A 971,672-nucleotide genomic window follows, 5' to 3' on the forward strand; every position below is an offset into this window, starting at 1 on the left:
GTTCTCATGTGCTTGGACAAGTTATTTCACTCGTGAAGACAACACCCACTCCTTCACGTACACACCCTGAGCTGCACACACCCGTCTTTGCCAATAATTAGTTATTTACATACACCTTGAGAATTTGGAGCAGATGAAAAGCATCCCCGGCCTACAGAAGCCAGGCCTGCCGCAGATAAAAGCTGTTGCACAACAAGGGTTTGCAGCAGCTCAGGTGTGGAACCCCACCTGGGCCCCACAGGGCTGGGGGAGGGAGGGGGGCTCCAGTCCAGCCAGCAGCTGTAAGAAATAAAAGCCTGTGTGCTTATTTTCCTCTGGCTTGAGATGGAGAAAGCTCTGAACCAAACACTGGCACTACCTTAAAAGACAAGGACAGACGACTGTGAGTTTAAAAAAAACCAAACATGTTGGATTTTATTATTTTTAGACCATTAAAAAAAAAGGGATTTAAAAAACACCATCTGATAGACCCACTGCTCTGCAAATACACATCAGTTCACTGAAACATTATGTGTTCCCTCAGTTGTTAAGTCAAGAAGTGGCCCGTGGCTGTGGCCACAATTCAATGTATTTATTTGTGGGGTTTTGCTTCTATAGGGCAAATTATGGCCTTTTCAGTACATTTGTAGAGTCTCAGAGGTTCTGAAAGCTCATGACAAGCAAAACTACTATTTTTTACCATTTGTGCCATATCAGTGACTGTCTGCTCAGAGAACATGTGCGTGTCTAAACGCCCTCCTGCTCTGTTCTGTGCCAGGTCTCTGGCTGAGGCCACACCAGGGTATCTTGGTAGCAAATAAAAGAAGTTAATTGGGAAAGCAAAGGCTTGTTGAAAAGAATTCTGCACCACAGAAAAAAAATCCCTCATGATGTGTCATTTCCTGCAAGACTACACTGAGCCCTTTGGAACTGGATCTCCTGACATGCCACACACAGACCATGAACAAGTTTCCACCACAGCAGAGCAGCTACTCTAGAAAAACAAGTTACACCAAAAACCCCCAAAATCCCAGACTTTCAGACTCACTCTGGAGCTGCTCCTGAGGACTGAGAGCTTTCTTTAAAAGCATGGACTGGGGAGGCTGCAGCAGAAATTGCCCTTGTTGACAGGCAGCGCAGTAGCTGTGGGACACAGGAGACTTTTGGAGTTGTTAGGGAAGGAGAGGCTCCAGGGGACACCCTGGGGAGACATAAAGTCTTTGCTCCATAGTAAGAAGAGGTCTGAATCCTTCAGCCACATTCCAGCCTCTCCAGAAAGCCAGTGCCCCTGCCAGGAGCAGGTCCCTCATGCAGTCAGGCCAGGACTGCAGCACAGGTTACACACCTGTGCCACAAAGGGGCAGGAAGGGCCTTTGGGGAAAAGTGCCAGAGTGTCCATGGCACCAGAAGAAAGGGAAAAGGCCCTGATTTCTCATCTAGAAACCAAAACCAGTGGTTTCTAGTCTTTCTAGGGAAGAAATACAAGTGATATAAGCACCCCTCCAGACTGTAACAGCTGTGTTTAGACACATGAGGTTCCTTTTCTGCCTGCTGCAGGACACCCTGTACCTCTCCAGGCCCCTTCACCTTGCTACGCTGATAACCTGGCGTGTCACTAAGCCCTGGCATCCTCTGGAGACAAGTGACAGAGGCAGGGAAGGTACAACAGGCGCAGAGCACGCTCTGAAATCAAACAGTACTTCATTACAGAGACACAGGAACTGAGTCAGTGATTATTCTTTCTTCTCGCCCTCCTCAGCGATGGGGTCTGCGGGCGGCTCCTCCACGGTGGCGCTGTTGCTCTCTGAGCCGGTGTTGCTGTCGCTGGTTCCCTCCTCAGCTGTGCTGTCCACCCCTTCCTGCCCACTCTCCTTGTCCTCTGGGGTGGAGGTTCCTTCTTCACCGTTCTGCTGGTTGTCTGTGCTCTCTTCTGGGTGAGGCTCTTCTGGAAAAATGTATTTCTAAGTGTCATTTACATGTCAATATTTATTTAGATTGTGCAATTAGGACTTAGGAAGAAACAGAAGCTATAACAAATCCGAGTATTCCATAGCAGTCACCTAGAACATGCAGGGACAGGCACAACTCAGGGATCTTTCACTGCTGAGGACATATATGGTCCTGCCACAGCATCCTGACCTCAGAATTCCAGCCATAAGAAAGCCATGCTCCTTGTTAAAGCAGAAGCACTGGAATTCAAACTCCTTGGCCCCTCTTTCCTTATGCTCCTGCTGTTGCAGCAGTGACTCACTGATGCACTAGTCATTGGGACTCCTGAATCCAGCAGCATTTCTTATTGCCACTGTCCAGAGCATAAAGCAGCTGGAAAATTTGCCTGAGAGCTGCATAGGAAGCATTGCTGTTGCATCATCCTGGCTGGACACTGACACTGGGACAAGGAAACACTCCCAGCTGCTCCCAGTTAAGCAGTCTAACTCAGGTTTACTATTTTTTCCCCTGGGTACATCACACACAAAGCATGACATGGGGCTCTGTGGGATCTTATCTTCTCCTCTTTTAAAAACGAGTAATTTAATGAGAAGCAAGTAAATGCCTGTGTTCACCAAGATGCAGTGAACTGCTCTCCTCAGAGACCCTCTAATGCTGATCCTTGGAGAATTCTGCAATGTTCAGATGCAGTTACCTGTCTCCATTGGAGTGCTCTCCTCTTCTTTCTTCTCCTCCCCCTTGCTGGCTGCCTGCTCCTCCTCAGCTGCCAGGCTGTTCTGACTGCGCTCAGCTTGCTCAGCTGCTTCCTTTTCCCTTTCCTCCTGTCTCTTGCGAGCCTGTTCCTCAGCTTGAGCAATTTCAGCTGCAATTTTTTCCATATCCACTTCCACCTTCAAACTGCATAACTAGCAATTAAAAACAAAGCAAAACAAAGGAAAACTTTAGCTCTTTTACTACTGCAGTTACCCTGAGAAATAAATAATCAGTAAACCCCAGTGATGACTTCATTATTTCTACACACTGCACTTTGATTTTACAAAGTTTATACTGGAAGTAACTAGGGAGGGAGATACAGGCATATTGAGAAAAAAAAGGGGAGAGGGAATAAATAAACAACCTAAAACTTGTTATTTGAGTGCAGCCAAGGAGAGCAGTGTGCCCTCCACAGTGGCTTCAGGCCACCTTCCTCCAGCTGCTCTGAGTGAATTCACCCAGCCCAGCCTGGAGGCACTTCTAAACTGTACTGGCCCTAAAAGTCACTAAAGGAGCAGGAAATCATCCTGTGCTTCTTACCACCCACACCAGGGCACTGCCCCAGCAGCTGGGCAATTGCTCAGAACTGAACAGAGAACTGAAGCACTTGTACCACTGTGGAACCAGCAGCTTCCTCAGAGTAAGTGAGAAAAATGAGCTGTACCCTTTTAAGCTCGTTGTTGAAAGAGTCTGTGCTTTCCAAAAACTTCCTCTTCTTTTCCTGGTGACGCTCCTCAATTTGCAGCAGCTCAGCTTCGAGCTTACGCTGGAAGGGAAACAAACAGCAAGAACCTCACTGTGCAGTCACCTAAAAACTGGGCAACAGTACAGCTAAGCATACAAATTTTCATATGGGTTTATTTTTAAATACTGGTCTAATATGTAAACATCCTTCTGCCTGCCTCTGATACCCACTAGCTCAGAAGTTCATACTGAAAAGCAGGAACAGTATGTGGGTCTGTGCAGCAGCTCAAGCATATTGTAAATGAAGCATTGTGTATCTGAGGTGAAGCTTCCAGCATCAAATTTGCACATTTTCTTTCCTATTCTGCACCCCCAGATCTGTGTATACACATCCCACAGGTCTGTATATACACTAAGCTCATAGGTATAGACACACTCTCCACATCAATTGCAGTCTCTAACACAGAAAGAGCACAATTCACAGGAAAGATGGACAACCACCCCCTCCACCCTCTAAATCTTCTGTAATTAAAAAAACTCCAACAAATCTCTGCCTAATTCTGGTCTTGCTTCACCCCTACACACACTGACCATGCTGAAAGGGTTCTTCTGGTAACACGACGTGTTTGGAAAACACAGGCATGTGCTCAAAGCTGGGTCAAACATGCAGGTGTGACTTTACCATATATTTTGTATAAATTTAACTTTCAGTGAAAAATGTTAGAACAGGGGCAAATTACTTCAAAAAAAGAATCATTACAAACAAGATGAGTTGTCAGGTACCCAAAATCACAACACTACCAGTACTTATTAACCAGCAGACTTTAAAAACTGCATACAGGGGGTTGTGTGTAATAATGAAGAACTATGGAATTAACACTTAAGACAAAACACAAAGAACAAAACAGCACAGAAGGTGAAGTCTCATGTTCTGCAGCTCCCACGAAATGCCAGGGATTAGCACCTGGAGCACACAGAACATTGACACCCAGCAAGAACAGTCATGTAGGCGATCCAATGATCCAAAGAATTGGAGTCCAGCCCAACCCCACCACATTTTAGCTGCATCTACATCCTTTCTTTTTACCTGATGAACCATCAAGGACTGAACCTGGCGTTTCAGGACTTGCATTCTGGCTGTGGTGACCACGGAGCGGACGTCGGGCACCACGCTCTCGCTCAGGATCTCGCTGATGAGCCGGTGGTTCCTCTGGAAGCGAGCCGTGGCCGTGTGCTTCATGGAGAACCCATCGTCGTAATCTGCAACAGCAGTTGGAGGGGTAACTGCTTTGATCCCACAAAATGAGAGCTGAGTCTGACGTACCCACGTTATCCACTCTGTACCCACATTACCACTCACAAAAACCAAAATACGAGCCCTAACAGCAGTAGTTGTCGTGTCACAAAGTTCACAGTAACACACACAGAGCACAAGGTAATTTCAAAATGAGACAAAGTGTGGCCAGGGCAGCATTCACCTGGCATAGCTCTAACAGCTGATTTCACATGCATTTCCCACAGCTGAAATTGGGACTGACCTAGTTATTCACTCTGTTGCTTTCCACACTTCCACAGTAGGAGGGACTATTAATACACCAAATAAAAGACCCATTCCTGATTAATCATGTTTCCAGAACAAAATGCCACCAGGATAGTGACTCCTCTATAAATAACCTTTGTAGCACAGATCAAAACCACTTATTTTTTAAAATACTGAGGACTGAAAGCATGAAGCAGTGAGACACATTTACTCATCACTTAAAATTCACAGTCATGTATTAAAAGAATTTGATTATTTATTAGTAAGTGCATTTCTCTAAAGAGAAACCAGTTAATCAACAAGTATGAATTATCTCCCAGAACAATGCCATGTAGAAAAGTCCAGAGCTCTAATTTTGTTTTACATTAAGTATTCCTACTGGAGATAACTATCCCAGCTATTCACAGAAATCTTAAGAAGATGAAGACCATGCCAGGAGATACTACCGAAGAAGAGAACCAGTTAAATGAAAGTTTATTTCCAAGTGTATATTGTACCTCATTTAGGTATCTGATTAAACAAAGCAAAAAAAGAGGTAATGGCTGGTTCTGTCCAAGCCTACTTTGCACTGGTAGCACAGAACAGAATCTCAAGTCCCCAGGTTCCAGTTATTTCGGCATGAAACATATTTACATAAATGTTGCAATTACCTCACACGGGGGAAAGTGCTGTTTGCTATGAGATTTATCTCAGGGGTGTGCTTTCACAAGGGGGAAGGAAAAAAAAGGGTGTAACTGAGCACATTTTTCACCCTCAGGTTCCAACAAGTATTTGGTGATGCATTTAAAAGCAGCCATGAGGTGTGTGAGGCTGACTTTTCCCACTGGGTGGGGTGCATTTCCTTGCAGTCAAATAAACGTTCAGAATTTTCTCATCAACTTGTCAGCAGCAAGGGCACCTCACTCGCCAAACAATCTCAAATGACAGTTGTTGAACACATTCAAAGTTCAGGTGCTCTTAATCACACCAGAACTCTGCCTGTCAGATTTATGTGCTTCTGGTAATAAAGCACAACATTCCATCCAAGCCGGATTAAATCAGGCATCTAAGCCTTTGCTAAAGCATGTGCTAAAGCCATTATGGAGCAGTAAGCAGACTGATCTGGTTTGAACTATTGAGCATTACTTCACACTTAATTAAGAAGGGTTGGAATAACTTTTGCCACGGGTGCCACCTTACTTTTGGGAACAAAGTCAGCTACACGGCATAAAAAGCGGTAATGAAAATTGGCATGAAAGCACCAAAGCAGAAACGAAGCCACGTGAAGCGCTGCAGAAAGTGCACCCAGGTGGTTTTCTGTATCTCCACGGCCTGTCCTGCCATGAGTGTCCCACTGGGCGTGCACACCAGCTCCTTACCATCGGGATCCTCTGCGGGCTGGATGCTCATGTAGGGCTCCCCCTTCTCCATGCGCGACTGCCGCTGCCGGCTCTCCTCTTCCAGCGCCGCCTCGGCGCGGCTCTTGGCGTTGATGTAGGCCAGGTAGGCAGGGGAGTTGTGGTAGGCCTTCATGGACTCGTTGTACTCGATCTGCAAGGTGACCAACACGGTTTGATTGCACCACTGGGTGATTCCCACCCGGCCACAACTGCGCTCTGTGTAACGCACAGCGCGGTTACACAGACAAAGCTGAAGCTGCATCGTCTGGCTGAGACACAATTGATCAGATTCTCTCAGTCTTTCTTTTTTACAAATTAGAACTTCTATAATAATTTGTGTTTTAAAAACACAGCTGGTTCTTAGGTCCTTTTAGTTTTATGATAGCTTTGTTTTCTGAGATTTCAAATTCAAACACCTCAGAACATTTAAGATGAAGTTCTGGTAAGATGAAATTAGCAAACACAAAATATTCTCAGTAATTCTCTGGAGTTCTAACTAAATCTGTGGTTCTGATTTCTTCTCTTTCCTTATGCCAGTATGTAATGAACCACTTTCCAAAATCATTTATCTGTCCACTCTTTGACCCATCCCTGCTCTGGGATGGCACAGAAAGCTGCAGCCAGACTCCTGTCTCCTCCTGGCAGCAGGACAGCAGCACTATTTTCACTTTCTTTGAAATACCTTTTCTCTTTGAATTGCTTTCTTTAATCTCATTTTTAAGATTTTGTACAGTGATTTGAGATACTTCTAATCAAAAAATGGATATCATCTATGATATTGATAAAGGTACCTAAAACGCTTGTAAATGATCAGGACCAGGATCCTTCTGCCTTGGCACAACAGAAACCAGCTGGCCCCTGCCCCAAGGAGCTTACAATCTAAACATCATTACCAAGGTAAAAATAGAATTCCTGGATTATTTTTTTTCTCAGCTAAGAGCACTGAGTTTTGCAGTACTTCTCTATTGCCTTGGAATACAACCAGCTGAGATTTGACCAGGTAGCCAGAGCCTCAGGTGCCTGCCAGGTGTCAGCACAATTCATCAGCTGGACAATTCTCCCTTTGTACCTGAGAATCACAAGAACAGTCTTGTACAGGTGCTCAACACTTACCAACCTAGACACGAGGCAGCTGTCATCTCTTCTCATTAAGATCAATAAAACCAAAACAAAAGCACAAGAAAACCCTAGAAGTGGTAGCATTTTCTATTAAGAAACAAAACATTAATGCCACAGCGTGGAGTTCCATCAGGAAAACCAAACCCCACGTGACTGGAAGTCTCTTAGGAACATGTTCATGACAACAGCAGTAGTTGCAGAGCACCAGTTTTGAAAGAGGATTTTGGTGTTGAGACAATCTTTTCAATACTGATGTTGTACAATCAAATCCATTCATTACACAGTTAAAATCGACACTCAATTATAAATACTTCATTTTGAATTAGGTCTAAAAACTGACCAGTCACAGTTGATGCACAGTTATTTAAAAAAATCTAAGAGACGTGTCAGGACAAACTTCCATTTAAGTTACATACAGGGCTCTCGTGAATGCCTCAAACACCCCTGCATGGGGAAGATGAATTTTTCTTCTCAGACCAGTTCCTAGAAGAATCAGCTGTAATAAACATCCCAGATTTCTTCCATTTACCTTTTCAGCTTCATATTCATTCAAATACTCTTGCTTCTCTTCATCAGTGAGATCTCGCCACATTCCTCCAATAATCTTGCCAATTTCCCATAACTTCAAATCAGGATTGGACGCCTTCACTTGGTCCCAGACCTTAACAGAAACAGCTGGAGCTTTACTAATGATATCTAAATACTTCCAAATTAAACATTTTATATTGTCATCTCAGTGTTCTTTCTGGAATCACCATGAAAAACAGGATAAAGCTAGGAATGAGTCTGGCTAAGCTATCTGGATTATTTTCTGGGGCAGGAAGTCAGTAGGAAGCCAGCTACTGAACCAGGCAATTGCTGAGTGGCTTTGGTCTCATGGGAATATTGCCTTTAACCCTCTCAATTCTCTTCTTAAATGAACATCGCTGCATCTCGGGGAAAAAAATGCTACTGAGTAAACACATCCAGCAGTAGATTATGACAAAGAGACTGAGCTTTTCAGATCAGAATGTAACATTTCACAATATTTCAGTCTTGCTGATCAATCTGAGTTCCAACAAGTTCTGACTCCACCAAAAAGGTTCCTAACTTTATAGGGCAAAAAAAGGAGAGCTGCCAGTGTAATTTCTTGCTGCGCCACTTGACTTTTTTTTTTTTTTTTTTTTGTGTGTGTGTTGATGTTTTTTGGCCTAAGACAGATATGCTGGTAAAGATACTTTACCAGAAGTGGAAGAAATTCCTTCTGGCTCACCTGCTTCAGCCAGGCTGCCATGCCCTCCCCATGCCCCATCAGATTCCAGACTCCACAAGAGTCTCTCTCCTACTTTCTGTCAAACAGTTCACAGAATAGCGAAGCAAACGTTGCCACGGGCTAGGGTGGTGAAGGAGAACATGCAAAGTCCACTCATTGCTACTCTTCAGTCCAGCTACAGCACTGCACCAAGCCCAGAAAACGCAAGGAATACTTCCTTTATATAAAAAAGTTCTGTCAGTAAGTCACAGGAACTTCTGAATGTGGCGGGGTGGATCCTTGTCAGCAGACAGTGGTAGGAATTAGCATTTTAGCAATTTTCCCCCCAGAAATTGGCAACTGTGTGACCAGACTACTGCTGCCTTTGTTCTGCAGGGCAGACTCTGTACTTTACATCCCCTTAAGAGAGCGCAGGCTGTTAGGAGTCAACGTTTAGAAGCTGAAACTAAGATCATAGCAATTAATTGTTAGCACAAACGAACACTGACTTTATTACTGATGGACACTGTAATACCCACCTTCCGGCTGTACCTCATGTAGGGCATCAGGGGCTTGTCTGGGGGTTTGGGGGGCTTTGGAATGGTAATACCAGAGGAAGCCTATAAAAGAACCGGATAAATCCATTCGTTAATGGGATCGCTGAACAGTTTCTACACGCACTCGTTTTGGAAAACACTTGTGCATTCACACACCCCCACCAAGAGAAGCAAACATCACCAGAAAAATTACCCAGTCTGTAAGTGAACAAGCACTAGCTAGAGTTGGTCCTCAGAGGAATAATTTCCAATGTAAGTTTGTCCTTTTCTCTGGAAGTTTACAGAGAAGTAACTAGATAAATCCTCAAAAGGGCTCCATGTTCTCAAAACTGAACTACATAGCTTAGGAACTGACAAGGAAACACTAATCCCATCAGGTTGTCTTTTCTCACTTCTGATGACTAATTTATTTTATCTGTTTTGACAAATTTAATGTGGCTATTGTACAGGTTTAAAAAGATATGAAGAAAGCTTAAAAACATTAATTTAGAGACATTATCAAATAATTTTAGTAATTATTTTTCTGTAAAATTTGTCAGTGGTAATGTGGAGCCAGTTAACAGACTCTTTATGAAAAGAAAACAATTCTATGCAGCTAAAAGGTAAATATGTGCTCTACTTGCAGCCAAGCTCTAATGAATTGTCCCAATTAGCCTGGAACATGCTCCTGTGCTCTGTCTTCCTTTGGCTTTAGGCTGCCAGACACAGTGCTGGCACCACACAAAAGGCTACTGAGCTTTAATGCTGCTGCTGGAAAGCTGCTGGGTCTCCCTTCATCCTTTCAACCCACAGAACATCTGACAGGGCTTGCTCCTAAAGCAGTGCAATGACATCACAGCCCCTGTCAACTGCAGGGCCTGAAACCCTCCTTTCTTCCAGCACTTCCACATGCTAGGAGTTCTATTAAATGGGAGTATTTACATGAAAATATAAAGCAGGTTCAAGATCTTTCAGGGCTGTGGCCTGTAGATCAATACTTGGGTTTAGCCCAGAAGGCTCACGTTCAATACTGTTTTCCTCCTGATAGTTTCTTTTTTTTTTTTTCTTTGTTTGCTGAATTTATGGAGCTCTATGAACAATGCATACAGAACTGTGTATAATAATGTGCATGAGGTATATGCATTACCAAAATGTATACATAGATACACATACAGATGGGTTGGAAAAACATTAACGGAAACTGTTTAATGCTTTTAAATTAAGAGGGGTTTAAAGACACCATCCATATACTGGGATATGCATGGCAGAGCAGGCTGTGTATGCTTGTGACATACAGAAACAATGGAAGTTCTCAGACAAAACCTGACTTAGTCTTGTATAAAGAAAGTATCCATTTGAACAGTCAATTCCAGCTTGTAGGGGAAGATCCTTGCTGTAAAGGGCTTTAACAAACTGGATGAACTTCATTTGAAAGAAGGTTTATATGAGAGGCATAAAAAAGACTACACTTTCAAAAAGCACCATGAATTTGGTCCTTGAGAAATCTTTGTATCACCTTCCAAACTGATCAGAAGTTTTGAGGTACAAAGTTCTACATGGAAAAACCTTAAAGTTGTAAGATATTTAAGAAAGTATCAGGGATTTACTCTGTTTCTGTTGTGTTAACAGTGTTATATTTCCACTGTCTATTTTTGTTTCCTAACTGCATACAATGCTAGGACTTGATTCATGTTTGAAAGAAGCTGTCACCTCCCTCATCACTTGTCTCCATCTCACTTTGTTTACTCCATGAAAAATGAATGTAACATCCATTTCCCACACACTGACACATATACGAGCTGAAGGGATTCTATTTTATTATCAACATCACACTTTTGTTGAAAAAATAATGACTGAACTTGGGACTGTGCAGTAATTACCAGACTAAGACTAGAAAGAAAAATAAAGGGCTGTACCTCTTGCATGGCTCAACAGGATGATGCAACGACTATCAACGATCTCCAGCTTGCAAAATGTTCTTCCTTCTTTTTGTACCAATGAACCTTAGCAAAAAGAGCAGTTCCCTCCCTCCAAAAATTCATACCCAGCTACAGAAGCTTTTCCTATGCATGCAGTGGTCACTGAAGACCAAAGTCTGTCTTTTTGGATGTCTGCATCATATACCATTACCAGTTTTCCCTGTTGAGTAAAAACCCATTCTCCTGCAAAAGGTTTCAGAGTGAAGGGGAAGGGGGGGAAGGTGAGGAATAAGAATCAGAAGTTGGTTTTGGTTTTTTTATAAAGAAGTGGCAGCAGCCAAGACTCCGAAGAACCTAACCCTAAAGCCATTTCTGGTCAGCTCCTGGTGTCTGCTGGAGGATGTAATAGTTGATTCTCCTACCGTGACCCGGCTGTTGGTGCCCGGGTTCCCTCCCAGCCTGTAGTTGTTGTAGGCCAGATGGCTGTATGGATTGTATCCCACAAACCCTGGGGTGCTGGGCATTTGCTGATGGAAACAAATGAGACAAAAACACGAATGAGAAATGAGCTCAAACGAGGAGAACACAGAAATGAAAATGAACTGCAATATGGCATGCAAAAGCAACCAGAATTCAAACAAGCAATGAGGTGTAGCAGTTGGTGTCTTCCCAACACACACAACTTACTCCAGTATAAACCTAGTAAGGAAACAGGACTTTTAAGCAAATGTGTCACTACAAATTTCTGTCTGAAAATTGGTGATTTTATTTCTGTTAACTGTGTAACTCATTTAAACAAGTACTCTGTAAATTCAGGTCATGGCTAATAGTTTTCCAACATATGCCACCAAGGAATTCAGAAGACTCTTGTCTCCCAAGGGTGAAAGTTGGGCAACACAGCACCCAGCGATGGGGCAGAAATCCCCAGTACCCACATTTACTACACCAATGAAAATCCCTGTCTGCTTTTCTTCCCAGAATTCTGCCTTCCCAACAAATAGAGCAGGGGAGGAAATCTCTCAAAGCACCATTTGTGCTCCACTGCCAGTGGCTGAAGATAATTCCCAGAGACATCCCTCTATTATAAGGCAGGCTGTAGATTGCAGAGCTGAGGAACTCTACATCTGCAGTAAGACCTGTAAGTTAAAAACTTTAAACCAGTCTGAACAGATCACCAAATCCAAGATAATTCAGAAGTTAATCAATACATCTTCATTCATTCATGAAAGTGGACTGATTTGTTCTCACCTCAGTCACGCAGAAAAAAAAAAATCTTGTTTCTTTGCATTCCCTTCTCACTTAGCAATGGACATTCAAGTTTCATCAGGTTACCTGTATTCCCCATCTCAAATAAATTTCTTTTTTCCATTATCCCCCCCTTTCCCAGTCAGATTTTGTTGGAAAAAAAGATCAACTACTTAATGGGAATTGTGATTAAGTCCTGACTGTGGTGGTTCTATGGTTCCATGAGAATTCACAAGAGCCTGGAGTGTTTCTGGACATTTAAATATCATTCCCACAGTGTCCCACTCTCCAGCAGCCCTAATAAACATTCCAAGAAGCCTTTCAGGGATTCACTGACTGGACTTGTTCCAGATTACAGTTATACAAATTTGACAAGTAGGTTCAGGACTCTAAGAACCAAAGTATGACACGTACAAACACTGAACAGAAGTGTTTTAGGAGCTGACTAAAGTAACTAGGAAAGTTTCAAGTCAATGCAGACACACTGCAGGAGTTTATTTCTAAATACACAAGTGCAGAGGAAAATTATCCATTAACAGTCAGTCTTCAGCAGAGATTTTATTGCCAAGCTTTTTAACTCAGTCCCAGCAGCTGATGTGCTCATCTGTATGCCTTGGCTCATGACATACACATTCACTACTTCATAAGGCACTGGTTTAGTACATTTTTTTGTATTACCATAACAACGGGCTTTGTATTTGCTGAACTACACCTCTTCAATAAAACCAGGTGACAATTGTAATCTCCGTCTGCTTAATTCTTTATTTCTGCAAGACAGGATTTAAATGTTACCAGGAACTACCTTGCATCACAAGGAGAATTTTTATTTCGGATACAGTACTGCAGTTTTGAGAATTACTGGGATTTTGTTGACTGCAGCACCTGGAACTGGCTGTGGAAGAACAAGCAAGGTTATTTGGCTACTTTGTGACTTGCATTAACAGAGCCCAGACCATCCCGTGAAGGACTGTATAAAATATAATACAAAATAAAAGATGCTTGTAAAACAGGCAATGCATGGCACTGGTTGCAGTCTGGCATGTGCTTCATGTATCCTTCTGAAGGACTGTACCACATCAATATGAACCATTAAACATCTGTATCCATGCTATATCCCAAAGGAATCACATGTGTATGCACAGCTCTCGATGCAGGAATCCAGGGGTCAGAGTGGATCCATCATGTTCCTTCTAACAGATCTATTTTGCTGTGTGCAAAAGGAAAACTCTGAGCAAACTATGAAAATCAAGTTTTATTTATGTAAACTTATAAAAACATAGCTTGTATTTATGTATTATATATTTATCAAGCCTCTTCCTGTAAAGTATGGCACAAAAAATTGGAAGGATCACATTCCTTTTAACTCCCATACTGCAGAGATCAAGGACACACTACTGGGTAAGTCTTCCAATTCACTTTGGTAAAATGAATTCACTATAGCATCTTTGCTCAATCTTCTGTACGAAGGATTTGTCCTAAAACCCAAACTATCCATAAATGTGACCAAAGATGTGTATTTACTTTCAAACAGCTCCTGCCCACAGCACACTGGTACTGCAGCACCTTTGTTCATCCAGGAATGTCACTGGGCAGGATTCAAAGCTCCTGTTCATGTTTTCCTCAGTGTCAGGGCATGCCACTTTACTAGAAAGTAAAATATTTCCCAAGCCCTAGACTCCAAAATACCAGTGATTTCAAGGAATGCAAAACTGGCATCAGGAGAGTTTCATTATTCTGACCCAATATAACAGGAAGTTTCATAATCCTGCATTCCACTCAAATGCAAGAAAAAAGAGCAGCTCAGTGCAACTGTAACGTGGAAAAATGCACTGTCTGCCGTGATTTGGGCACAGGCTGAGCAGGACATTTAAAAATCAAATGTATCAGTTGATTCTTAACTATTCCAGTACTGCTGCAACCCACTGTGAGTCATTTGAGACAAGTGACTGCTCACAGAAAATTCAGTGTCTGCGAGATCCAGCCTTAAAGGCAAAATAGTTTATTCAGCTTTTCTTTCCCAAACTTCCCCAAAAAGAATTATATTAATTTTAACAACTCATATGACATTAATATTGTGTTTCCCATATAGGAAGGTGATGCAACTCCGTAATTACTGTTCTGGGAAGTTCTAAAGGCTCTGTGTTAATGAGAAAAATCACTATACTTACGGTTGCAGGAGCTGGGGTGGGAGGTGGGGCATAGGATGGCCTTTCTGTTAAGATAGAAATGTAAGCAAATTTTTTTTTTCTTGAAAATCTGAATGAATTCTTAAGGCATCTGCTATGGCCAATATTTTAAAATGATTTTACAAAAACAAGAGACCTCTACTCTGAAAGACTTTGAGTTTTGCCACTGAACAGCAAAAAGCAACACTAGAAAAGAAAGAAAGAAAAATTGAAATCCCCCCATTACTCTTGTCCCAGGCTTTTATTCAAGCACAAGACTGAAGAATATAAAATTCATTTATATGCACACAAACTACATGGAGGGAAAGCAAAAATGCAGTCCAACAGGATTCAGAAGCTGTGATATCTGGATTTCCTACAAAAACAATATGCCAGGAATCAGCCACAGCAGGATTTAAGGCCAAGAGTTTAGTCACTACACTTGCTAATTTCTTTTAATGCCAAGAATAATGGCATCATCTCACAAAAAACAGATTCTGTGGAACCAGATCTGTAAAACATCTAAGTTAAAGAAAGAAAAATCTTTAAAAAAAACTTACTTGACATTTTGATAGTCAAATTTTCAGCCACCTGACATTATATTTGTACTTCTGCAAGACAAAAGAAGATCGTGCTATTAAGTGTTGTGCCTTTCCCCCCACCAGATGTTGAAGCTTCGATTGTTAATGATACTAATGATTATCAAAGTTTGTCAATTCTGGAACACAGACAAAAGCATTTTCAGAAACCAAGGCGTTATCTCTTTGAAAAATTAATGGATTTTCCAAGGAATCTGGCCTTAAATAGCTGTGCAAGAGCACACAGGTTTAGGTCACGTTCATATGAAAGGGTCTAAATAAATATATTTTATCCTGTAAGGAATAAAAAGAACATATCCCATTATTTTACACGCATTGTTTCAGAAATCTGATACTAATACATAAATGACCAAATGATGTACTTCCCTTACAAGGTACATAAAACAACCACCGAGCCCCGCAGCTGCGGTCTGACAGGCAAGGCTTAACCTTTTAGCACCGAACCCGGCAGCGCGTCACACAGCGCTGTAACAAAGTGTTTTTTTTCGGCGTTTTTCTTCAAATCACGCCACGGCAGCTGCAACCTCCTTCAGAATCCCCACTAACGCCGTGCTCCGGGCTCGCACACGGGGCTGGCCCGGGGAGATCGAGCGGAGCCTGAGCGGGCCCAAGGCGGCCACCGGGGGTTCCCTCGGCCCCACCGCTCCCTCCCCGGGACCGAGGGCCCTCCCGAGCCCCGCAGCGCTGCCGGAGAGGGGCCGGGGCCGTCCCGAGCCCCCCGGTCAGCCCCACCAGGCCCCCCGCACTCACCCGCTCGGCACGGCCGCGCTCCCTTTGTTCCCACGGGCCGGGGCGGCGGCAACGGCGCCTGCGCACTCCGTTCCGCACTTTCGACACGCCGGCCCCGGCCCGCCGGTGACTCCCTACTCACGATGGGGGGGGGGTGTGTTCGGCTGCCCCGCGCCCCACCGAGGAGCCAGGGCAGTTCCTGCACTCTCCGGGACGGCGGCGATTCCAGGGGCCGTGGCGAATCTGCGGGATGCAACCCGAGCGCCGCGCGAAGGGCGGCCCCGCCCGCCATTAGCGGCACGGAGGCGCTGCCTCACGGGGTGTCCCAGTGGCTCCCGCGGCGCCTCAGACCCGCAGTGCCCAATACCCCGCTCGTCCTTTTCCCCCGCGCCGGGAACCCCGGTCACGGTGCCTCGAGTGCTGGCTGCCGGTGGCGAATCTGCGGCGCAGAACGGGCGCGCAGGGAGGGCCTGCGGATGCTTCGTGCCCGCTGCGCTTTAGCGCCTTTCCACCCTCACGGGCTGCGCGCGGCCCCTCAGGGGCGTTTGGCGCCTTTTTCCCCTCACGGGTAGTGGGCGGTCCCTGAAGCGCCCCGATCCCCGGGCTGCTGTGAGGCCACGGAAAACGCTGCGGGGTCGTGTCCGAGCCCGAATAATATCCCATAAAAAGCAGCGATGGAGTCAGGTGAACCGTCCGTCAGTGCTGCGGGGTCCTGTTCTATGCAGAGTGTGGTGCCGAAAGGGCTGTTTGGGATGGCAGCGCTTCCAGAGGTGATTGAGTGGAGCAGGATGAGCTCTGAGGGCAGCGGGAAGGTGCCGGTGTGTGGGAGAATGTCAGAGGAAGGGGATGGCGTTAGAGACGGCTGTGAAGGCAGCGAGATGGACCCCGGGTAATAAATATGATAATATATGATAATTGTTAACTGAATCCGCCTGACCATCTCAAAACACTCTGCTGCTGAATCAGACAGGATTATAAATTACCCAGTAGTCTGGGAGCAGTGGAATTGTCCACAATTCCTTGCAGAAATCAGCAAAGTTATCACACATAGGTAAAACCCTCACAAATATCAAACAAGGTGAAGGGTGTGGCTCTGAGGGTGTGAGGAGGATGGAGAGTTCCAGACCTCAGTATTCAGCTTTAAGAGCCTTTTACACTGCAGATTATCAAGATGACTGAATTAAATATCAAAACTTTGTCAGTGAAACTTGAAATAGAAAGTTTCATGTTGAGTGTTTTACGTTGAAATTGAATGTTTGGCATTGAAATGCTCTCCCGTGGCCAATAGGATGTATTTCTAGAAATTCATGAGGGAGAATATGAGTGGATCTGAAGGAAAGCCAAGGGGAATGTACCTGCCTAATCCAAAAGGATGGTAGAAGGTGAAAAGAGGAAAAAGTAACTTAACATGGGTTGCTGCAAGTTGGGTCCATTTTTCTTAATGCCTGCAGTTCCACTGGCTCAGTTTGTTTTCATGCTTAAATACACTTGTTTTTATGAACAAATAAAGAGTCAAGAGCTCTGCCCTCATCTGCTTAGATTCTGCTGACTGTACCCACAATGGACATTTGTTGCCATGCAGCAGAATAATCTGTGACTTCAATTTGATATTAAAGCAAGAGCTGAAGAGATTCCTCAGCCAGCAAAATACATCACACTAGTTCACCAGCTTCACTGGGGCAGGAAAAGGTAAAGAAAAGGTGAGAAAATGCTTCTAAGAGGTGAAAAATAACCTGGTTTCCCCCCTGCTTTTGACTAGGCTCCTCTACTTTCATACATTCACTTCTAGTTTATTAATAACATGGTTTTGTTGATAGTGTAAATTGCATTTAATGTTAAATTAAAAATTGAAATTTTAAAATATTTATTAATTGTTTTTAAATTTAACTTTAATTTTAAAATTTGAATTATTTCAAAGGTTGTTTTTTTTTTTTTTAAACGGAATTGTTTATTGTGGTGTTCAAGTACATTTATGGAAACTCACATTCCATGCTAATAGTTCTAAATCATTATGTGTTTTCAAAGCCATCAGTGTATTTCCTGCTTTGTTTTATTCCCCTTTTTTGCTCTTTGCCTTAATTCCATCTTGTGATAGTGAAAGATTTCGCCAGCGTAGACTTTTTAATACCCTGTACAACATATGAGTAGTTTTACTGATTTAATGGAATTGTTTATACTGCACCATGCTCACCAGGGGGGATGTAAAAACTAATTCTTACCCAACTGTTTTAATTACCAGCAGTTTCATAAGCTTTGGAATGAGGACAGACATTCACTGGGAAGTAGATTGAGACAATAAAACTCGTTTTTACATCAGCCGTTTGCAGGTGCTGGTTGGCAGAGGCTCAGCTGGTCTGGATTTAATTAGAACCACAGAAATGAAGCATTCTCTGCCACAGTATTAAGCTTCAGTGTTAATTTTTTTTTTTAATTCAGCTTTAAAGTGACCTAAAAATGAGGGTGAGATGTTATTATTTTGATGCCCATGTGGAGTTCACGCTGACACTTGTGGAATTTCACTGCTACGTGAACAAAAGAGAGTTCTTTACATTTTGAGAGATGAAATTTGTGAATAATGCAAAAATAGATACTTACTGAAAGAGGTGAAAATCTGAGTTAAAACCAGAATGCCCACTTGAACCAGGCCTAGAGTAGGAGAAGCTACTGAAGTCAGTCTCAGGAAGTCACACGTGAAGCAAATAGCCAGGGTGACTGGATTTACCAGGACAAAAGAGTAAGTTTTGTAGCAGAAAGACACTCACATGTTATGGTAAAGATTCTGAGGGAATTTGTGTCTTTCTAATTGCAGAGAGGATCTTAGAGAACACTTGTTACAGTGCTACAGATTTTCCTATCTGTAACTTTTTTGCATTTTTCTTTTACTCCTTTCCACTTAAGGAGAAGACATTGACACACACACAAAATATGCATGGACAAACTCCATTTTAATACTTTTTTATTGTAGTACTATAATTTACTTTGGTAAATTCATATCCCTGTTTAAAGTGCCTTAAAGCAATTAAAACTTAGTTTAAATTCAAGTATTGTAAAATGTACAGAGTCTAAGCACAAAAAAAAAAGCTGCATAGTGAAAATACTGGAGCAGGCTGATACATTCAGGATGCCAAGTACTCAAGTGGTAACAACAGCAGCTCATGATTCAGGTTAAGGATAATTAGCAAGTTTGATACAGTACAGACAGGACAGGGCAATATCAATGCATTGTTCTTACCATGAACAAAGGATGGAAGCATAAATTAACTCTGAAAGAATCTGCAGTATCAGTTTTGTACACATGCCATAAGTAATAAGGCAGATACTGACACTGAAATCAATCCTGTACATGCTGCTGTAATCCAGCAAACCCGTGTGTGGATTCTCCAGACTCTGAGCCCCAGCAATCCTGGGTTCCAGTGGGGCCTGTGGCATCCATCCTCTTCAGAATCCTCACAAACAATCATTGTCAGCTTCATACAGTCTTGCTTGAGTCTTTGTTTGAAATTTGTCCTGTAAGGTTTTAGAGAAGGATGGCTGTTCCTCTGTGTACCGGTGCAGGGTTTCTCTTGGGGTTTGTGTTTGCCCACAGCTACTTTGGGTAGGAGTGGGGGGTTCTTGAGGGGTCTGCTTGAATTGTACACTGAATTTGTAGCCCTTACATCGCCCAGTTAATTTGAAGTAGTAACAGTTGTACCCTGGTGTAACAGTGACTTGTCACATGGACTAGGTCAACAGCATCACTTACCTGTAGTGTTTGTCAGAAGAGGAATTTGTTGAAGATATTTTAATGCACATTGTTATTATAAACAAAATGAATGGAATACCAGCATTCAAGTGGTTGTTTGGCTCCTCCCTTTTGAACAATTAGAGAGTAATTTCATTTGCCTCGGCTAAGAGACTTGTAGTACAAGGGTGAGTTTGGACACATAAGAAAATTGTTGATTTTTCAGGGGAAATTACTGCTTCAAAATCAGTTGAACAATATGGCTAAAGTGTTACTGCATTGTAACAATGCTTTTAAAATGGATGTGTATGGATGTAAAGACATTTTTGCTCAGTTGTTGCCTGAAAAAAAGGAATTTAAAAATACTAGCCACTTTTAAAAGAAAACTTTGTTAATAGTTCATGTATTTTAAGAGTATTTTCATATGTAATTTTTGCTGTTAGAAAGAATTATTTTAAAATATATTGATGACAGCTGTGATATAAATTATTGCAAGGATTCACCAGTCATTATATGAATGGAATATTGAATAGTTAAGAGAAGCAAATAGGCATTTCTCATTTTTGGAAAGAGAAAAGAAGTTCTCTTTTACAAAGGTAGAATATGTCAAACTATAAAGTTCTAGTTTAATTTTTGTAATATTTGGTGAAATTCTACAAAACAACAACAATGAGAATATGAAAGGGCTGCACCCAGAGTATAAAACCAGTAGAAGCTGGGTTTCTTGGAATTGGAACCCCCTTTCTTTTAAAGGACTTAAATGGTTTTCTTGTATTGATCCAAGTGCTGGGTGAGATGTTGTGGTTGTAGCAGACAGCAGCCGTGGGAGTCCATCCCCTGCTCATTTCCAGAGCCCCTTGTGGATGCACTTTGAGGGAATTGCCTGAGGTTAAGGTTTGATGGAGGGGATGCTGCAGGATCTCCTCATCACCAGCCTGACTTCGATGTCGGGGAGGCTTTTCTGTTTTGTGTGCAAACACCCTTCCTCTGTGGCTGCCAGGTGGAGATCGAAGCGCAAGGAAACGGACTTTTTCCTTAAGCGAGGGTTGTCCTTAAAGAAAGAACCTTCCCATTCCTTAATCACTTCATCCACTTTTTCTGTCCTGAAACAATAAAGAAAATGTATTTATGATTTTTTTAGGCTATACTGGTTACCTATCTTCAGAACTGCTTTTGAAACAGAGAGAGAAATGGCATCATCAAGAGTCGAGTTAATTTATATGGGACTGAGATAGCAGTGGTGTCTTTTTTTTCCAGGTTCATTCTCCAGAGAAGCTAAATAAAGGGTGAGGGTTCATTATGTTCTTGTTTTTGTACTTTTAGGTAGACATGGCTACAAAACCACTGCTCCAAATACTTTAGGCAGTTTGTTTCCAAGGAGAAAGTTTGGAATCCAAGCTCCAAAATTTTGCAAGAAACCTCAGTACTGTAGTGGGCAGGACAGAATTCCTGCATCTGAAAACCTTCAGACTAGGGAGGAGAAAATCTAGTTTAGACTCAAACCTCAGAATGTGGAGCTATATTACATTAAAGAGAAAAAAGGGCAAAAGTAAGATAGGGAGAATTGAAAAGCCAGCTGATCCAGGAATATTGAGGCACCCAAATCCTGTTGATTCAATTCTCTGTGTGTGTGTGTGTCAGAATTCAGATCTGAAAGTCAGGCTCTGGGGCCTCACCAGCTGAGTACACTGCACCCAGCAGAGTAGCTCTGTGCAGATCTGAGTGTGTGATGAACAAAGCTCCTGCCCAAAAATAAACGTCACCTATGGAGTGTGTCTGCTGGACCTTATGATGACATTAATTTTTTTCAGCAGCTGATTATGGTTCAGTGCTAGGAATAGCCCACTAGAGTGTGTTTAAAGGTAACATTAAATTACTGTACAAAAAAAGCTTAAAGAGCAGGAGGGAAAAAAAAAATTGAGGCAATCCAATACTATTAAAGTAATTTCAGTGAATAACACATCCTCACAGACTTTCACATGCCTGCTTGGGAGCCAGGCTCTCCCTCCCCTGTTTGGGGAAACGTAGGAGTTTCCAAGGAGCAAGTTGGAGCAGCTGAGCCTGAATTTATGTGCATAAATATGCCCCAGAGGGACTTCCCAAATGTGGTCTGGGCTCTTTGCTTTCAACCTTAGCGAGATGAATTATTCATAGTTTCATTCTTAACAGAAATAGAAATTACAAATCAGAAGCACCAGCATGGTATTGTTTGCTTATGAAGCTAATACTAATAAAAAGAACTTTTAAATGTAATGTATTGTTAAACCCTGCCATTCAGTGCACCTTCAGGAGCTCTCACTGTGCTTCTGAAGCTCCTGGGCTATGTGGGCACGACCTAACAGATACCAAATAACGGAAAATTCAAAGCTGCTGAGACGTAACCTCCACCCTTTCCTTCCAATTGTTATTTTGTGAAATTCCTGTTTATCTTACTGTACAGTGCCATGAGCTTCAGCACTTTCCTTCATGATGTTTCCATCTAGGATTGCTTGTTTTGTCATCAGTTCCACCTTCTTTGGTTTGTGCTTCTTTACATCCTCTGTAAAAGAATATGCAGGTGTACAGTGAGCAAGGGCAGTACACAGGACCTGGAGGTATTTCCCATACATTGGAAAAGGTCCTTTTTTAATATTCAGGAATTTGTCAGTAGTTGTGAACACTTAAGGCCAGAATCCCTTAAGGAGAAGGTGCCTGAAACTCACCTGAAGGCAGCATAAAGGTGATCTTGCTAGTGCTGGGTTTTTTGTCATCCTTCTGGGCAGGTATTGAGCAACGGAACCTGCAAAAAAAAAAAAAAAAAAGATTACAGGCATCTAGTACTATTGAATTACTTTAATTCCTAACTTGTCATATGAACAGCTGTGAGAAATTTAAAAGTGTGAGAATCACAAGAAGTTCTGTTTGATCATGGTAACTATTTGCTGGGATTTCTTGTTCTGAGCCCAGAACTGGAGGAAGTGTCTGACAATATCTGTGCAGTTTCCTGCAGGGGTCTGTGCTGGTCTGAGACAGGGACTCCCTGGCCAGCACTTCATGTGTGTGGACTGGCCCCATGTGCTGTGACACCTGAGGGGACACAGGATCCCAGGGACCCTCACTGAGGGAGGCTGCAGTGCCTGAGCTGCTCTCTGCACTGTGTGTGAGACACTGAGCACCAGAAACTCTCCACTCAGTGAAGCTACCTTATAATGAAACCTTTTCTAAGACTTTATACTGTAATTTTTTAATGTTTAGTTCATGTATTTTACAATTCTGATTATGTGAGACCTTCAGAAACGGAAGACAAATGTGAGATCTTTTTCTCTCAGCAGCGAGTACCTGCTCTCCTCTTGCTCCAGCAGACTGCGATATGTCGCTATCTCCTCCTCCAGCTTCATCCTCGTGTTCAGGAGAATTTCATGCTCTCGAAGCTGTTTCTCAATTCCTCTTCTCACTTCCAACAACTCTTTCTCCAAGCATTCAATCTCACCTTCCAAATTTTGTAGCTGCATGTGGTACTGCTGCTCCGTGGCCCGCAGTGAACGTTCCAAACCCTTTTCCTGTGAAATTTAAGTCATATTTTAAGATTTGGAAAGTTTGTGTGCAAAGATGTTACAGACACACATGGTTTCATTAACAAACTGTATTTTTACATAAGTTCTTGTAAGATTATTCTTTAAGAACAGGAGTCAAAGTATTTCAAGGTAATACTTTGGCTGAGAAGTTTTCTAGTAAAATCTGTGGTTATTTAAAATCAGATGAAAGTGTAGCCATGTCTTGCACAGCAACCCACTGCCTTGAGTTTACAGATCTCTGATTTTACAGTTAAACAATGTCCAGCTCAGTGCTGTATGAAGTGTCTGTGTGCTCTTGGAGCTTTTCTGTACTGCTGAATTGAGCAAAAAGCTGACATTTTATTACAAATGAATTGATAAATCTGGTCCACACATTAAAAAAAGGTCATAAACATGCTGTGAATTGGTAAGGCAGAATGACCAGGAGCTTGGTGAGGGATTATCATGCAAATATATGCTTGAGAGCTGTGAAAACAGAACACCACACGTGTCTGGAGAGGCAGATCCTGCTCCAGAACACGCGCTGGGTCAGTGTGTGTGAGCAAGGGCTCTGTGAGGAGCTGGAGCCCCCCAGATGAGGGATTTCTGCAGTATGGTGGCTGTGACTGTCACAGAAATCAACTGTGGGATAGTTTCCATCAAGGACAAGACTTCTGTTTTCCATGAGATTTCAGGTTTCATTTCTGACTCTTACCACAGCATGGAGAGACTCGATTTCCACCTGCATGTGGTGCCACTGCCGTCGGGCTTCACACAGTTCTGCTCTGGCTGCCTTTAGTGCTTCTGCATCTTTGTCCATTCTTTTACTTGTACCTTCTTCTAACTACAGGGGACATACAAAAGACAGCAATATCAAAAATATTCAAATAACGATAATAAATTGGCACGTAGTCTGGTTGGAATTTTTGTTAGAGTTGTATAAATGTGTGAAAGCTCACAGTGAGGAGTTAATATTTTCTGTACTGTGTAGAGGGAAAGTCCTTATCCCACTGTGTTCGATGGGAAGTGGTTGGCCACATCTCTATCCCTGGCACCTTTGTCCTAGAGGAATTCTCATACAAATTACCCAATTGTATTGAGACCTTACTCACTTCCTGGCTTAGAGGAAGTGCAGATGGTTCAAGCTTCCAATTTTGAATAAGGTGCTTTGATTTTAATGTGTGTTTGATTTCAGGGTTTTGGGTTTTTTTCCTTTTATCCTGTTAAAGGTAGCTTTTTAAAACCACTCCTGATCATGTGTGAGGTCATTTTAGATTGAGACTTCTCTTTATTTTCGATAGTATGTTCCTGCAGGTAACTTCCAGAATGATTGCTTGGCTTACAGAAGTTATTTTTCTTTTTTGATTCTGAGTTTCCCTGCAAGTGGTGAAGATGCCCTAAGCCTTTGAAACAGCACTTGCTCTTTTGCATATTTTACTGCTTTATGCAGGTTCTTATGATGACATTGACTTTAAGAAAATAATCTCTTTAATTCAAGTCTTATGAACTAAGGAAAATAAGGCTTTTGTTGCCCTGTACCTACTGGCCTATTGCAACTTTACCAGATGGTCATTTTGGTGAAAATCTAGGTTTGTCTCATCCACAAGTGAGCCCTCAATGTTCTTTGCTTCCCCTTTCATGCCTGGGTACTGCAGAATTTATGTGACACGACCAAACCAATGTGCATTGGCTGCTTTGTGCCAACCCAAAGATAAACTTGGCTTCCCTGTGGGGTGTGCAGCTGCCGTGTGTCTGGCACTGTGCTGGATCAGCCAGGCTGCAGCAGCGCCTGGCCTGTCCTTAAAACAAACCTCTGGGATTCCTGCAATACCTGCTACAAGGTGACAGAATACCTGATTCCCCCCTGAATCTCTTGACATTTGGTGGCTCAAAATTGTTTTGCCATTTGATTTCAGCTGGGTTTAGAGCTGTTTGTATGTAAATCCCTAACAGCAGCATTGTGTGTTGGTAACATTTAATCGAGCTGTATGACAGAACGACTGATATTTGCTGAAAAGCAAAACATAGTTTTTACTGTGAGCAATAGAAAATAGTTCCTGCAAAGGAACAGTGTACTTTACTAGAGGGCTAAAAATGGCAAAGATTGCTGTATATAAAAGGATTCTCTTCAGGATTCTTTTTTCCTCTGAGATAAGTACATGGAGCTAGAGGTTACCCTGTTACAGCCTATGTCATCATCCCTTAAATCCCAGCAATAGCCCGGCTGCAGGGACAGAAAAGCATCCTGATGAATTACACAGCATTCGTTCAGTATGAATCCATACCCCTGACAAAATCTATTTCCGATTCTTCTAGTTCACATCTTACTGCGGTAAAATCCACGTCCCTTCCCCGAAAATCTGCTGCATTGAATGAATTACTGTACCTCATAGAGGCTGCGGGAGGAACTGTACGGCCAGGGAATGGCTCCGTACTCTGCAAGGTGTGTGGCTGTGAGGAGGCATTACCTGCGTCCTTGCTGAGCTGACGGTCTTTATCTGATTTCGGGTGATGAGCGATTCATACTTTGCCCTGATCTCTCGGCGGAGCCGAGCCGGCTCCATCCTCCTCCTCCTCCTCCTCCCATCCTCCCCGGCTCCCGGCTCCGCTGCCGGCGGCGCGGGGCTGCGGCCGCGGGGCCGTTAAAGCGGCAGCGGCCCAATTTGGGGAGCGCGGGCGGCTCAGAGCCTGGCAGCCCGTCCTGGCACAAAGGATAGCACTGAAATAACTATTCCTAAATCATGCGCCGAAATTATTATATCAAAGTCTTAATGGTTTTTGTGACGCTGTAACTGTAGGGTTTTATAACTTCAGAAATGTGAGGGTAAGAGAGAGAAAGCGAAGCATAAAGGTGCAGCTGCCCAGCATGAGGTGCTCTGGCAAGAGGACATGGAAAGACAGAGCTTTCCAGCAGCATAGCTGGGTTGCTGGCAGTGTCACTGGCAGGTGTCTCCACCATTGTTAGGGATGTCACAGCATTTTCATCCCTGAAGACATTTGAGACTCAGTGAGATGAAGCCTCGAGTGTCTGACCTGACCCACTGCTGAGGAGTGCCCCATTTCAGAAATGAGCTGGGCTCCGGGGCATCCTCTTTTATGGGCAAAAACACAACAAGGAGGGAGAGCAACCAGCACTTCTGGTGGTGAGTAGTGCTGGTTCAACATTTGGGAAGGCCTTTGGCTCCTCTTCTGCAGAGGACAAAGTTCTGGTGAATGTACACTTCAGACACATCACTGCTGTCAGGAGAAGGGTCTGGGTTGTCTCTGATGGTGTTTCAGAACCTGTGCCAGGTGTTGGTGTGCTCAATGCACACAACACACGAAGTATGTGGGGTTCTTCTCCCTTTCCTGACAGCTCCCAGGCAGGTCCAGCACAGGTTGTCTGGTGTGCTGTGCTTCTTCATTTCCTGCTCACTGGAGCACTGTGTGATCCCAATGATCTTGTCTGCTAAGAGTGGCTCCTACCTACTTCCTTTTACCTCTTGTTCATTTAATTTTTTTTTCAGTAGTGCACAATACCAGATATGCAGTAAAAAAATTTCCAATTTCAATAGAAATTTAAAATTTAGCAAAGAGAGAAATGTGTTTTTGGCTCTAAATGAGAATATACAATAAAACAGGCAGTAAACTTTCATAAGACACACATCTTTTTAGAAGTCAAAGTATTGTACCACTTAAAAGTCTCCTGCTGTAAAAAGGCTTCCCTGTTCTTGGCTGTGTCTGTTGGCACATGTGAAAGGATCCTGTGTTTGGATTTTCTTTTCCTTAGCTGACTGTCTTCCAGTTATTATCCACTCTCTTTTCTAAAAGTGTCTTAATTATCCTTATTCTGTGTAGTTCTAAACCCAAAATATTGTCAGTGTTTGTCATTGATGGGATGAGAACAGTTACATAAGAAAACATTAGGAATCCATCAGACAAACACAAGGTATTGCACTTGGGATGGTATAATCTAATGCTTTCTATCTTTTTTTTCAGGTGTAAAGGGAACACCTGGCTATGAGATTCATGAAGGCTAAAGGTAGGCAGGTGTAAGCAATTGCATTTTTCCTAGGACTTGTGGAACTTGGAATTCTAGCTGCTTTCAATGTTCATATTTTATTGCTGGCTCACCACACAGCTGCAGGGGGTCATGGAGAACAAAAGGACACTAATACATTAAAGCTTGTAGAGTACTTTTTATTTGGGATGAAAACTGAAAAATGAGATTAGAACAGCAAAATTATTTTATCTATTGGTTACTAAAGATTATAGAAAGGCAAATCTGATTAAATGGGTGCTTCATATTTCTGGTTATTGAACAGAGATTTGATGATATTTTTAAAGAACACCATGGAAATCATACAGGTAAGGCTGATAGAGTGAAGCAGGAAATGTATGTCTGCAAGGAATGAAAGTGCCAACTTCGTCTTATCTAAAAGATTCTGAGTACAAAGCCAAATGTTTTATCACTTCATACAAAAGAATAAAGTTATTTATCCATTTTGGCTTGGAGCAAGTGGATCCTTTGCCACATCAGATTGTGCCTCATATCTTCTCTTCAACTTCCTTAACGTGGGATGCAACAACTTTTCCATCTACCACTTCTTCGACAATTGTCTTGATCTTTCTAGTTTTGGTTGGATCTAAACATCATGAACAAAACAAAGAATATTTATCAATGTATTAAAAATGATAAACCAAAGCAGCACATGACCAGGTACCCCCTTTTCCTTCCCAACTGGCTTAATGAACTCTCTGATGTAGTTAAACAGGATAACATGTATTATTTGATTTGTAAGAATGACTTTAGAAACAAAATTTTATTCAATCAAGTTCTACCTACCTTGAGAAGAGTCCAGTGATTGTGTTTGAGATTTGGACCCTGTCAGGGATGAGCTTTCAAGTGTAACTGCCTGTCCAGTGCCCCTAAAAGGGAATCAGAGACATCACTATTGCAGGATGTGTGATAGGATCAGGATAAATTCCCTTTTCATGGTGACATTGATAGGTTATTTAAGTAGTGAGCAGAATGGCTCACTCTCCTCAGTCACGGTAATATTTCAGATCCCTGTATGTGCCTTTTTGTCACTTGGAGAATGTTCCACTTATTTCACCTCTTTTTTTCCTGGAAAGGATTTTGCTACAGAAAATAAACGCAAGGAGATATTTTGTGTCAACCAGTTCCTTACACAAACTCTCCATCCAGCAGGCGCCGGTAGGTTTCAATCTCCATTTCCAGACGAGTCTTGATGTCTAGGAGCTGCTGGTACTCCGCGTTCTGGCGCTCCATGTCAGCCCTGACCTGGAAAAGCTGGGACTCCAGGTTCCCAATCTGCATTTGGATTTGTGACAGCTGAGCGCAGTAACCACCTTCCGTTTCTGCTAAAGTGTCTTCCAGGGACTTTTTCTGTGTAAAGATATTAAATAATCTCTGGGTAAGGAAAAAAATCTCTTAACAAAACCAACTGAAGTACTTTAAGGGAGTGAGCACAGCTGCATTACTCAGAGGGTTTTATTTTCTTTTTGAAAACAGTGGTTTGAAAACTTTCCCTTGTCACTTCCCTAAATGTGATGTAAAAACTCATCGGCTTTGTGACATGCTCTTTGCAATCCAGTTAGATATATTACTGCTATTTAGAAACTAAAAGAATATAGGATTTAATTGGAAAGAAATGCAAATCCTCAATTCTATGGAATAGGATTAGGTCTAAAAAGACTTTTGAAGTTGCCGAATTGGCTCTGAGCAGTCAGCAGCTTCCCAGAACGTACCATGGCAAGCTGAGACTGCAGCTCTATTTCCAAGCTCTGGAGAGTCCTTTTCAAATCTGTGATCTCGCTCTTTCCTGACTGGAGCTGCTCAGTGTGAGTGGAGATTTCCCTTTTCAGCTCCCCGCTCTGAAATGACAAGGAAGAATGGGGTGTAATTTTACTGTTCCAAGTATTGAATTGATTTTCCCATGCATTTCACTGAGTTTGCTCTCTCTGGTTGTTACTTTTTCATTGAACCACGCTTCGGCCTCTTTACGGTTTTGCTCGGCAATGACTTCGTATTGTCCTCTCATATCATTCAGAAGCTTGGTCAGATCAGTCCCTGGGGCAGCGTCCATCTCCACACTGACTTGGCCAAATTCACTGCTTTGGATGCCCTGAAGCTCCTGGAGACATTGAAAATAAAGAGAAGGTTCTGTTAATAAAAGACAAAATAGTTATACCAAAATATATGTAAAGAAATAGATATGGTACAAATTCTGTTTCAACAAGGATCTGTAAATTGTTTGTCGTACTCTTTCAGCAAACTCAAAAATTAACAGCAAACAGAACCTATAATGAAACCCAGGAACTCCCCCTGGCTTAAATAAGGGAGTAATTTGATGTTTCACAATTTCATGTATCTTGTTTTGAATTCACAAAGGAAAAAAATTACCTCTTCATGATTCTTCTTGAGATAAGCCAGTTCTTCATTCAGGCTTTCAATCTGCATCTCCAGATCTGCCCTGGTCATGGTCAGCTCATCCAGGACTCTGCGCAGACCATTGATGTCAGCCTCCACACTCTGCCGAAGAGCCACTTCATTCTCATATCTATGCATAAAGGGATTAATTATTATTTTTCACATGGCCAGTGAGGTCAAATGCAGACTATTAATGTGGTTTATTTTAGCTTTAATTTGAAAACTTAATACACATAATTATTATAATACTGCTTAATAATTATACTACAAGTATTCTACAAGGAAAGAGATTTTTAGTACAAAAGAATTTTTTCCTTAAGGAGTTTTTATAACATTAAGATATCCTTACTTCAGTCTGAAGTCATCAGCAGCCAGTCTGGCATTATCAACCTGCAGAATGATCCTCGCGTTGTCGATGGTTGCATTGATGATCTAGAATACAAACAGTGTTCAGAGAATGATGTTACAGCCCAAAGGCTTCATGGCTTTGTAATGGCTTTAAACTTTGTGTTCTACAAGGGTTTGTAGAATTGCATTCCATCGCTGCCTTCTCCTTTATTCAGATTAGACAAATCACTGTGTGACACAGCTACAGAACTGCTTTAAGGTACAGGAAAAATTCACCACATGTCACCAGTGCAAGGTGACAGAGGTCACTGCAAATGTCAGTACCAAGGGATAAAATGTGCTCTTGGTTTCTGAAAGAAATTTGCTGCTTTCATTAATACTATTAAGTATTTAATTAATACTATCGAGTTACAACTATAAAGATACATTAAATACATTGCTTTGCTACCTTGTTTCGAAGATCTTCAATGAGAGGATAGAATTTACTGTAGTCATTCCCAGATCCAGGGGTGCCAGTGCCAGGGCCATTTTTCTCATACCATTCACGGATTTTGCGCTCCAGCTCGGTGTTGGCATCCTCCAGAGACCTCACTTTGTCCAGATACGCAGCCAGACGGTCGTTGAGGTTCTGCATAGTCTCTTTTTTTGAGCCAGAAAGAATGCCACCATCTCCGGCACCAGCAGGGCTAAACCCACCTCCAAAACCAGTCCCTAAGCCACCACCAAAGCCACTTCCAAAAGCAGCACCTGAACTGCTGCCAAAACCACTTCCCGAGCCTCCCCCAAACCCACTGCCTAAGCCACTTCCATAGCTACCACCCAAACCACCTCCAAAGCTTCCCCCAAAGCCACTGCTTAAGCTGCTCCCAAGTCCTGCACCTGAACTGCCCCCAAAGCCCCCACCAAAGCCAGAGCTTGAACCCAACAGAGAAGCTGCACCAAAGCCTCCACCAGACCCCCCACCAAAGCCAAGCCCACTGCCACCAAAGCCTCCTCCACCACTGGAACTGGACATCCTCAGAGATCCCCCTCCAATTCCGCTCCGAGAGGAGAACTGGCGGGGCCCGCCGCTCGTGCGCACGGAAAGGGCCATGGTGCTCGAGGTGCCTGGATCTGCCCCGTGGAGGATACAGCAGAGAGCAGGGCAGAGCAGGAGCAGGGTCAGCTTTATAGGGACAGCAGTGGGTGTTTCAGGAGGAGTCCCCACCTCCTGGGGAGAGCTTTCACTCTCTGTCTCCCTCCTCTTTCGGGGGGATGTCAGTTTAGTATGTTCTGACCAACCGAAATGATATGTGCCAACCAAAATTGCCAATGGGAGTGGAAATCTGGTGCCCTCCAGGGATTTGTATGAGGGGAAATGGGTGGAGTGGAGCTGAGACATCATGATTGTGTTCTGCCACGTGCAATGGAGCATAAAAAGTTCTTTTCGCATTTAAATCCCTCCTAAATAATTGTTTTGTCATTGCAGATGCAGTGCTTCCTGCATTTGGGGCTGTTCTTACAGGAGTTTGCTAAGTCAGCAGAGTGATCCCTTTGATCCCTGCTTCTCAGCCTGTGTGGCAGGAATGTCTTTCTTTTCATAATGCTCTTCAGCCAGGAGCCTTTGCTGGATTAGTGCTCCTGGATGCTTAAGAAGTAAGAAAAGTGACCATCAGGTGTCCAAGGGCACATGGATGTTCAGTGAGCTGCAGGGTGATCATTAATATGAAAATATAAATATAGCAAATAGGATTTGGAATTGGGTTTATGCCCTAACCCTTTCATCACTGAAGTACCTCAGAGTGATATGCTTATAGTCTATAGCATATAGAGTTTGTACTTTGGAGCTGGGAACTGACCATTCTCTCTGCTAAATAGTTTGTTGTTATCTCAAAATAAGAAATCTGATTTCTGTATTTGGTGCTTTCTGTAATACAAATCTGAAGATCAAATGTGGCGCTTCTGGGTGCAGGTTTGGGCATGGGAACCCTCCCAAGGCAGTATATTTTTCTTTTGAAGTCATTTTGATAAATGTAAAATCGTTTTTCCTTTGTCCTGGCTTAATTATATCATTGGATTTGTCAACTGAAATGTGTTAATTTTTGATTTATCTGCACTCAGGAGCATGGGGTGCTTTTGGGGCAGAAAAGAGCGGAAGATCAAAGGTGTAAGTGAAGCATTTGTGTGGAAATGAGCTGATAGCCTGGTCTCAGTGACTGGGGGCAGTGAAAGCAGAGGATTAGTTCTTTGGCAGCTGCTTATGTACAGTGCATAGCTCTGAACAGGTGAGGTTTCATAGGGAAGAGCTTTGTGTGTTTATGTTCTCAAGAGGAAAATGTAAACTCCTGGGACTGAGAATCCAGGTGTGGCACAGGGGCCTCCCATGGGACACAGAACATTATTGGCACAGAAGGGTTTGAGAGAGAGGGAGATAATTTCAAATATATTTTTATCCATAAAATATCTTGGCTTGCCATAGTCCCTGGTGACATAATCATTCACAGAATGTGAAAAATATCAAACAGGCTTCTTCAATTTATTTTTTCATGTTAATATATTATGAAAAGCAAATTCACACTTCTTATGTATTTGAAAATCAGTTTTAATGAAGTGAAGCTGCTTTGTGTTTGAGTGGGAGTTCACATTCAGAAGAGGTGTGCTGAACTGATGCCTTAATGCATTTTAAATACCTAATACTTCCATTTTTATCTGTGTTGGAAGCAATTATACATTCATACCAGGCTGATTTGATTTTTTTCCATCAAGGTACTTAGTCACTATAGAAGTAAACCTAAAGTCTTCTATGTTGTGACTTACAGATTTTTATTAATGCTCCCCCACAAAACAACAACAACAACAACAGATTTGAGATTTTGGCATTTTTTAATCCTTCTGGGGTTTAGGGTGAATTATAGATCAGATTCTTTATAACCCTTTTCATTTTGGCATCAGCACCACGGAATTCAGAGGCATCTTTTCTGCTGGTGTCATTTACATCTTCTCTTCAACCTCTCTGACCTCAGAGGATACAATCTTGCCATCAACCACCTCCTCAACTATTGTCTTGATCTTCTTAAACTTACTTGATTCTGTTAAGGAAATTGAAAAGAGAAGTAATTTAATGCAATGTACACTGACAGTAATATTGCTGCTACATCAGGAAATATCAAAAAGCATCTTCAGTCTCCAGGTCCTTGAGGTAAACTTTTTGCAGTGTATGAGGTGTGGTTCTCTTTTGGATACTGAGTATGTTGTCCATAGACTGCAGTTACTCTCTAGCACTCTTGATAGTTTTGCTTCAGTTTAGGACAGACTTGTAGACCTAAAACCTTGGAGTAGACTTACACCAAACTGGAAATTTTGCTATGAAACTGGATATGTCACTTGGATGTCTCAGTCTCCCTGTGCAGCTGGCAGGGAGAAGCAGATGCTTCTGCAGTTCTCCAGAGGGGAATTCAGTAATTCTCTGTTGTTCTCTTGGGTCTCTGAGGACTCACAGAATGACAGAATGGGTAAAGTGAGTCTGTGATTTTATACTAGGCACCTGAATTTAATGTATAAACCCAGGTTTATCTGTCCTCACAGGGTAACCAAACAGTTGATTGCTTTCTTGATGTGAGATTCCACTGGCTGATTATTTGCTCTGAAGCTGTTATTTTACATCAGGCTACTTCATTCCATAACATTTCAACAGGCCACCATCAAAACAGAAAGAAGTTGGTGGGACATACCTTTTTCAGTCACCTCTACTGTTGGCATCTCTTCTAAATACCTGTTCAAATTGTAAATTAGAAAATGTAAATATATGGCAACTCATGTATTGAACATCCTTGTGCATTTTCTATGTGTTTGATCAGGACACCTAATCCCCTTTCATCAAGACATTGAATCAGAAGATAACTCAGTAAAACAAGTTCTCTCAGTTGCAGTGAAACTTGCTAAGCATAAGCTGTAGGTACAGTTAATCTGCAGACTGATCTCTGCAATGCCAGGACTTCAGGTCACGCAGGTACACCCTATCTAGTTCCTGAGCCAGAACAGCTGAACAGGTAGAATCTGGGAGGAAGTTCCACTTTCTGCTTAACCCACACAGACAAGTTGATCAAAAACTGCATTACAGGTGTTCCTGGCATGTGAACATCTACCCAACTCCCCAGCTCACAGTGACAGTCTGTAGGCTGGGAGAGCCACCTCAGAATTCCTCAGCAGCTTCAGTAGCCCAGCCTGAATGGCAGCCTGCTCTCATTCTCTGGCCAAGAACTGGACAATGGGCTTCCCCACCCCAAAACAGTTGGAGAGAGGCAGATTTGACACAAAACACAAACCAACACACAAAGCCATGTGTGTGCTCACCCAGTCTCCTCTCCCTCCAGCAGCCTGCGGTACGTGGCGATCTCCATCTCCAAGCGAGTCTTGACATCCAGCAGGATGCTGTACTCAGTGTTCTGAGCCTCCATGTCAGCTCGGACCTGCCTCAGCTGAGCCTCCAGACTGGAAATTGCTCCCTGTATCTGGTCAAGCTGGTGACTGTACCGTGCTTCCGTTTCAGCCAGAGAGGCTTCCAGGGTCTGTTTCTATCGTGCGTGGCAAGAACAGTGACATATTATTCAGAGGATACATTTTTCAAAATAACATTTTGATTGTAAAGCCCCTCATTCCTCTATTTATCTTTTTATCCTCTATTTATTACACCTCTGTGTTACTCTCTGCTATTCACAGTCCTTATTTTGCTTTTTTGTTATTTACCATGGTCAGCAGGGACTGTAATTCCAGCTCCAGGTTCTGGCAGACCTGTCTTCGTTCTGTGATCTCTTTCCTTTGGACCTCCAGCCTCTCAACATTGAGGGCAACTTCCTGGTTCAGTTCTGCTGTCTGGAATGGAGAATGGAGGGACTGTGAACTGCAGCCAGGCACGACTGAGATTCTTGCTGGTGTTTAAGCAGTTGACTTTACCTGCTTTTCAAAATGTTCTTTGGCTTCTTGGCGGTTCTTTTCTGCCATTTCTTCATATTGCTTTCTCATGTTTTCCATAATAGCTGCGAGGTCAATGCCGGGAGCAGCATCCACCGCCACGCTGACAGAGCCACTCGCCTCTTTGCGCAGCCTGTCACGGTCCTGCAGCAACGGGAGCTGGGTTAGCACCAGCTGCAGGGAGCTGCCGCTCCTGGCCATGGGACACAAACTCAACATCTACACACATAGCACTAATCCTCAATAGTACCTTGGGGCAAGACGACTTAATCACCTTGTAAATACTGTTTAGTGCACCTCATCTTAGAACAGTTCACCTACTTGATAGCAATAAATGTTATTTCATAGATAAATGTATCATAAAACAATTTCCTCAGAACCGGATCTGTGGAATGAGGGCAGAAGTCATGGCTCCTATTTGTGTACTTTTTGGGATAGCAATTCCTGAACCATACGTTTTTCTTAGAGAAAACCTTTACTCCTTCATTCCTGGAATGGAGGAGTGTTCAGCCTTTGATCCCTGATAGCTTGAATGTCCCTTAGGGTCACACATGGTTATGCTGCTTCCAGGAAAGATAGAAATGCTTCCTAGTGAGGTTGTTTGCCACTCAAAACCCCTCTCCCTGGCAGTGGTCAGCTGTTCTCACCTCCTCATGGTTCTTCCTAAGGAAAACAAGTTCCTCAGTTATGTTCTCAATCTGGGACTCCAGGTCAGCTTGGGTCAGGGTCAGGTCGTCACGGACACGGAGCAGTCCAGTGATGTCGCTCTCCACACTCTGCCTGAGCAGGTGTTCATTCTCAAACCTGTACAATACAGTGCCTTTTGTCATCATTGGAATGCAACAGTTTGGAGTAAATGTTAGAATCAGTAACTACTGCAGTCATTGTGAAATTTTCATTAAAGTTGGAAAATGTTCACTTCTTGGCACCGATTCCAGTAAGTGGAAGCTTTCCTAAATAAGAGGAGCATGAAAGAGAATTGATATAAAATCGTGGGACTTACTTCAGCCTAAAGTCATCAGCAGCCAGCTTGGCATTGTCGATCTGCAGGACAAGTCTGGAGTTTTCCATCTGAGCAGCAGAAATCTAAAGGGAATGGCAGACAAGCAATGAAACTTTGCACAGAAATTCACACTTGATCCTTTCCTGGGAATGAATAGTATGAGTGGGCTTCATCCTCCTTCACTTCAGCTGTCTGTTGGTCGGCTGGCTTTAAGCTAAGTTCCATCTGAAGTGCATGAAGGGAATTAGGGATGTCCAAAAGACAAATTGTCCTGCCATAAAATAAGTGTATCAAATAGTTAGGATGAACTGTTCTCTGAAGGGATCTGCTTTTAAATGTTAGGAAGTAGAACTGATAAAAAATAAAAAAGAAAGGACTGAAGGAAGTTCTGGAAACATGATTTGACAAACCTGTCAGTTGATTGTTGGGAATATTTCATTGTTTCCAGTGGTAATTTACTATTTTAAGTAGTGGTCTTTAATTTTTTTCTGAGTGTTTGCCCTTCTTTTCTAATAAACCCCTTTGAAATAGACTGTTGCTAAACTATATTTAAATATGTAGATTACCACTTTTCTCTAATTAAAGCCACCTATGGCAAATATAGGACTAGTTAGAGTCACAGATTTTTCAGGTATGAGATTACTCACAACTGCAGGCATATATCTGGTATTACAAATGATTGAAAATCTGTCACTAGTAGCTTATCAAAAATGAAGTTTTTCTTCCCAGCCAGGCCAATTACAATTTGGAAAAGTACATTTTCTACAACAGATTGTTCTCTATCTCACTGATAACTGCAATTCTTATGTTTATGGAGGGCTCTATGATCTCTTACCTTATTTCGGAGTTCATCAATTGTTTTGAAGTAGGAGCTGTAGTCCTGCCCTACACTTACGGTGTTCTTTTCATACCATTCCCTGATCTGCCTCTCAAGCAGGGAGTTTGACTTCTCCAGTGAGCGCACCCTCTCCAGGTAGGCAGCCAAGCGATCGTTCAGGTTCTGCATCGTGGATTTCTCGTTGCCAGCGAGCAGCACATCGCTCCCAGTGATGCTGAGCTGGAGGCCCCCTCCGAGGCCTTGGCCAGAGCTGGTGCTGGTTGATATGCGGGTGCCATAGCCCCCAGCCCCTCCATAGACACTGGGTGCCTGGATCTTCTGGATGGACATTTTCCTGGAGGTCAGACTGCTGACACTGGGTGCAGAGGACTGGACACGGCTGCTCGTACTCCACTGGGTGCTGCGGGTGGAGAATGCCATTTCTGCTCTTTGTCTTCTGGGCTGAAGCAGGGAAATCAGCACAGATAGAGACGCCAGTGAGGAGCTGAGTGTGCACTGTGCACCTTTATACCTTTGTACAGGTCCAGGAGGAAGCACAGTGGCTGGAAACCCCACCTATGTTGACGCAGAGTGTCGCTGGTATCGGCACAAAGAGCACACAGGATATTGCCCCCCCTCCCCATAATTTGAAGGGGTTCTCGTCTGTTCGTCTGTGTTTGAGGAACACTCCCTGGGTAGTTTGCTTGCTTTGTTATTTTGTATAACAGATAAACAAAAAATGATCTGTTGAATCATTTATAACCATGTACCTGCAGTCAAACCTCTCTGTAGCCCTTTAGAACAAATGAGTAGGTTCTTAGCCCCCTCCCTGTGCAGCTCATGAATTTAAAATGAAAGTTGCCTATATGTGACAAGAGACTTAAAATATTTATATTTCTCTTGAGTAAGCAATAACTTGGGCCTCAGGACAGTCTAGAACAGTGTATAAATAATTAGAAAGGAGGCAGCTGTACTACCATGTGAATTCATTTCATAGTAAGCACAAACCAACATCTGCACTGCCAGTGAAGAGGCTGTTGCCATCAGCTTGGATTGAATATGCATTCATCTGGTATTAGAAAATCCTTGCAAGTGGAATTTGAGCTTTCAGTACATCTGAGATTGAGTGGAAAGGGTATTTCTTTGTCTTTAAGTAAGAAAGGAGGAGTGAGAATATTGGAAACCTTCACAGCCCTCTGTGTTTCACATGTGAGATGCTGAGATCCATAGAGTGGCAGGAAGCGTTGAGTTCCAGCTTCCAGCAGAACAAGCCTCCAGCCCTCCAGTGTGGCTGAAGTTGAAGCAAAACAAGTTTCCCTCCTTGTGGCCTCATCAGAGACCACCAGCTAACAAGTGCCATACTGGGGAGATCTGTCCCCAGCCCAATGGTCATTAACAGAAACCAGCTGCCTTTCCAAGGCATGAAGAGACTCAACCATCCTACTGCTGATCATGTGGAGAAGGCTCCTGGGCTGACTGTGCTGTACACTTGATACAGAAAGTGCACGGAGAATTTGTAAAGCGAAGGAAGAACCTGATTGCTGAGGGGCTGTCAGTGCTGCAGGAGAGTGGGTGGCAGGTGTGTGTTGGGACAGTGTGGAGGTGCAGCTCCTGGGGCATTGCACTGACACTGCTTCTGTGTGTTACTGGTGTTGTCAGGTAGAACAATGAGCAGTACATACTGCAGCTGCTGTATGTACTGATCTCCCAGCTTGGGGCAAGGAAATTGGTGAGGCATGGAGCTTTGGAGGCATTGAACTGTGTATTGGAGGCACCTTCAGCTTTCTGAGAGCACCCAACCCAGAATAGTTGGGTACTAGGGATTACCTAAGATATTAAGGAATCAGTACTGCCAAGTTTTTAAGTTACTGTGCTAGGGATTATTCTAACTGGTCTTGGCTCAAGGCAGAGAGTTAAACTCTTCTACTTGGCTGTTCTGGAAACACAGCTTCCAAACCAAAGCCATCAGTGTGCAGGACAGGATTTTTCTTTCTAAGAGGATGCTGTGGAGTGTCTTTGGACCTTGAACTTCTTTGGGTGTAGCTTGTAATAAAAAAGCCTTTATGAGATGTAAAACCAAAGTACCCTGGCCATGACATTTGGTGTGTCATTACAGAGACTCAGCTCAGGGTGGGTTGTCTTTTGTCCAATGAAATTATTCAGGCTGAGTAAGAATTGCTCATTTTAGGAGCAGAGTCTACACCTTTAGACTTTAAGAGGAGTACAGTCCTGCTGGTCTTACATCCCTTGGCTCTGTATCTCACTGCCTAGATCTCTGCAGAATTGTGTGGCAGTCTGTTTAAGAGCAAACATTCTGCTTTGTCTTCTCAGTATTAAAATTAGTTTTCATGTTAACCTGGGTGATATTTTTTCTAAACATCATTTGCGGGTTCTATTTTTTTTTTATTGAGTGAGCAAATGAAAAAAGAAGTCAGTGATTTGAATTAAGGTGAGCATCAGGCTTAGGTCAGACATTTGCCTTGTGTTATGGCTCTGCTGCTTTTGTTCAAGCTGAACCTCCAGCAATTATTTTCCTCTAGACTGCTCAGCAGAAGCATCCAAGATGTGTGCAAGAGGAAGCAAGGAGCAATGGCATCATGCAAACCTGATGTGAAAAGACACAAGGCTGAATTTTCTTAGTGTTCTTTTTATTCTCATCCCTCATTTGTTTGCTGACAATTTCTCTGGTCTTATCATTTTATATATGCTTCTGTTCTCCCCAAAAAGCTAGAAAATTTGCAAGAATACTTCCTAAGATCAGGATAGATTCACATCAGAGGTGGGGTTTGCTCCTGGTTTTGGTTCAGTACACTTTTTTCCATGTGACATATCTTGACTGGTTGTATCAATCAGTGGAAACTGCCAGAAGGAGCCCTGAAGCTGCAGCCATGGCAGTGAGGGGAGGGTGAGCTGGGCTAGAGGGCAAGGGGCTCCTCAAGGCACCAGCTGGGAGTGGCCTCAGTGTCCTCCACCTCTTGACTAAGCCCAGGAATTATCTGCAAGAACATGGGCTGCCTCTTTTTTTTTTTTAATTTTTTTTTTTTTTATTGCTTGTAAGAGTAAGTTACCTAAATAGATGTTGGGCAACCTAAAAATCCATTGTCCAGTACTGCAGTTTTGGTCAGCATTGAAGAAGTGCCGTAACAGTTTGCTGGTGCTTAGCTCAGCAGAGCAGTTTCAGCTCCAGGCTCAGCTGTGGGAGCTGTAGAGGACAGTCTGGGGGTTCACAGGTAGCACTTCCCTTCAGTGACATGCTTGCTCAGAGTGGATTGCCTACAGACACAATAAAACATTTATAGCCACACTAATGATTTGTTTGATTTCATGAAGAAATGTCACCTGTGTGACAGAAGTTTAATGTGCATTAGAGGGCCATGGAGATAAGTTCTGCAGGGCTCTGATAATGTGGATGCCATTCCATCTGACTCACCTGTGCCAACCAGCCATGGGCAACCAGTCTGGAGAGTTCAAGGAAAAAAGACACACCCAGCTGTGGGTCTGAGTTTTTGCTGCCTTTAGGTGGAACAGATGCTTTTCTTTTGGCTGACATAGACACTGAAATAAGACAAAGTCTTCTAGTGCAATCTGTAGAGATGATCCATTCTAGGAGTGAAATCCAACACCCTTTTGTTGGTCCCTGTTGGTCCCTGTGTTTGGGGTTAGTATTATAAGAGTTTGATTCTGAAAGATCTGCACTACAGTCCTGAAAGGACATTGCTGTGCAAAGTGCATTTCAAGAGAGATGCATTCCATTTTCAGTGTTCCAGCCTTATCCCAGTATTCACTATTTCTGGGTCTGAGATATTCCCCTCCTTCTTTTCTTAATTACCTTTGCATCTCCTGTTAATGCCAATGCCTGTGAAGCCTGCTCTCTCCAAAGAGCAAAGCAAGGTATTTTGTGCTTTGCTGAATGGGATTAGGAGAGAGAAAGTTCTGGATGATGTCACCAACTCAGCTGGATTCACCTAAGCCCTGAGCATTTGCAGCTCAAGATCTTACACTGTCTGCCTCACGTATTTTTTCCCCTCATTTCCCTCTCCTTTTTATCTTTTGTCCAATGAAAATATCTCAATCATCAAACCACTGCATCTTATTTCTTTCTGCTTGGAGCTTTGACCAGAGGGGTAAGTTAAAACATTACATATTTATGGTACTTAGAGGGCTGTTCCAGCTCCTGGAGTGGTGCAGGAGGCAGTGTGTGGGTTCCATCCCTCCCCAGCCACAGGTGGAAAATGAAAGTCAGGAGCTGCCTTTCCTGTCTCAGCTGCTCTCCTCGAACAGAATCAGATCTCAGTGCCAACAAAAACAGCTCCAGGCCACACATACGAACCTTCTCTTTTTTCTTCCCCAAAAGTGCCATTAAGATCAGCTCCAACACAGGACTGCTGGCAGATCTCTCTCCGTTGGAAAAACCCCGTGCAACTGAAGTGTCAAGGGAATGAGAAAACCAGTGAACTGGAGAGAATTTCAGCCTACTGACTCTCTCAGTTCCATAATGCTGGAGTAGTTCAGTACCCATGCAAAATGTTGAATATTTCTGTGATTCAGGATGCAAATACGATTTTCACAGCCCTGTGCAAATATAGGTGCACACGGATTGTACACTGCAAAATATACATACAAATACACTATACTGCATATCTGTGTAGACATTTTTGCTAACTTAAAATTCTTATGGTTCTGGGGATCTTACTTCTGTCACACCTGGAGCCCCCAAATCAGAAGGAAAACTCAATTTTTTCCCCAGGGTAAAATTGCACCCGTAATGCCAGGGAGGTGCCTGGGCAGAGGCACAGCTGCAGCTTCTTGTTTGGGGACTGCTCTGGAATATCCTTTCAGTGCATCCCAGCAACACCACAGCATCCCCAATCCCGGGGTTTGTACAACCAGGAGCAAGCTATGGGCTGCTTGGAACACAAAATACCCTCCCAGCATCAAGATCTGTGTCAGGAAAGCAGATACCAACAAACCAAAATAAATCAGGCCGAAAATCCCTCTCCATACTCCCCTGGAGGAAGTCTGGCACTGTTCGTAACGTTCCTTGCACAAATACTGCAGCAGAAATTCCCAGGGAGTTGTTCCCCAGCCGCGGGAGCTCGGAGGAGCGGCAGGAGCAGGGACAGGCACCGGGCTCCGTGCGGATCTGCCTGGTTGTCACTAGAGGCCACCACCGGCCTTCGGAACGGAGCTGCCTCCAGCCCTCCCCGTGCTGAGCACCGCGGGAGAATCCGTGCGGAACTTGAACGAGAGAATAAAATTTACGGATTACATAAGGAGATTTCTCATATTATCCACTTTCCTGGCCCTATATCCACAGGAAATTTAGTGGCGGGCGTCGTTCTTGTGGCCAAACGTTTAGGGGAATATTTTTTTTCAGAGCCACCAGACATAATTATGGAGTTCAGTGCTGTGTGTGGAGTGGGTTTGGAAGCAGTGGCAAGAAGAATGGACTATCTTTCTAAATTCTGACATGGGAGTCTTTGAGGACAGGGAGTGTTCATTATCCTTTTGAGTTACACCCTTTTTTATGACTGATGCTTGAGTATCTCAATTTTTAAGCAGTGATAGGCCGTAGACATTAAAGAAAAGGTTTCTTTGGTTGTGTTTTTAAGGTTTTTGTTCTCTACAGTATCGCAGGATACATTCTCAGAATGTCTTGAAACTGTCTCTTGTGAGATTAACCTGGAAGCAGAGCCTGGGTGCTGGAATGGCTTTCAAAAATTACCTTTTTTTCATTAATAGGACATAGGAATGTGTTCTCTTTCCTGCACAGGTAACTTTATGATTACAATTTCTGTCTGCTTGCAGCAACATTACAGATTTCCTGCTTTGAAATTGTTCTGGCAAGAGTCACTCCCAGTTTTTTGTTTGATGAATTTGATCTTTTATTTTCTCCTACGTTGTTTCGGAGGTGCAGAGCTGAGCCAAAGCTGGTACTTCTCTAAAGGCAGCACACGTTTAACATCTGTTCTAAGGAAGAGCTGTAGTTTGTAGCTACTTCAGCCTGTTTGTTTCTCCATTTCCCTGCCTGCTCCAGCTAATTATGCCTCTTAATTGAAACACATTTTTCCAAATTATATTCCTCATTTTTGTTGCTTTCTATAGAGCCTAATTACAGCCCGTCACATTGACTCTTGGACTTGTCCTTAGGACATTGGAAAGCCAAAAAATTTACCCCCGAAGTCTATATAGTTATTGAAAGTGTCTTTACCACAGCTGGTGTTATGATTTTATGCCTTTAAGCTTCTGATGCATATTCAGACATTCAAAAAGCAAATTAACATGTCCAGAAGAAGCAGCCCTGCACCTGCCTCACCATTAGATCATGTCTCACACTGGGAGCTCCTGCCATAGGGACATTCCACATGTCCAACATTGGCACTTCTATTTCATGGAATATTTTTGCAGACAATTGGTTTGTGGCAGTCCTAGGCCAGGGACTCAAGTAGGTCATTTCCGTATAGCCACACAATTAGGGATATCATAAAAGTACAGCTTGAGAAGAATAAACATTTTTACACAGAGAAGAATGGTGAGGAAACAAGAGACAGTAAAACTTGGGATTTCACCAAGCCAAACGTTCAGGTAGAGTCAATAATTAACATGCTTTTGTGGGTTAATGCAGGACATGGGGGGACAGGGGGTGCAGCCTCTCCAGCATTATTCTTTCCTTACTTCCCTGTTTATAGATTCGTCCTTTTTCTAAATGATTCATACACAGGAACAGGCATCTCCTAGCAAAACTTTAGAACCTTTATAGGTCAGGGTGTGGACATTGTGAAATGTTTTACCGGCTCTTCTACCTATTCTCTCTGCTTCAATAATCCATAGAACCCGTGAGTTTAGCAGTGCTACAAAGGCGAGATTTCTTTTCTTCTCTTTCTGAAATGACTTTGTTAATTTTGCATCCGTGTTAACCAGGAAGGCAGAAAGCAAAAATTTTCATTGTACAGATGTGGCTGTTGATAAATAAGGCTGAACCCCAGCAGTGTGGGGCCAGCTCCCCAAAAGAATGTGTGATTAATAGCACAAACCATGACTGCATTACCTCATCGCACACTTCTTCCAGGGGATCAACACTTCACTTACCAAAGCTGCCTATTGTAATACACCTTAATAAGTTTTAACATTTCTACAAGTGAAATGAGCTGTGACTCATGCCCAGGCTGGAGTGCAGTCAAGGCTCTTGGAAATCATGCTGAGGATTATTCCGTGCAGGACTGCCTTAAATGGCAGGTGAAACTGCAAGGAGCCAGCTGTGAACGCTGATGGTTTCAGCCTCCTTTTATAGGCTGAGTTCCTGTATCTTGTTGGTTTGCAGAAGTATTGTTGCATCATTCACCTCGACTGAGAAATGCTGTTCTCTCCTGCTCATGTTTCTTTGCTATCCTTTTCCATTTATGGGAAATAGAATTTATTCACTTGGAGAGTGTTGTTTTTAATAATACTTCATATTTTTCAAATTGCACTTTCTTTGTGCCTGGGTCTGTCACTTTCTTGGTGTAGAAATGGCACTTCTTTGTGTATGGGATACTGAAGGAGAACAAATACAAGCTGGCAGAGTTCAATCAGTTTCAATACAATGAATTAACAAGGTCCTTTTTCAAGCCATACATCATCACAGTCCTGAATATTTCCTTCCCTTCAAGCCACTGCTCTGAAATCAGAAGCAGCACTACCTGTGCTCTTAAAGTCTCCCAAATACTACAAAGCTGCCAGAGCTGCCAGCACAGGGTTCTGTGCAGGACTCATTTCAGTCAGGCTGTTGGCACAGGTACATTGAAGAACATCATCAGAGTTTGTGCAGGGTCCTGACCAGCCATAAACACTTGGAATGAATGAAGGGCATTATCTCTTCCGAGCCATCAGACACTGACAGGATTGCTGTGAGTGGGGAATGGCTCTTCAGGAAGTTGTATTATCTAATAGCTGGGCTAAGTAGAAGCTGTGAAGTGATGGATTCTAATTTAGTGGCTCTCAGTGACTTTCTTTGCAGCCTTGAGCAAGCTGTGTCATCTCTTTTTCCAATTTCTCAGGCAATAAAATGGGAATGATAATGCTGCCCCCATTTATTATCTCCCTGACTTCATCTCTCAGCGTGGTGTGAGAATGTGATGTTAACAGTGCATGCAAGTGGTAAATATTAGCATCATTATTTATTATTTAGGGTGCAGACCCACCCTAAATACATTTAGGAATGCATAGCTTATCTACCAGAGCACAAATTCAGAGGTAATGAGTAACCACCAGATGCAGGGCACACGTCTGGTGACACAGTGTCACAAGCTGTTCAACAGAAAGGAGATCTGCAGTTCTACAGAGCATTCTGAAGCTGTGGAAGATTCTCAGAAATCAGCAATTTTTTCCAGAAACAAACAGAATGTGGTGTAATGCCTATTTGTATGTTTACAGACTAATGGGTTTACTCAACACTTAGTAAAGGACACTTGAATGGCTGTGTTGGAGCCATCAGTGCACGATGGTGTTAAAACCAGAGTGAGCTGTGAGGATGGTGCTGTGAGCTGTACTGCTCTGACCTGTACAGAGTGCAGCAGCACAGGTGTGAGAGAAGGTTAAAATCATCCGAGTGGTGGAGTGGTGTGGGAATTCTGCTGCCTCTCAGCAGAGGAGAACAGGAATTCTGCTGCCTCTTCTCCAACACCTCTCAGACCACAGCTGAGTGTGACACAGGGCATGGGGAGCACATCTCACCTTTGCATGAGGGGACACCAGGGCAGAGGAAAGCCAGAGCATTCCTAAGAAATGTGAAATAAAGACAGGCATGTTCCATAAGGCACTTCAATTATTTGCTTTTCCTTCTTCTTTCTTTCTTTCTTGTAGTTCAGCACAATAACCCAGCACAAAGCACATGCTTTCCTTTGATGTAGAACTAAGGGGCTACTTAGAAGTTTTTATAATTATTTGTGTCACAGCGATGTGGCCCTGCTATGTAAATCTGATAAATGAACATATCTTTAAATAACACAGACAATTGTTCAAGAAGACCTGGGCACATTTTGTCCAGATGCTGCAAACACCAGGTCTGGTTTGTTAGATCTGGTAAGCCATAAGGAAGGACACTCTTAATTAGGCAGGAGTTACTAATCCTGTATTACAAGTTTTACCCAGTTTAAAGAAACCATTAGGTAATCCATCCAATGCTTTGGGGATCTCTTTGTGCAACAAGGGTGGAGAGTTGGGGTGCGGGGGGCAAAGGGGGATCAGGATCTGGTTGGAACATGCCAGCAGAACATCGTACCACAGAAGTAGACTTTGTTCAGTTTAATCTGCTTTTCCTTTGAGATTTCCCCTTTCCTTTGTGAGCTCTGTTTCAAAGGAAGGCAGGTAACAGGAGCCCTTTTGTGAGAGTCCATGACGGGACATGATGACAATGTCGCTGATGAATGCGAGACTGCCCTGGACACGCAGACTTTGGAATGCAAATCCCTGACACACTCATTATGTTCCATTTGGTCTCTCTTCCTTCTGCCTTACACTCTTCCTCATTTAAACATCCTAATGGTATTTCTCTTTTCCTTGCCCAGATTTTGTCTTTGTATAGCTCTGTTGCTGTCAGGGTCTGCTGCTGACCTGGGCATTGGGCTGAGCTGAGAAAGGGAGGAAGCCTGAGTTTGGCTAAGGCCAAGAGCTCTCCCTGATGATAACATGCACTTTAAACACCAGACTGGCCTGACTGCAGAACCCTTCCACAGAGACAGTGAACATTAATTTGAGACCAAATAACTGAAATGGTTTTTTGAATTACCTGGGTCATCGAGAATGAATGAGTGTCTGGAAAAGTACCTATAAGGCTCTGAGGGAAAGTGTGTAAAGGCAGTGCTAGAAAATTTCTCTCAAATTGAAGAATAAGGAAATGTTTCTGGGGGACTCTTTTTAGTAAAGTGACTTTGCAACCCTCCTACTCATAATGCTGTTTCAAATGGTGACATCATAAGTTGTGTATAGGGAAGCTGAGTAGTTTTGCTCATGTAAATGTCACCTGTAACTTGTGTCTCCTCTTTTCTTTTTTGTGTTCTTCCTGTATTGTCCCTCCTGAAACAATGAGGCTTTGGCTGTCCTGAGCCATGTCAGTGACACTGCCACAGTGGGCTGGACATGTGTAAGGGAAAACAAAATCAGATATTCCAAGGTTCAGAACAAATAATGCATAAAAATTTATTGGCTGCAGTGAGGTATATGATGAGAGGCATAAGACCAGGAAAAAAGTTGAGAGATTATTCCCCTTAAATTACAGCTAATTTGCAGAGCGATAACTGAATCCCAGATGGATATTCCTGCCCTGGGGAGATGTGCACAATACATCTGCCACTAGCTCAGCCAGTCACTTTAATTCAACAGCTTTTTTCCAGCATTTTGGTGACTAAAAGCTCCTTAAACTACCAAAGTCAGCTTTACCCAGTTCTGTGTGGCACTTTGCAGTGTTAGGCTGCAGATCATTTGAGAAGCATGTTCACTACAGGACCCCAGTTTGACACAGGGGACCAGCCCCACAGCACAGTGTTCCAGAGGGTCTGTGGGAGCTGGGAAAGCTGCTGGTGGGCAGAGCTTTCCTTCAGGCTTGTGGGGGGAGCTCGTTGATGGTGGAGGACACCACCTCCCCGTTCACGCTGTCGTGGACAATCGCTTTGAGCTTTCGGTTGCTCAGCCCAGAGTGTTCTGAAAGAAAGGAGAGTTGAATTAGCCAAGGAGCAATGCTGAGACAAGGTGATGCAGGGGAAGCCTTATTTACAGTCATTTGCCTGCTGCCTCCTCAACAAAGTTTTCTCTACATGTTTTCCTTAAAGTCAATATTTGTTACTGCTCTGTGTGAAATGTGCTGCCAGAAAGTCACCCTGGGTCTGGTCCAGGTCAGGGCAAATGAATAACACAGGGAGAGCCCAGCCAATGCAAATCCAGCAGATTATCCTGGATGTCTGCAGGTCATTGCCCATGCCAGCATACAAGTTTCCAGACATGCAGATTTTCGGTTTGCTCTCAAGCCCTAATGCTGTTTTAGTCACCCAGCGGAGTCTCCTTGCCATATCCCAGGAAAGCTTTAGTCTGGAGCCTGAGCTGTGGCCACTGTGTGACTGACAGGGCTGGGGCTCAGGCAGCCCATGGGCAAGCACAGCCCAGTGGGCTCTGCAGTGAGCCCTTCACAGCAGCCAGGAACTGCTGAGAGGCTTCTCAAAGGCCTGCTATGCACACCTTCCACACTTCACTCAGGTGTGGTTAAAATTACTCTGAGTAAAATTTGATTGGAAATGACAGTAATTAAGAGTCACTACAGAGAACAAAGTAAGGAACTTTTACCTTTAGTTTCAGATTTTCTTGCTGTCCTGTGAAGATAATGAAATAGAAAATAATGTTACAGTAATTTCAAAAAGTTATTTGTCCCCTTCTCACTGTTTCTAAGGAGACCTAATCCCACTATAAGATAAAATTTTTTAAAAAGATGGAAAAAGAATTATGCTTCTATACCATGGGAGCTTTCCCTTTGGTAGATACTCTCACTGGAAACATCCCTGGGCACATTCACTACTGCTCCCAGGGACAAGTGCATTGGTTCTTGTGTTATTTGGAGTTGCTTAGGTTAATTCCAGTTTGGTTTCTGACAAATACCCTCACACTTGGGGCCCCTCTGTCCTGCCTGTCTGAGAGTCGCAGTTCTAAAGTCTGCTGATCTGCCTTTTTTGACTTCATACAAATCAGATGAGAGAATAAAAATGAGGCCAGCATTCTCCTATGCTGAGATGGCCATGCTGTGGGAGTGGAGAATTTTATTCTTTCTTAAATAAAAAGTTATATTAATTTAGGTAATCCAAATTACATGGGTACCAGTGTCTCTGTACTCTAAGTAGCTCCGGCTTTTTATTACGATCCGTCACATTAAAATACCAACCCTTGATGTAGTATGGGACTCACAAGCTTTGATTAAGCATAAACAAACAAACAAATAAATAATCCAAATATGAGGACTCTTCATCTGTTCCAGTCGGGGCAGCTCTGCCTTACCCGTCAGCATTCCCTTCTAGCAGCAGGCGGTATGTGGAAATTTCCTTTTCCAGGCGTGTTTTGATCCCAAGAAGAACTTTATATTGGTTATTTTGCTGCTTCATGTCGTGACGAACCTGGCTCAGCTCCTCCTCACACCTGGAGATGATCTGCTGCATGTTTTGAAGTGCAGCAGCATAATAATTCCGAGTGTCAGCCAAGGTGTCTTCCAGCATGTGTTTCTGATGGGGCAGATAATACCAAGACCATGATTATTATTTATGTGGTAGATACAACACAGAAATACCAGCAAATTTGGTCTCTAGCTAGAAGATTGCAAAATTAAGGCTGTGGTAATTTAAACACTTATGCATTTGCATAACTATTCTTGTGAAGGTAGCAGAACCACAAAGCTGTGCCGTGTGTGCATGAAAGGCAAAACTGAGTCATTTATCCCTGCCATATCCGTTCTGCTCAAAGCTCTGCTCCTGACACTGCTGTCTGTCCTGTCCATTCTGCATGAACTGTCCAGAATTGCTCCAAAGTCTCCAGGTCTCTGGGATGAGAGCTTTAACCTGTGTAAGGCTATGTAATATTTGTGAAAGCTCCCCACCAATATTTTTAACACTTTGTGTAATTCATGCCTGATAACAGGGTTTGTAAATATTAACTTTGCATTCTTTGTGTTACTGTCTGTCTTCTGGACACATTTTCTTTCTAGACCTGGAGTCAGCTATCCCTTCTTCTTCTCCTCATGTTTTGTTGTAAGAAGAGACATACATTTTTCACTTCCTGATGAGGGTTGCTGAATCTATTTTGCATATTTTGGCAAAGCCGAGCATGATCTGAATTCCACTTTCCCTCATACTTTAACAACTGCAACATAGTTATGCTAGGCTGTGGATTTAAATGGAGAATAGGTCCATGACAACTTCTGAGAACACATGGAGTGAGTGAGCAGCCCAAGATGTCTGCAGCAGATACCTTACTAATCTGTGCCTGCAGCTCGATGTCCAGGGATTGCAGAGTTCTCCTTAGCTCCTTGATCTCATTCTCGTTGCGCTGGATCTGCTCGGGATTAGGGGTTGCTGCCAGGGACATTGCTGCACTCTGTGGAGCAGAAGCAAGAGAAAAGCTCAGACTCTGGTCAGGCAGGTGCAGCCACAGGGGGCTTGGAAATGAGCAGGGACTAGCTGTTACCTGTTCTTTGTACCAGTTGTCCAGGCTTTGACGATTCTTTTCAATTATGGCCTCATAATCTTCTCTTATTTCTGCCAGAATCTTGCCTAAGTCTGCAGGAGGGGCTGCGTTTACTTTTACATTGACTTTGAAGTCTTGTGAGGAGCGATTGGCTTCCATATCCTGTTCATGTGTCAGAGGGAACAAGCAAACTCGTTGATGGAAATAGAAAGTTTTCAGAGGGGCACAAATTCCCAGAGACGTTTAGGGGGTAATTGTTATATATACATTAAGTTAACATTATTTGAAAAAGTTTTTTGAAAAATTTATATATTGATAATACTCTGATGTGACTTAAACCAGTGACATAGTTGCTTCTGTGGCAGAATTCAATAAAAAACATGCAAGAAGATCTTTTCTTAGAATGTTTCTGGAAGAAATGGACTCAATGAAGAAGCACTGGCATTTTTTATTTATTTATCCATTAGAAACCTAAAACCTTGATGAAAATCTAACAGTAATTTCATCTTTCTTACCCTTTATGTTAATATTTATGGAACTATAACTAAGTTTACAGGAGAGTAATGTAAAAGTTCTATGTAATTGTTAAAGGAATAATTGGATTAAAGCATATAATTACTGTGTAAACAACATAATTATAGGACCAGTTGGGCAGGTAGGGTAACATTCCTTTCAGTGTAGCACAACCTTCTGTGCCTGGTACCATTTTCAGAGCGCCCAGGCAAAGAAGCGTTTTGGGGTATGACATCATGGAATGCAGATCAGCTGGACACAGGGATGGCTCTGCTGGTCCCCTGTGTCCAAGAACTCTCCTGGGCTGGAAGGGGATCAGCCAAAGGCAGCTGCACCCACCACTGTGCACCCCCTGTGTTTTAATCTCTGCTTTAAAACCCACAGATACTGAGCAGGATGTTTGGTCCGGTGTTGGGTAATAACTGCAAACAACACCAGATCAAGCGAAACCAGCGTGTTTCAAGCATGGAATTATAAATGTGGGAATAACAGAGAGCACTGAGTATAGCTTTGGAGAATTCAGAGTAGTGTGGCTTTTGAGAATTATCTAATTACTGTGTTTAGGATTATGCAAGAATGAGTAATTTTGCCTGACTTCACCAACCATTCTTTTTAATTTTGATCCTTCAAGAATTTGAGATCTGTTTTGCTCAGGTCAGCCTGTTCTAGGTGACCCTGCTTGAGTTTAGAGGGGTGGAAAGGGGCCCTAAAGAGATCCCTTCCAACCCTCAACCCCTCCATGCTTCTGTGAGTATGGGAAATGATATATTCAGAACTGAGGAAAAAGTCTGTGATGACTAAAACCTGACAGCACTCTGTGTATTTATATCTAAGTCTTTCTGAGAACATTTCTGTCCAATATGTCAGTTATTATTAGCTGTGTGTGACAGATGGGTGGGAGAGACTCCAGCAATCTGTTCTTTCTGAAACCCCAGTGTAATTGGTAAAGCAGACACAGGCTTTTTGCTTCACCTGACTCTCATTGGTGCCTCAGAAACAGGATCAGGTCCTGAATCATCAATCCCACTTACAGATTGTGGGTCTTACTCAGTTAATTACACAGTAGTAAAGATTTGTGCAATAGGATTTTACCAAGTGGAACTTTTTCTACCTCCTCATGGTCTTTCCTCCTGAGGATGTGCTCTTCCCTCAAGCCTTCAATTTCCATTTCCAGATCTGTGGTAATAATGGTCATGCCGTCGAGCTCCTTCCGCAGGTTCTCCACATCCAGCTGCACCCCCTGCCTGCGACACTTCTCGGCTTCGTATCTTTGTGAGGAAAGAGAGGACACAACGTGCGTGTTGAGAACTGCCCGACTCTTGTATAGGGAGAAATAGACTTGCTCAGTCCATGTAGGGAACCAAAGAAACCAATTCTGTTTCTAAGATATGTTATTTAAATATTTTTGGATATTATTAACAATAAATATTTATTAGTTTGGTATTCCACTTTCCTCGCTCTCTCGTAACTTCTCCTCTATGGTAGGAAATAAAATTCTTTTCTTTTCACTTCCATTTTTGCATGTTAACATTCACCCAGTTGTGGGAGCTTTGAGAATACAATTCTCTGAAAACACTATCAGCAAGCACTGATTGCTTTAGTTTTTCCAAAATGGTAACGTCTGAGTCCTTCAGAAAAACAAGAAAAATGTGATGGAAGCCAGTTACTAACATTCCTCTCTGACCTCTTGCAGTGTCTGTAGTGAGCCAAAGGAAGGGAGATGCTGCTGTGTCTTCCCTTGGGCATGGGAAGCAATTTCACACCTCAGCATCTCTCCCTTTACTCTGTGTTTTGTGGGCTCTGTTGGTGCTTCTCCATTCACCCAATGAACTCAGTCTGAGTCCCATCCCTCAAAGTAGTTCCACTGGTTCCTTTTGTGACACCACTGACTGATAATGAAAGGCTGGCAGTGCTCAGGGTATTTGAGTTTGTCACAATATTACCAAAAGCTGAGATATTTTTTATAGCTGATCACCAACTGCTAGAAATAAGAAAAATCTTCCTGATTCCTAAGAAGTCTTACTTACAGAAGTGTCAAATCCTTTCCTGTGGAAAGACCTGCCTGAAAGTGTTCTGTACAAACATTTTGTCTTTTTAGTTGATCTGAGAACTCTCTCTCAATGTACTGAAAATCAGACTGTGCTGGGAGCCAGTGATGCACCAGCTCAGTTACTCAACTCACGGGACTCCAAAGCAGAAGCCACACGAGGACAGGTGTTCCCTGCAGAGCTGGACAGAAGAGGTGATAAGTCCAGGAAATAGATTTGGGCTGGACTGGGAAGTGCAGTGCTTAGAGGGGATAATTTGTAATCCCAGATGACAGTTTTAAGTGCCTTTTGTCACAAGTATCAAGTGCCTGCTGTCAAACCTGCTCGTCAGGACCTGCACTAAGTATCATAAACAGGGTGACTCAAGGTTCTTCAGCAATCATTTGTGGGTTTTACATGCTTTTGGGTTTTTTCCCCCTGTTCTACATTGTTTCTATTCATCCAGTATCAACAGAAAACCTCAGTAAAATAGCTTCCCTATTGGATTAGCAAGAAGTAGTAATGTTTAGTTTAATCCTCTTTCAAATCTAATGAGGAAACCAAAGAAGAGCTTACTTGAGCCTGAAGTCTTCAGTTGCCATGTTAGCGTTATCAATTTGTAAAAGGATGCTGGCATTGGTGATCTTGCTATCCTCAATCTGGAAAACAGAGAATCCAACAGGAGGGTTGGGGTTGCCATGGGATGACAGTAAATAATCTGTGCTGGTTTAGCCTCTTTGCTGCTCAAAGGAAGCATCTAAATAGTGGAATTCCCATGCTAAGGAGACCATAGGAATAAAAGCATTTCAGTTTCCTTATTCACCTAGGTGTTTTGCAATTTTTCTCTGTAATCTTACTTTACTCTTTTTCTTACTTATTTTGAGGGAATGAACCAGGAGGCATCATCTTATTCCTTCCCAGGTAGAGGATATGAATTTCATTGCACAAACTGCATGGTCTATTACAGAGTAACAGTCACTGCCTTCCTCTGGTTTTGAGACCGGATTCTGCTCCTGTTCAGCATTGCTGACAAAGCTGCCTTGGGCATCTTTAGGGCAAATTTCAGTAAGAACCATTAAGCTGTGTCTGAGTACAATCAAAATACTGGAGTTAATGTTATGCTGAAAAGTAGCTGGTGCATGAACACCCTGCTGAGCTGGTGATGGTGGCAGCCACTCACTGGCAGGACCCACAACTCACCACAGGCTTCAGCCTGGAGTTGCATGCACAATACCACTGGCATCTGGTTGGTGTGCTCCATTAAGTTGTGCACCTATAGCTGCCCTGAATCGACCAGCAGCATGCAGTGATTGATTCAGGTGTCTGATTTTGCTTTGGGATTTGAAAATTGCCCTAAAAGGTGCAGGATGAAGCATGATCTCATTTCTTTGATGCACTCAGCACTCACTGGAAAGGCTCATGTGTCCCTGATAACATGGAATAGCTTTTAACTATAGATCTGAATGTGAAAAGTTCAGTATTCTGTGCCAAATCTTTGAAAGAACTCCAGCAGGAACTCACACATAATTATCAGGAAATCATAAATGCAGGGCATTGTGTCCTTTTCTAACAGAGAGGAAAGAGAAGTGTGGTTGCCATCCCACCAATTACCTTCCCTCAGCATCCACAGAGCAAACCAAGGGGCGCTGTGGCCGTACAGAAGTCATTTACAGAGCTCTCAACACCTTGGAGTAAATTTCCCACACCTCAATGAATCACAAAGAAACGAGGAAATGACAAAATTCTCCTTAAGTGTCAAAGGTTCACCTCTCTCGTGAAGAAGAAGCTGCTGTGGAATGTTCAACTAATCTGCTCACAGACTGCATTGCTGCGCAATTATCGCACCTCGCGTACGGCCCTGGGACACCACCAGGGCCAGCTCAAGAACTATAACAATGCCCTGCATGCGTGGCTGCCTGGAATTTGGTGACAAAGAAGAGGCAGTTCTTGAATCCAGCCTTGAAAACAACATGAGTTCTTCAGCTTTGTGCTGTGTACAGAATTGCTGTGTGACTGTGCAATCTGAGCACTGGTCAGTGCTTTGCCCACTTCTGTGTGGCCCCAGTGCCTCTGCAGCCAGCAGGAGATCTCACATGTACCAATTATCTCTTAGCAGTCACATGGAATTCCTTACTGCATCCATCAGGAACATTTGCAGACTCTAGTACCAGTCTGCAAACTGTCAGCTTCATTAAGAACTCTCACATTATTATTGTATAGGAAATACACTCCAATTCCTTCTCAAAATGGATTTCCCAAGAAGGATTCCTGCACTGACTTTACCTCTCATGTCTCCTGTCCTTTGTCCCATCTCCTGAACTGCTCTGTAGATCACTTTGCTTGTTTAGCAGCACAAGGTGTTTGAATGAGACAGTTACTTGAAGAACAGGTGCTATTTCATTGTGTATCTGGGCTAGGATGGAGCCTGGCTGGAGCAAGGCTTTTCCCAAAACTTGTTGCTCCATCAGGCATTAATCCTGAATTCAGGTATCCAGGAGAGTGTGGTTAAAATTGTAGAACCCAAATGATTATATGCCTCCAAGTTCAGACAGGCAGCATATCATAGACATTCTGGATTATTGGATATAGTACCCTAAATTTAGTCTAAATTTTATTTTAGGTGCTAAATTGGTTTCACCCTTTAAATTAACATTTAATTAATTTAATTATGGTTAATAATTAGATGCTATATTTTCACTCGTTTTACTGGCAGACTTGCTGCTAATTGCAATATTTTATAGAGAAAGTAAAAATTCTGGGTTCAATCTCTGAATTGTCACCTGTAAATGATCCTTTCCTGGCCTTTCATTCCACATCCAGGACAGCCACCAACCTCAGGTGTCTGTGGCCAGGGACAGCTGTTTAAGGGGTGACTGTTAAAAATAAATGGTTTGGGTACAACCTACTCAAAAGTGAGGGCTTCACCCCAATCAACATCATGGTTTTACGCTTACTGTCTTCTTAAATCTTTCTGATTCACTAATTCCAAATCAACCTGAACACATATATGTTCTTGATGAACAAGTTTTTATTTCTCTTTCTGTTAAAAAGGAAAGTGCCCAAGTGCCAGCTCTGGGGATGGTGACTTTTCTTTATCCTTAAAACAGAAATGGGTGATGACAGTTCTGGCTCTCCATACACAGGCTGTGGTCCGAGCACCTCACCTACTGCCTGGAGGCAACACTTTTAGCTGTGAGCATGGAGTTTGATTAAGTCCTTGGCCCCAGTCAGCAAAGATGTGAATTAATACAATTTCCAAGCCTTTTTTAAAAGAATTTCTCAGGATCTTGAGAATGCCAAGTAATTGTGTTATAAAAAGTGGAGGGCAAACGACAACATTGCTTTTAGAAGAGCTTTGGGTTTTGCCCCATATGGGTATGTAAAGTTAATTACACTGATTAGTCACACAGATGGTTACAGTGCTAAGGATGTTCATTATGAATACAGATTAATATTATGCTTAAATTTGAAGACACGTGAGTTTGGGAGATTGAAAGAGTTACTGTTGAACATTAATATTAACTACTGGCAGGAACCAGAAATTCTCCTTTTAATTATAGTGAAAACATCCACAAGGAATTTGTCACTGCTATTTTCTTAATTACAATGAAGTATTTTTCCATCTGATTACATAAGCTCATTGGTCCCAAAACTCCTGTAGTTTCATTGTCTGCTACCGCAGGAATCAAAGAGTTGGAATGCCCCAGTCTGTCTGGAGACAGCAGCAGGAGAGGGGCAGGCTCTGCACTCCTCCTGCTTTGTAATTTGCTCAAGACCTGTGCAGTCAAAAAGACCAAGTTCTGCCAGCAGCAGTTACTCAAACCCCAGTTTCAGTACAGAAAGGAACACTTGGCAGCACAGCCAGTCTCTGCAGAATCCCCCTCGACCCCTTCCAGCCTTTCTTGTGCCCATTTTCCTCCTTGTGAACACAAAGAATGTTTATGCCCAGGTCCTGGAACTGCCTTCCTGAGGATTTCTAACATTTCAAAGGTTTTATTTAACTTGGTTAAAGGAAAGCCATCAGCATAAAGGAGAACCCCGATTCCTTAGAAGAGCACAGAATGACACAGTCCCAGCTCTGACTTACCTGTCTTTGCATGTCAGTGACGTTTTGCTCGTACTGGTTGAAGTCATGCCTCTTTCCATGAGACTTTGTCCTGTGCCACTCTAGGATGCAGCTCTCCAGCTGAGCGTTGGCTGCTTCTAATGCACGGACCTTGTCCAGGTAGGCAGCCAAGCGCTCATTCAGGTTCTGCATTGTCTGTTTCTCATTCCCACCCAGGAAGATGCTTTCCCCATAGTGCTCGCCGAAGCCTCCCCAGGATGCCCCTCCTGCAGCCAGCCAGAAGGGTCTGGCAGAGGAGAAGGAGGGATGTGTGCTGCTGGCACCACCATCTGCACTTGATGCTCTGTAAGAAGTTCCTTGCTGGGCCAAACCACACCCTGTACTACCCCTCAGGGACCCAGAAAAAAACTGGAAAGGGCCTTGGCTGGTGCTCATGCTTAGCTCTGTGTGAATCGAACCCCAGGTTTGGCTGCCTAGCACTGAGCAGCCTCTTCGCCTTCCCTGAGCAGCTTTATGCCTTTTCCTGTGGGAGTTTCCCTTCGATGAATGACTACAGCAACAAGATTGTGTCATCATGAAACGTGCTTCCTCTTGGTCAATTCTGAAGCATTTATGAGCCTGCACGCTGTTGTTGTTTGGAATCAGCTACATACCGGGTTGCTTTCCTTTCGCTTGTTTGGGTTTTTTTTTCTTTTTCTTTTCATATGATAATAGTGAGGTGTGGCCAAAATCCGTAGGTGTGGAACAGGATCAGCTCTGCCTCAGACTTCTCTCTAACCCTGTAGTTAGTATGTTATGTTTTCCTGCTCATGAAGAGAACAAATGGGAAGCTGGGGCAGGGATGGGGCTATGTGGATACTTTCTGTGGCAATTCTCAGGCTGTAGAATTAGCAGCCCTTGGATCCTCAAGTGCAGTGTGTCCTATCAGCTGTCAAACAGCTTAGTGACCAAACAGCTTCAACCTGTGGGAGATGTGAGGCTTTCATGAAGTCATCCAGCTTCTAAACCGAAAAAACCTCCAGTCCAGAGTCAGTAATGCCCAGCTGTTCCCTTCAGCTGCCCATTTCCAGGGAAAATACATGAGAATTAGATACTTAATACTGATTTTCTCATGATTTGAGGTGCAGTCCTGTTTCAGAGGTCTTGTCTCAATAGGCAGCAGTGCAAAGGTTTCTTGCTGTTCCCAGCATTAATACTATTAAGATATTTATCTTAGCTTTAGAACATATTTACACATGAGTTTATAACAGCACTCAAAAGATTCAAATGATTATTTAAAGCTACCAGCCCTAAAAACTGACCTGGCAATCATGCAGGAATAATCTTTCTCAAAAGTTTCAGTAACTTTCTGCTAAACTGTATCATCCAACAGGGAAAGGTGCAGTGTGGCTGTTGCAGATTGTCCTACGGCTCATGCTGGTCAGGGGCACAGATTGGGGAGTGGTCCTGTGGCAGCTGCTGGGTGTAGTGGGTTTGCCTTGTCTTGTTCTAGTCCGTGACTGAGGGATGAGATCGGGGAGGAAGATTTGGGAAGAGGCATGAAGCTGAGTGGGCACAGGCTCTCACAGAAATGCTGCAGCTATTTCCTTACCTAGGTGAAGGCTAAACCCCTTCCCCAGGGTCTGCCCTGCCCTGCTGCTCATCCTGACTGCTGAGGTCAGGGAGACCGCATGGAGCAGAGTTAAACTGTCCTGGGACAAACAGGAGGGGATGTGTTTTTCCCTGCTTGTTTCACTTGGAAGGCTGCAGCAATAAGGAATTGTTGCACTCCAGCTTCCCTGGTACCTCCGGCCTCATTCCTGTCGGAGCAGGATTCGGGCTCCTCCTTGTGGCTCGGGCTTGGCTCTGCTCAGCACCTGCTCCTTTCCTTTTCCCCAACCCCCTGTACATTGAGCACACGCTCCTCTTCCTCAGACACTTCCTTCTGTAGAAATCCTGTCATTTCTAGCTATTCGGGGAAAGAATTCCCTGAAGATCTGGTTTTCCAGTGAGCACAAGGTTTGGCTCTCCCCAGATACTCTGGTTACAGCCACATAGCTGCAGTCTGGGATCAGCCTGGCTGCTTGGGAGGGGAATGAGCTTGAAGCATCAGACAAAAACTGAGGCCCTAACTTGAAATAAACCTCACATTTAAATAGCACTGACCACATCCTGCAGCTCTCACCCGAGATCAATTTCAGATTGAATTTTCAGTTTAGCAAGCTGATGTCTGTGACCTATCACACCGAGATGGAATTACACAGGGATGTACAGAATAGAATGTGAAATAAAATGAATTCTCTGTTTCACCAGAAATTACTCCATGGCATTCCCACCCTCCCTGGCAGTGAGGCTGGCAATGTGGGAGACCACAGAGCCTCAGTCCGGAGAATATAATGGAATTAGCACATCATGAAAACCAGATTTGTATTTTCTCTTGCAATTAATCCAAAGTACAGGTGATCTGGGACTGGGAAGTGCTTCCCCTGAGGCTCAGCCTTTCCAAACTGGAAAAGATGCCACACAGTTTTGATCCACACTTGCTGAGGATCGATGAAACAGACCAAACAACTTACTTCAAAATCTGACATGACTCTTTGTCAGGCTGCAGTGTTGAATTTGGGTTTAGTCACCTCTTTAATCCAGAACAGAGAATGGAAGTGACACCCGGAGTAAGGAAATAAACTTGTCAGCAGGTGGCACCCTTGGATGGGGACTGCTCTGCTCCCTGGGAGACGGTGCTGCTCTGCAGTCCTGGCTTGCTTCACCTGGGAATTGTGGGTGTTTTACTGAATTGGAGCATGGGAAGCAAACTGAGCTGAATTTCGAGGCTCCAGGTTAAATACAGGCAGAATATTTTGACAAGTATATTGTACAGGTCAATGTTCTGCAACAATCACTGATTGATTCAACTCCTCCATCTGGAATACAAATGGTTGGAGAGCTGCCTGAGGCTGTAGGAATTCCCTCTCTTGCTGTGTGAGTGATACAAGCAATAGTCACCTCGGTTTTGGATCAGGAAAAAACATCATTTATACCCTTTGGTTTTCCTCTCTAGTGGATTGTGATGTGACTTTGCTGCAGTTTGCCAGAATCTCTTCTGAACTCCTTCCAGTGGGAATGCCAGCAGGATGTGCATTTCTTACCAGCAGCACCCATGATCTCATGGCCTAACTGGTGATGCCAGCACTGTATATTTCTTTTTCTTAAATGTCAGAAAATAGAAGACACAAAAATAATGTCTCTAAGGAGCTTGGAAGGAAAATAAAATATGTAATTCTAGAAATTACATCATTTTTGCAGGTACTGTAATGTGGATTGAATGTCCAGTGATGGGGCTAAGGATGCCTTTTTCAAACATGTTTATGTGAGCAAAGTACAGCACTTAGGTAACTGCTTTGTGTGCTTCTGGGGTTCACCAGGCTCTTAAAGTTTTATCAGCATCTCTTCAGTTCCACTGGTGGGGGATTTGTAGCTGGGAGAAGGTGGTGTGGCTAAAACCACAGGCACAGCAGTGACATGGGTGGAGGATGTTCTTTCTGATGGATGAAAACCAAAACAGTTGCAGCAAACTCTGAGCAATTTGTTTCACCTGGACTGTGCCTGCTGCTTCCTTAGGAGCTGAGGGAATTTGCCTTGGTGCTGCAGGCAGTGCAGGAACACAAATGTATGCAGTTTTTTCAGAGATGCGTTTTATTTGTGCATAAATTGTAGCCCTAATGTGCCCTTGGAATTGAGAACAAAGATCTTAAGGATTTTTTATGCTATCTTCTCTGTTTTTAACTGACACCAGCTCCAGATGGCTGGCAGAATCTAGTGACACTTTATCTGTCTGTTCGTCACCATCTTTATTATTATTTTTAAGTTTATTATTGTTATTGCTGTTGTTATTCCCCGAGTATCCCCTGGCTGGCTTCCAGCAGCCCATGCTGGGAGGGCCTGTGGGCTGTGTGTGGCACAATGGCTTCAAAAAACACCATTAGACTGGATTCATTTGCAGAAGCAGAACAGAAACTTTATTGTTAGGACACAATAGGGCACCAGCAGAAAACAGGCTTTGGTATCTCTGACCCAGTGAGCCAATGCTCGTGTACAAAGGCAGAGCAAATCTAAGGAAAGACATTCTTGGATACATTCTTGTGCTTTGGGGAAGTGAAAGGTTCTTTATCTCAGCATTAGCCAGTGTGAGGCTGCACTGGGTCCACGTGGAGATTTGGTATTTCTTTACGGGTATCTCCTGTCACGGGTAGAAATGGGTTTTCCATCATCATCTGTGCCAGAGCGACGTCTTGCACCGCTCCCAAATGCTGTTGTAGGGGGAATAAAAAAATTAAATAGGGAACAAAAAAGCCACTAAGGCACTGCCAACACCCTGAGGAGCTGAACCATGAGGTTGTGTTTGTTTGTTTCCTCACAAGATCTTTCACATATCAAAGGCAGAACTGCCTTTACATCTTATTTACTTTCCCTCCTGGTCCTCATCCAGAAAACCTTAGGAGTGCATGTCAGATATGGATTTGGAAGCATCTTGAATGTTATGTGAATCAGCAGAGGAATGAATCTTTGGGAGATCTGAGTATTTTAGAATCCCATGAGCAGTTCATGGAATCATTTTGGAAATCTACTGGTTTCAAAAATGCACATAAAATAAAGTATTATATTTTTGTCTCTACATGATACAGAACATGCTCATTGTAGGGAGAATGGAATCTGTGGGTAGTAAGAAGAAATCCCAGGCTAAAAGGTTTATTTAATCCTATCTTGCCTGTTCATTTCAGCCCCTCATTAAATGAAAATGTTTCTTACCGTCCTTGGGGTTCAGTCCTGACAACCTGTAGAAAAGAAATATTTGATTAATGACCATTTCTGACCTTGTCCCCTGAAACCATTGAACCATTTAGGAATTGGTGTGGATAGCCAGGATTTAACAGAGCTGCTCTCAATGGCTGGTTCTGAGGTGTGTTGTTACTGGAGGTGGTGTTAAGGTGCTTTCAGCTTTGAAATCCACCCCTATGTACTTGAAAGGGAATGGGAACAGTGGTCAGACCAGTTCCTTGTCCTGAGGTGTCTCCTTATACTGCTCCTGTCCTCAAAATGCCTCTTCTAGAAACTATGTAAGGAGCCGATTCCTCCTCAGAAATCAAAAGTAATTCCATGTATAGATAGATATGAGAAATGAACATGAAAATGCAGATTTTACTGAAGTAAGCTGGAGTCTGTTCCAGGCTCTTTTCTTGCTGGGGATACTGGTGTGTGAGGATGAGTATTTATTTTCACCTCTGTGCCCAAATTGAGACAACCAAGAGCTAAAGAAATACTGGGAGCAGGTTTTTATAGGTTGTCTCAGCCTGAAGGCTCTAATTCCAGTGCAACCAGAGGATTAAGTGAGACATATCTATGGGGCCTGGTGCCTTCTGTAATTCATCATGATCAAAACGGTGGCATTTATATTTTCAAATCCTCCACACCACCGATGTGCAGACTGAGCTTGAGTTCTGGCAGTACCAGGGACTTTGCCAGGGCTCCAAAGGCTGCGTGTGCAGGGAGCGTGACCAAGCACTCCAGAGTCAGCCTGGCAGCCCCAGCTCCGGCTGCACAGCGCGTGTTGTTACCCTTATCTGCTCATCAGGACCGGGACAGAGTGACATACTGTGCGTCCTGGCCCTCCAGCAGATGGCGGTACGTGGCGATCTCCTGTTCCAGGCGACTCTTGATGTCCATGAGCATTTTGTACTCCTGGTTCTGGCGCTCCATGTCGCAGCGCAGCTCGCTCAGCTGCTCCTCCACGCTGGTGATGAGCGCCTGGATCTGAGCCAGCTGCGCGCAGTATCGGCCTTCCGTGTCCCGCAGGTTGGCCTCCAGCCCGGCTTTCTAAAGTGCAGCAATGGCAGAACAGGTTAGAAGGAAGTTTGTCCCACGGAGGGGCAGTCGAGGAGAGGGAGGAAGGGGACAGTGTGAGGCAGTGCCTCCTGGTGTCAGGGCAGCTCCGTACCATGCTGAGCTGCGACTGGAGCTCGATCTCCAGGCTCTGCAGGTTGCGGCGCAGTTCCGTGATCTCTGACTTGCTGGTCTGTATCTGCTGGGTGTGGGTGGCAACTTCACGGTTCAGCTCCTCAGTCTGAAAGGAAAAATAATGTAAAATCTCATATAAATGTATTAAAAAATCAATCATTTTAAGAAAGGGAGGTAGGGACCTGCCAGGGCAGTAATGCTGAGGCAGTGCACTGCTGTGCTGTTTATTGGTGTGACCATACCTGAGTGAAGAACCAGGCCTCAGCATCCTTGCGGTTCTTCTCAGCCAGAGCTTCATACTGCTCCCTCATCTCAGCAAGAACTCTGGTCAGGTCAATGCCAGGAGCTGCATCCATCTCCACATTGACTGTTCCACTCAGCTGGTTCGAGTACTCTTTCATTTCCTGCATGGGCAGCAGACAGAGGGCACAAAAAGATCAGGCTCTCTCCTCTCACACTGCTCCTGCCCCCAGCAATCCCTGCTGTGGTAAACAGTACCTGTGCTATCAAGTACCACAGATGGAACACACATAAAACATTTATCACATTTTCTTTCTCATTGCAACAGCTTCTCTGTCTCTGTGTACTCACACAGGACACACGTATCTACATGTAATTTACATGTATGTTTCATTTACAAGAGAGAAATTCCAAAGGGGAGTGATCTCCCTGCATTTCCAGGACTCTCACCTCTTCATGGTTCTTCTTCAGATAAGCCAGCTCCTCTTTCAGTGTCTCAATCTGCATCTCCAGGTCAGCTCTGGACAGGGTCAGCTCGTCCAGGACCCGGCGCAGGCCGTTGATGTCGGACTCCACGCTCTGGCGCAGGAACAGCTCGTTCTCATACCTGCAGTTCAGAAAAGAAACAAGCACTGGAACATGTCCGAGTTTGTATTCAGTAGAGCTATAAAATGATCACATATGGGAGGAACAGTGGACTGTAGATGAAAACAGATTTAGAAGTGTGAAAGCAATAAAGACATTTTTTCCCAATATCCAGCTATGGCATAAGGAAGCACAGACAATGCCGTATGATGTTGTTCCTGAGGAGGACATAACATTTCACCTTGCAGAACCTAATACTGATTATCAGCATCATTAGAAACATTGTCACATAGGACAGAAGTTTTGCAGTGTCCTCCCAGATTTGCGTAGGAAAGCACAGGTGGGGCAGGGCTGCCTGGGATACAGGAGAGAAAATAGAAACCTGCAGGTGCATTGCTGCAGGGAAGGCAGCTGCACATGGACCTTTACCATCTGATGTACTGAGAGCTGGAAAAACCCCAGCTTACTCTAAATTTCACACTCCAGCAGAGAAATGTTGAAGCCCCACAGCAATCTTTTCCTGCCACTTTCCTTCTAAGTGAAAATCCCACCTATTCCTGCCTTCTTTCCCCTGTGATTCAGGCTACTAAGAATATTTGAGTATCACAAAAAAATGAAGACATGGGCTGTAACTGATCATGCAAACAGCTCAGTGATCTGAATGCTGTGTTCTGTCAGGCTTATACTCTGAATTGGTCCTTCATCAATGGATTCTGCTTGCCAGGATGTTTTGTATCTGAAGTTACTAAAGAAAAAACTGCTTTGAGAGAGTGAAGACAAGTAGAGTGAAGACAAATGAGCTCCAGGTGAACTTACTTCAGTCTGAAGTCATCAGCAGCCAGTCTGGCATTGTCAATCTCCAAAATGACCCGGGAATTATCAATGGTAGCAGCAAGGATCTGCAATTAAGAAACATGGAGAAAAGTTGCTGTGAATAATGGTAAAATATCTGGTCCACATTCCATGAGCAAACCAGAGGGCTGTGATACTCTGTGCAACACAGATTAGAACCATAACAGGGAAATGTGTTTGTACAACACCTGATCTTATCTGTAGCCAGGTGAATTATCTTTCCAGCCTTTGAGGCCTACCTGTCACATTCTTTACTATTTGATTCCTGAAAAAATGTATTGATAATTCTAAACACATTTTGCTAACTTTTACTGTAATCATTTTAATTTCAACAAACATCACATTGTCAGGATAAGATATTTGGTGTTTAAATTGAGAAGAGGCTACTCTATTCTGCTAGAATGCTCAGGACCTCAATGTATCTACTTCTTTTGTAATTATTTTAAAGACATGGAACATGCAGTTCCATAATTCTCTTACCTTCTGATAACTCATCTACATATGAATGTCATACCTTGTCTCGGAGATCTTCAATTATCTTGTAATAGTTGCTATAGTCACGGGCAGGGCTGGTGGGAGCTTGTTTCTGATACCAGTCTCGAATTTTCACTTCTAAATCAGAATTGGCCTCTTCCAGGGCTCGTACTTTGTCCAGGTACGAAGCCAGCCGGTCATTCAGGTTCTGCATGGTTATCTTCTCATTGCCAGACAGGAGGCCATCGCCGCCACCAAAGCCACCACCAAGGTCAAATCCTCCACCAAAGCCAGCGCCGCCTCCAAAGCCGGAGCCCCCTCCAAAACCACAGGCTGCCCCCCCTCCAAAGCCTCCTCCATAGCCTCCCCCAAAGCCGTAGCCTCCTCCTGAAGAGGAGACGTACCTGGCTGAGGAGATGGAGACGCCGCGGCCGCCGGAGCCGCCGTGGATGCTCGGGGCCCGGCAGGCGCCCCCAGCACGCACCGAGGACAGGCGGCAGCTGCTGCCCCCAGCACCACCAAAGCCACCCCCGTAGGTGGAGGAAGAGCTCATGTAGGAAGTGGCCATGGCTGAAGAAAGAGAAAGAGCAAAGGTCAGTTCTGCAGCCTTGCAAGAGAAGACAGCTTGTGCCTTCGCTGCCCTGGTGCCTCTTTTATATCCTCATGATTGGGTGTTGGGAGACAAACCCCACTGCAGCCCTCCCTCCAAAATTCCTCCTCCCTAGAGGTGAGGCCAACTGTGATGACATTCCTGACAAGCAGTGCTGGCAGCACATCGCAGGGGCTTGGGCTTGGGGTTTCTTTTTTTAATTAAACAAAAGGCATGAATCAGATGATGTTTTTTCTTCAGGCTATAGTTCTGAAACTTGGAGTTTACTTCTCTGACATTTAAGAATGGAAAAACAAAGTGAGTTCAGCCCCACCCACTTGCCTATTTACAATGCTCACCATGGCTACCTTCAGAAAATCAACTTTTTCTTAAAATGAGGCTTAAGCAAAATTCTCCTTTCATTGAAAAATGTACAATCGTCTCTTCATCTCACTGTTATTCCTTCTTTTCTATCTGCATCTTTTTCCCTTTAAAATTTCGGAATTGAATTAGAAATGTTCTTATTCTTGATTTTTTCTTGGAACTAATATTTGGATTTTGGAGTCTGAATTTTTATTACAAAAAGCATCTATTCAAGGCACTGTGTGAGGAACAATCATCATCCATCAGTGTGCAAGGGAGAGTGGAAACAGTAAATTTATTAATTACTTTGAAATAAACTAGAAAGGTAACACAGATTGAAACAACTCAGTTAAAAGAGTAAATGTGGGAGGACTAAGATCCTGTTACTTTGGAAAATGTAAAGAGAAAGGGTTTAAGATAACACAGTTCTGATAGCAATACCTGTGTTTAATGCCAGTGTGCACGAGGAAATGGAATAGCATTGAAAATAAGGCTTGAGAAACACTCAGAAGAGGCACTTTAACCCTTCCTTTAAAGCAGGAGTCTGAAACAGAAATACATTACTGAGCTAATGAATTGCCAGTGAAATTCAGGAATTCAGTCCTGCAGCCCTGCAGGGAAGGCAGATTTGGGCAGAGTGGGAGGAAGCAGGAGCTGCCCCTGTGCCCTGCTGGGGTCAGGCTGTGGGCAGTGTGGAGTTTGCAGGGCACCCAGTTCTCTGCACAGCACAGAGACCTCAAATAAAGCTTAAAGAAAAAATGTATACCTTTGCTAAAAACATCATAAGAAGAGCATTGTTTTTAGCAGTTGCAGTACAGAAACTGAGCTTAGAACTCAGGATGGGGATTTTGGATAAGCCAAGGCTCACAGGAGTTGTTGGAATAAACCAAGGGAGTTTCTGACATTTCCAGCTGAGATGTTAATGCAGGCACAGGGAATACACAGCATTTTCACTCGGAGATGCACACTTAGGAGGGAAGAAATGGCAGAGTCCACCTGTGATGTGCCCCCACAGGCTGGCTCAGGGCACGGCCACTCGTTCCAGGCTGAGCAGAGCACAGGGGTGGGTGTTCACTGCTCTGGAAACATGTTTCAAACTGAACCTGGCCCGTTGCCACAGCCCTTCAGTTTTGCTGCTGGGCAGATTAATGGTCTGTGTACCTTGCCAGATCCCTGTGTCTCCAAGGGTTGGTGGCTCATGAAACAAGTTCAGTCAAGCCCTCCTGAAGATAAAAAATTGTCCTTAAGACTCCTATAATCAATGCCCTGAAGTGTGTGCACTGCCAGGGGCTGTTGAACCGAGAGAGCCCACAATAAGCAAATCATATTCTATTAAAAAGACCCAAGCAACAAAACACTGCCAAATTTAGTAGGAAACTTTGGGGACTTTTCATTGAGTCTTCTTTCACTCAGGTGTGATAACTCCTTTGGAAGGTCAATGGTGAAACACACTTTGCTGCTTTCTAACATGCCCCAGGTGTCATGCTGGATCAGTATCAGATGAATGCTTACAAAAACCAGGTAGCAGATAAAAGCTGTTCCCTTCTGTTGAATATTTGCCATTGGGAAACAAATCAAGCAGTCAGTACAGATCATGCCCCATAACATAATTTAGGCAACAATTTCTACAGCATTTTCTCCTTACAGGCTGTACAGGGAAATAGAAGCCAATCACTTGCTGAAATTAAAAAAAAAGAATAAAAAAAAAGAAAGGCTCTTTCAAGCTTATGCCCTTATTCTGGTCTCACTACCTTTGCTCAGAGATTCCTTATCCAATGTCTTGACACATGGACTCATCCTTTGCCCAGTCTCAGAATTGTACCTGTGGTACCTGAACTCCTTGGTTTGTCATCTTCCACAGGGATTTCCTGGAAGACATTCCCTGACATGTCTGTGCTGCACAAACTCTTTTGTTGCCTCTGCTGTGGGATTAACGGGGCTGACACACTCCAGCCCCTCCTCTCAGGACAGCAAGTTCCAGTCAAGCAGCAGCTTGTTTGTCATCTCAGTGATCACTCTATGAGTGATAAAACCATCACTCAGAGGAGACATGACATGCCTTCAGAAAACACTTTTTTTCCCTCAACTAGATGCTAAAATTATAGTGCCTGAGTGATTTATATCTAACATTTTACCAGAAATCCTTCACTGCCTTAGAGATAGAGGAAAAAAATTAATAGAATTATAAAATAAAATTAGAACTAAGCCATAGAAACAAGAATTTAGGATTTTTATAGCTTGCATTCTTGGAGCATGAGAATTTCTTGTCAGACTTGCACATTTGCAGCTGGACAATACCAGAAATCTGCAACAGTGAGCTCCCACCCTGACTGGTTTTGTCACAAGAAATTGCTCTCAGGGAATGGGACTTGTTAAGATTAAAAAACAAACCTGAAGCTGTTTGTTCTTTCATATAGGGAGGTTTCCAGGTCTCGGTGTTGTAGGGAATAAGTTTGGTACAAGCCATGTATTAATGTGTCTGCACTCAGCATCTGCCTGTACTGAATGCACGAGTTCTGCTTCTCCTGGCTCTTCCAGAAGTGAACCCCACAAAAATGGGTGAGCTCCTGAAGGATCCCTGGACCCCATGTGCCTCTTGGGCCATTGTTCCCTTTGATTCTGCCCATCTTTCCCCCTCTTCTCCCCATCTTGTCCCTTTCTCTGTGTCTTTTTGATTGTTCTTCTCTCCTGTCACCGTTTTCCTGTGTCAAAGTGAAGCCACTGCTAAATGCCACCATGCTTCATTCCAGAGGCTGAGCTGGGATTGTCGGTGTCAGTAGTGACAGGTGATGTTGACAGGTCACCTGAGTCACTGCTCAACCAAACCCAAGCGCCAGCACCTTTGGATTGAGGAGGATTGCCCCACCTTGAGAGAGGAGGTCCAGAGCTTGGGTGCTCTGAGCCATGCGTACACTCCATTAATCTGCTGTGAACAAGGGATCATGGACGTTCCTCAGGACCAAGGAGAGAAGTACTGAAAGATTTTATGATGTCTCCCTGAATTACAGACTGCAAACTGATCCACTCTGGGGGAGAGCAGTGTTGGGGTACTTTCAGTCTGGGTATATCCCTGTTTTCAATCCCCCCAGCTGTGGAGCAAACTGTGCCTCTGGTAACAGCAGGAGCTGGGAAGGGGCTGGTTGGGCTGGAGCCGTGGTTTGCTTTTAGCACAATCCCTGAAGTTTCCTTGGCTGTCAGTTTGGTAGCAAATAAAATCAGTGATTTCTGGGTGTTGGAACTAAAAGTGATTCCACTTGGAATTTCAGCTAGGATAATATCCTTTCAATGGCATGGGAAGTAAGTAGGCTGAAATTGGTGCTAATGCTTTGTAAGCCCTGTGTGAACAGAGAATGTAAGTGAAGAATTCTCCCAACTGCAGCTCACCCCATGTGCTCCTGCAGGAATTATCTACGAGCCAATATTTTACTTTGTATTTTACTCTATGAAACATCTCCCAGCTCCTGCTGCTCTCCAGAACCACTTCCCATGCCACTGCCCCTGCTCTGCAGAGTGCACAGCATCACAGTGAGAAACCCAGGTCACTCTTGTGTCCCCCTGCAAGGGCTGGGGATGCCACTGCCTCTGTATTCCAAGCTTCTGCCAGCAAGAGGAGCCAGCAGAATCAGGATGGAGCCCGAGCTCCCCGCACTGTGAGCACTCTCAGGGAGGCTGGCTGGCTAATTCCTGCCTGAGTAAAGCCAAACTCCAGTGAAATATCACAATAACTCCAAAGAAGCAAAGATTGCAAGAATATCATCTTTATTTGAGTAGATGCAGCAATTCAATACATGCAAAACCTAGAAATAATTGCAAAGCTGACCCAATATGCATCTTAATCATCGCTAAGTGAATGAATCTGCCTAAACTTTGTGTGGCCAAGAACCTTCTGTGCTTCAAGAGTCATTTCCAGCAGTTCAGAGTAATTTCTCCATCTCAATCCACATGTGTTGTCTGCTTTTTCTCAGTTTGCAGATGACCTTTGAAAGACCTTCAGTGCTTGTCTCTTTTGTCTGCAGTAACATGGAGAGAAAGAACAGCAATAATTTAAGCCCAGCTCACACAGACCACTCTGTGGTGGACGCTGAGCTTGGCTGGGGCCTCATCTGTCATTCCCTTCTCTCAGAATTTTCCTCTCCATCACCTGGATTTGACTCATCCCTTTTATGACACTGCTGACCTCTAACAGCTCAAGGCAGGTTTTACTGGCATGTTCCTGCAATTCCCCCGAGCTGGCCAAGCTTCAATTCCCGTGTCCTTTTATCTGGGGAAATGATTAAGTGTTTTGTACTTTGCTTCAGCAGAGTCTGAGATGTTTTTCTGATATCTGACATATTTTAATTGCTGAAATTTGTTCCAATCTAACCAGAGACATAATTTTTTTTTCTGACAAATTATGTAGACCCCAGTCTCTAGAACAGACACAACTACCAGTTATGTGGCTTTAGAAAATAAAACTTCTTCTGAAAGAGAAGGAATTCTTACCGGCAGTTCCCGAAAGGGAGCCAAACATCCTGTGGAACAAAGAGAACAATTGGAAGGAGAGTTAATACATCAAATTCTGCATGAGATGAGAATTGATGAAAGCAAATTATCTATCAGGTACATTTTGTGCAGTCAGGAAAGAGATGCTCATCTCCCTGCCCTCCTTCTCAGCAAAGGACAGGGAATTGTGGTAGGAAATACATTTTTAAACTGCACTGGGAAAAGACATTATGGAAAAGAAGTAACAGAGCAAACCAAAACCTTTCAACCCCTGCCTCATTTTTTTCCTCCTTGAGGCTGTGTGAGATGAGATTGAGCTGTGCTGCCATGTGGGAGTCACTCAGTGACTGCCTTCACTTCTCTTCCCAGTATTTCCTCCCACACTGATTCCTATTGGGTAAGAGTTCTCTACCTCGTAATAGGGAGTTTATGGGAATTTGGTATTAATTTTTATATTTTGTAAAACATTATTAACTGCACTTTTCCTGACTGTGATGCAGCTGATCACTTCAACTGTTAGTTGCAATAATCTACTGTGCTGCTTGTCAGTTCTCCTTCCTGTTTAGAAACTATTTGGGGTCTCACTTCATGTAAATGAAAACTGTAACAGTTCTAGCTCCAGCAAAATTAGTTTGTTAAAAACTGTAGAACCCCAGGAGTACTGTGTTAACCAAGGTGCTGTGGCAAATGAGCACCATGACATGACATGGTCAGACTGAGCAAAAGGTTCTTACTGGGACTCCTGGCCTTCCAGGAGCTGTCGGTACGTAGCGATCTCTTGCTCCAGCCGAGTCTTGATATCCATGAGGATCTTGTACTCGGTGTTCTGGCGCTCCATGTCAGCTCTGAGCTCAGCCAGCTGTGCCTCGATGCTGCCAACCAGCCCCTGGATCTGTGCCAGCTGTGCCCCATAACGCGCTTCTGTGTCGGCCAAGGTGCCCTCCAGCGCCGCTTTCTGTCAGGGCAAACCACAGGCGGGAGAGGTTGCTGCAGTGCAGGACTTGGTGTGGGGAGGGAAATATGGGCCCTTTTCAGTGGGGGGTTGTCAGGCAGTGCCAGTTCTGACCTACCATGCTGAGCTGGGACTGCAGCTCGATCTCCAGCCCCTGCAGGGTGCGTCTCAGGTCAGTGACCTCAGACTTGCTGCTCTGCAGTTGTTCGGTGTTAACGGCGACCTCACGGTTCAGCTCTTCAGTCTGAGACAGGGAAAACACTAGGTGAGAAATGTGGGGGGCATAAAGCTGTCACAGCATTTTTCTGTGTGTTTTAATAGTTGTTTCTTTCATGGATTATTTTCGTTGGTGTTTGTACAATATGGAGGGGTTTTACCTTGCTGTGGAACCAGGCCTCAGCATCCTTCCTGTTCTTCTCAGCCATCTGTTCATACTGGTCCCTCATATCTGCCAGGATCTTGGACAGGTCAATGCCTGGAGCAGAGTCCAGCTCAACGCTGACTTGACCGGCTACTTGTCCTCTCAGGGCACTCAGCTCCTGTGGGGAATGGCAGAAGAGACAATAGAGGGCACAATTGTAAACTGAAAACACTATGAACCTTCTGTCCTTTCTTCAAGGGCTAAGGCTTGAGATACTGGCGGGAGGGATCCCAGTCTACACAGGAATCTTTCCCTCACTGAGCCCAAGGCAATCCTGAGGGACTCCACATCTCCACAGGCTGTTTTTCTAGTGCCACTTTCAAACGTGTTTCTTGGGGTTTACCTCCTCGTGGTTTTTCTTTAGGTAGGCCAGTTCCTCCTTTAATCCCTCAATCTGCAGCTCCAGGTCGGCTCTGGACAGGGTCAGCTCATCCAGGACCCGGCGCAGGCCGTTGATGTCGGCCTCCACGCCCATGCGCAGACCTTGCTCAGTCTCAAACCTTAAAAAAGCAAAGCAAACCCATCCAGGTTCACTGATCACCCAGCCCACAAGAACACAGTATGAATGTATCTGGGTTTGTAGGATTTATGGTGTAGCAAATGTCATCAAGCATTAAACCTTTCTCCACATATTCCACATTATGCAAAATTTTTAGTTGTGCTTTTAGCAAAGACATGAAGGTTGAACTGCATGCACAGGATCAAACCAATATTCATATAGGGGTTTTAGGGGCATTCCATTCCAGTTTCACTGCCCTTTGGCTCAACAAGGATTTTTGCCTACTCATGAAATCTTTTCCCTCTCAGAAATTACTCACTTGGTTTTGAAGTCATCAGCAGCCAGCCTGGCATTGTCAATCTGCAGCACAATCCTGGCGTTATCAATGGTGGCATCAAGGATCTGCAAACAATGAGAGCTCATTACTGAGGCTGAAACAACTGTTATCAGCTTCCCTGCTGTGCAGATAAGAGTGAAGAGTCTATTTCACCTGTAGCTACAGCAAATAGAGATGTAGGGAAGGATCCATGATCTACAGCAAACACGTCACACAGATTTATCACATACTTCTGCTAGGATTCTGTTTTGGACATATCCTCATGTCCAGTGTATGAAGTGAAAGCCAATTTAGGTAGAAGTTCCACAGTGAGACAAAACTACATGCTGGCTGAGGGGGAGAGGACTTTGAGAGACCATCTTTGATCACATTTTTATTTCCTAGAATACCAGGATGGTGTTTATTGATTATTTTAATGCATCATGAAAGCCTCTGAAGGAAATTTTATTGAAAGGAATCTCTGTTCAGTTTTACCTGGAAAGCATGTCTTCTATGCCTGCCGCTTCAAAACCTCAAAAGTTCATCCACAAGCCAGCTGTATGGTTTCCCACCCCTAACTAAGGAGAGCAAAACAAAGGAGGGAAGGGAATACTAACAGGAGGAAATCCCATTGCCAGTTCTGCCATCAGCAGAGCTCAGATTTTAAATCAGGAGTGAATGTGGATGGGTTGAAGAAAGGAGAAGCAACCTGCATGGGAGCGGTCATGAACTCCAGGCTGAACTCAGAAAACTAAACCTCAAGTTTTCTTTCTTTTATTTACATAGTTAATCAGCTACTCCCTGTGTTATGCAGGGTGTGTATCACCTCAGCAATCTGTTATCAGGTACCCATAGGCTCTTGGGGCAAATCCTGCATTTATATATGGGATTGATTACTTCATGTCTGCAGTTTCCTTTTTTCCTATGCCAGATCTTTCAGCTCACTTAATTCCAAGGTTGAGTATGGGAAATGTGAAAAGTAAATTACTCTGAACCCGTTTTTATTTTCATTGTTAAAGCAGTGTGTCTGGGCCTCTGAGGGTTTTCAAGCTCTATGGCAGGTGAGAGGTTGCAGAGACAGGCAGGTAGCTATCACAGCTTGGCTCTCATTATATATCAGTTTCTATATGGTCATACATACATTAACTGGTTATATGTGTGTGCATGACCAGCATGTGTATAAACATATGCTTTGTTAAAAGCCAACATTATCAGACTTCAGTACTTGGGCATCCCCCACTGACTGGTTTGTACCTCCTCTTGGCTAGCATTTCAAAAAGTAGATAATTCCATATTGACATTGATTTTAACCCCCCACCCAGTCCTTGCATTTACATCTCACCTCCCTCTCCCTCCCATGACCTGCAATGCTTTCTAGGGGTTCCCTAAGGGTATTTTTGGCTTTTCATGCTTCCTTTGTAAGTGGAAATCTAAGATGACTTTTGATAAATATTAACACCTACCTTGTCTCGGAGGTCCTCAATAGTCTTGAAATAAGGACTGTAGTCCCGAGCTGGGCTTGGTCCTTGTTTTTGGTACCAGTTTCGGATTTTGGCTTCGAGGTCAGAGTTTGCCTCCTCGAGCGCTCGCACTTTCTCCAGGTAGGAGGCCAGGCGATCGTTCAGGCTTTGCATGGTCGCCTTTTCATTTCCCGACAGGAGCCCATCACCCCCATAGCTAAAGCTGCTGCTGAAGCTCCCTCCGCCATAGCCACCCCCCAGGCTGCTTCCCAGGCCAGAGGAGACAAACCTGGCTGAGGACACGGACACACCTCTGCCACCAGATCCCCCGTGGATGCTGGGGGCCCTGAAGCTGCCACCGAAGCGGAGGGAGGAGGCGCCGGGTCCCCCCACCACGGAGGAGCTGGTTTGCCTGAAGCTGTAACTGGCCATGGGGAGGAAGAGCAAGGACCCGACCTAAGCTGCACCTCAGCGATTCGCGATCCCGAAGCAGGAGAGTGCCCCGCTCCCCCACCGCACCGCTTTTATGCCGGTGACAATGGGAGTTGTCTGCAGAATGTGTTATCTGAGACCCATGGAATTTATCAGCCCTAAGCCTTCTGCCAACACGGCGGTTCCCCTTATTGGTCAGTGGCTGTGGAGTGGGCTGTTTCCTCCCCCAGTACCTCCACACGCGGGAGGGATCCCCTCCCCCGGACCTCTGCAGCTTGAAGCTAAAGGTGGGATTTGGAGGAGGCGTCTCCCTCCCGAGGGGAGCGTTCCTAAACCTGGTTAGAGTTTACCTACGAGGGAACAAAGGGCTTAGGAGCGCACCCACTGCGGCCAACGCCGCGGTCAGAGCGGAGTCACACAAAGCCTTGTTTTAACAGAGTGATTCAGCCTGATAACAGAGCTTGTAAGGAGCCCAAATGGTGAACAATGTGTGTGGACCTTCACGTTCCCACCCCTCTGTTTCCCTCATTCCCCTTGAGACAATTTCTTCTTTCAGAAAGGAAGTTTTCGCTCTTTCTGTCTTTACTCTTGGTTCCGTTTGGGCTAACAGAGGATGTGCTGTGTCTGAGAGTGGTTTTCTGCAGACACAAGTATCCTCCTGAAGCAGCCATGGCTGTACTTGTAGCAGAGAAAAGCAGTGACATCCCCGAGTACCTGGGGAGTGAGCAGAAACAAGTGTCTGATTACACACTGAGTCCTTTGATTGCTACTGAAAGAGAGAAGCAAAGAGAAGAAACAGAATCACTCAGTCTTCTGGTCTTTGAGAGTTATGAAAATGTTATTTCTAAAATTTTCAGGTCCTCTATTATCCAAAATGGATTTTCAAAAACTTTTGTTACTTCCTTCCTCCAAAACACTTCTGAGGAGTTCCACAGAATTTGGAGGGAATGAGAAAGAAAGAGAATGGAAGGAAAGCTCTGGCCTGGCAGCACTTGCAGCTCTTGGGAGCAGCCAGGCCTTTCTATACCCATGAAAAATGCTCCTCCAGGTGTTCCAGGCTACGCAATGAGCTGCACTCCCTGTGTACAGAGGTGTCAAACTGCAGGGCAAATTCAGGGAGGGAAAGAGCAAACAGCAAATGGGAGGCCAGCCAAGGCACCTGTATCACCAGGTAATGAGGAGGCCGTATCAGGAGGAATTCTGCAGTGACTCAGGTGTGGAATATATCACTGGATACACACAGGATGTGTACCACACTTCAGCCCCAGGACACCACAGCAGAGCTCTTTGCTCTCTGTGCAGATTTTGCCTCCCACAGCTCTCCATCCTGCACTGCAATGCTGTGCAGCCTTTCCTCAGAGGCCCAGGGATGCTCCTGCTGCCAGAGACACACCAGTTCCTTCTGGAGACCTGAATGTCCTGTTCAGCCCTGGGTGGGACAAACCTGCCCAGCCAGTAACTGCTCCAAGGGCTGGGAGCAGATGAAATATTGGTGTCAGGAGGTGACTGAGAGAAAACAACTGGGAAACAGTTATTTTTTTGTTAAATATTAAAGTCCATAATTAGAGTGTAAAGAGCACCAGTGCATGTGCTTTTCTTCACTGAACAGAAAAGCAAGAAGCTGAAAGGAGAATAAGTGTTCTTTTTGAGATCTATGACCTGGAGCAAGGAGAGATGAACATTTGTCCCTCCAGGTATTCCTTCAGCATTCCCTGGACTCCCATATCAGGACCTCAATGCAGTGTATTTTTGGGTTTTGCAAAATGAAAAGCTCATCTGTGATGCTGCCTAATATTTTATGATCCAGCTCATGAAAATTGCCATCTGGATGGCTTCTGGATGCCCTCTGCAATATCTTGAGTAAAAGCAGCAATCCCCATATATTGCACTGGCAGAATATTGATCAGGTACTGCAGGCAGGTTGGGTTTGCATGAGCTCACAGGGAAGAATCTCCCAAAGAATGAGCTGCAATTCTTAGTGGCAATTTGGAAGTAGAGCTGAAGCGTCAGTAAGAAGAAAGGATTGGGACACACAGTCAAATGGATTAATCTGATTTATAACACCAAATACAGCATAAGCCTCTAGTACTAAATCAGTCCCTCACACAGCATTTTTGCTAAAACTTAATTCTAAATCTTTTGACTTTCAATTTCTGTTTCACCTTAACGGGTGCAGTGTTTGTTTTGGTAAGAGCTCCCTTAGGGTGAGAATGTGTATTTAAATGCTTGGAAAAGCCTTCAGTACAGCAAGCTGAAGAAGGTGCTGTTAGCATTCAGTGTAAGTATCTTCTTCTGCCAGTACTATAAACATAATTTATGGTATGGTCAGCTTTTTCCCAATAAGGAATGGTCAGCACAGGGAATTTCCCTTATCTGCACCTTATCAGAGGGGAAGGGAGACACATTTTTTCAAGCAGAGTCATCCAGACACACCCAAGCTCCTGGCTAAGACCTGGTTCTGCCTTACCTTTTATCTTCTCTGCCTTGCCAGTAACTGCTGCTTTATAAAAGCGTTCCTGTTGTTTCAGGGTAGCTTTATTAATTGTCCTGTAAACCCTTTTTTCTTGCCTTGAGGACACTGGTATATCCTTCTCTCTTTTCACATTCTGCTGAATTTGCTTCCAGGGATAGATAATGAATTACACTTTAATGAACTTACTGAACATTTTAACCAACTTTGTTGGTGCCTGCAGTTCCATGGATACATCTATGAATGAATGAGCAAAGCCAATTTATTATTCTGGATTTATCTTTTCAATTTTTAACTGTTTGTCCCTTCTGGTAATTTTTCATTTCTGCCTTTGCTTCCATCAATGAAAATATGCTGCTTTTTCACATGCACATTTTGAGTCTCCATCTCTTCTCTTGCTCACATGAACTTTTTCCACCCTCCCCACTGATCATGTCACAGGCCCTCTTAAGATCACAGCTTGGGATGTTTTTCTCCCCTTTTAAAGATCAGAGGCATGAAGTATTTGCAGCTTTTTAATTCAAGCACAAAATTTTCTATTTTTTCTTTTAAACTTCCTTGTAGGAACAACCAGGGACAACAAGCTCTGATCTGCAGCTGGTACCAAGGTAACTGCAGTTGGTTTACCCAAGATACAATTCTTGGCTGTCTGACTTTTACAGCCCATCATAAATCTTTTTTTTTTTTTTTTAATGCTCAAAACCTGGCATTGCTATGTATTCTGTGAATGTGCCAATAGATTGTGAGACAAGAATGCTGCTGTGCTGAAGGGGCAGGTCCCAGCACATGCACACACAGCTGTGAGTGGCTTGAGAAGAGGGTTGGGAAGAGCAGAGCAACACTGGGAATTTGCTGAAAATGATTATTTTTGTGAAGTAGAGGGATTGTAGTGAAGGGAATGCATAATTTCTGCACTGAAGAGGTGAGAAACAAGGTTGTGTAAGGGTTCTGTGTTAACAGAAATTGGGAGAGTAAGACACAGGACATTTCTGTCAGGGCTCTGGTTTGTTCATGGCAGGACAGAAATGATGGATCAATGATTTGAGCTGACCTGGAATGATTCCTGCCCAAGCTGCTGCAGTGCTATTGGGGCACAGAATTTAACGTCTCAATGACTGCCATTTATAGAACATTTAAACAGATTGGTATGAGGAAAATAAATAGAAGATTCTCCTGAAGAGCTCAAGCACTTTAACTGGGAGCAGTGTAAATATTTCACAAATCCTTGAAACTGGCTGTGGTGTGGAAATGCTTCATTATTGTCCCTGTTTCCCTAGAAACATAACTAACTTTAAACTCCTGACTCCTCCATCATTCCAGAACTCTAATGATAAAGCAAATCATGGAGTGAAGTACCTGAGACAGGAAAATAAACCAAATTTTCTTATCGTGTGATTAAAGATTGTGTGGGAAGGAAGGCTCAGTTGGGGCACCAAGCCCTGGGGAGTGCAAGTCAGCTCACTGATGTGCTTTCACACTTCCTTTAACCTGTTATCTGGCTGGTAAATCTCAGCAAGGTATGATTGGGCTGGAAACTATTATTTGAGAGTCAAACACCCAACTGACAGGAGGATGTGTTCCAAAAGTCAGGTTTCTGCAGGCAGCAGCAAAGGCAGCGCAGGGGCCTCTGCCAGAGCCCAAGGGACTGAAGCTGTCCCAGGCTGGGGAGCTGAGGCTGTTGGACTCCTGCCATGGCCTCTGGTGCTGCACTCAGGGAGGAGCCCTGGGGCCATCCATAGGGATCTTCCCATACACCACATGGAAAATTCCTGCTCAAAAATAAATCCTAGACCTGGGAGGGACACAGAGTAGGATGGGGCTCATAGCCCAGAGCTGAGCTGTTTTATTCTGTTCCCATCAGTAAAGCATTTGTGTATCTATTATTTATATCTCTGTGCTCATATATTTACATGCATATACTTGTATTTATAGACTTATATATTATTATTTCTCTTGTTAATTTTGTAAGAATATATTCTGATCACAGAAGTAAGCCATAGCTTCCAGTAAAGGCAGAGATTTGACTGTGCAAGCCTTAAACATTAGTTTAAACATTAGTTCTGGGTCTAATTAGAAAACAAGGAGCTCTCTTAGTACCCTCCTGGTGGATCCTTGGTTTAATTAGAAAACAAGGAGCTCTCTTAGTACCCTCCTGGTGGATCCTTGGTTTAATTAGAAAACAAGGAGCTCTCTTAGTACCCTCCTGGTGGATCCTTGGTTTAATTAGAAAACAAGGAGCTCTCTTAGTACCCTCCTGGTGGATCCTTGTATTTGGGCTTTCCTGATCCTACTGGTGGTTTCATGCTCAGTTTTTCTTGACAGGAATTCTCAGAGCCTGAAGATCTCTGGCTGGGCTCAGTGAGAAAATCCAACTGTAGCTCTCTCTATGAGGACAAGTCCTGCAGCCTCTGCTTTGTGGAGCTGCTGCCAGGGAGGTGCTTTTAACACTTGGTCCTCATGGCAGCTCTCAGCCCATGGAAACCCCTTTGGAGCCCTGCTCCTGCCTGCCCTGGCTGGTCACACAGCTTTATGGGAACAAAAGGGGATTTCTCAGTACTTTTGACAGTTTATGCTTCTTTATAAAGGACTGTGTTACTCATGTTTGTGTGTACCAGGAAAGTCCCTTCCTGGGCAGTCCTGGCTGCCACCTTAACTAAGAGCCCTGGTTTTCCACCAGACTCTGACTCCCATATTCAGCTTTAAGTCTTCCTTTAATTAAAAACTGGGGTTTGTGGCAACTGCCTTTTGTTTTGGGCAGCCCACCGCCAGCAAAGCAAGTGACCAAAGTGCTTTCTGAGTGCTTTTTCATGCTTTCCTAATGGATTCAGCTTATTCAATAACTGAGAAAAATCTGGTGACATGATTTCTAACAGCATTTCCGACAGAAAGGAGTTGTTGGAATTTATTTAAAATCTTTCTGTGTGTATGAGTGCTGTGAACTTTTGGGTACAGCTGTGATTTTCAATAGTCTGACATCAGGCTGTGGGAAAGCACTGGACTAAGATTGGGAATGTTGTCAGAAAATGCTGATTGCTGAGGCTGTGGTAGCTTTGATGCCAGCCCTGCATGGGTTGGGAATGCAGGTGTGTGCAGGGAAAGGTGTTCCCTGGAGCCAGGCTTGGCAGAGCCACGGAGCGTGGGCTCCCAGCTGCTCCATTAGGAGTAATTGCAGCGTGCAGAAACCTCTCTTTAGGCACTGCTAAAACAGCTCTGAGAGTCAGCTCCAGTTGCATTTTTGGGGTTCCCCGTGGCAGGAAGGAAATGATGACTCTGACTCCATGTTTTAAAAGGCTAATTTATTATTTTATGATATTTTATTATATAAAAGAATACTATACTAAAGAATAGAGAAAAGGGTACTTGCAGAAGGCTTACAAGAATGATAATGAGAACTCGTGACTCCTTCCAGAGTCCAGCCTGACCATGATTGGTCATTAAGTCAAAACAATTCATATGTTGGATAAACAATCTCCAACTCCAACACAGGAGAAGCAAATCAGATAATTATTTTATTTTTTCTCTGAGGCTTCTCAGCTTCCTAGGAGAAGAATCTTGGGCAAAGAGGATTTTTTCAGAAAATATGACAGTGACAAGCTGTGCTGTGCCTGAGACTACGTGTTTGCTGTCACTTGTCCTTTATCATGGAATCATGGAATGCTTTGGGTGGGAAGGGACCTCAGAGCTCATCCAGTCCCACCCTCTGCCACAGGCAGGGGCACCTTCCACTAGAACAGGTTGATGCAGGCCATGAACACCTCCAGGGATACAGCAGCCACAATGTGGAAACACTTAAAGAAATTCCAAGGTTTGTTTGGATTAGCACTCCAAAGTGTTATATGTGATGTGCAACCTAACAGAAATTGTTAAGAAAGGATTTTCCTGCATGAATTCTCATACTTATTTAACTTGGCTGCTGCTATTTTTCATGGTTATGGTGGGCTGGTAAATGTCAGAAATATCACAGGAGCAGCTTCCTTTGCTCCTGCTGTTTGTTACAGGCACAGTGAGTCAGAGTTTCTTTTCTCATTCCTTGAGTCGGTGGTGGGCCGAGAGGGAACTCTGCCTTGTCACCTCTGTGGTTCCATTTCCTTGTAGCCAGGAGTGCCAGAGCCTGGCAGGACTGTGCACAAAGGCACCAGGAGTAGCAGTGGGCAGCTGTACCTGTCCATACCTGACAGCTGCCCCAGCAAATGGAAGCATTGCTGTGGGTCTCAATTCTGTGTGTCAGAATCCTGATCCGGAATGAAGCCCCTTGGAGAACCCAGTCCACTCAGTTCTGGTTCTTTTCTTGAATTTCTGCCCATACAGCCATTTCACCCTTTGATCTTCACGAAACCTCCTGAAAATGTTGGATTTTCCACCTGGAGATGATTCATTCCCAGAATTGAGTCACCAACCCTGGGATTTGGGGCCTGGGAAGCGGCAGCGGCACAGAGCGCCCCCTGCAGGCCTGGCTGTTAAGCACAGCCACCGAATCCAAGGGGTGAAATCAAAATAAAACCGTGCCGATTTTCCTCTTAATGAATCTGTGCTTTCCTTGTACGAACCGTGTCCCAGGCCTGAGGCTTTAATTTAATTTTGGGAGTGTTTTCGAGCAGTTTGTGTCACAAAACCTACTTGTTGTTTCCTTAACTGCCGTCAGAGGATGCCAGGTAGGCGACCCAAATGGACGGACACTCTGTCACCCACAGATAAATCCTGTCCCTGGTACGGGGCTGTGGGACACGCCACTGGAGCAGGATAAGGCTCAATAACAGCATTCCCTCATGCTGCCACTGCAAACGTGTCCCACCTCAAAGAGAGCAGAAGGGAAGCAGGAGACTCAGGAATGTTCCCAACAGGCAGCCTAGAGCACAAATGGCTCCTTTCTGGGATTACAGACATTCTTCCTAGTTAAACTGTGCCTAAAAACGTATTTGATCCCAAAGTCCATTATAGCTGGCTAGTGCTGGGGGGGGTTTGGGATAGTCAGCATTGGTTGATAAGAGAGAGGAGTAAAAGGGATCATAAGGCAGAAGAATTTCTGTTACTTGTGCAGAGCAGAAGAGTCCTGTTGTGACTCCAAGGAGTGGCAGATCTGCTTTGACATTACAAACCTTTGTTTCCCATGGAAATATTTTCTCTGACTCATCCCTTTCCTGCTGTGCTGAGAATTCAGCCTGGATTGTAACATGGAACAGTTTGATGTATTTTAAAATAATACCTTGTTGTCCAAAATGATGATGTTTTACCTGTCCTGACTCTTTACAAACCGAAGTGTAAGTGTAAAGCTGCGTGACAGAATAAGAAATGTCGATGATTTAGGAGGTGTTCAGGGAACAATGGAGCCTCTGAGACCCACCCAGGGTCTGGGGCAGGGCGGCAGTGGAGTCACTCCCTGCTATGTGGCTGACCCTGTTCAGCAGCTTCCTTAGCCCTGCAAATCAAACACTGAAATGCAGATTTCTCTGTTTGAAATGACTGAGATATTTCACCCGTTTTATTCCTCTGTTGAGCCCAAATAAGCTGAGTGTGGAACACGAAGTGGGGCAGGTTTAGTGACAAAGCTTGAACCTTGCCTGCACCGTGCCGTTCTCCACCCAGAGTTCCACCCAGCACAGATCTGGGAATGACCCTATGGGATATAGGAACACACTCCTCCATCTGGAACTTCCAGATAAAAGACTTGAGCTCAGATTTTCCAACATGTCAGGAGGAATAATCCCAACAACTAAATGTTGGGTTAGTAGAACTTTCATACTCCTCACTCATTTCCTGATCTAACCCTTTGCTTAATTGATAAAGATTAGACAGAGCTCTCACCCAGAAGCTGGGAAAGGGCTGCCTGAATAGGACTTCTTGTTCTTGTTCAGTGACTAAGGAAAAGTGGTTTTGATTTGACAAAATTTTCATGAAATTTTGAGGTTAATTAATCCTGATTTTTCACTTCAGCTGCTGAATTGGCAAATCAACTACTTGCACACCCCTTGCAACATATTCTATGAAGGGGTTCCCTCACCCCTTTCTGTTCCCCATAGGTGTCACCCTTGAGTTTAATGTGGATGTGTTTCTTCATCTCCAGGATTTTATCCAGTCATCATATGATTTAGAATTCACGTATTTCTTTGGAGCCATATTACACAATTCATGCAACCTTAATTCCTTTGTGTGCCTGACTTGTTACACCTAAGTGTAAATAGAATATTAATATACCAAATAGACTGCTGGACACAGAGTTTTCTTTGCATTGCAGAAAGATAAAGCTTTATTCAAGGAATTGTTGTTCAGTAGAGAACCAAGTGCACTGCAGAAACCTGTGTGTGAGCACACTGATCACAATGCTGGACAGGATCTGAAGGGAGGGGTAGATAGTTTTAGGAAAAGCCTAGTAATTATGAAATTTGATTTAATGAATAGCATTTGGAGAGCAGTCTGTGCATGGCGTAGGTCACACCACGCTGAGGGCCGGCTGCTCCCACGGCACCGACTGGATCAGGGAAGCCCAACAGGTCACTGGTATCTTAACACACTCTTGACTGTCCTGTGGAAAGAAAGAAGAAACCATTGCTCTGATAGGGAAACCAAGAGTCTCTCTGCAGCACTGACATTTCAGATCCATCCACCATTTACATATTCATTTGTTAGCAAAAGCATGGGAAAGGAGCTTAGCCTGTCTCTGGAATTGGAGCCAAACCACTTTGAAATGAAGAGCTTTGATTGTGAATGGTTTAATCCCTGCTGCAATTGCAGATGTGGAAACCATAGCACAAGGTTGGTATTAACAGGAAAAGGGATGAAACACAAAATGTGGAAGCCATAAGTTTGGATGCTCTTTGGAAGATGTTTCTTACCTGCCTTGTCACTAGATTGACCATGACAGTAAGAACTAGAAGAGTGGGAGGACATACCTCCTCCTTGGAGAGCTCCTTGACATGATCTGTAAAAGGAAAGGAGTTTTAATTAAGGGAGCAATAAATACATACTGACATCATGTGCAGTGAATGTAACAACTCAGCTTTTCCTGGATCTTGCAAATGTATTTTTATATATATATTTTCATTTCATTCAATTCAGCTGTATTTTCCTAGAAAATTGTAAAAGCAGAGACAGCAAGAGACTGCTGCAGTAAAATTCTTGTACTCTCACAGTCCAACTGTGCTTATTTGTCTGCTGAAAGAAGGAACTTCATTACAATTTGGTTTGGCACAGTGATTCCTCTCATGGAATTCACTCTGTGCAAACAGGTCAAGAGGAACTGATTAACTCAAAACCTGGCAGTAACAATCTGCTCTGTGTTTCCCTTGATGTTTGATCTGATGATGAGGTTTTTGATAGACGCATTTCAATGCCGATGCTGTGAATAAAAGTTGCTGAACTTAGATTTCAGCTAGAGACAAGTAAAATATTCTACTCTATCTTCTGTAAGTGCCAAGAGAGAAAAGCTTGTGATAAAATTGGTGCCCTTATTTGCGAACAGAGAACATACACAAGATCCTGCTGCCCCTCCTGCAGCAGCGACCGGTACTGCTGGATCTCCTGCTCCAGGCGCATCTTGATGCCCAGGAGCATCTTGTACTCCTGGCTCTGACCCTCGATCTCACAGCGGATGCTGCCCAGCTCCTCCTCCACGGAGCAGACCTGCGCCTGGATTTGTTGGAGCATGCGGCCGTAGCGAGACTCGGTTTCTGCCAGGGAGTTTTCCAGAGAGCTTTTCTGGAAAGGCAAACACAGGAGGTGAGGAGCAGAGTTCTACAGCTGCCTGCCCGTGCCAGGGAGGGAAGGGCCTGCAGATGCTGCCCGCGTACCGTGCTGAGCTGTGCCTGCAGTTCGATCTCCAGGTTCTGCATCTCGCGCCTCAGCTCGCTCAGCTGGTGGCTGCTGGTCTGGATGTCCTGGCTGCTGGAAGTGACCTGCTGATTGACTTCTTGGATCTGCAGAGTCAAACCCCAGAGACACTTGCTGAGCCACAAGGGAGCAGATTTGCTGAATGAGAGCTCACACCTGCAGGGAGCCTCTCCCTTTCAGTCAGTCCCGGTACCAGGGTGTCTGGGCTGTGCCACCAAAGGAGACTCCACTCTGGACATTGCTACATACCTTGACTTCATACCACTGCTCCACTTCCTTGCGGTTCCTTGCAATGATCTGCTCATATTCATCTCTCAGATCATTCAGGATCTTTGTCAAGTCTTGTCCAGGGGCAGCATTGACCTCCACGCTCACATCGCCACCAGTTTGGGACTGGAGCTGCCTCATTTCCTGCAGGGAGTGCAAAGAGAGAGACAAGAGCACACACAGGTCATTTGTTGTGCTAGGGCAAAGCACTACAAAGGGACAAAGGAACAACAATCTCATGGCATAAGGTGAAAATCACTTGATATGTGATGGTGAGGGCCATGAAGAATCAATGGATTGTGTCTTTGGCTGTGCTGTTTATCATTGGATCGTACCTCCTCATGGTTTCTCTTGAGAGCAGTCAGCTCATCCCTCAAGGACTCCAGCTCACATTCCAGGGAAGACCGAGTGCTAGTGAGACCATCCAGGATGTTTCTCAGGCCATTGATGTCAGCCTCCACGGTCTGACGGATGACCAGCTCATTCTCATACCTGTACCAAAGGAAAGCAAAGTATTGCACACTCATTTCATTTCGATGTGTAGGCTTGGTCACACCACTTTAGACAGGGCTTCATCCACCTGCATTCATGAGTCTCATAAAATTTGTGACACAAAAGAGGCAAGGTTCACGGGGAGGTACTCACTTCATTCTGAAGTCATCAGCAGTCATCTTGCTGTTGTCAATGTCCAGAATCATCCTGTTGTTGTCCACAGTGGCAGAAATAATCTGCAAAAGGGGAAGGTGGACAGTTGTCTTTCTGTGTTCTAGATTTCCAGAATCTAGAACAGGTAGAACACTCTACCAAAGAACACTTTGATAAAAACTAAGTGAAAAGCAGAAAAAGACACAAAGCTCTGGTAGAGTGTTAATGATTGTTTTATAGAGTAGTGCAGGGGCCTCAGAAAGTTCCTCAGTTGCCATGCCATACAGACTGGTGTGTGCAAGGTTTTGGCTTCCCAAAGATTTTGATGAAAGAGTATATTGATGGGGGGAAAGAACAGAAGAACATTTATTTTGGGAGATGGCCAAGCCCCCATGGGGTTCTGCACTCTGGGTGTAGGAGGCAGCGTGGGCTTTGCCCGATGCTGTAAGTGATCTCATTGTGAAAACAGTTGATTGTAAGGGAAGAACTCAGTTCTTCACCTATCTGCAGGAGGGTGAAGGGACAAAGGGAGCTCAGATCCTTCCATCCAGGTGCTTTGGCTTTGCACTCCCATCCAGCTGATGTGGCTGGGAGCAGAGGGAAGCACTGCAAACCACACATGGCTGGTTTGGAGGCACCTGCACAACGTGGGATGTTCATGGCATGAGCCCACGTGTCTGTGGCTGCTGAAGCTGCTGGTGCCTCGGGCTGTGCCCTGCTGCCTGTGGGCTGCTCTGAGGGTTTGCTCAGCCAGGGGATGGATGGGAGGTGCAGATCAGCAGGTTTGTGCCTGAGGTACCACCAGCACGGCCATCCTACAGGTGGTAGAGCCCAGTGCTGGGGATGGAGGGAGGAGGAAGAAGCAAAGAGGAGGGAGGAAGGCCTTAGAGGAGAGAGGAGGATGTGGGAGATGGACCCACGTACATTGGGATGATCTCACCTGATTCTGGAGTTGTTCGATGGTCTGGTAGTAGGAGCTGTAGTCCTTGGAAACGCTGGGAGCTTGTTTCCTGTACCACTCGCGGATGTGGTGCTCAAGCTGAGCGTTCTCTTCCTCCAGCATGCGCACCTTGTCCAGGTAAGAGGCCAGGCGGTCGTTGAGGTTCTGCATGGTGACCTTCTCATTGCCGCCGAGCAGCAGGTCCCCCCCGGGGCCGCAGCTCCCCGCAAAGCCCCCGCCGAAGCCCCCGCCGAAGCCCCCGGCCATGCTGCCCATGCTGAGGCCGCCGCCGTAGCTGCCCCCGCCGATGACGGAGGAGGCGTAGCGCCGGCAGGACACGGAGGAGCTGCGGCCGCTGCTGCCCCCGCAGGCACCGCCACCTCCTCCTCCGCTCCTGTACGAGGTGCTGGACGTTCTCTTGATGCTGCAGCTCATGGTGAAAGGAGCAGATGTTCAGCTCCAGGTGCAAAGCTGTGCACAGCGAGATTCAGGAAATCAAAGTGCAGCGGGCTGTCCTTGCTGGTGGCTCTTTATACCTGCCCAGGTGGGTGTCACCTGCCAGGCAGTCCAGCTTCCCATGGGGTTTGCCAGCCATAGTGCTCATGCAGAAAGTGATGTGCTAAGGGGAATTTCTTTTGGGGCTTGGGACAGCCCTCCCCCCAGGTACTGGGTTTGCATGCTGATTCACCCCAAGCCTGCACTGCAATTTCGGGTGGGTGGCTGTGAGTTAGATTTTGTTGGAGATAGCTCGTTGCTGGCTACTTAGTGAGTGAGACTCATTTTAATAGTTGTTCTTTGTTCTTTGGAGTAATTTTCTTTTGTCCTCAAAACAGGTGGTGAAAGCACCACCTAATCACTCTGCTTTAATTTCAGATTTGGAGAAGTATGAACTCAAACACCCTTCGTGTGAGGCTGGTTCAAATTCACCTCAGAACTGCCACTTCTGGAAAGAGAATCTCTTAAGAAGTTCTGTTTTAGGTCAGGATCTAGAGTTCAGGTTTTTTTTCCCTAGAAAAGAAAGCTCACAGAGGGCACTGTCTCTCAGAGTACTTAGTGGTAAATCACAGTGGAATGAGCTTAACAGCAGCTGTGTTATTTCTGTTCTCACCAAACTCTGGTGGTATCAGTTACAGGAAATTCTCCTGTCTCATGCTCTGGTATGCATGCAGTAATGCCATTTTAAAGTTGTGAGTTTTTAAACATTTTTGTGCATATTTCCAATCACTCAGAGGTTATCTTAAACTGAAATATGTACATGAAGTCTCTATGGCTGCATTGGCTGTATCCTGGGAAAGAAGAGGACTTGGCTTGGCCAGTTAGAGGCTGAGATTGTTATCAGCTGGTTCTTGAGGAAGGAGGAACCAGGGCTCTTTGAAATACAGAACATCCTATTGTCCATGTAGGAAAGGGCACAGTCTGGATTTGAGTGTGTTTAGGCTAGAAACTAAGGGGAAATTTTTAACTTTGAGAGGCGGAAGGGTCTTGAAGAGTTTCCATTGCAGGAGCTGTGGATGGAAGAGAGAGTTTCAAATCTGATCTAGTCAATTGATGTTGGGGGTTTTATCCTTGTATAACAGAGTCAGCTGTGATGACCTTCTAGATCCCCCTTACCTTCAGTCTTTTGTCCCTTTGTGCTGCACCACTGCACCATGTTGGTAAGGGGGCAGATTGTGGTAAGCCCTTCTTTGGAAAGGAAATTTTGCCTTTAAATAACTTTTGGAAAATGTAAATTTTAGGCCTGAATGAAAAGGGGTCTCATTATGTGAGGGTTGAACTTTGATGGAAATCCGTCTCTACTTGGAAGTTATAATTTACTCATTTTTTTGTTGTCGGTTTCTCCATTTATGCTGTTACTTACACACACCCTGCAGTTGTGGCTCAAGCAGGATTTTTTTTTTCTTAGCCACAGTGATTATTAGATCCATAAAGTTACTAATGTGTTATGGCTGACTGAAGGATCATGGAAAACCATTCACCCTCTTTCTTGACACACCACCACCCCCATATCACAGAGCCTTTGATCTACATAATTATGATTGTTGTTTTATTGGTAGCTCTCTAATTATCCACACGTCAGAACCAGGTGCTTTGCATATGTTATTGAGACTGAGTCATCTTTATTAAAAAATAAAAATTATTTTCTCACAGGGTGTGATTCCTTAGTCATATTTTCCTCATTAGATTGTTGAAATGCACTTTTATTCTCCCCTATGAGAAGTTTATTGCTGATTGGTGTTAGTGCCAGAGGTGTTGATTTTATATCTCCTTCTCAGCATTGTTGCATCACAAAACCCGGCCCAACAATTTCTGACATTTCCCAATGCTGTAATTTCATACTGTCACCAGGTACCTTTTCTCTGTCTCTCTGTTCCTCTCCTCTTTTTTGAATAGGTGCTCTAACCATCCTTACTGCCATAACTGCATCCCAAACATTTAATCTCTAGACTGTTCTGTAATTTGGGGGTATTTCCTTGTCTCCATGTGCATTTCTGGCCACTGTCCTGTGGCTCTTGGCCTGAGTTGGCTGTTGTGAGTGAGTTTGGACCTGCTGATTTACCTCACAAGCCAGGAGAGCCAATACTGTTCAGGAGCCAAAAGAGCCAAGACTGTTCAGGAGCCATTACCTTTCACGATGGACAAGCAGGTCAGACGTGTTCTACTGTAGATGTTGAGACTCCTCAGCCATTCAAAGGCACTGTAAGAGCTTTGAAATCACATTTTCCTCTGGCAGACCTTTTGCTCATAGTATGCCCCATGGACCTCTGCACGTCAGAAGTTTGTTTGAAGTAGGAGTGCTGTGAACCCTTTCCCAGTGCTGTTTACTCCCTGGTGAAGTTGGATGTTCCAAATTGGCAGAGGAACCAAAAGCAGCCTGTGGTTTCCACAGAGACTGTGATGCCATTACTGGATGTATGTCTTCAGTCAAACTACAGGGAGAGAACAATCCTAGATACAATTACTGGTAATTAATTGTTTTACAGTAAATGAGTCAAACGTGGTCTTGGTAAGAAGAGCGCAACTCCCAAGAGTTTCATCAGGAACTCTGTTTGTGCATTCCTCATCCATTGTCCTGCAGCATCACTCAACCTGAGCATTTGCTCAGTTCATTCAGAGCTATAGGATTTCATTTCACTCAACCTGAGCATTTGCTCAGTTCATCCAGAGCTATAGGATTTCCACAACCCCTCATTCTGGGCTCATCTTCCTCTTATGTCACTCCATGCAGTGGGCTCATAAACTTGTGTATGTATAGACCTACAGAAAATCCTATTAAGTGTGAGCTATTTTAATTCCACGGCTGATCTAAATCATTACTCATAGTCCTTCCTACCACTGAAAAAGGACAAATTTAGAGATGCTTCCCAAGGGAAATTAAGCTGTTCCAGCAGAAGGATCCTTTCCTGTTCCAATTTCTCTCTTCCTGCTTCCATGTGCTCCTGTTTATTGATGATGGCAACTAATTGAATTCTAAATTCCTCAGTTATAGACATTTTCTGTAGTTTAAGGTTCAATAATCTGGCTTTAAAAGATGTCTCCTTCAGCTGCTTTGGGTACAGTAAACACAGCTGAGACCTGAGTGAGCTCTGGCAGCCTCTAGAGACAAAAGTCATGTTTGCATTTGCTTTACATCATTTTCTATACAGTTAAAATCTGAAATGAGCTTTTTATTAATTGTAGACAGGCTTTTATTCACACAAATTCCTGATGCTGGACTGATAAAAGTCATTTTTTCAACAGAAGTAGAAAATGTATACTTTCTGGGCACACTGCAGGCTGCAGTCAGGGTGCTGTGCTGGCAGAGGCATGTGGTTACTGAGAGAAGACCTAAACAAAATCAAACTCTTCTATGTTGGTTGTGATGAGAAAATGTTTCATTGCATTACCCTAACAGATCTATCCTTTGGTGTGAAATGAAATGGGAAATACCAGAAACCAGGTTTAATCAGTGGGAAGGGACAAACAGGCACCTGTAAGTGATACATGGTTGATTTCATGTATCTGGCGCACAACAGTCAGGGACTGAAAGGGGCTTCACTGTGATCTTGAGAAAGCAAAATACATCTAAAGGAGCTGCCCTAATTTAGTATTGCTGTCTCATCTCTAATTTTGTTGCATATTTTATGTTCTTAAGCAGTAAAATATAGAAAATACCTTCAGTGAAAGGAATGTGTCTCATTTCTCTTAAGGCAGAGTATCAGCCAGCTCTGTGTACTAACAGAAATTGGGTTCTTGGTATTAGATCAGTATTTAAATAGAAATTTCTATCATAAACACTGGAATGTTTTTGGTGCATGACACTGAAGGGAACAGATCCATTGTCTTGCTGTGTGTTTCTCCCAACAGAAGTCAGCAATACGTCATTCTCTGTGCAACAGAAGGTGTAGAAATACTTGTGAGGAAGCCCCTTCATACTGGAAGAACCTCTCCTGAGTCACACCTTCCCTCTCACAGTACTCTGGCTGTGATGAGATCAATGGACTCAGATAACTCACAGTAGTACCATTGGGCACAGTTTAGTAAATTAACAGTTAATCTCCTGATAGTTACCCATCATTTGTATTTTCTTTCTCCTTTCACTCACATAATTCATTCTCTTTAGTACAAGTGGCAAGGCAAGGGGCCAGAAAGCAACCCCTTAGTGACCATTAAGAAACAAAATTGTAAATGTTTTTTAACATCTCAGGAAGGAGAAAAATTGTGGCAAGAACTGACAACTAGATTTCTCTTTGCAGCCTTATACCTCTTGCTTGTGAAGAGAGAGTTCTGCCAGCCTCACCCAGCAGTTCCCCTCGGCAGAGGCTGGCTGTTGTCTCACCCCACGCAGCCATGGTCACAATTCCTGATATTTCCTTTCACTCAGTGGTTCTATCCCAGCACTGTGTCCATTTTCCTAGTTCAGAATGGACTGTTGTGAGATCATGTACCAGGTACAACTCCACAGCCTGTATTTACTGGATGATCTGGATAAGTACCCCCACGAGGTTGGTTACATTTATTTTCTCAGACATGTTGTGATTTGAATTGCAGACATAAAGATTTATTAAAGCAGAGTTACCAGCAGAGTGTGAACCCTTTAACAAAGAATGAGTTGCCAAAGACAAGTTGAGTAAGCCAAGCATTGCAGGGAGAAGGAGGGGGTGCTGGGGCAGGTGACCAGGCTCTTCCAAACCCTTCCCTCGGCCGAGCTGCAGAAACTCTCGGGTGTCTCTCGCCGCCCATGGTCGGAGCATTGCAGCCGGGCGGTGCCAGGGTCTCTCCTGCTGCTCTAGCACACTCTTGACTGCCCTGTGTGAGCACAGAGCAAATCACTGCCTTCAGGGGAAGTCTGAGCATTCCTGCTGAGTGGAATTCTTACGCCTGACAGTGTTAGCAGCAGAGGTGCAGAGGCTCCATGCCCAGCAGCACCCTGGGTGCTTTGTCAGAACTGTATTTTTTTATTATTCCAGTAAGTATTTCCCATCCCATAAAGTTTATAAACTGTATTTTATATTTAGGCAGAGGGAAGAGCAGCACTTGCTGTATTTCAACCCCTGATTCTGCTGCAGCAGAGTAATGAGGTTTCTCACTCCCAGGCTAATGGACCTCGGAATCTTTCCCACCCAAACTACAAACCTTTTTCTGACCAAATACATTGTAGCTATTGGGGCAGATGTAACCCACTAATAATGACCTGCTTACAAAGTATTGACTTACCTGACATTTCTCCACACTGGGAATGAGAGAAGGAAGCAGAATATGACTGGGAGGATTTTCCACCTCCTTGGAAAGCTCCTTGGGAAGTACTGTTAAAAAAAAAAAAGCCAACAGAGAATTAATCAAAACCTACTAACATTGGATATTCAATTGAAAGATACGTTGATGTAGCTTCAGAGACAAAAAGTCTCTATTGGCAAATAAGTACATGAGGATTTCTTTTGACTCCCTTGCTATAATATGAAATACATACACAAGATCCTGCTGCCCCTCATTCAGCAGTGCCCGGTACTGCTGGATCTCCTGCTCCAGGCGGGTTTTTATCCCCAGGAGCATCTTGTACTCCTGGCTCTGAGCCTCCATCTCACAGCGGATGCTGGCCAGCTCCTCCTCCACGGAGTTGACCTGCACCTGGATTTGTTGCATCAAGAATCCGTAGCGAGACTCGGTTTCTGCCAGGGAGTTTTCCAGAGAGCTTTTCTGGAAAGGCAAACACAGGAGGTGAGGAGCAGAGTTCTACAGCTGCCTGCCCGTGCCAGGGAGGGAAGGGCCTGCAGATGCTGCCCGCGTACCGTGCTGAGCTGTGCCTGCAGTTCGATCTCCAGGTTCTGCATCTCGCGCCTCAGCTCGCTCAGCTGGTGGCTGCTGGTCTGGATGTCCTGGCTGCTGGAAGTGACCTGCTGATTGACTTCTTGGATCTGCAGAGTCAAACCCCAGAGACACTTGCTGAGCCACAAGGGAGCAGATTTGCTGAATGAGAGCTCACACCTGCAGGGAGCCTCTCCCTTTCAGTCAGTCCCGGTACCAGGGTGTCTGGGCTGTGCCACCAAAGGAGACTCCACTCTGGACATTGCTACATACCTTGACTTCATACCACTGCTCCACCTCCCTGCGGTTCTTCTCAATGATCTGCTCATATTCATCTCTCAGGTCATTCAGGATCTTTGTCAAGTCTTGTCCAGGGGCAGCATTGACCTCCACGCTCACGTCGCCACCAGTTTGGGACTGGAGCTGCCTCATTTCCTGCAGGGAGTGCAGAGAGAGAGACAAGAGCACACACAGGTCAATTGTTCTGCTAGGGCAAAGCACTACAAGATACAAAGGATTGACAATCCCATGACATAAGGCAAAATGGACTTGATATGTGATGGTGGGGGCCATGAAGAATCAATGGATTGTGTCTTTGGCTGTGCTATTTATCATTGGATCGTACCTCCTCATGGTTTCTCTTGAGAGCAATCAGCTCATCCTTCAAGGACTCCAGCTCAGATTCCAGGGAAGATCTAACCAGAGTCAGGTCATCCATGAGATTTCTCAGGCCATTGATGTCAGCCTCCACGGTCTGACGGATGACCAGCTCATTCTCATACCTGTGTCACACACAGAGACAGAGGAATGGGGAAATGAAATACTGACAGTCAATAGCACATATCTTTCTAAGATCAGTATTCCAGTAAAACAGGATGACTCAGTAATACCACCCAGGGCAGTCGTCCCTTGTCTTCCTAGATGATGATAAGAGGGATTTGACAGACAGGCAAGGTTCACAGGGAGCTACTCACTTCATTCTGAAGTCTTCAGCAGTCATCTTGCTGTTATCAATGTCCAGAAGCATTCTGTTATTGTCCACAGTGGCAGAAATAATCTGCAAAAGGGGAAGGTGGAGAGGAGTCTTTCTGTGTTCTCTGTTTCCAGGACAAGCAGAAAGAAGGCTCTAAGTTTTGGTAGGGTATTAATGAGTGTCTTAAAATTATTTCTTGCAGTAGTGCAGGGGGCATATGGAAGGGTAACGATCCAGATTTACTTTTCAGTGAAGCTTGTACTACCACAGACCATCCTGCCAAATCCATGCTCTTCCTTTTCTCATGAATCCCAAAGAGTTTGCAGCGCTTTCTATATACAGTGCTTCTTCACAGTATCTGTTTAATCTGTTTTTTTGGTACTGTGTGACCTGATGTAATGGAGGACCTCAGTCCTGTCTGCAGGAGGGTGAAGGGACAAAGAGAGCTCAGACTCTACTTTGGCTTTGCACTCCATTCAGCTGATGTGGCTGGGAGCAGAGGGAAGCACTGCAAACCACACATGGCTGGTTTGGAGGCACCTGCACAATGTGGGATGTTCATGGCATGAGCCAGCGTGTCTGTGGCTGCTGGAGCTGCTGGTGCCTCGGGCTGTGCCCTGCTGCCTGTGGGCTGCTCTGAGGGTTTGCTCAGCCAGGGGATGGATGGGAGGTGCAGCTCAACAGGTTTGTGCCTGAGGTACCACCAGCACGGCCATCCTACAGATGGTAGAGCCAGTGTTGAGGACAGAGAGAGGAGGAAGAAGCAAAGAGGAAGGAGGAAGGCCTTAGAGGAGAGAGGAGCATGTGGGAGATGGAGCCAGGATGATCCTACCTGATTCTGGAGTTGTTCGATGGTCTGGTAGTAGGAGCTGTAGTCCTTGGAAACGCTGGGAGCTTGTTTCCTGTACCACTCGCGGATGTGGTGCTCAAGCTGAGCGTTCTCTTCCTCCAGCATGCGCACCTTGTCCAGGTAAGAGGCCAGGCGGTCGTTGAGGTTCTGCATGGTGACCTTCTCATTGCCGCCGAGCAGCAGGTCCCCCCCGGGGCCGCAGCTCCCCGCAAAGCCCCCGCCGAAGCCCCCGCCGAAGCCCCCGGCCATGCTGCCCATGCTGAGGCCGCCGCCGTAGCTGCCCCCGCCGATGACGGAGGAGGCGTAGCGCCGGCAGGACACGGAGGAGCTGCGGCCGCTGCTGCCCCCGCAGGCACCGCCACCTCCTCCTCCGCTCCTGTACGAGGTGCTGGACGTTCTCTTGATGCTGCAGCTCATGGTGAAAGGAGCAGATGTTCAGCTCCAGGTGCGAAGCTGTGCACAGCGAGGTTTAGGAAATCAAAGTGCAGCGGGCTGTCCTTGCTGGTGGCTCTTTATACCTGCCCAGGTGGGTGTCACCTGCCAGGCAGTCCAGCTTCCCATGGGGCTTGCCAGCCATAGTGCTCATGCCAAAAATGATGTGCTAAGAGGAATTTTGTCTGAGGTAAGTAAAAGGCATTACCATTCAGTGCAAATATGTCTTAGTTGATTCACATCGAGCTGCACTATAATTTAATGTGGGTGGCTCCTTGTTGGATACTTTGTTGAACAATGTCATACGTCTGAGTTTCTGTTAATCTGGCAATATCGCGCTGGTAACGGCAGCTAATGAAGCTTCTGCTTCATTGTCTGTGGTCATTACTTTTTATGCTTTGAAACTCAGTAGCTCAGTTTTAGTCTTCCACCTGAGATCACAGACATGATTCATAACACCAGCAGCCTCCAAGGGACTCTTCATTCATTGATTTATTTCAAATTTCATCAGCTTTATAGGGATCTACTTTAATGCACCGAAATTAGAATTTTGAAGACTGCATTCCCATGTCTGTTACAGAAGAAGACTTCAAATTTTTCACTCTGTGTTGAATAAGATCCTGCTGGCATTCAGCTTTCTTTGAACATACAGCATGTGGATCACAGTCTTTTTTCTTCTTGAAGAAAACTCTGTGTAACAGCCACGAAAGTAACATTGTGCAAGGAAAAAGATATTAAATCTTTTCCTCTCAAAGAGCTCCTAATTTTATTGTAATGGTTTTAAATGGACTCAGAGGAAATTGAGAGAAGAAATATTTTACTTAGCATATTTTCACACTGTATTTAAATAGTAATTTCTCAGAATACGTCCTTGAATTATATAATACAATGAAAAAATAAGTTTGATTAAAACAGCCAAAGATTAGATCTGAGAAAATATCATCATTACCTGAGCTCATTACAGTGAAGGGTGTTTTGCAACCACGACAGAATACCTTGCACCACCCAACAGAGAGTCAGAAATCCTTGTGTACTTTTTTCCACTGCCCATGCAATAGGGAATGGCAGTGAGCTGCTTTTTCCATCTTTACTAATCAGGCTTCTGTGAAACTGAAAAAAACCTTGAAGAGAAACAAATTTTCAGATTTCCAGCTGTGCATTAAATATCAGCATTGCAGTTCTACAGAAGAGTCACTGGGCTGTTCAAAGGAAGCACAAGGAGCTGGTGGGACCTGCTGTGAATTGCCACATCAAAATCAGCTTATCCACAGAGAAGGAGGATGGATTCAACCTAGAGGTGTTTCAGGAAGAGGTTCCATATTACAGAAGAAGAAATAAGCCCACTCCTCTCTCTGGCTGCAGCTGTGCAGGTTTGTTCACCCTTGGTAGCTCTGTTACCCCGAGGTGCTGCCACCGTCACTGAGGGGCCCTGCCCTGGCTGGCACCGGGGCTGTCCTGGGCTGGCACTGCCTCCATTGAGCATGAGGGGAGCTTCTGGCAGCTTTCACCAGATTTCTTCTCAGAAATCCCCCTGTATCCCCTGCTACCCAAACCTTGCCACACAAACCCAAAACTGTGCCTTATGGATGTAAAATGATCTTGGAAATCCTTCCCTCCACCGGGGTCTCTCAGTAGCTGCTGTCTGCATTCTGTTTTAACCCCTTCTGGACTTCACTGGATGGTGTGTAGCACTTAGTGCCTGTGGGGCAGCAAAGTAATGAGGAGTTAGGGAAATAAATACTCTTCCAAGGTTAGTTTAGAGCGTGGACAGGCATCAGTGGAGGTCCCTGTCCCTCTCCCTGCACCTGTAGGAGGTGACAATGCAATTCCCTCCCTTAGAGGGCTCTGGAATACCCACAATTCTTAATCCTCAGACCATCTATCATGAACACCATGGCTCTTTATGGCTGGTGTGTGTAGTCCAAGTTTCTAAACCAAAGAAAGAGAAAAAAACATTACTAGAATCTCACTGTTCCTGTTGTGTGTCCTTGGCAGCATTTATGCAGCACAAACTCTGTTAACAAGCCTGCAAAGGCTCGTTCCTGCCAGCACAATGCCAGCACACTTTGGCTTGGTGTAAGTCAAGAGTTTCTGTTTCCCTGAATGGTTTCCAAGTGCTGAGATGGCAGTGTGACGTGTATTTCTGGAAATCAGTTTTGTGTCTGTTCTCTCAATCCATACTTACGTGCATCTGTTGTGTTACTCAGCAGTGCTGCTCCTCTTCTGTGGAACTCACATTTTGTTTCACTCTCAGCTCAACCCCAGAGGCCTCTCCTTTGTGTGCAGCCCTGCACCTGCAGCTCAGCCTGCAAGGTTGTGTGCAGGTGAGATGCACCCTCCCCTTGGGCAGCCTCACTGGAATTTTGGCCCCTCAGTTGCTGGGATACACTGATAGCTGTATACAGAGGTGAATATTCCAGGCCCTTTTACATGTACTAAATTTCTCAGAGGTCAAAGGCAATTGCTGTCAATATTAACATTTTATGGAAATGAACTTTGTGAAGTTCCTGTAAATTATATTTCCCTTTCACTTCCTATCATTTCAAAACAAGATCCCTTATGTGTGCATTTCCAGGTTAAACCAAGGAGCACCCATCAAGGTTTTGTGAATTGAAACATTGGTTTCATTTTACAACCACATCTCTGTAATCATTTGTGTTCCTTTGTGGACACTCATGTGCTACCAGCACCATTAGAGTCATTGAGCACTGAGGTTCTGCAGCCCCTTTCAGGTTGATATTCATCTGCTGTGTCTCAGAACTCAGCTCCCGGAATATCTGACACGTTATTAGAAAACAAAGGCGCAACCCAAGAAGATTCTGATCTGCCCCTACTGCTCAGAAATTGTGTTTTAACTCTAAATTTTGTTATCAGCTACTGGAGTGTATAATCAGCCTCTCTACCTGGAGGTGTGTCTTGGCATGACTTTGTGTTTTCTAAGTGTTTACACCTGCAGAAGGAAAGAAAAACCCCATACAGGATTCTGGTTGCATAGACAGAAATTAAATTTTATTAGAGACATTTCCCTGATTCAGAGCAACCTGAGTACCAAACAGGTTGGATCTGTAAAGCAGCAGTTTGAGTGCCAAGGACCAAAGCTGCAGAGCTTTGTGGGCAGAAGCAGCACAGAGCATGCAGGGCAGGGGGAGAGGTGGCATCTGCACCTCCCAGGAACTGTTCAGAACGTCATCTTTCCTTGGGAGCATGGGGAATGCAGCGGATTTGGGTCAGTTTCTTTTTGAAAGGTCTTGTGCTGGAGGATCCTTGATGTAAATTCTTAGTCAAAAGATTTTCTTCCATATCCTGTTTAGAGACAAAACAAGTATGAACTTCATCAGTCCTGGCACTGAATGTCCAAGATACCAGCATCCCCCAGACATTAGGATTATGTGGGAGTGGCCATAAGCATTCCAAAAGCAAAAAGGAAAACTCCAGCATGGCACAAAGGCTGCAGGATTTATGAGATTCTGCAAAGAATGAGACAGATGGGAAAAAACAGCTGAGGTTAAACTACAAGATCAGCTGATATCACCTACAAAGTGCAATAGAAATGGACTGTGTGCTCTGGAAGTGGAGTTTTGCACACAAAGAGGAAAGAATTGTTAGTAACAATAAATCTAATACTTCCCAGAAATTTTAGTTTACCCTCAGTACTGTTTGCCTCTGGAAGAGTATGTTGGTATAAATTAGTGCATAAATTAGTCAGGATGTGACTGAGAGAACACTATGCCCATACCAGAGTTCTCACCTTGGCTTTCGCCGCCACTCCTGCAGGACTGGGACTGGGAAGATGAAGAGTAGGAGTGGGAACTGCTGATGCCTCCTGAGGTTCTTCCTCCTCCTCCTCCTCCAATGCATCCACCGCCGCTTCCACCTCCCATTCCTCCACTTCCTCCTCCCATTCCTCCACTTCCTCCTCCCATTCCTCCTCCACCACTTCCTCCTCCCATTCCTCCTCCACAACTTCCTCCTCCTATTCCTCCTCCCATTCCGCTGCCACCACCTCCATATCCACCACTCATGCCACCACCTCCTCCTCTTCCTCCTCCAGAATAGCCACCACCTCCAATTCTACCACCTCCCATGCCTCCTCCCATGCCTCCTCCCATGCCTCCTGCTGGGATTCTGCAAAGAGAGAAAAAGAAGGGGAAAAAAAATTAATCAACAGCACTTTGCCATCCAAAAGCCATTGAGTACATCTGCTGCCCAGGAGCCAGCACCTCTCTGGGCTATGCTACTGGTTAGAGCCCAGCACTGCACAGCAAAACAACTGAAGCAGTGCCAAAAATTATCCCCTCTGTCAACTTCAACTTGAAAAGCAAGAGCTTTTGCTTTTCCCACATTCTGCCTAGGGATTCCTTGCAATATTTAGCACATATATCAATGTATGGCTCAAAATCAGAATGAAGAGACTGAAACTTCTGCTGCTGTTTCAGGCACCATTTCCAAGAATAAGCTGGAACACTGCATAAGTGAGGCTGAAGTAGCTTGAACTTCCAGAAATTTTTATAAAGGTTTGGAAAACTTTGGTTGGTTTGGGTTAGGTTTTGTTTTGCTTACAGTCTTTTCCTGCCTTTTCAGTTCATGGCTTTTCTGGAACCATGTAGGAAAGACATTTTTGTGCTGTTCTTGTGAGCCAGTGAAGGCTTCCTGAAGATAAGGAAAGCCCCATATGTCTCTCAAGGAAGGTACCAAAGCCATCACCATGACAATATGAAGAAAGAGAAAAAGTTACAAGATATGGACTTTAGTTGGCTCACAGAGTGATGTGGCTTCTTTTCACCTATTGAGAGTTTTGTTTCTTTTTCATTACCAATGGGCAGGGTATGTGTTTGTTAGGCAAATGTAAATATTCTGTAAAACTATAAAGGCAACATGTTGCCTTATTTACATTTGCTTAACAAACAGAACCAGGCTCTCTTACATGAGTTTCCTTGTCCAGCCCCAAACTGGTAGTTCAGAATTAATGTCATGGACATATTTTAAGAAAAATTCTTTTGCTAGGATCTTTTTCTCCTGAGAAGCTGAGAGGCCTCAAAAATGAAATGTAAACAATGATTATCTGCTGCTATGGAATGCAACAGGTGCATCTTTGATTGGTCTCATGTGGTTGTTTTTAATTAATGGCCAATCACAGTCCAGCTGTCTTGGACTCTCTTGTCAGCCACAAGATTTTATTGTCATTCCATTCCTTTCCTTGCTAGCCTTCTGATGAAATCCTTTCTTCTATTCTTTTAGTATAGTCTTAGTATATAATTTTCTTTTAATATAATATATATCATAAAATAATAAATCAGCCTTCTGAAACATGGAGTCAAGATTCTCATCTCTTCCCTTGTTGGGGTTGCCTGCAATTTCTGCATTAATTTTTCTTCATTTGAGTTACATTCTGAACAGAATGAACTATCTCACACCTGGGAGGCCATTGGCCAAGACAGCTGCATCAGCCTCATTTCAGCACAAAATCTGCTTTGCAGATGCCCCCTGTTACATTTCCTGACCAGCAGTTGGGTGTTCTATCAGTACGTACACAAGATCCTGCTGTCCCTCCTCCAGCAGTGCCCTGTACTGCTGGATCTCCTGCTCCAGGCGGGTCTTGATGCCCAGGAGCATCTTGTACTCCTCGTTCTGGCTCTCCATCTCACAGCGGATGCTGGCCAGCTCCTCCTCCAGGGGCCCGATCATGCCCTGGATCTGCTGCAGCTGCATGTTGTAACGACGTTCTGTGTCATCCAGGTTGGACTGCAGAGAGTCTATCTGCAAAGGGAAAACAAAATGCAGGGGTTATGGGAATGGGGTGGTTTTAATTTATTTATGTGGGTAAACAGATCTTCACAAATCCTCAGACAAAAGGGTATCATTGAAGGTAAGTAATCCAATATCCCATTCTCCTTGGGTGGATTACTTGCTGGCTGTAGCTCTTCTTCTCACATACAGACTGTGTCACAGGTAAAGCAAATGCCTTTCCTTACCATGCTGATCTGTGACTGCAGCTCAATTTCCAGACTCTGATATTCACGCCTCAGCTCAGAGATCTGCTGGTTGCTTGATTGTATCTCCTGGCCACTGGAGTGGACTTGCTGATTAACTTCTTCCATCTGAAAAATTGACATCCAAAATTGAGGCCTTTTTTATAATTAGAAAACATTGTGGGGTTATCATAAAAACATCAGGAAATCAATTAATAATAATAAAGATTCCATGCAGACTGTTTATTTCCCACAAGCCACTCTGCCAACACCCTGGTAATTCACTGGCTGCTGGAACACAGAGGCTCCACTTGTTTTACCACATAACTGATGTTCCAGGACTGACCTGTTGTAAGAAACTGCCTAAAGTAATTGAAAGTTATTGTCCCTTAAATAACACATGATAAGTTGCCTTTTACCAGCTGTAAATAGGTCCAGTACTTTGTGAAGGATTTAATTACCAAAGCCTGCCTGTGCTTTACCTTGGTTTCATACCAGCTCTCCACCTCCTTCCTGTTGTTCTCAATGAGCCTCTCGTACTCGCAGCGCATTTCATTCAATTTTTCCATTAAGTTAATGCCAGGAGTAGCATTGACCTCCACATTGACATCTCCACCAGTCTGGCCTTGCAGTCCTCTCATTTCCTGGAAAAAAATCACAAAAACCCCATGAGGTTCTCAAAGGGTGAAGGTAAGGAGGGATGGCATCAGTTCAAATAAAGGGAAGGAAAAGGACATGGATCCTCGCACAGCTCCTGAATCCAGCAAAAGGGCTTTGCCTGCCCTTGCCATGGAACAATTCTTACATTCCCAAGGCTCTGGTGCTCACAGCCAGGCACTGCATGCATGGTAACCCTGGCACTGCCTCCACAGGGTTGTAAGGAATTCTATGCAGTGTACACTTTGTGGGAATCTTTTCTTCTCAGTGGGAAATCTCATTGAAGAGAGTAAAATGCTTTCTTTTGACTCCTCCATATAGTCTATCCAATTTTCCTTCCATGAGTTCAGCAAGCAAACTGTAGTTTGTACTGAAAGCCATTCATGCCCCTGGTTTCATGTGTTGACCTGGTCTCTCATGACACCAGCTGTGGGCAGCTATGCTCTCTGCACACTCCTCAACATCAAAGCTGGCTTGTGTCAAGTTGGGTGATCAAAACCAGTGGCCAAAACCTGGTTGTTGCTGGTGGAAAAAGCAAGGGGAAATTCATTGAGTTGCCTTTAATTATTGAAGTGTGAAGAAACTTACCTCTTCATGGTTCTTCTTCAGGAAGATCAGTTCCTCCTTCAGGGACTCAAACTGTGTCTCCAAGTCAGATCTGGACAGAGTCAGTTGATCCAAAAGTGGGCGTAATCCATTGATATCACTTGCCACACTCTGGTGGAGGGTGTATTCAGTCTCATACCTGAATGACAGACAAGAAAGAGAGTAAAAGCGCTGCCAGACCTCTTTGTTTGGTATCTCAGTTATGGACAGTTCCCATCTTACATCTCTGGTCAATTCCTAGAAGAAAGGATCCCATTCCCTTTCTATCTCCAATAGCTGTGTTTGATTTCAGTCCAGTTTCTCTCTGTGAGATTTATACCATGAGGATTGTGCTTATAAATCTACATACAAGGATGGAGAAACTTAGAATGGAGTCCCTTAAATGTGTCTCTTCAAGAACTTGTCTGGAGAAGAATAATAAGGAAAACCCAAAGCAATCCTTCTCAGAATGCTTTTCCCAACAATTCTCTATCCTGTGATTGTAGCCAAAAGTCTCCAGCTTCTACAAAGATTAATTGACAATGCAAACTCATGGAGATAAAGGGAGGCAAAGTGGATGGAACCAGAAAGGGAGTGACTCACTTCAGTCTGAAGTCATCCACAGTCATTCTGGTGTTGTCCATGTCAAGAAGCATCCTGTTAAGGTCCACATTGGCACCAACAATCTGAAATGGAGAGGGCAGGTGTTATTCAGTCGGTTGTCTTTTCAGTCTGATGTCAGAGACAAGAAACACCTGTACACAAACACCTTGCAGAAGGGATTTATGGCAACGTCAAGCCTTCAAGCCTGACTAGAGCTGCAGGAGCTATTGAGAGAGATGAGTTTGTTGCTTCCAGATTAAAAAAAGTGCCCTTACTGTTAAATATCCATTAAAAATACCTTGTTGGAAAGAATAACTAAATTAACTCCTCATATTCAATAAAGCAAAAACAAACAAAAAACCCCAACCCAACCAACAAAAAACAGCGAGACAGCAGAATTTCCATTACTTTTGAGAACAGCCATGTTCACACAAGAGATACATGACTGTTAAATGGCTGAGTGCTGGAATGAGACTAACTGCATATGCTGGCTCTCCTGTATATTCATAAAAACATCCAATTAATATGGCAATAATAGCACGACACAAGCAAGGCTGAAGTCTGCTGTTAAGAGTGAAGAACGAACGAGCAGCAGCCCAGCACTGAAGGGAGCATGGCACGGGAGATGTGATGGGGCACTGGTGCTGATCTGCCACTGCACCCAGCAATGCTCCCTGCACCAAATACACGTGTGGTAGAACACACAGACAGCAGCTGGTCCCCACACCACTCTGCTTCCTGACTAAAGCCCAGGAAGGGGAATATCACCCCCAACGGGGGCCTTGTGCTGCATGAGGAAAGCGCTGTTCCAATAAGAACCTGTTCTAAGTTAATCAAAGTACATCATACCTGGTTTTGCAGCTCTTCAATTGTCCTGTAATATTGGCTGTAATCCTTGCTCTGAGAGGGAGCTTGGCTTTTGTACCACTCCCTGATCAGCTGCTCAAGTTGGGAGTTTTCCTCCTCCAAGCGTCGCACTTTATCCATGTAGGACGCCAGGCGATCGTTGAGGTTCTGCATGGTCAGCTTCTCATTTGTGGAGAGCAAGCCAGAATCCTCCCCAAAGCCCATGCCACCAAAACTGCCTCCTCCATAGCTGCCACCACCACCAAAGCCACCACTACCCCCAAAGCCACTAAATCCACCTCCACTGTATCCACCACCTCCATAACCACCTCCCATTCCCCCAAAACCACCCCCTCCTGATCCAAGTCCTCCTCCCATGCTTCCACAGCTCATTCCTCCTCCATAACTACCACCACTCATTCTCCCCCCATAGCTACTGCGGCTGATCCTGCCACAGCTGCCGCTGCTAAAGCCCCCCCCATAGCTGCTCCTGGAGCCTCCTCCACCAAAGCTTCTCCCAGAAAAGCCCCCGCTGCCTCCAGAAGAGGTGTATTTTCTTGAGGACATCGAGGAGTATCCACCAGACCTACCCCCTCCACCACCTCCACCACTGCATCTTCCACCACCACCACCACCTCCTCCTCCTCCACTGCTAATTCTGATGGTACTGCTCGAAGATTTGGTGCCACAGCTCATGGTGACAGCAGGCAAGAGTAAAACCGCAACCCCAAATTTAGCCGCAGAACCTGATAAGCTTCAGGACTGCAAATGTTCATCCCCAGCTCTCTGTATTTATACATTTGACACTGGGTGTCACCATCAGGGTGTTTCCTTCTCCCAGGGCATTTACCAAACTTCTTGTTTGTGCCAAGAATAATTTGCTGAACAGTATTTTTGTGCAGCTATCTCAGGCGATCCAGCCCACAGCTGGGCTTCTGAGGCTTGGTTAAGGTTGAACATCTCACTTCTTTTGGGTGACATTCTTTTCATTTAATGGTTTCTGGAATAGGTACTTCCTCTGCTAAGGTTCTGTAGCTGCTATTGCTAAAGATCGTTGTTTGTTCTCTTTTGTTCTTTCCAACTTTGTGCATTTCAGATTTTCTACACAGCTGATGTTCCATTTCTCACCATACGTGGTAGTGCAAGAGTTTTATTAATAGGATTGTGTGACTTGTCTGTGAAGATTGTACTCGTGTATCCTGCCAGCACTTAGAGAACATCTTATTTAATATGAACAGGCTATTTCAAACAATGCACAGGGATTCTTGTTTAAAAATCAAAATCCCTCCTTTGTGAAGAAAGCGCTAGGGCAGCTCACAACCAGCCAAGTCCTGGAATTCAAAAAGAAAAATAATACTGAACTCTTTTCATCAAAGCACTGTTGATCTAAAATGAATGAAGATCAAGGAGGTGTTAATTGTATTATAAAGTCAATTGTATCCCAATTAGAAGCTGTTTTATTTCAGACAATGATTTAAAAACTAGTGTGTGGGAAGACTTTTTATCATTTAATATAAAGCAGCTCACTCTCTATTGTTAATGTGTCATATATTGTAGGTGATAAAGTAATTATATCTACTGTTCTTAAAGCAAAGACCCTTGAGATTAAAATAGCATCCTGAGAGAAAAGCTGAAAGACTTTTTACACAAACCAGTAGAAATCAGACTGTTGAGACCACAAAAGAAACAACCCCACACTTCATTGTTGCCCAGAAGCTGACCCTGTATGGAAGGATTTCCATCCTCACTAGGTAGGTTGGATGCCAAAGCTGAGTGTCTGCAGGCAGATGTGCAAATAACAGCACAACACCAGCATTTGTGTCTTGCCACAGATGGACCCAAACTGTCCCCAGTTTGCCCAGGAGAACGTGCACAGTTTCCCAGTGACAGTTCTGTTCTGTCTGAAAGGTCTTCATCGCCTGCCCTCCTCTCTGTGGGGTCATGGAGACTTTAATGACCCTAGGGAGTTATGAAATGTAACAATCTCCCTAAACCTCGGGTGCAGGAGCAGAGGGCTCTCCCAAGGAACTGCCATTTGTGCTCTGCTCTCCTTCTCCCAGCCATGACCTCTTGGAGATCACAATGCAGCACAGTCCAGCAAAGGCTGCCTTGGTGGGATGTTGATTGTAAATTCAGGATTGTTTAACATTTCCTGACCACATCCTTTGTCCTGCCATGTCTGTGCCAGCATTGCTCTATTGCTGCTTATGCAATTGCTTTCAAAACCTCCTGATTTTATCTTGCTATTTGATCTCTCAATGGCTGAAGGATGATGAAAGATTCCGAGCACATTGGTGATGGAATAATTTCTCCTGATTCTCAGCTGTAGGCTGGTAGTGACACCTCAGCAGCATAAACAGTTTCTGGGCTTTAGCACAGTCTGTTATTGGTGCAGAAAGAGGGAGTTTGCTACAGGCAAAATGGTTTTTCTTTTTTTGTGCTCTTTTGCCTCTGGGTCTGGGTAATGCTGCTTTGCTCAGTGGGACCCTTTGTCACAAACTCTGCTGTGGTGAGTAAAATTGACTATCATGGTCAAATTCCCATCAGTGATTCCAGGGATATTCCTTAGACATGCTTTTCACAGCCAAGATAGAAGATCTGTGGGTTTGTTAGTGATAGCGAATGCCAAATTCCCCATAATGTTTAAAGAAGGAGTAAAAAAATTGCCAAAATTATATCTTAATCTGTTTATTTATCTTCTGACAACCCACATTATTTCCTATTTTATTTATTGGTATCTTTTTCCATATATAACTATTCACAGCAGGGATTTGTACATACAGAAAAGTTCTTCTGATAAGGGCAAGTTATATTTCAGGCTTGGAAAATACTTTAAAAAATAACAACAATGAAAGGAAATAAATACTCAAACCACTAAGGGTAGAGAACTTCCACTCACCTTGAGATTTCATTTTAGCTTTGTGTCGTTACCACTCTTTGTATATAAATCACAGATTTTGAGTATAGATCTAAGGTAACTTAGAATATAGGATGTTCCTGTTTTGTCTTTAGCATTGCTGCTATTTCATTTTTGTTTGTAGTTCCACCTTGGTGGGGAACACCTCGGTTTACAGGAACCCTGCTGGCCATGAGGCTGGGCTATATTCCTGTGTATTCTGGAGCTGAGAACTGTCCTTGGCATGTTTGGTTTCTGTCACAGTCACTGTGTGTCTCTCTGGAGCAGGACACTGAAGTGCCTGAAAAATACAGGTGAACTATGAATACTTCATCCTCCTGTAAAGTTGCACACACTGAATTCCCTCCTGGCTGTTTTAATTTTTTTTTTTTTATTTGACTGTGCAAATACTTGTAAAGCAAAGAAGATCTGTTCTGTGGACAGAGTGAATTTTTCATTTCTGAGCTCATTAGAAGAGCCTTTAAAGATTTTTGTTCTCTGATGCTTTTCACTAATATATTATATGGATGATGTAAATTTATGGAGTTATCCAAAATTGAACCATCAGGTTTAGGACCATCTCTCATCTCTTTCCCCTGTGTGATGCACAGTGGAATGTTCTGAGTGTGCAGCCTCTGCTCAGGCTCAGCCCAGCCATGTTCCTTCACTCTCACTCTGTTATTGTTCTCCTTTTAATCAGGTCTCTGTGATCCACATCAAAGTGACTTCCAATCACCAGAGTGATGACAAACCCTGGGAGCAGCCCATGCTGCAGAGCTGGGACTCTCCAGCCCAGGCTGGAGCTGCTGCGTTCCAAACAGACCTGGAGAAAATGTGTTCTCCCTTTTATACCTGTGTGCTGAGAAATGGAAACATTTCCCCTTAATTCAATGTCATTCTTCTGCCTCAGGCAACTACCAGAGTTTCTTTTCATCTATTTAATGACCTCTTCCCATCATTCTTACCAGAAATTTTTATAAGAAGAGAGGGTCTGTTTTCACCTCAGAGACGGCGCTCACTCCTCATTCCTGCTTCAGCTCAGAATGTTCTAGTGAAATCACTAGATTGTCATTTCTGAAGAAATTTAAATTAGACCCAGCAAAGCAAACAAGAACCCCTAAGGCAGCAGTGGGCTTGTTTGTGAAGTTTAAAACTTCCAGCACTCTCCCAGCACATCCTTTTGTGCAGGATAACCTGGACCCTCCATGCAAGGAGGCTGATGGGAAGAACGGCTGTTCCTCAGATCCTAAAATTGCACATGTGGGCTTTGCCATGTAGCTCTGAGAGCTGTGGGTCAGGGGGTGTGTGCCCCACAGCTGGGGACACTTTGCAGGCTGCTAATTCCCTCCTGTCAGCTCTCAGTGTTTCTAGCAGTTTCTGAGCCACAGTCAGCGTGGTCCCACTGTCGTTTCCCCAGTCCCCTACAGGGTGAAGGCAATTAGACTGGAATAATTCCTTTTGCTGGTACCAAAACAGAACAGCTGGAGGGCATGGTCAGAACACCTGCTGAGGTTCCTGCCTCTCTCTGAGGTTCAGGTACCTCAGTCCATTTGGGCTGTGCAGCCTCAGAGCCCCTCAGAGCTGTGGGCACCCACACCTGGCTGGCTCTGCTCAGTGCAGGGTCCTGTGAGATGGCACATGGAGGGTGGCACTGCTGTGGCACTTTCTGCTCATGCTGGGTGGGGAAGGAGCTCATCCATGGCATCTGCTGTCCTTGCAGCATAGCAAGGGAGGAAGGTCCTGCTGGGCTGAGCTCTGCAGAGGATTTACACACTCAGGGACAGCCCAGGTGGGCTCTGCCTTCCCCCACAGCCCTGTGACACGATGCACATGCTGTACTCATTCTGCAGCCCATGAAGATGGCCTGGGGAGCTTTTGGCAACTAACAGGGCTGACAGTGAATGCTCAACAAAAGAGACATCAGCACAATATACACACAGGCAATTTGGAAATGACATCTGTGCTTTCAAATGGACACATGGATTGCTTGGGAGCTCTGAAGCCAAACACAGGAGTGTGTGCACATTGCTTTTTGCCTGAGGTTGCTCTGAAGATCTTGTCCCAACACGTACCACAATTATCTTCTCAGAGCACTAATAGGAGCACCAGATAAGTATCCGAATTGCAACACTTTGTGCTCATAAAATTAAAGCTTATTATGCTGATTAATGACTAATGAGATGCATGCAAATAAAAAGTGCAAAGTTCTCCTCACTCCTCAGTATTGCTGCTGCCCCACTTTGAGCCTGCCCTAAGCTTTGACACCTGACACTACAATGTTTGTATTTTTTACTCCTGCTTTGCAATGGTTTGAGTTTTCTAGCTCTGTTCCTCCATGTAAACCTGTTTTCTCAGTAAGCAAGTGCCAGTGATAACCCAGGTGCAGATTTTGTAATCCAAAATGTAAAAAGGAAAGAATCTTAAAATTGGCTTTTTCTTCTGGGGTCTGGTAAGAAACCATCTCATTTTAGTCTCCTTTTTTGTCTGTAATTAGTGCTAAAGCCATGATTAAGTAGGGAGTTTTGTCAGTTTATTGGTGGTTTGTATTTATTTTGTCACATACCATAGCATGCAATAAACCATATTATGAAGCTGATTTACACTGTCGAAGATGCAAACTCATTAAATGCAAAAACATTATAAAAACATCTTGTTAAGAAAGCCACAGATTTTAGATAAGGAAAAGACAGTACAATCAATGCTGAGTAGCAAAAGTAGTAGTAGTAGTACTGTATTATTTATCCTTATGGCTCAGAAATTGTTACTGATTATAACATATCAAAGTAAGCATTTAAATCAGCAGCAGAAGTGCACTGAGTATTGCAACATGCTGCACCCTGGTACGTGTCTGTGCTCAGCACTGGGCTCTCAGCCCCTGAGCTGCTTCACTGCCCTTCCCACGCTCCAAATCCCAGTTTCTGCTTTGCTCCCCCAGGGGTCAGTTCAGGAGAATTTCTTCTGCAGGGGTAAATGCAGAGGTGCCTGATAACCAGCAGTAAAATACTGAAAGTAAGTTCTGTTTTTGGAAAGAAGGACAGGAGCAAGAGGTGTCAGTGGTACCACAGTGGCAGAGAGCAGTGAAGTCCAGCATGGACAGGCTGCTCCTCTGAGTAAATCATATCCAAGCACCCCAACAGCCTCCTGGGTGTCACTGTGAAGCCAGAGAACTGTAAATCACCATGGGACAGCCAGGAAGCAGGCCCTGAGCAGCAACATTTTTGAGGTTAACTTGGCAGGCTCCTAGGGGAGGTATGAGAAGCAGGGCTCCTGGATTGGGAATATTCCTTAATTTGGGTTGTAAATTGAGTACCCTGAACAGACAGGTCTGAGAAGCAGCTGTCACCACCTGCCAGAGGTGGAAAACAAGCAGAGCAATTGGACAAAGTAGGCTCAGGGGACAGGCAGCAAAACAGAGACAAGTGTGATGTGATGCTGCAAGGAGTTAGAAATGAAGAAGGTGATTTTGCAACAGCTGGGAGTTGAGGGTATCCTGACAAACAATCCCCACCATCACTGTGGTGTCAGGCCAGGTGCATCAGCACATGCTTGTGTGTACAGGAGTCCTTCATGCAGGGTTCCTCCAGCCCCCAGAGGGACACTGGTCAGGAAAAAAAAAATCAGATTTTTTTTTTGTTTTCCAATAGTAATTCATGGCTGAGAGCCCAGCATAAGGCAATGCTGTGAATCACTGGCACAGATCTGCCTGGAACTCAGGAGTTTGGGATTCCTGTTCCCACGGTCTCCCACTCAGTCTGGGTTTCCCAACATTCTCCCATGAGTGATGCCTTCCTCAGAGGGAAAAAACAAACCTCATGGTTGTAAAACGGAGAGAGAAAGACTCGTAGAGTGATGGATCTGTTTGGGCTTAAGCAGGTGAGGTGAGGTGTGCAGGAGAAAGGATGTATCTGTGAGCAGGTGTTGTGTAAAATACAACATAATATACAAATATCCATAGTATACTAATAACCCTCTGGGTTATTTTCAAGTGAAATTCCCAACAGAGCTCATATTTTCAAGAGGTTTTATAGGGAATAATCAGTTCCTTAAACCCACCCTCTTGTCCCTGATAGAAGTCAACAGCAGAAGGGTTTTGACTGAGTTTTCCCTCAACAGAGCATTGTTCCTGGCAGTGCAGACTGCAAAGTTTTGCCCAGTGAGTCTGAAGTGGTGAATATGTCACTGAAAACTTTGGGTCTTATGGATAATCTGATACATCATTGTGTATTCCACAGGTAGAACTTGATCTTTATAACTGATTCAAACAAAAATCTCTGCTAAAGAAACTTGGACTGGACACAGATTTCTGGTTGCATCAGAGAGAAGCAAAGATTTATTAGCATTTATTCCACAGGAGCACCAATCACAGTAGAGATTAACTCAGGTAACAGTGATTTGGAGCAGAAACAGAGATGGAAGAAGCAGACAGGACATGCAGAGAGCTCTGAAGAGCCCCTGGAGTGAGCAGAGTGGAGTAAGTTGGACAAGTGTTCACTCCTGCTCGTGGCAGGGGATGTTCAGCCTTGCTCAGTAGAGTCTTGCTTGGTCCAAAGGCCTCACTGGGAGGTTGTGCAGTGGAAGATGCTGGTCTTGCTCATCACTCCTCAACCTTTCTAAAACTCCCTGTTGAAAGATGGAGGGAAGCAAGATTTTTTTTTTAAGAATTCAGCATTTTTAAACTTATGTTAATTTTTAAGTATCACCCTTGCAGTCCTCGGTGCACCAGGGTTGTTCCCAGCCTTCTGGAAAGGTCCAGATAGTGCCAGACCTGAGTTTGTACAGTGTGTGTGCAGATTTAGCAATTAACTACCTGGATCTGCTTCTGTTCTGAGCCATGGCAGTGCAAACCACTTAAATTTAGTGTGGCTGCAGCACTACAAACCAAATACAGGTGAACTTAGAACCTGCATTTGTGTGTGTATGGATATTTACAGTAGATTTGTAGAAATTAAAGAGAGATGGCACATAATATCCTTTAATCTTGCCTACCAAGCATTAATATATGTTGGAGTGTTGCAGGGCAGAGGGGATGTTTGATCACAGGAATAAATTTTTGTGGAGGAGTTTGCAAAGCCTATGTAGGAATTTTTTTAAAACTACAGCTCATCTACACCAAATTTTACCAAATAATCTTCCTCATGACACAAAATCCTCCTGAAATCACTGCTTGTTTTCAGCATCAGAAGTGTCAGTGCAGTGTTCCTGCTGTTTGCACTGATGGCTTCAGGCCCTTTGGGTGAGAGCCAGCTCTCATGTCATGACTGACTGTCAGTCTGCAATGGAAACTGTGTCTGGCACAGAGCCTGACTGAACCTGGTCATTATAAGGAGTAAATGCAAACCTCAAACAGGACCATTTTCCATCTTTTCATAGAAAATCAAAAGTGGAATTGTATCTTTCTAAAAATTACATCTTTCTGCTCATTTTCACCACTTTCAGGCTTTTGTCTGAGGTGCTGCCTGGACCTGGACCCTTACCCCGTCTCATCTGTTTTATGGCTTCAGACACTTCCTCCATGGTTGCTCCTCTCTCCAATGTTTTATTTCCTTCCAGGCAGAGCTTCATGTTTTCAACACTTCCTGGAACCAGAGCCAGGAAGTCAGATATGGATCAGACCCTTTGGTCATTCTCCATCTTTTGCTGCTTCAGTATTTTGCAGCCAATGCCCCTTATATTTGAAATGTCTGGAGTATTCCAATTATGCTACCCTGCTTTAAACAACCTCTGCTTAATGCCAGTCACATTTCTAACTTCTTACTTTCCTAGTTCCTTGCATACTTTGGATTTGGCACTATTTTCCCTTTTCCCCCTCCATTTCCTCTTTTCACCCATCCTCTGACACAACTCTTCATGCCATCCTTCGTGCTGCTCATGTTGATTTGTCACTGTCTAAGAACAAATGTCAGAGTGGCCTTAAAACAAGACTGGGAAAAAAACAGCAAAAATATTTCCAGGAAGGAAGTTGTTCTATCCTTTCCTGCTATTCAGAGAGAATTGTGGATTGCAGGATGTGTTTTTAAATTCCATTTTTACCTGGGCTTTCACAAGAGTCGCCAGGCTGGGACTGGGAAGATGAAGAGCGGGAGAGGCAGGATTTACCCCCTCCTCCTCCTCCACTGCCACCTCCTCCACCTGAAGTTTTACCACAGGTTCCACCTCCTGAACTTCCTCCTCTACTCCCTCCTCCTCCGCTTTCAGAAGAGGAAGATCTTCCATAGGATCCTCCTGTTTTTCCTCCACTGCTTCCTCCACCTGAGGACCAACAGCTTCTTCCTCCACTACTTCCTCCGTGACCTCCTCCTCCTGAAGATCCACTACTTCCTCCATGACCTCCTCCTCCTGAAGATCCACCACCAGCTCCTCCCTGTGAAGTGCTGTAAGGAGGAAGGGGTGTGTTATTTCTTTCTTACCTTTCATTTTCCCAAATAATGGCATCTCCTGATGTGCCATCACCTTCTGATGGTACTCAGGGGAAGAAATGGCAAATTACAATTCTAAACACTTTTGTACAAGTACAGCTTTGCATGCTGCCAGCTAAGATTTAGATTCCATGTGAATTCTTGTGCTTGCAGTAAATATGTTGATGATTAATCCCTTGCACCAGTTCCTACTACAAACATTACTGCTGTCCTCTTTCCCTGATGGCATTGATAGAAAGTTAATTAATTGATGTCTGTACCTAATGCCCTGCTGCCCCTCCTGCAGCAGTGCCCTGTACTGCTGGATCTCCTGCTCCAGGCGGGTCTTGATGCCCAGGAGCATCTTGTACTCCTCGTTCTGGCTCTCCATCTCACAGCGGATGCTGGCCAGCTCCTCCTCCAGGGGCCCGATCATGCCCTGGATCTGCTGCAGCTGCATGTTGTAACGACGTTCTGTGTCATCCAGGTTGGACTGCAGAGAGTCTATCTGCAAAGGGAAAACAAAATGCAGTGCTTATGGCAATGGGGCAGGATTAGATCATTCTCATGCCCAACATGAGAAAAGTCCCACATGGTGTCATATAGAATTTGCAGGCAAGCCCAGCGAGGGGAGAGAAATGATGCATCTGACTCCATCTTATCAGAAGGCTAATTAATTATTATATTTATTACATTTATTATATTATTCTACACTATATTTTATAATATATCATAGAATAATATAATAGATATAATAATATAATATGTCTGTTATATTTTATAATATAATATTTAGTATATTATTATCCGTTCTATTACATTACATCTAAGCTGAATCTGCCAAGCACTCACTCTGCACACACTGCACAGAAAACTCGTGGCTGTCAGTGACAGTCCTGACACACACACACACACACCTGGCCCTGACAGGCCAAGGAAACAAATCACCATCACTGTGGGTAAACAATCTCCACATTGCATTCTACTTTTGCACAAACACAGGCACAGCAAATGATAAGAATTGTTTCTCCTTTCTCTGACGTTCAGAGAATATGAAACCCAGAAATATTCCTGGGGAGAATTGTGCCTTGCTTTTCTCTGTGAAGAGAAATGTGGCTACAGTGTCAGATGTGGCAAGGATGCTCACTGGCTGTCACAGCTGACATCCTGGCATTCCAGCACTCCTGAGTTCTTTGCTTACCAGGGGATGAGGAGCGGTTGTTACCTACCTGACTGATCTGCGACTGCAGCTCAATTTCCAGGCTCTGAAATTCACGTCTCAGCACAGAGATCTGTTGGTTGCTTGATTCTATTTCCTGGCTACTTGAGTGGACTTGTTGACTCACTTCTTCCATCTGAAAAATGAATGTAGGGAATTGCAGCTTCTGAGTTTTACTTACAATGCCAACATGGCAGTTTATCATGGCACCATCTGTAACACAACAATTTGCAGAAGGGCCACTGGTAGAATGAGGCTGTTAAACTTGCTTGTGTGGCTCTGTCAGAGCAATTTGACCAAAGGGACTCTACTGTTATTTTGTAAAACCAATGGATGTTCTGTCATTCCTTTACAGGAAGTTCTTACAAAAGCTGTCACCATTTACCTTGCTTTCATACCACTTCTCAACCTCTGCACGGTTTTTCTGAATTATAGCTTCATATTCTTGCCTCATCTCATTCAGTTTTTTCAGCAGATCCTCTCCTGGAGCAGTGTTTATCTGCACATTCACATCCCCATTGGACTGGGATTGCAGCAGTTTCATTTCCTGCAGAGAAAACCCAGGCCCAAGGACAATGAACACAAATGGAGCCTTTCAACAACATATATATATATATATATATATATAAAACCAGTAATTCCTACCTAACAATTCATAATTGTTCACTTTGTAGTGAGGGTACAATGTGTTTGGAATCTTTTGTCCCCCCACTAAAACAGCTGTGGGTGCCTGGGAGCAGGAACTCCCATATATATATATATGTATGTATATATGTATATGCATATATTTTATATATATATTTTCAGGGTTTGTGTTGCAGTTATTTAGCCTTGACTTTCCTGTCCTTGCTTGTTGAGGGGGCTGAGCTCAGGGCCACTCTGCAGCAGCCTGGCTGTGCCCCTTGGTCAGTGTTGGATGTCAGCTTCCCACATCTCCAGCGTGCATTTCAAGGAGCAGGCTCTTACCTCCTCGTGGTTCTTCTTGAGGTCGATGATCTCCTCCTTCAGAGACTCAAACTGCATTTCCAGGTCGGACTTGGCCAGGGTCAGGTTGTCCAGCAGGGGCCTCAGGCTGTTGAGGTCGCCCTCCACGTTCTGCCGGAGCCCGCTCTCCATCTCGTACCTGTGCCAGGGACAGGCACGGAGGTCAGCCCTGCTCCTGGCCCCTCAGCCCTCCTCCTAACTGACATTGTTTATGGAAAATTCACCTATTCCAGAGTCAGTGGCTGCTTTTGTGTCTGTACTTTGGAGCTTGTAGCATCTCTCAGCCATCAGAATTAGGATCATCAGCCAATACTTAACATTTAATTTATAATACTACTTAATAATGTGAGGTTATTATTCTTTATACTAAATAAATACAAAGTTTAATATTAATATCAAACTTTAGTATTAAAATGTGTTCTGTGGTCTCTTTCATCCTCTCTTCTTACTGCAACTTTTTGCAGATTCCATCTATCTGTTTAACCTGACTTTCAGTGATAGAATATCCCAATTTTTATTTTCTTAAAAATAAAACTTTTTGTAAGCTTTGGCTCTGCAGCCATAGGCAAAGACCACTCTAGGAATACTGAAAAATTTGAAGTTTCACAAATTATTTCAGTTGTGCTGCCATGGAAGCAGGAGAAAGCCAAGTCCCTGTGGATCGATATTTGTTTACGGAATGAATCTATGAAACTAAGTTCAGGAAAGCAGGAGGAAGGAAGTCAATGCCTGTAAAAGAGCAATATATATTTACTTTATTCTAAAGTCTTCTGCAGTCATCTTTGTGTTATCCAGGTCCAAAAGCACCTTGTGGGTTTCCACAGCTGCAGCCACAATCTAGAAGAGACACAAAATGTTAGGAAAACATTTCCTGTGAATCTCTCAGTCTGTCAGTGCTTCAACTTCTCTGGCAAAGAACATCCTACCTGCTTTTGAAGTTCTTCAATTTTTTCATAATAGTGGCTGTAGTCCTTTGGGCCAATAGGACCTTGCTTCTGGTACCACTCCCTGATTAACTGTTCAAGGTGAGCATTTTCCTTTTCCAAGTTCCTGACTGTCTCCATGTAGGAAGCCAGGCGTTCATTAAGGCTCTGCATGGTCAGCTTCTCATCGTAGGAGAGAATTCCCACATTCCCTCCCTGAAAGCCACCACTGCCAAAGCTGCCCCCACTGAAAGCAGCCCCACCTCCAGCAAAGCCCCCAAAGCCACTCCCAGACCTGAAGCCCGTTCCCATGCTGCTGTGGCCCATTCCCCCTCCATAGCAGGCACCCCCCAGTCTCCCTGCACAGCTGCTGCTGCTCATTCCTCCTCCATAGCTACTGCGCCTGCCATAGCCACTTCCTCCACCACAGCTGCTCCTGGAGCTTCCTCCACCAGAAAACCTGCCACCACCACTGGTGCTGGAGGTGACTGTCCTCGAGGAGGCCGAGGAATGACAGCTGCCCCCTCCGCCCCCTCCACCGCTGCTCCCCCGCAGGCAGCTCTTCAGGGGCTGCTTGGAGCCACAGCTCATTGTGGCAGCAGCAAAAAAACTCAGGTGAAAAGTCAAAGCTGGTCCTACAGTTGTTCTGGAATCATAGCTCCAAGTTCCAGCCAGCCTCCTCTGCATTTATACCTGAGACAGTGGGTGTCACCGTGGAAGGGAGTACCCGCTTTCCATGTGTGGTTGCAAGCCTTAATTTGCCAAAAGGAGATGCTTGGCAGTGACAGGAAGCTTAACCCTTCCTCTAAGTGTTTGTGACCATTTGTTTATTACCACAAAACATGTAATTTCTGTTGGGTGGCTCTGAATTAGGGAGATCTCTGTTGGGATCTAGTGCACGGGCTGACAGTCACCCGAAACAAACTCATCCCACTCACCTCGTCCTGGTCACAGCCCTCTCAGCACAACAGGACACTGCCACAGTACAGGACAGCAAGGAATGTTCCCATCTCTCTTCTAATCCTCAGATATTTGTCAAGGAATTCTGGCTGATTTTTTAATAGCTAACTGAGATTTTCATAGGTTTATCATTATCCTATGCTTGTATGCTCCTTATTTGCAATCCTTTATTACCTTTGGAAAGCCGACTGCAGGATGCACGTTGTAGGTACACAGAACCACTGTGACTTATTTGTAATACCTCATAAAAACTCAGTGAATAATGGCAAATATCACATGGCAGCAATTATTTCAATCCCACCTCTATAATTGTGTTTTATAAATAACAAATTAATTATGAAAAATGGTATCATAACAACTGCAGAACTGCTCTGTGTCAGGCTAAGGGAAGGAAGTGTGGCAAGTTGTTGCAGGGAAAAACCCTTCCTTGGACCAAGTGCAGGTACAGGATGGTTGAGAGACCTGGGAAAGCTTTGAGGCTTGGGGCTGGTCTCTCCTGACATGGCTGGGAGTGTCATTGGTCATGTTCCTGAAGGGGATTCAGAATTTTATCAGGATGTTTTCCCTATGCAGCACAAATACAATACTTGGAGGAGAAAGGTAAAATTCCTGGTTTGGGCATTAAGTCAATAAATGACATCAAAACAGCATTTTTTCCTTCAGATTTAGTTTCTATTCACAGACATAGCATGATCAAAAGTAGGAAATATTTACTGTCTTCATTTTCTTCTTTTAAGATTGTATCTTTGCCCCATGCAGTGGACAGTTCAGCTGTACATCTGCCCTGTGAGCTCTCACAGCAACCCTGAGCCTCAGACATTTCTCCCCTGGATACCTCTCACCCCTCTCCTCCTGCCCAGGTACCTGATCCTTAGCAAATCCCAGTCTGTTACCTTGTAGGTGGAACTGTGATACACAATTTCCTCTATTGATTTGGGGTATTACTGTTTTCTCACTCAGCCTTTGTGGTGGTGCTTGTTGCTAATTAAGTTTTGTTTGTTACAGCGACTGTTTATGGAAACAGCTTTTGATAGAGGCCCCTCCCAGCACACCCTGGCCCACGCAGAGGACATGCCTGACATTCCACCTGCTGCTCCACTTCATCTCTGAAACATCTGAGGGAGCAAGGCCTCCCTGCACTGTAGGAATTTCAATGGTTCACCTCAACACTCAGTGGAGTCTGGGAGATCATTTTCTCCACTGAGAAATCCTTTTCTCCCAAAGGGAATGAAATTCTCTTGTGTACTTCCAGCTGCTTTGGCTCAAGAAGCACCTGGGTTATGTTCCATGTAACTGATACAGAGACATAGGAACAAATCAAAGTTGTTCTGTATAATTCTGCAGAAAGGGTTTGTTTGTTGGTTTGGGTTTTTTTTTTACCTCTATTACTTTACCTTTATTACATCTTCTGTATCAGTCATTCCTTTAAGGAAAACCAACCTTCCTGTCTTCCCTTAACAGAAATTTTTGGATGGTTTGAGTATCAGTGAGGATGCTTGTGTGCAATTTCATAGCTTCATTTTTAATACATGATAGGAAGATTTCTTGCCATTTTCCCCCTAGAACTTGTGCAGGCAACGTGCTTCAAGAGTGAAACTCAGCTCCTTAAAGCTGAAGAAGCCTGACAGATCCATCATGTCTGGAAATCCTGGCCAGGATCAGAGATAGAAGTTACAGTTCCTGAAAGGAATGTTTTATTTCAGAGCTGCTGGAAGCTGGTTTATGAGCTGGTAATTTTCTCTGCAGTTCTGTCTCAGAGTATTGTCTAGGCCCTTGCAACACACTGAGCTTCCTGGTGATCTTAGATAACGTTTCCAGCAAAATCCAGAAATGCTGCTGAAATGCAGCTGGAGGGTTGGGAAACCTTCATATAAAAATGATTGCAATAAACTTCAGGAACTTGAAGGATCCCCAGCAGTACCTGTGAAATGGGAGAGTGAAATGTTACAGAATCTGGGGCTGGTGCTGCTCACTGCAGCAGAGCCAAAAACTGGGATGGGGGGTTGGGGGATGTGGAGGAGGAGGAGGAGGAGGAGGAGGAGGCAGGTGGCTCCATAGTTATTTCAATGAGGCCTCTCCCTTTGCCTGTGATGAAACAGTTACAAGCTCTGCCCAAAGAAGAGGATGGACTATTTAAGCCTGAGTGGCTCACCCAGCACCGGCAGCAATTCTCCCGGGATGGGCAGGAATTCACTGAGCACCTCAGTGGCCGGGTTCCTCTGTGCTCTGCACAGCCCAGATTGGCTGAAGCAGAGGCTGCAGGAGAATTTTTTCCTTTGGCAGTGTGGCAGCAGGAAGGGGCTGGGGCTGTGGGTGAGCACTCCCCAGCTCCTCTCAGCCCCCAGGACCACCTTCCCCAGCTCCACACCCTCCCCACACTGTTGTATTTGGGAGAAACCACCCGGGCTGCTGAGCACATTTGTGGGGTCACAACTGGACTGTTGTCCCCCTTTCTGGTGCTTCACTGAGATCCTTTTCCACGCTTCCTGCTTCTGGTCAGGTCTTGTTGGCAAATTCAATTCTTCTATGCTGCTACACAGAGAAAAACTATGAAATATTTACCTGGGGAATATGACTCATTCTCATAATTATATGTTATAAAATAATTCCCATTATATGATCATCAGGCAGTTTTATTATCACCAGGTAATCCCATAGGATTTCTCCACAGCAGAAAAGAAAGCCAGGCTGTGCAGTGTGACTGTGTTGGAGGATGCACATCATTCTTGTTTGTACTCTGCTCTTCATTCCAGTGAGCTCCAGCTGCCTGACACTTAGCATTAAGCTGTTCTCTTCCCCATTAAAATTTAAATGATGAGAATCTTTTTCTTATCCTGACTTATAAAAACTAGATGTTTGAAAATGGAAAAATCTGATTTAGATCAGTTGTAATGCATTAGAGCTCATTCACATTTATTGTTTCATTAGTGAATTAACTGAGAGTTCTAAGCAAAAAGTAATTCCTACCCAACAATTCATAATTGTTCACTCTGTAGTGAGGGTACAATGTGTTTGGAATCTTTTGTCCCTCCACTAACACAGCTGTGGGTGCCTGGCAAGCAGTTCCATCCAGAAATATTTGAGGCTGAAAATGCTCAGTTCCAGCAATTTCCCGTGAAAAGTGTGATTTTCTATAAATGTGTTTTTATAATTAGAAATAATTTTGTCAAAAGATGGTGCCTCATTCTTCTCCAGGCGTGGGGCTCCTAACCAGTGTGCTTGGGTTTGTTCCCACAACCCAAAACACACAGTATTGCTTTAGATCTCAGTGATATTCTGTGAAAGTTATCTGCAAGTGATGGCCTTGGCAGTGCTGGGTGAAGGGCTGGACTCGAGGATCTTAGAGGGATTTTCCAACCTAAATAATTCTGTGATTCCCTTATGCCAAAAACTATTTAGGCTCTTTTTAAGCGAAGGGTTTTAAAATATCTGTTTTGAAGTGAGAAAGTCCCCGCCTCTCCAGAACTATTCTGCAAGACAGGGTGTAATCTTGGTGTCCACCCACACCCCGAGGTGTGTGGTCACAGGGAATATCCCTGGAATCTGTCCTGTTGTGTCCAATGGCCCCAGTGCAGGACGTTCAGCCACTGCTCAGTTAAAGCTGGGCTTGGCATGGACAGCTGACCTGCTGCCCTCTGGGAAGGGCAGTGGGGAGAGTCCAGTGCTGCAAACATCCCTCCTTTAGGAAAAGCATCATTCCTGCCCACATTCTGCCTGATCTGTTACTCATTCACTATTGCAGAGCCGAGCAGTGATGAAATATTAAAGAGCACCTTCAAAAGCTCCACCACCCAACAGAGCGATGGTGGTTGTGATAGGAGCAGTAATTAGGTGAGTCAGAGCTGGAAGAGACTTTCAGAGCACGAACCCTTTGGTTTGGAGCTGCTTCATTGTGGGTCCAAACAGCCCCTGGCCCAGCTCTCTCTCTAGAGTCTCAGCTGCAAGACCCTCAATTAGAAAAGGGTCATTACAGCACATTTACAACCCCTGAGGAGATCCTGGCTTTCACTGTGCTCCCACCTAACGACACAATGCAAAATACCGCGGTGCAGTTTGGAAAACAAACAGGTATTAGCAAACTGGTGAGCGAGTTTCAGTCTGCGCCCATCCCGCACACCCCCACACGGGAGAACACCTGGGATGTGCGGGAGGCAGGGGGACACCTGCGCCATCCCTGCAGTCACGCACAAAACCGGGTCACAGCAGCCTCGCTGAGAGTGTCACCATGAAATTCCGGCGGGGCTGGAGCCGGATGCCAGGGCTGGCAGCGCGTTCCGTGTTTGGGGCACTGGGGTGTCCCCAGCACGTCCCGCAGCCACCGCTTCACCCGCTGGGATGGACCAGCCGAGCCCTCAGCGCTGCCTCTGCCGCGGGCAGCTCGGTGGGAGCCGAGTGCCCTCTAGGGAGCACCTGCAGAGCGGGTCATTCATCCTGCATCTCCAAAAAATCCAAATATCCCGTGTGCTGACACGTACAATTGTCGGGATCTCTCGGCATGGTGGCACAGAGGGAGCGCTGCCCACCCGGGGGGCTGGACAGGGCTGAAATTGCTGCAGATGGTGGATCAATGCATTTTTATATCATTTTAATCACATATTATTGTACTTCTGTTGGATAGGCTAACAGCGACTGCTTCCACTTGGCCACAGTCGGGATTAGCTCTCGTTTAACTTAGCGTCTCTGGGCCCCTTAGGAAAGCGTAAACTCGGCTTTAAGCAGTCTCAGACCTTGCTCTCAGGTTACACAGTGTTTGCGCACCGGGGGCAGAGCAGGGACCGGACAGGCTGGGGACACCGACGGGTCAGTGTTTCCTTGGGATCTGCCAGCTGGGAACAGCTGACACCTGATGGGGAGAGCTGGGAAGTGCCGGGATTTCCCAGGCATTTTCTCAATTTCCTTGTTTTTCGGCACAAGAAGCATTTGCAGTCAGTCAGGATTACTAATTATTCCAGTTTATTTTAATTTTTTATGTGAATTTCAATACAGAAATAGAGTGTTAATGGCAAACCTCTGCTTCAGACTCGGTCCAAACTGGTCAGTTTTTGGATTGGCCAGTTTTGCCCTGTATTCCCAGGCATGCTCAGTGTCTCTGTGGAAAACAAATAAAATAAAACCAGCCCAGTATAGGTATTTTAAATTTCTCTTTCCTCTGGGAAAAACAACCAAACCCAACCCAGTGTAAATATTTCCACAGGTTCTTCAGTTTGGTATTTCATTCTGTGGTACAAGAGGGGCAGTGCCGATCGAGCAGAAGGTGAAAAGTCAGATGCCAGATTCCCAGGATTTTAGTTTCGATGAGCATCTGCCTCTCGTTCACGGAGGATCTGATTCACGCTGTTCTGTTGGGAGGAGCGAGCAGCAGCTCCGGGGCGTTGTTCAAGGGAGAAATTCGAGTTTGGGAAGAGCAGGGGGAGACCCTGGCCCGCCCCCCGAAGGTGCAGCGCTGCCGGCAGGATCCCCGGTTCCTCCCCTGTCGGGATGAGCATCTCTGGTCGGGAGCGCCTCCCGGCCGCCAGGGATCACTCTTGTCCCTTCTCCGCTTCCTCACTGCCAAATTTCCGCCCTCCCTCTGCCGCTTCTCCGCTCCCGGCTTATTGCAGCGCAGGAAGCGGCCAGAGCAGACGCAGAAATGCTCTTTGGCACGCGTGTGGCACAGTCAGGAGCGGGACTTGGGGAAATGAATTTGCCTTTATGTTTCGAATGTTTTTTAATTCCTCAACAAAGGAGTCCAAAATATTCCATACGTGTTTAGGTGTCAGAAATCTTTGTACCGTGTCACACAAGGTACAAAACCAGCTTATGGCTTCCAGGCTATTAGCTCTTTCTGTCCTGTGGGTGTCTCTGCACAGCTGTGGATGTCCAACCACCCCTTGGCTGTCTGAAGGGCAGAGGAGCAGAGGACATCTGCTGCCCTGCTGGCAGGGGCACTGTCCGGGCAGGGCCTCCTCCCTGGGCAGTGTTGGACACGGAGGAGGTGGGGCTGCTCTGCCGAGGGGCAGCCCCTGCTCGGACATGCTCACACTGCACGAGTCTGGGGACAGGCAGGGCCAGGAGACACCTGCTGAGATGTGTGTGACAGACACTGTGCTCCCCAGCACCAGCACATCTCCCTGTTGAACACCTGACACATCTGGAGAGCAGCTGGAGATGTGCACCAGAGATGGCTGCTCAGGTGGTACCAGTGTGTGGATTCACACCTGCCTGAGCCTTGGAAATTTCTGCCACTGTTCTTTCTCTGACTCCTCCTGTGCCACCCAGGAATGGGCAACATCTGCCTCAAGCTGTGACAACAGGAAGGAGCTGGACAGATCAGCAAGGCCACTCTCTCCTGCTGGCAAAGCAGCTTTGTTCCCAGTGCAGGATGATCCTGACCAGTTTAGGTGCCCCTTGCTCATGGATCAGCAGCTGGTGTTCAAAAGGAACTCAGTTTCAGACACAGGTTCTTGATTGCATTAGGCAGAAGCAAAGTTTTATTAGAAACATTTTTCACCAGCAGGTACATAAGTGACCTGACTAACTCAGGTAACTTCTAGAGGTTACAGCATTGCAGAACAGAAGAGCAGAACAGAGGAGGTGGCTCCTGACACCCCCTTTAGCTACGGGGCCAAGCATCACTGAGTTACTTCTACTTTCTCTGCACAGAGGGTGCAGTGAACAGGGACTGTTCTCTGGTTGTCTCTGGGTTTCCCTGTCACCTTCCAGTCCGTTTCTCCTTAATCACAAATTCTCCTGCAGGTCACTGGAGAGAAAACACAGCAGTGTTATTGGATTGGAACACAAGTAAAATCCTTCACATAACAGATACCAGATCCTGGTGGTGCCCTTGTTTCTGGAACGTACTGCTAAGCTGCTGCAGCTGGCAGCATCCCAGGAAGCTCCAGAAATTCCCTAAATAATTTGCTTTAATGGGAATTTTCACTTGTAAAATTATAGGTTTACTCTTCTTTTCACTCTTTCCAGACTCTTTTGCTAAGCTTTAGCTGTTGTCTTCTTCACTTCTTCCAAATTTTCCCATCATGCTTTATCTCCCTGGCCTTCTCTTCTGCATTCTACTGCTCCTTTTTGTCTCCTCTTTGCTTCCTCTATCCCATGTTCAGCCCAAGCTCTCTAAACCCATTTCTCAGTGACACCACCACTGTATCAGATCCCCCCTGTAGCACAGTGACTCTGAGAGGATGCCAATGACACATCCTAGGAATGTGCTGTCTCCTGGCCTCAGTGCATGAGGAAATGAACAAAGCCAGTTTTCCTTTTGGGAAAATGCAGCCCTTACCTTGTATGTCTCCAGTCTTGCAGGGTGGGACCTGGGCCTGGCAGTGGGCAGCTGAAGTTGTTGTGTAGGTGTGGCTCGTCCTAATGACCCCTCCACCAGTTCCCATTCCTCCTCCGTGACTAGTGGGGTAAATTTGGTGAGAGAAATAGGGAATTTTAGAACTTTACATGTCACTGCTGACTGACTTCCTAACGCAAAGTCTCAAACTATGGCCTTTATAGGCATACCGGTATTTTACATTACATTTTCTTTCACTTTCAGAGTTGCTTTACGTTTGTGCTCCCCCTTGGCATGGACAGTTCTCACCCATTTCACTATAAAAAAGGGACGGTCACCAATGCTGACATAATGCCAGGGGTGACAGTGTTGTCACCAGCAGTTAACAGATTTGGTGTTCTACTTTGCAGATCCCAAGGACTGACATTTAGTTCTGATTGGAATGTTCATCACAAGGAAGGTATTAATGAGGCAACTTTTTAATCTCAGAGAAAGCCTGGACTGAAGATCAGGCTGTATTCCCAATCTGTAATGCAGATCCCTGACATTTTCATTTATTCTCTAGTGGATCTGGAGAGGTACTTACATGAGGTCCTGCTGTCCTCCTTCCAACAAGCACCGGTAGGTCTGGATCTCCTGCTCCAGGCGGCACTTGACGTCCAGTAAGGTCTTGTACTCTTGGTTCTGGCACTCTATTTCTGCTCTTATTTCAGCCAACTGCTGCTCCACACACGTGATCTGGTTCTGTAGCTCACTGAGGAGAGAGTTGTACTGGCACTCCGTTTCAGCCAGAGATGATTCCAAGTTATTTCTCTGATAAGATAAGCAAAAAAACAACAATCATTTTAGTGTAACCCTCCAGTCAAAAAAATGAATAAGCCATTCTCCACCATTGTGCTGGTTGGTGGGTCTGGCTGCTCATGCTGAGAAACCCAGCAGTGACCAGTTGGAGCTGTGAGTCAGCTCATCACCCACCTGGCTGAGCTGAGCCTGGAGATCGATTTCCAGGGTTTGCAGTTGGCGTCTCAGTTCAGTCACTTGGTTGTTGCACGTCTCCACCTCCTGACCACTCGTAATAACCTCCCGATTCACCTCCTCAATCTGAAATCACCAACCCAGGATAAAGAGCTTTAGGCATATCTGAGTAAGCTGGATTTGCTTTTACAGGAACAGAACACAGAGAGTGTTCAGCAAAAGGACACAGGAAGCAGGGCAGGTTCTCTGTGCACAGGGTGTTCCCTACAGCTCCACTGCTTGTTCTTTTTACAAATCCCATTAACCTCGTGGCTATTAAATCCCTTTAATCCAAATGTGGAATATCTCTGCTCCAACAACAGACCACAAGGCCTTGTGGCAAATGCTGCTGTTCCAGATGGGACATAACAAACTGGTCAGACAGGCCTGTGGCTCCTGTGGAGCACAGGGTATAATGAGTGCTGCTCTTGGGCTTCACTGGGAAGGAAGAACTGCTTATTGTCTCCATGTCTGGTCTCTGAAAGGCTCCTGGGCCTGGAGCTGTGTGTGTCAGTCTGGTTTGCAGCACAAGTTTGGTTTGTTGCTTACCTTGCACTCATACCAATCCTCGACTTCCTTGCGGTTGCGCGCTATCAGTGTCTCATACTGGCATCTCAAATCCTCCAGGATTTGCCTGAGATCTGGTCCCGGGCAGGCATTGACCTCCACACTCACATCTCCAGTTGATTGTTTCCTCAGGCAACTCATCTCCTGGAAATAAATCCCAGATCAGATCATACTGGTTTTTGGAAGGCAGCACAGAAGAGCAAAGCTCAGTGGCCAAGAACTGCCCTCCCTGTGAGACCTTCCTCCCTGCTGTGGCTGTGAAAGGCACTGGAGGATGGTGTAAGTGTTTTCCCAAGGAATCTGTTGGCTAATGTGTTTCTTCATCAACTGGAATAAGCAGCTCTGTGGTGCTCCCAGTCTGAGCACAGCCCCAGGAGCAGCACTGCCCCTGCCAGAGCTCCCTTCCCTTCTGAAGCAGAGTGCTCTGAGCCCCAGAAGGTTTGGTGGGAAAGCTGTGGCCTGAAAGTGGATAATTTAAATTAAAAAAAAAAAAAGCTTTCTGCCAGGGCCGTGATGCAGGGCTGGGCAGGACCTACCTCCTCATGGTTCTTCTTCAGGCAGCAGAGCTCCTCCCGCAGCGACTCCAGCTGTGCCTCCAGGTCAGACCTGCACAGCGTCAGCTGGTCCAGCACCTGGCGCAGCCCGTTGATGTCGGCCTCCACGCTCTGGCGCAGCGCCAGCTCCGTCTCATACCTGGGTTGTGACATAAAGCACAGATTCAGGATGGGGATATCCCACGTGGCTTCTGTTTGTGCCAGGATCTCCTTCCCCAGCTCCATGCTTTCACCTGCATTTTGCTGGATTTCTGCATGCCTTGGATTTCTGCACCACTTCATGTCTCTTACATGAAAGCTTTTCTTCCTCATGGTTTTTTTTTTTCCCTGCTCCTGCTCACTGTATATTTGGTGTCACTTACTCAGCTGCATTTCTGCTTTGTTGATCCCATCTGTGCTGGTCTGGGGTGAAAAGGAGCCACTCCCTGAGCTGCCTGTCCCCAGCCTCACCACAAATGCCGCCGTTGCTAAATGTTTTACCCAAGAACACTAATTAAGGGAGGGCTGGTGACCAGGAGCAAAATGCCTTTCATCATCCTGCCCTACCGAAGTGGCGTGGGGAGACGTGTCTGGAGCCTCTGTAATTAGTGCTGTGAGCCTCCCAGGGAGGTGGAAAGGAGCAGGGGGGAGGCAGCAGGTTCATAGAGGGGCACTCACTTCACACGGAAGTCATCAGCAGCCATCCTGCTGTTATCAATGTCCAGGATGATCTTGTTGTTATCAATGGTTGCGCAGACAATCTGGAAAACAGCAAACCATGAGAGATGTCTCCTCTCTCCTGTTTTACTCTATAGGTTTTTCTGCCTTGCAATTAGGTAGGAACTCTTCACATTTCCCTTTTTCTGTTACCTTCTTACATAAGTAACCTTGTCCCTTAAGCATAGAAGTTGAAGGAGGTGGCTTTGCCTCCTTTACTCGCAGAAGAAAGGAGATCAACCACATAGAGCTGGGAATTAAAGAGTTGTGGGATGGGACTTCCCAGTTTCAAGATCTGAAGGCAAGTTCCAAAGATTCTTCACAAAATAAACCTAAAGAACCTTCCTTAAGATTGTAAATCTCAACTGACATTCAAGCTGGCATGTTCTGGGCTTCAGACTTATGGACCTTCAGGGAACATGAACGGAAGGTGTCTTTAAGCCTTAGGATCAGCCATAACTTTCATTGTGGACTTATTAATAATATCAGGCTGTTTGTGTCACTGTGACAATCAGTTTCAATTCTCAGCTTTTCTCACCTAGAGATTTATAACATTTCATTTGATAAAGCATCCAGAGTGTATGTTTTTGATTATCCCATAGTTTGCTCTGCTCTTCCTGTGGGGCAGACACCACTACATTTCCTCAGAGTACATTTGTAATATTACATTTACAATTATATAGTCACATACAATGTACCAAAGCATCCTTTTCCTCTTTCAGAGCATTCTCCCACCCATACCACCTTGCAGCACCCACACTCAGCAATGCCATAGGGGAATTTGCCAAAATTTCTGTTTGCAAAGACATTCATAAGCACCAGAGTTCCCTCCAACAACTGCAGTAAGTTCTAAACACAAACTCAGGAATAAGCTTTCAAAAGGGGAGGAACAACCCGAGGAGGGATTACCTGGTTCTGAAGATCTTCAATCTCTTTGTAGTAGCAGCTGTAGTCGCGGGGCTCGCAGGAGAGGCCCTGTGTTGCATACCACTCTCTGATCCTGCACTCCAGCTCAGCATTCTCCTTCTCCAAGCACTTCACCTTGTCCAGATAGGAAGCCAGGCGATCATTGAGGTTTTGCATGGTGACTTTCTCATCGCAGGATGAAAGCAAGCAGTCGCCACCAAGACCCCCAACAACCACACCACCTCCGAGGCCAAAGCCGAGGCCATTGCCATAGCAGTTGCCACCTCCATAGCTCCCACCAGCCAAGCTCCCAACACTCAGTCCCCCTCCATAATTCACTCCGCCGCAGTAGCTCCTTCCAGAAAAACCTCTGCCACTGCCTATGCCAAAGGAAGAAATCCGTGCTCCACCACCACCACCACCAATGATGCAGCTGCCACCGCTGCTCCTGCCTTTGCTAGACACAGTAATGGTCTCCTTAATGTTGCAACTCATGGCGACAGCGGTGGGAAATGCAAGCAGAAGCCCAAAGCAAGATGCACAGCTTGATACGAAATCAGACTGCGAGCTGGCCCTGGCCGCCCATCCCTATTTATACCTTCCACAGTGGGTGTCACCTCTGCTTCTTCTTCCCATAAGGCTGGCTACTCCAGCCATTGGTGCCAAGAATAATTTCTCAAAGGGAAGTTTCCTTTCAAGAAGCCTGGTAGACAAGGAAGATACTTTACATGTCTCTTGCTAATTTCAAAAATACATTAGCAATAATGTTTTATGAATCATCAGCTTTTTGTTTATGATGCAAACTTACAGCGTTAAGCCAGGAAAAACACTGTCCTAAATTACACACCAGGAAGAAATCATTAAAGGTTATTGCATCAAAGAGGTCTTTATCTCTCATTAATTTATTTTATTTTGAGTTGAATAAGCAGTTTTCATGCAAGGTGCTGAGGTTGGAATATGTAAGATGAAAAAGAAAGAAGAAATACTAAGTTTGCTTTTCGAGTGATGTATGAAGAATGATGTAAGAACTATGGAAAGATCAGAGACATAGAGATTAACCTTTAAATCTCTCCACTGCCAAGATGACAAATCTGTAACACTCTGCTGTGAGACAAGTGAGACCAAGGAGGGATCTCGTAATGGGCACGGATGAAAGGTTCTTCATACATGATTGTGGCTCTCCAGTAATCCACAAAGGATTTGTTTCATTATGTAGAGTGTGTAAAGGAAGGTAAAAGTGCTTTAACTATTTCCTGTTGTTCAGTGAAAGATAATTTCTGCACTTCTCCTCATTATGGATTGTAATTGTTGCTGGGAAAGGGTGGGTTTGAAACACTGGATGGGAGTGGAAATATCCTGTGGCCAATTTCTCTGTCAATACATGCTGAATTTTAATCAGAGCTTTGGGATTGCTGTCCTGGGACATATAAAGACAGAATTGCTGATAGAACTGCAGAGCAGTCACTGCCCTGTGCAGTTCTACCTGGGCTGGAGAAGCTGGATTTGGTACAAACTAGAGGCTCTCTATCAGTAATATTTCCAAATCTTAATTAAGCAAAGAAAATAAAAAGTAAGAATCCTTTCACACTCTTGTAATCAAAATTCAGGCTAAGCCTCTTTTCATGAGATGTTTTGCGGAAGTTCCAGAGCACTGGTCTTCTCCCTAGGGAGCCCCTTTCCAGTGGCCATGGAGCAAGGGACAGGCATTCCATGGCTTTCTGAACCCAACTCTTCCTTGTAAGAAATTCTCCAAATCTCCTTCACCAGGGAAAAGTGAGTTCAAACTCTTGCTGAAATCCTTACTCAGTGTCAGGATTGTAGATTGGAATAGCTATTGTTATGGCAGGTAAACGATCTCTTTACTTAAGGACTGACTTTCCCCAGTATTCATGGATTTACCCATCACTTTATTGCTCTTATTCTTATTTCTGTTAAAAAGATGTCTCTCCTTTTCTTTGCCTCCTTGGATGTTCCTTACCCATGCCATGAAAGGCAGAAGCATTCCAGTGATCTCTCCAGCATGCTGGGGACAGGTGTGGAGAGGCTTCCCAAAGTGATTTACTCCAAGCTGGCCGAGCTGCAGCTGGACCCAACACAGTGCCTGCATGTCAGCCTGCCCTGCCTGACACACTGGGCCTCCCTCTGGCCCAAAACACACAGAAATAAAGCTCAGAATAGGTAAAAGCTCAAATAAAGTTATTGTGTATAGGAAAGAATCACCAGATTTCATTCCTAGGACTGGAGAAGATAATTGGGAGTCAGGGTGTGGTGGCAGGAGCAAACCGAAACTGCTGAAAGCTGCGTCGCTGGAAGCTTCGCCTGCTCTGCGGATGATTCCTCAGGAATTTCCCAACAGCTGCGTGCAGCCAGCATCTCCTGAGTGAGCACACATTCCTTCCCCAGCCCCGCAGTTATCACCTGGACACATCAGTGTAGCTCAGGCAGAAACACGGGATGACTTGTGCTCCGTGGGAGGGGAGGGTGTCTGCAGGCTGGGGACGCTCCTGCTCCTCCGAGACACTCGGTCACCTCTGCCCCTCACAGCTCTGTGTGCCTGCAGCAACCCCCTGTGCCCAGAGCCTCTCCTGCACACACTTCCCTCTGTCTTGTTATTTTTCCTGTTTGTCTCCAGGAAATGAGGGCACTAGATAAACCAAGACAAAACTAAGTAATTGTTCTGAGACCTTAAAAAATTAAATTAAGCTTTCCCTCATGTTTTCATTCAGTTATTTGAACTCATGAGCTTCCTGGGTCTGTCTCATCAGCACAAAGAAATAGGAAAATCTTATGGAAATGTAGCTTCCAACGTTTGCAGCTCCATAATTTGCAGCTCTTTAATAAATGAAGTGTTTCCAGGGTGTTTTGTGCTGGGGAACTGTTAATCACAACCTGCCTCTCCTGAGCCTCCTTCCAGACTCACCCCAACTTGTAGGTCCACAAACAACATCAGAGCGTCCCAGGAACTGAGGCTGTACCCCCCAGGGGCTTTCCAGAGGCATATTCATAATTTCTGGATCATTAGAGTCTCTTTCTGGCCGTGTCATTATTTCTCTTTCACCTCTCAGGAATTCAGGACAGCTCCTTTATGAAAGTGCATGCTTTGGACCTGCTGGATGTGGTGGAAAGGGTGGGAAGGTCTTTGATATGAGCCCAAGGAATCTGGAGGAGCAGCTAGATGTCAGTAGCAGTTCGCAAGAGGAGGAACCAGGCCACAGCTGGTGGGAATCAGCTGGGGCTGCCAGGAGAGACTTGGAAGCTTTTACATACCACAGGTAGCCAGGAGTTTCCAGAAGACTGGAAACTGGAAGAGTCTCAATGCAGTGTCTTTATTTGTAGAAACAAGAGTGTGAGGACTCAGATTGGGAAGGATTGAGGCCAAAAAGTGCAGCAGTGGGTTATGTCACTGTCTGTCTTTGCACTGAACAAGGCAGGAGGGGACAATGGGAATGGAAAGGGAAAGATTTGCTTTTCAACTTCTCAGCCAGAGCTCTGACAACAACCGGGATATCCACTGGAGTCCAACACAAGGAAATTTGCCATTATAGGCACAATTGTATCTCTTTTGATCTCTTGTGGAGCACTGGCCATACATGTCTACTGAAAGAATTCTGCATCAAGTCTGGGACTTCATGCAGGGCTGGAACTGAACTTTAAATAATGCTTAATTTATTTTGGTTTAAAAACTTCCACCTTTGGCCACTCCTCTGAGTCATTGCAGGTGTTCCAGCGCTGCATTATCTTGTCTTGCCCATGGATACTATCAGTGTCTGGTAGATGAAATAAAGAATATCACTGAAACATCTCTCTGTGGCCTCTCACAACAGGAGAAGGGCACCTTTCACCTGCTCCCTGAGACATTAGTGGTTGAACTTCTTCAGGCACTTGCTCCCATGTTAAGTCTATTTCTGTTTCATCAGAGAAATTGGTGTCTTTATGAAAGAACTGGCAGTAGAAAAGTGTGCCACACTATACTGTATGTCCAGTCCTGAAGTGGTTTTGTCTTTGTACCTGTTCTCCTCCTGTCCTGAGTCTGGCTGTTCCAAAACTCCAGCCTTTGATGGAAAAGGAATAACCAGGAGTTTTGCTTTACTGGGTCATCTCACAGGTGAATGTGACTCTGTAACAGCCACACCACTACCAAAACCACCACTGCTTGGCTTTCTGGACCAACAATTTAATCCTCAAAACACCCTTGTAACACTTTGAACTGCCAGTTCTCCAAACCCAGAGTGACTCTGCCAGCTCACTGTGGCCCACGGCTGCTCTGGCAGGTCAGGGCCAGGACAAAACCAGCTCAGCACCAGCTGTTGGTCAAGGCCAGGGAGGGACTGACCTGCCTGGTCTGTGACAGTTGGGTGGCTCTGGGTGTCCAAAGGCCCTACCTGGCTTTTTTCTCAATTCTGTTCTCTGATAAGCTGCACTTTTTCAGTTCCCACCCTGCCCTCTGCAGCTTCCCAGACAAGGTGTGTTTAACACAGAGATGATCTTTCAAACACTCTTGATGTTCAGGTTGAAACTCTTGGCAATCAGAGAATGACCAGTAAATGACTCAGTCACTATGTGAAAAGAGAGGAGATAAACCCTTTGCCTGCAGTCTTTTCCCAGTGTGAAGATTCCCATAGAATGAAAGGGATAGGTTTGAACATAAGCCATGTCAGCAGAAATTGAATCAGTTGTGGAGACCAAGATTTCATCCTCAACAGTCCCCAGGCTGGGAGATGGAGCATGAGAGTGCTCAGCCCAGATCTGTCAGCACTAGACTGGGACCAAGGCAAACTGTCTCTGGATGTTCCATCACTGACTTTCAAAATTCTTCTAAAACTGTGTTTCAGCCCAATGCTGTGTGGGAAGGACACAGGCCTCTGCCTGACATGCCTGTCTATGGGGGTCAGGGCAGATGTCACACAGGAATGGGCAACATCTGCCTCAAGCTGTGACAACAGGGAGGACAAGCTGGACAAGACCTGCCAGGTCAGCAAGGCCACTCTCTCCTGCTGGCAAGGCAGCTTTGTTCCCAGTGCAGGATGATCCTGACCAGTTTAGGTGCCCCTTGCTCATGGATCAGCAGCTGGTGTTCAAAAGGAACTCAGTTTCAGACACAGGTTCTTGATTGCATTAGGCAGAAGCAAAGTTTTATTAGAGACATTTTTCAGCAGCAGGTACATAAGTGATCATAGCCCTGGCTGACTACAGCAATAGTCTTGGTGCTGGGCCACACACAGCAATACAGACTGAAAAGCAAATAGCAAAATAAAGCAGAATGTGGCTCAATGCTCTGCTCATCCCTCTGACACATTGCTTAGCATGACTGAGCAACAGACAAGCACGCTCCGTGCTCTTTGCAGACACATGCACTAAATATTCTCTCTCTTCATCTGTAGCTCTGCTTCAGGCTTCTCTTGTTGGATATTCTTGTTTCTCTGCTTAATCACAAATCCTTCGGCAAGGCACTGGAGAGATCAAAGGAAACATTACTGTGTTTATAGCAAAAATAGATTCTTTCCCACACTGTCATTCTCTACACGTGATCATTTCACAAGCCAATTCAATTAGAATTTCAGATAAATACTGCCCCTTCCTGGGAAGATCTGATGGCTCCTGCCAGCCTGGCAGATGGATCTGTCACTGGCTGCAGCAGAGGCTGCATCAAAATGCCAAAAAGTGGAAGCTGCAGACACTGCTCGAGCAGTGATCTGGATGAGGGAATGGCACTGGGGGTCCGTGCTAGAGCAATGCTCCTGCTCACGTCATTCTCCTGGCCCATCTGTCACTATATTTCCTTCTTTCCTTTTCAGTTTGGCTGGAAGTTTTGCTTTGAATAAGGGCTAGTAGTTATCTGCCAGTATTCCCATGATTCCTGCCCTTTTTTTTTGCCCACATGATTTGTGAGTACCTTTCTTTCTCCTCCTCCTTCCTTTATCCCACGTTTCACGTCAGTCCTTTCTCCAAGTTCTCCATGGCTTGCCTGCCTGCTGGCTCTGTCCCTCTCCCTTCTATCCCTCTTCCCTCTGGCAATTCTCATGCATCCCAGCAGAGTCCCAGCTCCCAAAAGCTCTCCACTCAGCCACTCCTCTGTGGCTCCTGTCCCGTATTCCCCAGGGGCCCCACAATAAAACTTTCAAGTAGCACCTGTAAGCTACATGGGAAAGATCTTTCTTCCAGCCCATCAGTGTTGGATAGAGCAGAGAAGACTGGAAAGGTTTAGAGTGGAACAGTTCTTACCTTGGATCTCCGCAGCTGCACAGGATGGGATCTGGGCAGACGAAGTGTAAGTGTGGCTTGTCCTAATGATGCCTCCTCCTCCTATCCCACTGCTTCTTGCAACTCCTCCTCCTAGACTTGAAGACTGACCAATTCCTCCTTGCTGACTGAGGAGACAGGAAAATAACATTTTAGTGACAAAAATAATAGATAAGCTAGAGTTACAGATTATCAGCGCCCCTGCTGCTCTCAGTCTGCTTCCATTTTCAGCAGAAAAATGTTGCAATTCTCTTTGTGGCACCAACAGCACAGGAGAGGAAGCAGTTCACCACCATGACACCAGGCAGGCCAAATAGGTCAGTAAGGGAGAATGAGCTCAGCAGGTCCTTCACTTTGCTCTTATGTAGAAATAACCAGGACACAGGAATTTTATTGTATTTTTTTTGGTGTGTCTCGGGCCCACTTACATAAGGTCCTGCTGGCCGCCCTCCAGCAGGCAGCGGTACGTGTGGATCTCCTGCTCCAGGCGGCACTTGACGTCCAGCAGGATCTTGTACTCTTGGTTCTGGCACTCCATCTCTGCCCGCAGGTCAGCCAGCTGCTGCTCCACGCAGGTGATCTGGCTCTGCAGCTCAGCAAGGTGGTTGTTGTAGCGACACTCTGTCTCCGCCAGCGAGGACTCCAGATTGTCCCTCTGAGGAGTGACATGGGACATAAGACAAATACAGGCAGGAGAAACACTGCATTTAGCTATGACTTCTGTGAGATGGATGAGGTTTGCACCAGCTCATCACCCACCTGGCTGAGCTGAGCCTGGAGATCGATTTCCAGGGCTTGCAATTGGCGTCTCAGTTCAGTCACTTGGTTGTTGCACGTCTCCACCTCCTGACCACTCGTAATAACCTCCCGATTCACCTCCTCAATCTGAAATCACCAATCCAGGATAAAGAGCTTCAGGCAACATGCAGTAAAAGTTGGATCAAGTATTAAGGAAAGAGCAAAGAAGTTAGCAAAGACATGAAATGAGAAAGGTTTGGGTGAAAACTCTCCTGCTAATGGTAGTGTAAACCCGGCTGGTCATTCTTCTTGTTCTTCTAATAATGCTGCTTCCAGCTCTTCTCACCACTTACTGCTTTGTAGAGAATTCATACCTCAAGTCCCACCAACATGCAGTGCTTCCTTCAGCCCATGACAAGGACACAGGGTGGCAGTGCCTCCCTTATGTCACTTGGTCAGTGTCAACAAATACTAAATGTTCTTACAGTCTTTTGTGTGGCTTTTACATGCAACAAATCCCTGTGGGATGATTGCTTGGGAGTTAGCCATGGAAAGTCAGAGCTGTGGGAATTATTTACTCACCTTGCACTCGTACCAATCCTCAACTTCTTTGCGGTTGCGTTCAATCAGCGTCTCATACTGGCACCTCATCTCCTCCAGGATCTTCCTCAGGTCTGGGCCAGGGCAGGCATTGACCTCCACGCTCACATCTCCAGTTGATTGCTTCCTCAGACAGCACATTTCCTGCAAACATCATCCAGATCAAGTCAGGTTTAAAACAAAAGAAAGAACTGAGGGAGCCAAGTTCAGAGCCCTGCAGAGCCCCTCTCTGATGGACCTTCACAGCTCCCGGGTCACACAATGGTCTCCATCACCCCGGGGTGATGGATCCCACAGGAGGGAATGCTTTGCACAGGAGAGGGCGGGACCTACCTCCTCATGGTTCTTCTTCAGGCAGCAGAGCTCCTCCCGCAGCGACTCCAGCTGTGCCTCCAGGTCAGACCTGCACAGCGTCAGCTGGTCCAGCACCTGGCGCAGCCCGTTGATGTCGGCCTCCACGCTCTGGCGCAGCGCCAGCTCCGTCTCGTACCTGCGAGGGAGGAGGCAAGAAAGAAAGAGCACTCAGTGTCTGACACCACCTGCATTTCTGAGCTCTGACAGGAAAAACCAAGACTTTCCCCTCTGAAAGACAGCACATGCTGGAACAGCAGCTTGGCTGAACCCTCACTGCTCCCAGTCTGCAGATCCCTTCTGCTTCCTTTAATCTCCACTCTAAACCGGCTTGGCATCCCAAACTCCTCCTCCTCCTGGAACTGCCTCTAATTAGACAATGGATGAGAGAATTCTTCTGCACAGCCTTCAGCCTGTCCTGGGTCACAGGAGAGCACCTCAGAGCCCTGAGGGTGGTGACAGAGGAGGGGACAGCCCCAGGTACTCACTTCACTCGGAAGTCATCGGCTGTCATCCTGCTGTTATCGATGTTCAGAATGATCTTGTTGTTGTCTATGGTTGCACAGACAATCTGGAAAAAGAACATTGGTTCCTGATCTCAGCTCCATGTCCTTGGGCTCAAGGCACCCATTGCCTGGAGCAACCACACACCCTCTTTCTCCCCCTCTTTTTTTAAAATCCTGGATATTATGGATGGGGACCTGAGGAGTGCAGCACTCACAGGGATATTCAGGGAAGGGCAGTGAAATCATTAAAATTATAAAATTCATGGTTCAGGTGCAGAGAGTCCAGAAGGTGTAATTAATGTCCAGCACCTGCTACAATCCACCTCAGCCAATTAAATCTAAATCTTATGAGATTTAAAGTTTTATTTCAAGAATTAATGATGAGCCTATCTTCTTCAGTCTCTTTCCTGGATTCTTTTCTCTTTACTCTTTGTCCCTTGACATCTTAAATCTTTGCCAAACACTTTGCAAAGATTTTGAATTTTAAATTGCCCATTCTAAATGTGTTATGGCCGTGTTCTCTTTTTTCTTAGTTTTAATTAGATGTCCTATATTTCCCACTTCTACATGAAAGAGTAAACTAATTAGGAAAAGGAAATAAAGTTTAACTGAAATTCTGCAATACTATGACAATAACATAAATTCAGGCAAATTAATGTGATCCATTATTTATTTATCTTTTAGTTCTCTTCTTCCCATATATCTATTTCACCACCTTGGCACAAACTAAATTCAAAAAGACTACTGAGCCCATCCAGATGCATTCCATGAAGTAACATTTTCCCCTTCAATATGTCTGATGAACAACAGCAACAGAGACAGCCCAAACTCTCCAGTTTTATCTCTGAGCTCTGGACTTTCCACAGGCAGAAGTTGTAACAGCTGTTTGCAAAAGACATTTTACAGCAATGATTTTGTTACTCCTGATAATGGACCGAGTTATGAACCAGCACCAGAGAGAGCCTTGCAAGGGAGAAAGCAGCTGGGAGGGGATGTTACCTGGTTCTGAAGATCTTCTATTTCTTTATAATAGCAGCTGTAGTCTCGTGGCTCACAAAAAGGGCCCTGCTTGGCATACCACTCCCTGATCCTGCACTCCAGGTCAGCATTCTCTTGTTCCAGGCACCTCACCTTGTCCAGGTAAGAAGCCAGGCGATCATTCAGATTTTGCATGGTGACCTTCTCGTCACCAGAAAGAAGAATGCCATCACCAGCAAAACCACCTCCACCAAGACCCATCCCCATGCCACCTCCCATGCCACTGCCAAAGCGAGCACTGCCACCACTGAACCCCATGCCTGGGCATCCTCCGAGGACAGCGGCTCCTAAGCCACCGCCATAGTTTCCACCGACCAAGCTGCCGGTGCTCAGTCCTCCTCCATAATTCACACCACCGCAGTAGCTTCTCCCAGAAAAGCCTCGGCCACCGCCTATCCCGCAGGTGGTGTATCTTCCAGAGGAGACCGAGGAGATGCGCGCTGCGCCACCACCGCCACCACCGATCACACAGCTGCCACCGCTGGTCCTGCCCCTGAGAGAGCCAGTTGTCTGCTTAATACTACAGCTCATGGCGAGGCCCAGCTGCAGCGCCAACCCACAGCCCAAAGCAAGATGCAGAGCGTGATACTGAGTCTGACTGCAGGCTGGCGGCTGCTGCAGGTCTCCATTTATACCTTCCAAAGGGGGTGTCACCTGTGGGGTGTTTCTTCTTCCCACGGGGCTGGCTAGTCTGGCTGTTTATGCCAAGATTAAATAGCCCATAGGCAGTTTCCCTCTAGAAATCCCAGTTCACAAGGAAGATACTTTACATGTCAGCAGCTTATTCCAAAAAGTAAAATAGTGTTTTATGAGTCATCAGCTTTTTGTATGATGCAAACTTTGCAACAAGTCAAAGAAAAAGTTGCCCTAGATTATGTACAAAGAAGAACCATTGGTATTTATAACATCAAAGTGCCTTTTATCTTTTATTAATTTGTATTTATTCTTAGTCCAATAACCATTTTTATATCACATGCTATGGTAGAGCTTGTGAAACAAAAAATGGAAAACTCATAGAATTTCTCATTTCTGAAAAGTGTGAACAGTTGTGACTGTAGTAGAGAACAGACCATGAACACTGTGGTGTGGATGTTGGTCACCTGGCACAGCTCTAATACCTGCTCTATTGTGAGGTTTCCAAAATCACTGAGGTAAATCCCCCATGGATTTAGTTCCCTATTTATGGCTTAAATGCCTTTAGTTATGCAAACACAAGAAGTCAAGTTGCTCGCACTGTGAAGCTCAGACCTGCTCAGTGTCCCTGTGCATGAGTGACACACGGGTTGATGTCAACTGCATGAAGGACCTTGCTGAAGTTATTTTTCAACTGCTTTAATTGCTGTCCATGCTTTCTCCGTTTGTGGTGACGATAGATAAAGACAGAGATGACAGGAAAGGGAGTATCCACGGGTGATATATCCAGATCCCTGGATACGAAGATTGCCATGATGAAGATTTTGCTGCACACCAAATAAGAAGGAGAAAAGCTTTCTGCATTTCTTATGGAGTTTTTCTGAGCAGTAGCAGGTATCAGCACAGCCTGGCTGATCAGAGGAGCACAACCTCCCAACCAGGCAGGCAATAGCCAAGGGAGAATTCAGAGAACTGGCTCCACCAGTGCCAGTGTCCTTCTCCAGCCGCCACTGTAATGAGAGGATATTCCACTCTCCGGGGGACGACAGCTTCTATTCCCTACAGCGTGGAATTTCCACTCAACTCTTACTCACAAAGCAGCCTTTGACTGGTGGATGTCCATATGTACAGGAGCAATTGTGATAGATCCCTGTTGGCAGTGAGGGTGACACTACAGGAGCTCTGAGAGCAGCGTCACCTCTGGGAGGAAGAGCAGAGAAAACCAACGCTTGTACCCTCAGCTGCTTTTACTCATGAGAAGTTGGTGACTGCTGTCACCATGGTAGGAGAGTGTCCCCAAGCACATTTAGATAGGATCGTCTTCACACCAGCATGAGTTAAAGCTTTCCACTCTCCAGTGGGATAATTTATTTCTTTACTTAGATCAAAAATGATAAAAAGCCGCCTACCCAAGGCTGGCGGCATCCAGGAATATTCATTATTCATATGGTGCAGGGAAATAACTTGCTTAAGGACGGAGCTGAAGTCTGTCAGAGCTTGGATTCCTCCCTGAGACTGCAGTGCCTGAAATACAAGTCCATCCTCCCCCAAGACACAGCCCCTGTGCTCCCCACACAGCCTAGACTCATAGTCGGGAAAATCATGAACAAAAAGGAGGAGAGGGAGCAAATCTGGCTTTCATCCGTCATTTTGAGGAATATAATTGAAGACAGGGTGTGGCTGTTGGAGCCAAGAGAAATTAATATAATGCTTGCTTGGAGCTTCGCTTCTGCTGGGGAGGTTTTCAGGAGTTACCCAAGAGCAACCTGCAGAGACGGGGCTGGGGGTGCCTTTCCTTCCCTTGCAGGGTGTTGGGTTCAGGAGGAGACACTGCACATGTTGGGCATTTCTCTACAGGTGGGCATGGAGCACCCACCCCTGCTTCCTTCAGCAGCTCTCTGATGGGGGGAAGGAACAGGTCTTGCTCCACAAAACAAACAGCAGCAGCACTGCACAACCTTTCACTCATGTCCTGGTGGAATGGTCCACAGACTCTCAAATCCCAGTTTACCAGCGAAGATTAGACATAACCATACAATTCTTCTCAGGAACTCATACTTGGGATGCAGTTGCATTCTTTGGAGATTTTATGGGCTCCTTCCAATTACACTGAGGCATGGAACATGTATTTGATACAGCAAATGCCCCCAGAAGCTGGTCCCTGGCTAACCTAGTTGTATTTTAAACACAAACTGTGGTGTTGTCTCTGTCCTCATGGCCATGTCAGGGCTCCAGGGCTCGGCACCAAGACAGGCACAGGCTGTGTTCCCTCAGTTCTGGCTTTTCCCCCCACTAAACTGATTTCTTTACCTCCACTTTTGTTATTACTCTATTCCTGTAGCCTTGGGACGCAGCCTTGGGGCAGAACACAGGGAAGGGACTGTGTGTGTCTAAGACATAAACAGGTCCCTAAAGGATTTACCAGCTCAGTGTAGGACTGGAGGAAACAACTGGTTTCAGGTGCAGGAAGCCACAAGAGGCCCTTGGCCAGGACAACCAGCAGTGGTCATACACAACGTCAGTTCCAGTGCTGCTGAGACTTGTGGGCTTGATGGATGGGAAGAGAGAGTGAAAGAGGGGATAAAGGTGAGTATTGGTGCCCAGGCATGGAGAGGCAGGAGGATGCCACATTCCCAAGGGGTGCTGTGGGCAGGACAGTCTGGTCCTGTGGCTGTCCCTGTGCCCAGCCCGGCTCCACACGCTCACCTTGCTTTGCTTATCAAAGCTGATAATGTTTTCTTGTGTCAACTACAAGAAAGGTGTGTCTGGTTCAACAGAACTTTGCTTTCATAAGCATTGCCTCAGTGATGTTTGTGCAACCACACTGGAATATGATTTTATCTTGTCACTTGTAATTACCATTGATAATTTGCATAATGGCCATTAGGCATCACTTATTAAACTCTTTGATGTGATACTGAGCTGGCTCCAGGCCCCATACTCCCATCTTTCAAATGCAGACCACGACTTTTCCCTGGCTAGTGACTCATTGGTTTATACCACCATGTTTAGCCAAATCCTGTAAGGCAACTGAAATAATTACCACAGTGGGTTTGGTAACAGCACAGGCTTAAATACACCTTGGAGACCGACTCTGTTCCAGCTTCTTTCTTGCTGAGTGTTCACATCTGCACACTCTGAGCATTTGCAGTGCTGAAGGAAAAGTTCAGCAGGACATGGAGGTGGACACAACCAGGTTTCTTCCTACCAAAGTTCAGTCTCCCCTGATTCGCTTGGTGAAGAGTTTTAGATCCTTCCAGAACCTGCCAGGTGCTGACAGTGCAGTCAGGCCTCCAGCAGGTGCATCTCTAGTGGCACTGCAGGTTATCACAGCAGAGGACAGACTGGAGAATTTCTTAGGACATATGGGAATAGTGATGGGTGATGAAACTGCAGCAATTCCACTCTGCATGGAGAGCTGAGCACAGTGCAGGACAGGAGGGAAACCAAGGCTTCAGCCTGTGGTCTCTGCTGCAGAGGCACAGGATCAGGTCACAGCCTGACAACCTGGAGTTTCCAGGTGCTTCCTGCACTCAGACATTGTCCAGTGGTGCAACAGAGCCAGGCAGGCAAAGGTGAAGGGCAGCCAGAACTCCCCAGACTGTCTTCTTTTATCTTCATTTCATACTTGTGCTAAAAACTCTCTTAATTTCAATACACTTCCATTATGTGGCTCATACTGGCAGTTTAGGTTATATTATTGTACTGAACTGAGAAATCTCCTGTTGAGTTACAGCAGCAGTTTGCTCATCTCTTGTAATTCTTTACAAATGTTACATAGCAAATAAATGAAAATCTAAACCCCACAAATAGTTACTGTGGGTGTAGGTCTGTACCTGTCTGCATGCTGTATGAAACAGACTTTTGTAGAGAAATTACAGTTTATGCATCACCAGAATATGGCCTGCTTTTCCAAGTGCACTGTGCCTGTAATCAGAGATAATTGTCTGTGCCATGCAGTCTGGAACTCGTGGCTGATTTCCAGCATTAGTAATTTACAAAACTATTTGTTTTCTTCCCATTTCTTCACTGATCCCTTAAACCTCTGGTGTGTTAATTCCTCAGGGGTTTTTCCTGATGGTGGTGTAATTCCCATGTTCCAGCTCTCTTACAACACAGACACATCTGCTGGAGCTGACACTGTACATTTCATTGTCTGCTCACCAGCCCCAGTGCTGCTATCACCCCTGCCTCTCCCAGGGGCATCCCCCCTTGCTCTTTGTATCCTTGGGGTCCTCTTTCTGCCCTGCACCTTCAGCCCAAGTCTCTCTGTCTTGGAGTTCTTGTTTGTTCTTGCTTTGCAAGATTTGCATGTTACAGGAGGACAGAAGGAGCTCAGATGAGCTGCACAACCCGTGAGCTGCTGTGCAGTGCAGGTCCCAGGTCACTCCTGTTCTGCTATTCCATGCACTGTGTCCTCCCCATTTCATTTATTTTCCTTCCCCTGTCTCTTCCTGTGCTGTCTCCACAGCTGTCACCATTTCCTATCACTGTCCAGCTTATAAACACTGGGCAGGGAAGGCAGAGCTGTGTTTCTGCACAGATGCAATGCAGTGACCTCAGAGGTGCTGTGTCAGCAGTGAGGTGGGTTAAATCACCCCAAAATGCTCAGCATAATTAGTGCTGCAGGAATGGGAGATGCAGAACTGAGCAGGGAAAGTAACACAGAGCTTGTCCAGGAGCTCATTAGAGCAATTACTGCACAGGGCTAACAAGTGTCCTGGACAGAGCCCAGGAAGAGGCCATTCCAGAGCTGTCTGAGCTGTTTCTCTCTTTAGAAACAGGCACTAATTCAGACTCATTGTATCCCCCAAAGCCTTCTTGTTAGAAACCTCCCTGTCTAAGGTCAGTCATCAAACCCCATCCAACATTTCATGAGAGAAAGGCTGCCAGAGCCCCACCGTGAGGAGCAAGGGTTGTGCCACCACTCCCAGCCCATCCAACCATGGCTTGGACACTGCTGCCAGCGAGGAGGGACAGGCTGGGTCCTGAGCCTGGGCTTGCACACACAGCAAAATGCAGTCGTGTTCCTAAATGTGTTTGCCATTCCTTTCTCTGGGCTAATAAAACGCCAGCAGCTTTTTTTTCTGTCTGTTTATTGTGTCTCACTTTTAAAAAAATTCTCTCCCACATATTAATTTGTCTCACCCTTTTATCTTCCTACATGTTGCCAGCTGGTTCTTCCTGTTTGCCTTTTTTACAAATCCATTTAGAGGTTCTTTATTTAGTGTTTTCTCTGGGAATTGTTTTCCTCCACCAGGAAAGTGTGGGGAGTCCAGCAGAGCCTGGCTTTCAAAATTCCTGCTTTGGTATTATTTGAGAAAACTTGTTGTTCTTGATTTTATCCTTTTAGTGTGCATCTGTAATAACTCAAAGGTGTTGTGTATTACATTATACTGTGTGATATTGTGTATTATATTATATTATATTATATTATATTATATTATATTATATTAGCATATGTCTGCTTAAGTGAAGACTCTCTTTTCTTTGCGAGGTCTCTCTCAGTAGCAGACTGTCAGTCACACAGCCCTGAGACTCCCTCCCTGCCCTCTGCCCAGCCTCCCTGGGTGTTTCTTTCCTCACCACCTTCTGCTTCATGTCTTGGCTCCTGCTTCCTCCTCTGGTAGCAAATATCCCTTTCCACAACATTGTCTGGTCTTTCTCCTCCACCCTCCATCCCCATCCTCAGCCTGAGTTCAGCTGGAGCACTGATGGCTTGTTTTCCTTTTTCCCTGTAGTGATTGCTGTGTGGTTGGAAACTGAAGGTGGATTTATAATATATTTTTTAAATACTTGTATATTGATTTACTTGTAGAAGTTATTTCTCAGGTTCAAGGCTGTATCAGCAGGAGCAAAGTTTTATTGAAGACAAGCCTTGGTCTCTGTTAGAGAATGGCCACAACCCAGGGGAGCCAGGAGGTGCTGTCCTGCAGAGTCCCTTTGACTGCTGCTGGAGCACAACTGAGAGCTCCCAGGTTATTTTTGCCTTGATTTTCCAAAAGACTTTTTCTTCAAAGAGCTCCTCAGGGGATGTGCAGTGGGGCTGGCAGGGACTCTCTGGTCTGCAGTGACCTGAAGGAGAATGAGAAGAATAATTTTTTCAGCATCCTGTGCCTTTCTCTTATACCCCTTTGCTTTTGTACTGACTTTTCTCTTTCCCTCTGCTCCCAGCTTTGCTAAATTTTATCCTTGTTGAAAGACTTGTGACTGATTCCCCTGCCAGTTCCTCCTTCCCATGTTGTGCTGAAAGCCTTGTTTAAACACACATTTACTGCTGGGCACCCCCCAGTGTCAAACACAATTTCTGTGCAGAGGTTTACAAATAAATATCCCATAGCTGCATCCCTTATCACTGCTTCCCACCACAGCCCAGTTAATCCCAGTTCCCTACCACCAACAGTCACAGCTGTGATCCCAAGTGTCTGACTCCAGCCCAGCCTCTCTCCAGGGAAAACCCTCTCCAGGCTCTCTTCATCACCCAGAAAAGCCTGGAAACCTCTCATCCTCCTGGTACCCAGCACTAAAGAAGCACTTCATGGTCCCACTTGCCTGGAGACCCCCTCACCTGACGGACCCTGGGCCGTGCAGGGCTCAGGGCAGGCAGGGCTGGCACAGGCTGCCTTTCAGCCCCGTGCTTCTCCCAGCTGCTGTGGCACCAACTCCTCTTCCTGCCGACCCTCTGTGGAAAAAGACACCTCTGAACACCCAGACCTCAGCACTGCCACCCTGGAGATCTCCCCCTGCCCTCCTCAGTGCTTTAGCTCTGTCTCTTCAGTCACAGTTCCCCCTCCCAGCCCTGAGGTCAGCTGCAGCCACCTCTGTCCCCCCTGTCTTTTGGCAGATGTTGCTTTTCCATCTGGCCCTCAGGATTACCCTGGACAAGCACTAACAGTGCCACTTCAGCCCTTGCAATAGGCATTTTGGAACAAAAACTGACTTTTCTTGTAAATAATTTAGGACTGGAGAGTCCAGAGGAGCCCACATCAGGGCACCACCATTCCAAAGGCTCCTCTCCCAACAAAACAAAGGCAGTAGGTGGGTGCTCAGGGCAGTTTTGTGTGTGTGCAGCCATGTCTGGAATTAACAGCCTGGCTGTTTCAAAACCTCAGTCAATGGAAGGCAGGGCAGAGCCAACTGCTTTGCATACAAATTAAACATCCAAAACTTTAATTAAACTTGTGCGAAACTGAAAATATTTAGATAATTCATCGTTTCAGTTAATTTAGCGGCTAGTCCCTAATCCTGTCTCATTCTGGCAAGCCAATAAAACTCAGTTACATGACTCTTGTCCAGCTCCTGGTGAAGCTGCCCTTAAAGAGCTGCTGAACTGTGCCAGGGGCTGGGGCAGCTCTGAGGGCTCTCCCAGCCCATTCCCTGGCCCAGGAATGGTCTTTGGTGTGCTCCCTGGACATTTATCAGAGCCAAATCCTCAGATGCCTCCTGGTTTTTGTAATCAGCCCTGTCTGAAAACAGGTCAGCACTGGTTCCTCACCACAGTGTTGCTTTTCCTACCAGGATCACGAATTTTCATATCCCTGTAAGGCAAAGCACAGAGATTTTAGGGTGCCCAGCCCTGTTTGCATACATGATGTCGTGCTGGCCGCCCTCCAGCAGGCAGTGGTAGGTCTGGATCTCCTGCTCCAAGCGACACTTGACATCCAGAAGGGTCTTGTACTCCTGGTTCTGGCACTCCATTTCCGCTCGGATCTCAGCCAGCCGCTGCTCCACGCAGGAGATCTGGTTCTGCAGCTCAGCCAGGCATTTGTTGTAGCGACATTCGGTCTCCGTCAAAGAGGATTCCAGGTTTTCTTTCTGAGGATAGAACCAACACACAGGTACCTGGTTTGGACACAGGTACAGCCCTGCTCACGAGAGCTGGAGCTGTGCATCCTTGTGGCATCACCTACCATAGTGAGCTGGGCTTGTACATTGATTTCCAGGGCCTGCAGCTGACGTCTCAGCTCAGTCACCTGCTTGTTGCTCGACTCAATCTCCTGGCTGCTTGTGACAACCTCCAGATTCACCTCCTCCACCTGCAAGGTCAGAAAGAACAGCCCTTTCCTCACCTCCCCACTGCATCTCGTGGTGTCCAGGACCTCCCCACACCCCGCAGTGCCCCGAGCACATCCAAGGCTGACACCCTGTTTATTCCATTCTGACCCAGTGACACCGTGTGGTGGCCCCTTTGCCATGGATGGAACACAGAAATCGGGAAGTACTGTTAGATCTGAGCACATCTGTGACACTTGTTGTTATTAGGACACCTCTTAATCCCTCATTTTTCCCTTTCCCCCTTGGGGCAGAGCTGGCTGCAGCTCTGAGGACGCGAGGTACCTTGCAGGCGTACCACTGCTCCGTCTCTTTGCGGTTGCGCTCCATCAGCGTCTCGTACTGGCACCTCAGATCCTCCAGGATCTTCCTCAGGTCTGGGCCAGGACAGGCATTGACCTCCACACTCACATCCCCAGTGGCCTGTTTCCTCAGACAGCTCATTTCCTGCAGGAAGTATGTGGCTGTGTCAGTAATATCCATCCACCTTTGGGGAGATTTTCCTTCTTCTCAGTTCCCTGAGAGAGCTGACCTCCTCGTGGTTGGTCTTTAGGCAGCACATCTCCTCTGTCAGAGCCTCACACTGCAGCTGCAGGTCGGTCTTGCAGCTGGCCAGCTGGTCCAGGACGGGCCGGAGGTTGCAAATGTCAGCATCCACATTCTGCCGGAGACCACACTCGGTCTCATACCTTAAACCAAGGTCAGCATGTCAGCAAAGCAGGGCAAGGCCTTCCGTTGAGGTTGGGGGAAAAAAATGAGGATCAAGTTCTTTCCCTTCAGACATGCAGTGCTATCAATATTGCCAGTGGTATCAGAGATCTGTTTTACTATGCAGTGTGACAGGCAGAGGGTTGGGATGGCCCCATCACCACCCTTCACCTGCCCTTCCATGGGCCAGCAGGGGACTATACTCACTTCACTCTGAAGTCATCAGCAGTCATCCTGTTGTTATCAATGTTCAGAAGGATTTTATTAGTCTCCATGGCTGCACACAGGATCTGGAATATAAATCATATGAGGAATATGTGGGTTTGCAGCTTCCTCTGCCTCCAGAAGACCCTGGAGGAAACAGCTTCCTGGGGTATTTTATAGTAATTCCATATATTGGGGTTATTAATCAGTTATGTGGCATCACAGCAGGGAAACCCATGTGCCAGCTGGGTGGACCCAGCCTTGCTGAAGCATCAGTGCTCAGTAAATGCAGAATCCCCCTCCCATAGACCATCATTTCATATAAACCATTGCTCCAGAGTCATTGCCTCTCCCCTTTGACAGAGCTCTGTGCACATATGAAAGCAAAGCCCAAAGAAATAGCAGGATTTTCTTGGCAAACAAGGGTTTACCTGGTTCTGAAGGTCTTCAATTTCCTTGTGGTAGCAGCTGTAGTCCCGTGGCTCGCAGATGGGCCCCACCTTGGCATACCACTCCCTGATCTTGCACTCCAGGTCGGCGTTGTCCCCCTCCAGGAGCCGCACCTTGTCCAGGTACGAGGCCAAGCGGTCGTTGAGGTTCTGCATGGTCGCCTTCTCGTTGTTAGCAAACAGGATCCCATCCCCACAGCCAGCCCCAGCCCTGGGGAAGCCACCTCGAGTGCAGACTCCTCCTGTGCTGAATCCCAGGGCAGAACAAGCCCTCTGGGTGGCTCCGAAGCTCCCACCAGCCGCACTGCCGGCGCTCAGCTGCTTCCCGAGCAATCCCTCGCTGACGCTGCCGCCGGAGAAGCCGCCGACCACTGCACCCAAGTCATAGGTAGCGTGTCTGCCCGAGGAGGCAGAGGAGACCCTCCTGGCAGTGCCAGCTGCGTTGCTGCCTGTGCTGCCCCTGCCCTGGGTGCAGGTAGTGACGACCTGCCTGACAGTGCAGCTCATGGTGTGGGTGCAGAGCCAACAGAGCCCAAGGCAAGCGCTCAGGTGGCTGCAGGATCCAACTGTGATACCTCTGTCCCCTGGTCCTCTATTTATACCAGTCCCTGTGGATCGTGCCACTGGAGAAGGGCTGTTTATTCTTCCTCCTTGTGACCTGGCTAGGAGGTGTTTTCTCTTTTTTCAGCCGGAAATAATTCCCCAAAGGCGTTTGTCTCCAGAAATCCCACAACAGAAAGATGCTTTGGTTAACAGAAGCGTGTTTCAAAACTACATCAAAAATGTTACTTCCTGAATCATCAGGTCTGACTTGTGATGACAACTCAACAACAGTGACACAAAAACCCGACGATACCCAAGAGTGCCCGGGGAATGAAGCACCACAGCAATTATCCATCCCCGGCGTGGGCGAGTCTACCCGGAAAGTGAAAGCTGTGGGAAAGGCATCCTATCTGACAGAGCCTGTTCGACCCCTTTGTGACCACAAACGAGGGTGTCCCCTCACTCAGCTGGCCTCAGTCCTGGGATCAGGGCCAGGAGACCACCCTGGGCCTGCAGTGAGGGTCTGTTCAACTCCACTTTTGGTGGAGTGAGCTCCTGGTCTGGGTCTTCAGACTTTAAATGCTCCAGGAGAGCACAGAGGAATATTGCACTGGAATGTACCAGGGCTGGTTTATCCCTTCTCTTTATTCTACATCCATCAAAACATCCCCTTGAAGAGGTCTGGGTTGTTTTGCTGCTTTCAAGGGTAGACAAAATAGCCAAGTATTTATCCAAAATATGAAAGGATATTTCCTGGACACCAAACATGCAGTCCACTGAATATTCCCTGCCACACAGGATGTTTCATTAGATTTCTGAAACAGTAATGTGGAGAATTTCAGGAAATGCATGACCCTACAGAAGTCTGATCCAGTTCCAACCAGCACATGAAAACTCTCCAATACAATCTAGGTGTTAAATTTAGAAAGGACAATAGAAAAGATCTTTTAAAAAGTTTATTAAACTAATTTTTTAGTTCTGGAACGCTAAATTGAGGAAGAAGGGAAATAATTAAAATGTTTTGTCATCTGAATCTTTCATTTTATTAATAACATTAATATAGCAATGCTAATATTGGCTGGCTCTCACCCACGTGTGGTTCAGCTTTGGGTTTGGCATCCAGGTCACCTGGACACGTGGCATAAAGAATGTGTCAGGTGCAGCCTGGCTCACAAATATTGCTTCTGCCATTTGGGCAAGTTCATTAAGCTCAGTTTTATCTTGACACTGCAAATCCAGCACTCCTGAACTCTGGGGTGGTTCTGTGGGTGCCCATCCTTTGTTAGAGCCATCATCAGGAAGGGAAGCCTGGGTGCTCTGGTGCCACAGTGATGGCCAGACCCTGCCTGGAGCCAGGGATCAGGGTCAGGCAGGGCTGCCCACCTGCAGCCTGGTCACAACTGGTCTTTTTTCAACCAAAGAATTATAAAATGACTGCTGAGTAAACATTTAATTTCATTTAATCAAGATTTATATAGTTCTTCATTTTTCAAGGCCAGGTTGGATGGAGCAACCTGGTCCAGAAGGAGGTGTCCCTGAGATGGTCTCTGAGGTCCCTCCCTACCCAAACAATCCTGTGGCTGTGGGATTTCTTCAATATGGAAAACACCCACAATGAGTAGAGGGTTTTTTCAGTTACTGCAAACTAAGCAGAGATGTCCACGTTCTTATCTTTTTCTCTTCTTTCTTTTCTCTTCTTTCTTTTCTTTCTTTCTTTCTTTCTTTCTTTCTTTCTTTCTTTCTTTCTTTCTTTCTTTCTTTCTTTCTTTCTTTCTTTCTTTCTTTCTTTCTTTCTTTCTTTCTTTCTTTCTTTCTTTCTTTCTTTCTTTCTTTCTTTCTTTCTTTTCTTTTCTTTTCTTTTCTTTTCTTTTCTTTTTTTCTTCTCCCTCTCTACCTCTCTTCCTATCTCTCTTTCTCTCTTTCTTTCTCTCTTTTTTTCTCTCTCTCTTTCACTCTTTCCTTCAGGCTTTACCAAAGGTGATTAGAATTCCTACAGCTTTTGTAAAGGAGAACAGTAATTTATTATTATTTTCTTGGAATTGTGCGTTCTCTTCATGCCAGCTTTATTCCTTTCCAAAATTCCAAATTTTCTTTAAAACCAGCTCTTGCTTTTCGATGAGAACAAACCTCAAGCCCTGCCAGCAGTCACAGCCCTCATTTTATTAAAGCCATTTTCACTTTGTGATGAGGAGATCTGCTAATGATGGCATCTCCATGCCTAATGGAAGGCTCCTGCCAGAATTAGCTTTGATTGACTTCCTGGCTGGAGTCTGCAGACGGAAATCTGCTCCCCACATCCCTGCAGGCAGCCAGGGGCAATGCTCTGATGAGCTGTCCTGGGCTGACCTGGGAGCCCCTCGCAGGCAGTGCTGCACCCCAGGGGAGGAAGAGGAGCAGAGGAATGACAGGGCAGCAGAGGAATGACGGCTCATGAGGATCTCCCGTGGGCATTTCAGGAACAGCAGCACAGGTCTGACCAGGAAAAATTACTACTTCAAGTAACAAATGAGCAGAAGAGCCTCCCCCAGGCAAAGGTGTTGCTCTCACGTAATGAGCTTGGTAAAAAACAGAAAGGAAGGGATCATATTGCAGGTTTCCATCGGCGTCCTGGGCTGTGTGACAGAGTGGGCTGGTGGCAGAGGATGGACATGCTGGAGTTATTCCCAAGAGTCCTCTACAGCAGAATTTTCAGACTCAACAGGGCAATGGAAACGGGAAAGATTAGATTTCCCTGCAGGGAAATCCTTTGGGAGTCTCAGGATATCTTTTAAGGCTTAAGACTGTTTCTTAGGCTAATGCAGATGAAGTTTAATGTGCCCCCAAGAAGGAGATCCAGCATTTCATGTCACTACAAACACCTGAATCATCTGGTGTTTTCACATCCAAGAGGACTTCCTTGGGGACTCTGACCTGGACACAGCACCAAACCCCAAATCCCTGCTGGTGCCCAGGCACAGGAGGGCCGGGGGAGGAGCTGGAGCCAGGCACTGCCAGCACCCACCAGCCTGGCCAGGGAGAGGCTCATCCAGAGGCATCCCGAGCTCCTCTCTCTCATTGTCAGCTGAATTTCCATGTTAACCTATGGAAAATCCTGGTGTTCTCTATTTACAAAGTATTTGCTTATCTGGCTGGTGATGTACCTGTCATGCCACTTTCTGTCAGCCTTTTATTGGCTGTACTGGGGCTGATCTCCATCTTGCTGGTGACACCAGGTGCTCCAGGCTCTGATCCCAGCTTTGCAAGTCACTCCAGGCAAATCATTCAGCTCCTCCAAGTCTCAATTTCATGCTTTGTAGGATGGAAACAACAATAACAACTATCCTCCTCCTTGAGGGCATTGTAAAAACAACTGTCTGAGGAGCACATGGGGCTTTAGAGATTGGAAAGATGGCATTTAATTCAGCATTATTCATTGTCAGTGCTCTTGCTGTTTTATATTACTCTTGACACAGGCACATCCCATTGATTTCTCTCTATGTCTCCATCATGAAATACCTTTAAAGGATGTTCTCAGTTTCCATTTTTTGTTTTGTTGTCCATAAGGTTTCACCATCATTCACTGAGCTCTTGCCTCTGTAATTCCCAACTGAATCCTAAAAAGACTTTTCTTCTTGTACTTGCAGCTTGCAGCAAATCTGTAAAATGCTTTCCAAAACCAGTGTTTGTCCATCTCTTGGAGAGACAATTTGTCCCTGTTTCACAGACACAAATGTGTGTAGCAAAGGGTAAATAACAAGAAGTAAGTTACCTTATAGTTCTGTGGTACTTTCCTTCTTCAGGGCACTATAATGTCACACAGAGATCATTTGTGCTGAGCTTGGACTTTGCTCTTGCCTGTGATAACAGGGTTACACTGAGCTGTATGCAGGATTAAAGCCTTTTTCATTGATGCAAATATATGCTGATGAATATCCCCTGATAAGGTCCTTGCAGGGGAACTGAATCCACTGATTACAAACCAGGCTCTTCCATCAGCTCTCCCAGCTCTCCTCAGGATTTCATCTCTGGCTTCTCCTGCTGACTGATGGAAATATCTCAGATCCCAGAGGTGACTGAGTGTTCTGCTGGATCAATCTCTCCCCTGTGCCCTTTTGGCTGCAGAAGGGGCCACGTCTCTCTGTGCTGCCAGCACAGAAATTATTCTTGGACTGACGTCTTCTTTTAGCCTCCTACTTCTATTTAATCAGTTATATTTGTGGTTTGCAGAAAGCTTTTCTGTGTTCATACACTTGGGGCATTCTGCAGATGGTTCAAAACTTAAAAAGCCATTTACAGCTAAAGTATAACAACACTCTTCTGATGCCAAAAAAAAAAAAAAAAAAAAAAAAAAAAGCAGCACATTAGCAGTTTGCTCAGAATTTCCAGCCTGCAGCTTTGCCTGCTGCCAGGGAGTCTGAGACGACTTGAGGCTCAGGTACATTTTTCCTTGATCTGGTGTTCATTTTTGAGATAGCTCTGGTTTGTTTGGCCTGGAAGACTTTCCCCAAAGAAGGTTTGTCATTCCAGCAAAGGGAGAAGCACAATACAGTCCATGAACTCTGCACTCTGCTGTGTCTCGTTTCCTGCCCTTTTCTGTAATTGCTGAATGATGATACACAATGATAAAATCTCACACTCCCTTCTCTGGAAAGACCTGGCAGGTTCCCCACTTCTTCGATCTCCTTTCCTCTCCTTTGCCTGTCCTGTCATGCCCAGTGTGACATCATCAGCTCTTCCCAAACCTGCTGGGGCCAGGGAGCACCCTGGGGACTGTAATGCTGCGGGGAGACTCAGGGAGGATGAATGAACCATTGATCACCCAAAGGATGAGCAAGCTGAGCCTCAGCTGCAGGAGCCTCTTGCCCATTGTTATAAGGGAAGCTGACTTAATGCCAGCTGTTCCCTCTCACTTTGGTCTGAGCCCAGATCTGTGTCCTTGAGGTGTGGGATGGACATAAGCTCAGGCATAGGGCTCCCAGCTACCACAGACTAGAAAGCATGAAGTTGGATCAAAGTGATTCCATCAGGTTTTTGGCTCTAAAACAATTTCCTCTCCTCTCTGGCCCTCCCTTGGTCGCTCTCCAGCAGGCGAGTGGGCACAGGCACAGCCAGAACCTGCTGCTGCCCAGCTGAGTCACTAATCCTGAACAGCAGCTCAGCCTCAGGCATCATTTCTACCTCTCAGGTAGTTTCAGGAAGGGTTTTAGCAGTGATCTGTTACACACGACAGTGATAGAAATTATTGCTACTCATCCCTGTGCAGATTAAGCAATGGTTACTTTAGTTCCTCAAGTGCAGCCCTGGGGCAGCATGAATAGCCCTGTAAAAGTTTTTGTGCCTGACAGTGTGATTTAAAGACAGTCAAAAGAGACAGCAGGCCTGTAGGGATGAGGTTTGCCAACCAGCTGGATGCTGGGCTCATGGCTCAGAGAGAGCACCTGACAGCAGCAGCCTTGCTGAAGCCATCTAAGTTCAGCTTACAGGAGAAAGTGACTTTTTATGATCCTAAGAGTTTGAGAACTGAGCTTGTTTTTGTTGACTTTAATTACCAGGTGTGTGGGACAATGACCTCAAACCTCATCATTCCATAACTGCCTTCATTTTCTATCACACAGTTTATGTCTTAGCCAGTCCCATGTATTTACAAGCACCAAGTTCATTAGAAAAAAGCTGTCCCAGGCAGAGCCCCCGTCCCTCCAGGTGGAACCCATGTCCCTCCATTCCCCTCCTCTCACTGGCTTCTTATGGTTTCTCAGGACTTTCCCTGTGAACACAGAACCCAGAGGCTTTGAGGGATTGCATGTCAGTGATCAGACAAGACAAGTCTGCAGCTGCACGAGCGAGAAGAAAAAGCTTTATTAAATGTGTCCAGAGACACCTGCATGGAATGAGGGCAACACATGAGGAAGAGCAGGTGAAGGGAGCACACATGGCCTCAGGCACTTCTTGGCTCAGTCTGATGCTCTCCTGAGCCAGGGGCTGTCCTAGCGAGTGGTGAGTGCCACCTGCTCCCGGGAGGACACCACCTTCCCGTCCTGCACCTCCTCCACGATCGTGCGCACCTGGCGGGACGATGTCACGACTGCAAAGGAAAGGGCGACCATTATTCACGGCAGGAAGGAGAGAAATTTCTTAAAACATTTTCAGATAGTGCACATTCTTCAAGAGCTGGTGGGAATTCCACAAGGGAGTGGAAAATGCTGCTTTAAACAGGCCTGCTTTGACTGGGAAGGGGAAAGAACCAGGCTGAGCGGAAAGGTGGGTTCTTACCATCTCTGCCAGAGTGTGAGGACATGGCCGAGGAGTACTGGGAGGAGATGCTACAAGGGAAGCACAAAACCAAAGAGATGTTAGGGACAAACTCTGTTGTTGCTGCTACACAGGCTCTGTGTTCAGGCAGGAGAAAAACAGAGAAGGCTCATGGAGATAAAAGTGTTGCTCCACTTGGCCGCTCCTGAGGGACAGAGGAACCACAGCAACACCCCACTACAGCCAGACACCAGGGACAGAGCACTGGGCATCCACAGCTGATGTGAACAGAGAAACCAGCCTTGAAAGCTCTGACTGGGCTGACACCCTGGGCACTTTGTGTCAGTGACCCTCCCAGCCGCCCTCCCAGCGGAGCCCCTCACGCACTGGGCATCCTCTCCCTCCAGCAGCCGGCGGTACGTGGCGATCTCCTGCTCCAGGCGGCACTTGACGTCCAGCAGGACCCTGTACTCGTGGTTCTGGCGCTCCATGTCGCAGCGCAGCTCGGCCAGCTGCTCCTCCACGCCCGTGATCAGCATCTGCAGCTGGGCCAGCTGGGTGCCGTAGCGCGCCTCCGTGTCGGCCAGGGTGCCCTCCAGCGCCGCTTTCTGCGGGACGGGCACGGGCTCAGGGGGCGGCCAGGGTGGGCACAGCCCTGCATCCCCCTCCCTGCATGCCCAGCCCTGGTACCGTGCTGAGCTGCGACTGCAGGTCGATCTCCAGGCTCTGGATCGTGCGCCGCAGCTCCGTGATCTCCGTCTTGCCGCTCTGCAGCTGCTCCGTGTTGATGGCCACCTCCCGGTTCAGCTCTTCTGTCTGCACAGAGGCAAAGCCCTCAGAGCCCTGGCAGCAGCCCCTGCCCCAGCCCTGTGCTCACTGCTCAGCTCCAGCTCCTCACCTTGCTGAAGAACCACTGCTCGGCGTCCCTGCGGTTCTTCTCCGCCAGGCTCTCGTACTGCTCCCGCATCTCCGCCAGGATCTTGGTGAGGTCGATGCCAGGAGCAGCGTCCATCTCCACGCTGATCTCCCCACCCACCTGCCCACGCAGGGCAGTCATTTCCTGACACAAAAAAGACACAGCACACGTCAGAGGGACATGGCATCTTCTCATGGTGAGAAATTTCTTCTTTGCACCCAGCACAGGAACCCCACAGACCTCCTGGAGGTCCTGCCTGAAGGGATTATTTCTCTCCCCTTTCCTGGTCAAGTGTCTCCTGACAGCCCTAATTCCAGAAACTCCCGTGCGTTTGGCCTGACTGTTTCCCTGGTGCACAAGGAATGTTTGTAGGTCCTAATTTGAGCCCTACTCCATGCTCACCTCCTCATGGTTCTTCTTCAGATAAGCCAGCTCCTCCTTCAGGTTCTCGATCTGCATCTCCAGGTCGGCTCTGGACAGGGTCAGCTCATCCAGGACCCGGCGCAGGCCGTTGATGTCAGCCTCAACACTCATGCGCAGAGCCTGCTCCGACTCAAACCTGGGGACAACACACACAGCTGCATATACCCACCTGATGGAGCATTTTTCTTGTCTTTTCCTTCCCCAACTCAGTGTATTTTTGCCAAGAATCTTTAATTCAATGTGTGTACACAGCTCTCACAGTGCAGAAACAGCAGCGCTGTGCCCAGGAAGAGATGAACTATTCCCAAATGTCCCACTCCAGCGGAAAAACCCCAGGTGCAGATAAAAAACACCTTGAACAGCCAGGATTTCCCCCCTTTTTCACAAAAGCTCTTGGAGATGTTGGACTCACTTGGTTCGGAAGTCGTCTGCTGCCAGCCTGGCATTGTCGATCTGCAGGACGATGTTGGCATTTTCAACAGTTGCAGAAAGAATCTGATGGGAGATAAGTCAAAGAGTTAAAAAGTCATTTCAAACACTGAGTGATCCCATCCAGAGAAGGACTGGAGCAGCACTGGGCCATGGACTTCCATGTGGGCTCTGCAAAGAAGGAGATGGAGTGCTCGTTTCCATCTCCCATCAGCACGGGCTCAGTCCCCTGGGAACACTGCCATGGGCATGTCACCCTGCCCAGGTGCTCACACCATGCTGAGCCCTGGCTGCACTCCAGGCTTTGGGAATGGGAGCAGCCCAGCTAAGAAGGAAAAAAGGGTTGAGGAAGGAAGGAGTGCCTTGTGCCTACCTCATTTGGCTTTCATAATTACACCTGAGGTGCAAGTATTTGCGCTGACATTATGAAAATGGTTGGCCATTTAGTGAGCAGGAATTTCTGTAGCCACGAGCTAATGAAGAGCTGTAAATTCTCCTGCTTCAGGGGATATCCAAGGAATAATCCAGGAATATTGATGTGGCCATTTCCCAGCTGGCAGGGGAGAGGGAGGGAAGGATCTGCCTTCCCGTGGATCAGGAGCAGAAGGTTTCTTTGAAACCCAGCACTTCATCACTCAAATCCACAGACAGCTCCTGCCTCCAGATGTTTCTGTGCTCCATCAGAGTACACTGACATGCTGGAATCTGCAGAGGAGCTTCCTGCATCAAGGCAAGCCCTTTCCCCCAGGGTGAAGCCCAAGAAATTTTAGGAATGTGAGTTCCCTCCAGGGGCTGACCCTGCCCCATTTCCCAGGAATTTATTCTTACAGACCAGGTATGACATTGCCCAACCGCCCACACCTCATTCCCTCAGTGAGCCTGAGCTCACTCAGGATGAGTGATAAGGGCAGAGGGGGGCAAGCAATGGCAGGCCAGGGAGGGATGGGCAAATTCTGATGTTTTGGCTGAAGGAGTTTTGTTTAAAATCATCCAGGGAGCTGCTAAGTATAGAGAAATTACCTTGGCCATGACTTCATCTGCTGCATTTTACAGCAGGGCACACACCTGATTTCAGCACCTACCACAGCCCAGTGAGTTCCAATCCTGGACTGGACTCTGTGTCGGCAACTCCCAAAGAACAAGATCCCATGGGGCAGTTTCTTTCTATTTTAACTTCTACCTTTACCCTCCTCAAAGGATATGGGGAAAAATCTGATTTGTAGGATATTTGTGAGAATGACTATTCATCTCCATCTGCATATCACTCAGCAGTGAACAGGGCCAGGAGATAACAAGTCCCTGCCTGCTAAGAACGCCATCAGGAGCCTAACAGGGAGCAGCTATGGGGCACAAGCAGTAAGAAGGAAGGCAGGAGGTGACAGTGTGGCAGCAAGTACCATCAGGTAACCTGAATCTATCTGCCTCCTTTCCTGCCCCATCTTTCTCCCTACACCAGAACAGTCAACAGGAAGCCCATTCTGGTGCCTGGTGATCTGCTGTTCATAGTGACTGTTATTGCAAAGCTCTGCTTTTCATTTCACACGAATTACCCGCTATTTGATAAACCTCTCCCCTCCAGCTGTAACATGAAAAAGGTCATCTCTTCACAAGTGACTTTGGTGAAGATGTCCCGTTAATGCCAGCATCCTACCTTGTTCCTGAGCTCCTCGATAGTCCTGTAGTAGGGGCTGTAGTCACGGTCAGGACCAGGTCCCTGCTTCTTGTACCACTCCCTGATCTTCACCTCCAGGTCGGTGTTGGCCTCCTCCAGGGCTCGCACCTTGTCCAGGTAGGCGGCCAGGCGGTCGTTGAGGTTCTGCATGGTCTCCTTCTCCCCCGCCGGCAGGATGCCATCACCGCCTCCAAAGCCTCCAAATCCTCCTCCAAAGGCGGCCCCAAAGCCGGCCCCATAGCTGCCCCCAAAGCCCCCGCCCAGGGCCCCTCCTGCGCTGCTGCAGTAGCTGCCCCCAAAGCCGCTGCCGAGCCCCGAGACCACGCGGGAGGAGACGGAGTAGCTGCCGGAGCCCCCGTGCACGCTGGGGGCCCGGTACCCTCCTCCCCCGACACGCACGGAGGAGACCCTGCTGGAGCCTCCCCCCAGGCCCCCGAAGCCCTTGAGGGAGGTGGAGGACGAGTATTGCCTGACAGTGGTGCTCATGCTGGAGGCTGGAGGTGCAGGGAGAGGCGGCTCGGCAGCGCAGCAGCAGCAGCAGCAGCAGCGAGTGCTCGCTCCCCTGCCTCGGGGCTCTTTATAGCCCGGCCAGGAGGCGTTGCCACACTTTTTTTTTTCCTTCTTTTTTTTTCTTTTTTTTTTTTTCCCTTGCATTCCCGACGATTTTCATCACTCATAAAGCCTGAGCCAACTTCCAGAATCGTCATTTTTGCCTTTGTTCTATTCATGCTTTTTGTCATATTGCACTTGAAGCTTTTTCTCTTACAAAGAGCATCTTTATGCTTCTTCCGTTTCCAAGTAAATTGTCAGGTGTGATTAAAAGGAGGAGGCTCCTTGCTCAGGGCTATGATTTAATTCCTTCTGCACTGTGAGCTTTGAAACAGAGCGGTGCAGGATTTGAGGGAATAGCTCAGCATCTCTTTTACTGTGGCTTTTTGCCCCAGCTACAGTTTCCTGTCCCTGCTTGGGCTGCACACACACACCTGCAGGGACAGCAGCCGTGTTGTGAGACCCTGAATGCACCTCCAAAGCCCCTGAGTACAATGGTGCTGGAAGGAACTTGGCTGCCAATCCTGGAAATACAAGTCCGCTCTTTTATCCGCAGGGAGAGGGATGAGCAGTCATGAAAAAGCAATGAAAAGGGAATTTGTGCTCCAGGGCTCTCTGGAGTCTTCACTTCAGAGACCACCCAAGAGTGGGGGACTGTGGAAAGGTGATAGGATGGGTTGTCTTCTTTGTGAATTTAGCAAACCATCCCAAAAGGACAGGGTATGGAGGCTAGCTAGAAATTATGAGATGTCCACGGAAAATGTGGAATAGCAGAAAGTAGATGAAGGACGTAAGGAAAAAGCTTCTGGTGTGTAAGCCCTGTGAGCAGGAGCACAAAGCTGACAGGAGCACAGCTCAGCAGCTGATGCCAGTGATGTTTTTCTGTCAGTTGTGAGCAGGCAGGACAGCTTCACTGTGAATTTGGAGCTTATGGCTCCCATCTGAACGGAGCTTCAGGAGAGACAGAGATCATCTCTGGCAAGCAAAAAAGGCTCCAGAACCGAGCACAGTGGTGTGGCCAGGCCCTGCTGACCCACAGCACAGGCAGAACCCACCAATCTGAGTGTGCCTGGCTCATCCTGCAGGGTGTGGAAGGGAAGGGATTGCTCATGTGTGCACACGGTGGATTGTTGGGCTGTCTCTGCAGACAGGCCCCAACAGCCCCTTCCCAACAGCCAAGTTCTTCCTTAGATCATTTGCCAAAGGAGGGGAGAAAAGGGAATGGAAGGAAGAACAAAGGTACATTGCTGAGGAGCTCAAAGGGCACAACTCCCTCCCCTCCATCTGCAGAAAGCTGGAGACAGTACAGGAGTGGGATGTGTCCTTGGAATATCAGGATTGGCTGCTATGGAGAAGTGGTTCCCTATCTCCACTGGTGGATGGAGACAAGTCCGTGCAGCTCGGAGAGCTGGAGGATCGGAGCCTCTGCTGGCTCTGGCTGTGTCTGTCCCCTGGATGTGTTCCTGTCGTGTGAGCGCCGGGCACAGCGCCAGGGGACGCCCACTCGCTGCTCGTCCTGCCCAGGTGCGGATGGAAAAGGTGCAGCAGCAGGCGGGGGCGGCCGGGACGTGGCGCTGCCAGGAATGTGCTTCGTCCCCATCTTCGTTTCCTCACCTCTGCCCGGGCAATGCCGCGGTTTGTCCTCTCTGATTGCAGCGGTGATGTGGGGAAAGGGCGATGTCAGAGACAAAACCGGTGCGGAGCCCCTGTGTGAGTCCAAACGCTCAGCCTTGTCCTGAGCAAAGCCCCTCAGAGTGGCACAGTGTCACACTGTCACCTGTGTCACACAGGTGATTCACGGTTCTTCCTCTGTGGGGAATTGCCTTTTCTTTCATCTTTTGTTTGCCATTGATCTGCTATGCCATAAAAACACACGTTGCCCAGAATATCTGTGATACTTTGGTAATGCCACAGGGCAGCAATTAAAATCATGAGCATTAATTAAGAGTTAAAACTACATTAACCACTCAAGGACGTTATTTCCATGACCTCCCATTGAACACAACCACAAGGACTGCATGTTGTTTCTACCACAGCCTTTGAAGTAAAAGGCTGAGTATGAAACCAGATCCTGCCTCTCTTCTTGAGCACGTGCACACTGTGAGCCCATTTTTAATATTATTCAAAATCAGAATTCCAGTCCTACGGCATAACAGGAGCTTCATGGTAGCACAATGGTGTTCAAACATACAATTGGTCTTACTTTGGGAGAAAATGGAGGTGAAGTTCTGGCTCCAAAATTACATATCAGCAGATGCAGATACTACCTGGACAAAACCATTTCCCTCTTTTTATATGTTTATAAAGTTTGCCCTGGAATGCAATTATCATCAAAAAGTTCCCTAAAATGAGCTGGAAACCATGCCTTACTGTCTGTTTCTAAAGTGGTCTTTTCTGTCAGAGGAATTCAGTGTTGCCTGAGAAGTCAAACCATCTTTCTAGACTAAATTCCCACTTTCTGAAACCTGCCTCAAGCTGCTGCTGCCTGTCAGCATGAGCCACCCCTGCAGCTCCCTCCTCCATGGGGTTTCCTAAGGTCAGGACTAATTATTAATGCTCAAGGCAGGAGAAAATTGACATCTGTTTTCCACACCTCCCTCACACTGTGCAGGAGTAATTAAAGCAGGGGATTTCATTAGCAAAGTGTTATTTGTTGTTTCTATAGGAACACAGGTGTGCCAAGACATTTACAGGAGGAAAATATAAAGCAAGGGTGAATTCCAGCGAGGCACCTCAGCATCCCTGCACTGGGTGTTGCAACAGCCAGAGGGGCACAGGCATGGCAGGGGACTCAGAGGAGCTGCAAGATGTGTTGGTGGTCCCTGCACCACCCATGGGGACAACAGGGTCCCTAAGAGGTGACCTGGAATGGGGTGTGGCTGTGCAACCTGTGTCTGTCCCGACCCTTCTCAGGTATCTGATCTTGAGTGATTCAACCCTGTCTTTACCCAGTGCTGGGACATGAATTCCCCCAGGGAGAGTCCCTGGGCTGCTCTGGGCTCCCTCCTCAGGGCTGTGGGTGTGGAGGGAGCACAGTCTGCAGGACCATGGAGGTGCTGGGGCTGGAAGTGCCTCAGAGTGGGAGGGTTGGGAATTGTGCTGCTGCTGACCTGTGGATCAGCCAAGGATGTGCAGCAGCCTTTATCCTAACCCACTGATGAGCTCACTGATATCAGCATTAAACTTCAAACCAAAGCTGTGTCTCCTCTGGCCAGTGGATGCTGGGGATGCTTGGGGCAGCCAATGCCCCACAAGGGTCACGGGGGTCTGCTCCAAGGGGACAGAATCCCAGAATCCCAGAATAATGAGGTTGGAAGAGACCTCTAAGATCATCGAGTCCAACCTGTGCCCTAACACCCCAGCTAGACTATAGCACCAAGGGCCATGTCCAGTCTTTTTTTAAACACATCCAGAGATAGTGATTCTACCACCTCCCTGGGAAGAGCATTCCAGTACTTTATTATTCTTTCAGGGAAATTTTTTTTCCTAATATCCAACCTATATCTTCCCTGATGTAGCTTGAGACAGGGGGGTCACAGCCCAGGCAGTGGGCAGAGCTGCAGGGCAGGGGGTTGAGGGCCTCAGAACCATGGAGCCCTGCCAACCTGGCTGCAGAGCAGATGATGCACTGCAGGCTTCATTCCAATGTTTGGGGGAAAATAAAGAATTCTCTCTTATCTCCTCCTACATTCCAGACAGATTTCTGTAGAAGGGTTTTAAAGCTGTGTGGCCAGCTCTGCTCTCACTCTCATTCAGTTGCTCTGCTCTGATTCATTTCATTGAGTTAGAAGTTGGATTTACAAAGTAATAAATGTGTCAGAATGCAGCCAAGAATGTGTCTGGACTGGCTTTCCAGGAACGCTGGGCTGGCTGACTGCAGTGGGAACTGCTGTGTCAGGAGCAGTCACCGGCAGCCGGAGAGTGCCACAAGAACTCCCAGAAGAATTTTAATCCTTTTTCTTGCACAGACCATACCCTCCTCTTCCCATCACTGTTTTCTTCACCCTTCAGTGGCGCCCTTGGAAGCAGGAACCAAACTGAGCTGAGTTTGCCTGTCTGGAGGGACAGCAGCCCTCTGACAGATCCCTGTCCTGCCTGCAGCTTCAGACTGTTTCACCCCAAAGTCTGGGATCCAGAATGAGGAGCAGCTGCTGGGGCAGAGCTGGGGCGTGGCATTTGCAGGGTCCTGTCTGCATCACTTGGGCTTTGTTCACTTGCTTGGCCTCTCTGGGTTAAAGCCTCAGCCCTGCTGTTGCTGGGCATTGCAGTGGGGGAGCAGTGCTTTGTCCAATCTGTGAAACACAGGGATTCTCACAGGCTTCACCTCCCACCACCTGTGGGATCAGCTCCTTTCTAGACTCCCCCCACACCCTCTCCCCTGAAGCTGCCAGGTCTCAGGAGTTACAGAGGTGTGGGTGTGCAGGCCCCACCACCAGGGTACCAGGGATGGAGAAAGCTGCTCCTTCCAGGGAGGAGCTTTGTCCCACAGATGCAGGGGTGGGAGAGCCCAAGAGCATTGAGACCAGATCTTGGTTTGCAGGACTGCAAAGAGAAGCTTTATTTGATTCCTGTGTGTGGCACAGAGCTGAGAGAAGGGTGAGAGAGGGCGAGGAGGGGGGTGATAGTGGGAGAAGGTGCTTTTGATGATCCATATGGCAAGAACACATCAGCTGGGATCTGCTTTGCTGTGCTGGGCAAGGTTTGCAGCAAAACAGGCAGTGCCTCAGTGGGCAGCCTGGGTGATCTGCTCCCGGGAGGAGATCACCTTCCCATCCTGGACCTCCTCGAAGATGGTGCGGATCTGGCGGGTGGTTACTGGTCCTGCAATGTGGACAGAAGAAGCTGTTACTTCCAGGGCAGCAAGGAGAAAGTCTCTTAAAGATCTTAGAGATTTGTTACTACAGACATCACATCAGAAACCCAATAAAGCACCACATTCCCACTGCTAAATTGTACGGATTCAGTCTGTTCAGATAATTTCTGACACATGTTTTGGTATATAGTAATATTTGTTATATAATAAATTTGTTGTAACGTAAAATTTTATATACAAGTTCAAATTTTGGAAATATAATCAGATAGTAACTTTAGTAGAAAAGTAAAAGGAGTCTGTGCTAAGAAGTGGGTGAGAGTATGAGACCTGTGTATGATCAGAGCTTCAGCCAAGACCTGTCCTTACCTTCTTTCACAGGCTGCGAGACGTAGTGGGAAGACATGCTATGGGAGGAGAACAAGGAAAAGGAGGTGAGAAACACGAAAAAGGTGAGTAATGTCCAAGATGAGATCATTATTTAAACCTTGCCTTAATACTATGTACCAATACATGATTCAAATGCTTCTGGAAACTGCCAGTGTCCCAACTGAAGGAAGTAACTGTTAAGGATGGGTGTGTGACACAGGAATTCAGACACCAGTGCAGCACCTGCTCCCTGCCCGGGATCACACAGACATGGAAGGATGGCAGCTGGAACCCAGGGATGCTGCAGGGCTGTTACAACCACTGGGCTGTTGTGGACTGGTGGGACTGAAAAGAGAGCCCCTGTTGCGTGCAATGGGTCAGGGAATGGGCTGAGAGAACCCTCCAGGGGATGCAGGTGGTTCATTTTCTATTTCCTTTGCTATGACCCATCTCCTCCCAGCACCCTCTGTCACTGTCATATTTACTGAAAAATCCCTTCGCCAGCACTTCTTCTCCTGGGAAGCTGATAAACCTCAGAAAAGAAATCCTGGCGAAGGGATTTTTCAGAAAACATGACAGTGACAGCCCTCCCAGCGGAGCCCCTCACGCACTGGGCGTCCTCTCCCTCCAGCAGCCGGCGGTACGTGGCGATCTCCTGCTCCAGGCGGCACTTGACGTCCAGCAGGACCCTGTACTCGTGGTTCTGGCGCTCCATGTCGCAGCGCAGCTCGGCCAGCTGCTCCTCCACGCCCGTGATCAGCATCTGCAGCTGGGCCAGCTGGGTGCCGTAGCGCGCCTCCGTGTCGGCCAGGGTGCCCTCCAGCGCCGCTTTCTGCGGGACGGGCACGGGCTCAGGGGGCGGCCAGGGTGGGCACAGCCCTGCATCCCCCTCCCTGCATGCCCAGCCCTGGTACCGTGCTGAGCTGCGACTGCAGGTCGATCTCCAGGCTCTGGATCGTGCGCCGCAGCTCCGTGATCTCCGTCTTGCCGCTCTGCAGCTGCTCCGTGTTGATGGCCACCTCCCGGTTCAGCTCTTCTGTCTGCACAGAGGCAAAGCCCTCAGAGCCCTGGCTTTCCTCCTATGACTAGCCACCCTCCTAACAGGACTGTGAAACCAACCGTCCACCTCACTAGGCCACCTCCTGCAGAAGGCACCCCTACTCCACTAATCCCAGCCCTAATGGAAACAACAAGCCTACTTAGCACTGGCTGTATGCCTAACAGCCAACCTCACAGCAGGCCACCTTCTCATCCAGCTCATCTCTACAGCCACAACAGCCCTATTTTCCACAATACCAGCAGTTTCGCTTCTAACTCTACTAATTCTCTTCTCACTAACCATCCTAGAGGTAGCAGTAGCGATAATCCAAGCCTATGTCTTCGTGCTCCTACTGAGCCTTTACCTACAAGAAAATATCTAACTCTCAATGGCACACCAAGCACATTCTTATCACATAGTAGACCCTAGCCCCTGACCCATCCTAGGAGCAGCCACTGCTCTCCTAACCACCTCAGGACTAACAATGTGATTCCACTACAACTCCCCTCGACTCCTATTCTAGGCCTACTCTCCACTATTCTCGTCATGTTCCAATGATGACGCAACATTGTAGGAGAAAGCACATTCCAAGGCCACCACACTCCCTCTGTACAGCAGCCCCAGCCCCAGCCCTGTGCTCACTGCTCAGCTCCAGCTCCTCACCTTGCTGAAGAACCACTGCTCGGCGTCCCTGCGGTTCTTCTCCGCCAGGCTCTCGTACTGCTCCCGCATCTCCGCCAGGATCTTGGTGAGGTCGATGCCAGGAGCAGCGTCCATCTCCACGCTGATCTCCCCACCCACCTGCCCACGCAGGGCAGTCATTTCCTGACACAAAAAGAGACAGCACATCATCATGCAAGTCAAGAAAGAGCATTTAAAATGTTCCTCTTCAGAAAGAGCTCTTCAGGAAAGTGAGCATTTAGAGGCTGATCAAAAGGGAGCAAACTGGGGTATTTGCTCCATGACCACAAATAAAATAATTCAAATTCTTGTGAAGTCCCTGCTGGAGTTAATTCTCCAGAGAATAAAGCAGTGCCTGTAGGGTGGTTCATTTCTCAGGGAACAGACCTTCCCAGCCAGAAGCTGCAAGGGTTGTTAATAAACCTCCAACAGGTGGTTATTACTGGATGGGCATTACTGATGTGGCAAATGGTGAATGGGATTTCCACAGGCTCCAGGGAGGATGTGCTGCTGTCCAGAGTATATCCCCTCTGCTGCCTCACCAGCACTTCTCACCTCCTGCCCAGCAGTTCACAACTCAGCATAACCTTAAAGGCTGGACCAGAACTCAAATTTCAGTGCCCGGGGTGGCCTTTTTAGAGCCTGACTCTGTGCTCACCTCCTCATGGTTCTTCTTCAGATAAGCCAGCTCCTCCTTCAGGTTCTCGATCTGCATTTCCAGGTCGGCTCTGGACAGGGTCAGCTCATCCAGGACCCGGCGCAGGCCGTTGATGTCGGCCTCAACACTCATGCGCAGAGCCTGCTCCGACTCAAACCTGGGGGCACAAACACACTCAGCAAAGCTGCACCAGCCCCTGGCTTTGCTGTCTGCTGCCTCCACACTGCTGTTGGCATCGTGGCAATACTACATGGCCCCATCGACAATTTTCCTAGGGGAAGTTCTGAGCAAAGTGGGTGGAAACTGATAAAAAAGTGTCCACCTGAGTCTGTAACATCACCCTGCTCCTTACACCAGGCCTCGGTACTGGCCCTGGGCTCTGCTGAGGTGCACACACACATTAAAGGCACAGTGAGGCACAGGGCAAGGTCTCTGTACCAGACATAAATCAGCAACAGGAATGAAATAGTGGGTTTGATGGAAGCAACGTAATCCCTGTGTGCCTGTAAGACTGAGAGAACCATCTGCTTTGGAAATTGCACCCTCATTTTGAAGGCTTTGCTTCCACATTGCCTTTCTGGGGTGTGGATGGGATTTTCTCCTCATTTCATCAAACTTCCCTGCACACTTTATTCCATTTTTTCCAGGAAATGTGTCTTACTTAGTCCTGAAGTCATCTGCTGTCAGCCTGGCATTGTCAATCTGCAGCAGGAGGTTGGAATTGTCAACTGTGGCCGCCAACACCTGGGCAGTGAAAGATAAAAGAGCGTCAGGAATTCCTCCTGGCTGAGTGTTGGGACAGGAACAAGATTTTTGGGGAAGTTTGGCATTTCCTTAGCAGAAGTCTGGAATCAGGACAAGTGAGATACAGCTGAGACTGACTGCTGGTTAATCATGACCTCCCTTTCCAAAAATCCACCAGTAAGTGTTTCAAAAGGCAGAGTGAGGCCACATAAGATGGGTGAGATCTGACGGTGGCCTTTGTTCCTATCCTCCAGGGTAGGTGCTGTTTGTGGAAAGGTCAGAGGGACCAGTGGGGTGTCTGTGCTTGTTACACTTTATTCTGGGATGGATTTAATTGGTTGGCAGCAGAAACGGAGCAAAAGGCAGTGAGCAGGTGCCTACAGATTCTGATTTTCATATTCCCAAAGCAGGAGCAAATAACCCACACTGGGAGGAGAACTCTGTTGAGGAGAGGGGGCGAAAATGAGCTCCCTGCATCCTTTGCCAGCACTCCTGCAGATCCAGCTGTCCACAGCTTCTGGAATCCCTGGGGGCAATTCATACATGGGAAGTAACAGAGAACAACGTAAAGTGGAGCATTTCCTCCAAAATGGTATGCTGGGACTCCAATCAAACAGAGAGGAATCCCCCCTGAGCTGCCTGGGCTGGGCACTTTGTACCAATTCCAGCTCTGGGGCAGTAATTGCCAAAAGAGGCAAAAACCTCGTTATTGGTCAGTTCCATCATTTTATCATCTGACTCTCCTCCACAGGAGGAGCTGAAACAAGTCTGCAAAGTCTTTGCCTGAATGTTTCCAAATATGACATCAGTGTTTCATAGTTTGCCCACAGCTGCAAATCTCCCTGCACCTTAATTTTAAACTCCCAAGGACTCACAAGATCAGTGCAGACTTGTCTGTTTTCTTCATTTTTGTCTTACATCCTCTTAGATCTGTTCCGGCCAGTGAAAGCAGCCACTTGTCCCACTCAGGAGGATGTAACCAAAAGCTGACATTGAGACATCTCTAATTTCCAGCCAGGCACTCTACACATGCCACTGGGACGCTTTTTACGACATAATTAGTAATGACTGATTACAGGAGTAACAGTCATTGTCTCTGCTTCCTCTCTGACACACTGTGATAATCCCAGCATCCTACCTTGTTCCTGAGCTCCTAGATAGTCCTGTAGTAAGAAGGAAGGCAGGAGGTGACAGTGTGGCAGCAAGTACCATCAGGTAACCTGAATCTATCTGCCTCCTTTCCTGCCCCATCTTTCTCCCTACACCAGAACAGTCAACAGGAAGCCCATTCTGGTGCCTGGTGATCTGCTGTTCATAGTGACTGTTATTGCAAAGCTCTGCTTTTCATTTCACACGAATTACCCTGCTATTTGATAAACCTCTCCCCTCCAGCTGTAACATGAAAAAGGTCATCTCTTCACAAGTGACTTTGGTGAAGATGTCCCGTTAATGCCAGCATCCTACCTTGTTCCTGAGCTCCTCGATAGTCCTGTAGTAGGGGCTGTAGTCACGGTCAGGACCAGGTCCCTGCTTCTTGTACCACTCCCTGATCTTCACCTCCAGGTCGGTGTTGGCCTCCTCCAGGGCTCGCACCTTGTCCAGGTAGGCGGCCAGGCGGTCGTTGAGGTTCTGCATGGTCTCCTTCTCCCCCGCCGGCAGGATGCCATCACCGCCTCCAAAGCCTCCAAATCCTCCTCCAAAGGCGGCCCCAAAGCCGGCCCCATAGCTGCCCCCAAAGCCCCCGCCCAGGGCCCCTCCTGCGCTGCTGCAGTAGCTGCCCCCAAAGCCGCTGCCGAGCCCCGAGACCACGCGGGAGGAGACGGAGTAGCTGCCGGAGCCCCCGTGCACGCTGGGGGCCCGGTACCCTCCTCCCCCGACACGCACGGAGGAGACCCTGCTGGAGCCTCCCCCCAGGCCCCCGAAGCCCTTGAGGGAGGTGGAGGACGAGTATTGCCTGACAGTGGTGCTCATGCTGGAGGCTGGAGGTGCAGGGAGAGGCGGCTCGGCAGCGCAGCAGCAGCAGCAGCAGCGAGTGCTCGCTCCCCTGCCTCGGGGCTCTTTATAGCCCGGCCAGGAGGCGTTGCCGGCGCCTTTCGACACCCCTGACAGCCAAAGCCAAATTCCAGAATCATCATTTTCCTCTCCTTGATTTCACATCTTTTGTCACATCCACCGGGCAACACTGTGGCTCACATGGGACTTTCTTCCTCTTTGATTCCCAGCACCTGGCGTGGTGCAGGTCCCTGCTCGGGGCTATGTTTTGGCATTCCCAGTGTCCATTCCTGCTCCACCCTCTGCTTCCTCATGAAGTAACACAAGTGAATCCTCTGTTATCCGCCAGGTCACCTGCAAGTATCATTGCAAACACCTACAAATCTGTTTATTTGGTTTTTTAAGGAGTCTAAAGCCAAGGAAAGCTTTTTTAAAGCCAAATGCACACAAGAGCTCTGTGCATCCATGATCTTTACATGGGCCAAGCCAAAGCTTGGAAACTTTGAATGGAAACTTTCCTGTCAGGACCTTTATTGCAGGACAAGCACAGACCTGGCAGGATTTGTGTACTGATAGAGGATTTGGCAGAAATCTTATAGCTCAAAAAGAGAATAAACTCCAGCAATTTCTGCTTATATACCAGCCTGGGCTGAATCTCCCTACAGAGACTGGAAAGTCCCTACAGTGGTGGGTTTTCAGTCAGTTTAAAGGGTGGATGAGTAATGTTTCCCAGCAGTACCTGCTTTGCTCCACCACCTTTCCCAAATCCCACAGAAACTGCCTGTAACTTCTAAAAAATGTAGAAGGTAAAAAACCCTGTGCTCTCTCAACACCGAGGCAGGGTTTAATGCTTAAACATTCTAAATCAGAGGAGAGGGACTGAAACTCTACCAGACACCCACAGCCAGGGCAGGTTCCTCGCAATTCCTGATGGGAAGAGAAGGATCAATCCTCATCAATGGGAAGAGCAGGATAAATCCTTATCAGTAGGAAGAGTGTGATCAATCCTTATCAGTGTTTGTGCTCTAGGCTTTTCCCTACAGATTTGCAGCTGAAGACAGTGATGCCAATGGTAGCAGGAGCAGCATCACCTCTATCAAAAGTGGTGATGGGCAAAGCCCAACACATCCAGCACTGGGGGTGAGGACCCTGCACACACCAAGGTTTGACCACTCTGGCACAGAGGAGAGGGACAGTGCTGGCCACACCTGCCCCAGGCTACTGAAGGACTGAGCAGAATGATTACAATAACATAGCTGGACAGGTATTGGTGTGGAAAAAAAGCAGCAAAGAAGCAGGAAATGTGGGACTGCTCTGTTTTATTCTTTCTTGGGGAAAAAGCCCTTTGCTGATGTGATGCCAGCTCTTGTTGTGTGCAGTGGAAAATCGCACACCCAGCCCGGCCTGCCTGGCTCCAGCCATGGCATTCTCAATAAAAGAAGTTATTTTAGCTTTTCTCAGAGGTGCCTGTGAGGTAGTGAAGGAGTTATAGGGATTAGGAACCCTTTTGTGTTCTCACTCATGTTGTGAGCTCCTTCCTTCCCAGCCCCCTCCGGCTGTTTTCACATCATAATGCACTAACTGATTTTGGAGGTGCTCAGATGTTCCCAGAGCCTCACCCTCAGTAATTCATAGTGCCTCCTTTCTTTCATGTTCCCCGAAGGACACAGTAACAACAAGGCTTTATCTGCCTCCTGTTACATCTCAGGACTTCACAGCAGTCACGCTCCCTTTAGCAGCTGTGGGGTGACTTTCTGGGCAGCCACCAAGCCACAAGAGAGAGACTCTGGATCCTCTCACTCAAAGGCTCTGCTCTCTGGGCAGCACTGCCTCACACCCATGGGCTTCAGATTTGGAATTTTGACTCCCCAAGCTGCAAAAACGGAGAGGTTGGAATGCCCACGTTCCCTCGGAGAGCTGGGGAAGGAGGGGGACCTGGGCACAACCCAGCACTGGCAAAGAGCAGAGTGAGCAGAGGACAGTGCTCAACTCCCAGCACCATCCTGGTGCAACCTGGCAGGGCCAAGCTCAGCTGTTCCTGGCCCGTTTCCCTCTGCACTGGGGGGTACAGGATTACCCAACACCCATCGTGTGAGAGCTGTGCTCCAGAGCCATCCTGGGCCACCCCTGCTCCCAGCTCTTCCAGATGTGCTCACTTTGCTCATGTTTGCTCCAGCAAACACCCCCCTGCTCCAGGCAATTCCCTCCTTGGCCCTGAGCCTCCCACATGGGCTAAAAGCTCTGCTGTGAGGTCTGACCCCCCTCAGGTCACCCTCACATTTTAGGGCAAGTTCCAACTCAGCTTGGAGGTGACAACTGCCCTAACACGAGGCAAAGCCCTTCCACAGCCCACAGGAAGGGGACACCTGGCCTTTTTACAGCTTCTCTTGTATATTATCACAATCTCAGCCCAGGTTTCAGTTCTTTTATCACATGTGGGAGATGTCACACAGACAATCTGGAAATTGTCCTGCAATATCAGCTTTTCCCTGGTCTTTTCTGACCAATGCTCTTGCTGGGCAGCTGCTGCCCTGGCTCCTGACTGAGCTCCTGGAACAACAATCCCACACTATTCTGACTGACATCAGGAACCTCCAGCACAGAGCTCCCCTGTGCTGCCTGTTGACATCAGAGTACAGAGGAGCAGTTCTGCCTCAGCTATTTCATATTACCCAAAGAATTCAATCTCCCAGGCTTTTCTGAAGCACTCACCCACAACAAATTCCCTTGAGATAAAAGAAAAAAAGAAGATCATAATGCTCAGGAGATGGTATCAGAGTCTGTTCCAGCAAGAAGCACGCTGGAGATGCAATCTGTGCCTCGTGTGCTGCAGCAGGAGGAAAGGACTGAAATCCTTGGTGTGCATTGGAGGGGAGGTGACATTTCCTGCTGGGGTGACCACGATGCACACACGCAGTGCCCAGAGTGGGCAGGGCTGCAGTGGAACGGCCACGGTCAGTGTGTTGCATTTACCTCAAACAATAACAGCTAATTGTGCTTTTCATGTCATGAATAAGAGCTAATTAGGAGTCATTGCTTTTTCCCTGTGGGCCAGCTTCTCCGAGCTGTGGAATTGCCTTCCACAGCAATTCCCAGCTCAGCTGGAGCTCACTGAGGGTTGCAGACCTGGGAAAGGAGCACTCCTGAGTGTGAGAAACGGCAGGCACATGCTCTACCCTTGCTGATGGGTTTGCTCTGTAAGTCTCAACAACAGAAAATAGGGAACAAATATATCAAGGTGTGGAGTGACACACGATGTCTTTGTTTCTATCTCAGCTGTCGATTCTTTACCATCTGCCAGGACGTGTCCTGACGGCCCCCCCACATTATCTGGAAAAAGCCTTCCCAGCTCCTATTACCATGAAAGGAAACAGTGCCTGTGCAATGGAAACTCCCTCTGGGCTGCCCGGGGCACTTTGCCATCAGCCAGCCTGCCCAGCCTCGGCTGCCCGGGCTGCAGGGTGGGGGTGATGCCACCCCCTTTAATCCCCTCCTTCCACACCAAGAGACTGAGAGATGGACAGCACAGCCCGGCCCGGCGGCTGCAGAGGGGGAGAGGAGGCAGAGGAGGCAGTGGGGAGAAGGAAAGGACCAGGAGTGACTCTGGATTGTCCCTCTGCAGGCTCCAAACTGGAGCAGTGCAGTCAGATATTGCTGTGCCACTGTCCTCCAGCTGCCCCAATGGCAGCCCCATATCAGGGCCACTCTGGGCTACTGATGAGCTCCTCTCCTCTCCTCTCCTCTCCTCTCCTCTCCTCTCCTCTCCTCTCCTCTCCTCTCCTCTCCTCTCCTCTCCTCTCCTCTCCTCTCCTCTCCTCTCCTCTCCTCTCCTCTCCTCTCCTCTCCTCTCCTCTCCTCTCCTCTCCTCTCCTCTCCTCTCCTCTCCTCTCCTCATGTGGAACAGGGTGATGTTCCTGCATTTGGCCCAGGTCCTGAGTGGTTTGCAGAGCATCAGGTGAGGTCCCAGCCCTGTGTCATTGATGCTTCATGAGCCACCTCCCCCAGTGAGGCCCATGTTGGGGCACAGAGCTGCTTCCCAGCAGAGCCCACTCTGCCTGTTTGGCACAGGGTGTGCCAAGGAGATCCCTCCCAGAATGATTCCCAGGGAATCAGCACTGCTGACACAGCCACTCCACAGCTCTGCTGCTCATCCAAGGCAGCGTGGGGTTCTCTCTGCTGCATTCAGGGATCATGGGCCCCTCTGGCACGGGATGGTTTTTCCACACTTGTTGAAGCTCTTCCCCCCAGTCCCACTGCCCTCATGGGCACCCAGGCACTGTGACAGCCCCACTGTGACACTGTGGCACTGTGACAGCCCCAGGCACTGCCAGCCCAGCCCAGGCTGGGCACAGCCTCTCTGCTGGCACCTCTAAGCCAGGAGGGACTGAACAAAGTGTGATCTCCAGTCTCCAAGGGCTGGCTCAGCCCTCTGCCTCTGCCTGGGGATGAGGGACTCACTCCAGGAAGCTCAGGGCTGAGCACTTTGGCTCCCTGTGGGCTGTCTCTGGTGACATCCTCACCCACACAGTGACAGTGTGCAGAGCCAAGACCACATCTGGGCATTCCCTTGAGCCCAAGGCTCAAGCTGCTCTGATGCTGGGTGGAACCGAGGCTCTTCTGTGAATCTCCCCAAGCTGCAGAGGTGTGACCAGAGCAAGAAGGACAGATGAACACACCTCAGGGCTTGTTTTACTCAGACAGAGGAATATTTTTATGTCTGAAAAGAGCCAAAGTCTCAAGACACCGGGAGTTGCTTGAGCTCCATCTCCATAACAAACTCCAACCTCTGGAGTTTCCCATGTTGGCTTTTCAGCATCTGTCTTCCAGGCAGCAGCAGCTCTTGCATTTTCTCATGTCTCATTCTCCAGTGTGGCAATACAATCACACCCTGTCTGCTCATTCTTCTCCCCTCACTGGGCATGGCAGGGAGCCACATGAACATTCTGCTGACTGTGGGCAACAAACAGCAGCTCCCACACTCATCCTGCACCCACACCACCCTCAGGGCAAGGTCTTCACCAGATGGGAATCCCAGCTTGGGACACCCGTGACGTTGGTGGTGGGTGAGGCAGGAACCAGCACTGGCCTGGGGACACTTGTGCTCACAGAAGGGAATCGTGATTTAAACCCCACTCTGGGGTGAGGCCAGTCATGCCAAAGGACCCCAGGGGGATGTGACAAACCTGCTGGTGGTGACAGGGACTCCACCAGCCCTGTGACTCCTCCACAGGAGCCTCTGCTGGCATTAAGTGCCCTCCTGCATCCAGACCTTGTCCTGGCTCCATGCAGACCCTTCCCAGCAGCACAGCCCTGATGACCAGGAGGACGGGCAGGAGCAATGGGAACTGCCCCACAGACTCTGATTTCCAGCCCCCACAGACTGTGATTTCCAGCCCCACAGACTGGGATTTCCAGCCCCTACAGACTCTGATTTCCAGCCCTCACAGACTGTGATTTCCAGCCCCTACAGACTGGGATTTCCAGCCCCCACAGACTGTGATTTCCAGCCCCTACAGACTGGGATTTCCAGCCCCCACAGACTAGGATTTCCAGCCCCACAGACTCTGATTTCCAGCCCCCATAGACTCTGATTTCCAGCCCCACAGACTGGGATTTCCAGCCCCACAGACTGTGATTTCCAGCCCCCACAGACTCTGATTTCCAGCCCTCACAGACTGTGATTTCCAGCCCCCACAGACTCTGATTTCCAGCCCCACAGACTCTGATTTCCAGCCCCCACAGACAGTGATTTCCAGCCCCTACAGACTCTGATTTCCAGCCCCTACAGACTCTGATTTCCAGCCCCTACAGACTCTGATTTCCAGCCCCCACAGATTGTGATTTCCAGCTGCCCCAGGGAAGCCCCTCTTCTCCCTGGGACCCCAGCTCTGGTCTCAGTCCCCTCTGGCAGAGGGCTGTGGCCTGGCCCCTCAGGTAGGATGTGCTGTGTGCTCTGGATCCCTCTTGCCCTCTCTCTCCCCTGCTCCTTGAGGGCTGATGGTTGTGGCAGGTGTTTCCTGTGGGGCTGCAGCAGGGCCTTGTCACCTTGTGCACTTGAGAGGACAACGGGGCACCAGAGCTGCTGGGAGAGGAAGGGGCTGCCCAGCCTTGTGCTCAGGGGATGCACCCCAGAGCAGTCCCTGTAACCAGGCTGTGCTGTCACTTCCCACACGATGGTAATGACTTGGCTGCTCACTAATCTGTACTTGGCAGGGAGTTTTATATGAAGTCATTAACAAGACTGAAACAGTCAGTGCCTACCAGAGGCCCCCTGGAAATAAACCTGCCCCATCCCTCCCTGGCTCCCCACAAGGACCTGAGCCCCCACCCCCAGCCCTGCTAAAGCCCCTCTCGGGACCCCATCCCTGCTCCCTCGCCATGCCCAGGCACTCCTGGCCAAGGAACGCTGCTGCTCCACCCTGGAGCTCTGATGACACTAATGATTTTCTGAACACGAGTTGGGAGTGCAGAGCCAAGGCCCATCAGGCTGGCAGGAGGTGATGGCTTGCCTGGGCCTGGCACACGCTGGTCCCGCTCTCGCCCGGAGCGCGGCGGATTCTCTGATACGTAACAGTAATTAATGCTGCACTCATTAAGAGATTTGCCTCTGTTATTATTCTGTTCATCCAAACCCCTGGCTCAGCCCAGTTCTGCAGGACCAGCGGGTGCTTGGGATAAACTCTGTACCCTGCATGGATGTGGTTCTGCACCTCCAGGGCTGGGCCGAGACTCTTGGGCAGAACCAAATGCTGGGAGCCCTGGTGGTGCCAATGGTCCCACAGGTCCCTGTGCCCCACTGATCCCAGTGGTGCCAATGGTCCCACTGGTCCCTGTGCCCCACTGATCCCAGTGGTGACAATGGTCCCACTGGTACCTGTGCCCCACTGATCCCAGTGGTGACAATGGTTCCAGAAGTTCCCATGCCCCAGCGTCCTGGTGGTCCTGTTGTCCTGATGGTTCTGGTGGTACCTATGGTCCCAGTGGTTCCCATGCCCTGCTGGCTCAGTAGTCCCGGTGTCCCGGTGGTGCTGGCGGTCCCAATGTCCCAATGATGCTGGTGCCCCCACCCCGGAGGAGCCACGGGTGTGATCAGATTGCAGCCGGGCATCTGGGCTGGGGAACGGTGCTGGGATCCCGCTCTGGGCTGTGAGTCGGGGCAGAGGGACCCGGTGGGACCCCTGGGGAGCGGGGAGATCCAAGGGGACCCGGTGAGACCGGGGGACCAGTGGGGCCGGGAGGATCCGAGGGTCCCGGAGGTACCCAGTGGAACAAGGCTGGGATCGGGGGTACCCCGTGGGGCCGGGAGGATCCGGGGGTGCCGGTGGGAGCGGGCGGGACAGCAGCAAACAGCGCCCGGTAGCGCCGGGCCGTGCCCGGGGGCGCGATCGCTGCGCACGGGCGCCCCCTGCTGGCAACGGCGGGGACCGGCACGGGGCGGAGCGCGGCGGGAACGGGGACGGGAACGGGGATAGGGGACGGGAACGGGAACGGGAACGGGGGTAGGGACGGGGATAGGAGACGGGAACGGGACGGGAACGGGGACGGGAACGGGGACGGGGACGGGGACAGGAACGGGGCAGTTCTGGGGTGCTCAGGGGGTACCAAGGTGTGCGGGGGTGTGCGGGGGGTACTGGGGTGTGCACAGGTGCCCTGTGGGCAGCCGGTCCCTGCCTGCATCCTGCCCGCGCTGCCCCCGCGCCCCGGCCGTTCCCCCCTCAGCCCCCGGTGCCGGTGCCGCAGAGCCGGGGCGGGCGCTAAGCCAGCACCTGAGTATGGCCGGGCAGAGCCGGGCGGAGAGGGAAGGAGAAGAGCGTGAGCAGGTGTGTGAGGTGTGTGAGGCGTGTGTGAGGTGTGTGAGCTGTGTGAGCTGTGTGTGAGGTGTGTGAGGTGTGTGAGGTCTGTGTAAGGTGTGTGTGAGGTGTGTGTGAGGTGTGTGAGGTGTGTGAGCTGTGTGAGCTGTGTGTGAGGTGTGTGAGGTGTGTGAGGTGTGTGTGAGGTGTGTAAGGTGTGTGTGAGGTGTGTGAGGTGTGTGTGAGGTGTGTGAGGTGTGTGAGCTGTGTGAGCTGTGTGTGAGGTGTGTGAGGTGTGTGAGGTGTGTGTGAGGGGTGTGAGGTGTGTGAGGTGTGTGAGGTGTGTGAGCTGTGTGAGCTGTGTGTGAGGTGTGTGAGCTGTGTGTGAGGTGTGTGAGGTGTGTGAGGTGTGTGTGAGGGGTGTGAGGTGTGTGTGAGGTGTGTGAGGTGTGTGAGGTGTGTGTGAGGGGTGTGAGGTGTGTGAGGTGTGTAAGGTGTGTGAGGTGTGTGAGGTGAGCACGGTCGTGCAGTTCTGACGTGCACTGGAGGCTGCTCTGCACACACGGGCTATGGGGAGAGCCCCTCTGGCACCGGGCACTGCCAGGGAACAATGGCCTTGGCAGTGTGGACTCTGCTCTGCCTCAGCCCCGGGCCTGTGACCGACCCCAGGTGCCCAGCACAGGGGTGAGAGCCCAGGCTGAGGGAACTGTGCAGGGCTCCTTCCCGAGTGATTCCCCTGGGGATGCCCCGAGCAGGCTCACCCCGAGCCCCTGGCCCTGAGCTGCCACTGAGCACTGCTCCTGCTCCTGCTCCTGCTCCTGCTCCTGCTCCTGCTCCTGCTCCAGCAGCACAGGCTCCCCTGAGATGGTTCAGACCCTGTCAGTCCTGTACAATGGCCCCTCAGTTTTGATAGCCCCATGAGCCAGGACCCTCCAGAATCCACTGGCCCACAGCTGCCAGGAATATGTGCACTGGCCCAGTGACAATGTCCCAGGGATGATGCCAGTGGAATTGGTCAGGGTGAGGGACATCCTGAGGGGGCACAGCCCAGACCAGCAGTGCTCTGCATGCTCAGACCCCTCACAGAGCCAGGGAGGCACCTTTCTCCTGGGACTGGGACTCTGCTGGGGTGAAGGCCAGGCTGTGTCTCGGGGGGAGAGCAGTGTCTGGCCCTTCAGTCACCCCATGGCATGTCCAGGCTGGTGAACACGGGGTCCCACACCTGCATGAGCCCCCACCCAGCGCCTCGCTGGTCCCTGTGAGTCACGGGATGCATTCCTGGGGCAGGAGGGGACATGTGAGCTGCAGGGACAGGCCGGCTGCGTCATCCCCTCGCTCCCATGCCCGGGGCCGGGGCGGCCCAGCTCCAAGCTGAAACTTGTCTGACAGTAATTACAGGGGAGATGAGGACTTCAGAGGATTTACATTCCTGTTGGGCCACGCCTGGGAAAGAACTTTCACCATCAGCCAGTTCCTGAGAAATAACTTTCCATCTGCGTGGCCCAGCCACAGCCCTGCCCAGGGAGCCCAGTGGGACTGGGGGGCTCCTGCCAGCCCCATTTCGGCTTTGTCTCTCTGCAGAGAGCCCCAAACCCTCTCCTGCTGTCCCCGAGCTCCTGCAGGACAGGGTGCTGGTGCCTTCTTTCCCAGTGTGGGGTCAGTGCAGCTCAGTGCCCAGCATGGCTGGGGTCTGTCCACCCTCCCCTGGGGGTCAGAGTGGATGGTTGTGGTGACTGGAGGCTGGGGGTAGAAGGGAGTTCACCAGTGTCCCCAAGAGATTGGAGCCACATGGGTGGCCAGTCAGGCCCTTCAGTTGGAGCCTTGTCACCCTTCACCTTTGCTTTGGCTAAGGACAGCTCCCCAGTGACTGCCTGGGACCCAGGGCTTTGACCCAGGGCATTGTGAGGAATTGGGGACTCAGGGGACGCATGAAACTCACTGGGTGAGGGGCCATATCTGCTCAGGGCATTTCTGTCACCCCCAGCCAACACACAGCCTTCCCAAATTACAGGGCTGGACCCACTGAGCCCCTTGGACACATTCTGCTCATCCCAGATGTTTAACCAGCTGGGAAAGACCTGAGATCCCCCATTCCTGAGCCTCTCCGTGTTACCCATGAACATGGAGAGACACAGGCAGCCAGTTCCTGAGCCAGCTGTGCCACAGCCTCCTCCTCCAGCCACTGCTGCTTCCCACCCTGTGCTGGTGACCCCCTGTGGGATCCTGGGGGGCTGGAACTGCTCTCCTGGCCCTGGCCCTGGCCCAGCTGTGCTGCAGCAGCTGTGGCAGGGCTGTGACCACTGCAGCCCTGTGCCCGGTGCTGTGGCTCACTGGCAGCACCAGGGACACGGGTGAGCCCAGCCAGGCCCGTGTGGCACAGGGCACAGTGTGGCACTGCCATGCTTCGTGTCCTGGGCCTGGGAGTCCCATGGCCAGGGCTGCCCCACATCCACACCGTGGGTCCCTGCCTGTGTCCCCTCCCCGTGTGTCCCTTGCACTGCTGACAGGGCACTGCCACACCAGCCCTGTGGAGGTTCAGAGCATTGTCTTTGCAGGGTCCCGGGGCTCTCAGTGCAGCCCAGCCAGGCAAGAGGGGCCACTTCAGCCTCCAGCACATCCCAGGAGCTGCTGGGAACTGGCGGCGTCAGCACCGCACCGAGTCCAAAGTGTTTTGCAAGCAGAAGGGCCGCGGGTGGTTTCCTTATTTGGCACACCTGGCTGGGGCACACCTGGCTGGGGCACACCTGGCTGCGGGCACCGCCTGGCAGCGCCAGCGAGGGCGGCGGCGCTGACGCGGGGATGGGAACGCGGGCAGGACCCGCCTCGCTAATCACAGCCCAGCGCTGGGCGTGGGGACAAGCCGCGGCAGGGACGCGGCCCCGGCAGCCAAAACAACGCCGGGGACACAAAACAACGCCTGGAGCTCAGCCAGCACCCCCAGCCCGGGGGTCTCCTGCTCTGGGGCCGCTGGGCAGCCCCTGGTCCCTGTGCTGGGTTCCTGACAGGCTCAGGGAGAGCCCCTGAGCAGGGGAGGCTGTGCTGGGGAGTTTATTCCTGCTCCTGGGTCAGGAGTGAAGGAAAAAAGGGAAATGCAACCAGAATCTGCCCTGGAGCAGGGGGACAGCTGGGGAGTCAGGCAGTGCCCACTTCTGATCTCAGCCCTACAGGGTTTGAGCAGCTGGCCCAGCCTGGCTGTAGGGTTGGGAGGTCCAGGGCCAATATTAGCCCTGGCACCCCAATCCTGGCCTTCCCTGTGCCCCCAGAATCCACTGGATCTGCCAGCCCTTCCTGCCCCACACCGGTCCAGCCGCTGTGGCTCTGCCTCTGGCACAAGCACAGAGCACAAGCACAGCAGAACCTGGAGCAGGCTGAAAGGCTCCATCTTGACCTGGTTTTCCCAGGAAGCTCCATGCCAGGGAGTGAGTGCAGTGGCTGCCAGGAAGGCCAGGAACACAGCAGCAGAGCAGTGCTGTTGCATGGAAATGCCTCTGCTTAGGGGTCCCTGCCATCTCATAACCAAAAGAAGGGGCTGTCACCGAATGATTTTACAGCTGCAGCCCCAAGGCAGTGCCTGCTGAGGTCTCCCTGTCCCCCTGCCAGGCTGGCACTTGCTGGTTACAGAGATAAGGTGACCAGGCAGCTCTGGGATAAACTCACTGCTCCTGCACCTTCAGGGTGCCAGGGGAGCCCCAGGAGTGTGCACAGGCACGGGGGGCCAGGCAGCTGCACAGCATGGCAGCAAACAGAGCTGTGTCTGCTGAGCACCCCAGGGACTGATGTCCCCTCGAGTGTCCCCTGCCACTGCAACCTGCGCCCTTCCCGAGCCAGCCTGTCCCAGTGCCAGTCTGGGCTTTGGGAATGAGGCCACTGGGACCCCAGAGTGTGGCCATCCCACCCCCCTGCTCCCAGCTCCACTGCACCTGGCAAGGGAGTGCCAGGGTGTTTTGTAAGAGGCAAATCCCTGCGGTGCCAGCATCGTGCTGGGACGGGCAGCAGGGCTGGGCTGGGGCTGGCAGCGAGGCAAGGAGCGCAGTGTTTGGCCCTGGGGGGGTCGGTGTAGGCGGGGATGGGATGAGTGTGCCTGCCCCGGGGCAGGGAAGGGGCCGGGCTGCGGCGGGAGCTGCGTGGGGATGGCTGAGCTCACACCCCGCACGGGTTTTGCCTCGTAAGTGAAATCCGACCTGGAGCGAGGCAGGTGCTGACCAAGGTGTTTGGCCTGACCTGCCCCTCTCTCTGCTCGAGTCAGCAGAGTGGGGCCAGCTCTGCCCTGTGCTCATCATTCCTGCTGCTGTTACCCCAAAACCCTCCTGGCCAGAGCTGGGTTCAGCCTGGTGTCCATCCTGGTGTCCATCCCCTGTCCCACCAGGGCAGGATCAAACACCTGAGCTGTTTGGCAGCCAGGCTGGTTCCTCCCTTGAGGGGCTCAGGGGCAGTGAACAGTGCCAGGGAGGGCAGGGGCTGCTGCTCTCATGGCCTCACAGCCCCCAGGCATGGAGAGCTGCTCACAAAGGTTTGTCCCCTCTGCCCTGTGCCAGCACAGGGGACTCTGCTGTGGTCCCCACTGTGCCAAGCAGTGTTGGCAGCACGGGGTGGGTGTCAGGGCACCTGGGAGGAGGGAGGAGGGTCACCCAGTGCTTCCCAGTGCATGCAGGTTGTTCCCATTGCTGGGCACCCACCAAGGCAGGAGAGGGCCCAGTGCACCCATTCTGTGTCCAAAGACGTTGTCAGTGCTGGTGCTGGTGCTGGTGATGAGCTGGCACACAGCAGGAGCCCAGCTCAGGAGGGCCCTGCCTGGCACACAAGATTCCAGAAAAGTTTCATCCCAGGGTCTCTCCATGGCCCAAATTCTCTCCCTGGCATGGAGCAGAGAATTCCCTCCAGAATGGAGGGGACCTGCCTGGCTCAGGCAGAGTGGAAGGGCAAGAGGAAAGCAGGGGGCAGCAGGGCAGGACAGCCCTGCCCAGATGGATCATGGAATCATGGAATCCCAGAGGGGTTTTGGTTGGAAGGGAAGCTCATCCACTTCCAGCCCTTGCCATGGGCAGGGACACCTTCCTCTAGGTGAGGTTGCTCTAAGGGCCTATTCAACCTGGCCTTGAACAATTCCAGGGATGGGGCATTGGGAATGGGTGGAGCAGGGCTGGAGCTGTGCAGGGCAGCAGTGGGAGATCAGTTCTGTCTCCACTGGACCCCATGTCCCAGTCTGCTCCTTGGCTGTGCTGGCCAGTGAGGGAGCTGTGGGAGCTGAGCCTGGTACCTCTGCCCCTTTCTGTGTCCCACGGCCCAGGTGTGACAAACTGCAGCAGAGCAGGAGGTGCCTGGCGTGTGCAAACAGGCTGTGTGGGGCTGCCAGCAGAGCTGCTGTGCAGGGATGATCCCTGCTCCCAGCACAGCCCCGTGCCAGGGCTCTGAGTCAGCCCTGGCTGTGCCTGGTGCCTACAGCTCCTGAAACCATCAGGAGAGGGAATGAAAATCCTGTCCTGGCTGTGCCTGTCCCTCTCCCAGCTGCTCAAGCTGCCCTCAATGCCTGATCTGGGCCCTTCCACTGCAGAAAACCCTCTGGACCTGTCACTAGGCAGGGGCCAGTGATCCCAGCAGTTCTGAGGGTGTCTGATTGAGAGCAGAGCTGCTGCCCTGAGTTGCTCTCGCCCTCCCTGTTCCCATTTCAGGTTTGCTCCAGGCTGATGCCAAGGCCCCAGCTGAGGGCTGGGGCTTTCAGACCCCAATGACCCCCACAAGGTGGAAGTTTATTTGATACATTCCTGGCATGTGAGCACGGGGTGATGTCTGCACAGGGCATCGACCCTGGCCAGGGGGATCCCCATGGGCGGAGGAGAGAGCTCCTGGGAACAACCCAGGAACAGGCAGGGGCTGCAGCAGGGGGAAACCTGTGCTGGTGTTCACAGGGGTCTGAGGATGAGGGAAGAAACGAGGATCTGACTCCATGTTTCAGAAGGCTTGATTTATTATTTTATCATATATATTATATTAAAACTATACTAAAAGAATAGAAGAAAGGACTTCATCAGAAGGCTGGCTAAGAATAGAATAGGAAGGAATGATAACAAAGGCTTGTGGCTCAGACAGAGAGTCTGAGCCAGCTGGACTGTGATTGACCATTAATTAGAAACAACCACATGAGACCAATCCCAGATGCACCTGTTGCATTCCACAGCAGCAGATAACCATTGGTTACATTTTGTTCCTGAGGCCTCTCAGCTTCTCAGGAGAAAAAATCCTAAGGAAAGGATTTTTCAGAAAATGTGTCTGTGACAGAAACCCATGGCATCTCCAAGATCCTGGAGAACCTCCCTGGGAGAATTCCCAGCGCCGGCCTGGAGGGACCGAGCTGAGCCGGCGGGAGGGCTGAGCCCTGCCCGCTCACCTGGCCCAGGTGTGCTCCTGCTCACCCGCACCAGCAGCACGGGAGGCTCGGCCTGTGCTTGGAGCTCTCCTGGCACCTCGCGGAGAGCAGCGGTGTCACAGCAGGCAGGGAGGGAGGGAGGGAGGCACGGGGCCCTGCCAGGGGAAGCGGGAGCCGAGCAGGGCGAGGGAGGGTGAATAAATTCCCTTAAACGCAGTGGTTGTTACACACTCGGGGCCACGTCGGTGCCTGGACTGGGTTGGCAGGAATCAGGATGTGCCCACGGCCGGCCCTTGCTGTTCCTCTGGGTGTGTCACACCACATCCAGTGCCTCCATCCCGAGCATCCCACACTGAGCATCCCGCGGGTCCCGCCTGTGGGGCGGAACAGCCAATTCAACACCCCGGGGTCTGCAAATCTGGGCTGGGGATGACAGGAAGAGCTGTGTAAAGAAAGGGAATGTAGGACTTGATCAGGGAATCCCTGCACTGCCTCTGGCCCCGTGACAGCCGGGCTCATCCTGCTGCTCTTTCCAGGAGCAGCTTAATCACCAGGGCTGACGCTGCCCGCACTGATTAATGGGATCAAACACCCGTCAAACATCCAGCTCATCCCGAATCCCCGTGCTGCAGTCACACAGAGGCTGCAGGAAGGATGTTGGAGGAGAAAAGCTGGTTTCTAGGAATGTCCCAACCCGGAGGGCATTGCTGAGCTGCGGGAGAAGCAGCAAAGCCCAATGCCAGCGTGATTCCTTCCATTCTGCTGCACTCCCCAGCTGGGCTGGGGGTGGCACCAAGAGCCCCCCACATCAGAGCACAGGGTGAAAAGGCCCTGCAGGACCCAGCAGGGAGAGATTCCTGCAGTAAGCACAGGCTGGTCACCCACCAAGAGCCCCAGGAGCCCCAGGGCTGCTGCTGCAGGACCCCCACACAGCCTTGAGCTGCATCTCCCTGGGTCTGCACACACACAGGGGCACCGGGGAGCTTGAGACCCCCAGGACTGGCAGGGCCACCACTTCTGGCAGGACCCTGCCTATAGGAATGTGCTCCTTGTTGATGGAGTGCCAAAACTATCCTTTATCCCTTTAAAAAGGAAATAAGTCCAAAAGTTTCTCTTCTCAATTAGGTGAAAAGACATCTCATAGGAGCTGGGGGACTTCGCCTCAAACTTAAGGATACCCAATTGGACAGGAGCCAAAAAGTCCTGCCTGGGCAATTTACTAGAAAAAGAAAAGAACAAAGAAACTAATGGCTTTTGTGAGGTGTTTTACCAGGGGCAGGAGGGCCTCTTGCATCTGGATTGGTTTTCCTCTATAAAGTGTTTAGTTATTTAGTTTAGTTATTTTGCCTTTTATTAAAACCTTTTTGTTTCCAACACTACCACAGAAGCCTCCCTGCTGATTTTATGCCTTCTAAGGTAGCTGAGCTATCTTGGGTGTGAAATAGATCTGCAAAAGCTTATGAGACCTGGCTCAAAGAGGCCCATATTTCACCTGCCCTCACCATCAGGACGTTTCCTTGCTGCCAAGGAGCACAATGGTCCCCAGGAGCACCCCAGATTCCTTCAGTGGGCAGGGAACAGCACCGTGTCACAGCACACAGGTGTCACAGCACACAGGTGGCTCTGGGCTCCCTCTGCTCCTCCTGCTGCCCCTGAGCAGCCTCTGGCAGCTCCCCTGGCACAGCCCCGGCCCCAGCACAGACAGGCTGGGCTGTCTGCCAGCGCTGGGTACCAGGAGAAGGCGGCAGCTCGGAGCTCCTGGCGAGCTGCTCCTGCAGGAGACCGGCATTGCCACCTCGTGGGGAGCCGGGAGCGGCACCAGGTCGGGAGCAGCAGGGAAAGATGGGCAGGAGGGTGCAGGCGCTCAGCCCAAGCCACTCATGACTGCAGGTGCCAGCTCTGAATCCTGCTCACAGCAACAATCGGATGTTAACACTTCCCTGACCTCAGCAGTGGTGGGTTTGACACACACTCGTCTCTTCTGGGGCCCAGGGGTGAGGACACAGTCAGGATGTGTCGTGTGGATGTGCAAATCAGAAGTGACACTGATAAATTGACTCTCTGGGGTATCCTGGCTCAGCAGCAGGGCCAGTCTGCCCCGAGCTGACCTCAGACTGATGGCTCTGCTCGAGTGTTTGGTGTTGAAAATGAAGAGCAACTCCTTGGACTTGGAAATGCCTCCAGCAGAAAGATGGAGTGCAAACCTCTAATTGCTTCTCCTGTCTGGCTACTCCACCGTGTGGCTGCTGGAGACAGCTCCTTCACTGGGAGAGGAGGAAAATCTGATCAGAAAAAGAGGAGAGAGAAGAACCATCTGCTTGTTCATGTCGGTCATGGAGCAAATTCATATTCTTAGGAAAATTTCAGCCAGTTCTCCAGCTGATGTGTCACAAACAGAAGAGACAGATGCTTCAGGAACACCAGAGAGACACAAATACAGCAACGCAAACAATTCCCTCTGCCCGGTGCAAGAGAAATCATTTGCCTTTATCTCAAATAAACCCCCAAGGATGATGCAACACCCTCGTGGTGTGTGCCAGAGCTGCAGATGGCAGCACAGCCAGCTGCCAATAACCTGTCAAACCCACAGAGATGGCTCCAGAGCAGGGCAGGAGCACCCACACAGGGAGCTGGGGCTGCAGGGGATCCAAAGGGAGCTCCAGACACAGATCCCCAGGGTGATGCTCCACGAGCAGCTCTGACCCACTCCCAGAGGACAGCTCAGGCTCTGGCTGGATTTTTGCCTTTTGACTCCATTAATTGTCAGGGATTTGCTGTTCCTGGTTTCTGGAGTCTCAGGGGGTATTTTTGTGCCTGGATTTAGGATGTGGCGTTGCTGTGGCAGCAGTGCCCGTGCTGGCTGAGCCATGGCAGGGACACACCCTCCAGTTTGGGGTTTATCCACTGGGAGAGCCATGGAAGGATGTATTTAACAGTTCATTCCCAACGCTGCAAGCCAGGCTGCAGGCCCTAAAATCAGGAGTGAGGAACAGGATTAAAGCCATGGAAGGGCCATGTTTAGCAGCTCAGTCCCAACTCTGTGAGCCAGGCTGCAGGCCCTAAAATCAGGAGTCAGGAACAGGATTAAAGCTGAGATCAGCAGCTCCCCCTGACCCCGATTTCCCAAACTTTGGGCTCACTGCCCTCCTGACTCCCAAGAACAGGAGCTGCCCCTTCCCGAGCACCGTGACTGGGATGTGACTGGGTTTACTGGGATGTGACTGGGGTTACTGGGATGTGCTGACCCAGCCAGGCCTTTGGGACCCCCAGGAGCCAGGGTGGGATGGGTCAGTGCTCAGCACAGGCAGCAAAAGGAGCTGAGCTCACCCTGCCCAGGCTGAGCTCTGCCAAGGCCTGCCAGGCTGAGCTGGGCTGCACTAAGTGCCAGGGCATTGATTTCACTCGTTTAAAGAGAAAAACTTTCCTTTCCTGTTGGATTCTGGCCTGCTCCAGAGCTGGGGGAGCATCTCCCTGACCCTGCTCTCTGTCAGCACCTCCCTTGTGCTGCAGGTGTGGTGCCAGCAGGGGACAGCTGGTGACAAACCCATTTGGGGGCCCCAGTCAGTGTTTCTGGATCTGGATTGAAGGCACTTGAGACAGTGCTTCATGTTCAGGCTCAAGTATTTATTATTTCTTATCAGTAAAACAATCTCACCACTGTGAGTTCAGCAGCTTTTCGTTAGAAGGCACAAAATGGCCAACAATCTCTGGTTACAAGGTCTTATAAAGCTAAACTATCCAATTAAGAACTGACACCTTGATTATTTTTCCTTTTAACCCAATAACTGATCCCAATGTGGACTTTTCTGCCCAATTACAAAATGCCACCCAAACCCCTGAAGAAGAAACCCAGGATGACACCCTGTGCCCTCCATCTTGCACACTAAAAATCCCAAAACCTCAATTTCTCACCAAGTGATACACCTACACTGCTCTCTATAATCTGTTTCACACTTTTGTGGATTCCAGTCTATCTCAAAGTCTGGGAAACTTTCTCCATGAATGAGGGTCAAAGTCAGTGCTCCCCTGGGGGCCAGGCACCCCAGAGCAGACAGAGAAATATTCCCTAGGATCCCAAAATTGGAGCACAGGGTGGTGACCAAGCTGTGCCAGGCTCAGCAAGGCCAAGCCTGGCCAGGGCACAGGATCACTGTGTGAAAAACGCCAACCACTTGTTTTTAGAATTTTTAAAATTTAATAGTAATAAGATGGTTATAAAAATAGGAATATAATTAGAGTAGTAAAAATTTGGACAAATAGGATTTAGGACAATATGAGACAATAGACTTATGACAATCCAGGTACCTTTTCTGGGCAAAATAAGCCCGAAAAAGAACCTACGTTAACAGAGGATTAACCCTTAAAAGCAACAGCCTGTTGCATATTCATACACCTCATCCATGATGCATAAATTCCATTCAAACAAAAGATTCTGTCTGGTCAGTGTCAACTTCTTCCTCTGAATCCTAAAGTGTCATGGCTGAGCAAGGTGGGACGAAGCTCATTTCTTCTGATAATGGAGCAATAAATTCTTTTTCTCTGAAAGATTTAGGTGTCCTGTGGCTGCTATCTCAGTGTGAGTCCTCTCTCAAAAAATGTATCTTACATAGCATAGTTCCTATTTTAACATCATGTTATAACCTAAAATATTTAACACCCTACTTAAGAAAATTAATACGGCATCACTTTCGAACATAACACATCTAATATTAGTATTTGCCAAAAGCCAATCATAAAATACGCATTTTTCACACGGAAGTTCGGGGGTGCCAGTGAGGTCTTGGGGGGCATAACAGGGGTGTTTGGCAGAGGGTTTGAGGATCCCAATAAAATTTGCGAGGGCTGGAGGGGATTTGGGGCACCCCGTGAGGGTTTCGGGGCGCACCGCATCCTTTGGAGGGGAGGCCCGAGGGGACCTGGAGGTGTTTGATCGCTCCTGGGGAGAGTTCTGTGGTTCATGGGGGTATTTTTTGGCTCTCGGGGAGGATTTTGGTGGTCCCGGATGGATTTTGGGGCTCCCGGGGGTCTCGGGGCCGGCGGAGCCGATCCTGAGGGGGATCGGGGGGTCCCGGGGGTCCCGGCCCGGCCCAGGATCGCACTGCGCACGCGCCGCCCCGCGCGCTGCCGGGCCCTCCTCCAGCGCATGCGCCCCGCTCCCCCCGCGCCAGCCAGGGCGCGGCCGCGTTCGCCCGATGCGTCCTGACGCCCCCGAGCGGCCACCAATCACAGGCCTCGTTGGCCGTGCGTGATGACGCCACGCAGGGGCGGTATATAAGCGGTCGGCGGCAGTCCCGCCCCCCTGACACTGCCTCGAGCCGCCGCCGCGAGAGCATCCTCCGCCCAGAGCCGCTCCCGCCGCCAGAGCCGCCCCCGCTGCCGCCGCCGCCGCCTCCGCCGAGGGAAGGGAAGCGTATCGTATGTCCGCTATCCAGAACCTCCAGCCCTTCGGTGAGGCCCTTTGTGCGGTAGGGCCGGGGGAGCGCGCGGGCCCCGCCCCGGCCCCGCCCCGTGGCGCAGTTGCTATTCCGGGCCCCGTTGCGTCAGCCGCGGGGGGGGGGGGGAGACGGGGGGCGGGACCCAAACCTGACGGGCGGGCGCGGCGTCCAATGGGGTGGGGGCGTGGGTGGGATCTATGCGTGACTGGCAGGCGTGCGGGGGCGGGGCCGAGGGATGACGGGCAGGCGCGGTGGCCAATGGGGCGGGATGTGTGCATGATGGGCGGGTGCGGCGGCCAATTGGGCCTTGTTGGGGCGGGGCCTGACGGCGTTCCCCGCAGACCCCTTTGCGGATGCAAGTAAGGGTGATGACCTGCTCCCGGCCGGCACTGAGGACTACATCCATATAAGGATCCAGCAGCGAAACGGCAGGAAGACCCTCACCACAGTCCAGGGCATCGCGGATGACTACGATAAAAAGAAACTGGTGAAGGCCTTCAAGAAGGTGGGGCCTAAGGGGCTCGGGGGTGGGGCAGCGGCCACGCCCAGCAGGGATGTTTGTGGTGTTAATGAGGTTTTTGTGTCTCTGCTGCAGAAATTTGCCTGCAATGGTACTGTAATTGAGCACCCCGAGTATGGAGAAGTGATTCAGTTGCAGGGTGACCAGCGCAAGAACATCTGCCAGTTCCTTGTGGAGGTAGGACAGCTTCTGTAGGATTGTGCCCCCTGTTGATGGAGTGACAAAACTATCCTTTGTCGCCTTAAAAAGGAAATAAGCCCAGAAGTTTCTTGCCTTAATTAGGTGAAAAGACACCTCATAGGACTTTATGGGCTTTACCTCAAACTTAAGGATAGCTAATTCGACAGGAGCCAAAAAGCCCCACCTGAGCAATTTACTAGAAAAAGAAGAGAACAAAGAAACTGACAAACTAATGGCTTTTGTGAGGTGTTTTACCAGGAGAGAGAACCTCTTGCACCTGGCTTGGTTTTTCTCTGTAAAGGGTTTTGTTATTTTGCCTTTTATTGAAACCTTTTTGTTTCCAACACTACCGCCGAAGCCATCCTGCTGATTTTATGCCTTCGAGGGTAGCTGAGCTATCTTGGGTGTGAAATAGATCTCCAAGAGCTTATGAGACCTTTCACTACCTAAAATCAGCACAGATTTGATAAATGCACACAGATCCCTGGGTGTGGGCAGTGTTTGGATGCACAGAGGCATCACCCCACACACTGTGAATTTGTTTTCTCTCTTGCAGATTGGACTGGCTAAAGACGACCAGCTGAAAGTCCACGGGTTTTAAGTGCCTGTGGGCCACTGGAGCTTTATGCAAGAAGATATCCTTACCATGAAATTCCCACCTGTCCCTTGTCATAAGTTTAAAACCAGCCGGTTTGTGTAATGTAACGATCTTGGGTCCACTGTTGAGTCTGGACTGTTGTAATTGGTGATGTAATAAACTGACACGAGCCCATGCTATCTCGTCTGGCTGTCCCTCATTTCCCAGAGCTAACCCAAGTGCTGGGAACCACCCAGCCTGAAGCCACAAGTTCCAGCTGTTCCCAGCTAAGCCCCCAGGACTCAGCCTGTCCTGATGGCTCCTCAGTCCAGCTGTGCTCCCATCCTGGCCTGCCTGGTGCCACCTGCTCCCTCTGGGCAGTGCTGGCTCCTGGAGGCAGAGGAGTGACACAAGAGTGACCTGGAGGCACCATGGCTGCAGCTCAGGTGCTGGTACCTGCGAGCCCTGAGGTGCCAGGTGCTGTCCCATGGGTTAAACTCGTGACAAGGACTAACATCTGGAGCATCCCTGGAGCTGCAGAGCCTGCTGCTGCTGCTGCCTCACACCCTGTGCAGTTACATGGCTTTGGTATCATTTCTAATGTTTTATTGTAATGTATTTAAAATTATTTAAATAAAATTGGTTTTCAAAAGCCCGTGTGTGGTGGTTCCATCCCTCCCAGGGGCTGAAGCACCTTCTCCTCTTGCCAGCAGTGGTGCCCTGGTGGGATTCCCTGCCCTGGGGGGCCTGGGGGTTGCCCCCCACTGCAGGAGGAGGGAGTTCCCTTGGTGCTATGTGTGCTGCTCCTGCTGGGAGCTGAGGGAAAGCCGAGGGGTGGGTGGGTGCTGAGTCATTCCCTCCTTGTGTTCCTGGCAGTCCCGTGGGCAGGGTCACTTCTGCTTCCCAGAAACTGCTCTGAGGAGGAGGAGGAGGCGCTGCCACCCGGGTCAGGCTCTGCCAAAGGTCAGGGGCTGAGTGCTCTCTTTGTTTTGTGAGCTCGAGCTCAACAGGCAAGAATGAACTCTCAGAGGCACTGGCTGAGGGCAGTGATGGTTCTGGGGGCTGGCAGGTGCCTCTGCCACTGGAGCAGTGTGAAATGCACTGAAATGCTGATTTTCAAACCTGGGTTTCTCTGCCATTGCCCCCAGCCCATCTGTCCTGCAGCAGGGAGGGCTGGGGTGTCCTGGGGTGCTGCTCCCACCCTGGTCACTGCTGATGCTCCTGCAGCCCCCCAGAGCAGGCCCTGGCTCTTCATCCACTGCCCCAATGCCCCCATGTCCCATGTGTGCTCAGAGCACCGAGGTCACTGCTGCTTTCCTGGGAGACTTTGCTCTTGGAAACGGAATTGCTGCAATTATGTAAAGCAGCTGTGAGTGCACTGAGGGTGACCTCCAGCCCTGCCCATGCCTTGGAGTGACCTCCAACCCTGCTCATCCTTGCAGTGACCTGCTCTGCCCATCCCTTGGTGCCCTCCAGCCCTGCCTGTACCTCACAGTGACCTCCAACCCTGCTCATCCTTGCAGTGACCTGCTCTGCCCATCCCTTGGTGCCCTCCAGCCCTGCCCATGCCTTGGAGTGACCTCCAGCCCTGCTCATTCCTTGCAGTGACCTGCTCTGCCCATGCCTTGGTGCCCTCCAGCCCTGCCCATGCCTCGGGGAGCAGGTGCTGGCAGATTGGTGACCAGCCCTGCACATCAAGAGCAGTGCTGACAGCACCAAGGCCAGCATCCACACCAGGGTGTGCTTTTGTGCCCACAACCTGAACCAGCCCAATCTCTGCTCTGCTGCTGCTGTGCCAAGAATTCCCGTGCCCTTCGTGTGTCTGGGCATGTCCAGCCTGGATTTCTCCCCGCTGGACTTGCCAGGCTGCCAACAGATTTGGCCACTGCCAGGACAGCTAGCCCCAGGGGCAAGGGGAGCTTGGTCCATCCTCAGCTCAGCCTTGGCGAAGGGTCCAGCCCTGATGCCCACAGGCCTGGTAACAAACCTGCGTCAGGGTGATGCCAAGCCCGTGAGTCACCGTGTCCCCATCACCCTGACGGCTCATTGGGTCCAGATTGAGCCATTAAAAGGCAGAAATTGGAAAACAATTTGTTTGTTCCTTGTGCAAGGTGCTCGGTGGAGCGAGCGATCAATGGCTGAGGGGTGCTGGGTGCTGCTGCCTCCTGCCATCCAAAGCCCATTTGTTTTTGGGGTGTTTGAGGAGCTGACACAGCTCCTTGGGGACAGGGGATAGTGATGTGCCCCAGCCCAGGATGTCTCTCACAGGGTTTATTGAAGGAGGGAGACAAATGGGCTCTGCAAATACCTGGATGGGAGCTCAATAGAGGCAGCAGGAACCGTCAATATCCAGTGGGGGTGGGTGGGGACAGACAGGATCTTCAGGGGGCTCTGACAGTAAGTGGGGCCCACAGCACCCCAAAGCTTCTCAGGGTGCAGGGAGAGGTCCAGAGCTGCAGAATGGGCTGCTCTGGGGCCTGTGTCCTGCTGAGGGGCCTCACAGACACAGCCCCCCAACCCCAGAGGCACAGAGCCCTTGGCAGCCCTGGCACAACACGTTATAAACATGTGCACACACCTGGGTGTCAGGGTACATCCATGTGTGTGTGTGTACAGACACAGACACACATGTGTGAGAATACACATATGTACACACACATACTTCTGTATATACATATATACACGTGCATGTGTGTTTATACAGGTATTTGCATATATATTGCTATTTATAGACAGATATGTATGCATGTATGTATGTATATACATGTATGTATAAATGTGTACAGATTTAGATATATGTGTACAAATATTAATATATATTCATATATGTATATATTTATATATATACATATATTTATATATTTATATATAAATATATGTATATATTTATATATAAATATATAAATACACATATATACATATATATACATATATATACATATATATATATACACATATACATATATATACATATACATAAATACATACATATATATATACATACATATATATATATACACACACACACACACACACACACACACACACACACACACATATATATATATATATATATATATATATATATATACACACACACATAATCCCAGAATCATTTAGGTTAGGGACTCCAAAAATCATGGAGTCCAACATGTGTGTGTGGATATATTTATATATTGTGAATACTTGTGTATACACATGTATGTAGAAATGCACATATAAACATATGCATATATGCGTGTATTTATGTAAGCAATCATATATATACATATATCTGTGTTTCCATACATACATATACATGCATATATATATATACATATAAATACATATATATATATATAAATATAATATAAAAATAAATAAAATATATCTATATATATATTTAATACATATTATGTATGTATATATATATCTCCTGTCTGCCTGTGTGGGTCTGCCTGTCTGGCTGTATGTCTGTGTGTCTGTCTGTGTGTCTGTGAGCATACACAGATGCCCGAGGGCCCCTCCGGGGTGGGTGGATGTGAGTGGAGCCGCCCTGGGGTGTGGCAGCCCCGGCAGTGCCTTTAAAAGCAGGGCTGAGCTGGGGTGATCCTGGCGAGAGACACCCACTGAGACCCACCAGGACACCCCCAGGACACCCCCAGGACACCCTGCTGAGCCTCAGAACCCACAGGTGAGTCTCACAGGGCTCTGGCACTGGCTGCAGGTGACTTGGGGAGAGAGAGAGATGGGGAAAGCCTGAGGAGCAGATGGGAGGGACAAAGCAACTCAGAGTCCCACTGAGAGGAACAGAGGGGATCTGGGGCCCGGCCATGCCCGGGGGAGGAGAAGCTCCCCAGCTGTTTGGGTTCAAGGAGGAGCTGGATGATGCTCTTAGCCATGGGTTTTAGTTTCCAGCATCCTTGCAAGGAGCCACGAGTGGGACTTGATCCTTATGGATCCCTCTGCCTTCACTCTGATTCCAGGGGAATTGGGAACCAGCCAGGAGAGAGGGATGGAAAAGGCCTGGGGAGAAGCTGAAGGGATGGAGGGGACTTGGGGACACAAAGGGAGGGACAGAGGGGACTGTGAACTGTCCATGGGCTGGGGCTGAGCCTGGCTCAGCTCAGGGGCTGCAGCTGCCCCATTTCCCCCCCTGTTCAGTGTCCCCACAGCCATGAAGGTGTCCCTGTGCCTCATCCTCGCCCTCGCAGTGGCCCCCAGCCTGTGCCGGCCCCCAGCTGCCTTGGGGGACCCCCAGGAGCCCCCCCTCAGCCTGGCCCGCCGGGACTGGCCCCAGCACCTGTCCCAGGAGCAGCAGCACCTCCTGTCCCAGTTCCTGCCCCACGTCCTCACAGGTACTGGGAGCTATGGGGGGGTGGGCACAGCCTGGCCCCCGTGGGGACGGGAAATTCCAGCAATTTCCAGCAATTTCCAGCAATTTCCAGCTCTAACTGCTGCCTTTGCCCTGGCAGAGCTGAACAAGCACAAGGCCTTTGTGCATGAGGACGAGGGGCTGGAGGCTCTGCACGACCACTTCTACCCTGATTGGATGGACTTTGGCCGCCGCAGCGCTGAGGATGAGGATGGGGCTGTGTAGCTGCTGGGCTGGGCTGGGCACTGCCGCACTCAGGGCCTGCCCTTCCCCTCAATAAAACTCTGGCACCACGGCCTCTGCACTCCTGGATGTGCTGGGGAGAGCCTGGGAAGGTGGGCAGGGGGGATTTACCCCCAGCCCCAGAGGGGATTTACCCCAACCCCAGAGGGCAGAAGGGATTTGCCCCCAGCCCCAGGGGGGATTTACCCCCAACCCCAGAGGGCAGAGGGGATTTACCCCCAGCCCCAGAGGGCAGAGGGGATTTACCCCCAGCCCCAGGGGGGATTTACCTCCAGCCCCAGGAGGGATTTGCCCCCAGCCCCAGAGGACAGAAGGGATTTGCCCCCAGCCCCAGAGGGGATTTACCCCAACCCCAGAGGGCAGAGGGGATTTGCCCCCAGTTCCAGGGGGCAGAGGGGATTTACCCCCAGCCCCAAAGGGGATTTGCCCCCACTTCCAGAGGGCAGAAGGGATTTACCCCCAGCCCCAGAGGGGATTTACCCCCAACCCCAGAGGGCAGAAGGGATTTGCCCCCAGCCCCAGAGGGGTGCAAGGGGCAGAGACTGAACTGGGCACAGCAGCACACACAGCACACAGCAGCTGCTCTGTGAATTCACATTTATTTGCCAGGGGTTTGGGCACAGCTTGGAGGGAGGGACACAGCTGGGGGGAGCAACAGAAGCACCCCCAGAACCATCCCAAGCTGTGGGTGCTGCTACTATTGCTACTCAGGGAGCAGGAAAGAGCTAAACCACCATTCCCTTTAAAGGCCAGTCCAGCCCAGGTGCTGGCCAGGGGCCCAGCCCAGGGTGCAGGGGTGTCCCCCTGGCCCCAGTGGGCTGCCCCAGGACACACCTGAGCCCAGACTGAGTGTTCTCCATCCCTGCAGCATCTGGACAGCCCCAAACGGGCCGAGCTGCCCCTCGCTCCGCAGACAGGCTCAGCAGAAGCAGGAACAGTTTTTATTGCCAGAAATTGGCTCCTGTGAAGGGTCCACACTCCCCCAGCAGGGACAGGGTCAGCCAGCACCCCCTGTACCCCCCATACATGGGGAGCAGTGCCAGGTTCTGTCCTTGATGGTGCCAGGAGCGCTGATGGACCTGGGGCAGCAGCAGGAGCTGAGGCTGAAGCTTGTCCTGTCTCCATTTCCCCATGCATGGGTGAGGAAGAGGATGTGTCTCACCCTGAGCCTGGGGGCTCTGCAGCAGTGTCACTTCTGGGTGCCCCAGGCCCCTCTGGGCCCTGGCTGGGCACAGGAGCTCTCCCCTCTGGCCACCACCTTGTCCAGCCCCAGGCGCTGCAGCTTCTCCACCAGGTTCCAGCTGAAGGCGCTGCTCCTGCCTGGGGGTCCCTGCTGGCCCCTGGCCACGGGGGGCTCACAATGCTGGGGGTCCTGGCAGTGCAGTGAGGGGGCCCACCACGATCCAGTCCCTGGTGCCAGGTGGGAATCTCGGCCCAGCAGGAGCCTGAGGAGTCTCCTGGGGGTGCCGGGGGGTCCAGGGCCCAGCGCCAGCGTGGGGGGAGTCAGTTCTGGTGGGGGGCTGCAGAGGCTCAGCCCCTCAAAGGGCCCACAAGAAGGCACGACGGCATGATACAGACTGGAGGGGAAGAGAGAGCAGAAGGGGGGATCAGCTGGGGCCCTGTGCTGGAGGATGCTGCTGAGGGGGCCAGGCAGGACCCCCTGTCCTTCCCCTAAAGAGCCCTGGGCTGTAGGAGACCCCAAAGCTCCCAGAGGGGTGCTGGGGGCTGCTCCTCGGCAGCCAGGACACACTGGGACACAGGCACTGCTCCAGCAGCAATTTCCAGACACCAGGGTTTTGTCTAACAGCGAACTCCAGCTTCAAACCAACCCCCAACGAGCCGTAGGGGGGCTCATTAGGGCTAATCACCGGTGCTCATTAATGAGGGGACAGCCCAGTAGCCGGCTGCGAAAAGTTCTTGGCTGCTGCCCAAGTGTGGAGGGAGGAAAAAAGCTGTGTCTGTTCCCCAGAGTGCCAGGAGCATTCACTGCTCCCCTGGGCAAGCCCAGCCGAGGAAGGCTGTCCGTCCGTCCATCCATCCACCCATCCATCCACCCATCCATCCACAGCCCAGCAGCCACATTTGGGGAGATTTCTGGTGCTGGCACCTCTCAGAGCATCAGGGGCTGCCACTTCCTCGAGCTGCAGGGAGCCAGGCACAGGGGAGGAGGAAGAGGAGGAGGAGGAAGAGGAGGAGGAGGGCGCTCGGCGGGGCCGGGGCAGGCAGCGGGGGCCCCGCGCCTTACCTGGGAGTCACCGTGGTGATCGCAGAGGTGGGGTGGAGGATGTGGCAGGTGGTGATGGTGAAGGTAGACGGGGTCTGGGGGAGGTTGTTAACAGAGAGGAACACTGGAAGGGACAGGAGACAAGGGGTCAGGAGGAGGGCACGGCGGAGGGCGGGCGGGGCAGCCAAAGCTGGGCTGGAAGCTCCTTGCACGGGGCACAGATTCAGCAGCAACTGCGTCTGGTGCCTGCTCAGAGGGGGCAGCCAGCACAGGGGGGACCACGAGAGGCCAGAGCGGCCCCTTGCAGGCAGCCGGGGGGCAGCAGGGGCTCGCCAGGGCCATGGCCACGGCTCGTCCCGCCGGGGCAGCTGCCCGAGAATCGCCCTTGCACAGCTGCAGGCGGAGCATCCCCCTGGGGACCGGGGGGTGGCAGGGAAAGGCTGCTGCAAGAGGAGAAAGCACGGGGGGAGGCGAGAGCCAGCCGAGACAGGAGGGCAGGGACACCCCGGGGGCTGCGGCCCCTCCGTCCCCTCGCCCCCCGCTCACCCCTGGGGCGCTCCTTGGCTTTGGCGGGTGTTGAGGTAGGGAGCAGCTGGAAGGAGCTGGCGTCCACATCATCCTCCTCCAGGTCATTGAGGCTGTAGACCTCCTCCAGGTCGATGTCCAGCTGCCTGAAGTCTTTGGTGAGCACCCCGGGCCGGGGCACCAGGATCCCACCCAGGTTGGGCTGTGCCAGCTGCTGCCAGTGGTGGAGCGTCACAGAGCCTGGGAGGGGGGACACAGCCGGAGGGAACTCAGGAGGGGCTGTTGGAGCCTCAGAGCACCTGCAGCTCCTCACCCCCTCTGCCCCTCACCTTCCAGCGGCTTCACAATCTGCAGTTTGTCGGGGAAGTAGGTGAGGGAGCCCAGGGAGAAGCCGGAGCCAGCGGTGAGCTCCGAGCCCCCGGAGTAGCTTGTCCCGGTGGAGACGACGCTGCCCTCGGGGGTGAGGAAGCCGCTGGAGCTCTCCCCATCTCTCAGCCTCCAGAGCTTGCGTTCCCGCTCTGCCTCGAAGAAGGAGCGCTCCGAGAGCCGCTGCACCGCCGCCTCCAGGTCCCGCCGGCCCGGGGCTGCCCGGGGCTCCCCGCTGGCCCCATCGGCCCTGCCGGGGGCACAGCGTTAGGGCTGCACTCCTGCCCTGCACCTCAGGCTGTGCTGGGAACCCCCAGATCCTGCCCTCCCTGCCCCAGGCTGCTTCCAGCATCCCAGCCCCTGTGCAGGAGGAGCCGCTGCCTCACCCGGCCCCGTCCCCCCCCCAGCCCAGCACTCACTGAGCATCCTCCGAGCCGGAGAAGTTGGTTTGGGGGGTGCTGGCCCCTCCAGAGTGGGCAGTGGACAGCTGCTTGGAGCCCGGGACATGGTGGGGAGACTCAGAGCAGGACTTGGCTTTGGCTGCCTGGTTCACGGCCTTCACCGTCTCAAAGACGCGCTGGCAGCTCCTGCGGGCAGGAAGGAGCTCGGGGTGAGCCGGAGCCGGTCCCATGGCACAGCGCGAGTGGCCAATGACAGCACTCACTTGTAGTCTGAGGAGGAGCTGTCCGTCCTCTTCCTCATCATCCCCTTGATCTCAGCCGCCAGCGAGTCCTGGGGATGGGATAGACAGTGTCGGTACCGGGGGGGGGCAGTGCCGGTACCGGGGGCACAGCAGGGACCCCTCCCGTGCCGCCCGCTCCCCGCTCACCACGGGCAGCAGGCTGGCAGCGCTGTAGCGGCTGACGGTGCTGTTGGGCAGGCTGCGGCTCCGCAGGCTCTTCACCTCCTCCCGCGCCTCCTGCAGCATCCCGCCGCACTCCGCGTACTTCTCCTGCAGATCCCGCAGCTGCGGGGACACCGGCACAGCTGGAGCACGGCCCCGGGGCAGGATCCCCGGCCAGGGGGGCACCCAGGGCTCCCCCCGGGCTCACCTCCATCCGCAGCTGCTGCTGCACCTCCTTGGCCGCCGTCAGGTGCTGCTGGAGCTCCTCCACCTCGGAGCCGTACTGCGGGCAGGAGCGGCGGGGTCAGGGCGCTGTGCCCGCACCCCCCCGTCCCCCCGGCACGGGCAGGGGACCCTCACCGTGCGACATTTCTGCTGCAGGTCCGCCACCTGCGCCAGCAGCTGGCTGATCTCCTCCTGCTGCCGCGCCGCGTCCTCCGCCCTGTGCGCCAGCTCCTCCGACAGGTGAACGACCTGCTGGCTGGCTTCGGCTGCGGGAGGGCCGGGCTCTGTCACCGCCGGGCGCCACCCCCGGCCCCAGCCCAGCCACCTGGGCAGAGCCCCGAGCCCTACTTACAAAACTGCTCCACGCAGTCAATCATCAGCTGCTGCTCCTGCTGCTCGTACTGACAGGTCTCAGTGGCGATGCTGGTGGCCTGGGGGAGAGGGTTGGAGGGGCTGAGAGGGACAGGCGGGACCTCCCGTCTCCCTGAGGGGGCAGCTGGGTGTCCCCAGAGAGAGCAGGGCAGAGGCGGGCACTGAGGGGCATCCTGCAGCCGGCTGTGCTCACCTCCATGCGCAGCTTCTGGTTCTCCTCCTCCAGGCTCCTGAGTTTCTGCTGCAGGGTGTCGTACTGGAAGTACTGCTGCAAGGACAGCGAGGACTCGTGCCTGCGCAGCCTGGGGACAGCAGGGATGGCCTGAGCAGTGCAGGCAGCGTGGGGCTACCCACTCTGACCCCTGCCCGCTCCCCCAGCCCCCGGGCATCCGCAGCCACCGAGCTCTGTGGGGTTGGGCCCACGGCCACCAGGGGAGGGAAGGGATGTGGCCGCTGCTACCCCAGGGACGGTGATGGCCCCTGCCCAGCCCACAGGAGCAGCTGTGCCCCAGGGGAGTGGCAGGACAGGGAGTCGCACTCACGGTGTGGAGGTGGTGGTGGTGGGCTCGCTCTCCTCCGTGGTGGTGGTGTAGAAGTGGAGGAGGTCATCCCGCATGGACACCTCGTGGCGCAGCTGCGCAATCTGGAGAGGCAGAAGCGCTTCAGGACACGGCCTAAAGGGACCACAGCAGCCCCCGGGGGGCACACAGGGGGCCAAAGCCCAGACCTGTGCCCAGGAGCTGTTACCTCCTCTTTGGCCAATTCCAGCTGCTCCTCCAGGAGCTCATTGCGCTCAGTCAGGCTCCGGTTCTGCTTCAGCAGGGACTGCCCGATGCGTGCTGCCAACTCCAGGTCCCGCTCTTTCTGCAGGGGGCAGCTCTGCCTCAGCTGGGACTCATCCCTTCCCCACTCCTCACCCAGCCCTGTGTCCCCAGGGTGCCACCAGCCCTCACACGGGTGGGATCTCCAACGTACCTCATCCAGCAGGTTGGTGACAGCATCGATATCGTGGTAGGTCTTCGTGATCCTGGCCACCCGCTCAGCACACAGGACTGGGGGGAGAGGGCCACAGGGTGAACCCCCACACTGTGGGAGCACTGACCCAGGGGCTCAGCCCTGTCCCCCCCCAGGCTGGTCTCCAAAAAGGACCTTTTGTCTGCTCACACAGTGCCAGGCAAGGATCCCCACAGCTGGACAGCATCAGGGGAAACGGGGGGCTCACACCTCGCCCCCAACCCTGCTCACAGCCTTGGGGTGGCAAGAAAAATGCTGGGTCCCCTTGCTGACCCCACAGCACAGGCACAGTGCCAGCCCCACTGCAGGACTCACGGACAGGAAGGGGGAACAAGGAAGGGCAGCAGCAGAGACGGGATCGGAGGTGACATCTCCAGCAGAAAGCAGGCTGGAGCTCCAGTATAAATAGCTGTGGGTGGCACCGTGCCGAGCCGGGCTCACAGGCGGCGTCCCCTCCAATCTGTCCCCAGCCCCCTCCCCCAGATCCCCCCTGCCCTAGTTTAGTTTCCCTCTGGGGGAGGGGACGCTGCAGCCCGCACCCACCCGGTGCCCCCGCAGCTGCAGGACCGGGCAGCTGCCACCGGGCCAGGCCGGGCCCCCGCCACGGCTCTGCTCCCCCGCTGCTCCCCGGGTCTGGCGGGGAGAGGAGGTGCCGGCCCCGAGACTCGGTGCCCCCGCTGCGGATCCTGCCAGGAGCGCCGGGCACGCACCCAGGCGGCGGCGCTGGAGCCGGGAGCGGAGCCCCGAGCCCTGCCCGCACCCCAGAGCCTCCCACAGCCCGGGAGCCGCCTGTACCCCACCCCCTGCACTCCCCATGCCCTTTCTGACGCTCTGCTGCCCCGAGGGTGCGTGCCTCAGTTTCCCTTGGGCCCCCAGTCAGAGGCACCCCCCAGTCGTGCAGACCAAGTGGGTTAACGGGGAAGCTCAGCCACACAAATCCCATTAGGCGTCCCCAGCTGGGGTTGTGTAATGGTGAGCGTGTTGTCATGGCAATGCCCCCACTCGCCACCCCGGTCCCGTCCGGCCCTCACTGCCCCGGGCGCTGCCCACGCCCCAGAGGGCACGGACCCCAAACAAGGCCATGGGGACAAGGGCCGGCCCCATCCCCAGCCTCACTCCCCTCTCTACACCCCGACAGGAGCCGCTCTCCGCGGGGGTCCCCAACTGCACCTCATCAGGCCCCTGAGCCATTAATTGGAAGTAATTAGAGCATGAGCATCGTTACGGTTGGAGCGAGCGGCTGGCCCTGGCAGACGGGGGCTGCAGCGCTGGCGAAGATGTAAACATCCATCCAGGGCCCGATCCGGGGGTGCGGGGGGAGCACCCCGTTCCCACGGCAGGAGGGGCTCCCTTTCCCACGGGCACACCTGGCAGGGCCCCTGCCCTGCCCCCGCCACTCCCGCCGTGGGGACAGCTTTCCTTGGGGTCGGGGTGACCCTGGGGGTCCCCAAGGGACCGGGCGGCGGCAACCCCGGGCCAGAGTGCGGCGAGGGAGACGGGGACTGAGGGAAGACACGGGTGGGGAGCGCACGGCACATCCCGAGGGACATCCTGAGGGAAGACCCCGGCCCCGACCGCTCCGGACCAGCCCTGGCCCCAGGGAGACCCCGGCCCCCGCCGCTCCAGACCAGCCCCGGGGGGAGCCCAGCCCTGCTGCAGCGGCATCTCCATCCCCATCCTCATCCTCATCCTCACCCCCATCCTCATCGCCATCCCCGGGGCAGGACCACCCGCGCCGCCCTCACCTTCCTCCAGCTCCCGGGCGATGGGGTCCGCGCCGCCGCCGCGCTCCGCGTTCCCGTTCAACTCATCGTAGGCGGCGGGGCTGCTCCAGATCTCCATGGCGCCGAGCCCACCGCTGTGCCCAGCCCGCCGTGCCCACCCAGCCGTGCCCAGCCCAGCCCAGCCCCGCCGCGCCGAGCGGAGCCGCTGCGGCCGCTCCCGCCCCTATTTATAGGATCGCCCGGTCCCCGCGCACCTGCCCGGCGCATCCCCCGGCGGCGGGGCCGGGGCTGGGGCCGGGACGGGGGCGGAGCCGGACGGGAGCAGAACGGGGGCGATGCGGGGGTCGGGGGTGCTCATTTCCACCGTTTTCCCCGGCCCACACCAGGGCCACGATTCCCACCAGGCAGCCTAGGACTGGGCTCCTTGTTGAGGAACCCACCAGGACAATCCTGCTCAGCCCTGCGGGCTGGTGGAGGTGTCCCACCTCTTGTCCCAGCGAGCCCGGGCACACAGGGTGGTGATGACTACTGAGGGACACTGAGCAGCAGCTCTGCAGTGTTGATGCTGTGGGTCATGCACAGACAGCAGCTTTTGCCCCTTGGGAAGGACAGGGAGAGATTTTGCGCCCTTCACACAAAGCCATGGGATCCCCATAAGGGTCTGGGTACATTTTCCTGACCAGCCCTGCTCTGCCACCCCAGGGCTGGACCCCCGCATCATCACCCACGTCACAAACCCTGCACCCGCAGTGCCCACTGCAGTGCTGGGACCTGCTAGGTCCCTGATCAGGAAAGGGGCTTTTCCATCCCACTCCAGCCTCCCCATTCACCACCCCTGGCTCCAAGCATGGCCTGGCATGAGCCTGGCCCCCTCTGTGCCCCACACTCCCTGCCTGGCACCCTCTCACTCCCACAACCACGCTGGTGCAGAAGCAGCACAGAGGCAGGAAAGGTGAATAAATCATGGTGTGCTGAATTATGGAGGAGCTGGCAGGCACGTAGCACAGGCCGTGGGTGTGATGCTGGCAATGCCAACGTGCTCTGTCCTCATCACCTGCCCCAATACCCACCCTTGTGAGCACCCAGATAATCAGTGAAGGGATGCAGCAGCTGGAGCTGCCCCTCACTATCGCACACCTTTGCCTGCCTGACTCCTACCCATTGGGATCCTGACCCCAACTAAATCCTGCCATAACCCCAGTCCCCTCTGGAGTGAGGACTGGAGCAGATGCCCTCAGTCCCAGCCTCTCCCTCCTCCTGGAGCTGGATTTTCCCTTGGTAAGGCCTGGCATGACACAGCCACCGACTGGGCACCCACCCTCCAGGGACCCCAAGGACTCAAGCACACGTCTCAGCATGGACAGGCAGGAGCTGCTTCTTCCTAATCCCCTGCCCCAGGATTTGCTGCTCTGGGCAGGTTCCCTGTGCCTGCACAAGCAGATTACAGGGGGCTATTTCTGATGGCAGCTTAAAGGTTTGACGCCATGGGCCCCCTCCAGCACATGCCAGCAGCACTGGAGGCCTGGCTGGCTGTGACCTGCAGGAGTGTGGCACTGAGAGCCACCGGCCCCATGGAGCAGGGCTGGGGTGCTGGGGTGCTGTGCTGCTGCATGCTCCCCACCCCACGGCACAGAGACAGAATTTGGGGCTCAATCCCTCGTACTGCCACTGCAGGGGGCCGTGCTGATGGTCACCTTCTGAACAGAGAGGGGAGCAGCCACAAGGGGAAGGCTGCAAGCACAGGCAAGGCATGGTGAGGGTGATGCTCAGCCTGGAGTGAGCAGGTGGGTGGAGGCCTCGGCCCCATCTGTCTCCCAGTGCCCCACATCCATCCCCCAGCCCCTTGCTCTAATCCTGCCCCAGCCACACGCAGGCCAGAGGCACAAACAAAGCAGAGATAATCTGTCTGTGCCCCCTGCTGAACCCCGACCTTGCCCAGGGATGGGCCAGGTCACAGAGCCATGGGCACTGCCCCTGCCTGGCCATGGGGGCTGCAGGGACCTCCCCCTGGGGTCCCCACAGCTCTGGGGGCTCTGCTGGCACCAGGGACCTCCCCCTGGGGTCCCCACAGCTCTGGGGGCTCTGCTGGCACCAGGGATCTCCCTCTGGGATCCCCACAGCTCTGGGGGCTCTGCTGGCACCAGGGATGGATCCCCACAGCTCTGGGGGCTCTGCTGGCACCAGGGATGGATCCCCACAGCTCTGGGGGCTCTGCTGGCACCAGGGATGGATCCCCACAGCTCTGGGGGCTCTGCTGGCAGCAGGGCCCCTGAGCCCTGCTCCAGGCTGGCACGTCTGGGGGAGCAGCAGCCCTGGCATTCCCCTGGCATTCCCTGGCACACCTTGCCAAGCCCACCAGTGTCCCAGCACAGCACAGGGCAGCAGGGACGTGCAGGGGGTCCCGGCAAATGCTGGGGGGTCTCTCCCAGCATCCGGCTTGGCTCAGCAGCAGCTGCTCTCAGAATTAGCCCGGGATGTTCTGGGTGAGGAAATCCAGCCCGTCAATCCCATTAGCGGTGATTAGCGCTGTCCTGGCCGTGCCCACCGCCCGAGCCAGCCCCGCTGCCCAGGGGCACTCACGGAAATACTGCAGGGTCTCCTCGATCTGCTGGGGGGTCAGGGGGGCTACGGGCTGCGGGGGGGCGCTGGGGGCTCGCAGCCAGTCCCCGTGGTCGTAGCCGAACACGGTGTCAGCCCGCAGCGTGTAGCGGGGCAGCTGCTCGCCCAGCAGGCTGATGATCTCCACCTCGGGGACATCCTCGCCGCACAGCTCTGGGGACAGGGGGACACGGCGTCAGCCCAGGGTGGGGGGCGTATGCGGGGAGGGGGCTGTGCAGGGGGGAACATCCTGTACCCCTCAGCCCCCGCTGTCCCCCGGGGGTTTGGGGCTGGTGTAGGGATTGGGGGGTCCCCCGCAGGGTGGCACTCAGGGACCCTTCCCCAGCTGTGCCCTGCTCCCCTCCATCGCCCCGCTGCCCGCGGGCGGGGTCCTGCTGCCATCTCCTGGCCACGCTCTGCGCTGGGGACAGCGGGCCTGGCGTGCAGCGCGGGGTGAAGGATGCCGGGACAGTGGCTCATCTCCGCACAGAGCGGTGACAGGCTGGAGGAACAGCCCAAAGCAGACCCAGCTCCTCACCTCCCTCACCCTGGGGGCCCGCTGGCACCCTCAGCTGTACCCACCAGTGATGGTCGCGGCATCGCGGCGTGTGCCCAGCTGGGACACCGGGCCGGGGTGGGGACAGGCGGTGACAGCTGAGCCTGGGCTGGGCTGGACGTGGCAGGCGGGTGGGCTCTGGCTGGGGAGGGTCTCTCGTGGGACCGGGGTGTCCAGTTTGGCTGGTGTTGCGTGGGGGCCTGGCTGCCATGGGGAGAGGCACCAGAGTCCCTTCTCCGGCCCCTGCCTGGGGGGAAGGAGCTGTTCAGGTGATGCTCGAGGGTTCCAGGGACACATCCTGAACCCCCATAGGACAAACACCTTCCTGGAGGCAGCATCTGCCAGCCCGGTGGCACAGCCAGGGCTCAGGTGTCCCTGCTCCCTGCCGATGGCACAGGAGAGCTGTGGGAACGGAATCCAGCTCAGCTCCACCCCTGAATACGGGGCAGGTTTGGCAGAGGCAAGGGGTCAGCGTACCTGCTCTGCGGTGGCTGCTACGGGACGCGGGGGCTCAGCACCAAAGCAGCGCCAGGACCGGGCAGGACAGGATAAGACAGGACAGGACAGGAGCCCTGGCCCCACAGGGTCCCTGCCGGGTCGCTGCCTGCGGAGCGAGCAGGGAGGAGCTGTCGAGTTGCCCGGCACTGGGCAGACACGGCAGTAGTGCCAGAGAGAGCCTTGGGGAGCTCCACCTCGAAGAGCAAAGTCCAGCGAGTGAACCTCCAGCCTGTCGGCACCAGGATGCAGAGCAGGGAGCTGCCGTGCCGGGCAGGGCAGGGCTGGGCAGCATCTGCCTCATGCCAACCATAAACATCATGAGACGGGCCATAAATCCGGCATATCCCTGCTCTCTGGCCACCTCCAATGGCTCTGGGTCGGGCTGCAGCCACTGCTGGCACTGCTGCCCCTCGGCCCTGCAGGGCAGGAGCTCCCTGCCGCATCCCCAGCCCTGCTCCCACCTCCACCATTGTGGGGCTGCGGCACAAGCAGCCCCTCGTTCCCAGGTCATGCCAGAGCACGGCTGCCCTCTATCCCGGCAGATGCTCAGGGTCGCTGCCACATGCACAGCACCCAGACCAGGCCACCCTGCTCCCCCCTGGCACACAGGGACAGCGCAAAGCAGCACTCAGACCCCAAATCACACCCACAGCCTTCCCCAGTCCTGTGCCCCCTGGCACTGCGACCACCAGACCTGGGGTTCGCCCAGAAAGCAGCTCCTCAGCCCCAAACCCTGCGACCCTCCTGTCCCCAGGGAGGGAGCGGGACCCACCGTGCGGAGGTGCCGCGCTGCCGCTGGCTCCGGGGAGCGAGCGCGGCCGGTGAGTCAGCTCAGCCGGGGCTGCCAGAGCCCTGCGTCTGCTTTTGGCCCAGCTCCTGCACGTACATTCACTCTCCCCGGGGGAAGCCTTGTTCAGACACGTGCGGTGCAGCTCCCATCGCCCGCTGCTCCCAGAGCCCCCCGTCCCCACTGACCCCGGACCCCACTGTCCGCCCTCCGCCAGCGTTTGATGAGCCGGGACCTGCCCCGGGAGCTGGGCCAGGGCAGAACGGTGGTCCCGGGCACCGATGGGACACGGGCCAGGAGGAGCAAGGTCCTGGCTCAGGCCGGCCCAGGTACCTGTGCAGACTCGCTCCCTGCCCTGCCCGATGCCGTCCTGCACCTCCTGCCCGGGCACCTCCCGAGGAGCGCCGTGAGAAGGGGAGAGATGAGGCAATTTCTCCCAGGGCTGCGGCAGCCGCCCTCAAATTCTCCGGGGAACGGAGGGGACGGGCTGGGCACGGCCCGGGGCTCGCCCGCGGGAGCTGCCCGGGGATTTGGGGTGCCCGGAGGCAGCCGGGGGGGACGCGGGACACCGTGAGAACCGGAGGCACAGCGCACCCGGTGGCAGCGGAGGTGGAGTGGGACACGGCGGGAGGCCGGGTGCACCAGGAGTGCGGGAGATGCCGGGTTCGGGTGCACGGATTCCGAGGAGGGCGATCCCTACACGCGCTGGGCGCTGCTCCCGGCGCCGCGGTGGCTGCGGAGCCACCGGACCTCGCTCCCGGCCCCGCCGACAGTGAAAGCCGCTCCCCGGCAGGTGCGGAGAGCAGCCGAGGATGCCGGGACCCGCAGTCCATCCCTCCCTGAGGACCCCGCAAGCAGCTCCGGTTGCTCTGGTCCAGGTGTCCTCTGGCTCCAGTTCCCCCCCACAATCCCGCACACGCCCCTGGCGGCTCTGCGCAGAGGGACTGGGGATCTCGGGATGTGCATCCCTGCCCATGGCTCCGGGAGGGCTGCAGGACCCGACCCCTCCTAGGACAGATGTTCTGGGGCATCTCCAGTCCTGCTGGCACTTTGGGGCAGCCAGCTCTGACAGCAGGAACATCCCTGTGACCCGCAGCAGGGCTCCACGAGGGGGATCCAGGCTCAGCACAGCCAAACCCCCATCCCAGGCACACAGGGCTGGAGCCAAGGCCTGTCACCGATTGTCTCCTGCTCTGGCAGCAGCTGCAGCAGGCCAGGGGCTGTCTGGCCCCATCCCATGAGCCACCCCAGCCCCATGGCCCTCGGGAAGTGCGCTGGGTTCTGCCGGGGCTGCCCGGAAAGCAGCTGTTGTTTTGCTCACTGCAGGTCCTGGCACGGGCTGTGGCAGGAAGCAGCTCCATTTCCCTGAGCACTGGGGTTGGCTGTGGCCACAGGCAGGCAGGATGTTCCCCCCAGTCCCCCTTTCCAGGCCAGCTCCTGCTGCTTTGTCCCCGCTTGCTCCTGTCCTGAGCACGGCACATGAACCTCGGTGTCCTGCCGTGCTCTGTGGCAACCTGGGCCCACATCCAGGCAAAGCAGGTGCCAAGCATGGGAACGAGCTCCCCAGGATCACTCTGGCCCACGGAGGGACTCACCAGAGGGCGAGGGCTGTGCCTTCCCCTGGCTGCCCCAAGGGACCGTCCCCAGCCGACAGAAGAACAGGCTCAGGGCAGCACGGGGCTGCAGGGGTTATTTTATTCTTTGCTTTGGTCTATACAAAAACAACTTACAGAAATAATAAAATCTTCCATTCCTGACCCACACTCCAGTAGCTGTCCATCCCTTTCCAGCTGGAGTGTTAAACCGCCATCAGATCTAAAGCCTCTTTTAAAAAATGCGTTAGATAAGGGAGGAGGGGACGGAAACACACCACTCACCAAAGAGAAGGGAAGGGGTTAAAATGTGCAACAAAGATCAGTACAAGGACACAGTTCCTAATGCTGGAGTCACTCCTCTATGGGGACTGGCAGGACAGGGACACAAAGTCAGCTCCCAGTGGCTGATAGGAAAGAATTAAACCTCAGACACCCCGAAGGTCCTGGGACACGGACCCTTTGCTTTCAGCAAACTGGATTGGCCTGATTCAGTTGGGGTTCGCAGGAAGCAAAGGGTTTTTCCATGTCAGATTCCTCTCCTAGAACACTAACACGCAGAACAAATCGTGGGGAAGTTAGAAAGCACAAACTTAAAGACGGCAAAAGCCGTTGGCACCATATTAAAAATAAAAAAGAAATATATATTCATAGAAAAGACTATTTTGCCAATGAAAGATCACTAACGGTGCAAGGTTTGTGTTTTAAAGCTTCAGAAACAGTATCTTGGATGCTGGATGTGGCAGTAGGTGCTCGAAGCAGTCCCAGGAGGAAGGACCTTCTCCACAGACCCACAGCGAAGAAAACAAATCGAAAAATAAAACCTCTCGTGGGAATGGAAAAGTTTTGTCTTCTCAGGCACTTCTGTCTCCCAAGTCCTTCTCGCGAATGCTCAGCTCTGGGGCCACCCTCTTCTGCATGGAGAGAACACCTGCAGGGGCAGAGAACTCCAGTCACCCACCCAGGGGGGATCTGGGAGGACACCAGAGCATGGGACCCCCTGGGCCCACAGGTGATGGGGACATTGACAGCGCCAGGGACCCCGTGGTGGCACCAGGGACCCCCCAGCAGGGCAGGTGCCACCAGGCAGCCCTGCCACAGGTCCCAGGGGTGCTGGCAGGTACCTGGTGTGGGGCTGCGGGTGGGTTAGGCGAGCATGTGGTCAGCGAAGGGCGCTCGGACGCCGTCGCTGTAGGCATCCATGGGGTAGTCCCCGTCCATGTCCATGTGCATGTCCATGGGGTCCAGGGGGATGTCACCCGAGTACATGGGGCGGTAACCAGGGTCCAGCTCTGCAGGGAAAGAATGTGGCAGCCTCAGCTCCCATCAGATCTCAGCCACCTCCTTGTCCCCCCCGCCCAGGGCAGCATGTGACACGTGGTGATGTAAAAGGGCCCCGCTGTCCCCTAGCCCAAGGGCACGAGCTGTGTGTGCTCCCTCTATGGGGACTGACAGGACAGGGACACAAAGTCAGCTCCCAGTGGCTGATAGGAAAGAATTAAACCTCAGACACCCTGAAGGTCCTGGGACACAGATCCTTTGCTTTCAGCAAACTGGATTGGCCTGATTCAGTTGGGGTTTGCAGGAAGTAAAGGGTTTTTCCATGTCAGATTCCTCTCCTAGAACACTAACACGCAGAACAAATCTTGGGGAAGTTAGAAAGCACAAACTTTCTAAGCTGAGCATCCCACTCAATCCCCAGCAGACGGGGCTGGCACTTGACTGACAGCCACCTGAGAGAGGTTTTAAAACCAGCCTGGCTTAGTGACAGGAGGCAGCTGCACCCCAGAACCCAGCCCATGCAGACCCTGCAAGGAGGGCTGTGCCATACTCACCATCTGAGTAGGGCTCGTTGATGGGGATCATGCTCTGAGCCTAGGGAAGAAGATGGCACAGTTGAAGGGATTGATGTTCCATGCTCAGGGGCCATGACCCAGGAGCTGAGGCCACAGCCCATCTGCCTCCCACCTCCACTGTCTGGCAGCCCCTCCTGTCTGAGCTCTGGTTGGAGGTGCTGCCAACAGCTTTTGGAAGCAGCACGGGGCCATCCCCAGGGAAAAGATCTGGTTGGGATGCTCACCGCTTCCCAGGCTGCGGGGTCATGCTTGAAGAGGGAGTTGGTGAGCTCCACGGAGACGCGTTTCCTGTAGTCAGGGTTCTTGTCCTCCGAGATGCGGAAGAGCACAGCGGCCGCGTAGGTGGCTGTGGGGACGGCCAGAGCCTCAGCTCCTGCTGCCACGCAGCACCAGCACCAGGAGAGTCCCCTGCACAGTCCCCAGCACTCACCTGTGCCCTCATTCCTGGAGTGCAGCAGCTCCATCAGGGGAGCTGAGGCCCCCTCAGCATCGATGGCATCTGCTGCCTCCTTGTCCTGGGCCAGCTCGCAGAGCACGCCGGCTGCCACGCGCTGGATGTTCTCCACCGGCGAGTACAGGAGCTGTCAGGAGAGATCAGCACCCGTGTGAAGCAGCCTGCAAGGAGCCCCTGTGCTCTGGGCACGTCCTGATGCGTGGGGCCAGCAGCCCAGGGTGCAGCTGGCCGTGTCCCCCTGTGTCCCCAAAGCCCTGACCTGCACGAAGAGAGGGATGGTGTTGAGGCGGAAGATCTCCATGCGGTTCATGGGGTCCCGGGCCAGGATGTGCAGTGCCCCCGTGCAACCCTCCACAATCTCTTCCATCTTCACTCCATCCTGCCAGGGAACAAAAGCTCAGACAGAGCCCTCACATCGGGGCACGGCCACCTGAAGTGTGGGCACAGGGCACCCCCAGGTTTTTAAGGTGACAAAATATTTTAAACAGTTTCATCCCATTTCATTTGTGAATTAGTTTTCAGTCTTGGACTGCAGGAGGAGATATGTTCAGTGCTGCAGGCTAGTGACAGCATCTAAACACCTCTTGTGCATTTGAAAAATCTGTAAGTCAGAGGAGGGCTGGGTTTTGGGGTGCCAGGCTGTGCTGGGAGCAGGGCAAAGGGGTAGGGGTAGGTGCTCACTGTGTAGGGCTGTTGTGTGCCAGCAGCTGCATGTCTCTGGGCGTCCTGGTGAGCCTTGACCAGCAGCTGGACCAGGCGGGGGATGACAGCAGCCTCCTGCAGCGGGGCGTGGTTGGCCGGACACAGGGCCAGGTTGCGGATCAGGCCTATGGTAGCCTGGGGGAGAGGAGGAGGAGGAGGAAGGAGCCATTTGTCCCAACTGTGCATCAGAACAGCGTGTGTTCCCCCAGAGACCCACTGGCTGCACCCCTCCCTTTGTGTCCCACGCCATCCCCTCTGTGGTGCAGGCTGACTCAGCCTCCCCCTGCCCTGGATCCACCCTCTCCCCAAGCTGAGCTCCAACTCCCATTAGCAGCAGGCACGAGCCCCTTCCTCCATCAGGACATGACCCACCAGGAGCAGGGCTGTGGCAGCAGCAGCAGCCACCATCACTCTGTGCACAGCACCAGCTGCTGCCCCCCTCAGCATCCCATCCCAGCACAGAACAGCAGCCAGGAGCCCTCTCCAGCCCGGGCACCGGCCTCCTCCTGCCCCCCAACACCCCTCTGGCCCCTCACCTTCACCAGTGGCCACTGGTTGGGCTGGTTGAGGAGCTTGACAATGGCGGGGATGCCGTAGTTGAGGCGCACTGAGTTCTGGGCCATCTCAGCCTCGGGGTGCCGGCTGGTGAGGTGCCTCAGGGCGCACACGGCCGGCTCGGTGATGTCCTCCTTGTCACCCGCCCGCAGGATGGTGTGGATCAGGGCCTCCACCCCGTTGGACTGCGTCACCAGGGTCTTGTTCTTGCTGTTGTTGCAGGTCAGGTTGGAGAGGGTGCCGGTGGCACAGGTCAGCACATTCACATCATCAGAGCTCAGCTGGTTCACCAGGATCTTGAGGACGCCGTCCAGGCCCTCCTGCAGGGGTGGGGATGGGAGGTGGGAGCAGCACACACACAGTCAGACCCAGTTCCAGCCCCACATCCAGCCCCACAGCAGGCAGTGATGGGGGGGGGGGGGGCACAGTGTTCCTGACTCCCACACAGCTCCTTTTCCATCCCCCCATGGATCCTTTTCAATCCCCCAGATCCTTCATGGTGAGCCCCAGCCACTCTAACGCGTGCAGTTTCACTCAGAGTTTAATGTCTCCTGCTGGGATCACCCTTCTGATGCCCCTGTCAGCACTCCCCACGTGTGATGGAGTGACCCCAGTCCTGGCCGTGCTGACCAGCAGCCAGCAGCAGGTCAGGAAAGAGTTAAAGAGCCATGACCACATCCTCCTTCAACCCTTCAGTCATCAGAGCCAGGGATGGTTCCATGACAGCCAAAATAGTTTCCAGGCTGCATCAGAGCTAATCCACATGGAGCGGCCCCAGCAGATGGGAAAACTCATCAGGAGGCAGCAAAGGGCTGGGAGAGCAGACCCAGAGCAGGGCTGGAGTCACCTCTGCACAGGCTGTGGGCACAACAGCCTTGGCAGCAGCTCTGCCAGCAGCTCCCCCAGGAGCTGGGCAGGCAGCCAGCCCAGGACAGGCTGATGGGGCTCCTGAGCCAAAGCAAACTCTGGTGGCACTGCTGAGTGACCGTGGTGGCCTTGGCCCAACGCTGGGGACATGCAGGAGTGCTGGCAGCCAGCTGGCACGGGCAAGTGAGCAGCACTGGGATGCAGGGCAAGCCCTGCTGCTGGGTAACTTGGGCACAGCAGGGCAGCCCCTCACCCTGCCAGGCACATGGAACAGGGAGCACAAGGCTTTGGACTCAGCCTGGCACGAGCCACCCAGCACCTGGCAGGGACATGGCTCCAAAATGTGGCACTGAGGCACAGCCAGGGGTCCTGCAGCCTCACCTGCTTGGTTGCCACGTCAGAAAGGTTCCTCAGGGTCCACAGGCAGTTCTGGACCAGCCTGGGGCTGGAGCTGGTCAGGTGCTTGCCCAGTGCCTGCATGCCACCTGCAGGGAAGGGGACAGTCCTGTGAGCACCCCTGGCCATCCCAGCAGGACAAGGAGCAGCAGGGCTGGGTGGGCTGGGCATTGGCTGATGCTCCTGCACACAGAGCAGCCTCGTGGCTCAGCAGAGGCCAAATCTGGTGTGTGAAGAGCTCTTGGACAGCCAGGATGGATCCTGCCCACACAGGAACATGCCTAGGTAGCCTTCAGAGCAGGAATCCAGGCCAGCACAGGCTCCACTTGCCCCTGCAGACCTCTGTCCGTCCCACAGCCATGCAGGAGGACACATCTCAGCCACATCACCCTGCCACCACCATTCACCCTCCTCCTGTGGCTGTGCCCCAGCCTCTCTTACCAGCCTCAACGATGGCAGGTTTGTTGCTGGGGCACACCGACAGCACCTTGAGCACGCGGCTCGTGGTCCAGAGCAGCTTCTCGTAGTTGTAGCTGCGCATGATCTGCACCAGGGCCTGGGGTCCCCCGTTGGCCAAAATAATCAGCTGCAAGACACAACCCCAGAATGGTTTGGGTTGGAAGGCACCTTAAAGTTCCAGTTCCATCCTCCACCGCAGGCAGCAGGACATTCCACCACGTGAGGTGGCTCCAAGCTCTGCTCAACCTGATCCTGAACACTTCCAGGGATGGAGCATCAAGAAGGGAGGGTTGGGGTGTGGGACCCCCTCTCCAGATCCCCCAGCTCATGCCAGGACACAAGCCAGGCAGGAGCTCCAGCCCCTTGGCATACAGGAATGCTCCAGTCACATCACCAGGGATGCACGAGATGCTGGGGTCTCCACCACTGCCTCCTGTACATCCTTGAGGTGCAAAGTGGGGCAACCACCCCCCTCCTCCTTCCCCACATCTCTGTCAGACTGGGATCCCCAGCCCACCTTGCTCTCCTGGTTCCCATAGGCCAGAAGCTGGAGGCAGTCGGTGGTGATGGCCAGGAACTTGGGGTTGTTCTTGTTCAGCAGGGGAACCATCTTCTGCAGCCCGTCAGCCAAACGCACGGCCATCTTGGCCCCCTCCTGGTACAGCAGCAGGTTGTGCAGGGTGGTGATGGCGTAGAAGAGAACAGACTCCACGGGTGAGCTGTGGGAGGGCAGCACACTCCACGTCAGGGCAGGAGCAACACCACACTCACAGCAGGCTGCAGTAGAGCCCCCAGGGCTGCCCCGAGCCCAGCACCCACCAGCACCCCAGGGAATGGACGCCTCAGAGCCTGAGCCCCATCTCTGTGGCCAGTGTGGGTGAGGTAGCTGCTCCTCCTCCTGCCTCCATGCAGGCTCCACACACAGCAAACCCCAGAGGTTTTCACAGGTTCACACTCTCCCATTGCTTTGGCGAGCAGGAGGACCCACACTGAGGGCAGCATGAGCCCTCCCTTCCTCTGCCTCCATCCCAGGAGGAGCTGCCAGGCTCTGCCATCCCCACCACTGTAGCTGGCACAGGGTCTGCAAGGGCCCCCTGGCGTGCAGAAGCCTAAGATAGGAAATGCCAAGTCATGGTGAATGGGCTAGAAGCCCTTCTTCCACCTTTTGGAACTCCTGCTTATCTCTCTGTAACCCTATAGGTCACTTTCCTTTAACGCCTGCCATTGGACAATTTCTGATACCCCTGTACTCTACATAAAGAGCTGTTTTAGCTTGGTTCTAGTAGAAGAGCTGTCACTGGGACCCTCCACAGAAGAATCAATAAAGACATCGCTGTGGAACCCCACACAGCCTTCTCCTCTCTCTCCCTGCATCTGCCTGCCTGGGCACCTAGCAAGGTGAAGGGCAGAAATCACAAAGAGCTGATAATCACTAAAGGGCTGATCTCACTTAAGCTTGCTAAGGTTGCCTGCAGCTAAGAACTGCTTGGGATCTCGGGCAGTCTGTCCCAATCAGAACTGCACTATCCAGGACGCCCCAAACCCCACAAAAGGCTATACACCCCCGTGTACCTCAGCATCCTGACGAGGGCTGGGATGCCACCAGACTTGAAGATGGAGAGCAGGCCCTCGCGGTGGTGGGAGAGGTTGTGCAGGATGCTGGTGGTGCAGCGGGCGGTGTCCAGGTCGCTGGTGCTCTGCATGGTGCGCACCACGGCCGCCACGATCTGCGGCGACTGCATCAGCGCGCGGCGCGACGCCTCCTTCTTGGACAGCTGGTTCACAATCATGGCTGCCTTGCTGACAACCACCTGGAGGGACAGTGTTGAGGTGTGATGTCGTGGTTTGCCTCAGATAGCCCGGGTTTCTCCCTGAAGATTCCTTCCCCAGGTGTGTCAGTCACCTCTCCTTTCCCCTCCCGGCACTGTCTGTCAGTCCTGGCATTCCAGAAGGCATCGAGTGATTGGCAGAATTCAAAGGATGCCCTCTACCCCTGGGGGGACATTGGGCCATCCAGGTGTCATTTGTCCCTTGAGATTTCCCCCTCCTATACCTGGTCAGTGGCTCCCTACCCCTTCCCTGCCCCTCTCCCCGGGGTTCAAAGGAGCAGCAACCACAGGCTCAGGGAGTTCTGTTGGAGCTGGTGCTGGATTCAGAGGTCTGTGGGCCAGAATAAAGCTTTGGATCCAAACCCTCCATCAGAACCAACTCCTTTCCTTCACCGTCGCCTTAAAGCTTCTCTGCCAGAGGGAAACCTGAGCTCCTGCATGTCTGGGTAAACAATTCTCCAAATCACTTGTCTCCAAGCACCCAGCTGCAGCATCCAGCCAGCCAAAGGTGTCTCTGAGGTGAGATCACCACAGCTGCCGCCTTTTGGTCAAGCAGCAAGGGCCAGACAAGCTCAGGCACGTCCCATCCAGCTATATTGGTAATTATTCCAATAGGAGAGGAGCCAGTGTGTGGGAAGGGGTCCCACAGCAAGGACAGGGTGTGAGGTGACGTGGCTGGGCAGGGTGGGCTCAGTCCTGGTGCAGGGCAGAGGCAAGCAGGAGTTTGGCCAAGAGGAAGGAGACAGACAAGGCCACAGAGCCCCACAGGGACAGGAGCCCATCAATGTCACAGACATATTTTATGAAAAATCCTTTTGCCAGGATCTTTTCTCCTGAGAAGCTGAGAAGCTTCAGCTTCTCCATGTTTTCTGCTTTGGAATGTAATTTGGAGAACTGTTTACCCAGCATGTGAAATTGTTCTTACTTGATGACCAATGACAGCCACCTCGACAGTGTTGAGGCTGTGAGCAGTCACAAGATTTTATCATCATTCCATTCTTTTCCTTGCTAGCCTTCTGATGAAATCCTTTCTTCTGTTCTTTAGTATTGTTTTAATCTATCATTTTCTTTTAATGTAATATATATCATAAAATAATAAATCAGCCTTCTGAAACATGCAGTCAAGTTTCTCATCTCTTCCCTTGTCCTGGGACCCCTGTGAACACCACCACACATCAGTGCAGCAGCTGAAGAGACAAACACAGCAAACAGAGCTCCTTACCGGGTCCTCATCGTTGAGCAGCTTGGTGAGCTCTGGGATGGCACGTGTGGCCAGCTCAGCATCATCCTGGTAGTTGATAAGGTGCACGATGGCTGACTTCAGCATCTGGGAGGGCTCTGCCAGGCGCTGCACGTTGGTCTGCTGCCCCTCCAGCTGGGTGGTGATGAGGAGCGAGCGGTCCTCCACCGTCTCGGGGTACATGGCAGCCCGGACACGCTGGGCACGGGTCATGGCCAGCTGAGCCTCCATGTCCGCTGCAGGGGGGGACAGGGAGGCAGCGTGAGGCTCTGTCCAAGGAGCACTCCCAGCCCTGCTTCCCAAACCCAACGAGATGAGCAAGAGCTTAGCGCAGAGACACCGGCCACGTCAGCAGTCCCCGCGCGCTCTGCGCAGAGCTGGAGCTTCAAAGCGTAAACAGATCCGGCAGCACAGAGATAAGACAACACTCAATTAGGCAGCATGATGGGGCAGTTGTCACACAAGGCCCATTAATTAAAAAATTAAGGATATTTGCAACTTGGGACTAGCTGGCACTGGAAAAAAGGAGAACACTGAGGCCTTGCCCATCGAGGATGCTGAGGTGTGATATTGCAGCTGCCACCCCTGGTCCCCACCTCTGCACCACAAGGACTGCACAGGGTCCTGTAGGGAGTTCTGATCCCCATGGGAGCCGTCAATAAACCTACTGCTGACAGGGAACTGCAGAGGCAAGCAGAGCAAACCAGCCCCTTTTGAGGGGATAGAGCTGGAGGAAGCATCTCCTTCACCCCAGGCTGCAGCTCCACATCGTCCTCGCCTCAGCGGGAGAAGCCGTGGCAGTGCCCACAGTGTTATGGCACAGACTGGCAGCTCTGGCAGCCACACTGGGACAGGTTTCCCAGCAGGCAGACAGGCAGTAGAGCAGGTGGCAGATCCGTGGGATGGGATCAGCTGTTCCCATCTCGAGCCAACCCGCTGGCACGCTCGGGTGTGCGCGCAGCTCAGCTCCAGCGCGGGCTGACCGCGCGCCACCCCCGCGCCACAGCCTCTCGGCGCTGGGGAGGAGGACAGGAGGAAGCATATTTTAGGCAGCAACAACTCCCAGGGTGTGGAAGCCAGCATGGAGGAGTACCCAGAAGCAGCATGGCTGCGGGGGAGGAAGAGGAAGGCAGGAGCTGAGCAGCTGAGCCTGCAGATGTGCCGGGCCTCACAGCCCCTTACCTTGCGCTTGGCTCTGGCTCTGGCTCCCTCCCTGGCAGTAACTCGTGGTGGTTGTCTTCTTGATGGTGTACTGCTTCCCATACACCTCATCATCGTCCCCCAGGCACTTGCTGCTGACCGAGGGCACCTGCGTGTTGACGCCGGAGTGGATTCCGGAGTCGTAGGTGTAGGTCTGCTGCCACTCCGTCACCTTGATCGGCTGCTCCATCATGTTCATCACCTCCATGGCTGCTCTGCAGGGTGGGCAGGGCAGATGTTACACCTCCAGGTAGCCTCAGGACCCTCCTGCCCCTCTCCTGGCCCCGAATGGCACGGCAGGCCCCGCACAGCAGCCGGCCCGGCGCAGAGGGAGCCGATCCCTATCTGCCCTCCTCCCCCACTGGAGATGAAAGGCGGCACCGCGATGACGAACCCAAAGCTCAGCACTTTGCTGCTCGTGTTCAGACATGAACGGCGGCTGCGTCTCACAGAGCTGTGTCTCACCACTGCCACGGCCAAGGTGTGGGCAGGCTCTGCCCAGCACAGTGAGACACCACAAGCTCCAGGGTCCCATGAGCTTTTTCAAGACCCTTTCCAGAGACACAACCTGCTCAGAGCTGGGGGCATGCCAGGAGCTCCAAGCTCCATATGGCTGGAGTTCCAAGCATAAAATGAACTTTTTTAGAAGCTTCCTGGGACACTCCTAAAGCACCTAAAAATAAGCAGGCAAAGACACTGGCTCAGCTCTCCTATAGGCGCCCACGGCGTGGTCCGGGGCTGGGCACTCCCCACTCAGTGCCAGGACAGGGCAGCCCGGCACATCCCAACACTCAGGACAAACCAGCCAAGGTTGCTGGGAGCAGGGCTGGGATTTCCTTGTCTTTAATTTGGAGATACAGGAGGAGGGAGGATGGCTCATGGATTAATGCCTGAGCTCACTCAGGGCTGTGAGTCACCAGCCCTGCATCCAGGCCCCCGGCACGACCAGGAGGGAAGGAGGCAGGCGGGGAGGGAAGGTTGGAGGCAGGCAGGGAAGGAGGGATGGAGGCAGCACCCGCCCAGCCCTCCGCTGACCCATCACCCAGCATTCCTATCCCTTCCCGGGCGCGCAGGAGTGGAATGAGTCAGAGTTTCAGAGGCGATAAGCAGCGAAGGGAGCAGCAGCAGCAGCACCCATTCCAAACACCCTAATTACCACCTGCACCGGCCCCGATTCCTGCGCCGGGCTGGACCGGGGCGGCCGCGCATCCCTGGCTCCGCTCCAGCCGCCAGCACCGCGCGGGACCCGCAGGGACCGGCCGGGCTGGGGCGGCAGCCTCGGGCTCCAGAACCCTCCTGGGGGAGCGAGAACACGGAGCTGAGCCCCCCGCCAGGCCGGAGGCTGAGTCAGGGCGTCGGGTGGTGGCCGAGGACGCGGCTCGGCGGGGCACGGCGCGCTCGGGCTTGGCGCGGCTCGCCCCGGCTGTTTCCCAAGGAGCACCCGCCAGCTGCAAGGGAGGAACCCCGAGCCCTCTGCACGGGGAGGAACCCCGAGCCCTCTGCAAGGGAGGAACCCCGAGCCCTCTGCACGGGGAGGAACCCCGAGCCCTCTGCACGGGGAGGAACCCCGAGCCCTCTGCAAGGGAGGAACCCCGAGCCCTCTGCACGGGGAGGAACCCCGAGCCCTCTGCACGGGAGGAACCCCGAGCCCTCTGCAGGGGAGGAACCCCGAGCCCTCTGCACGGGGAGGAACCCCGAGCCCTCTGCACGGGGAGGAACCCCGAGCTCTCATCCTTCAGATGGGAAACAGAGCCCCCCACGCGTGTCCCCCCGGTAGGAGCATCCCACAACGCCCAGCCCCGGTCCCACCGCCTGCCCGGAGCCACAGCAGGGCGCTGCTCCTGCCAATGCGATATTTTTTGAGCTGTCAAGCAGCACAGGCAGACTGAGAGCGGCTATAATGGGCTGTGGTGGTCAGGAAACGGAGGAGCCGCTAATGGAGGGCGGTGGAGGCAGAGCCGGGGTGTCTGAGCAGTGGGGCAGGACAGTGTGTGACACACGGTGCCAGGGGCCAGAGGAGACACAGCTCCGCTCCCCACCCCGCGTGGCAGCAGGGATGGGCCGTGAGAGCCCCGGAGCGGAGCTGGGAGTGCCGCGGAGCCGCACACCCGCACCTGCGTTGGTATTTGGGAGGGCGGGTCCTTCGGCTGGGTCATCCTGGCCACGGTGGCAGTCTGTAAACCGTGTTGGGAAACTCAAGAGAAGCCACAGTCGTGCCTTATGAAGTGTGGAGGTGATAGGCAAGAGGGGGCTCTGTGGCACTGGCAGGGCACAGCACCGTGGTGCTGGGTGAGCTGGCACCCATCCCACCTGCACAGCAAGGCCACAACACCCCAGGCCAGCACTGGAAAGCTGCCCTGGACAAGGTGGGCAGGGGGAGAGCAGAGCTGAGGGCAGCACAGACCACAGCAGCTGACAGATCTGGAAAGGGCTGATGCTGCTGCACCACTGTTGAACAGTGACATCCACTCCACAATTTAGAGGCATCAGACAGGCACTTAATTTTCCAAACCTCCAGGAGCTGGGCTCAGACACCGTACAGAGCCCTGCATTATGCATGAGCCACCCCTTCTGTCTGCACCACAGCACCCAGGGACATCAAAAGCCAGCACAGCTCCTCGAGCTCTGACACGAGCTGCCCCAGACGAGCTCCAAGCAGGAGAGCAGGACCAGGAGCCCCACAGAAGAGACACAGGCAGCTGTCCTTCCCCTGGGCATCCCCCTAACAGCATTTGCTCATGGCCGCAGGGGCCAGCGAGGCCAGCAGCACCCGAGGTGACAGGGCCAGTGGAGCAAATGCCAGACACTCCTACTGTGAGCAGTGACATTTTCTGAGCCCTGTGTCAAGCGTGCCCTGCTCATCACTCCGTGAGGGGCAGACACTGACACAGCTTCTCCCCCATCCTCCACAGCCTGCCTCTGTCCTCAGGTGTCCTCTCTCCTCAGCAGGATCAGGAGAGCTGGTTACCCTGGGTTCAGGAGCCATTTCCTGGCAGTGTTTCTAGGGAAGTGCTGTACAGGAAAGGACCCTCATGCAGGAGGGAGAAGCAGGGTGTTATTTGGGGCACATGTGACAATACCCACACTGAAGGGTCAGCCACGAGCAAGGGGCATGTCTGGGTGGGCTGGAGCCACATCAGGCCTGTGGGCAGGATGATTGCTGCTGAGCCCAGCCCATAGCTCCCCCACCAAACTGGTGGAGTGGAAGGGGAGAACAGTGAGGGCAGAACGAACCCACCAGGCCTCACCTGAGCCCCACTCCACACAAACCTAGACCCCAGGGAAACAGGGCTTGCTCCTGGGAACGGTGAGAAATCCCTCAGGAATCAGTGAGGCAGCTGTGGGGGACTGTTCAGAGGCGCCAGCAGGTTTGGGGAGAACCCCCAGGCTGCTCCTGCACCACAAGGAAGGGGCCCAGACACCCGAGGGGCTTCAGCCATGGGATGCAGGACAGGCAGGGCCTTCAGCCACTCAAGCAGGGCACTGCCAGGAAGAGGTTAATCCCTCTCCCACCACTTCCCTCAGCCAGGAAGGCAGAGGAAGCTCCCGCAGGCAGTCGGGCACCGGCCAGCAGCTCATCCGCCCCCGGAGCCATTTGATCATCGTCCAAGCAGCACAGCCCCCCGGGACACTGTCTGCAGAGGAAGTCTCTGGCAAACATGCAGCCCCAGGCCTGACCAGCCCTTCTCACCAGCTGCTGTGAAGCCTTCAGCCTCAGCAGGCAGGACACAGCCGGCAGACAGGGCTGAGCTGCCCAGAACAGCAGCAGGAATGCAGTGAGTGCTGCTTCATGCAGAAATATCCACTGCTCGGGGGCTTCTCGGGGAGCAGCAGCCCCTGGGGCGAGCAGCCGTGATCCCCAGTGTGGGGTCACCCCAAGGCGAGCAGGTGGGGGCCACAGGGCACCCTCAGGAGCCCCAGGGTCTCAGGGCAGGGGTGTGAGGGGCAGCCTGAGCTCACCACATGCAGGTCCAGCCCGTCCTCAGCTCAGCATGGAGCAGTGTGGGTGCCAGCAGGGGGGATGCCAGAGCCCCCCAGTGCTGGGGGGGGGGGCCCTCATGCAGCCCCAGCATGTGAGGGGCTGAGCTCGGTGGTGGGAGTGTGTGAGTGGCTGCAATTACAGTGGCCAAGGCTTTTAAGGGAAGGGAAGAGGCAGTTAAGGCAATTCAATAAATGCAGCACAAGAAAAGACTCTATTTTAGAAGCACTTACACTACACACAAGCCATCTCCGGTCCCCCCCTCCCTGGAGCAGCCAGGGATTAGCAACTGCCCTGGGCAGCCACAGCACAAGGTCTTCCCACAGACAAGGACACCCAGAGCCCTGGGAGAGCTGCACCTTGAAGTCCCCCAACACCCTGCCCCTGCCCCAAGGTGCTCTGAAGTGACACCAAAGGGCTGATGAAGCTGAGGCAGCCGCTAACGAAGGCCCCGCAGCCGTGGCACAAAAGCTTCAGTGGTTTTGAAGAGGATCCTCAGGAACACACAGCAGGAGCAGGCAGAGAAAGGAGCTTGTCAAGACCTCACCAGCATCAATAGGAAGCGTTGGAGTCAGATCCCAGCACCAGGAGCCCTTTCAATGGGGCTTTACAGGGAAGATGAGTGGAAGAATTCAAAGGGGAACGAGAGCAGCTTGAAGTTTAATGAGGAGGAGACAGCGGCGGGGGATCAGCCTCTCGTTAGAGCAGGCAAAACCACTGGCCTGGCCTTGCACACAAAGGAGCCCATGGCCTTTGTGCATGGATGTACCCTGGTCCAGAATGGCTCCCAGCTGCCCCACCAGCTCTGGGCACTCAGGGCATTCAGTGGGGTGTGGGAGCTTCAGATCCAGGCTCCAAACCTTTTCTATATTTCAGCTACCGTGATTTTGTTATATTTGAGCTGCTGAATGCCTCATGCAAAGCTCCAGCTCCTCTTGCTGGGGGTGCTGCATCCCCCTGAGCACCAGACCAGGCTCTGGCAGCAGAGCAGCTCCAGAAGGTGGTAACTGTGCCATGACCTGCAGTGCTCAGCTGATGCTCTCCATCAACCCAGAGCGTGTCCCCGAAATGCCTCGCCTGCACCTGAATTAACAGCTCCTGACAGCTCCAGCACATGCCAGGCCCAGGCTGTGATGTTTTGGCACTTCACATCACAAACCAACACAGTATTATCCATCAAGTGCTCTCCCGCTGCAAGCGCGCGCACAGCACTGAGCATGACACCCACACCCGGCTCCTGTGCAGGGGCAGGGCCCACAGCAGGACCCTCAGCCCAGGGAAGGCTTTCCCAGGGACATCCACCTGCCCAAGACCCACTGTGGGGTCCCTGGCAGCGCATCCCCCTCCCCACATCACTGGTTGTTGGCACAGACACCTCCCCCTGCAGGGACACCAGGATCAGGGGGACCCACATGGGCTCATCTCCTCCTCATACTTTGCTGATCTCATTAGAATCAGGTCTGGGAAAGATGGGAATTTGCCACTTGTCCATGGAAAGGAGAACTGGCATGGTGAGATTAATCGCAATTACTCCATCTGGATAAAAAAAACCCAAAAACCATTATTTTGTTTCAATGAGCACAAAGAACAAGTTGTTCTTTAAGAACACTGTAATTGCAGGCTCTGGACCTTGCTGGCTGCTCCCAGCTCCAGCCACGGTGCCCAGGACACAGGGAACGCCACCTGACCCTGCCAGAGGAGCTGGGGCAGTGAGGAGGGGCACAGAGGTGCTGAGCCCCGGCTTAATTTCTCCATCCAGTTGCATTACAGCTGCAAAGTTCAGACGCTTCACAAGAAATTATCACCCACAGCCGTCAGCACCCGGCCTGTCGGAGCAAGTTAATGATTTGTCACCAGGGCTCTGCCCGCGCGTCACCGCGATTACAGCAGCTCTGCCAGCAGCCAAAGGTCTCTCCCCACACACAGAGGAACGCTTTTCATCCAGCCCCCTACCCCAAAAAGCCACACGGGACCCCAGTGCACCCACCCCACGGGGTCTGTGCCCCAGCAGCAGGGCAGCCCCCCCCGGAGGGCGCTGCCACCGTCACCCCCTGCCAGGTCAGCTCAGCCAAGCGTGGGATATTGGGAAAACACCGAGCATTCCGTCTCCACCCCGCCAGAAGCTCCTGGTCTGGGAAGGAGGCCCGAGGAGTGGCTGGGAACAGGCAGCGCAGATGTCGCGGGCTGCCCGACAAGCCCCGGCAGCCGCGGTTCGAGGCTCCTGCCCCGTTCCCAAAGCGATTCCCGAGCTCAGAGTCCAAGGCGCGCCAGGATGCCTCCAGGGCCGCCAGCAGCCGCCGCAGAACCCATCGGGGATGGTGGATTTAGAAGGGTATTTCAAACCTCTGCTTAAATGGAAACATCTTCACCTCCCCCCCCGCCCCCAACCCGCGCAGCCATCGACAAACCGGGTGTGGCTGCAAAGCCAGCCCTGTTTAAGCACAGGCACGATGCTGAGGTCAAGTTTTAAGCTTTTTTGGAGAGGGAGTACCTGCACCTTCCCACGCCCTTGTCCACATCTTTGTCAAGTCTGTCCACGAGCAAAGAGGGGTAAAATCAACCCTCCCAGAGCAGAGAATGCGATTCAAGGCAGCGATGGCAGCTCCCGAGCTGCCATCCCCAGCCGTGTCCATTCACACAGACCCACCTGGGACGCCCCATGGGGCTGACACTGACACCTACCCCCAGCTCTGGGTGCCCACACACGCTGTCTAGGTGGGGAAGCACCACCTGGACCCGGAGTTAGGCTCCTACTGCTGTAACAGGCACGACATTTCTTTTTAACTTCTGTTAATTAGAAGCCAGTCTAATTTAAACCTTCAAAACCAGCACAAGCGTCGGTACAGATGCTGCAATTAAAGTTCTGCAAGTTCTCTGCGCAGAGAGAGGCTTTGCTCCCCCAGCCTGCGGAGCGGGGCCAAGGGCAGCTCCGCTCCCAGGCTCTGCCATCTGCGAGCGGCAGCGCGCCCGGCAAAAGCGCCGTCTTAAATCTCGGAGATCTGGAAGTGTGATAAAAAGCCAAATCCCACCGAGCGCTCCCACACCAAACCACAGCCTTGAAGGGAAGCCGTCCTCCCCAGGAACGGGCTGGGCTGCAGGAGCCGTGCAGCTGTACCGCAGTGCCTGCCCGGCTGAGTGAGGCTTTCAGGTGGGGGAAACAAAGGGGTGGGTTAATAGGATTAGGGCAGCGCCGAATGATAACACTGAAATGCGGCACCAGGACCAGAGGGGACATCCCCCAAGGCCCCCCTGGCTACAGCCCGGCCACGATTCACCCGCGCTACCCCAGGCACGGAGCACAAACTACTCGCACACCCAGCCCCAGGAGACCCCTCCCAGCAGCCCGGCTCGTCCCCCCAGCCCCTCCCGGGGATGAACGCGCTTCCTGGAGCCGGCAAGGACACGGCACATCGCCCAGACAATAGACTGGAACGCCATTGTCTGAGAGAGGGCCCCGCACGGCCGCCCCACCTTTCCCCAGCGCCCTGAGCCCTGGGGACCCGCGGCTGTCCCTGCCCCTGCACGGCAGCCACGGTGCAAGGAGGGAGAACAGCCCTGAGCCACCGCTGCCAGGAGCTCTGCGCGTCCCCGTCCTGATGGCCAACTTGTTTAAGCCAAATTAGCAGTAAAATGGGTTTTTCATTACACTTCATGGAAATCCTCCAAAACAATGAGCGATAACAGGCTTCAGATGTGCAAACGCAGTTCCAGTGGGTGCCCTGCACCCTTTCCAGCCAGCTCCGACACCGACAAGGACACAGAAATGGACCCCTATAATTTTCTCATCCCTGTTTCCGGCTGGACCGGACACTCCGAGAGCGGAGCCCGGAGCAGCCCCCGCGGACACTGCACCTGCCCTGGATGCGGCTGACAGCCCGGAGCAAACGCCCCCGGCACCGCTCCAGCCCCATCCCCGCGGCAGCTGGCGGGGAGACGCTGCGCCCCCGGCTCCCCCCAGCCGATGGCAGACGGACACCGGAGCCGCGAGCTGCTCGGGGCTGGCACCAGCGCCAAACCCAGCACGACGTGGGCTGGAGCAGGAGGTGAGGGGGGGGGGACCGTGTCACGGGGCTGTGTCCCCAGCCCCCACCACCCTTCTGCTATGGGGAAGCTGACAAGGGAACATGAAACCAGGCATGGGACTCACCCAGGCACCCCAACAGCGTTATGGGGAAGCCGGGGGTGCAGGGACTTCCAGCCTGGCCGGAGAGGGTGCAGGCTGATGGTCTCACACCCCGGCAGGCACAATGGTGGCGCAGGTCACCCTGTCCCGTCCCCTCCTGAGCGCTCACGCTCCTCTCCCAGCACACGTTGCTCGTATGACAGCCCACGTTTGCCTTCTCCGGGCAACTCCCAGCAACATTTCAGCATTATCCTTTCATCTGCGCTGTAAACCTGATTAATTAAGCTAATCACTCAGCTAACGCAATTAGAGCGCTCTCTCCTCTCCAAACATCAGACAAACAGCCAAGTTTCGCTCCCCCCGCCGTTTCCCGGTGCGGATGTCCGCTGTCCCGGGCTCAGCCGGGACCCTCCGTGCTCTCTGTGCCCAGCACCCCTCACCCGCGGGGGGCTGTCGGGGTGATGCCAGGACCCCCCTGGACCCTCTCAGCCCCCAGACCTCACATGCCAGGCAGTGGGCGAAGGATATGCCCGGTCCCACAGGTAAGGACGGCGATGTCGAGGCGATCCGAGGCGGCCTCAAGAGCAGCATGTGGTGTCGCCAGGTGTGGCTGCGGGCACGGAGCAGCCCGGTTTGCGTAAGAGCCCCACAGCACCGGGAGAAAGCCATGCCAGGGCCTCGCCCGCCCAGCGGCAGCTCCGGGCGCGGCCGGGGACAGAGTCAGCGCCTCGCACCGGAGCGCGGAGCCGCGACTCGGCACCGGGAAGGGGCCGGGACAGCCCGGCTGCCCATGGGGAAAGCCCCGGGGATCCGCCCAGCCTGTGCCGCGCAGCACCGGCCGAGCTCCCGGGCAGCACACGGGGAGCCCTGCCCCAGACGGCGGCAGCGGGGCCGAGCCGGGACTCCCGGTGCCGCCCGGCCCGGACACTCCCCGGGTCCTCCCCGCCCCGAGCGCGGCCGCTCCCCAGCGCCGCGCGGCGGAGTCCGGTGCAGCCCAGCCCGGAACAACCGATAGCCACAGCCCCAGCCCCGGCCCCGTCCCGGCCGCCGCAACTCCGCTCACCGGACCGCTCCCCGCCAGACCCCCGCCAGCCCGGTCCTCCGGACCCTCCCCGCTCACCGGAGCGATCCCTGCCCGGTTCCGCCGGCCTGTTGCCGCTCACCGCCGGTCCCCCACGCCCGATGCTCGCTGACTCGGCTCCACTCACCGCCGCTCCCGTGCCCCGCCCCGCTCACCGTCGCTCCCCGTGCCCGGTACGCCAGTCCCGCTCGCCGCCGCCACCCGTTCCCGGTACCGGGGCCCCACTCACAGTCCCTCCCCGCCCGTTCCCGGTGTCCCAGCCCCGCTCACCGTCGCTCTCCGCCGCCCGCCCGCTCCTGCCCGAACAAAAGGCGAGCAGCGCCCCGCGCCCCGCCCCGCCCACCACAGGCCACGCCCTCGAGCCGCCCCTTCGCTATTGGCTGCCTCGCACGCCCATCAACGCCAGGCCCCGCCAGGCCCCGCCCCCGCCGGACGTGTTTATCCGCTCCCCATTGGCGGGGGCGCGGGCGCCCCGCCCCCTGCCCGCATATGATTGGACAGCGGGGCGGGGTGGGCGGGGCGCGGCTGTGGCAGAGCAAGGGCGCGACCACGCGGGGACCACCTGGGTGACGTCAGTGGGCGCGGCCAGGTGGGGCCGGGACCCGCCCCTGGGCAGGGCCGGGGGCTCGGGGGGACCCCTGAGGCCGTGCAGGGACCCCCGGGGCCATGCGGGGACCCCCGGGCCGAGCGGGGACCCCCCGAGGCAGGAGCGCGGGGGCGGCTGGAAGCGGCACTCGGGAAGGGCTCGGGGCTGCTGGCGCTCCGTCAACCCGGTCCCCGCCGGACCGGTCCAGCCGGGTGCTGCCGTCGCGTCCCGGGCGAAGCCGCCGTCACCCAGTGCCCGAGTCATCCATTGGATACGTCCAGCCCACCTCAGGACCCCCCCCCCCAGGTGTGGGGAGCAGGAGGATTGTGCCCCGGTGAGGATGAGGAGGGAGCATCCTGCACCCCCCGCTCCCTGTACGGTTCCCTGGTGCGTCTGGCAGCGAGCGCTGCCAGGCGGGGATTCGATTCTCAGCTCCGAAGGGAGGTGAGAGACAGCGCTTCCACCGCCCCTGCAAGGAAAATGGAATTCATGGCTGTGCGCTGAGCGGGAGAGCCGGAGCGCAGCGAGAGAGAGCTCTCGGCACAAGGAAATGGGCACACGGCACGACACGGCAGGGCACGGCAGGGCAGGGCACAGCGCAGCTCAGGCCTCAGCCAGAAATCTCATTCGTGCTCCCCTCTTGGTCAAGGTCGAGGGTGTCAGGGAAGCGCCACGGTGTGACCCAGCTTCCTGCAGCCGTGCCCCTGCATCCCCTGCATGCCACTTCCATGTCCCCAATCAGTCACTGTGCATCCCATCTCTGCACCCCTGGCACTGCCCCGCAGCTCCACGCTGTGTCCTGGGGGACAGGACGGTGGCCATGGGGGACAGGACGGTGGCCATGCTCAGGTCACCGCCACTGCCTGGCTCACGCCGCCGCTCCCAGAGCTGCTGCTCCTGCCTGGCACTGCCAGGAGTGATGGATGCACATCCAGCGGCTGCAGGTGGGAGCAGGACAGGGACCCCGGGCACCCCACGGCTGCGAGGGGCTTTGCCTGGTGCCCGTAGATCAGCAGGAGGGAGGAGCTGGGGCTGAGCAGGGGACACGGTGCCCAGGAGTGTGTCAGAGCAGGGCGGAGGCCCCAGTGCCACCCTCGCCCAGCTGTCGGGAAGATCCGCAGGTCTTTGTCCCCCGGGCTGCGGGGCCAGCGCTGGGCTGCGCTCCCCGCTCATCCTCTGCTTGGGCCGCCGGCCACACCCCAGCCGGGTGGCGCTCCCCTCCCGAGGTGGCTGTGACCCATCGGTGACAAACGCAGCTCCTCCCAGGTGACAGGACAGCCCCGTCCCGGCGCAGGGTGCAGCGGGTGCCCCCTCCCAGCGCTGCCTCCCCCAGCCCTGAGCTTTGCCCACAGGTCTGGGGGCTCAGCCCCTGCCCCCTACCCTGCAGAGCTGGAAAAGCCTCGGTGAGCAGGGGTTCCAGGCAGGGCAGGGTGGGGTGCTGGCAGCCTCTTGCCACCCTCTTCCTTCCATTCCCATCCCTTCCCTCCCCCGGGGCCAACGCTGTGATTCAGCCTCTCAGTTTCAGTCCTCGTAGCCAATTTCCACGCGGAGCAGGAGGGAACACGGCAGGGAGGAGTGAGCAGCCACACACTGCCCTGTGCCTCGTGCCCAGGACTGGCACAGGTTTGTGGGCACCAACAGAGAACCCCAGCGGGCCCCAAAACGCAGGAGGTCACCCCACCCTGCCACCCCCACCTCCATGGGGGGATGCAGGCTGCACCCTCTGATCCAGGAGCATCCCCAAGGAGCAATGTCACAGTGCTGCACCCCAAAACAACCATCAGCTCATGGATATCACACCCCAAAACAACCATCAGCTCATGGATATCACACCCCAAAGACCCACATGGGGTAGGACATGCTTCCCTCCAGCCCCCTGCAGCTCCCCTCCTGCCTCACCTGACAGCCTCAATGGGGGAGTCATGGATCCCTTTTGGGGTCCCCCTCATGGAACCCAGAGCCTCACAGGAGCTGTCATGGCCTCCATGGGTCCCCACAAGTTCCCCCAGGTCATCTGTGGGGACATCCAGGCCTGAACTCATCCCTTCCTCTCCCACAGCAGAGCCTCTCCTACCGTGAGCTCCTGGATCCCATGGTGGCAGCACATGGAAGGTGGAGGCAGCCTTGAAAAGACCAGTCTGGATTTTATTAAAAGTTCAGCACCAGTAAATATATAAAAAGAGCAACTGTGCAAGAGGGGAAATCTTAAATTAACGGAGCTTAAGGCTAGAGAGGGCTGGTGTGGCAAAAATTCAAGGCACGGGCAGGGCATGGGCACCTCAGCCTCACCCCGTGGTGACACAGGGAGGTGACACACCAGGAGCCCCCTGTAGCACCAGGCTGGGGAGTCCAAGGGGAGCTGGCAGATTGCCTGGGAGGCTGGAGGAACAGGAGCAGGAGCCTCAGGAAGGGGCAGGAGCAGCTCCAGCAGCATCGTGCACTGCTCCCAGAGTAGGGGCAGCCTCCCAAGCCCATCAGGACAACATTGGGGTCGATCCTGGTGCATCATCCACAGATCCTGGGGAGTAGCTGAGGGGACACAGAAATCCCCAGTGCTGTGGGGCATCACTGCTGGTCAGGGCTCCTGGGGCACTGGGGACAGGGGTGGCCCAGGCTCCTGGGCAGGCAGGGACGTTCAGGGCTGCTGGTGTTCCACTGATGGGAATTGGGCTGTGCCAGCAGACATCCCGGTGGCAAAGGCAGCCCTGCTGCAGGATGCTGGGCAGGATTGGCCCCTCCCCATGAGTCTGAGTTTCTACCGGTGGCTGGGAGGAGCCCGAAGCCTGATGTCCCCAAGATGGCATCGCAGAGCCACCACCATCCAGCTCAGTCGGTGCTGGCTCCCCCTTCACCTGGCTCATCATAGGATCTCTGCAAACAAGGAGAGTTTGGTGGCACCAGGGGTGTGGGCAGCAGCCCCCCTGCCCTATAGCATGACCCCCAGACCTTGGTCATCTTTGTCTCCTTTGGTCTTGGGTTCCTGCCACCACTCTGAGAAGAATCCCTCCTCGTAGTCACCTTCACCCTCAAACTCGCCATCAGAGGGCAGGTCCAGCACCTCCAGCCCCTCAGCACCATCCACCTCCATCTGCAGCACAGGAGGAGGCAGAGGAGCTCAGCAGCCTCACCTGCAGTCGGCTCCAGGGCTGTTTGGGGGGGTCACACCCCCACACACACCACCCTGCACCCCACATCAGGTACCTCATCATCATCATCCTGCAGGTACTGCCGGGCGAACTCCAGCATCTCTTCTGAGCGGCCGTCTGGTTGTGGTACCTCACGGCTTCCTGGGCACCCAGGGGGAGAGGGGCTGGGTCAGACCCTCCCTGGGCAGTGCAGGCCCACAGGATGGGGGGCTGGGGGGGTCCTCACCGGCCGTGGCTCGAAGTCTTCCTCACGGAGGCGCCAGCGCTCGCGGTGGAAGCGGTAATAGACCAGGTTCTGCTGCATCACCGTGTCCCCCGGGTCGAAGAGCATGTAGCTGGAGACGCTGCGCACAGCGTCCTGCACGTCGTTCACTGCGGGGAGCAGAGCCAGCTGACACGGGGTGACACCCCTGACAGGGCACACAGCACCCCAGGGTGCCCCCAGGGCACGCACAGCCCCCCGCTCCCCGCCGCACTCACGCTTGTAGTAAGCGAATTGTAGGTAGTGGTACATGGTGGCCACGAATTTCTCCACGAAGTAGCCGCCCACGTTGGGGGTGAGCTCGGTCTCGCAGTCCACCTTGCACTGCAGCACGCTCACAAAGTGGTCTGGGGGGGGAGATGTTGAGTGTTGCAGCCCTGATCACCACCCCAAATCTGCCATCCCCCAGCCCTCCACTACCTGCGATGGCAGGGTAGAAATCCTTGAACTCCTGGAGCTCGTAGGCGCCCTCACAGCCGGCCAGACAGTCCTCATAGGCCTTGTAGTACTCGGCCAGAGCCTGCTCCATGTCGGCTGCGCTGCTCCGGAAATCCCCACCGTTGTACAGCTTCACTGCCCGCACAAATACCGGCTGCAAGCACCCCGGCTCAGTGAGGGAGAGCTGCTCCCCTCGGGGTTTGGCAGCACCAGGTGGGCTTTGAGCCCTGGGGAGCCCCTGTCCTGCCCCAGCCCCATCCCCTCCTCACCTCATAGGGCCGAGCTTCCAGGTCGACCAGGTATTCATCCACATCCAGCATGGTCCTGTAGTAGTTCAGGTACCTCAAGGTCATCTCATGCTTGGGGTTTTTCTGCAGGAAGGTGTGGGCAGCAGACACGGCTTTCTCGATCTTGTTTGACTGTGGAGGGAGGTGCAGAGACCTGCTGCAGGGCAGCCTGAAGCCACAGCGCAGCCAAGGGGGCCTCAGCACCCAGCCAGACCCCTGGGCTACAGGACAGAGGGATGATCCTTGTGGGGAACAGCCCTGAACCCACAGTGCACAATCATCCACTGGCTGTGATGGACAGACAGGGTCTAGGAGCATGGACATTGCAGGTAACTCCAGCCACACCAACCTCCTGGCTGTGCCCGTGGTGGCCACAGGGGCAGCTCAGCCTCTCATGGGCTCCCATATCCAGCCAGGAGTGATCCACGTGGTGTGAGGAGGATCCACGTGGTGTGAGGAGGATCCACATGCTGTGGGTTTGACCCACACATCAGCTCCTCTCCAGCACTGCCATCAGACCTGGCTGCTGCCCCTGCTGCTTTATGGGCTCTCGGGTTGCAGCTTCAGGGGAGTGAGCAGGGAGGGAAGGTGGTTTGAATGACCCATCCATGAAATGGGTTTGGGCCAGAGCAGCAAGAGGAAAAGGCATTAAGGACGAAGCCAGGCAGTCCCTCACCACTGCCAGGTGAGTGGGGCTGCAGTGCTGAGTGCTAAAACAGCACCAGCAGTGGAAGGTGCCAGGGACCAGACCCTGACCAGGGACTGTCCCCTGCCAGAGCCACTCTGGCCAGCACATGGCCACCCGAGGGGGGTGCCTTATGAAACCTCCTTCCCCAAAACCTCCTCCACGTTTGCACTGTGAAGCTGAGCAAGTCCTTCTTTCTTACAAAGCATCCAGACACGTGTCCCACCACAACCACAGAGGCACTGCACCCTCCAGCTCAGGCCCCTCAGGCTGGGGCAGCCCCTGTGTGCTCTCTGCCTGTCCAGGGAGACCTTGGGCCACCAGGGCGACACAAGGTGGGACAGAGGGACACAACCACAGGGGCCCCCCAGTCGTGCTGCCTGATGTGTCCCAGATGATGCTGACGTGCCACGGCTCAGGGACAGTATGGAGGAGCTGGTGGGGGATGCCAGATGGGGAGGGAAGGAAAGGGGAGGCACCTGACAGCAGGGTGCAGGATGGAGTGGGGCACAGATAGACGGGAGTGGGGTTCAGGGTGGGCAGATCGGAGCCTGACAGTGTAGGATGGGGAGCACAGGATGGGCATGCAGAATGGAGGTGTCAAAGAGGAGGTGACACAGATGAGACCCGGGAAGGGGTGTGCCCAGTCAGGGGGCAGGATGGAATGGAAAGATCGGTGGTGCAGGATGGAGGAGCAGGACCGTCCCACCCCTTCCCCCTTCCATTTGCACCGCCTCACCTTGAAGAGCGCGTAGTGCAGGTACTGGTAGGGCTGGCGGCGCTGGAAGTCGCGCAGGGTCTGCGCCGGCGGGTAGCGCAGCTGGAACACGGGCAGCTCCCGCTTGCAGGCTCGCAGGCAGCCGGCTCGGAGCAGCAGCCGCCCGAAGAGCCGCAGCTCCCGCTCCCACTCCCGCTCCCCGGCGGGCCCGTCCCCGGCGGGAGGGGGCTCCCCGGCGCAGCGGCGGTGGCAATGCGCCTCGCTGTCCCGCAGCAGCCTGTGGAGCCGCAGGCTGGCCTCCAGCCCCTGAGCGCTCTCCGCCCACTGCGCGTCCGCGTACTGCTCCAGCGCCCGCTCGTAGGCGCTCTGCAGCGGCTCCAGCGCGGCCGCGGGGAAGCCGCGCACGCTGTACTGCTCGTACTGCGCCGCGCACAGCCCCGCCGCCAGCGCCGCCAGCAGCGCCCGCGCTACCGGCACCGCTACCGGCACCGCGCCGCCCATCGCCGCTGCCGCGCACTTCCCGCGCACTGCCCCGCTCACAGCTCCGCGCACCGCCCCGCGCACTGCCCCGCTCACAGCTCCGCGCACCGGCCCGCGCACTGCCCGCGCACCGCCCCGCGCACTGCCCGCGCACCGCCCCGCTCACAGCTCCGCGCACTACCCGCGTACAGCCTGCGCACTGCCCGCGCACCGTCCCGCGCACCGCCCCGCGCACAGCCCCGCGCACAGCCCCGCGCACTGCCCCGCGCACTGCCCGCGCACTGCCCGCGCACCGCCCCGCGCACTGCCCGCGCACTGCCCCGCGCACCGCCCCGCGTACTGCCCGCACACAGCCCCGCGCACCGCCCGGCGCACCGCCCCGCGCACCGCCCCGCGCACTGCCCCGCGTACTACCCGCGCACAGCCCCGCCACAGCCCCGCGTACAGCTCCGCGCACCGGCCCGCGCAGCGCTCCACGCCGGGCCCCGCGCAGGGGGCGGGCAGCGGGGATGGGCGGTGCGTGGCGGGCGCGCAGGGTCTTAGTGCGGCTCCGCCGGCCCCGCGGGGGATGCGCGGGGGATGCGCAGAGCGAGGTTCCTCAGCAGCACCGTGCGCGGGCGCATTCTCCAGGCCGGCGGTGGCCGGAGGTGTCCCCGCCGCTGGCCCGTGCCAAGCCCGAGGCCACACGCCCTGTGCCGTGCCAGATCCCGGCCCCAGAGCTGTCCCGTGCCAGGCCTCGGCACGGCCGCAGTGGCCCCGGCCCAAACCCAGCGCTTTGTCGCTGGCTGGACGGTGGCACTGAGGGATGTCACTGCGCGGGGCAGCAGCCAGGACAATGCTGAGGTTGCTCCCTGCGGAGCGGAGGGTGCGGCTGTGGTGCCACCACCCCTGTCAGCACTCCCTGGGCACAGTGAGGCCGTGTCCCAGCGCCATCGGGGGAGCCACGTGTCCCCCCAGGCTGCTCCGAGCCGTGCTGACGGTGCTGGCCCCGGTGTGGGGTGTGCTGGGGGGCTGCAAACCCCCCCGGGGCTGAGCTAGGGGAGCTGACGGTTCTTGGCTGGAGCTGTTTCTCTCACTGGTAGCACTGAGCCTCAGAGGAGCTGGGCTGGGATTTGGGTTTGGGTGCACAGCCTGTTGCATTTCCCACCTGGCACTCAGCAAAGGTTCTTGCCGCAGGAACTGTTTCTTGCCGATGGATTTGGGGGAGCAGGGATGTGTGGGCAATGCCTTTGTGAGAGTTTGAGGCTGTGTTTATCTGGGAAGGACTGCTGGGAGAATTTCACATTCTTGAGTGAAGGCTCTGCCAGCAGCAGACTCGTTATTAAAACACTTAATTCCTTTTATTTACTCTCCCGAGCTGCTGGGACTGAGCAGCAGCATCTTGGGCCGGGTGCAATGAGCTGGCAGGGGCAGAAGGAAGAAGAGGAGGAGGAGGAGGCAGAGCAGCGCTAGGACCTGGGGCAGGGCAGGGCCGGGCTGGGCCTGCAGCCGCACGGAGGAGGAACTGCCCAAGGAGAAAAAAAAAAGAGAGAGAGAGAGTAAATAATGAAATAATGAGAGGGAGGAGGAAAAAATAGGAGAGTAAAAAAAAGAGGAAAAGGGGGAAAGGAGGGAAGAAGAGAAATAAATAAAGGAGGGGGGGAAAACGAAGAGGAAAAACAAAAGAGGGGAAGAGAATAACCCCTGCCGCCGTGGATCGCTCCGTGCCGCGGTGTCAGCTCCCGGCGCGGCGGGGGGAGCGCGGCGGGGCCCGGACACGTCTACAGAAATTCCAGGCGGGCCGGGCTGGGCGGGCGGAGGGGAAGAGAAGGCAAAGGGGCGTCCCGGGCAGGAAAGGGGCGTCCTGAACCCCCCTCCTTCCTCCTTCCCTTCCGCCGCCTCAGCCCCAGCGCCATGGCCATGGCCCCGGGCAGCCGCTGCTGCCTCCTCCTCCTCCTCCTCCTCCTCCTGGGCGTCTTGGGGGCCCCGGCGCTGGGCGACCCCGGCCCCTTGGAAGACGTGGTGATAGACAGATACTATATTCCCAAAATCTGCCTGCGGGAGGCGCAGATGGGGGATTTCATTCGCTACCACTACAATGGGACCTTTAAAGATGGCAAAAAGTTTGACTCCAGGTATCGCCCGCGGCTCCGTGGCGGCTGCATGCGGGGGGCAGCTGCGGCGGGACCCTGCATGCCTCCCCCAGCCCCCAGCCCGCGATCCGGGGCGGGCAGGCAGCCTGGAGACCCCGCATGCCTTCCCCAGCCCCAGGACAGAGACAACGCCCGGCTTGGAGCCGAGGAGGGGTTTCGGTGGGCGCTGGGGTAGCTCAGGAGCCTGCACACGCGTCAGCCTGAAGCGAACCCCCAGCCCAGGCTGCAGCCCCCCAGACAGGTCCCACAGGAGCTCCCAGCCCTTTGGGGAGCCTGCACCCCCTCAGTCCACAGAGCTGTGGGATAGCCTGTGCTAATTTGGCCCTAATTGGCACGCTGTGCACGCAGGAACACGTATGTGCATGTGCTGCACAGGCAGGGAAATGCTTGAAGCACTTTGAGACGTGGCAGCAGCAAAACCCTTCATTATACCAGAGGCTTTGCTCTGCTGGCCTCAGAGCTCCTTGGCCCCCTGCTCCGCTCATGCTGGCTGGGAATCGGGGTTGGGGCAGCCCCTGGTTTGCAGCACCATGTGCAGGAAGGAGCACTGGGGACACAGGAATAACTGGAGCCACATAGCAATCAAAGTTTCCCAGGCAGGTGTTGTTTTGGAGCTCTGGAAAGCAAAGGGGGTTCACAGTTTAACGTGTCTTATCTTTCTTGTGAGCGTCAATGGGGGAGAAATTAACTGCAGTGGGAGCCTCACTGCTAAAAGAATTCTCTGTCAAGAGGACATCTGCTGCCCCAGTAGTTTCTTGGAGTATTTTAGGGTTTAAAAATAAAAACAAATTTGCAGTTTAAAAATGAGGCCGGGACGTCATCTTTCCTCATCACTGTGTAAAGCTCCAATGTGCCAGGTACAAAATGATTTGGAAGCAGCAGGAAGCCCCAGAGCTGCCAGCCTCCAGCCCAGCTGAGTGGGTGAGATCTGGGGAGGGTCTGGATGGCTTCTGGGGCTGAAATCCTGACCAGCTGCCCTCCAGCAGCATGAGATTGAGCCCTCCAGCATCCGCATTTTTGACCTATGGGCTCTGCCTGCAACACAGGGACTCACAGGCTGTGATGTGAGACCTGCACTGGCAGCTCTGGGAGCTTCATCCCTTTTCTCAGCTCTGATGGCTCTGTCCCTTTGCCCCAGCTACGACAGAGGGGCCACAGTGGCCGGTGTGGTGGGCGTTGGGCGGCTGATCACGGGCATGGACCGGGGGCTGCAGGGCATGTGCATCAACGAGCGGCGTCACCTCATCGTGCCACCCCACCTGGGCTACGGCAGCATCGGCGTGGGTAAGGGGCCCTGGCACGGGGGGCTCGGGGAGAAAAGCCCCCAGGGGCAGGGACAGGGCTCCAGGGGTCCCCTGGAAGATGTGGCCTAAGGGTGGCTCCATGGCCAGGGCGAGGGGTGCTGAAGTGGGGCTTCCCTGGTGTGGTGTTTCCCATGGCAGGAAGGAAATGATGGATCGGACTCCATGTTCTTAGAAGGTCAATTTATTATGATATGATATGATATGATATGATGTGATATATGATATGATATATATTATATCATATTAGACCATATATTACACAATTTATATATTATATACATTACATTACATTATCATTATATTACATTATACTATAACATTACATTATACTATACTACATTACATTATATTACATTATACTATATTACACTATGCTAAATAATAGAGAAAGGATACTGACAGAAGGCTTAACAAGATATTAATTAAAAACTCCTGACTCCTCAGAGTCCCAACACAGCTTGACTGTGATTGGTCATTAAGTCAAAACAATTCACATGTTGGATAAAAAAATCTTCAAACCACATTCCAAAGCAGCAAAACGCAGGAGAAGCAAATGGGATAATATTGTTTTCATTTTCTCTGAGGCTTCTCAGCTTCCCAGGAGAAGAAATCCTGGTGAAGGGATTTTTCCAGAAAACGTGACAGTGACAGCCTGGGAATGGGGGGTCCTGCCCCCAGCTGGGCTGTGCTGGGTCTCCAGCAGTGGGTTCAGGGGGCAGAGCCCATGGCTGGCCTGGGCTCGGTGTTGGCCCCACTGAAGGTGCTCTGTCCTTGCTGCTGCCCCTTTAGCGGGGCTGATCCCCCCAGATGCCACGCTGTACTTCGATGTGGTCATGCTGGACATCTGGAACAAGAATGACAAGCTGCAGATCACCACCCTGTCCAAACCCCAGCGCTGCAACCGCACGGTGGAGAACTCAGACTTTGTGCGGTACCACTACAACGGCACTCTGCTGGATGGGACCCCCTTCGACTCCAGGTAGGGCCACTGGGATGCCCCCTGGCCTCAGGGCACCTGGGATGCACCCTCTGCCTCCACACTGGGCCACTTGGGTGGCTGGGACACAGGGACACCAGCCTGGGCACACAGTGGGAGCAGCCTCACCCTGTCCTGCTCCCTAGCAGGGCTGGTGCAGCTCCATGACCCCCCAAACCAGCCTCTGGCACAGCCCTGCTCTGCCTGGGGCTGCTGGTGTGGCCCCAGAGCCATCCTCATCCTCATTATCCACCACCAGCTACAGCAAGGGCAGCACCTATGACACCTACGTGGGCACAGGGTGGCTGATCAAGGGCATGGACCAGGGGCTGCTGGGGATGTGCGCTGGGGAGAAGAGGAGCATCATCATCCCCCCGTTCCTGGCCTATGGGGAGAAGGGCTACGGTGAGCCAGGCAGCACCCCTTGCTGCCAGCCCATTCCTTGCCAGCTCTGAGCAGAGCCCCCTGGTGTAGGACCCTCCTTCATGCTGAGCTCTTTCCTCTCCCAGGGACGGTGATCCCACCGCAGGCGTCGCTGGTGTTCAGCGTGCTGCTGGTGGATTTCCACAATCCCAAGGATGGTGTCTCCCTGGAGCACCTGGAGGTGCCAGAGACCTGCAAGCGCCGGGCTGTGACCGGGGACTTTGTCCGCTACCACTACAACGGGACACTCATGGATGGGACCCTCTTTGACTCCAGGTGTGGGATGGGACACTCATGGATGGGACAATCTTTGACTCCAGGTGTGGGATGGGACACTCATGGATGAGACCCTCTTGACTCCAGGTGTGGGATGGGACACTCATGGATGGGACCCTCTTTGACTCCAGGTGTGGGATGGGACACTCATGGATGGGACAATCTTTGACTCCAGGTGTGGGATGGGACACTCATGGATGAGACCCTCTTTGACTCCAGGTGTGGGAGGAAGTGGCCGTGTAGGGAGAGACCCTGATGTCCTCTCCTGGCTGCAGAGAAAGGCTGGAGAGGGGATGTTGGAACCCAGGAAATTCCTCTGGCTGCCCTGGAGGACTCGAGACCCTGCCCAGGGGGGCTCAGAGACCTTGGCACAGAGACCAAGACCCCTGTGCCTTTGATTTAGCCCTTGGAAAAAACAATTACCAACCTTATATGAAGAATTACAAGCCACGAAAGTTTAAGTAGAACGATAGTGAATTCATCACTGGGTGAAAAATAGATTTTTGAGGGTTTTTAGAATGAAGGTTCAGGGGGCAAGATGGAGGAATCTGGGCGTGTCCAGCCTTTCTCCTTCTTCTTGGCCTCCATCTTCTGCTGTGATGGTGGCACTTTTGGATTGGTTTAGAGTAGACGCTCACTGTCTACCATTGGTGATAGGTATTGGGAAGTAATTGTAAATATTGCACACGTAGTTTTTAGTATAAAAGGATAACACTGCCCCAAGGACAGGCAGAGTGCCTCCGACTCTCCTGCTGAGCCAACCTCAGCAAGGGGACAATGGGCATGAAATAGGCTAAAAAACCCAATATCTGTTTGTTTCGTCTCTTGGAGCAAGGTTTGTTTCCTGGGCAAGCAGGAGAGGCTGGGTTGGGGTGTAGGGCTGGGGGCATTGATGGATCGATGGTGCTGGGGGTTCTCTCGCTGCAGTTACTCCCGCAATCAGACCTACAACACCTACATTGGGAAGGGCTACATCATCCCTGGCATGGATCAGGGGCTGCAGGGCGTCTGCGTGGGAGAGCACCGGCGAGTGGTCATCCCCCCACACCTGGCTTACGGGGAGAACGGTGCAGGTAAACGTGCACAGCGCTCTGAGGGACACCTGTGGGCTCTGAGGTGCTCTGGGGGCACAACAAGGCGTGTGGTGGTGCTCACAGGGGTCCCAGGATGAGGGAAGAGATGAGAATCTTGACTCCATGTTTCAGAAGGATGATATATTATTTTATGATAGATACTGTATTAAAAGAAAATGATGTATTAAAACTATACGAAAAGAATAGAAGAAAGGATTTCATCAGAAGGCTTGCAAGGAATAGAAAGGAATGGTAACAAAATCTTGTGACTGACCAGAGAGCCTGATACAGCTGGACTGGGATTGGCCATTAATTAAAAACAACCACATGAGACCAATCACAGATGCACCTATTTCATTCCACAGCAGCAGATAATTATTGTTTACATTTCGTTTCTGAGGCCTCTCAGCTTCTCAGGAGAAAAAATCCTAACAAAAGGATTTTTCATAAAATATGTCTGTGACAAAGGGGTGTGGGAAGAGGCAGGGAGAGGCTTCACCAGCCCTGCAGCGCTCTCCTCATCCTCCTCTTCCAGGGGATAAAATTCCCGGCTCAGCCGTGCTCATCTTTGATGTGCACATCATCGACTTCCACAACCCCGCGGACCCGGTGGAGATCGAGACCGTGTTCCGGCCCGAGGGCTGCAATGTCACCAGCCGCCACCGCGACTTCGTGCGCTACCACTACAACTGCTCCCTGCTGGATGGCACCCGGCTTTTCTCCTCGTGAGTGCCCCCAGAGCATCCCCGTCCTTGCTGGGGACAAATCCTGGCTGGCACTGGGCTGGGGGTGACAGGCACCAGGACCTGGGACGGGCAGATTGGCCACAGGGCAGCAGGAGGGTTCAAGGGACACAGAGGGATGGACAGCAGGAGGGTTCAAGGGACACAGAGGGATGGACAGCAGGAGGGTTCCAGGGACACAGAGGGATGGACAGCAGGAGGGACACAGAGGGATGGACAGCAGGAAGGTTCAAGGGACACAGAGGGATGGACAGCAGGAGGGACACAGAGGGATGGACAGCAGGAGGGTTCAAGGGACACAGAGGGATGGACAGCAGGAGGGTTCCAGGGACACAGAGGGATGGACAGCAGGAGGGTTCAAGGGACACAGAGGGATGGATGTGGCTCCATGGAGGGGGTGGAACTTCACGGCACGCCAGGATGGAGGATGTGGGATTCTGGGGTGGAAGGGGGTTGGGGTTTCAGGGCTGCCCCACTTTTCTCACCTGTTTCCCCTGTGCCTCCTGCAGCCATGACTACGAGAAGCCCCAGGAGGTGACTCTGGGGGCCAACAAGGTGATTGAGGGGCTCAACAGTGGCCTGCTGGACATGTGTGCAGGGGAGAGAAGGGTGCTCATCGTGCCCCCACACCTGGGCCACGGGGAGAGTGGAGGTAGGGGAATGTGACTGTGTCCACAGGGGTCTGAGGATGAGGGGAGAGATGAGGATCTGACTCCATGTTTCAGAAGGCTTGATTTATTACTTTATGATATATATTATATTAAAACTGTGCTAAAAGAATAGAAGAAAGGATTTCATCAGAAGGCTGGCTAAGAATAGGAAAAGAAAGAATGATAACAAAGGTTTGTGGCTCGGACTCTCTGTCTGAGCCAGCTGGGCTGTGATTGGCCATTAATTAGAAACAACTAACATGGGCTAATCAAAGACCCACCTGTTGCATTCCACAGCAGCAGATAACCATGGGTTACATTTTGTTCCGAGGCCTCTCAGCTTCTCAGGAGGGAAAATCCTAAGGAAAGGGTTTTTCATAAAAGATGTCTGTGACGGGGGAGCGTCAGCTGATGTGGGCAAAGCAAACTGAGTTGTTCAGCCTTGCTGGGCTGGGCTCCACCACCCCTCACCGTGCCAGGGCTGTGGGGCTCAGGGCTTTGCCTCTGCTGTGTTTCCAGCCCGGGGGGTGCCTGGCAGCGCCGTGCTGCGCTTCGAGGTGGAGCTGATCTCCATGGAGGAGGGGGTTCCTGAGGGCTACCTCTTCATCTGGCATGGGGAGCCACCAGCCAACCTGTACGAGCAGATGGACCTCAACAAGGACGGGGGGATCCCTGCTGAAGAGGTGATTGGGTGCCGGAGGAAATGGGGGCACAGGGGACCCCACCCTGGGCAGCAGCACTTGCAGGGCACTTGGGAGCCTGCAGAGCTCTGCAGGAAGATCACCCCAGTAAAAAGCATTGCTGCTGGGTGTGGGCAGCGTCCCCAAGGGCAGCCTCTGCTCCCTGTCCTTGGCATGGGCTGTGCTCTCCCTGCCCTGCCTGGTGCTGGCTGTGCAGAGCCAAGCAGCGTCTGTTCCCTCTCCCCTCTGCAGTTCTCCACCTTCATCAAGACCCAGGTGGCAGAGGGGAAAGGCCGCCTGATGCCCAGCTCTGACCCAGAGAAAGTCATTGCTGACATGTTCCAGAACCAGGACCGCAACCAGGACGGGAAGATCACACCCGAGGAGCTGAAGCTCAAGTCGGATGAGGACCAGGAGAAGATTCATGAGGAGCTCTGAGGGGCAGTCCCTGCTGTTCTGGAGACAGGACTCATCCTTGCCATGTCATGGCTGCTCTCCCACCCTGGGACCTGCTCCTGCCCCCCCCCAGTCCTGCAGGCGGTTGGGTTTTCATTTTCACCTCTTATTAACTGAGGGTATTTTGATGTGTTCTCCTGAGCAGGAAAACTCAGCCCCCAGCTACTAAATCCAGACAAGAAGCTGTCCCCTCCCTAAGCCCCTTCACCCTCCACCAGTGACTGCAGGTCCAACTCCAGCCCCTCACCTGGCTGTGCTGCAGGGGGGGGTCCCCCTCACTTCCACCCCTTTTTTGTAGTTTAGGGTTGGGGATTGGGTTTTTTATATACACACTTAAAGTTCTTTAGAGAGAAGGAAGAGAAGGCTTTTGTCCCCTTCCCTGCTCTGCCCCTGCTGCCATCCTCCCTGGGACAAGAGGCTGAAGAGGGCTCAGGTTCCCAGGGTGAACTCTGCAGGCATCTGCTGTCCCCAAAATCTGGAACTGCGGGACCTGGCAAACCCCTCATCAGCTGGGAGAAGGGCACAGACCCTCATTCCCCAGCCCTCAGGGAGCAGCACTGTCCCCCTTCACACCCTCCCCACCTCCCAGCCCCCAGTGACTGAGACAGATCAGAGCTGTTTAATTTCCATGCCTAAATGCAGGTCACAGTGCTCAGGTCCCTCTGCTGGACCAGCACAGCTCTCAAAACCTCTGCAGTCTGTCCTGGACAGGGACAGAAGGAATGCAGGAGCACAGCAGTGCAGAGTGAACCCCTCAAACAGGGACTCTGCCTTGCACCAAATAAATCATTCCTCCAGGTTTCCAAGGAGTTTGACTGTGTTTGGTTTCTTTGCCATGAAAAATTCCCATGTGTTGGGGTACAGGCACAGGGCCCAGCTTCACCCAGGGGGATCCCAGGCTCCAACATCCACTGGCTCTGGCAGGAGAAACCAAAATTCCCACCTGGGGTCCTCCACCAAAGCCAACAGGGCTTTGCTCCAGCACCCAGTGAGGGCTGAGGGGCTCTGGTGGGATGGGGATGGGGAGCAGCTGCCAGTGCCAGCCAAGGGAACAGAGCAGCTCCAGCCCCTCAGTGCTGGCTACAAACCACTCGTGACCCAGCTTTAGCCAATTGTGTTTTTATTCCAAAACAGAACAAATCTGCTCTTCCCAAAGTCCCACATAACCAGAGGTTATACAGTAATAAAATGGTCTTTTTCCTATTGCTGCTCTGAGAGCCCAGGATCAACCCAGAAATTTATTACACGAACATGGTCAGGTAAAACATTGTTTAAAACTCAAAATTCTGCCGTTGGCCTCTCCCTCCTTGGAATGGAATTCTGCCATTCCCACCCCTCCTCTCCTGATCCCTGGCACACAAACTCACTCCTGGCTTTGGGCAGCAGCAGCAGCCGAGCTCTGGGGCCTTCAGGGACGGCTGGAAAAGGTTTCATTTCCACAGTAAGAGCTGTACTGGTGCTAGAAGGACGGGTGAGCTGAGACACGAGGCCAGAGAGCTGCTGGTGTGCGTGGGGAATGTGGGGCTGGGTGATGTGATGGCCACACCAGCCCAGGGGCCACCAGAGTCAGCCCCAGAGCTTTGAAGCCCAGAGAAAACAGGACAAGAGAGAGACTTGTTTTCTTAGCCAGGAGCACAGTGACACATCTGAGCTGGGTCTGTCCTCAGCCCATGGTAAATTATCTCCATTCCACCCTCATGAGGGGGGAATGAACAGCACAGAACATCTCTGTCTGAAACATGGAATGGTTTGAGGTGGCCTCAGGAGGTGGCAGGGGTGAATTCCCAGTGGGGTGAAGCCTGAGCAGGACAGAGTCAGTCTGGGTGGGGAACTGCAGAGCCAGGCAGAGCTGGGGTAAAGGGAGAGGAGAAGCTTCCTCCACCTCACCTCTCCTGCTCCAGGGCTGGCTGGGGGCTTCAGTGAGGCCAGGATGGAGCCCAGCCAGCAGCAGCAGCCCCCTCCAGCTGTGTCCTGGGCAGGACATTCCCTGCCCAGTGCCTGCTGTGTGGCTGGAGCTGGGACAGTGTCCCCAGCTCATGTCTCAGCCAGGAGGTACCGCAGGATCCCGTTCACCACGTCCATGGTCTCATCACTCTCCAGCACAATGTCATAGGAGTCCAGGTACTTCTTCCTCCTCTCTTCCACCTGCCAGAACAACCAGCAGCTGAGGGTCAGGATGACCAAAAAGGGGTCAATAATTACCCTGAGCATTTCCCAGACACAGCAGGAGCTCAGCAGACACCCCCAGGTCCCTCTGCACACCCCACAGGAGCTCATACAAATCTCTCACATACCCAAATCACTGGGGCAGCCTCCTGCCCCTCCCTGCTGGCACCTAGGGAAGGCTGCTAGGGAAGCACTAAACTGCTCCTCTCACCCACCTTGTCATTGAGAAAGCCAATCTTGAGGATGTTCTCCACGCTGGGAACACCATCTGCCATGGTCAGGTCACCCATGGAGTCCCCCAGCAGGATGATGCTCGTCCTGGTGCTCAGCTGCTGGAAGTACCCTGTGCCCTGCAGCACGGAGTTGTTCTTGTTGTAGGTGTGGATGAGGGGCCCCTTGAAGTGTGTGAGGACTCCCTGAGCACAGGGGACAGACAGACAGACAGCTCTTAACCCCATGGTGCCACTGTTAATCACATCCCAGTCCTCAGCCCCAGCCCCACACTGTCACTGTCACATTTTCTGGAAAAATCCCTTCACCAGGATTTCTTCTCCTGGGAAGCTGAGAAGCCTCAGAGAAAAAGGAAAACAATATTATCTCATTTGTTTCTCCTGTGTTTTGCTGCTCTGGAATGTAGTTTGAAGATGGTTTATCCAACATGAGAATTGTTTTAACTTAATGACCAATCACAGTCAGGCTGTGTCAGACTCTGAAAAAAGAGTCATGAGTTTTTAATTAATATCTTGTTAAGCCTTCTGTCAGTATCCTTTCTCTATTGTTTAGTATAGATGTAGATATAGATTTCTCTGTATTTTTTAGTATAGCATAATATAATAAAATATGATATGATATAATGTAATATATGATATGATATGATATGATATGATATGATATGATATAATATAATATAATATAATATAATAAATATAATATAATAAATATAATATAATATAATATAATATAATATAATATAATATAATATAATATAATATAATATAATATAATATAATATAATATAATATAATATAATATAATATAATATAATATAATATAATATAATATAAATTAGCCCTCTAAGAATATTGGCTCCCTAAGAATATTGGACTCAGATTCATCATTTCCCCCTCCAACAGGGGACCCAGAAAATACCACACCACCCCACTCTGCTCATCCACTCAGCACACAGGTGCAAGGCAAGAACTCACCTCATCACTGAAGGCCATGTAGTTGGACACCACGTTGACATTGGGGTAGAAGACGTTGGCCTGACGGATGATCTCCTCCAGGATGTCCCCAACCCCAGCAGAGAAGATGAACAGGGGGATGTTGTTCTTATGCAGCTGATCAAAGAACTCCTTGAAGCCATCCCTAGAGCAGCATTGCACAGGGCTGTGTTACCAGCTCACAGTGGTGCCCTGTGCTGGCAGCAGGCTCAGCCCAGCTCCTGCTCCTGCCCAGCACTGCCCAAACAGAATCACACAGGGAAGCTCTGCAGGCAGCACGAGCGCTCTGTGGCACCAGCACAGGCATGGCCTTCCCTGTGCAGAGCCCCAGAGCTCTGGGGGCTGCAGCTGGGTGGGTGCTTGTGGGAGCATGCAGCACTCCAGCCTTTTGCCTGGCACCCCCTGGGCACAGCAGGGGCACAGGGCACAGCCTGCCCACACACACCCACGGGAGTGGGAGATGTGAACAGGTCAGACTGCTTGGGAGGACGATCAGAACAACCTCTGGCTGCCCCAGTCTGCCAGGGCACAATTCCATGTAGAAGCAGAACTTGGCTCATGAAAAGCCATCTCCTCCCTGAGGCTGGCAGCAACCTGGCTGCAGAGCCCAGCTCCCTTAGGGCCACAGCTGCCAGATCAGCTTTAGCAATGAGTTCTAGCACAACATTTTTGTGCTGTGGGTGAGATCTGCTGCTGAGCCAAGGGCCTGCATAAGGCTTGGCAGCTCCAGTGCAAAGAACACAGCTCTGCTGGAAGCAGGGAGCTGCACCCTGCCCTGCAAATGGGGAGCTGTGCCCAGCACCAGCCCCTCAGCTGCCCCTTGCCAAGGCCCAAGAGAGGGGCAGTGGTTTCAGAGCAGGAAGGGAGCAGCCTGCAGCCAAGGAGTGAGCTCAGGCTGTGTCTTGTGCTCTGACTTCGTCACAACTCAGTCCCAGGGAGTGAGCAAGGGAGGCTGGCACATGGCTGGAGAGCAGTGAGCAAAGCACTGGCTACAAGGGCAGGAGAGAAGGGCTGTGGGCAGCCAAGGTGTCCAAGATGCCCACATCCCCCAGCCCAAATCTCAGCATCACATCCCCATGTGCCCACACCTCAGCACCACATCCCCATGTGCCCACATCACAGCACCACATCCCCAGCCTGTACCATCACATCCCTGTGCCCACACCTCAGCACCACATCCCCAGCCTGTACCTGAGCATTGCTTCTGACTCTCTGACAATCTGGGCTATGTCACTTTTGTGGATCTTCTGCTGCACCAGCAGCTCATGGGCTTTGGTCCACCTGTGTTTGATGTGGGAAAGGCAGCAGTGACAGAGCTGCCAGGCAGAGGCCCTCAGCAGTCACAAACAACAATTAAACCTTGTGGGATCGCTGCCAAGGCCAGGGATGGCTCAAGCCCCATGTCCTGTAGTCCTCAGGGACAAGGGGTTGTCAGGACAAGGTTGAGATCACCACAAACAGCACTCACCACTCCACCATGAGGGGACGTTTCTCTTCCAGGGTCCGGTTGGGATCTATTTCTATGGGATAGTAATAGTGGAGCAGATCCTTCAGCTGGAGTGTCACACAGAGGGAAAAGAACAAAGTGAACATCAGGTCTAAAGAAACTAAACAAAACTAGCATTTCTGAAGTTCTCCAGAGCATTGCTCTTCCTAAACACAACCAAAACCTTGTCACTGAGCATACCTGGAACTCTCAGAAGCCTGGCTGGCCCTCACCTCACCCCAAATGCTGCAGGTACAAACAACCCTCCCCTTCTTCCTCTTATCAAACTGAAACACTCACAGCTGCACATGCAAATTCCAGTTCCCTTTTTAACTTCTCTGTTACAGTTGGCTGCAATGCAGCCTGGACACTTTCTCACTCCATCATGGCAGCCACCACAGGTGGGAGAGCTGCCACAGCAGCCACTGTGACCTCCCAGTGACAGGTACAACAGCCACCAAGCCTTACACACAGCACCCACCTTCTTCTTGCCATCCTCGCTGATAACACGGCTGGTATCAAGGATATCTGCAAAGAAAACAAAATGATGCAGCACAGAATCATAAACAGAATTTCTACAGCAACTCCCTTATGTCTCAGTGCTGGCTCTTCCCAGCACAAGCTGTGGTGACACCGTGACCTGAGCACAGGCTCGTTGTGGGGTGCCAAGGCAGTGGCTCCCACTCTGAGCCCCTGGCCCCTACCCTGAGCCCCTGGCAGCAGCCTTGGTGCCCATGGGCAGTGGATGAAGGCACCAGCCCAGGAGCGGGCTCCTGGCTCCTGCAGTGAGGCCCAGACCTGTGTTGGGGAGGACAGGATGGGGTGGCCAGGCTTGGCAGAGGAGGGCACAGGGGATGATGACAGGAGCCACATCAAATACAGACATAGAAACCAAACAGAACCAGCAGCAATAAAAACAACGGCTTCCACTCACTGTGAGATGTGGGGCAGCGCCTGCCATTGCAACCAAACCTGCTCAGCGTCATGTCAAAGTCAGAAATGACCTGGAAGAGGGGAGAAAACCAAATCCCTGCGTGACCCAGCGCATTCTGCACTGATCAGAGCGAGCCCAAGGTGCTGCCACCCGTGAGAATCCAGCACCACCAATGTCCCGTGGGCACCCTCCCAAAGCCCGCAGCTCTTATCGGCACCGAGGAGCGGCTTCACCCGCCTGGGCGGAGCAGGGGGCTGGGGACTGGCGCACGGTTCATGTTTCACAACCGGGAGCCAAAAGCTCCGTCCGGGGGGAGCCACCAGCCCCGAACTCCCTCTCCTCTGGGGCTTCTCCTTCTCCAGCCGCAGGCGCTGCCCCGCGAGGCTCGGAGAAGCCGGGCCGGGACCGGGGGACGAGGAAAGGGCGGCAAAGGACAGAGCAGGGGCGATGCCCAATGGGGCCAGGGGATGAGGAAAGGGCGGCAGAGCAAAGGACAGAGCAGGGACGATGCCCAGCGGGGCCAGGGGATGAGGAAAGGGCGGCAGAGCAAAGGACAGAGCAGGGGCGATGCACAGCGGGGCCAGGGGATGAGGAAAGGACGGCTGAGCAAAGGACAGAGCAGGGGCAATGCCCAGGGGGCCGGAGGATGAGGAAAGGGCGGCTGAGCAAAGGACAGAGCAGGGGCGATGCCCAGCGGGGCCAGGGGATGAGGAAGGGGCGGCTGAGGACAGGACAGAGCAGGGGCGATGGATGCCCAGCGGGGCCGGTACCTGCAGTTTGGCCACCCCCTGCTCCCGGAGAGCCTGGATGATCTCCCGCACTCGCTCGGGCTGCCGGATCCGGACCGTGGCTTTCCCCAGCTCGGGCACCTGCGGGCAGAGACCCCGCTCGGTGCCGCCCCGGGCTCCCCCCGGCTCCGGGGGCACCGAGCCCCGGCGGGTCCCGCTGGCCCGGCCCGCAGCCCCGCTCTCACCATCTCCGCTCGCTCCGCTCGCTCCGGGCCGCGCAGCCGCGGGGCGGGACCGGAACGGGGCCCGGCACCGGAACGGGGCCCAGCGGCGGCGGGCGGGGCTCCGGCCGCGTTCCGGCCGCGTTCCGTGGTTGCTGCGGCCGCAGAAGCGGAGAATCCTCCCGTGCTCCGCCCCGCTGCGGCTCCGAGCGGCGGTTGCGTTTCCCTCGCGACGAGCCGGGAAGGCGAGATATGTTAAAAATAGATCTATTTTTTAATAATAATAATAAAAAAAATAAAAGAAAAGTCGCCGTTCGTGCCCGCAGGGTTCCCGGCACTGAACCGCTCCACACACATTGAGAGCGCTGAGTCACAGAACGCTGGGGGGGAGAAACCCTCTAAGAACCATTCCCCAGCATTGCCAAAGCCACCAGTAACTCATGTCCCTAAATGACACATCCACAAGACTTTTAAACCCCTCCAGGGATGAGGATCCACCACTACTGCCCTCGGCAGGGCTAAGCAGGGCTAAACAGGCCATTCGGGGGAAAAAAAATCCCAACATTTCCAATATATAACCTAAACCTCCCCTGGCACAACAAAGCAGTGACAAAGCAGCAGGGACAGTGTGTGTGACAGCACCGACATGAGCTGGACTGTACCTCAGCTTCCTCCTGGGTGGCACAAGGCACTTCAGCAGTGGTTCATGCCCACATTTGGGGGCAGTGGAATATTCCTGAAGGGCTGCCAGGGGATCGAGCACATGGCTGGCTCTGCTCCACCAGGACAGTGCAGGTGCAGGAGCCAGCATGACCCGGGATGTAGGGAAGCAAGGCCTGGGGGCAACCACAGAATGCTGGGCCTGGGTCACCCCTGCATCTGTGATGTCATTATGGGGCACAGTCCAGAATCAGCAAGGGGGTTCAGTGCTGGATGTTTGGGGACAACACCAGAGTGCTCCACACACCTCAGCAAGGTCCACTGCCTCTGGCTCCAACGTGCGGGGTAGCTTGGCACCTAGCAAAAATTCATCCTCCACCATGGAGAGGAAGATGAGCGATAGGAGTTGCAGCATCTCCAATGAACTCCGTCTGGAAGGGAGATTCTGTGATGTGATCATCAGTGTAGATGGGGTGGAATTCAAGGCTCACAAGCTCATCCTCTCTTGCTGCAGTATCTACTTCAGGTCAGTCCTTGAAACACAAGGGGACGGGGACAAACAGTCTGCTCTGACTGAGGTCACCCCACCCCAGCACTTCCCCAGGACTTCCACCTGCCCTGAACCTCTCACCAGGTGATTTCCCATAGTCCTCACACCTCCCTGAACACCAGGATTAATGCACACATCAGTGGCTCTTGGCAGTGGTGTCAGCGGAGCCCCAGACACAGTGCAGGGCTGGAGCCTGGCCCAGCTGCCACGGGGCAGCTTTGCCTTCCCCACACCCTGTGACTCTCTGGGGTCCAAGGCCAAGTGTTGGTGCTGCACCTGGGTTGGGGAAACCCCACCCCAGTGTCAGTCTGGGCTGGGGGGTGAAGGATGGAGAGCAGCTGTGGGGAGAAGGACTTGGGGTGCTGGTGGGTGAGAGGCTGAACACGGCCTGGCTGTGTGCACTGGCTCCCAAAAACCCCCCATTGTCCTGGGCTCACCCCCACAGCATGGGCAGCAGGCAGTGGGGGGATTCTGCCCCTCTGCTCCCCTCAGGTGAAACCCCCTGCCCTGCTGCCTGCAGCTCTGGTATGCTCCAGAGGCTGTGTCTCCTTTTTCAAACAACCAGCAAGTGAAACATTAATCAATAAACCTCGGGGCCTCCCAGAATGGCTCCTACCAGTGCCAAAACTGGTGCCCTGGGGGCAGGGGGAGCACAGGGGATTCAGGGGCAGGGTTTAACACAGCAACACCATGTTTTCAGGACTCTGTTTACCAACTGGGACAGCGCAGGCAAGATGGTCTATCAAATCCCTGGCATTTCAGCTGAAATGATGGGTCTCATCATCAATTACGCCTACACCGGGACAGTAGCGATCACAGAGGACAACGTTGAGAGTTTGCTGGCTGCAGCAGATCAGTTCAATGTCATGGGCATCGTCAGCCTGTGCTGTGAGTTCCTCAGTTCCAGGCTGTGCTTTGAGAATTGCATTGGCATTTGCAGACTCACTGACTATTACCACTGCCCCGACCTGCGCGCAGCTGCCTGCGTGTACATCCTGCATCACTTCGAGGAGGTGTCCCAGGTGTCCGAGGAGTTCCTGGACCTCTCTGCCGAGGAGCTGGCACACATCATTGAGAAGGATGAGCTTAACGTGCGGCGAGAAGAAGCCGTGTTTGAGGCTGTGCTGAGGTGGATCGCTCATGACCCGCAGAACAGGAGGCAGCACATCGCCTGCTTGCTCAGCAAGGTGGGTGCAGCGCAGCTTTGGAGCTGTCCCCAAAGGCTACCAAGGGTGAAACCATCAGTGTCTGTTGGAATAATTACCAATATAGCTGGACAGGATGTGCCTGAGCTTGTCTGACCCTTGCTGCTGAACCAAATAGTGGCACTGTGGTGTTTCCCCCCACAGACACTTTTGGCCGGCTGAGTGTGTGGTGTTTCCCCCCACAGACACTTTTGGCCGGCTGGGTGTGTGGTGTTTCACCCCACAGACACTTTTGGCCGGCTGGGTGTGTGGTGTTTCACCCCACAGACACTTTTGGCTGGCTGGGTGTGTGGTGTTTCACCCCACAGACACTTTTGGCCGGCTGGGTGTGTGGTGTTTCACCCCACAGACACTTTTGGCTGGCTGGATGCTGCAGTTGGGCACATGGGGACAAGTCCAGGCCTGCAGGAGCTCTGGTGGTGCTGGGATGGAGCTTCCCCCCATAACAGGGGCTGCTCCTTGGGGTTACCTCTGGCAGAGAAGCTTTCAGGCCATGGTGAAGGAAAGGAGTCGGTTCTGATGGAGGGTTTGGATCCAGAGCTTTATTCTGGCCCTCAGGCCTCTGAATCCAGCACCAGCTCCAACAGAACTCCCTGAGCCCGTGGTTGCTGCTCCTTTGAACCCCGGGGAGAGGGGCAGGGAAGGGGTAGGGAGCCACCAACCAGGTACAGGGGGAAGTCTCAAGGGACAAATGACACCTGGATGGCCCAATATCCCCCCAGGGGTAGAGGGCATCTTTTGAATTCTGCCAATCACTCGAGGCCCTTCTGGAATGCCAGGACTGACAGACAGTGCTCAGCAGGGGTCAGGGTGTGGAAGGGATTGATTGACACACCTGGAAGGAATCTTCAGGGAGAAACCCGGGGTATCTGGGGCAAACGAAAAAATCACACCGCAACAAGTATCAGCACTCCAACCTCCTCCTTGCCTGTTTCAGGTTCGACTGGCACTCCTACAATCCGACTACTTCATGAACAACGTCAAAGCTCACGAGTACGTGAAAGACAACACCAACTGCAAAGATCTCATCATCAGTGCCCTGTCCGAAATCTACGACCTGAACTCCTACGGCCAGAGTTCCTCAGTCAACGCCAACCCCCTCACCCGGCCGCGCCTGCCCTACGCCATCCTCTTTGCCATCGGGGGCTGGAGCGGCGGCGGCGCCACCAGTGCCATCGAGACCTACGACGGCCGCACTGACAAGTGGCTGAACATCCCCTGGGAGCAGGAGAGCCCTGTTGCCTATCATGGCTCGGCTTATTTGAAAGGCCACGTCTACGTGATCGGTGGATTCGATGGCACGGATTATTTCAACATCGTCAAACGCTTCGATCCGCTCCAGAAGACGTGGCAGCAGGTAGCGCCCATGCACTCACGGCGCTGCTACGTCAGCGTCACCGTTGTGGACAACTTCATCTATGCCATGGGAGGCTTTGATGGGTACATGAGGCTCAACACAGCGGAGCGGTATGACCCAGACACCAACCAGTGGACCCTGATCACCCCCATGCACGAGCAGAGGAGCGACGCCAGCGCAACCACGCTGAATGGAAAGGTAAAGTAACCCTAGCTAAGAGAAGTTGGGGTTGCAGCATGAAGAAAGTTCACATAAACCTTCACTAAATTTGTAACACTAAAATTCCTAACAGTTCACTAAATCCTGGAGCTGCAGATATAAAGCAGCCTGCCTGGTGTGGCAGTAACCAGGAGTACAAAAACTCTTCCAGAGCTGCTGCCAGCCTGGTGTCCAACAGCCCTTTTCCTGGCTGTAGGTGCAATACCAGGTCTGTCTGCTTCATGCAGCTTGGAAAACCAAGAGTAGAAATCTTGCTGGCATCAACTCTTTGCACTGCTGCTACTTTGAATCCAGGATGACAAGACCATTCCCACTCTAAAACAGAACACCCCAAAAATCCTGCTACACCATTCATGTTTCCTTACCAAGGGTCTAACCACCCCACTCACACTTTCCCACCTCTCCTGTCCCCAGGTGTACATCTGTGGTGGGTTTGATGGTGATCAGTGCCTCAGCTCAGCTGAAGTGTTCAACCCCACCACAAACCAGTGGTCCCAGATCGCCCCAATGAGCAGCAGGAGAAGTGGAGTTGGGGTGATGGCGTATGGGAACCAGGTGTACGCGGTAAGGGCCAACACCACCCAGCACTGCAGTCCTTTGGGTGGCTGCAGCTCCCACACCTCCAGGGTGGCCATGTGCTTCTGTGAGGTTTAGGGAAGTCAGAGCCAGAATGGTTGATGCTCTTCCTGAGAATGTTATCACTCATCACACGCTTTTCAGTATAAAAAGGGTGTTTGGCAATGTTTAAGCAGCTGCAGCAAAGAACATAATTTCTGCCGCTGCCAACAGCATCAGCAGCACAGAGCAGGGACTTGGGCTTGCTCATCCATTGTTTATCCTCTCCATGGACTGCATCCAGCCTCTGGAGAAATGTCAAAATTGACAGTTGCATAAAGTGCTTTGGAAAGCTCCTCGGAGAGCAGGGAGCAATAAGCAAGAGCCATGCTCGGAGATCTGGTGCTCTCTGCCACACTCAGACTGCAGCCAGGGAGGCAGGAGCAGTTCCCATCTCACTGTGCCTGCCAGGACCTGCCTGAGGAAAGGCCCCTTTCCAAGCTCTGTTCCTTTGGCATTGACAGGTCGGAGGGTTTGACGGGAACAGCCGGCTGCAGAGCGTGGAAGCGTACAACCCCATCGCCAACGCCTGGCACGCCGTGCCCTCCATGCTAAACCCACGCAGCAACTTTGGCATTGAGGTGATGGACGGCCTCTTGTTCGTGGTGGGGGGCTTCAATGGGTTCAGCACCACCGTGGCCACCGAGTGCTACGAGGAGGACACCAACGAGTGGTACGATGCCCACAGCATGGGCATCACCCGCAGCGCCGTCAGCTGCTGCGTGGTGCCAGGACTCTCCAATGTCATGGAATACATCGCCAGGCAACACTACTACCAGCACAGCTCCTCCATGGACATCTTGTTCACCAGCTCAACTCGGAGCTCGCCGTTGTAAATAGTTCCCCTTAGCTAGGAGTGTTGTGATCAGCCATCACTGGATGCTTGTGTAAATAGTTCTGCGTATCTAATAAAAGTCTTCTGAGCATCCCACCACTGGATGGCTGTGTAAATAGTTCTCTTTTAGGTAATAAAGTCCCCATGGCAGCAAGGGAGAATGTTCTCTTGTTCTAAAATAGAAACAATTGTAACAGGCCACAAGGATCATTAGGAGTTCAAATTTTCACTCAACAGCACTACCCAATGTGAGTATCAGCCACACCCTATAGATCAACTTAAAAAAATCAAAGCACAACAGAATGCTAGAGAAATAAAAGGTTTATTTTCATTAATTCACCTCTTACAATAAACTTTAGTACAGTGTATTTAAGGTCAAGAACAGGACAGCAGGATCTGTTTCAAAGGGCCTATGACACACACATTTTTACCTCACAGGTAAGGACAAGAGTGCTGCTCCCCAGGAAACTGCTGTCCCTCTGTTAATATGCCAGGAGAGCAGAGCTGCTGCAACCCACAGTGACATGGACCCACGAGGAGAATCTGACTATTAATGGTCATCAAACAGCTCGTTAGTTCCACACTCTACATTCATATTAGTAACAGGGTTAGATCCTCAAGAGCACCTGTTTTATCAGATTTCACCCAGGACTGTCAAAGGGGAGATGGCTTGTACCCCAGCCTAAGGTGGACAGAGCTGAAAATAAATCCAAACCACAGACCACTTTCTTTACACTTGCTTTTCAAAGCCCATTGGATGTTACAACATCCTGTTACAAGGCTGTATTTAGAACATAAAAAGTTCTAATTCCTTGGGACTGGGATTGTTTTCAGCCACCAGGGTATTTCACAACACAAAAGATGAGCCAAGAGTTTGGATTTTAATATTTACTGTAATGGAGAAAAATGTCATTGCAATAGTCAAGCAGAATGCTGGGTACAGTTGTTCACAGCACATGTAACATGTTTGCTTCATCTCTGGAATGGACTCCCACTGTGTGCAAGGGAGTCATTAAAAACACAACCCCTGGCTACTAATGGAGTATCCAGGTAGTTATAAAACATTATGTACACATATGGCCCCTGGGAGTTACTAAAGTGACCACTACCACCTGGCAGGTGGCAAAGAAAAGCAGAAAGCCAGGACATGTCACGTGTTTGGTGGCAGGTATCAGGACAGGTGTAGAGGTGTGATTGTCCTAAGGAGGGGGAAAACTCCCCCAAAGTCCTTTTCCCTCAGTGAGGCAGCAGTCAGCCTTCTCACCCTTACTGAACACACACTGGGACCCTGCTGACAGCTGAGCAGCCTCCAGAAACACACGTGAGGAATTCCCAGGCTTTTGTTTATGGGATCATTTGATAAACACCCAGCAAGATATGGTGGTTCAAGGGCACAAGGAAACTGTTATGGACTCACAGGCTTGTGGGCTAAACTGCAGCCAGAGCCATGAATGCAATTCTCCCACCAGCTCATGTGATGCAATGGACTATTTGACCTATCAGTCACAAACCACACCAGTGCCACTGGTCCCCTGGGATTCAAGGCTAAATAACCCCAACTGCTTAAAACTATCCCAGAACTGGCAGAGCAAACAGTGAGAGCAGCCTGTGCTGCTGCCAGACCCCACCCCAAGCACACAGAGGGACAGCAAGGCACACACAGCATGCAGCTGGCACACAAGGGTTACCTGTCCAGGAGTGGGGCTGGGCTCACACTGGCTCCCAGGGGAGTGCTTTGAGTAAATGCCACAGCTTGTCCATCAGCCCAAAGTCCTCCTGGGAAGTGCAATATCAATTTTGCTTAGAAAAAGCAAGACTGCATGGTTTGTTCTTGCCTCTTTGTAGCACAGTGCCACGCATTAAATATTCAGCTCCTATTCCAACTGAAAGAACCATCTTGGTGTTTCTCCCTACAGACTGTCTGTATTTGAGGATAGACTACAAGAGAGCTTGGAGAGAGCTGTGGTGGTGACCTACCACTCTCCAACTGCCTGTTTAATCCTGCCAGCTGGTTCAGCAGGGTGGAGGACATGAACTCCTCTTAAGTATCTTAAAATCAGCTCCCACAAACTGCTGTTACATTGATGGATTCAGCACCAGAGGCATTTGCACTTTATCACAAAATTCTGCCCCTACTCCAGCCAGACCTGCAAGAGTCCATGGATCAACCCCCAGCTTACAAGCCTGCAGCAGCTGTTTGGGAACAGTCACCTGCAAACATCACCTTAAACTCACCTATTTCCTCCTGCATGAAGCCAGCAGTGCGACTTCACCTGCCCCAACAACCAAACAGGCAAAAAAATAAAACATGGTTACCACAGAGGAGTAAACCAAGACAAACTATTCAGAATTTCAAGTTTGGTAGTCTTCTTTAACTGAGGCTGGAGACTCTCTCACAAACAGACAAGTTGCTGATATCAAAGTGGCCCACGAACCACAAAGTGGAGCATTAAGGGACGTACACATCAGAGAAACCTTTGCACACTGAGTGGTGGAAAGACTTACCCCAAGTTTCAGATATGATCTGGGTTGCCTGTTGAACTGGAAAAGGAGAATGAGCAGCTCAGGAAGCAAAACAATTAAAACCAAAACAAACCCCAAATTGGTTTAAAGTTCTTTGCAAAGAACTCACCCATAGCAAAACCACCAGCAAATCATCAATGAACCAAGAACAGTAACAGATTTTCCAGAAAGGTTTGTCTACACAAATTTTGTAATACCCAGGTTACTCCTCCCATTCCCTTCCCTAAGATCCTGAGTTAAGACTGCATGGAAAAACCTGGAACATTCAAAAGAAGGGAAGGATGGGGAGAAAAGGAGGTAGGAAGTATGCACTGAAACTGTTGGTAAATGAAAGGGTCCTGGAGCTTCTTGGACTGGGGAGAAGGAGTGCTCAGTGGGACAGAGAGGCAGGGATACTCCAAAGGGACTGTCCCACATTCTGCTCCCTGGGAGTGCAGCAGGAAGCAATCCAGAGCCCACCAGGGCATTTGCAAGTACAGCCACCTCAAAATGCCAAAAGGTGTTTAAAGGAGCTTAAATCTCAGCCCACAGCAAGTGGGGAAATTCAGATACCTGGAGACTCTGAAAGCCCAGCTCTCCCCCCTGCATGAGCACAGCTGGGAGCCCCTTGGGACAGCACAGGAGGGCAAAGGCTTCTGATTGTCAGAGAGAGGCTGGGAACAGCAGGGGCTCTTTCATCACTTTTCACTAGAATGAAAACGTGCAACATTTGAGGAAAGACCTACGAGTAGCTCGGGTTTCACTGTATTCCCATGAAATAATCCCACTCTCACTGATCCACTCTGACAGAACTGAACAACCAGTGTGGGTGGGTGGCTCATGGCCAGGTGTCACTCCTTTGCTCAGGCTGCTGACCCAAGTTTTTGAGTCAGAGACAGACTCAAACCTGCAATACACCTGAAAAAAAAAAAAATCCACTGCCTCAAGCTCTCTTTTAGCAAGTGTTTTGTGTCCAACCAATCATCCCTTTATAAACAAACTCTGCAGCCTCTCTACAACACACAAATACAAAATATTTAATACACATAGAAACATCCTGAAGTAATTTCATAAAGAAAGATTGTGCTTTTGTTTCATACAGAGCTATTGCACTTGCCTCCAGCTTGGGAAAGCCAAGTACACCAACACCAATCCTGTGAAGTTTAGTCACTGAGGAGAGAATCAAAGGAATGTCAAGAGATAAGTGCAAATGAAACAGGTGCTTTCAAGCACACACAAATGTAACCACTAAATTATTAAGAGGGAGATCTTTGATTTTCCAAGTAGAACTGTTAGAGACTAACTCTACAGAAATCCTTGGAACCAAAGATCTGAGGAAAGAAGTAACAGGCTTAATGCTCCCAGAGACATTTCACAGCCCGATACAGGCTACAGCTTCTCCCTGGGCATCATTAAGGAATACTGTTGGATTCATGGAGTGTCTCAATTCCCACCCACCCTCAACTTCTGAGCTTCTGAATTTTCAGTACACAACAGATGCTGGTTTTCTGCATCAAATCAAATCCACACCCTCATGTCTTATAAAGACACATCAAGCCTAACAAATGGGTTTATTTCCTAGGCTCATCAGGAGTGATACTGCAGACACTAGCACTCGATCTGGGAGCGCGGCACCCTCCGTAAGCTCAGGGAGTATCGGTGGATCTCCTGCATCTGCCTTTCCTGCATCTGCCTGATTCTATCTTTTTGCCACATGAGGTTTTGTGGCATGGGGTACCTCTGTGTTCCCTGCAGGCACCTGAAGGGGATTCTCACGTGGCAGGCAGTGGCTCTGCAGCGGGGCTGTGGCATTGGGGGCAGGAGCATCCAGCGCTTGCGCTCGGCGCAGTAGCGATAGGCCTCCTTCCTGTACTGCTTGTCAATGTCATCGCTGTTCTTCCAGCCCCCAATGATAAACACGTCATCTTTGTAGTAACAAATAGCTGCTCCTTCGATGCTCAGGACCTCGGGGGGCAAGGATTCCAGGATTTCATCCGAGGCCCTGCTGGAGATCTTTCCCTTGGCCTCCTCGTTGTCTATGGGGTAACTCTTGGGGCAGCACGATGCCGTGTGGTAGAAGTTGGTGCTGGCAACAGACATCTGGAAGGAGCAGTAGTTGTCGATGAGGGGCAGGGATTCCACGTCCTGCCACTGCCTGGTTTCAGTATCGTATCTGATAATAACAGCCCTGAGCCCATCCTCGCTGTCACTGTCAACCGGGGTGCGGGCGGCCACGTACACGTACCGGTCCTCCACGGAGACAGCCTTGACATCCCGCAGGATCTTTGGTGCCGACTCCAGGTTCAGCCATTTGTCCTGCTCAGGATTATAAATGGCCACATCTTTAAAGCCTGGACTGAAATTGCCGTGCCCACCAATACTGTACAAGTTGCCTTTCACTTCAGTAAGGCCAAAGGAATGCTTCCTGGTGATGAGGTTTGAAACCTGCTCCCAAATATTTCTGTTTGGATTGTACCTTTCCACAGTCTTGGCAAACCCTGGTTCCATGGAGCCGGCCACATACACGTAGGACTCTGTCACGGCCACAGCGTGCCCATCCAGGTGGTTGTGGATGTGAGGCAGGTTGACCCACCTGTCCTCATCGATGAAGTAGCCCACGCACTCGCTCAGGTAGTCGCCGCCCTCGGACACGCCGCCGATGACCATGATGACGTCCATGTTCTGGCCGAAGCGCGGCAGCAGCGCGGCGGGGCAGGCCGAGTGCTGCAGGTTCCCCGACTGCAGGTTCTCGGAGCGCAGGGCATGGCTCTCCACGGCCTCGGACACCAGCTTCACACAGGCCTCGCTGCTCGACACCAGCCGCTCAGATTTCACGTGGCGAGTCAGGTATGTGGGTTTCATCTGAGACAATCGTAGCAGCTTAAAGAGATCTTCAAAGTACCTCTCTCTTTCCTCAGGGTTTTTCTGAACCCACTTCAAAACAGTCTCAAAGAGGATTTCTTCAGAGTCCACCGTGATCTCCGAGTCTGAGAGCCAGTCCCGAACAAGGTGAAATGGCAAAGTGTAGAACTCCTCATCTTGGATGACTTTGTGGAAGTTTCTCCTGATCATATCCTGCGCTTTGAGGGCCAGCTGATTCAGGGAATACATGTGGGCCAAGCTGTGAACCGCCACACAGTTGGAAAGGTTCAGCTTCTTCTTCAGAAACTCTCCACAGAAATCCTTCAACCGGGTCAGCAGAAACCTGAAGGACAAAGAAAGGAGTTACACATCCCTGGGGGTGTTCCAGGCCGGGTGGGATGGGGCTCGGAGCAACCTGGGATAGTGGAACGTGTCCCTGCCCATGGCAGGGGGTGGAACGAGATGAACTTTTAAGGTCCCTTCCAACCCAAACCAGTGTGCGATCCTCTGCTGCAGTGACCCGGTCCCTGCCAGCCCCCGCCAGGGTCGCACTTACCTGTCCGCCATCTCCAGCACCTCATGGACGTTGCCGGGGCTCACGCGGATGGTGCCGGTGTACATGAAGCCGATAACGGCCTCCACCGTGTCGGGGTCGGGGCCTGCCCTCCGAGCTCCACTTCTGCAGCTCCACGCGACCCGAGCGCGACTCCGCGAACCCCCCCGAGAGCAGCGGCGTGAAGTATTCGGTGGCGGCGGCCAGGACGGACCGGTGCGCCCGGTACTCGCGGGCCATGCCCGCGCCGCCGAAAGCCAGCGTGATGTCGCAGTACAGGCCGTGGCGGCGCTGCTCGTTCTGCCGCCAGGCCAGGTCGGAGCAGTGCGCCGGGCACCCGAACTCCTCCGCCTCAGCCTCCCCGTCCGCCGCGCTTCCCCGCGGGGCTCCGCGCTCCACCTCGGCCGCCGGCGGGCCAGGACCGGGGCCGGGACCGGGGCCAGGACCGGGGCTGGGACCGGGCTGCGGCTGCGGACAGGCCGCGGCCGCCGCCATCTTGTCGGACATGGCGGGTGGGGCGCGGCACCGCCCCCTGGCGGAGAGAGCGTGCGCTGCCGGGCAATGGCGGCGGCGCCGGGAGGGGAGCGGCGGCCAGCGCAGCGCCCGGGGGCCGCCGAGAGCCCGCGTACCCTCGGCGCGGCACCCCACGAGAGCCAGTCTCCCCTTAACTCGAGACCCCCCTACATCCCCATGCCCTCAGCCCTGGGGCTCCCGGGACACCGCGTCCCCTTACCCCGGACCCCTCAGGACTTTTCCGTATCCTCCATCCCCTCAGCCCGGAGAGTCCCACCCGGCTCTCCATCCCCTCAGCCCGGAGAGTCCCACCCGGCTCTCCATCCCCTCAGCCCGGAGAGTCCCACCCGGCTCTCCATCCCCTCAGCCCGGAGAGTCCCCCCTGGCTCTCCATCCCCTCAGCCCGGAGAGTCCCCCCTGGCTCTCCATCCCCTCAGCCCGGAGAGTCCCCCCTGGCTCTCCATCCCCTCAGCCCGGAGAGTCCCCCCCGGCTCTCCATCCCCTCAGCCCGGAGAGTCCCACCCGGCTCTCCATCCCCTCAGCCCGGAGAGTCCCACCCGGCTCTCCATCCCCTCAGCCCGGAGAGTCCCACCCGGCTCTCCATCCCCTCAGCCCGGAGAGTCCCCCCTGGCTCTCCATCCCCTCAGCCCGGAGAGTCCCCCCTGGCTCTCCATCCCCTCAGCCCGGAGAGTCCCCCCTGGCTCTCCATCCCCTCAGCCCGGAGAGTCCCCCCCGGCTCTCCATCCCCTCAGCCCGGAGCCCCCGGGACCCCTCGGGTGCCACGGACCAGAGCCAGGCCCTTTCCACTCGGAGCCTCAGGGAATCTTCATCATTTTTTTCTTCCCCGTGCCCTCCCCGCACCTGGGCAATTAGGAATTCTCTCAGGCCATGGTCCATTGGGTTTTTAATTACAGCGCAGTGAGGTGTATAGGTGGTTATTTCATGTTTGGTATACACAGAGCACAGTTCCCTAACTCTTGTATAATGCTATCATAACTAGCTTGTGTCTTTCTGTTTATTCTCTAGTTAACTAAAGTTTTATCTTTTCGACCTACAGTGAAACAGGCAAGGTGAAGTCTATATGCAGTTTGATTTTTATTTCTCCCCTTTAAAAGCACCTGAAACAGAGGCTGAGGAGTAACTGCTTTGAAGGCTGTTAGGCTACATCCCCTTAGACACTGTTTAGGGACAACTCACAGAAGTCACACATGGAAAAAGAATAAATTAGTAATGTGTATTTATTTGCGTTTGGTTACAGTACACAGACAAGGAGGACACTGAAATTATTACTGAGATATTTTTGCAGCTGCAGATTACATGAGTGACAGTGCACAGAGCAGCAGTCAGAGGAAAGGAGAGGTCGTTTGCATAAATACAGACACTGGAGTACAGGGATTTCACAGTTTTCACAGCAGTATGTTACAACTTTACACTTTAAATTACTACACCAGCTCGAGTAACATTGGTTATACTTTAGCAGTGGTCCCAGGATTCAGGTACAATCAGACCAAGGATAAGAACATGGTAAACAAATTGAAAAACAACAGATGACAAAAAAAAAAAAAAATCCAGAGTGATGGCTTATTGGAATGACAGGCACGTTCCCCTCATGGGAAAGGTACAGCTTGTTACCAGAGTTCAGTAAGGCATACCTATGAGCCAAACTCTACCCCCCAAACCCTAAATAATCACTTCTGGAAACAAAATGAAATGAGAATAGAAAAAAATAAAAGTGTGAGAGATGGTATTAAATACAGCAGGTAACAGAGGGAATAGCACAAGTTTTGGTTTTATTAGAGTAAGTTTCTATCCTTATAAAACAGTCGCTTTGCACAGTTTGACCAGGCAGCTCGATGCCTCTGTCCCAATAATCATCTTTACACATCACAGTCCCACTGCGGCTGTCCCCTGGCCAGGTTTCTGTCCTGGTGCACCCCAAGGCACCAGCAGCTTCTCACATGGTCATGTGCTCTGGTAGGACGTAGGATATGTCATCCCAAGGGTGACGGTACAGACCCTGCTTCAATCTCTTCTGGTCCAGGTAGTGCCCTGAAAGGAGAGTGGTTTAGGTTACAAAATCCCCATCCCTCCTTTAGTCTTTGCCTTGAGTTGGATTTCTGAATCCCCTTGGGTTTCAGGTTTTTCTGGTGTTCCTGAGGCAGGGCAGCCCCAGGAGGAGGGAAGGAGCAGGGAGGATGTGGTAAACTCACCAATGAATCCCATACTCCTGCCCAGCACAAAGATGCCATTGAGAGCTCCTATATCAATATATTCATCTGCTTCTTCCCTGCAAAACAAAGGAAAAGGATTCCTTAAACAGATGATTACCAGGAGCCATTCAATCTCAGATGGGCTTCTGCTCTAGTGCCAGGAGCCACACAAATTCCCTGGGCAGATTTCTGCCCCCAAAAGCCAAGCCAGGCTGTTTCCTTGCCATGTCATGGAATTCTGTCCCTCAGGAGCTGGCAGTGCAGCTTCATAGGACCATGAAGCAAGAACAGCTTCCCCTCACTCACCGTGTGAAGGAGCCACAATTCCTGAGCACATCAACAAAGGCCACTCCAATAAAGCCATCTACATTCAGGATAAGGTTTGGTTTCTGCAGGAAATAAAACACATGCAATAAAGATGTCAACAGTGCAAATGGTGTTCACCTGGCACCTTCCACTGGTGATTTGAAGGCTGCCTGTAGCTGGGGACACACCAGCCCAGCAGCTTGAGCAAGGGCTACACTTAATGGAAATGCTGGAAAATCAACTCAAAACCCTCCAGGGTCACCTCCCAGAGGTTCCTAGCAGCCAGCAGCCTGGGATTTACACCCAGCAGTGCCACTGTGGCCACACAGATGATGGTTGGGCTTGTTCAGCATTTTCCTGGTAGCCAAATGCCTTCAGCCTTTTTCAAACTGCAGCTTCAACTCCACCCCAGACACAATCCCCAGCAATAATTTATGGAGCACTGCACTGAAAATACAGCTGAGGCCCAGGCACTTTCCCTGCCATGAGAACCAGAGTGCCCAGAGCATTCAGTGCTGGTGCCCTTCACCTTGGAAGTTGTGATTTTTTCTACTTCGAGCGCGTAGTCCAGCAGCGGAGTGGCAGGGAAGTGCTGCTTCACGTAGTCCTTGAGAATCTGAACTCTCATGTCAGGGTTGTTTATCTGCAAGTTCAGAGCACATTACAGTCAGTGATGTTGCCTCTCACTGATACTCTTTGTAGATTTGGGAGAATTTGGTCAATAGCTGCCTCTGAAACTTGCTGATTTTCTTTTCTTTGTTTTTACTCTTCCCCCACCTGTCCCTAAAACTCCCTCCAGTTTGTCCTAATGCAGTTTTCTTACTGATTTCACTCTGTGTCCAATGCCCATGATCAGCTTCCCTTCTTTCTTCATCTTATTCACAAATTCCATGGGGATAATCCCACTGTCAAAAGCTTTGCTGAACATCTTGGCTGCAGCATCAAGTGCTCCCCCAAACCGGTCACCCTGGGTGCAGAACAAAGGCAATTACATCAAAGGACTCCACAATTAAGATACAAACCCAAGATTATCTCCCCCATCCACCCTCCTGGTCTCTGGAATTCATGACATTAGAGTTGGGCAGGCACCTGAGAGAAAACATTTGCTTATCTCTCACATGAATGCCAATTTGGAGCCAGTGCATTTCTACTAGAAACATTGTGGGGGAAAAAGAAATTCAGTGTCTGTTTTAGCAAATCTTGTCAGATTTCAGGCACCAGAGTCAACACTGACAGCAATTTGGCTGCAACAAAATATTTCTAGACTCAAAGGAGTCAAACTAGTCCAACTTATTGGAAAAATGAATCAGATTTGAAATACAGAGCACCAAACTGTTAGAGCTGAAATTCAAAGTGTGAGTGGACAGACACCATCTGTGACTCTGCAGCCAATCCAAAAATAAATAGTAATAAAACCTAGAAGAGTAATGAGTAACAAAGCTAAACCTTGTGAATATCAGGTACTCACAATTGTAAGAAGGCCTGAAGTGAGGCTTGAAACCAGATCTTTGCCAGCCCTGGCACAGACAATGGTGTTGTGGGCTCCAGACACGGCTGGCCCGTGGTCTGCTGTCACCATCAGGCACATCTCAATGAACTGGCAGGCGTACCTGGGTAACCTGGGCACAGACACCACATCAGTCAGGGACACAACACAAATGCAAATGTTTGTAAAGTCCCCAGCCCCTCCAGAGTTGAGGTGACACAAGTAGTCACAGAGTGTGAATCAGGCCTAGAATACAGAAGTTTCCTCAGTGCACCACAAGACTTGTGGAAAACTTTATCCTGAGATTAAAACACACTGTATGCAACTCAAAATGCTGATATAGTGTCATGGAGGAAATATAGAGATGGCATTCCAGTGAATCTACCTTCACAAAGGAATCCTGGAGTTACTTTTTTAGCTTAAAAGTCCATTAATAAACAAGAAAAACTCCAAAGAATTTGCAAGAACCACCTCACCTCCTCTGAAACCAGAGCAGGCCTAGAACCCCTCCAATTCCCATCTCCTCTTTGAAGACCTCAGTGATGGGCATCCCAGCATAGATCAGCTCCTGGCCTCGCTCGTCACAGATGCTGGTCATGAAGGAAGCAGGTTTGCGGATCAGCCCCAGCTCCTGGAATTGCAGGGCAAAGACAGGATGTTAAACACCCCACTCCAGCAGAGAGGGGCAGCACAAGGCAGAGTGAGCAAACAGCAACACCTCAGGCTTCCCCTTTAGAGCAGCTTCCACAGCCCAAAGATCAGCACAGCTCACAAGTAACGCTACAAAGCACAAGGTATAACCTCAGCACGGCATGCAGAATCACAGCCAATGCCCTGTCTGATTCCAAGAAACCCAAAAGCTGCTAAACCAGCACAGCTCACCCTTGCCCAGGAGTAATCCATCGGCACAGTGGGAGGAGGCACTTCCTCAGCTGGTTCAATCACTCTTTTGGCCACAAGATCCTGGTACACAGACCTAGGGAGAGAATCCATTCAGTAACTTGGGTCCTTCCAAGAGAGGTGATCTAACCTAGGCCTTAAAACCCCACAATAAGTAGAATCTGCTTTCCTTAAGCAGAAATATATTCCCTATCAGGCCAGAATCAGTGTCCTGACAGCTTTTGTCCACTGCTGAAGGTGCCCTGTGAGTGTGACTTACTGAATGACCTCTCCCAGCTCATCAAAGCTCCGGGGAACAAACACTCCAGCTTCCTTTAAGGCTTTGTTCTTTGCTACAGCAGTTTCAGAGGCCTGGTTGGCACAAGCTCCTGCATGGCCAAACTGCACCTACAAACAGGAAAAGAGAGCACCAAGGAATAGAGATTGTTACCTGCAGAGAGTGCAACAGAACAGAGCCCTGACTGGGAACACCAGTGGCTGCACATCTGTCTCCTCTGGGCTGCCAAAACTCCTGGTTGCAGTCAGAGCCAACAGGGATGTTCTGAACTGCAATCTCCCCAGGCTCATTCACTTTCTGCCTCCCTAAACTGCCCCACTTCAGAGCTGCTTAACATAGATCTTTGCCATCCAGAAACAGGCAGCTATTGGAATTTGTTGCCTTCCCTGGCATCTTTGGGGTCCCTTCACAAGTAAGCAGAATCCCCATGAAATTTCTAGTGACAGAACTAGAGAAGCACAAGATATCTTTAACTTTATAAGTTATATTTAGGAACTTTTGCATATTAGAGTTACTACTGCCAGTTCTGGAAGGTTTAGGTACAATGAGTGAAGTTGTGTTTTATTTCCCGTTGTGGATATACTCCTATTTTATGCATTTGCCCCCATGTTTACACATACCTCTGAGGAGAACATGGTGGCACAGGTACCAATGCACCAGCACACCACTGGCTTGGTGATCCGGCCCTCTTTAATACCCCTGCAGATCTTGTACTCTTCTGTGCCTCCAATCTGCAGGGAGAGAGAGATGGTTCCAAGCTGCACTTTTGATAAAACCAGCTCCAAAATATACAAAGATGCATTGCTGCAAGCTTTTCTCCTTTTTCACAGAATAATGGCCAAAGTGTCAGAACAAAACCTCCTGATTTTTCTTTTTCTTTTATTTATTTTAAATAGGGAAGACTATGCTTGCCTGTGGAATACATTCAATTTTTTTTTGATCAAAGCAGCAAGAAATAAAATTTGGAATATTCAAGAACAGTAGAAGCTGCTATTTAAAATCCTTACAACCAGGTCAGATGCTCCCAAGACAAAAGCCACACACAGGTATTTCTCAGAGAGTTAAGTGATCTCACTCACCTCTCCCAGAACTACAATCATCTTCACTCCTGGAGTATCCTGATAACGCAAGACATGATCCATAAAAGTCGAACCAGGATATCTGTGTGCAATTAGGAGAAATGATAGAAATTTATTTCATATACTTTTCTGAAAGAAAAACTAACACCCAACCCGCTCTTCTGCTGCAGTCTGAATCGCGAACAGCAACACTCTTCCTTCTCCAAATTACCAACAATTCCTCTGCTGACCAACTTGAAAACCAGTGCCTGCTGAAGGTGCCAGCTCATACCTGTCTCCTCCAATGGCCACCCCTTCGTAGACCCCGTCAGTGGTGCGGGAGATGATGTTGTTGAGCTCGTTGGACATCCCTCCAGAGCGGGACACGTAGGCCACGCTGCCAGGGCGGTACAGCTTCGATGCCAAGATGTTATCCAGCATGCCTCCTGTGTTGCCTATTTTAAAGCAACCTGGCTTGATCCCACCAACCTGTAAGAGAAAGGTGTAAAGCCCTTGGAAATTGTGAAACTCAGGAACATTTGTGTAAGGCAGCATTTCCATAGAGAAAGGAGGATGGCAAAGACTTAAAGGTGAGAGACTAGCATGCACTTCCTGTGAGTAAAGACAAAGTGGATTGTAGGATGCACTTCATCCATTACAGAAAGCTGATCTGAAGGTTAAGAAAGACAGGAGAAGGTGGCCATCAGTACTTACAGTGGCAGGCCCGATGATGGTGACTCCCTTTTTATCAGCTGTCTTGATCAGTTTGCGTGTCAGGGCCTCCGGAATGCCCTCGGCAATAATGGCAATGGTGCGGATCTGCCAATGGTGGGAGAAAGAAAATCATTGATACCCCACAGAGCTGCCCCTGGTCAGGCCCCTGGGAGGTCACTCTGTGCATTCTCATCCAGGAAGGCCCCAATGCATGAATCTGCAGGCTGCCATGATCTTCACAACAGGCTCAATGCTCTGCTCAAGGGATTTTCTCCCCCTTGCACATCAGAGCAGCACTGAAGTCGTTACTGCTAACCAAGAAGCACCAAGATGCTCTTAAACAAATTGCAAGTCCAGCATTAGGATTTGCCAGGGATCCCCAGCATCCTCTTTACATTCTGTAAAGGGTTAGAATTGGGGGTTATCTGCTAACTCAGAAAACCAAGACAATTTGCTAATGCCACCATGGTTTAAGAAACACCAGTACCCTGCTGACAGGGTCATCCTTCTTCATTTGGGCTTCTTCTGGATCCTGCACTCACCTGAGGATAATTCATGGTTTCAACAGTGCTGTCATAGGCAGAGCGCAGGGATGCAAAGTTGATGAGAACATCCACCTCTGGGTGCTTCCTCATGGCATCTGACATGTTCTTGTAGACTGGGATCAGGATTTCCTTGTGGCCCCAGTAGAACTTCTGCCTGTGGTCACCACTGTGGGAGAGAAGATGGGAAAGCCCTGACCTGAAGGCTGCTGGAAAGGCAAAGGGACACAGTGCATGCAGACAGAGGAGTTTACAAACCCCATATTCTCAGTCCCTGAGACTGACTGAGACACTCACGAGCACGTGAGCGTGTCTGGGGAGGGACCATATGACAGCAGAAGGTTCTTCAGAGAATAGGACAGAGCAGCATATGGAAGGAGACGGGCTAATGGGGACAGAGGCATCCAGCAAGATGAGTAAGCTCTCCCACAGTGAAGTTACCAGAGCCTTAACTCTACTCCAAGCTGGAAGACAGAATGAGGCACAGAAAGAGTAATGAATGAGAGGCGTGCAAAGCTGTGTCACTGGGCTGGGGCTAACGCTGGACTGAGGGAACAGCAAACCAGTATCTGTGGTGAACAGCCAGGACAGCCATGGGAGGGCCAGTCAGCTTCCCAGTCCTGCTACAGGGGGATTCTGTGTCATGGACATATTTTATGAAAAATCCTTTTGCTAGGATCTTTTCTCCTGAGAAGCTGAGAGGTCTCAGAAATGAAATGGAAACAATAATTATCTGCTGCTGTGGAATGCAACAGGTGCATCTTTGATTGGTCTCATGTGGTTGTTTTTAATTAATGGCCAATCACAGTCCGGCTGTCTCAGACTCTCTGGTCAGTCACAAGATTTTATCATCATTCCATTCCTTTCAAGTCTTCTGATGAAATCCTTTCTTCTATTCTTTTAGTATAGTTTTAATATATCATTTTCTTTTAATATAATATGTATCATAAAATAATAAATCAGCCTTCTGAAACATGGAGTCAAGATTCTCATCTCTACCCTTGTCCTGGGACCCCTGCAAATTCAACAATTCTGCCCATCCCACAGGCACTGGAGGGGCAGCACCTGGGAAGGTTTCACTGTTGGTATTTGTACACAGTAGATGCTCTGACTGGAAGTGCAGTGAAGCCTGACTGAGCAGTTATTTGAGTGTGTGGATTCTGGCTGTGCTCCCATACCAATACATTCGTGGCAGAACATTCCAGGTTTTGCCAGCCTGGCTCCCTCCAAAAGGTCAAGCAGAATCAGATAATTACAGGTAGCCTCTAACTCCAATCCCTATTGCTTTTTCCTCTTTAATCAAGTGCAGCACTGCCAGAGGCTGCCACTCACATATGGACATGGCTGTGCCTGCACTCAGCACCCTGAGGTTTGCACTTGCTGAGAAGTTATTACAGAGCTGCAATTACCATCAGAGCTGCAGAATAGCAGTACAAGGGCGTAATTGTCAAGAGGAGAAATTCTCTGCAGGACAGAGGCTGATTAGACACCAGCTCTCCAGGATGTCTGTAAATACCACAGGAATGAACCAAAGCTCCTGCCTGGCTCTGGGCTCCCACATCACTCTTCTGGAAGCAACAGCTGCTGTTTCCCTTGTCCCTGCCTGCCCTGTCCCACAGGGAGACCCCCACACTGAGAAGGAACAGTAAAACAGCTCATGCACACCCAATAGCCCTTCTCATGCATGTAGGGATGGGTAAAAGAGGGTGAACACCACAAGGGAACTGCCTATCCCACCAAAGGATCCACAGGCTTCCTGCCTGCTAGGAAATCCCTGCTGCTATTGGAAAGAGTATGAAAAAGATTTTATTTTTTTTAAATTTTGTTTGGCTTTGGTTTGTCAGCAGAGCTGCTATGATTCAGGATAATATTTGGAGGGGTAATTCCTGCTGCTGCAGGCACAAATCAAGGTGTCTTGGACAAGCACACAGCCAACAGCAGGTGAGAGGAAGAAGCCTTACACAGCCTGCCTGCCTTTGCTGAGCCAGGGGGCTGGAAAGAAAGCCCAGGCAGCCAAACCTTGTCACTGTCACATTTTCTGAAAAATCCCTACACCAGAATTTCTTCTCCTGGGAAGATGAGAAGCCTCAGAGAAAAAAACCAATATTATCTCATTTGCTTCTCCCTGTTTTGCTGCTTTGGAATTGTTTACCAACAGGTGCATGTTTGATTGGTTACATGTGAATTGTTTTTACTTAATGACCAATCACCATCAGCTGTGTCAGACTGAGGAGTCAGTCACAAGTTTTTCATTATGATTCTTGTTAAGCCTCTGGCTGTATCCTTCCTCTATTCTTTAGTATAGTTTAGTATAGCAGTCTCTAATTTAATAACATAAAATAATAAATTAGCCTTCTAAGAACACGGAGTCAGATTCACTCATCTCTCACCTCATCCTGGGGACCCTGCAGATACCACAGACATCCACAGACATCTTTTAGAAAGTGGAACTTCAATTCTGTGGTGAACACTAAGCTGTTTCAACAGCACAGCCCAAAATCAATGGTTGAAGAAAGCAGCCTACAATGCCAACCCAGGGGTGGAAGGGAGCAGAGGAGAAGGTGTTCCAGCAGGGATGGAGACCAGGGCAGAGCCCCACTAAAGAACCACAGAGACTGAGAGAGGAGGAAGGTCACAGAAGAGCTGGAGGGAAATGGAAACGTGACACAGTCACAGGCACTTACGTGAAGGGATAAACCATGGCAGCCACTGAAGGCTCATCCCTGGAGCAAATATAATCAAAGTCCAGCATTCCTTGGACAGCCCTGGTCTGCATCCCCCACACAATGGCCTTGGTGTGACGGCTGAACAGGGTTGTGGCTTTACCTGCTCAGAAAGAGGCGGAAAAAAAAATAAAATCAATCTGTCACCATCATATTTTCTGAAAAATCTCTCTGCCTAAGATTTTCTCCTGGGAAGCTGAGAAACCTCAGAGAAAAATGAAAATAATAATTATCTGATTTGTTTCTCCTGTGTTTTGCTGCTTTGGAATGTGGTTTGAAGATTGTTTATCCAACAGGTAGGTGTTTCATTGATTTCATGTGAATTGTTTTTACTTAATAACCAAGCATGGTCAAGCTGTGTCAAACTAAAGAGAGAGCCACAAGCTTTTTATTAGTATCTTTTAGCCTTCTGTCTGTATCCTTTCTCTATTCTTTAGTATAGTTTAGTATAGTATTCCTTAATATAACATAAATCATAAAATAACAAATTAGCCTTCTAAGAACATAGAGTCAAATTCATCTTTCCCCCCTTCGATGGGGGTCCCTGAAAATACCACACCAATCCAACTTCAAACTCGAGCAAGACACAAACTGCAACTTTGCCAAATGCCTGCTGAAAGGCTCCTGGATGGGTGTATGCCCCCACCTCCAAACTGAACTGCGGTTTGCAGGATGGAGCAGCCACACTGTGCAAATTAAGAAACTGTAGATGGATTCTGAACACAACAGCCAGGTTTTGGGGTTCACTAAATGGGCAAGTGAATCACAGGAGGGAGCTGGTATAGGACAGAAGTAAAAACTGCCTCTGCCTCTTCTCTCATGAGCCTTGCATATTTCTCCCAGTTTTCTTATGCAAAGCTGAAGAGAACTTGGAATTTCATGTATTTATTTGCATGTAGCCCAGTCTGGGTGAACCATGAGAGGCTGGTCAGGGCACCATAGCAGAATAATGGAAAACTTAAAAAACATAAAGGGCAGCAAATGGGGGAACAAAGAAAATAAAGGAGCTCAACATACTTGGGTTTTCTTTTCTGTTTTTTTTTTTTTTTTAATTATCATAATCCAACACAAATTTCATGGCTCCAATAATTTATATCAGAGTTCAGATTCAATGCCACATGACTTGTTATTAGGAAACTGAAAATTCTGTTTATCTTGCAGGTGCTGCAAGGGGGTACCATGAGTGTTCCCAGGAACACCACAATGCAGACCCAGAGAGGCAATGATGTTTGTCCGAGAGCAACAATCCAAGAATTCCCCTTCTGCTGTCCCTCCTCATGATAAGGGAGGTAACTTGAAGCTCTACTTTGCCTCCAGTTCAGCAGTTTATTCTCACACAGCACAGAGCCCAATAGAGTTTTAAAGTCCCTACAAAATAACTTCACTGAGCACAAGCTTTAATGGTTTGCTGGACTGTTAAGGCAACATTTAGTTAATTTGTGACTTTTCTGTACTTTCCAAACCTGATAACCAGCATCCCCTGCACTACTTTGTTTCCCTTTGAAATAAGATACCAGTTACTGGTCACTCCTCCTTTTGGAAAGCAAAGGGAACAAAGCTTTTCACCAAGTGCCTCAGGCTGATCTTCTCTGTGGTGGTTGTGCGGGGGAAGGGAAGAAAAAACGAAGTTTGTTTGAGACCTGGCCCTCTCTCCCCCAGAAATAGGAAGTATTTGTGCAGAGGCACTTGGAAAAAAACAGATGAGAAGTCCACATGGTGACAGGTAAAAATGCTGGGCAGGAGGAAAGGACCAGACAACACAGCAAACTTTTGGAGAGATAAAACATCAACAAAACTAAGAACTAAAAAAAGTCAGCTGCCAGCCAGGCCAGGCACATTCAGCAGGTCACACAGGTCCTACCTGAACCAGGTCTCGAGGCTGGGATTGAATCTGTTGGAGAGAGAATCACTCATGCAGAGCAATGACAGAGCTGACTGCTGCCAGCCCACTGGCCAGGCAGCCAGGCAGGTGCTGCAGCACTCCTCCTCTCCTCTCCACAGGGCTTTTGGGTTTGCTCTTGTTAAAAACCAAGAGACTGGAGCCCTCTCACTGGATTTCCTCTTGTTGTGCTGTTCCTGAACATCCCAGATCAGGGCAACTCTGACCTGCTGTGTGTATGAGCTCATGGCACAACTGCTAAACCACTTAACTAAACTCCAGACAAAGACAGGCAGGTACCACAAAACTGCTTCCCTTTACATCCAGGGAAAAAAGCATTTGTCTCATGCCCATCCTGCCTTTGGGAACAGCAGAGCAGTGCCAGCAGCACTCCCAGGGCTGGACTTACCAAGAGGTGCTGTTGGTTTTGCCTTCTTAGCTGGAGCAATGCCATCTGGTTTGGACTCAGAGAAGGAGGCAGTTCTGCTCGGGGCTGGAGTCTGAAAGATTCAGAAGCCAAGTCAGTGAGGGACAGTGCTCCAGGTATGGCCTGGAACACAGAGGAGGAGGTGGCCTCGCTATGGCTACACTGATCTACTACAAATAAAACCAAAAAAATGAGTTTTCAGTCAAGCAAGAGAAAACTGAATGACCCAGTAGGTTCAACAGTCACACTGCCAGCTTTGAGAGGCCACATTTTGTGCATGAGTGAGACTGGGGTGGCCTCTCCTGATAAACCACACCAGCAGAGCCATGATTGTTTTCCTAAACCATCCTACAAGTACACTAGTGGCCAAAATGCCTTTCCAGCCTGCCTTTGGGAGGCTCCTGACCCTGTCCCCATGGGGAAGGAGCTCACCAAGGGGCTGCTGCTGGTGTTGAGGAGGATGTTGAGAGGCCACATTCTGTACATGAGTGAGACTGGGGTGGCCTCTAAACCGCCCCAGTAGAGCCATGTTTGTTTTCCTAAACCATCCTACAAGTAAACCAGTGGCCAAAATGCCTTTCCAGCCTGCCTTTGGGAGGCTCCTGACGCTGTCCCCAAGGGGAGGAGCTCACCGAGGGGCTGCCACTGGCGTTGAGCAGGAAGTTGGCAGTGTGGGCTGCAGCTGGAGGCTGGTTGGGGATGGGCCGGTGGCCCAGGGCCATGCCCACGATGGCTGTCATGTGGGTCTCCGTGCCAAACACGTGGATGGGGATCCCCGTGGTCTTCCCTGTGGAAGTACACAAGAGCAGTCAGCATCCTCAGGGGAAAGCTCTTTTCTCCTTGAAGAAGTGTTGAGAGTTTTTGCAGGACAACATGTGCAACATATGCACAATCCAGCCTCACAGAAACTGAGTAAAGTCACAGTGCCCCTGAAGGACACCAAAGGAGAAGAACACGCTCAGAAGCAGACAAGAAAATCACACTGACACATGAAGAAGAGAGACTAACTAAAATTAACTAAAATATTAAAATGCGTGTGTAGAAAGATTTAACCAATCATGTATTAGCTTGAGGTGTGAACAAGAGAACAGTATAAATACAGCTTGCTTTTTGCAATAAATTGGCTTCACTTGATCAGATTGATCATGGTGTGATGTCCCATTACTGATCCTCTGCAAGAAAGCTGTGCAAACCCAGGGCACTGGGAATATTTCTCTGTCTGCTCTGGGGTGCCCTGGCCCCCAGGGGAGCACTGACTTTGACCCTCATTCATGGAGAAAGTTTCCCAGACTTCAAGATAGACTGGAATCCACAAAAGTGTGAAACAGATTATAGAGAGCAGTGTAGGTGTATCACTTGGTGACAAATTGAGGTTTTGGGATTTTTAGTGTGCTGTGGATGGAAGCAAGATGGAGGGCACAGGGTGTCATCCTGGGTTTCTTCTTCAGGGGTTTGGGTGGCATTTTGTAATTGGGCAGAAAAGTCCACATTGGGATCAGTTATTGGGTTAAAAGGGAAAATAATCTAGGTGTCAGTTCTTAATTGGATAGTTTAGCTTTAAAAGACCTTGGAACAAGAGATTGTTGACCATTTTGTGCCTTCTGACGAAAAGCTGCTGAACTCACAGTAGTGAGACTGTTTTACTGATAAGAAATAATAAACACTTGAGTCTGAACACGAAGCACTGTCTCAAGTGCCTTCAATCCAGACCCAGAGAAACTGAACTGAAACCCCCACAGAAAGCCAGTGGAACAAACAAGATCCAAGAATAAACTTAAGGACGAGCTTGGTCCTTACCAACTTCTCCCATGACACGTAAACCTTCCTGGTAGTTGGGGCCTCCTCTTCGTACAAAGATCCTCACCTCATGCTCCTTCAGAGGGCCTTGGTAATCCTTAATTGCTCTCACAATGCCCTAAAAGAAACACACAGGACTGGTGACCAGGCAGCCACACTTACCCTGTCCCATCATCTCAGAAACTCCTGGAAGAGATGGACTATGAGCCTCAGCCAAGTGTGGAATTGGGAAGAAGGGCTGGAGGATGACAACTGTGTGTTTGCTGATGTTTGAGACTGGTCACTTACTTTAAAGGTGGCTGCTACATTGGTGAAGTTTGCAATGCTGCCTCCAATAATCAGGATCTTCCCTGAGGGAAGAAACACAGGTAAGTAAAGCCATTCCAAGAGCAGAGTACTCCTAGATCAGGAAGCAATTAAGGACATAAAGTCAAACAAAGTTGCAGAGTAACCAGCTGCATTTAGTAGAAAAAAAACCCCTAAAGCAGTTGAGTTTAGTAGAGCCTGGAAGATAAGAGCTTTGTACCAAGCAAGAATGTCTGATAAGGATCTCTCAGGCCCCATGAAAAACCACAAGTCCTCTCTTTGAAGCAAGAGCTGACAGAAATCCGACCCCTGATTTGTTCAGAAGGCAGAAGTACACTGAAAGCTCTGCCAGGGAAGGCTAAGCATAGTAACAGCCCAGATTTCCCCAGGTTTTTCTGCCAGACAGGTTCACAGCTTTGGAATTGCAGCATCTCCCTTACCTTCTGGGTGCTTCTCTCGGGTCATGAGGGAGAGGATGGTTTTAGCATAGTCGTAGGTCTGCTGCTCACTCGGGGCTCCTGAGTACTCCCCATAGTTTGCCAGCTCATTGACACCCCCCAGGTCACAAATGGTGTCACTAACAATAAAAAAAAAGGTAGTTATTTAAGAGATTAGTTATAATTGGAGTCACTGTAAAGTTCCTGAAGTATTCCATATTCCTGGGGAAGTGGGACTCTTAACAGAGGGACAGTGCTGTCTGCTGAAAACAAAGCTGCTCTCATCTTGGTGCCAGTTACAATTAATCTTGTCATGCTCCCCAGATGCCAACTCAGTGAGCACCACAACAATCACATTACCCTCAACAGCCTCCAGCCAGCTTGTTTCTTTGTCAGTCAGAAAGGAACTGTATCTCTGTAAGAAAACATATCTAACCCTAACCCTTGCAAAATTAAATTCCACAGCCGACACTATGTGAAAAATCTGCACAGCATCTTCATTCTGAACAGATCCCAAACAGTCACAGCACAGAAAAAAAATGGCTTTAGGAGAGCTACTTTCTGCAGCAATTATGTTCTCCCAGCACTTGAAATGCTCCCCCCTCTGGAAATTTGCTTCCTTTACCTGTACACCACTGAGGCACCACCACCAGCCACCATGGTCCAGATCCTGCCTTTGGGGTTCAGGATGGTAAGCTTCAGGCTGGCCCCACTCTTGGCATCCAGGTCAGCAATGTAGGCTTCCTGCAGAGAGAGCAGCACAACCTCAGCTTCCTCCTGCATCCCCCTTCTCCATCCCAAGGGCTCACAGTGCTGGGTGCATTTGGACACACAGACAACCACACCTCAGGGACAGCAGAGCTACAAACGCAGCATTTGTCAGGGACAGAGCCCCAGCTCCATCCCTCCACCACACAACAGGCACAAAAATCTGAACACAACTGTAAAGTCTGTTCTGGCCTCGTCCAAGACTGAGATCTGAGGAAATCTAAAAATCATCTCACCCATGGTGACCACTCTGGCTGTGCTGGAGCCAGGAACACAATCACTGAGAGCTGTAATTTGGCTCAACGTGGTGCCCCTGCAGCCCAGCGTGCCAGGCTGCTGAGCAGCACTTCATCAGAGTTCATTAACATTCCCAGCAAAGACTCTGCCATAACAACCTTCCCAGGGACTCAGAGAGGGATGATTCAGAGACAAAATCTGAACTAATCCTTTTAAGAACAAACTGAGTTGAGTGTTGGCATCCAGCAAGCTACATGGAAAGGAACAGCTAAATGGATTTCCTGGCCACAGTACAAAAACCTTCCAACTGAAGCATAATTATAATCATTAAAATGAAAAAGTCAGGACAGAAGTCATTTTGGAGACAGAAGAACAGACCCCTGAAATAAGTAACAGAATAATTAAGGAGAGAGCTCTACTTCCAACAGCCTCTGAAGCTGCTGAGACCTGTCTGGAGCAGTGCTTGTGCATCCAGCAGTACAGACCCAGGGAATTTGGGGAGGGAACAGGCACTGCTAGCTTTATAATAAAGTGCTCATTGTAAATTGTCCTCACTTCTTGGAAAAATAGGTGTATTAACATCTTATGACTTGTAAGTTCCAGAAATGGGGATTATTTTCTCTGGGTTCACCCTTGGATGCAGCAAGGGCACACAGCTGCTGCTCTGCTCTCAGAACTGTCCCTGAAACACCGAGGAAATGTCAGCTCCCAGTAACCACTGCTCCAAGAGAAAAACAGTGATGCTGAGGGGAGCAACGTGGGCAGGAAGCACAAAAGGAAGCTCTGCACAGGCACAGAGCTCTGGCTCACAGCTGATGGAAGTTAAATATCAGCCTCCATTAAAAAAAGTCAATTCTGAATTAAAGAACTGACCAAACAGAGCTGGGAAGCAACTGCAGTTCAGAGTGTGGTTCTGAGCAGCCCTAGGACTGCAGCTACCCATGCACAGGTTATCATGGACAGCACAGCCAAGGGGCTTGAGACACAGCAACAACACCACTGGAAACAGCAATGCCATGGAGGTGGCAATCACAAATCCTCTGAACAGAGAGAGACATAGAGACGTAGCTCCCTCCCAGGATTTTCCTGGGAAGCTGTGAGAAAGCTCACAGAAAGAATTCAAACAATTGTTATCTCAACCTCTGCACCTGGCAGGCAATCTCTGTTTGTCAGAGATGTTTACAAGAAGGAGTTGTCCCTTCTTGACCAATAGGTGAGAGAAGATTCCTAAAGGCCAATCAGGTCTTAGGTCCACCACAGTTTCTATAAGAACTGTGGATTTCTAATAATAAAGTGCCTTTTCATGATGGAGTCTCTGTATCACCTTTGTCTGTCCCTGATGCCCCTTTGGTGATACATGGGCATACAAGCAATGGTAAATCCAGGACACAGTGAAGGAATTCAGCTGTCACTTGCCTCAGGGTAAGCTTCCCTGCCAAAAGGAGGGGGGAACTCCACATCCCCCCACTTCACTTTGCAGATGTAGTCAGCCGTGGCGTCGATCTTCGCAGCCAGATCAAGGATGTAAACACCATCCTTGGTGACCACTGCAGGGAAAACATCACAGTCAGCTCTGGGTTGTACAGAGACACATTACAGATCTACTCCAACAGCTGGTACCACACAGGCATCACTGCAAAACTGGGAGGCTGCTGTTTCCCCTGGCACTGGGCAGTACTGACCAGCCCCAGCAAGTTCCCTGGGGAATTAACCAGTAACTGTGGCCATGGTCCAGGCTCTGTCTCTGTCAGGGGATATTTTGTTCTGAAGTGCAATTTTTATATTCTTCAGTTCTGCCTTGACATTCTCTTCAAGGGAATTTTTCATTTCCTCATTTTTAATTCACTGAATGAACAGCTCAAAGACAGATCACTGCCACTTCCATACTCTGCACGTGGCACCTGCTGCTGTTGTGGATTACAGAACCAAAGGAAGGGATCAAGAACACATTTTAGTAGTTCAGAACAGAAAGTTCTGCTTCCAAAAATATTCATTACCTAATGGATTGATCTCCAGGTATGTAAAATACAGATCTTCATAAAGGTTGAACAGGCCACAGATGAAGCTGGCCAAGATGCTGTAAAAAAAAAAAAAAAAATTAACACAAGTTAATGAAAGCAGCCAAATCTAAGTACAGCCTGCTCTGTTCATTGGTATGAGTGGCAATCTACAAATCTACTTGGCATCAATTTCTTTCATTCTCATTCATCTTCTCTGGATGGAGCCTGGGTGATGGATGACTCAAGGGAAGGAAGACCTTGATGACTCATCTTAATTACCCTCCACCAAACTCTGCTGAGGACACAGTTGCTCACAACTCTCAGAGCTGTGCAGTCTGATTTATCTCCCTACAAGACAGAAGCACATCTTTGCCTCTCTGCTGACACCCATCTTTGTCAGATCTGAGCTTCCTTAGCTGTGATGGGGAGGAGGCTGCAGTGAACTGGTGGAGTGACAGGCTCCTTCACCCTTCAGTACTGCACTATGTCAGCAAGGATTAAACTGTGTTTGGAAAAATCATGACTCACATTAGGCTAACTAGGTATGGGCATCTAATTGAGGGAGATGCAGAAGCCTTGAGATCTGCAGATCAGCCTGCAGAGGAAGAATAGGAGAGTAACTTTGGAGATCAGGCCAGAGCAAGAGAAAGGGATATTCTGAATTAGCAGTCAGAGCCACATCTCATCAGCAGTTCACTAAACAAAAGAAACTTCTATGCTGGCACAAAGGATCAGAATTCAGCACATGTCTCCAGTCTCAGGTTGAGACCTAAGCAGGCTGACAAGTGCTGCTGCCAAGTAAAGGCTCAGCACTAGGAAACCTTATTTTTGGGTTTTACAGGCAGCTGAGATAAGGTCAGAGAGCTTGGATTCAGGATGCATGGCATATCTGGAGACCAGCAAGAGGGCAGGAGAGTGAGCTGCAGGGTTAAGAAAAACAGAAGGATGTGGCACTGAGATAAAAGAGAGCAGCTGCTGCACGGCTGCTCCTACCCAGAACTGCATCTCTACTTACTCCTTCTTGTCAGCTGGTGCATGCTGCAGGAGATGCTTCTTCACATCTGATTCACTGAGCTTCTCATCCACTGCCACGAGCAGCTTCTGAGCCTTGGCATCCACATCTCCCACATCCACACCCCCTTCGTGGTGGAAGAGCACATAGTCCCCCTCACGGGCAGCATAGATGCACACATAGAACTCTTCCTCCTGTGCCACACAGCAGGGACAAGCATTTAGCAGTGACACCCAGAGGCTTTTGTGCCAATGTTGGGATTGATTCACTGAGCCCAAAGTCAAGCTTCCCAAGTGTAGCCCCACATTTCCCTTCACAGAGAAAAGCAAGGCACAATTCTCCCCAAGAATATTTCTGGGTCTGACATTCTCTGAACCTTCAGAGAAAGGAGAAACAATTCTTATCATTTGCTGTGCCTGTGTTTGTGCCAAAGTAGAATGCAATGTGGAGACTGTTTACTCACAGTGATGGTGATTTGTTTCCTTGGCCTGTCAGGGCCAGGTGTGTGTGTGTGTGTCAGGACTGTCACTGACAGCCACGAGATTCAGTGCAGGGTGTGCAGGTTCAGTTTAGATGTAATGTAACATAGTATAATATAGAATAAAGTAATTAATTAGCCTTCTGATATCAATGGAGTCCTCCTCATCATTCCTCCTTTGTCAGGGCCTCTCAGAGCAGCTACACCCAAGGAGCAGCAGTGCTGGAGTGGCCCTGACACTGAGAAGGACTTGCCAGTCATTTTTATTTGGATCAGGAAAATGAAACAGTAACATTATCTCATAATTAACAAAGAGATCTGTGCGCAGAAGTGTCTGGCAGACCCTTCTTCTGTTATAATTGCAGTTTTATTTGTTTTGTAGTGGCCTTGCTATGATGTACTGTCTTAGAAGTTTTCACTGCATTGGCAAACTGATTAAAATGATAAGGAATATGAAGGTGTATGAATTTATTTTCTACTTAAAATTTCAGTGTGGAAATACAGAAGATGTTTTTGCCCGGGGTGTGCAGCAACACTGTCAGCTCAACAGCACACTGCCAAGCTTCTGCTTTCTCCACTGTACCAATCCAGCTAAGCATGAAGCCCAAAGAGATTTAAAAGCCTCCTTTAATGGTGTACTAACCTGTTTGTGAGGGACAAAGGGTTCAATCAGGAAGTTCTTCAGGATTCCCTTGGCATTAGCAATCTGGGGACAGAAAACAAGATAAACAGCCATAACCACTTGTCCAGCACATTTGTGACAGCATAAGGAAAGCTTTGAGAATTAATCAGCACTGCTCTAAAATTGATCCCTCTCCACTGTGCCTGGTGGGTAACCACTGCTCCCTGTCCAGCACACATTCAGGATATCTGGTTACAGGAGATGGTCACCTTTCCCATTCCTAACAGGACAGAGGGATATCAGAATTACACCAGGACAGCTGCTCTCCTCTCCTGTCCTGTCCCAGAGCCAGCTCAGCACAGTGAGGCACAAGGCCTTGAGAGGCTCTTGAAGTAGTGGAAAATTCAGAAGTGAGGAATTCCTGAGCTAGTGGCAGGAGCAGAGGCCTCAGAGTAGTGTTCACCCTGAAATGGTATCAGGGAACACAGAAGAGCAAGAAAATCCTTTAGCCTCTTCCTGTGAGTCCAGGAACTGTTCTGTGCAGGCACTTTGTTGTTATCCAAACCCAAGAGACACTGGGGGACACTCCCTGCTTCTGAGGACACCAGGAGTCCCAAGTCTGTGGCCCAGACCTTGCTTTTGATATGGCTGTTGTTGTGCTAAAGGAGTAATTTCCACACCCATGGTTTTCCCAACGGGGAGCACTCACAGAGCTGCTCCTGTTGTTTCCCAATTCCTGCTGCACCAGCTCAGAGCCAGAGCCAAATCAATCCCAGCAGGGCCAAAGGCATAAATTCCTTCAGGCAGCACAACTCCATCAGCTCCCAACACACAGCAGCAGGCACGGCAGGCACTTCATTATCATTAGCACTGCACTGTCATTCCCAGGAAAATAAATATTATATGGCAGCACTGAGTTAAAATAAGGGCCTGAAGTAACACTCAATCATCAGCCAAAACACATGAGCTGGCTGCAGGACAGGATTTTATAGCTTTTTCTCCTGTCCTGGGAACAAAAATGAAGCCACTTCTGTGGCTCACTCACCGTGGTTTCCTGGCCCAGGCGCTGCTTGAGCCAAGCCTTGACCTGATCCAGGGTGAGGTTAATCCCAACCAGTCCCAGCTTCCCACGTCTCTTAATGAGCTGATCTGGCTTCACCACCAAACGCTGCAGAGGTTGGGCAAGAGAGTTAAAGGAAGAAGCATTAGAAAGTGACTTTGGTCCAGGGTTCTCTGCAAATAGTGAAGTAAAAACTTAAATCAGCTCTGCACAGCACCCATCCTTGTAAAATTCCCTTAATCTTGGCAAATCCAGCTGCTGGTACAATATGCCTGCAAAGTTTGGGTTTTCTTATGCTGTACTTTCTGCAAATAGTTAAGTAAAAATTTAAATCAGTTCTGCACAGCACCCATCCTTGTAAAATTCCTTTAATCTTGGCAATATCTGGTACAATATGCCTGCAAAGTTTGGGTTTTCTTATGCTGTACTTTGAGAAAAGCTGCCTTGTTTCTACTTAGCTGTAAGACATCAGAGGCTGAGGGTGACAGCTTGTTCTTTTTTTTGATGAAAAGCCCAATAAAAGTCATGTCAGACACAGACAGTTGCTCACAAAAATTAGAAAAAAAGCTCCTGCTAGAGCCAGGGTCATGCACATTTCAGCCAACTGACTGTGGCTTTGTATAAGATACTCATGGATAGCTGCTCCTGGGTTACACACATCTCTAGCTTGCAAATATCCTTTTAAAGAACCAAACTAGAACTGGCTGTCATTCTCCTGCACCACTGATATGTCTTGGAACTTCAGCAACTTAAGAGTCAGGACACACTGTGCTGCAGTAAAGGACACTGAGCATGGTCCTGCTGCTGGCCCTGAAGTCCTTTCCAGCCTTACAGAACCTGCCTTAAAGGCCCAAAAACAACCTTGCTCCCTTCTGGCTTCCTGCAAGGCTTTCAGAAGCACTGCTGATCTCCTCCTGCAGTTCATTCAGGCACTTGAGCATGGAACATCTAATTAGTGCAGGGCTTTTATCAGTCAGTCAGTCAAGGACTATGAGACATTCGTGTTCTCCAGCCAATGACTTAATTATATTAACCACTGGAAAGGAGCCAGCTTGGACAGCTTAATAAAAAAGAGCTCTGGCTATGTTTTCTCTACAGAAAGTGTGAGGATATGAGATACAGAGATAAATGATTTTGCACTGGAAAATTTAAAAAAGGAAGTTTTCCCTGACATTTTGCTTGGATGCAAGAAAACTAAGCAGTGTCCTAACTTGACATGGGGAGAGTACTCCCTCATTTCAGAGAGCAAAGCTTTGAGAATAGGGACTGACACCTCTGAATCAACCTCCTTTACCTTCTGTGCAGTTATGAGCAACTGCTTCACAGCTATCTCTGCTCCTGTGTTTCAGTCTTAAAGGAGTAATCAGCCCCCCATGAGGTGATACTGAGCCTTGAAGCAAGATTTGTTTCTTCATCAGGCTTGGGAGCGACTGCAGCAGAGCAGCAGCAGTGGCTGGTTATAGGAATGTGCCCCTTGCTGATGGAGTGACAAAACTATCCTTTATCCCCTTAAAAAGGAAATAAGCCCAGAAGTTTCTCTTCTCAATTAGATGAAAAGGCATTTTATAGGACTTGGAGGACTTCACCTCAAACTTAAGGATAGCTAATTGGACAGGAGCCAAAAAGCCCCACCTGAGCAATTCAGTAGAAAAAGAAGAGAACAAAGAAACTAATGGCTTTTGTGAGGTGTTTTACCAGGAGAGAGAACCTCTTGCACCTGGATTGGTTCTTATCTGTAAAGAGTTTGTTATTTTGCCTTTTACTAAAACCTTTTTTGTTTCCAACACTACCACAGAAGCCATCCTGCTGATGTTATGCCTTCTAAGGTAGCTGAGCTATCCTGGGTGTGAAATAGATCTCCAAAAGCTTATCAGACCTGGCTCAAAGAAAATCATATTCCAAGTGGTCCTTCAGGAAGGGTCTGGAGCAGTGCTCAGGTGCTGCAGGAGGGCAGATCCTGCTGTCCCTGCCCTTACCTCGCTCAGGAGCCAGGGGTGGTCCTGGGTGAGCCGTGCCCAGTCTGTGGCTGCTGTGACCCGGGCATACTTGAAGCGGTTCTGGATGGCAGAGGACGTGCAGATGTACTTGTACAAGAACTCCTTCCCTGTCTGCTCAGAGATGGCTTTGGCTGACATGGCTACTTAGTCTGGATGGGGAAAAAAAAACCCAAAAATCCATCAGGAATAGAGCCCTGCATCACTCAGCTCAACACAAACACAAGGCAAACCGAAGTCTCCCCATTACATGCAAGATCATAAAACTCCCCTGATAAGCAAGAACTACTCACTTTGCTTAAAACTCTTCCCCTGCCATGCACACTATTTTCACCCAGCCCTGTCTGCAGGGAAAGGCAGAGTCCCTGCAGCTTGTCCCAGGCACCACCAAGCCTTTCCCAAAGCCAGAGCCTGGAGCATCCCCTCCCATCCAGGGCAGTGCCCAGCTCTCCCCAGTGTCACAGCACCCCAGGATTGCTCCTAGTGTAACCCACCCACCCCTTTCCCTGGTGCATTTCCAGGGAGGGATCCCCTCCCTCCTACTCACTTCTCTAAGGCACCCACATTCCCAGCCAAGCCTGACTGTGGGCATGTCAGCAATCCCCATCCCTTTTCCAAAAGGAAAAGGAAACACTGCCAGGATTACCAAAACTAGAACAGGTTTACATCACTGTTTTTTCTTGTTTCAGAACCAGGTTTCTTGGAAAGAGCTCAACACTAACAGAATAAGATGCTCAAGACAACAATAAAGATTAAGTTTCAACAGCTTGTTTTAGTTTTGGGGTTGTTTTTTTTTTTTTTTAAGAAAAATTCCAAATTCAGTCCCTTTCCTATGGATGGTTTTCTTCTCTTTTCGAGTATATTCCAAACTGATGTAAGCAAATAATTTCTGGCCTCAAGAGTGCAACTATTCTTTTTGATAAGGTGTCAGAAATCCATTTATTTTTAGCTGCCATAAACACTTATTTAAAAGAATACCTCATCCCAGTGACCCTGTCTGATGTGTCACACATCAGAACTGAGTGCTGTGACCAGCCAGCAGGTTTGGTGTGTCTGGGGGGTCAGACTGCTGACAGGGAGGCTCAAGCAGCAGCTCCTGCTGCATTTTGAGTGACTGGGGTCATGTCAGTGTTCCTCAAGCACTGCCAGTGTTGTTCTAGACAGTATCTTATCATTTTTATTTTATCTAGAGCCTTCGTTCCCTCATCAGTATCCCAATTTATTAAAAGTTCACCTAAAGGACTACTAGGAGGTATTTTCTTAAGAACTTCCTTCCCTTTTCTCTTCCCTCAAGACAAAAGCACCCTTGGGATGGATTCTGGGAGAGCTGCAAAGCAGAGGGGCACCAAGACAAAAAAAAGAGGAATTCAGATTCCATCTAAACACCTGGACAGCCAAATACTAGAACTGCTCATTAAAGACTACCTGTCCTCAAAAAACACATACCCCACTGCAAACCCACAGAGGGAAACCGTTAACAAATTTCAATTATTTCTTGTGCTGCCCTCTGGGTAATAACCATTAGTAATCAGCTGGGCTTTTCATCCTATAAGCAAACACAGAATAGGCAGCGATTAACTAGGCATAATTAGAAATAAAGAACTCTTCTCCCTAGAGTAGAAAGGAGGAGGTGGGTCCATCCCAACTCCTACTCCATGGTAGGAGGCAGGCTGCATTCCCTGAGCTTCCAAAACCAAACAGGTCAGGCTGAGTAAGTGCTACTACTGAAAGCTGATAACTGTGCTTAATTTAAGGACCAGCAGTCAACCTTGCCACTGCCATCTTTTCAAATGCAACTCCAGGGTTAAAAATCAACAAAGGCAAAAGACAAAGAACCGCAGGCCCACTTTTTCAAAGAGTTCTGATGTAAAACCTGAACGGGATTGCAGCACAGCTTCCAATTTAATCCCATTTCAAAACAGGATCGGGCAACGCTCCTGCAGCACTCCATCTTTCATCAGACTCAACCCCCACTCCTGCCACGAGAAAAATTGTCCCAGTTGAAACAGCCCCTGTTAGTTTAATAGCCCCGAGGTGGTCTGACAAGAGAGGAGCTCTTGTGAGCAGCCAGAGGACACCAAACCCCAAACCAACTCCCAGGCACACACAGACAGCTCCCACAGCACTGCCCAGCCTACAGCTGCACACACACACCCCTCATCTGTACTGCAGAGCCCAAAACTTCCCACTGGAATTTAAGCAGAGCTATTTCTGAGAGCAAAACCCGCTCCCACAATATCTGCAGCCACCATTTGTTCTGCCTGAGAGGGAGCTGCAATGTTCCTGCTTGAAACTCCTTTGAAATCCATCAATTCCACAATTTGCTCAGGGCCTGTCCCAGAGAAACAGTGTCACATCTCACTGCAGCAGAAGCAGATGGGTAAAAGAAAATGGCAAACATATTTCTTTAAGAAATTCTTAGTATTTGTCATTTCTCCGGGGTGTCACAGAGCCTCTAAACAGCACTGCAGAATTTCAGCCCACAATGACAAATTAAACCACTCAGGCTGATGCTGGGTATGCCAATGAATACCCTGCAATTGCAGGACACTGGAGCCAGGCTGTTCCTCAGGTCTTATTAAGAGCAGTCCTATAAAAAAGCCTTAGTGGGAACAAGTGAAATGCATGGGATTCCTTAAACTTGAGCCATTCCCCTCCCAGAACCATTTCTGGTGTTTTTTATGTTGCTCCATTCTGCTGCTCCCCTGCTTTCCCTCACAACTTCCTCATCTCATTTTTGCAGTAATACTACTGGGGTAAAGAAAGGAAAGTACAGAATTCTTACAATAGCAGTAGAATAATAACATCCTTGTGTCATGGCAACAGAACAGCAGGAATGAGGCTGCTCCGACCTTATCTGCCTGAGTTTCACATTTCCTAAATATTAGCAAGTCTTTAATCACACCCCTCACTCAGTTTTTCCACTGTTCTAACGCTGCCTTTCTCGTGGGACAGAGAGCACAAAGCAATTGCTTCAGTCTGCTGAACTGTTAAGCTAAGAGAGATCAGCAGGAAAAATAATCCATAGGGCATCAGCAATTCCTGGCTGTGTGTGCTTGTGCAGGTCCATCAGAGCAGGTTCATTAACTCACTGCATCTGTTCTGCTAACACCAAACAGAACAGGGCACAGGCTCGTGTCACTACACAGGAACTGAGTCTCTCCAGTTCCCCAGGAATGAGACAGGTTCAAACTCTCACCTGTCAGAATTAATCTTATTTTCAGTCATGTTCAGCACCTGCAGTGATGGGGAGCGCAGAGGCTGCACCTCTGGAGGTAAACTCATGGATAAATATCCTTTTCTCTGCCCAAAACACAAGCTGTGGGATAACAACGTTCTCTTCCACTGCTCTGTTCAGCATTCATCAGCCAAGACTGAGCTGCAGTTTTCTCAGCATTTCAAGCCCCAGACCTTGCACCCACCACACACAAGGGCAGATTCATGTCAGCAGGACAAGTGCCACAGATTTCCATGAATTATTGTGTTCATTTAGTGAGGCTCCAACACCAACAGCTTCCCTGCAACACCTTGGAGACCCTTCTCTCATCACCCATACACACTGATTCAAAAAGAGCTGAATTCCAGCCTTTGCTAGCAAGTAAGAGACATGGATTAGATCATATTTTCAGGAGCTCAGCAACACTTATTCCCTCAAAACATCACCTGTCAAATACATACAAATAAGTTGATGCTTGAGGAGAGTTTCCTGAGTGTATTGACAGAAAAATCAGCGGGATGGTGGCAAGGCAGGCAAGAGTCCTCGAGCTGGCTGTTGTGTTTGCTGTGACACAACTGATATATCTGCCCCAATATACCAGCAACCAGCTGAAGGGTGCACCCAAAAAATCCAAAGGAAACACAGATGGAGAAACAGGGAGGCATTCCTGACACAGAACTCAGGGGGAGTCTCCCTGACTCCCAGGAGATCAGTGATGTGGCACTGCTCAGTGCGACACAGTCTGCTCTGCGAGGGGAGAAAAAGCATTACAGACATTGATTTAGTTTGTTTTTCTTCTAACCAGAAGAGGTGTAACTCAGCTTCACCAATCTGTGTTCACACATGGAATTCTCTGAGATCTGGATGGGTACTGAGCTCAGTTGTACCAGAACAACACTTCAGGCCAGGAGGAAAGGACTCCCTCTGCAGTGAGGGCTCGACGCCCACTCTCCCAAGAACTGTGTCAACAAACCCACACCATAAAGCAGCCTCTCCCCTCCGTTCTGGGTAATTTATTAACACAGTTCAAGCCAAGCCAGTATTTTCAGCCCGTGGCAGCGTGAAAAGTTACATCAGCTCCCACCTGGCAGACCCGTGTGTTTCATCAGAGGATGGTGAGGGCTCAGCTGCAGCCAACGTGAGGTCATGGTCCCCCAGCTGGGGTTGGGAAATGCTGTGTGGGGTGATGCAAACAGGTGCTGCATGCCCAGCTCTGGGGGAGGCTCCTGCACACACAGAACCTCTGAGAGAACACGGCAGCCAGGCAGGAGCAGGGACCATGGACTGGTTACATGGGGCTAACAGAGACCTGGTGGGCACCCAGTGCCACAGGGGGGGAATTTGGGAATCCTGCCATTAAAGAACATCTTATTCTGCAGCCTTAGGGCTCCTTAACAAGCTTATTCCTTAAATTACCTGCACAGTGTAGAGCAATAAAGGGCTCCCTAGCCACCGTGGCTGGGCAGGACTTTCTAACTGTGGCTGTCCTTGCTTGGGAACCACTTCAGGCAGTGCTGGAATAGCCCTGAGACCTGGAGAGAGCTGCAGAGTCTCACATGCAGGACACCCAGCGGGGTCTGGGTAGCAGCACTGGAAACCACACTTCACAAACTCTGTCAGAGGGGGCTGGTGGGGATCTCATCAAACAAGCCCCGTGATGAGTGCACTCTGAAGTATGGAATTCATACACCCAGCCGTGACCAGCTACCCAGCAGGGAATCTGGGGGCTCTGCAGCCCCAGCATTTCCAGAGCTGATTTCCAGAGCTCCAAACCCACTTAGGGATCAGAAAGAGCACAGACACCTACAAACGGGACAGCCAGGGCGCAGCTCAGCTTTCAGCCTGCAGACAACAAACTGATCAACAGAGAGAGAAGGGAGAGTCGCAGAGCAGGATGAGAATTTCGAAAGCAGCAAGACAAACAGGAGGTGTTTGCAAGCAGCAAACAGGACAGCTGGAACACAGCCGGCTGTCCTGGGGAGGGAGCGACACAAGGGCTGTGCACACACCGCCGCCCGTACGGCAACAGCGCGATCCCCACGCGAGGCTGCTCCTAAAAGAGTACTTTTAATTTCTGACTCCAGCATTTATAGATTTCCAAAAGCGACGGTGGATTGGAAGGTGACAGTGCCACCCCTCCAATGACACCGAAGGGATTTTCCTCATGGCAGGGGAGGAAAGCGCTCTGGCCAAGGTCCTCTTGGACCGGAGTGGGGGGAAATGCACAAAGCCAGACCCTTTCCCAGCCCCGTGCTAATCTCCGCGCTGTCACCACCGCACACCGGCCATGCCCCGGAGCCGCCCCGGCCACCGCGCCCCGAGCGGGGCATCAGCACGGCTGATGGAGCCCCCACAAGGTCAGGGCCAGCACCGCACACCCTCCACTCGAGCGAGCCCGCGGCGCTCCCTCAGCTTGCGGGCCGCTCCCGGTGCTCGCCCGCCCGTACCGCCAGCCACGGGGGCCGCGGCCGGCCAGAACCAGCGCGGCTCCCGCCTCCTCAGACGCGTGGGCGCCGCCGGCGGAGGGGCCACGCCACGTGCCAGGCGGAGCCCGGCGCCGCAGCCACCCCAGCACTCACCTGGGCCCCGCTCGGCCGCTCCCGCCCCGCTCCGCTGCCGCTCCGGCCCCGCTCGCGCCGCCGCCGCCGCCTTTTGTTCGCGGAGCGCGGCCTCCCCGGCCCATCGGGCTACGGCCGCCGCCGCCGCCCATTGGCCGCCGCCGCTACCACGTGCGCGTTGCCTGAGCGCCCGCCGCGCACCCATTGGCCGCCGCCGGTGGGGTGCGGCCGCGCGGCCTTGTGGGAGTCGTAGTTCCGCGCCATCGCCCCGCCCTCGGCGGAGCCCGCGGCCGTGACCCCCCACGCCAGACCCGCCGCCGCTGACGTAACCGGCGGTGCTGACGTCAGCAGGCCCACCGCCCAGCGGTACCGGCGGCGACAACGGGGCTCCCTCGCCAGCGCCGGGACTGCGGCTGCGGGCGGTGCCCGGTGGTACCCACGGGGGAGTGGCGGCACTGCCAGAGCCGGGTCACCGGTGCCTCCCGAAGCACCGGGAGCGCTGCTCCGTTTCCTCGCAGCCTTTCAGAACGCTACGGTTCTCACGCTTCCTGGGACCCCCCACCCCAAATCGCTTTTCCCCGGGGCTCCCGGCCCGTGACTAACGCTGAGGAATGGCGCTGAGGGAGCACCGGGAGCTGAGGGAGCACCGGGCGCGGGGGACGGGCGGCCTTGTCCCGGTGTGGAGGCAATGTCACCGGGCTGGGCACAGACCTGCGGCAGCCCCTCACGAACACAGGGCTACTGCCCGCCCCGCTGGGGACGGCGTTTTACATGCAGTGGGGGAAAATCTCCCGGTAAAACAGCCACGGAGCGCTTAATCTGCCTGAAATGGCCCGCCCGGTTCCCCGGGGACGGGGTGTGTCAGCCCGGCCGCCCACTCCGGAGCTCGGCAGTGAGTGTCTCCCCACCGTGGCGTGACCCCCACCCCGCCTCCCGCCCCAGTGGCGGGCGGCCGGCGGTGCTGGGCCGGGGCCAAACCCCGGGCAGCGCCGAGCGGCGTGCGGAGCCGGGCAGTGCCTCGTGGTGCCATTAAATGTCCCGGTGCCGAGCGGGACAGATGCCCTCCTCCTCCTCCCGCCCTTACTCTGAGTCACTTGGCAGGAACAAAGTGTTTCAAGCACAGATCTTGGCGGAGAGTCTGAACCGGCGCCAAAATAAAGTCAGGACCGGAGTACTGATGGGAGTGAGCGAGCAGCGTTTGCCGTTCGGCATTTATTTGGCCAGGATTACACCCTCAGCGGCGAAACCGGTACCGAATAACCGGCTGTAGGGAGGCGGTGGCTGCCCTCGCGTTGCCTCTGCGGGACACACGGGCCATTCCCCGCCGGGGCAGAGGAACCGGCTCTGCCCGGTGTTCCGTGGCACCGCGGCTGAACGGAGCGGCGGCGCTCCCACCCCTCCCGGCCGCGGAGGGCTCCGGGAACGCGGGTGGAAGAACGGAACCCCACGGGCGCGGAGCCGGGCCGGGTCACAGGCACAGCGAGCGAGCGCCGGGACACCGGCACCGCACGTGGGCCCTGGGCGGGCGCGTTCGTCACTTCCGGGGCGGGGCAGATCACCGGAAGTGGGCGTTACCCGGTAACCGTTGCTTAGCAACGGCGCCGCGGCGCAGCCATGGCGGACGACGACCTCATGCCCGTCGTCTCCTTCGGGAGCCTGATGAGCGAGGGGATAACCCTGAGCCGGCGCGGCCAGCACGACAAGGCTCTGGGCTGCTTCAATGACGTGAGGGCGCCGCGCTCCGAGGGCACTGAGATGCCCACGGGCGGGAGGGGCCTCGGGCGGGGCCGCCCCGGCGGATTCGGTTCGGTTCAGGCGGGGGAAGAGGCAGCGGCAAGAGGGGGGGACACGGAGAGACGTGTCCCCAGGAGGTGGTGAACCAGACGGGGCAGTTCAGGGACAGGGCAGAGCCTGCAACAGCTGTGAAAAACGAGAAAAGACTCTTCAGTAAAATCCTTGTAGTTTTATCTGTCGTATAGGACACGCAGCTTTTTGATGGTAAAAAGGGAACTTTTAATTTCTGACTCCAACATTTATAGATTTCCAAAAGTGACAGTGGATTGGAGGGTGAGAGTGCCACCTCTCCACTGGACAAACCAACAGCTCATCAAATTTCTCTTTTTCTATAAAAGAATGCAAAACAATAAGTTATTTACATAAAATGTGTGAGAAAGTTCCTTACAAGAATGTAAACGTCAGAAGGCTTAGAAAAATTTAAAAAATCAGGGCCTCATTTATCCTCAACCATCATCAAGATCCACGTGGGAGCTGTGGCATCAAATAATACCTGCATTTGTGTATTTGTGGTGTTGAGCCAGCACAGGTGACATGTCCAGCACAGGTGACATGTCCCTGTCTGTGGTTCCAGGCACTGAAGCTGAGAGCAGGAGACAAGCACTGCCTCATCACCCGTTCCAAGTGTTTTCTGAAACTTGGGGACACAGAAAACTCCTTGAAAGATGCTGAAGCCTCGCTCCAAATTGACAATACATTCTATGAGGTAACCAGCTGAAAGGGTAGGAGGAGGGGGTGGCCAAGGATCTGTGAGACCCTGCAGGGTCTGAGGCAGAGCTGTGAGGAAACTCCAAACCAATTCTGCTGCTCTCAGAGCTGTTGAGGTGCTCAGGCACCTCCAGGTGTGGGGTTTAATGTGTGCAAGCTGTGGCAATGTTCCTCACTTGGGGCTCACCAAGTTTGCAGGCAACCCCAACAAGGGAAGAGATGAGGATCTTGACTCCATGTTTCAGAAGGCTGATTTATTATTTTATGATATATATTATATTGAAAGATAATTATATATTAAAACTATACTAAAAGAATAGAAGAAATTATTTCATCAGAAGGCTTGAAATGAAAAAGAATGGAATGATAATAAAATCTTGTGACTGACCAGACAGTCCGAGACAGCTGGACTGTGATTGGCCATTAATTAAAAACAACCACATGAGACCAATCCCAGCTGCACCTGTTGCATTCCACAGCAGCAGATAATTATTGTTTCCATTTCATTTCTGAGGCCTCTCAGCTTCTCAGGAGAAAAGATCCTAGCAAAAGGATTTTTCATAAAATATGTCTGTGACAGCAAGCTGTTACAGCCCTGGGGTCTCACTCAGGAGTTACTTGAGATCCATCAAAATTTTGCCTCATTTTATCAATTTCTTCCCCCAAATGTTGTTTTAGGGGCTTTACCAGAAAGCAGAGACCCTGTATGCCATGGGGGACTTTGAGTTTGCTCTGGTGTTTTACCACCGAGGCCGAAGGCTCCGCCCTGACCTGCACAAGTTCCAGCTGGGCATCCACAAGGCTGAGGAGGCCATTATCAACTGCATTGGGAGTAAGGAGTGCCACTTTCTGCCCCCCATGAGCCTGGACAACGCTGTTCAGGGCACAGCTGGTGACAAATCAGCTCTGCAAGTGACCCAAGAGCCCCACAGCAGACCCTCTCTACTTCTGGGTTCTTGTTCTCTGTGGCAGATAAATCCAGAAGCACCACAAAGGCCCAACCCTGCTCCTTTTTTCTTCTTTCTTTCTCCTCTGTATGCTGCTCACACACAGTGCCTGATCCCTTTAGTTCTGTAGGTAAATCCTGACACTCCAGTCTCCAAAATCATAATGGAAACTTTCCAGACAATACAGAGCAGAGCAGCTCATCTAATCCATGACCTGCCTGTGGCCTCCCAGTGCATGAAGGGAGCTGACAAGGAAGTTGGAGACACCCTGGAGTGCCAGGACAAGGGGGAATGGATTCCCACTGCCAGAGGGCAGGGTTGGATGGGATATTGGGAAGAATTTCTTCCCTGTGAGGGTGGTGAGGCCCTGGCACAGGGTGCCCAGAGAAGCTGTGGCTGTCCTACCCCTGGAAGTGTCCAAGGCCAGGTTGGATGGGGCTTGGAACAGCCTGGGGTAGTGGAAGATGTCCATGCCCATGGGAGATCCAATTCCAGGGGATAGGATAGAACAGCATGAGCTTCAAAGTCTCTTCCAATGTAAACCATTCTGGGATTCCATGATTTCATTCAAACCATTCTGGGATTCCATGATTTCATTCAAACCATTCTGGGATCCCATGATTCTATGATCTACCTGCAGCACTAAAGGCAGAATCCATTTTGAGACCTTTATCCCTTTTATTCAAAGCTTGGAATGCAATGTGCCATGCTACCTCAGACTGGCCTCCTGAAATCCTGACTCTCCTCCAGTTTTCATTGCAAAAGAGCAGTGAAACTGTTGACTCTTGTAACGAGCTCTGCTTTCACCATTCTTGGCTCAGATCAGCTCTTGGAGAGACAGAAAAGGCCAAGGACCTCGTGGGTTTTAAAACAAACAGAAAACTCATCCCTTTTCACTTAGATTTTCTCTCAGCCCTGCCAGCAGGCGTGGACAGGACGTGTCCCAGTGTGGGGCACAGACCTCACCTGGGGCTGCCACCTCTGCCACGTGAGTGGAACACGTGTGAGGGCTCCTCTGGGGCTGCCAAACCTGTGGGGTTGGTTGGAGCCCGTCCCTGCCCAGCTCTGGCACACCCCACTCACACCCCACACACATTCCCAGGTAGGCCAGGGCCTCCCTCTCCCAAAATTTCAAAACTTCAGCCCCTCCCCCTGTTAAACAGTGGCACCAGAGCCTGCAGCACTTTCAGATGGGATAGTTATTAAAAAAAACCAAAAAACCAAAACAACAGGGAAGGTTTCCAGATCTGGCTTGCTTTCCTCCATTCCTGCTGCTTCCTGAGCTTAGCACAATGCTCAGATATCATCACAGCTCCAGCTGAAATCTTCCCAGCTCAATGTCCTGAGCCAGAGCTCTGACCACCTTTAGACCTCCTGGGCTGCAGGCACAAAAATGAATTTAAAAAATAGAAAACTGATATTTAACTAAACATAACTAAACTAATATAACCAAATTTATTTTCAATCAGTCAATAGCTGTGAGGTGCAGGGAAACACGTGGATGTTTGAACAGTTGGGAAATGCACACACCTAAACAGGGCACATCCCCAAGCTGCCTCCCTGGCTCTGCCTCACCTGGGTGGGTGGGAACACCTGCCCCTGTGACCTGCCTGTGTTTGTGCTGCTGGTCTGGGACCCAGGGCAGCTGAAGGGAATCCTGCAGCAGCCTCAGCAGCTCTGTCCTTCCCTCAGACCAAACAAAGAGCTGTTCCTTCCCAGGGTGCAGACAGATGGGGTAAACACAATGGGCCTTTGCCCTAATCAGTGCACAAACCTTTAAAACACCTTTCCTTCCATTTCATGCTCCAGCTGTGATCCCCCAGAAGAAGCTGCACCCTTCTCCTTCAGTTTGCATGCAGGATGCACCCTGTCTGTAGGAGTACTGCAACAGGAGCCCCCTGGTGCTGTGTGAATGAAAATCCCAGGAGGAGCTGGTAGCATTCCCTGCACCCAGAACACACCAACACCCCCTATCCCATGGCAAAAGATGAGAAAAGTGCTTGAAACTGAATGTTTTGTGCTTTGCACCTTTATGGGCATTTTACTCCCAACTCACAAATTTACTCAACTCAATTTGTGAGTATTTGTCTCACAAATACTTGGTGGGAATTTTTACTTGGTAAATTTCTCACCAGGTGATACACCTACACTGCTCTCTATAATCTGTTTCACACTTTTGTGGATTCCAGTCTATCCTGAAGTCTGGGAAACTTTCTCCATGGATGAGGGTCAGAGTCAGAGCTCCCCTGCATGGCTGCTGTGCAGCACTAACCCAGACTCCTCTGTGTTTGCAGATCCATCCTCAGTGAAGCTGGAGAGCAAGGAGGAGCTGTGCTTTGTGAGCAGGCAGGCAGAGGTACAGCACAGGGCTCTTGCTGGAGAAGCTTCTGGAGTTGTTGTGATGCTGAAATTGGCACCAGAGGAGTGACAGTCCCTGCAGGGATGTGGCTGTGGGAGCAGTGGGCCTGCTGAAGGGCCTCTGGAGCATTGAAACACACTGGCCTGTCATGGTTTGTCACCAGCTTCTAATGCAGGTCTGGCTCAATTCACCCAGAATTTAAAGGGGAAGGCAGAAGGGCAGGAAGAGCCACCATGCAAGAACAAAACCTGGAATTTCTCCTTCACCCCCATGTCTGGGGGTGTTGCCAGCCACCCATCTAATGAGTAACAGCCCAGAGGTCAAAAAGGGCACAGTGAGCTCCAATATTGACTTTGGGTTTACCTGATGTTTAAGGGTCACAGTTTTGATAATGGACACTTTCTTTATTGCTTCACTTTTGGGTGCTCCATTGCAGAAGTGTCTTGTTCCTCTGAGAAGCCAGAACTAGTTCTTACCCTTTCTGTAACACCCTTGTGGTCCCCCAGGGAGCACAATTGGCTGCAGAATTTTAGTTGCTCATGGCCAAAGCATCTGGTGAGACACTGGCTTTTTGCTTTTATTTAAAAAATAAGTTTCTTATATGGAGTATAAACAGAATTCTGCTCATTCCAGTGTTCCCCACTGATGTCCCTCAACTCCTTTTGTTTTTCTCTAGCTGCAGAGCAAAAAGGACAACCAGAAACAGCAGAACAAACCAAAGGACCAAAAGGATCAAAAACACACCAAGAAGCAGAGTCCAAAAACAGAGCAACAGCTTCTGGGACGGCTTTATGCTGACAAGGCATATCTGGAGAAGTTGCTCAAGGATGAAGGTGTTGCTCCTTCTCAGCACATTCTATTTTTCTTTCATCCCTTTTTTATTCTTCTTTATTTATTTTCTTATTTTAAATCCCTGGGACTCTTAGTTAACTATTCCAGAGCTCGCAGTGGTGAGGACACAGGCAGGTGTCTGCTCATGGGACTGTGACTCCTCTGTGGGTTTGTTATAAATGCTGTCAAGGTCAAAATGCAGGAATTGGAGAAGTATCTTATTTTAGAAAAAGGCACAAAGTTGTTGCTCCTTTAGTCATATTTCTAGGGAACTTTTCACCCAGAAATAGAGAAGTGATTAAGGTTTGCTTTGCTCACAGGATTTTTACAGGGTTGCCAGCACTAATTACACATGTGGGCGGTCTGGTTTGCAGGCAGGTAAAAGCCCTCTCACTTTCCATCTGCCAGCCTGATCCACAGCCCTGTTTAAAGTGCCCTGTCCATACAGATGTGCCATACAGATGTTCTGTCCCAGAGCACAGGTGCTCAGCACAGCTGGCCCCACTTACTGGGCTCCTTCTTGGCTCTGATCAGCAGAGAAGGCAGCAGACACGAGGCTGGAACACCAGCTCAGCTCACTGAACCACAGGGGTAGCAGAGTTTTATTGTATTTGTGGGGTGCCCTGAAGAAGGAAGGAATAATGAATCTGACTCTATGTTCTCAGAAGGCTAATTTATCATTATATGATATGATATGATATTATGCTATACTAAAGAATACAGAAAGGACACTTACACAGTGCTAGAAAGATAATAATGAAAACTCACGACTCTTTCCAGAGTCTTGGCACTGATTGGCCAACGAGTGAAAACTCACACCAGAATCCAATGAATCAATCACCTGTGGGTAAACAATCTCCAAACACATTCCAGATGGCAAAACACAGTAGAAACAAATGAGATAATAATAGTTTCCCTTTTTCTCTGGGGCTTCCCAGGAGAAAAGTCCTGGGTGAAGGGGTTTTTCAGAAAATGTGAATGCCACAGAGTTTATTTTTAGCTCCCCCATCACCTCAGCTCTGAGGAGCGCAGGACACTTTCATGTCCAGGACTGTCTGTGTCAGAACAGAAAAACGTTCCCAATCAATTCCCCACTGAGCTGCAGCTCAGGTCTGTTGATTCTCACCTCAGTTCTACCTTAACTTATTCCCAGACTTGATGCAGAGCAGCACAAGGCAGGGGGCCAAAGTCATGGACCTGGTTTTGGATGGCATCTCCTACCTGAACCAGCGGCGGGACTTCTGGCAGCAGCAGAAGCCGATTTACGCGCGGGAGTACGAGCGCAAGGCCCTGCGGCAGAGCCGCGCACGGGACAAGAAACAGAAACCGTCTGACATTGCCAGATCCATCGCCAAGGAGATGGAGGACATCGAGCTGAGTAGGTTCCTGGCTCTGGGGAACTCTATTCCTGAGCTTTGAGGTCTCAGTTCCTGAGTGTCACAGAATCCCAGGATGGTTGGGGTTGGAAGGGACCTTGAAGTTCATCCTGTTCCACTGCCCCTACCATGGGCAGGGACATCTTCCACTATCCCAGGTGGCTCCAAGCCCCATCCAGCCTGGTCTGGAACACCTCCAGGCTTGGGGAATTCACAAGGCAGGGGGTCAAAGTCATGGACCTGGTTTTGGGTGGCATCTCCCACCTGAACCAGCAGCAGGACTTCTGGCAGCAGCAGAAGCCGATTTATGAGCACAGGGTCCTGCAGCTGGGCTGGGCACAGGACAAGAAACAGAAACCATCCAATATTCCCAGAGCCATTGCAAAGGAGATGGAGGATATTGAGCTGAGTAGGTTCCTGGCTGTGGGGAGCTCTTTTCCTGAGCTTTGAGGGTTAACCACTTCACCAGGTCTCACTTCCTGAATATCACAAAATCCTAAGATGGTTTGGGTTGGAAGGGTGTGGTATTTTCTGGGGTCCCCCATGGCAGGAGGGAATGAATCTGACTCCATGTTCTTAAAGGCTAATTTATTATCTTATGATATTATAATAAAGAGCACTATAGTAAAACTATAGTAAAGAATAAGAAAGGATACTTACAGAAGGCTACAAAGAATGATAATGAATCTTGTGACTCTTTCTCCAGAGTCTGACACAGCTTGGACTGTGATTGGTGATTGAATTAAAACAATTCACATGAAACTAATCAAACAACCACCTGTTGGATACACAATCTCCAAACCACATTCTAAAGCAACAAAACACAGGAGAAGCAAATGAGATAATGTTGTTTTCCCTTTTATCTGAGGCCTCTCAGCTGCCCAGGAGAAGAATCCTGGGCAAAGAGGATTTTTCAGGAAATATGATGACAGAAGGACCTTGAAGTTCATCCCACCCCCCCTACCTTGGCAGGGACACCTTCCACTATCCCAGGCTGCTCCAAGCCTCATCCAACCTGGCCTGGGACACCTCCAGGGATGGGGAATTCACAACTTCTCAATGTCTCTGTGTCACACCCCAGTGTCCAACTCTGCTCCCTGTCCCCAGTGCTGGCCAGAGGTTCTGCTGAGCAAAGCTGCAGGAAAGCTGAACGGCTGCTGAAAAAGATACAAGCCTGGTCAGAGAATGAAGTTCCCAACAAGTATGAACTGATTGGGAACCTCCACAACTGCATTGGGAATGCCCAGTTGGCAATGGGACAGATGGAGGCAGCTTTGCACAGCCATAAGATGGATCTGGAATGTGCCAGGGAGCAGTAAGTTCTTGGAAGTTCAGGTGGGTGGAGAAAGGGGAAAATACCTCTGTGGGGGTGTTTTAGCATTAGGTAAAGTAATCCTCACCTGGGGGGTTTAACAGGGTTACACATTCAGCTCTGCACAAGTATTAGGGTGTGTGGTGAATTTTTATCTTCACTGTTTCAAAATAAGGAACCTGAATCAGATTTTTAAGGACCCACAGCATAGGGCACATCAAAACCTCTTCTGTAGCAAAGCAAAAGAACACAAGTCCCAGTCTCAGCACTTTAATCTTGAGCAGGTACTTTTTTCTCAGGAAGATCAGCGTTGAAATTGCTTCAGTTTTCTGCTACATTTTGTCTTAAACTTCTTTTCATAGAAACCATTAAGCATAGCTTGAAATAAAGGTCTCTTCCAGGTGCACTTACCTTTCTGCACCAGACACATCCCACAGCTCTTCCTGCTGAACCACAGTGGAGCAAAATGTAGTCTAAGATATAGCAAAAATTTGCAATACATAGCAGAAATCATGGGACAGTGGCTTGAAGTGATTTGGGACTTACATTTGGCAGTAGTGCACTGAGCTTTTAAAATATCACAGAGTGGTTATTTCTCATTTTCAAAAATCCTTTTGGAAATGAATGTTGGTTTAGGAAAATGCTGCCTCTCTCCTGGTGGTCGCAGTCCCCGAGCAGGCCGGGTAAAGGCAGGAATTAGCAGGAGAAGGGGAAGAGATGCCGGCTTTGGGACCTCGCTGAGCCCGAGGCGCCGGGAAGGACGGGCAGAGACGGGCGGGCTGCACCCTCTGGCGGCTGCAGCTGGAGATGCCGCTAATGACTCCTTAATTACTCGAGTTAATTACCCCGTGACGGGGGTTTGAGTCCTTGCGGTCCCTTCCCATCTAAACCGCTCTGTGACTCCATGACTCCCATGGCATTTATCTGCTCCTCGCACAGGCTTTTCTATCTCTGAACTAAGGGTAGGCAAAGAAGCATCTCACTGCTTCTGAAGATGAGAAGGAGGATAATTAAAAAAAAAATAAAATTAAAGCTCACAGGGCTTTATTACAGAAGGAACTGCGTGTAGCATGGAGCAAAGCTCAGTCCGAGCACAGGGTCAGGGCTGGTGTCAGGAGCCTGCAGATACTGCAGACACATTTTTGTGTCTTTGCTTTGAAAGACAGAAATCATCCATGAGTTGTTCCCACAAAGGGAAACAGAAGCAATGAAAAGTGGAAAGACTTTCCCAAGGGCTGTCAGATTTGCACCAAAATTAATAATAATCAAAGGCACAGCTAAGCCATTTCCCCTGTGTCTCATGGGGTCAGCTGCCAGAGCTGTAGATAAAATCAAAAATCAACCTTGATTTCATAACTTTCAGCCTGACTGGGCCTTTTACTTCCTAACAATTCTCTGAGGGCATGGGGAGCACCAAGGGGACCCTGAAGAAAGGCAGAGTGGGTGAGGAACAGGATGATATCAGTGCCACAATCCCTTTGTCTCCCTGTCCCAGCACTCTGCCGGATGCCGAGTCCCGGGCCCTGGACAACATTGGCCACGTGTACGCCCGAATTGGAAAGTTCCAGCAGGCCATCAACACGTAAGTACAGCCCAGCAGCAAAGGCATCAGGGGCTGGGGTGACCCAGGTCGTGGTTTTTCACTTGTGTGTTCTCACTGCAGCCAGGCCTGGGGAAATTTTCACACCCGAGCCCTTCGCTATCAAATCAGTGTTTGAGTTGTAACTGAACTCGGTGAGGGTTGGTAAAGGTTTCTCTGTCTTACTCTGCTTGAAGCTGGGAGGAGAAGATTCCACTGGCCCAATCCAGCCTGGAGAAGGCCTGGCTGTTCCATGAAATTGGGCGGTGCTACCTCGAGCTGGATAATGCTGAAGTAGCCCAAGATTATGGAGAGCAGTCCCTGCAGTCAGCAGATGAAGAGGGAGATGTGGAGTGGCAGCTCCATGCCACCGTGCTGGTGGCACAGGCACAAGGTAAAGATGTGGGCACAGGTTTTGCTCTCAGGGAAAAGCTGGTGTGAAAACTCTCCAGGATTTAACAGCCAAAGCAACTGCTCACATCAGGACTGGCTTGATTACTTCTTGCTGTTCTCCTGATCCTGGGCTAAACCAGCTGATATCCTTGTCTGTTCCAGTGAAATTGAAAGATTACCAGTCTGCAATCCTGAATTTTGAAAGGGCTCTGGAGAAGGCAAGGCTTGTGCCCAGTGAAGCTGCTCAAAATGGCATCATTGTGGTAAGGGAGATGGAGGAGGAGCTCTGGGCAGCCTCTGGGAGAAGCTGTTATCCCAGCTGGGATATTCCAGCTGGTAATGCCATAGAAATGCAGTCTTATAGTGGGAAAGGATTTGGTAATGATAGCAAAAGGATTTGGTAATGATAGCAAAAGGATTTGGTAATGATAGCAAAAGAAAACAGGAAAATGTTGGGTATGTAGCTGCATTTCTGGGGCTTTTATCAAGAACTTCATCCCTTTCAGGCCTTGGATAATGTGAGCAAAAGCTTCATTGCAGAGCTGAACAAAGGCCACAAAGATGGGACGATTCCCTCACATGAAGGTACTTGATGTTCGTGCCCTCTGCACCCAGAAATGGGAAAAACCCCACTCTCCTGTTCTGCACATCAGCAGCACCTCATAATTCCCACAGCACCCATTTCCTTGCAAGTATTGAATTAAAATCTTGGTGGGAGTCTGGGATTGCTTCAGCTGCACTCCCAGGTCGGGCCGTGCCCAGCTCCCTGAGTGTCCCCTGCAGGCTGGCCCGGTGTCACCGACACCCCGGCCCTGTCCCAACCCTGCTGGGGTTCGGGGAGGGTCCTGGCAGGGCCCTGCTCCCCTCAGGCACTGCAGCCCAGCACCTGCATCCCCGGACCTGAGGGCACTGAGACATTCCTGGGGAGGGTAAGGGAGCCCGGGGGCCCTTCCTGTGCCCAACTGCTCTAGGACTTGGCTTAAGTTTCCTTTTCCCTTCCCAGATCGCCTTTTCAGTAGTGAAAGCATAAAAACCACCGCTGAGAATGTGGAAGAGGAAGAGGAGAAAGGGAATCCAGATGAAAAGCCCTAAGAGGAAGCCAGAAACGATACGTAAGCAGAAGAAAAGGTTAAAGGAGGCAAACGGACAAGGAAATAAAGGAGAGCCGTGGGGAAAAGTGAGCCTAGGCGGGAAATTGAAATAAATATTGAGCAAGCGTCGTACCCAGCACTGCAGTGGTGTGTCCCTAGCAGGGAAGGAGCTGGTCCGAGCCGCCGCCGTTCTCGGAGCGCTGCCTCCCCCCGGCCCGGGACTGTCCCGGCAGCATCCCCGGCACCGGGCGGGGCGCTGAGCCCCGGGGCCCCCCCGCTGCCCCGGGGGAGGGCTCGGCCCGGCCCTCGGGGGCGGGCGAGTCCCGGGGCTATGAAAGGAGCGGCGGCGGCGCCCGCCCCAGAGCCGCTTCCCCGCCGCGCCGCTCCGCACCGGCGGCCGCCCCGGAGCCGCTGCCCTCACCATGGTAAGCGGGACCAGCGGGATGGGGACAGGCATCGGGACAGGCATCGGGACAGGCATCGGGATTGGCATCGGGATTGGCATCGGCATCGGAGCTGCAGCTCCGCCCGGCGAAGGTTCCGATTCCCGGGAGGGCGGAAGCGCCGGCGGCGTTGCCGACACGAGGGCGCAGGGCCGGGGGGGAGCGGAGGCAGCCGGGCCCCGAGAACGGCCCCGGGGCCCGTGGCTCCCTCTCGGGGGTCCCGGACGCTCTGGGGGCTGCCGGGGCACGGGCAGCACGGGGCCGGCAGCGCTGGCTCCCTCCATGGTGGGGAGCAGGAGACAAGCGGGAGCTTTGTGGGGGCGGCTCAATGGGAGATTGTCCGGCGGGACCCCGCTCCCCCGGGCTCTGCGGAGCCTTTGTCCACCCGGCCCGGCCCGTGAAGGCGCCCGTTGTCCCCGAGCCGGCGGCGAACAATGGCCCGGGGGGGCCGCGATTGTTCCTTTGTTCACGGGGCTGAAAAGCGCCTCAGTCCCCTCGGCAGCTGCCGCGACAGAACAGCGGCCCCGGTCCCCGCCCGCGGCACAGCCCGGTGCGGTGCGGGGACAGCCCGGTGCGGTGCGGGGACAGCCCGGCCCTGCGAGCCCTGGCAAGCGGGGCACCTGTGCTGCGCTCCAGGTAACTCTCCGGCTTCCTCCGGTGTGAGCACTTTGAGCCCCGAGTGTGCGGGGAAAGCAGCACCGGGGTCTCCGGGGAGCCCGCAGGTCCCTGCTGCTCTCAGGGGCTCCTTTGTCCCTCAGGCTGCGGCTGAGCCCAGGGCAGGCAGTGCCCGTGGGAAATGTGGGGTCCTGCTTCTGCTCCCAGGGCATTTGGAACCAAAACTCATCTGCACCTTCTGGAATAAAGAGATGGGCAAATCAACACCTGAAAAGTGGTGTTTTTTTTTTGAAAACTGCGAACTGGAAACACATTTTTCTGGCCCTGGCAGAGCAGTTACGTTTTATGTAAAACTTCTCAATTTTTGCATCAAAGGCAAAACGTCTTGGGCATCACTCCCACGGTCCAGTGGATCCCAGGCTGGGCTGGCCCACAGGCAGCCGGGTCATTTATTGACCCAACAAACAATGTCTGCCTCGGTGATGCTATTGAGGACTCGCACAGCTGAAGAAATCCCACTTTTCCTGTCAGTCCTGTGTTTTCCCGGGCTCTACTGGGAATTAATCTGGGATTCTGCTAACCGGAGCTGCTGGCAGGAGGGGAGGACAGCCGTGCCAGCTCCCAGCAGCATCTCCTGCTCACTGCTGCCAACCGCGAGTGTTTCGTTTCCTCCAGCACTCGAGGTTTCACTTTCGAGTTCTGCCTTGCAGCTGCTGGGAGGGGTTTGGCTTTCCTGGGAGCCGTCTCAGTTGCTTTCCCCAAGAGGAGCCCAAATTCCCTCCTGTGAGGTGCTCAGCTGCTGACCCTCAGTGCAGCTCAGAGGGAGGCAGCAGCATCCTTGTGGGCTGCTCTAGGGCACAGCCTGGGAATAGAGTTTGTGATTCGGGTGAAGGGACAGGAGCGTGGCAGATCTCAACCTGCTGGGCCTTTCAGTTCCCCTTGGGCTCCTCCATGGGTCGCTGCCCTCACATCCGGCAGCCGCAGGTGTGTTTGTTCAAGTGCTCAGACTAAATGTGCCCCACAAGGAGCTCTGGGGCTTTGTGGCAGCTCCTGGTGCCTGAGAAGCCCCTTCCCAGTGGGGCAGGACTGCAGCTGCTGAGGCCAGAGCGGGGAGCAGGGCTGAACCTTCAGCCCTTGGGTGGGATGCAGTGGATTTCTGCTGTGTGACCAGCCAGAGCAGCTGTGGGAGAAGGAGTCAGCTGAGCAGGGCACCCAAGTGAGGCCATGTGGGGGAGATGCTCCCTGTGCCCATCCTTTCCACTAAAGGTCCAGCAGGACCACATTGTCTCTGGGGTTCCTGCCCTGCAAAGTGTTTTCTCCTTCCATTTCAGAACAGAGGCTTTTCCAAGAAGAGTCACCCTTTCCTGCCTAAAATATTTAGAAAAATGTCTACTCAATCAGCAAAAGAGAGACCTGAGAGTTTGCATTTCCCATTCCTGGACGATGAAGACACCATCTCCACACTGAAAGAATCCAAAACCTTTTTCATCCTCCGGGGCCTGCCTGGCAGCGGGAAGTCCACCCTGGCCCAGGCCATCCACGATCGCTACAAAGACGCCTGCAAGGTCATCTCTGTTGATCACTATAAAATCACACCGTTAATCAGAAGCTCCATTCCTGAAGAGTACTCCAAGGTGGATGAGGATCTAGTTGACTATTGCAAACGGGAGATCAGCGTCATTGTTTTGGATGACACTCACCACGAGCGGGAGCGGCTGGAGCAGCTCTTTGACATTGCTGACAAGTATCGCTACAAAGTCATCTTTGCCGAGCCCAAAACCCCCTGGCGCTTGGATTGTCCCCAGCTAAAGGACAAGAATCAGTGGAAACTGTCTGTGGAAGAGCTGAAGAAGATGAAGCCAAGCTTAGAGAAGGAATTCCTCCCCATGTATTTTGGGTGGTTTTTGAGCAAAAGAAGTTCGGAGATTCTGAGGAAGGCTGGCCAGGCATTCTTGGATGAGCTTGGGAGTCTCAAAGCCTTCAAAAAGGAGAGTAAATACTGTATGTATTGATGTTCTCTTACACATTCTTACCTGTTGATGAGTCTGATTAGCTTCTAAAGTCAATTTCTAACACTGCCAACAAGAAAAGCTTTTTAAAGCTGCTAACCTGGTCTTCATAGTTGACAAAGTTGCTTTTAAAGTAAAAATAAATTAAAGAGCTTTTCCTAAGTCTGTTTAGGTCTGGCCCCACAGGGCACTGAGCTCAGGTGGCAGCAGCAGGACATGGGATCCTGGGTGTCCCCTGGTTCCAAGGTGTTGGGTGGGAAAAAGGCAAAGAGAGAGAAATGGGAAAGGCTGGACTGAACAATCCCATCCCTTAGGGGACTCTCACATCTCATCAGGTTTGAGATGAGCCACGATGATGCACGGGAGCTTCTGTTCTCTGGCTCCATCTGCAGTGAGCCTGGGAGGAGGGAGGGGTCTGGTTTCCCACCCTGCAGTCAGAGATGAGATGTCAAGGCTGGAGTAGGGAAGGGAGAGATGGGACCAGGGCTCGTGGGTTGACATCAGGGGCATCATTTTGTGGCAGTGACATTGTTTATCTGTATCTGCAGTTCCTTCTGCTATCGAAGATCCCAAAATAAAAATAGATCTCACCAGCTACTTTGTGAAGAGGCCACCTGGGGTCCTGCACTGCACCACGAAATACACTGAGTTTGGAAAAGCAGCTGGAGCTGAGGAATATGCGCAGCAGGAAGTGAGTGTTGGGGTCCCACCTCCTCCCCGCACCCCTGTGTCCCCTCCCTCCCCTTTGGGGTGTCCATGAGCCTGGGAGAGGGTTGGGGATGGGCTTTGCTCTGACCCAAGAGGCCAAACATAGGGACAGGAACTACATCCATGTGGCCTGTGCAGAGAAAACTCCAAAGTGTGGACGTGGTGATTTTGTTTCCTATTTCCAAACAAAATACTCCCACTTTCCCCGATCACACATGACTTCCAGCATCATCTCTGACAGCTTGAGCTGAATGATGATGAATTGAGGTAGTCAGATCCCCAGATTGATTATTTCAGAGCACATAAGCCCAGGTTAAATATTGGAAAGACATTACCAGCTCCAGATCCACAGAGCTGGCACATCAGGCACTCACCTTCTCCTTGCTCTGGATATTTTGCCCATGTCCCAACAGGAGCTGCCACGAGCAGCCCCAGTGAATCCCCACCCAGAGGCACCAACCCTGTCCCCTGTGTGTGTCCCTCTCTCCAGGCTGTGAAGGCTTCCTACGGCAAAGGCTTCACCCTCTCCATCTCCGCACTGTTCATCACCACAAAGACTGTCGGGGCTCGCATCGAGCTGAGCGAGCAGCAGCTGCTGCTGTGGCCAGGGGATGCTGACAAGATCCTGCCCACGGACAACCTCCCCCGGGGCAGCCGTGCCCACATCACCCTGGGCTGCGCCAACGGCGTCGAAGCCGTCCAGACGGGGCTCGACCTGCTGGAGTTTGTCAAGCTGGAAAAGGCAGGGAACAAAGGGGAGCAAGTGGGGGAAATTGGAGGAGGGAAACTGCTGTATTTTGATAATGGGATGTGGATGCTTGTGCTGTTGAAAAAGATTGATGTGAGGGCGATATTCTCGGGGTACTATGGGAAGGGAAAGCTCGTGCCAACGCAGAGCACCAACAAACGGGGCGCTGCCTTTAGCTCCTGCACCATCATCTAGGAGCACGGGCAGGGCAGCTCCTCGGTTTGTTTTTAAAAGGCAAGTAACTTCTGTAACCTTAAAAGTGTAAAGAGAAATAATTTCTACCTTTACTAAAGTCAACCCTCCTGCCCACCCCAGCGCGAAGCCTCTGGGGAGTTATCGGCCTCAGAAAAGGAAGAAAACAAGCAACTCCTGACTGCAACTGTAATGTGAGTTTTGGAGGGAACCTGCTGGGGTGTCCTGCTTGTTTTCTTCCTTGGAGAAAGATCAACTCTGGGGCTTTTATTGCTTCCCTCTGAACCACAATCGTTCGATCTTTACCTGTTGGCACTGACCAAAGCCTGGCAGTCGCTGGTCTGAAGCCAAGGGAACTGCAGGATGTCCCTCCCCTCCCACAGCCAGGGACTGACATTAACCATTCTGGCAGCTGAGTACAGGGTCAGAACTAGCGAGACCCAGGCGTGGCTCACTCCTGTCAGGAGTCCTGTCCTTACCAAGGGTTTGGCCCCTAAGGACAGAACTTGCTGAGGGCAGCAGGTCCTGGCAGCCCTAATCACAGCTGCCCCCAGTGGGCTCCATCCCAGCTGCTGTCCCTCACAGCAGCGATGCTCTGGGGACAGCCAGGAGGAGGGCACTGTGCCAGGTGATGCCTTAAAGACACCAACTTTGGGAAAATCAAGTGAAACACCAGGACAGGGAGCCAGTTCCTGCAAAGCAGCTCCAGCCACTTCCCTCCACCTGGGCTGGACCAAGCACCATCCCGTGTCCTGTAGGGAACAATCCTGCCTTGGCAGGGAGTGGAAGAGATGAACTAACATCTTTTCCATCTTATTTGATAGAAACTAAAATCATGTCTGAAGTACACGACTGGACTTCATGCAAGATTTTACTCCCTTCCTCTAATGCACTTGAATGTTAAGAGTTAGGCTGGAGTAACCCCGTAGTGTAGGAAGTGGAGGCACTGTAACCTTGTAACTCATGTCTGCTCGAACCTAAACCCCAGCTGGAAGTTACTGACCCAGCACTTGTGTCATTAAATCTGTTTTATTGAAACTTGGGTTTGTGCTCTGCCAGGCCCTGGCCCAGCAGGGCGGTGGCTCCTGGGCATTGTTTAACACAAAGCTCCACCAACAGCCCCAGGGCAGGTCCCAGCTCGACCTCCTGCTCTGGCTCAGGCTCTGGGGAGCAGCAGAGTGACATTAACCCAACTAACACTGTAAATACTGACTGTGTTTGAGGCCTGGGCTGGGGCTGGGCACAGCTCACCCCTGAGTCCAATGTTGCTGGGGCAAGGAGCGTTTCTCTCTGACTGTTGAGGCCAAAAGCAGGGAGAGCTTTGGTGCTTTTCTGCTACCAAAGACTGCCATGAAAGCAAAATAGTTCCTGCTGATCAGATGCAAAGGATAAGAATAAATTCTCATTATACCATAAAATAGTGAGCTATAAACCCACCCAGAGCAGCTGTGACCCTTCTTGGAGAAATCCCTCCAACCTTCCACACTGGCAGCAGCTGACAGAACCTCAAGGGTTTGTTCCACCAAAGCTCTACAAGGGATTTGCCAGCACCTGCTCAGGGGCTGGCTGAGCCCACACCCCCAGTGCCCAGATCACTCCAGCACCAGAATACACAGCTGGAACATCTCCTTCACCTGCCTGTTCAAGAACAACAGTGACATTGTCGTCGTTTGAGTTTTTATTAGTTTGTACATCATATACAGTTTATAATAAAGTAAAACCGATTGCATATGGGTCTGCTCAGGCTGATTTCCCATACAAACACGGCATCAGGAGTTCTGCTAAGGAAGTAAACAACAAATATTCACATTTTTTACCATTCACATCCTAGAAAGGTCCAAGAGGGACAGCTGGTACCGATGCGGAGCCCGGCTGGGAGAGGATGAGGAGTTTGGCAAAGCAATGGGACAGCAATTGCTCCATGCAATTCCCCTTTCCTCCCAGGGAAAGGTTGAGCTATGTACACTGAGGTAAACATTCCCAATTCCAGTTCAGATAAACACGGCAGCGCAGGGACGAGCTCCTCTCCGAGTGGCTTCGCATCGGTGCCTGGATTTGTCCTGACTGTTCCACAGCTGTGACCCACGTGCACTGTGGGGCTCTGTGAGCCCCCTGGCCCCTGGGATGCTGCCTCACACCACACTCTGTTCACAGGAGCCATCAGGGGACACTGGGGACAGGGCTGGGGTGGCAGCAGGGCTGGGCAGTCCCTCTGGGCTCCCCATGGATGCTCCAGCAACAGAGCAGAGCTGTCCCTCCAAGCTCAGATCTGGGTGAGGGAAAATGCCCAGCACTGCTCCGAGAAGGGATAACCCCATCCATGATGCTGGGAGTGGGCCAGGAAGGCCAAAGAGTTTCACATCAGCTCTCACAGTCATGCAGGGACCCAGAATGGCCCCACAGAGCCAAGGGCAGGGACAGCCAGCAGCTATTGCCACCCACCCCTGCCACAGCCCTGCCACAGCTGCCCAGGGACCAGCACTGCTCCAGGGTGCAGCACACGGTTGTCCTGTTCCCTAGGGAAGAGGAGGGGAAAGGACAAGGCACGAATTTAAACAGGATGGAAACCATCCATTAGAAATAAGAGAATATCTGGAGTTATTACTGAAACTGAGGAGGTCATTTGGAAATGGCAAAGCAGCACATGGCCCAGCCCTGGGGCTGTTGGATGGCTGCAGGTCCAGGGCCAGTGTGGCTGGACAGGGACTGGCCCCAGCCTCCATCTCAGACACACCACAAAGTGTCCACTCTGTATCTCAGCAGATGCAGAGTGGAGGGGCCATTCTATTCCATGGATAATACTCTTGTACCTGAACAATTTGTCCCTCTCCCATTTTCCAACTCGCATTTCTGCATTTACAACAGCCAGCAGCACTGGGGATCCTGCTCACTGAACACTCCCAGGATCAAAACCAAATCAGGTACATTCCTGTGCAGCCAAAGCAATGAGGGAGCTTAAGAGGGTGGCCAGAACCTCCTGAATGGACTTCACAGCTTTCCAACCCAAACTATTCCATGATTCTCTGAGCATGGCCGGACAAAACCACATCCAAGGCAAAGCCTAACAGCCACACAATTGCTGATCTCCCTGCCAAAGCTGCAGTCCTACAGCAGAGCCCTCACATGCCAGCTCTGCCCACAGCCACACTCACACACTTCTCTTCACAACTTTCCCAGAGAAGCTCTCGAGCTGTTCAGAGCATCCACTCCCAACTCAGCTGCTGGAAAAGAGCCCCTGACACACCAGCCTGGTCTGGCTCTCAGCCACAGCAGCTCTGCTCTTTCCAGGCCTTTCTTGAGAGCAGCAGCTCTCACAGCACCAGCCATTCCCCCTTGGAGAGCCCAGGCTGAGAGTCACACCAAAGTGTCCATGCCACCACCTCCTGCACCTCTGTGTGCTCTCTGTCCTTCTGGGACAGCACCACTTGAGGATGCTCATTTGTGGTTTCTGTGGCAAATCCCTGGGGCTGGTGGCTCTGTGGGGTGGTGGCATCCGGACCTGTGGGTAGCTGGGGCACTGGCACTCAGCTTCCCTGCAGCTACACCCAAGCACAACCCATGGACAATGTGCTGGAACCGCCACGTGTGGAGGCAACACTCCAAGCAATGCACAGCTGAGCCCAGTTTTTGGAAAATGCAGAGTTTTGTCTCCCCAGGCCGTGCTGGGACACGGTGGGGTCACAGTGCCACTGGACACTGCTGCTGCCCTGAGGTGCCAGGTGCCACCAAGCCCTGCTCTGTGCCAGGGGACAGGGACTGCACAGGGCCTGGGGCACTCTGGCCTAGTGGAAGGTGTCCCTGCCCATGGCAGGGGTTGGACTTGACAGCCTTTAAAGGCCTTCAAGCCCAATCCCTTCCATGGTTCTGTGCATTTGCCTTCACCTTGATTCACGTAACAACGTGCTGTAGAAAGTCTTGGCACTCACCATATGAATATTTAACTACACTAAATCATGCATTCATGTACAGGTTATAAATAGCTGCTGTATACATTTTCTCTCCCAGAAGCAGAGCCATTCCACTCCTGTGCTCCAAGGAATGGGCTCAGGCAGCTTGGAGAGAAGGAAGGGAGGAAGGAAACTGCTCACACGTCCCTGGGGCAGGGGAAAATGAGAATAAACTCACTGACAGACACAGAACATGGCTCTGCTCAGCAATGAGAGACTGAGAACAGCCCAAACTGTACAGTGACATCGACACACACACACACAGGACCAGATGTCATGGAACCAAAATGCCACTAAACTCTTGTAAACTCAGATTACAGTGCCAGGAAAGCTGGGGAAGGAAGCATCAGTGTGCATAGACCAGTATTTCAGTTCCCCACGTTTTCACCATTTCAGAGCCTGAAAAGTGCCAGGACCCAGCTGCTCTTGGTGCACCTGGGTGAGTCCATCCCTCACATGGGTGTGAAGGACTTGAACAAACGTGGGAGAGTCAGGTTTGGAAAGTATTACTCAGCACTGGTTCACTTAGAAAGCTGAGTTTCAAACGAGTTGTAAAATATTCTATTCTGCAGTGCTAAAATTTAAGCCCTTAAATTTTCCCTCTATTTAAGCAGATTGTCAAGAATCCTGACCAAACACCACAGCAGGACCTCGACACCATGGAACTCACAGTCCCTGTCCTGCTGGAGGGCACACCCAGCCCTGGGGAGGGAGGGAGGAAGACAAAGAGGTGCCATTGCCAGTGATCACCTGCTGCAGGGAGCTCCCTGCAGGGTTTGTTCTGCTGTGGGAAAGCAAAGAGTCACTGGGAGGTTCTCTCAGCACAGCCCAGCCTGCACAAACACCCATCCTGTGAGCAAACTCCATCTCCAACAGCCCCACACTGGCAGGGTCAGCCCAGGACCCCCAGCCACAGCCCCTGTGCCCCTCAGGACCCCCAGCCACAGCCCCTGAGCCCCTCTCTGAGCACCAGCCCAGGACCCCCAGCCACAGCCCCTCTGCTCCCCAACATCCCAGGCTGAGCACAAGGGAAGCTCCAGAATCCAGCAGAGAGGAGCTCACACAGGCACCTGGACCATGCTGTGCAGAAAAGGGGGGCAATTCCAGAAGGCAGAGTTCTCTCCCAGCTGAGACTTTGCTGTAAAATCACCTTTTAGGTGAAAATCAAACTGCTAACAGGCACAGCTCCAGGCCAGAAGCTCATCCATCCCTCCAGCTCCTGTCCTGACACTGCACAAGAGAAAAGCACAGGCTGCCAGCTCAGAGCTGGACTTTGCATTTTCTTGCTGCTTTGGAGGAGTAAATCACTGCCAGAGGAAAACCACACAACCAGGTTAACTAAACACTGCACATCCCAAAGCACCCACCATCCCTGCCTGGAATTCACCTGGCATTGAAAGACTCACCCATGTCATGGATCAGTAACAGGAAATCACACATCAAGCTCAACAAAAATCAAGTTTAGCACAAATATAAAATATTCAAGTGGATTAATTTAAAAAAGTACAGTGAAGGAATTCAGCCCAGAGCAAATTCAATATTCCCTTAAACAGGACAATCTTGGGAACACAAAGCCCTTAATTCCAGCTGCATCACAGGGAATTCTCACATGAGCTGCTCTTTGAACTCGAAGCAGCATTTCTCTGATACAGAATTGTAAGCTCACATGTTATCACAGAAGTTTAATGCCCAAGTGGGCCTTGTTGGGAGAACCATGGGAAAAAAAATAAACAAACAAATAAAAAGAGCCAAGAAGCCAGGCTTGCAGGTGAAATGGGATTGTACAAAACTGGATTGAGCCTTGGCAGTATTTCCAAAAGATTAAGATAACTTACAAGTTACTCCAAACCCTGGACATGCTGCTTTGGAAGCAACCAGAAACAAACCAGGAATTCTTTCTCCCTCACACATGTGGAGATTCTGGGAAGATTCCAGCAAATCCTCTGTGTTGAGGGGCAGAAGCAGCTGAAAGCACGGGCCAGCATGGAGGGACCAAAAGATTCAAAGCTTTATTTTTTTTTTCAGTTTTTTTTTTTAATAAAGTTAACAGTAAAACAAAATTCACAAGCCTTCCCCTCCCGAGCTGGTTTCCTCTTCACACACACAACACACAAACAGAGGCTCCAACCCAGAAATGAAACTGCTCTAAAGGACAACGAGACGTGATGGAGGAGGAGTCTGGGGCTGTCCATACTCGAGGTTAAAAGAAGCAGATCAGGTATGTGTGGTTTGATTTGTGTTTGTTTTGCTTCTTAGCCAAACTGGAAAAAGAAATTTCCAGGCCCAGAAGCTGAAAAAGAAAACGGAAAATAATCAGGACTTTTCAAAATCCCAATTGGTTTAGTGCACACCTAAGCAGCACGTGGATGGGCCAAGGCCACACACAGCTCCAGAATGAGGAGTCCCCATGTTTGTGGCTTTGGAATCCAGAAGAACCAGAAGCAGCTGCCACTGTGCAGGCAGAACTTGGAAAGAGATCTGTGCACCAGCCAAATGCTCTCCTCAAGCAGCACATCCACTGGGAGCCCCAGCTGCCCTGCCAGGGGCTCTGTGTACTCACAGTTCCAGGCTGGGAGGAGGAGAACATCTCACCTACCTTCAAAGCTGAAGCCCCCTGGCCCGCTGAAGAAGGCCTTGAAGATGTTATTTGGATCAAATTCTACAGGGAAGAGAAGGAATTCATGAGTTGCAGCCAATAACCATCACATTCCCACAGTTCAGGAGCTGTCAGCTCACTGAGGCTCCAGAGTGTCTCAGAAGGGGACTCAGGGCTGCTCCCCAGGGCCATGAAGGGACCACAAACAGGTAAAGCAGAGAGAACCTGCACAGGGCAGCCTAGGGATCTGGAGAAGCAGCATTTAGGGCCTCACAATGACACTATTTACCATATTCTGTGACAGATTTCTGCCCACCAGCTGAGCCAACACCCACCAGTGTCCCAGGCTGCTCCCAGCTAGAACCACCCAGCTCATCCCAACTTTTTGTCAGGGACTAAACCAAGCCAATTCATGGAACCATTCCCAACAGCAGGCTTGCTCTAGGGGTAAGGCAGACCCTAAAGGGTTAAAGGCTGCCGTGGCAGGGTGTTGTAAAGAGCACTGACCTCCCATGTTTAATCCATCCTCTTCCAAGTCCTGCCCACTGTCATAGCGAGCCTTCTTCTTGGGATCTGACAGGATGGTAAAGGCTTCACCAACCTCCTTAAATTTCTTCTCTTCTTCCTTCTGTACCTCTGCACTTGCTCCACTGTGTCTGTCTGGGGATGCACAAACAAGCAGGAAAAAGCTTTTCATTTTCAGTGCAAATGGACAATGTTAAAGGCTCCCAATGTTAATGTTTCATTTTCAGTTAAAGGCTCCCAATGTTAATGTTTCATTTTCAGTTAAAGGCTCCCAATGTTAATGTTTCATTTTCAGTTAAAGGCTCCCAATGTTAATGTTTCATTTTCAGTTAAAGCTCCCAATGTTAATGCTTCATTTTTAGTGCAAATGGATAATGTTAAACACTCCCAAGCTCCTGCTCCAGATCTGTGGGGTCAGAGTTGCCATTTCCCAGGAATTCCCTCTTCCACACACATTTGTGCCTCAGTGCTGGCTGCACAGGGCACACAGGGCTGCAGGGGTACCTGGATGGTGCATTAGTGCTCTTTTCCTGTAAGCTTTCTTGATCTCATCTTCAGAGGCATTTTTGTTCACCCCCAGGATTTTGTAGTAGTCTTTCCTTTTGCTCTTCTTCAGTTCCACCTGTGCATTCTTTAGGAGCTGCTTGTGTTCTGGAAAGGAGCACAACACCAGAGGGGAGGAGTTACTCCATCCCTTGCACTTCAGGCCACTCAAAAAGCAAGGGGACAGTCAAGACAAGAACCAAAACCAGACATTCTGAACCCAGACACAAGGTGAATTATCACCTCAGCATTCAGAGCTGGGAGAGAAACCAGAGCAGAGGTTTCCAGTGCTTCTGAGGACTTCTCCAAATTGTCCTGCTGGGGTATTAGGCTGCAAATCACAGCATATTGTGGGGGGAAAAAAGGAACAACAAAAACAATGTCAATTCAGAGAAATTTGTGCACACACACAGAGTGCTTCTGTGCTCACCTTTTGTTTTCTCTGTCTGATAAACCTTCTCATAGTCTCTTACAGCATCTTCATATTGCTCTGTGTCCATGTAACTGTGGAAAGAAACACAGGTGGCCAAGGCGTCCTTCAGAGGAACATCAGAAGGGGCTCAGTACAGGCTGTCTGGGTGGATGTGGGTTAAGAGAAATGCTCTGGACTGCAGCAGGTCAGACCTCAGAGGAGCCCTGGCACTTGTGGGAAAGCCTGCACAGGAACCTGCACTCTGTGCTCCAAGGGGACACTGAAAACTCCTTTGGCAGCAAAAGTTCTGCTTTAACAGCCTGGTAATTCCAATATGCAGCTGCAGGAACTGATCCCAGGCAGCCTGAGCTACAGGAAGCTGGTGCACAGTCAGAGCTGGCACAGAGCTTCACAGAGGCAGTGCTGGTCAGGAGTGACAATCCTGGCACCTCTGAGGGACACAAGTCTGTCTGTCACCCCTCAGCCTTACTCACTGTAGCTTAGAAATTACAGAGATGGGAGGCTGGAAAAGATTGATCTTGCAGGTCTTTTTCAATCTCTTTTCCAACTACTGTAAATTTGCAATTGCAGACAATGGAGAGAGAGGGGCTCTGTGGGACAGAACACCCATAAACAATCAGTCTATAAACACAGTGAGCTGAATCAAGTCTTAGAACAAATCCTCCCTAAATCCTGTTCAGATCAGACATGAGGAAGGATTTCTTCACTGAAAGGGTGATCAGGATTGAAACTGGTTGCCCAGGGGGGTGGTGGAGCCACCATGGGAACATCACCCATTCCAGGAGATGTTCATGGAACAACTGGATGTGGTACTCAGTGCTCTGCTCTACTTGACAGGATGGAAATTGGTCAAAGGTTGGTGCCTTTGCACCAGGCAGTGATGAGGGAGGGAGAAGGGATTGATCCAGCAGAACCAAACTAAGGATTGAGTTTAACAAACCCCAGATCCTGGTGATTTTACAGCCCCATCTCCACCACTTATCCTGCAGGCAAGACAAAGATTTTGGAGGTCTTTTCCAACCCAAATGATGCTATAAATACACCATCAAGAGGCAGTGGCAGATCCAGGCAGGCAGGAGAGGCCAGAGAGAGCCACCCCCATCTCCTCAGAACCATAAGGAAGAGGAATAAACTCAGGGCCTCACTCCTTCTATTCAGTCAAGCTCCAGATTTGTGATGCTGCCCCTCAGAGCTGCCAGGAGGACAGTGCTGTCCCCACAGGTGCCCAGTGCCAAGGTGCACTCACCACTGTGCCCTCCTCAGGTAGGCTTTGACGTAGGTGTCATCCAGCTTGACCGCGTTCGTGCAGTCGTCGATCGCCTCCTCGAGCTTCCTAAGCTACAACAGCAGACACAAGAGTGAACCCCACACACAGAACAAGCTCTGCACCATGCCCCCAGGCTAAGGAAAGGTGTGAGGAATCTGGGAAAATCTCACTGCTTTCTGTGTCTCCATCTGGGTTTTTTTTTTCCCAGTTTCTCACAAACACAGAGCTTTTGTTCACTGGGGAAAAAAAACCCATCAGAGGCTTGGCCAGTGACATGACAGAGCTGTGTGGTGTTTCTGTGTAAGAAATGCACTCAAAAGCAAGGACCTGTCTGATAACAATTCCATTTCTCTGTCCAAACTAATTCCTGGGCAGGAAGATAAACCTAAAAATATTTAAAAGAAGTCTTTTAGAAAAAGCGTTGTTTGTTTTCAGACACAAACATGTAAGACATGCATTCTGTGGCCTCCAGCTCATCCCACTTCCCAGGTTTTGGGAACAGCCTGTGTCTCTTGACCAAGTGGGGGTGTCTGGGGAAGCAGCATCAACATTGGGACAGCTGAGGAAGAAAAGTGCCCAGAGGACACAGGGTGGGAATTGGGAGCACTGCCACATGACTGGCTGTTTCCCTGGACAGTGCAGGACTAAAATTCAACAGCAAAGTGTCATGGGGCTTTAAATTAGGTCTTTTTTAAATTAGGTCTCTTTTCTTTTTTTTTTTTTTTTTTAATAACAATAAGCAAGACATGATTTACAAAAAGAATAGGAAAATAAATCTGTTCATTCCTGGGAAGGAAACAGAGACAGGGGTGCTTTTTGCTGACTAAGATAAGGCTGAAGCACGTCCCTCCTCTCCCTCCCACTCCATGCAGCCCAAGTATTTGAGTTTTGTTTCTGCAGGAGTTGTTTCTGCTGGCTGTTGGGAACTGCTCCAAGTGTTGTGCAAGCACAAAGCCCTGAAACACTGCCCATGGCCTCAGAGATGCAGCTGCCCAGCAGCCAGGAGAGCCTGTGCTTTCCAGAATAACTCAGCTGTGGTTTATCCCTGCCATGGTGAGGGATTTGGAAACAGACACCATCCACACAACACCCCTTACCTTGGAATTAACCGTCCCCCTGTTGCAGTAGAGTTTGGCATTTGTTTTGATATTATTTGGGTCTATTCCTAGTGCCTCTGTGTACAGTTCATATGCTAGTTTGTAGTTGCCTTTCTTGAATGCTTTATTCCCATCTTCCTTCTTCGCTTTAAGTGCTTTGGCATTCTGAAAGGAAACACACCTGGGTAAGGACACTAGGTCAGGGGGCCAAGCACCTTGTTCTGCCAGAACAACACAACAGTTGGAGGATACAAATCACAGCCCTGCAGCTGAAATGATCTCACTTTGCCTTTCCCCCAAGAGAAGCACTAAGGAACAGCCAGTGCCAGTTCCAGGCATCCTCCATAGGACAAAGGCTGCCTGATTTTAAGGAGAGAACATGACAGTGCAGTAAATTTATGGATTAAAATAAAAGGACCAGGAGTTCACTTTCTGCGAGCATATGAACAGATTTAAAGTCAGTGGAAGAGCGACACCAGGAAATGAGGAACACGAAGGAAGAGCGTTAAATGAAAGTCAGGGCAGTGGCCTGGATATTGGACCTGAAAGTCAGGAGTTCCTCTAAAACCAAGGTATCAGGTTTTATTGCTCCTCTGTCTGACCAGGGAACAAAGAAGAGTGAAGGGGAGGATGCTTCCACCTATCACAATCTGCTAAGAAACAGTTTTTAGGAGCTTGGCTTTATCTGAGGCAGCAGCTGGTTGTCTTTGGATGGGTTGGACACACAGCCTGCTCCTGGAGATCTGGGAAAGCCAATTGTGGTATTTGCTGGGTCCTCAGGATGAAGGAGGAGTTGAGAATCTGACTCCACGTTCTTAGTAGGCTAATTTATTATTTTATGATATTATATTAAAGAATGCTATACTAAACTATACTAAAGAATAGAGAGAGGATCCAGACAGAAGGTTTAACAAGATAGTAATGAAAAACTTGTGACTGCTTCCAGAGCCTGAAACAGCTGGGCTGTGATTGGTCATTAAGTCAAAACAATTCACATGAAACCAATCAAACCTGTTTACCTGTTGGTAAACAATCTCCAAACCACATTCCAAAGCAGCAAAACACAGGAGAAGCAATCAGATAATTATTGCTTTCATTCTTCTCTGAGGCTTCTCAGCTTCCCAGGAGAAGAAATCCTGGCAAAGGGATTTTTCCAGAAAATATGACAGTGACAGCCAATGATGAGGGAGGGAGAAGGGATCAATCCAGCAGAACCAAACTACATGTTGGGTTTAAAAAAACCTCAAATCCTGGTGATTTTACAGCCCCATCTCCAGCACTTACCCTGCAGGCAAGACAGGCCTTCTTGTGGATGATGGAGGGAAAAGTGACTGATCCAGCAGAACCAAATCATGCGTTGAGTTTAAAAAAAAACAGATCCTGGTGATTTTACAGACCCATTTCCAGCACTTAGCCTGTCTTGCCTGCTGGGTTTCTCATGGATGAGGGAGGGAGAAGGGATTGATCCAGCAGAACCAAACTATGCGTTGGGTTTAAAAAACCCAAACCCTGGTGATTTTACAGCCCCATTTTCACCACTTACCCTGCAGGCAAGACAGGCCTTCTCATGGTCAGGGGCCATCCTGAGGGCCTGCACAAAGAACTGCACGGCCTTCTCGATGCAGTCCTCGTAGTACAGGCACAGCCCGCGCACGTAGAGCGCGTCGGCGTTGGTGGAGTCCATCCTCAGGATGTCACTGCAACACAGAAATAAAGGACATCTGCCCTGCTCCTGCTGCCTCCTGACCCCCACAAGAACCTCCCTCCACTGAGAAAATATCTCCATGGGGTATTTTCTGGGTCCCCCCGTTGGAGGAGGAATGAAGGAATCTGACTCCATGTTCTTAGAAGGCGAATTTATTATTTTGTGTTACTATGGTCTATTAAAGAATGCTATACTAAAACTATACTAAAGAATAGAGAAAGGATACAGACAGAAGGCTTAAGAAGATACTAATGAAAAATCCATGACTCTCTCCAGAGCCCTGATTGGTCATTAAGTCAAAACAATTCACCTGTTGGATAAACAATGTCCAAACCACATTCCAAAGCAACAAAACACAGGAGAAGTAAATGAGATAATATTGTTTTCCTTTTTCTCTGAGGCTTCTCAGCTTCCCAGGAGAAGAATCCTGGGCAAAGAGGATTTTTCAGAAAATATGACAGTGACAGTACCCAGTTATTTTAACAAGTCTGTGGTACAGGTAAGGTAAAAGGACAGAAGCCTCCTCAAGCAGGATGGCTGGTTGTGAATGGGGTCTGGATGAAGCTTCCTAGGAAGATTCATGGGGATAAATTCACACACTGCCTCCTCATCACCTTTGTTGGACAATACCCTTTTCCTGACTCAGAGAGGCATTTTAAAAGTTTTATTTATTTTATTTTCAGTCTCCTGAGAAGGGTGAGACAACACAGATGTTATAATTCACACCACCACAATCAGAAGCCAACTATTTCCTAATTACAATACATTATACGTGTTTCTTGGCCTATCAGCTTTTGTCACACCATGCTGTAGATGCCATAAATCCAATCATCTAAAACTGCCCCTCATGGATCCTACTACAGTGCATCTTTCATAGTTCTATTTCTCCAAAGTATTTAGTCTTATTTGCAAGGCCATCTTTTGAAACTTTTTTCTAGCTCCATTTCTCTCTCACCAATATCTGTCTCAAAGTTTTGAGAGTTTCTCAGCATTTCTTGTCTCAAAGTTTCCATGTGGATGCAATGCTGTGTGGGCTTTCTGTCAAGCCCTAAAAGCTCTCTACAAATCCGTTTCCCATAACGTGCACTAAGTGTCACGGACATATTTTATGAAAAATCCTTTTGACAGGATTTTTCTCCTGAGAAGCCTCAGAGGAAAAGAAAAACAATAATTATCTGCTGCTGTGCAATGCAACAGGTGCATCTTTGATTGGTCTCATGTGGTTGTTTTTAATTAATGGCCAATCCCAGTCCAGCTGTCTCAGACTCTCTGGTCAGTCACAAGATTTTGTTATCATTCCATTCCTTTCAACCCTTCTGATGAAATCCTTTTCTTTTATTCTTTTGGTATAGTTTTAATATACCCCTTTCTTTTAATATAATACCTATCATAAAATAATAAATCAGCCTTCTGAAACATGGAGTCAAGATTCTCATCTCTTCCCTCGTCCCAGGACCCCTGCAAACACCACCACACACTAAGGAATATTTGTATTTTCTATTCCCTCACTTATTGCAGGCATGGAGCCAGGATTCCCCAGCAGGTGCCCCTCATCCCCAGCCCTCAGACACTCACCTGGCCACAGACTGTGCCTCGGGGTACCGGCCCAGCAGTGCCAAACACTCGGCCTTGAGGATTTTGAAGCGGTGACAGGCAGGAGCGAACTCCAAAGCACGATCCATGCAAAACACAACCTGGGGTGGGAGAAATCATAGCCCTGAGCACAACAAAGAGCCAAGGGCCTGGCTGAACTGCTGGCCCATGCTTGAGGCTTGTGTTTGATCAGGAAGGTGAGGGCAGACACCCATCTCCACTGCTTCTTCGAGTTTCCTAAGCTACAACATCACAGACAAGAGAGTGAACCCCACACAGAGAACAAATTCTGCACCATGACCTCAGGCTAATGAAAGGTGTGAAGAATCTGGGAAAACCTCACTGTTTTCTGTGTCTCCATCTAGGATGTTTTTTCCAATTATTAATGCTGGAGACACATTGCATTGGAAATTTTTCCTGATATGCTTTTCAAAGTGCATACCTTTTTGAAAGGTTGTGCTACTTTCCTGTTATGCTTTTTAAAGTGCATACCTTTTTCAAAGGTTGTGCTGTTTTCCTGATATGTTTTTCAAAGGTTTTGCTTTGTGTGCCAAGTTCTGAGGCACCTGCTGTGTTACTGTGACAGAGCACTACACAAGCCTCAAGGGACACCTGTAGGAAGTTCATCCCTTTAACCCTTCTAAACTGCAAGCCCCAAAGAAAGAACCAAGAAGGACAATCCTGCCCCTGTTTCCTGCAGTATAAAGCCACGTGGGAGGGACAGAAATTCAATAGACTGAGAGAGTTTGGACTGGACAAAACACAGAAAATACAGTGCAAGGACTGATCTTCCACTGGCCTGACAGCCATGGGCAGGGTGAGCTAATGGGTCTTTTCCATGCCTGCACTCTGGTGGGGACATCTGTGCAAGAACAGGGCATTGTTCCCCAAGGTTCATCTGCTCCTCGGCCCGTGACATCACGGCCCTGCTGTGGGAAGCACTGTGCTCCAGAGCCAAGGGCTCCTGGGTGAGACAGGAGCAGCTCTCCAGAAACAAAGATCAAGTTTCATGTCAGTGAAGTGGGACTGGGGAAGTGAGGGACAGATGCAGATGCCCAGGCAGGGCAATTCCTACACAGGAAATTCAGATTGATCACACATCCCATTTGCTCCTCAGAAACAGGTGATACAAAGCTGGGATTTACCCTTCCAAAATCTTGAGCTTAGCCTAAGAGTGACCTGAACAATGAGCTCAGTGTACCGGACAATCTCTTTCCTGGGATAAATCTGAGCCTTACATGCATCCACTGCACAGAAACAGTTGCATGAGAAGTGCCTGGTGCCTTTCAGATTTCATGCTGTCATTTCTTGTTCTATCAGGTCAGTACCAGCTGCATCCTGTTACAACCCTTGGGAAGAAAGATTTGGAAGCTGTAAGGAGAATGCCCCATGCAGATCTGCATTTCTCCTTGTATGACCCTTACTGGCACACAGCATGCCTTTTTTAAATTTTTTTTTTCTTTGAAAGAGTTGAGAAAGAAGAATCCTGGAGATGCATTTCAGGAGCAAAGTGTGATCAAATGCTGCTGCTGACAAAATCTGTCTCCAACAGCTCAATCATGACTCCACTCACCCTGCAAAGCAAACAGTGACAGAGGGTTGGCCAGAGCCAGTCACCTCCTCACTTGTCATTTGGTCAGTGCTCAGGGAGCACAAGCTCTGCCACTTCCAGAGCTGGCACAATTCACCAGCCAGCCCTGCTCCAACAGATGTGGCACAGCACCTCCCAAATACCCAGCCAGGAAACAGCCCCACACCTGCCTGGGCCATGTCAAACACAGCAGTTTTTAAATAAGACCACAGCAAACAAGTTCATCTCACCTTCCTGAAATCCCGTTTCTCAAAATCCACTTCAGCTATTTTTTCATACTCAAGCACAGTCGTGGCATTCTTCAGCTGAAAGACAGAACACATGAGTGCTGCAGGACAGTGTCTGCTCTGAAATGCCACCAAGCAGCATTTCAACACCCAATCCCTGAATGTCAGAGCCAAAACTACTGCAGACCATGGACCAATAATGCAGATGACATGAATGCTTTTGCCAGCATTAAGATCAGTTTGAAATAAAGTGACTGAACTGAGAGTCCAGGAAAATGTACCCTGTGAAAGAGACACAAGGCCAGCTGCCTTCCACCACTCTCCATTTCTCCTTTGGCCAGCTCAGCCTCCTGAGCATCTCCTGAGGACAATTCAATCTGAAGGTTCCCTTACCTCCTGCTGTGCCTGGGTATTTTTATGATCCAGTTCTAAAACTCGTTGAAAGCAGCGGCTGGCAGCCATGGCATTCCCTAGGGAAAGGTGGCACTTCCCTTCCCGGAGGTGGCCCTGGGAACACAGGGAAAAGGGATCTGCAAGAGCTGTAACAGGTGCAGAGAAGGGAGTGAAAGTGTTGCCTGAAGCTCTCCACGTACCCGTACAAAGCTGTCATCCAACCTGACTGACTGCTGAGCGTCCTCCAGCGCTTCTCGGAACCTCCCCAGCATCATGAGCGTGGCAGCTCTGTTCCCATAATAACTGGCATTATTGGGACATGTATCTGGAGAAAATGCAAGGCTCATGATCAGTGTAATGCAGCAGCTGCACAGTTTGTGGCACTTAAGAACATTGGCCCTGACTGGCATTATCGATCTGGTGACATTTCCCAAGGTAATTAAAGCAGGCAAGAGGTTTGCCTTCAGCATGTGCTGTCAGAAACCCCACTGGTGTGTTTGAAATCAGCAACCAGCTCCAGTTTTAGACATGGTGTTCAGTAAAGATTGATATTATCAGCTGTTCTCACCTATGGCTTTTGTGTAGTAGTTGAACGCTTCGTTGTAATCTTTCTTGGCATAGTATGCATTTCCCTGCTCCTTGAATGCTTCTGCTTCTCTGAAAGGAAGCAAAACACCACATTTTCAGAAGAACTGAGCACCAGACAGATTGTGACCATGACATGCATCTGACCCCCAAGCAGTATAACTGTTTAATTCTGTTCCAAATTGAAGCTGGTTCTCCTGAGATCTCCTCAGCACACACTGCCCAGCACACCCCATTTCCTGCTGGCTCCCAGCTACTCCACCTGGGATACTCAGGAATATTTCCTGGCCAAATTTTACAGGGATGCAACAGAAGCCTAAAGCCACCTTTGAGTCCCCTCAGAGTCCAGCAGAAGTCCATGATATGGAGTTCATCCAACAGGCCCCTCCTGCAAGGGGGCTGCACCTCAGAACAAAAGAGACAGTGCTGGCGCTTTCAGGAGTCCCACATACTTATAAACCAGAGCCAAGAACAATTTCCACATTCAAAAGACAGCTAAATCAAAGAGAAATATGGGTACAAGCCTGCAACAGAAGCCTGGCACTGCCTTGGCAACAGGTCTAGAAATAGTCCTCACACTCAAGAGCAAGCATTTGCAGAGACAGTTTGGGACATTTAAAAACACACAACATACGGTTTGAAGCAGCTTCCCTTAAACTCTCGAAAGCAAAGCTTCCCCTGAGGGAAAGCAAGGCCCTTCTCTTCCCTCATCTCCCTTCAGCCTTTCACCTGCACAGGGCAAGAGGGAGAGCACATCACAGTGATGGAAGAGCAAATGTGAGCAGTGCTCAGCAGGCTGACCTGGGAGAGAACAAAGGGAATTGTGTTGGAACAAGTTCCCATGTTTTCAGCCTTGCTCAGGCTGCCATTGGCCATTCCCACACAAGCACCTCATGCAGGGCTTGTTTTCACTGAGCCATCACAGATTTCCCAGCTGGCAGAACAATGGACACTGGGAGCTGGGAAATGTGCTCTTCACTTTCAGTTTTAAGTTTTGCTGTGTGCTGCACCCCAGCTGAGTCCAGCCACAGCCCTGTGGGAGTTAAACCCTGGAAGGAGATGAGATGGGTAAGAACTGGGGCAGAGCAAGGGGTAGCACACACCCACTGTCCCCCAAGGGCCTTGTCCTGGCTCCTGGGTCAGCTCCTCTCACTCCTGCTCCAGAAAATGATGAAGAGATGGGAAACTGCCATCCCTCCTCTGCCCCAGCCCCTCCCAGCATCACACCTGAGGCAGGTGCTGCAGCCTGGCTTTTCCTCAGGTACTGCCCAGCAGAGCCCCAGGAGCTCTGCACTCTCCCAGCTACGCTGATGTGCAACTATGCCTGTGGGATAGATCCATATCACAAGCATCAGGATGCAAACTTTGCATGATTAAAATGTTTCCAAACACAACCACCTGTTTTGAATATTACAGATCAAATATCTGAATGCAGTGGAAAAACTACTCAGCACTTGTGCACTTTTGGAACCCGGGCAGTAAAGAGTTTCACTGTTCTCTTGTTTCTGTAATCACAAATAGAAAAGAAAATCACAGATCCTATGAAAGCTCCTTCCCTCAGGTCTTTGTTGTACAGTCTAAAGAAACAGGTGAACAGTCTTAATGGCAGAACTCACCTGAGTAACCACCACAACCTGTCCAGCACACTGGGCTGAATCACAAGTTCTTTTACCCATTTTACCTGTCCTGTCATGAAGAATTACCATCTCATAGACACAGCCAAAGGCTGGCTGCCAGAGCACCCCATCTGCCACAAACTGCTGGGAAAATGGGAGAAAGAAAACATAACCCTGGCAAAACCAATTTTCAGAAAGCACCAGCACTTTGAGATGCCAGAGAAACACTCCCACACAGAGATTACTGTTTTCTACTCTTTTTTTATTGGTCTGTTTTCCTTTTAAGCAATTTAATACAGATCAATGTATCAACAAGTCACAGTGCCTGGGGTGACAGTGGCAGAAAGGAGAGCACAGGTATTTCTGCTGCTTACATGGCCTAAGGCTTAACCATGAAGCAAATCACCTCCAATGAAGATTGGGAAAGCAAATCACCTCCAATGAAGCCTGGGAAAGCAAATCACCTCCAATGAAGACTGGGAAAGCAAATCACCTCCAATGAAGACTGGGAAAGCAAATCACCTCCACAGCACGGAGGCAAAGGACCTGCTGGAGCTGTCAGGCTGGGCTCGAGCTCCAGCACCAGGACAGGAGCAGCTCTGCCCTGCTGTGCCCTGCTGACATCCAGAGCACACAGCCCTTGTTTACCATGGCTCTGGCTCCAACAAGGAGAACTGCAGCCCCTGATCTCACTGGGGATTGTTTCAACCCAACAGATGCTGTGGTCTGAATGAGCTCATTCTGCCTCCTGCGCTGCTGGGGCCTGCACTCCCCACTTGCTACTTTTGACACTGAAGAAGAATCGTGCTTTGCTGAAATACACCCCCAGCTGAATGGGTGTCTTTGTGACGGGGTTGGTGTCTTCACTGGGCTGCTCCATGCTGGACACAGAAACACAGAGGAGCTGCACCAAGGAGCTGGGTAAGAAGCTTGTCTTTCATCACTCACAGGCACAGGAGGGGCTGGTGGGAGTGACTCTTCCTGCAAGCAATGCAATAATTTTTTTTCTCTTTTATGGTATTTCTCAGCATCTCTAATACTTGAAGCACTTTGGTCCCAGTCACTCAGAGAACCTGCCACCATGGAATCATTTGGGTTGGAGAAAACCTCTGAGATCTTAGACACCGATCACCACCTTGTCAACCAGACCAGCGAGAGCACTGAGTGTCATGTCCAGCCATTCCTTGAACATGGGGACTCCAACTGCTCCCTGGGCAATGTCTGACAACCCTTTCTGAGCAGAAATTCCACCCTAATGTCCAAGCTGAACCTCTCCTGGCACAGCTGGAGACCAAGGAATTCAAGCAGCAGCTGCGCGCGCTGAGGCTCCCGCGCACACTCGAGCTGTGAGGATGGAGAGAGGAACGAGCACAAGGCTCCTTCTCCTCCCTGTGCCCTGTGAAAGCTCAGCCCCTGCTCGTTCCCAGCACAGCAGCTCTTGGAGAAGCCATCCTGCACACAGTGACACAATCCCACGCTTGCCTAACAACTCCTGCCTCCTCCTCAGAGCTTCCACACGCTGCCCCCGCGCGAGTGCCGATCGTGGCTTCCACCTCCCACTCCAGCTCCCCATGAGACTCCTGCAGACACCTGATTTTCTGTCATGGGAACCTTCAGGGATCTGTAAGCCAGCAGCTCTTGATCCAGGTGTGCTGGCACAGCCCCTGGGCAAGGCAATACCACCAGGGACAGAAATCCAACACCTAAGCAGGTGGCAGAGTCACCATCTCCCAGCTCTCCTGACCCTCACTCCCACTTCACTGCCTGCCTCCATTATGAAACTGTGCAAAACCCTAAAATAACCAGGATTTAAGGAAGTCTCCAAAATCCTGTCCCGACCCAGTAATCTTTCCTGTTATGCTCTGGCAATTTTGTGCAGCTCTTGCAGAGGCTTTTCCATCAATAGGATATCGTGCCTTTATCAGGCATTTTTGGGGGTGAAATCCCACCCAGATTCTCAGCTGTCAGATGTGACTCAGCCGCTGGGGTAAAATAAGTTGGGTGATCTCAATTCAGTTTACAGCAGGCAGATGTCTAGAGCTTAAAATTAGCCATCATGTTTGCCCCTGGACATACAATACTCTCCCCTCCCTTCTTTCAGGACTTGGAAGAGCAACAAAACACTCCCTGTGCCAGAAAGATACACAGCACTTCAGAGACCTGTCCTCAGGTGAGGTTTGACACTGAGAGAGGATTTAGGCATATATAGAAATAAAGGAATATATATTTACATATATAGGAATATATTACATATTACATATAAAGGAATATATATATTTACAACTTCCTCACGAGGGGCTGCAGAGGGGCAAGCACTGAGCTCTTTTCTCTGGTGACCCCAGGGAATGGCTGGAGCTGGGTGAGGGAGGGTTGGGTTGGATTTTAGGAAAAGATGTTTCCCCCAGAGGGTGTGTGGGCACTGGACAGGGCAGTGGTCACACACACTGCTGTGTGACAGGCTCTGTGCCCTGCTGGGCAGAGCAGAGCTGATTCCTGGCACATCAGCTCCCCCCAATGCACAGACATTGTGGCAGAGACTCACAGCCCCCAGCTCAGAAACCCAAGTGTGGACACACAAATCTCCACAAGGATGGGCCAAGGATTCACCCATGGAAAAGTAACAAAGGGCTGCCTTGAGCCTCTCAAGAGCAGAGCTGAACCTGAACCCACAAGGTGCTCAAACCCTCAGAAGGTTCCTCGTAACTGAGGGTAAACTCAGAAGGCCAAAAGAGCCACAAGAACCAAAATACGCCCCAAGAAATCCAAGGATTGACCCAAACCTTCCCTGCAGCCACGAGTGAGAAGAGCAGCCGAGCCCCAGCTTTAATTGTGCTGTTATGTAATTCCCAGAGCTCTGAATTAACCTAATTCCCAGCAATGGCCCCATCCTGCCTGGCAGGGCCACAGTGTAACTCCTGTGAAAACCCATGGAAGGGTCTAGAATCAGCCTGAGACTGCTTTTTTTTGAAGGAAGCTTTTTTTTTGAAATTCCTTTGGAATGAAGGAAGCCAATCAGTTTAAGAATTCCATGGGAAAACAACTACATGTACATTATGATTTATCTCAAAAAAGCACATTTCATGTTAAGGAAATAGGGTGAAACTGTAGGTATGGATCACCTTATCCTGGATAAATCAACTGCCTAACTTAGATATTCAAATACTCTGCAGATGCACAGGGAAGCAAATAATTACTTGAGTACCTTCTGCTGCTTCTGGTATGATCAGGAGATCATAAAATAATTCCAGATGAGTAAAATGGGCTGGTTTGTCACCTGGGAAGTCCAAGTGTCCATCTACAGGCAGAACAGGAATAGGAAAGTCATTTCCAGCTTATCCCAGAATGACCTGGTGCCCCTCAGATGATCCACCCCCTCCTGCCAGTGCTGCCCCAAAATTGGCCAGAAATTACATCTATTCTGGAGGAGCCTCACTGAGATGCACTGGAAAAGCCTCTTGGTGCTCACCACCACCTGCCAAGCTCCAGGTAACACCTGCAGACCAGTGACCCACAGCCTGGCCAGGCCCAGAAGCTCCAGGACCCTGTGGGTCGCTCCGTGCTCATCCCTTTGCTGTGGGAAATGTGGATGCCCCCACAGAGGCACCAACACATCCCAAGCCTGCAGCAGGGGCTCTGCAATTTCCTAGCAGTATTTTCCTGACAGCTGGAGGTTTTTTTAAGAAAACAAAGCTTCCATATGCTCCAGTGCTGAAGGAGAGGAGAAAGATCCAGCCTGGAGCATGCACGGGAGCGAGAACCCAGAGGTGCCAGGAAGATGACAAGGAAATTCTCCCTGGCAAAGCTCCAGAGGCCCAAGCTCACAAAGCAGCTGGGAGCAGGGAAAAACTGTTCCCATGGGTGAGAAACCTTTAAAATTAATGAAGAAACAAGTGAGTTTTTAGGGGTGGCCCAGTCCTGCTCATCAGCTGCTCAGCACTGGTGCACCAACGGATAAAATTAACACAATTACATCAACACTTTCTGCCAGGACCCCAACAATCCATGAGGCAGCAGCAGACAATAATTATCCTGTGACCACACTCCATTCCTGTGCCCTGGACGCCCTGGGAGCCCTTTGGCATGTCTGCAGCTGCTTCAGGGCATTAGTTACAGCCATTCTGAAATGCAGATCTCCCCTTTTGCTTGTTTTCTAACTTTCCAGTTTTATTAAGCCACAGGGAACAGAATTGTGCATTTGGACAAAGGTGAGTCCTTGAGCAAAGTATCCATATTCTGCCATACTGTGATCCCTAAATGGAAACAACAGAACCTGGAACCCTCGTTGCTGAGTTATCATAAGGATTCTGAAAAGGTTTTCATTTATTTTTGCTGATTTTTATGGATGTGAGGGCAGATACATCCTAAAGGCTGCACCAAATCAGTGTGTCCCACGTAGAGCTCACCCAGCTCTTACCTGGCCTGGGATGTTTCACAAACACCTGACACGTCCTGAGGCTGCAACTCCACTCCCCAGTACAGCAATTATTGCTCTGATTTTCACAAGAGCAACTGAGCTACCACAGTGAAACACAAAGGGCAGGGGTAGGGAAGAGGTCAATGCACAGAACTGCAAAGAAATCGGGGTGTGCAGGGCTGGCTCCCCCAGGGCAACACCAAGGAATCAGCTCCTGCCCATAAGGATCCATTTCAGCAAGGAAAGGTGCAACATTCCCAAAAGAACACGAAAAGGAAACCTTGTGAAAGCACCTAATGAAAGCAGTGCAGAGCACGGCCTCAGGAAGGAAGAAAGGAGCTGAAGGTCACTACCTGCAGACACCTGTGCCTTCAGCCAGGGTTTTACCTGTGAATTTCCACCATTTCAAACAGCACATTTTGCTTGCCCAAGGGCAGGAGTGCTGTGCTCCCACAGCCTGGGAGTGCTGTGCCCACACAGGCCTGTCCCAGCCCCACAGGCTGGGCGATGCCCGTGCTCTGCCAGCCCCAAGTGCCTCCTCAGCAGCTCCTCCTCTCCTGCTCAGCAGGATCTCCCCAGGGAGCTGCTCCTCGGGCCTCAATTCCACAGAATCCCTCGAGCCATCAACGGGAGCCTGAAACCACCATTCCTCAGAGGCCACTTTTGGTTTTGTTTCCTCTTCTTCATTCCACTGAATCATCTTCCAGAGCAAACACCTCAGCTCCTCCAGGAACAGTTCTTTCCTTCCAGGGGTATAACCCAGGCACCTGCCACTGTGGAAAACCAGCAGAGTTTCCAGGACAGAGATTCACAGCTCAGTCACTCCTGAGGTGAAAACGAGTGGGAAAGGTGGGGATCCCACCTCGCCCTGCCTCAGGTGACACTGGCAGCTCCTCAGGGCACGGCACGGACAAACCGGGAGCTCCGGGATGATGGAGCAGCGTTCTGCATCGTTCCCGTTATCCGCAGCAAGGCAGGACGGAGCGGAACCCACAGATTTCAAACGGAGCAGAGCCGGGGGAATGCGGTGATGGAGCAGCAAAGGGCTCAGGAGTTTGGAGCCTCCCCTTCCCACGAGTTTAATCCTTTCCCCCTGAGCGAGGGGGAGGACGCGCTCCCCGACACCGGTGCGGGCGTGTGGCCTCGGGACACGGGGTGTGAACCGCATTGCTGGCACACCCCGGTAACGGGTGGCTGCTCTAATCCCGGGAGCTCACCGGGACACACCGGCACCGCACCGCAAACCCGGCGGCGGCTCCCGGGCCCCGCCGCGTGCGGCCCGCGGCTGTCACGGCCCGCCGGGCCCCGCTGCGGAGCCCCGCCGCTCCCGGCCGGCCCTGCACACAGGGCTGTGCCCGCGGGGTCCGCTCGGGCCGGCACCGACCGCAGTCCCCGGGCGCGCTCCCGGCCCTGCCGAGCACCGCGGCCCCGGGCCCTGCGGCACTGCAGCCTGGCCGGGCCGCGGCCCGCCCACCGGCAGGGACAGGGGCCGCCCTTTCCCCGCCCGGGCCGCCGCTCTACCTGCGCGCCTCCTCGTCGCTGTCGGTCTCGCCGGGCCCGTCGGGCGCCGCCATGACCACATCGCACTCGGCCTCAGCCGCCGCCGCCGCCATCTTACCGCGCGGGGCTGGGCCGGACCGGGGCGGGGCGGGGCGGGGCGAGGGCCGGAACGGGCGGGATCTCCGCCGGTAGAGCGGGGCGGGGCTCGACCGGCAGGGGGCGCCGGCGGAGGAGCGAGGCGGCGGCATCGGGAGGGGCCGGTACCGGGAGGGAGGCGGAACTCCACCGGGGGTGGACGGGGCTTACACAGCCCGCGCCACTCCCGCCGCAGGGCAGCGCCGGGTCCCGCGGTCCGCCCGCCCACAGGGGGGCGCTGTGGTGCCGCCGGTTCGCCCCGCCGCCGCCGTTGAGGCTCGGCCGCGGCCGCCGCGGTGGGGCGGGATGGGCAAGAGCTGCAAGGTGGTGGTGTGCGGGCAGGCCTCGGTGGGGAAAACCTCCATCCTGGAGCAGCTGCTCTACGGGAACCATGTGGTCGGTGAGTGCGGCGGCTCCCCCGGGTGTAGCGGGCCCTGGGCAGTGCCGGTCCGGGGATCCCTTTGGGCTGTCCCTGGTCACCCCCCGGCCGCGCTGTGCCAGGGCCCCGGCAGCGTTCCCACGTGTCCCCTGCCCACCCCCGGCAGGTTCGGAGATGATCGAGACCCAGGAGGACATTTACGTGGGCTCCATCGAGACCGACCGCGGCGTGAGGGAGCAGGTGCGCTTCTACGACACGCGGGGGCTGCGGGACGGGCTGGAGCTGCCCAAGCACTGCTTCTCCTGCACCGACGGCTACGTGCTGGTCTACAGCACCGACAGCAAGGAGTCCTTCAAGCGTGTCGAGCTGCTCAAGAAGGAGATCGACAAGTCCAAGGACAAGAAGGAGGTGAGTCGCCCCGGGAGAGTGGGATCTGCTCCCCTTGGGCAGGTTGTCACCTTTGGTTTCTCCAGCCTGTCACAAGATTCTGATGGGTCCCTGATCTGGGAGACTCCCAGCAGTAACAGGCTGTCTTGTGGGATGCTCTCTGAGCATACAGGTGCTCAAAGGCTCCTTCTGCTTTGGGGCTGGTTTGGGACACACAGACCCTAGCAGGAGGAGAAGGGAGCGCTGAGATCATTGGGTTTCAAAAGGCCTTGACATGGAATCAGTGGCGGGCCAGGCCCACCACAGAGGGTCCCATGGCAGAGCCAGCCAGCCCTGCAGCTCCGTGCTTGGTCGTCAGGGGCCCTTCTCACCCTTTTGGAACAGGTCACCATTGTGGTTTTGGGCAACAAGTGTGACCTGCAGGAGCAGCGGCGGGTGGACCACGATGCAGCCCAGCACTGGGCCAAGGGCGAGAAGGTGAAGCTGTGGGAGGTGTCCGTGGCTGACCGGCGCACGCTGATCGAGCCCTTCATCTACCTGGCCAGCAAGATGACCCAGCCACAGAGCAAGTCTGCCTTTCCCCTGAGCCGCAAGAACAAGGGCAGTGGGTCCATGGATGGATGAGCCTGCTTCCCCTTCCCTTCCATTGCCACCTGCTCTTCCTCACCTTCCTGCTTCCCTTGCACGCTCCTCCTGCTGAGTCCTGCCTGGTGTCACAGAGCCTGTGGGAAGCAGGTGGCCAGGAGGAACAGTCATCCCAGGGCTAGGGATGGTCCTGGTGGATGAGAGAGGCAGTGGGACAGGAGCCACTCCTCTCCCTGCCCAGCCCCTGCAGCTGTCAGAGGTGCTACAGGAAGGTCAGGATTCACTCAATGACCCCCTCTGCTCTCGGGTGTAGGCTGGGAGAGTGGAACAGAGGCACAGCACAGGCTGGCTGGAGCGTGGGCATCAGCTCCACATCTGGAGGGAGCAACTCCCTCTTTTTCTATTTCCTGGCAACATGTGGGCAGGGCCTGTTTGCTGGCCCTGCCTCCAGCCAAGCAGCTCTCCTTGCCCTGCCCCAGCTGGCTCTGTGCTGCTCCCTGGCAGCTTGTCCCTTACCATGACAGTGTCCACTGCTCCTTTATGCACTGGAATATCCAGACATGCTGCCCCAGGGAATGCCTAGAGCAGGACACGTGCTGTTCCTGAGGGCAGGGTGCCTAAATGCACCATTCCAGCCCTCCTCTTCCTGAGTGCAGACTCAGCCATGAGCTTGGAACTGTACTTACCCTGCACAGCTCAGATGCTTTGGGCTGTGGCAGCTCTCACTGCCCACCTGCCACAATGCTGCCTCTTCTCAGAACCACCTTAAAACAAGGCACAGGTGTCCCAGCCCTACCTGGCAACACTTGGTCCCTTCAGGTAGTCTGGATGTAGGAAAAGAACTGATGAAAAGCCCCAGTGTGTTTATACTTGTTCCTTTTATTTACCGAGTAACACAATAAAGCGATGAGATTCGGTTATCAAAATATTTTCCTTTTTTTTTTTTTCCAACAGTTATAGTACATCAAAAAAATATACAATGAACATTACAGGAGGGTACTGGCCAAGTCCCTAGAGTCTGGATATTCCATTTTGGGTTTGTTTTTTTTTTTCTGGTGTTTTGAATCAAATTTCACATCACTCCAAGGTTATTTACAGAGGGGCACACGTTACCGAGCGCTATGGACTATCCCTACTCCTAGTACAGCATGTGCTAAGTCAAAGGCAGTAAATGCTTTGGAGAGCAGGAGGGGATTTGGGGGGATGCCATAACGGGGGTTTCTTATGCAGCTCGTTGCAGTATTACTGTCACTAGAAGGAATGGCTTTCACAGGGTTAAAGTGCCAAGAACAGGAGTGTGTCAGGACTCCACTGGTGAGGGGCAAGGAGCAGCCATGGCTCCAGCACAGGCTTTTTGGAACGATGGAGGGGAACAGGCCCACTGGTGCCACGTGGCTCTGCAAGCTGCAGCCCAGCTGCTCCAGGCTCCCCAAACTTCTGAGGGGCTGGGCACAGCACCAGGGGCTCATGGCACAGGAGGGGACCCACTGTCCTGCTGCGGTGGCTGGACTGGGGGTGACCCCAAGGGCCTGGGAAGGGCACAGTGACACGGGCAGGGGTGGCTGGGGACGTGCCAGCCATGGGCTGCTTGGCACTGGGGAACAGGGACAGCATCTCCTGTCCCCTGGGGCCCCACCAGCACAGGCTCCTGTCCCCTGGGATGTGGGGTCCCTCTGTGTCCCCTGGGCTGTGGGTCCATCTCCCTATCCCTGGCAAAGCCGTTTCTGCAGGGAGCCTTGCTTCCCTCATATATCCCACCACTGCTGCAAGACCTTTCCATTGTCTCCACACACAGCTGCTCACTCTTCTCATGGTGCTCTCTCCCACTCTCCTCCTTCCCTGGGGAGGGGGTGCTCTGAGCAGGTGAATTCACACCCAGGGGCTCCCTCACTCTCCTGTCTCCGTGGCAGGAGCGCAGTGGTGGCTCCACGGTTGGTGCTGCCCACGGACCCTGCAGGTGTGAGCTCCTTCCTGCAGCTTTCCTGCCCTTGCCAAGGCTCCAGCCCTGGGAAGCAGATATGTTTCAGCCATCTGAGTCACCCATCGGCCCCTTCCTGTTCACCTTCCCGTGCCAGGCCCCATCCTGAGCATCGGTGGAGCACGCTGGGCAAAATCCTTCTGAAATCCAGGCGCTGCTTGTGGCCAAGACGTCAGATATGTGTGCTTGTGCGTGTGGATTCCCAGGTGCACACACCAGCCTGCCTCTTCCCGAGGGCTGGGAGGGAATGGGAGTCACAGCAGAGGTCTGAGCCAGCACCCTGGGCTGGGGACAGGACAGAGCTCAGTGTCATGTTGGTTCTTCTGCTGCCACCACTGCTCCAGCTGCAGCACCAAAGGGAATCGCAGGCGGCCAGTGTGGCGGGTGAGCTGCCCCCTGGATTGCATAGATCAGGGTGGGGTGTTCCTCCAGAGAAAGGTCCATTTGGGATGCAACTGTCTCTATGTACAGCAGCGTGCTGGGCACCCAGAGCGCCGCGGTGACAGTCCCAGACAGGTCATGCTTGGGCTGTCTGAGCACAGTGAAATGCAGAGCTATGGCCTCAGGGTCCCTCCAGAGCCTGGCACTCTGCAGGCTATGGGTGCACCTGCCACCTGATTGTCCAGGCTGCTGAGGACACCTTTGATTTTGGGAATCATCAGTAACTTCCTGGAAGCTCCTAACTGGGACGGGATCGGAGGGCTGTGCACAGCAGGTGAGCAGCAGCGTTGCCTTTCACTGGAGAACTGAAAGTGCTTTAGGGACATTCACTCAGCCTCACAGCATCTCCCGGGAGGTAGGGGCAGGGCTGTCCCCACGCTGGGACAGAGACAAGGACGGGTGCCAAGCACAGGGTCACCTCCTTGGGGAGCCAGCACTGGCACTCCTGGCCTTGCTGGGCATGAGTGGGACCCAGCTTGGCCACATCGTGTGCTTCTGGGGCCAGGGCAGGGCCCGTGTGCTTTGGAGGGAGGAGGCACCGGCCCTGGGGTCAGCTATTGCTCTCGGAGTGAGGATATGGTCAGTGTGGCCGTGCCTGCCACCACAGGGGCTCTTTGGCTGGTGGGACATAGGGAATTGGGACAGGGGGCTGGTGGGTGGCACAGAAACCTCCTGCCAGCACAGGCAGGTGCGGGGCTGGCAAGGGCACAGCCAGCCCAGGCTGAGAGAGAAACTGCCAGCTTCCCACTTGTGCTGGGGTTGTTTCTCCCAGGAGGAGCTGGGCTGAGATTCCCCTCACACTTCCCTTCCCACTGGGCTGGCAGGGAGCAGAGGGATGCTCCTTCTCCCAGGGACCAGCCAGCTCCTCTCCTTCCAGTCCTGGAAACTGGGAGGGCGATGAAGAAGCAGCCAGCAGGCCAAGGACAGGCAGGCTGTGGCCATGAGATGGTCCTGCTGATTTGGACACTGTCCTCTTCCATGCACTGCCTGGGCTCATCTGCTGAGCAGGGGCCAGCACAGGCTGGGGGGGCGGTGGGGATGCACGGCGGGGCTGGCCAGGCTCTGTCAGGGCACCTCTCTCCAGTGGGAGCCCTCTCCAAGCAAAGGAGAAGCTGGGGTTGATGTCTACCACTACGTTTTCCCACCAGGCAGGAGAGCAGGTACGAGGAGCGCTGTCCCCAGCCCAGCCCGGTGCACAGAGCCTGGCCGGGTCAGCAGCTCTAGTAGGGTGCAAAGACGATGGGACCCGGCGTGGGGCGGACGTGAGCCGGCGGCGTTCGGAAAAGGGCTGGTCCGAGGATCGGCGCTTGGAACAGGGTGGTGGCAGCTGCCGGTCGCAGGGCGAGGGGTCCGGGCATGGCGCAGACGGCAGCGGCGGTGAGCGGGCTCGGCAGGAAACGGGTGGCCAGGGTTTTGGTGAGGTGCTTCTGCAAAGCCAGCTTGGACTGCAGGGAGGGAGGAGGAGACACCGTGAGATGGCAGGAGAGGTGGAGGAATCGCAAGTGAATGCTGCTGCCAAAGCACTCCCAAGTTATCCAGGAATAGACTCAAAACCCACCACCACAGCTCACCCTCCTGGAGGGGAGAAGCTGAGCTGTGGTGATGGAAACCAAGGTTTAAGAGAAGCAGCTCCCATAACTCACTGAAAGGATGGAGCGAGGATCTGTGAGCAAACGAAGCGCTGTGCAGGGAGACAGGTACCTTGAGAATACTCACTGCGAGGGCAGCATTCTTCTGCAGCTTGTTGTAGGGGCTGTACTTGGGCTTGGGTGGCTTCCCTGCCAGCCTGTCTTTGTGCCTCCGGCTGCTCATGTGCTGGGGAGGAAAACAGCAACATCACTGGGAGCCAGGACAGTCAGGGGTACTGTGCGGCTCAGGTCTGTGGGGACACCAGGTACCACACCCTGAGTCCCTCCACATCCACACCCAGTGCCCAGGCACTCCCAGGGCATTGTCACCTGCTTGAGCTGGGTCTCGGAGTTGACGTAGATCTCGCACACTTGGCAGTGGAAGGCCTTGTTCTGGATGTTGATGCTGCCCTTGTTCCCGATGCGCTTGGACTTGTGCCCTGCCCGGGAGAGCAGCTTGCCCCGGCCTCGCCGCAGCTGCGTGCCGTGACCTTCCAGCATCGACTTGTGCTTGGCGCCTGGCAGGAGGGGACACTCAGCTAACCCAGCCCCGTGCCAGTGCCACAGCAGCAGGAACATGGAACATCCAGCAGCAGGTGCCCTCCAACAGCACCAACCCGTGCCCAGCAGCACTTGCAGGCAGAGGGCACAGGGAGCCCGAACTTTTGCCATTGCTGCACAACCCCCTCCCAAACCCTGCCCAAGTGCACGTCGCAGGCAGAGCAGAGATGCTCATGTTCCCAGAGACCCCCCCTGCACGAGGCAGCTTTGGAGAAGCTGCTATTTCCAGCGTGTGCTGGAGCCTGTCGCCTGTCCCCGGGCGTTAGCACAGTCTGCAGCATCTGAGCCGTGCCCAAGGTCACAGCACAGCCAGGAATAGCTCAGCAGGGTCACAGCAGGTGGGGAAGGAGGAACCCAAGATCCCTGCACACCTGGGGACAGGGTGCTTCGTCCTGTCCCTGACGAGGGTGCATGGGGAGCAAGTAATTTAAGCCCCTGCTAATTCATTCTGTTTTTAAGGAGCTGTGTGACAGCCACAGAGCAGCGCCAGCCTGCAAACGTTTGTTTGTTTGATTGTTTGTTTGTTTGTTCTTTTTCCCCCAAATCAGCTCCTGAATTTGTAACTGGAGCTGACAAAAGCAAAAGGACACGTCTGCAGCTAAGCCACAGCAGTGTCCTGAGCCAACCCTGCCCACGGCAGCTGCTGCTGCCCCAGCAGGCAGTGGGGTGGGAGGAATTGCTCCCCAGTCTTTGAAAGGACCTTCTGTTTAAATTTGGGGTGCCCAGCTTAAGCATCCTCTAGAGAAAGGGGTGAGCCAGGAGCTGGAGCTGCAGGGCCCACAGACCCCACTGGGGACCCCTGTACCATGGCTGCCACCACCCTGGGGGACCCTCAGCAGCTCCCACAGCTGCCCACCCCAAGGGGCTGCCCCACACAGCCCAGGAGTCATTGCAGGCTGTGCAGCTCCACAGCTCATTGCATTCCCCGGGGTTTTCTCCATAGGGCCACAAGCCCAAACCACCAAGCTGCTTTGGGAAGTATCATTCCAGGTTTGGAAGAAACCCTGGCTAACAGCTTCAAGCTAAATGGAAAACAAAGTAGCCTAAATCACTTGATTAAATGTCCTTAATTGAGACATGATCAATAAGAGTGTTTGACCTGGTGAAAATTCACCCTAGAAGCTGCAGCCCAGGTAAAGCCCCATGACTTATCTGTGCAGGTAATTTTAATGAATGTTTTTTAATTACAGCAACACTCATTAATGCTTGCTACTTCATTACAAGGCTGCTTGGTTATGGGGCGTTGCTGGGCTTTGCTCAGAGCCCCAGTGAAGTGGCAGGGGCCCATCCCCCTGTCCCCCTGCCCCCCAAAAATGCCCTTACCGGTGTTGTGAGCCTCCAGCTGGGACAGGGAGTTGACGGTCACTTTGCAGGTGGGACAATACAGGTGCTGTTTGCTCTTTTTCCCCTCTTTCTCGCTCTCAGGGGCCGAGCTGACGCTGCTGCCTGACTCAGCTGCCTGTGCCTCAGCTGCCTGGGCGGATGAGGAGGCCACGCTGGTGGCATCTGAGGTGCCCTCTGACAGCTCGGAGGCTGGTGGGGAGCCCAGAGGGGCAACACTGCCTGGCAGCTCCACTGGTGATTCCTCAGTGCTGGGCACCAGCCCCAGGCTGCTGCCCTCACCCTCCGACTCCTGTGGGCTACTGGCATCAGCTGGTGGGAGGAGAAGGAGAGGGGGAAAGAGGAAAAGAGAAAGAAATGGGCAGAAAGAGAAAGTTCTCTGTGCTTGAACATGTTTTCTGGATTTCATAGAGCACCCCCATATTCCCCAGACCATCCCAGAGGTTTGCATGCATCCCCAGCTCCCTCCTGTTCCAGCTGTTATCTCCAGTGCATGCAAGCTGGGCTCAGCACCAAACCCTGGTGCTGCACAGCTCCCACCAGCCCCATCCCTGCATGTGGCAGAGCCCTGGGGCTGTGTGGGACAGGGCTCACTCCCAGAGACAGCAAATCACAGGGAAAACACCCCCTGTCCCCTGCAGGAGCCCAGGGGGCACCAACCACAGCCTCCCCAGCCCCACAGCCCCCTGTACCTGTGCTGCCCAGCTCCCCACTGCCCACAGGGCTGGGGGCCAGCTCGGCTGTGCTGTCCTGGCCAGGGGTCCCTGCTGCAGCCCCCAGCACCTTCTGCTTGTTCTTCATGGCCTCGATGGCCTTCAGCCTCCGCGCGTGCTTGTGGCCCTTGTAGTGGGCTTCAGCCTGGTTCTGGGGGGAGAGAGGGATGGCCGGGTCACTGCTGTGACAGACAGACAGACAGACACACAGACATGGGCAGGGCAGGGGCTCAGAGCCGGGAGTGGCCACTCAGGCAGGTTTCTAGTGCAGCCACCTCACCTGGTGGCACCCACGCCCAGGGTAGGACCCCAAAGAGGGGCTGGGAGTGGGGTGTAGCACAGAGGGGTGTTGGCACTGGGGTGTAGAACAGAGGGGTCTTGGGAGTGGGGTGTAGCAAAGAAGGGTTTTGTTTTGGCACTGAGGTGTAGCACAGAGGGGTTTTTTTGGCACTGGGGTGTAGAACAGAGGGTTTTTTTTTGGCAATGGGGTGTAGCACACAAGGGTTTTAGCAGTGGGGTGTAGCACACAAGGGTTTTAGCAGAGGGGTTTTAGCACAGGGGGTTTTAGCAGTGGGGTGTAGCACAGAGGGGTTTTTGGCAATGGGGTGTAGCATAGGCGGGGTTTGGCACTGGAGTGTAGCACAGAGGGGGTTTTTGGCAATGGGGTGTAGCACAGAGGTTTTTGGCAATGGGGTGTAGCACAGAGGGGTTTTTGGCACTGGGGTGTAGCTCGGGGGGATTTTTGGCACTGGGGTGTAGCACAGAGGGGTTTTTGGCACTGGGGTGTAGCACAGAGGGGTTTTTTGGCACTGGGGTGTAGCACAGAGGGGTTTTTGGCAATGGGGTGTAGCACAGAGGGGTTTTTGGCAATGGGGTGTAGCGCAGAGGGGTTTTTTGGCACTGGGGTGTAGCACAGAGGGGTTTTTGGCACTGGGGTGTAGCACAGAGGTTTTTGGCAATGGGGTGTAGCACAGAGGGGTTTTTTGGCAATGGGGTGTAGCACAGAGGTTTTTGGCACTGGGGTGTAGCACAGAGGGGTTTTTGGCACTGGGGTGTAGCACAGAGGGGTTTTTGACACTGGGGTGTAGCACAGAGGGGTTTTTGGCACTGGGGTGTAGCACAGAGGGGTTTTTGGCAATGGGGTGTAGCACAGAGGTTTTTGGCACTGGGGTGTAGCACAGAGTCATTCCCCTCCTCTCCCCAGCCCGCTCTGACACCAACATATTGAGGCCAAGGTATCACTCTCTAAGACATCAGCACGTTGCTTGCTTGGTGAGATAAGGACCCTGCTCTGATTAAATGCATCAAGACACTCCTAAAAGCAGCTGTCAGGCAAAATTTATGACTCCAGAAACCTACAATGAATTGTTGCTGTAAAAAAATGAAATAAAGGGTTTTTTTGGTGGGGAGGACACATCACCCAGTGTGTCCTAAGGGGTGTCCAACACATGGTTCATGTCCCCAGCTCCTCTCTCTCAGTGAGCACTGGATAATGAAGCGTGACTCTGATGGATTCGTGTCTGCACCAAACTGATAAAAATGGCCACAAAAATAATTCCCCTGAACACTGATGTCCTCCCAACAGGGACAATGCTGCATTGTCCCCCCAAAACAACCCCGTTTTGGCAATTTATGGAGTGGAACCCCAGTCTGAATGAGACACTGTACCCCTTAGTGGGACAGATTAATTTGCACAGCATTCCTGGGGGCCAGCTGAGGATTCCTGGGCTCAGCAGCGGGAACCATCCTACCCCATCCCTCCCCCTGTGGCTTCCCAAGGGCTGGGGCTGGTACGTGGGAAAGCAAAGGGCGAGTCCAAGCGTGGTGCCTCATTAGCAAAGACAATGAACTGCCCCTGGAAAACAGGGCTGGGTGCAGCCAAAGTAGGTCACAGCCTCCATGCTGGAACACCCACGGGCTGTGAGGGTCTGGGCCAGCCAGGGGAACCTGGAGGGACATGGGCAGAGCAGGAATGGGGGCACGGGGCGCTCGTGGGGAGCACATTGTGGGACTGACCCTCCTGGCACAACACCTCTGGGCTGCTGGGAAGCAATGAGCAATGAAGGAAGCAATGCTTTTCCTGAGCTGCTTGGCCGTGGAGTGAAATCAGGAAGCCCAGAACCTGGGATTTTTGCTGGCAGAGCAGCAGCAGCAGCCCCAGGCAGTGCAGATCCAACATGGCCAGGCTGGGATGGCTCCTCTGCAGGCAGGAGCAGCTCCAGCAGCCCAGAACTCCTGTGCTGCTGGGCACCAAAAGGACTGGCAGCTCTGGTGGATGACACTGAACATGGGGATGGATGAGACTGACCCAGGGATGGATGGGACTGACCCAGGACTGGATGAGAGTGACCCAGGGATGGATGAGATTGAGCCAGGGATGGGTGAGATTGAGCCAGGGATGGATGAGAGTGACCCAGGGATGGGTGAGAGTGACCCAGGGATGGGTGAGAGTGACCCAGGGATGGATAAGAGTGACCCAAGGGATTGATGAGACTGAACCACGGATGGATGAGACTGAGCCAGGGATTAATGAGAGTGACCCAGGGGATGGATGGGACTGACCCAGGGATGGGTGAGAGTGACCCAGGGATGGGTGAGAGTGACCCAGGGATGGATGAGAGTGACCCAGGGGATGGATGAGAGTGACCCAAGGGATTGATGAGAGAACCACGGATGGATGAGACTGAGCCAGGGATTAATGAGAGTGACCCAGGGGATGGATGAGAGTGACCCAGGGATGGGTGAGAGTGACCCAGGGGATGAATGGGACTGACCCAGGGCTGGATGAGAGTGACCCAGGGGATGGATGAGAGTGACCCATTTTTGATGACACCCCTGGCAGGGGCTGGCCCCGTGTCCCTCCTCACTCCCAGCCCCGTGTGTGGCCCCACTCACAGCAGAGTTGAAGCGCAGGTGGCAGATGTTGCAGGAGATGAATTGCTTCTTCTTGAGCGGGGCGGGCACGCCGAAGGTGTGGCTGATCACTGCCTTCTGCACCGGGTCCATCTGCAAGGGGAGGCAGGGAGGGCTGGCTGCTGTGTCCTCGTTGGAACCCAGGAAATCCCTCTGGCTGCCCTGGGGGACTCGAGCCCCTGCCCAAGGGGGCTCAGAGACCTTGGCACAGAGCCCAAGACCCCTGGGCCTCTGATTGTGACCCATGGAAAAACAATTACCAACCTTTATATGAAGAATTACAAGTCAAAAGAGTTTAAGTAGAATGATAGTGAATTGATCACAGGGTGAAAAATAGATTTTTTGGGGGTTTTTAGAATGGGGGTTCAGGGGGCAAAATGGAGGAATCTGGGCATGGCCAGTCTTTCTCCTTCTTCTTGGCCTCCATCTTCTGCTGTGATGTTGGCACTTCTGGATTGGTTTAAGGTAGAAGCTCACTGTCTAACATAGGTGATAGGTATTGGGAAGTTATGGTAAATAATGTACATGTAGTTTTTAGTATAAAAGATAACACCAGTGTGCCTCAACCCAACCAGACAGACAGACCTCAGTGGGTCAGAGAAAGAATTTTATAGATAAGAAGCAATAAACAACCTCGAGAACAAGAACAGAAGAGCTCTGACTCCTTCTTCAACGGCTGGGCTGGGAAAAGAGACTTTCTAACACATCTTGGGGTCACTGTGAGCAGCAGAGATTCTGGGGTGTCCTGATGGCTGCCCCAGTGTGGCACCATGATCTGGTGACCCCCAGGCCTGTCACACTCCCAAGGAGCCACTGCCAAGGCCACAGAGCTCACAGGGGGTGGCTGCAAGGAGCAGGGGATGCATCTGCTGAGGAGATGCAGCCATGGAGGCTCCCCTGCACAGGGCAAGGGGCTGTGTCAACACTGGCTCCTGTCCTGCTTAAACCAGGCCTGAATCCATCAAATCCAGCAGGTCTGAATGTTGGCTGGGGTCTGGGAGAAGGGATGAGACCCCATCTGCACCAGTGTGTGCCCAAGTCCCCTCTCCCCTCACAAAGACATTTGTGTCACAGATGACAAATTACCAGTTTTTGTTTGAACCTCCCTGGCTACCCTTGACCTCAACAGGAGCAGAAACCACCAAAACAAACATCTGGCCATTCATTCTCCATGTGCTCCTCAGCAGAGAGTTGGGATGTCCCCATGCAATGCCAAAGGCACGAGCAGGGCCGTGTGTGCCAGCCCACAGGGCTGCCAGGGCAGGAGGGACACCCAAGATACAGAGCCCACAAAAGCCCCTCTGGGCTGCCCCACTGCTGCCCAGATGTGCTTTCCACCCTCTCAAACCCAACAATGACAACTCAGTCACCAGGCTGGGCACACACAGAACCCCTCCAGTGCCCTGCCAGGAGTCTGTCTGTCCTCCAGCCTGCCCAGGGCTGTGGTGGGGCCAAGCCTGTGGCCAGTGCCAGCCCCCAGCCCTTCTGTCTCACCCCAGGGCTCGGCCTCATTCCACAGCCCAAGCACCAAACTGCTTCCAAAAGCCATAATTGTTTTTAACAAAATGCATTTATTAAGGAAGAAAACATAAGAATAACCTCTTTGTCTGAGCGTGGCTCCAATCTATAATGCAAGTATTGTTCCCTAGCCTGTGGCACAGGGAGATTATCTTATCTGAGTCCTGCTGTCAGGAGAGCCAGGGGTTTTCAGTGATCATATTTCTCTGCAAAGCTATTTCACTGCCCAGACAGGTGCATCAGTCTTCGAGGCACATGCCTGGACAACAGCACCATTATCAAGACCCCAAATTCCTTTCCAGGAGTGAGCAGAATGGTAAAAGCAGGTGATTAATGAAGTGCCTGTTTGCTATGAGATTTTACTCACTTATCTGGCATATAAATGAAGAGGCATTTGGGGTTCAGCAGAGACCTTGGGGGAAGCTACAGATGGCCAAGATGCTGCTCCATGCCTGACAACAAACATTGCAATGTGCTGCTGGCAGCACCCCCCTGCTGCTGGGATGCTGGGCCAGTGCTTCCAGAGAAACACCCAACTTTCCATTCAGAAAGGAAAAACTGCTCCAACCCTCCCAGCAGTTCCAGGTGGTTGTACCCACCAAGCCCTGGCAGCTCCCGTGGGCTCATCCACACCCTGGGCAGGGTGGGGATCAGAGGAGGGCGCAGAGGAAAGGGAGATGCTGGCACAAGGACACAAATGAGGCCAGGGACTGTCTCGGCCTCATCCCAAACCTGCCAGTGAAGCCAGGGGGACACATCTGAGCCTCAGCTGCACGGTGGTGGTGCTGAGCAGCCCCAGCACAGGGTCTCCTCATCTGTTACCTTGGTTTTTTAAGATTTTCTAAGCCTTCTGATGTTGACGTTCTTGTATTGAACTTTCTCACACACTTTCTGTAAATTACTCATTGTTTTGCATTCCTTTACAGAGGAGGAGAAAGTTGATGGGCTGTGGGTCTGTCCAGTGTCACTGGAGAGAGGTGGCACTGTCACCCTCCAATGCATTGTCACTCTTAGAGTCAGAAAATAAACTTCCCTTTTTCTTCACCTTGACAACAGCGGTGTGAGCTTGTGTTCTTTCATGTCCTATGGCAACACTCATCCTCCTGGGGTTATGCCAGGGTGATGGCACCAACCTGGATCTTTCCACCCTCTGTGCTTGTGCCAAGTCCACCCTGCTCCACGCCGTGGAGCACAGCAAGGAGCTGTGTCCACCAGAGCACCTGCACCTGCTCTGGGCAGGCACAGACTCACACTGGCAGGGGCTGGGCTGGCAGCACCCTCAGAGCTGCCTCCTCACCCCAGCCCCAGGGCATTGCTGGTGCCCACTGCTGCTCCTGCTGTCCCAAAGTGAGCACAAGCACTGTCCCAAGCTGCCCACCCCCACGGGAGCACACATGGTCCCAGGGGCTTTGCCAGAAGCCCAGCCCAGCTCCAGCCCACGCCGAGCACATCTGAGAGCCCTCGTGCTTCTCCCCAAAACCAGACACAAACATCCCTCTGTTCCTCCCTGCTGCATGCCCTCACAGCTCTCCCAGACATGAGAACCCCCCCAGCTTCTGTGGGGCTACCTACCAGCACCTGCAGCCAGGGATTGAGGCTCTTCCTGGCAGTTCCCAAAAGAATGGAGCCAGCAGCAGAGGTGGCTTTGGGCACAGCAGTCTTGGGGAATAAAGATCCCAGCTTTATAGTCAATTCCTATTGACTCACATTGCTTTATTTATCCCTGGATGTTCCTGCTGATATAAATAGCCAGCCCTGTGCTGTGGCCACTGAGGTCAGGGCAGGAATTCACAGGGATGCAGCATCCCCTCAGATCCTGTCTGCTGACTGAGTTTTACCAGGCACTGCTGGGTCCTGGGGATTTGCAACATCCCAAGCTGAGGGAATGAGGGAAGGGCCTTTGGAGCAAGGAAAGTGCTGTTAGGGGTTTTTTTCCCCCCTTGGTTGTTGCTCTAAGTGACAGGAGGCAGCTTGGAAGGGTTTTGTTGGCTCTGGAGTAAAACATCTGCTGGGTTCATGGGAGCCCTGTGACCTGCTCAGAGTGTTGTGCTGGGCAGTGCAAACATCTCCTGCTCTGCAGGGCATCACTGAGCCCTTACAGCACCACCAGCCATGCAGGGCATGACAGGGGAACCCCCAGATCCTGCTGCAGAGCAGCTCCAAGGTGGCAGCAACCTCAGCAAAGGGCAGACCCTGACTGCTCCTTCCATCCCTGTCCCCACACTGAGGCTCAAGCGGAGCCTGACCAGCCTGGCTCAGGCTGCAGGGATGCTCCAGCCCCTCATCCTGAGGGATGGAAGCTCTGCTCTGGCTCCTCCAGAGCAGCTCAGGCTGCAGGGATGCTCCAGCCCCTCATCCTGAGGGATGGAAGCTCTGCTCTGGCTCCTCCAGAGCAGCTCAGGCTGCAGGGATGCTCCAGCCCCTCATCCTGAGGGATGGAAGCTCTGCTCTGGCTCCTGCAGAGCAGCTCAGGATGCTCCAGCCCCTCATCCTGAGGGATGGAAGCCCTGCTCTGGCTCCTGCAGAGCAGCTCAGGATGCTCCAGCCCCTCATCCTGAGGGATGGAAGCTCTGCTCTGGCTCCTCCAGAGCAGCTCAGGATGCTCCAGCCCCTCATCCTGAGGGAAGGAAGCTCTGCTCTGGCTCCTGCAGAGCAGCTCAGGCTGCAGGGATGTCCCAGCCCCTCATCCTGAGGGATGGAAGCCCTGCTCTGGCTCCTCCAGAGCAGCTCAGGATGCTCCAGCCCCTCATCCTGAGGGATGGAAGCTCTGCTCTGCTCCTCAGAGCCACCAGCCTGGCACACCCTGCACCTCACCCAGCCTCTTTTGGCCACATCTCCAGCACAGACACACCCCAAAGGGCAGCTCCTGCCCCTGGACCATCAGCCAGCAGCACACACCGGGCTCAGGTCTGAGCTCAGAGTCCCCACATGGCTGGGAGAGCCTCCCCTGGCATCTCTGTGTATGTCTGCCCCATCCTCTGAGGCAGGAGCCCACATGGAGCACAGCAGCCATCAGCAAGTTCCAGATTCATTTTCCAAATTAGTGATTTTTTTAAAGCAACAGCCGTGGGTGAGGCAGCGGCAGGTGGGAGCCAAGAGGGGAGGACAGCAGGCGTTGGGTCAAGTTCACTCCTGACTCCAGAGACTAAAAAAAGAGTCCAGACAAAAAGCAGGAACTATAATGGCATCAAAACCCCTCCTGCCCTGTGTTCCAGCTCATTAGCCCGGGGAGAGGCTGGGCTGGGGCTTCAAAAGAGCTTAAAGGACTCAGAGCCTAAATCCCATTCAACAGCAACAGGAATCCTGTGCCTGATTTCTGGACTGTCTTTGAGGATCTCAGTGATAATTTGCACCTTCTGAGCACGTTTAAGCTCAAAGCCACTCACAAAAGGCCAGTGAGCAGGGAGGGGGCTCATTTCCAGGTTCATGAGAGAAAACAATGGGCACTGACTGAACCCCAGAACACCAGCATGCAGTGCCTCTGGGGCAGAGATGGGGAGCAGCCCCCGAGTTCTGCTTTACCCAGAGCAGAACCTGCTCCACAACAATTCTGGCAGCACCCAGGGCTTACAGAGACCCCCACGGGGCTGGGACCAGCCTGGAGGAGGGGAGCAGCACTGGGAGAAAACCATTCCACACCCGATTCTGGTGTATCTTTGGCCACATCCACGGCAGTTTAGCTGTCTAATGGAACATCTCTAAGGATGTATGGCATTGCCCACCCCAGAATCCTGGGTTGGTGGTCCAAGGTCAGGACTTGGAGCCCAAGTGGGAGGTGGGAGCAGCCCCCCAGCACTCTGACTCCCCCAACATTCACAGCCACATTCCTCATCTCTGTAGTACATTCTTTTCTTTTCCTTATTTAATTTTCAACTAATGAACTGCTCTCCAGAGCTACTTTATTACTATTGATTCCAGGGGCAAAATCCAATTGATCTTGGTTAAAATGAACCATGTTTTTAATTCTGGTACTGACAGGCTCTGGCTGGGCAGGAACCTCTCCGAGCTAAGGGCAAAGTGGGCATGTTGAACTGGCATCCAGCAGCCAGAGACCCCAGGAATTAAACCAGGAACTACCTGGTAGTGTTCAAGGAGTGGTGCCATGCAGAGAAGGGACTGCTCTAGGGGAGGAGGGATCCAGCAGCCAATGCCCATCCTCCCTGGGTGTCACAGACACATTTTATGAAAAATCCTTTTGTTAGGATTTTTTTCTCCTGGGAAGCTGAGAGGCGTCAGGAACAAAATGTAAACAATAATTAATCTGCTGCTGTGGAATGCAACAGGTGCATCATTGATTGGTCCATGTTGGTTGTTTTTAATTAATGGCCAATCCCAGTCCAGCTGTCTCGGACTCTCTGAGAGTCACGAGCTTTTGTTATCATTCCACTTCTTTCCTTGCCAGCCTTCTGATAAAATCCTTTCTTCTATTCTTTTAGTATGGTTTTAATATAATATATATATATCATAAAATAATAAATCAGCCTTCTGAAACATGGAGTCAGATCCTCATCTCTTCCTGGGACCCCTGCAAACACCACACCTGGGGACTCACCGTGTTGAAGTTGGGGAAGAGGTTGAGAGGTGATGTCCCGTTGAGCCTGAAGGTCAGGAAGTGCTTGATGTCCAAGGGAGGATGAAGAGGCCGGCCAGGGATGGGCAGTGATGCTAAGAGGGGGCTGCTGTGTCCGGAGGGACCTGGGCAGGCAGAGGGAGAGAGCAGCGTTAGCACCGTGATCCCTGCTGGCAGCAGGAGGACAGAGCACACCAGACATGGCACATGGGGACATCTGGACCCATCCAGGGAGACACCCCAGCCCAGGGTGGCCCTGGGCACCCCTTTGCCTCCCAAACTCCAAACTTTCAAACCTTCCAGGCTCCAAACCAGCACCCCAGTTCCAAACTGGATGCTGCCACCTCCGCATCCCAGCGTGGACACGTGCAGGAGTCCAAAGCCTCAAAAAGCGCCCAAACCTCCCCCAGGGAAGCAGCTCCTCCCCTGGGCTCCCCCAAACCAGCACCAACCAGGGCTCCTCACCACGGCTGGTGAGGATTTGGCTGCCAGCAGCAGCCACAGGGCTGGAGGCAGAGGCGCCCCCACTCCTGCGGCACAGCCGCCACTCCCCGTCCCCCGCAAACGAACCACGCGCTCCAGTGTGGGATTTAAAAATAGCCCAGAGTTATTAATAATGTTCTGTTTCAACAGAAAACACCCGTGGGATTGAGGGAAGGAGGGAAGGGAGGCCAAGCAGAGGTCTGTCTCCAGCCTGCTCTCCATCCCAGCATCACAGATGATGAGCAGGGAAGCGTCCCACAAGTGGCAGAGGGAGTCCCTGCCCAGCTCTGGGAGCAAGGAGGGGGGAAAGATAAAATAAAATAAATTAACTAATCAAATACAATAAATAAGAAATGGTTTCAGAGTGCTGTGAGCCAGAAGAGCCCATTCATATCCCACATGGCTTCACACCCCCTCCAACCCACCCACAGCCCCGTCCCTTTTCCTGCAGCAAGGACAAGGTCAGTGTTCCTCGTTCCTTTGGATTTTTTTGAGGTTTGGGTTCTTTTCCACCTCAAAGGCATCATGGATACCTTGACCCAGCAGAGCACAACCCCATCCCACCACCCTCCTGGGCCTGAGAATACCGTTGTGGGAGGCTGCCTGGCCAGCACCCACTCCCCCAGCAGAAACTCTCCACCAGCAGCGAGCCTGAGCCCTCCTCCAGCCCCCACACCCCAATTCCAGCTATGCAGAACAAGGCTCCTGCTGCTCCTCACTCTGCTCCGCACCCTCCCCACGCCAATCCCGGCTGCTGCAGGATCTGAGACACATCAGAAATTCAAAGTTCGAGAGGTTCCCTGGATTTGAGCAGCCAGTGCTCGTCGCCAGCCCCACGGGCACCAACGACCTCTTTCTGGGCGAGCGCACGCGGAGGCTCTGCCACGGCGCCGGAGCCATCCCCGAGCCAGGCCTGACTCCGGGGAGGAATTAGGGTTTGCTTCATCAGGCGTGCGCTGATCGAGTTAATTCCAGAGTCGCCCAGGAGGGAAATCTGCGAAACCGCTTAAAAATAAATAAATAACAGCACAGCAGCAGCGAGCAGCACTGGGTGAGGGGTGCATAATTAACCTTGTGAGGCGTGAAACAGCGTTTCTACATCAAATCATTTGAGGCGGATGGGCTGGAGCCAGAGGAGCTGCTCTGAGACCACCCAGCACACGCAGCCGGGGCCCCAAGCAAGAGCAGCAAAGGGATTTGGGGCTGGATCGTGAGGGGTGAAACTCATCACAGACAGGGTGGTTTGCACTGGCCTTAAAAACATAAAATATAGATATGCACTCACACACACACACACACACACACACACACACACACACACACATCAATAAAAATAAAAATGTAAATATAAATATATAAATAACTATATTCTTATTACATTTATTAAATTTTAATATTATAATATAAATATAAATAAATAAAAATAATAAAATATTATTATATATTGTCTATAATTATATAAAAATTCTATCTAATTTCATAAAATTATTTTTAAATAATTATTATGAGTTATAAAAATATAAATATATGCACATTTTTATATTCATATATTTAATATATTTTATATATAAATATATACATTTAAAATATACATATATAATATACATATGTATAATATACATAAAAACATATATATATATATAAATACATAGATACACACACATATATATAAAATATATATATATACATACATATTTATATAAAATATATATGTACATATATATACACATATATATATATATCTGGGAGGAACAAGAAGTGGGTGATCACCTTATCCCCAAAAATACTACAAGAAGGGATGCTGCAGCTCAGCTAATGCTTGTGCTGAAGGTTTCACTCCCTGGGGAGCAGCTCCTGCACTGGGCAGGCACAGGACGAGTGCTGAGGGGACACAGACTCCAGGATTGGCCACCACCTGCAGCAGCTGCTGCCCACCAATGGTACAGAGAAGACATGTCAGTGTCTCTGGCACATCCTTGAGCTCAAATTTGTGGATTAAAGACATTTCTTGATAAACCAGGCAGTTAGAAAGAGCTCAGAAACCCCTGTGAGACCCTGCAGATGGGCAGGTCTTTTCTCACTTGGCTTTGTCCCTGAAGCAGACAAGACCCTAAGGAGCAGGAAGAGGGCAGAGGCCACCCCAGTGAAGCTCCCCAGCATGTCACAACACCCTGCTGGGGCACCTGCAGGACACTCTCGGGGCACCTTTCCAAGGTTACAGGGCTATGGCATTGTGGGTGCTGCCTTACCTTTGCTGCAGGGCAGATTCCAGCAGCAGCTGAGGGCAGTATTTTTAGGTATTAATTAGACACTCAATTAAGGAGATTTGCTTTTGGGAGAGTGGCAGGGTCCCAGGTCTGTATAGAATGACACGACCTTAGGCAAGGTGACAGCAGCAGCAGGTGGGTGAACAGGCCCCCAGTGGTTCAGCTTTTTGTCACAGCCCCTGATCTGTCACCCTCCAGCTTTGGCAGAGGAGCCCCCACCTCCCCACCAATGCTGCTGCTCTGGCACTGAGGGCCCTCCTGGGACAGTGCATTATTCCAAGGGGCTGCTGCAAGGAGAGGAGCACAGGAACCACGTGTTCCTGCCACGAGCACCTGCTGCAGTTTGGGGGGGCTGTCTCTGTGTCCCCCCAGTTCCACAGGTGCCACCAGACCAAGAGGTGTCGAAGCCTCGATGTCCCTGATGTGGTGCTGTGTGTCCCCTGCCCTGGGCTCAGCCAGACACACTGGAGCCTGCACATTCTCCACCTGGAGCTCAACCCAGTCCCTGTCCCACAGACAGGTGACTTTTGTGGGGATCCCTTGGAATTTAAAGGAATTTTCAGCCCTACATTTAACCAAACTCACCCAAACCGTGTCTGGCTGTGCCCCCCAAGCCTGTCCCCCACCCCTTCACCCTGCACAGCCTCTGAACACACACCTGCAGCAGGTTTTTCTCCTGCTCTGTGTGAGGCAGAGCAGAGCAACTGTTGTGCTCTGTGTGAAGCTCCCAGAGCTGCCTGTGAAGGTGGCAGAGCCAGGGCTGCAGGTTCTCACGCCAACAGGAGCCTGCCAAGGACCCATCTCCACAGACGCCGCTGCCTCAGTGAGCATCTGGCGCAGAGTCTGCCCAGGCCAGATGGAGATGGAGCTGTTTATTCACACAGAGGCTCCCTCCCGCTTGGGAGATGTTCTCAGCAAATTTTGATGGTGCCTCTAAACCCTTACCCAGGGCTTTAAAGGTTTTGTCTCTGGCCAAGCATGTTTCCAGGAGGCTCCCCAGTGCCAAAGGCTGATGGCCAAAGAACAGCAACTCCCAGTCACAATGCAGGACCATGGTGGCAGCACCAGTGCAGCCCCAGCACCTCTGGGATCTGGACTGGCAACAAACAGATTGCACTGCACTGGGCTCCCAGAGCAAGCAGACCTGGGCTGTGGGGCAGCAGATCTGCTACATCCTCTCATTTCCAGCTTTTGGCAGCCCCAGCAGAGGACCTGGCACTCAGGATTTAACTGAGATAATGCTTCATGCTGCTGCACTGGGTTTATTGCTGATTAGAACCAGTCTGAAGTGAAGGAAACAGCCCTCCGAGTGAAAACCAGCAAAGCCCAGTCACACTGGAACACACCAGCAGCACCCCAGACCTATGGGCAGGAGGGTCTGAGCTCCAGGCTGCTGCAGGCACCAACAGCTCTGCCCACCTCGGGACAGAGAGTAACACTTCAGAGCAGAAATATGAGCTGAACACCTCCAGTTGGCCCCAAAAGCAGGTGTTGAAGGACTTTCTCCCAGACTGCAGGTTGCCAAGAGCTCAGGGTGCAAAGGGAACTCGGGGAGGTGAGGACGTGTTGGAAAGAACAAGAATTAGCTATTGATTGTTTTTGGACCCCTGCTCATAATTTATTCAGTCCTTGAAAAACAAAAAGTCCTTTTAGATATCTTTATACTTTAAACTTTAGGAAAATTAAGATAGACCTTTTTAATATAGATATTTATATATGTATATTTATATATATACACACATACACATATGTACACAATGATGCATTTAAAGTTAATATTTCCTCAGCCATTACAATATCATTCCTTAAATCTCTTGCTCTTGAAATGATCATGACTTGGTGCCTCTGCTAAAAATACCCTGTGCTGTGTGCAAGGAACACCAACACGACACCGCCAGGCATGTTGGGGTCGGCGCAGAGCTCGGAGGATGCGCTGCCTTTTCTGCATTCACTCTCCAGGGCTCCAGAATAACAAAAATCCCATGTTTTTGCAGAGAATTAAGCAAAAGCTGCTGGGTATCTCTGTGCAAAGGCAACGTGACATTTGAGCTCAGGAGCTTTGCCTGCCTCTCCCCAAAACAAAATGATGACAAACCCTTGGAAGAAACTCATCGCAATTCGGGATCTCGGGTGGCCTCAGGATTCTGAATTCTGGGTGATTCAAACAGAGGTTTGGGGCATAAGGACCCTGTTTTCTCTTCCCAGCACAGAGCAGGTCACCATCCACTGCAGCTGCCCAGCTCCAGCAGTGACCAGTGATGTGGAAAGGCGGCGTTGAGCTGGCCCTGGGGGCCGCCCGCAGGCTCCAAGGGCTCCGAACCAGCCACGCTCACTTCACCTGCGCCACGATGAACCCAGACTCCCTCATGCTCTCGTAGCACTCGATGGCCAAGGCAAAGTTGAACTCGCTGATGGCTGGCCCGTCGATGGCGATCTTCATGAGGTCAGAGAGCCCCTCGTCCCCGGCGAGGCGCGAGCGGCCGCGCTTCAGCAGCTCCCGGCCCCGGCGGATCTTCTCGGCAAGCACCGAGCCCAGCGGCAAGGCCAGGGCAATAGCTGCCAGGACAGCGAAGTCTGGGAAGAGCTCATGCATCTCAGAGCTGCTGTAGACCAGCTTGACACAGAGGTCCTTGAAGGAGAGCTGGCTGAGGCTGAAGACGATGCGCTTGAAGAGGGGAAAGTCGCTCAGAGCCCTCTCGCTCACCACCACCCGCGAGTACACCCGCAGCAGGAAATTCAGCTCGCTCACCCCATAGCTGCCAATGTCCTCCAGAGACTGTGGGTAGCACTTGGGGTTGAAAATAGCAGAGAAGGAGCTGATGGCCTCCAGGACGCTGCTGGGGAACCTGTCCAGCAGGTTGCCCCGTACCTTCTCCAGGTAGCTGTCCTTCAGGTGCTCAAAGTGTTTCAGGTGCACCTGGGAGCAGTTGGCCAGCTCAACACCCTTGTAGTAGAGGCGGCTCTCGCCCTCCCGGCTGTCCTGTGGGTGCTTGTTCATCTCTCTGAGGAACTCCTGGAGGTTCTGGCCACTGGTGCTCTGCTGGGCCTGCAGCGTGGTGGCTGTGGCTGAGACTATGGGCTTCAAGATGGAGAGGTCAAAATCCTCAATCTGGAAGAAACGACTGAGCTTCTGGAAGATGGGGAGGACATCCAGGAGGATCTTGGTGAAGGCCACAAACTGGAACTTCTTGAGCTCTTCGCAGAGGCCACGGGCCACAGGTGAGCACTCTGCCTGGCTCTCCAGCAGCAGCACCAGTGTGGGCCACGAGGAGTCAATGGCTTCTACAGCTGGGAAGATAGAGGTCCAGTGGATGGCTTTGGGGCTCCCAAGGTCTATCTCACAGAGGTCCAGGACCCTCCGCAGCTCCTGCAGGCTATCCCCTTCCCCCTGGAAGCTGGAGTAGAGCCTATACACAGCATCCACAGTGGTCTCATACTTCTGGAGGTACTCGATGGTGCTGATGCTCTCGGCCAGGAGCAGGGAGGTGCCGTGGGACAGGCAGTGCACCTCAGTGAGGAGCGGGCAGAGCGAGCTCAGCGCCGTCCCCACCCCGCTGAGCCGCTCGGCCACCAGCGAGGCACTGTCAGCGCTGAGCCAGGTGAGCTTCATGGTGGGGATGCCAAAGGAGCGCATCACCTCGCCCACCTTGCCTGCCACCGTGGAGGCCTCCCCTGCAGGCAGCTCAAAGCTGCCCAGGAAGGTGGTGGAGGTCTGCCCGTTGCAGGGGGAGACAGTGGTGGTGAACACGGCGAGGCTGCGGTGCTCCAGGACGTCCACTGTCTCATCCACCACCAGCCCAATGAACGGCGAGGCTTTGATCCTGTGCCTGTCCTCGTTGTGGAGGACTTTGGCAATGGCTGCCTGGGCCAGTTGAAGGAGGGGTGCAGGGAGGGAGAGAGAAACACAAATGAGATTCAGAGGCAGTGGGAGATGAGCAGCACTTGGCACAGAGTGAGCGGGTGGGCTCCCACCCACAGGCTCCTGCAGCGCAAGAGCCCCGAGCCACGGAAAAGCCCTTACACACAGAGGCTGGAAATCACTGTCTTTTTCCCTAACAAGCTTTCTCCTCCTGCTCCTCCTGTTTGGCAGCTCAAGCACCATGGGAAGCTGCTGAGAGCTTGGGGGTTCCTGTCCTGAGCTTGGGGTCAGAGCCCCACACATACAGCAGGACACAGCATCACCAGCAGCATCACTGATCCCTCAAGCCCCCAACATCCTATTCCCAAGCCCCCACCTATGCTGGCAGTGATACCAGGAACTCACCTGCCCCATTCAACTCCAGCAGTTCCACTTGACTGGCCCAGCAGGGGCAGGAGCAGCAGCAAAATGGCAACGTTTTTTCCATCTTTACTCATTTACTCACACTTCCCCCATTTCAGGCAAACTCCCCAGTTCGGAGGGAAAACTTCCTCTGTGTGTGCGAGTGCTGTAAGGATCACCACAGGCTGGGAAACCTAATTAGTGGGTTTAGTCTATCAGTAGCAAAATAAGGCTCTGCAGAGAGCTGAAAAGCCTGGCAAACAGCCAAGACTCACTAAAAATTTAATTTGATTTTAGCAGGCATGAAGCGTTGGTAAAATTCAGAAATCCCTCTTAAACTCTCCGGCTACTTGATCTTTCAGATCGCTCAGATTAGGGCAAAAAAAGGCAAAACCCACAGCACTCATGTGCTAATTGAACTCCTGAGACAATCAGCATTCATCCAGCAGAGCTCAGGGAGCTCGGTGGGCACAGGCACCGTCCCTGCCCTGCCAGGTGCAGCGACCACCCAGGTGCCAACCCCTAACCCCCCTTACACACCTGCATCTCCCTGACGCTGCCAGGGTGGTAGAACTCGCTGTGCTCCGACGCCAGCAGCGCCTGGCACAGGTTGAACTTCTGCAAGCTCAGCAGGGAGGAGCACCTCTCATCGGGGATCTCCTCCTTGGCCATCCAGTAGACCGTGGTGAGGACGGCCACCTTGGCCGGGTTCACCTCCACCTTGATGAGCGAGCGCAGCTCGGGGTGGGCACGGGGGGTGTCGAAGGCCAGCTGCTGGCGGTTGACGGCCAGCGCCTGGCGGTGGGCGCCCGAGGTGACGTGGCGCAGCAGCGCGTGCCGCTGGAAGTTGTCGGTGCCCACGGTGAAAGCGTTCTCCGCTTTGCCGTGCTTGTTCTTCACCAGGGCCTGCCGGCACTCTGCGCAAAACATGAGCTTCCTCTCATAGTCAAACTCGAGCCAGGTGAATTCTTCCTTCCAGTGCTCGTTGAAATAGCGTTTGCACTTTTTGTTGGAATTGGAAGTTTCCCCAGCTGGCTTTTTCCCCGGGGGCACCATGCTGCTGTGGCTGGGAAATCAGCTAGGGTTGAAGCGCACTGTGCCCCTCGAGGAGCAGCGCGCGCATTTAATTTAGTAAGAAGGTCTATTACCACTCTCCTGGTCCGACTGGAGACGAAAGAGACACAAGGGAAATGGGATTAGGGCCCTGCAAACCTCAGCTGGGGCTCGGCTGTGGTGGCACAAGCGACAGTGGCACGGTGACAGCAGCAGTGACAGCAGCCCCAGCACCACACGTGGGGATCCCATCAAGCTCCTCATCAGCACCAGCAGAAGCTCTTGGTGTCACTGGTGGGGCTGGCACACACACAAATGGTCCCATCAGCACAGGAACACCCACAGGCTTCCCCTCGGAGCAGCCTTCCCCACTGTGCTGGCACTGGGAAGGTGAGGAAGGCTCAGCGGGGATGAAACACCCAAAAAAGAGTGTTCAGCCCTAGAGGAGCAGCACCCACGGCTGGCAGTGAGTGCCAGGGCCCTGGAGCAGAAAAGGGTGACTGGGAGCTAGCTCAGACACACGTGCTGGTGCGCACACGTGTGCTCGCAGTCCTGCCTACCTTGTCCCTCTTCCAGGGAATTGCCAAAGCCCTGGCAGGTCCCTGGCAGCACAGCCATGCTCTGCACGCTCAGTGGCATCCCAGTGTCCCTCCCAGGAGGTGACACACTGGATCCTCTCCAGGCCAAGCTCCCAAGTATCTACTGAGCTAGAGGCTGCAAAGCACTTAAAGATGTAACCAAACCAGGATCTGAAGGGTTTAAGCATTCACTTGACCTCTTCCCTACACTTCAGCCTGCTCAGTCTGGACTCACATTTCTCCATGAACCAGACTGAAAATCCAAACTGAGCCTTGATAAAGGTGTTGGTGAAAGGAGGGGAAAGAACCCAGCGCTGCATGGGGAAAGGGGAGAACCAAAATGCAGAGGGGAAAAAGAAAGAATGTGGACACTGAGCAGCAAGAAATCTGGGGAATACCATCAGCCCACTGATGAGGAACTTGGGGTTTTTCTGAAGAACAAGCCCCCAAACTAGAGCCATTGCCATGGTGCTGTGGGAGCAGGGGGAAGGAACCTTCACAATTCAGGAGTTAGAACAACACCACAACACCCATCCCCATAGAGCCAGTGCCCTGGACAACGCTGGCAGGTGGCCCTGGAGTGACCTGGACCTCAGCCTGGCACAGCGACCGCATCCATCCCTGCATGGCCCCAGGGGGAGCATTCCTGCGCTCTTTCCCTGTCACTGACCCCATTCCCTGCAAGCCATCCCCAAACCCACCCCCCCCAGCACTTGCTCCAGCAGAAGCCGCTGCCTTGGAAAGAAAACAAAAAAGAGCAGCAATTATCGTGTGGGATGCAGGAGGCCGGGGCGGGGGCTGGGATGGAGCAGAGCTCCGTGGCACCTCTTCCCACAGCACCCAATTCCCGCAGCTCTGGCACCAGCCCAGCACCCCTCGCTGCTGCTGCTGCTGCTGCCCACGGGCAAGAGCAGCGCTGCGCATCCCGGGGGGCTCGGCAGCAGCTCGGCACGGGGGGCACACTCCGGTCCCCCAGCAGCTGCTTCTCCCCCCGGCGGGAAGTTTGGGCAGGATGAGGGTTTGGTTGTGAGAGGACGAGCTGATCCTTGTCCCCGGAGCATCATCCCGGGAGGGTGAGCGGAGCAGCCCCAGCGCCCAGCCCAGCCCTGCGTGCCCACCCCGCTCACCCGCCCCTCCATACGTACCATGGAAAAGCTGCCATAAGCTTTGGGCTGGGGGGGACTTGCAAACTTCCCAGATTTTAAATAGGAAAAAATAAAAATTTAAAACCATCTAATTAAAAACAAAAAATACGCACAAAACCAAAACAACAAATGAAAAAAAAAAAAAAAAAACAACAAACCCAGCCAAGCAACGCAAAATCCAAAAATAAAACAAAAAAAAAAAAAGCAGCGGGGCGCTGGGGAGGCGGCCCCGCAGCCCCCGCGGCCCCGAGCGCGGCGGCTGCGGGAACAAAGCCTGCGGCGGCCGCCCGCCTCACCGGAGCACGGGAGCCGCCATCTTGCAGCCAGCACCGTCTGCCTCACGGCTGCTCCCGGCAGCTCACGGCGGCAGTGGCCACTAGCGGTGACCGGCGTGGGCAAGGCCCCGCGGCCGTGGCCGGGACACGGGGACAGTGGACGTGGTGGTGGCCGGGCCATGGGGACACTGGACAAGGTGGCGGGGCCATGGGGACAGTGGACATAGTGGTGGCCGGGCCTCAGGGACAGGGGACATGGTGGTGGCCGGGCCTCAGGGACAGGGGACATGGTGGTGGCCAGGCCATGGGGACACTGGACGCAGTGGCCGGGCCATGGGGACACTGGATGTGGTCGTGGCTGGATCACGGGGACACTGGACGCAGTGGCCGGCCCACGGGGACAGTGGACCTGGTGGGGACAGCGGTGGGGACAGTGGTGGCCGCAGCAGCCCCTGGGGATGGGGAGCCCATGGAGCTGTGCTCTGTGCCTGCCCCATGCTCACCTGCCCGGAGCGCTTCCCCCCAGGTGCCCATCAGGTGGGCATCAAGGGGCTCCTAGCCTGGGTCTCAGCTGAGAGCTAGGCACATGCAGCAGGGTGAGCTGCAGGAGGGTTTGCAGCCAGCCAGGATGGGTGTTTTTGGGGTTTGGAAGTGTTCTGCAAGTTGTGGGCAGAGCAGCACCCAGCAGTGGACACGGAGGTTTGGTGGGATCCAAGTCCAAGCCCTTCAGGGAATGCCACGAGGTGTTCCTGCTTAGCTGCACTCCTGGTCCATAGCTGCAGGGCTGGGGCAGAAACACAGCCCCCTGCCCCAGGGCTCCCTAACGAGCAGAGGGGTTCCCTACGTCCCAAAAAGCTTTATTTTAGCAATAAATGGAGCCTCTTGACTACTTCCAGAAAGAGAATTTTGTGCCACCTTTGCACACCTCGGATCGGCAGGATCCAAGTCCAAGCCCTTTGGTCAATGCCACAAGGTGTTCCTGCTTACCTCCACCCCTGGTCCGTAGCTGCAGGGCTGGGGCAGAAACACAGCCCCCTGCCCCAGGGCTCCCTAACGAGCAGAGGGGTTCCTCACATCCCAAAAGCTTTCTTTTAGCAATAAATGCAGGTGAAATTTAGAGTCTCGACTACTTCCAGAAAGAGAATTTTGTGCCACATTTGCTTTCCCCAAACAAGGCTCCTGAGAACACTGAAATCCCAAGGGGCACCAGTGTTCCATGGGACTCCCGATGGGAACCTGGCTCCTGTTTTCCAGCACATATCCTGTGCCTGGGAGCTGAAGGATGCTCCCACCCAGATTCATCCTGCTCCTGGTGTGGAATTGGGCCATGAGGAGGGACATGGCCCACTGGAATTTGCCTGGATTAGGAGCTGATTGTACCTGGCTCCAGCTGGCTCTGCACCAGGGGGGTCTGGTGGCCCCCAGTTAATTCCCCTCTTGAGGCTCCTCCACATATCCCGGGGCAAGAGGCTCTTCCTGCTTTGGGGACATTCTTGCCGAAGTGTCAGCCCAGGGTTAATGAGAGCTGAAGGTGGTGAAACCAGAGCCGGCTCCTGGGGTGAAAACACACCCGATTTATTCTTGTGCTAATGCCCCGAGAAAAGAGGATTGAGCCTTTTTAATGAGGTTTTTAGGAGCCTGCAGCATCCCCTGGTCCCATTCCCAGCACCCAGAGCAGGACAGCAAAGGTCAGCGACCCCAAATTGGAAATGGTTGGAACCAACTCCATTTCCCACCTCCTCCACGGAGCCCCTGCAGTGAAATCCATGGGGACCAGCGGACTCCAGAGGAGAACACCCTTGTTCTGCCTGCCCCATGCAGGGGGCAAGGCTCGAACCACTGATCCCTTCTCCCCTGCAAACCCCTTCCTGCTGGAAGCCTTAATTTCACACGAATTTTGGGCGGCATTTGCAGGTTGTCCCTGACCCTCTGCCCTCACATAGCTGCCGATGTCAGACGTCCTTCCTAAAGGAACTGGAGTGGAGATACTCCTGTTTAGCTGCACACAGCAGCAGCAGCCTTGGCTGGAGCCAATTGTTGCTGTTTTTCCCGAGCTGGGCGGGCAGGTGCCCGGAGCACCAGCACATCCATCATCCCCACAGCTCGAGGGTGGCAGCAGCCATGAGCCACAGTTTCCATCTGAGTCCCAGTTTCCACTGGCATCCCACACCTCGGGCAGCCACAGCAGCTCCCACTGGGATGCTCCAGGCACCCCTTCCTGCACTCCAGCCCCACATCCATGGACGGGTTCCCCGAGGGTTTCTTATTCCATCTATAAGAAGCTGAACAGAAGAGACCAAACCCAGCCATATTACCCCCCTCCAAAAAAATGTTTAAATCCCCGAGTCCAAAGATATTTATGAGATTTTGTTTCCATCCCTGCTCTAAGCCAGTCAGGCTCGGGGAAATGACGCACGCTGCTCCCGCAGGGAAGCGGAGGTGCTGATGTTCCCAGAGCTGCTGACCCCAGGGAGCCCATCCCTGCTCCGCCAGGAAAGACCCAGCACCCTGCTCACCCTCTGCACCCAAATCCCCAGCCGTGCCAGCCCCCAGAACGAGCGGGGAGCGTGCAGGGGAGGGAGGACTCACGGGAGCTGCATCCCTCGCACCCACCCGCAGGTGGTGACAGCTCAGTTCGGTCCCTGCCGTGAGCGGCGGAGGGGGAAGGCTGCGAGGAGCCGCTGTCTCATGTGGGAGAGAGCACCCGGCACCGTGTCAGCTCAGCCAAATTAAAAATACTCCTGCAGCCCCCGGGCTGGTGCCTGGACGGGCGGATCTGGCAGGGACAGGGCATGCAGGATGTGCAGACGCTGGAAGGGATGTGGGGAGATGTTGCCATGCAGAAAAGGGGATGGGACACGCACTGGGGGACCCCAGTATTTCTCAGCTGTGTCCCAGCTCTCCTGCACAGCTCAGGGTACTCAGGGGGCTGTTCCTCCTCTTCAGCACCACTGTGGGCACAAAGACTGGCTCCAGCACACTCAGATCCTTGTGCAGGGGCTTGGATGGGCAGTGGGCTGTAAGTAGGGAACCATGGGGTGCTACTGGAGAAGAAGCCCCCCAGTTTGGTGACATGGTGCCCCCCACACACACCCCACAGGCACTGGCAGCTTGCAGGATGCAGCCTCGTGCCTCGTTCCCCTGCACAGCTTTGTCACAACCTTCAGCTGCGTGACTGCAGCTGGCAGGGAACAAGCCTTGAAATAAACTCAGATGACATTCCTGCAAACTCTGGACATGGCCACAACAGGATTACTGAGCTGGGCTGGGGAAGGGGGGGTGAACATGCTCATCTCTCCCCGCCGGCGACCCCAGCTCTGGGCTGAGGCTCCTCTGAGCAGCAGCTGAGAAGGGCAAAGCCCTTTTGTCAAGGAGCAGAAGCAGGGACAGGGTGATCTCGCTCCCTGGGCTTCCTCCAGTCCATGCACCTGGTCCTTGGGAGGCAGCTTGGCTGCATCTTTCTCCCCAGGAGCTACAGGGAACTTCACCCCACAGCACTGATATCAAAAACAGCTGCTGAGGAGCAAAACTGGCTCTCAGCCTTGCTCTATCAAGAGCATCTTCTCCTCCCTTGTCCACTGAGCCCAGCTCCCTTTGGATTTTAATTCCCAACGCTCCCCATTTGCCAGGTAATGATCCGAAAAAGCAGCATTTAGGGATGCCTCCCCCAGCAGAGATCCCAATCAGCTCAGTGTCCCCTGTGTCACAGCCAGCACTGCTGCCAGGCCATGGCAGCCCAGCCAAGACCCCACCAGCCTCTGCCACAGGGGCTCAGGAGGGATTTGGGCTCATCCTGAAGGGAGGTGGCAAACACTGAACCCTGATCCGGGCTCCACCGCCCAGCCCTCCCAGGGTCCTCCTGAGAGATGGAGAGCTCAGGAGTGCAGCAGAGCCCCCCATCAGTTCAGCCTTTATTCTGGGCACCGTTTAAATTGTAAAAATTGCAGCCAAGTCCAATTCATTACAGCTGAGGAACGGCTGACAGAAATGAAAAGGGAGAAAAGCTCCTCAGATTGATGCTTTCTCACCATTCCAGTGAAATAACCAATTTGGAACAAATTAGGGGCTCCCGTCTCCACCAGCCTTTTGAATTGCCTCCAAGCCAACGCACATTTTTCATAGTGCAGCATTTCTTCCATTAGCAGTGAAAATTAATGATTTCTATTATTGAAGCACCTGAAGGCAGGTGCCTCCCTCACACAGCTGGGGCTGGGCTGGCACTGAGCCCCCAGAGAGCCAGGAAGACCCACGAGAAGACAGCCAGGTTCAGAGAGGGTAAGTGACACAGGCCAGGGCCGCCTGGTAGGTCAGTGGCAGAGCCAGTGGCCATCCCTGCTGGGCTGTTCCCTCTCAGCAGTGCCATCCCAGACGTGCCAGAGCACACAGACCACCGTGGTGACACCCAAAATGCATGTGACAGTGGCACAGCTGTCCCCAAAGCCCCCCTGAGCAGTGAAACCACGTGGGCTTCAGCCAGTCCCAGCTTTGCTTGGGTAGGGGGAAAAGGGGAATTGCCCCAAGGGCACAACTCAGATTTCAGGAGGGCAAGTCCTGGGGCACCCAAAAGGGCTTTCAAATCCCAATCCTCTCACATATTTCCCCTCCCAAGTTTTAGAGAGACCAAAGCCCTTCACCTCCCCTCTGCTCCCAGGATTATTCCCTGAGCACAGCTCCCCAGCAGCTGAAGCACACAAACCCCCTGCAACCACAGCTGCCCCATGGCCAGGATGGTCCTGCCTAGGGTTTGGGAGGTGACACACACCTGTCCTTCTTTTTTAATTAGATTTTTATTTCCTACCTCTAGTATTTCATTGTAATTTCCGCCACTCCTACCCAGGCCATGCTAATATAATCACTCAGGAGGAGAGTGGGAGCAGCCAGCCCACTCCTTCCAACATCCCGCTCAGGAAAGGCAGAAAAAAAAAAAAGCAATCTGCTAAATCCCCAGCCCCTGCAGTCATTACAAGCTCAGGGACATCAGGTGGGTGCTGAAACAAACCATCAAAGCCTCAGTGCCACCAGCACCTGCCAGGAGCATCAGCACTGAGAAACTTCAAAAAAAAAAGTTCACATTTGCCCAAAATACTCGTTAGCAGTTCATTGCTGCAGCAAGGTGAGGCATAATTAAAAATGGACTAAAGAGATCTGTGAATTATATCCTCGGCTTGATGCTGGAGACACACTGATATTTTTTAGCCCACATCATCCTGGAGGTCAAGATTAGATGACAGCTTGGTCTAAAAATACTCTGAAGGGGAGGCTGAGGCTGTTGGAGGAGGTCAGAGCCCCCTGTGCCCCCCTCCCAGTGTTGCTCAGGGTTGAAACCAAGGGGCAGATGTGTCCCCCAGGACATTGCCTAGAGCAAGCCCCAGTAATAAAAACAACTGCTGCATTTACAGGGAAATCCACCCAAAACAGGCACGGGGAAAGCTCGGTCCCACCATCTGCCAAAGGAACCCCAAAGCCAAACCCAGCAGCTCAGTGGGGCCAGGCTCCCCACACTGTCACCCCCACAGGTCCTGAGGGGGCTGGAATCATCATGAAAGCACCAGATTCCTCCCCCTGGAGCAACATGGGGAGCATCAGTGAGCCCAAGACACTTCAAAATTGAAGCTTTAGTGGGTATTGAATATTTCCTCTGTATCTGAGGCCACAGAGTGAAAAGCAAGCTCTGGGGTTGGACTTTAGTTTGTCTTTCAAGCCTGCTTTGCCTGACAAGTACTCCAGATAAATATCCCGAGTAGCGTTACACGTTCCAGAGAGACAGGGAAAGAGATTTCAGAGAAAAGATTGTGTTTCAAACTATTAGAAAAAATCAAATTGATCCACGGAACTCGGCTGGGGCCAGCTTGATCCATGGGCACCTGACTGATGTGCCAGGCTAACAACATCCATGTTCCTGGCTTGGTTGCCCTTGGGCACCCACAAGGAAATGTTATCAGGGGAAAGAGAGTGCACAGCAGCCTACAGATGTGCACAGCACACACACACAGAGACAGAAGTGGCACTGCTGCCCACAGGGACATGCCAGCCCCATCCCTGCCAGCAGCCAGGGGCCACTCTCCCTCCCCAGCAGAGTTAACACTGATAATAACAAACCCACTAAAATTACCAGCCCCGAATCCACACAGAACCAAGAGCAGCGTCACATCCCGCTCGCTGCCGCTGCTCCAAGCCTGGCCACCCTCACAAGGACACTGCTGGTCACTCTCCCTCAGCCTCACATCACACAAAAAGCATTGAACCAACGTTTGTGTCGCAGGTGCAGCAGGAGCACGAGTTGGAGCCGACACCCAGACAAAGAGCAAGGGCAAAATCCAGCCCCGTCAGCACACAACCTTTTCCCTCCTCTTTTTGCAGCCCTGGGAAAAATCAATAAGATGCAGTGAGTCAAACTCAGCTTGAAGCCCGTAAGTAATTAGGATTAGCAGGCTGGGAGCCGAGGGAACAGGCTGCCTGTGTGCTGGGCGGGGAGGGACCATTTTGTGGGTGTAGGGTACAGCCTCAGCTGATGCAAATAACACGAGCAGCTCTTTAACGGGGTTTTCAGGCAGAACGGCAATAAGGAATGGGAACGACAGCGTTTGCTTAGAAACAGGAAAATCTCATGAGGATAATTTGGGGTGCCGAGCCGTGCTAGGAACAGGATGGAGACCCCACAGGTGAATCAGGAGTTGAGTTTGATGCCGAGCCCATTCCCAGCCCCTCACTCTGAGCCCGGACTCCTCGAGTACCGCTTATTCCCGGGGTTTCTACCCGGCAGTAAAAAACCCACCTCAATGTTTCACTATTTAGAGTTAACTTAGTGGCCAAAATCGCAAAGCGGAGAAGAGACCCCCCCCCCCCCCCCCCCCCCAGCCTGCGCAGAGCTACCAGCAAAATAAGAACCAATTCGGTGTTTTTGTGTCCATGAAGAACAGCTCGGACGCCGAAAAGTGCCCTTTCCTCCAGCTGAAGGAACCCGGCAGAAGACGGGAGCGCTCAAACCGGGGCCGTGCTGGGAGCAGCGGCCCCGGGACAGCGGCGAGGCGATGCCCGGTCCCCGTCCCCTCAAACCCCACCGACCCCCGGAGCTCCGCGGCTGCCCCGGTCCCGCCGCACCCCCGAGCAGCGGCCGGGGGATGAAGGAGCGATGGAGAGGAGAGAGATGGAAGGCGACGGGGAGAGAGAGAGAGAGAGATGAGGCTGCGGGAAAGTTGCGTTTCACCCACCTAGGAGCATTTTGTATGCGGCTGCGTCTCCTCCGCGCTGCTGGTGCCTCCCGCTCGCCGGGCAGAGCTGCGGGCAGGGCCGGGCGGGCGCAGCCCCGCTCCCGCCGCCCCTCGCCCCGCGTCCGGCCCCGCCTCGGCCCCGCAGCAGCGCGGGGGGAGAAACTACCGGGGATCGGCGTGCAAATGGGCGGGGGGACCGGGAACTCCCCCTCCCCGCACAGCCGCCCCCGAGCCGGGGCTGCCCGAACCCCAAAACTTGGGGCGAGGGGAGGGAACCTTGAGCGGCACCCCCGGGGCTCGCTCGAGAGCCCTCTCAGGTGACTGCTTTGGGGTGAAATGTCCTTGTGGGGTCGGGGAGGGGACGCTCAGCTGCAGCCGCTCACCCCACCCCCGGGAGAGGCTCGGCGGCAGCAGGGACCGGGTCCCTGCCGTGGGTCCCTGCCCGTTCAGCCCCAGCCCTGAGTGCTGGCAACACGATTGAGGTGCTCATCACAGCCCCCCATGATTGAGGTGCTTATCTCAGCCCCTTTATGACTGGGATGCTCATCTCAGCCCCCCCCACGATTGGGGTGCTCATCTCAGCCCCCCACGATTGGGGTGCTCATCTCAGCCCCTCACGATTGAGGTGCTCATCTCTGCTCCTCGTGATTGGGGTGCTCAGCCCCTCCATGATTGGGGTGCTCAACTCAGCCCCTCTATGATTGGGATGCTCATCTCAGCCCCCTCTATGATTGGGATGCTCATCTCAGCCCCCTCTATGACTGGGGTGCTCATCTCAGCCCCCCACGATTGGGGTTTTCACGCCTGCTGCCCTCCCCATCGGTTCCTCAGCAAGGGCTGTGGCAGTTTGGCTCCTCATGGCAGCACCTTCTCTGTGCTGATTTTTGGCTTCTTCTCAGGAGGTGAGGCTCATGACTTGCTTACATTGCTGCCCTTTAAACAGGGAAATGAAAAACCTGCTCGTGAAAAGGGGAAACAATCACCTCCCCTGCCTCCCTGAACGGGAGACAAGAACAAGGAAGGAATGAAAAATTTTTCTCCAGTCAAACAATACAAGGAGTTGGGCAGAAACCACTGGGCCATACAGAGTGAAAATGAACCTTTTAAACCATGAGATGCCTGAGTGTGCCCATGTGCCACTGCCAGACTGGGCACTTTTGGAGTAAATCACAGAATTTTGGTGCCCTGAAAAGCACTAAAGCCATCAGGGCCCCTCGGGTGCTGCTGCAGGGCCAGGGCACAGCATGGTTCTCTGTCCCAGACCTCAGCCTGGCTCGGCTGGCACCGGGCAGCCTGGCAGAGCCCCGGGCAGGGCGGGTGTTGTTGTCAGGGTCGTTAACAGCAGCAGTAAGTTTAGCCGGGGCACTCGCTAATCCGGGATTGACAGCTGGCCCCGCACGCCTGGCCCGGCCCCCTGCAGGCTATTTAAACCCCATATTAATTTGTTTAATGTCATCAGGGGTTTGGTGTTACTGCAAGGAGCTGGAAATGTAAGGACTGGGAGGAGCGGGGGGCTCCTCCATCCCAGAACGATGCTGTTCTCCTTTCCCCAGGGATAACCACAATCCACGGCATCCCCTGACCTCCAGCCCCTCTGGACCCATGTACAGCCCTGATCCCCACTCCATCCTCCGTTTGCCCTGACCAGCCCCTTCAGTTCTCCCCAGCAATTCCCTCAATAAATCCTCTCCCGGCTGTGGTTCGTGCTGCATTTATCCCAGCCAGCCCAGCAGGTCCTGGTCAGCATTGCCACGGAGCTGGAGTGACACGGAGGGCTGGAAGGGGGTGTGGGATGCAGCACTTTGTGGCCGAGCCTTTGAGGCCAGCTGGAGCTGGGGTTAATTGCAGGTGCTGATTACAGCCCTGGCCATTAACGCCTCCGGCCCTCCCAGCCCAGCCCAGCACATCACTGGAATTTCCCAGCTCGGCACTGTGGGTCTGTCCGGTGCATAACTTGCTATATTTGTCCATTTTTGTCCATAACTTGCTATATTTGTACCCCAGAGCTGGTGTAGGGCAGCAGCACAAACCCTCCCACAGGGTCCAGACCCACATCCCCCGTCCCAGGGAGCAAAGCCTGAGGCTGCAGATCCCCACAGCCTCCTCTGTGGGATGAAGCTGCTGAGGAATCTACCCCGAGGTGGCTGAGAAACGGTGCCCAGGGGGTCAAAAAGTTCCACAATCACACGGGAGGCCCTAAAAAACCCCAGAGCCAACACAGGTCAGATGCCAGAGCCCCTCGTGGTCACCACTTTCCACCACAGGTTGATCTCCACGTGTGGGGCACTGATGGCTGAGTACCCCACGAGTGTGGGGATGGAACCAGAGGGTTTCTTGTGAAATGGCCCCAGCCCCAGCTCTTCATCACACCCACCCCGGGAGAGGCAAATCCCAAACATGCATTAAGCCAGGCTTGCTTGGGCAGGTCTGCTCAAATCCTGCCTGTGGCTTAAAGCACGAGGGAGGGAGGGCAGGGAGAAGGGGAGGGTGCTCGGGCTCAGCTGTGCCACCAATGTCACCAATTCACAGGGTTCAGACTCCAGGACCACAACAGAGGGATTACTCTGAACCCTACTGAGGGCAGAGTTTAATTCTTTGCTGGCTGAGGGGTGTCCAGGACTGGCTTTTCCCAGCCTTAGACTCCAGAGACAGCAAAAAGAGACCAGAACTGGGCAATGAACACATCAATAAAGGAGGAGGGAGACAGGGATAAAAGCCCAGCCAGAACTGCTCCCTGCCCCATTCTGCTGAGCCTTCCAGAGCCTTTCTGGCTGACTTTGTTCACCAAGGGTTTAGGGTATAATTTGGGGGTGAAAGACGCCAGATAGGATCAGGACTGATCCACCTGGAGGATGTGTATCAGTTTTCTCCTGCTCTGTAACCCGAGCCCCCTCAGAAGCAGAAGGCTCGGGCTGAAGCAGCCGCCGGCGGTTCATCCCTGCCGGCCCAGGAAGGCAGGCACTGACCTTTCCTGCTCCTGAGTTTGCTCAGGATTAAAGTAACATTTTTTAAGGGCTGAATCCTCCTCCCCCGAGGGGCTTCCCACACAAAGAGAGTGAGGTTTGTGGCTCACAGTCCCCCATGACCCCCCTGGTAAACAGAGGCTTGCCAAACTGCTGAGTTCACACTGCCCACCCAGATAATTCTTATTAATCCCCATTTCTTTAATGAATCATTCCTACAGATTTCTGCTTTTATGTAGAGCAAACCTGGGAGCTTTGTGTCAGTGGAGGGGTCTGGCGACCCTGGGGGACACAGACCCCCAGCTCTGACCCCCAAGGATGAGCCAAGGTGGGCAGGGCTTTGGTGGTGGAATGATGCCTCCCACCTTCATCGTCCTTCCCAGGGAGATGGCTAATTACAAAGGCATCCAGGACACGTCTGTGAACAGGGTGGAGAAACTGGATGACCTAGAAATATTTAATTATCAAGAAAAGGGGTGGAAATTACACCTGGAAATAGTTTCAGAGAGAGAGAGAGTGTGTAAGATTTTCCATCTAATTGAGGAGAGCCCTCCTGGAAGGGACAGGGCAGAGGGTTCCACCTTGCCACCACACTTTGGTTGCCCCCCAGCCCAATGCAGATTTCCTGGGGGGCCACAGGGCCCATATGGAGTTTGGCATGGAACCAACTACCCAGAATCTTCTGGATGCCTAATTAGCCAGGAGTGATGCTGTCTCTGGTCTTGCCCATCAGGTTCCTGCTCAGCTTTGGCCCCTCAGGATCTGGGGGTGCCCAGGGAGCTCATCTGGGCAAACACTTCAGTGCCACAGCTCAGACCACACCGAGACACTCAGGCTGGCACAGCAACAGCCAGATAAATAAAACTGCTCCTTGTAAATCTGTGGCTGCAGAAATTACCAAAGGTGAGCTGGAGCAGTGTTGTGGGCAAGCTGTCCACAAGCAGTGATAACTCAGGGGCATGAAAAAGGAAGGGAACTGAATCTGAGGTGAGCAGGCAGTGCCTGCAGGCAGAGGCAGCCCAGCTCCAACAGCTCTGACAGCTCCAACAGCTCCAACAGCTCCAACAGATCCAACTCACGTGCTCCAAAAGCAGAGCTGGGGCAGCCCAGGGAGGCTGCAGGGAAAGGCCACAGCCCTTGTGCTGGAAGGACACACAGCTACCAACACCAATCCCTCATCCAGAGCTCTGCACCACTCTGCTCCCGGCATCACCAGCCCCAGAGAGCAGGGCCCTGGATCCCCCTGGACCTCCCAAATTCCCAGGCTGTGGACACAGCCACAAAAGCCAGAATCCCATTTTCTCCCTCTGCACTGGCACCACGGGGTTATGGAGAGAGAGCTCACTCTGAGGCAGAAGCATGACGAGGGGAGATCATCTCTTCAGAGAGAATTTTATATTGCTTACGACTTACTGTCTGGCAACATAAAACAGTTTAAGCAGCCGACCCTAAATCACAGTGACAGCTCTGCACTACCCACAACCCCCTCCCTCCTCCTGCCCTCCCCTCCCCATTCTCCCGGTTCCAAACGCTCCTCCCGTGCCCCCGGGCGGGCACACACACACACACAGACACAGCGGGCACGGAGAGGAGCCCCAGGCTGGATGCCGGAGGGGGATGAGCCGCGTTTCCATCGCTGAGAAGCCACTTCAGCCCTCCGCGGTCCCCCCCGCTCGGTGCCGGGGCTCTTTGGGGCCCCGCCGGAGCACGGGGCGGGCGCGGAGCTCTCGCACGCACAGCCCGGGCACGACCCGCTCCATGCAGCGCCTCTAATGCCCTGTGACAGCCGCGAGGGAGCGGGAGTGCGGGATGCAGCTGCGGGATGCAGCTGCGGGATGCAGCGGGATGCTCATGCTTGTCGTGGTTTGAGAGGAAGGGAGGGGTTTTTTTGGGATGCTGTGGTCGAAGGCTTGTTGCTGCTCAGGGCCCCAGTGGAAAGTGTTCTTCTTAGGGGTGACCAGGTGGAGAGGGCTCACGATCTGACTGTACCACTGGGACTGTGTCTCCGTGTACTCTGTGCAAAGGCTCAGATTGGGCAGGGCCCACTCGGTCAGTAGAGCCTCGGGTGTTCACTAACCAGGTGGCTTTTGCCAGATGCTGCTCCCAGCTTTTGAAAGATCCCCCACCTAATGCTTGCAATGTGGTTTTTAACTACCCTGGTAGCAATGTCTATATGATGCTTTTATATTTAAATGATGAATATCATATGGATATTTTCAATATCTATATTGAAATCTATCTATATTGAATATCGATATTTTCAATGTCTATTCAATGCTTTTATATTTGACTAAATGATGAATATCATATAGATATTTTCAATATCTATACGATGCTTTTATATTTGACTATATGATGAATAACATATAGATATTTTCAATATCTATACAATGCTTTTATATTTGACTAAATTATGAATATCATATAGATATTTTCAACATCTATATTGAAATCTATCTATATTGAATATCGATATTTTCAATATCTATACGATGCTTTTATATTTGACTATATGATGGATATCATATAGATATTTTCAATATCTATATTGAAATCTATCTATATGGAATATCGATATTTTCAATATCTATATGATGCTTTTATATTTGACTAAATGATGAATATCATAGAGATATTTTCAATCTCTATATGATGCTTTTATATTTGACTATATGATGAATATCATATAGATATTTTCAATATCTATACAATGCTTTTATATTTGACTATATAATGAATATAGTTTTATATTTGACTATATGATGCTTTTATCCCCCATCGTCTTGTTCTGTTTATGTGCTGAATAATAAGTTTTGCACCTTTAAGACAGTTTGGATTAATTCTGAAATAGTTTCAGAGAGAGAGAGTGTAAGATTTTCCATCTCAATGAGGAGGACCCTCCTGGAAGGGACAGGGCAGAGGGTTCCACCTTGCCACCACACTTTGGATTCGATGCCTGGGGTGGCCACAAGAGCATCCCCAGCACCAGACACCCTTCCAAGGGACATCACCCCATCCTGGGGACCTCACCCCCTGCTCAGAGCTGCTGATGGAGCTCTGGAAAAGGCCCCTTCAGGCTCAGAGCTCTCTCAGGACGGGGACCAGCAGGTACAAGTTGGGACACACTCACAATTTAGCTGCTGCTTTGACCATTTTTTTTCCCCCCTGCTTAAAAGAAATGCCAGGTTTCCTCTTCCAAATCTGCTGAGCTGATGCTACATGGGAAATTGTGAAATATTTGTGCTCCTTGTTGTTCTTAATCCACTTCTAATGAACGTCACGCGTGTGGCAGCCCTGAGCTGAGTGGCTGTGAAACACACACTGAGGCAACTTGACAGCAAACCCACTGCAAGAAAGTGACAGCAAAATCCACCATTAAAGAGGAATGGCTCACAACTGCAGGGCTTAAAAATAACACCAGGCAACTTCCTACTGATATTTTTGGAGAAAAATCTCCACTGCCAGCAGCACAGCACAGCCTCTGCCAGCACCACATCAGTGGCAGCCTGACACCCCCATGGCCCAGGCAGCCCCCACCAGCCCACAGAAAGATGATATTTGATTTATATTATCTAACCTTGATATGTTTTGGCTTAGTCTCTGTATTTCTCTATATTTCTTAAGCTGGAGCATCCACCTGAGCACCCAAACCCCTGACATGGGAGGCTCCCACCTCCTTGATGCCCCAGCAGCACAAGAAAAGCCCTGCAGCTTCTCTGTAAGAGTTTAAATTTAAAAGATCTTTTTAGAATGAGTGTGTCAAGGAAAAATATCCCTGAATTTCTGACCAGAACTGGGGTGCAGAGGCAGAGGTCAGTATCCTGGTGGGGAAGGCTGCACACCACAAAAACCTTCCAGCCAAAGCTGACCACTAATCAATTCATTTCCTATTTGAAGTAACTGACTCAATAAAATCAGAGATTAATTATGCCACAGTTATTAATCCACAGAATAGCTGGGCTTTTCAGAGGGACAGCGAGCTAATGGGGTATTTTCTGAGGATTTGGAAAGGGAGGAGTTTGCTCTGGATTCATGTGCAGGGTCTGGGCTCATGTGCAGCCTCTCACATGGCACCCACAGGTCCCTTCTCCCACAGAAACTGAGGGATTTTTTTGGTTAAAAAAAGATCATTTAGTGAAACAGGGCTTTTCTGCCAGTCCCCAGTGGCAGGGGTAAATCCCTCCCCTTCTCAGCCTTCCCAGCTCTGTCCCAGGAGCCCCAAGGGACATCCCTGCACCCCATCCCTGTGCCCCAACGGGAAGGGAGAAGCCTGGGAGTGAGCAGAGGGAAGGAAAATGTACAATTACCCAACTGAGCTTCTTCAAATTATTCCTGATCCCAGCCAACATCTTTAAGACATGAAAAAAAAAAAACCCCATTCTATTTCTCCCACTGAGATTCCAGGTTATTCAAATCTGATGTGAAAAGCTATTTTTGCTCATCTTTGCTCAAAGCTGAAGGGAGCAGCCGAGGCCAATGGAGCAGGAGGATTCCTTATGTTTGTCCTTCATAAATTCACAGAAGCTTCAAATCTGAGCCCTGGTGCTGCTCGGGCACGAGGTATTGATCAGCACCTGGCACTGATGCAGGGCTTGTCCCAGCCAAATGTTAAATCCCCTTTACGGATCAGCCATTGGGAAATTTGGGATGGTCCCAAACTTCCCAATGGCCGATCCATAAAGGGGATTTATGGATCCCCTTTGTGCTGTTTATGCTGGGCTGCCAGCGGACCTGGTGATGGACACTGAAGTGGCTCCCATGTCAGCCTGTCCCTGCCAAATTGGCCAAAAAAAAAAAAAGTCCCAAAAGAAGGAGAGCAGCAAATTCCTGCAGGAGGAAGCAAAAGAAGAACATTTCCTCTGGCATTGCTGGAGCAGGTCCTGGCAGCACCAAGGCTGGGAGCTCCATCAAGGGCAGATGTGAGAATGTCCCAGCCCCAAGCCAGCAGTGCCACGACTGCTGCAGCCTGATTAGTCCCAATTAGACCCTAATCCCACATGTTTGCAAACAATTTAAATCAATACCTCGGGATTATTGCAGACAAAGCCCAGCTGAACATGGCTGAAAAGGGCCTGGCACTGTTTGCTGGGTAATGAACAGCTGAAAGGCTGCCACAGCAGAGAGCAGAGCGGGCAGGAGGAGGGAAAGCAGCTGAGGATGAGGTGCCAGAGCACACAGAGCAGGGGATGGAGAAGGAGCATGGCCCAGGATCACGGAGCAGCAGCGTGGAGTGGGCTCACACCCCACCAGTGCCATGGCCAGAGCCAGCAGCCCCCTCCCTCTGCTGCCCTCCACCCCAGCTGCTGCTCTGGGTGGTTTGCAGGAGCTGTTTCTCAGCAGGCCCGGCCAAAGGCACAGCCATGGGCTCCTTGGTCAGCCTCAGTGCCCCAGGCACCTCCACCCAGCTCTGCAGGAGCCAGCCCAGGGCAGTGGGTTCCCTGCCAGCTGCCAAAACCAGGGAGCTGGGACCCCCTGTGAAAGCCAAGATAATCCCACTGCCAGCAGCTGCCAGCCCCCTCTGAGTCCCCTGGGGTCCCCATGTCCCCTGCCAGGGGCCCTGCTCAGTGATGCTGAAGCTGTCACAGCGATTTCCCTGCTCATCTCAAACCTCCCTGCTCCCAGACACGCATGGACAGACATTTCAGTGCATAATTGGGAAAACCAGGACCTCTCCCTTTGCAAGGAGCTGCTGTTCCAGGGCTGAGGGGGGGACAGCACCAGGCAGCCCCAGTGTGAGGCAGGGTGACAGCAGGGAGAGGGTCAGGGCACAGAATTCCATGGATTTTGGAGAGGAGGAAGAGCTTGGGACACAAACCAGCCCCAGGGCACAGCTGCCTCCAGGTGCCTCGGCCCTGCCTTGGCATTTGGGTTGGGGGAGCAGCTCATCAGCCTCCAAAGCCAAGAAAAATGGTTTGAGCTGGGGTTTGTATGAAGCCTCCTGGGCAGAGGAGATGCCTGAACAGAGTGTCCTTCCCACAGACCCTGGCCAAAGGGGTATGAGCTGCTGCTGTCAGCTCAGATTTGCCAGGGAATCCAGAGGCTGGTGCTCCAAAGGAGAGTGTTCCCACTGCCTTTGAGGGAGATGGGGGCTGGCAGAGCCCAGAGACAGCACTCTGGTAGCAGCACAAGCTGTTCTGTACATCCCATAACTTCTTTGAGACACTGGAAAGGACCTTTGGGGAGAGCAATGGATCAGGGTGTGAGCTTTGAAATGCTCCAGCTCAGCCTGTCCTGATGGGAGCCCCAGAGATGATCCAGGATGAGGGGGAGAGCACTAGATCAGGGTGTAAATTCTGAAATGCTCCAGCTCAGCCTGTGCTGATGGGAGCCTCAGAGATGATCCAGGATGAGGGGGAGAGCAAGAGATCAGGGTGTAAATTTTGAAATGCTCCAGCTCAGCCTGTCCTGATGGGCACCCCAGAGATGATCCAGGATGAGGGGGAGAGCACTAGATCAGGGTGTAAATTCTGAAATGCTCCAGCTCAGCCTGTGCTGATGGGAGCCTCAGAGATGATCCAGGATGAGGGGGAGAGCAAGAGATCAGGGTGTAAATTCTGAAATGCTCCAGCTCAGCCTGTCCTGATGGGAGCCTCAGAGATGATCCAGGATGGCAGCAATGGATCAGGGTGTAAACTCTGAAATGCTCCAGCTCAGCCTGTCCTGATGGGCGCCCCAGAGATGATCCAGGGTGAGGGGAAGCAGCAGCCCCCTCTGCCCATGCCCCTTTTGCAGCCCATTTTGGGGTGGCTCAGCTCCTCCTGCTCATTCAGCACCAGGCTGTGGTTTGGTTCCTGAGGACTCTGAGAGCAAACTGAGATCGCTTGGGCTCCCTGGGCAATCACAGGCAGTAATTAAATCACTCGTGACCCAGTTGGATTAGAACTGGCATCTGCGGCACGAAAACGTCTTTCATCTGTGACCACCCCGTATCCAATCACCACCTCACCATGATTCCACACGGGACAGCAAGGATCTGGGGTTTGTCTTGCAAAGTGAAAAGCCTAGCAAGCAATAATTTGTTTTTAAGTTGGGGGCTTTCTGCCACAGAGCTAAGGAATTGCAATGACACTGATTGGCATGTTTGCCAGTGCTGCTCCTCTGCAGCTTCACAGCCCGGGCAGGAAGAACAGATCCCAGGAGCCAGAGGGGAGCAGGGAGACTCAGTGGTGGCTGGAAGCTGCCTTGGATGTGGCTGTAGGTGCCAGCATGAGGCAGAGATTCCAGCCCAGAGGAACAGCCCATCTTTGTTGAACTCAATTACTTCATTTAATCCAAGCCTCCCCCAGTGCTGACACGCCACTGGGGACCCATTCCTGTCTGTGGGCTGTGCCAGGCTGAGCCCAGCTGCCCAAGAAGGGGTCACAGCTCCCAGAACTGCAGGCAGATGCATTTTCTCAGCACCCAAAGGTGCAGGTCTGGCCAGGGCTCCTAGAGGACTGTGATGAGGCAGGGCAGGGCATCCCCAGCACCCCATGGCCCTGCCAGCCCAACCAGGAGCTTGTCCTGCACTTGTCCTCATGACAAGTGGCAAAACCAGTGCAGGGGGGACACAGGAGTCACATCAGTCAGCTGCCAGCCACCTCAGGAGGCTGGGAAAGGCTCACGGTGACGACGCTGGAAGTGACATTTTTAACCAAAAGTGCAGGGAAAGGTCAGCTCCGGCAGGAACGGGAGGGACGGGGAGGCACGGGGAGCAGCTGCTGCCTGCAATTTCTCCACACAAGCAGATCAGAGCCCTGCACACTCAGGAATGGCTGTGCCATGCCTGGCAGAGCAGAGATTGTGGGACCAACAGCGTGGAGCCCCACACTGGCAGAGGTCAGGGACGGTGCAGGAGCACAAAGAGCAGACTGGCATGCCCCAGGATTCTTTGGCTCAGTAGGAAATGCATCCCTGGACAGCCTCCCATCAGGCCACAGGCAGATTGAGGGGAGAAGCTGGAAGCTGCAGGCTGGAATTTATGAGGCCCATCCCCATTAAAATAGCTGGCAATATTTCCATCTGTCAGTAATGCTGATGGAGAGACCTGCTCCTTTGCATATCCCAAACAAAACCAGCACCAGCCAGGGCAGGATTTGGCACACACATGACTATTGCCATGCTAGGAATTCATGGCTCCAGCCTGCCCAGTCTCTAGTCAGAGCAGGAGCAGGGAACCATGTAATCTTTTAGGTCCCTTCCATCCCAAGGCATTCTGTGATTTCTGTGCAATTCCCTTGGTTTGCTGCTAACGACAAAACCCTCACAGCCAAAGGCTCAGGCAGAGCAGGTCAGCCATGGTGACAGGGTGACATTTCTGGGCACATTTCCCTGCTTTTGTGCATAAAATCTGCAGCGGCCAGCTGGGCCCAGCCAGGTGAGTGCTGGCAGATGGCACAGAGGGCAAGTGAGTCCTTGCCCTTGCACATTGTCCTGCCCAGCAGCACAGCACCTGCACGTGGCAGCATCCCTGCACAGCCAACAGGTGAGGGGCCTCAGCACCAACATCTGAGCAGCATTTGGGATCAAACTCAGCGCAGATACAGGAGAAGTGCACAGCAGGAGCCTGGAGGGTCAGGTTGGCACCTGAGGGGCAGCATCCTGTAGTCCAACAACTGACGGCGTTGGGCACGCATGTCCCCACTGCACAAACCATCTACAGAGCTCAAGGAGACACCCACACACACAGAGCAGCACCAACCACATGGACAGACCCACGTGTGTCCGTCCCTCTGCTGGGCAGCTTGGCCTCTTGGGCCCCTAAACCACCTGACGACTGAAAGCCCTGCACTTGCAGCAAATGACAGACGCCAAGTGTGGGAACCCAGGACATCTGCCAGGGGGCTCAGAGACCCTGGTACAGAGCCCAAGATGCCCCTGTGGTTTTCATTATCACCCGTGGAGCAAATTACCAACCTTATATGAAGAGCAGCAAGCCACAACAGTTTAAGTAGAATAATAGTGAAGTTATCATGGGGTGGAAAAGTAGATTTGAGGGTTTTTGGTATGGGGGTTCAGGAGGAAAGATGGAGGGAACTGGGCATGTCCAGCCTTTCTCCTTCTGTTTCTTGGCCTCCATCTTCTGCTGTGATGCTGACACTTTTGGATTGGTTTAGAATAGAAGCTCACTGTCTAACACAGGTGATAGGTATTGGGAAGTAATTGTAAATATTGTACACGTAGTTTTTAGTATAAAAAGATAACACTGCCCCGGGGGCAGGCAGAGTGCCTGGAACTGTCCTGCTGGATGGACCTCGGCAGGGCAGGAGAAAATTTTATCATAGATAAGACGCAATAAACAACCTTGAGACCGAGAACTGAAGAATTCTGACTCCTTCTTCAAGCGCTCGGGCTGGGAAAAGAGACTTTTAACAATCTCAGGGTCGCAGCGACCCAGAAAGGCCCCGAGAGCCAAGGACCAAAACCAAGCACCTCCAAACTTTCCCTGAGCCCAACAGAGCAGCTGTGGCAGAGCAAGGGCAGCCTTTGGGCCACCTTGACCTGCTGGGTGGGCTCCTACCTTGGGCTGCTGGCATCTTCCCCTTGTTTAGCTGCTTGAGGCGCTTCTGGTGGGACTTGCCGTTGTAGTGGATCTGCGCCTGGGCAGCTGAGTTGAGCTGGATGTTGCAGACCTCGCAAAGAGTGAACGACTGCTGCTTCTTCTCCCTCTTCATGCGCTGCTCGGGCTGGCTGGGGGGGCAGCTGGGCTCCTCCACCAGCTGCACCGCGCCCTCGGGGCTGTGGGATGGGCTCAGGGGGCGCTTCATGCCTGCGGGAGGAAGGACAGACCCACTGTGAGGACAGAGGGACGGGAGCGGCTGCCAGCAGCTGGCACCATGTGGGGCACGAGTGGTTCCTACTGGGAGCACACTGGGGTCGTCTCTGGATCATACTGGGAGGGAGTGGGAGTGTCTGAGAATGGCTGGGAACACACCATGCACATCATCCCTCATACTGGGGGACTGGGAGCAGCTGGGAGCACATGGCATCATACTGGGACTGCCTGGGTTGATCCAGAGAAGCAACTGGAACCATGCTGGAGGCAACTGGAACCATCCTGGGAGAGACTGGAAGTAACTGGGATTACACTGGGACCATCCTGGGAGTGCTGGCATGTGACAAGGATCATACTGGAGCTTACTGGGCTCATACTGGTGTTGAAAGGGAACAACTGGGATCACACTTTGGGCTACTGGGAGCAACTGAGAGAAACTGGGATCATGCTGCAAGCAAACTGGAGGAACTGGGAATGACTGAAGGTAACTGAGATATACTGGATATGACTGACATCATACTGGGAGGGACTGGATTGACACTGGGAGTGTCTGAGAGTAGCTGGGAACGCACCCTGCACATCATCCCCCATACTGGGGAGACTGGGAGCAACTGGGAGCGAATGGCATCATACTGGGACTGACTGGGTTGATCTAGCTGGAGGCAACTGGTTCATACTGGCAGCAGTGTCCAGCCTTACTCCTTATTCTTGGCCTCCATCTTCTGCTGTGATGGTGGCACTTTTGGATTGGTTTAGAGTAGAAGCTCACTGTCTAACATGGGTGATAGGTATTGGGAAGTTATGGTAAATAATGTACACGGAGTTTTTAGTATAAAAAGATAAAAGATGGGCAGAGTGCCTCTGACTGTCTTGCTGAGAGGACCTCAGCTGGACAGGAGAAAAAATTTTATAGATGAGAAACAATGAACAACCTTGAGAATGAGAACTGAAGAGTTCTGACTCCTTCTTTGACTGCCGGGCTGGGAAAAGAGACTTTCTAACACATCTGGGGGTCACAGTGAGCAGCAGAGACCCCGAGAGAGCCCCAGACCCTCACAGCCACACCACAGAGAAGAGCAGCTCATGGAGAGCCTGGGGTCAGCTGGGGACAGCCCTCCAGCAGCCTTTGCCTTGCAGGGACCCGGGCTGGGCATGGCTGGGACACCCAGCAGGGCCTGGGAGGCGCGAAGGTCACCCGAGCCCTGGGATCCAGTTACGGCCCCGAGCTGGCAGCTGGGGCTGACAAACCCCCGAGGCACTGCAAGGGGCCAAGGCAGGGGCTGGGGAGTCTGGGGGTGCCCTGGCAGCACCCAAGGGTGCCCTGCAGGATGGCCCTGTAGCCTGGGCAGGGCTGCATGGAGCCCGTGCGGGACTCGGGGCAGCAGCGACCGCACCGGGGGCTCCGGCTCAGGCTGTGCAAACCCTGCTGGTGGCACTGGCTCCAACACTCAGCATCCCACAGGCTGCCAGGGTTTGGTTCTCAGGCTCTCAGTCATTATTATCTACAGCCCTAAACTTACCCTCCTCAACTTCTACCTATACGCTATAATAACTGCAACCGTTTTGCTCACCCTAAATACAATCAAAGTCCTAAAGCTATCGACCCTAATACCTGCGTGGACCAAAATCCCATCACTAAACACAATACTACTCCTAACCTGTCAGGACCCAGGGCATCCCTCTGGCTGTCCTGAGCAGCCAAGACCCCTGCCAGGGGGCTCAGAGACCCTGGCACAGAGCCCAAGATGCCCCTGTGGTTTTGATGATCACCCGTGGAGCAAATTACCAACTTTGTATGAAGATCAGCAAGCCACATTATTTTAAGTAGAATAATAGTGAAGTTATCGTGGGGTGGAAAAGTAGATTTTAGGGTTTTTGGTATGAAGGTTCAGGAAGAAAGATGGAGGGAACCAGGCGTGTCCAGCCTTTCTCCTTCTTCTTCTTCTTGGCCTCCATCTTCTGCTGTGATGTTGGCACTTTTGGATTGGTTTAGAGCAGAAGCTCACTGTCTAACACAGGTGATAGGTATTGGGAAGTAATTGTAAATATTGTACATGTAGTTTTTAGTATAAAGACATGACACTGCCCCAGGACAGGCAGAGTGCCTGGACTGTCTTGCTGAGCTGACCTCGGCAGGGCAGGAGAAAAATTTTTATAGATAAGCTACAATAAACAACCTTGAGACCGAGAAATAAAGATCCCTGACTGCTTCTTCAAGCGCCAGGCTGGGAAAAGAGACTTTCTAACACATCCTGGGGTCACTGTGAGCAGCAGAGACCCCGACACTGACCCTGCTCTCTCTTGCAGGACTCCCTCCCCTCACAGGATTCCTGCCCAAATGACTTCTCATTCAAGAACTGACTAAGCAAGACACAGCCCCAGCAGCCACACTTATCTCCCTCCTTTCCCTGCTTTTCTCCCTCCTTTCCTGTTCTTTTACCTGCACAACAATTACACTCCCCACACGCACCACAAACCACATCAAACAATGACACACTAACAAACCAGCCAGCATCCTAACTGACTGCCACCTCAACCACCATGTCCATCACCCTCCTCCCTATCTCCCCTATAGTCCTGACTGTGAAAAGTGCATATCGTATGGCTCTAGGCAGATATTTACCATATGGATTTTGATGTATCGATTAGTAGTGCTGTATTAACATTTTAATAATAAATGTAGTCTCGTAATTAAAAGGTAATGTTTGTAGTTAAAATAAGAACTATGTTAGTGGGATTTTTTAATAAAGGAATGAGGTACTCGTACCAGATAGCAGCCACAGGACACCTGAATCTTTCAGAGAAAAAGAATTTATTGCCCTGTCATCAGAAGAAACGAACTTCTTCCTGCCTCAAAGGCGCTGTTAGGATTAGAAGGAAGAAGTTGCTGATGACCAGACAGAATCCTGTGTTTGAATGCAATTTATGCATCGTGTATGAGGTGTATGAATATGCAACAGGCTGTTGTTTTGAAGGGTTAATCCTCTGTTAACGTGGGTCCTTTTTCGGGCTCGTGCTGCCCAGAAAAAGATACCTGGATGTCCGTAACTCTTTGTCTTTATTGTCTCATATTGTCCTAATTCAATTTGTCCAAATCATTATTACTCTAATTGCATTACTATTTTTATAACCATTTTATTACTATTAAACTTTTAAAATTTTAAAAACAAGCGATTGGCGTTTTTCACACTTTCCATCACCTAAGAAACTTAGGATTGCCTAAACCCGAGGCCTTCAAAGCCTTAAGAAGAGTTGAACGCTCTAAACTCGGTTCTCTGCAGCCCCGGCCGCAGCCCCGCGGTGGCGCCGCCGCTCCGCGCCCGGTCCCGGCGCCGCCACCGGGGACAGCGGGGACCGAAGGCGGTGACGCTGCCATTCACCCCCACACCCGGTGAGCACCCCTCTCCCCAGCGGGTGTCAGCCCCAGCCTGAGCCTTCCTGCAGTGTTGGGGAAGATGAAACAGGAAAGCCTTATATAAAATAGGATTGCCTGGCAAAAGATTTTCACAGTATGGAAACTATAAGTGAGATTGAAATGAAAGCAAGCTTTGAGATCCCTCAGTTACTGAACAACTGGAAAACAATGGCGTGGCCAGATTGAAGGTGATCTTTTTTTGATGGAACAACACCCTCTGCTTGCAGACAGGCCCAAGGGGCAGACCCTGCCAGCTTGGCAGAAGGGGCTCAAAGAGGAGTTTTTAGGGTTTAAAATGTAGCACAGGATGGTAATGTAATGATTCTTATAGGCTGTGTGTAAATGCTATAGGATTTGTATCTTGTACTAGATTGGTTAGTGAGAATTAGAATATTCAACACAGAAGAAGATTTATTGTATTGGAACAGGAACCTTGCTCTCTTACGCTCTTCCCCTCTTACTCCCTTACCCTCTCATCCTCTCTCCCCCTCTCTTCTCTCAGTCCTGCTCCGAGCTGTGCCTGGCAGCTCCCAGCAGGGCCCTGCACCCAGGCCCTTTGCAATAAACCCCAAATTCCTGACCTGGCTGCAGAGATCTCTGCTCTCCATCCGTCCCCACCGTCCCAGCCCCTGCACTCCTACACTGCAGCCTGGAGGTGGCCCCGGGTGTCCCCATCCATGGCTCAGCCCAAAGGAGCGGCGGGGGTGGGACGATCGGGACTGATGGAGAGCAGAGATCTCTGCAGCCAGGTCGTGGAATTTGGGGTTTATTGCAAAGGGTCAAGTGCAGGGCCCTGCTGGGAGCTGCCAGGCACAGCTCGGAGCAGGCCTGAGAGAAGAGAGGGGGAGAGGGAATGAGAGGGTGAGAGAGTAAAAGGGCAAGAGAGCAAAAGCATAAGAGAGTAAAAGCGGTAAGAACACGAAGTTCCTGTTACAATACAATAAATCTTCTTCTGTGTTGAATATTCTAATTCTCACTAACCAATCCAGTACAAGATACAAATCCTACAGCATTTACATACAGCCTATAAGAATCATTACATTACCACACTGTGTTACATTTTAAACCCTAAAAACTCCTCTTTGGGCCCCTTCTGCCAAGCTGGCAGGGTCTGCTCTGACCCCTGGACCTGTCTGCAAGCAGAGGGTGTTGTTCCATCAAAAGGGGATCACCTTCAGCTGGCCATGCCATTGTTTTCCAGTTGTTCAGTAACTGAGGGATCTCAAAGCTTGCTTTCATTTCAATCTCACTTGTAGTTTCCATACTGTGAAAATCTTTTGCCAGGCAATCCTATTGATAGGTCTTTCCTGTTTCATCTTCCCCAAAGGAGCGGGAGATGTTCCCCCCGGCTGCCAACAGAGCCTTTCCCAGGATAACCATTAACAGAACGACCGGAAAGCAGATCTGGGAGCCGATCAGCAGCAGGAATGTGAGCCGGGGCCTCGGGGACAGCCAGCCCAGGCAGGTCGCCGGCTGCCCTTGGCATCCTCCCCCTCCCCGGGTATTTTTAATGCAATTACATCCCAGGACGCAGAGCTAAAATTGGAACATTATGTGGACAAAGTATCCCCAAAGTCTCCCTCGTCTTTAGAACGGGCACTGCTGTTGCTCTGATTAGGCAGCAGCTCCTGTCCCGGCCCCCGGGGCAGCGTTTGAAGGTCTGTCCTAATTGCACACACACTTGTTGTCTCATTCACTTAATTTCTTCTGTGCCTGTTCTGCTTCTCGGGTGTCAGGGCCGCAGACGGGTGGCTGGGACAGGTCACAGGGACAGGTTGTGGCACGTGTGCAGGCTGGCAGTGCCCTGACTGATGCCTGCTTTGGGGCAGATTTCACTTTTTTAGCAAAGCATCGAGGAATTTTTGGCCGAGGGATGGGGGGGGGGTGTTGCCTTTCACAGGAGGGAAACTGAGGCAGGGTGAAGGTTGAGTGACACCCCCAGGGTGGCTCTGAGCTCACGGGGTCACCACATCCCAGCTCCACCACCCACCCCACCCCAGGAGCGATGAGGTTTTGTCTCCTCCATGCAGGAGGATCACAAGCAGTGGCAAATTTTGGGGCGATCTTCCCAAGGGTTCTCCTGGATGGGGCAGAGCTGCCACTCACCCACCCCTGCCCAGATGTGACCAGGCTGAGCAGCACCAATGGCACCTCCCCGGGCCCTGGGACACTGCACTCCTTGCTGCCCTTCCCTCAGAGCCAGGGCTCACAGGGGGTGTCCCTTTGGCTGCTGGTTTGTGGAAGGAGCCCCGTGCTGGGCCATCCTTCACTCAGCTCCTGAATGCAAAGCAAAATCCACGAACCACAACTTCAACACAGGCTGCAGCCACTGCAATGGCTCCATCCCACACGCTGTGCTGAAGCAGCACCCCACAGCACCCCACAGGATCCCATAGGATCCCACAGGATCCTACAGCATCCCACAGCACCCCACAGCATCCCATAGGATCCTAAAGCACCCCACAGCCTCCCATAGGATCCCACAGCATCCCACAGGATCATACAGGATCCCACAGCACCCCACAGCCTCCCATAGGATCCCACAGCATCCCACAGGATCCTACAGCATCCCACAGCACCCCACAGCATCACACAGGATCCTAAAGCACCCCACAGCCTCCCATAGTATCCCACAGCATCCTACAGCATCTCACAGCACCCCACAGCATCCCATAGGATCCCACAGGATCCCACAGCATCCCACAGTGTCCCAAAGGACCCCACGGCACCCCACAGCATCCACAGGATCCCACAGCTTCCACAGGATTCCACAGCACCCCACAGCACCCCACAGCATCCCAGAAAAGCCTCTGGCTGGGTATGAGGCACATCAGCAGGGCAGTGGGGTTCTGGCCAAGCTCCAAAATCCTGATGAGGGAGCAGCTTTGATGCAGGTCAGCTCCTTCCCCATTATTCCCATTCTCATTCCCATTATTTATATACCATTTCCTGTGTCCTGAATAACCTGGGGCAGACCCACAAAGGCACAGGGAGTGCTGTTATCCCAGCCTGGACAGAATTTCCCATGCACATCTGTGCAGGGATGTTCTCTGGGTGTCCCACCCCAGCAGGGACCCTCGTGCTCCCTCCTGCCATCAGCACCAGCTTGTGTCCCGTGGGATTTTTGTTTGGACTGAACTCAAGAGAGCCAGCACACATGGCCAGAACCTCCCCCCAGGCCAAACTGCCTTTGCCACAGAGCTGAGGGGACCTGACAAGAGCTTTTGGGGAGATCTCTCCATTCAGCAATCAGGGGAAACACCACCTGAACAGAAAGTGCGTGAACTTGGTAAGAGAGCAAGAAATCTGGAGGAAAAAAAAAACCTTATTTGTGTTCAATAGGTTACATCCTACCGAATGCACCTTCCTTGCCTCCCATTTACACAACAGTAAATAAAAGCAGCAGAAGTAAAATAAAGCGTTGGCATCAAAGTGGCCACCAAGAGCTGTGACAAAATTCCCTCAACCCCCCTGAGTAAGGACCAGCGCCATTGTCCCTGTCCACACCTGCAAGGACCCCCCGAGCTGCCACAGCCCCTCGAGCCCAGCTCCACTCACTGCATCCCATCACCAGCCCTGCGATCCTGCCCCTGCCATGCCCTGCCACACCTGGCTGTGCCCCCTCCAGAGCCAGCAGGGACCCCCAGACCCCCCCACCATCCTCACAGCGCCCCCACGGCCGGCACGGGCCATTCCCAGCCCACCCCACCCCTCCTAAAGGCAGCACCCGCTGCCCCAGCCTGGCACGGGAGGCTCCTACCTGTGCTGGTGAGGAGCCCTGCCCTTGGCACGGCCGTGCCCGCCCGGGTCTGCCCTTGTGCCACCTCGGGGCACCGCACCCCGTGCCTGGAGAGCTGCAGGCGCCTGGCTCGGGTTTCACCGAGCGCTTCAAACGCGCTTCGATCGCCACTAAATCAGCGCTCATCAGCAGCCTCCGGAGCAGAGCCGGGCACGTCCCGGTGCCCGAGGCTCTGCAGGGTCCCCAAGAGCCCCGAGCTTTGTCACGCGGGGCGGGGGGTGGCATGCCAGCTGGCAGGGGTGGCACCGGAGCGGCCACCTTGAGCCAAGAGCGGGCACTGGGTGCACCTGGCAGCAGCTCTCAGTGACAGGGGGCACGGGAATGGGGCTGGGGGCAGAGAATTCCCTTGTAACTTCATAAAGGGGCGCTGGGTGCTGTCACCTCACAGGGGACATGGGGAATGGGGCTGGGTGCTGAAAATTCCCTTGCAACTTCGTAAAGGGGCACTGGATGCACCTGGCAGCAGCTCTGTGACAGGGGAGATGGGGAATGGGGCTGGGCACAGAGAGTTCCCTGAGTAATTTCATAAAGGGGCACTGGGTGCTCACACCTGACAGGGGACATGGGGGAATGGGGCAGCTTTCCAGGCTGGGCACAGACAATTCCCTGTGTAATTTCATAAAGGGGCACTGGGTGCTCACACCTGACAGGGGACATGGGGGAATGGGGCTGCATTCCAGGCTGGGCACAGACAATTCCCTGTGTAATTTCATAAAGGGGCACCGGCTGCTGTCACCTCACAGGGGACATGGGGAATGGGGCTGGGTGCTGAAAATTCCCTTTTAACTTCGTAAAGGGGCACTGGGTGCTCACATCTGACAGCAGCTCTCAGTGCCAGGGGACTTGGGGGAATGGGGCAGCTTTCTGGGCTGGACACAGAGAATTCCCTTGTAACTTCATAAAGGGGCACTGGGTGCTCACACCTGACAGGGGACTTGGGGGAATGGGGCAGCTTTCTGGGCTGGACACAGAGAATTCCCTTGTAACTTCATAAAGGGGCACTGGGTGCTGCCACTTCACAGCAGCTCTCAGTGACAGGGGACAGGGGGAATGGGGCTGCATCGAAGGCTGGACACAGAGAATTCCCTGTGTAACTTCAAGAAGGGGCTCTGGGTGCTGGTGGAGGGATGGGAAGGGCACAGGGGGCTCTGCTCCAGGCACGGAGGTGGCCCAGGGGAGCTGCTGTAGCATCAGGAGAGGTTTCAGTGTGCTGGCCTGAGCAGACCCAGGCAGATTGCAGGTTTGGGAGGGCCTGGCCATGGCTGCAGCATTCCAGCATTTCATAACACTGCATCAAACCAGCTGCCCCCAAAGCCTGACATATGCTCTGCTAATGCCACAGCCAGGCACATTTTAGGATCAGTCCATAAACCATCAGAGCAAGGATTAGTGGGAGCTGTCTCTCCTCAAGGGCTCTGCAGGCTGGCTCCTGGCACGGGGACACGCACAGGGCTCAGACCACCCCCAGCCCTCAGTTCTGACCCCCCCAAATGCCCAGTTCTTACCCTCAGATGCTCGTGGGGCTCCCCTCAGCCCCGTTGCCACAGGCTGAAGGGCACTGGGACATCCTGCGGGCTCCGGGGAGGGCAGGGAGCATCCCGCGGTGCCGCTGTCCTCTCCTTTGCACATCAAGATCATTAACGCCGCATTCAGGGCTGCCTGTCCCCTGAATCAGCAGATCCAGCCCCGCTCAGGACAGCTGAGACCCGGCTGAAGGAGACACCGTGGAGGGAGCAGAGCTGCTCCTCTGCCTGTCTGCTCTAGGAAGCAAAACCTGGGCAGTGCCACCTGCTCCCAGCCCAGCAGGGAAAGCAGCAGAGCAGGGAGAGAGACATTCCATCCCAGGGTTTGGCTCTAGGTGTGAGCACAGAGAGGAAGAGGAAGGACTGAGCTCCATGGTTCACCCCCCCCTCACTGGCCAAACGTCCCCAGGATCTCTGTTGGATGAGGAGAACCTGACAAGATCACAGCATCCTTCAGGATTCTTGTGGTCAGCACAAAGGTTAGGGCAGAGCCAGGTCTTACAGAGCCACTGTGTGATATGATAAAATAAAATAAAATAAAATAAAATAAAATAAAATAAAATAAAATAAAATAAAATAAAATAAAATAAAATAATATAGTATAATATAATATATAAAATAAAATTATATATAATAAAATAATATAATATATAAAATAAAATAAAATAAAATAAAATAAAATAAAATATAAAAGAAAAGAAAAGAAAAGAAATTAAAATAAATAAAATAAAATGAAATAAAATAAAAGAAATAAAATAAAATAAAATAAAAATTAAAATAAAATAAAATAAAATATAAAAGAAAAGAAAAGAAATAAAATAAAATAAAATAAAAATAAAATAAAATAAAATAAATAAAATTAAAACAAGTAAAATAAAATAAAAATAAAAATAAAAAATTAAAATAAAATTAAAAAATTAAAATAAAATAAAAAATATAAAAGAAAAGAAAAGAAATAAAATTAAAATAAAATAAAATAAAATAAAATAAATATAAATAAATAAAGCACAAAGAACCAGGTGATGCCCAGGGAGACTCTGAGCCCTGGCAGCACCTCGTGCTTCCCTCGCTGTTTGCTGAAGCTGCCACAGGGAAATTCTCAGAAAATGTGATTTTCCACAAGTGCAGGATCCAGAATGAGACCCAGGCCAGCTCCTGGGGACCTCCACCCCCGCTGCAGGCATCGACAGCTGTGTCACCAGTGGTGACACTGGAGGCACAACACCACAAGCATTGGCAAAGCACCACGGGATGGCAGCGCCAATCTCCTTCCCCCACCCACGTGTTCCCCTGGCAAAGGTGAGGAGCCACCACGAGCACTTACAGTGATGAGCAGGGTCCCAGCAGAGGTGGGGAAGTTTTCCCTCCCAGCTCCCCTCACTCCCACATCTGCATCAGGAGCTTTTCAGGGCAGAAATTGGCTTTTAAGTGAATTTGTGGAGAGCTGCTGGCTAACAGGAGACCTCCAGCCTAAGCTGGAGCTCTCAAAGGCTCCTCTATTACAAGGCAAATTAAATATTTGATAGTGCTAAGCAAGTGACATTTGCAGTCTGGTCACGCCAGGGGTATCAGATAGAGACATTTGCAATGGGATCTGTTTAAATCCATGTAGTGCTTTGGATCTGTCCATCAAAACAAGCCCAGAGCTTTATTAAAATCAATGTTATCAAACACCCTGCTGGGGGAGGCTCTGGAGCCCACGTGGTGGGGCTGGGGGGCAGCTGAGCCCTGCTGAGCTGAGAGGCTGCAGCACAGAGAAGCTGTGGAAGAGAATTTCCTTTAAAATTCAAGAGTAGCAAGAGACTTATCCCTACCTGCAGCAGAAAGAAGGGAAAGCATTGACCCAGCCCCATCTGGAACCTGTTTTCAATCAGATCTCTTCTATGTGAGAGTTTTCTGACACTTGACACCAGATCAGACCCACTCCCATCCCAGACCCACCAGAAACTTCCATGAAGCTGCTCAGTGTGACAAATGCCTGATTGCCTTCCCTGCCTCAGCAGGGAAACACACCTTGTCCAGGTGCAACAAACACTATTTCCATCACCTTCCCTAAAAACAAAAAAAAGGGCTTGGGAACACAAAAGGCTGAAAAGAACTTTCAGCATCTGTCACAGGAGATGTGACAGAGTGACACAAAGCGACACCACAGCGTCCGCTTGTTGACCGTGGGCGCCCTTCACGGGCGGATTTGGGGAAGATTTCCTCACCAGCACATGGCTCAGTCCCATCAGCTGTGGCGGCAGGGGAGGCTCCTGAGCACCAGGGCTGCTCTGGCTCTGCCCTTGGGGACCCCCCAGCTCCAGGAACACCCCAAAGTGGCGGAGGGGCCACCCCAGTGCCAGCCCCCTGTCCCCCAGCTCCATGGCACTCCCAAACCTCCCAGCTGCTGGGAAAAGTTTGCAAAAAAAGCATCTGGAGCTGAAAGGCAGGTGACAAGTAAAAAGAACACCCCAATTTATTGTTTTCTCAGAATTTAGAGTGGGAGGAAGGAAAATGGGACGACCCATGATTTTTTAATGCCTGCAGTTGGCAGCTCCATATTTAATGTGACAGCATCCCTTTAAGAAAAATATGTTCATACACAAGAAAGAAAATAAATTGGCAAAGCAATTTGCTTTCAAGCTAGGCTGACAGTTCCCCACTGCAACGTTTTGCTGCTGCCTTGGGTGAGCTGCAGTGGCCAGCACTCCATGCTGGGCAGGGATCACCTCAGAGGTTAAGGATGGGTGAGAAGCCCATCTGGGAGCAGTCATTTATCCCAGAGATGGTGCAAAGAGAGGAATAACTCATTGTGTGTGAGGTGACAAGGAGACTGTGCTGTCATGTTAGCACACTGACAACTCCCCAGCACAAACAGAGATGCTTGTTACCCACACGATCAAAGGGGCTTCTGCATTTGGGGTAGGAAGGGAGGGAAAAAAGACAGGGAGAAAGGAAAAGAAGAGCTAAATCAAAGCCTTGTTACCGTTTCTTATGAAAGAAACTCGTGAGAAATGCTCTTTGCAGAGCAATTAGTCCCCAGGATCTGAGGAGGAGCCCAGCAGGACCCAGTGCTGCTGCCCTGGGGCTGGGGGGGACAGCAGGAGGGACCTGTCCCACAGGGGACAGCACCATGGCACCATCATTAAGAGAGGCATCAGAACCCGGGTTAAAACCATCCCTGGCCTCTGCATTCCCCTCACTGAGGGTTGGGGGTCCCCAGGATGATGCTGCACACCCAGCTCCTGCGGTCCCTGCTGACAGCCAAGCCCCTAAAGCCCTGAGCTTGGTGATGGTGGTGCCAAAAAACCCCTGAGCCCCCCCAGGTGGTGCTGGGGGGGTCCCCAAGAGTGATGGGGGTGCAAGATCCGTGCTGCAGGAGCATTGGCCTCCAGCCTCAGTCACACCTTGGAACCCTGACTTGTCTGTGAGCACCAGGATGCCAGAGCTGACAGGCAGGGAAATGAAATGGGACAGATGATAATGAATTGCCCACATCCCTCAGCGACTCCTGGATGTGCAGTAATGAAGTTATACACTGCTCACTGGCTAGAGGACAGAAGAAGAGCTTCAGAGCTCGGGTTTAATCAGTTCAGTGACAAGCATGGCCTGGATTCATTCCCTCCTCTCACCATGGTTTGGTTTCTCCATCCTTCTCCCAGCTCCTGGCAGCCCCAGGAGCCCCAGCCCTGCTCCTGCAGCACTGGGGTGAAGCTGCCCGGCTGCTGCAGTGTGAGAACCCTGGGCTGTGCTGGAGGTCACCAGAGTCAGGAGAGAAGCACGTGTGTCCAATTAGACTGGGAAACCTCTGCTCCCAGAAGGGCAGAGGGCAGCCAGCCCTGGCTGGCAGTGAGGTGGCAGCTGGAGGATTTATTAAGGTTATTTAACGAGCTCGGGTGGGTCAGAGCTCCTGTTTGAAAGGGATTCCAAAATGGACTCATGATGTTGGGAAGGATGAAAGTTTGACAGGAAAGTCTCACAGATTTGTGTGCTTAGCAGAAAGATTTTTAAATCTGATGAAGGAATAGAGATGGAAGCAAGTTTTGACATAAAATAAAAGAATTGCTGAGCCAGTCTCACTGGATAACCAAGGAGGCAAAGGGTGTGTTAGTTAGAAGGGGTTTTTATGACTTAAAACAAAGGATAAACCCACCCAAAACAAGAAGATGTTTTTACCAAGCAGAAAGAGAGCACAGGCAAACAAGTCAGCAAAGTTGCAAGTAGAAAAAAGGTCTCAGAATTTTCCACTGCAAGAAAACTGAAAAACAACTTCTGGCTTAAACTGTAATGTACTGACTGTTAGTGATTGGAGAACAGTAACAGGAATATGGTAATTACAGCAGTTATGATAGGCTATAGATAAAAGTTAAGGTATAGATTGGTTCTGCTGTATGAAGATGTTCAGCAAAGAAAAGTATATAATGCATTTGTAACCAAAAGAAAAGTAAAGAATGCAATGTAACTAAAAGAAAAGTATATAAGGCATTGTAACCTAAACCAAGGGTCTCCAGGCCTGCCTGCAGCTGGAGCTCACAGCTGTATCTGCATCCTCCAAAAATTGGAGAGATCCCAGGGGAATTACCCATGCATGGCCTCTCCCTTTATTCGAATAAAGTAAAAGGACTCCTCTGTCTCCTTTTCGGACATAAACCTCTGATGTTTGTGGGTTAATTTTCCTAACAAAAGGGAGGGTAATACATTATAGGGAAATCTTTGGTATCAGGCATATTGGGAATGTTTTACCTCTCAAGTACCTCAGCTAATGGGGAAAGAGAGTGAAATGTGGGAAATTGGGATAAAAAGGAGCCTGCACCCTCCAAAAATTTGAGAGATCCCAAGGCAATGCCCCATGGCCTCTCTCTTTATTCAAATAAAGTAAAAGGACTCCTCTGCCTCCTTTTTAGACAGAAACCTCTGATATTTGTGGGTTAATTTTCCTAACAAAAGGGAGGGTTATGCATTAGAGGGAAATCTTTGGTGCCAGGTGTATTGGGAAGTCTGTACTTCTCAAGTACCTCAGCCAATGGGCAAAGAGAGAAGGAAAATTGGGATAAAAAGGAGGCTGCATTCTCCAAAAATTTGAGAGATCCTGGGGGAATAGCCCATGGCCTCTCCCTTTATTTGAATACAGCAAAAGGACTCCCCTGTCTCCTTTTCGGACACCAAGCCCGGTGTTTGTGGGTGAGTTCTCCCGACACAGGCGGGGATGAGGCAGCCGGGGCAGAGGGGCCGCTGACAGCTCCGTCTGCAGCCCGGCCGTGCCAGGGTCCGAGCGTGTCCGTGCCGGGCACAGCTCCAAGGCACGGCCCTGGAGCCGCCTCGGGGCCGCACCGGGATGCCAAGGGGAAGCCCCGCAGCCTCCAGCCCCTTGCCAGGGCTCCCGGTTCCCCGGCTCCCCGCGGGACAGCGGCGGGAGGCTCCGCGCCGCCGGAGCCGGCGAGAGGCGGAGGCGGTGCTGTTATGAAAACATGCGAGGGCTGTGTCTGAAAACATTGTGAGGAGCCAGCTCCATAAATAGGCCCTTTATGGCTCTTCCCTGAGCTCAGACAGGCTCTTTCACACACGCTTGGCTCCGGCACGGCGGGTTAAAACAGCGCGGGGATGGGTGGGGGACACTGGGCAGCAGAGGGGAAACTGAGGCACAGAGCCCCCTCCGAGGGGGCTGAGCAGGGGGGGGGGACCGTCCCAGTGTCCCTCGGTGGGCCCGTGGGAGGACAGAAGCCAGGACAGTGACACGGGACACTGCAGCTGTCCCCTGCCACCACCTCCGCACGCGGCCGCGATTAATCAGCGCATTCATCAGGGAGCTGGCATTAATTGAGCAGCTCCTGCGGCCGTGGATGGGCGGGGTGGTGTCAGGAGCTGGGAGTGCAGCAGGAGCTCGTCGCTGCTCTCAGCCACGTCCACTGAAGGCGGTGACAATTCGGTTTGTGCCCCCTCAGCGAGCGTCCCCCGGTGTGGGAGCGCTGGTGACTAAAGCAGCGGGTGAACAATCAGTGACTCAGCGCATAATTTTGCTCATTTCGTGCCTTTTTTTAGCGCGGGGAGGACAGAGCTCACCCAGCAAACTCTCGCCAGGCACCGCCACCGCTCCCTCACCAGGCACCCACCTGGGGCTGGGCACCTTCCTGCAGGCAACATCTGCTTGATGTGCTCTTGCCGCGGAAAACAGGGAGGAGAAGCTGGAAAACACTGCCAAGGGCTTTGGCTTGCTCTTATTTCTCCTTTTTACTGTGTCCTTTCTGACCTGGGAGAAGGCAAGGGGAGCTGGGGAGCCCCGGTGGCCCCGGTGGCACCAGGAGCCTGAGCAGGCCCAGCAGCCCCGGCAGTCTCGGATGTAAACCCTCTCCCTAGCCTAACTCAAACCATCCCCCATGACTAACTGCCCTCTCTTAATCAACCTCATCACAGCCCTCTCCTATCTGAATTGCAGCAGCCTTCCCCATGCTAGTAGAGTGCAAAATCCTCAGCTACATACAAGGCCGAAAGGGCCCAAACATTATTGGCCCTTTCGGGCTCCTACAACCTCTAGCAGATGGAGTAAAACTATTTATCAAGGAGCCTATTCGACCGTCAACATCCTTCCCAATCTTATTCATTGCAACCCCAATACCAGCCTTGCTTCTAGCAATCTCAATCTGAACCCCACTGCCCCTTCCATTCTCCTTAGCAGACCTCAACCTAGGCCTACTCTTCCTATTGGCCATGTCGAGCTTAGCAGGGCACTCCATCCTATGATCAGGCTGAGCTTCCAATTCAAAATATGCCCGGGAGCCTGGGCAGCCCCGGCAGCCCCAGCAGCACCGGGAGCCCCGGCTGAGCAGCTCCCACCGCCCTGGCACTGTCCTGGCAGCTGCCCTGATCAAGAGCAAAGCACTGAGCTCTTGTTGTGGCTGTAACCGATGTCTGCAAACACCAGGTGCTGGTTGGAATTCAGGAGCTCTTGGAGCTGGAATTGTGCTGAGCACCCGGCGCTGCCAGAGGAGCCTCTGCCCGGAGCCACCTGCCTCAGCCTGAGCACCAATGGCTGCATCCTGCAGGCTGGGGATGTGCCAGCAGTTTCCTCTCATCCTTACAGACAGGGCAGCCACAGAATGACAGGCTACGAGTGCAGAAACCTGAGTTGTGAGAGCAGTTCCAGCCCTGTGTCAGCGGGTCCACACCTCCAGGTGATCCATGCAGGAATGCAGAATGAGGCCAATGTCCTTGGCACTGCCACCAGACCTGGACGGATCCCCCTCACCCAGGGAAGCCACCTTCTTTCATGACAAAGAAGCATAAGTGGTCTGTGTGGTTGGCTTGAAACCAACACATGGGGGTTCCACTCCTTCCCTTCTTGGACTTGGACGAAGGCGGGTTCTGTCCCGCCTGCCCTAGGGTGATGTTATGATGCTTGAATCCTCATCCGTGTGTTCTGTTCATGCTGGATATCATGTCCTGTGCCTTCAAGACTGGCTCTGAAGAGTGAAAGTTTTGTTTTGGTTTCTTATCAGCCGCTCCCCCACGGCTGGCGGGACACACAGACAGGGCAGTGCACGGTGCTGCTTTTGCTTTTTGCTTGGCTTTTCACTTTGCTCTTGCTCTTGCTTCTGCTTTGCTCCTGCTTTGCTCTTGCTTTTTGCTCCTGCTCATTAGTTAGTTTAGCCAAGCAGCCCAAATTTTTCCCTGGACTGTTTCTCCTTTCCCTTTTTTGGACCAACCTGAACCTGCTCCGGACTGGGACCTGGGAACACCAAGAGTTTGCACCTTGTGGCTGCAGCAGCTGCCCCAGCACAGGAGGGACTGAGAACAGAGCAACCACCCCCAGGAGAGACTTTCTGAATTTGTCATCTTTGTCAGAGCGGTGACAGAGTGGTGTCACCTGGTATTGTTCATTCTGTGTGCTGGGGGTGCTGTGCCTGGTAAATAAACAGGTGCTTTCCACTTCTCTCCAAGGAATCCTTCCCAACCCGGTTGTGGGAAGGGGCAGTGTGGGTTTGCTTTCTGGAGAGGGCCCCTTTGGAGGTTTTCTCCCAAATTTGCCCTAAACCAGGACATCCCCCCATGCCATCCCTTGTGCAGGATCTGTGCGATCACACAATGACCAACGCCACCAGGGCCAGCCACTCCCATCTCCCACGGACACCTGCAAAATGTCACCAAAAAGTGCCACCAAACTCTCTCATGGGGGCAGAGCAGCACTGCCCCAAAGCAGCTTCAGGGATGTCCGCGGAGGACAGCGAATTGTCACCTCCTTAAAGCAGCTTTGTCTTTGCTTTCTCTTTAATGATTTCCCAGCTGCTTCCCCATTTCAGCCGATAATGGGACTTCACTCCCTATCTGGGTCTGAGAGGCGCTTGCCTTGTTCAGGCTGGAGAAAATCAATTCCCCTCTCACTCAAGTCTTTGCAAGAGAGATGAACTGAAGATCGTGCCTGCCTGAGCAAAATATTTATTCAGTCTGGGAACAGATTTACTTTTGAACCTTCTATAAATACAGCTGAGGGCCCCCATTTAATCCCTTACCAGAAGACCTAATTTTATTTGGTTTATGTTTTCAAGAATTCTCCCTCTTCCAACGCCTTGCCAGCAGGTGAAGAGAGGCAGGAATTTTGGCACCCAGCTTGGCAGTGGGCAGTGCCTGATCCCACTGCAGGAGGGGGTTTGGGGGTGACAGGGTCAGCAGGGTCTGGGTTCTGCAGGATTTCCTGCTCTCTGTTACTGATTTACACCCATCACAGCCCTGCTGGAGCCAGGGCAGGCAGGGAGAGGCCAAATCCTCCACAGAGGCTCCTTGTGACCCTGCCTGCCCTGCCCATCCCTGTGCTGGGGGCAGCAGGGCCATGCACAACCCTCTGCAGCCCCTCAAGACCTGAGACCACCTTCCACAGGCCTAGTAAGGACCCTGCCTGGTACCTCAGCATCTCATCACCCTGACCCTCCAAGGATTCTGCATCATCTGCCACCCCAGAGCCAGCTGGGGCCGCACAGAGGTTGGGTTCCCGTCCCTGGAGGGAGAAGGAAAAGCTCCTTGGGGGTGGGTGGGCAGTGGGCAGCTGCTCCCAGGGCTCTCAGGGCATCCTGCTGAATGCCAGCATCTCTGCCACGCACCACTGTGCTCTTGCCAGAGGGTTTGCCCAAGTCCCTAGGAGGAGAAATGTTCCCAAGGGCAAACTGAAAAGTTTTCCCAGCAGATGCCAAGAGCCAGCAGGTTCTGGAGACGATTTTGTGCCACCAGAACTCACCTTGGCACTTCCCTGGGAGGGTCCAGAGCGCCCATGCCTGTGGGAGCAGCACTGGCACTGCAGCAGGTGCAGGTGGCTGCCAGGTGTCTCTAAATCCCTTTGCCTCATCTCTGCATTGGTCTGTGCCCATCCTGCCCAGGGTTCTGGCGCTGCTTTATGCCTTCCATGGTCATGGGGCACATGAGTCCCCATCTCCCTCCACATCTGGCCAGGAAAGTGAGATCCTGGCTCAGGTGTGAGCCCTGCAGTGCCAGTCCCAGGTCCCTTCCTGGCCAGGAGTGAGACCCAGCATGGACAGACCCCAGCCTGGACAAGGGAATTGCTGTTTTCCCAGCTGGCATTGCCCAGCCCTTGGGAGACTCCTCCAAAGGCACAGCGTGCTCTGCACCACGACTGGCTCACTTCTTTGACACACTTATTGAATTGTTATTACACCTGCTGGCTAATTACCTCCTCTGGAAACCAGGGGGAGCAGAAATTTGACATTGACCTGTGCAAGCCTGCAGCACTACAGATGCTGGGCAGGTCTGGGGGGCTTGGGAGAAATTGGGGACGGGGAATATGGCTCTGTGGGAGTGTTCCCCCCTTCCCACCAGTCCAGCTGCCCCATTTCCCAGTCAGATGGGGAGCGGGGAGCCCAGGATTGATGGTGAACCCCCTGCATCCCACGCCTGGGGTGCCAGCACTGCCCTTGCTGAGCACAGATTAATCTGGGAGAGCTTTAATCCTCTAAAACCCTTTCGTAACAGCCCTCAAAAATAAGCCTGGAGAGTTCCTAATACTTCTTGAAAATTTGGAGATGGGATATTTATAGGCTCTGGCTTTGGATGAGAGGAAGCACACCCAGCTCTGGCTGGGAGGGCTCTGAGGTGGAGGAACCTGCCCCGGGGGGAGCCCCTGCCCCAGCCCAGCAGGGCTCTGTGCCACTCCCAGTCTCCTGCTGGCTCCAGAACAAGCTTCCCTTGTTTGGGATTTTTATGATTTTATTTTTTTTTCCCCCTTACAAGCGTTTGAGGCTCCTCAGAAGAGCACAGACCGGCTCTGTGCCTCCGGCCCTTCAAAGGAACGCGGAGCAGCAGCGCTTCCGACCAACACAAACAGCACTGACGCCCCCTGGGCACCTGGCTGAGGAAACCCAAGGGCGGCAAAACCACACAAACTGACAGAGAAAGTTCAGAAAAAAAAAACCCCAAAATGTGGCAGAAGTTACCCACATCCACAAAAAAACAGGAGGTTTGGGTCGTTCCCTGCTGGTTTCCAGCAGCGGTGGCCACTGGCATCTCTGCCACATTGTCCTGGTCCTGGCAGGGACATCCAGGGCAGCAGCACAAGAGCCAAGTGGCAAGAGGGAAATCATCGTTTGCACATCTCCCCTGCTTCAACAGATGAAGGGAAAAATATCCTCCATAAAAATCTCTTAGCCCTTTGCCACGTGGTTTCACAAAGATGTCCCCAGGGCAGAATTCTCCCAGCTCCAAGGCAGCAGAGCTCTCAGAGAACCGGGGGTGTAGGAAAATGAGAACCCCCCCGTGAGCTTAAACAGGCAAAACCCACCCCTCATCCAACAGCTCCTGCTGCAGAGCAAGAGGCAGTGGCCAGATGTCAGGAGCAGAAATGCTCAAACTGATCCCCAGCAGAGCCCCCAGCTCATCCCCTGACCAGGAGTGAGCAGAGCAGGCACAGAGCTGCCAGCATCGCACCCCTGGGCCAGGGGAATCCAAAACTTCACCCAAAGAAGCATCAAGGATGCCCAGCTCCCCCAGCAGCCCGAGCCCAGCCCCTGCTGCCTGAGCAAGGTCCAGCAGCTGGGGCAGCTCCTGACTCCAGGCAGACCCAGGCACAGATCAGGGCTTCACCTCAAAATGTTTCCTTTGCAATTTCCCAGTGATCTTTCTTATCAACTAATTAAAAGATTTCCATAATTAGGCCAGGGAAAATCACGACTCAGGAACGCTCCCATTTCAAAGCAGCACAGATCTGTTCTGTATCAAGGGCTGGGAGCTCTCACCAGAGCCAGGTTCCCCCAGAAGCCTCCCCCATGACCAGGACTCCTCCTGAGCCCACCCCTGCAGGGCCCCAAGCCCACCACCAGCCCCTCTGCCAGGATTCATCCTGGGGAATGAATTTTGCATTGTTTACAATGAACGAATTTACACTGTTTACATTGCAGGGGGAAAAGTGGTGGGGTTTATATAAAAAAAAAAAAAACCAACCAAAAAAAACAATAAAGGGCCCTCTGACAGCCAGGGATTCTCTGTGCCTTCAGCCCCTGTGAAGTCAGGAGTGCTTGGGGAACACCACACAAACATGCAGAGCAAAATTCCCCCTGTGCCCACAGCCTGGAGCCATGGCCAGGGCATCCTGATGCCTCTGAAATGCCAACACCCGCACCAGGGAAGCTCCCATGGGAGCTGGGGCATCCCCTGCTCACAGAGCAGCTCCTGGCTCCTCAATCTGCAGGTTCCCTCTGGCATGTAAATTGTATTTCTAAGAGAATTTGAGCAGTTTTTACAGCTGGGGCACCCCCAGCTCACAGAATGGCTCATGGCTCCTCAATCTGCAGGTTCCCTCTGGCATGTAAATTGTATTTCTAAGAGAAATGGAGCAGTTTTTACAGCTGGGGCATCTCCTGCTCACAGAGCAGCTCATGGCTCCTCAATCTGCAGGTTCCCTTTGATGACTGGCAAGTAAATTGTTGTATTTCTAAGAGAAATGGAGCAGTTGTTAGGTGGCAGCTGCAGCCTGGGTTTCCTTGAGAGCACAGACATAATTCCTGACAGGGGCTTTCTGACACAGAAATTATGGAGCTATTTTGGAGGCAATCTCAGAACATCATACTAAGAAACAGCCTTTGTACATCACAATATCGTTGCTAAATTGACAAATAGACCCTCATGGGTTTCATTATTCTGCTCTGGGAGCACATTTTTGCATTTTTATCATCCCTAGAAATGATTAAAGAGCTGCAGAACTGAGGGCTCTGGCTTTGGAACACTCAAACTCCAGTCCTGATTGAGCTGAGGAGAAGCAGTTGGAAGGGCTGCAGGGCTTGGAAAGGAAAATTTTGCCCTTTTAATGTGTAAGTCTGGCATTTTTGGAGACTGTCTGGTGCTTCCACAGCAGGTTTGCTTTTAGCCCTGGAAATTCACCAACGTAAAAGGATGTGACATATCCAGTGCTGGGTTGGGAACATCCCTGCAAAGGTTCAGTCAATAGCAAACCTGTGCTGTGCACTCCTAGAAACACATTGATCTCCCCAGGAACATTAGATAAAAGCCAAACAAGAGGAAGATCCCCAGAAATACAACAAATAAGAGCCCAAAGACCAGGGTTCCTTTAGGAGCTGTCTGAGGGGGCTGGGGCAACGCTCAAGGAGTGTTTGGGGAATTTTGGAAATGCTGTAGATGGCCACAGCCAGGTGGGCCACAGCATCACTCCAGGCTCTGCACATCCCTGGCAGCCCATGGGGATGAATAGGAGGCAGAATGAGCTCTGTCCATGTCCCTGTCCTTGTCCCCAAGTGGCACTTTGTCCTGGGATAGCTGGGAATGGCAGGCAGAGCATGAACCCCCATAAACAGAGCAGAGAACAACAGGCAGGTGGGGAGGGATGGGATGGGATGGGATGGGATGGGATGGGATGGGATGGGATGGGATGGGATGGGATGGGGTGGGGTGGGATGGGATGGCATGGCATGGCATGGCATGGCATGGCATGGCATGGCATGGCATGGCATGGCGTGGCTGCCCTGAGCCCACTCCAGCAGGATGGAACCTCCTCACCTGAGCAGCCAGACCCCAGCCCTCACCCACCATGGCCAGGACATGCAGCCCCTCCACAGCCCAGCACTGAGGTCCAAGCCCTGAGGCCAGTGAGCCACCAGCTCCCAGAAACGTTTATCCCTTCTGGGACTATTAAACCAGCCTCCCAAATTCTCCATGCAGAGGCTGCTGCTCTGTCAGGTTTTAGCAGCACTTGGGCAGTGAGAGAGAGCAGCTGCTCTGGAGCCCCAGGCAAAGAGGAGCTCAGGGATGGGAGCTCAGGGATGGGAATTCAGGGATGGGAGCTCAGGGATGGGAGCTCAGGGATGGGAGTTCAGCAATGCCAGCTCTGGGATGCCAGCTCTGGGATGGGAATTCAGGGGTGCAAGATCAGGGATGTTCGGGAATGGGAGCTCAGGGATGGGGGCCCAGGGATGCTCAGGGATGAGAGCTCAGGAATGCTCAGGGATGCTCAGGGATGCTCAGGGGTGCCAGCCCAGGCATGCTCAGGGATGGGAGCTCGGGGATACTCAGGAATGCCAGCTCAGGGATGCCAGCCCAGGGATGCTCAGGAATGCTCAGGGATGCTCAGGAATGGGAGCCCAGGGATGCTCAGGGATGCCAGCTCAGGGATGTGAGCTCAGGGATGGGAGCTCAGGGATGCTCAGGGATGCCAGCTCAGGGATGTGAGCTCAGGGATGTGAGCTCAGGGATGCTCAGGGATGCTCAGGAATGCCAGCTCAGGGATGGGAGCTCAGGGATGCTCAGGGATGTGAGCTCAGGGATGTGAGCTCAGGGATGCCAGCTCAGGGATGCCAGCTCAGGGATGCTGGTGTACAAGGCTCACAGCAGGAAGGCACAGCCTGGCGTGACGTCACAGCCCTGCTAACGCAGATCCTGCTCTGTGCATTCACAGGCAGAGCCACATCCAGGGTCACAGCAGCCTTTTCCCGACGCACGTGGCAGATTACAGAGCAAGCACAGAATCCACAGCACACGGGATCCTCACCCTGCCCTGAACTCTGCATAGGGCACGAGAGTTTCTGGCTGGCAGAATCACACTGGCAGCTACCAAGGGACCAACACAGCTCCTCCATCCCCACCAAGCCCTTCCACCCAAGTGACAAACATTCAGCAAAGCCACTGGGCTGGATGCCCCATTGGAAAACACCTGCAGTCACTTACAAAAAAGTCATTGGTGGTGGATTTGGATGGTGGTGGCTGAAGAAACTCCCAGCCAGGCTGGCAGCCGGGACAGAGCCTCATTTATCTGCAGGCTGCCACACACACTGCCCATTGGTGCTATTTTCAGGCCCTGTGCCCCACATGCAGACACAAACACCTCCACTCCCCACTCAGACATCCCAGGTGAGCAGGGGGTGAAGCCAAAGTGCTGAGAAGGGCAGGGCCAGCTCCTGCCTCACATTTTCACCCAAAATTCATCCCTGTAGGGCACAAGTGCTGCCATACCTCGTGGGACCCACAGACACATCCAGCCCTCGCAGGGGCAGCTCCAGCAGCAAGGTGCCAGTGCACGCTGCTGAATCAACCTGGCAATGCCAGGCTCTCGACCCCTCACCCTTCACACAGAATCATCTCCTCTGTTTAAGCAGCACATTCAAGTTTTGCTCTGCAAGCCAATCTTGTGCCAAGCTGTTGTTTTCCCACCCGCCCATCCAGCAGGACCGGCGCTGCCAAGGGCAGGCACGGGCACGTCCCTGCGCCGGCATCCGCGGGCTTTGCCCTGGGGCAGAGCAAGCGCCAGCCCTGCCCACCCCGATGCAAACTCTTTAAAAGCTCCCAGCATAACTCACTGCTGCTCCGAGTTAGCGAAGTCTGTTGGAAAAGGCCGGGGGAGAGCGGTCAATCCGCTTCTGCCTCCACATTCCTGGAGCAGGGCACCGCGCTGCTCCCGCCCGGAGACACAGCCAACAGAAAGAGCTTTTGTACAGCCCTCTGAAGGTCCTTTCCGTGAGAGCCAAGAGTCCCCGTGGAGGCAGCCAGAGCCTCGGCTCCGTTCCCAGCGCAGCTCTCGCAGTCCGGATCCCAGCAGGGACGCAGCTCCGGGCTGCGCTGCGCACGGTGACAGCACAGCCGGGCCCGGAGGGGCCCAAGCACGGCTCCACCGCCCCCTGCCCCACCTGGGCCGCACCCCCGACACCTCCTGGGCCAACGCTGCCCATGCCCAGGCGCTGCGGCAGAGCCCGGTCCCGCACGTACCCGTGGGGGTCGCACTGTGCGCACCCCACGGTGCCGGGGGTACGGGACCAGCCGGGGTTACCGGGTCCCGCTCGGAGAGGGAACCTCGCTAAAGTTCCGCTCAAGAACTTCCCCTCCCTCCTGACCCCTCCGGGCCGGGGTCCCGCCGCCCCCGCCGCCCCTGCCCCTGTCCCGTTGGGATGGAGCGCGGGGAGCGGGGCGAACACCCGGCCCCGATCCCGAATCCCGGGGCCTTTCCAGCGCATCCCCCGCCACCTCCCGCAACTTTCCTAAGCCTGCAACTGCCCGTGCCCACAGCCCGGCCCCGCGGCCGCCGCTACCTGCCCAGCCGCCCGGCTCCGCCGCCGTCTGCAGCATCCTCCCGCCGGCTCCTCGCTCCCGGCCGTGCAAGCGCGCTCTCGGAGGAGGAGGAGGAGGAGGAAGAGGAGGAGGAGGAGGAGGAAAGGAGGGGGGGATGAAGGCAGCGCGCGCGCCGCCGCGGTCCAACCCCCCCTCGGCGCCGCACGGAGTGGGAGGGGGAACGGCAGCGGCGCATCCCGGTGCTGCATCCCGGGGCTGCATCCTGCAGCTGCATCCCGGGGCTGCATCCCGGAGCTGCATCCCGCAGCTGCATCCCGGGGCTGCATCCTGCAGCTACATCCCGGTGCTACATCCCGGTGCTACATCCCGGTGCTGCATCCCTGGGCTACATCCCACAGCTGTAGTCCCGGTGCTAAATCCCAGCGCTGCATCCCCGTGCAGCATCCCGGGGCTGCATCCTGCAGCTCCATCCCGGTGCTACATCCCGGGGCTGCATCTCGCAGCTGCATCCCAGTTCCGCATCCCGCAGCGGCGCCAGCGCCTCGGGGCCATCCTCCCGTCGCGCACCCCTCGGTCACGGCTGCCCTGAGCTGGGATGGTGGCACTGAAGGTGGAGGAGCTGCCCAGGCTCTTTCCGGGGGGTTTGAGGGGTCGCTGAGCTGTGTGGCTTGGGGCGCATAGGGGGGGGTGACACCGCGGGGCTGTGGGGAGGACACCCGAATTTCTCAGGGTCCTGGGATGCTGTGCGTGACCAGCGCCCCGGAGAATGAGGGGTCAGGTCTCAGACCCACACCCTGAGTGGCACAGACAGCCCGGCTCTGCAGGGAGGTGACAGCCCCAGGGAGGTGACAGCCCCAGGGAGGTGACATGCAGTTCTTTGCCGATGGCAGAGCCCCTGCTCCGACCCATGTCCAGCGGGCAGGGACAGAACCACGGCCATGCCCGGCTGCTCCAGGATGGAGAGGCAGAGCCAAGGGGCGGGATGTAGGGAGGGGACGGCAGGGAGACGCTCCTGGCTCCTCTGTCATCGCAGCTGGGGCTCGAGGTGCCGCCAGGCAAAGGCGCCTCTGCCGCCGCGCTCAGCCTTGTGCTAAGATCAACAATTTTAAGTGCAAAAGTCTGAGCTGGGCTGTCGCTGTCATCGTTGTTAATATTTTAGCAGCTCCCAGAACCTTTCAGCGGGGCCACACAGTGCTGACACAGGAGAGGAGATAGAAAAGCCTCCTGCTGCCCGCCCCGAGGAATTCGCTGTCTAGACACGTTATATAATCACATTTTGCCCTCCTCCAGGACACTTTGCAGAGGTGCTCAAAGCACTTCCCAAAAACTGCTAATTGAGCTTTGGGAGGGAGCTGCTCTGGCCAAGAGCCCTGTGCTCTGGAGCAGGCACGCAGGGGCTCCTGCCTCCCGGAGCAGTTGCCTGCTCCCTGCTTTTCCACAAAAACACAGAACTGGTGCCAGGAGGCAGAGGTGGGATTGGTCCCTCTGCTGCCGCTGGCAGAGGCTGGAGGATGCAGAAACTGGGGCAGAGCTGCTCCAAACCCCCTCCATGCCTGCAGGATGCTCCAGGACCTGCCAGGGAGGAGGATGCCAGGAGCGAGGAGTCCCAGTCTGAGCTGCCTCTGGGTCTGGAGGTGCTGGAACTCGAGCAGGTGGCCCAGCAGCAGCAGATCCCTCCTGTCCACACCGGGAGTGCCTTTCCCCGCTGCTGGCAGAGCCAGGTCCCCAGGAGGCACCACTGAGCCTCAGCCTGGCTCACCATAAATCACCTCGGGTTTCCAGAGCCCTTTTGCCAAAGCTCAGTGCATTTGTTGGCTGTGCCGTCTGATTTTCACAGTGTAGGATGGGGTTTTTTCCGTCCCTATAAATAATTACAGGCGCTCTAATGGATCTCAAACTTTACTGTACCCTGGCTGTCAGGAGCCTGATGATGATGGTGTAGCCTTCCTCTCCAAGGAGCTGAGGCAGGGCTGGGTCTTCTCCACACTTTTTTCATTTACTTTAACCCTTCCAGCCTCATCCTGATGTAGGAATGTACCCTCTGTTGGCAGAGTGACTAAATGATCTTTTGTCTCGCTTTTATTTGAGCTGCAAATTAGAAATTCAATACGCAAAATTTGAGAAGAAACAGCTTAATACTCCCCTCCCATGGGGATCATAAAGTGCAGAGATGACCCACAGCTCCCAGAATTTCAGCACTGGGGATGCATGGATGCATTTCTTCCCCTCCATGTGAACTCTGGCTTCTCCCTTCCAAGGGCAGCCCTTCGTCCCTGTTTGTGCCAAGACCACGGTCACCCTCAGACATTTTGGGTTGCTGCAGATATCTCCAAAGCTGAAGACAAAACTCTAAATGAAGAGAAGGTCGTCTCCAGCTGCAGCACCCTGAAGTGCCACGGGACAGAGCAGCAGAGGGCACAGCACACCCAGCCCCTCCATCACATTGGAGCTGCTCATAAAATTTCTCCCAACCCCATTTTCAGTTCTGTACAGCAATTTTTGAGCATTTGAAAAGGCAGAAATGAGCCTCTGGGGAAACAGGATTGGGTGCTGCCAGGAAGGAGGGAGCTGTGAGGGAATGGGCACTGCCAGGAAGGAATGGGCACTCTCAGGGCAATGTTTCCTCTTTCTTCTTCTTTCTGGAGCTCAGCAGCTCTGCTTTCAGTAAACAGGGATTTTGACAACCAGAGCAATGTTCTTCATCCTTTGGCAGCTCTGACCTGCCCCCAGACAGGGAGGTGCTGGCACTGCCAGGGACACTGGGGTGGCAGCTCTCCAGTGACACAGGTGATGGTAGGGGTGACAAGCTGTCCCAGCCACGATCCCATTGAGACATTGCCAATCCCAAATGTGGAACCAGAGCAGCCCAGGGGAGGAGGATCCCTCCTGCAGCACCCACTGGGTTCTGTCAGAACCCAGGGCATTGCTCTGGCTGCCCTGGATGGCTCAGAGACCTTGGCACGGAGTCAAAACCACCTTTTGTGCCTTTGATTTTAACCCATGGAAACATTTACCAACTTTGTGTGAGGATTTACAAGCCACAAGAGTTTGAGTAGAGCGATAGTTAATTTGTCACAGGGTGAAAAAGTAGAATTTGGGGGATTTAGAATGGGGGCCCAAGAGGCAAGATGGAGGAATCTGGGCCTGTCCTGTCCTCCTTCTCCTCCTTCTTGTCCTCCATCTTCTGGGTGATGGTGACACTTCTGGATTGGTTTAAAGACAGACTGTCTAACATAGGTGATAGGTATTGGAAAGTTATTGTAAATAAAGCCAACACCACCCCAAGGGCAGACACTGTGCCATGAACTGACCTGCCAGACAGACCTCAGCGGGTCAGAGACAGAATGTCACAGATAAGAGAAAATAAACAACCTTGAGAACCAGAACAGAAGAGTCTTGGCTTCTTCTTCGGTTGTGGGGCTGGGAAAAAAAGAGATTTTCTAATACCTTGGGAGCCATTTCAACCACAAAAAACCTGAGAGGGTCCCACACCAGCAGCTGCCTGCAGTGCCCATCTCTGTGCCATCCCCTGGCAGGGCCAGCACAGGCAGAACTCAGATTTCTGGGCACAGCAGGCCATGGGAGACAGGTGGGCAGAGGAAGGGCCGTGCTCAGGGGCCAAGCCAGCCAAGGAAGGTCTGTGTGGGGTGATCAGACCCAGCAGCACTTTCCAGGAAGCCTCTCTGGCTCCTCAGCCAAGCTGCTCCAGCAGCTGCCGTGGCCATTCAGCAGCTGTTGAGCTGTAATTGCTCATTGAGTCATAATTTATTTTTTTTCCCCCACTGAAAGCAGCACTGTCAGGGAATTAAAATCTTTTCAAAAGCCCATAAAGATTTCATAAACGTTTCAGAGCCAGAGCAAGGGAGGGGTTTAGCACCTTCACAGCCAGGATGCAGGGAAGGCAATGAGCAGAGCAGCAGGGGAACCCTGGACAGCTGTAACTGGTTAAAGGAACAACAGCACTGGGCAGCAGCAGCAGCAGCCCATGGGGAGCTGAGCGAGCCCAGGTGGGCTCCAGGTGGTTCAGTTCACCTTGATTGCCATGGCACATGTTGGCATGGCCTGTGGGGGACGGGGGTGTGACAGCACAGCAGCTCCAGACGCCGGGAGAGCACAACGCTGACACGGGCAGTGCAGCTGCAGCTCTTGGCTCTCACCTGCTTCTCATCAGCTCAGGCAGCAGCGACCCAGCTCTGGCCAGGTGGGAAGTTCAACCTCAAACCAGTGTGGGTGAGGGGCACTGACCCCACAAACACCCTTGGTTGAATTCAGACGAGCCTGAGGTGTCCTCAAAAGCAACGATTTGCACTCAGGAGCTGCTGTAAACATGGAATGAGGTTTTCCAGCGCTGCAGCCCTTCCCACATGTGCAGGTGTTTGCAGGTGACAGAGGAGCTGTGTTCCCAGAGCAGCCCCTGCACCAGCCTGGGCACCTGCTATTTTTAGTGTGAGCTGCCTTTGATGGTCTCTGTGAGCTCTGTAAGATATCTGGGCCAGGCACATGCAGCTCCCACAGCCCCATCTGCCACAAGATGCTTCTCAAGGCAGGAATTGGGGATGCTGGATCAACCCAGACAGGACCCATGTGCCTTGAGGGATTGAATGGGGAGAATCTGTGCCCTGAGAGCCTGACAGAGCTGGGTTGTGGTTTGCAGCCCAGGATCTGAACAGCCATATCACAGGGAAAGGATAACCCTAAAACTAATCGTGATCCTAATCCGAAACCTAACCCTAACACTGACCCTAACCATAACATTAACCCCAAGGCTACCTCCAAAACCTAACCCTAACCCTAATCCTTACCCTAATCCTAACCCTAACCCTGACCATAAACCTCACCCTAAACCTAAACCTAACCCTAACCCTGATCTTAACCCTAACCCTGACACTGACACTAACCATAACAGGAACCCCAATGCTACCTCCAAAACCTAACCCTAACCCTAACTATAAATTTTACCCTAACCCTAATCCCTACCCTAATCCTCACCCTAACACTAACCCTGGCCCTAAAACTCAACCTAAACCTAAACCTAACCCTGAATTTAACCCAAATCCTAACACTGACCCTAACCATAACACTAACCCCAATGCTACCTCCTAACCCTAAACCTAACACTAAATTTAACCCTAACCTTAGCCCTAATCCCTACCCTAATCCTAACCCTAACCCTGACCCTAAACCTCACCCTAACCCTGACCCTGATCTTAACCCTACTCCTAACACTGACCCTAACCATAACCTTAACCCCAAAGCTACCTCCAAAACCTAACCCTAACTCTAAATTTAACTCTAAGCCTAACCCTCAACTTCACCCTAATCCTTACCTTAACCCTTAACCTGGCCCTAAACCTCACCCTAACCCTAAACCTAACCCTGAATTTAACCCAAATCCTAACACTGACCGTACCATAACACTAACCCCAAGGATACCTCCTAACCCTAAACCTAAATTTAACCCTAAGCTTAACCCTCCCCCTGACCCTAACCCTAATCCTCACCCTAACCCCACCCCATGGGCACCACAGCCCCATTCTCTAACTGGGGTGCACAAACAAGAGCACAAAGGGGTCAGAGCTGAGCTGGGCCCCCATTTGGGCACCCATGGGTGCAGGAACTCCCCCACAGCTGCAGGAGTGAAAGAGGGACCCCAGCACTGCCCCTGGGACCCGCTGGCCCCAGCACTGGGCATTGCTTTGAGAGGCACCAATAATTCCCTGTCAGGGGAGAGGCCGCTGTTATTTTGTGGCCCTTGTTATTTCCTTCCTATTGTAACTTTTAATTAAAATCTACAGAAGGCTGATAACTGCTCCCTCTGCATAATTGCAAGGAGTAAATCTTGTTATATAGGAAAGTGTTTTTTTTAATTTTTCATGGATTTATTTTTAAGGGAGAGCAACACTTTGGTGGGATCTGTGAGCCCCAGTGACATTATCAAAGAGGAACAAAGATGGGTTTATTACCTGTTCCCCATAAAACTGTTATTTTAGGGGAGTTTTGTGCTTCCTCCTAATGAGATGAATTGCACCAGCTTCATTTGCTGTAGGAGGAAAATTAAAATGAAACTGATAAGAGCCCAGCCTCTAGCTCCTGACTTACCTCCCAATTATAAATGAAAGCTCACAGGCATTCCAGAGATGGGGCTTGATGTCTACATTAATTATAAATAAATTATCTACACTTAATGTTTAAATGAAATTTCAGATAAAGCTTTATATTTAGAAAAAGTGTTGCATCAGTGCATAAATATTTATGCAAGGAGTCTGGGTGAGCTGCTGCTGCTTCAGCAGAGCTGGAGCAGGGAGCCCTGCCTGGCTGTTGGGAGGGGGTGGCACTGAGCCCACCAGGAGGGGAACAGTCCTGGGACAGTTTAGGACAGTCCTAAAGCTGGGTTTTGCTTTCCTGGGGTTTGCAGAGGGGAGGTGATGGGACACTGGGCACGTGTCAGCCTGATGTTCTCAGAGCAGCAGCCCGCAGCCAGGGAGGACAGTGACAGTGACAATTCTCCATGCTCTCATCTTTCTCCACCCTCAGGACCTCGTGGCAATGTCCCACAGGACCCCCGAGGTGGTGCCAGGGCTGGGGTGAGCCTTTAATGCAGCCAGAGTGGAGGAGGAGAAATCTGACAGGCCCAGCTGAAATGTGTGTGGGAAAACAGTAAAGGAGGACAAATAAAATGGATTGAAATTGTTCAGCCCCAGTCACTCTGTGAAGGAGTCCAGGTGAGCTCCAGGCAGAATCCAGCATCCTGAGGTGGGATATCAGCCCTGGGACACAGAGAGCTGCCTGTGCCCACACTCCTGGCCAGCCCTGGGGTCTGCTTCATGCCATCAGAATCTGGGATGCAGCAACTTTCCAGGGCCAGAAATGCGTTTGTCTGATTTCTTTCTGATGCCTGAAACAGAGCACCCCTGTCAGGGAGAACATCCCTGTCAGGAAAACCATCCCTGTCAGAAAGAACATCCCTGTCAGGAAGAACATCCCTGTCAGAAAGAACACCCCTGTCAGGAAGAACATCCCTGTCAGGAAAACCATCCCTGTCAGGAAGAACATCCCTGTCAGAAAGAACATCCCTGTCAGGGAGAACATCCTGGCCAGGGCAGAGCATCCCAGCCAAGGAGAACATCCCAGGGGAGATGTTCCATTTCCCAAGGAAAATATCCCAGGCAGGGAGAACATCCTGGGCAGGGAGAACATCCCAGGCAGGGAGAACATCCCAGGCAGGGAGAAGATCCCAGCCAGGTGCACACAAGAGCCACCAGCGAGGGCTGAGCAGGCAGAGCCAGGCTCAGCTGGCCCAGGAATTTTAGCAGGGTCACCTTTGGTATCAGAGCACTGCACAGTCCTTTCTCTGCAATGGGAGCAGTATCTCATTTCTTCCTCAATTAGCTCCTGATTATCAGTGTCCCAGGGCCCCTTTCCAGTCTCTGTTTAATGCACCATTAATAATTCATTTCTCAGATAGCAGGAACGCAGCGCGAGGTTGGGGCTTTGTGACTAATAAGCACCAGAGCAACTCTCTCATCTCCAAGGGACAAATGAAGGCAACAAAAATAAAGTGGAAGAATCAAAGATAATCTGTTTTGTGGCCTTTAATCAAACACTGCATAAAGGGTTTGATTACTCAGGTGAAGAACACACTCACACACTGGGCTCCCACTCCTCAGCAGCATCATCCCCATCCCACCACCTTCCTGGCACAGAGGGAAATTGAGGCACCTCGAGTCAAAACCAGGGCTGCCCTCCTCCTAGGGTTAGAAATTGAGATACAAACTAGACCTTTCCTCAAGCTGGAAAATCCCAGGAGCAGATTTCCCGTTGCCCAGCAGAGCTGAGGAGTTGCACGCAGGCTGGCAGCTGCACATTAAGTGTGACGGGTTTCTGACAGATCCAATTATAAAGCCAAGCCTCAGCAGAATTGCAGCCCTAAGATTTAGTGCATGAAATTCTGTTTGGGGGATTTTTTGGATATTGAAGCTCGTGCCAGGGGTCCCTGCAGGCCCCAGACTGTGTCTGGGTCTCACCCCACCGTGCTGTGTCCCCTCCCTGCCACATCCTGCCAGTGCCCAGCCCAAATTGTCACCTAAAAATGGCAAGGAGGAGAGTGGCCACCCCAGGCAGTGCTGAGGAAGGGGGGATCTGCAGCCCCCCTGCCCCACAGAGACGTGCCCTGGCCCAGGGACTGTCCCTGCCCCTGCAGGGGTCACACACGGGCTAGGAGCTGTAAATCATTTGATTCCCAGGAGCTGAGGATGTGCCCAGGCCTTTCCACACAGCCCTAGGATGGTATTTTTAGCCCTTTCCTAGAAAAACAAGGTGGGCATGTGTAATGGTCTTGTTCTCAGCTGACCAGGGACTTGGCTGCCCTGGGAATGTTCCTCAGAGGAAAGCAGCCAAGAAACCTCCAGGGACCGAAGGATCTGGGCCAGTGAGGACACGGGGATGTGAGTCCAGCTGCTCCCACAGTGCTTTGGTCTGAAGAGAGGTCAAGTCTCTTTGCCAGGCATGGGGCTGTTGTGCTCCAGCCAGTGCTGCATGAGCAGTTCCATCAAAACCCCAGGATTAAGGGGTTTGTTTTACTTTTTCTAAGTGGCTGAGAGCACAGGGTTGTGCCCTGCTGCTGCCAGGGGGCCCTGGGATCACAGGTGGGCACGAAGCTTGGGATGAAAGCTGGCAGCCTGCAGCACTGCTGCCATCAGATCAGAGCAGCATCACCATTCCCTGGCTCAGGAACCCAGGAGCTGTTGGGAAAACAGATTTTGCTTTTACATCTGCGAGGCTGTTCCATCCCCTGCCATCCACAGCTGAGCCCAGGCTGGCAGGAGCAGCCACAAGAGCAGTGCCAGGGGGCTCAGTGACTGTGGGGGGCTGGAGCCTCCCCAGTCCTGCCTTTGGTACCAGCCAGTGAAGGGCTGCAGCCCCTTCCCCAGGCTGGGATTGCCCCTTTGCACTGGCACCTCATGGTTGGGCTGATCCACACTGGGCACGGGATGCAGTGGGCACCAGAGTGCCAAGGAGCAGGGAGACCTCCCCAATTCCCCTGGGAAGGGCAACCCCTGCTCTGGCCATCCCCACCCTGGTGCTCCTGCCCGGCTGTGCCACTGGCTGGGCTGGCAGCACACACCACATGCCAGGGAGCTGTTTGAACCCAAGCAGAATAAACCTGCACTGGTTGTATTTCCTGCCTCCCACTCGGGGGCACGAGGGAAATTGTTTGATGCTAATCCCCTTGTTTAATCCAGCAGCATCCTGAGATGCCAACAGGCAGGATTAACTCCTGCAGCAGGACAGGGACACCCTGCACGCTTCACAGGCTCCCAGGCAGAGACAAAATGGGGAGAGGGCTTCTGGGTTGTGTTGTGATCTCAGGGTTTTCCTCAGAACCTCAGGTCCCCTCCCCTGGGCCAGGAGCATGGGGCAGGATGGAGCCACCCTCAGGGCAGGACCCCCACCTTTATTTATCTCTTTGATAAAGGTGTGCCTGGGGTCCTGCTTTGGCTGCTCTGTGCCCTCCTTGCTGCAGACCTGCCCTGGATTTCAAATTTCAATTTGCCTGACTTTATCTTTCAGCCCCAGTTCTCATCATCCCTCTCTGTGAGCCAAGTTAAAGAGCCCTTTAATACCCAGCAGTTTTCTCCCCAGGAAGACACTTGCATGCTGGAATCGAGTCACATCTCAGGCTCCTTCCTGATAACAGCCTGAGCACTAAATCCCACTAAACTCCACCCTGGGGAAAGGGCTGACCTGAGGCACGGCCAGGTGGAGGAGCCAGAGGTTTTCCAGCTGGTGCCTCGAGAGGGGAATCAGAGCTTTCTGACGCACTGCTGACAAATGAAATGAGCTGTGAAAAAGAAATTGCTGCGTTGCCGTGACTCTGTGAGCACAGCCAGGGGCACGGGGGGTGCTGGGGCAGGAGGCCACAGGAGCTCCTGGGGCTGTGCCCATCCTGGCAGCCCGTGGGCAAGGGGCAAAGCCCTTCAGGGTGCTTGTGCCAGCAGAACTTGCTGCAGCAGCTGTTTGCCTGCGGTGCCCCTCTCTGCTTACAGATAATGGCTGGGACAGCAGTGGAGCTGAGATAAGCAAAGGTGCTTCGAGCCACAGACTTCTCCCAGCCTGGGGATTGGGCCACGGGCTCTGAAGGATGCCAGTCCTGAAGGATGCTGGCTCAGGAGGATGCCAGCCCTGAAGGACACAGAGCAAGGTCACAGCAGTGATCACTGCAGCTCAGCTGCTCCCTGCTGCCAGGCCCAAGGTGACCGAGCCCCTGGGAAGGAGAAATCAAATGCAGATGATGTTAAAGCAGGGATGCAGAGGGAAGAATAAGCAGAGGATGGATACAAACCCACCTCCAAAGCCCAGAGAGACTCACAGTGCTGTCCTGGTCCCACATTCCATAACATCAGCTGCACCCCCTCAAAAAGGGGCAAGTTTTGTTACAGAAATTCTGGTTTGGGGCTGTCCCAAAAGGACAGACAGATCTGCCAGGGTTGTGGGCACCCACTGGGCTAACTCACAACCTGAATTCTCCAAGCACAAATCAGGGCAATTTGAGCTGAGCAAAACGCTCTGGGGTCCCTGTGGGAGGGATCCTGCCTAGGGAGCAGGAGGAGAGGCCATCCCAGCCCACAAGGAGCTACAAATAACTCAAATGGCCTCATTACCCAGTTTCTGATGCACGGGAGCTTGCTTTCCCCGGGGCCATGTCCACCTGGGAGCAGGGCTATGTGTGCCTGGCGCCGCGGGAGCCTCTGCTCCCCTGCTCACGTCCTTGTCCTCCTGCAGCTCCCCCTGACCCTGCCGAGCATCCGCAGGGGGGTCCCCGGGCCAGCAGCAGCACGTGTGGCAGGGACACGCCTGGAGCCGCAGGTGCGAGCGCTGCAGCCCCTGTACCGGCCGGGGCATCCCCCGGGCCCCGAGGGATCATCTCCCAGTTCCCCGAGCATCCGCCGGTTCCCCGGGAATTCCCCGGTACTTGCTGGATCATCTCCCGGTTCCCCGGGCATGCTTTGATCCCCCCAGATCGTTTCCAGGTTCCCCGAACATCCCCCGGTCCCTCCGGATCATTTCCCGGTTCCCTAACATCTCCCGGTTCCCCGGGCATCCCCCGGTCCCCTCCGATCGTTGCCGGTTCCCCGGGCATCCCCCGGTCCCCTCCGATCGTTCCCCGGTTCCCCGGGCATTCCCCAGCCCGGCGCGGGGCTCCCTCTAGCGGCTGACGGCGGGACAGCACTGCCGGTCCGGGGCTCGGTACCGAATCCCCCGGTACCGAATGAATCCCTCGGTACCGAATGAATCCCTCGGTACCGAATCCCCAGGTACCGAATCCCCAGGTACAGAATCCCTCGGAACCGGATCCGCCGGTACCGAATCTCTCAGTACCGAATGAATCTCCTGGTACCGAATGAATCCCTTGGTACCCAATCCCTTGGTACCGAATGAATCCCCTGGTACCCAATCCCTCGGTACCGAATCCCTCAGTACTGAATGAATCCCCCGGTACCCAATCCCTCGGTACCGAATCCCTCAGTACTGAATGAATCCCCCTGTACCCAATCCCTCGGTACCGAATCCCCCAGTACTGAATGAATTCCCCCGGTGCCCAATCCCTCGGTACTGAATCCCTCAGTAGTGAATTAATCCCTCGGTACCCAATCCCTCGGTACCGAATCCCTCAGTACTGAATGAATCCCCCAGTACACAATCCCCCGGTACCGAATCCCTCAGAACTGAATGAATCCCCCGGTACCCAATTCCTCGGTACCCAATCTCCCGCACGCCCATTCCTGCGCCCGATCCCGGTCCCAGTTCCTGCCACAGCCCCGCGGCTCCCCCGCAGCTCGGACGCTCCCCAGGCCGCTCCCAGGTGAGACCGAGGGGACGCGGGGAGCCCCCCGGGACCCCTGGGGCTGCCCCAGAGGGGTTCAGGCTCGTTCTGCACCTCGGGAAGGGTCGGTCTCGGGTGGGTGGGTGAGATGGGTCGCTCAGGGCACTGTCTGTGGCTGGGGTAGGGCTGGGGCAGCCTCACAGCCTCTGTCCCCTGGAGACCCCTGTTCTGCTGGCACAGGGTACAGTGGGTTGTGGCTCTGGGGCAATTTTCCCCCCTCAAAGCCTCCTGTACCCAACCAGCTCTTGCCACGAGTGATGCAGCCACTCTTCCCCTTCAGTCTAGCATGTGTGTTTTAATGGGAAGCCATCAAGTTCATAAATCAGAGTGTCCTGGACCCACAGAAATGATGGTTCTCCTGGCAGGGTTGTGGAGGAGAAGGCAGCAGCACGGGGAGCAAGGTTTGGGTGGTTTTCAGTGCCAGCATCTCATCCTTTCTACATGGGTGCAGCAAAGCTCCTTCAGCAGCCATGGGCTCCAGGCGGGACAGGCTGCTGAGGCTCAGATCAGCAAGGAAAAGAGGAGTGAGCCATGGCTCTCTGTCCAAGGGTTGAGGAAGCCTCCCCTTTTCATGCAGTACCTTGAAAGCACCCTGGGAATGGTCCTCTTCCGAACAGAGCCCGTGCTACAAGGACAGGCCGTAGGTGCCAGAGCAGTACTCCACGTAGTCAAAGGCCTCGATGGGGAATGTCACAGCCCCCCACTTCTTGTACCTCCTCTTCTCTGCTGGTGTCTCCACCACGAAGCTTTTGATGCAGAGGACAGGCAGCTTCACCTGGCGGTACAGCATCTCCATGCCCCAGTCCTGTGTGGGCAGGGAGGGGACAGTCACCCGAGGCACACACGGCGTCCCCAGGCTGCAGGGCCACAGGGAGGGGACAGTTCCTTGCTCCCAAGGCGTGTCCCTCCACAGGAGACAGCCTGTGTCCATGTCCCACAGCACACACGTGGCACAGCTCACAAGGCTCAGCCCTTCCTGTCCCTCCAGCTGTGCCTGGGCTGCAGACACTGGGGAATTGTGGTGCTCACCTGGCTGCAGTCGTTGCAGGAAATGCGGCAGCCGGGCTCCCAGTCCTTGAAAGTCCTCGGGAACTGTATTTTCCCAGAGGAAACTCTGTAATATGACCTGGAAGGAAGGGGCCATCAGGGTTGGGGTGAAACACTACACACCCAGCCGGCCAAAAGTGTCTCTGGGGTGAAACACCACACATCCAGCCGGCCAAAAGTGTCTCTGGGGTGAAACACCACAGTGCTGCTATTTGGCACAGCAGCAAGGGCCAGACTAGCTCAGGCACGTCCTGATGGCTATATTGGTAATATTCCAATAACTCCCCTTACCCCTCTGCCTGCCCCTGAGCCCCCTACCCGAATTTGGGGTTGACATTGACGTGGTGCATGCCCTCCACGGTGCGGATGTCGCTGCCCCGGCACACGGGCCTGCTGCAGTTGATGCAGTACAGCTGAACAGCAGACGCCTGGTGCAGCTGCCTCCGCTCGCTGATCCTGGACTGCTTCAGCAGCCAGCTGGCCACAGCCACCCTCTGCAGCTCCTGGATCTGGGGGGGACAGGGGGGTGTCACCAGAATGTGCTTTGAGCTGTTTGATTTTCCAGCATCAGTCTCATTACATGGTTATGACAATGGGAAGGAAGATGCCAGCAGCTCACATCCCAGGCAGCAGACACAGAACTTAATGTTACAACTTACTTCGTAAGTTTTTTGACCAATCACACAAAGCAAAAGCACATTGACAGTAGTTCTATCCAACCACTATAAGCACACGTACCTTTGGTTAAAAGAATGCTTGCCTATTTCAAATACAATACCTGCTTGTAGGCCTTAAAACACAATGCACAGAGCTCCATTATTAAGCTTCAAACTTCCTAATATCTTGCTAGATAAACTTTTCTGTAGCTTAGAGAGTTATTCTAGACAAGCGTTAATACACAGACCATTTTTCTATTTGTCTTTGCTTTTCTACTTTCTAAATAATTTTTCTGCAGACCAATCTCACGGCTGCTGCTTAGCTCTAATCACAGTTCTGCTGTCTCTGAGGCCTGCCTTTTGCAGCTTTCCCAAAACCCTCTGATTTTGTGGATTCCCACAGCGGGGGACAGGGGTCAGCAAAGGACAGATGGGAGACACAGCAAGATCCACGGATACCGAGGGAGGCATTATCAGCACAGACCAGGAGGGCAGGGCAGGATGGGCACACGCTGGTGAGGCCCCTCACACAACCCCACCCCAGGATCTGGGGAATCTGCATCTCTGCTTCTCTGAGACAGAGCAAGCAGCAAGAGCTGCCTGGCCCTGCCAGACCCACGGCAGCACCCAGCACCCACCTTTTGGAAGTACTCCTGCTCAGGCATGGCTTGCACTGCCTGAATCGCCCTCTTCATGAGCTCCACCAGCTCCTCATTGAGCAGCTCTCGGGTCACCTCTCTGGTGTTGGCTTTGGCAAGGACAGAGTAGACGCTGTTCTCAGCACGGGCACGGCCCCGGGCCTGCAGGGCAAGGTTCAAATGTTGCAGTCAACAGATGAGGGACACAGCCAACCCTTCTGTGCCACCCTGTGAGGACGGAGCCACCTCCACCCTCCTCTGCGCCTTGCCAAGGAGATGGGCTCATCCCCAAGGAGCTGCCTGCAGGGAATGCAAGAGCCACCATGTCCCACCCCTGCGCCTTTGGGGGATCCTGGCAGAGCCAGAGGGAGCCTGGGCAGCACCTGCATCATGGCAATCTCGTTGGTCATCAGCCCATAGCGGACCACGATGTTGCACTCGGGGATGTCCAGGCCCTCCTCAGCCACACTGGTGGAGAAGAGCAGGTTGAGAGCTCCCTGACGGAACTGCTTGATCACATCCTGCTGCTCATTCTGGGTAGACAGAGGGGCGATGCTTCAGCAGCTGTGTAGGGCTCTGAGACCCCCAAAATCTGCAAAGCGGGGTCGGTGCAGCTCCTGCCCACCCTCCCTGCACTCACCTGCGTCATGTGCCTGGTCTGGTTGCTGTAGCCGGCGCCGGTGAGGACGGCGGCCCTGATGTGCTGCCCACGGAGCGTGGCCGTGCTCTGCAGCCAGCTCAGCAGGCTGTGGGCACTCTGCCTTGTCTTGGTGAACACAATGCCACGAGAAGTGCCCAGGGGCTGAAAGTGCTCACGCAGGATCCCCTCCAGCTTGGCCAGCCTGGGGTTCTCATAGCGGTGATCCCCAGCAAGCGCCTGCAGGCTGGCCCTGTTCTCTGCACAGGTGACAGGAGTGTCAGAGACACCCCAAATGCAGCCAGCATCAACACCCTCCAGGCCCCTCAGTTACCCTCAAATGTGGTGCTGAGGAACTGTTCGGTGGGGTCCTTCTCATCCCTCTCAGAGCTGTAGAACTGCTGGAGGCACTGGAAGGCGTCCACCATCCTCACGGTGTCGTTGATCAGCAGAGCGTCATTGTACTTGCGCAGGTGCAGGGCGCACACCCGCGTCTTGCGACAAAACATCTCGGTAGCTGCCAGGGCAGGGGACACGGCAGTCACAGCCTGTCCCCATGGCCCAGCCCTGCCACACCCTCCCTGGCACAGCCTCACCTCTCTTCTCCAGCTCCACAATGCGCTGCTCGTAAACCTGCGTGCCAAAGTCCCGTGGGAAATCCGGCTTCTCCATGAACTGCTGGATCTGCACCATCACCTTCTTCAGCTGATCGCCAAAGGGGTCCTGGCAGCAGAGAGGGGCTCAGGGACATGGGAATTGTGGCTGCTTGCATGGCCCAGACAGTTGTGGGATCCCCCAGCACCAAAGCTCTGGGTCAAATGATTTTTCACACTTTCAGATGAAGGTGCCTCACACAGCAGGGCTTGGGGGGGTCTCATCTTCCACCCAGTGAGCAGCCCCATGCCTCTGAGCAGCCATCCCTCACCTGTGATCTCTCCTGGCACAGGTCATACTGCTTCTTGGGTTGGGGGACGTGGCTCTGCAGGTGCTGCAACTCGTCCGGCACCAAAGTGATCTTCTCAGTGTCCAGGTTGGCACAGATCTGAGAAGCAAAAGACCCTGCTTCCACCCTGAGCCCAGCTGCCCAGGACAATGCTACTCACCCAGTGAGTTTGGGGATGACTCCTCCAAGCTCCCAGCACCCACACACCTGGGCATCAACCCCCGTGCCAAGGAACACCCTGCTGAACGCCAGGGGAAGCCGTGCTGAAACAGCACAGGGGGCACAGGACGCACCTGCAGGATGTGCTCTACGGCCCCCTCAAAGGATGTTGCCCCCCCAGTGCCAGGGGATGCCGTCAGCCCCAGGACCTGTGGCAGGTCCTGCTCCCCACGGAGCTTGCGCTGGAGGTATCTCAGCATGATCTTGTTGTAGACAGCGTCCTTGTGGGTGTGGTGGCACTCATCTATCACCAGCAGTGAGAAATCTGGGGGAAGGGAGCAAGGTGTGACGGTTGGGGCTCAGCCACAGCTGTGGGGCCAGCAGTATTTGTAGTCTGGTGCCCACCTGTCAGCTCCACGTGCACGTCCTCCTCCGTGCTCACCAGGGCATTCTGCAGGATCTGCGCTGTGCAGATGACAACGTCGCTCTTCTTCACCAGGTCGGCGAAGAAGGTTTTGTGGCTGGTGTCCCCACTGATGGACGCCACCTTGAAGGTGTCCTGCAGCACGTGGAACTCCTTCTCGGTGTGCTGGTCCACCAGGTGCACCTGCGCCCACAGGACCACACTCAGCACCGGCCAGGACCGCCAGCGGTGGCTGTCGCGATCCCGGGGCAGGGCAGCACCTTGTTGACAAGCACGGCCACCTTGCCGTCCCTGCGGCTCTCCAGGTGCTGCCGGCAGACGTGCACGGCCACGCGCGTTTTCCCGGCCCCCGTGGGCAGCCAGACGATGCTGTTGCGGCCGCTCAGGGCCGGGGCCGCCGCCTCCCGCTGGTACCCCCGGAGCTCCATTCCCCGCAGTTCCACTCCCCGCTCTCCGCGTCCCGGAGCCGCCGCAGCCGCCGGGAAACGAAACTGGAGGCGGCGCTGAGAGCGGCGGGCGGAGCACGGGGAAGGAACAGCAAGGGGGGGCCACGCTGGCCGAGCTGGGGAAAACCGAGCCGAGCCAAGCCGAGCCGAGCCGCCCGCCTCGGGGATCTCCCGGGAGCCCCGGCTCCCAACTGGAAGCGAAACCAAAAGCGAGTGGAGCTCCCACAGAACCTCCCCGCACCCAGATCGCCCCTGTGCCTCCACCTACACCCCAACTAAACTCTGCACCCCAATTCTGCCCAGTGGGCCCCAGCCCATCCACAGGGATCTTCACACTCTCCCCATCCCGAGCTGTGTCTCTTCCCCTCCCCAACACCCTCCAAAATATCCCAGGTTTCCCCCCCCCCCCCCCCCGCCCACCACGCTGGGGTGAGCCCCAAGGATGGATCTGGGGCTGCACAAGGACATTTATTAAAAAAAACAAACGAACAAACAAACCAACGAAAACACCAGTCAAGTGAAATGGGGGAGTGGAGGGCAAGGAAAGGGGTGGGGAGCAAGGAGGGGACAAGGAGCAGAGCAGGGAGCAGAGGCCAGCACAGCACCGGGCAGCCACGCTCCCTGGCACTCAGAGGGGCAGGACTGGGGCTGGCAGCCCCCACTGCCCAGCTGGCAGGGAGGAGGGACAGGCAGGGAAGGCAGACCTGCCCCGGCAGGGGAGGGAAGGGCTGACAGAGGCAGCAGGAGCTGGGTGAGCAGGGCAGAGCCCCCTGCCCAGCAGGACCCCGGCCCAGGAGCAGCACCGCGGGCAGAGCAGGGCTGAGCCCGCCTACATTCAGTGTGAGGGGCAGGGGCTGCCTGCGTGTGGACGGAGCAGAGACCAAAGCACTTGTGTGCCCCTGCCCTGTCACAGGGAGTCAGGGCAGAAGGCACGATCCCAGGTAAAGGGGATGCACAGGGCTCAGGGGGCTCCCCCTCCCCAGGCAGAGGCAGGAGCTCAGTGCTGTCCCTGTCCTGGGCAGATCCTGATGAGGCAGCACCAGCCTCACCCCCATTCCCTAGGAGAGGCAGCCAGAGCACCTCAGGAATAAAAGCACCAGCCCCCCAGCCCCTGTGGCTCCCCAGGAAGGAAAGCCCAGCTCCCCAGGCTGCTCAGCAGCACCAATCCCTCCAGCAGCTCCTACCAACACAAAGAGTGGGGCTGGATCCCACAGGAGCCCTGCCCCTCCCACAGGAAGGCCGATGGCCACAGCAGATCCAGACCAGCCCCCTCTACTTGTCGATGAGCCCCCCCTCCTTGAGCTTGAAGTAGAAGAACTTCTCGAGGGTGTTGGCACACTTGCAGTAGTCGCTGTCGGGCGGGTTGTACTCGCGGCAGTTGGTGATGATGCGCTGCAGGTCGGCGATGAACAGCTTCTTGGTCACATAGTAGCGGTTCTTCAGCCTCTCCGTCATGGTCTTCAGGTCTGCAGGTGGTACAGATCAGGATCCCTCCCCCAGACACTGAGCTGGACATCAGCCACGGGTCTTAACTCATCCCTCTCATTCTGGACTATCCCGAGGCTCCCACCGCCCCAAACCTGAGTCCCCAGCACAGACCCCACGATTATTGTGGGGTTCTCAGCCCCCTCTGCTGCAATCCTGTCCTGGGGTGCTGGACACACCAACCTACCAATGGGGAAGCGGATGATTTCATAGTAGTCTGGTGCCTCTGACTTCTTCACCGGCTCCATGAAAGGCCATGCACTGGGGTGGGTCTGGGGAGAAGTGGGGGGCAGTTGGAGCAATGAACACACAACCCTTGTCTGCTCCAGCACCCAGGGGTCCTGCTCCTCCCCACACCTGGGTCACCCCAGCAGTCCCCAAGGGCAAAGCCCTGTACAGCCCATCCCAAGGGAGGCAGCTCTGAGGGCTGTCAGGGAGACAGGCACCCCAGAGTTGAGGGTCCTTTCCTGCCCACACCTTGATCTGGGCCAGGAGGTTCTTCAGCATGTTGTAGAGCTGGTCTGGGTCCTTCAGCTCCTTCCTGCAGGACAAAGCCAGTGCCCATCAGCCTCTCTCCACTCCAGGGCCAGGAAAACACCAAGACTGAGGCACAGCCCGAGCTGAGCCCCCAGCCCTGCTGCTGCAGAAGGGCAGCAGCAGCACCCCACGCAGCACTCACCCCTTCTCCTTCCCCAGTGGTTTCCATCCTGTTTCTCCTGGAATAAAGTGTCAGTGTCACCATGTCTGCTCTGCAGCCATGGGGAGGAAGGACAGAGCCCCCCCTGCCAGGACTCACGGATGCCAGGGACGCTCTCGATGGGGATTTGCCTCACACCCTCCTTGAAGCAGGTCAGGCCTGGGTAGACCTTGCGGATCTGAGCCTGTTTCCTCTCAATCAGCTTCTTGATGATCTGCATGGAACAGGGGTTGGAAGGGAGCAGGTGAGTGGGGGCTGCAGGATGCTCCAAGGACCCCACAAACCCACTGTGCAGGGCCAGAGACAACCCCAGTCAATATCAATGCCACCACTGCCCCCTCGCTGCCCTGCAAGTCTGCACTCAGGGTCAGCACAGCCCCACACCTCTCCTCTGCCTTCAGGGGGTGGCTGGCAGTCACCTACCCTTGTGCCCACCCCTGGGCCATACCTCCTTCTGCTTCTTGATGATGTGAGAAAGCTCAGTGTAGGGGATGCGGGGGTTCAGCTCACACTCCATCAGGGTCGCCCCCTCGTAGTCCTTGATGTATCCCAGGTAGCGGCTCTTGGGGACCTTGATGTCCTTGGAGAAGCCCTTGGGGAGAGGGGCAGGTGGGAAGGGGTAGGTGGAAGGGGGTAGGTGAGCAGCAGAGCTGGGAGCAGCTCCCAGGGGAAGGAGCCCACCTGCTTTTTGAAGTAGCCAATGGCGTACTCGTCTGCATAGGTGAGGAAGTAGAGGATGTTGTGCTTGATGTGGTACTCCTTCAGGTGGTTCATCAGGTGTGTCCCATAGCCCTTGGGGAAGTACCATGAGACGGAGATCCCTCTCAGGCAGCCCCAGCTGGGATAAACAACCCCCTCCCACCCATGGAAAGGGCAGCTGGAAGATGACCAGGAGAGGAGCAACTACCACAGCTTGGGGCTGTCCAGTGCTGAGCAGGTTTGGCTGCCCAAGGGGCTACAAAGAGACCATCCTGCCCACACCAAACTTTGGGGGGGGGGACACCTGTGTGCCCACCTCCCTTCTCTCACCTTCACTTGCTCATTGGAGGTGACAGCACAGAAGACAATCTCCGTGAAGCCTTGGGTAGGGAACATACGGAAGCAGATGCCCCCAATCACTCGTCCATCCTTGATCAGTGCCAGGGTCTTGTGCTTCCTGCGGGCAGCACGGCCGAGGGTGAGGGGAGCCCCCCACACCGGCCCCCATGCACCCCCCAGCCACGCACGGGTCAAAGACGAGGCGAGTGATGTACTCCTTGGGCATGCGGGGCAGCTGGTGGGAGAAGACATTCTGCAGCCCCACCAGCCACATCAGGATCTTCTTGTTGGATTTCTGGGAGAGGGAGTTGCCGATGACGTGGAACTCGATGATGCCGCGCCGCTCCTCCAGCCGCGCCGTCTCGTCCCGCGCCGCGTTGGCCGACAGCAGGCTGGTCTGGGGGCACAGAGTGGGGGTCACTGGCACTGCACACCCTCTTTGGGGGAGCCCACCCCACCCTGGCACGCTGGGGAAGCAGCTCTGTAGTAATTCAGCCTCCTGGAGGGTGCAGGTTTGCCCCTGAGCAGGCTGCATGGGCCGGATAGCTCAGTCCTCTTATGGGAACAGACTGCCCAAAACCCAAGCAGCTCTCAGCTGCTGGCAACCTTAGCAAGCTTAAGGGATATCAGCTCTTATAGTGATTATCAGCTCTTTGTGATTCCAGCTCTTAGCCTGCAAGGTGCCACAGGCAGGCAGACTCAGGGCAAGAGAGGAGAAGGCCATTCTGGCATTCTGCAGTGATGTCTGCGAAGAGTTCAGTGACAGCTCTTCTCCAGAACTGGGCTTAACCAGCCCATTATACAGGGAATAGGGGGATCAGAAATTGGCCAATAGCACGGGTTAAGGAGAAGTGACCTATGGGGTTACAGAGAGATAAGCTGGGGTCCAAAAGGCAGAAGAAAGGGCTTCCAGCCATTCACTGTGACCTGGCATTTCCTATCTTTAGGCCTCTGCTCTCCATGGGGCCCTGGCAGGCCCTGTGCCTGCTACACTGTAGGCCATGGAGGCACCCCAACATCCCCAGGCCATACCTCGGGGCCCAGCATGGCAGCAGGGTCCGTGATGGTCAGCATGACCTCGTTCACCAGCTCCATGGGGATGTCTCCCATGACACGGATCCGCTTGGCATCCTCCAGGGTCAGGCTCTCGGGGAGCTTCCTCTTCTCTCCTGGCATGGGAGCAGAGCGGCACATGCAGTGCTGGGAAGGACCATGGACAGTTCCAGCTTTCTGGAGTGGGCTCAGGTGACCTTACCTGGCAGGGGCTCTGGGGTGCTGGTGTCCAGGCTGGTGGCTGAGCTGCTGCTGCTGAGCTTCTTGCTGAAGAGAGGAGTGGTGGGCACAGCAACAGTGCTGACTGCAGCTGCAAGAAACCCACGGTGCCCATGACTGAAAATGCCTTGTGAAGATGCTCAGCCACACTTTGACCCTTTATCCCTCAGCCCCCAAATAGAGGGAGGGGAAAATCTTGAATTATCCTGAACTACCTGGGCGAGACACCAGCTGGGCACCCTCTGCAGCTGGCACTGTGAAATCAGCCTCCCAGATTGGAGAGTTCTCACCGTAGATCTCCTCCTCCAGCATGGAGAGGAACCTGGCAGGGGAGTGGCACATCAGCATGCCAAAGGAGGAGTGCCCTCCAGCAGCCATCTCCACACTGGGCACCTACTTGGGGAAGTGGGTGAGGATCAGTGTCCGCTTCTCTGGCACCAGCTTGTCCTTCTCCACGCGGAATTTCTCCAGCAGCTGCCGGCGCGTCACCGTGAAGATGGACTTGAGGAGGCTGCGCCCAAACACGTGCGTGGTCTCATAGCGGGGCAGGCTGTCACAGCTCTGTGGCACATGGCAGTAGCACAGCCACCTGTGGGACACAAAGGGGCTCTGGAGACAGGGCTGGAACCATGTTGGAACCCAGGAAATTCCTCTGGCTGCCCTGGAGGACTCAAGCCCCTGCCCAGGGGGCTCAGAGACCTTGGCACAGAGCCCAAGACCCCTGTAGCTCTGATTTAGCCCTTGGTAAAAACAATTACCAACCTTCTATGAGGATTTACAGGCCACGAAAGTTTAAGTAGAATGATAGTGAATTCATCACAGGGTGAAAAATAGATTTTGGGGTTTTTAGAATGGGGGTTCAGGGGGCAAGATGGAGGAATCTGGGCATGTCCAGCCTTTCTCCTTCTTCTTCTTGGCCTCCATCTTCTGCTGTGATGCTGGCACTTTTGGATTGGTTTAGAGTAGAAGCTCACTGTCTAACATAGGTGATAGGTATTGGAAAGTAATTGTAAATACTGTACTCGTAGTTCTTAGTAGAAAAAGATAACACTGCCCCAAGGACAGGCAAAGTGCCTCTGACTGTCTTGCTGAGTGGACCTCGGCAGGTCAGGAGAAAGAATTTTATAGATAAGATACAATAATCAACCTTGAGACCGAGAAATGAAGAGTTCTAACTCCTTCTTTGACTGCCAGGCTGGGAAAAGAGACTTTTTAACACATCTCGGGGTCACTTTGACCAGCTAGAGAGAACCAGAGACCCCAGAGCAACCATACCCCTCCTGGGACAATATTGCTGGGAGCAGGCTGGATGAGGGCACTGCTGACATTTAGAAGCATTGGCACCATTAGGTGCCTGCTCTCCTAGTGACTGACAGCCTGGGAGAGCCCAGGGTGGCTGGCTCAGAGGCCCCCTGCCCTCCTCACCTGGTGTAGTTGACCTTGTAGGTGGCCACGTCGTCATTCTGGGAGCGCTGACGGAACTGGGACGGCGTCTCCAGCTTCCAGTAGTTGAGGCACAGCAGGAACATCTTGGAGAGCTCATACATGGTCTGGCGCTCCTTGGGTGGCAAATGGCTGAATTTGTACTGCACGAAATTCAGGACTCCCTGGGGAGAGGAGGGCACAGTGGGAGGGTGCCAGGAGCTGAATTTGTACTGCACGAAATTCAGGACTCCCTGGGGAGAGGGGGGCACAGTGGGAGGGTGCCAGGAACTGCTCTGGGCTCTTCCATGCTGCCTCCCAGAGGGTGAGGGGACCGTGCAAGAGCAGCAGAACGCAGGACAAGCCATCAGGGCAGTGCACCAGCCTGACAGCAGCCTCACCTGCTCAATGTTTGGTTTCTCAAAGGGAGGGCTCCCCAGGGACCCCTCGACCACAGGCTGGCTCATCTGCAGGATGCACTTCCGCAGCAGCTACAAAGACACCAAGAGACATGAACTGGATATTCCAGGAATGGTGGAGGTGGCTGAATGCTGCCATGGGGCTGCTCCAATTTCTACAGCCAGGAAGGCACCGGTGCTGCCCTTGGAGCACACCCATTCATCCCATAGAACTGCCCCCCATGGGAATTCCAGGCCAGGAGAGCAGTCACTCCAGAAGAGAGTCAGCATTCCAAGTCTCTGGGCTGTGGGATGGTTCACAGCTTCAGCACCAGCTCCAACAGAGCACAAACAGCGGGACAGCAACCCCCACAATGACCAGAAACTCTGCACAAGTCCCCCCAGGAGTGGGGCACTGTGACCTGCCCAGCCCCAGACTCACCTTGAACAGGTAGAAATACACCTGCTTGGTGTCTGTGTCCTCCTCCTTGTGCACTGACATGAAGAGGTTCTCCACATCCACCACCATGCCCAGCAGACGGTTGATCTCCTCCTCTGAGACGTTCTCCAGGTGGGACACGTGGTCAGCTGTGCCAGGGAGAAAGCCAAGGGATCAGCACCACAAAGAGAAAGCCAAGGGATCAGCACCACAGTATAGGAATGTGCTTCTTGTTGATGGAGTGACAAAACTATCTTTTGTCTTCTTAAAAAGGAAATAAGCTTAGAAGTGCTTCTCTTCAATCAAGTGAAAAGACACCTTATAGGATTTGGGGGACTCTATATCAAATTTAAGGAGAGCTAATTGGACAGGAGCCAAAACGTTTTGCTTGGGCAATTTACTAGAAAAAGAAGAGAACAAAGAAACTAATTGCTTTTGTGAAGTGTTTCACTAAGGGCAGGAGAGCTTTTTGCACTTAGTTTTTCTCTGTAAAGAGTTTTGTTATTTTGCCTTTTATTAAAACCTTTTTGTTTCCAACACTGCAACAGAAGCCATCCTGCTGATTTTATGCCTTCTAAGGTAGCTGAGCTATCTTGGGTGTGAAAAAGACCTCCAAAAGCTTATGAGACCTGGCTCAAAGAAGCTCCTATTTCACCACAGTGAGAACGAGGGATCAGCACCACAGTGAGAACAAGGGATCAGCACCCCTGGCCCTGTCCAGGGGGTGCCACAGGAGTTACCCAGAGCATGGCCACAGCTCCGGCAGGGTTCGCTCAGGTTGGTCACTGGCTGCTGCAGGTCCATTCGAGGGGCTGTGGGGGGGTTGGGGTTCTTCCAGCCATTGCACTTGCAGGCATCGTTGGCCTGGGAAGAGGAGAGGGACAGCAGTGGTTGTTGCAGTGGCTGCCACCTTCTGTGGCCAAAGATTTCCCTAGCTCCCATCTACCCCTTTTCACCCTGCCCAGCTTTTCTCAGCCCCCACCACCCCAATACTCCCCCGTGCAGCCCCAGGACTCGGCAGCCCCTGCTCAGTGACATCCCTACACCTCCCTTGGGTAACTCAGCACCCTCTTCCAGCACCCCTGCCCACCCCCGTCCTGCACCCCATGTACATCCCAATCCCGCATCTTTTGTCCATTTATTCCTTCCACTCACCCTCCTGCATCCCTAAATCCCCTCCCACACCCATACCCGTCCTTGCCACCCCCTCCTGCATCCCCCACTCGGGTCAGCATCCTCATCCTTCATCCCCCACCCATGCACAGCACTGAACCCCCACTCCCGCATCCCCTGCACCCCCACCATGCCCGTCCTTGCATCCCCCTACTCGTGCACAGCCTCGAACCCCCCCCTCCTGCCCTCCGTGCCCTCCCGGTGCCGCCGTCCCCACCTTACAAGCCGAGAACACCCCCAGCTTCTCCAGCTTCTTCCCGCGGGGGAACCCCCGCACCTGCGCCTTGCGCTGGCTCGCCCGCTGCTGCTGGCTCAGCCCGGGCCGTGCCGGGTCGCTGGATCCCGCTCCTCCAGCCGTTCCCCCGCTCGCCCCCGCTGTGGCCGCCGTTGCTGTGGCCGGGCCCGGCGGGGGCCGCCCGGGCTGCGCGGCCTCCGGCTCCGCCATGCCGGGCCCGGCGTGCGCCCCGCGCGCACTGCGCCTGCGCGCCGGCAGCGCAGGGAACGCCGGGAGTTGTAGTTCGCGGCGGCGGCCGCGGGGGAGGCGGCGCCGCTGCTCCCGGGACGGCGCTCCCGGGGCCGGTTCGCGTCACCCGCTGCCCCAAACGGGAGCAGAGCTCCCACTCGGCACTGTGGCTGGCGTGAACCGCCCAGAGAGGATGGAGGCCCGGTCATGACGACCCACCGCGACAGCCCCTCACGGGACGATGCCGAGCCGTCGGTGCCCGGCGGAGCGCTCGCACCACTCCGGTAGCCGGTAGCGCTCCGCTGCCTCCCGCAAATATGGAGCGTGGCCACGCCCTGTTCTCCAAACGCGGTGTGTGACCCGCCCTCCGCCTGCTCGCAGCCGGCTTGGGCGGCCGGTGCGGAGCGTGGCCGCGCCTCCTGCCCGGTACCGGCGAACCGGCTCCGCCAGCAGGGCCGTTTATGAGAGACCGCGCCCCTTTCCCCGCGGGGGAAGCGGATTAGCGGCGGGCTGGTGGGCGGAGCTGCGGGAACAACCTGGAATGTGCCAGCACTGCCGGCGGGGCAGGCACGGGATTGTTCCAGCAGCATCCCGAAGATGGGAATCACCGGTCCCAATGCTGCCCAGGGGGATGCTCAGGACCTGCCGGGGATTCTCGGTGCTGCTCATGGCCTGGAGACCCTCGCACATCCTCCTTTGCCAGGGCAGAGCTGGGCAGAGGTGCCAGGGCCGTGCCCGGTGCCAGCACAGCCCCGTTCCCCTGGCAGAGGTGCCAGGGCCATGCCCGGTGCCAGCACAGCCCCGTTCCCCTGGCAGAGGTGCCAGGGCCGTGCCCGGTGCCAGCACAGCCCCGTTCCCCTGGCAGAGGTGCCAGGGCCGTGCCCGGTGCCAGCACAGCCCCGTTCCCCTGGCAGAGGTGCCAGGGCCATGCCCGGTGCCAGCACAGCCCCGTTCCCCTGGCAGAGGTGCCAGGGCCGTGCCCGGTGCCAGCACAGCCCCCGTTCCCCACCCTGCCATCGTGCTGCGTGGGAACCGGCAGGAGCACTGCAAAGCACAGGGCTGGGCAAGACCAGAAACACTGAAACCACGCAAATAAAAGTTAGGAATATTTATTACATATCAAAAAAAGCCACATGTTTCGGGCAGACACCACGCCCCGGGCCATGGCGCGGTCCCGCTCTGCGGCCAGCAGCTGCCCCCGTTGTCGCCAGGCTCAGCCTGGTCCCCGTCGCTCCTCTTCACGCCTTGGCCCGCTCGGCTCCCTCCTCAGCGCTGCCAGCTTGCTGTGCCACCGCCGGCCCCATCTGGATGGGCACATTCCTCTCAGGAGCAGCTGGCAGTGCCAGCTTGGGGGCCTCGATGCGGAGCTGCCCGTCCTTGGACAGGGAGCAGGTCAGCGCCTCTGCGTCCACCTCCTCGGGCACGTCCCACTCCCGCTTCAGCACCTCGTACTTGTAGGAGAAGGAGCCCTTCTCGTCCGTGCTCTGCGTCTCCTTCTGCCCCACCAGCACCACCTTCCTGCCCACCACCTTCACCGACAGCTGCTCGGGGGCAAAGTCCTTCACGTCCTGGCACACAGAGAAGCCGTCCCCGGAGCTCTGGGGCAGCGCTGCGCTGGTGCTGGAGGCGATGCCGAGCCGGCCGGGGCTGCTCCCGCTACTCAGGTACTGCTCCACGCTGCTCATGAACTCCCGAGCCCTCTCCATCTCCAGCCGCATCTCCCGCTCCAGCTCGGCGAAAAGGGTGCCTGGATGTGGCCAGAGGGTGCGGACGGGTCCCAGCCACGGGAACAGCGAGCTGGACATGGGCGGCATAAAGTGCAGGCGGCAAAGCATCTCTGCTCCGAGCGAGGAGTGCTCCTGGCTGTGCTGCTGCTGCTGCTGCTGCTGCTCGGTGGAGTGGCTGGAGCCGTGCTGGGCTGGGGAAGGGGAGCAGCGGGTTTTATTCTCCCCTGCCCAGGGGTGTGTCCCTTCCAGAATGCTCTCTCCCCCCACGCAGCCTCCTGGAGCCATCGCCTATTTTTGAGAGGCTGATTATCCACCAGCCAAAATAGCAGCGCCTGTTTCTGGGGACAGGTCACATGCCACAAATAGGGAGCCGCAGTCACCGCCGTGAGCTCAGGTTTCTGCAGAGCCATCGTGATGCAGCAGGGCCCGTGGGGCCATGGCCGGGGGGCTACAGAGCCCTTCCCTGGCCCCCCTGCCAGGGACTAGGTGGAGGAAGGCTCCACTGTGCCAGGAGCTCATCACTCCTGCCAGTACAGGAACTAATCCCACCCCTGTACATGTCCCACGGCTTCTGCTGCCAGGCACCTCCTTCACTTTCTGGGACCCCTCTCCCTGCTGGGCACCCCCATGCTGTCCTGACCCCTCAGCACCTCACTGTGCACCCCACCTGGGCATGGGGCTGACCCCTAAACACCCCACTGTACACCCCACCTGGGCATGGGGACAGGGGCTGACCCCTAAACACCCAACTGCACACCCCACCTGGCATGGGGACAGGGGCTGACCCCTAAACACCCAACTGCACACCCCACCTGGCATGGGGACAGGGGCTGACCCCTAAACACCCAACTGCACACCCCACCTGGCATGGGGACAGGGGCTGACCCCTAAACACCCAACTGCACACCCCACCTGGCATGGGGACAGGGGCTGACCCCTCAGCACCCAACTGCACACCCCACCTGGCATGGGGACACGGGCTGACTTCTGGTCTCACCTGAGGGGACCCACCTGGGCACAGATGGGGGAAATGGAACACAGGGGAGGGTGGGGGGAGGCAGGGAGGAGACGAGCCCAGACGCACACCGTGCCTGGGAAATGCAAAGGGCACAGATTTTTGGCAAGGGTGGCTCAGGCATCCCGCTCGGAGGCTGAGGTGATGCTGCTAATTATAAGCCAGGAGAGCAAAGCTGTAAGAGTCAGGGCGAAGGTATGCCGGGCACGACGTCAGCCCTGCCTCTCCTCACGGATGAGTAACAAGAATGAGCTGGAACGGGCTGGAAAGAGCTGAGCTTTTCTCCCGAGGCTGACGTAATGTGCGGGACAATGCCACGCCTCCAGGGAATCGGGTATAAAAACCTCCGGCGGCAGCAGCGAGGCAGAACGCTTCCAGATCACTGGAAAGAGAACAGCAGCAGCAGCAGCAGCAGCAGCAGCAGCAGCAGCAGCAGCAGCAGCGATGCTTTGCCGGATGCACCTCGCACCCTTCGCCTCCAGCTCCCTGGCCAGCCGGCTGGGCACAGTGAGGACCCTGTGGCCACACGCAGAGACCATCTTCACCGAACTGCAGCAGGAGATGGAGAAAGCTCGGGAGTTCATGAGCAGCTTCGAGCAGCTCCTGAGCAACCACGGAGCCATGGCCATGGAGCACAGCCCGAGCAGCAGCATGAGCCTGAGCCAGAGCTCCGGGGACGGCTTCTCTGTGTGCCAGGACGTGAAGAACTTCGCTCCCGAGGAGCTGTCGGTGAAGGTGGTGGGCAGGAAGGTGGTGCTGGTGGGGCAGAAGGAGACGCAGAGCACGGACGAGAAGGGCTCCTTCTCCTACAAGTACGAGGTGCTGAAGCGGGAGTGGGACGTGCCCGAGGAGGTGGACGCAGAGGCGCTGACCTGCTCCCTGTCCAAGGACGGGCAGCTCCGCATCGAGGCCCCCAAGCTGGCACTGCCAGCTGCTCCTGAGAGGAGTGTGCCCATCCAGGTCAGCCCTGCTGCCCCACAGACCGGACCAGCTTCTGAGAACGGAGCCACCAAAGCCCAGGTGTGAGAGGATGGGACCCGATGGCCACGGCAGGACCGGAGCAGACAGGAGCAAGTCTCGGGTTTAAGCCCAGACAAGCTTCATCAGCAATGATGCCATTTTTTTCACTAAACTGGAATGTTTTTGTAACCAATAAAAATACTTTTGCATTGAATCTTCTTTTGTGTTCTCTGGGCGTTGATTAATGGGGAGGCTGCACCCTGCTCTTGGTGCCAGAGGAATGGGACGCACAGGGAGGGAAGAATCTCTCTTGCTTCTCAGGGCAGCACCAAATGGGGTCAGACAGCAGACCCAGAGGGTCTGTGAGGAAGGGGAGAGGATCTGGGAGGAAGGGCAGTCCCACTCACCTGTACAGGAGCAGCAGGGGTGCCTCACCCCTTCCTCACGCTGCTGCCAGCATCATCTCCAGCTCCACAACCCCAGCCAATACCCATCCCCACACAACAGGGAGGGAACCACACCGGGCTGCCTGCCTGGGTGTGGTGTGAGACTGCTGTAGCCACACTTTCCCCTTCCCAGCTTGGCAAGGGGCTGCTGGAGTCCACCCTGAGCTCCCAGGAGCAGGGAGGGAGAAGCCCAACCCCGGGTGCGGCGCGTAACCACCACAAACACCCTGCTCAGGCCCGGGCAGGCAGCAGCTGTATGGGCAGGCAGCAGGTATGCAGGCAGGAACGCCTGTTTGTGCTAAAGCACCCTGAGATCACACACACCAGGAACAGCAGCAGGTCCCCAGCCTCATTACTGAGCCCCTGAGCACCTGTTGCAAGCAGCAACACCCTCCTTAGGGTATCACAGGTGCCTTCACAGAGACTCCAAGTCTAGGAGGAAAGCAGGGAGAGGAGCCAGCAGATGGCAACAGCACTGCACACAGTGTCCACTGAATGGTTCTGAGTGGCATCGGGGAAGCTCCTTTCCAAACTGGTCCAGCTCTGGCTGCCTGGGGAAACCAGCAGCATCAGCCCACCCCACACAGCGAGCACTGGGTGGTCCCACAGAGATCCTGAGCACCTCCAGCAGCTAAGCAGGGCAGGCACAAACAGCACCACACAAAGGAGCCCACACCCCACAGGCAGCCCAGGCTCCAGCATGATCCCAGGCACTCCATCACCAAATCACTTCAGACCCTTCCTGCTTCCAGGATTTTAAGGAAATCCAGCATGAGGAAGAGGCACTGAGACCTTGGATAGCAGATGAAGGGCACACAAGCCAAAGCTGTTCACACAACTCTACTCACAGGCTCTATGACCCAGCCCCTCAGCTGAGGAGGGCAGTGGGTTCCAAATGCAGCACATCTCCATCCTCAGCCTCTCCTGAGCACAAATGGTGCTGCTGGCAGCACAGCTGGTAGGGATGGAGCTGCAAGGGGCTGCTCCTTCTTCCACACTGACTCCAGGTCCCAGGGTGTTGGGGTCTCATAGTCCTTGCAGCAGTGACAGGAGAGCAGCATCTTCTGAGGCCATTGTGCTCCAGGGACAGGCATTGTGTTCATGCATTCTGGAGCACCATCCCAAGCCTGTCCCACTGCAGAGCAGAGCTCCTCCACACACTGTTCCCCCACCCCTTCCCATCTTGCATTGTAGAGTTTCCCCAGAAGTATCAAGCAAGGAATAATTCCCACAATTTCCCTCAAGCTTCCTTGAGCACACTGGAGCCAAGTGAACAGCAGCAGCATCACTGGAGCAGCCACACAGCCCAAGCTCAGGAGCCCCATTTCTCCCTCCTCAGGAAGGAAGGAAGGGCCCCATTTCCCTACCAAGATGTGGGACATACCAGGAGAAGCCCAGCACAGCTCAGCTTCCACCAAGAACTGTTGTGCTCAGGTCCAGTCCCTGCTGCATTAAGAAACATGAACATTGTTGTTATGATAGGTTTATAAAAATTTTGTTTTAATCACACAAAACTGAAGTTTGTGATGAAGACTAAGTCAACAGTTCCTCTTAAATACCAGGATGCATAAGACACTGCATTAGGCACTAGGCAGCAGCCAACATCAGTTAGAGTCTGGCAACAGAAGCCATTTAATACCTCCCTTCATTCTTTGTGGAATTACAGGCTTTTGCAATACATGTCATTCCCACCAACAGGTTACCCAAGGTTTCCCCCACCCCACCTCTGTACATCAGTAAACCTTGTGTATTCCCACCAGAGCAGGGTTAACAATATTAGTGGCATCACAACCATCAAGAAAAGGACAAATTTCTATACAAGATTTTTTTGCAAAAGTTGCAACAGGATTAGTGCATTACGACAGAACCGAGAGAAAAGAAGAGTTGGCATGCTGGAGTCCAACACAAAGAAAGACAACAGGCAGCTCGTTGGATGTACTATATTGACAAGATACTGATTGGTTACATGGAGAAACATACAATACAAAATACAGAAGAAACCAGTTTTTGCTTCCCTCTGCCCCACCCCAAATACTCATCATTGATTTGGTCAATAAGTGGCCCAAGAGCCGGAGTTTGTCTCTAATGCTACAGTTTAGTGGTTGTTCTGGGCACATCGTACGGGATCAGCCTCAGCTCTTACAGACAGGGAACTTTAAACACGTGTCCCAATATCCCTTTGTTTCCCATAGTGAACTACAGTGCTGTGGGACCTGGCTGCTGCTGGCCTCACCTGCGGGACGGCCACGCTGGCTGGGCAGACACCAGCTCCTGCATCCACCACCACCAGGAAGAGGGAAGAGCAGAAGTTCATATATTAAAAAAGTGACTTAAGACTTAGAATTGAATTAGTATTTGTACAGAAAGGTGCAGGTGGAAGAACTCCCTCCAGCCTATGATCAGAAAGGGATGGAGAATCACGGCGGCGCCAGCAGCAGCCGCCCTACGGTAAGTGCGATCGTTAGCGTGGGTTCCAGTCACTGCTCCAAGGGCTCGTGGGCTGCAGCAGCTGCTCAGTTGCTGCAGCACTGGCTTCTGCTGGGCTGGCTGCTCTCCTGAAGGTCCACCACCCGATTCCTGCCCGGGCCACCAGGAGCGTTCTGGGGTTCGTTTTTTGGCAGTTTCTTGGCTAGGAAGGAACGGGATTGTTAGCAGGGTTGTCCAGAGAGGCCAGCTGTCACAGACACTTGTTATGAAAAATCCTTTTGTTAGATTTTTTTCTCCTGAGAAACTGAGAGGCCTCAGAAACAAAATGTAAACAATAATTATCTGCTGCTGTGGAATGCAACAGGTGCATCTGTGATTGCTCTCATGTGGTTGTTTTTAATTAATGGCCAATCACAGTCCGGCTGTCTCGGACTGTCTGGTCAGTCACAAGATTTTATAATCATTCCATTCCTTTCAAGCCTTCTGATGAAATAATTTCTTCTATTCTTTTAGTATAGTTTTAGTATATCATTTACTTTTAATATAATGTATATTATAAAATAATAAATCAGCCTTCTGAAACATGGAGTCAAGATTCTCATCTCTACCCTTGTCCTGGGACCCCTGCGAACACCACCACACCCAACTTCCTCACACTGTGCATCCCAGGCTGGGTGCAGCCCGCTCCAGCCTGAGCCCTCACTGCCAACAGTTTGGGACAGCACAAACATGCAGTTTGCCACCCCTTCCTCAGCTCTGGCTGCATCAGAGCTGCTCCCACCTCCATCACCACTCCAGACTCAGGGAACCTTTGCAAGGCCAAGGCTCCACACACTCAGGGAATGACCCATCACACCAGCACGGCAAACTGCCCCAGTAAGAGCCAGCAGCCCTGGCTGACACAGGACCCTCCTGGGCTGCAGTGCTGGCACTCAGAGCTGCCCCAGCCCCACACACAGGCCGTACCTATTGCCATGAAGATTTCATTCACATTCATCGCTGTCTTCGCTGACGTTTCCATGAACAGCAAGCTGTTGTCATCTGCATATGTCTGTGCATCCTACAAACAATCACATCAGAGTGCTAAAAGCAGCCTGGCAGGAGGCCTGAGCAGACTTTATGCACTTCACTTGTCAACACACCAACTGCTGGAGAAACACTGTGTCCCACCCTGGGCCAGAAATTCCCTCCCTTGTCCCTGCTCCCACCTGGCCTGGACAACCCAGGGACATGCTCCAGCAGCAGCCAGTGTCCCACAGCTGGGCTGGGGCACAGCCTGACTGAGCCACACAGCACCTGGGAGTTGGCTCAGCTGGCAGTGTGCCCCCCATTGCAAGGGCACCACGAGCAATCCTGTGCAAGGGCTGGGTAAGAACCTCTCCTGAGCGCTTGCCTCAGATGAGGTAAGAGCTGTGAAGAGCAGAGAACAAGCTGGGAGTGATTCCTCATGTGTCTCATACCCAGAAGATGCTGTTTCATACCCTGCAGACATCCCCATATGAGTAAGGCAGCAAAGGAGGATGAGGACAGAAGCTTGTGCTCTGTGGGCCTCCTCCTCCTCCACATTCACAAGGACTTTCACCAGCCAGGGCCACATGTGTTATTACAGAAACAAGGGCACAGACCCTGCTCAGTGGCATCCTGCAGTCCTCAGCACAAAACTTCACTTTCATTCTCCCTCAAATCACATTTTCCATAGCTGCCACCTCCCTCACTTAAGCAAATATATCCATTCCTGACCTGCTAGGGTAACAACTTCTCTGGATTCTTACTCACCTGGAAGTCCACAGCTCTCTTGTTAGCAAGGTCTGCCTTGTTTCCTGCTAGTGCAATTACAATATTGGGGCTAGCCTGCCTCTGCAGCTCTTTCACCCAGTTCTTGGCTCGTACAAATGTGTCCTGGAAGCAAACAGGAGGCAGCAGTCAGGAAGGGCAGCCATGTAGGAATCCAGAGGGCAGATATGATTAGAACAAGGCTTTCCTGTGAGAGGAGTCCTGCCTCTGCAGCACTTGGCAGCAGGATCCTTTACCAGCTCCCAGCCTTGGCCGGAGCTGAGGAAGAGGCCGTGAGCAGTTTTCAAGAACTTGGCAGCCCCAGCCAGGTACCTGCAGGGCTCTGACCAGGACACAGCCCCAGGGAGCAGCCCCTGGCACAGGGAGAAACCCCTGGCAGCCCCCCAGCCCTGCCCAGACTCACTGTGTTGGTGATGTCGTAGACCACGATGGCAGCCTGGGCCCCCCGGTAGTACATGGGGGCCAGGCTGTGGTATCGCTCCTGCCCCGCCGTGTCCCAGATCTCAAACTTCACCGTTGTGTCATCCAGACACACTGTCTGTGTGAGGAAGGCAGCTGCAAGAGAAGGGGGTTTGCCTCAGCTCCAGCAGGGCCCCTCAGAGCAGCTCTGCTGCCACATGGGAGCGAGCTGAGCCCTGGACAGGCCGGTGCCACTCGTTGTGGCAGCTGCAGCTCTGCTGTGTCACAACCCAGAACTGTCACACAGTGACAGGAAGGTGGCTCAGAGGGCCCAGGCAGCAGCCAGCCCCTGGAGCATCCACAGTGCCAGACCCTCCCAGCAGCCCTGACAGGGATCACACAGCCTGTGGCACCACCAAGATCAGACCCGGGGAGCACCAACAACAGCACCAAACTCAGCCCGCTTACACCACACAGCCCAGTTTAGTAACTGGTTGCTGTCCCAGTGAGTCTAACACCACATGTTACACCCAGCACAGAGGCACAGACACAGACTGAGGCAGAGCACAGCCCTCCACAGAGACATTAGGCCCTGCTTGCCAGGAAACCACACTTTGAGCTGTGCTTGCTCCCTGCACAGGTGACAGAGAAACAACTCAAGCCTTTTCTCAGGACGCCCCCCAGTTTTGCTGCTCAGAGATCCATGTGCCAACCAGCCTTTGGTTGATTGGTGACACCTTGCTAATGATTACAAGCTAATAAACTACTGGACCTGAAAGCACTGTGAAAGCAGTTAACAGAATCAGGCTAGAAACAGCCCCAAAATCCCAGGTCATGGTCTGAAAAGATAATTAAGGGCCATAAACCAAGCTAAAGGCCTCAGTACCAATTAGAAGCTGGAGCTGAGGCACTGGAAACAAAGCCTCAGAGGCAAAGTGTGGGGTTGCCATAGCGTTATTCTCTGCTGTGCTGATCATTACACCAACAAACAAATTGTGAACCAAGAGTTAAAGCATTAACTGTTGGACTCTATTTATAGCAAAAATCCAAACTAAAATAGCCAGTCTTGTTTCTGACACCCCAGACTGCCCCAGCAAGGTCAGCACCTCCTGGAGCTGGCACTCACCTCCAATTGTGCTCTCCTGGTACTCGTGGAACTGCCCCTTGACGAAGCGCAGGACCAGGCTGGACTTCCCCACCGCTGACTCTCCCAGGAGAACAAGTTTGAACTGGCAGATTTTGTTCCCAGCAGCTGGTCCATTCGGTCGGGCAGCTCCACCTCGACCTGCCATCGTGGTGGTCTAAGTGCAGGAGTGCCTGGAGTTAAGGATGCTGCAGGTTCTCCACCTGTAGGCAGGTTGCAACTGGAAGAGGAGGTCAGGGTTAGTGACAGGCTCAAGGGACCAGCTGTACCAGTTCTAGAGGGTTGGTTTGATCTGCAGCCACCATCAGCACACACTGGTGGTGGTTCCTTCCCCACAGAGCAGTTCCTGCCAGGCAGCAGCCCCTGCAGCAGGATCTCAGCCTGCAGAGCCTCCCTGGAAAAGAGGTAATGGTGATACAAGCTCTCCTCCCCACCAGTGGGCCCTCCAGCACTTCCACCCTGTGTGGATGCTGCACACACCTTGCTGGGGTGAGGCAGGTAAGGAGCACCCAGCACACAATGGGTGTTACTAGAGCTTTGTCTACTCAAACAGCAATTACTCAGTTCACAGAGGTACCTGAGCCTGACCTTTAGCTCCCTCCTCCTTTCCTGAGTTCACAAGGAAGCAACTTCAGACTATGAATGCTGTGCAGAGCCATCCCAGTGCCACAGAGGCAGGAGGCAGCTCTGCAGGTCACGAGGCACTTGGACAAAAGGAATTTCCAGAGCTGTCTGTTTGTCCTGAGGCACTTACACCACAACATTCTGCACCTCCCAGAGGGCCCAAGGATGGCCCTGGAGCCAGGCAGGTGGGCTGCTACAGGGGGGGGCACCTGACAGCAGCTGCTCTCTGGGCACAGGCTGTGCCCTCAGGGGCTGACAGCAGCTCCCCCTCCCATTCCTGCAGCACACCAGGAATTCCCACACCCGCCCCAGTGCCTCTGCACCCTTATCCCACAGCGTTCCAGGTCACCAGGCTACTGCTCCTCACATGGACTGCTCAAAGCCAGCATGGACAGACAGCATCCTCTGGGATCAGCACTGCCAAACACTCCCCAGCACCAACCTCCAGAGTGTTGCAGAGCACAAAACCATGGCAGGAACAGCAGGACAAGCTGATCTACATCCAGAGTTTCCCACAAGTGAATCCCAAGGCCTCCCTAAGCACTGAGCTCTGCTGCCTGCAGAGAACAGGAATGCTTTCCAAGTACACAGTTACAGATTTAGGCACATTTCCTGTAGCCTTCACAACTCCCACTTCCCTGTGGATGATAAATGCTACAGCTCACTGCATCTGCTGTGGATCACCACTTTCCCTTCTACTCTCCTAAATCAGGCTGTTTGTTGAAAGAAAATGCCCCAAAAGCCAATTTCTCCTCATCCTGAAAGTACTCCCAAAGAAACTCTGCACATCCTGCATTTTCTCAGCAATTAGATACCCATGAATGAGAAGTTTCAAACAGGTCAAACTGGAGCAAACTGTGAACAAAGCTCAAGCCTCCTCAGCACAGAGAAGAGTTTCAAACAGCTGCTTTCCAGGGCAAGGCCTGTCCAGCTGTGACTGCTTGAGGTTACTTTAACTATGCCTCAAGTTTAAACAATCCCACAGCTTGACAGGGAACCTGCAGCCATTTCAGAGCTACTCTGCAGCCTGTGAGTGCCAGCAGCTGGAGAAGCCAGCAGCTTACACAACACAAAGCACTTGAGCATACACTGACCTAGAGACATCTCACCTCAAATTGCTCTGAGCAGGAGGCTGTCACACACCAGCTGTTAAACTGGTACCAGTCACCAGACCTGGCAGGTAGGACAGAAACAGGGGAGTAAAACTTCTGAGTGCTGTGGGGTGTTTTAGGAGCCAGAGCTGTGAAGCCATTGCTCTGAGTCCCAGTGTAGGGTTAAGCAGTGAAGATATTGCAATTCAGAGCTGGGTCCTTGCAAGCAGCACAGTCAGGACTCCTCTTCTGAGGAAGGGCAAACGCTGTTTGACAGGATGAGAAAGTTTGGTATCAAACATACCAACAACTGGCTTTGCTGGACAGTGGGGCTGCAGCAGGGCTTGCTCTGGCCAGGAGCAGCTTGGTCACCACCAGCTTCAGGAGGCTCAGCAGCAGCTCAGCCTGAAGAGGCTTCCACCTTTTAGAGTTTCCCCTCTAACAGAGCTTGCAAGGGAACAGCTTTGGTTTAACCAGTGCCACAGTGGCAGGAGGCAGCTCTGCAGGTCATGAGGCACTTGGACAAAAGGAATTTCTAGAGCTGTCTGTATTTATAACTCCCTGGGCAGTCTATCAGCTCCACTGCTGCTCCAGAGCAACACCGTGCACAAACACTGTGTGAAATCACAGTGAGCCTGAGTTACGGCCTCCCGAAATGTGATAGTGGTCATTCCCAGAGCAAAGCAAGGAAATGAGCTTGTTGACATCCTCAAGTCTTAGCCTGACCTATATTTCACAGAACTTGATGCATTTTGCCATCTGCTTGTTCTACAGGAGCTCCAACAGAATGAGGTGAGCACATCTGTGTTGAGCTCACTGTGGACAGCCACTGGGCAGTGCAGGCAGAGCAGCAGAGCTGCTCCAGTTATGGAGAACCAGATGATCATCTAAGGGTGGTCTGATGCTTGGATACAAGATTACACAAGATTATATGGCTTCATGTTCACATGAGAAGTTGCCAGATCTTTCAGATGTTTGAAGTGGAATTTAGAGACCCTAACTGGTGGCCTTGGGCTAAGGACACAGCCAAGACCTGGACAACCAGCTGATGGTCACAGGAGGAAGCAAATAACCCAAGAAAGTGCCACCAGTGCTGCAGACAGCAAGCATGCTCCCTGGCAGGACAGGAACTTTCTGCCAACGTGTCTGAGGATTCCAGTCAGGCAGAACTCAGCTCTGCAGAGGCAGCAGGCAGATCTTGATGCATTTTGCCATTTGCTTGTGCTACAGAATGAGGTGAGCACATCTGTGTTGAGCTCACTGTGGACAGCCACTGGGCAGTGCAGGCAGAGCAGCAGAGCTGCTCCAGTTGTGGAGAACCAGGTCATCATCTAAGGGTGGTCTGATGCTTATATGGCCTCATGTTCACATGAGAAGTTGCCAGATCTTTCAGGTGTTTGAGTGGAATTTAGAGACCCTAGCTGGTCACTGGAGGCTGCTGCACTCCCTGCCTGCCCAAGTGCAAGAGCATTCTCCATGAGCTCCGTAACCCTCAGCCAAGACCTGGAGGAGCAGCTGATGGTCACAGGAGGAAGCCAATTGCCACCAATGCTGCAGACAGCAAGCACACTCCCTGGCAGGACAGGAACTTTCTGCCAACGTGTCTGAGGATTCCAGAGAACTCAGCTCTGCAGAGGCAGCTGAAGTGCACAGCCTGAAGCTGTGCTGGATCAGCCCACACCCACCATGGACACTGACCTGAGGAACAGGGACTGCTTCCTGCTGCGTGAAGCCATTTCTCTGTGCTCATCCTCCCACCTCTCCCAGCAGAGGATTGGGCACTCACCCTCCCTGCTCCCCACGAGAACCCTGACACTGGAGCCACGGGTCAGGCAGACCAAAATAACCACAGCAGCACCACACAGACAAGGGAAAGCAGCTGAAACCCCAGCTTGTCATGCTAATTCAAGCTGTCAAGGCCGTGAAAAGGAAGGGGTACTCATGTAATCAAGACTTACAGGCATTAATTTCCCTCCTAGTTTCTTTTAACTAGTGAAACCCAGCAGCTGGGAGATCACAACTGCATTTCAAGCCATGAAAAGGCTCTTGCTGTTTGTTTACCTGCCCTACCCACCTCCTGCTCACTGAAGCACACACAGGAGCTCTGCATCCCACAGCACAGCACTGATTTTTTTATTGTGAACTCTTAGCATAGTTTCTTGTTTGCTTTGAGATCAAAGCCAAGTAGCAATTCCTGATGCTGTCCCACAAGTGAGAGCTCCAGGTCTATCACTTCTGCAGTTTGTGCTCCTCCAAGCCCTCCTCTGCCTGCCAGGGTTTGCTGGAGGGGGCTGTACACAGCCAGGAATATTAAATTCAAGAATCTGAGTGCCCTAAATGAGAAAGCACATGCCAGGGCTGCTGCACTCCCTGCCTGCCCAAGTGCAAGAGCATTCTCCATGAGCTCCATAACTGGAATAGCACCAGAGCTCATTTCAAACAAACCCACCCAGGACAAGGACACAAATCTCCACATGGGAATTACTGTCAGATCCCCATGTTAACCCCTGCAGGAAGCTGCTCACTTAAGGTGTCAGAAGTTAGAGAATCTGATATTTTTGCCCTGTGTTCACCCAGTAGCAAAAACTACTCTGAAAGCTGAGGATATTTAGAAACCCAATCCTGAAGACTCTGGTTACCCAAACTGCTGCTGCTCTCAGCTATGCAAGGAGTTGCTTCACTGGAGATTTGCTGGCTCAGAACCAAAATACTCAAGACAAAAGCCCCAGTGAAGTATTTATCTCGTTAAATAGCTGACAGTGTTACATGAATTCCTTGGCAAAGGAAGCCCTGAAGTTACCCAGTGGTTTTGCTTCACCTCACACTGCACAGGGAACTGGCCCAGGGCTGCAGATCAGCTTCAGGACATGGAGTCAGGAGAATCTGCACAAGCAGGACCAGCAGAAAGAAAGTGTGGGTCCCACCAGAGCCACACACAGACCACACTAGCCTAGGCTAGCACAGCAGCATGGAATATCAACCTAATATTCCAACTCATCAATATGATTAATCAGAACAAACCTCCTGAGCCTGACTGCAGGAGGGTCCAGGCTGCAGAGAAAGGAGGAACAGACCCAGCTGTTACAGAGGAGAAGAACCAGGAAACATTTAACCTACAGAGCTCAGTCCCATCAGTCCCAGATCCAACCAGGCTCAGGCTTTACCTGCTGGCCCCACTCCAAGAGTGCATGAGTTTCAATACTCCACATTTCCACAGAAAATACTCTGCTTTTCCACAGAAAATACTCCCTGCCCTTCCACAGACGATCCTCTCTGCCCTTCCACCTTCTCCCTCTCCAAAGAAGGAGCCCTCAGAGCCCTGACCAGCAAGGACACAGTCTGGAGCTCAGGAATGCTCTGAACTGGGCCACTCTCCCCTTCAGCTGGCAGGAGCTGCACGACAGCCCTGAAGTGCAGATTCACAGACCCAAATCAGCTCAGGCAGCACTTTGAGCAGCACTCCCATGGCTGTGACTAACTTATGACAGTGTAACAACTTCTCTGTGCAGTCCCACGTCCGAGACTCACAGAGACTTGGACACGCTCACTCTAATTTAGAGGTAAATAGGATTTCAACTCCAAAGCTGAGCTATTCATCCAGCTACAAACCTGAACTGGTACCATCTCCTTCCCATGCTGTTGATACACACATCTGTTTCCTGACATTTGCACATCCACGGCCTCTGGAGCAGCCCCAGCAGCCAGCCAGCTGTTTTCCAAAGCAGCTTTTCCAAAACAACTCCATCCCCTGAGATTTCAAGGCCACCACCCTGCTGTGACAATCCCTCCAGCACAGACTTCTGAGGAAGAGTTTTACATCACCTCCATCTCCCATCAGCTGCCCACTGGGTCCCTCACCCACTTCCAGTTTTCCTTTGCACAGGATCAGCTCCTGGATGCAGCCTGGACGGACTCAAATGCAACAAAAGCATCAAGGTTTTAATTCTTCAGCAAAAGTTGTTTAACTCCTGTTCAGATGCCCTCAAGAGACACGGCTTCACTTGGAGCAGACACTCAGCATGCCCTGGATAGCACCCACTATTCAGTCAGCAAGAAGGCAACATCAGCAATGCAAAGCAGCAAACTGCCACCTGCACTGCAAAGAATCTGTGACCTTCAGAATATCTTTCCCAGACTGCACAAAGATCTCCTGCCTCAAGCAGCTCCTTATTTGGAGTGCTACCAAACCAAAGCAAACATGAAAAGCAGTGTTTTCTTATCTGTTTATGCAGAGTTGCTCCAGCAGCTCATTCCTGTGCTCCAAGGGAGGACAGCATCCCCCCCAGAGCTCAGATGAATTTTGTACCTCCCCAGTACTGTCACATCCAGGAAGGGTTCCTGTTTCTGGCCACTGTCTAAGTGTTTTCAGAGTAATTCTGACAACTTCTCAGGACTTGCATAAGAGGCTGCAAACTTCATACCCCAAGGGAAGAAAACAGCTGACTCCAACATTTCTACATTCTATCCTCTTTTAAGTCTGCTGACAGGAATACTCTGGGCTACACCCACTTCATTAGAAGCGTTCCCATTTCATTTCCTGTGTCTGAAAGCGCTTGGATTCCTTCCCCCTCCCTCCTCAGGGAGATGCCATGGCCACCATGCACAACTGTGCAGCAGCTGAAGAACTCTGGATGCAGAGCTGGTGGCTGGCAGGGCCCAGAGGAACCCTGGAGCTGATGATCCCTGTTGAGATGCAGAAGGGCTTTGCTGGGATGGAGATAATCCCACATCTCAGCACAACAACTTGGCCAAGCACACACACACATCACCAAACAGTTCCTTTACACACTGCCCAGCTGTCCAATTGGCTGGGAAATCTAAAAATTGGTGAAATCTCAAAACCACTACACCAACACATCACTGGTTTCACAGGAAAGCAAAATAATCTACCAATGCCAAACTAGACAAATGGTTTATCTCACTAGATTCATACCCACATGCCAAGCCAGCCTTTCCCTCCTGCTCTCCAGTAACTCAAACCCTTCCAGGAGTCCATCTCACCTTGCCTGGCTTGTTCCATCACCTGGAGAGGCATCAGCACCCCTTAAAGAGCCTACAGAGACCCCTCACTGCCTGCACAACCTGCAATCAAATGTCAGCTAAATCAGCCAGAGCATCTTAGCAGAGAAGGCCACCCCAGCAGCAGATTCTTAGTCTGAAGGTATTGACTGTTGCAGCAAACTGTTGTGACTCATGAGGGGTCTGAGGTGATTTCAACACTGAGACCCAGCTATGACCCCAAACGTTCCTGTCCTTGAGCTCCCAGATCCAGCCAGGCTCGTGCTTTACCTGCTTGCCTCACTCCAGGAATGCACCTACAGCTACAATCCTGAATTCTTAGCCCTTTTCAGACACAGTTCTTTCACCTCATTACCCTAGGTGAGCTGGAAAGAAATATAAAATACTTTCAGAGTCAAGGCAGAGTGGACATCAGTGGGTATTTGCAGGAAGCACCCTCAGACTCCATGGCAAGTCAAGACAATGGACTGAGTTGGCTTTTTTGGCCCCAGCCAAGGCTCAGAGGTGGCTCAGGAGCCCCAGCAGAGCACAGGCCCAGTGTGAGGCTGTAAACAGGGCAGCTCAAGTGTGCTGACCCTCCACACAAAAAGCTAAGAATAGCAGATGCAAGTTGTTCCACAGCAGACTTAAAATAGTCCCTCGCCATGTTCTCCTCCCCAGCCTCCCTGCAGGACTGAAAACAGCCAAGGTCAGAGCTCCAGCAGCCACATCCCAGCTAAAGCCCAGCTGGGCTGGGGTCAGAGCTGGGCTGGGCTCCCTGCAGCTCCCAGCCCCAGGAGCTCTGAGCATCACCAGGAACAAGGTCTGAGCAGTTTCCCCAGGATTTAGCAGGGCAAACCTGTTGCTCACACTCCTGGTGCAATCCCAGCAGGATGCAGCTCACACAGCAGGGTCTGTCCTGCTGTGACAGAGCTCCAAGCACAGCCTTGCTGGAGATCCCCTTACAGATAAGGCACAAAATGTCCTGTGGGCCTTTCAGGGCCCTCCAGCCCCATGGGTTTCCCTTTAGAAGGGCCCTGGAGGTGCACAGGGCTGTGCTGGGACCAGCAGTGACCCAGGACAGGCTCCCTGGAGAATCTGCATAAACCAAATCACCTCCTTCACTTCAGCAGCACCAAAATGTCCCTCCAGCCCCATGGGTTTCCCTTCAGAAGGGCCCTGGAGGGGCACAGGGCTGGGTTTGGCACCAGAAGTGACCCAGGACAGGCTCCCTGGAGCATTTGCACAAACCAAGCCACCTCCCTCGCCTCAGTTCATGGAACCCAGCTGGGCCTCCTGGAGCTTCTATCCCCCCCTCAGGGGCTGAGGAGCTATAAAATACAATCCCACCATAAAACCCCGTCTGTGCCGGCACCACACCTTCCCCAACCCCATCCAACTCCCACTCAGCCACGGCTGTGACAGGCGGGAACCGGGACACAACCCCCCGGTACCGGCTGCCGGTGCTCGGTCCCGCTGTGCCGGGAGCCGCTCCTGCTCACGGGAGGAGCCCGACCCGAGCACCCACAGCGCCGCCGGGACGCCTGCCCCGAGCCGGGCACGGTGCCCCGGGCTCCCCGGGCTCCCGTTCCCGCTCAGCACAGCCCGGTACCGCCAGGCCGGAGCCGCCGCTGCCCCGCCTCGCACCGCACGCAGGGCCCCGCTAGGCCGGCGCACGGCGAGGGTTCCCGGCTGCCCTGAGCCCCCGCCCAGCCGGCGGCGCCGCCCGTCCGCTCCAGCCCCGGCACAGCCCCACCCGGTACGGCGGCGCCACCGAGCCCCCGCTCCGCTCCCGCCACGGGGCCCCCCCAAGCGGCGGGGCCCGGCTGCCGTCCTCCGCCGGGGGAGATCCCGGGGAAGGCGTCCGCACTCTCGGGCCGGGCTCGGTCGCCTCGGGGCGAAAGGCGCGGGCGCGGCCGCACTCACCGCCCGCAGCGCCGCTCCCGCCGGTGCGTCTCGCAGGCCCCGGCCCTCACTTCCGCCTTTGCCCGTTCCGCTTCCGGGACCGGCCACCCCTTCCGCCCTCCGCTCGCCGCCCACAGGCAGGCGCAGCTGTCAATCACTCGCTCCCGCCCCGCCCTTTGGGTGCGCTATGCATGACGTCATGGCGCTCCGCGGGGGCTGCTGGGAGTTGTAGTCCGGAGGTGTCCCGGTGAGACCGGCCCCGTGGGGGGAATCGGGGGGGCCCGGACAGGGTGGGGCGGAGGCGGACGGAGACTGAGCGGAGCCGGGGCTGGAAAAATAGAGCCTTTATTTCTCGGTGCTGCGGGGAGCGTGGGAGAGGCGGGGCGGAACAACACGAACTACAGCCGCGAGGGGCGGCAGCGGCCGCGACCCCCGGGCAAACCGGAGACCCCACCGGAGACCCGTACACTGCCCCGCCACGTCCCACAGCCCGACCCGGGGCTACATAAAAGGCCCGGAGGGCCAAGAGTATAAAACCGTATCAAAATCCTTGCGTGTGTCCGGAACGCGGCGTCCCGGGGGGCTCCGGGGGCACGGACCCCCGGCAGAGTAACCCGGAGCGGAGAGCCCCGGTGATCCCCGGGCAGAGTCACCCGGAGCGGAGAGCCCCGGTGATCCCCGGGAGCACGGATCCCCGGGGAGGCTCCCGCCGGTGCCCGCAGGGGTCAGTGCGAGCTGGTGGAACCGGAGCGCGGCTGCGGACGGGCGCGACACCAAGCGCCGGCCGAGCAACCGGGGAAGGAGCGGGCGGAGCGCGGCGGCAGCGGCGGCGGCGGCTGCGAGTCCGAGCCCCGGCGGGGGTCGGGGCCGTCCCCTCGCGGCGGGCGCGGCCCCTCGGCGCCCAGCCCGGGGTGCAGGGCGGCGGCGTGGGCAGAGCGGCTGCGGACCGGGCAGCGCTTGGCCCGGGGGCTGCCGGTGGGCGAGCTGAGCGAGCTGGGCGGCACCGGCGGCGAGGCGGGCACCGGGACGGCGGCGGGCAGGCGGCAGGGACAGGCAGGCGGGTGCGGGGTGCCCAGGTGAGCCTTGAGCAGCTCCATCATGCTCTGCAGCTGCCGGCTGAGGTGAGAAACCTCCTGGTTGAGGTGGTTGATCTGCAAGAGGACACACGGCAGTGAGCAGCGGCCGATGCCCGCGGGGTTTTTGGGGACATGCACCCACCTGTGGTCCCCAGCACACCTCCTGGTTGAGCCTGCTGATGTTCTGCTTTATCTGCTCTGCCTCCATCACCAGGGCTGGGCCGCCGGGGTCAGTCCCTGCTGGGGAGGATGCAGACAGAGGTGGGATGCCGTGCCAACCCCTAGGGCTGGCACTTTGGCCTTGCCCAGCAGGGAAGCTCAGCCTGATCATAGGAAGTGTCAGAACTCAGTGCATTCCTCTGGGTGTCCAGAGTTGCCAGGACCCCACGAGAGACCCTGGCACGCAGCCCAGAACACCTGGGGATTTGATTTTGACCCCTGGAGTGTGTTACCAACTTTGTATGAGGACCTGAAAGTCACACAGGTTTGAATGGTGTAATAACAAGATGATCACAGGGTGAAGATGTAGATTTTGGGATTTTTTGGTATGGGGGTTATGGGGACAAGATGGAGGAACTTGGGCGTGTCCAGCCTTTCTTCTTCTTCTTCTTGTTCTCCGTTTTCTGCAGTGATGTTGGCACTTTGGCACTGGTTTAGAGTAGAAGTGCACTGTCTGGCATGGGTGATAGGTATTGGGAATTAAGTGTAGATATGTTGTACATGGTTTGTGGTGCAGAGGGACAGCACCGCCTCGGGGCAGTCAGAGTGCCTGTGGCTGCCCTGCTGAGCAGATCTCAGCTGGGCAGAAAGAAAATTTTATAGATAAGAATTGATAAACAAGCTCAAGACTGAAAACTGAAGAATCCAGACTCGTTCTTCAGCTGCGTGGGCCGAAGCAGAGACATCCTGCACATCCTGGGGCAGCAATTAACAACAGCAACCCGAGAAGGATGGAGTGCCCTGCTAAGCTCGACATGGCCAATAGGAAGAGTAGGCCTAGGTTGAGGTCTGCTAAGGAGAATGGAAGGAGCAGTGGGGTTCAGATTGAGATTGCTAGAAGCAAGGCAGGTATTGGGGTTGCGATAAATAAGATTGGGGAGGATGTTGACGGTCAAATAGGCTCTTTGATAAATAGTTTTACTCCATCTGCTAGAGGTTGTAGGAGCCCGAAAGGGCCAATAATGTTTGGGCCCTTTCGGCCTTGTATGTAGCTGAGGATTTTGCGCTCTACTAGCGTGAGGAAGGCTGCTGCAATTCAGATTGGAAGGGCATAGGAGAGGGCTGTGATGAGGTTGATTAAGAGAGGGCAGTTAGTCATGGGGGATGGTTTGAGTTAAGCTAGGGAGAGGGTTTGAGGCTCTGAGTTAAATGAACCTACTACACTCCTGGCAGTACCTGAGCTGGGGGAGTCCCTTGCCGCACTCAGTGGCTCCATGCTGAAGCAGAAGGTTTGTGACTCCGAAGTGCCTCCGTTGTCTTCAATGCCATCCACGACCCTGGAGCAGGAGGGGGTGAGGGCTGCCCCGTGTCACCCCCTCTGTGCCAGCACCTGGGCAGCCTGGCTGGCAGGGATGACCCACCCGCGCATCCGCGCCTACCTGGGGCTGAGGTCGGGCGGGCCGTACGAGTGCAGGGAGGGGATGAGCAGCTTGGCCGGCCTCCTGCCCACACCGCCACCCCTCTCCAGCAGCCGGCTGTCCCTCCGGCACTGCGGAGAGGGGCTGCGGCTGCCGCGGGCCGGGGAGGGGCAGCTGTGCCGCAGGGCTGAGACCTGGCACAGCTCATCGCCCAGGAGGCTGCTCAGGGAACCGCGCCGCACCGAGCTGCTCAGAGCCGGCAGCAGCAGCTTGCGGCGGGAGCTGCTGGCAGGGGACTGCTGGAAGACCTCGTCGGGCTCCTCCTCATCCTCCACGATGGAGGGAAGGGGCTTCTCCGGGGCAGCGCCGCTCTCCGGACGAGGCTGCAGGAGGGGAGGAGGTCAGGACTTGTTGCATTGTGATTTCAGGGTCCCTCCCCTGATAATTCCCTGCCAGGTGTGTCAGCCACCTCTCCTTTCCCCTCCCAGCACTGTCTGGCAGTCCTGGCATTCCAGAAGGCATCAAGTGATTGGCAGAATTCAAAAGATGACCTCTACCCCTGGGGACATTGGGCCATCCAGGTGTCATTTGTCCCTTGGGATCTCCCCTCCTGTACCTGGTTGGTGGCTCCCTACCCCTTCCCTGCCCCTCTCCCCCAGGTTAAAAGGAACGGCAACCACGGGCTCAGGGAGTTCTGTTGGAGCTGTTGCTGGATTCAGAGGCCAGAATAAAGCTCTGGATCCAAACCCTCCATCAGAACCGACTCCTTTCCTTCACCATCACCTTAAAGCTTCTCCACAGAGGGAAACCTGAGGAGCAGACCCTGTTATGGGGGGAAGCTCCATCCCACCACCACCAGAGCTCCTGCAGGCCTGGACTTGTCCCCAGTGCCCAACTGCAGCACCCAGCCAGGCAAAAGTGTCTGTGGGGTGAAACACCACACAGCCAAAAGTGTCTGTGGGGTGAAACACCACACACCCAACCAGCCAAAAGTGTCTGTGGGGTGAAACACCACACACCCAGCCGGCCAAAAGTGTCTGTGGGGGGAAACACCACAGTGCCACTATTTGGTTCAGCAGCAAGGCCAGACAAGCTCAGGCACATCCCGATGGCTATATTGGCAATATTCCAATAAGGACTGGTCCCAGCCACAGCCACCCTTGCCCCATCCTCCCCCACAGCCTCGGCGAGGGACGAACCTGTGGCGCCTGTGGCAGCCTCGGGGACCGGGAGTAGCGGCAGAGCCCCTGCGGGGAGAGCAGACGGTGACGGCTGAGCAGCAGGAGAGAGCCCCTGCACGGCCCCTGCATGGCCCCTGCACGGCCCCTGCACAGGCCCTGCACAGCTCCTGCACAGCCCCTGCACAGGCCCTGCACGGCCCCTGCACGGCCCTCCCACACCACCACAGGGGGAAACTGGGTACCAGGGAGATGCTCCAGAGGAGCTCCAAGCCTCTCTCAGCAGAGCTGGGGGAGGTAAAGTGCAGCAGAGCCATTTCTGCAGCAGAACATCCCCCCTGGAGCCATCAGCATGACTAAACCCAGCTGCATGCTTCACTCCAGGGGGCTTTGCCTTGGCTATCTGTCCAGTTCTCTCCAACCCCATTTCCAGGCCTTCCATCTACCTCATCCTCCTGCACGGCAAAGGCTCTCTCTGCCAATTCCCTGGGTCGCACAGAGCCAGGACAGGACATACCTGCGTGCCAGGGTGGCAGAGCTGCAGCCCCTTCCCCAACCTTGCACCCTGAGTGCACAGACTGCCCTTCCACGGCCGTGCCCAGCCCCAGGGCCGCGAGCACAGCAAGGGGCTGAGCAGGGGGACACGCACCCACCTCCATCTCGCTGCCCTCGCGCAGGTTGAAGGTCAGGTCCTGGTGGATGTCAGCTGTGAACTTGCTGGCGTACTCGGGGTAGAGCTGCAGCACCTCACAGAGCCCCCGCAGGCCGATGTGCTGAAGGTCGCAGTAGGTCAGAGCCTTCACATCCGCGTTGGTCTTGATCACCTGGTCCGTTCTGCACAGGTCAGCTCCAATCAAATCCCCTTTGCCTGCAGGAGGGGCTGGGCTCAGTGACACGAGCCCCTCACTGACACAGACATCTTTTATGAAAAATCCTTTCCTTAGGATTTTTCCTCCTGAGAAGCTGAGAGGCCTCAGGAACAAAATGTAACCAATGGTTATCTGCTGCTGTGGAATGCAACAGGTGCATCTGGGATTGGTCTCATGTGCTTGTTTCTAATTAATGGCCAGTCACAGTCAGCTGGCTCAGACTCTCTGTCCGAGCCACAAGCCTTTGTTATCATTCTTTCTTTTTCTATTCTTAGCTAGCCTTCTGATGAAATCCTTTCATCTATTCTTTTAGTATAGTTTTAATATAATATATATAATAAAATAATAAATCAAGCCTTCTGAAACATGGAGTCAGATCCTCATCTCTTCCCTCATCCTCAGACCCCTGTGAACACACACGGTCACACCCTCACCCCTCACCCTGGGGTAGAACCCACGCCACCTGCCCTCACCCAGGATGGCCAGCACCACGTTGTCCTTCAGCACCTCCAGGGAGCCGGAGCAGACGAAGTAGTTGGCCTGCAAGGCATCGCCCTGGCGCAGCAGGTACTCCCCCGGGGCACAGAAGGAGGTTTTGATGTGCAGGGACAGGGAGCGGAGGCAGCCCCGGCTGGCAGTCTCGAAGATGGGCAGCTGCAGGATGTCCTTGTTGAGGTGCATGGCCACGTCGGCACGCAGCTCGTCGGGGAAATCGTGGAGCAGCTGGGGACAGAGGAGCCGGGGTGTCACTCTGGTTTTTTAAAATTTTCTAAGCTTTCTGATGTTGACATTCTTACAGCAAGCTTTCTCACACACTTTCTGTAAATAACTCGTTGTTTTGCATTCCTTTATAGAAGAAGAAAAAGTTAATAGATTGTTAGTTTGTCCAGTATCATTGGAGAGGTGGCACTGTCACCCTCCAATCAACTGTCACTCTTGGAAAACTATAAATGTTAGAGTCAGAAAATAAACTTCCCTTTTTCTTCACCTTGAGAACAGCGGCGTGCGCTTGTGTTCTTTCATGTCCTGTAGCGACACCGGGGCTGTGGGCACGAGGGGCAGGCAGCAGCTTTCCTGCAGCCCCAAGGACAGGTTCCCCTCCAGAGTGGGGAATTTTGCTGCTGAGCTGCCCCAGCATCTCAGCAGAGGTGGGCACTGTGGTAATCAGCTGTTTCTGCTCCATATGCCTGTCCTGCTCCCCGTGCTGGCAGCAATTTGCCCCAGAGCTGGTCCCTCCAGCACCACTCTGAGCTGGCCCTGGCAGTGCAGCAGGCTCCAAGCTTGCTATGGCCCCATGGAAGGCCGAGGCTTAACGATAGGAATTTCTGAGTTATGATGAAATAGCAAAATAAGCTCCTGTCTTCTGCCTTTCGGACCCCAGCTTGTCTCTGCAACCCCACAGGTCACTTTCCCCTAACCCCTACTATTGGACAAGTTTGGATCCCTTTATACCCTATAAAAAGGGGCTGTTTTAGCCCATTCGGCAGAAGAAGAGCTGTCACTGGAACCCTTCACAGACTCCTCAATAAAACCATCACTGTGGAACCCCAGGACGTTTTCTTCTCCTCTTTCACATCTGCTTCCCAACTAGCCTGCAAGGCGCCTTAGCAAGCAAAGAGCTGGAATCCTAAGAGAGCTGATAATCACTAAAGAGCTGATATCCTTTGGGCTTGCTAAGGTAGCCAATGGCTACGAGCGGCCTGGGTACTCGGACACTCTGTCCCCAGGAAGGATTGAGTTATCTGGCCCGTGCTGCCTGCTCAGGAGCAAGATCAGCCCAGCAGGCAGTCGGGTTTATGCCAGCCCCACTGCTCCCCGGATAGGCGCAGGTTGGGGCTGGAGGGGGCTGGCCAAGCCCCACCAACACCTCCTACCTCATTAGCATCAATGCCGTTGTTCACCGACCAGGTGGTCTGGAAGTACTCCAGCATCCTCTGCTTGAGCTGCTGGGGCAGGTGGTGGACACGGATGAAGTCCTTGAGGTCTTTCATGCGGGTGTGGTAGAGCGAGCGGCGCGAGTACATGCGCTGGATGATGGCCGTGACATTGCCGAACACCACGGCGTGCATCAGCGCTGGGGGCAGGAGGGAGGGCAGCCTGATTGCTCCTCACATTTCTCCTCACAGAGAAAAGCAAGGCACAAAATTCCTCCCGAGAATATTATTCTGGGTTTCACATTCTCTGAACATCAGAGAAAGGAGAAACAATTCTTATCGTTTGCTGTGTTGCCTGTGTTTGTGCCAAAGTAGAATGCAATATGGAGATTGTTTACCCACAGTGATGGGGTGTGTGTGTGTGTGTGTGTGTGTGTCAGGACTGTTACTGACATTCATGAGTTTTGTGTGCAGTTGTGTGCAGAGTTGAGTGCTTGGCAGGTTCAGTTTAGATGTAATGTAACATAGTGTAATATAGTATAGAATAATATAATATAATAAAGTAATTCATTAGCCTTCTGATATCCATGGAGTCAGATGCATCGTTCCCCCCCTCCCCTCGAGGGAATATAGTGTAATACATATAATAATTATAGTAATTATAATAGTAATAACATAGTGTAATATAGTGTAACATAGTGTAATATAGTAATAATATAGTGCAATATAGTAATAGTGTAATATAGTACAGTAATATAGTATAGAATAATATAGTATAATAAAGTAATTCATTAGCCTTCTGATATCCATGGAGTCAGATGCATCATTGCCTCCATCCTCTCAAAGGAATATAGTGTAATATAGTAATAATATAGTGTAATATAGTAATAGTGTAATATCGTATAGAATAATATAGTATAATAAAGAAATTAATTAGCCTTCTGATATCCATGGAGTCAGATGCATCATTCTCTCCCCTCCTTGGGGGTGTCTGCAAAACTATACAGGGCAGCTGTGGGCACAGCATGGTGGGGGGACTGCTCCCCAAACCCAGCCCAGGGCTGTCTCTCAGGTCTCTCTCACAATCCCACCACCTCCCCCAGCGCCCTGCCAGGGACACAACCCTCTGGCAGCCCCAGGTGAGCGCCCTGCCCAGCCCCGCTGCCCGCCTCACCCCCAATGAGCATGGTGCAGATGGAGAAGATCTTCTCGGTGTCGGTGTTGGCACAAACATTCCCAAAGCCCACGCTGGTCAGGCTGCTGAGGGTGAAGTAGAGGGAGGCGATGTAGGCGCTGCGGATGGAGGGGCCCCCCAGCGAATTGTTGATGTAGGGAGCCTCCAGCCTCTTGCCCAGCTCGTGCAGCCAGCCTGCCAAGCACAGCCCGGGGTTAGCACTGCAGGAGCCAGCTGAGAGCGCTGCACCCCTGGCTCTGCTGCCCCACAGCACAGGGAGGATCCCAGTGCCCCGAGCTGCCCCCAGCCCTCACTCACCGATGTCCCAGGTGCGGGGGTCGTTGCTCTCCAGCTCCTGGCGACCAATGACGTACCAGATGCAGGCCATCCAGTGGGCCAGCAGGGCAAACATGGACATGAGCAGGGTCAGCACCATGGCGCTGTACTGCGAGTAGCGGTCCAGCTTCTGCAGCAGCCGCAGCAGCCGCAGCAGCCGCACCGTCTTCAGCAGGTGAACCAGCGAGGTCTGGGGGGCAGGCAGGGAGGGGAACCTGGGGTAGCTGCAGGCAGGGATGAAAAGGGACCCCAACACCACCCCTAGGGCAGGAACCCTTTGTGAACCCCACAGCTGCCAGGAGGGTGATGGGGAGCATGGCAAGGCAGAGGCAGCTCATCCCAACCAGCCTTGCAGCCCCATGCCCAACACCCAGCAGGCAGCCAGGGTCGTGTGTTGCGGTGTGATGTCGTGGTTTGCCTCAGATAGCCCGGGTTTATCCCTGAAGATTCCTTCCCCAGGTGTGTCAGCCACCTCTCCTTTCCCCTCCCAGCACTGTCTGGCAGTCCTGGCATTCCAGAAGGCATCGAGTGATTGGCAGAATTCAAAGGATGCCCTCTACCCCTGGGGGGACATCGGGCCATCCAGGTGTCATTTGTCCCTTGAGATTTCCCCCTCCCATACCTGGTCGGTGGCTCCCTACCCCTTCCCTGCCCCTCTCCCCGGGGTTCAAAGGAACAGCAACCACAGGGTCAGGGAGTTCTGTTGGAGCTGGTGCTGGATTCAGAGGCCTGTGGGCCAGAATAAAGCTCTGGATCCAAACCCTCCATTAGAACCGACTCCTTTCCTTCACCGTCGCCTTAAAGCTTCTCCGCCAGAGGTAAACCTGAGCTCCTGCATGTCTGGGTGAACAATTCTCCAAATCACTTGTCCCTATGTGCCCAGCTGCAGCATCCAGCCAGCCAAAGGTGTCTCTGGGGTGAGATCACCACAGTTTCCACCTTTTGGTCAAGCAGCAAGGGCCAGACAAGCTCAGGCACGTCCCATCCAACTATATTGGTAATTATTCCGATAGTCGTGGCGTGTCAGGGCACCAAGTACCCCCAGGAGATGTGGGTGCTGGAGAGGGGCAGGGAGGTGGGCAGCAGCTTTGCTGTCGAGGGCTGTGTTTGTGCCAGCAGCACTCACCACGGTCACGTTGAAGATGTAGAGCAGATCAAAGGGCAGAGCAGCAATCAGATCCACAAAGAACCAGGTGGCCACGTAGTGGATGCAGATGGAGCGAGGGTCGTACACAACCTGGCCCGACTGGCTGACGTATGTTGTCCGGAAGTTGAGGATGATATCTGCCCCACGAGAGCAGGACCAGCCCTCACCACCCCTCCTGTGGCTGGCAGAGCTAAGCCAGTGTCCACAGCCAGCACTGGTGTCACTTCTGGTGTGCCCCGGGCCAACAGCAGGGGCACAGCAATCCCATCTCCCCTCTTGTTCCAGATTGCAAGGCAAGATGTGTTCTATTACCAGCTGTATGGCAGCTGTCTTTTGTCAAAATTGTCTTTTGGGCAGTTTTCCTTATTTCTCTCTGAGTGACCACAATCACTCCTCCCTCCTGGGGAGACATCTGCTGATAACAGCTATGGAATGTCCCTGCATGGCTGATAAGAACTACAGCATCCCACTGGGAGATGTGAGCCCAGAGGGAGGAGCCAGGCATTCCTACCTGGATATAATCTGGAGATTCTGGAACACCAGCCAAGCATTCCTGCCTGGATATAATCTGGAGATTCTGGAACACCAGCCAAGCATTCCTGCCTGGATATAATCTGGAGATTCTGGAACACCAGCACAGCTTCTGCACTGGATTTCCCAGAGGAGCAGCAGCTGCCTCTGCCACTGGATCTTCAGAGGAAGAGACTGCACCTTTCTCCAGGATCCCTGCTCCAGCAGAACCAGCCCTGACACTGCAGGAGGGCTGCAGCCACAATTCCAATGGTTCTGCTGCCAACACCCTGACCCACAGGGTGTCAGGTTGGGTTCTGACTCTGTCAGTGTTGTTTTAGTTTACTGCATTGTTTATTTCATCCTTTTATTTTCTTCCCTATTAAAGAACTGTTATTCCTGCTCCCATATTTTTTTGCCTGAGAGCCCCCCTAATTTAAAATTTATAGCAATTCGGAGGGGGGGGGAATTCATTTTCAAAAAAAAAAAAATTTCTCCATTTCAGGGCAGGCTCCTGCCTTCCTTATCAGACTCCTGTCTTTCCAAACCAAGACACCTCTCCATCACCCCTGATCCCTGCCCCACATGTCCTGTACCCTGGATCAGTGCTCAGACCTACCCAGGATGAAGAGCATCTCCACGGCGATGTCGCTGACGATGGTGCTGCGGGCAGCTGACAGGCTGTCCTCCGTGCCCGTGAAGCAGACATTGTAGGGGACAGTGATAGCCACGTAGAAGGTGGCCAGCAGGATCAGCCAGTCCCAGAGAGCCTTGAAGATGCTGTAGTGGAGCAGGATGAAGCGGGATTTCTGCACCGAGGCCACCTTGTACTCGGGGATGGACGGCTTGTTCTCAAACACGTTCTGCAGGGGCGAACGTGGGGTGGGACAGGGGTCATCCCACACAAGGGATGAAGGCCACCACAGCCACCCCTTCCCCTGAGTCCTGCCAGCCAGCTGGCACCCCCTGATGCCAGGGTGATGACCCCCTTTTCCTGCACTGTGGGATGGGCACAGAACCCCTGATTGCAGCACATCAATTAATGCAATGTCATTGCTATTAACAGTGATCCCCTGGCAATGCCAGCTGCTGCCTGGAACCATCTCAGGTGCAGAGATGGTTTCAGGCACATGGAATTCACATGCTGGGGCAGAGGAGGGGAGAGGTGACGGCAGTGCCAGGGCCATCCCACCCAAATCCCCAAAATTCAAGGCTGGTGCACTGCTACCCTTTGCCTGCTCATCAGCTCTGGGACCCAGCAGCTCTGAGACCCCCTCTCTGGCCCCACAACTGCAGGTGGTGCCCTGTACTGGGCACAGCAGCTGTGCAGAGGGGCTGGCACAGGACTGTACTCCACCTGGCAGCTCCACAGCTCTGGCACCCTGGTAACAGCACTCCCTAGAGCCAGTGTGGCTGCGCTCAGAGCCAGCACTGGGGTTTCCTGACAGTGAATATATGAGGAGAGGCACAGCTCTGCCAGAGCTGCCAGCTCTGCTGTCTCAACAAGCAGCTCTGGGCACCCACTGGGTTCTCCTGCTGCCAACCAAACACAAGTGCAGCCTGGGTACAGCGTGGCTGCCAGAGCTGGGGGGAATTTCAGTACTTGGCAGGCCAGGCAGAGACGTGCATGGGAACAGCATCCCAGTGAGGCTCTGCTCTCAGGAGAGCTGCTGCACTGCCAGCTCACCACATCCCCAGCACAGGAGGAACTGAGGGTCCCCCAGGTCCTTACACGGTTGATTTTCATCTCTCCACGGTCCCTCCGGACAAACTGGCTGCTGAGCTGGTGCAGCATGGTCCGGCCCTGCCTCCGTGCAGCCCTCAGGTGAGAGCTCCCAGGCTTCTTGCTCCTCTGCTTCTCACTCCTCTGCTTCTCTGCAGTGGACAAGGCATGCTGAGTTAGTGCTGTTCCCCACCAGGGAACAGGGAGCCCCTTTGCCCCGTGCCCACTGCTCACACTGCTCCCATTCTACAGCCACAGCTCACCCTCCTTCTTGTCACCAGGGCAGCTCCTGCCTCGGCTCTCTGTGATGTCCTTGAAGGAGAAGAGGAAGAGCACCACCTCCCCCTTTTCATTCTTGATGGGCATGATGTCCAGCAGGCACCAGAAGGCAGCTCCTGGGTGCAGGAGAGAGTTGGTGAGGGCAGGGCAGCTCCCTCACTGCTCAGCAGCTTCCCCCAGGCCATGTGGTCCAGGTTGCAAGGCAAGATGTGTTCTATTACCAGCTGTATGGCAGCTGTTTTTTGTCAAGTGGGCAGTTTGCCTTATCTCTCTCTGTGAGTGATCACAATCACTCCTCCCTCGGGAGGGGCCATCTGCTGATAACAGCTATTGAATGTCCCTGCATGGCTGATAAGAACTGCAGCATCCCATTGGGAGATGTGAGCCCAGAGGGAGGAGCCAAGCATTCCTACCCGGATATAATCTGGAGATTCTGGAACACCAGCACAGCTTCTGCACTGGATTTCCCAGAGGAGCAGCAGCTGCCTCTTGCCCTGGATCTTCAGAGGAAGAGACTGCACCTTTCTCCAGGATCCCTGCTCCAGCAGAACCAGCCCTGGCACTGCAGGAGGTCTGCAGCCACAATTCCAATGGTTCTGCTGCCAACACCCTGACCCACAGGGTGTCAGGCTATGTTCTGACTCTGTCAGTGTTGTTTTAGTTTACTGCATTGTTTATTTCATCCTTTTATTTTCTTCCCTATTAAAGAACTGTTATTTCCTGCTCCCATATATTTTGCCTGAGAGCCCCTTAATTTAAAATTTATAGCAATTCAGAGGGGTGGGGAGGGTTCACATTCTCCATTTCAGGGCAGGTTCCTGCCTTCCTTATCAGACTCCTGTCTTTCCAAACCGAGACACCACGAGACCACGACGGGGCCAAATCCCAGCTGGAGCTGTGGCCAGTACCCAGCCCCACGTGCCACTCACCACTTTTTTTGTAGAAGCAGACCTCAGTCTGGTACTCCTGCCTGCTGTCCAGGGCCTTCTCAATGCCCTGCAGGGCGGGCTCGCTGGTGTCAGCCCCGCAGAGGAAGCGGCAGCTGCAGTTCTTCTGCATGACCTCGGTGCGCGCGAAGCCGGTGAGGTCGCAGAAGCCATCGGAGCAGTACACGATGGGGAAGCCACAGCGGCCCTGAGCATTTGCCAGGATGAAGTTGCTGTCTGAAAGGAGACACAGCTGCCCCCGAGGCCTTGGGGCCACCTCAGGGGGCACAAACAGCAGCCCAGCACTCACAGCCCTGCTCTGGGAGGTGAAACCAGAGCTCCATGTGGCTGCTGGTTGTCCCTAGATGCTCCCAGAGCTTGTTCGCCCCCTGTCCAGCCCAGGCAGGACCCCAGCCCCGTGTAGTGGAAGGGGAAGGAGGCTGGATCTGTCTCCTGGCCCCCATCGCCCACACGAGGCAGCTCACGCCTCCCCCTCACCATCTGCCACTCTGCCAGGGCTCAGGGAGCTTAGTGGGAGCAGCAGCTCCCAGCTGGGCGTGCCCAGCCCAGGGGTGCCCAGCTGTGGTGCTGAGATCCCCAGAGGTGTGGGGTGCTGAGAAACCAGCTGAGAGGGTGGGAGAAAAACCATCAAGGGCCAGCACCCAGGTGCCATCAGCCAGGGATGAACTGCAGCATCCTCATCCTCTCAGCAGCACAGAGACTCCCCAGCATCACCCAGCCCAGTGGTGGGAGGTGGCACCAGCCACAGCAGAGTGCTGCCAGCCCTGTGCCCTGCCCAGTCACAGAGGAGCTGTTCTGCCCCCCAGCCCTGCCCCACAGTGGGACAGAGGGGCTCATGTTAGCAGGGTGCCAAGGAAGAGGCTGTGCAGCTGGCACAGACTGTGGTGGAACCACGGGCAAAACAGGGTATTCCCAGCCCCAAATTGGTCTCTGGTTCTGCCCAGCACAGAACCCTTGTATCACACAGCCAGGATCAGGTGGATGTGCTCTGCCCCTCTCACAGAAGAAATGAGCCCACAGTGATGCCAGCACCCGCACACCATGGGCAGAATGGTGCCAGGGCCAGGCAAAGGCAGCAAGAGGCTGTGGGAGGGAGGGGAGGCAACCCCAGGCAGCTCTGGCTGATGGAGGTGCCGTGGGGCCACCACAGCACAGCTCAGCCCAGGATTAGCTCGGAGAAGCAAAAATAGCCTGAAGCTGTGACTAAGGCCAGATTTTGGCTCTGGGAAGCCGGGATTATGGTGATATCCAGGATGTGTTATTAGAACAGAAAACAAGGGTTTGCATTTGGGAGTGGCTGGCTGAGCTGGAGGATGCGGCCCTGGCAGGCTGGCAGACCCCAGCCACGGTAGGCACTGTGCCTGGTTGGGTGCCCCGGGGCCCAGAGCTGCAGCTGCCTGGGACAGGCAGGGTTAACTCCCCACGGAGTATCACTGCCCTAAACCCCTCTCCATGGCAGATAAAGCCGATAAGAGGCACATCAAACCCGCAAAGCCCCGCACTGTTTAAAAGTGCCCGGCAGATGTGGTTGGGCAGCCTTGGAAAGGGGACTGCCAGGGCACTGGAGGCAATGTCAGGCTCTCTGGGGCAAATTCCCAAGGTTTTGGTCCTGGTGTTGCAGGCAGTTTCCCTTGGAGAGCATGATCCATGAGCTCTGCCCCTCTGGAGGGACAGTGGGATCACCACCATGAGGCACATGTGGCTCTGCCCTGTCACCTCCAGGCACAGCTCAGACTGGGGAAGAGAGATTTCTCACACGTTGCAGCCCAAGGGTAACATCCCAAATTTCAGCTTCCCTGGGTAAATGACCCCCTGTGCCACCAGGGCTGCCCCGTGTCACTTCAGGCTCGGAGGCATCTCAGCATGGCAGCAAACACATGCTCAGAGTGCTCCAAGTGCCTCGATAGTGTCCTGCGAGGTGGCTGCAGGCTCCCAGTGCCATCTCCATACCAATCATGCTCAGCAAGAGAGGAGATGCTCAGCCATGCAGGCAGCTGGCCTGGGACACACCTGCTGCAGGTGTTTTAGAGGGGAAGCTGAGATCAGTCACGAACACGGCCCATCCCTGGGTGGCTTCATGGTGCCAGCAGTGCTGGTGGCATGTGGTACCTGGGTATCACCCATCCCACCTTCAATCCATCCCGGCTTCAATCCATCCCAGCTTCAATCCATCCCGGCTTCAATCCATCCCAGCTTCAATCCATCCCAGCTTCAATCCATCCCGGCCCGGCACACGGACACCGAGAGCAGCTCAGCGCCCGGGGACACCGGCACCACCCGGGCACGGGACAGGGGCCTGGGGATCCCGGCTCAGCCCGGGTCTGTTGAGACCGACCGTGCCCTCTCCGGTGCTCCCGCAGGCACCGGGATCTGTCCCTGGTGCTGAGCGCGGCTGCGGCGACACCGAGCGGCACCGGCAGCGGGGGCGGCCCGGGACACGGGCACGGGGAGTACCGAAGCACCGAGCCCAATACGGGGCGGTCCCGTTACAGCGCGTGGGTGGCCGTGGCACACCGGATCAGCGGGGCCGGGCGATCCCCGTCCCGTTCGCCGTCTCCTACCGAGCACCGGCTTCCCACACCCGGTTTCCCCCCACGGCCCCGCCCCGGTCCCGTCCCAGCCCTACGTGTGCCATCGAAGCGGGTGGCGATGGTGTCCAGGAAGGTGTTCTGCGGCGCCAGCAGCCCCTTCATCACCGGCATCGTCCCGCCCCACCGGCCGGGCTGCCTCCGCCGCCCCCGGCCCCTCCGCAGCACCGCGGGCTGATCCCGGCCCGCCCGGGGCTCCCGCCCCGCCCCCGCCCCGCCCCGGCACCGGGAGGGGCCTCGGCACCGTCGAGCACCCGCGGGCACGGCGGGCTGGCCTGGGGGGGCTCGGGAGCCGCCGCACCGGGAGGCCCCGGGAGCTGCCCGGCCACGGGAGCCGCTCACCCCCGGTCCTGTCGGGCTCACGGGGGCTGCAGAAGGAGCGGGAGGCGCCGCACCTCGGTTAAACTCTGTCCTGGTACCGCACACTGGCACACACCAGGGCAGCGCCGCGGATAACGCTCTCCATGAGCCCAGCCCCAGCCCCGCGGGGGAGGGAACTCGCTCCGGCACCGATCTGCCCCCGCACCGAGCTCTCCCCACACCGAGCTGCCCCCGCACCGAGCTGCCCTCACACCGAGCTGCCCTCGCACCGATCTGCCCCCGCACCGAGCTGCCCTCACACCGAGCTGCCCTCACACCGAGCTGCCCTCACACCGAGCTGCCCCCGCACCGAGCTGTCCCCGCACCGAGCTGTCCTCACACCGAGCTGCCCTCACACCGAGCTGCCCTCACACCGAGCTGTCCCCGCACCGAGCTGTCCCCGCACCGAGCTGTCCCCGCACCGAGCTGCCCCCGCACCGAGCTCTCCTCACACCGAGCTGTCCCCGCACCGAGCTGTCCCCGCCCGACCCCTCCCCAGAGACACAGCAGAGCCGGCTGACATCAGGCTACCATTTATTGTAAAAGGCCGCGGTGCCCGCGGTGCCCTGAGCAGGCTGGGCCAGGGCCAGGGCATCGAGGAGGTATCTAAAAGTGCTATTTACACCGAGCTCCGGCTGGGCGTCCCCGCAGTCCGTCCTGCCAGGGATCCCCTCTGTGTGTCCCGCTGCCCCCATCCCGTTCAGTAAAAGCTCTTTGCAGCTCCCTGGCTGGTGCTCAGGTCCTTCCCTGAGTGTCCCTGGCACTCCCTGGGGCTGTCAGGGCTGGTGGCAGCGCCCCGCGGCACCGCTGTCGGCTGCGCGACCGTGCCCGCAGGGCAGCCCAACACATCGGGGCAGGCGGTGCCCGAGTGCTGCCCGCGCTTGCCCATGGTGAGGATGCCCGCAGCGTGGTTGCCGGAGCCGTGGAGCAGGCGGTAGAGCCGGCTCTGGAAAGCCAGGGGGACGCTCTTCCTCTTGCCCAGCGTGAGGATGCCGGCGGCGTGGTTGCCCATGCCGTGCAGGAGGTCGTAGACACGGCAGGAGCAGGTTTTCTGCCGGCAGCAGTGGGGCAGGTTCTGCCGGGCAGCGGCCAGGGAGCAGAGCAGGAGCAGCAGCAGGAGGCAGGCAGCTCGCTGGGGCTGCCAGAGAACGGGCAGCGTTAGGGCAGGGCAGTGGCAAGGCAGGGATGGGGACTGCCCAGCCGAGGACTGTCCCCTCTCTGTGGTGTTCAACTCCCCCCTGCCCTCCTGACTCAGCCCCGCACCCGAGGTGCACCTGGAGCCTCACCCTTCACTGCCCTGCACCTCACCTGTGTCCCAGCCAGATGTGGGTGTGCTCACTGCATCCCTGCCCTGCACCTCACCTGTGTCCCAGCCAGATGTGGGTGTGCTCACTGCATCCCTGCCCTGCACCTCACCTGTGTCCTCACCTTTCACTGCCCTGCTCCAGCACACAAACTCCCTCCTCTCGCTGCCCAGTGCTACAGGACAAGCACTGAAAGCACCCATGCTGCAGGAATTGCATGCCCAGCTCCCCTCCCAAGTATTCCCCTCATCAGTCAGGGATTCCCAGGGATTTGCTGCACTCTTGGAGCTTCCCAAGAAACCAGCCAGGCCCTCCCACAACCCCAGCCCAACATTCTAACCTCCCACCCATCACTGATCTCTCATCCCCAGGGGCTGCAGCACCCCAGCCCCACCTTGGTGTTGGGCACCTCCATCCTTGCTGGGGTCTTCATGTGGCCGAGCAGCTCTGGGGCATGTCCCATCGGGCAGCCAGCAGCACAGCACCCTACACTGCCACTGCCACTTTATAGGGCCCGGCACAATGGGGCTGCCAAAAATACCTGGGCCAGCGGGAGCAGCGGTGTCTGGGAGACGTGGTAGCCCGGAGACCATCCAGGCCTTTCCCCTCATTTGCAGCTCCCCATTGTGAGGGTGCTCACTGCAAGGGGTGCTTGGCACTAATGAGGCCATAATTGCCCACGGGCCGCGCTGCTGGGCTGGCACAAAGGGGCTGAAGGTCAGAGCTGGCCGCTGCTCAGAGCCCCATTAGGCTAATTAACCCCCTGAACAAAGGGTTAGGCTAATTAACCCCCTGAACAAAGGGGTGCCAGCAGCTACACAGCTCCCTGACTGACGTGAGGAGCCATGGGGAGCTGTCACCCTGTGCTCGGCTGGTGCCAGGCAGGGATAGTGCCCCAGGGTCCTGTGCCAGTGCCAGGCAGGGATAGTGCCACCAGGGTCCTGTGCCAGTGCCAGGGAAGGATAGTGCCACCAGGGTCCTGTACCCAGTGCCAGGCAGGGATAGTGCCACCAGGGTCCTGTACCCAGTGCCACCAGGGTCCTGTACCCGATGCCAGGCAGGGATAATGCCACCCTCCATCCCTTTTGTGCTGTGCTGCATCCCATCGTGGTGCTGTGCCTGGAACAGAGGGAGCCACAGGGCACCAGGGAGGCTCTTGCACTCTTTATGACACTCCACAGCCCCATTCTGACCCCAGAGCCCCTCCAGCCTTTGCTTGTGCTGAACTCCCCTGCCCTGGGGATGAACCCAAACATTTCCCTGATGCCAGAAGCCACATCTACTGTTCAGGGACATCCTGGGCCCTACATCTGCTGCACCAGAGAGCCTCCCAGTCCCTCTGCATACTGGGGACCCCAGGAATGCTGTGGAGGTGACAGGAGCAGCCAGGATCCTTCTGCCAGCCAAGTTTTCCCCAGGGCCAGTGGAGTGTTGGCCAAACCTGCAGCCCTGGGGAGGGTGGGCAGGAGCCCAGAGCTGGGGCTGCTTTTCCAAGTGGCACAGCAGGCTGTGGGTACATGCACACGGGTACTGGGGTACCAGCATCCCCACTGGCCCCTCAGCAGAGATCTGGCTCCAGAAGCAGATGGAGGGGACGGATGAGTCCTCTGGGAGCTTTGGCAGGGCAAGAGGGAGCAGAGACATCTCTCCCCAAGCTCTCCACTGAATTCTGGAGCAAGCCCCTCAGCAGGGCAGAGCACCCGGCCTCACAGACACTGCCCGGGCAGGCTGGGGCTCCCTGCCCCCGGCCCCTGCGGCCAGGGCTGCTCAGTCCGGGCCCCGAGCCCCAGACCGGGGTCAGCAGGACGCTGTGTCGCCACCTCCGTCTGTCTCAGGGATCGGCTCCAGCGGGGCTTGCAGCCGGGAGGGCTCGGGCGAGGCTGATCCGTTCCTGCCGATGCCGCAGGACTGTCCCGCGTTGTGGATCTGCCACAGGTTGTCCAGAGCCTCCGCCTTGGCGTGCTTGAGGAGATCAGCCTGGCCCTGGGGCAGGAGATAGCGGGGCTGTGTTGGGGTGGAGGCAGGAGGGTGATGAAGGGAAGGGAAGGGAAGGGAAGGGAAGGGAAGGGAAGGGAAGGGAAGGGAAGGGAAGGGAAGGGAAGGGAAGGGAAGGGAAGGGAAGGGAAGGGAAGGGAAGGGAAGGGAAGGGAAGGGAAGGGAAGGGAAGGGAAGGGAAGGGAAGGGAAGGGAAGGGAAGGGAAGGGAAGGGCTGTCCGCGCAGCCCTCGCCTCTCACCTTGAGGACAGTGATGTTCCAGGCGAAGCTCTCCAGCGCCTTCTGCAGCTTGCGGCCCCGCAGCCCTTCCTTGGTCTCGATGCGGTGCAGCTCCTTGTGGAAATCCATCCCTGATTGACGGCAGAGGTGCTCAGGGCGTGCAGGGACATTGGCACGGGGACAACCTCCACCCACAGCCAACAGGACCAAGCCAGAGGGATGCCCTTTGCCCACCATGGCATTGCAGGCTGGGTGGGCTCCCCACTGCCCCAGCAGCCTCAAGAATCCTCCATGCCTCAAATGATGGGACCCCCCCACATCCCAGCACCACGGTCAGCTGCACCCTGGGGCCCTTCTGGACCCAGACACCACGGGGTCTGGAAGGGCAGTGAAGACCCTGGGCAGAGGCACAACCCCTGCCCTCCATGGCTCATCTGGGGGGGATTCAGAGCCCCCCATGGCTGTGCCCCACCCCCTGGGTGGGTGCTATATTTACCCCTGGTGACGCAGCAGCGGCTCGGGGCCCACGCCAGGGCTCCCACGCAGCTCCCTCGCCCCGGTGCTGCCAATCAGCCCGCCCACAGCCCTGCAGCTCCCCGGGGCCCAGCTCCTGTCAGCCGGGTACCAGCACCACAGCAGCTCGTCCCCAGCACGGCCAGGGTGAAAGCAGGCACCACCAGGGCACAGGGCTGGGGGCTGCAGCTGCCAAATTGCTGCCTGCCACCACCCCGAGGGGCTGCACAGCCCAGAGTGCCTCTGCTCCTGCAATGCAGGAGGGCACAGCACCAATCTGTGTCCTGCAGCTTGTGCCCCACTGCTCCACTCCCCCAGGGCTGGCAGCAGTGGCAGAGCTGAGCCAAGAGTTTGGGGAGATTTCCGTCTGCAGCGTGGGCAGGGAACAAACACGGCTGCTGGCAGCAGGGCTGGCATGGCAGGGACAGCAGAGCAGGGCTCTCTTCTTCTTCCCAAGCCTCTCCAGCTCCTGACACTCTCCCAGCCCCACAGGGAGCCCACAGAAGCCCCTGGAGCTGGGGGCACTGTTCCTGTGGGGTCCCAGCCAACAGTGGGGCCAGAGGTCCCAGGCAGCTGCCAAAGTGGGGGCACCTGCAGGGAGGACCAGGGCAGGCAGCAGCAGCACCTGCCTGTGTGGGTTCTGCCATGTGTTTGGGAAGTCTTAACACTCAGTTGCCATTTCTGCTGTCAGCCCCAGCCTGTTATTTCTGGCACTAATTATGTTCTGGCGTTTGACAGCTAATGACTCTTCCCCGCTTCCTCATCAGCCTCCCCCACTCTGCTTGCTCCCTACCACACAGCTCTGCAGCCCACCCACCCACAGCCTGCCCCAGTGCAGGAAGCCCTGAGCTCCCCAGGATGTGCCAGAGCTGTGGTGGAGCTGGGGCTGCTCTCCAGGACCCACCTGCCTGCTGTGCCTGGATGAGCTTCCCGTACACGGCGTCGGCAGACTCGATCAGGGTCCTGCTGGTCTGGATCATCTAGGGAGAGGGGCAACGTGAGCAGCTGGGCAGCCCTGGCCCTGTGTCCCCTGGCCAGGTGGAAGGGGACACAGGGCAAGCAGGGGCTGCCCCCTGAACCAGCACAGTGCCCGGGGTCTGGCCCTTCCCTCCTCACCCCACACGGGTATGGTGTGACCAGCACGTGGCCAATGGCCAGGTTCCCTTCAACACAAAAGAAGGAAGCAGCTCTGGCTGTGGCTATTAATGGGATTTCTCCCACCTGGTGGGATCAGGGCAAGGCACAGGCAGTGCAGGCAGAGGGTAGGGGCTGCAGTGTCCCAGGGTCAGACCGATCAGGGCAAGCCTGTGCCATGGCAAGATTCCTCCCCGGGCAGCCCCCATGCAGCTCCCTGCCCCAGGATGGGTACAGGGAGTTCAGGGTTCCCCATCCTTGGACCTTCTGACCCATCCCACAAAACCTGCCTGGGTTCATCCCATAAAACCTACTCAGGTTCATCCCATAAAACCTGCACCAGCCGTGGGTGCTGGTGCCAGCGCCAGTGATGCCAGGGAGCCTCCCCAAGGAGCCAGGCGCTGGCAGGGTGGCACTTACCGTCTCGTAGGCAGTGAGGACCTTGCGCAGCAGGTCGGGGATGGGCCCCTGGGCCTCCATGGGTGGGTACTGCTCTGCCAGGTTCAGGGTGACACTGGGCGCGCTGTCACTGTGCAGCAGCCACGTGGACACCGTCAGGATGCACTGCTTCATGTTGGCAGCGGGTGTCAGCCCACACAGCTCCTTGAAGGACACCAACGCATTCTGCAGAGACCAGTGTCCAGTGTCAGGAGTTCAGCTGGGAGGACCCCCCAGGAACACCCCCATTTCCCACAGCTCTCTGCTCCAGGTAAGGCTCCTCACTCACATCCCCCAGGAAAAGGGGGACAGCCCCATCCTCCCCTGAAGAAACCAGGTCCCCTGTTGCCCCTGCAGGGTCCTACCTGCACATTCTCCCGCAGGTCCGTGGCCTCCCGCAGTGGCTGGGTGGCCGTCCTGAAGACTTCATCGATGGCTTTGATGCCAGTGGCCTTGGTGGAGGTGTACTCCCTCACCCGGCGGCCCCGGCGCCCCGCCAGCCCCCGGCGGTGCCCCTTGCCCCCGCCACGGCGGTCGGTGATGGCCACGTGCACAAAGAGGGTGGCGTGGGGCAGGGGCTCCCCGGCCAGCGACTGGAGGGGGACGTGGCGGTAGCCAGGCTGCAGGCACTCGAAGGGGATGGTGTACTGGGCAATGAACTCGTCCCCGATGTAGTCGTCGTCCAGCACGACGAAGCGCAGCACGGCCAGCTCCGGCAGGTTGATCTGGAACTCCAGGCTCTCATCGAAGATGGGGTTGTCCCCGCTCTGCAGGGCGGTCTTGGTGCGGTGCTCGGCGCAGTCAGCCGGGATGCCGTGGATTTCAGCACACACGTAGGGCTCCACCACCTCCCCCTTGGCCCCCGAGCCCTTGGGCTTGGGGAGATTCTGCCCACTGATGACCTTGAGGTGTAGGAGCTGGGCAGGCACGCCGGGCAGGGAGTCCTTGGCGTTGGCACTGAAGTAGGAGACCTCCTCCCGCATGATGGCCGGGCGGAGGACGTAGCCACAGGCGCCGTTCTGCCGGAACCAGCCCGCATTCAGGTCCATCATGAGCCCTGGGGTCTGGTAGTTCATGGCCACCATCTGGCAGCCGCACTTCCAGAAGTCCTGGGGGTTCATGTTGCTGGCGTCGATGCGCATGGGGCTGGGGTAGACGCGGGACAGGAAGCGCTTGTTGTAGCTGACCAGCTCGGCCGGACACTCGTTGGCGAAGCGTCCCGCCTCCACCTCGCTGAAGGAGCACATCTCCCAATAGCGCTGCCCACGCCTGGAGCTCTCAAAGTCCTGGAAGGGCACAGCCTGGCAGAGGCTCACCAGCTCCGAGAGCTCACGGCTGAGGCGCACCCGCCTCAGGCCGCCTCCCTCCGGTGCCTCCCGGTCCTCCTGGCCCAATCTCCGCGCCAGCTCCCAGCCTTCCTCCTCGTCCGACACCTCCCCCTCGCTGTCCTCGCAGGTGGGCGGCAGCTTCTTGCCCTTGATGAGGATGCGGCCCTTGAGCTCCTCCGGGGAGGGCAGGTACGAGGCCACGGGGTTGGGGGGCTCCAGGTACAGCTTCTCCCCGAGGGTCTTGCGCAGGCACTGGGCAGCGAGCCGCTGCTGGGGGGCTGAGCAGCGCACCACCAGGCACAGGATGAGGGGGTAGGCGGAGGCAGTGAAGGCGTGCTGGTCGATCAGCCCCACCACGGCACGGAAGGGCACGCAGGAGGCAGCCGAGGGGCTGGTGTAGACCACGGGCTCACCCTCGGGGCCATCCCACAGCACCAGCTCAATGCTGCGGCAGCCCAAGCCCAGGGCACTGATGTAGCCACTGATGTCTGAGCGGCCCCAGAAGTTGTCCTCCAGCAGGCAGGCGCTGTGGGCAGAGCTAATGTAGTAGTGGGAGAGGGGCTGAGCCATGTCCTGGCAGACCTTGCGGTGCTGGGGGTCGAAGATGGAGCAGTCAGCAGAGAGCAGGTAACGCGTGAAGCCATCGATGGCCAGGTAGCCCTTCTCCCGGCCCTCCTTGGAGGGCTCGTACTTGCTGACGATCTCCAAGCACTTCTCCTCTGTCACCCCCTCCATGCCCTGCTCCACCTCCAGGAACATCAGCAGGTCCTTCACACCCAGGTATTCCTTGTTGCTGGAGAACTGGACCAGCAGGAAAAAGATCTCAGGGCGGGTGCAGAGCTCGCAGTACGCCTCCACAAAGAGGTCACAGGCCACCTCCGTGCCAGGACGATCGCTGGCCTTCTGCAGCTCCTTGAACTTCAGCTCGATGGTGGACGTCTTCATGCCAGGGTTGAGTGCTTTGATCAGCTGCACAGGCCCGGGACACGGGGATGCGGCCAGACTTCTCCAGGTCAGCCAGGTCGAAGACAGAGGAGATCCAGGATGTCCGGAGGCTGGGGTGGCCAGTCCCAGGTGCCTCAGGGCTGTGCTTCCCATAGGACACCAGATAGCGCAGCCCCATCACCCAGGCACTCACCACATCTGCCGAGCTGGCCACCAGGTCCAGGGACTCGTAGTTGTCCCCGTAGATGATGGAGAAGGCGCACTCGTCGGGGAACTGGTCAGAGAGCCCATTGCTGCGCAGGACTGGCGTCTTCTTGCCCACCCTCACCTCTTTGACCGATTTGATCTCAATCTTGGCCTTCTCTGAGTCCTTCTTGGAGGGCTCCCAGCGCACGGAGCGCATGTCGGCGTCCAGCACGAAGAAGCGGCTGTACATGCGGGAGTTGGAGCGCACCTTCTTCAGCTCGCAGCCCTCCAGCATCAGGGAGATGCAGGCAGCTGTGCTGTTGATCTTGCGGTCATTGGGCATGGAGCTGAAGGACACTGTCTTCTTCTTGTGTGGGGGCCGCTGCCGAGAGCCATCCTGCCAGGGTGGGAAAGGGGCAGAGCCATCAGTCAGGGACAGCCAGGCAGCAGCACACGCCCCAGCAGCTCCTGGCATCCTCCTGCCCCATGGTCCCCCCACCCCAGCACTGCCCCAGCACCACGCTGAGCCCAGTCCACTCCAGCCCGCCCCTCTTCTGGGGGCTGGGAGCCAGCTCCAGCCCTGGCTTCCCTCACAGCTCATTGCCTGGCTTATTTTAACTCTGCTTTCCTTCCTTCCTTCCTGCTCCTGGCCCTGAGCTGGATCCTTCCCCGCTGCTTGCTCACCCTCACAGGCACAGCCAACCAGCACAGCCCCTGTCTCCTTGGCCTGGGGAGCAGAGGAAAACAGACAACCCAGAGTGTGATGCACCAGCAGAGCTGCTCCTAGGGAGCCCAAGAGAAACCCCCCACTCTTCTGTGAGGAGCGGGGCAGGACAGCCCCTGCCAGTGCCACGTCCTGGGGACAACCACGGCCGTGTCCCACAGAGCACAGGGTCACCATGGCATGGGCTGTTTGCTGCCAGCACCTCGTGCCCACACTCTGCCCTGCCTCACCACAGGGAGGGGGGACCCAGCTGCCACGGGGCTGGCAGGGGATAAGGGGGAACAGCAGGGCCAGGAGTGTATTATGGGATGGATTTCATTAAGTAGCACAGTAGGAGGAGATTTAATCCACTTCTTCAAGATTATGGTGAGTCACCTCTAATCTGGTGGTGTCTCTGTCACAGGCAGGTCCTGCTCAGCCGCCCAGGTTGGAGGTGAGGGGCTGCTCCCCTCCAGTGCTCTGAGAGCTTCCACAGCTCCCACACAGGGCAAGCACATCCCATGTCTGGTCCTGTAGGCTTGGGATCTGCCCCACGGGGTCAGGCAGTCACAGCCAAGGGCATGTGGATAAGTCACACAAATGGATGTACAGTTTCCCCAGGGAATGGGGAATCCTCCAAGGACACCCGGGACACAAAGGCCCAGGGAAGGAGGAACCAGCACCAGCCCTCAGCCCCTTATTAGAGCCAGGCACATCCTCCTACCCTGGAGCTCGGATGTGGTGGCTGTTCGCATCCTCTCGCCTGCCAGATTGCTCCAGGGAGCTGGCCGAGCTCCAGGACTCTGCCTCGGTGCCAGCCATCCCGGGTCGGCAGGCGCTCAGCGGCAGGTCCCGCCATCGGCCAGCCCTGCGGGGAAGGACTGGACGCCCGATGCTTCCTGCACGCTGCAATCTGAGCGCCCCGCCGAGAGGCAGCCGCAGCCCCTCCGATGGGCACCGAGGGCCGCCCCTCGCGGACCCCCGCCCCTCGCGGACCCCCGCCCCTCGCGGACCCGCTCCCCGCCCGGCGCACCCACCCCGCGCCGCTCCGCACCGGGCCCCACAGCTGAAAACAGGAAATCCATCCGGAAAGGAAACACGGGCGGGGGGCCTGCCTGCACCCAGCGGCACGGACCTGCTCCAGCTGTGCCCGCTGCAGGCAGCCACACACACCCCAGCCGTCTCCCGAGCGCCCTGGCTCGGGGTGAAAGCCCAAACGCCCCCCCCTGCAGACCCCCGCCCTACCAGGCTCAGGTAGGGGATGTGGTGCCCGCTGCAGCACTTTGGGGTGCAGATGTGCGGCAAGACCCGAGAGCGCCCTGCAGGTTCTGCTTCTCCCCCTGCACGGGCAAGCAGCGAGCAGGGGATGCGAGGAGTTTCCCGTCTGCAGCTGCCCTACGCTCCTCAGGGCAGCCTGGGGGATGGCAGGGAACAGTCTCTGCTCCCTGGCAGCCCCTTCCAGGCTGTTCCAGGGGATCTTCAAGCCGGGGCACAGCCCACAAGTGCTGGCGAGGCGCAGCAGGAGCAGCGCAGGCAGGTGATGGGTAAGGTAGCAGTGGAGCAGGAAGGACACAGCACCCATGGCCATGACAGCCTGGAACACCCCCAGACAGAGGGCAGAGCTCCAGCCAGAGCAGGGATCCTGCTCGCGGTGCCACCGAGCTGGCAGGGAGTAGGCAGGGCTCAAAGTACAGACGACAGCACCGATGCCAACCACGATGCCAGTGGTGAGCGTGGGCTCGCACGGAGGGCACGTTCCAGCCCAGCTGCCTGTCCTGCCCAGCTCTGCAGCATGTGTTAAGCACCTCTTCAGCCAATTATCTCCTGCATTAGTGCCCTGGTGAGTGCTGATGCCCTAATCTCAGCCTCCACGTGACAGCCACGCTTACCGGCCACACATCCCCATCTCAAAGCACGGGATGGAGAGGAGCCCATCAGTTGTCCCTCCCTCCCCTTTATCCCCCGGTCCGGCCTTGGTGTGATTCACCTGCAGCTGAATTCCCCAGGTCCCGGGTGTCCCCGCCACCCCTATCCGAGTGTGGGCAGCGTGGGCAGGGGTGCAGGCAGGCAGCAGCCCCGGAGCTGAGGCAGTGGGAGACCAGGCACAGCCAGGGCTTTTCCACCGTCGTTTGTTCCCTGCCAAGAAGAGAGCGACTGACACATCCACCCCCCGCGGCACCAGCTGCCACTCCCGGCGAGGGGCCATGGAGTCAGATCCCGGCAGAGGCACCACAGAGCTCCCGGGGCTGGCACACGATGGGAAGGGGGCTCAGGGGACAGAACAGCACAATGCTGGGGAAGGGACACATCCTGCAGATTCAATGCCCTCTCCAGCATCCTCCCTGCCCGCAGGACCACCAGCCCCCTCTGCTTTCAGGCTGAGAAGAAAGAAGGGAGCAGGTCCTCTAGCCAGGGCACAGGGACACTGCAGGGGCCAGCTCTGAGCCCCGCTGCCCCAGGCCCTCCTGTGAGTCGCACTTTCAGATTCACTCCTCCAGCCTTTTCTGGAAATCCCAAAAAACAACAGAGCCGGCAGCTCTTTCCACATGTGCCTCGCTGCCTCTCAGGCCCCGGATGGACTTGGAGGTGCACAAGGCATCAGCACAAGCTGGGGACACTGCTCGGGTCAGACCTCCCCCCGGGCCAGCCCTGACCCTGGGCCACCCGACCTTCACGTGAGGCCGCATCCCGCGGTGATGCAGGTGGTGACAGCGATGTGCCCGGCCTGGCAGCAAGCGAGAGGTTCAGCACCCCCAGCCCGCCGTGCCCACGGATGGTCCCTGGGCAGGGAAGGATGCTGCTCCGTCCCGGGAGGGGCAGGAGACGCTGGCAATGTCCCCGAGGAAGGCGGGCACAGACGGAGCATTGGCAGCAGCCTCTGGCTGCACGGGAGCACCGGCAGAGCTCCGTGCCCGCCCCGCGTGGGCACAGCCCGGCCGCCCCCGCAACAGTTTGCAGCGAGAGCCCGGGCAGAACTCGGGGTCCTGACACTGCTGCCCAGAAAATTGGATCCCAGGGACGGAACAGTGGGGCTGGGGCACCACGGAAACAGCCCCCTCACGGGGTATTAATAGCACCGGAGCAATCCCAGCTTAAAATAGGCTGCCGGGAGCAGGGAGGCGAGTCCCGGGCGGACGTGACCTATTGTGTCAGCGAGTACCGCTGGCATCAGCACAATCAGGGGCGTTCATTTAGGAAAGCACACGTGTGATCCGCTGCCCACCCAGGTGGGAGACCCCCGAGACCCTCGCTGGAGCCCGGCGCCAGCACGGCCCGGCAGCACCAGCGCCGGGTGTTGGGAGCAGACTGCAAGATGGTCAGGCCAGGCCCGAGGCTCAGCGTTTGTCAGGAGAGCCCGGGAGAGCAGAAGCTGCTCGAGGGGCTGGAGCGGGCATCTCCTCACGGGAACCCAGGGGTGTCCTGAGCGGGAGCGGGTGATGCTGCAGCGTGGCCGTGGCACTTGACAGCGCGACCCACGGACACTCCACACAGCCGGGCCGGGCCAGACCGTGCCCTTGGGGACCCTGGGTCCGGGCAGGGCGCAGGGACGCTGTGTCAGTCCCGGTGTGACCAGCACCGCGGGCAGGTGGCGACCCTCGGTCGCCCGGGGATGCGGCTGCTCTGCAGCTCCTCGGAGCCGCTGCACGGGCACCGGGGGAGCGAGGAGCGGCGGGCAGAGCGGGTGCGGGGGGACGCGGGGCTCGGCGCGGGGCACGGCTCGGCACCCCCGCGCTGCGCAGGTGCCGGGCCCGGGGCGTGGGGGGGGCCGGCCCGGTGCGGTGCCGGTGCGGGGCTCTCACCTTCATGATGCTGGCCCGGGGCGCGGCGGGCGCGGGGCTCCGCTCCGCCGAGTCCTCGCGGCTGCTGCTGCCCGAGCCCGAGCCGGGGCTGCCGCCGCCGCCGCCGCCGCCGCCGCCGCCGCCGCGGGGCCCGTTGGGCAGCGGCGCGGCGGGGCGGGGCGAGCCCGGCGGCGGAGCGCCCCGGGGCCCCTCCGCCATCCCCCGCGGCCTCAGGGCAGCGGCCGCCGCGGGGCCCCGGGGCGCCCGGAGCCTGCGCCCGCCGCCGCCGCCGCTGCGGGCTCAGTGGCGGAGCGGGCGGGAGGCGGCGCGGCCGGGAGGAGGGGACGGGCCGGGCCGGGGGCGGGGACGCGGCGGGGATGGGGACGAGGACGGGGACGGTGCGGCCCCCTCGCCCCGGGATGCGGCGGCGGGGCGCGCTGACGGGCACCGAGCACCGGCATCTTCCACCGCCGGGGCATCCCCGGCCTCCGCCCAGCACCGCAGCGCCCGGGCCCGGCAGCCGCCCCATCCCGGTGGGACCCCGGCCGACCCTGCAGCCGGGCACGTAAAACCAGCCTGGCACCCTTCAGCCGGGCACCCGCACCCTCCAGCCTTGGTAGCGGCAGCACAAATGAGCCTGCACCCCAAACAAGCTGCTCCCTGCAGCCGGGCACTCAAATCGACCTTGCAGCCTGGCATCCAGAGCCAGCCGAGCACTCAGCAGCCTGGCCCTGCCCAGCGGGTCCCACCCCAGGAACCTCCCCTCCCACCGGGGTGGTACCCAGGCATGGCAGGGCAAGCAGAGCCGCCCAGCGCAGCCCCGGCCCCGCACGGCTCTGCCACGCAGGGAGCTGGAGGCTTTTGTTGTGGCGTGCTCCCAGCCCAAGGCAAAGCCTCGCCCCGACCTGGAGCAGAAATTTTGCTCCAGGTTTTTCCAGCAGGCCTCAGCCAGGTTCATCCCTGGTGGGGGATGCTTTGCTTTGTGTGAGCCTTGCTTGAGACATCATCTCCTGCCCACCAGCAGCTGCTGTGGCACAGCAGGTGCCCCACACGCCCTCACCAGCCCTGGAAATAACCCTTAATGAGCAGGAGGGGAAATGACCAATCCCTCCCGATGGTACACATGTGCCTCAAAGGCACAAAGAGCCTGGTGCCCCCAGAGGGCTCAGCTGGTTAAATATTCATGGCTGCCCCTTCCCCAGGACCCCTGAGAACAGCAGCAACTCCTCAGCCCCTAGAGCAGTCAGATTGCTAGAGCAATCTCTTTAATGAAGATTAAAAATAATAGTCTAAAAAAATCAATCCCAGAGTGCAGTCCTTTATTTATTTCAAAAAGATAATCCTCCTTTATTTTGCATTTGGTTTTCAAAACATTAAAAGCAGCCCTCACCGGAGCTTACTTTTAAACCAGTGGACATGCACTGAAGCCCAGCTGGGGCTGCTCTGTGACACCTGCCACCAGCAGCCCCCTGAGCCCTGCCTGCAGTGTCCCTGCCAGGGGACAAAATGCCCCAGGGCCCCAGTGCTCAGTGATGAGGCATGGCTCTTCTGCTCCTGCTCCTGCAGGCTTCCACAGAGCCCTCTGCCTCAGCCATGGGCTGTGGTGCACAGTGGTCCCTTAGGAAAGGAATACACTCTGCTGTGGCTGCAGGTGCTGCCGAGGCACCGAGTGAGGGGGTCCTGCAGCTGCCCCCTGAGGCTCCCAAGCTCCTGCTCCACCTCCACAGCAGCACTGAGTGGTGCCAGCTGCTGCCACGGATCATGGTCAAGCTCACTGTCTCCATTTGCTCCACTCAGCCAAACCCTTGGGGATGAGCACCCTTGTCCCCACGCCCTCCCACCCCAGGGACACGGCCCCTCCTCAGAGGGTGCATGCCAGGGAGGAAGAGCTGTGGGGCCCCAAGGCTGCCCTAGGAGATGACTGCTCCCTGGATGAGCTGCAGCAGCTGCTCCTCACGCAGGACCCTGGGCATGGGCATGGGAGAGCCCAGGGCTTCCCGCAGCCGGGTGAAGCTCCTGGGCCTCACCAGGTGCAGGCGCAGGGGCCCAATGCTGCCCTTGAAGCGGAAGGATTTGTAGATGGGGAAATCCTCCTGGAGACACTGGTCCAGCTGCAAAGAGAGGGCAGCTGCCTGTGCTGGTCCCACTCTGCCACACCAGCATCCTTCAGCCCCAGAGCAGAGCCCGTGTCCTGCTCACCTTGTAGCGCTGCACCTCTGAAAGGTCCCGCAGGCCCTGCAGCTCCAGGAACACCTCGTAGTGAGGGGCACAGGGCCCTGAAGAGTCACCTGGAGCAGAACCATGAGTAGGTTAAAGCTCCCAGCTTCCTGTGCTGCAGGAACAGGAGGGCTGCAGACCCCCGTGCAGTGTCAGCTACACTTTTAGGAGGACTTGGACAGCTCAGGGGAACTCACCCAGCAGGCTGCTCTCCACACAGACATAGTCAATCAGGCGAGCACCCGGCCACAGGCTCAGGGTGCGGCACAGGCTCTGGCAGAACTGCTCCTCAGGGATGCTCTCACCTCGCACGCTCAGTGTCTGGCTCTCCCTGAGGTGCAGGGACACAGGGTGGGTCACTGGCAGCCTCCTGTCAAACCCTGCATGTAACCCAGCTCCCTGAGGTGAGGGACAGGCATTGGGGTGTCCTCACCTGCGCACAGGTTCCACCACAGGACACTGCTTGTGGAAGCCGGTCACCTTCAGCACCTCCCCAGTACGGCACCTGCAGGGCAGGGGGGTGTGAGGGGGACATGGGTGCATGGGGCTGGGGCAGGCAGCCCCCAGGGCTACACAGCAGGGAGAGGCACCTGTACTCTCCTGGCTGGGCTGTCACAACCAGCCCGTACTCACGGCCCTCCCAGAGCTCATCCAGCAGCACCGTCCGTGGCTCCTTGCTGGCCAGGCAGGGCAGGAACTCGCAGAAAGCCCAATCAGGGCATAGCACAAATCGGGGCACTGGCTCTGCTGGCCACAGGTTCACACCAAGCAGGGCTGGGCAGAGGCAGCATGTGGCAATGTGAGCTCCCCAGACCCCCCCATCCTTGCCTCACCCCTCTGCAAGGGGCAGAATTTTGCTGGTGCCAGGACTGAGGTGTTTTCAGGCTGCAGGAAGGGAATGCAGCACAGAGATGCTCCAGCATGTGCTGGTGCAGGGAGATCTGTGCTGCCATGTGGCAGCAGCTCCCTTTGGGCACCCTGGGGACACAGCCAGCGTGGGGGACACTCACCTCCTGCTGCCTGGTAGAAGGGGCAGTAGAAGGGCAGCCCCCGGCAGTCGGCCTGGCGGAGGGAGTCGCAGTAGAGCCGCTCTGTGCCACGCATCGTCCTCACCACCACCACCTCCAGCCGCGGCCACAGCCGCAACGCGATGCCCTCAAAGCCACGGGCACACTGATCACGGATCTCGGCCGCCCGGGCAACAGCAGGGCTCAGCAGTGCCTGCAGCTGCTCCCGCAGCTCCTCGGGCAGCCCGGGCTGCGGGCTCAGCCTGCCCAGCTCCAGCTCCTGGGCCAGCCGGGGCCATTCAGTGCGCAGGGTCAGCAGCGCGTCGTGCAGCTCGGCTGCCAGCCCGGCCTCCAGCACGTGCAGGGCACGCTGCCGCAGGGCAAAGAGCAGCTGCAGCCGCAGCGCTGCGGCCCGAGAGGGCAGCACGGCCGCCGCGGCCGGGGTGCAGTACAGGGTGGGCAGCGGCCACCCCGCCGGGGCGCGGGGACAGCCGGGGCTCCAGTGCAGCACGGCCGTGCCCCGGCGGGTCAGAGCCCGTGGAAAAGCGGCGCCGAGAGCATCCAGGTAGAGCAGGGAGCCCTGCGGGGGAGGGTGGGTCAGGAGGGCAGACCCTGCGGGATCCGCGCCCACCCCGCCCGCCGCTCCCCGTACCTGCAGCCGGGGGTCGGTGTCCCAGCAGCCGGGGAGCAGAGCCCAGAGAGGCAGCGGGGGAGGCGGAACGCCCGGCGCTTCGTCCCGACAGGGCTGCCCCAGGGGATGCTGCTCCTGGAACTCCTCCCAGCCTGCAGGGAGAGGCACAAACTCAGAAGGGAGGCACAAACTCAGAAGAGGGACCACGGGACCGACCCCTTCCCGCGCCGCTTCCCGCAGCCCCGCGCTCACCGCCGGCCGTGCCGGTGCCGGTGCCCAGCAGGCGCCGCAGCCGCCGCTCCTGCCTCAGCCGCACGTCGCTGTCCAGAGCCTCCAGCCGCCGCCGGTACCGATCCCCGGCGCGGCGCAGCGCGGCACGGACTAAGCGGTGCCGTAGCGCGGGGACAGCCATGGCCACAGCCACGGCCACGGCCACGGCCACCAGCGCCACCAGCATCGCGGAATGCGGACACCGCCCCGGGCAGGGAGCCGGCCCCGGACCCTCCTCACCCACGCCGGCTATTCCGCCTCCGGCAGAAATGACGGAGATTTATCGCGCCCGGCGCCGCCCCCCCTCCCCGCTCCTGTTTTATTTTCATTTTCACCTTTACACAGCACACCCCGGGCCCCCAGCTCGGCGGGGAATTCAACCGCAACTGAACCCCCAGTACCAGCGCCCTCTACCCCTCCATCAAGAGCAAGCTTTCTTTGGAAAAACAAGAGCTGTTGATCCGGTTTACTTTGCTTTTTGCCCCAACCCCAGCCCAGCCCCTGCTCCTCAGGGCAGCCCTCCCGCCCGGACAGAGCCTCCCGGATCCGCCCAGCTTGTGCCAAGGGAGGCCCGACGACCCTGCCCTCGGAGACAGGAACCCTGAACACCGGGCCCAGCCCCAGCATTCACCTGGTGCACCCGAGATGAGGAGCTCTCCAGAGGGACCCGCCTCTGTCCCAAGACACACGTTGCACCCAGAGCTTTTGTGTTACAAAAATATTCCGTGCTTTATTTACTCTGTGATAGAAAAATAACATGGCCAGGACCCCAGAGTTTCCCGCCCAGGCGAGGGGAGAAGCAGCGGGCAGAGGGCTCCGCTCTCCCAAACCCCCTGCCCACCCGACTGCCCTCGCTGGGTGCCCTCACACCCTGCCACCCTCGCGCTGCACCGCCTCCAGAGGGGACATCGAGGCCGGGAGCCGGAGGAGCTCCTGCATCCTTGGGGGCAGAGGAGAGGATGAGGTGCAGGGACCCTGCCACTGTGGAGCAGAGCACCGGCACAGGCTGGGGGAGCCCTGGCAGAACCCCTCCTCTGCCCTCTGCCCTCACGCAGCCCTGGGAACGGAGCCGCGGGGGAGAACAAGAAGGCGACATGTACATTCTTAGTGACGACTGCGAAAGCAAACCTGAGGCCGGGCTGGGGGCCCCCAGCAGCCCCACAGGGGGGTCAGGGGCTGCAGGGCCAGTGCTGGCAGAAGCGGAAAGCCGAAGCTGGGCCTCTTAAAAGGAACATACAGAAAAACCATGCGACAAATCCGCTGCCGTTTATACAAGGGCATAAACACCAAAGAGCTGGACGCCAGCCTGTGTTTCGGGGCAGCACAGAGCAAATCCTGGGGGCAGGGCAGGGCCCACCCGCTGTCCCCTGGCACAGAGACACGAACACAGCACAGTCCCCGCAGCGCCAGGGCCAGGGGCAAGGGAGCAGGCGCCTGCCTGTCACGACTGGGCGTGGGGGATCCACTGACTGTCCACGGGGCGCCGCAGCAGCTCCTCCACGTGCCTCGCCACATCCATCGTGTCTTCCAGGTCAAAATCACCCTCAGGGTCCAGCACAGGGTCGGGGCTGCGGGAGGCAGGTGGTGAGGAGAGGAGCAGCTGCAGCAGTACAGGGGTAGGGGTGTGATACTCACTTCTGGGTGTACATGTTGTAATGAGGCTGGGAGCAGACGGCAGGCGAGGGGGCCTGGTCCATGTAGGTGGCCCCTCCAGGGGCAGAATCTCCTGATGCATTGACAAACCTGTGGGGATGGGTCTCATGAGCACTGGGTGCCCTGTGGGTGAAGTCACCAAGGTGTCTCACAAGCAGCACCAATGTGGCCATTGATGGTGGCCATGAGCTCCTCAGTGCCCTGGGCTGCCACTCAACCCAGCCAATTCAATGCTGGGAACCCATGGCAACCACTGCCCAGGATCTCCCTTTGGGGTCACACTTACTCTGGCACCACTTGCTTGATCTGTGGCTTCACGTATCCATCCACAGCTTTAGCTAGAGAGAAGGAAGCAGCACTGAGGCTCCAAACTCCAGCACATGCCACGACCCCAGGCAGTGCTGGGGGCTCACACGTGGCCAGATGCAGAACCTCTGTGGGGCCAGTGTGGCCCCGGGGCAGGGGGAGGCTGAGAACACCAGCTCCATCCTGGCTGGATGCACAAAAGAGGGGACACATGTGGGGTGAAGGGACAGCGCTACCTGGCGTGGACTCACAGAGAACCGGCGTGTAGTACTTGGAGAACACCTCGTCCTTGGGCCGGTCGGGGAACACGTAGTTGAGGTAACTGAGATCCCCGAGGCGGTCAGCCAAGGAGCGGATGGAGAAGTCCCTGGTGGTGAAAGGCATCAGGTTCCAGAACATCCTCTCAGCTGCAAGACAAGCGTGAGGATCATGGTGAATCCCGGAGTTTGCAGCAGCTCCTGGCTGTGCTCTGGAGATGGGGCTGCGAGGTCACATCAAGTAGCAAACAGCATGTCCCACACTGCACCCCTCCCCAGAAACAGCTGAGGATAAAGCACAGGTCGCCAGAAAATGGGATAAGATAGGAAACACAGAAAAGCCAAGGCAGGTCTGGCCTCATCCTGACATGTTCCCCAGCCATGGGGCTTTCTGGTGCTTCTCAGTTATGCAGTCCTCCAAAGGACACTCTTGTGAACAGCAACAGACTCCTGCATGGGGTCAGGCCACCCCTGGCAACCCCTGCACTGGGGAGCATCACCAACTAACTGGATTTTGTAGAGTCCACATCATTCCCCAAGGCTGGGTTGGAGGGTTCAGCCTGGTCCCTCCTCCCTGCTGCTACCAGCATTAGGGCTTGACACAGCCACAGCTGCAGTGAGCGAGGGCAGCACCGCTCCCCATGGCACAGCCAAGACATTCTGGGGGCTCTGGTGCTCGCCTCTTTCCTGAGGATAACTCCAGCCTGCCTGCTGTGGCAGTGCCAGTGCCCCAAGGGCAGGAGGTGGCCTGGCTGGAGCCACTCAATCCAGGGATGCCAGTGCCTGGCACACACTCACAGGAGTCGAACTTCCAGGCAATGGTGATGCCACCGATCTCCGAGTCGCTGAAGCGCAGGAGGAAGGTCCCGTCGGGCTTGTTGATGAGCAGGTCGTGTGCCTGCTGCTTGTTGACGAAGCCCAGGATGGCCCTAGGCAGAGTAGGGCGTCAGGGCTTGGGGCTCGGGCCAGGCTGCACAGGGCAGGGCGGCTCTTACCCGTCATTCCAGTGTGGCTTCAAATGCTTCTTCAGCACCTCCATGACCCCGTCAAACCACTGCCAGAAGGTGTAATTCCTCCCAGGCAGGTTTTCCTGTTGAAATCTCCAGATAATGAGCACTCCTGTCAGCAGCCTCTGAGCCTCTGTTACACAGCACAGACATTGGGTGCAGCAGCAGAGACTCAGGAACAGCAGGTGGGTACACCCCATCCAGCCCCACAAACATGAGCACTGGGGGGGCTCTGGGCAGAACCCAGGCCACTTACCCGGTTGAACTGGGACCAGGACACTGTGGTGCTGCTGTAGTCCTCCAGGTGGGAGCTGGTGCTGTTGAAGAGCTTTTGTGCCAGGAACACCAGGTTCTCCTTGGTCAGCCCACGGCTGCTCTGCACCTCTGCCTTGAACTTCATGTTGAGCGCCTCACAGAGCTGTGGCCACTGCACCTTGTCGGGCACAGCGAAGGGAACACGGCCCTGGGGGCAGAGAGCATGGTCAGCACCAGCTCTGCCTGATATCCCACCAGGAGGCTGAGCCCTACTCCCACACCAGGCAGATGGGGCCTGTCGTGCCCCCATGGCACTGGCACTCACAGGCTCAGCAAAGGCGTTGTCCCAAAGCACGGTGGCCGTGGCATTGTTGTCCTGGCTCCCATGCACAATCACCACCACAGGCAGGGACAGCGTCTGCCGAGAGGAAGGAGACCGGAATGGGCTGTGGGGCACCAAGGGAGCATCACCCACGGGCACCCATGTGGCCCCAGCCCAGCCCCAGTCCCGTGGGCACAGTGCCCATGGCTTGCCTAGGGCCTGCAGAAGGGACAGAGTGGCTTTACCTTCACCTGGAAGACCAGCTCATTCCCACCGACACTGAACTGCGACTCGAAGAGGATGGTGAATTTCTCCTCTGTCACTGACTCTGCCCCGCGGCGATCCGAGCGCTTGATCCGCTTCAGGGACTGCAGGGACACCAGGGGTGAGCATGGAGGAACAGATGGGGACACAGGGGGACACAAGGGGACAGGACGGGGAACAGAGGCACTCACCATGTTGCGGAAGTGGGCGCTGAGTGTCCCAGTGGCCTGGTGATACTCCATCACACAGCAGTTGTTGAGGATCTCCCCGCTGCTCTCACTGCCACAGGAATGCACACAGAGTCAGGGCACACTAGGACTGGGAGCTGTGCAAAGTTCAGCCCTTCCCTTGCTCCCCACTGCCTTGGCAGCCCCAGTCACACACGCCCAGCCCCTGGCATTACTTGCGGGTGCTCTCGTTCTTCAGCAGGGCCTTGGCTTGCTGCTCGCTGATGATGGTGGCCTTCACTTGGGGGGGGTTCATGTGCACATTCAGCTTCCCGCCCACCAGGAGCCTCACAGTGGCTGCAAACTTGGTCTGTGTTTTCAGCACTTGGGGGGGCTGCTTCTCGATGATGAAGGTGCTGGGGGGGGCAAGGGAATCAGGGGGGCTGGGAAGGGGGGCAGGGCCAACCTGGCCCCCCACCCAGCTGGGCCCAACCTGTACCTGGTGACCAGGGCAGAGATGATGTCAGTGATGGTTCCATTCAGCTCTGACAGCATCTCCTCCACTGGGCCTGGGATTGGCAGCTGCTGGCACAGGTGCTCGGCACGGCGGATCTGCTGCCGGTTCTGCCAGATAATCTCTGCCAGCTTCTCACACCTGGGGGGAGCAGGGCTCAGCACCCACTGGGCTCAGCACCCCGTCCCATCCCATCCCACCCCACCAGGCACTCACCACGTCTGCAGCACATCCAAGGTGCCTTCAGGTGGGCCCCCATTCCCCGCCAGCTGCTGCCGACGCTTCCACTGGATCAGCTCATCATCCAGGATGGTTGTTTGCTGCTTGCGCAGCAGCTGCAGCGTCTTCTGGTGCTTCTCAGCCAGGTCCTGCGAGGTGGGACAACATCAGGGCTGCAGGGACAGTGTCACAGGGCATCATGGGGACAGCATCATGGGGCACCAGGTAGCATCACTCACCACACGGTACTGCTGTAGTGTCTGGGCCTCACGGTGCAGCCAGGCCTCCAGTGATGCCTTCTTCTGCTGCAGCGTCGTCTCCCGTGACATGCGCTCCTGGGGGCCCAGCTGGGAGAGCTGGGAGAACTGGGCTGGGGGACAGGGCATGGTGTTAGGGCTGGCCCTGCCAGCACCCCAGGCCCATGCCCCTCGGCCCCCCACCCACCTTGGAGTCGCATGTTCTCCTGGTACTGGATGATGAAGTATTCCTGTGTCTGCTGCAGCTTTTTGAGCTCATTCTCTGAGTCCTGAGTAATGAGCCGCAGCTCCTCGAAGGTCTGGTTGATCTGCAGGTGCTTCTGGGACATGGCGTCCACCAGGGAGCCAGATGGGGAAGGGCTCTGGATGGGGCACAGGGTGCGCTCAGCACAGTGAGGGGACCCTCCCCATTCCCTGCCTCAGAGCTGCTCCCATCATCATGAGAAGAGCCCCTGAGCATCCCCCCAGCCTCTCTCTCTCCTCACCCCTCCCAGCCCGCACTCACATTGTTTGCCTCCCGCACCAGCCGCTGCTCGTGGTAGAGGATGTGCCGGATGCAGCGCACCAGCTCCATGGGGCATCGGTCATACGTGTTCTGTGGGGAGAGCACTGCCTGAGCCAGGCACAGGGCAGGGACCCCCCTGGCCCTGCACCCCTGCCCACAGCCCCCCACTCGCCTGCAGCTGCGTGGCGTAGTGCCCCAGCTTGATCTTCAGCAGGAAGCCGTCCTCACCCACTTGGTGGTCTGCCTTCTTCTGCAGCTCCTGGATCAGCCCCTCCAGAAGCTGGGTCGCCTTCACATTTTCCTGGGGGTTGTCAAGGTCGATGGAGTCCCTGTGTGTAGATCAGAGAAGTGTGAGGGCACCTGTACACCGGGGCAGCTGCAGCACCCCTGGGGAAGGGCACACCCTGACCTACCATGCCTGACTCTCGATCCACTGCGACAGGTAATGCCGCACCTCGATGGGGAAGTGCTGCCCATAGAGCGCCTGCATCTGCCGCAGGGCTTCACCCTGGAGCTGCTGGGCCTGGATCCACACCGCCATGGTTCAGCACCTGTGGGGAGACACGCTGTCAAGGCAGCAGTGGGAGACAGACAGGCACTGTGCTACAAGGGGTCTGGCCCTGGCTGTCCCCACACCCTCTGCAGGAGTGCCCGAGTCCCTGGTGCTGCCAGCGCTGTCTCCAGCCACGGAAAGAAAGGGCATGCGGGGGCAGTGGACCCTGGCTCTGAGTCACCCCCTCTTTTCTAGGAACAGCCCTGGGGGTGCCCAGGGCCAGGGACGTGCCTCTGCATGGCCTCTCCACATGGTTCTCATTTCCCCTCACTGCACCACGGGATCGCAGCCATCGCTGGCCACGCGAATGAGGAAACAGGCCAGGGGGAGGAAGGGCTGCCCAGAAATCCAGGGTGACGCAGAGCAGAGGCCCCCCCTGCATTCACCCCGCTCCTGCCCACACCCTGGCAGCGCCAGCAGGCAGGAGCAGCCCCAGCCCCATGAGCCCACGTGGCACCACAGTCCCTGACGAGTCCCTTGTGTGCCCCAAGTCCTGGTGGAGACACACAGACCTTCCCAAAGCAGCTTAGGGGCGGCTCTGGCTCCATGCAGGGATTCCAAACACTACACAGCCTTGGTTCCCCCAGGGGCAGGCAGGGATGAGGTGGTGGTGACAGCACCTCTACTAAAATCCAGTGTGTGCCCCAGGTCACCTGTGGCTAGAGGGGGCTGGAGAAACAGCCTCCAGGTGACTGTGTGAGGGTGATGTGACAGCGAGTGACACAGGAGGGTCTGGGGGGCTCAAGGTCCCCCCTGAGTGAGGAGGCAGCAGTACAGTAAACAGCATTTAGATACACTCACACTCTATCCACCTGGGATTTGGCACCACACAGAGGGGCCAGGCAGGGGCACAAGAAGGCCTTGGACGTGTCCCAAGGCTGGGTGACTGGGCCAGAACCTGATCACTGCACTGGCTGGTGACAAGCAGAGGGGCTGAGCCAGCAGGGGCTGTGCTTCCCCCTCTCTCCAAAGCATTTTGTTCAGCCTCAGAAACACCCAGTGGCCCACAGAGCCCCAAAAGAGCTGGTGCTGCCATACAGTGAGGGGGCACATGCTGGGGGACAGTGGCAGCAGGTCCGAGTGGAGCAGCCACAGCCAGAGCCCCCGAGCCACGCACACCCGCCCCTGAAGAGGAAGAGGAACAATAACCCAGAGCTGGCTAAAAATGAATTTTTCCTCTATAAAAAGGGAGGAACGTTTCCACATTCACAGAAATCACCAAGCTGGAAATGCTGCTGGCAAGGAGGGGCCTGGGGAGGCAGAAGAAGGCCAGCAAGGAGGAAAGGGAAGGTGGGATGGCTGACAGCAGGACATGCTGCTGTTGGAAATTGTGGACGTTTGATAAGGGGCAGAGCCAAGAACAGCCATGCCAGTGCCACTGCACCACAAAGTGACCGAAGTCCTCAGTACTGTGGGGACATCTGCACGGACACAGAGCAAACAGACACTGCCCTGCCTGTTGATAAAATGGTGATCTCTTCCCATCTCACAGTGACAAAACACTTCCTACTCTACTCTAGCATGTTGTTAAGCAACGAGTCTCTGGCTGCTCTGTGGTGAGCTGGCAGGCACTGCATTTGGCCAGTGCCAGCCTGGGAGCGGGAGCACCAGCACCACAGCTGCCTCTACAAGGGGCTGTGCAGAGGCTGACAGTGGCAGAGCTCACCTGGTGTGTGCCCCAAAACAGCATTTGCACCAGGCTTGAGCACAACCTCCACAGACACTGTCAGTGCAGCAGGACATGCAGTTTCTCCTGGGGGAAATTTGTCTCATTTTTGTCTCACCTGGGGATAAACCAAACCTCCCCATGGGCTGCAGGGTACCCTGACCACCCCAGCACAAGCAACCAATGCCACCTGCCACGGGCAGACTTTTGGCCCTGAGACTCAGCACAGCTGGGGCAGCAACTCTGTTTCAGCACAAGCTGCAGCACCATGGTCCCACCGTGGTCCTTTTCCAGGCAGCCCTGCCTCCTCCATCACCTTCCAGCATCACCCTCCTCGGTGGCACCACCAGCTGCCCAAGGGACAGATCCACCCCCATGTCCAGGGACATTCACCCACCCCAGTGCCACCTCCAGCCCCAGCAGGGCCACTGCAGCTTCAAGCACTGCCATGGGTCAGCCACGCACGGCAGCCACCGGCCCCATGCACACTCCAACAACTGCAAGAGGCAGATAATTGTAGTGGTTTAGGCTACTTTGCATTTACTCGCTGGCAGCGAGCTGGAACCCACCCGTCACTGCAGCTCGGTTAACCAGCAGCACTCGACAAGCCACAGCGACGTGCTCATCAGACTCATTGCCTGTGAAGGGGCACAGGCAGCAGCTTCTCAGGGTAGGACCAGTGCTGAGGAGAGACCCCAGACCTGTGGGGAGGGACCCCAGCAACACAGGGACCGAGCAGAGAGAGGGACATGCCAGCAGACATAATTTCTGCCTCTTACAGCCTCACTGCCCACTGCTGATGGGGAAGCACTGCCAAACCCAATGCAAAACAGGAGAAACCCACCCAGAAAGAGCACTCAGAAGGCCAGAGGCAGCAGCGAGGAGAGGAGAAGACGGGAAAAGTGGCAGCTCTGCTGGGGCTGGGGGCAACCAGGGGACTGACATGATCACACCGGGAAAGGGTTGCAGGCACAGTGGCAGTAGGCGCCAGCAAGTCCCAAGCTGCAGGAAAGCCAGAGCATATCCGTGGGCACACAAAAGGAGGGAAATGCCTCACAGGATGAGCACGACAGCAGCAGCTTCCCACATGCCACAGGCACGGCAAAACCCAAACACAAGCAAGCAGCTACCCCGGAGCACGCTCTGCACGGGATGCTCACTGCAATCTGCCGCGGGACGCTCCTGCACAGAGCCAGCCCAAAGACCTCCTCATGAGCAGGACACCCCTGTCCTGGCGCTGGCACAGCCCCCGACAGCAGCCTCTTGCCCAGAGCCATGCCCTGAAGGGCCAGACAGGGGCCAAGGGCTAGGCAAAGTCCTGGGGAGACCACTGCGCTCTGGCTGTACCCTCCACCGCCCCACTCCCTCGACCCACGCAGTCCCTCGGCTCCCGCACTGCCCTTGGCCCGGCGCTCCGGCAGCCCGGGGGTCTCCGGAGCGGTGTCTTCGCGGGGCTGGGCTCCGGCGGCAGCGGCCCTGCCCCGCTGCGCCTCCCGCCGCAGTAAACACGGACACGTGGTTTCTCGGCACCTCCGGGAACCCGCGATCGCTTCCAGGTCAGAGCCGGCCCCGCTTGTGGCCGCAGGGCCGGACCCTGCACCCTGCGCTGCCGCGGCCGAGGGGCTCCGGTGCTGCCGCAGCCAGCGCTGCCGCTGCCCCCGGCAGGCCCGGCGGGAAGCTGTCCCGCAGCCCTCCAAGCTGGGCGGCTCCAAGCAAGATCCCTCCAGGGCAAGATCCGGCCCCCAGACGGGCCCCGAGCGCGGTGGAGGTGACAGTCGGGAGCGGCCGCCAGGCAGAGCGGAGGGCTGCGGTTACCCACACACACACACACACAGAGCCACCCCTCCGCCCTCAGCGGCCCCCTGGCCGCTCCAGCTCCCCCAGGGCCCCGCTGGAGCCCGGTGTGGATGCCCGGTCCTACAGCCGCAGTCAGACCCCGCTGGAGCCGGTGCGGAGTGCCCGGTGCTACAACCGCACTCACCGCCCTCAGACCCCGCTGGAGCCCGGTGTGGCGTGCCCGCTCCTGCAGCCGCCCTCAGGCCCCGCTGTGCCCCCCGTGCCGCTCTGGCGTCCGGCCCCAGGACAGCCGGGCTACGGCTCGGGGCGGGCACAGCCGGGCTCCCGGGCGGTCGTTTCGCTGGCTGCGCACTACAGGAAGGAGCAGAGAGCAGCTATTTCCTTCCAAAATGTCAGGTGCCTGCGCGGGACAGCCTGCCCCCGAGTGCTGGCAGCCACCCGGCACACTGCCCCTCACACCGCCGCGGGGCCAGAGCAGGCACAGCCGCTGTCCTGTCCTCGGCCCGCGCTGAGCCCCTGTGGCTGGCTGAGAGCCAGGGATGGGACCCCAGGGAGCCGTGCAGGAGTTCGGCATGGGGGGAGATGGAACCCCCTGACCTGCACCCCCCGGCTTCACTCACATCCCCCAGCCCACGGCCCTGGAGCCGAGCCTGCAGCGGGAGCACCCGGGTGATGGCGAGCAGCCCCCAGCCCTGCTCAGAGCTGTGGTGCCAGCACGTTGTGGAGCTAGAACAGCGGGCCAAGGGCTGCTCGCGTGTTTTCCACCGGCCTGTGGTTTCCAGCTCTGGCTGGGAGGCGGCAGTGCCCACCGGCACGGGAGCGAGCTCCTTCTAGAAGCTCCGTGCTTTGATGGGGTTTGTTTGTCTCCCACAGAAAGTGGCAGCAACCGATGGCTTCGCCCCGGTGAGGAGACAGCCGAACCATTCAGCCCACACTGGAAACATCTGTACCATGACACTCATGAAAGAGGCATGGCTGGCTCTGGTAATCCAACATGCCCCCTTAAGAGCAGAGGTGACAGGCCCCACAGCAGCAGAGTAGGTAGGCAGAGGTGGAAATACTAGTACCAATACTAGTACCAAGACTGTCCAGGTGTCCCAGCAACTCTGAGAGCCAAAAGCAGAGAATTCACACCATGAATTCATGACTAATGCTGCCCAGAGGGGACACCAGCCCCACACAGGCAGAGATGCCCCAGCTGGGGACTGGTGCCAGGGGTAACACTGCTGGGGGCTGCCAACAGCTCATCTCATGCCACAGGCCAGGCTCTTTGCCTGCCAGCACTTGCCACCCTTGGGAAAGGTTTCCCTCCTCACTTCAGATTTCTTCCAATCAGAGAGGCCCAGAAACCTGCGTCAAACCAAAACCACCAAAATACCCAGCAAAATCCCTTGAATCCAACCGCTGGAACCTCAAGAAAAACCTCAGTGCACCAAGAGCCACTGTGAGGCAGCCACAGCCAGATACAAGCACTGCCCAGGCACCAGTGGGATTCCCTCAGACACTGAGCATGCAGCAGGACCAGCACTGGTGGGCAGGACACATGGTGCAGCCACATCAGCAGAGCCCAGTGCCCAACCAGCCCCATGGGCACAAGTCCAGTGTGGTTCCTGCAGGACATCCACCGTGGGGAGCCCAGTCCCTGCCAGCACTGGTGCTGCCCCCACCATAAACCCCCAGACAGGATTAGAGAGGCTGGGCAGAGCTTTAATTACTCCTGGCTCCCTGGGGCCAAGCAGCTGAATTAACTAGCTTTGGGGCTGGCACAGCAGGGAGTTGCCAGCTCAGAGTTCTGGAGCTTCCCCTGCCTTGGTGGGGGAATCCCAGGGCAGGCACAAAGCCACTGACCACCTGCAGCATCCCAGACTCTGGCCTTGCCCGGGCAGGGATGTGCAGCTGCCCCGTGCCAGGACGCTCAAGGAAGGGATTTTCCCTCCATGCTAATAATGCCCAACCCCAAATCCCTGGAATGCCACGCTGAGGGCACAGCCCTGGGGTCCCACAGGTTCTGTGGCAGCCTCCTGCACCGAGGCCAAATCCATCCCAGCCCCTGGCTCGGTGCTAATCCCTGCTCAGACCTGTGCCAGCCCAGGAGGGAGAGGCCGGGCGAAGGACCTGAGGATTAAGCTCATTTCAGCATCGAATTAGTCCCGATTGGGGTCTGCAGACACAATTTCATTTTCTCTGCCATGCTCCAGTGAGCGCACACAATGGCACTAATCCACCCACAGCCAGACTGGATTTGCTGGGCAGGACCCAGGTGGGCTGGGGGAGATGTGGGCAGCACAGGCACCAACAGCACTGCTCTGGATGCATCCATCACCTCGGGTTGATGCCATGCTCCAGCTCTCCCTGGGGCTGGGGACATGGTACAGGAGCCTCCTCACCCCTGGCATGGCTGCTCTACAGGGCTAGCCCAGCTGGCACAGCACAGGTTTTTGGATGTGGGGTGAGCAGGGAGAGCCAGAGGGACACCAGAGCAGCTCCTGCATCCCCCCATTGCACTCCCAGAGTTCATCCCCAGCAGCTGCAGCAGCTCTGCATGCAGAGATGCTCTTGCACAAAGTCAGCAGAGCAGGATGGAGAGGAGTAAAGCCTTGCCTTTGGAAGAGGGGATACACATACATCCAGGGATGCTGGCAGGAGGGGGGACCAGTCAGACAGAATAAAACAACCAACACCAGTGGTTTGTGAAACAAAGTCCTCAGTCAAATCGAGAGAGGGGTGAAGCACAGCGTGCATCCATACACACACAAATACGTCCAGGTGGGTTTTGGCTTTCCTGGCCCTGGGATGGGCTTTCCAGCCCTTGAAGCAGCAGCAGAGCCCCTGCCCCTGAGCTGCACTATAAGCCTCACCACAGCATCTCCACAAGCAGGGCCAGAGAAGCTGCACCCCTGGGCCCACAGCCCAACAGCACCAGGGTCGTGTATTCACACCAGAGAGGACAAAGATCATTTTGCAGCGTTTCCAGCCTGTGCAGGAACTCAGAACTGCCAACAAGAGCAGCCTCTTCCTCTGCTAAAGGCTTTGCAGGGCTACTGAGTGATAGGGATGAGAGGCCAGACAGAATGAGCACCCAGCACATGGTGGGCAGGGCTGGGTCGCTGCTCTGGCTCTTTGAGGCAGTGCTCTCCAGCACCAGCCTTTTCCCCAGTTTCCTCTCCAGCAGAGCTGTGCTATAAACCAGCTCATAACACAAAGTTACACTGAAAGTGGAGATTGCAAAACTCACCAGTGACTGTTTGAACCGGGAATGGGCTGTGACTGTGCTGTGGTTCAGCTGTGTGGTTCAGCTGTGGCTGTCCCAGCTCGGCGGCACATCATTCCTGATACAGCGGGAAGCAGGACCCAGCACTCATGGAAGCACTGAGTGCCTGCGTGCAGCCCTGTGCTCCTGGCCCCTCTGGTGCAGCCAGATGGGTGGATTCTGCTTTATCAGCAAGTCAGCTCAGCCCTATCGGCCAGGAAGCCGTGTTCACAGAGTGCCTCCCCCTCGACGTTTCCCAACGCGGCGGGAGCAGCGGCGTGCAGCAGCCTACCTTTTATCAGCCAGCAGATGTTGCTAGAACTGTTGCTGCATGTGAAATTCAGGCATGCCCAGCACCACTTGGATCCCTGCACCAGCCATGCGGTGCCAGGGTAAACACCCCCGCCCCCTTCCTCCCGGGATCAAAACACTTGGGGGTTGCAAAATAGACACCCCATGAAAGGAAAGGCATGCCACAGAAACATTACAGCTGTCGAGGCTACTTCTGCCGGAGCGTGCCGGACCCCGGAGCCAGCACAGCCTCCCAGGCATGGCTGCAGAGCTGAGTCCTGACCCGTGCTGGCAAGGTGGGGACTCTAATCCTGACCCTAACCTTAACCCTAGCCATGCCCTGGCTTCCCTGCAGTGGCCGCTTCCAGGGCAGCACTCACAGTGTGTGGGACACTGCAGCTGGGCAGGCAGAGGGATGCTGCCACCAGCACAGGTACCCAGGGGATGCCGATGGCAGGGAGGTCCCATTCACCCTGCCTGACATCCCACTGGCATCCCAGGGCTGTCATGAAGCCTGTTGAGTGTGACCCACCTCACAGTCATTCCTTGCAAACTAGAAAGTAATTTCCCAGCTGACGGGGCTGCTTCATTGTACTCAGCTCAAAGCAGTCGCCACTCACCGCCCACGACGTCGCAGAGTGCAGGGAGCAGGGATTTTTTGCAAGCAGGGTATCTGAGTTTTGCTATCACTCGAGAGAGAGCTGGGAAACCCCATGGCAAAGCCTTCACCGTCACTTTGGAGTCAGCACTTCCCCTGCAGCGAGAAGGGAAGGTCCCTCCAGAGTCTCTGTGTGCCCTGTGCTGAGCATCCCCAACTACAGCCCCCTGAATGGTGAGAGCATCCCTAACCCTGCCCCAAAGCATTGGCCTTGGCACAAGGCAGGTGCAGCAGACCCAGTGAGGTGGCTCTCGTGACAACTGTAGGGACCCAACACCCCCAAAGCAGGGCACTGTCAAAGTGCCACAAAACACAGAGTGGGTGACAGCCACCCATCACGCCCTGCTCCCAGCCCAGCTCTCCCATGTCCCTTCCAGCACACAGGCATTGGCACCTCTCAGCCCACACCAGAGCTCCTCCTCCTCCTCATGATGCACCCACAGCACAGCAGGGCACAGCACAGCAGGGCACAGCACAGCCCTCTCCAGCCCCGGGGATGAGCAGGAACAGTTCTAAAACCCAGAGAGACAGTCTCCTTCTTCACATCCTTGGAACCACATCAGGTCAGGCTGCAATCCTGATGGCTTCAGGAGCACAAGGACCTGGGCCAGGAGTCAGGACCTGGAGGGGAGAGCTCCCACCGTGGAGGACTGGATCCTGGTGCCCATGGCAGTGGTGAGGCTCTGCGGAGCACCTCATTGTGCCTGCACTAATTCCCCCCTCGCACGCCACTGCTGGAGCTCACACTGCTCTGGGCACAGGCACGAGCACTGCAGGGACCCGCAGGCAGCCAGCAATGACCCAGCCCACAGCCAGGAATGTCCTGCTCTAACCAAGGGCCCCGCACCCCAGGGACATCGTGTGCCATGCCCCTGCTATGGGCAAACCACGCGGAGCCACCCTGAGCCCAGCGCTGTCTCCCCTCCGCAAGGCGCCCCGGGCACTGCCACCAAACCGCTGCTGGTCACCGGCCCGGTGCCACGGGGTACCCAGCACGGAGAACTGAACGAGCCAACAGCCCCAGCCCATCGCTCCGAGCCGAGCACTGGAGCCCCGGAGCCGCTGGGCAGGAGCTGCCCGGGGCCGGCCTGGCACGGGCCCGGGGCTGGCCGGGCACGGAGCCCTGACAGATCCGTAACCCGCCGGACAGGTGGCCGCGGCTCCCGCGGGCTCCCCGGCACCGGCCGCGCCCGAGCTGGGTGAAAGGCCACCGGGCGCTGCGGTCCCCGCGGTGCCGCCGCTCCCGCCGGGAACGATCCCACCCGCCCCGCGTGTGCCACCGACAGCAGCGGGGCTCACACTCCCGCCGTCCCGGTTCGGTGTGCTGCCTGCGGCGGGACCCCCCCGGCACCGCACGGGACGCCTCGCGCTGTCCCGGATCCTCCCCTCGGCCCGGGACCGGGACTCGGAGCCGCCCTCCGCGGCCGCCGCTCCGCCGGGGCCCGCGTGCGAAAACCGGCCCGGCTCCGGCGGGCCAGGAGCGCCCCCGCCCCGGGATGCGCCGCGGCACCAGGACGGGCCCGGGACGTGCCCGCCGCCCCCTCGGAGCGGCCCCACTGTCGCCTCCGCCCGCCCAGGGGCCCGCGGGCCCAGCCGGGCTCCCGCCGAGCTCCGCGCCCGGCCCTGCTGCGCCCGCCCGGGGTTACGAAACACCCACAGCGCGGACCGGACCGGACCGGAACGCCCCGGCCCCGCCGCACCCCGCCCGGCCGTGCTGCGGAAGGCGGACGGGGTCCGGGCCCGCTCGGCTCGGCTCGGTCCGGTCCGGTTCGGTCCGGTGCGGTCCCGGCGGCGATGACGGCTCCGCGCTCTCGCCTTTGCCCACCTGCGGCCGCGGCGGCGGCTGCGGCTCCGCTGCTCCCGGCGGCTCCCGGCGGCTCCCGGCGCTCGGCTCCGCCGCCGCTCTGCCCCCGCCGCGCCCCGGCCCGGCCCGCGCGGCCCCGCCCCCCCCACGGCTCCGCCCCCGCCGGGCCCCGCCAGCACCGAGAACGGCACCGGCTAACGGGAGCGGTACCGGGCACTGGGCAACAGCACCAGGTAATAATGGCACTGAGTGACGGCACTGGGCACCGGGTAACAGTGCCGGTACCGGGCACGGGGCAATGGCATCAGGCAGTGGCACTGGGTGATGGTACCGGGCAGCAGCACAGGTTAACGCCACCAGCACGAGGTAATGGCACAGGGTGTCATAAGTGAGTAGTGACTCTAGCACTAGAATTCAAAACAACTTCAGGCTTCAACAGCAGCAGCTCTGGCAGGACACAAACCAGCACCAGAATTTGGCAGCAAGTACCAGGGGAGCCCAAAGCAGCACCAAGCCTTGGTTCTGGGAGCAGGAATGACCAAGTCAGTACCAGGTGGCCACAGACGTGGCTGCAGGGCTGCCTTGTGCTGACTCCGGGCCCTCTGTGTGAGGCAGCCCTGGCTGCTCTGTGCTCATTCCCACCACAGGCCCGGGCTGACACTTTGCAGCTACATGCACGGCCAAGATCCCCAGTGCTGCCACAGCCTCAGGATGCTGCCTGCATCCTCTTCTTCCAAGGTGCCACAACCCCTGCAAGCTGTGAGAAGACCCAAGGCACTGCCAGCTCCTCTGCAGTTGCTCGAATGGGGAAAGTTGACAGCGGCCATAAGAAAACCATCCTGAGGAGCTCTTGCACAGCTGGCAGGCACAGCAGACTCCTCGTGGCAGCACTGGCACCCCAGGGCAGGGGGTACCCCGGTGACGGGCAGCCCGGGGTGCGGCTGCCGTGCGGTGATGGGCAGAGGTGGCGGCAGGAAGCAATACTGGGTGTGCTCGTTCTGCCCCAGCGCTTGCACCCACCGCATGGGATCTCCTGGGCTTTCACTTTCGCTACCAGCTCGTCTTCTGTGGCCTGGAAAAACTCCGGAGGGAAATTCAGCAAACGCAGGTCCCTCTCCTGCTCTGGGCTGGTCGGAGCACAGGGTGACCCTTCCCAGGTGGGAATCCAGGGAGGAGGGACTCGTCTCTCCTTGTGCCAGCGCTGGAATGGGATCTCTCTCAGACAGCTGGTGCACCAGCAACTGCAAATCACTTGGCCACTGTGTCAGAGCACAGCCCCAAGTTCCCACCTCTCTACTGCTTTTGTGCTCTTGTGCTAAAGTCCTCCAGCTCCAGCTCGGGCTCCTCACTGCCTCATCCAGCTCCACACTTCCAAGAGATAAATATCTGTGGGCTGGGCAGGCACCAGCCCAGCACCTGCTCCATGCAAACACCAGCCACAAAACGCTGCTTTCCAACTTTGCCAGCCCCACTCCGTGCCTGGAGCAGCCTTGGTGAATGACTGAATGAGTGACTCCAGCCCCAACAGCCCCCAGCTCCCACCAAATGTTTTGCTGCCTGTGCTCACCAGCTTGGGAGAATCTCACGCACAAAGGCTGACACATCGCTGCTGAGCCACTGCCAGCAGAGCCCTGGCTGCACTTCCCAGTGCTCCTCTCCCTCCAGACCTCACAGAGAGGTGAGCTGGGACCCTGGCAAGCAGGGACAGGCAGCCAACATGAAGCCAGCAGCTCCCACACTGTCTGTATTCAACGAGACACAAGAAAAGGAGCGGAGAAGGCAGCGCAGGGCCCTGGTGCCTGCCCACCCTGCTTGGCTGGGACGCTCTTGCTCTGGTGAGTTGCATCATGGACATGCAGCTTTCACAATCCCTGGCCCACATAACCCATTGGAGCCGGCAGCCAGGCGGGCACTGGCTGCTCAGGCCAGAGAATCAAGGTCACACACAATGTCTGTGCCTGCTGGGGCTCTGTCTGGGCACCACAGATCCAGGGGTAGCTGGAGGATCCCAGGGACACAGCACTCCCTGTGCCAGAGACCTGCACAGCTACACATGCTTGGGAGAGCTGAGAGATGAACACAAAACACCCTCTCCTTTCCCTCCTTTCTCCCTCTCCTTTCTGCTACAAAAGGGGGAAAAAAGGAAAAATAAATTAGTGTTGGGAGAGAAAGTGGAGAGTGCTCCTTGCTGAGAGGGCAAGTGGAATCCAATAAAATCCAATCCAATCCAATCACAATTTGTTTTCGCCAGGTCCCAAGGAAAACTCCGAGCTGGCTGGTGGGGATGTTACCAGGAGAAATTCTTCCTTTCCAGAGGAAAAGAACAGAGGAACAGTGACTGCAGCAGTGACAGATGGAGAGGCTGCCCCTGGATCTGCCCTGGAACTGCCCCAGCTCCACCCCAGCGATGCCCCGAAGAGATCTTAGCTCTGCCCTGGCTCTCTTTGTGCCTCAGAGAGTCTCGGAAGCCTCTGGGAAGGTGAGCATGATCCGGGCTGAGCCGCAGCCGGACGCATGGGCACCTCGCATGAGCTCAGCAGGATGCCGAATGACGCCGCGCATTCCGGGGACGGAGCGAGCCTGGAGCTTCGTAATGGATTTCCGAGAAAATTGCCTCTGTGTTTGGAGCGGGAGAGCAAAGAGTGCAGGCGGAACGGCCTTTCTCTCTAAGTGGCATCTCAAGGGTCTTAATTATTTCTCTGGAGTGGAAACATTTATTTAGATGGCTCTGGAGAAGTCCTGACGCTTTTGGCCACTGCCCTCCGGGCACATCCTGTATGCGAGGCTCCTCTGCAATGCTCCCCGCTGCTCCCGGGATGTGCAGGGGGCTTGGGCAAAGCACAAACACCCAACCACGTCAACTGCGGGCAGGACACGGCCTCGGCTCCATCCCCTCCTGCTTACCGGGAACCAGGAGCTCTCATGGGGGAGCCCAGCCCCATCCCATCCCTGCTCTGCATCCCTTACGCTCCCAGATCTCAAAACAAAACCCCGTTGTGATAATGCAGCCCAGCTAATGTGAAACAGATGAATCCCCACATTAGTCACAGACTCACATTTTCCCACAAAGGTCCCACTGGAGAGCCAGTGTGGATGGGCCCTGCAGGGTTCCAGCCCTGCTGCTGGTGCAAGAGGCAGCCTGGGAAGAGCGAGGGGGACAGGGCAGCAGCACAGACCCTGCCAGAACCCGGCCACCCGTGGGCAGCACACGACTTGGAGCCGTGGGCAGGGCAAAGTGGGGGCACCAGAGATGTTTGTCACTGGCACAGGCTCAGCCTGGTGGTGCCCAGTGCCAGGAGGAGGGGATGATCTGCTCCAGCCAAAAAAAAAAAACCAAACGGAAATGACATTTTGTCCAAGGGGGAACTTCCACAGGAAACCTCTGCCTCCAGCCACTCGGATAGGGCTGGGAACAACCCAGCAAACACTTGGCCTCAGCAGCCAAGCAGTGCCATTGCTTGGGCAAAGACTCCATAGCTCCTCCTGCTAGGAAAAAACATCCAGTTTCTGTTACTGAAACACCCGGGAGAGTGAGAGCCCGACTGGGTCTGCAGAGGGCACCAGAACCCCCCATCAGCTCAGTGAGTATCTCTGCACCTGAGGGGGCACGGGGGGCACCCACAGCCCGGCTGGGACCAAGGGCACAATCCTCTCCTGCCCACCCCAGTGCCAGGGCTGGCCGGGGGCATCAGGAGCACAGCACCCGGGGTGCACTTGGCCTCCACCCCACACTGGTGCATCCCAGCATCCCTGCACACCCCCATGCATCCCTGTCCTCTCCCTGCATCCCTGCTCTGCCTTGCAGAGCTCAGGTTGCCACAGTAACCACTCAGTCCCAGCTGCTCCAGCCACCAACGTGCTGCCACAGGTCAGCCCAGTGCAGCGGCTGCACCAGGGCCAGGAACCTTCACCCCATGTCAGGGTGAGCAGAGCCCTCGGTGATGGTTCCACCACTGCACTGTGAGCCAGGATGGGGCATCTGTAGAGAAACAGGCAGGTTGTGTCCTCCTGGAATGGCTGGGAGGTGGTGTTTTTGGTGATCACACTGTGCTGGAGCTCTGGGTCTGACCTCTGCCACATGTGGCAGCGGAAGCCACCGCTGCCTGGCTCTGCTCTGCTGTGTATTTATCCGAGTGTGATGCAATATTTATTTGACTGTTGTGTTCTGAGCACTGGAAGCAGGCTTTGGGATGGCTCTTGGCTTGGCCAGCAGTGGCATGTGCTCTGCAGCTCAGCACGTGTTGCTGTGGGAAGATCCTACCCAGCACCTGGGAGGGCAGAGGGCACCCTCAGGCTGGTCCTGGGGATCTTTGCCTCCCACCCCTCACTGCAGCCCTGCTCATTCAGCTGCTTGATCCTGGAGCTGCAGATCAACTGTGGCCTCTCTAATCCCTGTCTGCTGCCTTATTCCCAAGGATTGTCAATACTGCACAGCTCAGACAGCCCAGGTACCAGTGGGACCCTGCCTGAGCCCCTGCTCTGGAGTGCCCCTGGCCCAGGGCTGCCCTGGCAGGTGGCTGCCCATCCCCACAGGGCTGCCCTGTGCCTGTCACGCATCCCAAGCGGATTATCTGCATTTGGAAACCCCTAATCCGTTTGCACGCTTGGCTCAGACACTGTCCCCACTCCTCCCCACTGTGCTGTGAGCCTGGGCAAGGAGCAAAGCCACCCTGTGACCTCCTTTTGGAGCCACAAACAACCTCCTGCCCCAGCACAGGCAGAAAGCAAGGGCTGCAGGGCTGACTGGGGCAGGAGGAGGGGGACAGGATGTTGGCAAGTGTCCCTTGCCCCCGTTGCTGCTGGTGCTGCAGGGGTTTCTCCAGCCCAGCACAGGGACTCCCCTGGGCACTTTCTCCTGCTGCCCATCAGGCTCCAGGAGCTCCCAGCCTGCTGCTCCCCAGAGCATTGGCAGCAGGAGCTCCAAGGTGGGAGCTGTGGCCCCTTGAGCCCATCACCCAGGGCTGGGGCAGGTCCCAACAGGGGCCAGGGAGGTAAGGAACCCCTGCTCTGCAGGAATAGAGAATGAGACACAATGTTCCTGGCACCACATGGTTGTGGCAACCCCAAGGGTTGCATATGGGTAAGAAAATTCCTTAGTCCTGGGTTCTCAACCCCATCCTGCAGCAGCCAGAGGGAGCTGGTACATGGCAGGGCCGGAGAAGGGCTGGGCCTCATTCCTTTGTGAGCTGCCCCCCACCTGCAGCACCCTGGGCTGCGCCACTGAGAGGGGAATGATCCAATACAGCTGCCTTGAGAGCAGGAATGGGTTTGTGAGGCCTGGGCAGAGCCCTGGTTTGGTTTGACAGTGAAATGCAGTGGGGCTGGTTCCCAAAGCAGGGACATGGTCAGCTCAGCCCTGAGCAGGATGCTCCAGGGCACACAGAGGGCAGAGAAGGCTCCAGTGCACCTCCAGTGCCTCAAATGATGCAGCACAGCCAGTTCCACATGACCTGCATGAACAATCCCCCTAATCCTGCTCTGACAGAGAAATAATCTCTCCCTCTTGGCCTCATCAGAGCACAAACCCTGGAATGATCCTGTTCGTGGTTCCTCTCCTCACATCCACGTGGTATTGCAGAGGGCTAGGGGTACAAATGCTGGGGTGGGCTCCACCAGGGCTGTGTGTGCAAAGCGTGTCACCGTCACCAGCCAGCGCTCCCAGCCTCACACACCCACCCAGCTGTGCCTTGCAGGGCCTGGCCCTCGCTGCCCCCAGCTCCAGCCCATCACCCCCCGGGGCAGAAGCAGCCACAGGGGCCCCTCTGCAGCCCCAGCCAGCCCGGGCCGAGAGCAGCCAGAGCAGGGCCCCAGCGCAGCCGTGTCCTCCCACGCTGGCACCGGCATTTCCTTTACACAACTGCAGGAGACCCGGGCGCGTCTCTGGGGCAGAGAAAGCAACCACGGGCTGGGGCAGGGCCGCTGGCCCCTGGCTGCCCTGGAAGGGCCCTGCAGCCCCGGGAAGGGGCAGCTGCCCACGCCTGCCAGGCAGGAGCCGGGGCCGCTCGCGCCGCGCAAACCGCAGCGGCGGCACCGGGGCCGGGCTGCGCCGAAGGAGGCCCCAGTTCCCGGAGCAGGGTCAGGTGGGTGCCGCAGGCAGGGCCCAGCTCACACCCCACAGCACGTCGCTTCAGGGCCTTTATTTCGGAGAAAGTTAAAGCCTGTAGATACAGCAATAAAATATACAAAAAAATAAAATTTTTTTACAGTATTGAATGCTGCCAGGGACTGCGGCCGGAGGCAGTGAGCGAGCAGAGGGGCAAAGGGCCCTCATCGCCCCTGAGCAGCCCCAGGGCCAGCCACGGACCCCCCTCCTGCTCCCACACAGCTTGGAGGGGCTTGCCCAGACCCCACAGCCACGGGGATCCTCCCCCCTGCCCTCTGGTTCCCTGCCCACCAGCTGTGATGCAACTCGGAGGGAGCAGCTCTCCCGCTGCCTCCCCCACCCCTCCACTGCTCACCCGTGTCTGCCCACTGCATGGAAAGGGCAGGAGGGCTCCCCCAGTTTCGTTAAATGCAGGACAAACCCCCAAAATTCAGGACATCGCCCTTCACAACACCCCTGTCACTGTCCTGCACTGCCCCACAGCAGGTTCCTCTCCTCCCATCCACTGCTCCCTTCAACTCTTGACCCTTCCCACCCTTAAATGTGAGGGGCCAACCTCCAACTGAAATGCCACATGAAGCCCCCAAGAAGCTGCAGACCCCATGCCTGGCCCCTCACAACTCACAAAGAAAGGGACAGGCCAGGAGCCCCACTGTCAGCCATGCTGGTTCCTCCAATTCCCCAGGGTCCAACTGCTCTAACTCAGCACAGTGCTGGAAGCAAGACTGTGCTCCCAGCACCAGCCTGGCCACAGGGAAGCCAAGGCAGCCCCTGTGGCTTCACCCAGCTCCCAGAATGGGCCACAGCTGCAGATGCTGTTCACACACAGGAGCCACTACTGGGTAGCAGCACTGCCCTACCCCAGGGACACCAGCCATCCCAAAAGGAGCCCAGGCTGCTGGCACTGGCCAGGTCACTGTGCCCAAAGCAGGAAGCTGAGGACAAGCACAAGCAGCTCCTGAACCTCTGGGCTCCCAGGCTGAGTCCAGCAGGGGCAGTGCTTGCTGAGTCCAGGGTGGGAGCACCTGGATACATCCACCTGCAGCTCTGAGCCCTGTCCTGGTCATCCTGGCCAAAACCAGGGCCAGGTGGGTGCAGAGAGGGGACTCACCCCAGCACCCTGCGAGCTCTAGGAGGTGCTGGGAGCAGCAGAGCAGGCCCTGCCACATGGCAAATCCCCTCTGCAATTCCAGATTTGTGGGTTTGGGTGCGGGCACAGTCAGGGCAGCAGCTTCCAGCAGCGGGACCAGGGCTGTGGAAGCGTTTGTAGGAACTGTGGCTGCAATCGGAGGCAAATAGGCACTTGAATGAGCAAAAATAATAGAAAACTGTTATGGAAGGAAATAGAAAAAGGTTCATCCCCCTCCCCCAGAGATGAGCTGTACCACCCCAGAGAGGGGCTGCGCTGTTGGGTGAGGTGAGACCTGACCCATGCAAGGACCCTGGCCCCCAGCAGTTCCCAAGGGCAGGCCTGGAGCAGCTGCAGCCGAGTGGGACAAATCCAGGGGAGGCTCTGGAGGTGGGAAGGCTGAGCTGCAGCCCCTCACATGGGCGAGGATGCACACTCTGGGGTCAGCTCCATGTCGAAGGTCAGCGACTCTGCGGGCAGACACAGGCAGGGTTACGGGGCCCTGGGTGTGGGGTGGCAGCCAGGGCCCCCTGGAGCCCCCCCAGACTCACCAAACTGCCCGCCCGCATTGCTCTCCGCGCCCTCGCTGCTGGTGCCGAACTGCATGAGCGAGTCCAGCGTGCGCGGGGACATGGGCAGGTCGATGGTGTTGCTGAAGGAGGTGCTGTCCAAAGGAGAAGAAGCACAGAAAGCTCCTCAGTCAGGGCCTGCCTGGCCAGAGCTCTCTAACAACCCCTCTACCCGCTGAGGGGCCCCCAGAGGTCTCCAGAGGAAAGGGGCCCCGGAGGGGAAGAACGGGGCTGTGGTTTGGGCAGCAGCCGGAGCCTGGCTCAGCCCCCACCGTCACCCCAGGCTGGGAACCCCACAGGAACCAAGCAAAGCTCAGACAGAGCTGGAAAGAAAGGAAGGAAACCTCTCCCTCAAGCACGGTTGAGCACACAAACACCCCCCAAGCAGTGACGGACACCTCCCAGGAACACTCACGGGGTGACACAGATGAACTTGGTCTTCAGGTATGGAGCAGCACCTGCAAGGAGGGAGAAGCTTCATCAGCAGCCACTCAAGGACAAATCCTTGTCTCTGCCCCCCAGAACACAGGCAGTGCCCACCCTCTGTCCCATGGCTGGTGCCACACTGTGGCTGTGCCCTCCAGGGAGGGCACAGGGTCCTGGTTGGCGACAGCCAGTGCTGCTCCCCAGAGCTTCCCTGTGACAAAGGAGCCACAGAAAGTCAACGACTACCTGAGTCCGTGGCTTCCGAGTGTTCCTGGCTCTCAGAGCGGCAGTACTTCCCAAATGCCTCCTCCTTGGGGATGTCTGGGTACAGGTACACCAGAGGGGACACCAGGATGTTGGTGGCATCCATGATTTTGTAGCCCATGATGATCTCAGCAAAGGACATGTTGTTCAGCTGCTGCTTGGTGTAAGGCTCCACTGACTGGATCTGTGTCTTCCCTGTGCAAGGAAGGAGAATTTTGGCACACAACAAAGGCAGGGCTGCCTTCAGACATCCCCAGAGCAGCAGGGACAAGATGGGCCTGGGGCTGTGTTTAGCCCTACCAGGCACACAGCAGACCACAGGGCAGGACTGCGACCTGGCTGTGTTCAGTGCCACAGAAAACTGTGCAGCACGTGGGCACAGACACCCAGAAGGCAAAGACCAGCTAAGGGCAGCCAGGCTCAGAAGTTAACCCACACAGACAGCTTGTTGGGACAAGGACAAACGCTTATCAGGGCACCCAAGCCCCCTCTGGAAGCTGGAATGTCAAGCCAGGCACCCAGGGTAGAGCTCGTACCACTGATGTCCTTCTCCACCCAGGTGAAGGTGATGCCCCCCTCCTTGCTGCTCTCACTGAAGCGCAGCAGAAAGGTCCCTGGGGGCTTGGTGCTCAGGATGGCTCGCTCCCGCTCCTTGCTGATGAAGCCCATGATGTACCTGGGCAGGAGGAAGCAAGAACAACAAATGGAGGTCAGGGCACAGGAGCAGCCTGTAAGTCATGCCAGCTCTGCTCAACAGCAGAAGTCAGCCTGGCCACTGACATTTTATGGATTCCCAGGTGAGTTTTCACTCTGAAACAGCAAAAAGTATCCCAGGACAGCACACCTGGCACATGGACAAGCACCCCACGCCATCAGGGTGGAACCTGTGGGACCCTTCCAAGGCCCAGCCTAACCTCAGGCTCTGGTCTGGCACTCACCCTTCGTTCCACAGTGCCAGGATGTACTTCTTCACCAAGTCAATGATGTTGTCCAGCCAGACCCAGAAAGAGAAGCCTTTGCCAGCCATGTTCTCCTGGGGAAAAGGCAGAGAGGCTGCTAGCACAGCTTGAAAGAAGGGAACAGCCAAGGGAACATGCTCATGGAAGAGAGGAAATGCTACCTTGCAGAACTTGGCCCAGGTGATCTGACAGCCAGAGTAATTCACACCTGGTCCTGGAAGAGAAAAAAGAACACAACCATTTATAAATAGAGCTGTCCTTCCAAAGAGACCATTTCCAGGGTTTGTGCCATTTGGGAGAAAACCAAGCACCTGAAAATTACTCAGGCCAAAAGCTCCTAGGCCAAAACACAGGACCTCACTTTTGGATGACATGTACAGGTGGGGAATCATGCCAGGGGACAAGAGGGATGGGCAGGACACCCTGGAGGCCAGCCCTCTCTTACCCAGCAGTTTCTCTGCCAGTGTGGTCAGCTGCTCGATGCTGAGCCCGCGCTTGGTGGTGGAGGAGAACTGCCAGCTCAGCACCTCTGCCACCTGGTCCCAGGTGCCAATGGGGGGCTTGGTGAAGAAGTTCACGTTCTGCACGAGGGAACACACAGCCCTGAGTGGGACATGGGACAGGAGCAGGGCCAGGTTCTGCCTCAGCCCCGCTCTCCAGCCTCAGTTTCCCTCTCACCCATCCTGACACCTGCCCTGCTGCCCTCCCACACCAGCCCTACCTTGGGGTTGTTGGTCAGCATGTTGTACCACAGGATGGATGCCCAGGCATTGGGCATCTGGCAGATGTTGGAGATGACCACCACAGGCAGCGAGTGGGTCTGCAAAGAGAAGATGTCACCATGGGTTGGGACAACTCCCAGGGCTCCACCCAGGCCTGTGGTGGTGAAGGCAGTGACCCAAGCCTCACCTCCAGGTCGATCTTCAGCCCCTGGTGATACACCTCTGTCTCAAAAGTGATGAGGTGCAGCTCCTCAGTGACTATCAGCGAGGCCTGGGGCAGAAAGGGACACCATGAGCACCACGAGACACCCAGCCTCACCCCGACACACGACCAGCAGACCCAGCACAGCTGCTGGGGCTGGCCTGGCAAGCTACCAACGTGCCAGTCAGTGCTGCTGGACCCCCTGCATCCCCTCCCAGCTCAGCTGCCCCTGTCAATGGCCAGGCCCCCTCCCAGGGCCCCTGACACTCACATCACAGTTGGCTCGGCCTCCATTGCCACAGCGCTGCTCCCTCAGGGTCTGCAGAGAGAGGGACAGGCTGCAGCAGCACCACAATGACACCTGGCTGTACAGGAGCAGCCCAGGAGCTCATAGTACCCACCAGGTGTTTGAACTCTGCTGAGAGGCTGCCATTGTTTGACTCCTCCATGTTCATGACCTTGGTGTTGGTCCCCAGGATGTTAAACTTGCGGGACCTGGCAAGAGGAAAGAGTCAGGCTGACAGGGCAGTCTTGGAGTGAATGTGTGGTAGCATGGTTGCCAGGAATAAAAGCAGAAACAAGAAATGAGGAAAAAGCAAACAGAGCACTTACCCCCGAAGTGCTGCAACGTCCCCAGAGTCCCTAGAAAAGGGGGAAGAGACACCAGGTCATGGCAGTGGCCCTCCCAGCCTGATGCAGACAAGCTGCTGTGTGGTGCCAGCTGCATCCCAGCACAAGTCCCATGAGCCCCACAGGCCTTCCCCCCACGTGGGGGTGAACCCTCAGGACTCAGCACCACCCTCCACCCTCCCCTTCAACTGGGGGCCACACTGGCCCTCGTTGTGGAGATCAAGCCCAATCCAGGGGCAGCAGGAATCAGTCCCATCCCAGTTACCCCACCCAGTGCCACTGGAAGGGAAGCACAGGACTCACTTGTCAATGCAGACTTTGATTTTCAGCTGATAGTTCAGCTCTGGAAACTTGACCAACAACCTGCAAGAGTCAGCAGACACAGAGCATGAACATGCTGTGTACAGAAAGTGCTCCTGTTCCACCTGGCACAGCCAGCAGCATGGAGCAGCTCCTCTGGCATCCCTGGGCACACCTTCACACAGCCCTGGGACCCGTCCCCAGAAGCAGGGAACTGCTGGCACTCCCCTGAGCATCCTGAGGAGCTCGTTTGGGCTGCTGACAGCCCATGCCAGGCTCTGAACACCCTCCACACCACTCTGGGCCAGAGGCTGCCATGGAGGCACAGCTGGCAAAGGGCAAGGAAGCTCCAGGCAGAGCCTGGTGTCAGAGCATGGCAGGGAACATGGCCCAGGCTGAGCAGCAGCTGGCCAGGGATGTGCTGATGCTTCCCACCCCCACAACAGGATTTACCAGAACCCAGCAGATCCCCAGCCAGCCCTGCACTGAGTCATGTGGGCAGCACTCCAGCCCTCTGGGATCATCCTTCTGGGATCTATCCTGCTGGTATCCATCCCTTCCCAGCACGGGGGCTGCATCTGCAGCAGCATCTCCAGAGAGTGACCCCGGGCTGCCCTCCCTGCTCAGCTCCCCTCCCTCACCTGTGGGGAGGCACCCACCTGACTTTGGTGGTGAACTGCACACCTGTCTTGATGACCAGGGGCCTGTCAGGGTGCATGGGCATGCAGGGCTGCCTCTCCACCACAAAAGCACTGCAGGAACAGCACAGAGACCACAGTCAGACCTCATTGCCCACCCTCCATCCACGGCCAAGCAGCTCCTGGCTGCCTTCAGCACCTTTTCATCAGGTTCCTGAACAGCTCCACAATGCGCTCCTCCAGCATGGGCCGGTGCTGGACGATTGGGTCACCCTTATAGGACACTTTTTGCTGCAGTTCTTCCAACTTCTTGATCTGCTGCCGGGTCTGTAGCTGTGATTCAGCAAGGGAGGTTATCCTAGGGGAGCATGGAGAACCAGCATTAGCTCTGGCTGCCAAGCCCACACTGTCCAGCCTGCAGAGCACTCCTCTTCCCATGCAAGAACACAATCTCCATGCCAAGCCAGTCAGGAACTGAGTGTGTCTGTGGCTCCAAGCCCAGAGCATTTTTCTAGGCCACGCATTACAAACAAAACCTGCACATGCCCAGGTGACTCCAGGGCCATAACCTTTGCAGCAGCCTCAGAATCCCCCAGGCACAGAGCTGGGGACAGTGTGACACCTTTCCAACACCATGCCCACCATCGTGGCTCAGTCTAAGCTGCAGGCTACATTGACATGTGCAAGCATCAGAAATGTCCATTTTGCAAGGACATTTCCAGAGAGCAAGAGCTCATTTCCACAGCAGGTGTCTGAGTGCCACTGCTCTGGGCACTGACACAGTCCCAGGCAGCTCTCACCAGTTCTCAAGCCTGTCCAGGCAGATATTGGGTGGGCCACCAATGCAGGCAATCTGCTGTCTCCTCTTCCAGTCTGCCAGTTCCTCATCTGCCAGCATCTTCTGCACATACTCCATGGCAGACAGCAGCCCAGCCAGCTCGCTCACTATGCCCTGCCAAGAGAGAAAGCAGAACCTTCAGCATGCTGTGACTTCCCCCACGGACCCACAAGTTTCACATTCACAGGCAAGGAAGAAGTCGCTCAGGGCTGTGCTTGCTGCACTGCTCCTGGTTCTGGCCATGCAGGAGCTACCAAATTCCAGCCCTGAAGAAGGGGGATCTGCACCCCAGAGGAACCTGGAGGGTCAGTTGCCCCTCTTACCCTGCGCATCTGGTCCAGTGCTGTCAGCATTTGCTCCAGCTGCTGCATCTTCTGCCGGGTCACTGACTGGTTGTTCCCATTCAGGTCCTGCATGTCTGTGCAGAGGTGAGAAGAAGCTTCAGCCACACTCCTCACACCTCCTCAAGTGCCACAACAACACAACACTTGCACAGCAAAGTGCGGGCACCCTACAGCCAAGCAGGAATCTGGCACAGCCTCCAAGCAGCTCCGTGGCTCTCCTGCACCCACAGAGGCCAATCCCTCCCCACCCCACTGCTGTGCTCACAGCAAAGCTCAGTTCAGCTCCCCCAAGGGCAGCATCCTTGGCAGAAACAGAAGACCAGGTTTATCCAATTGCCATGCAAATGCCCTGAGAATGAGCACATTCCCTCTAGGAGTGGAGGTTGGAACACCTCTCCAACAAGTTTCCTTGCAGGAACACACTGTGGTTTGCAGATGCTAATGAGCTGTCATTACCTCCTTGGCTTTTCAAAGTCTTGTAGTTAAAATCAAAGTCATCCTGGAGATTTTCCACCACTTTCATCTTCTGCTCCAGATCCTGGAAGGCAAGAAATGTGACTTCACTCACAGCACTCAAGAATTGTGGTGGGGAGAGCTGAAGGTGCCCAGGCAGACACATACCTGCACCCTCTTCCTGACATCCTGCAGGTGCTGCTCCAGCATCTGCTGCTTCTCTGTCACCACAGCTGCTGTTGGATGTGTTGCCTGTCCCCCTTGCTGCAGAGGGGACAAGAAGGGCATAAGGACAGGGCTGTAACCTGGGGATGCTCCCTTCCAGCCTGAGAAGGTTCTGCAGGGTCCTCAGCCCATCCTTAACACACACTGGCAGCTGGCTGCTCACTTCAGCATCAGCTCCAGAGAGCAGCAGAGGAGAGGAGAGATGGAGACACCCAGCCAGAACACCCAGGCTGTGTCCTGGCTGTCAGCAATCAGGATGGCCAGGACCAGGAGGCTCTGGGATACGTGGCCACTGACCTGGGCTGCAGTAGCAGCTGTCTGGAGGAGCCGGGACTCTTCCCAGAGGCAGCGAGCCACGATGCGGGCGATTTCCATTGGCTTCTCCAGGTATCTGCTCTGTAAAGGGTCAAACAGGGTCAGCAGGCACAAGGCAAGCCCTAGGATCCCCACATCAGGGCTGCGGATGCTGAGCTGTGCCAAGGAATCGCTCGGACCCTCACCAGCTCCCCCACTGTCGGAACTCAGGACATCCCTCTGGCTGTCCTGCATTGCCCAAACCCCTGCCAGGGGGCTCAGAGACCTTGGCACAGAGCCCAAGATACCTGTGACTTTGATTGTGACCCATGGAAAAAATTACCAACCTTATATGGGGATCTGCAAGCCACGAAAGTCTAAATAGAATAATAATTAGCTTGTCACGGGGTGAAAAATAGATTTTTTGGGGGTTTTTAGAATGGGGATTCAGGAGGCAAGAAGGAGGGATTATAATAATAATTAGTTTGTCACGAGGTGAAAAATAGATTTTTTGGGGTTTTTTAGAATGGGGATTCAGGAGGAATCTGGGTGTGTCCAGCTTTTTTCCTTCTCCTTCTTGGCCTCCATCTTCTGCTGTGATGGTGGCACTTTTGGATTGGTTTAAGGTAGAAGCTCACTGTCTAACATAGGTGATAGGTATTGGGAAGTTATGGTAAATAATGTACACGTAGTTTTTAGTATAAAAAGATAACACCAGAGTGCCTCTGTCTGACCTGCTGAACGGACCTCAGCAGGCCAGAGAAAGAATTTTATAGATAAGAAACAATAAACAATCTCGAGAAAGAGAATAGAAGATTCTGACTCCTTCTTCGACAGCCAAGCTGGGAAAAGAGACTTTCTAACACATCTTGGGGTCACTCTGAGCAGCAGAAACCCTGAGACCCCACCATGCTGGCAGCTCCCAGCTCACCTGCAGGAACTGCTTGATGCGGCGCAGGTTGTGCTGGTAGAGGACGTTGGACTCCTGCAGGAAGCGGCTGTACTGCTGGTCGATCTCCCCCAGCAGGTTGTGGAACACCAGCGTGGCGTGTGACTCCTTGCTGGCAGCATAGGCCCTGTGCAGGGGAGAGAGAGCCCTGAGTGCCTGGCACGGGGCAAGGGGCAAAGCAGGGGGGGCTCTGCTCACACCCAGCATCCCCCGTGCAACTTACAGAATCTCTGAATCGTTTAGGAAGGAAAAGAACTCTAAGATGGAGTCCAGCTGGTGACTAATCACCATCTGGTCAAGTAGACCAGGCAGATGGTGCACACCAGCACCTGATGTCTGTGAGCACGTCCCACATGCTCATGGACAGGATCCAGCCATCAGTGCTCTGTGTCAGCCCCCTTTACAACAGAGGTCAGTGTTAGCCCGCCCTGGATGGGAACATCCCCCTGCTTCTCCTGGCCCAGGGTCCAACACAGTGAACAAAGTCCCACTCCATTCCCTTGATGCCACATGAGCCCCAGAGAGAGACCAGTCCCATCACCAGGGGAGCAGGGGAAGTGACAGAGCTCCTCCAGCCCTCTTGAGTCCCTACAGGTGGGTGTTATGAGCAAAGTCCCCTCAGAGGCATTTGAAAAGTCCTTACCAGTCCTGGCTTTCAATCCAGGGGGCCAGGAACTGCCGGAGCTCCATGGGGAAGCTGTCGCTGTAGAGCTGGTGGAGCTGCTCCAGGTAGCGCGTGTCGAGCTGCTGCAGCTGGTTCCACTGCGCCATCCTGGCCAGCTCGGGAGACCTGAGGGGTGGAAACACAGCTGGCTCAGAGCTGGCTCCTGCCTCCCTCCTGCCAGGACCCGGCTGTGACCCTGAAAAGGGTTCTTCTCCCTAGCCAGAAACAGAGACAGCCAGGGCACGGTGCTCCAGGACAGCTGGCACAGGCAGGCTGGCCAGTGGCAACAGGTAGGAATGAGGATTTAATCTGGTCTCAAAAGCACCCCTGGTTGGTCCTTCTGGGAGGCAGGGAAGTGGCTGTGGAGCTTACAGTAAGTGTGGAAGGCGGAGACTGCCAGGAAGCTACAGAAACAGGGAAGGAGCAATTTTCAAGTTCACGACTTGTATCAATGGAAATCAAGCTGACACTAACGAGGGGACTCCAACTGTGCTGGCAAATGAAGGCACAGCTCTGCGTGACACCAGCAGTCACTTCCCTGCAGAAAGTGGTTTGCTTTTCCCAAAGGTCCCTGCACTGAGATGCAGCATCACTACGTGGCCTCCTCCCCCAAGGGACTCTTTCCCCATTTGTCTGGGTGTGAAAAAAAGAAAGTGGAAACATCCTCTGTGGATGTTTCTGAGACACCAGGAGGGGACAGACATTGGCACTGACACGGGGGTTAAGAGAGGTTTTTAGTACTTCACAGCACTGAACAGCCCCAAAGGCAGGAGCAGGACATTAACCTTGAACTACAACCCGCTGGTGCAATCCTCAGAGAAGTCCACATGAACCAAACCTGCTTTGAATGGAGCAACAAGTGAACAAGAAAGGAGAGAGCCAGCGGCCACAGATTCCTACAGCCCTGGAGCCAGACCTGGCTGATGTGACAGAGCCTCTGTGATGCTGCAGCCCAAGGGTTGGGCTGTGAACCGTGGCCCAGCACAGCAGAGCCCCCATTCCGCAGGGGGTTCAGCCCTTTGTGGCCAGTGCTCAGCTGCAGCAGCTCAGGCAATGCTCCCTCTGCCCCATGCAGCTGCGGGGGCCACTCCTGCTGCATGAGTGATGCTGCTGCTGGGGGGCAAACCCACCAAAAGCACAGGCCAGGGCTGAGTGGCACAGTGCCAGGGCTGCCCACCAGCCCCGCAGGGATTGCCCCGCCTGGAGGGTGAGCTCAGCACCCGCCTCCTATTGCGCCATGCCCCGGGGGCGGGGGTGCTGCACCAGCCCCTCCGGAAACAGCAGCAGCTGCTGCCCCAGCCCAGCTCCTGCCAGAGCTCTGCTACCAGCCCTGAGGAGGACAGGGCTGCAGCAGCACGGCACAGGAGGCAGCTGGGCAGCCCCTGCAGCGCCCGGTGCCAAGCGGCTCACAGGCGGACCTGCTGCAGAAACAGAACCAGGTGCCACATCCGGACCCATGGTCCAAGATGTTCCTCCTGAAAGGCACAATCTCGGCATTTCAGAGCGGTGCTGGAGCCCCAGTGTGAGAGCACCAAAGCTCCCAGGCTGCCACAGGGCAGCAGCACTTGGACGGGACTCAGCCACTTCCCACTGCCACAAACAGCTGCAGGGCAAGGCAGCTTGCAGCACTGAACTCCAGCTCCTCCTGGCATCCACCCAAGGCACTCTGACATTCCTGGAGGAAAAGGTCCCTAAGACATTCCTTAGAGCAGCAGCCACCACTCTCAAGGAAGCTCTGATCCTGGCAGCCCTGGAACCCCACACAGGAGCCTCTTCCTGGTCAGCCCCACCAAAGGGAAGCCACGGTTAAAAATCTGAGGGTTGAACCTTTCTGATTCTGCTGGGCTTGCCCATCTCTGTGGTTTGCCTCTCCTCCATCTCTGGAACAGAGCCAGAGAGCAGCCAGCATGGCCAGGACCAACACAGCATGATGCAAGCTCACAGGTAAACATGCTGTGCAGAGCTCAGAGCAGAGCTGCTAAAAGCAGATCAAGAGCTAAAGTTCATCTTCCTTTATCTTCCTGCAAGGGCAGAGCACAAGAGTCAGGCCCAGCTGCACAGTGTCACCCTCTGAGACAGCTCTGCACACTCCAACCACCCCACTTAAAATGGGGCTGCCATGGAAGCAACCCTGCAACTGCTTTCTGCCTGCCTTATCTCTGGGACACACCTGGCAACCCCCTGCACGTGTGCTCCTACAGCAAGAAATGAGCCCTAGGGCAAAGTGTATGGGGGAGTCACTGGAAAAAGCCTTAGAAGGACCCCAGGACTCCACATCCCCTGCAGTGACACAAGCAGGATGAAGCTCAGTCACTGACATCATTACACACGCCACATCATCAGGGTGCCATCCCAGGGTCCCGACAGATGCCATCAACATCACTTCACAGAGTCCCTGCAGCTGCAGCAAGCACCTTGCTGCCCCCTCTTCCACAGAACCATCAACAGCCCGATGGAAAACTGCTCGACACGGCAGCCAGGGGCTCTGGCAGCACTTTGGAAAGGCTGCTAGAAGAACTTGGCTCTGCTTCTCTGGAGCGATTTCAAAGCCAGCCTCGGAGGTGGAAAACAGCGATGCAGAGATTTGCAACAGGAGGAGGGAGATGGCTCTGGGCAACCTCACAGCCACAGCATGAGTTGTGATCACCCCACAGGCCTGCTGTTCCTCATTGCAGCTCTCCAAGGTCCATCCCAGCTGAAATCCCACTGCAGCAGCTGTGAGTGACACTGTCACCATCCACCCCAGGGCAGGGGACACGCAGGGCACCCCTCCTGTGCTCCAGCAGCTCCAACCGATTGAGCAGAATGAGGGAGTGACAGTGACAGGGATCACTGTCAGGGTGGGAGCGGGGTCTGCTCCCCGATGTGCGCCCAGGCAGGGCCGGTCCCAGCAGGTGTAAAGGCCAGCCCAGCCTCCCATCCCGTGTCCCTCGGACAGGATCGCGGGGGTGTCTGTCCCATGGCCCGAGGGACAGGAGCCAGCCAGACACGGGCAGCAGGAGCGGTGGGCAGCACTGCCAGCCCCGCAGAGCTCTCGGGGGGCTCCTTCTCCCGAGCTGCAGGACCCGGCTGCTGTCACACACACCCACGGGGGCTGTCACCGAGGCGAGCCCCGCTCCGGGCGGGAGGCCCCGAGCTGCAGGCGGCGTGTGACAGCCCTGAGCCCGCAGCCCCGCAGATCGCGCCGGCTCCTCCAGCCCCGCTGTGCCCGGGCCCCCTTTCCGCTCCCAGTCCTACCAGCCCCGTTCCGCACGGGACCCCCGAGGCCGTGCCAGCCCCGGCCGCACCGGGCGGGCCGCACCTCCCCCGGCCCTGCCGCTCCCGCCGCTTCTCGCTCTCCGAGAAGCCGGTTCGGGCTCTGTCCCCGTGTGCGGTGCCAGCCCGGAAGATCCGCCCGGGCCGCACAGACCGACCCCGCTCCGCACCGCGGCTCGGCCCTCCAGTGTCGGGGAGCCGGGACAGGCCCCCCCGCGCTACCGGCCCGCTCCCGCTCCCACCCCGGCCCGGCCCGGCCCCACACCGGCTCGGGGGACACCGGCTGCCGGCGGCGAGCAGCGCCCGCACACCCCCCCGCGCTCACCGGCGGTCCCGGCGGGCGGGGCGGCGGCTCCCGGTGACGGCGGCGATCGCGTCCGGCTTCGCCGAGGGACCGGACCTCCTGCGGCCCGGCTCCGCCCCGTCGTGACGTCATCATCTCAGCTGCCAATGGCTACTCGGTGCTCCGCGGCCCCGCCCCCCGTAGGTCTATGACAGCCAATCAGCGCGGTCGTTGTGTGGTGCGTCACGGCGCGCGGAGAGGGGGCTGCCCCCCCGGCTATTCCCGGATGGCACCGCCTCCCGCCGCAGGGCTTCGCTAGGCAGAGGCGGTGCAGGGGGCCGGGGGGGGGTGGCTGCCGGGAACAGCCGTGCGGGAAACCCAGCTGAGTTCCGGGCAGCGCCGTGACGTCACGCGGTCGCCGCCGCCGCCGCAGCCTCTTAAAGGGGCCGCGTCGCGCCGGGCGGGCCCGTGCGCCGTGCTGGTAGCAGCGCCCCCGCGTGGGGCTGAGGGGATCGGCCCTGTGGGGCTGAGGGCATCAATCCCATAGGACTGTGGGGATCGATCCTATAGAACTGTGGGGATCGGTCCCTGTGGGGCTGTGGGTATCAATCCCTGTGGGGCTGAGGGGATCGATACCATAGGGCTGTGGGGAGCATCACCGTGGGGCTGTGGGGATCGATCCTATAGGACTGGGGGGATCGATCCCTCTGGGGCTGTGGAGATCGATCCCAGTGGGGCTGTGGGGATCGATCCTATAGGACTGGGGGGATCGATCCCTCTGGGGCTGTGGAGATCGATCCCAGTGGGGCTGAGGGGATCGATCCTATAGAACTGTAGGGATCGGTCCCTGTGGGGCTGAGGGGATCGATCCTATAGGACTGTGGGGATCGATCCTATAGAACTGTGGAGATCGATCCCTGTGGGGCTGTGGGGATTGATCCTATAGGACTGTGGGGATCGATCCTATAGAACTGTGGGGATCGGTCCCTGTGGGGCTGAGGGGATCGATCCTATAGGACTGTGGACATGGATCCTATAGGACTATGGAGATCATCCCCGTAGGGCTGTGGGGATGGATCCCTGTGGGGTTCTGAGTGTCAGGCCCCACTGCAGGGCTGTGGGGATCAGCCCGTGTAGGACTGTGGGGATGGATCCCTGTGGGGCTCAGCATGTCAGCCCCCACAGCAGTGCTGTGGGGATCAGCCCCTCCCCAGCGCCCGGTGCCACGGACAGGCCTCACACTGGTGGTTTACAAAAGAGACTTTATTGCTGCGCTGCTGCCTGGGCACAGCCAGGGACAGGTGAGGATCACCCAGGGGCCTCTGCCGCCCTGGCCCTGCTGTCCCGGCCCTGCAGCTCAGAGAAAACCCGCGTGAAAAAACGGCCTGTGGGCCCGCAGGAGATTCTGTGAGGGCAGGTGAGCTGTGGGCTCACACGGGGCTGGGAAGCACCAGCAGCCAAGAGCCGGTGCCCGGTGCCTCCCCACACCGGGAGCCTCGGGGCCACCGGTGTCTCAGGGCTGCCTGCAGCCGGCACACGGAACCGACCGCTCCCACCTCCTGTGGGGAGGGAAGCTGTGGCAGGACCCCGAGGCTGGGACAGCACTGTTTGAAGGAAAATAATTCTTTAAAGGTAAAGCAAGTTTATATATTGGGTTATGTGAGCAGCAGCAGCAGCCTCGTGCTGGGGGAGCAGGATGGGGAATGCAAGGCTGGGGCTTGCAGCGGGGCTGAGTATGTAAGAGGCAAGCTGGGCTGAGCCAGGCAGAGCCCCCAAGGCACCGTGTGCTGCCTTCCTGCTGCCTCACTCAGGGCATGGAGTGAAGCTGCAGAAAGCAGGACACAGGGAGGAAAGCACAGGACGTGGGCATGGGCATGGGCATGAGCCTGAGCTGTGCCAGGACCCCTGCAGAAAGCAGACGCTCAGAAATGCTCAAGGTCCTGTGCTGGGCAGGTGTCAAGGCCTCTTTCTGATGGTCTAGAGGCTCACATGGCAGCAGTGCATCCCATATCCCTCTGGAAACAAGTCCCTAGCCATGGTGGCTGCTCCAGCATTGCTGCCTGGGTGTCCCCCTCTCCCAGGGCAGCAAGTGTGGGCCCCACTGCCTGCTGCCACCACCTCTGTGGGTGTGGAGGGAGCAGACCCAGCACCCCACCTCCATGCTGCTCCCTGCCCTGGGACTCCTCCTGGATCTCTGGCAGATCCCTGACCCATGTGAGAAGCCTGCAGCTTGCTCTGTTCCTGCCACAGCCCCGGGGCACAGCGGGGAGGAGCAGTGAGCCCCAGCTCTGTGACACCCCAGCTGCAGGGTGGCTTTGGGAAAAGGTCACCGAGTCCTTGGGAGGGCAGAGGAGCAGCCCCACCGGCCCCAGGCCAGCTCAGCTTTGCCATGTGCTGCCCAACAAGAGGATTTGCTCAGCTCTTCCCTCCTGTGCACCGGCTGCATCCCAGTTCCTCTGGTCCCCCGAAGGAGCAGCCGGGTTGGGTGCTGGGAGTCTTCTTGCCTGTGGAGTGGCTGCAGAGCCTGGCATAGGGGGCCAGGTGGTGTGGGCTGGTGGGCTATTGCAGGAAGCTTTCTTGACACCAGGTTTTTCTTATGGAGGACTCTTGAACTTTCAGCTGTACAGCTTCTTGGGATCAGCACTCTCCAGCTGGGTCAGGGCCCTGTCACTCAAAGCACATCTTCAGGTGTAGGGCAAGAAGGCTGCAGCAGGAATGGTCTCCGAGGGTGATTTAGTAGTGTAAGAAAAACAGTTCCGTGTTCCTAATGTTTATGTGCTAAAACTAAAATATAAAATATACCTTGTACAAAGCAGGCAGGGGATCGGCATCAGCTCTGCAGGGTAAGAAGGATGCGTTGTGTACACTTCCCTGGGGCTCCAGGGCAGGGAGAGCTCGAAATGTGAGTGATTTTGTGTTCAGCTGTCATCCACAACCCTTGTGCTCTGCAGCCTGTCCTACTCGCTGTCACTCTTGTCCACCAGTACCGCGTCAGTCTCCTCCGTGATCTCCAGCAGGGTGTGCATGTCAGGGCTCTCCCCACGCATCAGGTCTGAATTTTCTCCTTCCTCTCCACCAACCTCCACCAGCTCTGTGGCTTTCACCTCCACCTCACCCTCTCTGATTTTCTTGACATGGAAAGTGAAGGGTGGCACTTTGTAGACGGCTGTCTTGGATCTGGCATAGATGGTGTGATCAGGGGTGAAAGACTTCCTCAGTTTGTCCCGAGAGCTCTTCATCTTCTCTCTCCTTTCGTTAGTCACAATTTTAGTGCCCAGTTTGTTCATCCTCTTCTCCAGGTTGTGGCGGGTCTTCTCCAAGTTGTGGCGGGTCTTCTCCAGGTTTTCCTTGGTCTTTAGCTTAGTCTTTTCCATCTTCTCCTTTGAGAATGCCTTCTTAAAGTCATCCACCCTTTTCATGCCGCTCCTTTTGATGCGTTCTGCCCGTGACTCTTCGATAATCTCCTCAATCTCCACCTCCTCATCCGAGGAGAGCTGGACATGGTCCTCCTCCGCATGGTCCTCACCCACAGGGACCTCCTCACCCTCACCTTCCTTCTCCAGCTTTTCACCTTCCTTTAGGGACTTGCTGATGCTCAGTTTAGATGGGAGCTTCACTTCATCCTGCAAGACACAGAGCGGAGCCAGTGAGACACACAGACACCGGCAACCCCGGAGCCAGCCCGTCCTCCCTCCCACACATCGGCCTCCACCCAGCTAAACACACCCAGGTACCTCAGGCCTGGCCTCATCCTCCCTCACTGCAGCTGATAAAGTCATGGTGAGGAGGATCCGCTTAGGACTCTCCCGTACCAGGACTCAGGCACCAGCTCTGCTCACCCTAGGCTGGCTCCAAACTCATCTGTGATGCCAGAAGTATGGGAAAGGCAGCCCAGCACTGAAACTGGAGCCTTTTCCTTCTTCCTCTGTCTGTGTCACAGTCTTGTGCCCTCCAGTTTCATCTTTATCCTGGACCATGTCCAGGGACATGTGGACCACCAGGACTGTGGTCTTCAGGATTCCAGCCTGGCCAGGTCCAGCTGTGACCCCAGGCACAGCACAGGGCTGCAGAGGCACAGCCAGAGCTGAGAGTCTGGCTACAGCACCAGCATGCACACTCTGTCCTGGCCGTCCCCAGGCTGCACTCAGACTTTCCCAAGGCCTCAGGATCCAGATGTGGGGCTGGGAATCTCTTGGGATGCAGCAGGCTGCCCTGTTTTTCCTATTTCTCCACTGGGGAATAAGTTAGAGAATTTGCCCAAGTCCATATCTGGAGATAGTGGAGACAGTGGTCCCAACTCACACAGCCTGGTCTGCAAGGAGACACAGCTCTACTTGGATTCATTCAGCTTCTCCATGAGCCTGAGCCAGCCAAGTTCCTGATCCCAGTGGCAGAGGACAAGCATGTGCCTGGGAGAGGGGCACAGATCTGGAGTGGGATTGGTTTTCATCTGAGCAGCACATAGCATGCGTCCCTGCTGCAGTGATTCACCTCTCTGTTCCCAGGACAGGCTGGAAATAGCCCATCACTGTACAGAGCCTCACAGCTGCAGGGCTGCAGCTCACGCTCGGAAATTTATTGCCCAAGCAGTTCTAATCTACAGAGCTGGGTGGGAGAGGTGGGAGCTGCCAGGACCAGCCTGTCAGGAATCCAGCAGCAGCCAAAGGGCAATGTGTGGAACGGGCACTCAGCATGTGGAGCTGCTGGGCTGAGGTTTGGAGGAGAGCCTGGGCAGCAGGACAGCCTGGTGCCATTCTGAGCCCTGGGCAGGCAGCAGCAGAGCAGAGCAAGGATGGCATTCCAGCCCTGCACTGGAAATCAAGGGGCAGCCCCTGGTGTACCCCAAGTGCTTGAAGTGCGTGGCAAACGCTGGAACACCAGCAGTGATTTGCCTGCCCCTGGCTTGGGGACGTGGCCAGGGTGACTCTGCTGTGGCACCTCCCATGCTCTGCGTGTCACAGCAGCTGCACAAAGGAGCTGCACGGGTGCCAAGAGCCAGGACAGGGGGGTGGCCGTTCCCCCAGGCGTGAGGAGGGGTGTTCCTGGTGCTGTAGTGGGACAGAACATCCCGGTCCCTGCTCAGAGCCGGAAGGGACAGGGTGTGTGCACACCCTCACCCTGAGCACTGTCCCACCCCACGCCACTGCCCTGCCTCACCAAGGTCACTGCCATTCTGTGCCTCTGGCCTGAGCTCCTGGAGATGCCCTCCCTGCAGGCATGGGTGCTGTCCCCAGCCCTCTGTGCTGTCCCCAGCCCTGCCTTCCCTTCCACCCCTGGAGAAGTGACACAACTCATCAAATATGTGACTCCAGCACAGCTTCACCTGCGTGAAATCCAGATGCTCTCAGCTGCTTTCTCATTTTTTTCCCTAAGCACAGGTACTGGTCCTTGGGCCAGATGAAGTTCTGGAAGCACAAGGGCATCTGGAGAAACTTTTGTGAGCAGTGGAAAGCCAGCTCCGTGGAGCACTGGGCTCAGTGGGGGTGGCATAGGCTGCAGTGTCTGTGGTGAAAGCACAGAGCTTTCATTCTGGGTTTTCTTCAGAGCAGACAACTGTGCTGGGTGAAGCTCTTCACCCTCCAGATCACAGGTCAGGTCTCATACACTTTGTGGGGATTAAGGTGAAGTGGCCAACATGTGTTTTCTTCATTTGATGAGCCACTTCAGCAGAAAACAATACACACACTCTCCAGAGGGCCAGGTCAGTCCAGGGCAAACCCACATCAGGGGGAAGGCAGGGATCCTGTTCTCCACAACAACACCTGCCAGAGCAATCCCAGAAAATTCCAGGGACCCTGCCCAGCCAGCAGAACATCAGGAACTCCAGCCACTTCCTTCCCTCTGAGGCAACACAATGAGCCAGAACAAAGGCATCCCCCTCTTGCCTGGCACAGCTGTCCCTGGAAATGGGCCATATCCTGCAAACCCTGATCCTATCAGCCCCTTGTGAGCTCCAGAATATGTGTTTGCAGCAAGAAACACCACCTCAAACCTCCACGTCTGTCACATAAACAACAACCTTTCCTCACCTTTCCTTGTGCTACACCAGTATATCCAGCTCTTGACTGAATTTTCTGATGTGATGGGATGGGCTGGGCCAGCAATGCTCCCATCCAGCCTCAGCAGCATCCTGCAGCTTTTCCCTCACAGCCACCAAGACATGGCCAGCAGCAGTTTTGGGTACATGGCACAGTGGGAGCAACAACCCCTCTTGGGGTGCCTGCAGCCCTCCCAAACCCTGCACTTCACCTGCAGAGCAGCAGCTGCCCAGCTCTGTGATCCCACAGAGCACTCTCCCTTCTCCCACTCTGCCAGCCCTGAGGCTTTATTACTGCTCCGTCCCCACAGCCCAGCCCAGCCTGGCAGTGCTCACAGCTCTGTCAGGAGGCACTCATGGATCAGACCCAGAGGCACTGAGGGAGCACAGCCCTTCTCATACGTGGGGATCCCAGCCTCCCCCCTTGGGATTGTTTCCAAGAGCTTTTCTCCAGCTGTGTTTGGGAAACCCTTCATGTCCTGCTCCTGGTTTCTCTCTCTCCCCTAGGCATAATTCCTGCATTTCCCATCCTCAGCCCACCTCTTCCTCACTGATTGCTGGTCTGACCAGTAGATGACCAGCTGGGGACCACTGGAGGATTTTCAGCAGTGTGCTAAGGGACAGTCCCCAGAGTCCAAGCTCCCCTGCATTCAGGGAGCATTCCTGTGGGTTCAGGCACAGCACAGCTGGTGTGAGAACATCCACAGCTCTGGCACACCTTGATGGGGACCAGCCCGTTCTGCTGAGCATCCCTTGCATGTACCCACCCCCTGCACCCAGGCACTGCCCAAGAGCCACCAAGAGTCTCCTCCTCCCTGCCCAGGAGGTTTCTCCAGTAGGGAAGGGGAACTGCCTGGTGTGGGCAGGACATGCCTGCAGACACAGGCGTGCAGGATAATGGGACGTGACTGAAACAATCAAGAGCCATCCCAGGCCCATGGCTGGCTGCTGCACAAATCCCTGCTCTGTCCAAGCAAGGCACTATGCTCTCTGCACTTCATTTTACTCATGACTCATCCAGTTGAGCCACATTTTTAACACCAGGCATTCTATTTTTACTCAGAAAACACTGATCCTGAAGTGGGCGAGTCCAAAATCCTGGGTCTTGGCATCCCTGCCTGTTGGGGTGTTCAAAACCTGGCTCCCAATCAGCAGAGGCAAACCAGTTCTGTCCTCTCTGTTTGCATCCAACTGGCACAAGGATAGCAAGTAAACAACATTTTTCAGAAGATTTTGTTACCAGCAGCAGCAAACTCCGTGTACAGTGCAGAGCTGCACCCAGCAGCAGGACAGGGACATGGAGCCTGATTATCCCTGCAGCTCCCGGGATGAGCTGTGCTTTGGGAAGCTCCCTGGCACTGGGCCTGTCCATCTGCGGACTCTGTGGGCACCCAGAGGGGCCCCACAGCCAGCCCCAGGGGCAGCTGGCTGCCAGCTGCTCTGTGTCCTCCTACTTCAAACAACCCCGAGCTGTCGGATCCTCAGCAGTCTCTCCCCTGAGTGGGCTTTTATCTGACATTGTTTTCGAGTTCCCTGGCAGTGAGTCACCCGCGGCCCACGGCCATGGACACCAGCCTGGTTGCTACAACACACGTAAACACTTCCCCTGGCTGTATAAGAAGGCCAAGGAGACGCAGAGCTGAGCTGCATTCCCAGTCAGTGTGTAAGGAACTGAGTCCCAGCACTCCCAGCCGCTCTGCTCTCCAGTTGGAAGGTTTAATGGAAGGTCCTCACATGCACATGCAAATCACATCTGCAATTCATTTCACTCCTGTTATTTTTACACAACTGCAGCAGCGCAGAGAGTTTGGTTGATGTTTGCAGCAGTAACATGCAGAAAACGACCAGCTCACATTCCTGGGCTCCGCTATGACCAAATCAGGCTGATCTCAACACTTTGTGAGCTGGAGCCCCTCCTGCACCCACCCCGGGCAGCACGGCCTGGCCCTGGCCTTGGGGAGCCTGGGGGAGGATTAGGAGGAGCTTGGGCAGCAAGCAGCCCTCCAGGTCAGGTCAGACTGTGCCAGAGAACAAGTTCTGCTCCCGTTTCCATGATAACTGCTCTGCTGTGCCAGGCCTCAGAGGACGCTGCTTTGTGCTGACCTTCCAGCAGTGTCATGGGAAGGAGGATTCAGCTATTCCTGAGTAACAACAGCATGCATGAGAGGCACCCTGAACGTAGCAGGGCTCAGCAGCGTCCAGATATCCTGCACAGAGGGGGCTGTGCTTTCCTCTCCAGTGCCTTGGTGGAACGACCTTTTCTGTGGAGACTGAAATTGCTAGTTTGCTAGATCACAAAAAATAAAAGAGTCTTTTCTTAGATCTGACATTCTCCTTGAAAAGGAGGAGTTTTCCCTGGCAGCTTTGAGCAGAGACCAAAATTCCCAGACTTGGTTCACTCTCACCTGGCTCTTGGAATATTCCTGTGGCCATTCCCACTGGACAGTGCTGCAAACGCTGCTGGGTGACCCCCAAAGGGCAGCTGGAGCTTGGGGTGTTTTAGCCAGCAGCTGCACAATGACAGGAAGGCAACAGTGGCCTCTGTGGACTAAATGTTACATGAACAACAGTTAAAGTCACCACTCCAGCGTGTGCAGGACCTGACTCTGAGCAAGCAGCCCCAGGGACTGTGGCCAGACAGAAATGGGAGATGCTGCAGGGGCTGCCCAAAACATTGGAAGTTTATGTCACAGTTTGTGCTCTCTGCCTGTTTTACCTGTTTAAAACAACAACTTCAAACCATACCACAATCACAAACTAATGCTCACAAGAAGCCTGAGGAGGTTCCAGGGCTGCATTTCACAGGGAGAAATGGCAGCTCAAAGAACAGGTGGGATTTGCCCAGTCACAGCAGAGCCAGCTGCCCTTGGCCACTTGCCCTTTTTCATGCAAGCCACACAGCAGCTCCTCCTGAGGGAAAATCCCAGCTCCTCACACCCACGCTCATGCAGCAAGCACATTAGTCAGAGCAGGATCAGCCTTGGAGGTCTGAGAGCCCGAGGCAGCCTCAAGCAGGAGAGAAGCAAAGGCTCAGAATCAGCAGCTCCCAGAGCTTCAGAAGAGGTTCAGAGTGATCTTCAGGGGGTGCCGCTGACGAGGCCCTAAACTGCTGCCTCCTCCTGTGTCTTCTGCTGCCCTGGGCCTGTCTCCATGGGCTGGGCTCAGAGGGCAGTCCCTGGCGAAGACTCAAGGCATACCCGTGGCATCTTCTCGGGCTAAGATGAGGAAAACTGCATTTCAATGGCCAGGGAAAGGAAGCACAGTGGAAACACTTACCTGTTCCTTCCAGGAATCTGATTGAGAACAACAGTGATCCGGGTTAGCACGAGAACAGGCAGAGAGAAAAAGGCACAGGGGTCTGTTTTAGTCAAGGGAGAAGCCAGGAAGCAGAATTTGACAGAAAAGAGAGTCAGCAAAGATCTGTGAGATGGAAGAGTGCCTGTCTCTGATTCAGAAGGTCCCAGGAGACACAGGATCCCTTCTTGTGGGTTCAGGCACTGCCACAGGGCCAGACTCTGCTCACAATCACAGGGCTTCAGTGTCACCTGTTGGGGACATGTCTCCCTTTGCTGTGGTGTAGCTGAACTCAGAGTTTGTTTGTAAATGTAAGATCATGAAAAAAAGGGGTGGTGTGTCATGGACATATTTTATGAAAAATCCTTTTGTTAGGATTTTTTCTCCTGAGAAGCTGAGAAGCCACAGAAATTAAATGTAAACAATAATTATCTACTGCTGTGGAATGCAACAGGTGCATCTTTGATTGGTCTCATGTGGTTGTTTTTAATTAATGGCCAATCACAGTCCAGCTGTCTCGGACTCTGGTCAGTCACAAGATTTTATCATCATTCCATTCTTTTCCTTTCAAGCCTTCTAATGAAATCCTTTCTTCTCTTCTTTTAGTATAGTTATAATACATCATTTTCTTTTACTATAATATATATCATAAAATAATAAATCATCCTTCTGAAACACGGAGTCAAGATTCTCATCTCTTCCCTCATCCTGGGACCCCTGCGAACACCACCACAGTGGTGATTTGAAAGCCCTGTGTTTATTGACTGAAGTGCAGAGGCTGCAGAGATTGAAGCAGGCGGCTGCAGCTCCAGAACTCTATCCGCTGCTTTTGTCACGTACTGACCTTACCCTAAAGCAGCGCCAGATAATTCCCAGCAGCTCCCAGATCTCTGCACCCAGTGACACAGCAAAGTCAGGCATGGCCTTGACTCTTGGCTTCCAAGGGTTGGACAAAGTTTGTGTCCAATAGTGCCAAGAGGTTCATGAAAAGAGAAGCCTCAGGCCTTATAGATGAGATTTTGAGTCCTGCTGTAAGAAGTCACCGAGGAATACTGCTGAGATAAAAAGATCTAAAATATGAGGGGAGAAAGCAAATCAGGTTGGGATTAGGTAAATGTTAGAGGGATAAATAATTCAATCTCTAGTAGCATCTCCCTGCCTAGCAGAGTCCTCCTAGCCTCTGTAATTCTGGCTGTTGTGCAATCTGCCTGGCACTTCTTTCTATCATATCAGGCACATCCAGTTACCCTGTGTTCTGGAAGCTGTGTCTGAAAAGCTGGATCTGCCTCATGAGCTGTGAGAAACAGCCACTTGGGACAGGCACCAGAGCTGGTGCAAAGGAAGGGAGGGAGGCTGGGGAGAGGAGGAGGCTGTGCTTGGAAAAATGCTTTTGCCTTTAGTGAGTCAGAAGAGAGGGAGAGCTGTAGGAAACAGAGAAATAAATAGATTGAGAGTGAAAAGGAGCTTTTTTCCCCACTGACAGCATTAAGAAGTTTTGATGCCATTATCAGTCTGTTTGTACCACTGGCTTTGCTCTCAGATCTGCCTGAGCTGATTGATGACTCCGGAGCTGCTCCTGAGCAGCAAAGCAGCAAAGATGGGGTTTGTATTACAGATCCTTTGCAGACACTGACATTTGCATCCTCACATAAAGCTGAAGACTAAACATCCTGAGACTTTTTATTCTAAATATTTGATTTTCCTTTACTGATACTGCACATTTTGTTTCTGCTCTTTGTCTATCTCACAGCTGGACAGTGGACCCACAATTCTTCAGGTGCTCTGTAAGTTGTAGGAGATCTTGCAGAATCAAGAGGACAATCCCAAATGGGACAAAAGAGGGCTAAGCCTGTTGCTGAATAGTTTATAAGTCATTGCTGTGCCTTCTGGGTTGTGCACATGAGAGGCCTGAGGGAGGAATTGGTGATAAGGAGGGATATTACCTTGGGTTTGTTCTCATGATCACTACTCATCCAATCTAACCCTGTCCCAATGGCTGGGCAGCCTCTGGCCCTTTGCTCTGGGACAATTTGTGACTGCACAGCTCAGCCTGGAACTATAATGGTGAAAGGATTTTAGCAAAGCAAACAGTTCTGGCACCAACTGCTTATAAATAATAGCTGAGCAATGAAATATTAATGCAGTTGATACTAGATTGCAACAGAGAAATCCATGCTCCAGAGCTGTATGCTGGTAGACTGGTAATCTGCACTAAAAGAAGTCCTAAGAGTCAGAGCTATTAACATCCTGACTTTTTTTAAGGCTCAGTATCCTCTGAATTATTATCTTGAAACTCTTACAGTTCCATAATATGCAGAGAATATGCAAGATTTTTGTACATCAGGATGTTCATGTGCTGCAATGGAGGCAGCACTGACAGGAGCTGCTTTTGGCTGGATTTGCAGTGATAGTGAAACCTGCTTTTTATTTTAAAGTATTATCAGAAAATGAATACAGTGGCTGCTGCAATGCAAATCCCTTCCCAGTGGGAAGAGGGATGGATGTTCCAGCACAGAGAGCTCTCAGCCACGTGGAGCCAGCTGGTTTTGCAGGAAAAGCACCTGGGTACGTGGTGCTGTTCCTATCCCAGTGCTGTTCCCCCAAATTGCTTTGGAAATTCCTATTTATTTTTAATGCTGGAGCTGGGCAGGCAGCACTGAACTGCAGGCACGTCACCCAGCCAGGCTGTCCCTCAGGGCTGTGGATCTTCCTGGCTCTTGTCAATGCTCCACTGCCATTAAACTCATCATGAATGAGTTTCTGAATGATCAATTTGAAACAAAACCATAGCTCAGGGCAGCTGCCATTCTGTTTGGGCAGTGGAGAAAGGCTGTAGCCCGGGGGCAGTGGGTTTGTATGCCCTGGGGTCCCTGCCCTGTGCTGCTCCTCAGCTCCCTGAGCTCGTGTCTTTTTCCACATTCTTTTGAGGAGCACAGACCCAAAACTGAGGCAGCTCAGGTCTGAATCTGTCACATTAATGAGTGGGTTTGAAATCTCCCCCTCCTCCTCTCCATGCACAGTCTCCCATCCGTATAAGGCCCACGCCAGCACAAAGCCAGGCTGGGCTATTTATATTTCCCTGCCCAGCCCTACCCACCCAACACTGCATGGCTGGGATCCAGGTCCCACCCTGCTCTCCCAACAGCACAGCCCTTCCCACAGAAACTCACAGAGTTTCCCTGAAAACCCCATGAAGGGCAGATGAGCCCCAAGGGAGCATCCTGAGAGGACAGCGTGGGGAGCACACACACCCCTCAGACAAAGCTGCTCTTCCCAACAAAAACACTGCACATCCCCAGAGCTCAGCCCACACCAGCCTCAAAATAAAGGACCAGCACAATTTAGAAATTCAATACTCCTTGTGCGTGCCGAGTGCTGCGGGGGTTTGTCCAGCTGTAACAAAATCAGCCTCTGGCATTTGCAGGAATAAGTTTAATTGTCAAAAAAACAGTTTGGAGGAAAATGCCAAGCTTACATAAACTGCCACGTGCTGCTCTCCAGCTCTCACAAAGTCTGGTTTCAGAGCAGTAGCTGCTTGCACAGGACATCCATTATTTAACCATGAACTGCAGTAACCAGCCCCACGTTGAGGATCCTAAAACCAGGAGATTTGGGACGAAGTCACTTTAGTTTGTTTTTATTAGCAACCACTCTCACGGAATTTTTTGGTGTCCTGATTTCTCTGAAAGACAGGAGCCCGGGACAGAGGCACAAAGGAAGCTCTGAGCTCTGCTCTGAGGCTGCTGAGCAGTGCAGGCACTCACTGACATCAGACTTTTTAGGAAGGTAAATTCTGCACTGAATGTCTGTGTACACACTGGCCTGTCAAAGCTCTCACCTCTGCTTTGGCTCAGCAAGTTTTCAAAAGAGAAAGATGGGGCAATTTGGAGGGGTATGGATATTTTTGAGTATTATTCTAAAGAATTTCTTTAATTCCCTACATTAAGTCTATACAAAAAACTCTTAATTCAGAGAAATCAAACCAGCTCCAGGCAAAATCAGCTCAAAGAGAAAAACAAGTGAGAAAACACAAGCGTGGACAGGACTGAGAGTGATGCCTGTAAATGTTCTGCTCAATACCTCCCCTCAGCCGGGACATGGGAGTGATATCCAGCCCTGCACTTTCTCCCCCAAATTTTGAAACCACCCCAGCAGATGTGCTCAGGATCATGCCACAGGTCAGGCTTTCCCTGATAAAAATTTGGTTTTCATCTCCTCCTAATCTACAGCGAGAACAACACAATTCTCACAGGCAGTCTGACTTCCCTCCGGGGTGCAAAAGTTCTTATTTGCGCTCCTGAAATAATCCCTCCACAATGGCTGAAACCTCAGGACTCAATGCTGAGAGAATAATCAAACATCAAGAACCAGCAAAGAGCTCATTTATCTGTACCTCTTTTATTTCATCCAACTGCAGAACTGTGCAATATTGAACCCTATTAGAGCAGGACCCTTGCTCTGCTCGGATCTCTCACCCAAAAACAGCTACGCTGCTGTAAAAAATCACGGAATTTTTTTTACATCTCCGAGGATGAGTTTATCTCTTGCTCTCCAGAAGAAAAGACTAATAAATCTTTGAATTTGTTAGTCCATCACCCCCAGCTTGGGAAAGCAGCTTTCCCTGAGTCAGAGAGGAGCAATGATGTGCTCAGCACTGCAGAATTAATGACATGACCAGTAACATACCCAACAGACACTTTGGTAGGCGGGGGTCTGAGAAGTGAGACACCGAATTAGAGAGTTCTTTTGTAATTATTTGGTTTTAACTGCAGATACGGTTAGGGAAGCACAGTGAATTGCTCAGTTAACCCCAGGCTGGACCCCAGAGCTGGATGATTTCCCTCCAGGGCCGGGTCTGCTCCATTCCTGTGGAAGTGCCAGCACGTCCACGAGGGCACAAACAGATCCATTTCACATAGTGCAAGCCCTGGAGAACTCCTTACCTGTGCTCTGTGACATTCCAATCACACTAAATTCTGTGCTGGGAAATCCTCCCAAATCCCAAATCATTTCTTCCCCTAATACCTCCATGATTCCTCAAGCCCCTGGCACAGCCCCTGGCCAAAGGACTCTTTCCAAGGCTGCCCTGTCCTCACCACAGCAGCAGGGCCAGGCCCCAAGCTTTTAGAAAGCTTTTTCATATTAGAAAAGAAACTTTGCTCAAAATCAATAAGCCACAGCAAACCAACACAAACTACTCATGAAACACTAACCTGGAGATGTTTGGGATGCTTCCCAAGGACCTTGAACCTTGCCAACTTCCTACCTATTTCCGTAACTGACATGGAATGTTATGTTTAAACAATTCCCTCCACTCCTCTCATTTTGCAGTGGTCGTTGCTTCTGTTTTATTTTTCCACGGATAGACTGATTTACAAAGAGCTTGTAATAAATCCACACACACATATCTGGCTATAACTGGTTGTGTTTCCTGTATGATCTGAACAGGCTTTCAGCCCTTCAGTCATGATAAAACAACAAATGCTCAAGCTCTGAACCAAGAAATCCCACAGGTACGTGTCTGACCCCTGAGCCTGTCATGAGCCACTCGCCCTCAAACCCCACAGAAAGGACCATTCTCCCTTTTATTCTGCTTTTCTTCTCTCTCTTCCCATGATCAGCACTCGAAGCTTCTCCATTTGTTCCTAGCACTGGCTATTATTAACCCAGAGGCTTTCAGCTGTACCATTAACTGTTTCACTCACTTTTCTCCCCTGGCCCAACAGAAGAGTTTGCTCTAATGCAGAAAACTAACTCCAGGCAGGAAACCTGACAGAATCATGTTCCTGTCTCTCTCTCCTTGTTTAATGTTAAGTGAAAACTCCAGCACTTAGTGCAGGGGGTGAACATCAAGCAAACCAAAGTTGTTATTGGGACCCAACAGCAAGGAGGTTCAAGGCTTGCGGGATGCAGAAGAAGGAAGATGGGAATTGCACAAGCCCTCAGCAAAGGCCACCCCGAGCACTGCCAAGCTCAAGGGGCTGGGCTGGATTTTCTCTGACAGCTCTATCTGCCCTGGCTGGACAGATTAACCCTGAGGCTGGGGTTACTATCACTTGTTACCAGATGCATGTCACAAATTTGAAATATCATCGGTCTCCACGTAGACGTACACATGGTGTCTCTTGGTAGAAGGCACGTTGGCAGATGGATTTCCAACACCCCCTTCTAGATCCCAGAGCACTATTGCTCTTTGTTGAGCTAAGCAGTTAAATCAGGTTATTTTGACACTTCACTTGGCTCATTGCAGTGAGTTCTTAGGGCTGGGAACTCACGATTGATCCCTACTTGCATTAAAATTCCTGTTAAATGGGACAACTCTGTCAAACTTTGTCTTAGGACACACAGAACATGTTAAATCACAAATGAGGTGACGGGGGACGCGCCTCAGCTTGGACTGCCAGAAAATCTGGGGAGTTTGGGAGAACATGCAGCGTGACGGGACCCTCAGCAAAGAAAACACCCACTAACAGGACGTAAAGACATCATGAAACACTTTCCTTACCTGATAGATCATGACTTTGAAGTTCCTGCGTTTCAGGAGCTCCGCTTCGTTGGCCTCCAGCTTCTTGATCTGCCCGGCTTGCTTCTCCAGGTTCTGCCTGACGGTTTTCACGTTGACGCTCACCTTGCGCACCTTCTCCAGCATTTTGTTGACGGTGTTGCTGGTGGTGGTGTGTGCCTTGGTCAGCTTGGTCAGCTCTCCCTGGATGCTGGTCACTGCGCTATCCATCTCCTGCTGCCTCTCCTCCAGCTGTGTTTGGGTCAGCTGGATCTGATCCACGGCCCCGATGATCTTGTCCAGCAGGGTCAGCACCATCACGCCGTTGATCTGGTCGGGTTTGATGGGCTCCTCGGGCGCTTGCTCCTCCGAGGTCTCAGAAACGGTGGGTGGCTCGATGATTTGCAAGGTGGTGTCCTCCATGGTGGCTGTCACTGCGGGGAGAGAGCAGGGAAAGCTGAGCCCGAGCCTGGGCTAAACTCCGCGCTGGGAGAGCAGCCAGGAATGGGGAGCGCAGCGAGCGAGAGGCTGTGCTGAAATTCAAATGGCACAGCCCCGCACGGCCGGCCAGTGGAACTGCCCTGCAAAATTTTCCAGCCTTGCAGCAGGTCATTGGCTGACTCCACCTCGGCTATAGAAAAGGAGCCGCTGCCAAATGCCTGCTGACCCACCCTTTTGAAATGATTAAAATAGTTGGAGGGGAGACGAGGGCTCTGCATGCAAACACAAGCACGGCTCAGCCAGGAATGCAAAGCTCTGGAACTGCAGCCGCCCCTGCTTTACTCTCAGTCTAAAGGCACTGAAGTAACAGGAGGAAAAAACAAAATCCTTTAGTGAACGGCTCGGGAAGCTGCTGGGAAGAGAGTGGGAAGCAAGCAGCCCCATCTGGGCACAGCTGTGTGCACTGAAGGCTTTAAACAACTTTTTTAAGGTTTAAACAACTTTTTTAAGGTTTAAACAACTGCACATGCTGAAGTTCAGCTGGAAGCTCAGACCTTTTGCCAGTACTTACATTTGAGGTTTTTTCTCCAGAACTATGAGAGACTGAATTTCAGTATTTTAAAGAAATGCCACAATTTGAATTCAGCAGTTGCATCATGAAAAGTGGACAGGAATCTAAGATACAACAAGTCTGTAGCTTAGGAATGCCCCCTCCCATGTACCTGAATGTGCAGGAGGCACACATGGTACATGCAGGGTGCAACAGATCTCCAATCTGTGTGGAGATTTAACTTCTCTGAGTTAAAAATCTCTGCACAGATTTAACTCAGAGAAGGATAATTCCCTCCTGTGAGGCAGCTGGGCACTCCCCCTAAAGGAGCTCTCCCAGCTCTGCAATCCTCGAGCCCTCTGCAGGTCCTGTCACCAGACTTTAAATGCACGACCCTGCTTGTAAACAAAGCCCAAATTACTCGTGGATTTAGTGGTAAAAACCCTAAATTATTCAAAACAGAGAGACACACGGAAGGTGCCACCAGGCCTTGCAATAACCCAGCTGCAGGAATGTGGAGAAGGAAAAGTTCAGATCTTGGGAGTGACCCTGGGCCAGAGCCTTCTCTGGTTCTGGGGTTGGCTCAGCCAGAGGGAGCCAAGTGCCCATGGCCAGAGCTGCCACTTGGGAAGGCTGTGGGCACACTGGCAAGGTGGCAGCTTTGGCAAGGGGCATCACCCTCAGCACTCCTGCCAGACCAAGCCTGCTCTCAGCCTTTGCCACTGGGCTCCTCCCAGAAATGATCCAGCTGGGCAACCCCGACATCCCACAGAGGCAGAGGGACATTGTTCATTGACACTGCCCACAGCAGTCAGCACTTTCCCTGCAGTGTGCCTGCCCCGTGACTGCTCGCTGTGCCCACTGACCTGGGCCTGGTGGTGCTGGGATCACAGCATTGCACCCTGTGGCCCCACAGCACATGTGAAAAATGTGTATTTTATGATTGGCTTTTCGCAAATGTTAAAATGAATTATTATATGTGTTGTGTTAGAAAGTTGTGCTGTATTCATTCTCTTAAGTAGTGTGTTAAATATAGTTTTAGGTTATTACATAATGTTAAAATAGAAACTATGCTATGTAGGATACTTTTTTTTCTAAAGAAAGGACTTGCACTGAGATAGCAGCCACAGGACACCTGAATCTTCCAGAGAAAGAGAATTTATTGTTCCATTAGCAGAAAAAACTCACTTCTTCCTGCCTCACCCAGCTCTGAAGGCGCTGTCAGGATTCAGAGGAAGAAGCTGACACTGCCCAGACAGAATCCTGTGTTTGAATGGAATTTATGCACCATGTATGAGGTGTATGAATATGCAACAGGCTGTTGCTTTTAAGGGTCAATCCTCTGTTAACGTGGGTCCTTCTTTGGGCTTATTTTGCCCAGAAAGAGGTACCCGGACTGCCCATAACTCTTTTCTTTTATTGTCTCATATTGTCCTAAATCCAAATTGTCCAAATTTTTATCACTCTAATTATATTACTATTTTTATAACCATTTTATTGCTATCAAACTTTTAAAAGTCTAAAAACAAGTTGTGTTCTTCGCAGCGTGACGTCACGACGCCGCTCATGACGTCACGACGCCGCTCATGACGTCACGACGCCGCTCATGACGTCACCCACCGCGGCGCGCGGGGCCCGCCTCTATCATCAGCTCCGGGGCGGGGCCGCGCGCGGTCTCCAGGAGACGTGCGCGTGACGCGGGGACGGGAGCCGGCTCGGGTCAGGCGGCGGCGGCGGCGGCGGCGATAGCGACAGCGACAGCGGCAGCGGCGGCAGGTAATGGCGGGGAATGGGACGGGACGGGACGGGACGGGGCTGGATATGATGGGAACGAGATGGGATTGGATGGGGTGGAGACACCGGGCTGGGCTCCAGGTGCAGCCGGGCCGTGGCGCGGCGGCGGAGGCGGGAAGGCCTCGCTCCGTACGCCCGGCCCGGTTCTCACGGCTCCTCTCCGCAGAGGCCGCGGCGGGAGCGGCGCCGCCATGGGGGAGCTGTTCCGCAGCGAGGAGATGACCCTGGCGCAGCTGTTCCTGCAGTCCGAGGCCGCCTACTGCTGTGTCAGCGAGCTGGGCGAGCTGGGCAAGGTCCAGTTCCGCGACGTGAGTGTCCCCGGGGCGGTGGCGGCACCGGGAGCCCCGCGGGATCGGGACCGGGATCGGGACCGGGATCGGGACCGGTGGGGCGGGCGTTTGCTGAGTGCCGTGTCTCTCCCTGCAGCTGAACCCCGACGTGAACGTGTTCCACCGAAAATTCGTCAATGAGGTCCGGCGGTGCGAGGAGATGGACCGAAAGCTCCGTACGTTCCCGCTGGGGTGGATGTGGCTCTGACTCTGCAGCTTTTGGTTAAAAAAAGTAAAAATAAAAACCCGGTGAAAGCAGGCTGAAGCTGCAGGCAGCGTTTGGAACAGAGCAGAGGGGTGTTAAAAACGCCAATCACTCGTTTTTAAAATTTTAAAAGTTTAATTGTAATAAAATGGTTCTAAAAATAGCAATATAGCTAGAGTAATAAAAATTTGGACAATTTGGATAATATGAGACAATAAAAAAAAGAGTTATGGACAGTCCGGGTACCTATTTCTGGGCAAAATAAGCTCAAAAAAGGACCCACATTAACAGAGGATTAACCCTTAAAAGCAACAGCCTGTTGCATATTCATACACCTCATACATGGTGCATAAATTCCATTCAAACACAGGATTCTGTCTGGTCACTGTCAACTTCTTCCTCTGAATCCAAAAGTATCTTCCAGGCGGGAAGAAGTGAGTTTTTTCTGCTAATGGAGCAATAAATTCTCTTTATCTGAAAGATTCAGGTGTCCTGTGGCTGCTATCTCAGTGGGAGTACCTCATTCCTTTCTTTAAAAATTATCCCACATACACAGTTTCTATTTTAACATTATGTTATAACTTAAAACTATATTCAACACACTACTTAAGAGAATGAATACAGCATAACTTTCTAACACAACACATATGATATTCATTTTAACATTTGTGAAAAGCCAGTCATAAAATACACATTTTTCACAGGGGTGAGGGCACAGACAGGGCTCACTGCCTCCGGGGATTCACCTTCCCCTGGACAGATCATTCTGGCCAAAACACACCTTGGAATAGGAGAGGAAGGAATCAGCTGCTGCTGGGGCCAGGTGCAGTTTGGGGGAACTGTTGGACACAGAAATATCTGTAATTAACACTTTGAATGTTGTCTCTGCAGGGTTTGTGGAGAAGGAGATTAAAAAGGCAAATATTCCTATCATGGACACAGGTGAAAACCCAGAGGTGCCTTTTCCACGTGACATGATTGACCTGGAGGTAATGATGTGTTAAGACTTGATTCTGGATGGAAACAGGGGAAATTGTCTCTGTGGGTTGATGCTTGCAGGATTTAGTGGCAGGGGGACATTAACTCAGTCTCCAGCTGTCCCTGGCAGCCTCTCTGCCAGCTCACATTGTCCAAATACAGAACTGAGAGTCCTCAGTAGGAATTTTACCACTCAAATGAGCCAAAAACTGCTGGAACCACGTGGTTTATGGTGGTGGGTCATAAAGTTTATCACAGTTTTGTTGATTTGAAGAAGCTCTATCAATCCAGTCCATAAAAGTCTGGCTGAGTGTGAAAAGTCTGCACATGTGGCAGATGTGGATCTGTGCCACAGCAGGCTGGACATGCACCTGTAAATCCTGCAAAACCTGTAAAATGCAAAATGGGTGGGGATGTGAAGCATCTCACTTGCCTCTGTGTGCTGACAGACTGAACAGCACTTAATTATGGAATTAAGTCCTTTTTCTTTCTCCTTTTCACATCTTCCAGGCAAATTTTGAGAAAATTGAAAATGAGCTTAAAGAAATCAACACCAACCAGGAGGCTCTGAAGAGAAACTTCTTGGAGCTGACAGAATTAAAGTTTATACTGCGTAAAACTCAGCAGTTTTTTGATGAGGTCAGAATACCGCTGGGGTTTAACACTTGGGGAGCTGGTTCTTCTCATAGAAATTACCATTTTTATTCTCAAATATGTTTTAGTTGCTGTTTTGGACAGCAGGGTCATTTTATGCTTTGTTTGAGAAAGCTGCACAAGTTGTTTTCCATTTTTCATGCAGTACACAGAGCTACCCATGATTTACCTCCCACAATGCTGATTTGGGCTTGTTCTAGTTAAGCAATGGTTTGTCTAAGAATTGTGTAAAATAATTAAGATGTGAGTGCTTTTGAAAGCACATCAACAGCCCCAGAATTTGGTGCTACAATGAGTACTGTCCCCAGTGGGTCAGAGTTTCTTTGGTGCACGTGCAGAGGACTTAAAATGGAGCTGAATTTCTCTTCAGCCTTTAAAGTTTTATGTGGGGACTCATCAGGGTCACAATACAAAGTCCACTGAAGTAATAGATAAATTAATTAATTAATTGAGCCTTTGATCAAACCCTGAAGCTTTCAGAGGTCAGTTGTGGAGCAAAGCTGACATTTAAAGTCTTGGACATTTTGTCAAATACCATCTGGGCCAGGAACTGGCAACTTCCACTGGACCTGAGAGCAGCTTCTCCGATGTCATTCATGGCACTGACATAAATCCTGCTTGGGAGAAGACATAACCCTTCCTTGTAAAGCTGAAGTATCTCAGGAGTCTTGGCAGTTCTCTCAGAGAGCTCCTGTGTGTTTTTCAGGACATGTTTTTGCTGAATAGATGTCCTGTTTCCTCTAATCTCAGGATTTGATCAAAGAATTCTTAACGGAAATGGCTCCTGGTTTTTACAAGGGCTATTGTCAAGTGGAGCTGGACTCCTGCACACTTCAGGCCATTTATCTAACAGTTTGTTTTTTGTTGTTTTGGCACAAGATATTGCCTGTTCAGGCACCAAGGTTGGTGCTGTGCCAGTCATAGTCACTGCTGACACAGACAGTGCTGCTGGTGTGAGGGCTGCTGGGTTGTGGGGTTGGTTTCAGTACAAAAAACCCCTTTGTCTTCGAGTGTTGGATGTTCATTTACAAGTGTCCCTTGGACAAACAGGATTAACCTGATAATCCAGTACTTTGCTGTGTTAAAGCAGCACTGCCTATTCTGAGAACCATGTAAAACCAAGTGCTGAGCACTTCTATACCAAGAATGAATCCCAAACTGGTTTGGGGTGGGAAGGACCGTAAAGCTCACCCCCATCCACCCCCCTGCCATGGGCAGGGACACCTTCTACTAGATCAGGTTGCTCAAGCCCCATCCAACCTGGCCTTGTTCATTACTGTCCTCTCTGCCCACTGCTCTTCTTCATCTGTGGTGGGATCAAGCTAAATTTAAAGATCAAAATCAATTTTCTAAACAGTCCATGGCAGGTCACCCACAGCCTCACACAAAGCAGCCACAGAAAGCTTAGATATGACCTGCTTCTCTTTCTTAATATTTTTCTGTAGTGATAAAACAAAACACACCAAATAACACGTGCTGCTCTACATAAAAGCAAACAGAACAGCTCACAGGTGATGTTCAGTAAAATGTAAGTGTGGCCAGTTTAAACCTGCCTCAGCTTTCTGTGCTGGGGGGAGCCCGAGCAGCCCAGAGCTGCCTCTGCTCACCATCCCAGAGTGGCCAACTTCCTCCATGCTGCCCTTGCACAGCACTTTCAACACTTGAAGACTACAATAACTTGTAATTAAGACTGTGTTATTCATAGTAATGAGTTGCACAAGAAATGGCTGACTCTCCAATTCCTTCATGCCTGGCTTTTGCTCTCCAGACTTTGAACACGGTGGGAGGGAGGGTGGCAAAATGTGCCCTTGTTCTTCCTGTGACCATTCCAGCCCAAGCAGCCATTTCTTGTTCCAACACACCATGTTGATGATTATGCTCCTTTTCTCAGTCTTCTTGTCCTTGCTTATGAAGAGCCATATGAGCTGGAGATTTCTCTGAGAGCTTTGCCCAGAGTGTGAGCGTAAAAGAAGACTGGAAAAGTAACGGTTAATGGCATGCAGTCCCTTCTTCCTCCCTCTGACTCTTCTGCCATCTGCTTTTCTCTGTTTGCTTTGCATCTGTCACTTCTGTCTGGCTCTGGGTTAATAGATGGTGACATGAATCCTTTTTAGTTCTTGTGAACGTTGATTTTTGTCCTGTTTGTGACCTGGAAGGGGCTTGAATTGTATGGGTTTGCACTGGGCATCCAGAAATGTCACAGGGCAGGACTGCAATCGTCAGTGGAGAAAATGAACTTTTTTTGAGATTAAAGGTGCTGATCTGGATGCTGATCAGGGGATCAATAAGCAATTTAAAAATGTTTAATTACGAAAGCTCTTGTATTATGCTTCTTGATTGCTGTCATGGAAATGCTCGGGAGATTCCAAACCTGAACGACCTTATCTAGTAAAAACTACTCCACAATAACTGACATTTCACTCATTGCTGGCAAAAACTCATATTGAAAGTAGATTTCCCAGAATCCTGTTTTCCTGCACTGGAACTGGATAGTTCTTCCATTTCCACACAGTCTCAATTTTTTACTTCTATTAAATCCCCCAGCAGTGTTTTAGTTATCCTTCCTGCTGCAGATCTGCTGCTGCTGTGTCATTTCCTTTCTAGAATCATTGTGCTCATCAAATCAGAGTTGTTGAGAAATGAATTTCAGAAACATGGAGTTTGTAATGCAAATAATCCTTGCAAAAGAAGGTTTTCTTTTAGTTAAACAGTCTAATCCACATTTATTTTAAACTGTTTTGCTTTGTAATTCCACCCCCTCTAAGCAGGACTTGTCCTGAATAAAGGACATGTAGTCCAAATGGGCCAAGCTAATTTTAAACATATATAACGAATTCTCTCTCAGGTGTGGCAAATCCAAAGGTGTCACATTGACCTTCCTTTTTCATGAGTCATCTGCTAAAATGTGCTGCACATCACAAAAGATTATCACAAACAGTGTCTTGGTTACTGGAAATACAATACAAGCCTCTAACAATTGTAACTTACTGTTCTTCAACATCCTGAAATGGAGATGTCAAACAGTCACTCGGATGTTTGGTCTGTGTGTTTCATTTTCAGGTACCAAACTTTCTTATTTTAGTTGTGTTCTCTATGAACTGAATTTCCATTCAGTTTTTGATGTTGCAACAAGTCTCCTTTAAGCTGAAAGGATCAGGAATTCCTGTGTTGCATTTCCAAGCCGAGTGAAGGGCTCCCTCCCTCATGTAACATCCCAAGCTGCAGCAAGTGTGTGCACAAGCAGTTGAGCTGCTTTTGGTGTCAGCCTTGCAAAAACTCTCTTGTATATGGCAAACACTTTGATTTGACAAGCAGGTAAAGTGTTGGGGAGATTTTCACTCTGACACAACTATTGCCCAAATACAGAGACTGGGGCTAAGTCACTGCACTTGCCACAGGTTTTGCAAGGCTGTGTTCTGTGCGTGTGTGGGTGTGATGTGTCCTTGGGTCAAACTCTGCCTTCCAGTGTGATTTAACAAGTTCCCTACATGGCTTTGTGGAAAAGACCTCGTGCATTGCACAGAGGGTAGACTTTGGCCCTCTGGTTGTGCTCAGGAACTGTAATCTTTGGCATTTAATTTTATAAGCTGCAGAGGTAGAACTAAATGTGAGGTGGGGTTGAACAAGTGTGAAGATGGCACACAAGAGGATATGATTTGAGCATCTTTGACCTGAATTTCTGACACTTACAAGCCATATTCCTAAGAATTTTAGCCTGCAAATTGGTTGCAAAGAAGGACAGTGTAAAACTGCCCTGTTTTAGGGCCTTGCTGGCCAAGAGATTAGCCATGTTGCCAGCCTGCTCTGAGCAGTGTTTGTGTCTGATGGTGAACCGTAACGATAAATTAATTTAATATCTGGGGAAATACATGAGTCAAGTGTGTTTCTCTGGTTTGTGCCATTAAAAATGGTTCTTGGGAGCATCACTTGTGTTTAAAACTTGAATTATTTTTTTTTTGAATTCTGCCTTTCTTCAGACTTATATATCTACCAACCCCTTTGTTGCAACAATCCTCAAGCCTTTTTTGTATGGAAGCCCTGCTGAGCCATTCCATTTTCCCTCTTGTTTTTCTCCTTTCATTTGTGATTCTTGCTGTCTTTTCAGTCATCTTGTTCCTCTTTTTGCTGTCTTACGTTCGCTCTTCCTTTTCTTTCCTTTCTTCTTTTCTTTCTTTGTCTCCCACAACTATCTCCTGGCTCCTCATTCCCTGCATGCCACTAACTGGTTTCATTAGATATTAATTGATTTGTGAATTCAGGCTGAATTGCATCATCAGCAGATGGCGGATCCAGACCTGTTGGAGGAATCCTCTTCACTCCTGGAGCCGAGTGAGATGGGAAGAGGTGCCCCGCTCCGACTCGGGTAATTGCAGTTCAGGATTGCTGGATCAGGGATTATCAGCCTTTGGAAGCACCAATGCTTTGAGCACAGCTGTGGAAACTTTCCACACCAAGCAGATGAAAGCTGATCTAAAACTGGCTGTTGCTCTCTGCTCTTTTCCTGGGGAAAAGGAAATACTCACTTCCCAGTTCATGTTTGTGTTTCACAAGTTTCTCTCTGCAGTTAACAAACTGTTTCTCTCAAGTTTCTCTCTGCACCAAACAGTTAACCCAGTTTCTTCTGTGTAAGCCTATCTGTTTGTTTCCTCAGACTTTCTGAGACCTCAGAGCTTTGTTGAAAGTTGTAGCTACTGTGGGCACATAATGGTCTGAAATAACTGTATAGTTCTACATCCTCTTTATCAGCTGCTTCCAGGCTTCCTTGTACGTGTGGAATACTTTATCTGGACATGGGGTTTGGTCCAGTGAGGTCTGAGGCCAGGACATAGTCACTGCCAGCCATGGCTGTTGTAACCCTTGCAGCCAATGTACCAGGACTGTAGGGGAATGAAGGCTAGAAACTGGATATCTAAATATCTCCTATAAGCAGTGATTTATATATTTTTAAAAGCTTATTTCATTCTGTTAAAAAACAGAGCCCGTGCTGTAGTGCAGTTGTTTTGTTGTGTATTACCTCTGTGTGTTTAGAGGACCTTCCATTTTGCTTGATTCACAGAATTAACAGAATCACTAGGGTGGAAGAGACCTTCGAGGTTATCAAGTCCAACCCATTCCCTGACACCTCAACTGAACCTTGGCACCCAGTGCCACATCCAGGCTTTTCTTAAGTACATCCAGGGATGGTGACTCCACCACCTCCCCAGGCACAACATTCCAGAACTTGTTCACTCTTTCTGTAAAAAACTTCTTCCTAATATCCAACCTATATTTCCCTTGTCATAGCTTGAGACTGTGACCTCTCGTTCTGTCAGCTGCTGCCTGGAGAAAGAAACCAACCCCCACCTGACTACAGCTGCCCTTCAGGAAGTTGTAGAGAGTGATAAGCTCACCTCTCAGTCTCCTTTTCTCCAGGCTAAACACCCCCAGCTCCCTCACCTGTTCCTCACAGGGTTTGTGTTCCAAGCCCCTCACCAGCCTCGTTGCCCTCTGTTCTATTTGTGTTGCCCCCAGACGAAGGAAGGAATGATGAATCTGACTCCAGAAGGCTAATTTATTATATTATGATACTATATTATATTAAAGAATGCTATAAAAAGGATACTTACAGAAGGCTAACAAGATAATAATGAAAACTCGTGACTCTTTCCAGAGTCCTGACTCAGCTTGACCCTGATTGGCCAATAAGTCAAAGCAATTCACATGAAACCAATGAAACAATCACCTGTTGGTAAACAATCTCCAAACACACTCCAAATGAGCAAAACACAGGAGAAGCAAATCAGATAATTATTGTTTTCATTTTTCTCTGAGGTTTCTCAGCTTCCCAGGAGAAAAATCCTGGGCAAAGGCATTTTTCAGAAAATACGAATGCGACAGCCCTCCTCGAGAACTAACATTAAAACAGGATTATTATAGCTTTCATTGTGGTGCCAGCCCCCAGTTTCCAGCTGTGCTGGCTGTGGGGGGCTTCAGGTGCAGCCCCTCAGGCTGTGCTGTTCCCCTGCAGGTTCGTGGCTGGCGTGATCAACCGCGAGCGCATCCCCACCTTCGAGCGGATGCTGTGGCGCGTGTGCCGCGGCAACGTCTTCCTGCGCCAGGCCGAGATCGAGAACCCCCTGGAGGACCCCGTCACGGTGAGGGAGCTTGTTCTGGTTTAGGGTAAATTTGGGAGAAAACCTCCAAAAGGAGGCCCCACACGGCCCCTCCCCCCAACCAGCTAGCTCAGTTAGAGCATGAGACTCTTAATCTCAGGGTCATAGGTCTGAGCCCCACGTTGGGCGCCAAAATTTGTTTCATTTTAGGGCAAATTTGGGAGAAAACCTCCAAAAGGGGACCCATACGGCCCCTCCCTGCAACTGGCTAGCTCAGTTAGAGCATGAGACTCTTAATCTCAGGGTCGTAGGTCTGAGCCCTACGTTGGGCGCCAAAATTTGTCCTGTTTAGGGCAAATTTGGGAGAAAACCTCCAAAAAGGGGCCTCTCCAGAAAGAAAACCCACACAGCCCCTCCCTGCAACCGGCTAGCCCAGTTAGAGCATGAGACTCTTAATCTCAGCGTCATGGGTTCAAGCCGCACGTTGGGAGCCAAAATTTGTCCTGTTTTAGGGCAAATTTGGGAGAAAACCTTCAAAAGGGGGCCCCTCCAGAAAGAAAACCCACAGAGCCCCTCCCCTGCAACTGGCTAGCCCAGTTAGAGCATGAGACTCTTAATCTCAGGGTCGTGGGTTTCAGCTCAGTAACAGCCTCTCTTTCTCGTGTGAGGCTGATGTGTTCCCTTGTCCCCCCAGCCACTGGTAGCTGACCTGTGGAATCATCTGTCTGCTAGGACAGACTTTGTTCTTATTGTGCAGAACTTCCTTAAATTGAGGTTACACCTAATGTAATTATTCTTGAAACATTTTGTTAAAATTTCCTAAGTAAGGTAGAACAATAACTTGTCAACAAATGCAGGAAAGGGGCCCTGACTGCCCCCACAGACACAGCTGTGCAAGGAATGTGCCTCTGGTCTCCCTGGGAGCCACAGTGGTTAAAATCCACTTTTTTTATCTTCATTCACCCTTTTGGCTTGATTCTGTAGGTGAGCTGACTGCACTAAGTGCTGATAAAATCTTTGTTATTTTTGGAGATCTTACCAGGTTTTCCTATTTACTGGATTGTATAGAATCAATAATGGATAACCTGGGGCATTTTGCTTCAGTGAATACAAATACAGTGCAAGTATTCTGTACTGAAGCTGAGAAAATTGCCCTCCTTGTGACTGTTCAGTGTTAATCAGGAACATTTCTTAACCTGCTGTGCATATCTGAGCTCTGATGGACACACTCAGTGAAAGGAAAATTAGAATTCTGGTAATTAGCCAGTGCTAATTTCTACAATTCTTTCCTTTGTTCTAGGGGGATTACGTGCACAAGTCTGTATTTATCATCTTCTTCCAAGGTGACCAGCTGAAGAACAGAGTCAAGAAGATCTGTGAAGGGTATGAAAGTCTGTAATTGAGAGCTGGGCAGCTCTCAGTTATTTGAAACACACTGCCATGACTTTATATCGATATTTCTCAACTCCCTGTTTCACAGTGGCTGCAGGAGCAGATATTAAATGTGCCAGAAGTAACTGAAACACATTGTACAGTCACACTTGCCACTCCCCAGCCTGTAATGCTCAAAGTACACAACTGCTGTGCTAGGGAATGCAAAAAACCAAGGCAGTGCAGATTTCTGGGGCAGGCCTGATGGACATCAGTGGGATATTCTCACAGTGGAGACAACAAGGACTGCTTCTGTCAGCAGTTGCACTGGTGTGGCAGCATCCCCCCCTCAGCTGGGTGGCTGCCCAGCCTTGTGACAGTGCCTGGAGACACTGGCAGCACAGGGAGCAGAGGATTCTCTCCCACTTCTGTTTTCTTTAGCACTCAGCTTCTGCTTTGGCCTAAAGCACTTCTACTTTTCTGTTTTGACTTATTGGCCTGCTTTGATGTAGGGGCTGGAGCTCTGCTTGGCAGTCTCTGCTGATCAGAAACTTCTCTCAAGGTGCCTCTGGCTCACCCCTGAGTGATTGATTTTCTTTCCATCTCTGTCACTGAGGTGCTTCCCTGTCTTCCAGGTTCCGGGCCTCCCTCTACCCATGCCCAGAAACACCTCAGGAGAGGAAGGAAATGGCTTCTGGTGTCAACACCAGAATTGATGATCTTCAGATGGTAAAATAACTGGGGATAATGACCTTTCTTTGCTTGGTTGTTTTTTTTTTGGTTTTTTTTGTTTTTTTTTATAATGTGGTTGAAACTTATATTGAGAAACTTTGGATCCTGTTAAAACAGGAGGATTTTGCCCCTGTGACATGAGGGCTAAGCAATTTATTATAAACAAATAATTACAGAGAACTCCATACCAGGGAGAAAAGAGGAACTCATGTAGGGAGATCCCTACATGAGCATGTTGTGTAACTGCCTGCTTCAGCTGCAAGTACTTTGAAACCTTTAAACTTTTTTCAAGCTGAGATGCAACAATGTTAACATTAATTTAGCTCTTCCTTTTTCTGCCTGTCTTTATATTTTCACATTGTGCTGTCCTGAAGAGCTTCTGCTTTACAACTAATCTCTTGTGCAGCAGCCTGGGTGTTGGTAAAATGTTATTAGTACACCCAGATCTCGTGGGTGCCACCTCTGAAATACCTTGTGCTTGCTTCAAGGAAGAAAGGCAGTATGTGATAATGTAGAAAGATTTAAGGGATTTGAAACAAAAATGGAGAAAAGTTCAGAAGCTAAAAGGAAAAAGGGTTGAATGTGACCTACTTATTTGATACAGAAACTGTCTCAAGTAGGGAGTTGTGCAGTGTAGCTCAGAAGATATTTTAAGATATTTTAAAGACAGGAACTCAGAAGCAATGTAACTGCTGTAAACTGCATGTGCCTTCTGTCCTCACTTTCCCTGCAATCTAAGACTTTCCACTCTGGAAATCTGACTTGGCCTGAGTTTGATATGTTCCAGTTGGAAAACACCCTCAGTAGGAAACACTTTCTCCTGTTCCCTTCAGTAAACAAGTCTTTCAGGGTAATTAGTGTGTTTTTTCAAGGCAGCACACCCTTTACTTGCAGAACTCTTCTCTGCTCTTTTAACCTGGGTGGAGGTAAAACTGTTCCCTGTGATCTTGGCACAGTTAAGTGTTTGAAATAACCACTGACCTTGGAGCTGGAAGAGGAAAATAATCAGAAAGTGTCTCTGGAAAAAGCTGTTAAGTTTTTCAGCACAGCTAATTACTGTGAGGGCTAATGACTACATCACAGACTGCAGGCATGGGGTGGGGGAGCAGGCTGGTGGTTCATCCTCTGTGGGAAAGCTTCTCTTGCTGGTGCACCTTGATCTTTGGTCCATGATTTGGCCTCATCTTTCTCCTGCTTGTCTGAAAGGTGCTGAACCAAACTGAGGATCACCGGCAGAGAGTTTTGCAGGCAGCTGCTAAAAACATCCGCGTGTGGTTCATCAAAGTGAGGAAGATGAAGGCCATTTACCACACCCTGAACCTGTGCAACATCGATGTGACACAGAAGTGCTTGATTGCTGAAGTGTGGTGTCCTGTTGCTGACCTGGATTCCATCCAGTTTGCTCTCAGGAGAGGCACTGTGAGTAAAATGCTGTGCCTGTGGCAGCACCACATGGGTTCCTTGTTCGTTGCCTTTTCTGTGTTGTGAGCCTCTGAGCACCATCCCCTTGGGCTGCTGGAATCACAGAGGACAGCTTGTTTAGCATGCAGGAATGATGGCTTGGAGATAAAAGAAGTAACAAATATTGAGAGAAGCTTAAGGTTCAGGTGAAGGCTGGAATGGTGAGGATTTTACTGTGTGTGAGGCTTAATTACCCTGGCTGGGCTCTGTAGTCCTGGTGTCTGGATAGAGGAGCTCTCCAGGATGTTGGCAAACTCACCCTCTGTTCAAATAGTCAAGAGAGTTGAGTTTCTTGAAATCCTTCCACCTGCAAGATTTGTTTTCTTGTCTATCCTACACAATATTCACCTTTACTCCTGCTGCACAAGGTGGAGAGCAGTGGAATCCTGGCAGCCTTCCTGAGCTGCTGCAGTGTCTCATTGTGCAAGCACACTGCAAACACTCAAGCCTGCAGTTTTCCAAACAGGGACAGCTGTGTTGGACTTCATCCTCCAATGCTCTGAGGGTGGGTTTGCTGATCTTTCCTTTGTTTTTCTCTAACAGGAGCACAGCGGATCCACTGTCCCATCTATTTTAAACAGGATGCAGACCAATCAGACCCCACCCACATACAACAAAACGAACAAGTTTACTTCTGGCTTTCAAAACATTGTTGATGCTTATGGCATTGGGACATATCGGGAGATAAATCCAGGTAAATTCAGATGCAGGAAAGTCCAAGACTTCTGTCTCAATTTTTTTTAGTTGTGATGTTTATCTGTATTGCCTGTCCTGTGTGGAAATCTCTAATAGAGAATTCTAGTAGAGACTCATCAGCTTTCAGTAACAGAGGAGAAGCTGGGGAATTATATTTGCTAAATTGGGAATGTTGTCTTTTCCCTTACAGCACCCTATACCATCATCACCTTCCCATTCCTGTTTGCTGTGATGTTTGGGGATTTTGGCCATGGAATCCTGATGACTCTGATTGCTGTTTGGATGGTGGTGAGGGAGAGCAGGATTCTGTCCCAGAAGAGTGACAATGAGGTAAAGTGGCAGACTGTGCTGAGCTCTGCATTTCAAACAGAGTTGCAGCTTGGTTTACTCCCATCCTTTTCCCCTTGAGTTGACAATGCCCATTACTCCTCCTTTGGAATTTTTGAAGCACGTGGATAAGCTGGGAAGCCTGAAGAGCACACACACACACACTAAGTAGTGTAATTTCATAAAAGTATTGAGTTCCCTTGATTTTTCCTTTTGTATATTTATAAGAAATTATTAATTTCAGTTGTCTGAAGGAAATTATCAAGTATAGTAGGTAAGCTGGCATAAACAAATCACCCAAATTTAGCTGGATCGTAGTGGGGTTTAACCACTGCAAAACTTCCAGTTCCTGTATCTTTATGTCCCATCCCTGGCATTTTTCCTATTTGCTGCTCAAGGTTGGTTTTGTTGGCTCAACCAACTGAGCTGAACCAGAGTTAAGATACACTGGCAGGGCTGGACGAGACTGGCAGGGTCTGTGCTCCTGGTCCCAAACTCTTGCTGCCAGCTGGGAGTTGCATCAGGCAGTGCAAGTTTGTCCTCTCCAGCTGCTCCTGGGTCCCCTGTGGAGATCCATGCTGCCCCTTTATCCTCATTATCTGTGCTGCTCTGCTCCCTCTTGCACCCTTAATCCCTGCCAAGGGTAAACAGGGATTTTGGGCTCTTGGTCATGTGGCCAATGTTTGTCCCACAACAGACTGATTGCCCTGGTTTGGCTTTAGGAGTGACCTTCCCTTGTTGGTTCTCTGCTTGTTTTTTCTACCTCCGTCGGGATTGGCATTGAAGGCACTTGAGACAATAGTTCATGTTCAGACTCAGGTGTTTGTTGTTTCTTATCAATGTTGCAGTCTCACAACCCTGAGTTCTGCAGTCCTTCATTAGCAAGGCACAAAATGACCAACAATCTCTTGTTACAAGATCTTTTAAGACTAACTATCCAATTAAGAAATAGCACCTAGATTATTTTCCCTTTTAACCCAATAACTGATCACTCAAAGCCTGCAATGTGGACTTTTCTGTCCAATTACAAAATACCACCCAAACCCATGAAGAAGAAGGAAGAAGAAGGTAAAGAGGAACAACCTGTCTCCACCCTAAAACCTCCATCTTGCTTCATATTTATTTCTATATTCTAAATCACCAAACTCTTTTAAGTTTTCCACCCTGTGCTATCACACACTTCTAACCAGCTACACACCCATAATCCCAATGCTGTTAATCAATTTTGGAAGCCTTCTCTACAGCCTCAGGTCAAATGCAGTGTTCTCTTGTGGGTCAGTGTATTTCAGCACAGAAAATTTAAAATTCTCAGCATCCAGGGTTCCAGCATTCCCTGTTCTCATGGACTTTTTGTTCCTTTTTGGGTTTTTACACCAGATGTTCAACATGGTGTTCAGTGGTCGATACATCATCCTGCTGATGGGGCTGTTCTCCACCTACACAGGCCTCATCTACAATGACTGCTTCTCCAAATCCCTCAACATGTTTGGTTCCTCCTGGAGTGTCAGGCCCATGTTTAATAAAGCCAACTGGTCGTGAGTAAACCCTTGGTAACTTTGTAGACACAGTGTGTTGGTTTGGAAAGCCAGGTGTCGCTAAGGAAGGCAGGAGCCTCCCCTGAAATGGAGAATGTAAACCCCTTCCCTCCAAATTGCTATAAATTTTAAATTAAGGGGCTCTCAGGCAAAAAATATGGGAGCAGGAATAACAGTTCTTTAATAGGGAAGAAAATAAAAGGATGAAATAAACAATGCAGTAAACCAAAACAACACTGACAGAGTCAGAACCCAACCTGACACCCTGTGGGTCAGGCTGGTGGCAGCAGAACCATTGGAATTGTGGCTGCAGCCTCCTGCAGTGTCAGGGCTGGTTCTGCTGGAGCAGGGATCCTGGAGAAAGGTGCAGTCTCTTCCTCTGAAGATCCAGTGGCAGAGGCAGCTGCTGCTCCTCTGGGAAATCCAGTGCAGAAGCTGTGCTGGTGTTCCAGAATCTCCAGATTATAGCCAGGTAGGAATGCTTGGCTGGTGTTCCAGAATCTCCAGATTATATCCGGGTAGGAATGCTTGGCTGGTGTTCCAGAATCTCCAGATTATATCCGGGTAGGAATGCTTGGCTGGTGTTCCAGAATCTCCAGATTATATCCGGGTAGGAATGCTTGGCTGGTGTTCCAGAATCTCCAGATTATATCCGGGTAGGAATGCCTGGCTCCTCCCTCTGGGCTCACATCTCCCAGTGGGATGCTGTAGTTCTTATCAGCCATGCAGGGACATTCCATAGCTGTTATCAGCAGATGTCTCCCCCAGAGGGAGGATTGGGTGTGGAAGAGATAAGGAAATCTGCCCACTGAACAGAAGATAACTGCCATACAATGGCAAATAGAATAATACATCTTGCCTTGCAATCTGGGACACACACTGAGAAGCAGGTTGTCCTTCCCCATTGTCCTTCCAGCTCAGGAAAGCAAAAATTTCTGACATCTGTCTCAAGTAGATTTGGAAGAGGGGTGTAAATATGCCAAGATTCAAAACTGCTTTTTTTTTTTCCCAGAAAACTTAAAAAGATGCAGTTTCTCATCTATTTCCCCACAGACTTTTCAATATTACTGTCTCCTGCACCTGTCTTCCTTGTGACAGAGTAAAAAAAATCAAGAAACAGGGTTTTATTCATTTGGGAAAATCTCTAGAACCACCCAGGTTCTACAACCATGAAGTTCTCTCAATTTAAGCTATTCCTTGCTCTCACCAGGGAAGAGTGTTGTTAGTTTTTAGAGAAGGAGGGTGGTATTGCTGTGTTAATGTTTTATAATCTTGTTCCAAACAGAGATGCTTTGCTGGAGACCACCCCCCTGCTGCAGCTGGATCCTGCTATCCCAGGGGTGTTTGGTGGGCCCTACCCCTTTGGCATTGACCCAGTAAGAGCTCCTCCTTCCTCTGCAGCCTTTTGGGCAAAGTCCTGTGTGTCAGCAGAAAGAAAAGTACCTGTTCACTGTTCTGTGAAAGATCCTCCAGCCCAGCCATTCCCTTAGCAGGTCCATCAATGGTGGGAATACTCCAGAATTATAGAATTCCTACTGAGATGCCAAATTTGGGATAGAGACCCTTGTTTTGACGTCCATTAAAGGCTGCTTTCTCAGCCTTTCTAACCTGCAGTCCTTAAATCAAATCTGATTAGCCTTGAAAATCACTTTCTGAAGTTATTTTCTTACCTTGGGGAAAGTTGTTAATCCCTTTTTTCGGTCACCCTTGGAAATTCACATTTCCCAGTAATTCTGTCACTTTGTACCTGCCTGCCTCAACACCTCTGCTCTTAACTCTGCTTGTAATATATGACAAACCTTGTGTGGGTTCCACAAAGTGCAGGAAATCAGAGCTGTGTGTAATTGTTCCTTTAAATGGATAATCATATTCTCTCTATTAAGGATACAGCCTCTTTTCTCCTGCACCTTTGAGGTACCATGAAAACAGGTTTGATTCCTACTCAGTGGTGGGCTCAGTTACTGTCAGGCTGTTCTCAGCTGAAAACTTGTCTGCTCATTTCCCCAAAATAGGACAAACACATTTTTAAAAACCTGCTTTTTCAGCCTCACACTTCCTGACTGGTTCATACTGTTTAGCTTAAAGGGAGTGTTTTCCTTCTCCTGTTTTCCTTCCCCTGGTATCTGACTAGGTGTTGTTTTTCCACAGATCTGGAATATTGCCAGCAATAAGCTGGCTTTCCTCAATTCCTTTAAGATGAAGATGTCTGTGATTCTTGGCATTTTCCAGATGCTCTTTGGTGTGGCACTGAGTCTCCTCAACCACATGTAAGTGCTTTGCTCTGGTTTTCTCATGGCTTTGGGTGTTGTGTGGTTTGGGATACCTCCTGATGGAAGGTGCAGCTGTCTCTGGTTGTGTGGAATTGTGCCTGCCAGGCAGTTCCTGTGCTCCAGGCCCAGCTGTTGTTGAGCTGCTGAGCCCCTCCACTCTCTTCAAACTCTTATTAAAAGCTTTTGCCCTAATTCTAACCAAATCTAATATAAACTTTCTTTTTTTTTTTCTTCCCTGTAGCTATTTTAAGAAGCCACTGAACATATACCTTGGATTTATCCCAGAAATGATTTTCATGTCCTCCCTCTTTGGATACCTTGTTATTCTCATCTTTTACAAGTGGACAGCCTATGATGCTCACACATCCAAGGAAGCACCCAGCCTCTTAATACACTTTATTAACATGTTTCTGTTCTCCTATGAAGACACCAGTAATAAGATGCTTTATAGTGGGCAGGTGAGTGCTCTTGCTAGGACAGAATCAGAGATGCTTCGTGCTACTGGAGTGTTTCATTGACCTTGTCATAATTTGGGAAATCAAGCATGAAACATCTTTCCACTTTGACAGAGCATTTCTGAAGGCTGACACTATGTAATGTTGAAGAAGGAAGGAATAATCCCTATACCAGGAAATTTTATTTGTCTGACCATAAGTCAGCTGTGGCTTTCGAACACGTGGATCCTGATTAATTGTGGAAAGCAATTAGGAATCTTGTCCCATGTCTGCAATGTGATTCCTCTCAGCCTAGCTCAGACACCAACTCTATTTCCTCCCAGCAGTATCAGACATCTGCCAAATTCTCATTTTCTGCAGGATCTTTCAGATTTTTCCCCAGCCTAACGCAGTCTCAGCAGTAAATGCTGTGCTGAGTCAGAGGTGGCAGCTGCAGGCATTAAGTGTTTGATTGCTGTTCCCAGAAGAGAGGGAGGTGGAGGAGCATCCCCATGCTGGGAATTCAGTCATTCTTGCTGGGTTCTGTGTGTGTTTGAGCAGGGGCTGCAGCTGAATCACCCGAGATTTGTGTTTTTTGCAGAAAGGGCTCCAGTGCTTCCTCGTGGTGGTGGCCTTGCTGTGTGTGCCATGGATGCTGGTGGCCAAACCCCTGGTCCTTCGCCAGCAGTATCTAAGGAGAAAACACTTGGTGGGTGATTCCCTTTTATATTTTCCATATGAGAACTGTTTTTGGTTGAAAAGCTGTGTTCTCCATCCTGAGCTTGGATTCATGGGTTCACACTGCATTGAAACCTCTAAAGTGTTTTTGCATATTCCTGGGCATACCAGCAGGTGGGTGTTACAGAGACAGAGTGTTGCCTGCCTGCTTCCCAGATCTGGATCCAGCATCAAACCTGCTTTTAAAAACCCTTTATGTTGGTAATGATCAGAACAGTGTCTCTGGCTTGGGCTTTGGTAGCTGGTTTAGGAACAGCCTCACTGGCTGCTGGATGCACTTCTGTGGCTGGCAGTGGGAAACAGAGATGGAATTGGCTGGCAGATTTCTCAGCTACCTTTGTTAAAGCAGCTTGGATGGTTAAAAAATAACAATTCGAAGAGACTTGGAGACTGATGTGAGAGGCTGTGTGCTGGGGTGCTCTGTAGGTTTCCAGCTGTTTCCAGCTGTGTGTGAGATGCAGGAACGTGGCACTGCAGAGAAGTGCGAGCGCTCCCTGCACGCTGCGAGGATGAGCAGCGAGTCAAAGATCAGCTCAGTTACAGACACTCCCTCTCCCTTCTCTGACCACCTTTCATCCTCCCATGTCCCCTCCATTCGTTTCCCTTTCTCTTTTTGTTTTCTTCCTCCTCCCCTCTCTTTTCTTGCATCCATCCACCCCCAGGAAGGGCAGCCCGAGGAGGCCCAGGGCAGCACGAACGCGCAGGCGCTCGAGGCAGCAGCGGCTGCAACAGTGAGTGCACTTCAAACTCGCCTGATGCATTGCAGATGGGAGTTGGCTTTGTGTCTGGTTCTTATCAAAGGAGCATGGAATGTATCTGAATTTCATAAGGGAATGGCAAGTGCACCTTTAGGGTGAAAAACCACTTTCTCTTGGAAAGAGCAAAGTTTAGCCAAATTGATACATTCTGGATGAACACCCAGGCTGGAGGATGGTAGTTGTGCGTGCACAGAGACACTTCCTTGCAGGAGTGCTGCTGAATCCAAGCTGCAGAGCAGCACAGGATTTCCTGCTACACATCCCCCCCATGTTAAAGTCCCTTTTTTTCTTCTGCTTATCTATTTGTTTAAGACAGATCAGGATTCTTCTCAGTGCAGCATTTCTGTTTGCATTACATGTCCCCAAACACACAGTGATGTGATGGCCTCCAGCAACTCCATGTCAGTAATCATTGGATTTGTGACACATCTGTCCTGTACACACTTTGACCTAAAATTATTATGGAATGGTTGTGCACAAAAAAAAACACTTCTTGTTGGCAGTTGTTTTGACTTACATGTTTCTAAGTTTACAGAGGGCTCTTTGCTGCCAAAGCTTTCTGCTGAGGATTGTGGGAGCCCCAGAACTTAGTCCTTTCCCCTATTTCAGCTACCTTTTAGGTCTTTCCCCTGTTTCAGCTACCTTTTAGTTCTGAATCTGCCTGGCTGCCTAGGAGGTGTGAATCTCACTGATTGTGTGAAGCACATCATGCTCTCCAGGTGCCAGCGGTGCTGGGAGGGACATGTCAGCTGCTTCTCTCATGACATTGTGGTCTCCTCACAGAAATGTCAGAAATTAAAATGGATCTTTTGTGCAGGATCCATCCAGCATATGAAATGCATCTCCATCAGGAAGCTGTGAGGGGAGGCCTTGGGTGAAGGGTGCTTAGAAGGATCAAGTAAACAATTGGAGCTGTTGGAGCTGTGTTTAGGTTGGCTGGGTTACAGGGAATGGATATGAGGCGAGTGTGAGGGAAAGGCTGCTCAAGTGCAAGTTCACACGGGCTAGAAATACATAAATAGAATATTGACAGCAGTCACCAGTGACTTGTGGTGTTTCAGAGATACTGAAAATCCTAATAAAGGCATTGTCTTAGTTGTTAATATGGAGGGGAGTTTAAATTTCTTTGTTTTCAGAGCATAGACGCCTACCTGATTTGTTTTTAGAAACCTGGCAGAATCTCTAATTCATACCTGGTGTTTTGAGCATATTTATAATTCAGCCTAAAATAGAAGCAGGCTTCTAAGGACAAAGGAGGTAGAAGCACTCAGAGAAGCTGTTCTGGTCTGTGCAAGCACCAGGTCATGGGACCTTCAGCCTCTTTTGTCTGCATGGGCATCCCTGGACTTCTGCAGTCCAGATGTGGCAAGTCAGGTCACATCCTGTGTCACAGGTGACCCAAGACAGTGCTGAAGCTGGTCACAGGGTTTATTTCAATGTGTGATGTTGTAGTTTGTCTCTCTTGGGGTCAGACTCGGGGTCAGGTGAGATCTGCTCCCACTTTCAGCATTTCAGCTCAGTCTGTGTGTTGTTCTTTCCCCTTTGGAGTCCTGGAGGTGCAGCTGAGGGTCAGATGCTGAATGTCAGAACAAATATCTCTAAAAGGACCTGCTTGCACAGCATAGAGTTTCCAAGCAGGGGAAGATCTGGTTTTCCATGCAGTGTTGGTGTGCCTGAGGCTGGTGGGAGTAAATGTGTGTGTGTGTTTGTGCTCAGCTCCATGACCTGCTCCAGTACCCAGCAGTGCTGTGTCCATGCTGGGCAGGATGTGGGGCCAGCAGATGTCCTCTGAGAGGTGTGCCTTTCATGTCCTCATGGTTGCAGTTACACTGTAGAAATGTACCAAGGATTCACTCAGACAGATTTTTTTTTATTATTATTTTTTCCCCAGCCCCAGCAGGAATCAGCACCTTTCCCATCCAAGCTGGGAAATAGAATTCTACCTGCCTTAATCTGGGCCTTAATATTTAATATTTAATATTTGATATTTAATATTTTTTTTCCTCTGTGAGCTGCTGCTGCACATGGAGTCATGAGAAACCTGCACTTTTGCACTAAAACCCAAACAACACTTTGCTCTTTCTTTTCTGCATGTGTCAGGGCACGCACAACTTTGGTGGGATCCGGGTGGGCAATGGCCCAACAGAGGAGGATGCTGAGATCATTCAACATGACCAGTTATCTACCCATTCTGAGGAGGGGGAAGAGGTAAGCACCTGAGCATCCTCGCTCTCAGGGCACTGCAGGCAGCAGGATGAGCTCACTGGGACTGGATTTATTGTTTCCAGGCTGTTTAAACAGCAGCATTCCCAGTGAAGTGTGTTCTAGCGGTTTTCTCACTCACTGTCTCTTGGTCACTGCCAGGACTCCAGGAAAAAAGCAGCATAATTTGTATATCCTGGGAGACGTGGCTCTGTTTGTCCCCAAGGTGTCACCATCTCGGGTGCACAGCACTACCAGGTGCCACATCTGCTTCTCCCATGCCAGTGGAAATTCAGGGGCTGTACTTCTGCAGCACTGAAATTTTGTTCATATATTCATTTTGGCTGCTGGGGGTAGCGTTCATTACTTCCCTTTCCTCTGGGAGAGGAGAAAACCAGTGGATCTCAGGTAGCTGGGGTTTGTTCTGATGTTTCCTGATGCCTCTGAAGGACTGCAGCAGATCCTGCCTCTGCAGTGCATGGGATGTGTTACTGCTTTCTGTGGCCTGCCTAGGAGGGAATTGCTGAATGTGTTCATGATTCATGTGATCAAAACACTGCACTAAATGTAAATTTGTGTTTTCAAGCCTACAGAGGACGAGGTGGTAAGAGCACAGCAGCTTTGCCTTCATGTGTACCTGGGCCATTTCCCATGGGTGTAAAACGTGCTGAATGGAATTTGTTATGTCACAGCATCTTGTTTTCCAAAAGATCTTGCTGTTTTCATGTTACAGGCCATTTTTAATTCATACACACATACATCCACAGACTTTTAATGACTTCATCTATACAGCTTGTCTGTCTGATCCCCTGTCTGCAGATTGTTCCCAGTTACCTGGGAAACTGTTCAGCTGGAGGTCTGAAACTGAAAAGTTTTCACTTCTGAGCCTCCAAAGAAGCTTTTTTTTATGTTGTGGCTTTCTTAATTCTGTGCTGCAGCAAACTGTTGAAAGAGATTTCTTCCCACAATCTGCCATGTTAAGGATGATGCTGGTTGACCCAGAGAGCAAATGCAGCACAACCAGTCCAGTTTCGTGTAGTTCAAGAAACTGAACTGGCCAGAGGCTCTGTGTAGAAGAGAAGCTCCATTCTGAGAAACTGCTCATTCATAAGCACTTGTAACAAGTATTTAAAAAGTGGGGGGTTAATACTGATGCAGGATTGAGTATAGTTTTCAGCACTAGCAGGTAACCAATTTTACTACCAAAAAAAAATACAAATGGCATGACATCAGACCAGGGCACTGCTGCTGAAAATTGTGCTGGGAGTGGTTTGCTCAGAGCTCTGGTGTGCACAGGCCTGTGTGGAGCAGGGGGAAGGGGAGGGGAATGGGGCTCCTGTTCTGGTGTCTCCCTGAACCTGGGGAAAATGTGGCAGCCCCCAAGGACTGTCCCACAGCAGCCCCAGTGCTCCCACTCCTGGCTCAGTGGTTGCTCTCCCTGGCAGTTGCATTCAGCTTTGAAAGGTCATTGTTTAAACATTTCCCACATTCCCTCCTGCCTCCTGTGTCCAGAGCTGGAACCCTTGGCTGGGGCAGCTTTTAGTGAAGAACTTCACAGCTCATGTTCTGTGGAGAAAGGATTAAGATTTTGACAGCTAATTTAACTGAATTGTTGGAAATATTTATTGCCTTGGATATACTAGAGGAGAATTAAGAGTATAAATAGCTTTGTGTGCATGCCTAGAGCATTAGTCACTGGATGTATTTAAAACATCATGTTCACTTAAATCTGAGCAGTTTCTGAAGCATGGATTAAATCCAAACTGCAGGGAATGCTTTCCCAAGCTGCAGGATAAGAAACTGCCCTACATTGCAGACATCCTTGTAAATTCTTTTATTATTGCAGAAAATTACCAAAGCACAGAGGCTTTGCCAGTGGATGGTACACAGATGTGACTTCTTCAGGGTAGCTTCATGCATTATTTTTGCTTTCAAAAAGGGCAGGTTCATGTCTTGCAGAATGCTCCTCCTGTAGCAGAGGCACACACAGCACAGCTTGGGGCACTGCCTCCCTCCTGCAGGGAGTGCACACCAGCACCACCTTCTGCTGAACAGTCTTTTCCTGGCTAAGCCCGTGGATGAATTTGGAATATCTGACTATAAGAAAACAATATTCACCTCACAGCATTTGTCATTCTGCAAAACCTGTCAAGACAAGTTTCGTTTTTCATTTGTGGCCCTGGCGCGCTAAACCAGGAGAAGACAGTGTCAGTGTGCAGTGTCACACACAGTGTCCCTGGTGACAGCAGCAGTCCCCCTGCCCCTGTCCCCACCCAGCCCATGCCCCCAGCTCCTCTCTCCTCTGTTCCTTTGCAGTTTGACTTTGGGGACACCGTGGTGTACCAGGCCATCCACACCATCGAGTACTGCCTGGGCTGCATCTCCAACACAGCCTCCTACCTGCGCCTCTGGGCCCTCAGCCTGGCCCATGCACGTGAGTGTCCCTCAGGGAGCTGGGCTGGCAGTCTGTCTGTCTGTCTGTCTGTCTGTCTGTCTGTCTGTCTGTCTGTCAGGCCTCCCAGGCCTCCCCTGCCACACTGCCGGGTGTGCATTTATTACTAATCAAAGGTGTCTCCCACGTTGGTGAGGGAGAGAGAATGATGCATCTGATTCCATGGATGTCAGAAGGCTAAATAATTACTTTATTATACTACTACTACTACTACTACTACTATTATTATTATTATTATTATTATTATTATTATTATTATATACATTTATTATTCTGTATTATGTACATTATATAAATTTCTAAACTGAACCTGCCAAGCACTCACTCTGCACACCCTGCACAGAATCTCGTGGCTGTCAGTGACAGTCCTCACACACACACACACCTGGCCCTGACAGGCAGGAAACAAATCACCATCACTGTGGGTTAATAATCTCCATACTGCATTCTACTTTAGCACAAACACAAGCACAGCAAATGAGATAAGAATATTCTTGGGAAGAATTGTGCCTTGCTTTTCTCTGTCAAGAGAAATGTAAGGCTACACACCTGTCCCTGATAAGCCAAGGAAATAAAACACCATCACTGTGAGTGAATAATCTCCATATTGCTGGCACGGCAAGTAAGATAAGAATTGTGTTTTCCCTTTCTCTGAGGTTCAGGGAATGTGAATCTCAGAAATCCTTGGGAAGAATTGTGCCTTGCTTTTCACTGTGAAGAGAAATGTGACAACATGCATTACCCAGGAGCAGTGAGCTCCACACACCAGGGTCTGCACCCACAGCTCTGCTGAATGGGAGGAATGGAGTTAAAATCACAGAATAAAGCAAAGAGCTGTGAGCAAGGACTCTGCCCTGCCCTGTGTAGCAGCTGGAGGCAATGTCCTGACACACTTGGCTGCAAAAGCTCTTGCCCCTGTTCAGTTTCCACCTCATTGTAGCAGGGCTTTGCTTGACTTTAGTTTTTATTTTAGCAGTGAACATCCCCTGTCCTGCTGACCTGATCCTCTCCCCTTTCTCTGCAGAGCTCTCAGAGGTGCTCTGGACCATGGTGATCCACATTGGCCTCAGTGTGAGGAGCCTGGGGGGAGGCTTGGGCCTCTTCTTCATCTTTGCAGCTTTTGCCACGCTGACAGTGGCCATTCTGCTGGTCATGGAGGGGCTCTCAGCCTTCCTGCACGCTCTGCGCTTGCACTGGTGAGTTACTGGCACATCCAGAAACCTGGGGAGCTCCTCATAGCAAGAAAACTGATGTCAGCTGTACTGTGCAGAAATGCCATCTTCCAGAAGGCAGAAAGTCTTAAAAAGGGTCAGAGATTTCAATTCTGTTTGTAGTAAAACACCTCTCCCAGTTGTTGTTTGGAGTTTTATAGCTCTGCTTAGAAATAAGCACTAAAAGATGAAAGCTTAGGGCCTAAAGCTTTGGGACCAGGGGCTGGGGAGGCTCTGCTGGTTGGAGCAGTGTGCTTTGTGGCTTGAAGCAGAACTTTCTTGTTCCATTTCTTGGTCTTTTCCCCTGTTTCCTGTGTTTGTTGTTGTTTGTGTGCAGTAGCCACTGACTGCAGGTTCCTCCTCGTGCTCCTGTTCATTGCTATAAAACCTTGCCCTGGACAGGAGTGGCTCTGCCTTCTGCCCTTGGGGATGGCTGCAAGTTTTTGCTGGTCTTGCTTCAAGAATCTGCTTTTGCAGGCCCTTTCCTGTCATCATTAAGCTCCTGTGTATGCAGCCAGCAAAGCAGAAGGAATTACTCTGCTCCCAAGTATGGAAAATATTCAAGAGTTTTCTCTAATCCATGTTTAAGAGCTCTCATTGTTCCAATTCAGATTCCCTCTTAGTGCACTGATGGGGTCAGAGGAGCAACTGGGAGTACGATTTTGTCAGCCTGAAATGCAGGAGAGTCTGTGCCTCCCTGGGGTTCAGGCTGCTGATTTCCTGGGGCAGGGGGGCTGTGAGAGCAAGGGGAAGCCTCTGAATATCACAAGAAATACTCTTGTCTTGCTTAAATGGGAAGCAAAATTTGGGAGCACTCTCTGAAAGTAACTCTGTAAATGCAAAAGGAAGCAAGTGCCTCTTAAAAAAAAAAATAAAATAAAATCAGCCTTTTTGCACTTTTCCCCTGCTTGTGGGGAAGGAAAGCTTTGGCCTTTTGCCCTCTGCCTTGGCAGCTGGTGAGGTGCAGGCTGGAGGCTCCTGGTCACCTCTCCAAGTGAGCCAAGCTGGGCGTGGGGTGAAGCCATCTTGTGCTGAGGGAGCTGGGGGGCACTCCTGGAAATGGCTGCTGGATGGTGCCTCTGTTTTTCCTGGCATCCAGCCTGAGCCCTGCAGAGCAGTCGCTCCAGAGCTCCTTGCTGGCTGCCCAGAGGTCCCTCATCCTGTCCCTGCTGCCACAGGGACAGCAGGAGCCCCCCAGACCCTGCTGGGCACTGAGAGCAGTCCAGGAGGAGCAGAGGGCAGCAGTGCTGTAACTCCACATCTGCTGGGTTTGCTCTGCAATTCCTTGAGGATTAGAGGATTTCCAGGCCATTTCTAAACAGCAGCAGGGGAACAGCTCTGAGCAGCTGCTCTAGACAGGCTCCATGGAGCAGAAAACACATTTTTGGGGAGGTTCCTGTCTTGTGTTAATCACAAACTGCACCTCCTGATATGGCTCAGACACCTGGAACCAGGTGTGAGCTGGAGATAATGGTTCATATTTCCCTAAAGGGCCTCTGAAAAACCATCTGTGGGTGTGAGTGAAATGGCAAACAGGCAAACCCAGGGCAGCAGCAGTGAGAGCAGGGATCACTCTGCCTGTGCAGGGCAGCTGTGGGACTGGAGTGCTTGACAAAGTCCTGTTTTCCCTAAACATTTGTTTCAAACCTTCAAGCCTTTTCATGCACAGGCTCTGAGAGAAAAATCTGTTCAGGCTCAGAGCCCAAAAAGCAAGTTGAAGGTTCTATTTCAGACTGCAAGTGATCTGCTGAAATGATTTTGAGGTTGCTGGGTGTTGGTTATCAGAGGGAGGCACCTGCAGGGGTTCCAAAGAGCACACTGTTCACATTCCTTTGTGCTCTTGAGCTGAAAACAGGCTGTTCCAATGGCAGGTGCTCCCTTTTTAGGAAGAGTGAAGGAAGAGTGGAGGTCAAATTCAGCTGTCCTGGGAGGACCAGATGGGAATTTCTGGCTGTGAGAGAACCGTCACCTATCAGGAATTTGAGGTGTGGGTGGTTCAGCCTTCCTGGAAAGGAGGAGGAATTGAGAATGTGTTTTACTGGTCAGGGAATTCACAGGTTGTTCCACATGCTGTGCCTGGCAGTCCCAAAATGAGGGAGGTTTATTTTGTGCTTTTTCAGCGTGCATTCTTGGAGCAGGTTGGGCTTTTCTGGGGTGGAGGCAGCCCTCTGGGTTGCTGCCAGGATTGCAGGGTGTGAATTTGGGCTGCACTGCAGCTCTGTGCATGTCTCAGCTGTCATGCTGTCAGCTTCTTTTGCTGTAACCCTTCTGAAGTACATCACCCTTCCGAAATATTCAACCTTTCCATTTATTGCTTTTCAGTGATGTAGTTCCACGTGAACATTCAGATTAAAGCAGTTTCTCCCTTTTTAAGCTACTCACCTGTTCTAATGTGAGCCAGAACAGACTGTGCCCAAAAGAAAAGGTTTGTAACTATTCAGGGAGCTGTTCCTGAGAGGTGTGGGTGCGTTGGAGCTGCATCCCACTCTCGGTCCAGTGGTGGAGTCCAGCTGCTCACCCACCTGCCAGGATTTGATTTTCCTTTGTAAATGCCCTGAGCCAGGAGTCACCTGCAGGATGGAATATCCCAGACACAGATATGGTACCTCTGCTTGTTTTGGGAAGGAGTAACTGCAGCAGCCTCTGCAAAGACACCCCAGTGAGTTCTGTCTGGCACCTTTGAGGTGTGCCTGGTTTACACCTGACCCCAGGCTCTGGCACCTTCAGGGACACAAACACAGAGTGGGAATTTGCAGTTGGACTGGGTGACAGTTGCCTTTTTTGTCTCCTGCTCATGGGACTGTGTGGTGGTGTTTGCAGGGGTCCCAGCATGAGGGAAGAGATGAGAATCTTGACTCCCATGTTTCAGAAGGATGATTTATTATTTTATGATATATATTATAGTAAAAGAAAATTATATACTAAAACTATACTAAAAGAATAGAAGAAAGGATTTCATCAGAAGGCTTGAAAGGAATGGAATGATAATAAAATCTTGTGACTGACCAGAGAGTCTGAGACAGCTGGACTGGGATTGGCCATTAATTAAAAACAACCACATGAGACCAATCAAAGATGCACCTGTTGCATTGCACAGCAGCAGATAATTATTGTTTCTCTTTTCCTCTGAGGTTTCTCAGCTTCTCAGGAGAAAAAATCCTAATGAAAGCATTTTTCATAAAATATGTCTGTGACAGGACTGGGGCTGCCTGGTTTTCCAGTGTCATTACCCTGACTCTGTGTGGTTGGAAAGCATGACAGCCTGACAAACACTGACATTATTAATGCAGAAAGCTGCAGAGAGGCTCTCCTGGAGCACTGGGGCTGCCAGGGGACTCCTGGGCTGTTTGCTGGTAATGCCAGTGTCTGTGAATCCTCTGCAGAGCTTGCACACACAGAGGGCTCAGCAGTAACTGGGGCACGATACAGGCAGTGAGCCTGGCAACAGCAGCGCTTCCTGCTGGGTTCTGGGTGTTCCTGGAGACGCAGAAAACCCCACTCCCCATCCGCACTGATTATTTAAATACACTTTTCTGGCTAGTTTTCTAACCTTAGAGCAGCCTCTCTCTCTCGGTGTCAGGCCTTCAGTTGTAGCCAGTTGTAATGGAATGTCCAAAGGGAGGGTTTGGATGCTGAGGCCAGCTGGAATTGTGAATCATCAGGGTTAACATGTCAGTCACAGTGAGCTTGGGTGACTCACAGATCTCAACCCTCTGCCTCTCATTTCCCTTTGCTTACAGAACAGTTACTTAGTCACAGGATACTTATGGAGATTATCAGGGTTCCTGAAAAACTGGAGCATGTTGGCAAGGAGCCCTTCCTCCCACATGGAAAATCCTGCTCATCCTGGGGATTCCTTGGCCTGGGAGGCAGCAGAAGATACAGGCTGAAGCTGGTTTTCCTGAGCATTTCCCTCTTGGTCTCTGTGGGGAAATCACTTTTTTGCTAGCTGAATCCAGCAGCTCTGGAGTTTGCCATGGTTCCCCATTTGGGGAAAAATAATTCCAGTTTGTCTTTTTTTTCTTAAAAAAAACCCCTTCTCCTGAACTGTGTTAAAGGCTCCCCAGTTTGCTGTCATTTTTCTGTCTGCAGGGACTTGGTGCAGTGGAAAGTGTCTGTGAAGCCTGGGCTTGTTTTTGCTGGGAATCAGGGGGATTAGCTTTCCCTGTCCCTGTTTGGCTGTGGCTGACTATTGGGCAGTTCTCTGGAATAATTCTTTTTTTACTGCAGTTCATTAGGGGCAGCAGCAAATGGGGCTGAGCTAACGCTGGGCTGGAGCCGGCGGGCACGTCCCAGTGTAAATGTGCTGCAGGGAATCAACAGAAATGCCTGTGGGGAGCCTGAGCTCAGTGTCACATGGCTGGGGCTTCATTGTGCTAATGCAAAAGGGAACTTCAGCAGCTGCTGTAGAAAATGCTGTCTCTGCTCCCCGTGCTTCCTGGGGCACTGCGGTCAAGGCCAGCCTTCTGCTCCTCATTTTTTTTTTGTCATTTGTGCCATTTTTTGTCCCTGAGGGTGGGATTGAAGTCTCTGGGCAGCTCCACACGTAGATGGGGGGGTTGTGCCAAAAGATACATTATGTTATAATACCTCTTTTTTTTCTCTTTAAAGCTTTTTTAATCAGTAATCCTACTTTTAATGGAGTAGGATTACTACTCCCTACTTCTAATTGTTCAATTTAGAGCTGCCTTCCTAATGAGTAATCACTCTTCTGTCTCTTGCAGGATTGAATTCCAGAACAAGTTCTACACTGGCACTGGGTTCAAGTTTCTCCCTTTCTCCTTTGACATCATCCGTGAGGGGAGGTTTGATGACTGAGGCCCCCCCACTCCAGCAGTGTTAAATGTTGTGTGTGTGAGACCCCAGCACCAAGGGTATGGCTGTCCCCTCCTCGTGTGTGTGTGTAGTGACAATAATTTATTGTGCAGCACCCCTGAGCGTTACCATGGCACCCCAAAGCCAAAAGCTTTGACGTTCAGGGGTAACAACACTGGATCACAGAAACTTTTGGTTCTTTAAGTTTACTCCCAAAGGTACCAAGTGCATGAGGTGTCTGTTTGGTGTGCAGTCGTGTGCTCCCTGTGTTGTGCTTTCCTTGGCAGCTGATCAGGGCAGAAAAGAAATGGCAGCTGTGCTGAGGGGACAAAAGAGCTCATGGAGAAAAGGTCCAAGGAGCAAAGAGTGAGGGCTGTTCCCCCTCTCATTGCTGGAGGCAGTGGTGAGGAGCCCTCATGCACTTGGGACTCAGCTGCCTGACGGTGGCCTGGGGCAGGATGGGGAGGGATGAGCCTTGGTGCAGACTGTCACTGGCCACTGGCAGTGACATTTCTTGGGCTTTTTGGTTTGAAACCAAAGCCCTCGAGGCACATCAGATAGTGCCTGTGTGTGCTTGGCATGGCTGGAGGCAGCTTTTGCTCAGGTGGGTGTACCAGTGACTCACATTGTCCTGTGCACTCTCTGGGAGCCCTTTCAGGGAGAGCAGTGGCCCCATCTTGCCAAAACAGCCCCATGGCAGGGGGGTCTCTGTGGTGTGTCCCTGCATTAGCTGTTGCTTTCTTTCCTGTCTGAGCTGTCAGTATTTCCTTGCACTCCTCGACTCGATGTAGCTGTAGCAGCAGTGGGTGTGTCAGTGCTGTGTGTGACTGTCGTGTTCCATTCCTGCAGTGGAGCTGGGTGTTCGTGTAAGAACAGATTAGAACAATAACAAGACTCATTAACCTGGAAGCAAGGAGGACATGTCTCAAGGTGCCAGGCTGCTTAAAATTAGGTGAGAAGGTTATGTGTACTGCAGTACTGTGCAGTGGGGCACAGGGAGCCTTGGTGCTGAACCTGGGCAGGCCCTGGGCACTGGGGGATGTGCTGGGCATTCACAGAGGTGTCTGCAGACTGAAGGGTCAAATCAAAGCGTGGCTGCAGGTGGAGCTTTGACACTGGTCCTGCTGTGTTCTGCTGCCTGGATGAAACACGTTGCTGTCACTGTATAAATTAAATGAACTCCACAACAAACACACTGTGGCCTGTTTTCTGCTGAGGGGCTCAGGGGCAGCCCCTCATCCCTGGCCTACCCTGAGCACAGAGCTGCTGGGGACAGCTGGGACCTCAGGCATTTCTGTCCAGGATCTGTCACCTCCCTGACCAGAACCACGGGGTGGGCAGGGCTGGTTTGTACAGCGAGACCAGCGTGACCCTGGGCTGTGATGCCTCTGTGCTTATCCTGAGCAAAGGCTGGGCCGGGGCCGTTTATCCTGGGGCCTCCTGCCCTCCCTGATAGACCCAAAAAAAGTTAAACAAGTTTTCTTGTTTAACCCGGGTGCTGTGGGTACCATTGCACAGGCAATACAGTGGGGGTAACACGCTCTGCGTGCCCGGGGCTGTGCCCTGCTCCTGCTTCCCCCGCTCCCCGAGGGCTGTGTTTGCTCAGCCCCTTCCTGCCGGACAGGGTATTTATTTATTTCCACGTGTGCAAGAGCAGCGGAAGGGAGGGTTCTGCAGGGGTTTGGCCATGGTGTGGCTCACTGTGTGTTTCCCATGTCCCGATCTCCCCGGGAGGGCGAGGAGCCGCACTGAGCTGCGGGCCCAGCCTCCCGCACCTCTTGGATGAGGAACCGGCTTCCTGCCGGTCCGGGGGATGCTTTTCCTGCAGCTGGAGGTACTAACGGGCCACGGGAACGTTCTCTGTCCCCTTTCACCATTCTCCCGTGCAATCACAACATTTCTGCCCGTTTCCATGGCTCTGGGCTCACAGCCCTGGAGCTGGCAGGACACCCCGGCCCGCCGTGGGGTGCACTGGGGGTGCTCGGGGAGCCCCGAATTCCCGTCCCTCCTCTGAGTTCCGTCCTGGAAGTGTCTGCGGATTCCCCCTGCGGCTGGGAGAGACCCGGGCAGCCCGAGCCCGTTCCCCGGCGGGGTTCGCCTGGGCGGCCACGGCCGGGACGCTCCCGGTGGGTTCTGCTGGCGTTGCCGGGACGCTCCCGGTCGCGGGGCACCGGCGCTGCCCGGTCTCGCAGCGCCCTCGGCCGGCCGGAGCCGGTCCCGGTCACTCCCGGAGCCCCGTGCTGATGGATGGGCGGGGCCGGCGGCGGGCGGGGCCGTACCGGGACAGGCGGGGCCGGCGCAGGGGCACGCAGCGGCGATGGCGGTGCGGCGGGGACCGGAACCGGGGCTGGGTCCGGGACCGGGGCTGGCGCTGCCGTTCCTGCTGCTGCTGGCGGCCACGGCGGGGCGAGCGGGGGACGCGCGGCAGGAAGAGGCGGTGCGGGCGCTGGCGCGGCGCCTGCTCGGCCCTCGGGCCGCCGCCGTGTCGCTCTCGGTGGACCCGGCGCTGGCGGCTGGCGGGCCTGACATCTACCGGCTGTGGTCGCCTCCAGGCACCGGGGTGGCCGTCGCCGTAGAGGGCTCCAGCGGCGTGGCGGCGGCCGCCGGTCTCTATCGCTACCTGCGAGATTTCTGCGGCTGCCACCTGTCGTGGTCCGGGGCGCAGCTCCGCCTGCCGGAGCCGCTGCCGCGGCTGCGGGCCGAGATCCGCGCCGCCGCCCCCGGCAGGTAACGGGGACGCGGGGCCGGGCGGCGCTCACGCCTCGTTAGCGCGGGACAAGGCGCTGTTATGTAACGGGGGGCCCGGGGGGCGCGGGGGGGCCCGGGCGCAGCCTCCGCCGCTCCCGCAGGTACCGGTACTACCAGAACGTCTGCGCCCAGAGCTACTCCTTCGCCTGGTGGGACTGGGCGCGATGGGAGCGGGAGATCGACTGGATGGCGCTGAGCGGCATCAACCTGGCACCGGCTTTCGCGGGGCAGGAGGCGGTCTGGCAGCGGGTGAGGACCGGGCCGAGGGGCGGCGGGGACCGGGAGGATGGCGATGGGGAGCCGTGGGACCGGCTGACCTCCGGTTAACCACCGGTGCAGGTTTACCGTAACCTGGGGCTGAACCAGTCGGAGATCGACAAATACTTCACGGGCCCCGCGTTCCTGGCCTGGAACAGGATGGGCAACCTCCGCCGCTGGGCCGGGCCGCTGCCGCCCGCCTGGCACTTCAAACAGCTCTACCTGCAGGTACCGGGGCCGCCCGGGGCAAACCCTGTCACCCCCGGGCCCTCCCGGCCGAGGGGAGCCCCCCGCTCCCCCCGAGCTGCAGCAGCGCCCGGGGTCCCCTGGTGGGAACGTGGGGGCTTCTCTCCTTCTGCTCCCTCCCTCCTTCTCTCTCCCAGTACCGCATCGTGGAGCGGATGCGCTCGCTGGGGATGACCACGGTGCTGCCGGCCTTCGCGGGCCATGTGCCGCAGGGGATCCTCCGGTAGGTGCGGCCCCTGCCCCGGGGGCTCAGCCCTGGGCCCTTCCCGGGCTCTGATCTCCTGCAGCACCTCCCTCTGCAGCTTCCCCAGTCTCCACACGGGCATGGTGGTCCTGTCCTGTTCTTCTCCTGATCCCCATCTCTGCCCTCTCCTGCAGGGTCTTCCCCCGTGTGAATGCCACTCGCCTGGGGCACTGGAGCCACTTTGACTGCACCTACTCGTGCACCTACCTTCTGGACCCAGAGGACCCCATGTTCCAGGTGATCGGGACGCTCTTCCTGAAGGAGCTGATCAAGGAGTTTGGCACAGACCACGTCTATAGTGCAGATACCTTCAACGAGATGACCCCCCTCTCCTCCGACCCTGCCTATCTCTCCAGAGTCAGCAATGCTGTTTTCAGGTCAATGACAGGAGGTGGGTCCGTGTGTGGTGCTGGCCTGGCCACAGCGGTCCAGGTGGGATAGCAGGAGCAGGGGGAGGTAGCTGTGGGCCCCATATAAGCGCAGAACCCATTGGTGCCAGATCCCCAAAACCCCCTTGAGAGGTGGTTAGTGGCCACAGGGCCTCATGAGACACCTGTGGAGAGGATTTCACTCAGTGCTCTTCTGTCCCCAGCTGACCCCAAGGCGCTGTGGCTGATGCAGGGCTGGCTCTTCCAGCACCAGCCTGACTTCTGGCAGCCAGCACAGGTGCGGGCCCTGCTGCATGGAGTGCCCCTTGGCAGGATGATTGTTCTCGACCTCTTTGCTGAGTCCAAGCCCGTCTACCAGTGGACAGAGTCCTTCTATGGCCAGCCCTTCATCTGGTGCATGTTGCACAACTTCGGGGGCAACCACGGCCTCTTTGGCACGGTGGAGGCCATCAACCACGGCCCCTTCGCAGCTCGGCGCTTCCCCAACTCCACCATGGTGGGCACGGGGCTGGTTCCCGAGGGCATCGAGCAGAACGACATGGTGTACGAGCTGATGAACGAGCTGGGCTGGCGGCAGGAGCCCCTGGACCTGCCCAGCTGGGTGACGCGCTACGCCGAGCGCCGCTACGGCACCCCAAATGCCGCCGCGGCCGGCGCCTGGCGCCTGCTCCTCCGCAGCGTCTACAACTGCACCGGCGTCTGCGTCAACCACAACCGCAGCCCCTTGGTGCGCCGGCCCTCGCTGCGCATGGACACCGAGCTCTGGTACAACGGCAGCGACGTCTACGAGGCCTGGCGCCTGCTGCTGAGCGCCGGTGCCCAGCTGGGCTCCAGCCCCACCTTCCTCTACGACCTGGTGGATGTGACCCGGCAGGCAGCGCAGCAGCTGGTCAGCGATTACTACCTGAGCATCCGCCAGGCCTTCCAGAGCCACGCGCTGCCCGAGCTGCTGACGGCCGGCGGCGTGCTGGTGTACGACCTGCTGCCGGAGCTGGACAGCCTCCTGTGCAGCCACAGCCTCTTCCTGCTCGGCCGCTGGCTGGAGAGTGCCCGTGCTGCGGGCACCAGCACCCGGGAGGCTGAGCAGTACGAGCTGAATGCCCGGAACCAGGTGACGCTCTGGGGGCCCAGCGGGAATATTCTGGATTATGCCAACAAGCAGCTGGGGGGGCTGGTGCTGGACTACTATGCTGTGCGCTGGAGCCTCTTCGTCTCTGTGCTGGTGGAGAGCCTCAACTCAGGCCGCCCCTTCCACCAGGACCAGTTCAACCAGGCTGTCTTCCAAGTGGAGAGAGGCTTCGTCTACAACAAGAAGCGTTACCCAGCTGTGCCAGTTGGGGACACGATGGAGATCTCCAGGAAGCTGTTTCTCAAATACTACCCCAGCGCCCTGCGGCGCAGCTTGGCTGGGCCTGCCTGACTTTGGGTTCTGCCTCCAGAGCCTCCCCCAGAGAGGGTGGACAGAGCCCCTGCACCCTCCCCCATCTGGGCTCCTGCCCTGATGGCTGTGTCCTGGAAGAGGGGCACGGTGGCCCTGGTGGCCCTCAGCCAGCCTGAATCCACCCCTTCCCCTGCATGGGCAGGATGTGCCCCAAGAGGGGCTGGCACATGGACAAGGGGCTGGCAGGTGGGTGGGGGCAGGCTGTGCCCCAGGGTCCCATCCCACACCATGCTCTGTGCTCAGCTCTGCCCAGCTGCCCTGAGCCTGTTCCCAGGAAACCTGGGCTGCCCCAGTGCAGCTGGAAGCTTGGTGGGACACTGCAGAGGGACAGGACAAATGTGTCCCTGCTGTGGGGCCTTGGCTGGCTAGCAGGGCCAGTGATGGGTGAGAAGCAGACGGGGAGGTGGCAGTGGGCAGGGGGACAGAGCAGCGTTGGACCCCAGTGCCTGTGGGGACATGGCACTGCATGTCCCTGCCCACATTTGGTGCCTTTTGTATCATAAAAGACTTTGCAGTGTTGCTGGACCTGCGCTCCCCAGGACGGAGTTTTTGAGGCCTTTTCCACAGCTGGGGCTTGGGCAGAGCCCAGCTATGGATGGAGCAAATACAGACTCTTTTCTCCCATGTGTGTCCAACTCCTTTGCTAGCACAGGACTGTGTGGAACATGGGGGCAGAGGAGCAGCTCAGCCCTGAGCCTGCCCAGCAGGAACAACACCCTGCCAGATGTGTCCTGGCAGCTGGGATGCCTGGCACAGCAAAGTACAGCTGGGGCTGCGGCTCCCCTCGCGCCCCAGAGCCTCCTCCAGCAGGGAGGTCCTGGCTCAGTGGAGTCTTTATCACAGCACCTGCACGGGATCAAGGCACAGGGAGCCCCAGGCATGCGCGGGGAGGTGGGTGGAGGGGATTGAGATAAGGCAGCAGACACAACACTGTGGTGTGAGGCGGGGGGACCCCTTTCCCAGCCCTCTTAAATGGGGTGGGCCAGCTGGGCAGCACTGCCAGGCATGGAGAGAACCACGGTGCTGATCACGGGCTGCTCCTCAGGCATCGGCCTGGGGCTGGCTGCACGCCTGGCAGCCGACGCCGCTCGCCGCTTCAAAGGTAAAGGGGTCGGCGCTGCCCGGGGCTCTGCCAGCCCCAGGTGGTCTCACCAAGGACAGGCAGAGCCTGGGGTGGGCTGGGGTGGGTGCAGCACTGCTGCCCTCATCCACGCTCTCTCCCCAGTTTATGCCACCATGCGTGACCTGGCCAAGGGTGAGCGGCTGCTGGAGCGCCTGGGGGGCTGCTGCCCCGACACGCTGGAGCTCCTGCAGCTCGATGTCACTGACCCCTGCTCGCTGGCAGCTGCTGCACAGCGAGTGCAGGGACAGCAGCTGGATGTGCTGGGTATGGCTCTTTCTAGTGGCCCCAGTGTCCCCGGGGTGGCTATGGGGACTTCTGTGGGGTCACAACCCCCCCCAGGGCACCAGGAGGAGAAAACAAATTATGGGAGGTGCAGGCAGTCCTAGGGCTGGGACAGGATGTGTTCAGCAGGACAGATGTGCAGTAGATGGATTTGGGGGTGCCAAAGGATCATCAGCAGGGAAAGACCCCTCCACATTTCTGCCTTCTCGGTGGTGTGTGGGGCTACAGTCACAGGCTGACTGCAGTGTGCCTGGCAGTCTGCAATGCAGGGGTGGGACTGATGGGACCGCTGGAGACCTGCTCCGAGCAGGCCATGAAAACTCTCTTCGATGTGAACGTCTTTGGGGCTGTCCGCACCATCCAGGCCTTCCTGCCTGCCATGAAGAGCCGCAGGGCCGGGCGGATCATTGTCTCCAGCAGCATCGGGGGGCTGCAAGGTGGGACCCCCAGCACCCTGCGGCACACGGAGCTCCCCGTGGGAACAGCTCCGGTGCTCAGGGTGTGGCTCTGCCCCCAGGGCTGCCCTTCAATGCTGTGTACTGTGCCAGCAAGTTTGCAGTGGAGGGGCTGTGCGAGAGTCTGGCCATCGTCCTGCGCCCCTTCAACATCCAGTGAGTGCCGGTGATGCCACGAGGGCTGGGTCCTGCCAGGGTGGGGGTACGGTGGCAGTTCATGCTCTGCCTCCCGCAGCCTGACGCTGGTGGAGTGCGGGCCCGTCCACACCAGCTTCCTGGCCAACCTGCAGCGCCCCGACCCTGAGGGCAGCGAGATGCGGGGCCTGGACGCCGAGACACAGGGGCTGTACCGCCGGTACCTGGGGCACTGTCAGAGCACCTTCCGTGACACGGCCCAGGAGGTGGAGGAGGTGCTGCCGGTCAGTCACGGCGGGGCGGGGGTGGCCGCGGGGCCGTGCCAGGGAGGGCTCTGACCCGTCTGCGGTGCCAGCTGTTCCTGGAGGCCATCGGCAGCCCCTGCCCTCCCCTCCGTTGCGCCAGCACCCAGCTCCTCGCCCCTCTCCGGCGCCTGCGGCTGAGCAGCCCCGACGGCTCCGCGTACGTCCGCGCCATGCACGACTTCGTGTTCGGCGGCACCGAGACCGGCGGGGACCAGCCCTGAGCGGAGCCACGCCAACACCGGAACCGCTGCCCTGCGAGCCCCCAGCCCGGGCCCGGGCCCGGTGCCGCCTGTCCCCAATAAAGCCCTTTGCAGCCGCACGGCCTCCGACTCCGTCCCCGTCTCTCCGCGGAGCTCCCGGGCTCGTTCCGCCCCGCGGGGCCGCACCGGGCCGGTCTCCTCCCCCCGCGGGCGGAGCCGGGCGCGCCTCCCGCCCGCGGCGGGGCTGCCCGGGAGGCGGAGCTGTTCCGGTGCCGTTGCCGGCCCCGTTCCGGTCGGCGGCGCTTCCGGCGGGGCGATGCCGCCCTTCGCCTCAGGGCTGCTGGTGCTGACGGCGCCGCTGCCCGCGCTGCCCCGGCGGGCGGCGGGGCTGGTGGCGGCGGCGGCGGGGCTGGTGGCGGGGCCGCTCTACGTGCATCTGCAGCCGGGGCTGCGGCTGGGCGGCCCCGCCGCCGGCCCCGCCGCTCCTCCCGCGGGCCCCGCGCTGCTGCGGGCTCTGGCCGCGCTCTACACGGCGGCGGCGGCGCGGCGGGGGCTGGACCTGCGCGTCCTGCTCGGGCCCGGCCGCCGCCTGGCACGGCAGCCCCGCGTCCTGCTGGCGGCCGCCGCCGAGGCGCCGGGGCCGCCGGAGCCGGTGCAGCTCGGGCTGCAGCGCCTGGCCGCGGCCGTGTACGGCTGCCCGCCCAGCCTGCCCGCGCTGCTGCTGGGCGAGGACACCGCGGGCGGCGACCCCGAGGGGGACCCCGAGCAGGATCCCGAGGCGGCGCTCCCCGAATTCTTGGACGTGGCTGTAGGCGGCACCTTCGACCGGCTGCACGGTGCTCACCGGCTCCTGCTCAGCGCCTGCTGCCTCCTGGCCCGGCGGCGGCTCCTGGCCGGGGTGGCGGACGGAGAGCTGCTCCGCCGTGAGTCCGGGGCGGCCGTGGCACTGCGCGGGCACCGGGGCTGAGCCCGGGGCTCCCCGGGGCAGGGCAGGGGTCTGGGGGCTCGGTAACCCGTGAAGTCCTGGCAGCCACGCACCCGAGGTAGCGCCATCCAGGCAGAGCATCAGCGGGGATCCAGTGGGGTCCCCGTGTCGTGCCCACAACCAGCAAAGCGTACAGGTGCAGCGAGGGCAAGGGAAGGGGGAGGCAGCGTTCAAAGTCCCATCTCTCGGTCTCTCTTTTCTCCCATCTCTCGGTCTTGCTTTTCCGTCACTGTTCTGCCTCTCCGCCCTCCTGGCGCCCGGCAGACAAGGTCCTGCCAGAGCTGATCGAGCCGTACGAGCTGCGGGCAGCGAAGCTGCGTGAGTTCTTGGAGGATGTGAAGCCCTCACTGTGCTACGACATCGTGCCTCTGGCCGACCCCTTCGGCCCCTCGGTCACAGACCCCGACCTGCAGTGCCTGGTGGTCAGCGAGGAGACCCACAGGGGAGGGGAGGCTGTGAACAAGAAGAGACTTGAAAACGTAATTCTCATGCTGGAGTTACCCCTGCCCACCCTCTCGCCCTGCCTGATACTGCCTGGGGGCAAATTCGGTCTTGATTCACCCCTCCCTCTGCTGCATACTCATGGCTGGGGCTCCCTTCTCTCATCAGGGGCTCCCCGAGCTGGCTCTGTACGAAATCCAATTGATGAAGGACCCCGAGCACAGTCAGAACGAGGAGGAGAAGATCAGCTCCTCCAGCCTCCGGCAGAGGCTGCTGGGGACACTGCTGCAGCCCCCACGGGTGAGGGGGGCCTGGGAGGAAGGGTGGGAGTCTCAGAGTCGAAGAGTTTGGAGAGGCTGCCTGCTGCTCTGCAGGCCAGGATCCTTCTCCAGCAAAGCCCAGTTCTCCATCTGCTGCCACGGCTTTCCTCTTTCCCTCAGCGAGACCCAGCCCTGCCGCTGCGCCCGTACGTGATTGGGCTGACGGGGGGCACTGGGAGTGGGAAAACCTCCATGGCCAAACTCCTGGGGCAGCTGGGCGCCTTCGTCATCGACGCTGACCAGCTGGGCCACGCCGTCTATGCCCCTGGTGGCCCGGCCTACCAGGCAGTGGTGGCAGCCTTTGGGGCAGGTAGGGTCACTGGAGGCTGCAGGGAGGAGGAAGAGGAGGGAGGGGTGTCCCAGTGTCCCAGAGAGCCCTGGGAGTGCCCCCCTCCCTCCCCACCATGGGTTTTGGGCTCCCCAAGTGTTGTGTGCCCCATGTCAGAGCTGCTGGTGGGGAATGATGAACCAGGCTGCTGTTTGTTTGCCTGGAAAAAGCTCTTCCCTGTCCTTTTCAGGAATCAGGTGAAGAGCTGCCAGGTTAGGTGTTTCTACGTGCTGTTGAGAGCCCTGTGCCAAAGCCCTTTCCCCAACCCAGGCTTGCCACAGGGATGGGAGTTGTCCCTCCCAAACCTGTTGTGCTTCTGCCTTGCAGAGATCCTGAACAAAGATGGAACCATTAACAGGAAAGTCCTTGGGGCCAAAGTGTTTGGAAACCAGGTAAAAGCAGCTTTATTGTAAATACTTAATGCTGTGAGTGTGGGCTGTTCTCTTGTGACAGGGGTTTTGAGTTTTCAGCCCTTTGAGATGGTGACACCTTCCTGGCTGTATTTTCTGGCAGTGGCATGGGGACAGGGTGGGGCAGATTGCATCTCTGCAGATGAATCAGCAGCTGGGCTGGATCCATTGCTCTTGCCCTGCAGCTGCTGCTGCCTCCCTGTTCCCATCCCTGTCCCCATTGCCATCCCCATCTCCTCTATACCGTGCTTTTCCTTAATCAGCTCAGAGGAACAGACCTGACAAACACAGCCAGGGGTCTCTGCCCCTTGTGCCCAGGGAGGCTCAGTGGCACCTGGCCTTTACAGGTGCTCAGCCTGTTGCCCTGCTGCTTCCCCAGCCAAGGTGGAGGCACACCAAGAGCCCCTTCAACATCCAGTGAGTGGATGAGATCTCAGTCTCTGCTGTGAGAGGTTCTTTGCTCCACAGCACAGCAAACTCCCCGTGCAGCAGGTCCCACAAAAGACATGTTCATCCAAGAGGCTCCCTGCATGAACATGTCTCTTGTGGGACCTGCTGCACGGGGAGCTTGCTGTGCTGTGGAGCAAAGCACCCCTCACAGCAGAGACTGAGAGCTCTGCTAATAGCATGGCCCTAATGGCAGAAAATAATAGGAAAAAGCACCCTGACCCTGGCAGCAGGAATGGGAGCCTCTGGCCAGGGTGAAAGCTTTCTTCCTGGTGCTCAGTCATGGGCTGGACCCACCTCCCCACCTTCAGTGGCTCCTTCCTGGGTGTCCCCTGACTGTTTACACCCCTCCCCTGGCTGGCTACAGAGGCCTTCTGAGGACCAGGGACTGCATCTCAAATCCTGCTGTGGTCCTTTCTAGGAGCAGCTGAAGAGGCTGACGGACATCGTGTGGCCCAAAATAGCCCAGATGGTGAAGGAGAGAGTCAGGAGGCTGAGGCTCAAGGTAATGAGGGCAGTGAAGCGTCAGGAAGGTGAGAGTGAGCCCAGGCACTGAGGAATGCCTTTTTTCCCCCAGGGAAAGCTGTGTGTGTGCTGGACGCTGCTGTGCTGCTGGAGGCCGGCTGGCAGGACATGGTCCACGAGGTGTGGACAGCCATCATCCCAGAGGAGGAGGTGAGCAATGCCGGGGCCCCTCACTTGCTGCTGGAGCTGCTCCCCAGCCTCTGCCAGGCTCCTGAGTGTCCCCTGTGTCCCTGGCAGGCCGTGAGGCGCATTGTGGCCAGGGATGGGCTGACCGAGGAGGCCGCTCGGCGCCGGCTGCAGAGCCAGATGAGCAACAGGCAGCGGGTGGAGCAGTCCCAGGTGGTGCTCTGCAGCCTCTGGGAGCCTGAGATCACCCGCCAGCAGGTGAGCTGGGGCTGCTGCAGCTCCAGGGCTGCTCTGGGGGGATGTGACAGCACCTGCAGGGCTCAGGGGATGTGACAGCACCTGCAGGGCTCAGGGGGTGCTCAGGGGGATGTGACAGCACCTGCAGGGCTCAGGGGATGTGACAGCACCTGCAGGGCTCAGGGGGTGCTCAGGGGGATGTGACAGCACCTGCAGGGCTCAGTGTGGGCTCAGGCCATGCCTGGGTGTGCTGTTCACCATCGAGGCTGCCACAACGGGTGGATTTGGGGATGAGAATTCAGAATTCAGCCGGGAGGGAAGAGCCGTGGGACTGTGCTGTGGCTCTCCTGCCCCTCACCTCCCGCGGGCTCTGAGGGCCGCTTGGTTCTGGTGCAGGTGCACAAGGCCTGGGACCTGCTGCAGCAGCGCCTCAGCCCCGAGCCCAGCCCGTGACGCCCCGTGAGGGCCCCGTGAGGGCCCCGTGATGCTCCGTGTCCAGCCACCAATGCCCACCGTGAGCCGGAGCAGCGTGGGACCGAGAGCACCGGCCCCGTCCAGCTCTGCCGAGGGTCCGGGGTGTCCTGCAGCCCCCGGTGAGGGGAGCCCCGCAGGGCTGAGCCCCGCTGGGTGACAGTAAAGAGGCTGCTCCTGCCCTGCGTGTCCGTGCGCCCGTCCCGTCCCCTCCCCACTCCCGTTCTGGCCCCGGGCCCGTCCCGTGTGGGACTCCCGGTGCCCACCGTGGGACTCCCGGTGCCCGGTGTGTCACTCCCAGTGGGTCACTCTCGGTGCCCGGTGGGTCACTGCCAGTACCCAGTGGGTCACTCCCGGTGCCCGCTGTGGGACTCCCGGTGCCCGGTGTGGGTCACTCCCGGTGGGTCACTGCCGGTACCCAGTGGGTCACTCCCGGTGCCCGATGGGTCACTCCCGGTGGGTCACTGCCGGTACCCAGTGGGTCACTCCCGGTGCCCGCTGTGGGTCACTCCCGGTGCCCGGTGGGTCACTCCCGGTGGATCACTCCCGGTGCCCGCTGTGGGTCACTCCCGGTTGGGTCACTCCCGGTGCCCGGTGTGGGTCACTCCCGGTGCCCGGTGTGGGTCACGCCCGTTACGTCACGGGCGCCCCCTGGCGGCGGCGCGCGCTCCCCGTCGGTCACATGACCGGGCGGGCGGAAGATGGCGGAGCCGCCGGGCGCCGCCGCTGCCGAGGACTCGTGGGGGAAGGTGGGGCCGGGATCGGGTCGGGCCGGTCCGCCGGGTGCCGCGGGGGCGCAGGGCGGCGCGCCGGGACGGGGCTCGTGGCGGCCGGGCAGGGTGAGCGCCGGGCCGGGGGTACGGGAGGCGGGGAGCGCGCACGAGTCGGTGCCGGGGCGAGGGGCGGTGGTGAAGGCCCCGGCGGGGCCGCAGCTCGGGGGTGGCGGGTTCTCCTCGGGCTGACCGAGCTCCTGAGAGCGGGGGGGCTCCGGGGCGCGGCCGCGGTGCTGCCCCAGCCCCGCTGACGTGTCTCCTCCGCCCTCCGGCCCCGCGCAGGTGGACGCAGCCTACGGCGACAATGGCCTGGACTCCGGTAGGTGCCCGGGCGGCGCCCGGCCCGCGCCAACCCCGTCCGTGGGTGGCAGCGGCTGCCCGGGGACGCCCCTCACGTCCCCGCGCCCGGTCACACCCCGAGCTGGGCACTGACCCCGGGACAATCTTAATTCCAGCTCTCTTCATGGAAAATGCCCGGAAAGGCAGCATAGTGTCCCGGGCCAACAGCATCGGCTCCACCAGTGCCTCTTCTGTCCCCAACACAGGTGGGGTTTGCTCTCCGTGACAACGCTGTTCTGCTCGCTGGGGAATCCGGCACATGCCGGGCTTCAGGTCTGCCCTGCACCGAGGGGGTGAGCGTGGCTGGGCAGGATTCCTGTCCTGACAAGGAGGAGGAAGGTGGTGGGAGCAGCATCAGGGTTCTGTGGTTTCCAGCAGGGTTTGGAGTCGAGAATCACTCTGGTTTTGTCACCTTCCCAAGGGAGCTGCCAGCATCTGCCTCCTGCCCAGCTCCCTGAGGAGACTGAAAGTATTGCCAGGGCTCCTTGGAAGGCTTTTCTGCCCGGCCTGCTGTAGTTGAATGGGGGCTATGCTGGGCCTGGCTGCAGCTGTATGGTCCCTTGAGCAGTCTTGTGCCCCTCATGGTCCTCTGTGTCCCACGCCCAGCCCCACTGTGTCCCCACAGATGATGAGGACAGTGACTGCGCCCAGGAGTCCCCAAAGGAGACCTACAAGGACCAGCGCCGCCGGGCACACACCCAGGCCGAGCAGAAACGCCGGGATGCCATCAAGGTGAGCGAAGGCACAAGGCAGCAGGCAGTGCTGCAGGGCTCTGCTCTCCCAGCACTTCTGTTCTGCTGCTGGAGCTGCCAGATCCCTGCTCTGTGTGTGCTGGGAGCTGCCCTGGCTCTGTGCTGTGGGAGCTGGGTGTGCTCCTGGCCTCACAGGATGGATGAGCCCACCACACGCCGTGGCTCTGCTTCCCTGCAGAAAGGCTACAATGACCTGCAGGCCATCGTCCCCACCTGTGAGCAGCAGGATTTCTCCATCAGCTCGCAGAAGCTGAGCAAGGCCATTGTGCTGCAGAAAAGTGAGTCCCAAGGGCAGGAGGGAAGGAGGTGCTGTCAACCCCCAAAGCTCCGCCCTAGAGGTGTGCAGGGCAAAGTTCAGCACCTTGGAACCTTCTGGTGTGATGAGGCTCTGGGGAGCCTGGGTGCTGCTCACCTGCACTCCAAGGGAACTGGGTCAGTGGGAGCTGATGGAGCCCTGGCTCAGGCACCTCCTGTGGGGATCTCATGTGTGCTCCCAAATCCTCACTCTGTGTTTTCGTGCTCAGCTATTGACTACATCCAGTTCCTGCACAAGGAGAAGAAAAAGCAGGAGGAGGAAGTTTCTACCCTCAGGAAAGACGTGATGGCCTTGAAGATCATGAAAGTGTAAGGGAAGAGCTGTTGGGGTCATGTCCTCTACTTGCTGTTGTTCCCTCACATCCTTGTGGGGTCCTGCAGTGGTTCTGCATCTGGAGACGGGCCTGGAGCTGGGAACCAGGAGCAGGAGTGGGTGTGGGAATTGAGAGCTGGGAACAGGAGTTGGTGTGGGAATTCAGAGCTGGGAGCAGGAACTGGGAGTGGCAGCTCAGAGTCAAGTGTGGAGACCTCACTGCTGACCTTGGTGTGCTGTGCTTGTTTCAGGAACTATGAGCAGATTGTGAAGGCTCATCAGAACAACCCGAACGAGGGGAAGAACCAGATCTCTGACGAGCTGAAGTTCAATGTTTTCCAAGGCATCATGGACTCCCTGTTCCAGTCCTTCAACGCCTCAGTCTCTGTAACGAGTTTTCAGGAGCTCTCAGCGTGTGTCTTCAGCTGGATTGAGGAGCACTGCAAGCCCCAGGTGAATGCAGAGGGGCTGGTGGCGTGGCTGAGGGGACAGAGACGGTGGCACAGGGGTGGCTGTGCCTCCACAGACCAGCTGACCGTGTCCTCTCTCTGCCACAGACGCTGCGGGACGTTGTCATCGGGGTCCTGCACAAGGTGAAGAGCCAGCTCTACTAAGCCTCCCGTGCCACTTCTGTGCCCGTGGGGATGGGGCACTTCTGCCAGAGGCCAGGGTGCCAGGCACCACCCTGGGCCCTCTCCCTTGTGGCTGTTTTTAAGGTTCTCTGAATTATTTATTGTATTCCTTCTGAAGCCCAACGGTGGCTGTGCAAACACTGCTGCTCCACTCGGTGCCACCAAATCTTTACAGGGACTGGGCAGGAGGGGAGGGAAAGGTGGGGGGCAGAGTCTCTGGCTCAGGCAGTGCCATGGGGTTGCCTGTGCCACTGACTCTCCTTGCAGAGCTGATCCCAGAGCAGCTCCACTCTGTGCCCTCAGGCCTGTGACAGCCCTGCTGTCCCCAAGGTGGGCAAATGTGACAAATGCATACTAAAAACAAAGGGTTTCTGGTATAGCGACAGGAATTGCTTTTCCCTGACCCTCTGGGCTGTGCCCTGCCCCTCTGAAGCAGCTGTTTTGAGTCAGCTGTTGCATTTTGGAGGAGCCTGGCAGTGCTGGCAGCAGGATGAGCCCATCAAGAGCTGGGAGCTGTGGCCCTGGCAGCACATGCTAGGGCCTTGATGAACCCCAAGTGTGCTGCAGCCCTGGGAAGGAACAGAGGAACACCTCTCCTTTTCAGAAACTGTGGCTGTATTGCACAGGAAAGTTTTGCAGCTGTAGCATAGCATGGCCATGTGCACTTACTGCTCCTCCTCAGAACTTTTATACACACACATATATGACCAGCCTCGATTGGATTTTTTTTATTGTAAATTCTGAAATGGTCCCAGAGTGCTGCCTGTGCCAGCTGTAGAAGCAGCTGCTATCAGGGACATGTTTGACCCTGTCCCACGCCCAGTTTGGGACACAGCTCTGCCCAGGTGAGGGCTGGGCACTGTCCAGAGTGAGGGGACCAGGGTGCTGCCAGCAGCAGGGTTTGTTCTCCATAACCATGTTTGTGCTCCTGCTCCAGGGGGACATCCAGGGAATGTTTATTTCAGGCAGTTTTTCCAGCACTGAGGAGGGAGCACTGCCTCCTGCCTTGGGAAGAAGACGTGGAATTTTACAGACCTCACACGTGAAAGTGATGTATTTTTCTATTGTGAAAAGTAATTAAATAAATTTCACTGAATGTTTTAATGATTTTTCTGATGCTGAGTTCCTGCAGCTGTGCCCTAGAGCTGGTGGGTTCCAGCAGCCCATTCCACCCCTGTGGCTCAGGTTTCCTGGCTCCTGCCCTCCCCACTCCTGAGGGCTTAAACCCTTCCCTGACACCCTCTGAAGAGACAAACGCCACAGGGATGTGCAGCTGAACCAAAATCCTGGTGTTTAATGCATCATATGCTCATGTGACCACTCAGGCACGCAGCAGGAAGCAGCAAGAACACGCACAGAGCTCTGCAGCCCAGACAGTCCCTCGCTGCCTTTCCTTACCACAACACCAGGGACACAGCACCAGTGCCCCCACGTGTCCCCCCCAGACAGGCAGCTCCGTGCACTGGGGGCAAGAAAAAACAATATTCCACTGCAAGGAGAGGGCCAGTGCCAAGTTACTGCTACCCACCACCCTTCCAACTGCAAAACATTTTAAAACAAACCCAAATAAATACACAGGACAAATCCCAGTCCTGCAAAAAGAGAAAAAGAACAACCCAACAGCCGAGTTTCAGAGGCAGCTCTGCAGCAGCTTCTCCACAGAACAAAGGCTGTCCCCAGCACCTCACGTGGTCGCTGGCAGCTCCACGCCGTGGTCCTCATCTGTCTCTATCCCGACCTCCTCCTGCACAGCACCGAGCAGATCAGAACAGGCTCAGGGTCTGGCTCGGCAGCCGTGGGCACAACCCAGCCCTGGTACTTACAAAGAATTGCTTCTTGCTCTTGGGATAGCCCTCCAGGATGGCATCCAGCAGCTCGGTGGCCTGGTGAGACAGGGCACGTGCGGGCTGTGGGCAGCACTCCCGATGGGGCCCTCACTGCCCACCCGCAGTACCATCCTCTTCCTCCGTACCATCCTCTTCCTCCGGCGCCACTCCCGGCGGTACAGCTGCTGCTCCCGGCACACCTGCAACAGCCCCGGGTCAGAGCTGCCCTGCAGGGCTCTCAGCAGCCCCGGGCAAGCAAAGCCTGTAAGGGAAGTGCTGGATCCTGGATCCACACTGGCCCCGGTTCGGACACAGCAGCTGTTCACCTTCTCTTTTTCCTCTGGCGTCACATGGTTGGTAGCAGATTTAATCCTCTCCAGTTTCTCCGTGTAACTGGCACAGTCCTTCCTCAGCGCCTCGATCTCCCTGGCAATCTCAGGGGTTGTCATGGAGCTGTTCAAGTCCTTCAGCTCTGGGAAGGTGGCACCGATCACCGCCCGGGCTGGCACCAGGGCACGGCTGGGGCTGCCGGGCCAGGCACACTCACTCACTCACCCGCCTCCATGTGCCGGCAGCTCTGCTGCAGCGCTTGCAGCTGGCCGGAGCGCTCGGCAATCTCCGCGTCCAGCCCGCGGAGCTCCGCATCGCTGGCGGCCGGGAGCTGCTCCTGCGGGGAGCGGCGGGTCAGGGCTGCGGGGCACCGGGGCCGGCGGGCGGCGGCGGAGGCCGGGGCTCACCTGGTCGGCGAAGTAGATCTTCTGCTTCCCGTAGACCTTCTCGCGAACGCGGCCCTGCTGCGCCAGCTGCTCCAGCGCCTTCACCACGGCCTGCGGGAGGCGGCGTCAGCCGGGCCCGGGCCCGCCCCGCCCCAGCCCGGCCCGGCCCCGCTCACCGCCTTGCCCAGCCCGTGCTCCCGCTGCAGGTTCCCGAAGGCATCCTGGGCGCTGTACGGCCGGTTCTGCTCCCGCAGGTACCGCAGCAGGACAGCGGCGGCGCCTCCTGCGGGACCAGCCCCGGTCACCGCGGCCCCCCGGGGCCTGCCCGCTGCTCCCCCGCCACTCCCGCACTCACCGCCGGCCGCGGCCTCCCGCCCTTTGCTCATCCCGCGCCTCCAGCCCCGCTCCGCTCCCGGTTGGCGCCGTTCACGCACTTCCGGCGCGCCGCCCGCTCCCCGCCAATCGCGGCGAGGGCGGGGCAGACCGCGATGGGCGGGGGAACGTGCCCCGCCCGGTACCGGCCCGCCCCGGCGGGAACGGGGCCCGCGCACAGCCCGCGGAGGGCTCAGCACTCACCGGCCGGAGCCGGCGCTCCCGCTCCCTCGCCCCCCGCCACCTCCGCACCGGACTCGGCCAGCGAAGGGGCTCCAGCCCGTACCCGTTACCGACCCAGCCCGAACAACCCGTTACCGAGCTCCCCTTCCCGGCCGAGGCCGCTCCCCCGCCCCCGACCTCAGCCCCGGCACGGCTGAACCAGTGGGATAAGCAGAATCAGAGACAGCAGCCGGTAACGGGGTCCCTGACGAGGTACGTTCTTGGCTGCACAAACGTGATCAGAACCGGGTCTGTATGGCTTAGGAAAAGTAACGGGGGCACTCGGTGGGCAGAGGGGGGCTGGCTCTCCCTGGAGGCTGCTGGTTTGTTCACAGGCACGAACCTCTTCAGTCACTGCTGGTCTGGGCTGCTGTCCCTGTGCGGTTCCCACTGCCGGGCTCTGCCTGCACAAGGCTGGAGGCAGCAAGGGCCCAGGGGACACACCAGGACCCTGTGAGCCCTGCTCCACCTCCTCCTTCCTCCAGGAAAACGTGCAGCCTCGGCCCTGCCCACGGGAACGCACTGGAGCAGCACAGGGGTTTCTAGCAAAGTGTTAGTTGGCTGTTAACAAAGGCTGTTAGTTCAGAAAAGCAACACAAGAGCAGGGGCCACACGTGGATGTTCTTGTAGGTGGTCTGATGGTCACAGCAGGTGTCTTATTGCCATTAAGCTCTTACAAAACAGCATCACGAGGAGCTGGAGCCGAGGGAGCAGCCAGTGCAAGGAAAACATTGTGGCTACTCAACATCCACAGTGGAGCAAGGGGCTTGGTTCCACCTGGAGTTGGATATTGCTAGGAGAGAAGACTTGGATTTGTGCACATATTAGGATTGGGGAACAGCTGTCTGAGACAGAACAGCATTGAGGCCCAGACACCACATCTGAGGGGCTCTGTCCTGTTCCCCTGGTTACACATCAGTGCCAGAACTCAGTGCACAATTGTTCCTGGCGATGCTGTCAGTCCCACTGGACTTGAGAGCTGCAAACACCAGATTTATTGTCTTAGAGAAAGTTTGGAGCAGGCAGCATCATGTCAAACAGTGCAGGGTGATTGTGGAGCTATCCCATCAACGCCTCTTCCCTACAGATTGCCAGTGTCCTTTATTTGAAGATCCAAGCGAGGCTACGGAGTCACAAGTCACAGTGGTGCACCCAGCCAGGAGTGGCTGTCACATCACCCAGACTCCCAGGAGAGAACTGTGCAAAGCTTTCCTTCTAGGATTCACTCCATGATGCAAAATAGAAAACCAGAGGGAAGTGACAGGATGGTTTACTGGCCCCGGGAGCCAGTGGGATCCAGCTGGTTCAGCTCGGACTGATCCAGCAGTTCAAAGTCATCCCCTTCAGCATCAGTGTCCAAGTCCAAACTGGCTGCTCTGAGGTGAGTCTTTGCCCCTCTCTGGGGATTGGTGCTGCGTGAGGGGCCTGCCTGGGAGCCTCCTGATAGTGCCAGCTGGATCATGCCCCTGGTGACAAAGCCAGCGATGTTGTTGGTGAGGTTCTGCACTGATGGCAGCGTGCCAAACTCCTCCTGCTCATACTGGAGCTGCAGATCCTCTGTCCCTTGGGGGCGGTACGCCAGGCTCGGGATCCCAATGCTGGTGTCATCCTCATCATCTATGCCCGTTGTTTCTGGGTTTATGGAAGGGAAGTCAGGCAGATCCCTGGCAAAAGATTCTTCTGGGTCACTGTGACCATCCAGGTCTGGAAGAGGAGAAAGTGCTTTAATTGCCAGGACTCACCAGCACCCACAGGCCCAGGCAGGAGCTGGGCCAGCAGCTCCCTTGGACAGACTGTTAGCAGCTCACAGATAATGCATTTTTCAATGTTTCCCTCCCCTCATCCCAAGTGCTCAGATCCCACTGACCTCCCAGCTCACTCACAAGGAACACTGGTGGCTGAAGCAGCCCCCTGTGAGAGGGGAGCACCAGCACCCAGAGCCAGACTGGCAGAGCCAGATCTGCCTGTGCAGAGCTGCTGCCCTCACTCAAGCACCACAGGAATGAAGGAGGAAGTTCAGTTCTGAACAAAACAGGCAGCTGTAGCTCATTTCCAGCAGCAAGGCTGACATCAAACAGCCAGACCTCAATGATGGGAGGTAACACATCCTCCCTCTAGCCTGTCACACTGGCGCCTGCTTAGCATTCCACACCTTCCAGAAGCTGCTCCCTCTCACCTTCTGATCCCTCTGTCAGGGGTGTCTGGCCCCTGGAAAGGTTGAACATCCCATTTTCAGTATAGGAAACCTCAGCATCTGAATGCTCAGAGTCAGAGATGGTCAGTTCCTTGGCGACCACAGAGTCATCCAGCTTTGAAATAGAAAATAAAATTGACAACATCAGCTCTAGAAAGGTTATCCCCATGCCTCAAGACAAAACAGATGATGGAGTGGCCCTCCAGCTAAAGCTGGACCCCATGGGAGACTGGTACCTGAGACTCATTCACATTTACTGCACAGGCTAGGAGACTGCAGCTGGCACAAGCAGCTCTGGACATTCTTTATTGGAATAGAGTGGGAAAGACCTATCTAAAAGGACAGTGTCCTCATCTGCTCTCCTATCACTCTCAGCTGTGCTGCCAGATGTGCTGCTCACATCTCAGCCAGATGCTGCATGTCCCCCCCAGTGAGGTTTGCTCTTTCCGGCTGATCTCTTCCCTCTCCCAGAAGCTCCATTACCTTGGGGCAGAATGCAGCCAGCTCCTCTTCACTGTCACTCCCATCATCCGTGGCTTCCTGACCCAGGGCCTGGCCATGCACTGTTAGAAACCACACACAAAGCTGTTACTGCTGCTGGGCAAGGCTCTGTGCAGGACCAGAAACCCCCAAACTGCACTTTACAGAGCAGAGCTCTGTTCCACAGCAGAGCCATGATCATTTGCAGGTTTTTTGCTGAAATGAACATGTTCAGAACTCCCTCGCACAGAGGGAGTTGTTTTTCCTCCTTTCCTTCCTTTTTCCAGAATAGAGAACACACAGTTCTGACAGCCAAGAACTGGAGCAGCTCAGTGCTGTGAAAAGCCCACAGCAGCTGCTTCCTAGGAGATGGCTGCAGAGGAGGAACTGCCTCTCTCTTCCCGAGGCAGTTCCAAGGATCTGCCATGCCAGACATGCAGCCCCTACCACCCACCAAGGCCAGAACCTCTGTTCACAGCCTATTCCAGGGATCAAAGATCCAGGTGTGAAACCTTGGGGGCAGAAAGGGCACAGGACTCTATTGGAATATTACCAATACTGCCAGATGGGACATGCCTGAGTTTGTCTGGCCCTTGGTGCTGAACCAAACAGCGGCACTGTGGTGTTTTCACCCCACAGACACTTTTGGGTGTGTGGTGTTTCACCCCACAGACACTTTTGGGTGTGTGGTGTTTCACCCCACAGACACTTTTGGGTGTGTGGTGTTTCACCCCACAGACACTTTTGGCTGCCTGGGTGCTGCAGCTGGGCACGTGGAGACAAGTCCAGGCCTGCAGGAGCTCTGGTGGTGCTGGGATGGAGCTTCCCCCCATAACAGGGGCTGTTCCTTGGGGTTACCTCTGGTGGAGAAGCTTTAAGGTGATGGTGAAGGAAAGGAGTCAGTTCTGATGGAGGGTTTGGATCCAGAGCTTTATTCTGGCCCTCAGGCCTCTGAATGCAGCACCAGCTCCAACAGAACTCCCTGAGCCCGTGGTTGCTGCTCCTTTTAACCCCGGGGAGAGGGGCAGGGAAGGGGTAGGGAGCCACCAACCAGGTACAAGGGACAAAGGACAGCTGGATGGCCCAGTGTCCCTCCAGGGGTAGAGGGCATCCTTTGAATCTGCCAATCATTCTGGAATGCCAGGACTGCCAGACAGTGCTGGGAGGGGAAAGGAGAGGTGACTGACACACCTGGCAGGGAATTATCAGGGGAGGGACCCGAGGCTCTGAGGTAAACCCTGAGATCCCAACCCAGCAGGACTCACGCTGCCTCTGGCGCTGCCTCGCTGTCACGTATCCCCGCACGCTGAAGTCCAGGCGCTGCAGCACGGGCTCCAGCCTGTGGTACACGCGCTGCCCCAGCCTGTGGTACACGGCCAGGGGCCACAGCAGCACCAGGAGCACTGCAGGAAGCAGGGATGTGGGTTAGAAGGGTGCTCAGGATGCTGCTGGAGCGGGTGCCATCACTGTAGCAGTGTGTTTCTTGTTGATGGACTGACAAAACTATTTTTGTCCTTTTAGAAAGGAAAGAAGCCTAGAAGTTTCTCTCCTCGATTAGGTGAAAAAAGCTACCTCATAGGTCATGGGGACTTCACCCCAAATGTAAGGATAACTAATTGGACAGAAGCCAAAAAGTCCTGCCTGGGCAATTGAGTAGAAAAAGAAGTGAACAAAGAAACTAATCACTTTTGTGAGGTGTATCACTAGGAGCAGGACTTCTGGCACCTGGCTCAGTTTTTCTCTGTTTGTTATTTTGCCTTTTATTAAATCTTTTTGTTTCCAACACTGCAATAGAAGCCATCCTGCTGATTTTTATGCCTCCAAGGGTAGCTGAGCTATCTTGAGTGTGTTATAGCCCTCCAAGAGCTTATTAGACCTGGCTCAAGGAGGCTACTATATCACATCACCTCTGCCAATTTAACAAAATGGAGAGGCCAACCTGTTAGTGCTCAGATCTGTAGTTACTAAGCACTCAAACATCTTCTCTCCAGACCAGAGTCCTGGTCAAGAAGCACCCCATTCTGGCAGAATGTATTGTTTTAAATTTTAAACCCATTCACACAAGCTTTCCTTTTGAGCCCCATTCCTTGGACATTTGGCACCCACTCATCTCCTTTCACATGTAAGTCTGTGTTGGCACAGAGATTTACTTACACAGCAGGTATGAGAGCAAGAGCCCAGGGATGTACCGGCCCAGGACAGCCAGGAAAGTGAACACTCCACACACTAGAAGGCAAAACTGAAGACATGAGAGACAGTGAGTTTCCAGGGTTAAGCAGTAGGTGCACTCACTTCTTGACCATGCCAGCCTCTGCAAATTCTGGGTCAGGTCATTGTTCCAAGGAGGGTGAAGCCTTCACAGTGTCCAACCCCCTGCTCCAATGTGGGCACAGGCACAGGGGTATCTGCCCTCAGAGCCACAGGCAGAAGAGGAGATTCCCAAAGCAGGGACACCAACAGCAAGGAAGAGGTCAAACTAGAGAGCTCTTCAAGGTGAAGAGCACAAGGACAATATCACTGTGCTACAGGTTTCTCTTTCCATAAACTCAAAAAAAGAAGAAGGAAAAAGCTTGACACATTCTCAAACTGTTAAAACCCAGTGAGGAGACAAATTTGACAGACGCTTGAAAAGCCAGAAACCTACAGAAGGAGCAGCCACGCTCTCACTTCAGTGGTGCAATCCACACACTGACATTCACTTTCTCCTCCCTCCTCCACAACCTGATTATTCTGCCTGGGTTTTCCATTCCTCCCCACCACATAACAGGCACGGTGCTGTGGAAGACCTCCCATGACAATCTCCCATCAGAAACGTGTTCAGCCAGTGCTGGATGCCAGCACAGGAGGATCCTCGTGGTCAGCAGAGGCTCCACACCAAACAGGTTATTTCTGAACTGCACATTCTTACCTTGCCAGGACTTTGCCTCTTGAAAACGAAGAGATTACTGAAGAAGTTGGTCCCAGTCACCCATCCCTCAGCCAAATGATGACAGAGCTCTGGCAGCCCGAGCAGCCGAGGGTGGACGTATCCCCAGCTGCAGGGAAGGCAGAATTTGGGAAGACATTGCTGCATCAGTGTCAGGGCTGAAGACCCTCGTTACAAATATTTGTCTTAAAGCTTCCTTCTGTTCCCACCCAGCACAGAGCTCCAGAGGTGAGGGCCACTTGCCCTCCAAGCAGTGCCCTGCCCAAAGCAGTTCATCTACAGCCCCTCTAGCAGCATCCCAGTGCTCCCACAGCAGCTGACGAGCAGGAATTTCAGTCAATGCACTGTCAAATTTCAGTTTCCATGCTGCTGGAGGGAGTGCACAGTGCAGAGGCAAATCAAGTGAATCCATTTACTTTTTCTGTGTTTATCTGGTCAACTGCAGCCTCCAAATGTTCAGCATGAGGTCTAGAAGCAGCCTTGCACCTCACTTCATGTACTCAGTTACTCTGGAGGCCTTGAACTGGTCAGTTTTGTTAGTGTTGCCTAACTGCTAATCAGGAGTACCTGAAGGTTAAAAAGAGCAATTCCTTTTGTGCTTGGGCCTCTTAAAAAAAAATAAATAAAGACAATTGTCCTGTGGCAGCAGGTCAGGTGATTTAATCAGGAACTGACATCCAGCACAGCCTGGCAGTGGGGCAGGAAGGTGTGCCCAGAGAGGCAGGTGTGAGCAGTGAGGCAACACCTCAGCATTTCTCAACCCATAATTAATGCTGCAGTCAGATCATAACTATGCAGAAACAACTGCTGGAACAAGCCTGTTAAATATTCCCTATCAAGTCTCAGAAGACTTCATTAATTCCCACAGAAATGCTGTTTTCCTACTACTGGAGACCCACACAAGAGGAATTGCTCTTAAGGCAGAACTTCTAACTTCAGGGGGCAGGGAATCAAGCAGGCATATCTGGAGGCTGGTATGAAGGCAAAGTATAATAAAATGGCTGGGGCAAGCCAAAAACTTCTCATGACCACCTGGCCGCACCTGGGTCTCCACCTGCCCTCTGCTGAGCAGCTCCCAGCTCCCTCCTCCCCCCTCCTCCTCCTCACCCAAAGGTGCCAACATCCCAAGCATGTGCAGGTAACAACACAGTATCACAGCAAAGTATCACAGCAGAGCAGTCAATTAGTTTCCTACCTCTCATTGTCTAATTCATCAGGTCTTGCCACTAAAATATTAAGAACAGACACTACATTAGTCGCAAGGAATTTGCCATGGGAATGCTTAGCTCTTGGGATTTAAGTAAAGCTTTAATAAGCTGGGGAACACCTGGAAAAGACATTAAGTGTAATTACAGGATGGAGAAGCATCACTCCATAACAAATCCTGAGTGTGTACGTGTGACAGCACAGGACTGCAGGAGTCTCCCTGGTGCTCCTTGGTGTTTGTTGGACTCTAGAGGCTCCCACCTCCCTCTCCCCCACTCCCTGCACACACCAGCTGGGCAGCAGGAACAGCCTGCAGACTGGAGGCATCAGGGATTTAAGTCCTTTAATACCTTCCCACCCAGGCTGGGACTTGAAAAGGATGTACCAGCCACCCTGAGAGATTAAATCAGAGCGATGAGGAAGCTGGACAGATACTGTCTCCTAACAAGGAGCCTGAGCCAAGCTTTGAAACAGAGGAAAGCTTTAATGTCTTCCCAGGAACTACAGGGAACATGGATTGAAGCAGAAAGCTGGGAGCTGGACTTGCTGGTTAGTCAGGGAACCAGCCCTGGGAACATGCAGACCCTCACACTGCTCCAAACTAACCTGTCCATGCAAAGCCAAGGGACCCTGAGCTGCTTGGATTGGGGGTGTTCATCAGTGTATTAATGTCACAAAGGAGGGAAACAACTGCTTTGGTTACTGAAAGCTGAAAAGTAACTTCATTACAGCCCTTCAGATGCCTCTTCTCCCAAAGACATCTCTGATCAACAGCAAGGCTGGGACTTGTCTTCATCCTAAACTGATTATGGATTCTGAGGGGGAATCCAGACGAGTTCCATATGCTTCTGTTTCTCACTCTGGTACTGAATGCTCACAAAGTGAATCACTGTCTCAAACCTGCACTAGGTCACGTACATCCTGTGGTTCAGGATTACAAGACAAATACCAGTGTCACAAGCACAAAAAGAACTTGTGTTTACACAGGTCAGAATATTCCAGCTCCAGAAAGAGCATGCCTGCAAGTACTCTTGCTGGCTTCTAGACCCTTAAAGCAAAAAATTGAGGTTTTGACAAGGTAACTACAGGCAGTGCAGAGCCTGTAGTTGTGGGGCTGGAAAGTGGGCTTGATTTGCTGCTATGAGCTCAAAATGCAACTTACCACCAATTTCTGGCCAGATTTTGTGCTTCCACTGGTCTAGACACACTACTACTATGAGGGTTACAGCAATCAGGAACAGCAAACGCAGGGAAGTCAGAGCAAAGAACCTGTGGGGAAAAAAACCAAAGAGTCGGTACTAGCCAGATGTTTATGAGACAAAAAGGGGTAACACAAACCGACCTCAAACCACTCACTCGGGGAAAATTCAGCACCTGCTACTCAGTCGCACACAGCGTGCCCCGGGGGCAGCTGCCGGGTGACTCCGGTTTGCTCGTGTCAGTTGTCCCGGGACAGCCCTGCTGTACAGCTCCTGTCCCGGGCAGGCTGCCCTCCCTCCCCTGCCACAGAGTCGGCTGAGTTTTCCCGGCTGGTTTGATGCTCTCAGGTACAAGGAGAGCACGGGGACGGGGCTGCAGCAGACCCAGCGCTCCCGGTCCCTCCTGTGCGGAACGGGGCACGGAGCAAACCCGCGGCCCCTTACCGACCGCTCCTCCCCGGGGGCAGCTCCCCCAAGCCCCCGACCCCCGGTGACGGGGCTTGGTGGGGCCGCTGCACCACCCGATCCCGATCCCGGTTTCAGCCGCGCCGCTCACCAGAACAGGCCGTGCACCGCCACCCAGCACAGCGCGCTGCGGCCCGGCCGCTCCCACACCAGCGCGGCCTGCACGGCGCCCAGCAGTGGCTCGTAGGGCCCGAGGCGGCAGCGCAGCGCCGCGCTCAGCGCCTGCACCCGCCGCTGCCGCTCGCCGGGCCCGGGCCCCACCGCCGTTGCCGCCGCCGCCATCGCTCCCTCACGGCGTCAACATCCGCCCGTCTGCCGCGCGCGCGCGCCCGCCTCAGGCATGGCGGCCCCCAGCAACCGACTGCGACGCCACTGTGCGCGCCGCCATCTTGACGCATGCGCCGGCCCGCGCCTCCTGCCGGGCCGCACGCGCGTTACCGGGGAGGCGCTGCCCCGGAAGCGAGCGGCGCGCACGCGCACTGCCGTTGGCGCCGGCGGGAGACGCGGCGGTACCGGAGTCGGGCGGGGCGCGGAGCGGAGCGGAGCCTCGGCCGCGATGCCGCGGGAGATCATCACCCTGCAGCTGGGCCAGTGCGGCAACCAGAGTGAGCGCGCCACGGCCGCGGCGGGCCCGGGGCAGCGCGCACCGGGCGGGGCCGGGATGCTGTGGTGGTGGGGGGGGGGGGGGGAGCAGTTAGCGGGGCCTGGCGGGACGGGGCGGGGCCTCACGCGGGTGGGGCGGGGCCTGCGGGACGGGGCGCTCCGGGCCTTGCCCCGCTACCGGCCTCGGTGCCCGGCCCATTTGACCGCGCCTCCCCGCAGTCGGGTTCGAGTTCTGGAAGCAGCTCTGCGCCGAGCACGGCATCAGCCCCGAGGGCATCGTGGAGGAGTTCGCCACCGAGGGCACCGACCGCAAGGACGTCTTCTTCTACCAGGTACCGGCAACCCCGGGCCGCGGAGCGTGAGCTGCTCTGCTCCGCGCGGGGCTCCGTGCCCCGGCAGGCTCCGCTCACTGTCCGTGCCCGTTCCACACCCCCGCGGGCACGAGCGGCTCTCAGCCCGGGCTCCCGCTCCCAGCCCGCTCCGGGCTCCCGCCCGCGCTCCCGCTCTGTCACTGGAGCGCTGTGGAGGCGGAGCAGAGGCACGAGGATGGGGCTGCCATAGATAGTGTCTTATATAAGCACCGGGAGTTCCTCCCCCTCGCCGGCTGGGAGAGCTCGGGGGCACAGAGATGCTGTACTGAGGACAGGCTGCACAGGAGCTGCCTCTCCCTCCTTCCTGTCGCTGTGTGGGGCTCACCTGCAGCCAGGGGGTGGCTCATGCACAGGAGCAGCCTCTCCCTCCTCCCTCTCGCCCTCACCTGCAGCCAGGGGTGGCTCATGCTCTGGGAAGGAGGTGAGCTGCAGCAGCATGGTGATCCTCTTGCTCCCGTTGTAGGCAGATGATGAGCACTACATCCCCCGGGCCGTGCTGCTGGACCTGGAGCCCCGAGTCATCCACTCCATCCTCAACTCCCCCTATGCCAACCTCTACAACCCAGAAAACATCTACCTGTCTGAGCATGGAGGGGGAGCTGGCAACAACTGGGCCAGTGGCTTCTCACAGGTACCACCAGCCCTAGTGCTGCTGGGTGAGACTCCTCAGCCCTGGGGGTTGTCCTGTGTCCCTGCACTGTGTGGCACCCTGGCACAGGACCACATTGCCACTCTGACTCAGCTTCACACTGAGCTTGAGCAGCTCTCATCCATGTTCTGTGTGGGAAAGGAGCAAAACCAGTGCTGATCTCTCTCTTGCAGGGAGAAAAGATCCATGAAGATATTTTTGACATAATAGACAGAGAGGCTGATGGGAGTGACAGCTTGGAAGTAAGTAAACAAGGGATTTGGATCTGGTGGCCCTGCCTGGTGTTTTCCCAGCTAGGTTGCTCTTTGTAAGGTTGAGCTCAGCACTCTGGTGGGCACAGACTTAGCTCAGTGAACTTCTGAGCACAGAACATGTAGAGAGGGATCTGGGGACAGGAGGTCTGTCCATCCCCACTCCAGCCTGCCCCAGAAGTTCTCTCACTGTTTGCTTGTGGGACATTTTTCTCTGTGCTGTCCATGTGAACCCATACCCTGTGTGCAGACAGACAGGGCTGCCAGGTGCTCGTGTCAGGCTGTGACATGGCAGCAGGGGAAGGGAGAACATCACTAAAACAAGCTGGCAGGAGATTCAAGTGCCTGTTGTGGGAGCTGAGCATGTGGGAGCTGCCCCGGAGCCAGGCACTGGGAGCTTGGCCTCATTCTAGAAGGAGGGAGGGATGTGAAGGACCCAGGAAAGAGCTGAGAACGTGCAGTTCCATTTCCTGTGACAGACTGAACCCTGGAGGTGACATTGGAGCTGTTCCAATGCTGGTCTGGGTGGGAGGAACCTGAGAGCAGCTGTTGCACTTTGTGGGGTGTGCAGAGATGTGGACCCCACTGTGTGGGCAGCAGTGGCCTGAGGAGCTGCAGCTGCTGCTGGGCTCTGGAGGAGCTGGGTCAGCCTCTGCTGCCTCCATGCTCTGAGAAGCTCTGGCCCTGTCTGACAGGTCTTTGCTGGAGGTAGCAGGGCTGACACATTGTCTGCCTACTCTGGGGCTGAGCTTTACCTTCAGCACCTGCCTGCTGCTTCCTTCCAGGGCTTTGTGCTTTGCCACTCCATTGCTGGTGGAACAGGCTCCGGGCTGGGCTCGTACCTCCTGGAGAGGCTGAATGACAGGTGAGCACAGCCCTGGACAGGTGAGCACAGCCCTGTCCCCTGCCCAGAGCGCAGAGCCTGGCCCAGCCCGGGCAGCCTGCCTGGAGCTGGAGAGCGCTGACTCAGAGGCACCACCCCCACCCAAACACTGCCTTGTGCAATCCCTGGCACGCTGCCTGCACAAGGCTGGCTCCTGATACGCCTGGGGACTTCAGAGGCTCTGGAACTGGACTTGATCTGTCCAAGCTCTGCCTTCCCTCAGCCGTTCTTATCAGGCAGCTGCCTGCGGACACCCTGACGGTGCAGGGGAGGGTGGGAGGCTCTGGCTGAAGGCTGTGAGCTGCCATCCTGGCCTGTTGCAGCTTGCATCCTCTTGAAAAGACTTGTGAGCAGCTGCTTAATCAGCCTGTGGATGGCTCAGCCTCCCTGTAGCTCCTCTGGCAGCCAGCTCCTGTGTGCTGCTGGGGTAGGCATTGCTGGGACACATTCTCTCCCTCCCTGGGAGCCACTCTGGCTGCAGCTTTGGTGACTCACCCTGTCCTGAGCCCTGGAGACTGCTAAGGCAGCTTGTGGGAGGGGAGAGAGCAGCTTGATGGTGTTAACCCTTGAGATGCTGCACTTCTCACCAGGTATCCCAAGAAACTGGTGGAGACCTACTCAGTGTTCCCAAACCAGGATGAGATGAGCGACGTTGTAGTCCAGCCCTACAACTCTCTGCTGACATTGAAGAGGCTGACCCAGAATGCTGACTGTGTGGTAAGAGGCCCGTGGTGCAGCCAGCCCTGAGGAGGTGGCCCTGTCCCCACAGCTCAGAATTGCAGCCCATCCTGGGGAGATGAGCAAGCTCCAGGTGCAGCAACAAGCACGCCCCAAACAGAAGGGCCAAGCAGATGTGGCCCCAGGGACCCTCACTGGTGCTCACCCCTGCAGAGCTGCCTGGCATTTCTGCCTTGGCTCCAGCAGATCTTGCCAAGGCAGTGAGGACTGGCTGTGCTTTCTCTGTAGCTGTGCTGCAGCCCCTCCTGAATGCAGCACCTGTGTCATTTGCAGCACCCACAGCATCCCCAGCCAGGCAGCACCTCCAGTCTGCCTTCAGTCACATCTCACCAGACACTGCTCATCCCTGCAGCTGCTCCCTGCATGTGGCAGTGCAGGAGCAGTTGCACTGGAGCTGCTACAGTGGGGCAGAGCTCTTGGGGAGAGCATGGGGAGCTCAGCCAGGAGGGAGGGAAGAGGCTCCATTGATGGTGTCAGTTACGTGCCATGCGTGAGTCAGCTTGTGGTTTCAAGTGTCTGCCACTTGTGCAGAGGGCTCCCGTGCTGGACCACCAGTGCCCTGGGATACATGGCCAGGGCTGGTCTTCCTCAGCTGCCTCAGGGGCCCTTCAGAGCCAGGTTTCTCTTGCAGGTGGTTCTGGACAACACAGCCTTGAATCGGATCGCGACAGACCGGCTGCACATCCAGAACCCGTCATTCTCACAGATCAACCAGCTGGTGAGAAGGGCTTTTCCCTCAGGAGAAGCAAGCACAGGGTTTCCCTGCTGTGTTCAGTTTAGTCTGAACCAGCTTCATGGGCTGGGCTCAGGGGTGGGCAGCCTGGAGCTGTGAGTGAGGGCCCTGTGCCCTTCCCTTGGCATGTCAGCATGACGCAGATTTTGACACGCTCTGTGACACTCTGCTGAGCCTGTCCTCTCCCCTAGGTGTCCACCATCATGTCTGCCAGCACCACCACGCTCAGGTATCCCGGGTACATGAACAACGACCTCATTGGGCTGATTGCCTCGCTGATCCCCACGCCCCGGCTGCACTTCCTCATGACGGGCTACACACCACTCACCACCGACCAGTCGGTAAGGCAGCCCCAGGCTCTCCTCCCCATCCCCAAGGGCACAGAAGCTGCCACACTCACCTTGCAGCATCTTGTGTCAGCCTCGTCTCTCTGTGAGCTGTCACTGCACGTCCCAGATCCCAGGCTCACGTCCCAAATCCCAACCCACGTGTGCTTCACACCACGTGACAGCCGCATGTGCAGTGAATCAGACCTGAGCAGGCAGCTGTGCTTGTGCCAGGCTACCTGCTGCATGCATCAGGGTCTGCACTGGCAAAAGCCACCCTTAGCAGTGATGAGAGCAAGGCCAGGAGAGTGCACTTGCCAGTCCTGCCACCCCTGTGGGCCATCAGCTTTGGCACTTTGGGTCCAAACACCAATGCTCATTGATAGTGGGCTGCAGGTGTCAGCCACTTCCTGAAGCTCAGGCTGTGTCTGAGAGTGAATTTGCCACCCCTCTGCACTTCAAGTGCTGCTTCTTGTGTTTGGCTGGTCCCTAACCAGTGCCCCCCAGCCCCCTGGTGCCAGTGGGGCAGTTCTGTTTTGGGAGGTGCTCACCTGCACTGACCCACCACAGCCTGGAAGGAACTAACAGCTGCTCTTCTCCTCTCCCTGTGTGCATTTCCTCAGGATGTTTCTCAGAGAAGCAAATCTGAAAAACTGCTGGCTCTGAAAAGGGTATCAGTGTGTGATCTGTCCTCCATGGGAGGAGTGTGGGCAGGGCTCAACCAGTGCAGGAGGGGGCTGCCACCTCAGCCAGCTGTCCCTGATGTGGGCAGGCTGGGTGCTGGCCCTGGCTGTGGCCCCCCTAGCCAGCAGCAGCTGGGCAAAGCCCCAACAGCACGCAGGGACAGGCTGCCCACGGCTCAGAGCTGGGCAAGGCAGGGAGAGCAGGCAGCTGGGGACAACCTCTTTGCTGTTGAACCCCCACTGCTCCCTGCCTGGCAGTGGGACGGGACCCATGTCTGACAGCAACAACATAAAACAGGTCCCCGTCCCTCTGTTCTCAGCTGAGCTTCACCCCCAGCCCCTGCTGTGCTGCAGGGTGGGAGCCAGACAGCCCCCCTGCTGGAGCCCCCACTGACACTTTGTTTCTTGGCCTGGCTGTGCCTGTTGTGCAGTGTTGGGATTTCCCTGTCTTGCCTGTGGCTTTGCATGTGACTCCATCCCCGGGGTGAGGGCATTTCTGTCCAGCTGCCCCCTGCTCCTGTGTGTGTGTGTGTACCAGGCAGCAGGAGGGCAGGGAGCAGCACACCTACTCCCTCTGACCCCTGGCTGGCCTGTGCAGGTGGCCAGTGTGAGGAAAACCACAGTCCTGGACGTGATGAGGAGGTTGCTGCAGCCTAAAAACGTGATGGTGTCCACAGGGCGAGACAGGCAGACCAACCACTGCTACATTGCCATCCTCAACATCATCCAGGGGGAGGTGGATCCTACACAGGTGAGTCCCCATTCAGGTGCTGATGGCCATGGTGTGGCACAGGGAAGAGCATGGTCAGTGTGCAGGGATCCTGGGGTGAGGCTAGGCAGTGCCTGAGAGCTGGCTTCAGGTTGCTCCTGTTTGGGCTTTGGCCTCATGGCAAGGCAGCAGTCATGCTGAAATGACTGAAATGACTCCCCATGGCTGTGAGGAGCAGCTCAGGCTGTTTGTCCCTCACCCTGCTGTCCCTTGCTGTTCTCATCCTTGCAGGTTCACAAGAGTCTGCAGCGGATCCGGGAGAGGAAGTTGGCCAACTTCATCCCCTGGGGCCCTGCCAGCATCCAGGTGGCTCTGTCCCGCAAGTCCCCTTACCTGCCATCTGCTCACCGTGTCAGTGGCCTCATGATGGCCAACCACACCAACATCTCCTCGGTGAGTGCCTTCCCTGCCACGCCAGGCCCTGCAGCCCCAGACCTTGTGGTGTCTGGGCATTGTCCATCTCTGTGTCCCTGGGCATTGTCCATCTCCCTGTCCCCGGGCATTGTCCATCCTCCTGTCCCTGGGCATTGTCCATCTCCGTATCCCAGGGCTTCATCCATCTTCTTCTCTTCATTCTGGGCCTGTCACAAAGCCAGGGACGGGGTTGGGTGGCTCCCAGCAGGGCTCAGATCAGGCCCAGTGTCCTCGCAAGTCCTGCTGGCTCCTCTGGGAAGGTTCCCTGGGGAGCTGTGGCCGCCCTGACCCGGTGCTGCTCCCCAGCTGTTCGAGCGGACGTGCCGGCAGTACGACAAGCTGCGCAAGCGAGAGGCTTTCCTGGAGCAGTTCCGCAAGGAGGACATCTTCAAGGACAACTTTGACGAGCTGGACAACTCCCGGGAGATCGTGCAGCAGCTGATCGATGAGTATCACGCAGCCACACGCCCCGACTACATCTCCTGGGGCACGCAGGAACAGTGAGTGCCCTGCCAGGGGACGGGAAGGTCCATGGCCACCCCCACGCACGCCGGCAGGGCTCGTCTCTGCCGTGCCCACGTTTGTCACCCCTCAGCGCTGCCTGGCGTGGCAGAGCCCTCGTGCCAGTGCTCCTCTGTGGAAAGCTCTCTGCGGGGAGCTGCAGCTCCTCAGCGGGGCACAGCCCCGGCCCCACCGTGTGCCCTGGCCCAGGACAGGACTGGGGCAGCTGCGCGCTCTGCTGGGAGGGAACCTCTGCCTGTGGGAGCAACACTTGCTGTGAGGAGGAGGAGGAGGAGAGTGACCCTGGGGCTGGGAACAGGCCTGGCCCCCTGAGTTTGGGTGCACACAACCCCCGTGGCCAAAGGCTCCGTGTGGCTGAGCTAGTCCTTGCCCTGGGCGGGAGCCTTGTTCCTCCTTGGCCAGATCAGGCCTGGGGCACGGGCTGTATCTATATTTTTGTAGGTTATTTTGCTTTAATAAAGGCTGTTCCTGCACTGATGCTGCCTGCATGACTCCAGATTGAACAGCCAGGCAGGGAAGCCGGGGGTTGGTGCCTGCTTTGTCTGGCCGGCCAGCCAGCTCCATTGCACAGGAGTACCATGGCCACTGCTCACTGACATGCCCTGGGGTGTGCAGGGCCAGCTCTGCCCCAGCTGGCAGTGCCATGGGGCCCAGGCAGCACTGGGCAACTGCTGCAGCAGAGCCAGAAATACTGGCAGGACCTGCCTGCACGGCTGACCAGGGCTGGCACTGGCACCGCCCTGCCTGCAGAGCACACAGCACCCACATGGATCTCCTGCAGGAGTGAGGCCCTTGCAGGGGTGGGCCACAAGGGGCTGGAGGTGCCCTCACCACTCAGGATCCAAGGCAGGGAACAGCAACACCAGGAAGGACATGGGTGGGAGGCCGGACAGTGTCAGGAGAAATGGACACAGCAGCGCTGGTCCTGACCTGTGGGAGTTGGGCTGTGGCCTGGGGACAAGGGGCAGTGCTGGCGCCATCCCAAACCTAGGCAGCCCAAGGTGAAAATTAGCATTTTCCTCTTACCCTTTGGGGCACAGAGCAGGTGACTAAAAATACAGCCACGGTGGCAGCATGGGCTCCCACGCCCTCTTTGGCAGCAGCCCCTGTGGCTGGGGCAGTTCCCCCCGCCGGGGCAGCCAGTGCCAGGGGCTGCCGGGGAGCTGGAGCTGCCTGTGCTCTTGGTGAAATGCCAAAGGTCGCCTGGCAATGACCAGAGGGACAGCAGTCCCTGCCCCCAAGGACACGCTGTGCTGCTCCTCCCCGCTGCCTGTTCCAGGCCCTGCTGCCCTGGCTGCCCCAGGGATCCGACTGTCCCAGCCTCCCGCTGTCAGCCCACGCTCCAGGACAGGAGGCCCAGCCTTTCCTTTGTGCATTTATTTAGAAAAACAACCAACCAACCCCCCCCCATCCCAAGACAGAACCAACAAACTCTACAGAGGGGCCGAGCCCCAGCCGTACCAGCTGCCACTCCACCATCCACCCCTGTGACATTAACCTGGCCACAGGGCCACCGCAGAGCCCAGCCACTCATGCAGGAGGAGCCCGTGGGTCCCCAGGGCAGCTTGGCCAAAAGCCGCCCGCAGCTTTCCAGAAGGGGTGGGTCCAGAGGACGGACAGACAGATGATGGCACAGCACTACTGCCTGGTACCCTCTGCTTGCCCAGGGCACGAGCAGGGTGGCCAGGCAACACAAGTGCTGGAGGCAAAGGCACCAGGGTATAGGGGACAGGGACAGGCCTGGGGGCAGTGTGGGGGACCACAGCAGGGTGGCCCCGCTGCCCACCAGGGAAAGTGCTGGGAGACGTGGGGCGCGCAGGCGTCTCAAAATAAATTAAGGGAATAGCCAGAAAGGCAATGGCAGTGGGGGAGCACGACCCCCTGGCCCCCTGCTCTCTGGAGCAGCTGGGGGCCAGCACAGAGCTGCCACTCGCTGCCAGGCTTGGCTGCCCTCCCACGCCGGCCATGGGAGCACCTGCGTGGCCACAGCAGCTGCTGGGTTAGCTGTGGGAGGAACCCACTGGTGGCCGGTGCTGCCAGGGTCCGGGAGCAGGGCAGAGCCCCTGGGGCAGCACAGTGGGCTCCAGACTGGGGGGACTGGTGGGAGGCTCCTGGGGCCGGGGCAGCCGCTGGGCACTCGCAGAGGCCAGGTACGTCTTGAGGAGCTGGGCGATCTCATCCACCTGCAGGGAGAGGGGGCACAGGGGGTCAGTCTGGGGCAGCCTTGGTGAGAGAGGAGGGTGGAGGCATGGCAGCCCCTTACCTGGGAGGTCTCAAAGAGCAGGTCTCGATCCTCCACGGAGAGGCGGAAGGTGCTGCTGTCAGAGGCACCAAAGGAGGAGATGCGGCCGTAGCAGAAGCTGTCCAAGGGTTCAGGCTCTCCCGGCTTGTAGAGCGAGACAGCCTTGGCCCCGATGCCCAGCCACAGACGCTGGGGCCCAGCGCCCACTGGGCTCTGCAAGGGAGAGGGCTGTCAGGCTTGCCCACAGCCAGGGCTGCCCCTGTACCACCCCCAGCCGGGGCCTCACCGCCTGCAGGTCGACATCGAAGAGCGTGGAGCCAAAGCCAGGCCACTCCCGCACCAAAGCCACGTAGGCAGCCATGGCCTCGGGCCGGCCCATGCCCTGCAGCAGCTTCCACTTCTCCACGATGGCAGCCATGGTGCTGGCCCCCTCCTCACGCAGCCGGCCCCGCAGGCGCTGGTCCCGCTCCGCCCGCTGCTTGGCCAGCGCCTGGCCCCAGAGCCCCCCGGCCAGCAGCCCCGCGCGCAGCCGGGCCCCGCGGCACTTGGCCGGGGGCCGGTGGGGCAGGGGCGGCAGGCGGGCGTGCAGCACGTGGGGAGGGAAGAGCTCCTCCAGGCGTGGGAAGGGCGCGTGGGTGGAGAAGTCGCTGTTGAGGCTCTGCAGGCGCAGGGCCGCCAGCGTCTGCAGCGTCTCCTCCGACGTGGGCACGTAGCCCCGCAGCACCATCTCGTGTGCCTGCCAGAGAGCAGGGTGAGCTGGCACGGCCACCGCGGCGTGGCCACCACGGCACAGCCACCCCAGCGTGCCACTCACCTGCTCAAAGAGGAGGGCAAACTCCAGGCTGTCCCGTGGGACGTTGTCCGTGTCCAGGAAGCCGTAGTGCTTGAAGCAGAGGCGGCATGGTGGGTCCTGCTCCCGGTCCTCTCCAGCCAGGCTGCAGCAGACAGGACGGCTCCATCAGCTTGTGGATGTGTCCCATACTCATCTGCCCCCTCCCACCCGTGGCCCCCCAGCCCCTCTCCTCCATAGGCAGCAGAACAGGACATTTACTTTTCAAACCTGGTGAGGACATCAGCCAGCAGTGTGGCACTGCCCACTGGCTGCTCCCGTCGCCGGGACTGCTCGTAGAGCGCAAAGAGGTTGGGGCTCTGGGACAGCCCCAGGCGTGACACAAGTTCCTGGGCCACCTGGGCGAGACAAAGGCAACCGATGGTGACCACGTGTTCCTGGCCACGGCACTCAGGCTGTAAAGGGACACAGACTGGTCATGGTGGGCAAAGGCAGACAGCTCCTGGCCCCTCTCCACCATGGCTCAGCTGGGAGAGACCTGCTCACCTGCTGTGGCACACTGCCCACCCAACCCTGTGCATCAAAATGTCCCCAGCCCCCTGCCTGGCACAGCCATAACCCCTCACCTCCTCGGCTGTGGTGTGGGAACTGATGGCCACACTGCAGGCAGGTGCCCCAGGGCAGTGCACTGTGCAGATCATCTCCTGCCGCTGCATCAGCACCAGGATCTCTCCAGAGAAGGCACACACTCCCTCCCCTTCGTCTTTCCCAACGCCTCTCGGATGAAACAGGCGTACTTGGCCATCTCCGAGGCAGGGAAACGGTTCTCTGTCCTGCAAGAAATGCCAGGAGGATCAGGGTGGCACTGATCTGAGGGGTGCCCAGCACCTGGCGAGCTCCCTGGTGCCAGCTAGCACCCCTGGCACTCACCTGTCCAGGTGGAAGCGCAGGAAGCGCAGGACAGGCGGGGAGGGCAGGAAGGTGCAGCTCATGCAGGTGAGGAGCTGCCAGTAGTGCAGGTCGCCCTGCCCGCCCGGCGCCGGCGGCTCCGTTGTCTGCTTCACCAGCTGGCAGTAAATCTCATCCACCAGCGGGGGCAGGTCCAGGCAGGTCTGCAGGACACCCTGCATCAGCGGCACCGGGTCCCGCTCTGACTCCAGCTGCTGCAGCGAGTTGAAGAGCTTCACAGCCTCGTCACGCAGCGTGGTGTAGCTGCGGGGGCCAGGGGCTGTGGGATGGGATGGGATAGGGGTTAAGAGCCCCGTGGTGTAGCTGCAGGGGTCAGGGGCTGTGGGATGGGATGGGATAGGGGTTAACAGCCCCGTGGTGCAGCTGTGGGGTCAGGGGCTGTGGGATGGGATGGGATGGGATAGGGGTTAACAGCCCCATGATCCTCCCCAGGACCCCCTGCCAGCAGCTGGGCACTGCCCTCACAGCCAGGGCCAGCCAGACCCCAGCCCAGTGCCCACCTGCCCCACAGAACATCCATCCCAGCCATCACTGCTGCCAGCCTAGAGTGTAGGACCCAGCTCTGTGCCCCCCATCTGCTGCTCACCACTTTGGTCCAGGCTGCCATAGGGGAAGGGCAGCAGGGGGGCGTAGAGGGGGCCACTGGTGTAGCGCAGGATGGGGTTGCAGCGATAGATCTGCTCCAGAACCTCGGGGCTGTCTCTGTGCTCCTGGAGAGCAAAGCAACAGCTGCAGAGGGGTAACCTGGCACAAACCCCCACCACCACCCTGCGGCATGTGAGGCCCCAAACACCCACCCCAGTGCACAAACCCCCATCACCACCCTGGGGCATGTGAGGCCCCAAACACCCACCCCAGTGCACAAACCCCCACCACCACCCTGGGGCATGTGAGGCCACAAACACCTACCCCAGTGCACAAACCCCCACCACCACCCTGAGGTATGTGAGGCCCCAAACACCCACCCCAGGGCGGCCTACAGCTGTGGGCATGGGCAGCCCGGTGCCTGGGCTCACCTCGACATCACGCATGAGCAGCTGGGTGGGTGTTTGGACAGGAGCTTTGCTGTCAATGACCTTCTGCACAGCACACACCCAGCGCACGGCCTCGTTGAGGTGCTCCGTGTACAGGCGGTAGCAGTGCTTCCTGCCAAACACCGTCACGCTCCAGTAGCCTGCAAGGCACAGACCCACTCACCCACTGCCCACCAGCACCCCAGCCAGGCTGGCTCAGCGCCCCAGGGCTCAGCACAGCCTCTCCTCTGGGCAAAATAGGCCCTCAGGGCTGGGAGGGTAACACAGGGTACAAGTTGTGCCGGGAAGATGAAGCCCGGCCAAGGGGCATGGGCACCTCACCCGTCTCCTTGTAGAGCTGCTTGTCTGGCCAGAGCACGGAGCAGAGGCTGGTGAGCACCAGGGAGCCCAGGCGCCTGGCCCCCTTCTCGTTGCTGCTGTAGTAGTCCAGGGAGTCGGGTGTCAGCACGAACCAGTACTTCCGAGGGCGGATCCAGGGCGTCTTCATGCAGCCCCGCATCTCCCGCTGCAGCCAGCCTGGGAAGGGGAACCCTCAGCCTCACTGACATCCACCCCACCGGCTTCTCAGCACGGGGAAGGGTCTGCACAGGTCTGAGCATCCCTCTGGGGTGGCACCAGCCACAGCTGGGGCGCGATCCCACCTTTCACGAGAGCATCAGGCTCGTCCTCCACTGGCCCTGGGCCCTTCTCCACGATGAGGCTGCGCATCTCCTCTGCAACAAGCAGGGACCTGAGGACAACATGGGGCTGAGCTCAGGCACCCACAGGGGGTCTCAGCCCCTGAGCAGGAGCTGGCCTCAGGCTGGATGAGCTGGGTCCCGAGGGGCTCTGGGCACCCCACAGCCCTGCGGTGGGAACAGAGTCATTGGGTGCAAATGACCCCGGCTAAAAATAAGCTGTTTGCAGTCTTGGCCCTGCCAAGGAATTCGGAAAATGAACAACCAGGAAGGAATGTTGGCAGCAGCGTCAGAACTGCGCGTACAGCGAGCGAGCAGGCCCCTGTGCCCCGGCACCCCGTCTTCCTCAGCACCAAGCACCCCAGGGCACAGCCTCTGCTGATGGACACAGCCTGGCAGAGCCTCCTGGCACAGCAAGAGTCATGCACAGCCCCATCAGCTAAGCCTGAGGCAGTCAGGCTCTCCAGCACGGCAGGGGGATGGAGACATGCCTGAGGATGCGCCAGGGATGGGGACAAGCACGGCAGTCCCGGCTCTGCCACTCCCTGCTCCACCTGACAGAGCAGCACAGCCTGGTGCTAGCTCAGTGAGCAGGACGGTGGAGCACACACCAGCACCAGGGCAACCTCCCACAACACGCCAGTCCCTCAGCTCCTGCAGCACCACACAAGGGACACAAGGCAGGGGAACACTCACCGCTCCGAGCCACTGCTGCTACGGGTGGGCTGGCTCAGGCTCACCTCCAGGGATCCCTGGGGAGGAAGGAGACATCTCAGCCCCACGGTCATCACCTGGCACCCCATGCAATGAGGGTGAGGCATGACTGTATGCCTCCTCCTCCTCCTCCTCATCATCAACCCAGCTCTGGGCCCAGAGAGACAGGCTCACACCCTGCTGCCATGGGGCAGAGGAGCCCTGGCAGCCACAAGGGCACGGCAAGAACCAGGGCTGCAGCTGGGGCACCCCGGGTGCGGGGGCAGCCGGCGGGCGCGCTGGCCGTGTGTCCTGAGCTGACCCAGCTGGCTGAATACCGTGCAGAATTGCACAAGGTCAGTGCTGAGTAATACGCTTACGGCACAAAGTCCCATTGTAATGGGGCCGCTGACTTCCTGCCCGCGGCGGTGGGACGCAGCACTGGGAAGTCCCTGGCCCTGCAGTGGGACAGGGTCAGTTCCTCCTCACGCAGCACAACTTGACATGGACAGTGGGGCTCACGTGACAGGCCTGGCACACATGCTGGGACACGAGGCAGAGCCCAGGCACAGGCAGGCACCGGGTCGGGCACGGCGCCCAGCGCAGTGGGGTGCGGGGACATGGAAGCACCGGCAGTGCCGTCCTGGGAGATGCACGGGAGCTCCTGCCAGCTGCAGCCCAACGGGGCAGCCAGAGGCTCGACAGGCCAGAGCACGCAACGCCAAGAAAAAGAGACAGATGCTAAAAATAGTGTCAGGGAGGGGGGAGCCGCCGCAGGTATGGCTGTGCTGTGGGGCAGGGCCAGGCGCCACTGACCTGTGGCATTAAGGGCACCTGTCACACAGTGCTGGTGCCCATGCACAGGGCCAGCAGCTCCAGACACTGTCCCACTTGGGGAGGGCCTCGCACGCTCCTCAGGGCTGCAGGCACGGAGGCAGTGCCTGGTTTCTCGCGGGCAGTCCAGAGGAGGCAGCGGTGGCAGCCGGCTCTTTCTCAGGGATATAAATAAACAGGAGAGGAGCTGCGGCGGCAGGGCCAGGGGAGCTGCTCCCACGCTCCCACCAAGGGGCGGCTGACACTGTGGCTTTCCAAGGACCCCCTGGCCACAGCAAAGGGCTCTCGGGAGAGCTGGCGTCACCAGTCGCCCACGCCAGCCCGGAGCCAGTGCAGCCCATGGGATGTGGGAAGCCCAAAGACGGTTCCTTACGCAGTTGTGCCCTTGGCACTGCCACCAGTCAGTCCCCAGAGGGCCCAGCTCCAGCCCTGTCACTGTCCCCACGGGCTGGCACTGCTGTGAAAGGAGACCTGCTGCTAAGGGACCGACGGAGCCAGGGCCGTGCTGCAGCTCCCGCAGCGGGCAGGGGAGAGGGGCCACAGCCAGCGGGACCGGGCAGTCACCAGCCCCTGCGTCCCCCGAGTCCGGGCTGGGATCCGGCCCCACGGGTCTCGGTGCAGGAGAGCGGCGGGACAGACCGGAGCCCCGGGAGCTGCCCCCGCACCCCGCGCTATCAGCCGTCGCACACGCAGCCCGGCCGGAGGAAGCACCGGTTTCCGCCGCTCCGTTTCCCTCCAGAGAGGAAGCAGCCGGAGAGGGAGATCCAGGCCCGCTCCCCGCGCCCGGCACGTGCTCCCGGGACAGCCCCGGTCCGCTCCGGCGGGGCCCCGCCGCGGGTCTGGCACGGTACCCGGCGGTCCCTGCCCTAAGGAGCGAGCAGCCCGGGCAGGAGCGCCCAGCGGGACGGTCGGTGCTGCCCCGCGGGCCCGGGACCTCCGCGCCCGCCCGGAGCTTCCCTGGGCTGCGGCTCTCCCGCACCCACCGGAGCGACCCACCCTGCACCCCGCACCCCGCACCCCGCATCCAGCGGGGCCGCCCCGGCGGCGCGTCCGCGCTCGTCCCGGTGGCCGCCCCAGCGCCGGTGCCGGCCCTACCTGGTCTCCCTGAGCGCGGAGCTCGAAGGACGCCTCCTCCTCCTCTTCGGCCTCGCCGTCCGCCTCCCGCTCCGCCTCGCCGTAGTCCCGCCGCAGCAGCGTGAAGCCCCGCCGACAGCACAGCAGCCACCACAGCCCGCCCGGGAACGGCATCGCCCCGCCGACACCAACGGGACGGCACCGGGACGCGACGGGACCGGCCCGCCCCGCGCACCGGCCGCCGGCCCCGCCGCCGCCCCGGGCGGGCCGGGCCGCGCGTCACCGGGCGCCGCCAATCGCCGCGCGCGGCCCGGGGCGGAGCTCCCGCCCGGGGCGGCGGGGCCGCCGGTGCGTCACGGAGGGGCGGGGCCAGCGCGGGGCCGGGCTGCGCTGGGGACGGTGCTCCCGGAGCCGCCGCCGGTAAGGGTGCACCGGGGACCCTCGGCACATCACGGGGGCACCGTCACTGAGCGCCGCCTGCTCCCGGTGTGGGCACCGGCACCGGGCACGGGCCCCTGCCCTGCCCCGCGGCGCCCGCATCGTGCGCTGCCCTGGCTCCGGCAGCACTGGCGCCTGTCCCAGCATGGCGACTCAGTCAAGTTTGTGCCAGCGGGCAGCACCGTGGGCTCTGTGCTCGGGCAGGAGGGCACCGTGGGGCAGGAGGGCACCGTGGGGCAGGAGGGCACCGTGGGCAGAACACCGTGGGGCAGGAGGACACCGTGGGGCAGGAGGGCACCGTGGGCAGAACACCGTGGGGCAGGAGGACACCGTGGGGCAGGAGGACACCGTGGGCAGGACACCGTGGGCAGGAGGACACCGTGGGCAGGAGGACACCATGGGCAAGACACCGTTGTGCAGGAGGGCACCGTGGGCAGAACACCGTGGTGCAGGAGGGACCGTGGTGCAGGAGGACACCATGGGCAGGAGGACACCATGGGCAGGACACCGTGGGCAGGAGGGCACCGTGGGCAGGAGGACACCGTGGGCAGGAGGACACCGTGGGCAGGAGGGCACCATGGGCAGGAGGGCACCGTGGGCAGGAGGACACCATGCCCAGGCAGGCCTGTCCTGCAGGCCCTCATAGCGACTTTCCACCAAGGAGCTGGTGGAAGGCCTTCGTGGTGGTGTCACACCCAGTGCCACAGCTGTGGGCTCAGCTCAGCCCCGAGCTCACCCAGTGGCAGAGGGTCTGTGGCACCCTCGAGCCATGGGTGCCATGGCAGTGTCGAGGCTCTGGTCCTGCTCCCCAGGCCCCAGGAGATCAGGCTCTGGCTGTGCTACAGCTGTTGGGTCAGAGCCGTCCCTGGGAGCCTGGCTGCTGGGATGAACAGGCAGGAAGCTCCGGCTGCCAGCTCCCCTCCCACGCAGCCTGCTCTGGATTGTGCCTGGGGCTGAGCCCCTGGTGTGGGGCCGGCTGTGCAGCCACGAGCATCCAGCAGAGCCCACCAGCCGTGGGGGCATCGGAGGGCTGGAGTGGGACCACCCCAGACCACAGGCTGGGTGGGCAGCAGGGGCAGCTGTGCTGTCTGGCCAAGAACTGCCCGAATCTGGCTCTTGATCCCCACCGAGGGCTGGGGGGGCACAGAGGCCCATCACCCCACCTCTGCGGCTGCTGAGTCAGCAGTAACCTGCTTCTGGCCCAGCAGTAGGTGAAGCTTCTGGAATGGCTTCTTCCTGTGGAAGCCTGGGCTAATCTCAAACAGAGCAGGGGGTGAGCAGGAAGTAGCCTGCAGCCCCGGCAGGACCGGGAGGTGCTTCTCTGCATGAAGCAGCTGCACCACAGCCAAGCCCAGTCCTGTTCCCTCACTGTGGAGCGTTTCCTTAGCCAGGCCGGGTGATGGGACACGGCCCCGGCGCTGCCGGCCCATGGCACCGTGTGCCAGCCCGTGGGACAAGTGTCGCTCGCCATGTCCTAGCCCGTGCTCCTGTGTTGGTCGCCACGTGTCCGGGCCGGGCCAGCCCCAGCGCAGCGCCCTGGTGCCGCAGAGCCTCCGGGCCGGGATGTGCCGTGGCCCAGGAGCTCGTGGGGGGAGTAAGGAGGGGAGACAAACCTCCCTCTGGCCCCGCTCTGGGGTGCAGGACCCAAGGAGGGATTTTCCGAGGATCTCTGCTGTCCCCTGTCTGGGGGCTCCGTGTCCCTCCAGCGGCGGGGACGAGCGGAGGGCGACAAGGAAGCGCGAGCTTCTGCTGCCTCCTGCAGGCATCGCCCGCCGGTGCCCGTGGCCACGGAGCCGCCCTCGGCCCCGCAAAACCCCCGCACCGAGACCGCGCTGGCCCACCGGGACTCGTTCGGGGTTTATTGTGAGAGTGGGAACCAGCTCGTTTGGGGTTTATTGTGAGAGTGGGAACCAGCTGCCTCCCTGGCACCCACCGAACCGGCTCACCGGAGCACGCAAGCATGGCACGGCCCGCGGCGCGGTGACACTGCAGGGTCTGTGCGGGGACCGCAGCCCCGCGGGTCGCCGGGCAGTGCGGGCACTCGCAGGGCGTGCAGGCGCCGCGGGGCTGCTCTCCCCTCTGCCCAGGCGTGTGCAGGCACCGTGCGGGCTGTCCCGGTGCTGCCCGTGTGCCGGTGCCCACGGCACGGGGCTGACCCCGGGGAGTGGCGGAGGGACCGAGCCCCGCGGCACCGGGCTCCTACATCACGTCCAAGTAGCTGGAGAGCGATGTCCGCCGGCGGGGACTGGGGCGGCCGGAGCAGCGCGGGCCGAGGGAGCCCACACAGTCGCTGGCGAGCAGCCGCAGCTCCCGGCGGAAGCGCTGGCCGAGGAAGGCGTAGAGCAGGGGGTTGAGGCAGCAGCGCAGGTACGCCAGCCCGCCGGTGACCAGCAGCGCCAGGTCCTTGCGGCGGCTCTGGGCGCAGTTCATCTCCCAGGGGAGCAGCTGCTCGGCCGCGTCCAGCAGCACCATCAGGCTGTGGGGCAGCTGCAGGGCCACAAACACGAGCACCAGGGCCAGCAGCACCCGCAGAGCCCGCTGGGGCTGGGCACCGCGGCTCGCCAGCAGCGTCCGTGCCACGGCTGCATAAGAGCTCGTCATCACCAGGCAGGGCACCGCGAAGCCCAGCACCACCTGCAGCAGGTTGGTGGCACCGCGGGCCGCCCGTGAGACCTCGCGGGGGAAGACGACACGGCAGAGGCGGAGGTCGTGGTGCTGCTCCGCCTGGCTGTAGATGAACTGGGGCAGTGCCAGCAGCGTGGCCACCCCCCAGGCCAGCCCCGCTGCCAGGCAGCCGAGCCGGCGAGCCCGGGGGCGCAGGCGGCAGGCGGCCGGCACCCGCACGATGGCCACGTAGCGATCCACGCTGATGAAGGTGAGGAAGAGGAAGCCGCTGTAGAAGTTGAGGGCGTAGAGACCCTGCAGCGCCTTGCAGGCGGCTGTGGCCGGGGACCAGCCCCGCAGCGTGTCGAGGATGGCCAAGGGCAGCGTCAGGAGCAGCAGGAGGTCGGACAGAGCCAGGTGCAGGAGGCAGACATCGGTGACGCTGCGTGCCTGGCGGTAGCGGGTGTGTGTGAGCAGCACCAGCCCGTTCCCCACTGTGCCCAGCAGCGAGAGCAGCAGGTACACGGCAGGCTGGAAGGTGCGGGCAAAGCCCTGCACTGCCTCCTTCTCACAGAGCTCAGGCAACGTGCTGGCCTCGCCTGAGTACCCGTCCTCCCAGAGGTAGAAGTCAGTGGTGGCCATCAGCTCTGTTGAGAAGGAGCTGGGAGTCACCTGTGCAGAGGGAGGCTCGGCAGGGGTGGCCCGGCCACGAGGTGCAGAGCCACACCTGGGACAGCCATCCTCCACCCAGCCTCACTCCTGGGAGCCCAGGACACACCCAGGGCAGCCCCTCTCGACCGAGCCTCGCCACAGGGAGCCCAGCCCGGGTGTGTCGCAGTCCCCAGCCCCTGGCTCTACCTGTGGGATTTGTTTCTATCTCACACCCACCCTGCAGCAGTTAATTTTGCAGGTTTCAGACATTGCAAGAGCGACCACAGAGGCTTCCTGAGTAGCTTCAGCAAAGCAGAGCTGGTGGAAGGACGTGACCCCAGCCACAGCATCCCCAGCACACCTTGTCCCACAAACCCACCCTGCACGTACAAGGGAGCTGCTCTGGGGCTCAGCACCCAGCCTATGGCCCTGGACAGTTGAGTCCTGGGGATCCACACCCTCATCCCCAGGTGCCCAAAGCCCTCATGCACCACCCTGGGGACCCCAGAGTGGGCACGGCCTTGCACTGCCTGGTCCTGTTCCCAGGTAGGGAGCTCCTGCCTCACACAGGGAGCACAGTGCTCCCACCTCCCAGCTGCTCACCCCTCTGGGGCAGCAGGACGGTGCTGCAGCCTGGTACAGCCTGGCACTGGCCAGTTGGGCCCCCAGTAACCTGGAGACCAGGATCTGACACTCTCTGACTCATCATAGCCTCGTAACAGCAATTGCACTCTGGCCCCTGTCAGTGAGCCCAGGCAGCTGGGTTTGGGCCTCTCAGCTGCTCTGGGGCCACAGCTGGGATCAGAACCCAGGGCAGGCTGACTCTCCAGCAGCTCCTCCAGACCCTTTCCTGCTCAGGGCCCCAGCGGCCTGGAGCACCAGGCACTGCCCTGATTCCCCAGGGTTTTGCCTTTCAGTCTAAACCCACAGGACTCACTAAAAAATTAAGAAAAGCCAGTGATTGGGGGGGGTCCTGCCTGGCTCCCAGCACACCCCTCACCCTGGAGCCCCCTTACCTGCTCTGTCATTGCACAGCAGAGCCTTTCTCCTGGCTGCTGGATCTGAAGCTGTTGGTGCCTCAGCTCTTTCTAACCTGTGGTTTGACCACGTGCAGCTCCTAAAACTGAAAAAAACAGAGCACATATCCAGCCCTGGGGTGGAGGGCAAGGCAGGTGTGACCCCCCCTGTGGCCCTATAATGAATCTTTTACTTGGTTCATCTTCTACATCTGCATGCTGGGGACAGAAATAGCAGCTCTGCTCAGTCTCTGTCATGTGGGTGTGCAGGACAAACCTGGGAGCACCCAGCCAGGGGAGCAGGGTCTGGCCGAGGGCATCCAGCACATGCAGGAAACCCCAGCCCACCCCAGGGCTGTTGTTGGCTTCTGCAGGACCAGAGAGAATGAACGGAGTGGGAGCTGCTGCTGTGGGCTGGCACTGAGCTGGGCACAGGCAGGCTGCTCCTCAGGCAGGATTGGCAGGGCCCTGTCTGGCCTAGGGTTGTTTTTTCCTGATGGCAAACGTGGTGGTTCCAGAAGCTGGGTGGCTGCTGGTGCAGAGCACTCGCCCAGGGCTCCCAGCCTGGTGCTGCATCCCCACAGTGCTGGGCAGGGCTGTTGCTGGTTGTTGACAACACAATTCCCAGCTCCTCATTAAAAAGCAGATTAGTTCCTGTGGGGCAGAGGCCCCATTTCCTCTCCTCGGGGGGGAGAAGATTGATCCCTAGCTTTGATGGGCTCCTGGCCATAATCCCTCAATCCCCCTTTCTCCCAGCTCCAGCTGTCTTTGCCATGGCTTATCTCCACCCTGCCCTCGGCCCTCCTGCTGCCTCCAGACAGGATCCTGGCTGCTCTCTGTGGGGCTGAGGAGCTGCTGCACCCTGGATGAAGAGCAGCCAGGACAGGTGCCCCCAGTATCCAGGGGGCCCCCAGGGCTCTTTGCTGGATGTTCTCTTCCCCCTCTCCTGCTCTTTCTGCAGTGCAGGGATGCCAACTGCAGCTCTCTGCCCTGTGCTGGCTCTGGGGGTGCCTTCCTGCACCCTGCATCTGGGGGGAAGGGGAGGGAGGAGGGTCCTGGGGCCAGTCTGTGGGTGCAGAGCAGGGATTCTACACATCCCTGTTGGGGCTGTCACAGATCTGGCCCAGCACAGGGTCAGGATGTGGGGCTGAGAGCAGACGGGGTGGCAGGATAAGGCCAGGGAGGCTGTGCCTCTCCTGGGATGGACCTGTGGGCACTGCCAGGTCTGGGGGCCAGGAGGGAAGGTGCCAACGCCCTCAGCTTACAGTTCCAGCTCCTGGTAGCAGAACTGGTGCACTGCCAGGTGTCCCACATCCCTGCCACACCTGGGGCTTTCTATTCTCTCTCTCTGCCCAGGCTCAGCCCCGGCTGCCCCAGCTGATTGCTGTGCTGCCCTGCCCGGGCAGCCAGCCTGGCACATTCTGCCAGGTCTGGAGCCACCGGTGCAGAGCTGGGCACAGCCTGGCCGTGCTCCTGCTCCTGCCTGGAGCCAGCCTGGAGCCAGCAGCTGCTGGGGCATCCCCGTCCCCCGGGACTGCTCCAGGCCCCTGGGACAGCAGGACTCCTGCTCCTCGGGGCTGTGGGGTATGTAGGACACGCAGGCACCAGCCCCCCCAAACCCCTCTGTGGGCGTCTGGGGGTGGTTGAGAGCAGATACGAACTAAATCCCTTCTTCTGCACCACTGGAGAGAGCGGCGACCCCGAGACCTGCAGGCCTTAATCCAGGGCTTGATTACAAACCCTCCACATCTGCTGCGGGGGGGCTGCGGGCACCGCTCCGACTCTCCCCGAGCGGCGGCTCGGACCGGGCACTGCCTGGGAACCGACCGGGGGTGCCCGGGGAGCTCCCGCACAGCCTCCCGGTGCCCCGGTACCGCACTCACAGAGCCCCGGTGCAGCCCGGGGCCGCTCGCCGTGCCGAGGAGTGGGGAAATCGAGCTCCCTCCCGGGCGGAGCATCTGCCGGGGGCGCGGCGGGGGTGGCCGGGGCTCTGCGCCGCGCCCGGCCCGGCCCGGTTCCCTCCCGCCCCGTGGGCGGAGCCGCCGGCCCCGCTCCGCCGCGCGGCTGCAGCACCGGGAGCGGCGGCGCCGAGGGCGCTCGGGGCGCGCAGCATGAGCGCCCGCCGCCTCTTCGGGCTCTTGCTCGCCGCCTGCGCCGGCTTCCTGCGCCCCGGTCCCGGCTGCCTCGCACGTAAGTGGGGCCGCAGTCCCGGCAGCGGCCGCTCCGCACTGCGGGACCGCGCCCGCCGCCCCGTCCGCGCATCCCCGAGCAGTCCCCGCATCCTCCGTTCCCTCGGGCGTCCCCTCTTCTTCCCCGGGCACCCCCCCCGCCCCCGGCATCCCTCGGGATCCTCCGCTGCCCCTGTTCGCATCGTTCCCAAGGTCACCGCCGGACGCGGCCGTCCGGGCTCTCCCGCCGACCGCGCCCCGCCCGGGGCGGCCCCGCCGCAGCCCCCCCGCCGGCCGCAGCCTCTGGGGACCCGGGACAACCGGGACGCCCCGAGGATGCGGGATGCCCCGGAATGCCCCGGGATGCCGAGGAGAGCGGGGACGCCCCGTGGGACCTGCGGGCTCTGCCAGCACCTCGGTCAGCGCCGCCGCCCGCCGGGCTGGCCCCGCCGCGGGGCTGCACCGGGCCCGACCCCGTACCGGGGCTGGGGGCAGCCGCTCGGGAACGGGAATCGGCGAGGCCCTGGTCGCACCGGGGAGCTCCCCGTGGCCTCCTGAGACGGTGCCCGGGGTCTCTCCTCCGGGGTCGGAGCGAAGGGGCATCGAGGCGGGGGTCGGTGGTACAGGGGAGGGCAGAGTCGGGGGGCGGTGGGCCGGGGGTTGATGCAGCACGGATCCTACAGAGAGAGCTGGGGATGCTCCTGAGCTCCCCGCGCTCCGTCCGACCCGGTAAGGGACCCTGAAAGAGGTTTGGGACCCCGGCCCCTCCGAAGGGTCTTCTGCCGGTGCTGCGAGGGTTCGCACGGGATCCCCCGGGATCCCACGCGGGATCGTTCCCCGCCGGGGCGGGGCAGAGCGGGGGTCCCGTCGCCCACGTCAGTGCGGAGGCGGCTGGTGCCGGCGCCGGGCCCGCAGAGGTGTGTCAGCTCCGCTGCAGTGGGAGGGGAGAGCAAAGCGGGCCCGCCGCTCCGCCGGCCCTCGGGAGCCCCGGAGCCCTCGGGGTCCCCAGGGCTGGGGAGCTCCCACAGGGACACTGCCCAGCTCAGCGCTGCCTGGCCGCCCCCAACTCCATTCTCCCCTCAGGACCCTGCTATGATGAGCTCGTTGCTCCCCTTTACTCCTACTCCATCGGTGCCTCCTCCAGATACAACATCTTCTACTCGGCCAGCTTCGCCCGTCTGCACAGTGAGTCTCCCCGCAGGGGAGGTGGGCAGGGGGTGTCCCTGGCCGGGTTTTGCCTCTCGCGGGGCTGAGGGGCCCGGTCAGGTGCTGTGGTGGTGCCGAGCAAGCAGCCGCAGGCGCTGAGCTGCTCCCCCCGCAGGCACCAGCGGCTGGTCCCCCGACCCCCGGGACAAGCAGCCCTGGCTCCAGATCGACCTGATGCAAAAGCACCGGATCAACGCAGTGGCCACGCAGGGAACCTTCAACACCTACGACTGGCTTACACGCTACATTGTGCTCTATGGAGACCACCCCACCAGCTGGAAACCCTTCTTCCAGCAGGGCAGCAACTGGGTAGGGGGGAGCCCGGGGTGGGAGGGGGCTCTCTGAGGTGGGTAGAGACCTCTGACTCAGAGCAAGGTGTTGACAGTGACCCTTCATCCCCAGACATTCTTTGGGAACGTGAACGAGAGCGGGGTGGTGCGGCACGACCTGCATTACCCCATCCTTGCACGGTACATTCGCATCATTCCCGTGGCCTGGAACCCGCGTGGGAAGATTGGGCTGCGCCTGGGCCTCTATGGCTGCCCCTACCGTGAGTACCTGGCCAGGGGCTCCAGCAGCCCTGCCTGGTGGGATCCTGGCTCTGGCAAACCTCTCTCAGAGGGGGTTGTGCCCAAACACTCTGCAGCCGTGGCAGCAGAAGGGTGTGTTCCCCATACCAGGGCACCTGCTGCTGCAGGCAGTGACATGGCTGGGGCTGCTCTGCTCTCCCCAGGGTCCCACGTGCTCTACTTTGATGGGGACGATGCCATCTCCTACCGTTTCCGAGCCAAGAGGGTCAGCACCTTCGAGGATGACATCTCCTTCAACTTCAAGACACTGGAGCAGGATGGGGTGCTGATGCACGGGGAGGGCTCCCAGGGTGACTACATCACAGTGGAGCTCAAACAGGCCCAGCTCCTCCTGCACATCAGCTTAGGTGAGCCAGGACCAGGGGCTGGGGGCGTGGGGTCAGGGGGCCACGAGCTGATGCTGGTCCTCCCCAGGCAGCAGCCCACTGCACGCCACTGAGGGCCACACCACGGTGGCCGTGGGCAGCCTCCTGGATGACCAGCACTGGCACTCCTTGCACATCGAGCGTTTGGGCCACTACGTCAACCTGACGCTGGACGGGGAGGTCAAGCGCTTCCGCTGCCGTGGCACCTTCGACCAGCTTGACCTCGAAACTGAGGTGGGTGCACTGGGCAGGGGCTGCCAGGATGTTGATGGTGTCCTCCAGAGAGGGGTTGACACCTTCCCTCTGCCTGCTAGGTGTTCTTTGGAGGGGTGATCGACCACGACAAGCAGCACCTCACGTACCGGCAGAACTTCCGGGGCTGCGTGGAGAACATCATGTTCAACGGGGTCAACGTCGCCGACCTGGCCCGGCACCGGCGGCCCAACATTCGCTTTGAGGTCCAGCCTGGGGGGTTGCCCCTTCTCTCCCTGCTGTGGGGAGACCCCTGGGCATCCTTAGCCCCACTGTGGGGTACCCCCTTCCCTGGGACTGGGCTCCCTGCCCACTGTGGGGTGATGTGGGGCCAGGCAGCGGCCGTGCTCAGCCAGGCGGTGCCGGATTGACCCTGCAAGGTTGTCCCTGGCCTGGGGCGCCCGCCTGGCTCTGCCAGGCATTGGGATCAATTGGGCACGATTGAGGCCAGCACTATGGGGATGAAAGGGGGACTTTCCCTTCCTCACCCCTCCCATGGTCACTCCTAGGGCAATGTGGGCCACTACTGCCAGGACCAGCTGACCAGCCCCATCACCTTTGCTGGCATCAACAACTACGTGCGGGTGCCAGGGATCCCACGGAGGAACCGCCTGGCCGTCAGCTTCCGCTTCCGCTCCTGGGACACCGTTGGCCTCCTGCTCTACACCGGCTTTTCTGACCGCCTGGGCTCCCTGGAGATGGTGCTCAGCGAGGGGCAGGTCAATGTCTCCATCGCCCAGCCTGGCAAGAAGAAGCTGGAGTTTGCTGCAGGTGGGCTGGGGGGTCAGGCTGGCAGTGGAGCATCCCCAAGCACCTTCCTCTCTGTTGTTATTATATTGCAAGAGTTCTATTGTCATTACATTGCAAGAGTTCCATATTGCTGGAGCTTCGTACCTCCTTGATGTTTCTCATAGGCAGCTCCTCTAGGCACTGACTTTTCCTTCTTCTCACAGTAGCCAACTGACTCCAGTTCCCCTCAACCAACCAATCCACTCTTTCATAACACTCTTCTTATTATCAGCTACAGCTGTGGCCTGTTAAAATCAGGCCTGCTCCTAATCTTTAATAATTAACCCAGCTGTAACTCTTTAGGGGGTAAGATTACTTTCTATACTACCTTTATTCACTTACATTCTATCCCCCTACACCTCTCTGCACAGGGCATCGCCTGAATGATGGCTTCTGGCACTCGGTGCACCTGGTGGCACGGGAGGGCTCAGCTGTGGTGACCATTGACGATGACGACGGTGCCGAGTTCCGGGTGGCGCACCCCTTCCAGCTACGCACTGGCAGCCAGTACTTCTTTGGAGGTGGGCAGCAGGGCAGGGTCTGGGGCAATGGGTGCCTCAGGGCTGCTCACCCCCATCTGTCTTGCAGGCTGCCCCAAGCCGGCCTCAGTCACGGGCTGCCGCTCAAACCAGACGGCTTTCCACGGCTGCCTGCAGATGCTGAACGTAGACATGCAGCCCGTGGACGTGGAGCTGCTGGCACTGCAACGGCTGGCACAGTACCACAACGTGTTCTTCAACGTCTGTGGGATCACAGACAGGTATTGATGGTGCTGCCTGGGAGTGGGGGACATTGTGGGGGCTGTGCTGGTGCTGTGACAGGAGCTCTCTGTGCCCTCAGGTGCACCCCCAACCTGTGTGAGCATGACAGCCGCTGTATCCAGTCCTGGGATGACTTCATGTGCATCTGCGACCTGACGGGGTACAAGGGGGAGACCTGCCACAAATGTGAGCCTGGAGCCTTGTGGGTCAGGGACAGTAGGGGCACCTGCAGCCCTTACTCCTGCCTGGTGCCTCCCTTGCACTGACCTCCTCTCCATTCTTTTCTTCCAGCCCTTTACAAGGAAACATGTGATGCTTACCGGGTCAGCGGGAAGACCTCGGGCAACTACACCATCGACCCAGATGGCAGTGGGCCATTGAAACCCTTCACAGTGTATTGTGACATCCGAGGTGGGGGTAGCAGGAGGGCAAAGGGGACCTCTGTCTGATGCCCTCGGAGCAGGGGTGTCCTAGGGGTCAAGTCCTAAAGCTCCCCTTTCACTGCAGAGGACCGAGCGTGGACCATCATCCGGCACAACCGTCACTACGCCACACGGGTGACGGGCTCCAGCGTGGACCAGCCCTACCTGGGGGCCGTGGAGTACTGGAACGCCTCCTGGGCTGAGGTCTCAGCCCTGGCCAACGCCTCTGAGTACTGCGAGCAGCGCATTGAGCTGCACTGCTACAACTCCCGCTGCTCAACACCCCCTGTGAGCGCCGGGAGAAGGGGGTCGGTGCTGCATGGCTGCACTGCAGGGCTGTGGGTCGGTGCTGCATGGCTGCACTGCAGGGCTGTGACACGGGACAGTGTCCTGACCCTCCTCCCTGCCTGCAGCTGGGCTGCCCTTCAGCTTCTGGATGGGTCGGAACGATGAGCGGCACTACTACTGGGGGGGCTCCCGCCCGGGCATCCAGCGCTGTGCCTGCGGGCTGGAAAAGAACTGTGCTGACCCCCAGTACTTCTGCAACTGTGATGCTGACCATGCAATTTGGTGAGTGGTGGCAGCTGTGGAACGGGAGCTGTGGGTGGGGACTGCAGTCATGGGGGGGGACTGCAGTCATGGCCGGGCACAGACTCTGGGGCACCCAGACGGGTGTAACAGGGCTGTGGGCTGGTGAAGGGACAGAAACACCTCATGGCCCCTCTGATGCACTCACATTTGCAGGAGGACAGACAAGGGTCTGCTGACCTTTGTGGACCACCTGCCTGTCACCCAGGTTGTGGTTGGAGACACCAACCGCACTGGCTCTGAAGCCCAGTTCGTGCTGGGGCCCCTACGGTGCTATGGAGACCGTAAGTGAGCGGCCCCACAGAACATCCCCTGCCTGCAGAGTGCCTACATGGAGGCGTCCCACATGGAGGGACCCTGCCCATCCCTCACTGCCCCTCCTGTTCCCCACAGGCAACACCTGGAACACCGTCTCCTTCAACAGGGGTGCAGCCTTGATCTTCCCCACCTTTCCAAGCCAACCACAGCCTTGACATTTCCTTCTACTTCAAGACCACTGCCGAGTCTGGAGTCTTCCTGGAGAACCCAGGCTACCGAAACTACATCCGCATTGAGCTCAACAGTACGGGGGGGCCAGAGGCTGCAGGGCTGTTGGGGGCAGAAGGGCTGGGGCATCTTCTCAGCACCGTGTCCTTGCAGCCACCAGGGACGTGGCGTTTATATTTGACATCGGGAATGGCGACGAGAACCTGACGGTGCGGTCGGTGGTACCCTGGAACGACGATGAGTGGCACCAGGTGAAGGCTGAGCTCAACGTCAAGCTGGCCCGGCTGCGGGTGGACAAACTGCCCTGGGTGGTGCGGCCATTCCCCCCACAGAGCTTCGTCCGCCTGGAATTTGACCGGCCCCTCTACGTCGGTGAGAGCCCCTGGCAACATCCCTGCACCCCCAGGTGCCCAGGTGCCACAGGGGCACTCAGTCTCGGCCCCGCTGCAGGCGCGGCAGAGCACAAGATGCGCCCGTTCCTGGGGTGCCTGCGGGCGCTGCGGATGAACGGGGTCACGCTCAACCTGGAGGGCAAAGCCAACGAGACGGAGGGCGTGAGGGTCAACTGCACCGGCTACTGCCAGGACCCGCCGGTGCCCTGCCAGAACAGCGGGCTCTGCGTGGAGCGCTACAGCCACTACACCTGCAACTGCAGCGTCTCCGCCTTCACCGGGCCCTTCTGCAACCACGGTGAGCGGCAGCGCTCCGCGGGGTGGGAGGGGCTGAGGAGCCGGCGCTCCTCTCTCTCACGCCGTGGGCTCCCCTGCAGATATCGGTGGGTACTTCGAGGAGGGCACCTGGGTGCGGTACAACATCCTGCCCATGTCGCTGTACGCCGCCCGTGAGTTTGCCAGCATTGTGAGCAGCCCCTGGCAGCCCCTGCCTGGCTACAACCTCACCAGCGAGGAGGTCAGCTTCAGCTTCAGCACCACCTCAGCACCTGCCGTGCTGCTCTACGTCAGCACCTTCGTCAAGGACTATATGGCTGTGCTCATCAAGGATGATGGTGAGGGCAAGGGCCCCTTCACTGTAGGTGCCACTTTCCGAGTCTATAGATGGGCTGGACGTGCCCACTGAGAGGTGCAGCCCTGCTGACAGCCCTGTGCTGCCCACAGGGAGCCTGCAGCTGCGCTACCAGCTGGGCACCAGTCCCTACGTCTTCACTCTCACCAACAAGCCAGTGACAGATGGGCGGCCCCACCGTGTCAATATCACCCGCCTGCACCGCACACTCTACACCCAGGTTTGCGCTGGGGCACCCTCCCAGTGGGGCCTGGGGGCTTCAGGTCAGGCTGGGAGAGGGCATGGGCAGGGTGGCTCTGTGGGCACTGATGCTGTGCACCTTCCTCCCAGGTGGACTATCTCCCCGTCATGGAGCAGCAGTTTTCCCTGTTTGTGGACAGCAAGCTGGACTCACCCAAAAACCTGTACCTGGGTCGTGTGATGGGTGAGCTGGGTCCTGCCCATGCTGGGGTCTCTGGGGTCTCCTCTGTACAGCATGGCCCTTGCCCTCTGAGAGGGATGAGTAATCTCCTTCTGTGGCCCCACAGAAACTGGCGTGATTGACCCCGAGATCCAGCGCTACAACACACCCGGCTTCTCAGGCTGCCTCTCAGGGGTGAAATTCAACACTCTCGTGCCCCTCAAAGCCATCTTCCACCCCACCAGTCCCCTGCGGCCCTACAGCATCCGGGGGGAATTGGTGGAGTCGAGCTGTGCCTCAATGCTCCCCCTCAGCACCATCCTTATCCCTCCTGAGATGGACCCCTGGTACATGGCCACAGGTGGGTGCTGTGGTGGGACCCTGGTGGGGATGGAGCCCTCATTAAGCACCAGCTGCAGAAGGGGAGCTCCAGCATGAGACCTTGCTGCAGCCTGGTCTCAGCTGCCTCTCTGTCTCTGCAGAGTTCCCCCACGTGCACGACGATGGCTGGATTGGGATCATCATTGGGTGTAAGTGAAGCCTCTGGCTGCTATTCCCCCCTGGAACGGCCCTGCGGCCCCTCCCCAGTCCCTCACTGCCGTCTCTTCCCCGCAGTCGTGATCTTCCTGCTCCTGCTGCTGTCAGGGCTGCTGGTGCTGCTCTACTTCTACCACCACCGCTACAAGGGCTCTTACCACACCAACGAGCCCAAGGCCATCCAGGATTACGGCGGTGCCGCCAAACCGCCGGCGGCACGCAAGGAACAGAACCTGCCCCAGATCCTGGAGGAGCCGAGAGGGGACTAACGGGGCCGGGGGTGGGACGGGCTCACAGCCCCGGGAGCTGCCCGGCAATGAGCGAGCGCCGCGGGACCAAAAGGCCGAGCACACCTGAACTGCCAACACCCGCCTTCAGACTGACCGCACCGGGGCGGACCGAGCGCCACCTCCTCCCCACGGCCGCCACCGCCCGGCCCCGCAGCGCGGCCACGACGCGCCGAGCCCCAGCCTCGCTCGCCCCGGATACACCGACAGCCCCCACGCCGGAGGCCTCCACAGCTGCCAAACCCTGCCCGGCCTCCGTCACTCTGCCGGGGAGCCCCAGGCCCGGTGCCCACCCTCCCTCTGGCCGGGGGCACCCCTCTGCTGCTGCCACCCGTGTAGCTGACCCGCTGCTTTGCTCGCTTCGCCAGCGCCACGCAGAGAGAGCCACGAGCGCCGGCCGCGCTGCCCAGCAATACTCCACACCGGCCGCGCATGCCGCCACCGCACCTTGCTGAGATGCTGCTTTCATAAATCAGGTACAGGTCCTTTCTACCATTTTTGTTGCTGGATAATTCTACTACACACTCTGGTTTTTTTTATTCTATCGGTTTGTATAAAAAACCAAACGGAAGCTCCCGCGGGAGTGAGGCCCCCGCGTGTCGTGGTACGTGGTCTGTAGTTTGCTACTTCTCTGTACGAAGTGCCAGTCCTGCCGATTACCTCCAGCCCAGGGAAAGCTCCTGTTCACTTGCTGTGTTTGTGGTAAGACAATGTTACAGATATGCATTTATCTACCCAAAGGCCTGGCTCCACTGGGCACTTTATTTTTAAAAAGTCTGTTCTTTTGAATGAGATGTGAAGATAATCAAATAAAGGCAGAATGATGGCATTTGACACTCCCCAGACTTCACCTTGGCAGCCTGGGCAGATCCTCCCCTCCCATCCCGGCTCAGCCTGCACCAAGGGAGGCACCACATTGGCAACAGCAATTCCTGGTCCCAGAGTGAGATGCAGGGTGCAGGGAGCCAGGGCTGGAGGCAGCTCAGCTGCTGCTGCACACACACATCGTGTCCTGCTCTCCCCACCACCACCTCTGCCCCCTTCCCACCCTGAGCCAGAGTGATTCAGGCAGCTGGCAGCACAGGGTCACTCTGTCCCCCCTGGACCCTGGGAGCCACGTTGGGGACAGCTGGGCAGAGCCCAGCAGGCTGGGGACAGTCTGGGGACAGGCTGGTGCCCAGGGTAACAGAGGCCAGGAGCAGGGAAGGATCTTTGCTACCACTTTATTATGACAAAGGCTACAAGCCATGTTATTTAAAGTGCATTATTATTACCATTATTCACCGTCAACAAACCACAGACACAAGCCTGGCATAGTGCAGATATGGCCAAAGTGGCAGAAGACGCTTAGGCAAGAGCAGGGCTGGCAGGAGCTGGGTGGATGGAGGTGGCAGGGAGCGAGGCTCAGGCAGGTGCTGGGATACAAGCACTGCTCCAGACAGACCTAAACACCTCCATGCTCCAGGGGCCCATCATGGACAATGGGAAGGACAGACAGACAGCCTGGCCTGCCGTGGCAGGGGCCTGGGAAAGTATGGTGAGGGCTGGGCCAGGGAGGGCTTGGCTCCCAGGCAAACCCAGCACCTCTGTGTGCTCCTGGACTAAACAGCTGGGAGCGGGCTGGGGGCCTGGAGCCAGGTCAGGGCTCAGTCAGGCTCCCCATGTCACCCTGGAAACCCAGCCCTGGGCAGTGGGAGCACAGCCCAGCACCCAGCACCAGGCCAGGCAGGAGGCTGGTGCCGTATGTGGCTCTCAGGGGACAGCCCCAACCTTCAGGTCAGCCCAGCCCCATCCAGCCTGCCCTGTCCCAGCCCTGGAGCAACATCCCAGCAAAGGTGCTGACAGATGCAGGACACCTGGGATGCCTGCAGTCCCTCCACCCCAAAATACAGGGCCCAGCCACAAGTTGAGGATTAGTTTAAAGTGCTTTTTTCTTTCCTTTTTGCATGGAGTGCAAGGCTAAATCTCACCCTGCCAGAGAATATTTCCCCTTTATTCCCAGGGCCAGGGGGTCACAAAGCCCAAGGAAGGTTTCTGAGAAACCCCCCTGGGTCACAACAGGCAGGGATTTTAACATCATCCTCTACCCAGCTCAGTGGCACCCCTACTCAAAGTATCATATTGCATAGTGCTGCTCTCCCATCCCCAGGCATCCCTTGGTGCCACTCCAGCCACAGCTGGGCAGTCCCCATTTCCCAGCCAGCTGGGGCAGAGGGGAGACCACCCTGGGACAGCCATGGCCCAGGGGCTGCTTACACTCCTGCCCCGAGTCCCTCTGGTGTCTGGATGGAAAGTAGCACTTGTGACACACACAGCAGCAGGAACAGCAGCAGTCATGTCAGCGTGAAGCAAACATGGCATTGCTTACAAGGTGCAGCAGCAAGGTGTGCCAGAACCACCCCGGAGCTTAGATGATGTCCGTCTCCCTCTCTATGCCGACATACTTCAGGGCATCTGCCTGGCTGTACCTGCAGGACAGAAATCATGGCTGCAGCAATGCTCCCCCCACAAACCTGCACAGAGGTGGGGTCAACCCTGCAGGCCAAGGTTGCTGCTGGCCCAGGTACCTGTAGTCAAAGAAGAGCTCCTCTCCTGCCTGGATGGCTCTCTTGGCGAAGATGCCAATGCGGTGGTCTCCGTTCACCATCACAACTGCAACCAGAGATGCAGCATCAGAGATGTGCAGCCCCAGCTTGGGCTGGAGCTCTCACAGCACCATGTCCTGCCTGGCCTGGTTGGGCAGGGGGACCTCACCTTTCGCATAGCAGTTGGGGTTCACTGAGTGGTTGGCAAAGCGGATTTTATTTCCTTTGCGAGTAGCGTCAACAACAAAATCTATTTAAAAAAAAGATAAGGAAACCATGGTGTAAGGCCAGGCCTGTCACCAGGCAAGAGGTGGGCTGACCATGCCCACCTGGCCTCTTCACCCCTGGAAACCTCAGGAAGTTACCATTGTTGAGGTTGAAGAGGAAGCTGGACATGTACTTGTCGTAGACCTTTCCTCGCCTGTCAGCCTCATCCTGCGAAATGAGCTGTAGAGGGAGATCACCTTGAGAGACTCAGCAGCTGAGGGCTGAGCCAGGTTCCAGGGCTCCCACCTGGAAACACCCTCCTGCTCTCCCTCCCACCTCAGGAGCTTGCCAGGGCTCCCAGGGATGGGGCAGGGCCAGAGCAGGGCTCTCAGGCAGCTGCACACACTCCTCCACAGTGGAGGGCCAGAGGTACTGAGACAGACAGCACAGGGCTCCATCTCCAGACCTGGTCAGAGCCCATGGGTGCAGCTGAGGGAAGGCAGGGAAGGCAGCTGACCCTGCAGCCAAAGGAAGCTCTCCCACCACACACAGCCCCCGTGTGCCTGGCCAGCAGCCCCAGCACAGCACTGACCTCCCCGCAGTACTCGGAGATGAACTCGTTCTTCTGCACTGCCTCCTTGATGAATGTCCCCCAGCCAGCCACGTCTGATGGGGCCAGCAACAAATGCTGGAACCAAAATGAAAGGAAATGGGGAGAGTTGGCAGCTACAGCACTTCACAAAACACAGGTCAGGGGGGCAGCAGGGAGCCAGTGTCCATCCAGCATCCCTTTGTTATGGTGACACAGCTCCCTCCAGACTTACACCCTTACATGGAGCTGCTCAGGACCTGACACACACTGATTTGTGATTTTCTCTGAATTTCCCTTTTTTTTAAATGCTCAATTCCTTGCTCTGACCAACAGAATTCAAGACTAAATCTTTCTCTAGAGCCAATTTATACACTCCTCTGCTCTCACCATTCCTCACTCCCATCTCCTGACTTTGACATCCACAATCCCTCCTGATTTTTCCATCTACAATCCCTACTCCAGAGTAAGTGCTGCAGAGGCCCAGAGCAGAGCAGCTTCTTTTCTAGACTCTGGCAGCTCCAGGAAAGCTGCTCCCCCACCCCACACACAGCAGCAGCAGCTGTGTGTCAGCTCTGCCCTGAGGCAGCCCCTGCCACGCTGCTGTCAATACCTTTTTGAGGCCTCGCTGGATGCTGCAGTTCTTGCAGGAGACCACCTTGCAGTCCCAGTGCTCTGAAGCCCCACAGGTAAGGCAGAGGTCAGGGTCACACTCCCTCACAGCCAGGTAGCAGGGGCACTGCTTGGTGTTGCACTGGGTCTTGCAGCGGCAGCCTGGGAAGCGGTTCTGACCTGCAGCAACACACACAGTGGGTTTGCACTGTGAGCTTTGGAACAGAACAGGGGCACCATGCAGGCTCTCTGCCCCAACTGCTCCTCCCCAGCCAGATCTTGAGCAGGGACAGAATAAAGTCTGGCTGTTTTCTCCACTGCAGAGCTGGGAATGGAAGCCCAGATAGGATAAACAAACATGGCAGAGCAGGGACCCAATGCCCAGCCTAGCTGCTGGAGGCTCATCCTGCTCACAGGGGACCAGCAGCAGCACCCACAGGATACAGACACAGGGATGAGCACTAGCAGGAGTGTCTCAGCTGCCAACAGCTGCATGGCAGCACAGAAGCATCTCCTTTTGGACCTTAGCTAACAGAACTGCTGTGGATGGACAGAGCAGCAAGTGCAGGAATAAAGTAGGCACCCAGCAAGCCCCAGCTCTGCACCCTCCCTGTGCTCTGTGCCAGGAGAGCTGGCTGTTTTCCTGCCCAATAGTCCTTGACCTCTTCTTACAGTCAGGGTTGCACTGGCAGAACTTCTCACAGAAATTCTGAGTCATGATGCAAGGGCAGGAGCTGTCACAGGGATGCTCAGGGTGGTCACAGGGCTGGTAGTTGTACACCTGGGTTGGTGAATTATCTAGAACAAAAAGAGAAATGCCAAGATTGGAAGCTGAATGTTGCAGGAACCTTTTCAAAGCAGCAAGTGCAGGGCACTGGAGCCAAGAAGGTGCAAGCTGCCCATCTGCCTGCACTGGGCAGGGAGCCTGGCAGCAGCCAGCTCCCACAGACACACACATGGCTGGGCTCACTGACCACAGCCCAGTCCACAGCAGGGCTGCACACTGCCCTCAGCCCCCCCTGGCTGCAGCAAACCCTGCTGCACATGCAGCTCCAGTGGGCACTGGGATGGCCATGATGCCCCTGGCACCCCAAGGAGCCTGGCCAGGGGCAGTCACTCCTCTCAGCAATGCCAACCTGCCAGGCTGGTGAGCAGGACACGGCCACCCTGCTGGAAAACTGAACCTTTGCAAACCTCCCATGACACAGCCACAGCCAACTCTACCTTTCTTCAGCTGGATCTTCCTGCAGTGTGCAGCCCACAGCCTGCAAAGGGAGCAGAGAAGGTTGAGAGGATGTGTAAGCCATCAGGGAGAGCAAGCCAGCACTGCTCAGCACCAGCAGCCAGCACAGCAGAGATGGGCCTGGCAGATTCATGCATTAATGATCAGCAGCCATCATAAAGTGGAGAGAGATGAGAGTGATGCAGCTGCAGCAGGAGCTCTTTAAGCCAAACACTAGAGCCAGAATAATATTGGACACACTGAGATCAACACACAAAGTGGGTTACAGGTCAGGGAGCTGAGGCAGAGGCTGCTCTTAGGGAAGTGGCACCAGGACTAGCAGCCTGTGCTGCCCTATCCTCGAGCTGAGCCTGGGGCTGCAGGGCCACTGAGCCCCCAGGCAGAGCAGCAGCCCTGGAGCTGGGCCAGGGCCAGCACCCAGCAGCAGCAGCCCATGTGACAGCAGGACGTGCACACAGATGGGAGCCAGATGGGGATTACCAGGAATGCGCTGGCACAAAAAGCAGAGGATCTGGTTGCATTTTAAGAACAAAACAAGCTTGTCCAACACTTGCCTGTGCTTCCTTTTCTTCTTCTGGGATGGATTCATTAACTCATTTGTTGGCAGTTTCGTTATAAGCGATTCCTTCACTGCAAACTGAAAGACCTACCAAAGAACACAAGCAAAAAGAAGAAACAAGTTCAGTGCACTGAAGTTGTTTTATCAAAAGCATAAGGAGAGTGTGAGTAGGCACAGCAAGGCTCACAGGCCTGGGCTGAGAGAGCAGCAGCTCTGCCCCATTTTCCTGCCTATGGCACACTGCCTCCTCCTGCCTGGAAAATGAATGCCTGCACACCTGGCTGTGACACTGCACACGGGAGGGAACCCACAATGCCAGCAACAAAGGGCTCACTCTGCCAACAGCAGCACTGTTGCAAAAGCGTTGATATGGCACCTTCCTGCAAAAGCGTTGATGTGGGGAGGTTTGTGGCAGAGAAATAAAATCAACAGGCAGTGGCTCTGGCCCTGGCCCCCCTCTTGCACCTGCATCACCTGCTCTGGGCACCCACCTGCTTGCAGGTCTTTGTCCCCAGCAGCCTGGCAATTGAGCAGAAGTTGTTGAAGTAGGTCCCATGGAAGACACGGAAGAGTGACTCCTCGGCTCCTGTCCACTCCACGGGCTCCTGCGGCGTCTCCACCGCAAACAGCTGGGAGGAGGCCGGGCTCAGCTTCTGCTTTGTGGGGGTTTGGCAGCGGGAGTTGGCCTCTGGCAGGAAAGGCACATGGTAAGCCAAGCACACCCTGGCCATCATGGTTCTGGGGGGCAGTGGTCACCCCCTAGTGCCCTGCATCCCTGCACTGCATTCCCAGCCACACACTCCTGCTTCAGGCCAGGCACAGTGCTCAGGAGCCAAGGGCTCGCTCTGGGCTTTGCAGGTCCCAGCAAAGCTCTTGCTTGGCCTGGCAACGTTCCTCCTTCCTGGGACAGGACAGTGAATCCCACAGCAGCAAGGGCAGGGCTGGTGGCTCTCATGTTTGCTGGGAACACTGACTGCTAACTCCAAATTCTCCAGCTGAGCCTGGGAGAACTCCAGCTGGGAGGAGCTGCCTGCCCTCACAGAGAGGAGTGGGGTGTCTCAGGACTGGCACCATACCCGAGGAGCTAGAGGCCCACTCGTTGCCCGTGTCTCGGTCGCTGTCGCCCTCCCTGGTCTCGGTGACAGCCGGGGTGCTGGAGCAGGACGCGCCCACCACGTGGTGCCGCCGGCGCCGACGCCCGGAGCACTTGGATCGGGGGTTGTGCAGGGCAGCAAACTCCTTGGCTCCTTCCTGCAAGCAGAGCAGAAGACAAGACAGGTGGCAAATGACCAGGGAATGCAGGAAGGCTTTTCCACAGACCCTGGGACAAGCCCTGTCCTGCCACCACCAAGAGCAGGTAGAAGAAGCTGGCCACATGTGGTCCCTTCAGCAAGTGCCAAACCAGCTGCTTGTGTTGCATGTTCCCACTCTGTTCCCTTTGGCATTGCTGCCCAGTCAGCAGAGGCTCCTTGGCCTGAACCCCCAGCCCACTCCTCTGGATCCTCCTGACTTCTCGCTCTGCTCCTTTTAGCAAGGGCTTAATTTCTCTGACACTGTACTGAGTCCAGAGAAATCATCTGTCATACAATTTCCCATCTGCCAGCACTGCAATTAATCTTTATTGGAGATCTGCTATAATATGCATCTGGTAAGGTCTGCATTTGCAGTCATGCTCCTCTGAATCCAACAAGGACCAGAACTAATTCTGAAAATATTATCCAAGTTGTGCAAAAGATCCACAGAGCTCTGCAGAGCACAGCTGGCCAGGGCACTTCTCTCATGGTTTCTAAGGTGACAGAGAAACATACCAGCCACAGGAAACAGTCTGCGCCGCAAGGATCTGGCTCAATCTTGGTCTCTCTATTCTTTCGTTTGTACACATTAGGAGTAGCATGAAAAGCTGAAAAAGTAACAGTTATCTTTACTATTAGCATTCTCCAAGGGTCTCCCCCCACTCTGCAAGGGACAGGAAGCAGGAGCCTGTGTGGCTGAGGGTTCCCCTGGCAGCAGGGCCTGAGGTGACCAGACCCACAGGGTAACCCTGCTCCAACCCACAACGGGCACTAGGCAGCTTGGGAAGGAGAGGCCAAAGGAGAAGGATCAGCTTTCACACTGAAACAAAAAGACCACGTCATATTAATATTATATCTTTTAATAAATAATTCACTGGAAAAAGTCCTGTGACTTCCCAAAGAAGCCCTTAAGACCTGGAGAACAGCAGCTAATCAGTATCCAAAAGGCTTTGGCAGGACCAACCGCAGGAACATGACTAAGACGAAGCTGTAAGTTCCAGTAAGGCAACAAAACACAGGGGGGCATGTCCAGACTTTGGCAGTGAAACATTCATGCCTTTCACTGAGGAGCTTCTGCAAAGCAAGAGCAAAGTCTGGTGGTGGCAGGACTACTGCACAAACTGCCGGGAGCTCGGAGGCGGCGTGCTGAGCGCGGAGAGGGGACGGCCGCGCGCGTCGGTCTGCCGTCCGTGGGAGCCAAGAGCGGAGCCGTCTGTACAAAAGGCTTCTGGGCACCCGTCAGCTCCTAAGGCCCCACTGCAAACGCACGAGGCACCACCCTCCAGAGACTCCAGCACGGACTAAGCAAGGCGTGCAGAGGAAAACTGAGGAGAAAGGGCTCTAGGGGAGCGTCCGGCTGAGGCGGCACTTACGATGCAGAAAGCAGTCGTACTTGAAGCAGCGGCGGCAGAAGAGGGTGTGGAAGGAGTGCAGGGACTGCTCCCGCTGCACCGACTTGGCGCACGGCCCGTCGATGTTGGGGGTGCACTGTGGAGGCAGCACGTTGGGGTCAGACACCTCCGTGAGCTCCCGGTACCTGGGCACAAACACAAACACCCAGGGATGTGCTTTCCCCAGCTGGGACAGCTTTACAGCACCATCAGGCCCGGGTCCTGGTACTGTTAGAATTCAGGACATCCCTCTGGCTGTCCTGCATTGCCCAAACCCCTGCCAGGGGGCTCAGAGACCTTGGCACAGAGCTCAAGACACCTGTGACTTTGATTATGACCCATGGAAAAAATTATATGAGGATCTACAAGCCACAAAAGTCTAAATAGAATAATGATTAGCTTGTCACAGGGTGAAAAATAGATTTTTTGGGTTTTTAGAATGGGGGTTCAGGAGGCAAGATGGAGGAATCTGGGCATGGCCAGTCTTTCTCCTTCTTCTTGGCCTCCATCTTCTGCTGTGATGTTGGCACTTTTGGATTGGTTTGAGTAGAAGATCACTGTCTGACATAGGTGATAGGTATTGGGAAGTTATGGTAAATAATGTACACAGAGTTTTTAATATAAAAAGATAACACCAGTGTGCCTCTGTCTGACCTGCTGAACGGACCTCGGCAGGCCAAAGAAAGAATTTTATAGATAAGAAACAATAAACAATCTTGAGAATGAGAATAGAAGAGTTCTGACTCCTTCTTTGACTGCTGGGCTGGGAAAAGAGACTTTCTACCACATCTGGGGGTCACTCTGAGCAGCAGAAGTCCTGAGAAGGTACCTCAAGACCAAACTGCAGCTTGTAACACTCAAAACACACTCTGCTCACAGAGCCTGCAGGCACTGAGCTTTGTGGCCCAGCCAGCCCACAGTGCTGGTCTCTGAAATAAAGATTTCAACTCTTGCTAAGAAAAGGAACAGACAACAGTGCAGGAATTTTCTACCTTTCTTTCATATCCTCTGGGAAGCCATACTCAGGAAACATGGAAGAAATAGCAGTGAATATCATGTCATTGGGGAACCTCTTCTTTGAACACTTCTTGTTACCTGCAAAGAGAGGAGACACAATTCTTCAGACAAGCTGATGTGGATGGGTCTTTCCTCCCTGCACAGAGCAATTCCAGAGATGCTCAGGATTGTGTTTTAAGACAGAAATGTAATCCCATGCACAACAGATAACCTTGTGATCTGCAGCCAGGCTGAGGTATTCCCAAAGCAGTGCTAGGCCACTTTCAGTGCAGCATGATGCACTGCTGAGAGCACCAACTTCTCTGAAGTGCTATTACTATTTGTTTCTGCCAAGGCAGAACTTGCAGACAATGCTTTTCTACATCCACAGAAGTGTTGGTGTTTGTGCTGCCCATATCACTACAGACCAAGGACAAAGACAAAATTACCCAGCAGCATTCAAAAGGTCATCGAGGACACGTGAAAATCCCACAAACCAGAGCTTCCTCTAGGCAACAAGAGCTCCAGGTGGCACAGGAGAGGGAAGAGGAACACTAATACATGGAAAGCAGGTCTGGAAGGGATTTGAAAATGTCCATCTCCCTGCCTCCCACAGAAACAGATCCACCCACACCTCCCTGACAGGTGTTTGCCAGACCAGCACTTGAAAACATCCCACAGCCACTCAGAAAACACCCAGCTCTGCTAATCTCACAGGAAGTGGGTTTCCAGATGACTCATCTAAATAACTTCTCACCACGCTTTCAGATGGTGATCTCTTCCCCTGTCCATAGCAGACAGTGAGAACAAATAATTTCCCTTCTGCTACAGAACTTGCCAAGCTGGAACTGCTCTTGGCACATTAACAAGCCAGGGATGGCAGCAGAGCAGTGCCCAGCGCTCAGGAGGGGCAGGACAGAAATGTGACCAACATAATCTTCACTTCTCTGGGGGCAAACCCACCTTCCACTGCAATTCGCTTTCTTTTCCTTGTCACTGGCAGCTCCTCCTTTCCGTCCTCCTGTTTCGCCTCAGAATCATTGTGTCCTTCCTCTTCCTCGTCCGAGTACTGATTCAGAGCATTCACTAGCTCCAGGAACACAGCGTCACTGATGAGGACTGACCCTGAAATCATTTCTGAAACACACAGAAGTGGCAGTGCCACCATCTTTCTCATTTCTCACCACAGCAAACCACAAGCCTACGTGCTCTGCTACCCACCAGAGCCCTTCTCTCAGTTTTTTTGGGGTAGGTGGGATTTTAGCACTAAAGTCAGTAGTGGTGCATCATTTTCAGCAATCTGGGGATAGGCCACACCAGTTTTTCCTGTCTTCCTCCCTGCTGGGTAATTTTATGATGGGGCAGGCAGCACTTTTCATTGATTAAACTCTTGGCTGAGGCAACAAGCAGAACAGGGTTGCTGAGCTACTCCCCCTCTAGCACATTTTCAGCATCCCAGAGGATGCCAGTGAATCCCTGCACACAGGAGAACTGGCTCCAGAGCACTCCAGGCATTAAAATGGAGTGAGGTACCCAAAGGCAGGAATGTGCCCTTGCAAAGGAGAATAGCAGGCACCATCCTGTTTCCCTGCTCGAGAGCTCCCACAGAAAAGCTGGTTGCTGCTGCCACCTTTTGACTTCTGAACTACTTGGATATTTGCAAGAGACTGAATCACAGACCCATAGGAAGGTTTGGGTTGGAAGGGATCTTAAAGCTCATCTTGTTCCACCCCTGCCATGGACAAGCCAGGTTGCTCCAAGCCCCATCCAGCCTGGCCTGGAGGGGACAGAGCTGGCTGCTCCCAGGTTACCTTCCTCTCCATGAACTTTGCCATCATAGTTATTAATAAGTTCTTCAATGAAAGTTTCATCTTCTTCCTTCACCTCGTCGCCCATGTAAGGGATATTGCATAGAACTGTTTCATCCTCCACCTGAAGAGAGATCAGACACAGCTCAGAAAAGCAGAGTTTGCTGACCCCAATGGGGCTGTGCTCTGGTCCCTCAGACCTGCCAACAACACACAGCAAAGCTTCAGATGTCTCATCACTGACACATCAGTGCTATCCCACTGTAACCCAGTCACAATCAAAAGGACCTGCCTAAGAAATAAATCTCTTTGTATAAAGGGAAATAAAAATCTTAGGGAAAAACACAAACAAACAAAACCCCCCCAAAAAAACATATTTACTCGTTGAATCCTGTGGAACAATGGTGACTCTGTCAAGAAGCCACATGCAATGAGACTACCTGGTGAGGTAGTGTGGACACAAGGCTGGCTGGGATTCTACAAAACAAGCAACTAAGGTAGCATTTTCCATCATCTCTCAAGCAGATGTTGCCTGAAACAAGTGGGATGAAGAGCTACTTCCCAACTGTGTAACAATCAGATGCTGACCTCACTGAGACCCCATGCTTCTCACGTACCATGAAATTCTGCTGAAGGGGGGACCAGGAGTACATAATGGGCACCAGTGCCACTGTGTTCAGGGTCCTCATGTACAGTGTCTGGCTTGAAAATCCCGGGAAAATGCTCTCAACAGTGCACTGGAAAACGAGTACAGAGAAGGTCAGTGAGGAACCACTCTGGGAGGCTGCCACAGCCTGAGGAAAACTGAATTCAGGACAAACACAGAAGCCCCACATGCACTCTGTGCACTCCATCACAGGAAAAAGCCTTGGGGGTACTTTTTATCCATTTCTGCATTGCAGAAGTGTGAGGCATGGACAACACAGACAAAAACTCATCCATATCCCCACAGCTCCCTGCAGAGTCCTGGCTGCAGTCCCCACTTGCTGATGCTGCCCCTTTTCCTCTGCACACCTGTTTCAGGAATGGGTGCCCACTGACTGGCTTCATCAGCTGCACTGGCTGCACTCGAAGCTTCTTCCAGTCTTCATTAAGGATCTGAGTCTTTTCATGAACCTTCGCAAAGTTGGCCACAAAGAGAGCCTGAAAGAGAGGGAGGAGTCTCAAAATTTAAGAAAACCCATTGAGAACTCCAACAGCACTGAAAAGGTTCAGCAAGGAGAAAAAACCAACTGGAAATGAACTCTCCTGCTGCAGTTACACCAGTGCTTGTTCAATGGCCTTGTGTGTGCAACAGCTGCTGCCCACACAGCTCAAGACAGAGCATGAGGAGAAGTGGCATCTCTTCCCATTGACCCAAGTCAAGCACAGCTTATCAATTCACCTCGCTGACACCCTCTGGTATCACTCAAGACACTCTGAGCTGAAATGAATTCTTTTTGGGGCATCTCAGCCCAGTCCTTGCTGTGGCTGTACCTTTGCTCCCATGTTTGCCTGGAACCTCTTGAGCTGCCGCAGACGCATGTACTCAGACTTGACTTTCCTTTTCCAGTACATGATACACTTGGATGTCGGAGGAGTGGTAATTTCCATTTTTCTGAAACAGTACAGAAAGAATAAACATTAAATAATAGCGAGCTCAACCCCGAAACAACTGATACTAGAAAAACGTCCCTGTGGACCGGAAAAACACTCTGTCCATCAAAGACTTAAACCAAGCAAAATTACGCCGCCGCTCTGCAGCGCTCCTGGCTGTGGAACACCCCCAGCCGAAGCGCACGGACAGGCCCGGGACAGCAGCGAGGGGCGGTGCTGACCAGAACCGCCCGTGCTGTGCCCCCGAGCCCCCGGGGCGAGCGGGGGTCCCCGGCCTCCCCCGGGACACGCCGCCGGGGAGCCGAAGCTCCACTCCAGCCGCCCTCCCTGCCGCTCCGGCCGGGCCCGAGCGCGTCCCAGCTCCGCCAACAAGACCCGGAGCGAGCCGAGGCCGGGCCGGGGGGGAGCGGGCCCGAGCCCCGCAACTCCCTGCCCCAGCGGGCCCGGCTGGTACCGCGGGGACCCGCAACCCCCCGGGAACGCCCGGGACCCCCGGCCCCGCCCGCACTCACTGCTCGGCCATCGCGACAGGGGGAGGCCGCGCGCCCCCGCCACACTGCGCGCGCGCCGGCCCGCCCCGGACCCGCCCCGGGCCCGCCTCAGGCACCGGACCGGCCCCGGACCCCCGCCCCGGGCCCGCCTCAGGCACCGGACCCGGCCCCGGACCCCGCCCCGGGCCCGCCTCAGGCACCGGGCCCGCCTCAGGCACCGGACCCGGCCCCGGATCCCGCCCCGAGCCCGCCTCAGGCTCCGTACCCCCGCCTCGGCCCGCCCCGGCCCGGTCTCTAACATCGCCAGGCCCCGCCCCCGGTCCTCACACCCCCCCCGGGCCCGCGCCCTCTCATCCACAGGCCCCCGCCCCTCTCATCCACAGGCCCCGCCCGCGCCGCCGCCGCCGCCGGCGGTGCCGGTGTCGGTGCCGGTGGGTCGGGGCGCATGGGCTGCCCCGGCGGAGCGGGCCCGTTCCAGCCTGGAGGACATCCCCTGTCGGCTGCGGGGAACGGGTTAAGCAGCGGCTCAGTGCCGTGCCCGCCCACTCCCGGTGTGCCTGGGCCCTCCCGGCCCCTATTGCGGGACCGGCCCGGTCCCGCGGGAAGCGTTGGTGGGACAGCGCCGTTCCCGCCCGGTTCCACAGCGCTCCGGGCCTCGGGACAGCCCTGCCCGGCGTGGCCACGCTCCCCGACGAGCCGTCCCGGTGATCCCGGGTCCTTTTGGCCCCACCCCTCCCTGTGGCGGCGCCGGGCAGGAAGCGGCTGCGGGCGGCCGCTTTCCTGCCCCGGGGGCCCCGGCGCTGGGGAGCGGCCGGAGCTGCCTGTGCCCCGGCGGGGGCCCCGTGCGCGGTGCGGAGTGCCGGCTGCCCCGGGGCTCCGGCAGGGTGACTGCGGGGTTCGGGCAGGGCCGGCCCGCCCGTATCTGGGAGCTCCGCCGAGCCCGGTGGGGCGGGGGCCCGACGTCCCCCGACTCTGCCGGGCATTGGCTCAGGAGCGGGCGGACAGCTCGGGAGCCGGGGTCCCGGATAGGTGCCCGGGGGAGCCCCAGCCCGGGCGCAGGGACCCCGCTGTCGGGAGGATGAGGATGCTCCCCGGGCTAGGGCTGCTCTGCTGCCCGCTCGTGTCTCTGCTCCCGCGGGTACGGCAGAGGCAGCTGGGGGTGCTGCACGGAGGCCCCAGTGCCACCACATGCACACTTGGAGCATCACAGGGATGTGTCCCCAGCCCTGCAGGCTGGCCTCATGCTGTCCCCTCCGCAGCACCCACAGCGAGCTCTCCAGTGGCACCCAGCTGCTCTCCTGCCCTGGCCTGGGGCCATCGACACCTTCTTTCTGCGGGTCCACGCTGAATTCTTCACCAGCTGCACAGAGGCCAGGCTCCCCAAGCTGGGCAGTTGGCCCCCAGTGTGGCTGTGGCTGCCTCGTGCCCCTCGCAGCTGCCCTCACACTCAACAGAGCCCAGAAAAAGGGTTCCAATCCCAGGGAGAAGCTGCCCATCTCCTGCTTGCCCCCAGGTCTTTGAGGGGCCAGCGACAGCCTCCTTCCCTCCCAGTCCTGGCAGCTAATGAGTGGGAGGACAGGACTGAGGGTGAGGGTGACAGGGCAGAGCAGGGATGGGGAGCTTGGGATTCCCTGGGCATGGAGGGGGTCCCGTGGTGCGAGGGGAGGCTGGGCACGGGGCTCCAGGTGCCTGCATCTGCCTGGGAGAACACCGGGGGGAGAAGAGCCCCACACAACTGACCCCGCACCCCAGGTGGGGGCTGGCAGGGAACGCCGGGGATGCCAGGCTGGGTGGGGAGCCCTTGGCAGGCAGCCACCGTCCTGTCCCTGCCCATCCCCTCCGGACGCCCCAGGAGGGGGGCGGGCGGCCGTCCCAGCCCTGGGGCCGCGCTGAGATCATTGGGTGTCTCCCTGGCAGAGGCTCCTGCCACCCGGCTGGAGGCTCCGCCGGCTCCACCAGAAACAGGGACCAGTGGCTCCAGCCCTGCAGGCACTGGAGAGCTGGGGATGACTTCCAGATGTGGCCACTCGCCCGCAGAGGGTGGCTGCTGCAGCCGGGGAAGCATCAGACAGCTCTGCCAGGACCTTTGCTGGGGAGCTGCGATCCGCAGCAGGGAGGGTCCCTCCGAGCTGCCCTGCCCTGCGCTCCGCTCCCTGCTCTGCAGGCTGATGTTAAAGGGCTGCGCTCTGCCCCGGCCAGGCGTGAAAGGTCCCGTGTAGGAATGTCGCAGACCCGCGGGCTAAAGTCACCCCCAGTGCGGGGGACACGGGCCCCTGGGCAGGAACTGCTCCAGGAAGGGGGGCTCTGGCAGAGTCAGGCAGGCGCCAGGCTGGACAGAGCAGGAGGAAGGCACTGGGGCCAAGGACTGGCAGGGTCGGCCAAGTGTCTGCCCTCTCCCCACCTCCTCGGCCTGGTGCCTGGGGGTGGATTGTGTCATCACCCTTCCCTCCTTGGCCATGGGCAGGAGCTGGGGCTGCCCCTATGGGGCAGGTGCTCGGGTGAAGCAGAAACTGCGGTTTTGGGGCCGTGGGTCCCCCTGCCGCCCCCATTGCCGGGCTGCAGCACCCGTCCGGGGACATTGTGCTTTCCCGTCCACTCCCCCCGCTGCTGGGCTGCCTGCCCTCCACGCAGGAGACGAGGGATTTCACAACCCAGCCCAGACAGGATTAAAGAGAAATACACAAGTAAACAAATCGCGGCCTCCTAACGCTGGACGTGCCGTTCAGGGAGCGGATCCTGCGGGCCGGTGGGTGAGGCGGGGGCGCCGTGGGTGCCGGGGTGCGGGAGCGATGCCCGCGGGGGCCAGCACCGCACGGGACAGCGCCGGGTCCCGCCGGGAGAGCGCCTTCAGAGCAGCACTGAGCAATCTCATTTTTCACACGTCTCCTGTAGTCAAACTGCCCCTGTCAGAGGAAAGGAGTTGCTTCCTGTTATTTCCATTGAAATCCTTGTCCCGCTCGTTAGCCGGCAGGCTTTGGCAGGATGGCACCGCGCACGCACATCAGCTCCGGCCGTCTCTCCCAGGGGCTCCTGCTGCTCTGCGGTAAGTGCGCGGGGCGCGGCCCCGGGGGCTCCGCGCCCCGAACCACCCCGCACGTGGCCGCCCTCCCACTCGTGGGGCCCGGGGCCAGGGTCTCGGCTCAGCCCGCCCCCATCGGCCCACCCCGAAACGGGACCAGCCTGTCAAGGCTGAGGTTAGATGGGGCAGGCATGGCCAGGGGGCACGGCAGGTGAGCACCAGGTGCTGTGGGCAGCTCCCACCACGATGTGGCAGGGCTGGGAGAGGAGCTGTAGCACCTCACATGGCCGGGCAGGGGGGCTGGATGGGGCCATCAGGGGCAGAAATCGGGACAGGGTGGGCTGCCCTTAGCACAGCCAGTGTACCAGCCCAGCAGCGCCCCATGGCCAGTGCCCAGCTGTGCCAGAGCTCCCCACAAGCTGCCCAAGGAGCGCACAGTCCGGCAGTTCAGCACGGAGCCAGCATCAGTGCCCCACAGCCGAGGGTGGAAGGTGGATGGGGCAGTTTCCCTGAGCCATGGGGCTCCCGTGGGCCAGGCCAGACGTGCCCCACGCCCTTGGCAGGCAGTGCTGGGTGTGGAGCTGATGGCAGGCGGAGGGGCTCTGCAGCAGCTCTGGGCTGGGGCCAGTGCTTCCTCTTCCTGCCCCAGCCCTGTCCGGCTGACACGCAGCACCACGCTGGCTCCCCGTGGCTGGGGGTCCCCGTTTGTCCCCATGCTGTGAGCATGGCCCAGGGTTTGTAGCCCCTAAACAGACCCTCTGAAGCTTTGGATAGCTGCCTGCAGCCTGGCTAGCCCCTGCCCATATGGGGGGCTGGACACCTCAGCCCCAGCATGTGCCAGGCTCTGGCTCCCTGTGCCCCACCTGCCGGCTCCAGTGCCAAAATGAGCCCTGTCAGCACCCTTACGCCCTGCCTCAGACCCTGTGTCCCCTCTCACCCGGTGTCCCTCCCTCTGCAGTGCTCCTGGGGCCTGGCCTTTGTCACACGGACGCCGTGACAACGAGCTTCAGCCAGGACACTGCGACAAGCCCACCCACGGCCACGTCCAACGGGACAGCCCAGTCCATGGGTGAGTGTTGGGGTTCAGCAAGGGCCAGGCAGCACTGTAGGACAAATGGTGCCCTGGCCAGAGCTGGCCCTGTGCCACAGAGTGATCCCTTCTTTCCCTTAACCATCCCAAAAATAAAGCCCGTGCCGCAAAGCTCTCCCTGCCACTGCCCACAGTGGGGGCAGCCAGCAGCAGCCTGCCCTCCCTCTGTGCCCCTGGCATTGCCCTGGGCTGCTGCAGGTCCATCCCTCCCTGTGCTGATGGCTCTGCCACCGGCCTGGGCAGGGCTCCAGGTGCCAGGTGTCACCTGGCAGCAGGGCCAGGCAGGGATGCACTGTGGGCAGAGGCATGCTCAGCCCCGTGCTCAGCCCCTTTCCTCACAGAGGGGAATTACACCGCCATCACACAGCACTGCTGGGATTACTTCGTCTACCTGATGAGGAATGTGCTGACATCGGAGCTGTGCGAGTGGAAAGTCATCAGCAGGTACGGGCCAGCAGGACTGTAAGAGTCTAAATGAGAGATGCAGGACTCCAGGTGGCTCTTCAAAATGCAGTTTACTGTATCCAAGATGTTACAGCAGTCCAGGGCAGGCCTGGAGACCCTTAGTTTAGGTTACAATGCATTTTATACTTTTCTTTTGCTTACAATGCATTATAGACTTTTCTTTGCTGAACATCTTCATACAGTAGAACCAATCTATACCTTAACTTTTATCTATAGACTATCATAACTACGAGAATTACCATATTCATGTCACTGTTCTCCAGTCACTTTAAGTTAGAAGTTAGTACATTACAGTTTAAGCTAGAAGTTGCTTTTCAGTTTTCTTGCAGTAGAAAATTCTGAGACCTTTTTTCTACTTGCAACATCAGCAGGCTTGTTTCCCTGTGCTATCTTTCTTCTTGGTAAAAATATCTTCTTGCTCTAAGTCTTAAAAACCCCTTGTAACTAACACACCCTTTGCCTCCTTGGTTATCCAGTAAGACTGGCTCAGCAATTCTTTTCTTCTCTATCAAAACTTGCTTCCATCTCTATTCCTTCATCAGACTCTACATTTAAAAATCTTTCTGCTAAGCATCTGTGAGACTCTCTTGTCAAACTTGCATCCTTCCCAACACAGCACCTTCCCCTCTAGAGCAGGGGGCAGGGGCTGGGCACTCCACCAGGGTACTGCTGGTGCCCGGCTGTGTGCCCCCGGTGTCCCATCCCCTGCCGGTGTCCCGCTGTCTCTCCTCCAGGCCCTACAGCGAGCTGCAGAACTGCCTGGAGGGGTGGGCAGAGCGACTCAACTACAGCTACCCCAACGCCCTGGCCGAGCAGTACATCTTCCAGAGCCACCACATCTACTTCCACAACTGCACCCTGGAGCACCCGGTGTACTTCGACCCGCCCGAAGATGTGCTCCTGGCCATGATCATCGCACCCATCTGCCTCATCCCCTTCCTTGTCACCCTGGTCATTTGGCGCAGCAAGGACGGCAAGGCGCAGGCTTAGAGCTGCCCGGCTGCGGGACCCCCGGACCGCCCGGCGGGCTCTCGGTGCCACCAACCCGCGCTGCGGAGGCGGCCGGTTCCTCCCGCGCCTTCCCCACCCCGCGGCCCGGTATTAAACGCTTCTCCCCCCACGCCTGGCGCTTGTTCTTCGGCCGCTCCATCCCTGCAGGGCCCGGCCCGGGCCAGCTCCCGCCGCCAGCGCCCTCCCGGCAGCTCCTTGCTGTAGGGAACGCTCGGGCGGGACACCGGGACCAGAACCGGCACCGAAACCGGGACGCGGTGCGGGAGGGGCGGGGCTATACAGGGGCGTGGCCACATCGAGAGGGCGTAGTCACATTGAGAGGGCGTGGTCTGACGAAGTGGGAGTGACTTCTGTGGGCGTGGTCTCGTGTGGAGGGCGGGGCCCCGCGCGGAGGGCGTGTCCCGCTGCCGGGCCGGAAGCGGGGCGGGGCGGAAAGCGGCAGCGGCGGTTCCGGTAGCGGCGGCGGCGGCGATGAGCTTCGTGTGGCCGTGGCAGTACAGCTTCCCGCCCTTCTTCACGTGAGCACGGCCGGGCTGGGGCTGGGGCTGGGGCTGGGGTTGGGGTTGGGGTTGGGGTTGGGGTTGGGGTTGGGGTTGGGGTTGGGGTTGGGGGAGGCGGGGCCGGGGCCGGGCGGGGAGCGCGGGCACCGGGAACTGGGGGTGCCGGTGCCCATCCGTGCTGACCGGGCCCCGCAGGCTGCAGCCGAACGGCGAGACGCGGCAGAAGCAGCTGTCGGCGTGGTGCGCGCTGGCGCTGGCCTACAGCCAGGAGCACCGGCTGCCCGCCATGACGGTGCGGGAGGCCCAGGACATCCCGCTCTTCGCCAACCACCGGCTCCAGCGTATCCTTTGTGCTCCCGGTGCTCCCGGTGCCTCCCCCAGCCCCTGCCCCCCGCCTCCGCCAACGCCTCCTTAACCCGCAACCAGGGAAGCTGCCGCTGGAATCCATCCAGGTGGTGCTGGAGGAGCTGCGCAAGAATGGTGCGTGCCCCGTCCGTCCGTCCGTCCGTCCGTCCGTCCCCTGTGCCCGACCCGCGCAGCCACCGGGCGGCTCCGTCCCGTGGGTGTGGGCTGTGCAGCGGGCAGGGTTAGCTGTGCAGGGAAGGGAGGGCTCGACAGAGAAATCACACATTGAATGTTGCTCTATAAACACAACAATATTGCTCTATTGCTCTATAAACACAACAATATTCAGTGCTAGGGCAGAGGTGGTCTGTGAGGCTGCCTCCGGGTGCAGTGTCTGGCACATGGCCCGAAATCTGCGTGTTTGGTCCTGTGAAAAAACACCAATCACTTGTTTTTAGGATTTTAAACGTTTAATAGTGATAAAGTGATTATAAAAATAGTAATATAATTAGAGTAATAATAATTTGGGCAATTTGGATTAGGACAATATGAGACAATAGAAACAAAGAGTTACGGGCAGTCCGGGTACCTTTTTCTGGGTAAAATAAGCCCAAAAAAGGACCCACGTTAATAGAGGATTAACCCTTAAAAACAATAACCTGTTGCATATTCATACACCTCATACATGATGCAGAAATTCCATTCAAACACAGGCTTCTGTCTGGTCAGTGTCAACTTCTTCCTCTGAATCCTAACGGTGCCTTCAAGGCAGGAAGAAGTTCATTTCTTCTGATAATGGAGCAATAAATTCTCTTTCTCTGAAAGATTCAGGTGTCCTGTGGCTGCTATCTCAGTGCGAGTCCCTTCTTAAAAAAAGTATCTACATAGCATCGTTTCTAGTTTAACTTTTTTTTATAACCTAAAACTATATTTAACACACTACTCAAGAGAATTAATACAGCATCACTTTCTAACACAACACATATAATATTAAATTTAATATTTGCAAAAAGCCAATCATAAAATACGCATTTTTCACAATCCTTACTTCTGGCTTCTCTGCCTCAATCCCTGTTCCCTGTTGCTTCTAGGGAACCTGGAATGGTTGGATAAGAACAAAACCAGCTTCCTGATCATGTGGAAGAGACCAGAAGAATGGGGAAAGCTCATCTATCAATGGGTGAGAGCACACCCAGGCCAGGCTGTGTCCATGAGGATGGGGGGTCCTGGCTGCCACTTGGGAGAGAGCACTGCTTGCACACTCAGTTTTGCACACTCCAGGAGGTGTGAGAGGTTTGGACAAGGATGTTCAGCCACGTGGATAAAATTTGCTGTTTTGCCCTTGTGTTTCCAGGTGTCCAAGAATGGCCTGACCAACTCTGTGTTCACGCTGTATGAGCTGGTCAGTGGAGATGATACAGAGAATGAAGGTAAAGCTGGGGCTCCTGTTCTGGAGCAGGTTTTCAGAGCACACTGGCTTGGAGCATGTAAACAGCTGATTGACAGATTGCACTTTTGTAGATTAAATATTCTGAAGTCTCAGCTGCAAACTCACCCTTTCCCACCATTGGCACATGCTGCTCCAAAGGCTTTTATCACTTTGCAGGGACATCCCCTCTGTAATTGCATTTTCCCTTCCTCACTGCTTAACATTTTTATCTCGTGTGCTGTGGGGTGTTTTGCTTTCAAGCCCAGCCCCAGCTCTGCCTTGCAGGCTGCTGTGGCTCGTCCCTGCTGACCTCCAGGCTCTGTTCCCCAAGCAGAGATGATGAGCCTGTCAGTGTGTCCATCCCTCTGGGTTTGCTGTCGAGTTATGGTGCTCTGAGAGCCCTCAGCATTGCTGCCCCCAGTCCCCTCACAAACCTGTTTGCTTCCCGTTGTTATTTTTGTTACTTTTCTATTTTTGTTTATGTTATTATTGTTATTTTTCCTTCCTGCTGATGGGGATCTTTGTCCTTCCCTAGAGTTTCATGGCTTGGATGAGGCCACGCTGCTCCGTGCCCTGCAGGCCCTGCAGCAGGAGCACAAGGCTGAGATTATCACGCTGGATGATGGCCGAGGAGTCAAATTCTTCTGACTGCAGCCTCCTCCCCTTCCCTGCTGCAGTCTGGGCTCTCCCTTGCCAAGCCTTCCTCTCTGGGCCTGGCCCTCAAACTGTGACTGCAAGTAGCTGCACCTCGGGATTTCTCGGGGCAAGATGAGTCTGAGAACCCTTCCAAAGACTTAGGAATATCCTGAGATCCTCTGTCTGTCTGTTCTCCCTGTTGATGTGTTCCAGAGGCTGAAGCTGCTCTAGGCAGTTCTGGGAGGGACCACCCAGAAGTGGAACTGGACTTGCTGCTGCTCCCTGTGCCTGTGATGGCCTCCAAGCAGCCCCAGCTGGGGTCAAGCTTGGCCTCAGAGGGTCCCCCCCCCCGGTCCCTGCCAGCCACACGTGCCTGGGTCCTGCAGTGCCAGGGGATGAGGCAGGAGCAGGGCACTGGCTGTGGAAGCCCTCAGTGGCAGAAGGAAATGCACTTGCTGCCAAGCAGGCTGGGGGAAGCCAGGGAACTCATTTCAGGTGATTAAAATGAGATGTATTTATAGAGCAGCCTGGCTGTTTTCATCTATCTTTATTTTTCCATCAGAGACAGAACAGAAAATCTGTACCAGATTTTTGCCCTTCAGCCATATTTCCTGTGTGCTCCAGGGAAATCCAGTGCTTCCAGGGTGGGAAACAGCACAAGAAGAAAGGAGAAGGGGACCCTTGCTGCCTTTCTCAGGACAACATTTACTTTAAATTTGCATGTGCAGCCTGCTGGAAGCCCCTGGGTTTGTGCAGAGCTGATGGGGTAAGCTCTGTACCACTGTGGCTGGGAGAGGGATGACTCAGCTTTAGGTGATAACAAAGTCAGAAATTGTGATAACAAAGTCAGAAATTGTGATAACTTGTCAGAAATTGTGATAACTTGTCAGAAACCATGGCCAGGTGCAGTTGCTGACCCTGTGAGCCCCGGGGATGGCTGTGCTGGGGCAGGGTCACCTTTCCCTGATCATTGTCTGTATGTCACTGGCAGAGGTTGGGGACAGTGCTGGAGTGACCTCAGGTCAGTCTGGGGGTCCAGCAGAGCAGGTGGCACTTGCACCCCACAGGCTGCCCCTGTCTGTCCTTCCCTGCCCTTGGGGACAGCCTGGCACTGGCTCCCCTGCTCCTGACAGCTGATGTCAGCATTGAGGAATTCTCAGTGGAGGTGAGGTTCTGGGGGCTGTGAAATGTGAAAATTTGCTCTGTAGCAGGAGCCTGTTGAGCTGGACCTGGTGGGATGTGCTGCCCTGGTGTGGGCACCTTGCTCTGGAGCCCAGGCTTCCTCTCTGTGCCAGGCTCAGCTGTGCAGGAGTTCCTGAGTGCCAGCACTTGTGAGCTGAGCAGAGGCACCAGCAGTGCTCACAATGGGCTGGTGTGGGTTCTTCCTGAGGACCATCAGCCCTGGGAGCTCTGTCATGGCCCTGCCACTGATGGTGCTGAGCAAACCCAGCAGCACAGGCTGTGCCATGGCATGTGCCATGTCCCCACAGCTGGCACAGGCTCTGCTTGATCAGGGATCATCCCTCTGTGTCTGCAGCCACCAAAGTCCCTGTGCAGGATTTTTATGCTCCCAGTCTGGCTTTGTTTCCATGTCCAAGATCTGCCTCTGCTTTCCTCCCCATGCCACCCTCTGTGGGCATTGCCCCTTCCCTCTGTGGTGGCCCTGCAGAGAGCAGGGTGCTGTGCCTGCAGGTGTCTGCATTTGATCCCAAACTGTTTGATCCCTTCAGCAGCCAGGCTGGAGTGTCTGTTCTCACTGCCTGTGTGCACAATCCCGACCTCCCAGCACTGTGTTCCAGGCTGGGAGTGCTCTGTGTAACCTGGCTGTCCTTGAGGGAGTCTGTGTTCTTAATTAAATTTGCTCCCTTCTTAGGAAATGGCTGATGTGACATTAGATAAGCCCAAAACCAGCTTTTCATTCCAAGCCACTCCTGGCAGCAATTCCCTTCTCTTTTTCAGCTTCCTATTTAGTTACTTACTCAGTCAGGGTGGGGGGAAGAGGAGGAGGAGGAGGAAGAGTACATCCCCTCTGCAGTGTGGACATTGTGTAAAATTCCTTTTCCACACCCTCTGGGCTGGTTACCAGCAGTGCCTGTGAGGAGCCTTTGGGACCAACTTCCCTGGGCTGGGATGTCCCTGCTGAGACTGAAATGTCCCTGCTGAGGCTGAGGTGTCCCTGCTGGGACTGAGGTGTCACTGCTGAGGCTGGGATGTCCCTGCTGAGGGTGAGGTGTCCCTGCTGAGTCCATGGTGTCACTGCTGAGGCCGAGATGTCCCTGCTGAGGCTGAAATGTCCCTGCTGAGGCTGAGGTGTCCCTGCTGAGGCTGAAATATCCCTGCTGAGGCCGAGATGTCCCTGTTGAGGCTGGGATGTCCCTGCTGAGGCCATGGGCTGAGTCCTGGGAGTGGCAGAGCTGGTGCTGCCACCCTGGAGGGAGCAGATGTCCCTCTGTGGAGGTGCTGCCCAGCCCAGCCACACAGCCCTGCTGCAGGAGGAGGCTCAGGGTGGTTTTGGGGGGGTGGGGGTGGCTGGTACAACCCCTTCCTCCAGCCTGTGGCCCCTCAGAGGCCTTTGCCATGTCTGGCTGTGGTGATTAGGGCTCTCTGGGCAGGGTGAGGCAGAGCTCAGAGGGGCTGGTGCCAAGATAAGGCTCTATCAGGCTGGGCACACTTGGATCCTGCTGGTGAAGGAGGAAAGATTCTGAGAAAGATTTTTCTTAATGCGGCTGCTTAGGAGCAAGAACTGTTTGAGTTTGATAACTTTATATGTCAGGATAAACGTGCAGGTGGGTCCCATCTGTGCCTCTGGGCTGAGGAAATCCTCTGCAGTGATCTGCCCAGGGTTCCAGCCACAGCTGAGGTTTGGGTGCCTCTCCTCCTCCCTGAACTCACATGAGAGACACAGAAGCTCCCATGGGTGTGGGGTGGTGAAGCCAGCAGTGAAACAAGCCCTGGGTGTCCCTGGAGCCCTCCTGGGACAGGCACCCTGTGCTGTGCATGCCCAGCTGTGCATCCCCTTCACCCAGACCCATCCTGGCCCCCCTGTGCTCCTGCCCCAAGCTCTGGGATCACACAGACAATTCCTGGCAGGGCTTGGTGGAGCCTGGAGCTGAGCAGGGCTTTGATTCATGATCTAATTCTGAGGAGAGTGATTACACAGGCCCCTGTACTCTTTCTGGCAGCCAAATGCAGGCAAGAAATGGGTTATGTTCCCTGATTGTGGCGGTTCCTCAAAGTGAAGCCTGGCACTGGCACCTGCAGCCCAGAAATGTCACCCTGATAAGGCTGAGGAGCTGCAGTGGGCTCCTGATTGTGGAACATGAGCCTACTGCTTTCAGGCCAAGCTGGCTGCAGATTGGTGTTCCTGACCAGGTCAGGAGAGGACCTGTTCCCCTGCCCGAGCTGCCACCTCCCTAAAAAGTTCTGCTGTGGAGTGGCATTTGGAGGGACCATTTAGGGAATTTCTCAGATCACTCACAAAGGGAGGTGTGGGAGGGCAGCACTTGGAGCAAACTTCACCCCTAATTTCCTCTCCTGTCTGCAGGGGCCTCATTGGACTGGAATACTCCCCTGCTCCTCTGGGATCTTCCAAGGCATCTTGTTTCACGATGGAAACCCTTGATAAGGAGACAGGAGCCTGCCAGGGACCAAGCTGAGATCCCTGCCTGGCTCTGTGTCTCCTGTTGGAGAGCTGGGGCTCCCTGCCAGCCTGGGCTGACTTCCTGGGCCTGGGCAGTGCATGGGACCCCTGTGTGGGGACAGCCACAGAGCCAGCCCAGAGGGCTCAGGCACCATGCTCCCCTTTCTGGCCATGCTGAGAAGGTTCTGGGCAAGGCTCACCTGAACAAAGAGCGTTGTTTAACAGGGCTGAATCAAACCATGTTGCATCCTACAGCCCAAAACCCACGGCAGGGCCAGTGCAAGCACTGTGCCTGGGGCACCTGGCAGAGGTGCTGGACATGGTGTTCAGCCAGTGCTGCTTGTTCAGCTGGGACCAAGCCCCTCACATGCTCCAAGGAGCGCAGGGCTGAGTGGGGATGTGGTTGCTGCTCCCTGCTCGCCAGCCAGAGCAGCTCTTTGCAGGGAGGCATCGCTCCAACTCCGGGCTGGGAAGGAGGTACCCGGCTCCTCGGGCAGGAGGAGGTGGCTCGGGTGGGGGTAGCAGAGCAGAGATCGGCCAGGAACATTTCATTAAATGCTTGTCCCTCCCTCTTGCCAGCGGGGATTTGTGGGGAGCAGCCGTGCGGGACGCGGTGCAGGTCAGCAGCTGCAGTCACCCTGCGGGTGCCAGCCTGGCGTTTAGGAGCCCACGACTGCCTTCCCTTGTCGATCCACTCCTTAATGTTTCCGGTATCGTTGAGTAGAAACAATCTGACCTCAGGGAAAAGAAATCAGCGGCGGCCTCAATTGCTTTGTGTTTTGTGTAAACAGCCTCACCGGCAGAACAACCTTCTCCTTCAGCCTGGACAGACAACACGCTCTTGTCCGGCTGCTGGCTCCCGCGGGGCTGACACACACCTTCGACTCTTCCTATTTGCCTGACCCTAATTTCAGGATTTCGGACCGTAGTGACCCCGAGCGGGATTCTCTGGGGCAGCGTGAGGGGGAACTCGCGTCCCGGCAGCGGGACCAGAGGCAGAAACTCCGAGGAAATGTTTCAAGCAGGGACGTTCCTGCTCCGGCTGCGTTCGTCACAGCAGCCCCGGAGCCCCACGGGGGCGGCGGCAGGGAAGGGGCTGTCCTGCGGGGAGGGGACAGCGAGGAGCCCCGGGACGCGGGTGGGAGCCGGGCGGTGTCCCCCGGCTGGGACGGGACATCCCGGCACACCGGGGTGACCGGGAGCGGTGCCGGGGCGCTCGTCCGCTGCTCGCAGCCCGGTTCCCCTGCCCGGTGCCCCTGCCCGGTGCGTGCCCCTGCCCGGTGCGGTGTCGGTGCGGTGCCCCTGCCCGGTGCGTGCCCCTGCCCGGTGGCGCAGCGCGGCCGGGGGGCGGCGGTCGCTCGGGGGCGGACCCGGGCGGGGCGGGGGCGGTGCCGCCGGGCCGGGCGGGGCGGTGCCGGTGCCGGGGCCGGTGTCCGGACCGGGTCTCGGCGGTCGCTCCCGGTTGCGGGCTGGCGGAGGCCACGGGTGCGGAGCTCGGGAGCGGCCGCTCCCGCCGGGCTGGAGCCGATGCTGGCGGCCGAGCCCGCCGCTACCGGAGCCATGTCCCATCCCGAGGCGGAGCGGGCGGACGGCGGCTCCGCGCCGCAGCCGGAGCCGGAGCCGGGTCCGGGGCTCACCGGGCGGGCCCCGCACCGTAACCGCAGCCGGCGGCCCTCGGGGCGCGATTCCCGACGGGCTTCCTCCCGCTTCAACCGGCGGAGCTCGGCCGAGCTGGAGCTGCTGGGGTACCCGGCACCGGACGGAGAGCGCGGGGCATCGCCGCCGCCGCCGGCCGCTGCGGGGCTCCGGGAACCGGAGGAGACGGAGAGCGAGGAGGTCGAGACGCGGGCGGTCGCCACCTCCCCCGACGGCCGCTTCCTCAAGTTCGACATCGAGATCGGCCGCGGCTCCTTCAAGACCGTCTACAAGGGGCTGGACACGGAGACCACCGTGGAGGTGGCGTGGTGCGAGCTGCAGGTACGGCCCCTGCCCGCGCCCACAGACCCCAGCCCCGGCCAAGGGGCTCCAGACAGGCGCTGGGACCCTCTGCCGTGCAGCTTCTCTGCTGTGTGCAGCTCTCCCCGGCCCTGACCTGCCTGGCTGCTGTGTGGGACTCGCGGGGCTCCCTCAATCTCCGCTTCTGCCGTCACTGTGGTGCCACAGCAGCGGGGCAGGGCTCGGTGCGGGCTCCCCTCGCTGCCCTGCGCTGTGCCCATCACTGCCAGTGCCTCGGTGCCTCATGGGTCCGCTGGCCCGGACCCAGAGTCCTGCTTAGTGCCGCCGCTCCTGGCCCTCCTGCTCAGCATCACGTGCTGTTTTCCATTTGCTTTCTTGCTGCCTGCACCGTGGAGCATGCCAGGGTGCCCACGTTCTTGATGCCAGCCCCTGCTCTGGCACTTTACAGGTGGATCTGGGGCTGAGCATCCCACTGTGTTTCTGATGCTCAGCAGCTCGCAGCTTTCCCTCCAGGAGCACAGCGAGGGCAGCAGTGCCCTCTCTGCGTGCCTGCCTGTGCTTGTGTTGGATCTGCCCCCCAAAGTTTGCACCCATAGCTCTTGGTGTGCCCTGGGGCAGGTGCCTGCAGCGAGCTGGGGCTGGCTGTCAGCTGGGAGCAGGGTACAACACGACCTTGGTGCTCTCTGCCTGCTCGACCTTGGCTGGAGTCGTGTACAGGGTCACCTGTGAGTGGCTCCTGTGGTGCTGCCAGGGGCCCTGTGCTGGAGGAAGCAGCTGGATCTGTGCTTCCAGGTCTCTGAGGAGCATCCCCAGCTCCTCTCTGCTGCCACACTCCTCCATCTCCTTGGCTGTCCTGCAGCCTGACAGCAGGATGCTGAGAGCAGTGGTGATAGCGTTGCCTCCACAATGCCTTTGCCCCCTCAAGTGCTTTTGATGGGCCTGATCTTGTCCATGGAGGTGCCCACAGAGATCTGTGGGGCTGCCTTTTCTCCTTGGAGCACCTTTTGGTGAAGTCCAAAGTCTCCCTCAGTTTCCTGACTCTGGGATGGCTGCTGTGGTGGGAAAGGTCCAAGTCCTTGTTGACACAGAAAAACGTGTCTTTCGAGTTTTGTTGTCTTGTTCCCAAAAGCTCAGTGCACTTGCAGGTAGCTGCCTGGGCTGGGTCCTTGGGGTGGCTGCAGCCCAGCAGAGCAAGAAGAGATCCTGAGAGACTGGTGGGTGGTTTCTAGAGGGGCTGCCTGTGGCCTCTTGGTGAGGAAGGTGAAGATTTGCCCCCCATCCCCATGGGTTGCACAATTGTTTCAGCTGTTGAGAGCTCAGTTCAGAGCCAGCTCAGTTCTCCTGCCCTCACAAAGCTCCACAGCTCCATCCAAATGCCCCTGAGCTCTCTTGAGTCCCTTCAGGTGGCAACCACTGACTGGAACAGGCTCTCCTTGGCGAGCCCAGGACCTTCCCTCCCTGGATGAGTCAGCTGTCCCCAGCCTTCGTGTCCCTCCCGGTGGGTCTCAGCCTCATGTCACAGCTGTGCCCCTCTGCCTGCCCTGGGGCCTGCAGGGCTGGCAGCAGGGCTTGTTCCTGCTCCTCCCTACCTGCAGGCACTGCTGGTGTCGTGGAGGGGCTGGGAGGGGATGAGCCTGCACCACTCAGGTGGAGGGGAGCAGGGAGCTGGGCAGCAAAATGCTCCCGTGTGCCAGCCCAGCAGGAACGTGCTGGCCCTGAGAGCCAGGCAGGAGTGGCAGAAGCACTCACTTGTCCCCTGGGGGTGGTTGTGGAGAGGGTCCCCTGCCAGGGACCCTCCTGTGAGCCCCCCATGTGGCTGGGGACACCTGATCCCTCTGGGGGTCACTGCCAGGGCCAGGTCCCTGCCCCTGCCCTGTCCCCTCCCCAGCCAGGGCTTGGCTCCATTCCACTGACTGCTTTTATCCAGTGTCTCTTGTACCCAAATCCTTGTCCCACAGGGGGCTGAGAGCACAGACACAGACATTTAGGCGTTTGTTGTTTTTTTTTTTTTTTTTCAGCAATCATGCAAAGAATTGGACACTGTGGCACAAATACGGGATTTGGAACCACAAATAAAAATGGTTGTGGTTCTGCCATTTTAAAAATAGCTTTGTCCTGTGCACTTCACAGTTCTCCTTCTATTGCCTTTCAATTCCAAATGAGTACTTAACCTCAGGCCTGACCTGTTCTGCACCAGAGAACCTGGTTCAGCTGCTGTGATGGATCCCAGTCCCAAACCCCAGCTCTCCCTACTGTCCTTGCCCTGACCTTCCCTCCTCAGAGCCTGCTGAAGCAGAGGTTGGTTTTGCCTGTCTTCTGTCTCCCTGAGACCCTCAGGGGACCTGCCCATCCCTGTCCCCTGTCCTGAAGGCAGCGTCTGTCTGTCCACAGCCCCACTGTTTGTGCTTTCCAGCTTTAGCCTGGCACTATTTCTGTCCGAGGTGCTGCGGGTGCTGGGGAAGGAGGAAGCAGAGAGGAAACCAGAGGCCCAGAGTGGGGTCTGGCTGTAAATACCTGACTGTGAGATTTTCCTGTGGAACCCCTTGGGGTTCCCCAAGCGGGCAGGAGCGTTCTGGGCAGCAGGCACTGCAGAGCCTCCCCTGGCTCTGGCACCCAGGTAACCTCAGCCAGCAGCCCCGGGGCTGCAGGGCACCTTGTGTGGGTGTGTGTGTGCTCACATGGCTGTGAGCACACAGCAGCTCCTGCTTGGCAGGGCAGACCCACGGGGAGGGCAGTGAGTGCTGGCACCCGGTGCTGACAGAGCTGGCTCCTCTGGGGGGGCTTGGGAGCCCCTGTGGCTGTGGACATGGCTGGAGGGACAGTGCTGAGCGCTGGCTCTGTGCCCCACCATTGCCCTGAGTGTCAGTGCAGAGCCAGGGACGGGGGAGCCCTGTGAGTGCTGCAGAGAGCACTGAGCACTGCCAGGCTGGGGACAGCCTCCTGCTGCAGGGACAGCAGCCATCCCCACCCTCCCTTCTCCTGCCACTGGCCTCAGCTCCTGGTGCTGGCTGTGCTGGGCTCCTCAGCAGCCAGCTCCTGGCTCACAGGAGGGGCTGGACCATTGCCACCATTGCCACCCAGCTCCTCGTGGTCCCCATGCCACCACCCCCAGCGTCCTCCTCCGCCCCGTGTGGGTGCTGTAAGGAGAGGACACGGTGTGCCCGTGCTGTGTGCCATGTCTGTGCTGGCAGCCCTGCCTGCCCTGCCCCTGCTGGTGCTCCTCCAGCCCAGGATGGGCTCTGGTGCCCACACTCAACGGGGAGAGTATCAGCACAGGGCTGGGAGCTGCTGCCACTTGGGTCATGTGGAAGGAACGATGCCAAGCGAGCCCAGCAGCCCTGGCACAGCCTGGGGCACAGCCTTGCCTCCCCCAGACCTTACTCCAGGCGCTCTGGGAGAGGTGGCCTTGTGCTGGAACTGGGCACAGCACAGTGAGGGCTGTGCTGGCACAGCTGCTCCAGCTGGGGTCTGCTCTGGCTGAGCTGGGACAGCCCAGGCCACCCATGACACCCCATTTCACAGCCTGTGCCAGCTTCCTCATGCCCTTGCAGGTTTGTGGGGTGCAGTGAAGCCTCTGGACACCTCCCAGTGGGTAGCAGAGAGCCAGAGGGGTGGTGGTGGCCGTGGCACTGGGCAGGGAAGCTGGTGTGGCCCTGCAGGGGTTCGGGTGCTGTTTTCCTCCTTCCCTATGAAAGGTCCCATTCATGCTGCTGCAGCAGGCTCAGGTTCTCCTCTGGGCTGAGCCTGTCCCTGAGCATGTATTAAATGTGGGGGGATTATGGAGCGGCTCCAGCCAAGCCTTGGGGCCGCCTGTGATGCAATGAAAATGTTACGAAAGCCGAGGGGATTGATGGATGGTGGCCACTGGCCAAGGGGCTGAGGCAGCTCTGGCAGCTCTGCTGGTGGGGCAGCTCCAGTTTCCTTGGCCTCTGAACGTGGGCTGGGCAGGGGTCCCAGCTTGGAGGCGCCCAGGCTGTGCAGCAGCTGAGCTCTGCAGGACCCCAGGCTGTGGTGGAGCTGTCGCTGCTCCTCCTGCCCAGGGCTGAGCACTCCCTCGGGGCTGGAGCTGCCTCCTGCAGCTCTGCCCAGCCAGCTCCCCTCTCCCTGCACCCCGGGGCTGCGTCCCTCCAGCATGAGGGGGCTGTCCCCTCCGCTGGCCTCTGCCCCAGCTGCAGTCAGCACCCTCGGCTTGTGTTTCCACTTTAATTAACTCGAGCAGGAGGAACATGGAAAAACCTGGGCTGGAGCCTCCCCCGCCTGCTTTCCCCAACAAAGGCCTCATTGAGGCTGGCCCAGCACCCGGCTGCACAGAGCCCAGGGCTGCCGGTGCCCCGGTGGGGGCAGAAGAGCCGTGGCCATCGTGTCTGCACAGGGCAGGATGGCAGCAGCCTCTGCAGAGTCCCCAAATGTCCCCTCCAGCTGCAGGACGGGGTTCCCTGTCCCCAGGCAGCGTGGTGGGCTCCAGCTGGGGGCTGAGTGAGCGGAGTGGGCTGGGTGGGCTCAGCACAGGCCAGTGGGGAACTGCTTGAGTTCCTCATTGTGCACCCGCCCAGAGGGGTGGGCTGGGGGGAGGCCAGTCCAGGGTGGTCCCAGCCACGTGTGTGTCACTGTGCTGGGGGACAGCAGCTCTGTGCTGAGGCCACAGAAGTCTCCTCTGCCTTGTGTGGGGACATGAGGGTCTTCTGTGGCCAGGGCGACCCCCTGTGCTCAGCAGGACCCCCCTCATGCCCCCGCTGGCTCCCACAGACACGGAAGCTGTCCAAGACGGAGCGGCAGCGGTTCAGCGAGGAGGTGGAGATGCTGAAGGGGCTGCAGCACCCCAACATCGTCCGCTTCTACGACTCCTGGAAGTCAACCATCAAAGGGCAGATCTGCATCGTGCTGGTCACAGAGCTCATGACGTCTGGCACCCTGAAAACGTGATTGGGGCGTGCAGGGGAGGGAGCAGGGTCTCTACTCTTTGTTGTGGGGTCATCTGAGTCTGGGTGGCGATGGGAGGAGGGTGGGCTGGAGCCAAGGCTGGGCCACAAGGCCGAGCCCCATAGGTCTGAGCCCTGTTGGTCCCTGGCAGGTATTTGAGGCCCTGTTGGTCCCTGGCAGGTATTTGAGGCCCTGTTGGTCCCTGGCAGGTATTTGAGGCCCTGTTGGTCCCTGGCAGGTATTTGAAGCGCTTTAAGGAGATGAAGCTGAAGGTGCTGCAGCGCTGGAGCCGGCAGATCCTCAAGGGTTTGCATTTCCTGCACACTCGCTCGCCCCCCATTATCCACCGTGACCTCAAGTGTGACAACATCTTCATCACCGGCCCCACGGGCTCCGTCAAGATTGGGGACCTGGGCCTGGCCACGCTCAAGAGAGCCTCCTTTGCCAAGAGTGTGATAGGTGGGGGCTCCTGGGGGCTGTGGGGGCTGCAGGGGTGGCCATGGCAGGGGTGCTGAGCTCCCCTGCTGCCCCCAGGCACCCCCGAGTTCATGGCTCCCGAGATGTACGAGGAGAAGTACGACGAGGCCGTGGATGTCTATGCCTTTGGGATGTGCATGCTGGAGATGGCCACCTCGGAGTACCCCTACTCTGAGTGCCAGAATGCTGCCCAGATCTACCGCAAGGTCACCTCGGTGAGGCCCGGCCCCAGCTGGGGGGTGCTGCCATGGTCAGCAGCCCATTCTGGGGGGACCACAGCCCAGGGTGGCCCCAGCCATGTGTGTGTGTGCCACTGTGCTGGGGACACAGAAGCCTCCTCTGCCTTGGGTCTTTTGTGGCCAGGGCACCCCCCTGTGCTCGGCAGGACCCTCTGTGTGCCCTCCTCACACCCTCACTGGCTCCCAGCTCCCCACTGGAGCTGCCAGGCCCTGCTGCTCACAAAATGTGTCACTGTGTGGGTTGTGTGAGTGGCCAAAGATAGTGAGGGGTTGCTCTGCCAGGCCATGGAGCTGTGGCTGCTGGTGGTGGTGGTGGTGGGGCATGGCTTGGCCAGACCCCACATCCCTGGCTCTGCACCAGTGTGTTAATGGGGTGGAACAGGAGCAGTCTGCTTTGGGCACTGCAGCTGCCCTGACCGGTCACAGCCAGCTCCTGCCAGCTCCTGCCTGTTGAGGTGGAAACTCTGAGCCCTGGGGCATCCTGGCCACATGCAGGCACACGTGGCCTGGCCACAGGGGCCACTGCAGAGCTCGTGTGGCCCTGGGCTGGTTGTCCCCTGGGCTCTGGGCTGGCACAGGAGGTGCTCACTGTCATTACCCCCAGGGCCTGAAGCCCAGCAGCTTCTACAAGGTGAAGGTGCCCGAGCTGAAGGAGATCATCGAGGGCTGCATCCGCATGGACAAGAACGAGAGGTGGGAGCAGAGCAGGGCCTGGGTGGCAGGGCAGGGTCCCCCTGGCCCCGAGCCCACGCTGAGCTGTGCCCTCTGCAGGTACACCATCCAGGACCTGCTGGAGCATTCCTTCTTCCAGGAGGACACAGGGGTGCACGTGGAGCTGGCTGAGGAGGACGATGGAGTCAAGTCTGGCCTCAAGCTCTGGCTGCGCATGGACGACACGAAGAAGCTGCACGGCAAATACAAGGACAACAATGCCATCGAGTTCCTCTTTGAGCTCTACAAGGACGTGGCAGAGGAGGTGGCTCAGGAGATGGTGGGTACAGGAAGGGGGAGCCCTGGGCACTGTGGGGTCCCTACACAAGTGACAATCTCCCTCCTGTGCAGGTGGTCCTGGGCTTTGTCTGTGAGGCTGACTACAAGCTGGTGGCCAAGGCGGTGCGGGACCGTGTGGTGGCCATCAAGCGCAAGAGGGAGAAGCTGAAGCGCGCCCAGGGCGCTCCATCACCTGCAGAGCCAGAGCAGCCGCCAGGCGTCCTGCGCCTCCTGGAGGAGCTCAAATCCCCGCTGCCGCCTGGTGGCCCCACGCCCGCCCCGGCCACCCCTGGCTCTGGGGACTCTGCCTTCAGCAGCACCTTCCCCCTGGAGCCTGAGGAGCCCGAAGCTGACCAGCACCAGCACTTCACCTACCGGCACACCAGCTACTCCTCAGCCACCTGTGCGTAGGCACCGAGAGGGCAACAGCCGGGTGGGCAGCAGGGCTGGGAGGTGGGTGGGGGGTCCATCAGCTTCTCCCACCCCACAGCCCTTCCCCAGCTACCCAGCCAGGAAAGGCACTGCCTTTGCTTCATGCCAGCTCTCCTCCACAGCCGACTGTGAGACTGATGGGTACCTGAGCTCCTCTGGCTTCCTGGACTCGCCAGACCTGGCCCATCGCAGCTTTGTGGCTGTGGACCCCACCAGCCCTACCCCCAGCCGGCCTGTGCGCTGCTTCCCCACGGTGAGCACGGCCCCACGGGGGCAGGGGGGCTCAGGGCAGCTGTGGCACCGGCTCAGGGCAGCTGTGGCACCGGCTCAGGGCAGCTGTGGCACTGGCTCACCCCAGCTGTGGCACCAGCTCACCTCAGCTGTGGCACCAGCTCACCCCAGCTGTGGCACCGGCTCAGCCCCTCCTCTCCCTGCAGAGCATCGCCGTGCAGCTGCCCACAGAGCATTTGCCCCCTGCCAGTGGCTTCTCCTCCTCGGTGGACAGGTGAGGCTGGGGGGGACTGGACAGGCAGGGTGGTGCTTGGGAATGGCCATGCTGATGCTCTGGAGCTGGGGATTCCTGCAGCTACACCTCAGATGTGGCATCGGGCATGAGTGATGGCTACGAGGGGCTGTCAGCCAGCGAGCAGAGCACCAAGCTGCCACCCAAGAGAGCCTCGGGGAAGCTGCTGCGGCGCCGAGCCCGCTCCAGGCTGCGCATCACCAACGTGAGTGCCACCAGAGCCAGGCTGGGGACAGGCAGGGGCCAGGTGGGTCATCCTGGTTATCCTGAGCCAGCCCTGCCACCCACAGATCTCCGACAAGAACGACCGAGTGGTGGAGTGCCAGCTGCAGACCTACAACAACAAGATGGTGACCTTCAAGTTCGACCTGGATGGGGACAACCCGGAGGAAATTGCAGCCGCCATGGTGAGAGCAGGGGGAGGGTGAAGGTGGGGTGTGCCTGGCTGGGCTGGGTGCTGACCGACCCCTCCACCCTCAGGTGCACAATGAGTTCATCCTCAAGTCAGAGAGGGAGAGTTTCATCAGCCGCATCCGGGACATCATCCACCGCGTGGAGACCCTGCTGCGCAAGGACGGCCGCGGTGGCACCGAGCTGCCCAAGGGCCCCGAGGCTGACAGTGCTCTGGGCAGCCCTGTGAGTGCCAGCCTGGCCCTGCCAGCGCTGGGGAAGCTGCTGCTGCTGCTGCTGCTGCTGCTGAGCATGGCTTGGGATGCTGCCTGGCCCCAGGGAGTCCGGGGTGGGGGGCTGGGGTGCAGGGTCCTCCTGTGGTCACTTGCCCGCTCCTGTGACAAGACAAAGTGTTCCCCAGCACAGAAGAGACTCCAGCTCCTGTCCCCACAGGTGGTGGGGCCAGGGTGGGGCCCAGTGGGGGCTTGGCACAGCCTGGCTGGGGCCTCTACCCCAGTGCTGGGCTCAGCTCACCCTTCTCACAGGTGGACCTGCAGCTGCAGGGGCTCTCTCGCTCCATCTCCTCCTCATCCTCGCTCAGTGGTACGTCTGTGCCCCTCTGCAGGCCCTTCCTGTCTCCCCCAGCCCCATGCAGGCCAAGTGATGGCCTCAGCCAAGCCCTGAGGGTCTCAAAGGACACATCCTGCCCTGGCTGAGGCTGGCTGTCACCCTGTGCCACAGACCTGAGCTGCACCAGCCCCAGCCTCTCTGTCCAGCCCCCTGTGCTGCCGCTGCTGAGCCGCTCCCCGTCAGAGACCAACCTGGCCAGTCCTGTGGAGCCTCCGGCAGCCCCAGTGCCACTGGGGTCCCCCTCAGGTACCAGTGCAGGCAGGGTGGGCTGTGGAGGCTGCCAGCTGCTCCCCTGGGCAGGGCTAGGAGGGGGCCCTTGGGGCTGCTCCTGATGCTCCTCTCCCTGCAGGCCCAGCACAGACCTGGCCCCTCGTCTCCATGGCTCCCTCCTGGCTCACGTCGTCACCAGCACTGACACGAACGCTGACTCCCCAGGGGACCCCAGCGGGGCCTGTCCCCCCAGCCCTGCCCCAAGCCCTCCTGTCCCCCCAGCCTGTCCCCACACCCCCTGTTCCCTGTGAGCCCGGCAGTCCCCTGAGCCCCACTGTGACCAGCACACCCTTGTCCCCCACTGCTCCCCTCTTGTCCCTGGCCAATGTCTTCTCCCTGGCAGTGATGACTGTGGCCCACACTGTCTCCTCCATTGCCAGCTCAGGTGGGCACCTGTACCCACCCCTGCTGCCACGGCCGCAGAGTCTTGCCCTGGGTGCCCCACGCTTTGTCTACCCTGACCCCACCAGCACAGACAAGCCAGTCCCACCCAGCAGTTGGACCCCAGAGTCAGTGGGAGCTGCTGTCCCCACTGCTGGGGTGCCCACATCCTCCCTTCCCTTGGCACCAGCCCCAGCGTGCCCCACGGGCAGCGAGGCCGTGGGGAGCCCTGTGCAGCTGCTGAGCACATCCACACCTGGGACTGCAGAGGGCAGCACGGTGAGTGTGGGCGCACAAGGGCAGCTCCAGGTGCAGCTCAGTGCCAGCAGGGCTGGGTGCTGGCTGCAGATGCTGCACTGGAGTGGGATGGAGCCTCTTGGCTTGTGGAGCCACCAGGATGCAGGGAGGGCTGAGAGGGTGGCAGATCCCAGGGCACAGAGGGGAGGACAGGAGATGTGGTGGGACCTGGGGTGGGGCTGCTGATGGTGCTCAGGTGCCCACAGGGGAGGACAGGAGATGTGGTGGGACGTGGGATGGGGCTGCTGATGGTGCTCAGGTGCCCACAGGTGCTGCCTGGTGCCCCCAAGCCCAGCCAGTCTCTGATCATCTCGGAGGCACCAGCCCCCAGCGTGCCCAAGGCGCAGCTCTCGCCCATCAATGAAGGTAAGGAGGGGCAGGGCTGAGGCCGTGCCAGGCACAGCAATGCCCCTGCCAGTGCCTGTGCCCACCAGCTGTCCCTGTCCCCAGCAGAAGCCAAGCCCCAGGTGCTGGGCCGGTTCCAGGTGGTGCCAGCCAAGGACCTGGCTGTGAGCTCCGCGGGGCTGGGCAGCAGTGACGGGGAGCAGCCCGGCACAGAGCCGGCAGCGAGCGCCTCCCCGCCTCCCGCGGTGCCCGACACGAGCCACAGCTCCAGCAGCGACTCGGACGTGGCACCAGAGGCACCCAAGGCTGAGGAGGTGCCGGCTGAGGGGGGCTCTGCGCCCGCTGCGCCAGCGGGGAGCGACCCCGGGGAGGGCCCTGGGGAAGAGAGCACAGAAAATGTGCCACAGGCCATGCTGAGCCAGGTGTGGCTGAGCTACTCCCGCAGCTTGTCCTACGTGAGCAGCGACGACACCGAGAGCGAGGACGAGGAGATCTGGGAGGAGCTGCAGAACCTGCGCCAGAAGTGAGCCGGGGCTGGGCTGCACCTGGGCGGCCACACGCGCTCCCAGCCAGCCCGGGGGGACCTCGCTGTCCCTTCCCCAGGCCCTGCTGCCAGCCCCTGTCCTCTCCTGTCCCCAGGCACCTGGCGGAGGTGCAGCTGCTGCAGAGCGCGCAGAAGAAGGAGATTGAGGAGCTGTACCTGCGCATGGGGAAGCAGCCACCACTGGGCATCGTCTCGCCCGCTGCCATGCTGTCAGGCCGCCAGCGCCGCCTCTCCAAGGGCAGCTTCAACCCCTCCCGCCGCAACAGCCTGCAGCGCCTGGAGCTGGCACCGCCCGCAGGTACCGGGCCCGCTCCCCACTGGGCAGGGAAGGGCAGGGCTCTGGGTGAGCGGCACAGCCCCGTGCCCCACCGGGCAGGGCTCTGGGTGAGCAGCACAGCCCCGTGCCCCACCGGGCAGGGCTCTGGGTGAGCGGCACAGCCCCGTGCCCCACCGGGCAGGGCTCCGGGTGAGCGGCACAGCCCCGTGCCCTCACCCGTGCCATCCTCGCAGGCATCATGCGCCGGAACTCGCTGAGCGGCAGCAGCACCGGCTCGCAGGAGCAGCGGCTCAACAAGGGCGTGACCTTCGCCGACGACCTCGGGCGCGTGGTAAGGGACAAGGGCGGGTCCCACGGGGATGCCATGGCGTTCCTGTGGCACTCGGTTCACGGCTGCTTCTCTCCCCAGTAGCCGGCTGGCCAGGAATGACTCCATGAACTACCTCATCCAAGTGCCTGCTGCCCCGGGGAGGCAGAGCCAGCCCTGCAGAGCCTGCGCTGCCCTCGGCTGTGGTGCAGGCCTGTCCCCAGGGCTCTGCCCGCTGTCCTCAGCCCCTCTGCGGGAGGACACGAGCGAGGTGTGTCCGTCCTTGGTGGCTGGAAGGAGCTGAGCCCACCTGAGGACCCCCAGCCCCGCGGCCACATTCAGCTCCCGGTGGCCCTGCCAGATCCGGGAGGAGTTTGATATGAACTGGCGTTGGAAAAGCGTTTTCATAAAGGTGGATTGAATACAAACTGGCTCTGCGTGTGTCTGTCGGGCAGGACGCGTGGCTGCTTGCCTCACTGTGTGAGGATAAACAGCAAAAAGCAGAAAAACCCCCCTCAGGCGGGCTCAGCCCAAGAGATCTGTGACAACGGGCGCTGGGCAGTCTCAAGTGAGAGAATTTATTGTGGGGAGTGGTGGCTCCCGGGTGCCCCGTCCCTCCCGCGGGCACCGCCCCGGGGCGGGCTCTGCCCGGCCTGCGGGGAGCTCCCGGGGCCTTCTCCTGGCCAAAGCAGAGCACGGGACAGGCCCGAACCGCTCAGGCGCATCTGCCTCGAGGCCCGTCTTGCCTGGCGCAGGCGGCAGCTCAGTCACGGGCCAGGCCGGGCCGGGCCGGGCGATCCCCGCTCAGCTTGCGGTGCCCTCGGCCCGCGCCCGGGCCCGCGCCCGCGCCGCCTCCGCCTCCTGCTCCAGCTCATCCAGGAACCGCTCCTGCGACACCGAGTAGAAGGTGTAACCGTCTGAGGAGGGAGTTAAGGAAAAGCAGCGGGAGCGGCCCCGGAGCCCCCCGGCCCCACCGTTCCGCGGCCCCGGAGGATACAGATGCCAAACGTCACCGCGCCGATGCCGAGCGCCAGCAGCACGTTGCGGCTGCGGAGCCGGCGCTGCAGGGCGCGCTGGCGCTGGGCGTACTCCACCTGCGCCATGAGGCGGCGCTGCTCGGGGCTGAGCCCCGGCTCCCGGGCCGGGTCGATGCGCCGCGCGATCGCCGCCTCACCCGGCTCCCTCGGCGCCGCCATCTTGCCCCGATGTCCCCGCGCGGAGATGTGACGTCACATCCGGCGGGTCTCGCTAGCCAATCGGAGAGCCCAAGCGGCGCGCGGCGTCGAGTGGGCGGTGCCGGTCGCGGCATCGGCGGGTGCTGACTGGCGGAGCGGGGTCCCCGTGATGGGAAACGCCCGGGGCCTGAACCGGGCCGGGGCCTGAACCGGGCCCTGTCCAAAGCCCGGTCCGACCCGGCCCGGTGCCGCCCCCGAGCGGCCGGGAGGAGGCGGCGGAGCCCCGTGCTGGTCTCTCCCCGTAGGGCCGGTGCAATCGCTGCCATAACGGCCTCGGACCTGCCCCGCTCCATGGGGACTCAGGTGCCCCTGGGAGGCCGGGGCCGTGACTCAGAGCCCGTGTTCAGTGGGGTTGCTCCTGAAATTATCGAGGACACCCTGATCCACTTGGCCAAGGAGAACGAGCAGTACCTGAGCGAGCTGCACGAGCAGGCTGGGTGTTTCAAAGAGACGCGGATCGTGGGTGAGGCTCAGCACAGCAGCTCCCGGGGCAGCTGTACACCGAGCTTCGGGAGCCTGCAATGAGTGCTTGCTGTGCTTTTTGCAGAATTTATATTCCTTTTGTCTGAAAAATGGCACTTGGACCAGTCCACACGGTACCAGGCAGTGGAGTTACTTGAACGGTAATGAGAGTCCTAAACACTCAGCACAATTCCCATCCCCTGATGGGGTTTTACTGCCCAGCCCTGTTTCACTCTGTCCCAAAACCACAGAGGATTAATGAGCTTTGTCTCCTCTTTCATTTAATCTGAATTATTACTTGTACATATACTCCTATATATACATACATACATATATATACACATACATAATATATAGATGTATATAAAAAATATATACATAATATATATATTAGATATAGACACATATATGTATATATAATATATATTATGTATGTATATATACACAGACAATATATATAATATGTACTATATATTATATACTGTATATTGTATACAATATATATTATATATTGTATACAATATACATTATATACAATATAATGTATATAGTATAGTATATAATATCTATTATAATGTATATAATAGATATATATCTATAAATATATATTATATATATTATTTATATAAAGATGTATAATATATATAATATTATATGTTGTATATATTATATATATACAATATATATTATATATACACGTATATATATACATACATGTATATATAATATATATAAAAATATATATCTATATACACATATATATGTATATATTATATATATGTGATATATACATGCATGTGGAATTGCCTTTGTTCCTTTTCCTCAGCAGCCAGAACCATTCTCTGAGCAATTGTGGCTTTTGTAGGTTCATGATCAAGCAGGTAGAGCAGATGTGTGATGACAGAGGGAGCACACAAGGCCAGAGGAGCAGCTGGAGCTCTGTCAGGGATCAGATCACCAACACCTTTGTCCTGAGACTCGTGTCCTGTGTTCAGCTTGCCAGCAAACTCTCTCTGCACTACAGTGTAAGCCAGCTCAGCCTGTCCTTGCTTTAGGACCATGGTTAAATCTGCAGTGTATCAATCTCTCTTAAAAATAGATTTCCTTTTTGGAAGTCAGTAGTGATAATGAGATGCCAAGGACACCACATTCCCTTTAGGGTAGGTGAATTGCTGCTCACCCAGTAACAATTTGCTGGGAAGTGTTCCCAGTTCTGGGGTGGGAGGGGGGAAAAAACAGGAAAATCTCAGCCCTGTGGTTGTCAAAAATTGTGTGCCCACACCTGCCTGGGGATGGTTTGTTGAGTTGAAACCTGTGGGGAAGGTCAGAGCTGGATTTCCCATGCCAGCTCAGACTGGTGCTCAGCAGGAGCAGAGAGGTGACAGCACTTTGTTCCTACCTTACTGCCTGGAAGACATTTTGTCTCTTTTTCTTCTTCAGAGAGTGACCAGTGACACAGCTTTAACATTTCTGCAATCCATAAAATACTCCTACACTAAACAGGAATTGCTGGAGTCAGAGCTTGCTGTTTTAAACACTCTGCACTTCCACATCAATGTGTCAACCCCCTTGGCCTATGTGGAATTGCTCCTGGAGGTTCTAGGTGAGAGTATCAGTCAGGGAGAATGGGAAGGAAGTTTTTTAGTAGGGTCATAGAGCTGTTGCTGCTCTGAAATGTCTCATATTACAGATTTTTTGCATGTGGAACTGTTCAGATTGTCCAGAGCTTCACTTTTTAGATGAGAACTTTGTCCTTTGTAGAATGTTGTTGGACAGCCAGCCATGACTCATTCAGTAAAATATTAAGAGTTTAAAGCCCTCAAATGTGGTGCCAGGCCACATTTTCTACAATCACTCACTATTTTCTTGGCCCAGTGTGGAAACCCAGGCCACCAGGGAATATTTCTCTGTCTGCTCTGGGGTGCCCTGACCCTCAGGGGAGCACTGACTTTGACCCTCACTCATGGAGAAAGTTTCCCAGACTTCAAGATAGACTGGAATCCACAAAAGTGTGAAACAGATTATAGAGAGCAGTGTAGGTGCATCACTTGGTGAGAAATTGAGGTTTTGGGATTTTTAGTGTGCTGTGGATGGAAGCAAGATGGAGGGCACAGGGTGTCATCCTGGGTTTCTTCTTCATGCTTCTTCTTCCTCCTTCTCCGTGGGTTTGGGTGGCATTTTATAATTGAGCAGAAAAGTCCACATTGGGAACAGTTATTGGGTTAAAAGGGAAAATAATCTAGGTGTCAGTTCTTAATTGGATAGTTTAGTTTTAAAAGACCTTGGAACCAGAGATTGTTGGCCATTTTGTGCCTTCTGATGAAAGACTGCAGAACTCACAGCAGTGAGACTGTTTTACTGATAAGAAATAATAAACACTTGAGTCTGAACATGAATTACTGTCTCAAGTGCCTTCAATCCAGACCCAGAGAAACCAAGACCTGGTACCACCACAGCCCAGTTCTGCCAGCCTGAATTTCAGAGTGAAATTACACTGAGGCTGAGGGACCCTGTGGCACTCAGAGACAGGGGCAGTTGTCCTCAGAATTCCCTCTCCCTTATGGTGCCTAAGACTCAATGTAGCGACCCAAAACGTGGCACTGATGGTGTGATCTCTGCCAGGATACAATGGCTGCTTGCTTCCTGCCAAACCCTTACACCAGCTGTGTGTGCAGCTGCTGGACCTCTGCTACCTGACCAGAGAGACCATCTATGACACCCTGCTGAAGATTGCCATTGAGAACTCCACACCAAGCAAACTGCAGATGTAAGACCTGACAAGGACTTAAAATAACCCTTTGAAATGAAAACCCTTGAAAAAGCTAATAAATAGCAGGATATGCTGCTAGGTATGCTATTTTGGGGCATAGCATATGCTGCTATTTATGCCATTTTGGGGCATTTCTCATTATGCCATTTAAAAAAATAATTTGTGGGGACATTCATCATTGTTTCTAAATACACCAGTTCAAAGCAGCATGCTTTTCCACACCTGCTTCAAGGGCAAGGAAAATGTTTCATTTGGTTAAAATCCAGTCACTGTCAGTTCCAGTGGTTTATTCAGGCTGGCCTAAATAAACCAACATGTCCTGGGCACTGGCAGCTGCAACAGCAGGTGCTTTTGAACTGTGAAGCAACGTTTTACACCTGAACACACTTTTCTTCCTTCAGAGCCAAGTTTTTAACAGTGAAGGAAGATTTCATGCTCCTGGCTGTTGGAGTCATCAGTACAGGTGTGTTCATCCTGAGCCCCGGGCGCTGGGAGCAGGTACAGTCACTGCTGAAGGCGTTGGCTCCACAGGAACACAGTGCCAAGGTGGTTTATCTGTGGTGGTTCCAGCACAGCAACTGGGGCTGCACTGGGAGGGGACACCTCTGTCTTTTAGCACAAAGTATTTTGTGGGTTTCTGTCAGGGCTGTGTGCTGGCACTGGTGTTTGATGTGTTGCTTTTTGAGTTAGGTTTTATGAGCTCTTAGAGAAACTCGTTACACTTAAGATAGTTTAGCTAGCAGGGTGGCTTTTGAGGTAGTGTTGGAAATAGAAAAAGGTTTAATAAAAGGCAAAATAACAAAACTCTTACAGAGAAAAACTGAGTTAGGGGGAAGAGGTTCTTGCTCCTGCTAAAACACCCCACAAAAGCAATTATTTCCTTTGTTCTCTTCCTTTCCTAGTGAATTACCTAGGCTGGCCCTGTTGGCCTCTGTCCAGTTGGACAGCCCCAGGTCTGAGGTGAGGTCCCAAAGGTTTTATGAGGTATCTTTTGTACCAAATTGGGAGAGAAACTTCTGGGCTTTTTGCCTTTTTAAGCAGACAAGGAATAATTTTGTCACTCCTTCAACAGGGGGCACATTCCTACAAGTGTCCTCACCTTTAGTGCTTCACAGGCAGAACAAAACCCCACAGGCAATGCCTCACTGGCAGGTAGAGCAGTTACTCTTGTCAGTCTGTAAACTCGTAGATTTAGGTGATCTTTTCTTTTTTTTCCAGGCTGTGGAGCATTTAAACTGCATCACTGGCATTACTCCCCAGAGCATCCTGGAGTTCTCCTACGCCGTGGTGAGGCGCATCGTTGGCAGCACCACCCCCAAGCAGCACCGTGGCACCAAATCTCCTCAGGACAGAATTCCTCTTCAGAAATAGAACCATCCTGTCCATCCAGTCACTGGCCCAGCAGCAGGAGCTGTCACACTGCTGACAACTGTGCCTGCTCTGTGTCACTGCCCAGCACAGCTCAGGGTTACCTGAATTCTGTCATGTGTTAATTAGCAAAGCTCGTCCTCCTGGGCATCACAGTCATGCTCTGGAAGGAGGCTCAACAGCACCACAGTGTTTAGAAATGCCCTAAAAGCTTTATTGTAAAAGCTGCATATTTAAGTTTTGAATCTAAGCTCCCTCTAATCAGAGATCCCTCAGAGTGGTTGTGTTTGAAAGGTGCTGCCATGGCTGGTGGGACCAGCTCTCACAAATGGGGCTGCTGTCTCCTCCTGCTGCTTTTATAAAACCCCTGTCCCAGCTGCCTGGCATTGTCCCCTCTGTGCCAGCACTGTGACTGTCACCACAGCAGTGCCCAGCCTGGCTGTCCCTGCCAATGCCAGGGGTCTGTGCTGTGCCAGGCACTGCTGGCTGGAAACACCTGGAATAATTGCATTGTTTCCTCAGCACTGCCCTTTGCAGGAACAGCCTGCAGGAGGGATTACAGTGCTGTAATGGTATCAAACCTTTTTAAGTGCAGTAGCACAAAGAAGTGCTGATATGACTTAGAAAATACTTTATTTTAAACTCTTTAATGACCAGGAAGAGTTCTGGCAGTTTTCCCACATTATTCCCTGTGTTTGTAATGTCCTGCTTTTTCAACCTTGCATTAGCTGTAACAGAGCAGCATCAAACTGATGCTCATTTGACAATGATTTATGTGCATGGCCATAAACCCCAAAGATAACAGTTTAGAATCCTTTTAATAGCTGGCTTTTATTCTGTTCAACTCAAGGATACAATTTTGCATATTGCTTTTCTACAAACTACTTGTAATAATGGCATTGTAAATAAAGTGTCTTGTGGATTTTTGGTATTGTAAACATTTTGTACTGGTTAATATTAAGAGACATCTTCATTTGCCTTTCTCCAACACAATGCAGACACTCCATGGCTGCCAGGCCAAGTTCAGATCACAGTTACTTGTTATAGAATTGGGATGAGACCCAGGCCAGGCCCCATTTCAGGTTAGTTAACATGAATTTTAGTGCTTTTGTCCACTGCTCTTCAGAGTTAAATTGTGTTTTAATTGAGTAAGAGCCACCACTGCCACCTGTGTCTTCGATCTTTCCTTTCTCCACGTCCATCCTGTATCACACACAAGCTTTAATTAGTGTATTCCCACTGCAAGCATTGAGCCTCAGAATGACACCAAGTGCTACATATTAAATCTGACAGTAACACTATCCTGTTTTTAAAGGGATTTGAGCAAGCCTCAGGACTCCACCCAAGGGGCTGGCTTGAAGTTTCAATGAAACTATCAAACACATCATAAAGAATTGCAGATGATTTCTGAAAAATCAGGGCTGAAACAATGCTAGGAAGAGCACACAGGGCTGAATTTGACAGTTTTGTGGCAACACTCACCTGTAAGGCAAACAAAACCGAGTTTCACCTTTCTCCACTTCCTCCTTGAACTGCTGCACACAGTCCAGGAATGCCACCATGGCGTGATCAAACTTATTGTCCCAGAAGAACCTCAAGCCTCCAGAGCAGTACAGGGGAAGCTCCTGGAAAAGAGATTTCTATCAGGAACAGCAAGCACTTGTTTTTGATAGGGTCACTGCAGCTTTTTAACCTCATGTGAGGCTTACATTTGTCATGGGATGCTGAGAAATGGCTTGTGGCACAGGGCAGGCGTGACTTGGTTTCGTGCAAGTGCCTACCACATGCAGGTGTATTTTCCTGACTTCTACCAACCCCAAATCATGCCATTTGCCTGCCAATCACCCCAAAGCATGCCTCTGCCTATTCAACAGTTCTGTCAGTTTTAACACTGCTGGCTGGCAGCACCGGTGGCTTCATGAAGGATGTGAGATGTCACCATGCTGGAGGAGCTGGGGCAGCCACAGCTTTCCTGGACTCCAAATCCACAGAGACCAAGCTTTGTTTCCTGCATCCCTAGTGTGACCAGGGCTCTGGCACTCAAGATCAATGTCCCATGGTTTGTATGGGATCCCTTACCTTGGATTTGTCTGTGAGGGACTCCAAATAGGAGTGGTTACCGTAGGGGACAAGGCGGTATCTGAAAAAAAGGAGACGGAATTCACAGGCACCTGAGTCTGCCTGCCTCCCTCTGGGTCATAAATGACCTGTGTGTGGTATTTGCAGGTACCTCTGGAACTTCAGGCCCATTTTGTTGGCCAGGGCATGCAGCAGCAGCACAGTCTGCCCCCAGGCAGCGTTGATCTCGTTCCACTCCACAGGAACGCTGGGGAGGCGGCCAAGCCTGAAGTTATTTATTGTGCCAAACTGCCCACTGTGCCTGTGATAAGAAGAATTATAAATAAATGTCCTAGGCTGGGAAAAGCTCATGGCCTGATAACCAAATAGGGGCTGTGTCCCAAGAGCACAGCACACACAGTGCCAGCCAAGCACAAGGTTTGGGGCTATTCTTAACAAGTGTATGTAAACACCAAACCCTTTCTTTTTTTTCATAAAAACACAACAAAACCCCCCAGCCAGCCCCTCCAAGCTGCCTGCTCTGTGAACTCTAATGCCAGTGTCACTGCTGGATGGCACAGGGTTCCCAAAGTGTTTCTGGGACTGGTGAAGGAGCCATTTCCCAGTCCCACAGCCTGGCACAATTCACTCAGCTGCCACTCCTGACAGGTGGCACTCATTGCTTTGCTGGGAGGTAACTGTGAGCTGGCTTGTACCTTTCCTATCAAATGCAGTGACTTAAAAACCTTCACACTGCAGATTCCAAGGAAATGGATATAATGTGCCAATGTCCACATTACCAGATGTGAAAGGTAGCATTGAACACGTTGGTTTTCTTTAGTTTATCCAGCTGCATCTGGGCATAGCGCATTTGGTTGTCCACACTTTTCAGCTCATCATCCAGCTCCAGCTGCTGCCTCTTGAACTCACAGTATTCCTTCTGGTACCTTTGAGCACAAACAAGACAAGAAGTGCTGAGTGCTGGCTTCTACCTCAGAGTGACAGCTCTGCAGGCCAGTTTGGTCTCACTTTCCTTCTGCACAGAGCGAGCCCCTGGCATTTGGGCACATTTACAGGTTTCTCATGTCACCATTTCCATGTTTCTCATTTATTTTTTGCCTCCAAGCCCTGCAACTCACTGAGCCTCCTCCTGCTCCAGCCGCTCAGCCTCTGCCCTGACTTTCTCAAAGTCCTCAGCCACAATCTTGCGGTTCTTCTCCACATCCTCCAGCTCCTGGATCAGCCGCTCTTCCTCCAGTGCCAGCTCCTTCAGCTCTGTCTGCAGCTTCTCTTTATCATCCTCATTCATCTGCTCCAGTATCTCCAGGCATCTCCTAGAGGAGAACAACAGGATTGCCAGAACAGGTATCCTGGCAAGTCCTGCACTGGCAGCCCCTGCAGCTCTTGTCAATCCTGAGCTCTCCATGAGACATAAACTTTAAGGAATTTAGAGATTTTAGAGGAGTTAAGATTTTAGTTAAAGATAAGCTTTATTTGAGTTAATTAAAATAAATGGGTAGGCCATGATGAAGTTAAGTGTTAGTAGTTAACTAATAATTCATTGCTTGTCAACACAATGTTTGGTTAGCTGGGTTTATAATGAAGAATACAGAAACTGATAAATGGCTTTTAGGAACATAAGACAATTGTGGTCTCCTCTGTTCTGAAACCAATTGAGGACGGGGTATGGGAGTTCTACCAAGGGTTCAATTGTCATATTTGCATTGAAAAGGCAGAAAGGTCAGAACGAGGAAGACTTCATTTACTTCCTCATTTTGGGACCCACGACCCATTCCAAGGAACAAACTCTGTATGCTTAATAGCTTTTGAACTAATTACCATATGAAGTGGGGAGTGGGATGTACCAAAGTTATGAATATGCATTTGTATTTTGGGTATTCAATATTTGTATAGATAAAAGGACTCTGTAATCACCTGTAAATTGTGGTGTGTATTTGGGAACTATCCCACAATAAACATACACTTTCTAACTCTAAACTGTTAAGAGAGTTTTTGTCCATCACAATTGGGTATCAGTACTAGATCAATATCCATATTTTTTAATAAATCATCCACACTGATTGTGCCTCAAGCCACAGCAGTTCTGTCATCTCTGCATCACTCACTTGTAGTTCTGGCACTCGTTCTCCGTGATGTTGAGCTGTGTGTCCAGCTGGTCCAGCAGAGTGTCTGTGCATTCCTCACACAGTGGGTGATCCACATCTGTCTGCCCAGACATGATGTCAAAGAGGTCGCCAGTGACCTGGAGGAAGGGCTCACATCAGTGCAAGTGAAACCACAGGCAGCCGCCTGCTGCTTCTCAGCAGCTTCAGTTAGCAGGAATCTTCTCTGCAGGCCAAATATTGATTAAAAGAATCTATCTCTGCTCAACTACTCACCAACCAAGCCTCTCTAAGGCTGGTAAATGCTATGGGAAACTTGGCAGTTTAGTTTTGCAGAGCATCAGGAAAAACTGAAGCTCTGTTCCAAAGGATCTGAGTTTGCCAGCTCATGACCCACTTGCCTTCAGTCTCCTGCTGAGGTTTTCCATGGTGCCACCATCCGAGGCCTCTCCGATCAGCGTGAAACTGTTGGCACTTTCTGTTGACATCATTCTTGGAAAGAACATTACTGACATGAGTGCTAAGTGCTGAGGGGAAGCAGCTCCAGCGCCAGACCACAATCTGGGGATGACTCAGGGAAAAAGGGAGAGCAGGAGGCTGGGGAAACCCGTGTTTTGGGGGCTCTGTCAAGTTTGCTGACCCACAGTGCCCCAAGGACTGTGCAGTTCTGTGTGAAAAGGAGCCCGAGGGCCACGGGGATCCCGCAGGGGAAGCTCTGGGGGCTCACACGAGCTATTCAGTGTGATCCAGCCGCATGGGGGGACATTTCTGAGGCGCTGCCGCAGCACAGGCTCAAGCTCGGAGGAGAGGACAGGCTCCCAGCTGGGCCGGGCCTGGCGGGACTGTGGCTGTACCTGGCAGGCGGGATGAACCTCCTGGACACGCCATCCTGCCGGTTCTCCACGAAAGCTTCCTGGAGACAAGGAAACACCATTACCGGCAGGCCCGGGGGAGCTGCTGCCGCCGAGCCCCGCCGCCGGACCCGCCGTACCTCCGTGAGGGCGCTCTCCTCTTCGTGCAGGTCCCCGGGCCTGGCCGGGGCGGCGCTCACCAGCGGGGCTGTGGGAGAGACGGCGTCAGCCAGGCCCGGGCCTAGGCCCGAGCCCCGGCCGCCCACCCAACCCCACGGCGCCCGGTACCGGTGAGCTCCTGGATGGTGAGGCGGTCGAGCACCTTGAAGGAGGTGTCGAGCTTGAGCGGCTGGCAGCAGCGCTGGCACACGAAGCTGACGTGCGCCGTGCCGCCGGTGCCACCCGCCCGCGCTGCCTCCATCGCGCCGCCCGCGCGCGCTCCGCCATCGCCGCGCGCCGGATGTGACGCAGGCGGGGGCGCGGTCCCGGCGCCGCCATTTTCGGTGTCCCCGCCCCGGGCGGCGCTGGAGCTGCCGGGAGCTGGCGGCGCGTGCGTGCGCGCGCGCGGTGGGGGCCGGTCACGCGGGCGGCGGGCGCGCGCGGCATTGGCGGGCTAGCGGCGTGAGGTCATTTCCGGTGTGGGCCCCGGGGAAGCGGAGCGGCCCCGAGACCGGACCCGCCATGGCCTCGCTGCTCAAGGTGGACCCGGAGGTGAAGCTCAAGGTGCGCCCGGCCCCGCCGCTCGCCCCGCCCCGCCTGGCCTCGCCCGGCCCCGCTCCGGCCCCGCTCGGCGGCCGCCTCCGCCCCGCCGGCCCGCACCGAGCTCTGCTGGCGCCGGCCCGGGGCGGGGCGGGCTTGGGGCCGCCCCACGGTGCCTCCCGGCCGTTCCAACCCGGCCGCCGAGCGCGGCCTGCCCGCCCCGACGGGACCCCGGTGTCTCCACCCCCGCCCGGCCCTGCAGCGCCGGGGGCGGGGATGCGGCCGGGGCTGGGCTGCGGCCGCCCCCGAGCTGGGCCCGTGTGCCCCGGGGGGCGGCCCGGAGGATCTGAGGATCTTCTCTCCCGGTTTCCAGCTCCCTGCAGCGCCCGGGGTCGGGGCGGGCGGACGGAGCCGCTCCGGGCAGCCCCCGCTCGCTGTTGGCGGGCTCCTCCCGGTCCCCCGGGAGAGCGGGAGCTGAGCCGGGAGGGTCATGCGGGGCTCAGCGCGGCCTCCCCGGCTGTTCAGAGCCACCCTGACGTGTCCCTGTTTCGTTCTGTAGGTTGACTCCTTCAGGGAGCGGATCACGAGTGAGGTGAGTGCCATGGGCCGAGCAGGAATGGGTTTTTTTGGCCTTATCTTTCTGACACACTCAGCCGTGGGTTGGGCCTGCCCTGGAAGCTCAGCAGCACCCAACTGATGCCCTCTCCCTGCTGTGAGCCTCCTGAACCCCGTGGCTTTCTTCTCACCTGGGCTTTGTTTGGTGTTGGCAGCAGGAAGCACTGGGGTTCTCTTTGTTTCCTGCTTGTGCACAGATGATTTCCCTGCTGTTCTTGCCTGCTGGTGGGAGCCACGTGGCCTTCTTGCACATTACTGTTCTTTCTTTCTCTCTTAGGCTGAAGACCTCGTAGCAAACTTTTTTCCAAAGAAGCTGTTAGAACTCGATGGATTCCTTAAGGTAGGGTGTGCCTCGTATCCTTTTCCACTTGCAGCTACGTTTTGAAAGTGTTGTGGCAGGTCTCTCCAGGGCTGTTTTCTGAGCATCTCCCCTTGCTGCAGGGACACAAGGCAGCAGCTGCAGTGCTCTTGGCTCTGGAGGGGTGCTGTCTTGTGCAGTTTGCTTTCTGTGATCTCTCACATTTATTTTTCTCCCCACTGGGCTGTCCCTGGCAGTGTTGGGCTCTCACAGGGACATCATGGCCTGGACTCATGGGTAGGGATTCCACAGTCTATTTCCAGGCTTTTTATCTTCATTCATGCTAATTTTGGACAAAAAGGAGGCCTGAATCTTTTCTCTTCTTGTGTTTGGTGTGGCAGAATTTGTTAGCTCGTGATCAAGTAACAAATCTGCTTTATTTTGCAGGAACCCATCCTGAATATTCATGATCTGACTCAGATCCACTCGGACATGAACCTCCCAGTGCCTGACCCAATTCTTCTCACCAACAGCCATGATGGACTGGATGGGGTAAGGTTACTCTCCTGGCTGTGATCCCAGCTCCTGTTCAAACTGCATGGTTTGCTCTCTGCTGGGGTTGGATATTCTTATTTAATACCAGGCCTTGGCTCAGGGGCTGTTAGAGATTGATCTCTCAAGCCTGGAGCTAACACTGCTCTGCAGCTCTTCCTAGGATTTAAGGAAGAGTGCTCAGAAACCAGGGCTCTAAGTTTTCCTTTTTATTTTTTGTTTCCTTTACAACATTTCTACAGCTTACAATTAGTTTGCGAGTAAAACATTTTGTATATTTTAGCCAAATATGAAAAAGAGGAAGCTGGAAGACCACGAAGAGACCTTTCAGGGTAAGACTCCCCAAGTCCCTTGTATTGCTGCCTGCCCCCTGAACTGCTGCACTGAGCCTTGGAGATGCAAATTGTGCAAGCCCCACTTGCCCTGCCCTGACAGCAGCTGCTGCTCATGCAGGCCAGAGCCTGACCTACAGATGTTTTGATGTGGAGGAGTCAGGTTCCAGCTCTTAGAAGCATAATTAGTACTTCTCTGATAGACATAAGTAGTGCTTGGCTGGATCCTGGCCTGCTGACAGAGGCTGCTGAACTCCTGGTGGCTCTGTGCAGTTCCTCTCTTTGTCTGGAAGAACATTCCAGGCTTTGCATTAAGCTGAGACAGAAACTTCTTGTGCACCAGGAAACTCTTTGTGCTCAGCATCCTCGAGCTCTTCAGTCTCGTCCTGCTCTGTGTTCTCTCCTTTCCTCCCCTTGTGGTCACTGCTTGTTCCATTTCCCTTTCCCTGCAGGTATCCACAGCCTGGCTCAGCCCCTTTCTGGCCTTGGTGGGAGCTGAGTGAGGCTCAGGTGGCCCCTTGGTCCAGCCCTGGTGCAGCTGCTGCTGTGAATCCCTGACCCTGAGGGTTTGTCTCTGCCACAGGTACCAAAGTGTTTGTGATGCCCAATGGGATGCTGAAGAGCAACCAGCAGCTGGTGGACATCATTGAGAAAGTGAAACCAGAGATCAGGCTGCTCATTGAGAAGTGCAATACGGTGAGCCTGGAGCAAGGGGCAGGCAGAGGGGTGGTTTTACTCCTGCAGGGGAGGAGCAGGTCCCTCTGTGCTGCAGATGAGGAAAGGCAGGGCTTTGTCCTGTCTGGCAGCTGAAACCCTTGGGGAGCTCTGTGGTTCACCTGAAGGAGAAGGATGTCTGTTATCAGCCTCATGAGGCTTTGCCTTGCCCTTCTTTTGCCCAGGCACAGACTCCTGCCAGGAGCTCCTGTGGCATGGTGAGGAGAGCTTTCCATGGGAAGCTGGGCCTGTGCTGGCTTGCATGGCATCCCAGCCATGTGGGAAATGATCTTGGAAGTATTAGAGGGGCATAAGGGACCTGCAGCAGTTGATCATGAGCTCTGTTGCAAAGGCAGGGTCCTGGGAGCTTTTGCTGGCGTTCCTGAGAGAAATCTTTGTGCAGATGTTGGCATTGGTCAGTGCTGTGATCTCTCCACTGCAGGTCAAAATGTGGGTGCAGCTTCTCATTCCCAGGATAGAGGATGGGAACAACTTTGGTGTTTCTATTCAGGTAAGGCACTGCTGTCTGCTCCAGGGGCTTGGATCTCTGGGCTTCCTCTGAATCCTTCAGTTCATGATATCCAGCAGCTGCAGTCATGGGGTTGGCTTAGATTTCAAAACCCAAACCTGCACTTGATGTGGTGCTGCTGAGACAGTGCTTCCTGAGCCCTGAAGGCCAGCAGCAGCCTACTGGAGGTAACTTTCCTTGTCTCCCCTGCAGGAAGAAACAGTTGCTGAGCTTCGGACTGTGGAGAGTGAGGCAGCATCTTACCTGGACCAGATTTCTAGGTGGGCATGCAAGAGCAGACTTCTGTTTTGGCATCTCCTTGGAAGAGGAATGTTTTTAGGAAAGGTCCTCCAGCTGTTGTGCAAGGCAGCTTGGACCTGAAAATAATCCTGGTGCTGTTTATCTGAGCTTTAATCTCTCTCTTTCCCTGCCAGATACTCTATCACAAGAGCAAAGTTGGTTTCCAAAACAGCTTTATTGGGATCTTTTTTGGGATCTCCTTAGAAGAATAATGTTTTTGGGAAGGGTTCTCCAGCTGTTGTTAGAGGGCAGCTTGGACCTGAATATAATCCTGGTTATTTATCTGAGCTTTAATGTCTCTCTTTCCCTGCCAGATACTATATCACAAGAGCAAAGTTGGTTTCCAAAATAGCCAAGTACCCTCATGTGGTAAGTCAGCGGGGACGTGCAGATTTCCATGTTGATGCTGGGACTCTGAGCTGCTTCGTGACTGTCCTGTCTGAGCTGAGGGTGCTGGGGGAGGAGGAGGGGATCCTGTGAGGATTGAGCTGAGGCTGGGGTGCTTTGTGGGAGCCTGGGCTGAGCTGTGTGTGCCCCACAGGAGGATTATCGCCGCACCGTGACGGAGATCGACGAGAAGGAGTACATTAGTCTGCGCCTCATCATTTCAGAGCTGAGAAATCAATATGTGAGTGAAAGCACACAGTCACACTGTGCTCCTGCTGCTGCTCCTCTGCCCTTTCCCCCTGAGCCTGCCTGCTTCCCACTTTGCCTCCAGTGAAGTGTTTCTCCACCATCTCTCAGAAATGCAGATGTTTCCAGCAGTGCTCACAGGGCCATAGTGCTAAATATTTGTGAGAATCTGATCCTCAGCTCTTCATGCGGTACAAGGCAATCCTAGGGTTTCTGAGTGAATGTTTTTGGTATTCTATATACTGGTTTCTGTAAGGTCTGGCTGAAGGAAGGCCTTACCTTAACCAGGTGTGTGGTTGCACACAAGGGTTGAGGGTGGTGCTGCTGTGGTAACCAGTGCTTATGGTGGAAGCTGGATGGCTGGCTTCCTGTCTGAGTCCTGTTCTTCCTTTTTGCAGGTCACTTTGCATGACATGATCCTTAAAAACATCGAGAAGATCAAGAGGCCTCGGAGCAGCAATGCTGAGACCCTCTATTAAGTGTCAACGTTTGAACTTGAGAACTGTTCAGTCAACTAAAGACCGTCATTGCCTTGGTTTGTTACGTGACTATCGAGATGGGAAACTGGCTGGAAATAGTATTGCATTCTTAGTTAAACTCTAAAGAAATTCTTGCCTAGTTTTGTGATTGGTTTTGTTCAGGTCTCAGGAGCTCTCCCTCTTCCTCTAGTCACTGGTAGTAGAGGCCATGCTGCATTGGCCGCCCCAGAGGCTGCTGCAGCCAGGCAGGGACATTCCTTCATGCCTTGCTTCCTACCTGAGTGGGAACAACACTATAGACCAAGCCCTTGTCCTGTCCCATCTCTTGTCTGGTGGCTGCACTGGGGTCTCTGGAGCAGGGCAGACAGCCCAGCACAAGGGCAGCCTGGCAGTGCCACAGCAGGGAAGCTCTGTCCCCACTGCTGGCTGTGGCCAGGCCCCTCTGCCACCAGCTCTGCACTGATCAGGGACCCTGCCCCTTGGCAGCTGTGCTCTGGTGCCACTGAGCCATCTGCACTCCCTTTCAGCCTGCCCCACAGGGCTCTGCCTCACCACTCCTGTCTGGATCAGTGCAGAGCATGAGGCAAATGCTTGGAACTAGAGCTGGTGCTGTCCTGGCTGTCATGAGCTCAGGTGGCTTCTGCCATTTGACTAGAGCCACTTTCTTGACTAAAACCAATGTTCCTTCACATACATCCCAGTTGCCCCTTCAGCATGGGCTGCTTTTGCCTGGGCTGAGGGAAGGGAGGGGCTGGAGATCTGATGCTAAAGTCCTAAAATATCTCTCTGCATGTGATCAGACTGAGTCCCCCTGTCCCTGGCAGTGCTTCCTGGTGCCTGGGCAGAGCAGGCTGGCTGCCACAGCTGGTGCTTGACGGTGAGGGTGGCTGATACCCACCTGGCACCTTGCAGACCTTGCAGTCTTTCCCCTGCAAAGGGCACACTCCTGTGCCTCGTGACTCCTCCAAGCTGCCAGAACATTTCGTGGTCCATTACAAACCCCCTTGGGAATGACTGGTTGTACTGCGTCGGTTTTTGTGTGTGGCAAGTGGGCCCATAACGCTGCAGGCTTCAAAATTTTCTTATTTATAGTATTTCTACTTAAGTCCCTTAATCAGGGAACGTTAAATCATTTGTTTCAGGAACCTTGCTGTTTCCCAGGTCTCGCTGTTACACCTGTATATTCTTATTGTGCAGTAGCCTTAAGAGTTGTGTTAATCTCATTGTAACAACAGTGACAAATGGAATGAACTTTCTTCCCTTATTTTTTTTACTTTGTTTTTAGGTTTGTTTTTTTGTTTTTTTTTTTTTTTTTCTCTGCTTCCACATCTAAGAGCCATGTTGTCTCTTGCTGGTTTCCCAGGGATTTGCCCAGAGTATGGGGGGCTGCTGGCCCTTGCTATAGACTCTTCTGTTGTTGTTTGTAGTTAAGTCAACTCTTAGTCTTCCCGCTAATAAATATTCAGTAACAAACCAACTGCGTTGAGCTGCTGTCTGGGAGCAGCACTTCCCCTTGTGTTTCTTTGTATTGATTCCTTTTAATTTGTTCAGCTTTCTTTGCCAGATGAACCTATGTAAACTTTTACCATGTCAAGAAATTAAAATGAGGTACTTGGAATTCTTTCAAGGCAGCCCCCTGTGTGTGATGCTGGGCTCTTAGGCCATGCACTTTTAGTGTCCAGTTCTGGTTCTGCCTTTCTCACATTCAGTTGCTCCTTCCCTTCGTTCTTTTCATTCCTCTTTGTTATAAACTAATCTGCTGTGCAGGTTGTTTCTGTTCCATCAGCAATACCTCACACTGGGCATGATTTTACCCATGGGCTTGGGTTTGATGGAATCTGTCCCATCTCAGCCCAGTGCGGGACTTGGGCTGTCCCAGTTCAAACAGGTGTGGTGTTTCTCTGAGCCTGCAGTTGCTCCAGGCTTTCTCTGTCCTTTGGGCAGGTGTCTCTTGGCTGTCCTGGATGTCTCTGTGGGGCACACAACTCTTGCTCCTGGCTGCTCCCTGTGTGTGGTACCCAGCAGAGGCAGCTGCCCTGCTGTCCCCAGCCACAGTGCCCTCTGTTCTTCTGGGCATCATCCTGTTCCTGCCTGCCTGCTGGGGCACAGAGGCCTCTCAAGGGGCACTCAAAACTTTCCTGATGTCCTGCAGGGCTGCAGCCCCTCTGAGCCAGCAGAGGGTGCAGAGTTTGGTGCCTGTTTGGGGTTGCTGCCCAGCAGAGGCTGTGACAGGCCCTGGGAGCAGCTCCATACTGGGGCTCTGGCTGTGGCAGCTCCAGCTGCCCAGGAACAGGAGCAGCCCCTTGTGCAGGGAGGTTCCTGCAGTGTGGGAAAGCCCTGCAGGTGCCTGGCCCTTGCAGGGAGGGGGCACTGAGCCACACACACATCCCAGGGCCAAGGCAGCTGGAGCAGAGCCCAAAGGAAGGAGGACTTGCTGGTAGGACTTGGTGTGGTGCAGCTTGAGGGGCTCCTCCTCACCACAGTCAAAAAATCTGAGCTCCCAGGGAGCCAGCAGTGCCACGGGAGGATGGAGCACCCAGGACAGTTGTCTCGGCAGGTGCTGGCAGGAATTGGGGTTCATCTGTGGGAGCAGGGGAGGGTTTGTTGTGTGGGAACAGCTGCAGAGTGCAGTCAGGGCTCTCTGCTTCACCAGCCCTTGAGACATCCCAGCTTAATGCAGGGGAGGAGAATAATGGCTCAGCAGCTGTGGGCAGCCACAGGCACTGCCAGCAGCACAGCTGGAATGGAGGAAGGGTCAGGCAGGTCCCACTGTTGTGCTTTGCATAAGCTGACCCCTGAGGTGAGGCATTGGGAGTGGGAGCTTTCTAAAGTCTGAGCTCTGCTTTGGGGCTTGCTCAAGCCTCAAGCCTTGCTGGTGTTTAGGAGTGTTGGGGTTTTCCTCCTGTGCCCTTTCCCCAAGACAAAACCTGTCCGCATCTGGTTTGGGTTTCAGTAAATTTCAGATGCTATTTTTTGCCACCTGTACCTTTCTGTGTGCGTGAAAAACAGCACTCCCATCTCCCTTGCTATGTTTGGGGAATATGGGCAATTTAGCAAATATCAGATGGGCAGTGCCTAAAAGCGGCCATGTAGCCAAAATAGAACATGGGTTTTAGCCAAAATAGCCTGAATAAAACACGGGTAGGAAGTGAGTTCTCCATGAGATGTGGGTCAGTGATGGGCTGGTCACACTGGGGGACTGGCATGTGGGCAGCAGTACGTGCACTGAGCAGGTCATAAACAAGTTACAAGTTACAGAGACGTGCAATTTCTTTAATTCTAGGTTAGCTTTAAGCTGCTGCAGGCTCCTTTTGGAGAGCAATTCCATGGTGTGTGCGGCCCCCAAAGATCCCTCATTGCTTCCCATCAGGCAGCTATTGACACAGGTTCTGGCTCTGCAGGCTTAGTTAATTACTCTGCTTCCGCAAATTCCTACTGCAAAATGGAGGTGGATTTAGGGTTGTTTGATTTATTCTGAAACAGAGCTGGAAAAGTCCAGCAGAAACAGACAGTACTAAAAACCCTGTTATCAGACAAGGCCTCCATGGCACAGGAGAAAGCAGAAAGCTGCCATCCTTATCCAGCAGCCCTGGGGTGTGTGCTGTGGTTGCTTTGTCATGGGGATGTCAGTACAGATTAGGGTTTCTCTTTCTTTCCAAGCCCCCAACATGCAGAGAGAACCAGGAGTGTTCCCACAGTCTATTTCTGGATTTCTCTCAGCCCAGCTGCAGGGTTGAGTTGTGATTTGTGGGGCAGGAAGGCCTGTGGAGTTTTCCTAAACTACTGCTGTGCTGCTTGGAAAGGGCCCTTCTGTAATTGCAGCCTGAGCCGTGGCTTTGAGGAGCTGCAGATGCAAACCCAAGGGGTGAAGTCAAACCTGAACAATCTCTCTGTGTGCTTCTCAAAGGAAAAGTCCACTGAGCTTTGTCCTGAAGCCGTGGGGGTTGTGCTGCAGTCTCACCTTGGCTCTGCTGGTGTGTGTGGCAGCAGAACACTTGTCCTGTTCCTGGGAGGCAGCAGGATGTCCTGGCTGTGCTCCAGACCTGACCCAGGACGGCAGAGCTGCTGCTCTGTGCTCCAAACCTGACCCAGGACAGCAGAGCTGCTGCTCTGTGCTCTAAACCTGACCCAGGACAGCAGAGCTGCTGCTCTGTGCTCCAGACCTGACCCAGGACAGCAGAGCTGCTGCTCTGTGCTCCAAACCTGACCCAGGACAGCAGAGCTGCTGCTGCTCTGTGCTCCAAACCTGACCCAGGACAGCAGAGCTGCTGCTCTGTGCCCCAAATGAAATGGGCACCGTGTTCCAGGCCAAAACCAAAAGGGAATTTTTCTTCCAAGCCTATCCTCAGGTAATCCTTGAAACCTGACTGCCTAGGAAATCAGTGCTGCTTTGCCTTGTTTGGGGTTACTCAGAGGCATTTGATTCTGCTGCTGGGAGTGATGAGAGCAGGCATTTCTGCTGTGTCCCATCCAGCCACAGCTCTGTTTTTCCCTGTGCTGTCCCTGCCCATTGCTGTGTCTGTGCTGCAGTGAGCCCCTTTGCTGGCTCTGTGGCCTCATGAAGCAGGGCTGAGGCTCTGAGGCTCTCCTGGCTGGTGAGGCAGAGCCCTGTGTGCTGGCACAGACAGGCTGAGTGTGTCCCTGGCCTCCACAGCTGCAGCCTGCCCCGAGGAAGGCTCAGGCTGCCAGTGGTGGTGAGGATAATGGAGTGTGTCCCACAGCAACGTGGCCCTTCTGCCTCCCAGCCTGGTGTCTGAGCACAGGGGACACAGAGGGGCTGAGCCAGGCAGGATCTGCTGCAGAGGAACAACCAGGGGCTGGTGGGTGCTGTCTCCCATCAGGAAACTGATGCAAGGAAGAGAGGACGAGGGTGAGGTGAGGTGAGGCTGGCAGCAGGAGTGGAAATACTGGGTTGAATCTCCAGCCTTGGTTCTCTTGGATGCCTTGTCCTGCTCAGCACCAGCTCTGGGACTGGAGCCAAGGTGGTGAGTCTTGTCTACCCCGAGCATCTGCTGCGTGGCAGGAGGGAGCACCAGGTCCTTCTGGCGGCCCTGCTCTGCCAGGGCTGTGAGCAGCACAGCTGGGGAATGTTCTTGGGGTGGCACAGGGCGGATGTGGCTGCCCAGCCTGGGCACTGATAGCAGGCACTGCCCTCAGCTGCTGCCAGGGGCAGGTTCAGGGTCCTTCTCTCCTTGAGGGAACCTCTAGGAAGCTGCACCTCAATTTATCTGATTGGAGGCAGAGGCTGGATGATCCTGTGGCAGTGCAGTGCTGGGGATTAATTGGCTCAGAGCTGTTCTGAGGTGTTCTAAGAGCTGGTTGTTCACAGCATGTTGGTGCCTGATTCTCATCCTGAACTACACCTCCATGCCTGCCAAAGTTTTTCTCCTGCTACACAGGAGGATGTGTTTTCAGCAAAGGCTTCCATGTGGAAGACAGAAAAAAAATTAAATAAAAAGTAACTCCAAGCTTGGAATGGTGTTGCCAGAGGGAATGTTTACAGGGAAGCAGCCTGATAAACAAGGAAAATCGGTGACTTGTAAAGAGGTGAAATTGTACAGTGTGGCAACAATTCCCAGCTTGTCAGAGCCTCACAGTGGTCACAGCCACCTCAGACTGACTGCAGAGTCTCCGTTTTTACAGGCAGCCTCAGGAAAGCAGGCTGGACTGAAAAAGTAACGGAATTATGTGGAACTTGTCTGAGTCACTGACCCTACATCTCCACAAGTTCTTTCAGGGCACTGCCGTGAAGGAGGACCAAAGAGGCTGCAGCTGAGAGGAGATCTGCCCTTTCTGGTCACCAAGGGTTTCAGATCTCCTCCCCTAGCCTCTCCCAGTCTTTTGTGCTTTCTGTGCTAATCCATCCAGTGCAGCATACACTGACAGAGGCAGGAGCTGGAAAGCCTGCTCTGAAAGTCTCTGAATGCTGCTGGACCAGCTGCAGGCATGAACTTGAAACCTGTGCTCATCCTCCTTGGTCTGGCCTTAGCCACGATCTTCGCTTTGGTCTGTGTGCTGCTGACCAGGGAAAGGAGCCCCAGGACGTGCCAGCACCTGCCCCCGGAGCAGGAGGAGACGGAGGATGGCCAGAGCCTGGTGTTTGCTGACCTGACGGCCGAGGAGATGTCGCAGGTGGTGCGGTACCTGCAGGGCCACCTCGGGGTGCCGCTGGTGGAGGCGTCACGCGCCGAGCCCTCGGAGAACTGCATCGCCTGGCTGGACGTGCAGGTGCCCGCCAAGGCAGAGGTGCTGCGGTTCCTGGACTCAGGGGGGGCTCGTCCCCCCCGGGAGGCTCTGGCTGTGCTGTACTTTGGGAAGCAGCCAGAGCCCAACATCACCGAGCTGGTGGTGGGGCCGCTGCCCAGGCCGGCGTACCACCGGGACGTGACGGTGCGCAAGTACGGGGGGAAGGTGCCCTACCACCGCAGGCCCACACTGGCTGTTGAGTACAAGCAGATTGGAGGCTTTCTGAAGAGCCAAGTGTTCCCCTCAGCTCCAGCTTTCATGCAGCAAGTCATGGAGTACGATGGAGCCAACCTTGCCGCCGTGACAGCTGCTCCCCGTGGGTTCCAGTCTGGGGACAGGGTCACCTGGTTTGTCCTGTTTCAGAACGTGAGCGGATTCTTTCTGCACCCCGTGGGGCTGGAGGTGCTGGTGGACCACAGCAGCCTGGACGTGTCGGAGTGGGCGGTGAGGAGGGTGTTCTACAACGGGCAGTACTACAGGGACATGGTGCAGCTGGAGAGCGCCTACGTGCAGGGTCGGATCAGCGTGGAGAAGGTGAGGAGGGCGCCGCAGGACGGGGATTTCTCCTCCATGAAGCCTCGAGCGCCCGCGGCCGCACCGTTCCCGCTGCAGTTCGAGCCGCAGGGTCCCCGCTACAGGGTCAGGAACAACCAGGTGCTCTTCCAGGGCTGGAGCTTTGCCTTTGGCATGAGCGTGAGCAGGGGCCTGCGGCTGTTTGACATCCGACACAAGGGGGAGAGGGTTGCCTACGAGATCAGCGTGCAGGAGGCGCTGTCCGTGTACGGCTCCAACTGCCCGGCGGGGATGTCCACCCGCTACATGGACGGCAGCTTCGGCCTGGGGCGCTACACCTCGCCCCTGGTGCCAGGGGTGGACTGCCCCTACCTGGCCACCTTTGTGGACACGCTCTCTCTGTCTGACAGCCTGAGGCCCAAGAAGAGGAAGGCTTCGCTCTGCATCTTTGAGCAGAACCTGGGCTCGCCTCTGAGGCGCCACTACTCCAACTTGCAGTCGCTCTACTACGGGGGGCTGGTGAACTCGGCTCTGGTGCTGCGCTCCATCGCCACCGTGGGCAACTACGACTACGTGTGGGACTTCATCTTCTACCAGAACGGGGCCCTGGAGGGCAAGGTGCAGGCCACGGGGTACCCAAGCTCATCCTTTCTCCATGGGGATGGCCTGAGATATGGCAATAGGCTTTGGGAGCACACCCTGGGTACAATACACACCCATTTTGTCAACTACAAGGTGGACTTGGATGTGGCAGGTAGGTCTGGATCTTCTTTTAATGTCTGCCATTGTTCTGATAAGCCCCAGAGCTTTGAGGTTCCATACAGTCCCTAATAACTGACATCAGAACTCTGCTTCTTTATTCTCCTAACCTCTTCTTTCATTGCAAAATTATTTTTCAATATATAAAGTCTGTCTGTCAAGGTCACTGGGTGGAAAGCAGTGGGAATTTCTGGGAGCTCTGTGTTCAGCTCAGGGAAAGTATGAAAGGTAGCAGCTGAAAAATGTTTGTGTTTCCTTGAGGCCTCATGTCTGGCATGGTGTGTGTTGCCATAGGCACGGGTGGGCAGACAGGGAGTTGGCCCTGTCTGAGCACAGAGGCAGTGAGCCTGCTTTCACAGAGCCTGCTGCTGCTCCTGGCACTCCTCCTCCCTTAGGAAAACCCTCCTGGTGTCTCGCTGCCCCATGTAAAGCAGGGCAGCTTGTCCTGGTGCTCCGTGGGGCTGAGCTCCTGCAGATCCCTCCCTTCTTCTCTTGGGGGAACACTCAATCCTGAGTTGTGCAGCCACTGCAGCCACCCAGTGAGGTCCCCTGCTCCCCTGTGCAGTCACAGTCTGGCAGTGGATGTCTGCACAGGGTTTTTGAGCCCAGGAGCAGCCCCCTGCTCCCAGTGAGTGCTGGAAGTGCAGGGATGCTCAGCCTCAGGTGGTCAACTCCGCTCTGGTGCTTTGCTCCATCGCCACCGTGGACAACTACGACTACGTGTGGGACTTCATCCTCTACCAGAACGGGGCCCTGGAGGGCAAGGTGCAGGCCACAGGGTACCCAAGCTCATCCTTTCTCCATGGGGATGGCCTGAGATATGGCAATAGACTTTGGGAGCACACCCTGGGTATGATAAACACTCATTTTGTCAACTACAAGGTGGACTTGGATGTGGCAGGTAGGTCTGGATCTTGTCTCTCCTTTTGAAAAAGTAGTCTCTCTAAATACTTCTCAAAGAACTTTACTTTTTTGGTGGTCATTCAGGTTTTCCTTCCCACTTGTGGGGCAGGGTGGGGTGCTTGCAGTGGGGGAGTGGCAGAACTGCAGGAACAGGGAGAAGGCAGATGAAATCAGACTGTCACTGTTAATACTGCCAGGGGAGGTGTGGGCTTAGAAGTTTTGTTCATGTGAGAAAAAGAAAGGAAAAGAGCTCAGCTGTGCATGGATCGTCTTCTGTGGGGCTCAGACCTTCACAGACCACAAGTTCAGCTCTGAAATGGTTTTTATGGAAGCTGAGAACTTGTGTCAAAGGAGCAGAACACAGAGGGACTTCATGGTGGGACAGGCAGGAGGTTCTGGGCAATAACCCCTCTGCCATACCTGCACAGTCACGGGCCATCAAATGCTCTCAGCAGCCTTTTGCCACCTCATCCCCAGGCTGATTTGCTCCTGTTGCTCCAAACCTTGGGCCCACTTCTCTTCTTTGTGGCAGGGCCTGAGAGCAGCCCAACACTGCTCTTGTCTGTGATGTGCAAATGTGTGCAGCACCCAGGCTGCTGCAGGGGCCTCCACTGTGCAGGATGAGCACTAACAAAGGCCATGCTCTTGTTAATTAGGCTGTGGAGGCAAACAGGGAAGAAAATGGGAGGCAAACCTGTTTTTCTGCCCTGGGGTGAGGCTCATCCCTTGTCCCCTCTTGTCTCTGCTGCCCAGTGGTGCTGCCCAGCCTGGACAAGTGTCCAGCCATAGATCCACACATGGGGTGTTGTCCTGGCATGGGGAGCTGCAGAGCAGCAGCTGCTCCTGGGCTGCTCAGAGCCCAGGGTGCAGGGAGAGCTGGCTCTGTGATGTCCTTGGGGAGCAGGGCACCGTGGAGACTCTCCTCAGCGACTTTGTTTTGACTTCACAGGGGTAAAAAACTCCCTCATGGCCCATGACATGGTGTTTGAGATGGCACAGGCTCCCTGGAGCCCAGAGCAGCAGATAGAGAGGCCACGACTCACCAAGAGAGTCCTGGACACAGAAGACCAGGCTGCCTTCCTGCTCCACTCCAAGATGCCCAGATACATCTACTTTGCTGCCAACAGCAAAAACAAGTGGGGACACCAGCGTGGCTACAGGATCCAGATCACCAGTTCTGCAGGGGACCACATCCCTGAGGCCAGCTCCATGGAGAGAGCCATCAGCTGGGCAAGGTCAGGCTGCTCTGGCTGGCAGGGCAGGTTCCCAGAGACCCCCTCAGCCCTGCCAGCTGGGAAGGCATTGCTGGATGGCCCTGGATGGGAGGCACAGGGAAGAACTCTTCTGGGCTCTGCAGGCTTTCAGGAGTTGATTTAGCTCTGCCCTGCCTCGGGGGGCTGCTCCCCTCTTTTTTCTTGTCCTCAGGTACCAGCTGGCTGTCACCCGGAGGAAGGAGGAGGAGCCCACCAGCACCAGCATCTACAACCAGAACGACCCCTGGACACCCACTGTGGCCTTTGCTGACTTCATCAACAACGAGACCATCACCAACGAGGTGAGCTGGGCTTCCTGGGCTGAATGTGACCCCCAGCCAAGGCTCAGTGGGAGCCCCAAGGAGCAGAGAGGCTCCAGCAGCACCCCTGGGACACTGGGTCCAGCTTTGAGAGCAGCAGCCCAGAGGAAAGGGGGTTTGAGCATCTCCTTCTCTGTGTGTCTGCTTGGTACTTGGGTCAGAGAACACAGAGAGTGTGTGCAGAGCAGAAGCTTCTTTCTCCCTGTGGAGAAATGCTGGCAAAACATCACGAAAATCTCTGTGAGGCCATGGAGGTCAAAGCAAGGGTCCTTCCACTGGGTGGATGTCTGCAGCCATGGCTGTGGCGGGTTTTGGGGAAGGGGGGAGCTCTTTCCCAGGAGAGGGGAGCTGGGCGTGTGGGAGCTGGCTGGTGCCCATCAGGGTCCCCCTCCTTCTCTTCTGTCACTCCCCACTGCCCCACGTGTATTTTGGCCACTGCTGCTGCAGCTCCTGAAGTGACCCTGGGCTTGTGGCTCTTCCCTGCCTAGGACCTGGTTGCCTGGATAACTGCTGGCTTCCTCCACATTCCACACTCTGAGGATATTCCCAACACTGTGACCGTGGGAAACTCGGTTGGTTTTCTCCTGAGGCCCTACAACTACTATGACCTGGACCCCTCTATATACTCCCAGGATGGTGTGTTTTTCACCAGCGAGCAGGACTTTACAGCGTGTGAAATCAACCCTCTTGCCTGCCTGCCCAAAACTGCCTCTTGTTTGCCAAACTTCCCCCCATTCACTTTTGATGGTTTTCGAAATATGAGCAGGCTTTAATGCTGCAGGATGGTGAGGAGATGTGGTCAGAGACATCAGGCTGACTGTTCTGTCTCCAAATTTCAGCTTTTTAGTGAAGTTGTCTCAATTTTCAGTTGTCCAGTGACTTCATGTTTTATCATTGCTTTTGAAATAGTGCTCTTGAAAAGGAAAACATGATTTTCCTAGTATGATGTGAGATGGAAGTCTATGTTATCTGTTAATTCCTGAATTTGAGTCTATTGCCAGAGGAGAGTCAGGAGAGAATCCTGTTCCTCTGCTGTAGAAGCAAGTGCTGTGTAGTGCATATCTCAGGTTAAAATAATGAAAATGGTGCTGGTCCAATGCTCTTGAGTGTCTCATTCTTACAACTTAAAACAGCAGCATCTCCTGGGGAGGGGTGCTGCTCTCTGCCATCTTTCCTGTGCCCACAAACCACCCCAGCATGGCTCTGGGTGTTGTCAGGGCACAGGGGTGTCCAGCTGGAGGCAGGAGGGACAAGCTGGGGTGGAGGTGGGCACTGGCACCAAGCCCTGTGGCTGCTGCTGGGGCGAGGTTGGGTCATGGCCAAGACTGTGTGGGTTGTGGCTCTCAGGCCCTCAGTGCTGGGCACAAGGGAGGGATCTGGACAGGACCTTGCAGGAAGGGGTTTCATGGCTTTCATGATTTCACCTTTGATGGCTGCTGGTGATGCAGCAGGGCCAGTGCCACTGCCTGTTTGCCAGGGTGGGCTCTGGTGCCTCTGTTCCCCTCCTTGCTGCCCCATCTGTGCTAGGCTGTAACTCAGGACCAGTGGGCACCTTTGCAAGGTGACAAAGAGCTGTCCCCTCCCTCCTGGCTGTAGGACCATGGGGACATTGACAGCAGCAGTGATGGCAGGGCTGTGTCAGGATGGGGCAGGGTGCTGTGTTTAGCACTGCTCTGCACAGGGATGATTTATCTCTACAGCCTGCCCAGTATCTGCAGGGTTAAGAGACAGAGCAGAAGTGAGAATGTGCTTATTTCCCCTAAACGACTGCATCCATCCTCCCCAAGCTCTGCAGTGTAGGATCTGGGACCAGAGGGGAAGGACAGATGTACAAACATTGAGTTTACTTAAAATTATGGCCCTCTAGGGAAGCAGAGCATAGCTGCCTTTTATGGTTCCCAGCAAATCCTGGCAATGTGTGAGAACGTCCCCTTGCACCCCCCTGCGAGTTCCAGGGGCTGTTCCCTGCTGAGGAAACAGGGGAGGAAAATAAACCCAGCCCCTTGCTCTAGTGAGTGGCTGGGAGGATTCCACAGCTGGAAACGTGTCCTGCCAGACTGTGAGAGAGCACTCAGTGCCTCAGCAGGCATGAGCCTCAAAACCGTGCTCATCCTCCTTGGTCTGGCCTTAGCCACGATCTTCGCTTTGGTCTGTGTGCTGCTGACCAGGGAAAGGAGCCCCAGGACGTGCCAGCACCTGCCCCCGGAGCAGGAGGAGACGGAGGATGGCCAGAGCCTGGTGTTTGCTGACCTGACGGCCGAGGAGATGTCGCAGGTGGTGCGGTACCTGCAGGGCCACCTCGGGGTGCCGCTGGTGGAGGCGTCGCGCGCCGAGCCCTCGGAGAACTGCATCGCCTGGCTGGACGTGCAGGTGCCCGCCAAGGCAGAGGTGCTGCGGTTCCTGGACTCAGGGGGGGCTCGTCCCCCCCGGGAGGCTCTGGCTGTGCTGTACTTTGGGAAGCAGCCAGAGCCCAACATCACCGAGCTGGTGGTGGGGCCGCTGCCCAGGCCGGCGTACCACCGGGACGTGACGGTGCGCAAGTACGGGGGGAAGGTGCCCTACCACCGCAGGGCCGTCACGGGCAGGGAGTACGCGGAGATCAACGCCCTCATCCACAGGGAGCTGAGGAAGGCACCGCTCTTCCTCACCGCCTGCTGCGAGTCCGACGGCACCGACCTGGTCACCCTCACCACGGCCCCACGGGGATTCAAGTCTGGTGACCGCCTGACCTGGTTTGTTCTTTTCCACAATGTGGCTGGCACTGGCTACTACCTGTCCCCAGTGGGGCTGGAGGTGCTGGTGGACCACGGGGACCTGCACGTGTCCCGGTGGCAGCTGCGCAAAATCTTCTACAACGGCCGCTACTTTGCCAGCACGGGGGATCTGGAGCAGGAGTTTGTGGCTGGTGCACTGGAGGTGGTCAGACTGAAGCAGCCCCAGGCTGATGCAGTGCTGGGCTCAATGAAGCCCCGGCGCCCTCCTGGGCCCCCGGGCCCGCTGCAGTTTGAGCCGCAGGGTCCCCGCTACAGTGTCAGGAACAACCACGTCACCTTCCAGGGCTGGAGCTTTGCCTTTGGCATGAACCCCAACACTGGCCCGCGCCTCTTCGACATCAGGTACCGTGGGGAGAGGATTGTCTATGAGCTGAGCCTGCAGGAAGCCTTGGCCCTGTACGGCTCCAACTCTCCCGGGGGAATGTCCACCCGCTACCTGGACGGCAGCTTTGGCATCGGCCGGTTCGCCTACGAGCTGGTGCGGGGCCTGGACTGCCCCTACACAGCCACCTACGTGGACCGGCACTACCTGGCAGAGACAGACACTCCCAAAACCAACCAAAACTCCCTCTGCATTTTTGAGCACGACTCTGCCCTCCCTCTGAGGCGCCACTTCTCCGACTCACAGTCCTTCTACTACGGCGGGCTGCGGAAGAACGTGCTGGTGATCCGCGCCATCTCCACGCTCATCAACTACGATTACATCTGGGATTTCCTGTTCCACGCCACCGGGGCCATGGAGGTCCGGGTGCACGCCACGGGCTACATCAGCTCCTCCTTCCTCCATGGCCGGGGCACTGACTATGGCAACAGGGTTGGGCCGCACACGCTGGGGACGATGCACATCCACCATATCCACTACAAGGTGGACCTGGACGTTGATGGTAGGTCTGGCCACCTTTGTGCATGGCTGTGGTTTACTGTGGCCTTCTGTGGGGTGCAGAGCTTGTGAGAGGGTTTTCTCTTCTGCTTCACAGGGCAGCTGAACTCCCTGGAGAGCCAGGATATGGAGTATGAGTTTGTCAAAGATCCCTGGAGCGCACAGAGCACCATTGAGCGGCCGCACCTCCGCAGGGAAAGGCTGGAGAAGGAGGATGAGGCAGCATTCCCACTCAATGTCCCCCTGCCCCGCTACCTCTCCTTTGTCAGCCCCAATCCCAACAAGTGGGGGCACCCACGCAGCTACAGGATCCAGGTCATCAGCTTTGCTGGGAAGCACCTGCCCACCAACAGCTCCATGGAGCGCTCTGTCAGCTGGGGCAGGTGGGTGCTGAGGCCTCAGCAGCTTCTGCTCCTGGTGGAGGGAGGTTCTCACCCCTGGGCAGGCCTGCAGCAGGCTGCAGGGACGGGTTAAACAAAGGGTTAAAGCAAACACAAGCATAGCTTTTGGCTCTGAAATTTCCTTGAGATGTTGCTCAATAACATCTGCTCATGGTAGGTCACAAGCAGGAGTCTCACCCCACGTCAGACTAATTTAGAGCAACCCCATGTGTTTTTGCCTTTGAGGGGAAGTAGGCTGCAGAAGGAATTCCTAAGGGAAGCACTGGCATTGCCAGGTTGTGGTATCTTCCCACGAGGACAGAATGCCTTTGGAAAATGCTTGGGATCAGCACAGAGCAGTCTCAGTGCCAGGGTGAGCTGATGGAGCTCATGCTGGGGATGTCTGTGTGGGGGAGAAGCAGATGTGGCTTTAGGGAGTGCACTGGGCATTGAGAGACAGCATTGGCACCTGGATCCATCCGTGTTCCAGCCATGCTGGAAAAGCCACAGGCAGCAAGGGATCCCCCACAAAGCTTGGAGATGCTGGGGCTGCTGCCCATTTCTGCCCTCTTGGCCCTTTCCCTCCCCACCCCAGGGCAGACTGGGGATGCCCAGCCCCAGTTTGGCAGTGCCTCCCAGCTGGCAATGCCAAGGCTGGCGTGGACAAGCCCCTGTGAGCCCTGTGCTGGCAGGTACCAGCTGGCTGTCACCCGGAGGAAGGAGGAGGAGCCCACCAGCACCAGCATCTACAACCAGAACGACCCCTGGACACCCACTGTGGCCTTTGCTGACTTCATCAACAATGAGACCATCACCAACCAGGTAAGCTGGGCTTCCTGGGGTGGGGAGAAGCTGAACCTTGTGGGGCCATCCTGGACAGAAGCTGCTCCTGTCCCAAGCCAGCCTGAGCAGCTGCTGGGCTGGCAGAGTCCTGCTCAGCCTGACAGATGCCTCGTTCCTCTTCTCCCAGGACTTGGTGGCCTGGATCACTGTGGGCTTCCTGCACGTCCCTCATGCTGAAGATATCCCCAACACAGTGACAGTGGGGAACAGTGTTGGCTTTTTCCTGAGGCCCTACAACTACTTCAGCGAGGACCCCTCAGTGGATTCAGCTGACAGTGTGTACTTCAGCAGTGAGCAGGAGGCTGGGGCGTGTGGGGACAATCCCCTCGCCTGCCTGTCCTCTGCTGCCACCTGTGCCCCCCGCCTGCCCCCCTTCCACTTCGGGGGCTTCCTCAACCTCAGCCTGGCACCGCCTCTGGGTGGGCTCTGATGGGCCAGGGGCTGCTGGGTGGGCACTCAGGGGGTCTCTGTCCCACACCAGGACCTGCCCCGTCCTGCCCAGGCTGTCCTGTGCTCGGGGTCAGGTGTTGGGAGAAGCTCAGCTCTCATTTCAGCACTGTAGCAAAGGAGGACCCAAAGCCTCTGAAAAGCAGCCCCTGGGAATGATTTTATTTCACCCTGGATGTCACCTTGTGTACTGTGGGGTTCCCACAGCCACTCCTCTCCTCTGGGATGGGGCTTCCACCTCCTTCCCATCACCGGTGCACACAGGGGACAGTGCTGGCCACAGCACAAAGCTGCAGCTGCCCCTGGGGCTGTGCTCCAGCTGAGGTTTTGCCCACAGTGGCAGCAGTGAGTGGTGTGGTGCTGCTGTGGAATGCCCCAAACCTCCTCCCCAGCCACTGCAGCATCAGGGCTGGCTCTGCCGAGGGAGGTGCTGCCCTGGGCCCGCTGGGAGGCTGCTGGAGGAGCCCAGGCTGAGCCTCTGGATGGGCACAGCCCGGGCTGGGCACTGCCCTGTGTGTGCCCTTCCCAATAAACGGGCACTCGGTGCTTTTCCTGAACAAACTCCTGGCTGCTGCTCTGTCTCCTGTGGCTGGGGCCAGACCCCAGAAGGGCTGAAGCCCTGTTAGGGAAGGTCCTGGCTCAGCTCTGAGGGGCTCCCAGGGCTGTGGGGCAGCCCCAGAGCCTGGCACGGTGCCTGGCATGGCTGTGTGGGTTGTCCTGGCGATGCTCCTGGACCCTGGTGCTGTCAGGAGGTTCCTGCCAGGGAATATGGAGCAAACAAGGCAGTTAATGTTTAACAGTTGTTCTGAGCTGTGTTAATCAGTTCTGGGCTTGGCTGCTGCCCAGCCTGCTCAGCCCCCCTGTGTGGGGACCCTTGATTCCACACCCCAGCTGCATGTGCAGCCCACAGAGCCCCTCCCCACCGTGCCAGGCTGGCATGGGGACACCGAGAAGCTTGGTGAGGCCGGTGCCAGCCCTGGCACACGGCTGCAGACACTCAACACTCACCAAAGAGTCCCTGGGGGCACCGTGGGTATCCTTGCCCTCACTGTAGTGGGTGGATCTGAGCAGAACTTGCTGAGAGGGGCTTGGGCAGCCCTCGTGGCTGTGGATGTGCCCCTGGGAGCCAGCTCAGCCTGCTGCAGCACACGGGACAGGGGAGGGGAGCAGAGGGCAGCTCAGGCCGTGGCTCAGGGTGAGGCTGCAGTGGGCCCTGGGTGCCCTGGGGTGACAGCAGGGGCTGTGTGAGAGCAGGAAGGTCGTGCCCAGCCAGCTCCCTGTGCCCACATGGGCGGTGCTGACGCAGTGACCACGCTGCCTCAGCCCAGCCTGGACCTTGCAGCTGTCAGGGAACGTTCTGGAGCAAGCACGGGCACTCCACGTGGCACATTCGGCCCCCACTGGGGCTGTGCTGGCCAGAGCTGCACCCAGAGCCTTGGGAATCACGGGCACAGCGTGTGCCAGAGCCAGCTGGGCCACTGCAGTCACAGAGCTGGGCCTGCTGAGGCACAAATTGGGTTCCCCCAGCCTGGCCCCAGTCCTTCCAGGGAAAGCCAGCCCACTTTTAGTGCACATCCCTGCAGGGATGAGCAGGGATGGGCAGGAGAAGGGTGCAGGGCATGGGCAGGACCCTGAGCAATGGTCAGACCAGCCAGAATGCAGAACCTGCAGTGCCCACACAGCTCCTGCTCCCCAGGTCCTCACAGGGACTTTGGGGCTGGGGATTTATGCACAGGGCAGGGCACGGAGCAGGGCTGGGACCATGTGGACCCTGGCACCTCTGGCACTGTCCTGACCAGTGGCAAGTGCACAAACACTGGCTGAGAGTGACTGGGCCACTCTGTCCTTTGGCTGCTCCCATCCTGCTTCCTGCTCTCTCCCCACTACGGCCCCAGTTTTCCTGCAGTGACTCTTCCCCAGGGGACTGCAGTGCTAGCCCCCATCCCCCAACACCTTTTGCCCCATTTTCTGCTGTGAAATCTCCTGGGAAGGATTTATTGCTGATGGTTTCAAAATATTTTTGGAACAGAAGCCAAGTCTGTTGCATTCCTTCACGCTGGCCAAAGCCACTCTCAGTTGAAGACCCTGGAGTGAGCTGTTGGGGAATTTGTTTTGCAAGAGCCATTCAGTTTCTGTGCAAACTCCTGTTTTGTTAGGACGTTTTGCAGGTCAGGAGCTCAGTCCAGGGTCTGGGACCACCTTCCTTGGGTGCAGCACAGCCAGGCTGGATGGGACATGCCTGTGTCTGTGGCCTTTGCCTGCTTTCCTCCCAGGCCATATCCCCAGGAGGGGTTTGCTGGTGCTTTGCCTGTCAGACCCCATGGCTCCCTGGGCTCTGCATGGGCAGAGGGGCAGGATGGGGCCTGTAAGTGCTGCTGTTTGTCAGCAGGACTCAGTGCTGGACACAGCTCTCCCAGAGACAAACAACCCAGGGCAGGGGTTCAAGGATCCTGACATGAATTTTCTCAGGAGGGAGAGAAGTGATGCATTTCACTGGCTGTTGATCATTAATGCCTTGCTGCCTGCTCAGCTGTGCTGGGTGCTGCCCGGGCACCCAGGGCTGTGCCCAGGCACTGGCAGCTGTGGGTGACAAAGATGCAGTGCCAGCAGTGCTGGCAGGGACAGCAGAGCGCAGCTGGGGTGGAGGGGATGGCCATGGGCGCTGCAGGATGAGTTCTGTGCTGGGCTCTGTACCCACAGCTGGGGTCTGATGGGGCAGGAGGGATTAACCATGGGAGCAGTGCAGTCCCTATTTGCAAAGGTCCTTCAGCCCCCCACTAGAGATCAGAACACAACTGGCAGCCAGGAGCGTCCCAGCCTGGCTCTCTGGGACTGCAGGGACCTCCTGGAATGGCTTTGGAAGTTTCCCATCATGCAAAGTTAAATGAGCCTGGCACATGAGGAGGGGGTGGGCAGTCTGCCCTCTGCTCCATGCACCCACTGCATGCTCTGGGCATCCTCACCACGCTCTGGTTCACAGGGGGATGGCAGAGAGACCAGAGCAATTGTCAGCCCTGGCCATGGCAGCTCTGCAGGACTGTCACACACAGCGTGTGGGATCAAGGAGCAAGGGCTGTGGGTCACTCAGAGCTGTTGTGCTGGCTCGCTGGAAGAGCCAGGGCTGCAGGATCCCCCTGAGTGAGGGGATGGTGCTGGGCTTGGAGCACTGCTCTCCACGTGCCCTCACAACCTGTTTTCCCCTTTTACGTAAGCTGTTCCAAACATGTTTGTTACAACCCCCTGGTGATGTACCTTTGGAAAGAGTGGTTTTGGGTCCAAAGATCAGTGCTGGGACAGTGACCTGTCTGCTGCAAACAAGACCCTGCAGAGTATAAAACCCCAGTGGCCCAGTGGAGCAGGGGACAGCCGGAGGCACGCCGAGGGCAGCAGAGGAGGATGGAGGCCAGCATGAACCTCCTGCATGATGTGGGCATCCAGACCACACACTGGCTGCAGCAGCGCTTCCAGGGCTCCCAGGACTGGTTCCTCTTCATCTCCTATGCTGCTGATCTCAGGAATGCTTTTTTTGTCCTCTTCCCCATCTGGTTCCACTTCAGTGAAGCAGTGGGCATCAGGCTCATCTGGGTGGCTGTCATCGGGGACTGGCTCAACCTCGTCTTCAAGTGGTGAGTGGCCCCTGAGCCAACACTCCCCCCTGTGCTGGCACAGCTGGACTGATGTGGGCCAGATGGGTGCTCTCAGCCCCAGCTGGGCAGTGACAATGGTCACTCCTTCCCAAGCCATGCAGGAACAGCTCTCCCCCTCTGCTCCAAGCAGAGATGGAGCCTCCTGCAAACAGAGCCTCCCATCAGCCAGGGCTGTGGTGCTGAGTGGGGGGATCTTCACAGAGCCCCTCAGCGCAGGGGGCAATATTGACTTTGCTTCCAGAACGTTCTTGCTCTTCCCCCTCAGGGCTGGGGATGGGGACATGGGCAGGCAGTGTCACCTGTCAGAACCAGGCAATCAGCTGGGTCCTGAGTCTGCCAGGATGCCCTGCACCACTTGTGGGTCCTTTGCTTCTTCCATCTCCCAGGACAGATCTAAAGCTGCAGCTGTGCCCTGGACCTCCCCAGAGCCCTTCTCTTTTCTTTTCAGGATCCTCTTTGGGGAGAGACCATACTGGTGGGTCCTTGACACGGACTATTATGGCAACAGCTCTGCACCAGAGATCCAGCAGTTCCCTCTCACCTGCGAGACAGGACCTGGTAGGGTTCCCTGAGCCATGGGAGGGGCTTGCAGCCAGGGGCAGGGGGTGCTTGCCCATGAACAGGCGAAGAGGGGGGTGCTGGCAGCCTGCAGGGAGCACACACCCCTGCACAGCTCTGCAGAGAGGCTGCTGTGTGCTGGGGACACTGGCTGTGCCTGCAGGGGAAGGAGGCAGGGCAGCCCCTGCACAGAGCAGACCTTGACCCCTGTGGTGGCTCAGCACAAACCCCTGTGGGTGCTGAGCTCTGGCCCATGCAGAGCCTGACCCGGGTCTCTCTTCTTGCCCAGGGAGCCCATCTGGCCATGCCATGGGTGCAGCAGGCGTGTACTACGTGATGGTGACAGCCCTGCTCTCTGCTGCTGGGGGAGAAAAGCAGTCAAGGACACTGGGATACTGGTAAGCTGTGTGCCAAAACCACCTGTGCCAGGCAGAGGTGGCTCCAGCACTGACAGGCACAGCCAAGCCCACCAAGGTGCAAGGCTGTGGGCTTGCAGCATGGGGACAGGCTCAGGGACAGCCAGGCATTGTCTGGAGTACCTGATGGCAATGCCCATGGCCCTGGCACCCACATGGCCACCTGTCCCTCACAGGGTGCTGTGGACAGTGCTCTGGATTGGGTTCTGGGCAGTTCAGGTCTGTGTCTGCATGTCCCGAGTCTTCATCGCCGCTCACTTTCCCCACCAGGTGATTGCAGGGGTGTTCTCAGGTGAGTGTACCTGACCCCCCCTCCCTGTCCCTGCAGCACCACTGTCCTGGACTGCAGCACTGCAGCACTGACCAGTGCTCCCACTTTGTTACTGGGCAGGGATGGCTGTGGCCAAGACCTTCCAGCACGTCCGCTGCATCTACCACGCCAGCTTCCACCGGTACCTGGGCATCACCATCTTCCTCTTCAGCTTCACCCTGGGTTTCTACCTGCTGCTGTGGACATTCGGCGTGGACCTGCTCTGGACGCTGGAGAAGGCACAGAAGTGGTGCAGCAACCCTGAGTGGGTCCACATTGACACCACTCCCTTTGCCAGCCTCCTCCGTAACCTGGGCATCCTCTTTGGGCTGGGGCTGGCCCTCAATTCCCACCTGTACCAGGAGAGCTCCCGGCTAAAGCAGGGCCAGCAGCTGCCCTTCTTCCGCCTGGGCTGCATCGCTGCCTCCCTCCTCATCCTCCACGTCTTTGATGCCTTCAAGCCTCCCTCCCACGTGCAGCTGCTCTTCTACGCCCTCTCCTTCTGCAAGAGCGCGGCTGTGCCCCTGGCGACCGTCGGCCTCATCCCCTACTGCCTGTCCCAGCTCCTGGCCACACAGCACAAAAAGGCTGCCTAAGGCACCCCAGGGGTGGCTCAGGGGCAGCTGCCAGGCCCTGGGTGCACCTCAGCCACTGGTTCTGCACTGGGAGCAGGCCGTGGAGGCTGGGCCGGTGGTGCTGCTGGGTGGCTCCCACAACACGGACCCACAGTGCCAGTGCCGCTGGGCTGGGCTGGCTGGTGGCACAGAGAGAGAGCCCTGCATAGCCACGACTCCCCTGCTGTCCCTCCTGCACCCACAGCTGGGGGGCATCTGCCCAGGACCCAGCAGCAGCAGCGAGAAGTCCTGCACTCCCTTGCAGCTCGTGGGGACAGACCACCTTGTGCTGCAGGCCTGGGGACAGCGCCACTGGCAGCAGGGCTGTCACCTCAGCGAGTCTGGGGTCTGCTGAAGAGGCAGCTCTGTCACAGGAATGGACAGACTGACATGGAGTTCAAGTGCCAGTGTGGGTGAGGGACCCCCAGCCCTGGGACGTTTGGTGCTCACCCCTGTGATCAGTGTGGGGGGCATACATGCATGGCATGGAGCTGTGCACATATGGGGTGGCTGGGGCTGGGCACAGGAGATGTTTTATTAAAGATGAAGGTTGTTTAGCTGGAGAGTTTGAGTGTCCTACTGGCCAGCACCATGGGATGGGGGATCAGCTCCTGGATGCAGGGTTGTGCCATGGCCTGCAGATGGTAGAGGAAGGACATTTCCCCTGGAGGTTGAAGACACGTTCAAGGCACTGGAAAGGGCCCTGCCCAGTGCCCTGGGTCTTCACCTTTTGTCCTGAGCTGCAGCTGAACTCTGACAGCACAGTGGGGGCAATGAGCTGCTTTTTGTGCTGTTTATCCAAGGTTTCTGGGTGCACTTTGTGCCAGGAACAGGGACAAACTTGTGTCACCTCACTGCTTACAGAAATGAGCTCAACTGGGGCTGTGCTGAGTCCCCAGGGTGCTGGGGACAGAACTGGCACTTTGCCATGGTGTGGGGTTGGGGTCATGCCCTTCCCACCTCAGTACCCCAGCCCAGTGCTCTCTCAGGAAGTCCTGTGGGCTGAGCCTGCTGCCCTCCAAGCTGTGCAGCTGCACAGCCCAGCTAAACCTCCTCAGGAAACATCCTCTCTCACTCTGAGATAGTCCAAAATCCACAGGGAGGTGCAGATACTTTCTTCCTGCCAGACTCTGTGTGCATGTGTAGGATCACTCCCAAAGCACCAGCCCCTGCAGCTCTGACCCCACACCCAGTTCCAGGCCTCAGTGGTGCTCCCTCTGTTCTGGTGCCATCCCAACAGCTCAGCCAAGGCTGTGGCCATGCACCAGTCACAGCAGCCATGGGTGGGAATCCAGTCTGCTGGGGCTACTCCCCTCCCCTTGTTCATGACAGATAAACTTCCTTAGGATGGAGTTTTCTTTTATTCTGTTTCTCTGTTTATTACCAACACCTGGGGTAAACCTGTCACGCCATTTCTAGCCAGAAGGGGAAGGGTAAATTCTCAAATTACCTGTTGAGCCCCGTTGTGGCTCCACAGCGCCCTTTAGTTCCTCCAGAGGAGACTGCAGCAGCTCCGGAGCCTGCCTGGGCAGGAAGGTGAACTGAGGGAACACCGGGACAGCTCTGCCTGATCCCAAGGGAGTTTACAGCTACAGCAGCTCAAGAAACTATTGATGGTCAAAAAACGACCGCTAACAACTGCACCCCACCAAGGGAAAGGACTTGGTACGTGGTGAGGAATGATCTCCTGTCTCTGGGGTACCTGCTCTCCCTTCAGGCTGCTCTCTGCCCTTGCCCAGCCCAAGGTGTCTCAGGGGACCAGCTGCCTCTTGCTTGAGCTTTCATGCCAAGCAACTCCTCCTCAGCAAGTGGCACAAAGCAAAATGGCCCAAAGTAGAGCCAGCAGGAGGCCCCCTCTGAGTTTGGGAACCCTACAAAGTGGTTAACTAAGGACTACTTTAATCCCTGCACAATTTGTCCTGAGAAATGAGCCCTTGCAGCAAAGTCTTGATGGCAGATCCCCTCCCCATTTCCATGAGCAGCCCACGCAGAACATGTGCACACCAGCTGTTGGTTTCAGGTCTTTATTCTCTGGTAGAGAAGCTTGTGGAGCCTAAGCAAACACATATAAGACAAACCTACTTTGAGAATTGTCTCTTATGCTCCAGGGTTTTGATTGCTAATGAATTCCTGGAGCAGAGCTTGCACTTCTCCTCGCCGGCTCATCTTGGCTGCCTTGCCCTGGAAGCGGCCGCGCTTCCCAGCTCCTTTCCCTCCCAGCAGCTCTGCCACCCTGCAGCAGCAACAGCACAGGCTGGAGCCCAGGCTGCTGCAGACAGCACACACAGATCCCTGCCTGGATCACACTGTGCAGCTGCTCATCATGTCTACAACGTCAGAATTCTTACTCAGAATTAAACAAATCACAAAACGTTACCTGGGACCTAAATTTTCAACTGCTTCAACAGGTCCAGCTAAAAGGAAGAGTCCTGCTTCTTTTTCATCTCCCACAGTCAGGAATAGCAGGGTTTCCTGTGGACAGAGATGGGCCTTACTCCAGACAAATCAGTGCTTTCCACACTGTCCACAGGACACAAACACCCAACTGACAATTCAGAAGTCTGTGTGCATTACTGAGACTGACACTGCTTGGGGTATCCCAAGTTAAAAGGATGCAGCTGAACTAGGTGATTGTGACTGAAACTTGCTGCTCTCTCTATTCTACTCCTGCCTAATCCTATCCTAACCTATTTCAGCCAGTGAGCCTCTGTACAGCTCTTGGGGGCTCTTCTCCAGTGCTCTCAATTCTCACTGCCCTGCAGACTGAGGCTGCTGGACACAGGTAACCTCAGGTACCTGTCAAAGGAACCAGATCTGCAGATCATGACTGTGGCAGGAACAGCAGCCTGGCCAGCCCCTGTCTCTGTAAAACTGGGGTGGGAAACCAGGGGTGTCAGTTTAGGCTTCATCAGTGACTCACCTCTGTCCCAATCTCATTAGCGATGATGTTCATAAATTCAGAATCACCCTCTTTCCTGTACGGATGGATAAAAAAAAAAACACTTCAGAAAGAAGCAAAACCCCCTCTAGAGTACAAAATCTCAATCAGAAACCAAGTGCCTGATCAGGGATTTGCTCTTATTTGTCTATAGATGTAAATCCTCGCTGGGCACTGCTGTGGACACTTTAGGAATTATGCAAGTGTTATCTCTAAGAAATAGAGCTCCCTGGTTTTAAATACTTGAAAATATCAAGTGCAAAGGGAATTAGATGGACACAGCAATTTCTCAGCTACAGCACCAGAAGAATTTAGTGACTGAATTACAGATTCCTTTAATTACACAACTTTGCAGCAGGCCAAGGCACCTTAATATTCTATTTCCTTTGTTTAAAGTGCCATAAAACCTGTGGGATACTGTTGGCCCCTCTTCCCTGAGCTCCCCCATACCTGTGCAATACAAAGAGCTGCTTTGGAGCAGGTTTGCTCTTGAAGTCCCGGGCTATCAAAACAGCAATGTCTCTAAGCAGGTTCAGGTTATTCTGAAAGAGAAGAAAATTAACTGTACTGCAGCTGGAGAAGCCAGTGTGAACACAGTGGTGTTCCCAGAGGTTTGAGCACTTTTCAGAAAATCCACAAAAACTGAAGCCAATGATTTGACTCCCAGTTACCACAACTAATGGTCTACAGGAAATAGAGACAACCCACGTTTCCCAGCCATTCTTGTACCTTCTGGAGCAGTTTCACAGAGCTCTGCAGTCTCTTCACAGCCTCTACGTGCTCACCTGGTCCATTTCTGAAAGAAATGGGAGACTTTGGATCACTACTCTGAAGGACAGAGGAAGGATTTCCTAAAGGAGCAAAACAGACAACATCACACACAGCCCCACAACATGTACCCTGAGGCTTATGTGGTATCTCTCAGGAGGAGGGGTGAAGATGAAATAACAAAAGTGGAAAGGGGATTACTTGAGCAGGGAGGTTAGAGCCTTCTCAGTACTGTGACTTTGTTCGACTGACTTCAGCACTCTGTTTCCCACCAAGAAAACCAAGTTGGTTTTGTTCTTTTTCCCTTTTTCCACACCAAGGAGTTTAATAACCTTCAAAAGAAAATCAACCTGGTCAGAACAGCATTTTGGTAATTCACATAGGTGGTCAGTTCCTGTCAGATTATGCCCTGTGGTGAATTTTGACTCTCTGCTAGCAAAAATAAATTGATTAAAATCAGCCATAAGGTCAACATAAAAAAAAAGGCATGGTGGTACAATGGAATTTATGCAATCTTCTAGCCATGGGATGTACTCTACAAGGAATCTGGATGTATCTGCTGGGAAACTCTAACCAATGACTGAGAAAGTACAAATACTTAAAGGCAGGTCTAGAATTTTATCACCATTTCCCTGCACAGACTTCTCATCCACGGTGAACGCTCAAAAATATCAGAGCTTTAAGCAGAGGGAACATGGCCAACAGCCCTGGCAGTGCAAAAACACCACTGCTGTACACAGGGCTGAGTTCTGCAACAAGGAAACAAAAGCACCTGTGGCACCCAGCCCGTGTGTGACCCTCCTGGGGCTCCCTCAGCCTGGGGCTCTGCCACCCCTTCCCCATCAGCAGAGTCTGGAGCAGCCTGTGGATCCCAGGGACTCTGGCTGTACTTCATGTGGAGCGTGGCCCCCAGAGGCAGCCCAGCTGCAGCAGCCCACCTGGAGGTCACTCAGGTTGGAGACATGAGTCCCACAGCACAGGTTGGAGTCGATGCCTTCGATGTCCACCACCCTCACGGGCCCCGCGTGGTCATCGGGCAGCCCCCGGCTCCTCACCTGGCAGAGGAGAAGGGTGACAAAGCAGGTGACATCTGTGCTCAGTTATTCCATGAATAGCATCAGTTCTCCCCCACCACTCACTGTTTCAACTTCAGGGTCATCAGCAGCCAGTTCCCTCACTGTCACAGGGACCCTGTCCCGGATTTTCTCGTTCACACTCTCCTCCAGGGCCTGGACCTGCTCTGCTGTCACCACGGGGGTGTCCAGCTCAATGACACTGCGCTGACGGCCCAGCTCCCTGCACCAAGGAAGAACAACATCTGCTGAGACCAGCTGGGAGGTGCCTTTGTGCAGCACCAGCATCCCACTGCTGGCAATGTGGACTGAAACAAAACAGACTTCCCTCCTCTCCCTATTATGTTCAAAGCACCAGGTGGAAACCAAGCACTTAAGGAGGACAAGACAGAGCAAATACTTTGTACAGCTTCTCTCCAGGTCAGTCACTTCTCCTGCAATGTCTGAGCTCAAATAAACCATCCAAATTGCTTTTGGTGTTTCAGTGCTCAGGCTCTGTGCAGGGTAGCATGGTGGCACGTGCCAAATGGGTCAAAAGGAACCTTTATCCTGCTCACCATGAAGTTGTCTTGAATCCAAACATCTGTTCTGCAACGGCACTGATGAGATGCTGTCCTGGAAGAGATGTGCAAGCACTAGCTCTGAGTGCCACTGGCATTTTCAGTCAGGCCGTGTCTTTCCTGTTGACATTCTCCACAACAGGCGAGTGCTGGGTGCTGAGAGGCTCCTGCCAGAGCTCAGCAGCAGCAAGGAGAAGCTCTGGTCTTGTGAGCCTCAGCTCCCAGTACTGCAGCACACGCTGTGCAAAGCAGGCTGAACTTTCTCTTCCAAACCTGTTTTTGGTGCGTTTACAAGCCAAGGAGAGCTCGCAGAGGGACACCTGCTGCCCTCAGTAATCCCGGGAACAAACTGTGCACACAGAGCTGGCGGATTTCTCCCTACCCTGACCAGGATGGGGACACGGTGTGCGCTGACCGCCCCCCCGCCCCACCGGCACGGCCCGCGGGGTGCTCCCGTGCGCTCCCCGGTACCGGCACGGACCTGAATGCTGCTGCATGTGGTCGAAGCGGCGCTCCCAGTCCAGCGACAGCAGCACTTCAGCGCCCGATTCCAGCGCGGCCGGCACGAAATGCACGGCCTCGGGGCCCCGCCGTGTCACGCGCAGCACCGGCACGTCCCCGATGAGGCCGCGATCGTCCGGCTGCGGACACGGGACATCAGCGCCGCCGGTCCCGGCCCGGCCCGGCCCCCGCCCGGCCCGGCTCGGCCCGTACCTGCCCGCCGCCCTCGGGGAAGAGGATCGTGTCCTCCAGCACCACCTGGAACCCGTGCACCGGCTCCCCGCCGCCCTCGGGCCGCAGCTCGGCCGCCCGGCACGACACCACCCTGGTGGTGAACTGAGACAGAGACGGCGGCGCCGTGAGGGCCCGCCCGGGCCTGCCCCGCGCCCCGGCCCCGGCCCGACGCTACCTGCCGGGCCCAGCTGTCCCGCTGGCACCGGAACACCATCGCGACCGTTCGGCACAAGCGAGCCGGGACCGGCGGAGGGACAGGGACAGGGAGCGGCGGTGGCGGCCGCCGTGCGGCGAGCGGGCGGGGCTTGCACGGGGACGCGCGGGCGCGCTCCCGCCGGCGGCGCGCGCTGCCGGGCCGGTGCGGGTGAGCGGCTCCCGGTGCCCGGCGCGGCACACGGCACACGGCTGCGGCAGTTCACGTTTATTGCCCCGCGCCCCGCCAGGTTAGCCAGCTACGGGAGACCGGACCGCGGGTCGGGAGCGATGCCCGCGGCGGCGCTCGAGCTGAGGCGGCTCCGCTTCCTCGGAGAACCCTGCCCGCGCTGCTCCCCGGTGCGTGCTACCGGTGCACCGGCTGGCCTCCCGCGGCGTCCCCAGGGGCCTGGGCGTCAGTCATCCTGCGGGAGGGAGGAGCGAGGTGCCAGGGACGGGGCCGACACCGGGCCGGCCCCGGTGGCAGCGGGTGGCACCAGCCGGTTGTGCTGGGGAGCGTTTCCACAGGACAGGCTGCCCGAGGGGTGCAGTAGGAGGTGCTGCCGGTGCCCCGGAGCCGGCGGAAGGCTGAGGCTGGGTTGTGCTCGGCTGGGCATCAGGAAGCAGCTGGCAGGTGGTACTTACATCCAGGTCATCCATGGCTGGTGGGGGGCCTTTTTCTGTCACCTTCTCCAGCATCTGGATGGGAAACAAACATCTGGATCCCCAAATTCCCGGCGTTCCCCCATCCCACACACCCATACGATGTGCCCCAGGATCCTGAGGCTGGTAGCCCAGCTCACCTCTGCGTACTGTTCCACCATGGCCCTCTCCACCTCCTCGTCCCCTTCCCAATCTCGCCAGTTGTCAAAGTCCACGGAGAGCCAGGCTGGCTGTGGGCACAGAGAGCATCCCCTGAGCGGGGGAGCAGCACTGCAGGGACCTGCAGCCCAGGGGCAGCTCCTGCACAGGTGAAGGGCAAGGGCAGGAAGCAGGAGTGTCCCTTTGCCTGAAGGCATTGGTCCTGGTCCTGAGTGTGTCAAGGAAAAGGGATGCCACGTCCTTCCTGGAGGGCAGATGTCTGTGGGCTAGTGGTGATTATCAGGTAGGGCTTTTTTGGAGCTCTGTCTTGGGATCCCCTGTGGAAGCCTCTGTGTGTGTCCTGGGGGCAGGTTGGTTCCTGGGAGCCACGAGGTGCTGTGCGGGGATAGCACATGCACTGAGGCACCAGGCACCACACACACCTTGATGTTCTCCTTGGTGATGCGCGGCCAGGCCACTTTCTCCTTCCACTTCCTCATAAAGCACGTGATGGAGCGGTCAGAGCGCTTCTCCCGTGAGTCCTGCCAAGAGATTGGGGTGCCTCAGGGTCTGCCAGGCTCCTCTCTGCTCAGCCCCAGGGCTGGGGCTCTCAGGATGGGCAGTATTCAGTGTTAAGCAGTGTTGCTCAAGACTGCACAGATTGGCTCTGACTCTGAGCCTGACAGAGACTGTCAGAGAACAGTTCGTTGGTGGGAAACCTCACCTTGGAGTTGACTCTGGCATACAGGTCGATCTCGTTGTAGAACTCCACACCGTCTGCATTTTTGCAACTGCCAAAACATTTTAACAACCGGGCTTAGGAGAGAGCTGAGGCCACGCGTGCTCTCCTCTCACGGAGTCCTCCTGCTCCCCTGAATCACCCCCAGAGCAGAGCAGATCCGTGTCGGTGGGCAGGGCAGCGGCAGCTCACCTGAACACCAGCCGGTGGTCCTCGATGACCACCTTCACGTCCGTGCTGTCCTCCACACAGAACTCCAGGTACACGTACCGGGGCCGGTCGTACCACAGCGTCTTTGCCGGTTGCCTTGGGGAAGAGCAGAGCAGCAGGTATCACCATCACCAGCGGGCATTTCCCGGTGCCCAGCAGAGCTCGGCAGGGACCCGCGGGCGATGAAAGGGCCCCGGACACCGGCTCTGCCTATGCCGAGCCCCGGGACGGGCAGAGGGAGCCGGGCGGGTGCCGACCGGGCGGTGGGAGGGGACACCGGCCCCGTGACTCTCCCCGCTGCCGTCCCACACGCCCCTGGCTGGTGGGTCCGCGGGGCCCGGCCCGCCTGTGTCCGCTCCCCTCCGCCTGGCCCGGCGCCGCTCCCCGCTGCTCCAGGTCGGAGGCTCCTGCCAGGCGCTGCCTCTACCGGGCACCGGGCGCTTTGCGCGGGTTCCGTGCGCTGCCTGTCCCGTCCGGCCGTGCTCACCTCGCCATGGCGGTGCCGACCCCACCCCGCGCTATTTCGGGCCGGGGGCGCGGCTGCCGGACCGGGCAGGCCAGGCCGGGCCCGGGGCAGCCAACCCGCGGTCCCCGTCACCGCCCCCGCTCCCCCCGGTGCGCGCCCCCGGGGCCGCCGCCGCCGCCGCCGCCGCCGCCGCGAGGGGGCGCGCTCGCCCCGCCCGCTCCCGCCCCTCAGCGCCAAGATGGCGGCGGCGTCACGGCGCCGGTAGCGGCGGCTATGGAGGGAGAGAGCGGCTCGCTGGGCCCCGGCGAGCGCTGGGCGCCGGTGGGCGCCGTGTCGGCGGAGGAGGACGAGGATGAGGAGGACGAAGAGGCGGCGGGTACCGGGGGAGATTCGGCGGAGTCGGTGCCGCGGCTGCGGGCCGAGCGGCGCCGTCTGCACGGGGCGCTGCTGGCGCTCGCCTCGCACTTCGCTCAGGTGCAGTTCCGGCTGCGGCAGGTGGCCCGGGCCGGCCCGGCCGAGCAGCAGCGCCTGCTCCGCGACCTCGAGGACTTCGCCTTCCGCGGCTGCCCCGCGCCGCTGCCGCACGGTCTCGGCGCCGCTCCGGTGAGTGCAGCCTTTGCTGGGCAGAGCGCCGGGGTCGGTGTGTGGGTTTAACCCCGCCTGAAGCGCATTAGCGGCGGCTGCGGTCCCGCTGCCGGGAGCGGCTCGGCGGCTGCGCTGCCCGCGGTGCTCGGGTTTGCACGGAGCTCGCAGGCGCTTGGGGACTCGGAGCCAGCTCGCAGGGATGTGCCTTAGAGCCCTGAGCGGTGTGTCACCGCTCCACGCCCTGCTACAGCACGGCTGACTCACAGGATCTGTGTGTGATGTGTACGTGTTATTTGGCCTCTTTCTTCCTGGATCCTGGCCTTGTGGGACGCGACGTGGGTGCAAGTGGTCTGGAGAGGTGCTTCTCCTCCCTTATAGATGAGGTGATGTAGCCGGTGCCTCTGCTTGGTGCTCACATTTCTCCCTCAGACTGGTTTGCAGTGCTGACTAGTGAAGTACATGAGCTGCAGGAGATACTCCTCACATCATAATCCTGTTCTCTGTGCCTTGGGTATGACAATAACCCTTCAATATTATTTACTGATAACTTTTTTCCAGGGTGAGCGAGAGAAGCAGGAGCAAATTGAGGTCCAGAAAGAGAAGCAGAGAGAGCTGATCCTGCAGCTCAAGACACAGCTGGATGACCTTGAGACCTTTGCTTACCAAGAGGGCAGCTATGATTCCCTGCCACAGTCTGTGGTTATGGAAAGACAACGGGTAAGGCTCAGATCCTCCTGCTGTATTTCCCAGCCTTTCTGAGTGTCTTCCATACTGCAGGCAATCATCAGTCTGTATTTCTCACCAGCTATATAGTGTCAGGAGTTTGTCTACACGTGTGAACCTGTCATGTGTCTTTTGCAGTTATTTCTGTGCAGTAAAGGTGTCCTGTTTCTGAGGGAACCTCTGGGAAAGGAGTTATTTTTTTCCTGAAGAATTTGAAGTTGTTCTAAACCCAGTGCTGCCCCTCCTTGTTCTGTGCAATCCCTCCAAAGTGCAAGTTTGCTCCAGCCCAGCACTCTGTGCCTCTATGTTAAACATGAATCATTACCCTTCAGAGCTGGATCAGCTTCTCCCCTCTTATTGATGTAAAAATTCATTTGATGTAAAAAATTATTTGAGAAAGCTCCCAGGCAGCAGTGCCACATGGTGAAATTGCATCGCTCCCTTGTCTTTTGCAGATGATTATAAATGAGTTGATAAAGAAGCTGGACATGGACTTGAGTGAAGATTTTGCAACGCTCTCTCCAGAGGAGCTGCGGCAGAGGGTGGATGCTGCCATAGCACAGATTGTGAATCCAGCCAGGGTGAAGGAGCAGCTGGTGGAACAGCTGAAGACCCAGATAAGGGACCTCGAAATGTTCATCAACTTCATTCAGGGTCAGTGAGTTTTTTAATGAGCAGACTGAACTCCTTTGGAATTCCCTGACGTAGTCATGAGGAGGAAAGTCACAGATGTCAGGAGATGCAGGAACAGCTTCTGGGTCACAGGAAAGTACAAATATCTCTAAACTGACAGCGAGTAAAAGTATTGATAGAGTGACAAAAGAGATTTAGAGGGGTCTGAGGAATGTTGACCTTAATACTTGGGATTTGCAGCTGAAATTCACAAATGTGAAATAATGATATGAAATCCTTTTTGTAGATGAAGTTGGAAGCTCTGGCAAGGCAGAAGATGGCCACTGTGACTGTGGAGGCTCCTACAAACCCAGCACCCGGCCTCCTGGGAACAGAGGTGAGCACTGCTGGGCTCAGCACTGTCAGCAAAGCTCCAGCTCCTCCCTGGAGCTTTGATGAGCACGAAGCAGTCGCTGTCTGCTTTTTCCTGGCAGCTGGTTTCTATGCTTTGGCACTCCCTCTGCTGAAAGCCTGTGTCCTGTTCCTTTACCCTCCTTCCATGGGATCCCCAGAGTAGTCACAGAGACTGAGCAAGTGGCATGGAGGGTGGGCTCAGTCCTCAGTGGGGATCAGGAAGAGACTGCAGATACTTAGTGCAAAACACACTCTAGTTTGTGCTCTTCAGGCTCTGAGCTCTGTGAGCAGGTACAGTGAGCTGAGAGGGATCCAGCATTTTTTAGAGTTTGAGACCTCCCTACTTATCCCTTGAACCAGCTGGAAGTACAGTAATACAGCATGAGGCATCTGCTGCTACTCAGAATGCTAACCTGAAGGGATTTTCAGATATTTGCACTCCCTTTGTGTGTATGAACAAGCAGAGTTGTTGACTCCCTAACGAGAATATGTTTTTCTCTTTTCTAACCCGGTCAGTGAACCCAGAAGATGCCAGAAGGATGCAAGAAACGGGCCTGCAGCTCATGCGCCGCGTGCTGGCCGTGCTGCAGATCTTTGCTGTCAGCCAGTTTGGCTGTGCCACGGGTCAGATCCCTCGCACCCTCTGGCAGAAGGACCAAGACAACCAGGACTTCTCCCCCTTAATAGAGAAACTGGAGTTGTCAGTGGAGCGGGTGAGGCAGCTAGCCCTGAAACACCAGCAGGCAGAGCACGTTATCTGCTCCTCTGAGCTGCAGGACGTTCCCCTGGGCGGCAGAGACGAGCTGACCCTGGCTGTGCGCAGGGAGCTGACCCTGGCCCTGCGGGACCTGCTGGCCCACGGGCTCTATGCCTCCTCCCCAGGCATGAGCCTGGTGCTGGCCCCCATCGCCTGCTTGATCCCCGCCTTCACTCCCTCACCGCAGACCATGCACCCCTGGGAACTCTTTGTCAAGTACTACAAGGCCAAGAACGGACGAGCCTTCGTGGAATCCCCGGCTCGCAAGCTGTCCCAGTCCTTCGCCTTGCCCGTGACGGGAGCAGTGGTGGCCACCCCCAAGCAGAGCCTGCTGGCAGCCATCCACACGGTGCTCACGGAGCACGGCCCCTTCAAGCGCAGCGCGGACTCGGAGCTGAAGGCGCTGGTGTGCATGGCGCTCAACGAGCAGCGCCTGGTCTCGTGGCTCAACCTCATCTGCAAGTCTGGAGCTCTGGTTCAGTCTCACTACCAGCCCTGGAGCTACATGGCCAACACCGGCTTCGAAAGTGCCCTCACCCTCCTCAGCCGCCTGAGCAACCTGAAGTTCAACCTCCCGGTTGACCTGGCTGTTCGGCAGCTGAAAAACATCAAAGATGCGTTTTGATGTGTTTTTATTGCCGTTCATCCATTTTTCCACTGGTAGGCAGCTGTTGGGCTCAAGAAGCCTGGCTTTTGTAAGACCAAGTTTGTCTCTTTGGTATTTGCTTTTAGGGAAATCTTAGGGTCCCGTGTTGTTGGCAGTGTGTTGTCTGCTGGAGGCCGCAGGTTGGGCAGCAGCACCTCACCCTGCCCACTCCCTGCTGCTCTCAGGCCAAACTGCCCTGCCCAGTGGCCACTGACAGTTCAGGGGTTGGGGACAGAGGCCTGGCCACAGGGACTGCCCGTGGGATGTGCAGTGACCCCTTTGTGGTTGTTTCTCGCAGTCTGCTCTACACCTTGCACACACAGGATCCCTCATGGAGGAGGGAGCTGGCAGGGTTTGAGGCACCTTGGGGGCTGTCTGACCTCCCCCGGTAGGAGAAGATGAGGGCCGGGCCAGAGGTGCTCGGGGGCTCCTCCAGCGGCTCTGCAGTCTGTGTCCCTTGGGCTGCAGGGGCGCTTTGTCCAACGGACCCAGCTCCTTGTTCCAGGCTTTTGTAGGGCATCAGCGCCGTCTGCTGTCCCTCGGGGTATAATAAATACCGCTGTACTACCTGTGAGCCGAGCTCGCTGCTGTCCCGTGTGCTCTGTCCGTTACCGGGCATGGGAGGGGGCGGGCGAGGCGGACACCGGCACCGCCGTGCCTAGGGGGACGGGGGAAGCGGACACGGCACCGCCGGGGCGGGGGTGGCTGAGGCGAACCCGGCACCGCCGGAGTGGGGATGGCTGAGGCGGACGCGGCACCGCCGGGGCCGGGGGGACGGGGGAAGCGGACACCGGCACCGCCGGAGTGGGGATGGCTGAGGCGGACACCGGCACCGCCGGTGGCTGAGGCGGGCACCGGGGGAATGGGGGAAGCGGACACCGGCACCGCCGGAGTGGGGATGGCTGAGGCGGACACCGGCACCGCCGTGCCTAGGGGGACGGGGGAAGCGGACACGGCACCGCGGGGGCGGGGGTGGCTGAGGCGAAGCCGGCACCGCCGGAGTGGGGATGGCTGAGGCGGACACGGCACCGCCGGGGCGGGGGTGGCTGAGGCGAACCCGGCACCGCCGGAGTGGGGATGGCTGAGGCGGACACGGCACCGCCGGGGCCGGGGGGACGGGGGAAGCGGACACCGGCACCGCCGGGACGGAGGTGGCTGAGGCGGGCACCGGGGGAATGGGGGAAGCGGACACGGCACCGCCGGGGCGGGGGTGGCTGAGGCGAAGCCGGCACCGCCGGAGTGGGGATGGCTGAGGCGGACACCGGCACCGCCGTGCCTAGGGGGACGGGGGAAGCGGACACCGGCACCGCCGGGACGGAGGTGGCTGAGGCGGGCACCGGGGGAATGGGGGAAGCGGACACGGCACCGCCGGAGTGGGGATGGCTGAGGCGGACACCGGCACCGCCGTGCCTAGGGGGACGGGGGAAGCGGACACCGGCACCGCCGGGGCGGGGGTGGCTGAGGCGAACCCGGCACCGCCGCTCGGTGCCGGCAGCAGCTCCCGGCGGCGCGGCGGAAGTGACGCGGGGTGTCCGGGTAAAACCCGGGCGCTGCCGTCCCTTTGCCTTCCGGCCCAGCGCCATCGCAGCGGAGCCTCGGTGAGAGCGGGCGGGCGCGGCATCCGCCGCCATCCGCGGGGGTGGCGGCCGGGGCGAGGGTGGCGGGCTCGGTCTGACTGCCGGCTGCTGTCTCCGCAGAGATGGGGAAGTTCATGAAGCCGGGCAAGGTGGTGCTGGTGCTGGCCGGCCGCTACTCGGGGCGTAAGGCCGTGATCGTGAAGGTGAGCGTGGGGCTGGGCCGGCGGGGCCGGGACGAGCGGGAGACCGGCGGGCGGCACGGGCATGGGTCCTGCGGGGCCCACGCGGCCGTGGCTCCTCGGTGCCACCTCCGGGACCGCGGCCCCTCGGTGCGATCGCCGCCGTGGCCCATTTGTTTCAGAACATTGACGATGGCACCTCGGACCGGCCGTACAGCCATGCCTTGGTGGCCGGCATCGACCGCTACCCGCGTAAGGTGACTGCTGCCATGGGCAAGAAAAAGATCGCTAAAAGGTCCAAGATCAAGTCCTTCGTGAAGGTTTACAACTACAACCACCTGATGCCCACCCGGTGAGTGCTGCTACCGGCTGCTTTCGTGGCTCTTGTGTTTTCTACTGAACACCGAGAGTTACCAGGGCTGTTGATGCCGTGGTTGAATGAATGTGAGGCTCAGGCTCTGCAAAAATGGAGCTGGGGTCTGAGGCTGAGTGGAAATATTAATCAGCTTTTGGGATGACACAGCTGGCTCTTATTTCAGCCACACTGATCTTCCCTTTGCTCAGAGGGTGTCAGGTGAGCAGTTTGAGACAGCTGTGGGGGTCTGGAGCTGGCAGAGCCATTTCTTACTGTACCTCAGCGCTGTCAGAGCAACTCCCAGGCACCACATGGAACAGAGCTGCATATCCTCAGAAAGGGTATGGCTCCTTTATAGGCTGAACTGAGACTGCTTTGATGGGTTGGTTATTCCTGAGCTGAGGAGACTTTAGGAGCTGTAACTCCTAAAGTAATTCTCCTATAATTCTGGACGTTAGAATGTGCTTGGTTTTCAGCCCTGTGCCAGGTACTCTGCTCCTTTTGAACTGTTCTGCTCTCTACCAGGTATTCTGTGGATATTCCCCTGGACAAAACAGTGGTCAACAAGGACGTGTTCAGGGATCCCGCTCTGAAACGCAAAGCAAGGCGTGAAGCCAAGGTGAAATTTGAGGAGAGGTGAGTTGGGAGTTCGTCTCTTCAGTGTTGTTTGTGCTATTACAGGTGTGAGGGGTCAGTGTCACTGTGCTGCAGTCTGTGCATTTCCAAGTTGGCACTTCCACCCTGGCTTCTTTGCAGGAGTGTTTGTTGAGCGTTTTCTTCTCACCTGTGTGTGTGTGCACCATCGTGCCAGCACCTGTGGGGCCTTTCAGGTGCCACAGGATGATCTGACAAGGTGCTGCCAGTTCATTCTCTCTCTTATCACTGGGCTGGGCGGGCCAGGGCAGTGCTGATGCTTTGTGTGGGAGTGCTTGTGTTCCTGCTCTTTCTTGATGGGTTTCTGTTCAGAAGCTCCTTCAGAGGAAGGAGCTGTGTGGCCTCAGTGGGACACAGTGTCTCAGGCAGCCCCTGAGCTGTTCTCCAAGGGCATCTCCCCCTGCCACACGAGGTGTCCAGTGGGATGGCCGTGTCCTGTGCTTGTACCTGTTGGGGTGGAAACTGCCACAGTACAGGTGTCTTTAAATTTGGAACCTGGCACTTCCTTCCCTTGGTATTTCAATATTTACAGTGGGTTTAGTTGTAGCCCAGACCATAGAGATGAGGTGAATTACCTCTGGGTGAATTAGGTGCTACATTCTGTCTGTCTGGGACAGCTCGGGTGCAGGTTTGGTGCTGTTACCTGCTGGTACACACCCTTTATTTAACCTGTGTGTTCTCTTTCAGGTACAAAACTGGCAAGAATAAGTGGTTCTTCCAGAAGCTGCGATTCTAAGGGTGTAACGAGGTTGCATCAATAAATGTTTATTAAAAACCATGACTTTTTTGTTATTTAACAAACAAGCAGTGGCCTTTGTGGTGGGATCATGCTGCTTGCTCTGTGTCTCTTTAGAGCTGGGGAGGGAGCCATTGCAGCCCAGGGGAGCAGGGTCTGGGTCGAGTTCTAAATCCAAGAGTGGGGCAGGAATGGACCAGTTAATATTTAGTAGCTGGTCCATTCAGAGTAGTTTATTTCTATATTTAGTAGCTGGTCCATTTGAAAGAGTTTATATTTAGTAGCTGGTGCGTTCAGAAGAGTTTATTCCTATATTTACTAGTTGGTCCTTTCGGAAGAGTTAATTCCTATATTTACTAGCTGGTCCTTTCGGAAGAGCTAATTTCCATATTTAGTAGCTGGTCCCTTCAGAGCAGTTTATTCCTATATTTAGCAGCTGGTCCGTTCCAGGCAGGCCCGGTGGGTGCTCGGAAGGCGAGTCAGGCGGGGCGGGGATGGAGGAAGAGGAGGAGATGATGAGGGACCGGGCGGGGCTGGGCGGGCCCGGCGTTCCGCCGCCCTCGGGCCGCGGCCGGGGCTGCGCTCGGAGGGGCCGGGGCGGGGCGAGGCGAGTTCGCGAAAACGAAAGCGAAAGGCGAGAACGGACCCGGGGTTCCCGGTAGCACGGGCCGAGCAGGGAGAGCGGTCTCGGTGAACAGGGCAGGGCTCTCTGAGGAACCGGGCATGGATTCGGACCAGGTGAGGAAGAGCCGAGCCACGGGGAGAGGCGGGCGGGGGTTGGCGCAGCGCGGCTGAGACCCCTCCTGTCTTTAGGACTCCTTCGTCCGGCTGCAGGACGAGAGCCTGCAGAGCCCCGAGCAGCTCCTGCACGAGATCGAGCTCTGCAAGGTGAGTCCGGATGCTCCCAGAGGGGTTGGGCGGCCGCGGCCCGACTGTGCGGGGTCCGCCCGCTCCGCCCTGGCCAGGAGGAGCTCGAGTCTTCTCTAGGACTCAGAGGCGGCAGAGAGGAGTAATCCCATGGAGGGGAGAGCCTGTTCTAGGGCACAGCCTGTGCCGGGGCTGGGTGGCTGCTGGGTCAGGGTCTTGCTGTCTGATGGTGCTTCTCGCAGGAGCTTTACAGTGCTCTGGAGAACGACTCTGCAAAGCTATACTCGGCCAAGGAAGCTGCAGAGCGAAGGACACAAGAGCTGAAGAAAGGAGAACTTCATAAAATTTTAGAGCAACAGCTGTCTTTAAATGGAGATGAAGAAAGAGCACACCAGGTCAGTGTTCAGTGGATGGCTTAGGTTTGGAAAGGTGGCAGGGGCTGCCTGATGCAGGTCACTGCTCTGAGATCACTTGCCTGGGATCTGGTGGAGGTTTCACGGGGAACACAAGGCCTGTGCTGAGAAGTGAGGCAGTGCTGCAGCGAGGGGAGGGCTGTCCTCAAAGGAGAGGAACCAGAGCTGCAGGCAGTGAAGAGCCAGAGAATGGGCTGGAGCTGTGTGCCCAGGAACAGTGCTGTGCTCAGAACAGAAATGGTGTTGCCTACTTCCCACTCTGTCCTAACTTCCTTCCTTCCTTCTAGGTTTTTGCAATAAAGGAGGAGAACACTAGACTGAAGATGGAGAAGCAAGTTCTGAAAAATAAACTGGAAGAATTGAAGAAGAGGGTCCTCTGGAATGATCCTGCGATGGTAACAGAGTGTGTGTGGGCACTTGGGTCTACTGGCAAGGGCACAAGCCTGGCTGGAGAAGCTGCAGGTGAATGCAGCTGGGCACTGTGTGATGACTGCAACAGCTCCTCTGCCAGGGCCAGGAGCTCTGGTCATGGCTTTGGGATTCCAGGCACAGCCAGACACTAGGAGAGACTCTGCTGAGGTTCTCCAGCAGTTTATTTGAGCCATGAGCTTATTTCTAGTCCATGGATTGGCAGGGACATGCCCTGTGCAGGGTCCAGTCTCCTCCACGTGCTGTCTCTACTTGTACCTAGATACTGTCTGCCCTGCCAGAAAAGAAAATGATCTTTAAGGGACTCCCAGCAAACAAGGAGGACATGAACAAGCTGATGCTCATCCCACTGGTCCACTCTCCTCTGCCAGGGGGCTCAGCTCTCATCACCTTTGAGGAGGCAGAGGGTAAGTGTGAGAAGAGCACTGCTCTGGCCAGGTCTCCTCAATCATTTTGGGGCCTGCCCTGTGTCCCCTCCCTGTGCCAGAGTTTGGTGCTCCCCCTCTCCCTGCCTTGTGTGGGGCTGTGCTCCCTCCCCAGCATCTTTGCTGTGCCGTGTCCTGTCCTGGAAAGCGCTGGGCAGTCACTCCCCAGTGCTGGGGGCTCTCCCTCCCCACAGTGGCCCAGAGGATCATAGAGAAGAAGGAGCACATAGTGGAGCTGAGCTGTGGGCAGCTGGAGGAGCTTGACCAGTGCAGAGTGAAAGTGCAGGCAGTGCCCGTGGACATCCTGCTGCCATCTGCCCTGGAGGTAGGGCCTGTGGGTCCCCATGCCATGGGGTGCCCTGGGCACGCTGCTTCCCCTGTCTGAGCCTGCCTCAACCAGGGCACTGCTCCCCTGAGCTCTGGGGCCAGTCCTGCCCTGGCACTGACTGGCTGGTGCCACCCACAGATCAGGCTGACTCAGAGCAGCAGGAGCATCCTTGTGTCTGACTTGCCCAGCCTGAACATCCCCAAGGAGGCACTGCTGGACAAGCTGGAGCTCTTCTTCAGCAAGACAAAGAATGGGGGCAGCGAGGTGGAGAGCAGAAGGTTCCTGGAGGACTCTCAGGAGGTGGTGCTGACCTTCACACGGGATGGAGGTGCGTGGGGTGTGCTGAGCCTGGGTGGCTGGCAAGGGTGGAGCAGCCCAACCTGCTCTGGGGGGAAATCTGAGAGCAGAGGAAGCTGTCTTTGAGGAACAGGGAAGATACAGTGAGCCCCAGGCTGTCCTGCCTCCCCCGAAACTGTGCTGGTGTGGGTGAGCTGAGCAATGAGCTGGTGGGCAGTGTCAGCCTTGGTGCCTATGCAGGGACAGAACTTCCCCTGGAGCTGACCTGGGCAGCTCATGGCTTTTCTCTCCCTATGCAGTGGCAGAGCCGCTAATTGAAAGAGGACATATCCAGGTGCCCATTGGGAAAGGGAAATACAAAATCAAGGTATCACCATGCATGAGTGGAGACATCTCTAACCTGCAGGTAAGGGCTGCAAGCAGCACCTCCCAGCCTGTGTGGAGGCAGCACAGCTGGGGGGGCTCCTGAAGCCCCTCTCCCCGCACTGCTCTGCACTCACGCCCTGCTCTGCCCAGCTCCAGCCCTCCCGCTGCCCCAGGACCGTCCTGCTCCTGGGCATCCCCGATGTGCTGAGCGTGGAGTCCATGAGAGACGCCCTGGAGATCCACTTCCAGAAGGCCAGCCGCGGCGGCGGCGAGGTGGATGCGCTCGCCTACGTCCCCGCGGGGCGGACAGGGGTGGCCGTGTTCGTGGAGGACACTACGGGCTAGTCCTGGCCAGATACGGGCCAGTCCTGGCTCAGCCTGAAGCTGAGGAGCTCCGTGCGTCCGTTGACCCGCGCGCACGGGAGAAATTAAAAAGTGTCTGTTGGAAGCAACCACCGTGTCTGTTATGTTGGGGCCGGGCGTTGCCTGCAGGGCCGGGGCGAGGCTGAACCCACTCCCGGCCGTGCTCTGAGGGGCCCGGGCGAGGCTGAGCCGCTTCCCGTCCGTGCTCTGAGGGGCCGGGGCGAAGCTGAACCCACTCCCGTCCGTGCTCTGAGGGGCCGGGGCGAGGCTGAGCCGCTTCCCGGCCGTGCTCTGAGGGGCCGGGGCGAGGCTGAACCCACTCCCGGCCGTGCTCTGAGGGGTCGGGCCGCGCCCTCCCGCGGGCCCAGGGCGGAGCGGCCCCGCTTTCGCTTTCGTTTCCTCGCGGGGGCGGGGTTGCGGCGGTGGCCGGAGCGGTGGGAGCGGGCGGCGAGGCCCCGGTGAGGCGAGGCCCTGGCAACCGCCGCCGCGGGCATGGCGGGCCGCACGGTGCGGGTGCAGGGCTTCCCCGCCGAGCTGCCTCCCGACAGGGCGGCCGACAAGCTGACCATTCACTTCCTGCGCTCCCGCAACGGCGGCGGCGACATTGCCAACGTCCGGGTGCTGCCCGGCTCCCTGCCCTGCGCCCTCATCACCTTCGAGGCGCCGGAAGGTAACGCCCGCGGGACCCTCGGGGACCTGGCCTGCCCCACCATCCCCAGCTCCCCTCTTCCCTGTCCCATTATCCCCAGCCTCTCTGTGCCCTGTCCCACCATCCCCAGCCCCTCTGTGCCCTGCCCCACCATCCCCAGCCTCTCTGTGCCCTGCCCCACCATCCCCAGCCTCTCTGTGCCCTGCCCCACCATCCCCAGCTCCCCTCTTCCCTGCCCCACCATCCCCAGCTCCCCTCTGCCCTGCCCCACCATCCCCAGCCTCTCTGTGCCCTGTCCCACCATCCTCAGCCTCACTTGTCCCTGTCCTGCTGCCCCCTGTCCCACCATCCCCAATCCTGACATTGCCTTGCCCACCTTCCCCTGTCCCATCATTCTCTGTCTTACTGCCCAGTCCTGCTGTCCCCAGCCCCACCATCCCCTGTCCCAGTGTCCCCCACCCCACTGCTGTCCCTTGGCTGGGCTGACAGAGGTCTGGGTGGTTTTTCCCACCAGTGGCCCAGAGGATCCTGCAGGTGAAGAACCACGTGCTGGCAATTGGGAAGACACAATACCCGCTGGAGGTGACGCCCCACGCTTCAGAGCTGAGCCCCAATGAGGTACTGAGGGTTTGTAGTAGCCCCAGCTGCTCCCACACAGACTCTGTGCCTGGCAGACAGCTTGAGAAGGGAGACCTCACTCTCTCCTTTTGTCTTAATTACACTTAAATCCATCCTCATTCATATTCAAATGAAGATTTTTTTTTCCCTGTGCTAATAGCAGAGGGACAGGCAGGCAGGCTGTGCTCTCAGTCATCTGGCATTTGTGCCTGTCAAATGGAGGGTAGTCAGGCAGGAAGAGAACAGGCACTTTTCCCCAGTCCATCTGGTGCCACACAGGGGATCCTGTTAATGCTTCTGCCGTGTCATCAGCTGGATTCACAGTGTATTGTTCCTCTTTCCTTCTCAGGAAAGCTTAGCATACAGACCTGCTGGTGTCTAGGGAGCACTGGAGTGTTCTTGCCTCTTCCTGCAGTCTCAAGAGACCGTGGCAGTAGCCATGTCTCCTGTTTTCATGTCTGAGCCCCAAAAACAGGGGCAAGGGAATTAGCCTGGCCTTGCAGACCTTTTTGCAAGCCTGTGGTGCCAAAACTGCCTGAAAATCTGGAGATGAAGCTCTGTAAAGGCAAGAGAGCAACTGCATTTCAGATGCAGAAACAATAGTGGATATCTTGGGTTTGGGCTTTTTGAAGAGCTCCCAGTGTGTAGAAATGTGGCCCTATCTCTGTGCAATTTCCCCCTCTGATCCCTTGTTTGCAGAAAGCTTGTGACAAGTGCACAAGGTCAAGGGGTTGCTTAGTCTGGGTCTTTTGATCCTGTCTGTGTCAGGGTCCATCTCTCTTGAAAGCAGGATGCTGAGGGAGAGAGGTGGAAGAGTGTGTCACAGTAATGCAGGGGCCACTTGCCTTCTGTGCCTTTGAAAGGGGTTGGTTTTGGTCCTTGCTCTCTCACTCCCTTGCTATCTACTTGCAGATCTTCATACACGTGAGCATGACAATTGACTATAGCAGGCTGCCCACGGGCAAAACCCTCCTGAAGGACTTGCACAAAGAGTACAGCAATATACACTTCAGCTTTGACTCCAAGCATATGCAGTGCATAGTCCAGGGCCCATTCACTGAGCTGCAGACCTTCAGCAGAGACCTCCTGGGCAACCTGAACCTCAAGAACCAAGCCACCGGCCAGATCCTCCTGCCAGCTTCCAGCTGTGGGGCCAAAGAGATGGGAATGCCTGATCAGCAGCAAGTGCCTGACTCCACTGAGTCAGCACAAGAGGCAGCAAAGCTGCCAGATTGTGACCAGGTGCAGGAAATGGCAGCTAAAGTCCCTTCACCTCAGAGCCCAGTGGGTGAGGAAGCTGTGGAACTTTTGGGGAAGCTGGAGGACTTTTCCCTCGTCATGGACTCGGACATTTACTTGTACATGCAGAGGTTCTGTGCTGCTGAGTACCAGGGTGTGCTGCACCAACATCACGTGGATGTGGTGGATGCCAGTGGCGATGGCATTGCTGTGTTGTACCTCCAGCCATCTGGAGGAGTGTCTGGGGACAGAGATGCCTTGAGACAGGCCCAGCTGGCCCTGCAGCAGCTCTACCAGCAGCTGGAGGCGAGCCTGCGCAAGGAGAAGATTGCTAAGAAAGGGCTGGGAATGGACAGCCAGGCACTCAGGGCTCTGACACGTGAGCTGCAGGAGCTGTATCCCCAGCTGCTCTGCCATGAGGATGTGAAGCAGCTTTATCTTGTTGGAAACCTTGTTGATGTGTGCAAGGCCAAGCAGTTCCTCGATGATTCTGTCACCAGGAGAGGTGCTGCACACATGGTTGACACGCTGAGCAGCTCCCAGCCCTCTGGCACCACAGAGGCTGCACCACTCCTGGGCAAACCTCCTGTGCATCCTTCAGCCACAAGACTTAGCCCAAGCAAGCAGGAGCAGAAAGGTGAGTTCAAGCTAGCTGCCAACTTCAGCACCCCGAAAGCTGACAGGTCTCAGGCTGGCCAGGACCTCTTGGTGAATCAGGACTCTCCACCAGTGGGACATGTGCAGCTTTCTGGGAAACATTCATCAGAGACACATGCTCCTGGTCAGAGTGGCCCAAGGGCACTGAGCCAGCAGTATCAGCCTTCCACCCCTATGACAGATAAAGTTGTGGGGTCAGCACGGCCTTCCACCCCTATGACAGATAAAGTTGTGGGGTCAGCACGGCCTTCCACCCCTATGACAGATAAAGTTGTGGGGTCAGCAGCAGAGCCTCAGCAGAATGACCCCAGAGAAGGGGGCCATGTGGAAGGAGGTGCCAGACTCACAGGAGAAAAGGTGGTGGTGCCTGTTGCAGGCAAAGAAAGCAGCACTTGTCAGCATCCTGAGGACTCCAAAGGCTCAGGTCCCTTTGGGTACCACTCCCTTGCTGGCATCTACAGCAAATGTGATGTGACATGGACCTCTTTTGCTTCAGGCTGCAAACCCTCTCCATCCAGCCCTGTGCTGAGACGGTCCAACAGCTTCTCCCTGTCGAGGTCAAAGGAAAGCAGCAACTCTGGAGACATCAGCAGGGTGAGTGAGGAGATGAGCCTGGACACTCTGCAGTGGTTTTACCTGAAAGATGTCTGCCGTGCTGCTATTGATGAGCTGTGCAGGGCTGGAGGGGTGCACATCTCAGAGCGCCACGCTGGGGACTGCACGGTGCTGATGCTGCAGGCAGAAGACAGGAGAAAGCTGCTCCAGGCTAAATGGACGTTGGAAGATCTTGTGCAGAAGTGCCCTGACTTGGTGTGTCAGAGTGTGAGCTACTCAGAGCTTGCTGTCAGTGGTCCAGATGACAGTGACCTGAATGAACTGTGCAGCCTCTTGCGAGGAAAATCCTTCCAGGTTGGACTCAGCAAAGATAAGTACATGCTCTACCTTGCCTGCCCCAAGGAGATGCTGCCAGGAATGAATGAGGCCTTCCACATGTTTTCCTCCAGGAGGCTCTGTGCCACGAAGTCTTCATCCCTGTCTCCTAGACCAGAGAGGACAGGGAATTTGAGTCTCATCCAGCCAAGCAGAAGCCAGGACCCAGTGCTGGATGTAGCCTTTCCTGGCAGCCTGAATTCCCCACATCACCTGAACACCATCGATAAAATGGACTCTCCAAGTGTGCTCAGGGCTTCCTGGGTGCCAGAGGCTGAGGAAAAGGGGTCCCCCAGTCCTTGGAGGTACCAGCAGGCTTGGGGGCAGGAGGAGGCCAGGGGCTATGTTGACTCTTGGGCTGGGAGACAAGGAAGCAGCCTTCTGAACCTTGGGACAGTGAATAAGCCAAGCCCTCCTGGCCTGAGGGAGTTCCAGGAACAGCGGAAGACAAAACTGACCCTGGGGGAGCCTGACAGCCCCCGGCTAAAACAAGTCTTGCCAGACAGATTCCAGTTTGCAAGAGACAAGAGCAGAGGAGGCCACAATGAAGCAATAGGACAGCAGCACTGTCCAGTCCGTGCAGCTGATGAAACTCCTCACTCTCTGCCCACCTGGCTACCCAGGGCTGTGGCTGCTGAGCCACCACCAGCTGTGGCCCAACAGGCACCTGCAGCAGAGCCCACAGATCAGGGAAGGGCCCAGCTCCCAGGGGGCAGGAGCAATGAGCAGGAGGAGCCTGAGCTCCCATCACAGCAGCAAAGAGACCCCAGCCTTGGACAGGAAAGCAGCAGCATCCCTCTGGAGCAGGGTGATGCTTGCCAGGGCTGCTGTGGTCACGCCTTGTGCAGTACATGTTTTGCAGCAGACAGTATGCAGCCAGCTTGCTGTGACTCCTCCTCAGATATCCCAAGCTGCAATATCCTGGGGACACTGAAGATCTCTTCCCTGCCTCAGAGCCTGCCTGGATTCTATCCGCACCCAACATTGCAGCTTACTTACAACATCCCTGATGGAGTGCAGAGGGTAGGTACCACCACAGAGCTTCCCCATCCCACTGCAGCCCACACAGGGGGGGCTGTCAGGGCGGTTGGGAGGGGAAAAGAGCAGCCACAGCTCCCTGCCCCACAGGCAAAGCAGCAGAGGTGTTAACCTATGAAAAGCAAAAAAGCTCCACAGCAGGTTTTGGAGCAACTTGCTGCTTTTCAAAAGCACGTGTGACCTCTGGTTTTAGTTGACAGTGACTGTCAATCAGCCCATGGGGGTTATGGTCATGAGTGTAGTTTTCAAGCTAGACAAACCTTAGAAATCCCCTTAGAGGCCAAGCACTGCAGCCATTGTTTAAAATGTCTTATTCCTGTTCTAAGGCTGGGAACCCTCGCCCAGGACACCCTTACAAAGGGGGGAATTTTTGTGCCTTCCTGCCTGAAAACACAGAAGGGGTGAAGATAGCAAAGCTGCTGAAGAGAGCATTTGAATGTGAGCTGACATTCCAGATCAAGTCCTGCAATGGAGAGGAAAGAGTCACATGGGGCCCTATCCCCCACAAAACCTCCTGGGATGGAGGCAAAGCCAGGTATGGAGCTCATCCCAAGCTTCTGGGTATGGTTGTGGGTTTTTTAGCAATGGGAGGAGGAGAACCAGGGGCTCCAGCTCAACAAATCCTGGTAGGGATGGCTCTTCCACCCTTCCACAGTGGCAGAGTTGGTGCTTCCCTTTGCTTCAGCTTGCAGGGCAGCTGTGGCATGGCAGACCAGCCCTGGCCCTCTCCAGCTGGAGCAAAAGCCCTTGCCCATCCCACATCCATAAGTGGTGTGGAAACCTGTAATTCCCCATGGACAAGAACTGTGGGCTCTGTTCACTTAGAGCCTTTCCCATGCCTGTGCTGGGTACAAGCTGTGCCTGCAGGACATCCCAGGGCCAGGACTTCCCCTCTCAGCCCCTCTGAAAGGGTGGGGCAAAAATAAAGGGCTGCTTCCCACTGTGGTTTTGGCACAGCAGGATTTACAGTGCTTCCTCTCTGCCCCACAGGAATGGCTACCCAGATGCCCAGTACCTCTACGAGGTTGGCACAGTCCTCAATATACTGGGCCTTGTGTGATTCTCCCACAGCCACAGCCTGTGGCTTCCTTTCACCTTCTTTTCCTGCTGAGAACACTGCAGCTTAACAGAGACAGCTCAGGAAGAAGCAGGTGTTTGTTGGAAGAGTTCCTGCTTTCCCCACACGTAGCCAGAACTCTGCCCTTTAGCAAAGAGCAGCCCCTCTGTCCCTGGCCCACGCAGCCTCAGCATGGATCAGTGCTTCCCAGAAAATCCAGCTCCTCTTGGATGCATGTCCTGAAATCACAGAGCTGATTGCAGCCTGAGCCCTGTTTGGCTTCCAGCAGCTGACACAAACCTGGGCAGGAGTCTGCACCTTGTCCAGCCCCAGCTTCTGGAAGTCTCTTCCAGCTCCTGCCACTACAGAGGCTCCAGCTCAGCTGCTGCCAGAGCTGGGGTTGGAGATGAGCTGTCCTTAGTGGCAGCTCTCAGCCCCCAGCCCCTGCTCTGAGAACATTAACAGCTTTCAGCACCCACAGCAGCTGCCTCCTCCCAGGGACAGTCTCCATGCTGACAAATAAACAGGATTTATTCTCATGTTTGGTGGTGGCTGTTCATGCCTTGTCTTACCCTCAGCCCAGGCGCCCACTTCAGTCCCACCTGGCTACTGACACACCCAGATACGAAGTGCAGAGCCCAGCTAAAAGCTTCACAAACAAAAATCACCATGGCTGCCCTCAGGATGAGTGTCAGGAACAATATTCAAGCCAGCAATTAACAGTGGGCCCTGAGAGCAGAGGCATCTCCTCCTGCTGGGAGCATTACACTTTGTCACCTGAATCTGCTGTGGGCAGAGGGTTCACGACAATGGAAACCTGAGCAGCACTGTGGAAGGTTTTGTTATGCTTTTAATTAACATTTGAAACACATAAGGCATATGGTAACGTTTGACAGAGGAGCAGTACACATTGTAGTCATGTAAACAGCAGTGGCACAGTTGTCTTCTGTCCAACTTGGTTACACAAAAAAGCGAAATATATTTTTTAAACAAAAGATTTGCTATGTGTCTGTAGGATGAGCAGCACTCGTATCACAAATCTGCAAATCAACACAATTCAGACAGTACAGACCAGACCATATGCTGCAAGAGGCTCACTCAGAGTCTAACACATTTCACATCATGCTCATGTACTACTTGCCAAAAACACTTTGCCATCACGAGGGCTCAGCACAGCAGAGGCTTCAGGCAACTTGAGTGGTTTCACACCTATGATAGCAGCTGTCAGCAGGCCAGGAGCCTGCAGCAGCTGAAGCCTCACACACACAGTGCTTCTTACTGCTCCCTGGTTAATCCATTCTAGTTTAATACAGGTGTCTGAAACAAAACCTAGAGCTGAACTCCTTCCCAGAGCACTGGGCAGGGGCCACCTCTGCTCCCTTCCCCTCCCGCAGTCAGCTTGCAACACAAGTGAGCTTCAGAGAGTCAGAAATGTGGCAAGTGCTGCCTGGTGATAGCAAAGGAGTTGCTTTTTGTCCAAGACCAGCAGCACCAGGCTGGGAGGTCCCTACAGCAATGACAGGAGAGGCACTGGCACCTGCAGCAGGCAGGGCTGGGGGTGCCTCCTCCACTCACCAACTCTTGCACTTCCACCCAGACTTCTCATGGCACAACCTTTGAGTCAAGACAATCAGTAAAATAAACATTAAATTGCACTTCTGGAATGGCACACATGATTAAGTACAGGAATCTCCCAGTTCCTCAGTAGCACAACTTTGCCCTAAACAAGCAACATTGAATGGAATGATTTTTATCCTAGGGTTTCATTTTGGTTTTTTTGCTTTGGTCCTTAGTACACAAACTGGCTGGTTGACTGGATTAAGACACTTGAAGTTGTTTTACACAGGTTCTATACTTACTGGCCCATAAAAAAGAAAAGTAAAAAACCAAAACACAACCAACCACACCCACCTGGAGCAGAACTTTGAGCAGGGGCAGAGGATTGCAAGGTTACATTTAATCTTGGTCTTCCTGTAGGAAAACACTGTTGCTACCAAGAGACACCAAATAGTCAGTGCTGACCTCGAGCAGGCAGTAACTGCTCTTGGCATTCCTGCCTCGATAAGAGCTTCTGGAATTTCTGCTTAGAAAGACATGTGAGCCCAAAAAGAGCCAGGAGCTAGGATTGTTTCTAAAGAGCCAAGGCTGGAGCAGCTGATAAAGCCTCACCCTGGAGCCAAACAGCTCTGCCCTGGGAAAGACAAGGGCTTTACAACAGGTCTTATGGACTGGGGGGTACAGAAGCACCAGGTCAGCCCCAGAAAGGCTGGAACACCTGGGGAGAGAACAGCTAACTCATGGAAAGTCCAACAACATCACCAGAGTTCACAAAACAGAGCTAATAAGAGTCAAAACAGTGTTTTGGCAATACTTTGAAAGGCCAGAATGGAAAAGGCCCCAGTGACTTCTTAGTCATGTAGCAGAAGGCACTGAGATGCTGTTTGCTGTGGCACACAGGAGGCAGCAGGGCAGAGGGGTCTGGTGGCAGCTGTGAGAGCCCTGCCACACTGCCTGACCCAAGGCCATCCATGTAAGGCACTGAGCACGGGACTGGCTCAGGATAAAGCAGGGAGAGAGAGGATGTTGCTATGAACACACCACAACAGCTTTCCCTTTTACAATCTGAAGATGTGCAGGGTTGTGTGCCTTTTGAGCATGCTGCCCTGGCATCAAGGTGAAGTCCAGTTTCTCAGAGGAACAGGTCCAGACTTTCCTTTTCAGCAATTTAGCCAGTCCTTCTGTTTTCACACCTGGTAAAGCAGCATTAGACACTGTTGGATTCAATCTAAATCAGCACAATGGGGCAGGTTGAAAGAAGCAGCAAGATTTTGGATTCAGAAAGGTTAAAAGTTGTGCTTGAGAGTTCCATCAGCCTGTGTTTATGAAGTTCAAGAGATGAACTGACAAGGATCTGTGAGAGGACTCCAGCACTCCTCTGAGGTTGTAGGGAACAGGATTGTTGCAATATTTAAAGTTAGCCAGGGGAAATCCCCTGGAAGCTGTGCCAGTGCATTTCTAAAGAACTCTGGACTGAGCCCAAGCACCTGAACCCCAAGCTGCACTGGCAGAGTCCCACTGAGCAGGCTGAGGGAGAATTCAGAGAGCAGCTCCAGCCCTGTGTGACATGGGCTCTCCTGGGTGGTGCTGGGGCTCCGTGCCCAGCCCTGTGCCCAGTGGGTACCTGCCCTCCTTGGGCCCTGGGCCCTCCCCTGTGGGCTAATTAAGCAGGATTCTAATCTCAAGGTTTTGCTTCTGAAGCACAAGTTCTTCCATGATGGGCAGCTCTTAGTGCCCTTAGGTTTACCATTTCAAATCCAAAATGAAGCCCAAAAGCCCACAACACCTACAACCCACGCCAAGTAAGCACTGACAGCACCAGAGTGGCCCAGAGCTGCAAGCAGGGTCCAGGGCAGCATCACCCAGGGCTCAAGGTGCTCACAGAGCTGGGCTTGGGTCTCTACACAGCTCTGTTTCCAAATACACACAAGGGAAGAAAAGTAGAAGAGGAAACAGTTCTGGTATAGGGAGGAGCATCCCAGGCAGCTCCTAAACCCTCAGTGCCAGAGCCCCAGGACAGATTCAGGGGGAGAAGAGCCAAGCCCTGCTGCAGCAAATGAGCTGGGAGACAATGGAAAACTGCTCAGAATGTGAAGGTAAAGAGGCACCACATTGACACACAGCTGGGCTGGTTGTCATCTACTGCTACCCTGGCAACAGCTTTAGCAACCAGTGTGCCACAGGGAGAGCCAGCCCAGGCTGCTGGGCAGCCAGCCCACAGGAGGGGCTCCTGAAAGGTCCTTCCCAACTGCAACACCTCCTCAGTGCACAGGGCACTGCACAAAGCATTAATAGGGGATTATTTTGTTTCCATCTCACTCAAGTCCAATTCAATACTGCAGCCCTTGGAAATACAAAGACAAGGGTGAAGCCCTAACAACACCAACTTGGAGGCCAACATAATAAAGCACAGAGCCAACATCAATTGTTCCAGTTGTTTGAGACACAGCTGAATCCTTATGGTCTCTAAGAATCAGACACTGCTCAGATCTCTCTATACAATTTGGAAATAGAAAATGGACAGGATCAGGTTATCTAATTGAAACTTTTCTTCTGTAGTCAGACATAGCCCAGCCCAGCCTGTCAGGGTATTTACAGACTGCACAGAGAAGTGACTGCAAAGGGAGTGTGATCTGCAATAGGCTCCAAATTGCCAGGATGGTCAAGGCAAAAACAGCATGAGCTGTTAATATCTGGCTGTGTTAGTGGCCTACAAAAAGCAGAGGGAATAAAGCCAGGTTAGTGTGAACAGAAGAGAAACCCCTGCTTGAATTTAACTAGGCCAGCTGTGGTTTTCCTTTGGCTGTGGAGGAAACATCCTACATTTGGCCAGTCCTCTGCTGAACAGACTTCCCAAAGCTGTCAGTGCAAATGCTGCAGCAGGGCTCAGTTTCTGCAGAGACACTTGGCAGTTGTTACAGTACATTGTGCCTTGACTTTACAGTGACAGGCTGTGCAGTTGTTAGTCACCAACTGCTTGGAAGCTTCAGCCTCACTGCCAGAGAAAAAGGAGGTTAGTCTGGAAATTCAGTGGAGAAACAAGTGGTTGGAAAGCAGTATGAAATAAAGAGGCTTCAAAAGAGAGAGCAGGAGGCATATCTGGCAAAGGGTCAGTCACAACAAGAGCATGCAAACCTCATCTGAATGATAACCATGATGTTCTTGTACTGGTGAAAGATGGGAGATACTGATCTGTCCATTTCCAGGTCCCAAAGAGATCAGGGAGTTGAGTTAAACCATGAATTCATAATCTTCATTCATCTCTTCTGCTTAGTTCTCTGCTTTTTTAGGTTCTTCCTTGGGTGCTTCAGGAACCAGGACGACTTTTCCAACATTCTTCTTTTCTTGCATTTGCTTCATAGCCTCTGCCACCTGGAGGCAAAAGGAGCCTGGTAAGACCCCACCCACTGCAGAGAGCATCCATGCCCCTCCTGGGCCCCTCAGCACCCCCAGAGCAGTCTGAGGCACAGCTTTCCTGGAGTTCAAGCATCTCCCAAGCATTCAGGTGCCTCTGCACAGGTGTGTTTTGGACAGACCTGGGCAACTACCCCAGCAGGTCTATAGGAAACTATCAAGAATTCACAGAGCCCAACCTAAACACACACACACAAGGAGGCTCTGCTCACACAAATGTGGAAGTGCAGTGTGTGTGTCACTCTCCAAAGGGAGGAATCCAGCAACTGCTAGGAGGACAAAGCCTCCACCAGCTGCACAAAACAATAGATGCACACAATTGTATCATTTTTATAATTATTTTTAAGCACCTGGGCCAGGCCTGGAATCAAACCTTTCCTTAAGCTTTTGCATCAGACCAGTTTTCAGGTGTGAACACTGACCATCATCACTAATTTCTTGGCTCCCCTGTAGGAGGTCCTGCCCCAGCATTCCCAAGGGAAGAGCCTGACTCTGCCTGGACCCATCAATGCACTAACCCTGAGCAGAGCAGAGCTGCTGGAAAACCTGCTGCTGCCTTCTAATACCCTCATTCTGCTTCACTGCCTGGGCTCTTCTGCACTCTTGGAAGGGCAGCAACAACCTCCCCATCTGTCTGCTTAATTACAGGCTACAGAGCACTCAGGGCATGCTGCAGTCTGAGGTACAACCCAGCCCCCTCCTGCTGCCCATGGAGCTCAGCTGAGCACCTGCCCTGCTCCCCAGGGACCCTGTCTGGCATTGCCCAGCCCTGTGCACGGCAGCAGAACAGCCCAGCCACTTTACTCAGCCTTAATATTTTAAAAGGAATAAAACTCAGACTCAGAATGTCTGAGAACAGATGGCTATTAGACATTTTCAACAGTTCAGGCCCCATGGACAAGGTGCTCACTCTGTACCACTGGATATCAGCTCAGACTCACCTGATCAAAGGGCCACACAGAGTCTATTTTGGGCTTGATTTTGCCTTGGCTGTACAGGTTAACCAGCTTGGCTACAACACTTCTGAGAAGCTCAACTTCTTCATCCAAATATCCAAGATGGTAGCCACACACAGCCTTGTTCTGGTGCAGGAGCTGCAAGGCAGTGATGCTGAACTGGTTCCACCAGGTTTTAGCCATAGCCATGAGGTTCTTCTTCTGCCCAGTGAGCAGGTTTGCTACACCTGAAAAGAAGGCAAGCCACAGGTGAGCTGGAACACAGCACAGGAGGCAATGGGCACCCCATGGAACAGCTCAGACCAGGCACAGTGAGCGACAGAGCTGAGAAATGACCACAGCAGAACCTGCCCGGTTGATCTTCAATATAAACAGGCACCTGCCTCAGCCTCAAGATCAGCAGAATTTGGATTATCAGCACTCATGTGGCAAAAATACACATGAGAAATGCAGAAATGCAGAACAGCTACTCTCTTTGGCCCTCCTAAGGCAGCAGCAGTGCAGCTAGGAGGGCTGGCAGAGGTAAGAAAGGGTTACAAGTGCCACCCAGCCAGGCTGGCAGGACAGTTTTCCCCTTCTCCTCCAGCCCTGCTTCTCCAGGGGAATCACAAGCTGCAGTGGCTGGGACAACCAAAGCAGCACACTGCTGCAAGTGTCTGGAATCCCACTGGGGGTTGTGTGAGGGCTTTGTCTGTGGGACAAAATCACAGTGTTCCAGGGCTGGGGAATGGAGAGATAAGTATTCAGTAGCCTCAAACCTCATCTCCCACACATCCTCTAAAAGAAAAGCAAGGCTGTGCATTAACTCAGCCTAGACAAAGCAGCTATGCCAGTATCCCTCCCTGAGGACATTCCAGCTTCCCCTGCAGGCACCAGCTTTTACTCCAAGGGAGATTTCACCATGGGAGGGAGGGAAGAGCCTTGCAGGCTGTGAACACAGCTCTGGGGACAAGGCACAAATCTCACTCCCCCTCGATGCCACCAAGCCAAAGCATCCCGAAGACCTTAATGAAACAAAAGAACTGCAACACAGTGAGGAACAGTGTCCCTGACAGCCATGCACCATTGCTGTGTGGATCCAATCCACCCTCACACAGTCCCTGGGCACTTTGCCCACCCCACACTCACCATAAGTGATGACTTTGCCCATCGGCTTCAAGAGGTTAAAAGCTTTGGACGTATCAGATCCTCCCAGAGGGTCCAGGACAATGTCAACACCTAGAGAGGGAATTGGAAGTAAATAAAAGCTTCTTTGCAATTTAAAAGAAATGCAAGAGAGCTGCACAAGTCCTCCACCACATCTCACCTTTGGGAGAGATTTTCCGGACCTCCTCTGCGTAATCCATGGTTCTGTAGTCAATGGGGTGAGCAACTCCACTCTCCTTGAGGTACTCGTGCTTGGAGGCAGATGCTGTGCCAAAAATGGTGACATTTTCTACAGTCTTGCACAGCTGGATGGCAGCAATTCCCACACCACCTGAAAATCAGCAGTAAGAAAGATTTAGAAGCAAACGGCCCCAGCAGTCAGAAAAACCCTCATGCAAAAACTTACTCAGTAAATTATCCCTGCCTGTATCAATCACACAGCACAGCAGCCTGGGGAATAGAGGTTCTGCCTGGTGAGGTTGGAGCCTGGGACACTGAGAGCTGACCCCAGCTGCTGGGAAATGGGGTCAGCACAAAGCCTGCACCTCTGCCAGGTGACATTTTGTCAGTCCAGCCCCATTCGGATCATTTCCTCACCCATGTCATTTATTCAGAAGCTGCACGGTGAAACCAAGAGCCTCAGCACGGTCTGGCAAGAACTATTTACCTGCAGCCATGTGGATGAGGACACTCTGGTTGGGTCTCAGGTTGCCAAAGTCAAACAGAATCATGTAGGCAGTGATGTAGTTAACAAGAAGAGCAGCAGCTTCCTCGAAGCTCATCCCCTCAGGCATCGGGAAGGTGTGACTGGCCGGCACATTCACCACTTCTTGCCAGAGCCCTGACCTGGCCAGGACCATTACCTTGTCACCAACCTAAAATCAGAGGACAACGTGGTCTGAAACAAGCCCCCAAGGTTAGCAGAAGCCATCAGATCCTTGCCCTTGGTATGTCAGAGCTTCTGCATCCACACAGTTCTCTGTGCAGAGGTCTGCAGGGACTGCAGCACCGCTGGACTCAGGCAGGAGAGCTCAGCTGGTTTAACTCCCTCCTCACTGGGAGGCTGCAGCACAGAACCTCTCACCACAGACCTGGGCACACACCAGGAACCCCAGAGACCACAGGCACCCCAGGCTCTGGCTTTGTAGTGCTACCCAAACCCAAATTGTGGTTGCCCAAACCAACCACTGGATTCATGGCAGAGCCCCAACAACACAAGAGGGATGAGGACCATGTCCTGCCCTCCTTGCCCAAGCTTAACACCAAAAAATATTATTGCTGCTCCTTGCCATCACCCTGCCAAGAGGCAGAACCCTTTGGGAATCGCTTAGTAGCATCAATCATGAAAAATGCACCTCTAAACTTAGGAAAACCTCCCGAATCTAAGCCACACAGCCTCCCCAGCTCCTCCCCGCCCGTTCTCCCGGAGCGACAGGACCGGCCCGGGGATGCCGGCCCGCCCTGCCCCTTTGTCCCTGGCCTTTGTCCGCCGCCGAATCTCCGGCGGGTGGGATCGCTGCGGTCCCTGCCGGGGGCTCAGCGCTGCCGGGGCCCACCGGGACTCCCGGGGCGGTTCGGGGCCAGCGGGCCGGGCTCGGCACCTCGGGGCCAGTGGGCCGGGCCGCCCTCACCTGTCGGTCGCGGACGCCGTCGCCGAGGGCGCGGACGGTGCCGGCGCACTCCATGCCGGGGCAGACGGGCGGCGGCGGCAGGCGGTCGTACAGGCCCTGCCGCGCCATCAGGTCGGCGAAGTTGAGCCCGCAGGCGCGGACGGTGACCGAGACCTCCCCGGGCCGCGGCTCCGCGCCGCGCCGCGCCTGCACCTTCACCTTGTCGTAGCCGCCGAACCCGGTCAGCACCAGCGCCCGGTGCTCCGCCGGCGGCTCGGGAGCGGGGGCCGGCTCGGGGGCGGCGGGGGCCGGGGCCGGCTCGGCGGACATGGCGGTGCGGAGCGGCGAGAGCGGCTGCGGGCGCGGCGGCGGCGGCGGCGGCGGCGGGCGGGGAAGGGGCCGGGGCGCGGCCGGGGGCGGAGCGGCTCGGGCGGGGCGGCGGCGGCGGCGGCGGCGGGCGGGGCGGTGAGCCCGGGCAGCCCCCGGGCCCGCTCCCCCTGCCCTACCAGCGTCTTCTCCTGTTCTCCTCCACACCGCATTTTTTGTCTTTATATTCCTTTTTATTTCTCTTTATTTATTTATTTATTTATTTATTTTTTTACTAAATGATTCCTTTCGAGCAAACACGCCCCCCCTTCCTGGGGACATGGTTGAAATGGCAGCAGTTTTGCTGCTGGAGCATCATTTCATCATTTCCCTGAGTTACTTTTACAATTCATAGTGCGGAAATCCCGACGCTTGCGGGCAGCTCAGCGGCTCTGCGGCAGGGAGGAGGCTCGGGCTACGCAGAGGTCGGAGGGAGGAACTGAATTCTAATCCTGCAGCTAAAGACAAATAAATCAGGCAGCGTGTGCAGACAGATCGCTGGATCCAGCCTCTCTTTCTGCCAGCAGACATCAGCCTCCTCCATGAGCTCTCTGCTCGGGTCCCTGTCCGGCTCTCAGATATCACAGATATCACAGATATCAAAGATATCACATTCCCAGATATCACTCTGGGAATGTGTGAACACTCCCATTTCCATCGGGAATGCCGGTCCGGTGCCATTTTGTGAGTGCGGAGCACAACAGAATCCACACCCCGCTTATCTGATCTTGATGAGCCCATCCCAAACCACCCGCGGCCACCGCAGGGTGACTGCTCAAGCGAGCGAATCAGAGAGCCCCCGAAACAGAAAAACATCCGTGCCCAAAAAGAAAACACAAACCACCCAGAGGATAATCGGTGTGCTGGGAAATTCCTGTGTCATTCCCAAGCCAAGCAAAACCCTGCACGGGGCACTGCCAGCACTGTGACAGCTTTGGCTGGCCCATGGATCAGCAAACTCTGGTGTGAAAAATGTGTATTTTATGATTGGCTTTTCGCAAATATCAAAATGAATATTATATGTGTTGTGTTAGAAAGTGATGCTGTACTAATTCTCTAGGTAGTGTGGTAAATATAGTTTTAGGTTATAACATAATGTTAAAATAGGAACTACGCTATGGAAGATACTTTTTTTTAAAGAGAGGACTCGCAGCGAGATAGCAGCCACAGGACACCTGAATCTTTCAGAGAAAAAGAATTTATTGCTCCATTATCAAAAGAAATTAGCTTCTTCCTGCCTTGCTCAGCCCTGAAGAGGAAGAAGCTGACACTGCCCAGACAGAATCCTGTGTTTGAATGGAATTTATGCATCGTGTACGAGGTGTATGAATATGCAACAGGCTGTTGCTTTTAAGGGTTAATCCTGTGTTAACGTGGGTCCTTTTTCGGGCTTATTTTGCCCAGAAAAGGTACCCAGACTGTCTGTAACTCTTTGTTTCTATTGTCTTGTATTGTCCTAATCCCAATTGTCCAAATTTTTATTACTCTAATTATATTACTATTTTTATAACCATTTTATTACTACTACTAATAAATTAGATTTTAAATAATAAATTATTATATTTAATAATTCTTATATTTAAATAGAAAAATATTATATTATATTATATTATATTATATTATATTATATTATATTATATTATATTATATTATATTATATTATATTATATTATATTATATTATATTTATAATTAATAATAATAGTAATAAACGAAATTTTAAAATTCTAAAACCAAGTGATTGCATTTTTCACACTGGCATCTCCAGGGCCTTTGCTGGCTGCAGGAGGCCCAGTGTGAGCTGCTGAACTGGGCTGCAGGAGCTCTGCATGGCTGTGCCCTGCAGGATGCTCCAGGCTGGGCTGCCCTGACCCTGGCAGTGCCTGGGACTGCTCAGGAAGAGGAGCACAAAGACAGGAAAGGAGGCAGGGGGACAGAAGAGCCTGGGGAGGACAGGCTCCTCGTGGTGTGTGGCAGATTTATGGGCGTTGGGGTGGCTGCCGTGGGGACAAGGAGGAAATCATGTCCAGTACAGCTTCACCCTTTGTTTGCTGTTGGTCAGCTCTGGGAAATACAGATGTGCCTTCCTGATGTGTGGGCGAGTCCCACAGCCCAGATTAGAAAGAAGCAGTCAAAACAACCCTCTGTCTTCTGCTGCTCTTCCTAGGAGCTTTCCCAGCCCTCCTTCTTTCAGTGATTTGTATTCACAGCTGTCAGGGCTCTTGTGGTGGGTTAAACCAAAGGTGGATGCTGGCCCAAAGGGAGCCTCTATCCACCTCAGAGCTCAGGGAAGATCCCCAGAGACTGAGTGGTTACTGAAGGCAGTGGATTTGGGAAGTCAGATTCCTCTTCTGTGAGACTGCTCCATCTGTGTGAAGCTCTGGAGCAGATTGGACAGGACAGGGACATTTCTGCACATGGCAGGTCCGGACTCTCTTTCTGCCTTGGTCTCTTTGGTGTTTCTGAGTCAATTTTTCCTTATCAGCTCAGTCAGGAACATTGTCTCTGTAAATCCTCACCCACGGTTGTTTTCTCCCTGTGTTGGAGCCGCAGGGTTAAGGTCAGTCCTGGCTCTGGAGCTGTGTGAGTGAGGCTGTTTTGGGGAGCAGTCAGGGAGCTGCTGGTGTGCAGGGCATGGGCTGGGCATGTGCAGCTGGCACACCCTGAGCTGGGACCCCCAGCACATCAGGGGGGACATCAGCTGCTGGGAAATGGGGTCAGCATGAAGCTGCATCTCTGGGACATCAGCTGCTGGGGAATGGGGTCAGCATGAAGCTGCATCTCTGGGACATCAGCTGCTGGGGAATGGGGTCAGCATGAAGCTGCATCTCTGGGACATCAGCTGCTGGGGAATGGGGTCAGCATGAAGCTGCATCTCTGGGACATCAGCTGCTGGGAAATGGGGTCAGCATGAAGCTGCATCTCTGGGACATCAGCTGCTGGGAAATGGGGTCAGCATGAAGCTGCATCTCTGGGACATCAGCTGCTGGCACCCCAGCACATCAGGGCGCTGCCCGCAGGACATTGGGAGCATTAGCTAGACAAAATTATTTTTCCCAGTGGAATTGCTGCTCTAGCCCATTTTCCAGCAAGCTCTCCAAATGTGAGCTCTTGCTGCCATTCTGAATGGTGCTGACTTGTGATTTACAGCCAGAGGTGGGCACAGGCCCCTGAGGTAGCTGTTCTCCTTCTCCCTCTGCCAGACACTCAGCTTTCCAGCAGCTCTGCACCTCCCTGGAAGCTGCTGTCCTGCTTTTTCCTGCTGTCCTGCTTTTTCCAGCCTCCTGCATCCCCCCCTGATCCCCTGAAAGGGGTTGAGGAGGATGTGCCACAGTAGGAGCAGTGCCAGCTCCCCTGCCTGGCCCTTTGTTCCTTGTCCTTTTATTCCTACCAAGGGCTCTAGCACTCCCTCTGCTCTGCTCTCAAGGACATTTGAACAATGACCAGGCAAAAGATAAAAAAGCCCAACTGGCAGCAGTTTCCTGGTCAGCAAGCAGCTGCCAGTGCCAGCTCCCAGGGCTGTCTCAGGACACAACCCCAGAGACTCAGGCCCACAAAATCCTCACCTTGCAGGGCAGGGCTCCCTGAGACCCCTCTGGTGGCCAGGGGCCAGCTGCTGGACATGGGGTGGCTCCACCCCACAGGTGAGGTGCTCAAATTTGGGGTTCCCCATTCCAGCTCTGGCCCTGACCTGGTGCCAGCATCCTCCTCTCCTGCTCTGCTGGTGCTGCCCCCCTTTCATCCTGCCCAAGCTGCAGGCCAGGGCAAGGGCTGGGCTTGGGAAGCAGCTCTGGGGCTGCAGTCAGCCCCCATGGGGTGCTCAGACCCTTTCAGGGCTCTGCAGTTTGGTATCCTGGCTCTACAGCAAGTGTTGACCTCCATCCATCTGCCTGGATTTGTTGGGAACTCCAGAAAGATTCCTCCTGCCTCTGCTCTGCCTTTTCTTCACCCTGGCACGCAGCGTGTTAGGATGCACAGAGAGGGACACACAGACAAGATCCCACCTGCAGCACACACACCAGGAGTGCTGTGCCTCCTGGTGACACTTTCTGTGCCTGTATCACGGTAAATGACATTTAGATTTGACAGCTAGAGCAGCAGGTGGAAGAGATCTGACAGAACCCCTCAGACACAGCTGCCACTCACAGCTGCAGCTCCCTGCGCTGCTGTTTTGATCACAGACAAATTGAGGCACTTGTCACTGAAGCTCAGTGGATGGCAGCTTGCTGAAGAAATCCTCCCAGCACAGAGCATCATTCCCACAAGGGCTGTGGGAATTCTCCATTTTTGCCCAGCAGCAGAGGCTGGGATGTGCAGAGGCAGTGAATGGCATGGGGCCAGATCCCAGGTGTGCACTGAGCAGATCCTCCTCTGGAAGGAGGCACTTTCTCCACTGCAGTCCTTGGAGAAATCGTGTGAAATGAGAATCAGTCTCCTTAACTTCAACCTTATGCCACAGCATCAATAATTTACTGACAATTATAGTCCCAAAATCACAGGCTTAGCACATCCACATGCTGTGCACCCGTGAGAACCCCATTATCTGATGATCAGTGGGTTTTACCACACTGAAAATGCACAGACTTGCCTCTGTGTGCTCAGGCTTTCTGGGGTACAGGAGGCAGGATTGGACAGTGTAGCTGTGCCTTGGATCAAGACCTGGTGTGAAAAATGTGTATTTTATGATTGGCTTTTCACAAATATTCAAATGAATATTATATGTGTTGTGTTAGAAAGTGATGCTGTATTCATTTTCTTAAGTAGTCTGTTAAATATAGTTTTAGGTTATAACATAATGTTAAAACAGAAACTATGCTATATAGGATACTCTTTTTTTAAAGAGAGGAATGAGGTACTCACACTGAGATAGCAGCCACAGGACACCTGAATCTTTCAGACAAAGAGAATTTATTGCTCCATTATCAGAAGAAACAAACTTCTTCCTGCCTCGCTCAGCCCTGAAGAGGAAGAAGCTGACACTGCCCAGACAGAATCCTGTGTTTGAATGGAATTTATGCATCATGGATGAGGTGTATGAATATGCAACAGGCTGTTGCTTTTAAGGGTTAATCCTCCGTTAACGTGGGTCCTTTTTTGGGCTTATTTTGCCCAGAAAAGGTACCCAGACTGTCTGTAACTCTTTGTTCTTATTGTTTCGTATTGTCCTAATCCCAATTGTCCAAATTATTATTACTCTAATTATATTGCTATTTTTATAACCATTTTATTACTATTAAACTTTGAAAAATTCTAAAAACAAGCGATTGGCGTTTTTCACACCTGGGTTTCTCTGCAGCACCACCACCTCTGCTGCTGTCCGGGGGCCCTTTTTTTATGATTTTCAACCATAAAATAATAACACAAATAAAGCATTTTTCACACCTCCAGAAGGGTGTTTCAGAGGCTCAGCTCGCTGTCTGCACACAGAGAAATCTGCAGCAGTAATTGAGGCGTTGCTCTTCCTCAGCCTCCAGCACACATGCTCTGACTTTCTGCAGTCTTCCAGCAGAAGCCTTGGCACTTGGATGCCTCCTTGCTTTAATCCCTGAGGTTGCTGAAGGATGCTGCTTTCATCTGATAGCATTTGTGGACTGTTATAATGAGCTTTGGCTTGCTGAGATAAATTAAATTGCTCACCCAGAGGTGCAAACTTCATTAATGCCAGCAGTGAGTCAGATCAGCATTATTCTAGCCCAGAATGTAAACAGGCTGGACACATGAAAGGGGATTTGGCTGGGATTTTTTTTTTTTCTCTTTCTTTTTTTAACCTTCCTAATTGCTGCTGACTTGTATTTGCTGCATCTCTACGTTGGAATAAATCAGCCCAGACTCAATTTTCTTCATGCAGAAAGCCAATTCTTTATTCACAAAGCTCATATTTGTAGGAAATATCAGAAGGCACTGTGTTAAACCTAATTGGTCAGCAATACAGTGAAACTCAGTTCATTCATATTTTATATTTCTATCAAATTTTCTCTCTCTAGATATGTTTACATTTTTCCTGTGTGGGCTCTCATGGGACAAATTTCATTGTTTGCACAGGTGCATTTGTTTTTCACCCTCAGAATAGATTGTTGTGTTAAATCTACTTCTCATTTGCATGAAGAAACATCAAGGCAAAACAATACATGCAGTGAACAAGAAACTGGCAGTAATCAAGAATAAGTCAGGTACAGCAATTAAGAATATTTCAGATAGTACACATAATTAATAATACATGTGAAATCAGGTAATTAGGAATCTCTGAAATACTGTACCATCATCCCAGAGTCTGCAAACAGCTGACAAACCTCAATTTAGTGAGGGCTTGGATAATTATTTCCAGATAATAATACCCAAGCTTACTCTAAAAATAGGTTCAGCTATCATATATAAAGGGTCAAATTGTGAAGTCAAAGTGACCTGAATCTGGTTTTGGTGCAGAAAACATTTGGGTTTGTTGGCAAATTCTCCATCCAGGTAGAGCCAAGGCCTGGCCACCACTCAAGCTCCAACTGGGAGGGAATTCCCTAAACACATTTTAAAATTCCCTTTTAAAACAAGGCTCTTAAGAATAGCAGCAGTTATGAGTAAAGGCCTTGGGTTAAAGACTGATCAAACCATCCAGTAGCTGGGTCCCTCTGAAGTTTCCTTCAGGACTGAGATGCTTCAAACACAGCAAACTGCTGGAGTGCTTCTGTAATGATAACTGGGGAAAACCACCAGACTTGCAGTTTGGAGGGGGGTTTCAATGAAGCTCAGGTATCTTTCCTTGGAACTCTGAAAAATACTTAAAATTATGAGACAGCATTGGGTCAAACCATAGAGCCGGTGCAGGGACCAGCCAGAGAGCTCAGCTGGTCTAAGAGATGCATAAGTGGCTAGAGAAGAAAAAAGGGATCCTGAAACGACATGTGTCTTTTAGATAATTACACAAAAAGATGTTAAAGAATATAAGAAGCCAGCTATAAATACAGTAATAGCATCTTATGAATGATGCCTATTATAAAATCAGTAAATTCACGTCATGTAATCAATGCATCAGCAATAACTATCTTAGGAAGTTGAGATAACAACTTTCTAAACAGTCATGTCCCCAAGACAGCAAAAGGAACAGAGGAAACACGGAATCACCTCACAATCAATAACAGCCATAATGTAGAATCATCACTAATTCTTCTGCGTTATCTATGGAAGATAAAACAGCAGAGATTGTTAACAAGCAATAAAATCTTTGATAAAATCAAGGGTGAACACTCTGTACCTTCTTTATCCACAAACAGGTGTTCACCAGTGTTTCTTCACAGCTGTTTCAGTCAGAGTCATCTCCGAAAAGAAAACAACTGTACATCTTACAATGCAGAAAAGTGACATTTAACTGTCTTAGATTGCAATGCAAGACGTAACCAGGAGCATGTGTTCTATCACCAGCTGTTAAAACCAGGTGGGGGAATGTTCTTTATCTCTGCCATGACCCATCCCTCATAACTCTGGGGGATATCCTCTGCAAATGGGCCAGCTGTTAAAACTAGCTGTGAAAAGTGCGTATTATATGGCTCTGTGCAGATATTTACGACGTGTGTTATGTTGTATTGATTAGTAGTGCTGTATTAACATTTTAATAGTGCTGTAAACGTAGTTTTGTGGTTCGAATGTAACTTTTGTAGTTAAAATAGAAACTGTGTATGTGGGATATTTTTTACAAGAGAGGAATGAGGAACTCGTACCAGATAGCAGCCACAGGACACCTGAATCTTTCAGACAAAGAGAATTTATTGCTCCATTATCAGAAGAAACGAACTTCTTCCTGCCTTGCTCAGTCCTGAAGACACCATCAGGATTCAGAGGAAGAAGCTGACAGTGCCCAGACAGAATCCTGTGTTTGAATGGAATTTATGCATCGTGTACGAGCTGTATGAATATGCAACAGGTTATTGCTTTTAAGGGTTAATCCTCTGTCAACCTGGGTCCTTTTTCGGGCTTATTTTACCCAGAAAGAGGTACTCGGTCTGTCCACAACTCTTTGTTTTTTCTTGTCTTGTATTATCCTAATCTCAATTGTCCAAATTGTTATTACTCTAATTATATTACTATTTTTATAACCATTTCATTACTATTAAACTTTTAAAAATTTTAAAAACAAGCGATTGGCGTTTTTCCCAGCAGCAGCCGAGCGTTCACTCACCGCTGTTCTTGTCCCCGCTGTCCCCAGGATCGCTGCGCGTTTCTCTCCCCAGCAGCCCCGGGGCTGCCTCACCTTGCGCGGCTCTTTTGGCTGCGCATCTCCCGCGGTTCGGGACGGCGTTTGCAGCTCGCAGTTCTGCTCCCACCGGCCGCTCGCTTTCTCCCGGGTGTTGTGCTCATTTCTGTGCGTTCCGCACCGTCTGCAGCCCCTCCTGTGCACCTCCTGCTCCTCTCCGCTTCACCGGCTCTTGTCTTTGCTGTTTGCACGCCGATCCCGCTGCTGACCGTAGCCGTAACCTTTTTTTGCTGCTTTGCGTGTTCCTTTTTTGCTGCTTTGCATATTCCTTTTTTGCTGCTTTGCATATTCCTTTTGCTGCTTTGCATATTCCTTTTGCTGCTTTGCGTATTCCTTTTTTTTTGCTGCTTTGCGTGTTCCTTTTTTGCTGCTTTGCGTATTCGCTGCTGGAATTTCTATCCGTGCCGATCCTGCGGCCGGTGCTGCGTTTGTGCGCTCCGCCCGCTCTCGCTGCAATCTTCCTTTCACATCTTTGTATTTTCCGTCTCTGAGTCCCGTCCCGCGGTTTCACCTCCTCCTTTTGTGACAGGCTGCTCGTCTCGCGTCGATCACGTCTTCGGGGACACCTTCTGTTGGAATAAATCAGCCCAGACTCCATTTTCTTCATGCAGAAAGCCAATTCTTCATTCAGCAAGCTCATACTTGTAGGAAATATCAGCAGGCACTGTGTTGAACCTAATTGGTCAGCAATACAGTGAAACTCAGTTCATTGGATGCTAAGGGCCAGTGTATGTGTCTATCAAATTTTCCCTCTCTAGATATGTTTACACTTCTCCTTTGTGGGTTCTCATGGGACAAATTTCATTGTTTACACAGGTGCATTTGTTTTTCACCCTCAGAATAGATTGTTGTGTTAAATTAATTTCTCATTTGCAGGATGTATTCAACAACCTGGGAATATATGTCCACGAGAACTTGCAAATTTCTTTTTAGCAGCACTTTGAAGAAATGCCAGGCCAGCTTTGGCAATTTTGGCAGAGCAAAGCCTGATTTCATAACGCCTTTATTTTATAATTCTTCTACCTGGCTATGACACTCTGCTGCTTTTCTACCTCTTTATCTTCCAGGGGAAAGCATCAAATAGCACCTCTCTGGGCTGAATGATTCAACTCCACGTGTTCATAGTTAGCAATACTCTACAGCTTGGCCTGGGTGGTTTCTAGCTCTTTCCCACATTTGACAAATCCAAAAAGATATTTAAGACTAGATCTGGTGGGACACTGAAGTGTGTCCCTTATTTCTGTCCCAGGCTGGGAAATAAGACATTGCACACTGAGACAAATGCCGAAGAGAAGAGGGGTAAAAACTGAACAATCATCATAAAAATGCAGGAAACTGTCACTGCACGGTGTCATGAGCAGGAGCTCTGTCTCTGATCCCAGGGTGACACCAGGGCACCTCTCACCAGGTGTGTCTGTGCTTCTTGCAGGGACCCTGGCTGTGTGACAGACGCCAGGACACTGCTCACTCAGTAATTCACTTGCTCACCACTTTTGAAGTTCAGTCCAGAGACTCTGGACTGGCTGTACAGGACCAAACTCTGGGGATCTGTGGACCAGAATAAGATGTCACAGGCTCCAAGTTTCAGGCTGTGGGGTCCTTCAGTGAAAATTGGCTTCTCACAGTATATTATATATATATATATATATATATATGTGTGTGTGTGTGTGTGTGTGTATATATATATGTATATATATATATGTGTATATATATATATACATATATATATAAATATACATATAATACATATATATAATATATATAATCTACATATTATATATATATATATATATATATATACATATCATATATAATAATATATACCTTTTTTCCCGGTGCAGAATATCTTCACTTGTTTCTTTGTACAGAGAATGGCATCAATATAACCCAATAAACTGAATTCATAATAGCAATTAAGACCCCGAGAGGGTGGATCAGCAAGGGAGGATCCAGCCACTGGGGAAGCACTTCCAGGAGCAAACGTGTGAGAGCCATCTGTCGCCTCTCCACACACAGTGACAGCCACAGCAAGGCTCTGCAGCCTACTCAGAAAATTCACACCATGATGAAGGCTCGTTGAATGCATTCTGCAACAGAATATATTCACCAGGGGTGGGTGAATTCTGCTCTGCACTGAAGGGGAGGTGAGGCTCAGCCATGGTGGTGCCCCGAAGCTCTGAGCAGGAGGGGCAGCTGGCTGCCTCTCCCTCTCCTGAAGGAAAATGTGGCAGTGGGGTTTGCAGAGCTCTGAGTGCTCCCTGCAGAGAGCGTCCTGCCTCCACTGGAGCAGGCTTTCCACAACCTGATGGTGGGGAGCAAAAACCAAATTCCTACTGAGAAACATGGGGAAGTGCTGTCAGAAAGGGGAAAACCCTGCTCCAGGTGACACTGATGAACACCCTGCACTCCTTTACCTGCAGTCACAAGACAATGAACTTTCCTTTCCATTCCCCTGCATAAAAATGGAGTGACATGCGCACATATAAGGCAAAAAATCACTACAGGCCTTATAAAACCTGTCAGTGCTGCACAGGCTCCTTTCCCCAGGGAGAGCTGGAGGAAATAAGCATGAGACAGACACTCAGCATTCTGCTGAAGACAAGGCTGGGAGGCCCAGGGATGCTGCAGCAAAACCCACAGCACAAAGAACAGACTGCGCCAGCTCCTGGCCCACAAAAAGCAGGAATAAGAGCAGCTGAGGACAGGAGCTGCAGGGATTCCAGGACTACCTTGTCTCCTTGGACCACCTCATCCCTCCAGCTTTTGGGTCTTCTCTGGTTTGTGATGATGAGGTGGGACCTGAATTCCCACCTGGCCAGCTGAATGTGCCTCAGACACACCTTTAGCCCTGCTTGCACCTGGCTGCTGTCCTAGGGCTGCACCCTGGGAGTGGGACCTGCGTGGTTTGTGACCACATGAAGGCATCAGCTCCAAAGTGCTGACTGAGGCTGGTGTGTCCCCGGGGGCAAGGCTGGCAGGGCTGTCAGAAGGCCAAGAAGCACCTGAAACCACTGGGTACCTACATGGCAACCCCCTGTGCCTTGCTCCCTGTCTTTGCTCTTCACTTGTCCCAGCATCATGCACAGCACCAATATTTATATACAAAACATGACTGTGATTTCAGCAAAAAACAATCTGCCTCCTCAGTCCATTAATAATCTTGTTTCGCTGCCAAAACATTTTCATTTCCTTTTCTCCAGGCCTTCTTTGTCTTCCTTGTGACTATTTTCACTGCATTTTCTGACAGGCAGCCTGTCAGTTTGCCATTTAGGTGAATCTTTCTGCAGCGTGGCCAGCAAAATACGAGCAGCAGAGAAGGCTGCTAATTAAAATCACTGCCTGTAATTTATAGATGTGCTGTCTGTGCTCGGGGAGGGATGGAGAGCAGAAATCTCTGCCCTCTCTGCAGAGGGCTGTGAGGCCAGCCTGGGGTCATGCAGCTGCTGCAGTTCCCTGTCCCTGCTGATGTCACTTGGCCACGGACATCGGGGACAGGGGTTCTTTGAGCACAGAATTCCAGCTGTCCCCATTTATAGTGGATATTTTTGCTGCCGACGAGGGGAGAGAATGGTGAGGAGGACTCCATTGATATCAAAAGGCTAATTAATAACTTTCTTATAATATATTATTCTATACATCTAAAACTGAACCTGCCAAGCACTCAACTCTGCACACACTGCACCAAATCTTGTGACAGTCCCAACACACACACACACACACCTGGCCCTGACAGGCCAAGGAAACAAAACACCATCACTGTGGGTAAACAATTTCCATGTTGCATTCTACTTTTGCACAAACACAGGCACAGGAAATTATAAGAATTGTTTTTCCTTTCTCTGAGGTTCAGAGAATGCGAATCCCAGAAATATTCTTGGGAAGGATTTTGTGCCTTGCTTTTCTCTGTGAAGAGAAATGTGGGGCTACACTCGCTTCTGCCGAATTCCTCAGGGAGCAGCTCCTGTTCCCTGGGCAGCCCCGGTGAAAGGGGCATCTCCCGGGCAGGGAAAGCAACGAGGGGCTGGGGCTGGGAGCCCATCCCGGGGGTTTGAGCCCATCCCGGGGGGTGCGAGCCCATCCCGGGGGGTGCGAGCCCATCCCGGGGGCTGTGAGCCCATTCCGAGGGCTGTGAGCCCATCCCGGGGGGTGCGAGCCCATCCCGGGGGGTGCGAGCCCATCCCGGGGCTGTGAGCCCATTCCGAGGGCTGTGAGCCCATCCCGGGGGCTGTGAGCCCATCCCGGGGCTGTGAGCCCATTCCGAGGGCTGTGAGCCCATCCCGGGGGTGCGAGCCCATCCCGGGGGTGTGAGGCCATCCCGGGGGGTGCGAGCCCATCCCGGGGGCAGTGAGCCCATCCCGGGGGGTGCGAGCCCATCCCGGGGGCTGTGAGCCCATCCCGGGGGGTGCGAGCCCATCCCGGGGGCTGTGAGCTCATCCCGGGGCTGTGAGGCCATCCCGGGGGTGTGCGTCCATCCCGGGGGCTGTCGGTCCATCCCGGGGGCTGTCGGTCCATCTTGGGGATATGGAGCCAGGGGTGTGCGTCCATCCTGGGGCTGTGGGTCCATCCCGGGGGTGAGGGCCCATCCCGGGGCTGTGGGGCTGGGGGTTGTGGGCCCATCCCGGGGATTGTGAACCCATCCCGGGGGTGTGAGCCCATCCCGAGCAGTGCGGAGCCGGGAGTATGGGTCCATCCCGGGGGTGCGAGCCCATCCTGGGGCTGTGGGTCCATCCCGGGGCTGTGGGTCCATCCCGGGGGTGCGAGCCCATCCCGGGGCTGTGGGTCCATCCCAGGGGTGTGGGTCCATCCCGGGGCTGTGGGTCCATCCCGGGGCTGTAGGTCCATCCCAGGGGTGCGAGCCCATCCCGGGCACCCCGGATCCTGCACCCGCCGTGTCCCGGGGCTGGCCACAAGCGGCAGCAGCACCGAGGGGACGCCCCGAGGGGCGGCGGGGCCGGCGGGGGGCGGCTCCCGGGGCCGCGGCCGTGGCGGCTCGGCCCTGCCCAGCGCCGGCTCCGCTCCGCGCCTGGTTGGTGCCGTCGGGGCCGGGGGCGCGGCCAGGCCGGGCCCGGCCCGGTAAAGCAGCGGCGGAGCGGGCGCGGTGGCCCCGCACCATGGAGGGGCACCTGGCGCGCTGCAAGATCGTGGTGGTGGGGGACACGCAGTGCGGCAAGACCGCGCTGCTGCACGTCTTCGCCAAGGATTGCTACCCCGAGGTGCGGGAGGGCTGCGGGAGGGCGGGCCGGGCTCCCCTCAGCTCCCCTGGGCTCACCTGTGCTCTCCCCTCATCCCCCCAGAGCTACGTGCCCACCGTCTTCGAGAACTACACGGCCAGCTTCGAGATCGACAAGCAGCGCACCGAGCTCAACATGTGGGACACCTCAGGTGGGCCGGGGGATGCGCGGGGCTGGTGGTGCTGGTCCTTGTCACCGATGGGCTCCCCGTTCCCGGAGCCGCCGGGCCGGGCCGGGGCTGGGGCAGCGGCTCCGAGCCCTGCGAGCCTCCCGGGGGCACCGGGCAGCGCCGGTAGCGCCGGGCGGGCGGGCGCTCCCTTGTCCCTGCAGCGGGAGAAGCGGCTGCGGCTGCAGCCCTGGGGCCGGAGAGAGCGGGGAGGATGGAGAGCGCTGCTGGAGGAGCGAGCCCGCAGCTCGGGAGGGATGCCCTGGTGCTGCCACAGAGCCTCGGGGGCTCTCTGGCGTCTTTTTGGCTTGGTTTGGTTTTGCCTCTTTGTGTTCTCGGCTGTGGTTCTGCTCAAAGCGCCGGGCACGGCTGTCCCAGCCCACCGAGACCCGTCCCAAACTTTGCGCCTGCTCGTGCCCCAGGGGAGGCACGAGTTGCAGGAGGAGTGCGTGATGCAGAGCTGGTAGAAATAGTGGCATCCCGCAAAGTTCTCATGCGCTTTCTAATTTATCTTTGGATCCTTTTGTACGAGCAGTGCAGCTGAATGCTGTGCTCTGCTGATGAATATACATCGTGTGCTTGCTGGTGCTCTTTCCCCATGGTCTCTTAATTTTTGGAATCCTGATGATAAATGAAGTGCTCTCAGTGTCCAAGAGCAGTAGTAAATGAAAACATGACCCAGGACTTTCTTTTCCTGTTGCTCATTCAGATTCCTTGCTGTAATTTTGCACTCATTAAATGACAGCTATAGGATTAGCATAGCTCTACCTAGAGTAGTGGCTTTACTGAGTCTTGGACTAGCCCAAACATGTCAAATATATTTGAATCTTCTTCTGGAGCTTCCTGTCCTGACCCAGGACACCTTGCTTTGCTGATTTTTATTCCCTGAGACAAAAAGGGAATTCGATTCAGCTTTGCTGGCAAGCTGTGTGCTGTGATGTGAGCCATGAGGATGCTGGCTCCTGGTGTTTGACCAGGAGCTGTGCTTGAAGCACAGAGTGGTGGTTACGTGGAAGCCCTTGCAGGGTGGCTGCTGCTGGGCTGGTTTGGAGACTCTCAGGTGTGGCCACAGTGGAACCATCCTGGCTGGTCCTGGGCTGCAGAGGGCTCCTTGGAGCTGCTCAGGTGCTCCAGGACTCAGGGGGGGTCACTGGGGTGCACATGAGTGTTCACCCCCAGCTCGTTCACCCCCGTGGCTGGGGGAGTTCAAAACTTGGACTTCTGCAGCCTTGGAGGGGGATGTGGTGGGTTATCTTTACTAGGCACTGAATGGCTTTGCTCTTGAGTATCTGTGTTTGATATAAAAAAACTTCATCTTTGCAGGGTGTAGAAGCACGTTTGAAGTGTTGTTTGCTTTTTAGGAATCCTCCAGAATGATGTGCTTTGGTCTTACAAATGTTTAAAGAAAAGGACATGATAAAAAGTCCTTAAAGGATGTATCTGGCACCTGCATCTGATGCTGTCACACGTTCATTTTTCCCCTTGTGACAAAAGATGTTTTTCCAATATTTGTCTCTGCAGCCAAAAACAAATGGACTTTGATTCTTTCTCTTTTCTCCTCTGAAAAATGTCAGACCTTTTTAACAGCTTTGCTGTAGATAGAGTTCATCAGGTAGTTTCCCAGATAGATTCCCTTTGATTTGAAATACACAGGAGCTAGTTCTTAATAAACAATCCTGCAAAGCACTAGACAGCAGTTTTCCCTGGTAATCAAACTGAAATTTTTAGCTGTAGACTGCAAACTGCTGTTGAGTTTCCACTAGCCTTCAGAGCCCTTATAAATGGGAGCTTTGGCAAAAGAAGTTTCGCACAAGAGTGGAGCTGAGCTGAGGGATCAGGAGCAGCTCATTGCCCACCCCATGGAGAATTACAGGCATTGGTGGGCACTTTCCCTTCTCTCTGGGCTACCTATTCTCTCTTTTAAGCTGCTTTTCATATTATTCATGATAAATTCCATTCCAGCAAGAGTGAAAAAGGGTGATCCTGACATGAGGAGGGGAACACTTTCTATTTTAAATGCTCTCCTTCTCTTAGATAAGTGATTGGAACTGAAACTCCCTGAGAAATCAGCTGACACCTGGAGAGAGGAGGTGGATATTGTTTTTTTTACTTTTTACCTAATTTCCCTTGCCCCATATTTAGTTGAGGAAGCAGCTGGAGACTCTGGAAGCTGCACAAGGTGAGCTGAGCATCTCTCAGCAGTGGGTGATGGGGAAAGTGCAGTCTGGCCTGGAAAACTCCCTTTGTGATGGCTGAGGGTGGCTGCAGTCTGCCTGGCCACTCAGCCATCCCCTGGTAAGCCCTGTAGAGCCCAGGCTGCTGCCTGCTCCCTGTGTCCTGTCCTCCTGTTGGAAAATGCAGCCCTTTGAGCTGAACTGACCCCTCCTAAGTGGCAAACACAGGCTGTGACATTGGCAGCTGGCAGGCAGGAGCTCCCATTAGAGGAGTATTGACACAGCGTGGATGGGAGTGATGGAGAGCTGAATGGCTCCCAAATTGTATTGGAAGCTCTGATTTTCTTTAGATGGCTTTTAACTCTTTGTCTGTTGTTTTCTGGGGCTGGAGGGTGACTCTGGAGAGGTTCCAGCACTGAGAATCCTTCAGAAGGGTGAAACCTGTGGTGCTCTGCTGGGACTCAAATGGGACTTAGATCTGGGAATGCACCAGGGAGAAAATCCCCTTGCCCAACATCTGCTGCTGCTGGTTGAGTTTCATGTTTGTTTCAGTTTGTGTCCCAGCTCAGGACACACCATGGGAGCAAAACTGCTTCAGGTGCCGTGTCACAGCAGGTCAGGAATGTCCCATGCCTGCTGTCCCCAAGTGCTACGTGCTGTTTGCTAAAGCCTCCACTGAAAAACAGTTTGGCATCCTTGGCTGTGAGGGAAGGAATGGCAGAGCTTGGATGGGGCAGGAATGGCTGCAGCTCCAGGGAGTGGCAGAGCTTGGATGGGGCAGGAATGGCTGCAGCTCCAGGGAGTGGCAGAGCCTGGATGGGGCAGGAATGGCTGCAGCTCCAGGGAATGGCAGAGCCTGGATGGGGCAGGAATGGCAGAGCCTGGATGGGGCAGGAATGGCTGCAGCTCCAGGGAGTGGCCATGCCCTGGCACCTCTGCTCCTGAGCCTTATGGAGGGCACGGTGCTTTGCTGCTCTTCTTGTTCCCGTTCTGGCAAATTCTTTTGTTGGCTGAACACGCTCAGCACAGAAACAACTCCTCTGCACAGGGCTGGGATCTGGTGGTGGGGGAAACTCCTGTTCAGTGGGATGTCTGCTGGCTTGGGAGTGCTGTTCCCAAAGGGCTGGGTGCCCCGGACCCGTCAGGAAGAGCTTTGTTCCTGGGGCAGGTGGAGGAGGGTGCTGGGCTGGTGATCATTAGCGATGCTCCGCAAGGAGTGGGCGAGTTTCGAGTTTCGTTTGAGTGCGTCAGGTCTGGGAGGAAGCATTGTTACCCCCAGGGCGTGCAGGGGCAGGGAGCTTCTCCTCAGCAAGGGAACACTTTCCCCGTGGGATCAGGGAGTGTCCCTGGGTCTGGAAGTGGAACCATTGAGGTACTGAGCAGGTAGGGAGGGCAGGGAGAGCCTTCAGTGACCAGGGCTGCCCTGCTGCCCAGGGACCTGTGCTTGGAGTGTTTCCCACCATGACCTGGCCTTGCCAGTGCACCAGTGGCAATGCCAGGTCATGGTGGGAATGACCAGTGCCCAACAGCCTGGCCCAGTGCCCTGTTCTGCAGAGCTTCCCTGGCACTGGGTGCAAGCAAAGGCAGAGAGGAGCTCAAGCCATGCTGCTGCCCGGGTTGGCAGCACTGCTGCTGGCAGCTCTGAGCTTTTACCCTGTATCTAGGTGGATTTTTTTGTTCTGTTTTCAATAATAATGGTGAGGAACCTACACTGTGCTGAGATCTTTGCTTTTGGCTCACCCCCCCATGCTGGGAGGCTCTGCCTCCTGTGCCTGTGGCCTCACAGTGCAGGCAGGCAGAGCAGGGAGTGATCTGAGGCCATTGAGTGCATCTTGGTGCATCTTTAGCTGATGCAGACTCAGCTGCAGAGCAGAGCTGCCTGCTTCTGGTAGGGACATCTTTGCCAGTGCTCTGTGGGAGAGCCAGCCTGGCATTGTGCCTTGCACAAGGTCACTGCTGCCTTGGGAAGCTGCTGGAGGGGACTGTCCTTTGTGGACCATGAGGGTGGCAGTGCCTGCTGCAGCCTGCAGCGTTGCAAAGGTCAGTGCTCGCAGGTTCAGCAGTGCCCTGCTCAGCTCAGAGCAGAGCTGTGTGCCTGCCAGCTCTCCACAGCCACTGTCTCTTCAGCAGATGTGCTTTCAAGACAAGAATAACACTGTGAATTGCAAATCCCCCTCCGCCTTCCTCTTTGCCTGTGCTCAGCAAACAGTCTGCCTTGGAATGGCCTGTGTGGGAACCCACAGGCTGTGATAACAGATCCTTCTTCTAAGGGAACTACTGAGGAATGTTGATGAGATTAGAGAGCTGAAAGGGGCTGAGTTTAGCAATGGCATCTCCATGGATGCTGGGGCTGTCCGTGCCCGGATTCCCAGTGTGCAGCTCCAGGATTGCCATGGCTGCCTCTTCCCAAGTGTAAGAACAAGTTCAGTCTCAGAAAGACTTCACTCTGAGGCAGACAGAAAATGTGGAGCTGCCCTTTCCATACCAAAAGAGCTCCTCCCATGCTTCCTGTTCAGACTGAGAACCTAAAAGCAGCATGCTTGTGTTGTGCCTCAGCACAAATATGTAGTTAATCCTAAAAATACAGCTGGGTCACATTCCCATGCAGGTCAGCAACCAGTCAGACAGAACTTTAAAGGGTTGCAGCAGAAATGCTGATACTGAAGTGGGTGGAGGATGGACCTTGAGAAGACATGACAGGGCATGACAGGGCAGGGCAGCGCCAGGAGGATCAGCTCTCTGGGCTGGGCACAGTGTGGGCCATGCTGCAATGCTCTGTGGCTCAGGGATGCAGGCTGGTTCTGCTCTCATGGTGCCTGTGGCATCACCCATCCTTTGTCCCCTCCACATCTGAGAGGCTCAAACCTCTGTGGGGCCATGAGATGTCCTGGGAGTTCTGGGGGTGCTGAGGAACATTGCCTTTAGTTAGTGACAACTGGCTGGCCCTGCTGGCTGCTGTGACCTGGTGGACAGGGAGGGATGTTCTGTGGGGTGGGTTTGTTCCCAGCTCAGGTGCAGAGCCCTTTCCCACAGCCCAGAGGTGCCCTGCTCTGCTCTGTGCCCTGCTCTGCTCTCTGCCATGCTCTGCCCTGCTCTCTGCCATGCTCTGCTCTGCTCTGTGCCCTGCTCTGCTCTCTGCCGTGCTCTGCTCTCTGCCATGCCCTGCTCTGCTCTCTGCCATGCCCTGCTCTCTGCCATGCTTTGCTCTGCTCTCTGCCATGCTCTGCTCTCCCTGCTCCTCTTGCCCCAGATTCTGAAGATAAAAATCTCCACTCCATTAAACTTTGCAAGTGTGCAGGCCCAGCCTTCCCTGTGGGAAGAAACCTTATCTGGCAGCCACATGCTTGGGGAGGGATCTAATACCTGAGTAACCCTGAAATGTGCAGCATGAGAATTGTGTCCACCCAGCCCTCAGCCCTGGTCCCTGTGTGTGCTGCCTGTGCTGCAGGAAGCTGTTGCCCCTCTGGGTCCCTGTTATACCCTGCAGAAAGGATGCCAGGCAGGTTGTGGCAATGCCAGCTGCCCTTGTGACATGGCAGGAGCACCAGGAAGGGACCTGTGACCCCCATTTGTCTCCCTGCTCAGCTGCTGCAGGCATGGAAAGGCTGGGAGGACAGTCCTGCCACTCCTGCCGTGCCAGACACCCTCTGATGTGTCACTGACACATTTTATGAAAATCCTTTCACTAGGATTTTTCTCCTGAGAAGCCTCAGGAGAAAATATAAACAATAGCTATCTGATGGCTTAGAATGTGGTCTGGAGATAGTTTAGAAACAGGTAAACTCTGCTTGGTCTCATGAATTGTTTTTACTTGATGACCAATCACAGGTCCAGCTGTGTTGAGGCTGTGAGCAGTCACAAGATTTTATCACAGTTGCTGGAGGGAGCTTTGCAGCTGAGCAAGCTTCTCTGAGCACAGGTGAGGCAGGACACAGGACTGGGATGAGGCAGAGGAGCTCAGTGCCTGTCTGAGCTGGGGATTCCTCCACTGGTAAATCCAGCAGAACAGCCTCCTCCTGAGGGGCAGGCTTCCAGTACTAAGATCTGGAGAAGGGCCCAGAAATGCCACCTCAGCCTATGCAAATACCATTGCCTTCATCCTGAAGGTGTGCCAGCTGGGCTCTTTAGTAATTCACTCATTTAGGTACCTGCATTGTAAGAATTAGGAGCAGAAGTGAATTGTCCAAGCTGATGAGCTGGGGTTTTTTTTCAGTTGTGCGCTTCCCAGAAGAGTGTTTATTCTATGTCACAGAGCAGTTTCCTCCTTTCCTACACTTCAGGGGTTTGCAGTGATGTTGCACAAGCAGGACAAATGTCAAAGTTCAGCCAGGACAGAAGGTTCTGTAAGTCCTGGGGCTCTTGACTTGCTCCTGCTTTGGCAGCTTTGGGCTCTTACCCAGAGCTTGGGTGGGATCTGTCTGGCAGAGTGCACATCCTCTGTCATCTCTAAAGGCTGCTGCTCATCTGGCACCTCTGTGTGGGGAGATGACCCAAAACTCTTTGTTTTGTCAGTGTAGTAGCCCTGTAGAAAGCTGGGATGGATTTGTGTTTCATTCCATGAAGGCTGCTCTTGGCAGTGCCTGCAGAAAGCAGCGTGTGCCTCATGCAGCACTGCTGCCTCTTTGGGGAGAGCTTCCAGTGAGCCCCCCAAGTGTGCTGCTGAGAAATTGAGGTCTTGGCAGTGCTCATCTCTGTTTTAGCCAGAGCTGGGCTGTGGGAGCCCCTTGCAGAGCAGATCATGGCTCTGCAAGCACTCTGGCTTTCCCTATTGTTGGATGGAGGGTGCCTGTGTGAGAGGCTCATCGTCTCTAGAGCAGCTAATGAGGAACAAATGGAGATTAGCACCACGATGGTAGAGGTGAAACAGCACATTTGAGTCCCCTGCCCAAGAGTGGCATCTCTGAGCTGCAGTGCCAGGCACTCCAGGATCTACCAGGCAAGGGCAAAGAGGAGCCACTCATGCTTGTTGTGTAGACAACAATGTGAATTTTATTTTTAAGCTGGTTGTAGGCTTGCTCCAGTTTTCTCTTTAATCATGAACAGATGCACTTAGGTCCTGTTTCTTGCAGACCTGAATGCCAAGTGGGAGAATGACTCATGCAGTGAAGGAAGGCTGAATCTGCAGACACACCAGCCTTGGGCTCTTGTGTGTGTGGAATTGCCAGACTCTGATCTCTGGAGTGTCTTGCTGGAGGATCTGTAAGGTGTCAAGTGCTCATAATCCATAAAACTGGAGAGCTAGAGTTGAAGGCTCTGGGTTTTTTTGGGTTGTTTAGGTGGGGTGTTTTTTGGTTTTTTTTTTGGGGGGGGGGTTGTTAGTTTGGTTTTATTTTTTTTAATTGTCAAATGCAATGAAAAAGTAATAGATGCAAAGCAGAATTTCCTGGTTCAGTAGAGATGTCTCCAGAGCAACCTGGGGATTACCTTGGCTGGGAGCAATGCAGCTCCTCTGCCCCACAGGGCAGCACTGAGGTGGGCAGGAGCTGCTGCTGCTGCTGCCTGGGAGCTAAATGCCAGCTGAGGTGCCAGGGGTGACTCCTGCTCTTTGGAGGTAATGAATGTGAAGCAAATTCTGATCTCATGAAAAAAAAAATCAGGTTCTTTACCTGCTGCTTCTCTTCCCTGAGCACGGGAGTCTCTCCTGTGGTCCCAGGTGATGAGAGCAGGATTCCTGGCAGGACTCCTGGCACTGGGGTGAGCCCATGGGGGTCCTGGGGGGTGGTGGGGGGCTGCAGCAGCCCTGAGGAGCTGGCTGGCTGCTGAGGAGCAGCAGGTTGCTATGATACAGTTTGCTGTGGCAATGTCTGTGCTGAATGAGCCAAAGCTGCCCCTACAAAAGGAGCATTCCTTGGCTGGGAGGGGGTAGATTTATCTCAAGTGTTTATGTAAAACTGAGAAGCTGCAGGGAGAGGATGTGCGTGGGAACGTTTCCTCCAGCACCAGGGCCCCTGTCTGGAGGCAGAGAGCTCTGTGTGCATGGGGGAGAGGGCAGGGCTCAGATAAAGGGCTGGGCTCATTCAGGCATGCAGATCAGCCCTGGCTCTCCTGTCTTCTGCTCTCAGCTCATGGCAAACAGAAGAGCCTGTTCAAAGGGGAGCTCAGCACTGCTGTGCTTGGTGCTGCCTGTGAAAGCAGCCCTGGGCTGGGTCATGTGGCTGTGCCATGGGGGGTGCTGTGACCCTGCCAGGTGTGACCCTGCCAGGTGTGACCCTGCCAGGTGTGACCCTGCCAGGTGTGAGCTGCAGCAGTGTGAGCCTGAGGTGAGCTCAGAAACCTCTGCACCCTGGCTCACCCTGCCTGCCTGGCATCCCTGTCCCCAGAGCTGCCCAAGATGCCACAGGGACTGGCTCCTTTCCATTAGGGAGCTTGATTTTCCCTCCAGGAAGAGGGCTGGGCTCTGCAGAGATCAGGGTGTGTCTCTTCTGTGCTTTTCCCAACCCCTTCCCTTCCCAGTGACTTTGCAGGGACAGAACCCCATCTCTCCTCAGGAGGAGCAGGGGCTGCAGGTGCCTTTGCTCCTCTGGGCTGGCTGTCAGAGCTGGAGACATCTGGAGCCAATTTTTTGGAAATCCAATTGCACATCAAATCCAGAGCACCTTGCCCTGGCTGTGTGGAGTGGCAGGGGCTGGCTGGTCACAGCCCTGGAGCTCTGCTGTTGTTGGTGCCATGGTCTGAGCAGGATGGGCAGTCCCTGGCACTGGGCAGGGTTTGGGAAGGCCCCACAAAGCCCTCAGCCTGCCCCAGGTGGGCTCTGGGCAGAGAGAGGAGCGTCAGGCTCTGCTCCCCAGGTGTTTGCAGAGCTCCAGCTGTGCTGGGGGACTGAGCCCCTGCGCACACAGGACCTGCAGAGAATCGGCCCATTCTCCTCTGGTGCCCAGCCCAGGCAGATTTCCATCCTTCCAGAAACATAAGCCACCAGCATCCATAATTCATCAGGTGCTGAATTTCACTGAGGAGCCACCTGACACCAGGGCTGCACCTTTCTCCTGGGGTGGGAAAGTGCCAGGTCCTGACATCCCAAGGAGCTGCAGCAGGAAGCAGGTCTGGCTTCCTCAGCCTAGGATGGCAATGCTGCTTTTGGGGGAGGCAGATTCAACAAGGACTCTGCTGTCTCTGTTTCCTCTTCCCACAAATAAAATCTGCTTCTCATCCCTGCAGGAAGTTTAAGTTAGTTGTTTTTGCAATATAAAACCAAAGCAGTGTTTTTAAGTAGCAGTGGGGCTGATTGCTCCATGAGTGTTTGCTGAGGTGTCTGCACTCACCAGCAGAGTGCAGGGCAAATAAAAATGCTGTGGCACAGTGACCTTACTGCCTGAAATTTGCATTGAAGGGGTGTGTGTGTGTGTGTGCACATGTGTGTGGTAGAAGCTGTGCATGATTCAGGCTGGGCTCTTTGCCTGCTCACAGAGTTCCTGTGGAATGCAGAATCATCCCCTTCCATTTATAGCTCACTCACCAAATCCTGTCACTTCTTTTGTACCAAAAAGAATCTGTCTGACTTTTTCCAGCACAAATCCAGAAAGAAGGCAATTCATTTTTACCTGCCACAAATTCTCACAACCTTTGTGAGCAAGCTCTCCTGTATAAAGATAGCAAGGGAGGATACAAACCAGCAGCAGCATTCGCTGTCTTCTCTCAGCCCCACCTTTCTGCTGTGAGGGGTGCAGCCCTGGCAGGCCAAGTGATGGAATCCAGGTGTGAGTGGTGAGCCAGGCTGAGCCCTCCTGCATCAGCAGCACTTGCCAAACTCACTGGGCAGGGAGAGGGATGCCAAACTTGCCCTTTCACTCTGTCAATGGGTAAATATAAGAAGCAAGGACAAAACATCTGACTTCCATGCCTAAACAAAGGAACTAACATCCTCTGCCAATCCAGCTCTGGTGAACCTTATGGCATGTGGTCTCTTTCAAACCAGAACTTTATTTTAACACTGACGCCGCTCCTCTCCGCAGGCTCGGCCTACTACGACAACGTGCGGCCCTTGGCCTACCCCGACTCGGACGCCGTGCTCATCTGCTTTGACATCAGCCGCCCTGAGACCCTGGACAGTGTGCTCAAAAAGGTGAGTGCCAGCAGCCAGAGGGGTGCTCTGCCCCACCATGGTGTCCCTGTGCCCTGAGGCTCTCCTCAGGGTCAGAGCTCTGGCCCCTGTCTCGGTTGCTGTTGTGAATTGCTGCCCCAGGATGTGCAGGGTGTCTCTGCTTCGGCCCACGTGGCTGAAGAACGAGTGTAGACTCTTCAGTTTTCGGTCTTGAGCTTGTTTATCAATTCTTATCTATAAAATTTTCTTTCTGCCCATCTGAGATCTGCTCAGCAGGGCAGCCACAGGCACTCTGACCACCCCCGAGGCGGTGCCGTCCCTCTGCACCACAAACCATGTACAACATATCTACACTTAATTCCCAATACCTATCACCCATGCCAGACAGTGCGCTTCTACTCTAAACCAGTGCCAAAGTGCCAACATCACTGCAGAAAATGGAGAACAAGAAGAAGAAGAAAGGCTGGACACGCCCAAGTTTCTCCATCTTGTCCCCCTAACCTCCATACCAAAAATCCTAAAATCTACATTTTCACCATGTGATAATTTTATTATTATACTATGCAAACCTCTGTGACTTTCAGGTCCTCATACAAAGTTGGTAACCCGCTCCAGGGGTCAAATCAAATCCCCCGGTGCTCTTGGCTGTGTGCCAGGGTCTCTGAGCCCCCCGGCAGGGTCCTGGCAACTCTGGACACCCAGAGGGATGCACTGAGTTCTGACACCCCTGTAGTCATAAAGATATGAAAAGGTCTAATCCTGTCCTTTGAAATACTGCGTTTTTAAAAGTTAACAGTAATGTTGTTCTTCTAAAAACTGCATTTTCAGACAACAATAATAACAATAATATGTGGTGGTGCTTGCAGGGGTCCCAGGACGAGGGAAGAGATGAGAATCTTGACTCCATGTTTCAGAAGGCTGATTTATTATTTTGATATATATTATATTAAAAGAAAATGATATACTAAAACTATACTAAAAGAATAGAAGAAAGGATTTCATCAGAAGGCTTGAAAGGAAAGGAATGGAATGGAATGATAATAAAATCTTGTGACTGACCAGAGTCCGAGACAGCTGGACTGTGATTGGCCACTAATTAAAAACAACCACATGAGACCAATCACAGATCCACCTGTTGCATTCCACAGCAGCAGATAATTACATTTTGTTTCTGAGGCCTCTCAGCTTCTCAGCAGAAAGAGTCCTAACAAAAGGATTTTTCATAAAACATGTCTGTGACAATAATAATATAATTTCTTAGTAGGTTTTGGCCATAAAAAATAGAAAAATATATAAACTAATACTGTGAAAGAAATTGTAGACTTTAAAATTAAACACTTGACAACATCTTTTTAGGATTTGTGTTTCACAGCTGGGACCTGATCCTGCAAAAAAAACCAATTTCTGTTATGCAAGTGGACTTCTAAACTGTAAGCCTAGGCTGTAAAATTAAAATCGTGCTATCTATTTCACAAGGGTTTGGCCTCAAATGGTAGAACCTTGCCAGAGATTTCTTCTTTAAATAGATTTATGAGAATGTCTGGCCCCATGGCCTTGCCTGGAGTTCCTGTGCTCAGAGGAGGAAGATCAGGTGCTCTGCTTGGTCCGTGCAGAATGCAAGATATTTCCATTTGGGAGGAACCTAGGGGGTGGTGGCAGCTTGCAGCATGTGTGTGGGGTCTGTGTTCACAGCTACAAATGTGGGGGCAGAGGGAAACGCTGGCATTTGTTCTGTTTTCCATCAAGACCTTGGAAGATCTCTGTCAGCAGAACCAGCAGTGGCTGTGGATGGCCTGCAGCAGCTGGGAAGGAGCCTCTGGTGCCTGTTTCCAAGCAAGCAGAGTGCTCAGCTTTTTGGCTCTCCCCTCAGTTCAGCATCTGCATGGTGAAAGAGACAGCAATCAGTTCTCTAGAGCTCGTCAACAGAAATGATGAGCTGTGGTGCTGAATTTGAAGTGAATTATTGAGATGAGATGGCACAATGCCACTGGCCTGGAGAGCAGGCAGGGCCCTAAGCCTGCTCTGGCACTGGGGGCAGCTGAGAGTTTCCTACCTGCTCCTTTCAGCAGAGCTGATATTCCAGCTGGCAGGTCCCAGAGAGCCTCACAGGGCTGGGGATCTGCTGTGGAGCACCCCTGGCTGGTCACCCGTGGGTCACTTCTGGGAGAGGGTCCCACACAAGGCTTTCCTCTGAAGTGGAGTGGAGTGCAGCAGCCCCAAATGCTGCTCAGAGGAAGGAGGGTAAGTGGTTTCCTGACTGCATCCCTTGGTGCTGGCTGTGCCCTGCTTCCTCCCATGCATTCAGGGAGCCGTGGTTCTGCTGTGCAGGACAGCATCTGGCAGCTGCATCCTGTCCTGAGGGGCTGGCGTCTCGTTTGTGACACTCTCTGAGACACCAAGGCATGAAAAGCACCACAGAGCAGCAGCTCCCATGGCTGTTCTGCTCAGAGAGCCCCAGGGCTGGGATGGCCACGGCCTGGCCATGTCCCATTGTGCTGCCTGGCCTCTTGGCCTCTCCACATTTTGCCAAACGTTGTGCTGAAGCAAGTGCCTCTTACTCAGCTGCTGGGAGGGCTGAGAAGTGGATCTTTGTCTCAGGAGTGTCCTGCTGAGGGGACAAAGACCCTTCAGATAAATTGGTCAATGGCTCAGTGTTGGCTTCCAGAGCAGGTCCTGGGTACCAAGCAGGCTGGGTGGAGGGAGGGTGTTTCATGTGGACTCAAAGAATTTCACTGCTCAGCTGGGGAGTCAGCAGAATAATAATGCAAGTGAATCACTTGTACCTTAATGAAATACAAACCCCTCAATAATTAGGTGGGGCTGGGAGTTATTTGTCTCTCTGCACACTCTTCATGTGAGTCCACCCTGCTCAGTGCATGGCTTTCCCTGTACAGCCTCACAGATGTTTTGAGTGCTGCTAGGCAATGTTTTTTTGATATGGTAACTTAAAATAAACCCTAAATCCCAGGGGATTTCATAAGTGCCTCCGAGTAGATGCCTTGTTTCCTTTGGTGCAGGCTCACAGCCTTATGGCAGTGAGGAAAATTCCTAAGACACCATGAAGCTGAAATGGGTTTTAGCTTGTGATATCAGGCAAATAAGGAAAATAACATTTCCTGTTCAAGCCTCAGGCAAAAATCCAGCAGAGGAAATCTTTATTAATGCTTCCCCTCTGATGCCTGGGCTGCTGTACAGCGTGTACAGTCGAAGGGGCAGAGGCATCTGAGGGAGTGCAAGCAAGCAGCTCTGCCTTTCATGCAGAACAAGATTTCATGGAGTGGTGCTTTGGTTCTGACAAGTCTTGACAGCACAGCAGGGTTTGGGCTCCCAGAGGTGTCAGTCATGCAGGAAGAGGTCACAGTTCTCTCCATGGAACAGGGAGCCCTGTGTCACTGCAGAGACCTCTGCCAGGTGTGAACAGACCTTGTAGCTCAAATCCTTCACATAAATTAGAGTGAAAGCTCTAAAAGAAGTGGGTCTGTCTGTTCATTGTGAGGTTGTGTAGGTCTGTGGCTACAGCACCACGACCTCCAGCACCCTGCCCAGGGGCTGGGGGTGCCTGAGTCCTGGGGCAAGCAGATACCTGGAGGTAACTAAGACAATCTCCTGATAGGAAATGAGATTTTTCATATTTTGCAGTTGCTTTGGTCTGATACTGGTTGAATGACATTTGGGTGGTTTTTAGCCCTCCCTTCTCCATGAGGGTTGGACACTGGGCTTGGTGGCTTGGTTTTCTCTTTCTGCTTCTAATTGCCCAGGGTGTACCTTAACCCTGAGTTATTGCAGCAGGAAATTGCTAATTCCAAGTGACACTTTAGCTGGGGGTAATCTCTATTTATTATCTGCTTTCTACTTCAGCACCACTAGATAAGTAACTGGGGCATTGACATGCTGATGGAGCTGTGCAGGTCTCCCCCAGGGGGAGGTCACAGGTGATGGATTTATTTACTGCTGCAGACACAGCTGACATCAGCCATTCACTCTGGGAGCTCTGAAAAGAATCATTTATATGAAGGACATGGATGTTTGCCCTGGCCTTCTCTTTCCATTGCTTCAATTCTTAATTTCCCTGGCTATAGCTATGCTCTGAACATCATAATGTCTTTAACAGGTGGCTCCCATTAATGAATAGTGTGTGAGTGTGCAAAGAGCTCTCCACTGGCCCTGTTGACCCCTTGGGGTCCCAGATTTGAGCAATAATCTGGAACAGGCAGGCATGAAAGGTACTCTGGCCATTCCCATCCTTGCCCTTGGCAGTCATTAAAGAGCCCTGATGTGCTAATCAGCGTTTGACCAGTTGTGTGGAAAAACCACACCCACCAGAACCTGTTCTTTCCTCCACAGTGGCAAGGGGAGACACAGGAGTTCTGCCCCAACGCCAAGATCGTGCTGGTGGGCTGCAAGCTGGACATGAGGACAGACCTCAACACCCTGAGGGAGCTCTCCAAGCAGCGCCTCATCCCTGTGACACACGAGCAGGTGGGTTTGGGCAGTGCCCAGGGCGGGGACAGCTGTGCCCTGTCACCCACTGCACCCAGGCAGCTGCTTTGGTCGTGGCTCAGAGCTGCTCATGTTTCCACCACTCTTGTGCCCAGCTCTGGAAGACCCAATTCCTGATGCTCTGCTGGGCAGCCACCCAGTTAGTAGCCAAAAAAGTCATTCCTTAAAGCAGGTGGCTTTGACAAGTTGGGCTGGCTAAAGGGGAACGTTGTCCTCTGCATCTCCAGTTCAGTGCAGCTCTTTCTGCTCCCAGTGACTCCTGCTTGGGGCAAAACTGCAGGGGGGGAAGAAACCACAGCTGGGGGCTGAGAGGCTGCTGCCAGTGGCCTCCAGAGTGAGCAGTGGGTTTGGGCAGTGCCCAGGGCAGGGACAGCTGTGCCCTGTCACCCACTGCACCCAGGCCTTGGTCTGCAGCTGCTTTGGTCGTGGCTCAGAGCTGCTCCTGTTTCCACCACTTTTGTCCCCAGCTCTGGAAGACCCTGACTTATTCCTGATGCTCTGCTGGGCAACCACCCAGTTAGTAGCCAAAAAAGTCATTCCTCAAAGCAGGTGGGAGTGCCTGATTTGACAAGCTGGACTGGCTACAGGGGAGTGTTGTTCTTCTGCATCTCCCGTTCAGTGCAGCTCTTTCTGCTCCCAGTGACTCCCAGTGACTTCAGGTTTGCTGATAAATGAAATTAGACATTGAAAGATGAAAGAAACAATGGGGAAGAAAACCCCTAAATTCCATAAGAATTAAAAATTAAAAGGGAGGGTTATACATTAGAGGGAAGTCTTTGGTATCAGGTGTATTGGGAAGTCTGTACCTCTCAAGTACCTCCGCCATTGGGGAAAGAGAGAGGAAAATGTGGGAAATTGGGATAAAAAGGAGGCTGAGTCCTCCAAAAATTGGAGAGATCCCAAGGCAATGCCCCATGGCCTCTCCCTTTATTCAAATAAAGTAAAAGTACTCCTCTGCCTCCTTTTTGGACACAAACCTCTGATGTTTGTGGGTTAATTTTCCTAACGATATTCATTTGAATGACCATTTTAATGTGAAAAGCTAATCATAAAACCCGCATTTTGTGGATCGATTTTCCTTACGACATTCATTTTCACGGACATTTTAATGCGAAAAGCCACTAAAACACCCATGTTTTACACGTGCTCCTTGGTGCCCTAACCCCGTTGCCCTCCCTGCTGCTCTCTCCGGCTGCAGGGCAGCGCGCTGGCTCGGCAGATTGGGGCAGTGGCCTATGCAGAGTGCTCCTCCAAGGTGTCAGAGAACAGCGTGAGGGACGTGTTCCACCTGACCACGCTGGCCTCGGTCAACAGGGTGCACAAGAACCTGAAACGCAGCAACTCCAAACGGGGACTGAAGCGGGCGTCACAGATGCCTGGCAGGACAGACTTCCTGAGTGACACAGAGATCAGGAAAGACCGAGCCAAGAGCTGCTCCATCATGTGAGGAACGGGCTGTAAATAACGCGTGTGTGTTGTCCATTTGTACAGTAAGTGGCTGAGGCAAGGGCGTGGTGCTGGCTGCAGGAGCTGGCCTGCCTTTCCAAAGCCTTTTTCTCAGTCTCTAGGGCTGAGCAAAGGTGCCAGCTGCAAGCAGGGCTGCACGAGTTGCCCTGCACTTTGGAGACTTTCTGCTGCTGTGCAGATTGCTTGGGATGAAGGAACCACTTGGCAGAGGAGGATTCGGGTGCTGGAAGGTTCGTGGCTGGGTGAAACAAACTCCAAGGGAGCAATGCCATGTGTGTGTGCCACCCTCCCGTACCCACAGCCCAGGCCCTGCCCCTGTGCAGCTGTACAGCACACACAGCGTGGGCTGGGGGCTCTGTGGGACCTGGGCCGGAGCAGGAGGGGGATTGGGAGCAGCAGAGTGTGACCAGGAGAAGGCATTCCCTCCAATCTTCCTTCAGAAGGGAAATGATGTTTGAGGTGATGCTGTTTGGACAGCAAGTGCCATGGAAGGTGCAGGTCTGGGCCAGAGCTGAGAGGGAGGGCTGGGAAGGAACCTCAACCTGATGAGACACCACAGCAGCCCACCTCCTGTAAAGAGAACAGAAGATGTCTCTTGCCACAGCATTTCAGATACTCAAACTGCATCTGCAATGCAGCCAAGTGGATCTGGCTCCAAGGGAGAGGTGTGTCCCACTGGATGCATCCTGAGAATCGTGGTTCCCTCCAGCAAGCAAATGCCCCTGGGGAGCTTTGCTGACACCTGGGCACTCCCTGGGCTCTGCCCCTGCCCTGCACACACGGCTCCCACCAAGAGCTGCAATAACAATCCATATCGTGCTCCCCACCCACTTCCAGCTGCAGGTTGTGTTGCATGGTGCTGTGTTTGTCTGGTATTGATGAGGAAAATGCCTTTATGCATATCTGCACCCTGTCTCTGCTGTGGCAGTGGGAGAGGAGGTGCTCCCTGCCCTTGTGCCTTGCTGTCTGGCCTCCTCCCAGCATCTCCCATTGCTTCTGCTGCTGCCCCCTCTGAATGCCTTTGATGACAGTATTAGCCTGGGCTTCATGTCACATGGACACTTTATGGAGAAATAGAATCTGCTCTGTTGCCAGATCCAACTGTGTCTATGGGCTACAGGAAAAATAAACATGATTGGAAAATCTGTTGGTGCTTGGCTGTGTTCATTTTTAACTCAAACCACACATCCTCTCAAAATCTCTTACTGCTCAACTTACCTTTGTATCCTGATGTCTCTCTCCAGCTCTTGAAATACACTCGTGCACCCTCTTCAGTGAAAAACCCAGAGGATTTATCTGCATGCATTCATTTTGGAGCTGAAACACCTGCCTTGAACAGCCTCTCCCTGTGTCCTGATTCCTGCAATGTTGTGCAGCATTCGCAGGTTGTCTGTGCCTGATTCAGCAGCCTGAGCTGCCAGGAGCTGTCTCTGTCCTTTTAGCTCTTGACTCAATATTTCGTGTCTGCTCTCACACCCAGCTGCACAGTGAAGGCATTTTGGAGAATTTTGGAGCTGCTGATTTACCAGCACCAGAAAAGCTCCAGCAGTGACTGGACACTTGTGCTGTGAGCAGGATGAAAGAGAGCATGAAAACCCCATCTGCAGTCTGGGAGGAGAAAGAACTGAGCAATGCAGTGTGTGGAGAGCAGCCCTCAGCATCTTGATGCTTTTCTTGCACTCTCTGGGCTCCTCAGAGCCTTTGCAAACCTTGTTGGACAGAACCAGATCCCAAATCTTGGATTGTAGAGGCACACAGGAGTCACTGCCCACTCCTCAGAACCTGTTTGCAGGTGTTCTCACCATCCCCATGTCCCACAGCCACTGGGGCTTCCTTCTTTCCCCATCCCACAGCAAGTGCAGTCCCTTTCACTGTGCTCTAGCAGCTTTCAGGCTTCTGAATTTAATGTGCCAGTCCCTACAGAAGCAGTTTGAATTTAATGTGCCAGTCCCTACAGAAGCAGTTTGAATTTAATGTGCCAGTCCCTACAAAAGCAGTTCCTGGGTCACTGATCAGTTTAAACTTGTGCTGGCTCTATCTTAACTTGCTAGCTCATCCTGTAAGCAAATTTTAATTCCAGGATCCATCCTGAGGGGCTGTGCAGGGCAGCACCCCCTCCCTGAGGGCTGTCACCACCACTGCAGAACTGGCACAGCACATCAGGCTCAGCTTCCCAAGGCTCAGCTTCCCAAGGCCCAGCTCAGGGAGCTGTGGGAGCCCCAGTTCCAGTGCACAAAAAGGATGGGATCTTCCTTGAAAACTTCTTGTTCTGGTTTCATTAATTTATTTTCTGTGCTGAAGGGAAGGGTCATTTCTGATGACAGAAACAGCTTTAACTGGCCTGTGGTATGAAATTAATGATATTGGAGTGAAAGGAATTTGTGCCCAGCTGCTTCTAGAACAGCCAAAAAAAATTACAAAAATAAATTTATATCAGCCAAAACAATGTGCATTCTGCCAGAGTGAGCAGGAGCAGACTGAGATGCAGACATGTCCAGAGGAGGTTTGGACACAGAAATGTGCAGATCATGAGGTGCTAATGAAAGCCAAAATGCAAATGCTGCCACAGCTGAGCTGAACCCAAAGCATTCATCTGTCAGCCTTGAATACAACCCAGACATGAACTGCTGGGAGCCTTTCTTGGAGGCTTGGGCTTGTGGCTTCAGAGTGGGATTGAATTCTGGGCAAATGAGTGTCCCTGTCCCCTTCTCTGCCCCTCCCCAGAGGACTCCAAGGCTGCTCTCTGCAGCCACAATTCAGCAAGCAGCTTAATATTCAGGCACTTGCTTCTCCACCAGCTTTCTTGTCTGATAAAGAGTGTTTGGGCTCTCACAGTAGCTCATTTAACCAGACTTTTCAAAGGAGCTCCTCTCCCTCACTCTCCTTCTCTACAGAGGAATAAACAAGACAAAACAGGAAGCAAAATCAAAAGAAGAATAGAAAAGGCAAAAAACCAAAAGAATAAAGTCTGAAGGAGAAAAGGAGAGCCACAGGACAGACCAGGTGAACCCATTGTTGGGTCCCCTCTCCCCCAAACCAAAACAAAGCCTGCTGGGAGAAGTTTGGGAGTCTTTTATGTGTGTGTATACATATATTATATATATATATATATATATAAAGATATAGATGTATAGATAGATATAGATATATATAAAGATTATATATATACATCATATATAATGTCTGTATATATATTATATATATACATGTATATATACATATATAGGATATATATATGCACTGTATATGTCTATATATATGAAAAATATATAAATAGGGGTAGATAGAAAAGTAGTAAATGGAAGTTTTGGGATTGTCAGCATGGGAACAGCTCCAAAGCACCTGCTGAAGTTACTGGCAGATAATTCAGGATAAAAAAAGCAGCAGTAGATGTGTGGGGAATGTGGCCATGGCCCTCACTCCCAAGCATCGCAGTTCTGTCCAAAAGCACCAGGTAACCCAAAAATGGGGCAAGCCTTGGACCCACAAACAGGGGATGCAGGAGCCACACAGACTCAAGCTGCAGCAAGGGAAATTTAGGTTGGATATCAGGAAGAAGTTTTTTACAGAAAGGTGATAAAGTTCTGGAATGTTCTGCCCGGGGAGGTGGTGGAGTCCCCATCCCTGGAGGTGTTTAACAAAGCCTGGATGTGGCACTGGGTGCCAGGGTTGAGTTGAGCTGTTGGGGCTGGGTTGGACTCGATGATCTTAAAGGTCTTTTCCAATCTGGTGATTCTGTAATTCTGTGGATTTTGTGAATTCTGTAAATTCTGTGCTGCTGCAGAGCTCCCCAGAGGCACAGCCAAGGAGCTGCCTGGCTCGGGCAGATGAGTCAGCACAGGAAAGAGAGAAACAAAAACAAGCAGATGGAAGAAATGGAACTGACACATGAAACACACAACAACTGAGGAGGACTTGAGGCCCCTAATTAGTGCCTGCAGGAAAATTAATGAGCAGCACTGCCAGTGCAGGTGTCCTGCCAAAAAAAGCATTCCCCAGCCGTGGGGAGCAGAGCAGGGACAGCCAGGGACAGGCAGCTGTAGGAATGTGTCCCCTGTTGATGGAGTGACAAAATTATCCTTTGTCTCCTTCAAAAGGAAAAAAGCCCAGAAGTTTCTCTCCTTAATTGGGTAAAAAGACACGAGGCTTCACCTCGCAGGACCTGGGGGACTTCACCTCAAATTTAAGGATAGCTAATTAGACAGAAGCCAAAAAGTCCCACCTGAGCAATTCACTAGAAAAAGAAGAGAACAAAGGAACCAATGGCTTTTGTGAGGTGTTTTACCAGGAGCGAGAACCTCTTGCACTTGCTTCGGTTTTTATCTGTAAAGAGTTTGTTATTTTGCCTTTTATTAAAACTTTTTTATTTCCAACACTACCACAGAAGCCATCCTGCTGATTTTATGCCTTCTAAAGTAGCTGAGCTATCCTGGGTGTGAAATAGATCTCCAAGAGCTTATGAGACGTGGCTTGAAGAGATCCCTGTTTCAGGCAGCCCCTTTGGTCTGGGTCACAGCAGAAATTGTTCTGCTCCCAAGGGTGGTGACCTGTGAGTCCTCTTGCAGGACTCTGTGCAGCCCTGTGTGAAAAATGCCAATCACTCGTTTTTAAAATTTATAAAATGGTTATAAAAATAGCAATATAATTAGAGTAATAAAAATTTTGGACAATTTTGATTAGGACAATATGAAACAATAGAAACAAAGAGTTATTGACAGTCCGGGTACCTTTTCTGGGCAAAATAAGCCCAAAAAAGGACCCACGTTAACAGAGGATTGACCCTTAAAAAGCAACAGCCTGTTGCATATTCATACACCTCATACATGGTGCATAAATTCCATTCAAACACTGGATTCTGTCTGGGCAGTGTCAGCTTCTTCCTCTGAATCCTGACAGCTCTTCAGGGCTGAGCAAGGCAGGAAGAAGTTCGTTTCTTCTGATAATGGAGCAATGAATTCTCTTTGTCTGAAAGATTCAGGTGTCCTGTGGCTGCTATCTCAGTGCGAGTCCTTTCTTTAAAAAGTATCTTCCATAGCATAGTTTCTATTTTAACATTATGTTACAACCTAAAACTATACTTAACACACTACTTAAGAAAATTAATACAGCATCACTTTCTGACATAGCACATATAATATTCACTTTAATATTTGCGAAAAGCCAATCATAAAATACGCATTTTTCCCACCTGGCAGGGCAGCAGGGGCTGAGGGTGAGGGCAGCAGCCTGAGCAGCAGCAGCAGCAGGGAGGGAGGGAGGGAATGCCCTGGGAAAGGCAGGGCTGGGTGATGCCAGCCCCCAGCAGGGCTCGGGGAAGGGCTCCAAGGCCGCAGCACTGGGTCACCAACCCCTCAGTGGCCCTTTCAGCAGGTTGCTAATGAGAGATGATCACTGTCATTGCCACGGATGGAAATGAAGGGCTGGCACCATCTTCAGAATGATTTATTGCTCAGACAAACATCGGTCTCAGGGGCTGTGAGATTTCGGAGGAGCAAGAATTCAGCCTCAGCCCAAAGTAGTCACGAGTTCTCTGTGCCAAGGCAATACAGAACTTTCTAACCCAATAGACAGTTACAGCAGGATTTATTTTGCTTTTCTAACCTATCACCTTCACTCACTTCTGCTGCACTGCAGATCCTTTTATCCAATCAACCTCTAACTCACCTGCACACATTGGCTTCTATTAGAACTTCTAAACTCAGCTTATTTTATACAACCACACCCTTTTTATTTTATATAACCCTTCACCATCCTCTCAGTCCAGTTTCTCACTTACTTAAGGCGTATCCTCACCTACAACTATAGAAAAATAAGTTTAGGATTTTTCTGCTTAATATCTGTGTATTGTATTTTTACAATCAATCGATCTGAGCTTCTTCCAAGGCTGCAGATCAAATCCCTCAGTGTCTGTGGAGGTTTCTGTTTTTCTGATTCCCACAAATCACTATATGTGAGATGGTAAGGAAAAAAAACCCCTTATGACTCCAACTTGGGCTTTAAGTGTTAATTAATGGACACCTTCCAAGCCAGGATAACAGTACAGTGACAATTCCCTGTTAGCAATCCCATCTGTACTAACTGATCTGGTGTTTAATGTAATAGCTTTGACCATAATGAGCTTAAATTATTGAAAAGAAATCTATAAAGCCTTTATTAATAATTAACAATGTCTTCCTGGTGTGTTATTTTAATAAAGCTCCATGACCTGTAAGATTAACAAGCAGGGGACCCAAGGGAAAAGGAAGGAGAATGGGTGATCAAATGGAAAGGAATTAAAAGCAGCTAAGAGTTAATTTCTTCCGCAACTGCAGCAACAGGAGTTAGAACTGAATGTTTGAGAAATATAAATATAAATATAAATATAAATATAAATATAAATATAAATATATAAATATAAATATAAATATAAATATAAATATAAATATAAATATAAATATAAATATAAATATAAATATAAATATAAATTCACACACACACTGATAGTTACATAACCAGATCTAAGTCATCCCCCTGACTTCACCCATGTAGTTCTTTACTGCAGATCTGAAAATTTCAGGCATGCTACCCCTCCAGTATTAGAATGCATCTTTCCTCAGTGTATTTTGTAATGTTTATATCCACTCCCAGACTGTTTAGACTTCTACCCTTCCAGGAATGAAATGAGATCACTTGCTGCAAAACCATCAGCCTCACAATTTTTGCTCTGATTTGACCTTGCAGTTTTCAAACTCTATTATTTAATTACTATATAATTATTTTTTAATAATGGCAGGTGCCCTGTACCTCAGAATTCATGCATTAAATCACAGAATCTCAGGGTTGGGTGACATCACTGAGCCTGTGAGCCTTGGAAAACCAAATGTTGCTGGTCTGGACTCCACTGCAGCCACTGTGGTGAGTTCTTAGTGGTGAAAAGTCTTTCCAGCAGAGCCCAAATCCATCACCAGGACCCCAGGGTCTCCCCCTCTCAGAGTGATACCTGTGACTTTGATGATGACCCGTGGAAAAAATTACCAACCTTATATGAGGATCTGCAAGCCACGAAAGTCTAAGTAGAATAATAATTAGTTTGTCACAGGGTGAAAAATAGATTTTTTGGGTTTTTAGAATGGGGGTTCAGGAGGCAAGATGGAGGAATCTGGGCATGGCCGGTCTTTCTCCTTCTTCTTGGCCTCCATCTTCTGCTGTGATGTTGGCACTTTTGGATTGTTTTGAGTAGAAGATCACTGTCTAACATAGGTGATAGGTATTGGGAAGTGATGGTAAATAATGTACACGGAGTTTTTAGCATAAAAAGATAACACCAGTGTGCCTCTGTCTGACCTGCTGAACGGACCTCGGCAGGCCAGAGAAAGATAAGAAACAATAAACAATCTCGAGAATGAGAATAGAAGATTCTGACTCCTTCTTTGACTGCCGGGCTGGGAAAAGAGAATTTCTACCACATCTGGGGGTCACAGTGAGCAGCAGAGATCCTGAGGGCAGAGCTGCTGCCAAGATCCTTTTCAAGCCCTTCCCAGGCAGGGTTTGACCAAGGGCAGCTGCTCCAAGGGGAATGCAGTGATTCAGGGCAGATATTTATACCCCTGCAGGGCTGCTGGGTCAGCCCTTTCCCATGAGCTCTCCATTCCTTTCTTCATCCTGCCCTATTCATCAGGAACTTTCCTGGGAGGTGTGTGGAGGGTTTCCCTCCCTGCTTGCACTCTCACATCTTTCTCATTCCTGGCTTGAAAGGCTTTGATTTACTGAGGTTCTATTTCGGCTTAAGAAATCCCTTGCAGCAAAATCATCGGTGCTGGTGAGAGAAACACCTCAAACCAGCTCAGGATCAGACAAACACAGATCAAAATTTATACTTTAGAGGAAGAGGAGGAATACTCCCCAGGAGCCAAGTGCTGACAGGCTGTGATCATGGCTGGAACCAGGTGTGGGTGAGGAAAACATCAAATAATTCTCTGTAATCTGTGTCTCACCTGTGATTGTGGTTATTTGTCAAGGCAGAGCCTTTCCTTGGGCTGGGGACTGTGACAGAATTTCAGAGGCTGATGGTGGAAAAGCTGCGTTCATTCCTTGGGGAGCTGAGTTTTTATAGCTCATGCTGATCCCATTGGCCATTAGGATGCCCTTTTTCCTTGCCAGACTTTCTCTCTAGATTAGCAAATGAAGAAAACCTATTTTCCCTTGTCCCAGGGAGAAAACTCAGTGCCATTCCCCATAAGGGGTGCAGGCTGTTCTGTGCATCCTGTCCCCATTCCTTGAGAACAGCCAAGCACAGAACTATTAATTTCATTTATCAATTTATGTTTTTATTATATAAGTACTTTCAAAATTTTATTTTTATAATTAATATTTTATTTATTAATTTATTACTTTTTATGTTATTTTTTTAACTTTTAAATTATAAATTAACATTTCTATGTGGTCAATGAATTTCAGAACAGCCAAGCACAGAAATATTAATTTTATTTATAAATTAATTTATTTTTATTTTACAATTAATTTAAAATTTTTGTTTTTATAATTACTATTTATTAATTTATTATTTTTATTTATTTTAATTGTGTTTTACTTTTAAATTCTAAATTAAAGTTTCTATGTGGTCAGTGAATTTGAGAGGAGCCAAGCACAGAAATATTAATTTTATTTATTTTTATTTTATAATTAATTTTAAAGTTTTATTTTTATAATTAATATTTATTAATTTATTGGGGTTTTTTTAACTTTTAAATTATAAATTAAAGTTTTTCTGTGGTCAGTGAATTTAAGAGAGATCTGAGTAGTGAGCCTTGCAGCTAACATTTCTCTTGAGAGTTGCAGAGAAGGGGGAAAGGAGAGTGAATTTCCTGCCAAGCCACCAGCAGTGCATCTGTGCCAGTGTGTGCTGCCCATACCAATGCCAGCCCTGCTGGCAGAGCTGCACAGGGCTGGGGGAGCAGCTCATTAATTTGCTGATCACCCTGCAGCTCTCTGCAAAGCCCTGACCCTTTCTGCGTCCTGCTCTGACTGCAGCACCCAGAGTGCAGAATCGTCCTTTCCCTGCTCCCACAGCAGCTGAAATGATGGAAAGGAGGAGCTGAGGGTGGGGAAAGCACACCTGGGTAAAGACAGACCTGGGTACAGACAGGGCATTCCTTTACCTCTCCTCAATTTTAGAGGATTACAACAAATAATTGTTTGTTATAATAATGATTGCTGTGTTTCTGCTCTCAGCCAGGGATCACTGCTGCAGGGGAGGGGTCACCCCAGAGCTGCACTGGTGTCACCCCAGAGCCCAGCAGGACCCAGGTGGCCAAGGAGCTCCAGGCCCAGCCCTGCTGAGTGCCCTGGGTGAGATTTCCTTGGGAAGGAGCCCAGGCTGAGCTGCAGAGGGCTGGGGCTGCTCTGCTGCTCTCAGCAGCCCCTGCCCAGGAGCACAAGCACAGGCAGCAGGAACCACGCGTCAGGCTCAGTCACAATTTCACTCCACCACCCTGCGCTTGTTCACGACCTTGATATCAACCAGCACAGTCAAAAAGGAGGAGGAAATTTTATCGGGGTCTTGCACATGGCTGTCTTTCCTAAGGATGTCCTCTGTGCCCCCCTTCCCACCTTTCTGTGGGGATAAATCAAGGGCCAAGGCTCTGTTCATGCAACACAGGCAAGAGCAGGGAGGAGGCTCTGCTCATGGAGCCTCTCCAGGCCAGGGCCTGGCACAAAGTCATCTGCTAGGAAAAAACCCCATCTTTAATTACCTGCATTAATATTCAGGTCCTGAAGTGCTCACCATTTGTATTTATTGGCTCAGAGAAATGAAAGAAGCTTTGCAGAGCATGGCTGCTGACACCCCGTTCCCCTGAGGCCTTTGCTGAGGGAAGCATTTGCCATTTTGCATACATACATTCATTTTAATTGATTACAATGGGTTGATTGATTCAATGCAATGAGGTGATTCCTTGACAGCTGCAGAAATCAGCCAGGGTCAGAGTAAACACATGGAAAAGACAGGTGGTTCACTCTCAGTTTGTTTTCACCTTACATCAGGGGTTCTTTGTCACTTCTTACATTGGGGGTTTGAGCACCTGCTTGGAACAGGGCACTGATGTGACAGAGGAAAGAATTTTGTGGCAGAGGCCACTGAAAACCAAAGCAAGGCCATTGCCAGGTGCCCCAGTGTCTCCTCTGAGGCTTCTCAGACCCACAGAGAACTCAGAACTTTGTGACTGGAGAGGTGCAGATGGGCTCCAGGACAGGCCTCAGCAGCTTCCCTGGCCTCCTCTGGAAGCATTCCTTGGCTTCAGCTGCTTGGAAATCATTTCTCTTCATTCAAATCTTAGACCAGGTGGAGATCACTAGGAAAGTTCACAGATAATGCTTTATAGAAAGAGTTTCCACAGATTTAATCACCTCCAAGGAGGAACAGCAGCACCGTGGGTGTCATTCCTGTAGACAATCATCCTGACCTGATAGAGAGAATCTTTGCATCAACATCTGGGGACAATTTCACAATTTCACAAAGCAAAACAGTTGTGCTTGGCCTTTTCCTCACATCCACCAGGCAGTGAGTGTTCGGTCCTTGCCTCCAGCTGTCCTTTGAAATGTAGATTATCAAATAGCCACTGCCAGCATGGGCTGCAGAGATAAGAGCAGCAGGCTGGAGGTGAGGCTGTGCTGAGCAGCCTGGGGGCTCTGCAATTGTCACACAGGAGGCAACAGCAGCTCAGCAAATGCTTTCAGCTCTCACACTGCCAGCAGCAATGCCTGATCAGCCTACCTGCACCTGGCAGCTGCAGGAGACTTGATAACACTTCCACTCCTCAGGTTGATACAACTGCAGTTCTGACTGCATCTCTGAAATTCTCATTTACATTTTTACCTTCTCCATTTCCTTCCCCATTTCAGGAGGTTGGACTAAGGTGGTTTTTTCACACATGCCTCAATGCAGACTGAGGGACTGGTTCACATAAAAGCTAAACAAGTAGGTAAATATTTGCCAAAATAATTTTATTCTGTGCATTCAAATATTTATAAACATACTTTCTGTAACTTTCCAAGACAGCAGCATCTTATCACAAAACAATTTTATGAACTTAGCTACATTTTTTTTGCTTTTTAAACAAGCAGTTCTGCTCCCAAAGTACAAAATTAGATATGAAATTGAATTGCTTGGCAACAGAAACAAGCAAGATATTTTCTTTCATAAAAAGCCAATTTCTTTGCAGCCTCATTTTGCAAGCAGGGACTATTAGAAGCAGATATTTTTGGGCTTATCATGGGTCACCAGGATACTAAGATGCATCTATTCATTATCCTTTCACAGTGCCACATACACTTAGAAATCAGCCTGACAGCACTGGTACTAAATTTTAAGCCTTTTAAACCTGGTTTTAAGCCTTCCTTTCTGTTTGGATTCAATCCTTGCATTTCTGGGGACCATACCTGTGTTTCTGGTTAGGTTTCTGGCACTGTGATGCACACAGGAAAGCTGTTTGTAGAGTTTTCAACACAACCATAATCAATCAGTGGCCAAGGCTGGTGCATTATTAATCACAAAATAGCATCCAGGGTTTGTAATTAAGCAGAATGAAAATACAGAGGTTATTCCAAAGTGCAGCTATGTTTCAATTCAAACCCCAAGCCCAATATTCCTTTTTGAGGAATGTCCCCAGGGAAATGACTGTCCCCAAGTATTTAAACAGGAACTGGCTGCAGTGGCAAACAACACATCACCATTTCTCTGAGGAGGCCATACACTACATTCTCTAACTTCTAAAATTTGTTTAACATTTATAATCTCACAGTCCTTTCAGCTAATCTAAAGCTTTAAAGAACAGTGGGTAATTCCACCTTCTGGAGGGCAACATTTCAGTAGTTTTATGATTATTAAGAGCTGCTGTTCACCCTCAGGACATGAGGTAAGCACTGAGCTCCTGGCACTGGTAGCAAGCCACGCTGTCCAGGACCCACTCCCGAGTTACCAGGGCAACGTTGCTCTGCTGCTGGATTGCTGCAAGACAAAGACAGAGAAATAAATGATGCAGCTGTTATCCAGAGCTCCAAACAAGCTGAAGGTGAGGCCACTGATGTCTTTCAGAACAAGCTGTTTGCTTTTTAAAAGGCTTGCTAAAAAAGCAGAGATGTGGCAGTGCCTTTCAAGGCAGGTAATGCTGGGCTCCAAGAGCAGAGCTGGCCAAGCAGGAAGCAGTGAACAGCACAGCATAAACACTAAAATTAAAGAATGCACTTGTTATCTTTTCATTTGGGATCTCAGTGACAGAGCTTTGGCTCCTGTCTGCCCAGACACACTGAGTGTGTGACAAGCAATGAGTCTCATTAAGAGAAGCAACAGAAAATTACTGAAGTGTTTTCAGACTGTTCTTCCTCATTCCTCATTTTTATTTTCTCTTTTTTTCCAGTGCCATGGAAACAGCTGGGTTTTTTACACCATCATCCTGCTCCACTGTTTTGTTGGACTTCAGTGTAGCCCAACTAGCTCCCACTCCTTCCAGAACCCCCCTTGCACCTTCAAAGCCTCATGGCTTCTCCTGAGCATTTTGCTTAAAAGAAAAAAAATGCAAAACTACATCTGTTAAGGCTTTTTAACATGACCTTTTCAGACCAAGGGAATCTTGTTCCATCTGAGGCTGTCTCCTAGATCTTACTGGTCCTCTAAGGACACCCTTTCCCACCTTTTCAAATCTATTAAATCAGAAAAGTTTCTGTAAAGCTGATGATACAGAGGACAACTGAGGCAATAGATTTCATCTGCCAGAGCAGCTCTTCAAACTATTGCTGGTTCTTGAAACAATAGACTTTGTCTTCTAAGAAAATCTAGAAGGACATACTTCCATCTCCATGCAGCAGAATTTTGATTTTTCTACAACCCTCTGATATTTAGCTACTAAAAGGACAGGTGTGATAAAGACACTTGATGTGTACTAGAAAGCAGCTCAGAAAAATGTTGCTTTACCTCCATAATCCGTGTTTTCCTTCCAAGCATCTGGCTGCACAACCACAACTGCAGTAGAATTCTAGGATTTAAAGATCAAGAATAAAAATGCTGTTGTTGTCTGTTCTTATATAATTCTCATATCTATTTACAGAGAGCAATAACTGGGCTAATTTCAGAGAGGAATTTCAGTAGAGGGAGAAAGACATTAGTTCCTAAGATCCTTCTGTGATTTCTCTCCAGGAATTCTGTGACTACACTCAGTCACTAAAAGGCTTTTGGAGCTGAGAAGGGAAGGCTCAGTGCTAATTTCAAGACAAATTAGTGATGTGGCCAACAGCAATCAATGTCTCCACTCCAAGGGAGTCTCCCAGTGAGGGCTGGCCAGGCCTGGAGCCAGGGGGCACTGCCAGGCTGTGCTGGCAGCTCTGGCAACTGTGGGAGGGTAAAAACTCCTCAGCACTTACAGCTGTGGCTGTGAACAGGTCAGGCTGCTTCACCACAGAGGCACCACAGAGCTCCACCATCCACTCCAGATGCTCTGAAGAAATCAGATGAAATCAGTTCAGTCACTGTGGAATTTGCAGACAACCCCGACGAGGGGAGAGATGAGAATCTGACTCCATGTTCTTAGAAGGCTGATTATTCTATTATATTCTATATCATATTATATTCTATATTAAATCATATATTATATAACATATTATACTATATTACACTATACTATATTACACTATACTATATTACACTATACTATATTACACTATACTATATTACACTATACTATACTATATTATATTACACTATACTATATTATATTACACTATACTATACTATATTATATTATACTATACTATATTATACTATACTATATTATACTATATTATATTATACTATACTATATTATACTATACTATATTATACTATACTATATTATACTATACTATATTATACTATACTATATTATACTATATTATATTATACTATACTATATTATACTATACTATATTATACTATACTATACTATATTATACTATACTATATTATACTATACTATATTATACTATACTATACTATATTATATTATACTATATTATATTACACTATACTATATTATATTACACTATACTATATTATATTATACTATATTACACTATACTATATTATACTATACTATACTATATTATAATTATACTATACTATATTATACTATACTATATTATATTATACTATATTATACTATACTATATTATACTATACTATACTATACTATACTATACTATACTATACTATACTATACTATATTATATTATACTATACTATACTAAAGAATAGAGAAAGGATACAGACAGAAGGCTACAAAGAATGATAATGAAAACTCCTGACTCCTTCCAGAGTCCCAACACAGCCTGACAGTGATTGGTCATTAAATAAAAACAATTCCCATGAAACCAATCAAACAATCTCCAAACCACATTCCACACAGCAAAACACAGGAGAAGAAAGCCTGGTGAAGGGATTTTTCAGAAAATGTGACAGTGCCAAGTCACTTCAGTGTTTTCTATCACATTGAAGCTGACACTATTCCCTAAGTGTTTGTTCCAATTCACAAACCACCATCATTTGAAGAAGATGTGAGTAGAAAAAAACCAAAATCTTTTCACTTCCAAACCTGCTAGGGAACATCAACTCCCCCCTCCCTCACCCCCCAGACAGCTCTGCACAAAACCAAACCCTGAAAAAGTCACAATTTATTTCCTCTTCTCATAAGGATGCAAGAGGTGAAATGGAAATTAAAAATGACAAGTCTGAACTGTGATTATCTCTCATTAACAAAAGTAGCCAAAGTACTTAATTTGCACCAATTTGTTGAATTGGTAGTGAAGAAGATGAAGTCTCTCAAGTATAAGAGCCAAAATTGAGGATCACTGCAGCAGGTGAAAGCACTGCATCCTTTGCAGCAATTACTGTAAATGTCAAGAAATGTGAGTATATTGCACCCAGTCAGAAATAAAGTTATATTGGATAAATCAGAAAGTATCTGCTGAGTAAGCCATAAAAAATGGGAAGCCAAGTACAAATATTTGAAGTAGAAAAATAATTAATTTTTCAAAAACTTGTAACATAGTTGATTAAATTTTAAAAATAAAAAAATGAAGCTATGCTGAACAGCTTTTTCTTTATATATTAACTTCTAGCTTTGTTAAATTTAATTTCTACCACTTGCTCCTATAGACAGGAGGCTGCAATAAGGATGTGTCAACTGCTAGGAAAAGGATACTTAGGAACTGTTTACTAAGGCAGAAGAAAAAATGCTCCAATATGAGAGATCAAGAGCATCAGTAGCAATTAGCAGACAGCATGACATTAATGCCTTTCCTAGATAATTTATCCAGAGATGAACGAGATAAAAGGCCTAGTTTGAAATGTAGCAGAATTGCCAGGGGGTTGTCTGAGGACATCCACATAGAAGAGAACATTTCCACTCCATTTGGAGCTAGAACTGGATGAAATTATTTACCTACACCTTACCCCACATAGGAAAAGAGGTAAAAAATTATCCAAGAAGAGGTCAAATGCACAATTCTGGGGAACGCATGCACAGTGTCCCTCCAAGTATTTTTTATGTTAAGCATCCATCCAATGACACACCTGTAGTCATGTCAGTGAAGGGCCCACAGCAACAGATCTCAAAGCCTTTAAAGATCTGAAAAGCAAAGAGCATGTCAGAGTTATAGGGGCTTTTTAAAGAACAATGCTTTATATGCTGGGATTTTTTTATTTGCTGTTTTCATTGCAAATATCATTGCACTATCAAGCTATGACTATTTCACAAAGCATATCCAAAGCTTTTTGTAACCTACAAACCAAAAGAATTTAAGAATAAAACTAAAAGAATATTAAAGACCACTAACCTTCTGTTACAACAAGACAGCATTCACTCCAAGCTTACAGAATATCTGCTCTGCTGCTGACAGAGCTCACCCTTCATGGATAAAAATGATTCATTTGTACAACTCTGTGTACAGAGAGACTGGGAGAAGCTCCAGAAGCTCAGCCAGCACAGAGCAGGACAGAATTTGCATCCCTGATGTGCTTTGTACCTTTTCAGTCAGGGCCTGTCTGGCCCTCCTGGGCCCCTGATGGTTTCTCCCATTGATTACATCTCCTCTGACTTCAAAGTGCTCCTGGAACACAAGCAAAGCAGGGAATCACAAGTGAAGAGACTGAGAACACTTTCCTGTCAGAGTTCTGCTTCAAAGCAGGAAAGTGTCAGATTTCAGAACTGAAAATCTATGAATGTATTCAGAAGATGAATTAAAAGGCTTTGCAAGAGAAATTCTGGAGTATGAAACCCCTGCAGCATCAGGCAATTTTTAAATAAACAGATTTTACTCAAACTGTATGGTAATCTAGCAAACTAAATAAAAGAAGCAGCACACTCCAAGACTGGGTCTATCAGTAAAGTCTCATTTGCTAGAAATTATCTGTATATAGCATTATTTCCTTAAGCAAAGATTAGATCTTTTGCTCTATGCTATAACCTATTAATATCAGTAGGAACACTTATAAAAAATAATGTCTATAACCTGTTAAAAAGTAATAGGGACTCATTAAGTCTCACACAGTGAATGCACAGGGCCTAAAGATGGATTTGGTAAAACCAGAACCCCAGGTTTCAGAGCTAAATTCCATATTAAATGTTAGGACAGTATCTGTCTGTGCAATAGAAATAAACTCATAAGTCCAGAACCCCAGGTTTCAGAGCTAAAATTTCATATTAAATGTTTAGACAGTATCTGTCCATACAACACAAATAAATTCCTAAGTCCATCATGTAACAGCATTTCTTAACCATTTGACATTTCACTCAAGATAAAAGACCTACCTCATCCAGTATTCTTCCTGCTTTAAAAGACTGAATTATCCCTAAATAAAAAGATCAGAAGAAAAGTAATTTTATCCAGGAAAATGGTTCTTCCAGTATTCTGACTTCATTGCTACATTAAATTGAAGGTATTTGTACTAAAGGAATACAGTATAACACAAAATATTTTAAAAAAATTTTTACCATTTAGAAATAATACTAATTTTACACTAATTGATGCCATGAATCACAAAGATTTAAATTAGGAGGGACAAAAGGCTTTTGCCACAGTGGGGAGCAGAAACAGTAAGAGTAAGTCATTGACAAGAGTAAGAAGCTTGATATTGCTGCTTGTGTTTCTTAATTTCAATTTCTTTTGAAGTATTTAGAAGAAACACTGCAAAACATCAGATGGCAAGGCATGAAGAGATCCTTTTTCATTACTGCAACAAGTGAGGACTGCATTCCTGGCAGAAGGGAGGCAAAGACCACTGACCTGCAGAAGCAGTGATACCTACACTGATAACCAAGCACCCATTTCCCTCCTGCAATGCCCAGGAAATACTTCAGGGTCCGTTCACACACCAGCTCCTCATCTGCAGGCCAAACAACAGTAAAACCCCTTTTAGTTTTGCCAAACAACAGTAAAACCCCTTTTAGTTTTGCCACACAACAGTAAAACCCCTTTGAGTTTTGCCAAACAACAATAAAACCCCTTTTAGTTTTGCCAAACAACAGTAAAACCCCTTTTAGTTTTGCCAAACAACAGCAAAACCTCTTTTAGTTTTGCCCAACAACAGTAAAACCCCTTCTAGTTTTGCCAAACAACAGCAAAACCCCTTCTAGTTTTGCCACACAACAGTAAAACCCCTTTTAGTTTTGCCAAAGAACAGTAAAACCCCTTCTAGTTTTGCCAAAGAACAGTAAAACCCCTTTTAGTTTTGCCAAACAACAGTAAAACCCCTTCTAGTTTTGCCAAACAACAGTAAAACCCCTTCTAGTTTTGCCAAACAACAGTAAAACCCCTTCTAGTTTTGCCCAACAACAGCAAAACCTCTTTTAGTTTTGCCAAACAACAGTAAAACCCCTTCTAGTTTTGCCATTAGCAAAAAACCACAGCTCAGGGTAGCAAAGAATGTTTGCTTTTACATGCAGAGAAGTGCAGCAGTAAAATCTCACAACTATACAAAGGTTCAAAAATCCACTATGATGATGTTATTAAACTGAAGGAAATGAGCAGAAATTCATCACATGGACCAATTGTGAGCCCTTTGAAAAATGATTCAATAAAAAAGCATGACTTCTTTGGGAACTATCTTTGTTTCTTTTTGCTTGGTTCTGAACTACTTCACACTAGTGTGCTGTCAACACCTGAACATCAGGAGCAAACAGCTGAAGAAACAAATAGCAAACAACATTAACTTTGAATTACACAGGGGAAAACGGGCCCTCACACTGATTCTCTGCAATAGAATGAGAAAACTCACAAGCTTGAACAAAAAACTTGCAGTAGAGAAAACAATCAATTCCTTTTCCTTAAACTTATTCAATTTATTGCTGACCTGTCTGCTTGGTGTTTACACTGAAGGTAAAATTCTATCAGGTCTGTCAGTAGAGGGTTTGGTCCCCAGCTCCCCACAAACCTGTTTTCATGATGACATGGGTTGTTCCTTCAGTAATGTGATTAGATAAAGTGCTCTGAGTTTTTTTCACAAACTTCTGGACCACCAACTGAAAAGGAGTTCAGAAAATAATAGTTAGGAACAGTTTTAACCCCCCCCCTTAACAGCCCCAGTTTTTTGGAGCATAATTTAATAGGATAGTTACTTTAAAGTAACAGCTTTCTGCAATTCCTGCAAGATCACTTTTATTACACTTAGAGATCTCTCTATTGAGGATTTCAGTGGTAATCAGGAATTATTAACTAAATAATCTCCAAATTCTGAAATCTACTTACATGCTCACTGTGGTTTAGACCTGAGACCACAATTGACATTTCTTTCCTCTTGGTCCCCACTGGATTTGCAGCATTTTCTCTGCCAGTTGCATTGTGCAGAACAGGTACAGGAGAACATTCACTTTTTTTCAATTTGTGTCCTGGGCCAGAGCTTTTCCCAGTGCTCTGAGCCACTGCAGGCCCAGCTGTGGCTTCTGCAGTGTGAGGGGTTAAAGGCCTTACAGAGGAGGAAGAATTCTCTGGACTCTGGGTCACATTTCCAAAAAGATCTGATGAGACAGATGCACTGCTTTGCGTGGTCCCAGAGTTCTGCTCCTCTGCATTTTCTGAAGGAAACAAGAAATTATTCCTTGAGAAAACTGCATTTTTCTTGTAGCCATGGCAGAAGGTTTAAATTCTGCAGTTACTTCCTCTCCTTTTGTGTTTCTTACCCCATCTTTGCCTCCAACATTACTTTTTCCTGACCTATAGCCAAGACACTAAAATACCTGGTGAACTTTGTGTCTGAATTTAGAAGTGAGACAGAAAAACTCTTATTACTGTCAAAAAGCTCTCACACCCCATTTGATGAGCAGCCACACAGCTGGGCTACCAAAGTAGCAACACCTTTCTAAAATGACCATAAAATGACCAGGAATATATAAATTAAAATACAGGAAAAAGTTGTATCTTGCCAAGATATAAAAACATGAAAAGGACAGGAGCAAACCACCAGAAATCAGAATGCACTGGGTTTCTCTCCAATGTTACCTGCTCCAAGCTGACACTGCCTGTGCTCCTGCTCAGGTTTTGTCTTTTCAGAGGGAGTTTTGTTCTGTGGAGCCCAGGCACACTCAGGGCCTTTCTCCAGATCTGATCTCTTCCTTAAAGAGGATTTAGAAGCTGAAAGCATCAGTTCTGGGGACCTTGAGAGAGAGAAATTGATTTAATTCCTTTTCACTCTTTTAAGCATCAGAAAAATGTAGCAAGAGTGAAATTATTGTAGTTTCCCAGAAGCTCAGGGATACTTAAGATTTTTTTTTTAATAAAAATTTAGAAATAAACATAAAAAAGCCCAAAACTCCAAACAAAACCACTGACTTGGCTTTTTCTTCTCTTGTTTGATCCATTTCAGATCCTTCTTCAGTACTGGAATGTGGCAGCTCCCTCTGGACAGGTAAAACTCCACAGTTCTGGCTCCCATTCTGCTTCAGCACTGCTTCAAGTGCAGCCATTTCTTGCTGAAGCTTTTTCAGGCTATTTTGCATAGCATTCTTTTGCTGCAAAGGAGCACAAGGATGCCAACATAAGCAAACTCAGCATTCATCTCTTTAACAAACACTTGAAAATTAGAAATAGCAAAACGGTTTTGAATTAAACTTTTGCCACATGTTGAAAAGGTGATTGTGGTGCTTTTGCTGGAATAAATAATTCACACATCCCATGTAAGAAGCAAAAGCACCCAAACAACCACACACTCATTTTGCCAGTCATGTTATTTCAGGTTAGATGCCTCAAGAGTTTAATCCATCAGAAAACAACATAATTCCTGCACTAATTTATTTGAAAGTAATTTTGTCCAAACTCCATTAGTAGCTCAATCCATGATGTTCATTATTAAATTTTAAATTGAGTCTTCATTTTCCACAGCTACTAAAAGCTCCAAAGATCATTTAATGGACTAAAACATTTCATAATATACTTCCTTATGCTCCTCCTCAAAAATTACATGATCAAAACCACGCCATAGGCAGCATAAGAATAGCTCAAAGGGTTTCAAAAGACCTTTTTAAAAGCCCAAACCCTTTACATGATGAAGCAATTTCCAGAGAACTGAATATTCCATCTGTAGCTCCAGCACTGGCACCGTGTGGAGCCTCTTTGTTACTGAAGCCATAAAAACTCCCAAGCCAACAGGAAAAACCATCCCCACACCCCAAACCCAAATCCCACACCCCCAGAGCCATTAATCCATCCATGAAGCTACAGGAGGAGCTGGGGTGTCCTGCCAGCTGAGCACATTCCACTGGTGCTGTAAACAGGAGAAGCACCCACAAAGCACAAAAATTCAATTCACTTTTTTTTTGGATGTACATAAAGCCCATAGGGCTGAAAATGCTGAAGAGAGAGTTGGCCTAAGATTTATCTTAAAGTCACACAGGACAAAGAGAAACCCAACAGAAAAACAAAACTCCCAAGCCCCTAACCCTCAGCTGAACTCCCAGAGCACAAATCACCCAATACAGCCCTAAAGCACAAAAATTCAATTCACTCTTTTTGGACATCCATAAAGCCCATAGGGCTGAAAATGCTGAAGAGAGAGTTGCCATAAGATTTACCTTAAAGTCACACAGGACTAAGAAAAACCCCAAAGCAAAACAAAAGAAACCCAAGCCTCAATTTGATTTCTCTACTTCTCTTTATCAGAACCCCCAGCCCAAATCCTACATCACCCAATACATAAAGTCAGGCCACTGAGAGCATTCAGGATTTTAACAGCAGACAAAAAATGCACTGCTAGACACACCTTTCATCAGACACTGCCTGCTGGGACTGGTACCTATAATACTCTAATATGGAATTATTTGATTTAATCTTTACACAAGGAAGACAAGTGTCTGCTTCTAAATATCATATTGTAATAAATCTACTTCTCATCACCAAATTCTTATATATTCTTATCATTAAAGTTTTTAAATATAGGGAGCTGACATTTCCAGCACTGGCCAAGGGTGGAGATGCATTAATTAGCATCTCCCATAATTAAGCCCTGTAACCAATAGCACATAATAAGCTGTGGCCATTGCAGTGTCAGGTCACCAGGGGAGGAAAAGTTGGACAAATAATGGCATAGAAGCAGCTCTGCAGCTCTTCATTAATTATGCTTTTGGAAGTCATTTAGTGATAAAGAATTATGATGAAAGGAATTTTCCACTGTGGTGACTTCACAGCTTGCTTATCTCCTGGAATGCAGGCTGCTCCTGCCCTCAGTGCATAACTCACTCACCTGTGTAGTGAGGATCTCACCCTGAGAGAATGCCCCACAGGAATCTTCTACAATACTGATTTCACTGTCAGATCCAGATGCTTCACCTTGAAGAAGGTAGAAAAAAAAACCCAAAACCTCCTTGGTTAAAGAAAAAAACTCCACCAAACAACAAAACAACCAACATTATCCAGAATGACTTAGCATGTGGAAGTTTTAGAGCACTAAAACATTATAACACTGAAGTGACAAGTTTTTAAAATGTTGAAATTAGAAGGACAGATTTCCTTTAAGTGAATATTTCAAAGAGCACCACGTCACACACATGACACAGTAAACAGAATTCAGTGTTTCAACAGAATTTGTTTTCAACAGGGAGGAAAGAGCCCTAAATATTTACAAAGGCCATAAAAAAGGCAAAATATTCACTACAAAATTCTACAGCAAATTTCAACAAACATTTCATCTGGGGAAAAAGCTTGGATAGGCTGGGAAATTTTGCTGACAATGGAAGCATCCCATTGCAGTAAGAGAACCAGCACTGCCCTCAAAAATGAACTCCCATCAGATAGTCAGTCTGTTTATTTGTGCTCTGAACAAAGAGCACTGGGAGAACATAATTTTCAGGAAATAAACCACTGAGGGGGTTTTTTGTTTGATTAAGACTGATAGATTCTTCTAGAAGAGTTCTGTTCTTAAATACAGAACAAAACCTCCATGCCCACACCACAACCCTTGTTGTAAGGACATTACAAACACAGCTGCAGAGAGAAAAATCCTGTTTGTACCTAGGTTTGCTCCCATGTCTGGGTCTTCTTGGCTTTCATCTTTGGTTTCCTTCAGCCCTCCACTAGGATTCTGAGAAGTTTCTTTCCTGTCACTTGCATTGCTCATTGGTTTGGACACCTGAGCTTGTGGTAAATGTTTGTTCAGTTCTTGTGCTCCATTAAGTGACTCTTCTGACATGTTGGACTGGGAAGAAAATAAGTTGACAGAGCATTCAGACTCCTGGCTTGGTGAAGCACACGCATGGCTCAGGGCAGCTTCTGGCACCTTCTGCACAACACTGCCACCATGACTGACCCCCAGAGGCTGCACACTGGGGCTCCCTGGGCACTCTGCCCCCACAGGTGCCCCTTGTTTCTCACTCTGCACAGGTGTGCTGGCTGATTTGCTGAAGATGAACGTCCCAAAGCAGGGTAACTCCTCATCCTCACAGGACTCTTCATCTGAAGATGGCAGCTTCTGCAGCCGCCTTCGAGGCCCTCGAGGTCTTGGTTTAGAATGTGCATTTCTACTCTGCAGCTCTGCACTGGCACTTTTTACAAACACTGCAGATTGCTCCTTCCTATCAATGTCACAGAAGCTGGAGCTCTCCTCAATGTCAGTGTCAGAGCACAGCAAGGCATTGGGGCTTTCAGACAAACCTGTAGGGCCACCATTTTCTCCAAGAGGTTCTTCCAGAGCCTCTGCAGCTGTGCTAACAGTTTGGGCTGCTTCTTCTTCATCCCCCTTTACACATTTTCTTTCTCTTTTGCTACTTTTTGTCCTAGTGAGTTCAGCAGGGCTTTGCTGACAAGTTGCAGAACAAAACATTGATGGGGATTGAAAATGTAGAATTGCTTCTGTGCAATCAACAACTTCAGTCTTTCCTGCCTGATTGCTATCTGAACTGAAGCTGTTTTCCTGGCCTGTGTTTAAATCATTTTGTCTGGATTCATGCTCCTCTGTGTTACTCTGATCACTCTGGCTTCCATCACTTTCAGTGGGATTCTGTCTCAGCTCACTTTCTATCCCTGTCTCATTTGACACTGGCTTTTCATTGCCCTGCTCTTCTTGCAGCAATCCCTTTTTGTGCTCAGCCTGAGCAGTCCCTGCTCTTGCTGGTGTCAGAGTCCCTTCCTCTGCAGCCTGTGAAATGTCACCCCTGTGCTCCCCTGTGCTGACAGCAAAGCAAGGCACAGGATCAACACGTGCAGACTCACAGGTCTTAAGCTTCTCTTCCTCTTCATCTTTCTCAGAACCCCTGCTCAGGTTTTGAGCAGCTGTTATCTCCTCTTGCAAGCTTTCTGGTTGTATTTGTTTGCTAGCTTTGTTTTCTACCTGAGCAGCACATGACAGATTGAAGCTTTCAGAAGGAGGATCTGCCATGGCACGAGTCTGAAAAAGGCTGAAGGAGGAGCGCTTGGAATGCCTGAATATGTTCCTCAGATATTGTGTGTCCAAGTCACTGTCTTCAGCTTCCTTAGTCAATTCCAAAACAGTTTTAGCCACTGGCAACTTGTCAGCTTTGAAATCCCCTGGAGCATGTTGTGAATCAGGCCCACATTGTGGGGGAGAAGCAGTGGCTGATTCAGTCACCTCCTCAGTCTGGGGAGAAGCAGTTTGCCCAGCAGACACTGAAGGAAGCTGCAGGAGGAGGGGGCTACCAAGTATTTTACTGTCTTGAGAACCTGTATCAGGCACAGTGGAAGCACAGTTTGAAGGCAGACATGAAGGACTGAACAGACTCTTTCCAGTTCCTGCAGTGTCAGATAAATTCTTTAGATTAACCTGCACTTCATTTGCCTGCAGATCCCCTCCCTCCAAATTAGTGACTGGCCTGTAACTCAACTCCTCCTGAGGCTCCCAGGGGTCTGTGCCCTCAGCAGAGCGAGCTGCCACGTTCCTCTGGTCTCCAGAGACAGACCTTCCATGATCACTGTTATTTCTGGCTCCCTTTACTCCTTGCCTTGTTTCTTTTGCCATTTCCTCAGAGAATAACTGAAGCCTTCTGCTGCATCTGCCTGGCTTTTGCTCAGGACCAGCTTTCCTGGGCTCTCCACTGCTTGGGTAGCTGTCAATCTGTGGCTCAGCTGCATCAGGAAAACCAGAGCCTCTGTCCACCACCAACTGCAGGGCACACATGGTTCTGCTAGAATGCCTGCATCTTTTTGCTGCAGAACTTCTCTTTTTGGTGCTTTTCTGATCACAGTTATACATTTCTGGTTCCCCATCACAGTGCTGGGTAGGGACCTTCTCAGCAGCTTTTTTCCATGTGGGCTCTCCTCCTTGCTCAGGTTCTGTCAATGGATTATTTGCTCTGTTCTGGGAGAGGTGACTCTCATTAGCAGCCACACTTTCATCACAGCTTTTCTTTTCAGCATCTCCAAGGCCCCCATTGCCACTTTGAGGGCCCCCATCTGCCTTTCCTGTATCTTTTTTCTTGATGAAATCCTCAGGTTGCAGGACACGGGCAGTTTTCCTCTTTCGTTTGAGTCTGTCTTTGCTGAAATCCTCCAGGCACTGAGCAGCAGCCACATCTCCCTTTTGTCTAGCAGGCAAAATGTCTCTCAAGGTAGAAGGGGGATTTGATTTCCTCCCTCTCTTGTATGTTCTGCCAAATATTTTGTCTTTGATGTTTTCTGCTGTTTGTTTTGACCACCTCTTTTTCCCTTCCACTGCTGCAATTCCCATGGAATCTGCCATAGGGTCAGTCCTTCCTGAAACACAGGACTCTTTATCTGACAAACCCAGATCTCCTTCACCTGAAACATCAGCTGATGCAGCAGACTCATCCCCTGAAGAACTGGAAGACAGGATCTCGTTGCTTTTGAAAACCATTCGTTGACTTTCTGAATGCTCTGCTTCAGTCTCTTTGTGGAGACTTTATTCAGGGGGGCAGAGTGAAGTGGCTCTGCCTGAGGCAGAAGTTCTTTGTCCTGGGAGGAGTCATTCTCAGGCTCATATCCCTCTACAGCTTCCACACTTTGTACATCAGTATCCATTTCCCTGCTTTTATCCAGCCTGTTCTCTGAGCCATCTTCTAAATCCGACTCTTGGTTTTCACTGACGTGCTGCCTTTGCTGTTGCTCCATTTCTTCTGTGCTCTTAGAGAGTGATGTGTCCCCATTCAGGGTGGGACTGGCACCCCCTGCTCTGTCACACTGCTCTGGGAGCAGCTCCACAGCAAGAGCATCCAAAGGAGAACTCTGGCACCCAGCCACATTCACCTGGTCAGGTTTGGCACATTCAGTGATGCTCTGAGAGCTTTTCTTGCTCAAACATTCCTCTGAGAAATCACCTTCACCTGTTAGATTTATTGGTATAATAAATTATTAACCTCTATTTTACACACACAAGCACAAGAACAAGCTTAATGGCTACTTTGTTTGAAAAAAAACCTACTCTCATTTCTCCACTAACCAGAATATTACACTGCACAAATCTCCCACTAGAGAAAGGCAGAAGGATCATATTACTAAATTTTTACATGAATTACCAGCCAGTGCTTTTTCACGTGTAATACAACTCACATAGAATAGATTAAGTCTTGTATTTTTCCTTCCTTTCTGTTCCTGTGGATACAACATCCACATTTTGTATCAGGAACAGTCTTGTATTAGCTGTAGGCATCAACAGAACTACATTATACAAGACTGGGAGCAATTTTGTACAAAAAAATCATGTGAAATAAAGATGTTAACTTGTGATCTCTTTCAGGCTTAATCACCTCTGTCACCAAAATAACAACACACCCAAGATACCTGGCAGTGTTATTTCCTTGGCACCCAGCTTGTCAGGCTGTGCATGACAAGAATTTTCATTCCCTTTCTTCTCAAGTTCTTCCAGTCTGACTTGAGAAGAAATCTGAACAGCTCCTTTGTCTTCAAACCTGCTGGGCAAGGGAATCTACTTTCATTACAGATCAAACCATACCAGACAGAATAGAAGATGATATTGTTTTTCCCTTTTTGCTCTCTGAAATAATTTCTGGAGAAGTCAAGCTGCACAACTGACACCACAAGCAGATCTCTCCAGAGCTGCAGGCCACTTCTTTAAAAGATTTTCTTATGCAATCCTGAATTTATTATTTACTTTCTAAAAAAGCACAGTGCCTGCTTTTCTATGGAAGATCTATGTCCACAACAAAACATTTAGAAATAATTTTTAAAGCATGTAATATGGCAAACTGCTGGAATTCAGCTCCCCATGCTACCCTGATGCCCTCAAAGTTGAAAATCATTTGTCTGCTTAAGAATTATATCAGTCCTATGCCAAGAAACTAGAACACAGGAAATGAGAATATTGAACTACTGTCTGTAGAAAATATGAATTCCTTTATCACCTTTACTCACCCAGTTTTGGTTGCCTGTTTAAAAAACTCTTCAGATGATTCAGAGCCTGAAAACAAATAATCTGTTACTCTGGTTGGAATGATTCAGGAGAAGATAACCAGATTCAGTGGTTTTCTGAATATCTCATACATGCCTACTCCCTTCTAGATGCTTTCAGCTTTTAGCAGATGAAACCAACTTCAACTGTGAAGTATTTTACCTAATTTTAATGATTTCCATGTAAAACTATGTACATGGCTCCAGCATCAAGCTGTGTTTAAATACAGTGACTGGTAACTAAGAGTAAATCACCTAAAAGTTACTTTCTCATTTCTAAATTTATACACAAAGCAGCTACAAGTATTTCAAATTTTGAGCTGGAAGTTAGAGAAATATATTCAAATAAATGCCTCCAGGCAGAGACAATAAGGGGAAAAGTGAAGAAACAAACTCAATTCCTTCCTTGAAGGAACAGCATAAAAAATAAGCTATGCAAGGCATTTGTCTTTTTTTACATAGCAGTCAACACCAGATAAAGTAAAATTCTGAAAAGCTAGGATAGATAGCAAAAAAATATCAATATCTCAAATAGATTTCATCCTCATCTCAAGCACTGTGACAAGGCCTAGTATCCTTCAGAAAACAGTGTAACCACCTTTAGCTGTAATTTTTTGCACATCTGTAAATTCCTTCTCTGGACTGTGGGCACCAAGGCTTAAGGGCTCTCTACAGCAGCATTATTTGCCATGATATAATTCTGTAAAAAAACTCTTTGGATTTGCCAACTTGGAACTTTCCATAATTTGTCCCTTTGCTGTAATTTTGGGTGTTAAGTAGAAATTAGTGTTGATAAAGACTTTGAACCTAATCCCCTTTGATTACTTTGCAAGCATTGTACACAGGATCAATTCGTGTGGATTTAGAACAGATCTTACCAAAGTCCACATAAGTGCCCTTTTGAGAACCAGATTTCTGGGGTTGGTTTCTTGGTTCTGACACATTTTGGCATCTGCCAGCTGAATATTCACACTAGCTTCCTGCTGCCAGGAAAACAGAGAGGAATAGTTATTTACAACAGTGGGGTATTAAAAAAAAATTCATAGCTATTTCAACTTGAACAGGGGGCTGATAGAAATACTTGGTTCATATGCATTGGTAGCTTCTATGCACAAGAGAAGGAATTTATAATATTGACAGCAGCAATGAAATAGAAACGAAATAGAAACAATAGAAACAATGCACCATGCATTTAACAGATCAAAACATAACAGCTCGACCTTACATTCTGTATTGTCCAATATTCTATTCAGCATGAAGCAGATGGAAACACAAACATGGACAGTCAGCAAATACCCCAAGCTGGGTAATGCCTTGTGAATCCTGAGACATTGTTGTGATCTTGCCCCTAAAATGGTAAAAACCCTACAAACCCCTTGCCCCTAAAAAGGTAAAAACTCTTTTCCCAAAAAGGTAAAAAGCCTCATGAAACAAGCAGGGGGAAGTTTTCAATCCTGGCTTTGGTACCAGACTGCATTATGGCAATATTATGTGTAAGTTCAGGTCGTTTTTATGCAAACATCTTTCTCAAGTAGGTGAGGAAAACAAAAATATACAGATGTCCTTGTCCAGATTACCCAGATCAAACAACAATCTGAGATCAGCCCAAAATCTCCCACTTCATTCTTTTATCCACTTTTATGCACTTATACACATTCCAAAGACATTTTTAAACAACCCACAGAAATAAAACAGGAAAAAGCAGTTACCAAGGTGAAGTTCTCTTGTCCATTTCCTTTAGCACTTTTCCTCCTGTTTCTGAAGCCCTTACTTTGGATGACAGAACTTTCTTTACACAGGGACTCAGCAGCAGTGGCTTCCGTGGATGTTTTGGGAAAGTGATGACTCTTTAAAACTAAATCATGTTATTAGGTTAGAAAAATTACACATTTTTACACTGAGTATGACTCATGATATGTTAATGAAATGGATTTTTGTAGACTCTGTGCACTTAGTGCATATACAGCTGAAAAATATTTATCCAAGAAAGGAAATTTGTTGAATTATTCTGGTCTGATTATTCTTTCTGAGCACTCTTCAAGTAACAATTAAGATCTTGGTCCTTCCAACTAATTTTCTCAACCAATTTTGGTTATATAGATAATCTAGCAAGAGCAGGATCTAATTCTAGTTATTTTAGAATGGGATACCTTTTAATAATCATGATATGTCAAAACCTCATTAAAAAAACCAAACTGGGGACATAAATTCACAACACTTACACTTCACTCCAGTGTCAAGCTCAAAAGCACGGATAGTTTCCAACAGTCCCTCAATGAGCTGCTTAAATCTGGAATTTTCTTTCAGACTTCTGAAATAACATCAGCACTTGAGTTATTTTAAGACAAATGAACAGGGTAACTATAAATATTTCTAGAATTTTGGCTGAACCAGAAAAGGAGTAAAACTTCCAAGTGGAAGATGAGACAAGAAGAAATTGTTGCCATGGAATAACAAATTCCCCCAAAGAACCATTACTCTGGGAATTGAAATGATCACAAAATATCATTTTCTCATACAGGTTTAGCAGAGAGAAATCAGTTGCAGGATTAAACACCAATCCAGCACAGACACTTGTTGAGAGAGGTGTGTTCACCTGGAAAAAGCTCACACTGAGGTAAGATACTACATTTATTCCTTTAGGAATAGGCAGCTTACTAAAGAACCCCTTCTGTAGTTCAGAAGAAAAATAAATATAAATTAATAAATATAAAATAAAAATCTATTATGGTAATAATTAAATAAACTAATATATTATGCTAATATATTTTAAGCCTATTGTTATTCTTTCTTCAGAGCTCAAACACCTCATCCTCCAGCCCCTCACAAAGATGATTTCCTCACCTCTTGGTAACTTCAGTCTTACACAGAGGACACTCCACCACACCTTTTTTCTTTTTGTTGATAAGTTTGAACATGCAGAATCTGGAAAGAAAGAAAGAACACTTGTGATGGTTGCAAGGGAAGGATATTATTGTCCCTAAAAGCGACTGCACACATTCACCACTTAGTGAATCAAGGATGCGTTCTTGTTCTGGGGTTACAGTGAGTTAACTGATCCCCTCTGATGCAGTTTCAAGTTGCAGTTCTCTCTTCTGCAGAATTGACTTTTCCTCCTCAAGTAGCTACACATGAACTTATCAAAACATAGCCTACGTACATGATTAGCACTGAAGAAACAGAATGAAAACTGGTATATATGGAATAAAAAATGATAGACCCCAAACCATTATATGGGGAAATTAAAAACTGCATTGCACTTGCAAGTTTTCAAACCTACCTGCAGAAAATGTGATCACATTTTGTTGAAACAGGCTCTTGCACCACGTCCAGGCTACAGAGAGGGAAACAAAACCAGGAGCACAGAGGTTATAGACTTCAACCAGAACCTTTGCTATTTCAGCATCTGCTCGCATTAAAGAAGTGCAAGATATTAAATGCAACATTAAAGAACTACAGACCTCATTCACCTTTCAGAGACAAGGGACAAAAGCCACTCAGCTTTACAAACAATCCTCTAATCCAATCAGATAAATTTTTCCCCTCATTGAGTATAGGACTGACACATTCAGGTTTTAACAGAAAAGCAAAATATAGGATATAAGAGCAAAATGTAAGTTTTTTCTTGCACTTTCTCATTTGAGCCTTACAAAACATCAATAGTTTTAGTTCTAAGTACAAATCTCTTTGCTTTCTGGTAAGCCATGGAATTGACAAAGCATTTTCAAAGAAATGAGAATAAAAAACACATCTCCAAAAAATTAACCATTCTGATATTATTCTCTGACATACCATATTGGGCACTCCAAGTTCTTCTGCATAGCAGAAAGCACATTTTGTACTTGTCCAATAGTAATCACTGAGAAGTCCATCCTTCACATCCAAAAACAGTCTACAGGAAAAAAACACCAAACATTATCAGCTTTGTTTCTGCAAAAAATTCTGTTGTTTCCCACGACTATGCTCTCTCCCCCACGGCTCTGCTCGAACTGCAGAATGGTATCAAATTTAAAAAAGTGTTTTTACCTAATACTTTACACAGGGGCACAGAGGTACAGAGGGGTTCTTACTCTGAACGTTTGCGATTAAAACCCCTCGAGTCTTGGACACAAAGGAGCGCCCAGAAAGAGTTTATTCAGGTGAAATTCATAAAAAAACACACAGAGCAGCGAGGGCGAGGGGTTTGCTGGCTGGGAAAGCAGCAGAGCCGAGGGCAGACGGGTCATGCCGAGGAGCCAGGGCGGCCCCACCCGAGCGTGAGAGCCCATAGCGAACGCTGAAAACAAAGAGAAACCGCTCGGGACCGGCCCTGCAGCGAGGCCTGACCGCAGGATGAGGAGAGGCGTACCGGGCACGGGCCGAGGGAGCGCGGGAAGGGCCGGGGCAGCGCCGGGGCGGGCCGGGCCGGGGCGGTCAGTGCCAGGCGGGTACCGGTGCCAGGGAGGTCAGAGCCAGGCCGGTGCGGTCCGGGCCGGTGCGGTCAGTGCCAGGCGGGTACCGGGGCCAGGGCGGTCAGGGCCAGGGCAGCACCGGTGTCGGTGGGGTCCGAGCCAGGCCGGTGCCGGTGCCAGGGCCGTCAGGGCAGGGCTGGCGTGGTCAGTATGGGGCCGCACCGCTGTCGATGCGGTCAGCGCCAGGACAGGGCAGGGCTGGCACAGTGAGGTCAGGGCCAGGCCATAGCGGTGCCGTGCCCGTCGCCCCTCGGTGCTCTCCGGTGCCGGTGCCGTCTCCCCTCAGCGCTCCCCGCGCTCCCCGCACCGCGTTTCGCGCCCTTCCCGCCCCGCCACACGCAGCCAATCCGAAGCCGCGGGGCCCCCTGACGAGCTCCTTCCCTTCCGCGGGGCGGGGCCGGGCCGGCCTGCTTAGCTCTGATTGGCTGTAATTGGCTCTGGTTAGTAGCTGATTGGCTGCCGCCTCCACGTGATTCGGCTTGCGCAGGCGCCGCCGCGGCGCAGTTGCCGGACGTGCGTGGCCGCGGTGCGCGCGCGCGCGCCCGGTTGTGTTTATTGTTGTTGTTCCGCGACCCCTCTGACTCCGCCTCACAACCAATCACGGCGGAGGAATGAATGAGTGACAGGCGGCTCCGCCAATATCCGTGCGCAGCGGGTGCGGGGCGGGCCGCCCTCGGGCCGCCATGTTGTGCCTATCGGGAGGGCTGGCGCCTCCAGCCCCGGCCCCGCGGGAGCGCGCTATGGAGCCGCGGGTCACCCTGCGCGTCACCTGCCGCGGCGACACCCGCTCCTTCCTCGTGTCCGACCCGGCGCACACGACGTGGGCCGATGTGGAGGCCATGGTGAGCTCGGGCTGGCCGCGGGAGGCGGGGCGGGGGGGCCGCAGCCGCCGGGAGCCGGCCCGGCGAGGCGCTGACCGGGCCGGCGAGGCTTTGAGGGCCCAGCGACTCTGACCGCGCTTTCCGAAGCAGTGTCCTCCATTTCACAGGCTGTTAGAAGTGCTGGTTCATAGGACTGCAGTCTCGATTTTTATTTTTGCCTAAATAGCGTAGTTCGCTCCTGCTGTGTGCTTAGATTGGCATGCACGGCCTGGTTTGGAAAAAGATTCTCAAGGGCTCTTTTTTTTTTCTGTGTGAGCAGCTGGTATTAGCTGTGCTCTTTGCCCTTTTCCACAGGATAGGTTTGGCTCTATCCTTCTGTAAAGCACATTCTATTATTTCCTATCCTTATTGAAGTATTTATAGTGAAGCAACACCCGTCTGTGCTTTTCTAAAGATTTGTCTGTGCTCTCTGGGATCCTGAGTCACGAATAGATTTTAGTTTGGTCCCTTGGTTCCCGGAGCTTTGTGTGAGGTGGTTCGGGTAGAACAGGCTCTGACTGGGCCGTACCTGCGTGGGCAGGTCTGTGTATCCTGCTCTTGGTACAGCTCCGAGTTTGTTTGGGTGCTTGTTTTCAAGGCAATTCAGTGACAATTCCTGTATTAGCTTAGTGTGAAATTGTTGTGAGGACTCCCTTGGCTATGATGAAACTAACATTATTATTATTATCGTTATTAATGAATTCTGTAGCAGCTGTGGCGTAGTTAAGACTGAGACAACGCACTCCATTTTCAGAAGGCTTCAAACGGTTTTTATTATAGCCTGCATGCTTTTTATACATTCTTATAAAGCTCATAAGTTTACACTTTACTCATTGGTTACCAGAGACAAACAAAGTGCTCATTGGAATAGACAGTTCAGGTTTCTCTTATTTATCCTTCTTTCTTTCTTGGTTTCTGTGTCAATGACCTTGGTAGGAAATTCTTTCAGGGGTAAACATGGATCCTCTTCTCAAACTCCTCACTGGCTCACAGAAGTTGCTGTAAAACCTCTTCCACACAACTCTTCTGGTTTTTTTTAGCTTGCTTTCAAAGATCCATCTGAAGAGATCTTGTTGCTGTGTTATTTTCTCTTTTTCATCTCCTTTTCTGACCAATATATTCCAGTACACACGCAGGACTGGTTTTATTTTATGAATTGCTCAAGTTCAAAGTTTGAGCTGCATCCCCTTCCTTTGCTGTATTTCAGTCCTCTGAAAGAGGCACTGGCTCTAATCTTAAAATACTTAGAGCAAGTAGAGCTGCAGGAATGTCTGAGCTGGTCAGAGCCCTGCTTGCATCAAAGCTGGAAGCAGATTACAGTGTAAGCACTGTGCTGCCCTTAATCTCAGGTATTCTGAGAGCCAGGGTGTGTTTGTTCAAGGTGTGGTGTTCTATTACAGTGTTTCCCTGAGGTACAGCCAGGGGTTGTCTCTGTTGTGGGAATTATTGTTCCAAGGGAGTTAAACTTGTGTCCTTGTTATATTTTGGTCTTTTATTCAATGTGGTTGGTGTTTATAAGGGATAAACTTATGAATTTACAAACTTGTGAGCTCTTGTTCTGCCCTGAGTTCAGAGAACAATCTGTGGTTCCAGACCATGGAAGTACAGAGCACAGCTTCTTCCTGACAAAGCAAGTTGGGTCTGTCACTGCACTCCCAGAATTTGGGATGTGCTGCTGGAACAGCCTGCCTGGAGCATGTTCAGAATGTGTCCGTGTGTCCCTGTCCTTCAGTGTCTGTGTGTCCGTGTGTCCCCGTGCTCCAGTGGGGCCGTGTCCGTGTGTCCCCGTGCTCCAATGGGGCTGTGTCCGTGTGTCCCCGTGCTCCAATGGGGCTGCGTCTCTGTGTCCCCGTGCTCCAGTGGGGCAGTGTCCCCGTGTCCGTGTGTCCCCGTGTCCGTGTGTCCCCGTGTCCGTGTGTCCCCGTGTCCGTGTGTCCCCGTGTCCGTGTGTCCCTGTGCTCCAGTGGGGCTGTGTCCCCGTGTCCGTGTGTCCCCGTGTCCGTGTGTCCCCGTGTCCGTGTGTCCCCGTCACTCCCCAGGCAGCCCCTCTTGCCTGAGGCTGTTGTTGTTCTCTTAGCTCTGGCCAGGCAGGACGTGTGTCAGTTGTTTCTGAGAGTTTCTGTTGGCAAAACTCCGGTTTTTGTAGGAACCTGGTCCAAACAGGAACTGTTGTTCCTATTCCCATATCTTTGCCTGAGATCCCCTTAATTTAAAAATTGTGATAATTCAGAAGAAGGGAGTTTACATTTTCCATTTCAAGGGAGGCTCCTGCTTTCCTTAGCAGACACCTGTCTGTCCAAACCAAGACAGAAAAATGTGATTTTTGTAGGAACCAGGTACAAAAACATACAGGAGCCTCAACGACTCAGCATATGGAAACAGCTGCTTTCATTTTATGGTTCATTTGGTGCTGCTCATCCTGCCTTCCTAATGTAAAATGCAAAATATCTGCTCAGCTTTATTCTGTGAGTTTTCATAGGCTGAGAAAAGGCTGATCACCTTGGTGAGCTGTCTCCCAGGTGCTTTCTAAAAAGAGTTTTAGGGATTGTTTGTCTTTTATCTTCATGTTTTGCAGTGTTTACCATGACTGAGTTTGTTAACCCTGAGCTTGTCCTCTTAGAATGGGGAGGTTTTGATTATTTATTTTGGAGTAAACATTAACCTGGCAAGGTGCAAGAGGAAAAAGATGTGTTTACTAACTTTCCCTACTGAAAAGAATAAAGCTTGGAGGGAAGGCACTGGGAAGAGTTCAGCTCCAGAGGAATGGATTTGGTAAAACAGTGTTTGCTTCCACTGAGAAACTGAAGGGAGGGACAGAAGGGTTTTAATGTTATTCCTAATTAATAATCATAATTAACTGAGGTCCTGCCTCACTATGGTTTTGTGTTCGTTCTTTTTCTTACAGGTTAAAGTTTCATTTGACCTGGACAACGTTCAGATCAAGTACATTGATGAGGACAATGATGAGGTAAAATCCCTGCCACCCCACACTCCCAATAAATCAGCTGAATAATGGCTGCTGCAGGAATGACTTTGTGCCTCCTGATGGTTGGCACTGGGTCCTTCAGCAGAGTCTTTTATGCAGATCAGGGTGGGGGAATGTTTGCCCCTTTCATAAGAAAATAGCTGATAGTCCTGTGGTTTTACTCTTAATGCAGCATTCATATTTTAAACTGCTTTTTTTTAGAAGCTCCTGCCTTTCTTTTTCCCACCCTGTTGAAACACCCAGTGGTTCTGTGTGCTCTGAGGGAGGAATGTTTCCATTGAGGAACTTATTTATTTTTAAACTTTTTTATTTTTCTATTTTTTATGAGGTAGTTGTGGTGGTGTTCACAGGGGTCCCAGGACGAGGGAAGAGATGAAAATCTTGACTCCATGTTTCAGAAGGCTGATTAATTATCTTATGATATATATTATATTAGAAGAAAATTATATATTAGAAGTATACTAAAGAATAGAAGAAAGGATTTCATCAGAAGGCTTGAAAGGAAAGGAATGATAATAAAATCTTGTGACTGCTCACAGCCTTGACACAGGTGGCTGTCATTGGTCACCAAGTAAAAACAATTTCACATGCTGGGTAAACAATTCTCCAAATCACAAACATGGAGAAGCTGAAGCTTCCCAGAAGAAAAGACCCTAATGAAAGGATTTTTTCAGAAAAGATGTCTGTGCCAGGTAGTTGTAACTATTTTTGTTTGCAGCTGTGGTAAAGCCCTGTCTCCACACTCCTTCCTCTGGAAAATGCAGGTCCCCTGTCATTAGCACAGGTTGGCTTCAGTGATCTGGTGTACTCAAATCCTCTGCTTGCTTTATGCAATTGCTGTAATCTCCAAGCAGATTACTGACTCAGAAAACAAATTGGTTACTTCTAGTTGTCCTTGTTGAGTAACTTCCTGCTTGGCACAGTCTCACCCTCTCATATTGTTTTTGTTTATCTAGAGATTCAGAGGGGAATGTAACTCTCACACAGAATGACCTTTTGCAAACACAGAGTTCCACTGCTTGGATTATGGCTCTCCTAAATGAGATATAGGTTCTTGTTCTTACTATTTTTCCCTAATGGGAAATGTCAAGAAGCTTCCAACAACCTTTCAGAGAATGATTCTCCCCTTATTTTCCAGCCTGTATAATATGTAAATATAAATATTTATTTACACAGATAATATTTATATTTATATTTACACAATAATATTTATAAATATTATTTCACAGATAAATCTATGAAAGCTTTTTTCTGAAATACTGAGCAAACATTGTTCAGAATCCTGTGATGCTGTGGGGGTTAAATAGCTTCCTGTCAGTGACTTCTATGTGCACCATTGGTAATTAATTTTCTGTAGAAGAATGGGCTTATGAAACACTTAATTGATCTTTTGAAGCCCTTAACTGGGCATTTAGAGCAAGTGGGGCCGAGCTCTGGAGCTGTGCAGTGAGCCCAGGGGCACAGGCAGTGCCTTTTGAGGAGAGCAGCTTGTTCTGGCCATCAGCAGTGCCAGAGCTGCCCCCTGTGCCAAGCCAGTAACAAACATGGGCTGCTCCAGAGCACCACAGCTTTGGGAATGATTAAACATGGCCATAACAAGCAGCTAAAGGGCTGCTGCTTTAGCAGCTGGCAGTGAAAGCATGGTTATTCTGAAGGATGTTCATTTTAAGAGAACTGCAAAGATGTGTCTGTGCCCCTTGCTCACTGTTGCTTCTCTTTGCAGGTCTCTGTGAACAGCAAAGGTGAGCTGCTGCTTTACTGAGGTGAAATCAAGATTAGAGACCCCAACTGTTGCTTGTGTTTTTTGAAGATGCACCATCAAGAATGATTGCTTTTGGATTTTTGTGGTTTATATATGATTTGGCATCGGATTCTTCCCAAAGGAAAGAATTCTTGATCCATAGGAACAAACTGGAAGTGACTAAATTAGTGGAATGTTGTGGCTCTTAGCTGTGAAAATGTGTGCTTGTTGCTGTATATACAAATCCTTGCACTAATTTAATTAGGCTTTTAATTTAAGAGAATTTACAGAAGGTAGGGGAGGCCCCCAATGTCATGTAAAGGTTTCTAAATACTGTGTGATAAACTTACATCTGTTGTGTGAGATAGGGGCCATTCACTCTTCTTTCTATTTTTCTTTAGAGGAGTATGAAGAAGCTCTGAAGGTAACTGTGCTCTTTGACTTTTTTCAATGTATTCATCCTTCTGTAATTAAAACTGGTGTAGCTGAGAAAAAAAAGTGGCATTACCTGGCCCAGGAAATCAGAATAGTTCTTCAAAGCTGTTTTCTAGCTTTGGACAGTAGCTTGAATGTCTTAATCCTTTTTTTTTTTCTATCCTGGTTGGTCTTTGTTTTTATAAGTTAGTTGAATAGGAGTTGGATTCAGGACCCTGAGCAGCAGTGGTTGGTGAAGGGATTGGCTTTGGCAAAGCCTTCAACAGTAACCCCATATTTGGAAATACTGGGCTTTAGTGAAACCCTTCAGAAATCTTGCCACAGAGACTCTGCTGCAGAGTAGATCATTAAAACTTGGTAGAGTCAATGCTTAGTTACTTTATAAGCACTTGGACAAAATAAGAATTGCATTTGTTTGCATTCCTGTTTTACATTATTAAGTCTTTCACAACTTTTTACTCATGGTTTGAATTTCAAATCTGATAATTTCAAAATAAATTTTCTGGACAGAATCTCTTGATTACTGCCTCCTAGGAACACTTTATTGTAGGCTGAGGAATTCCAGCAGAATATTTGCATGATTATCCTTTGGCTTTTTATAAACTTTTTAATAAGTATATTAATAACCTTTCAGAAGTAGAATATCAGCTGACTCTACCTTGGCATCTCTCTCAGTTTTTCTTTTTGTCTGTTAGTCTTTCCCCACCCTTTTGCCAAACTCTCCAATGTAGTGTAATGTTGTGTTTTTACAGATTCTGTATGCTGATTGTAAGTGGAAAACATGGTGTATGTGTGTTGTGTTTATTTAGATTGCAGTAAAACAGGGAAATCAGCTTCAGATGAATGCCTATGAAAAGAACTCTTCTCATGCTTTGCAACTACATGAAAAAAATGTGACAGAAAAGCTGGTGCTTCTTAAAGATGAGAAGAAACCACTTTTGCATCATTCCATGCTAGCTCAGGGGTTAGAGGAAGAATTGAAAAATGACAAGGAGCTGACCATGCAGGTAAGAAGCTGAGCTGCATTAAACCAAAGAATTAATAAATGGAAATCACTTTGTAGACTGATTGTCCTCTTTAGCCACATATAAAAACTGAGTCCAGAAGTTGGTTTCTCTGTTTCAGTTCCCTGCACCTGCTGAAGCTCACCAAATAGTTTGAATGTTTTCAAGAGGATAATTTGATGCTGTCTTTAGAAATGCCAGTGCTTTCATGTTGACCATTCTCAAAACAGAGCAGTTGATCTCCTGAAGCCCTCATTGCCATCTGGGAACTTCTGCCTGACTTGATTTCTTTGCTGTGTAATTACACTCAAATGCTAATGAGGCAGAAATGTTTCAGGAAAATGTCAGTGGCTACTTAAATATTTTTCTATAAAGACACTTAAAAGCTATTTCAGCAGTTACCTTGCTGTGTTGAGTTTGTTTTGGTTTTAACTTTGCATACTTTTTTTTGGTTTTGTTTTGGTTTATTTTGTTCCCCAGCAAAAGCTAAATCAGACCAGAGCAGAAAGCACAAATGAAAATCCTCCAGAATGGTTTACTAGCTACTTGGAAACAGTAAGTGTATTGTCTTGCAAGTTTTTATTTACTTCAGTTTTATTGTTGTTGGAAGAGATCTTTTTGATGCCTGACATCTGAACACTCTTGCCATCAGCACTTGTGACCAGGATCTTAATGAGAACTGGATGTTTAACTATGTCTACAAGGGATACCTTAAAAAACCCCAAACCATAAACTTGATCCATGCCACTTGTGCAAAGTGGAATGTTTAGTTTGGGCATTTGATTTCATTTGAGAGTAGTTTTAAGTAGCTCCCATAACAAACAGAATCCTTGTGGCACATGGGAATTCCAGACTCATTGTGGGGAGAGCATGGGGAGTGTTGCTGTTGTAGGCTCTTGATTGCCCAGTTTTGGAGATAAGTTTCCTTCCCTTCATGCAAGCTTATGGAAGAAAAACAATATTGTAAGCACAAATATGTGATTTTTAATTTGCCTTGGTATTTACTAAAATACAAGTCCTCTCTCAGGAATGTGGTATTTGTTTATATATTGTCATATTATAGATGTTATATATAATATATATGATAATATAATATTGTGTGATATATATAATATGGTAACATTATAATAATATAAAATTATAATAATGTTATCATATATATTGTATGTATTATATATTATCATAATTTTATGAAGAGTGTGCTGGGGGTAGGGGAAATGATTTTGAAGTAGTCTGTGGCTACTGACAGATTGGGAGACTTGGGACAATGTAACTCAGCATTTCAAACTTCAGAGGTGGCTCTCATTCACCACTGCTTTCATTTCTTTCCAGTTCAGGGAACAAGTAGTTAAGGAGACTGTTGAGAGGCTGGAGCAGAAGCTGTATGAGAAGCTTGTTCCTTGCAGCCAGCCTGCAGATTTTTGTGAGAGCTCATTTCCAGCAGCACCTGCACCTTCAGAGAGCCCCGTGGGGAGCAGCAGCAGCCCCTGGGACTGGCTCATGTCCTGCTGCAGCTGCCAGGCTCGCATCGTCGGGGTCCGCTACCAGTGCAGGTACAGGGGCTGGGGCTGAGAGAGAGAGAGAGAAACTCTCTGGGGGTGGATACTGCTGGGTTCCCAGCCTGCAGCCTGCTGGACATTTCAGTGCTGGTAGAGTGAGCTGGGAGTGTGGGGAGCCTGCCAGGCACAGCCTGTGAGTGAGAGAGAAACTCTCTGGAGTTGGATACTGCTGGGTTCCCAATCCACAGCCTGCTGGACATTCCAGTGCTGGGAGTGTGGGGAACCTGCCAGGCACAGCCTCTGAGTGAGAGAGAAACTCTCTGGGCTTGGATACTGCTGGGTTCCCAATCCACAGCCTGCTGGACATTTCAGTGAGCTGGAGGTATGGGGAACCTGCCAGGCACAGCCTGTGAGTGAGAGAGAAACTGTCTTGGGGTTAAATACTTCTAGATTCCCAGCCTGCAGCCTGCTGGACATTTCAGTGCTGGGAGGATGGGAACGTGCCAGGCACAGCCTGTGAGTGAGAGAGAAACTGTCTTGGGGTAGATACTTCCAGGTTCCCAATCCACAGCCTGCTGGACATTTCAGTGAGCTTGGGAGGATGGGGAACCTGCCAGGCACAGCCTGTGAGTGAGTGAGAAACTCTCTGGAGTTGGATACTGCTGGCTTCCCAATCCACAGCCTGCTGGACATTTCAGTGCTTCAGGATGGGAACGTGCCAGGCACAGCCTGCGAGTGAGAGAGAAACTCTCTGGGCTTGGATACTGCTGGCTTCCCAATCCACAGCCTGCTGGACATTTCAGTGAGCTGGAGGTATGGGGAACCTGCCAGGCACAGCCTGTGAGTAAGAGAGAATCTGTCTTGGGGTTAGATACTTCTAGGTTCCCAATCTGCAGCCTGCTGGACATTTCAGAATATCCACTATGTGGACTGCTGATGTTCCCTCCTGTGCTCACTAGACTTTATCTACATAAAAGCAAGATGAATGGTATTTTGAGAAAAGGTGATTGTTAAAGTGAGAGAACTTTATAACGCTGTGTTCTCAATGAACACAGTTCAGAGAACTTCAGAGCTGTCTTCTCAATGGCTCTTTACCTTATCTGCAGTAATAAGATGCAATAATTGTAGCAGAAAGGTTTTGTTTGTTTAACTAAACAAAAAAGCAAAACTTAGAACCACTAGTCTGTAACAGTTTTTTGTTTGGTTCTGAGTCAGTGAGACTAAGGCAGGTCATACTTTTTCTTAATGACTGCACTCTTGTCTGTCTAATAATATGAAATAGATTTTGGTAAATGTCTGAAGGAAGGTGTTAAAAGTGAGAGTTTTATTTGAATGAGGCAACTGCTGTGAAGATCAGCATTTTGGGACTAGGCAGAAGCAGTGGATGAAATGCCAACAGGAGTTTTTCTTTGGATTTTTTTTTCCCTTGCTGGCAGGAGGTGACAGTCTGGTTTTTATCAGCCCTGTTCCTGGAGGAGCAATCTGCTTTGCATCCCTGAATGCTTGCTGACTTACCCACTGTATTTTCATAAGTATGGTGCTGTTTCTGGCACTGGGTTTTGATAAAATGTTCTGCCCATCATAGCAAAAATTTTAATCACTTGTGCTAAAGGAAGCATCACATTTTTTCAGTGTGTGTTCAGAGAAGTGGGAACTGTGGTGCAGTTTTGCCAAGAAGAGAGGTAATCATGCAGGTGTCATGGCTCCAAATATTGATCTAAAAGTGAGACATCCAGCTGCTGTCACTTGGAAACTGCTTACAGTGAAAGTCTCTCTGCAGAAATTCCTTGCCTCTTGATAACTTTGTGTTTTCTGCTTTGCAGCCTTTGTCCAGCCTACAATATCTGTGAGGAGTGTGAGGCAGGAACGTATGCACACGATCCAAACCACGTCTTGTTAAAGCTGCGCAGACCCATCCCCTGTGGGGCTGACAGTTACAGCCTGGCAGAGCTGTCCCCACGCCTGCCTGCCACTCTGGAGCAAGTCAGGTAAATGCTGGCCCCTGGCAGTGCCTGGCAAGGTTGTTTGGATTGCAAGGAAACACCTGTGGTGGAGTTGGGGTTCAGCTTTTATTGTAGAGATAACAAAAAATGGAAATGGTACTCAGATTTTCTTAAAGGGCATAAGTCATAAATCTTACAGTGTTTTTAACAACAAAGTAGAAAAGACAGACTTTTGGGGTTGTAAACTTTGGGAGCTTGCTTTTTCTTTGAGCATTCTGTGCCTGCCTTTTTTTGTTCTTTCAGAGATCATTCAAAAGAGTTCCTCAAGCATTCTGAGGATGTTCTTCTAAAATCACTTGGTATCCAGTCTAGAAGCATGGGATATTTCCTGAAGGGTTTCCTTGAGACTAAGACTGTGGTGGATAAAGATAAATTGTGATCAGTTTAGTGTAATAAGGTGTGTTAATTGCTTTGCAGGCTCCAGAAACAGATGGACAAAAGATTTCTGAAGGCAGAGAAGCAAAGATTGCGAGCAGAGAAGAAACAGCGAAAAGCAGAGGTCCGAGAGCTCAAAAAGCAGCTAAAATTGCACAGGAAAATTCATCTGTGGAACTCTATCCATGTGTTGGAAACAAATGGCTCACCTGCTCTGAAATCTGAGAGTGTCCAGCCTAATACCTTCCTGTAAGGCTTGTTGTTAACTGAGCATCTGGCAGTTGTGCTGTCTGAGCTTTTGTTATGAGACTGAGTTAAAGTAACTGGAGGAAGGTTATGGAGTTGCTCATTTGAAGGGTGATTTGTCATTTGACTGGGTGAGAATTTAGTCCAAATGCCATTTGTAAGGTAGAGTGTTTTTAATTGAGAGGAGAGTAGGAGAAAGGAAAAAAAAAAAAGTGGCTGATGGTTATTACCAGAAATGTAGTGATTTATGTAGATTTAGGAGGAAGGGGAGTGCCTGGGGTTATATATACACATGCATGCTCATACATTAAATTAATATTTACTGCCAGTTTAGAAACAGTCTGTATCTTCCTGCTCTATTAAGTTTGTCTGCAAAAAGTCAAGTACATTCTGTATATTTATGTTCACTGCTATTTCTTTTTTTTAATGTGCTCTTAAGCTGAGGTTCATTAGACAGCAGCCTTTGCAGGCAGCTGCTCTGCATTTCCCACTCCCTTTGAGTTTATGACTGTGCAGTGTAAAGCTTGTACAGTTTGTTTCTTTCATTCATCCCTTCCATTTAGGGCATTTAAAAGCCAAATTAACATCAATCAGCAGCTGAACTTCAGTTTTGGTGGATTTTTTTTTCTGTTTCCTCTCTCCAATCCCAGGAATCCTAATCAACCCTTCCAAGCAATTGTCCCAACACTTAGTGCAGTATTTGTGGATGAGAATTTGCCTGATGGGACTCACTTGAAACCAGGAACAAAGTTTATCAAACACTGGCGAATGAAAAATACTGGCAATGTGGAGTGGAGCTCAGACACCAAGGTATCTTGCCTTTGCTCTTCCTTCTACACACTAAAATCATTCTGGGAGATAACATTTGCAGGTGCATTCTCTGTTAGGACCTGTTGAAGATTTCCTTTGGCCTGTTGAATTCAGCTGGGAATTTTGGGGCAATAAGCTGTGTAGGTACTCTTTACAAAAGTGTAGGCTTTGGGAAGGAAGGGATTGAGCTCCATCACTGAATATTAATGTTTCCCATCAATAGTGTATCCCCCATGTTACAGTGGTGCAGTTTGACCCATTTACAGCTGTCTGGTGTCTTTTCTGACCTCCAAACCCCTTTGTTCTGTGATTGGCTGCATTTGTGTTGAAAGATGGGGGTATCTTTGTGTGTTGATGTCTTTGTGTGTTGATGTCTTTGTGTGTTGATGTCTTTGTGTGTTGATGTCTTTGTGTGTTGATGTCTTTGTGTTGATAGTGATTTATGTGGGGATGTGTACTAGCAGCCTGCCTGCTCCATGCCTGCCACCCACAGGGCCTTTCAGCAGAGGAGCTATGCAGAGGAACTGCCCACACTTTGCAGAGAGGCTTGAGAAGTTAACTTTTGGCTTTTTCTGTTGTATTATTTCAGTTGAAACTTATGTGGGGTAACCTGACCTTGGCGTCTGCTGAGAAAAAAGATGTGATAGTGCCATCCCTCCCATCTGGACAAGTGGGAACTGTTTCAGTTGAGTTTGTAGCTCCCAACATAGAAGGAACTTACACTTCTCACTGGAGACTGTCACACAGAGGGGAGCAGTTTGGCCCAAGGATCTGGTGCAGTATTGTTGTGGATCCCTCTCCAGCTGCTGACTGTGTAGAAGGTGATTGGAAGGGTTCTGACTCCTGTCACAAGAGTAAAGCTTCCAGAAGCAAACAGGCAAGTCACTCACCTGGTATTTGGGGCAGCTCAGAATTGCCTAGGAGAAGGAGCACTGTGTATTATTTGGCATAGTATTCCTAACTGACTATTCAAAGGGATTCTTTTAGGTTTTTTGCTTTTTTAATAGGAAAGAAATACAACATATATTGCATTTCTAAGTTGTAAAGTAGTTGTTCTTTTTGACAGGCAAGACATCAGCTATCAGTCTGTGGCAGCTGTGTCTGCTTCTTTGATTGAACTGAAACACTGCAGCATTTCTCTTTGTTAGGTCTTGGCCTTTTGGCTCTGTAATGAGTTGATTTAAGTTTCTTTCAAATTACTTGTGTGTTTACACAAAACTCAGACTTTAGATTTCATGTGATGTTTTATTTACTGTGGCTAAGGAGCTCCTGTTTTGTTTTTTTGTTTTGTTTTTGCAGGATGCTTCCTTAGAGACAGAGACAGGTGCTCAACTGATAGGTGAAATTGCAGAGCAGGCTGAAATATCTCTGCCAACTGTTCCTTTAAAGATCAAAAATCTGCCAAGTGAGAGAGAATTTTATATCCCATCTGTCGATCTCCTCACTGCACAGGTAAAGTGCTGACATTCAGGTGGATATAAAGCAAACCACCTTGGGTTTGATGTCTAGGGAGGTAGACATCTGCAAGAATAAAACTTCTGAGCTCTAAAAATGGCCTCTCTATTTTCAGAACGAGTATATTGCATTTTATATAGCAGAGCTGTTTTCTCAAACTGGTATTAGGCACTGTCATTATGTGGAAGGTATGTGTAGGACAGATCAAGACCCTCAGAAGAGAATCAGCATTGAGTCTTTCTCTGGCCCTAATAAGGGAGTTCTGAGCATTTTACATAATGATGTAAATATATGTTGTGGGAAAACTGCCCCCTGAGACTGTCTTGAGGAACAAAGTGCTATTTGTACCTCAGTGGCATCTGTGCTGCCAAGTACAGATATGATTCGCTTTCAGACTTTGCTCATGGAAACTCTGTGTGTTTTTCCTGTAGGATTTGCTGTCCTTTGAGCTGTTGGACATTAATATTGTGCAGGAATTGGAGCGAGTGCCACACAATACTCCTGTTGGTAAGGCTCCTGTGCTCTGGCTATCCTTTGTGTGTAGCTTGGCTTCTTCTCACCTTCATATCCCCAAGAACATAACATTCCAGATGTTGAGGAATGCTGCCATTTTCTTTGCACAGCCAGTGGCAGAGTTAAGCAAAGCTAGTTGTTTATTCCACCAGATTATCTTTCAAAATAACTAAATTTCTTCAGTCTTTAAAAGTCCCTTAAAAAGAATCACTTTTAAAAATGTTACCTCATGGAGGCTCCTTCTCCTTTAGTGCCAATTTTCTTTGCTCCCTGTGTTTTCCAGACATGACTCCATGCATGTCCCCTTTGCCACGTGACAGCCCCTTGCTGGAGAAACCTGGCTTAGGTCAGATAGAGGAGGAGAACGAGGGGAGTGGATTTAAACTAGTGCCTGGTAAGCAGCAGTCCTGAGGAGCTTGGGGGTGAAGGGAGGATATTGTCACTTCTCTGGAGTCAGCAAAGCTGATGTCTGAAAGGAATTCTAATTACTGTCTTCCTCTTCTTTGGAAAAAAAATAAAATTACAAGTTGTTTGGAGTCTGACACTGCATTAGTGATTATAGAGGTTGGAGCATAATGTATACATAGATTGGAAATAGAAATCATAGAACTCATAGAATCACAAATGGGTTGGGTTGGAAGGGACCTTAAAGATTGTTCAGTTCCACCCTGCCATGAGCTGGGACAGCTTCCCCTATCCCAGGCTGGTCCAAGCCCTGTCCAGCCTGGCCTTGGACACTTGCAGGGATCCAGGGGCAGCCCCAGCTTCTCTGGGTAACCTGTGCCAGGGCCTCACCACCCTCAAAAGGAAGAATTTCTGCCTAATATCTAATGTAAATGTACCCTCCTCCATGTTAAAGTCATTCCCTGCTGTCCTATTGCTGCATGCCCTTGTATAAAATCCTTTCAAATGCTTCTTTTGGTTTGTCTGACCACTAGAACTGTTGGGAGAATTAACAATCTACCCTTGATAGACTAGGTTATACTCCAAACCCTCCAGGTGTGCTCCCCATACTTCTCAGTCACTTTTGTGTTCAACTTGAGCTGAATTCAAAAGTCCTTCAATTTTTAGAAATAACACACAGAATCAATATTAGCTGTGGCTAGTCTAAAAAATTCTTCTTACAGTTACATTTCTTTGCTGTGGTGGTAAAATCTGTTCTGTTTCCCTTTCCAAGGAATGGCAGAAGCCTGCCTTTCTGTGGACTCTTCTGTGCTGAAGGTGAAAGCTGAACATGCATTGAACCAGGAGGAAGGGGAAGAAGATATGAGTGGGACTCAGTTTGTCTGTGAAACTGTAATTAGATCTCTGACCCTGGATGCTGCACCTGACCACAAGCCCCCACAAAAAAACCCCAAAATCCTCCAGAGTAAGTTCTGTCATTAGCTGCCTTCTCTGGTTTGACTTGTTTGCAGTCAGACATGAGACACAGATTGCTCATCTCAGCTGGTTGATACCATTTAATTGTTTTTCCTGATTGCTTTTGTTAGACTCTTTACACACACTGCAAGACACCTTCAGCTGCAATACAATAACTGAAGAATCTCCTGTGATAAATAGTAATTCCACTTCCAAAGAGGAAGCCAAGATTCATCAGTCAGAGCCAGTGACAGAAAATTCATGTGGTGAGTAAAATGGGCTTGAATAAGATAAGGCTGTAAAAAAGTCATGTGTAAGAAGACCTGACACTGTTCTAGGAAATGGATCTTCATTAGATGAGGAGAATTGGTAGATTGTCCCAGTTGTGAGAATCATTACGTCAGAAAATTGGTGTCAGTGCTTTAATAAGCAGCTAGTTTAATAAACTAGCTTTAATAAGCAGCTAGTTCAACAGCTGCTTTTTAAAGAAGTGAAATTGAGACCAAAAGGTTCCAGTTGGGTATTCAAATAAGTGCTCATACATTATGCATGACTGGTGCCTCCATATTTTGTACACATAGCTTGCAATGTTTCTGACCTGTTTCTAATGTGTGTAACTTAGGAGCTGAAAACCACAGTTGAAGTTCTCTATTTAGCTCTTACTCCAGTTTTTACTGTAAGCATTAATACCAGCAGTGCATTTGCAAAGGCTTAACATTAAGATCTGTTACTCTTTCACACTGCACCCTCCCCACAACAGGGAAAATTGCACCATGGATGGCAGCAGCTGAGGTTTACAGTTATTTCTAAATACTTTTTTCTTACAGCTGGCACAGTTCTGTCTCTGCTGTTGTCCATACAAATGGACAATGGTTAACACCTCACTTTTTTCCTCCTAGGGGACCTTCCACTGTCTGATGAGAGCACAAGCCCCCATAGTGCTGCTGGCAATGGTGATGAAGAGGAAGATGATAAAGATGATGTTCAGAGTCAGTGCTCCTCTGCTTCCTCAGAGGACTACATCATTATCCTCCCCGAGTGCTTCGACACCAGCCGGCCCTTGGGTGACTCCATGTATAGTTCAGCTCTTTCTCAGCCTGGTTTAGAAAAGACAGGAGAGCCTGAAACAGTAGCAGAGAAGCCAGAAGGGGGAAGGCAGCCACAGATGCAGGAGGTCAGTGAGACACTGACAACTTCCCAAACACTGGCTGCAGTACCCCTAACCCCAGCACCTGTGGACAGCCTACCCCAGGCACAAAGGTATGATCTGGGGACAGCAACAAAGTGGTGATGCTGGTATTGCTCTAGGCTCTGCAAGGTCTAGTACTTTCCAAGCAGGAAATGTAACAACATTTTTATCAAATGCTGAGGTAGATGTTCTTAGATACTGCAACTTTATAGAGCCTGTTTGGGGGGCCCTGTGGTTTGGGGGGCCCTGTGGTTTGGGGGGCCCTGTGTCTTGGGGGCCCTGTGTATTTTTTTAACTCACTGATTTAAATGAGTGCAAGAGAGGGAGAGAAAGGGAGCATGTGAAGTTTTTTTCCTTTTTCTGTTGATCATGACTTGTTTATGTGTGTATGTGTAGAATAAAAGTAGTGATAGTGATGTTTTTGACTTCTGTTCTCAGGAGCCTTTCATCTCTTCAGAATTCTACCTTCCAAGAACCAAACACAGCAGCTTCAGAGCATGTCTCTTCTGCTCCTCATGATCAGATACAAAGAGAAGGTATTGACATATTTAATGTAGGGTGCAGACTATTGCTATCACCTGTTCCTTATGCCTAGTATTGAATTTGATGTCTCCTTTCTCTTGAGGAGAGCAGAAATCTACCAAGTAAAGATTATAATTTTTCTCTGGGTGTTGAATTTTTGCTATGTGGATGTTGCAAATAAAGAAATAATTGGTTTTGTGGATCAGTTAAGAGCATCTATTATGGGAAATGGTAAGAGGATACTCAAAAGTACTTACAGGCATCTGGGAAATTACCTTGCTCTGGAATTGCTGAGCTGTGTATTCAAGCTGCTGTTCCAGTCACTGAGACAGCAGTTCCTCTTTGTTAAACACCACTGATGAATCAGTCACATGGTTCTGAAAATCTTCTGATGCTTTCACTGCAGTCAGAATCCTGGATTCTCTGCATGACTAAAATTAGAGTGTTACTGTTGTATTGAGAGACATTTTTTTCTGTTTATGTATGTGTTGCATTTCTCCAGCTTAATTGTCATTAACTGGAAATGTTGACATTTTGTCTTCCTCTTCCAGAACCCAGTGGTGAAGATAATCAAGAGCCAGGATCTTCTGCATTTCTCACTAAGTTCTCAGAATACCCAAGGTAATGAAGCTGAAGCTGTGACTTCACAAGCACTATTTTAGACTGAGAACACCTTAATTAGACACCTAGGAGAAAGCTCTGGCCTATAGATTTCATGTTGTCAGTAATTTGGAGAGAGGCCTCCCCTCTTAAAGCAAACATGCTGTGTTTTCATAAGATCTTGGTTTCTACTTGGGCCCAAATCAAAAGGATGCAGAACTGGCAAACCAAAGTTAATGAAGAGCTCAAGTTGAATGCTTCTAAAATTCTGTGGGGTTTTTTTTTCTGGAAAATCTCCGGATTCTTAGCATGGGGATTTTACAAGCTAGCCATAAAGTAGTCCTGAAATACTGAGTCAAAATGTTGAGTAAGAATATAGATATATATATATATAGATATATATATATATATATATATATATATATATATATATATATATATAGATATATATATATAGATATATATATATATATATATATATATATATATATCTATATATATATATATATATATATATATATATATATAAGAATATAGAATATATTAGAGTGTGTGTATATATATATATCTAATATATTTATATATTAGATATATATATATCTAATCTATATATATATAATATATATATAGATTCTATATAATATATTCTATATTATATAGAATCTATAGATTCTATATCTAATATAGAATATATTAGAGTGTATATATATCTAATATATATATCTAATATGTTACATATTAGATATATCTTGTATGTATTAGAATATATTATATCTATTATAGAATATATATGTAATAGACTATCAAGTAACTTAAGTATTCATAGAAAACAATATATCTAGTATATATTAGAATATATTATATATTAGAGTATAGAATATATATATATACACATATATATATATATATATGTAATAGACTATCAAGTAACTTAAGTATTCATAGGAAACAAATAGCAGTTACCCACCCTGAATGGATGTGTCAGTGCACAGCTTTCATGTAGCTCTGTTCTCTTCTGGATGAGAGCACTAAACTCTTTACCAAAGGTCACTTCATGGAAAGCAGACACCCACAATTGAATTAGAAGGTGTCAAGAAGAAGGAATGAGCTTCTTGTACAGCTCACTTCCAAACACTGCTGATTCCTTTGGATCACAGGCTGTTGTGTCCAGCAGTCCTTACATTTTACTGAAGCAAACCCTTGGCTTTACTGACCCTAAAGCAGCACTGGTCTCTTCACAGGTACCCTCAGGGCAGCAGCATTGCAGGAGAGCTCATGAAAGGAGCTTTGTCAGTTGCTGCTTCTGCCTACAAAGCATTATTTGCTGGACCACCCATTATTGAACAGGTGAGTGTCTCTCTGTGTGCTGGGTGAGTTTCATAGAATGACAAATTTCCAGGTGTGTGGTTTTAAAAGTGTACCAGTATTCTGTGTTGGAGTTAATGTAAGAGTAAAATGTTAAGTTTGATGGTGTCCCTTTAAGGTTTGCTGCTCTCAGCAGAATGGGAAATCCATGCCATATGGATAAAAACATTTCTCTTGTAGCCTTGTGTAAGAGTAGGAGCTCACCTTTGTAAATGAGCAGTGAAGGGGATTAGAAATGGCTTAAATGGGGCCAGAAGAGCCTCTGTGACTCAGTTTGATTCTAGCATAATGCAGGGCCCCCAGTTCAAATGGCAAAAAAATAAATGAGCTTTTAAAATTTATCTTAATATCTTTTGTTTTCAGCAGCCTGCAGCTCCAGAAGAGCAGACTGCCACTCTGCTGTCCAGTCTGTGTGAGATGGGCTTCTGTGACAGGCAGTTAAACTTGAGGCTGCTGAAGAAACACAACAATAACATGATTGAAGTGGTGACTGAATTGCTTCAGATCAGTAACAGAGACTGGTGCAGTAGGTGCTAAACCTGCCTGCTGGGGAGAGGAATAATCCTCATTGAGTAAACTCCAATTCAAGATTGCAAGATGAGCAGGCTGCTCCTCAGCTGCTCTCTGTTTGGAGGTTTGGCTTAAAACTTCAGCTTTTCTTTGAGCATTTGACTTCTTTTTCTTTCTACCCTCGTGGAAATGTCAAACAACTCTTGTGGCATCTCTTGAAATGGATACCAGGATTTCAGTTATTATTTAGACCTCGTAGTTAAATGAGTGGTCTTTAAATCTCTAATTTCAGATCAAATCCTTTTACCAGGGAATCATGTAGAACTCAACTTTGTACCCAGGTGAGAACTTCCCATTTTATTGTGTATATACTTGTTTTTTTTAGGCAGCTGGAATTTCTTTGTTGGCTTAATTAGCTTTGGGATAGAAACCAGTGTAAAATGCTGCTATAAAATGTAGTCCTGCTTAATTTACAAGAGATGCCTGAAACTAGGAGTTTCTTTGTTTCTTCTGAGGACTTAGTAATTGGTTTTCCAATGTGTGATAGTAAAGTGACAAATTTCAATCTTACAAATTATTCTAAGAAAAAGAAGTTGCTCATAAAAGAAAGCCATCTTGAATTCACACTTTTGAGAAGTCATCTTGAATTCAGACTCATTTTGAATTCAGACTTTTGAGAAGTCTAAAAGTGGAACTGTTCGACTGATGAATACCAGTAAAGTTGTTGTTTGTTGTAGCAGAATGAAGCAGGAAAATTACCACCAGCAATTGAATCAGTACTGATAGTGCACACCAGATCTCTAACTGTAGAAGTATAACCTACATAAAATATTTTGTTAAAAATGGAGTGTAAGGCTAGGAAAGGCTTTTCTAGGAATCTTTACAGGCTCTTTGTAAAAATATAAAAAATTTGACCGTTACCTTTTTTCACTACAGTGCAAACATTTTACTCTGTTAATACCACATTAAAAAATGCAAGAATGTGTAGGGACCCAGACCTGAACTGGAGTATAAATTTTTGTAATGTTTAGGAATGGAAAGAATGCTTGAAGCAGGGATCACATAACTTTACATGAGAGTTTGAAAAATGCATTAACTTAAGCACTTTCAAATGTACAGTCTCCTCTGATGGCTTTATCTGGTCCTGTGTTTCCATAGCCACATTTGTAGAATTCATTTTTCTGGTAAGATTTTTAGATGCCCATCTTTAATTTGGCAATCTAAGAATTCCTTTCTAAATATGCTGAGAGATTGGATGCTGAAGAATGACAAATAAATGAGCACCAGACACTGCTGTGCAGTGGGTTATGCAGAGAACTCCTCAGAGCTCAGTCCCTCAGCAGCTGACAGTGTTGCCCACATTCTTACTTTCAAATAAACATTTTTTCCTTGCTGCAGTAAGAGACCATTGATTCTAAAATATTTTATATTGCTCCTGCTTCAAAGTAGTACTCTTGTTTTGTCACAGCATAGCTGAAGCAGTGTCAGTATTGTGCTGGCCAGGTTATCAGTAATTTTTTAAAAGACTTTAGTACCCATAGAGATAAAATACCATTAAAATAGTCCAAGAAAACAAATGTATCATACCACTTTCCTTTTAAACCTATTTTTATAGATTGTGGAAGATGTACTCTTAAATGTTTATTTTGAAATACAGTAGAAGTATTTTGCAATGTTTCCCATCTCTCTGTACACCAGTACAACTGTGTGCTGTGGACCAGGTAAAGATCCTTCTGTGACTTTCCACCTTCACTTGGATGTGGTTTTTTTGAGTATCTTCTGACTAATGCCAGCTCTGGGACAAGGAGGAGGAAGGACAGGGGTGAAATGCAGAAGCTGCTGACACTTTGAAGCATAGTGTGGTTTTATTTGCTGGGGTCTGTCAGGCCCAGCAGGACCCACGTTCACCATGTGTACCTTTGTACTTGGAACGTTCATGTGTTCTGTAAACTACAAAACTGAAGCATTTGAGGAGGAACACCTAATTGAGGATTGACGTGGCAAGTGTGAGATGCTGTTTCTCTTTAGGTTTCCTTTTCACTAGAGTTTAGATGCTGTATGCTCAGGCTTAAGATAGATATATTTCTGTTGGCTTTGTATATTTTGTTAATGGATGCATGATATAATTTATAATATATTCTATAGAGCAGATGTGATCTCTGTATCTTATTTTGGGTGAACTGGGGCGTTGGGATGGTGTCACTATAGACCCCCACACGGCACAAAGCACCAGGACTCACTCAGAGGGCTGTTTACACTAATTTATTGAAGCAACATGTTGCTTTTATGGTTTTACAAGATGTTTACATTTACTTAAGGGTGCAAGCACCAAGACTCAGAGCAGAAGGCTGTACAAGGGGGCTTTTAAAGCACCATGGTGCCTTTATAGTTTTACAGGATCTTTACATTTGCTAAACAAACACATACACTGCCCATTGATCATAAAAAAGAAACAAAACTCTCAATAGGTGAAAAGGAGCCACGTAATTCTGTGAGCCAACTAAAGTCCATATCTTGTAGCTTCCTCTCTCTCTTTCTTCACATTGTCGTGGTGACAGCCCTGGTACCTTCCTTGAGAGAGATACGGGGCTTTCCTTATCTGCAGGAAGCCTTCGCTGGCTCACAGGAACAGCACAAAAATCTCTTTCCTACACACACACACACTGCCCATTTGTCTTAAAGAAGAAACAAACCTTTCAAGAAGTGAAAGGAGCCACGCCCCTGTGTAAGCCAACCGAAGCCCAGATCTTTTTGCTTACACTTTTTTCCTCTTTCTTCGCATTGTCGTGGTGATAGCCTTGGTAAAGGCTCGGTGCCCAGCACTCCCCATCCCGGTCTCGTCCCGGTCTCGTCCTCGGGCCCCGCCCCGCTGCGCTCGGGCCCCGCCCCGCTGCGCTCGGGCCCCGCCCCTCTCCCAGCACGGCGCCGTTTCCGGCGCGCCCCGGACGCGGCCGTGGCGGCCATGGCGGAGCTGGCGGCGGCGGAGGAACTCGCCAAGCTCGAGTACCTCTCGCTGGTGTCCAAGGTGTGCACCGAGCTCGACAACCACCTGGGCATCAACGACAAGGACCTGGGTAAGCGGGGCGGGCGCGGCCTTCGGGCACCTCCGGGGCGCTCCGGTGAGCAGCGCGTTCCCGGACAGAGGCCAGCTGGCCGAGGGCCGTAATAGCCCTTTCCGTGGGGCCGGATGCGTTTTGTGAAGGTGCTTTTCGAATATAGACATTAAAACCCATTATTTTTCTTTAAAAAGTGCAGTTTGTGAGCCTGAGGCAACGCTTCGGCCCGGGGAGAACCGAGGGAGGTTCCCCTCGGGGCTTTTCCCCCCGCAGGGGCCCGGCTCAGCTGCTTCTGTCCCCTCGTGCACTCCTTGCCCCGCTTTTTACTTCATTATTTCAATTTACTTTATGCTTTTCCCTCACAGCCGAGTTTGTGATAAGTCTTGCCGAGAAGAATACCACGTTTGACACGTTTAAAGCAATTCTTCTGAAGAATGGTGCTGAGTTCACTGTAAGTGACTCCTGAACGTTGTTTATGTATTATTCTTGTCGTGCTATATTTTATAGAGCTTTCTATTTTAAAAATAGAAAAGTTGTAAGGAGTTATTATTGGGTTTTTTCAATTGGGAAACTACATACTAATTAGTTTTTGACATTCCTGTCTCCTCTGCCTTCCCCTCCCTCATATTTTTTAAAACTTTTGTAGTCTTTGAAAAAGCATCTTCCTGAGGACTCAAACTGCTTATTGTTGTGTTGAGCATACAAAATATGGAAGAAATAACTTTTCATGAAGGCAGATGTTGTCATAAGTCTTCTTTTGATGCTTTTATGCTGTGTTTATTGATTCCTCAGCAATAATTAGATTAAATAGGTGATTAAAATGATGAACAGAAAAGTCACTTAGATGAAATTATCATAATTATTTTTGGGTTCTTTTTAGGGCATACACAAAGCCCAGTGACAGTTGCTAAAAATCAACCTGCATCTTCAGAATTGAGCATTTTTTTGTCCTGCTAACAAACCCTCACTTGTGCCTTCTAACAATGAAAGTGTTTCTGGCATTTCCTGAAGTATTTTATTGAGTTTTTATTTTTCAGGATTCCCTCATCAGTAACTTGCTCCGTCTCATCCAGACAATGCGGCCTCCACCAAAACCATCCACGAGCAAAGGTACGTGGGGCCAGGGCTCAGTCTTGGCTGAGCTTCTGATTTCTGTTTTAGTTTTCTACAGCAAATCCTATTGCACCCTGCATCCTGCTGCTGTTATTCTGTGTGTGCTGCTCAGGGTGTTCTGTCTTTCAAATACTCACTAATAATCAGAGTTTTCTTTGAAAGGAGGCAACACGTTGTTCTTGAATTGAATCTCTGTTAAAGCTGTAGCAGCCTTTGCATTCAGATGGAAGTTAAATTTTATATTTAATTATAGAAAAATCGAGAGTGAATTGTTGTAGTAGTTCTAAGTTTTGTGTTTCATTTTGCCTTTTTTTTTTCTTTCTTTCTTTTTTTAATCTCAAAATCAGAGGCAGTTGTCAAACCCAAATCAGAGAAAGAAAAGTTGAGGGAATTGTATCCAGCCCTTTGCAGGCCAGACAATCCCAACATCAGGGTAAGGTGGTCATTTCAGATTTCCTTTGTTACTGTGTGAAAACTTTTTTTTTTTTTCCCAGTTAGTTTCAACCTTTTTTCTCTGTCTGATGCATGCATAAATGTGAACTTTGAGAAATGAAATGTGGAAGAGGTAGAAGATTGGTGTTACTGCACTTTGTTGCAAAGAATAGCTGTTAGCAGTTGCCATGTTGATACTGTTTTGCAGAATATGTGGAAGATGAGACTCTTGGGACATGAAATTTGTAGCCTGGCCTTCCTTACATAATGTTCAAAGTAATGATGTGTTACAAACTAATGAAAAGTGTTGTACGTTCAGATACTGTGAGGGACTCTAATTTTGTATTTCTGTAACAATTTGGAGCACTGAGATGGAATTTCCTATTGCAAAAAAGCAGAATTGTCTCAATATTGTGGCCAAATAGGGAGAGTCCTTTTTTTCTTTCTCTCATATTGAGCCTGATTTTTAAAATCTTGTATTCTTTCTAAATAGATACACGTACGATGACAACTCTGTAGATTAATTCTTTGTGACAAGCTTTTTATCAGCCCTTTTGCAGAAAGAGGCATCAGTTTTCTGTCCTTGCAGACCATGCTGGATGAAGACGATGTGAAGGTGGCAGCTGATGCCCTGAAGGAGCTGGAAGCTCTGATGCCCAGTGCAGACAAGCAGGGCAAGCAGAGGGGCAGCGACCATCGGTAGGTGCCTGGTGTGTTTGGGGGGAGGATGTCTTGGCTGCTCTCATTGCCCTGAGGTGGGGAATGCACTGCAGAGATGGAATTTTGGCTGCTCTCATTGCCTGAGGTGGGAAATGCACAGCAGAGATGGAATTTTGGTTTGTTAGGGTGAAGAAAAGGAAGAGGAGCCGAAGCCGTAGCAGGGACAGGAAGCGGAGGCACCGATCTCGCTCCAGGTCCCGTTCCAGGACTTGGGACAGGAACAGGGGAAAATCCAGATACAGATCAAGGAGCAGGAGTTGGAGTCCCAGCAAGGAGCGCAGGGATCGAGAGAAATACCTTGAGAAGAGCCATGAGAGGTGGAGAGACAAGCACATAGACCGACCCCCAGCTGAGGAACCTTCCATTGGGGACATCTACAATGGCAAAGTCACCAGCATCATGCAGTTTGGGTGCTTTGTGCAGCTGGAAGGACTGAGGTACCCTTTGATGTTTCCTACAGATCTGTGGTATTTTCTGGGTTGCCCAGATGGAGGAGGAATTGAGAATCTGACTCTGTGTTCTTAGAAGGCTAATTTATTATTTTATGATCTATATTATATTAAAGAATGCTATAATAAACTATACTAAAGAATAGAGAGAGGATACAGACAGAAGGCTTAACAAGATACTAATGAAAAACTTGTGCCTGCTTCCAGAGCCTGGACAATGGGCTGTGATTGGTTATTAAGTCAAAACAATTCACATGAAACCAATAAAACAGTGACCAGTTGGTAAACAATGTCCAAAACACAGGAGAAGCAAATCAGATAATTACTGTTTTCATTTTTCTCTGAGGCTTCTCAGCTTCCCAGGAGAAGAAATCCTGGCAAAGGGATTTTTCAGAAAATATGGCAGTGACATTGATCTGGTACTGTTTCAGCTCAGTTCATTGATCTGATACTGTTTCAGCTCAGTTCTTTTCTGCTGGTACCCTAAAGATGTGATGAAGCTACCAGCAGGAATTCTGGGCTTTGAAGGGATGTTTCAGAAAGATAAATTTGACAGCGGAGAATTACAAAATTCTCATTACAAAAGCCAGACTGTGGACATACACAGTCTGTTGCCAGCCCTTCAGATCACTCAGAATCTATATTTAAATATGTTGCAGTCAGAGTAACAATGTGCCCCTCTCATGCCCCTCTCTTTGACTCCCAGGAAACGTTGGGAAGGTCTGGTCCACATCTCAGAGCTGCGAAGAGAAGGACGGGTTGCCAATGTTGCTGATGTTGTGAGCAAAGGACAAAGAGTGAAAGTCAAAGTGTTATCTTTTACTGGATCCAAAACCAGCCTGAGCATGAAGGTACAGAGGTGCTAAAATTCTTAAAATGTTGCTTCTTCTAGCTATTTTTCACTCTTTTTGGTGGAAACTAATAATAACTGTTCAGTTGAGAGTTAAAAGCAAAAGTTACCATTCTGTATTTAAGTGACCTATTACTTTTTACACGTTTTCTCTAGTTCTGATGTCGTGTTCCTAACAATTCCTTGGCTTGACATGATATTAAAGAGGCAAGGCAAACCTCAAGCTGTTGCTGTTTGTCTTCCTCTTCCAGTAGGAGAGAAGCTTTTAATTTTAAACTTAATCACTACTATTGAGTGTTCCATGCCTGAGGACGTTCTTACTTGGCAGTACCAGCTGAAAAAAAACCAAAAAGCCTACAAACCAGCATTTTTTGTGAATGGGCTGTTAATGGCAGAGTTAATAGATGAGAAGTGTAGAGCTGATTGATAGTGTAGAGCTGACTGATAGTGTAGATCTGACTGACAGTGTAGATCTGACTGACAGTGTAGAGCTGATTGATAGAGCTGACTGACAGTGTAGAGCTGACTGACAGTGTAGAGCTGACAGTGTAGAGCTGATTGACAATGTAGAGCTGACTGACAGTGTAGAGCTGATTGATTACCCAATCCATCTGATGCAGGACGTTGATCAAGACACTGGAGAAGACCTGAACCCAAACCGTAGGAGGAACCTGGTTGGAGAAAGCAATGAGGAGAGCTCCATGAGGAACCCAGACAGGCCCAGTCACCTGTCCCTGGTGAACGCCCCCGAGGTGGAGGACGACAGCCTGGAGCGCAAACGCCTCACCCGCATCTCGGACCCAGAGAAGTGGGAGATAAAACAGGTCTGTGCTGCACTCAGGGGAATGGGGTAAAGGTGATGAAGTTGCCAGGGAGTTTGATGAACTAGAATACAGCTCCTGGATTGTGTAACTTGCTCATTAACTTGGAGTTGCTGGTTTCTGGTCTGGGATTGTTTAGTTGGTGTTTTGAGTAACAGGAGGACTGTTTGGTCAGAGCCTGGGTGAGGATACAGGATGCAGGACCATTCCTTTGTTCCTGTTTTAGAACTGACTCAGGCATGAGTTATGTTCATTCATGGGGACAGACTCACATTGTATTCATTCTGTTCCCAGATGATTGCAGCTAATGTGCTTTCCAAGGAAGAGTTTCCTGACTTTGATGAGGAGACTGGGATTCTTCCTAAAGTGGATGATGAAGAAGGTAATATTCCCCAGCAGTCTTATTGTTGTAAATTCCTTGTCTTTCTGGATGTATTTTGATTCAAAATATATTGATATAGAAGGAACTATAAAGCATCTCACAATTTGCTGTCAATAGGGTTCCTCTTCACATTTGGATGTGCCCTGTCTGTGCATTTTTATTTGCAATGTTTTAAAACTTCTAAGTACCTCATATTTAAGAATGCATGGGAAGCATTATTTGAAGAGGCACTTTTATGTCCCCAAAAGATGTTTAATTTTTCTGTAACAACTTTCACTTGTGAATTTTAGATGAGGATCTTGAGATTGAGCTGGTTGAAGAAGAGCCACCATTTCTTCGAGGGCACACTAAACAGAGTATGGATATGAGTCCCATTAAAATAGTAAAGGTAAGAGATTTCCAGGGCTAAAATCAATGTACTTGATTAAATGATATGAATATTTGGGAATTTTATAACCTGTTTCCCATGTGCTCATTACTGAGAGCCCTGAAAAACATAACCACTGAACTCCTTCCAAATAAACCTGGGTTCTAACTTCACTGGTGACTGTGAAGTGGAAGAATGGAACTGAAATGCCATTTTACATAGATGTGTTAAAACAAAGTTTCTCTGATCTGCTTTTTCTTACCTTCTGAAAGTAGAAGGTAGTAAAGAAATACTTTCCATTGGTTGTGCCTGTAATCCTTCTGACTGGGCAGTGTAAGGATGCTCCATATTAGTTATGACTATAAAAGTTTATGAGGCTAGCCTGATGGAAATACCCTGGTAATCTAATAAACAAAACTTAACATTTTTAAAGCATTTTTAGAAGATGTTTCTGAAGAAAAGATACATTGAAGGTGAAGGAATGGTGGTGCTTGAAATCTTTTCTTCTTGCTCTCCAGAACCCAGATGGTTCCCTGTCCCAGGCTGCCATGATGCAAAGTGCTTTAGCTAAAGAGAGGCGAGAACTGAAACAAGCCCAGAGAGAAGCAGAGATGGATTCCATCCCCATGGGCCTCAACACACACTGGGTGGACCCTCTCCCTGATGGTAGGTCTGAGCACAGGTGAACTGTGCCTTTTTGTGCTACTCCAGTGACCCAGGACAGATGTCTTGGTGCTGTGTTTGTCTGCCACACTTCAAAAGTGAGTCAAAGCAGAAATGCTTTTCCACTGAAATGGAAATAGGAATGTCAGGGAGGTGTACAGGTATCTCCTGTAATAGTGGGGGTATCCACTTGGAAACTTGAAAACATTTAAACACACAGAATAGAAGGCCTGGGTGATGGAGCTCTTGGAGCAGGATCAGGTCTGTGCTGTGTGAATCTGGATGTGTAAAGGATGAAATTTGTTTCTTTTCTAGTGGATGGAAGACAAATAGCTGCCAACATGAGAGGTATTGGGATGATGCCAAATGATATCCCAGAGTGGAAGAAACATGCATTTGGTGGCAACAAAGCTTCTTATGGTAAGAAGACCCAGCTTTCCATCATTGAACAGAGAGAGAGCCTCCCAATCTTCAGACTGAAGGAGCAGCTGATACAAGTAAGACTCATGAAAAGGCATTCTGGTTGGAGCAAGCAGTAATTTAAAATAAATACTCTTGGTTTAGCTTTTTGATAGGTGAATAGCCAGCTGATAACTTTAGGTGCAGAATTTTAACTCACAATATGTATTTTAATGTATTATATATATATATATATATATATATATATAGATATATAGATATATAGTTATATATATGTATATATATTTAATGAGGTTCCAAACATTTATTAATGTAAGTCAAAATTGATACTAAGGTCATGTGAGTAAGCCAGCTGAGCACTTAAACAGGTTGCTGACTTGCTCAATAGGAATACTGACATGATTTTTATTCTGAGTCAATTGAAGCAAAAGCAAGAGCTGCTCAATCTAGTCCCAGATAGCCCACGCTGATTCTGTATGGTTTGTTTTAATTTTTAAAAAAAATTAACAAATGTCTGGTTTTTTTTGATCTTTTCTAGGCTGTGCATGACAACCAGATTCTGATTGTTATTGGAGAGACAGGATCTGGGAAAACAACCCAGATTACCCAGTACCTGGCTGAGGCAGGATATACCTCAAGAGGGAAGATTGGATGCACTCAGCCTCGCAGAGTGGCTGCCATGTCTGTTGCAAAGAGGGTGTCAGAGGAATTTGGTTGCTGCTTGGGACAAGAGGTGAATTTCCATGTTGAAGAACATGCCCAAATAATAATGAAAAGTAGGAGAAATCAGTGTTGGAGCTAGTTGTCTTGTGTGTCCATTTGTCTGTTCCCTTGTAGGCTGCAAAGTGAGTTTGTGGAATAATCAACCTGGGGATTAATGAGGCTGATAATTGTGTAACTTCTGGTTCTGTGCAACTCTTCCCTCCAGGTTGGCTACACCATTAGATTTGAAGACTGCACCAGCCCTGAGACTGTCATCAAATACATGACAGATGGGATGTTACTGAGGGAGTGCCTGATAGACCCAGATCTCACCCAGTATGCCATCATCATGCTGGATGAGGCCCACGAGAGGACCATCCATACTGATGTGCTCTTTGGGCTCCTGAAGAAGGTACTGGAGCACTGGATTTTTACTCCTTTCAGTGTGGTGTTTTCAGGGTCCCCAGGATGAAGGAGGAATTGAGAATCTGACTCCCATGTTCTTAGAATGCTAATTTATTATCACATATCATATCAATGCTATATTAAACTCTACTAAAGAATAGAGAAAGGATACCCACAGAAGGCTACAAAAAATGGTAATGAAAACTCCTTACTCCTCAGAGCCTTGACACAGCCTGACCCTGGTTGGCCATTAAGTTACAACAATTCCCATGTTGGATAAACAATCTCCAGCCATATTCCAAAACAGCAAAACACAGGAGAAGCTGAGGCTTCTCAGCTTCCCAGGAGAAAATCGTGGGGAAGGGGATTTTTCCAGAAAACATGACAGAGACAGGAGAGCACAGGCAAAGGGGAAGTCACACAAGTTAGCTTCATACATGTGCTCCAAGAGCAAATGCTCTTAAGGGTTTATGGTCTGAATCTTGGTGAAATGAGCCTCTGTGTGAAGGCAGAGCAAGCAAAATGCAGCAGGAACAGTGAGAATTGGCCATCCTGGCTGTTCATAATGGTGGATCAACAGGGGAGTGTTCTTGATTTGCTCATCCTGCTCTGCCAAAAGCTTTCTTGTGATAATGTTGCTGAGGGAGGCTTTAAATGGCATTTCAGGGGTCAATTTTCTGAAATTCTGGTACTGGGTTGAGCTGCCCCTCTACTCAGATATTAAAACACCTTTTATTACTGGTTGGATTTATCTGATTTCAGTCAAGTGCCATATTTTGCTAGTTCCAAAGGCAATAAATGACTTGAGAACTTTGTGCTCCTGCAGACAGTGCAGAAACGGCAGGACATGAAGCTGATAGTGACATCAGCAACTCTGGATGCTGTGAAATTCTCTCAGTATTTCTATGAAGCACCAATCTTCACAATTCCTGGCAGAACATACCCAGTAGAAATTCTCTACACAAAAGAGCCAGAGACAGATTATTTGGATGCCAGTCTGATTACAGTAATGCAGATCCATTTAACAGAGCCACCAGGTGAGTGGAAAATGGTCTTGAGTTCTTGGTGATTTAAAGATCTCTGAGCAAGGTTTTTGTGTAATTCATGGATCATGTTAGTAATGTGAGCAAAATGCTCTCTCTTGTTTGTAAATACAGTAACTAAAGTGCTGAAAAATTTGGGTGAAAGACTGAAGTTTGTTGCCTTTGGCTAAGAGTTGCTAGCAAAAGTTGAGGATCCTCATCAATGGAAAACACGAGGAATGAAAATATGGTAATGCAGGAGTTGTAATGAACAGAATTGATTCTGTGGATGTTTTCATTTACTTCCTGTGCAGGTGATATTTTGGTCTTTCTAACTGGCCAGGAAGAGATTGACACTGCCTGTGAAATCCTCTATGAGAGGATGAAATCTCTGGGCCCTGATGTTCCAGAGTTGATTATCCTACCAGTGTATTCAGCTTTGCCCAGTGAAATGCAGACCAGGATCTTTGACCCAGCCCCACCAGGGAGCAGAAAGGTAATTCCATCTTTGTGCCCTGTCATCTTCTGCTGATACATTTTAATGGTGGGGTGTGTTACAGTGCTTAAAGGACAAATTTCTTGGGGAAAAGATGATTTACAGCTTAGAGCATATTTTTGATTGTATACATCTCAAGTTATCTAAGCCTTTGAACACTTGTAAAAACATCTGGTGTAGCAAACCTCTGTGTTATTTAATGCTGTGTTTAAAGGATACTAACTTCAGTTAATCTGAAAATCTCAAATCTAAATGCAGTTCCTGTTGGATGGAGGTAAATTTCCTACCAAGCAGATAGTGACTATCTAGAGATACATTCTCAGGAAGATTTTTCTCTGAATACAGACTGTGTCTGAGTGATAGCTAAAAAGTCTCCCTGAAGTCAGTGCAGTCTGCTTACAAGCCCTCTCTTACTTTGAATTGTGGATTTTATCATGCTCTTTTCCCTTTTTGCCCAAACTTTAAACAAAGGTAGATACTTAAAACCTGTCCATCTTTGTGGATAACATCTCCTTCTGTTCCCTGTGAACACATTTCTCCTTTCAGCATTGAGTGACAGTGGTTGCATTTGTAACAAACTGCTCATGTCACACCAGTGGGTGCAGTTGGGTGGTGGGGTGGGCTTGGCAGCCTGAACCAGAACTGGTGCTGACTCAAACTGTGATTTGCAGGTTGTCATTGCCACCAACATTGCAGAGACATCTTTGACTATTGATGGAATATATTATGTGGTTGATCCTGGGTTTGTGAAGCAGAAGGTTTATAACTCCAAGACTGGGATTGACCAGCTGGTGGTGACACCAATTTCCCAGGTAGATATTCTGTGTTTGGCTTTCCCCGTGGGTGTCGTGTGTCTTGCCAGTGTGGCATCCAAGCACAGGTGAGCAAAATGAGGCAATGATAAACCCACATTTCTGACAGCTCCTTGAGTCTGTGCCTACACAATCCATACTGACCTGTGTTCTCTTGAAAGTCAAGTAAAATTGTGAATAACCATTTTATTTTACTTGTTTTCAAGCACAAGTGAGCAAAATGAGGCAATGATAAACCCACATTTCTGACAGCTCCTTGAGTCTGTGCCTACAGAACACATTCTTCATGTTGTATTGAAAGCCTTTCTATCCATGCAAATAAAATTGTGAATAAGCATTTTATTTTACCTGTTTCCACCTGTTTTTTTGTACCTGTCCACTTGTTCTCTTCAGGCTCAAGCCAAGCAGCGTGCAGGCAGGGCTGGCAGGACAGGCCCAGGAAAGTGCTACAGGCTGTACACAGAACGTGCATACAGGGATGAGATGCTGACCACCAACGTGCCTGAAATCCAGAGAACAAATTTGGCCAGTACAGTGCTCTCCCTGAAGGTGGGTATTTCACCAGCTTGCAGCAAGCCAGCCTGCTGAGTGTGTCAGTAAATGAGTCTCTGCCTTTGAGTCTCAGGAAGCAATAGTGTAATTTCAGATTTAATGAACAGAGGGAGTTTGGAAGGGAGATTTCAACAAAGGCAATTCTCAAGCACTGGGCTTGCTCCTTTGTGTTTTATTGAGGGTTATTCTGTTGGATAGCCAGCTAAATGATGAGTTTCAGCTGCACAGAACAGTTGCAAGAGGTAGGAGAAAAAGAAATCTCCAGCAGTAGCATTTCCTATGTAGGGGACATTGATACTGTTAACAGATGAGATAAATTGTTTTAGAGTGGGTTTAGAGCTGCAAACCTGGGCATGTCTAAGTGTGCACCATCCCTCTGGAAGTCTGTGAGCTGCATTAACCCAGTCACAGCTGGGGAAGCTGCTGCCATTCCCCTTTCTGGGAGCACACTTGGAGTCCTGTGGAGCTGTCAGACTCCTCTGCTTTACCAGACACGAATCCCAAAAGCAGCATTCAGCTTCTGTTTCTCCTCAACTGAATCATTGAGGAGAAACTCCACACATGCTTGAGGGATGTGTGGAGCAGTACCTAAAGAGCAGAGCAGAAAGCTGAGTAGTGCAGGAATGCCATGGCCAGTGCTCCTTATGTCAGGTGCAGGAAGGCAGCTGTGCATTCATAGCTGCAGTCAGGATGAGCACATGAGCCTTGCCTTGCCTCAAGCTCTGCAGTGCCTCAGTGTTTGGTGTTCTGGCTCTGGCTGGACTTTGTTGCCTTCCTTCTGAGTGTTTTAACCTGGATTTTCTCCCTTCCCTCCCAGGCTATGGGCATCAATGATTTGCTGTCCTTTGACTTCATGGATGCTCCCCCCATGGAAACTCTGATTACAGCCATGGAGCAGCTCTACACCCTGGGGGCTCTGGATGATGAGGGGCTGCTCACTCGACTTGGGCGTAGGGTAGGCAGAATAAAATCCCTCCTAGCATTGCTGGTTTGCTTTTGCTGTCACTCTCTTGTAGTTTTTGGTAGCTTTTCATTTACCACAGTTCTGCTGTACCTTCTGGTTTTTAAGGGACCTTAAAAAGGTACCTTTAAAATTGCTTTGCTTTTTAAAATTGCCTTCTGCTTTTTCAAAGTGCCTTCTGCTTTTTCAAAGTACCTTCTACTTTTTAAAGAGCAGCTAGTGTTTCTTCTTATTCATAAATTTACATTTATTAATGTCTAAAAACTTCCTGTAAGTATTGAGATATTCTTGTGATAGTGAATACAGACAAATAATTTGCTTCATGTTGAGTGAAGTTATTGTGGATCAAGCCCACCTCTTTGCAAAGTAAACATGTGAGAAAAGGCATTGCTTTGTTCTGCACTGAGAAGACTGAAGATTTGTCACTGAATGCCTTGGAACATGTTTCTTGCAGATGGCAGAATTCCCCCTGGAGCCTATGCTGTGTAAGATGTTGATCATGTCAGTGCACCTGGGATGCAGTGAGGAGATGCTGACAATTGTGTCCATGCTGTCTGTGCAGAATGTGTTCTACAGGCCAAAGGTGAGCAGCTGAGCCAGAGGCAGCAGGGTTACAGTCTGGGTGGGTTTGGGGTGAAAGCTTCAGGGCTTAGGAGTGAGCATATTTCCCAAAAGAAACTCGTAATTTGGTCAGAATTTCCTTTTCATGTGAGGGCCTGTAGCTGTGCTGGTGGTGGTTTCTTTGCAGATGGGAAGTGAAAAGTCTTAAAATTGCTCTTGCATTTCCCAGCAAACACGTGTACCCTAAAACAAGTCAGTCCCAGCTCTGCAGTTCAGATTGCATTTTCAGATGCACAGAAAGTATTTCTTCGTGGCACCTCCATCCTGTGCTGCTTTCTTTAAAGTCAGTAGGTAAAACAGGCTCTGCTATGGTGGCACCAGGTTTGTCTTGGGTCCACTACTTTTTCAGGGTAGTTAACTTCAGTTTTGATGTAACTGCAGTATTTGATTAATGTTTCATGTGCAGATGGGAGAGGTGTGTGGATCACCAGGCTCAAATCTATTGCTTCAGCCCATTTCCTGATGAATTACTGAAGTAATTTGTAGAGCAGTAAGAAAACCAGCTAGTGCAGTGTGTGCATATGCTCCCTGCAGTAGAAATGAGCCATTTACTTTGATGTGTCTTTCAAAAATAGGGACTGAAATTGAAAAATCATTCTGTGTTGTCCTAATCTGTTACTGTTATATTTTCTGAAAAATCCTTTGGCCAGGATTTTTTTTCCTGAGAAACTGAGAAGCTTCGAGAAAAAGAAAAAAATATTTGTTTCTTCTTGGAAATGTAGTTTAGAAATTGTTTATCCAACATGTGAATTGTTTTTACTTAATGACCAATCACAGTCTGGCTATGTCAGGACTCTGGAGAGTCTTGAGTTTTTGATTAGTATCTTGTTAAACTTTCTGTCTGTATCCTTCCTCTGTTCTTTAGTATAGTTATAGTATAGCATTCTAGAATAGAATATGCTATGATATAATATGATATAATACTATATAATATCATAGTCTATGATATAATATGATATAATAATAAATTAGCCTTCTAAAAACATGAAGTCAAATTCATCTTTCCTTCCTGTCACGGGGGACCCCAAAAATCCCACATGAATCCTGTATCATTAATTAATTAATTAATTAACCACATGAATCCTGTATCATTACCTTGATAGGTTTAAAATGTCCTGATATGAATGAATGACAAGGAGCCTGTGCCATCCTTGTTGTGCAGGGATTTTCTCTAGGATGAAGATACCTGACTGATGTGTATTTTATGTTAGGATAAACAAGCACTTGCTGATCAAAAGAAAGCCAAGTTCCATCAAACAGAAGGTGACCACCTCACTCTGCTGGCTGTGTACAATTCCTGGAAGAACAATAAGTTTTCAAATCCTTGGTGCTATGAAAATTTCATCCAGGCCCGTTCCTTACGCCGGGCTCAGGACATTCGCAAGCAGATGTTGGGCATCATGGACAGGTGAGCACATCAAGGAGGGACAAGTTCTGACTCTGTGGTGTTGGGAAGGATGAAAGTTTGACAGGAAAGTCTCACAGATATGTGTGCTTGGCAGAAGGATTTTTGAATGTAGAGTTTGATGGAAGAATGGAGATGGAAGCAAGTTTTGATATAAGAGAAAAGAATTGCTGAGCCAGTCTCACTGGATAACCAAGGAGGCAAAGGGTGTGTGAGTTAGAAGGGGTTTTATGACTTAAAACAAAGGATAAACCCACCTCAAACAAGAAGATGTTTTTACCAAGCAGAAAGAGAGCACAGGCAAACAAGTCAGCAAAGTTGCAAGTAGGAAAAAGGTCTCAGAATTTTCCACTGCAAGAAAACTGAAAAACAACTTCTGGCTTAAACTGTGATGTACTGACTTTGAGTGATTGGAGAACAGTAACATGAATATGGTAATTACAGTAGTTATGATAGGCTATAGATAAAAGTTAAGGTATAGATTGGTTCTGCTGTATGAAGATGCTCAGCAAAGAAAAGTTTGTAATGCAATGTAAGCAAAACCAAAGGGTGTCCAGGGCTGCCTGCAGCTGGAGCTGACAGCTGTGGGCACAGGCTCTGTCACCCACACCTCTGGACTTCTGTAACTTCTTAGATGTAATAAACTGCATTTGGAAGAGCCACCTGGAGTCCCACATCTTACACTGTGTCTTGCTGTTCTTACATTGTAATAGCTAAAGAAAATTTGCTAAACTCATCTTGGTAGCTGCATTCAAATCTGGAGAGCTCTGATCTTTTTCTCTCTATCTCTTGTCTGGCAGGCATAAGCTGGATGTGGTGTCCTGTGGGAAGGCCACAGTTCGGGTCCAGAAGGCAATTTGCAGTGGCTTCTTCAGGAATGCAGCCAAGAAGGATCCCCAGGAAGGGTACAGGACACTCATTGACCAGCAGGTTGTCTACATCCACCCATCCAGTGCTCTCTTCAACAGGCAGCCTGAATGGTAAGGAAGGCAAGAGCATGGCATTTCCTGTTTCTCCTCAGACTTTACAACACAGAAAGTTGTGGTGTGTGCTGTTTGGGGAGTAGAGATCTGACCAGAGCAAAGTTTCAAGTTTACTTTTGTCTCTTTCTGCTGCTGAGCTTAGTGCCTGTGCAGAGATGAGACTGACTTTTGGAGCCAAGGCCAGGCCTGAAATTGTAATTGGATGTTTCTTTATTGTGGAAGGGGGTTTAAAACACTGGGTGTTGAAGAGGGAAGAGAGCATTGTTTTAAATGGGATGGAGGAGTTCTGTGCTGAAGAGTAGCTGTGAAGTAGGAGGGGGAAATAAATAATTTCAGATCCTCCTAGTGAACAGAGGTGGTTTGGAAGGCAGACTTCAACAAAAGCAATTCTCAAGCACTGGGCTTGCTCAGTCCCTTATCCAGAGGGATAACTCTTCTGGGTGGTTCTTCTGGAGCTTAAAAGGAGCAAGCTTAGCTCCTCCAGCCCTTGCCTTGTTGCCTCTTGTTTGCAAAAACCGATTTGCAGCATTCTGTCCCTGTTCCCAGGGTGGTGTATCACGAGCTGGTGCTGACCACCAAGGAGTACATGAGGGAGGTGACCACCATCGATCCTCGCTGGCTGGTGGAGTTTGCCCCAGCTTTCTTCAAGGTCTCTGACCCAACCAAGCTGAGCAAGCAGAAGAAGCAGCAGAGGCTGGAGCCTCTCTACAACCGCTACGAGGAGCCCAATGCCTGGAGGATCTCGCGCGCCTTCCGCCGGCGCTGAGCTCTGGGCCCTCCTGGACCTGCTGCTTTCATCCTGTGGCACTGGGGCTCTTCTGCACTGCTGCCACTGGCCTGGGAGACAGACAGCCCCATGCAGCTCAGCTTTGGCAGAGCAGGAGCTCAGGGGCAGCCCCAGGGGCTGCTGCAGCCCCTCACGAGTGGCTCTTGGAGCACTTCAGTGATTCCCCTTTTGAGAGACAAAATCTAAGACTCAGGAGTCTGGGTACTGAGCTGAACAACACAAAAAAATGGTGATTTAAAACTGGTTGTTCACCTTTCAGGAGACAAAATCTAAGATTCAGGAGTTTGGGTGAACTGAGCTGAGCAACACAAAAAAATGGTGATTTAAAACTGGTTGTTCACCTTTCAAGAGGCAAAATCTAAGACTCAGGAGTCTGGGTACTGAGCTGAAATTTTCAGCTTCCCCTTTTAGAGAGTCCCCTTTAAAGACACAAAATCTAGGACTCAGAGTCTGGGTACTGAGCTGAACAACACAAAAAAATGGTGATTTAAAACTGGTTGTTCACCTTTCAGAGGCAAAATCTAAGACTCAGGAGTCTGGGTACTGAGCTGAAATTTTCAGCTTCCCCTTTTAGAGAGTCCCCTTTTAAGACACAAAATCTAAGACTCAGAGTCTGGGTACTGAGCTGAACAACACAAAAAAATGGTGATTTAAAACTGGTTGTTCACCAGCCTGACTGGGTTCTGAGTGACCAGACAAATAGGAGGTGGAATAGTTTGTGTTTTTACCCTGCTAAAAGGGATTTATTTCTGCTTAAGGTTCTTGGTCAGTGGCTGCTTTTTGGGAGCAGCTTGTTCTTTATTTTACCAAGTTTATGCATTTTCCCATGCAATGTAACTACTTGTATTTTATTTAAGCCATCTGTGGTGAGATATTTAGTATCTCTGGCTTTGGGATAAGGCAGGAAAAATTCTTGAAACCCAGCTAGAATGTATTTGGAGACAATGGCACAGGTCAGGCTGCAAGACTTACCCTTCATCCCCATCAGGGTTTATCACCCAGAAATCCCCTCTGCAGCACAGTTCCATCTGGGAATGTAAGTGGTTACAAATGTTTGGGCCTTTTATACAATGTGCCATGTGCTTTATTTTCACTTACAATGTTTGGTGGCATCACAGCTGTTGGGGTTTTGTAGTAGAATGAGCTCTTACAGCTAAAATGTCTGTAAAAATTGTGTAACAGTTCCTTGTTTTAAAAAGAAGTTGACTGCCCAGTGTGTGCTGTGTCAGGCCCAAACTATCTGTAAAATATTTTTTTTTGTTGCTAACAGATGAAATTTATTTGACTCCATAGCTGTAGAAACCTTATTTTTTTTTTTTTCCAAAACTGGGACATTTGCTAAAATTATTGTTGAAATGAAGAGAAGTAGCTTGACTGGTTGTTTTACACAGTGAATTGGAAGAATGTTTCACATTGAAAAGTAACTATGTTGGAAATACCTCTCTGTACAAAGGTGAGCAGGGATGTTGTTCAACGTCCTGAGCTTTCCCCTCATGTTATATCATCATAAAATTAAAGGCAATTACAGAGTTTGTAACTTTGGACTCAGAGAGTCAAAGCATGAAGGGCAGAGGGGTGGCCCAGAGGGTGCAGGATCAATGTCAAATCCTGGGGAATGCTGCAGGTGGAGGCATCAAAGCTGTGAGCTGGGCCCAAGGGGAGGAGCAAAGCAAGCTCAGAAGGCAAAGGAGGAGCACTCAGTGAGGTTGCACTGGCCAGAGACAGAGCAATTTATTCATGATAATATTTTTACACTCATAAATAGTAAAGGCAGCTTATACCAAAGGAAAGCTTCCCCTTCAGCCTCACTTCTGGGACAGCACAGGAGCTGCCCAGGGAGGGCCAGGGCCAGGCAGGAGGGTCAGGAACTGTCAGAGCACCAAAGGCAGCAGCAGCAGAGCAGACAGCTCTGGGTGCCTGGCCTCTCCTCAGGCAGGGAGTGCTGCCTTCCATGGCTCTTGCACTCAGGGGTGAGGCTGGGAGGGTTGGCATTAGCCATGCAGGGGACAGCCTTCAGGGGAAATCAGGCTTTCGGTCAATATACAGAATTTTTTCTACAGGCTACCATGCTGGCAGGATTGGCAATGCTCTGTGTTCAGCAGCTGAAATGAAACATCAGTCTGAAGCAGTGGAAAGAGACTTTTTCTGTATGGGTACACTGTACTGCTCCTTGTCTTACTGGGAAGGTGGTGGAGCTGCTAATTAAAAACTTAAGCACCTCTTAATCAGGATGTGGTACCTATTATGAACATTTACTGTTGTGGAAAACCTGCCAGTTTAGTTAAGTTGCATGTGCTGCACTGGACTGCAGAGAGAGCTGCCTTTTCAACACATCTCAATTCCCCTCAAACATGCAAATATCTGTGGAGTTTAACTCTGAATTCCTATATTAAGATCTATGTATGGTTCAGGTTACCTTGTATGGCATTTTTTAATCACACCTCCACCAGGTTCTTTTCTTGCCTCAGACAATTCTCTAGCCAAGCTCAGGCTGGGCACACTCCAGAGCCTGGCAGCTCTTCAAATATCCTGAGAATGTTTGTTGGGGAGCTTTTTCAGTTTGGAAAAGCCACACCCCTGCACTGAGCTGTGCCTCAGTGGCTTTGCTGCTTCCCACAATCCTGAACTGGCTTTGAGCTGTGCCCCAGAGCAGGGCAATCCAGCTCCTCTCTGGTTCCCCTAAATGCCTTTGGGCCATGGACTGCAGGACCCTGGCCAAGGCCTCCACCTGCCCTGCTCAGAGGGCCTGAATACCAGAAACTGCTGGCATGGGCAGGGAGCTGATAGGGCAGGAGCATGCAGGTACGAGATAATTAATGAGTATTCCTCAAGGAAGGCACAAGGTCTGGGACCATTGTCCTGCAGCCATCCTGGGAAGGCTTAAGTGGCCTTTCAGAGTGAGTTCCTCTGGTCAGAGCTGGAAGCAGAGGGTCTGGACACGTACAGGAGGAACAGAGTCAGCAGCAGCATGGGAACATTCTCATAATTTCTCTCATTTTTCTGAACGAAAAAAGCCCTGGTGGGACAGCATCCCCTCCCTCTGCAACGAGGGGATTGTGACAGGTTTGGTACCTCTGGAGGCACCAATCACCCGAGATCTCTGCACAGCTGAGAACCTGCCCCACCCTCACCCAGCAAGAGTTTTTATCAGAAGCACACGAGAGCCCTGTGTGCTGCCAGGTGATTTCTGAGCGCTCCTGCTGAGCACAGCAGGGCTGCAGAGTTCAGGGCTGGCTGACCCCCAGCCATCCCTCCCTGCACACAGTGCTCCCAGCAGTGCTAGTAGGTGTAGCCTTTGCTGTAGAGCTGTGCAGGGAAGCTGCCCAGCTCTGGCAGGTAGGAGCTGCTGTCCCCCAGGTGGGACAGGGGCACCGTGTCCTCCTCGCTGAGCTCCAGCTCCGCCTTCAGCCGCGGCTGCTCGGGGAAGGCCATGGAGAACAGAGCCTCAGGCTCGCACACAAACTTGTACACATAACGCTCCCCAGCCACCTGCAGGGAGGAGAGGAGGCCAGGTGAGGGCTGCAGGCCCAGGGGCAGCACCAGGGAAGGTTTGCACAAACACCTGCCTGCCCTGAGCTGTGTCAGAGCTGTACGTTTCTCCTTGGAGCAAGGGAAGTCAGAAGGCAGCAACTATCTTTTACCTGAATTTATCTTTCACCTGCTTTGTCCCTGTCCCACTCCCTTTTCTCCTGTCCCTCCACAATGCACCTGAGAAAGCCAGCAAGCTCAGGCTCATGGCATTCAAGCAGCCATAGGAGTTTGGGGAAGGTTTCCCTGCTGTCCTCGTGCTGCTCTGACCTCCCCTGGAGCAGCTCCTGTGTAGGAATTGTGTCCCCTGTTGATGGAGTGACCAAATTATCCTTTGTCCCCTTAAAAAGGAAAATCCACACGTTTCTCTCCTCAATTTGGTAAGAAGACACCTCATAGGTGTCTTTGTCCCCAAATAGGACCTTGGGGACTTCACCTCAGACCTAAGGATTGGACAGAGGCCAAAAGGTCCTGCCTAAGCAATTCACTAGAGAAAGAAGAGAACAAAGGATCTAATTGCTTTTGTGGGTATTTTTTACCAGGAGCAAGAGCCTCTTGCCCTTAGCTTGGGTTTTCTCTGTAAAGAGTTTTGTTATTTTGCCTGTTATTAAAACTTTTCTGTTTCTAACACTACCTCAGAAGCCATCGTGCTGATTTTATGTCATCTGAGGTAGCTGGGCTATCTCAGGTGTGATGTATTTCTCTGAGAGCTCATAAGACCTGGAGAGAATATGGCAATCCTGGGACCTGCCAGCTGCCACTCTCTGTCCAGGCAGCAGCAGCAGCAGCAGCCCCTGAACAGCAGTCCCTGCTCCCAGACCATCACACTCCCAATTATCTCCCCAGGGCCCTGGGTGTGCCACACACCGTCCCTACCACGCAGGACCAAGTTCCAGGCAGCCTTTTCCTCACCAGAGGAAGGACTGATTGTACCCCCTTGAAGCTGCATAAATTCCAACTCTCCTGACTGCAGATATATACCAAAAAAAAAGAGAAAGAAACCCTAATTCCCCCTTTGTTTTATTTCTCATGCTTTGCCTACATTCAGCTCCTTCACAGCTTCTCCACTGAGCTACAGCAAAGAAAGGAGAGCAAGGCTGGGATGCCTGGATGTGTGTTTGGAGCTTGTTTTCACAATCAGGAGGGACTGCTGGAGAACATTCCTGGAGCTTTATTGCACCATCAGCCTTAGTACATGGCTGAGACTGCAGGAGGATGGCAAAGCTCACATCCTGCCTGCAGCAGCCAAGGATTTCTTTGTTAGAGAGCATTTGAAAACATTTCTAGCCAAGAGCATATTGCTAAAGCTCACATACAATCCTAGCCAATCACTAAAAGCACATGTACACCTGCTTCACACAGTGCCTGGCCTGCTCTCTATTAGCAATCCACAATATACCATTATTAATCATAAAACCTTCTACTATCTTGCTAATCATATTTTCCTGCAGTCTTAAGGTCAATCTCCGCCAAGCCTAAAACTCAGGCTATTGTTTCATGTCCTTGCTTGCTTATACCATAGCAACTTTTTCCATTTTCTGACTTTGCAGCTGCAGCTAGCTCTGAGTTTTCTGTTCTTTCCAAGGCCTCCTTGCCCAGCTCTCTAAAAATCTTACCTTTCCTATTTCCCACAGCTGGTTCAAGGACATTCTGTCTAGGGCTTCTTGTCTCAAGCAAGAGAAGCATCACACAAAGTACAAAGAGTTTTTTCCTGCTTTTCCAACTGACCTTCTGCATGATGCCTTTCTCGTAGTAGTAGCGCAGGGACCGGCTCAGCTTGTCGTAGTTCATGGCTGGACGGTTCTTCTGGATCCCCCAGAGCCTGGCCACCTGCAAACAGCACCAAGGAGGCAATGCCTGTGAGCACAGCTGCCTCAGGCTTGCAGGGTTTAGCTGAAAGATTTATTAAATCGAAATAAATAGATTTATTCTATCACCAGCTGTTAGAGGTGGGGCAGTTCTCTGCTGTTCAGTGGGCAGTTTTCTTTATCTCTTCCACAACCAATCCTCCCTCCAGGAGATCTTTTCCTCCAGGAGCCCTCTTCTAGGGCTGCTTTTTCCTATGTTACACTTAATTTTCAAGGTTCCATGTTTATCAGGAGACCAAGCATGAGGGAGCACACTGGAAGGGACCTGTGCCTTTCTACTCCTACACAATTTTCAGCTTTATCCATGAGACTCAGAAGTCTGTTGTAAGCCAATGTCAACTCATCTGCACTGAAAGTGCCCACAAATTTTGATTTGTAGCAAATTTAGCACTGCATTAATCCAGTGCTAAATGCAGCTCTAACTGGAAAAAGAGATGGACAGGTATTATGGACACTTCTCCCAGACACTGTCAAGCAGCACTGGATTTTTTTGGAACATGGCAGCATTTGAAATTGCACTTCAGTGGAAGTAATTTTGAAATGAAGATAGACTAGGACATATATTATGAAAACTTCTGCAATCAGTAGGGCTCAAAAGTCCAAACCTCAATGTCAGCCTCAAGTATGGAGCATGACAAGGCAGCACAGGTCACTGCAAGCTCGAGAGTGAATATCCAGGGAAATGAAGGCTGTGGGTAATTTGACACGCTGCATAGCTGGGGTTTTGAACTCACACAAAAGCAGCCTTTCTTAAACCTGATATTTGTGCCACTCCAAGTGTTTTGACCTCTTCTAAAAACCTTGACTTGCTGCAAGGTCTGGCAAGTGCCACTGCCAGGGCAGAGGGAAAGCCACTTGAGAATTTACAGCCCCAGAAACAAAGAGTGATTCCCCTGAGCCTGTAGAGAGCCCCAATGGTTTCACCTCCTCTGGCTCAATGAGCTTGAACTCCATTCCTCTGCCAGTCCAGGCAATGAAGTGGGAATTGGTGGGGTTGTCCAAGAGAGCCACGAGGAACTGCCAGAGCTGCAGCGAGCCCCGTCTCTGGTAGGGGGGGCCTTCCCTGTACCCTCCACCTTCCTGCTTGATGTCTCCTGCTGACAAGGACAAACATGACATCTCTAAGGAGTGCAGTGCTAAAACAACTGGGAAAAAAAAAGAAGAAAAAAAAGCAAAAAAAAAAGCAGCACATTTCGCAGTTTCAAAATGTTTACCTGGAATATTTCAGTTCACATGCAACAGTGGCAAATTCACAAGCAACTCTTCTAAGAGCAGCTCTGATATAAGTCACAATGAAGCTGCTTATGCTAGAAGGCCTGGCTGCTGCTAAGAACGCTCAAAAAAATGAGCAAAATACCAAAAAAGCTGGGTACAAACACGCCTGCAAGAAGCAGGGTAATGAACTGTGTAGGTACTGGCCAAGGGGCTGGCTGAGGTGATGGGTAACCCTATCTTACACCAAAACCCCAAGGCTTTCCTTCTCCAACCTTCAAATTTCTCTGGGACAACGCAGACATCATCAGCAAAGGACCTCATCTGCTTGTCATAGCTGCAGCCTGGAAGAGAAAGCAACAGCAGCAGTCACAGCCAGGCAGGGGAGGAGCTGCAGGGAGAAAAGCCAGAGCCTGCATCTCTCACCTGATGGATCTTCTGTACACGAGTGGCTTGGGTAACTCTCAGCGTTCAGGTACATGGAAGGGCAGTCAGGAGCGTCTACAAAACAATTGACAAAGTAACAATTTGTTCAAAAAGCACAGGTGGACAGGGGAGTGCAGCTGTCTGGGCAAGGTCCTCTTGGAGCCCTCCTGAAGGGTGAGTGTCAGACTGGTAACTGCAGCCTCATGTGCATTGTCCTTCCCATCACGAATTAGAGCAGAAAGATTTGGTGGCACCACCCTTCAGAGGAGCCAGAATATCCAGCCCATCACCTCCACATCGCTTTTACACAAAATCATGCATAAATCAACGTTCAAAATAAATTTGAACCTCTCTCTCTCAGTTTAAGATGATTACACACTTTGCTGCTGCTTTAAGAAGGCATTACACTTTCCCAGGGGTACTGTGGTGATGTCAATGGAGAGCAGTAGCATCTGAATGTTCTTACAGAGTCTCACAAATGACATTTCAGATGTCTCAAGCCTCCCTGGCTTCTTCACATGATGAGGGGGCATTCTCACAATCAGTTTAGAAAATGTAAGAGAAAAATCAGCCTTTGTTAAAAACAAGCAGGAAGACTTTTCCTGGTTCTGTGTTATAGTGTAAAGTGCTGGCTGTGCACTGTGCAATTTGTGTTTTCTGAATCAATTTACAGTGCACAGCTGAAACAGAAGCTGTGACTGGGAGCTCTGCAAAGGTTTCTGTTCCATTTCCCTCTCACACCTGTGTCTGGCCATGGCTGCCAGCAGATGTTTTGCTGATGCTGAGGGAAGAGAACTCTGAGCTGACAGCCTGGGTGTTATTACAGCCATAAACTCTCACAAAAAGCACATTCCCATCCTCTGGGCTTGCACATTTTCTGAACAGACCCAGTGAAATTGTAATACCAATATCACCACAGTGATTCCCTCATAGGAGCTTTTGATTTTTCTGTTTATTTCTGCTAAAGGAAACCATTCAAGCTGTCCATTAAAACACCAGGAAACCAGAAGTATCCTTCCCTCTGGAGAGGGTATTGTGATCTCAGGGTTGTGAGTCTTTGGACAGATCTGCCAGAAAAATAAGATTTATCCCTTGTGGAAAAATAAGAGGATCACCTGGAGGAGAGAGCTGGCCTCTAGAGAGCTGTTTTGGGCATCACTGAACCTTTTCTCTCGTCATCCCCTGAAATCTCTGTTCTCTGAGCCTTGTTTCCATGGGAAGCACCCAGCAGCATCCTGGCACTGAGCTGAGCCCACCCAGAGCCCTTTCCTCTGTGCTCAGAGGGGCTTCTGCTGCAAGGACCCAGGACAGATTTTCTTTACAAGCCCCAACATATTTGATTCCTTCCTCTCTGCTGCTGTTTACTGTTTTCAGCATCATTCTTCAAAACTGACCTCACTTACTTTCTAAGCTCACAGATACCCCTGAAAACAAAACTTTCCTGTGAAACTGGAAACAGCCTTTTCTTCATTCCTGATAGTGTGAGTGGGATAACAATGAACTTTGAGTGTCTCCTTATTGGCTCCTTACTCCCTTGGGGTGGGGATGCTTTTATCTGCTTTGAGTGGATTTAGCATCACCTCCTACCTTGCTCAGGCTTTCAGCTCTGTACCAGAAATTCTTTCTCAGAGCAAGGTGAGTGTCCCAGCCTTGTTTTGGATGCAGTGAACATCAGAACTGTTTTAGCTGCCAGCTGCCCAGGGAGCACACAGTGCTGCCAGTGAGGCAGTGCTGCTCCAGGGCTCGGGGAGCAGCAGCTCACCCAGCTGGGTGCTCCCCAAGGAGCTGCTCCATTGTTGGGGAAGATGGAACAGGAAAGCCTTATCAATAGGACTGCCTGGCAAAAGATTTTGAGAATATGGAAACTATAGGTGAGATTGAAATGAAAGCAAGCTTTGAGATCCCTCAGTTACTGAACAGCTGGAAAACAATGGTGTGGCCAGATTGAAGGTGATCCCCTTTTGATGGAACAACACCCTCTGCTTGCAGACAGGCCCAAGGGGCAGAGCAGACCCTGCCAGCTTGGCAGAAGGGGCTCAAAGAGGAGTTTTTAGGGTTTAAAATGTAACACAGGATGGTGATGTAATGATTCTTATAGGCTGTGTGTAAATGCTATAGGATTTGTATATTGTACTGATTGGTTAGTGAAAAATAGAATATTCAACACAGAAGAAGATTTATTGTATTGGAACAGGAACCTCACTCCCACCCTCTGACCCTCTCATCCTCTTTCCCCCTCTCCCTTCTCAGGCCTGCTCTGAGCTGTGGACCCTTTGCAATGAACCCCAAATTCCACCACCTGGCTCCAGTGATCTCTCATCTGCACCCATCCCCACCCTCCCACCCCGCAGTGCTCCCAGTCCATGCCCTCAGGAAGGGTCAGTTCTGCCTCACCTGGCTCGTACAGGTAATCCACCTGCTCCTGCTTGACCAGCACAGCTGCTGGGAGCTGCTGCCTGCTGCCTGCCTGCTCTGCTGCCTCGCACTGCGGGTCCTGCTGCTCCTGCTTGAAGCCCTGCTGAGGGAACTGGAGGCACTGGTAGGCACTGGGGTCCTCCTGGGAGGGCGGGAAGGGATGGCACAGCTCCAGAGGTGGCTGATAGGCAGAGCTGAGAAGGGAGAAGGTGTGAGGCTGCTGCTTCCTTGAGAATCTGCAGCCCCAGAAGCAATGGGGGACTCCCCTGTGGAGAATCTGTGCAGGGGCTTGGGAGCTGGCCTGCAAGCAAAGCCGAGTTAATAGAAAAAATAACAACTGAGGATTTTCGAGTGGATCCATGGCAAGGAAGAAAACAAGGCTGTCAGCATGGAAACAGATTAAAAAAGATACATAAAAGGACATAAATATATATTGATATTACTAATATATACTATAATAATATATCTATACTATAATAATATAACAATATAATATATCTATATTATTAATAATATGCCTTTTTAGATATATATCTATAAAGATATATATAATAACTATTTTTATATATGTTATATATATAAATATATATATTATATATATTTATATATAATATATATTATATATATATATATATATATAGTATATATATAATATATAGATACCTATATATTATATATATACACCTATTGTATCTATATAGAAAATTTTTGTAAGCTACACTATGTGCATAAGTAAATGTGTATATGTACCTTATTAAATTTCTGTAAAACTTTTGCCAATTCTATTGACACTAATTGCTTTGCACCAATGAATATAAAAAGTTATTATATGTAATTAATTAATGTAATTAGTAATTAATGTCTTAAAATGTAATGTATGACTTAATGTAATTAATGACTTAAAATCACACTCTATTAAAAGTATATAAGCTGCAGAACATGCAGAATAAAAACTTTTTTCTTCTTGGGCTCTGATCATGTGTGTGTTTGTCACGTCCAACCTAATGGTGACAAGAACACTCTGGTCTCAGCCCTGGGTTTTGTTTTCTGGCCCCCCTGGTTTCAGCCCTGGATTTTGCTTTCTGGGCCCCCTGGTTTCAGCCCTGGGTTTTGTTTTCAGGCTCCCCTGGTTTCAGCCCTGGGTTTTGTTTTCTGGCCCCCCTGGTTTTTGTCTTCTGGGCCCCCCGGTTTCATCCCTGGTTTTTGCTTTTTGGGCCCCTTGGTTTCAGCCCTGGTTTTTGTTTTCTGCCCCCCCTGGTTTCAGCCCTGGCACGGGGCTGATGAGGGGCAGAAGCCTCCTCAGCCCATTGCTGGAGCTGCAGGGGCTCACGGTGGCTGGCACAAGGAAGGGTGACATCCCAGGGGAGGACGTTTCCAAGGGCAGCTGCCCCCCAGCCCATCACTGCAGGACCTGGCAGGGTCAAGGGTGTGGATTTCACGCCCCAGGCAGCAGAGCTGGGTGCCACGGGAGGCTGCAAACAGAGCACTTCCACCTTCCTCCTGCCACCACCAAGGAGGACAATCCTTGCCAGTGGTGTCCCCTGCCCAGCTCTGAGGTGACTCACCTGTTCTCCCTGAGGAAGCCACAGCTGGAGGTGGAGCTGGGGGGCCCTGCAGGGCAGGGGAAGCTCCTGTCGTGCCTGGGGAGCTGCTGCAGTGCTGGCTGGATCAGGACCCCAGGGCTGGGGCACTGTCTGGGCTGGTCATAGGCACTGGAAGAGCCCAACAGAAATTGCAGCATCTCAGATCTCAGGAAGGACTTGTGGCAGCACCTGGAACATCTCTGTCTCAGGCTGCAAGGTGGGGCTGGGGCTGGGCTCTATCACCATCTCTCAGAGCTGGGGCACTCCTCTGCTGTTCATTGGGCAGTTTTCTTTATCTCTCCCACAAACCAATCCTCCCTCCAGGGAGATCTCTGCTGTTAATGGGCCATTAATTATTAATTATCTCCTGTTCATGGCCAGTGAGGGTCCCTGCATGGCTGATCCAATTCCATCATCCCATTGGGAGATGCTCCGCCCATGGGGAGGAGCCAAGCATTCCTACCTGGGTACAATCTGAGATTCTGGGACAGCAGAACAGCCTTTGCACTGGATTTCCCAGAGGAGCAGCAGCTGCCTCTTGCCCTGGATCTCCAGAGGCAGAGACTGCACCTTTCTCCAGGATCCCTGCTCCAGCAGAACCAGCCCTGGCACTGCAGGAGGGCTGAGCCACAATTCCAATGGTTCTGCTGCCACCAGCCTGACCCACAGGTGTCAGGCTGGGTTCTGACTCTGGCAGTGTTGGTTTGCTTTACTGAACTGTTTATATCGTTTTTATTTCCTTCCCTAATAAAGAAATGTAATTCCTGCTCCCATATCTTTGCCTGAGAGCCTTTTAATTTCAAAACTATAACAATTCAGAGGGAGGGGGGTTACATTTTCCATTTCAGGGGAGGCTCCTGCCTTCCTTAGCACACACCTGGCTTTCCAAACCCAGACACAAGTTTCAGAGCACTGGATTTCAGAGCAGCTGCTGCCCCTCCCTGTGGGAGCCATACCTGGCATAAAGGCACTGCTTGCTGTTGTGCTGGAGCGGCTGCTCGTGGCTGCAGGGCAGCTCCGAGGGGCTCTGGGGCTCCTTCTTGACCTTGGCAGGAGGACTGTGAAAAGCTACTGCAGGAGAGAAAGGAAAGATCAAGCTGACACTTTTCTTCTTTGTGGGGAGCCACGATTGTCAGGCTTTTCCAAATGCAGGAAATCCTGCAATTCCTTTGCTGATCTTTGCTGTGCCAACAGTTCAGTGCCCTGAACTCCATGGGACTGTCAAGAAGTTGGATGTGTTGGGAGCAGCCAATTCTTTCCAGCCCCCAATAGCTGGAACAGGATCTCACATTACACCTGACTCCCTGATCCACTCAGAGTGAAACTGGGACCATCCCTCTCCTCAGCTCTAGGTCAAAAAGAGAAAGAAACTAAATTTATGGCTCAGAGACCAAGCTCTGAGAAAGGAGGGACACAAGAGCAGCCAGTAAAAGTGTTTAATTTCAGTTTATGTGGGGGAAACTGCCTGGAGCAGGGGGGAAAGGCACCAGAATTTGGATTTGCCTTTCCCCCAAGAGATGAGGGCATTCCCATGGTACTTACAGTTTTCTGAATGGAAGTCGGGCACAAATTGCTCATCATTGTCTGGAACCTGAGCTGTCAGGAGAGAGAGGGAGGGAGGGAGGGAGAAAAAGAGGCAGGGAGGAGTCAGTTTTGGCACTTTATTCAGCATAATTAACACTAAGGCAGAAATAAATCTCTGCAGGAAAGATCTGAGCTTTCTGCTGGGATGATTTTAGTGACTAAGGAGAGTCTCCTTTTGGGATTAATGAATACATGTGAGTCCTGGGAGAAACCTTACCCATATTATCTAACTTCTAACAATTACTTTTACATCCCTTTTACTGCAGGGAAGGGAGAGCTGGCAGCAGCTTGTTGTTATTTCATAAAGTCTGTCACTGCTGCTGCTGCTGCTAACAAAAGTTACAGTTTTTGTTATTGCAGAGCGGAGAACAGATTGCACTCCCTCTGCTCTAAAACACAGGTGATGCAGTCAAAATTAAGGGACATAAAGGATGGAAGCCCAGTCAGCCAAATCTCAGTCAGCCAAAAATAAACCTCAGGCTCAAAATGCCATGCATATTGTAACATCATTATTGTTAAATATTTTTAAGTACCTAGATACAATAAGTACTCCTGTCTTAATCAAAAGACTGTACTCGAGGATGTGTTTTGAATTTTCTAGAAAATGGATCGTCTCTAGTACTGGAATTAGAGCAAAATCACCACGTTTAGAACTAGTTTCACTTGGGATTAATGTGACTTCCTGGCATTCGAAGTTTTCCTTGAAGTTCAAAACAATTAAGACACTAAACTGAAAAGTATGTAAATTCCAGGAAGGTCCCCACAAAGTATTACATAAAAAAATAGAAAAAGAAGGAAAAAAGAAAGAATAGAAGCATTTTGTTCCCCAAATTAAAAGACTACTTTGTAGTTTAAGAAAATATCAACGTTCTGGCAACCTACAAATCTAAGTGACAAATTAGCATAAAATCGAAGCAGTTACAAACAGCCTGGAGCGAAAATTGTACCCAGGGAAGCGGGCCAGCAGCCAAGCTCCATTCATGAGCAAATGCCCGGCACAATGGTGCCATTCAGAATCCTCATTTCCACAAGCCAGGGGCTGGCAAGTCTGGAAAAAACCACTTTTGTTTGGAGTCAGGAGCGGGACAAACCCCAAAACCAACTCAAAACCGAGCAGAGCTGGGAGAATCACGAATCACAAGGTTGGAAGAGACCTTCAAGATCATCGAGTTCCCTGTTCCCTGACACCTCAACTCAACCCTGGCACCCAGAGCCAACCCAGCCTTGTTTAAACACCTCAGGGCAGTGCCCACCTCCCTGGCAGCACATTCCAGTGCCCACTCTCTCTTTCTGTGAAGGATTTTTTCCTCATGCCCAGCCTAAACTCCCCCTGGCACAGCTGGAGGCTGTGTCCTCTTGTCCTGGTGTCACTGCTGAGCCCTCCAGAGGAAATGACCTCGTGGGAATGGTGTGAGCACAAAGAACAGAACAGAATGACCAGGCTGGAAGAGACCTCCAAGATCATCGAGTCTCCAACCCAGCCCCAACATCTTCTCCACTGAACCCTGGCACCCAGAGCCACATCCAGGCTTTGTTAAACACACCCAGGGATGGCACCCAGCAGAGCGATTCCCCACATGTGTTTCCCCAGCAGAGCTGGGGGAAATCACAGAATCACAAAGTTGGAAGAAACCTTCAAGACCATCGAGTCCAACCCATTCCCTGACACCTCAATCAAACCCTGGCACATCCAGGCTTGCTTTAAACGCATCCAGCGACGGTGACTCCACCACCTCCCCGAGCAGAGCATTCCAGAAGTTTAAGAAGAAGGGAAGGAGCCCACCTTCAGTCAGCCAGGTCTCCTGGAGCTGCCGCAGGTCCTGGAAGAGCTCTGCGGGGAGAGGAGCCGCTGCTGATTGCGGGACGCTCCGGCCGCGGAGCGGAGCAGGATCTGACCCCGCTCCCGGTTTCTGCCCCGCCACCCCCGGGTCCCCCTCACCTTCCGAGTCCTGCTCCGGCGGCAGCGCCGCTTCCCCGGGAGTCCTGGCAGCGCCCAGCACGGCTCGGCCCGCGGGCAGCGCCGGGCCCGGGGGCTGCTGCTGAGGGAGGAGCGGCTCAGAGCGGAGCCCCGGGCGGAGCGGGGCCGGCCCGGAGCCCCCCCCGGCGGAGCCGCCACTCACCTGCGGGAAGGTGAACGGCACCTGCTGGTCCAGGTACCCCTTCATCCTCCTGGGGCATCTGGGGGGTACCGGGGGCGGGGAACCGGGCCGGGATCCGCAGCAGCGGCGGGACCGCGACCGGGGAGAGGCGGCGACCGCGTCACCGAAACTTCGGATACGAGGCGGGACCGAGCCCGGCCGGGACGAGCCCCGGGACAGGAGCCCCGCTCGGGTCGGGTCGGGTCCGGTCCGGAGCCGTCGCTCAGCACCGGCGGGCCCGGCCCACGCGGAGCGCCCGGCGGAGCCGCCCCGTGGCCGCTCCGAGGCCGCCGTGGGCCCGGGGCCGGTTCCCCCCCATTGGCCGCGCTCACGGCCCCGGCTCGCCCACTCCTTTGTTTGATCGAATTTGTGAATGAAGCTCCGAGTCGGGGCACGCCCGCCAATCACCGCTCGCCTCGGCCGTCAGCCATTGAGGAGTGGGCGTGGCTCCCACCCTGGCGGGCCAATCGCATGGCAGGGCCGCGCTGTTCATTCACGGCGGAGCGCCCATTCATAAAAAAATAGAATTCTGCCGGAGTTCATTCATGAGCGGCTCCGGGCGGGCCCCGCCGTGTCCGTGTGTCCCACCCAGCGCGGCACAGCCCTGCCCCTCCTCAGCGAACCGCGCTCCTTTCTAAAACCTCTCTGAGGTCACTTCCAAACCCTCTGAGGTCATTTCCAAACCTTCTCCGAGGTCATTTTCAAACCCTCTCCGAGGTCATTTTCAAACCCTCTCCGAGGTCATTTTCAAACTCTTCGAGGTCATTTTCAAACCCTCTGAGGTCATTTCCAAACCCTCTCTGAGGTCATTTCCAAACCTTCTTCGAGGTCATTTTCAAACCCTCTTTGAGGTCATTTTCAAACTCTTCGAGGTCATTTTCAAACCCTCTCCAAGGTCATTTTCAAAACCTCTTCGATATCATTTTCAAACCCTCCGAGGTCCTTTTCAAACACTCTTCTTGTTCAGTTCCATTCTGAGCAAGTTTCAACAAGACTTGGAAGAAATCTCACCCATCCAGCAGGAGTGAAAATAACTAAACTAACTGCCTGTCCAAATCAGTTTGGCTCATGCAAATGTTAACGGACTAGAATATTTAAAAAAAAATAAATCTAGTTTTGGGACTTGCACACTAAAAGAAGTGGATTTGCTTTTCCAGGGGCTGTCTCTCCTGGGCCATGTGCATGCATCCAGTTATTTTTTTACCCAATTTCTCCTTTAAAATTTCAAGATGCTACTTAACATTTATTAATCCTCTTTATCCCCCCAAAAATATTAGTGACATGCAGGGCCTGGTGATAATGAGATAATAATTCATGGAATGTTATGCTCTGGAAGAGAAATAGGTACTCAAGAGAAGAAGAAAAAGGGGGAAGTTATCCATTAGGCTAAATGAAACTTTACATTTTTCATGTTTTCTCTACATCTCACCCCTCCCAGTTTGCTGTACAGCTCTGCTGGCTGTGAAAGGGGTGTCTGTGAAGTTTAATTATCGAATCAATGAGTATTTTGATATTTCAAATAGGCCATAAATCTCCACTGTGTCGGGAGCCTGGCTGACACACCTGGGGGAGCGTATGCCAGGCCTATTTTTACATCATTGCTGTTAAATATTTTTAAGTATTTTTAAGAACCACCAGCGTGAACGGGAAATTCACAGCCCCAAATTCACTGCCATTGGTACTGACCAGGCAGTAATGCCATTTTTAAAATTTATTGGGGTTTTTTTTTGTTTGTTTTTTTCCTCTGACAGAGATGTTCTGTCAATGCTATCAATGGCTTTTTCTATTTCTGTTTCACATTTATTTTCAAAGGCTGGCTAATCAAATGTGAGCAATTAATGTTCAGAGTGATTAATTGCCTTCTATTATTTTTTTTTTCTTGAGGTGTGGAGTGTTTGAAGGGTTCAGATGTGACACATAAACCAGAGAGCTGATTCTTATAAAGTATTAGCAACAGATTTATTCCATATTGTAACCCACACTGCCTAAGGTGTTTCTTCCCTGCACTTACAGTTTATTTTTCTTAGTCACCAGCTGAATTTTGTGCCTAATCCCCCTCTCCCTCCTAAGATTTAACTGTACTGGTTTCAGAAAAGCCAACCCTGGATTTCAGATGCATCCCCTGCAGCTGTGCTTGGGGAAATGCAAAGCTCTCAGACAGAGATGCTGACACAGACAGGATCCGATTACAAATGTCTTAGAAAGTGACACACTGAAAGCTGGAAAAAAACCCTCTCTGTGCTGTAGAATGGAGCAGGAAGAGACCTGCAGTTCTATAAAAATAATAATAAACAGCTGGATGAAGAGCTCAGGTTTCTTAACATCAGGCATGAAATCAGCCCAGCTGCTCCTCAATACCCTGCTGCTCCTCGGACAGCAATATCTGAGTGAGGAGCTGAGGCCAGAACTGCCCATTGTTCCCAGCCAGCCTTGCTGGGAGTGATGCAATTCCTGAGGAAACACAGAAATCCCAACACTGGGCGCTCCTGCCAAGCACTGAGAGCAGCCCCAGCTCCCGGCAGAGTGCAAGGAAGGGCTGGGAATTGTGTGTGCAGATCCCTCCTGGAGCTGTGGGTGCTGAGAGTCTCAGGCTTTCTGTGCTGCCAGGCACTGACCCCCAGAGAACACTGCATTGACCTGAGGAGGCTGGGGAGAGCTTCCAAAAGGAATGAGAGAACTGGGACTGTGGGGTTTGGATAGAAGGGTGTGATATCACAGGGTGGGAAACTCAGAGTTTGGGGTTTTAGAATATACTGATAAATATAGAGCAAGACGGAGGGTTTAGGGTGGAGACTGGTCCTTCTTCTCCTTCTTCTCCTTCTTCTCCTTCTTCTCCTTCTTCTCCTTCTTCTCCTTCTTCTCCTTCTTCTCCTTCTTCTCCTTCTTCTTCTTCTTCTTCTTCTCCTCCTCCTCCTCCTCCTCCTCCTCCTCCTCCTCCTCCTCCTCCTCCTCCTCCTTCTTCTTCTTCTTCTTCTCCTTCTTCTTCTCCTTCTTCTTCTTCTCCTTCTTCTTCTTCTCCTTCTTCTTCTTCTCCTTCTTCTCCTTCTCCTTCTCCTTCTCCTTCTCCTTCTCCTTCTCCTTCTCCTTCTCCTTCTCCTTCTCCTTCTCCTTCTCCTTCTCCTTCTCCTTCTCCTTCTCCTCCTTCTCCTTCTTTTCCTTCTTCTTCTTCCTTTTCTCTCACATTTAGTTGGGTGGGATATTTTGAATTTTCTGAGTGCCAGAAAACCCTTTCCTTCATAATGCACTCCTGGGTCCATCAGGTTTCTCTTCTGCACTGTCCCAGGCTCGGGCTGCACTGCTAGCTGAGGTTTAAATGGTACAAAAAAGCTGAGGTTTAAATTCTGGGCACGCTGTGAATCCTCTGCTTGGCAAGAAATCAGCTCAAAGCCCTGCAGGGTGAGCCTGTTCCTGGAGCTGGGTGCTCCAAAATCCACTCTGAGAGCTCCTGAACACCTGCCCCATTGCTGGAAAATGATACAAAACTGGATTTTTTTGGGGTAAATTTAGTCAGTTTTGTTCACCTTTGCCTCAGGGGAAAGGAATTTTAAGTTTCTTTTCAAAGGATTGGATCACTCAAGGCGTGATGATCTTCCAGCAGACTGGGAGCAGCACAGAAGATGCACAAAAGATAAATGAGCATTAATGAACATCAGCTCCAAACATCAACCCTGGCATGGTCAGAGACCCCTGGTCTGGGAAAAAAGGAGAGAACCAAGACTGAGAACCAAAATAACATTGAAGGTGAAGGGATCAGTAAAAACCCAAATACTACAAACTCTGGAACTTGGGAGCAATGAGCATCGAAGCCAATGAATTTCCCTGGGTTGGGACTGTAGAAATACAAGAAAACTCCAGTGAAAACCTCGTGGGATGGAAGGATTCTCTCTGCACACCCAGAGGTTCACTGTCCTGTAAAATGTAAAAAGTTTATTAAAGGACAAGAGGGACAAAGACAATAAAGCAAAGATTGCAGCTGGGTGTGGCTTTGCACTCAGCCAGGAGCTCACTTGTTATTTTGGGAACACTCTTTATGTCCCATTTCCATGGCATCAGCCTGTGCCATATTCATAATTAATTATCTATATTCAACTTTTCTCACACTAGTTTACATATTCCAAGAATTGTTTGGCATGGCTGCTCCTTGGTTCCACCTTTTTGGAGCATGTGGATTTCTGGGTTGTGGTTTTAGTATTTTTTATCATTCACCTTCAGTTTTGGGCCCTGGTGCACTCTGCTTTCAGCCAGTGAGTGCTGATGGTTGGCAGATGTGTGCAGGTGTCCTCATCCTGTGTGCATTGGGTGTGATCCCATCCCAGCAGGCATTTTAACACAAGCACGCTGATATCAGCTATTTCTAAGTTTATTTAACAACAGAAATAAGAGCTATATCTTTATAACAAAGTTCCTTGAACACCACACACAGAAAATCCATTTCAATATTTGCAAAAAGCCGATATTACACTATGTATCTCTAACACAGGCACTGTGTGGGTGAAATGATTTCTGTTGCACATCCTGGCCAGAATAAAGCAATGCCTTCATTCTCTAACACTAATGTGTTGTTGGAGGCTTTTTGGGCACCACCATCTCATCCTCCCTGCCTGGCTGCCCCTGCCCAGCCTCAGCACCTTGTGGCACAGTGGCAGCTGAAGGGTTAAAAGCCTGCTCTGAGTTTTTTTGTGGCTTCTTTCCAAAAGGTTTCAGTTAACACCAAAGGTCTCCTTCTAGCTGGCTCACTTTAATAGATTTTTCCCATTGAGTTCTCACTTTATAGACTATCATTTCCTTTTCTGCAGGGGAGCTATTTGCTGGGTCACTGATCCAACCAACTTAAAAGGGATTTCATTGATTGGATTTTATTGGTGGTTACTTCAACCATAATGGCCCAAGTTGCTGGTACCTGCTGACAGCTGTGGGTCTTGCTTTGGTACCCTGGCTCTGAACGCTCCTCACAGAGCTCCAGAATTCACAGGATTGGGAGAGACCTTAAAGATCATTGAGTCCAACCCAGCCCAAACATCTTCTCCACTAAACCCTGGCACCCAGAGCCACATCCAGGCTTTGTTAAACACACCCAGGGCTGGCACCCAGCAGAGTGATTCCCCAGATGTGTTTCTCCAGCAGAGCTGGGGGAAATCACAGAATTGGAAGAGACCTTCAAGATCATCGAGTCCAACCCCAACACCTCAATCAAACCCTGGCACCCAGAGCCAACCCAGCCTTGTTTAAACACCTCAGGGCAGTGCCCACCTCCCTGGCAGCACATTCCAGTGCCCACTCCCTCTTTCTGTGAAGGATTTTTTCCTCATGCCCAGCCTAAACTCCCCCTGGCACAGCTGGAGGCTGTGTCCTCTTGTCCTGGTGTCACTGCTGAGCCCTCCAGAGGAAATGACCTCGTGGGAATGGTGTGAGCACAAAGAACAGAACAGAATGACCAGGTTGTGGCACTGTCACATTCTCTGAAAAATCCCTTCACCAGGATTTCTTCTCCTGGGAAGCTGAGAAGCCTCAGAGAAAAAAGGAAAGCATTAATTATCTGATTGCTTCTCCTGTGTTTTGCTGCTTTGGAATGCGGTTTGGAGATTGTTGATCCAGTATGTGAATTGTTTTTAATTAATGATGAATCACGGTCTGGCTGTGTCGGACTCTGAGGAGTCAGTCGTGAGTTTTCATTGCCATTCTTTGTAGCCTTCTGTAAATATCCTTTATTCTTTAGTATAGTTTACTATAGCATTCTTTAATATAATACAGTATCATAAAATAAAATAACCTTCTAAGAACATGGAGTCAGAGTCATCATTTCCTCCTTCATCCTGGGGACCCCGAAAATACCACAAGGTTGGAAGAGACCTCCAAGATCATCGAGTCCAACCCAGCCCAAACACCTCAACTCAACCCTGGCACCCAGTGCCCATCCAGCCTTGTTTACACACCTTCCAGGGCCTGGCTCCTCAGCAATGCACACTCCTTGCTCCGAGCTGTTTTCTCAGCATGGTTTTCCTCGTGCCTGCTCTAGCTGTGATCCTCTTCCAGCCTTCCAGAACTTCCCTGATCCAAAACACTCCGCAGAGTGATGGCCTGAACACCTTCCACTGCCTTTGTTTTAAGGGGTGACATCGAATTTAAGAAGAAATTGCTGTGATTTCCGCCATTAGAGCACTGAGAGTGCCAAACTACCCTAAGAAAGCAATTACTGTGATTATAATTACTACAACCTCCATTGCAACAGAATTTAACCCAATACTTTCCCCTCTGTGGTGCACCCTGCAGGCTCTAATTCATCATGTGTCTCCAGTGAAGTCTCCAAACTCCCTTGCCCCTCTGCAGGGGGGAAACTGAGGCACAGAAGTTGCCAGCTCACCCAGATCCAGGATTGCTGCTGCTCTGTGCCTGCCCCTGTGGTGTTTGTGAGGCCCTCAGGATGAGGTGTCTCCATGTTCTCAGAAGGCTGATTTATTTCTTTGTTATATTATATTAAAGAATGCTGTACTAAACTATACTAAAGAAAGAGCGAGGATACAGACAGAAGGCTGGAAAAGAATGAATAATAAAAAACTTGTGACTCCTCAGAGCTTCGACACAGCTGGCCAGAATTGGCCATTAATTAAAAACAATTCACATGTTGGATAAACAGTCTCCACAGCACGTTCTAGAGCAGCAAACGCAGGAGAAGCAAATGAGATAATTATTGTTTTCCTTTTTCTCTGAGGCTTCTCAGCTTCCCAGGAGAAAGTCCTGGGTAAAGAGGATTTTTCAGAAAATATGGCAGTGACAATGCCCCATCTCCTGTGGCAGCTCCAGAGAGCTGCACTCCTGGTCTCCTCTGCTCCCTGTGACCAGCTGAGATTTTGGATTTGTTTCTGAGTTTCAGGATGGTGCAGGGAAGTGAAAAAATGAGTTTCCATACTATGGTTCCTATGGTAGTGTGAGTTATTTACTTGTGATTTGAATTTTGTGGTTTATTTCCAAGCTGTTCCATGAGGACAGGAGATTTCCACCAGCCACAGAACTTTACTCAGGAGACTTGTCATGTTCTTCTACTCCAGGTGATTTTCTCCAGGGCAGGGAGCCCCAGGAAATGTCTGGGTAGGTTCCTTGCACCTTTGTGGCTGTCTGAGACACAGCACAGACTCCAGGGAGAACAATTTTGTGAATAAACCAGTCCTTTTAAGCATTCATGGCAGTCACTTTTGATAATGTTCTGAATGAGAGAAGACATTTCAGGCACTCTGTCTACAGGAAGGAAGCAATTATTTTATTAGCACTTTGAGAAATTAAATTACGTGAATTATGGCAGAATAAGTTTAGCAAAATGCTATAATGTAAGAAAACAATTAAAAAGAGTTATATAAGGTTGGGTGGCTTCTTTATTCTGATAGAGTGTGCAGTTAATTGATTGTCACATGGCCATAATGTACCAGGAGAGCTCTGAGAGCAAATAGAGAGCTTTTTGCTCAAGAGAGGTGTTGGAACCCTGGATACTGAGAATTTTAGATTTTCTGTGCTGCCAGGCTCTGGCCCCCAAGAGAATGCTGCATTTGACCTGAGGCTGTGGAGAAGGTTTCCAAAATTGAGTGATAAAATTAAGATTATGAGTGTGTAGTTTGAATAGAAGTGTGTAATATCACACAGTAAAAAACTTGGTGTTTGAAGTTTTAAAATATAGTAATATATAATAAAATATATTTTATAATTATAATAATTTATATATTTTATAATTTTATAATATAATTACTAAAAATATAGTAATATATTTTAAAATATAGTAATATATATATAAAACAAAATAGAAGATTTAAAACAGAAACTAATCCTTCTTTCTCACCTTCTTCTTCACAAGTTTAAGTAGTATTGTGTAATTATATTTAAAAAAATCCACATTACAGAACACAAGCAGTTAGTTAAGTTAAAACTAAAAATAATTTAAGTGTCATTTCTTAATTCAATTCAATTAATTAAATGAAAATGAATTAGGATGGGGAAACCTCCAAACTGTGGAAAGGTTCCTGGGGGATGAGCAGCAGAACGAGTGCCCAGAGCAGCAGCACCAGCCAGGGCACCACCAGCACTGCCAGAGCAGGCACTGTCCCTCTCAACACTTGACAGGCCATGCCTGGAATTCAGCCTTGATTCCTGCTACACAAAAAAAGAGACGTAGACAGGTTGGAAAGGGTCCAGAGAAAGGCCACAAAGATGATCCAAAGCCTGGAAAGCTGCCACATGAGGAAAGGCTGAGGATGTTTTAAGTTTTGAGGGGGGAAGAAAAGGCTTAGGGGGGAGTTTCTGGCTGTGTTCCAGTGCTGTGGAGAACGGCTCCAGCTCCAAATGCTCAGGGATGGACAGGGAGGAAGGGGTTGCAGAGCAGCCTGCACATTCCCCAGTTAAAATTCACATTTTCTGCTCCTGCCCAGCACCCCTCTGCAGCCTGGTGTTAATACCACCAGAACTTCACTCACTCTTAGCAGCCTGAATGTTGATTTGGAAAATCCTCATCAGGATTCTGGCCCAAGCCAGACTGGATGGAAGGTCACACCAACTTCATCCCCGCCAGCTCACAGACTCCAAATTCCATGGCTTGAGCGGGATTAACAGGAGGCTGCTGCAGGGACACACAATGTCACAATGTCACCAAAAGCTATCCAGCAAAAATAAAAACAAAAACAATTCCCAGATACTGGGAATTACCTGACTTAGGACCAATGAATTTTGAACCAATAAATTTCTCCCGGTTTCCATTGTGTAAGTATCTGAAAAATCAAATAAAATTCATGTGCCATGGAAGGATTTGCTTTGCACAGCCCAGGCTATGTGTGGATGAAATGATTTCTGTGGCACATCCTGGCCAGAATGAAGTCATGCCTTGATTCTCTAACACTTAAAATGTTGTTGAAGAGTTTTTTTGGCTTTCCCACTGTTGGGGTGACAGCAAGGGCTTAACCCTCCCTCAGACTTTTCACATCCACTGTGGTGGGCTGTGGGTAGGGATGGAAAGGAGCTGTTTGGATCATTTATTCAGATCTTTCTTGCATTGCTTCCTTATGAATATGTAACAGGCTGATGCCATAGAAATGGGATATAAAGGGTGTTTCCAAAATTGCCTTGTGTCCTATTGTCCTTTAATAAACTTTTTACATTTTTACAGGAGAGTGAACCTCTGGGTGTGCAGAGAGAATCCTTCCATCCCACGAGGTTTTCACTGGAGTTTTCTTGTATTTCTACAGTCCCAACCCAGGGAAATTCATTGGTTCGATGCTCATTGCTCCCAAGTTCCACAGTTTGTAGTATTTGGTTTTTTACTGATCCCTTCACCTTCAATGTTACTTTGGTTCTCATTCTTTGCTCTCTCGTGGATCTTTTCCCAGACCAGGGGTCTCTGAGCACATCTGTGCTCAGATGGTGCTTGGGCTGTGGGTGGGGATGGAAAGCAGTTGTTTGGACCATTTTTCAGTCCTTTTTTGCATTCCCTTTAACAAATGTGGTGACCCCAGCTCATCTTTCCCTCCTTCCAGAGCAAGGACTTTATGCTCTAGCGGTGAAGGAGCCTCTTGCAGAATCTCACAAGCAAAGAGAACCCCCCGTGGCTCCTCTTGTTTACTCCAGCAAAGAATGAAGTGATTGAAGAGGCAGAACATCCCTTTTCTCCCCAGGATGCAGCAGAGAGGCACAGCTGAATAAATACTCTGTGTTTTTGCAGTCTGCTCGCCTGGGAGCCGAACTGCAGGTAGCAAAATCTCTGCCAAATGTAGAGATTGCCACACTCTGCAGCCACTGCCAATCCCACAGAAAGATTGATGAGGGCAAAGGCACATTCCTGTGTGAAAAACACCTTCACTCTCCTGTGAAAATGTAAAAAGTTTATTAAAGGACAAGAGGGACAAAGACAATAAAGCAAAGATTGCAGCTGGGTGTGGCTTTGCACTCAGCCAGGAGCTCACTTGTTATTTTGGGAACACCCTTTATGTCCCATTTCCATGGCATCAGCCTGTGCCATATTCATAATTATTTATCTATATTCAACTTTTCCCCACAGTAGTTTACATATTCCAAGAATTGTTTGGCATGGCTGCTCCTTGGTTCCACCTTTTTGGAGCATGTGGATTTCTGGGTTGTGGTTTTAGTATTTTTTTACATTCACCTTCAGTTTTTGGGCCTTGGTGCACTCTGTTTTCAGCCAGTGGGTGCTGATGGTTGGCAGATGTGTGCAGGTGTCCTCATCCTGTGTGCATTGGGTGTTATCCCATCCCAGCAGGCATTTTAACACATTTTAACTTATATCAGCCTTTTCAATACTATGTCTAAGCTTAATTAACAGCAGGAATAAAAACTATATCTTTATAAGAAAATTACTTTAACACCACACACATAAAATCCATTTTAATATTTGCAAAAATCCAATATTATTTTATATATATATATATATATATATATATATATGTAGGTATAGGATAATCCAATATATATATAGGATATAAAAATCCAACATTATCATAATAATTAAAATTATATGATCATATTATAAAATCAATATAATATATAATAACCAGTATTATAATATCAAACAAAATATTATAATAGTATAATATCCAATATTATAATTATAACTATAATACAATTGGATTATAATCCAATATTATAATATAAATATAATATGTTATAATTATACATATAATATCATATAATATTATAATAACAATAATATGTATGTAAAATGTATAATATAATACAATACATCCATTATCTTAACTAGGTAGGTATTTTAACACAAGCATACTTATATTAGCTATTTTATTACTATGTTTAAGTTTAGTTAACAACAGAAATAAAAATTATATCTTTATAGCAAAGTTACTTTAACATGATACACACAGTATTCCTTTTAATATTTGTGAAAAGCCAATTTTATAATATATATCTCTAGCACTTCTGTAATGGCCACTCTTTTTCCTAAGAAAAAGGAAATTTCCTCATGTTTTGAGATTATATTTCTGTGGAAATGCAAAGACAGTCAAGGAACAGGAAGGTAAAGGGTGGATGCACTTTCACTGAGCTGGCAGGTTAAGGTGTGTGTGAGCTTCAATAAACGCACAGAAATCCATGGGAAGGGTTTTTATAACCTCCACTCCTGGCATTGCAGCAATTTTTCCGTCTCTCCTTCACTTTCTCTGCCTGTTTTGATAGACATTAGCAGAATTGAGATGATCTTTCTACTTAAAAAAGCAAAACCAAAAAAAAAAACCCAAACAAAAAAACCCCAAAACCCCAAAACCCCAAAAGTAAATAAAAAAACCTAAAACAAAACAAACAAAAAAGAACCCCAAAAAACCTCCCAAACAAACAAAACAAAAAAAACACAAACCAAAACAAAACCCCAGTCAGTCACTGGTTTTACTGGGCACAAGAATGGCTGCATCTTGTGTAATCAAAAACAGCACATGAAGTTAGGAAAAATGAAGAAGCAGAATCCTAATTAGGGAAGAACAAGAAACTGCGATTTCTTTTTTTTTTTCCCAAAGAAAACCAGCATTGAATAGTTCTATTTTCACCTTTAACTTAACTGCTGAAGTGTGATAAAACACTTTGAACTTGAAAACAGGGTAACTCTGCTGTAATCCTTTGCTAAAGCCCACAAAGAAAAGAAAGATATTTGTTTAAGATATCCTGCCAAAGGCACGGGGAAGCTGCTGAAGGCTCCTGCTGTGTGGGGTCACGGGCTGCACTGCACAGCCACTGCCTGGGTTTTGTATTTGTGTTCCCCCCAGATGAAGGAAGGAAGGATGAATCTGACTCCATGTTCTCAGAAGGCTAATTTATTATTTTATGATACTATATTATTATTATTATTATTATTATTATTATTATTAGTAGTAGTAGTAGTAGTAGTAGTAGTAGTAGTAGTATTAATTTTATAATACATTATTATTATTATTATTATTATTATTATTCTATATTATTCTATATTATACTATATTATACTATATTATATTAAAGAATACTATACTACACTAAAGAATACAGAAAGGAAACTTACTGAATGCTAAAAAAGATAATAATGAAAACTCGTGACTCTTTCCAGAGTCTCGACACAGCTTGGCCCCAATTGGCCAAAGAGCCAAAAGAGAGTGACAAATAATAAATAACAAAATAACAAATGAGGCACAGCAGAATCCAATGAAACAACCACCTGTGGGTAAACAATCTCTCCAAACACATTCCAAAGGAGCAAAACACAGGAGAAGCGAATGAGATAAGAATTGTTTTCCTTTTTCTCTGAGGCTTCTCAGCTTCCCAGGAGAAAAATCCTGGGTGAAAGGATTTTTTTCAGAAAATGTGAATGCTACATCTGGAGACCAAACTCAGGCTCTTGATTGATGGAAAAACATCTAAAAGCCAGTATTTTTCAGTGAGCCTACCTTGCTAACACGAGCTGGCTGAGTGAGCACAGGGACCCCGTAACGGGGACAAATCCCAGCTTCCTCTGAAAGGTTCAAAGGTTTTTTTTTTCTTCTTCCTGTCAGATTCCAGACAGATGAAATTTCCTCGGCATAGATGGACCTGTTCCATCTCTCCTCTGAATCACAATAAATCACAACTTGGAGGGTAACTGATCGAGAGTGTGGGAAGAGAACCTGGCTTTGTTTTCAGATGCAGCCTCATCTGCCCGCCAGCTTCCCTCCTGCTGCCTCTGCTACTGCTCATTTTCTGGAAAATCCCGATTCCAATTTGATTCCAAAGCTTGCTGAGTCCAATTGATACTGTTTGGATGATAGTATAAAGAGTGAGTGCATTCCTCAGGTCATAAATCATCTCAACCTGACCCCAATTAACTACAGACCCTGGATTTAATTCCTCTCAGTTCCCACCAGCCATAACAAATGAGGTCATTTTGTGTCAGTGAGACACTGGAGCAGACACCTCTGGGAACACCACAGGGATTCTGGCCCAGTTGTGCTGCAGGAGACAGAAAGGATCATATCTTTTTGTTCCTTTCCAGATAGCAGTCATGGCATTCCTGGCAGCATAGGTAAAGGATTTTCATGAGGATACAGGAAAACCGCAGATCTGGGAGTTTTATTGAAATTTTGCTCCCCCAAGAGATGATCTCTGACACCTGTGGCTGCCTGCCTTGCACAAAATGATTCAGTTGGACCTTGTGCAAAAATCCAGCACCCAGCCAAGCACATCTTGAGCTCAGATGTGCATTTCAGGCACCTGAACTGCCCTTCCCTCTTGAAAACTCTTCCATTTTCATGCAAAGACTGCCTGGCACCTGCAAAAGAGACCGTGCCTCTGGTTTTTTGTTTGGAAAATGCTCTGTTCTAGGGCTGATGGTCAACAGATTCCTCAGGTTTGAGGATTCTTCTGAACTGGTTCAGCACCACTAAGAAGGATTCAGTGTCCTTTGGAATAAGCCCTTTTTGAGCTCAGTGTGATGCTAGAAATCAAAAAGTTGTGGAAAGAGTGCTGAACCTGCTGTTGCTGAGCTGACATTTATGCCTTGGATAGGAACAGGAAAATCCAAATGACTCTTTTCTATAATTCACTGCTTTCGCTGTGTTGTTTTACCAATAATGTTTGTCCTGTTCTTTAATGTTATCATAAAAGGGCAGTAACAATACAATAATGGTGAACAATCTAAAATTCCACCCCTAAGGAAGGTTTATCAGATCAGTTCACTAATGACAACCAGCATGAGTAATTAATGAACTCTTTTTGTTTCCAATTAAAACTACCTGCCTTTAACCCTGCTTTATACCACTGACTACTTCTCCATTGAGTAATGTAGTTTTTATTTGTGAAACCTCATACTATTAAATGCAATGAGCTCATCCTTTTTCTTGGCATCACCTCATCCTGATTCTGGCAGACACACAAAGAAATTACAGCAGAGAGAAGACTGTAAAAAAAAAGAGAGATCATTTTTCTCTTAAAAATAGTCAAGCTGGCCCTGGCAACTCTGAAGGAAAGTGAAAATTCGAGCCCAGTTTTGTATTTGAAGTTACACACAGATGACAAATCCAACATTGTCACCCTTGCATTGTTTTCCATATGGTGAGATATATTTTTCCTACATATCCATGTGTGTAAAAGTTGTCAAAGTAACTGCAACTGGAAGAGATTTTTTTTCATTTGGAAGCCACCTGGAACAATCACTGAGTCCCAGCACCTGACTTCAGGGCTGAGCAAGAATTGGAGCACATTACTGAGAATATTATCAAGTGCACTGGAAGCTCTAGAAAGTTCCAGGCACAGCTTGCCCTCTCAGCTTGATACTGCCTGAGAAATTCTCCCAGTGCACAAAGAAAAGGAGCTGTGGTGTGTTAATTAGTGAGATAATGTGGTATTTAATCTCTTGAAGAAGATCAATATTGAGCAGACTCCAGGTGCCTCAGTTCCCTCTTCCCTCATTTTCCAGTTTGGGAAGGAGGGTAAATCCACATTGACCATTTTGATTATTTCCTTGATACCTGGCTATTTTAAATGACAAAATGTCTCTGAGCCAAGCACTGTGAGAGTCTGGCCTTAGATAATTTCTTATGGTGCTACAGAATTCAAGGGGTAAATGGATGGGTTTCCACTGAGTTTGTTTCCCTTATGACTTTCTTGGACTTTTTAAACAGCTCTGTCAGGATTGGGAGGCTTGGTTTTTTTCAGAGATCTTGTAAAGACACAGGAAGAATTTCATTATTGCAGGAGAATTTTTTTTCCATCCTTATTTATTTAATGTTCCAATAGTTGAAAATATCTTCTGAGTGTGTGCATTGAAGACTTCCTGGCTGGGCTGTGTGAAGGATCCTGAGCATGCAGAGGATATAAACCAGATTCTCACTGGAACCCAGCAGTGTAAACAAGTCCTCAGTGCAGACAAGAACCCTTAATTCTTGTAATGTGAAACATATTCCGGTTGTGTCTGTGTTTTCTCCTGCAAATAAACCAGCGAGGGGTGTGCCTGAAAGGTTTTCCTGACACAGACAGTTTCTCACCTCATTATTTTATCCTCTTTTTAATGGATTTATTTTTATTGGGGTATTTTAAAGATGTTTATAACTCAATCCAGCTAAATACAGGTGACTTGAAGACAACAAGTAGCCTGACACAAGTCCATGCTGCCAGGACTTTTATGCTTTCTATTTCTAGGTATAATCAGAGAATATTGGATTTTTGTATACCTGAATGAAGATTGGCTTCTTGAGCAACACTTTTCCCTAGAATGTCCTTTTCAATTAACTTCAGATAGAAATTGTGGATAATTATTATGGAGAGTTACATTTCTATTCACTGGAAAATAACTTCCAGTCCAGATTTGTAAGATACTCTTACACTAGGACTAGGGGTCTGTCCTCCTCAGCTAACAAAAGTGGATGGAACAATTAAATTAGATCTGATTGATTTTTTTTTTTGGCTGAATTGGAAACTGCACAGGTTCTCTACAGTTATATCAGTTTCCTTGATCATCTCTCATGAAAGAAATAGAGAATGGAAAGTGTTGAAATGTAGGTATACAGAAATCATAGAAATATAGATGAGAAAATATGAAGTATTATATATATATTAGATGAAATATTTTCCTCTATATGGTATATAATATTCAAAATAATATTTATATTTATATATAAAATATTAAAATATAGAAATAATATAAATAATACATATAATGTATAATAGATTTGTATATCAATAGAAATATATATTAAAGGATATATTAAAATAATAATAATAAATATATATTAAAATATATTTTATATATAAATATAGAAAATCTATTTATATGAAATATATAAATAAAGAATATAAAAGTAGATGGAAGTATAAAACTGTTAGGATGTTTGTGGTGAGTACTGAAAGGAAGAGACGATCCTTTTTTTGTGTGTCTTTACAATTATCAACTTAACTGTAGCATTGCTGGGCTAACACTCACCTGGTGATAAATTCCTGGCTGTGGGGATTACTGCCCACGTGGCATTTGGGTGACAAATTAACCTTGGGGATGAGTGTGGACTGTAATAAACTTTCACTGAACTGAAAATGTAAGGGTGCAAGAAAGCATGTTAATTCACAGTTCTATTGCCTGCTCCAAAGTGTGACTGAGGGAGGCTTGAAAAAATGTTTTCTTCTTTAATAAGGAAAGAGAAACAGAAGTGGAAGCTCCGTGGGATGAAGTCACCCTGCTCTCTGTTCCTCACTGCCATTATCTCTGCTGCAATCTGCTCCCAGAGGAGCTCCCAGACAACGCTGGGAGCTGATCCCTGTCTAAGAGTTATTGAAGAGAATAAAATAACAATTAGGGTCCAGAGGGAGGGAACAGTGGTGTAAGGGTCTGGTGCTGGATGGAAACGCTCCGTGCATGCAGGAGCCAGAACAATGTGCCATTGTGTGTGGGGATGGGGAGCCGACACCTGGAGCCAGAGCTGAGGGGAGCTGCCCCATCATAACTCACAAATACAGCCTGAAAGGCAAGAGCCTGAGGTTATTTTATCCAGACAAAGCCTTTCTGCTCTAAGCACTGAAAGAAAGAGGATTTCCTGTCCATCTGCCTGGAGGAGCTGTGTGGATCCAGCAGGCCGAGCCCAGTAACTAATGCAGACATGTGTCACTGTGATATTTTCTGAAAAAATCCCTTTGCCAGGATTTCTTGTCCTGGCAAGATGAGAAGCCTCAGCTTCCCCATGCTTTGCTCCTCTGGAATGTGATTTGGAGAATTGTTTGTTTACCCAGCATGTGAATTATTTTTAATTAATGGCCAATCACAGCCAGCTGTGTTGGACTCTCTGAGTCTGTCACTTTCTATTATATTTTTTTTCTAGCTTTCTGATGTCTCCTTTCTCCTTCTTTAGTATAGTTTTAGTATATAATTTTCTTATAATTAATATAATATCAGAATAGAATAGAATATAATAAATCAGCCTTCTGAGAACTTGGAGTCAATTCTCATCTCTCACCTCATCCTGGGGACCCTCACAACACCACAACAGAAACTTCTTGGAGGGGCTCTGCATTTTCCTCAAGGGAAGGGAATTATCCAAAATATGAGATAGTGGCTGATGAAACCTCATATGAGCACTGCTAGAGGTGGGGGGAGAAAATGGGGTAATTGAAAAATGGTGTGCTCTGGAAAATGCCCTGATTTGTTGTGTGTGCTTGTTGCCATGCATAGGAAACCCTGCAGGAAGCAGGATTTGTAATAATGTAGAATATGTCCCAGTCACAGTCTCTGGCTGTGAAACGTTTGCTGAAGGGCTCTCCTGTTTCCCAGACACTGTGAACTGGAGGGTTTGGTTCCTTGTTTTTTTACTGGGAGGGTGCTGAGGCTTTTTACTGCTGAGGCCCTGGCGCAGGTTCCCAGAGAAGAAGCTGTGGATGCCCCATTCCTGGAGACATTCAAGGCAACACTGACCTGGCTTTGGGTTATCTTTGGAGCTTAAGGAGCTCCATTGACTGGAAAAATCCCTGGATTAAAGCTGTGGAATGGCCTGGAGGAACTGAGGACTAACAACAGAGGATACAGAACCTGTAAAGCAAATCAGGGCCTCTGCTGCATTGGCATCTGGCTAGACAGATAAAGAGTCCATAAAGTCTCTGACTCTAAGGAAAGCACTTCTCTTGCTCCATTTAGAAGAGGCACAGTGATATAAAGGACCCAGCACATATTTTTGTGGTTTTACAGATATCCCTGTTCCCTGTGGGCTGTTTGCACTGGCAAAGTCTCAGTGCCCTGCTTGCCTGTGCTTGCTGGGGAATTCCTGCCAGACTCCTCTGATGCCATGGGGTGACTGTATGCTCAAATTATTTATTGACAATAAGGCACAGAAAACATTGCCAAACATCCCCAGGTAGCTTCCCTCTCTTCTGTGAGGAGAGTACAGCCTGATGTGCACTTCTGACAAAAATAATTGCAGGTCAAAGACTTTGCTCCCAGACAACAGGACTTCCCTGGGAGATTCTTGGCACCAGAGGTTCAGAGGTCAAATGCTTTGATGTCAGCAGTGAAATGTTCCTTCTCAAAACACTAAAATCTTAGCATGAGCAGATGGTTTCATGAAGAAACTGTCTAAGCACAAGAAGATCTCACAGGTGACTCATAGCTTATTTCTCAAAATTCAGAGCAAGAACAATTTAGGAGCTGTGGTTATGGGTACAAACTGAGATCCCGTTGATTAGCTTTTAAGTAAATTAGGATTCATTATGCTACCATTGACAGCTTCTTTGAAAGAGGAGATTTATTAGCCTCTCCTCTGGGTGAGGAGCTGGTTTTGGTTTATGTCAGTAGCCAAGAGCCCAAAAGTTTTCATCTCAAAAGAAGCTGCTGCTCCTGCAGGTTGCAAACTTTCCAACCCCAGTGGGGAGGAGGTGATGTACAGTGATAAATGGCTGAAGAGGTTACAAGGAGAGAAGTAAAGAGGAACTCCTGCTCTGTGGTGGTTTGTGTCCCAGGAGGAGAGGGTAGGAGACCTGAGCACCAGAGCTCTTCACAAAGTACAGCTTGCTTTAGTCTCTGCCAAGAGTTTAGTCAGAAATGTGATCAGAAGGCAGCAAGGTTCAAGGAGGAAAGCCAAGGACATTTTCTGTTCTTAAAGGTACAGTGAGCTGTAGCTTCTTCCCATCTGTGCATGGGCAATTTTTTTAGCTAACTAGTTTTATGTCAGCTGAATAGTGAGGTTATTGACCTGTTTCTAACATTGGGTCTGGTTCCCAAAAGAATGCTGTTCTGCCATTGTCCACCCTTCATAGTGCTGCAGAAACTGGGATCTGACCATAACTCCCTGTCTGAACCGCCTTCCATTTAAATATCTACCACAAAGTGGGAATTTGAGGGTAATTTTCCTTATCAAAAAGATCTGAAGAGACAGGGGCAGGTCTAGCCCAGAGAGAGAACATGCATACCCCTAAATATTATGACTGATTATATAGTAGGTGTTATATTCACAGAATTTACATGAGGCCCTATGTGAGACATCCCTGATGCTCTTTTCTTAGTTTGTTGGGTTTTTTTCAGGGGCAGAGGAGTGTTGGCATTTTGTTTTATGTAACTGTTGTTTTTGGATAAAGTGAATAAGAGCAAGTATGGGGAATAACAAGAGTAACTGCAGGATGGGAAACCAGACACCAACTTAATTCACTTCCTCAGTGCTGCTCAAACTGCTCAAGTTTCTTTCACTTTAAATAATTTATTTTTAAAAATAATTATTATTTTAAATCGGTTTTGCACAAATATTAACTCTAAACTGTTGATTTTTTTTCATCCATCAGTCAGAGTTTGGAAATGTTGAGAAGGAATGTAATGTTTGTTTTTTCTTAGTAGATACAGTAAGCAGCTCTTTGAAAAGAATACAGCATCCCTGTTTAAAAAAAAAAAATTATATTTATCAATTCTGAGGTCTGAGTGGAATTACCACTACCAGCTTTATAAACATATAATCCAGATATACAAATTTGTACCCAGCATATCTACAGTTCACATGCAACCACAACAGCATCAGAGTAAGGTGAAAGGCTGGAGCTGCAAATAATGGTTACCTCTGAAATATTGAAACCAAGGTTGCAGTATTCTCAGTGGTTATAGTGTGGCACACTAGTGTGAAATTCTGCTTAAAATATGGCATTAGCAGATGAAACAAAAAGATATAAGAAATGGGAGCAGCCACTACGCTTTTCTAAATCATCACAATTTGAAACACTGCAAGTTTTGGTTGAAAGTGGGGATAATTTAAAGTGGGAATGTTCTTAAGTGTTCTTAAAACTTCTGGTGGTGCTGTGGCAGTTTATTGGAAAACTTGAAACCACAATAGTGATATTTAAGCTGTTGTGTAGAGAGTTCAGTCACTGCTGTGCTTGCTGGGACATTTGGTAATGACTGCATTGAAAGAATATTTGAAACTGAGATTGAACAATTTAATTTCAGGATTTACAGCAAGCTTGGAAGAAATGTCCCTCTGCAGATTGCTGCCATCAACAAGGCTCTGACCTTCCTGGACTCTCTTCTGCAACTGGTGAGCAGATTTCTGTGTAAATCTATTTTTAGTCTCACATTTTATTTTGTAATCTTATTGTCTATTCATACAGGTGTCCAACTCATTTTGCAAGAAAAAATCAGTGACTGTCAAAGTATTTATTTCTCTCCAAGTAGGTCACAAGGAAAATGTGCATTGTCAAGTCCAAATGCAGACTGAATTGGTGTCACCAGGGGAAGCCTGGATGAGGACAGAGCTGCATATGCTGACTGAAAATCTGGATTTTCTGGATGTTTGAGAGTCTCTGCAACATTACTCCTGTTTTATATTCAGTGTTTGCTGTTGGTTTTTTCTCTGTAGACACACCAGTGGCAGTAAGACAATTTGAGAGACAAAAATCAAAACCATGCTGTCCTTTGGCTTTTTTTTCCCCCCTGTGCTCTTTAATTGCCTCTGTACGCTCATTATGTAGCTGATTTTAAGCAGTTGCACCCACATTCCAACCAATGAATTTCTCCAAACTCCCCTCCCATTGCTGCAGGGACTACTCAGAGCTGGGGGAGGCAGCAGAGTCCACATCCTCTGTGTCATGATCGTGTGGGGGCACTGCTTGCCCACCTTTAACACGTTTCCACTTCATTCTTCTGTTTTGAAACCATACTTTGACCTGGGTGATAAAGAGAAAATAATTACTTGTTGCCTCAGCCTGAGCTGTATGAAGCACATGTGTGTAGAGAGATGATTTGTGGAATTCCAGAAGAAAAGGTGAACAGAGTTTGACTCACCCATCTCTCTAACACAGGCTGGAGCAATTATTTCTAAAATGCTCCACACAGATGTTCCTCTGAAACCCTCAAAGGGAGTACAAGTGCTTTGCCTAAAATCTGGCACAAATAAGGCACAGTGCCTCTCAGGTATTTTTAACACCTCAGCCATCCAATCTAATGCTTCAGGAATTTTAATTTGCCTCACATAATTACACAATTCTTCTGCTGTCCACTTAGCCTTGATAAGAAAACCTTGACTGAGATGACAATGAGCGAACAGAAATACTCCTCTCCACAAAGCTCTGTAAAATTGTCTTTCCTTATAAAAAGGAAAAAAATTTCCACCTCAAAATACCACCTGACCCAGGAAGAATGCACATATCAAACATTCATTCCAATAATTTCCTGTTAGTCAAAGTCTAAGGTGATATCCATATTCCATATGTAAACCTTGATATCTCAATATGCACCAATGAATGGTGGTAAACAAGAGCTCAACAGAGACCAGTTATTACCAGGTCTATCTTGAGTTGAGAGAAAAATAATTAAATTATTAACTACTTACAGAAATATGTAATGAAGGTGTCACGGACGTATTTTATGAAAAATCCTTTCATTAGGATCTTTTCTCCTGAGAAGCTGAGAAGCTTCAGCTTCTCCATGTTTTGCTGATTTGGAATGTGATTTGGAGAATTATTTACCCAGCATGTGAAATTGTTTTTACTTGGTGACCAATGACAGCCACCTGTGTCGAGGCTGTGAGCAGTCACAAGATTTTATCATCATTCCATCCCTTTCAAGCCTTCTGATGAAATCCTTTCTTGTATTCTTTAGTATACTTCTAATATACCATTTTCTTTTAGTATAATATATATCACAAGATAATAAATCAGCCTTCTGAAACATGGAGTCAAGATTCTCATCTCCTCCCTCGTCCTGGGACCCCTGCAAACACCACCACAAGAAGGTGTTGGAAAGAATGTGGAGGCTTGGTTTTAAAATACCCCTGTGCCTTTGCAAAAGCAGACCCCTGAGTAACATAATCTGATTTTTAGCATTAAGGAGAAGATGTGGGGGAGGAAGGAGGAGCTGGGGAGGGTTTGGGAAGTACTTGTCTTTCGGTGAGATCCAGGTTCACAGCTATCTCGTATCTCCTGAGCCTTGTCAAGTAGTTGTGGTGGGCAAATTCAGCTTCCAGCTCCCTCAGCTGCTCCTTGGTGAAAGCTGTCCTTTCCTTCCTTGATCTGCTGCTGCTGCTGCTGCTTTCTGCCTTATTGCTGGAGTTCTGGGTCTCTAAGAGGCAAGCACACTGCTGTGATTTGGGGTTATGCTGATCTGGGTGCAGTTGCAGAGATCTGAACAACTCCTTGAAGTGCTCAGTGGAAGATTTAGGAAGTTTCTTTATGCCCCCCTCGAGCTCAGCATGACTGAGTGGTGCTGGTTGATTTTGAGAGGACAGAGGTGGGACAGCTTATGGTGATCACATCTCCTCTGAGCAGAGAGAGAAAATAAACTACAGCAAATGCAAAGTACCTGGGAGCTCCTCACAGCCCTGTGGGAAGGACACCCTTTGCAGTTTTGACGGTGGGAATAATTTAAAATGGATATTTGGACAGCAGGGTGTGTAGCTCGGAATCTCTCATCCGCGCTGTGTGCCACAGGGTATTGTCAAGAGACAAAATCCTTATCCATGGTTTGAGGTTCTGTGGGATTCCAGAGGTGGAAATGCGGCCCAGCTGCTTCGGTTTTGACAACAGAATGTGTGAAATGACAAATGTGTGAAAGGACAAATCATCTTGGGCAGGTTTTTCCTACTGTACTGCCAGCTGAAAAAGAAGAAAGGAGAGGAAGGGAAGTTCAAGGAAATTCAGGAAAGGAAATTCAGGACATTCAGGAAAGGAAAGGAAATTCAGGACATTTCAGGAAGTTCAGGAAAGGAAAAGAAAGGAAATTCAGGAAAGGGGAAAGGAAATTCAGGAAAGGAAAGGGGAAAGGGAAATATGTGCCTCTGGCAAGGAGTGTGTCTCCTTCCAGCATCCCAAGCAGCTTCAATTCTGGGTTGAATTTAGCAGCTGCCTTTCCCCTTGCTGCAGTGGTCAGCAGAAGGTGGAAGTCCAGACCTCTCAGGGATGTCATTGCTTACAGCTCCCTGAAGGGAAGGGAGCAGGGGACAGCAGCAAGTAGGAAAAGAAAGTGTGAAGAGTGCTAGTAAGAGAGAATAAAGGAACTTTTTTCTTCTGTTTAAAACAGAGAGATGTGCTTTGGAATCAGTCTCTTTAAGGATAAGGATATCCCTGTAATGTGAGGAAGCTGAAATCTGCTGTTTACCTATGACTAGCTGACGTTTAAATGAAAGTGTTGTTCATCTTTTAAATTATTATTTTATTTAAACTTCTTTGTATTTGGGAAAATTTTGCCTAAACGTGCTTTTTCAGTATGAATGAACTTAAATTCTACAAATGTCTGCAAAACCTAGAAATCAATCAATTAATATTTTTATCCCTGCATTCTCTGCCTGTGAAATGAGGTTACTGGAAAATATTCTCCACTAGGTAGCAGAGCTGTGGGAAAAAGCACACTGCAGCTTGTAAGTGAATATTATGGTACTTTAATGCATAGAAGCATCTTAAATTTTAACAACTTCCCATGAAAAAAACAATTTAATGCATATTTCACTGATTTGGATCTGAGATATCAGCAACTTAGAGTTTGAAATTATTGATTTCAAAAATGAAATTATGCTATGAAATTATTGATTTTTACAGTGTAGAAAGAATGTGCTTTGCTAGCTAGGATGACACCATGAAAACCATGAACATTTTCTGCCCTGTTGGACATTGTCCCGATGGGCAAACTTTTAGAACCTCCTGTTCTGATGGGCAAAAATATTTAACACTGAGTGAGCCCAAATAGAATTTATATTTAAAGGAAGACTTTGCCTCTTGTACTCCTTACCACAACTGAGATGCCAGATCCCTCGTATGACATTCCCTATGACCACAGGCGGCTCAGGTGAGGGGTCTTTGCTCTCTGCCATTCTCTTTTGCTCAGACAAATGGCAGGTGTGAATGCAAAACCCTGTAACTCCACGTCCTGGTGGAGTTCTGTGTGTGCATGCCACGTGACTCCTGCTCAGCTCCAGCAAATTGTGCTGGTGAGCAAAATGCCTGACTCAGTACCCAAGATGTGCAGGAGTGAAATACAAGGACCAGAAAAAGAATAAGACAGTGAGTTAGTCCTGTTAGACTGGTTTAGACAGTCCTGTTACTGTCTAAAGTTTCCCCAGTCAATATTATGAAATATTTTGCTCAGCAGCTTTCCTTCTTAAGTCCCAGCCTCACCAGGTGCTCTCGCTCCATCTCCTGCACTCTCCCACAACCCTGATTTCACATCACCTACCTGAGCTTTCCTTTTTCCTCCTGGATGGTTTTTTCTCAGAGTCACTTGTAGGATTTGCTGGTGCCTCATCATCTTCATCCACAGCCACACTCACTAGGCTGGTGCTGCTGCCCTCTGACTCTGCAGAAGCCAAGGCCAGCCCCGGGTTTGCTCCTCTGGTGGCCTCAGGTGCTGCCAGGTGCCACTCAGGGTGCTGGAACGAGGGGTGCTGCTCCTGAGGGAAGCTGTGGGGAGCTGGCACCAGGCAGGAGGGCGAGAAATCAGAGTAAGCAGCAAAATCTGCTTTTTGCTGGAAGGAGAACGGCGCTGCTGGGTAGTGGCTGAGCCCTGGAGCTGAGCTCAGCTCGGGGTGGGAGCTCCTCACACAGCCCCAGAGCAGGGGGGGAGGCTGTGGGCTGCGCATGCAGCTGCTGCTGCTGGGATCCATCTGCTCCCAGTCCTGCCCACACCTCAGGGCTCCTGCCTGCTGGCAGCTCAGCCTCCAAAAGCTCGAGAGAAGCAGAGGGGAAACTCTTCCAGGTGTTACAGAGCAGATCTCCTCCCTAAACAGCAGTTTGCTCGTGATGCTGCTGCTGCTGCTGCGGGTTTGCTGCTTTAGGAACTCTGGTTCTGAAGGTCTTCATTGCCAACCAGATTTAGGCAGGGATGGCCATGAGCTGCTTCCTTGTGAAGTGCTGGGCATGAGTGAAACACTTTTTAAATACTGTGCTGGGGAGACAGGGACAAGTTTGTGAAGTGAAATGTGAGTGAGGGGAGGGAGGGGTTAACACACATACCCTCAGCCCCTCCAACCAAAGCAAAGCAGGCAGCTATTAATCATCTGAAACCTTATATGCACATCTAATGGGATTTGCAGATGGAGCCTTTTAAAGAAACAATGTCTGTATTTTTTTTTTAAGGGAAAGAGCAGCACACACACACAAGAAAAAAGTCTTTAATGTTTCCTTGTAACACTATGAAGTTATTTTTATTGCACTGTTAACAAAATTCTCTGTCTTGGGTTTAGAAAAAGCCCTAAACCAGGATTCAATAGACACCAAATTTCAAGAACTAAAGTGGGAAATAGAAGTAAGAAAGGACTTCACTAATTATATATAATTTAAGGCCCAATCCTAAGGTTAAAAAAATTATTAAACCTGGCTTGCAAGGCTTTGAGTGGTGTTTGTTTGTTTTGTTAGAATTGTAACACATGTATTTGCTGAGGGTTGGAGTTTGCTGCCAGTGGCAGTTATTCTTTCTGTATTCTACTTTCTAGGGAATTTTCAATACACCCTCCTGCAAGGAAATCTCCTGATTTTATGCCAATGAAAGGCATGTTTTTCATCTTTTGTTGAAAAGTTTTTATATTTTATAGTTTTTCCTAACAGAAAGCAGATTTTTTTAGACCCTTTCCCTTCTCCCACCACTGCTGCTGGGTTTTGTGTTGTCTCAGGAGCACAGAGATTTAACAGACATGAGGTCTTCATTTTCCACAAGAGCTGAAGTGATACTGAAGTTATTTTGGTTTTTGTATAGTTCAGAATTGTGAAATTTCATGGAATCTGGGTGAGGTGGGCAATGTGTTTATCATGTTATATCTGTTGGTCTTTTCCAGGAAATAAAATTATTTTAGTTTAAATCTTTCTGAAGAAGAACATCAAATTCCTTTCTATCACAGGAATCTAAATTTTCATGCAAAATACTAAATATGTGATAGCTAAATAATTCTTTAGGAAGAACTCACCTAAATACTTAAATCTGTTGCTCTGTTGCATTAAATAGTAAACATTTAAAAGCATTTCATACTCACAGGCAGGAGGAAGACCCTCAGACTGGTCTTTTTTGAAAGGTCAGGTTAGAATGAATTTGTGAATGCTGCAAATGTTTCAGGCATTGGCAGAATCTGAGTCAGAGTCCAGAAGGTTGTGCCAATGCAGAATATTTAAATATTCTCTGTGTGTGTATGTGTTCACTTACATGGGTTACTCGTGGTTTGTATGAATTCAGACTAAGTCAGTTTTTCAGTTCTGCCTCCAGTCTACAAAGAGATCTAATTAGCACTTAGATAGAGTAATTACACTTCACTTACATGGGTCATGCATGAATTCAGACTGTTTTTCCGTCCTGCCTTCAGTGTACAAAAATATCTTTCTAATTAGCACTTACGTGGGTTACTTACACCTCACTTACATTGGTTACTTACACTTCACTTACATGGGTTACTTGTGGTTTGTATGAATTCAGACTAGTCAGTTTTTCAGTCCTGCCTTCAGTCTACAAAAAGATCTCTCTAATTAGCAAACATTCATCCTTGCAGGGATAGAAGAAAGGAGAATTATCCCTTAGTCTCAAGCCCACTGGGGTCAGGATCAGCTTTAGGTCTGACAGGATCCCCACATCATCTCCCTTCCCGTTAAACTCCTCAGGCCCTGATCTCCTCACGGAGCTCTTGCTGTTATTCCTGTAGCCCCAGATGTTAAAATAGGTTAGAAACTGTTGTAAAACAATTGATAATTGTTAAACATGTACTGTTAGTTTGGTTGTTATATTGTAAAAGGGATTAAAAGGGTTGTTATAAGAAATTACACCTAAGTAAAGTGCACCACTCCCTGAGTGAAATGAGCCAGCCTGGACAGAACTGTAATGGGCCAGTCAAGGACCTAAAACTGGACTTGCATAAAGGATCCAAAAAGAAACCAATCCAAAGAGACAAAAAATAGGATAAAAAGGGGCATCTGACCCAGGGAAACTGAGCTGCTCCACCTGGAACATCGGGGACATCACTGCTGAAGAAGACCTGCAGCATCCTCAATGGGATTGCTCCTGCTCGGCCCGTGGGCCCCCTTTCTTTAGGCCTTTCTTTTTATTCTAATAAATGCTGAAATCACTTTTAGTACCAGGAGTCTGGTCCCAGTTTTAACACCAGATGTGGGAACAGGAGATGTCTTCTTTCTGGGAAGAAATCCTCCCTCCTGCCCAGCCTAGACCTCCTTGGGTGCAGCTTAAGGCTGTGTCCTGCTCTCCTGGTGCCTGGGAGGAGAGGCTGTTCCCTGAATTACTGAAATCCCTTCAGTACCAGGAGTCTGGGCCCGTTTTTAACACCAGTGACTGTGTCCCTGGTGCCTGGAGGAGAAGTTGTTCCCTGAATTACTGAAAACTCTTCAGTACCAGGAGTGTGGGCCCATTTTTAACACCAATGTCTGTGTCCTGCTCTCCTGGTGCCTGGAGGAGAGGCTGTTCCCTGAATTACTAAAATCCCTTCAGTACCAGGAGTCTGGGCCCCTTTTTAACACGAGTGACTGTGTCCCTGGTGCCTGGAGGAGAGGCTGTTCCCTGAATTACTGAAATCCCCTCAGTACCAGGAGTCTGGGCCTGTTTTTAACACCAATGTCTGTGTCCTGTTCTCCTGGTGCCTGGGAGGAAAGGCTGTTCCCTGAATTACTGAAATCCCCTCAGTACCAGGAGTCTGGGCACGTTTTTAACACCAGTGACTGTGTCCCTGGTGCCTGGGGGAGAAGTTGTTCCCTGAATTACTGAAATCCCCTCAGTACCAGGAGTCTGGGCCCGTTTTTAACACCAGTGACTGTGTCCCTGGTGCCTGGGGGAGAAGTTGTTCCCTGAACTACTGAAATCCCCTCAGTACCAGGACTCTGCTCCCGTTTTTAACACCAGTGACTGTGTCCCTGGTGCCTGGGGGAGAAGTTGTTCCCTGAACTACTGAAATCCCTCCAATACCAGGACTCTGCTCCCGTTTTTAACACCAGATGTGGGAACAGGAGCTGTCATGGCCTTTCCTGGCCCGGGAACCCCGGGGCCCGCGGGGCTCCCTCACCCCAGCAGCTGCCGCTGTCACTCGGCGCCTCAGCGGGGGCCGGGGCCGCTGCATCTTCCTGACACTTTTCTGCTGAAAAAACAACAACCAGCCCCTCCTGCCCAGCCCCGTTTGGTGCCTGAGGCTGCCACCTTTAACCTTCTTAAAGTCAACATTTCTGTGGTCAAGCACTGGGAAATGGATGGGGAAAGTGGCATGGTGGAGGTGGGCTCTTGTGAGGAGCGCTCCTGTAAGGAGGCAGAGATTTAGCCTTGATTTTTTTCTCAGGAAAATTAATCCACAAACATCAGAGGTTTATGTCCAAAATGAAGGCAGAGGAGTCCTTTAACTTTATTTGAATAAAGTGTGCTGACAGGCACTGACCCCCAGGAGAACACTGCATTTGACCTGAGGCTGTGGAGGAGCTTCCAAAATGGAATGATAGAACTGGGATTGTGGGCGTGGAGTTTGAATAGAAGTGTGTAACATCAAAGGGTGGAAAACTTAGAGTTGAAGGTTTTAGAATATACTAATAAATATAGAGCAAGATGGAGGCTTTAGGGTGGAGGCTGGTCCTTCTTCACCATCTTCTTCTCCTTCTTCTCCATGGGTTTGGGTGGTTTTGTGTAATTGGACACAAAAATTCACATTGTGGGCCATGGGTGGTTGGTTATTGGGTTAAAAGTAAAAGTAATTTAGGTGTCATTTCTTAATTGGACATTTTATCCTTAAAAGGCCTTGTAGAGAGAGAGCTGGGGCTCCATTTTTAATTTGTTGAAGTGCTGTAGAACTCAGGCTGTAGTATGTACTATGTTAGGCTGTAACATAGATAAGAAGTAATAAACACCTGAGTCAAACAAAAAATACCCTCTCACACATTTAATAAAACCCTTGCAAAAAGAAGTTAAAACTCAACAGTGTAAAGCTCAGACTTTAATAGAGGCAGAGTGCCTAGAAAGGAAAAATTATCTCCTACTAAGGAAAGTTAAAGAGCCATGTGGTTAAGGAGTGCTATTAAAAGACATCAGATATTGGACAAAATCTCATGAAATGTTAACTTGCATTTTGATGTAATGCCATATGATATATTAGCCATGTTTAAAAGGCCTGTATTTGCAGAAAATCAGTATTAGATTTTTGATAATTTGAAGGAGGAGATTTAGAGAGGAAGTCTGCATTCCTTGTTAAAAAAATAGATTAAAAAGCAGCTATTTTGTAACAGTGACATCACAGTTGATGATGTCTTTATCTCTCTTCTCCCTAAACTTCTAAGAACAAGTTTTCAGTCAATTTGCAGGGAATTTTGAAGCAAAAGTGATATGTGATGTCAGGGAAATAGTGTTGAAGAGAAGATGCCAAACAACCAGATCCCGGATCTGCAGTAGTGAAATGAATATATGAAATTAAATGAGTAAATAAAGTTTATGGCTGCAAAGACTTTTACCTAAAACATGCTGCACTTACTGAGAGGAGTGTCTGGCTTGCTCTGCAGCTGGCATCACCACCACAAGCATTTCTAATTTAATGATAATCTTTCCCTTAGCACTAAGTCAATATTTCCGGGATTCATTAAATTTGATGGCTTCACAGTAGTGCAGGGGAAAAAAAAGAAAAAAAGAAATCCTGCTTCAGGTAGAGGAAACATCAAGAAGTGTAAGATACACTTTACATGATAATTTATCTGAGGACAGAGAGCAGCAGAAGCAAAAAAGCAGAAGAGAGAGGGGGCCAGCTTTAAGTTTGCAGAAATACTAAAAGGAAAAATCACCAGCTAGAAGCTGCTGTAATGTTACACCATGTTTTGTTTCTAAAAAATTTACATGAAACCATTAAAAAGAAAAAAAAAGGGTGCTGCTGTCATTGAAATGGGAAAATTAGACCAAATAAATTCTAGAATGGGCAGATGCACACATGCTTTTCTTCTACCTTAGATCTGTTCCCACTTAATTGGGATTATTTTACACAATATGTTTAAAACATTATCTTTTGGTTCCTCTCTACTATGAAGAGAGAGTGTGAATGCAAATAGGTAAATATTTATAACATTGATTGAAATTTAGCAATTACAGGAAGCAAATGCTCCATTTTTTCAGCAGTTGTGTGCTAAGGGAGCAAAGATCATGGCTTGCAAGTCTGGACACAACTTCTGTATCCCTTGCTTGTCTCTCCTCTTGAAGTTCTTTTTGTGGATTTTAGGCCAAATATAATGTAAAAATGAGGAATATCCCTCCCTTGAAAAGCCATAAAAGCAAATAGTGTCTCAGCTACAACATTAATCCTTCAGACAGGAAAGAGCAATTGCCAAAAACTTGGATAAATCATCTTTTTTTAATGACTCCTGTCTTTATTTTGTGCTTGCTGTTGTAGCTGTTTCATGGAGAGCTGAATGTCCTGAGCGAGGTCCAAGGCAGCAGAAATTTTCTAATAAATCAAGAATATTTTGTAAGATCAGCAAAGGAACAGTGAAAGAGTTTGACTGGCAAATAGTTTGAAAAATAGAAAATTAGTTCAGCTTTTGGCATATTGCAAAATTCTGTTCTTTTCATCAGATCATGGAAGAAACAGGAATCATGGCAAGGAACAGAGAGGAGCAGAACACTCAGCCTTTTAAAACCATTTTTTGGGGACATGGATTAACAAATCTATATTGTGAGGCAGAGCAGAATGCAACATTTTCATTTTGAGCTTTTGTTGTATTAAGAATCCCATCTGTTCCTGGAGATCCTAATAAATACATTTGTAGGATTGTCTGACAAGTGATAAACTTCTAAATTTCTTCAGTGCCAGGAGGTCTGCGCTACTTCTCTTGAGACCACCCTTTGCCTTTAATACTGCAGTAGAGCTAGTTAAATTAAAGGCAAAATTAAATGAAATTAAATTTAAATTAAAGGTTAAATTAAATGAAAATTTTGTAAAGGATTTCTAGAGGAGCCAGGATTCATTCCTCTGCTGAATGACTGTAATGGATTTTTTTTTCCTAGATTATAAAATAATTAGTTAATTTATTATTATGTGGAATGTAGTCACAGAATGTTTTGAAGAGATCTGAGTCAATTCCAATATTCAAGGTGTCCTATGTGATCCTGTCTAGTAATTAAAGTTCAGCCAGTTGCTTATTTTTTAGGGAATTCTGCTGAAACCACAGAACACATTGTGTTGTATTACACCTTAGAACCAGGACATCAATGACTTGTTTCTGTTCAGTTGAAATTCTCTTTTCCACGAAGGAAAAGAGAAGGAATTGTGAAGGAATGAATTGTTGTGGTGGAGTATCTCCCTCTATTGGTACACTTTAAAATGTGCTGTAACTGTGGTTCCCGTTTCATTGCACCAATTCCACTGGGTTTGGAACACAGTTTTTCCATTTAAAAAAAATGAATTTACACTGAGCAGTGAATTTACAGTGTGAAAAGTGAATTTACACTGAGCAGCCTGTCAGCTTGGCCTGAAATAAAGGCCTGAGGGATGCAGGTGGTGTCTGCTGGTGACATCAAGGGTTCTGTGCTGGCTCCTGTCAGCAATGGAGAGACAGAGAGAGAGAGAGAAAGGGACTCGCTGTGGTGGGATTAATTTGGATAAATTAATCCAAATCTATTGTGGAGTACAATTCTTATATATTATTTTAGGGATGCTACTAATGTACTACAATTATTGGCTTGATCATCACATCAAGAACTTACACATTTTAAACATCTCTTGCTTGCAGGAGTGTGATGTAATTTTCTTTTTCTGGTAAATCTGGCAAGTAGATTTTATCTACTTGCAATCTTGATTTAATTCTCAAAGCTCTGTTTGCTCTTGCCAAGGCCTCATGTAATCAAATCTCTTGTGCTAAGCAGGTCCAAAGTCCATAATCTGTCAATATATAATCTATAATCTATATAATATATAATATGTAATATATAACATATGCATAGTATATATTACACATTACATATTACACATTACATATTACACATTACATATTACACATTACACATCACACATTATATATTATATATTATATATTATATATTATATATTATATATTATATATTATATATTACATATTACATATTACATATCGTATATCATAGATTATAGATTATATAGTATATAGATTATATATCATATAATATACAGTATAATATATTTATGTAACATATAAATAATGATAATATTTAAAATATAAATAATAATATATAATTATTTATTGTGATTATAATATATACTATAGATTACATCGATTATATTTAATATATATATACAAATATACACAAACACACACACACACATATATATATAATAGATATATATCTAATATATATATTATATATATATATATATATATATGTATAATATTCACATATAAACTCCTTGCTTTATTTGCAGCCAATAAAACCTTTTCCCTCCCTGAATTTCTGTGTGTTGCTTACAAGCACAGTTTGCTTTGGAAAATAATTTAGAGAAGTCGTTTTAGCCTCCTGCCTTTGCATGAAATAGCGACTCAGAATTTTTGGAACGACGCTTTGTTTTCACGCCATGAGGTGGAGATGTCTACCTGCAATTCTGGGTGAAGAAAAAAAACTGGGAAGTTGTGGCTGAGGTTTAAATAAAATGCTGCCTTCCACCTCCCCCCCTTCCACTTAGAAAGAAAGAAAGAAATAAAATAAACAAATAAATAAATAGATAAATAAAAATAGGCTAAAAGTATAAAGATACTTTATCAAGGACCTCCATTATTCTTTTGGTTTACATAAAAAATAATTTAAAAAACCCCCAGAACTGCATCACCTGTTCACTTCTTGGTGAATGTGTGAATTTCCATGGATTTTCCATCTTCTGTTCTGCAGGATTTGCTTCCCAACTCTCATGGGCAGCTGAGAGCTGGAGGATGTTTCCAGAAAGAAAAACCAGCCAGGAACCCCTTGGTGTGAGAGAAGCCCACACCTGGGCACAGGGATAAATAAATTAATGAATAAATAATAAATATATTCATTAATAAATTCCCAGCTGGAGCAATTCTTGTAGGAAAGGCCAGAGCTGAAGTGTAGAGCCAACAAAAACACAGCAGGTCAGACACCCAATCCTGCAGCTAAAGGCAAAGGAGAAGGGAAATCATGGCTTCAGACAGGAGTTATAAAAAAGATATTTATAAATTTATAAAATTTATAAAATATAAAATTTAAATTTCATAAATATATAAATTTAAAATATATACATTTATACACAGAAAAATTATAAAATTAAAAAATATCTATTTATACATTTATTAATCAGGATTTTAACAAATAATGTGTTTTATTCAAACCCAGCATTTATAAAAAGAGAATTTTGGAGACTTTTTTTGCAATAGAACAAGGGCAAGCTCAGGAGTGGGGGCACATTCAGATTCCCTGAGCCTTTTGGGGCCTTTGGGTGCCAGGACAAGGCTGCCCCCAGATTTGCTGAATTCATGTTCCCCTCTCCATGGCTGTTGTCCTTGTATTGTGGCTCTTCCCTTATCTGGTTTTATTTTATGTTTATAAATTTTACTCTCTACATAGATATATATATATATGTTTATATACTTATACTATATATAGATAAATAGAAATAGATATATAAATATATAAATATATATATTATTACTCTTGTTTAGATATATATTACTCCTGTTAATATAAAGATATATATTTTATACTTCTGTTAATATATGTATATATATTATTAACTCTGTATATATATATATATTTTATACTCCTATATTTATATATATATATAATACTCCTGTTAAGATATATAATATTACTCCTGTTTATATGTATATAACTATCTTTTATACATATATATATATATATATATATATATATATATATATATATATATATATATATAAAATTACTCCTGTATATATATATATTCCTCACTCCTGTTCTTTGTTGCTCATATACAGTGAGGCAAACTTGCCTCAGGGCCCAGCAGTTACAGTTTATGGAGAAAAAATATTGATTTTCACATCCTCATGTGAGGATAATAATAAGACATCCTCATGTCTTATTCTTTTTAGTTCCATGCATGATAAAACAAAAAACAAACAAACAAAAAAAAAAGGTGAATAAATTTGTTTCTATTGGATATTTTATTTTAAAAAGCAGCAGTTTCCTCAGCTGGAATGGCCTCTGTGGTTGCCATGACAGGGACTGGCAGGATCATAACACAAAGGTGAGGAGCCTGTAAGTTGAAGGAGGCCTCATGTAGGGTTTGATTGATAGAAAAAGTGATTTTTAGCTTGGTAAGAAAGAGTGGGAGCAGCTCCTCCACTTGCCCCTTGCTGGGTTCCCAGGGCCTTAAGCCCTCCAGCAAATAAGGAAGTATTTGCCCAGAAGCTGTGAGAACAGAAGCTGATCTAAAAAACCCCAAGGAATTCTATTTATTTCTGAAGGACTCAAAACTGGGAAAAAAAAAAAAAAAAGAAGAATAAAAAAAGAATAAAAAAAGGAAAAAAAAAGGGGGAAAAATGCTGAAAATAAAAGTGTAAATAAAAATAAAAGGGGTAAGGAGGAGCTGCTGATTCCACAGCTGGAATTGGACACTCAGGAGCTCAGCACTCAATATTAGTGATAAATTGCATTATTAAATTGTCTGCTCTGCCACTAGAAGCCAAGAGCACAAGAAGACTTAAAGGCCTCAGATGCTCTGCCCAGGTCTGTGCTGGACTGTCAGCCCAGTGCAAGTAGGAAATGGCCAAAATTAAACACAAACTGACATTAAATCCACACTTTTAGAACGCTGTAGGCTAGGTCCAATTAGGAATTACCACTTATTTATTATGAACAAGCAGAATTCTAATTAGGCTGATTGGAGCCTCAGCTACTCCCTCAGATTGGATTGGCAATTAAGGTACTTCTTGTGCTAGTAATTATGGTTTACCATGAAATTACTCTCCCTTCTAGCCCCAAAAAAGCATCGAATTAGCCATGAGTGGAATTATATTTATCACTGTGCAGTAGAGACTTTGCAAATAAATACAAACAATTCGAAAAACCACTCAGAGTGCTGTGCCAGCACAGCAATTAGGGTTTGAAGGGAGGAATTTTTTGCTGAAGCCAAACTGGCTGGGCTGGCACTCCAGAGAGCAGCCCTGAGGGTGGGACCCCAGCCCCTGGGGACCTCTCCTGGTCCCCTCCCAGGAGAGACCCAGCAGGAGGAAAAAAGCAGAGAATTGGGTGTTGTACCAGCATGGTCCTGGAGCAAGGAGCCAGCTTGGGGAACTTGATTAAATCATGGATTCAACCCTACTTTGTATAAATTTTCTGGGCCACTTTAATTGGTTTTTTTTTTTACTTTTAAAGTGAGTATCTTTGTGCAGAAATAGTGAACATTTTGTGCTTCAATTTGTTTAGCCATCCAAATATGCATGAGCATATTGAATTCCCTTTAGAACAGGCTGGTGCTCTCGGAGATGTCACAGTGACCCCCAGGTGACCAAGCCAGACCAATCCCAGGCTGGTGCTGGGGATTTCAGCAAAAAATATCAACAAAAGGATAGAAAGCACAAGCTAAACATGAATTCTTCCCTTGCCCAGAGAATTGGAAAGCAAATTTCTTTTTCTAATATTTGAATTCTAGCCCCTATGGCTGCAGTTGTTATTGCAGTGACAATTTCAATGTTTTTGTACAGGATAATGAATAAATCAGCTTCTGACCTTTTCCCTCCCCTTTCCTTGCAAAAATGCATTTGTCTCTGGCCTTGTAGCCAAAGAGGAGAATTCTGTGTGCCACAGAGCTTTGGACTTTCACAGATGCAATAACCACCCCCCTTCATTATCACATTAACATTGGAAGGCCATCTATAAATCAGTTGGGTTTGTGTATCATCAGTAGGGGATCGTGGATTAAATCCTACTTTGTATAAATTTTCAGGGCCACTTTGTTTTTTTAACTTTTAAGTGAGTATCTTTGTGCAGAAATAGTGAACATTTTGTGCTTCAATTTGTTTAAGCCATCCACATATGCATGAACATATTGAATCTCCTTTAGGACAGGCTGGTGCTCTCGGAGATGTCACAGTGACCCCCAGGTGACCAAGCCAGACCAATCCCAGGCTGGTGCTGGGGATTTCAGCAAAAAGTGCCAACAAAAGGACAGCAAACCCAAGCTAAACCTGAATTCTTCCCTTGGCCAGAGGATTGGAAAGCAAATTTCTTTTTCTAATATTTGAATTCTAGTCCCTAAGGCTGCAGTTGTTATTGCAGTGACAATTTCAATGTTTTATACAGGATAATGAATAAATCAGCTTCTAACTCCTTTTCTCTCCCTTTCCTTGCAAAAAATGCATTTGTCTCTGGCCTTGTAGCCAAAGAGGAGAATTCTGTGTGCCACAGAGCTTTGGACTTTCACAGATGCAATAACCACCCCCCTTCATTATCACATTAACATTGGAAGGCCATCTATAAATCAGTTGGGTTTGTGTATCATCAGTAGGGGATTGTGGATTAAATCCTACTTTGTATAAATTTTCAGGGCCACTTTAGTTGGTTTTTTAACTTTTAAGTGAGTATTTTTATGCAGAAATAGTGAACATTTTGTGCTTCAATTTGTTTAGCCATCCAAATATGCAGGAACATATTGAATTTCCTTTAGAACATGAAGAATTTTCCTAGTTTAAAGTATTAAACTTCTTTTAACCATAGAAGCAAAGAAAAAAAATTAATTTCTAAGTTCTCATGCCTTGGCCAGCTTTAGATCTGAGTTTGCAGGAGCAAGAATTACTTCTCCCCACAGGAGTCAGTCCCAGGCCTTCAGCTAACTGGGAGCTTGGGGTTTTGCATTAATTTTGGTAGGTAAATGCAGATTTTCCAATCTCCTAGGTTTCCAACAGAGTTAATTCTTCACAGAGTCTTTCTCTTCTGGAATTTGCTCTCTGATAAAGTTTCTTCTTAGGCAGTTGGCACATCTGAGGAGTCCAGCTCAGTCTGGAAGGGAGGTAACTCTGTGTTTGTCCAAAGCAGAGCTTGACAGACACTGTGGCTCTCACCTCGTGGAGTAAAATATTGAGGAATATTTCAGAATATTGAGGAATATTTCAGAAAGAATCCTTCCACAAACCACCTCTCCTGCAATACCCACTGGCCCCAAAAAAAAAAAAAAAATTCCTTTTTTTTTCCTTTCTGTGTCATCTACCACAGAGTTTTGGATGGAAGCCTCCTGCCATGGGTTATCCCAGCAGGGTGTTCTTATCTGAGAGGCATTTGCTTCAATGGTTTGTGGGGGAAAAATCTATTACCAAACAGAAAGGGTAGAAGAAACTAAACTAATAGAGGCTTACAATAGAAATATTCATGCATTTGTACCTGTAAAAACCACTTGTACTCCCATCTGTGTACGCCTTAGATTTCATCCAAGAGGAATAATTTCCCCTTTTCTAGAAACTAGAGACAAACAGAAAATTAACTTTTGGTACATCTGTCACATGTAGCCACCATTCAGGGGTGAGTTATAAAATATATTGTTAGCTGCTGTTTGCAGAATGAAGAAAAGGAGCTGAAAAATGAATTATAGTACAAATACAATTCTCCTCTGGTTATTGTCATAATTTTTATAATTTACCAAAGATTAGAAATTAATCATTAAGGACTGATATTGCAGTAGCAGGATTATTTCTCACAGTAATCTGGGGAGTCTTTGTGTCTTGAGCACATATTCAGAAATTTATTGAGGAGTCTTTAAACTCTGCACACAAATTGGTCTTCCTGTGCCTTACAGCATTTAGTTTTCAGAATAAATAATAGGTTTAGAGAAAACACCCAAATCCTCCATTTGCTGTCTCTAAAATGAACAGAAGAAAGATGGGATACAGGCAAAAGAAAGGTCTGCCTGTCCTCCTTATATCTGCAACAGAATCACTTTTCTGATTTGTGTCAGGGAAAAAAAGGGAGAGTTGTAATGATTCTGTTCTTTCTGCTGCTGAAATATTCTGAGGACAGCAAACTTTACTGACATATTTTGGAAAAATACATTTATTTCTTTGAAATGGAGGGTGGATTGTTCTCTATAAAGTAATATGAAGTAATGGGGTTTTTTTTCTTTTTTTAATAGCATACCTAAGTTCCAATCATGAGTCTAAGGCAACTCTTTTTTTCCATTTCACTTAGATGTGATTTTTGATCTTGAAAGGCCTTAATAATATAGTGAGGAATGCAATTCAGAGCTAGCCTGTAGAAGTGAGTGGATTCTGAATGGCATAATAAACAATTAAGTTACAATTATTAATAAAAATACTTGGCATGTAAGGGAAATAGAGGATGTCCATGAATTCCCCTCAGCAGACTTATATAATGCATAATTCAAGATATATTGCCAAAAGAGGGCTGGTAATCATTTGTCCACGGGTTTGTAAAATATGACATGGCCATTCCTCCTATTTCAGTAGGAACAATCTGCCATGCAGACAGCACAGAATAGAACATTTGTACCATAGTAACTCAAACCACCAATTTAACTTAGACAAATGAAAAAAAATAGGCTGCAGCCCACACACTGTGGCCTGGCACAGAGCAGCACCCACAGATGAATGCAGATGATGAGATTAATTTGTTGGGCCCTCACTTATCACCCAGAGCCTGAGGCTTCCTATACTCTGAGCTCATTTCCTGATGCATGCCCAAGGTGCTATTTCAGCTTGGCTCCAGCCAAACAGGGCAATTTAGTGCAGCCAGAAGGGGCCAGAATTACCACATGTCCTGATTAAAATGCACTCACAGCTCAGCTCTCTGACACCTGAGCCTGGGGTCTGTCTGTCTGTCTGTCTGTCTGTCCTTTGCTCCATCTCATGCCTGCTGCTCTTTGTCCTTGGGACACTTTAGACCAGAGGATCTCACAAACTCACGTGCAGGATTTTCTTGTTTGCATTTCCCTGTGTGCTGGTGTTTGAGCATGTCTGCTCTTCAGGGCATTTTGGTGTGGAGTTTGAAAGAAATTTATTCCCCAGAGCTGCAGGAATAAAGGGACAGCCTAAGGGACAGACCTGAGGGGGTCACGCTGCCTTGTGGATTCTTTTGCTCCTTTTCTTTTGCTCCTTTTCTTTTGCTTCTTTTCTTTTGCTCCTTTTCTTTTGCTTCTTTTGCTTCTTTTCTCTTAAATGTGTGAGATGGTATTTCCTGTTGGGACTCAGATGTTTGTTAGTTCTTATCTATGTCACAGTCTCACAAACCCTGAGTTCTGCAGCACTTCAACAAATTAAAAATGGAGCCCCAGCTCTCTCTCTCTACAAGGCCTTTTAAGGATAAACTGTCCAATTAAGAAATGACACCTAAATTATTTTTACTTTTAACCCAATAACCAACCACCCATGGCCCACAATGTGGATTTTTCTGTCAAATTACACAAAACCACCCAAACCCATGGAGAAGAAGGTGAAGGAGAAGGAGAAGGAGAAGAAGAAGGAGAAGAAGAAGAAGAAGAAGAAGAAGAAGAAGAAGAAGAAGAAGAAGAAGAAGAAGAAGAAGAAGAAGAAGAAGAAGAAGAAGAAGATCATCCTCCACCCTAAAACCTCCATCTTGCTCTATATTTATTGCTATATTCTAAACCCTTAAACTCTAAGTTTTCCACCCTGTGATGAGTACATCTAATAAATTTCTTTATTTTTATTTACCAAAAATGCATTGTGTTTGGGAGTCTATCACTCTGCCTCTCTCATTTCAGCTGGAATTTGTTTTCCCTGCAAATTATTATTAAGGATCAAAGCATTCACAGAGAAAAAGTTTTTTAGGCCTGACTGTTGGGAGCAAAATCTCCCTCTGTACCCAGAGTGTTCCCCTGTGCTGCGTGTGATTCCAAAGAAAGATGAGCAATTTACTTCCATGAACTAATTAGTATTTAGCTTTGTGACATGAAAATAAGATATTGCCCTGATAACATTTAAAGTCAGTGAAAAAGCTTCTTTTGACACCATTATCTGACTGTGGTGTTTCTGCATTTCTTTGCTCATGACACAGTCTTCCTTGTAGTACATCTAAAATCTAGTGGTAAATATTTTCTGGCGAACTCAATAATCTAATGATTTTACACTTAAAATCTAGTGCTATATGTATATATATATAGTGATGATTTTACAGTTAAAATCTAGTGCTATATGTGTTCTGGTGACTCGATAACCTAATAATATCATGATTTTACATTTCAAATCTAGTGGTAAATGTTTTCTGGTGAACTTAATAATCTAATAATAGAATGGTTTTACATTAAATATCTAGTGCTGAATGTTTTCTGGTGAACTCAATAATCTAATAACATAATGATTTTACATTTAAAATCTAGTGCTAAATTTTTTCTGGTGAACTCAATCTAGATGCTAAATGTTTTCTGGTGAACCCAATAATCTAATAATATAATGACTTTACATTTAAAAGCTAGTGCTGAATGTTTTCTGGTGAACTCAATCTAGATGCTGATTTTTTTCTGGTGAACTCAATAATCTAATGGTTTTACATTTAAAATCTAGTGCTGAATGTTTTCTGGTGAACTCAATAATCTAATGGTTTTACATTTAAAATCTAATGCTAATTTTTTTCTGGTGAAGTCAATAATCTAATAATATAATGACTTTACATTTAAAATCTAGTGCTAAATTTTTTCTGGTGAACTCAATCTAGATGCTAAATGGTTTTTGGTGAACCCAATAATCTAATAATATAATGACTTTACATTTAAAATCTAGTGCTAAATTTTTTCTGGTGAACTCAATCTAGATGCTAAATGGTTTTTGGTGAACTCAATAATCTAATGGTTTTACATTTAAAATCCAGTGCCGAATGTTTTCTGGTGAACTCAACTTGCCCAGTCCTGGGAGCAAGGTAAGATGCAATCCTTTGAGCTGCAGGAAGGACAACACAAGTGAGTGACAGCAGCAAACCCGTGAGACTGGGGGAGAAAACTTTCATTTCTTTGTCCAGCATGCACATGGAAGGGTCCTTCCCTCCTGTTTGGGTGATGATAAATGACAAGATGTGACAGTTATTAATTAAAGTGCCTGGCATGGCAATGTACACGATGATAAGAGCTAAGAAATGTGCAGCATTCCTCCTTCCCCATCATGAGAATGAGGCCCCTCCGCTGTTCTCTGGCCCAGCAGAGGCTGGAATAAAGCAGCAATATTCCACTACAAGCTCCTAGTAACTGCCTGAACCCAGGGCCCTAAAAATTGAAATTCTCCCTCGTGTGATGTGTGGTAATTAAACTTCAGCATTCTTTCTGCAGGAAATGTTTCTCCTGTGTTGTTCCCACAGATTGTGCTACAAGAACAATTTCAGCCCCGTGAGCTATTAACCAATTATGAAGGGATTTTCTCAGTCTGCTTGAACTGAGGATCAAAGACAAACCCCAATTTTTTTTTTTTCTTGCCAGATATTGTAATTTAGGACACAGAACACCAAGCTTTGGTCAGTCCAACAAAATGGACTCAGTAAGTCAGATCCATTTAAACTTTTCTGATTTGCCTCACCAATATTCCAACTGCTTTTCTTCCTTAATATATTACCACAAAATTCCAATGTATTTATCCTGTTCCACTTCCATTTATTTCTTTCACATCTATATCCTGGATATATATCCTCTATATCTATATCTATCTATCTATGTCCTCTATATATCTATATATCCTCTATATCCTTTATATATGTGAGATATATATATATATATATATATATCCTTTATATATATAGATATCCTTTATATATATATCCTTTATATGTATGTGCTTCTTGGAGCTAAGGATGTCTGCATACTGCCCAGTAACTCAGAGTGAAATTTTTGAAAATTAACTATTTTTAAACTGCCACCAGCTGCAGATGTGAAGAATCCTTCTGCTATTACTGCTAAATATGTTTATTCTGGTTGATTAGTATGTATTTTTTGGCCCTTTCATACATAAAAGATCTTTTTTAAACTGCAGAAACTCAATCTGGGTGAATTGTCCCTTAAATACTGTTCTAAGAGCTAGATATTAAAAATCAGTACAGCTCCACAGAAACCCATATCAATTGCAGTTATCTCTTGGACATGAGTTTCTTTACTTATGGGAGGGTTTTTTGGGTTTGTTTGGTTTTTTTTGTTTGTTTTAATTTTAATTTTTTTACATTTTTTGTTTGTTTGTTTTTGGTTTTTTAAAGTTTTCTGGACCAGCCTTTCACCAGACTTGTGTGTGAGGTCTCCCTGAAGAGCCAGATCTAAATAAATTTTACCATAACTGTCATTTCCCTAAAGACCACCCATAAAAAAACCATTTGCATGAATACCCTGTGTCATTCTACCTGCACGCTACGTATCTATTAAAATTTATATTTCCACTTTTTGCAGAGAAGCACACAAATAAATTCAAGATCTTTCCGCATGTCTATACATAACACATACTTCAAAATAATAGTGGTGTTTTTCAGTAAATACAGGCTGATGGCACCAGAATTACAGATTTGAGGGCTGTGTAGCTTAAAAGTAAATTGGATGTGGGCTGACTTTATTGCTCACATGCAAACTGCCAGCTCAGCAGTGCTCCAAACCAGTGGCACACATCCAGTCAAATTAGCAGAAGTTGGTTTTAAAAGTGAGAGTTTTCCCCTAAAACTAGGAGACTTTGGCCCCTTTGGGGTTGCAAACCCCCAAAATAATAAAGAATCCTCACAGCTTAGGCAGAACTCCAAAGAGAAGAAAGGAATCTGTCTGAGGGTGTGATGCTTGGATTCTGAAATGATGCCATTTTCCCACTCAGGATGTCCTGTTCACTTTCCACTGACAGGAGAATATTTGAATATTTGCATTTATTAACATTTTCCATTGAATATTTGCATTTATTAACAATTTTCCATTGAATATTTGCATTTATTAACACTTTCCCATTGAATATTTGCATTTATTAACACTTTTCACACCACAAAGTGCTGTTCATCCACTGCAAGTGCAGGTTCAATCCTTAAGGCTGATTGTGAGTTCTCAATGCCATATTAGAGATGTTCCTGGAAAAAAACCCAAAACACTTCTAGAGAAAAATACATTTCCCAATGGGCCCATTTTTGATTCCTGGGAGGATTCTGGACACCTCTGATTCAAAGATTAATTTATTTGGAAGCCTATACTAATTGGTGATCAGGCTTAAATACATATTTTCCCTCAAGTCTATGCCATTGTTTGTCCTCTTCCTCCCCTGAATGATTTCCTGATAGCACCACTCCTGTTTCTAGACATGCAGAAATTCAACATGAGTGAGAAGTTTCTGGTTCTGAGCGCTACCCTTAATCTGAAGAACAATTTTAGGAGAAAACTATCACTTTTAAAACTAACTTCTCCTGCTAATTTGACTAGGGGAAAAAAAATAAGGCCCTGCAAATAGCAAAACTCTCCAAATGGGGAAGCAATTACCTTAAATTAAGCTTTATTTCTGGTTAGAAAAAAACCCCAACAAAACAACAAACCAACAACCACCCAATTCTAAAAGCATGTTGGGCAGGCTGGAAGCATTAGAGTTAAATACTGGCCAGTTTATAGTGAAAGGGAAGGAAAGAGACAGGAGGAAGGAAGGAAGAAGAGATTAGAGAAATTGAGAGATGGAAATAGCCTCAGAGGAGCCACCGTGTCCCAAAACCTCTCCTAAGGGAAGTTTTTACACCAAAGAATCTGGAGCTCTGAATGAAGAATGACATCACTTATTTATTTAGCCAGAGCTGAGCTGTTTTCTTAATTAAAATAACCTCATGCTGCAAGCATTAAATTGGTGGGGGAGTGATAATGATGTCTGTTTAATTTAGGGCCTTGATAACCATGAAATAAATACCCTGTTATGGCTTGGTTTGAGAGCATATTTAATTTGCCTGGAAAGCCATGAACTAGAAAGCCTGAGCCCTAGGGTTGGTGCTGCAAACATCCTGGGGTGGGAGTTGAATTCCATGCATGGATTTGGATTTTTAGCCCACCCAAGGATTTGGGGCTCAGGACTCAGTCAAGGAGTTGGGGTACTATGACATGAAAATTATTATATTACTCTCTGAGATGAAAATGATGATATTTCCCTTTGAGATGAAAATGATGGCATAACCCTTTGAGATAAAAATGATGATATTACCTTTCTGGACACCCAGAACAGAGCAATGTATTCTTTCTTCATCAGAAAATTCACAATTTGCATCTGAAGCTGAGTCCCCAAGTGGCATGACAGGCCCACTGGAATCAGCTGTAATCCAAGTGGTCAATGTGGGGCAAAAAAAAAAATAAAATTATTCACTTTACACACTCACCTAGGGGGGCTGAAATGGATGTTTATGGCTTCAGGAGAACTTTGAGCTCATTTTCAACACCTAAATTGGGTCTAGAGGAAACATGGACAGGCCTCTGCAGCAGGGAGCCAGGGGCAATGGTTTTAAACTGGAAAAGGATCAGATTTTAGGAAGAAATTCTTTGCTGTGAGGGTGGTGAGGCCCAGAGGAGCTGTGGCTGCCTCGTCCCTGTAGTGCTCAATTCCTCTGTACACTGCAGTGTGGTGAGGGTGAGGTGTTTTAAAAGTTCTCTTTGTGTTTGTTTTATATTTTTACTTCATAATTAACAGGGCATGTGCTTGATGAGTTCAATTTCTCTGTACACTGCAATGTGGTGAGGGTGAGGTGTTTTAAAGGTCCTCTTTGTGTTTGTTTTATACTTTTACTTCATAATTAACAGGGCATGTGCTGATGAGCTTTACCTCTATTCAGGTTTCACTGATTCGTTTTTTTACCCTCTTTTTACAGTAAGAACTTGTTCTCATAGAAGAACAGTGAAAGCCTTTAGGATTGAAAGAAATAATCAGTTCAGCAGCATCAGAAATGCTTAAGAGAGAGAGAGAAAAATCAGCATTACTTCCTCCCTTTGGTCTCGAGACACGCTGTGTTTGCTCTACTCTACCCAGATTAAAATTCATTTTGGTGAATAATATCAAAAAATACAAACACCCAATGCAGTGGAATGGCATCATGAGCCTTGTGCATGGAACTCTGCTGCTCGAGTCTCCAAAATTCAGTGATAAAAACTGTTTCCACAGTTCTGGGAGGAGAAATGTCAATCCCTTGAACGAGCTTGAATTTCCCTTTTGGTGGCTCGAGGACTGCAGGGAGCAGCTGCAGTTTTGTGCTGCAAGTTCTGCAGTTTGTGCTGCCTTGATTTTAAATGCTGGGTTCTTTTAGAAGTTATTTTAGAGTTATTTTAGAAGTGGATTTCCATTACTGGCCCGTCCAGGGGAGTTCCAGTTTATCAAACTTCAGGTTCACAGCATGTTCAATCCAAACTCCAGCTACATCTAAATATGTTTTATGATAGCTGAAGGCTTTTGAGGCTGTTTGTTATAGAAAAGTTGTTCTGTGTGCCCATATGCTGCACTCATTTGAGTGAAACAAGCTAATTATAAGCTGATGTCATTTGGCTAAAAAAAAATACATGTTTATGCCTTGTGTATTTCACAATGCTGATTTTCTCAACCACACTTGCAGAACACACATGGGATGTGTTTTCTGGGCCTAGGACCTCACTGGGTAAAGTTATGCTCTTTATTGTTCCATTTCTAATTAAAAAGATGGACCTTGTGTAAAATCTTTGGGGCCTTGTGGATACCAGCAGGATCCTTCTTCTGCTGGTAGGTTTATTTATTTTTTTTTCTTTTTTTTTTTCATTTTTTGTATTTTCATTTTTTATTTTATTAGAGCAGGATGCTGCTTTTGCCAGAAAAAGAAATGAAGTGAGCACAGTGACTGTTTTAAGCCAGTGAGTGCATTGTAGAGAATGTGCCACGGTCTACACAAATTGTTGGAAATAAAAATGGGGCGGAAAAGAGAAGCAGATTTGGAGGAATCATGGATTCTGTCTGAAAAGAAAAGGGACTTGATTCCTTTTCTGGGTAAAAAACAGCAGTGACCTGTTACTGCTGATAACTCAGCAGCACCTAAACAATGCACAATTGTGCTGCTTTATTGCAAAGATGACAATAAAGACATTCATTCTCATTTGAAGAATTTACAATTCCAAAGAAAACATTATATAATTTAATAATCTAATCCAATCTGCTTTTGTAGAAGGAGCACACAGCAGATCACTGTCCATAGACTGGAACAGCTTTCCAGGGAGCTGAACTGCTTTTCTCACTTCAGCTCTGCTTGCAGTGCTCAAACTGAATTCTGAAATTTAAGCCTCAAATCGAAGGCAAAGGTAAGTTTGGAAAATGTTGTTGCAGTTGTGACAATGGTTTACTTTGGGTTTTTATGTGTTTTTTATGGTTTACTTTGGGGTTTTATGCAGGGCTTTATTCTTTTTCCCCCTAGTCAAATCAGCAGGAGAAGTTCGTTTTAAAAGCGATATTTTCTCCTAAAATTGTTCTTTATGTATCAAGTCATGGTAAGGAAAAGACAGCTTGTATACTGGTTATCTTGGAAAAGCTGCTCATTTTCCATCTGCACTGCAAGACCTGCCTGCCATGGGCAGCCCAAGCTCAATTTTCTCTGACTTTGTTGGAAAATGTTTCTTAAAGACTAAATGAAAACGAGCACAGCTCTACAATACCAGAGTGTGAAAGATTTTAACTGTTGCTTGGCAGCCCTTGCAAAGGGGATCCCACACTGGTTTTCTTTTTCTTTTTTTTTTTCCAATGGAAGAAATCCGAAGCAATCAGATTTCAACCGAGATCTCTTGACTGACAGTTCACAGATTTGTTGTTTTCTTTGGTGGCTTTATCCAGCTGTGAACACAGAATCAGGGAATGTCTGGGGGAAGCAGAAATGAGGATGTGGAAATAATTCTGAGCTCCTCGTCTGCCCAGGAAGAGCTTTTCCATGAGAAACATCCTGTACCGGAGCAAGGAGCTCCAGGATGGAATTTCTTTTGATGTGTGGGTTGGTAGAATTGAGGATCTCAATTTTAATCCCAGAAACTGGATTTGACACCCTGCCTGTCCTGTAAATCCCTGGCTTTGCAGGAAATCAGCTTTGTACTGTAGCTGGGAATCAATGAGTCGTTCTAGAATTAATCATTGTTTCTACTTTATTCAACAATGTGTTTAAAATTAAAAACAACAAACTAATATTTTTAAAAGCAGTATTACTTCTCATTCTCTACAAGTTGAAACATTGCATAAATAATTTTCTGGAAAAAAAAAATAAATACATAATTCACTCTCTGAAATGATACCTTTTCTCTCTAGGTTCTGGTCCCACATAAAATAACTGAAAAATCTATCAACATTTCAAATTTCCACAGTTTATATTATTTCAGCATAAATTCTACAGGATGCATACAGCATTTGACCTTCTAACAATATCCTTTAATGTGAAAACACAAACATTACTCTGAGTGTTGAGAAGCTAAGCAAAGGAAAGCTGCTGCCAAACTAGAGGAAAAAACCAAAGCTGCATATCCTAAAGACTTTTCTAGAGGAATTCATGACTTTTCATGCAGAACCACCACCTTGCTCCCAGAGCTTGGTTTGCACAGTTTTACTGCTACAGAGCGTGTGGCCAGATAATCCAAACTCTACAGAACAGAAAATGTAAATGGGTGTATCTAAGCTGATATTAAAGTCAAACATGTTCTAGGAAATAAGGAATAAATAAAAAAAAAAATCAGTGTATTCTATGCTAGACTATGGATAATGTTAGCTGCTTACAGGACAAACATCAGTGAGCTTATCTGGTTTGAGAGGAGCATTTTGTTCATAAATCTGCTCCACTTGGGAGAATTTGACTGGAACAAATCGTTGTTCCTAAGCCAATATTATTTTTTAGTTGCCAAATCTCAGTTTTGAATTTGTCGACCCCATCATCTCTTAATTGAAGGTATGAAACGGATTTGTCACACTTCTGTTTTGAGAACAGCAATGCCACATTTTGGTTTGAGAGGCAACACCTGGTGCATGAGGACACCTGATCGTGGTTCATTTCCCAACAATTTTGACTTCATCCACCAGAACCTGAAATCCCTGCTGCCCCAAACTTTCTAGGGCTCCTTCAGAGACTCTCCTGGTGCCTCCCTGATCTCAACCTTGTCCTGCATCCTGGTCCGGGGAAGGGATCCCAAGATTCTTTTCCCATAAATGAGTGGAATAAAGCGAAGTGTGGCTGTCCCCACACCAGCTTCACTCTCCTCCGCCTCCCTGCTTATCCAGGACCCACAAACTGCCACGGACCTCCTGCCACCCTGATTTTTCTGATGAACTCAATAAAACTAACGGGTTTTACATTTAAAATCTAGCGCTAAATGTGTTTGGGTAAACTCAATAATCTAATAATCTAATGGTCTAATGCTAAATATTTTCTGGTGAACTCAAGAATTGAATTCTCCCCAGCAACACTGGTTGATTGTCCAGGATGCTTGCAGTATTTTTGTTTTACAGGACATAAATAACTGCCCAGTCCTGGGAGCAAGATAAGATGCAATTCTTTGAACTGCAGGAAGGACAACACAAGTGAGTGACAGCAGCAAACCCGTGAGACTGGGGGAGAAAACTTTCATTTATTTGTAGAGCAGGCACACGGAAGGGTCCTTCCCTCCTGAAAAACTTATATTTAAGTTTTTCTAAGCCTTCTGCTGTTTACATTCTTGTAACGAGCTTTCTCACACACTTTATGTAAATAACCTATTGTTCTGCATTCTTTTATGGGGGAGGAGAAATTTGATGGACTGTTGGTTTGTCCAGTGCCATTGGAGAGGTGGCACTGTCACCCTCCAATCCAGGGTCACTTTTGGAAACCCATAAATGTTGGAGCCAGAAATTAAAAATTCTCTTTTTGCCTTGAGAGAGCTGCGTGTCCGCATTGTTTTATTTCGTGTCCTGTAGTGACAGGTGCCTCCAGCTGCCTTTATCTCATTCTTTATCACACATAAGTGCTACAATCTTACCCATTTTTTGCCTATTTGACTCAGCTTAGCAGAAGGAATTGGAACCCCCTGCAGTCAGAACACCAGGCTGTAACCTCTGAGTGCTTTTTGATGGTTCAGCAAACCTCTGGAGCTGCTCGTCCGTGTCACCCAGTGCCACTGTCACATTTTCTGAAAAATCCCTTCGCCAGGATTCCTTCTCCTGGGAAGATGAGAAGCCTCAGAGAGAAAACCCAATATTATCTCATTTGCTTCTCCCCGTTTTGCTGCTTTGGAATTGTTTACCAACAGGCGCATGTTTGATTGGTTTCATGTGAATTGTTTTTACTTAATGACCAATCACCATCAGCTGTGTCAGACTGAGGAGTCAGTCACGACTTTTTCATTCTCATTCCTGTTAAGCCTCCTGGCTGTATCCTTTCTCTTAGTTTTAGTACAGCGTTCTTTTGATATAACACAATACCATAAAATAATAAATCAGCCTTCTGAGAACATGGGAGCCAGATTCTCACCTCTCACCTCATCCTGGGCACCTCACAAACTCAACAACCCAGAGCCACCTCCTTCCTTCCTTCCTTCCTTCCTTCCTTCCTCCCTTCCTTCCTAATAGGCATTTTCCAGCTCGTGCTGGTTGGATTTGCCACTCCTGGCTCTGGCCAGATGCGGCTTCTTGTTCTTCTGGGGCCGGGGAACGTCCCTGCCGAAGTCCTTGAGCTCGGACTGGTTGTGGTAGCGGGTGTAGCGCTTGCACTTGCAGGACGTGGCCGCTCGGAATTTGTAAGTCCGCGTCTCCTGCTGGGGACAGGCCATGAGGACGCGCTGGGTGCGGCTGTGCGCGGGGATGCAGCGGAAATCCAGCGCGTTCTGCCGCCACCACTTGCCGCGGCCGATGGAGTTGGGCAGGAGGTGCGAGGGCTCGCACTGGCCCGAGCACAGCAGCTCCTTCACCGGCTTCAGGCTGCGGCACGGCCCGTCCGTCAGGAACCGCGTGGTGCGAACCTCCCGGCAGCTGAAGGCGGCATCTGCGAACAGGGAACGCGTTACTGCCTCTGCTCCCTCCCCGCAGTCCTGCTCCTGCCTTCAGCCCTGCTCCTCCACTCCTGTAATCCTGCAGTCCTGCTCCTGCCTTCAATCCTGCTCTTCACTTCAGCCCTGCTCCTCCATTCCTGTAATCCTCCAATCCTGCTCCTGCCTTCAGCCCTGCTCCTCCATTCCTGTAATCATTCCTGCTCCTGCCTTCAGCCCAGCTCCTCCACTCCTGTAATCCTCCAATCCTGCTCCTGCCTTCAACCCTGCACTTCCCTTCCTTCATTCCTGCTCTTCACTTCAATCCTGCTCCTCCATTCCTGTAATCCTCCAATCCTGCTCCTGCCTTCAGCCCTGCTCCTCCATTCCTGTAATCATTCCTGCTCCTGCCTTCAGCCCTGCTCCTCCATTCCTGTAATCCTCCAATCCTGCTCCTGCCTTCAATCCTGCTCCTCCATTCCTGTAATCCTTCAGCCCTGCTCCTCCATTCCTGTAATCCTGCAGTCCTGCTCCTTCATTCCTGTAATCCTCCAATCCTGCTCCTGTCTTCAGTCCTGCTCCTTCATTCCTGTAATCCTCCAATCCTGCTCCTGCTTTCAATCCTGCTCCTCCACTCCTGTAATCCTGCAGTCCTGCTCCTGCCTTTAATCCTGCTCTTCCCTTCCTGTAATCCTTCATTTCTATTCCTCTTTTCATTCCTGCTCTTCCCTTCCTGTAATCCTTCAATCCTGCTCCTGCCTTCAGTCCTGCTCCTCCATTCCTGTAATCCTTCATTCCTGCTCTTCCCTTCCTGTAATCCTTCATTTCTATTCCTCTTTTCAGTCCTGCTCTTCCCTTCCTGTAATCCTTCAGTCCTGCTCCTCCACTCCTGTAATCCTTCATTTCTGCTCCTCCCTTCAATCCTGCTCTTCCCTTCCTGCAGTCCTTCGATCCCACTCTTCCCTTTCTGTAATCCTTCAGTGCTGCTCTTCCCTTCCTTCATTCCTGCTATTCCCTTCAGTCCTGCTCTTCCATTCCTGCTCTTTCCTTAAATCCTTTTCTTTCCTTTAAATCCTGTTCTTTCATTCCTGTAATCCTTCATTCCTATAATCCTTCATTTCTGCTCCTCCCTTCAGCCCTGCTCCTCCCTTCAGTCCTGTTCTTTCAGTCCTGCTCTTCCCTTCCTGTAATCCTTCATTCCTGCTCCTCCCTTCCTTCAATTCTGTTCTTTCATTCCTGTAATCCTTCAGTCCTGCTCCTCCCTTCAGTCCTGTTCTTTCAGTCCTGCTCTCCCCTTCAATCCCACTCTTCCCTTCCTGTAATCCTTCAGACCTGCTCTTCCATTCCTGCTCTTCCCTAAAATCCTGCTCCTCCCTTTAGTCCTGATCTTCCCTTCCTGTAATCCTTCAATCCTGTTCTCTCCTTCATTCCTGTGCTTTCCTTAATTCCTGCTCTTTCCTTCTTTCCTGCTCTTTCCTTCATTCTGGGCTCGTTCCCTGCCAGCTTTGAGAAAGCACCCAAGCCCTAACCTAAACCCAAGCCCTAACCTAAACCCAAGCCCTAACCTAAACCCAAGCCCTAACCTAAATCCAAACCCTAACCTAAACCCAAGCCCTAACCTAAACCCAAACCCTAACCTAAACCCAAGCCCTAACCTAAACCCAAACCCTAACCTAAATCCAAACCCTAACCCAGACCCCTCCATGCCCCGTCTGCCTGAGCTGTCAGTGGAAAGGAGGAACAATTTTGGGGAATAAAGGTGTTTTTAAGGGCTTATTTGACTTCTCATTATCCTCCTCTGATTCTGTTAATAATAAAGTCACTCTGTACCTCTAAGCCAAGTCTGTTTTGCCCTTGGAATGTTTTTCTCCTGGTCCTTATCTCAAACCTCCAAACTTCCAGCTCAGTTTCTCTCCCTCTCTTATCAAGTGCTATAATCTGACAGATTTTTGTTGTTGTTGATTTTTCTCTCCTCTGCCCAGCTGTGGCAGGGGAGGGTGAGTGAGTGGCTTTTGTGGGTGCCTGGTGTTGGGCCAGGGTCAAACCACAACAGTATTTGTACAGACATTTTAATTTTTGGTTTTCCTGTGAAGTACAGAAACGGGAATTTCAGTGCTCAGATTTATATTTGTCAAAGTACAGCTAGCAAGATTTCATTTTTTTTTTAAATTTTGAAGGACTGCATTAATGGAATTAAGCAATCCTTGCCAGCTGTGACAAAAATACCTGCAACTGTACCCCACATGCACTTCAGTCTAACACTCCCAAGTTCCCTAAGCAGCTAAGAAAATTATGTTTGTCTGTAAATAAATAGAATGTGTGGAATAAGGTGCGTTGTACCTCCATAAAGCACAGGCAGTTCAATATCCAGGCACTTGCCTCAGCTCTGCAGGTGATATTTGTGCATTTCTGTCCTGTCCTGTGAGTGTGCAGGTGTGAAATCCCTCATGGTCTGGTGCATCTGTTCCAGGTCTGGCCACTTTGGATCATCGTTTTGATTCTCCATGTTAAAAATGCCAAAATAAATATACAAGAGACCATTGTGTGTCTTAAACACCTCCCAGTCTCCTTCAGTCTTTGATTTCTTATCTGACTGTGCTTTCCACTTGGGAAAATAAGCACAAATCAGTGGGGCAGGTTCCCAGCTGGTGGCAGAGTAGGAAGAGGCTAAAAAATGAAGGTGTTGAGATGAGACAAGAAAACCAACCTGCTCTGCCCTGGTGGGGCTGCCTGGGAGGAACTCAGTGCTCCCCCTCTTAGGAATATGGGAAACTTTTAAGGCCACACTGTCAAAAGCATTACTTTTTAAATTTTTTTTTTAAAATATTGTTAACCCTCTGGTTTTAAATGCCCTAAAGACAGCTGCAGCAGAAATTCACAATTGCCTTCAAGCTGCCCCCAGAAAAAGGAGGCTGGCTCAGATCTGCAATGCACAATAGCCAAAATTCTAAGTTTGATCTGTGCCTGTGCTGCGTGTCCGGAGGACCAAACTTGCTCTATTTTCCAGTGGAAAACTTTTTTAAAGCTACCTTTCTCTGTTTGGGGTGAGCTTGCCATCTCCTGTCTCTCCTCAAAAGGCTGGTGGAATCCTGCATCACTGCTAAAGTTAGACACTTGCTCGAGTGACAATGGATCTTGGAGCATTTTTGGCTGCTGGAACCTGGCTGAAGATCTGTCTGCCAGTGAGCAAAACATTTCTCCCATTTAGCTGAACACAACCTCAATGTGCCCCTTTTGGTGTGATCTTAGCCACAGCTGGCGTGGATGTTCCTAAATATTACAAATTTCTGTCATTGTCTCCACTGTCAACCTTTCCCCCATCCTAATATTAAAGAGGGAAAGAGAATTTGTGATTTTTCCTCACAAAACACAGAGAAGTGTTAAGTAATACCTACTACTACAGGTTTGATGTTTTGGAGTTGCCTGCAGAGTAGCAATGTTCAACAGAGAGCTGATATTTGCATCAGTAAACTCCAATATATTCTCCCTAATGTTTATATTCGTACTTCTTCAGCAGCAGGTGCAAATCCCTGTCACTTAAAGCAGTTGGGCCACACCAAAAGTGTTCATAAACAAACATAGATGATAACAAGTATTCTTTTACAAACTGCAAACAGAAATAATGATATTTTTCTTACCACTGAGGTCTGGAGTCTGTTGTATGTGTCTTCCTCCATGTTTTGCCTGGTTCATGGTGTTGTTGTTGCTGAAAGTCGGCTCCATTGGTGTTTCTGGATTTTCAGTGATCTCAGGAATGATTTCTGTAGCATCATTTTTAAACATCTGCCACCCTTGCACAGAGTGAAGTGGGATTTGTGTCAGGACACAGACAGCACACACAGCCCAAGGGATCTGCATGGTCACAGATCAGCTTTTCAGCACCCTGACAGCCTCAGATCCTGGGCAAAGGCACATTATTCCCCTTTTTAAAATCCCTTTTAGAACCAAGCCAGCCAATGACTATACAAAGTGGGAAGGGCCAGACAACTCATTCATCTCAGCTTTTGTCAGTGTGAAATAAAATGGGTGTGTGGGGGTGGGTTAGTGACAATATTTTACAACTGTTATGCAAAAACTTCTCTTATCTACCTCATTTTTGAGCCTGGCAACAAAAGGTGATGGACAAGACTACAATGAATTGCAACCTGACAAGCCTTTCTGCAGTTTTTCCTCTAAAAATGGGGTGATTAAAACCTGCTTCTGCCTCCATCCATATTTGAAACTTTGGCTATTTTGTCTTTTCCAAAGGTTTTTCAGAGCTTTTACATTTTGCTGTTATTCCTCTTCCCTTTGCTCACTGTATAAAATGAGTAGATCTAGAAAGTGTAGCTCAGTAATTCTGCTTTTCAGTCTCTGCAGGGAAATTATTTGGGTTTTTTTTCCTCTCCTTCCCATAACAATGAACTCTACATTTTATTTCACGTTCTTCTAAGCATCACTTTGCTTACTTACACGCAGTAAATCTATTTTTGGCTTGGAGCTGAACTGAACAAGCTGTGAAGGACTCCAAGTCCTGAAGGAGCAGGAACTGAAGAAGGATTTTGGTATTATTTTTGTCAGACAGGAATAGCGCCATGTGTGGGTACTCTCCAAGAGAGCCTTGTCCAAAGTGACAGCAGAGCTGGTGGCAGCAGAAAGGCAGAACAGAGCTGAGTGCTGGCAATCCCTGAGCCCTTGCTGCCTCTTTATTCCCTTCTTTAAACACTTCCAGAATTGGATATATCCACCAAAGTCCAGTTTCTGTTAATTTTTCATGTAATATTTCCAAAAGCTGTTGTTGTCAGGGGCAGGCCCACTAGAGAGAATCTCATTTAGAGTGATCAACTGTCACATCAAACAGAAAAATCTTCTTGATGTAGCTTCACCCAAGCACTTAGTCCGTATATATGAACTTATATATATTTTTTTATATATATAATATATATTATATATATTATATATATTATATATTTATATATATAATATATTTATATATATTATATATTTTATATATATTATATATTTTTATATATATTATATATTTTATATGTATATATATATATATATATAAAAACTCTTATATATGAACTGTTATTAACTATTATATTTATCTGTATAACCCACACGGAGAAATAATACCAAAACAATTTCTGAATGAAAAAAACAGAAGCTATATTTAGCTTGAGGCTTAAAACTTCTTGTCCATAACAGATGCCAGGAACAACCCCAAATCTCAGACATTCAGATTCTTTGGCTACAAAAACATTTTTTCACACCCTGTAGCTGCTCGCCTGCTCACAGACCTTCCTGCAGCAAAGCAGACCATGCTCTGTGCTGCTTCCCTCCCAAAAAAAATTTGATTTTTGTAGTTTTAATGAAGCAGAGGAAAAAAACAAAAAGAGTTATCAGGTAGAGAGTGTTTATTATATTTTAATTAAGTATATTAAATTTGATTGTATTAGAAATAAATAGTAATTATTTATAATAATTAGGAATAAATTGTAATTGTTTATAATAATAAATTTATTATATTATAAATAAACATAATAAATTCGATTGTATTAGAAATAAATATATATATTTATATATATAAATATATATATAGAGAGAGAAATAAATATATATTTAGAATATAGAAATAAATATTGAGATAATATCTTAAGCAAGATGGAGGTTTTAGGGTGGAGACTGGATGTTCTTCTGTACCTTCTTCTTCCTCCTTCTCCATGGGTTTGGGTGGTATTTTGTAATTGGACAGAAAAGTCCACATTGCAGGCTTTGAGTGATCAGTTATTGGGTTAAAAGGGAAAATAATCCAGGTGTCATTTCTTATTTGGATAGTTTAGACTTAAAAGACCTTGGAACAAGAGACTGTTGGCCATTTTGTGCCTTGCTAACGAAGGGCTGCAGAACTCAGGGTTTGTGAGGCTGTTTCATTGATGTGAGACAATAAACACCCGAGTCTGAACATGGACTAAGGTCTGCAGTGCCTTCAATCCCAGCCTGGAGAAACCAATAACCCCCAGCCCCTGCCCAGCAGAAAAGGCCTCAGCTGTGTCAGCCCTGCTCAGCAGCAGCAAAAGCATCTCTGCAAGGTCATCACTGTGCTCAGCACAGCCCCAAAATGGGAACCAAGGTAACCCCGCTGAGCCCAAAGCAGTGCTCTGCTCTGAGGAGGACTCAGAGCCACCAGGGGTTCATTGGCATCTCCTTCTCGCCTGAAACCACTGCTGCTGCTGCTTTCTGAACTCTGCAGCTCTCCTGAGGCACTGGCATTGCAGCTGAGTTCCTGAGGCACTGGCATTGCAGCTGAATTCCTGAGGCACTGGCATTGCAGCAGCTCTCCTGAGGCACTGGCATTGCAGCTGAATTCCTGAGGCACTGGCATTGCAGCAGCTCTCCTGAGGCACTGGCATTGCAGCTGAATTCCTGAGGCACTGGCATTGCAGCTGAACTCCTGAAGCACTGGCATTGCAGCTGAACTCCTGAAGCACTGGCATTGCAGCTGAATTCCTGAGGCACTGGCATTGCAGCTGAACTCCTGAGGCACTGGCATTGCAGCTGAACTCCTGAGGCACTGGCATTCAGCCCTGCAATGCAGGCAGGCACAGCCAAACCAGCTCCTGAAATCACTTCAGCCATTGCAGCTCCAGGTGCTCCCCCTGCCCACACCTGGGCCTGAGGGCTCTGCTCAGCATCCCAAAGCTGGGCAGGAGCAATTCTCTGGGCACAAAGGCTCAAACCTCACACACTGCCCAGGAATTCCGTTTTTGACATGATCAAAACTCTGAATTTTGACATGATCAGAATTCTGTTTCGACATGAACTTTGCTTCTCAAACAGTTGTTTGGTTTTTGTTTGGTTGTTTGTTTTTTCATGCTGCAGCCTTTCCCAATCAACTTTCAGCTGCCTCAGAAGAACTCTGCAATGTCACAGAGTGAACACAACAGTCTGAACGCTGTGCTGTGATGATCTGCAAGAAGCCAAAATAAATGGGTTCTTATTATTTCCCACCAGAGGCTGCTAAGCCATTCTGATGGCTTGTCCTTTTCAGTGGTAAGAATTCACCGGATTCACACACCAGCACAGGTCAGGAGTCAGGGCTGGCTCTCCAGGGAAGAAGAACAAGCCTACAGCTCCATCTGGTGAGTCAGCCAGCCAGCAGCATCAGCCCACAGGAACTACAATTAAAACACACAACCAACACTTCGTTATTTCCAGGATTTATTTGCAGAATAAATTAATAAATAACTAAAACTAATTCTCACCAGCAAATCCTTGAAAGACACCTCTCAGGCTTGTTCTGTTTCTAGTTTTACTCTTTGGTGAAGCCCAGAAAGTAATTTTAGGAGAAATTTCTGTGCTAAACTAAGACAGATTCCACTAGGCAGTCTCTGTACTAAAAACATCATAGTAAACTAGCAGAACTAATATAAAAAATAAAATTAGGTAAAATTTTCTGCTTCTGGCATCAGAGACAGAGTGTTGCTGTTTGCAACAAACTGTTCTTTCCAAATGTACCTCCCTAAATTAGCATTCTTGTAAGGAAGATCTCACAGCAAAGGGCAGATGCTCAGCAATTTCAGAGGAATAAAAAGCTCTATTTTTTCCAATACATTCTCATTTTCATATTACAAGGAAAGAAAGCTCTCATTCCCATGTTTTATGTAATCTTTCCTTCTACAATCAGGAAGAGAAATTTAGAAGTATACAGCACAATCACTGTGGGTTACAGACATACAAGACCTTCCTGGCCAGCTCAAATGGGCAGAGGAATTTGCAAGATGACTGTACTTGGAGAGCCAGACTCACAGGAAGGGTATGAGCCATTAATGGAGCACTGGTCTGACATTTTAACTATTTTTAGCCTGCTCTAAAAGCAGAAATGGCTCCGTTGCTGAGTTGCCTATCAGTGATTTTAAATATGATCCACTGTCTCACTTTTAAAAACAATTTCTAACATTGTTTTACTTATGCCTCTCCACCCTCCTGTCACAAAACATTTGCTAAATCAGTTTTGTTATACTGAGACAAATGGGCCAGAGTTTCCATAGGAGTGACCAGTGTCCCATGAAGTAAAAATTATCTTGACTATAAGAACACATTCCCCTGTTTTGATTTTCAATATTTCTTGGTACTGACAACTACAGAAAGTAAACAGACTCAATTTTAATAAACCATTCTGGTTTATTAAAGGTCAACAAAGGTCTAATGCCTAATGGTTTCTTAGCTCTTTAAAGGACTGGAATTTTGACTTCCAAGTAACAGGTGAAAGATAAAGTGCATCCAATGTGAATTTCCCTTTTTCTTCCTTATAGTGCAAATAGGTGTTAAGAATACATGGTGTGAGACAAGAAAAAAAAATCTATGTTTAAAGTAAAATTTTTTAAAGGGCAATTTATAAATTAGACTGCAGTGTGAGAAGTCAGCATTGTAGAAAAGGCAAGGCCAGTATTCCTATTTCCAAAGCCACGACTCCTACTTCACACAATATGAAAATAGTAACAAGGAGTTTTGAAGAAGCAAATAATCTACTCCTGATTAAATGGATCAATGGGAGAAAGCAAATAGGTGTGTAATTAGGTGGTGGAATTGATTACTGCTTATTATTACTGAACCATCCTGGTTCAAAGCAAGCACTGAACACTGACTGGCTGTGGAGGTGTGACAGGGACACCATGCAGAGTGTCCCCCCACTGTCACCTGAAGGACACAACAGAAAAGGCTCCTTGGTGTGGCAGCTCCATCCTGTGGAAGGTAAGCCAGGAGGACTGGAGCTCAAGCAGAATAATCTCCTCTGGAGCTGAACTTTACCTGGCTGTGCAGAGCCTCCCCTGCCTCTCCCACACTCCTCCAACCACACAACCCCAAAACCAGCAGTAAAACCATGCCTGGATGTCCTTTGTGATTTCTGACTGCTAAACAATATCTGATTGTCAAACAATGCTTGCCTGGCCTTTGTGATTGCTGATTGCTGACCTGAGTAGACAAAACTTCATCTGGGACCACATGTGTTACTATTGAAGTGTTTCTGTTTAAAACAGTGTTAAGATTTTTCATTCTAGAACTACATTAAAGCAGAGGTGAGAATGGAGCAGTCACCCTGGTTTCTGATGGTTTAACCAACAATTCCAGTCAGCAGTGGGAGATCCCTGGCATGAATACAGTGCTGTAAATCACAGGTACACATTTACACACTAAGTCAGGCACAGTGCAAACAAAGCTCCCTCTCCCAACACTCATTTCATCTGTAGTTAACAGAATCAAGTCATCATTTATTTGAATACAATGTAAATATTTCCTATACAGTGTGGTACTTTACAATGCTCATTTTTATTTCATGATACCATGCAAGCAATCCAAGAAGTCAAGAGTGTTCTTGTGCAAACTGCTCTGTAAGCACACCTGTGCTGGAAGGAACCTGCACGTGAGCTCATTCCATTCTGTTATTGAACAGTGATAGCAAAGAAGAGATAAAGACACTGTAATTCCATACAAGCTTTGAAAGGCATTATATTAGGATACTTAAATTATACATCCACCACAAACACTTCTAAATACTAATTATCATTTCTTCCTTGTTCAAGTTCTTCCCTCAGCATTTGCTCTTGACATTTTTTCTACTATGATTTTGAAATAAAAATAAAAGAGCATTTAATAACAGACTATTTCATGTCCATTGTAACAGAAAAGATAAAAAACTATTCTTGGAAACACAGTGTGCATCAAGCATGGGTTCTGAATGGCTTTACTCTCACACTGTGCATTGCATAAATCCACACAAAACACTGCATGCACTTTATTTTCCAAGTGAGTGCATCTGTGCATTTGTACATATGCTTCCCATTCCTTGAAGCTCCTACATTCAAACTTTAGGCACCTGTGTGCATGAAAAAGAAGCTTTAGAAATTACAGTGCTCCTATTAAGAGTGAGTGAAGGGATGTGTTGGGGCTTTTGGGAGCTGGTGCTCTGGTTGATAGTATAGGGATAAAATGTTTCTAAAATCATGGGATATTCAGGGGAGCTGGAAAGGTTGGGCCTGGCAAAACGTTAGGGTTTACTGGATCATGCAAAACTGCACCTGTATAATCATTTAATGACTATGATAAAAGATATGATTGTTATATGATAAATGACATAACTGTTGAATATGATGATTGTTTGGTAGTTGGATATAATTATTGTTTAATCATAACAAGAATAATGATGTTTGGGGAGCTTGATGGAAACTACAGAAATCCATGCTTGGATGAAATCAATGTACTGGATTTTTGTTTTGGGAGTGGCACTGGGGACACTGAGGACACTGGGAGTGGCACTGGGGACATTGAGACAGTCCCAGTGCAGTGTCCCCAAGGGCTCATCCTGGGCACCAGCTCCATGCAGGACGCCAGGGACCCAACCACCAGCTCCAGTTTGCACTGGGAACAGGGAAATGTGGACACTGGGAGGGGCACTGGGGACACTGGGAATGGTACTGGGACAGTCCCAGTCCAGTGTTCCTAAGGGCTCGTTAAATTACAAGAATCCTTGGATGAAATCAATGTATACAATAGAACAATGTAAGTTTAATAATTAATATGTAATTATATAATAAGGGTATAAAACTGTGTTCATCCTGAACCCATGGTGGAGTCAGATTTGGGTCTGTGCCCCTGACATCCAGAGCTCTTCAATAAAAGCACTTACATATAATCAATCTGTCATGACAAGCTAAAGACAAAGCTTAAACAAATCACATTCAATGTCAATGCAAACCATACGCTATGGAGTCTGCAGGGGCTCTGAAATGTGTGTGAAGACAGCTGGACTTATCCCTCTACAAACATCCCTTGATGGCAAACAGCGACACAATTTTGTCCCATCTCGAAAGCATCACAGAGTTCCAGACGGATATTTTCACTAGACAAGCAGCAATTCCAGCCCCGGGGCGGTTGAAATTCGCATCTCTAAAGCTCCTAACCCATCCCCTAAAGCTCTGAGAAACCGAAACCCCCAAAACCCCCGCTGCGGTGCTGCGCCCTAGGGTTGGACCTTGCCCTCCTTCAGCAGGCGCTCGTTGAGCTGGCAGAGCTGCCGGAGGAAGCCGTCGTTGGGGCCGATCTCGCGCTGCTGGCGCACGGCGCAGAGCGCGCTGCGCACGTCCATGCCCCGCCGCAGCATCAGGTAGGCGATGACCAGCGTGGGCGAGCGGCTGTAGCCCTCCCGGCAGTGCACCAGCACCTGGCCTGCGGGGAGACAGCCACAGCTCAGGGTTAGGCTGCGAGGCAACGGGAAGCGCAGCGGGGGACGCGTGTTGGGAAGGATGGAAGCGTGACAAGGGCCGGTCGGTAGAGCACGGGACTCGTAATGCCAGGGTGGTGGGTTTGAGCACCGCGTTGGGCGCCAAATGTGTCTGTAAGAGCTGAAATGAGGGATGTGGGGCTGCAGGGGCTCTCCCAAATGCAGGTTAATCCATCCAAGAGGTTACAGCAGGCCAGGGTGGTGGGTGACAGAGCTGTGCCCACAGCTGTCAGCTCCAGCTGCAGGCAGGCCTGGACACCCTTTGGTTTTGGTTACAATGCATTATAAACTTTCCTCTGCTGAGCATCTTCATACAGGAGAACCAATCTATACCTTAACTTTTTTAAAGTTTGACAAGAAAGTCTCACAGGTATGTGTGCTTAGCAGAAAGATTTTTGAATGTAGAATCTGAAGAATAGAGATGGAAGCAAGTTTTGATGTAGAAGAAAAGAATTGCTGAGCCAGTCTCACTGGATAACCAAGGAGGCAAAGGGTATTGAGAGGAATGGTGGATTTGTCTTTACAAACAAGCTGTGGGTCTGCTGGTAGATAAAACCAGCACTGGGGGATAAAAGAAACAATGGGAAGGATTCCACTGATTGATGAATGGAAAAAGAGATTTGCTTTTACAAATAAACTTTAGGTTTTCTGATAAATGAAATTAGACATTGAAAGATGAAAGAAACCATGAGATAGAAAAAACCCTAAATTCTGTAAGAATGGAAAATTAAAAGGGAGGGTTGTACATTAGAGGGAAATCTTTGGTATCAGGTGTTCTGGGAAGTCTGTACCTCTGAAGTACCTCAGAAATGGGGAAAGAGAGAAGGGAAATGTGGGAAATTAGGATAAAAAGGAGGCTGCATCCTCCAAAAATTTGAGAGATCCCAGGGGAATTCCCCATGGCCTCTCCCTTTATTCGAGTAAAGTCAAAGGACTCCTTTATACTTCAATGTCCAACAAAACTAACAATTTGGAGTAGCCAGTTAATCTTAAACCTGACTCCCACATCACCCAGCTCCAAGGTCCCTCTTTGTTTACCACATTAAAAAACCAGTGGTAGGTGTGGTAAACAACTGCTCAGAGTGAAAGAACCAGCAAATGGAACTGCTGCAAACCCAGACTGACTCTGAATTTACTGACCCTGAAACTTTTGAGATTAAACTGAGCAGGTGCAGTCATGGCACAGCAAACCCTTCTCTCCTCTTGCAGCCTGGTTTCAGTGAGCCACAGTGCTAACTGCAAGAGTTGCATTTAAGTTTTAGAATTTTTCATACTCCACCAAACTGGATGAAGAATTTATTTCCATCTGTCAAAACCCACATCACAGCTCCAGAATCCCTTTGCCCATTTCAGAGAAAGGACTTCTAGAATTGTGGGAGTTCTCATTGCTCCTGTTCAATGCTCAGCCACGAAGCAAGAAGGAAATTAGGCATGTGTAGAAATAACTGAAATGTTGAAATAGCTAGACAACACAAACACCATCTGTCCCACTGCACTGTGTCCTAGGATTTCTGCTCTGAGGAAACACACTACAGAGAAATGTGGCAATAAACAACATTGCAAATACGACCTTCAACTTTCCTGCAATCCTAGGAAATAGAGGCAATCAACACATAAAATAATGTAATGACTTAATATAATGAAAACTGTAAGGTGACAGTCTGTATTCTTACTGTACATTTGGAAAAACCACATATAACAGGTTATGTGACTACTCTTCAGTACTTGTATTACTTATATCAATTCTGCCTTTAAATTGTAATTTCTAATGTCCTTAAACCACTTTTAGACCCTTAACTTATTTTTTTAAGAATATTTTATTAGAAAAGAAGAAGAGAAAAATTAAAAACATCTGAGGAAAAGTACAAACATTTCTTCCCAGAAAGAAACTATAATAAGATGCAGCAGCTGTTCCTCATTTCAAAGTCACCCCTACAGAATTCCCTTTGCCAGGTACTGGAGACCTGCATGTATAAACACAAGACAAAGCTGTGCCTTCTTGTGCCTGATTCAGGGCCTTTATCTGAATTTTTCACTTGGTTGTTCTGTGGATAATAAGAGCAAAGAAGCATTTTAAACAGCAAATGACTAAGAAACATATGCAGTGCACAGAAAACATGGTAGAAAGGTATTTCAGTTCGCCTTACCATCCTTCTGGGAAAGGGCTTTGTCAATAAAATCAGCTGCCTCCTCAAAGTAGCGACTGAGGTTAAATTCCTGTGTGTCATTGGCTTTAATGCCATGGTATCTGATGCCTGAGCCTTCATAGAACTCTGCATTAGTGTTCACATGCATGAATGATTTCCCCTCTGCTGCATTCAGAACATGGGTTATCCCCAGATGCTGCAGCCTCATTATGTTCTTGGCTATGAACCTGCATGACAAAAAGTGTCAAGAAAATCATTAGAATTTGGTGAATTATCTCAGTATTTAGGTATTGAGAACCAAACCCTTGGATTTTTCTGTTAATAGATGCCAAATATGCCCAAAAAGTGAATTAGCTACAGGTTATAAATTCACAAAAATATTCAGAGCCATGGTCCCTTACTTGTGCATGAGAGAATGCTGATTTCTTGTCTGACACTGAGGAATGCACACATGAACGTGAATCTGCATCTGTTAGATCCTACTGTGGCATAAAATTCTAACTTTCTGAACATAAAATTCTGACCAAAGTAGGGAGACACTGGAGATGATAACACACTAACTTCTAAGGTTAACAGTTATCCACATAATTTAAAAACCAGTTAAACAACCCTGCTCAGTAACACAAGTGACCATGCACCAACCTCAGCTTGTGTCCTGGGATGCAATCCACAGTAAGGGGAGCTAACCATAAAGGAATATCAGGAGAGCATTGACTCCTTTTTGCCATAATCCCACTGCTTTTCATTCTGAGTCTGATTCTTTCCTTATGTCAGTTGCAATATTTGCCCCACTTTCCTGGGAAATAAAAAACCCCACGTGTTTTATCACTCTGTGTGGTCTCCTAGTAAAATCTAAGCCCCAGTGGCCAACATCAGCAGAATGTGACAGAAAGCTTGAGCTGAAGGATAACTCAGTTCCTGCACACTGTGTGAAAAGAGGTAGCCTAGACAGATTGGTTTTAAAAGCAGTTTTCAGTATGTGTTTAACTGGATATGGAAACAAATATTTTTTTAAAAACTCCCCACAGCTCAACTCCTAAATTGCAAATTATGGTCTTAATATTAAGCTGAGCTCCAGATAAGCATTTGTGCAGCATCACTCTGGACAAGTTTCTGTGAGATGGCAATGCATCCAGGGCTTGTGGCTGGACACTTAGGCAATCTAAAAAAATAAACACCCAAATCAGTCAGTTTTCATCTATATGAATCTCTGAGTCCATTCACTCACAATTTTGATGTAATTCAAGGCCATGAACATCTTGAGAATTTCTTTCTTCCTGATGATTGCACACCCCTTAAATTCTAGTGAAAGCAGATGAAGATTTATGCATGACTGAAGCTTCTGCATTTTCTGCTGTCTGTGCCAAGCAACTATGGCAATGAACCAAATATTTGTAAGACTTCATTACCCAAACAAATGCTGACAGATTTTCCATCTGGCAGGACATCATCTGTGCCAGGGGAGAAGTTTCAGTGTCTGGAGAATTCTGCTTTCAACACAAAAATCCTACAGAGCAAGGCCAAACCAAAAAGTGTTAATTCAGGGGTGAGTTCCTATGCTTAGTAGAGTGAGAATATGGTTTAATTAACATGATATAGATCAGCATATTTCTGACTGTTCAGCATCAACAGGAACTCCCATCCAGAAATCATGGTTGAATGTGGCAACAGATTGTTATTTTTAAATTATTTACTGCACAAATCAGCTTCCAAGCTATGATTTCCTTGTTTTCCCCAGGAAAAAACTACTATTTTGTAACTACTACAAATATGAAGGAGATGGTGGCTGCCAGACATCAGGCTGGCTACTGAATGATTTCAGTCCCAGCTCTAGATATGCATGTCCTAGCTGTAACAAATATAATTTGGTTTGGCTTAAAGGTAAGTTAGTGAAAATCCATGATCTTGAGTTGTATTTCTTTAAGAGGTAAAAACCTAAAATAAGTACAGGGATCCAGTGTATTTAAAAAAAAAAAAAAAAAACCACTTAAAATTTCACAGGGAAGAAGTGCACAGAGATGGACCAAAAAGGGGAAGGAGAATCAGCAGTGTGAAAAATGCGTATTTTATGATTGGCTTTTCACAAATATTAAATTGAATATTATATATGTTGTGTTAGAAAGTGATGCTGTATTAATTCTCTTAAGTAGTGTGCTAAATATAGTTTGAGGTTATAACAAAATGTTAAAATAGAAATGATGCTATGTAGGGTACTTTTTTTAAAGAAAGGACTCGCACTGAGATAGCAGCCACAGGACACCTGAATCTTTCAGACAAAGAGAATTTATTGCTCCATTATCAGAGGATGACGCCGTTAGGATTCAGAGGAAGAAGCTGACACTGCCCAGACAGAATCCTGAGTTTGAATGGAATTTCTGCATCATATATGAGGTGTATGAATATGCAACAGGTTATTGTTTTTAAGGGTTAATCCTCTGTTAACGTGGGTCCTTTTTAGGGCTTATTTGGCCCAGAAAAAGGTACCCGGACTGTCCATAACTCTTTGTTTTTATTGTCTCATATTGTCCTAATCCAAATTGTCCAAATTATTATTACTCTAATTATGTTACTATTTTTATAACCATTTTATTGCTATTAAACTTCTAAAATTTTAAGAACAAGCGATTGGCGTTTTTCACAAGCAGGATAGGACAGCATAACTGAAATCATGATGTGGTGTAAAACATAAACCCCGCTGAGATCCAGCAGATCCTGCAGCCTGACTGCCCCGGGCTCGAAGCACCGGGAGCTGCTCGGTGACGGTCACGGCCCGGCCCGGCCCGGTCCCACTGCCCGCCGGGCACCGAACCCGGCATGGCCCGGCCCCTCCACGCACTGCACCCGGCCCGGTCCCACTGCCCGCCGGGCACCGAACCCAGCCCGGCCCGGCCCCTCCACGCACTGCACCCGGCCCGGTCCCTCTGCCCGCCGGGCGCCGCACTCGGCCCGGCCGCTCCACACACCGCACCTGTCCCGGCCCCTTCACACACCGCACCCGGCCCGGCCCGGTCCGGTCCCTCTGCCCGCCGGGCACCGCTACCGGCCCGGCCCCTTCACACACCGCACTCGGCCCAGCCCCTCTGCCCGCCGGGCACCGTTACGGGCCCGGCCTCTCCGCACACCCCACCCAGCCCAGCCCGGCCCAGCCCAGCCCGGCCCGGCCCGGCCCCTCCCGGCCCCTCCGCCCCCCGTGCCCTCCCAGGCCGGGCCTGCCCCGCGCCCCCGCTCCGGCGCACTCACGCGTTCCCCACGTGGATGCGCGGCACCACCTCGTTGCTGTGCGCGCTGGGCAGGCTGTAGCAGCCGCTCCCGTTAGACAGGAGATCGTTCAGCTCCTCCACCGAGATCTGGTAATCGCCCATGGCCGAGCCCTTGGCGCTGCGGCTCCAGCCCGGCCCGCTCCCGCCCCGCCCGGCCCCGGCCGCCGCCTCCGAGGCGGGGCCGCGGCAGCTGCCGGGGCCGCACCGCCGGGAGCAGCGGGCGGCTGCTCGGGGAGCGCAGCAGCGGCGGCGGCGGCGGCGGCTGGACCGGAGCGCTGCGGGATGGAGCCCGCAGGCCTCACCCTGAAGCTCCTGCTGGTCGGGGACAGCGGCGTGGGCAAGACCAGGTGCTGGAGCGGCCCGCGGGGGTGCCCCGAGCGCAGCCCCGGGCTGAGGCCGCGCTCTCTGTCCCCACAGCCTCCTGCGGAGGTTCACGGACGGCGCCTTCGAGCCGCGCCTCACACCCACCGTCGGTGAGCCCGGGGTCCGCCCGCCCGGAGCTGGGCTCGTTCCTGCTGGGCTCGTTCTTGCTGGGCTCCTTCTTGCGGGGCTCCTTCTTGCCGGGCATTTTCTTACCGGGCTCGTTCCTGCTTGGGCTCACTCCTGCCGGGCTCCTTCTTGCTGGGCTTGTTCTTTTTGGGGTCCGGAGCCGGGATCGTGCGAATGCGAGGGCTGCCACGGCGGGCATTCGGTAGTTGCTTCTGACGAGCCTCTCCTTCTGACTTTGAGCCGCCCTTTCTAACTTTCAGGTATTGATTTTAAAGTGAAGAAAATGCTGGTGGAGGGCCGTGCAGTACAGCTGGCCATATGGGTAGGTTTTGTTCCAGACAGGTGGGGACGTGTTGGGTTTTGAGAGGTGCACAAGCTTCAAGAGCTCCTTTTTGTGGTTTCCTCGCTTCCTTCCTGCTCCTCCTCTCTCTTTGCTGAAGTCTTCCTCATGTTGAGATTTCATGAGTGTCGTGATGGTACAGCAGGAGCTGCAAACAAACAAAACCACTTCTAAAGGCTTCCTTAGTCAAGGTTTGGGACTTCCTTCCTTTTCATGTTTTCCTTACTCCTCAGGATTTAAAATTTTAAATTTCCTTGTCTTGTTTAGTTTAAAATACCTCTTTTTTTTGTTCTAAATGTATTTGATGTTGTGTGTTCGGGGTTATTTTCCCCCTCCTTCTGCAGGATACAGCAGGACAGGAGCGTTTCAGAACAGTGACTCCCAGTTACTACAGAGGAGCTCAAGGGGTTGTTTTAGGTATGAAATAAATGGGAGAAAAGCATGATGACAGAAATTGTGGGCTTTATTTCTCCTAAATGTGCATGTCCTTGCAAAAGGAAGTTATCCAAGAGAATCTAAGGAATAATTATGGCTCAAACACTGGGTATGCAAAACCACAGGCAGGAAATGTTGCTGCTTCAAAATATTTTAAATTAAAAAGGCAGAGATGTCATGCTGCAAGTTGTTGAGTGGATGAATTATTAGCTTTGCAGCTATCACATGGGTGGTTTTCTGGTAATAAGGCTAATCAGGGGTTGTGTTGTGTTCTTTTCCCCATTATGTTTTTACTTCTTTTTTTCCCCAGAAACTATTGATGTGATTGTTGTGATTATGGTAAGACTTGAGGTTTGTACACAGACAAAGCCCCTTCAGAGTGACAACAACAATTAGAAAACAAAGGGGTTCTTCCTTTCAGGATTTGTGAAGGCTAACCTTAACTCTGCTCTACAAAATATTCTTTCTATGATTTTTAAACCTTGGTGATTTATGTAAATGCAATTATTAAGTTACCAGTACCCAAAAGTAGCTTTGAACTCAGTCCATCTTTTAGCAGCAGCATGTGCATGTACTTATACATAAAATTAGCTGACAAAATACCTACTGAAAAATATTCTGTGTGGCCCAATTCAGCACTACCAACAGGTGGAATATTTCTGTTGGGTAAATCTGATTTTTCCTCCAGAGGTGCCTGTGGTCTGTAATGCTGAGGGAGCACAGCCCAGTGTGTTCCAGCTCTGGGAGCAGTGTGAGGCTGATGCCTCTTTCTGTAGTTCCCTAGCACCGTTTGTTTTTTCCGGGCAGCAGTTAGGAAGTGTGGATGGACCAAGTTGTGTCACAATGAAGGAAACGTTGTCCAAGGCTCTACAGCTGTTGAGCTCCTTTTCCTCTGTTCTCAGTGTATGATGTTACAAGAAAAGCCACTTTCACAGGACTGGGAAGGTGGCTGAATGAGCTGGAGATGTACACCACATCCAGCAGCACTGTGAAGATGTTGGTTGGCAATAAAACTGATAAGGTCAGTTTGGGAATGCATCCTTTTCCCTTCTCCCCTGGGTTATTTGTTCATCACAGGGTGTAAATGTGAGGTGAGTGCTGTAGGTAACACAGCCAGCCTGGCAGTGAGCTACAGAGTGGGAAAATCCAGTTGATTAATACATACCACATTTTTTCCTTTCAACAAAACGTCATTTTTGAGGTTTTGTTCTCATTTCAGTGCTGCTTTTCTGGGTATTTTTGAGTGTAGCTTATTTCAGTTGTGTTCTTCATCTGTCCCTGCAGCCTGACCGTGAAGTGGAGAGAAAAGAAGGGCTGCAGCTTGCCAGGAAACACTCACTGCTTTTCATAGGTATGAACCTCTGGGACAAAACCTTAAACATTCAAATATTTATTTTGGGATTGCCAAGCATGAATGTACAATTGTATTTCAGGTTGATGGGTTGTTAAAGCTTTTTTTTTAGTACCTAATTAATATGGGTTCCTTTTGCTGTAATTCCTGTGCAGGGATGTAGTTTTCAGTTTCTGCATTGGCCAGAAGCATTTTTCTCTGAAACAGATTTACTGCATACACTGTACAGGCATGAATTTTATATTCTCTTGAAACTAGGAGGGTTTTTTAATTCAGAGCCCAGAAGACTGAATTTTTCCTCCTTACTGGTGTCTGCAAGGACCTTGCCTGATCTTTCATTTCCAAGTTTCTGTTGCAGCTACATAAAAGACAATATTCTTAGAGCAACAATAAAATGTGCAATGTGAAGCTATAAAGGTGGGAGTTTCTAAAGAGAAAGTTTCTTGAAAAGATTTCTGGGAGAAATTCAAACACATAGAGGACAACATGCAATTCTTTCTCAGCTTTGTTATGGAATAATTATCTTCTACATTTACTGTCACAACCTGAGAACAATTTCTTTTTCTCCATTATGGAGAAAATGGGGAACTGTGGATTTCTTTTTGGTGGAAAAATGTGAGACTTCAGACTGGGATGTATTTCTGTTTATCCTATTCAACTGAAGTGTACATTTAAGAGAGACAGGAGAGGAGGTTCAGTCATTAAAAAACTCCCATCTTCTCTCTGCTCCTAAAATAAAGTTTTCTAAGTGGAATATACTCCCTGCAAATGAGATAAAATCTTTTTCCCCCTTCCTCCAGAGACCAGTGCCAAGACACAGGATGGAGTGCACCATGCCTTTGAGGAGCTGGTGATAAAGATCCTGCAGACTCCAGATCTCTGGGATAAGGGCACAGGGAAAAAGGGAGTGCAGCTCCTGGAATCTTCAGCACAGCAGCATAAAGGGTTATGTGGTGCCTACTGTGCACTTATTTAAATGTACAGCTGGCTGTTCTGCCTGACTGGAGGAAATTAAAAAATGGGGTGGGATGGGATTCCAAGCACCAATCTGTGCCATCAGTTGTGCAGATCCAAACCACAAACTCATTAACAAAATACATTTTTTATTCATTAACAAAATACAGTTTCTCCTTCCCTTTTGCACAACTGCTGCCTACAGGTATTTTTCTGGTAGCTCTCAGATTTTTCACTATTAAATCATAGTGCTGCTATGAGAATTGTGCTTTTGCTGTATGACATTCAAGGTGGGCTTTTGCTAGAATTCCTGCCTCAGCATAAATTAATTGGAATTCAATTCTGGAATATGATTGAGAAGTTTCTCTTCCCTTGGATGGCATGGGAGGCTTTGAAGCACCCAAGTTACCTCCATGTAGTTACTCAGCAGGAGTTAGATCAGTGGCCACAGTTTCCTGATTTTGGATGGTTTTAAAAAGTCAAAATTGCTACATGTCCCCGGACAGTGAGCTGAGTTCTGGTTAATTAAAGCTGTTAATTAAAGCTGTGATGAAGAGGATGTGTCATGTAACACTTGTCAGGGAAAGTGCAGGACACTGTGGTGGCTGCTGTTCTCTTTGCACTGAGGATCAGGGATGAGATGCACTCCTCATTTTGGGCTGTGGTTTTGCAGTCACTGAGAGTCTCTGCAAACCCTTGTCCTCTTCCAGCAACCACAGATAAAACTGGAGATTTTATCAGAGTTGATAAAAACGTTATCAGAAATTGATAAAACTCAATTTCACAGAAAATGTGCTGCCTATGGGAGACTTTGCACTTGAGTGAGTCTGTCACCAGCCCCACTATGAAGTTACCCTTTTGTCTTTTACACTTTTAATGGCAATATTGTATTTTTGCTAACTTACTTACATTAAAATAACTGAAAATTTCAGATGTAACTTGTGCCTTGCTTCTGTTAATGCATATCTCTACTATTAGACTATGTTAGATCATAAGCACACATACAGCTTTATTTACTGCTAGTCATGCAAAATATTTTAAGATGTTATGATAAGCTTTAAATAAATTCTGACCCTTATATTTTAACTTAAATCTGAATCTTCTAAATACGTTCATGTCTTTCAGACTCTAAAAATCTGTTTGTAACCTGAAATACAGAGCTAGGGTGAGATCAATCTGGCCATTTATTATTTTCATAAAACGATTTAGTTTGAAATGCTGTTACTGAAATAGTTTTAAAAATATTTCCCTCAGTTTTTCATAGGATCAAGGAACATCTGTCATGAATTGCCTCTCTAAGAAACCTTTTTAGTAGCACATGGTTGCAGAGCTGACAAAACCCACTGCATGTGGAGGAGTCCTCAGCATTTTTTGAGGTCACCAAGCTGCAGCACTGACAAGTGCAGGAAAAAATTCTTGTTTTTGTAGAAGTGGGACAGACCTCAATGCCCATGGGCAGGACCACACATGAAAGTTCTCATCGGAGAGGATGCATGGGGGTGATTCTTCTCCACAACTTTTTGGGCTTGACATAATGTAGATTCAGTGACACTGGTATGTAAGAAATGTACTTTTAATATGCAACTTTTAGTTCTGCTAAATGTCATGGAACAAGAAGAACATGATCTGTTAAAATATAAGGAACACCAAAAGGTCTTGTTTAAATTAAAGGGCACAATACACAGGAAATATTAGACCTCAGCAGGCAAGTGAGAACAGGAACTACTTACAGCTGCCATGCACCTGTACAAGGCTCTCCCCTAAATCCCCAAGGACAGAGCACAGCTACTTCAGAATCATCTCTGCATCTTCCTAAGACCCACTCAAAAATACTCTATATTCAAGTCTCAAATATATACAAGGTCCTCTAAGAGTTTTCTTCTTCAGGCCAATTGGATGCTCTGGAAACCTTTACCAGATTTGGAACAGAAGTAGTCACAAATGCTGGAAGGATGATGATTTTGCCCTGTGGCTCCTCCTTTGAGTGCATAAATGCTGGAAGGAGGATGATTTTGCCCTGTGGCTTCTCCTTTGAGTGCATAAATGCTGGAAGGATGATGATTTTGCCCTGTGGCTCCTCCTTTGAGTGCATAAATGCTGGAAGGATGATGATTTTGCCCTGTGGCTCCTCCTTTTAGTGCATAAATGCTGGAAGGAGGATGATTTTGCCTCCTTTGAGTGTCCTTTTTGGAGCTGTTCCATTGGTGTCAAGGCTGTGTCCCACCATGTAGCACAGGCAAAGATGTTTTGCAGAAACAAAGTTTCTTAACTGTCCTGTTTTAGAACCATATGAAGTTGTTTTCATGTACACGATAAAAATCTGTGTTTCAGGAGCTGCCCACTCACACAGGAACACTCAGAGGGTGACTGGGAAAGTGGGAATAAGCTGTGGATGAGCAGACAATACCTGTGAGCTGTGCAAGACAATTGGGAGTACTGGGAAATGTGGTGGACACAAAAACCCCTTCTGCAGCTGGCCTGGTTTTTAGTGCCTAACGAAAGGATTTGCAATTAATGCTTCTGTGGGAAGGGAAGCAGGTTTTGCTGGCCAGCTGAACTTGGGGAACCTCTCTCCAAAGAACACTTCCCACCCAGCTGAAGGAGCTCGTTCCCAAGAGGGATTTTATTCTGAGGTTTCAAATCCAGCCACAAAAGTTTGTGGCCAAAGGACGAACCTTCCATCCTGTCAGTGTCTCAGCACAAAATGCTTTGCAAGAGTGGGAGCCTCTGTGAAACACCACTGTAACAAAATGAACAAAATGCACAATTTCCAGTCTGAAGATCAGAAGACTGGACTGGATTATTTGGTCTGAGTGTCAACTTCTCAATGACAGCTGCTATTCAGAATTTGACCCAGAAAGGCAGTGTCAGCTTGTCACTTTGTTTATTGCCTTCTAGGTAAGACCAGCAGTTCTGAAGCAAATTCAATGTACTTGCCTTTTCTAATTCATGTATTTACAGAACATTTTTATACAGTCTTTCCTTTAAACAGGATAACAAGCTATGACCTAACCCAGCTGACTGGCACCCAAAATGAATCCTTGTTGAGTTTATCTAACACAGTTTTCAGCTCATTGCATGCACTCTGGAGATCTTCTTTCACCAGTACAGTGTCAATTAAATGGCCATACTGCTCTTCAATGAATGCTGCTGAATTTAGAATTTCCTGCTGTTCTTCATCCTGCAGATCAACACAAGATTGTTGGTATGAAATTTACAGCATGTCTTTCTGCTTCCTAGGATTTTAAAGTATGTATGTATTATTTATTTATATCTATTTTTATATATACAATATAAATATATATTATATATATTAATACATATTATGTAATATATAATACTATTATATAATATATATAATTGTATATAATTTTTGTATATATATAAAAGTATATAGTATTTTAAAGTATGTATATATTATTTATCAATATATATAAATATATATAATATATATAATGTAATATATAACACTATTATATAATATATATAATAGTATATATTTTTTATATATATATTAAAGTATATAGTATTTTAAAGTATGTATATATTATTTATTAATACATATTAATATATATAATATATTATATTATGTAATATATAATACTATTATATAATATATATAATTGTATATAATTTATATATATAAAAGTATATCGTATTTTAAAGTATGTATATATTATTTATTAATATATTAATATATAATGTAATATATAATACTATTATATAATATATATAATTGTATATTTTATATATATATATATATATATATATATATATAAGTATATAGTATTTTAAAGTACAATGAGTCATTACTCTAAGAACATGTAACAAAAGCTGCTACCATTAGGAAAAGGTACTGAAGATATTAAAACTGAGATCAAGGAGCAATATGCTACTTGAATAGGCTGTTCCAAAAAATGCAAAGGGCCTCAGGGAACGGGGGAAAATATGGGATGGGAGGGACATAAAATGGTGATACCTCATTTTATGTAGTTTAACCCAAGATATGGGAACCACAATCCTCAAGTCTGTCATGAGATTTTATTATTCATTTTTTTCCAGCCTTCTGATGTCTCCTTCTCTTTCTTTAGTGTAGTTTTAGGATATAATTTTCTTTTAATAGAATAGAATTTTCTTTTAATTTAATATATATACAATATATAATTTTCTTTTAATTTAATAAATCAGCCTTCTAAGAACTTAGAGTCAATTCTCACCTCTCACCTCGTCCTGAAAGCCACAACAAAACCCACAACAATTAATAACCACAACTTCCCCTGCTGCAGCCTTGATGATGCACCCAGATCCATATGGAAGATTGGCACTGGGCTTTGTGTTACTTTAAACCTTGAGGAGATGAGGAATCAAAAATTCCATTCTGAAGTTCCACCTGAAACCTACTTAGTGGCCCACTTTAACTCTTGTTATGGAAGAGGAATTCTTCAAGTAACAGAATTGCTAGCCCCAAATACTTCTTTTAAGAGATTCAGAAGTTGGAATACTCACAAGAGGGGATGAGATTTCTTCTGCCATGTGAGATTTTAAGACAGATTTTTTCTTTTCTGAAATGAGAGGCTTCACAAAGATAACATAAGGCTTAAACTCAGGAGTCCTCAAGTGCTTTACTGCCTGTGAACAGATGATTTTTTGTTATCAGACTTCTTTTACCTCCATGTTCATGAGACCCCAACTGGTTTCAGTGGTTGTGGTGTGAAGTCCTGTTTCCTACACATCTGACCACAGCAAACTTTTGCTCTTCAAACCAGGGCTCATGAGAGTGTCCTGGCTTCCATACAAGACTTCATGGAGCGAGACCTGAATAGCACTGGGATTCCAAGGGGCAAGGACATGGCAAAAAATACTGAGGAAAGTATAAAAAAACCCTGGCACTATGGGCAAGTTATGGTTTGCTTCACCTATGCAGCAAATTTAATTAAACAGATTTAATTCTGTGAACAACTGCTGGACAATCACTTGGCAGACACTAAATCAGGAAATCTGATTTTAGCAGTCAGTTCTGGGAGATATCCTTGAATTTCAGGGCATCCTGAGAAACTGCCTTAGCACAACACTGCAAATTTTAAACGTGGAATTCAGCTGAGGTAGCACCACAAGCCTTTTCCTAGCCCAGTTACAAAATCTGGATCAAATTTCCAAGTATTAACTCACAGCATGAGGGTGTTAAGAGCTGGCACTGCTCACACTGCTCCTGTCCTGGGGTGATTCATGGTGTTCCTGCATTCTGTATCTGCACCCAAAAATGGGTGCTGCATCCTTGAGATCCTACAAATGATCCTACAAATGGCCAGCATTTTAAAAATCAGAGCTAGAATGGGAACAACAGCTTTGTTCTAAGGATTCTCTCTGGGAGCTGAGCAGGCTGGGACAGGGATGCACAGGAAAAGTCCCACAGTGAGCATTACTGAAGAGACATCCAGGCTGTGCTGGATTCTTCCCTTTTCTGAGCAACTGAGAGGTGTTTTAGAAGCTTTTATTCCATTTCAGTCTCATGTGAAGGGTGAGACAATACAGGTGTTATAATTCACGCCATCACAATCAGAAGCCAATTATTTCCTAATTACAATAAATTTTAAGTGTTTCTTGGCCTATCAGCTTTTGCCACAGCATGCTGTAAATGCCTTAAAGCCAATCATCTCAAATTACCCCTCGTGGCTCCTCCTCCAGTGCATCTTTCACAGTCTATGGCTCCAAAATCTCTTAATCTTATTTGCAAGGCACGTCCCAGCTGGACTGTAGGAACTGCAACCACTGCACTGCATTCCCAGGAGTCCCATCCTGCTCAGGCAGCAGGAAATCACATTTGCATGCTTTAAAAGAAGCTGCAGAACTTACTTCAGGCACCACATCCACCAAACAAACTTTCTTTTTGGCCATCACAGACCTGATTGCCTCCAGGCTTGTGCCATACAAATTTTCTTTGTACTCTCCGTGTTCCACAAATCTAAAAAGTCAACACACTTTTAAATACCATCTACCAAAAATATTAACAATATTTAACTTGGAACATTTAGCTGTTTCCTGAAGTCAAAACAGTCAAAGAGGGAGGAGAGAGGCAGAAAACCAGGGGTGGGTGGGGAGGGATTTTATTGTTTTTACTTTTTTTTTTTTCCTTCCTTGCTTTGTAGCAATTCTTCATAAATCACTAACAGTTAATCAGCACTGCTGACAAAAAGGGGAAGAAAAATGGATGTTTTTCACAGAAAACAGAACAAAGCTGGCAAGGCAATGGACTGCAATTCTCCCATCTTTTGGGAGCCTAGTAAAGATCTGAACCTGGAGAAAACCTGCTCAGGCTCACAATGTCAGGTACAACCACAGGTTCACTAGCACACACTTTCAAGGAGACTTGTGAATAAAACTTTTTACTTTCAGGGAAACTTGTGAATAAAACTTTTTACTTTCAAGGAAACTTGTGAATAAAACTTTTCACTTTCAAAGAGACTTGTGAATAAAACTTTTTATTTCAAGGAGAATTGTGAATAAAACTTTTTACTTTCAGGGAAACTTGTGGATAAAACTTTTTCCTTATCATATTAAACAGACAGTGAGCAGGCCAACCAAGTAGCTGTTACTTTCTTAGATTCAATTCTGACCAATCATTATGCAGATTATTTAAATTCTAACTCAGGATCCTCCTACTGATGTTATTCCTAAATTGCTTCCAGCTACATGTTTGAGTTTGCTCTACCAGTCCAGACTCTGTAAAGAGCTTTTTACTTAAAAGCTGAATGCTTTTAATGCAGGTTGTCCAACTTGTCACCTGATTTTGGCATTCATGATGTAAAACTGAGCAAGCAATATTTATAAATAGTCAATTATAGCAGTATCTTAAAATTCACTCACTTGTTTTGCTGCACATCTGTCTCAAACGATTGCTTAGAGACAAAATTGTATTCTACTCCCTCTCTCTCATGACTTTTCCTTGATCTTGTTGTATCTAGAAGAGAAGGGAAGCAAGACATGGGAGACACAGCAGCCTTTGCAAATGTTTTCTCTACTTAGCTCCAGTCACATTTTCCCAACTTCAACCAACAGTGGCAAATTTAAATGAACAAAATATAAATCCCCTAAAATAGGATCCCCTAAAATCAAAAATAAGACCCTATAATTTTGTTTTAGACTCAATTTCAAATATTGTAGGACCAAAAATGAAGTTGTTTTGCTCCCAGGAGTGCTGTAACTAACAAAAAAAAAATAAAATTAGGAAGCATGAGAATTTACAATGAGAAAAAAGAACTGGAGTACTTCAGAAATATTCATATAATCAGTGGTCAGAACAGAAATGATCATTAGTGCAGATGGCAAGTCATTAATTAGCCAGCATTTATGGAATACAGATGTAGCAAACACAAATCAGTAAATTCTACTCACGTGGAACTGCAACCCCATACTCCTGGGGGTTCTCTGACACAACTTTTTGCTTGAGCTCACTTAACTTGGCCCCCAAACAACCTAATAAAATAAAATCAAATAAAATAAAATAAAATAAAATAAAATAAAATAAAATAAAATAAAATAAAATAAAACTGTCTGATAGGTTTCTGCAGAAAATAGAGATATCAGTTTCACACAAAGAATGTGATTCAGGAGGGTGCTTGAAGGAACCTCTTCATGAGAGAACTCACGACTGCTCTGCCATATTCTGCTTTAAGATCATCAGGAACAAATTGAATTCTTTGAACTGCAGGACAATCACCTGACAGGCACTAAATGAGGAAATCTGATCTTAGCACTCAGTTCTAGGAGATACCCTTGAATTTTAGGGCACCCTGAGAAACTGGCTTAGCACAAGGCTGGTAAGCTGAAATGAAATGGCACACAAAATGTTGATAGATAATTCTAATATCTGCCTCTTCATCCATAGTTCTGACAGCCTAAACACTGGAGTGAAAATCAGAAAGTGAATCAGAAAAATGAGAAATAGTCCTGCATCATTATTTTTAGAAGGATTTGGTGAGCTGGATCCCTTGTTTTGTTTTTTTCCTTTTTTTTTTTTTTTAATGTAATTTAAAATAAAAGAGCAAGTTCTGACAAAACCCAGAAAAATGTTTTTAAAAAACCCAGCAGAACCACAAAACCCCCACAATGAAACATGTAAGAAAAACCTCTGGAAGTGCAGAATAAGGAAAGGGGGAAAAAATGTGAAAAATTTAGAGCACACTGGGTACCTTACCAATCAAAACCACCAGCCTCTGCTGCTCACCAGGCTGCTGCTGGTATTTTGTGACTTCTTCATATGTGAGGAACTCTGCTGCATCTGCCTGCTCTGCCTGCTTGCCTTCATTGCCATTGGTCTCCTTCTCTTTTCGACTCAGCCTAAAGCTCCTGCGTAACCCAGCTGGGCACAAAACACAAGGGAAAGATAAAAGCCAGATTTTCAAACTTGTTCAGCCTCAAGTTATTGTCCTCAAATGGGAGTTATTCCTGTAAATTTTGTTTATAATCAAATCAGTGCAGATATGATCAGATTGTAGGAGAAATCTGTGACAAAAGCTGCTACCATTAGGAAAATGTGTTGAAGATATTAAAGATATTAAAGGTCAAGGAGCAGAATGCTACTGGCAGCTGCTCCAACAAATGCAAAAGGATTAAGGGAAGGGGGAAAATATGGATATGGGATAGAAAATCTAACATCTCATTGCATATGGGGTAGAAAACCTAATATATGGGATGGAAAACCTAATATATGGGATAGGAAACCTCACATATGGGATAGGAAACCTAATATATGGGATAGGAAACCTAATATATGGGATAGGAAACCTAAACATCCTATTGCATATGGGATAGAAAACCTCACATCCCATTGAATATGGGACAGAAAACCTCATATGGATAGGAAACCTAATATATGGGATAGGAAACCTCACATCCATTGGATATGGGACAGAAAACTTCACATATGGGATAGGAAACCTAAACATCCCATTGAATATGGGATAGAAAACCTAATATGTGGGATGGAAAACCTCACATATGGGATAGAAAACCTCATATCCCATTGAATATGGGATAGAAAACCTCACATATAGGATAGAAAATCTAAACATCCCACTGAATATGGGATAGAAAACCTCACATATGGGATAGAAAACCTCACATCCCATTGCCTATAGGACAGAAAAGCTAACACCCAACCTATAATAAAATCCCCCCCACATAACTTCAGCTGCCAAGTATTGGTTATGCCAGTCAGACGATGCCTCTTCACAGAGACAACTCAGTTAATGAATGGATGGGAAATGAATTTAATAGTTCAGTTTGAATTTTTTAATGGGGAGTGGGTTCTTTTGGGGGTTTTATTGGGTGGGGGTGGTTTTCATTTTGGTTCTGGTTTTTTGGGGTGGGTGTGCTAGGGAACAGGTAAAGGGGTTTGGTTGCTCACCTATGTAGTGTCCATTGAAATATCCTTCACAGTCACAGTCCTCTGTAAATCCAACAGCAAGGACGTGGGGATAGGGCACAGGGGAGAGTGAGAGGGAGGAAGGAAATATCAGACAATGTGTGTGATACAGATCTGCTCATTGCTAAGGCAAGAAATGTTATATCCTGCATTGTTTTTAACATAATCATTGCTAATACTCAAAAATACTTGCCTTGACTAATGGTTTGTATTTGAAAAAATCCTTGACTTTGATATTGAGCTAGAGAATTTTCTATCTTGGTATTTACAGTTCCAGAGTTAATGGAATTCAACAGGAGACACCTGCTATTTGAAAAGGCAGCTGGCACCTGGCATAGAAACTGCAGGAGCCCAGCAGAGTTGCTCATAATGAAAATAACAGAGAAACCAATGAAGACAAATCACTCAGAATTAACGTGGGTGCCCTAAAATGTTAAACCCCAATATTTCTCTATTTTTTAAACATACCAGATACAAAGACTGCATTTAACTTGCAAGTCTTTGCACCTCACTCAGAAACCTCCAGAACATGTAAATACATCTCAGAACACAAATCTTTTCTCTTCAATCAGAAAAGCAAACTTGGAAATCACCATTACTTAAGTCATCAACCTGAATTTTATTAGTTTCAATAATAATTCACAAAGAAAAAGTCCTAGGAACAATATATCTACTGTTCCCTTTGGAATTTGAGAAAATGTTATTATTTTTTATTTTAGAAAATACTTTGGCTGTTTATATTCAGACAGAAAGTGAGTTAGGAGAGCACCTACCTTTGTCAGAAGACTGATCATCTATAAGTTAGCATGAAAGGCAGAGTTGGGATGATATTAAAAGATGGACAAATAATTGAGCAAAGTTAGAGAAAATGGAAAGGAAGGTTCTGGTTTAATTTGCTGAGCAGGCTTTTCTATCTTAAAAAAAGTACTGCAATGCAATACCCTTATCAACTGATGAAAGAATTTTGGGCAGAAATGGAGTTATTATAACCAGTTATCAGCTGAATTGGCTTGAAAACATCTGAGATAAAGCTTAAGCAGCACTCCTCATTACATGCCTTTATTTTCATATGAATCTAAAGTCGTTTCATGCACTCATATATGAATTTCCAGAAGATGCATTTGGTTATTTTTGCAGCTTTCAAGTTTCAAAGCACAGAAAAAGTGTGAGCAAATTTTAAGGCATCTCAATATGTAAGGCCAGATGTTCTTGAGAGCAGGGAGAGAGGGACAGCTATGATTTTTGAGAACAACAAGCACTAGCACCACTGGAAAAAGCTCAAATCCAAATCCTCCTCCTCCCTTGTGTCCATGCATATCAACCAATGGCAGATGGTATTAAAGCATCAATCAGTGGCAAAATACACTCAAACACATTATTATTGAAAAAACAGAAAAAACTGAGAACTTAGGATCAATTAAAGCATCACTGGAAGAACAGAACAGACTTACATAAAGGTTTCTTCAGAGTTCTGGTGTTCTGCAGAGTGCCTGTTGTTCTCCTGTAAGTCAGTCGTCTGAATAGGAAATAATTCTATTTTAGATATGTAAACTCAGAATTATAGAGAATTTATAGCATGGAAAATAAAGAATGCCACAGTGCTTTTCTTAAAAAAATTTAAAATGTCTCTGGTTCAACTATTTAAAAGGCTTTATTTAAAACTATGACAGTCTCAAATTGTTACTGGTAAGGGAATGAAAAGAAAATTTTAAAACATTTTATGCTTTCATATATCAGAGCATAGAAATCAATAGTTTATCAATCTGGGGTTTTTTTGTCCTATTTCCCTTCTGCCCATGCAATCTTTAAGAAAAGTAGATAACCTTTGTCCAAAGCACTCACTGAGCTGTGCACAGTAGAAATGATCCACCTTTTCCCAGATCACTTTGAAGTTTTCTATTATTTACTAGTAAAGAAACCAAGTTACCCAGCTGGTGTGAAAATGTCAGAACAGAGCACCAAGTAAAATTTTCACAAGTGCTAAAATCACAAACCAGATCACAATTCCTATTTGCTCACCACCTGCCACCAGTGACCCGTGAAAGAAAAACTAAACCCCAGAATCTTTGCTGACAAACCTCTCTTGGAACTGTTTAGAGGGGATCAAGCCTGCCCTGAGGTTGGTGTCCCCCACACGCTTGGCTTGCCACCACGTGGGATCATCCTGGCTCACCACCTCCAGCACGTGGCGCCGCTGGAACGGCAGCCCGGCCTCCTGGCAAGGAATGGCTCTGTCCTCCTTGGGGTTATAGCAGAAAAGTGCCCTCATAAACACCTGCAAAAGAAAGGTGACATGTCCTTTCTTCTTGTCCTAGCTGGAATTTTAAATGTGTGCGTTTCCACAGTGCTAACGCTTCGTTGCTCCTGCAAGCTCTCAGAAATACAGACACCTGGCAGCTTGTGAAGAAAAAATGAATGAACTTTCCAGCACACAACCAGTAATTATATATCAGAATTGTGGAACATGAGATTCAGAAAACCAACAGTTCCAAGAAACACAGATCACAATCTACATTAAGTACAAAATGCAATAAAGGAATGGTTGAAAAGAAAATAAGGGGAGGGAGAAAACAATAAAAATGGATTTTTGGCAAAGTTTCCCAGTTGTAAAGACTGTCCTTAAAATGTTCCTTTAGTGCATCCAAATCTACTGCTCAACTTTGGACTTGTACCTTAACACAATTTAACACAACAGCAGAACCACTTCAGAAAGTGATTTGTGGGCTTCAAGGAGAAGTTCAGCAACCAAGAGCAGGGAGGCAAGAGACTGAGAGAGGAACCTTGTGAGGGACCAGCTGAGCAGCCCCTCATTGCTCCTCAGGTAGGGCAGATGGAATGGGCTGATGGGGTCACATGGTGAATGTGACAGAGGGCCCTTTTCACTCAAGGGAGTGGCAAAAAGCCCAGAGATAATGGACAGAGTGCAGCTGCCGCGGTGAGAGGAGGCAGCAGAACGCTCCATTAATTCCACGTAGCAAAAAGAAGAGGCAGGATTTCAGAAATGCTAGAAAAGAACCAAGATGTGCCAAGATGGAGAGGGGAGAGTCATGAACAGAAGGGCAGAGCACAAAAGGCCCTGTGCTATCTTTGTCAGGAGGCTGTGGCCCTTCCCACTGGAGCAGGGGTGTCCAGAGGGTACAGATGTGCCTCAGGGTTCATACCTTGCTGTCTTTGAGGCGATCTTCTTCTTTGATGGCTGGAATTATCTTCAATGTTATCGACCCCTGAGACTGAGCCTGAGAAAAACAGAAATGGTTTTTTTTACTTTGAAAGCAGGACAAGGACACAATGCAGACTATTCAAGCTCCAGTTCAGGAGATAGCAGCTGCCTCCTCCTCAGACCTCTAAGAGGCCAAGCTAACCCACAATGTAACTGCATTACAGGGAACATCAGGCTGTTCCAGACTCCACAGCAGTGCAGACATCCACAGTAACTACTTGGCTAAAACTTATTAAGACCTGCATTAAAACTCCTCTGTTTGCTTTTAGCAATTGCATTAATATCTGGGCTGCAGTTCAGAGTACATTACATACTCCTGTGGCTTTTAGTACAACACTGACTTAAATTTTTGCAGACTAATAATTCTAAAGTGCTGCTTTGAAAAATACTGATGTGTTTTCTCCTTATAGTGGCTAACTTGTTAAGAGTGAAATATAAGCATCTACAAAATAAACACCTACTTTCACTCTAGAAATCTTTGCTAGGAAATTACAATTATTAGTTAAACTAAAAGGCACTTCTGGGTCCTTCAGAAAACTAGAATGGGTTTATCTCATCTGTTTTAGGTGCCTTATTTTGCATGAGATGAACTGTGTTGTAGGGAAGCCTGCAGTTCTGCACAGATTAAAAAGTGAACACAAACATTTGTAGCTTTTCTTCAAAAAATAAGCCATGAAAAAGAAAGTGTTACACTTCAGGCATTAACTCACATGGGACATATGTAATTAGAAATGACACGGGACAGATAAAGAGAATCCCAAAATCCCCATAAATTAAACTTTACACACTATTTTATTTCAAAATGGTTTTGACACCCCCTGTCCCCCAAGTTAAAAGCAGTCATTGGCATTATTTGGGATTATTTGATCTAAATTGAAATTAGGTGATGGAACTGACCCCAGTCTCCTTACTGTGCCCCTAACTCCACACCCAGACAAGGGGAAGCACAGCACAAGAGGGAAATCAGAGGTAAAGAAGCATAAGAGCTACACCACTTCCTACCAAGATCTGTGGGTATTCATGTTAGAGAAGCTTGAAGCAGGAAATTGCTCATGTCCCCAGGAATGTGCTCCACAGGACAGACTGACAGCTCTATGAGCACACGGACAAGGCTCCCTTCAGCTCCTAACACAGCACATCATGGAGCATCCTCTAGGAGTGCATTTATAATTTGCAGCTTGCTTGCCAGAAACAAAGCATTAAAGGGAAGTTCTTGACAGAGCAACATGTTAACTTTGTATTTGTATCTTACTTGGTACCAATGCAGTTCGCAGGAGTTTCTGAAGTCAAAAGGAGAAGACTAATCCACTGGGAGAAGAAAAACTCTTAATGCAAAGACAAGCAGGGATTTGCATCTTTTAGCTCTATATTTTAAACTCATGGTTAAATTTCATCATCTACTGTAATTACTAGATCACCGAACAGAAAAGATCTTGAAATGAAAATCAGTGCAGACCAAAATCTGACTTATTTCTTCTGGTCGTTTGTGAAGCACAGTAATACCATTGACTTCTCTTAGTTCATCTCCAACATGGACAAGACCTGAAAAGATGGTAAGGAAATTAAAATAGGTCTAGAGACTGGAAAGCTCTACTCCTCTGATGTCCAGCCTAAATCATTAGCATGGACTATCCTCTGCTCCCTCCTCCAGACTGATGGATTTAGTGCCAAAGCCTTTGCTGGAAATGTGCCTCAGTCTCCTGCCTTTACTCCTAAGGGCACTTTGCTCTCCATGCAGCACAGTCTCAAAGGGGAGCAGCATGCAGACAGGCAACTTGTGACAAGGCACTCTGGAAAATCACTCTTTGGATCAGTGTTAAGTATGCAAAACTGGAACAGTTTCATGAGTGTGCCCAAATCTCAGGAAGTCAGGAGACACACAGAATATAAGGGCAGGCATGCCATGTCTGTCACCTGACAGATCAACACTTCACACTCACAGAAACAATGTCAGACTAATTTTTTTTTTTAACAAGCCATGAAGAAACTACAAGATTTAGGTTTGTTTATCCAGTTCAGTAAGAAATGTTGTACTTGTCATATATATATAGCTACTGTTAACTGACATAAAGGAATTTCTCAGCAAAGCAAACAGAAAACAACACAGGATACACTGAATAAACCAAGCTACTAGATTAAAAGTTAAAAATATTCTTTGCATTTTTCTAAAGCTCAAACATACTTCTTCCATCTCTGTTTTCATTTTTTCCTAATAAAAAGCATATGTAATTGGATGAACAGATTACTGGAGAAACACAGAAATGCTGAGAGCATGCTCAGGAAACTTCAGAGGTTTCCAGATTTCATTGAGAAATGAACTACTGCAATCATACCACTGCGATCAGCTGCACCACCCCTCATGATCCTGGCCACAATCACAGCTCCTGTGTGCTCATCTCTTCTGATGGTAGCCCCCTGAAATAAAACACACCCCCCACCCAAAAAAAATGTAAGAAGTTTGCCCTGAATTCAGCAACCAGAGAAATAAATAATGTGTATGCTATTATGGCCTTTTAAACTGGAATTGATTTATTCTATGGATTTCCTCTTTTTCCTTGATGATTTCCACCATTAATCAAGTTTTGCCCATGCCAAGTGATTATGGGAAGGTGCACCCACCTTCCTTTCTGCTGCCCTTGATTATTGTGGTCATCAAAGTCACTCGAGTGTGCAAAACATCTTATTGTAACAGATTCTTGTGCAAAACATCTTATTGTAACAAATCCTTGTGCAAAACATCTTATTGTAACAAATCCTTGTGCAAAAAATCTTATTGTAACAAATCCTTGTGCAAAACATCTTATTGTAACAGATTCTTGTGCAAAACATCTTATTGTAACAGATTCTTGTGCAAAACATCTTATTGTAACAAATCCTTGTGCAAAACATCTTATTGCAACAGATTCTTTCTGCTCCTCTTCTGACTCTTTATACAGTCAGCACTTTTATATGTAAAACAACAAAAGCCAAGTAATTGGATTTTTTTCCTCCTCCTACCTCTGCTGGGAATACAAAGCTTTGATCAGAAATTCAGTCAGATTTCTTGCCCAATACAACTGTTTTTCCTCAGGGAATCAATTCTTCCATTTCCATTTGTATAAATCAGGACCTTGCCAATATAATGATTATATACAGGTATCAAACATACTCTCACTGACTTTCATGCAAGTGAATACATGAAGTCATTGAATGTTAGCTACAGTATCAAAAGAATTAATAGATATAATCAGCATAATTGCTTCAACATATACAATTTCTTCACTGTGTTTCCTGGCATTATAAACTATGCCCATAAAGCAGCTAAATGCAAAACTGTGAAGGTGCATTTATCATTTACCAAACTGGTTTTTATGGTACTTTATAAGCTTCAGAACACTCCAAGTTTCTGAAGGCTCTTTGATGACATCTTCAAGTATCTCCTCCAAACTCCAAATAACACTTTTGCACCACAAAGTTTTATGACTAGAGATAGGTGATCTAATATGTACCAAGGGCTCTTTATTTTTCACTAGCCGAACAATTTTCACTGATTCCTCATCAAAATCATCATCAAAATTATCAGGTAGAGGTGGAAGAGCTGGGTCAAAGTTCTTCTGTGCTACAGTGTCATGTACTACAAGCATTGCCTGCATAAAGGAAATAAAAAACAGCAATGTAATGGAATTACAATTCCCATTCTCATGTTTCCAGTATTACAGCAAAATTAAACCTCCCCCCTTCTATCCTCACCACAAATCCTCCAAAAAAGATTCAGCAATTACCTTACCCATCAAGTAAACTATACACTGGTGTATGTCAGTATTTAAAATAAATCCAGGCAACAACAAAAACCAAATGGACAATGAAAAGCAAGAAGTTCTCCTTTTGTTCTCCTTTTCTTTTCTGGCCCCTCAGAAAACAGTAAGGAAGGGAGGAATGGAAGACAGCAAGGTGCATTATGCAGGAAAGCTGTCTCCTTTCCATTTCCTTCACATCCCAAAGTCTGTGCAGGAAATCCCAGTGGGATAGAACTTGGGAGGAGGCTTCTATCTAAGTTTTGTGTTACAAAATGTTCTATCACAATGCTGCAAGGGCATTTCTTTAAGGTCCCCAATGTGGTTTTTACCCTGAGATGTGGTGTTGACAACAGCTGAAGCAGCTCCTTTTCTTCATTATTCACTGGTGCTGTCTGCAATTCTTCTATTACCTTTAAAATAAAAATTTACAACCTCAAAATTAAAGGAGTCCACCAAACAAGGTCATGTATTTACATTTCTGTTGAGTGTTTGCTAACATCTATCATCCATCAAAGTAGTGTGCACAGATCAAAACTGATTGCAGGTCCATAGTGCATGAAACCTGAAAGAAACCAAAGTTTCTTTAGCTATTTTTATTAGATAGTACAGACAGCATTGGGAATCAGAAGAATAATCCCTAAGCCTACATTTGAAGAGTTATTCCATCAACAGAATTACAGGAGCAAGTTCTGAAATTTTAAATTCTATATGGAATACATAAATGATACCTGAAACACCACTTGTATTATTTGCTAAAAGACTTGAAACCTTCTGCAATCATCTGGTATCACCTGTGTGGAACATGCAACAGAACTTCCCTTGTTCCCCTGCAAAACCTGGACACCAAAATATGCCCTGGACTCTCAGGCACTTGAAATGAAAGATGAGAGAAATAATGGAGACACTTCTGCACTGAGCTGAGTGGGTGGGAGGAGAGAGAAAGCAGGGGAGGGAGGAGGAAGGGAAAATGGGTTGAGAAAAAAGAGATTTCCTTACCCTGGTAAGGGCTCTAAGCAGGGAACTCATATAGCTCTGTAAAAAAACTTCTCTGCTATTCTGCAAATGGAAATTTAGTGTGACTTGACAGGTAGCAGTGCTGAAACTCTTGTGGAGGTGGTAGAGTGTGTGTGGGAACAGGGAGAGGGGTGGGCTGCATGTCAAGGGGGGCACTGGGGTCTCCTGACTTTGAAAAGGGGAATATTCCAGCTCCCAAACCCTCCACTGCCCTTTCCTGTGCTATGATAGGAAACAGGTGCATGTAAGGAGCCAGCAAATGCTATCATAAAACCAGTCTGAAGCCTTCTGAAAATGGAGAGTGTTGCTTTCTGCTGTCTCTGTCCCAACGAGGACAATTCAGCACATGAAGGAGGCTTACAAGAGAGAGAAAAGCTCTTTACCAAGGCCTGTAGGAACAAGATATGGGGCAGCAGTTTTAAATTGAAAGAGAGCAGACTGGATATAAGGAAGAATTGGATTATCCATATTTAGATTGGATATAAGGAAGAATTGGATTATCCATATCTAGGTTGGATATAAGGAAGAATTGGATTATCCATATCTAGATTGGATATAAGGAAGAATTGGATTATCCATATCTAGATTGGATATAAGGAAGAATTGGATTATCCATATCTAGATTGGATATAAGGAAGAATTGGATTATCCATATCTAGATTGGATATAAGGAAGAAATGGATTATCCATATTTAGATTGGATATAAGGAAGAATTGGATTATCCATATCTAGATTGGATATAAGGAAGAATTGGATTATCCATATCTAGATTGGATATAAGGAAGAATTAGATTATCCATATTTAGATTGGATATAAGGAAGAATTAGATTATCCATATCTAGATTGGATATAAGGAAGAATTGGATTATCCATATCTAGATTGGATATAAGGAAGAAATATTTTATGATGAAGGTGGTGAGATGCTGGAACATCTGCATGGTGAGATGCTGGAAACAAGGCTGCCAAGAGAAGTTTGGGATGCTCCAGCACTGGAAATGTTCAAAATCAGGATAAACAGAGCAATCTGATGCAGGGAAAGGTGAGCCTGCCTGTGGGGCTTAGATGAGATCACCTCTGAAGGTCCCTCCAAGCCAAAGCAACAGCAGTGCTGCCTGGGCTGTAATGGTTTTGAGGCTGAACACAAGACTGAGTGCTCAGCTGGGATAGCTCACCACAGGCCTGAATGCTTTTTGCAGCCTCTCCCTTAGGAGGGTCATTCATCATTTCCTTTCTTGCTCCCTGAATGTGTCCATCTTCACCAGACATTTCATGACTTGGTGTTTTTTAGCTCTCATTTCCTTGATCAATCATGGCCAACAGATTAGAAAGAGAGCTGGGGAAGATGAGAAATATGTTCACATATAGCACAGCTTTGATTTGTTAGAAAAGCAGGTGTAAATAATAGGAAAATTAGGAGACAAGAATTTTTACTCACATCTTCAACCAGTCCTGCTGCACTGTGTAAAACAGGAGTTGGACTCTGTCGTTCATAGTGACGGAGCTTTTCATGAATCTGTAAAAAGATTATTCAGGGATATTTCTACAGAGATACACAAAACTTTCTAAATATGCCTACACTGGAATGGTTTTTTTTTTTATTTAAGGAACATAATTTATCTGAGATGTGTCAGAAAAATAATCTCTCTTAGGGTTATTTTTGTTTTGTTTAGGACTTTTAGTTTTCTTTTTGCTCGTGGTAGTTTCAGACAGAAAATCTGTAAAGACTTTAGGAGCATAAGGGAAAAAATGAAGCCATTTCACATTACTTTAGCTATGGGGCACTGTATGTTCATTTTAGCAAGAAGAGCAGAAAAATTTATTTCTGAACAAAATATGCTAATTGTCAAACATTATTAATGTCTGTTCTTAAACACACAAATGCTTTGGTCAGTCCAGAATTCTTAGAAAAAAGAAAAGTTTGGCAAAGTAAACGGTTGCTAAATCAAGGGAACAGAGAAAAAGTAAACTGGAAGGAGAATGTAGATAAATAAATATAAACTTTTACCTTCATCAGGTAGCTGAGACTCCTTTCACTGAAGACATCCCTAAGGAATCCCATTTCCTCTTTATGATTTGAATCAGGTCTTAGCTGAGATGTCAAAAGGGCCAAAGTTTCATGCAACCCTAAATTTAGATTCAGGACAGAACAAAAACCTCGTACACAGGATTTCTCACTGGACCTTCTACTGCAGACTTAACAGTCTCTACATTTATTTGGGTACCACATTGGGGATCATCAAATCTGCAGAGAGACTCGTGTTTATTTTTGTTTATCCACCACTCATTTTGCAACACTCCCTTCATAAGTGGCAAACACAACATCACATTTAGGCAAAAGCTAACAAAGCAATAAATATGTATTTTAAAAAAAATATCTTTCACATTTCCCACTTCATGTTTCTTATGCTTCATTTCCCTCTCACAAATGTTGAATTTTTAGTAGCACAGCAGACTCTCAAATGCCCGAATGAGCTCCTTCAGCAGCCCTACTTCCTTTGCTTTGTGAGCTTTGCTCCCAAGTGTTTTCCTGCCCCTTCTGCCTCTGAGGCACCTGCAAGAAGCCAGGCCTGAGCAGAGGAGGAAAGGACAGGTGGAGATTTCCATGGTGGTGGAATCAAAGCTTCTGGCTACTTTTCTAAGAAGTATTTAAATCACCAATATCCCAATTCTGCAGCACACAAGGCCAGACAGACACCAGAGTTTTCCTGGGGAACCACGTCTGGGAAGACAAGACCAAAACAAAACAGGAAATAAAAACAGGTGGAGGGGGTTCAAATCTATTCCTGTGGCTGTTCCCTCCATGAACCTTAGAGTGGATTTTGATCCAGGAGACTCAAACTCACTCCTGCTTTAACCCTAAGCATCATTTAATATCTGTGACTTCCCCCTGGGCAGCATACTGGAGCAGGCAGCAAAGCAGCTTTGAACAAAGTCACTTATTTGAAGTTAAAAGGAAGAATATTAACAAATTTTACCAACCCCTGTTTAGAAAATATTAAGAAATGACCCAGCAAGCAGCAGATATGTATGGGCTGATCTTTAATAAGCAGGTGTAGAAGGCCTTGTTACACTGAGAGGTCCAACTCTGCCTACAGGAGCTTATCAGAACACATTCAGCTCTATCAGATTCTATTCAGCTGCTCTAGGGTTATTAGGAAACTGTTTCCTGACAAACTTTATTCATTTTCACCTTTTACATTCCACCTTCCTGCTTGTTGGCAAAATTGCTCAAAAAAACCCAGTTGAATTTTCTGAATTCTGTTACATTTTACTCTAATTTGAATTAATCTCATGTGTGAAACACCCATGCTAAGATTTCAGTCCCTGTTCTGTTGAAAACATGCAGCTGAGTTACCTGAGTCTTCTGAAAGCACTGGCATGGCTCTGTTCTTACTCTTAGAGACAAATCCTCAACTCCAACCAAGAGGATTGTTTCTTTTTCTTAGACACAAATGTCCAGTTTCAACCAAGAGGATTGTTTCTTTTTCTTACAGACAAATGTCCAACTTCAACCAACAGGATTGTTTCTTTTTCTTAGAGACAAATCTTCAACTCCAACCAAGAGGATTGTTTCTTTTTCTTCTTTTTCTTAGAGACAAATCCTCAATTTCAACCAAGAGGATTGTTTCTTTTTCTTAGACACAAATCCTCAATTTCAACCAACAGGATTGTTTCTTTTTCTTACAGACAAATGTCCAACTCCAACCAAGAGGATTGTTTCTTTTTTTACAGACAAATCTTCAATTTCAACCAAGAGGATTGTTTCTTTTTCTTACAGACAAATGTCCAACCCCAACCAAGAGGATTGTTTCTTTTAGAGACAAATCTTCAATTTCAACCAAGAGGATTGTTTCTTCTTTCTGGGCTGTGGTTCACAGGCAGTCCTGCAATAAGCAAATATAATATCTAAGCTGGAGCATGCAAGAAAAATGTCAGGCATGTAAAAATAGCAATTTTTTTCTAGTTTTCAGTTTAACCTGGATCAAGCAGAGTTCTGCAGCTAATGTGCTATGCAAGTAACAATGTAAAATCCTAGGTTATGTAATGAAATGTAAGTAAAATGAAAAATTCTAGGTTATATAATGAAATGTAAGTAAAATGAAACATCCTAGGTTATATAATAACCATACTGTATCTGGGATAAAGCTGAGGCTGAAGAGAGGATCTCCCAAGATAGGTAATTTTAACAGGTCTAAATAACTCTGAGAGAACAGAAGAGAAGGGATGTTTAAAAGAAGCACTGGGGAATATCCCATGCAGAAACAGAGCATGCAGGGAGATGCCACATCACAAGAGGTTCTGGGGCTTTCTAAAAGCTCATCTCAAAGAAATGTCCACATTCCTAAATCCTGATGGAAACCACGCTACACTCACAGCTCCTCAAAGCTGGCAGGACTGCCAACCTTGGTCACAGGTACTAAGGATGTTATAAAAAATAAAGCTACTCCCACTGCTCAGAAATGGCTTGAGATATTTCCCTTGCAGATTTCTCTTGTCACTCAGAGCAAATGACTCCATGTGGGAACTCAGCACATCGCTCCCGATGTCCAGAGTTACCGAGAGAACCCTTGGGGGTCCCGAAATCCGGGAATGGTGCCAGGAGTGTTTGTGGCTTGATTTTGATCCATCCACAGGAGTGACAGCAGTTTGAGGACAAGAGAATCACTTTGGAGTGAAGGGTGTAAAAAGGACACATTTATAGGGTGAAATATAGACTTTAAGAGTTTTGGTACAGGGGGGTTATGGAGACAAGATGGAGGGATCAGGGCGTGTCTTGTCCTTCTTCTTTCTTCTTCTTGTCCTCCATCTCCTGTGGTGATGTTGGCACTTGGGGATTGGTTCATGGTGAAGGTGCACTTGCCAACATGGGTGAAAAGCATTGGAAAATAAAGGTAAATATTATGTACGTAGATTTTAGTATAAAAAGACATGACCGCCCCGTGAGTGGGCAGAGTGCCCTTGGCTGCCTTGCAGGTCAGACCTCTGTTGGGCAGACAGAAAATTGTGTAGATAAGAAACAATAAACAATCTGAAGATCGAAAAGCTGAAGAGTCCAGACTCGTCCTTTGAAACATGTGCCTCCCAAGAACCACCCTAAGAACCACCTACCTGTGTCGGGGCAGAGACAGACAGACAGACAGACCGGACAACTCCAGAGCAATTTTTCTTTTTTTTTTTAATTTAAAAAAAACCCCAAAACTGAATCTATGCATATAATTGCCAGTCCTAGATGAAACATTGTGCTTCAGGGCACTTACAATCTTCTTCATGCTTATAAAATTCATTGGAGTAGTATTTTCATAAAAATAAACTTCCATAACAGCACACACACTCCAACTCTTTGCTGAATACAAAAAAGGATGCTCCTTGTGTTTCTATTTGTAGAGAAGTCTCTGATATTTTGGTTGCATGAAACAAGTTTGATGCTTCCAATTCAAATTTTCTTGACTAGCTGCCTGAAAATGCCATAGTACTGCATGGCAAATTAGCATTTCCTTATTTAGAATTTTCTGATTCCTGAGTTTCTCTACAGCACAGTGAAATACTCAGCTCAACAGTCACCTGTGTTTTACACCCTGTATTTTCTACCACTACAATTAATGAATCCACCTGGGCATCAAAACATAGCTGGAGTTCTCTACATAAATTAACTGAGTGTTGAAATGTCACTCTAATCCATGGATTGTGCTCCACTGCATTTTATATACTATACCTTTATTTAAACACTCTTATTACCTATTGCTTAGAAGAAATAAACATTTCACTCACACACTTCATAAATTTATGGGCTGCTTTGGCTCCTTGATATGGCATCTCATTTGACACATATTTAAATCTTCTCAAATGATTAAGAAAGAACTTTAATTGCATCCTTCATCTTTGCAACAATGTGTGCTTCCTAGAGTCAAACCTATTTAGCACCAAACCCCACGAAAAGCCAAGTTATTTTCCAGATTTTTAGTGGAAAAAAAACCCCACACAGGAACCTGAAAACACATTTCAGCATCTTAAAAACCTGCCAGCAAACTCAGGAGCATCAGAATTAGTCGAGTTAGGCACAGCAGTCAAAATGGAGGCTTCCCCTAGAGGCATCTTCCATGCTCTGTAAAAATCCCGTTACACAGAACTGCCTGAAATGAACACACTCCAAAGAATGAAAAGCATTCTACACCCAGGGCTGGCTCTCAGAGGTATTAAAACCAGCCCCAGCATGTGATATTTTGCAAGATGGGTCTCAAACCCACGAATCTGTGCTCTCATCATTGTAGCATCAAGAGGCTCAAATACACTTTTCCTCTTTAAAAATACCTACCTAAACCTTAATTCATTTTTCTTGCCCAGCTGTTCCCAAGACTGAACGCCTGAAGCACCTTTCTTATCTAGAAAAAAGGTTGTTAATATTTGGAAAGGGCTAAATAAACTCAACTGATGCTCGCCATAGGGGCAAAGCAGGAGATAAAACAGAAGCATAATATCACCTGACATATCCCCATTAACTTATGGAATAAACCTATTGTGGTTCACAGCCTAACACAACATAAAGCTTCTGTAATCCAGATTGTATCATTCAAAGCAGCAGCTGCTTTCAGAAAGCATTTTTAACAGTTTAACATTTTACATGGCCCTAGCGATTAGGTCAGAGGATACATCACTATGCTAAGCGGTGATAGCTGACGGCCACACAGGATTTCTCCTCCTGTCGAACCTGAGTGAAGCTGCTTCACGGGTACCTCCTCTAGCACTGAAGAAGGCACCACTCTGGTGCTGAACGAAGCACAGACAAAAACACACAACCCTGCTGGGCACCACCGGGCCGGACTCTTCCTCCGAGCCCCGCTCAGGGGCAGCCCCGGCCCAGCCGCGCTGGACGCTCCGGGCTCAGCCGGGCAACCCCCGTGCGCTGTGGGGATGGGTGCCACCCCACCGGCAACCCCGGCAAGGGCTGTCCCGCCCCGGAGAGCTTTATGTGAGCTCCACCGAGCCGGAGGTGATACTTGCGGGCCCAGACCTCCTCACAGCCCCACCGCGTACGGAGCGAGGCTGCGCTCCGCACCGGACCGGACTGGAGAGAGACGGCCCTGCCTGAGCTGCTTCCCGAGCCGTGAGGCGAGCACGCTCCGGGTCCACATCCACCAGGGAGCCCCAACCCGGACCGAGCCCCCAGGCACACCCAGCACACACCCGCGGGCTCCCTCACGCCGGGCCGCGCCTCGAAGGCAGCACCGGAGCCCGGCCAGAAGCGCCGCAAAATGGCGCCGCCCCCGCCGCCTCAGCGGCCCCCGCGCCGCGCCCCGGGCCCGGCGCTGCCCCGGGCCGCCGTTACCTGCGGGAGCGGCCCGGGCTGGGCTCCTGCGGCGCTGGAGGCTGCCCCGGCCGGCCGCGGAGCTGCCCGCAGCCTGCTGCGCACCTCGCTCATGCGCCCTCAGAGCCGTTCTAAGCACGCCTCCCTCCTTCCCTCCCCCAAGCTGCCACGGCCTGGGGGGCGCCTGCATCGCCCCGGAGCGGCGGCTCGCAGCGAAATCGGGGCCTCAGCACCGTCAGGGTTAGCGGCTGCCAGCTCAGCTCCGGGGGTTCGCCCCAGAGCTGGCGGCTCCGGACGCCGCTGTCCCGGGGATGCTCCGGGCGCTGGGCGGACCTGAGCGCTGCCTCAGCCCGGCCTCCGGAGTTCCCTTGTTGAAGTCATCCTTGGGGACTGTCAGGAAAGTCCAAGACGCCAGAAGTTTATGTCCGAAAAGGAGACGGAGGAGTCCTTTGATTTATTCGAATAAAGGGAGAGAGTTCACTGGGGCACACACCCGCGGGGTTTTGTCTCTCGGGGTTTCTCATGACTCAGGCTCCCTTTTATCCTAACTCCTGGTAGCGTGGTGCCCTGTTCCTTTCCCTATCGGTGAGGTACCAGGAAGGTGCAGCCTTCCCGAACCGCCTACCCCATATTCCCCCTTGAACCTGGCATTTTTCCCCAAAGTTCAGCCTTGTGCAGACCCTTGCCTATCTCAGGAGCCAAGCTGCCAGGCTGGTAACAAACCTGCTGCCTAAAGTCAGTAGAGACATTAAAACCCATTTCAAAGATATTAACACCCATATCTTCATCCATTACATTATTTGCAAAGACATCAGTAGGTAATTTAGTAGCTGGCACAGGGCTATGTTTTGGAACCAGTATGAGAATAATGTTGATAACACACTGATGGTTTTAGTTGTTGCTAAGCAGTGCTTATCCTAAGCCAAGGACTTTTTTGTGTCTCATTCTCTGCCGTTGAGACAATGCACATAAAAGCTGAGTGGGAGAATCGCCACATCAGGTTATGGACTGGCCAAAGGATGTCCCACACCACAGAACATCACACTTATATATAAATTGCGGGAGTTACCTGAAAGGGGCACTGAGAGGAGTTCAGGGACAGAGTCTACTATCAATTGGCAGGTGGTATGATTGTATTGTGCATCAATTGGGTGTTTTTACCTTGGGTACGCGGGCTGACGCCTCCAGCGCTGGACCCGCCCTGAGCCCCGGCTCTCCCAGCCACTGTCTCCACAGCCCAGCCCGGTTCACCCCGCCCCGGCCCAGTCCCCCCTCCCCATCCCGCCTCTCCCAGCCCCGGCCCCAGCCCCTCTCTCCACAGCCCAGCCCAGCCCGGCTCTCCCCGCCCCATCCCAACCCCTCTCTCCCCGCCCCATCCCGGCTCTCCCCACCCTAGCCCAGCCCGGCTCTCCCCGCCGGCTGCGCGGTCCTGTCGCCGTCTGCCCGCCCGGGCTGCGGCTGCTCCAGCCCTTCCCCTGCCCCGCTGGCGATCGGGCAGCGCTGGCAGCGCCGCTCCCTCTCCAGCTCCGGCTCCGCGGGCATCCCGGAGCTCCCCGAGGCCCAGGGGCTGGCGGCCGCAGCGCGCAGGCAGCGCGGTGCGCTCAGCCTCCCTCCCCGCCGCATCCCCGGCGTGCCCGCCGAGCCCCTGGGCAGCCGAGGGCATGGCAGCCGTGCGCAGGAAGTTTGGGGACGAGTACCAGGCCGTGGGCCTGGCTCGCTGCAGCGCCCGCAGGGAGCGGCAGCGCTTCGTGGACAAGAACGGGCGCTGCAACGTGCAGCACGGCAACCTGGGCGGCGAGAGCAGCCGCTACCTCTCCGACTTCTTCACCACGCTGGTGGACCTCAAGTGGCGCTGGAACCTGCTCATCTTCCTGCTGACCTACACGGTGGCCTGGCTGGTGATGGCCTCCATGTGGTGGGGCATCGCCTACCTGCGCGGGGACCTGCAGCAGGCGCACGGTGACTCGTACAGCCCGTGTGTGGCCAACGTGTACAACTTCCCCTCCGCCTTCCTCTTCTTCGTGGAGACCGAGGCCACCATCGGCTACGGGCACCGCTACATCACGGAGCGCTGCCCCGAGGGCATCGTGCTGTTCCTCTTCCAGTCGCTGCTGGGCTCCGTGGTGGACGCGTTCCTCATCGGCTGCATGTTCATCAAGATGTCGCAGCCCAAGAAGCGAGCCGAGACCCTCATGTTCAGCCGCGCCGCCGTCATCTCGCAGCGCGATGCCAAGCTCTGCCTCATGTTCCGTGTGGGCAACCTCCGCAACAGCCACATGGTGTCTGCCCAGATCCGCTGCAAGCTCATCAAGGTGAGGCGGTGGGCACGGGCACAGGTGGGCACAGGTGGGCACAGAGGGCAGGAGCGTGGGGTTTCTCCTGTGTAGCCGCTGCTGGTGATGCCAGTGGGCAGCTCTGCCCTTCCCCGTGCTGTCCCTTGGCTGGGGCGGTGGGAAGGACTGTGGAAGATTTTCCCTGTTCGCAGCAGGAGCCATGAAAGAGCCAAGCAGGCATAGGGGAAAACTGATCAGAGAGCCCCCAGTGGATTGTGAGGCTGGCAGAAAGTCAGGATGGATGTGTCAGGATGCAGGACAGCTCCAAGGGGGGGTACTAAGGCATGCTGCTTAGCAGATGATGGCTGGGAATAAGGAATTGGTTTGTGGTGGTATTAAACTGGATAAAGATCAACCTTGACCTCCTCTTCCTCTTGGGGGAACTTGGTGAGCTTTAACTTGCAGTCCCTTACCGCAGCTACGTTCCAGCTAGTGACCTGACAGCAATTCAGAGGGATTGTAGAGATGCTCCTTTGATTGCCACCAGTATCTGTTTATTAATCATTGACAATAGCCTGTAGAATTCAGAATGGAAGAAAACTGGGATTCAAAGGAGATTATAAAAAACAAACCAAAACCAAACCACAAAAAAAACAAAAAAACCCCAACAAACAAACCAAAAATAAACAAACAAAAAAACCACCCAGACGAGTTTGGCAGTCACAAAGGTCCAGAAGATAAATTGGACTGGAGTAGAATGGAAGAAAACCACTGCAATTCTAAGCAATGTAGCATCTCACAGCAGCTATGACTTGTCAGGGGAGTATGCTTGGTGAGGAGCTCTGTCTGAAGCTCCTAAGCTGTCAGAAGCTGGATCCCAGTGATGAGATTAATTTCAGGATATCATATTTGAGCGTTATAAATGTTCTATCTGGTAATTCTCTCTGGCCTATTTAATAATCTGCATGAATAAGCATGAAGCAGTAGGTGTTGGGGCAGTGGTAAATATGAATAAGTCTTAAAGTGTTAAATATGAGTGGTAAATCTGTTCTGTGCTGAATGCTATCCTGAGCTGTGAATTTTTCTTGCTACATAAAACCACTTAAAATGGAGAATCTGCTAAGGTTTAAAAAGAAATTGTGTATATATATATATATATATATATATATATATATATATGGGAACAAGCTGTCAGGAGTTACACTGGAGCAATTTTTGTAGAAATTGGAAAGCCAGCTGAACCATGGTTTTTGTTGCTTTTATCCTCCAGAAATCTCCTTGAAAGTATTTAATTCTATCATTCAAAATGGAATGCCAGTCAAAGTGGAATAAAAGTGGGGTCACATTGTGTTTTTACAGAGAGGAAAACTCATTTCTTTTGAAATAAGACACCAAATGTACAGCCTGATGTCCTTTCTGCTGACAGTTCTATTGCTGCACAATGCTGATATGCAGGTGACTGAGGCAGAAAACTGAAGGACATTTGATAGACCTGCATGACCATTGTGTCTTAGGATAGCTGTTTTGTTGGCCAGACCATGAGTCAGTGAGCAATTCTTGATTTTATTTTTTTTTTTTTTTTGTATGATCATCATGTTGTCTTCAAGTTGCTTTGTGACCTTTGACAAACACCAGCCATGAACAGAAGGTTTAAAATGGAATGTGCAGTAGCTGCCCTCTCAGTCCTCATTGAGAGGTGTGGTGTTGGTTCCCATGGCTTTCTGTAAATCCTTGTCACTGAACTGGACACACCATTCTGGGAGCACCTGTTCTGTAGGCTGTTCTTTAGCTTTGAATCAGCTGAAAGCAAACAAAATTGTACCAGAAAGTTTGCAGGTGGCAGGTGCCAGCCATTGGAAATAAGTAAGAAGACCCATTACACTGTGATTTCAATAAGCTGATAAGTAGGGCAGAAAGTGCAAAAAAAAATATGGTTTTTAATATTACAGAATTGTTTAGGTTGGAAGGAACTTCAGGAAGTTTGTGGTCCAACCATCTGCTGAAAGTATGGTGAGCTTGGAGATCAGACCAGGTTATTCTGGGCTTTTTCCAATATAGTTTTGGAAACCTGCACAGTCTTGCTGGGCAAGCTTTCCACAGCTTAACTGTCCTCATGATGGAAATGTTTTCCTTCAATCCAATCCAATCCAAAGTTCCCTTGTTTCAGTTTATGCCTGTTGTCTCTCTTTCCTGGTGCAAGGCCTGGCTCTGTCTTGTTGGTCACGTTCCTCTCATGTTCCTCATCCCTTTTGGGATGTTTGTTAGATCCTCCTCCCTGTCTTCTCTGCTTTGGTCTGAGCAAGCCCAGCTCACACAGGTCATATTTACAACCAGACTAAAATGAAAAGTAGCAGTGATTTCTGTCTAGTGGAATTCTGTCTAGTGGAGCTCCAGGTGTGGTGTCACAACTGAAAAGCTCCACACAAATCTTCAACGAGGGTATCAAAGTAACAAGATCATATTATTCCATTATTCCATAGACTTTGTATTCCAGCAATATAAAATATAATAACACTTCTTGCAAGCTGATAGTCTGAGTGTGGGGGAAGAGCAGTGAGCATGTACCAGTTTAGCATTTTCTAGATTTTTTTCTAGATATGTTTCTCTACAATATTAAGCTTGATGGTGCTCCATTTTTTGAGCCCCACTTTTTCTGCTCCAGTACTTAATTAGTCCACCTGGGTATCAAAACATAATTATGTGAGTTCTCTAGTGAGGGAACTGACAGAGAGTTAATTATAATAATAATAATAATAAAACTGCAGCATGTTCAGTTAAAGGGAGATAAGCATGTTTATGCATAAACAGGGTTTAGAAAAGCAAAGAGAATTAATAAAGGGTAGGAGTGAAGATTTGAAGAGCAGGATGTATTTGTTCAGACACTAAAACAGACTGAGTGGTGATGCAGTGCAAGTCTGCCTTGTAATAAAAACTGAGATCCAGTGGCAGAAAGTTAAAGACACAGGACTCTTTTTTTATTTTTAATTTTTTTTTCCTTAGCTGTGAAGCAATTAACCTTTAGAGTAATTCTTTGAGACGTTTAGACTGTCCATCTCTGACCACATTTAAATTGCAAGCTAGGGCATTTCTAATTAATTGTTCCCTTGTTCAACATGTATTAATCTGCAAAATTTACTTGTCTTTGTGTTATGTGGATGATCAAAATAAAGAGTCACAAGTGTTCCTTCTAGACTTATTCCTGACATTTCACAGCCCTCTGTCTTCTTGTTTTGTGATCCTTTGAGTAAAGCTGTAGATGTAAAACAAAGGTCACTGGCTAGGAGGCTGAACCTGTTGGGCCTATTAAGCTCTCTTCATTCAGGTTAACCTATTTTTATTCAACAAACAAGTTTAAAAATCCTCCATGCCCTGCATAAATCAATCCTGCATGTAAGATCCTGAATACCTCAAGCACGACCTTCTGCTTTCTCCCAGATCTGTTACCTCTCATCATCCTGGCTGGGTTTGTTCACTATTGAATGGGTTTGATTGAAGGCTCTTCCATAAAGGAAAATGGTGTGTAGATCAAACAGTTCTCAAGTCAGGCAACAGTTTGTGCAAAATGGCACATTTTTGCCTAGATAGATGTATTTGATGAAGATTTGGGACAATTTGAGATTTAGATGTTGGCTCGTACTGGTTTGTTACCTTGGAGCAAAGATCATTGCTGGGCAGTCAATTTGTGCACCCACTGCAAGAACAGCAGCCAGGCAGCAAAAGCAGTGTTGGACTGCAGCCTAGCTCTGCAGGAAAAGAGAAAAGATGGTTTTGCAGTAGGCTGATTCTACCTTTGCACAAAACAGACTGTCATGACTGCTGTGGAAGTGTTGATCACTTTTATCTCCCAGTAAGTAAGATCACTTTTATCTCACAGTAAATCTCACAAAGAGATTTTTATCTCTTTACCTTCCAGATCATAAATAATTTGTGAAAATGCTTTCACATGCAATCAGCTGATATTTTCTCTGTCTTCATCAGCAAAGGAGAAACTGAATCTTGTCCTCCTGTGGAGGAATGTGCCCTGGAGTGACTCAATTATCTTTTGTCTCCTTAAAAAAAGGGTAAAAGCTCAGAAGTTTCTTTCCTCAATGAGGAAAAAAGGCACCTCATAGGACCTTGGGGACTTCACCTCAAACTTAAGGATGGCCAGTTGGACAGAGGCCAGAAGGTCCTGCCTGAGCAATTCACTAGAAAAAGAAGAGAACCAAGGCACCGATGGCTTATGGGGGGTGTTTTACCAGGAGCGAGAACCTCTTGCCCCTGCCTTGGTTTTTCTCTGTAAAGAGCTTTATTATTTTTGCCTTTTAATAAAACTTTTCTGTTTCCAACACTGCAGCAGAAGCCATCCTGCTGATTTGATGCCATCTGAGGTGGCTGAGCTGTCTCAGGTGTGCTATGGATCTCCAAGAGCTCCTAAGAGCTGGCTCAAAGAGACCCCTGTATCACTCCTGGGCAGGGCAGAACTTTGTTTCTTAGATAGGAAGAACATTTCTTCCTCAGCAGCAAGACAAGCAGGTAGCAGGTGGATGAAATCATGGATTGTATTTAATAATGAGCTGTGCTCCAGCTGCTGCCTAGGTGGGTATGTAATCTCCAGTAAATATCAGGCAGTTATAAAATCAGCATTTTTAAGGTACATGTGAAGAAGGGAGTCAATATGAAGATCAACTGTTTGCTTGGGGATTTTCTTTAAAGACAGAAACTTTCTTAAAAGAACACTAGTCAGATCTGAGTCATGGAAACTGCTCTCAGTGAACAATGTTTCCAAAATGCAGCACAATTAAAACTATCTATTTATTCATTTATGATAGTAGAACTTATAATAATATTAGTAGAAATATAGATAGTATAGGTAAATATATATAGATATATAAATATAGATAGTAGAAATATAATAATATTTATTTATTTATAATCAGTAGTCGTCTTCTTGAAGAGTTCAGTGCTTTTTGATCAGAAATAAACAGAAAAAGATTTTAAATAGGATTTATTTATCAGCTGTACAAGCTGCTAATTTTGGTGGGCAATTTCCACCAGAGACCTTCAAAGCAATCACACAAGGAGCTGCCTGGCCAAGTGATGTAATTTTTAGTTAGACTTTGAATACCAGGAAAATTTGGAGGGAACCCTATGGAGTAGAGGGAAGCTGCTATATCAGTATTTTTATTGGACCCATGAAATGATGGGAAGAAGAATGAGGCACTTTGTTTAATAAGAAGTTCATTATTAAGGTCAATATGCAGTGGGTGGTGCATGCAAGGGATGAGAGCATCATTGGTATCAATTCAGGTGGTTTGTGAAAATGCCACTCACCAGATGTCCTGTACAATTCCTGTGGTGTTTACCTTTGAGTTAGTACATCACAGTGCCAACCAAAAGTTAGTACCATACAAAAATAAGAGACCATTAATTCAAATAACAGAATGAAATGTGCCCAGCTTCAGATTTTGGTCTCATTATCAGAAACTTTTGCCACAGGGTTGAATATCCATTGCAAGGCATGTAGTGTGTGATACATGACATTTCGGTCAAAAATAAATATATATTTTAAAGTATATATTAAATTATATAAAAAGGAATATATATTAAATACATGAAAGATATAATATATGAATATATTTAATATTATAATATAATACAGTATAATAATATTGATAATATTTTAATATGGAAAATATATATTAAAATATATATACACACATATATATGTCACAGTAAACTTTGTAGGTGGTGATGAGATCCACTGGCATAATAAGAAAAGTCAAACTTGGTCTTGCATAGCAGCCTCCCAGTATTTAACATTATTTCATCTCCATGATGAAGCCCCCAGACCCACCACATGTAGCTGATAATGTCATGCAAGAGGCAGGTTTCAACTTTATTTCATTGATTTTATGCTTTGCCTCACACAGTGATTACTAAATCATCTTTTTCTCTTTAGTCCAGACAGACACCAGAGGGGGAATTTCTGCCGCTGGACCAGTGTGAGCTGGATGTTGGATTTGGAACTGGGGCTGACCAGCTGTTTTTGGTTTCCCCTTTAACCATCTGCCATGAAATTAACTCAGAGAGCCCCTTCTTCTGTCTCTCACAAAGATCCCTGAGGAGTGAGCAATTTGAAATCGTTGTCATCCTCGAAGGAATCGTTGAGACCACCGGTAAGACTTGGGATAATCTGCATGCTCTGATTTTCAATCTTTGTTTTCAGTGCTGATATTTTTAGCAAGGCAGCTGTTGGTGCTGCATGCTCCAGCATATCCTGCCATATGCTGCAGAGCTGCAGTGGCTCCCACCAGGAATAGACACCTCCCTTCTCCACAGGGCTTGGCTTGTAATATAATATAATATAATATAATATAATATAATATAATATAATATAATATAATATAATATAATATAATATAATATAATATAATATAATATAATATAATATAATATAATATAATATAATATAATATAATATAATATAATATAATATAATAATAAAATTTTATATATAAAATGATATAATAATTATGTTATTTTATCTATATAAAATTATATATAACATTATATTAAATATAATATAATAAATATTATACTATAATAATTACACTTATAATATAATTGTATATTGTATATTGTATTTGTATATTATGTATATACAAATACAATATACAATGTAATACATTGTATACATATGTAATATGTACATATGTATATGTAACATACAAATACATATGTAATATGTAATTGTATATTACAATGTAATATATAATATATATTAAAATAAATATAATAATAAATTTTATATTAAAATGATATAATAATTATATTAGTTATATAAAATAATATATCAAATATAATATAATTATTATATTATATTATATTATATTATATTATATTATATTATATTATATTAAGCATACAGACAGAAGGCTGCAAAGAATGATAATGAAAACTCAGGACTGACTCCTGAGTCTGACACAGCTGGACCTTGATTGGTCATTAATTAAAAATAATTCACATGTTGGATCAACAATCTCCAGACCACATTCCAAAGCAGCAAAACAGAGAGAAGCAATCAGATAATTATTGTTTGCATTTTTCTCTGAGGCTTCTCAGCTTCCCAGGAGAAGAAATCCTGGCGAAGGGATTTTTCCAGAAAATATGACAGTGACAGCCTAGCTTGCACTGACTTGAATTCAGAGTAAGAAATCCACCTTCACAGCACAAATACAGATCTGATAGTCACAGAGATTGTAGGCATATGTGGTTATTGACAAATATGAGAAGAGTTTTGTTTCTTTTTTAAATTTGGGTATGGTGTTGTCCAGACGACAGCTGATTTTGTGGCCTTTTGTTTTGAGGGCTCAATTGGGATTGTTCAGCCAGGAAAAGGGAATCTTTGGGATGACCTAATTGCTTCCAATACTCTACATGGTGAAGAAAATTAATTCTGTCCCAGCTGAAACCAGCACACAAGCTAATACTGTTTTAATTTTACATTTTGCCATGGCTTGGTTGCAAGTCTGCATAAAAATTTATTCAGTCAGTGACTGTAAGAAGATTGTCCAGGAGCAACTGCCCCATTTTATAACCTGTAAAATCATTGCCTTGCTGGCTGAAATTCATTTTCATCTGTCAGCCTCATGTATTTTTGGTTCCATGTGTCAGTGTGCTTGCTCACATTGAATGCTCTTGTCCTTTTGCACAGGAATGACGTGCCAGGCCAGGACCTCCTACACAGAAGATGAAGTGCTGTGGGGTCACAGGTTCCTGCCAGTCATGTCTCTGGAAGATGGCTTTTTCCGTGTGGATTATTCTCAGTTTCATGCCACTTTTGAAGTCCCCACTCCTCCTTACAGTGTCAAAGAGCAAGAAGAAAACCTGTCCCAGTCGTCTCTCTTGAATAGTCCTTTTGAGAAGAAAAGCAGAAGAGAACAGGGTTGTCCTCCTGACTGTGCTGATGTTGCAGGAGAGAAGAACAAGCTCCCTGCTAAACTCCAGAAGATCAGCTCGAGGAAGGAGGGCCTTCCACCAAGAGCCCTGAGAATGAGTTCCTGTAACACAGAGAAGAATTTCAGTACTGGAGATCTCTTGGAAATTGAAGAAATGAGTCCCATGTCTGATGGTGAAGACAGTGATCACAGGATGCAGCTGAAAGCCTTAAAAATAAATGCCAAGGCTCTGACTCAGTCCACCAGCAAGCTCGAGTTACAGAAGGATTTTCCAGGTATGGGCACTCTAGAGGTGAAATTGGAAGATAATTTCCCTGCCAAACTTTGAAAAAGTGAACTCTGATCGCTTCTTTTAAGAGCTGAAGAAACAGAAGTTGTTGCTGATGAACTGCATTTGAGACTGCTGCCCTGGAAGAGTTGGTTCACAGTAAAGTCACAACTTGGCTTTGCTGCTTTCAGGAAGAATGAATGATCCTTTTTGTATAATTGTTCTGTACAGGTCCAGTTTAGGTAGCATAACAGGACTTTGAGGGGCAGTATGGTTCTCCTGTCATGCCAAAGAGATTCCTGCCCTGATGATGATGCTTATCAGCATGCTCATTGCAAATCCACCCTGTCTTCCATGTTTGCAGATGCTTTTTCACAAAGCAAGGATCAGATCCTCGGTCACAGATGGAAGCAAGAAGGGTGTAAGAGCAGCTGGACCCTGGTTTTGTGCAGCTCAGGTCCTGGACTGCTCCTGATGGGCAGAACAGCAGAACACAAGAGGAATATGTGACACTGCTCAGCCCCAGTCCAGCTGTCTCTTTGGAAAGAGGCTTTCCTGCTCCATCCTTCTTCCCCATGACTGTGGCACCCTCCCTCTGTGCTCCCAGTGTCTCATCCATGGTCAGTCAGGTGAGGAAGGAGTGTGCAATAACCATTCGGGTCATTTGACCCACAGGAGCTCTCCTAAACACGAGGATCTTTATCCTGTCCAAAATTCGACCTCAGCATTTGATTTGGTGGATCACGTGCTGAATTTTAATGGCCATATCACCACTCACTGTGAAGGAAACTTGAGATCAGTAGCTCAGCTTCTTGGCATGTTTTATGCTGCAATTAAATGACATTTCAGTTTGGGAGACATTGTAAGTAAATAAATAAAAGCAAAGTGCTAAATAATGCTCAGTCATTACACATCTCAGAGTTTTACTAATGAATGGTTGTCTTTGGTGTTGCTAATTTTCATTTTGTTACATCTGCCTTCTCCATTTATATATGATTCTCAGTAATTTTGTAGATTTGGTATTTATTGCTATTCAGCTCAATCCACCTCTGTCTGTGAGAGAGGCTTTTTCTTTCCTGGTTGGTGGTAATTACAAACACACTCTGCTGTTTGTAAACAGTGTTCAGTGGCTCAGCATCCAGGGTGTTCATCACCAGAGCACTCTCCAATAGAAGGATCAATTCTGCTCTTGTTACATGGACAAAATTCAGTCAAATTTAATTAAAAGGGGTGGCAGTGGCCATGTTCTTTGGCAATGCATTCCTTGATGGTAAAATGATGTGTCCAAGCTAGGAATAGCTTGGCTTGCAGAACTCACTGTTTCTTGCTTTTGATCTGTCTACAGTGTGAAACTGGAAAATGCTGTTTTATGCAGGGATAGGATGTGCTGCTTGTTGTTGTTTATTTGTTCTCAACATGAATTTCAACAGTATATATGTGCTAAAATCTGTATTTTCATTTATCAACTGTATTTGTATGGAGTACTTAGATGACAGCATGAAGTCTTAAATGATGATGAACTCAAAATGAGTATAAAATAAAATTCCATTCCACCTCAGGTCTCAGGTGTTCTTTACTCAAATGTGCATGTGTGAGTTGGCAGCAGAGCAGCTCCAGGGGATGAGGCCCCATCCTTGGGCACACTCCCCCTCTGCTGTGGGGCAGAGTCATAGTATTAATTAATTGTTAATGAGCCATGATGCAAATTATCAATGAGTTATCCAACTTAGAGGCCATTTTTTTTTACACTGCCACTTACAAAATAATTAAACCTTCTCATTTCTATACACACTGACACATAAAATTAACATACAGAAAAAGGTAATTGGACCCCAGAGCACTTCACCACAGGAGAATGGGTGAGTATAGATCAATACAGAAAAAATAAACAGAACCTAAAATGTTGAATTAACACATTGTAGGCAGGTGCTCTTTACAGAGTAATGCTCATTACAACCCTCACCCTGCTACCACAGAATGACAAAAGCACTACTGCAACAAAAAATTAAAAAAATCACAAAACCCCAAAGCAGACAGAAAACCTCACAGGCACACTGACACTACACTGCTGACACCTGGTGGTGAAAAGCACTAAGAAAAAAGGATTAGGGTTATGTTAGAGAAAAGAATGGTTAAAGATGCTCAGTGTAGGGGAACATGAGGCACCTTGCCAAAATATTCCTTGTGTGTGGAAGATGGCAGATGCGGAGCAGATACCACCGTCCCTTTTTGCTTTTGGCAATTCTTTTATCTCATGAGGTGGGATAGCCACCCGTGTTCTAGGACCACCGGCTTGCTGGCTGAATAGCACAGGCATAGCTAAAGGATTTAGACTTTCTTCTTTGCAAATCTGGCCTCTGACTTCATGCCAGTCTCTTAGTTGAGAATTATCAAAAGATTTTTGTGAGTTTTCTAATTTTGGGATTAATGCTGGCGAATTTGCAGGGTTTAGTGTCTCATTTTGGGTCGAGAAATCTGTCCCAAACACTGGGGGGGGGGGGGGGGGGGGGGGGGCCGGATTCTGGAGCTATTTGGGAACAGTTCTTTTTCGAAATTCTTTTGTGTTGGGATCAAAGGGTTGGCATTTGCAGGGGCGAAATAATTCTCTGTCTGTCCTGTACTAATTGAAGCAGCTGTCATATTCCAGCCTCCCCCTCCTCGTTGCACGGTTTGTGTGCGTGGATGTGGCTGTGCGGACGAATCGTGACACAAAGTAGTCCCGCTCGGTGCTAGGAAGGCGCGGAAGGCGAAAGCGCGGAGGCACACCAGGTATCGGTTGTGCGGCAGTCCCGCGCTGCGGAGGGATCTCTCGGTGATGCGACCGTGCCCGGGTACTCAAGTTCCGGCAGAGGGAGAGACGCGGAAGGATACGTGCAAGGCGCTGCAGTTTTCGCCTGCTGTGGTGCCGTGTACAGACCCGGTGGCGGCGGAAGCGGCGTGCCAGGGCACGGGGATGCCGGCTGTGGCCGGACAGCGGCACGCAGCGGCTCGGAACCGGGACCGGGCTGCACCAAAGCTGCAGCCAAAGCAGTGCAGGGGGAGGGGTGGCGGCGGCGGCGGCGGCGGCGGCGGCGGCGCCGTGGAATAGAACTGCGCATGCGTGCGGCTGATCCCGGAAGCAGCGCTGTGGTTGGATGAGACGGCGCGGAGTGATATCTCTGGTGCGGGAGTTGTAGCAACTGCGCATGCGTGGGGAGCGCTGATGGCGGGCGGGCGGGCGCGGGAGGTGGTGGAGCTGCGGAAACGGGAGCCGGGGCTGCGGCTCCGGCCGTGGAAGGGAACGGCAGGACGCCCGTGGTTGCGGGAGGCAGCGGAGCCGCGCCATCCAGCAGCTCTGAAGCGGGAAGCTGCGCTGTGGAAGGCGCGGCTCGGCCCGCCATGGAGCGGCGGCGGCAGGAGCGGAAAAGCGACCACGGGCAGCGGCGGGGCGGCCTCGTCAGCGGAAGATGATCTCGGGGTGGCGGGAGGCGGGAGGAGCGGCGTGGAGGCGGCGGGAGGCTGCGGCGGGGGCGGCTATGACGGGCCGTGGGAGGGTCGGCGGCTGGAGCGCAGCGTGCAGCCGCTGGGGGCTGGGGTGGCTGCTGGCCCGGCGGGCAGGGGCGGCGCGGCAGGCACGGCAGAGGCTGCAGCCACCGGTGCAGGACGCCGCGGCGCCGGCACGGGGTGGCTCGGCGGGCTGGGGCGCCCCGGTCCCAGCGCAAGCGGTGCCGTGCCGGGACCGGGGGATTGAGTCGAAACGCCGGCAGGGACGGGGTTCTGCCCTGCCGCGGAGCCCGTGGGCGACTCGGGGTGCGCTGCTTGCGCTTGAACGCCAGGGGGCGCTGGGGGCGCGGCGCGGCCGCGCCAGGCGTGCTCGGCACCGCAGATCCGGGAGCCGCAGGGGACTGCAAAGACGCAGCAACGACGGGACTTGGGCCACCGCCGGCCCCGCTGTGCGGCAGAGGGGGCGAGGGGGACTTGGGGAGGCGGCAGGAGCAGCCGCACTGGCGGGTAGCGGGGGAAAAGCGGCGGACACGGCGGGTGGGGTGGGGCCGCGGTGACGCTGGTGGGCGGGCTCGTAGAGGCGGGAATCGAGGGGGCGGGAACCGCGGTAGCCGGGACGGCAGGGACAAACGGGATGGCGTGAGCAGTGGGAGGGGCTGGGGACGGGGGCGGGACCAAGTGCAGGGGGCGGGGCGGCAGGGGTGAGCAGGACTGCGGGTACGGAGCTGTGCGGTCGCACGGGGAGGTGGGGGGCGTGTCCCGCTGGAGACTCGCGGCGGCGAGGGGCGGAGCCGCAGGAGGAGCGGAGCTCGGCGGGGCGGCTGCTGCGGGCACACCCCGTGCGGCAAACACAGCTCAAGCCTTGCCCAGCAAGCTGGGACCAGCTCCACGGCAGCAATCTCCCGGCGGGATATACTATTAAAGTGCTTTAAAAACCTGTGGCCATAAAAGTCTCTGGTAAAGACGGCTGAAAAAAACTCCCTTTTATGTCAGTCGAACTTTACAACACCTTTTACGTCACCAGCGCTTTACGACAGCTTTACGGCAGTCGCGCTTTACGGCAGTTTTGCGACAGTATCGCTTTACGGCACTTCCTACGGCAGTCGCGCTTTACGGCACCATTCGCGACAGTCGCGCTTTACGGCAGTTTTGCGACAGTCGTGCTTTACGGCACCTTTTGCGACAGTCGCACTTTACGGCAGTTCTGCGACAGTTGCGCTTTACGGCACCTTTTGCGACAGTCGCGCTTTACGGCAGTTTTGCGACAGTTGCGCTTTACGGCACCTTTTGCGACAGTCGCGCTTTACGGCAGTTCTGCGACAGTCGCGCTTTACGGCACCTTTTGCGACAGTCGCGCTTTACGGCAGTTTTGCGACAGTCTCGCTTTACGGCACCTTTTACGACAGTCTTGCTTTACGGCAGTTTTGCGACAGTCGCGCTTTACGGCACCTTTTACGACAGTTCTGCTTTACGGCACCTTTTACGACAGTCGCGCTTTACGGCACCATTTTGCGACAGTCACGCTTTACGGCAGTTTTGCGACAGTCTCGCTTTACGGCACCTTTTACGACAGTCTCGCTTTACGGCAGTTTTGCGACAGTCGTGCTTTACGGCACCTTTTACGACAGTTCTGCTTTACGGCACCATTTTGCGACAGTCGTGCTTTACGGCACCTTTTACGACAGTCGTGCTTTACGGCACCTTTTACGACAGTCGCGCTTTACGGCACCATTTTGCGACAGTCACGCTTTACGGCAGTTTTGCGACAGTCTCGCTTTACGGCACCTTTTACGACAGTCTTGCTTTACGGCAGTTTTGCGACAGTCGCGCTTTACGGCACCTTTTACGACAGTCGTGCTTTACGGCACCTTTTACGACAGTCGCGCTTTACGGCACCATTTTGCGACAGTCACGCTTTACGGCAGTTTTGCGACAGTCTCGCTTTACGGCACCTTTTACGACAGTCTCGCTTTACGGCAGTTTTGCGACAGTCGTGCTTTACGGCACCTTTTACGACAGTTCTGCTTTACGGCACCATTTTGCGACAGTCGCGCTTTACGGCACCTTTTACGACAGTCGTGCTTTACGGCACCTTTTACGACAGTCGCGCTTTACGGCACCATTTTGCGACAGTCACGCTTTACGGCAGTTTTGCGACAGTCTCGCTTTACGGCACCTTTTACGACAGTCTTGCTTTACGGCAGTTTTGCGACAGTCGCGCTTTACGGCACCTTTTACGACAGTCGTGCTTTACGGCACCTTTTACGACAGTCGCGCTTTACGGCACCTTTTACGACAGTTCTGCTTTACGGCAGTTTTGCGACAGTTGCGCTTTACGGCACCTTTTACGACAGTTGTGCTTTACGGCACCTTTTACGACAGTCGCGCTTTACGGCACCATTTTGCGACAGTCACGCTTCACGGCACCTTTTGCGACAGTCGCGCTTTACGGCACTTTTTGCGACAGTCTCGCTTTACAGCAGTTTTGCGACAGTCGCGCTTTACGGCATCTTTTACGACAGTCTTGCTTTACGGCAGTTTTGCGACAGTTGCGCTTTACGGCACCTTTCACGACAGTTCTGCTTTACGGCAGTTTTACGACAGTCGCGCTTTACGGCAGTCACGCTTTATGGCACTTCCTTTTATGGAACTTTTAAGGCTCTTTATGTCTCTTTACAGCACTTTAATCAAAAATAAATGTAAAAAAAATAAAAACTGTAATTTTATTTTTTTAATTTTACAAGTTTTTTTATTTTATTTCTATTTTTAATTTTTCTATTTTTAAAGTTTTTTATTTTATTTTATTTTATTTGGTTCTGCCCAGACCAGCTCAAGCCGCTGATTGTGGTGGTGTTTGAGGGTCCCCAGGACGAGGGAAGAGATGAGAATCTTGACTCCACCTTTCAGAAGGTTGATTTATTATTTTATGATCTCCATTATATTAAAAGAAAATGAGATATTAGAACTATACTAAAAGAGCAAGGAGACATCAGAAAGCTGGAAAGGAATGAGTAATAAAAACCTGGGACTGCTCACAGCCCCGACACAGCTGGACTGTGATTGGTCATCAAGTAGAAACTTTGCACAGGAGACCAATCCAAGATGCCCCTGTTGCTAAACCATCTCCAGCCGACACTCCACAGCCAGCAGATCGTTATTGGTTCCATTTCTGTTCTGAGGCTTCTCAGAAGAAAAATCCCAGGATTTTCATCAAACACGTCAGTGCCAGGTGATGGCACAGGCAGCATCAGCTGGCCGAGGGCACTGTGTCATCCCTGCCAGCCCAGGTGTCACAGCAAGGAGGAGAGAGTTCACCCTGTGCTCACACTGCAATACAGAGCAATACAACACAACACACACATTAACACAAGATTATAACCTTTTTCTATTTTCATTACAAGTCGATTTATTGTTACAGGAAACCCAAAACAACAAAAGCACACAGAAAACAACACTCATCTACCATTAACACCCCCTTCAGATTCCACACAAACTCGCCATCATTCTCATCACAACTGCTAAATTACACCCCAGCAATCGTTGGTCCTCGGGAACGTGGTTCCCGGGAGCCTCCAAAAAATCTTCCTGCCTGACCAAAACCCCAGTCCCTGGACAGTCTACACCCAAACTTTGGTGATGAAAGTCGCCTCGCAGACCAACCAGGACCAAGGAAAAAAAACCCAGCGGGGGGGGGGGGGAACCAAACCCTGGCTGGGGATTTTTTATTCTAAATTTAAAAATGAGTTTAAAAACCTGAAAAGCAAAAGTCACACACACAAGGTTAAATCCAGTCAGCATGCGCTCACACACGCAGAGACGAGCAGACACAGACAGACACAGTCACACACGCTCACTGTGGCCCTTACTTGAGACACTGAAGAACACGCTGTGCAATGTGGAATTTCAGGAGCCAGCCAGCCACTCTGGGCCACAGGCCCCTGAACAACAACGCCAGCCCTTTTCCCTGGGAAACAAAATTCACCCGCTCAGGTTCCTGATGGCAGATTGCAGGAGGCCTTGGCACTGTCAAAGCAGCTTGATTTGCCGTGGTGCCAGCTTGGGTCTGGGAGGTATCCTGCATATTGTGGAATTTCAGGAGCCACCTGGCCACTCCGGGCCACAGGCCCCCGAACACAAACCTCAGCCCTTTTCCCTGGGTAACATCATCATCCATGATATTTGTGTTCATTCTTTCTGTCAGCCTCCCCACTGTCTAGGGGGAAACTTTTAAGAGTTGTACCTTAACATGAACATCTGGTTTAGTTGGGTTTTTTTAACCATCTGGGAATTGATACATTCTTAGAGGATCACAACTTTTTAAACATGTTCTAAAGCTGCAGTCTCTTGCATGAAACTGGCATGCAAACATAAATGAGTTGAGAAAAGCTGGAGATAAATACAAAAAGGAATAGTAGCGCTTGATTGTAGGATGTTATTAAAATCCAATCTTGCTGGCTAAAACCATCTTGGTACTTTAATAAAACTACACTTCCACACTTAAATTCAGAAAAGAAAGAATGAGAGTAAGATGCTTTGAAAACATTTCATTATAAGACAAGGCATAGTGGTTAGAATGAGAATAAATACATTTCATTAATGCATGTCTCAAGGTAATTAAAATTAATCACTCTTTGATGCACTAAATTTTATCCAAGAGTTTTTGTTCATTTTGATGAATAAACTAATGAAATGCTGTGTAATTAAAAGATGGAAGTGGTCCCATGGAAGGTAGACTTATAAATAGGTTGAGGTAGGGATTCTTCACATGAACAAAGGGTGGGTCCATCAGAATATTGCAATAGTCTTAATGCAACATGTGGCTCAGGAAACCTGGTTATTGCCAGGACAAGAATGGCAGAGAAGTGAGAAAATCCCTTTGTGTGCTGTAGCAGCTGTTGTGTGTCACAATCAATGTGAGCAGGGGCAGTGGGCAAAGCATGTGTGCAGCAGGTCACCCCAAAACATTGTCATAAAAAAACCTTTATAAGTCAGCTCTGTGTCCCTTAACATGATGAAGGTCATTGGGCTAAGCTTAGTATGAGCCCTGGTATTGCAGAATTGAAGCAATGAGGCCTTTTGGGTTTTGCTGATTGAAGCCAAAAGACTTATATGCCTCAGTTTCAATGAGTGACACTTGGCAGGTCTGAATGATGCAGCTGGAGAAGCTCCAGCACTCTTGGACTCTGAGGTATGGGCCAGTAATTGCTGCTGGCCTCAGCCTATTTCTTACCAGGCAAAACACACAATTTGATGTTTTTTGTCATAAGCTGTATTTTATTTAGAAAACCACAACAATTCTTTGTCCTCTGAGGAATGTGGAGCTGTATTTATGCCCTTTTGATGGGGTTTTCTGCTTCAGCTTTTGTTCTTGGATTGACTGTGCAGGTTCACAGCTGCTGGGTAAGGACAGAGGAACTTAGGCACAGACACCATGTTGGTGGAAGCCCTGAGCAGATGAGGATTCCAGTTCAGACCTTTCAGCCTATCCTGGTTAAAGAATAAATAGCTATGGTCAGTCATTGAAAGTAGTTATTATGACTAGGAATTGAAATGAAAAACCATTTCTGTTTCTTACAGTCTGCCTTGCCCTCATAGGGATCAGATGTGAAGCAGAAGTTCTGTAAAGGCTGCTGCTTCATCTCGGCAGTTTCCCATACAGAGAATCATCAATCCAAAGAAATGCTGGTGTGTTAGTCAGAACTTTATTGCCTGGTGAATATAGTGAGACCACATTATAAATGCTGATGGTGCAAACCCAAATAGTCCCCCCGCTCATCCCCCAGATCTTCATGTTACAAATTACATATTCAGGATTTATATTTGAATGGCCTTGTTCCCCTGGTCTGATAGCTGGCAGATTGTGCAGAGCTAATGGTGTCACTTCTGTTACTACATCAGTTGTTAACTGGGCCAGAAAACAGCCTTTAAGATTGAAGTTTAATCAAGTATTTTGAGAGTGAGCAAGAATAGACCTTATTCTTCTTGAGAATTATAGCCTATTTTTTGAAATCCCTGGCAGAGTTAGAATGTTCTGTCAAAAAATGTCTCCAGTGAGAAATAGCAGGCAAAGAATATATTCTGTGGGATGGTATGAGCAACCTTGTACTTTAAAGCTTGTATATTAATTGCTTGTTAATGGGCAGCTTTTGGCAGAATTTCCTTTTGGTATGGACTCAAGAATTTTAATGGAGCTTCAGGCAGTGAGTGGAGAAAATATACTTTAAAAACAATAAACAGGATATTCTGTGGTTTTGTCTGTGCCATGGGTTGACTCAATCATGTTCTGGTTTTGCTCAGTTATAAACTCTGCATTAACTTCATTAAGAGCAGGAAGATATGTTACATCCCTCTGACTGCAGTGCAATATATTTCCCCCCTCACACTTCATGTGTTTTCAGGAAGGTTAGAAGGAGAGACAAACACATGTTTAAAACCCCAGTGGATGTTGAGGAGTTTATTTTCTGTGTCTTGCTTACATGCCTCAGAAAGTGATTCCTGAAGTGTTTTCAAACCCACTAAACATTTTTATGTGATATTTTTGCAAGCAGAGGGCCTATTACTGACTTGAGTCTTGTAGATACACAGTGCATATGTGTAAATATGCAAAAATGTGCACTTCTGCAGGGGGAGGGGGGGGGAAATCCCCACAATAGCCTATTTATCCAGTATTCCTTAAAAAAAAGCCAGTGCTTCTGAGGTGATTGAACTTCTTGATTTTCACTCCTGTGCTTTCCTTTCTTTTAGTGGTCATTGGATGAAAATTCCCCAAAATAGTGTGTTCTTCCCAGAAAAGAATGGAAAAAGCTCTGTTGAACAACATGTCTTAAGCCAAAAAAAAAAAAACCAAAAAAAAAAACCAAACCAAGCCCAAACCCAAACCAACAAAACCAGCATGCAAAATACACTGGGAAATCTGTAGAGTGAAGGAAAAACCCTCAGCTTACACTGGGCACAGTCTGATCCATCAAGAATGGGACAGGATTCTCTGGGCCAACAGTTCTGTGCTGTGTCACCTCTCCTGTTCTGGCCACCTCACTCGGGAAGAGAAAGGGGAATTCTGAATTGCTTGAAAGAGTTTTAAAGTCTGTCTGACAAAGTGTTGCATGTATTGGCAACCTAGTGTCTCAGGTGAGAGCACAAAGTTCTCCCTTCCCCTGGCATGGCACATTCCTGTTCCAACTTGCTGAGCATCATTCCCTCAAAAATATTGGGACTAACCCCTCCTATAGAAGGAAGGAGGAATTGACAGACTTTCCTGAGGAAAAGAACGGGCTTTAACCATTTTTTCCTGTCCCAAATTAGGTGTTAAGTGTGTTGGGAGAAGCTTATCAGGAACTTGGAGACAGCATTTTTCAGAGAGGGAAAATGGAACTGGTCATTTCACTGGTGGTGTTTGAGTTTTTTGGGAAAAGCAGGGTGTCCCTGTTGCTGTTAGACTTCAGTGATAAGACAGGAGCTATTGCCCTCCAGTGATCATACAATCACAGGATCACAGAAAGGTTTGGGTTGGAAGGGACCTTATAGAACACCCAGTTCCCCTCCCTGCCATGGGCAGGGACACCTTCCACTATCCCAGTGTGCTCCAAGCCCCATCCAACCTGGCCTGTCCTTAGTGATGGGGTTCCCACAGCTGTTCTGGGCAACCTGTTCCAATGCTTCTCTTGGAATGCTGCAGGACCTGATTTTGCACTGACTTTACTGTCTGCCATTCAGGATCTGTCCTTTGATGCCTTTTGGGTCAATGCCAACAATTGCCAATTTTTTTTTTTTTCCCTGCTGAAGCACACATATTTTTGTAGTATGTGATCAGTAGAAAATATTGAAGAGCCTTTAGTATAATCTGTATACCCAGTGATACCAGCAGGGAACCAGAGAGTTAACTACTCAACACATCCTGCTCTTCACCTTTAAATACACACCTTATTGTATAAACACAAGTGCTGTACTCACAGTGTACACCAAAGCCTCAATTCCGTGCCTTTGACCTTCTGAACACAGTTATTGCTGGAGTGGGTTTTACTTAGCCATGGCCAGAAGCTCAGCACAGAAACTGAGGGACATCAGTGTTTAACAAAGGATTTTGTGCAGAGCGGAGATAAGAGATGCAAAGACAATGCTGTAATCAAGGTCTTAACAATTGTAGGGATATCATTCCCCAAGGAGAGGATTTGGGGTCCAGTCATCAATTGTATATCCCACTCTGGGGCAGGAGCACCTCCAGGTTAGTGAAGGGACTGAATTAAATGGTTTTGCATGGGAGGCCTTTGTTAATCAAGTCTGTCTGTGGTGCACAAGAGGTTTTATCCAGAATGTGGTAAAATACTTGGAAAAAATCCTTAGCATCAATCTTTGCAGAATAAATGTACTTGTTGCACTGTACCCATTGAGGCTCTTTCTCTCCATCTCATTATAATGCTTTGTAAATCTTCTTGTAGTGAAGATTATGACAGCTGAGGCTGAATTTTAGCTTGAACCCAATCCCAGCAGTTCCTTCAGAAAGCCATGCAGAGAAGACAAAGCCACATAGCAAAAAAACATTTGCAACTAATCCTGTATGACGATGCATAAATCTAAATGCCAGTGCTACTGTTTTTATTTTGACATGCCATTTGATAGCACAGCTTTAAACTCCAGATTCGCTGTTGGGCCTCTAAATTAAAATTAACAGTGAAGCATCTACTGGCTGTGCCAGGGCTCACTTCCCCTTTTTAAAACATCTTGTGCTGCTTCGTTCAGTAGGTTCAGGTTCTTGATCCGTTCCATCCCACGATCCAGCTCATCAAGGTGCTGCTGAGCTCTCTCTTCTGATGTGTATCCATAGTGCCTTGGCATCCTGAGTCCTACACAGTTCCTGATCCTTCTCTCCCTCTTTTCTCACTGTTACTGGCTTTGTGCTTTTCCCTTTGTTCTAATCCAGAGTTCACAAAGGCCCATTTTTTCTAAAAAATGGTTCTTAAAACCAACCCTATTCCATGGCACTTTCCCACTCAAACTGCTGCCCTGCATCCCAGTGTGTTTTGTGTCGATTTTTGAGCTCCTTTGGTGCTGCCAGACCGTACATTTTTGGAGCTGCCCCTTGTTTGTTCAGTGCATTGTACCTAGTGCACATTGCTGTGCTCGGCTCCAGCTCTCTATAAATAATGAAAACATGCAGGGCTTGCTGGCACAAGTCAGCGCAGCATTTCCTGAGGCTCTGCTGTGTTTCCGGGAGCTCGGCTTTGCTTTTGAGTCTGCTGTGTGAGTATTTTCTATACAGCTCCACGAGGGTGTCTGTTCTGCAGCTCCTCTGTTACAGGACACACAGCCCAGTGTTACACCAGTGCATGCAGAATGCAGAAAGGGCTCAGCCAGCTTCCTGTCCCCTCCCATCGCCTTCTCAAATGCAGAAATAAATCAGAGCCCTGCCTGGAGCATAGGAGGGAATACTGATATCCCAAATGATGGGGGAGGAAGGTGAGTTGTCAGCCCACAGACCAGCTGGGGTTGGCCAACAGACAAGCTGTGTGTCTGAGCTCTCAACAAATATCTGTGTGGAGTGACTGGAGTTGTAACTTCCGGATACAAAGCAAATTTGGGTGGAAAAAGCCAGCCTTAAGGAATCTGCTTGCCATACAAGCAGCCTCTGAAGCCATGGGCAGCAGCCGCAGCAGCAGCAACCACCCTCCTGGATGTTTGCCAAGTGGAGTTATTTTTGCATTGTCAAGTGCCTTCAGATAATTCTTCTGAAGGGTGCTACATAAATAAAACAACTGCCTGATTGGTTTAAAGTGAATCTCTTGAATTTTGGCTCCCCCATTCTACAAATTACATATATAAATTTCCCTGCTTCAAAAATTAAACCAGATCTGTCATGGGTGAAATGAGATTAATTTTATTAAACACAATAGTTCATTAGTGAAGAACAAGAAATTTTGTATATTTATGCATAGTCTGCACAGAATATTTTACTTCAGCTCTTTCAGATGTAAATAAGATATAATGCTCATTTGAATTGCATTTTAGTCAGCATAGAGTGATAGAGAGCAGTTGCAGTGTTGTGCTCTAGGTTACCTTTCAGAATTCCTAGGGAACATGAGGCAGAAATTGGCCCTGGGGACCAAACCCATACATTCAGGGGCTGATTAGTGTTGGAAGCACCTGAAAGATGATGGAGGTGGTCTGATGGTGCTGCTTGATGTGATGCTGAGGCAGAGGATGGATCATTGCATCCTGTTGATGAAGAGCACAATTTGTCCTTTGGAGAGAGAACAGAGAGCTCAGTCCTGGAGCCCCAGGAATTCAAACAGTGACTGAGCCTGTGCAGCCACAGCCTTGCCCAAATACCCTGAGGGCTTCTCCAGCTCAAACCAGAGCACAACCTGCACTGGATGCTGAGGAGGTGAATGAGTGTTGGATGAATTCTCAAGGAGTGGCAGCCATCTGTTGGTGGCTGCTCGCTGGAATTCCTCCTGTTTAATCGCACAACATTCGTGTGCCTGCATCTGTTTATGTTGAGTAGGGACCTTATGTGAATATGTTTGGTGTTTTTCTGACACCACAAGTATCTTTGCAGCCCAGTTTATTCCTGTGTGCATCAGAGCAGCCGGGTGAGACCAGTAGACCCATTAATGTCAGTCCTGAGTCAGACAGCAGGATCGATCTTTCGAGGCAGTTCCATCTCTCAAGTGGCTGATCACAGGAGCTGCACAAAGATTTCTGCTTCTGGAACTGAATTCTTTGTGATTATGTGGTAGCATTGTGTTGAGGCACAATTAGAAGAGCTCTTCCTAATCCTGCCTGTCTTTGCTATTATTTTCAGATCTCTGTTTACTTGGTAATAAATACACGGCCTCTTGGAAGACACACAAATGGTGACAATGAAATAGATTAGATTTTTCAGCTAATTACAACATAAACCTGTGCAGCTTTGTTTGGTGCAAGTCTCATTCTTTTCTTCCCAGAGCTGTCAAGGCTCTGCAAGGTGACCTTCTGCCCTGGAGCACTGTGCTGAGGCCACCAAACTGCCACATGCTGGGCCACAGAACAAATCAATCCACCTGTCCAGGTGTCATTGCTGGTCCTCTTTAGCCCTTTGGACTCACTTGACCACTTTATAGAGCCTTATAAACTTGATTTTTTCCCTTAAAAAATAATAAGCCTACCTATACTTAAGGCATTAAGTGGACATTATCTTCCTAAAAGATACAGCCAGGGAATGGTTAAGCCTTTCAATATCCTCAGGTGGGAATTAGGGAACAAGAATGGATGCTTTGTAAGGAATTACTGGTTATTATTACAGACCTCTGAAAAACAGACATGAAATTAGCAGTTGTGTGTCATTTCATTACTGCTTTGGCAGTCTGCTTTCTTTTCCTTTAAGGCTAAGATGGTTGCTAGGGCTTTGTAGTGAATAACCTTTTTGTGTTCAGCTCAAGGCGGGGTGTAATTATTTTATAATTTGGGTTTGTGGGGCCATTTTAGACGTTTTCAGAGAAAAATAATTCAGCTTTTGTTAACCCCCTTCATACTCAGCTGCCAGTCACTGCCGTGTGGCAGCACAGACAGAGGAGCTCTGTGTCTGTGCTCATCATTTGCACTTGGTACTTGCCTCAGGATCCAGCACCACCCGTGAAAAGAACATGGACTTGACATTGTTGTACACTGACACTGACTGACTTTGAAAAGTGAAGCTGTCCTTTAAAAGTGAAGCTGTCAAAGAAAGTGTCTGGTTTAGTGGCAGGGTCTCTGTGTGGAGGAGAGGTCGTGGACAGCAGCTGCTGCAGCCAAGGAAGCACACTTTGGGTTAAGGCTGACATGAACTCTTTCACTTCAGGGCAAAGACTTACTCCTGGGAGTCAATAAACTTACTCTTCTGCATGGCTGTAGTAAAGGTTTTCCCCATCAGACTGTTTTTTTAGGACATGGCAGCTCTTTATTTAGTCTTTATGATCAGAGAGCTGGTACACCTCTGCTATGGAGAGAGAGTGAGAGAGCTGGAAGTATTCAGCCTGGAGCAGAAAAGGCTTTGAGAGACCTTAGAGATCCCTCCAGTCCCTACAGGGGCTCTGAGAGGGCAGAAGAGGGACTTTTGACAAGGGCCTGGAGTGCCAGGACAAGGGGGAATGGCTTTCCACTGCCAGAGGACAGGGTTGGATGGGATATTGGGAATAAATCCTTCCCTGTGAGGGTAGTGAGGCCCTGGCATGGGCTGCCCAGAGAAGCTGTGGCTGCCCCATCCCTGGCAGTGTCCCAGGCCAGGTTGGACAGGGCTTGGAGCAGCCTGGTCTCGTGGAATGTGGAATGAGATGGGCTCTAAGGTCCTTCCAACCCAAACCATTCCATGATTCCATATAACTGTGTTACAGCTGTGCACTGAGAGAGCAGCAGGACAGGTTCTCAGATCAAAGTGGGTGTCTTGTTTATCCTGTGTCACTCAGGGGTCCTGAACAGCAAGTTCATGGTCAATCATCCAAAGGTGTCATTTGCCCTCCTGCAAAATAGGTCCTCCCTGCTTGGTCAGTTGTCTCAGGCTTCACCTCTAGCCCATGAGTACTCTGCCCATGGGCTGAGGCCTCCACTTGGTCTGCTGCGGATGTCTCCTGTGGGCCACAGATCCCACCTGTGTGAGGCACAGGTGGACCTGCAGCATCTCTGCTGAGCCCCTCAAGGGTTTTCTAAGCCAGAACCCCACTGGCACATGGCCCCTGCTGCAGCCCCAGTGCAGCTCACACCTACAGGGAGAAACCTCTCCTGTGTTCCTGAGTGCCCTGCATGGCTGCAGTGACGTGGCTGCTGTGTGAGCACCTCAGTGTTTGATGAAGAGCTGCAATCCAGGGCTGCAGACATCACGGTTTAGTTTTTTTCCCCCCTTGCTAATTGCTTCCCTACACGTACAAACTCTGCAAATGCTGACAAAGCCCCTGGGAGCCAGCCTTGCTGGGAGCTGCTCAGAATGGCAGACACCACGTATTTATGGGTTGGAAAGTGTTTAAAATGACAGGAAACATATTTTTGCTTAAGGTGTGTCTCTAACTTGGGATCCATCACTTGTGCATGTTGCTGTAGCAACGCTGCAATGGCATGGGAGTTGCTTTTAAGGCTGATTTCCGAGCAGATCGTGGCAGGAGCTGTTACCAAGCAACCCACTCCTATGCTCCCATAACTAGGAAATGCAGCCAGTGCTTTTTGATACTGCCCAGGAATTTGATCATATGTTCATTTTGCCAACTTTGGTCTTTCTGATGCAAAATAATTGCTGTGGAGTACTACAGATAGATCCCTGATTTGTGGGGACCTCCCCATCCACGGTTTTTTACACAGGAATTTTCAGTATGGGAACATTCATAGGAAGGCAAAGGCAACAGTCCATTTCTTTACCAAAAAAAAATTTTTAAAAAAAGGTTGTATTCAACACATGCTGCTGAAGAATAATTAAAGGTAGACCAGGGTGGGAAGAGCTGCATCCTTTGATTCCCAGGTCTTGCACTTGATCCAATCTCATGTTCCAGGACAAGCCTCCCAAAATGCAGGTGTTGAAATGCTCTTTGGAAGTTTCTCTTAGTTTCTGCTCTGATTCTCATTCCTTCTGTTTTATCTCCCCAGTACTTAGAGGGGTTTTGATAATAATCTGCTTGTGGAGAAGGATATGAATTAGTAAAGTATAGGAAATCATGAAGATGGTGACGATCCATTTAATGGATATTCTGAACTCAAGGGCAAGCCCTTAATCTTGGCCATGGAATTCGTGAATGCCAAAGCCTGAGATTAATTTGTGCTTGTGCTTCTTGAGGCAGATGTAAACATTATATTTGGTTACACAGCTTTTATATAGAGTTTGGAGGATTTTTTAGCAGCACATGAGAATTTGTTTGGATACAGCAAGAAGGCTCCCAGATTATTTGAGTAACCTGATCTACTGGAAGGTGTCTCTGCCCATGAAGGGCGTTGAGACAAAATTATCTTTAAGGTCACTTCCAACCCATGGTGATTCTATGATTTTATTTGGGATCACTCTGCTGTCCTGAAAGAGGCAGTACCAGCTTGTTGCAGCAGCTGTAGACATGATCCTTCATACCTGGTATCAATTTTCTTTTAAATAACAATTATACCTGCCCACAGTGATATTTAACATTACTCAATCCTTGTAAAAATGATAAACTTAACATCAACTCTAAAGGGGCTGTGATTAGTCCCATATGTCAACACCAACAGATGGTGACACTTAATAATGCCCTGTGTGCTCTTATTTCAAATTTCCTGTTATGTTGTGCTCTGTGTGTGTACTGTCCCCATAGAATGCTCATTGTCAGGGAAGGTAATTTCACGTTCCACCTATTTAGCAAACAGATTGTGAAAGTTGCTCTTTGTTGTTTGGAGAGAATACATTTTTATCACGTTCACAAAAATGGACCAGTGTTATTTTAATGAGGTGTGTCACAGCCTCACTGAAGCAGAGCAGGTTCCTGCACCTGCACAGCTTCAATCCAGTCTGTTGTCAGCTGCAACTGGTCCTTTAAATCTTCTGCAGTAAATGCTAGTTGAGGACAGACAGCTCCAAAGGTAACAATTTCCCATTTATCCACAATCTGTGTATATGTGACTGGATTCTGACTGCCTGTGAATCACCAGCATTGTAAATCCCATTTAAAATCTGTTTTTTTTTATACTTCTGGAGGGATTCTGCCTGAATAGTTTTAGATTATAGAGGGTAACATTGCAATGATTCATTGCCCAGAGAAGGTAGGGCTGCCCCATCCCTGGAAATGTCCAAGGCCAGCCTGGATGGGTCTTGGCACAACCTGGTCTAGTGGAAGGTGACCCTGCCTGTGAGACAGGGTGGAAACAAGATGAGCTTTCAGGACCCTCCCAATTCAAACTGTCCTATGACTTAATGTCAACATTCAGTATATTACTTTCATTTTAGATATTCTATCACAGTGAGGCTAAGGATATTTGTTCAGGTGTAACACAGCTATGCCAGGTGGAGATTGCTGTGAAAAACCTTTTCACAGCAATCTTACTTTTCCTACTTCAGGCTGTATTTTATGCCATTGGATTAAAAGGATCCACCTGCAGGTCAGCATCCTCCCCTCTCTGGGTTATGCTGAGAGAATCCATCCTGCTCAGACATACACCTGTGACTGAATTGTATTTTCATTCTGTGCTCTCTGTATGTGCTGATCCCCCCCACAACCATCTGAACACATTCCAGGTTATTTGGGTACCTCTTTATGGCAAAATGTTGGTTTAATGAATTCTGAGAAAGAGAAACAAAACATCAAAAGCCAGGACACGTGGGGAATAAGTGACTGGAAATGGAGTGCTTCATCCAAGGGAAAATAATAATAATAAAAAAAAAAAAGAACCAGGACAAATATTTATCTTTATCATGTTTTAAAGGATTCCTTTTCTTCTCAGACATGAAGCAGTTGGTGTAAGACAAACATGCTAGCAGCTACTACCCATGTTAGCTCCCTGTTGTGCTCAGGATGGCAAGGAAAGAAAACAAAACCTGTGTGAATCATTGTTTTCCAAAGATGCTGCTTCCCCTGCAGATATTTACGGGTTGTTTTTTAGGAATACTTTGAATTCACACACTGCCCACTGATTTTCCATTTTTATGGCAGGGTCATAATATTACTGCATAATTCATCATGTAATCACATAGTTCTGCACTTGATTTGATTAAAGGAAAAAAAATGCATCAGCTACTCTTAAATTATTATGCCTTTTAGCAAAGTGCTCTAAGGAAACCCAAGAATCAGTGCAGATGGAAAAGACCTCCAAGTTCACCGGGGCCAGCCTGTGTCTGATTCCCACCTTGCCAACCAGACCAGAGCACTGAGCGCCACCTCCAGCCACTCCTTGGGCACCTCCAGGGATGGGAACTACAGCACCTCCCTGGGCAGCTCCTCCCAGTGCCTGACAACCCTTTTCTCCAAAGAAATTGCTCCTGATGTCCAGCCTGAATCTCCACGGGCAGAGCAACACAACCCATATCTGGGGCTTGCAGAGGTGGGTGTCCTCCAGCCCCGTGGTCCAGCTGACACTGGAAGGTGTTGATGTCCCCTCCTGTAAACAGCATCTTTTCCATTTCTAGAAATGTGGCCGTTCATCTTGAAGAGCTCTGGAGATTCTTTGGAGCAGGACCCTGACATTTTGTACCCAAACAGCCTAAAAACCGCTTTGGGGTTATGCAGTCAGTCGTTTTAAAAATGACCCCATCAAACACTTAACACCTGGTAAGTGTTACTTTCAAAACTGAAAGTTATTTTAATCTGAAAAGTGTTCCATAGCTTGACAGCATTTCCCACATATTTCTACTGTCTTCCAACTGGAAAAATTTGGAAAATAGTAGAGAAGTGTGCGTGTACATCAGGAGGGAAAGCTCACTCTGCAAAAGCCTGGAAACATGTTTGGAAGCAATCTTTTTCCAAGTACAGTTGAAATTAAATAAAATTACACTAATCAAAATCTTACTTTTCAAAAAGAGTTGTAATTAAATTAAATCTTATTTTCCTAATAATAATACTTCTGTAAAAATTTTCTGACCCATTTAAATTCTCCTGTAGGGGGTGGAGCATTTCCTTTTCCTATTCCTCTAAAAATAACAAAACCAAGGCACTCTAGGAAATAATATTAAGCATTAAATGAAAATGATGTTAGAATTGCAAAGCCAAGGATTTAAGCTTAAGAAATGAGGAAATTGAGGCTCCTGATTGATTTCATTCATTATTTAGGCCTGAGCTGTCCTTGCCACATGCTTCATTTTGTTTTCCATCACCTGTTGGGTGACACAGGGCCAAGTATGCACCAACAACCTCCATGTTACTGCTGTAGGAATTCCACAGCCTGACTGCACAGGAATAACTCAGTGTGTAAAGCAGAGGTGATGCTGCACTGGACTCCTGTCTCCAGCTGTTCTCTGTTCATAACTCCTTTAACCTGCATGCCTGCAATTGTGTGTTTACACTGAGCTGTCAAAGCCCCAGCATGAAGCTGGGATATTTCCAGTGGAGCTGTGGCAGACGTGGCTCGATGGCTGGTGTAAAAACCTTTGGCTTTTTACAGTTCTGAACAGTTCGGTGGCAAACACTCAGCCAAATAGCATCTGGAAAGCCAGTGGGAAGCAATGAAAAAGGGGAAAACCTTTACTGTGTGTGAATAAAAGTGTTGGCTGAAAGGCAAATATCTCCTAGATTGGCAGCTCCTGCCCTCAGCAAGCGTCCTGACAGCTCAGCACTCTGATCCAGAACCCAAGATCTGTAGCTGTGTTGCTGCTGCTGAGGTCAATGTCCCACTCGTGGTATCATAGAATCAGAATGGTTTGAGTAGGAAGGGATATCGCAGACAACTTTTATGAAAAATCCTTTCCTTAGGATTTTTCCTCCTGAGAAGCTGAGAGGCCTCAGGAACAAAATGTAACCAATGGTTATCTGCTGCTGTGGAATGCAACAGGTGCATCTGGGATTGGTCCCATGTGGTTGTTTCTAATTCATGGCCAATCACAGCCAGCTGGCTTGGACAGAGAGTCTGGGACAGCTGCCTTTGTTATTCTTTTTTTTCTATTCTTAGCCAGCCTTCTGATGAGAACTTTTTCTTCTATTCTTTAGAGTATAGTTTTAATGTAATATATATCATAAAATAATAAATCAAGCCTTCTGAAACACGGAGTCAACATTCTCGTCTCTTCCCTTGTTTGAAAACCCCTGTGAGCACCATCACAAAGGAACCTTAAAGATCATCTGGTCCCACTCCCTGCCATGGGCAGGGGCACCTTCCACGAGACCAGGCTGCTTCAAGCCCCAGTGTCCAACCTGGCCTTGGACACTTCTGGGGATGGGGCAGCCACAGCTGCTCTGGGCAGCCTGTGCCAGGCCTCACCACCCTTGGAGGGAACAATTTCCACCCAGTATCCCATCTCACCCTGCCCTCTGGCAGTTTAAAACCTTTCCCCCTTGTCTTGGCACTCCAGGCCCTTGTAAATAGTCTCTCTCCACCTTTCTTGTAAGCTCCCTTCGGGTACTGGAAGGGCACAATTAGGCACCCTTGGTCTTTTCTCCAGGCTGAACAATCCCAATTCTTTCAGTCTTTCCACATAGCAGAGCTGCTCCATCCTTCAGATCATCTGGGTGCCTCCTCTGGACTCGCCCCAACAGGTCCCTGCCCTTCCTGTGCTGGGATCCCAGGGCTGGATGCAGCTCTCCAGGTCTTAATGGCAAGTGAGCTCCCAAAGCTTCCTCAGAAGGTTTAACTTTTATTGTCTAAACAGAGAGAAAAAAAAAAAAAACCAAACAAAAGGAATGCTGCTAAAATTACCTCTTGTTTTTATAATAACCAAGTGGGAATGGCTGGGGGAGCTGTGACAGGATCTCCCACTGGTGGTGAATATGCCCCCTCTCCCCTGTTGGGATCCCTGTGGTGGATTAAACAAACTCCAGGAAATGTCAGCAGTAACTGAATAAACAATCTGTGTTTGAATAGTGCTGGCTGAATAAATGGCTGGTTTGATGGCAGCCACTGGAGAAGGGCTCCATCAATAACAGCAGCACTCAGGTATGTAAATATGGAGATTTGGGACTGTACTATCAGCATTTGTCAGGTTATGGATTTTTCCTGTATTAAAGGGGAATATAAAAGAGGCAGTGGGGATGCAGGACACTTTGAGCAAGGGGGCACGTGGTGAGGAGCAGGTCACAAGGGGCTGCCTTTACTGGGTGCCTCACCTTGGTGCACGTAATCTCTGTCCCAGGAAAATCGAACTTCTGCTTCAGCAAATGACTGTTTTTCAGCTGAGTTTTTTATGTGGCTTTTTTTGTTTTTTTAATCTAAGATGGTTTTTGCATTTACTTATTTTTCCTATTCTAAGAAATCCAGCCTTGATCAAATAATCTCACCAGGAGTCCCAATGTATTACCTGTATGTAGCAGACATATTGCTCCACCACAATACACTGAAACCATGGCCTATTCCCAATAGGCATTTTCCAGTTCCTGCTCAAATAGTGCTTATGTACTATTTCAGGCTTCTTCCTTTCAGGACCACCTTAACTCTGAGCACTTGAATGATTGGAATTTGTAAATTTTTTTTCTTCAAGTTAATTGTTCTAACTTTGATTTAACTTTTAATCGACTGCACCCAAACTTTTCCAGCTCTGAAGTTCTAGCTCTGAAAGATGGAGGACTAGGTTACTTTTGCCCCCCAGGCCACACTATTTGGCAGGTTTATTATTATTGTGACCTGAGGAATAATTTAAAAAGTCAATCATTAACTGAGCATTAGAAGGTGAGGGAGGCACTTCTGTGAAAATGAGTGTCTGGGGGTAGGACAGTTCAAGACGTGGCATTGACAGCAGCTGCAGGCAGTGCCCAGAGCAGGGTATTAACACTGCAGAGGGTTGTGCTCCTGGGGCTCTGATATAAGGGCTCATCCTGATCAGCTCAGGGTGCCATTTGTAGTGCCCTGGGCCTTACACCTGCTGCTCTGCAGCACAAAGTCCTCTCAGCCTTTCCCTAACAGCAGGAGTTTATACATTTCCTGCTTGGTTTTGCCTTGCTCTTGCCTTTCCCCCTGTTCCAGACTCTGCCTTTGAGCTGGGCATGTTATCATGGAATTCTTTGTTTTGGTACAGTCAGCATTCCCTGTGCACACAAATCCAGAGCGCTGGCAAGGACAGCCGGGGCAGCTCCTCTCCCAGAACCTGGGTGCTGGAGGGAGAGTGATCTCCACCCCTGGTAAAAGTGAGTACAACAACCCAAACCATCCCAGGATTCTGTAACTGCGCCCATTCTCACTAGAACAGAGATTTTTTGAACTCTTTATAATGACTTCAGAAACGTTCCCATGGTGATGCTGGTCATGCCAGGGAGCTGCCAGATGAGCAGAAGGCTGCACAGGCTTGTCTGTAGAGGCTGGAGCTGGTGCTGGGGTTGCCAAATATCTTCACTCAACAGCTGAGGCTGCTGCAGCTCCTTTCTCAGCTGCATCCAGGGCAGTGGCAGGGCTGGGCACCCTGTTTCCCTCATTAGGTCCCTGGGGCTCTGCCTGTCCATCTTGCTCTGCACCTCTCTCTGTGTATGAGATGAGTGTTCTACAATGCTCATCTTTATAACGTGGGCTAAGTGCCTTCGTCCTCGACAGGATGAGAGGTAACTGTCTCAAGTTGTGCCAGGGCTGATTTAGATTAGTTATTAGGGAAAAATATTTTCATAGAAAGGGTTGTAAAACATTGGTACAGGTTGCCCAGGACAGTAGTGGACTCACATCTCTGGAAGGGCTCAAAAAACATGTGGATGTGGCACTTGAGGACATGGTTTAGTGGTGAACGTGGTGGTGGTGCTGGGCTGATGGTTGGATTCAATGATCCTAGAACCATTAAAGTTGGAAAAGACCTCCAGGATCAGCAAATGACCTGAGAGGTCTTTTCCAACCTTCATGATCCCCTGGCTCTGCGATTTTATCACCTAACCAAACAGTGTCTGTGCAGAGATGCAGAGCTGCCTAAGTGAAAAGCACTGGTTCAGTCCATCCCCTGCTGTATCAGGGAGTCCACGGTCAGCAGTGTGACAATAAATTCCTGGCTGCAATTGCATTGCCCAAAGAGTTGTGAACCTCGGGGCTTTTTCAGCTGCTCAAGTCACTCTGTAACCTCCAGCAGCTCTTGCTGCCTCTCTGCTTAGAGTGATCCAATCACTTATTGAAGAGATTTAGTGGAAATCTAGTCAAGAGCTATGTGACCACTGCACATACACCAAAATCTTTCATGGTGAGGCACTGTGGAGGTTCAAGCTATGCCAGGAGCACCGAGGACCCAAAGCTGACCAAATGTTTTCTGTGCTTTTCTTGCTGTGCTTTGCTTGAGTAATCAGGACAATTCTCTGTTAGGCATAAAATGAAAGTAAATGATTAGAATAAAGATGTGCTGAGCTACTTGACAAGGCTTGAGTACAGGGTACAGAATCTGTGGGTGTTTGGCACAGCCCCAGCACTGCAGATATTTTAGCTCCTGCTTATTTTTGATTCTGTTCAAATATGATTTACCTTAAAAAAAAAATTAGCTGCAAAGTAACTGCTGTTACACAACAGATATTCATGATTAAAAAAAATGGCATGGCAAAGCTCTAGGCATGGGCTGAAAGGTTCCAGTGGTGGTCTGAATTATTCTGGCTTGAGCTCCTGCTGGAGTGCCTGTTTGTGTGCAGAGTGGTTTGGTCTATCACATCTCCTTCTTTCAGGGAAGAAGCGCCACAGAAGGCTCAGGAGTGGCACAGGCCACACAGCCACACTGCCACCAGGTCCTGTCACTTACAAGCAGCGAGGACGGGATGCTGAGGAAAGCAGTGCTGTTCCCACAGGGATCAAGGGAGGCAGGAGGGTACGGATTTTGAGGAAAACATTCCTGGAAGATTTCCCTGCTGTGATTTGCTGTTCAAGTGCTTGTTGCACTGTTTCCTGTGATGCTGCTCTCCTGTGAAGGCAAACCCAGCGACTGCACTGACAGATTATGTGGATGACAAGTCTGCATTCACTCTGACGCCACCTTCATTCCAGAAACTTGGCATCTTGTTCATCAGTTCTGCTACAAATATGCCTAAAACCCAAACCAGAGCACTCTCTGGGTTCCATTGACACCTCGTAGGTAGGATTCTTTCTATTGCAGTTTATTTTTTGTACAAGTCATTTTCTTGACTCACAACTGAAGATTACCCTGTTGCTTCATTTATTTGGTGATTAATTTGGCACTGTGGGGAGATGTGATGTAAAGCTCTTAACCATTCTAGGGTGAGATGGAGGCAAGCAATCTGCACCCAGGAGGTTTAATGAGGCATCCATCCCAAGGGAGTGGAGATAATTTAATTAAAGGGAACATTTTGTACTGGACTAAAAAGATTATTTTGTTGACTTAAGACATAAATATAATTTTTCTTAAAGGGAAATAGCCAGTGAAAACCCAATATTCTGTTTACCATATATTTTTATTGTGCAAAAATAATGTTTTTCAGTTTGACGAGAAGCCCAAGTTTCTGTCAGTTACATTTCATTCACATGGGCAATTAAGCAATGCCAAGATGCTGATTGCATTGCTGGTTTCAGTGGCTACCTTACACTATTTAGGTAATTTAAATAAATGTTTATATTAGTTTTAACAGGTAATACAGCATTTGCTGTGTGCTCCTTGTGCCTCCGGTCTTCCATCGCATGTGATGATCAGTAAAGCATTTCTGTTTCCAGGTATGATTCCCAGAAGTCTCATTTGTTAAGAACCAGTGGAAGTCAGTGAGGCTGTTGGCACACCTGCAGAGGTACCTGGAGGAGCTCACAGGCACCGGGGTCATCATGTTCCATCACATCACGACGTGTCAGTGCCCAGGCCGAGCAGCACCTGCAGGAACAGGTTCAACCCTCAGAGGTGGCTTTGGTGCCTTGGCCCTGTGCAGGTCCTGACAGAGCCTGGAGCTGCCAGAGACCTGTTCCTGGCCCGTGGAGCTGCCCTGGAAAGTGTTTCCTGCTCCCGTCTTTGTGGGCAACCATCCTGCAGCTCGCAGAATCATACAGTGGTTTGGGTTGGACGGGACCTTGAAGACCATCCAGTTTGAAGCCATTCCCCCTTGTCCTGTCCTTGTAAATATCTCCATCCTTCTGGTAGGCTGCCTTCAGGTACTGGAAGGAGCAATTAGGTCACTCACGCTGGACAATCCCAATTCTCTCAGCCTTTCCTCAGAGCAGAGCTGCTCCAACCCCTCTAATCATCTTGGTGCCTCCTCTGGATTCCCTCCAACAAGTCCATGTCCTCACAGAATCATACAATGGTTTGGGTTGGATGGGACCTTGAAGACCATCCAGTTTGAAGCCATTCCC

General features: G+C 51.4%; 84 protein-coding genes and 3 long non-coding RNA genes across 133 annotated transcripts; 35 read left to right on the forward strand and 52 right to left on the reverse strand.

Annotated features, from left to right (window-relative positions):
- Positions 1 to 383: 383 nt before the first annotated feature.
- On the reverse strand, positions 384 to 15,960 carry SMARCE1 (SWI/SNF related, matrix associated, actin dependent regulator of chromatin, subfamily e, member 1). 4 transcript variants are annotated; one of them, XM_036398792.2, is made up of 11 exons: positions 15,850 to 15,960; positions 15,061 to 15,111; positions 14,504 to 14,547; positions 11,513 to 11,617; positions 9,175 to 9,255; positions 7,934 to 8,065; positions 6,265 to 6,436; positions 4,454 to 4,626; positions 3,347 to 3,448; positions 2,624 to 2,834; positions 384 to 1,921 (listed from the first exon to the last, which is right to left on the reverse strand). In XM_036398792.2, the coding sequence occupies exons 2-11, from the start codon at positions 15,065 to 15,067 to the stop codon at positions 1,713 to 1,715; spliced, it is 1,236 nt and encodes a 411-aa protein (XP_036254685.1). In that variant the 5' UTR covers positions 15,068 to 15,111; positions 15,850 to 15,960; the 3' UTR covers positions 384 to 1,712. The 4 variants fall into 4 exon arrangements, with proteins under 4 accessions (XP_036254685.1, XP_036254684.1, XP_036254687.1 ...); XM_036398791.2 differs by having other exon boundaries at positions 384 to 1,924; positions 15,850 to 15,950; XM_036398794.2 differs by lacking the exon at positions 7,934 to 8,065 and having other exon boundaries at positions 384 to 1,924; positions 15,850 to 15,952.
- Positions 15,961 to 16,723: 763 nt separating this feature from the next.
- On the forward strand, positions 16,724 to 163,356 carry LOC118696589 (uncharacterized). Its single transcript, XR_004981658.2, has 3 exons — positions 16,724 to 17,528; positions 27,061 to 27,103; positions 163,287 to 163,356. It is a non-coding gene; the product is annotated as an uncharacterized LOC118696589 (long non-coding RNA).
- Positions 18,768 to 25,683, reverse strand: KRT222 (keratin 222). 2 transcript variants are annotated; one of them, XM_036398800.2, is made up of 6 exons: positions 25,551 to 25,683; positions 23,798 to 23,926; positions 22,868 to 23,088; positions 22,252 to 22,328; positions 21,983 to 22,088; positions 18,768 to 20,652 (listed from the first exon to the last, which is right to left on the reverse strand). In XM_036398800.2, the coding sequence occupies exons 1-6, from the start codon at positions 25,644 to 25,646 to the stop codon at positions 20,439 to 20,441; spliced, it is 843 nt and encodes a 280-aa protein (XP_036254693.1). In that variant the 5' UTR covers positions 25,647 to 25,683; the 3' UTR covers positions 18,768 to 20,438. The 2 variants fall into 2 exon arrangements, with proteins under 2 accessions (XP_036254693.1, XP_036254694.1); XM_036398801.2 differs by having other exon boundaries at positions 25,469 to 25,583.
- Positions 27,241 to 30,973, reverse strand: KRT12 (keratin 12). The gene is made up of 8 exons (XM_036398778.1): positions 30,312 to 30,973; positions 29,865 to 29,947; positions 29,489 to 29,645; positions 29,058 to 29,219; positions 28,834 to 28,959; positions 28,254 to 28,471; positions 27,908 to 27,990; positions 27,241 to 27,707 (listed from the first exon to the last, which is right to left on the reverse strand). Exons 1-8 carry the CDS (start codon positions 30,954 to 30,956, stop codon positions 27,610 to 27,612), a joined length of 1,572 nt encoding a protein of 523 aa, XP_036254671.1. The 5' UTR covers positions 30,957 to 30,973; the 3' UTR covers positions 27,241 to 27,609.
- Positions 32,834 to 37,074, reverse strand: LOC118696587 (keratin, type I cytoskeletal 20-like). 3 transcript variants are annotated; one of them, XM_036398798.1, is made up of 8 exons: positions 36,652 to 37,074; positions 35,817 to 35,899; positions 35,461 to 35,617; positions 34,796 to 34,957; positions 34,589 to 34,714; positions 34,196 to 34,416; positions 33,574 to 33,614; positions 32,834 to 32,931 (listed from the first exon to the last, which is right to left on the reverse strand). In XM_036398798.1, exons 1-8 carry the CDS (start codon positions 37,072 to 37,074, stop codon positions 32,834 to 32,836), a joined length of 1,311 nt encoding a protein of 436 aa, XP_036254691.1. The 3 variants fall into 3 exon arrangements, with proteins under 3 accessions (XP_036254691.1, XP_036254692.1, XP_036254690.1); XM_036398799.1 differs by lacking the exon at positions 33,574 to 33,614 and having other exon boundaries at positions 32,834 to 32,951; positions 34,202 to 34,416; XM_036398797.1 differs by lacking the exon at positions 33,574 to 33,614 and having other exon boundaries at positions 32,834 to 32,993.
- On the reverse strand, positions 46,785 to 57,084 carry LOC118696581 (keratin, type I cytoskeletal 23-like). Its single transcript, XM_036398788.2, is given in 8 exon segments — positions 46,785 to 47,310; positions 47,947 to 47,972; positions 48,649 to 48,869; positions 49,612 to 49,737; positions 49,828 to 49,989; positions 51,452 to 51,608; positions 52,944 to 53,026; positions 56,455 to 57,084. Coding segments are annotated over 8 exon segments (1,509 nt in total). The 3' UTR covers positions 46,785 to 47,206.
- Positions 60,402 to 65,143, reverse strand: LOC118696577 (keratin, type I cytoskeletal 15-like). The gene is made up of 8 exons (XM_036398784.1): positions 64,616 to 65,143; positions 64,066 to 64,148; positions 63,115 to 63,271; positions 62,667 to 62,828; positions 62,405 to 62,530; positions 62,063 to 62,283; positions 61,219 to 61,244; positions 60,402 to 60,719 (listed from the first exon to the last, which is right to left on the reverse strand). The coding sequence occupies exons 1-8, from the start codon at positions 65,141 to 65,143 to the stop codon at positions 60,637 to 60,639; spliced, it is 1,386 nt and encodes a 461-aa protein (XP_036254677.1). The 3' UTR covers positions 60,402 to 60,636.
- On the reverse strand, positions 69,278 to 74,250 carry LOC118696586 (keratin, type I cytoskeletal 19). Its single transcript, XM_036398796.1, has 8 exons — positions 73,661 to 74,250; positions 72,201 to 72,283; positions 71,726 to 71,882; positions 71,339 to 71,500; positions 71,080 to 71,205; positions 70,744 to 70,964; positions 70,010 to 70,038; positions 69,278 to 69,537 (listed from the first exon to the last, which is right to left on the reverse strand). The coding sequence occupies exons 1-8, from the start codon at positions 74,087 to 74,089 to the stop codon at positions 69,518 to 69,520; spliced, it is 1,227 nt and encodes a 408-aa protein (XP_036254689.1). The 5' UTR covers positions 74,090 to 74,250; the 3' UTR covers positions 69,278 to 69,517.
- On the reverse strand, positions 82,775 to 86,885 carry LOC118696580 (keratin, type I cytoskeletal 15-like). Its single transcript, XM_036398787.1, has 8 exons — positions 86,236 to 86,885; positions 85,296 to 85,378; positions 84,986 to 85,142; positions 84,633 to 84,794; positions 84,344 to 84,469; positions 84,025 to 84,251; positions 83,390 to 83,475; positions 82,775 to 83,079 (listed from the first exon to the last, which is right to left on the reverse strand). Exons 1-8 carry the CDS (start codon positions 86,668 to 86,670, stop codon positions 83,060 to 83,062), a joined length of 1,296 nt encoding a protein of 431 aa, XP_036254680.1. The 5' UTR covers positions 86,671 to 86,885; the 3' UTR covers positions 82,775 to 83,059.
- LOC118696579 (keratin, type I cytoskeletal 15-like) lies at positions 91,309 to 94,904 on the reverse strand. Its single transcript, XM_036398786.1, has 8 exons — positions 94,323 to 94,904; positions 93,492 to 93,574; positions 93,143 to 93,299; positions 92,791 to 92,952; positions 92,502 to 92,627; positions 92,183 to 92,409; positions 91,930 to 92,018; positions 91,309 to 91,521 (listed from the first exon to the last, which is right to left on the reverse strand). The coding sequence occupies exons 1-8, from the start codon at positions 94,755 to 94,757 to the stop codon at positions 91,502 to 91,504; spliced, it is 1,299 nt and encodes a 432-aa protein (XP_036254679.1). The 5' UTR covers positions 94,758 to 94,904; the 3' UTR covers positions 91,309 to 91,501.
- On the reverse strand, positions 97,754 to 104,128 carry LOC118696572 (keratin, type I cytoskeletal 14-like). Of its 2 annotated transcripts, XM_036398776.2 has the most exons (9): positions 103,436 to 104,128; positions 102,587 to 102,669; positions 101,987 to 102,143; positions 101,224 to 101,385; positions 100,745 to 100,870; positions 100,303 to 100,529; positions 98,776 to 98,897; positions 98,521 to 98,727; positions 97,754 to 98,075 (listed from the first exon to the last, which is right to left on the reverse strand). In XM_036398776.2, the coding sequence occupies exons 1-9, from the start codon at positions 104,126 to 104,128 to the stop codon at positions 98,050 to 98,052; spliced, it is 1,803 nt and encodes a 600-aa protein (XP_036254669.1). In that variant the 3' UTR covers positions 97,754 to 98,049. The 2 variants fall into 2 exon arrangements, with proteins under 2 accessions (XP_036254669.1, XP_036254668.1); XM_036398775.2 differs by having other exon boundaries at positions 98,521 to 98,897.
- On the reverse strand, positions 110,923 to 116,440 carry LOC118696573 (keratin, type I cytoskeletal 15-like). The gene is made up of 10 exons (XM_036398777.1): positions 115,853 to 116,440; positions 115,681 to 115,763; positions 114,909 to 115,065; positions 114,328 to 114,489; positions 113,953 to 114,078; positions 113,005 to 113,231; positions 112,656 to 112,699; positions 112,359 to 112,619; positions 111,803 to 111,904; positions 110,923 to 110,948 (listed from the first exon to the last, which is right to left on the reverse strand). Exons 1-10 carry the CDS (start codon positions 116,438 to 116,440, stop codon positions 110,923 to 110,925), a joined length of 1,776 nt encoding a protein of 591 aa, XP_036254670.1.
- On the reverse strand, positions 123,523 to 128,311 carry LOC118696582 (keratin, type I cytoskeletal 19-like). The gene is made up of 8 exons (XM_036398789.1): positions 127,820 to 128,311; positions 126,872 to 126,954; positions 126,197 to 126,353; positions 125,643 to 125,804; positions 125,055 to 125,180; positions 124,666 to 124,892; positions 124,083 to 124,201; positions 123,523 to 123,548 (listed from the first exon to the last, which is right to left on the reverse strand). Exons 1-8 carry the CDS (start codon positions 128,309 to 128,311, stop codon positions 123,523 to 123,525), a joined length of 1,392 nt encoding a protein of 463 aa, XP_036254682.1.
- LOC118696578 (keratin, type I cytoskeletal 19-like) lies at positions 133,180 to 137,820 on the reverse strand. The gene is made up of 8 exons (XM_036398785.2): positions 137,251 to 137,820; positions 136,234 to 136,316; positions 135,728 to 135,884; positions 135,377 to 135,538; positions 134,816 to 134,941; positions 134,485 to 134,711; positions 134,039 to 134,184; positions 133,180 to 133,266 (listed from the first exon to the last, which is right to left on the reverse strand). Exons 1-8 carry the CDS (start codon positions 137,818 to 137,820, stop codon positions 133,241 to 133,243), a joined length of 1,497 nt encoding a protein of 498 aa, XP_036254678.1. The 3' UTR covers positions 133,180 to 133,240.
- LOC118696583 (keratin, type I cytoskeletal 19-like) lies at positions 144,517 to 147,842 on the reverse strand. The gene is made up of 7 exons (XM_036398790.1): positions 147,318 to 147,842; positions 146,890 to 146,972; positions 146,507 to 146,663; positions 146,260 to 146,421; positions 145,833 to 145,958; positions 145,511 to 145,737; positions 144,517 to 144,604 (listed from the first exon to the last, which is right to left on the reverse strand). The coding sequence occupies exons 1-7, from the start codon at positions 147,840 to 147,842 to the stop codon at positions 144,517 to 144,519; spliced, it is 1,368 nt and encodes a 455-aa protein (XP_036254683.1).
- LOC129046591 (keratin, type I cytoskeletal 14) lies at positions 153,690 to 158,077 on the reverse strand. The gene is made up of 8 exons (XM_036398779.2): positions 157,526 to 158,077; positions 155,858 to 155,940; positions 155,425 to 155,581; positions 155,005 to 155,166; positions 154,797 to 154,922; positions 154,494 to 154,714; positions 154,128 to 154,177; positions 153,690 to 153,939 (listed from the first exon to the last, which is right to left on the reverse strand). The coding sequence occupies exons 1-8, from the start codon at positions 158,030 to 158,032 to the stop codon at positions 153,842 to 153,844; spliced, it is 1,404 nt and encodes a 467-aa protein (XP_036254672.1). The 5' UTR covers positions 158,033 to 158,077; the 3' UTR covers positions 153,690 to 153,841.
- LOC118696576 (keratin, type I cytoskeletal 14) lies at positions 162,629 to 168,397 on the reverse strand. Its single transcript, XM_036398781.1, has 8 exons — positions 167,861 to 168,397; positions 166,314 to 166,396; positions 165,653 to 165,809; positions 164,977 to 165,138; positions 164,189 to 164,314; positions 163,886 to 164,106; positions 163,275 to 163,312; positions 162,629 to 162,916 (listed from the first exon to the last, which is right to left on the reverse strand). Exons 1-8 carry the CDS (start codon positions 168,365 to 168,367, stop codon positions 162,819 to 162,821), a joined length of 1,392 nt encoding a protein of 463 aa, XP_036254674.1. The 5' UTR covers positions 168,368 to 168,397; the 3' UTR covers positions 162,629 to 162,818.
- Positions 168,398 to 187,840: 19,443 nt separating this feature from the next.
- On the forward strand, positions 187,841 to 189,454 carry EIF1 (eukaryotic translation initiation factor 1). Its single transcript, XM_036399116.2, has 4 exons — positions 187,841 to 187,990; positions 188,319 to 188,482; positions 188,573 to 188,674; positions 189,234 to 189,454. Exons 1-4 carry the CDS (start codon positions 187,960 to 187,962, stop codon positions 189,276 to 189,278), a joined length of 342 nt encoding a protein of 113 aa, XP_036255009.1. The 5' UTR covers positions 187,841 to 187,959; the 3' UTR covers positions 189,279 to 189,454.
- Positions 189,455 to 193,066: 3,612 nt separating this feature from the next.
- Positions 193,067 to 193,833, forward strand: LOC118696508 (gastrin/cholecystokinin-like peptide). Its single transcript, XM_036398662.1, is given in 4 exon segments — positions 193,067 to 193,137; positions 193,349 to 193,393; positions 193,395 to 193,591; positions 193,709 to 193,833. Coding segments are annotated over 4 exon segments (438 nt in total).
- Positions 193,834 to 194,431: 598 nt separating this feature from the next.
- HAP1 (huntingtin associated protein 1) lies at positions 194,432 to 201,338 on the reverse strand. Its single transcript, XM_036399113.2, has 15 exons — positions 201,167 to 201,338; positions 199,383 to 199,459; positions 199,155 to 199,271; positions 198,950 to 199,050; positions 198,601 to 198,709; positions 198,388 to 198,466; positions 198,171 to 198,301; positions 198,019 to 198,093; positions 197,796 to 197,933; positions 197,631 to 197,698; positions 197,386 to 197,553; positions 196,930 to 197,216; positions 196,622 to 196,840; positions 196,097 to 196,199; positions 194,432 to 195,428 (listed from the first exon to the last, which is right to left on the reverse strand). The coding sequence occupies exons 1-15, from the start codon at positions 201,261 to 201,263 to the stop codon at positions 195,041 to 195,043; spliced, it is 2,157 nt and encodes a 718-aa protein (XP_036255006.1). The 5' UTR covers positions 201,264 to 201,338; the 3' UTR covers positions 194,432 to 195,040.
- A 5,927-nt stretch (positions 201,339 to 207,265) lies between these two features.
- JUP (junction plakoglobin) lies at positions 207,266 to 226,225 on the reverse strand. The gene is made up of 15 exons (XM_036398997.2): positions 226,188 to 226,225; positions 216,717 to 216,949; positions 215,517 to 215,770; positions 214,038 to 214,276; positions 212,983 to 213,184; positions 212,448 to 212,592; positions 211,992 to 212,095; positions 210,725 to 211,063; positions 210,168 to 210,323; positions 209,746 to 209,865; positions 209,463 to 209,613; positions 209,257 to 209,378; positions 209,012 to 209,051; positions 208,301 to 208,468; positions 207,266 to 208,107 (listed from the first exon to the last, which is right to left on the reverse strand). Exons 2-14 carry the CDS (start codon positions 216,940 to 216,942, stop codon positions 208,323 to 208,325), a joined length of 2,244 nt encoding a protein of 747 aa, XP_036254890.1. The 5' UTR covers positions 216,943 to 216,949; positions 226,188 to 226,225; the 3' UTR covers positions 207,266 to 208,107; positions 208,301 to 208,322.
- Positions 226,226 to 228,627: 2,402 nt separating this feature from the next.
- On the reverse strand, positions 228,628 to 232,540 carry P3H4 (prolyl 3-hydroxylase family member 4 (inactive)). The gene is given in 9 exon segments (XM_036398850.1): positions 228,628 to 229,374; positions 229,450 to 229,591; positions 229,705 to 229,751; positions 229,754 to 229,790; positions 229,876 to 230,021; positions 230,130 to 230,258; positions 230,332 to 230,503; positions 230,619 to 230,768; positions 232,061 to 232,540. Coding segments are annotated over 9 exon segments (1,314 nt in total). The 3' UTR covers positions 228,628 to 229,363.
- Positions 232,541 to 234,412: 1,872 nt separating this feature from the next.
- Positions 234,413 to 242,041, forward strand: FKBP10 (FKBP prolyl isomerase 10). Its single transcript, XM_036398849.1, has 10 exons — positions 234,413 to 234,633; positions 235,790 to 235,935; positions 236,745 to 236,934; positions 237,191 to 237,336; positions 237,441 to 237,630; positions 238,558 to 238,703; positions 239,239 to 239,428; positions 239,956 to 240,098; positions 240,616 to 240,779; positions 241,029 to 242,041. Exons 1-10 carry the CDS (start codon positions 234,413 to 234,415, stop codon positions 241,212 to 241,214), a joined length of 1,722 nt encoding a protein of 573 aa, XP_036254742.1. The 3' UTR covers positions 241,215 to 242,041.
- Positions 242,042 to 242,335: 294 nt separating this feature from the next.
- Positions 242,336 to 249,032, reverse strand: NT5C3B (5'-nucleotidase, cytosolic IIIB). The gene is made up of 11 exons (XM_036399105.2): positions 248,958 to 249,032; positions 248,754 to 248,826; positions 248,015 to 248,145; positions 247,812 to 247,910; positions 247,042 to 247,111; positions 246,589 to 246,635; positions 246,090 to 246,175; positions 245,813 to 245,902; positions 244,604 to 244,766; positions 243,614 to 243,814; positions 242,336 to 243,377 (listed from the first exon to the last, which is right to left on the reverse strand). Exons 1-11 carry the CDS (start codon positions 249,030 to 249,032, stop codon positions 243,267 to 243,269), a joined length of 1,146 nt encoding a protein of 381 aa, XP_036254998.2. The 3' UTR covers positions 242,336 to 243,266.
- KLHL10 (kelch like family member 10) lies at positions 248,995 to 253,432 on the forward strand. Its single transcript, XM_036398664.1, has 5 exons — positions 248,995 to 249,176; positions 249,901 to 250,387; positions 251,343 to 251,960; positions 252,396 to 252,545; positions 253,061 to 253,432. The coding sequence occupies exons 1-5, from the start codon at positions 249,031 to 249,033 to the stop codon at positions 253,430 to 253,432; spliced, it is 1,773 nt and encodes a 590-aa protein (XP_036254557.1). The 5' UTR covers positions 248,995 to 249,030.
- A 302-nt stretch (positions 253,433 to 253,734) lies between these two features.
- KLHL11 (kelch like family member 11) lies at positions 253,735 to 259,844 on the reverse strand. Its single transcript, XM_036398805.2, is given in 3 exon segments — positions 253,735 to 259,138; positions 259,352 to 259,458; positions 259,460 to 259,844. Coding segments are annotated over 3 exon segments (2,088 nt in total). The 5' UTR covers position 259,844; the 3' UTR covers positions 253,735 to 257,541.
- A 1,237-nt stretch (positions 259,845 to 261,081) lies between these two features.
- Positions 261,082 to 289,003, reverse strand: ACLY (ATP citrate lyase). The gene is made up of 28 exons (XM_036398802.2): positions 288,891 to 289,003; positions 283,077 to 283,246; positions 281,086 to 281,208; positions 280,062 to 280,124; positions 278,944 to 279,134; positions 277,926 to 278,005; positions 277,345 to 277,475; positions 275,549 to 275,667; positions 274,927 to 275,063; positions 274,469 to 274,530; positions 274,181 to 274,298; positions 273,016 to 273,170; positions 272,366 to 272,456; positions 270,039 to 270,180; positions 267,355 to 267,523; positions 266,813 to 266,917; positions 266,391 to 266,587; positions 266,120 to 266,201; positions 265,661 to 265,771; positions 265,023 to 265,150; positions 264,746 to 264,839; positions 264,340 to 264,494; positions 263,846 to 263,996; positions 263,201 to 263,344; positions 262,907 to 263,020; positions 262,378 to 262,460; positions 262,072 to 262,148; positions 261,082 to 261,910 (listed from the first exon to the last, which is right to left on the reverse strand). Exons 2-28 carry the CDS (start codon positions 283,233 to 283,235, stop codon positions 261,816 to 261,818), a joined length of 3,276 nt encoding a protein of 1,091 aa, XP_036254695.1. The 5' UTR covers positions 283,236 to 283,246; positions 288,891 to 289,003; the 3' UTR covers positions 261,082 to 261,815.
- A 1,465-nt stretch (positions 289,004 to 290,468) lies between these two features.
- Positions 290,469 to 301,391, forward strand: ODAD4 (outer dynein arm docking complex subunit 4). Of its 3 annotated transcripts, XM_036399142.1 has the most exons (12): positions 290,469 to 290,594; positions 291,238 to 291,369; positions 292,050 to 292,203; positions 294,613 to 294,674; positions 295,354 to 295,510; positions 296,662 to 296,886; positions 297,992 to 298,199; positions 299,692 to 299,778; positions 299,973 to 300,169; positions 300,331 to 300,431; positions 300,675 to 300,753; positions 301,172 to 301,391. In XM_036399142.1, the coding sequence occupies exons 1-12, from the start codon at positions 290,484 to 290,486 to the stop codon at positions 301,258 to 301,260; spliced, it is 1,602 nt and encodes a 533-aa protein (XP_036255035.1). In that variant the 5' UTR covers positions 290,469 to 290,483; the 3' UTR covers positions 301,261 to 301,391. The 3 variants fall into 3 exon arrangements, with proteins under 3 accessions (XP_036255035.1, XP_036255036.1, XP_036255037.1); XM_036399143.1 differs by lacking the exons at positions 292,050 to 292,203; positions 294,613 to 294,674; XM_036399144.1 differs by lacking the exons at positions 290,469 to 290,594; positions 291,238 to 291,369; positions 292,050 to 292,203; positions 294,613 to 294,674 and adding an exon at positions 294,681 to 295,232.
- Positions 301,392 to 301,601: 210 nt separating this feature from the next.
- CNP (2',3'-cyclic nucleotide 3' phosphodiesterase) lies at positions 301,602 to 307,703 on the forward strand. Its single transcript, XM_036399119.2, has 4 exons — positions 301,602 to 301,684; positions 303,649 to 304,318; positions 304,875 to 305,017; positions 305,525 to 307,703. The coding sequence occupies exons 1-4, from the start codon at positions 301,682 to 301,684 to the stop codon at positions 305,975 to 305,977; spliced, it is 1,269 nt and encodes a 422-aa protein (XP_036255012.1). The 5' UTR covers positions 301,602 to 301,681; the 3' UTR covers positions 305,978 to 307,703.
- DNAJC7 (DnaJ heat shock protein family (Hsp40) member C7) lies at positions 307,635 to 330,269 on the reverse strand. Its single transcript, XM_036399118.2, has 14 exons — positions 330,028 to 330,269; positions 322,460 to 322,548; positions 322,092 to 322,216; positions 321,892 to 322,005; positions 321,502 to 321,576; positions 319,663 to 319,781; positions 317,926 to 318,079; positions 316,383 to 316,547; positions 315,265 to 315,356; positions 314,016 to 314,089; positions 313,547 to 313,693; positions 313,025 to 313,177; positions 312,518 to 312,580; positions 307,635 to 312,211 (listed from the first exon to the last, which is right to left on the reverse strand). The coding sequence occupies exons 1-14, from the start codon at positions 330,252 to 330,254 to the stop codon at positions 312,174 to 312,176; spliced, it is 1,635 nt and encodes a 544-aa protein (XP_036255011.2). The 5' UTR covers positions 330,255 to 330,269; the 3' UTR covers positions 307,635 to 312,173.
- On the forward strand, positions 330,252 to 332,418 carry NKIRAS2 (NFKB inhibitor interacting Ras like 2). 2 transcript variants are annotated; one of them, XM_036398760.2, is made up of 4 exons: positions 330,252 to 330,541; positions 330,687 to 330,764; positions 330,862 to 330,928; positions 331,292 to 331,497. In XM_036398760.2, exons 1-4 carry the CDS (start codon positions 330,448 to 330,450, stop codon positions 331,386 to 331,388), a joined length of 336 nt encoding a protein of 111 aa, XP_036254653.1. In that variant the 5' UTR covers positions 330,252 to 330,447; the 3' UTR covers positions 331,389 to 331,497. The 2 variants fall into 2 exon arrangements, with proteins under 2 accessions (XP_036254653.1, XP_036254652.1); XM_036398759.2 differs by having other exon boundaries at positions 330,335 to 330,541; positions 330,687 to 330,928; positions 331,292 to 332,418.
- Positions 332,352 to 401,434, reverse strand: ZNF385C (zinc finger protein 385C). 4 transcript variants are annotated; one of them, XM_036398754.1, is made up of 9 exons: positions 401,389 to 401,421; positions 376,891 to 377,139; positions 347,138 to 347,280; positions 341,050 to 341,160; positions 338,134 to 338,305; positions 337,424 to 337,753; positions 335,870 to 336,057; positions 335,628 to 335,726; positions 332,352 to 335,356 (listed from the first exon to the last, which is right to left on the reverse strand). In XM_036398754.1, the coding sequence occupies exons 2-9, from the start codon at positions 377,135 to 377,137 to the stop codon at positions 335,132 to 335,134; spliced, it is 1,515 nt and encodes a 504-aa protein (XP_036254647.1). In that variant the 5' UTR covers positions 377,138 to 377,139; positions 401,389 to 401,421; the 3' UTR covers positions 332,352 to 335,131. The 4 variants fall into 4 exon arrangements, with proteins under 4 accessions (XP_036254647.1, XP_036254648.1, XP_036254651.1 ...); XM_036398755.1 differs by lacking the exon at positions 376,891 to 377,139 and having other exon boundaries at positions 335,613 to 335,726; positions 401,389 to 401,434; XM_036398758.2 differs by lacking the exons at positions 376,891 to 377,139; positions 401,389 to 401,421 and adding an exon at positions 400,663 to 400,685 and having other exon boundaries at positions 335,613 to 335,726.
- On the reverse strand, positions 351,499 to 357,050 carry C27H17orf113 (chromosome 27 C17orf113 homolog). Of its 3 annotated transcripts, none has more exons than XM_054517422.1 (3): positions 356,943 to 357,050; positions 354,707 to 355,232; positions 351,499 to 353,767 (listed from the first exon to the last, which is right to left on the reverse strand). In XM_054517422.1, the coding sequence occupies exons 1-3, from the start codon at positions 356,957 to 356,959 to the stop codon at positions 352,235 to 352,237; spliced, it is 2,076 nt and encodes a 691-aa protein (XP_054373397.1). In that variant the 5' UTR covers positions 356,960 to 357,050; the 3' UTR covers positions 351,499 to 352,234. The 3 variants fall into 3 exon arrangements, with proteins under 3 accessions (XP_054373397.1, XP_036254646.1, XP_036254645.1); XM_036398753.1 differs by having other exon boundaries at positions 354,707 to 355,330; positions 356,943 to 357,045; XM_036398752.1 differs by having other exon boundaries at positions 354,707 to 355,519; positions 356,943 to 357,022.
- Positions 401,435 to 413,527: 12,093 nt separating the features above from the next.
- On the reverse strand, positions 413,528 to 418,396 carry DHX58 (DExH-box helicase 58). Of its 2 annotated transcripts, XM_036398817.2 has the most exons (13): positions 418,017 to 418,280; positions 417,738 to 417,939; positions 417,467 to 417,657; positions 417,156 to 417,272; positions 416,827 to 416,953; positions 416,565 to 416,747; positions 416,234 to 416,490; positions 415,977 to 416,126; positions 415,594 to 415,755; positions 414,618 to 414,808; positions 414,282 to 414,378; positions 413,833 to 414,057; positions 413,528 to 413,752 (listed from the first exon to the last, which is right to left on the reverse strand). In XM_036398817.2, exons 1-12 carry the CDS (start codon positions 418,182 to 418,184, stop codon positions 413,878 to 413,880), a joined length of 2,025 nt encoding a protein of 674 aa, XP_036254710.1. In that variant the 5' UTR covers positions 418,185 to 418,280; the 3' UTR covers positions 413,528 to 413,752; positions 413,833 to 413,877. The 2 variants fall into 2 exon arrangements, with proteins under 2 accessions (XP_036254710.1, XP_036254709.1); XM_036398816.1 differs by having other exon boundaries at positions 413,528 to 414,057; positions 418,017 to 418,396.
- Positions 418,397 to 418,657: 261 nt separating this feature from the next.
- On the reverse strand, positions 418,658 to 426,584 carry KAT2A (lysine acetyltransferase 2A). Its single transcript, XM_036398819.2, has 18 exons — positions 426,344 to 426,584; positions 425,694 to 425,817; positions 424,957 to 425,102; positions 424,518 to 424,607; positions 424,120 to 424,301; positions 423,092 to 423,283; positions 422,910 to 423,016; positions 422,678 to 422,785; positions 422,455 to 422,591; positions 421,611 to 421,819; positions 421,414 to 421,540; positions 421,066 to 421,176; positions 420,833 to 420,976; positions 420,484 to 420,598; positions 420,367 to 420,403; positions 420,165 to 420,228; positions 419,875 to 419,959; positions 418,658 to 419,668 (listed from the first exon to the last, which is right to left on the reverse strand). Exons 1-18 carry the CDS (start codon positions 426,569 to 426,571, stop codon positions 419,475 to 419,477), a joined length of 2,400 nt encoding a protein of 799 aa, XP_036254712.1. The 5' UTR covers positions 426,572 to 426,584; the 3' UTR covers positions 418,658 to 419,474.
- A 1,098-nt stretch (positions 426,585 to 427,682) lies between these two features.
- On the reverse strand, positions 427,683 to 428,645 carry LOC118696605 (heat shock protein 30C-like). The gene has a single exon (XM_036398820.2). The coding sequence runs from the start codon at positions 428,599 to 428,601 to the stop codon at positions 427,828 to 427,830; it is 774 nt and encodes a 257-aa protein (XP_036254713.1). The 5' UTR covers positions 428,602 to 428,645; the 3' UTR covers positions 427,683 to 427,827.
- A 1,050-nt stretch (positions 428,646 to 429,695) lies between these two features.
- On the forward strand, positions 429,696 to 430,505 carry LOC118696606 (heat shock protein 30C-like). The gene has a single exon (XM_036398821.2). It carries the CDS (start codon positions 429,776 to 429,778, stop codon positions 430,355 to 430,357), a length of 582 nt encoding a protein of 193 aa, XP_036254714.1. The 5' UTR covers positions 429,696 to 429,775; the 3' UTR covers positions 430,358 to 430,505.
- A 1,711-nt stretch (positions 430,506 to 432,216) lies between these two features.
- On the reverse strand, positions 432,217 to 445,216 carry RAB5C (RAB5C, member RAS oncogene family). Its single transcript, XM_036398876.2, has 6 exons — positions 445,141 to 445,216; positions 436,484 to 436,721; positions 435,362 to 435,513; positions 434,941 to 435,063; positions 434,131 to 434,224; positions 432,217 to 433,366 (listed from the first exon to the last, which is right to left on the reverse strand). Exons 2-6 carry the CDS (start codon positions 436,647 to 436,649, stop codon positions 433,251 to 433,253), a joined length of 651 nt encoding a protein of 216 aa, XP_036254769.1. The 5' UTR covers positions 436,650 to 436,721; positions 445,141 to 445,216; the 3' UTR covers positions 432,217 to 433,250.
- Positions 445,217 to 445,754: 538 nt separating this feature from the next.
- KCNH4 (potassium voltage-gated channel subfamily H member 4) lies at positions 445,755 to 460,543 on the reverse strand. Of its 3 annotated transcripts, none has more exons than XM_054517460.1 (16): positions 460,436 to 460,543; positions 457,792 to 458,025; positions 456,847 to 456,978; positions 456,593 to 456,735; positions 455,480 to 455,723; positions 454,330 to 454,487; positions 453,186 to 453,393; positions 452,868 to 453,062; positions 451,694 to 451,893; positions 450,293 to 450,542; positions 449,604 to 449,818; positions 448,972 to 449,019; positions 447,794 to 448,155; positions 447,591 to 447,691; positions 446,356 to 446,432; positions 445,755 to 446,270 (listed from the first exon to the last, which is right to left on the reverse strand). In XM_054517460.1, exons 1-16 carry the CDS (start codon positions 460,509 to 460,511, stop codon positions 445,845 to 445,847), a joined length of 3,069 nt encoding a protein of 1,022 aa, XP_054373435.1. In that variant the 5' UTR covers positions 460,512 to 460,543; the 3' UTR covers positions 445,755 to 445,844. The 3 variants fall into 3 exon arrangements, with proteins under 3 accessions (XP_054373435.1, XP_036255023.1, XP_036255022.1); XM_036399130.1 differs by having other exon boundaries at positions 446,356 to 446,435; XM_036399129.1 differs by having other exon boundaries at positions 446,338 to 446,435.
- A 731-nt stretch (positions 460,544 to 461,274) lies between these two features.
- On the reverse strand, positions 461,275 to 463,099 carry HCRT (hypocretin neuropeptide precursor). Its single transcript, XM_054517429.1, has 2 exons — positions 462,456 to 463,099; positions 461,275 to 461,895 (listed from the first exon to the last, which is right to left on the reverse strand). Exons 1-2 carry the CDS (start codon positions 462,522 to 462,524, stop codon positions 461,458 to 461,460), a joined length of 507 nt encoding a protein of 168 aa, XP_054373404.1. The 5' UTR covers positions 462,525 to 463,099; the 3' UTR covers positions 461,275 to 461,457.
- Positions 463,100 to 463,210: 111 nt separating this feature from the next.
- On the reverse strand, positions 463,211 to 473,520 carry LOC118696619 (inactive phospholipase C-like protein 2). The gene is given in 7 exon segments (XM_036398840.2): positions 463,211 to 464,044; positions 464,297 to 464,406; positions 465,693 to 465,768; positions 466,343 to 466,546; positions 466,726 to 468,663; positions 468,665 to 469,216; positions 473,323 to 473,520. Coding segments are annotated over 7 exon segments (3,264 nt in total). The 3' UTR covers positions 463,211 to 463,858.
- A 1,024-nt stretch (positions 473,521 to 474,544) lies between these two features.
- Positions 474,545 to 477,627, reverse strand: GHDC (GH3 domain containing). Its single transcript, XM_036398899.1, has 8 exons — positions 477,409 to 477,627; positions 477,178 to 477,308; positions 476,529 to 477,105; positions 476,109 to 476,292; positions 475,952 to 476,023; positions 475,716 to 475,849; positions 475,501 to 475,589; positions 474,545 to 475,412 (listed from the first exon to the last, which is right to left on the reverse strand). The coding sequence occupies exons 1-8, from the start codon at positions 477,611 to 477,613 to the stop codon at positions 475,212 to 475,214; spliced, it is 1,593 nt and encodes a 530-aa protein (XP_036254792.1). The 5' UTR covers positions 477,614 to 477,627; the 3' UTR covers positions 474,545 to 475,211.
- A 502-nt stretch (positions 477,628 to 478,129) lies between these two features.
- On the reverse strand, positions 478,130 to 493,276 carry LOC118696654 (signal transducer and activator of transcription 5B). Of its 5 annotated transcripts, none has more exons than XM_036398895.2 (19): positions 493,193 to 493,276; positions 483,566 to 483,703; positions 483,325 to 483,481; positions 483,153 to 483,242; positions 482,835 to 483,009; positions 482,630 to 482,760; positions 482,388 to 482,539; positions 482,157 to 482,312; positions 481,894 to 482,073; positions 481,682 to 481,769; positions 481,472 to 481,594; positions 481,230 to 481,322; positions 480,906 to 481,112; positions 480,638 to 480,732; positions 480,441 to 480,571; positions 479,622 to 479,792; positions 479,366 to 479,417; positions 479,062 to 479,169; positions 478,130 to 478,994 (listed from the first exon to the last, which is right to left on the reverse strand). In XM_036398895.2, exons 2-19 carry the CDS (start codon positions 483,691 to 483,693, stop codon positions 478,868 to 478,870), a joined length of 2,364 nt encoding a protein of 787 aa, XP_036254788.1. In that variant the 5' UTR covers positions 483,694 to 483,703; positions 493,193 to 493,276; the 3' UTR covers positions 478,130 to 478,867. The 5 variants fall into 5 exon arrangements, with proteins under 5 accessions (XP_036254788.1, XP_036254789.1, XP_036254790.1 ...); XM_036398896.2 differs by lacking the exon at positions 493,193 to 493,276 and adding an exon at positions 491,330 to 491,401; XM_036398897.1 differs by lacking the exon at positions 493,193 to 493,276 and adding an exon at positions 485,941 to 486,533 and having other exon boundaries at positions 479,637 to 479,792.
- Positions 493,277 to 499,293: 6,017 nt separating this feature from the next.
- On the reverse strand, positions 499,294 to 512,567 carry STAT3 (signal transducer and activator of transcription 3). Of its 2 annotated transcripts, none has more exons than XM_036398915.2 (24): positions 512,461 to 512,567; positions 508,860 to 509,006; positions 508,199 to 508,343; positions 507,271 to 507,369; positions 506,917 to 507,012; positions 506,752 to 506,833; positions 506,275 to 506,369; positions 505,914 to 506,065; positions 505,313 to 505,471; positions 505,135 to 505,227; positions 504,479 to 504,538; positions 504,158 to 504,187; positions 503,947 to 504,040; positions 503,817 to 503,864; positions 503,531 to 503,614; positions 503,343 to 503,441; positions 503,067 to 503,202; positions 502,783 to 502,835; positions 502,601 to 502,695; positions 502,199 to 502,338; positions 501,645 to 501,857; positions 501,388 to 501,430; positions 500,955 to 501,067; positions 499,294 to 500,873 (listed from the first exon to the last, which is right to left on the reverse strand). In XM_036398915.2, exons 2-24 carry the CDS (start codon positions 508,985 to 508,987, stop codon positions 500,818 to 500,820), a joined length of 2,313 nt encoding a protein of 770 aa, XP_036254808.1. In that variant the 5' UTR covers positions 508,988 to 509,006; positions 512,461 to 512,567; the 3' UTR covers positions 499,294 to 500,817. The 2 variants fall into 2 exon arrangements, with proteins under 2 accessions (XP_036254808.1, XP_036254807.1); XM_036398914.2 differs by having other exon boundaries at positions 501,642 to 501,857.
- A 1,096-nt stretch (positions 512,568 to 513,663) lies between these two features.
- Positions 513,664 to 528,920, reverse strand: CAVIN1 (caveolae associated protein 1). The gene is made up of 2 exons (XM_036398921.1): positions 528,255 to 528,920; positions 513,664 to 516,041 (listed from the first exon to the last, which is right to left on the reverse strand). Exons 1-2 carry the CDS (start codon positions 528,672 to 528,674, stop codon positions 515,376 to 515,378), a joined length of 1,086 nt encoding a protein of 361 aa, XP_036254814.1. The 5' UTR covers positions 528,675 to 528,920; the 3' UTR covers positions 513,664 to 515,375.
- A 1,995-nt stretch (positions 528,921 to 530,915) lies between these two features.
- Positions 530,916 to 561,487, forward strand: ATP6V0A1 (ATPase H+ transporting V0 subunit a1). 9 transcript variants are annotated; one of them, XM_054517398.1, is made up of 23 exons: positions 530,916 to 531,018; positions 531,203 to 531,344; positions 531,463 to 531,541; positions 532,462 to 532,559; positions 533,059 to 533,187; positions 537,462 to 537,565; positions 539,210 to 539,336; positions 540,595 to 540,677; positions 541,301 to 541,394; positions 542,604 to 542,816; positions 543,402 to 543,552; positions 543,745 to 543,884; positions 545,259 to 545,416; positions 546,702 to 546,792; positions 547,565 to 547,683; positions 547,928 to 548,144; positions 548,722 to 548,829; positions 549,521 to 549,589; positions 551,717 to 551,824; positions 552,405 to 552,422; positions 554,135 to 554,252; positions 555,295 to 555,466; positions 560,206 to 561,487. In XM_054517398.1, exons 2-23 carry the CDS (start codon positions 531,228 to 531,230, stop codon positions 560,297 to 560,299), a joined length of 2,607 nt encoding a protein of 868 aa, XP_054373373.1. In that variant the 5' UTR covers positions 530,916 to 531,018; positions 531,203 to 531,227; the 3' UTR covers positions 560,300 to 561,487. The 9 variants fall into 9 exon arrangements, with proteins under 9 accessions (XP_054373373.1, XP_054373374.1, XP_036255046.1 ...); XM_054517399.1 differs by having other exon boundaries at positions 537,480 to 537,565; XM_036399153.2 differs by having other exon boundaries at positions 537,483 to 537,565.
- A 1,120-nt stretch (positions 561,488 to 562,607) lies between these two features.
- NAGLU (N-acetyl-alpha-glucosaminidase) lies at positions 562,608 to 566,246 on the forward strand. Its single transcript, XM_036399122.2, has 6 exons — positions 562,608 to 563,023; positions 563,146 to 563,293; positions 563,384 to 563,530; positions 563,686 to 563,771; positions 563,927 to 564,183; positions 564,385 to 566,246. The coding sequence occupies exons 1-6, from the start codon at positions 562,614 to 562,616 to the stop codon at positions 565,599 to 565,601; spliced, it is 2,265 nt and encodes a 754-aa protein (XP_036255015.1). The 5' UTR covers positions 562,608 to 562,613; the 3' UTR covers positions 565,602 to 566,246.
- Positions 566,247 to 566,621: 375 nt separating this feature from the next.
- On the forward strand, positions 566,622 to 568,143 carry HSD17B1 (hydroxysteroid 17-beta dehydrogenase 1). The gene is made up of 6 exons (XM_036399091.1): positions 566,622 to 566,724; positions 566,848 to 567,009; positions 567,285 to 567,464; positions 567,545 to 567,638; positions 567,718 to 567,901; positions 567,973 to 568,143. Exons 1-6 carry the CDS (start codon positions 566,628 to 566,630, stop codon positions 568,141 to 568,143), a joined length of 888 nt encoding a protein of 295 aa, XP_036254984.1. The 5' UTR covers positions 566,622 to 566,627.
- A 295-nt stretch (positions 568,144 to 568,438) lies between these two features.
- On the forward strand, positions 568,439 to 572,593 carry COASY (Coenzyme A synthase). The gene is made up of 9 exons (XM_036398665.1): positions 568,439 to 569,045; positions 569,372 to 569,586; positions 569,717 to 569,848; positions 569,989 to 570,178; positions 570,524 to 570,588; positions 571,475 to 571,586; positions 571,631 to 571,728; positions 571,816 to 571,962; positions 572,338 to 572,593. The coding sequence occupies exons 1-9, from the start codon at positions 568,439 to 568,441 to the stop codon at positions 572,392 to 572,394; spliced, it is 1,623 nt and encodes a 540-aa protein (XP_036254558.1). The 3' UTR covers positions 572,395 to 572,593.
- Positions 572,415 to 576,640, forward strand: MLX (MAX dimerization protein MLX). 3 transcript variants are annotated; one of them, XM_036398686.1, is made up of 8 exons: positions 572,415 to 572,534; positions 573,468 to 573,504; positions 573,641 to 573,730; positions 574,150 to 574,256; positions 574,455 to 574,554; positions 574,801 to 574,900; positions 575,156 to 575,357; positions 575,462 to 576,640. In XM_036398686.1, exons 3-8 carry the CDS (start codon positions 573,649 to 573,651, stop codon positions 575,516 to 575,518), a joined length of 648 nt encoding a protein of 215 aa, XP_036254579.1. In that variant the 5' UTR covers positions 572,415 to 572,534; positions 573,468 to 573,504; positions 573,641 to 573,648; the 3' UTR covers positions 575,519 to 576,640. The 3 variants fall into 3 exon arrangements, with proteins under 3 accessions (XP_036254579.1, XP_036254578.1, XP_036254581.1); XM_036398685.2 differs by lacking the exon at positions 572,415 to 572,534 and adding an exon at positions 573,025 to 573,161; XM_036398688.2 differs by lacking the exon at positions 572,415 to 572,534 and adding an exon at positions 573,182 to 573,251.
- A 164-nt stretch (positions 576,641 to 576,804) lies between these two features.
- PSMC3IP (PSMC3 interacting protein) lies at positions 576,805 to 578,781 on the reverse strand. Of its 2 annotated transcripts, none has more exons than XM_054517410.1 (8): positions 578,434 to 578,781; positions 578,255 to 578,361; positions 578,100 to 578,189; positions 577,918 to 578,029; positions 577,689 to 577,834; positions 577,491 to 577,562; positions 577,360 to 577,419; positions 576,805 to 577,280 (listed from the first exon to the last, which is right to left on the reverse strand). In XM_054517410.1, exons 1-8 carry the CDS (start codon positions 578,462 to 578,464, stop codon positions 577,221 to 577,223), a joined length of 678 nt encoding a protein of 225 aa, XP_054373385.1. In that variant the 5' UTR covers positions 578,465 to 578,781; the 3' UTR covers positions 576,805 to 577,220. The 2 variants fall into 2 exon arrangements, with proteins under 2 accessions (XP_054373385.1, XP_036254582.1); XM_036398689.2 differs by having other exon boundaries at positions 577,509 to 577,562; positions 578,434 to 578,646.
- Positions 578,782 to 578,866: 85 nt separating this feature from the next.
- Positions 578,867 to 587,481, reverse strand: RETREG3 (reticulophagy regulator family member 3). Its single transcript, XM_036398684.1, has 9 exons — positions 587,234 to 587,481; positions 586,641 to 586,747; positions 585,468 to 585,498; positions 584,255 to 584,381; positions 583,501 to 583,585; positions 582,612 to 582,749; positions 581,350 to 581,429; positions 580,849 to 580,981; positions 578,867 to 580,376 (listed from the first exon to the last, which is right to left on the reverse strand). The coding sequence occupies exons 1-9, from the start codon at positions 587,422 to 587,424 to the stop codon at positions 579,943 to 579,945; spliced, it is 1,326 nt and encodes a 441-aa protein (XP_036254577.1). The 5' UTR covers positions 587,425 to 587,481; the 3' UTR covers positions 578,867 to 579,942.
- Positions 587,482 to 587,635: 154 nt separating this feature from the next.
- TUBG1 (tubulin gamma 1) lies at positions 587,636 to 594,561 on the forward strand. The gene is made up of 11 exons (XM_036398683.2): positions 587,636 to 587,747; positions 587,965 to 588,077; positions 588,580 to 588,747; positions 588,939 to 589,007; positions 589,802 to 589,881; positions 590,490 to 590,616; positions 591,269 to 591,355; positions 591,562 to 591,711; positions 592,978 to 593,130; positions 593,380 to 593,541; positions 593,869 to 594,561. Exons 1-11 carry the CDS (start codon positions 587,699 to 587,701, stop codon positions 594,064 to 594,066), a joined length of 1,356 nt encoding a protein of 451 aa, XP_036254576.1. The 5' UTR covers positions 587,636 to 587,698; the 3' UTR covers positions 594,067 to 594,561.
- An 885-nt stretch (positions 594,562 to 595,446) lies between these two features.
- Positions 595,447 to 602,631, reverse strand: PLEKHH3 (pleckstrin homology, MyTH4 and FERM domain containing H3). The gene is given in 14 exon segments (XM_036399132.1): positions 595,447 to 596,267; positions 596,348 to 596,539; positions 596,613 to 597,062; positions 597,141 to 597,261; positions 597,378 to 597,514; positions 597,743 to 597,849; positions 597,852 to 597,949; positions 598,047 to 598,344; positions 598,672 to 598,795; positions 599,102 to 599,259; positions 599,441 to 599,635; positions 599,761 to 599,849; positions 600,493 to 600,548; positions 602,419 to 602,631. Coding segments are annotated over 14 exon segments (2,361 nt in total). The 5' UTR covers positions 602,572 to 602,631; the 3' UTR covers positions 595,447 to 596,084.
- Positions 602,632 to 605,034: 2,403 nt separating this feature from the next.
- CCR10 (C-C motif chemokine receptor 10) lies at positions 605,035 to 607,118 on the reverse strand. The gene is made up of 2 exons (XM_036398991.1): positions 607,107 to 607,118; positions 605,035 to 606,111 (listed from the first exon to the last, which is right to left on the reverse strand). The coding sequence occupies exons 1-2, from the start codon at positions 607,116 to 607,118 to the stop codon at positions 605,035 to 605,037; spliced, it is 1,089 nt and encodes a 362-aa protein (XP_036254884.1).
- A 2,072-nt stretch (positions 607,119 to 609,190) lies between these two features.
- On the forward strand, positions 609,191 to 617,809 carry CNTNAP1 (contactin associated protein 1). The gene is given in 26 exon segments (XM_036398727.2): positions 609,191 to 609,296; positions 610,358 to 610,459; positions 610,596 to 610,789; positions 610,883 to 611,030; positions 611,214 to 611,417; positions 611,485 to 611,669; positions 611,750 to 611,893; positions 612,197 to 612,458; positions 612,848 to 612,997; positions 613,065 to 613,236; positions 613,317 to 613,423; positions 613,529 to 613,648; positions 613,745 to 613,930; positions 613,933 to 613,947; positions 614,073 to 614,229; positions 614,404 to 614,531; positions 614,641 to 614,690; positions 614,692 to 614,809; positions 614,887 to 615,105; positions 615,184 to 615,423; positions 615,503 to 615,739; positions 615,849 to 615,976; positions 616,087 to 616,180; positions 616,284 to 616,517; positions 616,639 to 616,686; positions 616,772 to 617,809. Coding segments are annotated over 26 exon segments (3,912 nt in total). The 5' UTR covers positions 609,191 to 609,217; the 3' UTR covers positions 616,963 to 617,809.
- Positions 617,810 to 618,187: 378 nt separating this feature from the next.
- Positions 618,188 to 630,425, reverse strand: EZH1 (enhancer of zeste 1 polycomb repressive complex 2 subunit). The gene is made up of 20 exons (XM_054517414.1): positions 630,371 to 630,425; positions 629,739 to 629,859; positions 629,277 to 629,405; positions 628,880 to 628,999; positions 628,266 to 628,386; positions 627,418 to 627,591; positions 626,451 to 626,553; positions 625,441 to 625,604; positions 624,584 to 624,675; positions 623,852 to 624,026; positions 623,267 to 623,463; positions 622,771 to 622,862; positions 622,198 to 622,238; positions 621,646 to 621,771; positions 620,975 to 621,153; positions 620,365 to 620,460; positions 619,931 to 620,012; positions 619,735 to 619,815; positions 619,544 to 619,632; positions 618,188 to 619,444 (listed from the first exon to the last, which is right to left on the reverse strand). Exons 1-20 carry the CDS (start codon positions 630,379 to 630,381, stop codon positions 619,388 to 619,390), a joined length of 2,250 nt encoding a protein of 749 aa, XP_054373389.1. The 5' UTR covers positions 630,382 to 630,425; the 3' UTR covers positions 618,188 to 619,387.
- Positions 630,426 to 633,255: 2,830 nt separating this feature from the next.
- Positions 633,256 to 636,043, forward strand: RAMP2 (receptor activity modifying protein 2). The gene is made up of 4 exons (XM_036398869.2): positions 633,256 to 633,392; positions 634,327 to 634,437; positions 634,800 to 634,902; positions 635,658 to 636,043. Exons 1-4 carry the CDS (start codon positions 633,332 to 633,334, stop codon positions 635,911 to 635,913), a joined length of 531 nt encoding a protein of 176 aa, XP_036254762.1. The 5' UTR covers positions 633,256 to 633,331; the 3' UTR covers positions 635,914 to 636,043.
- A 318-nt stretch (positions 636,044 to 636,361) lies between these two features.
- Positions 636,362 to 639,369, forward strand: VPS25 (vacuolar protein sorting 25 homolog). Its single transcript, XM_036399133.2, has 6 exons — positions 636,362 to 636,452; positions 636,630 to 636,775; positions 636,861 to 636,914; positions 637,871 to 637,959; positions 638,134 to 638,209; positions 638,744 to 639,369. The coding sequence occupies exons 1-6, from the start codon at positions 636,406 to 636,408 to the stop codon at positions 638,854 to 638,856; spliced, it is 525 nt and encodes a 174-aa protein (XP_036255026.1). The 5' UTR covers positions 636,362 to 636,405; the 3' UTR covers positions 638,857 to 639,369.
- A 4,642-nt stretch (positions 639,370 to 644,011) lies between these two features.
- WNK4 (WNK lysine deficient protein kinase 4) lies at positions 644,012 to 655,890 on the forward strand. Of its 3 annotated transcripts, none has more exons than XM_054517463.1 (20): positions 644,012 to 644,461; positions 649,187 to 649,359; positions 649,599 to 649,819; positions 649,895 to 650,052; positions 650,681 to 650,769; positions 650,848 to 651,067; positions 651,139 to 651,469; positions 651,621 to 651,751; positions 651,936 to 652,003; positions 652,085 to 652,226; positions 652,312 to 652,428; positions 652,502 to 652,657; positions 652,957 to 653,014; positions 653,153 to 653,287; positions 653,391 to 653,971; positions 654,259 to 654,355; positions 654,440 to 654,857; positions 654,974 to 655,176; positions 655,389 to 655,486; positions 655,565 to 655,890. In XM_054517463.1, the coding sequence occupies exons 1-20, from the start codon at positions 644,012 to 644,014 to the stop codon at positions 655,565 to 655,567; spliced, it is 3,849 nt and encodes a 1,282-aa protein (XP_054373438.1). In that variant the 3' UTR covers positions 655,568 to 655,890. The 3 variants fall into 3 exon arrangements, with proteins under 3 accessions (XP_054373438.1, XP_036254898.1, XP_054373437.1); XM_036399005.1 differs by having other exon boundaries at positions 655,568 to 655,890; XM_054517462.1 differs by having other exon boundaries at positions 655,389 to 655,602.
- Positions 655,891 to 656,026: 136 nt separating this feature from the next.
- Positions 656,027 to 656,697, reverse strand: LOC118696766 (cytochrome c oxidase assembly factor 3 homolog, mitochondrial). The gene is given in 2 exon segments (XM_036399084.2): positions 656,027 to 656,379; positions 656,460 to 656,697. Coding segments are annotated over 2 exon segments (351 nt in total). The 3' UTR covers positions 656,027 to 656,266.
- Positions 656,698 to 656,988: 291 nt separating this feature from the next.
- On the forward strand, positions 656,989 to 661,376 carry CNTD1 (cyclin N-terminal domain containing 1). Its single transcript, XM_036399066.2, has 7 exons — positions 656,989 to 657,160; positions 657,245 to 657,320; positions 658,025 to 658,184; positions 658,600 to 658,762; positions 659,782 to 659,926; positions 660,331 to 660,427; positions 661,148 to 661,376. The coding sequence occupies exons 1-7, from the start codon at positions 656,989 to 656,991 to the stop codon at positions 661,298 to 661,300; spliced, it is 966 nt and encodes a 321-aa protein (XP_036254959.1). The 3' UTR covers positions 661,301 to 661,376.
- A 733-nt stretch (positions 661,377 to 662,109) lies between these two features.
- Positions 662,110 to 666,774, reverse strand: BECN1 (beclin 1). Of its 2 annotated transcripts, XM_036399032.2 has the most exons (11): positions 666,618 to 666,774; positions 666,470 to 666,537; positions 666,333 to 666,391; positions 665,880 to 665,970; positions 665,482 to 665,618; positions 664,495 to 664,689; positions 664,156 to 664,302; positions 663,528 to 663,677; positions 663,377 to 663,437; positions 662,780 to 662,922; positions 662,110 to 662,500 (listed from the first exon to the last, which is right to left on the reverse strand). In XM_036399032.2, the coding sequence occupies exons 1-11, from the start codon at positions 666,748 to 666,750 to the stop codon at positions 662,332 to 662,334; spliced, it is 1,353 nt and encodes a 450-aa protein (XP_036254925.1). In that variant the 5' UTR covers positions 666,751 to 666,774; the 3' UTR covers positions 662,110 to 662,331. The 2 variants fall into 2 exon arrangements, with proteins under 2 accessions (XP_036254925.1, XP_036254923.1); XM_036399030.2 differs by having other exon boundaries at positions 666,333 to 666,537.
- A 151-nt stretch (positions 666,775 to 666,925) lies between these two features.
- PSME3 (proteasome activator subunit 3) lies at positions 666,926 to 673,086 on the forward strand. The gene is made up of 11 exons (XM_036399067.2): positions 666,926 to 667,052; positions 667,588 to 667,620; positions 667,921 to 667,983; positions 668,389 to 668,493; positions 668,777 to 668,825; positions 669,409 to 669,521; positions 669,982 to 670,050; positions 670,261 to 670,328; positions 670,662 to 670,716; positions 670,889 to 670,975; positions 671,379 to 673,086. Exons 1-11 carry the CDS (start codon positions 667,011 to 667,013, stop codon positions 671,457 to 671,459), a joined length of 765 nt encoding a protein of 254 aa, XP_036254960.1. The 5' UTR covers positions 666,926 to 667,010; the 3' UTR covers positions 671,460 to 673,086.
- Positions 673,087 to 677,331: 4,245 nt separating this feature from the next.
- Positions 677,332 to 682,550, forward strand: LOC118696736 (membrane primary amine oxidase-like). Of its 2 annotated transcripts, none has more exons than XM_036399021.1 (4): positions 677,332 to 678,972; positions 680,830 to 681,115; positions 681,306 to 681,435; positions 681,942 to 682,550. In XM_036399021.1, the coding sequence occupies exons 1-4, from the start codon at positions 677,406 to 677,408 to the stop codon at positions 682,224 to 682,226; spliced, it is 2,268 nt and encodes a 755-aa protein (XP_036254914.1). In that variant the 5' UTR covers positions 677,332 to 677,405; the 3' UTR covers positions 682,227 to 682,550. The 2 variants fall into 2 exon arrangements, with proteins under 2 accessions (XP_036254914.1, XP_036254915.1); XM_036399022.1 differs by having other exon boundaries at positions 680,830 to 681,033; positions 681,305 to 681,435.
- Positions 682,551 to 683,526: 976 nt separating this feature from the next.
- LOC118696735 (membrane primary amine oxidase-like) lies at positions 683,527 to 686,760 on the forward strand. The gene is made up of 4 exons (XM_036399020.1): positions 683,527 to 685,111; positions 685,205 to 685,490; positions 686,180 to 686,309; positions 686,458 to 686,760. The coding sequence occupies exons 1-4, from the start codon at positions 683,542 to 683,544 to the stop codon at positions 686,758 to 686,760; spliced, it is 2,289 nt and encodes a 762-aa protein (XP_036254913.1). The 5' UTR covers positions 683,527 to 683,541.
- A 3,413-nt stretch (positions 686,761 to 690,173) lies between these two features.
- On the forward strand, positions 690,174 to 692,349 carry G6PC1 (glucose-6-phosphatase catalytic subunit 1). The gene is made up of 5 exons (XM_036399059.2): positions 690,174 to 690,403; positions 690,873 to 690,982; positions 691,272 to 691,371; positions 691,569 to 691,690; positions 691,790 to 692,349. Exons 1-5 carry the CDS (start codon positions 690,174 to 690,176, stop codon positions 692,302 to 692,304), a joined length of 1,077 nt encoding a protein of 358 aa, XP_036254952.1. The 3' UTR covers positions 692,305 to 692,349.
- Positions 692,350 to 694,332: 1,983 nt separating this feature from the next.
- LOC118696746 (putative protein PTGES3L) lies at positions 694,333 to 700,942 on the reverse strand. 3 transcript variants are annotated; one of them, XM_054517464.1, is made up of 17 exons: positions 700,826 to 700,942; positions 700,321 to 700,434; positions 700,114 to 700,180; positions 699,833 to 699,931; positions 699,392 to 699,481; positions 699,234 to 699,287; positions 698,376 to 698,498; positions 698,143 to 698,302; positions 697,659 to 697,716; positions 697,168 to 697,324; positions 696,967 to 697,083; positions 696,230 to 696,360; positions 695,990 to 696,056; positions 695,711 to 695,802; positions 695,243 to 695,297; positions 694,700 to 694,794; positions 694,333 to 694,555 (listed from the first exon to the last, which is right to left on the reverse strand). In XM_054517464.1, exons 1-17 carry the CDS (start codon positions 700,831 to 700,833, stop codon positions 694,420 to 694,422), a joined length of 1,623 nt encoding a protein of 540 aa, XP_054373439.1. In that variant the 5' UTR covers positions 700,834 to 700,942; the 3' UTR covers positions 694,333 to 694,419. The 3 variants fall into 3 exon arrangements, with proteins under 3 accessions (XP_054373439.1, XP_036254949.1, XP_036254971.1); XM_036399056.2 differs by lacking the exons at positions 699,234 to 699,287; positions 699,392 to 699,481; positions 699,833 to 699,931; ... (1 more) ...; positions 700,321 to 700,434; positions 700,826 to 700,942 and adding an exon at positions 698,572 to 698,715; XM_036399078.2 differs by lacking the exons at positions 694,333 to 694,555; positions 694,700 to 694,794; positions 695,243 to 695,297; ... (6 more) ...; positions 698,143 to 698,302; positions 698,376 to 698,498 and adding an exon at positions 698,803 to 699,013.
- Positions 700,943 to 701,036: 94 nt separating this feature from the next.
- RUNDC1 (RUN domain containing 1) lies at positions 701,037 to 705,120 on the forward strand. The gene is made up of 5 exons (XM_036399027.1): positions 701,037 to 701,407; positions 701,948 to 702,106; positions 702,568 to 702,766; positions 703,032 to 703,121; positions 703,655 to 705,120. Exons 1-5 carry the CDS (start codon positions 701,078 to 701,080, stop codon positions 704,518 to 704,520), a joined length of 1,644 nt encoding a protein of 547 aa, XP_036254920.1. The 5' UTR covers positions 701,037 to 701,077; the 3' UTR covers positions 704,521 to 705,120.
- A 935-nt stretch (positions 705,121 to 706,055) lies between these two features.
- RPL27 (ribosomal protein L27) lies at positions 706,056 to 708,084 on the forward strand. The gene is made up of 5 exons (XM_036399079.1): positions 706,056 to 706,139; positions 706,239 to 706,321; positions 706,480 to 706,649; positions 707,178 to 707,288; positions 707,994 to 708,084. Exons 2-5 carry the CDS (start codon positions 706,241 to 706,243, stop codon positions 708,040 to 708,042), a joined length of 411 nt encoding a protein of 136 aa, XP_036254972.1. The 5' UTR covers positions 706,056 to 706,139; positions 706,239 to 706,240; the 3' UTR covers positions 708,043 to 708,084.
- Positions 708,085 to 708,651: 567 nt separating this feature from the next.
- On the forward strand, positions 708,652 to 711,619 carry IFI35 (interferon induced protein 35). Its single transcript, XM_036399058.2, has 9 exons — positions 708,652 to 708,780; positions 708,856 to 708,930; positions 709,152 to 709,304; positions 709,610 to 709,717; positions 710,014 to 710,158; positions 710,371 to 710,501; positions 710,643 to 710,832; positions 711,101 to 711,207; positions 711,318 to 711,619. Exons 1-9 carry the CDS (start codon positions 708,766 to 708,768, stop codon positions 711,510 to 711,512), a joined length of 1,119 nt encoding a protein of 372 aa, XP_036254951.1. The 5' UTR covers positions 708,652 to 708,765; the 3' UTR covers positions 711,513 to 711,619.
- Positions 711,620 to 712,022: 403 nt separating this feature from the next.
- LOC118696512 (uncharacterized) lies at positions 712,023 to 718,278 on the forward strand. The gene is made up of 6 exons (XM_036398667.2): positions 712,023 to 712,200; positions 712,694 to 712,797; positions 713,710 to 714,673; positions 715,190 to 716,646; positions 716,988 to 717,196; positions 717,652 to 718,278. Exons 1-6 carry the CDS (start codon positions 712,023 to 712,025, stop codon positions 717,719 to 717,721), a joined length of 2,982 nt encoding a protein of 993 aa, XP_036254560.1. The 3' UTR covers positions 717,722 to 718,278.
- A 272-nt stretch (positions 718,279 to 718,550) lies between these two features.
- On the reverse strand, positions 718,551 to 726,768 carry VAT1 (vesicle amine transport 1). Its single transcript, XM_036399057.2, has 6 exons — positions 726,423 to 726,768; positions 725,459 to 725,666; positions 724,952 to 725,122; positions 724,774 to 724,863; positions 723,631 to 723,872; positions 718,551 to 722,647 (listed from the first exon to the last, which is right to left on the reverse strand). Exons 1-6 carry the CDS (start codon positions 726,729 to 726,731, stop codon positions 722,546 to 722,548), a joined length of 1,122 nt encoding a protein of 373 aa, XP_036254950.1. The 5' UTR covers positions 726,732 to 726,768; the 3' UTR covers positions 718,551 to 722,545.
- Positions 726,769 to 732,600: 5,832 nt separating this feature from the next.
- On the reverse strand, positions 732,601 to 735,632 carry LOC129046954 (uncharacterized). Its single transcript, XR_008508863.1, has 2 exons — positions 734,931 to 735,632; positions 732,601 to 733,535 (listed from the first exon to the last, which is right to left on the reverse strand). It is a non-coding gene; the product is annotated as an uncharacterized LOC129046954 (long non-coding RNA).
- A 4,408-nt stretch (positions 735,633 to 740,040) lies between these two features.
- On the forward strand, positions 740,041 to 757,729 carry RND2 (Rho family GTPase 2). The gene is made up of 5 exons (XM_036399072.2): positions 740,041 to 740,218; positions 740,300 to 740,387; positions 750,529 to 750,638; positions 754,962 to 755,096; positions 756,316 to 757,729. Exons 1-5 carry the CDS (start codon positions 740,117 to 740,119, stop codon positions 756,562 to 756,564), a joined length of 684 nt encoding a protein of 227 aa, XP_036254965.1. The 5' UTR covers positions 740,041 to 740,116; the 3' UTR covers positions 756,565 to 757,729.
- A 6,559-nt stretch (positions 757,730 to 764,288) lies between these two features.
- LOC118696768 (uncharacterized) lies at positions 764,289 to 769,644 on the forward strand. Its single transcript, XR_004981685.2, has 2 exons — positions 764,289 to 764,515; positions 768,977 to 769,644. It is a non-coding gene; the product is annotated as an uncharacterized LOC118696768 (long non-coding RNA).
- BRCA1 (BRCA1 DNA repair associated) lies at positions 767,548 to 787,333 on the reverse strand. The gene is given in 23 exon segments (XM_036399086.1): positions 767,548 to 768,567; positions 769,531 to 769,591; positions 769,977 to 770,050; positions 772,162 to 772,216; positions 772,614 to 772,697; positions 773,399 to 773,439; positions 773,896 to 773,973; positions 775,021 to 775,108; positions 775,335 to 775,660; positions 776,085 to 776,239; positions 776,415 to 776,593; positions 778,321 to 778,406; positions 779,088 to 781,895; positions 781,898 to 782,368; positions 782,826 to 782,953; positions 783,417 to 783,462; positions 784,331 to 784,385; positions 784,388 to 784,435; positions 785,162 to 785,307; positions 785,675 to 785,763; positions 786,297 to 786,377; positions 786,733 to 786,786; positions 787,245 to 787,333. Coding segments are annotated over 23 exon segments (5,337 nt in total). The 5' UTR covers positions 787,325 to 787,333; the 3' UTR covers positions 767,548 to 768,463.
- Positions 787,334 to 788,592: 1,259 nt separating this feature from the next.
- On the forward strand, positions 788,593 to 809,526 carry NBR1 (NBR1 autophagy cargo receptor). Of its 3 annotated transcripts, none has more exons than XM_036399013.1 (21): positions 788,593 to 788,745; positions 791,669 to 791,731; positions 793,473 to 793,491; positions 793,892 to 793,914; positions 794,735 to 794,932; positions 795,410 to 795,484; positions 796,262 to 796,482; positions 798,252 to 798,416; positions 798,849 to 799,055; positions 799,703 to 799,862; positions 800,452 to 800,739; positions 801,162 to 801,314; positions 801,749 to 801,824; positions 802,114 to 802,224; positions 803,008 to 803,199; positions 803,321 to 803,455; positions 804,089 to 804,449; positions 804,817 to 804,914; positions 805,452 to 805,521; positions 806,742 to 806,847; positions 807,229 to 809,526. In XM_036399013.1, exons 1-21 carry the CDS (start codon positions 788,644 to 788,646, stop codon positions 807,400 to 807,402), a joined length of 2,997 nt encoding a protein of 998 aa, XP_036254906.1. In that variant the 5' UTR covers positions 788,593 to 788,643; the 3' UTR covers positions 807,403 to 809,526. The 3 variants fall into 3 exon arrangements, with proteins under 3 accessions (XP_036254906.1, XP_036254908.1, XP_036254907.1); XM_036399014.1 differs by having other exon boundaries at positions 788,594 to 788,745; positions 807,232 to 809,526; XM_036399015.1 differs by lacking the exon at positions 802,114 to 802,224.
- An 803-nt stretch (positions 809,527 to 810,329) lies between these two features.
- DHX8 (DEAH-box helicase 8) lies at positions 810,330 to 827,619 on the forward strand. Its single transcript, XM_036399009.2, has 23 exons — positions 810,330 to 810,449; positions 810,797 to 810,882; positions 811,469 to 811,541; positions 811,892 to 811,977; positions 812,566 to 812,675; positions 812,822 to 813,133; positions 813,852 to 813,996; positions 814,616 to 814,819; positions 815,111 to 815,198; positions 815,489 to 815,586; positions 816,084 to 816,231; positions 816,544 to 816,725; positions 817,187 to 817,381; positions 817,577 to 817,762; positions 818,582 to 818,792; positions 819,092 to 819,273; positions 819,945 to 820,085; positions 820,479 to 820,634; positions 821,455 to 821,592; positions 822,053 to 822,181; positions 823,431 to 823,627; positions 824,425 to 824,604; positions 825,154 to 827,619. The coding sequence occupies exons 1-23, from the start codon at positions 810,338 to 810,340 to the stop codon at positions 825,371 to 825,373; spliced, it is 3,579 nt and encodes a 1,192-aa protein (XP_036254902.1). The 5' UTR covers positions 810,330 to 810,337; the 3' UTR covers positions 825,374 to 827,619.
- ETV4 (ETS variant transcription factor 4) lies at positions 823,883 to 840,433 on the reverse strand. Of its 4 annotated transcripts, none has more exons than XM_036399050.2 (12): positions 840,131 to 840,433; positions 839,950 to 840,049; positions 839,794 to 839,841; positions 837,969 to 838,022; positions 837,383 to 837,497; positions 836,409 to 836,555; positions 834,823 to 835,037; positions 832,429 to 832,503; positions 832,278 to 832,346; positions 831,715 to 831,887; positions 830,651 to 830,752; positions 823,883 to 824,597 (listed from the first exon to the last, which is right to left on the reverse strand). In XM_036399050.2, exons 1-12 carry the CDS (start codon positions 840,173 to 840,175, stop codon positions 824,586 to 824,588), a joined length of 1,155 nt encoding a protein of 384 aa, XP_036254943.1. In that variant the 5' UTR covers positions 840,176 to 840,433; the 3' UTR covers positions 823,883 to 824,585. The 4 variants fall into 4 exon arrangements, with proteins under 4 accessions (XP_036254943.1, XP_036254941.1, XP_036254942.1 ...); XM_036399048.1 differs by lacking the exon at positions 823,883 to 824,597 and adding an exon at positions 827,096 to 828,883 and having other exon boundaries at positions 839,950 to 840,046; XM_036399049.1 differs by lacking the exon at positions 823,883 to 824,597 and adding an exon at positions 827,096 to 828,883 and having other exon boundaries at positions 831,715 to 831,884.
- A 20,205-nt stretch (positions 840,434 to 860,638) lies between these two features.
- MEOX1 (mesenchyme homeobox 1) lies at positions 860,639 to 864,687 on the reverse strand. Its single transcript, XM_036399071.1, has 3 exons — positions 864,261 to 864,687; positions 861,973 to 862,154; positions 860,639 to 860,761 (listed from the first exon to the last, which is right to left on the reverse strand). The coding sequence occupies exons 1-3, from the start codon at positions 864,685 to 864,687 to the stop codon at positions 860,639 to 860,641; spliced, it is 732 nt and encodes a 243-aa protein (XP_036254964.1).
- Positions 864,688 to 889,491: 24,804 nt separating this feature from the next.
- Positions 889,492 to 893,751, reverse strand: SOST (sclerostin). Its single transcript, XM_036399073.1, has 2 exons — positions 893,532 to 893,751; positions 889,492 to 889,910 (listed from the first exon to the last, which is right to left on the reverse strand). The coding sequence occupies exons 1-2, from the start codon at positions 893,749 to 893,751 to the stop codon at positions 889,492 to 889,494; spliced, it is 639 nt and encodes a 212-aa protein (XP_036254966.1).
- Positions 893,752 to 897,079: 3,328 nt separating this feature from the next.
- DUSP3 (dual specificity phosphatase 3) lies at positions 897,080 to 906,707 on the reverse strand. The gene is made up of 3 exons (XM_036399075.2): positions 906,544 to 906,707; positions 903,304 to 903,530; positions 897,080 to 901,101 (listed from the first exon to the last, which is right to left on the reverse strand). The coding sequence occupies exons 1-3, from the start codon at positions 906,663 to 906,665 to the stop codon at positions 900,896 to 900,898; spliced, it is 555 nt and encodes a 184-aa protein (XP_036254968.1). The 5' UTR covers positions 906,666 to 906,707; the 3' UTR covers positions 897,080 to 900,895.
- Positions 906,692 to 911,063, forward strand: LOC118696760 (ras-related protein Rab-18-B-like). Its single transcript, XM_036399074.2, has 7 exons — positions 906,692 to 906,910; positions 906,981 to 907,036; positions 907,313 to 907,374; positions 907,737 to 907,809; positions 908,730 to 908,848; positions 909,112 to 909,178; positions 909,979 to 911,063. The coding sequence occupies exons 1-7, from the start codon at positions 906,846 to 906,848 to the stop codon at positions 910,152 to 910,154; spliced, it is 618 nt and encodes a 205-aa protein (XP_036254967.1). The 5' UTR covers positions 906,692 to 906,845; the 3' UTR covers positions 910,155 to 911,063.
- A 626-nt stretch (positions 911,064 to 911,689) lies between these two features.
- Positions 911,690 to 934,993, reverse strand: MPP3 (MAGUK p55 scaffold protein 3). 2 transcript variants are annotated; one of them, XM_036399025.1, is made up of 19 exons: positions 934,894 to 934,993; positions 930,925 to 931,453; positions 929,575 to 929,693; positions 929,005 to 929,082; positions 926,882 to 926,962; positions 926,265 to 926,402; positions 925,110 to 925,191; positions 924,233 to 924,318; positions 922,718 to 922,792; positions 921,635 to 921,831; positions 921,008 to 921,072; positions 920,330 to 920,350; positions 919,539 to 919,580; positions 918,327 to 918,491; positions 917,525 to 917,605; positions 916,997 to 917,090; positions 915,986 to 916,094; positions 914,639 to 914,761; positions 911,690 to 913,313 (listed from the first exon to the last, which is right to left on the reverse strand). In XM_036399025.1, exons 2-19 carry the CDS (start codon positions 930,947 to 930,949, stop codon positions 913,134 to 913,136), a joined length of 1,761 nt encoding a protein of 586 aa, XP_036254918.1. In that variant the 5' UTR covers positions 930,950 to 931,453; positions 934,894 to 934,993; the 3' UTR covers positions 911,690 to 913,133. The 2 variants fall into 2 exon arrangements, with proteins under 2 accessions (XP_036254918.1, XP_036254919.1); XM_036399026.1 differs by lacking the exon at positions 934,894 to 934,993 and adding an exon at positions 933,883 to 933,949.
- A 1,239-nt stretch (positions 934,994 to 936,232) lies between these two features.
- Positions 936,233 to 946,911, forward strand: LOC118696741 (G protein-activated inward rectifier potassium channel 1-like). Its single transcript, XM_036399029.1, is given in 4 exon segments — positions 936,233 to 937,184; positions 943,087 to 943,303; positions 944,842 to 945,410; positions 945,412 to 946,911. Coding segments are annotated over 4 exon segments (1,467 nt in total). The 5' UTR covers positions 936,233 to 936,533; the 3' UTR covers positions 945,442 to 946,911.
- A 1,644-nt stretch (positions 946,912 to 948,555) lies between these two features.
- On the forward strand, positions 948,556 to 951,579 carry LOC129046947 (uncharacterized). The gene is made up of 4 exons (XM_054517407.1): positions 948,556 to 949,057; positions 949,169 to 949,343; positions 949,800 to 951,067; positions 951,124 to 951,579. The coding sequence occupies exons 1-4, from the start codon at positions 948,556 to 948,558 to the stop codon at positions 951,531 to 951,533; spliced, it is 2,355 nt and encodes a 784-aa protein (XP_054373382.1). The 3' UTR covers positions 951,534 to 951,579.
- The last annotated feature ends 20,093 nt before the right edge of the window (positions 951,580 to 971,672 follow it).

The sequence above is a fragment of the Molothrus ater genome, chromosome 27, assembly GCF_012460135.2.
Source record: "Molothrus ater isolate BHLD 08-10-18 breed brown headed cowbird chromosome 27, BPBGC_Mater_1.1, whole genome shotgun sequence".
Classification (NCBI taxonomy): Eukaryota; Metazoa; Chordata; class Aves; order Passeriformes; family Icteridae; genus Molothrus; species Molothrus ater.

Bases quoted from the DNA above. Each gene is read 5' to 3' on its own strand.
- SMARCE1 (XM_036398791.2), bottom strand. The intron at 8,066-9,174 runs GTGGGTATTACA...GTTTCTGTTAAG, and splicing joins ACATGAGGTACAGCCGGAAG to GTCTGGGACCAAGTGAAGGC. The intron at 4,627-6,264 runs GTAAGGAGCTGG...CTGCTGTTGCAG, and splicing joins GCCCGCAGAGGATCCCGATG to ATTACGACGATGGGTTCTCC.
- KRT222 (XM_036398800.2), bottom strand. From the start codon at position 25,646: ATGGAGCCGGCTCGGCTCCGCCGAGAGATCAGGGCAAAGTATGAATCG. The intron at 23,927-25,550 runs GTAATGCCTCCT...TGTCCCCTGTAG, and splicing joins TCAGCTCAGCAAGGACGCAG to TTAGAAGAAGGTACAAGTAA. The intron at 22,089-22,251 runs GTGAGTTTCAGG...ATTCTTTTACAG, and splicing joins CACCTTTATGCTGCCTTCAG to AGGATGTAAAGAAGCACAAA.
- KRT12 (XM_036398778.1), bottom strand. From the start codon at position 30,956: ATGGCCCTTTCCGTGCGCACGAGCGGCGGGCCCCGCCAGTTCTCCTCT. The intron at 28,472-28,833 runs GTACGTTCTGGG...ATCTTTACACAG, and splicing joins TGCAGTCTCAGCTTGCCATG to AAAAAGTCCCTGGAAGACAC. The intron at 27,991-28,253 runs GTAAGGAACTGG...ATTCCCTTTTAG, and splicing joins CTGCTGGATGGAGAGTTTGT to GGGCACTGGACAGGCAGTTA.
- LOC118696587 (XM_036398797.1), bottom strand. From the start codon at position 37,074: ATGGCATTCTCCACCCGCAGCACCCAGTGGAGTACGAGCAGCCGTGTC. The intron at 35,618-35,816 runs GTAAGTCCCACG...TGTATTGTACAG, and splicing joins GCTGATGACTTTAGGCTGAA to GTTTGAGAATGAACACCTGC. The intron at 34,417-34,588 runs GTAAATAACAAA...CACGCACGATAG, and splicing joins TACAGTCCCTGCTGACCATG to AAACAGACCCTGGAAGCCTC.
- LOC118696577 (XM_036398784.1), bottom strand. From the start codon at position 65,143: ATGGCCACTTCCTACATGAGCTCTTCCTCCACCTACGGGGGTGGCTTT. The intron at 62,829-63,114 runs GTGAGAGTCCTG...CTGCCCATGCAG, and splicing joins TGAAGAAGAACCATGAAGAG to GAAATGAAAGAGTACTCGAA. The intron at 62,284-62,404 runs GTACGGAGCTGC...GCTGCACTTTAG, and splicing joins TCCAGTCGCAGCTCAGCATG to AAAGCCGGGCTGGAGGCCAA.
- LOC118696586 (XM_036398796.1), bottom strand. From the start codon at position 74,089: ATGGCCAGTTACAGCTTCAGGCAAACCAGCTCCTCCGTGGTGGGGGGA. The intron at 72,284-73,660 runs GTAGGTGTTAAT...CATTGTTTGCAG, and splicing joins TTGAGGACCTCCGAGACAAG to ATCCTTGATGCCACCATTGA. The intron at 70,965-71,079 runs GTAGGTCAGAAC...TTGCCCTGACAG, and splicing joins TGCAGTCCCAGCTCAGCATG to AAAGCGGCGCTGGAGGGCAC.
- LOC118696580 (XM_036398787.1), bottom strand. From the start codon at position 86,670: ATGAGCTGCAGCATCAAGAGAACGTCCAGCACCTCGTACAGGAGCGGA. The intron at 84,795-84,985 runs GTACGATCCAAT...CACTCCCTGCAG, and splicing joins TCAAGAGAAACCATGAGGAG to GAAATGAGGCAGCTCCAGTC. The intron at 83,476-84,024 runs GTATGTTCTCTG...TTCCTTTTACAG, and splicing joins GAGGGGCAGCAGGATCTTGT to ATCATGTCAAGGAGCTCTCC.
- LOC118696579 (XM_036398786.1), bottom strand. From the start codon at position 94,757: ATGAGCTGCAGCATCAAGAGAACGTCCAGCACCTCGTACAGGAGCGGA. The intron at 92,410-92,501 runs GTACGCGGGCAG...TTGCCTTTCCAG, and splicing joins TGCAGGCACAGCTCAGCACG to AAAAGCTCTCTGGAAAACTC. The intron at 91,522-91,929 runs GTAAGTCAATAC...GTGCTCACACAG, and splicing joins CCAGTGTGGAGAAATGTCAG to GGCAGTCAAGAGTGTGCTAG.
- LOC118696572 (XM_036398775.2), bottom strand. From the start codon at position 104,128: ATGAGCTGTGGCACCAAATCTTCGAGCAGTACCATCAGAATTAGCAGT. The intron at 102,670-103,435 runs GTATGATGTACT...TCTCCATTTCAG, and splicing joins TTGAAGAGCTGCAAAACCAG to ATTGTTGGTGCCAATGTGGA. The intron at 102,144-102,586 runs GTGAGTCACTCC...TCTGTCATTCAG, and splicing joins GTGGATGACTTCAGACTGAA to GTATGAGACTGAATACACCC.
- LOC118696573 (XM_036398777.1), bottom strand. From the start codon at position 116,440: ATGAGCTGTGGCTCCAAGCAGCCCCTGAAGAGCTGCCTGCGGGGGAGC. The intron at 115,764-115,852 runs GTAGGATGTTCT...TGTCTCTTCTAG, and splicing joins TTGAAGAACTTCAAAAGCAG to ATTGTGGCTGCAGCTGTGGA. The intron at 114,490-114,908 runs GTAAGAGCCTGC...TTTTCTCTGCAG, and splicing joins TCAAGAAGAACCACGAGGAG to GAAATGAAACTGCTGCAATC.
- LOC118696582 (XM_036398789.1), bottom strand. From the start codon at position 128,311: ATGAGTTGCAACATTAAGGAGACCATTACTGTGTCTAGCAAAGGCAGG. The intron at 126,955-127,819 runs GTAATCCCTCCT...GCTGTTTTCCAG, and splicing joins TTGAAGATCTTCAGAACCAG to ATTGTCTGCGCAACCATTGA. The intron at 126,354-126,871 runs GTGAGTGCCCCT...GTCACAACCCAG, and splicing joins GCTGATGACTTCCGTGTGAA to GTATGAGACGGAGCTGGCGC.
- LOC118696578 (XM_036398785.2), bottom strand. From the start codon at position 137,820: ATGAGCTGTAGTATTAAGCAGACAACTGGCTCTCTCAGGGGCAGGACC. The intron at 136,317-137,250 runs GTAACATCCCCT...TTCTTTTTCCAG, and splicing joins TAGAAGATCTTCAGAACCAG to ATTGTCTGTGCAACCATAGA. The intron at 134,185-134,484 runs GTAAGTGGGCCC...CTGTCTCCTCAG, and splicing joins GGCGGCCAGCAGGACCTTAT to TCAGCAAGGAGGAATTGGTC.
- LOC118696583 (XM_036398790.1), bottom strand. From the start codon at position 147,842: ATGAGCTGCACTGTCAGGCAGGTCGTCACTACCTGCACCCAGGGCAGG. The intron at 146,422-146,506 runs GTCAGCTCTCTC...TACTTCCTGCAG, and splicing joins TAAAGACCAACCACGAGGAG to GAAATGAGCTGTCTGAGGAA. The intron at 144,605-145,510 runs GTATGCAAACAG...CTTTTTCCACAG, and splicing joins GGCGGCCAGCACGACATCAT to AGGGTCGGCAGGAAGAGGAG.
- LOC129046591 (XM_036398779.2), bottom strand. From the start codon at position 158,032: ATGAGCACCACTGTCAGGCAATACTCGTCCTCCACCTCCCTCAAGGGC. The intron at 154,178-154,493 runs GTGCGTGAGGGG...CTTCCCTTGTAG, and splicing joins CTGGAGGGAGAGGATGCCCA to CATCTCCTCCCAGTACTCCT. The intron at 153,940-154,127 runs GTAAGAACCCAC...TTTCCTTTGCAG, and splicing joins CTCACACTCTGGCAGAGATG to TCGTGACATCGTCCCGCCAG.
- LOC118696576 (XM_036398781.1), bottom strand. From the start codon at position 168,367: ATGAGCACCACTGTCAGGCAATACTCGTCCTCCACCTCCCTCAAGGGC. The intron at 166,397-167,860 runs GTAGGATGCTGG...TTCACTGCCCAG, and splicing joins TCGAGGAGCTCAGGAACAAG to GTGTTGGCGGCCACAGTTGA. The intron at 164,315-164,976 runs GTGAGGAGCTGG...GCCTCTGTGCAG, and splicing joins AGCAGTGGTTCTTCAGCAAG to ACAGAAGAGCTGAACCGGGA.
- EIF1 (XM_036399116.2), top strand. From the start codon at position 187,960: ATGTCCGCTATCCAGAACCTCCAGCCCTTCG. The intron at 187,991-188,318 runs GTGAGGCCCTTT...CGTTCCCCGCAG, and splicing joins CCAGAACCTCCAGCCCTTCG to ACCCCTTTGCGGATGCAAGT. The intron at 188,675-189,233 runs GTAGGACAGCTT...TCTCTCTTGCAG, and splicing joins TCTGCCAGTTCCTTGTGGAG to ATTGGACTGGCTAAAGACGA.
- HAP1 (XM_036399113.2), bottom strand. From the start codon at position 201,263: ATGGAGATCTGGAGCAGCCCCGCCGCCTACGATGAGTTGAACGGGAAC. The intron at 198,710-198,949 runs GTGAGTGCGACT...TGCTGTCCCCAG, and splicing joins ACCACCACCACCTCCACACC to GCTGCGCAGGCACGAGTCCT. The intron at 195,429-196,096 runs GTAAGGCGCGGG...CTTCCCCTCCAG, and splicing joins ATCACCACGGTGACTCCCAG to TCTGTATCATGCCGTCGTGC.
- JUP (XM_036398997.2), bottom strand. From the start codon at position 216,942: ATGGAGGTGATGAACATGATGGAGCAGCCGATCAAGGTGACGGAGTGG. The intron at 213,185-214,037 runs GTACACGGGGGT...GCCCTCCCACAG, and splicing joins GCCCTCGTCAGGATGCTGAG to CTCACCCGTGGAGTCTGTTC. The intron at 212,593-212,982 runs GTGGGCTGGGGA...TGTGTCTTGCAG, and splicing joins ATGGGAACCAGGAGAGCAAG to CTGATTATTTTGGCCAACGG.
- FKBP10 (XM_036398849.1), top strand. From the start codon at position 234,413: ATGGCCATGGCCCCGGGCAGCCGCTGCTGCCTCCTCCTCCTCCTCCTC. The intron at 234,634-235,789 runs GTATCGCCCGCG...CCTTTGCCCCAG, and splicing joins GGCAAAAAGTTTGACTCCAG to CTACGACAGAGGGGCCACAG. The intron at 237,631-238,557 runs GTGTGGGATGGG...CTCTCGCTGCAG, and splicing joins GGGACCCTCTTTGACTCCAG to TTACTCCCGCAATCAGACCT.
- KLHL10 (XM_036398664.1), top strand. From the start codon at position 249,031: ATGGAGAGGAAGATGAGCGATAGGAGTTGCAGCATCTCCAATGAACTC. The intron at 249,177-249,900 runs GTCAGTCCTTGA...CCATGTTTTCAG, and splicing joins TGCTGCAGTATCTACTTCAG to GACTCTGTTTACCAACTGGG. The intron at 252,546-253,060 runs GTAAGGGCCAAC...TGGCATTGACAG, and splicing joins ATGGGAACCAGGTGTACGCG to GTCGGAGGGTTTGACGGGAA.
- NT5C3B (XM_036399105.2), bottom strand. From the start codon at position 249,032: ATGGTGGAGGATGAATTTTTGCTAGGTGCCAAGCTACCCCGCACGTTG. The intron at 246,176-246,588 runs GTGGGTGCTGTG...GTGACACTCCAG, and splicing joins GCGAGGATGGCAAGAAGAAG to CTGAAGGATCTGCTCCACTA. The intron at 245,903-246,089 runs GTGAGTGCTGTT...CATCAAACACAG, and splicing joins CGTCCCCTCATGGTGGAGTG to GTGGACCAAAGCCCATGAGC.
- ACLY (XM_036398802.2), bottom strand. From the start codon at position 283,235: ATGTCAGCCAAAGCCATCTCTGAGCAGACAGGGAAGGAGTTCTTGTAC. The intron at 280,125-281,085 runs GTGAGTGAGCCA...TTCTGTCCCCAG, and splicing joins GCCTGGGCCAGGAAACCACG to ATTGCTAATGCCAAGGGAAT. The intron at 265,151-265,660 runs GTATGTGTAAAC...TCCTGTTTGTAG, and splicing joins CCACCATGTTCTCCTCAGAG to GTGCAGTTTGGCCATGCAGG.
- ODAD4 (XM_036399142.1), top strand. From the start codon at position 290,484: ATGGCGGACGACGACCTCATGCCCGTCGTCTCCTTCGGGAGCCTGATG. The intron at 294,675-295,353 runs GTACAGCACAGG...GTTTTTCTCTAG, and splicing joins TTGTGAGCAGGCAGGCAGAG to CTGCAGAGCAAAAAGGACAA. The intron at 296,887-297,991 runs GTAGGTTCCTGG...CCCTGTCCCCAG, and splicing joins GATGGAGGACATCGAGCTGA to TGCTGGCCAGAGGTTCTGCT.
- CNP (XM_036399119.2), top strand. The intron at 304,319-304,874 runs GTATGTATTGAT...CTGTATCTGCAG, and splicing joins CAAAAAGGAGAGTAAATACT to TTCCTTCTGCTATCGAAGAT. The intron at 305,018-305,524 runs GTGAGTGTTGGG...CCCTCTCTCCAG, and splicing joins AGGAATATGCGCAGCAGGAA to GCTGTGAAGGCTTCCTACGG.
- DNAJC7 (XM_036399118.2), bottom strand. From the start codon at position 330,254: ATGCCGCCGCCTCGCTCCTCCGCCGGCGCCCCCTGCCGGTCGAGCCCC. The intron at 315,357-316,382 runs GTAAGGGGTGTT...CTGCTGTTGTAG, and splicing joins GGGGGACGGTTAATTCCAAG to CTTAGGAAGCTCGAGGAGGC. The intron at 313,694-314,015 runs GTGAGCACAGAA...GCTCCTTTCCAG, and splicing joins TCAGACAGAGAAAACAAAAG to AACACAAGCAGCTCCTAAAG.
- NKIRAS2 (XM_036398759.2), top strand. From the start codon at position 330,448: ATGGGCAAGAGCTGCAAGGTGGTGGTGTGCGGGCAGGCCTCGGTGGGG. The intron at 330,542-330,686 runs GTGAGTGCGGCG...CACCCCCGGCAG, and splicing joins CTACGGGAACCATGTGGTCG to GTTCGGAGATGATCGAGACC. The intron at 330,929-331,291 runs GTGAGTCGCCCC...CTTTTGGAACAG, and splicing joins AGTCCAAGGACAAGAAGGAG to GTCACCATTGTGGTTTTGGG.
- C27H17orf113 (XM_054517422.1), bottom strand. The intron at 353,768-354,706 runs GTGTGTAAGGGG...CAACTGGCCCAG, and splicing joins GCAGCGTCAGGGAGATGCAG to GCAGCCATTGCCAAAGTCCT.
- ZNF385C (XM_036398754.1), bottom strand. From the start codon at position 377,137: ATGAAGCGCCCCCTGAGCCCATCCCACAGCCCCGAGGGCGCGGTGCAG. The intron at 338,306-341,049 runs GTGAGTGGGGCC...CTCTCCCCCCAG, and splicing joins ACCTGCGCTTCAACTCTGCT to AACCAGGCTGAAGCCCACTA. The intron at 335,357-335,627 runs GTGAGTATTCTC...CCCTCCCTGCAG, and splicing joins AGAAGAATGCTGCCCTCGCA to TCCAAGCTGGCTTTGCAGAA.
- DHX58 (XM_036398816.1), bottom strand. From the start codon at position 418,184: ATGGAGCTCCGGGGGTACCAGCGGGAGGCGGCGGCCCCGGCCCTGAGC. The intron at 414,809-415,593 runs GTGGGTGCTGGG...TGTCCCCCCCAG, and splicing joins AGCAGGAGTACTTCCAAAAG to ATCCAGGAGCTGCAGAGGGT. The intron at 414,058-414,281 runs GTGAGCACCACA...CTGCCCACACAG, and splicing joins CCTGCAACGACTGCAGCCAG to GACTGGGGCATGGAGATGCT.
- KAT2A (XM_036398819.2), bottom strand. From the start codon at position 426,571: ATGGCGGAGCCGGAGGCCGCGCAGCCCGGGCGGCCCCCGCCGGGCCCG. The intron at 424,608-424,956 runs GTGAGTCTGGGG...GTGTCTTTGTAG, and splicing joins TGTATTTCTACCTGTTCAAG to CTGCTGCGGAAGTGCATCCT. The intron at 423,284-424,119 runs GTGAGGAGGGCA...TGTGTCCCACAG, and splicing joins TACAAGGTCAACTACACCAG to GTGGCTGTGCTACTGCCATG.
- LOC118696605 (XM_036398820.2), bottom strand. From the start codon at position 428,601: ATGGCTCCAGGAGGCTGCGTGGGGGGAGAGAGCATTCTGGAAGGGACA.
- LOC118696606 (XM_036398821.2), top strand. From the start codon at position 429,776: ATGCTTTGCCGGATGCACCTCGCACCCTTCGCCTCCAGCTCCCTGGCC.
- RAB5C (XM_036398876.2), bottom strand. From the start codon at position 436,649: ATGGCAGGTCGAGGTGGAGCTGCCCGACCGAATGGACCAGCTGCTGGG. The intron at 435,514-436,483 runs GTGAGTGCCAGC...CTTCTCTTGCAG, and splicing joins CCAGGAGAGCACAATTGGAG to CTGCCTTCCTCACACAGACA. The intron at 433,367-434,130 runs GTACGGCCTGTG...GTTCCTTCCTAG, and splicing joins TGAAATCTTCATGGCAATAG to CCAAGAAACTGCCAAAAAAC.
- KCNH4 (XM_036399129.1), bottom strand. From the start codon at position 460,511: ATGCCGGTGATGAAGGGGCTGCTGGCGCCGCAGAACACCTTCCTGGAC. The intron at 453,063-453,185 runs GTGAGTGAGGGC...TGTGCTTGGCAG, and splicing joins CCCCCGCACCTGGGACATCG to GCTGGCTGCACGAGCTGGGC. The intron at 450,543-451,693 runs GTAGGAGGTGTT...CTCTGTCCCCAG, and splicing joins ACGGCATTGATGCTAATGAG to CTGCTCCACGATTTCCCCGA.
- HCRT (XM_054517429.1), bottom strand. From the start codon at position 462,524: ATGGGACATGCCCCAGAGCTGCTCGGCCACATGAAGACCCCAGCAAGG. The intron at 461,896-462,455 runs GTGGGGCTGGGG...GTTCTCTGGCAG, and splicing joins TGGAGGTGCCCAACACCAAG to CCCCAGCGAGCTGCCTGCCT.
- GHDC (XM_036398899.1), bottom strand. From the start codon at position 477,613: ATGCTGGTGGCGCTGGTGGCCGTGGCCGTGGCCGTGGCTGTGGCCATG. The intron at 476,024-476,108 runs GTGCCTCTCCCT...CCTGCCCTGCAG, and splicing joins GCCCAGCCAGGAGAGTACAG to GTGCCGTACTGGGGAGGTGC. The intron at 475,413-475,500 runs GTGAGCAGGACA...CTCTCTTTGCAG, and splicing joins CAGAGGTGCAGCGCTACAAG to CTGGACCAGTGTCTCCAGGA.
- LOC118696654 (XM_036398895.2), bottom strand. From the start codon at position 483,693: ATGGCGGTGTGGATCCAGGCCCAGCAGCTCCAGGGTGAAGCCCTGCGG. The intron at 483,243-483,324 runs GCGAGTGGGGGG...CTCTCCCCACAG, and splicing joins ACTACGCCACGCAGCTGCAG to AACACGTATGACCGATGCCC. The intron at 481,113-481,229 runs GTGAGTGCCAGT...CTCTGCCCCCAG, and splicing joins ACAACGCCTTTGCTGAGCCT to GGCCGTGTTCCCTTCGCTGT.
- STAT3 (XM_036398914.2), bottom strand. From the start codon at position 508,987: ATGGCGCAGTGGAACCAGCTGCAGCAGCTCGACACGCGCTACCTGGAG. The intron at 508,344-508,859 runs GTAAGGACTTTT...TCCCCTGCACAG, and splicing joins TGGATTGAAAGCCAGGACTG to GGCCTATGCTGCCAGCAAGG. The intron at 506,370-506,751 runs GTAATGACAGCT...ACCTCTGCACAG, and splicing joins GACTTTGAAAAGCCAAGGAG to ACATGCAGGACCTGAATGGG.
- CAVIN1 (XM_036398921.1), bottom strand. From the start codon at position 528,674: ATGGAGGACACCACCTTGCAAATCATCGAGCCACCCACCGTTTCTGAG. The intron at 516,042-528,254 runs GTAAGGAAAGTG...TGTGTCTTGCAG, and splicing joins TCAAAGTCATGATCTATCAG to GATGAAGTGAAGCTCCCATC.
- ATP6V0A1 (XM_054517398.1), top strand. From the start codon at position 531,228: ATGGGGGAGCTGTTCCGCAGCGAGGAGATGACCCTGGCGCAGCTGTTC. The intron at 533,188-537,461 runs GTCAGAATACCG...TTGTGAATTCAG, and splicing joins CTCAGCAGTTTTTTGATGAG to GCTGAATTGCATCATCAGCA. The intron at 537,566-539,209 runs GTAATTGCAGTT...GTTCCCCTGCAG, and splicing joins GGTGCCCCGCTCCGACTCGG to GTTCGTGGCTGGCGTGATCA.
- NAGLU (XM_036399122.2), top strand. From the start codon at position 562,614: ATGGCGGTGCGGCGGGGACCGGAACCGGGGCTGGGTCCGGGACCGGGG. The intron at 563,294-563,383 runs GTGAGGACCGGG...CCACCGGTGCAG, and splicing joins AGGAGGCGGTCTGGCAGCGG to GTTTACCGTAACCTGGGGCT. The intron at 563,772-563,926 runs GTAGGTGCGGCC...CCTCTCCTGCAG, and splicing joins GTGCCGCAGGGGATCCTCCG to GGTCTTCCCCCGTGTGAATG.
- HSD17B1 (XM_036399091.1), top strand. From the start codon at position 566,628: ATGGAGAGAACCACGGTGCTGATCACGGGCTGCTCCTCAGGCATCGGC. The intron at 567,465-567,544 runs GTGGGACCCCCA...CTCTGCCCCCAG, and splicing joins CAGCATCGGGGGGCTGCAAG to GGCTGCCCTTCAATGCTGTG. The intron at 567,902-567,972 runs GTCAGTCACGGC...CTGCGGTGCCAG, and splicing joins AGGTGGAGGAGGTGCTGCCG to CTGTTCCTGGAGGCCATCGG.
- COASY (XM_036398665.1), top strand. From the start codon at position 568,439: ATGCCGCCCTTCGCCTCAGGGCTGCTGGTGCTGACGGCGCCGCTGCCC. The intron at 569,587-569,716 runs GTAATTCTCATG...TTCTCTCATCAG, and splicing joins ACAAGAAGAGACTTGAAAAC to GGGCTCCCCGAGCTGGCTCT. The intron at 570,179-570,523 runs GTAGGGTCACTG...TCTGCCTTGCAG, and splicing joins GGTGGCAGCCTTTGGGGCAG to AGATCCTGAACAAAGATGGA.
- MLX (XM_036398685.2), top strand. From the start codon at position 573,114: ATGGCGGAGCCGCCGGGCGCCGCCGCTGCCGAGGACTCGTGGGGGAAG. The intron at 573,505-573,640 runs GTAGGTGCCCGG...TCTTAATTCCAG, and splicing joins CGACAATGGCCTGGACTCCG to CTCTCTTCATGGAAAATGCC. The intron at 574,257-574,454 runs GTGAGCGAAGGC...GCTTCCCTGCAG, and splicing joins AACGCCGGGATGCCATCAAG to AAAGGCTACAATGACCTGCA.
- PSMC3IP (XM_054517410.1), bottom strand. From the start codon at position 578,464: ATGAGCAAAGGGCGGGAGGCCGCGGCCGGCG. The intron at 578,030-578,099 runs GTGAGCCCCGGC...CGCTCCCCGCAG, and splicing joins AGATCTACTTCGCCGACCAG to GAGCAGCTCCCGGCCGCCAG. The intron at 577,835-577,917 runs GTGAGTGAGTGA...CCACCTTCCCAG, and splicing joins CTGCCGGCACATGGAGGCGG to AGCTGAAGGACTTGAACAGC.
- RETREG3 (XM_036398684.1), bottom strand. From the start codon at position 587,424: ATGGCGGCGGCGGCAACGGCGGTGGGGCCCGGGCCCGGCGAGCGGCAG. The intron at 584,382-585,467 runs GTAGGAAACTAA...CCTTCCCTGCAG, and splicing joins GATGAATTAGACAATGAGAG to CTGGGGATACGTCCACCCTC. The intron at 583,586-584,254 runs GTAAGAATGTGC...TCATGTCTTCAG, and splicing joins AGAGGCAAAGTCCTGGCAAG to TTTTGCCTTCTAGTGTGTGG.
- TUBG1 (XM_036398683.2), top strand. From the start codon at position 587,699: ATGCCGCGGGAGATCATCACCCTGCAGCTGGGCCAGTGCGGCAACCAG. The intron at 588,748-588,938 runs GTACCACCAGCC...TCTCTCTTGCAG, and splicing joins GGGCCAGTGGCTTCTCACAG to GGAGAAAAGATCCATGAAGA. The intron at 591,356-591,561 runs GTGAGAAGGGCT...CCTCTCCCCTAG, and splicing joins TCTCACAGATCAACCAGCTG to GTGTCCACCATCATGTCTGC.
- EZH1 (XM_054517414.1), bottom strand. The intron at 625,605-626,450 runs GTAGAAAATTCC...GTTTGTGCCCAG, and splicing joins CCAGAGGATATGAAAGAAAG to GTACCGGGAGCTCACGGAGG. The intron at 622,863-623,266 runs GTGGGTGCCCAG...GTTCTTTGGTAG, and splicing joins GGACAAAGACCTGCAAGCAG to GTCTTTCAGTTTGCAGTGAA.
- RAMP2 (XM_036398869.2), top strand. From the start codon at position 633,332: ATGGCACCGCGCACGCACATCAGCTCCGGCCGTCTCTCCCAGGGGCTC. The intron at 633,393-634,326 runs GTAAGTGCGCGG...CTCCCTCTGCAG, and splicing joins GGGGCTCCTGCTGCTCTGCG to TGCTCCTGGGGCCTGGCCTT. The intron at 634,903-635,657 runs GTACGGGCCAGC...TCTCTCCTCCAG, and splicing joins GAGTGGAAAGTCATCAGCAG to GCCCTACAGCGAGCTGCAGA.
- VPS25 (XM_036399133.2), top strand. From the start codon at position 636,406: ATGAGCTTCGTGTGGCCGTGGCAGTACAGCTTCCCGCCCTTCTTCAC. The intron at 636,915-637,870 runs GTGCGTGCCCCG...TGTTGCTTCTAG, and splicing joins GGAGGAGCTGCGCAAGAATG to GGAACCTGGAATGGTTGGAT. The intron at 638,210-638,743 runs GTAAAGCTGGGG...GTCCTTCCCTAG, and splicing joins AGATGATACAGAGAATGAAG to AGTTTCATGGCTTGGATGAG.
- WNK4 (XM_054517462.1), top strand. From the start codon at position 644,012: ATGCTGGCGGCCGAGCCCGCCGCTACCGGAGCCATGTCCCATCCCGAG. The intron at 649,820-649,894 runs GTGGGGGCTCCT...TGCTGCCCCCAG, and splicing joins CTTTGCCAAGAGTGTGATAG to GCACCCCCGAGTTCATGGCT. The intron at 652,429-652,501 runs GTGAGAGCAGGG...CTCCACCCTCAG, and splicing joins AGGAAATTGCAGCCGCCATG to GTGCACAATGAGTTCATCCT.
- CNTD1 (XM_036399066.2), top strand. From the start codon at position 656,989: ATGGGGACTCAGGTGCCCCTGGGAGGCCGGGGCCGTGACTCAGAGCCC. The intron at 657,321-658,024 runs GTAATGAGAGTC...TGGCTTTTGTAG, and splicing joins GCAGTGGAGTTACTTGAACG to GTTCATGATCAAGCAGGTAG. The intron at 660,428-661,147 runs GTACAGTCACTG...TTTTTTTTCCAG, and splicing joins GCCCCGGGCGCTGGGAGCAG to GCTGTGGAGCATTTAAACTG.
- BECN1 (XM_036399030.2), bottom strand. From the start codon at position 666,750: ATGGAGGCAGCGCGGGCGGGTGGCACCGGCGGCACGGCGCACGTCAGC. The intron at 663,678-664,155 runs GTAATGTGGACA...TTCTTATCACAG, and splicing joins AATGCTACCTTTCACATCTG to GCACAGTGGGCAGTTTGGCA. The intron at 663,438-663,527 runs GTACCTGCAAAT...CCTTTTTTTCAG, and splicing joins ATGGGCCTGAAGTTCCAGAG to ATACCGCCTTGTCCCCTACG.
- PSME3 (XM_036399067.2), top strand. From the start codon at position 667,011: ATGGCCTCGCTGCTCAAGGTGGACCCGGAGGTGAAGCTCAAG. The intron at 667,053-667,587 runs GTGCGCCCGGCC...TTCGTTCTGTAG, and splicing joins ACCCGGAGGTGAAGCTCAAG to GTTGACTCCTTCAGGGAGCG. The intron at 667,984-668,388 runs GTAGGGTGTGCC...TTTATTTTGCAG, and splicing joins AACTCGATGGATTCCTTAAG to GAACCCATCCTGAATATTCA.
- LOC118696736 (XM_036399021.1), top strand. From the start codon at position 677,406: ATGAACTTGAAACCTGTGCTCATCCTCCTTGGTCTGGCCTTAGCCACG. The intron at 681,116-681,305 runs GTCAGGCTGCTC...TCTTGTCCTCAG, and splicing joins AGAGCCATCAGCTGGGCAAG to GTACCAGCTGGCTGTCACCC. The intron at 681,436-681,941 runs GTGAGCTGGGCT...TTCCCTGCCTAG, and splicing joins ACGAGACCATCACCAACGAG to GACCTGGTTGCCTGGATAAC.
- LOC118696735 (XM_036399020.1), top strand. From the start codon at position 683,542: ATGAGCCTCAAAACCGTGCTCATCCTCCTTGGTCTGGCCTTAGCCACG. The intron at 685,491-686,179 runs GTGGGTGCTGAG...CTGTGCTGGCAG, and splicing joins CGCTCTGTCAGCTGGGGCAG to GTACCAGCTGGCTGTCACCC. The intron at 686,310-686,457 runs GTAAGCTGGGCT...CTCTTCTCCCAG, and splicing joins ATGAGACCATCACCAACCAG to GACTTGGTGGCCTGGATCAC.
- G6PC1 (XM_036399059.2), top strand. From the start codon at position 690,174: ATGGAGGCCAGCATGAACCTCCTGCATGATGTGGGCATCCAGACCACA. The intron at 690,983-691,271 runs GTAGGGTTCCCT...CTTCTTGCCCAG, and splicing joins CACCTGCGAGACAGGACCTG to GGAGCCCATCTGGCCATGCC. The intron at 691,372-691,568 runs GGGATACTGGTA...GCCACCTGTCCC, and splicing joins GAAAAGCAGTCAAGGACACT to TCACAGGGTGCTGTGGACAG.
- LOC118696746 (XM_054517464.1), bottom strand. The intron at 699,932-700,113 runs GTGAGGTTTCCC...ATCTCTTGGCAG, and splicing joins ATGCCAGAGTCAACTCCAAG to GACTCACGGGAGAAGCGCTC. The intron at 698,499-699,233 runs GTAAGTACCACC...TCTCTGTCTCAG, and splicing joins CAGCCATGGATGACCTGGAT to TTCACCACCAGGGTGGTGTC.
- RUNDC1 (XM_036399027.1), top strand. From the start codon at position 701,078: ATGGAGGGAGAGAGCGGCTCGCTGGGCCCCGGCGAGCGCTGGGCGCCG. The intron at 701,408-701,947 runs GTGAGTGCAGCC...ACTTTTTTCCAG, and splicing joins ACGGTCTCGGCGCCGCTCCG to GGTGAGCGAGAGAAGCAGGA. The intron at 702,107-702,567 runs GTAAGGCTCAGA...TGTCTTTTGCAG, and splicing joins TGGTTATGGAAAGACAACGG to ATGATTATAAATGAGTTGAT.
- RPL27 (XM_036399079.1), top strand. From the start codon at position 706,241: ATGGGGAAGTTCATGAAGCCGGGCAAGGTGGTGCTGGTGCTGGCCGGC. The intron at 706,650-707,177 runs GTGAGTGCTGCT...GCTCTCTACCAG, and splicing joins AACCACCTGATGCCCACCCG to GTATTCTGTGGATATTCCCC. The intron at 707,289-707,993 runs GTGAGTTGGGAG...GTTCTCTTTCAG, and splicing joins AAGGTGAAATTTGAGGAGAG to GTACAAAACTGGCAAGAATA.
- IFI35 (XM_036399058.2), top strand. The intron at 708,931-709,151 runs GTGAGTCCGGAT...TGCTTCTCGCAG, and splicing joins ACGAGATCGAGCTCTGCAAG to GAGCTTTACAGTGCTCTGGA. The intron at 709,718-710,013 runs GTAACAGAGTGT...ACTTGTACCTAG, and splicing joins TCTGGAATGATCCTGCGATG to ATACTGTCTGCCCTGCCAGA.
- LOC118696512 (XM_036398667.2), top strand. From the start codon at position 712,023: ATGGCGGGCCGCACGGTGCGGGTGCAGGGCTTCCCCGCCGAGCTGCCT. The intron at 716,647-716,987 runs GTAGGTACCACC...TCCTGTTCTAAG, and splicing joins TCCCTGATGGAGTGCAGAGG to GCTGGGAACCCTCGCCCAGG. The intron at 717,197-717,651 runs GTATGGAGCTCA...TCTGCCCCACAG, and splicing joins TGGGATGGAGGCAAAGCCAG to GAATGGCTACCCAGATGCCC.
- VAT1 (XM_036399057.2), bottom strand. From the start codon at position 726,731: ATGTCCGCCGAGCCGGCCCCGGCCCCCGCCGCCCCCGAGCCGGCCCCC. The intron at 725,667-726,422 runs GTGAGGGCGGCC...CTCTGATTTTAG, and splicing joins ACGGCGTCCGCGACCGACAG to GTTGGTGACAAGGTAATGGT. The intron at 723,873-724,773 runs GTGAGTGTGGGG...CCTTCTTTTCAG, and splicing joins GGGCAAAGTCATCACTTATG to GTGTAGCAAACCTGCTCACT.
- RND2 (XM_036399072.2), top strand. From the start codon at position 740,117: ATGGAGGGGCACCTGGCGCGCTGCAAGATCGTGGTGGTGGGGGACACG. The intron at 740,388-750,528 runs GTGGGCCGGGGG...TCCTCTCCGCAG, and splicing joins CAACATGTGGGACACCTCAG to GCTCGGCCTACTACGACAAC. The intron at 755,097-756,315 runs GTGGGTTTGGGC...CTCCGGCTGCAG, and splicing joins TCCCTGTGACACACGAGCAG to GGCAGCGCGCTGGCTCGGCA.
- NBR1 (XM_036399013.1), top strand. From the start codon at position 788,644: ATGGAGCCGCGGGTCACCCTGCGCGTCACCTGCCGCGGCGACACCCGC. The intron at 788,746-791,668 runs GTGAGCTCGGGC...TTTTTCTTACAG, and splicing joins GGGCCGATGTGGAGGCCATG to GTTAAAGTTTCATTTGACCT. The intron at 803,200-803,320 runs GTAAGTTCTGTC...TGCTTTTGTTAG, and splicing joins AAACCCCAAAATCCTCCAGA to ACTCTTTACACACACTGCAA.
- DHX8 (XM_036399009.2), top strand. From the start codon at position 810,338: ATGGCGGAGCTGGCGGCGGCGGAGGAACTCGCCAAGCTCGAGTACCTC. The intron at 813,997-814,615 runs GTACAGAGGTGC...CATCTGATGCAG, and splicing joins AAACCAGCCTGAGCATGAAG to GACGTTGATCAAGACACTGG. The intron at 821,593-822,052 runs GTAGGCAGAATA...TGTTTCTTGCAG, and splicing joins TCACTCGACTTGGGCGTAGG to ATGGCAGAATTCCCCCTGGA.
- ETV4 (XM_036399047.1), bottom strand. From the start codon at position 840,175: ATGAAGGGGTACCTGGACCAGCAGGTGCCGTTCACCTTCCCGCAG. The intron at 838,023-839,793 runs GTGGGCTCCTTC...CTCTCCTGACAG, and splicing joins GGAGACCTGGCTGACTGAAG to CTCAGGTTCCAGACAATGAT. The intron at 828,884-830,650 runs GTCAGTTGGAAA...TCCTCCCTGCAG, and splicing joins AGAAAGGCATCATGCAGAAG to GTGGCTGGGGAGCGTTATGT.
- MEOX1 (XM_036399071.1), bottom strand. From the start codon at position 864,687: ATGGATCCCAGCAGCAGCAGCTGCATGCGCAGCCCACAGCCTCCCCCC. The intron at 862,155-864,260 runs GTAGGTGATGTG...CTTGCCTCTTAG, and splicing joins GAGGAAAAAGGAAAGCTCAG to AGACCCAGAACTCCAGCAAT. The intron at 860,762-861,972 runs GTACTTCCCAAA...TTTATCACCCAG, and splicing joins TGGATCTCACCGAAAGACAA to GTCAAAGTATGGTTTCAAAA.
- SOST (XM_036399073.1), bottom strand. From the start codon at position 893,751: ATGCAGATCCCTTGGGCTGTGTGTGCTGTCTGTGTCCTGACACAAATC. The intron at 889,911-893,531 runs GTAAGAAAAATA...CCCTGTTCGCAG, and splicing joins ACAGACTCCAGACCTCAGTG to ATGCCGCCTTCAGCTGCCGG.
- DUSP3 (XM_036399075.2), bottom strand. From the start codon at position 906,665: ATGGGCGATTACCAGATCTCGGTGGAGGAGCTGAACGATCTCCTGTCT. The intron at 903,531-906,543 runs GTGAGTGCGCCG...TTTGTCATGCAG, and splicing joins CGCATCCACGTGGGGAACGC to GTTCATAGCCAAGAACATAA. The intron at 901,102-903,303 runs GTAAGGCGAACT...GTCTCCCCGCAG, and splicing joins AGCCCTTTCCCAGAAGGATG to GCCAGGTGCTGGTGCACTGC.
- LOC118696760 (XM_036399074.2), top strand. From the start codon at position 906,846: ATGGAGCCCGCAGGCCTCACCCTGAAGCTCCTGCTGGTCGGGGACAGC. The intron at 906,911-906,980 runs GTGCTGGAGCGG...CTGTCCCCACAG, and splicing joins AGCGGCGTGGGCAAGACCAG to CCTCCTGCGGAGGTTCACGG. The intron at 908,849-909,111 runs GTCAGTTTGGGA...CTGTCCCTGCAG, and splicing joins TTGGCAATAAAACTGATAAG to CCTGACCGTGAAGTGGAGAG.
- MPP3 (XM_036399025.1), bottom strand. From the start codon at position 930,949: ATGCCAGTGCTTTCAGAAGACTCAG. The intron at 929,083-929,574 runs GTAAAAGTTTAT...ATCTTTTTACAG, and splicing joins GTCTCAGCTACCTGATGAAG to ATTCATGAAAAGCTCCGTCA. The intron at 916,095-916,996 runs GTGAGTGAATTT...TTGACTTTTTAG, and splicing joins ACAGATGTGCAGCAAAACAA to ATTTGTGGAACACGGAGAGT.
- LOC129046947 (XM_054517407.1), top strand. From the start codon at position 948,556: ATGGCGGGCGGGCGGGCGCGGGAGGTGGTGGAGCTGCGGAAACGGGAG. The intron at 949,344-949,799 runs GTAGCGGGGGAA...TCTCTGGTAAAG, and splicing joins AGGAGCAGCCGCACTGGCGG to ACGGCTGAAAAAAACTCCCT. The intron at 951,068-951,123 runs CTTTTACGACAG...GCTTTACGGCAC, and splicing joins ACAGTCGCGCTTTACGGCAC to CTTTTACGACAGTTCTGCTT.